This window comes from Vidua macroura, chromosome 21, assembly GCF_024509145.1.
Source record: "Vidua macroura isolate BioBank_ID:100142 chromosome 21, ASM2450914v1, whole genome shotgun sequence".
NCBI lineage: Eukaryota > Metazoa > Chordata > Aves > Passeriformes > Viduidae > Vidua > Vidua macroura.
Genome location: NC_071591.1, coordinates 8,674,266 through 9,790,057, shown reverse-complemented (window position 1 = coordinate 9,790,057; position 1,115,792 = coordinate 8,674,266). Strand labels below are relative to the sequence as shown.

Below are 1,115,792 nucleotides of genomic sequence, written 5' to 3'. Positions count from 1 at the left end.
TAACTGCTTGCATGGCCCCAGTTCTCTACAAGTGTTTTTTTTTTTTTCAGTTGCTCATCCAAAACAGATGGATTTTTTTCTCCTTTTCTGTTGAAGGAACTCTTTCATGACATGACTGTACAACAAAAAAACAGGGTCAGGGGAAGTCATGAGTAGAAATTTAAGTGGAGTTATATTCTGTGGAAAAAAATCCAATATATTGGGGTTGGGTTTTGTTTTGTACATGAAAAATGTCACTATTAGCAACTTTGGGGTGCTTCCAGGTAGATCTGGTGGGAATTGTGTCATGGATAGAGTAGACCTGCCTGTTAGTTTGGAGGGTGAGTTATATTTTTAAGGAATAGCATTTGCTTCAACTGGCAAAATATTTAAACATAGAAATAAAGAACATTTCCCCTGTCTAGTTTACATACAGGGCAAAAAGGGTTGCGAAACACAGATTGACCTTATTTGTTAAGTATTTCCATGTCTTTATTGTGCACAAATGTCACTTTTTCTGCTCACAGCTTGGGCCTCAGCAAAGATACAGCTCTAAAAATTTGTTACTCATAGTGAATTTTTCAGATTGTGATAAAATTCTGTTTGGTGAGGTATTTGTATCCTGCTCCTTGTGTCCACAGAAATTAGGGGAATTGGGTACCTTCATCTTTTTTCCTCTCTCTACAGAAATTACTTTATTTTTCAATGGGTAGATTAATAGACCAAACATTTGTTCAAATCCTATTATGTTTTCTTGCAGATTTTACTTTGGAGTCTGTGGAGAGAGAGGATTGAAGCTTTTCCCCAACTTTTGGTCTCTTCATGCAGGGTCTCTGAAGGACAGTGAAACAGCTTATGCTACAGCCCTTCCTCAGGTACAGACAAGACAAGGTGTGCCTGTCACTCCCTCCTTCAGCTGCCTCTTTTCACGAAGCCTGTAGGAATTTTAATTATCTATAAAACTTCTACCCCTCTGTCCAATATTATTGAACGAGTGGCTCTGAGTTCCTGGGGTTCCTGCACTTGCCTGCAGAGTCAGGGGGACAATCCAAGTGCTTTTTTCATACATATTGCTGCCCCACTCACTCAGGTACCTGAGTACCTCAGTACTCAGGTATCCTGAAAGTAAATTATTTATAAAATACTTTCCCAAGGAAAAACACTTTTTGAAACCCCCCTAGGGATTTAGGGATCGAAACCTACACCCATGAAATTGATCTGGAGGCTGGAACCCCTCTGCTGTGAAGAAAGGCTGGAGGAGTTCAGAGTATTCAGATGGAGAAGAGAAGGCTCTGGGGAGACCTTCTTGCAGCCTTTATCTATTTAAAGGAGGCTTATAAGGAAGATGGTGGGAGAATTTTTATCAGGGCCAGGATAAGAGGCAAAGGAATAGATTTAGACTGTGTGATAGGAAGAAATTTTTTATTATGAGGGTGGGGAGGCCCTGGCACAGAGTGCCCAGAGAAGCTGTGGCTGCCCCTGGATCCCCTGGAAGTGTCTGAGGCCAGGCTGGACAGGGCTTGGAGCAGCCTGGGACAGTGGAAGATGTCCCTGCCCATGGCATGGGATGGAGTAAGTGATCTATGAAGGCTGCTTCCAACCCAAGCAGTTCTGCAACTGTGTGAATTGAAAATCCTCTAAGACTGGGCTGACTGGTAGATCAGCTCCTTCTGTTGGGTTTGTTTTCAAGCATTCGACGATCTCAAGGCAGGTGTTTGCTCTGGCAGGTGACACTGGGCACAAAGGGGTTTCTGAATACCCACCTCTGCCTCATGGCTCCGCTGCCTCCAGTCACTCTGGCAACGGCTGAGTTGCTGCTCTGGGACAAGAGTGGGGAGCAATGACCTGCTCAGGGGACAAAGCCAGTGATGTTTGTGTCAATCCTTCGGAGCTGTCGTGTCCAAAACCCGATAGTCCGCCCTTCATGACCGTGTCCACCCCATGAGCAGAGGGACGCGGCTGCCCTGTTGTGGAAAATAAACCGTGTGTGAAACCTTTCAGCCGATCCGTCAAGGGCAGGCTGCATCTTTGTGTCAAAAATGACTGATTTTTTTGCAGGTTGCACATCTAATTCCTGACAGGAGCCTGGAGGGAGAGACCCCCGGGCCTCCCCTTGCAGCCGTGTCTGAGGGCTGCTGGCTGGATATTCTCCTCAGGTAGAATCGTGGAATCACAGAGGATCCCGAGCTGGACGGGTCCCACCAGGATCACCCAGTGCAGCCCCAGTCCCTGCCCAGACCCCCCAACAACTCCACCCTGGGCATCCCTGGCAGCGCTGGCCAAACGCTCCTGGAGCTCTGGCAGCCTCGGGGCCGTGCCCATTCCCTGGGGAGCCTGGGCAGTGCCAGCACCCTCTGGGGGAAGAACCTTTCCTGCTCTCCAGCCTGAGCTGCCCTGGGCCAGCCCCAGCCGTTCCCTGGCTCCTGTCCCTGTCCCAGAGTAGAGATGGGAGCTGTCCTTCGGGAGGAGCTGCAGCCCCCTGAGGTGTCCCCAGGCCTTTCCCTCCTCCCGCTGCAGCCCCACACTCCCCATGCGGGGGTCCCGCCGCCCCGCGCGGCCCCTGAGGCGGTGCCCGCGCCCCCTCCCCGGCCATGATGTCAGGCGGGCGGAGGAGGTGCCGCTGGCCAAATATAGCGGCGCTTCCTGGGCGGCGGGGCGGGCTCGTCCCTCCTTCTCTCCCTCCCTCCCTGCCTCCTGCCGCAGTCAATGGGGCGGCAGCGGCCGCGGCGGAGCGCAGCGCGGGCCGGGGCCGCGGGCCGGGGGCCGGCATGGCGGGGCGCTGAGGCGGCGCGGCGGCGAGGGGCGGCGGCGCGCCCCGGCATGGGCAGCCGCGGGGCCCGGCGATGAGCGCTCCCGCGGCCGCGACCCCCCGCGCGAATATGGGCACAGCCGTGTCCAAAAGGAAGACGCTCAGGAACGAGGCCATGTCGTCCGTGGCGGCCAAAGTGAGGTGGGTGCCCGGGGCGCGGCGGGCGGTGCCTCGGGGGGCCCCGCGGTGCCGGCACCCTGCTCGCCCCCGACCGCTTCGGGGGTCGTGCCGGGCTGGGGGGAGCCCAGAGACCCTCAGGACGAGCCCAGGTACCGGTGCGGGCACGACCCGGGGTTTGTGCCCCAGGGCCATCCCGGGGCTGGGGAGTGGCCCCTGCCGGCGGGTCCCTCTCGCTGGCCGCCCCGATGCCCCCAAACCAGCCGCACACTCGCTGGTGGCAGCGGCGGCCGTGCCACCCTTGCGCCCCGCGGACCCGCAGCCTCTGGAGAGGTGACTTGTCTCCAGAGGCGCCCCCGCCATCGGCCCGGCCACAGCACCCGCAGGGGTTTATTTGCTGGGATGGTAAAGAGCGTGTCAGAAGTGGATTTGTCAGGGATGGATCTTTATAGTATTGGGGAATTCGGAAGCGCGGTCAATGTGCCCGGTGGTTTCTCCTCTGCCGAAATGCCGTGCGCGTGTCCGAGGGCAAAGTCAGCAGCCTCCTTCAAGGGGGTCTCGCTCTTTGAATGGAAAAACTGCTCTGTGAAAATCTGCACTCACCACGTCTGCCCTCCCCAGCAGAGTCCCAAGCTGCTACCTGGACCAGTTAAGGGATTTGGGTTCTATACTGTGTCTGTTCTGATTTTATATTGTCCTACAGTGCAGTGTTTCACTCACTGCCTGGTCACAGTGCTTTTCAGTATCAAGCATGGGAAATCCGAGAAAATATATTTGCTACTTAATGGTACTTAGGTTTAAAAAGCTGTCAAAGATGAGCTTTGCCTTAGTGCCCTTTCCCAGATGAAAGGACCCTTCTCCCACGCTGCAGTGCAAGTGTCACAGCAGTCATCCGGTGACTATCTGGGGGCATTGGCGCAGGTTTTTAGCTGCTCCTTCAGCACAGCTGTGCCAGTCTGTCGCTGTCTCTGCTTCGGCTAGACTGGCTCTTTGCTGCTGGGGAAAAATTGGGAGAAATTAAACTTTTCAGCTGCATTATATAACGCCTCCTTTGTGTTGTTAGACAAAATTACGTTAGAATAACCTGGAGTTGTGTGTAGGACTTGGTCCGTGTTGCTGAAAGATCTCAGTCACCTCTCTCTGTAACTCAGCATTACGGCATCTCTGCTGTGCTCAGAGGAAAGAGAAGTCTTAAGGCTTGAAGTGAAGAGATCCAAATCTGTCTGTACCTTGCCATCTGTTTGAGTTGTAAAGAAATCCATCCTTCAAACTCTGGAGTATCTCGAGGGAAAGCTCTCCAGTCAGAGCCTGCAACTTTTCCCCACGTTTTGTTGCACCCTGTCCATAACCAGTAATGAAAACATGAATGCTTTCTGTGGCATTCAGAGATTTGGAAGTGGGATTCTTTGTGGTGGTGTCAGCCAGGTGCGTATACAGAAATGACACGTAAAGCACCACAAGTGCTGTGATGGGGTTCTGGGAGTGGGATTAGGCAGTCACACAAACAGCACACTCAGTAATTGGTAGGATTTCAAATGGTAGTGTGGGTGTTTGGGAGCGACTAATGTGTTTTGAATGTAATGACTTGTTAGCCTACACCAGGGTGGGCAGATGCTGCTCAGGTTCTATCAGCTGTGTGGAGTCCAGGAGGTGCCTTGGGGGTTCTGGTTTGCTCCATACCTGCTGACAAGCTGCAGGTACAGGTTTGTGGGAGCTCTGTGGTGTCTGTGAATGAAGGTGGTTTGACCAGAAAAGAGTGGGTTTGGGCTGGGGGACATAATGCCCTTAAGGAGCATCTAGTCACATAGACTATGGCACAGGACAGGTGCTTTTATGTGTCTCCCTGTTGATGCCCATGCTAGAAATTCTTGATCCAAAAATCATTTGAGGAGGTTGGCGAACTTGCCGAGGGGCTCCCTGCAGAGCCTCTTTGCATGGAGAAGGTGCTAGTGGTGACAGGTGCTGTCCATGTGCCTCCATCCTGCGCTCCAGGCATTGCTCAGTCCCTGCTCCCGTGGGCTCTGTCATGCTTAGAATTCCTACAGTGGCAATGACCCACCTGCTGAAAGGTTTCCTGGAGCACACCACACACAGCTCCTCTGCCCTGCCCTGGGTTCTCCTCCATGTATCTCCTGCATCCTTATCTACAGCAAGGACTCTGTAGGACATTGGGTAAGGCTACAGAGAGACTGTTCTGTCCACCCCACGAGGGCTGGGCACTGGGGTCACCTGTGTGGGTAGCACTGCTGCAGTGGTCATGTGCTCTGTGGGTGTAGGCAGCTGGGGGATCCTGGGATTGCTTCTCTGCATCTTCTGGGCTTTGTCCTGTTCATATTTGTCATGACTTCTCTTTAGAGAGAAAAATCATCTCCTGGAATTCTGCTGCAAGTCCAAGTGACCATGGTGTATATTTCTTATGTGTGGCTGGAGTGCACATTTGACTGTCTTACTGAGCAAGGAGCAGGGCTTGTTTGCTGGTGTGAGTAATGGGATCCAGGCAGGAGGTGCAGGCTCCCTAGATTGTTAAATTAAAATCTCTGCAGAGCGAAGCAGGGGAGTTTCATGTCCCAGGAGCATTAATTAAGCTCCATGCGGCTTGTTGTGTGCTGGGTCTTTAAGTGGCTTCTTACAAACTAAGGACACAATTGCTCGGTGCCAACACTGTGGAGAGCACCCACAATACTGCTGACTTTGGTCTCCATGGTCGTCTTCTCCTGGGGGAGTTGCAGCGCCCTGCACGCCCGGGAAGGGCTGCACTTGGTGCTGCTGCTGTGATCGCCTCTGAAGGGCTTGGATGCAAGATCTCCCTGTCAGGAGGGATTGTTCCCTCCCTGCGTGTGCTTTTATTGCCCTGCAGCTCCTGGGCCCCAGTGCTGAAGGCAGGGCTGATGCAGTTGTCCTTGAGCGGTGACCTTGGTGCTGCCCCTCCGCTGACAGCCTCTCCAGGGCCCTGGCTCTGCCTGTCTGACCTGTGCTCCTTGGCTTCCTCAGAACTTTTCCAAGGGTGCAGATGAACCAAAGCCCTTCAGAAATGGGCTTTCATTGCCCTTGCCCTCTTGACACCTACAGGAAAACACTGGCACCCCAAATGAGGCAATAAAGCAGATGTTTTCCTGCAGCTCTGCTTTGTGCTGGCCTACAGCTGTTCTTTGGGAGAGCGTGACGGTGAGAGCAAGCAGACGTGAGGCTTTTGCTGGGTGTTCCAGAACCATCTCTTCTTGCAGTTGTTAGCTCAGGAAATATTTGAGTCAAAAGTGTGGTTTGTCTTGCCCAATTCCATGACCTTGGCATCTAGTCCAGAATAGCCTACAGAGGGATAAGAATTTGGTCTCACTCCCTCTCTTCTTGCCTAGAGAGGGATGAAGAGTGGCTTTGAACACAGCATTAGTTGCTGTGAAAGGGTAGATTTTTCATTGATGAAATGTAAGTGACCATGTATCTTATCCCAGGCTTCTTACTGCGTGAGTGATTTTTGGCTTAGCTTGGGGTTCTTCATGGAGTCTAGATTCTTCTTTTCTGCTTCTGAGTCCTGAATTATCTGATGAGTGGTATGAACTGTCTCTTTGATTGCCTTTTCCCTTTAACTTCTGCCTGCTCTTTCTCTCTTCTCCTGTCCAAACTTTGTGGTCATAAATTGCTCCAATACTGTGGGGTCTCTAAGACCCATTGCTGACATCCAATCTCCCTTTACTGAGTATGAGAATTTTAAAATTAAAATTTTCCAGCTACCCTTTCTCTACATAGATATTTGAGAAAACTAATTTTTGTCAGGGTATTGTTACTATTAGGGTTAAATAAGGTAGGTGTCAACAGTCTTTAATGACTGAGCTGTTAACTGTGGCTGTGCTGGAGGTGTTCCCTTCTCTGCTTGGTGACAAGAGCAGGATTGCTGTTGTAGGAGGATGTAGGTCCCGATGATGCAGGTCTCTTCTCTCCTGTATGCCTGAGATGCAGCACTGTCAGATGCTGTCACAACAGATTCCTGCTGCAACTTCTCTGGGCATTACTTCTGAAGGTGCATGAGAAGGTGGTGGGTGTTCTTTATTTTTCCATGTAATACTCCTGAATAGTCCAGGTTTTGCTTAGCTTGCTGCTAAATGGAGTTATCTGAGGTCTTTCCTGTATCTCTGAGTGTTTCAATCTGCATTTCTTCACTCTGTAAGTGTCAGTTTGGTGGATAAATTTATGTGCATCAGTTTCTCATAGCTGCTCGTGTGCATCAAGGCCCCTTTTATCCCGTTGATGTGATTATTTCAGAGACATGAAAGCCATTCTGTGCTTATTACATTGTAATTGAGATCTTTGTTATTTGGCGGCTTTGCTCCTTCAAGCAAATCTCTGTCTAGACTGTCTGTGCCTCTTCACAGTTCTCTTCCAGACCTGAGTCCAGCTCTTACATCTGAGGCACAGCGAGTTCTGGAAAATGCCCCAGAAGGGCAGCTGCCTTTGCTGCCTCTGTTGTGCTGCCCTGTCCCTCCTTCCCTTCCTGGAGCTGTTCTGATGGAATGCTGGGGGAAATGCTGATGTTTTCTGAGGCTTGTCTATGCTGGTTAGACTTAGCAGCAGAGTGTTCTAGAGCTCTGGTCCCTGCTTGATGTCCTTTTGTTAAATCAAGCTGTGCTGACTGTGTGACATGCGGGTCTGGTCTGCCACTAGAATGAAAACTTCTCTCCAGATGAGTCAGGGCTAAACTTGTCCTGTCATCAGCTGATCACCTCTCAGTGCTACCTGCTCATTGGTATGCAGCTTTTGCAGTGTCATACACTCAGGGTTATAGCTCACTGGCCTATGGAGCTGTAAGGCACCTTGTATTCATCTCATTTATGTGAAACAAGTTTTCTTTTTCATCTCTTGGCAGTTAAATTATCCCAAGGTGTCTCTGCTCAGAGACTCTGCTCAACCCAGTTGAAGGGGTTTATGTCCAGTGCTGTCCAGTGGTGTGAGGAGGCTTGAACTCCATTGGCAGTGATAGTGGAGACAGAGCTGAACTGAGAGAAAAATCTGATTGTGTGACTTGTGGTAATAGATAAAAGAGAGAGAAAAGAATAGGATGAATAGAACAGCTACCATCTGTTTGAATTTTGCTCTGGCTTTATTTTGATCAAGCCAATGGGTAGCCAAGGAGAGCAGAGAAATGGCACAGATCCAGGTGGGTGCTGGTGAGCTGAGATGACTGTGAGGGCACAGAAGGAATACAAAAGGCTTGGCAAGGGGCAAGTAGCCACTAGGAGCAAGTGTGGCCATCAGAGTCCCCTTGGCAAAGGGGTGTGCAGACATCTGCGGGAGATCCGCTGAGGCACGGCCAAGGAGAAGCCGATGGCGCTCGGGAAGCAGCAATGTAGAAGGGAAGCACTGAGATAATAGGCAGAATAATTAGCGTGAAGTTTCGGGTGTAATTGGCTGGAAACCCCCCGTTGCACGCTGTGCTGTGTTCGCCGGGGCTGGGGAGCTGTGCCCACGTGGCCACGTTTGTTTGCTCTTGGGTTGGCCTGAAGGGTCTGAGAGCCACCGGGTGGAATGGCCAGGACAGAGCTGCAGGTTCAGCCTGGGCAGGGAGCAATGTTTTTGAGCAATGCCCAACTGTGCTTCTGACCTGCACGAGAGCTCTGGGTATGGCCTGATATCTTCTCTAGGAGCTCTGGCACCTTGGATTGTACCATCCTCCCTCCTCTGCCTAGGGAAACGAGAGTGAGGTCAGAGACACTGCAGCACCTTCCAGCTCGAGCTCTTTCTGAGTGACACTCTTTTCACCATGGAATATGGTGGGCTGGAGGGCAGCAGTGCTTCTCTGGCTCTGTCTTAGCTAGTTATCAATTTTGATCTTAGGAAATGCTTTGTACTGTTTTTTTGAGCCCGTGGTTTGCAAGCTAAAGGTGAAGCATTGGTTCAGATTTTCAGAGAGACAAAACAGCTTCGGGCATTGGCAAAGAGATGAATGGAGACAATGACAGATGAATTTGGAGCTCGTGGAGCTTTTGAACTAGTTAGAGATTTATCATCATAATTCAGCATTTTTTGTGTAAATCACCATGTTCTCTCACTGATAATTTACCTGAGAACTCGATTGCTATTATTTTTTCTACATAGAATGACTGCTGATGCAAAAGAGAAGCTTCTAAGTTTTTCCCAATGGTCTAAGTGCATGCCCTGTTTGTGAATGGTTAGTGATGACTCGCAAATACAAAACATTTCCATGGGAAGCCTTGGAGTCTCAGAAGTTTTGGTGGAAAAGATTTTGGAATCTCATGCCCAGCCATCTTACTAAGGCCGTGCTGTTGCCGGTGGTGTGCAAGATCAGCTGTAGCTTTTGCCAAGCTTTAACCACCTCTGAGATGGAGTACAGGAGTAGCTCAGGAATTTTCTTGCAGCTGAGTAGCCTAATGTTAAAATCATAGAACTGTTAAGGTTAGAAAAGACCTGCAAGGTCAATGAGTCCAACTGCAAACCAAACCCTGCCACATCCACCACTAAACCATGTCCCCAAGTGCTGCATCCCCACTTCCAGGGATTTTGACTCAACCACTTCCCTGAAGCAGCCACACTCCAGTTCCTGATTTTGCATTTGTGTGTTGCTCCAGGCTCAAGTCCTGCTTTTTGCCTGGACAGAAAGGTTGCAGGTGCCAGGAACATCCATGATGTGCTTGTCCTCCTGGATGGGTGAACCACAATGGTCACCCCTTTGGTCTTCACAGTGGGGATTGTGGGCTGGTTGTAGAGCTCCCCATGTGACAGAGCCTCCTTGTGAGATACTAAGCACTGAGGAGGACAGTTTGGGCAGCTGCCACCTCAAGCCAGTGTCTAAAGGTACAGCCTGGAACTGAACACGTAAGAATCCAAAAACAGGGAAAACCTCAGCATTGTCTGTTAGTATGAAAAGATACAGAAGCTTAAACCTTTTTTCTTGCACAGCTCCAGCTATGCTACTCCAAAGCATTTTACATTTCACTGTGCTGAAATTTAGTCCCGGGGAGATTAAATTACTCTTTCTTCATTGTTCATATTGATCCTGTGTTGCTGGCTGTGGATGACAAATGGACTTCCCACTCCTTCCAGCCCAAGTCACTCTGGGAAGTGGCATTGGAGCCTTGTTAACCTTTTCTTCTCTGGGAAGTGGTGCATAAAAGCAGCGGGGAAGATCCTGGCTACACAAGTTGGGATATGCAAAGCAGAAGGTGGCTTTGGAGGTCAAAGCCATTTTCCACTTAGATATTTAATGGTCATTATGAGCCTTTTGCAGCAGCTTGAACTGGAGAGGATGTTCTGAGGCTGAACACCTCTGAAGGAGGAGGACAGTGGGTGTGATGCCTTGACGTGGAGAGTTTTCCCTGTTGCAGCAAATCTTGTCCTTCCCCAGGAGATGCTGATGTGCTTGAGGGCTGAGCGTGCTCAGCTCTGGGTTGCTTGGCTTGGCTTGGCTTGGCTTGGCTTGGCTTGGCTTGGCTTGACTTGGCTTGGCTTGCCAAGGAAGTGGATGGCTGTTTCACCTCCCTGTTTGCCAGTTTCCACCCTGGGCTGCCCAGTGGGAGCTCAGCTGCAGACCATGGAGAAATTGTTCTACAAACCTGGGGAAATGGATGGCTGGGGAAAACCTGGCTCTAGTATTGGCTCTCTTGAGTCACAGATCTGTTAGATACAGGAGAGCAATCACAGCACCAGGACATTACAAATGCCCTGGTAGTTGGAGTCTGGAGGTTACTGTATTCCATGCCTTGACTAAGGATTCCTTTCCTGTGTGAATTGCAAGCAGAAAGCTCTTCCCTGGTTGGAATATTCATAGGTTTGCTCTCTTACGTAGGCCTGGATGTGTGATAAGGGTTGAGCTCACCCTGCTTGCTTGATTCTTAATATATTCCAGTAAAATCTCGGTCATCCACAGGACTGGAATCCATCAGAGAAGCAGGAACTGCTTTTGTGGGAGGTTGTGGGTGACTCTCAAATAAGCTTGTCCAGTAATGCAAATACTGACATATCTGGGGCTTGAGAACTTAGGGTTCAGGTAGGTAAAATAGGCATTAGCATCCACATCTGAGCTGTGATGGCTCCCAGCTGGGAGCTTTCAGGACCCGTAGGAGCCTGGAGTGGTGGTTAGCTCTGGGCTGGAGATGCCTCCTTCCTGGGCTGCCAGGAGGGGCTTAACTCAGGGGGGCTGGAGACAGTGAGCCCGTTCCTGTGTGCATCACAGATTTCATGCAGGTGCATTTCAATTCTGTTTTTTCATTTTTATTATAGAGAAGCTAATGCCTAAACTAATCCTGGACTTCTAGTCCAGCTCTGTTTCCCCCTTTGGCCAGGGAAACACTGATGTTACACCAGAACCACTGGAATCCTGGTGTGTAATGAGGAAGCCTCTTTGCTCTGGCAGTGAATTTCCACGGGTGTCACCTGAGGCTGAGGGAATGGCAGCTGCAGGAGCATAGCAGTGTGTTGGTAGTGAACTGTTCCTTCTTTCCTTGGCCTTTAAGCATCTCAAATCTCTTTCTTTCTCTCCTTGTCTGCCTCCTGATGCTGGGACACAGAGCGGCGAGGGCTTTTGGAGAATACCTTTCACAAAACCATCCTGAAGGCAGAAATGGCTCAGGTAAGAGAACTGATGTGCCTTGTTTATGCCTGTGTGTACCTGCACCTATGGTTAATAGCCTTAGAATGAAAGTACATTTATTTTTCTGTCATAAACAGAGTGAGATCTCAGCAGCAGAGATGTAGGAGGACCAGTTTGGTGACCCAAGGCTTGGGTGGGCTGTGGGCATGAGTTCAGTTAGGGGACAAGTGCCCTGTCATAAATTCACCCCTGCAGCTGATATCCTTAGGAGAAGTTGCAGCTGCACAAGGCTTCTGCACTGGTTTGTGACTCCTAGGTCTTGCTTTCACTGGGGTATAAAAAACAGGTGAGTTATATTCTGTTCACTGGTATAAATCCTTGCTGGCAGAGGTGACATCTGGATTTATTCCAGGGGTTTGCTTCAACAGGGGTTAAACTGAGATTTGCCTAGGTGAGGGCACTACATGTGCTGGCTAATTTGTCAGTATTTTCCATGTAGATATTTTCCCCATCAGCTTATCATGAGTTCTGCCTGATGGGCAGGAGAGCACAGGATAAACTCACCTGACTTCTAACATGGCTGTGTCTTCTCTGTGACAAAAGAAAATATTATGCAGGCAGTTAATTCATTGTAAAGCCTACAGAAAATCCTGTGGAATCCAGAGAAAGCCTGTGTGAAAAAGTAACAAATTGTTCTGTACTGTTGTGCAGGGGACAAAGTTATTAAATAGAATGTAATGTAGTGTGATGTTATCATTTTAGGTAAGCTCTGTGTGTTTAAGCCTGTACAGGAGATGCCTCTTGCTCTAAGAGCAGTCACACAGTACTGCTGAGTACTTTCCTTTTGCCTTGGATCTGTTTTAATGACCTTCAAGTTGTCCTTGGCTGAATTGTGGTAATGTTGTGAATGGAAAGGCTCTAAGACAATGTACTAAGGTTTTCTTGGATTCTTTTCATGAAGAACTCCAGGGACACTTTAATATTTGGTCTAAGAACAGCACATGGAGGTAGGAAGAGAAGGGAAGAGAAAGGCTGGGGTTTGGTGCAAACCTTTTTTTTTGTTCTTTCCATTGTGGCCATTTCTGCAGCTGCTTCTGTCACCTGGAGTCTCTGCCAGTCCTTTTTGCAGCCCCCCCCCGCCACTGCAGTTTTCAACAGGAAGAACTGTTGGCTCCTGCTCATTTTGTAGTGCCTTTGTAGTACCTGTGGGGTCATGTAGGGGCCAGGCAGAGAATATCTGATGGAGACAAGAGGAAATTGCTGATCTGTTCAGGTGCCTGAGGCCTGGGCAGCACTGGTCAGATCCAGGGAGTGGGAGCCTCTCTGATATGCACTTAAAAAGCTGCTGTTTAACTCATCCTTGGGGTGCTCCTGGTTTCTCTGACTGTAGGTTAGGAGAGCATGGAAATGGAGCTGATGTGACTCCTGGATCACGGGCCACAGCCAGGCTCCCCAGAGCAGCATTTCAGCCCTGTCTGTGCTTGTGACATCCATAAGCTCTCTGGGGAAGCCTTTTCACCCACTGCCCATTGGTGTAACAGCCTTGAGATTGTTTTTGAATCCAGGAGAATGTAGTTGCCACAGGCAAGAATGAAGCAGTGAGAAACACATTTGGAAATACCACAGTACTTATGGGATCCTTAAGTATTCACTTGGAAAGGAATAAAATTCCCTAGAAATTACTCTAAATTCTGAGGAAGAGGGGAGGGAAAAAAAGAATCGTCATTTTTAAGTCATCTTTTGAAATTCTGCAATGTATAACTTAACACAGTCTGTAACACTTCTTTATAAATAACCCCAGTAGGAAGGTTGCTATCCAATAAAAAACACAGCAAGTAGAAAATTTGGCTCCTTTTAGTTCATCCCAGCAGCCTGATCACAGGGAAGTCACATCTTTCCTTCCTGCAGAAATTCCATCTCAGGATCACTTGTGCAAGTTCTGGAGGCTTCACCTTTAACTGGAGCTGCAGCATGAGCTGCCACCCAGTGACTCCAGGGAAAAAAGAAGGGTTCTGCTGCAGAAGCTGAAGGCATAGCACAGATCCAGAGGGTCCGAATTGGCTCCAGCTCCTCAGGGAGCAGGCAGAGGCAATGTGAGCAGCGAGAACCACCTGCATGCTGTGGTTGAATTCCCACTTACATGTGTTGGTGCCTTAGGTCCTGAAAGCTCAGTGCTCCAAAGAATGGAGTCCTCAGTGCTTGTATGTGTCTGTCAACTCTGAGCTCTCACCTTGAGTGTTGCACCTTGTGGGACAGGCCTGTTTCTGCTGTCATAACCCCAGCTCTGCAGCCAGGTGCTCCCTGCACTGCCAGCAGACTGAGCTGGGATGAAGGCTCTGGCCTAAATATGACTGAAAGGAAGCAAGCCTTGGTTCAGCCCAGAAAAAAATGGTTTAAGAAATGTTTAAAGTCACGGATGAATGCAGTGAGAGGTGAAAAGAAAAGAGGTGTGGATTTTGAGGAGCAGGAAGGTGGTAGAGCCAGCAGTGGGACAATGAAGGCATAAATGGAGGAGGGAAGGGCAGGATCCCCCTTTTCTGGACCCAAGAGCTAGAACCCTTCTCTCTCCCTGTGCAGGGCAATCCTCATGCAGAAAATGAGGTGGGTGTGAATCTTTGGTGTTTTATCTGCTGGTTCAGCTCCTCGGCAGAGCAGTGAATCTCTGACACCCCAGGCAGCCCCAGGAGATCCATGGAGATGTGGAGGAAGATGCCAAGTGTGCAGACACTGCCCCAACTTGCTCCACTTCTGCTGCACTTTGTTCTCTGAGGATTGTCCATTTCAGTTTGCCTTTTTTTATCTTTTTAGGCCCTTGACTCTAAGGAAAGGAAAAGATATAATGGCTTTTGCATCCCTCATAACTTCACGTTGCACAGCTGATCAAAGAGCTGCTTCTTCAGTTGTAACTTTTATTTGTGGTGGTTCCTCTGGAGAGCTTGTGTGTTTGTGTGCGGCAGAATGTCTTGGAGAATTTGGGGAGTGGTAATGAAGAGCTGCAGAGGGATTGTAGATCATCAGGGCAGGCCAGCTGCCTCGTCCAGGGGCTGAGTTATGTGCAAGGCTGTGTTTACCTTCTGTTTTCAGTAAAAGTGCAGTGTGCATGCTCTCCTTGCTTTCCTGGGGCAGTGTGGAGTTGCACAGCTGCACAAAGTACAGAGGCTTGCAGGTGTTGCAGGGTGTACCTGGGGGGAAGAAAGGTGAGGGGGAGCATTTGTTGGTTACAGCTTCTGATTCTTCCTGATGTGAGGCCCAAGAACTTCATGGCTGAGAAATGTTGTGGGACTATTCCTACGCAACTCTCTTGTGTCTTATTTTGGAAGAGTTTTTTTCCAGGTGACTGGGGAGGTGCATTTACCTCTCCTCTTTCTCAGAGGTTTTGTCAGGGATGATGACCACACAGAGTTTTCTTCCCTTTGTTTCCCTTTTGGAACAGGGCAGTTGCCTGGTGGCGGGGTATGAATGCAGAGGATGGAGGGATTGTCCCTTTGGGATCACTCAGATTTTTTTCCCCTTATCTTTAAAATATTTTGAGGCATTAGAAAGAAAGGCAGGTTTGGACTTTGTTGCAGGTGACAGGGTATGGATGTGTTGAGGGAGCTGGTGCCAGGGTGGTGATGCATCTCCTGCTCTCTTCCTGCCTCTGTTAATTGCTAGCTTATTTATGCAGGCTGGAGGTCTGGGAAGGTTCCCATGAAGAGCACTCTGCCACATTCAGCATTCATTCTGCCCCCAAGGCTGTGGCCAGAGTCTTTGCTGACTATTGTAGCTTTCCGGTACCTTTTAAAGTAGAAGTGGGCATCTCTTGGGACAGACTTAGAAGAAAGATACAGAAAGGGATTAAAGTCTGAAAGGGAAGTGTAAAATGCTGCAGAGAATAAAGCATGGAATAAGTAATCACTCAGTCTCACAGAGCTCATGGAATTTTGGACATTCTCCAGCTTAGGTGTCAGAGGCCCCACACTGAGATAATGCACATTAGATTTTATCTCCATGTTCTGGAACTGTGAGAAGAAAAGGTACCAGGGCATGGGGCAGTGACATTGAAAAGGACAGCAAGCAGTGCCTTTGAGAAATTCCCTGCTGTCTGGGGAAGCAGGGATCCGTCCTGGTGAACTGGGATTCAGACACAAGGATTGGGAGGGAGCTGTGGGAGTTTCTTCCTGTTACTTTTTAAATCTGTTTTGCTCAGTGGGGTTATTGGGAGGGCAGCTGCTGCTGCTGGAGTGGGGGGCTGTAGAATGCAGCACTGGGCTGCCTGCTGTGACCAGCTGCTCTGGGCAAGCTGTGTGGGAAAGGTTCTGGAAATGAGAGAGAGATCAAATATAAGGTGTCCTTGGTGCTGCAGAGCTGATGGGCCTTGGGCAGGAGCTGTCTAGCAGGCCTTGAGCCAAATTCTTCATGGCTCCTGCTAAAGCAGCATGGCTACTGGTTTGCAGCAGGACAAACCAAAGGGGGCAGTTACCTGAAACCGGGAAAGCTTCTTTTTAAGCTCAAAAAAAGTCATCTTTGTGTCTTTCCTTTGTTTTTTGCATGATGCATGATTTTGCATGATTTTTCAGTCATCAATGTGAGTGTGTAAGGAGAAGAGGGCCCTTGTGAGCTTCCCCAAGCCAAGTGGGGAGGGGTGGCAGGAGGAAAACCATGTTTGTGCCTGTGCTGGGTGTGGAGTCACCACTGGATCAGTCACTTGTGTTTGGAGCCTGGGCTTTGGCTGTGAGTTTGTGTGGAGGGAGCAGCCAGGCACGGAGGAGCTTCCTGATGCTGCCAGAAACTGGCGTGGGGTTAGAGAAACTCCAGGTGAGGCTTCACAGCTGCTTCAGGCTGAGTAACTTGTGAGCTGAGCTTCCTATGCCACCAGCAAGTAAAGCTGCAGCTGTGCATTGGTCTGAGAGGATCTTTCCATTTCCTGGGTTCAGACTGCGGAGCTGCCAGCCCAGCCTGGTTCAGAGTAAGCACCAGGTTGGCCTTTTTCTCTAGAGGATGTTTGCCCTGTCCCCAGGACAGACCCAGCAGTGCAGCTGGCCCTGCTCTCAGTGTATCCCTGTGCTGATGAGGTGGAGGTGGCCTTTTTGGGAAAAGCTCATGCTCTGGAGGGTGCCTGAGGTGGTAGGTGGCCTGATCTCAGGACAAAGCAGGGATGTAAAATCTCATCTCTGAGGGCTTCTAGCATCAGTCAGTGCAAGCATGGTGTGGGTGTATCCTGAAACTTGCTGTGGAATATGTTGTTGGCTTATAAAGGGAACAAAGACGTAGGTCACGGTGTTACCATGGAGATGCTGAGGCCGGTGATGGAGCTGCCACTTGCTCCTTTGGGTTGTGTCTCACAGTAGCAATTTCATCTATTCACATTAATGTTACAGGCCAGACTAAAAGGTTACTCACCTATGAGATGCCAGGTCAATGCTATCTTGGGTTTGTTTGTTTTCAAAACCCATTTGAGCAGGGAAGACTAATTGGAACCATTTCGTCATAGTTAAGTGACCTTCTGGTTTCTCAGAGCAGCTCCCTTCCAGAAGCAGCCTTTGCCTGTTGCCTGTGGCTTTGCAAGAAGTGTGTGACATTCCCTCCTCAGGAACAGTGGGGTGAGTGGTGCCCAGTAAAGTCATGGTGGGGCTGGCTTGGTCAGGCCTCAGGTAACCCACAGTGAACACTGTGCAGGTCCTTGTGCACAGCTCAAGAAAGACAAGGAGCTGCTGGAGAGGCTACAAAGGTGATGAGGGGTCTGGAGTATCTCTCATTTGGTGAGAGACTGCAGGAGCTGGGTGTGGTTAGTCTGGAGCAGAGAAATCTCAGAGGGGATCTGATTAGTGCACATAAATATCTCCAAGGGGTGTCAGAGGACGGTGCCAGACTCTGTTCAGTGGTGCCAGTGACAGGACAGGGAGCAATGGCCATAAACTAAACCACAAGAAGTTCCACCTCAACATGAGGAAGGAAAAAGAGCTCTGGATCAGGTGCCCGCGGAGGGTGTGGAGTCTCCCTCTCTGGAGACATCCCAAACCCACCTGGACATGTTCCTGTGTCACCTGTTCCAGGTGACCCTGCCTTGGCAGAGGCTTGGACTGGATATCTTCAGGGATCCCTTCCAACCCCAGCTATTCTCTGATTCCATCCGCTCATTTGGTTTTGAAGCTACTGCATGGCTGAAATGCCACTGTTACTTTTTTTTATTGTTGTATCTTCCATTTTGATATCCCTGCCTCATGCTTTAATAACTTGAACAAAGTTCCCATTTTTTCCCATGACTATTTCTCGATCAGGTTTCAGCCCAGAGCCCAGCAAGGTGGGCTGCCTGTCCTGTGCCAGGGGTCACATTATTGGGAGAACAGAGCCGGCATGGGGAGAAGCTCTGCATTACATCTCTGAAAGGGACCTGTCAGCACACCTGAGGGGCAGTGACAGGCATGTGGGAGGTCTTGGAATTGAGATTGCAAGAGAAACTTCTCAGCCATTTGAATGGCTGTTATGGGTTTTGCAGCGCCCTCAGCTCCGGCCAGAGCACCTCTCTGCTCCCCTTGCTGAGGGAATCAGCTGGATTCCTCCTGGTGCAAGGTAAAAACATCATTAACTTCATTCCTACTTCTATGAGCAAAGTCATATACCTACACCCAAAAACTTTCCATTCATCTTCAGTGACTGTGGCAGTTCTTTGATTTGAAGTTGGAACTTACTTGTCATAAACAGCAGGTCCAGAGAGTTCCAGCTGAGGAGGAACAGGGAAGAAAGAACTGTCTCTCTGAATTTTTTTTTTTTTGCTGAGATGATAGATGTTGTTTTAATAGGGTTTATCTGGATTCCCCTTTGCTGCTTTGCCTCTGATGCTGGAGCGGAGGCTTTAAATCTGAGGTGCTTTAATCATCAGTTTAGCTGCTAAATACAGGAATAAATTTGGAGCTCCTGTCTGTGCTTTGTAGCTATATTCTGCCTTGATTTATAAACTTCTCATCCCAGGGGGTCACAAGGCAGTCTGCAGCAGATAGGAGTTGGCTCCACAGTTGTGGATGGGCATCAGTCAGCTGGGGCTGATCCCGGTGTGTTCCTTGCTCTGGAGAAATGTGGTGGCAGTGAAAGGAAAATGTGCAAGCCCACAGTTCCCTAAGTCAGAGTGAGTGCTCAAGCTAGAGTTACTGAATGAGAAAGGATGTATTGTAAGTATCTAGTACTAACAAATGCCTAATTATCAGGAACTACATGTACTGAGAATGTGGGTTCTTTTTTTCCCAAGACACTGCCAGTTGCCCAGCACAGATTATCACTGCTGTCAGTTTTTGGTCATGCATGTGCCCTGTGTTGGGCAGTGTTGTGTGGAGGGTGAAGAAAAAAGTGTCAGACAGGAGCAAGTGAAGAAAAGACAAAAGATTGTATGTTCAAGTACATGATGAGGGGGGTGAGAAGTGGTTTGGCCCGCAGGACTGGATGTCAAGCCCTGCTGGACTTGGTCCAGGTGGGCAGGGAAGTGATGGAAATACCACCTGGATGTTTCTGGTGCCAATGGACACACTTTCTACAGATCAAGCACACTGGTCTTCTTTCTTTTGTCTTGCTGCTCAGTTCCTCATGCATATAGAGCAAGAATCAAGGTGAAAAGAACCTGAGGAACCTGATTTATCTGGTCCGAAGTAGCTTTGCAGCTGTGTGAGACACAGGTACTGCTGTGAAGGCAGCAGGTGGGGGAGCAGAGTCGTTCCCAGGGCAGCTCGTCGGCACAGGGGAGGGAGCTGTGCCAGGCTGCCCAGTCACGCTGGCTGGGGCTGCCGTGGCAGGTGGATGGAGCAGCTGGGAGTGGGAGAGGTGGCAAGAGCCATGTGAAAATGAAAAAAGGGAGCAGCAGCTCCAGGCGAGGGTGTTAACAGCAGCCTGCTGCAGCTGACTCCAGAAGGCAGCTCCCGTTGCTGAGTTCCTGTGAGTGTCCCTTGGTTCTCCTCTCCCAACATCACTGTGGCTCAGCTCTAATCCAGCATTGATTTCTGGATCAACCTGACTTCTTTCCTAGCAGAAGCAAACTATTCGCTCCAAATGCCATTGTGGCAGCAGGTGCAGTGCTTTGGCACCTGAATCCTGTTCACTGCAAGCACAGACAAGGGTCATAGGTCACATTTCAGGGCTGCTGGTGTGTGTGACCTCGTGTATGTGAACACACAGACTCCTGAAATGGTGTGGATTCTGTTCTACAGGCCAATAATTCATTATGATGGATGTTCAAAGCTCTTTTCCTTCCACACTATTTTTTTCTGTAGATAAATTGTTTATTAATGACTACTCTTGAATAAAGCTTCGTATTCCCTTTGCATATGAAGTTGCTTCTCAGTGTGTAATTACTGAAGGTGCTAAATTGAATGAAAATGAAGAATTATCCGATTGTTTTACAAAAAGAAAGCACATTGGTGTGCTGGCAGCCCTTTGTAGTGTAGATCACGAAAACTCCTATATAAGTACAAGTGAAAACACCTTGAGGAGGGGGCAAGTAAGGTAGGAAGAAAGATTTATCCTCACATTTTGCGTGCTAGATTAGGTAGGTAGTTTATGTCATATATATCTGGTCAATCCTGCCAGGATTCCAGTAAAAAATTTACTCTTACTTGAAACCAGTCATGGCCCCCTGAAATGTCTGTAAATTTTACAGAGCTGAATAGACCTCACTGCTTATAAAACAGAGATTGGAATTGGTCTCTTTGCTCTTGTGATCATCAGCATTTTCAGGCATATTATGCTTTGGGGACTTCGTTTTTCAATTTAGCCACAGATCCCAGGGCTCAGGAATTCCTGGATCTCTGAATTCCAGAGCTCTCAGTGTGTGAGTGAAGGTGACACTCCTGTGTGTTCCCTCTGAGGAGGCTGTGCATCTCCCATACAAATATCAGTTTCAGGAGGAACGGGGCAGCTGTCAGCCACGATTTTGTGGTGTCTTAAGAAATCTGTAGCGTCACTGTGCCCACACAGATTAGTAAATTTGACAAGTTGAGATGAGTACTTAGAGCTGGCCTTTGTTTTTAATTTTAAAAATGGTTTGTTTGGCACTATTAGCGAGCACAGATCTTGGCAGATCTCAGGGAGTCGTTTGGTGGTGTTTTCCCAAGACATGCCCACTCTAGAGCACAGTTAATCCTGGAGCTGGGGAGGATCTGAGCTGCTGGAGAGCAGATGCAGGGGACCTGCTGCCTCTTGAGGGGTGACATGTGGTTTGAGAGACTCTGGGGCCTGTGACCACTCTCTGCACTGTTCTCTGACACTGTACCCTGCAGGTGGGTACAGGCTTTGGGATGACAGCCTGTGGAGCACCTTCTTCCACTGGAATGGCCCTTATTGTCCATCAGGCTCCTCCTGGAGCAGGTGCAAATGTCCACACTGACCATGGGGCAAAGTAGAGCCCTGCCAGCCTTTCACATTACCTGGGCAGTATCTGAGGGGCACTACCCCTCACTACACCTGGACGTGGATTTTTGACTTCATGTGAAGCCTGGACAGAGCATCAGCTGCAGGTTCAAAAGGCACAGCTCTTTCTTCAGGACTCCTACAGTGTCTCCTCCTGGCCAGCTCCAGTATCTAGAGACTGTGAGGAGACAAATGAAAGGAAACCTGACTTGTGTCAGCCTGAACAGCCCTGACAGTCACTTCTTGAGCAGAGACTGATTTATTTCCTAGTGGTGCTGGAGGAAGTTGTATCTCAAGCAGAAAAACGAGACAAGGGTGACACCCTGTACTGGTACTAGCTCAGTTCTGGTTGCAGACAGAGCAGAGGGAGAGGCCCTGGGCAATGCGAGCATTTTCCAGGATGGATTTCAGATTCAAAAGCTGACTGTGTATGGCCTCAGCTTGGGAGGGCTTCTCTCAGAGGGGCCCAGGAGGACTTCATGGACAGCAGAATGTGGCAGCAGTGAAAGGTCCGTGTTACACACATACACCACCACTCTTGTCCAGAGGTCGTTCTCCTCTTCCTCCTTCACTTCATGGCCAGTTGCAAGGTAGCCAGACCTTCAAATTGTGGATGAGTTCTTTCAGGTCATCACTCGGTAGCTGAAGAAGTTATATTTCATAATTATGTGCTGAAATAAATGCTTGGGTTTGCTTTCTGCCTCTGTTTTAAGTGCTTCTGCCTGTGCTGGACACTAATGATTTCATTTTTTTGGTAGCAGTCACATAAATAAAGCATTCCCTGCTGAGCCTTTTTGCCAGTCCCTGAGCTGCTTCCCATCTGAAGGGAAGTGTAAGAGGTAATTAACAGCCACTTGAAAAAGGATTAGCAGGTGGGTGGGAGCTACTGTTGGGTTCATGCATGGAATTGCCATGGAAATGCTGAGATTTCCTGGCACTTCATCCAGTGTGTGGGCTCCAAAGATAGTTGCACTCATGGGCCTCTCTCCTTTGGATCTTCCTACCCTGCAAAAGGAGCGGCTGTGTTTTCTTACAGGACAGCTCCCACGGGCCGAGCCGTGGCCATCTGTGAGACCGGGGCGTGCCGGGAGCGGGGTGCTGTGCTGCAGCTGTCAGCTGAAGTCTTGCTACATTTCTTTCATGTCAAACCACCTGGCAGAAAATCAGGAGGAATAAAAAAACCAAACAAACCTTGTTGGTTTGCCCCTTTGCCAGTGTTCTGAAAGAACTTAATGCGTCAAACACTCAGAGTTTGGCACTTGGAGAAGGTGGTGCTGGTCCTTGTCCTGCAGACTGTGACCAGCTCTGTAGCCCTCGTGTGGCTGAACAGGGCTGCAGCTGAACCAGGGCTGTCTTGCATGGCAACATTTTCAGGCTGTGCAATGAGACCTGCATTTGCTGCTAGGGTTGTTGGGTGGCCACACATGCTTAAAATATTGGGCCTCTCTGTGAGAAATCTCTCTCATTTCAATGCCTGCTCTGGAGGTTTAGAAGGTGGCGGTGGGCACACGTTCATCTGAACGGTTCCTGCGGGTATCTCCTGTATCTGTCTCCCCTACACAGCAGTAGTAAAGAGCCTCCTGAATTTGCCAGTGTCTGTGGGGCTTTGCTTTAAGGAAAATGTGCCTTTTGTTCCAGATCACCTGCTAGCAGACTCCTACATCGGGCAGGAGGACTCCCCTGAGATGCAGCAGGTGGCCCAGAACAAGCGCAGGCTCTCGGTCATCTCGGACGGCAAATTCGAGAGGAGCTTCACCGAGGAGCAGGCGGAGAAGATGCCGAGCGAGGGCCCCAAGCCACGAGTCTACACCATCTCTGGTGAGAGGCCGATGCTGTCGGAGCACGAGAATGACAGCATGGAACTGGTGGTGATGAAGGGGGCTGCCCACGAGGAGTGTCACCACGGCCACCACGCGCACGGCGCCGGCGGCTCGCACGGCGTCCGGCACTGCAAGGCCTGGCCGGGCGGCCGCCAGGGCTCCAAGGAGTGCCCCAACTGCTCCAGGCTGGCTGCCCCTTCCCAGCAGTCCATTGAGCTGGAGCAGCACCCACCTGGCGAGGCTGGGTGGCACAGGAAAAGGCTGGAGAGGATGTACAGCGTCGATCGAGTGTCTGGTAAGTGAGTGCTGGGTTGTTGTTGTTCTCTTGAGGACGGGTGAATAAAGTGATCTATAGACTCTAAGGTCTCAGAAGGTAAAATGCAAAGTTTATTAGAAACTACACATTTTTTTAATAGACAGTTACAATAAAGGTGGACCTGATTGGTTTTTAATTAATACTCTTCACACTGTTGGTTAATTAGGAACAGCACCCTTCTTGTAAACATTTCACAATTAACAACACATTCAAAATGTCAGCTGCAGGAATGTTTTAATTTTTTCTCTGAGCTTTCTCAAAACTTCACAGAGGAATGTCTATCTGAAAGTTTATCTGACTCTGTCCCTCTGACCAGACTGTCAGCCACCACACGGGGTGACACGAAAGGTGACACCCATCTCATCCCAGCACAGGGGTTTTGGTCCTGGGCCCTTCTAGTACTGTGGGGCAGCATTCCTGGAAAGGGATTGTCAAAGGAGGAGTTTGCAATAAGCTGAGCTCAGTTGGAGGCCAACTCATCCTAGCTCCTGGTCATCAGTGCCTGCTCTGGGTGGTTTTCATGACTTCATGCAATTCAGTGAGCTCCTTTTCTGTGGAGGAAGAGCAAAAGAGGAAGGACTCTGTCAAAACCCTGCATCCATGCTCATCCCAGAGGCAGTTCAGAGCAGGATACTCTCTGTGTCTCTTGCTGGGCAGGGGAAATCTTTGTGAACTGCTCTGTGGAAGCCTCAAGTTATGGTGTTCTGTACTTTGGTGTGTTCCCAAATTCTTGTTTGCAGGGCTGGAAGCCACTCATGTAGTGCCACCTCATGGGCTTCCTACAAATACTAGCACTTTCTTCCCTCCTTTTTTCCCTGCTCATTGTTCTTAGGGAATAGGGCTTGTAATTATTCCATTCCATTAAAAAAAAAAAAAGAAAAAATATTGTCTTTAAAAACTGAACCATTAATCAAATACATGTCACAGTCTGTGTGCTTTGAATTATAAATGGATGTGCAGTCCATCTTTGCCTGTATGTGTCTGGCAAAGAGTCTGGCCTAATTTGTCTGATTTTTTCTGTAAACACACATCAAAGCATTTAGAGCAGAGAGTCTGGCCAGGAAAGGTCAGGGTTTTCTCCTTGAAAAGAAACTGTGTATAAGGATTGTGGAGATCAAACTGTCCAGCTTCCCTGGGTTCACAGTTTTCTGATAAATACCTGTTTACCAGAACTGTTTACTGTTTTGGTAAAATCACCAAAGGTTTGGGTCCTGGACCATATTTTCATGCCTAGATACCTGAAGTTATGTGGCTACATGAATATATGGCTTAAACTGAAGAATAGTAATGAAAAAATAGCTGATTATGAAATGTGTGGAAAAACTGCAGCCCCCTAAAATCCTGTGCATGATTTTTAAGCATTGTTCCTCTGTTCCCTGGGACTTTATGGGCTTCACATCAGACACTGCATGTGCCCCATATGAGCTCCTTTGAAAAAAATGAGCTTTATCCCAGCCCAAACCAGCACACCTGAACAAATCAGAATTGCACTGTGGAACTGAAGGAAGTTACTTGATACAGAAGTAAGGGAAAGCTCCACAACATTAATGGAGGGGTTTAACTCCTCATAGCTGGAGCTGTGTTTGCTGGAAAACATGTGCTGGCAATTCCTGCAAGAGATGCTGTTACTGGGCCTTGGACTTCAGTATCTCTTTTCAGCCAGGCAGCCATTTTCATTGGGTCCAGTCATCAATGTGGAGTGGAGATTGTCTTTCTGAAAATGTGTCAGAGTAGTTACTTAAATGGGAAGAAAGTGGCCAGTGCAGGACCTGTGGATGCCCCCATGGGCATTCCATGTTTCAGCAGCTCCCCTGGGTGCTCATCTCAAGCCTCTGGGTCCTGACATGTGTGGCTGCACAGGAAGGGCTGTGTCCCCAGTTCTAATTTCCATACCAGCACTGGCACCATGGAAGGAGAATTCCCTCAGCTTGGTCTTCTTTGCACTCTCTATCCAAGTGCTGCCACTCAGAGATAACCCCAGAACTGAACAGCACAAGTGCCACAGGCTGCAAGAATTCCCTGGCACGTCCTTCCTGCCTGGCTAGCAGGGGAAAGGGAGCAGAGCGGGGTGGAGGCAGAAGAGGCTGATTTCCCCAGGGTTCACCTGACAGTGCTGCTTCTGTTTGCATTTATGTGACAAGTTGCTGCTGCAAGCCAGCACTTACGGCAGCCAGGCCCCATTGGCATCGCTGAATATGGGTTTTGATGCTGAGTTTCTGATGGCTGACACCATTCCAGGGGAGCACAAGCTGCCATCGCCTGGGCTGCTCCCAGCATCTGATACAGACACATCCACTCACAGACAGAGGTGCTGGGATTTGGGTGCAGTGGGAAGTGGCTGGAGATGCTGGATGTGGTGGTGGTGTTCCCCTGGCTCCACTGTTCCTTCACAGTTGATGGTGAAATGAAAGGAGAACAAGCTGCTCTGCCTGGCCAGAAAGGATGTGCTGCCTGCTCCTGGCAGCAACAGCTATATCCATAATCTGAATTTTAAATCAGTGAGTGAGCTCTGGAGCTGAGCTGTACTGCCCAGTCCCCACCTGTGAGCTCCTCTGCTGATGTTCTACCCTCTGAAGGGTCCCAAATCCTTTATTCCTCATTGAGTGCTGTGTGGAGGGCAGAGATATTTTTCCTAAGTTAACTCCAGTCTGTGAAAAAAGGAGAGAAAGCTCCCAGCAGTGGTGCAGGCAAAGTCTCCTAAGGATATTAGCTGTTGTTCATAAGCTCTGCTTTGAACCAAAGTCTGTGGCTTAAAAGCTGTAAAACACATGAAGAGATTGTCAGTCCTTTGAGATAAGTAGTCCCTGAGATGCCTATACAGAATTGTTGGCTAAAAAGGAATTTGTACAACTTCTCCTTCGCCACTTCTGTGGGTTGAAGGCTTCAAACAAGTAACTCATTTACAGTCTGAGTTGTTCTGCTTTGCTTCTGTCTCTGTGTTTCGGAGGAGAGCAGACTTTGGGACTGCATCAGAAATCTTTAGCATACTGGAATGCAGTTTCATTTAACATATATATTTCCTTGGAGTGCCTTTAAACAAGACTTGACGTAAACTGTGAGCTGAGAAGGAGTGTCTGCTACAGCTTTCTATAGATTTCTTGGAAGCTGCACTTCAAAGGAAGGCTCCCCAGCTGCAGTTAGCATTTTTTGCATCTGTAATTGCAACCACTTTCTGTACTTTCAGGGATAATCTGTAGGATATGATGATCTGTACAAAACATTTAGTAAGATAGCTGGTCTGTAGTAATTATGCCTGCAGTGGGTATGTGGAGTTTGACTGGGCTTGGGCCAGTGAAAGTGAATTAAAAAATACCTTGACAATGCCAGACTATTAAATATTATCAGATCTGAAGATTTGAATGACTGAGGCAAGGCACAATCAGCAACATGGGGCAAGGCATTAAGCAAGGGAGTCACAAATTGGGTGTGAAGCAAGATGAAAAATCAGGTAGCCTCCAGCCCCAAGAATCCAGTCCACTGAGATCTCACAAGTGTTGTGGCAGTGGATTTCAGTATCCCTCTGATTCCCTGCCTGCCTGACTCCAGCTGAGGGTTCTCAGCAGGAGCTGCTGCTTGGGCAGGTTGTTCCTCCTGGTCATCACACACATAATTGGTGACTTATTTTGCTTTTTGTCTTAGTGGTCATTCAGTGAAGGTGATGCAGTGTTCTGATGCCCTGGAAATAGGGAAAAAAATCCCACAATTGGTTTGGGTAGGGCAGTTTACGAAGAGAGGTGACTAAATCAGCTCAGTTACCTGCAGGTTGTGGAGCTGATGGGTGGTTTGACTTCTAAACCAGGGGAACTCCTGCAGGCCATGTCACCAGGAGCAGGTGTGAGAGGGGTTTATTGAAACTTCAGTGGCAGAAAAAAGAGGATATTTCAGGCTTACTGTTCTGAGTGGAAGGTAAATGCTTTTCATCTTCTGCTGGGCTGTATCAGAAAGAACTGGAGGAATGGGACAGTTTAGATCAATGATACAAAGGGAAAGACAGAGACAGGAAAATGTTTTTAATGAAAAATGTTTCTTTCCCCTGTTTTTTTTTTGTTCCCTAGTTCAAATGTCAATTCTGTAATTCCTGGATTATTCTAATCTCCAGTGCTTAAGATAGAGCTTTTATTCTTCACTTAGTAGCCTGATAGACAGGCTTAGCACAAATTTCCAGAACACTCGGAGGCAGTGTGCAATTATATGAGGAGGATGAGACTTGAACTGTTCAGTCAGGGCAGGGTGCTGAAGAAAAGTCCTGAGAGAAAGAGCTTGGGGAGGAAATGTGGCTGTCTGAAGGATGTCTGTGCCTGCTGGGTGCTCAGGCTCTCTCTCTCTTGCAGATGATGTCCCCATACGAACCTGGTTCCCAAAAGAGAACCTCTTCAGTTTTCACACTGCTACTACAACTATGCAAGCGTAAGTGAAACCACTGCTGTGGCTTTTGTTCTGCATCTCAGGGTCTGGACAAGGTCAAAGCCCAGAGTGTGGAGCAGGAGTTATGTGTTTGGCATCACTGTTCAGGGATGAGAAAGAGAGAGAGAAACTTGTCTCTTGTTAATTTTCTTTCCCACTTACCAGTTCTTCCCTACTGCTCTCATTTGTTTGGTTTTACCTTCTTTAACTCCTTGGGCTACCCTGCTCTTCTCTGCTTCCCTGATTTTGTCTGTGACACTGTGGCCTGGCTGCCTCTGCAGAGCAAGGATCCTGTGGATCACCAGCTGAGACCCTCCACCAGCTGCTTCTGCTGCACACACTTCCCAAGGGAAGGGTGGTCCAGATTTGCCCTGCATCCCTCACTCCAGAGAGGTGCCTTCCTCTGGCATAAGGAAGCCCTGCAGCTCTGCACTGGTCTGCACGTGTGAAAAAGTGTCAGTAAAATCCCTGCAAAGCAAGAAGGGGTGTGAGTTGGGAGGAGCCTTTCCCTCCACACTCCATGCTGGCTCATGGGTGCTGTGTTTGGGAGGAGACAGCACTCAGAGGGCTCAGGAGAGTGAGGGAAGCCTTTTCTCCAGGTTGTACCCAGCTTGCCAGGGTGTGCTGCCTTCCTGGTTTTGAGTATTTCCTACCTGACTGGAAAACCAAGGCAAGCAGAGAGGGAAACGAGGTGCTGTTCTGCCTCCCAAGGCCCTTCCCCAGCCTTGTCACCTTTTTCCTGTGTGTTTCTTCCAATGTCTGGGACACCCTCAGCTCTCTGGCTCTGTTTTTTTCTTGTCTAATCTGGTGTCCTTTTTGTACTCTTGTTTCTCTGACATTTCCTCTTTCCCTTCTGCTTTTCCCTCCCCAAATCCTGAAAAGAGGCTGGTTATTTCTCTTGGGATAACCCTAACTGGACCAGACCTGGAAGGATTCATGCTGGGAGGGCTGGATCTGGAGTTGAGGAGTGGAGTAGCTGCATCCCCCAAAAAAAAAAAAATTAAAAAATATTGGCTGATAACAGTTAATGATATTTCACAGTTCTGATCTGACTCACAAACCGTGAGCAAAATCAGCACATTTGGACACAGCCTTTGCTGTCTGAATTTGTATTTTCTGGGCAGATTTGTTGCAGGATGATGGCCCATGGCTGGGCTTACAAGGCTTGAAGGCCATCGTGGGGTTAGTTTGGGGAATGGTGCCCCAAGGGAATCCTTGAGTAGCACAAGTCCCTTGGTAGCTGTGGCTCCTTGGTTAACATTTCTGGAGCTTCTGTGCTGCCTCTAGAAGTGACTCAGAAACTCCTCCAGAAAATCAGGGCACCTCCCCAAAGTGGCTCTCCAGGTACCCCTGGCCTCTGCTCCAGTGTTTTCAACCCACTGTGCTCGCTCCCTTCATGGAGCAGGCAGCATGAGCCAGCTTCAGCAGCGTTTGTCATGGTGGGAGCAGCTCTTTCTGCTCCAGGAGCTTGTGGTTCTGCAGCCTGACAGGCCACACTCAGCTCTTGTACCTCTGCACATTCTCTGGGTCTGTTTGCCTCCAAGCCACATGTCAGCCCTGCCCCAGGGAGGATGAAGCTCAGTCAAGGAGGAGTCTCACCACTGGGAAATGTTTAATTTAAAAAGCAATTTCCTTCCACCTAACAAGAAATATTCCTTCTGGAGTGAGAATTCTTTCAGAACACTGGCTGGGGCTGAGCACTAATAAATTCCTCTTTTCTCTCTTTCTCCCTGCATCTCCTGGAATCTCTAGCATCTCGTAAGTATAATCTTAATTTTTTTTATTTCCTTGTCTGTTGGTGTCCTGGCTAAACTCTCTTCTCCTGTCCATCATATCCACTCGTGCTTTCCCTGTGCTAGGGACTGTCTGTCAGCTGGCAGGAGGTTAGGTGGCTACACCTGATAGGCCTACATGGATCCCACCAAACCATCCTCATCCTCCGAGTGCAGCCCTTAGTCACTGGCACACTTTGTCCCTCTCGATGCTGGTGTGCAGAGAGGGTGTGACTGCAGCTCCCAGGTCCTTTCTGCAGAGCAGGGATGGTGGTTGCTCCTTTGGGCCACGTTCTGATGTTTGAGGAGCAGCCCAGGGATGGTAGGTGCTCCTCTGGGCCACGTTCTGGTGTTTGAGGAGCAGCCCAGGGATGGTGGGTGCTCTTCTGGGCCACGTTCTGATGTTTGAGGAGCAGCCCTGGGGAGTGAGGAGCTGTGGTCTGAGTGCCCTGACCCGCACGCGGTGCTGCCCGGCCCCGCTGGGCAGCTCAGCCTCTGTTGTCTGCCCAGAGCTTCCCTCTGTGTGTCCCTTGTCCTCTCCACTTCCAAGCTGTGGACTTGGTTAATGGCTTGAAATGGTTTCCCAGGGCGTTCAGGGGCTACGCAGAGAGGAAGAGACGGAAACGAGAGAATGATTCCGCAGCTCTTATCCAGAGGTAGGGCCCCTCCCCTGCAGCTGTGACCTGGTGTTGCATGGGCCCTCGGGGGTCACTGCCGAACCCTGGTGGCGTTGACCGTGGCTGTCCCTGTCTCTGTGCTGTCCTGGGGACACTGGCAGTGGCTCTGCTGGAGCTCTGGAGGTGAATGATGCTCAGGATAGCTGATCTCACATCTTCTTAAAGAACACTGTCAAGTTGCTTTTAGCCTTCCGCATGATCTGTGCCTCAGGCAGAAAAATACATACTTAAAAAATTAAAGATGCAATTTCCCCATTCCAACTTGGAATTTCATATCATCACAGAATGGCTTGGATTGGAAGAAACCTAAATTATGATCTTGTTCCAACTCCCCTGCCACAGGCAGGAATTTGTTTGAGGTTAGATGAATACTGTATGTGCCATTGCTGCATCTGCAAATGCACCTCAAAAATCTGAGACCTAGGCAAAATTGACATCTCTAGTGACCAGAAGTCTATTTTTAAGTCTTTTTTTTTTTTGCAATAATAGAAGGGAAACAAAATGGATAGGGAGTGATTCCTTGTCCAGGTATTACAGAAGGGCCGGGTTTCCTTCTGCAAGCTTCCTATAGCATATCACTTACTCACAGTAGGAATCAGAGCTGGTTTGGTCTTTTAAATATGCCAAGAGTTGTGGCAGCCTACTAAAAAGAATAGCACAGTATCTGTGTAATTGGTTTAAAACTGCCATGATCACTTCAGCACTGTTCAAAACCAAGTGGGAGAAAAACATCAGGTTTTCTTAACTGAGAAATTGCCGGGCATATATATATTTTTTTAGCAACTTCAGAGTGGTGAGGTGTTTTTTTCATCAATAACAAAGAGAAATAAAAATCCAAAGTAAAGACACTCTAAACAAATAGACAGTGTATCTTTAAAAAGAGAGATTTCTCAGAATTTGTTAGGCAGAGGCAAGTCTTGGTTAGAGAATGGCTTGTGAGTACAGGAGCAGTTGTGAACCTTGGCGGGGCTGTGTAGTCAGGAGAGAGGATGGAGTCACCCGAGCCATGTCCCTTCTCCTGCTGTGCACACTGCAGGGCTGGCAGGGCAGGGAGCCTGGCTGTGTCTGTCGTGTCCCAGAGAGGAGGTGGGACAGCAGTGGAGGGGCTCTGGCTGCAGGGATTGCTGGCAGAGCTCAGCTCTGTCCTGCAGGGAGCGAGGAGAACCTCGCTGCGGGTTTGGGTGTTTGTTGTGCAGCCCTTGGTGGGTGTTTCAGGGTTCAGCTGTTCTCACACAGCCCCTTCAGTGCTGAGTCCTGGTGCCCAGGGAGGCTGGATTGTGTGGTGTGGCCACAGGGATGCTGCTGCCTGTGGAGTGAGGGATGCCCAGAACTTTGCCACTGCAGGAGCAGCCAGAGAAGGGAGGGTGAGAGGTGCTGGCAGGAGTTTGGATAGTGAAAAGTCTTCTGGGCAGTGTGGTGACCCACTGCAGGCAGAGCTGCAGGGTGTGGAGTGGGATTGCAGTGTCTTGGAGCCCCTCTGGCTGGGATGGATACCCTGGGGGTGCCATGGGGTCATGCAGACTGTGACACACACTGGAGGACAGCTGTTCACAGAAGGGAGTGATAAGAAGATTTCATCACTGAAACTTGAGGGATTCTGGTTGTGTGTCATGATGGGTGAAGGGATCTTGTAAGGGATCAAGTGCCACAGGGTTCCTGGGTGCAGTTGCAGGAGCCAGGCAGGAAAGGTGGGCAGGTTTGGGGAGCCCCACTGCTCACAGAGCTGGTTGCAGCCTTCCCAGGGCCAGTCCTGTCATGCTGACATGCAGGCACAGAGGAGCCTGAGGAGCCAGGCAGCTGCAAGAAGCCCTCAGAAGGATCTAGTTGTTCACAGCATGGCCACATTAGGAGGCAGTCCCAGACTTTCACTTCTTTTCCAAAGTGCAGTATTTTCTAGAAGAAAATAGATGGAGCAAAAGGCCTTTGTCCCATTTTGTGAGTATTTAGTGCAGTGGTTAACCTTGAACAGCTGGATTCTCCTTGGAGCTGCTCTCAGCAGAGTTTAGGAGATGGTATTTAGGTCTCTTATGGGAGAGCCCAAGCTGTCCAGACACCTGGGAGCAACCTTCTTCTATGGCAAAGGCTGCTTTACCCCTCTTCCCCCAGGGCCTGAAGAAACTCCTCTGTGAAGAGGACTTCTGAGCATTTAAAAGAAAAGTGGGTTTTACTCCAAAATGCCAGAAGCCCAAAGGATGTGACAGTGGCCTTGGGCAATTAGCATTGGTGGTCAGTGTGTGATATGATCTCAGGCTCACAACAGACCATAAAGATTTCCATATAACATATGTCTGAGACTTCTTTTGTGTAAAGAACAGCCCTGGTTCCCTTGAAATGTTGTATTTATTTGGATTTTAATCGAATGCACTGTAAGACAAACCCAGTTATCAGTGATGGTGCACCCAGAAGGCTTTGTACAAAGAGCCAGGCCAGGGATGTGCCTAACGGGGCACTTGTCTGATCCACAGCAGTGAATCTTCATGTACCCAAGTAGAGACAAAATAAATCTTTGGGGAACATTAACAGCCCAAGTGTAGACAGAAGTTTGGCACGGAATAATGCTGCTCCCAGCTGCTGGTTTTGCTTCTTGCTGAATTTGGAGCCTGATGACAACAAGGGCTCCCAGGCCAAAGAGGGGAAATGCAGGTGGTGATGTGGGGGCAGTGCTCTCCCATGAGGACTGTGTTTGTGTGGATCTCCTGAACAGGAGCAGATGTATCCAAATTTCTCTGAACAACTTCTTGTCAGTGCTGGAAGTGTCTTTTGGTCCAGTCAGTTTGCTAAAGCATCTGCATGGTTGTACCATGTCCTTATTCATCCCACTAACTTGTGTGTGAGCCAGACAACTTGTGACTTACCCCTTTCACCAGCTGTGGTGTCTGTTGCCTGGTGTTTGCCCTGTGTGTTGGGGGCCGTAAGGAATCCAGGAAGGCTCCCCCACTCTAGGGTGCCCAGTGCATGGGCTCTCTGTCATCCTGGGGCTGCACTGTGGGGTGAAGCCACAGTCACTAAATAGGGTTCATGGAGAGGTGACACTGCTCTTGATGCTGCTTCTCCCTGTCTCTTCTGGTGTCCTGTTTGTTCCTGTCCTGTTCCTGCCTCGTGAGTGATGAGAAACTAAGAGAAACTGGTCCCTTGCACGCAGAGGGGCTGAACAGAGTCCCTTTCCCATGGCCTCTGAGGAGTGGCCAGCACATTCTGTTTCACACAGACCTGACTCAGGGGTGTAGCTGCTCCCCAGGGCTTTCCCCTGGAGCTGTGTGCTCTGCAGCCCCTCTGGACCTGCCTGTGAGGCCAGGGCAGGGCAGCACACAGGGAGAGCAGGCCCGTGGGGACAGGCAGCATCACTGACCTGCTGGGCGAGGAGGAAGAACCTGCTTTGGTCCTCACCAGCCCTGCCTGGAGAGCAGCACTTGGGCTCTTGGGCTGCATGGTTACCAACAGCACAGGAAGGGTTTTAGGAGCTGCTGTGTTTGGGAATGAGCACAGCCACGAGTGTGCAGAGCCTGGGCACCCACATTCTGCTGAAGAGCGGGGAGCAATTACTGCTCTTTACCAGGAAAAGAGGGAACACTGCCAGCACGGGCAGCATGGGTGTCCTCAGCAAATACAGCACAGGTGAGGCTTAACCAGAGAAAAGGGAAAGCAGCCATAAGCAGGGGGCTGCCCTGTGGGACCCCACTTGCCCAATACCACCAGCCCAGAGAGCTCAGAACAGCCCCACTCAATGAACATCACCATCGCAGCACTAAATCACTGCAGGCTGGGGACCTGGTCTCCAGCTTTGGAATGCCTGGAAGGAAATATGCCATCATCCCCATTTTATTTTCTTCCTCCCTGTTTTCACAGTCCTGCTGGGCCCAGGTGTTGCTTCTTGTCACCTTTCTCAAAGGTTGTGTTTGGCCTTTCTTTTAGGAATTTTCGGAAGCACCTCCGCATGGTGGGGAGCCGAAGGGTTAAAGCACAAAGTAAGTGAGCACCTGGAAGTGTGGCTGTGAGGAGCTGGGCTTGGTGGGGTTTGTGGAAATTCTGTCACATGCAAATGTGGGTTGAAAGGATCTGGCTTTGGGCTGGAGAGAGGAATTGACCTGTTGGTGCCATTTTACCCTACAAACAAGAAGGCCAGGTGGTTGCAAGTGTCCAGGACATGTGGATGCCTGCAGCAGCCTGGAGGCTGTTCCCAAGGACCCTCTGTTGTGGGTGTGGGACATATCTGGTGCAAGGCGTGGAAGGAAAGCTGCAGCATCCTTGTCCCCTGTATGGATTTTGGTGATCACTGGGGTGGAGGCCAGTGAGGAGAACTTGAGCTGCGAGTCCAGCAGAGCTGCCTGGCCTCTCTCTGCAGCTGTGACCAGCTGTGGCTCCATGACACAGACTGCTGGCTGTCCCCTCCTGCCCCGTCCCACTGTCATCTCCACAGCTGGCCCTGGGGGAGAGTTGTCTGGTGGGAACTGAGATGATGGTGGAAAGAAGAAAGAAGAGGATCATAGAAGAGATTGGAGCAAGGGACAAATCAGGGAGTGTTATGCCTCACTGGGGAAGAAATCACCTCTTAGACCTGCAAAATTGCAGTTCCCTTTCCCTGGTGAAGGCAATAATCCTCCAAAACTTGGTTGGGTGACTCCCTTAGCGCTGTGAAAGTGGTGTAACCTGCTCCTGGGAGCTGAGGATTGCTCCAGAAGAGAAAGGATCTTGTTCTTCCCACCCTCTGGCCAAGCATCGTGCACAGAGTGCTCACAGCAAAGCATTGCTGAGTTCCGTTTGCATTCTTTCCTTTCTCATGTGCTGTGAGAAGTGATCAGCAAAGAGCTTGCCCTTTCATTGGCATCTGAGTTAGCACTGCCTGATGTGGACAGGACTTAGCTCCGTGAAACTCAGGCGTGCCTCTGCCTCAGGAACTCTTGGGTCATGTTTTCAAAGCTTTCTTTCTGTGCACAGTAGCTAATTGCCTGGGTTTATCTCAAAGCTGAGGATGGAGATCACGTGAAGAACTGAAGATGTGGTTTGTCTCCCCAGACACCCACCCTGGCCACACTTCAGCAGGGGACAGGCTGCTCTTGTGAATTCCTGTGCTGCTGTTACTCAGTTCCCTGCTGCACACTCTGTCTGCCACCAGAAATAGGTATTAGTGCCCATAGGTGGCTGTTAATCCTGGCATAATGGCTCTCACATGGGCTTGCCAAGTCAGACATGGTGGTTGCCAGTTCCCAGGAATTTGCCTGCGGTGCAGCCGTCTGAGCCAAGCTCCCTGGTTTGTGCTTGAGAAATGCCAGTGCAAACAATACAGCACTCCTTGGGAGGGAAAAAAGCCATGAGTAGTGCTCACAAGAGTGCAGGCAAGCAAAGGCTGAAGGATTTCCTCTTTTGCAACAAAATGTAGAAAGCATGAGCTTTCCAGAGACATCCTCTCCCTGCTGTTTGGTCCAACTCTGACTGGGATGCCAATATGAAGGGAGAAATGAGTGGAGAGCTACAGCTGCCTTCTGGCCATGCAGGTGTCATTTGCTGTGCAGTGCATATCTCTGTGAGGCCTTGGAATCTGAGCACTTACACTGGGACACTAGACTGGCCATGGTTAAATTGAGGTTTGAGCTGTATGGATTTAAGGAGAGATCATCAAGTGTTGTCCTTTTTTTGTGTTCCATGTCCCATCCTGTGCACAAGTGGGCACTTGTCTCTGCTGTGTGGAAAGGACTCACGTTTGCCAAGTGGAAGGACCAGCCCAGGGGAGTCTGTAATGTGTGGCTTTCGTGGCAATCTGCTGGATGATTGTTTGCTGGCAGCAGCAGAGGTGTTTTGGGATCTGATAATGTCGTGCTCTGGTTTTATCCTTTAGCATTTGCCGAACGGCGTGAGAGGAGCTTCAGCAGGTCCTGGAGTGACCCGACTCCCATCAAAGCTGATTCCTTCCATGACTCTCGAGAAAGTGAGTTCCGAGTCCTTTGAGCTTCCTCCTGTGGGCAAACCCTCCAGCAGTTGTTGACTGGGGTCCCACTGGAGTAACTCCTCTGTGCCCTCTGTCCTGTCTGTGATCCTTTTTTAGTTTCCTGAGATCGGAGCAGGTAACGCTCCAGGTGTATGTACCTGTCCATCTGTGTGTACCTGTATTTATTTGTAGAGCACCACTCATCCAACCTCAGATTATTGAGCAGTTGCTGAAGGGTACCCAGTGGTACAGCTCTCTTACAGCCCTGTGTTCCCATCATCCCTTATCCTCTTGGCACCAAAACAACCTCTCTGGAAACTCACCAGTCCAAGGCTGCCTTCACCATAGTGGGGCTAACATGGCTTCCCATGCAGGAGCCCCTTCTGAGCTCTTTCCTAGCCTGGAAATAGCTCAAGAGCACAGCTGATGAGATGGAGCTTGATTTCCTGCACAGGTGATAGCTTGGGGCAATCTGATCTTCATTTGGGCTGCCAGGAATCCCTCTGGGAATCCCCAGTAATGCTGCCATGTTCTGCTTGAGGGGACTGAGATGCTGTTGTGTTCATTTACAGGAAGGAATGCCAGCATCTGTATTCTTATAAATGGCTGTTTTACACAGATTTTATTGCAAGCCTGTAGGCAGGAGCTTGGTGGATATGAGTTTGCCCATGTTGAAGTGAATTTCACTAATGAAATGACCTGATCTACCAGGTAAGCGCGAGATCTGGCTCTGCTAGGTGCAGAAGACCCAGGTTGCAAGGGGAGGTGTATGAAAGGCCAGGTTCACAATATGACCCTGTTGTTTGGCAGTCTGACTCCTCCCTCCATCCTCAGCTGCCCGGAGGCGGATGGAAAAGCCATGGAAAAGCCATGGAAAAGCCGTGGTTCACACAGGCTCCGGGCACTGCCCAGCGACACTTGGACATCCCCAAAGGCACAAACAGTGGCACCTCGGTTCTATTTCCTCAGTCCAGCAACCATCTCTGTTTTTAACCTTTAATGGTCAATTATATTCCTTCCAGATGTTTTTTTCCCCAGGAGGCATTGAAGGCCAACAGGTAAGGTCGATTTGGAGAGCAAGTTCAAGTCTACTGTTGCAATATGACTGTGTTTGTTGCAGCTGTCCTCACGCACGCTCTAAGACTTCTCTGCCAGGATCAGTCTGACCAACAAGTCAGATTTTCTTTATAATCCCTGAAAAGATGTAGTCAGAGCAGTAATTACTACAAGGAGACCAGCTTTGAAGTCTTTGGACTTTTGCTTATCAGCCTGGCAGTGCTGAAGTGTAGAGAGTCTGTCTGTGTTCTGTCTCCTTCCCCATTTCTGGAGTGACAGAGTGACTGTTGTGACTTAGCATTTGAAAACCAAGCTTGGTGACTGCAAGAGTGATGAAGTTCTGTGACACGTGATGTGAGCTCTCTGTGCACTCTTCATTTGTTACGTGTTTGTCTGTTTGAAGACACCAGCCCCAGAGTGGTGTCTGTCACTCTGTGGGTGACAAGAGAGCACGAGTGTCATTGCACATCTTGTGAGGAAGCTGCCAAGGCAGGATGGAGTGGGGGAGGCTGATCTGCCCTTGTAATGCTCCCTCTGTTCTGGCAGGCCATGACCTTCAGGATTCCTGCGGGACTCTGGATGGTGACTTTGACTTGAACTGGGAAGCAGAAAAGGAACTTGAAGCCATGGCATGTGACGGAGAAGACTTTATTCCACCAAAAATAATGGTGAGAGTTTCCAGCTCATGCTCTGCCTGTCCTTTCAGTGCTGCTAAGTTCAGGATCTTCATGGGAAGTCTGTTGTGTAAGCACAGCCTCAGGTGTTTGTGAGACACTCAGAGATGAACCAAGACATGACATGAGTTCAGATCTGTTGTTGCTGGGGGTAGTGCATTGAAAGAAAACTAGAAGGAGGGATCTGTAGTCTAAATCAGAGCAGGACTGACACCAACACAGAACCAAGTCAGCCTGAGGCTTGTTAACCCTGAAAATAGAGAACTGAGCACCACTGCCAGCTCTGCTCCGACAGCGAGGAACTGAGGGGCCTGGAATGACAAGAGTTCAGGCTCTGGTGCTGCTGGAGCCAGCTGAGGCTTCAGCCAGAGTTGTCAGGCACTGTCTGACACCTGCAGCCCTGTGCCTGCTGTGCCTGGTGCAGGGCCAGCCCTTGGCTGGATCCTATGCAGATCCCATCAGACACTGAACACCCCCTACAGCCAAAAGGAGGTTTTGCAGGAGTCATCCATGGTGGTGCACGAGATGCTTGCTCCATCCTCTGTGCACCCCAATCTCCCCTTCCCAGCCTGTTCCAGCCTGAGGGCAGAGCTGTGTGCTCATGTGACACTCAGGGGCACTCGGCAGGCCTGGGGTTGCTCTGGGCTGGAAACCTTCCATTGGGATGTGGATAGACTGGGTTAGCTGCTACCTCGAGTCACACCTGAGACCAGCTGAACAGGGCACTATTTTATGGCCTTTGTGCTTCTGTCCAGACTCTACTGCCTTCTCCTCATGCTGTTGCACCTTTTTTCCCCTTTGCAGCTCATTTCTTCCAAGGTGCCCAAAGCAGAGTATGTCCCAACAATTATCCGCAGGGACGACCCCTCCATCATCCCCATCCTCTACGTAAGTAAATCAGTTCTGCTGTGGATGAGAACACGAGTTATACAGACACTTTTTTCTTTCCCTAGTTCCTGTTAGGATGACTCCAAAATGCTGATGTGATTCGGAGAAGCTGTCAGGAAGGGTCTGGGGGTGTGTTGAACCCAGCTTTGGGGTCTGGGGTAGCTTTGTGGGGGCTCAGGTCTAGGTGCAACAGTCAAGTGGGGTGAAAATGGCTCTGGGCTCTGCAGGCCCAGCCAAGCTGTGTGGGAGGATTATCAAGGGAAGGCAGGGCAGGCATTGCCAGGCTTAGGGCTCCTCCTTATGCTCAGCCTTGGGATAAGCAGCACTCAGAGCTCAGCAGTGAACCAGCGACCCCATCACCCCGCGTGCAGTGGGGCATCCCTGTCAGTCATTCATTTAACTCTGACTTTTCCCTGGGAGTCTGGCCTGAGCAGGTGTCTGAAACAGCAGTGAGGAGTCATGGGTTTCTTTTTCTAATCACTTAATTTGCAAGGGAAGGTGGGAATGGGAGCCCATCAAGACCACTGCCAGTGTGCAGCAGGCAGTGCTGCTGGGGTTTAGCCTTGCTACTCTTGTCTCTCTTCCTCGGAGGATTGTTCTGTGGTCTTGATAACCCTGCTGTGGCAGAGGCAGCTGTGTTGGGAGTGCAGCTGTTTGTCAGCCACCTTGGACAGGGGTAAAGCCAGAGTCTGGCTGCAAAACACAGGCAAACAGGCATTGCTGATGTTGACTGCATCTGAGGGACAGTCTGTGCTTTGGATGTGTCTGCAGGCTTCAACTTCAAGCCTTTGGGTGGATTTAATCTTCATGGACTGTTCAGTCTTCAGGTTCTGTGCCGAAATGTGATTTAGGGTGAGGGTTACTGCTGCTGTGACCAGCAGCCATCAGCTGGTGTAAACGTGCTCTTAAAGCATCCTTGGAATGGGATTGTGTGATTATTAGGGAGCTGGTGGAGTGACAGTGAATCTTTATATATCTTCTGTCTTGGTTTCCAGGACCATGAACACGCCACCTTTGATGACATCCTGGGTACGTGAGTGTTGCCTCCTTTTCTTATCTCCTGCCCATTGCAAATGTAACCATCAATATTTAAGTCACTCAGCTGCCCTGTGCTTCAGCTGCCACTCACAGAGATGTTTTTGTCACCCCAGTGACCCCTTACAGTCAGTTGGCTGTTCTTGGATGTGCTGCTGTAATAAACATTCACTTCTGTGGCCTGTTTTCTGTGCTAAACTCATGCTTTGTGGCAGGGAAACTGAGGCACGGGGCAGCAGGTGCCTGTTCATTGTACCTGTGGTGGGGAGTGGGAGCAGTGACAGAGGCCCAGGAAGGCTGGGGCTGCTCTGGAGCTGTGGTCACTACAGAGCAGTGTCTGGTGCTGTTTCATCCCTTCTCTCCCCTGTCACCTGCTGACATTTCCTGCTCCCACAGCATCCTTGGTACTGAGCACCCCTGCCAGCTTCCTGCCCTCAGGACTAAGTGTAAAGAAATAAAATTAATTTTGAGCTTTGTCCATGGTTCATATTTTCCAACACATTTTGGGTTTTTTTTTTGTTTGGTTTTTTTTTTTTTTTTTTTTTTTTTTTTTTTTTTTTTTGGTTTTGGTTTTGGTTTTGGTTTTGTTTTGGTTTTTTTGTTTTGTTTTGTTTTGTTTTGTTTTGTTTTGTTTTCAGAGGAAATAGAGAAGAAACTGAACATTTATCGGAAAGGCTGCAAAATCTGGAAGATGCTGATATTTTGCCAGGTACATGAAAGTTGTTAAACACTTGGGTGATTTGTTACAAATTTGTTGTTTTCTGTGGGAAAAGTGACATAGAGGAACCAATATTCCAAAGTCATCTTCCATTAAAGTCACTGCCAAGGCACAGCTTTCACTTCCCATTTCCCAGACATGGAGCAGTGTCAAGCTGCTGTGACAGCAGGAAATCACAACTGATTTAGTGAGGCCAAGTCAAGAGCTGGGCTGATTTTCTCAAGGAACCCCAGACAAACCAGCATCAGCACTGACCTAGAAAGGATTCCAGAGACAGGAACAAGCACTTGCAGTGTCATAGTTACAGTTTCCATCCAGCTTCAGTGTGACAGTGACAGTGGTGTGTGTTGTGGGCCAGACTAGCAGGTGGCTCAGCTAGGAGCTGGAGACCAGAGGATGCAGGAGAAGGGTCAGGCTGGAGCTGTGGCTGGGACAGTCCAGGCCCTGCTGGATTGGGGGTTGCTGGGGATTTCCTTCCCAAGTTTGCTGTTCCTCGTGGTGGTCAGCTGTGGGCTTTCCCAGCAGCTGTGCCATGAGAAGTGAGGGAGGTGACCTGACTTAACTCCCTCCACGTGCCCAGTGCTGCAGAGGAGCAGTTTTGCTGCACACTGACGTGGGGATTGTGACTTTTAATGTTCCTGGTGTTGTGTCAGTCTGTTCACGCCTCCTGCTGCCCAAGTCCAGTTCCTCTGCAGTGCCAGCCCTGGCCTGCGGTCCCTGCTGTGCTCAGCTTCTCCTCTGCCCACCCCCAGCATCCCCAAGTGACAGGGACTTTCTAGTCTTCCCTATTACTCTCCAGCCACCCACAATGGCGTTTTTAATCTATTATTGTGCCTTTCTAGAGTGATGTGGGCACGGAACAGCAAAAACCAGAGAATCCAGCCCCCAGCACGCTGCCCGTGTGTGAATTCCCTGAGCATGTCCGCAGTGCAGGGCTGTCCTGCTCCCTTGTGGCACTTCTGGGAATGGCTGGGCAGGACAGGAAACGCATCCAGGGTTTGTTTCCTCAGGGCCTGTGCAAAGGGGTTTCCATCTGTCTGTCTGTCTCTTGCAGGGAGGCCCCGGGCACTTATACTTGTTAAAGAACAAAGTCGCCACTTTCGCCAAAGTGGAGAAGGAGGAAGATCTGATCCTGTGAGTGGCTGTGTTGTGTTCTGGGCTTGCATGGTGTTTCTCTGCTGGATTTGCTCAATGTTTGTGGCACATGGTGGAGCAGGAGAAGTAAAGGGAGCTGGGGTGGCTTGGTCAGGGGATGAGGAGGCTGAGGAGGCACTGAATAGCATCTGACAGCTCACTCAGGGGTGACAGCAACGGTGGCAGAGCTGAGCTCATCCCTGGAGTGCTGCAGCCCTGTCCCCAGGAGATTTGCACTTCTGTCTGCTTAGTGTCTCTGTGGATAGAGACTGTCAAAAAAGGAGGAAAAAAAAAATTTCTTCTACTAAAAACAACTCTGCTGACCAGAAATGAGAACATGCACCTCGAGCCCCTGGTGCTGTGATACCATTGCTAAGCTGGTGACTATGGCAGAAATCCAGGGTGTTCCCCCACAGCTGACTCTGGCCAGGGGGAAATGGAATTTGTCTCTGCAAAGCCTGCTCAAAGTCCAGCCTGTTACTGAGGAGGCTTTTCACTAACATGCCAACCTTCAGCTGGGAGTGCTGAGCAATTTTGCTGCTCCTTGCAGAGAGTAAAGCTTTGCCTGTTTTGCTGCCTACTCGCTTGTGCTGGCTCAAACTTGCTTGGCTAACAGAGCCTGGCTGTGGGGGAGAGGATGTACACCAACCTGTTCCTACACAACTTTTTGTTGGCATGAGAACTGAGTATTAAAATCAACATCTGCTCAGCAATCTCATGCCTTGGCATAAACACTGGCTGTGGAATTCTCCAGCACGTGTGCATATCTACAATTCTGAGCACATCCCAGGCATAGCTGCTCCCAAGCTGATAAATCAGGGCTCTGCAGAAAGTTGTGAACACACAGCTGAAAGTTTGAGAGCTTGGAAGTGAACGTCTCCATCCAGCTTGTGTGTTCCTGGGAGGCAGTGCTGAGGAAAGCTGAGGCTGTAGTCTGGTTGGAACACCCATGGAGGAATTTCTGGGCTTTAGAGCTCCCCAGAGTTGCTCCAGCCCTCTGCCCAGGGAAGGGGGTCATTTTTCACATCCCTCAGGCACCAAGTCCCTGGTCACAGTCACTACACATCAATGGGGGGGTGGCTGGGAGCAGCACCAAGCACGGGCTGACATGGAGCTGCCTGGGCTGTATTGTCTCACTCAGAACAATCTCTCCAGCTGTTCCCTGCTGATTTCATGCCCTGGAAATGAACCAGTGCACTGATAACCCTCGTGTTCAGAAAGGGCAGTTGTTGATAGAAATGGGAGAGAGGAAGCTGGAGGGGATGCTTGGTGACACTGTCACTCCAGAAGCACTCCTGGGGGACTTTACTCCCTTCTCCTCACCTTGGAGCTCCCTTGGCTCGATGGACTGTTCCTCCTTCTCTGCCACATGACTTGGACCTGCTCCTCAGGCCCTGGCTCTGTTCTTGTTATTCCTTATCTGGGATCCAATGGCTCTTCCTGAGCAGTTTCCTGCCCAGGACACAAACCTTGGGCCCTGTGTGAGTGCCGTGTGCACACATCCTTGGCATTAATCATGCTTATGAGGAGAGATTTTTTTTCTAATGATGTGTTCCGTTTTTTTCAGCTTCTGGAAGAGGTTGAGCCGGCTGATGAGTAAAGTCAATCCTGAACCAAATATCATCCACATCATGGGCTGCTATGTTCTTGGAAACCCCAATGGGGAGAAGGTAGGAGCTTGTGGGTCACCCCTGGAATGTCTGCTGGGCCCAGGTAGGCCAGAGTCACACTGGGAGCTCTAAACCTGCTTCTTCTGCTGGCTGGGAATGTGCTGCTGTCCTGTCCTGTGGGAGCTGTGAGTGGGAGAACCCTCTGGACTGTGGGGCAGGGGAGGAAGGATTAGTGATGTGCAGGACAAATAACTGAACCTTTGAGGAGAACAGTTGTTCAAAGCACTTGGTTTATTTATTTACTGGTGAGATGGATGTTTTAAAGAACATGGGTGGAAGGTTTTCCAGAAGAAAGATGGGCAATGCTTTGCTCAGGAGTCATAACTGTTTTCTGCTGTTAACTCTGATATGTTTTCCTTTCAGCTATTTCAGAATCTGAAAAACTTAATGAATCCTTATAGGGTTGCCTTTGAGTCTCCACTTGAACTATCAGCTCAAGGTAATTTATTTCCTGTACAAAGACACACACACACACACACACACACACCTTGCTAACCAGTTTGCCTCCTTTGGGGGACATCTTCATGAAAAAACAGTTTTGACTCCCTTAAGTCCTGCCATGGTCTTTGTTTTGCTTGTAACCACCTTGTGTAGTTCAGCTGCTGCCCCTGGCTTTCCCCTTGCAGTTCCTGCATATGTTCACATTTCAAATGCCCTGTTTGTTGTGCCTGAGGCCTCTCCCAGGATCCTGGCAATGCAAAGGAGACAGCTTTCCAGGCTGAGTGTAGGAGAATGCATCATTATTAGGGCATGGGGAGTCTGTGGGGAAAATGCACATGGAGCAGAACCTTTTCTGCAGCCAGGTGTGCTGGGGTCTCTTCTCCAGAGCTGAAACCACTGGCACCAAGTGAATTGTGTCAGTAAGCAACTGGGATATGGCCCATCAGAACCATTTTACAGCTCAGTATGCTAGCCCTTTTCCCTTTTTTTTCCTGTAGGTCAAGATATTTCAAGAAGCTACAGGATTTTTCCTATTCACTGGTCAATGTCAGTAATTCACAGTGCAGTTTCACAAGTGACAGATTCTGAATTTGCCCATGTTCTTTTATCTTTGCTGTAGTTCTTGGCCAGTAAAACCATGCTGGATTCACCTGTAGGCACTCCTCTGCTGCCCACAGCTCTGGTCTCAGCACTGATGGGTTTTTCTTACCTCCCTTCACCCTCAGGAATGTGCAGGAGTTGAGCACATTGCTGCTCAAGAGTGCAGAGCTCACAGAATCACAGAGTTCATAGAATCAAAGAGTCACAGACTGGTTTGGGTTGGAAGGGACCTTAAGCATCCCCCAGTTCCAGCCTGTCCATGGGCAGGGACACCTCCCTCCAGCCCAGGCTGTTCAGGTCCCTGTGCATGCTCAGTTCAGCTGCACACAGTGCCTGCACAGGTCCCAGAGCAAACACGCTTGGATGTGTCCAGGAGCAGCTTGCAGAGAAATTCCTGGGTCTGTGGGCAGCTCAGCAGGCCAGGCAGTGGTTCTGTGTGCAGGCATTAGAGCAGCTGAGCTTTCAGGAGGCTGGGCTGAAGAATACGTCTGAATTTATCCCCTTGATCAGTCTGGGATGTACTAAGAGTGTACCCTTGTAATCCTTTGCAAAGTCATCTAAAACTAATCTTAATCAGGCCTCACAAGTGAAAATCCCCTCCTTGAGCCCTGTCTGAGTGCAGGGTTGTTTGCCCTTGTGTTTTCAAATGCACCTCCTGGCTGCCTGTGAGACCCCCTTCAGTCAGAGGGGCTGGGGGGCACAGCTGGCACTGGTGTGTGCTGTGAGCTCATTGCTGGGAGCACAGACAGGAGCAGGACAGGGTTGGCCTGGTCATTTAAAAGAATAGGTATTTTTTAAATTTGAATTTTCAGTGTTAATTATTTTTAGTGTTTCTTTACAAGGAGTTAACTCTTGGTTTACAGCCTCTGAAGTCCCTGTGCCTCATGCAGGCTGTGGCTGATCATCTCCAGCCCCCAGCTTCCCTCAGCCCTCAGAGCAGAGCGGTCAAAGTCTGGAGACAGACTTTGTGCTCAGTTCCTGTCCCCGGGGACAAGCCCTGCCAAGGGATTGCAGGGAGCTGTTCATGGTTGAGGAGATCTAAAGAGATGTTTGTTTCTCACGGCCCCTGCACGTGCGCAGTGTCAGCGTGTGCCGTGGATGGGTCCCTGTGCCCGCGGCGGGGCTGCGGGTTTGTGCTGCTGTGTTCTGTCACCTCTGCCTCGTGCTCCTTTCAGGGTGTGACCCCTCTGCCTCGTTTCACTTCTAGGTAAGCAAATGATTGAGACTTACTTTGACTTCCGCCTTTACCGCCTCTGGAAGACCCGCCAGCACTCCAAACTGTTGGATTACGATGACATTTTATGAGCTGGAGAAGACTTTGCAAGAGGAAGCTCATCACCAGTGTCCAAGAAGTCATGCTTTATTGCAGAGAGACTTTTTTATTGGCACAGGGAGCCCTTCACAGCCCTACAGGAGGCAGCAGTGCTAAAGGGAGGGAAGGAGGAGCCCTCGGAAGTGTCGGCAGGAAAAGTCTCCTGGGCCAAGAGAGACTGGAGGGAAGGGGGTGACAGTGGCACCTCGCTGGCCTCAGTCCGAGCCGTGCGGCCTCAGGAGGAGCTGTGTGAAACGAGGACAGGATGGAGTTCCTGGCAGAACTGAGCTGTTTTGGGTCAGAATGGGCCAGATTTGATTCCAGGTCCTTTTAAAGACTTTTGAAGCTCAGGTTTTCTTACAGAAAAAAACACAAACCCAATTAACCCATGCACTACAGTGAAGAAGTCACCAGAGCACAGAGGAAGCAGGGGGTTGTCGTGGTGGGACTTTCTGTGCTGGGAGTCCTGGAGAGCAAGGACTGCTACACCTACTCCTGCAAGCTTAGAGCAAGATGATCCCGTTTCCATGTGAATATATACTGGGATATAGAATTGATATCTTCTTTTTTGTTCATTTGTTTGTTTTGTTTAATAGAAAATAAGTGCAATTTTTATAGCGAGGGAGGGGGTAAAATCCCTCCTGATATTTAATTAGTTAAAAATAACACACCATAACCAATAGATGAGGTATTTTTGGTCTGCTTGAAAATATATTCAGAATGGTAATATATCTTCTGTAGACATATTTAATCACCAGCAAACATGGTTTTAACATAAGTTAGCAGACCCTGCATGTCTGCTGCATTGGTTTGGTTCCTTTCAGAGTAGCTGTGCTGCACTACCTGTACGTGCTCTCACGAATGTGTAGTTCTCCTCCAGTTAGCCACAACTTCATTACTTTATATTTTGCTGCTTGCAAAACTATGGAAGTTTAGTTTTGCTGAAATACTTTAGGTTAGAAACACGGGACCTGGCTGGGAAGCCTCCGTCAGGCTCGCTTTGGTATAAAAATGAATTAGAAATTAATAGCCATGGTAATTAATTGTTCATGCCAGTGTTTTGCTGTGTGTTGGGAGAGGAGCTCTCTTCCTGTGTGGAGACCCCTCTGAGGGGGCTGAGCACTGAGGCATTTGGGAGAAATGCTTCTGGAGGGACACAGCACAGGCTTGGAGCATGAGTTTGACTCTTCCCTGTTCACTTGATTGCCAGTTGTTTGTGCATAACCCAGCCCTTTTCCCCTGACCTGTTTCTTGGTCTGAGCTGCTCACCCCTTCCTGTGTAGGACAGAGAAAACCCCAGGCTCTGTCAGAGCAGCCTGAGAGCCCAGGTCTGTACTTGATATTTGATGGTACCTTTTGGAATATTTATTTTGTTTGGTTAGGTAAGGGGGTGCTTTTTTGGTTTTGGGAATGGGGCTTTTTTCACATTCTGCTGTCCTTTCAGGGCACAAATAGTACTTCACTGGCAATTCTGGGAGGTGACACAGGTTATTTCTTTTACAAGCAAAGGAAGTAACAGGGAAGGATTACCTTATTTTCCTGATCTCCTGGTATGTCAAATTTGTCGATTGTGAAGTGAAGGAAAATACATGTACAAATCTTCTTTTAACTACTTACAAAGAGAACTTGGTGTTCTGATCTGTAGAGTCCTCCTTCCCCTGTGCCATACCTGTGGTTGTGATTTTGGGGAGAGCTGACTAGAACTGCTGAACCCTTTACATTTAGAGCAGTTTTATAGCAAAACTTTTGAAGAAATAATGTATATACAGTAAGGAGAGGAATGGGTGGAGAGAGGTAGTTTAAAGTCACTGAAAGCCACACAGACAGGTGTGGGCTGTTGCCTCCCTCAGGCTGGGAGCTTTGGTAGCCACGTCTCATCCCTGGACTCAGTCAGGTTTGCCAGACTTACAGTGAAGGGGAGAACAGGCACCAGTCTGTAGCTTTTGGAAGAAAATGCCAGATATAAAAGAAAAAGAACCCCAAATTTATGCTAATTACTGTTTAACATTGGAGCTTCCACCAACTCTGAGGTGAGAGGTGGGAGCCAGAGGTGCACTGAAAGCACAAAGTCATGTTATCTGGAGAAGGAAATGGTTGTGGGAGGATTAAAATGCTGACACAAAACTCTCTCCCTTTCTGACCCTTTTACCTCCTAACTGGAGACAGGCAAACTGTTCTTCCTTTCTCAAATCCCAATTCAGTGAACTTGGTAGCATGAATGTAGCATTGTGCAACTATTGAAAATCATATTTAACCCCCAAAGGGCCCATTTATGTATCCACTTGAGTGATTTCTCTGTAGAATTGTTGTATATCCTCACTGACCACTTGTACTTGGGGTGCAAAGTAGAAGGTAGATTGTACAGTAATTTCTGTGTTGGAATGGACACTGTGGACCGTTCTCCTGGTGCAGTTTATGGGATATGACAACTGATGAATGCATTTCCCTCCAAAGATCTATATTCCTCATACCTTGTGATGTTTATGACATGAACATATTTTTTCCTTTGTAGCATTCATATGCCTAAAGAGATGAAATTCTCTCAGAGCTGTGACTGGAATAGAGTTGTGATGTTTGATGTCCTGTGTGCAGCAGCATCCTTGGAGTTAACCACTGGTGACAGAGGAAAACACTTTTATTCCCCTTTTTCACTGGTGGAGTTTTTCAGGTGGCTGCTGGAAAAGGAAGGGGTTAGCAGAGGCAAATAAAAATTGTAATTATTTAAACTTTAGAGGTAAAAATAGAGCCTGGAACTTCCTCAGTGAGACCAGCCTGTAAAGGATGAGCCCAGTGTGGTCCCAGCCACGACAGCTCCAAGGCCCTGTGCGTTCCTCACCCCCTGTGCTCCTGCAGCATCCCCTGGAGGTTCTGGGACTCCCTCAGTGCCCTGCCCCGGGGCAGCTGTGGCTGCTGGGCACACAGGACAATCTGCCATTCCACTCCTACCTGTTCCTTCAGCTCTCAGCACCCTGCTCTCGGGGTGTGTCTGAAACCGGTTCTCTCCTGTGCCGCCGGCAGTTCCGTGTGCCTGGGCTGGGTGAGGGGTGAGCAAAGAGCAGCTCCATCCTCAGTGCCCTGTCCCAGCAGGGAACTGCTGCTGCTCTCTGCTCTGGAACTGCCTCCAGCAGGGGCAGGAGAGTGGGCACACCTGCTTCACTTGAAGAGAAGCAGATTAAACCCAGATGGCTGAACTGGGTGCCAGCCCTGGCTGTTCACCAGCTGTGGGTGGAGTTTGTGCTGCCCTTGCTGAGGCAGAGTTGGATGTGACCGCCAGCCCGTGCCTGGCTAAATGTGTTATCACACCTGTTAAATGTGATAAATGTGTTATGGCCCAGGCTGGCAGTGTCACCTCCAGGAGAGGAAGGTGGCAGGAAGGGCCTCAGCTGTCCCAGCCCTGCTCCTCAGCCTGGCTCAGTGCTGGGAGTGCCCGAGGATGTTCTCTGGTGCCTGCAGGGAATGTTCGCTCAGCTGGAGAGGCCTGGGGGATCATAGGCTCTGTGGATGTGGCACTTCCAGAGAGGCTTTTCTCTTTTCCTCTTGTTTGGCTGGGAAGGAAAGGGAAGAAGAAAATTCAAGTTACCCATGGGATACAGAAATAGGTAGAAACAGATAAAACTTTTTGCACCTCTGCTCATGCTGCAGCCACCAGCTTTCCTTTGCAGCTGACCTCCAGGCCTGGGGTGGGAAACACGAATTCCCAGATAATCCCTTCCTGTGTTAAAAAAAAACAAAAGCAGAAAAATCCTTGTAGCTCCAGCAAAACATCTGACTGCAAAAGGTACCCAGCCAGCTCATCCTGCCTGTGTGAGGACTCTGCTGTGGGATCCCACCTGCTCCCACCTCTGGAGCCACCAGAGCCAGCGGAGGGGCTCGGCCTCTGTGCAGGAAAGTCCAGGAAGGAATTTATTCTTCATTCCTCAGCCTGGACTTGCTCCCTGGAGCTCAGCACAGGGTTCCTGCTTCCAGTGGTGTGTCCATGTGCTCCCGTGTCCTCACCCCCATGCTCTGTCCCCAGCTCTGGGGGGATGTTCCCTGTGCAGGGAAGTTGAGCTGGGATGTGGTGTCCGGCTGCGTGAGCACCGCTCGGGATCCTGGCACAGACCCACCCCACCAACAGCTCCTGCTGCTCCTGCCTTGCTGACCTGGGCCTGGCAGTTCCTGTTCCCAGGCTCTGCTGGCAGAGCTGCTCGGCACCCTCAGCAGCACAAGTGGGTTGGCTGAAGGAATGGAAAATGCTGGTTATAAACAGCCAGCCTGGTGGATCTGGGAGTGAGACTGTGTCCTTAATCCCGGCCCCATTCTTAACCCCACTGGAGGTGGAATGCCAGGCTCACTCTGCTCTCTTGGTCTACATGTAAACATTCAGCCCCTCACAAGCTGGTTTGAGCCACACTTTGATATAATTCATGTCTTAGTCCAGGATAAGATATGTTACTGTATGAGTGAGAAAATCCTTCCAGGGCCCTTCCAGTTGGCACCTGCTGGCAGAACCCTCCACCAGGGATGTGCTGGGCCGTGCCCTCCTTCCCAGGGAACCAGCCCCCACTGCCAGGTGGGCTCAGGTAAAGCTCAGCTCAAGTCAAGCTGAGTTGCTCTGTGCTCTGGGTTTTGCTGTGCCGGTCCCTGGAGCTAGGGACAGCCCTTCCTGGGGATCCCAGTGTCCTCCCAAGGGCTATTGAGTGGTGATACCATTTTCCACATCATCTGTAAAGACTTTGTGATCCTGTATTTTGTCCCACTGACTACAGCCTATCCCTGGCTTTCTGCATCTTCCATGGAAGTGTTTTTAAATTCTCATTCTGGAAACACAAGCCAAAGTCAACTGGAAACTGTTACTGGCAAGTCAGCCTGTTAATGATCTCCTCTGTGGGAGCTGAGGGAGTAAATGGGTGTTTTAACGGCCATAACCCTGATTGGGATCATTCTTATTCCCAGGTGGTCCTGCTGTGTCATGGGCACAGTTAATGGGGGCAGTGCATGATCCATCAAAGAGCACCAGGAACCAGCAGCAGCTTTGGTTCAGAAGGAACTTCAGCCCAATTTACTGCCAGTCAATGTGAGAAATGTAAAGACTGAAAGGAATAAACATTGTGGACATTAAATGTAAAGAATCCATCTGAAGAGAAACTACATTGCTTTTTTCCATAAATGTTTAGTAAATATTAAAGAACTAATGCAACCTAATAATTTTTTCACGGTATTGTATTGCTTTTAGAGTATCCATAAAAGTGACAGAGGTAAGGACAGATAAGACCCATCACAGGTTGCCGCCCTGTGTACCGAGAATTGGGATAATTACTCAGTTCTTTGGGCATTCCAAGCTTCCTTATCTCAGCATCCCAGTGGCCTGCTGATAATCACAGCAGGAGTGTCCTATAAACCTTTAGCAGGAGGAGCCTCTCCACCTGCACTGATGAGCTGAGAGAGACCCCCAAGCACCCCGTGCAGCCACGTGCTGGTCCTGTGTCCCCAGGTGCTGGTCCCATGTCCTGGGGTGGCCCCTGCTGTGCTTTTTTCCCTCTCTACCCTCGGGTACAGCCCCTGCCCTGCTCCCCACTCTCCTCCCAGGGCTGCAGGGATGTGTTGGGTTGTACCTGGGGAATGTTTCTCACCTGGGTGACTGAGCTGCTGCTGAGGCTGTGGACTGTTCACTGGACCAGGGACTGCTCAGTGCCACCATCCCCTGGTCTCTGGCTCAGGACCAGCTCAGATGCACGTTGGGTGGATTCAAAAAGCTTAAGTGAAAAGTGGGGGGGTTATGAGATAATTGGCTTCTAAATTGTATTTTTAGTGCTAATTCTCCATTGCAGCAATACAGACCCACCTACAAGGTGCTGTAAAGGTGGAGCCGGTGCAGAGCTGGGAATTCAAGGACAGGGATCTTTGCCCTTACCTTTGGAATGCCCTAAAAACCTCAGAGATAAACACAGACAAGTGAGGCCCCTGAGCAGGGATCCTGCTCCCTTACTGTGCCCCTGTGCTTAGACCTGACTTTGCTGGGGGTTCAGGGTGGCTGAAGGAGCCGAGCGGGTTTGGTGTTCCCCATCCCAGGGAACCAGGCTGGAGTCATACCCAAACGTGCTGAATGGGCTGTAGCTTTTTCTGCTGTGTATTTCCTGTTGTTCTTTAATAACACTATTCCTGGAACTGGGGTGACTTCAGTTGTGATACCAAGCAACAACACAACCTTAGCTCTCAAGGGCTGGGAGCCAGCACCCTTTTGGGATCTTTTTCCTCTTGGAGTTCAGGCACCAGTTTTCATTTCCAGCTCCCTTTGCTTCTGCAGAGTGAGGGAACATCAGCAGCTTTTTGAAAAAAAAAACCTCCGTGCCTGAGTAGCAAGGAGGAAAGGAGACAGTGACAATGGGTCTGGTAAATGTGGAGGAGGATAGGTTATGACCAGTAATGCCCCTAAACTCTGAGGTTGAGCAAGTTTCTTTCACCTTTCACAGAAAAAGAAGCAATGTTACCCAAATAATGGGGGGAGCCCCAGACCACTTCAGTGGAACTGATCAGTTGACAAACCTTGTAAAAATAAACCACTGCTGATTCTGCCTCTGCTCTCTGTGGAGTTCAGAGGGAGCTGCTCCTTTCCCAAACCCAGCTTGAGTGCAGGGCAGTGTGGCTGCAGCCATCTGTGCTGGCTCCACACAGACCTGCCCAGCACATCCTTGCTCTCCCATCCCAGCAGGAAGCTGAAGGCACAGCAGGGGCAAAAGGAGCTGCAAATGCTGGGCCCAAGAGAGCCCTGGAGCTGGAGACCCCAACCCAGGACATGCTGGTTTGGGGCCAAAATGGTCTTGAAGCTAATGGAGAGTTTTGAAAACAAAGACTGTGCTCTCCCAGGTCTAGGTGGGCCCTGGAGCAGCAGGCTGGCTCCTTGGAAAAGCGAGAAGGAGGTTACAGTGACCCCAGCACCCTCGCTGTGGTTTCTGGCTGCTGCTGCTGTCCAGGGCTGGGGCCAACCCTGCCTGACTCAGGAGCCCTGTGCCATCTCTGCTGCCTCGGCTTTCTCTGGGGCTCTGCTGCTTTGTGTGGGATAACCAGGCCTCAAGTACACAAATGTTTCTAGGGCTAAAGACATGATTTAATAAAAAGAGACATTTCTGGGAAAGCTGGTTTTTTTCTCGTTTGTTTTTGTTCTTATTGTCATTCTCTGGCTGAGTTTATAAACCCAGGAAATGGCACTTGGCAGATGCTGTGTGAGGGAAATGATGTGTGATGAGGCTGTGCTGCAGGTGAGGGACCTGCACCACAGGACAGGCAATGGGCACCTCTGCATGGCAGCAGCTGAACACACAGGAGCAGAGCTCATGAGCGACAAGAGGCCCAGGTACAGCTAAAAAGGGAGAAAAGCAAAAAAGCAAAAAGCAAAAAATCCTGATAATTTAAACAAGGGACCATCTGAGAGCCACAAATCCGGTCATGGGGATAGGACAGGGATAGCTCCGAGTGATTCAGGTTCCAGCAGCATCTTTGGCTTAGTGAGCATGGGGTGCTAAGGAATTTAGAGCGCATTAGGGATTGTGCCTCTTCCTGGGAGGAAGGCTAATCCCTGAGCACCCTCCCAGACACAGAAACAGAGCCCTGGAGAAATCCAAGGGAGGTTAAAGGCCTGGTAATCCCCCTGGGGAAAACAGAACGGCTCCAAAACAGCACGTCCCCAGGAGGGCAGAAGGCAATGAAATGAATTCTGATAAACCACTTTCTCTCCCACGGGCCTGTTTGAGTGAACTGCCAAAGGGAGCGGCCCTGGCTTGAACTTCCAGCTGCAATTTTCCCCTTATCTCCAATGCTGACAGTCACCTGCATGATCATCTTCTGATAGATGTGGTGGTAACTGCAGCCCCTCAGCACAAAGAGAAACAGGCTGGACAGCTCTGTCATTTGAGCCATTTTTCTTCAGCCCTGGGATCTCAGCCTCCTTTTCTCCATCCTCCCCATTTGGGGATATTCTCCATGTGCCAACACCACAATGAGGTGGGATGTGCCATATTTGCCTCAGCTGTGTGACAGATAACAGAAATCACCTTTAATCCCTCACCACCCATTCATAGCCTTGTGGCAGCACTGGTACCTGGAGGGCTTGGTGCCCAGAAAGATGGTCTTGATTCTTATCCTTTATCCTAGAACCATTCCATGTGTCCTGGAATCAGTTTTAAATCAGCACCATGAGGTACAAAGTCAAATTTGCTGGAGATTCCCAGTTACAAGGGATTACTTTTCCCTGTTGCTTCTTCCCTCTCCCTTGGTGCTCAGTTGCAGGCAGTCGGTGATGGACACAAACTGGAGTGGGAACTGTGTGAGGGCCTGAGCTTAAGGTGCAATCACACAGAGTCGTGCTGGGCCCTGCTCTCTCCCTGTCCCCCCGTGCCCTGGCTGTACTTGGGGCTGTTCCTCAGACCCAGCCCCTGTCGTGCCGTATCTGCTTCCTCCTCTTGCAGCTCCGCAGCCGCGTCAGCCGTGCCCCGGCTCTGTCTGTGCCCCGCGGTGGCACTTTGCCATCACAGCCTCCCGGTGCTGGCCCCTGTCATCATCACACCTGGGTTTTGTAATCGAGCATTCCCTCTTGTGCCAAAATAGGAGCGGGATTCCCGGGAGCCTCTTAGGACCAGCACCGGGCACTCCGCCGGGGTTCCCCGCGGGTGTAAACACGGCGAGCAGGGGATTAGCTGCAGGGCACTGCTTGCCGGCCAAGTCTCGCTGCCCAGCCCTTGACACTGTGTCACTGACTCAGCCGAGCCTTGGAGCAGTTGACAGAAATGATAGAAGGCTCTCAGATCCTGACTGGCAGGGGAGGGGATGAATAATGGTTGGATTTATTGTTTTGTTCTAAAGGCAGGCGGGCACGCAGTGAAACTAGCAGATGTCAGGTTCAATGTCCACAAAGGGAGGCGTTTTCTTTGCGCCAGGTGCAGCAAAACTGTGTGGGATTCATTATTTCAGGATTTACGGGCTTTACACAGGCTCAAAAGCCAACCAGACAAGACTACGAAAGAGAAATCCATTGAGATCTCCGAGCACAAAGGCACATTGTTGGCTCTGGACGTGCCTGAGCCATGAGTCACCAGAGGCGGGGAAATGCCTCTACCCGCTTGCTCCGCTCTTTATCCTCAGCCCCGGGCACCCGCTGTGGCCCGGCGAGGGCTGGAGGCAGATGGTGCGTGATGGACCTGCGCTTGAGGGAGTACGGCAGGTCATGCGTGAGCCTCACATCAGCCCGGAGTTATTTAAGGTGAAAGACACGGAGCTGCCTCCTCCCCAGAGCGCCGCTTTGCAGCAGCGCAGCTCCGCGGGGCACACAGCCCAGCTGGGCACCCGGCACCGGCAGCTTCGGCAATAAAAGCTATTTCTAGTGGTATCATTTCCAGGTCTCGTTTGAAGAGAGTGCAAGTGCTCTGTTGTGGCTCGGAAGTGCAAAGGTAGGAGCCTTATCAGCAGGATACGGAGCTGTTCCCGTAAACACACACCTGTGCTTTGGGCTCCCAGCGCGGGCGCGGCTCGGGGACCTCCCCGAGTCCTGCCCAAAGGCGATTTTTTGTCACGGCCCGCCGCGTCCCCCGAGTCTCCCAGGCGAGGATTTGGGAGGTGTGGGAAGTGCTGCGCTGCCGAGCGATCGTTTCCTGATTGCACACACTTCCCAAAGACACCTGCGGGCGGCTGATAACAGGCGCTGACTGGAAATAACGCCGCGGCGGCACTTTTGTGTCCAACAAGTGGCTGTCAATGAATCACTGAATCACAGAATCACAGAATAGCTGGGGTTGGAAGGGACCTCTGGAGATCGTCCAGTCCAGCCCGCAGCCAAGACAGGGTCACCGGGAGCAGGTGACACGGGAACGCTTCGAGGTGGATTTGGGATGCCTCCACGACCTCCCTGGGCAGCAAAGAAGAGGAAAATGGGGAAAATGTTCTCCCACTCTGCTGCCATGGGCCATGGAAAACTCCACTTGTGTCCATCAGAGCTCTCCCTAAAACACTCCTCTGACGGTCCGGGTACCACAGACACTGCTCCAGAGTCAGGGGCTGGTTCCCTGTTCCGCCTGGGACGGCGGCCGACATCCCAAGGGTGACCCTGAAAGGCGTTTATCGATCCCGTCCTCGGCTGGCACCAGACGGACCAGTCCGGGATGGGGGAATGGGCACATATGGGTGTTTTTGTGTTTTGGGATTCTGTGTCCGTCACCATGGCTCGTTTCGCGGGCCGGGGGTCTCCCCTGTGACAGGAGGGCCCGGCCGGTTCCCAGCCTGTGGATGCGGCACCACCTCAGATCCCATCACCGTGCCCGGGACCGGCCGCTGTCCGGCAGCCCCGGGGCCCTCGCCCCGGGCAGCGGGGGCGGAGCGCCAACCCCGGCCCGGAGCGGGGCGGCCCCGGCGCACCTCCGGCCCCGCCCCGGCCCCGCGGAGGCCGGCCCTGCCCGGCCCGGGGGCGGTGCCGCGGGGCCGCCCCGGTGCGGCGGGGCCCGGCCCGCAGAGCCCCAGCGCCGCCGCCATGAGCAGCGCGGAGCCGCCGCTCGGCGCCGGGCCGCGGGCAGCGCCCGCCTGGCAGCGGGAGATCCTGGAGCGCAAACGGGCCAAGCTGGCCGGGGCGGGCGGCGAGCCCGAGCCCCCGGCCGGGGAGCGGCTGGTGGTGGCGGAGAGCCTGGGCCCGCTCCGCGAGAACCCCTTCATGCGGCTGGAGAGCGAGCGGCGCCGGCTGCGGCAGGGGCGGCCCGGGCCCGGCGGCGCGGCGCGGCCGCTGCAGCAGCTGCTGGAGCTGTACAGCGCCGTGCCCGGCATCCGCACCATCCGCGCCGACAACATCCTCATCATCGAGTCCCGCGCCGACCCCGCCGCCTGCTTCGCCGCGGGGGATGCGCCGCCCGCCCGCCGCCGGGACCCGGCCGGCGCCGACCCGCTGCGGGAGCTGCTGGCCCGGCGCGGCGCCGCGCTCGCCGAGATCCGCGCCGACCAGGTCGTCATCTACGAGACGGCCGAGCCGCCGGAGCCGCCCGAGGCGGCCGAGCCGGGCACCGTCAGCCGTCTCCTGGAGAAGTTCGGGCAGCGGCCGCGGGGCCGCCGTCGCCGCGTTGGGGACGCGCTGCCCGGGACCGGCGGGGCCGCGGCTCCGCCGCAGGTGGGACCGGGCGCTGCCCGGGCCGCTCCGCCCGCGGGGCCCGGCTCTCCCCGCGACCCCGCGCCCCTCCAGAAGGGACCCGGCTTCCCCCGGGCTCCGGCGCCAAAGGCGGGACCGGCATCTCCGCCGGCGGTCCCGGCCACCCCTCCGCCGCTGCCGGCTCCCCCCCGGGCCGCCACCCCCCCAGCGGTGCCGGTGGCCCCCCAACCCACAGTCCTGCAGCCGGCTTCCCCCCGGGCTGTCACCCCTCCGCCCACGGCCCCCCCACGGGTTGTCACTCCCCCGCCCACAGTTTCCCCTCGGGCTGCCACCCCCCAACCCACGGCAGCCCCGCGGGCTGTCACCCCCCAGCCCGCACCACCTCCCCGGGTTGTCACTCCACATCCCGTGTCCCCCCAGCCCGCCCCGGCTCCCCCCCGGGCTTTCACCCCCGAGCCCGCAGCCCCCCAGCCCGCCCCGGCTCCCCCCCGGGCTGCAGCCCCCCAGGCGGTCCCTGCTGCCCCCAAGGCTGTGGCCCCTCAGGCCAACTGCTTTCTTCACAAGATCAGCTCCAACTCCTTCACGGTCACACCCCGGGGGCAGCCCCCCAGCGCCCGCATCCCCGAGCCCGGTGCTGTCCCCGCCGGCCGCCCCGCAACGCCCAAGGGGCCACCAGTGCCATCCGCCAGCCCTTCCCATGCCAGAGCCAACGCCAGGAGGCCAAAGCCGGAGGAGGCTGAAGTGGCCGTGTCGCCCCTGCCCAGTGCCAGTCCGGCCCCCAGTGCCACCGGCGCCACTCGGCCGCTCTCCGCCTCAGCCCCCCGGGCCGGGGGCTCCTTCGAAATCCACCCGGCCCCCAAACCCGACTTGGCGGCCATCCCAGCCCACGACCTGCAGGCACAGGCTCTGGCCAAGCTGCGCCTGAATTCGCGCAATTCCTTCATCTTCGTGCCCCGCCGGGAGGGCAGCCCGGCTCGGCCGCCGGCCCAGATTGCCAGGCCAGGGCCACCGCCACCGCCCTCGGAGGAGAAGGCACCCAAGGAGCCCCCGAGGGCTTCCGCCCCGGAGCAGGAAGAGCCCATCACTTCCCCACCGGCGCCTCTGGATCCGTTGGTACCTGTGACTTACATCGATGACATTGTGGAGCCGGACAGCGGGGCTGGCCCGGCTGCGAGGACGGGGAGCTTGGCGGATCAGCCCGGAGGAGCCGGCCCTGAGCTGGAGATGGAGTTTTCCTCTGTGCCCCTCTACAGACCACACTCTGCCCCCCAGCAGCGGGGAGGCAGCACCTTCACTGTCGTGCCCAAAAGGAAGCCCGCGGCCCCGGGGCTGCAGGCTCTCGCTGATGCCAGCGGAAGGCCGCAGCGGGAGGAAGAGGAGGAGGAGGAGGACAGCAAAGGAAGAGGCAAAGCTGTGGAGAATGCTGATGGGCCTCAAGTGGGGATAGCCCATAAAAAGCGCTACCCCACGGTGAACGAGATTGAAGTGATCGGGGGGTACCTGTCCCTGGAGAGGTCCTGCATGAGCAAGACGGGCTCACGCCGCAAGAAGGTAACCGGGCACCTCTGTGCCCAGCAGCCAGGCTGCAAGTGGCCCGGGGCTGCTTTGGGTTTGGCTGCTCATGAGGCACTGCTGGGAACACGGGCAGTGTGTTTGCCCCTTGTGGGAGCCAGAGGCTGCCCTCAGAGCTGGCTGAAGCAGGGGGTAAAATGGACTCAGAAGTGAAGCCTTGGGGCTGGTGGAGAACAGGAGAGGGAAGGTGGAACTCCACCACACTTAAACGAAGGACATTTCAGAATGGTGAGAAAGGAACCAGAGATTAATATTTCTCATAATATCCAATATTAGGAGAGCTTGCAACTCTGCAAACCCAGTGTCTTGTTTGCTTTTACCATCTGGAACTTTAAAGGGAGCCTGAGGACCAGAGCTGGGAGATGGGACTTGGTGTATTAAACAGAATTTGCCCTCAGGGAGGGGGCACTGGGATCTGTCCCACAAAGCAGCTGAGGGTGGGATATGCCCTGCCACAGCTGCAGGGCCTCTCCCACCCCAGCCCTTCTTGGAGATACGATAATGGAAAGTAAAATATTTCAGGAATTTAGGAAATCAGGGGGAGCTGCGTGGTTGGAGCAGCTGTGGGCTTGCCCTCCTGCTCTGCTCTGCTCGCTGTGTCTGAGGGGTTGGACATGTTGAGCTGCCCGTGGTCCCCCGGGCAGCGTGGTATTGCCATCTTCCCGCATTAGTGATCTATTGATAGAGGCTCAAGAATTAGGTCTCGATTAGGCAGAAAGAGATCAGTAAGAACTTAACTCCCATTGATAGGATTATACCACCTGCTCCTTCTGAATGTGCAGCTACAGCTCTGAAGGTCCAGGAGATGCTGATTGCTCCAAATGCCTTTGGAGTGAGCGAATGCCACATTTTCTCACGCTTGGGGAGTTACATCGATCCTTGTGAGCCCTAAATTGAGAATTAATCTTTGTAGGGCTTGGTGAAACGCATGTGGACGTGATAAGAGGAGTGGTGGCAGATCCCGACTTCTAGGGCTGTGATGTGATGGGTTTTTCCATAGTGGGAATTGTTGGACATTTCCGTTACCCAAATCCAGGTAGATAACTAAGGGACTGAATGTACATGGGTGCCTGAGGCGCTGAGCATTATAATTTGAGGCAATCCTTTGAGCAGGATGCATCTCATTTGAAGGGAGGCAGGGAGTGCTGCCGTCAAATTCCTCCCTAAGCACACGCAGCCTGTGGTAATTTGATGGTGACTAATGCAGGGAGCAGATCTGAAGCACCTTGAGATCCAGAACAAGCAAATGAGCAGAGTATTGATTTTTACTCAGTGCTCCTGAAGCTTTTCCTTGTTTTTCTACAGGGAAATGCTTGGTCAGACTGGAATTGTTCTGCTGCTTAAACACCTGCTGGCTTGCACTCATTGAAGCTGTTTTGGCTCTGTTCAGGTTCAGTTTGGGGTGTTAATTTGATTTACACCAAATCAGGTGTGTGGTATAAATGGTGAAAATATTAATACAGCATGTTACAGTTGTGAGTGCTCTTAAGATGGAGCAGAGGACACAGAGGGAATCTTGTGAGATGATCATATTTGGGTAAGCCCTACTTCTGATGGAGCTGAGGAGCTGATTTTTCTGAGCAGGGGATGCTGTTGGGGCATAAAGAGCAAAGCCTCAAGTAAAACCAGTTAAATGGTGCATAGTGGAAGGTGTCCTTAACAGTACAAAAAGGAGGGAGGGAGATGAGCACAAGTCCAATGCAGTGACTGAATTGTTTTTTGGTTGGTCAAACCCAGAGAAGTCGTGGCATGTCCAGCCTTGGAGCTGTCTGAAACTTGCCAGGGAAAAGCTTTGAGCAACTGGCAGGTCAGTCTTGCTTAGGAGTTCGGGCTAGAGACCTCCAGAGGACCTTTCCCAGCCTAAAATATTGTGTGATAATGGTTAACTACTGTTTTGTGTGTCAGTGGTGGATTTGTGTGGCATTGGGCAGGTCATGGAGCTTCTCTGCCCCTGTTCTTACCGGCTTAAAAGCATTAACTGCTCTGCTGTGCAGCTGAGGTGCCAAATACTGCAAGGTGCACGCACAGGTGTTCCCGAAGAACTGTATGTGGGGTCATCCTCCAGGAGAACTTGTGTAAACATTTGGTTTCTGAGAGGAGAGAGATTAAAAGGCAAAGGAGGAACTGCCTGTTATATTTGCAGAACTCAGGAAGCTGAAACAAATAGGGACCCTATGAAAAATAAGATGGAACTGAAGGAAGGTAGTCAAGATACAAGTTTCTGGGTGAAATGAAATGTGGTATGGGAGAAACACCCATTTTTCTTTCACTTCCTTCCTGCTCAGTCAAGCACAGAGTATGACTTTGTAGCCAGGGTCTAGAAAATGCTGATGGGGACAAATGGAAAGATTTCTGTTTACTCTTGACCTAGAGGATGTTTGTGGCTTTACTCTGGGTAATAAGGCTGAGTGTTGATGCCTGAAAAGGAAGGAGCTTGCATTAAGATGCATTCCTTGGTTTCTTCCCAAGAGATCACTCTGTGTCTCCAAGGCAACCAGCCAAAAACAAGAGTTCTGTTTTGTAGCTGCGTTGGGGTTTTCAGAAACTCGATTTTGGCCTGAATTGGGCAGAAACAGACTGTTCTTGTGAGCAGGGAGCTGCAGTTGTTTGTTAAAACCAGTCCCCTTTCTTTTTTGGGGTGTCAAAACGTGATGCTGGTTTTAGTGAGCAGCTTCTGTGTCTTTTGGGGGAACAAGCCCTGCCTGTGCCAAGCATCTTCCTTTCCAAACCTTGCTTTTAAAAGGTCTTTAATTATGCTCCATACTCAAGGAAGTTGTGCGTAGTGAAACTTCAAGAACTTGGAAAAGTTTAACTGTTTGCTGATGCCCAGCAGGAATCTGGGAGATAAACAGCAGGTCAGCACAGTCTGGAAATGCTGCGGATCAATGGCTGTCTGTGCAGTCAGGGGTAATGATTTATTAGGAAGGAGGGTGTCAACCCTGCCAGTTGGACCCCACTGTTCTCTGAGATGCAAATGGTGTTTTTCTTCAAATGTAGAAATTCAGCCTCCCTTTTCCATCCCCATGTGTGGCCACTGATTGCCTGACTGTGGTAGTGGTGCCAGCAAAGTGGAGCTGATGTGGTCCATGTCCCCTGATCCACATCCTCCGTGGCTTTTTGGGAGGGTGGCTGGGACAGGCTGGTCGTGGGTTCCAGGACTGCTCTGCACAGAGGGACCTCCAGCCCCTGCTCCTGGCTGCTGACAGTGGCTGTGGGACTTGTGACGTTGCTGTGGCCTGGGGGATGCTGCTGCTTCAAGGCCTTTCAGGATAAACAGCTTTATTGCTCCTTCCAGACCTTCAGATAGGTGAAGCAGCTGTTACTTTGGGGGTTGAAGCTGGAGCTTGGTGAGGGAGAGGAAGATGATGTATTGGAAATAAAAAAATCTGTTCCCAGCTCTGTTGTGGAGCTGCTGTGGGGGGACAGGGGCTGTGAAGGTCAGTGTGGGATGGGACACATCAGGGTCTGCAGGTGGAGGGCAGAGCCCCAGCCCTGCTCACCCTGGGGGATGGGTGAGCTGGAGCTCCTGTACTCCTGTAGGGGTTCAGGTGTCCTTCAGGGCTGTTCATCTGCTCCGGGGCTGTTTTGAGAGCTCTCCAGGCAGTACCACCAGCAGTTCAGATAAAGCAGTGTGCGTGGGACTCAGTCAGAGGTGTGTTTGCAGCTCTGAAGGGACGTGCCAGGAGCTGCTGGGCAGCTGCTGGAGGAGCTGGCTGGGCTCTCAGAGAGGACAGGATACATGTGCAAGGATGGAAGGAGACCTACTGACCTTTATTCTAAACTGGGAGTGGGGCAGAGGATGCAGCATACTGTTAGTGGCCTCTGCTCAGGGCTTCTCTTTGTACTCTGTTATTGCAGAGAAGTAAAGGCATGTCAGCAGTGCCAGGAGGAAGGGAAGGCTTTGCTGCAGGATGTGGATCTTTGGGATCTCAGAGGATAAAATCCTGCTCATCTGAGCTGACAAGAGTCAGTGGTGGTTTGGTTACCTGCCAGAATAACGTGCAATAAAGTTGTCGGTGAGATAGAAATCTGGGTTTCTGCAGAACATGTGGTTGGTGTGTGGGGTGAGAGCTAGGGAAGGACAGAGCACTGCAGAGCCAGCTGGGCTCCTCATGAGCAGTCACTGGCTTTGGACTTCAGGCTCTCCTCTGGTTGGAGGCTGGAATCTGCCCTGGCCCTGCTCCTCTGGTGTGTCACTCCTGCAGTGCGTCCCAAGTGTTTTCCTCTCCAGGATCTGGTACCTCCTGGAGATCCTGCAGGGAAGGTGAATGAATTCTGGCCAGGCCAGCCAAAGTCCTGTGAATAACAGGACCTGAGAGCCAACAGACATCAGGTTGTTGATGGATTTAATGTTTTGTGCTTGTCACAGCTGGCAGTTTGCCGTGTGCTGGCAGGCAAGTCGCAGCCCAGTGTGAGCAGGGATTACAGGAACAAGGCTGCTGGGATCCAAACAGTTGCAGTCCAAAGCTAAATTGTCTTCAAAGACGTTCAGCTGAACTTAAAAAGTTCAAGCTTACTGTAGATTCCAGCTTACACTTTAGCATGGTCCATGTCCTAATCTTTTGAGCTGCGTAATGCCTGAATGTGGCTTCCAAATTCCCACTTAAAAGTCTGTTAAAAATTATTTTAAATGCCCCTCAGTTTTGATCATGGACAGCAGCTTTCTTGATCTAACCTGCTGAACTTCTTGCTCTGTAGTTTACCATCTGTTCAGTTCTACTGGAGATGGTCTCCTGTGAGAACCAGGTGTAAGTTTGGGATGTTGGCAGGGATCAACATTTTCAGCTGCTGCCCAGACCTGTTTGGAGCAAGTTTGCACAGTGTGGAGTCTAAATACTGGTGGCTGCCTGAAGTTGTTTTGGTTTTTTTTTTGGGTTTTTTTTTTTTTTTTGCAATGTATAACACACATAAATTAACCATAACACAAGTGAACTAATCTGGTAGTAGAAGAAGAAATTGCTCTGCAAAAATTTATTTGATTATGTGTCTCTGTGTTTTGGAGGGGTCAGGGCAGAGATTTGTGTTGTTTAGCTCTTGGAGAACTGCATGTTCCTGTTCTATTTTCTGTCTCTGGCTGTGCTCTGCTGGGGCAGATTCATCTGCCACCTTTAAGGAGGGGCCATGGCAGTATCTGACATGGATGTATTGCATTTTTAGGAGATGAGGTCAGCAGTGATAAGTCATGCTCAGGAAATAAGTGTCTTGGATGATGAAGTGCGGCCCCTCCCCTGCGGAGATGATCTCCATTAGCTGTCAGATGGCAGCAGGCTCTTTCACCCAGACAGGGCCATTTTCCTGCCCTTTGCTAATTCCACTGATTTTTTTTTTTTTTTTCCTGTGATGTTGATAGCTGAAGCCTGGAAATCAGAATTTGCTGTAGTTACAGCTTTTAAACCACTTCACAAGCTGCCCCCGAGGCTGTCGGTGGGGCAGCGGGTGGATTTTTGTTTCCCCACTACATGCCAGCAACTTGAAGTGCTGAGGCTTTGTTGTATGAAACCCTGGCAGAGTCTGAGTCAGATTTATCTAATCTCTGTAGTGGGAAACTTTCTGTGACTGAGGCTCTGCATGGCCCCACCACTCCCATGCTTCTTCTCATGCTGCAGTGGCAGTCTGAGCTGGTCCCAAATTCCCCTGGTTCTCTTGCCCCTATGTCCTGCCTGCTGCTGGCAGCACTGCAGGGAATGGACAGATGGGCTAAAATAGAAACTCTTGTGCAAATAAGAGCCGAGCCTGGCTTTGAAGGTGGTTAGGACGTGCCCAGGGCTCAGCCTGCCCCAGAGCTCAAGAGGAGATTTGAAGTACTTTGTGCTCTGAACTCTAATCACGAGGATTACATTTAACGTTTTCTTAATCAGATTCCCTAATCTGTGGACCAGATTGGAGATGGTTTATAATTTCCCTCCATCTCAAGGATTCAGTTTGTTTTGGGTTTGGGTTTTCCTTTCCACTCTGGTTTTTGCAGTGGTCATGGAGAAGAGCAGAGGGAGGACACTGGGTGGCTGGGGCAGAAGTCCTGCTGGTCTGTGTTATATCTAGGGAACAGTAGGGAAAATGAAAATATTTAGTTTCTGGGTGCAGTGGCAATAAAGGAAATCTGGGTAAGAGCTGCTGCAGCAGCATCTCCTTCACCTCAGGGGTTGTACTCACCCCCCTCCCAAGTGAAACCTGGATTTAAAACCTATTTATGACCCAGACTCTTCCAGTGACTGCAGCAGTCTGTGGGGCTGGGAGGATATCCCTGTTTGCCAGTTTATGTAGGAAGAGTCACATGAAGTGTCTGTATCACACAGACCCACTTCACAAACATCCTGGGAAAATCTGGGCTGGAGGAACTCGGTGCTGATGTTTTCCGAGAAGTGCCCTTCGGATGATCTTGGGAACTTGGCAGGATGGAGCTGCTGCTTTGTGGGCATTGTAAGAATGTAGGAAATATCTCAGACAAAACACTTGTGTGTGTAGGGAAATTGTGTCACTTGCAGCTGCTGAAAATGCAGCTCTGAGGGCACATCCCTGAGGCTCCTGGTGAACCTGCTGCACTTGCTGCTCATGGAGGAAGTTCCTTTTGCATGTTAAAAGAGAGAGCAAGGGCAAGAGAGACATGAACTCTGTTGTGCAGGTGATACTCTTCCCATCATGGGAGCTTTTTGGTCCTGAATGAGCTCCTTGACAGGGTGGGAAATAATTCTGCTCCCAGCCTCTCTCTATTTCCCATGGAGTGATGCTCCATGTGTCCCATTCCAGCACCAAACCCAGGTATTTTTGTGAGCTGCTCTGGGCAGTCTGGGTTGCGCAGAAATGTTTATGGGTGGCACCTCACAGCACTGCACCTCGTTGTAGCTACAAATGGGCTGCTCAGGGCTGCCTGTACTCAGAGCTCCTGTGCTGTTGGGGAGCTCTGTGTGGCTTTCATAAGGACACCAAGTCTTGACACTAATTGTACCTTGCTTATCCTGCTCCCTTTGTGCATTCAGATGAGATTTGTTTCGTACAAGTAGGGAGATTTGTCCAGTTCTTAGGGGCCAAGTAAGTAATTTTTGAATTGCTTGTTAAGCTGTGGAAGCCTCTGACTCCTTTGCCTGCAGATGTGAGGAGCACTAAAGGGCTCCCAGGGTGAATGGCTTCTCTGTGCCCTGGCACACTGGGGCTCCAGCTGTGCTTGTGTGGGCACTGGAATCTCCCCTGTCCTGCACAGTGAAGGGAAGAGTTAACCAAGCCACCTGCCCCACATGCTCTTGGGGCTGTCCCTACCCTGTCACCTCTCATCAGGAATTTGAAACTTGCCCGTGTCTTGCACGAGGAGTTTAATATTTCGAATCTCCATGCATTGCTCCTATCTGCCATGTGCTTCAGCATATTGATTACACAGAGCTGGCTTTGTGGGCTGCCTTGTAAATGGAGACTTTCTTGTTTTGCCTTGTGGCTTGGGAGCTGGGCTGTGATCCTGAAGGAAATGTCTCCTTTGCCAGCCACACAGGGCTTCCCTGACATGCTCCCGTTGTAAATCTTTAGTGCTCTTAGCTCTACTGAGTAACTCACCGAGGTGCAGTTAATGGCTGAGCAAAAGTCAGTGTTACTCTCAGGAAATACTTCTTGGAAAAGCATGATCAAGTGATTCTGTGGTGTCATAGTTCCAGTTCCCCAAAACTCTTTGTTCAGAATGACAGAAAAGTACATTTCTAAACTGCCATCTGGGCATACTTAGAATGCTTCAGCCATAGCAGTACAGGGTTAATCTGATTTAGGAACCAAGCCTCAAGTCCCCTCTGTTCCTAGGGATACTTGTCGGGGGAAAAACCCTTTCTTTCTGTGTCAAGGAAGGGCTTTAGAGGCACAAAAGCTCCTTATCTTCTGAATGATAGCAAATGCCTTGGTGATGTGCTGGTGATTCTGCAGTCCCCAGGGCACTATTTCAGACTGCCCACATAGTCTGTGCCTGGAGTTATTCAACAATTTGGGCTGACACATGACTGTTTTCAGGACAAGCACAGAGACAAGCTCATTGCTAACTCCAAAAAAAATGGCTCATTTTCCCAAAAATCCTTTATCTAAAAGTTTCTTTTCATGGGAGCTGTCTAGATCATTGACTGCAGGCTGCTGTGAAAAAACTGAAGGTCTCTGCAGAGGTTTGGAGTTTATGAACTGCTTTTCTGTCTCCTTTTACTAAATCTGCTGCTCTGTGGGACTGGTCAGATGGAAAGAGCAGGGTAAATCCTTTGGGGATCTTTGTCCACTATAAAATCTCTGCTTCTACCCTGTTTCCAGTCTCACAAGCAGTTATTTGTCTGTGCAGAGACCTTCCCTCTCACTCTGTGGCAGCTGGGAGGTTGTTCTGTGTTAGAACCTCCTCTTTGTACAGGTCCTGAGCCTCCACCCACCAATCCCATGGGTTTGGAGCTCGAGCAGCTTCCCTGCCCTGCTCCGGGGCTCTCTGCAGCCCTCCCTGGGATGCTCTGTGTGCACAGGCTTGCTGACACTCCCAGCTGGCTGCAGCTTCAGGTATCAGGTGATGTCTTGTGCCTCCTTGACCCAATCTTTAGACAACCACTGCAGCAGCAAATGTCCCCCGATGTGAGGTGGCACAGGAGCACAAGATTCTTTGGAACACTCATTTTGTCTGTGCTTGATCTCTCAGAGATGTCGACCCCTGCTTTGTGTTCATGCTGGATTGTCCACCTTTCCTGCAGGTACCAGCCAAACCCTCCTGTGCTGCTGAGAGGAGGCAACTTCCTTGTGGGGGGGGGGAAAGGAGGGGCAGACACTGATCTCTTGTCTGTGGTGACCAGGGACAGGACCCAGGGAAGGGCTGGAGCTGGGCCAGGGCAGCTCAGGCTGGAGATCAGGAAAGGTTCTTCCCCCCAGAGGGTGCTGGCACTGCCCAGGCTCCCCAGGGAATGGGCACGGCCCCGAGGCTGCCAGAGCTCCAGGAGCGTTTGGCCAGCGCTGCCAGGGATGCCCAGGGTGGGGTTGTTGGGGGGTCTGGGCAGGGACAGGGTGGGATTTATGATCCTGGTGAGTCCCTTCCAGCTCAGGAGATTCTGTGATCCTGTAATAGAGCAGGTGTGAAAAGCTGCTTTAAATCACACCCAGCAGCACCTGGCAGCCCCTGCGTGTCCTGGAGACTCAGTGCAGTCCCTGGATTTGTCACTTGGGAATTGCTGAGGACAGAGGACGAAGAGAGGAAAATCAGTACGTGAAGAGAGTAGGTCTTGATCCCTGGTGCTGCTCAGCTGTTTGGATCTGGTGAGGCATTTGTTGGGTTGGGACGTGCTGGAGGTGTGGTGGGATGGCAGAGGGGCAGGGATGGAGCCCAGCTTGTGCTTCACCACTTGCCATCCCATCCTGCTCCTCAAGGACAGAGTAGGGATGGCAACTCCAGCAGGAACCCCGGGTTTAGGAGATGGGAACAACTCGCAGGGAGGGGAGAGGGGCTCAGTCCTTCTCAGCCCCCCTGTTCTGGGCACCTGTGATGGGGATCAAATGCTGACTCAGACTCTCGCTGCTGGAATATAATTATAGGATGATTTTATTAGTTTAATGCCTAGATCAGTTACTTTTTTCTGGCTGTTACAAGGTGAGGATTTGGATTGTCAAAGAGGTTTCAGTTTAAAAGGTGTAAACACCCTAGTTATCACTTTGGCTTTGGCTCATCAGCCAAGCAGCAAATGTAATAATGGGTGGAGAAGAGAAAAGCCGCAGTAAGGAGATTTCTTCTGGAGCTGAGGATGCAGATTAACCCCTGGAGACTTCCAGAGAGGTCCCTGGTGTGTGAGAAGCCATCAGATCTTTGCTCTGTCATTAATACTGCCTTGCAGACTTTCTTATCTCCCTTTTGGAGGTGAGGTGGCTGCTGACTGTCACTGCTTATGTTGTAGGTTGGGTTCAATAAATCAGTTATTTTTGTTTTTAATAAATCTCTGTGTATGGGGGCTCTTTGGTGGCTGGTCTGGGTACAGCCTGAGTTCTGACAGCCTGACACAAGGTTGACTTCCCTTTTCTAAGTGAGATCTGCATGACTACTCAGATTTACGCTTTGTTGGGCAATGTTTGCCCTGGCTTCTCTTTCCTGGATATTCTATTACTCATTACTGTTCAAATCCTAGCAAATAAATAAATTATTTTTGCTATGGCAACAAGAACCTATCGGTTGAACAGCACAATATTCCCTGAAAGGCCTGATTTACTCTTTCCAGTGTGTCTGATTGTTGGGCAGAGTATTTATATATACATTTTTATATATACATGTATATATGGGTTTGGGTTGGACCCTGGCTTTGTGACACAGCTGTGGGTGAAGCCTCCAGCTGAGCAAAGAGTGACAAATCCCCGCAAACATCCACAGCTGAAGGGTGCAAAATTCTTCCTTGCCACAACTGGCAGCTGCTGCTGGGGCAGAAACAGGGGAAGCAGTGCTGAGACTGGCTGGGCAGAGGCCTCTGGCTGGGCTCCAGTGAGCTTGGCTCTGCCGGGACACGCTTTTCTTCTAAAGAAACGTCCCCTGTTGCTTTTTGTGTTCCCATAAAAGTCCCTGTGGTCTGGCAAGGCGCTGCTGGCTGTGCAAACCTGTTGTCTGTGCCATGACTGGGCTCTTGGTTTTCCTTTTTGGCTGGTTCCTGGGACTGAAGCTGCCTGTGTTCTTTGCACACAGCACTCAGCTGTGCTCTGTAGCCACTCAGAGCATTTCTCTGCCCCGTGTGTCTCCTGGTTTTGCCTGAATGCTTCGCCCTCCATGTTCTGCTGGGTCAAGCAGAGCTGCTTTGTGCTTCCCTGAAAGCCTTTTGTGCTTAGAGAGGGGAGCTCAGGTGCTGCCACAGCAGGTTTTGGGGTTTGGGCTCTCCCCCCATGGGCAGGGCTGACTGAGTGCCCCAGGGTCCATCCTGTGCCAGTGCCTGGTTGTGCCTCGTGTTTGCTCTGCCTGGGTGTGCCCAGGGCTTTATTGCAGCAGCCGTGGGGCTCTGCCTGATGCAGGCTCTGGGAGCAGGGGCTGGGATCTGCCATAGGGCAGGGCAGTGTGGTTTGGGGGAACTCGTGCCACGGTGCCCCCGTGCCACACACAACTGCCTGTGTGAGCCTTGCAGGAGATCTTGGCCCCAGCTGTGCCCTGGGTGCCAGGGGCTGGCTGCTTGCTCTTGTTGTGTCAAGGGCTCAAGGATTGCCTCTTGCTTGAATTGGCTGTGGAGAGTGGGAGCTGTTGAGTTTGGGGCTGTTGGTGTTGTCTCTGGGCTCTGTGTGGGATGTGGGTGTCTCCAGGCCGTTTCTGCTCCGTTCTGCTCTTTGGTTTTGCTCCCTGCTGAGGCTCTTTTCTCCTCCAGCACTACATGCACCTTTGGTCCAAACTGGATACAAAGTCATTTTTCTTAGAGATTTCCTCCAGATAGCAGAAAACCAGGAACATTTAGTTCCATCTCCCAAGCTTAAATTCTAAACCCCAAGGCATATCTCTCCTGTCTGCTTTGTTCTCCATGTTTAGCCATTTAGAAAGATGAGATATTTACCTCATCTTTCTCTTACTTCTTGCCCTTCAGTGCCATTGGCAGAACTGGTAAGTGGCCTCTGTGCAGTTTCTGGTTCTGGGATAGCTCCTGGGCTTCCAGGAGTCCTGGCACCTCCACCCTGGTGGCCTTTGTGCCTGGCAGCGTGGCTCATCCCCACAGGACAGACACCACATTGTGAGCAGTGACAGCCCGGCCCGGATCAGGGAGCATCTAGGTCAGCAGCAGGGATGGGAAATTCAGGGAGCAGCAACTGGGATGCTCTCAGCTTCAGGACCATTTCATTCCAGTCCCTTTTCTCTGAAATAGAATCACTCTTCTCCTCTGTGTCATTTGGGGAGACTCAGAGGACTGGGGCTGGGGCAGGGAATGGGGAAAGGCAGCTGGTTCCCTCCATGCAGTTTCCATCCTGCCTTCTCCTGGGAGCAGGGGAAGGGAGCCAGCCTGTGTCCAAGGTCCATCCTGCCCTGGGGCAGAGTAGCTCCAGCTCCAGCTGTGGTTTGCAGTGTGGAGGAGCTGCAGCTGCTCCCTCTGGTGCCCAGATTCAAACTAAGCTCCCCTCGCTGCATTGCTGAAAAGCAGCAGTGAAGTGTTCCCTGTCCTGCTCTGGTCCCTCCAGAGCTCCAGGGCTCCTGTGCATGGGCAGCACTGTGACATGCTGGCAGCTCTGGCCCTTGGGGACATCCAGGTGTGACTTTGGCAACCCCTAATAATGTCACTCCAGTGCTCCGACTGCTGCTGTGACAGGGAATGAGTGCACCTGGGCACTATTGGTGCTTGAGGGCTGCTTGGGGCCAGGTCCCACGTCCCAGCCTCTGGGGATTTTCTGTATGACAGAACCCTGGGATAAATGTGCTGCACTTGCCCCTGGCCTGTCATTACACAGCATCTGGAGAGATGAGAGCCACTGGGCTCCTGCCACCTGTCACAAGTTGCCACGTCCTTTCCATTCTGTTCATAACCCTATTAGCTGAATTTTAATTGTATTTAGAAGTAAAGGGATCACAACACCCTTTCAGACAGCTGCTCCTGAACCTTGATCTGTGTTGGCTAAATACTTCCCTACTTTTGGCATGAACTTATTCCTGGCAAGCTTATCCTTCTTATTTGTCTGATGTGTGCTGGCATCAGCAATTCTCTGCTCCTTGGTGGTTATTTTCTGGAGTACTTACAAAGAGCTGTTATGCTTTTTCTCCACCCTCACTTTTGCTGGTGTGAAGTTTTTGCCAGTGACTCTCCTGTGCACCTGTTGAGGTGACCTGTAACCAGATCCCTGGAGCACAGCGGTAGGTAATGATTAGGACAGGCAGGGAACAAACCCTGCCCTCAGCTTTTCTTTTCAGCTTGGACGAGCACATCTGGAGTTTCTTCCACCGCCTGCTGGGTGTTACAGGGAGGAGAGAGCCAGGCAGTTCCTATTTCCAGCAGAAATGCCTTGCTTCATTCCTGGTTTATTTAAGAAGCATCCTAATGATGATTACAATCCTGTAGCCAATCCTACATTTTCTTCCTCAGTTATTCACAGGTGATGAACTTCTTAGTGCAAGGGCTGCTCTTAAACTCAATTCCATTTTTAGTGTTTTTGCTTTCCAATTTTCTTTATTACTATAAAATTTTGGTTAGCCCTTGATGATCTCTTGTGTTTGAGTCACTTTCATTTCTCAGTCTCCCAGTTACGGTGGAAAGGTCATTAGTGACAATACTAGATAAAACTGGTTTCAAACAAGAACCTTTAAGGCCTCCCCCTTGTCCAGTGTTTTCCCTGTCTGCTGCCAGCTGTTACCATCTCTCCTTTAGCTGCTTCCCTCTTCTCACGTCTGGTTTTAAGCCCTGTTTAATGTAGCTTAAATAGCTCTTTGCCAGAATGTCCTCCTAAGACTGGAGTCCTGATCAAGGATGTTTCTCTTTTCTGGAGCTTGGATACACAAAGGAGTTGCCAAGAATTAGCAATGTCACCTTTCCAACATGTGGGTGCTTTCCTGCTTGTCTCTCCCATGAGAGACCTGGTGGCAGCTCCTGCTGGGTGCTGGGTGTCAGTGTGAGGTGCTGGCAGAGGGCACAGAGGTGCTCCAGACCCCTGGGCCTCCTGCCTCCATCCCGTCCATTTGGCTCTGCCTTTGGGGTTTCCCTCAGCGTGGCAAGAGATCCACCAAGGCACCTGGGGAGGGACTGGGGGATCTGCAGTGGCTGCTTTAAACCAGGGGGCAGCCCTGGCATGTGCAGTGGCCCGTGCCAAGAGTCAGCGTGGGGATCAGTGGGTTCTTGTGCTTCTGCCTGATAATTCTCCTTTGCTGTTGCCCAGATGAAGATCTCTTTCAACGAGACAAGTTTGCAGACGATGTTTGAGTACCCCTCAGAGAGCTCCCTGGCAGAAGAGGATGAGGAAGAGGAAGGACACGCTTCGGAAACAGAGGAAAAATCTCGTACCTTTTATATTCCACGCCCAAACAGCACTTTGCATCCCAGTACACCTAACTCAGGTGAGTGAGGCACTGTGTTGGCACCGTGGGTTTCTAGTGGTGTCTGACACTGCCCATGTTTCCCACAGGCTCATAAGGGGCTCCACGTGGGTGGAAATGCTAGTGGAGATGAACAGGGAGCTGCAGATGGGCAGCTTCCAGGCTGTCCCTGCCGGGGGATCCTGGTCCCACTTTTTTTGGGGGTGGTGAGGAATATTTACCTCATCTTTCTCCTTCCAGCAGATTTATCCAGCTACACCCCAAAGCACTCCGTGAAGTTCAGCGAGTGGCAGGAGCAGAAGTATGAGGGTCCTGCTGCAGAGGGATCCCTCCCAAAGGAAGCTGATTCCCATGGGAACCAAGTCATGGTGAGGCTATAAATAACCAACTCTTGTGCTCCCTTGTGGGGTGGAGGTTGTTCCAGGTGGTGGATGGGACAGGATGTGCCTTCCCCTGCACACCTGTGTTTGTGTTGCTGCCCAGGGAGCTGTGTCACTGCTCCCAGAGGGACCAACACACTGTCCCACTGCCACTACCACGCCTGCCCCTCCCCGGCTGCGTGAAGGAGACTCAAGGCAGCTGGCACACTCTGTGCTCAGCACAGGAAAGGCATGCATGTTTTGGAACAAGTCCAGAGGAGGCCAGGGAGATGCTCCATGGGCTGGAGCCCCCCTGCTCTAGAGCCAGGCTGGGAGAGCTGGGGGTGCTCACCTGGAGAAGAGAAGGTTCCAGGGAGAGCTCAGAGCCCCTGCCAGTGCCTGAAGAGGGCTTATAAAAATAGGGAGATTAGAGGGTTTTTTTTCTTTTTTTTTTCACATGGGCAGGAAATAGGACAAGGGGCAATGGTTTTAAAATAAAAAAGAAGAGATTTAGATTAGATATTGGGAAGAAATAGTTCCCTTTGATGGTGGTGAAGCCTTGGCGCAGGGTGGCTGCCCCTGGATCCCTGGAAGTGTCCAAGGCCAGGTTGGATGGGGCTTGGAGTGACCTGGGATAGTGGAAGGTGTCCCTGCCCCTGGCAGGAGTTTGGAACAAGGTGGGTTTTAAGATCCATTCGAACCCAAAGCATTGCAGGACGTTCTGATACTCCAGGGCACGTTCGGAGGGGGACACTAACAAAACACACCCAGTTAGCCCGGGCAGGGTGCCAAGGCACCATCCAAGGGTGAGGGGACTCCCTTGGCCCGGCTCTGACCGCGGTGTCCCTGTGCTCTGCCCGCAGCTCACCCCGGCGGAGAAGGGCGGTCTCTCGGATTTCAGCAGCGAGCCCGCGCTCTATTTCTGAGGCTGCTCCGCGGCGCTGCAGCAGCGGCTGCTGGGCAGGATGGGGCAGTGCAGCCGCCGCGTCCGCACGGGAACCGCCACCCAAACCGCCCCCGGCCGCGGCTTTCCCGGATCCTGCTGCCAAGGGCGGACCAGATGCTCTCGGGCATCTCCGGAGAATATTTGCACTGGATTTTGGGACCGAATTACTGCTTTCAAGGCGTATGATTTATTCTGCCTGTGGCCTTGCATATTCCTTGTTCAAGATCAGCTGCCGGTTAAGCAAGTGTGGCAAGGACATCTGTAATCCCCGGATGGATGTTGATTTTTCTCAGTGCTTGTCTGAGTCCTGGCACTGTGCAGGGTGTGGACAGCTTTTGCAACCCTTCTCCCCAGTGGAGGATGTCTCTGGAGTGGAGCACTGGGCAGTTAGGTGGGTTCACAGCGTGGCTGTGATTTGACACATTTGATGTCAGTTTGGAAAACCATTGAAGGTTCATGGTTTGTCCTTGGCATGTTTCTAGCTCTGGTTTCACTGAAACATCATGGAATTCATGTGCCAGTTACATGTTTGTGGAGTTCACTGAACACCCTAGGGAGGGATGGGAAGAGCAACTAATGCCTTTAGCTTTAGATGTTATTTTTGCACCAATCAGTAGAGAAGTGTCCAGACTGTCTCAAGCCTCTTGAAGATTCCCAAACATTGGCCATAGCTTTGGTCTGTTCTTCCCAACTCTGGCATCCAGTCTCTGGGAGTTGCTGGTTGTGCTCCAGTTTGCCAGCTCCTCTTGTTGCTTTGTTCCAAATCTGATTATCTCTCTTGGTTGCTTCCTTCAAGCCACACTTGCTCTGCTCCTCTAGTCAAAGCACAGGAGGGAAGTTTTACTCCTTTCTTCTGCAGAACTTGAACAAGGAATGTCGGTTATTTTTGTTTTTTCTAGGATTTTTATAGTTCTATTGTAATTGTTTAATGCAGCCAATATGCAAAGGAATCTGCTAGAATCTTCCATTCAAGTTTTCTACTACTGTAAACTCAGGGTCAAAATTGCACTCTGGAACAGATGGAGCAGTGCTGCTAATGTGATTTGTACTTTGGGATTAAAAGAGATGTGAGAACAGATCCGGCCTCTTTGGGCTTTATGGGATGAGTGGGGCGTCATCCAAAGGAACAGGCTGGTATCTTTGATTAAATTTGATGGTTACTGGTTTGTCTATTATAGATGATAAATGTCTGCTCAAGTGAACACAATGTCTGCTCAAGACACAGCTCTGTGAACTGAAAATGCTCTGCATACCTTGCACTTGGTTTGGTGTCTGTTGTAGCAGCAGTGGAAGGTTGTTCTTCTAAAAAACACAGGATTAAATGTTAGGACATACCTACTTGTAGCTGTTCCCTTCTGCCCTGGGTGCCTAAATACTTTTGGAAAGATAATGAGAAAAAAAAGAGCTACTCAGTAGTTTTAGATGTTGGCTGGGGGGACACAAAGAAACTTTTTGCACGTCCTTGTCTATTCCAAGCTAATTTGAGATAATGCCGGGAGCAAGATGTGTCTGCAGTGCATCTGCCTGGGACATGACACAAGGACCATGGAGTTCCATGTGTTGAGGCTTCTCCTGTTAATAAAATACTTCAGGATAAGGTGCTGAGACTGGTGTAGAATGAGGGAAAATGTGAGACTGCTAGTGACAGCTAGATTTAAGGGGTGAGTTTTCAGCACAGCTTTTCTAGCAGAAAAGGTCCCAGTGAGCATCTTTCCCTGTGGAAAAGCCCAGGTCAGTTTAAGGCAGCTCTATTTCTTGCAAAACTGCAGGTGGTAAAGCAAAGCTGCTTTCACTCAAGTTAGGGACAAGGAATCTGAGCTAGCCCTGGCTTAGTTCTCCTATGGATCCTTGAGGAATGCTAAAGAATGCTAAAGCCAACACTGTCCTGCAGCTCAAACAGTGCTCTGGTTCTTGTGTGAGCTAACGCTGTGCTTGCAGCCCTGTGGGAGGACAGCTCGGCGGTGTGGGAGTGCAGAGCGTGCTGCTGACTCTCTGCTCCTTCTCCTGGTGATCCTGCTCCACTTTGGAGCTGATTCAGCACTCCTCTGCACTTCCCAGCTTCCTGCTCTAATCCCTGCCCAGGTACTGGAGCTGCCTCCAGGTGGAGCAGGGTGAGGGCAGTCCTGAGGGCAGGAGCATCAGCTGATGGCTCACCTCCTGGGATGTGCCTCAGGACCGCTGTGCTCAAAATGAAGGGTATTTTTGTGTAAACGCCTACCCTGATCTGTAGCATTGGAGGATCTGCTTTAGTGGGTCTCTGACTAATACCAAAGCACATCTGAAAGGAAAATTCACTTCTGCAAAACAGGCTTTTATTAAATGTGGCATCCTTGGACCACAAAGCAGCTCTCTCTGGCCAACGGGACATTCCAGGCTGAAGAAGAAGTTTAGGAATGCTTTTGTCGACGTATTCGTTGTCCTAATGAAGTGTTTTGTGGATCAATGGCTTTACCAAGATCCCCCATCTCCTTCTTCAGGACATCAAGCAATGTCTGAGAATTGTCCAGTATCTGGGAAAGAAATAAAAATAGCTTATTTTTACATAAACTGTTTCTCTTATGAATTCCCTTCCAATTCAGCTGATCTGCCTTACAGCAAGAGGGGCTATCCAGTCTTTCAGCCTCTAATTCCTGGTGATTTGTTATTCTGTCTAGGTGTGGGAATATCTGTGGGAGAATTTCTCTGGTTTGTGTTCATATTCTGAACATGAAAGGCCTTAAGCAATTTATCTGCCTTGGAGCACAAGGCAGAGAACTTCCTGAAGTAGACTGGGGGGTTTTTGGTTGGTTTGGTGTTTTTTGGTTGGTTGGGTGGGTTTTTTTTTAAGGGAGATTTGGTATCAGGGCTTTTTAGACCAGTATTAAATTGTGCTCAGCTGACCCAGTTTCAACTCTTCCACTATTAAAACTGCATGATTTGGGTTTCCGGCTTCAAGACTAACTCAAATCTACAGTGACCTTATGTCAGACTAGATCTGTTATTAATTTTCTCCTATTTTTTTGCTCACAGTGTACATAATGTAACATCCCTTCTTCCTATGCTCTAGGCTACAACATATTTAGGAGACCTTGCTGCCTGTCCACCTCACCAGTTAAAAATTGTAACACAGTGGACAATTGTAACCAAATGTGATGGTTATAGTCCCAAAAATAATTTATGTTCCTGTGAGTTCTTGGAAATCACCAAGTGATCAGAGAGGAGCTGAGGGAGTGCCCCACAGGACGAGGTGCTGGAAGAAGGTGAAATCCTGTGGGGGCTGGCAGAAGGCAGAGTGACAAACCAGGAAAGGAACTCTGTTACTTTCTGTCTGTAGGACACCAGCATCTCTTCCTCACCACCTCTTTCTACCTCCTGTGAGTGTCAGTTCATTTCAATAAACAGGAATTCATCTGTAGGCTGGGGGTGTGACTTGGATCTCAGGTAAGGTTTCTTTTTAAAGGGGCTGTTTGTGTACCTTACAACATAGTTTTTAAGCTTTTAAAATTTTTATGTGAGTTTCCCCTTTCTCTTCAAACCATCAGTTCTTGAAGGAGGTCGAGGAAGTATCTCCAGCCTCATCTGAAAAGTGATTGCCAGAGGAAAGCACTGACTTTGGGAGAGGAAAAGGAGCTGACACAGTAGTTGGTCACATTCAAAATGCAAATGGGAGGAGAATTTAGGCAGCAGGGAATAGGGGAAATAGTGTTTCTGACACAAACTCTGCCTGGTCACCAAGAGAAGGAAGATTGTCACTTATCTGAAAAGAGGCTGGGAGGATCCTTTTTTAAAGAAATAAAAGCTGATGGTGTATAATACAGACATGACCAGCTGTGGCCCTGTCTGTGGGGATCAAGCCCTGCCTGGCAGTGGCAGTAACACACACAGGGAAGGGGAATGAGTAGAGCTGTCTCAGGAACCAAAATGACAGTGCCAACCCTTGTTCTGTTTGCCTACTTCCCACCCTTTACTACCCCAACAATTTGACTCTTTTAATGACACTGTTCCATTAAAAATGAAAGAAACTGCACTAAATATTGGGCTGGAAGAGTGGCAGGCCAACAACTCCATCGGCACCATTGTTCTCTGCCTGAATTAGTAGGATTGTGGGTCAGTGTCATGTCTCTGGTTTCCTCCTTTCCCCCAGACCTTGGGTCTGACATGGTAATTTTTAGGGGTCTGTTCCAAAAGCCATTTTTGATGTATTTGGACAATAAACTTTGCCCAAGCCCAGGCAGCACCAAAACAATCCTCAACCCAACCCTCTCATGATGGGGTCTGTTTGCCAGAGCTGCATCCCGGGCCTGGGAAGTTGTTTTGGCTGCAGTGCTATGACCCAGGGAGGGGTGGTGGGTCATCGAGGTGCTCCCAACCTACCTTCAGGTAAATACAGACCGAGTTCACACATATGTACATACATACATATATATATATATATGCCAAACCTCCCCTGACACACCGTTAGGGAAAGGTTCTTCCCCCAGAGGGTGCTGGCACTGCCCAGGCTCCCCAGGGAATGGGCACGGCCCGGAGGCTGCCAGAGCTCCAGGAGCGTTTGGCCAGCGCTGCCAGGGATGCCCAGGGTGGGGTTGTTGGGGGGTCTGGGCAGAGACTGGGGCTGCACTGGATGATCCTTGTCCACCTCTGGTTATTCTGATTCAGTGATTCCCTCGAGTCCTGTCCCTGGTCAGAGACAGCAGAGATCGCTGCCGTCCCTCCTCCTCCTCTCAGGAGGAAGCTGCACAGGGCGATGTCCCCTCCTCTCCTCCAGCCTCAAGAACACACCGAGCGCCCTCAGCGCTGCTCGCTGTCAGTACCTGCCCGGAGGCTATGTCCATCTCGGCGATGGTGCGGTCGATGTGGGCTCGGGTGGACCGGAGCCCCGCCAGGTTCTCGCTGGTGTCAGACAAGCGCCGGGAGAGCGTCGCGATCCGCGCCTGCAGCCTGTCCCGCTCCGCCTCCTCGGCCCGGATCCGCCCGCTCAGCTCGTCCCGCCGGGCGCGCAGCTCCGACAGCCCTGCGGGGCGGCACCGTCACAGCGGGGCGGCACCGTCAGACGGGCCCGCGCACCCTGCCCGGCTCCTGCCCCGGCCCCGCTCACCCCCCGGCCCCGCTCGCCCCCCGGCCCCGCTCACCCTCCCGCAGCGCCGCGTGGTGCCCCTGCAGCGCGGCTCCGGTGCCGCTCATCTCGGCGGCCGGCGCCGCTCCGCCCCTTCCTGCGGCCCGAATGGAGCTCTCGGCCGCCTGGCACACGCTCAGCACGGCGCTGGTGCCGCCCGCCGCGCTGGGGCTGGTGAGCGGGGACCCCGCGGGGATCACTGCGCTCCGCCGGGCCCGGGGCAGGCCCGACCCGCCGCCCCCGGGATGCTCCGGCCTCGGCCTCTCCCCGGCCGGGCCTCTCCGGCTCTGGGTCCGCGGGGCGGGTGGGAGCTGCTGGGGCCGGGGAGAAACGGCCGGAGCTGAGCGAGGAACGGCCGGGGCCGGGGGAGGAACGGCCGGAGCTGAGGGAGGAACGGCCGGGGCCGGGGGAGGAACGGCCGGGGCCGGGGAGAAACGGCCGGAGCTGAGGGAGGAACGGCCGGGGCCGGGGGGAAAACGGTCGGGGCTGAGGGAGGAAAGGCCGGGGCCGGGTGAGGAACGGCCGGAGCTGCCGGGGCGGAGAGGAGGGGAAGGGGCTCGTGGGTGTGCGGGAATGCTGGGGGCTGTCAGGGAAGGGCCGCGAGCCCAGCCGCCCTCTCTCCCTGTCACCCCAACCAGGAGCGGGACCAAAAGGCCACAGCTTGCCCGGCCGTGCTGGGGCTGTGCTCCTGCTCCGTCTGAGGGAGCTGGCGGCCAAGGAAGGGTTTTGCTCCAGAGCCCGGCATTTTGGGCAGCCAAGGGTGGCTCGCAGCATTTCCACCAGCGCCTGTGTCCTGCAGCAGCCACCAGCAGGGACAGCAGTGATGTGTGCGGGTGTGAGCCCTGGGCATCCAGCGGTGTGCTGAGACCCCGGCAGATCGCCACGGAGGAGCAGCATCCCCCTAGTGCAGTTTGACAGCAGAGTCCCTATGTGCTGCACCAAATGCTTAGCTGCTGTTCCCTCCACTTTCCAGGCAGCCCCGAGGCCCAAAGCTGCAGGGCCGCTGCAGGATGCCGAGCTCCGGGCAGCCCTGGACGTGCTGCAGTGCTACAACTTGCACTCCATTGTGGAGGAGTGGTTCATCGAGGTGCTGCAGACTGACCTGCAGGTGAACATCGGCCCCGAGTTCTGGAACTGCATTGGCCAGTATGAGAACACAGCCGAGGAGCCCCAGTGCGCTGCACTGCTTCTGGACGCCTTCAGTCGGCTCAGGTGCCACCTGGAGCCCTACCTGAACAGCCTGGAGCTCCTGGAGCAGTGGACCAAGGCAGGCCTGCTCCTGGGCACAGGCGCTCAGACGCTGCAGGAGAAGGTCTACACCATGTTCAAAGCTATCCTCTTCTTCTCCACGACCAAATCCTTCCAGGAGATGATCCAGCAGTTCTACAGCCGCACGTTCAGGATATACATGCGGCAGTGGAAGAAAGGAGAAGATGGAATGAATGAGTGTGAGAGCAGCATGAGTGAGACTGAGCAGGAGAGTGACCCAGAGGAGGGTGGAGGAGAGGGCCAGCTCTGTGCAGGCTGCAGCAGCAAGAGGGAGCAGTGCTGGTGCCCTGAAGCCATGGAGCAGTTCCAGCAGCTAAATGACATTCTGTAGGTATCTCATGGGGTGGTGGCTGTCACTTGGAGCAAGGGGTGTCTGGATGGGGAGCAGTAGCAGGTTTTATTGATCCCTGAGAACAGGAGTAGCTGTGTGAGGTCAGGCTGTCTCATAGAGGTGAGTAGAGAACTCAACATGGACTTTCTGCTTTCAACTGGTGGTTGAACAAGAGCAGATCTTTAGACAGAAAGTTCCTCCCCTGGATACAAGAATATCCTCCTCTTGCTCTGAGGCCTCTGACCGCAAAGAAGCAAACCAGTGCAAGGTGTCCCTGCCCATGTCAGGGGTTTGGACTAGGTGATCTTTAAGATCTCTTCCACTCCAAACTATTCTCTGATTCTGTGAAACTCTTCTAAATGAAAAAGCTTTTGATGGCTTTATATAATGTCTGTAAGGAAGATGGGATAGCAGTAGTGCCATGTGTTGCATACATAGTGCATCTGTGTGGGCTGTCAGAGCATGTGGCCCGAGCTGGGCCTGCCTCTGTGGAATTTACAGGGAGGGTGGTGCCTTCAGGTATCAGATTTTCTTGATTTGCTGGTGCCTTTGCTCCTACATGCTCCTGACGGTGTCCCTGTGCCCGCAGCCGCCGCCTGAATTTGCTGGAGAGGGTGAGTGCTGACGCTGTCACCACCATCCTGCACAGGATGATCGAGGAGAGGATGGAGCAGCGCTGCCGTGGGGAGTATGAGCACTCCTTCCTCAACGAGTTCCAGGAGGTAAGGCAGGTGTGGGGGCAGTGAGAGTCCTCCTTGGAAGATCACAGAATTCACAGAATCACTGGTCTGGAAGAGACCTTAAAAATTATTGAGTCCAACCCATCCCCAACACCTCAGCTAAACCCTGGCACCCAGTGCCACATCCAGGCTTGTTTTAAACACACCCAGGGATGGTGACTCCACCACCTCCCTGGGCAGCCATTCCAGAACTTTATCACCCTTTCTGTGAAAAACTTTCTAATATCCAACCTAAATTTCCCTTGGCACAGCTTGAGACTGAGTCCTCTGGTTCTGCCAGTTGCTGCCTGGTGAAAGAGACCAACCCTCACCTGGCTACAACCACCTTTCAGGGAGCTGTAGAGAGTGATAAGGATGTGCAGCTGTTGTTGGTTTTTAGCAGCTCAGGCTAAAAGCACATTCCAACTTAAAACACCTGGTCCAGGGTTATGACTTCACCATGCCTGGCAGAAGAGGTGGCTAAAACTTCCTATTTCAGCTGATGCTGGAGGGGAAGGTTTGCTCTGACCTGTGCATGAAGGACTGTGACATTTCACCTCATGATGTCTGTAGTAATGAAGGAATTTTTGTGGTTCCAGTTTACAAACCACAAGATCAACAAGTGCCACCTGGCCTGCAGAGGGTCCTCCCTCTGTGTAGGTGAGCCCATAATTAGAATTTCTGTGGCTGTTTTCAGTCCTCTTTCACATTCCCTTGTAAAATTGGAAGTAAGGATAAGGGAGGATACTCTGGTATTGATCTCACCAGTGGCCACAGAGAGAATTAAAGTCTTTCTTTGCAGCTATCCAGATGCTTTGCTGCTATTTCAACTAAGTTTGTGTTGAGCTGTTTACCCACCATGACTTTAAAATAAAGTTCTTCTCCAGGTTATGGCTCCTCCAGGACACAATCCTGAGCTCAGTGCTCCTTGCCCATGACCTTGCATTTGCCTGTGCTGGAGAGCTAGGCCTGCAGCCAGGTTCCCATGCAAGCCAGACACCCTGGATCCCTCACTCTTTGCCATGCCAACTGTTTTTGTTGCCTGCAAACATCAGGAATCTTTTTGTGTTTACTTCCTTTTGGTTGTTATGCAACCCTTTCTTCACTGCACCTTTGTGTGAAATGCTTTTGGATGACCTGGAGGTTGTTTAAGGATATTTTCAGGGCACCACAGAAAACACAACTGCATTCTGCTCATCAGATGCTGCCCTTGCTTCCACCTCTTGTTTGGCCTTAGAATGTTGGAGCATGTCAGGATTAGGAAGAAGTAATTTTAAGGGAAAAAAAAAAAAGCATGGGCCTGGAAATCTAAAGGTTAAAATAGAGAAGTCTGAGAAACAGCTCACTGAAAATTACAGGTGCTGAGGACAAAGCCTCTTTGCCAGCAAAGCAGCAGCTGCCTGGAGTGTCAGGTCACAATCAGGCTGTAACAGGAGCACTCAGGGAAGATAAACTCAAGGGGAAGAATGGGTTGGTTTCATAATAATTTCTTAAAATCGTGTTGCTTTGCATCAGTTATAGTCCTGTCCTTCTGTCCTTTAGGGGAATTCTTTATCAGCTTCCCCACAGTTTTGCCCAGGTGTTTGTAGTACTCAGGTTTATCCTGGCAGAACTTGTGCATTTCTTCAGTGTTTCCTCAGTCGAGTAGATAATTAAAAATAAATATCAGCAAACCAAACCTTGACTTAGCATTTTTGTTTCAGGCTGTCAGAATCTATTAAAAAAAATACTAATATCTAGTATTAGAGAGGCAGTAGAATATCTTGTAGTATAATGGTACTCAAATACTATCCCAGGAAGTAGCATATATTTGCTAATTGATGAGGGGGAAAAAAGGCAGTTCTTTTAAACATCTGGATATTGTAATTGGGTACATTTGAAATTTTACAATTACACATTTCTCACTAAAGCTCAGATATAAAAAAATAGCCTTCTTATGCTCTCTGTTCAAGTTTTTATTTTATAATTCAGTGACAAGGCTGGTATTTGGATTTCAAATGCCTGAATTGTGTTGGGTATCTGTGACTTCTTGGGATACCTTGTTTGCTTTTCACTGATTTCAGGAACCATAGAAACTTTGGGTCAAGGATGGTGTAATGGGCAATTTGCTCATTTTCTTATGAATGGGACAGTTCTGCAGGTATAGAATGGGGTAAAACTCTGCAAGAATGAAATAGGCTGCACGTTTTGGAGTAAACCCTGTCCTTTTTGGAGCCCAGTGCCTGCACACAGTTCGTGGTCACCCCTTATCTTCTCACACCCAGCTGCACAGTCCATATCCTGTATATTTAGTTAAAGTTCCAATTCTTTCAGCTGGGCTTTCCCCAGCTATAACCCAGGCTGGGGCACATTTGAGGAGCAGCTGGGGGTGATGCTGTCCTGGTCCAGCTGCCCCTTTCTGCCGGCTGTGGTGGCTGCCTGGGGTAGGTTGGGATGTGGCTGTGCATCCAGCTCTGTGTTCACATCTGTCTCTCCCTCTTGTCGTGCAGTGGATAGAGAAGGTGATTGGGTGGCTCAGCAGGGTGTTCCTGCAGGATGGCTCCTTGGCACAGTCCTCCCCAGAAGCCAGCAGCACCCTGAAACGCTGGCGCTGCCACGTCCAGAGGTTCTTCTACCGCATCTACGCCAGCATGCGCATCGAGGAGCTCTTCAGCATCATCCGAGGTGCTTCACCCTTGAGCTGGGACTGCGTGGGTGACAGATCTCTCTGATGTGCCACACTGCCTACCCCTGCCTCCCCTCAGAGCCTGGCACTGCTCCTGATCACTGCTTGGTTTGCAGATTTCCCAGAGTCAAAGCCTGCTGTGGAAGACCTCAAGTTCTGCCTGGAAAGGACTAACCAGAGGCAGCAGCTGCTCAGCTCCCTGAAAAGTGCTCTGGAAATGAGACTTCTGCACCCTGGTGGGTTTTACATCCTTGTCTGTGTCCTGACACAGTGAGGAGCCTGGCACGAGTGGGGATCTACTTGGAGCTGGTTTGGGTTCCTTTTTGAGGAATGAGGGGCAGTCACCATGCCCATCACACATTCTTTGTGTTCAAGTGGGCATGGCAACAGCTGCTGATGGCATCCCAGCCCCCTTTGGCCTCATGTTTACTCTATGGCCAGGAGCACAAAGTTTATCTTTGGTCCAGGTGGGCAAAGGCTTCTTTGCACAGTTAGGGCTCAGCTCTGAGCCTCCGTTCATGCTCAGAACTGGTTTCTCAGGCACATGGATCTGATCTGCCCCATTGCCTTGGGCAGTAGGGCAGCAAGCCCTCCTCCTCCCACACCACAGATAGAACAGAGGGCTTGGACCATCCAAACCCCTTCTATCCAAGCCATTATTCTGTGCTGCAGGACTCTGACTCCCTCTGCTCCTCTCCTCTAGGAGTCAACACTTCTGACATCATCACTCTGTATATTTCGGCCATCAAGGCCCTGCGGGAGCTGGACCCTTCCATGGTTATCCTGGAGGTCGCCTGTGAGCCCATCAGGAAGTATCTGAGGTAGGAAGTGTGTGGGGCAGTCTGACACATCCCCTTTCCCTCCCCTTCCCTCACTCACTCTTCCCCTTCCCCCTTGCTCCGGTTCCGTTGCCGCTGGCAGGACTCGGGAGGACACGGTGCGGCAGATCGTGGCTGGTCTCACGGGGGATGCTGAGGGCTCGGGTGACCTGGCAAATGAGCTTTCCAAAGCTGACCCAGTGACCCTGGAGAACGGCCAGGAGAGTGATGATGACATCTCAGAGCCAGGGGACTGGGTTCCTGACCCAGTCGATGCAGATCCAGGTGAGATGCCAAGCCCAGCAGTCCTGGCAGCCGGCTGGTTTCCCTGGTGGGCTGTAGCCTTGAGCAGCTCATTTGCTGGTCTTCTGGAGCTGGGCTGGCTGGGGCAGGTCCCTGTTAATCTCACACTGTTGTCTGCTGGATTCCACCAGGGAAATCGAGCTCCAAGCGTCGCTCCTCAGACATCATCAGCCTCCTGGTGAGCATCTACGGCAGCAAGGACCTGTTCATCAACGAGTACCGCACGCTGCTGGCTGACCGGCTGCTGCACCAGTTCAACTACAGTGCTGAGAGGTGAGGCCCCAGTGCCCAGACCCGTGGCCAAAATCACCCAAGTTTTCTTTTACCTGCTGTCTGAAGGGTAGAGCCTTCAGACTCAGTCCTGTCAACAGCTGTTTGTGGAGCCAGGAGTGCCTTTGGCTATTTCTTTTGCAGCTTTGAGTTTGCCTCTAGAATTGCATGCTCAGTCTTGCTCTTGGCTTGTGCTGATAGAGCAGCTTGTAGGAATTTGGAGGCACTGACACGCTCTTAGCTCCATCCCACATGTTGTGATGCCCCCCCCAAATGGAAGGGATGGAAGATACGTGTTTCTGAAACAGAAAGTTCCACCTGAACATGAGGAAGAACTCTTTTGCTGTGAAGTGACTGAGTAGTGGAACAGGAGCCCAGAGAGACTGTGGGGTCCCTTCCCTGGAGGTACTCCAAACCCATCTGGACACAACCCTGAGTGACTGTCCAGGGGACCCTGCTTGAGCAAGAAGGTGGGACTGGATGAGCTCCAGTGGTCCCTTCCAGCCTGAACCATTCTGGGATTCTGTCTTCAAAAAGCTGCTGACCTAGTGGAGGTGGCTGTTCCTCACTTGGATACCAGGAGCCATCCTGGGCAGACACTGTGCCTTGCAAGGCTTCCTAGGAAGAGCACCTTGTGCCAGGGACTTCATTTCTTTCCCTCTGTGATGAAAAGTGGAGGCCAAGCCAGGTTTGTCCATGAGAGGGCCCCATCCCTGACCTGCTGTGTCTCTTTCCAGGGAAATCCGTAACGTGGAACTGCTGAAGCTGAGGTTTGGTGAAGCTCAGATGCACTACTGTGAAGTCATGTTAAAAGTAACTCCTTTTATTTTTTAATTCAAGTCCTGGGTGTTTGAGCCCATTGGGGAAGGGGAGGGACTTGAGGAGTGACCCAAAAAGGGTCTTTTAGGAAAGTGGGGGTTCCAGAATGCCAGTGAGGGGCTGATTTGTGACAGGCAGAAGTGCATTTAAATCATGTCTGTTTTTAAGCCCTGTGGGTTGGATTATCAGCTCTGGGGAGTGGTTACTCTGGTGCTGCTGTCTCTCCTGCCCTTCCTGCAGTATCCTGGCATTGAAGATGTCCAGCTCCTCTGGGGTTGGGACTCCAGAGTTTGATTCTTTTGGAGCACTCAAGGGAGAACACAGGTGTGGAGGGCCTTCAGTAAAGGCACTGTTGAGTTGTAACCCCTTCCTCTAACATCCTCACAAATTCTTCTGAGTATGTAGCAGACTTCCAAGTAGACACACATGATCATGTCCTTTCCTGCCGGAGCCTTCCCCTAGATTGGGGTGACTCCGGATGGTGGTAAAGTTTCTCCTCCAACCTGTGCCTTTAAAGAAAGACTCAGTAGTCTTCAGTCGTCTGGTCTCAAGGCAGTTTATTGCATGTTATCTCAAGGCACACAGACTCCCTGACATTGTCCCTGATTTCTTCTCCCTCTGCGTCTCTCTTCGTCTTCTTCTCTGTCTCTGTCTCTGTCTCTCTCCCCGTCTCTGTCTCTCTCCCCGTCTCTGTCTCTGCCCCTCGAGGGGCTGGTGCCATCTTTTATATCACACATTACGTATTAGGTGTTTATAGTTTTTCCCCAATGCCTATTACTTATGTTGAACAGTGACTTTCTACTCTAAACTAATCTGTGAGTGCCAACACCACCAAGAACATGGGGAATAGGAAGAAGAAAGAAGGAGGACAGGGCACGCCCAAATCCCTCCATCTTAGAACCTCTGACCCCCATGTACAAAACTCAGACCCCTCTGTACAAGGCCTAAAACCCCCCTGTACAGCACTCAAAAATCCTACCTTTCACTTTGTGACTACTTCTATTATAATATCTAAACTTTTGTGATTTCTTGTTCTTCCTGCAAGGTTGGTAAATTGTTCCATGGGTCAGACTCAAGACCACAGGGGTTCCTGGCCGCCTGCCAGGGTCTCAGAGGCTTCTGCCCTGGGCCCGGAACATCCAAGAGTGTCTGAGGGACACCTTGGGTTCCGACACTTTCCAGTGTCCCCATTGTCGTTTGGAGAGAACGCTGTTCACCTTGTTTAAGCCTCTCCTTCACTAATGGTTGGCACTAGCTCTGAAGGGAAGGAGCCACCTCAGCCTCCTGTGCCTGTTGCAGGACATGGCCGACTCACGGCGCATTAACGCCAACATTCGGGATGAGGAAGAGAAGCTCCCTGAGGAGGAGAGGCCTCCCTTCAGCCTCGTGGCCATTATCCTGTCCAGTGAGTTCTGGCCACCACTCAAAGAGGAGAAGCTGGAGCTTCCAGAGCAGGTCAAGGAAGCCATGGAAGCATATTCCAAGAAGTATGAGAAATTAAAGGTGAGGCCACCTTAACCCTCCTTATGAAAGCTTTATGCAGTCCCCTTTAGCTGCTGGTTGGCCCACACTGTTACAGTGGGGTTTGCAGTAACCCAGCACTTAGTGGTTCCTGCTGGGAGATCTGCTGTGAGCAGCTGCTTCCCCCTTTTCCCAGGCCATGAGGACCCTGAACTGGAAGTACCACCTGGGGCTGGTGAGCCTGGACGTGGAGCTGGCTGATCGTACGCTCTCCCTGTCTGTGTCTCCTGTGCACGCTGCCATCATCCTGCACTTCCAGACCAAGAGTGAGTGCTGTGGAACCCCTGTCTGTGCTTCCATGGTTGGGAAAGCCATGTTCCTTGGGTAGCTGGAGGCTCTGAGAGCTCTGGCAGGAGGACCAAGACGTGGTGCATGGGTTTGGATCTCCCCCAGGGTCTGTAGCACCCAGCAGGGCCACAGCTCTGCACCCCTCTACTTGCTCCTGGCAGTGCCTCCCTGCCTTACCCAGCTTCCCACCAAATCCTGGCAGGCTTGGGTGTGGGAAGTGCCTGTTCTCCATGTCCTCTCTGATCCCCGTGGTCTCTGCAGGCACCTGGACACTGACAGAGCTGAGTGAAGTGCTCAAGGTGCCTGTGACTTCACTGAAGAGGAAGATGACGCTGTGGCTGCAGCAGGGAGTCCTGCGGGAAGAGCCCGAGGGCACCTTCACCGTCATTGAGGAGGAGCAGAAGGACCAGGTGGAGAAGGTTGTTCTGATTGACAGTGATGAGGAGGGGGACTCTGCCATGGCCTCACAGGCTGACCAGAAGGAGGAGGAGCTGCAGGTACCTGCCCCTGTGGTGATGCAAACATCCTGTATTTTGGGTTTGGAGAATCTGATCAAGATGATGGATTCAATTTGCACTGTGGATTCACATTTTCCACTGCAAGTGGCTGAGTCCAGCACAAACATTTGGGTTTTGAAGTGGGTATCTCTTGGTTAATCTCTTGGTGCTGGATCACAGCCTTCCCTCCAGACAAGTGCCCAGCTGCTGAGTCAGGGAACTATTTGGAAATCTCAAAATCGGTTTATTTCAGTTTAAAAAAAGAAAAACGTCCGAGACATGATTTCATATTTGAAAATAGTCATAACTTGTTTGGCTACACCCGAGCAACACTTTTTGGCACTTCTGACTGGCCAAAAGACTTACCCAGCACTAACAGCTGGATCTCTGCCTTCTCTCTGTTGTGGTTCCTGGACATTTCCAGTGCCTTTCCTGCCTGTGACTCACTTTGTGCTTATGTGTTGTGCAACACAGCATTGTCATACCGGTGTTCATCCACAGAGGGTCATGCGTGTGCTGCACGTCAGATTTCACTGTCTGGCTCTGTGTCCCAGCACTTTGCTGCTATTCTTGGATATGCCCTGTTTAGAGACCCCATGCTCATGGCTGTGAGAGCAGAACTTACTGCCAGCTGCATCCCTGCCTTGTTTTTGGGGTATTTGCTTTATGCTGTAATGTCAGTCACTCACTGTGTCCCTCTGCAGCTGTTCTGGACGTACATCCAGGCCATGCTGACCAACCTGGAGAGCCTGTCCCTGGAGAGGATTCACAGCATGCTCAAGATGTTTGTGATGACCGGCCCCGTGGTTACCGAGATCGACATCCAGGAGCTGCAGGGATTCCTGCAGAAGAAGGTCCGGGACCAGCAGCTCATCTACTCAGGGGGGGTCTATCGCCTGCCCAAGAACTGCAACTGATCCTGGCAGTGTCCCTGCCCCCCTGGGCACTCCTGCCTGTGCCTGAGCTCTGCTCCAAAGTACCACCAGCTCTCAGTGTCCTGCTGGGGGGTTCTCTGCCCTGAGGCTTTGCTGTACCCAAGCGGGGGTCCCTTTCCACATGGAGGCAGCTCAGCAGCAGCCTGGACACCCCACAACGTCTGGGTCTGCTCCCCACATTCCTTCCTCCCCTACGTGAGTAGCTGGGCCCACCTCCCTGGTTAATAAATAACAGTAGGCTCCTTTTTCCAATGGTGCCAACTCTTCTTTCCTCTTGGCACCTCCCCATGCTGGAAGGGCAGGCAGGAAACTCCCCAGTCTGCTGGGCACCATCCCCCTTTCCTTAGGTCTCCATGTGCAGCCCCAGGAGGTTTTGGGAGGGGGCTCTTGGCTCCAGCTGCTGTCTGGGGCTCTGTGTGTGGCTAAGGCAGTGTCTTGCAGCTGGATGTGATGAGTGAGACCCTGCCCAAAAACAAGGCTTGGTGCTGTCTCTGACAGGGAGGGAACAACTCCAGGGTGCCCTTGTTTGGGACTCTTAAATTATGTGGAATAATTTTATTGTGGGATGAAGAATGCTTTAGATGGATGAGATGCAGCAGTTCTTCAGGGCAAGCTGGTTAGTCCTGGAGGAGATCCAGTGGATTATCCAGGCCCTGGTGGGATTGCTTTGCCCTGGCACAGGTCTGTGTGCCAGCACCATGGGGCTGCCCTTGGGGTCAGTGTCATGGGGAGCTTCAGAGTTGTTGGCACCACATGAGGAAATGGGATGGGATAATCCCAGAGCTCCTGGTTAATACTGTGCCCAGCTATGGAGCAGTTTCAGGATTGCATCACATCCCCACTCCAGGGTGTTCAGGCTCCCTCAGTCCTGCTTTCCACATGGGTTTTGCTCATCAGGAGGAATATGCTGGGAAAATCTGGCTTTTACTAAAAATATGTTTTCTGTGAAGCACCCAGTGAGTTTCCATAGCCAAAGGAGACTTTCTCCTTCTCTGCTGAATCTTCAATCCCAGCCTGTGAGTGTTGTGGCAGCTGGCATTGAGACTTAACAGAGCCACAGGTAAGAGACAGGAGCAGCTGTGAGTGTGGCCTTCCATCCAGGTGTGTGAGAGACCTGTGGAACACAGAAATCACCCCCTGTTTAACACTGAACCTTGTTTTTCAGTGCCTAAAGCCCACGAGTCCCTGTGGCATCCCTCCTGCAACTGCAGGCAGCAGGGTGCAGCAGTTCTGTCCCCCTTGGGCACGTTGGTGTTTTCCTCTGTGGATAAAGCACAATTCCTTGATCCCCTTGGGCCACTGTGCTCCAGGCTGGCAGGGATGTGGCACTGGGAACGTGATGCATCCTGTTGTGAAGGTTCCTTGTGCTGAAGAGGATCTGGTGATAACTGAATAAACCCCAGTGTGTGATTACTTCAGGATAAGCCAAAAAAACCCAAAGGGCAACAAATCCATGATGGCATCAGAAGGGAAGGGATGGACATCCGTGCCTGAGTGCCCAAGGAACTTTTCCCTTTCCTTCTCTCTCCTCTCAACTCTCTCCACTTTTTTCTTTTTTCTTTATTATATTTTATGTTTTTACGAAAGAGCACTGAGCACATGGAAGGATATGGAAGGATGTGGAAGGGCTGGCAGTGAGGGTCAGTGGGGTCAGTGCCTGTCCCATCCCACAGAGTGTCCCATGGAGTGTCTGGTTGTGCTCTGGCTGTGACGGGGCAGGGAAGAGGCTCCTTTTGATGTGGGGAGATCAAAGCAGCTGCCAGTTTGGAGCAGAGCTGGCAGCAGGGCTGTCCCCACTCACCACAGAGCCAGAGCCACTGCTGGGACATGGCCCAGGGTGACTCAAGGCCTTGGGTGCATCTGCTTTACTCATGGATGCAAAAATACTGATTTATTTTCGTGTTGTGCAGGTGGATTTATTGCTCTCTGGTGCTTCCTCACCCCCAGTGCAGGGGCTGTGGGGCACTGAGTGTGTCCTGTACCCCATCCCAGCAGCATCCCCAGACTCTGGGATGAGATGAGGGGCACTCCCAGCCCTTCCCAAAGCCATGGCTGTGCCCTGGAAGGGCAGCGAATGGGCATCATTCCCATCCTGACTTTTCCCAGCTCCCTCATGCTGCCCCAAGGGCTGTACCCATGGGGTGTGATGAGTTTGTCCATCCTGAGCCAGAGGATGAGCAATGGCACCGCTGAGGGGACCTGGAGTCACCTCTCTGCTCATGGGAGGTCCTGGCCTGGCAGAGCCAGAGCCACCAGCTGAGCTGTGGTGTGGTTATTTCAAAGTGTTACAACAGGAAAAATTCTGGTTTAATGACTGCTTCAGCCTTCATGGAATATAAAAGTCTTAAAGTTAATTGAAACAAGCTGGAAATGTGATTTTTTGAACAGAGGAAGCTAGGGGAGGGGGGAAGGGCTTTGTGCTGTTCCCTGTGCCACTTGCTGTGCAGCCCTGTTGCTTCAGACTGGAGCTGTGTCTGCTGGCCAGGGCAGTCCCTGTCCCAGGGCTGTCACCTTTGCAAATCACTCCCACTCCAGAGAAAAGAAAAAGAGAGAGAAAGGAAAGAGAGAGAAAAAGAGAGAGAGAAAGAAAGAAAGAAAGAAAGAAAGAAAGAAAGAAAGAAAGAAAGAAAGAAAGAAAGAAAGAAAGAAAGAAAGAAAGAAAGAAAGAAAGAAAGAAAGAAAGAAAGAAAGAAAGAAAGAAAGAAAGAAAGAAAGAAAGAAAGAAAGAAAGAAAGAAAGAAAGAAAGAAAGAAAGAAAGAAAGAAAGAAAGAAAGAAAGAAAGAAAGAAAGAAAGAAAAAGAAAGAAAGAAAGAAAGAAAGAAAGAAAGAAAGAAAGAAAGAAAGAGGAAGAAAAGAGAAAGAAAGAAAAGGAAAAGAAAAGAAAAGAAAAAGAAAAAAGAAAAAAGAAAAGAAAAGAAAAGAAAAGAAAAGAAAAGAAAAGAAAAGAAAAGAAAAGAAAAGAAAAGAAAAGAGCATTTATAGCTCAAAAATGCACAGGAAATCATAGAACCATAGACTCACGGAATGGCCTGGGTTGCAAAGGACCTTAAAGCTCCTCTCATTCCACCCTCTCCCATGGGCAGGGACACCTTCCACTAGCCCATGGTTGCTCCAAGCCCCGTCCACCCTGCCTTGGACACTTCTTTACTCCTTGGATCTTGGGAATGGCTCCAGTTCTTTGGGAATGTTTTACAAAGCCCTTGGTGGGTGATAGGATGATACAGACCCTGCTGTGGACCTTGGGAAGGTGTTCCAGTGATTTTCTCCAGTCACCACCTGTGACACAAGGTGGTATCAATGGCCCTGGGGGATGCTGGTGCTGGGACACTGCTGGTGACAGGAGTGCTGCAGGCACTCACTGCTCTCCGTATTTTCCATATTATTTCCCAAATTTTCCTTTTTCTTTCCAGATGCACCCCTTCTGTTTTCCAAAGCAGTGTGAGCCACAACTTCCCAGGTGTAGCAGTGCTGGTCCCTGCCCTCTTCCACTGCCTGGTGCTGGGCTTGCATGGTGCCTCATGGCAGGGCCATGACCTTCCCTTTGGTCCATGCCAAACCCATTTTTCTTACTTCTACCCCTTTTTCCTGTTTCAGCGAGGTAGGGATGGAGCTCAACTGGAGGAGAAAGAAGCAGCAGATTCAACTGGGGTTTTAGGAGTGATCATGTGACCCAGCACTCCTTGAATGGCTTGAAAACAAGAAATGAGATAAAAGTCCTCTGACACAGAGCACTCCCCTCATTTACCTTGGTCTATTTATAAACTGTTTGGAAGGGTCACGATAACCCAGGCAGGATGCGGCGTCCCTGCGGGGGACATTCCCCAGCCCAGGGATAAACTGTTTGGGTTATCCAGGACGTGTTAGAGCTGCTCACAGAGGCTGGAAATTTTTGCTAAGAATGAGATTGGGAAGAATGAGGGGTCTGGCTTGATGGCCCCAAGAATGCATCCATGGAATTCACACTGGATGTAGGATTCAGGAGGGCTGATGCTTCTGGGGGAGCCCAGGGATCAGCAGCAGCAATTCAGGGCAGATCAACACGAAGTGGGTGATGTAAAAGGGAAAAAATCCACCCACCAGCCCAATCCAGAGCTGATGTGGCCGTGGAGCTGTGGGGTCACATTGCAAAAAGACAAATCCATGCTTGGAAAAAAGGTCTTTAGGTCTGGGAATGACCCTCCAGGGCTGGATTCTGCACCCCTGCCAGGGGCTGCTGACCCCCTGTGTGGATCCTGCCCACCACGGATCAGATCATTTTATAATATTCTTTTATTCTTCCCTGTCTGGGGCTGCAGGAGGGGCTGGCTCCAAGGTCAGGGCCTGTGGGGGTCCTCGGGGGTTTCTGTGTCCCAACCCCAGCCCCATTTCCCCTTGCAGCCTCTCACTTTTAGTTTCAGGGCTCCCTGCCCACTGCAGGTTTTACATCTGTGGGCCATATTTCTGATATCTACATCCATTTTCCTGCTGGCTCCAAGCCCCTGACCGCTTCAGCTGCTTTCAATTTTTTTTTTTTTACCAGTTTTCCTCTTTTTTTGCAGAGTTTCTCTGTGCAAGGCCAGTGCTGCAAGTATGATACACTCCATCCTGGAGCTGCTGGGTCTCATCCAGGACCCATTCTGAGCTCTGAGCACCTCACAGCTTCCCCAAAGGGACCCTGGGTGCTTCATTCACCTAATTCTGGTTTCCCAGGGTGCACGGGGGGAGATTTGCCCACTTTTGGGATGCAGCTGCTGCTCCTCAGCCCTAGAAATGTTCTGGCTAAACAGGCAATGTGCAAAACCTTGAAGGAAAACCCTAAAATTGTCACATAAGGTGGTGCCACCGAAGCTCTGGCGATGCCTCCTGCTGGGTACCAAACCCAGGGGTGCCCAAAGCAGGGGGTACCAGTCAGAGGCTGGTACCAAAATCTCGGCTCAGGGCGCCGTCCCCCTCTCCCTGAGGCATTCTCTCACCTCTCTCCGTGTGGGAGAGGCTGTGTTTGTGCAGGATTTGCATCCGTGGCCGCCGGACGGGGCTGTGGCACCTCTCGTCCCCATCCTGGCCCCGCATCCGTTTCCTCCCCGCGGGGCCCAGCCGGGGGGGGCGCGGCCTCGGCACCCGCAGGGACACGGGGGACAGGGCAGGTGGCCCCAAGGCCCCGGGGGACAGGGCAGGTGGCCCCCGTTTGCTCCCACATGCCCCTCCTGTGCGCTGCCCCCCACTGCACTGCCCTGATGCCCCCATGTGCCCCCCAAGGCACAGCTCCCCCATGTACACAGCCCACACATCCCTCACCTGCAGGAGCCCCCCATGGCACTGCCCCATGCAGCCCCCACACCACGGCAGTGCCCCCCAGGAAAAACAACCCCCCCAAAAACCATGACCTCTGTGCCTGCATGTCCCCCCCCAGTGTGTCCCCTCCCCACAGGACACAGCAGCTTGTCTCCTCCAGTTTGGGGTGCTGGAGGTCCCCAGAGCCCCGTGAGGAGGGGGGACACAGTCCCCACACCAGGGGCAGGAGCAGCTCAAGGGGATATTTGGCCTGGGAACGTAAGCAGGTTTTCCATCGTCCTGTCCTCCTTGTCCTCACATGGGACAGAGACCTGGTGCCATCGATGCCCCTGCCCTCCCCAGGTGCTCCCCAGCATTTTTTGGCGGACACTCGAGAAGGAACCTGTGATTTTGGAGTTGGCTGCAACACCAGGACAGTGTCCCCAGCCCTGCATCCCCTTGTCACCTGTGTGTGGTCACTCCATGACTGGCAGTGGCCAAGCTGCCCCTCCAGATCCTCATCCCCACATGCCATCCAGCTCCACCAGCACCACGGGGGTCCCAAACAGGTCAGTCCCACATCCCCACTGCCACCAGGATCTCATCACCCTCTGTCTCCAGCTCAGGAGAGGTTTAGAACCCCCCCTTTCCAGGGCAGGCTGTCCATCTTCCACCCTCCCTGGGTTTCCTGCTGTGTTCGCAGGGTTTTCTGTCCCCTCCATTTCAGAGCTTTGGGGGCACTGTGTTTGGGGGGTTTTTAATGGTTCCCGACTACTCTGCTTGGGGGAAGCTCTTCCTTCTCAAAAAGCTGAATTAGCCAGAAGAGCATCTTTCTTCATGGCTGCTCCCTAACCACCTGCCAAGCCCCTCTTAATGGGATCTCTGCTTCGGGTCAGCCCTGCCTGGCTTCCCGACCCCGAAGGCAGTTCCCAGCAGCTGAGTGTCAGCTCCCGCTGGGGTCCTGTGCCTTTGTGACACAGAAATCCTCACATTTGCAAGGATTTGTTAGGCAAATCCCGCTGGCCACAGCAGAGGCACATGCAGCTGCCTGGGGCTGGGGAGACTTGCTCAGAAAATCCCCCCCCTGAAGTGGGGGCAATAGTGAGCATCACAGCCAGGGTGGGATTTGCACTGTGATGCACCAAATCCCCTCAGATTCGGGGGGGTTTCCCCCTTACTTTTGGTCCTGTGCAGTTGGGCTAGCCGGGTGCAGGTTCCAGCTGAGGGCTCTCAAAAGCCAGGAGCTTGAAATACCAGCAAGAGCTCACGTTGGGCTTTTCTGGCTTTACCAAATGGGCTTGTTCTGGGGGAAAAAACCCTGGCCAGGTTGTGTGAGTGCAGGTGAGAGGTGGGACGTGCCAGGGCGTTCATTCATCAGGGCTGAAGGAAAGGGAGTACAGGTGAGGATGAACTTTTGCACTGCTGGGTGAGGAAAACCCCTGCTGCTTCCTGCTCTGGAGGGATGAAGCGGTTTTCCCCGGGGAGTTTTTGTGCCCACACCAGAACCTGGTCCCACGGCCGCCGTGCAGCCTTGGCCCTGGCTGTCCCCATGTCCCCGAGCTGCTTGGACAGAGCAGCCGAGGGGCCAAGAGCTGCGGCAGGGCCGGGGCAGCAGAGCAGGAGCGGCTGCAGCCGGGACCTGCCCAGGGTCCAACCAACTACTCTGGACTTGCTGCTTTTTCCAGACTCGTTATTTTTTTATGGGCTCACTCCTTCCCCGCAGACTGACTTGATTTTCTCTCCCTGTTTCTCCTGTTGGCAAGGGGAAGCACCCGAGCACCGCGTCAGCCCCAATTAACCCTCTTGGCAGCGTCACCGCTTTGACCTTTGGGGTGCCGGGTTCCAGGCTAATGACTAACGACCGACACCGCCGAGGGTGGGGATGCTTTGCCCGGGCTCTCGGGGTGTCCGGGTGATGAGCTCACCCCGCTGCCCCGTGTTCTCTCGCACGGTGCGGCCGGGGGGGGGCTCTGGGCAGGAGGGGGACACGGAACCGGCCGGCAGCGGCCGTCCCATGGCACGGCGAGAAGGAAGTGCCGCCCAGGGCCACTCCTCCTCCCCATTTCCTCTCCGGGGCTGGTTTCTGTACGGATGAGAGCGGCGACAGAGGAGCTGCCGGCCCGTCCGAGGCCGGACGCTGCGCTCGGCGGGCGGAGGGAAGCGCCGGTGACCGGCGCCGAGGGCACACCGCGGGTAACTGCGCTGGCATCGGCTCCCCCGTCCTGTTCCCCATCCCTCAGGGGTCACCAAGGCACTCCAGGGCTACTTCCAGCTCCATCCCTGCCACCGCCTTCGCTCGTCCCCAGTCGCTGCTTTCCACCAGAAGCCGCCTCGGTTTTTCAGGGATGCTCTTGCTCCCGATGCTTTGGGATGTTTCAGGCTCTTCCCCTCCTCTTGCTGTCCTTCCCTTCGGACTTGGCTTTGGGGCCTGGCAAAGCCTGGGGCTGGGCTGGTGGGGTTTGGTGGCGAACAGGCTGTCGAGGGGGCTGCTGGCTGTCACCCCTGTCACCCTGCGCCGTGTCTCGGGGAGGGTGGGCGCCTGCACCCGCCGAGCTCCGGCCGTGGATCAGCCGCCTTGCTCGGCTTCTTCCCAACCGGGGCCCCGGGCAGCTGCAGTTCGGGATGCCGGGGCCGTGCTGGCCTCTGCCGACATTCCGGGTTTCTCCTCCCAGCCACTGACGGCTTTATCTGCAGCCCCCACAGCAAGGGGCTGCTTTGTGCCACCTTCCCCATGGAAATGCTCCCTTTTGGATGGAGGGTTTGGCTCCACCTGGGGATGGGGGATACCAATCTTTAGAATTTCCCAGCTGTTCCCTTTTCCCAGCAGCTTTGCTCATCCACAGAGGCTGAGTTTGGGTGCAGCCTCCCCTGCCGGGGGTACTTTAACCAAGACCGCGGTTCTCCGCTGGCCTCTCCTGCCGCCAGGGGCTTTTGCCGCCTGCCCGGGGCTGTCCCCATCCTGCTCCCCTGTCCCACGCTGCCTCCAGCTGCCCACACAGGCTCCTCTGTTGTGGAAACGTTGTTTTGGAGCAGCAGGGTGCACGAATGCAAACACTGCAAGAGCTACAGCAGGAACGCTGGAGGCTTCCCAGGAGTCTTTCCAAGTGCAAGTTTTCCTGAGGTGTCCAGGCTCGGCACAGAACAGAGATCAGTAGTGTTTACTGATCCTGCAGACTGAATTCCTGCCTTCTCTTTCCTGTTGTTTTCACCAAATATTAAATTAAGCTGCTGAAAGTGCACCATTGCAGGCTGGCACAGCCTCCTGCCCAGCCCTGACCCGACACCGAGTGTGCAAAGGCTGCTTTTAGAAACTTCCAGTCCTATGTAAATACCAGCAGGTATTATGGACTGAGTCATGGCATTAACAGGGTTATTATAGTCATGACTGGACAGATTCCTTGCTCAGGATGGGGTTTTGTCCTTCCACCCTGCCTTGCTCAGCTCATCTGGAGGGTTGGGCATCCCACACCAGTGGGATGGATGTGCTGGTGGGCTTTTGGGAAGAGGCTCTTGAGCACTGGTGAGCACTCGGTCCTCACCATTCCCCACGAGTCTTGTAGGGGCTTTGGGCTCTCTGCATGGATGTGGCAGTGGGAGAGCAGGCTCTGGGCTGTGAGCAGCCACATCACTTCATGTTTCAGCTGCAGCAGCACCTGGCTGTGGCCTGGCAACCTCCATGGAGAGTGCTTGGGGTGTCCTGTGCTTCCCTGCCAGGAGCAGCCTCCCAGGCCTTGAAGGGAGCCGATGAAAAAAAAGAAAATTTTAAGCAGGTCTTGTTATGACAGGACAAGAGGTTCTGGTTTTAAATAGAAGACAGTGGTTTTAGAGTAGATAAAAGGAAGCTTCTGAGAATGAGAGTGGTGAGGCCCTGGCACGGATGCCCAGAGTGGCTGCCCCGCTCCAGGCCAGATTGGATGGGGCTTGGAGCAGCCTGGGCTAGTTGGAGGTGTCCCCTGTGGCAGGGGTTTGGAATGAGGTGGTCTTTGAAGGTTCCATCCAGCCCTAACTATTTCACAATTGTGTGATCTTTCTGTTCTCTAAAACTTTTCCTGTAAATTTCCATAACCTCTTCCCTGGCATTTAACCAACCTCCTCTTCACCTGCAAGGGCTTGGGGCTGAGAAAATGTCGCCCTGTGCTTGTGGAGATGTTTGTCAGTGCCTGGAGGGTTTTCTCATCCCTGGCTGAGCTCTGTGGTGTCCCTGATCCCTTGAGTCCATGCTGGTCTGAGCTGCAGGGGCTGCTCCCCAGTGGCTTCGGGGACAGCTGTCCCTTTGGGGACCTGCAGGCACTATGTGAGCAAGGTGATGCAGGATGGAGAGGAGCAAGGATGTGACTGCAGGGAGGTGTGGGGACAGCCCAGGGCTCCCAGTGACATCCTTTGGATGATGTTCACAGAACCTGATGTTCTGTGGAAAAGGAAGGGCAAGGAAGCTGGAGCCAGTTCCCAGTAAGTGTAGGATGCTTTGTTCTTCATTCTCGTTTGAGATTCTTGTCATTAAGGAATTTTAAGGTGGCATCGCAGTGATGGTGGCATCCAGCCCTTCTTCCTGGTGCTGCCTCAGGGCTTCCTTGCCAGATCCTGTCTGGCTGGTTTTGCCTTTGCACACCAAACCCTGCACAGGGTCAGGAATTAGGTCAGCAATTAGCACTCGGGTTTAATTGCTGCCAGCAGTGGCAGCTCCTGCGATGATGGCTGGGCTCACCCGCTGCCCTCACACGGTCCCGAAATCAGCTTGTGCACGGTGTGGGAGTGAAGCTTTGCATTTCAGAGCAGCCAGGAAGGGTGTGGGGAGAAGCAAGGAGGCAGAGGGAGCAGTTCCAGTGCCTGTGGCTCCCACACAGCCCCCTCGGGCTCGGTGGGTGACGGAGCCGCTTTGCGCAGGGGAAGTAAAACCTCGTCCAGAGCGTGACTTTGTGCAGGTTGGTGGCTTCCTGCTGAGCTGCAGCCAGTTAATAACAAACTTCCAGACCTCCCTGCTCTCTCCAGAGTCGTGGCGCTTTTGGCAAGACCCGGTGTTGATTTTTTAAGGATGGCTGATGAAAGTGGCATTTCCTCACGCTGCCTGTGCTGGCTCCGTGCTCTGGGGCTGGCAGTGCCACAGCAGCAAACTGTCCCTTGTGTCAGCGCTGCTGCAGCCCAGAGGTGTCAGAAAAATGCCCTCCCACCATGACACAGCTTCTGCCACCTCCAGCCTTGTGCCAGGCAGGGCCAGGGCAGCACATGGGGCTGCATCCAACCCTGCAGAGCTGTGTTCTCCCAGGGGTTCCCTGCTGGGTCTGTGCCTCTTGTCACGTCCCTTTGGCCTCTCCTTCTTGTTTGCCAGCTGAGGTTTGTCCATTCAGATGGTTATCCCAGGATGACCATGTCCCTCAGCTCTCCTGTGCAGCTCCCTCAGCTCTCATGTGGCAGCCCCTGTGTCCCCCCCTGCATGTCCAGGGGGGTGTGTGGGCACACAGGGCATGGAAGGACTGTGGGGATGGCAGGGTTGGGGTTCTGTGGGGCTGCCCCACTCCTCTCCCCACAGCCACGTGCTGCTGGCAGGCTCAGGCACAGCCACGCTGGTTCTCTGCAGCCCCTCTGAGCCTTCCCACCTAGGGCAGCTCTCACCTCACCTCCCTGCCAGGCACATCCATCAGCACAGCCAGGAAAATCCTCCCTGGGAGATGCCACCACAGCCAGGATGGCAACCACAGCAAGTGACTCCCACACCACGAGAGGTGTCTGTGGGTGGACGAGTGACTTCCCACTGGGTGTGTACGTGCCTGTGTGCATGTGCTGGCACAGAGGTGGGGCTTTGTGTCTTCCTTGAATTTAGCAGGTGTAGGGAAAGAGGACTGGGCAGCTGTGGTTCAGAGCATGGGTCTGTCCTGCTGTCCTGCCTCCTTACAGCACAGCCTTTGGCTTTGGCCCCAGCCAGCTTTGACCTTCCCTTCTGCATCTGAAGGCAGGGCTGGTTTTGTGTTATAACATCAGTTTGCATTAATTGACACTGAGGAACCACTGAGGGAGCTGGGGGTGCTCAGCCTGGAGAAAAGGAGACTCAGAGGTGAGCTGATCACTCTGTACAGCTCCTGAAAGGTGGCTGTGCTGAGGTGGGGCTGGGCTCTTTCTCCAGGCAGCACTGACAGAACCAGAGGACACAGCCTCAAGCTGCACCAAGGGAAATTTAGGTTGGATATTAGGAAAAAGTTTTTTCATGGAAAGAGTGATAAAGTTCTGGAATGGCTGCCCGGGGAGGTGGTGGAGTCACCATCCCTGGGTGTGTTTAAAACAAGCCTGGATGTGGCACTGGGTGCCAGGGTTTAGCTGAGGAGTTGGGGCTGGGTTGGACTCAATGATTTTTAAGGTCTCTTCCAGCCCAGTGGTTCTGAGAATTCTGTGAATTTCATCTGCAGTTTTGCACATCTGTCCCATCTTCCAGAAAGTCAGCTTAGGCCTGAAAGTCTCTGCCACCTTGCCATTGCTGATTGCTGCATGTTTCTGCCCATTAGAAAGGAGAATATCTGTCTAATTCCACTGTTATTGGTCACTTCCTGATGCTAGGGAGGTTGATTTTATATCATTCCTTTTCTTTGTAGAAAGAAGATGATGTGAATGGACTGTAAGAACCAGAAGAGATGGAGGAAGAGCTGCCCTGCTCTGAGGTGGATGGAAAAAGTGTCCTCAGGGATCTGGGGGTGGAGATGCCCTGCATGGAGAGCAATCCCACAGGAGACACATCTGGAGCAGAGGAGGATGCAGGAGAAGTGCCCTGTGCTGAGAGCAGCACAAAAGAAGAGGCTCCTTGTGACCCAGGAATTGTCTTCACTGAGGGCAGCGTGGAAGGAGAGACGCAGGGCAGTGGCAGCGATGGGGAAAGGGACATTCCCAGCACTGGCAGTGACAGGGAAGGGGAGATTCCCAGCACTGGCAGTGACAGGGAAGGGGAGATTCCCAGCACTGGCAGTGACAGGGAAGGGGAGATTCCTGGTACCAACAGTGATGGGGAAGGGGAGATTCCTGTCACCGATAGCGACAGGGAAGGGGAAATGCCCTGTGATGCAAAAGAAGAGGCGTCTTGCTCTGAGAGTGACGCAGAGGAAGTACCAGATGCTGTGATCACTGCTGCTTCCAAGAAAATAACTTCAATTTCCTCTCCCCTACGGGCTGTCGTCCGCCTGCGCCGGCGCTACCAGGGGCTGAAGAAAAGCCGTCTGCATTTAGAGCTGCCTCGGGAAAAGTCTGCCGAGTTTGTCCACACCAGGCTGCTTCAAAGGCAGCTCTCCCTGAACAGAACTTCCCTGTACAGCCCTTCCATGTCCTTCTTTAATCAGTCTGGCTTTGAGAGCTCCCAGTACTTCACCTTTGACACGTCTGTGGAACATTACTCCGTGAAAAAGTGCAGGCGGAAAAAGAGCCGGAGGAAATCCAGGATGGTCCTCTACCCGGATAAAACAAAAAAATACCTCCCAGCAGAGGAGAAAAGCAAGGCAAAGCGCTGCCTCCTCTTGCTCATTGCCATTATCTTCTTCCAGATTCTCAATGCAATAGAGAACCTGGATGATAACCTCCAAAAATACGACCTCGATGGTTTGGAGAAAACCATGCACCGGGAAGTATTTGGGCAGAAGGTTGCTGTGGAAAGTATTGTGGAATTACTGAAGGACTATCTGGCTACCCACATCCACAACAAGCCTCTGGTGATCTCTCTGAACGGCCCGACGGGGGTTGGGAAGAGCCACGTTGGCTGGGTGCTGGCCAAACATTTTCGCTCTGTCATGGACAATGACTTTGTGCTCCAGTACTTTGTGATGCATCACTGCCCCAGCGGGGTGGCTCCCCTCACGTGTGAAATAGATCTGTCCAAGAAGATTTCTGACATGGTTACCAGAGCTGAAATAGAGGAAAAGACCCCACTGTTTATTCTGGATGAGGTTGAGCTCATGTCCCCCGTCCTGCTGGACACTCTCAGCCGATTCTTTGAACCCAATCAAACCAACGAGTTCCTCAATGCCATCTACATTTTAATAAGCAACCTGGGAGGTGCTGAAATCACAAAGTTCGTTATCCAGAATGCATCCACTGAGCTCCTGCATCAGCAACGGGGAGCTGAAGAGCTGCTGAGCGTCATCCAGCCAGTCCTGGTCAGTGTCCACCCTCTGTGGAAGGCTGCAGACATCATCCCCTTTGTCCTTCTGGAGAAGTCTCATGTCATAAACTGCTTCCTGGAGCAGATGAGGAGAGAGGGGCTCTATCCCGACCAGAATCACATTGAAAATTTGGCAAATCAGCTCAGTTACTACACTACAGGGGACAAGCAGTACTCCAGCATGGGCTGCAAGCAGGTTGTGGCCAAAGTCAACCTCCTGTAGGGATTTACTGCAGAGACCAAGCCCTGCTCTCGGGGTTTGCAAAGTTCTGTGCTCATGAGGAGTGTGTTCCAGCAGGCTGTGCTCAAGGTGTCCTTTCTCAGCCCTGGTCCAGGCAGACGGGTGGCAGCCTGGACAACCTGGTCCCTGCTCTCCTCCAGAGACTTCACTTTTTCCTGATGTTCTGTGGAAAAGGAAGGGCAAGGAAGCTGGAGCCACCTCCCAATAAGTGCAAGATGCTTTGTTCCTCATTCTCATTTGGGATTCTTGTCATTAAGGAGTTTTGAGGTGGCATCAAAAGCTGCAGGATATAAATAGGATGGAACAATCCCTGGGTCACTGCCCCTGCAGAATATGTCACCTCATGTGTCTCACTCTCTCCAGGCTCACAGCTCTTTGCTTTCCTTGGTCCTGGCTGGTGTGTGCACAGCAGAGGCAGGGCTGGACACCTGGCACTGGGACAGTTTGTGGCTCCTGCCCCCAGAGGTGCAGGCCTGCCTTCCCCAGCTCCTACATGACCACATCCTCAGAAGAACACTTTTTGGACCTGTTCCTGAGCTGTTCTGAGCTCATCCCTGAGCTCACCTTTGGCACCTGCAGTGAGATTTCTGCCCTGCAGGTGTGTTTGGGCTCGCCTCAAAGACTGCTCAGCTGTGCCAGATGGTGCAGAAATAACCTCTGGATTGTTTCAGGTCTGGTGGTGACACCTCATCCTCAGAGCTCTTCTGCTTTTTGCCTCTGGGGACACGTCACTGTGGGCAGGCATTGTCTAGAAAGCCCAAAGCAGCAATTGATGGATATTAAGCAACACACACTGGAAAAGACAGTTTGGACTGATGGAGTGGGAATCCTGGGCTTGTTCCCAGTCCTGAGAGACCAAGAAGAGGCTTTGCCATTGAGTCCCAGGTGAGATGTGGCCTGGGAGCAGCTTGGGAAGAGCACAAAGCCATGTTTTGAGCAGAACTGAGCGGGTATTTATGACATTGTTTTCTCAGGTTGTGGTTTTTACAAGATTTCTACAACTTGCTGTGAATTCCCAGACAAGAAACCCTGTGGATGTTTGCACTGGGGTTTTGATTCACCTCTTTCTAATTGTTGGTCTCCAAAGACTCCATCACATACTCCAGCTTCCAGAACTATCCTGAATAAAAGAATTGAAAGTACATTTCTTTCATTTGACTGAAATTTGGATTTCCTCCAAAATTTCCCTTCTGGAGCCATGTACCCCTGGTAAGCCCAATCCCAAACCCACACAGTGCAGCAGTGCCAAAAGCTGGGTCCTGCACATCTCCTCCATCCAAGCCACCTCCTAAATTCACGTGTCCTCAAAAACCAACGTGTGGGAGCTGCTTTCCACAGCTTAGAGAGCTTAACTTAAGCAGTAAGCTTAGCTTGGATGAGGAACAACTCAGGGACCAGGATTCCCCTCCTCCTCCAGCTGGGAGAGGGGCAGATGTTAGTTCTGATTGTCTCAACAATGTCTTTGTTTATAAATGCCACCCACGGGGTGTTTGGTTGTGCCAGAGGTCCCTGGGTGTCTCCACACCAACCATCACCCTGTGCAAAAGTGGGGGTGACTTTGAGGGGAGCTGAGCATCTGCAGAGTTTGTTTCCACCCCTCTAAGGCTCTCCTGCCCTAAATCAGGGCTCCTAGCCATTCCCTGAGCCTGAGGTTTCCTGAGTGCACCTTGAAGACCTGCTGAAGTTTTTGTGTCTCACAGAGCTCCTCAGTGCACAGAGGTGGGGCTCAGCTTCCTGCTGCCTGAACCACCTCATCCCTCAGCCTCTGGAGGCTCTTGTCAGACAGCACAGGAACATCCAGGCTATGGACAGGACTTTTCCTGCCAGAAGATAGGATGCAGGACTCGAATCCCAGCTCAAATGGCTCTTTAAGTTGTTCCCTAGGCTTCCTCAGTTGGCAAAAGCTCTTCCTGAGTCAGGACACATCTCTGTTGTGCTTGGAGCAGTGATTTGTGGCAGGCTGCTGCCACCCTGCTGCAGACCCTGTGTTTGATCCCGTGTTCAGCAGTTCAGCAGCACTGGGATGGATGTTCCCTGTCACTGCTGGCTGGGGACACGTGCAGGTACTCTGCACCCTGCAGCTGCATCCCAAAGCTACAGTGGGGTTTGGGCCAAATTCCCTTTTTGCATTTGCCCTGGGGAAAGCGCAGGGCGATTCCAAACAGCTCTGCAGTGAGGAGGATGCTGTTACTGCCCACGAGAGCAGGCAGTGAAGGAGAGGGGTGGGAGGGGGTAGGAAATAGGTCATGTCCTGAGGGCACACACTGTGACCCCACTGGCCAGTCTGGAGCTTTCCCTGGGCTGGGGTCCCGTGGGCAGGAGCTCCACGGGCTCTGGTGTGTGAGTTGGGAGGGTTTGTTGTGTTTTTTACAGTGCTTATGAACTGCTCTCCCCAGGCCTTGGAGCACTCTGGGCAGGAACTGGGGCTGGGGTTCCCAGGACACTCCTGCTCCAGGGATGGGATGTGCCCTGTGCTTCTCCATGGACGTGGTCCAGCTGCAGCCACAGGAAGGTGGGTGGGTGCACGTTCTGCTGGAGCTCTGGATAACTTCAGCTGCCTCAGGGAGAAGAGCTTTGGATTTAGATATTCCTAAAAAGGACCTAATCCCCAGCAGCCTCCCTTAATCAAAGCAGTCTGTCTGAAGCTGCCTCCAGAGGTGGGTGCTGGCTGGTGGGGCCAGGCTGAGTCCTCCTGGGATTTCCCTGCACCACGGGAAGGTGTGATGGCCCAGGACCAGAGCTCTCTGTTACACAGCATCACCCCAGCCTTGCTGGCCTTGCCCGGTCCCTGAGCTCCCCGAGTGCTGCTGGGGCTGCTGCCAGCTGTGTGCCCACTCAGCAGGACCTTCTCCTCTCTCCTGAGGCTTCTGGCTGTCCCTGAGGATCTGTGATGTTGGCCCAGGGCACCTGAACAGTGTTTGCAGAGAGAGGAGACGAAGGGGTGCAGAGGGATCCCATCTCCCCATGCACCAGTGACTTGTCCCTGTGCTGAGGGCAAGGAAAAGCTGCTGCCAGTCCCTAGAAGGGACTCGTTGCTTTCTTTCCAACTCCTGTGGTCATCACTAAACAGGTGAGGTGCCACCAGGAAAGCAGATTTTGATCCCAGTGATGGCAGGGAAGATCAGGGCTGCATCAGAGGAGAAAAGAGCAGGGACAGCCCAGGTAGGTCAGGGCTGCAGTTCCTGCCAGGGTGCAGAGGGAATGTCTGCAGTGGCCTCTGAGACCTTGCAGTGATGGGATGAGTCCTGGAAAGGTGGAGGGTGGACAAGCACCCCCTCTGCCTGGGAAGGAGGAGGAGGGACAGGCAAATACAGGAGTGAATGCATTACCTGTGAACATCCTGGAGAGATGGAGAAATTACATCCAACATTTTTCAAAAACAGTTGTAACCACAGAATCTAGTTTCTTCCTCTTACAGGATATTCAGAGAATAGCTGTTAATAGTTACTGGGATGAACTGGAAAGAGTTTTCCAGAGCTGGGGAAACGAAATATTCCATAAATGGTGGGAGAACAGAGTCAGACAGAGACAAACATGGTTTGTCTGCCCATGGAATTTGGAGGGGAAGGGGAGCTGAGAGGCACCCAAGCACTGCAGGAGACAGGCTTGGGATGGAAATCATAAACTGGGGGAAAGGTCTGAAAGAAGGTACTGCAGAGGAGGGTGTGAGTGAGCAAATGCACGTTCCAGGATGGGGAGGGTGAAGGGCTGAAAGGAAAACAAGCCTGGGGGCACTGCAGCACTCACAACTCCACAGGAGGGATAACACCCCGGGGCCCGAGAATGGCAAACATCCCGTTAAAATGTATAAATAGGTGTGTTGCATATGCAAGGGATGAAGTAATGCCGGGCCACGCTGGAGCAGTGTGGCACCATATTTGGGCACCTCTCGGGCAGGGAGGGAGGGAGACCTGGGTGCTGTGCCCCCCCAGCATCCTGCCGGGAACGGGGGCGCAGGACGGGGCGATGGAGCCCGGGGAGAAGTTTCCGGTGAAGCACGATCAGAGCTTTCAAATATGCAAAACACGGGCAGAAAGGAGACAGAGGCGCTTGGTTCTCCCAGCCCTCCTTGGGCAGGGTGTGGAGCTGGCTCCGGAGAGGGAGGTTTATGTAAAACTTTGGGGGAACTGCTGCAGCTGTGGAAGGGCAGCACCAAAGTGGGTTGAGGAGAGAGGCTGCAGAGCTGCTGCTGCTGACCCCCGGACTGAGGGTGGTTTGGGCTCTGCTCAGGGGTCTCGAGAGCTCCCACTTTGCCTGTTCTCTGTCACCCCTCCTGCCTGTCAAGGCTCCAGCTGGAACTCCCCCCTGCCCAGCACGGAGCTGTTCTGGCTGGCAGTGCTCAGCCGGCAGAGATTGCACCAATTTAACATCATTCCTCTCTAAGAGATGTGCTTCAGCTCCGAAAACATCTGCATTTAGGTGAAAAGTTTCGGGCAGCTGCATCTGAAAACTGCCAGGCTGGTGAGATCAGCCAGTCACTGCTCAGAGGGATTGGTTTCCAGGTGGGATGGGTTCGAGGGAAAGCAGCCAGCACTGAAACTGGAGTGTGTAGATTAATGATGTCATAAACTAATCTGGAAACTCATTTGCTTCCCCTTGACACTTTCCCCTCATCAATTCAGTTTATTGGCATATATTAGGTATTATTTTAGGGTCTGGATCTAGAGCTACCTCAGGGGACTTGGAGGTGCCTGCAGAAGGAGCAGCCCTCCCCAGCACACTTCATGTTCTCCAGTTGCAGATGTGGAGCTGGTGGTCTCCCCCTGTGGGATGTGACATCAGCTCCTGCTCCTCCTCCAGCTCTGGAGTCACAGCAGAGCCCCTCACAGCTCCTTGCAGGACACAAACACTCCAGGATCTCCTGTGGATGCTAATTTGAGTTTTGTGCTTCCTGTGATGTCTTATCAGCTGATCCCTCAGGCTGGAATTCAGCTGCCCTAATTTTGGTAACTTGAGGAAGGCTGAGTAAGTCTGCCTGGGATTTCCCCATCCCTGCCTCCTGCAAAAAGCCTGTCCAGGAAGCCAGGCCTGGGAAAAGACCACCTGGAAAACCTCCCCTGAGGGGAGTGGAGATTTTTGTGGCCAGCAAGTGATATGTGAAAGAATGTAAAGCATTAATTGCAGCCAAACCCTCTGTTTTCACCTGTACCTTTGCCCCTCTTCTGCTCCTATCAAATGTGCCTCACTGTCCAAACTCTCTCACTCAAACCAGGCCCATGTGGTACCTTTCCTGTTCTCCTGAGGGAAAAAAAAAGTTTTTTAAAAAATTCAATATCTGGCAAAAAGACATTCCCAGAATTTATGGTCTCCTTTTAAATTCTCTGAGCCACCCAACACAATTTTTGTGCAGCAGTAGCTGCAGGCTGAAATCAGAGAATCCTGTGCTGCGTTCCCACCCAGCCATCCCCAGCTGCCAGGTTCTCCAAAGCTGTGGCTGAAGGAGTTTGTGCCCTCTCAGCTGGCACCACCTGGTGTTTTTATCCTGTGCTTTTCCTGACATATCCAACAAACTGCCCAGTTCTTCCTGAGATGATTTCCTGTGGGACCAAGGTCCCTGAGTCACGGGCTTGCTCTGCCTTCACTGAGGGCCTGCATCTCCCTGGGTGCCGTGGGGGCCTTGGAAAGTCAGTTCTGAGCTTTTCCTTCCAGGATAAGCTTGTCCTTGGCTTCAAGGTTGTTGCTTCTCTCTCCAAGTGAAGAAGTGCCTTGGGTGTGCTCCAGCTGTTCTGAATGATGGAATGAGCATTTCTGCCCCTCCCTGCAGATCCTGCAGCACAGACAGCACAAACAGCTCTGCATTCCTGGGAGGCTCGAGGTCAGAACACGATGCTGAGTGCTGCAGAACTCTTTGGCCTGACGTGACCTGGTGTCCTCAGCTCCATCTGTGCGTGGCCTCTGTCACTTCCAGCTGCAAAAGCCACTCCTTGGTGCTTCCTTCTGCCAAACATCCAGCACTCCCAGCTCTGAGTGCTGCTCCTGATGCAGCCATAGCTCAGTTTTTGCCTTTGGTGGTCAGTGAAATGCTCTGAAGTCTCTGGGTGAGAAAGGGTGGATGAAATTCAATGCTTTGGATCCAGCTCAACAGGTGTTTTCATTTCTCCTTGCTCCAGGTGGGCAGATCTGCTGCTTGCAGGGCTGATTCATCTCCTCACCTGAGGAGGATGCAGTGAGCTGCTTGGACAAGCTCACCTGGGAGTTATAAATACATCCCTGTGTTACACTGGCATGACAAGAGTGGAAATAGGAACAGGATTTGTCCCTACAGGTCATTCCCCTCTTCCTGGGGCTCCCTCTGGGTCTGTACTTGCCTCCCTCCAGCTGGGAGTTGGGCAATGCTGGGAGATGGATTAGGGGGTGAGGGGTGGAACTTCACTGGAAACCTCTACGTGATGAACAGCAGGTGATGCCACTGGTGCCAGAGCTGGAGGCAGCCCCTGGGTGCTGTGCTTCAGGAGCTGCCTGTTGACTGCACCAGGGTGACACAGCTCAGGTGATGGGACAGCTGGAAAAAGCTGATTTGATCTGTCTTCCTCCTTGGATATGATCCTGATTTAGATAAAGAAGTTGAATGCAAGACCAGATCTTTGGGTTTTATCTTTAACATCCAGCCAGCACCCAGGTGTGCATTTGGGGCAGTGCCTGTGGCACTTTCTCCTGGCCTGAAACCCCACGGTCTGGGAGGAAGGTACCCATCCCCAGCCTGACTCACTCAGGTGTTGGGACGGGGTGGGTCTGAGGGCCCAGACACCACAGGCAAAGCAGCAGCAATCCACATGAGTTATTTCTTCATTGTGTGCTTCTTTTAAACCACTAATGTGCCTTGGGTGCTGCCTGACAACATTTCACCAGTCCAGACAGGGGTGGGCAGTGCCTGGGCCATGGTCACTGAGAACAGTGTTTGCCACCAGAGTTAAGGGATGAGCCATTCCACCCCACTCCAAGCAGCTTCCCTGAGAGACTGTCACCCCTCAGGCCACCTGGGCCAGTTTTTTACATCTTAGCAGCTGCCTTGCCATGAGTGGGGGATTTTGGAAGCAGCAGTTTCTTCCCCCAGCCCTCTGGACTTTGCCTTGTAAAGAAGAGGGGGAAAAAGATTACCCCAAAGCACTGGAGTGCTGTCTGTGAGCCCTCAGGTTTAAACATTCACCTGGGCAGCACAAGGGAGAGCCCTGAGGAAGGATTTTTCAACAGCAAGTGCCTTGAGGAGAGCTCCAGGCTCCAGCTCCAGGTTTGAAAGGGGATTGGGGGTGATTGCAAAAGCCACCAGCCGTGTTGCCATGTGGAATTTATGCCCCATCACCTTGGATGTGCTGGGTGGCACATTCCTACAAGAGGGACCCCATGTACTGCAGTCACGGTGTCAGTTATTTTATTTTGGCCTGAGTTTCCAGTGGAATGAGCCTGAAGGGTGAGAGTTCTGCTGCTGTGGCAGGAGGTGACACAGGGGTGATTTACGGGGCTGGGAGCACAGGGGGTTGATGCCATGTGACTCACAGCCAACATCACTTTGGTCTTCCAAGAAACAGAAAACAAGAAATGTTAGGGAGCCCAAAGGGCAAGGGGAGATGTCAAAGAACAGTTGTTAAATTGTCAAAAGGTAGTTTTGAAACTGGAATTTTTGTCCTTTGCTGCTTTGTGGTGGCTAAAGGCTGCCTAAAAAGACTCTCGAGTGATCAAGTTCTATTTATCTGATCTGGTGGAAGGTGCCTCTACCCAAAGCAGTGAGGTTGGAACCAGATGATCTTTAAGGCCCCTTCCAACCCAAATCATTATAGGATTTTATGATTCTATTGTTTGATTTTGCAGTAGCCATCCAGATATGACTGCCCAGGGTCTTTTTGCAGAAATCCATCTTTCATTCCCTGCTGCTCAAGGTGGCTCACAGTGACCAAGGCACATGAAGTTTGCAGCTGAATCTTCCAGATTCATGACAAAGACCTGAGAGAGCTGTAGTCCTTTCCAGCAGGTTTGTGGGCACTCAGCCCTTTCAGGCTCTGTTTAGTCATTATAAGCCACAAAGAATCCAAATGTGAGTGCTGTTTTTTTTTCCTTTTCTGGGCATATCTGAGCTGGAGCTTGCCAGAGCAAGTGCTGAGGTTGCTCATTTTTCTGGGGCAGAGTGCTGAGATTGCACAGGGTCAGAACAGAAACTGCAGTCTCCCATCTCCATCCCTCCAGCTCAAGGCCAGGGTTCTTGGTGGATGAGGTGGGAAGGCAGGGGACAGCACTGCCACCCTCAGATTCTGTTCTTTATAGCAAAGATGTAAATTTCAATGAAGGAAACACTCTCAAAAGCACTGAAATGTCTCGAGGCAAAGCCTTGTGGTAGACAGTGGTAATAAAGGAGAGCAGAACTGGGGAGGAGAAAACTTGGAGCGTGCCCTTACACTGCTGTTAGCAGCGAGTGCCCCTGGGCAGATACCGGGCAGATAGGGGCTGCTGGGGTACAGACATTCCAGAGTGATTTCTGAGCCGGCTCAGCTCCTCCCATCATCACTTCACTCATCAAAGTAAGTATTTATAGCACAGGTAGGAGCAGGGGGAGAATCAAAGAGGAGCTCCCTAGAAAGATGCATAAATCACTCTGAGAGTTCAGCTCTGGGGCTCTGCATTTTTTGCTTTAATGAGAGTGAATAAAAACTCTGGTGTTATTATTAATATTTCTTAATATTATTTCAGCGGTCTGCTTTTCGCACTAAAAAAATTCTTTGAGGTATTTCCATAGAATTCTCCCAGCTCTCAGAGCTACACCTGCAGACTGCTAAGGACATGCTGCCTTACACCAGAGAAAACATTTTCTCCAGCACAGATCTGCTGAAAAACAATTCAGAAAATCTGTCTGGGCCGATATTTGCTGCCCAAGCTGTCAGGAGACCTTCAGGCCTCTCAACAAAGCGCAGCAGGAGAGCCAGGAAGGTGCTGTACCCAGCTCACGTGAGAAAATACTTGCCACGTCAAGAGAAAGATCCAGTCAAGCGGTGGCTGCTCTTCTGTGCTGGCATCATCCTCATCCAGGTGTTAACTGAGGCTCCTGAGCAGGAGAGGCTGGCAGGGGGGCAGAGCCCTGCTGGGAAGCTGCCCTGTGCAGCAGCATCATCCCCAGGAGCTGCCGGGCTGGCACGGAACCGCTCCAGAGAACACTCAGCAACTGCAGCAATCATCTCCTCCGCAGCTCCGGGGCACCGGGCCCTCGGGCACGGCGCGGCTGGTGTGCCGCAGCAAGCCCGGAGCCACCCGAACGCTTTCTGCTGGGCCGGCTCCTCCTGGGCACAGCTCTGAGCTGCCCTGGCCCTGCACATCGGCTGCGGCTCCTGCACATCGGCTGTGGGCACCTGGACATCGCCTGCAGCTCCTGCACATCAGCTGCGGCTCCTGCACATCGGCTGTGGGCATCTGGACATTGCCTGCAGCTCCTGCACATCGGCTGTGGGCATCTGGACATTGCCTGCAGCTCCTGCACGTCGGCTGCAGCTCCTGCACGTCGGCTGCAGCTCCTGCACGTCACCTGCAGCTCCTGCACGTCGGCTGCAGCTCCTGCACGTCACCTGCAGCTCCTGTACGTCACCTGCAGCTCCTGTACGTCGCCTGCAGCTCCTGCACATCGCCTGCAGCTCCTGCACATCGGCTGCAGCTCCTGCAGCCCTGCCCGGGGACACAGCCACTCTGCTCGGTGACACGGGCCAGCAGTGGCCACAAGGGCTTTGATAAAAGCCCAGCAAGAGCTGGGCAGATTTTCCTGCTGATTTGGTTGTGACTGTGATTAGAGACTGTGGTTTCCACCAGCTGCAGCAAAAGGTTGCAGGAGTTAGAGTCACCCTCCCGGCCGGGTTTGTGCTGCGCTGACCTGCCTGTCACTGCTGCGTGACTTGTCTCGGTGCTGTGTTCTCGTGTTGTAATTTAGTGTCAACTCTCAGCAGTTAAAACAGAGTAGCTCAGCTCTCAAAGTAAGCAGACAAAGCTCCCGAGTGCTGCTCTCCCTCGGTAACACTAAGAATAAACTGCTGAGTTCTGATCTTCACAGTGTGGTTTACAATCTAGATTTTAAAATTAAGATTTTCAAAGCTCCCGAGCACTGCTCTCCCTCGTTAACACTGTAAGAATAAACTCCTGAGTTCTGACTTTCACAGTGTGTTTTGCAACTTAGATTTTAAAATTAAGATTTTCTGGCCATCCTAGGGAAATAAAACTGTCCAAGCAGCAAGGACAGCGGGGTGGGAGCCACGGCATGGCCTGGACATTGACTGAGGCACTGGGAGAGGTCCATCAGCCTGGGGCAGATGCTATAGCTCTAGCTGGGGAGATGGGGCAGCAGATGAACCCAACACTGGGATATCTTCTTGGGAGAACCCTGGGAGATCCCTAAAACCCTGGGGCATGCTGAGAAAAAGGGTTGATCGAGGAGTGGTTGAAATAGAAATTACCAGTGGTCCCTTCTCACCCATTTATTAGAGTTCCATAAATTATCCATTTAGTATCCATATATCAACACAGGAATAAATAGTTCCACCATTAATTTCTCTCTTGAGCAGGGGGTTGTTGGGTGGGTAGTTCTGTGCACAAAACACGGGATTGCCCCAGCTCCAGAGCAATGCAGGTGTGGGTTTTTGGGGGACAGGGATGATGTGTGGGGGCTGCACAGCAAGGGCACTCGGGCTGGGGCAGCTGCCTCAGGAGTGAAGAAATCTGGGAAGGGAAAGAAAGAAAGAAAAGGAGCCAGGAGTGAAGAAATCTGGCTCAGGAGCTGCTTCTGCTCCTTGGGGCTCATTGCAGAGAGCCACTCTAGGCTCCTTGCAGGAAATGCAGCATGCAGGATTTCCAGTGGATGCAAATTTCAGCTTCCTGAGCTTGCTGGGCTGTTTTATCAGACAGCCCCTGAGGCTGGGATTCAGCTGCCTTAATTTAGGCATCCTGAGAAAAGGCTGAGTAAGGCCTCCTGGGATTTTCCCAGCCCAGGCTCCCGGGAAGAGGCTGCCTGGGGAAAGGCTGGTAAAACCCCTTCTCCAAGCCATGCCAGACTCATGTCTCTCATGTATCAGGGCTTCCCCCCATGAAGTTCATCCCCAAAACACCGCATTATGTCTGTGCAGCCCAAGCTTTGCCCTCCACCTCTCCAGCCCAACCATCCACTCTGCAGAACAACTCCAAACTTCTGCCAGGTTGCTCAGAGCTGTGTCCAGCCCAACTTTTAAAATCTCCAAGCATGGAATCTCAGCACCTCCTTGGCCAATCTCTTATACTTGCCTGGGACTTAATTGCAATTAATTCCATGCCACATGATGACAGAGCTGGTGAGCCTCTCATAGCTGTTCACTAAGCAGTGTCCCAGAGAGAGGTGTTTTCTTGGGAATAAACAGTTATTTCCTCAGATCTGGATAAAACCGGAACTCAGAGGTTTTGTAGAGCCCCACAGCAGGCAGGCGTGGCCCAGGGATGGGAGGAAGCTGGGTGTCACATGCAGTGATTGCACAGGAGGGGTGGCAAAGCTGAGTGCAACACTGCAGACCAAGGCAGAGGAGAACAGGGAGCTGCTGCAGCCCATGGTGAACATAGAGACCTGTTTGCCTCAAAAAAAACCCCAACCTCCCCCCCCCAAAAAAAAACCCCAAAACAACAACAACAACAACAACAAATGGAGCTGAAAAAGCTGAATCACTACGAGATTTTAGCTGCTTAATTTCTACTGGGGAAAAAAAATAAAAGCCAAGGCACTGTCTGGATTAAGGAGCAGCTGGTACACAACTTCTGCAAGTGGTGATTCAGGATGAGCCCTTCAGAGGATCTCCCCTGTGTAACGAGGGGAGAAAACACACAAACACGAGCAACAACTGATTGTGAAGTTTTGTAAAATTCAGGAATTATAAATGTTGTTGGAAATAGGAAGAACTTTTAACTATGGTATTGCTGTTGACGTCTCTCAGAGTCGATAGGGGAGGCAAGGTCTTCTCCCAAGCCCAGCACATCCAGAGGCATCACGAGAGGGCAGCAGAGACAGGAGCTGAGCAGGACACACAGGCAGTGGCCTGCAGTGCTCCAGACGCCAAATGTGAAACGGCCACGGCGCAGGTACAAAGCATTGCTGAGGATGCTGCACAGGAAACCAGAATCTGTCAAAATAAACGAGTGTGCTGGGGTATAACTCAGCAGAATAGACACAGATCCCTTAAATGGAACATCCCCCATCCCTGAGTCCTGTAGGTGGGAGGTTTTATTGTTCAAACATCATGAGGTGGTGAGCTGAGGCAAAGCACAGGCTGCCTTCATCAGCTGCCTGACACTGAGAGCTGAATACAACCTCCAAAAATCCATTTCAGGCCTGGTAACTTGGATGAGCTCGATAAAAACAGCACGTTTACAGTCAGTCTATTGCATGAAGTCTGGCGGTTCCTGTCACGGCCAGCCCCTCCTCCTGGCTGTTGCATCCCTGTTTGCCACACTTGCTTTTGGCAGGGTGCAGCAGGGCCGGGACAGCTCAGGTGAGGGCAGGAGCGAAGGACAGTGCTGGGAGCTCACATCCCTGCTGCACAGCTCCGTGCTGGCAGTGAGCCCAGCCCTGCCCAGCCCTGCTGTAGCTTCTCCCAGGCCTGTGCATTGCCGAGGCCATTCAGAGATGTGTCCCAGCTCCAGCTGAGTGCACAGGGGCTGAGGCAGCCCCAGGATGGCTTTGGGAGCCATGGGATGCCCTGGAAGGATAAGGCATCTGTGCTACACCCCGGATGGCAAAGCCCTGTATCCAAACAGGGACATGCCAGGACTCAGTCCTGAGCTGGCATTCCCAGCCCTGCTCAAGGCTTGTGGCTCCTGTGCCTTCTCTGTGGGGGAAGCCCCTTGTGTCCCAGTGGCCTCCACTCCCACATTGGTTCAAAACTTTTCTCCCTCCTTCCTCTCCCAGAGCTCCCAGTTCCCTGTTCTGTGCTCCAGAGCCTTTCCAATCCGTGCCACAGCCCTTTCTTTGCTCACACAACCCCTCCCTCCAACCTCTTTCTGTACCCAAGTCTCCTCAGGCCATCTCAGACCCCCCATCCTGCTGCCTCAGAGCCCCCAGCCCTGCCCCTGGGCAGAGACCTTGGCTCCAGCACACATCCCTGCTGGTAAAACCCCCTTGGCCTTTAAGCAAACAGCATCCAGATGTGTGCTGGGAGCAGCCCCTGGGACATTCCCACCTGGAATCACCCCTGGGAAGGGTGAGGGAAGCACCACCCCAAAGCTAGGCCAGCGACAATTCTGGGAGATTGCCATTACATGTGATCACCTTTGTGACCCAGCAGTGCCCTCAGGAGTGGCTTAATTTAGTACTAAAGATGTGTCCTACACTGGAGATCCTAATATCTGCTTAGATTGACATCAGGAAAAATTTCTTCTTCTCTGAAAGGATGGTCAGGGATTCAAACTTGAACTTGTTGCCCAGAGCTGATGTCATCATCCCTGTTCAAAAAAACCATGTAGGTGTGTGTCGTGGTTTGACATGGAAGTGAATTTTTTTTCAGGACACCGTGACAGTGTGGCACTTGGGGACATAGTTTAGTGGTGAACACAGTGATGCTGGGTTAATGGTTGATCTTGGAGGGGTTTGCCACCCTTAATGACTGTATGATTCTATGCAGCACTCCAGAGATGCTTCTAAAGGGGCACCTTGCTCCATATTTCCCTAATCCTACAACATGAACCCTTGACCACCCCCATGTCCATCCAGACTGGACCTGGAGCTGCTCAGTAGTTTTTCCCAGGGAGATGTAAGAATATTTTTCACACCCTCATTGGCAGAGAAAGCTCTGAGGCAGCTTCTTGACTCTCCATCAAACATAGGAGCCGGCCTCCTTCCCCTCCTGCCACACAAGGGCACCAGAGCTGCACCCTGTGGGGGCATGCCATGGGAATTATAAACACAGCTGTTTTCTTCAGGCATGTGTTTCACCCCCTAGCTCACTCTCAGTTAGACTGGTGATGTCTCAGGACCATCATGGAGAACATATTAAAGTGGTTTTTCATTGCTTTGCCTCACTTAGGTATTGCATGCTGCTCTACTCCATTGCACAGCTGGCTGTCTGAGAAAGGGGAGGCTGAAAAAGCTCCTGTAAATAAGACTTAGAGAGGAGACAAAAGCCAGGGGAAATTATAAAAATGCAATGAATCACTGAGCAACCTAGTGAAGACATTGCAGGGTCTGTGCCTCTCTTTGCCTCGTAGCAACAAAAAGCCACTTGATGGACTTAAAAGCCATGGTATTGAAAACTGGTTTGTGTACAAAAAAGGAGTTAAAATTCTTTATAGGAGACAGAAAGTTTGGTTGTTATGACCACAAGATTACCTGAACACCCAGGATTTCTGCTTCTAGGATCAAAACAATGTTCTTCAACGTTATTTGCTCTCAAATAATATCTTCAAAAGGTCCATCTACTCTACACCCAGAGAGTGTGTAGCTCCATCCAGCTGGTTGCTGGCCTAATGTTTTGGCTCTGTTTTCACCTGGTGTACTGGAAACCTCTGAGCACACCTATTCCCTGGTAACTGGATTTTCCTTCCTTCCCTTTCTCCTGCCTGGGAGAGTTTCCCTCTGCTTCTGGTCTCTTTGGTTTGTTCTTGGCCACATGTCTGGTCAGCTCCAAGGAAAGGCCCATCTCCACTGGCAGGAGCACAGAAAGAGGATGGAACACCATAATTTGATGAGAGGCTGCTCTAGTGGAGCCCCTGTGCATCCTCAGGGGCCACCACCAGCACGTGCCAGTGGTGGCCAACAACACCAAGTGCCACCACGGCTTTGGGAGCGTGCTGGGGGTGGTGGGTGGGTGGGGAGGGTCCCTTGGTGATGGGACCCTTGTGGATGTGGTGGTCACCTGGGTTGCATGGCAGGGACTGGGCAGCAAGGGGGACTCAGGGACATGGCAGTGACCTGAGGTATAAGGGGAATAGGGAGACATGGCAGGGCTGTAAAATACAGGAGATAACCTGGGAATGTGGCAGGGCCATGGAGGGGGACAGGGGACACAGCACAGCCCTGGGGCAGGGGGGGTCACCTGGGAACATGGAGGCACACAGGGCCTACAGTTCAGCCCTGAGGCACCTGGGACATGGAGGGACCCTGACAAACATGGGGACACAGAGTGGTGGTGAGGCACACATGGACATGGCTCAGCCCCAAGGTGTATGGGGGCACAGCTCCTTAGGCAGCCCTGAGGCACACACGGACATGGAATCATCAAGGCTGGAAAAGACCCTCAAGATCATCCGGCCCAGCTGCGCACCCAGCACTACCAGCGTACCCTTGGACCACTGGACCACGTCACCCAGATCACATGGAGGCACCCTGAGGCACAGGGGCACATGGCTCAGCCCTGAGGCACAGGGGATGCAGAGCGGCTGTGGGGCACATGGAGGCACACAGGGGGACATGGAGGAGCTGTGAGGCACTTGAGGGGACAGCCATCCCACTTGAGGGGCTCAGCCATGTCCATGTGTGCCTCACCACCACTCTGTGTCCCCATGTTTCTCAGGGTCCCTCATGTGCACAAGGGCATGAGTGCACAGCCATGACGCACAGGGCACGCGGAGGGACCGCGATGCACAAGGGCCATGGATGCACAGCCCCAGTGCTCGGGGGACGTGGAAGGACTCTGATGGACAGGGGACATGGCTGCACAGCCTTGGAGCATGAGGGACCTGAAAAGACTCTGATGGGCAGGGGACATGGCTGCACAGCCTTGGAGCATGAGGGACCTGAAAAGACTCTGATGGGCAGGGGACATGGCTGCACAGCCTTGGAGCACAGGGGACCTGAAAAGACTCTGATGGGCAGGGGACATGGCTGCACAGCCTTGGAGCGCAGGGGACGTGGAAGGACTCTGATGCACAGGGCAGATGAAAGGACTCTGATGCACAAGGCATGCACGGCTGCCCAGCCCTGGAGCACAGGGGACATGAGAGGGCTCTGATGCACAAGGACACACACGGCTGCCTAGCCCCGGCGCTCAGGGCACACACGGGTGCCCGGCCGGCGCTCGGGGGACATGAAAGGACTCCGAGGCACAAGGCACCCGCGGGTGCCGGGCCCGGCCCCGCCGCGCTCCCGCCCCGCTGTCCCGTTGCCGTAGCGACGCCTCCCGGCGGCCCCGGCCCGGCGCGGCCGCTTTAAGAGCGCGGCGCCCGCGGCCGCCCCCGCCCGCCCGCCCGCCGGAAGGGGCCGCGAGCCCGCGCCGCCGCCGCCCGGCCTGCCCCAGGTAAGCGCCGGGGCCGCCCCGCCCTGCCCGGCTCCCGGCCCGGCTCCCCGCGGGACGGAGCGGGGGCGGCGCGGCCGCTGCGGTCCCGCCGCGCCCGGAGCGCGGGGCCGCCCCCGGGGCGCCTCTCGCTGAAGCCCCGCGGGGCTCCCGGTGTGCCGAGGGTACCGCGGACCCGCTCCGGGGCTCGGTGGGTGCCGGGGCGCTGTCCCCGCTGGGCCGGGGAGGGGCCGGGCCGGAGTCCCCGCCGTGCCCCGGGCTGTGGGCGGCCGCGCTGGGCTCGGTCCCCGCGGAGCCCCCGAAGCTGTGGGGGCGCTGCCCGGGACCGCGCGGGGCTCAGGGCAGGGACGTGCCCGGGAGCCCCGCGAAGAAAAGCGAGTGCCGGGGCTTTGTTCGGCCTCTCCGCCCCGCCCGGGGGTTCCCGCCGGGGTGCGGGTCCCCTCGCCCGGTTCCGGCCCTTCCCGGCTGTGCTTTTGGTTCCCGCAGCCGGACCCGCGCCCGGGCCGGTTCCGCTGCCCCGCCAGCGGCTGCTGGGGCTGTGCGAGCTGGGAGTGAAGCCCCGGCGCGGTGCGGTCGAGTTTGTTCGGCTCGGTCCTGGGATCTGGTTCTTCCTCGCAACTTTGAGAGATGGGCGCTCGTGCTGCCTCATGGCTTGTTTGCCTGAGGTTTTTCTCCCTGTGAGAAAAAGAGCTTTCCATTTTTTCTTTTCCTTAAGCAGACCTCTATATGAAAACTTTGCTTTTAAAATTTTATTGTAGCCTTTGTTGGTTTATGCCACTGCTTGTTCGTTTGTGTATTTCCCCATCCTTTTTTTTTTTTTTTTTTTTTTTTGTGTTGGATGCATGGTTCCTTTGGCTGCTCTGCCTTCTAAATACTCTTTAATGAAGAGGTAAGATGGGGAAAAGATAAAATATGAGAATCCGGGACTGTTTTATGTCAGCTTCTCTAACTGAAATGCTGTAAGCCAAAGGGGAAAGAAAAGAAAAAGTGATCAAGTAGAGCTCAGGGCATTTTGCTTTGTTGGAGGCAGAGAGGAAAAACTTATGAAGGAATGACTGAGATTTTGTTTCACTTTATTTCTCTTCTTTTAAGGCTGAAAGATAAACAAGCATTTTGAAATGCTTTGGTTCAAAATGCCGAGCTCTTCATTTTCTCTTCAGCTGACTCCATTAAAAAAAAAAATCTTTAAAAAAAAAAGTAGAAGCAGCTCTGCAGTTGCGGAGCCAGCAGCAGTGGTGTGTGTGGGCAGAGAGGCCTTGCTGCTCTTCCATCAGCCGTTCCTGCCTTGTCTCTGTGGACTATAAAATTAGAAAGGCTCCGATGTCCATTCAGTCTGATGTCTGGGTAATGTGGGCTGTGGAAATCAAGAGGGGCTCTCTGTGAATTAACTGCTGTTGCTGCTCGTGGCTTGCTCAGCCTGTGGCTTCTGGCCTCTGGTGTATAATTAGGAAAGTAATTGTATTTTAAGTAGCCTTAAATCTATTATCCAGGTGTGTGCTTGTCCCCTGGGCAGGTATCAGGTGGTGTGAGCTCTCTTTTGCTGTGAGCAAATGATCTCTACTCTTGTGGTGGTTGCAGGCTGCAGTCTGACATTTGCAGCATCTTAGAACCACTGAGTTTGAGTTGGAAAGGATCTTTGAAGCTCTTCTAGTCCAACCCTCCTGCAGTGAGTAGGAATATATTCAACTCTCCCAGGTTGCTCCAAGCCCTGTCCAACCTGGCATTGGATAATTCCAGGGGTGGGGCAGCCACAGCTTCTCTGGGCAACCTGTGCCAGAATGTCCCCACCCTCATTTCAAAAAACCTGCTTTCTCGTATCTAATGTACAGTAGAAGCTTTACCCCTTGTCCCACTTAACTTAAAAACTTTAAAACTTCCAAGAGTGAGACCTGAGGCTCCCTGTGCTTTTCCTCCCCTGGAAATGGCCCAGGTCATCTCCTCCTTCCCCAGAGCTGTCTCCTTGCCTGTCCTAGGAGTTTTTGTCTTTCCAATTCCAGTCAGTGTCCAGGAAGCTTTTTATTTGTTGCATCTTTCCTGAGTTTGCTTTATGTGCACACTGAGAAACCCGGCCATAGAGAGCACAGGTCTGTGGTGAGGGACGGAGAGCCAAGAACAACTCCAACTGGCTGTAATTGAAAACTGTCAGCTTTGCAGTGAAGGAGGATGTTCAAAGCATGTGGCTTGGGATAACACCGAGTGGAGAATTGGATGTTCAGTTCTAAAGAAAGTCAGAATGCCCAGATCTCAGGGAGTTTTGTTGGGGAGCTCAAAGGTGAGATGGCAGTAGGGCTGTGGATGGATTTCCTTCAGAGGTGCTGCTTGGTGCTGTCCTTCTGCACCATCTGCTGTTGTTGCTGTTCTGGAGATGTCCTAAAGAATGACTTAGAATATCCAAGTCATGGTGTCTTGGAGAAGTCTGCTTGTTCCGGGTTTCTTGCCTTTCCTTCCCTTCAAGGTGGCTGTTTCCCAGGGAGGTTGGGTGCAGTGGGGGTCTGTGCCCTGGAGGGACCTACAGAAGGTTTTGGGGTGGCAGAAGAGCAGTGTGCCCACCCAGGTGTCAGGTGCATTGGGAAACTCCTGGCTGGGCTGAGGCAGCACGGGGCAGGTGGGGGCATGGCAGAGGCCTGGGCATCCAGGAGGAGACTGGAGTTTGGAAGAGAGGCAGTTCTAGCAGGAAGCAAATGCTCACCATAGCAGTAAACAGCACAGAATAGCTGCTTCTGCCCGGTGTGAGTGAACTTCATGCAGTTCCTCGCTGAGCTTGTGGGTGAAATTCCCTGTTTCATTCCCCAGCATGCTGCCATCCTCCTGGGCTGTTGTATCTGCTGGTGTTTGCCAGACATTGCCTAAACTGCTCTTAAACTGCAGCTGTTTTTGCAGGTTCCCAGTTACTGCACAGTTGTTCTTACTGTGTTTATTTTAGTGGTTATAAACTGATTTTTAAAAAGGACTTGGAACTTGAGCTGGAAAGTCTCCTTTTTCTTCTTCTTTCATGATTTGGTTGAGGAGCTGTACCAGAGGAGCCAGCAGCTGAGCCCCTCAGTATTACCCCCCTCCCTTTATACTTTGAATTTTTTGAGGTGTAATTTTCTAGGAACTTGGGGGCAGTTGTCCTGTACCTTGATTCTAGTAGTGGACATCAGTTTGGGGTTGGAGTGAGAGGGGTGTCTGCTCTTAATTTGGTAAAATTAGGAATTTGGCTGGTGAGTAAAAAGTTTGAAGGAGACCTTTTTTTTTCCCCTCATAACATTTTGTTTAGCCTGAATGTTTGCAGTCAGAGCTATGTGTTTCTTAAAGACACAGAAAGCATAAAGCTTTTTCAAGGCAGTTATTTCAAATTGCTGTGAGCTTCATAGTGTCATTTGGAGCTAGAAGGTGCCACCATTGACCAAAAAAGTTGGAGCATGACTGTGATCCTGCATTGTCCACGGAAAACTCCCTCACCCTGATTTGCACAGCGGCTTCAACAACTATGGGCTGAGGTGTTCCTAATCCTTATATAAAGTAACTTTTGTAAAAAAGTTACTTTACATATATAAAGTAGCTTTTGTAAGGATGCAAAGTGAGGGAGAACCCAGTGTGATTAACTTTTCCCTCTGCTCGCAGGATAATAAATGTGTGTTGCCTGATCTTTGTTGCCTTCTGTTTGTTTCAGAGCAGTTACTTCTGCGAGTTGCACTGAAAATAGGAGCTGGAAGTGGTGAATAATTACTTCACTTGGAATAATCCACAGCTGTGAAGAGCCAAGGGCTCAGTTCTCCAGATCTTCTTTGTTAGAGACAGGCTGGCTTTCCCCCCTGCCTCCTGGGTTCGTGCTGAACATTAAACAGTGATTTCTATGCAAGAATTTTAAGGAAAGTCTTTCAAAGCACTTGAATGACCAGCGAGGGGCAGCTGGGAAAGGGTTGCCTGGGAGATGCTGCTGGGAGCAGCTGAGGCAGGGTGTGACAGCATGGAAGGAAGTGAAGAAGGCAGGATGCTGCTCTGATCTTCTCTCCCTCCCTGCTGAGTGCAAGAGTGGTGGTCCTGCTTCTGGGAGCTCAGGGGATGCAAATGTGACCGAGTGTGTGAGCACAGGACTCATTCTGCTCACCACAGTGCCCTGGAGAGCCAAACTGGGAGAGCAGTCTGGGAATCAAATGCTGTGCTTTGTCCTACACTCTGCAGTGCTGTTTCCTCAGGGTTTTCACTGGGCAGTAAAAGGTGCTTCCATCTGGGCATGTTGTAGCTCAGGGAGCATGGGGGCGCCTGGAGGCTCCTGCAGCATCTCTAGAAACTCTGGTAAAATTCTGTTACATCACTTTGAGCAATCTCAGGACAAAGCTGGCATTCCAGGGCGTTTATTGCTCGTTCCTTACTCCTCTACAGAGCTCCCACTGTACTGTTATTTCTGTCTTCTGGTGCATGTCTTGGGTCCCTGTGAGAACTGTGAGGAGATGCTGAAATACGCATGCAGAAATCCAGAGGATATTCTGGTTTACACATTGAGATGATCACTGTTGCATGTTTAATGAATTGCTTTTCTGGTTGTTGCTCAGCTTGCAGCTCTGAGTTTGTCTTTGCACTCTTTCAGCGCTTGCTTGAGATGAGTTTTGCTTGAAAATGTGAGTGTGTTGAGGCTGTTAGGATGCTGCAGTTAGGTGTTGGCAAGCTGTCCTGTCTGGAGTTGTGTGGGAGGAGAAATGGTTTCTTGGTTGTGTGACCCCAATGGGGAGAAGAGCAGCTGGGGTTTAACAAAGTGGTTAAAATCATATAGGCCCCCAAATCCTCCAGAGATTTCTCTCCTTTCCTAGAAGCTTCCTTTAACAAGCTGATTTCTCAGGCTGATTGCTTGCAGATGAGATCATGCAGTGTGTTTTGCAGGGAAAGAATCTGAATTTCGACTGGTGAGCCAGAAAGTTTTAACACGCGAGTCACATGCCCGGTGTCCTCATGGCACACACAAAACCCCAGAGGCTGTGACAGGGCGAGCTCAGGGTGGCTTTGTGCTCCAACAGGAGCTTTCTGAGCACACAGAATACCCAGGGATGCTCTCAAGTGCTGGGGCTTGCTGCTTGGACAGCAACGGGAGATGATGGCAAGGAAGTATTTCATCTTTCCTGAGCTCTGTTTCTCTCTTTAGTGTGTGTGGGGTTGGGATGAGCCCAAGTGAGGGAAGGCTCTCATCTGCCTTAATTCCACAGACGTTTTGCTGCTGGCTTCAGCAAAGGAATTTATGTAGAATTGATGGTGTTTTTTCTGTTAATGCATGTGAGAACATTCTGAACAGGGAAGACTTGATGTAGTGTTCTGCTGCAGAGGATCCCAGCAATCTCTGGTCTCACTCTCAGAAGGGGTGCTGGTTTCCATTTCTCTTGATGGCAACTGGGTTACTCTTCCAAAATAATCACAGCCATCATTTGACAGTGTTGAAAATTAAGCAAAGCTGTTCTGAAGTGATGTTGGGTGGTGTTCCCAGCACAGGGAACTTTTGTTGCCAGTAGCTTTAAAGTACAACCTGTTCTCACAGGCCAGGTAGGAAGATGCCTTTCTGATGCCAGAGCCTCTTTGTGCCTAAAATCACTTCTTGCCAATCACAAAGGCATTAATTATGCAAAAATGGATTGGGGGTGGGTGGAGTTTTTATTGGCTGCAGAAGTAGGAGCCAAAGAGCCACTTGATCCCAATCTCTAAAAAAAAAATTAACAATGGAGTCAGACTGGGAGGGGAAAGTTTCAAATCCCAAACTTTAAATCTATCGGCTTTTTATGCAACTTGAAGACAGGAATGCATAAGGCAAGATATGTTAAAACCTCTTACTACTCCATAGGCATGTTCTGCCTGTAGTCTCCTCTTGGTCACTCCTGTGAGCTCTTTTTGAAACAAATAATTGAAAGTAGAATTTACAGATTTTTTTTTCTGTCTCCTAAGCATGTTTGTTTCCATAGGAGTTTATCAGACGCTTCTTCCAACATTTAATTTCATACAGGTAGAAAGTCAAGTACATGAAAGTGGAAAACTCCTGTCTGTAGATTATCAAACTTCATTTGGCTTCCTTGAGAGTGTGTACTAATGCAAGTGCTACATACACCAAATATCTGCTTTTTATGTGGTATTATTTTATTCTTTAGGTAAAATGGTTGTGAACACAATTTGCTTTGGTTCCATGCCCTTACTGGCTAATCATCCCTTCTTTTGATGGAAAGGACTGGTAGAACATTTGTTGCTCTGATGGATGGCAGTGAGGTTGTATATTTTTTGTAGCAGCTCAACCATTTCACCCTTCACTCTGCTCCTGGATGGGATCCTGCTGGGTCTGTCCACCTGGAGCCTGGCTGATGGTCATCCCAGACCTGGCAGGGTACATGTGGGAGGTGATGATCTGTACTCTGAAAAGTGCTGCCTAAACCTTGTTTTGTCCATGAAGCTTCAAGTGTGGAGCTGTTAGAACCCCAGCCCACTCAGAGCTAATGCTTGCAGAATGCATGACCAAGGAATTAAACTGGGTGGAGTCATTCCGAAATTTGGATTTGGGGCCTGTCTTCTCCTAATGCAGCAGCTTTGGGTGTTTGCTTGGAAGTGCTCCCAGCATGGATGATGCTCTCCTGACCTGATGTGACTCTTCTTTCTTGATGTTTGGGTGCTGTGCCCAAATCTGTCTGCAGAGCTCTGCAGTGCAGAGCTGTGGCGCGCAATGAACCTGGAACAAGTCAGCTCCTGTCAGGAGATGGCTCGGAGATGATCAGCTCCTGTGTGCCCGGGGGGAGGGGGGAGGGACAGACAAACACAGTAAACAGTTGTGTTTCTTCCCCAGGACTGTCCTGTGTCCTGAGGCTGCCAGCTGCAGTTTGGAGGCCAGAGGAATAGGGCGGGGTATTTTCTTCCAGCTAGACAAATTTGTGCTTTGAAAACGAGGAGTTAGTTCGGTTTCTCTGGGAATAGCATTTAAGGTGTTAAAACGTCCCACCCATCAGTAACGAAGAGCTGCTCAAGAACAAGCAAATACAGAGATGGAGCCTGCAGAGCACACTGCCTTTGCAGCTCTTCTTTTCCCTAGAAGAATGAGAGTCTGTGCATGTTTTTGTTGCATTTATCATTTGGTCGTGGTGTCCATCATTTGTGTTACCCTCCCATGGAGGAGGCTAAATGAGCCAAGTGTCAGGTTTTGTTGTCCATCTCGATTACTGTTATGTTATTTCACTTGTGCTTGTTTGTTTCTGCCTGTCAAAAGGTTAAAAAAAAATTAAATACTGTAGCAGAAATAGCTGGAGTATCAGTATTCTCCAATAGGAAGATGTCAGCCTATGATGAGCTTTTCACTGAGCTCAGCCTGTTTCTGCTGCTCCTGAGAAGCTGTCATCTCTTCATGCTGGGTAATGTGATCTTCCAGGAATGTTTATCTTTCATTTCTGCATTTGTAGTGGAGATGAGCTGGGGGTGCCGGGAATGTGCCTCCAATGCCCTGTTGTTGTTTGGGCTGAGGTGCTGCCTCTGTGCTGCTGAAGGGAACAAATCAGACCAGGAGAGCTGCCATACAGACCTCCCTCCCTTTTCCCTGAATGAGGGTCCCAGTGCTGTGAATTCATCCTGTGGACTTTTTGTTTTTAAATGTATGTGTTTTGCATTTCTCTGGATTGTGATGGATATTATTCTAATAACTTCACAAAGTGTCCTTCCTCTTTCCATGGGTTTGATGCCTTCTGTCTGCATAGGCTAGCAGCAGTCTTATGTTTCTTTTATGTTTTGGGGCAACCTGGAGAGGGCTTTACTCTGAGAAAATGAGCTTTGCTGGCCAGTGTCATGTGGACACCATGGGTGGACATCTGGAAGGAACAGCACCAATGGCAGTTCCTCTGGTGACCAGCAATCCTCTTTCATCTCAGTGCCAGCAGCTGCTTCCCCATCACCCTCCAGACTACACTTCATGTAGACACTCTGCCTTCTTCCCAAGGACTGAACCCACCCATTAGTGTGGTTCAGTCTCTGCTACGGCATTTTTTGGCCTTCTCCCAGCACTGGAAGGACACCAAATAGCAGCAGACCTCCCTAGAGTAAAGACTTACACTGGGAAATGAATTTTCTAGTTGTTTCTAATGTCTTGAGAGCTATTGGCTGTCTGGCTTTTAATCTGTATTCTTGGATTATTGCAGGCTATTATATTTGAATGCATGAAGTTAAATTTCCAAAAAGGCCTCTCTTGTGGTGGGTGTCAATTTGTGCAAGGGCAGTGTGATGCAGTGTGCTGACCCTGTTTGAGACCCGTGCAATACATCAAGGCTCAGATCCTGGCACTCCAGTATTCCTGCCAGTACAGAATTAGCCCTCATTGTGTCAGTGCCGACATCTCTGCTAACCAAGCTTTAAATATTATCTAGAAGGATTACTCCAGAGAAACTCGATGCAAGCCTTCCTTGTTGGCAGTAATTACTCTGCCTCTTCTCATTTGCTGCCACAGAATGATGGAAGCACCAGGTGAAAGGATATCTGGAGGTCTCTGGCCTGGCCTCCTGCTTGAAGTGGGACTGTCTCCAGCATGTGAGTGATCAGGTCAGCCATGGCTTTGTCTGGCCAAGTCTCAAACATGTTGGGGATGGAGCAGGGTATCACACCAGATCAGCTTTTGTTTGCTTTTTCTTGGAAGTTATACCTAGTGAACCACCTCGGAGAGTGGGTTATGCATTTAGGTTGGAATGACCTCATCCTACAGGTTTGAAAACATTTAAGTGAGCTGTGGAAAATGTCCCAGTAGGGTTAATGTAATGTGTAATGGATCTGAATCCTTTTCCATGCTAACATGGGAAACATGAGCAGACCCTCGTGCTGTTTCTGCAGGAAAAGGCAGGGTCCTGTCAGGTGGTTTTCCTGTGTGAATTACAGGTGAAGCAGTGCCTGTAGGACATGTCCTGTTGCTGCAATGAGCTCATGGGTGTTCTCCCATTGGAATTGGGCTTGTCAGGAGGCACAAGATGAGCACCCCTGAGCATCCTTCGCCCCAAGGCCGAGTGTGGGATTGATGCTGCCCAGACTGTGGCCACACATGCACAAGGCACACAGTTGCCTTTTATCCACCCTCCTCAGCCCCTTGCCATGGGAGGGAGAGGATTTTCCCTAGAGTCTGCTGCATTTATTTCAGAAAAACCCCCATGAGATGAGTGTGTGCACATCTGAGTTACCCATCGTGGACCTGCGTGTTAAAGGGAGCAGAACAACTATCTACATCTGAGGAGTAAACTTGCCTTCCAACGTGCCACGAGCTTCTGGACACACTGGGTGTCCAGAGATGGCACGTAGTCAGGCCAGACCAGGCCTGCTGCTGTGTCTGGGCTGGGCTGGATTTCTTCAGACAGAACTGTGGATTGCAACACCCCTCGTGCTTGCTCCAGCCAGGAAGCCTTGCTTGGAAGGGAAATGGCTGGGATGGAAAGAGCTGCTGAGGAGGTGGAAGCTTCCCTAGCCAAGGCCTCTTTGCTAGACTCTGGATCCCTGGACTGTGCATCCTCTCGTGCAACAGGAATTATATGAATGCTTCATGGGCACTGAAAAGGAAAGCTCCTGTGGTCTGGTCCTTGTCTTGGCACTGCCATATGCTCTGGAGATTTGTGTTGTGCTCCTGTTAAGTGCAAACCAGTCCTTGTGTAGGATGAGTCTGGTGTTGTGAATGAGCAGCAGTGTCCTTGGGTGGGTTACAAATTCTCACTTGTGGAGGGGCCCTTTGGTATCTTGCACATCTGAACTGCTCCTGCCTTTTGTTTCTATGCCAGAAAGGGCAACCAAAAGGGCTTGGGAGCATGGGCTTCTGCGTGCTCTGGTTATTTGAAGATAAGGGTCCTTGCTGAGGAATCACAGAAATGTGAGGATCACTGTTGTCAGCTGCTCTCCATGTGCTCACTCTGGTCCAAAGTGCAGAGGTCAGGTTTGGGGTTGTGTGGCCAGAGGGTCCTGGAGCAGCAGCTGTAAAGGGCTTCAGGGGCGTCAGCGACAGGCTGATGTTGGCTGACAGCTCTGTTGTTACCACCAGTTTTTCCATGCACCACTTATTTTTGCAGAAGTCTGTCTCTGTGTGCTGCTGGGGAGGAGCTGTAGTGGCATTGCTGCCACAAGCTGAGCTCTGCCCATTCCATGGTTCAGTTGGGTTGGTGTCCCTTGCTGGGAAAATCACATGGCTGGTGCTGAATCTCTCCCTTCTCTCGTGCTGTTCCTCCTTGATGAAGCTTACAGGCAGTGCTTATGGTTTGCTTTGGTTTTTCTGCTGTTGTTTTCCATGTGTCTGCAATAAAATCTCTGGTGAAGGATGCTGATTAGCTTTTCTCTGAGCTGGATGTGGAATCACTACTCAGACATTGGTCTCCTCAGATCCCTGCAGCTTGTAGTTTTGAGATGTGATATGACAACACAGATTTATCTGGGAAACTTCTGGGAGGGAGGAAGAGATGTGGAGAAGTATCACTGTAAGAGAGACAGCAGGACTTTGTCCCCAGCAGTCCCAGGACCTGTGTAGCTCTGCTTGTCAGAACACTTTACACCATGTCCTTGCACCAAGCTCCTGACAGGGATGATGGCAAAAAGAGCTGCCAGCTGCTGTGGTGGGGAGGAACATGTGAAAGATAATGCTCAGGATGTTAGATACTACCTAGTGCTTCAAGAAGAAAGGCCAGCTTTGAAAGAGGCCATGTGCCTGCTGAATATACCAACTTCTTCCAGGGATTAGGAGTCAAAACCCCAGAGCTTTTTTCTGGTTTATGGGAGTTGAGCCCTTCTGTAATGTGGCAGTGATTCTCATCTGCAGCAGGATGCCAGAGGGTTTTTGGCTCAACAGGCAGACAAGAGGAAGGCTGGAGATGTCCTGCTTGGGCTGGTCCCGGTGTCCAGGGATAGGGAGGGATGTCTGTTTGCACATAATGGATTTCTCTGCCCCTTTCTCGTGGTTGCGTCAGCGGCGATGGCCAGGGAGAGTGTTTACAAGTGCATCCTTGCTGAGCCCTGCTCTGTGCCAGCAGCTCAGCCCTCTGGGTGACGTCTTCTCTGGGCCTTTGTCACTGCAGCAAGTGAAGCTGAGCTGAGCTCACTGCTCTGCTTCTGACCTGGGGTTAGCCCTCCTCACCCTCACCTTTGAGACAGCCTACGGTGGGGACCTGTTGTTCAAACAGAGGGCAAATGGGAGCCTGCTCCTGTTTGGAGCTTTCCTGGTAACATTAAAGCTCCGAGAGAGATTTTTGGAGCTGGGGAAGAGTCATTGTTCCTCTGTTGCCACCTCCCCAGCCATTCTGACTCCTGGGAGAGGGAGCTGTGATGGCATGAGGCCTCTGCTCCCGAGTTCCAGCAGGACAGGGCTTTGCTGAGCAGCTGCCAAGTGTGCCCAGAAAAGAGAGAGCTTGGCACAGCTGCAGAACTTCATCAGCTGGGGACATGAGGAGGTATCTGTCCCATGGCTGGGCCAGAGGTTGTCCTGGTGATTTGGGAAGTGACTGAGAGATAAAGTTCTGCTCTGCTACTTGCCCTCTTAAGGACTCAGATCATCTCCCTTCAGAGCAGGAAAACCGTCCTTGGCCACGGGGTGGGCAGAATGAGGTGGAAGGTAAGTGCTCCCCTTGCAGCCCTTGTTTTGCACCCCTTGGGAAAGGTGTGTCCCACATCAGGTGTCTGTAATGTCACCACATGCTCTGTCTTGTCAGCTCTGAGCCTTCTGGTACCCTGCAGAGCAGCTCTAGTCAGCACCTGGTATGTAGAGGTGGTTTGTCCGTATTTCTCGGAAGATGTCGTGTCTCAAACTTGCCCTCCTCCTCATGCCAAACTCTGCCCCACTTCCCTCTTTTCCCAGGTTTATGGCTGGAAGTGGATTTCTTTGCAGTGGAAGGATGATTCCAGCAGAGCTGGGCTGAGCAGATGTTTCATGGGGTAGTGGGAGTGAACACACTCACTCTGGGTAAAAACAGGACAGGGCTGCAGGGTGTAAACAGGGCACTTTCACAGCAGGCTTCTGTGTTCCATCAAAAGTTCCTGGAAAGGTGAAGGCAGGAGTTGGCTTTCACCACCTCTCACTGAAAGAATAAAAGCCTTTAACATTGTGCAGGTCTAGCCTCCTGTGCTCCTCAACTGTGTCTGTGTTTAGCCCAAGGCCACTTAACTGATGTCCTGGTCGTGTGTGACAGGAGCTGTTGGTGCTCACAGGATCACCAGATCCTGCTGGAACCTTCCTGGGCTAAGGCAGGTGGAGGTCCTGCCATAGCTGGGCTGGGTGGGAGGCAAGGAATGTAAGGCCCATGGAGCAGAGCCCCTGGGGAGGGACAGGAGGTTTTGTGGGTCTTGTGCTGCTGCTGCAGGAGAGACCTGGCAGAAGAAGCTCTTGGGTGCTGTTTGATGATGTTCCTTATTCTTGCTTGGATGCGTGTTCCCATATCACTGTTGATAACTGGGGAAGTTGTCTGGTGCAGGTCTCCTGACATCTCCACAGTGGGATTTTGTCACTTTTCATCTGCAGAAGCCTTGTGCTGGGTACAGAGGAGGGATCTCCTCAGGTGTTCAAGACCAACAGTATGGCTTTGAGCTGTGTAGTTGCCTTCACCTCAGTGCTAACATAATTACAGGTGTTCACTCATTTATTTCTTCCAGTGCCACCTGACTGGGGATGGCTTTGGGTTAACAAAAGGCAACTTCCCCATCCCAATGTGATCAGCTCACCAGTTCATCACCTACAAATTCCTACTTTGCTGCTCAGCATAGCGGGTTATTTTTAAGCACTGGAAGAAAAAAAAATTGGAAACCCTTTCCAGTCATTATTTCATGTTTTATGAGTTCACCTCTTATCTCTTGGAATGTCTTCGGAGTACTTTTGGGATTCACATTATCATATAGATGCCTTAAACCCAACGAATTTGGCCTGCATTGGGATAAACAAGCTTTTGTGTCTAAATTTGTATGTGGAATTTAGTATGTGCTAATGGGTCTTCATCTTTTAATTGGATGGATCTTTTCCAAGGCCAAACAGAATCTGTTGGAGAAACAATCATGATGCCAGCTCTGGCCTGAGCTGGGTCCTGATCCTTTCTGCTCCCTCACTGTTTAGGAACCTGCTTGTGCTGAGGAAAGCTGTCCTGTGCACGACCAAAACAGGGTCTGTTGATGTTATTCCTGGTCCTTTGAGAAGATGACTTAGTGGTCACATGTGCTGCTATGAGGTCATTAGGAAGTCTCTCAAATACCCAATTTGAGAAGCAATGATGCTATTGCAGAAGTATGCTCCCTCTGCGATGTGAGATGCAAAACTCTCCCCAGTACTTGAGTTTGCAATAGCTCTGAGTGGGATCTGTTATTGTGCATATTTGGGCTCATTCCAGTAAAAAAAAAAAAAAAAAAAGACTGTTTTCTGCTTTGCTTTATCCCTCGATTGATTAGTGGATGTGTACTGTGGGATCAAGTTACATCTCAGAGGGCATCCAGCAGAGAGCCTTTTTCTGTGCTGAACTGCTCAAGTGAGTCTGACTGCAAGGTCAGCAGTTTTCCAGCAGTGTTTTGTGCCTCCACAGCAATGTCCTTCCCCAGGGAAAGGAGCTCCTCAGATCTGTTTGTGAGTTGAGCCATTGCTCTTCCCAGCACCACAGGGAAATTGGGAGCTTTTTCTAAACCCTTGATGTTGTTTGTGTGATATGAATCTGCTTTGATGCTTTTATTGGTGCCACTCCTGGACTCCCTGTTCCTGGATGTCCAGCGTTTCCTGCTGCCACAGTCTGCCCTGTGTCTTGCAAAGGGAATTGTTTGGTCCCAATTTACCCCAGGGGCCTGTATCCAGCTTGGTTCCCATGTACCATTGTATCCTCAGGGCAGGCATCCTTGTTTTGGGAGGAGGGTGCCTTGGAAGGGCATTATCAGAATGAGTAACACCCTTTTGGAGCAGGCAAAAAGGGATCTGATGTCTTCCCACATCCACCCTACTGCTGGTCATGTCCCAACCATCTTTGAGCCTTAGGGACTGTCCCATCCCTCTGTGCTGAATAACTCACTGATGCATGGAAATATTACCATGGGGGAAAAAAAAATCGTTTTCTGTTCTCAGACCAGAGGTGGATTTTGTGGCTGGGATGGGGTAGGGAGGCAGGGAGGAAAATGTGAGCAAGGTGGCATCTGACTGCATCTTCCAGCTGGGACGTAGTTTGGGCACAGTGTGTTTCATGTCTGCTTCCTTTATTCCTTTGGGATACCCAAAATACCTGCTGCTCTGTAGAGGCTTTGCTGGGATTCCTGCTGGAAGCTGATGTAGCCTGTGCGGTTCTGCAGGATGGCTGCTGTCCCCTCTCTTCACCCTCCTGCTCTGGAGTCCCTGTGAGTCCTGTACAATGCTGGCATCACTTCCCACCTTGGCTATGCTGGCTCTGGGAGGAGTCCTACCCCTGCCAGGTGTGTGAGAGAGACATTGCAGCCCTTCCCTTGTTGAGCAGCTCCCTCGCAGGAGGCAGGCTGGCACCTGCATTTCCCAGCAGGCAGGATCAGCACATTCCTTCTGTTCTCCCTGTGCTGCCCTCGTTCCTGCTGGGGTTGTACCCCAGTGCCTTCAGAGGTTCCTCTCAAGCCCCAGCACCCTTCTCACCCACGTGAGTGTGGTCCCATCCTGCCGTGCCCTCCAGGGCTCTCCAGTGGCCAGGCAGCAGAGCCCATGTGGGCAAGGATGACTGGGGGTGGAAGGGCTCTGCAGGGCTGTGCCACCCAAGAGCAGTTTTGTAGCCCCTGTGCTGGGTTTGGGTGGTCTCACAGAGACCTGCTGGCCCTGTGCCCAGCTCAGTGTGTTCTGCTGCAGTCCTGCTTGTCCTGTCACCATGGAGCCACCTGCTCATGACATTCCCACTCTCACCCTTGGTAATTATCTCCCCTGAAATGCCACAGCCTGGTTTGAGTTCTTTATTTTCCCTCACTTGTGTATTTTTAGAGAAAAGGTACTGAATGTGATGTGCTGTTCTCAGACAGCTGCATTGGTCACCTCCACTCCTGTGGGGCCCTGACCTGAGGACAGCAATGGGGTGAGCAGTTATGAACAGAGAGCCCTGGTGCCACAGCTGGGCTCTCCCTCTTCCAGGAAAGACTTTGGAAGCAGAAGTCCAAATCTCTGAGCAGTGCTCAGGGTTATAATAATTCTGTTGTCTGGACTTGCTAATAAACGACTGGTTCTGTCTCTTTTTACCTTTCCTCGTGGATGGCACAGGCTAGGGGAGGATGAGGGTGAGCAGTGGTGATGTTCCTGCCGGGATCCTCCTGCCGAGCACGGGCAGCTGCGCTCAGCCAGAAGGTGCAGGCTGGCTCTGCAGCCTGGCCTGCCCCTGGGACTACACGGGCCCTGCTTCCTGAGCAGGAGAGCTGCTTTATGTTGTGGTTTTACTAAATGAATTCAAAGCTTGGCCTTCCTCCAGGCAAAGTCTGGGCCAGGTGCCAGCAGAGCAGCCCCCAGGGAGAGCACTGGAGCAAGGAGGGGCCAACAGCAGGGAAGAGCAGAGGAATCCAAGAAGGCAGATTTGCCTAGAAAACAGCTCTGTTTCCATCTGCTGGGTCAGGAGTTGCTATAGGAACTGGGATGATAGAGGCAGGGCCATCTCCTGGGCCTGTCTGTGTGTGCAGAGGGAGGGAGGAGGGAGGAGTTACTCAAGTTTGAACATATCATGTGTGTACTGGTGGAAAGTTGCAAGGAATGTCGAAACTACAGCCTGGCTCAACCTGTGGAGTTCCAAAGAGCCATAGCAGTTGTTCCCTGTGCTCAGCAGACCCTGGCAGAGGCAGGTAGGGTCCTTCCAGCTTAACCTGGCTCTCAGCATGGTGTCAGCTCTCTCCCTTCTCTCCCCTTCTGTTTCTGTCCTTGGATAAAGTCTTTGGAGGTTTGCTGGGAGTGGTGGAGGGGGTTTGTGGAGGTGAAGGCTCTTCTGCCTGGTAGGGAGAGGGTGGCTCTTTGCAGCCCATTTTCCCTCCCACAGCTCTGGGAGGGTTCCCAAATGGTGTGTATTCCCTCAGGGATGTGTGCCTGGGCACCTCTGGGACACGCAGGGTGTTCTGTGGGCACAAACGTGCTGCTGGCTGGGGTTCTGGGCACAAGTGGTTTCTGGGGCTCTCGGGGAGCGTGGGCAGGCTTGGAGCTCTGAGAGCTGCCAGGGCTGAGGCTGGGACAGATGTGGAAAACTGGAGCTGGCCACAAGTTTTTGTGGGCAGTAAGAAAATGAGGGAATGTGCTCCTGAGCCGCAGCAGCTCCTGCCCCACACGGGCTCTGTGGGGCAGCATTCCTGTGTTCTCACCTCTGCTCCTGAGGACAGGCAGACCCTGGCCCCTCCTGAAGCACCTACTGCAATTTTGGTCACTGTTAAACTTTCTCGGGCTCCCGTTTACCCTGAAACATGGGAATATGAAAATGCAGGAAGGTGTTCCTGAGAATCCTCATTGTTAGGGTTAACCATGGGGCTCTCTGGTAGCAGCCCCTCCAGATAAAATCTTATTTATTTCCTCAGTAAACCCATTTTTTCAGGTGCTGAGAACTTTCCAAAATTGTTGTGTTTTCCCCAAGAGTGTTCAGGGTTGCTCACTGCTCCACAGGTATTTCTTTAATAGGTTTGGCTGAAATTTCATCTGCTCTTTTTGTGTCACAGAGGATAATCTCTTAAAAAAAAAAAAAAAAGGTGGATAGTGTTGTTTCTCTTTTTGAGAAGCTGCACAATAAGCTGCTGAAAATTGAAATGTGATCTCTATCCACAGAGGCAGAGCTTGCCAAACTGGCTGGGATCACAGCCCACCTACTCAGGCACCCATCTTATCACCGGCCCAGGAAAGCCCCAGAGCTGAGCGCAGCCAGCTGTGGAATAACCTGCCCCTGCAGGAGATAACCCTCTGGTCACATTAGTTACTGGTTTGCTTGTGCCTGGCTAGAGGAAAATTTGTCTTCAATGTGCTTTCACTCTGTTAATGGAATTGCAGATGTTCTTATTATGGAGATCTACTTCCAATATTTTATTGAATTACTCCCACATTGCTCTGTGGCAATATGTCCCAGAGGCTCAATGCACATGGTATGCTGTGGAATTTCATTTCCTCTGTTTTAATTTGTTGTTTTTTAATTTCAGTTCATTTTCAATATGGAAAAGAGGTAAATGGGGTCCTTTTTTTTTTTGGTTTAGGCATCATTGTTTTACGTGTTTCTTTTTTCCCTTCTCATCTCTGCTGTTTCTCTTGCTTTTGCCTCAAACAATACCATGATTTTCATACTTGTACCTGCCTTGTGCATAATTGCTAAATCTTATTACGTCTCTGTGGGCTTCTGTTTTTTATTGTCTCGAGAAAATTTAATCAGAATTGGTCATTCTGCCTTGCCCAAGCTGTGAAATTCTGCTCGGGATTTTTTCTGTGTTCTTGGCTTTTCCTTTGTTTATAAACAGAACATTTGCTTTGATTGCTTGAAATATGTTGTGGTAAGCAAAGACCTTCTCTGAGCTGTCTCTAGTCATGGCAGATATTTTGCTGGCATGTTTAATTAATGATACCTTCATCTCCGTACATGGGCAGTTAAATTTTATCTTGCAGAGCTGTACCAGTAAATAGCAATCCCAGTGCAACATGGTTGGAGCTGCCTGGAAATCCTCCCTGGAGTCTCCAGGCTTGGTGCTGTGTTTCAGGTGATGTGTGAGTGTTGCCACTCACTGCTCCCATCTCTGCCAGGCACTTCATAAATTAAACTTTAAAACCACTTTGGGTCGTAAACAAAGTTTGCTGAAGCCAAATGCAACAGCTGTGTGTACCCAGACGGGGCTGCCTTGGCTGGAGGTTGTGCTCAACCTCTGGAGAAATGGTACCCGCTGAGGTCACAGCCAGAATTGTCCCCTCTGGCTCCTGGGGTGCTGTGGGAGGGCTGGAGCACTTCCCACTCACTGCATTTTGGTATTTGGAGTTATTGCAGTCTGTGGAATGCAGTGAAGGATGATAAGTTATGCTTCTTTCTGATATTGGAAAAGCTTCTTCAAGTCTGGTACCTTCCTGTGGCTGTAGGGCATGGCTCTTCATTTTTATTAACATATTTTTGGAGCCACTGGAGCAGAGCCCATAGCGCTCCTCAAGCAAAGGGCAGGGGCTGTTTGCCAGCTACAGGTGCTCTGAGTTTTGTTTTTACAAATATGAAGAGAAATTGCAAAACTCATAAAATGTAGCTTTTGGTAATATCAGCATTTGTGGTGGTTTGAGGGAGACTAGATGGGCAACTCAATTAGTAGATGTTCCAAAATCCTGTTTCTGGTTTGATTTTCACTGAACTGTCTCAGAATTTGGCTTCCACCCTTGCAAAAATCAGCAGTTCTCAGGTACTAAGTGCAGGTCTATGCAAGAGTTTGCTTCTCTTCTGCTTTTGCCAGGAGCTTTCCCCAGTAATCATGTTTTAGCTTTTAAATAGGCTCAACTATGAGCAATTTGCAAAACAAAGGTTGTAGATAAGGACCTGTTATTGTAAAGTCGGTATTTTTGAAGGTAGGCAGTTGATAAAGAAAGCTAAAGATGACTGAAAAAAAGTACAGCAAATATATCACGGGCCAGTGAGAAATATTTTAATATCTATAAAACAAAATAAATTTCATCAGCAGTGCTTATATTGTTAGGAAAGGTTGAACCCAACTGATTGCTGATAACAGTGCAGAGAAGTAAAACATTTCTTTTCCATTTTTGTGGAGAAGCTGGATGATATTCTCTCAGAATACCTCCCATTGCACTGGTAACCAGGGAGGGTGTTAAACCCAAGATAACATTTCAGAGTATTTTGAAACTTGAGCAACGCTGAAACCTGTTTGTTTAAAACAAATTGGCAAAGCAGCTTTCTGAATCCTGGCTGCCAATTTGTAATAAATCTGGGAAGACCAAAGGAGTTCCAGAAGTTTGGGAAAACATAAATGTTGTAGCAGTGTTTTAAGATGGAGAAGGGAGCAGGTAACCAGCGGGCAGTGGAGACCAACCTCTGTCACGTTAAAGGAGCATGCTCAGCAATCCCGGTGCTCTGATGGAAAGCAGATCATGTCCAAAAAAAAAAAAAACCCTCAAATTGTGGGTTTAATGAGATTCTTGCACTGGTTGCCAAGAGTAGCTGCATTGGCATCATATACCTGGATCCTGAGGGATGAAATCCTACTGTCAACCAAAGGCTGCTGCTCCCAGCAGGCAGAAGAGGCTTTGCTTTGAGATCCAACTGTGTTGGATCTCCTGGGCAGGGACTGATCCCTGGCATGTCCTTCATGCTTTCCTGCTTGCCTCAGCACTGCTGGTGGGCTCTGAGCTGAGAAACACCCACCTGGGCAGTTGTGGGGGGCTCTGATCCTTATCCCCAGCCCTGCCCTTGCCCTGTGCCAGGGTGGCAGATCTCAGTCTCCCTGTTGCTGGTCAGCACCGTGTTCAGCGGGCTGATTTAGAAAGTGCCACCTGATACCCCTCAAAAATAGTCACCAGTGGGAATGTGATCCCTGCACTCCGTAAGCAGAGGGCTGAGGAGCTGTGCTCTGACATCAGTGTGGAACAAACTCGGCTATTCCTTAGTTTCCCTGCGAACAAGCCAGTGGGAGTCATGGCAAAATCTGACTAGAGCTGTCTCACTGCCTGGGGGGAGCCTCTGTCTCACCGAGGAGAAGTGTGGGACAAAATATTAAGTAAATTAATACTGAATCTTGGTTCCCTGAGCAGGCTGATGGAGTCAGGGGGGTTCAGCTGGGACAAAAGGAGGCTCTGGAATACCCAAGAGCAGATTATCAAGGAGGTGCATAGCAGGAGGATTGACAGTGATTGTCAGATGAGATAACAGGAGTTTCTGCCTTGGGATAAAGAGGGATAAAGTTTTCCTTCTTCAGATAGCTGAGCAGTGGGAGAGTTTGTCCAGAGAGGTGGGGGGAGCCTCCATCCTTGGGGGCTTTTAAGACACAGCTGGACAAAGCCCCATGCAGGCTGCTCTGAAATTGGTGCTAACCCTGCCTGGAGTAGGAGCTGGGATTAGATGCTCTCCTGGGGATCTCCTCCAGCCCAAATAATTCTGCGACTCAGCAACCTGATCTCCTTCTGAGTGCAAGTTAGAGCACAGTTAAGTAAAAGGTTATGGTGGAGCCCCCTGAGAACAGGGAGGGAGGAAGGTGGTTTAGATTGAGTGCTCTTAATACCCCATCTGTCATCTCTGTGGTTAACATGTCGTGGGGATGGTTGCTATGTGAGACTTTGCAGTGGAAGATTGAAGGTCTTGAGAGAACTATTGCTGACTTTTAGTTGATGTATTTTAAGGATTGTTAAAAAAAAAAAAAAGCTGGAGAGAGATGCCAGTGTATAAGAGCAGTGAAAATATCAGTGTGCTGAGTGTTCTTTGGGCCTGTCAGAGTGGGAAGGAAGCTCTGGAAAGGGACAGTAAGGGACACTGCTGCTTGGGCAGGGACAAGGGAGGTACTTGGAGCTGCTGGTTTGTGCAGAATTTTGTTTTCCTGCCACTTCTGTCCTACAGAAACAGCAGTACTGAAGCCTGGAGCTGGGAACTGGAGCCTCTGCAGCTGAGGGGACGTGTATTTTGGAGGGTGTGCTGGAGGCTCCCCTGCCCCTGCTGCTGGGTGGGGGGCTCCTGGGGAATGGCCATGTCCTGAGCTGGGCCCTGGCAGGTCTGGCTGGATCATGGGAAGAGCTTCCAGGTTCCATGGTTGAGATGAGCACAGAATTCCTCTGCCCTGGGTTGATGGGGAAGCTTTGGTTTTGGTTTAGCTGAGCTAAAACCCACCTTATGGTGCAGTGAATTTGCATTTCCTTATCTTTGGCTTTACCTTTCTAATGGTTTCTTATTTTGGCCTTGCTACTTGGAGGGATTAAATTACATTTAATGCATGTTCATTTATCCCCAAGTCTGGTTTTGTGACAGAAGTGCTCTGGGCAGTTTCACAAACTGAGGACAGCCCACTGGCTGACAGGCAGTGGGAAAAAGCTGGAGGATTTACTGGTCTTGTGCAGAAACACCAGCATCTCTCTGGGCTGTAGGTGAGGCACTGCCTCATGCTTGAGTTCATGGGCAGAAGCTCCTCCCCGTGTTACGTGCTGTGGTGTGGGTGACTGCAATGCTGTTTTTCTCCTAAAATCTAGCAGGAGTGAGGTGTCACTTTCTTCATAACTCCATGAAGATGTTTGGCTAGAACATGGAAAACAAGGCTCAAACCCTTCTCAGCCTCAGGGCAGGCCTATCCCCATCTCTCAAGAGGGTGACCACAAAGTACACCCAGACCTTGGTGTTCCCATTCTTCTGCCACTGCCTCAGACTCAGCTCTGTGGTGTCCCCACCCCAAATGCCACTCCTGAATGTTGTCCTTTTTGTCCCACATTCCTGTCTCTTGTGAGAGGTCTCCCAATGCCATCTCTAAGATGATGCTGGAGTCTATTCCTGTCTCAATTTCCCTGTTCCTCTCACTTCTCACATGTATCTTGATTAACCCAACCCTTTCACCTAAAATCTGTTTGCTTTTATCTGTCCAGCCTTGTTGCTTCTCTGGACATCACTTAGAGGCGTCACTATTTCTGCCCAATGTCCCCCACTGTGTTCCCAACATTGCAATGGGTTTTTCCTCTTTCTGACCACCTCTGTTGGTGCCTAAATCCCAAATCTCCTGTTGCAGCCTTGCACTTCATGCCAGGATCTTGCTGACCCTGCCCAGCTCCCCTGTTACTCTGACACAATGAATTTTGGTGTCACTGTTGGTACTTGGCTTGTCCAGGTGCCATCCACGTGTCACATAGAGACCTCTCCACTGCTGCCTGGTTGATTGAATCCAGGGAGAGAGCAGCACACTGAGTTCACCTGGGGGGAAATGTGTTGCCTTCTTTTCACAGGGCTCTGGCACAAGCAGCATGCCTTGGTCCATCCTTCACCCTCCAGCAGTTCTGCTGGAGTGGGTGGCCATGTTGTCTGGCCAGCAGCCCTGCTCTGTTTTTTCAGTCTTGTGCCAGTATTTGAATTGTAAACTAAGCAGAACATTTTTAAAAGCGATCAGAATTCTTTCTGCTAAGCGTTTTCATCACCAAATTCTATTTGGTCCAAACCAGAGCTGCTGGGACTGAGGTCTCTCAGATTAACTCTGAGGCAAAAAGAAATGCTCTACCATTGTTTTGGAGCCAGAAAAATGGAAATCACACTTCCCAGCCTCTTATTTCTTCAAGCATCAGATATTGCCCTAATTATTAGCTTTGCTTCTTCCCCATTGAATTCCTTTAGGAATGCTAGGAGATGCCATCCACTCCTCCTGATTGTTCCTGGACCTCTTCTAGGATGCTTTGATTTGGGATAGCCCCTCCTGTTGTACACAGAGCTCTGTGTGTGATACACTCTGTGTCTTGTGGAGTTTCTTGGCGTGGCTCTGGGCATCTGGAATGGGATTCCTGCAGCAAACCCTCAGGTCCCACTCCGGGGTAATGATCTGCAAAGGAACCAGTTAAAACAAATGCCTGTTTCAGTTGGGATCTAGAGAGGCTTGCAAACATGCCAGACCTTTGTAATGGATCTCTGGAGGGAGAACAGGGCCTGGAGGAGCTCCAAGTCCCACCTTCCTCATGCACATCACTGAAGAACAGCTCCCTCCTGTGCTTGCTGAGCCTTTGCTGTGCCCTGGGTCACAGCCAGCTGCTCCTCTGTGGAGGCATGGACTGGCTTTTCAGGCATGGTATCTGCTGGGTTTATTGGGGAAAAGTGCCCTCTTTTGCATTTCTTGTTGAGTTTTTCAACAAGTAGATTTTTTTTCCACTCTCCCAATGATTGTAACAGGATTTTATTCTCCTGCAGCCAGCTGTTAGCAATTAGCAACTTGATCCAGTCAGGCCTGGGAACAGAGTTTAACACTTTCTTGCCTCTCAGAGGATGTTGCTAATCCTGTTTTTACTGGTTTCAGGTTTGTGCTGTAGTTTTGGCACTTGGTGTGTATGTGTGGGCAGGGTGGGAAGATAGGCATGAATACAGCAAAGGACTAATGCAGCTGAAAGAAAAGTATTGAGCCATTTACACAGAAAAAGTCCTTAGTAAGATGATTCCCAAGCAGTCTGTACAGAGGGTTGTATTTAGTAGTAATTCCAGTGTGTCCTAGCTCTGGGAAGTGTGCAGCTTGGGAATCCAATCTACTCCTGGATGAGATTGAGACTCAGTACCAATCAGTATCAGTAGTTCTTCAAACAGTGATTTCTGCAGCTTCTTTCCTCCTGAGTGGGGCTGAACCTTCTTCAAAACGTTTCACCCTCTGGAGGGTGAAAGCCACTCTTGCTGACCCTGCTTAGAACTGCAGCTGCTGTGGAGAGAGCTGAGAAATGGCATTGTTTGCTCCCTCTGTACATCACCTCTCCCAGGACTCACTGACAGGCACTTCAGTGATCCAGCACTAGGAACCAAATGTGGTGGGAAAAACAAACCCAGCAGACCCTGCACCAGCTGCCTGTGCAGGGCTGCACTGCTGGAAATAGTTCACCTCTGCCACATATGAAGGTGAGAATTCATGGTACCAAACTGGGGGAGACAGGACTAGTCCAGACCAGCCTTTTCTTCTGTCAGCAATGGAGACACATCCAGAGAGGATTCATCCTGCTTGTCTTGGATGCTCGTTAGGCAAGGGCCCAATTCAAAGCCAGCTTTTGTAGGCACAGAGCTGCTGGCAGGTGAGCTCTAGATCAGCTCTGGAGCTTTCCTTTCCTCTCCTGGAGGCCAGACTGGCCTGTATGGCCACATCTTCCAATTCTGGCTTGCGGTTCCCCCAAGCCATGCTATTTCTGTGGACTTGCAGAGGTCCATGAGCCCATCAAGTGCTGAGAAGCCCCTGGTTCTCAGGGTGGTACCTACACCTGTCTGTGCCCCCCAGTTTGTACCTTTTCTCCAGTGCTGGTTGCTGGCTCAGTGGCAGGAGCTGAAATGGTGCTTGTGCATTTCTGTGTGACTTCCCTTGTCCCCACACCTCATTCCTTCTTTCCTCCTGATATTTTACATCCTTATCACACCGTTCAGGTGGTTCAATGATGTGACTGGCTCTGTGGCAGTACAAAAGGTGTCATAAAACAAATGGACACTTACCTTATGGTGCTTGTTCAGATGAGATAGTGGTGCTGCTTGTGGTGCATTTATTCAGTTGCTGTGACATTGGTGGCTGCTGTCATTTTGAGAGGACGGGGGCACAGCACAACTAGACTTGTCAAAGGAAAGTCCTCATGTAAAGTCTCAAGGTGAGCCCCTCACAATGCCTGCAGCCATGCCAGCTGGGCTCTGAGTGCTGTGCTGATGGCAGAGGATGGATGATGCCCTGCTCTTGATCCTTCTTTGCTGGGCTTTTGGACCAGATGGGAAATGGAGGCATTGAACACTTGCTGGTGTCAGGGGCTGCTCTCATTTCTTTCTTGTTCCAGCAGTGGGGCTTGGGCCATCAATCTAACCACAGTCCCTATTTCAGTGCTTTCCAGCCATCCTTCCCCTTATTCCTGGACAAGTTAGAGAGAAATCCCTGTGTGTTTTGGTGGAGCCAGCCTGAGTCTTGAAGCTCACGCAGTTTGCCAGGCTCTGGAGGAGGATGGGGGTGTGCAGTCTGTGTGTGATGTCGTTGGCCATTTGAGGGCTCCTAGTGGGGAGCTTTTAAACTTGCAGCTCAGCAGTCACCTGGGACATGTCTCCAAGCTGCTGCTCTCCTTCCAGGGCCTCCTCAACAAGCTCTGGTCAGTGGCTGTGGGAAATGAATTTGTAGAAAATTCTTAGAACTTGATAGAAAGTTTACTTAGTATGTATTTGTATGTAGACTTTGAGATAAGAAATATTAAATTAGAAATACTAAAGAATAAAGCAGATACTGTTGAGAGAGAAATGGAGCTAGAAACAAGTTTCAAAGGGTAGTTTTGTAACTATGACTAGATACTTTAGAGAAATAGAATTATGAAAGATGTGTTGTAGTAGGACTCATGAGGGATAATTTTAGATGATTGGTTTTAAGGTATTTATAGCATAGTGTGATTAAAACTGATAGGTTAAAAATGTTTATATTATAATTATGAAGTAGTTAACTTCTGATTGTGATGGTGTGAATTATAACATCTGCATTGTCTCACCCTTCATATGAGACTAAAAATAGAATAAAAGTTTTTAAAACACCTCTCACTTGCCCCATCTCTGGGTCAAAAAAAGCTTAATCCAACAAGTGGCTGGTCCAGCTTGGGCACCCATGGGAAGGATCTATCCCAGACTTCATCCCTATGGTGCAGCTGATCTGGGTCATGGCCACAGTGCCACAGACAGGTCTCTGCTGAGTTCCCATCACCTCCTGCAGGAAGGTGGCTCAAGTTGAAGCCTTGGTGTTGGTGACAGGTCCCTTTCTCAGGTCCTGTGGCAGGACTGTCTCCCCCAGTGCTGAATTCTCTGCAGTTCCCTTTGCAGGTCCTGCTTTGGGAGCTCCCAGGACACCTTAGCAAATCACCTGCATAAATTAACACCCATCAAGGCTGTCTTCTGCCCCAAAACTTCTTTACAAAGTCTCCCTCCTGTTGAGTGCACGAAGTCTCTTCTCTGTGGGAGTTGCAGTCTGCCCTGGAATGGTGGGAATCGATGGGTTTTCAGCAGCAGCCCTTCCATTCCAGGAGGAAAGGATGGCCTGGGATGCACAAACAGCTGCAGAGTGCTTGGTCAAACCTCTTCTGTGGTCACCAGACCCTTCTGCTGAGATCTGGGCTTGTGCTTTGCTTTTACAGGCTCACCACAGGGGAGGCCAAGGGATCACAGCCCCTTCCCAGCCCTGGCCAGGGTGCTCGTGTAGGGAGCCAGGAGGTGGCTGAAGCAGGAGGGACCTGGTGATTTTAAGATATTTTTTGGTTGCCTGGCTGGGCACAGCAAGGCACATCCACCCAGCATTAGCTCCCCCTCCTGCCTGTGTGTTTGGCTCCCTTCCCAAGAAAGCCCTCAGTTGTTTTTCAGGCTCGGAGCCATCTTTTCTGATGGAATCCAGCAGGGACAATGGCCAGTAGCATATCCTTAGGAAAGAGAATAAAAACAGGGCAAGCTCCAGTGATTCTAACCCCGATTTAGCTTCTGGGTGTCCAGCAATCTGCAGCTGGGGGATTTCCCAAGCCAAAGGTTTTACCTTTGGATTTAAGGAGCTGTGTTCCTTGGGTATCCATGGCAGCTCAGGGCTGTGACTTGTACAGTTTAATTATGTTGGGTGGAAAAAGAGAGCCTTTTGTTACAGTCTCTGAGCTAATGGCATCTGATGCTTCTGCATGCATGCATGCACTGGCACAATGGTGGGTCCTTTTATAGCCTCTCCTCCTTCACTAACAAATCCCAGCATTCAGTGTTGCCATTTTACTAAAACTCCTAGGATTCTTGAGCAAACACCTTCGGGTCCAGGCAACTTTACATTTATTGATTTGTTCTGTTTTCTCCTGGCATTCCATTATGAGACAGAGCCTCTAACTTGCCTTCTGTAAGATTATCCTCCAGGATGGGAGCCTCCCAAGGCTCTTTGTAGTGAATGTGGGCACAAAGAATTCACACAACTGCTGATCTGACCTGTTCCTTTAGGTGTTATCATGGCTTTCCAACGAAACTGCCAGTGTTTAGGCTTTTGCTATTTTCCTTGTTTCCAAACAGGAAATGAAGTGTGCTCACCTGTGTGAGTGCACATGCACTTTTGGCAGCAGTGTGGACATGCAGGGAGAGATTATTTTCACCCTGTTCTGGACCATTATCTTAAAGTTGTGTGGCAAGTTCCAAGGTGCTGGCTTGGCTACTTGGTGCCAAGGTTTAGGTGGATAGAGCCTGGTTGGACTGCCCAGGTTCATTTGTAGCTGCAGTTTCACTATTTGTTAATTTAGTAAGGAAAGGGAAGTATTGATGAGGGAGAAATTACTTTGCACTGGGTGTGTTTAATTGCAGTTAAATGGGTACATCCATCCACCCAGGAGTCATGGCAGCTGAGGGCCTGGAAGATGGATTGCACTGGTAGCTTTAGGGGTGGTGTAGACAGTCAAGTGATCATTGGTTCCTCTCTAAGCCTCTGATCTGGTGATGAGCAGGGCTGAGGTCAAAGGCACTCTTGAAGGCAGGGAAGATTGCCCAGCCTGTCACGAGGCAATGACACAGAGCAGTCCTGTCTCTGGAGGACTCATCCTCTCTCTTTGCTTTGTCTTTCAGAGATGTAGATGGCAGCTGCTGCCTTTGAAGGACTCGTCTGACCCTGTGCAGCACCTCCAGTTGCTACCATGATCTTCTGCATGCTGCTGCTGGCCTCCCTGCCTGAGCCCTCTGGCACCGAAGTCAACCCTGGTAGGGAGCTGCCAGGCTGGGAGAGGACTCATCTCCCACCTTCTGTGTGCTCCTTCTCAGCCTTTCTTTGCCTCTTGTGGGGATTGAGTGTGAAGGCTGCATGTAGAGACAATCACTGATGTAGTTCCCAAATGTCTCTGGACTGAGATATTCCTGGACAGCTGTGCTGGAGTGGGACACTCTCCTGCCAGCCCCAGGAAGGCCCAGCTCATGGACATCCTCCTTTCTCTGCCCACCTGGGCCTGTCTTGGGCTCTGGATATCCCTCCATCACTTTGGCTGTGTGGTCTGCAGAGCAAACCTCGCTCCAGGCTGGCTCAGAGGTTCTGTGCTTGCTGTGGAAAACAAATTTCCAGTTAGCAAAGCATCAGCTTTAGCCACAGCTGTCCAGCCAGCCAGGGGCGTTCTGGAAATGGGCATTCCATTTACACCTGTGGAAGGACAGATGTAAACCTTACCTGGCACAAAGATAGGGTGGAGATAGGGATATGAGCCTGAGTCCCTGTAGAGGGCAGGACCTCTTATCTTACAGCATTTGCCAGGATACAGTCATGATGGAGATGAATAAGATAATGTGTTGCAAAAATTCCTGTAATGAGGTGTTTTGAGCTGGAGACAGTCTGTGAAACAAATGAGTTTAATCCTTTTCCAGCTTGGCTGAAGGGGTGGTGAGGCAGCAGTGCTACCCTGAGGGCCTGTGCTGGCTCTGCTGGGGCTGGCTCTGTTTGTTTGGAGCCCTTTGTGGCTGGCTCTGACCCTGCTCTGGCCTGTGGATGTTTGCAGAGGTTTGAGGTTGTGCTGCAAGCAGCCAGAAGTGAAGTGAGGGTTGTGGGGGAGCTCAGCAGCATTCCTGTGCTCCCTGTTGCACAGCATTCCCTGCACTGTGCACCCCACCACACACCCAGCGTGGGACTGGGGCTGCCATCTGCTTCTGGTGGTCAAACCTCCCAGAAGAGGAGGGAAGGCTGGAGGGTCAGCCCCATGCAGATTCCTTTTGAATGTGGTTGGTGCAGGAACAGCTCTTCCACACCAGCTCCAGGGAGGTGGGTGTGCTCTGAGCACAGGTCTGTGGTTCCTGCAGGAATCTCCCATCAAGAAATAACCCCTCACACCTCTCAGCTCTGCCTGCAACATCCTCAGGCAGCTTTGCTTCCTCAGCTCCCCCAGCTGCTCCCGTGCCTCTGCCCAGGGCTGGCCCTGCTCTTCCCAGACAGATTCCAGCACCACGGCTCAGCTGGTGCTCCTGGCTCTGATGCCACAGGCTCCATGGATTATCCTGACCTCCTGGTCTGCTCCAGGAGCAGCCTGAAGCATGTCCTCATTGCCTTATAACCCACAGGGGCTGCTTTGGGGGCGATTTCAGACCTGTGCAGCTGGGTCCTGGTGAGTCTCTTGTCTTGCAGCCGATGTTTGACCTCACTGACAGATGGGCTGGGCCACCTCTCTGAGCCCCAGTGTCTCCTGAGTGCCCACTAAAGGGTCAGGAGTCCTGGAGGCACCTAAACAAGAACCCAGGATGGTTTTGCTCAAAATAGGTGCATTTTGTGAAGCCCTCATGCTGCTGGTTTTGGTGAGAGCTGCGGCCACCCTCAGAGTGCATCCCTCAATGCCAAGGACACTCTGGGTTCTTCTGCCAGCCCTGGGGTTGTGAACAAATGGGTTTTGTGCAGGGTTGCAAGAAGACTCGGTCCCCCAGAGTCCTTCCCAAGTAGCTCTCCATCCGGCATTGCTGGCCAGTGTGTCTGACCTTTAAATAAGGTGTGACCACACTGGACTCCCACTGCAGGAGCACAAAAAGCACTTTCTGCTCTCAGATGGTGACCCCACCCTTTTGGAACATCTCTATGCATTTACCCATAGCTCAGCAATGGATCAGGTTGTACTGGTCTGTGGTGGGACAGGTGAGAGTGAAGACAGTCAAGGCTGGTTGGCTCCCCAGATAACCTGACTGCAGTGTGAGAGCAGTAGTGGGGACTCCTGGCTGGCTTTCAGCAGGCACCATTGTTCCTGATCCCAGGCAGACACCAGTTTCCTCCCAGGGAATTCAGGCCTCTTGACCAACCCCAGGCTGATGTGGGTGATACCAGGGGCTCACCCAGCTCAGTGGCCTGGCCCCATCCCTCTGGCTCTGGAAAGGTGTACGGATGGGCTGGCACACAGCAGAGCTTCACCCCAGGGATACCCGCAGGTCACTGCAGCTTCCAGAGCCACTGCTTGGGCATTTCTTTGCTTGTGGTGGCTCTGAGTTTCTTCAGCTGGTTGTTTGAACTCATGGGAAACTGTGACTTTGGAGTGTTTAATAGGTAAAGGATTTATATTCTGTTTTTGAACTCTCCTACCTGACCTTTTGATGCATCCTGGTTCTGGTGTTTTGAGAAACAGTGAGGATTTCTATTGTTCAATATAAATTATCTTTGTCATACTTCAGTAATCCCTTTTGTAAAAATGAGGATGCAGATCTTTCTTTCATCATCTGTGTTGCCTTCTCTGCCTTTTGATGGAAGGAAGGAGCAAGAGCTCTATTCCTTATCTGCCTGGCATCTGACCATGTACACAGGCAGTGCTGTAATGCTAATTCTAGTTTGTTTTATAGGTATTCCCATGATTTTAAAAAATATTAACATTAAAGCATTAAAATAGAACCATTTGAATATTTATTATTTATTAATATTAAAATTTAATATTTCTTAATATTAAAATATTGACATTTAAATATTAAATATTTAAAATATTAAATAACCTGGTATCATTTACAAATGTTGTCACCTCACCAGCCATCTCCTTTACCCAATGATTTAGGAATGCTTAGCACATCACACATTCACTGATACAGTGCCTAACAGCTGCAGGCAAACCCTATTGGAGCCCCACCCTCTGTTTGCAAATATTTCTACACCAGATGTGTCAGGCAGTGATTCAGCCTGAGGTGCTTTATTCTGTGTAGTGATAACAGCAAGGTGGTTTTCATCCCTCTGTCTTGTCTTGTAGCTTCTGAACCTGCTGAATGGATTTCATGGAATTCCAGAACATCCTGAGTTGGAAGGGACCCATGAGAACCCTTGCAGTGCAGCTCCTGTTGAGCTGTATCCAGGTTTGGTACGAGGATGGCGGGAGATGGGCTCCAAGGTCCCTTCCAACCCAGCCCATCCTGGGATTTTGGGAAACCAGGAGGACACCCAGGGCAGCCCTGCCTGAGGCAGAGGCAGCCAGAACTGCTCCTGTGGCTGCAGCAGTGTGGCTGGCAGTGATTACATTCAGATTTAGAGTTTTCCCAAACATCTCTCATATTCCAGGACATGTTTAAAAACTTCTGTCAGGAGAGAGACCCTTGAGGTCAGCTAGGATTTGTCAGCTGCATCTGCAGGGTACTGGTGTGGGGAGCTTTTGGAGATGCATGGCTCGAGCCAGTTGTGTCTGTGCTCCATGGGGGCACCAAGTTTGAGAGCATTCCCATGCTGGGGGGAAATGCTGGCTCCACTTGAGCCTGGAGGCAGGAGCAGGCTGGGATGAGGCAGGATGGATGGACAGGGGCTCAGGGTCAGATGGGAACTCCAGCCTGCAGTGACAGGACAGAGCAGATGTTTCCATGACTTGTCATCTGTAATAGATGTTTAACTTCTCCCCTGTATCTGAACTGGTGAAGGTAATAACTGTTCCCATTTGAGCACAAGTCAAGCATCCAGTTTGTTCCAGGGGAAGAAAAATCTTGAACAAAATCTTCCTTTTTATGTCACATCATTATTGATGAATAATTTGCCATTGTAAATTGGGCCCATGCAACCAGTAATAATAATATGGTTTGGGATTTCATGCTCTTAAAACGTTTCTTTGTAAAGTTTTTGCCTTGCCTGGGCTCTGCTGAATGTTACTGTTAGTCTAATGCATTACTTATAATTTCAGCTTATGATAATTACATCATATTTAATACTTTTTTTTGGCATTCTTTATTTTAACATTACCATGTTTATTCTCTGGGTGTGATAGCCTTTTAATTAATCTTGCCTGGTGATTTTAAAAGAAATGAGTGCTGACCTTTGTTGTTTGCTTGCCTGTGTTGCCCTTTGCAGCAATCTGTCGTTACCCCCTGGGGATGCACGAGGGGACCATCCGGGATGAGGACATCACTGCTTCCAGCCAGTGGTACGACTCCACAGGGCCCCAATATGCACGGTGGGTTCACCTCTGAAAGCAAATTTAATCCTCTTTTTCCCCTAGAAACCAAATATGTGGCTGAGGAAGAAGATCCCCCACCCTTAAAACCTTGTTTGCTGCTTTTGTATTCAGTCTGGGCAGTGCACATGAAAGGCCAGGAGGCCATGACAACGGTCACAGCTGTGATAAAGGAAATTCTGGTTAAATATTAAAGGGGGAAAAAATCCTTATCTTTGAGAATGAAGTGGTGGGAGGGGGACCCAGAGAGGTGGTGATGCCTCAGTGTTCGGGGACTTGGCTGTACCAGGCCTTGAGGAACACAGGGCAGCCTTGGAGCTGGCCCTGCTGTGAGCAGAGGATGGGACTGCAGACTCAGAGGTTGCCTCTGACCCCCATCTTTCAGTCACTCTGTGAATAAATCTCCAAAGGATTTGTGACTTACAGGTCAGCCAGGGACAGTGCCCCTGGGATTCTTGTGGAGTGCTTTAAACTAAATCATAGGAAATGCTTTACAAGGATGACCTTTTCAACAGCATCCTATTGAGGAAATGGGCTGTGCTCACTCTGCCTCAAAGACCTTGGAAATGCAGAGTTAAGGAGTTGTTAAGCAAGCAGCTAAATTATTTTCTTCACTGTCAAGGAGGCCTACAGTTTTTATCATAAGCTTTGCTTTTTTTTTTTTTTTTTGGTCATTTTATTTCTCTCAAAGCTATTAACTGATGATTCAGAAAAGAGTTGCAAATGTGAGTTTCTTTGGAATGGTTTGTAATGGTGATATCAAACATTCTTACAGCTTTGGTGCAAGTCAGACAGAAATTTCAGGTTGACTATGATACTTAGATTTTTATGATGAATTCAGGTACTCCAAAATCATAAAATTCTCCTAGTGCTCAAATAGTATTTTTTCTTAGTCTGTGGTAGAGCAGTGATGCTGTGTGCTGTGTTTTTAATAGTGTTTGAGCAGGCCTGTGGGTCTGAAAGCTGGGAGATTTTTCCTCTGAGTATGGCTTATTTCCAGTGCTGCAAACATTTTTGGGCACCACTTGCCATCTGTTACCATCCTCTTTGCTGGATGTTCACAGGGTGAAGGCATGAAGCTGACCTCATTTGGTTAGAGGTCAGAGTTGTCCCATGCAGATGTCTGTTCCTGTCACTTCAGTCACCCTTCCTGCCTTTTTGGAGCTTTTTTTACTTGCTATTCCAGTGTAAGAAAATCTTGCACAAACAGCTGACCAGCCAGAGATTAAAATCTTCTCTGGCCTGAGCCTTGACCTTCAGTGTCTCCTCCTGGGTGCCACCTTCCCTGATGCCCTCCCTGATCCCATCAGTTGGAGATGGGGTAGCTCCCTGACAGCCAAGGGCATTTCAGGGCTCGCTGTTGGCTAAGAAATCCCTGTTGCTAAAAAACCCACACGTTTTTGGTGTGCAGATAAATTTGTCACAACTACAGCTCTCACAATGTTCAGCTTAGGAGCAGAGACCTTCCCCCCACTCTCCTAGCAACATCCTACACCAGCAGCAATGATGACTGCAGGAAATGTGAACTATGCATTGAAATGACCCAGAATAATTTCAAACAGATCTTTTCTTGCTAAAATGTATTTTTAAGATAGCTCATCTTTGAGCTTTGTAATGCTGCAGGAGGTGGTCAAGCAGAAGTTCAGGCCTTACCACGTGGGGTTTAGAAGCAGTGAGGATACACTTGAGCAGCAAGGTGTTACAGAGCAGAGAGCAGTTCCCTACTGAGCACCAGGGTTGTTTCTGATCAATGTGGAAATTCATGTCTGGGGAAAAAATTACTCCAGGTAGTTAATGAAAGGTATCTGGGACTGAGGAGCTGTTCTGTATAGGGCAAACCTATAGGATTTGAGTCTCAGCTGACCTTCATCCCAAAGGGCAGAGATATTTGGTAGCCATTGCTGGTTTTGTTGCTTCCTCCCAATCCTCAAAGTTCCGCGTGTTCCCTCAATTAATCATCTGATTCTTTTTAATGCGTGCGATTTCCCCTTCAGGTTACAGAGGGAAGAGGGGGATGGAGCCTGGTGCCCAGCTGGTTTGCTGGAGCCTGAAGATGTGCAGTTCCTGCAGATTGACCTGCACAAGCTGTTCTTCATCACCCTGGTGGGCACCCAGGGCCGGCACGCCCGCGCCACGGGCAAGGAGTTTGCCCGCGCGTACCGCATCGACTACAGCCGGAACGGGGAGCGCTGGATCTCCTGGAGGAACCGCCAGGGAGGGAGGGTGAGCTGGGGCTGCAGGCACATCCTCCTCATCCTGCTTAATTGTCTTGGTTGGAAAAGACAAGTGTCTGCTAAGTGAGGCAGGAGCCTCCCTTGAAATAGAAAATGTAAATTCCCTCCCTTGGAATTATTATAATTTTGAAATTAAGGGGCTCTCAGGCAAAGATATGGGAATAGGAATAACAGTTCTTTAACAGGAAAATTAAAAATACAAATGCAATAGTACAGAAAGAAACCAAACAACTGCCAGTGTCAGAGCAGGCCCTGGCAGGCTGTGGGTCAGGGTGTGGCAGCAGTGCCATTCCATGGGGGCTCAGCCCTCCTGCAGTGCCAGCTGTGCTTCTGCTGGAGCAGGATCCTGGACAAGGCTGGAGTTTTCCTCTGGAGCTCCAGGGCTGCTGGAGATGGGCCTGGGCTCCCTCTGGGAATGCAGTGGGGCAGAAAGCTGCTCCTCTGGGAATGCAGTGGGGCAGAAAGCTGCTCCTCTGGGAATGCAGGGGGGCAGAAAGCCGCTCCTCTGGGAATGCAGTGGGCAAAGGCTGCTGTGCTGTTCCAAGGTCAGATTGGATCCAGGTAGGAATGCTTGGCTCCTGCCCTGGGCAGAGCCTCTCCCCATGGGATGCTGGAATTTTCTCAGCCATGCGGGGACACTCAGTGGCCATGAACAGCAGAGATCTCCTGGAGGGAGGATTGGCTGTGGGAGAGATAAAGAAAAGTGCCCAATGCACAGAGGAGAACTGCCCCAGCTCTGACAGATTGCAATAGAACACACACCCAGCTACACCTTACAGCTGAGACATTAATGCATCCTACTCCATCCTGGTTCTGCTGGAGCAGCGTGTTCTGCCTCAGTTCTGTGCTTGCTGTGCATCATCTGCTCTCATCCAGCAGCACTGCATCATTTCTGACGTGGGGAGCACTGGGCTCAGCAGTGGCCAGGATTGGAAACTGCTGCTGGGTTTGTCTCTCACACTGGGTTTTCTGGCCCTGAGTAAGGGCATGCTCAAGAACAGCAGCTGCAGGATGTGTGGATGCTACACAAGGTGCATCACCTCCTTTGCTCCTCTCAGAAGATGGGCAGGATTCTCCACTCTTCTACTGTGGAGCTGGTGCAAGGATGCTTTTTACTGAGGGGATGTTTGAAGTTTTCTTCCTTTGTCCATGTCCCCTGACCTGATCCCCCAAATCAGGAAAACTGTGGCTCTTCACTACCTGTCTGTGCACGTCCCAAACATCATATGGGTGTCCTTCTCTTAGACACTTGTTTCTAAATTGGAAGCTGCCAAGCAGATGCCTGCTTTGGGATTTAAAACTGGAGGGGGTGGCAGGGAATTAAGGAGTTTCTGGGTGTCTGATAGCAGTGTTTGGTGTGTGGATGTTGAGGAGGAAGGAGTTTAGAGAGTAGGAAGTGTGCTGAGCTCACACACAGAGGCTTCCCTGCTCACCACAGTTGTCTCATGCTGTCTCCAGACCTGAACATGGAGCTGGGGCTGTGTTCATAACTTTGTTAAACTTCCCCTGGGACTCTCACCTGCAGCTGTCTGACCTGGTCACCCTGCCTTCAGGCTTGTGGAGTCTGAAGACCTAAGCCAGACTAGAGAGGTACTGGGTGTGGTGATGTTTCCTTGCACTGAGGGTGCTTTGGAAGTCCCAGCAGGGTCTGCAGTGCAGTATTTGGTAGCAGCTTTTATCTTGTTAATGAATTATTTGCTCACCTAGACCTTTGATCAGCTGTTTGCCATTACCATTACATTGCCCATCCCTCACGTTTTGGTGTGTGCTATGAAAGCTGTGTTTGTGGGATGGGAGGGGAAGTCAAAATAAACAGTGGAGAAGTTCCCAGGACAATGGTGGCACTGAGGAGAAGGGTGAGGGTCCCTGCTGTCACTGCACTTTAGCAGGATGGGGTGGCTGGGGTGATGCTCAGTCCAAGATGCCTCCTGTGCAGCACCAAACACTGCAGCACCTCTGGAATTGTGTTGGCTTGTGGAGAAAGGACATCAGGACCCTCCACCAGGTAACTGGTGATGAGGGCAAGCTCTGTTACCTGTTGCTGGAACCCGTGGATCCCTTGAAGGAAGGGATTTCATCCAGTAACTGGAACTCTGCAACATCCACTCACACCTTCACCCCCACCTGCCTCTCTCTTCTCCCTCAGTGCTGCCTGGGGAGGTCTGCAGTGGGCAGGAGGTGAAATGGCAGCACCCCTCCCACCCCATCAGCCCCAGGAGGAGCAGCAGCAGCTCCCCCCTGCAGATTCCACCTGGGCAACTCTCCAGTCTCAAACAAGGGGGTACAGGAGCACCACTCTGCAGCCCAGCAGCACCACAGGGAGTGTGGGAAATGGAAAGATAGAAACTTCCACAGACACTGAAGGGCTTGATCTGCAGCCTTGGAAGAAGCTTGGATTTATGTAAAATACACAGACATTAAGTAGAAAAATCATTTTTTAATGATTTTTATGGTTTTTATAGTTATGACTACATAATTATAGTAAGTAAGTAAGTTATGACTACATAATTAAGTCATATAGTAAGTAGTTATGACTACATAATTATAGTAAGTAAGAATATGCATTAAGTAAGAAAGAAACTGTATTGATAGGATGGTGAAGGGTTTATAATGTAGGAAACTGTATTGATAAGATAGTGAAGGGTTTAAATGTAGAGGTGTAATTGTATAGAGTAAGCTAAGAGTTGAGAAGTTATAATAGAAGCATACCTGTATATGTGTGATAGTAGCACATTAGATAAAAGTATCTGCAGTGCAGTAGAAGTAAGTAAAGGTGATAGGTTAGAAAAGCAAAATAAACTTTGTGGCAACTTTCCATTGGATTGGAAAGTTACATACTGTCTTGTAACGAAGAACTTGTGACTACTTTGAGCTGTGGCCAGCTGCTTGCTCTCACAGATCTCCCAGCCTCTGAGGGTGAAGTTTATCTGAGCACTAAATCGTCCTTAGCCTGACTGTGGTGCCACCCCTTCGACGATGAGAAGGGAGAGGTTGCAGCTAAGGCTCTTTCTCCTCCAGGTGATCGATGGCAACACCGACACCTACGACGTGGTGCTGAAGGACCTGCGGCCGCCCATCATCGCGCGCTTCGTGCGCCTCATCCCCGTCACCAAGGCACCCATGACTGTGTGCATGAGGGTGGAGCTCTACGGCTGTGTCTGGCACGGTGAGCACCCCTCCCCAGCCTGGCACTGCGGAGCAGCCCTGCCTGGGGCTCCCCTGCACCCCCAAGTGTGCAGAGGGAATCCCTGGAACTGCAGCTAACTCTAAAATAAATAAAAATGTCACATGGACACAGGTGACAGGAGGCTGCTGCTGTATTTCTGAGGTGTATGGCCTTCTTTTTCAGATGGTTTGGCATCCTACAGCATCCCTGAAGGAGGGACAATAGCAGCTCCTGGCTTCCCCATCGTTTATCTGAATGACTCGACCTACGATGGTTACCAGGAACGCAGGTGGGAGAAGTTGTCCTGTTCTCTCTCTGTCACCATGCAAATTTCTTTCCTACTCACCCTGTCACTGGTATCTCATATCCCAAACACTTCTTCATGCTTGCAGGATGTTGGAAAATGCTGGGTAACAATGTCTTAATATAGTAATATCTGATGGTTTCAAGCTGGGCTGATACAGTAGAGCTTGGATATTTAAATAAAAGGTTTTTATGTACAGAGTAGGTGTTGCATGTAGCTGTCCAGCACTAGCTTAGGAACCTGGGCCTGCTGGACAGCTGGGCCTTGGGAGAGTCAGGGAGCTGCAGATGTAGGCACAAAACCCAACCTGCAAAGCCAGGACTCTTTGAAACTACTTAATCTCTATTTCATGTGCCTGACTGGTAGGGATCTGCCTCTTCCAGCTGTTAATCCTGGTTTGCAGTTCAAAGGCACGTGCACCTGTGCTCTAGTGACAGGAGGGCTCACTGGGGGTGGACTTGCAGAGCCAAGGACTTGCAGAGAGGGTCAGAATTGTGCCACACTGGCATCTTCTACTCTGGAACAGTGCTTGGGAAACTGTATGAGGGGCTCTGCACCCTCACATAGGAGTGGGGTGAGGCAGGGTCCTGGCAAAGAGTCCAATCAGCCTTGGAAAGAGCCAATAACACTCTTCTCAGGAGCAATGCCAGAAATGATCCTGGTTAGGCCTGGCTGTGGCTCATAAGCTGCCCATGGTCTCACTTCCCACTTTCCTGCCTTTCTGTGCCTGCCTGCAGGACTTTTCCCCACAGGTTCCCCCAGCAGAGGAGGGAGCAGTGTTCCTGCCATGCAGCTGCATGGTGAGATGCTGCAGTTCCAGCTCTGTTGGGAGAACACAGTGTCCTTTTCCACACTGTCTGTTTTTGTTCTCCAGAGGCTCTGCCTGTAGCTCAGCTTTGCTGTTGGTCCTTGACACCAGTGCAAAAATTTCTGCCTTTTCTCTAGCTGGGAATGATGCTAAAATCCCAGGCCAAACAACATCAAGGTGGTGCTGCATAAGAACAGTGATCGAGTTCTTGTCCAGGATGGGTCAAGAGCAGGAAAATGGAAGTTTTGCTGGTACCAGTTGAAAGATGCATGTGGTTTCCCACTGGAGACTGGAGCTCTGGCTGACTGTTGGTTTCTCCCTGGCCAGGCACCTGTATGGAGGGCTGGGCCAGCTCACAGATGGAGTGCTGGGGCTGGATGACTTCACGCAGAGCCACCAGTACCGCGTGTGGCCGGGCTACGACTACGTGGGCTGGAGGAACGAGAGCTTCAGCACGGGCGCGGTGGAAATGGAGTTCCAGTTTGACCGCCCACGGAACTTCACCTCCATGAAGGTAACTCAGCGTGGTCCCTCTCCAGGGGGACAGGCTTTGGGTCTGGGGGCTTCCAGGTTGCCCCTTTGGAGCATTGAATGGGTTGGAAGGGACCTTGAAGCTCATCTCGTTCCACGCTCTTCCACAGGCAGGGACACCTTCCACTAGACCAGGTTGCTCCAAGGCCCATCCAACCTGGCCTTGAGTACAGGAGGTGCCTGTATCCTCCTGAATCCAGAATCTAAGCAGGAGATATCCCAAGTTTTCTAGTGCAGACAGGTGAAGCAGGTGAGCACTTGCTTCTTCACAGCTCAGACTCTCCTTCCAATATTTAGCTTGAAGGAATAAAAAGCAGACACCTGAAGCAGTTTTTAGGCAGCTGAGATGGATTTAGGATGTAGGATTTACTAACCCTTAAGGTCAAGGAATGTGGCTGTGCTTCCATTTCGACCAAGCAGCCTCAGCCTGTGCTTGTGCTGTGGGAAATTATTTAAACACACAGAAAAAGCACGAGTTGAACTTTGAGTCTGTAGTAAACAGCAGGATCTTTTAAAAAGGATTGGTGGCTTTTCTTGTAGAGATTTCAAATGAAGGAGAACCCACCACATCCTTAAGTAAATTGTTTTGGTGGTTACTTACTCTGGTTTTATTTTGTCTATTTTTAACTTGCAACCGTTGGCTGTTTGCCTGCTTTTGCTGGCAAAAAAAAGAGTCCTGCCTTCTCAGAAATCTTCTGCTTCTAAACCATGATTTAACCACTCTCTTAATCTTTGCTTCAGTAAACTAAGTTGGCAGACTTCTCAATGTCTTCCTGGTGAGACCAAAGGTCATTTTTGGAGCAGTCACCCAATCCTTTCTTTCTTTGCTGATTATTCTTTTGGAGGTACAGAATCTGGATCAGGATGCAGGTTTTCCATCAAATTGCATAAAAGAATGGTACCAATTTCCTGCTTTTGGATGATTCCTCTTTTTTTGTGAATCTTGTGATGATATTAATCCTGCAAGCCAAGAGAGAGGGAGCCAGTGGTCATTAAGGCTTTGGGATCATGCTAAAAATCAGTTCCAAGTTGTTAGTGTCCAGGATAAAAGTCCAGTGTGGAAAGCATCACTTAGATTTTGTCCCCGAGTTCACTACCCTGACATGAGTCAGTCCTTGAGATTATTTTAGGAAACTCCCTCCCATTTAGTTTATTTTATTGCTAGTGATTCTGTGTCTCCCTCAGGTCATTGAAAAAAGCAGCAAATAATTTTGATTTAGGAATGCATTCCTCTTAGAAAAACAGAGAAGAATGTGTGCCTTAAAATTTGTAAGACTTACTAGTTGATAATGTTTAATCAAATTAATATAATATATGAGCACACACTATGCTAAGTGGGGACAGATGCCTTCCAAAAATCTGTCTTGTAAACACAACCATCCTGATAAACCAAACACATCAGATCATAAGAACAGCTACTTCATCTGGCATCTAATTAAAAGCTGTTCCGATTAGCATGAATTAATCTTCATTATTTACTGAATGTTGCCTCTTTCAGCTTTGCATTTCTTTTGTACAGGCCAAGTGGTCTGTGGATAATTTTTGCATCTTCTTATTTGATAGCTTTATCCCAGTCCTCTGAGCTTTCCCAGTATCCGAGAAACTATTAAAAATAAATGTTGGTAGCATTGCAACTGCATTGCATAGGCTTGCATGCTGTAAAATTGGATTTTAGTAGGAGATATTTGCAATAGAAAATGTCTCTCTATCAGTCCAGGATGGAAACACATCCAACTCCTGTCCAAATATGGCACAAATTGTATATTCCAGGCATCAGGCTTTCCTGCCTGGTTATGAATGACTGTTTCTCCTTATTGAATAATGTTGTCTAAGCTTCATCTGGTCCTAATTATTTGCAAATACTCTGCTTTTGTCTTTTTGCTGCTCATCAGGCCTCTTGTCCTCATTAGTGCTTCAGTGCTTTTCACTGCAGGACCTCTCAGAGGCCAAGCAATTAATAAGGTTCAGGGCTGTAGGTGGTTTGGAATCCGTTGCTGTCATGGTGGCAAATACTCCACAGTCAGGAAATGATTCCTGGGGTTGCTGGGAGGGGTTGGACCACTGTGGCTGTGGGAATAGAGCAGGCTGAGGGATACTGAAGACTTTGAGTCACCTTGTTTCTTCTGGTTCCTGTTCAGTGGCCACAGTGCTGAGATATCGTGGTCCTGAGCTTCAGGTCTCCATAACAGAACTCATCCTGATGCTGAGCCACCAGGAGAATGGGATGGATGCAGGCTTAGGTGATGGTTTCCCTAAAACTCAGATCCTCAGTTGTCTTCAAGGTGTGCAACCAGAGCAGGGGTATGTCAGGGGAATATCTGCTTGGGTTTGTCCTGGTTTGTGCCTTTTGGAAGGAATTAACTTAGGTTGCAGCTGCTAAGAGTTTCTAAATGCTAAGAAATTTGGGACACAATTCTCATCTAATAGGAAATCAGTTGATATGTCATAGCTCGAGCTGGTCCCTCAAAAGAGGGACCAAGGACAAAGAAATCCCTGGGACCCCTCATGCCAGGAGGGACAGAAGAAAAATCCAAGAGCAGTGTTAGGGTCTGAATTCTCTATGCTTTTCATTGTTTCAGTGTTTCATTACCACATGGCTGCTGTATCCTTGTTTCCACACTGGCCTCTGAGACTGGCTTCTGTGGGGGTTTTGGTGGGTTCAGGAGTTAAATTTTTTAACGTGGTTGTTACAGTTCACACACCAGGATCTATGGGCTGTCCACTCCAGCTATTGATCTTTGAATAATATTTAAGTTGCAGCTTTGTCTATTCTAACTATTATTAATGATCAGATTGTTACATGCAAGTTTCACTACAATCCATTTTTACTATTATTAAGGATCAGATTATTAGCTCCAGGGCTCATTCTAATCCATCTTTGACTTGCAGAACAGAGCCATGTAGTTCAGATAAAGTTCAACTTGTGGCCTAACAATTCCAGTTACTTATGTCAAGCAATTCAAATACTATAAAATTTTTAACTCTTAAGAATTTAGGTGTGGGTTTTTTTTCCCTTCTTAGGTTAAATGTTCAAAGAGAATTGGTCTGCAAGGCTTTAGATTAGTACGATTAATCAACTTTGGGTAACCCTTGATTAATCAATCAAGGGTTTGCTTGATTGATTTTTATATGGGCCTTTTGAAGAGCCTGCCAGAATCTGACCATTGATGGAGATTTTGCAGGTAAAATTCAGAGCTATTTCAGAACAAGTTTTTGCCCAGTGTTCTCATTGCACACTGGAAGAAGTCACTCATTCTGCATTCATACAGGGAGATACTGGGAATGGAAAATTTTTGTGAGTGGAACATCCTTGGGGCTTGATTTAGGTGCCAGTAAATCTCCTCTCTGATGGATCCCTTCTCCACTTCCCAGGTGCACTGCAACAACATGTTTTCCAAGGGGGTGAAGATTTTCCAGAGGGTGGAGTGTCTGTTCAAGCCTCGGCTGATCGCAGACTGGGAGCCCGAGCCTGTGGGGGTGGCCACGGTGCTGGATGACAAAAACCCCAGTGCCAGGTTTGTGACCGTGCCCCTGCAGCAGCGCGTGGGCAAGGCCATCCTGTGCCGCTTCTACTTCGCTGACACCTGGATGATGATGAGCGAGATTTCCTTCCAGTCAGGTGAGTGCTCCTGCAGCCAGGCGTGCCTGGAGAGGCACAGGGAGCAGAAGAGCTGGTGTTGGGAGTGTAGGACGTGTGGGGTTGACAGGAGAGTGGCACTGTGGGCTGCACAGGGGGAAGGAGGAGGTTGTACAGGCACTGGAAGGGCACTGAAGGGGTTGAAAGGTGCAGTGGGTGCTTTCCAGGCTGATACTGATGAACATGAACAGAAGCATGACCGGGGCAACCAAAAATTGGACTGTAGAGCAGCAATCCCAACCCATCCTGCTGGGGTTGGGATTGCAGGGACTGCTGGCAGGAGCAGGGAGGTTTTGTTGGGCTGACACACTCCCTTTCCTTCCACAGACATGGAGAGTGTGAATCCCAGTTTCGTTACGGCAGCCACAAGCACCACGGAGCTCCTGGAAACGGAGCACAACGTTACTGAGGGCACCTGGGGTAAGGACTTCTGCCCCTTGGCCATGCCAAGGGCTCAGGTGTTGGGGAATTTCACAGGAACATCCTAGTTAACGTGGTCTTTCCCTCCATTTGTGGAGATCTGGGGATGGCCTGATCAGTGCCTCATGCACAGGGCAGCATGTGACAGTCCCCTGAGCCTCAGCTGGCCAGGGCTGCCTCAAAACATGGGCTGGGGACTTGTGTGAAGCCAGTGAAACTCTGAGCACTGTCCACTCTAGGATGGATCCTCTGCAGGAATTTGTTCTGCTCACAGCAATCTTTTACTGCAGAAGTTCTCTGCACAGTTCTTAGCTCTGAGCTTCCAAAATGAGAATTTCTGATAAGAGCAAAATCTGAACACAGCTGGTGTTAATGTTCAGGGAACTGCCCAAGATCTTTTCTCTACCAGGCTGGAGGGAGTTGGCTGGCACAGAAAACCTCTGGTGCTTTAACCCCAAATTCTCCTTCTCTGTGATTGCAGGAACCACATCTTCTGTAACCAGCACCTGGATAGGGGAGAAGGCAGATGACTCCAACACCTCCATCCTCGTGGGCTGCCTTGTGGCGATTATTCTGCTGCTCCTGATGATTATAATTATCATTCTTTGGAAGCAATATGTTCAGAAAAGGTTGGAAAAGGTAATACAGTGGGGCTCTTTTGTAGACACAAGTTCAGAACTAATCATTAACCCTAATGAGCTCAGAACTGTGTGAAAAGCACAGCTCCGTGGAGTAGCTAAAGCTGCTCTCGCAGCAGGGGAGGATGCCAGCCCTGTCCAAGATATTACTGGAAGCTGCTGTGGTTGCAGCCAAGGCATTACTTAACAACTGAGCATCGCCTCAGTGTTTTGGTTTGGTTTTTCCCCCTCTCCTCTGCAGGCCCCACGTCGAATCCTGGAAGAGGATGCCACTGTTCGCCTCTCCTTCTACAGCTACACCATTGCCAACAACCAGACCCAGATCCACCAGTCAAATCCCACCTATGAGCGTGCTTTCCCACTGGATTTGGAATATCACCAGCCAGCTACACTGCTCCAAAAGCTTCCAGAGCTCTCCCAAAGTGCAGAGGATTCAGGTAACATCATCAGTCTCTGGAAGCTGCGTGTTTCCTCTTTTGTTATTTCTGGCAGATTGTAAAATGTGCCACTAAGTGTCTAAGTTGCTCCTGTGCAATGCAATAACCCAGGTTGCTCAGGCACTATTGTGCAACACTGGCACTTCTTGGCATGGAGCTGTGACAGCTGGAGCAGCAGTCCCACTAGAGGGTGGTGGCCTTTTATTGTTTTATTTGAAGACTGTTTATTACCCAGGTCAGCTTTAGCAGCTGGCTTGGGCAGTCAGAGCAATCACACATCGTTTGTGGAGATGCTGCCTGCAGCACTCTTAGGAGAAGACCTTCAACTCCTTTTTCTGCAGCCAGGGCTCTTTGAAATTCCTGTAGAAAAACCACAAGGAAATAGAGCAGGGAATTGTCCCTGGTGTCCTGGCTTCCAGCCCCCTGGGAGCTTTTGGACCCACACAGAAGGAAATGTTTCCAGTAGTGTTTAGTGCTCAGTGAAGGCAGCTCTCATCAGTGAATGGAAGGGCAGTGCTGCATTCCTCACGCTGACAAGTTGCTAAGATCCAGTATTATTCTACACAGGGAGACTGATTGCATTGAGCCAGGGTGTGAATTTGAAGCAGAACAAGTGTTCTGTGTAATAGTGACCCTGCAGGGAGTTAATTCTAAAGCATTACCCCATATTTATGTGAATAAGCTGTAAGAGGGAGAGGAGTTTGCTACCAGGGGACATGGGAAATGGGAGCCTCCATCAGCTCTTGTTGCAGGAGGGAATCCAGAGCAAGTTTGACGTTGCAAACAACATCCCTGCACCAGGTAATGGGAACTGATTGTACTTAGGATGAATCAGGAACAGAAAGTCACTTCAGACTCGCCTCCCTGTCTGGGCAAGACCTGTAGCTCTCGTAGCTGCCTAGAACAGGCTGTGTTGAGCAGGAATTTGCTGGCAGCTTGCAGGTATTGTTCTGGTTAAAACAGAGCAGTCTGTCCCTGTTGGATTAAGCCCTTTTTTGACCTAGAGATGAGGCAACTGAGAGGTGTTTTAAAAACTTTTATTTTAGTTTTAGTTTTATGTGAAGGGTGAGACAGTATAGATGTTATAATTTACACTATTATAATTAGAAAGTAACTATTTCCTAATTACAATACATTATAAGCATTTTTTGTTTATTAGCCTTTGCTACACTGTTGTACACTATGTACCAATAATTTAAAATTACTCTTCGTGGGTCTTACTACAATGTATCTTTTATAGTTTTATTTCTCTGAAGTACCTAGTTTTATTTGTAAGGTTATCTTTTGAAACTTGTTTCTAGTTTTATTTCTCTTTTAATAATGTGTGTTTTATTTTATGGTATTTTTAAGTTAGTATTTTTTTATTTCAAGGTTTGCATACAGATGCACACTATGTGAGTCTTCTGTTAGGCTTTGACAATTCTCTACACACATCTTGTGTAGGTGTCCCTCAGTACAAGGCAGCAGGTGGCCAAATTCCCAGAGCTGTGGGGTTGGGAGGAGTGGAAACTGGGACATACTGGTTCTGAGGGAGTGAGGTGTGACTAACCCATCTCTGGCTGCCCTTAGTGTGCAGTGGGGACTACGCTGAGCCCGACCTGACCAAGTCCACCCCTCACCAAGGCTTCCAGAACAACGTCCCCCACTACGCCGAGACAGACATCGTGCACCTGCAGGGGGTGACTGGCAACAACATGTACGCGGTGCCAGCCCTGACCGTGGACTCCCTCACCAAGAAGGACATCTCCGTGGGGGAGTTCCCCCGGCAGCAGCTGCGCCTCAAGGAGAAGCTGGGGGAAGGACAGTTTGGAGAGGTACGGCCCTTCTGCTGCTGCTCCTCCAGCAGAAAGGAGGTGCCTGGCAGAGAGGAATCTTCTGAGGTGCTGCTCAGTGGGACTGAGGGTTCTGCATTCCAGGGTTTTAGTTAAAATGTGTGTTTGTGCAGCTGTGAGGCTCTGCTCGGTACCACTGGGGTCTTTATCAATAGATGAACTTGCAAACTTTTTCTGCTTGCTGTCTATACCTCTGTAAATTCCCACCTAGGGTTGGGAATTCAGACTTTCACATCTTCCATGGACATCTCAAATGTGCTGGCTGTCACCCACCTTTAGGGTTTGGAAACTCTCCACAGTCCAGCTAACATTGATCCTGGCTGCTAAAACAGCTTTCCCAGTCACAGATGGAGGTTCTGGGGGTGCTCTGCACACTGACCCAAGCAAAGACAGACATTTCCCAAGCACTGTGGCACCCTCATATTTTCTGGCATCGTTGCTTGCTCAAGCCCCAGTTTGTCAGCAGCCTCAGGCAGAATGATGCACACATCTGTCATCTGCCAAACTTTCCCTTGGCTCCTTGAGCTCCTTTCAAGCTGTTAACATTTTCACCTCGCCTTTTCTTCTCTCTCTGCTTCATTTTCACACCATCTGTAGCTCCATCCTGAGCAGGTCTTTCTCTCTCCTGCTCTCAGTTTTCCACTGTCTTTTTTCTTCCCAGCTTTTGTTCACTCACAGCCCTAAATTCTGCTTCTCTATTACGTTTTGGCAAGCACAGCCCTTCACTGACTGCTTTCTGCTCTGTGGTGTGCCCATCTTTGTGGTTCTTCCATTCTGACACCCCACCTTCCCTATCCCAGCCCCTTTCCTGTCCCCTCACTTCTTCCTGGCTCCCTGTTTTCTGGGGAGGTGCTGACATCTTCTGCCTCCTCACCTGGCTGTCAGAGCAGCCTTTTCTGCTGTTGCTGCATCCTGCTCTGTGCTCCAAAAGTGGGACAGAGAGGATTTTCTCATTGATTTGCTTCTGGTTTCTCCTTTCCTCTCATGCTGTCCTTCTAATAACTGTAATAACTCTTCCTCTATATTGACTGGAAATGACTCTCCCATCTCCATTTTCCTTGAGGATGGATTCAGAGCCTTGTTCCTTTCCATGTATCACAGGCTTTTTTGCAAATATACTGCACCACATTTTCCTGTCTCCCCTTCTCCTTAGTCTTTCCCCAGCTGGCCATCACGTGCTCTGCTCCACTACTCTGGCTCTGTGTGCTCCTGGAAGCAGGGCTCATTGCTTCTTTCAGGTCTCCACTTTTCCTTCCTTCCAGTCTTTTGTCTTCTTTGCTCCCAAGGAAGCACCAGCACCCCTCCCTGGTGACACATCACCTCGGAATTGCCTGTGCTTAGTCCTGTGGCTCTTCCCTGTCCCAGGTCTCGTGACTGTGCTTTCCCCACAGCAGATTCATTCTCTGTGGGACTGCAGCAGCATCTTTGTACCTTCATTCCCGTTCTGCAGGTTTGTCCCATTTTCTCTGCTGTCTCATTTTTCCCCTCACCATGCTTGTGACATCAGTTCTTGCTGCTCTCTTCATACAAAATTCATCATGCTCCCATTACGTTCCCCTCACTGCTGCAAGTCTTTGACTGACACATCCAGTCTGCTCCTCTCTTCCAGTCCTGTTTCCTATCCACACCCTCAGGTCAGTCTGCTTTCCCCACCCAGTTCTCCATTTGTATGCACATTCTGGTAACTTCTTAAGAAAGTGTTTTGTCACCCCTTCTTGTACAACCCTGCCAGTAATTTTGTATCATTAATGTTTTGGAAGAAATTTGGAATTGTGTGTAGTCATTAGAGTATTTATCTCTGGGTATACCTACAGGTGAGGTGTTCATATCAGGGACACATATGCACACACATTTCTCCTTTTTTTTTTTTTTTTTCCTCTCTGCAATTTCAGGATTTTGGGTAACTGGCTGTAGTTCTTGGATGGTCCTCAGTGAAGTCTGAGCAATGCCTCGAGCCAGACCATGGTTTGATAGTTCTGGGGTTGCGTGAGGTACTTTAGTGCAGAGCAGACACATCCAGGCTCAGGGGCCTTCCAGAACATCCCCAGTAGGTGCTGGGTGAACTGGGCTGGCCCAGGCTGCTGCAGCAGTGCAGTAAACCCAGTGTGTTGGGGACTCACCTGGCTTTGGTCCCCATGTGGTCCTGTGTCACAGGCTATGTTATGCCAGGATCTAGGGCCAGCCCTTGGGTCATTTCTGATCACAGCTGTGTCACCTTCACTGGGTCATTCACTGGTTCATTCTGCCAGCACTGACCCACCAGTGACCTGGCTGTGATGCTGTTTTCCTCTGCTTTTCTGCCTGTGTGTGCTCTTACAGCTGCCTCTGCCTTCTGCCCTGCAGGTGCACCTCTGTGAAGCTGATGGCCTGCTGGAATTCCTGGGAGTCTCATCCTCAGAATTCACTCACCAGCCGGTTCTTGTGGCAGTGAAAATGCTGAGATCAGATGTCAACAAAACAGCCAGGTAAGTGCACCTGCAGTGCCAACCACCTGGGGAGGAAAGCAAATACCCTCCAAGCACAGGGTAGCCCTGGGGGCTGCTGTGGGAGTGTCATGTGTCTGGGGTGTATATTCCATGTGCTCCTGGAAGGAGCAGGACACAGCAGGGTGTGGGGGGCAGGGGAAACTGCAATGTCAGCCTGAAATGCTGCATTAATTCTCTTTGCTGGGAGAGCTCAGAACCAGTTTCACACTTGTGCGTGCAAAGTGTAAATTACTCTGAACTGAGAGCACACCCCTTTGTGCTGTCCTCAGACAAAGGAACTGTTCAGGATTCAGAGGTGTTTTCTGTTTTACAAGGAATGATTTCCTGAAGGAGATCAAGATCATGTCCAGGCTGAAGAACCCGAACATCATCCGGCTGCTGGGCGTGTGCGTGCGGGACGACCCCCTGTGCATGATCACAGAGTACATGGAGAACGGGGACCTCAACCAGTTCCTGTCCCACAGGGAGATCTACAGCAAATTTGCTATTTCAAACAACATCCCCTGTGTCACGTAAGAGAAGCTGCTTGACTTGTTGGGATAAATCAGCAAAACAGAGCTGCCAGTTTTATCTGCTGTGCCTTCCCAGCAGGGACCTTCCTGCAGCCTGGCCATTGCCATGGCAATGGACACCAGTTCTGCCTGGTGTGGGGTTGTTCCTGAGGCCTCTGGAGGTCTGTGTACCCCTGAAGTGCCCCTGACAGAGCTGTTCTGGTCACAGAGACCATCTTAGATGTATTTATTGAGGTGACTATCTCTTTATGTTACGGATATTTCATTGTTATGTTATGGATGTTAGTGGATATTTCATTGATATGAAAATCAGTTGCATTGCAAGAATTTTGGGACAAAAATCAAGAATCTTTCTTAGGCTTTTAAGAAGGTTCATATGTTCTCTGGTGTCCAAAAAATATTGCATGAGAGGAGTGTGGAGACTGAGTGTGGAGCTTCAGTAGGGAGAAGATTTCATCAGCCAACAGAAGGAGAATATTTGGCAAAGAAAACCAGTTTTTGTCAGCAGTGGCACTTGTCTCCCTCCTCAATGGAAGGATTAAATCTGCCATAAAAGCATCTCTGCTATTGCAGAATGCTTTCCCCAGAGGACAGTCATGTAGGACTAATATATTTTGCTTGATAAGGAGCCCTGCACTGAGCAGGAGCTGCAGCATTGCTGAGCCTTTGTGTGTTCCTCCCCAAAGGAGTACTTGGATTTGTGGTTCAGGCACAAGGCAGGCAGAGCCAGCTCTGATGTGCTGGACAGGAGGTGGCTGGGTTTTACCACGGCCAGTCAAGACCAGCCTTGCTGCCAGGACCTGTCAGTGGTCCTGTCAGGAGTGTTAACCTGGCATCCTGCAGGCAGGACATGCAGGGGCTGTAGGGGAGAGAGAATTTGTGTCTGAGAAGAAATAGATTCCAGCTCTCTCCATTCTCCTGCCCCTTCTGCACATCTGAAACCTCATTCACCTTTACACTTGTGGCTTTTTTTTTCCTGGCCAAAGCCTCAAAATGTTCTTTTTTTTAATCTCCTCTTTACTTCCCATTTGACTTCAGCACTGTCACTCACTGTCACTCTTCCTTGCTTTCCATTACTTGGCTCTCCCTCTAGTTTTCCATTGTCTCCCACTGATCCTTCAGCCTCTCCTTTTGTCCCTGCCAGGCAGTGTCACACAGAGACAGCTCTGAAGGGATTGTGTCCTGGCAGTGACAGGAATGCCCCTGCCCCAGGAGCAGCTTGGCTCTGCTGGTGCCTGAGGGCATCTGATGGATGTGACAAGGTGCAGCCACCCCACCCAGCTCCAGACCCAGGGTTTGGTGCACCAGAGGTGTGACCAGCCCTTTCATGCACAGGGATCACACATTCTGAAGTCCTTATGGCTCTCTGGTATTTGAAATGCATCTCCCTGCTGTCTCTGGCTGTCAGGTCACAGAATCATTTAGGCTGGAAAAACCCTCTAAGATCATTGATGTTCTCCCAGCACTGCCAAGGCCACCATGTCCCAAAAGTGCCACATCTACATGGCTTCTAAATGGTGAACGGTGAGTCCAGCACTGCCCTGGGCAGCCTGTGCTAAGACCTGACAACATTTTGTTGAAGAAATTTTCCCCAGTATCCAACCTATACCTCCCCTGGCCCAGCCTGAGCTGTTCCCTCTCCTCCTGTCCCTGTTCCCTGGAGCACAGCCCGAAACCCCAGGCTCCTCCCCATCTGTCAGGAGTTGTGCAGAGCCACAAGGTCCCCCCCGAGCCTCCTTTTCTCCAGGCTGAGCCCCCCCAGCTTCTTCTCCATTGGCTTTGCTGCTCTTCCAAAGGCAGCTCTGCTCCTCTGCCTTTGGGGTGCTGCCCTGAGGCACCACAGTGACTCTGCTGAGGAGTCTGTCAGTCTGTCCCATCCAGTCCCATCCCCTCCTGGCCCTCTGCTCATGGAGCTGCTTGTGTGGAGCCTTGGGAACTACCTGAGCAGGGAGGCAGGAGCCAAGAGAAAGCTGCTGATGAGACCCTGCCAGGGTTTAGGTGGGACAGGAGGGATGGGGAGAGCAGCCACAGGCAGGGAGGGAACCACAGCTGAGCAGGGGAAGAGAAAACCTGGGGTCTTGGAGGCTGTGCCCATTCCTGTGCCACAGGCAGGTTATCAGGGTACAGGTGAGTGGAAGAGTTACTGCTCTGGAACCTATAAAAAGTAGGAAGAAGGACTTTTTATACAGACAGACAGTGACAGGATAGGGAGAACGATTTTACAGTGCTGAGGACAGGGTTAGATTAGATTTTAGGAAGAAAGTCTTTACTCAGAGGATGGTGAGGCCCTGGCACAGGGTGCCCAGGGAGGCTGTGGCTGTCTCATACCTAGAAGTGTCCAAAGCTAGGTTGGAAGGGTCTTGGAATAACCTGGGATAGTGGAAGGTGTCCCTGCCCATGGCAGGGGGTGGAACAAAATGATCTTTAAACTCCCTTCCAACTCAAACCATTCCATGATTCTGTGATAGTGTCCTTTTTCTTTGTGTTCTGATGGCAAATACCTCTTTTTGTGACCTTTACTGAAAAAATACAAACTGTGAGCAGTTTATCAAATGTGTTCTGCTGAGCACTTGGTCATGTGAAGCATTTGAGCATCAGCAGTGGGGAAACAGGCAGAGCAGCACAGAGCAATAGTGTGGGAAGAATGCTGAGAGTCTGATGGTCCAAACTCTGTGTATCCTGCAGCTTTATTAATCCTATCTTCATTTAGCTAATGGAGGAATTAAAATTAAATTAGATGGAAAAATGCATCTGTTTCTATTTTCAGTAATGTTTAGCATATTTAAAACCAAGTCAACTCTCTTTAATGTGAAGTGACACACTTATGTTAATATAAGCATTCAATAGTGGTGTTTGAAATACCAGGCTAAGTGGCTTTTAAGATATGAGATTCTGAACTTAATTTTTCATGTCTCCCTGCAAAAAGGTGGTGCTTTGATGCACAAACTCTTTGAAAATCTCGAGATTAATGTTTGATATTGGGAAAAAAAAAATCTAAAGTATGTCATGTTGTGAGGCCTGAATTTCAGGGACGGCCTGTCTGTTCCTGCTCAGTCAGGTCAGGATCTTGGCTGTTCATGCCCTGGAATGAGACAGTTTAGTTCCACTGTTATAGCAGAAAATAAAACAACAGGTCACTAACACATCAAACACAATGAAGTCTTGAGTGTGGGGGAACTCCAGTGATTTTTCTTTGTTGTATTTTCCTTTGCTGCAGCCACTCCAACCTGCTGTACATGGCCACCCAGATTGCCTCGGGGATGAAGTACTTGGCATCCCTGAACTTTGTGCACAGGGACCTGGCAACTCGCAACTGCCTGGTGGGGAACAACTACACCATCAAGATTGCAGACTTTGGCATGAGCAGGAACCTTTACAGTGGGGATTACTACAGGATCCAGGGGAGAGCTGTGCTGCCCATCCGTTGGATGGCCTGGGAGAGCATCCTGCTGGTAGGCACTGCACAAAGCTTCTCTCTTCTTGCTCTGATCTTCACTGTGCCCCTGAAGCAGTGACACAGCTGTGTGCCAGGCAATCACCACCAATATCTGTGCTGCACATGGCCCCTGCTGAGAAACCCACGGGGTTGTGTTGGACATAACTCAGATCCTGGGAGAGGAGCCTGGCCTTGGAAATACAGAATGTCATGGAATGGTTTGGGCTGGAAGGACCTTAAAGCTCATCCAGTGCCACCCCTGCCATGGCAGGGACACCTCCAACTGTCCCAGGCTGCTCCCAGCCCTGTCCAGCCTGGCCTTGGGCACTGCCAGGGATCCAGGGGCAGCCACAGCTGCTCTGGGCACCCTATGCCAGGGCCTGCCCACCCTCCCAGGGAACGATTTCTTCCCAATATCCCATCCAGCCCTGCCCTCTGGCAGTGGGAAGCCATTCCCTGTGTCCTGGCACTCCAGACCTCTGTAAATTGTCTCTCCACATTTCTGGCCAGGCCCTTCAGGCCCTGCAAGGCCACTGAGGTCACCCCAAAGTTTCCCCTCTCCAGGTGAACAATGCCAGCTGTGCCAGCCTTCCCTCCCAGCAGAGCTGCTCCATCCCTCTGATCCCCTGGTGCCTCCTCTGGATCTCTGCAGCAGCTCCAGCTCCTGCCTGTGCTGGGCCAGGGCTGGGGCAGCTCTGCAGGTGGGCTCTCACCTGAGCACAGGGCACAGGGGCACAATCCCCCCTGCCCTGCTGCCCACGCTGGGCTCAGCCCAGGGCAGGGGGTTCAGGGCTGGGGCAGCTCCAGCTCTCACCCACAGCACCCCCAGCTCCCTCTCCAGGGCTGCTCCAGCTGCTCATCCCAGCCTGGATTGGTCCTGGGGCTTCTCCTGACCCAGGGGCAGCTCCAGCACTGCTGAAACCTCCCCAGGTTCCTGTGGGCCACTGCTCGAGCTTGTCCAGGTCTCTCTGGATGGCATCCCATCCCTCAGGCCTCATCCAGGCATGAGTGCCTGGCATTCCTGGTGGAATTTTAAGGAAGTTGCCTTTCTCTGCTTATTCCCCGAATTGGGAAGCTGAGAGGGGAAGGGACAAAACTCCTGAGTTTCAAGTGCCTGGTTTGAGTTGTGGGGTTTTTTACATCTAAGGGTCCTGCTGTCTCCCCTTAGGAGATTGTTCCACAGCCCACATACATCCAGTATGGAGGATATTTAACTTTTTTTTTTTCTTGTAGTAGTTGGTGAGTTACTTTCTTACAACATGCTCTCCAACTACCCAGAAAAATTGGGATTACCTCTGCTATACAGGCTGCCAGGCCCAAGCTCTCCAGAATCCACCCTCTTTTGCTGGTTATGGCTGCATCTAAGCCATAAATCACTCCCATCCTCCCCGTGTGAACATCTTCCAAACCTCGACAGACTGCAAGGGTTGCCAGATAAGCCTGGGTGAAGAGGGGCTGGGATATTTTCTGCCCAAACAGGCCCTCTAGCCCCTCAAGTGTTTTGTGTTATTTTCTGAGCAATTTTCTTTTTACTTCTCCAGAAACACATTGTTCCAAACACAGCCAGTTTGGGCACACTTTTTGAAGACAGAAAACAGGGACAGCAAGAAGATTGTCGTTGGCTTCTTACATGTGCAAAAATCAAAATTATCTTGGGCCTTTCTCTAAGAGTCTGGAGTCTGCTCTGGCTCTGCTTTCACCCTGAGGGCTTTGCTTCCCTTTCAAAGGCTTTTCTGTGAGCTCTGCTGTTTTGGGTGGAGGTAGGCAGTGACTGTTCCCCCTCCCTCAGTTTATTTCATCCTGCTGCACACAGACTTTCAGGAGGGACAGGAGTCTCTGGCCTTCTCTGGCACCTGCACCCTGTTACAAAGCTTTGTCCCTGTGAAAACTGCACCTTCTTAGGGCTTGGGGACCCCCACGTGCTACTGCAGCCCTACAAAGAGCCCTGTGATCCCTGTGGGTGTGGCTGGGGCAGCTCAGCTGCTGTGCTGGCTCTGTCTGGAGCATTTCCCCAGGTGCACCCTGGTGCTGGGCTGCAGAGGGGGCAGGCTGGAGGAAAGGGTTTTGCTGAAAGGGTTTTGCTGGGCTGAGCAGATCCTCTCTGTCCACAGGGCAAGTTCACCACAGCCAGCGACGTGTGGGCGTTCGGGGTGACCCTGTGGGAGATGTTTGTGCTGTGCAAGGAGCAGCCCTACAGCCTCCTGACGGACGAGCAGGTCATCGAGAACACGGGCGAGTTCTTCCGCAGCCAGGGCAGGCAGGTGAGGAACAAACAGCCTCTTCCCTTCCTTCTCTCAGCCACTCCCTTCCTGCTGGATGTTCCTCCCTGCTGCCCTCTCCTCATTTGCAGCACTCTCTGCTTCTACTCACCTGTGTCCTGTGTTCTACTCTGCTTCTCACCTGTGTCCTCCCTCTCCTCTCCCTTTTCTGGGCTCACTGCACCAGTTTTCCTCTCTTGGAGTCCCACTGGAAGAATCCCTTGGCCCTGTCCTGCTTATTTCCTCTTCTAAACCACTTCACTCTGCCCTGTCTTCAGCTTTTCTGGGCTCTCCCACACAGTCCTGTTGCTCCTTTCCTCTGTCAGCACTCTCCCACCAGCATTGCCTCTGGAAGATGAGGAAGCAGGAGGTATTTGTGGTGGGAAGGAGTGGTTGTTAGTTCCCAGGGATTACATTCTCCCTGTAGTATCTCCACACATGCCAAGAAGCCTTTGGCCATCTCCAGCTGCTGAAGGGCTTTTGTGTCATTTTGTCCCCACTGCTCTGCCCTCAATAGATACCAATGATGTGCAGAACACTCCATCTCCTCAGTACCCAAAGCTGTGGAGAACATTCTCCCCAAAATTCACCTTGAGCACCAGAGAATTAAGGGAAAGAAAATGATATGGGGTTTACTCACCATCTCCCAAATACTAATGATTAGCCAAGAGCCTAAAAGAAGTGAGCCTAAAAAATGAGAGGGAGAAATAAAATAATTCTGCCAAGCTGTGCTGTAGATAAGCTCTAAAAGGTGTTTTTTCTGTCTCTGCTAACAAGCTGTCACGATGCTTAGAAAGCCTCATGGGCTGTCTACGGTGAGTTGAAAGTACTTGGATTTTATTGTGGTAAATTTGGTTTTGGTTTGTGTTTTGCTGTCTCTCAGAGGACAAATCCCTCAGAAGCATTCATGTTTTCTGGGGGACAAAGGCCTGTTTTGTGACCAGCTCATCAGACAAGTTGGCAAAGTGTCCGTGGTGCTGTTTGAGAGGCTCTGTCCAGACTCCTCTGGAGCTGGAGGATTCCAAACACTGCATGGTGGCTGTGTCTTGTAAACCTGGAATGAAACTGTCTTTTGGTGTTACTTGAGTAAAGGTTCAGTTCTTCAGTGAGAACCCCACTGAAAACTGTGACTCTCTTCCTTTCAGATCTATCTGTCCCAGACTCCTCTGTGTCCTAACCCTGTGTTCGACCTGATGCTGAAATGCTGGAGCAGGGATATCAAAGATCGTCCCACGTTTGACATGATCCACCAGTTCCTGCTAGAACAAATGGAATCAAACATTTGACTCCAGGAAAGAGGCAAACTGTCGAGAACAGAGTGACTTTGGGGTCTCTTTGCCTGTCCCTCACAGTCAGGCCACCTCGCTCCCCTCCCTGACTATTTCAGCTGGGACGTCCATGGCAGCTGCTCATTCTCTTGGCCATGGTCTGACACACAGGACCAGAGGATCTCATTTGGTTGAAAAATCATCTCCTCTTCTGAATCATTTCCTGGGAATACTGTGAGAGGGGTTTTATTGGATACCCATACACCTTTGGGCAGAAGTAATGAGTGAAACTTGGGGGGACTTGGAGCTCTCTCCTGGCTGGAAGAGAAGGCGCCGGTCGGTGGGAGTGCTGCCACTCGAGAGCAGGTTTCTGGAAGGAAAGGCTGCAGCCTTCCAGAGCTCTTCCATGGAGTCTGATGGAAGTCGTGTGCACATGAGCAAGTGTTTCTGTGTGCTCTTGCTACAGACAATGGTGAGAGGCCAGAAACATCTGGAGCTGGGAAATGGTTTAATGGACTTGGGAACTGACGGAGCATTTGGGAACCCTTTGGGAGTGACACTGCCAGGGTCCACAGAAGATGCTGAAACAAGAGTCCAAGATGATGTTCTGTTTTCCTGTGGTTGTTAAGCACTGCTTTGGTTATATATGTGCGTTTTCCCCACACTGGATTTTTTTGTTTTTGTTTTCTAGAAAAAAATGATTTTAAAAATGAATGTTAAAGGTTATTGGGAGGTCACTGTGTTAGAAGGTCTTCCTCTGACCTACAAATTAAGGTTAGGGTAGGGAGTTTGTATTGAGAAGTAGCTGATACTGTACTACTGTCACTATGTAGAGTTATTAACCTAATGAACTTGTAGCCACAATGGACTGATGTGCAATTAATCCTGTATAATTACCCATCAATATGAGATCTCTAAATCAATGCTGTTACGTGTGAGAGGGAACTTAGATTTGGTGGAACTGGATGGCTGAGAGCAGAACCCTCTTTGTCACTTGTCACAGCTCCCACAAGAGGGACAGGAGGAGCACACAGGTCACACGTGTGTGTCTGGAGCCAGAGGTTCCTCTCCAGGTGTGCAGCAGGTTGGTGCCATGGCCAGGCAGGGGCAGCTCAGGCCAGGCTCTGTCACTGCCCTGTCACAGGGGCTGGGCTGGCACGTCCCCTGCTGTGGCCTGTCCTTTATCTTGGTTACTCATTGAACTTGGAGTTGCTTTTTGTGTGTCCTGTCACAAACAGCTCATTCTCTGGAGGGCTTTAGAGGGCTCTGAAATCCATTTGGAGTGAGTTAGAGAATTTAGTGTGTTTCTACAATAAATCCATTGTGGATTTACCAGGTGCCTGGGGAATACTCTGCTATTCCCTCTCTAATCATTTAGCAAGATACTTAGGACCAAACCAAATATTTCATAAGCTGGGACAAGATGAAAGCTCAGCACTTGGCTTTTTTTTTTTTTTTTAAAGTAGAATCCAGCATAAAATGTATTTCCAGTAAAGATTATAAAGATAATTTTCATCTTAGCCACAAGCATAGATGACAGGCTGGCTGTGCTGTGAGAGGGCACTGCTGAGAGGGGAATGTCTGCGTGGTTACAACACAGGCATAATTGTGCTAAAAGAAAAACCCTGCTTCTGAATGGGCAGATGCCAGGCTGGAGTGTGGCATGGCTGTGTCTGCTCCTTGGGAAGGCTCCAGCCATGCCTGGCCTGTCCTGCTGGGGATGTGTCCCCACCCCAGCTGCTCCTCTGAACCCCTTTAGGGCTGAGGAGCCAGAGGGCCCAAGTGCTCTCATCTCCCTGCAGGGATTCCTGGAATCTCACCCCCTTTTAGGTTTTCTTTTTTCCCCCTGTGACTGGAGGGGCTTGGGGTGAGCTGCCCTGCCCTGCTGGAGTCAGAGCCAGCAGGTCCCTACTGCAGCCTGCTGGGTGCTGCTGTCTGGCAAACCACTCAGACAAGGTATTTCTGGAGCATTCCTGCCCCAGGAAATGTCCCCAGTGCCACCCAGCCGTGTGTGTGGTCTCCTGTGCTCCGGAGCTGGGAGCTCCCAGGGCAGGGAGAGTCCCTGGATGGGCTCTGTGCTTCTGTGACATCTGGACATGCTGTTCCTCCATTGACATGGTGACATAAAAAGTTTGTCTCATATCAATAAATTCTAATGATAACCTTGACAAAAGTGAATTTCCACTTCTTTTTATGTAGCCAGGAGTCTGCCCTGAGAACTGACACTTTGCTGTGGTTGTTCAGTAGCTCTGGGGAGCGTGTGACCCCTGGGTTTGGAGGGAGCAGCCACACGCCATTAAATGAAGAGTTTTGAAGGGAGTTTCTGGAAATGCTGGAAAGGTGCTGGCCCAAATCCCCTGGTGCTGGTGGGACCTTGATGGGCCTGGGGTTGCTGGTTGATGCTGCATTTCAATAAGCAGCTTCTTCATCTCAGTGTTAAAATCAGCTGCTTTAGACTGGAAGGAGCCTTTATAGGTCCCTTATCAACCTGCCCACTTAAAGCTGAGCTGATTTCAAAGTTCCTTGGGGTGCTCTGGGCTTTGAAAATGTCCAGGGTTGGAAATGCCATCCCTGACCCAGTCCCAGGGCTGTTCTGTGCCCATGAAGAACTTTTTCATTGTGCCTGGTGGGCCTTTCCCTTGCATCCTGTGCCTGTTGCCTCTTGGTCTTTCACTGTGCCCCTCTGAGCTGGGCCATTGTTCCCCTGGCAGAGCCACCCACCCTGCAGCCCTGGGCTTGCTGAGCAGGACTGCCCACGATCAGAGCTCAGGTATTTGGGCAAACTCAAATACATTTTAGGCTGAAAATACCAGATCTCTCAGTTTAGGCACCAAGGGCAGGAGTCAAAGCAGCATTTTGATCTTCTCAGACATAAGTTTGAGGGAAATTAGGCACCTTAACAGGTGAGAACAACCCTCAAATATTCAACAGGTAGCCCAGAGAATCTGTGGATGCCCCATCCCTGGAAGTGTCCCCAAGGCCAGGTTGGATGGGGCTTGGAGCAGTCTGGGACAGTGGAACAAGATTATCTTCAAGGTCCCTTCCAACCCAAACCAGTCTGGGCTTCTGGGATATTTAATCAACTCCATACAGGAGTTAGATATTCATTGATTTATTACTGCCTTCAGTGACTGTAAATGTTCTTGAAAGAGGAAAGGTCTGGCCAGAAAGAGAAGCTGTTGCTGCTCCATCAGCAATCCAGTCAGTGTTGCAGGAGTTGTGAAACATCCACAAAGTCCCAGTGAGATTTATAGGTTGAAGGCCCTGGGCCAGGCTCAGCAAGTGAACTACTGCAAACTTCACACATCCCCAACTGGATTTGAATCTTTCCTTCCCTTCCCCTGTGCCAGGTGCCCTCACCTTCCTCATGATCTTCCTCCCATAGAACATCACTTTGTCCCTCTTGCGAAACCTGTACTGAGGCACGTGTGGCTGAAGTTGTTCTGAAACAGAAGCATCACATCAGAAACCACCTTCAGCAGCTGGGAGAACACCTGAGCACAGCTTGGAGGCTTTGCTGCTTCCAGAACAGCTCCTGTGGGCAGTGTTTGGAATTTAAACCACCCTGGGATCCCTCATTCCCCAGCTCTGGCCAAGCCAGACCCAGGCAGGGCTGCCTGGAGGCTCCACCTCAGCCCCAGAGCAGATAAAGGGCTCTCTAAGCAGACAGAAGGCTTGGGTAGTTTTAATCTCCTGAAGGAAACCTCTAATTCAATCATTTCTCTGTGACAGAGAAATCACAGTAGGGTTGAAATCCTCTGCCTAAATCACCACTGATCCTGAGGCTGACACTGCTCATACACCAAAGAAATAAAACCTCCAGGTCCTGCATGTGCCAGCTCTGGGCTCAGACCAGGGGAAGGGACCCAACACAAGTTCTCCATCCTTTAGAGCTGCTGTCCTGCAAGAAGCACACCTCTCCAGCAAACAACTACCCGAGAAAACTACAAACACACTCAAGATCGGCGGAAAAACTGGTTTTAAAACTTACATGGTAAGTACTTGATAATTGGATAGTCTCATCCCATACATGACAAAAAAGAACAACTACTGCATGGCTGCAGCTCCAATTGCAATTCCAGCCAGATGGGAGGGAAATTTAGGGAGAAAATTTAATAACTCTCAACTTCAGAAGTTACTACATACTTTTTGAAGGGCTGAAGAACACTCAGCTCAGTGAGATGTCTAAAAGCCAAGCATGTTCATAAATACTTGATTTATAATTCAAACATCTCATATGCAAGAAGTTTAAACTGCACCCAGTGACCAGTCCTAAGATCACGTGGAAAATATTCCATGTTTTTCTTCCCAAAGATCTGGGAGCTGATCAACTCAATTTACAGGAGGTGTATGAGGGCATGGAGGGACAGGACAAGGGGAAAGGGCCTCAAGATGGAGGGTTGATAGGATATTGGGAAATCCTTCCCTAGGAGGGTGGGCAGACCCTGGCACAGGGTGTCCAGAGCAGCTGTGGCTGCCCCTGGATCCCTGGCAGTGCCCAAGGCCAGGTTGGACAGGGCTGGGAGTGACCTGGGTCAGTGGGAGGTGTCCCTGCCATGGCAGGGGTGGAACAAGGTGATTTTCATGGTCCCTTCCAGCCCAAACCGTGCCTAGGCTGTTCAGCAAACAGGAGCCCCTGTCCTGGGCCTGCCTTCAGCTGGGCAGGGAGAAACCCAGCAAGGCACCCGTGGCCATGTGGTGTTGGGAACAGGAACAACCTTTATCCTGCAGGAATCAGCAGTGAAGGATCCGAATCCTCAAACAGCCAGGGCAGCAGGGAGCAGGCAGAGGAGGGGTGGCCGAACTCCCAGTGCAGCCCAGGGACCCCTGAGCCCGTGCCTCGATGTCCCTGATGGCCTGGGGGGCTTGGGCAGCCAGGCTTTGCAGAGCCCTGGGGTGGGATGTGAACGTGGACACGTGTTTGTGCTGGGGCCACTCACAGGGAGCACCTGGCACTGCTGTGTCCAGGGCTGGGCGCCCTCAGGAAAGCTGACAAATGCTGTAAAATTCCTGTGCTCCTCCAAAACTTCCAGCTGGGGAAGGAAAGGGCTGTGTCCAGGAGAAGCTGAGGGGGTTTGTGCTGCAGGTGGAACCTGTTGGGGGCTGACATCACAGAGGCTCCCCTGGTGATTGCACTGAGCTGTGTCTCCTTCCCCCTCCCCACCACGAGCTGTAACACCATCATGGCAGTCTGCAAGGGAAACAGCCTCTTCCCTCGAAACCCCTACTACATCCCTGGGTGAGTTCATCCAAAACATCCATTTCCAATGCACATGGCTCTGGTTGGGGTCAGGGAGTATTTATGACTCAGGATGTTTTGGGGTTTTTTTAAAGACAATATTCAACATTCCTGTAACCATGCTCTGAAGGACACAGAGCTCCAGGGAAAACAGCACCTTACAGAAGGGCAGAGCTACAGACCATGCCATGGCACGTGGAGAGCAAAGCCAAAATGGTTTTTTCCCCCCTTTTCCCCCATTTATTTTAAGCTGCCAAATCTCAGCAGAGCTACTGTGCAGGGTTTGGCTTCCAAACTCTCTTAATATTTGCAGCAAGGATTTTTGGAAGTCTCCTTTGGCTCAAGGGTTGTACAGCTGTGACACCCTCTGGTCACCAGGCTGTAGCCCTGTCCTGCTGCTGGTTCAGAGACTGGGAAGTCTTGTGATCTGCTCCATAAGTAGTTGGATTTCTTCCCAAAGTTCTTTGTGACGCTCTCCTCTAAAGGCTTGGAAGGAAAAAACCCTGGATATGAGGCAGTGAGTTACAGGGGAGAAGGTAAGATGTGAATGGGAGGAATTTGGGATTTGCTGTGAATTAAGACTTTGTGTGTGGGGTTCTGTGGTGAGACCTGGTCTGGGATGTGTAAAGGGGGTGGGAAGGGACGGGTGGCCCCCTGGGGAAAAGCAGCTGCTGCGGGTGTGAAATCCCTGGGATTAGCCCAGGCTGAGGTGAACCAGGCCGTGAGCCTGGCACAGGGAATGCCAGCCAGGTTCCTGGCACAGGGAATGCCAGCCAGGTCCCGTGGGCAGGGCAGGGCAGGGCTGGGGAGGCAGATCCCCATCGGGAAGCAGATCCCCAGGCACAGGGAGAGGGTGGAGCACCTTTCCTTGAGGCTGCTCCTGCGGTGATGACAGAATCAGCCCTTCCCCTTAGACTGACAGGCAGGATTTTCCATTACTGATCTCTCTACCTTCCCACTTACATAAACTCTGAGCCTGGGGTTTTTTTACTCATTTTTGCATTGGGGCATTCCCTGTGTGCCATCAAAGCTGTTCTGGCAGCATCTTGGGAAAGACGAGGGACAGCAAGGAGGGAGCTGTGGCTGGAATTGCAGCCCCAAAAGCCTCAACACCTTCCCTTGCTCACCCCTGCCTGCCTGCAGCTCCCTCAGGAGCAGCTCCAGGACCCAGGATGGACACAATAGCTGGGGCTGCTTCTCTCCAGAGCTGCTTTAACCTGTGGAGGAGGAGGAGGCAAACCCTGCTGCTGCTTCTGCTGGTGCTGTGCAGGCTTGGGGCACCCCTGAGCCCCCGTGGGTGCTGAGGGTGAGGAGGAGCTGCCTGAAGAGCAGCAGAGCCCTGCACTGGGGTGTCACAGGAAGAGGGTTTGTGTCCAAGATGTCCCCAGGTGTCCCATGTGCTGCACCTGCCTGTGCCTGCAAACCTACAAAGACCAATATGGCAGGCACATTCTTCTCTCTCTCGGGGTTTTTTTCATGGAAAAGCACAGAGAGCAGAAATAGAAATTGTTTTCTCTTTCTTCTCTCTGTGCTCTTCCATGAAAAAATCCCGAGAGAGAGAAGAATGTGCCTGCCACAGACCACAAGAGCACCGAAGCACGTCGTTGTCACTCAGGCCAGGCAGTGGCCACAGCAGGAGTTTGAAAAGCCACCACAGTGCTCAGGGGTACTGGGAAGCCTAATCCCAGCGAGTGGAATGGCTTAGGATAGTCTGGGCGGGCAGAGAAGGGCTCAATCCATGAGTCCTGGGCACAGCCTGGCTCTGCAGAGCTGGGAAGGGTTTGGAGACAAGTGAGGGTGGGCCCAGGGCCAAGGCCTTGCTGGCGACCAGGGAGGCAGAGCAGGTTTGGGTGGCAGCCTGGGAGTGGTGATGGAGGAGATAGGGCTGAGCAAGGGAAGGGTGAGATGGGCTCAGCCTCGGGGTTTCACTGCTCACCAGCTGAGCCCCCCCAAATAAAAAACCCAAAAGGGGGTCCTTCACCAACACCCCAGCACAGGGGCACAAACAGCCCTGCTGAGGCTGATCCCTTCCCCAGGTTTTTCCAGCAGCACTTGTGACTCCCTCTGTGGCAGATCCCTTCTTGTGCACCCAGACAGACTCTCTCAGGTGACCTCGTGTTTAATTGCAGGGGAACAGAGCCCTTTCTCAGCCCAGCCATTATTTTGTCCATGATCAAAATCCCTCCAGCCATCCTGTAATTACTGGGGCTGTGTCATTTGTGCCCTTGTTCAGTTTTATCATCCGTGTTGCAAGACTCATTGAGAATCCCTGGGGATGAGGCACTGAGCTGCTCCAGGAGGAATCCTGCATGCAGAGTGGGGAAACCTGCCAAGAGTAAATGCACAGCTCTGCTCGCTGCTGTTAAAACTATTTGGAAGGGAAAGGACTTACTCATCATCTTATGATCCTCATGCATCATCTGGCTTTATCCCCGGATCCACGCTGGGCTCATTGATGGAATATTTCTGTCTGTCCATTGCAACTGGCTGCTCTACCTTTCTTCAGTGCTGGAATAACATCACCATTAGGAAATCTGAGACTGGAACAGCTCGAGTTTCTGATGGTGACTCGGAGCAGAGCCAGAGCTCCAGCACCTGCCCTGCCCTTGGCCACCAGCAAGTCACAGTGCCCATCCCAGGCACTGGGCAGTGGAGAGATGCCAAAAAACCAGAGCTGTGTTTGTTCCTGGGACTGATCACCTTCCTTGTGCCCCCCCTGTGCCAGGCAGTGCCTGGGTGGGCTCATCAGCCTGGGCCCATTCCTCGCTGTGAGCAGACAGAGGAATTATTCTGATTTTTAAGTTTCAATACTGAACAAGAGACACTGGGATTTTCTCAGTTACAGTGTGTCAGAGCAGAGAGGCACTGCAAAGTTTAAACTGGGGCACGTTGAACTGGAAATGGTATTTTCACTGGGGGATTGTGGATGTTGGTGCTGCCAAAGCCACTGCAGCCCAGGCTGTGCTGGGAGTTTTCCCATCCACAGGTGCTGCTCCCTGACCTCATCCCATGTTTCTCCAAAGGCCTGTGCCTGTACATGCCTGTGAATTGATGAGCCAGTTGTCATGCTGCCAGAGGAGAACATGCATGTGAAACACAGACACTCCCTCCTGGCTCCTGTGTGACCACACGTGTGCTCTTGGTTCTCCCCTGGTGCTGCTGCTCCACCCGGGCTCATCCCATCCATCACCTCCCCTGGGCTCCTGGGCAGGGCCTGTCCAGGGTACAAACACTCTGCAGCAGGCCTGCACTGCCAGAGGGCAGGGCTGGATGGGATTTTGGGAAGAGATTGTTCCCTGGGAGGGTGGGCAGGCCCTGGCACAGGGTGCCCAGAGCAGCTGTGGCTGCTCCTGGATCCCTGGCAGTGCCCAAGGCCAGGCTGGAGCAGCCTGGGATGGTGGAAGGTGTCCCTGCCATGGCAGGGGTGGCACTGAATGGACTTTAAGGTCCTTTCCAGCCCAAACCAGTCAGGGATTCCATGATTACCCCACCAGTGGACATCTCCCATTGCTGATGGCTCCTGTTTGGTTTCCTCCTCAGCTATGGGGGCTACGTTCCTCAGTTCATCTTCAAGTCTGGGGACACCTATGGCAGAACCACCCACAATCTGCTGACAGATCCCAACATCAGGAAGAGCCCTCGCTCCCTGCTGGCACCGCTGGACAACAAGGAAAACCTCCTTGAGTTCCATTACCACATTGAGCACCCAGGTGAGCAAATGGACCCCGCTAACGAGCACAGTGTTAATTACCAGCAGTGGGGTCTGTGCCCACGTGTCCTTGGTAGGCTGCTGGATGAAATGGGATATTTTCCTTCATCACAGCTCTGGTGTAGGAGCTCTGACACCTGGAGAGCAGCAGAGTGAGGTGCTGCAGCTCTTGGCCTCTGCTCATGAGGATGGGGATTCTGGTGTTGTGGGGAGGAGAGTTTCCGTTCCCTGGCTATCTTCAGTTAATGGAGATAAGTGACTTTATGGCATATCAGTAACTCACTCCCCAGTTCTTCCAGAATTCCTGTTGTGGTTTAACCCTGCCTGGCAACTAAGCCCCATACAGCTGCCTGCTCACAAATCCAAACCATTCTATAAAGAGAATTACCTCTACCCCAGTCAAACCCAGCACAATTCCACAGGCTAAAAATCCATCTTTCTGGGGAAGGTCTGGTCTCCTACCTCTGATTCCTTTTTGGCTCACCTGCGTGGTGCACAGCTCCCTCTGCTCTGAGCTCTGACAGCTTGGCCTTGATTCTGCTTCTTGCTGCTCCTCCTCAGCAGAAGGGCTCCTGTGCTTTCCCTTTCCCTCTTTTCCCTCTTTTCCCTTTCCACTTTCCTAACAGGCCCCATCCCCTCCATCAGACACAGACAGGCTCATGTGGATTCCCAACACTGGGAATTTGCAGGAATCTCCTACCAAGTCCCAGCCCTTTGTGCAGGGTGCCTGGTCCCTGCTGAGCAGCCCCAAAGCAGGCACAGCAGAGCTGCCCTGATCAGCCCCTTGGGGATGTGCCATCCTCTGGGGACACATTTGCCACGTCCCATCCCGTGGCTCTTGTGGATGCCCTGGACAGTGGGAGTGAGGTTCCTCCAGGCTGAACACAGGGATAATGTGCCCATGTGAGATCTGGGTCTTTATTTCCCTGGGGATGGCCACACCAAAGTGTTGCTTTCTCATTTCTCACTGGGAATTTGTGCCATGAAGCTTCTTGCAAGCTTGTGGCCTCCCTGCTCCTCCTGGCCCTGTTTTCCATGATCCAGGCCTCCACTGCACACATGGTGTTTACAGGCTTCATTCCTGGAGATTTGAATTTGCATTTCCTTGGTCTAAAATACAGCTTGGACAGACCCAACTAACCAGTTGACCGAGTTGCTCTCTCATTATTTTGGTTCTCTCCTCGTTACCAATGCTGGTGCTCATGTTTGCTGCTCCTTAGTGAGGTCCTGAAGAACCAGCCCTGGCTGTGCTGATAAGGTCACCAATAGCTCCTGCTGTCCAGCTGGGCCTCTGCAATCCCTTAAACCTTGCCCAGGTGCTGCCTGGTGTCCTTCTGGGTGTTTCATGTGATCAAAGAGCTCATGGCAGTGTTGGGCCTGTGGCTGCCTTTAGCAAACTCAGGCTCAAGATTTTTTCTCAAGGTCTGGCTTTGACAAAGTCTCATTGATGGCCACCAAGTACTTTGATTGTTTCTATCAGTTGAATCCCATTTATTTTCTTGCTGGAAGTGCAATCAGGCTCTGCTGTTGAGCATCTCTTCCTTCTGGTGACCTGGAGCTCTGTCAGGGGAATTTAGGCTGGAGAGCAGGAAAGGTTCTTCCCCAGAGGGTGCTGGCACTGCCCAGGCTCCCCAGGGAATGGGCACGGCCCCGAGGCTGCCAGAGCTCCAGGAGCGTTTGGCCAGCGCTGCCAGGGATGCCCAGGGTGGGGTTGTTGGGGGGTCTGGGCAGGGCCGGGGGCTGGGCTGGATCATCCTGGTGAGTCCCTCCAGCTCAGGATATTCTGTGATTCCATGAGATCAGCCAGGGATGTGCTGAATTATCCATCATCCATGCTGCAACTGGTTGTGGCACAGGCAGCAGCTCCTCAGGAACCTGACCTGAAAATGTGGCTATTTCCTCAAATCAAAAGCACTGTGCTCTCCTGGCTTTTCATTTTGTGCTTCACTGTGCAGCCTTTCAGAATCAATCAGTTTGCAAACTCCAGGGTCATAAAAAGCAGCTCACATGGATTTCTCAAATACAGAATAACCCAAGTTTCCTTTTCCTTTGGTTTGTAGGAGAGAGTAGATTCAACATTCTTATTAATAATGAAGTAAAAAATAAACCTGCTTTAAAATTTGCACATTGGATTGAAAAATCATTTGAATCAAGGATTTTTTCTTTATTTTGGTGCCAGCCTGGACACTTGATAATTCAGTTGCATAGAGCATATTATATATGTTTCACAAAGTTGTATACAGAATATATACACATTATTATGTAATTATGGGCAGATTGCACACCTGAATGCCCACAAGAAATTTATACTCGTGCAGAAAAGGGCAGATTTTGCTGATTTCTACAGATTTGCAGAAATCATGGAATCATTCAGCTTGGAAAAACCTCTGAGACTGAGTCCAACACTAATCCAGCACTGCAGATGAACAGACTGTCTGCAGATGGAGCCTCTGCTGGAAGACAGTTCCTCATTCCCTGGGCTCAGCCCTGGGATGCAGATGTGCTCCCAAGGGAGCTCAGAGGAAGGCTGTAATGATCTGGAAAAAAAAAAATGACCTGTGAGCACAAAAATTGAAGGAATTTGGTTTATTTTAAAAAGACAAGGCTGACACAGTAACAGTTTTGCAAGAAGGAAAAGGTGGCTGTGGGGTGGAGGAGTGATTCTCCTCTGGAACTACAGAGGAGGGGGAAAATGAGCTTCACTGCTGGCACAGAGGAAGAGAAAGTGCCTGAGCCAGGGGGTCACACGGGGCTGGGGAGCCACATCAGGGGGGATTTTTAAGGGGAAATCAGAGAAAAGTTTCCAGGCTCAGCTGTCCCTGCAGAATCTCAAAACACACGGCTCTGTCTCTCATTCACAGTAGAGATATATAGCGTTTGCTGGATGCAAGATATTTTTTCCCAGCCAGTGAGCAGCAATGGTGCCAAAGCAAGAATTCCTTGGAGGGGGCTCTGTTTGGGGTGGGCCGACACAGCCACGTGGAGTTAAGGATTGAGGTTTTTTTCCCCCTTTATGGCTTCTTAGCTTGGCTGGTGGTATTTTCCCGTTTAGGTGACAGTTGGAATAAATGTTATTTAACTGGGATTTGTGCCTGTTTTCTGTGCAGGCTGGTTTATTGGTGGGGCTGATGACACAGCCATGGGATGTGCATGGAGTGAATCTTTGTGGTCTCTTCCAAGTCGAGCTGTTCTGATTCTACACCGCCGACCTCCAGGCTCTTTCCCATGGCATGGGGATAACGGGAATCCCTCATCCTCTTCGGGCCACGCCTATCCCCTAACTCAGTGTCTGTCCTTCAGGATATGTCACCTTCCAGCCCATCACAAGCCCTCCTGAAGTGCCCCTGGGGCCGCAGCCGGTGCCCACGCCGGTGCTGGCGGAGCCGATGGTGACGGGCACGGAGCCCGGGCACTGGCGGTGCCCCCCGGGCGCGCCCGGTGCCCGGCAGGCCTGGCTGCCCCCGGAGCCGCTGCGGGGGCTCGCCCTGCACCCCGAGGCCCAGGAGCTGGAGAGGGAGGTGGCCAAGCCACCCCTGGCCGGTGTCCTGGGAAAAGGGACTGGAACGTGCCAGTGTAACTGTGGAGGGAGCAAAACGGTGAGTGGCTCTGGGAGGTGTGAGGAGGGAATTTCACACGGGTGCCAGTGGCTGTTGGGTTAAGCCCTTTTCTGACCCAGAGATGGGGCAACTGAGAGGTGTTTTAAAAATTTCTATTCTATTTTCAGTCTCATGTAAAGGGTGAGACAATACAGATGTTATAATCCACACTATTACATTTAAAGTATTTACAGCATGGTGTGGCTAAAGCTAATAAGCTGAAAACACTTGTAGTGTATTGTAATTAAGAAATAGTTAGCTTCTAATTCTTCTTTAGCCACACCATGCTGTAAATGCTTTAAACCTTCTGATTGTAATAGCATGAATTATAACATCTGTATTGTCTCGCCCTTTAATGAGACTGAAAATAGAATAAAAGTTTTAAAACACCTTTCAGTTACCCCATCTCTGGGTCAGAAAAGGGCTTAATCCAACAAATGGCAAGGGCACAGAGTTAGGAGTTTGTGTAGAGAAAGATCAGACACACAAATGTTTCCAGCAGCAGCAAATCTACTCCATCTTCAGGAAATGGTTTTGATCGTTAATTACGCTTCCCAATCAAAAAGGCTTAATTTCTCCTTTGGGTGGGTTTGGCTTCAATCCCAGCCCCTAAAGTTGTGTCATGCTGTGCTGGGCAGCCAGGCTTGTGCTTCCTTAGGGTGTCCTGGGAGCCCTGATGCTGACTTCCTCCTCCTCCTCCTCCCAAAAAGAGAGCAGTCCCAGCACCTTTGGTTGGATTTCTGACCCTGTATCTGTCCCCACCTGAATTTCCCACCATCATTACCTCTCCCTTGAACACCAGTACTGGGATTTGCCTGTGGAGCTGGGGGCTTTTGAGCATAGCACAGCCAAACATCCCTCCAGACCAAGATGTTTCATGGTTTTTAAAAAATTATTATTATTATATTTGCTATTTTTTAATAAAACATTTATTTTCTCTGGAGCCAGCAACAACCTTTGTCACGTTCCTGCAGCCGTGGCTCTGCAAATCCTCTAAAGGCAGAGATTAGAGGTTTGACGCATGGAGTCAAAAGCTGGCTTGGATGTAAATCCCAAGAAGGGGCATTCCTGCTCCTTGCCCTCAGAAACAGATTTGCACAGGAGCTCAGTGCCCAAAGCTGCCCTTGCTCTCCACAGGGATTTTGTAAACCCTTTCTAGGTCTGCTGCTTGCTCATCTCGTAATTTGACTTTCCCAGAAATGGCTGGGGTAGCTCTGGAGTGAAGCTGGGAAGAACTGGAAGTGGCAGTTGCCATTCCCAGTCCTGGCAGTGATTTAAGCAGCGGAGCCGAGGGGAGAAGCGGGTTTTACTGGTGTTTTATTTTATTTCTCTTTTTGTTTTAAGCAGCTAGAAACCGGAGGTGTGGCACTGCCAGGAGGGGTTGCAACAGCAGATTACCCATTGCCAGTGCTGCCTGTCCCAAATGCCATCCGACAGAAAGTCATTTTAGGTAAAACACAGCGAGGGCACGTGCAGCCCAAGGCCACCTCTGAGGAAATTATGTGACCCTTCTCCCCTTGGGGAAACCTCAGTGGCATTGCCCAGTGGCTCCAGCTTGTTTGGGATGGAAAATATCCCCGCTGCTCTCTCTGCAAGGGCGTTTCTTTGGGATGCTGTCACCCTTTGGGATGCTGTCACCCTTTGGGATGCTGTCACTCTGTGCCCATGGGCAGTGGAAGGGATTCAGGAATCACCTCGGTTCCCTGCAGCTGTGGAGCCAAGCTGCAGAGGGTGAGCAGAGCTGGTCCTTGGGCTCTGCCCCACAATGCCGGGGTGGTTATTCATCTCCTAGAAATCAGATGTTTTCCTGAATCACCAAATCCACACACAGCAGGGTATGGCACCACCATAAAGGCATAAACTCTGTCCTGCAAGGGGTGTTCTGTATCTTCCCCTTGCTCGGGGAGAACATTCCTGTGCAGCAGGAGAGCTGCGATGGGTGATGGGCTGAGCTCCCCTCCCAAGGCTCCAACTGCACTGGGTGGGAACCTTCAGCCTGCACTGCACCAGGGGAATACAGGGATCACAATATTCCAGTTAAAACGAGAGAGTGTCCAGGTTTTAGGGTGCAGAAGACAAATTTCCCTCTCCAAAACATTCCTGTGGAAGGAGGGAGCTTGGGCTGCTTTTAGGTTCTACCTCGCTAGGTTTTGTGTAGTTTTAGAATTTATAAAGTTTCTGTTGTGGGAATTTGTTGGATGGGCAGAGCAGATGAGGAAAAAAGGTTGGACATCCTGTTGTTAGCCCCTGAATGTGTATTAAATTGGGAGAAAACATGAAAGAGCTGTAGATGTAAAAAAAAAAAAAAGGATTAAGAAAATGAAATGGTTCTTCCATGCCACATGCAGAACAACAAAAATCAGTTCAGGCCATTGTGTTTTCCTGGGGAATCATAAGGAAAAAAAACTCTTTCAGATAAGATACCTCACACGTAAGAGTTAATTTTACAATTTAAACAGATTGATTTTTCCTTCCTATACTTGAAGGTTTTATATTCATCCCAGACTCCTCCACTCTCAGAGTGGTTGATCTTTAAATGATCTTTGTCTGTTCTCAAGCAGAAAATGTTCTCTTTTGCCTCCACCCGAAGGGTACACTGGATATATCCCCTGCTCCATGGACAATGTTGGCATGACCTACCTCTTGTCTGTGAAGAAAGCCATGGAGGAGTTTGACCGTCGCCAGGTAGATTATAGATTATTGAAATAACGTGCATAATGCTGATGCTGAATTTTCAGTAGTAGGATTAGAACTGGGTACAAGTACAAGCAAAATCAAATGCTGTTACTTAATATTGAAAAAAACACCAGCAATTAAATTCTGTAACCTGTTTCCTTGGGACATGAAAGGATAGTAAATGAGTTCATAAAAGGATTAAGGAAATATATTGAGGGCTGGGTCAAGAGTGGCTGTTAAAAACGTTGCTCTGGGTGCAGAAATACAGGATGTAACTATCTGCACTTCCCTTATAGAATACATCTCCTCTCTCTGGTTGGCAGTGCTGGTGACTTCCTGTGATATATCATTTATTTGGTTGTAAGGCTTTTTCCTTTCCTAACACAATTTGTCTTAAAGGGATCTCGACCTTCTTTCTCCTCCTTTTGGGAAGGAGGCACAAATATCCCTCCTGAAAAACTGTGTCCCCTTGCTGTAAGAGCTCCCATACAATGACACATAATCCCCCCGGCACGGAAAAGGAGATCCCTCCCGCTGCAGTTGATAGTTTGCATTCAGAGCTACACGTCCCTCCCTGCCCCCGGGATGGCGTGAGATCCTTGGATGCAGGGAGATCCCCGGGGTGCAGTGGGATCCCCGGGGTGCAGCGGGATCCCCGGGGTGCAGCAGCCTCGCTGGTCCAGCAGATCAGCGCATCAAACACAGCTGAGACACCCCAGCCCTTGCTGCTCCCCGGGACACACTGCCGTGCCTCCATCCCCGAGGATATGGGGCTGATGTAGGAAAAACGTCCAAGGCTGAGGGTCCCCAGCTCAGAGAAATCAGCTGGGCAGAAATGAGTCAGCGGGGAGAGCAGCAGGGCAGCGTCGTGCTTTGGATGAGATGCATTTCCCGGCGCTGGCTTCCGTCTCCTTTCCTGCTGCCGTGATTAGGAATTGAAATGGAGCAAACAGAACAAAACCCGGGCATTTATCCCTGAATGTGCTGTTTGCCAAGCCCTCCTGCCCCTGGTGCCTTGGGACACGCCTGCCATGCCGTGAATCAGCCGGGGAGGTGTCCGTCCGCCGCGGGATTCAGCGCAATCCGGGCTGCCGGGGCTCGGCGGCAGCGAGGAGCAGACACGCTGAAGGGAGAATCACACCGCATTTCTAGCTAAGATGGCTTCTGACTTCAGGCCATTAATCTGCTGCCCTAAATCTTTGTTGTCCTCGGTTACAGATGTGCCATGGATCACTGCTCGCTGCCTGCAGCAGGCACAGCAAAAACCCCCTCGAGGAGCCACAGCCTGGGCTCCATCCCAGGCACAAAGGGCTCCGTGGCCCCACGGTGTGCTGGGCTCCGTGACCCACATCCCCTCTCGCATCCCAAGCAAGCTCTGGGGACACCTTTAGGGGTTCTGTGGCTGCAGAGCTATGACACCCAGCTGTGACACCCATCCTGCTGCCCAGCCCCTTGCCTGTGTCCGGCCTCAGAGGGCAGGAGATGATTTGTACTCTTCCTTCAGTTAATACTCCCTAAGCCTTCCTGCTCCGCATGGCCTGGGAATTCCAGGCTATTCCTGTTGGTGGGACTCATGGAAACACAAAGGGGGTCAAACCCAAATAGCCACAGCTCAGGAGCAGGCCTGGCTCCAAGGACAGCAGAGCAGCAGTTCTGGGACCTGGGGATGACCCCCAAGGGAATAAATCTCCACAGCCTGGTCTGCAGGGATCCCAAGGACAGCACCTGGGCCATGCTGTGGGCATGGGGGATGAGCTGGTTAGGACTGCTGCCAACACCTGCCAGGAGAAAAATTTATGGAGTGGGAAAAGGGACAGTGCAATGTAGCTCTTAATTAGAAGATAGCAGGACTGGAAGGAGAATTGCTTTATGTTGGCTTAAATATTTTATATAATGCAGAGTCAAAGCACATGACTTTGGTAAAAATAGTGTGTTTTAAAATAAACCGTTCCATGTTGTTGTAGGGTCTTTTTTGTTTTGTTTTCCAGCTTTTGGAGAGAAATCCACCTTATACGTTGGGCACGAGATTCCCCCTGACACACTGGCCGGACACCAAAATTTACAGCCGTGCTGGACTCATACCCAACTACACAGGCTTTGTACCATGTAAGTTCATCAGCTGAGCGAAAAGGAAAGTCACTAATACTAATTACTGGGTTAAGTAGTGCTGCTACTGGCTGGAGTGGCATAGCAGTGGACAATCACTGAGATGTTCCACATGAGCAGTAGGGTTTTTTGTGGTCTGTGCTGAGGTACTGGAACTCTGCCATGCCCTGGCTGCAGGAGAGCCCAGCATTCCCACTGCCAGCCTCTCCCAGGCTTCACATTTCCAGCCACCATCCCCCGCCAAGGCTCAGTGACATCCCACCTGTCACGTGTCAGGAAAGGGATTTGTTCTAAAAAGCTTGAAGTCTGATAAAAAGGAAAAGGTAGATGGTATGAAGGGGTTGAAAAAGCACAAAATGTGTAGGGAAATGGTTTTAGCCATCAGGACACGTCCTTGCCTGAGCCCTGTGACCTCTTGGGCTGCCTAAAAGGAGAGGTCTGGAGGAATTTTGTGTGTAAGGCAAAGTGTGTCCATGCACCTGAAAGCATTAAGGTATCAGGCTAAAAAAGCTCAACAAATCAGCAACTAATGCTTTGCTGTGTTTGGTCACAGCTCAGTAATGTGGGTAGGAAACCATGGAGCTCACCTGGGAAGAACTGAACTCATTGCTCGTCCTTGCTGCAGTGCAGGGGGGGGAAATGGGAGAAGATATGAACTATGGCAGGATTGAAAGCAGAAAGTGGGAGAACAACTCTCCTGGCAGGGCGGGGCTGTGGCTGATGGGGAGGTTGAGCCCAGAGAGAATGTTGAGTGCAGGTCTGACACTGGCCCCTGCTCTGCAGACATTCCCACTTCCCTGCCCCTGGAGCCACCAGTCAGCACAGTTTTAACTGCTCCAACCAGTCCAGCTCTGGGTGGAGAAAATTAATTAAGGCAGAAAACCTTTAAACAAGAGCAGTTATAATTTAGAACGCTGAACAGAACTTTTTCAGCAGGGAAGGAGCCTGCTCCATCCTGTCCAGCTCCTTGGTTGACAGTTTTGTCACTTGAAGTGACACCAAACATATGAATTGGTTCCATTGTAAAAACCTGCTGTTAATATAGGGTTTTCATGAGACAAACCAGTGTCAGATACTTGACAGGTGTTCAGCTTACCCAAAAAGCAGAGGCTGCATCAACACCTGATTATCAAAACCTCTACTATGATTTTTGAAATCACTGCAGAAGGGCTGTGCACATGGGACAGCTTTGGTGTCACTTGCGACAGTGTGCCCAGCACCCTTGGGCCAGGCCAGGGCTCCCTGCTGGGTTTGTAGTGCTGAGGAGCTGCAGTGGAGCAGCTCAGCTGCTGCAGGAACACCCAGTGCTGGGTGGCAGCTCTGTGGCACCATTTTGTGCCCAGGCAGCTCAAACCTCCTGGGGCCCCTGCTCAGCTCCTGCCAGGCCAGGCTGCACCAGGCCACAGGCAGGTACCTAAATTTAGCTACAGCTTGGAGTTAAATCCACCCTCCCTGTTAGATGTGCCCCCCTCCAGCAGTACCTGATTTAAGAGAACACCAGGCGTCACCTGGCTGAGGGCAGGACAGAAGGGCGGCTGCCGTGGACAAGGGGGCAGTGCTCGTGCCAAGCCCATTGTTTTTGTGTTGCAGACCTGCAGGACACCTGCGGGCTCACTTATGGGGACAGCACACGGGAATCGTACCGGTGTGAACAGAGGAGACGGGGACGTGCACTGTGAAAACTGCTTTAATGGTGCCTGTACAGCATCGGGAGTGACTCAGAAACAGCAATAATAACACAACACAAACAGAACTTTTGAATGAGAGAGTTCATACAACTTTAAACAAAATTTACAGGTGTTCAACTGCATAGCTTTATTCTGCTTCCTCCTCAGCCTCCTCCTCAAACTCTCCCTCCTCCTCAGCTGTAGCATCCTGGTACTGCTGGTACTCAGAGACCAGGTCGTTCATGTTGCTCTCAGCCTCTGTGAACTCCATCTCGTCCATGCCCTCGCCCGTGTACCAGTGCAGGAAGGCCTTTCTGCGGAACATCGCAGTGAACTGCTCAGAAATGCGTTTGAACAGCTCCTGGATGGCCGTGCTGTTGCCAATGAAGGTGGCAGACATTTTGAGGCCGCGAGGTGGAATGTCACAGACTGCTGTCTTAACGTTATTAGGGATCCATTCAACAAAATAGCTGCTATTTTTGTTCTGAACGTTTAGCATTTGCTCATCCACCTCTTTCATGGACATGCGGCCCCTAAAGACAGCGGCCACGGTCAGATAGCGGCCGTGACGAGGGTCACACGCCGCCATCATGTTCTTGGCATCGAACATCTGCTGGGTGAGCTCTGGCACGGTTAGAGCCCGGTACTGCTGGCTCCCACGGCTGGTGAGTGGGGCAAAACCAGGCATGAAAAAGTGCAGACGTGGGAAGGGAACCATGTTCACCGCCAGCTTCCGCAGGTCAGCGTTGAGCTGGCCCGGGAACCGCAGGCAGGTGGTGACACCGCTCATGGTGGCCGAGACGAGGTGGTTCAGATCACCGTAGGTGGGGGTCGTTAACTTCAGTGTTCTGAAGCAAATGTCATAGAGCGCCTCGTTATCGATACAGTACGTCTCGTCCGTATTCTCCACCAGCTGGTGCACTGACAGCGTGGCGTTGTAGGGCTCTACTACAGTATCTGACACTTTAGGGGAGGGCACCACACTGAAAGTATTCATAATTCGGTCTGGGTACTCCTCACGGATTTTGCTGATGAGAAGGGTACCCATGCCAGAGCCTGTGCCACCACCCAGGGAGTGAGTAAGCTGAAAGCCCTGAAGACAATCACAGCTTTCTGCCTCCTTTCTTACAACATCTAGCACAGAATCGACTAATTCAGCACCTTCCGTATAATGGCCCTTTGCCCAGTTGTTTCCTGCTCCGCTCTGACCTGGAAAAGAGCCATTTTCGTATTAGATTACGGTCACTGCTTCCTGCTTATTGCTTGCAAGCAAAGCCTAAGAGCATCAAGCTCCATGAAAGCTTTCATCTTATCGAGCGCAGGGCTGTGGTTTCACACAGGCACCTCTGCAGTGGCTCGCCAGACACAGACAAACATTAATTATCAATGATACAGCAGCCACTCCATTTCTCCCGGTGGCACGCACGGAGGTGGTAACGAAAAACCGAAAAGCAAAGACCTCTGGTGCCACCTCGGAGCTGCTCCCAGCCGCAATCCCTGGCGTGGCTATTCCACGCCAGGATTAGCCCCGTCCGGGCCGGTCCCTCGGAGCATGTGCGGCGGGGCAGCCCCGCAGTGCCCTGCCTGCCCCACCCCGCGGTTCCTCCCGCCCCCGCGCACTCACCGAACACGAAGTTGTCTGGCCTGAATATCTGCCCGAAAGGCCCGGAGCGCACCGAGTCCATGGTGCCGGGCTCCAGGTCCACCAGCACGGCGCGGGGCACGTACTTGCCGCCTGCAACACAGGGAGAGCCATGACTACCGCGCCGGGGGGGCCGTGGGGAGCACGGGGGGGCGGGTCCGGGCCCTACCTGTGGCCTCGTTGTAGTAGACATTGATGCGCTCCAACTGCAGGTCGCTGTCTCCGTGGTAGGTGCCGGTGGGGTCGATACCATGCTCGTCGCTGATCACCTCCCAGAACTGCCGAAGAGAAGCGCGTCAGCGGCGGCCGCGCCGGACCGGGCGCGCTCCCCTCCCGCCCCCGCGCCCTCTTTCCCCGCCCGGACCTTGGCTCCGATCTGGTTCCCGCACTGCCCGGCCTGCAGGTGCACAATCTCCCTCATGATGGCGGCAGCTCAGAGCGCTCTCTACAACCCCAGACTTTCCCCAACCGACTCTGGCTGCGTGAGGCAACCGCCAGCCCTTATATAGCAGCGGAATGCGCGCGCAGCCTTCTTCTCCCCGCCCAAGCGGCCACTCGCAGCAACGATTGGATGCTTATAGCGAGGCTCTACAAATAAGAGAATTTAATTGGCTACGCCGCTGTCACTCAAGCCGACAGCTCTTTTTCGCCCGCCCTCCTGTCTGTTGGCGTTAGTTAGGCAACTGGGAGCCGCGAGTGCCCGCCCCAGCTCGCTCACGGCGTTCCCCATTGGCTCAATTGAATGATTGATGTCGAAGCCGATTGGCTGCCGGCCGTGGGGGATGAGCTAACGCCGTTTGATTGGCGGAGAACGAAGTGCCCTGGTAACCGTCGCAGTGACTCCGCAGCGGGCTCTGGGCGGTGGCCGCCGCAGCCGCCCATTCGCGGACCCGATTGCGCGCTTTGCGCAGCGGAGGCGGCGGCTCCTCCTCACTGCGGGACAGGGCGGGTTCCCCGCGAGTCCCCAGCGCTTCCCCCCCGCCCCTCGCCTCCGCTCCTCCAGGCAGGTCTCCCTCCTTCCTTCCCCGCCCGTCCCCCCGTCCCGCTCCAGCCGGCGCCGCAGCGCCGCGGCGAGTGGGGGAAGGACCCCGCGTGCGCACGCGCGGGCTGCAGCGACATTCCAGCACTTTCTGGCGCGCGGCCCCGGCCCCAGGGTGGCGGGGCCGCGCGCGGGCGTTGTCATGGCGACAGCGCGCGCGGGTGGCGGGAAGGGGCCGGGGCGGGCGGTGTGAGGGGAGTGTGAGGCCTTGGGAGGCTGAGAGGGACTCTGAGGGCTCAGGGAGCCTGGCTCCTGTGAGCCTTTGGGGGACCCTAAAGGCTCAGGGGTTCTGGAAGCTGTGAGAAGACAGTGGGGGCTCGAGCATCTGTGAGGGTTTGGGGGGTGCCATAAGGGCTCGGAGGGCTGTGGAGGAAGTGTGAGGGCTTGAGGGGCTGTGAGGGCAGAGGGGGATCCTGGCAGCTGTGAGGGGCGTGTGGAGGTCTGGGGAGTCCAGCTGCTGTGAGGGCTTAGGGCTGCTCTGAGCCTTGCAGTGGCAGCTCTGTAGAGGCCCCTGTGATGTGAGGGGAAGGCCCCAGTGAGGGCCTCCTGCCTGTGAGGGGATCTGAGGTAGACATTGCTTAGTTATCAAGGCCTCCCCACATGGACACTCCATCCTGGGCTGTGTGTGGGTGCTGTAGCCCTGGTCATAAGGCAGCCAGACGCCCCATGCTGGATAAATACCACCCTCGCCTTTCCTTGTCCATTATTCTACCTCCCAGCTTTGTGAGCACATTGTTGCCCAGACAGTGCATCCATTGGTCATAGTTTTATTAAACATATATGATTATTGTTTCAGCAGAATCTTTTTATGGTTGTATGTATTCATTGTGGTGCCAGCTTGGTTTACAAGTCCCAGCATCTCTTCTTGTTTCATACTGGAGCAAAAACTTGAAAGAGGCTCCTAATGGAGCTCCCAAGGCAGGGAGTCTCATCCTGCTGCCTTGCCGTGGGGTGGGCTGAGGCAAACGCAGCCATGACCTCAATTCTGCTGACACAGACACACAAACGGCTCGTACACATCCTGGAATCTGTGCCTGGATAACAATAATCCAATCCTGTGGCTGGGTCAGGTGAGGAGGAGGTGGCAGGATATAGAAGCCCCATGAAGGCTTTGGCTGGAGGTTGAATGGCCTCTGGTAGTCGGCTTAATACAAAGATTATGAAGATCGATATTTCTGGCATGTAAACAACGTATTCCTGCAGAGGCACTGGAAGGAGTCCAGGAACACTTGGAGCAGCCCAAGGGCATCAGGAGTGACTGAGAGGGTCCTGGGAAGGGCCTGTGTCTGCCTGCTGGGTGTCTGGGGAGACACACACGGCTCATCCCTCACATGCACGGCCGGAATGCAGGAGGTTCATGCAGCTCCCTTTGAGAGAGCTGAGTAACGCTGAGGCATTAGGGTCTAGATTTATTCCTCTAATTACAGGCATTGATTGAATAGTGCTCACGCTGGAATCAGTGGAAAGGGATGGCTTGGCCCGCTCCAGCTCAGAGCAGTCCTCTGACATCACCTTTTTGTTCTCTGTGATGGTGTTTGAGGTGACCAATTCCAAAAAGTGCAGCATCATTTAGATACTAAAGGCAGCCAGGATGAATCTGGGTAAGACTTGCTCAAGGTTTCACACAAGGCTGTGCTAATCAGTAAAGACAGCTTTTCCTGCAGGATGTGATGCCATCTCTTCAGAGTAATGTACAAAAAGAATCCTGGCTTCTTTGTGATTAAAACCAGGGAATGTAGAGTGTGCTGCCTGTGTGGTGCTATCTGGAGGGGTACCTTCAGCATCAATTCTCTTCAGGTGTGCTCAGCACAGCGTTCAGAGGCACGTGTGTTTGGGAAACCCTGGAAAACCTGCTCTGAAACTGAGTGGGGGAGCCACTGCAGGACTTGGGGGAGGTTTTCTGCTACGAGTGCTGCGTAATGCAGATACAGGTTTGGGTTTTTTTCATCCAGGGCCAGAAAGCGAAGGCCTGTGCATTAGTGCCATCCATTTTCTCACTGTATGAGCAATCCTGAGCCTTTGTGCTTCCCACAGCCTCTACTCCAGCCTGCACTGCTTTTCATGTTTGGGAAGCTGCTCTGTAATGTGTGGAGTGAGCAATTGTTGCCACCCCCAGCATTCCCAGAGGGAGTGTGAGAGTGGAAATGCTCTGCTCGGTTAAGGCTCCCATACCTGTCTGCAGAACACCAGCAGGATTGTTCCCAGTGCAGCAGGGCTAGGACCCTATGGAGCAGCTAAACTTTGCTCTTTGATTGAGCTTCTACAGGTTTCCCTAGGCTATTCAGCCACCTGAATATCTAAGGAGGAGATGTTTCAAATTATATGTGCAACATTAATTTTGGCTAATTCTAGCCCAGTCAGTGAGTATTTCTGTTCTTAGCTGCCTGCACATCCACAGGAAATGACAATTCTATCTTACATATTTTTCCATTTTTAAATGGAAGTAAAATGCTAGTACTTCTAAGATGTCTCTGAGAAGGAGCACAGTCAGGATCTCCATGGAGAGCTGCTGGAGCTGCCGACCATGTCAGCCCTGGTATTTCTAATGCTGTGGCAGACCAGCATTAATTAGTGTGTGCCAGGAGGTGAGCTGGCAAGTGCCACAGCAGGCTGTGCCAGAACCCTGGCTCACATGGAGCATTCCTCCCAGGGTGAACCTCTGCATGGAATACTGAGCGTGAGGCAAATTCTGGGACAAAAGCTGCACATTCCATGGTCCTGCCTGAGCAAATGCTGAAGTGCATTTCTAGTGGCCCTTGGTTTAGTGGAGAGGCTGCAGCTTGCCAGAGTACTGAATGCTGGAAGGCATTGGGAAGGCAGAGAAAGGAACAGCACTGAGGTGGGATGCTTGTGGCTCCCACATTGTGTTTTCATTGCAGATATCTGTCTTAGCTGGTATTTAATTACTTTGAAAGCTCTCCTCAAACTCTGCTGCAAATGACAAGCAGTGAGGTTTCACCTCATTTAGGGGTAGATCCCATCTGTAAGTGCTGCATAAATTAATGTGGTAAACATCAGGGCAGTGTTACATGGCCAAAGACCCTGGGTTTAACCCAAAGATAGACACAGGGGAGTTAAAACAAGTTGGAAATTGCACTTGTGTTTTGCTGAATTAGGTATTAGAGTTTTTTAAAACTTACTGCAATTGTTTTGGTTTTTAACTACCTGTATTGCTTTTGGCTTGGAAAAAGATTTTACTGTAAAAAAAATATTTTACTGTAAACACAACTGGTTTGGACAGAGTAGGGAGGGACTTTCTTTTCACTTTTGCATATTGCCTTCCCCTTTTGCTGAACAAGTGTTCTCTGCATGTGTGTACAGAGCTGATCCCTCCCCTCAGCAGGCAGGCACACAGCGACTGTCGTTCCTCTCGGTGCTTAACCAGTGAGATTGCAGCCTGTGTCTCTGAAACAGGATCCAGTCTGAACTGAGCCTCTTCCTGGGGCTGGCAGGAGCCCAGACAGAAATCACAGAACTAATTATGTTTCTGTAGGTAAAAACATGAAGCCCTGAGCTAAGGGAGGGACACTGGAGGATGAGTGTGATGGGAGCTGCCTCCAGAACCAGAGGGTTTTTGGTGTTGGGGTTGTTCCAGGTTTATGGTAACACTGAAGTGAGATGTGGGTACGTGCAGGTGTTTCCTCATTTTTGTCTGATTGTTACTTCTAAGGATAAATGGTCTTGTTTTCCAGAAATTACTGCTGCTGTGATATTGAAGTTATGAAGGTGAGAGGCTGATTCCAGAACCAGTGAGTGAGAGGTGCAATTGTGGGATTCCTGCCTAAGGGAAGTCAGAGTAGCTGAATGGGATCAAGCCACAGACCCACCCAGGCCAGTGTCTTGTCTCTAATGCTCTGCAGCAGTTACCAAAGAGGAACAGGGCAAACAGATATGGATGTGGCAGGTGGTTTGGGCAATTCTTTAGCCACAAGCAAGTAACTTTTTGTTTAATAGCTCCAATGAGTTATTATAAATTTATCTAATCACCTTTTGCAGCTACGTAAACTTTTGGCATAAACATCCTCCTGTCCTGATGAGTCCTGCGGTTTAATTACGATTAGTGTGGAAGAAGAGCTCCTTCCACTTGATTTGATGATTTCCACTGAGTAACTCCATTCACCAGGCCATGAGTCGGTCCTTTCAGAGCTTTCACTCCAGGACTGTTTCACATTTTCTGTGATACTGTGAGACAAGATAATGCTAAACCAGATTTTACTTTGTGTAATGTTTGGCATTAATTGGTGATTTACATCTCCTTCATGTTTGAAACCTGTGAACTTTGAACATTGTTCCCATGAAGGTTCCACAGCTCTGCTGCTGATCCTTGTCCAGTGATAAGCCTGATAGCTGTTGCCTTCTTCTATTTGGAGGATCTGTTTCTCCTGAGACTTTCCACCAAGAAGTGGTGACTAATTCGGTCATGAGGTGCACATATGGTGACACCCCTGCTGTGAACAAAAATAAGTTTTCCTTCACACAGAAGTTGATTTTATCATTCCTCTGTCTCTCTCAAACCTCCTCTTCATTCCCAGGGCACTTGTCTTCCTGGTAGGGATTAGTCTTTCTCCCTCAAGTTTCCAAAAGAGCCTTCATCCATACTCCATGCTAGTGCCTGTCTCCCTGCACAGAGGACTTTTTCCAATGCCATGGCTTCTTAAATCCCTGATTAGAGTGGCTTTCACATCCCACACAGAGAGTTTCCATACTGCAGTGTCTTTGCCCTGCATCCACAGGATGTTCCCAGAGAAGCCTCCCTGCTAACTGATGTCATTTGTGGTGGGAGAAGCTGCTGGCTGTGTCAGAGATTTCCTTAGGCTTTCCAAGGGGTGCTCTGCCAGCCTCCCTCTCGTGACTGATCCCTGGCATTGCACACTACTACTGCAGCAGTTCCTGTTCTGTGTTTATGACTTGAACAGGGATCTGACAGCATCCGACTGCAGGAGGGCTGTGGCTATCTCACATGGAGGGAACCTGGTCACCTCAGTGTACAAGTACACACTGATGTCTGCACTTAGAAAACACCAAAACACTGGCACTTGCCTGGGTTTGATGGCATTGTGGAAGGATTTTTATATTAAGAAAGCTGTGGCAAAAATTGCAGGTTTTCTGATCCCAGTATTCCTTCATGCCTATTTTTCTTCAGTGTGTTCAGAATTAGCTCTTGAAGTAGGAGTGACAGTCCATGAGGTAAGATATAAACATCATATGGCTGCCTGCTTCTCTGGAGAGACACTCAGATACAGGATCAGAGGCAGGGTAGAAGAACAGCATGAAAATATACTGATACTAAATCCAGCCATCCATGAAAGGCATTCCTCTCCTGCTGGGTTTGCTCCATGAGAAGTTGTGGATTCCAAGGCCTCAACTTGGGTCTCTCCTACCACAGGGAGCCTGGATATGTCAGAATGGAAAGAAAGAAACAACTCAGGCCCTGTGGGTACTGCAGAGTGGAACTGCAGGCAACAAACTATTTCCCTCAATATTAATGGGAATTCATTGGGGCAGCTCAGATGGGATGTACTGGTCGAGAATCCATGGTGCTTTGGGATGCCTAAATGACAGTTAAGCCCTAATAGCCAGGAGCAGGTCAGTCACCCTGTTGTGTGTCTGAAGCCAAAATAGAGAAAGTGCTTTCTGGTGTTAAATTTTTTTATCTAATACTTTTTATTTCTTTCTTACTGGTATTTACTGACAGCAGCAGAACTGCAGTTGCACATAAGCAGACTTTATTATCTGCCAGAAGATCTCTTCCATGGCTCAGCCTGAGTGAGAAGCGAGGGCCCTGTATATAAACATAAAGAATTTAAAGACAGTTAGAAAATCTTCATTATTTATCATTTCCACACTTGAATTGTAACCAAAGGCCTGATAGCGTCTTTGTTTCAAAGTGAGTGAGTTCATCTAGAATCTCCTTTTAAGTAGATTTCGACTGTCCAAGCAATCTGGGGATTTATTCTGCAAACTTATTGTGGGGCTGACAGGAAGAAGCTGCTCTATAGAGAGCTGGGAGGAAGTAATATATTAACAGTATTAGTCTCCTTTCTTCTCATAGGTTCCCCATTTTGTTATTTTATACCTTTTTTTATTACCAAAACACCAGTTTTAAAATCCCAATTTATCTTATCATCTAGTAAAATCATCTATAAATGTTTTTTCTGTCAGAAAAAGAAGTCGTCGTGGGTTTCTGCATGGCAGAGCAGCGTTCATTGTCAAAGTGGCTCAAGGGGCAGGGATTTAATTCAGTGGCATGTGCGAGGCAAAAGTGAAATGTCAGGAAGCCACGCTCAGCTCATTGCCTAATTACTCACTTATTATCTGTGTAGAAGTCCCAAAGCTTCTAAACAAGAGCTTGGGGAAGTTTTGGCTGATAGCCTTTTCTCTTGGACCCTGTGATCTGTTCTAATTCAAGAAGGTGCAATGACTGACAGGCCAGAGCACCTGGAGTCCAGGAGTTCCTGGCATCTCACTGGCTTGTTTCCATTTCTGGCAGTGGTAGGATTCTTCCTCAGCAGGTTCCAAATCTGAGCCAGGAATCTCAGAGCTCACCCCTATGCTCTCAGGTCACCGGGCCAGAGCTCTGTTAAAGGATTGGATTTCCAGGTGCAGGATGAATGAAGTCTCAGGAATTTTCTGATATTGCTGACTCCATGATAACCTCTTTACTTTTTCTATGCCACCTTGCCTGGATGCCTCCTACCTTCTTCAGATGGTTTGAGCAAAGAACACATCAAAAGGTGTAGGCATGTGTCTCATCAACTAAATACCAGCAGTTGGGTTATCTGAAATCTTTTTCTTTCACTGGAAAGAAAGTGCCTTCAGGGGTTCTCACTGTGTACCCCAAAAGTACACAGCAAAACAGCTCTTGAGTAGAGGCAGCAGCAGCACCCCCATCCTGCTCACTGAAACACTCTGTGTTCACAATAACCCCCCTGCTTTGATCTCTTGCCAAGAATAACACAGACAGTCTATTAAAACATTTTTAATGACATGATATAATTAAAAATATCTAACGTGCAACTCAAAGAAATGAATATGAAACTTGTTTAAGTCTGTTTCCACAGCCCTCTAAACTTGACTGGCAGGTTCCAAACCTTCATTAATTGGCCTGAAAATGCATGAATATCCCAATATTATGGGGTGTGTGTGTCCTGTATTATCAGTTGGGAGCACAAGGGACGAATAATCAGATTTGAAAGGATTTAGGTGCCATGGTAGCTTTAAAAATCCTGCAAGGCTCACCACTGCATTTGTGAGCATTTACATTTCTGTTTAAAGTGGTCTGAAAAGCCTTGGAGACACTCCTCCCTGAGGCTCTTAACAGTCTGTGTATTTTAATTCTCTGAAGCAGTTGAGAAAGCTCTAAATGCCTTAGTCAAAGGACAGTGCTTGTGAATCGATCCCTTTTCTTCACACTAACACAGAATTTGTACAGCACCTCATCTTTCAGACATGCAGAACAAACCAGAGGAGCTGGAATGACTGCCAGGTCCCAGGGGAATCCTCATTATTAGATCATAAAGTAACTCTGGTCATGGTGAAATATCAAAGTGACAATTAGGAAAGCTTCTGTTCCTGAGTCTGCTCTGGTCTAAAGAGCAGTGTCAGCTGAGACACTTCCAGAGTCAGCAAGGGAAGCAGGTCAGTGCAAATGAACAAACAGGTGAACCTCAGCCCAGCATGAGACCAGCTTTAGCAAATGTGAAATTAAATGTGTTAGTTTGAGTCCTTGCTAAAGAGTTTAAATTGGCAATTTTAACCCTGTGTGGCCGTGACTCAGCTGAGAGACAAAAACTCAGCTGTGCATCTGTGCCCTTTGTTTCTCCTTTGAGCCTCTGCAATTTTGTAGAGGCCAAGACTAAGAAGGATTGGTTTTGAAGGATTCCTGGTCAGCAGGAGCGTTCTTTGAAGAGACACGTGGCCGTCGTCACTGAGATGGAAGCACAGACAGATCAGGCAGAAAATACTTGCATTTTCCCTAGAACATGGAAGCAGTTGGCTCTTATATTCTGTATTTTAATGCCCTTCCAGTCTTCACTAATGGCAGTACTGCAGGTATCATCTCTTGAGAGGCTACAGAAGAGGACAGAGCACATTTTTCAGACAGCACCTCTTCTGATTTGACAGGCTTATACAATATTAGCTTCACAATAGCTCAGGGCCTGGCTGCTCAGAGGCATCATTTCATGTCTGACGTGAGTAATCCCAGCTGTAGCCCAAGGAAGAGGCATGCAGGCTGTTCTTGTTTGGAGAATGAATAGCTTGCCATCCACCAGGAATCACAGACTTCCTGTGGAGCAGGATCCATTGTCTCAAAGTACAGTAGTGCAAGTACCAGCAAGTTGCTGGGAGCCCTTCAGGAAAATCACTTGCATCCTCCAGTGACTTACACTTCTGTGATTTCTGTCTGGACCCTGTTGAGTGTGCTCTGACAAGAGTCGAGTCACAGAAAACCGTCAGTCATCAAAAACACTGCTGTTCCTGTGACTGGAGCTGCTCTCCTTGGCCATCACTCGGTACGAGATGCGCATGAAGGAGCCCATGAGCAGCACGACAAAGAGGATCAGGAGCAAGGACCAAACCCCCGGCTCGATCCCCTTGAGGAAGCTTGGGCTGTCCTGGGGGATGCTGCTGGTCAGACTCAGCAGGTACCCAAGAGTCCAGCCAGATGATCTATCACCCATCTGTTGAAATAAAAAGGAGAGGTCAGAAGAGAAGGAGACAGCCTGGACCCCAGCTGTGTTTCTGTGCATTGTAGGCTTCGTATGTATTATCTGAGACTGATGCAAGGAGTTGGCTTGCACTGAGGAGCTCTCCCACTCTCAGTGCCCTGAGTACACCAACAGGCCTTAATGGCACTTCCACCCACACCTCTGCCCATGGGCATGGCCACTCCATGTAAGCTCTGGCCTGGACAGGCCCCTCTCTCCTGAGGGAGACTGTTGCAGGGAGTGTTGTTCTCTGCTTACTGATGGGTTTTTCTAGTGGATCTCAAGTCTGCATTGTGGATAGTTGTCTCTCTGGCCCTGGTTGAACCTCAGACCTATGGTTTAGGTTGCTTGTCTCTGTCTTTCCAGGCTGGGCTCCCTGGGGGTCCTGGACCTACCTCATTACCTTGCCTTTTCTGATGGTCACTACTCAGCCCTGCTTAGTGAGACCATGGCTGTGACTGTCAGTTGTGAAGAGGTCTGGGAACAGCCTTTCTTTTCTTTTGTGAAGGGAATGATCTGAGTCAAATCTCCCTGTCCTTAGGGCCTCCAGATCCTGGAGCAGTTTCATACCTTATTAGAGATTAGGTTAGATTATTAGATATTAGGAAGAAATTATTCTCTGGAAGGGGGATGAAGCCCTGGCACAGGGTGCCCAGAGAAGCTGTGATTACTGTGACTACCCCTGCATCCCTAGAAGTGTCCAAGGCCAGGCTGGATGGGGCTTGGAGCAACCGGGGATAGTGGAAGTAAGGGGGTGGAATGAGAGGAGCTTTAAGTTTCCTTCCAATCCAAAATCAGTCTAGGATTCTATGATGATAAGGTATTTATCAACCCTCATGAGTATAAAGGTGGTTGCAAAAAGGTAGGGAAGCACCTTTTGGCTCAGGAAATGTTATCAGCAGCTTGTCCTTAGTGTTACGTGGAGATCAGGCTTCCTTCCCTGTCAACACAGATCTCTAAAGATGGTGTTGATCCAGAGGAAATTTTTGACCCATGTGTTTTTCAGAGAGGACAAGTGTAATCTCTGGCTCTTCGACACTGGTTTTCTTGTTTATCACAACTGTGAATCCATTTTACAAAACTGTCCTGCTGGAGAAGCCCAGCTGTTTAGGGCTTGTCAGTGTGGGAACAGACTGGCTGTACTGGGACCAGCCCTCCTGGTAACTGGGAACTCTGTGCTGTAGGAACTGACCTTCTGGAATGCAGTCCAAGCAGGCTGGTCAAAGTCAAGTGTGTATCCTCTTGTACTGAGATGGAAGATGAAGGCAGACACAGTGCAGTAATCAACAAGTGTATCCAGGCTTGCCTGGGACTCCCTCATCAGCTGGTGCCATTTCCAGAACAAAAAAAAAAAAAAAAAAAAAAGACCATGGGGGAGGAAAAAGAAAAGAAGTACTCAATAGCCGAATTTCAGGCCTGCTACAGCCTCTCCTTTCCTGTTCTGAAACTGACTCTGGGACTGGAGGACAGGTTTGTGTCCTATGCAGACTGCAACCACATTTCCTGCATTCACTGGGCTGTGGGGTAGAAATCCATGTCATCTGTTACTGCCTTTGTTCCCATCTTACTAAGCCAGATCCACGAGCAGCAGAACTGACAGCCAGGTTGCCTTGCTGGTGAATTGCTTGGTAGGATTGATTCCCTGCTCTCTAATTAGGATGAGCTGATGCTGCAGCCTTTCTCCCAGCTGGAACATTGGGATCTTTCTCCTCCTTCCAGAGGAGAATGCTTTAGGGGACTGCTTATGGCTCATTAACAAACCCTGGAGAAATTGCCCCATTTGAATGTTACTGTGGATGCTCCATTAGTGTAAATGCAAATTAGGGTGACCTCATAACCACCAACTCATGGAAAGAGGTGACAAACTCCCTCTGGCTTGGGCTCTGTGGGCCCAGGTGAAATGGGAGCAACCCTGGAGTCTGAGTGGATGTGTCCCTTGCACTTAAGGACAGAAGGATAACAGAAAGACCAAGGTCATGTGCAGGAGTGAGTAGACAACCTGCCTGTTTACTCCTTAAAATACTGTAAAAGATATTTGTGGCTTTTAATTTAATTAGGTCCAAGTATTACCAGCAGCAGCTGGGATTTGAGAGGAAGGAAAATAAGTGGAGCCTGTTTCCTCAAAGTAAAAGTAAAAAAAAAAAAAAAAAAAACCAAAGAAAAGCCCCACAAAAAACCAAACCCCACAAAATCCAGACAAATCCAGATTTTTCCCTGAGGGAGCCGTAAGTTACAGCTCTGTCAGTCTGAACCCTGAGTGCTTTTGCAACAAAGTGTTCCTTGCTTCCCACTCTCCCTGCACACCGAGTTACTCCACAATTACCTCTTTGACAGACATCCCACACAGCCTCTTGACAGCCTGACCCAAGTCAGGAGAAGGTGCAGTTCCTCTCATGAAGTCCATGGCCTCAGAAACCACCTACAACAGCAGCAGAAATAATCATCAGGTGGGACTGTGCTCTGTGTCCTTGGACTGCACACCAGAAATTACCCCTTGGGAAGTGAGGGGCAGTGGCTGAGCATTGCCAGGGTGCCCTTGGTGTGCAGGGTTGGTTCCAGTGCCTTGGCAGGGCTCAAGGGACATGAGCAGAGCTGTTGCTGTCTGGAGATGGAAACAGGTCTGTTCTTAGCATGCATCCAGCAGCCTTCCTGACCCTGCCTGGATAAGTAGACTGGTCATAGAATCAAACAATCATATTGGTTGCAGAAGATGTCTAAAATAAAGTTCAACCATTAACCCAGCACTGCCAAGCCCACCACTAAACAATGTCCCTAGGTGCCACATCCTACACAGCTTTTAAATCCCTCCAGGGATGGTGATTCTACTACTGCCCTGGGCAGCCTGTGCCAGGGCTTGACAACCCTTTTGGTGAAGGAATTTTCCCTAATATCCAGTCTAAACCGCCTCTAGCACAGCCTGAGGCTGTTCCCTCCCGTCCTGTCCCTGTGTTCCCTGGAGCAGAGCCTGACCCCCCAGCTGTCCCCTCCTGTCAGGAGCTGTGCAGAGCCACAAGGTCCCCCCTGAGCCTCCTTTGCTCCAGGCTGAGCCCCTTTCCTGCTCCCTCAGGCTCTCCTGGTGCTCCACCACCTTCCCCAGCTCTGTTCCCTTCACTGGACGCGCTCCAGCTCCTCAGTGCCCTTCTTGCCCAAAACTGAGCACAATATTTATGGTGTAACCTCACCAGTGCTGAGGACTGGGAGAAGATTCCGATGCTCCTCAGCACCATGTCCATGGGAGCCTCAGGAGCAGGGAGCTGGGGAAATTTCCAGTTATCCTCCCTGGAAATGCCCTCTGCTCGTCCTAGGATCTTGAGCTACTCCTGGCTTAACAATCCAATGACTTTGGCCACTAAGTCCAGCTTCTCAGGTAGAAGGGTGCTTGTGGTGCAGTATGACCAGAAGTTTAAGAGAGGGGCAGAGGATCTCCAGCTGTACCACAGACCTGGTGTGGGAAGACCTGCTCAGCACACAGCTCCTGACTGTCCCGTCCCTGCTGGCTCCATGGAGCCCTAGAGTTGGTCTCAGCAGCAGACATTGAGGAGACAGAGATGAAAAAGGCTCCCTCACAGTCACTGTGGGAAGCCAGTGGTCCATGTTTGAACAGCTGTGTGGCAATGAGAGGGAGAGGGCAGGAGTGTCATGGTCTGGATGTCGCCACTATATTTATTAATGGTCAAACTGGTCCCATTTCATGGGTTCCTCATGCAAGTTGCTGACCCCAGTGTAAATGAGAACTCACCAGAAGCCTGGTCTGAAGGGGTTTGAGACCACTGCTGAGGGAATGCTTGAAGAAGCAGTAGGAAGAGGAAGAGTTGAGCAGGCTTTGCACAAGGTTCATGCAGGCTGTGGGATTGCTGGAGCCCGTGATGTTGAAGACCTCCTTGGGGCCAGGGATGTCCCGTGTGTCATCACTGGCAGCACAAGGCCCAGCATGCACCGACTGCCACTGCACTTCCTGGGAGTAGGTGAGGGGCCAGCAGGGATTGGACACGGTTTTAGCACTTCTGTGATCCTGGAGGCAGAATAAAACAAGGACAGAGGCAGCAAGAGGGGACATTGTCGTCCCAGGGCTTCACACAGGAAGAGGGAATGTAACAGGGTTAGGAACAGCTTTCCCCAAGCACCGCAGTGCTGAGATGGAGCAGGGAGGCTGTGAAAGCTTTGCTAAATCTTATGTCATGGAGTCAATGACGAGGCCCAGCCAGGTCCCAGCTCCTGCTGAGCTCAGGGCCAGTGCAGTGACTGGACCTGCTGAGGTGATGAGTCCCAGCCCTACCACCCTCCCTTAGAGCACAAATACAATTTCATGCATCCTGTGCTCTTTCTAGTTGAAAGAAGGAGGCTGTTCTGATGTGCCTTCCAGATGGCTCAACCCCACAAAAATCAGTGTTTCTTATCTCTAGCAATCTAGCACTATAACTGCGGTGAAGTTGGTGTCCAGTGTGCGACATTCAGGTGTCAAATAAGGGCAAGTGGGGTTTATAGGGAGGAAAGTGAATGGGCAGGGAGCAGTTAATTCCTGAAAAACACAGTTTTGATGAGGACTATGGTGATTCTTGAGTTTGTACCATCCTATACCACTCTTTTCTTCCCCCCCATTCCCCAAGTGAAATGAAGTTTGGAAAAACCAAAACACTGGCATGTTTTCAAAATGAAATCTTGCTCTGTTAAAGTCAGCAAAGGAAATACCCCAAATGGAAGATCCCAGTTGGTTCCTGGGTGCTCCCATTCTAGGATGGAGGAGCAGTTCCTAGGAACCAAGGCAAGCCTTGCCTCTCCTCACCCTGAAGATGATGTTGACACCTCTGAAGAGCAATTTTTTGCTTGTGTGTATTAAGTAGGAGCCAAATAGAACCTGTAAGTAGGAAACCCTTGAATTGGTGCCTTTGTGTCTGCTTGGAGGGAGGGAAAGTTTTGCAAATGCACTGGGTTTTTCTAATATATGCAAACAGCCTCTACTGAGGAGGGATTGACTTTAAAGTGATCGACACTTTGTCCATTATTACACCTTGTGCAGCTGCCATTTGGTGGTGTTGTGCCCCTGAGCAGACACTCACCTGGATGAGCACAGAGAGCAGACACTCACCTGGATGAGCACAGAGAGCAGACACTCACCTGGATGAGCACAGAGAGCAGCCTGCGGCGGAGCTGCTCCGTGCCATGGCAGGGGCACTGGCGGGTGTGCACCCTGCGTGTCTGCCCATAGAGCTGCAGCCTCACTCCCTCCTCTGGGGCCTGCTTCTCTTCTTCCAGCTCAGAAGTGAGCTGTGCTGAGGTTCCTCCCATGGACAGGACGCCTGACATCCCCTTCCTGGAGGGGACCAACTGTCCTTGCCAGTCATACTGACCCAAAAAGAACAAGAAAGGTCAATCCTTGAGACTTCTCCATCTCAGTCACAGCCAAATGCCAGCATTAGTGCACAGAGAGAGAAAGCAGCTCGATAGTGACCACAGCCCAACACTTTTCTGCCCACAGGACATAAGGATGCTGAAATAGTGGCTTTGGAGGGAACAGAGGAGCCAGTGTACAGGCACTGCCACCTGCACAGAGCCTTCCCACAGCCTGTGGGGGCAAACAGGGCTGCCCAGCCTGGATGGCTGCATTAGGCAGTGGTCTCAGCAGGCAGAAGAAGGGGAGGGTGGTGAGGAGTGGCAGGGACATTTCCAAGAGGGCAGATACAGGTTTCAAGTGCTGCCTTGATCTTAAAGTGATCCTTCTGTCAGAAGAACCCTGTGGCATCATCTCCTGCAGTCTTGCAGAACTGACTTTGGCAATGCTGAAGTTCACAGCACAGGCAGGAGAGTTTACATGGGGTAAACACTCTGAGCCTGGCTGGAGGAGGCTGTATTGCTGTCAACAGGTCTGACAATTCCCTAACCAGTGTGTGCTTGCTGCTGGTTATCAGAACCGCTTTTCACATCCCTAATGAGGAATAACTCAATCTAACCCACCTTTCTCTTGCCCTCTGAGTTCTTTTTGACACCCTTTGGCTTAAGAAGTGATGGGTGAAACAAGGAAACTGAAATTATTTTCTTTTTGTTTAGCAAGTGCCTTCTAAATACAGCCTCCCTGCTGTCTCACTGAGAGACGCTTTTGGTTTAGCAGCAACAGAATCTGCTTCTCTACCACCCACAAGACTCCCCATGGGACAGCTGGACTCCAGTGGCAATACCACAGCACTCCACAAACAGCAGCAACTCCCGTTTGATGCCCCATGGCCAGGCTATGTAAGGTCATCTACGTGAGCATCCTGGACGTGCTGGCCAGAAAGCCCCACGTCTGTTAGGGCAACTGCATGGACGTGTTCGTGGAAGGCCAGAGCAGAGATTTGGTTCTTCAGCCTAGTTATGACCATGGAATCACAAAATGGTTTGGGTTGGGAGGAATATTAAAGCTCACCTCATTCCAACCCCCTGTCATGGGTAGGGACACCTTCCACTATCCCAGGCTGCTCCAAGCCTCATCCAACCTGACCTTGGACACTTCCAGGGATGGGGGGATGGGGCAGCCACAGCTGCTCTGGGCACCCTGTGCCTCACCCCATCACCTCAAGCAGCTGGTGCTGGATCTAAGCTGCCTCCTCTGAAAGGCAGTGGAAGATGTACTGAAGCATTAAGTACAGGGGTTTACCCATCCCACCACTTGTCTCTGTGGCTGTCTCTTAACAGGAGCTGCTCAGCCCAGCTCTGTGTGCCCCAGAGCGAATCATTCTTTACCTTGAAGAAGTTCTCCAGGACGTAGTTAACAGCAACCCAATTGAATGCTTCTTCCTCTGGGCTGGACAGGATTTGTGCCCCTTGAAAGTTGAAGGGGGATGACTTCAGGGTGCCAGTCAGAGCTGCAAGGAGACTGTCAGAGAGGATGGGATGGGTGAGGCTAAACACAAAAGAAAAAGAAGGCACATTTGATGTTACAGGACCTTGCCAGGAGCTGCCTGCAGTGGGGGCACACTGCAGGGCTTCTGCTGTGCTCCCTACTTTGGGTAGTAGCCCAGAGCCACAGTGACAATCCCACTCCTGGTGCTGCTTCCCTCTCTCCTCGCATGGCACTGGAGGCAAGAACAGCAGAGGGCTGGTTTGAACAACTCTGCCACTGTTTAAGAATTTAGGACCTTAGTACCCTCTGTCACTGAGGAAATCCTCTGGCCCTATCCCACTGGTCTGGTCCTCTCCAGACCTTACTTTTCCTCAGTGTCTAAAAGGAGATAAAGGTCCCAGTAATGTGGTGACTGAGAAGAGGGTCCACAAGAGTGTGTGATAAGGGTGAACCTTCCCACCACCATTTCCAATTTGCTGACAAGAAGCACTCCTGCAAGCCCATGTGGGCTGTCACACAAACTGAAAACACTTGAGCTTCCAGGCTGATGGGTGTTTTCCCAAGCCCTAATTGTGAAAGTGTAATTGTGAAGGAGACACTACCAGCCTGGCAGCAGTTGCAGGACTGTCATCTTCATGGCTGCCTGAGGCGACACATGGAGACACAGCCATGCCATGCTCCTCTCTTCAGGGCCTGAGGAAGGTTTACCTGGCTAGCAGATTAGGGATGGCTCACACTGCAGAGCAGACAGGGTGAGATGCCTGTTACAGAATGATCCTGTGATGTGTGCTGATCTCTGGGTGTGGGTTTGAAACATTCACTCACTTCAGCTGCCTCATGCTGGTGGTGGCTCCCAAGTACAGGGGGGTTTGGCTGTGCTGCTCTGCTGGGATCTCGTCCTGAGCCCAGTTCAAACATGGCTCCAAGCTCTTCCCAGCTTTCTGAGGAGAATCTGAGTAGCTGGAGACTCCTGGACCTGAGAAGCATGGAACAGAATGGAATTTTAAGGGAAGTTATGGGAGAACTGTGAGAGCTGTTACCCCAGAGATTGCTATCCTTGGACATGGTTAAGATAGAACCTGTCACAGGTGGAATGATGGAGGTCTTCCAGGTATCCATCCTGCTAAAATATGGAACTGAGACCAGAAGGTGCATAGAAATCCCAAATTACACTAAGACTACCCTAGCTCTGCAGATGAGACATCTCTACCAGCCACATGACTGCTGCAACAGCTGAGGCTGTCTCAGCCCACAGAGGAAAAAATGTGGCTTTAGTTGCTATAGAAATAAGCAAAGGACACACAGAGGCTGATGTGTCACCTCTGTCCTCCAGCCACCGAGCCCCTGCTGACAAGCAAGACACCCCTGCCCTAGAGGAAGCCAGTGCTCTGCAGAGGGAAGCTGTGTGCCAGTCTTGACTCATTTTTTCAGCAAGTCTGTGGGGTCTTAAATGTTGGTTTTGAACTACTAGCCAGGAAGAGTCTCCCTTCCCCATTCTCCTGATTCCCTCACCATGTGCTTTGCTCTCTGTGGCTGTGCTGCCATGCAGACAGGGCCACTCACACCTGGGCTCGAGACCTGCCTGGGCCTCTTGTGCTGCTGCTGACAGCAAACTGCCTCACAGAGCTGCTGCTTAACCCAGCTGCTGAGCGAGGGACACGTACAAGGTTTCAGGGAGCCCTTCTTGCATCTTCTCTGTGTGATTTCAGTTGTTTACAGCCTGCAAGGGCACAAACCCTGTTCCCTGCTTGCTGTGCAGCTGCCCTCCCACAGCACACTGCTGCTGAGGGCTCAGTCCTTCCCAGCATCCCACTATAACCAGGCTTTAACATCAAAGCAAGATTAGGAGATAGGGAAGGAAAACCCCATGCATTAATGCATGAAAGCCTCTCAGCTGGCATTGGCAGGGCCAAACTGATTCAAATTCGTGAGGAAAACCCCCAGATTCTCTGAAATGGGACACCTAAAGGCAAGCTGAACTTGTGCTGTCAAATGTGATATAGGGGATTGGAGTCTTTGCAGCTCTTTTGTCCTGGAGCTACCCCACTTACTGCCCAGGGCACAGTCAGGAGGAGGCAGAAGATACCAGGAGTCATCCTGCAGTCAGATTTCTCTCCATTGCTGTTCACTGCCTCTCCTGGGTGAGAAGCTCCAGCAACCTTGGCTCTATCACTGATCCATGTGCACATCAAGACAAGCCACATCCTCTCTGCATGCTTCCCTGCCTGCAGCAGCCCCAAAATCCTGACACCTGCTACTGCCAAGTGCCTGATGTCCAGCTGTGTGTGGCTAAATCCGCCCAGTCGAGAAGAGCCATGCTGAAAATAAGCAACTTGTGCTTCACTACTTCTGTGCACAGCTGGGTGGTGCAGGAGCCAAGGAATTTATGGCACTTCTCCATGCACAGGTCTCTGTTTTTCCATCCATCCCATGCCAGTTGCACAGACCATTGAGCAGGAAATGGGCACCTTACCTTGCACAGGACAGGAACTGCATCCTCTGATCACCCCAGTCTTGTTTGCCTTGGTGGTTGTCCACTGGTAGATGAACAGGATGGTGCGGGATGGGCCAGCATCCAGAACAATGCCATACTGGAAAAACCCCAGAACATTCTACTGAAAAACACTATGGAATGCATGCTGACTGATATTGTAGGGTTACCCAGCGTGTATAGGTATTCTGGGTGACCCCTGGGCCTGCACTGCAGTGTTTGAGTTTGCTTGTTACATTCAAAGAGCAGGCAAAGCCAGAAGGTGATGAGGATTTGCAGGGAACCATCTGCATTTCTGAATATATATGAGGAACAGCAGGAGTGGAGAAACGCCCAGAAATACGTCAGCCCTACAGTGGCATGGACTGGAGCTGCTCCTGAAACCAGGCAGAGGGCTTCCCCTGAGAGCTGAGCCACCTGGAGCTCAGGAAAAACAGGTCCTAAAGCAGTGGGAGATGGCACTGATTCTGTTCTTCACTGATTCTGGGACTCAAACTGCTGCTGATTGGTTTGCTCAGGTTTTTGTGCAGGCATTGGAGGGCTGCAGCTCTCTTGTCCCAAGAAACCCAGGACTCCTGTGTCTCTTTGATGTCCCGCTGCAGTGATGGTGTGACACAGGCTAGGTTTGCCCTGATGTGTGCAGAGCTGTGGGAGCTGCAGCAACCAGCACAGGCACTGCACAACACAGCAGCCCCTCAGAGACAGAGATGATGTCTTGGCAGGAAGAGCAGCAGCAGTGGACGTGACCAGCTCAGCCCCTTGTCCCTGGGCAGCTCTGCTATTGCCCAAACCAAGGGCTCTCTGTCTCTTTGTCCCCAGTGTTTGTCTGTTTGCTGCTGACCATGCCTTGCTGCTCCCAGAATATGAAGGTGAGCAAGGGGAGGCCACTGGACTACCCTGCAGCACAGCTCTGGATGTCCCCACACCCAAAATAGCTCCAGAGCTAGCCTAGGGGTCCTCTGCTCCTATTACATGACCCCAGTTTGGGGTCTCTCCTACACAGGAAGGAAACTCGTGAGCTGCATGGTAGTGTGTGGTCAAAGCTGGATCTGACACACAAATAGAGCTGTGACTGAGTGGGAGGAGAAACCTCCTGAGAGGTTGATGTTAATGCCACCAGAAGGGTTTCAGCACCAGCCAGGGCTGGCTGCAGGCTCAGAGTGAGGCTGGCTGCCTGCTGCCCTCCTGGAGCTCCCAGTTGCACCAGTCCTGGCAGCCAGGCCGGGGGCTGGCGGGGCTGGGCTGGAGCAGCAATGCGGAAGGAGGCTGGAGCTCCCTGCCCCAGCCTGCTGGCACCCTCCCACACCAGTGACAGCTCGGATTTCTAGCAGGGACATGTTGGCTGCTGCAGAAGAGGAAGAAAGGAATGGCATTGGTGGAGAAACACAGAATTTTTTTCCTCCTTCAGAAAATTAGAGGCTGCTGCTGGGAGTGCAAGGGAGAAGGGGCGGGATCACCACATTTATGCCCAGCTCAACACCAGGAAAGGACAGAACAAGGAGCAATAAGGGGGGTTTTAATTGAGTTTTGTTTCTGAGAGGAACATGAAGGAGTGGTGCTATTTCTAAACATGCAGGATAGCCTCCTTCTGTTGGGTGAAACCATGGTGTGCCACTGAGCTCACCTCAGCAATGGGAGCATCAAGAGACAGAGCTGGTGGGCATTAACCCCCCAAGACCTGACCCAGCTGTGAGGAACACACTGGTTCTTTGACTGAAATCAAGATAGGACCAAAGAGAAGAAGGCATGAAAGACAATTTGTTTTTAAGACAGAAGCAGCAGTTCAGGGGCACATTCCTACTGACTTTTGAGAGGAACCTAGTTCTTTCCCTGCAGTGACACCACTGCTTCCTTGTTGCTCTGGGGCAGCTCCTTACATGGGCTGCCTCCCCTCAGCCTGCCCTGAGCATTTCCACTGATCCATGGACCATATCCAGCCTGCATTCCCTGACCAATCAAAGGAGCGGGCTTGTTTCTGGTTTGAAAACCTACAGCGTGTTGAAAGATGCCAACGTGTCCTGACAGTCTTGTTGCAGTTCCCTCCTTGGTTTGTAAGCAACTCAATAATAAAATAATGTCAAAAGCAACAAAACAGCCCAGCTTAGCTGCCTGTCTCCCCCCTGGAGAGCCCTTACCTTGGTCCTGAGTGGGGCCACGGGCACATCTTTGGTGGAGACACAGAGCAGCACGATGCCCGTCAGTCCCGCTACGATCACCAGCCAGGGGGGAAGCAGCTCCCGCCAAGACATGAAGAGCGTTCTCCTTTCACCAAGAGGAAGCAGTGGAGCAGCAAACCAGCTGCTTTAACAACCTTTAAAAAGAGCAGCAAGGCGTGGCCAGGGCCAGGCTCTGACTTCAGCCCAGCCCCAAGCCACAGGGACCACGGGGACGCGTGGGCCTGGCTGTGATGTGTCAGGCAGCTCTGCTTTCCCTTCCATCCCTGCTGCCCATAAATAACAGGAGGGCTCCGTGCCCATCCCAGAACGAGCTGTGCAACGGCACCGCTGCAACCTCGAAACTGCCCCAGGCAGCGGGGTTGAGGTAAACACAAACGTGGGGTTAACTCAGCTGGGTAATAAACAGAAGGCAGGCAAAACTCATCCCTTCGGTATTCCATGTTTGGCAGTGTGAGCTTTCAAATTAGAAGTTGGGGAAACTGCTTGTCACTGGATTTACTTTATTTGTGAGGGCATGAGACTTGACTTTATTTCTGAGGCTCCCTGACAGCCTCCCTGTGGAAAATAACCAAGGCTCAGGCTTCATGAAACACATGCCTGCTTTCTCCTGACAGTGCCACAAAGTCTCATCCCTGCAAATGGAAATTGTGAAGAAAACTCAGTGGCTGCTCGCACTGAGGCATTTGGCTGATTGCTCCTGTCCACAGACTGGTCATGGATCTGAAGGTGAAACCAGGAATAGAGAAAGGCCATTTCTCTGGTTTTGGTGATGTTTCCTCTTTTCATTGCTGTCTGCCCATGAGGAAGCCTCAGACACCCCCAGGAACCCTGAGCTTTGCTGCATAGAAACACGGAATCACAGAATCTCCTGAGCTGGAAGTGACCCACAAGGATCGAGTCCAACCCCTGGCCCTGCACAGGACACCCCCCGAGAGTCCCACCATGTGGCAGCTCCTGGAGCAGGTCCTGTAGAGAGCTGCTAAGTTGGTCAAGGCTCTGGAACATTTCTCTTGTGAGGAGAGGCTGAGGGAGCTGGGCCTGTTCAGCCTGGAGAAGAGACAGCCCAGAGGGGACCTCATCAGTGGGTATCAGTATCTAAAGGGTGGCGTCAGAGCATGGACCAGACTCTGCTGGTGCCCGGCAGTGGGCAAGAGGCAGCAACTGACACCCAGGAAGCTCCACCTGAACATGGGGAAGAATTTCTTTCCTATGTGGGTGACCAAGCACTGAACAGGCAGCCCAAGAGGGAGTGGAGTCTCCCTCACTGGAGATATTCCAGAACCGTCTGGACACAATCCTGTGCCGTGTGCTCTGGGATGACCCTGCTTGGAAAGGAAGGTGGGACCAGATGACCCTCTATGGTCCCTTCCAACCCGAACCATTCCGTCATTCTGTTATTCCATGTGCCTCAGAGCGCTGTCCAAAGGCTCCCTGAGCCCCATCCGCCCTGCCTGGCGCTCAGTCGAGCCGCACCGAGCTCCTCGGGCCGCGGTGGCCGCGGGGAGCCCGGGGACACGCAAGGCAGCCGCCGCGGAACCTTGGTGCGGCGGAACCTTGGTGCTGCGGCGCGGGGCCCGCGCGCGGCGGGGGCGGGTCGGGGCGGACCGCGCGGAGCCGGGGCGGGAGCTGAGGCGGGACCGGGACCGGGAACGGGGCTGGGATCGGGAGCGGGATCGGGATCGGGATCGGGAACGGGAACGGGAACGGGAACGGGGCTGGGATCGGGAGCGGCCCCGCGGACCCGGCCAGGCCGACATGTACGCGGGGCTGCAGGAGCTGGGAGTGGCCAACGGCGAGGATCTCAAGGAGACCCTCACGAACTGCACGGAGCCGCTGAAGGCCATCGAGCAGTTCCAGGTGCGTTGGGCGCCGCGGAGGTGCCGTGTGGGGCCGGGCTGTGCGGGACAGGGAGCACGGGACGGCCCCCAGTGCTGTCTGGGTTTTTCCTGGCTTTATTTGTTCTCCCGAGTGCCGCTGTCAGTTCCCGCCGCGGGTTGTGTTGCAGACGGAGAACGGGGTGCTGCTGCCCTCGCTGCAGTATGCCCTGCCCTTCCTGGACCTGCACGGCACCCCCCGGCTCGAGTTCCACCAGTCCGTGTTCGATGAGCTGCGGGAGAAGCTGCTGGAGAGAGTCTCTGCCATCGCTTTGGAGGGGAAGGTGGAGGAGAGGTTTGTCAGCAGTCTCCTTGGTTCCGTGGAGTGAGCTGGGAGTTCTGTGTGAAAATGCAGTGGCTGGGTGACTTCTCTGAAGGAGATTTGGGTTCCTCAGGGTCTGAGTTCCAGTGGCTTTGAGGTGGCCACTTTGTCCCTTTACTGCTGCATGGTACCTAGTCTTGTGTTTTTCCATGATTTCAGATACAAGAAACTGGAAGATCTCCTAGAGAAGAGCTTTTCCCTGGTCAAGATGCCCTCGATACAGCCCGTGGTCATGTGTGTCATGAAGCACTTGCCCAAGGTGGGACCACTGCACTGGTTGGCCTGGTGTGTCACTGGTGTACCACTGGTGTGACATCTCTGGTGTGCCTCTGGCAGGTGGGCTCTGCTCCCTCTGCACCTTCTGCAAGGGTGTTGTTCAGTGTCAGGGACTGACTGACGATTCAGTACATTCTTGTATCTGCTAATAGCTCAGTGGACTGATTCAAAAAGCATTTCACATTTTCATTATCAGACGAGACTATTTCCCTATTTTCTTCAGTCCATGCAGCTTCCTAAAAAGTCAAGTTTGCTGATAGGTGAATTTTTCCACAGCTGTTTTACAAATCTCTGACAGGTGGAAGGTAAGGCTTGAAGAGTGCAATTAAAAGTAGGCAGGAGGGAGAATCAGATCTGTGAAACAAAAATCTCTAGGAGTGTCCTTACCAAAAGCATCACATTGTACTCAAGGTAATGGACTCAAAACACTGCTGGAACCTGAATAAATTACTGAGTTTGGAAACATCACCTCAAATCTCAGCACTGGAGATTTAAAGTAGACCATTTTTCTTCTTTGAAAGAATCAAGGGTGTGTGATTTGGTTGTTGAAGAAGTCTCTTAGGGCTGGTCTACTGCTACACCAGGTGGGTGAATGCCCAGACTGTGTGAGGTGGGGATCAGGGCATGGAGGGGATTGTCCTGCTCTGCTCTGCGCTGGGGCAGCCTCACCTTGAGTCCTGGGGCTGTTTGGGCACAAGATGAAAAAACATCTAAAGCTGTTGGAAAATGTTAAAAGAATGGGGAAGGGTCTGGAGGGGCCCGTGAGGAGCAGCTGAGGGCACTGGGATTGCTCAGCTGGAGCAGGCTGAGGGCAGAGCTCCCCGGGGGCTGCAGCTCCTCCCGAGGGGCAGCTCCCATCTCTGCTCTGGGACAGGGACAGGAGCCAGGGAACGGCTGGGGCTGGGCCAGGGCAGCTCAGGCTGGAGAGCAGGAAAGGTTCTTCCCCCAGAGGGTGCTGGCACTGCCCAGGCTCCCCAGGGAATGGGCACGGCCCCGAGGCTGCCAGAGCTCCAGGAGCGTTTGGCCAGCGCTGCCAGGGATGCCCAGGGTGGGGTTGGTGGGGGGTCTGGGCAGGGACAGGGGTGGCACTGGATGATCCTGGTGGGTCCATTCCAGCTCAGGAGGTTCTGTGACTCCATGATTTAGATGGTTACATGGACAGGCAGGGAGGTGAGGTGCTGCTCACTGTGTAACTGCTCTGTGGATTGCAGGTCCCTGAGAAGAAGCTGAAGCTGGTGATGGCTGATAAGGACCTGTACAAGGCCTGTGCTGTGGAGGTGAAGAGGCAGATCTGGCAGGACAACCAGGCTCTCTTTGGGGATGAGGTGTCACCCTTGCTGAAGCAATACATCCTGGAGAAGGAGAACATTCTCTTCAGCAATGATATTTCCTTCTTGCAAAATTTCTTCAGTCCATCTCCCAAAACAAGACGTCAAGGAGAGGTAAGGACAAGGAAACCCTCACAATGTGCTGGTGAGGGGAATTTATCAGCTTTCAGTCAACCATCACATAACCTGGGCTGTTTCTTCTGCCCACCTTCACTGCTGAAGTTGTTTAGCTGAACAAAGTCTTTGCAAGAAACACCAGGCCATTTTCTCCTACACATCTTGATGAAAGCAGCAGGAATTATTTTAGTTGTTGTGTAATAAATGATGAACGTTCTAAGCTGTTTATGCACTTCAAAAAAAGAAAGGGCAGATTTTTTTCTCTGTTGGTTAGTCTGGTTTTAATACACTTCAGCTGTTCTGAAGGCTAAACATCTCTTACCACATCAGTTTGAGTATGCTGATATGTTAAATTGGCTTTCTTGGGACCTTTTTTAGTAGATGTAGCTCAACTGAAGTTGTTTTTTATAAAAAAAAGTATGTAGAAAGTTGTAGTTAATTGGCATCTGGAAAAGTTGAATTAAATTAAGGCAGTATAAAGCTTTAATTTCACAGAGGGCAGCACATCTGTTACATGAGGGTTTGTTTTAGGCCTGTTTTGCTTTCAAAATCATTTGGTGTAAGTGCCCTGGTGCAATTTACTCCAGGTTTGCACTGCAGAGTTGTGCTTTAACCCCAGCTGGACGCTCAGCACCACACCTCCACTTGGTCACTCCCCTTGAGGGGATGGGGGGAGAATCAGAAGAAAGAAACTAGTGGGTTGGGACAAAACCAGGTTAGGGCTGTCGAAGATTTAGTGAACCTCTCTTGAACAAATGCTCTTGGAAATCTTGGGGTAAACAGTTTCTTTTCAGGACTTCACGTCCCTGCAGATGCTTCAGTCTTGGTAAATCAGGTAACATAATTAATTTACATTTGTGTCTGTGTGTAGAATGAGAGCATCTCTTGGTGCTGAGCCCACATGTTCCCCTCTGAGCTCAGGTGGTGCAGAAGCTGACGCAGATGATCGGGAAGAACGTGAAGCTCTACGACATGGTGCTGCAGTTCCTCAGGACCTTGTTCCTGCGCACCAGGAACGTCCATTACTGTACGCTGAGGGCAGAGCTCCTGATGTCACTGCACGACCTGGAGATCAGTGACATCTGCACCGTTGATCCCTGTCACAAGGTACCAATCATATGGGACAGATGGGGGTACTTATGGACAATTTTCTGGAAAAAGCCCAGAGAAGATGAGTCTTTTCTGTAAAGAGAGTTCAGACCTTAAACCTAAATGTCATCTTACATTCCTTGGACCTTTGGGTGAAAACTTCATCTTGGTTAATGAGCAGTTTGCTTTCATCTCATAACCCATGAATCATTCAAGTTTAGGGTACTTTGGCAGTGTCAAAAGCAATGTCTAATCTGACATCTATTCTATGTAGATGCTGCAGAAATAATAAAAAACATCAGCTGGCCCCAGGTTCTTACTCCAGGCTTCCCTCCCAGTTTTGGATATGCTCCATCTGTCAGTAAACTGTGTGTGTAACAGTAAATACTTTGGATATTGAATTGTAAGAAAACATGAAGCTATTCAAATATTAGGAAGTGACAGATGTGGTAATGTCACAGCAGGATTTTGGTACTGGCCCCTTGTTCATGGTAGCATCACTCTGACCTGGAACAAGGCCTTTTCTCTGAAGTAGTTGTTAAGTTTTACATGTATTCTGCTTAAAAAATAGTTCAGTAATACAGGTCTAAAGCAGGAACACCTCCACTGTCAATATTCCTTTATTTAGAGTGTGGGAGTGCTATTGCATTGGCCAAAATAAACCACATTTTTATTTCTAGGCGATGCTGCTTCTTTCTCAGTCTCCTACCTGTATAAATCCACAGGTGTGCAGGACAGTGGTGGATTTAATAAATGCATGCTCCTTAATTGCCAGGGAATGCCTTCCCTGGAAGTGGAGAAAGTGACCCCAGGTTAACTTCCCTGGGCATTCCTAACCTCCTTTTGGGATGTTGGCCTTCCTGACCTCTGTGTAAGTCACCAGTGTGGTATTGTGCCTCGGTGCATTAATGAAGCACCTCAATTGCAGATATTTTGAGGTCATTCTAAGCCTGTTTTCTCTGACATCATGTGTTTTATTGCTGGTTTAATGTGTTCATAAAGCTGCCTCCATCTGCTGACAGTTCACCTGGTGCCTTGACGCCTGCATTCGGGAGAAGTTCGTGGACAACAAGAGAGCTCGGGAATTGCAAGGATTCCTGGATGGGGTAAAGAAAGGACAAGAACAAGTGTTGGGGTAAGGCACTTGGGCTGTTTATTGGGAAACTGAAAATGGCTTCCTAGCACTCACAACACCTGACAGGTGCTGTAGGTGTTAATTCTTCCCTAAAGCCAGCAAACCTCCAGCAGCCCCTCTGTGCAGTCACATCCCAAACATCCCTCAGTGTGCTGGGGCACGGCCAAGCACGTCCTCGTGGCAGAGCTTGCACTGCTTCACTTGCCACTCTTGAGTCTTCCCTGTGGCCTCATAACAAAATTCAGGAGCCTTTCTTAAGGAGTCAGAATAACTTATTATGAATGACTTGTCTGGCTTTAAACCCAGAGAAAATGGGCTGGTGATGTTTGTCAGTTAAATTGCTTCATTAGCTTCAAATGACAACCCTGCTGTGATCTGGTGCATTTATATTTCTGGAAGGTTGCCCTCACAGTATTTTATTTAGCTGGTACTTTCAGATTTTGTCCATTGGTATTTTAAACTATTTAAGAATTCACTTTTACTTGTTGTTTTTCAAGAGCCTCTGAGACCTTTCAGTCCTTAGCACTCTGGAGATGGTCAAAACCTGCCAGCTCGAAGAGCTGGGACCACCAGAGCCTCACTACCTGTGGGCTGTCTCCCAGTAGACCTTCAACTGGCTGTGGGAGATTTTGTGCTTGATCTCAGTGCAGAAAACTTTCAGCAATTGTTATTTGTGTTCTTTCACATCAAAACCACCATGAATGTTATTTCTTTACAAGGTTCATCAGGTGCACACAGCTGGGTTTGGACCTGTACAGTGGGGTTGTTGGTTATGTTTGACAAGTGTTTGGTTTTTACTTCTTCTCAGGGACTTATCAATGATCCTGTGTGATCCCTTTGCCATTAACACCTTAGCCTTGAGCACCATAAGGCACCTGCAAGACCTGGTTGGCCAGGACACCTTACCCAGGGTAAGCATTGCAGCTTGTGTAGCTAACCTGAATTGTGCTCTAGGCTGACTGGCAGCCATCAGGGAAGGACTGGCACGATCCAAGTCTCATTAAGTTCCCAAATGTGGCAGTTGGAACAAGGGAAACATGATTCCTGTCCATTTGCAGCACCTGCTGCAGAGCTCTGCAGGAGCTCTTTGGACATGGTGGGCATTTTGGAACTCTCCAAACTGACCATGAATTCTTTGCATGGCTCATTCTGCCTGGCAGCTGTGCAAATACAGAATAATATGTAGAATCTGTGCCTCCCTGCTTTGTCCCTCCATCAGTTTGTCTGACAGCAGCACCTTTCTCCTGCCACGCTGAATGCCATGGGTTTGCTTGCACAGTTCTGGTCTGGTGGCTGAGATAAAATACAGTTCCTGCTGGTAGAGTCTGCAGGAGGTGCTGAAGGGTTAAAGAAGGGCACCCTGACAGGTGTTGGAACAATGGGAGCCACTTGCTGTTTTATCCCTGAGTTGTTAAATGTTCTTGTTGCATGGAGCAACTTCCTTGTGACAGTTTAAGACTGAAAGTCGTTTGGGTTTCAGGACACAAACAATCCATTCTTACACACCCTTTCTCCTCCTTTCTTCTGCTGAGATGACTTGGTTTGTCCTCTCACACATTATATTCTAGTGCACTAATTGGGCTGGACACATTTTAAAAAGATGTGCTCAGGTCGCTGCAGACTTCCTGGTGCATTATAAATGTACAACCCGCCACAAACCCTGAGGTGTGGCAGTTACTTGATGCCCATTTGAGGATCAGTTTTCAATTAACTTGAACTGAATGCCTTTAGTAGTCTTGGACAAAGCTGCTAATCCAGAACAGCTTTGAATATAAACCACTTCTTCCAAATAAATATCTTATGTGAAGATCAAAATAGTTGTTTTTCTTCTCCCCTTAAAATTGGAGGAAAGCCCGGATCTGCTGCTGCTCCTTAGGATGCTGTCTTTGGGACAGGGGGCCTGGGACATGATTGACAGCCAAGTCTTCAAGGAACCAAAAATGGTGAGCCCTTTTGATGTTAAGAATTTAACACAATTAATCAAATTTAGACTTGTTTATTATTTTATTGCATTCCTGATTAAACGTTTGTTCTCCAAATGTCTCATCAGAACATTCTTGGGGAAAAAACAGTGGTCACAGAGCAGCTGTTCTGGACATGCTGTGAGCTTTCATTACCCAGTTTTTTATTTCCATGGGTGCCTGGTCCTTACTGTTCTAAAATCAGCCTGTACCTCTGTTAAATACTCCACTGGTTGCTCATTTCTCTCTCATTTTTCCTGGAGTCTTGCACACAACTGATGTGTTTGTAGAACTGATGTTGTTTGCATGAGGAAAGCAGGATTTCCAGGACTGGTCTCAAACTCTGGTAGCAGTTCAGAAGCTTTTCATTGACAACAAAAATGTTTTTCCCTCCCAGCTCTTTGTTACAGCAGTTTAGTGTAGTGCCACATTGAACTGTAATCTTTCCATGCTTTGGAAATCCTTTCCTGGTGTTGCAGGAATCCCTGGTGTAGTTCAGCTGAGGGCAGGAGGGCCAGCCCTGGTGTTGCACAGCAGGGCTGTTCCTCAGGAGGAATTTGCTGTTTCTGTTCTGAACTATAAAGCTGTAAATGTTTTATAAATACCTAGGGGCACATTTGAAGTCTCCAAAATGCATCCAGTCCTGGCTGCTAGGATGTTTAAATTCACCCAGGGAGGGTGTGCATAACACTGGGACTGCAGCAGTGAGAGTGACCAGTAATTCTGAAGGTAGTGCTATGATTTGTGCTCTCTCATGAACCTATAAGGGGAAAAGCTCAGTTTCTTTCCAAAGGGAGTCTCTGAATCAGTCTTTAGAATCTGATTTATTTGTGGTTGTGTTACCACAAATAAGCCTGGGCCATGCTGGGAGTCAGTGATTGTTGATATCAGCAGTTTGATGTCATCCTGAACACATGCCATGCCTGCAGCAGTGCTGGGAAGGGCCTCTCAGAAGAAATGCTACACAATTGTTCAAAGAAAGGGTTTGAGCAGCAGTGTTTCTGTAGTGAGATGAAGCAGTTTTCCTAATTACCATGGAACGCATGGAAGTGAATTATTCAGGAATTCACACTGGAACTGGGTGTCTGTAAGCTGGTTTTCCTCAGTGTAGGATGAGGCTCCTCACACTGCCTTGCTGTTGTCACAGCAAGGACGATCAGGTGGCAAGAAGTGACTGATGATGACTTTGTTCTCTTCCCTCTGTCCTTCCCTCCCTCCAAGGAAGCCGAGCTGATCACCAGGTTCCTGCCCCTGCTGATGTCCTTTGTGGTGGATGACCACACCTTCACTGTGGATCAGAAGCTGCCCTCGGAGGAGAAGGGACCAATCCCCTACCCCAGCACCATTCCTGAGGCTTTCACCAAGTAGGTGCCTGGTCCCACCCACTGCAGGGTCTGGCACCAAAGCAGCAGGGAGCCAGCCAGACCCTGCAGGGGAAAACTGCCTGTGGTAAAGGCAAGGCTTCCTGGGATAAGATTCAGTGCTAATTAATCAAGTCTGAACTTTCCCTTTAACAAAACAGGTTTCCCTTGTGCTCCCTCAAATAAAATTTATCTACATAAACTATTATTTCCTATAATGGACCATTCTGATATTGTATCTGAGAGTATTTGGTGTTTCTGTCAGCTTCCCAGGCAGTGAATGCTGAGTTTTGGGTGATATTTGGGTGCAGCTGGATGAGTGCCCATGTTGAAGAGCACTATTGTAAATCATAAAGTTGGCATTTTTGACACCCACGCTCTCTCTGTTGATAACCTGTCACTCCAGGGACATCAGAAAGATAATTAAAACCGCTGTGTGCTCTGCTGTGTTCAGATCTTCCACAGATTTCTAGCACAATTCTTGTCTGTGTGCCAGAATCTGGCATATTGAGTCCTGGTAGCTGTGCTCTCCTCTATCACAGTGTTGATCTTTGACTTTTGGGAGCCTACAACATTACTGGATTTTGTATAATTTTTGAGTATTTGGGCTTCTTCTAAAGCCCATTTTGAACAGCACTTTTATCATTTATACATTATAAATGTTGACAGTTGAATCCAGCTGTTTGCTGAATGTTCAGTTTTTCTGGAGTGTGGTAGTGAACATAGGGGTGATCCATCTGCTCACTCACTGAATAGCTGCTCTTCAGTGGGTTTGAGGTTAGCCACTGCTGTACCTGCTTGATAACTATCCCAAAAGTACTTCAAACCTCTTAATTTTTTTTTTAATAGCTTTATTGATGAATAAACTTTGCTTGTGCCATAACAGGTTCCTGCAGGAGAACAGAATAGCTTGTGAGATTGGGCTGTATTACATCCTTCACATCACCAAACAGAGGAACAAGAATGCTTTTCTGAGGCTGCTGCCAGCACTTGGTAAGTTTTTGTTTCATCTTCTGTTCTATGGCAGTTTGCCTTGTACTGAACACCCAGGAGCCCCCTAAACCTGGAGTGACAGGAATGTCAGAGCCAGGGTGGCTCTTCTGGTGACTTAGTTGTGAGTCCTTGCAGGAGTGTTTGGGTTCTGCAATTTTCTGCTGATGTGAGAGTTGAGGGACAGTGGCTGAGGGCAGTGGTTCCTTACATCAAGGCCTCCATTAACAATGAGATCAGTTGAGAACTGTTTGGAATGAATCTGAAGGGGAACAGAGCAGGTGCCCCAATTCTGCTGCTGCCCACAGTGATTGCAGGTGGCCAGAAGCTGCTGGGACTTGGCTTTGTGTGGTGGAAAAACTGGTAACAAAGTAGGACTGAACACAGCCATAATTTCTTCACCAGTATTATCTTGTTCACTGACTCCTCTGGGATGAGTTGCAGGAGAGCTCTGGAGCAATCTGCTCCTAATCTTTTGTGTCTGAAAGATCAAAGCCACCTGCCTGGGCTGCCTGTTACCAAAGGAAATGAGAAAAAAATGACTGAAAGGAAGTAGACTTAGATGAGGTACTGGGAAGAAATCGCTCCCTGTGAGGGTGGGCAGGCCCTGGCACAGGTGCCCAGAGCAGCTGTGGCTGCCCCTGGATCCCTGGCAGTGCCCAAGGCCAGGTTGGACAGAGCTGGGAGCAGCCTGGGACAGTGGGAGGTGTCCCTGCCATGGCAGGGGTGGCACTGGATGAGTTTTAAAGTCCTTTCCAACCCAAACCATTCTATGATGAAACCTCACTGCAGGGTTTTCAGCAGGAACAGGAGCTGTGTGGACAGGTTTTGGCACATCCTTGTCAGTCTCTGTCTCTTTCCTTTCCATGTTTTGCAGTTGAGACATTCAGTGACTTGGCCTTCAGTGACATTTTCCTGCACCTGCTCACTGGTAACCTCACCCTGCTCAGTGATGAGTTTGCACTCGAGGAGTTCTGTACCAGTCTCTTTGATGGCTTCTTCCTCACTGCCTGCTCCAGGTAAAGCACATTTTTCTTACTGGAAAGAGAGGGAGTTTTCAGAATGCCTGACAGAGTTTTACTGCTTTGAACAATAGTTTAGTAGTTCACCAAATTCTTCACAAGCAGTGGAAATATAAGCCTGATGCCATTTTCCTTTAAGAAAAGGTGTGTGTTTTGGGATGAAGTTTTTATCAGCAAAATGGTTATGTCTTGACTCTGAATTATTATCTAAACTGCTATTCATTGTCCCTAAGGTGGAGTTGCAAAGGAGAATATCCTTCAGGCTTTGCAGGAGCTCTGGCTATGTAGAGTTAACTTCAGCTCTTTGCAGTATCAGCAGTGTGCAGAAATCTGTTGTTACCTCTGGTCAGTCACTCTGGTTTAGCTGGTGGCCTGCAGACAAGTTCAGCCTCCAGAAAGCTTGCCTTGAAATTACTGCTGGAGCATAGCAGCATGTGCTGCTGCCTCCTCCACACACTCTATGCTTAAAATCTCCCCCTCCCTCCTCATGGTTGTGCAGGTGATCCACTCCTGTTGAACAATTCCTTGAATCCTTGAAGGTCTAAGGCAGTGTTAGTGCTTACACTAAGTTAGCCCCTTCCAGAAGCTCCAATTCTCAGGGGTTTTGGAAAATTATAACAAAGTCTGTGGTGGGGTGAATTATTCTGGTGCTGTTGCTGTGGCTTCCTTGTTCTCAAGATTGTGTTTTTTTGTCTTGGTAACTGTGCTTTCAAATGGCTCTTGCAGGAAGGAGAATGTGCACAGACATGTGCTCAGGCTGCTGCTGCATCTGCATCACAAAGTGGCCCCAGCCAAACTGGAGTCTCTCCAGAAAGCTTTGGAGCCCACCAAGCAGGTAGGAAGGGATTCAGGGGAAAGGCAATACTGATTGCAAATGAAAGCAGCTGCCTTTCCAAACGTTGTTTAATGGAACACGAACTCTGCTTTCCAAGTGTACCAAGCTGTGGCCTAATTACCTTGTGGCTTCCTCCTCCTCTGTTGGTTTGTGTTAGTCACACAGAGTGAAGGCACACTTGGTGTTCTGGCTGGAATGGAGTGTGACTGTCCTGTTTCCCTGTCCTGCAGAGTGGGGAAGCTGTCAAGGAGCTTTACAACCAGCTCAGTGAGAAACTGGAGCTCCGCAAGCCCAGCCCAGCTGAAGTGACTGAGACTCCCTCCATGGAGCTGCCCCTGCCCACCGTGCCCACTCCAGCCTCACGCTGAGCTGTGGCTGCAGGGCAGGACTGAGGGGAGAGGAGCTGAGCCTGTGCTGCCTTCTGAGTGTCTCTGCCCACGTGGTGGAAACAAAAACAAAGCCTCTGAAGCTCCTTCAGGAAACGCTGCAGTTCACCCAACTCACTGGCTCTGGCTGGTTAGAAAACTGTATGCAGTGCATTGCAAGGTTTACTTTTCTTAAAGATAGCTGGGTGTCTTCTTGTAGATCCACTTAAAATCTGATTGTACATTAAAAAAAAAAAAAAAAAAAAGAAGAAAATGCATATTTTTAAGCTTAGCATCCTGCCTTTTTAAATTCTGCTCAGTGAGTGTGGAGCCCTGGTGTGGCTGAGCAGGTGGTGTGGGCTCTTGAGGCTGATCATGGCTTCCTTTGGCCTTGGTCTGCCCCTCGGGGTCTCTGGACAAGATGCTCAAGAGGAGGAAGAGTCAGAGGAGATGAGCTCCACTGAAGCCAGTTCCTGTTTGAGGTTCCAGCTCTTGTGGCACATGGTAAGATGTGCTCCACTATCAGAGGTGTCCAGTGCTGTCACCAACCCAAGCAGCAGTCAGCAGCCTCTTCTCAGGTGGGCTTTCACAAAGAGAGCCAGAGATTGAACCAGTCTCTCCCCTTTCCTCCCAACTTTTCTCCAGAGGAGTAGCTCAAAGTGAGTCCTGGAGCCATTTACAAAGAGCAAGACTGCGATGTTCCTCAGTGACAGTAGGGGTTGAGTGTAGGTGGAGTGAGATTCAGTTGGTGAAAAAATAGAATTGTAGAAATTTCCTGGGTTGGAAGGGACCTTCAGATCATCCAGTGCCACCCTGCTATGGGCAGGGACACCTTCCACTGTCCCAGGCTCCAAGCCCTGCCCCAGGGATCCAGGGGCAGCCACAGCTGCTCTGGGCACCCTGTGCCAGGGCCTGCCCACCCTGCCAGGGAACAATTCCTGCCCAATATCCCATCCATCCCTGCCCTCTGGCAGTGGGAGCCATTCCCTGGGTCCTCTCACTCCAGGCCCTTGTGAAGAGTCTCTCCATCTTCCTTGAGGGCTCCCTTCAGGCACTGGACGGTTGCATTTGGGTCACCCAAAGCTTCTCTTCTCCAGGCTGGCAGGCCTGTTCTTCATAGCTCACTTGTGTCATTGTTTCTGTTCCACTTCTGCTTTTGCTTCTGCCTCAGCTGCAGTGTGCAGGGACCTGTTCAGTACCCAACCACCCTCTGAGGAAAGAGCCTTGTCCTGATACCCAACCTAAACCTCCTTCCTTGTTTTTCCCCCATCAGCTCTTGTTTTCCTGGGACTTGAGCACTCTGAGTGCCAAGTCATGCTCGGGAAACTCTTCTGTTTCCTGAAGCTGTGTCCAAAAAAACCAAACAAACAGGGTAGTTAACTAGAGGGGTGGAACTCCCTCCTCAGTGCTGCTCCCTCCCCTGCTGTGTGGTTTTCTTCCTCCTGAGCTCAGAAATGCTGTGTGAGGGCAGTGACCCCCCTCCCTTCACCACCTTGGTGCTTTATTTCTCCTTTGTGATACCCTGTGGGGGAACAGGAAAGGTGGGAGATGTTTGTGTTTGACACAGGTGCACTGTTCTGTATCCCACATTTCCTGTGTTCCTCTTGTCTCCACTGCAGCTCCCGGGGTCAGGGTTGCCTTAGGGAGCCTCTCAGCAGTTCTGATACTGGATTTGTTGGGAACAGGACCTGGGTGTAACCACTGGGTCTTTCCTGCAGAGTTTTGGTTTCAAACTGTTTAAACTGTCCTGGTAACTTAGACAAAGTAACATCCCATGCTGCTGCCAAACCTTGGCCATGAACCTGCTCAGGCCCATGCTCTGCTCAGACTCTGAGGTTGTTTTAGGATTGTTTTGGGGATTCTCTTGGTCACTTGAGGTTCCCCATATCCCAAGGCTAACGTGGTGCTCTCCTGCAGCAGGAATTTGTAATCCAGGATGATTATTTTTTTACTGCTTGGTACAGAGGCCTGTACCTGCAGAACTGTCACACACAAATGTGATTTTTCCCAGTTTTTTACGTCCATGAAGAAACTGAATCCCAGAATATGAACTGACCATTTCCAGTGCTGGTGGGAAGTTTGGCTGAGAAGGGGAGCGCTGGGCAGCTGGGAGGGACTGGCTGCCAGTCCACGCTCTCCTGGCCTGGTGCTGCTCAAGAGTGTGAGAAGAGAGACCATTTCCAGAAAACAATTTTAGTAGTGAACATCTCCTTCTGCATCCATGTTTTGATAGTGAAAATCTGCTTCCAGCTTCTCAGAGAACCTCAGAGAAAGGTTTCACTCCTGTGCCAGGAATTACACAGAACCCTGTTGTGCAGGTAAACCCTGCATGGCAGGAGCTGGGCTGGCAGCACTGGGGTGCAGGGTCTGGGATTCCAGGGATCCAGGAGTATGGGGTGCAGGGTCTGGGATTCCAGGGATCTAGGAGTATGGGGTGCAGGGTCTGGGATTCCAGGGATCCAGGAGTATGGGGTGCAGGGTCTGGGATTCCAGGGACCCAGGAGTATGGGGTGCAGGGTCTGGGATTCCAGGGATCTAGGAGTATGGGGTGCAGGGTCTGGGATTCCAGGGATCTAGGAGTATGGGGTGCAGGGTCTGGGATTCCAGGGATCTGGGCTGCCAGGGATGTGGGGTGCAGGGTGCTGGATGTGCAAGGTCTGGAATTCCAAGGATGCAGGGTATGGGGTGCAGGGTGTTTGATGTACAGGGCCTAGGATTCCAGGGATACAGGGGTATGGGGTGCCAGGTGCTGGATGTGCTGGGTCTGAGAGTGTGGGATCTGGGATTCCAGGGATCTGGGGTGCAGGGTGCTGCATGTGCACAGTGCTGGGGTGCAGGACAGTGGCTTTTCCCTGTGCCAAGGCCAGGATCCCCCATGGTTCTGCTCTGGGGTTCCCGCTCAGAGCAGTTCTCTCCCTTCTGCTCCCACAGCTGCTGCTGCAGGGCTGGTGCTGGCGCAGCTCCGGGGGAGGTTCAGCCGGGCTGGATTAGGGATTTTTTTCCCAGACTTTCAGCACGGCACTGCTGTGGGTGTGCACTAGAGGGTGGTGCAGCCTTGCGTGCCCTGAAATCCTCCCGGAATGGCTCACGGGGAGCTGGGATCGCTCCCTGCTCACACTTAGAGGTGACAATTTGTCTTTACAACACGGGTGTGATCCCTGTGACACGAACAAACCGTGTGTTCTCTCCAAACCCACTGAGCCTGACTGCCGAGAGAATTTTTACAAAGAATTTAGGTCTGTGGGTTTTCCTGAGGGAGCAGAGGAACTCAGTGAGGCTCTTCAGGCTCAGCTGGGCTGTGATTTACATGATGACAAGAGGTGGGCACGGGACAACTGAAGCCATTGTCAGGCACCCTCACACTCCTGAATGCTCCAGAGCACCTGCTCCTCGGCAGAACAGCCCGTTCTTGGTGCTGAGGGCTCTGCACCCACTGGAAAATGGTTGGGAACAATGAAGGGGATGTGGTGCAGGTGGCTGGAGTGTCTGATAAAGGCTGGAGCAGATGCTGGACAGCAGAAAACTAAGTTATCTCTCTCCAAGAGACTTTTCTGGCAGAGCTGCTGCAAGATTCAGACTTTGCAGTCTCCTTTAGGTTAATTCTGGTGAGTTGTGCATGGTGGGGAATTTGATTTGTGACTTCTGCAAAAGAGAAGTTCTCCTTATCCAGCTCCTTAGGATGAATGTCTGTCTTCAACTTTGGAAGAGTTGCATCTAGCCCAGAAAATGAAGTGACATGAAAAATCTTGTTAACTCCTGTCCTGGTTTCAGCTGGGAGAGAGATAATTTTTCTTAGTTATTTAATTACTTTTTCAGTATAATTCAGCCACTTGAGGGCGGAGAACATCCCTGATTTTGCCTGTAGGTGCATTAAAGGTGTTTCTATCTGCTCTAAATGCTATTTGAGCTCTCCTCAGGCTGGGGCTGTCTCGGGAGGTGTGTTTGGAGGTGCCCAGCAGCAGGGCTGTGTGGGGCAGGGCTGTGCCACAGCCTGGACCTGGGTGCTCTGAGTATCTCGAGGCAGAGAGCACATGGGGCTCTCCAGGGTCTCCAGCCTTTATTCCAGTTTTGATGGGTGGCACACAGAAGCTGCTCTATGTTCCCTTTTGTACAGCAGTCAGAAGCCTGTTCTGGCACACAAGTGCCACTGTTCCTCCAGCTGTGTCTGTGGATAGGAGTCCTGATGGAGCAGCTTTGCAGAAGGAAGTATTTCTGCACTTTCTGTCTGTGCAGCTCTGGTAGATCCTTCTGTGACCTCTCTGCTCTCTCCACTCTCCATTCTCACCTTAATTTCCCCTCCAGGCTTTGTTAACAAGGACCAAGCTCCTTCCCCATGGCTCTGAACCCCAGGCATGCTCTGGGTGTCCTTGCCAGCACTCCTCTTCCACCAGGGCCAGGCTCAGCATTAAAAGCAAGAGGCAAATCAGCATCTCAGAGCTTCAGGTGGGTGCAAAACCTGGATCGAGGGCAGCTCCACTCAGGGTCACTCAGTGCTGCCACACAGTTGCCCAATTCATGGACATCTGCATTCCCTGCTCTTCCCCAAGTCCCTTCCCTGTTCTTGCCCTCTGTGGTGCCAAAAGGACCATCAGCAAATTGAGGAGAATCCAGCAGCACGTGGAGCCCACACTAAAGATAACGAGGTCAGTCCAGCTGGAAAGAGAACTTCACCAAAGAGCTGAACCATCTGTGTGGGTGGATTTCGGCCTGCTGGACCTGCCAGGGGAGTTTGGGAAGGACAAGGCTGCACAGCTGGAGGCAGTGAAACCTGCTTCCTTTTCTAGCAAAACAATTGCACAAGGGGCAAAGGTGTCTCAGCTGGGCTGACAGAGCTACCCTGGGTGAGTCTGTGCTCTGCTTCTCCTCACCAGCAGGGTGTGTGCCCAGGGAAGGGGAAAAACATCCCTGGGAGATCACAGCCTCACATCTGCCTGTGTTGGAGAGAGCAGCCCAGGAGTGAGAACTGGGGTCTGTCCTTCTTCAACAGCTTCTGTGAATGCCATTCTATGGCAAGAAAGTGAGAAAGAATCAGCAGGGTTTGGGTTGGAAGAGACCTTAAATCCCATCCCACCCCTGCCATGGCAGGGACACCTCCCACTGTCCCAGGCTGCTCCCAGCCCTGTCCAGCCTGGCCTTGGGCACTGCCAGGGATCCAGGGGCAGCCCCAGCTGCTCTGGGCACCCTGTGCCAGGGCCTGCCCACCCTCAGATATTCCTGTGGTAGTTTCCACAGGAACCCTGTGGTAGTAACCAACCCTCCAGCTTGAGCCAGAATAAACCGTGCTGGTTCTTGTGCCATTGTCATAAAAAACCAGTCCAGGACTCAAGAGACAATTATTATTGTAGTTTTAATATTCATTTTTTCCCCTCAGGCCAGCATCAATTTGCTGTGCCAATGCTGAGTTGCCTGATGAGGGTTAACAGAACAAAGAAGTGGTGAAATGTGTACAACGTCCTGGTAATGAATCATTAGCAATCTGATACAAAGCAACCCAGTGATTAGGAATGCAGTTTCATGTTACCACTTTTTCAGGCACAGTTGTAGGTAGAAGCAAGTAAATACCCTCAGAAGAAATGTGTCTCATAGCATCTGTTATTTCTTCTGTTAATTATTGACTCATGTGAGCCTGTGGAAGGAGCTGACAGATTCTGCAAAGCCCCTTGTTCTTTTTAACTCTGAAACTCCATTTTCCTCTCTGCTCTGGAGGCTGAGAGCTGCTCTGGCAGTTTGTGTCCACTCTCCTCTCTGCTTCCAGACATGGAAGGACAGGAGCCCTGGTGTGCTGAGAGAGGAAAGAGAGGGCTGTGGCTGCAGTGCTTTATTCCCCTGAGCTCACACCTTGGTCAAGGTGTCATCAGTGACTTGTGAAACCAAGCCTGGGTGCCAGCAGCAATAAAACATCTGCTCCAGTGGGTCACAGGCAGGTTTGTTCCCAGCCCACGTTCTCCAAACCAGCACCGTGGTCTCTGCTCAGTCTCCTCTGAATAATCACAGAATTGCAGAGGGATTTTTACAGGTTCCTTGAAAAGCAGCCAAAGGGCAAGGAAGGGAATCTGTTTTCCATCTCACCTACACCCAGCAGGACAACGTTCATGGGCTTTGGCTGTGGAGATGCAGGAAACAGCCCTGCAACCAACAGGGCCCTGCTTGGGGGATCTGGGGACACCAGGACCTCCAATCCACCTTGGCCACTGCTGTGTCTGAGCAGAGGGACTTGCACTTGCAGGTGTTTGTGGCCTGACTCTGCCTGGGGGGGTCACTGGACCTTTTGTATGCCACAGGAATTTTGGGCCATGACCTCGTGGCCTCTTGCAAGAGCTCCTTGTCCTGATGTTTCAGTTTGACCTGTGTGTGGGAGGTTTGGTGTTTCCAAAACTTGTCTGCCCTGGTAGTTGGAGGGATCCTGCAGCCTTTGGGCTCCAAAAGGGAAATGCAGATCATTGTCTATGCAATGAAACTCAGGAATTCCTTCTAAAAAGCCAAAAATTGCAGCAAGGTTTAGGTCAAGGCTGATTTACTGAAAGAAAAACCAGTTGTTGCTGCCTTTTGGTGATGCACCTTGGGGGTTGTGAGAGTTCTGGGTCAATGGTGAGCCTCAGGAAGGTGGGTTTTCCCGTTTGTTACTCAGCCACACCACATTCCAAGTGGAAGAATGGGATGATGGATGCTTCCCAGGAGCCTGAAGGAATGTGATTGTTGGTGTTGCAGGGTGCCCTTGGGGCTGCAATGAATATAAATATTAACTGGCACCTACCCCCTCTGGTTCTTAAAATCTCTTTAGGAGTAAAGAGGCTTAGATTGGCACCCAAACTGAGGGGAATAGGCCCTGGGGAGCAGAGGGACACAGTCCTGTTCCTCAGGGCCTTTGCTCCAGCAATGCACAGCCCAAACAGTGGGAATGCTGCAGCAGTTGGGCTTGCAAGGGTGAAGGGCTGGTGACTACTCAATTATTCTGGCTTTTAATTCCAGCCCAACCAGCTGGACTGAGCCTTGGACAAAGAAGCTTGGCCTCACGTCCACCCTGGTTTTACAAAGGAATTTCAAACCTGCCCTGGCTGCTGCTTAGGAATGAGATGTTGTCATTGCTGAGGAGCTCAGCTGCGTCCCTTCTGTGTGTGCTTCTCCTCTGCATGGCTTTGTGCCCCACCAGAACTGGGGCAGACTGCTTTGTCTCCCAAAGTTTGCTTTTCATTCCCTGCTCTCCAAAGCCTGCCTGAGTTCCAGGCCCTCTGACACCACCCCAGGTCCTGCTTCCCTCTCACTTCAAGCTGGGGAGCTTTTCTCCTTTCCCACAGCCCCACGCAGGTTCCACCCGCTTGTCATTGCTGTGGGGCTGTGTGAAAGCAGCAGCAGGGACAGGGTGAGGGGTGCTGGCTCTTCATTCAAGCCCTTTGCAGAGCAGTGGAGAACTGGGGGAGCAGCTCAAGGCTCTGGCCTGCAGGTGAGCTCTGTTTGGTGCCTGTGTTATGTGATAACGCTGTATACACATTTTATTGGCTTATCTCTGGGTACTGATGGTTATCAAACAGGGCAAGAGCCCAGCTGTTAATTGCTCCCAACCCTTAGGAATCCACAGGGAGTTTGCAGAGTGCTGCTGGGCTCTGCTGATGGTGGTTGGACACATGAGGGATCCTCACAGGTGCTTCTGCTCCCACCAGACTTCTTCAGGGGAACACCGAGGCTGTGCCCTTGGGCTGAAGTTGTGGAATCACAGAATCCCAGACTGGTTTGGGTTAAAAGGGACCTTAAAACTCATCCCATCCCACCCCCTGCCGTGGGCAGGGACACCTCCCTCTGTCCCAGGCTGCTCCAAGCCCTGTCCAGCCTGGCCTGGGACACTTCCAGGGATCCAGGGGCAGCCCCAGCTGCTCTGGGCACCCTGTGCCAGGGCCTGCCCACCCTCCCAGGGAACAATTCCTTCCTAATATCTCATCTAAATCTACCTTCAGGCTGAGGGCAGAGAGGAAATACCAACATACCAGGGCTCCCCACTGCTGTGAGGGAGGTCCTGTACCCCCTGTACCCCATGGCCATCACAGGGGTCCCTCAGCAGCACCCTGCCCTCCCAAAATGGGCTTTAATCACTCTAAAATCTACATTTTTTTTACTCATTTGTCCAAGAACTTACTGCTTGTGGCTAGTCACAGTTTGGGAATCAGCTGCCGTGGTCTCAGCTCACGAATTGTTGGCTTTTCTGCTTTATGTAGTATTAAATGTTATTTTTGTTCAGATGTTGGAGCATCTCTTGCAGATCTGAGTGAGTTGTTAGGAGTTATTCTGCTGCTCCTGCCCTGGTAATGTCTCTCCCTGTGGGAAAAGCTTCTCTCCCCTGGAACAAAGGAGTCACGTTGGGTTTACTCATCAAAAATTGCATATGTATGAAATATCAGTGCTGTCCTTGGTCTCCAAGCCCCCACCACGTCTGACTCGTGCCATACATTAGAACCCATCACCCGCAGCCTGGCAACTCTCTCCGTTGCCATGGGAACAGCTCCACTATCCTTTCGTGGAGAACCTCAAATATTCCCATTTTCAGAGCTGCTAGAACACCTCCAGTCCTGGCTGCTTTCATTCACTTGCTCACTCCCCTCCACTCCCAATTTAGAGAGTTACTCAGCACTTCTGGGCTCCTCATGAGCTGGCTGAGGGAAAGTCCCACAGCACTTTGGAGGTGCACGTTTGTCTGGGGCAGTGATGCTGCCCTTGGGTTGATTTCATGTGCAGATCTATCATGGAATTAGCATTACCCAGTGTGTGTTAATTTGGTACTTAATAGAAAATTATCAGTGCCCTGGCTACTGCACACTTGTCTGTGCTTACACACCCAAGGGTAAAAGTTTCTGAGGAACCTCTGGCCTCGGGTGGGTGAGGTAAGCTGGGTTGGGTGGGCAGCACCTTCCCCGTGGTGAGTTTATGGTGGGAGGGTTGTGATGTGTTTGTCACACCTGAATTGCACTGCCCAGCTCTCCCTGTCTGTGTAGGAGCTGTGGGATAGAGGATCCTGGGGGTCCCTGGGTTTGCCCCTCCTCAGGGCCCCTTTTCTGCAGTTGGCACAGCTCCACTGGGCACAGGTTTGGTTCTGGATAGCCATAAATGGTTATTGAGGGCTTATGATTTCACTTATGGGAATATTGCACTGGAATAACGTGAATTTTGAGTAAGATGGTTTTAAAAACAATAATTGGGGGAGCATTTTTTTTTTTTTTTTTGTTCATACAAGTGTCATAGCAAGACACCTTTGTGCTTTTATCCTGCTAGAAATTCCAGGCACAAATATTGCATTGTGTCCATGGAGGAAAAAAGGGAGAGACTGAGGGCATCTCAGGGTGTTCAGATCCTGGCACAGGGTGCCCAGAGCAGCTGTGGCCGCCCCTGCATCCCTGGCAGTGCCCAAGGCCAGGGTGGATGGGGCTTGGAGCCACCTGGGATGGTGGAAGATTTCCCTGCCCATTGCAGGGGTGGAACAAGATGAATTTTAAGGTCTCTTCCAACCAAAACCAGTCTGGGATTCTGTGATCTGGTGACACAACCAGATGTCAGCTAGATCCTCCACTCTAAGGGAAGGAGGTCGAGGGGCTGGGAGGGGAGCTGTGGTTTGGGGAGCCTGGATGCTGTGGCCACAGCTTTCCTGCACATCAGGAGCCTGTCAGAGCCTCCCACCAGGAAAACAGCAGCTGAAGGTTCAGGTAAGGGATACCAGCGAGGAAAACAAAATAAGAGAGTGAGAAAACAGCAGGAGAAAAATTTCTCAGCAGCAAAATACTCAGTAACACTCCTAAACAAGATTGGCTCGGTGCAGCCCCAAATCCTGAGGCACTGGGAAGAGCCAGCTCGGAGGATCCCCAGCCACTGCCTGGGGCTTTGATTTATTCCTCGCAGCCAGGCAGTGTCCCTGCCTGTGCCGGTGCTCGGGCACGGCAGCCAAGTCTCCCCTCCACCCCCGAGAGGGGCGGCTGCTGCTGCCATCCAGAGCGGGCAGCTGCGGCTGCGGAGCGATGCGGACACAGCCGTGAGGCAGAGGGGCACCGGGGGCTGGATGTGACCCAGCCCGCGGGGGGAGCGGCCGGAGCCGTGCCTGTGCTGCTGCCCGCGATAGGCACCGGGCTCTGATCCCCCGGGGATTTCTCCAGCGCTCCCTCACTCCGCGCAGAGCCCAGCCCGCTCTCAGCAGCCACCTTCGCATCCCTGCGGCTTCCCGGAGCCCTGCCCGCAGCAGCGGCTCCCCCCGAGCAAATGTCACCTGTACCCAATGAAGCAGACCCCGAGGTGCCGCGAATGGATCCCAGGATTCTCATTTTCCTTCTCTATGTGATGATCCTGCACGAGCTGGTGAGTGGCTGGATGGAGTACCAGAAGCAGATGGCCAAGCCAAAGAAGCAGGCAGGTCCGGTGTGGTCCTCCAGGTGAGTTGCTGCCTGTTCTGTTCCCGAAGGGGCACATCGGGGATGTTTGGATGGGGAGGATTGTTTTTGTGTGCATCCACCGGTCCTGATAGATGTGTCTGTGTCTGTCTCCTCTGCTGGGCATTATGCACTGAGGGGGGATTAAGGTCTGTTAATCCTTTGAGCCTGCATTGTCTGAGCATCCCGTGCATTTGACACACTTGCAGATAAACACGTCTGTCATTTGCCTGGGGCTTTCTTTGGGATTTTTTTCCAGTGGGAATGTGCTGTAACTCAGCATATTTGCTGTGACTCAGGTTCCCAATCACCAGACCTGGAAGAGAAAAATGTGGGTAGCACAAGGAGCTACGCTTCATGCATGATATTCATCAATGAGGCACAAACCTCCAGAGACTGCTTGCAATCAGAGTATTTCATGTTAAATCACTACTGTGCATGTCACTATCTCCCTGTCTCCTCCCACTCCCTGGGCTGTGCCCACTACACCAATCCCTTGTTTTCTGCCCAACAACAAAAATGACCTGGAGAAATAAGGGCAATTAATGAAAAATGCTGCATATCTTTAAAATTCAGATCTGTTCCTGCAAACATTATTTACGTGCTGTTCACATGTAACAGTGTTTGGGGTCACAGTTGGCTTGGTTGGGGTCTTATCAGGAAGAATATCTGGACATCAGATATTCCTTATCTTCCACCAGCCCTGGGATTAGGGAATCACACCCCAAAATCCACCTCCTGCCAGATCTCAGGCCATGGCACAACAGCCCCTCAGAGCTTTGGACCTAAAAATGTGCCCGTGACCCAGTTTGCTCCAGGTCTGGCTGCTGCAGCTCGAGTGCACAGAGCTCTCAGCTCAGTCCTTATCCTAATCCTCTGATGTGCATCATTCCCAGCCACGATTCCAGCCCTGCTGTGCCTGGTGCTGCACAAACACCCCCCAGAGGCTCCATCGATGAAACCCCCAGAGAGAGCAGTGCTGTGAGGATGCACCCATGGCTCACTGGAAATCAGCAGCTCCCAGCCCCTTCATCCACAGCTCAGGAATACCATCCCTGGCTGGATTTCCAGACCAGCAGAGCTCAGCTGCACCTTGTGCAAGTGAAATTATCAGCACTGGGAACACTGCCATGGGTGGAGACAGCACAGAAATAGCTTGAAAGGGATGGGGCTGGCCGGGTTCTGATCGAGGTCAGAGGCAGATTTCCTTTCTGTCTCCAAGGCAGAGTGCAGGGAGGAACTGGGACACAACTTGCACTGAGCTCGGGGCACCCTGATGCCAGAGAGAAAACCTAATGGAGTTATTTGGGTTACTCGAAGCCACCAAACAACTTGCATCAAGCAGCCACAATACCGTTGCAAGACTGGCGGTTTTTAAAGAGAATTAGGTACCCCATCAAACCCCAAAAAAATCCCCAAGAGCTGCCACCACACCCAGCCTCGTTTGGGATGTGGGACCAAGCTGGATGATCTGTGCAGGGCTCCACATCCTGGAGACATCCTGGAGACATCCTGGAGACATCCCAGCCCTCTCCATTGGGGCTGGGTGTGCAGCCCACCCTGCTGTCACAGCCCTGCTCCTGCTGCTCCTCCAGCTGCCCCCAGTTTGGAAAGCAGAGCCACCAGGTCTGTGTGGATCACCTGGATAATGCACAGATTGCACCATAAGCAGGTGAAGCTCCGTGACCCAGAGAACTGCAGAATCACAGGAGGAATTGGGATCCTTTTAGTGGAATTAAGACTGTCCCGTGTGGACTCGCTGGTTCTGGTGTAGCCTGGTCTCACACACCCCTGCTGCAATAACGTGAGGTGTTCTTGACTGATGAGCCCTCGAGGTTCCAGTGCCCAGAGAGCACAGCTGGAACCAGATGTTCATCCTTCAGTTTGGTCCTGGGCTCAGAAAATGCTCAGGAACAGCTGCCACATCTCTAGCCAGACTGTCTATGGAGTTCAGGCCGAGGCTCAGCAGTGGGGAAAAGCTTCCTCGTGCCTTGCACCGGGCCAGGACCAGCTCAGCACCTGCTCCAGAGCGAGAACAGGGAGCTGGGACACCCAGCCCAGCCCTGCCCAGCCCAGCCCAGCCCAGCCCTGCCCAGCCCTGCCCAGCCCTGTGGCAGTGGCACTGCAGCCTCGGCAGGGCTGGTGCCATCTCCAGCCAGGAGGGGCTGGTGTGCTCTGGGACTCAAGGGTTATAGGATTTTAGGAAGGATTTGCAGCCACTGCCAAGGCAGCCCCGCAAAACCTTCCTGTGAGAGCTTAACCCTGAGGTAAGAGCGAGGCAGAGCTCCTTGGATGAGCTGGGTGTGAGGGCTCTGCCTCCCAGCACAGCCTGCAGCTGGGCCAGCGCTGGGGAGGTGAGGCTCCATCTCCTGCCACTGGGCCTGAGTGCCATCTCCCCAGCCTGGTAAAGGTAATTAACATCAAAACCAATGAGGAAATTCAGTTATAAACAGTGAGCTAATTAGGAATTAGGACAGGAGAGTGCTCTCTCTGACTGTAGTCTCAGCCCAGGCAGATTTCAGGGCTCTCCTTTCGTGGCTGTTGAATAGTAACAGGCTCTGTTGTGAGGCAGCTTTTTCTCACATTCACAGCTTTTCCACAGCTCGTCTTCCTCCGCTCCTGGAGTGGCTGGCGGCTCCCGCCCCTGCTCCATTCATCAGCCTCTCCCGGCGCCGTCCCTGCTCCCCTTCCTCCAGTGCTGCGGGCGGGGGGAGCCCAGCCCAGAATCCCGGACTGGGCTGGGTTGGAAGGGGCTGTAAGGATAATTTCACTGCCCCCCCCCAGTGTCACTGTCCCAGGCTGCTCCCAGCTCTGTCCAGCCTGGCCTTGGGCACTGCCAGGGATCCAGGGGCAGCCACAGCTGCTCTGGGCACCCTGTGCCAGGGCCTGCCCACCCTCACAGGGAACAATTCCTTCCCAATATCCCATCCATCCCTGCCCTCTGGCAGTGGAAGCCATTCCCTGTGTCCTGTCCCTCCATCCCTTGTCCCCAGTCCCTCTCCAGCTCTCCTGGAGCCCCTTCAGGCCCTGGAAGGGCTCTGAGCTCTCCATGGAGCTTCTCCTCTCCAGGTGAGCACCCCCAGCTCTGCCAGCCTGGCTCCAGATCAGAGGGCTCCAGCCCCTGGAGCAGCTCCGTGGCCTCCTCTGGACAATGTTTATTGATGAAGCCACTGGGGATCACAGGACAAGTGACTGAGCAGGATCTAGAAAGGAGGGAGGTCTCTGATCACCAGAGATCACCATGGACAGCCCTTTTGGCAGGAATGGGAAGTGCTTCACCCCGTGTGAATGTCACCCCAAATTCCTACAGACACTGCTGTGCCCACATCGCCCTCTGCACTGGCAGCACAAGGTGCACGTCTGCCGTGCCAGTCTTTTGCCAACTTTGCAAATCCAGATGTGAAAATGGGGCCTGAAGGTGTTAGCCAGGAGGGAGAGGAGAAAAGCCTGGACACAGTGCCCAGGAGGAGGAGAAATGCTCAGGGCAGGTGGCTCTGAGTGTTCAGCTATCCCAGAGGAGCTCCAGGTGAACATAATCCCACTGCTCCTGCAGCTGAGCCAGCTCTGTGGCACTGTCCCATCTGCATGTGGTGTGGTGAATCGTGGTGTGCTTGGTTCATGGAATGTTGATCCCAGGATCACCCCCTGAGAGAACCCAGGGTGGCAAAAATCCCAAAGAAGTGCCAGGAGTGCACATTGTTTGGTTTAGTGGTTTTAAGGAAAGCTGCTCAAAGATACTGGAGGTTCTGAAGGGGGTTGGTTTCAGTGGCCCCCGGCCAGAGGGGACAGTCCTGGGGGCTCTGGGTGTTTGTGGGGTTTATGGGGTTCTGTTTAGGGGGTTCTGAGCTGCACCTGTAGTTCAGCAGCTCTGTCCAAGACCTCCAGGAGCTGGGGCAGGGAAGGTTCCCATCACCCAGCAGGGCAGAGCCCTGGGAGAGGCTCAGCCCCAATTCTCTGCCCACCCTGAGCACCAGGGCAGGATCCAGCGCTCCATCCCTTGGCAGCAGCGGTGGTGAACCAAAATTCCCTGTCCTTTTAGGAGCCTCCACTGGGTGCAGGTGTGCCCCAGGCAGTAACCATGTCTTCTTGCTTTGTTCCTCAGCAGCAGCACCCCCAGAGCAGCCCCCTCCAGCTTCTCCAGGCCGCTGGTGCACTCGGTGCGCAGGGAGCGGTACCGGGACTGGAGGAAGCCGGGCAGGATCATCCGCAAAGCCTGAGCAGGATCTGCTGGGGGCGTGGGGAGGCTGCTGAGCCAGAGACAGCCCCGCTCAGGGCCTGCAGCACCTCCCACACGGAGAGCATCCTCCAGGGATCTGCGTCCTGCAGCTTGCCACGGCTGAGAGGGAACGAGCCCCTTCCTCCCGGGCATCCATCCCCGCCCGGGGAGGAGCCACCGCGGAGCAGCGGGATAGCCCGAGGTGGGACAAGGATTTTGCCACCCAACACCATGAAGTGACTTTTCTTTCTTCTTCCCCAAGGGCTGAGTGGATGGAGAGCAGATTTCCCAGGGGAAAATGGAATTTACTCCTGCATGAGCAGGAGTCTTCCTGGGAAGACTCCCAGTGGTTTCAGGCTCCTCTTCTCCCGCTCCAGGACTGCGTGGCCAGTCAGCAGCATTTCTCAAAGTGGCTGGAAAACCTTCAGCGTCCAGTTTGGCACCACTCCCAGGAGGAGCTGCCTCCCCTGGGACACCCAGAAGTCACAGCACTTTGGGAATGCTGGCTCCCTGTTAAGTCTGTGCACTAAGAGCCTGCCAATTATTTTCTGCTTTTCCCCACCTTTGTTAAATTAGTTGTTCCAGGGAAGAGGAGGGAAAATGTCCTGAACCAGTGACTCAGAGTTATGTCACCAATTGCAATTTACTGCAATGGCCTTGTAATTAGCATTTTTGGAGCCTTCCCAGCAGCTGAGGTAAATAAATGTAAGAGCCACTTTCTAATGAGCAGATAGGTGGAGAAGGAATACAATCGTGCTCTTTAGACTCTGTTGTTTAGGCATAAAATCAGATTTTCGAGGCAAAAGTCAGTTGTACATCCTGCAGCCCACAGAGCTGGAATCGTGGAGCATGGAAGGATTCTGACACTGGGCTCTAACAGCAGCTGCCCATGGCAAAACTGCTCCTTATTTGCTGAACATAATGTTTGGCTCAAACACAGCCTGTTTTCCTCGTTGCCAACCATTTGTGAGCCTGACTCAGGCTCAGACACATTATCCAGAAGCAGATAGGAAGGGGAGTCGGAATAGATTATGCATTCATTATCCAGAAGTAGTACATTTGCACATTTGTCTGCTGCTCAGTTGTTTGCAAATCGTTCCTGGTGGTTGATGCTGTGTTTGTTCAGTCACCCAGGGCTGGAAGTTCCCAATCCTCTCTCCCAGGCAGGCTGGATCAGTGAATTGGATGTAAATCTCTGCTTTCACCTAGAGGACACGAAGTTTCTACCTTGAAGTTCATGCCTTGTGTTGAAATGGTTTTGAAAAAGGAGGCAGAAATGTCTGTGAACAGTTTCTGCACTTTTCAAAGCATAAATTCTGTAAAATTGTGAAATTGCATTTTAAAAAATTGTGAAATTCAGCATAAAACCTGAAATTGTGTCTCAGCTCTGGGACACTGGGGCTGTTCCCTTGTCCTGATCCATGCAGGTACAAGTGGCAGCAGCAGATGGAGATGTCCGGAGGGAAAAAACTCAGGAAGTGTTCCTGTGTGCTGGGGGAGTTTGCTATCCAGGAGTTGAGAGTGTCTGGGGGATGTTCTCCCCGCTTTTCTGCCAGAGCCTGGGTGAGTTTGGGAGCTCTGGCTGTGGAAAAAGGGTTTGAATTAATTCCTGCAGTGGGGCAGGGTAGGGCTGGCCCCAGGACCACGCTGGGCTCCCAGCCTCAGAGGGACAGCCAGCCTGAGCAGGGACAGGAGATGGACCTTTAAGGGAGGGTGAAGGGCCAGGGCTGCCTTGCCCTGATGATCACATGCTGGATTTACCCTGTAAATATGATATTGTTTACTCCCAATAAACTCTTTTACATACATAGGACTCAGACTGTCTCTGATCTCATTCAGCCCTTCTGTCTCTCTGCTGCTTTTGCCTTTCCCAGCCTGAGACCCAGTGGAGGTGTTGGCTGGAATCTGGGGGTAACCCAGTATGGATAAAAGCTGAATTTACAGCACAAATGTTCATGTTCTCATCCTTTATGCAGAGGAACCCAGGACTGCCAACCAGAGCCTGGTTTCAGATGGTTGTAGGTTTGGATTGGGTTTTTTAATATTCAGGTCACTCTGCAGCTCTGTTGGAGAAAGTCCTGCCCAAGGAACCTGCCCTGGGGTGGCAGCTGGTGATGGTGGAGAGCTCAGCACCCATCAGGCTGCAGTGGTGTGGACCCCAGAGCCCTGAGGGAGTGGTGAAAGCCAAAGCTGGGTCCAGATCCTGCAAAGACTCACCTTCCCCATGGCATTTGGGCTGACCAGGGTGTGGAGGACACAGCCAAGGGTGGCCAGTGGGCACCTGTCTGTACCTTCAGCCCCCTGAGGGCTTTGGGCCTGGCTCTGCACCCCTCAGCACCCCTGGACACACAATTCCCCCGTGCAGGAGAGGGGGGGACTCCTCTGCAAGGAGAGGCTGTGCTGTGATGTCACAATGCACAAGGAATGTCTCTGGACAGGAATTCCCAAAACCCCCCTCATGTGCTGTAACCAGCAGTGCCTCTGACACAAAACCAGCACAGCCACTGCACTGAGCTGGGATATTTGGTCCAAAAGAAGGCACATGCCCCAAAACACCCAAAAACCCACCAAGAGCCAGCACTTTATGGATGTGCAGGTCACGATGTGCAGCTTCCCCTGAGGGGAACAGGGAGAAGTTGTCTCGTGTGGCTTCAGCTGGGGCACGAGGCTGTGGGGGCTGTTGGCTCTGCTCAAAATAGACTCTATGGGCTGCACCCTAAACCACATTTTTGTCAGAAACTTCCCTTTTAGCTTGAATTTCATTTTGCAGCCCTTTCACAGTGAGTCAGTGAAAGCCCCAGTCACCCTGGAGCTGCTCACAGGAGAGCTCAGGGAGGCTTTAAATCATCAAGTTTGGACCATCCATGGATTGACCTTCCTGCAGGGACTCTTTCCATCAGGTCCCAAAGAGTTCATTAGGATGGAGCATCAGGATTTCACTCTCTGGGCTTTTAACCTCAGCTGTGGATGTGTCCTGCCTTACAGAGCAGAGAGTCGGTGTCAGTGAAGGTGGAGGCAGTTTCACAGGTTGGGCTTGGATCTGCTGGAGTCCACACACAGGAGATCATCTTCTGAACATCTCAGCAAAGCCCTCCCGGGATTTCCCTTTGCCCAGGAAGACATTTTCAGATATTCCCATTTTCTGATGTACCACATGGTGCTTGTTTGGGGCATTTGGTGTGACCTGGGCACACAGCCCTGCATGCACAGCTCATGATGCCACCACTCTGCAGCTTGTCCTGGGCAAGCTGCCCCCACACCTGCTGGGTTTCAGTGCTGCAGCTGAGGTCAAGCCAGGCAAACCCCTGTTGGTGTCAAATTCTACCCTGGAAGACACAGCTGCTCACATTTATTGGTGCCTGCAGTAGCTGGCAGCCCTGACTGCCCAGCTCACCTGGCGCTGCTGCTGTGCACACTCTCCTGCTGTGCCTGGGAAGTGATGCCACCCCAGCAGCTTGGGAAGTGATGTCACCCCAGCCCTGCTGAGCTCTGCCCTCTCGATGTTTCCTCTGTGGCTGGACCCTGCTCTCAGCAGGGCAAACAACCCCTTCACCTCCATCCTCAGCTGCGCTCCACTCACGGCGTCTCCAAGCCCAGAGACTCCTGAGAGTCTCCAAGCCCAGAAGCTTCTGCTTTTTGGGGCATTTTGAGAAAACCCAGCTGCTGCCTGCAGTTCTCTGAGCTGCTGGAATCTCCCATCCACTGTACAGCCAGGGGCCCCAGAGCTCTTCCTGCCATCCCTTCTTGCCTCGGGAGTCTGAAGGAGCTGCTGCTGCTCTGCCAGTGCCTCCACTGCAGCCTGGCCCTCGTGGGAGGACAGGGTAAGTGTCCCCTGGGGCTCTGTGTGTGCTTTGTTCACATTCTGCCTTAACAGGAATTATTTCTAAATGCAAAGCTTTCCATGGCTGTCACCCCAGTGCTGCTGGGGTTTGTAAGGGCTGCATCAGGTGAAGGGTTTTTTACATAAAGGGTGAGAAAGTCTCTGTCATGCTCAGAGCTGGAGGGCTGGATGTCGGTTCTGATTCCTCCCCTTCACATCCAGATCAGCTCTGATTATAAAATCACAGAATTCCTGACTGGTTTGGGTTGGAAGGGACCTTAAAGCTCCTGTTCCACCCCCTGCCATGTGCAGGGACACCTTCCACTGTCCCAGATTGCTCCAAGCCCTGTCCAGCCTGGCCTTGGACTGCTCCAGGGATGGGGCATTTCTATTACTGCTTTCCAGGCAAGTTTGTGGCTAATGGTTTGTGTGATTCTACTCCAAGTTAAACAAAAAGTAACTTTTTTTTTTCTGCTTTGCCTTGTTAAGTTAAATCCCATTTCAAGTTCTGTAGTAATTCCTAGGTGTTTTCATTTTACCACTCAAAATTCTTCCTCTCAGAGTACAAATCCTCTGCCTTTTGCATTAAGAAATTATTGCACATATTAAAGCTTGCTTTCTACAGAGTAGGCATTGAAGCCAGGCTATGGCTACGGGGAGTGAAATAAAGCCCATGACTTTGGGGATTTTTGTCACCCTGAGCTGGTTGCTGTCACAGTTTTGGGTAGAAAAGCAAGGACCCACTTGTTGCCAGCTCTCTGCTGTGGGCTGGGATTCTGCAGCTTTGTAGATGATGGTGCCAGAAGGCAGCAACAAAACATTCTCACAAAGCCCTTGATTTAGAAATGTTCACTTTTTGGGAAGGGCAGTGAAAGACAGAGGAAAGCAAAGGGTTAAAGGCTGCCTGTGTTAGGAGCCACTGAACTTAGCAAATAATAATCAGCATTCACTGGGTCTCTGGGCCAGACTCCCAAATTTACCAAAGTGAGGGCTAAAGGCTACACTGAGGAAATGCCACCCTGTTTCAGCCAGGCTCCAGGAGGCCCTGCTGGGGACAAAGGGGCTCTCAGCACCTCCTGAGCTGTTCAGCCACGTTCTGTCACCATCACCGGGAGCACAAGAAAGGGACAGGTTCATTTCAGGTGCCTCTGGCTGCCCAAACCAGGAGAGAGCACAGGTGCCTCTGTCTGAAAACACGGCAGTGTTAAATGCCCTCAGGCTGGTCCCTCCCAGGAATGTGTCCCTCATCCCCGGGGATGTGGTGCAGGGCGGGCTGAGAGCATCATTACACAGAGCCCTGATCCCACAGCAGCCCTGAGCGTTGTGGGGAGCTGCTGGGATGTGCCACAGTGAGCAGCAATGGGCACAGGAGGCAGGCTGTCAATCCGAGTGCTTGGACACAATCACAATGTGATTTCAGCATCAGCCACAGGTGAATGTGAGGCTGCCAAGTGGCCAGGGAGGTGTTCCACAGCTGGTGAACGGAATGGGCTGAAAATCTGCTTCCCAAAAATGGGCAGCTGGGTCCCTGCCAGCAGAGCTGGTGCTGCCGTGCCAGCCTCATTCCTCACCCACTGTCCTGCTGCCAGCAGGAGCCCGGCACGGCCTGGGTCACCTCGGGGTTATGAGTGTCCTCAATGCAAAGAGCAGCTTGGAGGATGCTGTGCCCCCAGCCAGCCCCCCCAGCTGCTGGTGCAAACACTTTTGGAGCCAAGATCAGCTCTTTGATCATCCTCCCTCAGCGGTGAGTGGTGGGGAACATTTCCTGTGCAGCTCTTTCTCCTTCCTTTGTGGCACAATTGTTGTGCTCTGGGGTAGGGCGGCCTCACCTCCAGTGCTGGGGGCAGTTTGGGGCACCACAAGATAGGAAAGATACTGAAATATTGTAAGAAAGATGTTGAAGCATCAGAGAGGGTCCAAAGCAGGTGAAGAGCCTTGAGGGGAACTGTCGTAGCAAGGTAATGATTGGCATTGACTCCATGGTTCCAGCAGGCTGATCGATCACTTTATTATATCATACTAATTAATAAACCCATCACCCTTACAGCCAGCCCAGTACAGTCTGACCTAACTGGTCCTTGATTTCAAACACCATCACCAGTGGCCAATTAAGAAATCACCCTTTGGTAAACAAATCTCCATGACACATTCCACAGGCTCACAATACCAGGTGCAGCAAGTGGAGATAAGAATTGTTTCTCATTCTTTTCTCTGATCTTCTCACAGCCTTCCCCAGGACAATGCCTGGGAAAGTTGTGCCTGCTCTCTGTGCCAGAGAGCTGCTGCCACAGGGAACTCTGTGAGGAGCAGCTGAGGGCACTTGAGAGCACTGAGGGGACACTCATCACAGTTACAATTTCCTCACGAGAGGAAGATGAGGGACAGGCACCGATCTCTGCTCTGGGACAGGAGCCAGGGAACGGCTGGGGCTGGCCCAGGGCAGCTCAGGCTGGAGATCAGGAAAGGTTCTTCCCCCAGAGGGTGCTGGCACTGCCCAGGCTCCCCAGGGAATGGGCACGGCCCCGAGGCTGCCAGAGCTCCAGGAGCGTTTGGCCAGCGCTGCCAGGGATGCCCAGGGTGGGGTTGTTGGGGGGTCTGGGCAGGGCCAGGGGCTGGGCTGGGTGATCCTGGTGGGTCCCTCCCAGCTCAGGACATTCCACGGTTCTGTGATGTCAAGCTGAGCACAGCAGGTGTGACACAGACTCCCACAAGTTGTGTATTTGCACACAAAATGCAAGATTTGGCCCCTTGCAGCTGCCAGCAGTCCTGTGGAGGCAGAATGCAGAGTCACCAGCTTTTGGCCACAGATCCTCGGCATCAGGGATCTTTGGGAAGATGATGAATAACGTTCCTGGTGCTTTCTCCTGTGTGCTGTGACCTCCTGCAGGCTCTCTGCTCTCCTGTGGAGTCCTGGGCCATGTCTTGGCACCTCTGCCATCGAGCCATTGCCTTCAGCATGAGCAGGGTGCTCGCCCTGGCATCGCCCTCCCTTGATTTCTGTGTTTGCTGGTGACAGCTCTGAGCAGCTCTGCTGTCTCATTTCACACCTGCTGGGCACCAGCTGAGTGTGAAAGGCCTGGGAGCAAGCCCAGACACTCCTGGGAGATCTCGTGGGGCACCTGATGGAGATCCAGACCCCGAGCTTCCTCCTCCTGCTCTGTGCCAGAGCTCCTGGGAGCAGCACTGCAGGACTTTGGGGGTTCTCTCTGATCCTCAGTGCTACTGAGGGGTTGTTCCTCTGGGAAGGGACTCCCTGGGCTCTAAGGAAGCTCTGACCAGACTCCTGTACTGGTGGCTGGATCTCCCAAATGTGGGACTTTTCAAACTGCTGAAGACCCAGACCTCGCTGGATGCAAGGGGTGAGCAGGGGAAGAATTTGCAATTAAATTCATAAATTATGGGAAAATCCAGCAAAAATGGCCATGGATCTCCTGCCCGTGAATATTTTGTGTTGTTTCTCTTCCCTCAGGATCAGGGCCTGTGCAGGTGTGAATCCAGCACCCCAAGAGAAGGGAAAATCACCCACGTTCAGATCCCTGCTTGTCCCTTGGCCACCCAGAGCAGCTCAGGTTGCAGTGATCCAAACTGTGGGAGAGGAGGGAATGAAATGAGGACTAGAGCAGGAGATAGAGAGGAAATGCTCCCTAGGCAAGGCAGCAGCCTGGAAGTCGGGGTTGATTTTTAGGATTTGCTGTAAACTCAACCCGTGAGCATGACACAGAATGACATGACACATTTCACTTCTCCATCCCTCAGATCTGTCTGAATTATCCTTCCCCTTTCCATCTTGCCTCTTTCAATAGAAAACCTGCAGTTAACAGAGAAACTGGGATTTGCTTTTTGCATCAGCAGAGCTGGGCACAGAGACCTGGCTGTGCTCTGGGTTTCTGGAGAGTGCTGTAGTGAGTGCTGCTGTGAGAGGATGGGAGGAAGCAATTCCACATCTCCCAAGAGAAGCTGGGCAATGGTTGGGATTTTCATCAAGGTTTTTGTTCCCAGTACCACATTTTGGGTTTGGGGTCTGCTCTAATGTGACCCTACAAATGACCTGTTTATCCTAGAACCTGGTATCGAGGGCAGGGCAGAAGTGACTGATGGCAGACTTGTTTTCTAACTTGGCTTCTCTGTTCTAATTAATTCCTTGATTAATCCCCACCTGCCTGCCTCACTGGGGTTGCTGTGAAGCTTAATTGAATTTGTGTCTCATGCACCTGGCAAGCTCAGAGGAAAGGTGTTGTTCCCTGCTGTCAGAACACTCTTGTTGGATAACTCCTGTCACCAGCAAACTGCACCCTGGATCTGGGCTCTTTCTTAGGTGAGGAAATACTTTTGGATTAGTGATTTGATGAATAAATAAGAGGACATTTGCATATATCTGTGGGAAAAAATTCTGTCCCTGTGCCCACATTTGCCAAAGTGGCAGCAAAGAAATGAAGCCTCATATTTCAACATTCAGCTGAGCAAGAGATGGGGAGGAACAGAATCGGGATAATCCCTTTTTATTCCACCAGGGAGCATAACTCTAATGATTTTGGTACTAAACACTTCTGCAGGTCAGCAGTCACCTTTTGATTCTTAACTAACTGTTCATTAGGGATTCCCTCGGGACAGGCAGCTGTGAACCCCAGAATTGTTCCCAGGCATGGCAAATAACAAGGAATTAAAACCTAGTCCTGTAAGCAGTGGTAGCTCAGGCTACATTTTAACTCCAAAATCTACCCTAAGCACCCTCCAAACCCTGTTGTTTCTCCTCAGTTGGAGCAGTTACTCAGCACTTAGTAACTCCAGTAAAGTCCTTCCATTCCAGACGTGTTTGATTTAAAGGAGCTTTTGGGAATATGGTCCCTATTCCCTTCCAGGAAAATGGTTTTGAGCTTGTAGTATTTTAAGGTGATTTCCTTATGCCTTTCTGAGATGGATTTGTGTGCTTGTAAGGAGCATGACCACACCATTCCTTGGTTAATCCAGGTTATCATTGCTGGTGGGGAATTAGGAGCAGATCCCACAGCCAGAGCTCAGGGTTTCAGCAGGAAGTTACGGATGCAAAACGCATTCCCTGGCTTTCCCACAACCTTTCCTGCCCAGAAACATCAGCGATTTGCATATTAACGCTGATAATGAGCGGCTGGGAGGCTTTGCATGATGTCAGAGCTCAGTGGTCACTGGGGGAGGAGGCTCGAGGCTGCTGCCCTGGGGCTGGGGAAAGCCCTGGGCGCAGGGCACAGGCTCGGTCCAGCCTTGCTGTGGGATGCCAGCGGTGCCAGTCTGGTGTGGGTGGGCAGCCCGGGCTGCCGGAGACTCCTGCCCGGCAGGAACGGTGGCCATTTACCCTCATTTTTAGGTGGTGACTTGCAAAGGTGCTTCCTGTTGCTGAGCTGGCAGAGCCTCAGCAGAGCGGGGATGGACGTGGCCTGCCAAAACTCATCCCAGGCTGTGGGAAACGAATCTGTAGAACATTTTTAAAATTTGATAGGAGGTTTATATAGCGTGTATTTGCATGTAAACTTTGAGATAAGAAACACTGGCTTAGAAATGCCTCTCAGTTGCCCCATCTCTAGGTCAGAAAAGAGCATAATGTGTATATATATTTATATATAACACCAGGCTGGCTGCACCCACGGGATGCTGCCCTGCCTGGGGGCTCTTGGGCAAGATTTATTCCTCCTCCACAGAGCTGTGGAGATGGAAGGGACCTTGTGAGGCCACCCAGTCCAAACTCCTGCTCAAGCAGGGTCAGCCAGAGAGAATTGTCACGTCCAGGTGGCTTTTGAGCATCTCCAAGGATGGGACATTGTCGCCCTATTCTTTTTAAAGTTCTTCTAAAAGTTCCTATGCCTTCTGATATTTACATATTTCACCTGAGTTTTCTCACGCATGTTCATGTAAATAATGATTGTTTTACATTCTTCTTTGTGGGTGGAGAGAATTGATGGACTGTTGGTTTGACCAGTGTGGTTGGAGAGGTGGCAATTTCACCCTCCAATCCACTATAATTTTTGCTATTGTATATATAGTAGAGTCAAAAAATAAAGTTTACTTTTTTGAGTTCTTTTTCTTTCCTTTTACATCTAACCTACTTCTGTGAGTTATTTCGTGTCACAGTGTGACAGAACATCACCTCCCTCAGCCCTCAGGCAGCACCTGGCAGCTCAGGGTGCCATCAGCTTTCTTGGTGACTCATGTTCAGGTCAGAGTCCACCAGGACCCCCAGGTTCTTTCCTGCCTTTCCCTGGTCCCTCTCTGAAGCAGAACGTTTTATTTCCTCGCTGCTGAGCTTTGTAAGATTCCTGCCTCCCCATTCCCAGCCTGTCCAGGTCCCTCTGGCACGTTACCCATCCCTCCCAGTTTGATGCCAACAGCAAAAATTGTCAAAAGGACATTCTGCCCCATCATCCAGTTCACTGAATGTTGATCAGGACTGGAGCCAGGATTCCTAGGATTGACCCCTGGGATACAGAACCAGTCACTGGCTGCCAGCTAAATTTCGTGCCACCCATCACCAGCCAGCCCCTCCCCCAGTTTTCAATCCACTCACTCTCTGCTCCTCCAGCCCCAACAGCTCACACCCCAAGAGTGAGGGCTCCAAATCACCAAATCAGCTTTGCAGTGTTGGAGGGGATGAGCTGCCTTTTCAAGTTTATTTTGTGCCCAAAGCAGCTGGAAAATTGACATGGGAAAATCTGCCGGTCAGTCAATCATCAAGGGTGGCTTGCAGGGAGCAGAGGCTGGAAACTGAAAGGCCACATCCGCTGTGACCTGCAAACCAGGACCTTGGTGGCTTTTCCTGCTCTGAGCACAAACAAAAGTAGTTTTTAAAGCTCCTGGCCTGGCAAGAGGCCACTCGAGACTGCCAGCACCTCCAGGGCTGCTCGCTGATGGAGGCGGGAGCAGGATAAATATTTACAAGATGGATTTGTATGAAAAGGTGCCTTTGGATGTCCCAGGCACGAGTTTTGGTTAAAACCCCCCATATCCATAGAAATCTGCCCCACTGGCCTGTGTGCAGCCCCATGCTGAGCTGGCTTGTGGCCCCTGCTGGGGTCAGTCCCCCCAAAACCAGCAAAAACCATCCCAAATCCATTTCTGCTGGAAATGGAGTCTCAGTGGCTGCTTTGCACCTCAGTTTACCCCCAGAAGGTCACAATGTTCATTTGGCCCAGCACCTCCCTGCCCCAAGGGGGGTACCAGCCTTTCCAAGCCCTGCCCAGCTAAAAAATGATGAGCCAAGAAAACCAGTGCCAGCCACGGCCATGAGATTGTCACCCAGGTCCTCCTGGTTTCTCCTCCTGCTCCTCCTCCAGCCAGCTGGCAAGAGCTCATCCTTGCGCCTCAGTTTCCCTCCCTGCCCTCTGCTGAGGCTCATCACCCATCCTGAGGAGGGGGAGCTGCATCAGGGGCTTCTCCCTCTGCTCAGGGGCTGGGGGTGCTGATCCCATCCTGCTGCTGGGGCCGTGTGGGTGTGGCACAGAACTGGAAGGTGCCCGGGGGGGAGCAGCCCTGGCCAGCCCCAGGGTGCTGCTGGAGCCTTGCTGGGAGCACTGGGACCTGCCTGGTAAGGGCCATGCACGGTGTTATTTTGGCTTTCTGCAGAGGTGAGTGATGGGGACAGGGTCACAGGGTGCCCAGACTCCTCCAGCAGTGCCCCAGGGGACTGGCACTGTCCCAGCAGCAGCTCCAGGGGGTTGCTGAGCTCCCCAGGGCCCCGATACTCTCCCAGGTCCACTCCCAGATGAGGCAGTGGTGCCACCAGGGATGGGGAGTGGGTGGCACCTGGGTGAGGGACCAGGAGGAGGAGGTTCCTGTCCAGGGCTCCCCTTCTGCCCTGGCCTCACAGGACTGGGAGAGCTTGGGAATGGCTACCCCATACTGCTGTGCCCAGGCCTGGTGGCACCCCCAGATGGCCGGGGGGTGTCCCTTGTCCCTGCCCCAGCAGGATGCCATGGGCACTGTCGCTGTGGCTGATGGACAGATGCCATTCCTGGCTGGAGATGCCACGGGTGGCACACACAATTCCCTGCTTTGTGGCCCCTTTTCCTGGGCTCTCCCAGTGGGCTGCTCTGGCTCTGCTGCTTCCTTCCCACCTTCCCCCATCCCTCTCCCTCCTGCCCAAAGCTGGCTCAGGTGTGAGCAAACACATCCAGCCAGGTATGAGAGACAGGGGCACTGCCCAGAGCAGGTTCCTGCCCTGCTGGGCTGGCATGGGTGGCACAAACCCCAGAGTGGCTGTGGGGGACCCACGAACCTCCCCTGGCTCTGGGTGGTGTCCCCAGTGCTGTCCCCTCCCTCCAGGCTGGGCTTTGTTGTGTTTTGGTGTCTGGGGGTTGCGTGGCCCCAAGGAGCCCAGTGACAGCTCCCTGTGGGGTGGGGGATGTTGGCCTCCCCCGAGCTGCCCTGGCTCCTGCCTCCATCCCCCTGGGGCAGCCTCCTCTTCCTCCTGCCTGGCCCTGGGAGGCTGAGGAGGGCCTGGGGCTGCACATGGGGCTGTTCTCTATACAGGGACCCTCTGTCCCCCTGGCTGCCACCACCCAGCCTGGTCACTCCAGCCAGGAGAACCCAATCAGTATTTAGTGATCAAATGAGGAGCTGTGTCCTTCTCTTCCCCCCTGCCCCGGGCAGGACCGGGGCCAGGAGACAGCGCAGCTGGGGAAGTGTCCCTGTCCCCAGGCCGAGAGGGACACAGCTCTGCCAGCTGGGGCTGTGTCAGGGCAGGGCTGTCCCCACAGTGCCACTGGCTGGGGGCCAGCAGGGAGATCCCACGAGGTGACAGGGACATCTGTGTCCCTGGGCTGGCCACTGTGCCAGCACCATCCTGTCCCTGCTGCTGCTGCTCTCCAGGCAGCCAGAGCTGCTGACAATCTGAGCTCCTCGAGGAGGACTCAGGGTGTCCTGGTCTGGAGCAGGGGCTGCCCCAGGCTGGCTGCTGTGGGGAGGGGATGTGGCCCTTCCATGGCCACCCAATGCCCCCGTGTGCCATCAGCCAGAGCAGGGGGCAGCTGGCGAGGGCTCAGTGCAGTGGCTGTGTGCAGGAATGGGGGGGCTCCTCAGAGGGGCCGAGAAGCACCCCAGGGTTTGCCCGCAGCTGGAACAGGCTCCTGCTCCCACAGAACAGTGAATTTGACTTTCCTCTGTGACTTTTCCTGACTTGTTCTGTGGTCACTTGAGCCAAGAGGGCAGCAGAGCCTTCAGCAGCACCTTGGGTGTCGGATCATGCTCTTTTCTGACCCAGAGATGGGGCAACTGAGAGGCGTTTTAAAAGCTTTTATTCCATTTTCAGTCTCATGTGAAGGGCGAGACAATACAGATGTTATAATTCACTCCATCACGATCAGAAACCAACTATTTCTTAATTACAATATATTACAAGTGTTTCTTGGCCTATCAGTTTTAATCACACTGTGCTGTAAATGCCTTAAAGTCAATCATCGTGTCAGCCCGTTTAGTCACACTCTGTGAGCCTTCTGGCACGTTTTGAGAATTTTCTACAAATCCATTTCCCACACTGGGCACAGAGGAAATGACACCTGTAAGGGGACTGAGCCCATCAGGGACATCCCAGAGCTCTTTGTGCTAATTGCCAAGGGGTAATTAGTGACTTTGCAGCCTGGAGAGGTGGAAGAGGGGGTGACTGATTTAAGGTGTGAGAGCCATGCCCTGCTTGTGTGGGGAGCAGTGCAGGAGCTGGGAGCTGTGGAGATGCAGGTGAGAGGGGAGCAGAGACAAAGCTGCTCCTTGCAAGGGGATTTCACTGCCAGAATTTGGGCAGGGAAGAGGGAGGTGCTGGGGGGTGCTTTGCTCCATCCTAGGGGGTAAAACAGGAAAGGGAATGGAGGCATTGACTGGGCCACTGCTCCAGCTGCACACAGAGGCTCCCAGGGAGCAGCTCTGGGTATGTTGGGGTGTCTCCAGCCTTGCTGGGGTGTTGGACCCCACTGGCCAGGCTGGAGGATCTCATGTGGGGGTGCAGAGGGGGCTGCTGTGCTTGGCTGTGCCCCTCAGGGCTCATCAGCCCCACATCACCGGTTTGATGTGTTGGATTTGGCTGCTGAGCCAGGGTAAATCCACAGGATCAGTGATGTCCCTGCTCTTGCTGGGCAGCAAATGAGGGGCAGGTGAGGATGTGGGGCTGCATCAGCAGCTCAGCCCAGTCAGTGCTGGGAGAGAATCCCAAGACTGGGGCAGAAGCTGCATTTGGGGATCGTGTTGGGAGCTCGGGATGAGCGTCCAGGGGGGGTGATAATCTGGAGTGGCTGCTGCTGTGGCAGGAAAACAAACCTGTGTCAGCTTAATCTCAGCTGGGAAAGGGATGGGAACCAGCATGGATGGGGATGCCCTGCTGGAAAGCAAAAGGAATTAAACAAGGCCAAAATGAAGTGCTTAGAGAGTGTTTTCACCCAGAGCAAGGGATGTTCTAGGGCTCTGATTTGGTTTAAATTCACATTAAAGCCCCACCAAAGGGAGCTTCTGGTTCTGCCTTGGTAGGATCTGGATGGAGTTACAGCCCCTGAAGCTCAAGCCCGGTGCCTGAAGTGCTGAAGCACATCTGGCTGCTTTGCTCTGCAGGAACCTGCCAGAATTTACCTTTCCTGTGTGGAGAGGCCTGCGTTAAGCTGGCAGTAAGGTGGTTTTCCCTAGAAAACAAACCTTTTCCCCCCAAAATACCCACCCAGTTGCACCAGAGGCCTCAGACATGGCCCCCCTTCAAGGAGCCTTGTTCTTTGTAGCAAAGGCCAAACGCTGCAAGCTCTAAAGTTGCCTTAAAAGTGCTTAATTCATTTTTTTACCCTTTAAAAGTCCCAGCTCCTGAACTCATGTGATTGCAAGGAGATGACATTGCTGAGGAAAGCACAGGGTTTGGGTAAGCACTGAGAAAACAAAAACCACCAGCGAGGAGTCTCCTCCTATTTTCTTCGGAAAAATCCCCTCATGACTCGGACAAACAGAGTGCTGCTGGCTTGGAGGCCCTGCTGGCAGCAGCCAGGGCTCAGTGTGGGCAGGGAGGGAAGTGAAAAAGCTTTGCATTTGTGTAAGGCTGCAAAATGGGGTTGCCAAACAGGATACAGGCTGGGAAACCAGCTGGGCGAGGAGGCTGTGGCTGCCCGGGTGCATCAATTGCTGGTGCTGATAATTGTATTTACATTAAAAAGAGTTGATCTTTTTGGTGGTTCACTGCTTGTTTAGACTCTGCTCTGAGTGCTCTGCTGCTATGGGAGCTTCGGTGCACTGAGATTTTTGATATTTAGTTTTGCTGAAACAAATGCTGCTGGTTAAAATTTGCATCCCAGGATTCTGGCTGAAGCCTGGGGAAGGATGTCACGGGGCAGCAATCACAGAATTATAGAATCATTAAGGCTGGAAAAGACCTTTAAGATCATCAAGTCCATCTGTGAGCCCAGCACCACCACTGTTCACCACTAGGCCATGTCCTCAAGAGCCACATTCTCACATTTCTTCAAACACTTCCAGGGATGGGTGACTCCATCGGTTCCTTAGGCAGTCTGTGCCAGTGCTTTACAAGCTTTTAAATTATTTGTTTTTTCTCTTTAATATCCAACCTCAACCTCCCTTGTGCAGCTTTCCTCTCCTTCTGTCACTTGTCCTCTCCCTGAAGCCAAGAGCTGGGTGGGAGCCCGTGGGCTCCTGCTCCAGTGTGGGGAGCTCCAGCTCATGGTTTCTCTCTCTGAAGAGATGAGAAAGTAGTTCCCCCTGTGAGTCAGAGCCTGCTGGGGCCTTCTCTGCAGAGATCCCAGGGAAATGGGTCCCTTTTGTTGCCCAAGAAGCCCTGGGGTGCCCTGGCTCCCCTGTGAGCTGGGGCAGCCCTGCTTTGTGCCCCACAGGCAGCTTTTCCTCCCTGGCTGTCAGCGATCCCAGGGAAGGTTTGGGTGAAATTCAGCCCAGCTGGTCACATACCCAGTGGGTTTTGTGTTCCTGCTCCTGCCTGTGCTGCTTTTCCTGCCCTGGAATCAGCTCTTAGGCTGGAGGTTGTCCCCTGGCACTTTGGTTTCCTGAGGTCGAGCATGTCTCACATGCCCCCTCCTTTTCACCCAATTTCTTTTCCTGCAGCCTGAAGAGACTGTCACAGTAAAAGTAAATTCAAATGAAAGCCTGTCAGGGGGGAATCTGTTGGGGGTTTATTCTGTCTGTGGGCTGCAGGAGTGGGGCTGCACGAGGATGCTCAGGGCAGCTCTGTGAGCCCTTTCTGCTGCCTTGAAGCAGAAAAGCCTCACCCTTACAAATGTACACAGACCCCTGAAGCTGAAAATAACCTCCAAAATGCTGTTCAGCCTGGAGAAAAGGAGGCTCAGAGTCTTTTCCAACCTCACTGATTCTGTGATAATAATTTATGAGAGCTTTCTGCAAACAGACCCTAATGCAGCTCTGAGCTGGGAGGGAGCCTGGCCTGCACTGGCAGCTCACACAGAGCTGTGAGGCTGCAGGGGAATCCCTGAGGGGGACCCTGCCTGGGTGGAAGGATTTCAGCTTTTCAGGGTTGCTGCTGGCTGCTTTGGTGACCGCTGAGTCTGTTTGGGTTGGGACTGTGGCTTTCCCAGGTGTATTCAAATATGTCATAACATAATCATAAACAATAATGTGTATGTGCATATATATATGTATTTATAGGTCATATATATGCACATTTCTATGTAATATATATGTATTCATAGATCATATATATGTATTTATAGGTAATTTATATGTGTATTTATATACTATATATATGCATATTTCTATGTCATATATATGTATTTCTATGTCATATATATGTATTTAAATGTCATATATATGTACTTATATGCCATATATATTTATATGCCATATATATATTTGTATGCCATATATATGTATTTAAATGTCATATATATATATGTATTTATATGTGTGTGCACAGAGAAAGGTATGGCAGCACTATTTGAATGAAGGCAAAGTGGTTTGGGTGCAAATCTAAGGAGATTTGCTGTTGCCTAAATGTGTTTTAATTGTAAAGGGAAACTGTCAGTTCAGCAGTTTTGCAGCAAAGTGTAAAAGTGGGTGTGCACCGGGAACAGGGGGATGCCAGCACAGCCCCCCTGGCACTGGGTGGTCTCTGCTGGACCCCTCAGAGTGGCTCTGACCCCCCCTTGGCCACCTCCTGCCCCATCCCAGCACCCTGCACATTCCCAGCCCGTTCCTGCAGCCCTGCCGGGCCACCCACCTTCCCCCACAGCATCCCCCCGGGTTCCTCAGCTGGAAAAAGCCCTCTCTTCCAGCGCAGTGCACGCAGCAGAATTCCCACCTGCTCTGCCCCCAGCCCCTCTAATCCCTTTATGGTGTTTGTGCCGGGCTCCTCCTGCCGATCCTGCTCTTTGCCTTCCCTCTAATCTCCCCGCCGAACTGTTTGGCAGGACAAGAACCAGCCCGGGTTGGTCACACCGATCCTGGGGAGAGGGAATGCTCTCCCGGGGGGCTCCAGGGCTCTGGGAGGTGCTTTGGGGCTTTTACAACCAGGGAGGAACTCCCTCAGTTCTGAGCAGCGTCCTGAATCCTGGAGGATGATTTAGAGTAAAACCGGAACTCTTCATCCCAAAATCCCTGCTTTGTGCCCAGGGATGATCCTGCTTGGGCAACTGCGGGGAGGGATGTGGCAGCCAAGGCCCAGCCCCCTGCCCTGCTGCAGCACCAGGGGGAGGTGTAAGAAGTCACCCCATGAGGTAAATTAGTCCGTGTTTAACCCCTTTGTGGTAAAACAAGTTGTGTTACTGAAGATTTTCAATCTCACTGATTGAAGAATCAAAAAGGAAAATTTCTTAATGATTTATTACTATCCTATCAAAGCAAGAAGTATCATTGGTGTATTTTGGCAAGGCTGGAAAATGCTCAGGCTAATAAAGCCTCAAAGTCAGAGAGATAAAAACTGGAAGAAGTAATTAGGGCTTGGCCAGGTCTCCCTAGGATGGGTCTCCAGCCTGATTCAAAAAAAATACACTGGGAAGGGGAGCAGCCCTGCTGCCTCCTGCAACCCTGTGAGCATGGGGGTGACATCCCAGATGGCACCAGAGGTGATGGCTGGTCCGGGCTGGAGCAGCACAGCAGAATCTTCTTCTCTCCCTGCTGTCCTCCATTTGGGGAAACTCCTCTGCTGCAGCTCTGAACGGGCTTCACAAAGTCCTCTGGAGATTTATCTGTGACCTTTTACTTCTCCAAGGACACCCCTGTTCCCTTTCCTGCCCTCGGCTCTGCCGCCCACCTGACCTTGGGCCAGTGACTGATTCCCTGAGCCTCGTGGTGGTTAATATTTACTGTACCTGGCGTGGAGGGGAGCAGGCAGGAGCCCGCTGATTCCAGAGCCTGGGCTTGTTTGGGAGAAAATGTTACTCCAGAGCCTCGAGGACCCAGGTGTGAATTGTGCTCCCTGTTGTTGGTGTAACAGGGTTGTTGCTATGGGAATGGCTGGAATTAGGCTTGGTGAGGTGAGGCTTGATCCCAGGAAAAACTGACTAAGCAGGTGCCCAACTTTATATGGCTTTATATGGCTTTTTCCTGCTTCCTAAAATCCTTTTTGGTGTGAAATAATTGTGTCTGTTCGGCGAGCTGCCTCGGGGGCGGTGTTTGGGCAGGGATGGTGCCATGGCACTTGGGGACCTGCTGTAGTGGTGGCCTTGGCAGCACTGGGGTAGCAGCTGGGCTCAGTGACCTTTTCCACCCTTAGGAATTCTGTGATTCCGCTCCTGTGCCCCCACAGGCTGCTGTTGTCCCTGCTGTCCCCAAACACCACAAATGCACCGTGTTTGCTCTCCTGGGGCAGGTGGGCTCTGACCAGGTGAGGGATTATTGGTGTTTGTTCTGCCTTCCCCTTTGGGGTGTTTTGGTGCTCAGCTGCTCACAGAGGAGCTCTGCTTCCCGATCCAGGTTACTGGGTTAACTCAGCCTGGATTTTGGTTCATTTCTCCCTGGGTTTGAGCCCTCTCAAGCTCTGGGGTATTTCTGCACAGGTGGGCACATCCAGGAGGTTAGCCAGAGCTTTCACTGGGAATAAATTGAGCCTCTCCCCCACCCAGCTGAGTCAGGAAGGTGCAGGGTCTCGGCGGAGCCCTCCTGTCACAATGAGCACAGCGGCGCTGGCCCCGCTGTCTCTGGAGGATGCAGCTCCCCTCTCCTCGGGTGCGGTTTGCAATCCTTCCCAAGGGACGCAGATCCATCTCTGTGCTTTCTGCTCAGCATCAGCCGCTGCTTCTCCCTCCAGCCCTGAGGCCGGTCCCGCGGGCTCCAGCTCCCCAGGCGGGATGGAGATTGAGATGGAGATGGAGCAGGGAGCCGAGGATCCGGCGGAGCCGCTGACGCCTCCCCGGCACGGCGCCGGCTCGGTGCTGCAAGGCCTCCGGGAAAGGGCTGCACACCCAGGGGTGCACTTCCTCCTGCCCTGGGACAATTTCCAAACAAGAATGAGGAAATGCTGAGCTTTGCAGCCGCATTTGTGGATGTGTCCCTAAAATACCCCGCAGAGGGAGGTGGCTGCTTTTGAGCTGCACCCCAGCTTCAGTTGCAGGAGACCCTGAATGTCACCGGGGCAGCGTCAAGGACAGGGGGAAGACCTGCGTGGCTCTGCCACCGCTGCTCCAGGGACCTTGGGCACATCCTCGTGTGCCAACCTCCTTCCCAGTGCTCTGCTCGGGGCAGCACCCACGAGCTGCGGGGTGGGTGACGTCTGGCCCGCCCGCAGCCCGCTGCCACTGATGTCACCGCCCGGTCACCGAAATTGCTAATTAAGTTTTGCTTCTGTCGCTGCCAATCTCATTTCCTGGTTCTTGTGCAATCCCAAGTGCTTTCAGGTTTCTTCCTGATTCTTTATCTGCCTGCGGGACCAAAACACCTTCAGAAGAAAAACAGAGCTGATGTCTTGGGTCAGTGCCCAGGGAGGAGATGTCCTGTGGGGGGCAATCAACCGTGAAGCAGTTTTTTTAGCTGCCCTGGTGTTTTGCAGAAAAACATTCCTGGGAGTGAGTCAGGCAGCCACAAACTGTCTTAAGAACTGGGTAAATTAGCAAAAATCCAACTGCTTTAGAGCCCAGACATGCCTTAAAGTCTTTTCTCCTTTTATAACATCGGAAAACTACTTAAAAACCGAGGATGGAGAGTCGAGGCGCACTCACCCCGCCGGGTTTGCTGGGGGGGAAGTTGTTTGGAATCTTGCCCTCCTCCCAGAAGAAAATCCGGGAGTGTTCGAGATAACCCCCGGAGGCGCCGGCACGGGCTGTGCCCGTGCTGGTTGTGCCCTGGCACGTTTGGGGTCTGTCTGCTCCGACACGTGGGAGCCTCTCACGCAGGATCTATGGAAAACTGGGAAGGCAGCGAAGCGTTTAATTCACCTAATTGGATCTGCGTTCGGCTCAATAGCTGGAAATTGCTGCTACATTGAAATAATCGACTGAAATTCACACCTGTTGGCTGAGGGTTTTTAGCTGACTGTAAATCACAGCAGAGCCTGTGCTGAGCTTGGATAGTTTGGGAGTTTAAAGAGACTCTGCTACGCTACGGTGCTTAAAAATTGTGCTTTAACTCAGCGGTTTATAGACGGGAAGGGCTGAACTAGGAGATTGTGGTGTTTTCCCTGCAGCTCTCCCTGCAGCTCTCAGCCTTTCCTCCCTTCCAAGGAAAGCCCTGGGGGCAAACCCAGCCCTGCAGCCACGGGGGGGCTGAAGCCGGGTGGGAAGGGGTCGTTCCTGGGGTGCCCAGGGCAGGATGGGGGGAGAGAGGTAGTGGTAGAGCTGCCAGGCATCTGGCTGTCCCTGTCCCGGGAATGTGGCTGCCCCTGTTCCAGGGATCTCGTTGCCACTGATGTCCCCAGGAGCACCCAGGCCCCCAGATCCATTCCATCACATGGTCCCAGCCAGGTTTTGGGGTGCTGGGGGAGCACAACCCAGCAGCCTCCCCAGCTGCCCCCTCGACAGCAACTGAGCAGCGCTGGGAGTAAAACACCTGCACGCGTGTACGAGGGCAACCCTACACAAACAAGGGGCCAAAAGGGATGACACACTCAGAGAGGGAACCGAGGGTGGTAAATATGATTTTCAATGAGTAACACCTGCTTTTTTTTAAATAAACAAGAAGTTATTTAGCCAATACCTCACTACTTTTTAAATAAAGCGGTGCTTTAGCTGTGCGATAGCCGTCTTTTTTAATAAGTAATATTTTAATAAGAAAAGAAAAGAAAACAATACTAAACGTCCTCAGTGGGTGTCCCGGAGGTGGGGACCGGGGCCCGGCACTGCCGCCCCGGGGCGGAGCCGCCTCCGCACCGCCCCCCGACCGCGGGCGCCTTTAAAATGCGGGCGGAGCGGGCGCGGGCAGCGCTGGGGCCGGTGAGCGAGGGCGTGGCAGGTTCGAATCCCGCTGGGGGAAGCAGCCGGGAGGGATGGGGGGAGTTTGGGTGGCTTGTTATGGGCTGGGAGGTTGGTTTGTAAAATACCCGTGGGGAGATGGGCAGGGGTGATGTGGCACTCACCTGTGCGCCCTCGCAGGGCCGTCGCCATGTCGGTGTCGCACAGCTCCAGGCTGAACAAGCTGGTGCGGGAGCAGTACATGAGGCTGCCCCAGGATGGGAGGGTTCAGGTCACCTACGTCTGGATCGACGGCAGCGGCGAGGGCGTGCGCTGCAAGAGCAGGACCCTCGATAAGGAGCCCAAGAGCATCGAAGGTAACGCGGCTGCTTGTCCCTCGGGTGATGGGTGGTGTGGTGGAGGGCCCTGAGCATCTCTGGGAAAAGTTCTGGGATGCTTCGGGCGGTGGGAGATGGGCTCTCCCTGGTTGTGGGGCACCAGTGATACCTGTTGCAGCTGTCTGGTGGGGCTGCACCACGCAGCAGGGTGAATATCCAACCTGCGTCCCTGCGGTTTGCTTAATCCGCTAATCTCTGCTATTAGTGCTGGGTGGGAAGGGGAGGATGAGTTTCTCTCCCCTTTCCACAAGGCAAACAGGCATGGAGACGTGTCGGCATCTGGATGGGGTTTGGCAGAGGGAGGTGGAGTGGCTGGGACTGATCCTGCCCGTGCATGATGGTGCTGGGGAGGGGTGAACACACTGACGCTCAGGGAGCACCGATGGGCTCCGGGGATGTGCAAGAAAACCTTTGTGGCTGACATCCCATGATACTCGGCACCATTTGGGCGCTCCATCCTGGATCTGAGCTGCCAGCACTTGGCACAATCCGTATGTGGAACTTTTCCCAACCTCACTCCCACCTCCGTCCCCCTCCTGCCTCGCAGATGTCCCCGAGTGGAATTTCGATGGCTCCAGCACGGCACAGGCAGAGGGCTCCAACAGTGACATGTTCCTGGTGCCGGTCTGCATGTTCAGGGACCCCTTTTGCCTGGACCCCAACAAGCTGGTGCTCTGCGAAGTGCTGAAGTACAACAGGAAACCCGCAGGTGAGCACCCCCAGCTCCCCAGGGTCACCCCCTTATTATTTAGGGTGTCACCTGCCCCAGGCGCCGCCTGCTCCGGACCGCCGGCCCCGGGGCGCAGCTGAGCGCCGAGCACTTGGCCCCAGGCTCCAAAATCCAAGCTCTGGTGGCGGTGGCTGTTTGCAGGAACCTGTTTTAGCGGCACAGGGCGAGGAGAAGAGCAGCGAGACGTGGAGTTCACTCACGGCACTCGCCAAAGGCATCTCCCGGCTCGTGAGCCCGAGCTCGCCCAGCCTCGGGGGGAGCAGGAGCTGGAAGTGCGGGGTTCTGGCGTGCCGGGGTTGTGGTTGCTCTTCTCGCTGGTGGGAGGCTGCAGAAAAGGAAGGAGGAGATGCTGAGACGGCGTGTGCTCGCTCAGAGTGACCTTTTGCAAACTGCCCCAGAACGCGCGGCTCTCGGTCTTATCACCGAGTCTGCAGTCCGTCTTGTCCCTGTGATAAAGCCCCAGACACAGGAAAAGGAGCCTGTTTGCAGGGACGCGCTGAGGGGCTCCCGGAGGGGTTATTGCCGGTAAATAACCGGATATTTGCCACTCAAGCAGGGCTGTGCGCCGCTGGGTGTGAGGGGGAGGGAGAGGGCATCTGCGGGTGATGCAGCTCTGCCGGGAGAGCAGCGGGCAGGGATGGTGAAAGACGGGGCTGATTCCTCCTCCAGCAGCGTCCAGACACGGGTGGGGGACGTGTCTTGGGTTGAGATTCCTGCCCGGCAGTTCCTCCACTGCAGGAGTTTGTAAAGGGAGCTCCTGATCCTGGGGCTCCTGGGGCAGAGAGAGCTCAGCCCAGAGCCCTGATGGTGAGAGGGGTGTACCCTCCAGCCCTTCCCGTGGTGGGTTTCCATGGACCTTAAGGGCTGTGTGGGCTCAGGGGAAGAAATTCTTAGCCTTGCTCCCCATCTGCCACTGCTTCCCTCCAGCCCCACGCTCTGCTGTAGCTGCTCTGGGGTTTTACTGCAAGTTAGGGCAGAATGTGCAGCCTGGAGCCTGCCTGTCCCTGTCACAGCAGTTTTTCAGCCTTTTTCACTGATGTCTTGGTCCAAGCTCTCATTCCCCTTGCCTGGCTTGTTCATGTCTGGACAGTTCTCTGCTATCTTTCTTTTCCTGGCAAAGCCCCAGTTGCCTTGAGCACCTCAAAAGGCCAAGGCAGGGCCAGCCAGTCTGGATGCTAACCAAAACCATGGAGCTGCAGAAAGAGAACAATAATTAAGATGAGGCTGGTAGAAAGAGGATGGGGGTGAAGGAGTGATGGAAGTGCCTGTTCCCAGGTCTGCTGAATGCATGTAGGACGGGATTGGGGTAAGGCTCCTTGTCTCTCAGTGAGTAAGAGGAGGATGGACCGTCAGCAGTGGTTTGGAGAACAGGGTAATTAAACCCTCTTGGCCTGTGGCCTGATGCTCCGGTGATGGAGTAACTGTGAGGAGGAATTTGGTGAGCAGGAAGGGGGATTCACAAATTATTTCCTTAAGGCTTCTGTGGGAAGCCCTTGGCAATAGTGGAGCCTCAGCCTTGGGGCGGGATGGAGCAGAGCGTGGTGGGTGCTGGCTCACAGCACGGCTCTAACCCGGACCTTTCTGCCCCCAGAGACCAACCTGAGACACACGTGCAAGAAAGTCATGGACCTGGTGAAGGACAGCCACCCCTGGTTCGGGATGGAGCAGGAGTACACCCTGCTGGGCATCAACGGCCACCCCTACGGCTGGCCCGACAACGGCTTCCCCGGCCCGCAGGGTAAGAGCTCCCGCCCTTCCCCAGCCCAAAATCCCCCCTCAGCTCCCACCGTGCTGCTTGTGGGGTGCCGGGAGGTGGCAGTTAGCCCGTCCCAGCCTCGGTGCAGCTCTGCCGTCGGGGATGGCCCCAGGTAGGGGCTGTTTGCCGAGAGCACCTGGTGCCCCGTGGCTCACGTGAGCCGCGCCGCTCCCGCCGGACTCTGCTTGCACAAACAGCTCAGCTGCACGACTTGTTTGGCAAGGGCTGGAAAAACCTCCTCCCCTTGGCTGTTGGGGAAAGGGCTTGGCATGGCGCGCTGTGCCCTCCTGCAGCAGCGAGCCAGCTCCTCAGCTGCCTCCTGGGAGAGAGCCAGAGGTTCCCCAACCTGATTTTTGTGTGGACCGGCTGCTTGCAACATCTCCCTTCCCCGAGGCGGGGAGAAGATCTTTGCCTTACCTGCTTGAATGAGGAAGATATCAAGCCCCGGTGAATTGGATTTTCTTAGCCGTGAACAGTGCCAGCTGTTGTCAGAACAATCTCGGAGGCTTGATGCGCTCAGAGGGTGAGGGAGGTGCCCGTGGGCAGCCCAAACTTTCCTTATCTCGATGCCACCTCCCAGTTGATGTGTTACAAGTATTACTGAGCTGCTAAGATAAGGCTGAGGTTTCACAGATGAACTGCTCACACTGCTAGTCCTGGAGCTGGGGTCGGTGGCTTGATGTCCTGTGGAGAGAAACATCATTTTAATTCCCATAAATCCTCTGCCCATGGCAGCAGGTACCTGGGAGTGTGGGATTATGTTACAATGCTGTTGTTGCTCTCTGAAGCTTTCCTTGGGTGATGACTCCTTGTTCTTTCCAGGCCCCTATTACTGCGGGGTTGGAGCAGATAAGGTGTACGGGCGTGATATCGTGGAGTCCCACTACAAGGCTTGTCTTTATGCGGGGGTGAAGATCTGTGGCACCAATGCCGAGGTGATGCCCTCCCAGGTACGTGTGGATGGCCCCGGGCAGCCCATTCCCAGTGATGGATAGGAGTTATTGTGGGGCTGGAATAAGCCAGAAACTCCCAGCTCCTCTGGAACACCAAATCCAGTGACTCCTCACATCAGTTTTGCTTAGCTGGAAGCAGTTGCAGTGCTGGAATGGAAATGTGCATTTGAATTTCTCCTAACTCTCCCTGAGCTCTGGCTGCCAAAGCAGAGCTGGGAGCTCCCCTGTGGGAGCAGGGATGTGGGGGACAGCAGGAGCTGGGATAGGCTGCAGGAACACCATGTGGAGTGATGGGGTCTGAGCCCTGTTCTGGAGCTGGGAACAGGGAAGGTCGGGTGGGACATGGCCTTGGGGAGCAGTGGGGAGGATTTGGGTTTATCTAGGCGTGAGCAGCAGGGAGTCCCTGATTGCATTGGGCAGGTGGCCGGACTGACCGACTGCGGGTCGCTGACTCTCCTGCTGCTGATGTGGTGGTGATAAGCAGGGGCTTATCAGCAGTGGAGCTGAGGCAGGACTTTTACCCACCCCGTTGTTTGCCCCAGATTCTTAAGGGTCCTTCTTGGCTGCCTTCCACATCCTGGGCTCAGGCTCTTCCATGCCAGCAGCCACAAAGACGTCACCCTGTGCTTAGTAACCGTGGGTGGTGCAAGCCTGGCTCCAGCCAGGCAGGGAGCAGCCCTGGGAAGGACTAACAGGCTCCTTGTTAATCCTCTGCCCTGTTTGCAGTGTGGGCTGGGGGTCCTGCTCGCAGCAGCTCCAGCATCAGTCAGACATGGTGTTTATTTACCTCTGTTTTGATCAAAACCTCCTCTGTTTTTCCTTTACATAGCAATGACCAGTTTCTTCCCATTTTTTTGTTTGCCAAAGTTGTCCTGTTGCTTGCCTCAATGCTTCCCCATCCTTGTTGCTGATTCCCAAGGGTAACATTCAGCCACAGCCCAGGCTGGGAGCGGCAGGGATGTGGTGGCTGGGGAGGCGCCCACCTGCCCATCCTTACCTGTGCATCTGCTCGCTCCTTCCAGTGGGAATTCCAGGTGGGCCCGTGTGAAGGCATTGAGATGGGGGATCACCTCTGGATGGCTCGGTTCATCCTGCACCGTGTCTGCGAGGACTTTGGGGTTGTGGCCACTCTGGACCCCAAACCGATGACCGGCAACTGGAACGGCGCCGGCTGTCACACCAACTACAGCACCGAGGAGATGCGCAGAGAGGGGGGTCTCAAGTGAGTTCTGGGCGGTCTCAAGGGAAGTCTCAGGACTCAAGTGAGTCCTTGGGATGTACCTGGGAGGTTGGGGCCATAGGGAAGTGTCTCCTCACCTGTGTGGCTGCACCAGGCAGGGTTGGGGTTGTCCCAGCTCATTATTTTAAGAGCAGCTGGTTATATGAGGGATCCCCTGAGCTGTCCTTGTCCCTGCACAGGAAGAGGGGTGACGCCCCCCAAATGGACCTACTGAACCCCCTCTCCTCTCCCACAGGCACATCGAAGCTGCCATCGAGAAGCTGAGCAAGCGGCACGATTACCACATCTGCGTGTACGACCCGCGGGGCGGCAGGGACAACTCCCGGCGCCTCACCGGCCACCACGAGACTTCCAACATCTTCGAGTTCTCCGCCGGCGTGGCCAACCGAGGCGCCAGCATCCGCATCCCCCGCCAGGTGGGCCAGGATGGCTACGGCTACTTCGAGGACCGGCGGCCGGCGGCCAACTGCGACCCCTACGCGGTCACCGAGGCCATCATGAGGACGACGGTGCTCAACGAGACCGGGGTGGAGACCAAGGACTACGCTGACCACTGAGGCACCAGGGTGGGTGGAGGTTCTCGTGCCTACAGTAGCTTCTCACGTGGGATTTGTGCCTGTGCGGTGTCTTCAGCTGCAAGCTCAGACTCTTTAGGAACCTCGCTTCTGGTCTTGTGAAACTTCGCCTTAGAAATATGTATTTTATAGCAAGAGGGAGGGGCCCAACCTATTTTCTCAACTACTTTGTTTTTTCTGGTTCCTGGTTTTAGGTCATGAGGTTTTTTTTTTTAAAAAAAAAAAATTTGGATTGAATTTTTTTTTCCCCAATGGACTTTACACTGTGATGTACATAGATTCCAATGTGGATGCTACAGCTGCTGCTGTTTGCACCTGTGGAGGGTGGATGCTTTTTTTTTTTTTTTTTCCATATCTCTGTTGCAAGGAAATGATAATAAATAATTTTCCTGGCTGCGTGGCAGCTGGGTTATGCTGTGGCGAGTGCATTTTCCTGTAACTCCTAGAGCTCCGTGGAGTTTTTAATTTGGGTGGTGCTGGTGGGTTGCAGCTACTGAGCAGCCTGGGCAGGAGCTGGAGATGCTGGAGGATCCTTGAGGCAGGTGCCTGGAGCTGCCTTGCCTCATTTTCTGGACCAAAGGCCATCTCCTTCCATCGTGATCCCAAAGGCAAACAGAGCAGTGTGGGCTGAGCAAACAGCGGCTGGAGCAGCAGCTGGCAGGCGTTTACACAGGGTGTGTGCTGCTGAGTCAGCACAGCCAGCCTGCCCCAGGCACAGCCAGCACAGCCCTCCCCTCTGGGGACACCTTTGGGTGCAGCAGGGGACTCTGGGGACTCCCCTCTGCTGCCTGGGTGAACCACAGGGTCACGGTGCAGCTCCCTGGGCTGGAGTCTCTTCACAAGGCGGAGGTCAGAGATTTATTGATAGAATCACAGAAGGGTTTGGGTTGGAAGGGACCTAAAGGCCCATCCAGCTCCACCCCCTGCCATGGGCAGGGACATCTTCCCATGTCCCAGGTTGCTCTAAGCTCTGTCCAGCCTGGTCTTGGACACTTCCAGGGATCCAGGGGCAGCCACAGATTCTCTGGGCACTCTGTGCCAGGGCCTGCTCACCCTCATAGGGAAGGATTTCTTCCTAATATGTAATCTAAACCTACTCTCCTTCAGTTTGAAGCCATTCACCCACACCCTATCAAATTCATGTAGTCAAACCCTGAGGAAAGGCATTTCCATGTAGGTGGGATGTTAACAGCATCTCCAGTCCCAGACCCAATGCAGCTGTGGGGTGATGGATACAAGCACAGGGACCATGCCTCGGATCCCAGGGACACCTCAGACAGGTCAGGCCTCTGGGTCTGACCTGCAGGATGTGACCCAACTGCAGTCACCAGCAGGGAGTCACTGTAGGTGAGAGGAAGCAGCAGCGTGGACAGAGGACATCCAGTGCAGTCCATGTGGATTTTGAAGCTGGATTTATGTTTATTCTTCAATCTGACACAGGTGACAAGCTGGGCTGGAGAGAGGCCTCTGAATCCCTCCTGCAGGGCACAGTGCTGCCAGTGGCACAGGGAGTAAGGGCCACGGGAGATGGGAGATGGTCAAGCCCCAGACCACAAGCAGCCAGAAGCCCTCAATGCCTCTGAGCTGCTCAAGAATAAATGTAACCCAGTCCCCACCCTAAAAAGGAAGGATTTTCCTTCCAGAAGTTGCTGTTTGGGATGTTGAGTGTTTTTCATCAAAACCACAAGCCTGTCTTGTTTTCCTCTCATTTCTATGGTATCTCTAATGGGTAATTTTAGCACTGAGACAATGACTGATGGATGCAGCTGGAAAATCAATAAAGAGCTAAATCTGGAGTGGGGAGAATCCTGTTTGCTTCCCTGGCTGTACCAGTGGCTGAAATACTTCAGCTTTCATCACACTGTACTGTACAGACACTGTCAAATTTGGGAATCATGTGAGTTCACATTCCCAGCATGGGAACGTCTGTGGCTGGACACAGCACCATGGGACATCCAAACACTTGTGCCTCTGGCTCTCACCCTGTGCTTCCCCTGCAACCAAGCACCATCCTCTCCAGGGTGGGCTAGTGGGGCTCCAGGGGCTATCCAGGAGCTCTCCCAAAGCCACTTCTGGGGCTTTTCTCTGAGCTGGGATCAGTCCTGTCCCCACGTGTCCGGAGCCACTGTGTTCTTGGAGGCGTTCATGCTATCCTCTGCCAAAACACAGATCTTCTCACTGGTACTTTTTTGAGGTCAAACTGGGCCAGAAAACACATGTCAGGGTTTTGGTTTTTTCCTAAAGCAGAAGTGATTCCCACCCACAGGGCCTGTAGCACAGGGGAAACAAGGACAACAAAACATTCCCACAAGAGCTTTTTCAATAGTTTTGCTGTGTTTGCCACTGTTGGATGTGGATTTTTGGGTTCAGTGCGGTGCTGGGGATGGAGCCAGCCACGAGGCTGAGACTTGAGGCCGTGGCAGGGGTTACAGTGTCCCCATCCAGGGGCTGGACAATGCTGGGAAGAGACACAGCCAGCATCACCTGGTGCTCCGTGCTGGACTGCGATGGGTGGGAGCAGTGCTGGGATCCCAGCTGGGATCCAGCCTGGAATGGAACTGCTGAGGCTGGGCCACTGTTATCCAGGGCTCTCCCAAGGGACTGTCCTGGCTGGCTGGGTCACTGTTATCCAGGGCTCTCCTGAAGGAGCATCCTGGGCTGGTGTCACCAGAGCATTCTCCAGTAGCATCCCTGGGTGGCTGGGTCGGTGTCACCCGGATCGTTCCCCAGGAACATCCCTGGGTGGCTGGGTCGGTGTCACCCGGATCATTCCCCAGGAACATCCCTGGGTGGCTGGGTCGGTGTCACCCGGATCGTTCCCCAGGAACATCCCTGGGTGGCTGGGTCGGTGTCACCCGGATCATTCCCCAGGAACATCCCTGGGTGGCTGGGTCGGTGTCACCCGGATCGTTCCCCAGGAGCATCCCGGCAGTCCCGGCGGTGTCAGGGGCCGGGGGTGACAGGGACATTTGGGGGGCTGGTGCCCTCTGCAGACGCGGACAGGGATCGCAGGGAGCAGCGCCCGGTTTGTGCTGGGAAAATCCGCCTGGATCATCGAGTCCCTCCGTCCCCCAGCACTGCCAAGGGCACCACGAACCCCTGTCCCAGGTCCCCGTGTCCCCACATCCACCCTTTTAACACCCTCCAGGGGCAGTGACTCCACTGCTGTCCTGGGCAGGGCTGGACAATCCTTTCGGTGAGGGAATTTTCCCTAATATCCAACCTAAACCTCCCCTGTAGTGGCTTGAGGCTGTTTCCCGACATCCTCGTTATCCGGGAGAAGAGCCCGACCCCTGCGTGGCTCCACCCGCCTTTCAGGTGGCTGTAGAAGGTGCTATATAAAACATGGATCCCTGGCTCACATATTTTTACTCTAATAAAGATATTTGATAGCCAGAAATCCAGCAGCTGCCATAATGCCAAGAGAAGTGACTATGACTAAATGACAATCTGATCCCAGATTTGATTTGGCTTTCTTACACCCTTACAGAAGTACAATGAAATACGAGGAGGTGAAGGAAAATAAATCTGCTTAACGCACTCCAAATAATTTCTTGCTGCTGTAAAGCAAAATTAAGTTAGTTAGATGGGAGGAGATTGCAACAGAATCTTTGCCTGCATCAACCAGAACTGTCAGCAATACTTTTAGGGAGAAAAGCACCACAGCAAGCCAAAACATCAAGCTCCTTTGGTTTAGGTTTTGACCACCCTCACCCACAAATACAAATCTTCTATTTCCACACAGATAGTGGCAAAACAAACAAACAAACAAACAAACAAAAAAAAAACCTGTGGGGCTGTATCCATTCCCCATGCCAGCCCTGGGCTGCAGGAACCCAGCTGGGTGCTGCTGAGGGACATGTCACCCCTCAGGAAGGGCTGTCCCCAGGGCTGTGACCCTGCAGATGCATAAGAGACTCTGAGCTGTGGCTCCAGTGCATGACCAAGCTGGGACACATCCTCATATCCTCATCCAGGCATCCCCTGGGGTCCCTTCCCTCACCAAGCACCCCAGGAAGGTGCAGAGAGGCTGCCCAGGGTGGGTGAGCACCGTGGCCACAGGTGCTGACAGGGAGCAACAGTGCAGAGGTTTGCACATTTCTCCCTTTTCAAGTCTCTTTTTACCACTATAAATTCCATTATTTTGAGTTTAGTCAAAGCCTTCAGGATTTATTTTTTTCCCAAGCCAGTTATAAAAAGGACATTGGAATTACAGTTCCAGTGCTAACAATAGCATTACTCAAAGCTGCTGCCGAGAAGTAGGGAGCTCTGGATAGAATAAAGACCTCAACTACAATGTCAATATTAACTCCTTTTTTTCCTCTCCCTGTCTTCCAGCCCACACAATCTGCTTGGGTCCCTTTATCTTAATGAGCATTAAAATGGTTTCAAATTAGATCTACAGAAAATTGAATTTTTTTTCCCCCCCTCAGAAGCTTAGTCTGGCCTTTAAAGGCCACTGATGATATTTTGGTTTTATGTAAGAGCATCTTTGATCTCCAAGGCTCTCAGCTCACAGAGAGACACGGCTCATTACCAGTAATTTGTTGCTATTGAAATGTGAGTGGAGGGGGGCAAACACCATGGAGAGAGAGTCAGGGAGAGCTTTGGCTGGGGGGTCTTTGGCCCCAGGCCCCACTAGCCCCATGTGTCTCTCCTGGCCCAAGCCTGGCTCCCAGGTGGCAGGTGGCTGGTCACAAGACTGGTGCTGGGTTTGCAGCCAGCTGCTCTCAGCTTGGTTTTATCCCCAAAAATGTGGGATTAAAGAGCCCTGAGCCCAACCTGAGGGGGCTGTTTGGGGAGTCCTTGGGGACACTCCAGGTGACAGCAGCATCTTGCTGAGATGCAGCAGTGACCAGGCAATGCACACTGGCTTTTCTTGTATTGCTTGTGCTGAGTCCCTCTCCACACCCTCGGTCCCAGGGGCTCTGGGGAAGGGGTCAGGCTGCCTGAGACCTGCTGCTTCCTCACTGCTGGGAAGATGCAGCAATCAGACCTTCCAGGAAAGCCCGTTACCATGGCAGGGTCTGGCTGCTGCTGCTGCTGCAAGAAGAATAAATCTAGATGGTGCAAAGCTGAGCAATCCTGAGCACTGTGGTGCCCTGGGGCAGCACTCACTGTCTGGGGATGTTTGTCTGGCACAAATGGCCTCAGGGTGAGCAGCCTGGGTTAAGCTGGGGTTTGTACCTGGGTGTAAGAGGAGCCACCAGGCCTGCCCTCCTGCTCCTGAGAGAGAAGGCAGCAGAGGCTGTGAGAGTGCAGAGCAGACCAGACCCTGTCTCCACTTCACTCAGTCACACTGGCATGGGCAGAGTCCCTGTGAGGTCACAGCAGCACTTGGTCGTTGGCTTGAGAAAGTTCTGCAGCTGCCCCAGGTGTTCCTAGAGCAGCCTCATCAAAGGAATCCTTAATGACCTGCAGCAGCTCCCTCTGCTCACCCAGCACCCTCCTGAGCCCTCAGTCCTGCTGCTGGGGGAACAGGGCCAGGAAAGCCAGCACAAAGCACCTGAGAGCTGCATGGGGTGTCAGGCCACCAAGAGGCATTGATGACTGTGAGCAGCCTCACCTGGATCCCAGCCCATGGACCCTGAGATGTTCATTTGAGCTCTGCCAGAACCATCACTCCCTGCTCCAGTTTGACTGGGGAGTGTGGGTCTCCTGTGTTGGTCACCCAGACCTTCACCCATAGACTGCAGAGCTGCTAGGAGATCCCCAGGCTGTGTCTCACCAAGTGAGAGGTGAGGGTGGCTGCCCTCACCAAGCCTCACCCTGACCTGCAGGTTAATTCTTCTGGCTTCATTTCAGACCTGCCTTATTGTGGGGAACTTTCCTGATGATCTGGACTCCTGCATGAGTCCTTGGGTTCCTTGGGAGCAAAGGGACAGCCCTTTGCTGGTGAGACTCTGCCCTGCAGCTGAGGGGTCTCTTCTGGTTTCCTGGACCTCTGGGAGCCCCTGGCCCTTGCTGTGGGTGGGAGACGGTGTTGTACAAAAGGCCTACAGGAGAAAATCAAGTGTTGGGTGTGGGGAATTAAATTTCTTCCTCAATCCTTATTCCTGCAGCTGCTGAGGAGCAATGCCAGTGATGGGATGTGCAGAAGACGATGAGATGCAATTACCATAATGCCTTTATCTTTTCACTTTAAGTTCTTTGCATCTTCTGCAGGTCCTTGGGTTGCAGCAAGGGAGGCCAGCAGTGAAATTGTATCAGCAGAGCTGCCCAAAAGGAGGAGGGAGAGGCTGGGCTGTAGCTGCAGCCAGGCAGGTGTCTAGTGGAGAGATGATCCAAACCCAAATGAAGCTTTCTCCTGGTATTTATAGATGAAGTTATTTCTCCTGGTGCTGCTCTAGGCTGGTAACTGTAATAACACAAATTGAATGCATTTGTTGGCCTTGACTCCCATCAGGGCAGGTGCTTTCAGTGGCTGAAATGTCAATGCAAGGCAGGTTTTAGAAGGACTTTGTAAAACTAGCTGTAATAGGGCTGAGATTGTGATATTTGCCCATGGCAGGAGTGTGCAAAGGTGGTGGGTGCTGTTGGGAAACAGCTGCTAGTAAAAGACCTGGTTTAATTCTAAACCATCTTCAGCTCTCAGCATAAAGGGAGGGTGGGGAAATAGAACTGTGATATTGTAGTTCAGGGAAAGTAAAAGTTTGAGAGATTTGGCAGCAGCTGATCTATAAGGAAACTCCAGCCCTGAGGGATAAAATCAGTCTGGGGAGATGTAGCTGGGGTGACTGTCTTGTCCTGGAGTGAGCTCCGTGGAGATGGACCCACGATGTGCCTGGGATGTTTTCACCTCCCCCACGTGTTCTCAGGGAGCTGAAGCATGCTGTTAACAGTTATCCTGGCTGTATTAATTCAGGCATACCAAGTTCTTTCCCCTCCTTGTTGTCAGACCAATGTCCCAAGGCTTACTAATGAGCCTTTCAGTGCTCAGTATGTGTTTTCTCACTGCCACAAAATTTGGGGAAGGGAGAGGCTGTTTGTGTCTTGTGCATCCCTCACTGCTGCTCTGTCCTCCTTTGCTTTCTGACTCATGCTGTTGGAACAAGCTGACCTGCTCCTGGCTTTCAGTTTAATTGCTGAACCTCTTGGATGTGGTCTCCAAGGCTCTGCCCTCCTGGCTGCACCCTCTGGTATTTCTCTGCCTCCTTCTGCCAGCCTCGTACCTGCCCTGGGTGCTGGAGGCTCTCACTGTTGCCCCTGATGTGCTCCTTTTGTGTCAGGACAGGTCCCTGGGGCAGCACAGTGACTTCAGCTCCCACTTTCCAGTGGGAAAACTGGGTGGTGGTACCTTGGCAGCTTTCTCCAGAGAGGCAGAGTTGGAGGAGTGGACAGGGATGTGTAGAAGCACATCTTGCTCTGCTCCCACCAGTGTGGGAGGAGTGGAGGCTGGCAGAGTACTGAGGATGCTCTGATGGCTCTTTCCATCACTGTCCCCATGGTGACAGGTGCTGGCTGCCTCCCCAGGGCCAGCCCTGGGCCGCACAAAAATCACCTGTATTTCGATTGTCACCACCCTGCAGCCCCAATGCACCTGTGAAGGTGGGATCAGCAGTTTTCCTCCATGCAGAAAGCTGGGGCTTGCTGGCAGGAGCAGTGTCCCAGGAGCTGCTGATAGAACCTGTCACGAGTTGCTCCGTCCTGTGGGGACAGTGGGTTTGATTTTTGGCAATTGGCCCAGTACAAGTGCCACAAAGCAAGTGGCTGCAGAGGTGTCATTGCTGCATATACAATAATGCATATTTATGCATTATAAATAAATGCATATATATAATAAAATCATCATACAGTCAACCTAGGACACCTGGTCACTGGGTGAGAGCACATTGCAGACCTCCCCTCAGCTGCTTTACCTGCCACCAGCTCAGCTGGTGGTGGCACGGGCTGGGGGGTCTGGCATGGGCAGGGACTCACCTCATGTAAGCAGCACTGTGCCAGGGTGTGGATGGGGAAGGCACCGCTCCTGTCCTGGCAGTGGAGGACGTTTTAGTGCTGCCTCCTGCTCTGGCCAGGACGGGTTTGTCAGGTGTGAATCACCTGCCGCGTGACGGCTCGGGCTGGCCTGGAGCAGTGACCTTTGAGTCTGGCGTATTAGCTCATGGAAACCCAAATAATGACTTGGGAAACGGAAATATCTGGTGAGGGAAGATCCCCGGGCAGCCCCGATGAGCAGGGATAGGAGCAGCAGGGTGCAGTGGTGGGGAACACCTCTGCTCTCCCAGCTTTTTCCCCCAGCATCCCTCTGTGATGCAGCCAGCCAGCAAACTCCTTTGGAAAGCATTACTTCACAAAGAGAAATGTGCCGTGGCTGACGGTGCCCTCGGGCAGAGCCACAGTGCTGCTTCAGCAGCAGCTTGGGCTGAGGCGTTAACTCCTTCCCCTGCGTGCCTGGCTTGGAGTAGTTTTCTGGTCCTTGTGTCAGCATTGCTGGGGTGCCATCCTGTCCCCTACCCAGGCCCTGGATGACAGGGAGGGCTCTGCATGTAGCCTAACATCACAAAGGGGTGGTTTTGTTTGGAGGGGGACCCTTGGCTGTGTCACCAGGTGTTGGCTGGGCTGTTCACTCCACTGGAGTCACTCACATCAGCAGGTGGAGGGGGATCAGGGTCACCCTGAGCCTTGCTCCTCTGGGTGCATCTGCTCCTGAACCAAGCCACAGTTTGGTTCAGACATCCTGCTCCAGGATGTGCCGAGAGGGCTGCTCCCTGCATTCCTGCAGGAGCAGCTGCTGGGACATGTTTCTCCATGCTGGGGATTGCTGTATTTTGCTCTGGACACATGGAGTAACTGGTGAGGAGCAGGAAAATGAAGTGTTTTTCTCAGCAGTGGGGTGAGGAGATGTGAGCTGAGAGAGGGAGTGGGACTGTCTATGAGCTGTCACAGGCAACCAGGTGTGGCAGAGGAGGAGGGGTGTTTGTGGGGACCCTGCACCCCAGGAGTCTCCAGCTGTGTCACTGATGTGACCCTTGGTGCACCATCTCCCGTCCCTAGACACCTCCTTCTGGGTTGCATGGAGAATTGAGGGATTTCTTGATGAGTTTTGTCCCTGGCATGTAGGTCAGGGGCCATGCCACAGCTTTTTATCAGCTAGAATTGGGCTGCTCGAATGAGTTAATCCTAGCAGGGGGGTTGCTGAGCCACACAGAGATCCAATCCTCTGGCTGGCAGCAGTGGTGGTCTCATGTCACCATTGTCGTTATTCTCTCTGTCACAGGCTATCCCCCCTACAGCCAGCAATGTGGGAGTGTTCCTTGGCCATTTTTGGGAAGAATTCAGTGGATTTAGGTGAAAGTGCTGCAGGAGGTGTGATTGTGGACCTTGCCAGGGAGTGGCTATTGAGATGTCCCTTCCCTGATTATGAGTCTGTGGTGGAGAAGTGACCTCCCTGCTGGGGGGGATGGGATCAAATATCAGGAGTGTGGGAAGAGCTGTTGGCTGGGGCTGTAGTGGATCACTGTCCTGGGCAGCCACGCTGAGATATTGTTACAGGAGAAAAGGGAAGTAGAAAAACTGGGCAGTGAAGGGGAGGGAAGGCATGAGAGCCAGGTCAAATACAGGATCCAAATGATTTGTACCTCAGGTGGTGTCAGTGATCTTGTGCTGCTGGACCCTCTGCCTGCCCAGGGCATCTCTTGGGATGTCAGACAACTAGGGATGGGGCTGCCCTGTTCCCACAGCACAGAGTTTCCCTGGAAGAAACCTCATGATCCTTTGACCTCAGTCTGCTCCTACATGTGGAAAAGCAATTGCTGCTTTCCTTGGCCCTCATAAACTTGGTGTCATTCTTGGTGTGGTCCTGTGCAGGGCTGGGAGTTGAACTTTGATAGTCCTTGTGGGTCTCTTCCAATCCAGGATATTCCACGAGTCTATGAAATGTCATTTTGCAGTGAGGGAGAAATGCAAAATCCTGAGTGGTGCTGGAGAATGAGAGTTCAACCTGTGGTTTCAGTTTTTTCTCAGGCAAGGTCCCACTGGGATCACTGAGGTCAAGTGTATCCTCCTATTCCCACACCCTGTAGGTTGTACAAACAATCTGCCATCCCTGCAGATGCTAAACCCCACAGGGAAGGGAGGACAAGCATCCCATCATCCGATCCTTCTCCTCAGGCCCACACTGAGCAACAGGAACTCTTCCAGTGAAGGAGAGCAGAAATCCAGGCAGTGCAATTAGAATTATAATAATAGTAATTAATGCCTTGTCTCTCTCTAAGGATTTGCTAATGAGGCTTGCCAGGTGCTGGCTGGGCATTTAGTGATCAAAGCCACAGCACCCACGTGAAGGGGCTGGGTGCCAGCTGGGCCATGGGACCTGAGTGCCTCAGCTGGGGACTTGCTCTCCATGCCCTCATCTTTCTCCGTGGTTTGGAGGGGAAGATTAGGAGGAGCTGCTTTAAGAATCTCAGGGATGAGGGTTAATGGATGGGAGAGAAGACGAGGTCAGGAGCACCCTGTGTGTTAGCCAGGGGTGCTCATCTGGCCCCAGTGATGTGAGCTGAAGGGCCTGTGTGTGTCTCTGTGTGCGTCTCTGCGTGCAGGGGCATAAATGAGCTCTAATGCATTGACTCCTGTCTGTGCACGTGTCTGTATGTGGGAGGCTGCTCCTGCACACACGTTTCAGTCGACACACAAATGCCAGTCAGTGGGCTTGCACAGACACAAGCAGCAAATAACATGGGGGCTGGAGAAAATGCTTTACAGGGAGAGGCTTGAAGAGCTCAAATCGCTCCGTTTACCACAGACATTGAGAGGTGTCTTTATTCCGGTGTGTAACACTGTCACAAGTAGAAAGGATGTGGCACCAAAGGACTCTTTAACATCAGAGAGCAGCAGAACAAGAAGCAAGGGCTGAAGCTGCCCAAGTTGGTCTGAAGAGCAGGTGTGCATGCTGGGGGGGAGGGGGCATGGCAGGGTTTCTCTAGCCTGGTGAAGGGCAGTCCCTCTGGTGGTGTCTCAGCCAAGTTACTCCATCATCAGGCACTCAGTGTGAGGGTAAGCCAATGCTATTCGTTATGCTGTTAGAGCCACTCACGTTTCAGTCTCCTTCTTACTCTTTGGGTGAGGCCTGGGGCACAATCTCAGGGTACAGGCTGGTGAGGCATCTGTGGGACGGAGCCCAGAGCAGCTGCCTGGCCTCCCTGCGCAGTGCTGCCTCCTGGCTCTGCACTGAGGGTGGGTTCTGATTGCTTCCTGCTCTCCTCTCATCCTCCCAGGGGTTGGGCTGTGGTGGGCTGGTGGCCCTCGTGTCTGGGAGGCTCGGTGAGACCAGTAGGCTGGTGGAGCTCCAGCAGCAGTGGGGAGCTGCTGCAGAGTCCCAGGACATTGTGCCAGAGCTGCCCAGAGGAGCTGTGGCTGCCCCATCCCTGCAAGTGTCCAAGGCCAGGTTGAACGGGGCTTGGAGCAACCTGGTCTGTAGGAAGGTGTCCCTGCCCTTGGCAGGGGCAGGAATGAGATGGTCTTTAAGGTCCCTCCCAACCCAAACCAGTCGATAAGTCTATCATGTGTTGATCCCAGAGATTTGTACACCACTGGTGGGACATCCAGCTCCACCCTTGGGAAAGCTGCCTGGGAGCTGCCTTGCAGGTGAACCCACAGAAGGGGGACAGGGGACTTTGGCTGTGGCGTCCTGCGAGGAGAGAGACGGTGTGCAGGGAGGTGTGGCTGAACGGTACCACCTCTGCCTGAACTGCTGGAAGGTGCCAGCCTGAAACAAATGAGTAATTGTTGTTGCTGTTGGTATCAGATGACGTAGTTTACCCGCCAGCAAATCAGCTGAGAAGCAGTGAGGCACTGAGTGAAGCAGGGAAATTATTTAGAAAGGTAATAAACCTAAGTGTAATATAAATATATTAGGATAATGGATTTTATGTATGCAGGAATACAGAATGGCTGTCAGTGGTGCAGGTAGCACAGGGAGCCCACCACGGCAGTTCACATCTGTGTATTTTAGTTCAAGGGAAACTTCAGAAACCTAAAGGTCAACTTCCACAAAGCTCTGCTGTTTCACTTCCCCCTCCATCACAGCCGCTCCGGTGCTTGCCCTTATGGGGTGTGGTGGGCTCATGCAAGTCACGCCCTCGCCAAACCCAGTAGGAGTAGGGGGAGAGATTGCAAACGCAAAAGCAAGAGAATTTGTGGGCGGACAGATAGACTCATCTCTTAGCAAGAGAGCAGGAGAGGCTCTGGGTGTCCCCCCGGTGCCGGGTAGCCCCTGCCAGGCTCGCCCCTCTCCCCTGCAGGCACGAGGCGCGGAGCGGCGGGCAGGTGGAAATGACCTCGAGATACAAACTGCCCCAGGGGTACCGTGTGCTGCCTCACCAGCCGCGCTCCCGTCGCTAACGCGCCATCAGTCACGGCCCAGGTATGCCCAGGCATTTCCGCACTGCCTCTCCCTGAGCAGCCCCAGCGCAGGGGAAACTGAGGCACGGTCAGGTGGGGCTGTGCCTCCTCCGTGTCAGCATACACAGCTGGAAACTCCTGGAAAGACAAGAGGGCAACAAATTCAAGTGACAAGCAATGTCTGTGACTTAATGGTGGAGGCTTGTGTGTCTCGCACTTGCAGCCACAGCTGAGCCCTTTGTGGGCACATTTTTCCCATATGTGACACCACTCACGGCTGCTCTCCCGGCACCTGTGCTTCCAGCTCATCTGTGCTGCTGGCAAAGCATGGCTCAGGTGTTGCTGAGAGGGGGTTTATTGAGAATTTTTTCCTTTTAATAACTACTATGTTCTTTGTCAGAAAATTTCATGTTCCTTGAAGTTAGGGGAATGTGGTGACATCTGAAAGGAAAATTTTATTCTTGAGCTTGCTTGGCAATTGTTTTTCTTCTCTCTTTTTAAATTTCCCTTTTAATAAGGGTGAAGGGAGGCAGGGAGAGCACACAGAATGCAGAGGAAGTGAGATTTCCCACCACAACAACAAAACTCTTCAAAACATTTTTTTTAAAGCAAAACAATAGTCAAAAATATCAGAAAGCAAACTGCCAGTTTACCAAACATCCTTAGCTTACTTTTTTTTTTTTTAACTGCTCTGAGTTTTAACTCCAATGACTCCTCACACAAGTAGATAAGAGGAATGACTTCAGGGTGAGCAGGGAGGCAGGAATGTAAATACACGTTTTGATTGCAATGAGTAAAATCCTCCTGAATCCAACATCACTGGGGGAATGATGGGGCACCCTGGCACTGCGGGCATTGAATACATCGAATTACAGAGTCACAGACTGGTTTGGGAACTTAAAGATCATCTCATTGCACCCCCTGCCATGGGCAGGGACACCTTACACTATATCCTAGGATGCTTCAAGCCCTGTCCAGCCTGGCCTTGGACAATTCCAGGAATCCAGGGGCAGCCACAGCTTCTCTGGGAACCCTATGCCAGGGCCTCACCTCCCTCTAAGTAAAGATTTTTCTTCCTAAAATCCAATCTAACCCTGCTCTCTGTCAGTTTAAAACCACTGCCCCTTGTCTTGTCATTATCTACCCATATAAAAAGTCCCTCTCTTTCAATTTTTAAAGCCTCTTTAAGGTATTAGGAGGCTGTAATGGAGTCTCCCTGAAGCCTTCTCTTCTCCATGCTTCAATTATATCAATCCAGTTATGTTTTACAGACTGCTCTACCCAGTGTAGCTGTGATCCAGGGGATAGAGCAGTGCTGTGGCATCGCTGCTGGCCATGACATGACAAGGGACCCTGTGTATCTTAGCACAAATCTTTGCAGTACTGTAGCTGTGCCTGGGTGCTTTTGTTCAGCTCCTGGTGCAGGAATCCTTTTTACTCACGTCGTGACCTTGGGCGAACAACTTTACTGTGCTTAAAATTAACTTCTCTGCAAACAAGGCGCATAAATCTCCATGTCAGGAGAAGCTGCGGCATGGCACGAGGGGCTCGGGTTTGGTGAAGGGTTTTTCCACCCTGAGTTGTCACATGTGTGGTGTCCCTCTGGGGTAAGGGTGCCAGTGCTGCCCCAGAGATGGGGTGGCCCAAATTGTGCCTCAAACCATGAGCCTTTGGCCACTTTCCATGTGGGAAAGGGGTTCAGTAAAAGCTGCTGTAGCTCAGGGTGTTTACAACCCCCCTCCCTTCTCCTAATTTGTTTGGTTTTGCTGGCAGAGCTAAATAGGGGCTGCAGAGACTGATGAAAGAGGCTGCAGGCTCATCTTACAAAATAAAAAGGCTGGAGCAAATTGGCGTGCCTAGCCTGGGAAAACAGAAGCTAAGGGCAGCACAAGGAGAGTGGTGTGCGGACGGATCCCAGGGTACGCCCTGCGGGAGGAGATGAGCTGCAGAAAGCCTTGGCACAAGACTGTTGTGTGTCTGTAGCTTGTGACTACACGCAGCCTGGAAACGGGAGGTAGCTCTTAAGCACAGGAGGAGGGAGGGCCTGGAAAGGCTTCCCAGCAGGAGCCCAGTGTGCCCGGAGCACACGAACTCCTTTGGTGCCCTGTGAGGGGTTTCAGGTTGCCACAGCCACCATAAGGCAGCACGGAGAGTCCCACAGCCCCACATACCCAGGCTGGTGTCACTGCGGGGCTGTGGGAGGACGTCTGTCTGTCCAGCCAGGTCCGGGCTGGGTGTGCTCTGCAGATAAACAGCTCCTTTTACACTTATTCATTCTGCCTGTGTACACAGCCTGCTCGCCAGCGGCCGGGAGGTGCCTTTTCCCAGCGCTGCCTTTGGTGTGGGTTTTACAGATGGTTTTTATTCAATCAGGCAGAGATGAGGGGGGAACACGGCAAATGTATGAAGTGTGATGGTCATCCCCAGCTTCCTGGAACACCCTGACCTTCGCCCACTGATCCACAGAGAGCATGGGGTCATCACTGACTCCTCAGCCCCAGTCCCAGACTGCTGTCAGGTCCCTTGTATTTGCCTCTTACTGGACACTTAAAGAAACTGGAGTTATAAAAACAGGAGCAAGGAGAGGTGACAGCTGGGCCTGGAGAATTACAGGGAGGAAATGAGATTAGAGGGAGCAGGGATCACCAGGAGACAAGATGGCCCCATGCTGGGCAGTCAGCTCCTTCCCTCACAGCCCGACCCCACAACCTGCTCCTTCCCTCAGGGATCCACCAGCTTCTCTTTCCCTCACAGCTCAGCCCCACCTCTGCTCCTTTCCTCCCAGCCTGACCCCACAAGCAATGCCTTCCCTCCCAGCACAGCCCAACCCCTGAAGCTGCCCTTTCCTCCACAGCTCCTTCCCTACCAGTAGTCAGGGCTACATCAGCTACCCCTTACTTCATAGCCTGACCCTACAGCAGCGAGGGATCCATCAGCTACCCCTTCCCTCACAGCCCAGCCCCACAGCCCGCTCCTTTCCCTCAGCCTGGCCGCACAATTGCCCCCTTCCCTCGGCACTCAGGGAGCCACCAGCAGCCCCCTGCCCGCGGCGCGGCCGCCGCCGCTGCCCCGCGCCTCGGGCCCGCCCCGCTCCCTCAGCGCGGCCGGGGCGGGCCGGGGCGGGGCGGGGCGGGGCGGGCGCGGGGCGGGTCCCGCCCGCCGGGGCAGGCACAGCGCGGGCCGCAGGTACGAGCGGAGCCGGCGAGCGGAGCGGAGGAGAGCGGCCGGGCCGGCGCGGCCATGGGGAAGGTGCAGCTCTTCGAGATTCGCCTGGGCGACAGCCGCGTCGTCTACAGCCCCGGCGAGCCGCTGGCCGGCACCGTCACCGTGCGGCTCTCGGGCTCGCTGCAGTACCGAGGTGAGCCCGCGGCCTGCCGTGCCCGCCGCCCGCGGGGCCACACGGCGGGGCGGATATCCCGGGGAGGGGTTCACGGGCTGCCCTGGCCCGCGGGGCGCCCCGGGGATGGTGCCGGGGAGCGGCCGGGTTCCCTTCCCCGGCTCTGGGCACCGGCGGCTCCGGGGCTGCCCCATCGCTGCTGCCCCCTCTGCCATGCGGCGGCCGGGAGGGGCTGATGGGAACAACCTGCTGGATTATTTCCTCCTTCGCTTCCTCCTCTTACTTTTTGCTCCTATCCCATAAATAAGGAAACATACTCCCAACCCCCTTCCCAAAACGACCCAGCGCGGGGCTGTGCCACAGCAGCCTCCGGAGCTGGCGGGTGCCCAGGGTGGCAGCGGGAGGTGGTGGAGGGGCTCGCCCGTCTCGTTCTGCTTTCCCGGAGTTCTGCGGCTTCCCAGGGCTGCCGGCATCGCCCCGGCACAGCCCCCGAACCCTGAGCCTGGTGCCCATGTGTCGGACGGAGCCCGAATGTGTTAGGGCAGGGCGATGGCAGGAGGTGGGCGATGCCGTGTCCCGGTGGGCAGCAGCCCTGCCTCGGCAGGAGGGAGGAGATGGGCGATGCTGTGTCCTGGCAGGAGCGGCACCCACCCACCGGCTCGCAGGCACCGTCCGCAGCGAGCAGCCGTGTTGTAACATCTCGAACGAAATCGGGCGTTTGAGTTGTGCCTCTGCTAGTGTGGGAGATGTCCGCGGTGTGTTCGAGGTCCTGTGAGTGCCAGGGCAGAGAGTGCCCGCTGGGCAGCAGTGGTCTGGAGCAGGAGTTGTTGGGTTATGGGGCTGTTGTTGCTCCACGCGAGGCTCAGGCCATGCTCGTGGCTGGTGCAGTCCATCGGGGCAGAGGGATGGGGCTGGACTGCAGCGAAATGAGCTGCTGGGCTCGGATCATCCAAACTGGGAGCTTCCTCCCCCGCCTGAGAGAAGTCATTCGCATTTGCAAGTCAGCTTTGTGCTCAGTGCTGTGGAAATGTGAACCAATTTGCTGTTTTCCCTGAGGTCTTGCTTGCTTCTCGTGTGTGCATGCTGCTTCCTTTGTAACAAATTATTGGAGGGGGGGAAAAAAGACCAACCCCTGTACCAAGTAATGTAAAATGTGAAGTCTCTGTTCAAGAGCTGTCAGCCTGGATCATGGTGCCTCTGCCTGCCTGCGCCTTGCTTTTGAGAGCACCTCTCCCAGTTGTCTGCAATCTTTTGGAAGCTTCTTGTGGAAAAAAAGTATCTAGGACAAGTGTAAACTTGTAGCCTGTTTAACTCCTGTCAGAGCTAAACAGTTGCAGATCCAGCGTTTATCTCCTTGGAGAATACTCCTGGATGCACTTCCAGCAAAGATATTCTTAATGAAGTTTGGCTGACTTCCCTTCTCGGCCCATCCCATTGACTCCATCCATTCCTGAAGGTGCTTGGGAGGGACGAGAGTTTGGCCTTTGGTGTGCTGGCCCCTTGTGCTGCCAGCTGGCCAAAGCTACTTGCTGCTGCCTCTACAACTCCCATTTGGGGAGGACCTGCCAGGTTCTGCTCTACACCAGCTCTCCTCTGCTTCCTGCTGTTGTTGTAGGGAAGGAGAAAGGTGTCTCTTTGTTCTAGACCTTCCTTTCTGCTTCCTTATTGCTTTGATTCTGAGAAGCATCAGGGTCTGGTGTCAAGTACAGGTCCTGAACTCAGGAGAGATTTTGGTAAGAGCTGGGGCAGCTGAGCTCTAGGAAAGCTGTCAGAAGCATTGAGCCAAAATCTGAGGTGGGCTCCATGCGATTGATGCTTCTGTTGTGCTGAGATCACTGAGCAGCTCTTCTAGGCTGTTTCATGTACAGTGGCTTCATGAGCTTGGCTAGAAACTTTCCTTTACTGGCATCAGAACTCATGCAGTTAAGTCACATTTGGACGTGAAACCAACTTCTGCCAAGCACAAGGTGACTCTTTGCTGTGTGTTCTCCCTCCTGCTGTGTCTCTTACGGTCTCTGGTGCTTAAACCCTCCACACATGATCTCTCTCATCACCCTCTCCTTCCTGCATGAAGGAAATGTCTCACTCTAGAGGAAGAGATTCATGTAGCTGCTGAAACATCCTTTTGGTGTAACAGCAGGTGACTACCTGCTGAAAGAGATCTTAAAGGGACTTGTGAGCCCTGCTGAGCTCTGTGGGCTCAGCACTGGAGGGATCAGACAACATGACATGCTCTGGCTTCCTGCTGGGCTGTGGGGAGAGCTGGGTGGAATCAACTCATCTTGCATTGTATATGCCCCCCACACACCTTCTGTGGCCAACTGTGACTTTTCAGGCTAATAAACTGCTTCCAGGAGAAGACACAAAGTCCTCACCCCTGGCAGGTCTGGCCCACAGCACCACGATTTGGTGCTTTCCATTTCCTGAGCCAGGCAGGTCTGGCGCGGTGACTTCTCGGTGCTGTGGTGTGTGAGATCACAGCCGGAACCAGCCTGGAGGTGACTCCTCACACAGTAACTTCTGGCTCTTGAAAATTACACCTTCTGAAAGGTGACAGTGCAAACAAACACAGCTAGTTGTGCCTTGCTAAACACAGGAGAAATCTTGGGTCACGGGACAGCATAGCTGGGGACACACCTTTTCGGGAACATTAATGTTCCCACTTAGACCGGTGTCAGTGCCAGCCCTGCTGACTGGCAATGAGGGCTGTTCAGGAGCACGTCTTCTTCAGCTGACCTTGCAGCAGCATCACAAATACTGACTGGTCCTTGGTGACCCACGTGGACCTTCTGAGGAGCCACACTTCTTCCTGTGCCTGTGCCAGGGTGAAGGACCTGCCCAGAAAACTTCTGAGCCTCAGGGGAGAGCGCTGATGGAAATGGAGAATTCCTGATCATTGTGCCTGGTTTGCTGGGTAAATCATCAAACGTGTGTGTACAAAGAATAATTAATCTTACAGGAAGCTTGCGCAGGGACAGCTGGAGATGGCGTTAATTTGTGGGGAAGGAGGAGGGAAGCCAGTTCATTTGGAGCAGGGCAGGCAGTCCTGGTTGCTGGCAGGAGCAAGTGGGAACAAAGGCTTGTGCTGCCTGGAGATGCTGGAGCACTTTCCTCTCAACTCTGTGGCTTCCAGGGGCCATGTGGATTATTTTGGTCCTGCCTGCCATTCAGTGAGGCTTCAACAAGCGTAATGTTAAAATAACAGCCCTCTCTGCCAGGTCACCGAGAGCAAAGAAACAGCAAGTGCTTTCCGGAACAGATTTCAGCACTTTGCTATTCTCCACTCTGTTATTTGGCTGTCCAGGTTTATGCGGGGATGAGTTGACTTTAAAATCACTCCCTTGAACTACAAAGCTCCAGACACAAGTACCCGTGTTTATTTATGCTCTAGAAATACAGATACATAATTCCCATTTCCACGAAGCAGAGAGCCCATGAATCATAATTTTATTTTATGATCTTAAATGTACTAAATATTCTCACTTCTCATATGGAGAACAGAGAAAGCTGGTGGTGAAGGGGAATGAAGAGCAGGGCTCTGAAATCCTGGGTCAGGTGTCCAAACTAAAAGGTGATTTCTGTTCCCTAGAAGGCAGAAGAGAGTAATTTGGGTTTGGTGGCTCTGACATGTGTGTAATCTGTGCCCTTCCTGAGGGGAAGAGATGACACCAAAGGACTTTGCTGGCCACGGTTCTCCTACCACTTGACCTCTGGTACAGTGGAAAACATTATTCTTGCAGGAAGGTTGTGGCTTGGGAAAGTGCTGGGGAAAAGGTGGATTCAGTCCCTGCATAGTGGTCTGGCTTTCTCCCGAGTCAGAAGTTTGTCTGTAAAGGAGGATTGGAAGGCCCTGTGCTGGCAGCGTGGGTCACCTGCTCACCATTGGGGCAGCAGGGACCCCGTGGCTGGGCCCTGCTTTGGGGTGCAGTGTGGGGAGGGAGCGTGGTGCCTGCAGAGCTGAGCAAGGCCTGGGAGTTTGGAGGGCACTGTCCCTGGTGATCCTGACAATGTCCCATGGGGTCCTCGAGCTGTCTGGTATCCACCAGCAATGCTGGGGTGCCAGGATGAAGCCAGGCTCAGGAATGCTCATGGATGTCTCCGCAGCATCACTCCCTCAGGCTGGATGGCTCCTGCTGTAGGGGAGCTGGATTAACTTTCTTTTCTCATTGTGTGAAGCGAGAGAGCGGGGAGCTGTGTGGCCAAGTCTGTCTGAGGCTGGGGAACAAAAGAGGGATTTTTGCTCTCCTGGCTGGCTTGCTGCTAGAGCTCCAACTCCTCTGGAGTCAATAACTAATCACGAGATGGGTTTGTGTCTCTGTCGCTGCAGTGAGCCGCTCTGCGCTGCTCCCCCCGCCTGCGCACCGCTTGTGCTCAGCTGAAAAACTGTTTGCTGCTTTCCTTGGCGAGGAGACATGCCATGGCCTCCCATCCCTTGTTTAACAAAATGGGAGGACAAGTGGAGTGGAGTTCTGTCTGTCTGATTTGCTTCCAAGTGTGACAAACGGGGTGTGAGTGCTTATCCCTTCCCTGGAGCGGCACAGAGCTGTCAGAGATGTAGCTTGTCTTTCTGGGCTGGAGTCAGGTAGGCAGAAGGGAGGCTCCCTGGCTGGGAGGAAGAAGCCTGTGGGTTTCCATCCCTCTCATCCCGAGGCAGCTCCCTATCTGTGGCTGTGCTGGGAGAGGAGAAGCAGCCAGGGAGGTGCATGGACGGGTGTGCTCCACTGGGAGCGTGTTGCGGAATACTTTGTGCTGTAAGTCATCCCCAGGGAAGAAGTAGGTGTGTAGAAGACACAGCTGTCACTCGGCTTGGTGAAGTCTTGCTAGAGGCTCTCATAGCCAGTAAGAGGAGGATGGACATGTGGATCATCCTCTGCTATCCAGAGAGGGGATGCTCAGGCCCTTCCAAGAGATGAAGGGAGTGGGGTGGTTGGGTTGTGCTGCAGGGCTGCTGCAGACCTGACCTGTGCCAGAGCATAGAGAAAGGTGCTCTGCCAGGCATTGGGGAAGGTCTTCTCCTGCTCAGGGCAGCTACTCTTGAAATGGCCTGGCAAACATGTCAGGGCCTGGGCTGGCCTCTTTTCTTGAGGGCTGATTGCTGAGATATCCAATGTACAGCCTTTAGGCTACTGGTGTGACCTCTGGAGTCTGGCAACAGGAATTGCTGTGGAAGTTAATTGCTTCTTTGTGCTGCTCTTAAAATCTGTCACTCTTCAAATCTCTTGTGGAGAAATGAAAAGTGCTTAGGAGAGGAGAAAATGAGCAAAGGACCAGGCTGTTGCCAGTCAGCATGTTTTTTGCCTTGTGCACAGTTGTGCCTGCATGTGCTTGGAGTCCCTGGGCTGTGCTCAGGATCCAAAACAGAGGTGAAATGGATCCATACCACAAAGGTGTTCAGGCTTCTGTCTGCTTGTGATGGCTTTTAAACAGCAAATCCACATTCCCCACTCTCTCTGATTGCAAATGAAAAGTAAGTGATGGGGTGCACAAGTCAGCTGGGAGTGAGGTGTTTTGCTGTCCCTGGGTTTGTGGGTGGAGGCCTTTCACCACAACGTGGGTACCTGTGGCTGGGTATTGCTCTGTGCAGAGGGGTGGCCAGTGCCATGGGTTTGAATTGCATGGCATGAGTAAATTCTCACAGCTGTATTGGGGTCTTGAGATGCTGGACGATGGCAGTGGAGAGGATATGGGGTGTTCTAAGGTAAGTATCAAGCTGCTTTTGACCCCCTTGACAAGATGAGGGTGACAAGCTACTGCCAACCTGGAATTATTTAGAGACCTAGTTTAAAAACACCCTGATCTTTGAGCACCTTAATCTTCATTAAAAACCGGAGTTTGAGAGATATCCGTAGCAAAAGCTGTTTCCAAGAAGTATGAATCATTTCTGGAGCACTAATGCTTATGACTTCCACTCCTTTGTTCTTGCTGACGGCACTCGGCTGTCTGACAGTCATTCTGGCTCAGGCAGCTCAGACCAGAGGTAACAATGCTGCAGCAATTCACTGTTCATCCCTCCCAAAAATACCCTCCTGAATCCCAAATATTCCCTGCAATAAGAGTGGGATAAAACTGGCTTGGAAGGCAACAACTCTAGGGAGGAATGCTCAGTGTATGGCTAGAAATTGGAGCCTTCTTGATGGAGACTCTCAGCAGGAGTCTGAATGTCAGGGCCACAGGTTCAGCTCAGGTCCCAGATGTTTCTTGTGTGTCTGCTTGGATCTCTGAGGAGCCCACCCTGACCATGAGGACTGTCTTACCAACTTGTGGCACTCCCAGCACAGCAAGGATTTGTTATGTATCTGGTGCTCTGGTGATAATAAGAACATAAGTCATCTTTCCAAAGTGATGATCTTGCTATAAATAGAGAATCCAGCTGCTTGTGTTGAATGGCATCAAAGAAAATCATAGGAGCAGCTCTTATGCTTAGTGAAGTGGATTCTGGCTGTTTTCTCTGAAGATGCTGAGGTTGGGAGATTTCTTGACAACTGAGACATGCAAAAGCAGTGCACGAGAGCTCAATGTGACATGGGGAATCTTCTGCAGGGAGCAGGTGGGGCTGGGATCTCTCATCCCATGCTGGGATCTTCAGCAGGGAGCAGGTGAGGCTGGGATCTCTCATCCCATGCTGTGCCTTCCTGCCTCCCCAACAAGAACCTGCCTGTGCTGGTACCCAGCCAGGATGAGGAGGCACTAAATGCAGGCTTGTTTTACTGCTTGTAAATAATGCTCTTCAGGAAAAAGCCCTTGAAACCTCCCCTTCTAGGAGGAGGGGAGCTGGTTCCTGGCTCGTGCTTGGGAACTGCAGCAGCATTAAATCATTTGGAGGTGTCTCAGCAGTTCTGTGTGCTGAGTTGTGAGTTCAGTGCCACACTGAAGCGGTAGGAGGACGGACCCTGATGTGGTTCCACATGGCTGCCTGACTCCTTGCTCCTGCCTCCTCTCCCTGTAAGTGGGCTCCAAGCCCTCACACCAAAACTCCTGTTTCCAGGATGGCTGAGCAGTCCTGAGTGTGCTGCTTTAGTTCTTCTCCTGCCGTGGAGGCAGAGGCTCGCTCAGGATGCCGGGTTGTGACAATGTGCTCCGTGCTGAGTCCTTGCAGCCCCAGAGGTGTCCAGCCCATGACCGACCTCCTGCCCCACCAGGTGCTGGGCTGACTTTGCATGTGCTCCTCATCTGGGTAGTGGGTGATGGGGAATTTGTGCCCAGGAGCATCTCTTGAGCCCCAGGAGGGGATGGAGAAGTATCATCTCTCCTGAATTTTACATCTGCAAGGCTGTCTGTTGCTGAGGACAGAAGAGCTGTGTCTGGATGTGTTGTGGGTGGCAGTGAGGGTCTCCCAAAATGAGCACCAGCCGACAGGATTTGTAGCCTTACCTCTTAGAAAAGGGTATCTGAGAGTCTCAGAAGAAAATGAGCGTGACTCAGTCCCACAGCAGAGCCTGGCCCACAGGAGCCTTGGTGCTCTGGTATTACAGTAAGCCTGTTAAGCATGAATTTCCAGAAGTCTTTGAAGCATTTATTTAGAAAGAGTCTGAAAAGGGAGTAGGCTCTGGTGAATCAACCTCTTTGTGGTGAGTAGGGAAACCTGATCAGTCGGCTGTTTATCTTCGGCAGTGGCTTTTGCACCCAGCATGGAGGGTGATGCTCCTGCGGCGGGGGCAGAGGGGCTGTCTGGGCAAGGAGCTCGTCAAACCTGCTCCAGGGTGTGGGAAGAGTGGAGCAGGGCTGGCGGGGGTCACACACAGAGGTGTGTTCCCGGGACAGAGGTGTGTTCCCAGGACATCAGAGAGCTCAGCCTCCCTGGCCAGCGAGGTGGGAAAAGGTGCCAGGCTTTGCACTTGCTGGGAAAGAACAATTGAGTTTGTTAATGAGTTTAAGGGGCGTTTTCTTACACCAGAATCCAGCACATGCTCCTGGGACCTGTAGTGCTCTGTGGTAGGCTGTTGTGGAGTTTCTTGCTCAGTTGTTCCTTTTTTAGACAGCCAAGTCAATTGTACCAGAATATCTTAACTCCTCTGGCCTAAAGTAGTGTTAAGTGCTGGGTGGAAACCTATTTCACTTTGGGCAAGCTATAAAAAAATGACATTCCTCACTTCTGTTTTAGCACTGCTCAGTCTAAGGAAGGGTGGCTGTGGTCCCTGTCTGGCTGAAGTGCTGAGTGCTGGCAGGTCCTGGCATCCATCAGCATTCCTGTGAGCCAGAGTGAACTGCTGATTCTGCTCCACTTCTCTGGCTGCATGTTGGGCATCTGGGACTTGCATTCCCTTCCCACGGGGCTGCTCTAGGGGCCAAGTGCTGAAGAGTAAGGTGCCCTGACTGCTTATGTATGTACAGCCATATTTTGCTTTGAAAAGCCTAGCTTACTTAAATTCAGGGCTCACAAAATCCAGCTTATTACCCAGGTCCCCTGAGAAGGATGGAGTAAATTAAATCTACATTAAATTTATTAAAATAAATCTGTCTTGTGCAGGGGATTGTGAGTAAAACTTTTCTGGGCCCATATGAGATGTTCCTGTGCCAGGCTGGCAGCTGCAGGCCCTGCCTGGAGCTTGGTCCCATCCCAGTCCATCCCACCTGAGAGCAACAGAGGCTGCTTCCTCATGAACAGAAGTGATCCTCAAATGCAGTTCTAGGAGGAGGGCAGGCACTGCAGTCTCCAAGCAGGTCACAGTTTCCCACTCTGAATTTTTGTCCAGAGTAGCAGAAAGGAAAGAAATCTTTTGAGACAAAAGTTGGCTTCACAGCCTGGAGCAGTAGAAGCTCCGCATGAAATGTTGCCTCCATCTCTCCTCCAGCCTTCTGCTCCTCTGCAACCTCTCTGCTTTTCCCCTCCAATACTCAGAAGGATGGATGCTGGGAGAGGAGGAGGCTGTGAGTGCTGGCAGTGTGGCTCAGGTGGGTGGCTGGCATGGAGATATTCCTGGGGAGCTGTGAGATCTGCCTCTCTCTGCCAAGTAGCTTCTCACTGCTGTCTGATCTGGCTGTTCCCAGCATGCAGGGGTGCCTGTGTCTGCCAGCCTGGCCTGGGAGGAAGAGGATGGTCCCTCAGCATGCTGGGGTGGGGCACAGTTGCTCTCCTTGCAGGAGTACCCAAAGAATGACATTGCTGACCTCTGCCCTGTGTGTGGCAGCAGACACTGTGTGGAGCAGCTCTGCTGGACTGTGCCAGGATGGGATGGGATGAAAATCTGGGCTCCCAAAACTGGTCTGAGGCACTGCCAGGACATGTCCAGACTCTGCTCTGCCTGGCTGTTATGGTACAACCACCTCTGCCATTGTGGGCTCTTGAGCAGAGCAAACCCACTTGTCCCCACCTCTTCCCAGTCTGTGTGCCTCAGCACTGGGGCCTACATCAGTCTGAAGCTTAAAAAAATCCCAAACTTGTCCTTGTTTTGCAAGAGGCAGTTCTGGAGAAAGGATTACCCCAGCATCCCCTTCTGGAGCACGTTTGGGGAGCAGTGAGGAGGTTGTAGCAGCAGTAGCATGGTGGGGATTGCGGTTGCACCTGACTGCAGGTGCTGTGGTGTTCTGTGCCTGTTGCTAAGGAGCTGCCTCTGGCAGATCCAAGGCACAGACTTTGTGGCAATGTGTTCATCCCCCTGCCACAGCCTGTGTGGCCTTGTTCACTGGTGAGTTTTCCCCCTGCAGCCCGACATGTGCAGAGCCAGGCTTGTTAAGTGTGCTCAGCTGAGGATTTAATTCCAGATGTTTGAGATGACCCCTTCCTCTGAGGGCAGCCAGCATGCTGATAAAACACTGTGATGCTATAAATAAACCTGTCTGCTCCACAAGGGAGAAAAGCCTTTGGTTTGAGCAGGAGTTTGTTCTAAACAGGAGCCCAAGAGTTGGCTCTTTTGTCTCAGGATTTATGTTGACCCTTGGTTTTGAGGAGGAGCTGGAAAATGTAGGTTTTCCTGCTGCTCGCAACCTGATGGAAGAAAATGCTTGCAATGGGGGGAAGGATTGACCTACCTGGGAAAGGACTGAGAAGATTTGTTCTCCTGCTTTTCTGCAGGTACACACCTAGCCAGCCTCCCTTTGGAGGCTTCTGCATTGCTGGAATGAGGACATCCTTGTGTGTCCATACTACCTGCCCCTCCTCGTGCTGGGCTGGACTCTGGCTGAAATAATTCATGCATAGCCAAAATAATGATTGTGGGTCACTTTGCCCCTGTGGCAGAGCTGTCACTCCAGGTGGAGTTTTTCCAGGCTGTCTTGAGGAGCTGCTTCAGCCTTCCTACAGTGTGGGGCTGCTTTTGGAGGATCTGGGCTTCCTGCAGTTTGGGTGGGACATGCAGGTGGGTCCTCCTGCTTCAGCCTGGTAGTGGACACGTATAACCCTGTTGCCACAGCCAGGGTAACAGGCACTGCTGGCTCTTGGGATTGCATTTGCTGAGCTTGGATTTGCAGGGCTGGCTCTGCTGCCATGGAAATCAGCACACTGAAAGGTCAGAGAGGGAGGGACTGTCCCTTGCATTGCTGTAAGGGGTTTGGCTGGTCCAACCCCTTGCAAGGTGCAGAGGGCAAGTGCCAACCTGGGGAAGGAATGGCTGAACAGCAAAGGTTGCTCTTGCTCCTGGGGGCTAAATGATGCTAAAGTTTGTGCCACTGCAGAGGGGCTGCAGCTGGGCTCATGTGTGGCAGGAGCATTGCCACGGGCAGCAGCACAGGGACAGAGAGGGCTCAGGCACAGCAACCATGCAGAATTTCACTGGGAGCCTGTCTGAGCAGAGAGCTGCACTGGTTGTGAGCTTGTGATGGCTGTGGCAGGTGGGATGAACCCCTGGTCACGGGAAGAAGCAGCCAAGTCCTCCAGGAGCTGCAGGCTGCTGGTGCTGTGGGAGATGCTGCTCCCTGTGCGTCAGCTCCAGACAAGTCACCTCCCAGGGCCTGGCTACAGGCTTGGATTTGATTTGAGATGGAAAGCATAGACTATTCTTCTAGACAACTCCTCTCCTTCCCTGTTAGAGGCCAGATCCCTTTCTTGCTCCTGTGCTGGGTTCTTGTAAAGGAAGAGGATAAAAACCTCCTCAGACAATCCTTAACCTTGTTCCAAACCCACCACTGCCTCCAGCACTTGTTGTAAGCTCTGCTCTTGCCTCACTGGCTTGTGAAATGCTCAAGATTATTTGTGTCTCAAGAACTGACAGGATGGACCCAGAAGGATGGGGACAGCTGAGATTTAATTAGGAGCTGTTGGTTTAATTAGTAGTGTCTCAATATATTCATGCACGAGAGATTTTTGTGTCTCATGAGTTTCCAGCCTTCCTGCTCTGAAAGTCCTTTCTGTCTGAAGGTGTGTGGGTATGTTTCTGTGTAAAGGCCATCAGTAGAAAAACCTCATCCTGCCCCTCTTGGTGTCCACTTTTCATGGAACTTTTCTAGGAATTACCCAGTTTCTACAAACTGAGAGTAATTTGCTCTGCCTATGGGCCTTGCTCTCTCCCAGGCTTTCCATTTTCCCAGTGCTATCTGGTCCCGCTTTGCTGGCAGGGTGGGTAGCCTCAAACCCCTCATCTTCACACAGATGCAGGTTCGAGGATCTCGGGGTGTAACCAAATTTGTGATCTTTGCTGAACCCAGAGGTGTCACTCCAAGGTGGAGCTGTGGTGCTGTGTGTTGAGGTGACCTCCTGCTGCCCATCCTGTGACAGCCCATCCTGCCAAAACCAGGTCCCTGCTACCATGCTTTGGGGAGGGGTTGGGGCTTAGGGGAATCCTTCACCCCCCTCTCCACAAGGCTGCTTCTGTCCCCTCGGATGGAAAATGGCTCATTCCTAGCTCATGGATGCTCCGAGTCCCTGCAGCTCAGGAGACTCCCTGGCAGCTTGAGAGACTCAGTTAAAATGTGGTGATCACTGTCTGCCATGGCACTGATGGAGAGGGATGAGGGAAGGGTGCTCTGCCTTCCTGTGGCTGGTTTCCATGAAATGAAGACTTCTCTGATGCAGACTCACTTGACTCCCACAACTCCCACAGCACTTTCTCCTCCTCTGCTCCCTTGTTAGCTGCATCCAGGCACGCAGGAGTTTTCCAAAGGGTATCTCGGTCCCTGGGTGCCCTCTGATTCTGTCACTAAAGCATGTCCCGGTCACTTGTGCTGTGTGGGGTCACTGCAGGTGCGGCTGGAGCCTCTGGGTCCAGCAGACATGGCTGAGGCCATGAGGTGACTCGGGTAAGCTTCAGCTGGCAAAATCCCAGGCTGTTTGTAAATGCCATTTCAGAGCTTGGGTGCCAACTCTTCGTCCTTGTGGAGGAAAGGGACTGACAGGAGGGTCTGTTTGTCCTGCCTAAGCTGCTGCCAACTGCAACAGCCACCACCTCCAGCTGTGTCAGGTTGTGTCAGGGGCAGGCTCAGGCTGGAGATCAGGGAAAGGTTCTTCCCCCCGAGGGTGCTGGCACTGCCCAGGCTCCCCAGGGAATGGGCACGGCCCCGAGGCTGCCAGAGCTCCAGGAGCGTTTGGCCAGCGCTGCCAGGGATGCCCAGGGTGGGATTGGTGGGGTGTCTGTGCAGGGACAGGGGCTGCACTGGGTGATCCTTGCGGGCCTTTTCCAGCTCAGGGTATTCAATGATTCTCTGAACCGGTTTTGCTGCTTCCCCTGCCCAGCCTAGAAAATCTAAGCTGACCAAGAGGCAGCAGCCTATTCCCTCCCCCTCTGCCCATACCTGTTGTAGCAGAAGTGTGACACAGGTGGGACTTGAAAGTCAGAGGCGTTCACTTGGGACTGGGGCTGAGTGCAGGGTGACCATTGAGCCTCTGCTTGCTCAGCATGTGGCTAGATTTTGGAAGGAGGGATGTGCACACACAATCTGCCCCTGGCAGAGGAGGGGATGTGTGTGCTGTTCTTTCCTCACGCCTGAGGTGCCACACCAGCTCCGCCGAGGAGGGCAATGCACTGGGACAGGAGGAAAAGCAGTTTGAAATCTACGCCTGCTCTCCTTAAATCACCTTGGAAGAAGGCAGACATGCCCAGCTCCTGGCATCTCTATTTTTACTTTGTGCAGAGATGGATATGGCTGAGCTGTCTCCTTTTATTTCCAGCATTTGGCGCGTGCTGCGTTGCTAAAGATGTGTCTGGCTGGATGTGGAGCTGCCCGCTTCCCTGAGTCCCTGAGGGACTGTGGGGGTGAAGGGCTCTTGCCTTCTGCATGGCTTCATCATTCATTTCTTCTCTTTGCCTCCCCCTTCCACTCCCTTTACAGTTTTTGGACTTTGTTTTTTTCCTGTATTTATTCAAATCAGCCTGGGTAAACAGGGAGCAGGAGGGAGGTGACTGAGGCCACTGGTAGCACTGGATTCCAGAGGCATTTTTAATGAGTCTCTAATAACTGGAACTGGCCTATTCTGATGCAGAAACTATTCTTATTTCCTCTGTCTGCAGCTTGGCAGTTCCAAGATTTCCTTGGAAAGGCTCAGACTGTGCATTTTCCTTCCTGACAGGCAGGCTGACAAGCTTTGTGCTCAGGTGGCTCCGTTGCAGCAGCCGTGATGGTGCTGGTTTTGCCAGGTCTATCCTGGCAATGCTGTTTTTAGGTTCCAGCTGCCCCCAGAGCATGTGCATGAGCTGTGCTTGTCACACATCCCTGTCCCTCCTCCTGCTTGTGAGCAGGAGCCTGTACAAGAGAGAGCCAGGCAAGTCTCCAGTATCTCCCTCTGCCCATGGGATGCTCATGGAGAGGTTGATTTTATGGTTCACTATTCCAAAACGTGGTAAGGAGTGAGATGAATGGTTTGATCTGTTGGACCAGGCACCTCTGAAACCTCCCAAGTAACCTGGCCCTGTAGCTGCCAGTCTTTTCTGCTCTGGGCATGAAACTGGAGGGGGCTCTCTGGCTGTCCTGGACCTGCTGCCCCCAGCATCACCCACCCTGCAGGGGCCTGGGGATCTGCTGGCTCCTCGAGGAGCCTGGGGGATGAGGTGGGTTATGCAATCCCTGTGTCCAGCCACACTGTCAGCTGTGGGGCAATAACTCACAGCTATTGTCCACCCCATTTTTCCCCAATGAGGTGTGGGGTGCTCATGTGTCTGGAGCAGGTTGGAGAAGATGCTCTGTAACAAATCTCTGCCCCCTGAACTGCTCCAAGGCTTGTCCTAAGTGTGGTGACTTGGTGTACCTGGTGAGGGGACACTGGGAACTTTGGCGAGTGTAGAGGGAAGGGGAGAATGAAATTCCTTCAAACTTTTCAGCTGAAATGCTGCTTTCTGTTGCTTGGGGCTGGAATGGCAACCCCAGGGTGTGTGATGGTCAGGGAATGTGGCTGGAGTGGGCTTGGTGGGGCTGAAGGACTGGAACCCCTTGGAGCCCCAGAGCAATCCCTGCAGGGACTGTCCCTCCTCTCTAGGCACAGGCTGGCTGTGACCGTGCCACTTTGGGATGTCTGCCACACTGGTTAATTGGGAAGCCTTGGAGCTGACAGCTCCTCTGCTGGAAAACTCCTTAGCAAGCTGTAGAGGGATTTTTGGACACAGTCTGACTTTAGCCCTAGTGCTTGACCATGGCAGCAGGGCCCCAGCCACGGGCTGGCTCTGTGTGTCAGACTGCAAACCCACTGCCTCTGCTTGCTGAGCCTGTCTGCTGTGGGTAGGGAGCTGTGCCACACTGTGTCTTCCTGAGCACTCCCACCCACCTACGTCCCTGGAACAGGAGAGCCTCCTCACCACAGTGCAGCATCGGGCTGCAATCAGAGTCTGTGGGCCCCTTATCTGGGCACTGAACAGATGGTGGTGATCTATAAACTCCTGTGGTGCAGGGAGGCTGAGGGGGAGCCTGCTCAGGGGCTCTTGCTCCTGAAGGATGTGAACGTTCTCCAGTTTTTGGTTGGGCTTCTCTTTCTCACATCTCCTGTGTGAAAATCAGGGAATGGAGTGGGTGAATCTGGGCTTGATTTGACTGGATCCATCTGTGTTATGTGGGCTAATTCAGAGTGGGACAGGCTTGTTGTGAGCCCAGAGATGTGGCAGTATGTCCGAGGTGGGAGTGTGGCACTGATGTGTAGATACACAGGACACTGCCCTGCTAAAACCTTTCCTGCTCCTGATGCTGAGGCCCCTCTGTGGCTTTGGCTCTGCCATCTGGCAAAAGAGAGTATTGGATGTCACCTGGGGATATGGGGAGGGTTCATTGTGATGGTTCACCTCGGGAGGGCACCTGTATCAGCTCAGGTGTGCTCTGCGCTGAGGTGGGGGAGTTCCCATCCCAGGCCATGCTATCCTGTTCTTTCCCTGCCTTGGAAATGCTGAAGCACATTACAGACACAAGGCAGTGATGTGTCAGCCTTGCTGCTGTATTGATGTTTGGATAATGAGAGTTGGCATCTAGAGCTGCTTATCCTTTGTCCTTGAGTGTAGAACAACACTTGGACTGCAAGAGGCTCTTCATCTCATGGTCATGATCAGCTGTGAGGGTATGGCAGGAGATCTGATGGGGGAGGCTGCTCCCTTATTTACAGACTTTAAGCCCTGTGGAATTACAGACTTTAAGCCCTGAGGAGCTCCTTCCACCTGACTGCATGACCCCCTCACTGTGACTGGGGTATGAGCTATGAGTTGCCCCTGCAGAGAGGGCTGGATTTGAGGTTCTTGCTACCCGTCTCGAGTCAGTCACATTGGCCAGGCAGGTGCTCTGGAGAGCTGCTGGAGGTGGCTGCAAGCAACAATAACATGCAGCCCTCGGTGTTTGGGTAGGTGGGTGGAGGTGTTGATATCAAGAGGGCTGAGAACACTTGGGGAGGGGAGGGGAGAGCTCCTAAGCCAAGGCAAACTGGCCGCCTGCTTCCTAGGGAGATGCTTCCTGTGGATGCAACTGGAATACAGGGGAGCAGGTGGGTCAAACAGAGTGTCTGTCTGGTGGATCTTGTCACCTTTCTGAATAGCAGAACTATTCACCTGGCAAATGGGGTAAGGGAGTTCTGTGGGCTCCAGCTCTTGCAAAACCTGATGGGATTCAGGTGGGAGATATTCAGGCTGGGACAGCCCTGAAGGCTGTTTGTGCCACGATAGGTCTGCCTGTGTCCTCCTTGTGTGGGGGTAGCAGTGCAGATCATCTCTTGCTGTGCAGCAAGGCCAGTCTGTCACGTTTGTCTGTCTCTGTGGTCCAATGTTGACATCAGAATCTAATTGCAGCCTGCTGAGCACTGGCCAAGACTAACTGAAGATGTCTGTGGGGAGCTCCTCTGAGAGCCACGCTGCAGACTGAGTGACTTTCTTGGGGTGACTTTTTCCAGGCAAGGCACAAACATAGCTGAAATTACTGTCCTTGCTTTTGGGAGGGTCAGATGGCACCTCTGATGCTTTTAGACCTTGCTGTGTGTCTCTAACAGAGGAGGAAACCACTCCCTTAGAACTGGTGTCTGGCTGGGAAGTGATGTGTGGATGGACATTTTGGAGGTCCTGATGCAGGACAAGTGTTAATGGCAAAATGCTTTTGCTGCAAGCCATTGAAGCTGAGACTGAGCCCAGGAGCTGAGAGCAGGCTCTCAGGGGCTGGGAATGTCGTCTGAGGGTGACAGGGCTGTGAATGCAAGCAGCAGAGAGCTTGTCCAGGCTGCACTGGGGGTTCCAGCTCTCTGCTGCTGCTTCGCTCAGGGCTCTTTGAACCCCTTGTTCAGCTGGTTAATGGGCTTGTGCCAAATGTCTCTCCTCCCAGGCATGGTGAGACACTCGGTGGGATGCCTGGCTCCTCGTGGGGTGGGAGGCAGCAGAGTCCTTGGCTGCTCATCCCTGTCTGGACAGTGACACTCAAGGCTTCTGCTCTCAGCCAGAGTGACAAGGCATGTTTTGGGAGGGAACACTGCTTCATTTGGGAGAGAGGTTTATCTGTCAGGGAGCTGCAATCACTGCTGGTAAGGGCTTCCACAGTGCAAGGGAACCAGCTTGAGGGTTTCAAAGGTGATAATACCTTGGAAGAGCACTGGGGTAGCAGGGAGTGCTCAGTTGTGCTGGGAGTGCTGGAAAACCTACTTTTGGGATGAAAGCATGACCTGATTCCTCTGCTCCATTTTCCCACCTCATGTTTTCATGAGGCACTGCTCCTGCACAGTACAGTACCTGAGGCAGGTCTGAACCTGAGGTTTTGCCTTCTCCCAGTGCTGACGTGTCTCCTGTTTCTCCACAGCCATCAAGGTGAGCTGCATTGGATCCTGTGGGGTGTCCAACAAGATCAATGACACAGCATGGACTGTGGAGGAGCAGTACTTCAACAGCACGCTGTCCCTGGCAGACAAAGGTACTGTCCACAAAGGCCTGGTGCAGATCTGTGTTCAGAGAAGCTTTACAGAACTGTATCACCAAGACTTCAGCATCCCCTCAATGTGAAATACCCCTCACAGGCTGCCTTGGCCTGTGCACAGAGGATGGGAGCCAGGATTAGAGACTACAAGAGCTTAGCAGGAGCTGTGCAGGGAAGAATCCTGAGCAGAACTTGGCAGCCACACTGCAAACACTGCTGGCATCCTCTGGCCCTGGTCTTTCTGAAGCAGAGTTGTCACAAGGACTGCTCCCTGTCTCAAGGCTCTGTGGGTTCACCTTGCTCCACTTCCCACGTGTGTTTATGTTGCTCACAAAACACTGATCAAAGCTGGTCAGCAGAAGCCAGTGGTTTGCTGTGAAAGGGGATGTGGATGTGTCACTTGTGCTCCAGGAGAAGCTCTGGGAGCGTGGCGGGATCAGCCTAGGACAGTTACCCCTGCTCCCAGTGAGATGGACAGAGATAGCCATGGGGTTGTATTGTCCTGTGGGTAAAGTGACACCAGCAGCCTCTGGGGGATCTGGGCCTGAATGAATGCTGTCTTTCTGCTGTTAAATAGGTCAGCCTTACCACAAATAATTCATGCTGCACCCTGGCTCCTGTTGAAATCAAGCTGTGCCAGTATTCACCTGCTGAAGGCAGTGGCCGTAACAGAAACCGTGGCAAAAGCCCAGGGTAGCAGGAGCTCAGCCCTCTGATACCGTGTTGTCAAATAACAGGAAATGGGTAAAACAGAAATGGCAGTTTCTGCTACCTCAGCAATTTTCCAAGCAGAGCTTTTAGCACTGAGGGGAGACTGAGCTCATTCTTGCAGCAACTGGTGAGAGGGCTGCTTGCTCTCAGGTCCCTGCCAAGGGAGACAGTTGGCTGGCTGGCTCTTGGCTCACAGCCTGGGGGCTGCAGTCAGAGATAAACTGCATGGGAGGGCAGTGGGAAGCATTCCTGCCTGATTCTGGATGTGCTGAGTGCAGAGAGCTCAGCTCTGGATGTTGGGGTGGGGGCACAGTCACAGGGGGTCTGTAAGGTGCTGCAGACCATTGGGCTTAGATGAGTTGGGAGTTGTAGGCTGTGAGTGAGTGTGGACTTGTGGAGAGGTTTAAGCCTGCAACTGCACTGAAAAATGCTCCTTCCAACTTCTGTTTCTAATATTTAATGATTTGAGGGAGAGCTGTGATCTTGTGGTCAGATCTGTGTGCTGGGGAAGCTGAGCAGTGGCAAAAGCCAGGCAGGAAGGTGGAGTGGGAAGAGGTGGGTGTGCTGTTTGTTGGGTTTGCAGCCTCTGGGAAACTTTGATAGCTGCTTTGGCAGTCAGTTCTTGTGAGGTTGCCTTTGTCATCTCCTTGATAACTAGGACTAGAGTGAATTGAGAAGGATGGAAAGAAAAGCCATGTGCTAAAGTGTGCCCTTTGAAGGCTTGACATCCAAATATGGTCAAAATTTAGTAGTCCCAGTTCTTAAAGTGTTTGTGGAAAACCCTGGTCTTTTGGCTGTTGGTTTTCTGGGACCCAGACTCCTCTATCCCTCCCAGTGCAGTGCTGCTGTCTGTCACCCACTGGTATCATAGGCTCTGCCAGCCTTGAGCGGGTGCCTGGGGCTGGCAGCAGGGCTGGGCTGCTGGCTCTGCACTGGAGCTGGTCACAGAGCCACGAGCCTGGGCTGTGAGTGGGACTGAATGGGCCAGCTGATGTCTCCCAGAGCTGCCACAGCTGCAGAAACAGCAGTGCATGATTTACCTTAGGTGTAGGGAATTGAAGGGAAAATCTGTCCCTGTGGAGTTGTGTGATTGGAAACTGAGGTGTGTTGTGGTGTTGTTCCTGTCCTGCCTTGCAGAGCTGCAGTGAGATTATGAGGAAAGCCCAGCCCAGGTATCAGCAGTTGGTCTGGAGCAGTGTGCTGGGTACTCACAGTCACTGACCTGTGCTCTTCAGCTTTTTGTGTCCAAAAAGTTGTGTGGACCCAGCTGCTGGGATCTCAGCCTGATTCCCAGATGCAGGGAAGCAGAGGGGGAGAGGGTGGGCAGTCCCTGTGTGTGTGGGATTGCAGCCAAGGGCGATTTGCCCTTCATGCTCAGGAATTGTTGCCCTGGACTTGTAGGTTTGTCCCGTGTCTGCATCCAGACAGGACAGCTGGGCCCCTGGGAGGATGGAAGGGGAGCAGTGGGATGGAGAGGAAAGGCACAGTGTCAATGCTGCCTTTGGACCTGAGTCCACCAGCAGAGATGGCTTTGAAGCTGACCCTTGCATTTGCTGTGCTGGCTTGCAGGGATATGGAACAAAAGCCCTGGGGGCTGGCACTGCTTCAGCCTGTGGCACAGGGACACAGAGAGCTGTCTGCTGTCACAGCCCTCCCTGTGACATTGACGCGTGCCTGGGCTGGCAGAGCAGAGGGAGCTGGGCTGCTCCTCCACGTCCCTGCCTCTGTCTGCCTGTCTGTCTGCCTCCTCCGAGGGGCTGCTGGCAGCACAGCGTCCTGGCACAGCTCAGCCCTGCAGTGAGGTGGTGGCAGGGCTGTGCTGGGGGAGCCCTCGATGGCCTTGTGCAGGCAGAGCCTCGGCGCTGACTCAGCCGTGGCATTTTTAGGCTTTCCAGGAATAGCTCTCAGCTGTCCTGGCCTTTCCTGAAAAAAGCATGAAGGAGCTCCAGACAGATGGATTGTCCCATGTGGGTGTTCCCTGGGTGCCTCCCTGCAGGGCTGACCCATCTGGGAGGGGAAACTGAGGCAGACTGGACTGCTGGCTCTTGGAGCATGGGGTGGAGAGGTTGCTGATGGTGATGGCAGGAGCCCAGGGTGAGTTAGGGGAGTTGGAAGCATTTCCAAGCAAGGACTCCTAAAGTAGCATGAGACGAGCCCAGCTGCTGGCCCACACTGCCAGCACACAGCTCCTGCCCTGGCCAGCACCAGCAGCCACCTGTGACAGAGCACCACAAGCCAGGCTTACTGTGGTGGCATCTGGTATGGTCCTGCAGATGGATAAAAACCATGCAAAACCCCCCCAGGGTGAATCCATGCCTGCTGTTCCAGGTGTGGGTTGGCTGTGCCCACCTTCTCCCACTAAAAAGCAAACAGCAGAAGGGAGGGTGGGACTGTGGGAGGCCCTGGTGTCAGGTGAAGGGGCTGCCTTCCTGCCATGCCCCCGGAGGCCTTATCCACACAGGGGATGCCACTGCCTGAAAATTAGTTGAGGAAGGGAGGAATTTGCTTCTGCCTCAGGGGACTCTTCTGTTCCTGCCTTGCCCCCACTACAGGTAATGCATTTATCTCTTCTTTTTGAACAAGTGCATTAAAAAAAAAAGGTAAGGAGGAGCAGCAAGGGGGGAAACTGGCAGCAAGGCTGTGCCCTGGGGCAGAGGGTGATTCCAGGCTGTCCTCTGACGCCATCCCCAGCTCTCTTGAAAGGGGCTCATCCAGTTTGATGGCATTGGCCTGGCTTGAGGAAGGATCCCAGGTGTCCACAAGACCACGCAGCGAATGGGGCTCTGTCTTGCCCATCCCTGGTGAGTGGCTCAGCTCCAGTGGTGCCACCGCTGTGCTGGCACCTGTGGAGGTGGTGCAGGGAGGCAGGCTCAGCCTGCCTCCCTCTATCCCTTCCCACATCCTGAGCAGTAACTTTCAAAAACACCGATCTGTGCTCTTTGAGGACACGTGGGGGGAAGGGGAGAGGACATTTGCAGAACTGTCGAGGCTCAGATTGCTCTTTAAGCCTCTAAGAGTGACTCCACACTTTTCCTCCCACACACCTTTGCATTGAAATAACTGAGGGGGCAGCTCGTCCTCTGGCATCAGCTGCTGCTTGTATTACACGCTGCTCTGGGTTTTTTAAGGCTGTATATTGCATGAAAAATGAGGTAGGCCCTGAAATAACCCAGATGCCCACTTTGGCACTTATTTAAGGCACTTCGCTTTCTGTCCCCACCTTGGAACAGGGTGTGGAGGACCTGGCTGTGCCACTGGAGCAGGTTGGTGACGAGTGCTGCTGCAGAGGACCCTGCTCCCCTCAGGGCTTGTTCCCAGTCAAGCAGGGCATCCTCTGTGCTCTGGGGAAGCCTCTGGTGGGGCTGGGCAGGAGCTGGAGGCAGCAGGCAGCCGTGAGGAGCAGGGGATTGTGCTGTAGCCTTGGCAATCACACACAGACAATGGTTTAATGAACTCGGGCTCTTTACATCAAAGCTGCTGGGAAATGTGGAGTGTGCCAGCTGCTCCAGAGCTGCTCTGTTTGCTGGAGAGGCTGCTGTGCCAGAGGTCACTCAGACACCATGGGCTCCCAGGGGGGCTCCTTACTTGCCTCCTGGAGGGGAGCCTAAGAGGGTATTTACTTTTCCCACTTGGACTTTGATTACTCGCTGGTGTTGATTTTTCCTTTTGCAAAGAAAGGCAAGAGGGGCGGGGGCTGCTGGGTTTCTGTAGGTGTCAGCAGTGCAGGGGATCAAGTGGCAACGAGCACAGAATGGCACCGCTTGTACCCGCTGCTCTGGGACACAGAGATGCTTCTCTTGATCCAATATAATGGAGTGATTCAGCTCTGCAGAGCCTCCTGCTCCTCTCCCCCTCCCTGCTGTGGCTCTGCCCTTGTTCAGCCAGAGAGGAGCAGGTCCATCATGTGCCTGTACCTCCACGGGGCTGTCCCCTCCCTGCATCTCCAGCTGCACACACAGCTCTTGCCCTGTGGAAGGGTTGTGCATGCAAAGGTAGACTTTTGGTTTTTTTCATTCCCTCCTTGTACCTGAGCTGAACTCATGCAGGGAGCTGGCTGTAATTTCCAGCTGACCTTTCTTTTGGCAGCTTGTTAGTTAGCTTGAAGGCACTGCAGGGATTTCCTGGCAGCTCCACACGCTTCCTCTGCTGGCAGATTTCTTGCACAAAGAGCTAAAAAGGGGCAGCTGTGCATCACCTCTTCCCTGGGGTGGTTCTCTGCCGGCCTGGCACAACACCTTCATGGCCAGCAGTTGGCACAGGGTAACAATCCTGGCTCCCAGCGGAATTTAAAAATCTTGGTGACCTGACTAAGCAGAATTGTGAGACTTGTGCAGCTTGTTCTGTGTGAGCAGGAGATCTCAGAGCAGCAGGTGATGCTCTTGGACAGCCCAGGTGAGAGCAGCAGGGTGTCTGTGGGCAGTGGTGAGCCACTAAGGATGTTCTGGTGCCAGCTCCTGGCCACACTGTGCTGCTGGGTTCAGGAGCAGTAGCTGCAGGTTCAGCCCAGGAAATCCACACTGAGGGATCTGCAGTTGCCTTGGATCACAGCCGCTTCCTCAGCACTTCCCAATTTCTTGCCTCAGTAGACCAGTTAATCCTCTGGGTTTTTTTTGCAGCATTGCCATACTGCTAGATCCTGCTAATTCATTGAGAATGTCTCTGGAAACTGCTGACACAGAGGTTTATGAGCAGTGGAGCCCTCACCTCAGTGCTGGGCACTCTGCTGCACATCCTGTGTTACAGAAAGGTTGATCTCGGCAGCATTACCTGGGGAGGTTGTTCCTGCTGTTTGTGTGTTTGCAGAGTTGGAGCAAGTGAGTTGCTGCCTTGAAAGGGAGCGTGGAGCCTGCTGGGGCTGTGCTCCATCACTGCCATACAGAGCAGGAGAGCTCTCCTTGGAGCTGAACACTGAGGCTTTCCTGGCAGCTTTGCCTGTGCTTGCTGGCAGGTTGCTCTTCTGGCTCTTGGCTGCTCCCTCCGTGGCACCTGTGCCTGCTGGTGGCACGAGCAAATGTGTGCATTTCCCCTCCTTTGTTGTAGTTTGTAATCCCCTGTATTAACTTAGTTCACCAGAGGCTGAGTTGAGTCCTGTGCTAAAGCTGCAATGGCTCAGTGTCACCTCAAGTGCCCTGGCACAGACTTAATGCTTCCATTCTGACAGCTCTGATAGAGCCTCCTGAGAGCTAAAGAGCTCTGGCCCCTTGCTTATATCTAACATTCAGTTTTCTGGCTGCAAAAGTGGATGAGGAGAGAGGGCAGGACAAGGGTGAGCGGGGTGCTGGCTGCTGGGATTGCAGTGAGACTGACATCTCTGCCTGTAGCTGGGGACTTGGGGTCCTGTGGCACAGTGCAGAGCTAGGGCTGCTCGTTTCTCCACCCCAAAGTGGAAAACACAAGCCTTCTGCTTTCTGGCTCTCTGAGCAGGAGAGGAGTGTACTCAAGCTGTGCTTCAGCAACACTAGAATTAGTCTAACTCGGCACCTTTGGAGGAGCTTGCCTTCCCCAGGGCTGACTTTAGGCAGCAGGAAGAAAGAGACATATTGCTCCAAGTGATGGCACAGGGGCCAGCAGGCACCTTTCTGTACTCCTTGAATTGGCCAACACAGTTAATGCATCACTTGTTAAGTAGCCGGGGAGAAACTGCCATATGGTCTGGCCTGCTGTTCCTCTGCTAGAAGAACCAAAAAATCTGTGTACTCCAAAGGTGCAGCCTGTTCCTGTCCGAGCATCCAGGAGGGAGCAGAGCCTGGCAGGTACTGCTGGGCAGGGACAGGGCTTGGGGCAGGAGCCCATTGCAGCCACTCCTTGTCTCCTGTGCCTGGGGTGCGGGGACACTTTCCAGCCTCCTAGAGGTGGCTACAGAGCTGATATCATCTGCTGCCTCTTCTCTTTGGGGGCTCGAGGGAGTGACAAAGAGAACTATTAACCTCTTTTTCTGTGTGTAGCTGTGGGTGAAGGCTGGTGAGGCAGAGGTGTGTGCTGTGCCACACGCCGTGGTTCCTGGCCTGCAGCCTGCTGTGTGTCACACATCTGGGCTGGCTGTCCCAGCACACTGCAGTGTGAGCCTTCACAGGAGAGGAACGAGACTCATCTGAGTCTGCTGTGTGACCAAGGCACCTCCCTTCTGCTGCCCTGAAGGTCCTGTTTTGTCCTGGTGGCCATGACCCTTGTGCAGAATGGCTGTGACCACCTGTGACTTCCAGACAGAGACCCTGGGGCTGGAGCAGCCAGCCTGGGAGGAGGATTTGGCAAGTGGCCCTGCAGTGGCACTGGTTGGAACGTGCAGCCCAGCAGAGCTGGCCCCACCAGTGCTGTCAGACCGGGCTGTTTGCACAGAAAGCTGCCAGACAGCCCTGGGAGGGTAGGTGGGATACAGCAGGTAGGGCTGTGTCCTTGTTCCTTTGGGGTTGCTCCTCCTGAGCCCCAGCCCAGCCCTGTTCTAGTGCCAGGCAGAGGCTGCTGGAGGACATTTCCCAGCCCTTGGCCAGCTGCAGGCGGGGCAGGGTGTGGGCAGGGAGCTTCCCCTTGGTCTGGAGGGATGATGCCTTTGAAGGGCTGGGGATTTCTCTGGCTGCCAGCTCTGCCAGGGCAGGGGCCTGGCAGCACCAGCCAGGGAGGCTGCACTGCTCGGACCAGAGCCCAGACACTTTCAGCAGCTCTGGAGGAGTAAACTCGACTTGGATCATTTCTTTAACAGTGTAAATACACACGTGTGGTCATTTCAGCCCCAGTGGGCACGATGGTGGCAGCTTTCCCATGCAGTGGTGCAGCACTGTGCTGGTTTGCAGAGTGTGCAGGGAAACCTTTGGGTGGGAAGGGACCTTAAAGATCACCTTATTCCACCCCCTGCCATGGGCAGGGACCCCTCCCACTATCCCCGGTTGCTCCAAGCCCCATCCAGCCTGGCCTTGGACACTTCCAGGGATCCAGGGGCAGCCACAGCTTCTCTGGGCACCTGTGCCAGGGCCTGCCCACCCTCCCAGGGAACAATTCCTAATTCCCAATATCCCATCCAGCCCTGCCCTCTGGCAGTGGAAGCCATTCCCTGTGTCCTGTCCCTCCATCCCTTGTCCCCAGTCCCTCTCCAGTTCTCCTGGAGCCCCTTTAGGCCCTGGAAGGGGCTCTGAGCTCTCTCTGGAGCCTTCTCCTCTCCACGTGAGCACCCCCAGCTTTTCCAGCTTGGCTCTGGAACAGAGGGGCTTCAGCCCTTGGAGCATCTCCATGGCCTCCTCTGAATCTCTCCAGCAGCTCCAGCTCCTTCCTGTGCTTCCCAAGGCTGAGGCAGCTCTGCAGGTGGGGTCTCACCTGAGTGGGGCAGAGGGGCTGAATCCCCCCTTTCCTGCTGCCCACACTGGGGATCAGCCCAGGGGAGGGGGCGTTTCTGGGACCAGCACACAGGGCTGGGGCACACTGAGCTTCTCATCCACCAACATTCCCAAACCCTTCTCCTCAGGGCTTTTCTCCATCCATTCTCTGTGCAGCCTGTGTTTGTGCTAGGGATTTCTCTGACCCAGGTGCAGGACCTTGCACTTGGCCTTGTCAAACTTCCCAAGGTTCTCACAGGCCCAGCCCCTTCAGCCTGGCTGGGTCACTCTCTGGATGGCAACCCAGCATCACCAGGGGGTCCAGAAGACTTGGCATCAGCCCTCTGGATCAAGGCATTTCTTTTCTGTAAATGGAGTGTTCCAGGACTCCTCCACATCCAATGGTGCAAATGAACAACCCCAGTCCCCGTGTGGAACGGAGGGGAGCCATGAATGAGAGAGACCAGACCTGTCTCTACTGGAGCCAGGGAAATCTCCAAGGTTCTTCTGCACTATGAGTGTGTTGTTACTGCTCCTGCTATCTGGACTTGAGTTTTTCTCCAGGCTGTCTGGGGCAGCAGCTTCTTTCCCTCCAGGAATTTTTTGGGAGGAAGTTTCCCAAGGCTGTGTGGGGGTGGCCAATCTCTGCTGGCTTGACTCCTATCAGGGGGACAGGCTGCTGCAGGTTTGGCCCCACAGCAGAACCCTGCTAAGCCTGCTGCCTCTGCTGCCTAATGACTTTCTCAGGGTATTTTTAGCTGCACGTAAACTTCAGGAAAAGCTTTTTTGCATCTGAGGACACTGTGGCCTTTGTTCTGGCTTCTGGGAATGGGGAGGTGCTGGCTCGGCGTGGCTGCAGTGGCTGGCACAGCCCTGTCCCCTCACAGTGGTCTGTGAGCTGCCCAGGAGCCCCTGTTTGAGGGGTCTCAATGCCCCCCTCAAGCAGTGCTAAACCCCTGCTGACCTGCTGTGCCTGCTCAGACTGGGAGTGCTTTGGCAAAGCCTCTGGTTCTGGAGGAGCATGGAAAGGGCTGCTCTTCCCAGATGTTGGGATGGCCATGGGCCCCCACCACGGCTGGAAACCAGCTCACCTCTGCCTGCTGCCAACAACGGTCTCTGATGCAAAGTCCACTTGCAGATGGAATTAGCACATTAAATGTCTTGGATTGTTGAAGCTCTCTGGGCTGGAGGGACAGGGGTGATGAGTGCCTTCCCATGGGCTGTGCGTTCCACTCACTGCTGGGATGCTGGAATTGCACAGGGCATGCAGCTGTGGGATGGCTCTGGACACTGTGTCTGATGCTGCATCTCCCCTGCTCTGATGTGGGGATCTGTTCAAGGTGCATGAATGCCTGGTGAGACACACATTGCCTTGTGTCACCAGCACAGCCACTGCAAGCGTCCCTTGCTGAGGAGGCATTTGCTCCTGTTTTCCATGGCAGAAGTACCTGGGTGTTGGCTCAAGGTCAGTCTGTACCCTGCCCATGCTCACAGGGAAGCTGGGACCAGGGAAATTGCAGATTTTCCCTATTATAGCAAGATTAGTCAGCATTTGGAAATGAAAGCTCGGCCTTTTGGAACAAAGTTGCCAGCTGGAGAGTTTAGAAGCAGTTGCCACCTCCCTTCCCACTGTAAGGGTGCTTGGTTTGGGATTTGCCAACTTTCCACCAGGCAGCAGGCAGAAGACAGAAATGGTTTTGTAATTCCAAGTTGCAAGTGGAGCCTTTGCTGTGCCCATGCTGGAGGAGCCTCTGCCATGAGAAGCAAGAAGGAGCCCAGATTACTGCTAAATATTTGCCTTTCCTCCTGGTGCAGTGGGAGGCAGGCAGGACCTGAGCTCACCTGTGGGCTCTGCTGCCTTGTCACTCTGCCAGGCACTTGGGCTCATGCCTGTGCTTTCACAGGAGTCTCCTATCTCACCTGCAGCATCTCCCTGCTCCGTGGAGTGGAGAACAGGGCTCACCGTGCTTCCCTGGCTCCCTGCTCACCAGGACTGGAGTCAGGGCTCTGTGGTCACAAGCCAGGCACTGCTGTGATGCCCTTGGTCTGTGTGAATTGTGGCAGGACACAGCTTCAGTCTGGGGTGGCTGGTCTGGGAACTCTTCTCTGGCTGCAAAGAGCAGGAAGGGCCTTTTCCAGGCCTTGTGGGCAGCTTGTTGCAGGCAGGAGCTGCAGGAGGGATTTGCAGGCTGTTCAGTGGGTCACAGCCAACAGGTCTTTGGGCACTTGGGCTTGGTCAGGACCATCATGCTGGTCTAGGCTGAGCTGTGGGCAGTTCCCATCTGGTGACCGGCTCAGAGCTTGGACTACCTGTGCAGAAACTGCCTCAGTGCCAGCGAGTCACACGGTGGCTCTGAGAGCCAAACCACATCCTCTGCGGGTGATGCTGCCCACACGTGTTCCTGGGAGAGTTCGTGGCCTTGCTCAGTGATGCTGTGGGAGTTAGAAACTGTGAAAGTGCTCACAGGTTCACTTCCAGCCCAGCTTTCTGTTGGTACACCTGAGCGGGGCAGGACTTGGACAGAAATGGTGCTGTCTGTAATGTAGAATAGGGACTTTTACTTGGTGGAGTCTGTGGGCTCATCCTAAGGGTCCTGGAAAGGCTGTGAAGTTTCATGCTCCTAGTAGGAGACTCAGAATTACTGCCTGCACCTTCATGTGGGGCTCTGCATGTCACACAGCTGGGAATTCTCTTGGTGGAAATTCTCAGTGGAATTCTCTCAGTGACCGCTACCTTCTGGAACTCCCACCTCTCTCCCTTCTGCAGGGCAGGAACAGGACTTGCTTCCACTCCTTGTCAGGTGGAGAGAGTCCCTGTACTGCAATGCAGAAGCTGCACAGGACAGATGTATTCCAGTTACCCATTTGCTTTCTAAAAGTAGGGATAATGGGTATAAGATCAATGTTGAATGGTGCCTGTTAAAAGACAGAAACCCTCAGGGCAGCAAACAAGGGCTGGCTTCATCGAGTCATTCACATTAACCAGGCCTTATCCTGGACCAAACCAGCCGAGGCACCTGCTGCACCTCACCTGGCACCTTTACTGAGCCAGGCTGCCCAAGAAGGAAAGCAGAGGCTGTCCCACAGCTGCCTCCGGGCCTGCCCAGCTCTGAGCATCAGCGCTGGCAGCGAGGGCAGAGCCTGGCATGGTGCCTCCACCTGGTGACAGCGCCGGGCGCTGCATTTTAGCCTACATAATTCGGGTTTGTTTGGGGGACGGGAGGGGAATCTCCAGGGAGGTGACAGCAATGAGCAAATCCAGCTCCTCTCTGTGAGGCCAAAGTGTACAAATAGACATCTCTGCTGTTCTCCCTTTGCAGGGATCCATGATGAGGAGCGTGTTGGATTGTTTATCCCACTGTCCCTGCACTGCGGGCAGGACACACTCACTGTGCCTTGTCCCCATGGGGTGGCTGAGTGAGCAGAGAGGCAGAGATCTAGCTTTTCACAGCATGAGTGATGCACCAAGTCCTGCCTGGGCTGCTGTGTCAGTGGGGGGGATTTACTCTTCTCTTCCCCACCTCCCCCTTCCCCGTAATCCACTTAATCCCCTGACGACAGGACTCGATTACTGTCAGCTCTGCAGAGCCAGCGTTGCTAACAGGCAAGCTGCCTCCCCCTGTCTTGCAACAACAAAAGCATCAGCCAGAGCTGGGCTTTTTGTACCTCCAGCAATGATCCTACAAAGCAGAACAAACACGGCTCGATTTAGTGGGCATCCAAGTCTCCTCTCAGCTCTGCCACTTTAAAAACAAAACCTCTTTTGTATGCATGGATTTAACAAATATGGATAAACCTCGGTGGTTTTCTTACTGAAGGCAACTTTAGGAGCTGCTGGATCACTCTGTGGGTTCAGTTCAGCTGTCACGCTGCCCTGGAGGGAATCTGGGAGTGATGGAGGGTGGATGGAGTTAGAGAGTAGGAATCTGCTGTTTCAGCCATGCACTGGATCTTGGCTCTGCCCTGTGCCCTTGAGGCTGTTGCAGAGCAGTGGTTGAAGGAAACAAGTGCCAAGGTTAATGTTGTGGCAATATTTCTCTGAGCTCCTGCTCTCTCAGCAGCCTGGCTGAAGTATTGCAGGTCCCTTCTTGGGTCCTGGGGTGGGTGGACCTCTGGTTCCAGATCCTGAACCCTCTGCAGTCTGTGAAGGGCTTGGTATGTGGCTGGGGGTGGACTGGCTTGATGCCCACCAGAACTCCCTACCACCCTCAGACAGTGCCTGTGATTTCTCACATTCCCCCTGACTGCCTGACAGGGGGAAGACTTGAGGAAAAATAAACCCACAGCAGCCTTGCTCTGTGTCCTGTGTCAATAGCCTGGGATAACCAATTGCTGTGGCACTGGGATCCCTGAGAGCCTGCCCTAAATGGCCTAATTTACAGGATATCTTCATACAGAACCTCTCCTGTCCCAAGGAGGGGTGGGTGGCAGCAGGTGTTCCTGTTGGCTCAAGCACTGCCCATGGGTTCTGGTGCTGTCCACTGGCCATAGGCAGCAGAACAGGTGGTGTGTGATTCCCTGGGTGGAGGCCTCTCTCCCCCAGAAGATCACACATTCCAAGGTAACAGCCTCTCAGCTTGTCCCATGTACACTTCACTCTTGTTTCCACAGGGGTCCTGACAGCTGGAGAGCACAACTTTCCCTTCCAGTTCCTGCTGCCAGGTAAGATGTGGCTGAAGGCCCTTCCCTGTAAACCTTGGATTTTGCATATACTTCCAGTTCAGAAACTGGCCTGGCTCAGCCTTATGACCTCTTCTTTCTCTCTCAACTCCAGCTTCTGCTCCTACATCATTTGAAGGCCCTTTTGGCAAGGTCCTGCATCAGGTGAAAGCTGTGATAGACACACCTCGCTTCTCCAAGGACTACAAATGCAACAAGATCTTCTACGTTCTCTGCCCTCTCAACCTGAACGACATCCCTGACATCGAGGTAAGAACGAGGAGGGGCATGGCTGGGAAATGCCAACACTTCAGCACTTGTCCTTGTCCTGCTGTCTGAGGAGTCACTGAGTGGCTGGACAGCTCTGACTGCGTGCTGTGACTATGCAAGAGCAGGACAAGGACTCCTCATCTCTCCTGCCTTGCTGTCAGTACCTACTCCAGGTGATTTCTGACTCTTGTGTTTGTTGCTCTGAAAGATTTATCTGAATTTTCAGCATGCAGAGAGACATGTCAGTCAACAGCTTCAGGTGCTTGGAGACACTTGGATTTGGGGAACTTGCTTTGGAGGGGAAAGCAACTAATAGGGCAAGTAGAACTGTGGGGCTGGAGAAGTGAGACCTGTTGTCTGTGGCATTGCCATGTTCCTGGTTCTTTGCATCCTCTTAGAAGTAAATATTTCTGCTTGCTTGTTTTGAATCTCTTGAGTGTTTTTCTGGAAGTTCTCTAACTCTCTTGAGCCAACCCCTCTGTCTCTGCCATCCTGCAGCAGCCCAACACCATGTCCATCACCAAGAAGTTCAACTACAAGCTTGTGAAAAGTGGCAACATCATCCTGACAGCCACATCTGACCTGAAGGGCTACATCGTGGGCCAGGCCATCCAGCTCCGCACAGACATAGAGAACAAGTCCGGCCGGGACACCGGCGCTGTGGTGGCCAGTCTGCTCCAGGTGGGTGTCCAGTGGGGCCATTCTCTGCCTTGTGCTGCTGCTCCACCCCATGGAGGCCTCTGTGAAACTGGGGCAGCGAGGAGCCAAATCTGCACCTCTGGTCCTCTCTACCTTCCTGGGGAAAGAGGACCTAGAACTTGTCTTGGTTATCCCTGCTCAGTCTGTCACACAACAAGGGTATTCCTGTTCTGGAACATGCCTGTTTGGTTTGGGCTTGTGCCTATTTGACAAAGCAGTTGTGTCCTGGCTTACATTTGTGGGAGACAGAAGACCACCTGCAGCCTCTGAGCAAGCTGTGTTTCCTCCTGTCTGTGCAGAAGGTGGCCTATAAATCCAAGCGCTGGATTTACGACCTGAGGACCATCGCCGAGGTGGAAGGCTCAGGGGTGAAAGCCTGGAAACATGCAGAATGGAAGGAGCAGATCCTGGTTCCAGCACTGCCCCAGTCCATTCTGCAGGGCTGCAGCCTCATTCACATCGACTACTACATCCAGGTGAGTTTATCTGGAGTATCTCTGGGCTGAGCCATGGCTCTGTGCCCCCTCCCAGGCTGAGCAGTGTGGTCTGGGTGGTCCAGACATCAGGTGAACCTTCCCACTGCCATGTATAATGATGCCACTGTTTTCCCTTCTCTTCCAGGTTTCCCTCAAGTCTCCAGAGGTTTCTGTCACCCTCCCCATCTACATTGGAAACATTGCTGTGAACAGGGTCCCGCTGAGCCCCTCCCGCTCCATCCAGCACATCCCATCTGTGGTGGTCCCCAGTGCCCCCCCAGAGGAAGAGGAGGCTGCCAGTGGCTATCACCCCATGGACAATGTCTCCATCCCCACCAAAAGCCATTCCCAGCAGCAGCCCTTTAGCTACGCCCCAGGACTGAGCTTCCAGGAGATACGGGCGGACTCGGAGCAGACGGGCTCCCCAAACCACCCCACACTCTGCCTGTCCACGGGAGCCACTGTCCCCTACTACTCTGAGGGGAACGTGGTGCCTGTCCCCACAGCCAGCTCACTCATCCTGCCCCCGGAGTACAGCACGTGGGGATACCCCTACGGTGAGCAGCACTCCCAGGATCTGCAGCTGGGGGGAAACAGCTCCTACCAGCAGTCCCTGCTAGCTGTGAACTGCTGGCAATCTGGGGATTCATCAGTCTGCTGCAGGCTGCTGTCAGAGGGGATTGTGACATCTCTCTGTCTGCTTTAGCCTCTGGAGGAGTCCCCTCTTCCAGCTGTAAAAGCCAGCTGTCCTTCCCACATTCACGCCCATGCCTGCCCTGGGCTTGTTGTGAGAAGATCTCCCTGTTCTTAAAAGAGCTTTCAGCCTCCCACTGGTAGAAAAAATTCTTGGCTTGTGGTGAGGCTGGTGGGAGCATAGCCAGGAAAATGATGTCACTGAAATCTGCTGTCTGACGTGGAGTGGGCCTGCAGCTGGTCTGAACCTGTGGGGGTGGGAGCTGAGAAAGTGTCCAGGGTGGAACAGCTCGGGGAAATCCCAGCATGCTGGATTCCTGCAGCCATGCTGGAGTGGCAGGGCCAGCAGTGAGTGCTGGATTCCTGCAGCCATGCTGGAGTGGCAGGGCCAGCAGTGAGTGCTGGATTCCTGGGGCTGTGCTGGGGTGGCAGGGCCAGCAGTGAGTGCTGGATTCCTGGGGCTGTGCTGGGGTGGCAGGGCCAGCAGTGAGTGCTGGATTCCTGGGGCTGTGCTGGGGTGGCAGGGCCAGCAGTGTGTGCTGGATTCCTGGGGCTGTGCTGGGGTGGCAGGGCCAGCAGTGTGTGCTGGATTCCTGGGGCTGTGCTGGGGTGGCAGGGCCAGCAGTGTGTGCTGGATTCCTGGGGCTGTGCTGGGGTGGCAGGGCCAGCAGTGAGTGCTGGATTCCTGGGGCTGTGCTGGGGTGGCAGGGCCAGCAGTGAGTGTTAGCACAGTTGTACCCAAATCAGCCCCTCTCTTTGCACTGGGGTAACAGAACACTCCATGTATTACTTCAGCCCTGGGTTTGGGCACACAGAGCACGAGTGATCTGGAGGTGCTGGAAGAGAGGAGGATGCTTGGGAAAGAAAGGGAAGAACACAACAGGACTGTGAGGTGGTGATTTTATCCTCCATGGGCATCAGGGCAGGGATGGGACTGGCTGGCTGGAATCCTACAAACCCCCCTGTACCTCAGCTGGGCAGGCTGCGGGGCCCTGGCAGGGAGTGTGTGTTGCTTCACTCTGCACTGGGTTACACAGACTGGGGTGAAGGGAACCTCCCAAACACCCACCATAACCTCTCTCATTCTTCCTTTCCCCCACAGAGGCACCTCCATCCTACGAGCAGAGCTGCAGCAGTGCCAACTCCAGCGTCAGCAATGGCAATTAGCTGTCCCCTGCTCCGACCCCGCCGGCGCTGCCCACCCTGGCACCACGGGGCACCCGCCTGTGGCAAAGTCTGGTACAGCACAAGGCGTCTTCTTGTCTCTCTGGCTGCTTCGGGGGGGAACTGCCACATCCCGGCCTGGGCTTTTTAAGTCTCTTTCTAGGGAGGGGGTAAAAAACCAAAAAGGGCAGCCAGAGCAGCCTGCATGCATGTAGGAGAGGTCTGGGAAACTGAACAGTCTCCTGCTGCTGCACCAAGTGCTGGAGGAGCTGGATGTGCCCCTGGGATGCCCTGGGCAGCAGCCAGTTCCAGTGCTGTAGTCAACACTAACTGCTTTACTATCAAAGCACCTGCGATGCCTTATCTGAAACGCTCCTGACTTGGCACAGCTCCACTCTAAGGGGAGGCTGGGCTGTGTGGACTTGCTCTCCTCTTTTAGGGGCTGTGTGCTCTCTGCAAATGGTTTTGACAGCCCTTCCTCCTTGTCCTCAGAGGTCCTAAGGGTAGCAGGAGGTTTCTTGGAGTAAGCAGGCTGGGAAGGTCAGGGACTTTTAAAAAGCCAAAAGCACAAGCCCTTGCTGTACCTGAGCTGTGGGGGGAGTGACTGGCAGTGTGAGTGGCCATGGGCACAGGGGGGACTGGTGGGGGCACTTGCTGATGAGCCTTGGTGAGCTCTGGGGAAGATCCTGGTGTGGGATGGAGTGGCCTCTTCCAGCACGGGTGGCTTTTCCCCACAGAGCCCTGTGGGACACAGCCCAGCCTTGCTCACTGCTGGGCCCTGGCACACAGGACAACAGCACTGCTCACTCTGGAGCAGGGCGACCACACTCCATGTCCCTGCAGGGTGCCCTCTCCTCCCAGGCCGCAGTTACGTGACCATCAATCACAAAAATCTGTCTGATGCTACCTCTGAGTCTGCCCAGGGCCCTGCCCATGGGATCCCTTCCCTCTGGGCCCCTCTCCATGGGGCTGTCCCTGGCAGTGGCTGTCCCTGCCCAGGCAGCCCACCAGGGTGCTGGGCCAGGGGCCTGTAGTGGCACTGGTTTGCTGTGTGTCCCCTGGGCCTGAGCAGAATGTGACAATGAACACAACCCGAGTGGGAGCTGCTGCGCTCGTCTGCAGCCTCCGCTGCACCTGGCAGTCAGGGGAACAAGCTGGGTTTTCTTGCAGTTTTTCTTTTGCGCTTTTTCCCCCGCCCACACCTTGTTTAGCATTGACTGCCCAAGCTGAGGAAACCACAAGCCACGTCCTTCAGAGCCACAGGTGCCCAGGCAGGCTGGAGTTGTGGCCTCCAGACCTTTGGCACCTCAGAGCTGGTCCCCACACGGCCCCAGGCTGGGCAGGCAATACCTGACAGACCTTTAGGAGCATTTCCAGCTGCTGCCTCCTTGCTCAGCCACCTCTGCACACCCTTCAGGCAGCTGGGACAGGCCCTGCTTTGCACTCTTTCTTTGCAAATGCTTTTTTATTTTATTTTATTTTATTTTTTTAAGCATTGAACTGCTTTAAGGGTAGTGTAGCAAAGGTGCCGTTCTGAGCAGTGCTGGCACAACATGCACCGATGATGATAGAGTGATTGTCATTGTCCCTGAATATATATAAATATATATATATATATGAGATGAAGTTGTTTTTAATGATTGAATTCAGAAATACAAATTTTAATGCTGTATTTAATAAATTATTCTATGAGAAATGCTGTGCTTTTTCATCCATTTCTGATGCTGATCCATGTGCCTGTTCATGCCAAATCAGGAATGCACCTTGCTGATTTCTTACAAAATGAAGTGAATTTTTTTTGCTCTCACCAGGAAGGATGGTGAACTCTGCCAAGGCAGCTCGGGGAAAACAAACATGGTGTGGCCTGACCACAGTGCCAGGCTCATAATTCCACATGGCTGGAGGGAATTTGGCACATGTGGGCTTGGCTCTGGAGAGAGCAGCCACTGCACTGCTGCTTCCCAGGCCCTGTGTCCTGAAGCCAGGATTTGTCCAAGTGACCCAGGGGTCCTGGGCCATGCTCACTGCTGGCAGGGGTGGGCTGGTGGGGAGGAGGGGGAGAGCAGACTCTGCCTTTAGAAGGATGGAGATGGCATAGCCAAGGTCTGGCTGGAAGGGCTGGAGACCACCGGCCCCATCCCTCTCCTAAAGAGCCATTTGGAGTAAACTTATTAAAAGTGGAAGAAGGCTCCTCCCCACAACCCCACTTTGGTCATCCCATGTCTGAAGCATGCAAGTGTTGCCTAAATGTCACTGCAGGTAGCCTGGGGTGTGATTTGTGTCTCAGACACAAAGATCCTTCTTCATTCTCTTCTCAGCTTACGCTTCTGCCCAGCTTCCATCGTTCAGACTCTCCTTTGCCGGCTGGTCCAGCCTGCCATGAGCAGCATTCTTCATCCACAATGGGCCAAAGGCAGGTACAGCTCTTCCCCAGTGCTCCTCCTCTTCCTCCCACTTGGCTGAACCTGTCTTGCCTGGCTCAGTCTGCAGCTCCCATGGCCTTCCTTGCTGTTGGCTGTACATATCCTTGAACCCAAATCCCTTCCACACCTCTGGAAAAATTCCTACGAGCTGTCAATGCTTCTGGACCTGCTGGGTCGGGCTGCAGGCTCCTGACCCAGCCAGGCTCTGGGAGAGGCAGGCAGGGCTGGGAAATTGCAGCTCCTCCTCCATCCCTGGGGCTGAGCTGCTGCTGATGTGTCCAGCCCCTGTTCCTTGGCTGGAAAATGGGATTGCTGTTTGGCTGCTGTGGCCAGAGCCACTGGGCAGTTTTTCCAGACTCCCAGCCAGCATCTGCCCTCCTTGTTTCACCTTTGTTTTGGGAATGGCCCATCCGTGGTGGAGGCTGTGGAGGAGGGAGCCCTCACCCAGCCTGTGCTGTGCCCTGTCTCTGCAGTGCTCCTGTGCACCTCAAGTCGCTCTGCCAAATTATATTTGCTACAAACTGGTCTTGGGACCTCTTGCTGTACACTTTGCAAAGCAGGGAGCAAATGGGAACGCTCTTGTCTGGTGAGGAGTGTCCATCACCACTGGCTGCTGTGGAGGGAGCAGGAGCTACACCTCAGGGTGGTCTTCATCCTTTTGGAGGCCAGGGCTGCTCCACAGCCCAGCTGCTGTGCAGGGGCCCCTCTCCGCCCTGTGAGCTGGCTCTGGCCAGGGTGCAGCAGGTCATCACCCAGGGCTCTCTGAGCAGCCTCCTTGTGCAGGACAATTGACATGACAAGTGACAATCAGTGCTTTCCAACCCTCCTGCCCTGCCTTGCCTGTCCCAGGCTGTGCAGAGAAATGAAGCCTGACACAAAGAGCCTTGCTGATGTTTTATGGAGCCCTTTGAAATGGGCCAGGACTGCAGGATGGAGGGGTTGATCCAGCTCTGGGGAAAAAAGCCCATTTTTCTGATCACAGCTCTGGGGAAAGAACTTCAGCACGCAGGGATTCATTCTAATTCCTGGCTCAGATTTTTATAGCAATTGTTTTTGAGTTTGTTTGAAATGGGGAAGGGGAGCAGTGGGGCATGAGAGAAGTTTGTGAGTTAATTGTTTCCTAACTCAGTGTTCAATGAAAAACACCAAAAATATCATTAGTTCTTTTTTTTTTTTCCCTGTTGCTTTTATGTCCTTCATGGTTTTGTTCTTTTCCTGCTCTCCACATGTTCCACCTCTATATCTTTGTTTTTTTCAATGTTGTTTGTGTCCTAAACCAAACTCTGCTTTGGCATCTGCTGTCCCACTGCCTGCAGGAGATGGGGAAAGGAGAGTTGGGGGATGCAAAGGCTCTTCTTTCTTTTGGACAATGATTCTTTTTTAGCTTTCCACTGAACTTCCAGGAGTTTTATAAAAATAAATATTTTCTGCTAGGACATTTTCCTGTTGAGCCAGCACAAGACAGGAGACACAGGGTGTTCTAGGCTCCATTTGGGTTTTATTCTAGATTTTAAAATATTTGCAGCTGTTTCCAACAGGAATGTTCCATCCCTCTTCCCCAAGAGAGACTGGCAGGGTAAAACCCACAAAACTTGTGCCCTTTCTTGTACCACTACTCGTGGCTGTAATTCTTTAATCCTGTGGTTCTCTTTACAGATTTTGGGGTTTTATACAACAATTTGTGATGCCTCTGTACAACCTAAGACTTCTGTGCAATTTATAACTGGGTTTTGAAATGTAAACTCGCAGTTTTCCATGTTTACCACGGCTTCTGGGGAGTATTTTTGTCCTGGGTTTTAACCCCCCAAATATAAAGAACTGGAAAAATGTAAATAAAGATGATCTTTTTTAAGACCAAGGGTGTTTTGCTCTGGATATGTGATGATCATAAATGATACCTCAGCTGAGACCTGACGGTGAGCAGTGGTTTAGGGCTGTCAGTGGAGGCATCCCCACTGGAGCTGGAGCTTGGAAGTTGGTTTGGAGCTGAGGTTAAAGCACAGCCATGGCTCCTCCAGCTCGGCAGGGGAATGGCTGGGGTGGGAAGGCCCTGCTGGGCTGAAGGAGCTGTTGCTCGCTTCCATGGTGAATCACAGAATCATGGAATATCCTGAGCTGCAACGGACCCACAAAGATCATCCATCCCAACCCTGCCCAGACCCCCCAACAACCCCACCCTGGGCATCCCTGGCAGCGCTGGCCAAACGCTCCTGGAGCTCTGGCAGCCTCGGGGCCGTGCCCATTCCCTGGGGAGCCTGGGCAGTGCCAGCACCCTCTGGGGGAAGAACCTTTCCTGCTCTCCAGCCTAAAATCCTCCCTCGCCACAGCTCCGTGGGCAGGTGCCGCTGGGAGGAGGCGGCTGCGGCCGGAGGAAGCGCCGGGGCGCTGGGGTTGTGCTCTTCCTGCTGGCCGGAATCCCAGGATGTGCAGCTGCGGCTCCGCTCGCCCGGCTCGGGCGGGAGAGGGCGATGTCCGCCCGCCTGGAGCTCGGCGCGGCTGCGAGGCGGCTCCGGCTGCCCCGAGCCGAGCCCCGAGCCCTGGCCCGGGCCGAGCCCCCAGCCCCTGCCCCGGCTCCCAGCAGCTGCTCCAGGAAAACAGGGAGCGCTGGCACAGCACAGCCCGGCCTCGCCCCGCTGCCCTTCGCTCAGGGTGGGTTTGAGATGTGGACAAGAGCCATGGCCGGTGGTGATGCGATGCAAAACCTCTATGTGATCCTGGTTATTTCGGCTTCTTTTGGGCGCCTCTCCCCTCCCTGATGGCTTGGGAGGTTTGTCCCAGTGGCCGCTGCGTCCCTGTGTCCATCTGGGAAAGACAGAGCTGCAGCAAATGCTGGAGAGGAGCCACCAGAGCCCTTCCCTCAGCCCCCGCCCTCATCCCTGTCCCGGTGCCACCCCGGCGTGCCAGGTCTGGTTTGCAGGAGCAGGGGATGAAGGCAGGCAATTCCCAGTGTCCCACGTGGGGCATCCCCAGTACGAGATGGGGCGATGCTGGGCATCCCCAGTGCGGGTGGGCGATGCTGGGCATCCCCAGTGCGGGTGGGCGATGCTGGGCATCCCCAGTGCGGGTGGGGCAATGTCCAGGCTGCCCCAGGCCCTTGCTGGAGCAGAAGCTCCCAGAGGTGGATCTTTGTGCGGGGAGCAGTCGCCCCATCCCGGGGGGATCCAGGGGAAGGGCACCCACCCCGCCACCACCCTCCTCCTCCTCCTCAGCTCATCCCCCGGCAGCGATGGGACCCCCGGGGCCCCTCCGTGTCCCCACCGAGCGGGAGGCACCGGAGGGGCCACGCCGGGGGCTCCGCGGTGACGCTGCCACGGCCCTGCCGGTGCGCAGGGGGTTCTCCGGGGGGGTTGGTTAATTAATTAAATAATTATTTAATTAATGAGCTGTTGCAGCCAAACTGAAGGAGAGGCTGCTCAGAGGGGATGGAGCGGGCGGGGGGCGGGTCCCCAGGCCCGGGGACTCTTATTTTGACCGCGGCGCTGCCGGGCGGGCGCTGCCGCCGCTGTCGGGCCGCGCTCCGGGGCCGCCGCCTCCTTCCCCTCCCGGGCCGGCAGTGCCCGCAGCGGCCCCGGGGCTGCTCGCGGTGTCCTGGGGGCTCGCCCGAGGCTCCGAGCGGCTTTGGGAGCCTATCGGGTGCCCTCACACACCCCCGAGTGCCTCCGCTCCCCGGCACCCGCGGGGTCTGCAGGCTCCGGCTGTCCCGGTGGGGACCGGCCCGGGGTGACAGGGGGGACACTCGGGGTGACCGGGGGGACACACAGCCCGGGAGGGCCCCGCTGGGGATGTCCGGCGGAGCTGCGGCGCTCTGCTGTCGCAGCCTGTCCCACGCCCGGGTCACCGCGGTGCTGGGGGGCAGCGGGGGCAGCGCAAACCCCCCCCGGGTCAGTCAGTGCATCGAGACAGCGGCAGCCCCGGAGCTGGCACAGCTGTGCCAGGAGTGTCCGGGGCTGCAGGTGTGGGATGGGAGCGGGATAACCCCGGCTGTGCCCCAGCACCCGGCCAGGGCTGCCCATGGCCGCTGCCCCCGCCCGGAGCGCTGCAGGGCGAGAGATTCCCTGTAAAACACCGTAGGAACCCTCAGGGGGAAGGGACCCCAAGGATCACCCAGTGCAGCCCCTGTCCCTGCCCAGGCCCCCCAACAACCCCACCCTGGGCATCCCTGGCAGCGCTGGCCAAACGCTCCTGGAGCTCTGGCAGCCTCGGGGCCGTGCCCATTCCCTGGGGAGCCTGGGCAGTGCCAGCACCCTCTGGGGGAAGAACCTTTCCTGCTCTCCAGCCTGAGCTGCCCTGGCCCAGCCCCAGCCGTTCCCTGGCTCCTGTCCCTGTCCCAGAGCAGAGATGGGAGCTGTCCTTCGGGAGGAGCTGGAACAGAAGTGTCCATTTGTCCACTCAGAGGAGCGAGGTGTCAGCTGGGGCTGCAGGAGGGCGGCCTGAGGACCAAAGGATGGGGTCTGTCCCTCCAGAGAGCAGATAATAAATGTGTAAATTGACTTCCGAGCACTCGAAGGCTCCTGTTTCCCTCCAAGAAACATGAACTGTCCTGTCCAGGAGGCTGGTGCAGCAGTACCTGCCCATCCCCGTGTCTCCCTGGGGCAGGTGTGACTTCCTCAGGGTGTCTGAGGCACACCTGGGGCAGGTGTGACTTCTGACACAGCTGTGGGGCCAAGGAACCCTTGCAGGTGTTTATCTCCCCCCTTGTGCTATTTTTTGCTTTACTGGAGAGCTGTAAAAGGGATAATTGTTTTACAATCATGGGTTTAGGGCCTGGGCACTGGGAGGGGCCCTGTGGGGTTTGGGAGGGTTGCAGCTGTTGTGGGAGAGTGAAGAGGCTGAAGGGACCCCTCTGTGGGGCAGAACCAGGGCGAGCTGCTCCCTCTGCCCCATCCCTGTCTTTAGGTGACACAGACACCAAAAACCTTGCACAAATTGGGCTGAAATGACCCCGAAATGGGAGAAGCTAAAAAAGGAGGCGGTTTTCCATGGTTAACCTTTTGGCAGGAAAGACAGAGGGACTTTTTGACGCTTTCTGGGATTTTTGCAGGGATTTTATTTTATGTAGGTTTTTGGGCAAGCTGTGTTGCTGAAAGTTTGGGACGCTCAGGATGCGTTCAGCTGGGAACGGCGGCTGCTCTTCCCGCGCAGCCTCGGGGTGTGCGGGGGACTCGGGGCTCTTGGCAGGATCAGTGAGGAGCCGCGGTCTGTGGGGTCCGTCCCCACCCCAGCGCTGTCCCCGCGTCCCCTCAGCCCCGTCCCCGCTCCGCCTGTACGGCACCGCCCGATGGGCGCCGCCATGACGCCGTACGGACAGCGGGGCCCCTGGGGGCCGCCATGCTGCCGCGCGCATGCGCCGTGCCCGGCCGAGAGTCTCCATTGAGAAGAATGAGGGGCAAGGGGCGGAGCCAAGGCGCGAGGAGCCGCCGGGGGGGCGGGGCTGCGCTCCGGGGCTCCGGCCATGGCCACAGTGGATGCCGAGGTGAGTGAGAGCGGCGGCGTCCATCTGCCCGGGCGGGGGGAAGGAAGATGGGGGAGCGTGGAGTGGTATCGCCCAGGGCCAGGCGGGTTCTGTCGGAGGCCGGGAGGGGGGCCGTGCCCCCGCCGCCCCATGGTTCAGTCCAACTCCTCTGAGGGGAAGAATGTGGGAGCTGCTGCCATTGTGTGTAGGGGGGCCCGGGACTCTGTATAAGTTACACCCCTCCGCGGTGAGTCAGTGGTATGTGCCATACAGATTCCGGGGCTCCCCCCAGTGGGAGCGAGTGCGTGTGGCGGAGGCGGGAGGGGGGGAGCGGCGGGGCCGCCATCCACGTTCCGGGGCCGCCGCATGCGGCGGGGCGGCGCTGGCGCGGCTCCATCCAGAGTCCGGGGCCCGGCCGGGCGCGGCGGCGGCGGCGGCGGGCGGGCCGGTGCTATGAGCCATGCAGGGTCCGGGGCGGCGGCGGGCGGGAGCCATGCAGGGTCCGGGGCCGGCGGGCGGGAGGAGCCGCACGGGGGAGCCGGGGCTGCGCGTCCCGGGGGAGCCCGGCTCGGGCGGTTGCGCTCCCGGCGCTGCCGGTGCGCTCCTCCGGGGACACAGCAGCGCTGCCGTGCCTCCCCTGAGCCGCGCCGACCCGCACGGGCTCTCCCGAGCGCGGCCGGGGCTGCCCTGCCGCACCGGGCACGTACAATCAGTCACGGAACGGTTTGGGTTGGAAGGGACCGGGAGTTCCCGTCCCAGCCCTGCCGTGGGGCAGGGACACCTCCCGCTATCCCCGGCTGCTCCAAGCCCCGTCCAGCCTGAGCCGGGACACTTGCAGGGATCCAGGAGCAGCCACCGCATCCCTGCGGCAGCCGGAGCGGCCCGGGGGTGGCGGTGCCCGCAGAGCCCCTGTCACCCGCCGGGCTCGGGGGGACACCGGCCCCACATCCCCCGGGAGAACCGCGGGGTGACAGCAGCGGGGCTGTGACCGTGCCCGGGGATGCGGGGGCACGCGGGGCTGCAGCACCGCTCCGTGTGCCGGCCCAACCTCCTGCCCCGGCTGTGCAGAGAATATGAACCTGTCACCAGTCTGTGCCCGCAGGTGAACACTGGAGAGCAGCTGGGCTGCTGCTGAGCCTTCGTGCACAGAGAGAGCCGCCAGGTAATGACACAGGTGTGCATCGTACACGGGCTGTGACACAGGTGTGCAGTTGTACAGAGGCTGTCGTACAGGTGTGCGTCGTGCACAGACTAATACAGGTGTGCACTCGTGTATGGACTGTCATACAGGTGTACTGTTGTACAGACATTGTCATACAGGTGTGCGTCGTGCACAGGCTGTCATACAGGTGTGCAGCTGTACAGAGACTGTCATACAGGTGTACAGTTGTACAGACATTGTCATACAGGTGTGCAGCTGTACAGAGACTGTCAGACAGGTGTGCATTGTGCACAGGTTATAACACAGGTGAACATTTGTACAGACTGTAATAGAGATGTGCACTGTACACAGACTGTGATCCAGGTGTGCATCATTCTCAGACTGTCATACAGGTGTGCAGCTGTACAGAGGCTGTCATACAGGTGTGCATCGTGCACAGGCTGTCATACAGGTGTGCAGCTGTACAGAGACTGTCATATAGGTGTGCATTGTGCACAGGCTGTCATACAGGTGTGCATTGTGCACAGGCTATAACACAGGTGTGCAGTTGTACAGAGACTGTCATACAGGTGTGCATTGTGCACAGGCTATAACACAGCTGTACATTTGTACACAGGCTGTCATACAGGTGTGCATTGTGCACAGGCTGTCATACAGGTGTGCATTGTGCACAGGCTATAACACAGCTGTACATTTGTACACAGGCTGTCATACAGGTGTGCATTGTGCACAGGCTGTCATACAGGTGTGCATTGTGCACAGGCTATAACACAAGTGTGCAGTTGTACAGAGACTGTCATACAGGTGTGCATTGTGCACAGGCTATAACACAGCTGTACATTTGTACAGAGACTGTCAGACAGGTGTGCATTGTGCACAGGCTATAACACAGGTGTGCAGTTGTACAGAGACTGTCATACAGGTGTGCATTGTGCACAGGCTATAACACAGCTGTACATTTGTACACAGGCTGTCATACAGGTGTGCACTGTACGCAGAGTAATAGAGGTGTACAGTTGTGCATAGGCAGCAATACAGGTGTGCACATATGTGCAGGCTGTAGTACAGGTGTGCATTGTTGTCAGACTGTCATACAGGTGTGCGCTGTACGCAGACTGTGATCCAGCTGTGCATCGCAGACAGGCTGACCCAGGTGCACACTCGTGTACAGACCCACTGGAGCTTGTGCCCCCAGCCAGGTGTGGTCACTGATCTGGGCCCACCCAGGTGTGCCAGGCTGGCTGCTGCCTTTCCCAGCTCTCTCTCTCCCTTGTTGACAGGGCTGTGCTCTGGCCCGGAACGTCTGCCCCAAGTGGGGTGAGGTTTGGCACAGCCATGCAGGTGACACCGGCAGAGCTTTGGAAGTGCTGCAGACAGCTTGGATTTATTCCTCAGGCAGGATTCCCATCATTGTTGCAGGGAGATTGTCCAAGGCTTCCTTTATGTTTTCTGTTCCATCCCAATTGGCCTGATCCTGCTGCCTTTCCCTGGTGCTTTTGCAGAGGACGAGTGTTAATTTTTCCCTGTGACAGAGGAATCAGCCCTTGAGTGCCTCTGTGACTCCGTGGTCCAGTTTTGCTTCCAGGAGAATGGCATGGCTGTAACTGGGGCAGGAGTTGGCTCATATCTCATCAACTCCTAATGCACAGGTCAGTCCTAACCCTGCAGACACACAGGTTTTATTTTGGGAAGCATCTCCCAGGGGCCCTGGCTGGGTCTGCCCTGTGAGCTGAGCATTAAGAGCCACTGCTCTCCGAGTCAGGCAGAGTATCCCCAGATGTTGCTGTGGATTATGGGGAGGGAACAGTGACTCACTTGGAGTTTAATTCCTCCCCTCCCCCATGAACTCAGTTCTGTCTGAGGCCAGATCTTGCTTATACCCCTCTGAGGCCAGAGGGGAGGAAGTTGGTGTAAGTCAGGCTGGAATGTGGGGACTGGAGGAGAAGCTCTTTGCTTCCCCAGTGCTGGTGTGGGAGAGCAAGGAAAAACATCCCACATCCACCGTGTTCTGCCAAGTGCAAGATGGAATTGTTTCACTTGGTTAAGAGAGGTGCAGAGGTGTGTTTTTGGGAGGAGATCGTTGGGAGTGGGCAGGTTGGGAAGGTGATGTCTGTGTGTCTGCAGGGAGTGCCCAACCAACTCTGCTGGCAGACACTGAACTCCAGACAAAAACTCCCAGTCTAGAACAGCTTCTTGCCAGATCTTAGTGTTGATGGGGGAGGGAGGATCTCTGTAAACACCAAATTCTTGCTAAAGCCTGTGAACTTCAGTTGTTGTCTTCTGTTACCTGTCCCAGGTGATCTCTGTGTTGGTGAATGGCTGTGCTGCAGTCCTTAGGTGCAGTAACCACGAGGCTGCAGAAAAATCTGATTTTGCTGTTGGATTTCATTGGTAGATATCTTGTATCCAGTCCAGTTTGGAGTGGTTAGGTGCTTCAGACCTAGTGCACTTTAAGGAATTGAGATTTAAGGAATTGAGATTTGAGGAATTGAGCCTCACTCAGCCAGCATGTATGATGGTGCATGCTCATCAGATTTAGTGCTGCTCCTCCAGTTTGCATCAGTTTGATGGAGAGCTGCCCTTGTGTTTGTATATTTCCCAAAATACTTGTTTGATGCAAGTTGAAAGTTCAAGCCGTGGTGTTTTTCCTGGGGCTCGTGGTGACCTGGGGAGGCTGGTGCAGGAAGCGAGGTGCGTGTGTGGCTTTGAGTGAAGTGGTTCCCTTAGAAGTCACGCTGCATTTTTCATCTTTTTTTTTTTCCCCTTCTGTCTGTTCGGATCTGTAAAATCTCTCATCTGGAGGTGCAGCTTTGATCTCTAAAGCGACGAGCCGGCAGAGCAGGCAGAATTCCTGGCTGGGGCTGGAGCTGGGATGGACTCAGCACCCAGCAGCTCCCCACACTGGGGCTGAGCAGTTCTCAGCTCAGCAGTGATGCTGAGGCTTCTCCCTGGCTTTGATCCTGGCTCTCATCCCCTCCAGCCGGCGCTGGGAGCTCCCTGAGCCCCCTGCCAGCTCAGTCACCTCCCCACGGCATCAAGGGACAGCATTTCCCCGGCTCTGCCTGGAGAGAGGCTCCTGCAGCAGGTGCTGTGTGCAGGAGGGATCCCAGGAGCAGCCAGGAGCTGGGAGCAGCGAGCAGGGAGGGAAGAGCTGCAGATTCCCACTCTGTGTCTGCCAGGCGTCGCACCATCCAGCTCTGCTTTCAGGCCTGCCCTCCCTCATTCCCTCCTGCCAGCCAGGAGAGGCCTCTGTGGTTTTTAATTCACATCCCATTTCAGTCACTTATCTCAGGAAGACCTGGTGTGTTTTAAACCCCACCACTCCTCCTCGGAGCTGTGTCCTGCAGGGCAGCTGCTTCCCCGGGGATCCCGAGGGCTCTGAGGTGTGTTCACACCACACTGAACACACACAACACACCTGTGTTTCACTTGTGTTACATTTCTCCTGGGGCACCAGGTTAATGCATTTTAACTGTGTCTTTGGACAGAGAAAGAAGGGTTTCCCCCCTCTATTCTCATAAGGAGGTTTTAGAACGTTTCTGAAGTAGGGAGGTTACTTTGTTAACAAGATTATAATTACACAGAGCCCTGGCCCTGGCAAAGTCTTACCCTGTATCAAATGGGTGCTAACTTTTATGTTTTCCATGAATTCTTACATGTTGTGGGCTGGCAAAGGCCCGTGGGGAGATCATCCTTTTCTTCCGTCTAGAGAAACTTTAAATAATACCAGAATGAGCAAATATGACTTGTGAAGCTTTAAGAAAGCCTTAGAAGTGCCCTTCAGCTGTGCTAAGCTGATGTGACTGAGCCAATGTGACTGAAGAGAGCATCTGAAGAACATTTTGTCAGTCGAGGCAGAATCAAAGGCCTGGGTTATACTTTAAATAAACTCTTCCAATATAATTATGCTGGCAGGAGAGAATGATTTTTCATTCCTTCTTGCTGAAATTGTAATAAAAGTCCTTACTGTGGATGCAGCTTTATTAGTTTAGAGGTGATCCCAGACCAAGGTGGCTTATTTTTTGCTTTTCAAAGCCTTGGTCTCTGTTTGAGGAGTTTTGCCCACTTAGTTCTCTGTCCACAAATACAAAGGAATTGCTCTCCCACTACTGTGTCAGCAGAAGCCCTGGGAGAGTTGCAATTACCAGCAAAACCCCAACAGCAACGAGGAGGAGAAGCAGCTCCTCCATGGAGGGAGCCCCTTGGAGTCTCTGGGGCTGGATCCCTTCCCTGGGAGCAGCTGAGTGAGGAGGGCACGAGCATCCCTGAGCCAGTGCTGGAGCCCTGGGTATCCCATTTCCAAATGTGCACCAGGGCAGCTGGTACTGGATGATCAGAGTGCCAGTCTGAGGCCTTGCTCTTTATCAGCTTGTCTGGCCTTTTGTGCTCTGTCCCTTCCCCTCTCCACCCCAGAAGTGCTCTTCCCTGTGGGAAATGGATTTATAGCAAATTCTCAAAACCTGATATAAGGCTCACATAGTATGCATCTCTATGCAAACCTTAAGGTGAGAAATGCTGAAATTTTCTATAAATCCATTTCCCACACTTCCCCTCTTGCTTTTCCCTGGCAAAGTGCTGGTTTGGGCCGCTGCATCCCAGAGAAGGAGGAGGTGAGAGGGGATTGTATTTTTGTGCAGGACTGTGAGAGGTTCAAGGAGTCTGTTTGGGTGCTTCAAGACACATTTTGCTGGAGAGTTCTCTCTTCCTGACTGTTGTGGAAGCCAAAGGTCACCATGGAGCTCGGCCAGCTGTGTGTGGAGCAGGGAGCAGTCCTGTGAGTCTGTGCTCCCTTGATGTGGGGCTGTGTGGGCAGGGACATCCCATTGCTGATGGCTGGAGTTTGGTTGAAGTGGTAAAGTGAATCCAACAGGGAATGAAGAGCTTGGTATGGCCCTCCTAGCTCTGGGAAGTTCATAAACCCAGAATAAACCATGTTTGGAAGAATGATCAGTGTGGTATTGCTGTGTTTGAAATAGAAAAGCTCTTCAAAGCTTTCCTGCTTTTAAATAAAACTTTGCAGCATAGCAAAGTATCGAGTACATCCAGCACATCCTCTTTTCGAGTAGGAAATGTTGCTCCAGGAGGATTCCTGTTTCCTTAATGCCCAGCACAATCCCCACCATTGTTTTGCCATTTGCTTCTGTCTCAGCCTGGGTTTCCATTTGGGATGGTTCAAAGCTGCTGCCTGACTGATGGCACAGGCAAATCCTGAGCCAGGTGAGCCCACCTGAGCTGTCTGTGTGTGCCAGGGGCTGCCTTGGGGGTGGGGATGGACTATTCAATATTAAATCCATCCTTTGCAGCGTCTCCTTCTGGCAGGAGAGCTCTCTGAGGCAGTGTCAGTTCAGGACAGGGAGATGCTGAGTGGCAGAGCAGAAAATTCAGGTCCACTTCTGTTTGCATAAGGCTGATCATCCTGCAGAGCCAGCACATGGACAGGGAGGAAATTTGCAGGTGGTGCAGCTGGGGAGGAAGTAAATATGGAGCAAGATAACCAGGCTGACATGGATAAACCCAAAATAAAGCCAGGTAAGTGACTGAGCGTTCCAGGGAAATGTGAAATTTTGCGAACAGGGATAAAAATAATGACAGTGATTATATATCCTCGGGTCAGCTGGGCCAGAACTTGCTCCAGAAGGTGCTGTGAGCTCAGTACAGCATTTACAGCAGCAGCAGGACCAGGGAGCTGAGCTGAGTGGGGATCAGAGGAGCCCAAAGACAGTGCAGGTCCATTCCCTGTGGTGTGGGGAGAGCCAGTCCAGGAACCCTGGGATGCTGCAGCAGCCCTGCCTGCTCCTGCTGCCCTCGGTGATGAAAAGAAGAGCAATGAGGTGTTTATTGCTTCTGGGGGCAGCCAGGATGAACCTGATGGGCTGAGCCATCCCTAGAGAAGGGAGCAGGGCATGAGGGCACCTCCGTGGAGAGGGAATGGCAGTCCAGGTGTCCGAGCTGCTACAGGCTGGGCTGGGGCCTTCACTATGGTAAAAGTTCTTCAGAGTGCTGCTTCAGGCTTTTAATTAATTTGGAGCTCAGGTGCAGATGTGGACAGAAGGATTTGAGCATGTTGTCTTGCAAAAGGGAGCCCTGATCTCCCCAGGCTCTTGGCCATGACCTGCAGGTGCATTTGAGTACAGCTCTGACAGCAATGAAATACATATTTCCCTCCTTTTCATTTTTAAGCATCAGCTCCAGGTTTCTTGAGAATCTGAGCTACCTTCTTCCTCTCCAGTTGCACATTTCCAATCCTTGCAGTTTCAGAGGAAGTTTTAATAGGTAATTTTTCCCACAGGCTCAAAGCCAGAAGGCAAATTACCCCAGTGCTTTATCCAACTTCAGTGGGAATTGGGGATGTTTCATACTGCTGACCCAGAGCATTCAGAAGCTCTGCTTCTCTCAAAAATCATAATATTGTTTCAAGGAGTGGGAAATTAAACATGCACATGGTAGAAGACTTAGAAAGGATTAATGGGTTTCAAAATTACATGCTTCATCCAGCTGCTGATTTGGGAATTGAAAGCATGCCTGTTGCAGAATTGGGAGGGAGGTACTGAAACGTGGTGTTCCTCAGCATCCAGTGAATGCAAATATCCCAAATCTGTGATTCCAAAGCCTTGCCCAATTGCCAGACTGACTCCAGGTTTGATGCTGGATTAGCTCAGCCCAGGTGGGAGCAGCTGGGTGGAAAAGCCCTCTATATTTTATTTTGTCTTCCCTGTAGTTTAATTTGTCCTCTCTTGATTATCTCAGCTCCTGGGGTGTCACCCAAGGCACGTTTTCAGGCTGCTTTGACTGAAGTTCATTCCCTGTGTGTGAGTTTTGCTTTAGGCACATGGAAGGGACTCATGGAAGGTGCTGGAGACTCCTCTTGGCTCCTCCTGCCTTGTGAGGAGGATTTGGGATCTGATTTGGGGCAGCACCTCCACCCTGGAGGTCACTGGGACCTGCACTAAATCGGAGATGGATGTTGAAGTCACTCCTATTTTTGGGACCTGGGAAATGATCTTACTGTTTTAGTGCATTTCTTATGTCCACTGGGGTTGGCAGCAAATTTACAGCCTGTCAAGTGTGGGTTTGGAGGTGTAAAGTAGAGAATATTTGTGTTTGGGAGATGAAAGCATTAACAATGGGCTGGGAGCTGGTTTGTGTGGTTCCATGTAGGATCCTGCCAGTTTGCACATTAACCTCCAGATTATGAGAATCTAAAACATGAGTCTGAATATTTTATTAATTGAAGAGTATTATTAATATTTGATGGCTTAAATCAACACCAAAAAGCACCACTGCTGAACTGGTAACCAAGACATGCTTTTAATTGCAAACTTGTTTGTAATGGCTCTGTGTTTTAAATGTTAAGGGTCTGTGAATCCCGTAGATTAGAAATCCTTTTGTTCTTTGGATTAGGAATGGTGTTCTTTAGTTTTGCTAGGCTAGATTCAGATTGGTGCTTTAACGCCTTCTTAATATGCAAAGGTGGTTGTTTGTAAGGTGTCCTGTCGGGCCTGGAGGTGACATCTGGAATATTTAATCCTTTTTGCCACACTCTGAGGACAAACAAGGGCTGTTCCTTTAAAGATGGCCCTCGGATGAGCTGGGATATTTCCTCTTGCTGCAGTGCCAGCTCCTGTAGCTCGGGGAGCATGTGTGGAGGGGTCAGGTGAAGGTCCTGCCTGTCCTTTAATCGACCTCCCCCTGCACCAGGGCAATGCCACCAGTGAGCAGACAAACTGCAGCTCTGTCTGCTTTGAATTTGAGAATTCACAGCGCCAGGAGCTGCCGGCGTGCAGCGTTGGGAAAGGCCAGCGAGGGGGGATCATATTCTGTCTTTTATTTCCACTCTGCTTTCTAGGAGCTGCAAGTTGTATTTCTCATGGTTTATTGCAAGATTTTAAAAAGATTTCTGCCACACACAGTGAACTCCATGCCTATCTTGCACTTTTTCTGGGTTTTTACTGTGAGTTTTGTTGTTTCCTTCCCTGTAGAATGTGCCCTTTGTGCTGGTGATCTGGTTATGTTCTTGTGTTTCTAGGAGTTTGCCTTTGATAAGAGCACGTTGGTATTAATCATTTATGGCTTTTATTAAAACCTTATTGGTTTGATGTTTTCTCAGCCTTCCAGACTGCCCTCACAGAGGCTGCTTTATAGACATCATTTATCTCCTGCCCCTGGCTGACAGCAGCCCCAAATTTTCCCTCCTCCTGCAGATGCTGGTGCTTTGTGCAGGGAGGACGTGCACGTTGTGTGGCTGTTGCTGCTGGGATTGTGGCTCGTGTGTGGGCTGGAATTGGGGCTTGAGGCTGTGTCAGTGACATGGGACACACAGATTGTCCCCATCCTTATCCCCATCCCATCCCATCCCATCCCCAGCCAGCGTGTGGCTCAGGTTCAGGTTCTGACCCGGTGTGATCCCAGGGCTGTGCAAGAGGAGGAGAAGGGCAGGAGGTGATGAGGAATGAGGCTCATCTGTCAGGTCTGGGCCTTGGCCAGTGCTGGCAAGTTTCACCAGCCAACTTGCCTTTCTTCACCGGGCCTTTGTTCCCAGCCACGCTTCCCATGAAAGGCAGGAGCAGTGGCTGCTCCATTGGCTGCAGGAATCCTCCTCCCCACGCTGCACAGCCCTGCAGGGGATGAGCCCCAGGGCTGCCTTGGGGCTGGGAACCCCGGGCTGGCACCTGTGGGGTGTCCAAGCTGCCTGATGTGACAGGGAGGAGAACCAGCTGGGAGGGGGGGATTTCCATTGTCTGCCCTGGGATGAGCCTCAGCACCCTGTGCCTCTTTAGGGTGGGCAAGCCCTAAGGAAATGGCTTGGATATTCCCAGTGAGCTCCCAAGAACAGGGAGGTTTGATCTGGTTCCCCCCACTCGTGACCCAGCAGCTCGAGGCCGGCGTGGGCAGAGCTGCAGAATTTGCAGACGTGGCCAGAGAGCTGCAGGAGGAGGAGGCCCCGTGTCTGTGTGTATTTATACTCTCCATGCCCAGGGATAGCTGAAACTCTTCTTTAAATGACCAAAACTCCACGAGTGGAAGTTGGCTGGGGCTGCCAAGAGTAACTCCTGATGCAACAGTGTCTGCTCCAAAGAGAGATGTGAATGTTTGTCCCGGTGACTCAGAGCCCTCCCTGCCCCATGGTGATGCTGATGCAGTTGCTGATCCCTGCCAAAGCAAGCAGTCCGCACAAGGAGATTAGACAACAGCCCCTGCCCCCCTGCTGGGTGCTCGTTAACATTTCCTTGCCGAGGTATTATTAATTAAGCTAATTTTTATTGCCCTGTAAGTGTGGAGGGTGCTTTGCAAACTCAGAGCTTGTGTCCCAGGGTTCCTGAAGCATGGAACCATGTGTGAAATGAGGCTTGGACTGTGTGGTTGAGTGTTGAGGAAAGGTAAATCTATGGGTTTGCCTTTCTTTTTTCTCTCTTAGCAGCTGCCTGGCTTCATGTCTGGGGCTGGGGAGTGTGGTGCTGTCTGAGCAGAGGGCTGAGGAAATGCTGCCTGTGCAGAATCAGTGCAGACAGACAATAGGACTTAAGTGCTAGCAGAGTTTGCAGCATTGACCCTCCATAAGACAGAAGATTACCCAGACTGGAGTATTATATTAAAAAGAGTTTTGGGATCTGATCCAAACCTACAGAAGTTGGGGAGGGATTTGCCATCAGCTGCAGTGAGAGCAGCCTCCCTGCAGTGTACCCAGGCAATGGGGCAGGCAGCAGCTTAAACAAAAGAAGTTAAAGAAGTGTCCAGGCAAGGCTGGTTGAGGTTTTGCTGCCTGTGGTGCTTTTCCCAGCTGTAAAACAGAGGTAATTTTTTCCCAGAGTTCAAAGGCTTGACTTGACTTGGAAGCCTTTAACTGGAATTGTTGAAGAACTGCTGAATGTTAATTTTTAAATGTAGAGATTATCTTTGTTAGGTAAGAGATGACGAGTTACATAACGGTCACTATTTTATGCTTTGGTTTTTGGCTTTATTCCTTGACATCATGGCCAGGCCCGATGAAGGGAATAGAAAACTTTTAGAAGCACTTTGTAAAGTATGAACTATTTGTGATCAAAGCCAGTGGGACTCTGAAGGTCCAGCTCCTCATCTTTGGACTTGTGATAGCAGCCTTGGATTCACCTTGAAAATGGGACCTGTGATCTTTCATATGTTCTTATTTTGTTCTTAAATTAGGCTAATGCATCCTGTTCCAGCCAGTGCAATTATTAACAAACCTGGGCAATTATGACATTTATTGTACAGACATTCTGTGCTCCTTGCTAGGAAAAATACACTTTTAATAAACAAATCCACTTTGACAACCTGTCAAGGACTTTTCTAAAGCAAAATTGAAAGAGTCACCTCAGTGACCTTTCTTTTCTGTTCTGTTGTGTTTGGGTTTTTTACGTTGTCTTGCAAGAGCACAGCAGCTGCAGCTGGAGGTTCAGGCCTGGTTTCAGAGGGCAGAGGAGTGCAGGAAAGCAGGGAGGGGATCCCAAGGGCTGGATCCCTCCACCAGCATCCCCTGCCCTGCTGTGTCACAGTGCAGGATCCTCCCAGCCACAGGCTGCATCTGGCCTTGCAGAAACCCTGGGAAAAACTCTGCTCTCTTGTTCGGTTCAGTTGTTTTACTTTTTAATTTTTTTTTTTTTAAATGAGAAAAAGCCCTGAATGTTTTGGTACAAATTCTCAATGCTTTCTTTTATTCCACATGTGACAAAATTATGTGGTTGCTCAGCCTGGGTAGGATCCACTCCATCGTGGGCTGCCACCAGGAGTTCAAGGCAGATCTTAAATCCTACTTAAACCTCCCTCTCCAGCAGATCGGCTTTGTTTGGCTCTGGGCACAGGAGTGGGAAGGAGTGAGTTATATTCAGTACTAGAAGTTAAATTGCACGGAAGGCAAATCAGCCAGGATTGTTTTCTCACTGCGTTGTCAGAACTGTGTGAAGGTTTGGCCAGTGGAGGTTGTGCTAACTGGAAATATCCCTGTGTGTCACATCACCCAGGGAGGAAAGGCAGGAGGAAAGAGAGGGTTTCCTGCCTCTGCCAGACATTCCCTGCTCCTGGGTGTCCCAACAGATTGTTCTTCCCTTGCTGCCTGGGAACTGAGACACACAGGCCACCTCTGCAAGGGAATTCCCAGGAGAATGGGTAACCACAGGATCACCGGATCAATCAGGCTGGAAGGACCACAGTGGCTCATCAGGCCCATTTCTTTCTGTGGGAATACTCGAATCAAAATGATTGTTAATTTCCATGTGGGTTGAGCAGTGAGTTTTCCCAAGCTGAGAGCTGTAACCACTGCCAATATCTGGGTGCTGTGTCTCCTCCCCTGAGCTCCCTGGCTGTGCTGTGGCACTGGCACATGTTTCCCTCCCCACAGAGGCTGTATCACCTCACTGCCTGCAGGGCTGGGCAGTTTCTGGGAGGAGCAGTTAACATCTCTATCTTTTCTAGTGCATCCTCTGAGCTGCTGATGTGACAGCAGCAGCTTCTCCAGGGATATGGTGCCCAAAATCAGATTAAAACCCCTTTCCTTGCCCTGACAGCCTCTAGGGGTGTGATGAGGGATCTGCCTGTGGCATGCGTTGCTTATATGAACACAATTCCATGGGGGAATAGCCCATGGTCCAGGGCAGACCTAAAGCAGGAGGAAGAAGAGCAGGGCAGTGCTGCTGAGGGCTCTGCTCTGGAATTACCAACAAGGCCATACAGGTGGGTTTGGGACTTGCAAACATTAATGCATCAGAGCAGTAATTACTAATTATGGCAGTAATACGATTCCAGAGCATTCAGCACTGCAGGGAGAGCTGTTTGTGGTGGCACAGTGGCACAGACACTGGGAACAGGCTGCAGGCCCAGGCCCTGGCTGTGTGGGCAGTGTGAGCCATGCCTCCATCCAGGAATGCTGCCTCGGAACGCTGCCTGGGTGTCTTGCATGGCTTGAACGTGGCTGCAGTTTTTGCTGGCAAAATTAACCTTCCTGAGTGAAGTGAGCTGCTTCCATGGCATAAAGATCTTTCTGGATGGGCTCCTGGGCTCCTCCTCAGCAGAGCAGGAAGAAGCAGATGTGATGTGTTTTCCCCTCTGTTACAGGTTTTATCCATTGGATTTGTAGAAATAATTGCCAGGATGGTCATGGCAGTTCCTTTGCATGTTGAAAGCAGTGACTATTAATGAAGATTGTGTTTGTATGATGTTGATACCCAGGCTGAAGCTCCTTGTGGGAAGTTTTGGGGCACAGATGTGTTGGTATGAGGGCATTCAGGCAGGAGAGCATTTCTGTCTCAACAGAACTGTCATATATAGAGGTGCCTTTATCAGGAATGGCTAAAAAGATGCCAGAATTGTGGATGGACCAGTCTTCAGGTCCTTGGATTAATTTACTCATTTTTTTACATGATACAGTTCCAGCATTTGTCATTCTGTCTGTTTGAATTTTTGTATTTTTCTGTGGTTTTTGTTTTAATGTGTCAAATGGGGAAGAAGCTATTTTGGAATTGAGAAGCTGGACTGGAGATGCCACTTGAGGTGAGGCTGGAGCACATCCCAGTGCTCTGCTCTGCGTGCCATGGGCAAGGTGCATTGCTGAGCAGAGCTCAGAGGGGACAGAGATTCTCCCAGAGCTGTGAGCAGGCACGAGGAGACATCTGAGCGTTGATACTGGGCTGGTTTGGAAGGTCACAGTCACAGCCATGGAGAGCTGGGCCTTGGATCAAGTTGCAGCAAACCCTTCAGTTTTCCTCAGGTGTGGAGTTTCCCTGAGCAACCTTGGCCCTGTGTTCCAGGGCCAGGCAGGCTCTGCTGCTGGGATCCTACAGTTCGTGTGACTTCTGCACCTCTGAATTTTAATCCACAGGGGGGGATAAATACTGTTCATCCTCTCTGCTGCTTGGTCTGTAACCTGTGCAGGTGGTCACAAGGAGGTGAGGCCAGCTCTAAGCCAGGCTTTGAGCCTCACTTCCCTGGAGCTGGTCCTGCCTTTGCTCATTTTCATAATCCACCCTGAGGATTTTTGTGTCTTCATCAGCTTCACTGATGAAGGATTTGCTTAAGCTTTGAAAAAAAAATATTTTTTTTTCCTTTTGTACTTCAAGCCAGATACCTCCAAGACTTCTGCTTAGTTTGTCTGAGTGGTTTGTAATCCCATGTAGCAAATGTGACTCCTGCAAGGGGCTCCCTTTCCTCTCAGAGCCTTCTGGAAGCTGTTGGCAGAGCCAGGGTTAAAGCCACAGGTGCAGGTGACAGGAAGACCAGGCTCAGAGGGACAGTTTTTGTTGCATAACAAAGGTTGCCTTTAAACTGTGTTTTTTTTATCATGAGCTACAAATCAGATTTAGCCAGATCCTTATGACCAGTGTAGTGCAAAGGAACCCAAGTGTGTGTGAAGGATCTTCTGAGCTCTTGCAGAGTTCTGCAGGATTAGGATTGGGCTGCAGACAGCCTGATGCTGCAAACATAACCCTCCAAGGATGGATTTGGGCAGTGGGTTGCCATCACACAGCAGCCTGGTGTTTGCTATCTGTCCTGCCCAGCTCCAGGGGTGACAGTTCCAACTAGGACACTCTCTACACATCTTGGGTGCAGTGTCCCCGTGCTGAACATGCCAGAAGGGACAAAGGGAGTCCCTGAATCAGTCTGCTTTGAGGATTATTTCCTGAAGCATCCATGTTCCTTACAGCAAGGGCCCCTCTGCTAAGCCCTGCAAGGTGCAGTGGGATCCCGTTGTCTCTGAACTTCTGGAATGTCACCTAATTTGGATTTGTCCAGTGAGAGAAAGTCTGACCACGTCTCCTGCTGCAAGGACAACCTGCTGGACATGCAAGCAGGGATTTACTCTGCCTTTACAGAAAAACATGTCCCTAATTCCTACAAAGTCAGCTGTGAAAGGCAGCCTTGTGCTGGGCATGAAAGGATGGATCATGGAGAGGAGCAGAGCTGTGGTCAGTCATGGGGCTCCTGATAAGAAGCAGACATGGGGCTGAGCTGCTGGAATTTCTTACTGGGACGATCTACTTGCTAAATTATTCTGCCCAGCAGAGGATGGGAGATGGCAGTTCCCTGCTCTAAGGGAGGTCCCTTGGTCCCATTTTACATTGTTACTGTCCCCTTGATCACATCCTCGGTGGGGCTGTGGAGTCCTTTTGTTCTCTGCTCTACTTTCCAGCATTTTTGTTGCTCTAGCAACACTTCCAGCCCCAAAGCAGCGGGATCCTGGTGCTAACACAATGCTGCATTTGAAAGAAGGAAGCAGAGCACGACAGGTGATCTCCAGCTTTTGTATGGAATGGCTGTGCCTTGAGATGGGAGGATGAATGGCAGGTTGTGATATCTTATTGTCTTGCAACTGGCATTGCTTTTGTCATAAAAGGTGAGAAATAGTTTTGTGTTCCTGCCACAGCTGTGGTTTGTAAAGTTGCTGTATTATTTTCCTTGTGTGGGATAGGTCAGCACTGGTTTAAGTGGGGCTGTGGGAGCCAGGCCCATGGCAGGCAGCTCCTTTCTGGGCAAATAAATAATGTTTTCCATGCCCAGCAACCCCAGCAGCTTTGCAAGCACCTCCCAGAGCTGGGCTGCCACTGGACTGTCCTTACAGCGTGGATCCACTGACCTGCTGGCCATCTGCACATCTGGAGGGGGAAGGAAAAGGGTCCAGATTTTGTATCAGAAAACTGCAGGAATTGTGTGAAAATCTTTCTGGTAGGTTTCCTGCAAAACTCAGGAGCCACTGGTGCTCTGTAGTGTGGTTTGTGGGATCCTGTCAGCTGCTCTGGCATTTTGTAGCTTCTCTATATATGGTGAGAGTGATACAGGAAGATGCATTTAACACCTTTTTTTTTTCCTCCTGAGTGCTCTCCCATGCTTTGCCACCGTGCTGCAGACAAGGCTGGCAGTGTCAAAGCCACCTGTAGGTGCTCTGTGGGTAAGAAGAGAAGAAATCTTTTTTAGATTTTGGGCACAGCTTCCCACAGCTTCCTGCTGGCCCAGCCACTGCTGCAAGGACCCGAGTGCACTGTGTGTAGATGGAAGTGAAAACCTCAGTAGGCTCCTCAAGAAGTCTGTCCCCACTGCCAAGTACAGTTGAAATAACCCATTATCTGCTGCCTTTCACCCAACCTCCCCTCCCAGACCACTGAAAAGGGTTGAAGACTGAGCATATTTAGAATGTATCCTCAGATACTTGAATTTTGTGGCAAGTGGAGTGTGAAGAGTGACTACCAGCTATGGGATTGGTCTTGTTTCCAGTGGGTCACCCCTTTTTATTTAGATACTAGGCTCAAAATCTTATTTTTTCAAGCTGGTATGACTGCAGATACACAGTCTGCAAGATTTGGTCATCATTATACAAACACTTCCCTTCCTGGGACCAATGGTAGGACGTTCCCAAGTCATTCCTTTCCCTCTCTTGGGTACTTTGCACTTTTTGGGCCCCTGGCAGCCAGCCTAGATGGTGTCACTGTGGTGTGGTGGTGGAGCTGCCCCAAACATGATGAATCTGGGACATTTCTGTACCACTGAAAGCTTCACAGGCTCCAAGGGGCTTGGGCAGCTTTTGGGTGTCTTGGTTACATCCTCCTGTGCCTCTGGTGAACTCCTGATGTGGAGGACAGAGCATCCTGCAGGCACCTCCAGCAGCACGAGCAGGATTATTGAAGTGTTGCTGTTCTTTTGGTACTTTTGGGCTGTTTCCATGACTTGTGCAAGAACCCATGGACAAACAGGGAAGTTTCTAGAGTCTCCAGAACTAGATGGAAGGTTGTGTTTGCCCTTGCAGTGATAGATGGATAGATAGATGGATAGATAGATGGATAGATAGATGGATAGATAGATGGATAGATGGATGATAGATAATGCCATTGCACTGGGCTGGCATTCCAGCTGCATGCTCAGTCTTCTGCAAATTAAATAGGCAATTTTTATCTCTTTTCATATAAATGATCCTGTAAAGGGAGTCTGCACTGAGAGCATAAAATGCCTCCCTGAGTTTTCAGCTGGTTTTCTTTGTTGCACTGTTGGCACTGTGGGGTTTAAAGCATTGCCTCTGGGTCACACTGAAATGCTCAAGAGGAGCCTTTGGCTCCTGTGCTTGTATCATGTTTAGGCCATGAAAAAGCGAGGAAGTGCATTTCATGGGATGAAATGATTAATTGTACACCCAGGGTACGGAGGTCACAGCAGGGGGATAAGAGAGGTGCCATTAATTTGCTGTCTTGGAGGTGTTAAATACGTTTTTGTTGGGGTTGGAGGCTCCTGGTGAGCAGCAAGGTGTGTCCCAGGGATTGGGGAGTGTTTTGGGAAGGCTGCTTTTCACCTACAAGTCATTGTTCGAAGCAGAAGGGTTTTGCTTCCTCCTCTCTCTCTCATCATCTTCATCCAGCTGCCACTCATGTTACTCCTGAGAGATGAGGAGTGTCAGGGGTGGATTTCAGCATATCACCTTCTATCTCCCGTGCTGTAAATTAGTGATAGCCACCACACTGTTCTGCAAAAATCCCCCTGACCTGGCTGCTCTTCCAGCCAGTTTGAAGGCTGGGTGGGTTTTTAAATGATGATATTTTAAAATTTGAGAACAGCTTTGATTTATTGACCTGCTGCCTCCACAAATCGAGCTGTCTGGGCTGGCATCTGCAGATAAGAGGCTGTCGAGTAATTGCTTATTATTGACTGATTGCCAGCTTGGGCTGTTTGCTTGCAGAAGAATCAATAGTAGTCAATCTTCAAAGTCTAAACTCTCAGGGAGTATGACTGGTTTCCAAATTAGGAATGACAGGTCAGGATAACTCCATAGCTGCTATCCCACCTTCACGTGTGGGTGTAATCCTGCCGTGGAGGAGGAAGCGCGGGACATGATCTTCCTCCGTCGAGGTTTTTTCACATCTGCCTTCTCCAAAGTCTGGGGTTTTCTTTGCTGGGCTTTTCTTTGCTGGGTTTTTCAGGGTCAGATCCCACCTGGCTCCAGACCTTCCCTGGAGGAGCTGGGGCAGGCTCAGCAGCACCTGAGATCCGTGGGAGGCGAGGGGAGGATGAAGCGCAGCCATCAGTCATTAAGTCCCCGAAGGACAGAGCAGGGAGGGGTGGCTGAGCAGCCTGTGCTCTGACACATCCAAACCAACCAGTTTGGATGCTTTATAAATAAAACAAAGCCTCTATTTTAATGCATGGTAACAGAGATTCCCTTTCTGGGGGTGATTCTATTTAGGTGGCAACAGAGCAAAATATCCAGTGTCACCATAGGTTTGATCCTTTCTTGCGGGGACGGTCGCTATGGTGAGCGTGCATTGTCAAACGCAGCCATAGCCCTTCTTTAACACTCTCCTGGCATCCTGCCTTTTTGTGGATTCACTTGTAGGGCTTAAAACATTAAAGGGGCTTCATGGCACCAAAGACATTCAAGATTTTTCAAAAAATAAATACATGTTTAGGTGGTTGTAATGGCTGGGGTAAAGCCTGGCGCTGGATCTGGGAAGTGATCTCAGACCTTGGGCTGCAGCCCCCTCTGGGTTTTTTCTCCTTGGGCTCAGAGGTTGTGATTCTCCCTGGACTCAGGGGTTGCAGTCTGGTTTCTGCATGTCCTAGACTCAAGCTGGGTTTAAAACTTGAAATAAGAGCCTTTGGGGGGAGGGGGAGGCTTGGATCTCTTTCAGCTACAAAGAGCAATTAAGCAACAGGACATAAAATAGATAAATGGGAAGGGGAAGGGCAGAACCCTGGAATATGAGAAGATGAAAATGGAAGAAACTATTTCTGCAGTGTATTTGTCCTTAATGTTGGAGCTTTATTTTCACCAGGAAGGCTTTGAATTGAGGGTCATCATTTGAGATGAGGGAGAAATATCTCAAATAGAACAGTTTAATTTACAGTGGTGTAGGAGAGAATGGACAAGATTACTTGAACAACCTTGTTTAGATACTGGATTTGTAGTCTACCAGCAAATCCTCATTTGCATGGGTCCTTAATCTGTGGAGTTAAATGTGTCTCAGGATCTGTTACCAACTGTGATGCAGAGTTGAGAACTAGATTTTTAAAGCTATTCCTTTTTATTTGAATGTCTCCCCTCCCCCTCCCTGCACCCCAAATTATCTTCCTGATTTTTTCTGAAAAGCAAAGATGAGCCAACAAGTGATGCAAAAGGAAAAATGTGCCAGCGAGAAGAAGCTATTTTTGACTCCAGATTCAGTGGATGAACTGTCCACCAGGCTGTAGAGAAAAGCCAAGGTCAGACATTTCAAACGAGTGTCGCAGGGAAACCACCGCCCCCCTCCTTCCTGAAAGGGGCCATGGACGTGAAATCTTTCAACCTCCTTGGAGCTGGAGGCTTGGGCAGAGATCCTTTGTGGAGCCCCGGGAAAGGCTTTAGCCCTTGGTTTGGGGGCTGCTGGCTCTGCCTGGAGCCCTGAAATGGCATTTCCTCATGTGTGCAGCAGCCCTCACTCATGAAATGGATGCAAGTGCTGAAAAAGCTCCCGCGTGAGCATGCTCACTGGAAGATTAATCCTTTAGAGGGAGTTGGAGAGTTAAGCTACTGTAATTTCTCTGCAGTTGGCTGCAGTAAACAACTGCTCTAAAGACACGAGGAAAAAAATTGACGGAGGTATATGGCATTAATGTACATATCTTTTTGTGTTTCTCCTTTCAGGTTGAGGGTTTGAGACAGGTTTTTTCTCTATGAGCCGGGGAAGAGGGAGCTGTGTAATGATTTTATGGGTGACCTTCATGTTGTGGTTTCTTTTTTTCCTCCAGGCCAAAGTAATCCTATTTCCGTGCAAGGCCACGCTGAGGCTCGGGCTGGCTTTCTAGAGCTGGGGTAGAGCACCAGGGTGGCTTCGTGTTGAGTTAAATGATTAGAGGAGGTGAGGCCTTGCTGCTCGTTGAGCTGTGTTGGCAGAAGGGAGCTGAAAACACCTCGTCCTCTTTAGTTGTGAGCAGAACCCAGTGGGACTCGATCTATCATGCTTCTGTTGGGAAGAAAATGTGTGACAGGATTAGCTTTACCTACAGAAGACTAGTCTTTTGCTTTTGATTATTACTATTATTTTGCTCTCCCTCCTCCCCATGCCTGAGGAGCTGCAATCCCGTGTCAGATGGGGGAAGGAAAACAATCCTTGAGCTATTTTGGCTTTGCTTTGAAGGCTGATGATTCCCGGCGTGTTGAGGAAGGATGCCTTGGCCAGGTAAGTGTTGCAGGCACAGGGATTGTGTCAAGGTGAAACTGAGCCCCTTCCTCCCCAATCCCTGCTTTGTGGGGGCATCCCAGAGGAAGGGAAACCTCGGATGGTTCCTAATGAGCGAAGAGTGTTTTCTCTACTCGCCTCCAGAAGCGTGGGTGAAGGAGGATGTGATTTACCATCCCTGGAGCTTTTATCAGCTTCCTCTGAACGCAGCACAAGCCATGGAGGGCCAACCTGGGGCTCCCAGGACATCAAGCAGAAATGCCTGGGTGGCTTGATTTTTGTCAGGCTGCTGGAGCTGCTCGAGTCAGACCACAGCTCGTGTCTTCACCTCTCACAAACATCGCTGTAATCCCTGGGGATGGTGAGGAAATGGAGGTGATCTGTCAGCAAAACTTGCCTGGCGTGGGGGCGGGGGTGGGGCAGGGCATTGTTCTGTTCTGTCCCTGACTGGAATGAGTGGGAGCTGGAGGGGCTGGAGGCCACCCCTGGGCATCTCCCAGGACTGAGCAAGGGCACACCCTTCCTCCTTGAGGAAGGGATAATCACGGGTGCAACTGCAAATCCTGGGGTTGCCTGGCTCTGGGAGCACTCCTGGTGTGAAATTTATGTCCAGCGGCTTTTATTGGAAAATGGCTTCATGTTTCCTTGGAGTGGTGTGAAGAAGGGAATAATAATTCAATAATTTAGCAAATGTCAGTGGCTCCCACTAGGTTCGTCCTGAGGTTGCTGTCAGCTTCCATGTGATACCCAGGTGGATTCTAACACTGCTGGATGAGTTCAGAAGGGCAGTTCTATTACAGACTTGGCTGAGCTGGAGATGCTGCGGATTTGAAGAAAATTTTGCCACCCCAACGTTGAGGTTTTTTTGCTTAGTCCCTCCTTTTCCCCTCCTTTCCAGAAGCTCTGGCTAGCACAGACTGTCTGTTCTGTGGATGGTTTTAGGGAACATTGGTGGCTGTGTGCGTAGGGGGAATAATTAGCTACCAAATGCAAATAGATTGTTTCTTGCTGTTTCAAAATCATTGTAATTTCTATTGATGATGGGTTAATTATAACTTCATTTTGATGGGCGTGAGGGAAATGATAGAGATATAGCAATATAAATCTATATAGGGAAGGATGTTGTCAGAATATTGTTTTGGAGATGATTGTGAGAACAAAGACTCATGTCGTGGAGGACCATGGTTGTGTCAGGCTTCGGTAGTGCTGCTTCTTTCTCAGTGGTGGATGAGTGTTTTCTCTTTCACATTTTTAACTGATGCCTGTGATGTATCTGTCACCATGACAAGGGGTTTTAGTTCAGAGAAAAATGGTCAAATTCTATTTAAAAGCATGTTTGGTGGAAGAACTGGGAAATAGTTTTTTGGAGAAGCAAAGTTGAAAGCCAGAAAGTTAAGGGAAACTGTAAAAATCTGTGATCAGGGTATAACATAAATGCATTTTCAGGCTGAGGTGTGTGGGGGCTGCTTTACCAGCACAGGGCCCAAGGTCATTGATTGAATTTGCACATTCCTGTCTTCAGATTTGTGTGAAAAATTCTGCCTGTGTGGCCAGTTTTGTTCCTTTCTCCACCAGCAGAGCTTTGTTCAATGGAGGAACTGAGACCCGAATTTGGGACTTGCCCACTTTTTTGGTATCATATCAGCCCAGGACTGTATTCAAACCAGAAAGAACAAGATGGAACTGAATCCTTCAGGTGTATCTAAAAAACCCTCGTGCAACCTTGGTAATCCCAGGGAGGAGAAGGTAACTCTGCTGGACAAACACAGCATGCAGGTTCCAGTCTTTAATAATCTAATGGTGACCACTTCAAAGCCTGGTAGCTTTGCTTCTCTCTCTTCCAACTGCTTCAGCCAACCTGGACTCAACTGGCAATGCCTTTAAGAGCAGATATTATGACAGGAGCCTTGTAATTATTTGCTGTGGTGAATCCTCTCTGTGGTGACGCTGTGTGGGAGGGTTTGCTGTCACGCACAGCATTTCTCCACCTTCAGAGGAGTTTTACCTCCTGCTCTCTTGCCTTCCTGGCCATTTTGAAATCCAATTTATGGCTGAATTTTGGCTTCCTTAGCACCCTGGCTCAGTCCTTGCGGCTGCATCCTTGTTTTGTGTCCTTTGGCCGTGCTGTTCCCTGCCCAAAGGCTCCTGAGTGAAGCAGGGAAGGGTCTTGGGGCATCCTGTGCTCCTTGGAGCTGATGGAGCCCTGCATGGAGAGAAGACCTGAGGAAGCCTGAAAGCACCAGCTGGCAAAGGGGACTCCTTACCCCCCTTTTCCCTGAGGATTAGTGAGTGAAGTTACAGACACAGGGGAAGGAGCTGTGATTTTTAACCCAGATGTGGAATTATAGAGTAACTCTGTTCCCATGGTGGATGGGCTTTAATGCATTGACCAGCACAGAGGACATCCAGGGTTCTGAGGGTGAGAGAAGCAGTGCAAGGGGTACCTCATGCTGGGAAAAAATATGGTTATGGGAAGGGGAAGATGGAAGAAAAATTTTAAGGACCTGCAGGGGAGAAGTGGAGTTAAACAGCTGGGAGAGAGCAAAAAGGCAGGAAACAGGGCTGTAGGGACGGATGGATGGATGGATGGATGGATGGGGTTTGAAGGTGGTGGTGAAGTGATTTGGTGGCTCCTAAAAACCCAAGAAGGCAGAAAAAGAGAGAGAAAATGAACTGCAGGTGATTCTTCAGGCGCTGTCTAGTCCGTGACCTACTTGCTGCCACAGTGCTCTGCAGCTGGAGGAGAAACAGAGGAAATGGGAAATGGCTGTTCCCTGTGGGAAGCACAGGCTGCTGGGATGTGCAGGAGCTCTTCCTTCAGCTGCTGGGATGTGGCTGTGCCAGGGCACCCGGAGTTTGTGACTGGAGGAAGGACAGAGAGAGTTTGAGCCATTCCTGCTGGAGGAGACACTGCTGGGTCCTGGAACCAGGCTCAGATTTGTGAGCTGGGCTCACACATGGGCTCCTGGATGCAGGAGATCCTTCCCTTAGGGATTGGAGCACTGGAGAACTGTCCTGCGTGGGGACGTGGCTCACCCACACCCCCTGGACTGTGGGGATTATTCATCCCCACCTCCTCATAATCCACTGGAAACTGAAAGTCTGCCTTCTCCTGCTTCTGCTCCTTCAGGAGCCCTCACTAACCTGATCATTCTTAATCTTGTATTATTTTCCAGATCATCAATTTGATTTCTCAGTACTTCTACAGTCCTTAGTGTTCCTGGGAATCTGTGCCTCCATCTATTATCTCTGTTTTTTTTTGAGGCTGTAGCAACCTTGAACCACAGTTTCCATCCTATTTTTATAACTCATTCTGCTTATTAGAGGAGTCCTGCAAAAAGAAGTCTACAGTTCTTACCAAGATAGCCCAAATTTTTTTCAGTAAATAATTTCATCTCTTGCTAATATGAACTTGAAGGCTCTCCTCTTCCTTTTGTTCCCTTCTCCCTCTGGGGCTTGGGAGTGAAATACCTTTAACTTAATTCATGTATGTAGGTGTACATGTATGTCACCATTTAGCCATATTAACTGTGATGCTGCCAAAGGCTGGTGTCCAGTAGTGACTGCTTCAGATTTGCCTCTGGTCCAAATGAGATTGGGAAGTGGCCTCTGTATCTTCTTGGGGGGCTGTTCTGATTTGCTATATTAAATAAATATATAAAGTGGCTCTAAGAGTGAAATGCCAGCCTTCCTCCTGCAGAAGGCATAGAGGCAGTGATTTGTGAGTCAGCAGTCCAAGGTTAACTCCAAAACTTCTGCACTTCCCTTGCAACTGCCACCCCAGGAAATCATTTCTCTGGAAAGGAAAATGAAAGAAACCTGTCCTCTGTTTTTCAGAAGTTGTGAATTGTGCTCTTGTTTAAGCTGATTATTTTATTTATTCCAATAATCCTCTCTTCCAGAATAAAGGAAAATTAATTGTCTTCCTATTTCTATAATGGTTTGCCCTTCAGACAGTTGCCAGGCAAAGTGCTTAAGACTGAAATGAAAAGATGGTGAATGCTTAAAATCACTGAGCTACTGTAGGAACATGTTTGTATTTAGTAGGGTGGTATCACACAGTCCCAGAGTGTTATTTGCTCTGGGTTCTGTAGGATTAGGAGGGTGGTTTTTTTTTTTTTTTTTTTGCTTCTGCATATGAAAACGGGGTCAAGCCTGCTGTGGTAGATAGTGCAAGTCTTAGGTAGGATTTTGCTGGGGAGATGGGCTGCCTGTAGCTGAGACCTTAAAATTATCCAGCATTAATGGGGGAATTGTCACTGGGCTTGGTTGTGTTTGTCTGCAGGGACAGTGCCTGGAGATGGGCAAGGACTTCCTTCCTTACAGGTGTGGTGGGACAAGATTTTCCCTGCTGGAGCTTTTCACTGACACCTACCTGGATCTTGGTTATTTTTAATTCTGTCTGGCTAAAAAAAAAGTTACCTGATTAATGTGGGAAAATGCTGGAATGCTTCCTTAAAAGGAAAGTGATGCAATATTCAGTGATGAATCTCGGAGCTAAATGAGTGCCTTGGTGGGTGCGTTGGGTGGGGAAGGGAGTTCTGTGTTTTATCACCCAACACATTTATTTTTCATCCAGAGCTGCTCTGGGGAAGGTGGTGTGGGAGCACTGACAGAGCTCCAGCTCCAGGTCAGCATCAGGGCAGTGCTGGATGTCCCCTCTACTCTCCTTTCCTGTTTTATCCCAGCCAGCTTTGGGAAATAGGTAAAAACCTGGAGCTGGGGATGGTTGTGCTTCCAGTGGGGTTTACCCTGAGGGTGGGTGAGGAGAAACCCCCGTGTGCTAACCCCAGAGCCTTGTGCAGTGACCCGGGTTTGTTGCCCAGCCATTCATGTCCCCACAAGCACGTCCAGGTGGGGCTCCCAGCCCAGGGACAGTGGAGGTGGAGCTCATCTCTGTATCCAGGGAGAAGCTGCTGGCACCACCCACGCCTGGATGTGGCCCTGGCTCCTTGCTCGTCTGGCAGCGTGGCCACAGGCACGAGGCAGTTCCAGTGTCGTGTGTCCACACGAGAAACCACATGGGAATGAATTCCTCCTGTCTCTCCTAGGTTTCCCTCTCCCCTTATGTGAAATTGCTCTGGAGGAGCAGAGTGTAATCCATCACGGAAGAGAGAAGGGCAGGAGTTAATTCATTTTCATGATCTCTCTGTAGCACTTAGTCCAGCTAATAGTGAATTGTCGTGCTTGGCCGTGCCTAATCTCATAAGGGACCCACTGGGCAGGAAGGACCCGTGGCCCCAGGGTATTGGCATTAGCTGAGGAGCACATGAGATCATCTGCTGCATTTCCAGCCAGTTTTGAGCTGCCATCCCAAGCAGGAGAACAGCAGGGGCATCTCAACACCACCCAGCTCCGGGAGACCACTGTGGCTTATCACTTGAGTGTCCCTGAGCACAGGGCAGGGAGGGAGCCTCTCCTGCTTAGGGGGACCCTAGGGAATATAAAACCAGATGTGTGAACAACCTCCCCAGGTCTCACCTGCTCTGCCCTGCATGCAGCAATCTTTTTTTTTTTTTCCTTTAAACATCACAAACCTGGCAGGGGAATTCATTAACACGAGTCCCCACAGACTTTGATTTTGCCAAACACTGATTTCAAATCACTCTCCCTCCACTTAATAGGTGAGATCTCTCTCCTCTCCCTTTTCAGAAGTCTTGGGAAGGTGTAGGAGTGGGCTGCAGCAGAAACCTGCCCAGATTTGTTAATTCTGTAGCTGATAGGGATTGTTTTTTCTTGTTGTTGGTGCCTTTGGCTCGTGCATGGCATGGAAGACGTTATCCCAGACGGAGAACACCCGTGTGGCCAGTCCTGTCTGTCAAAAGCTGCTGTTGATTTCAGTATTTGAGGCTCAGTCTCTTCAATCCCAGATGGAGCTGTATTTCCAGCTAGTACACACCCATACAGTTCATTGAGGGAGGTGAAAATGCTCCAATTTACAGCAGTTGGGGCCCTGATCCGTGGGCAGTGGCAGCTCCCTGTGCACGACGTGGGGAGGGGAGCCTGGAGGGATCAGTCACGCTCTCCTGTAAAATAGCTCCATGCTCGCTGCTGTGGCTGCCAGAAGGACTTTTGAAATGGCAAAGGTTGTGAAATCATGGCAGGAAACACCAGAGGCCGGAGCTGAGCCAGAGGAGGAGCTGCCCCTTCCTACGGCACGGCCAGGACTGGAAAAGTGAACGTTCATGGCTTTGTTTTTGCAAGAGCCCTTCCTTGTGCTGCAGGCATGCCATGTGCCAGGCAGTGGCCTGCGGGCCTCTTTCAAATGGCAGGAGTCTCACAGATGCAGCCTTTGCTCCTGCTCTTGGATGGCTCTGAGCAGCAGGAGCTGTGTTTGGGCTGTTACTGCTCCCGGCAGACAAAGCAGCTTTTGAAAATTAATAACTTTTTTCTAGTCCCACCACGGTACTCATAATCTTGTCCTTTTGTCTCCTGCTCCTCCCTGAGTGGGTTTTTACCTTTTCTGGATCTCATCTTAATCCTTTCTTGCAAAAATAAAACCTGGACTGGTGCTGAAATGAGGTCTGATGTGCTGCACTGTCTGTGGCTGTGCAGGGAGGGGAGGAGCTGGTTAATGTTAAAACATTTTGCTTTGGCCAAGGGCACCCAGGCTGCCCTTCTGTGTGTCCTGGCTAGCTGGAGGAAGAGAAGTTGATCATATTTGGGCATTGTAAGGGGCTGCCCAGGGCAGTGGTAGAGTCACCATCCCTGTAAGTGTTCAAAAACCATGTGGATGTGGCACTTGGGGACACGGTTTAGTGGTGAACTTGGGGGTGCTTGGACTTGATGAACTTGGAGGTGTTTCCCAGACTTAATGACTGTGTGATTTTTCTCTTGGTCCTGTGGTTAGGATTGATTATTGCACAGCATTTCCATCATCCTGTCCCCTCCCAGCACATCAGGGCAGTGTCACATCTGCGCAGGAGGGGCATTGAAGGGGCTGATAGATCCCCATCGTTAACCAGGAGCCTCTAAATGAATGTTCAGCACTGGCAGGATCATCACTGTGGGTTCTGCTTTCCATCCTCTGCAGCTCACGGACAAGGAAATCACAGAATCCCTGACTGGTTTGGGTTGGAAGGGACCTTAAAGCTCATCCAGTGCCACCCCTGCCATGGCAGGGACACCTCCCACTGTCCCAGGTCACTCCCAGCCCTGTCCAGCCTGGCCTTGGGCACTGCCAGGGATCCAGGGGCAGCCACAGCTGCTCTGGGCACCCTGTGCCAGGGCCTGCCCACCCTCCCAGGGAACAATTCCTGCCCAATATCCCATCCATCCCTGCTCTTTTCGGTTTGAGGCAATTCCCTCTTGTCCTGTCACTAAATAATAAAAATGCTGAGGAACAGGTGTTGGAGGGTGCTCCCTGCTCGTGCAGCTCCCTCAGGAAACCCCCTCCTAGTCCTGCCTTTGGGTGGGAACAACTTCTTCCCACTGTCCATGCAATGGCCTGCTCTGACTGGGTTTGTTCTTTTTTTGGGGGGCACCTTTGTTGGTATCCCAGGGTGGCAGCTCCATCCTGGCCCTGTGGGGAACTTTAGGAGAAGAGGAATTCACAATATAGGCTGCGTCTGTATTAAAAAATACAGTTTTTTCTCCAAGTTTTGTAAGATCATCACTGTTGTTTGCTCTGAATGCTGTATTGTGCCTCTTCATGGTTGTGGTTTCCTTTATCTCCTTGCACCTGTAATGTCACAGCCCTGAGCATGAGCTTTAAATATAAACTTTGAGCCATCTGGGAGGTCTGGGACTGGGGGTGGGGAGGAAGGGGAGGAGTTACTTCCAAAAATCTGGTTAAAAATCAAACTGCTGGATTTTGAGTGACAGTTCAGTCATAGTTATGTCTCTCTGTTTACTTTTCCTTGGGATTTGGAAACTCACACAGGTCCTGGATGCTGCAGTAGGAGATGGACACCTAAATTTGTGGTGTTTGCTATTGAGTCTTTCTTTAGAGAGAGAGAATAGATATTTATATGTACATTTAATATACATTTATAATATACATCTATATATACATTTTATACATCAAATTGACTGAACAAACTCCTCTTACCAAGTCACTGCTGCATTTTGAAGCAGGTGGAAGAGTTGCCATGGCTGCAGTGATGGTTATTGAGCCTTTTTGAGGTTTCCAGGGCTCAAAAATAGAAAAGAAAAAAAAAAAAAAAGATGATTTAGGCTTAGGGAAACACCGTCAACAAAACCCCCCAAAACAAACAAATCTTTATCACATTTCCAATCTTCCATCTCCCCCCAGTTCCAAATGTGCTTTTTAAAGAGTTACAAATGCTTGTTGGCATAGAAACTGCAGAATGGAAGTGAAGCATGCAAATGCAAAAGGAGCCATTCTGCTGAGCAACATGGCCTGAGCCTCTGCAAAGCTGACTGAAATCTTTTACGAGGCAAAGAAAATTGTCCAGATGTTGCTTGAATTATAACGGCACAAAATATTTCAGTTTTTCAATTTACATAAATCCAAAGAGGCTTGAAATGCAGGGAATGCAGCTCCATTACCAGTGGGCTTTCTTTTCTTATGAAAGAATTTGTAGTCCAAAAATATTGCTAAAATGTGTTTGGCTCCGAGTAGTGCCAAATCCTCATTAAAACATGTGGATATTTCTGTGGTTTAATCTGTTAGAAATGCATTCAGGATCCAGTTATGTTAAATTAAGCAACAATATTGGCCTGGATGTTGTTTGAGATATTAAATGTGGCAGTCGGAACACCAAGCAAAATGTTTGCACATTTGAATAGCTCGATGAGCAATTTTTAAAAATATTTTATTCCAAGGAACAATCAGGAGTGCTTAAAAACTGTCCCTGCTCTTCTCAAGGTGCTTCCTTGCCCCTGTGAGCATCCTGGCTCTTCCATCCCACCATGGGATGGGGATGGATTTGTGTTGTGCCAGGAGGATGCTGCTCCCTTTGAGCATCCTCCTCACCCCCTTCCATGCTGTGGAGCTTATGGATACACCTCTGTAGGCCTCCAGAATTCTTTTAGGGAATGTAAAAACCCAGCCTGGCCCCAGGGATTTGTCACCCCAGACTTGCCCTAAGAGGTTTTTCCTACTGCTGCTTTGCTCTGTTGGGGTTTCCTGAAGATTTCCTGGGACAAAACACCTCTGAACGTGCCTGGCTCCTGGTTAGTTTATCCCTGTGCTGGTGGCTCTGGCAGGATGGAGCCTCTGTGTCTAAAAGTGCTGTGGCAGGAGGGAAGGCCGTGGATTGCAAGGACACTTTGACTTGCTGAGCGTTTATTTCCTATTTATTTCCCCCCAGGTTGTTAATTGCCCCATGGTAAGGCAGGTCCTGCTTTAATGCAGCCGTGCCAAGGAGGGAATTTGCAGTTGGGAATGTGGGAGTGGGTGGCACAGAGAGCCATGAAACTCTGCCTGTGCCCTGGGACACGTTCATAATACATGGGATCTAGAAAATATCCCTGTGGGAGGGTTTCTAATGGGGCAGGAGGGGCTGTTTGATTTGAAATCTGACACATTGCCAAAACAATTCTACACTGGTGCTTTGTAACCCTGATTTCAAGTTAAAAACGAGGGGAATGGGGTATATGGGCAGGTTTTCTAAAGTCTTTGGTTTTGGGGCTTTTTGAATTGCATGGCAGCTTGTGCTGCATTGAAAGGAGCCCAGAGCAGGATGGTTCTGCCTGTACCTGCGTGTGGTTTGATAGCATTCACACCTCTTTGTAGTCAGACATCAAAAGGGTAGGAGGTTGGTAGGCTCAAAATTCAACCAGGTTTGACTTTCCCTTTTTAGTATAAAGTTCATACTTTTCTATGGGATAGTTTTGCAGCTTTGTTTTTAAAAAAAAACTTCGCCAAACCCTGAAGTTCAGTGCAATTTTCTTTATTCTCTTAATTTCAAGCATATGCAAAGTTATATATATATATATAAAAGTCAAGCTATATATATATACATATATATAAAACTATCTGATGATAAATGGGGATGGTTAATGATTCATGATGGAAGAAAACAAGTGAAAGTAGGAGGCACAGTGGAATGGGGTCATTGCTGAAAATGTCTTCTGCAAAAGCAAATGGGAGCACTGGGGAGGGCAGGCAGGGCTCCAGAGTGGGGAGGGAATCAGCAGCAATCCCAGTTTGGGCTGGGTTTTGTGGCTCTGGAATGCACCTTTGGAGGGTCCCACTGTCCAGTGAAGGGAATGGAGCTGGGAAGGGGCTGGAGCCCCAGGAGAGGCTGAGGGAGCTGGGAAGGGGCTCAGCCTGGAGAAAAGGAGGCTCAGGGGGGACCTTGTGGCTCTGCACAGCTCCTGACAGGAGGGGACAGCCGGGGGGGTCGGGCTGTGCTCCAGGGAACAGGGACAGGAGGAGAGGGAACGGCCTCAGGGGGGACTCAGGGTTTGCATCAGCAGGAATTTCCTCATGGAAATGCTTCTTCAGGGTTGCCAAGCATTGGAACAGGCTGCCCTGGAAGTGTTCAAAACCATGTGTCCCCAAAAACTTGGGGATGTGGGGTAGTGGTGGCCTTGACAGGGCTGGGGGAATGTTGGGACTTGGTGGTTTTAGAGGACTTTTCTGACCTTAATGAGTCTATGAACTTTGGGAGGTTTGATGAAGCAGTAAAACCTGGGTTTTTTAAAGGGGGGCAGTTGGGGCACTGTGGAGAGCAAGGGGAGGTGTCAGTGTCACCCCGTTTTACCCACCAGCTTTATTTTTATTATTTGCTGCAAAGGGATCTTCGTCTTTAAGTTGGGTTCCTGGTTTTGCTGCAGTAATACTTGTTTAACAGTTCATTCTCCATGTGGGATAGGGGCAACTGCTTCAAAACTGCATTTCCTGACACAATGCAATATGTGCTTAATAGAGAAGCATCATTAGCTGGGCAGGACAAGTTAGGCCAAGCTTGTAGAAAAATCTTAAGTCTGAAATTAAGGCATTTAAACCTTGTTGCTGCCTGTACCTCAAGGTAAGCAGCAGCAGGGTCCTTGTTTTTAAACCTGCCCCAGCAGGAGAGTACGAAAGAATTAGAGAGAAAGAAGTGAGATGGAGAAAATAAATTAGAAACAGAAGTGCAAGAAAATGCAGGAGTTAAAAATATGGGAAAGAGTTTTGAAACACAAGAGGAAACTTTGAACTCTGAGGGACTGGGCAGCTGTGCAGGTGAACAACTGCAAACAGGAAAAACTTACCCAAAAACTGTTCAGGGGAGGCACTTGGGGATGGAGGTGGGAAGGTGGGAAACAGGTGGGGACAGCAAAGGGCTGGGAGGCAAATGCTGCTGGTTGTGTCTGCAGCGGCTGCAGGAGATTTCCTTTAATTGTCCTCCAGGCCAAGGACTATAAAGTGATCCAAGGAAGTTCCCTGAGCCCTGAATGTGGATGGGTGGGAAGGACTGACCCTTCCTTTCTCCACAGGGAGCATCTCAGAGAGGCTGGAGAGGACAGGGCTCTACCAGGCTGAGAAACCTGGGTTTGAAGGTCTCCCACAAACCCTGAGAGTGGTTGAAGGGAGAGGAAATGGAGCACAACTGCCTGGATGAAGAACCTGTGTAAGCTGGTGTCCCACACTTGTTTTATGGTTTTGTCACAGTCTTGCACTGTCCCCAGTGCCAAAAGCGTTGTGTACAGGTGGCTATTCCAGCACTGCAGCCAGTGCAGACAAAACAAAGGATATTTTGACCTTGAGAGCCAATTTAAGTTAATTTCCAATTTGATCCTTCCTAGCAAATCAAGGTAATACCATTTCAACCTTCATGTAACCCATTTTCAGGTAGCCCTTTCAGCACAGACGTGGCTTTTGCAGTGAAGACAGAGCCTCCATTTAATTGTCAATTATGTGGCAAGAAAGAAATGAATTGTGCATGGGTAGATTTTTGTGTCATGGTACTTCTGGAAGGCCCGAGCTCGGTGGAGTTTGGTTCTTCCCACAGAATTTGGGCTTTCACCTCAAGAAAAATACATGACAAAATATTTGATGGATTTTTCAATGAGATACAGGCTGAGTTGACCTTAATTGTGGAGGGATTGTTGCAATCTTGTTGCAATGCAGCTGTACAAATCAGCACAGCTGGATCCACGGGGAAGTAGCTCTTTAAAACCAAATGATGACAACAACCTTCCTTCTTCCCAAGCAGACAGACTGAAGGTGAAGTCAACTGCTGAGTGCAAGGCAGCATTGCTGGGATTGAAATGAAGTGTAAGAACCTGGGAAAAACAAATGGATAGGAATCCCTTGAATCACTGGAGTGGGTTCCTTCCCTCCCTGCAGAGTTAATACTGCTGTATAAACACCTGGCAGTTATTTCGGCTGGTGTGTACAGATGATGCTGTTGCAGGAAGATTTGTGTGTACTTGTGGGTTTTTTGCTTGTGCATTGCAGTGGATGCAGCCTCCAAACTTTGATTTATGATATCCCATTTATGATTTATCCCATCCCTTGGGAATGGGCCATGTTTAAATTCATAGAGGGATATGCAGGGCTTTACAGGACCTTCTGCAATGCTTTTTTCTGTGTGGAGAGATGCAGTTTGAAATGACAGGCACTTTGGGCTGCTTTAGAGTTGATCCTTAACTCTGTTCCTTCTAAAAAGGACTTAGGAAAAAAAAATATTGGTGCTCCAGGCAGGTCACAGAATATTGACCTGTACATATGTCAGGTTTTCCACATGTCAGGAAAGGGGAATATCAGAGACAGTGCAGTGGTGGTGGCAGTATCTGATATTCCCTTTATATCCACCTGCCTGATGATGTTATCGTGATCTGAGTGGGGCTTTTCCTCCTCCTTCCCTAAAGGAGAGAGAATTGCCACAGAGCAATTCTGCTGCTAGGATGGGAATATTGTGCTCAAGGCTTAGAAGCATTTGTGTTTATCTCAGGTGCCTGCTGACAGACCTGACCCAGGAGGGAGGGGAAGGACAGCTGTCCAAGGCTGGCTGGAAGGTCCCTCTCTGTCCCCTTGGGGCTGCCAATGCCTTGTGGGTGGGAGAGCAGAGCAGGGTGCGCATCCAGGGAAAAGATCATGAAGGATTTGCCTTCCTCAGGGGTTTTTGCTTTGACACACTATATCACTCAGCCTAAATGAGGGCACTTCTATTCCGAAGCTTTCCCATGTTCTGGAGTGTCCTGAACAAGCCCTGTCCGTGCCTGTGGCTCCCAGTCCAGAACCACAGCTCCCATGGGATCTGTGCTGAGAGCTGAACACACCAGGGAGGCACTAAAAGCTGGGGGATGTTTGCCAGGTGATGCAGCAGCTCTGGGCTCCACTCGGAGCCTGGAGAAGGCTCATCCTGCAGGCTGTGGGTGTAGGGAATGTGCTGTGCTGATCCCATGAAGATCCCCCCTCTGCTCCTGGGGCCTGCCTCTGTATCCTCAGCTGCTCATGGGCAGGGAATCCTGGAGATCTTTGTTGGAGGGCCGTGTTCTTCCCCCCAGCTGGTTTTTCTTGCCTTTTGCATGAAAACACTGCTGCAGCTCCATTGCCCAAGTGCAGCAGAGTCATTATGGAAGCTGCCTCGGTGCGCTGCTCTGGGCCTGGCTTTGAGGTCGTGATCCAGCTGCTGAAAAGTTTCTTGTGAAACTCCTGAGCTTTCAGCTACCAAGGTAATGGCTTACAAAACTGCTGGAGGAAGGGAAGCTGACTCCAGCAGTCCTTGAGTTTCTTTAACTGGAGCTCAGGAGTGATCAAGGCTGGTATTTGGCTTCCTGTTGCAGAAGAGAAATACTCAGGATTAGTTTTTTATCCTTATTGCTATTTTATTTTATTTTATTTTATTTTATTTTATTTTATTTTATTTTATTTTATTTTAATCACTGAACCAGAACCAATAACTTCTGCTTGTTTTACCTCTGGGGTGAGGCTGTATGAGAGTGGAGGAGAAACTTCCAAAGGCCCATCATACTTCTGATGCACATTTGAATTCAGCAGATCAGCACTGGGAGAGAGAGTCTGGGCCCTGTACAGCCCTTTTCTGGTTCTTGTATAACAAAAATAGTGCAAATGGTCTTTTTCTCAGTGTGCAGAACTTCTCCCTGGTAGAATCCTACCTTCCCTTGCTTTGCTTCCCAAACAGATTCTGGTTCCTGTGGCCAAGAGTGGGCAGAGGAGGAGAGGGGCTGCTGGGCAGACGTTCTGCAAAGTTCATCTTTCCCAATCTCTGGTTCACAGCTCTGAGGGCTGCTTGTTACTGCAGCATTTGTGGTTTGGTTTTTTTCTTCCTAGTGTTTCACTGTAGTCCTTCAGTTTAAAATGTTAACAGAATGAAGCTCTGTGCCTCCTTGTGAAGCCAATGAATGGGTTTTATAGAGGGGGGTGGGAAGGGGGGAGAATTGGAGAGAAGTTATTTTTGAAATAGTGGTTTAATTTTTGTTGTGAAACCACTACCTAATTTTAAAGTGTACTGACCATTTGCCTCTTGCTGTAATGTCTCTACATGGGGAGAAGATGTTCTTCTAGAAGAATGGTGTGGAGTTGTGTCAGGAGGGGTTCAGGCTGGAGATCAGGGAAAGGTTCTTCCCCAGAGGGTGCTGGCACTGCCCAGGCTCCCCAGGGAATGGGCACGGCCCCGAGGCTGCCAGAGCTCCAGGAGCGTTTGGCCAGCACTGCCAGGGATGCCCAGGGTGGGGTTGTTGGGGGGTCTGGGCAGGGACAGGGGTGGGATTGATGATCCTTGTGGGTCCCTTCAACTCAGGATATTCTGTGATTCTAAAAATAGATTTGAAAAAACTTTACCTGAACTGGCCACCCAACATCAGGGTGTGACTCTTGATTTAAAATTGATTTTTTTATTCTACAGAGCTTTCCTGTGGGGAAGCATCACAATGAGCTCGTCAGTCTTAGCCTTGAGCTAAGACTTGTCTCTGTTCTCCAGAATACAGCAAGGCTGGACTGTTGTGGCTCTGGGAGCTCAAGCAAATAGGATGGTTTAATACCTTGGATATTAAAATAAATCCCATGAATGTCGCCCCAAATTCAAACCTGAGTTCAGAGGTCTCCAGACACACCTGGGGCTCTCAGCATCCATCAGCTCATTGTCCCTCCCACACCTGCAATAGTTAAATTTGATAGGAAGTGGTGTCATCTCCCTCTATTTCCACATTTCCTTTTGTTTGATCCCATCTTTTCACCCAAGCCTTTGCCAGGTGTTTCATGCATCTGCATCAAAACCTCATAATGGAGCTCATGCCCTTGCCCCAGGGGCTTTGACTTGCAGCCCAGTTATCTGATAAAACATTTCTAAGGAACTTCTCAGAATTTATTGCTCCTGTTGGTTGATTCCAATGTGTCTGACTCCTTTTATGAGTCTGGCCTGTGTCCTGGTGTCACAGATTCACCCACATGGCATCCACCCACTTTCAAACTTGGCAATGGGCATAAAGAGCTCCTTAGTGATTCCATGGTCACTGTTCTGCATAAATATTTCCCCTCCCCTTCAAAAACATGTTGGTTAAGGGAATATCAGACAGAGGGAGAAAATACTGATGTGTTTGTTACGTACATTATGTGGTTTGGGGTTTTCTGGTTGCTTTTAAATAATGGGAGATTTTATTGAAGGGAGCTTGAGTTGCTCAGACTTCAGTGGAATTTAAATTTGACTCAGCTCCTATGGGCTGTCCAAACACATTCCTTGCTGGCCCAGCTTGTTCAGTTTAGGTGACTCAGTAAATCAGCAGCTGAGCATGACTTCATGTCGAGTTCTCCTGTACCCTGTTCCTCTGCTCCATACATTTGTGAAGGGCTGCTCCAGAAATTTTTGGCAGTTAAGTCTCCAAACCTTGATTTTCCCATCTGCAAAAGTAGATACGTTAATATTGCCTACTCTTCCCATCTTTAATTATAAAGTGCTTTATAAAGTGCTATTTATTGTTACAATGTCTCTGAGCAAATCACCATGTATCTATCAGGTTCTTTTTTTACCTGGTGATGTTTAGATGTTTTTTCAGTATTTGCTCTGGTTTTGATCAGGAAGAACTAGATGGCTTTTCTTGGTCTTTCCCCAGAGTCTCCAAAACTCCTTCAGACTATGGCATTGGTTGGAATAAAATTTAGCAATTACAGTGCTTGGGAAAGGGTGCACATTGTTGGTAGTCTGGGGGATTTGTTTCCAGGATTCCTTGACAGCAGCAAGATTGGAACCTTGAGCTGGTGGTGCTGAGTACTCTCCAAGTGAATGTACTGAAAAAAAAATTAATTTTCAAGCTCGAGGGTGAGACCCTGTGAGAGTTCTGCTGGACATAGCAGGGTTTGGGGTTTTTATGGGTGCTTTTTGTTTACAGATTGCCCTCCAGGTGGTTGGTCCTACTGTGGGCATGTTAAAGAGGAGAGCAAGGCTGCTCTGTCAGGAAAGTGGCCTTGCCAAGCTTGGAACCCCTTTGGAATACCTGGAATGTTGGAGTCCAAGGCCTGAAGTGTGAAGCATCCACAGTTATATCAGATTTAGTGCTGGCCATTGGCTCCACAACAACTCTGGGATTCTCCAGGGACAGGGAATGGTGAGGCTTTGTCCCTTGTGTGGAGGAAGGAGGGTTTTCCTGCTCCTGTCACCTCCTGTTTGTGTAGTTCCAGTGGCTTTTTCTACGCAGTGATCCTAACAGGAACAGGAGAAGTTTGGAGCTCTGTTCCCTTGGATGTGAAGATCACTTTCTCAGGTAGAAATTGTAACCCAGCCTCAGTCCAGGAGTGCTGGGAATGACCTCTGTGCTGAGCAGGCCTCGGGGAGGGCGTGTTTGAGGAGCCATAATTTTATTTGCTGTTCTCACGTGTCCGTTTTTTGCTGTATCTGAAGGATTTGTGAGAGGTGCTGAGCTCCTGACAGAGGCTCTAGAGGCTGGGGGCTCTGACTCCCTTTGTAAATGAGCCTGTGGATAACCCAGCTCTGACACTTTTACCCTCCCTCCTGTTTCATGCCCTCACAGAGAGGTTGTGTGTCATTGCTTTAGGATTTACTGCCTTCCCTGGGAGGTGGGAGTGGATCTGGGAGAAGAGTTATGGCTGCACAGAAGGTCTGGCTTCCCAAGTTCCCTATGGTGTGTCTTGGGGAAAAGTTGGGCTTAAAACAGCCAAAACATATCTACAAGATGTTATCACTTTTGTTTTTTATGAAGCTTGTGTTGCCTCTTCAGCCTGTGTTGGAGGCAGGTGTGTTTGAGCTGTGTGTCCTTTGGAGTGGTGTGGCAGGAGCAGGACAGGATTTCCCTCTTAGATTGCTCCTCCACTGGACCCACCGTCCCTAGCCCAGGGTAAGGAAATCTCCCTGTGATTTTTTTCTACCTGTCCCCAAGGAAACAGTATAAATGCTGTGCCTCGAGTGTGCATCCATTGAGGGAAAACGGGATTTTTAAATAGTGATGTACTCTGGTTTTCCCTTAGTGCAGCAAACCAATGGTTCATTAGTGAAATACATTAATAATTCTCTTATGAACCCTGTTGGTAGATGAATCTGCTTTAATTCCTTTGTATCAGCAAGAGCTGCAGGTATGGATGTCTTCGTTACATAAAATAAAAAAAGGGAAGAAAGCAATGCTTGCAAATTGGTCTTTGTTTCCAAGGAAACAAATTTGACATGCTTGAGCTGTGCGAGATGCAAACACCGCTCAATTCAGCAGACATGCCTTGGGATTTTATGGTCTGAATATTATTTTTAAACTACCTCCAATTTCCAGGCAAGGCAGAGGATGGGAATAGAATTTGTTGGCAGGGTTTATCAATCTGTGCTTAATGAAGGCACTGGGCGGTATCTGGGATTGCCCAGTGTGGCGTGGAGGGAATTGATCTTGTGCTTGGAACAGAGGGCCCAGATGGAGGTCCCTGGGAAGGCACAGCCTGGGGCCAAATGGCCTTTGGTGACATCCTTCAGCAGGAGGGGAGGTCTGAGCAGAGCTCAGCACTGAAGTAGTGTGGTTTATCCTGGGTCACTTTACCAAATGTTTTTGCTCTAAAAATACTTTAGTAAAAAGCAGTTCGCCTGCGCTTGGCGTGCCAGGCTGCCTGGCACTCCCGAGGGCCCAAAGAATTTGCTAAAAAGCTGTGGCTTGGTGTTGAGGACTGGGCTGAATTTATCAGAGAAGGGATGAGGGAACAACATCGTGAGTTGTTTGTGTAGTGCATCTGGCACTGATGTGCTGGGGTCTGATGAAAATCTTGGCTTGAACTTGGCTTGTGGCGTTGTACAGAACGGCTGTAGCGTTGTTGCGATTCCCTTGGAAGTTTTGTTGGGGAAAAAAGCTGGTTTGGTGTTCAGCTGCCACCCTGGTGTTTCCTGAAACGCTGTGTTGATAAAGTCACTTGTTTTATTTTTGAATTTTCCTCCAGCTCCAGCTCTGGAGCAGACAGTGCTCGTGTTCCACGGGAAGCGAACGTCGCTCGGCAGAGCACACACAATTCACGGATTTCAGCATCCAGAGTTGGTTTTGGCCCGGGCCCAACAAGAGGAACAGGATATATATGTTCCAACTTTGTTGGGATTGAATAACCAATTTTTGCCCTGGCAAAGCTTTACTTTTGCGCCAACTGTCTTTGCTTTCTGGGATAGTTCAGTGAGCTGGAAAGGATCTGTAGGGGACATGCAAAAGATATGTGGGGAAATAAAAATTTTTAAGGAATAGTCAAGCTCCACGTGCACATCATTCAGAGTGTGCAGGGCTTTATTCCCCAAGTGTGCTCCAACAATGTGTGTCTTTCATATTTTGTTGTTTGAAAACCTGGGAAGGATTTAAAAAAAAATCCTCTATTAATTCTTTATTGAAACATTCCTACTGCATTGAGGGGACAAGGCAATGATGGAGGAATTTCAGTGAAAAACAAACCTCTCTTAAAATTCAGGTCCTTAGGAAAGTGTAGCATGAAGTATGTTACACTGCAGTCTCTTTCCTTCTCTTTCATCCTGCTGTTTAACTTCCTTGCAAATGGAGTTAAAATAACCTTCAAGGAGTTCAGGGTAGGCTGGGGTAGGTTTAGCTTTAAGGTGGCTGGGAAGCACTATTTGCATTGCCAGCTAAAAGCCTTGCTTGAAGCCTGTTGAGGGAAAAAATAATATTAATGGTATTTCATGAAAATATTGTAATTTGTGGAAGGCCCAGAGTGACAAATTGGCTGGTTTGAATGTCACTGGGAAATGCTCCTTTTGCACAAGGCTTGCATGAGACAGGATTTTCCTTGCTTTTGTTCTAAAACGAGATGCTTGCTGCCTAAAAATGCCTGTGATCCCTGCAGTGAGAGCTTTGCCTCCTTGACAAGAGGATGGGAACAGGAAGGTTGGCCGGATCGGGATGAATCCTGCACCTTTTTTTTTTTTTTTCCCTTTTTTTTTTTTTTTTTTTTTGCTAATGACACTTCCTTATGCTTACATTTCATTAAAGCTCTGAAATGGCTGAAGATCAGCCCGCACTGAGCATGCTCCGGGGTGGAGGCTGCACCCATGGAGTGAGATGGATTTGTGGCTGGAGGAGGGATAGGCCTGGAGTCAGGACCTGGAGGGACCCGCAGCCGGGATGGAGGTAGGGCAAATCCATCGGTTCCTTGCCGTGCCCCTGGGCTGGGGCAGCCAGGAGACCGGATGGAGTGCAAACTGTTGGAATTGATTCAAAAGCAGCGTAGTTAAACCACTGACACGAGATGGCTTCAAACGCTTCCTGCGGATCCGCGGGGAGGGGTTTGGAATACTGACCTTTGCTGGCTGGCGGGCCTGCGTGGAGAAGGGACCTGTGCAATGTCAGGGTGGTGACATGAGGTGACAGCAGGCAGGGGCTGCAGCCAGGGCTGAGCCTTCATATTGGCAGGCACGTGATTGCGTCTCATCGTGGGCTCGGGCGCTAATTGTTATTAATGGGGAGCCTCGCAGGGCTCAGACCTGCTCTGGGCCGTTTAAACCCAGATCCTCTGGGGTTGTGGGAGGGTGGAAGAACGTTAAACTCAAACTCCCCTCTTTCAGACTTATTTTGCATTCCAGTGATGGCAAACAAACCTTGCCACATCAGGTCCTCCAAAGTGGCATGGAGAGGAGGGAATATGCACGTTTGTTCCTTCGGCTGAGAGATTTTTCTGTGCTTCTTGCTGGGGTTTAATGTGTTGGTGAGTGGGTTTAGGGGAAGGCAGTGCAAGTTGTGCTCGGTTGGGCTCTTGGATTTCACCTGTAGTTGCCAGCTTTTCACAAGGAATGTGTAAGCACCAGCAGGTATGTGCTGCATGAGCCGATTGACTCCAGTTGTTGTACAAGCACGCTGCGTGGTGAGGTGCCAATAAAACATTTACATTGGCTCTGGGTGTTTGTGTTAGTGAGGTGTAGGGGAGCTCTGGGTTGGTGTGGAGCAGGAGGACGTCAGCTCTCTCTGACCTGTCCCCTCACACATGGGGACACCCACCCGTGTTCTGGCCTGGCTGTAGGTACAGGTAAGGCGAGGGGTTTGCTCTGTCAGCACTGGGAATCCTTGGGTGGTACAGAGTTATTGGGTTTGACTTTCTGAGCAGAAATCTCTGTGTGCTGTAAGATCAGCTCTTCCTTCAGGGCATCTCTGGCCACTTTTCACAGCACAATTCAGGGGGTGACTGGCATGGATTTGATTTTATTGCTGTGTCCCAGGTGATGTGCATTCTGCATGATGAGTCACTTCATTACCTAAAGTAATTTGCCTGTTTATTGCCTGATTCCATCTTTCTTGTGAACCCAACTCTTCCTCAGTGCTTTCTGGGCCTGTTTTGCTACATCAGCCCAGTGCTGAGCTGGTGACCAGCTTGCTTACTGGGCTGGATTTTATGTTCCCTGCATAAAATCCTGCTGGAGCCCAGCTTGCTGGCCAGGCAGAACTTCTCCTACTCTTTAATGGTCACTGGCTTGTTTATGGCTGGATGAATGCACAAAGAGAAGCGTTTCTGTAAAACAAACAGCATTGTGATTGTACAGCGAGAGGGAAAAGGGGTTGATTTTCTTTGGCTCAGATGGGGGCTGCCTTTATGGCTTTGCAGAATTCACCCCCCTGGCTTTTCCTCCTTGTGTGACTCTGGCAGTGGAGGTGATCTCAGCCCCAAGTTTTCATGTAGGGCCTGGTTCCCTTGATGAGGAAATTTGAGTTAATCAGTTTCAGCTGCTGGAAACCCACTGGTGTGCTGGTTCCTATTGTGCTGTGGGAAGGTGTAAGGTAGCCTTAAAGACCCACTGCCACCTTATGGCAGTTGCTGAGAAGCAGCGTTTGTGGAGCCAATTCCGTACACACATCATGCTCGCTCTATTTCTCTGCTCCTCTTAACCAGGGATATTTGCATGGAGGCAGGAGCTTTGTTTTTACAGAGTTCATCTGCTCCTTCTGTTCCTTGCAGAAATTTGATAAAGTCAGCAGGATGGCTGGGAGAGCCGTCAACAGGCGCTGTTCCACAGGAGCTCATGATCTGGGGAGAGACACAAAGGCTTCGTGGAGCACTGATTCTCCTCCAGTGAAGAGCTTGCTTATTTTCATGTCAGTGCCTTAATCCTTAAAAAAAATAGGTGTGAGGTCAAAGAACAGGGCCATGCTGAACATGTGAGGCTTGTTGGCAGGATCTCCAGCGCTTGTTGCAGCAGGAGGAGGATGGAATGTGCACAGCCATTTTCCCAGCCTGCTGCTGGCAGGGCACTGCAGGATGGCTTTGCACTGACAAATGGGGCCACTGTCCCCAAATAAACCAATAAAACATTGGTCTGTGGAGCAGTGAGTGTGCTGGAAGCATGAGCCTGCTTGCTGTGCTGTGGGTAGAGAATGCTGGATTTAGGACCCTTCTCCAGCAAGGCTGTGTTTGTACTGTAGGAGCTCTTGATATGCCATAGCTGAATGAAGGGGAGAAATGGTGGATTTAGAGCTCCAAAATAGAAGGAGCTGTGGTTACTGTAAGTTAAAGCTGAAGGAATTTATAATTGGGAACGGTTAGGAATACAGTATGTTCTAAATTACAGCTGTCTGGCCAATATGCTGCTAAATAAAGTTCTAGGATTGCCCTGTAAATGAAATATTCAACGCATATTCTTATCAAAACATAGCATCATCTCCCAGAGAGCTCACATCTCAATTGCTGGCCAAGAGGATCTTTATTCTTCTCCTTTTTTTTTTTCCTTTTTAGCATGTATGATTTACTCAATGCAGCATCCCAGGGAACATTTCTGGTTTCCTATTAAGTAAAACCAGTTTTCAACTCTGCTGGGGAAAAGGGGGGAGGAAGGGAAATGGCTTGGAAGCTTTAGGGACATGAAGCCAGGTTTTGAAAGATGGGGAAAGCTATGATTCCAAAAGATGCATTAATGACTGCCTGTTCTTTCAAAGCTGTTACCTGAGCCTGGAGGTGGACATTGGAGGGTGCTGGGGATACCCAGTATGTCCTGGGACATTCTGATTAAGAAGTGTTGTATATAACAGTTGAAGAGCAGAAGGAATGTTTGAAAGCTTGTGGTGGAGCTGGAGAATGGTTTATAGCAGTGCAGAAACAATCAGGATTCCAGCAGAAATGCTCATCTCATACCCAAAGTCCCTTCAGCTTTTGGGATTGCTTCCGAGGAGGCTGAAAGGGAGCATCAGATTTGATCAGCTGGAGAGTCTGCAAGAAGAGGAGCCTGATGGAAGAAAGGAAATAAGGAAAACCCTCTGTATTTTGCAGAGCTAAATCTTGTTCTTCCTATAAAAAGAAAAACCTCTCTTTGCCTCCCACTTGGGCTTCCCCTGCAAGGGAGCTGTGAAAATGCTGGACTTAATGGTGTCATTAAGCAAGAGCCCTGAGGAACCTGGTGTCCTTTGTGAAGGGAGGTGTTTGTGCTGTTCCCTTCCTCCTGAAAATGTGGGATTTCTGAAAGGGGTGTTTGAGCCTTCAGTCAGAGAAGGGAGGCTGGAGAGCCGCAGAGTGAAAATACCCTCTAATCTGTGGGCCCTGGCAGGAATGTTTGGAAAGGGGGGTGTCAGCTGTGGTGGGAATGCTGCTGGAGGGCACTTGTGTTAAATAAAGGGCACAGCATCTCGGGGCACAGGCCTGTTCTCATCCTCCATCATCAGCAAAACCTCTTCCACAGCCAGCCTGGAAAGAGGACTGTGACTGCTGGTGTGCAGCACCTGACCCCTGCCAAGGGGGTCCTGGGCAGGAGACACCTCTCCCACTGCCAATGGCTGTGCCCTGGAAGCTTCTTGCTCCTTTTGGATGACAGAAATGTAAGGTTTCACTGAGTGACACCCAGGCATCCCCTGTGGCAGAGATGCTGCTACGGCGCGGATCGATCGCTTTACTCAAGTTGGTTGTTGAAGCATCTGCAGTGCCCTGATGAGCTCTGCTTTCTCCTTTTTGTTTCTAAACAGTGTTTAGTGCTTTCAAGGATGGCCATGAGATGTAAAAAGTGTCTCTGGTAGCATCTGCTCTCAGTGTATATTTAACCTCAGCAGTGAAAACATGTCTGGTGTGGAGATGCAGTGGGGAGGCTGCGGCTGTGCCGCCGTTCTCTGGCGTTATTTTATCTGAGAAAGGGAATGTTGACTGTGGTGGATCATTGACACCGCCTTTGTTAATATCTTCGTTTCTATTTCTGGGCTTTTAATGAAAGCGTGGTAATTTCATGCTGCAAGGAAGGGCAGCACATCAACTGTTTTAAAGCCATCTTTGGTTTGAAGTACAGTAATCTTTTGATGCGGTGGATAATGCAACTTCTGTCTGCATAGCTGGGGTTTGTTGCTTTTGTTTGAGGATTTTTGAATTTGTCTTTAAATAAGTTACCTCTACACCTCTCAGTGACTGAGAGAAAGGCCAGGAAAATCTCATTTTGAGTATATTAAAACTTAAGATTCACATCAGATGAAAACCCGGTGGGTGAAAGAGTGATCCTTTCTTTATACTGTCACCTCAAATACTCCTTGCCTGTGAATTTCAATCATCTCGATTTAGCCTTGTGTGTTTTAACTGTTTAGTAGTGAAACTTCTCCAGAGTGTGGAGAGGAAAACAACATCCTCATAGCCGAGGGAGATCTGTAGCAGCTCTTTGCTGCTTTAATTATTGCAGCTCTGCAAACGTGCCTGGCCACGGTGGTGAAAGAGCTGCTGGGACTGGAGGAAACGTGGCTTGTGGATGTTTCCAGCCTGGCAGAGCCGGCCATGGCTGTTGTGCTGTGCTGAGGCCTGGACTCGCCTGGTGCTGGGGCAGGGCAAACATCATCCCCAGGCTCCTCCAAACCTCCCTGCGGATTTGGATGGCTTGTTCCTCCCTAGAGTGGAGGCTGCTCCCTGCCCTCCCAGCTCACTGTCACACATTACACTCCACTCATCCTCACTGTAGTTTCTACTCTTAAAGAGAACTCTCTCTTAAGGAGGATGCTCTCGGGTGCTCTCCTCTTTTGGAAAGCTGTTTTTCCTTTGGCCAAGAGCACGCGGGTGGTGCCACGGGGCCATGTCGGAGTTTCCTCTTCCTTCTGGCCTCTTCCCCGAGGTTGCTGGCCGCCCTCCCCCTGCTCGGGGGGAGGTTCTCCAGCCTGACACCCGGCTCCAGCAGCCTCCTGCTCCTGCCTCCAATAAATGCCAGTCTTCCTTGAATCCCTTCCAGCCGAGCTCTGCTTACAGATGTTCCTGCGAGCTGCTCTGGCACTTTTACTGGGAGCCTGAGCAGATATGAAGGTTGCCAAGAGTTTATGCTTAATTATGAAGTGGAACAGAGACAAACTACTTTTATTTTGAAGCTAAAATTTCTTCTGTTATCTTGCTGGCTGGGGCCAGCAGTATTGTAGGGTTTGACATAGGCTGAGCTTAGAGCTCCTGTGCCTCGTAGTGAACTATCTCTTCATTAGGGTGAGGTTGAGGATGGATCCATGAGGATGTCCCTTCATTTCATTCCCCCCCTGCTTTTCCATGACTGTGTTTGTGATACCCTTTCAAAGCCAGTTGTACCAGGTCAGGTTATTAATCCCCAAAGTGAAAATGATCTCCCCTTCAGATCAGCAGTTCAGATCTCGAAGACGCTGTCTTGGACACTGCTCACTGCATCAGTTTAACCCATGTGCCTTCATCCCAGCTCTCAGAGGTCGGGGACTTCGTTAAGCACAACAAAATCAGCCCGGGGACATCCCCAAGCCACTCACATCCCTCCCTGTCCCTCCTGCCTCTCCTTTTCCCACGGGCAAGTGCTACTCTTGAAGGCCACGAGACAGCACTCTGGTTTAAAAAGCTTTCTCTTTTTTTCAGGCGAGTGATCAGTTTTGAGGCCTGGCGCCCTGTCAGAAAGTTGACAGATGATCTGCATTACCGGTGCGTCCCCGGGATGCCCGGGATAATCGCGCTCCAATGGACGCCCTGGAGCCGGCAGGTTCTCTGTGAAATGGCTGCAGTGGAGGGAGCAGTGAAATGGGCTCTTCTGGGCATGCTCACTCTGTAGAGGGAGCTTTATCACATGAGCAGAAACTGAATCACTGCTCATGAGGATCTGGAATATGCAACTCTTGGAGTCTTCACCAGAAGAAGACAACAGCTGCCCGCAGGTACCGCAGGGTCCGTCCACCTCCCGTGCCTGGCGAGGCCCTGGCAGGGCAGGCTGCGTGCTGCCGGGGAAGGAGAAGCCTTGGAGAGGAGAGGAGGAGCAGAGGCCGGGGAAGCATGGCCGGGGTTGTTTGTTCATTTGTTTGGATATTCCTGCGCGCGGCTGCCCCGTGCGGGCGGGCTGGCATGGCCCATCCTGCTGGCATGGCCCATCCTGCTGGCATGGCTGTTCCATGGGCTCCGAGGGGCCTCGGCGCCCGGCAGCGCCGCCGGCGAACCTCGGGCTTTGTTTCCTCGTGCCTTTCGTTTGTCTCCTGGGGTGGGGAAGCTCGCTTGGGGTCGGTTTGGTTTTGGGGTTATTTTTTTTCTTGGTGTTTTTAGGATTTGTTTGTGCTTTTTAAGTGTGAAGTTTCTGGAAAATTCTCCAAGGAGCCCTCCCTGCTTGTTGCTCTTAGAAGAAAAAGGCACAAAGCCTGGGGTGCCTGAGCTGCTTGAAGACTGAACTTCTGAAGGGGAGGAGAGGGCCTGTGGCCACATGGCACCTCCTCACTGGGTCTCTTTTGACAGCCTCTGCCTATGGCTCGCTGGGGTGGAGGCCAGAGCCAACAGTATTTTACCAGGAAGAAGCAATCCTTTTTATTTTGGGGTGATTTCCTCCCCTCTCTCTTCTTTTTTTTTTAATTTTTTTTTTCATAGTAGCAATCCAAGGAAACATCTGATTAAAAGGAAACATCCGTGGTTGATTTCATGGCAGGAGGTCTATGCCTGCAACATATTTTAAAACTCAGCCCCCTGGTTCTGCCCCTGGGAATTTTTTTTTTTTCTCTGTGATTTGTGTTACATGCAAGAACTCTGTTGGCTGCCACAGACTTCGGTGAGATTTGGGATGGACACAGAAGGTCCCAGGCCCCTGGAAGGCACGGACAGCCCTGCAGAACACTGGCCTGAGCTTGCTGTGCTCCAGGGAGACCCTCGAATCTGCAATGCAGACACAACATTGAATTTTCAATCAAGGAGCAAGATGTGAAGATGGCATTTAAAAGATCAGAGAGCTTACACAGGACAATCTGTGATACCTGATCTACATATCTATCGTGTCTCCACTGGACCATAAATGTGCTCGTTGTTCATCATCCAGAAGAAAAGGAAAAGGCATCAGAAGTCAAGAGGAGAGAGCTGAGATTTCTCTTTAACAGTTAAGAGCTGAGGCCTTGACTGCTGCCTGAGCAGCTCCACCCAGGGAGAAAATGGGCTCTGGGCTTGATGAAGGCTGAGGAGACAACCAAAAGCCCGCTGAGGTGTGGGAGGTGTGCTCCTGTGTGGTGGTGACACCGGTGTGGCACCGGCTGAAAGCGCCCAACGCTCTGTCCCTGCCGGCCGGGGCCCTTGGGAAGCGTCTGCAGAGACGCAGAAAAGCCTGACCTACTTTGGAGGGAAGAGAGCTGCCGAGGTCTGGGCTTGGCACTGCTTCTCAGCAAGGGTTAAGAGCCCAAAGTGGGGCCGTTGGGTCTCGGTTTTGTTCTGTTTCATGTATTTAACTGACTGTGCGGTGCCAGCACGAGCTCTTGCCCTCGTCTCAGAAGATGTTTGGGTGGAAGCTGGCTCTGTGGCACACTTGGGGCATATTCCTGCAGCTCAGCCTCTGTGAGACCAGCCCTGGGCAGGGGGCAGAGGCAGCTCCATGACCTGGCTCCTGGGAGCTCTCCCATGTGATGCCATCTCCTAAGGAAAGAGTGTTGTGTGCACCTCATGCAATGGCAGTGAGTTGTTTTATTCAGGTAAACGAGGAGTTTTAAGGAGCTTCACTCTCCTGGCCAGCTGGTTTAGCGGAGGGCTGGCTTGGTTCCTGCTGCTCCTCTTTGTTTTCCTTTTGCTGCTTTTCCCTGAAGTTTTTCCTTCTTGCCTTTGCGCTCCTGGAGCTGAGAGTGGTCGAGGAATGGCCGCAGCGGGAGAGTGACCGTGTGTTGGGGTCAGCCCAAAAGCTCGGGGCACTGATGGCGTGTGCTCCCTGCTTGCAAGTCTTGGAGGACCATATGTTCCTGCAGTGACATGGAATGTCAGTGATTTGGAAACAAATCCCTGAGTTTATAATTCTCAACTCCCATTTTCAGCCAGTTATTTTTTTCTGTCTCCTCCAAATTCAGAGTTCTGACACCAACCCCTCTTTGCAGACCCTTATGGCCTCTCATGTTGCCAGTGGGATTTGTCCCTCTTGTGCCCCTGTGAGCTCCTTGGTCTCTTGGGTGGTGGATACGTGTCTGGCATTGCTGTAGGGTGGTGTTGGTCCTGGAGGGGGGCAGAGGAGGAGGGCAGCCTGCCAGGATTTACAGTAGTCAGGAAAGCAGCAGGAGCGAAGCTCTCGAACTATACAAGCTAATTGGAAAGCATCCATTAGAAAAAAGAAAAGGAAAATACAGAAGGGGAGAAAATGTTGAGCAAGCTTTTAAAAAAATATCCTGGACTCCAACACAACAACTTGCATCCTCCAAACCAGGTGATTTATTTATGTTTTTCCTTCAGTCCCCATCAGGAGGGGGAAGGAGGTGAGAAGGGTTGAGGCAGTGGGGGTTAAGAAGGTCTGATGTGCAAGTGTCCTCCCTGCAACACTGCCATACTGTGCCTGAGCAGCACAGTGGCTCTTGCAAAGGAAGCTTTTCACAACTTGTCCTTGTTCCAAGGATGAGGAAACCTCCAGCTCTTCTGGCATTTTCTCTCTGTCATAAGTCAGAGCTGCTTTCACCTGTGAAGTATGATCAGCAGAGACAGGGAGAGGGCTGGAATGGAGCGGGGCTCTGAGCAACCTTACAAGGCTTTTCATGGAGTTCTTGGTGTTAAATGAAGAACATTTCCCCTCCTCCTCTCCTCGTTTTCCTGTGTGCCTGCAAAAATACTCTGGTTTGCATTTAAAGGAGAAAACTGTATGTGCTGGGACTAAGCCAACTTGTTTATTTAAGGGAAATACCGTATTTCCAACCCCTTCTCTCACAGAGGAAGGCTCAGCAGAGGATGGCAGACTGGGCTGGGGATTATATTTTTAGGTGTCATCGAAGCACAGTTGTGATTCGAAGAAGCTAAAAATCATGGCTGGCATTTTGCATCGAGCCCTGCGAGTTCCTCCTCCCCACAGCCCCCACAGGGGTTAACCTCTCCCTCCAAAGCAGGTGGATTTTCACCTAAATCAAGGAGCAAAAAAGGAGAAAAAAGAAACAAAAACCATCAGAAAAAAACAACAAACCCATCCCCATCACCCCCCAGGCTTCTACTTTTCCATGCTTTCGCCGTTTGCCTGCCCCCAAGGGGGTGTTTGTGGCGGGGGCCGGGGCTCTGGGCAGGGACACGGGCCCTGTGTCCCTGTCAAAAGATGGCAGGTCCGTGTGTCCGTAAACAATGCGGTTATGAAATGGCAGCGCGGCCGCGCTGAGCATGCTCGGGAGCTGCCTGTAGGGGGAGGCGAGCCAGAAAGATGATCTAATTCCGTGCAATTCTTGGGATTGAAGGAAAAGACCAGGCTCCACTCTTAATGACAGAGCAGAAAAACCAGGCCCCACGCCGGGGACGAAGCCCGTAGGCCATGGAGGAGAGGGTGTGAGGATCTCCCACCTCCAGGACTTCGGGTGCTGGGCAGCGCTGTGTCGCTTTCTGGCCCTCCAGCAGAGTAAGGCCTTGGTGAGGTTTTGCTGTAGTTATTAGAGGGACAGGCCCGAGGGTGCAAGTTTTATGATTATGATTATTTTCATTATTATTTTGTCTTTTTTTTCCCTCCTTCTCCCCATCCGCTTTCCCGGCTCACAGGCACCGCTGTCTCGCTGCTTGGCCGCTCGATGGCCGGAGGTGACCCAGGTGGAGGTGGTGTGGGCAGCTCAGCCAGGTCCTCGTGGTCCCACGGGAACCCACGAGGGGCTTTCCCTCCTCTGCTGCCCCATGTGCCCTTTGGCTGGGCACCATGGGGATGGGCAGGGGTACAGGGACTCGTTCTGCTGGCTGCGGTGCTTTGGGGTGGGAGGAAGAGGAGCACGGAGGCTGAAGAGGTACCTGAGCCCCGTTGATGGGGGTGAGCTGCCTCCCAGCTCCCCTGCCCTGGACTGCTGGAATCTACTTGCTCCAGGCTCCTCTTGGTGCTCTGGTTTTGTCCTGGCTCGGCCAGTTCTTGGGGACTGGGTGTTTCTGAAATGGCTGGTTTGCTTTTGCTAGAGATAGTGATGAATCTTGGTCTCCATTTTAGGGTTTTCTACCCCCCCTCTTCCCCTCCCGGGGGCTAGGAGAAGGCAGGCAGCAGCTGGACTCCTTGCTACCCTCAGCTTGTGGAAGGAGGGGACGCCTTTGTCTGCTCTGGATTTACATTCGCCTGCACACACAAGTTGCACTGGCTTTAACTCTACTGGGATGCAGCTAGATGGGCCTGGAAGCAGTGAGGAAGTGTAAATCGATCTCCCCTTTCCAAGAGGGCACGGGCTCTGCAGACCCCCCTTGCCTGAAGCCTGCACGCTGTCGTGGAATGCCTTGTCTTGGGAGAAGTCACTTTAAGTCCTGTTGTGTTTCATGCACGTGTCTCCGTGTTCCCAGCTGTTGCATGCAGGGACTTGCACCTCTTTCTGTGCTTCCCCCCTTCTTGGGGAGTCGATGTGTGCGGCTGGAATAGGAGAGAGGACATGGGGGTTGAGAAGGAAGTGTTTCTTTTCTATGGAGAATAGTCTGGATGAAAGGATTTCAGGAGACAAAAGAATTGCAAAGAATTTGATTTGGGAGCAAACTTCAGGCTGAGGGCAGTGCTTGTTGTGAGCTGCAGATAAAATTCCATGTTCACATGATTGCATGAGGCTTATAAGGAAGTGGCCTTAGCCTGGAAAAAAGGAGCTTTGAGACTGGTGACTGCTTTGTAGGCCAGGTATGCTGGTGGCTGTGTTTCCTTCCTTCTCCATATCAAATGCTTCTGTTTCTAATGACAGGCCCGTGGTCAGCGTCCCCACGAGCCTTGAGCCCAGGCCTTGCCCAAGCACAGTGCTGAGATCTGAAATGAGCAGCCTCCCCGTGCCTACAAAAGAACCACTCTCTTTCTACAAACATTCTCTTAATCATTACTTCCTATATAATTAACTACAAAATGTTTGTCTTCTCTTCAAGGCAAAGGTTATTATGAGCAGGCTGGTTTGGGTTGTGTTATTTCAATTTATATTTTTTTTAGGAGAAGGAGGGAAAAAATGAGTGAATAAGAATCTGCTGCTGCTGAGGTTGCATCATTTGTTGAGAGATTTGCCTCTGCCTTGCTCCGGCATTGTACAGCCCTCATTTTCCTGGCTGGTGAGAGCTTTCCCTGGGGCTGTGTCCTGATTGGGGTCTGGTGTCACCTCGGAGGGGTTGGTGACCAGCTGGAGGCTGGATCCTGGCAGGATCAGTGCTGTCCATCCCACAGAGGTGTTGGTGCATCCGCTGCCCCGGATGGGAACAGGCACTTTGAGTGGTCTCCTGCTCCCAGCCCTCTTCCCGATGGACCTGCTGTGTGTGCACGGCTCTGCTCACAGTAACGCTGCTGCGAGCCTCAGACCGTTGATTTTTAAGACATAAAAAAAAAAAAAAAAAAGACCCTGGTGAAGGTAGACATCTTGGCACCTCAGCCTGCGCTCCTTCCCGGGCTGCCGGGAGAGCAGAGAGCTCGGGCTCATGATGTAACTCTGGTCCCTTGGGCTCGGTAAGCTGCAATATGTTGGAGTTTTGCTGTGCATGTGTTGTCTTTGCCTATAAAACCTGTTTGGACCTTTGCGAAGGGCACCCGGATGGCTGATGAAAATACCAAGGAGAGGAGGCTGCGAAAGCTCTTTTTGTGTTTCCCAGCTTTGTTCTTTTTCTCCTCCTTCTTTCACCCCTTTTTTTTTTTTTTTTTTTTAATGGGCTTTTTTTTTTGCTTTTAGGTTTTTTTTGTTTGTTTGTTTGTTTGTTTTAAAGGCACCACTGTAGTTTGTAGTCATCATCTGTTTGGAAATGCTGCAGAGCCTTTCCTTGGCCGGTCTGACCTGTCTTCCATCCCCTCCAAAGACCTCATGGAGGAGAGGAAGCTTGTTTTCTTGTAAGCAGAGGCAGAGAGGAAAAAAACTAAACCAGCAGTAGCTCCTCTGCTTGGCTCCTCATGGCTCTTAAAGCCCTTTCAAAGACCCAATCAGTCTTTCTTCAGATGCACTAATTTTTTCTACCCTTTGAAACCTAAAAATTAAGGGTTGGCGTGGGGGGGCAAGAATGCTTCGTGGCTGGTTGTGTGCTCTTTATAGAGGTTCTCCAGCCACGGATGGTTAATAATCAGTCTGGGGTGGGCGAGGGAATGGAGGCAGACGGCTGCGGGAGAGGAGGAAAGGAGGAAAAAAAATGGAGCGAGTGAGACTTTTATTGTGAAGCAGCGTGTGCTTGGCAGTTGGCTTTGTTGGGACTGCTGCAAGAGCAGACATTTCTCGGCGGGGAGGGTGGGTATAGGATTTCCCTGCCAATCGGGAGCGGACGGATGGGGCATGGGGAGGGTGAGCAGAAAGGGAAGTTTGCTCTGGATTTAAGGGAGGGGAGGGCAAAAAAACCCAACACACACACGCACACACACACGCACACAAAAGCTGGAGGTATTGACACTTGCGGTGAAGTTGGTGCTAAGTTGGCTGGGTGGAGCTGGGTGGGAATGAATGGTGCTGGGTGCCCCATGGGTGCCCCTCGATGCTGGGTGCTGATGGAGCAAGGACGGGAGAGCGCTGGCCTGGGGGGATGAGGCTTCGAGAGCTTTGCAGGGATTTCCTGTAGCTTCCTTCTAATCAAAATGCTTCAAAATTCACAGTTGGCTTTTTGTTTTATTTTTATTTTTAATTATTCTTTTATTCTCTACCTTGATGCTGAGTTTTTGTTGGGAAGTTGTAACGTTGTCGCCTCTGCTAGTGAGGGGTTTGTCTCTGAGGTAGGAAGCAGGAGAGCCTGGGAGATGCCACCTCAGCCAGCCTTGCCTTGGCACCCAGCTTTCGTACTCTCAGAGGACAAAAGTGATGGTTTCTTCTCTTGGAGTTGGGAATTCTGCTTTGAGAACTGGGCAGGCAGCTCTGAGCTGCCGGTGACTGCAGCAAGCAGGGAGGGTGGTCAAGGTCTCATTGACTCCAGGGCTCCTGCAGTGGCTTTTCTTCATGGGCGAGCAGCAGCAACGCCTCTGTGGAAGGGAGAGCGTGGGCAATGTGTGGAGCGAGGGTACTGCTTAGAAAACACAGAAAAACTCACACTCAGATGGCAAAGAATGGCCCCTGGAAATCCTGGGGCTTCTTGTATGAGTCAGTGGAGTAGCAGGAATATCAAGACCTCTCCTTGTTGCAACAAAGGTTGGGAAAACAACCTGGTCCCTGTTAGACTGACTGAGGCTCTTTATTTGCTGCTGGTGCCTGTGGCCAGGACCTGGGTGCCCCGGCTGTGCTGGGAGCCAGGGGTGCCCTCGAGCACCCTGAGCTCTCTTTGCTCAAGTCTTGCAGCAGGATAATCCATGAGAAAAACTGAGGTTATTCCCAGTTTACAAGAGGTCTGACTAGAAGAGAGGTAGGGTTTACAAGCTCGTGTTTGCAGCAAGGATATGAATTACTGGCTCAGCAAATAAATAAATAAAACAGCTGCTCTATGTTCAGAGTTTGGGCTGTGTTTTATGATCATTTCTCAATGGAAGTTGTTGGCTAGTGACTCCTGAAGGTAGGTTCTGTGTCAGGCTGGGCTGAGCTGAGCTTTTGAATGCTCACAGCAGCTTTTTGGTCTGTGACTGGAGATCTGAAGGTGCTGTGCTTGGAGCACAAGTTGCTGGTGCTGAGAGCACTGTGATGTGGCTGGGTTTGTGTCTGATTGTGCTCGGGGCAGGTTGGGGACAGGCAGGGACACGCAGCCACCCACAGCCTCTGTCCTGTGCTGCAAGAGCCATCCTTGAAGTGCCATTAGCTCTGGGCCTGGCAGGTGGTGGAGGCTTTCCTAGGAATCTGTCCCCCTCCTTCCCTTGGTGTGTGTCTCTGCCATGGTGGATTTGGATGCAGGACAGGGCGATCCTGCAGGGATTTGGGGCTGGATGAGCCCTGCATGGGGCTGGGAGCTGCTCTGCAGCATCTGCCAGCACAGGGCATTGCACTGAGTTCACCAGCCTGGCAGGGTGGCTGGTGACAGCAGCAGCAGCACCAAAGCCCATCTCCCCTGCCAGCTCTGGACAATCCCACACAGGCATGGGCGAGCTGCTGGGAAGGGTTGGGAGCTGCCACACCGGGCTCTGTGCGAGTCTCATCCCCCTCACTTGCTCTAAGGGAGGTGGGCAGGTTGTTTTTCTTTCTTTATCACCCAGTGAGCTTTAAACCCTGTGATTTGCATGGCTGCAGGCACCATCTGCTCCCTGTGCTGGCCTACAACAGTTGGCTTGACCTGGGCTTATTCTTGTGCCGTGGTGCCGGCAGCGCACGCTGAACCCGGCACCGACCTCCAGCTCTGCAGGGCACTCCCCATCCCTGCCTCCACCCCACTTCTCTTCTTAAACTCAGCTGTGGCAAAGACCCCTTCTAGTTCTTTTTTTCTTTTAATACCATTTTCCTTCTGGTTTATTTTGGTAATAGGTTTTTTGGGGTTTTTTTTGGTTTTTTTTTTTCTGTTTGGTCTTGCTACTTCAAAATAGAGAATGAGAAGGTATTAAGGCTGCAAACCTGAGCTAACAACGTGGTGCCAGGCGTGTGAAAGGCACAGGAGATGAGCAGGTGTTCTCTTTTTACATTTTTTTTAAAGAGGGAGAAGAAGAAAAATTGCTTTCTATAGAATTAAAAATAGAGCTCATTAACTTTAATAAACATGGATGTTATGAATGAGGAGGTAGCTGTAGCTAGCTGATGGTTTGCATTTTTGGATGTTCATTTGAATGAGCTGCAAAAAAACCCAACCAAGCCACCAAAAGCACATGGGCTGAAAATGTTGATAAATGAGGTCGTAGTGAGAAGTCTGATAGATCTGCCTCCCCCACCCAAAGGCTAAAAAGTTTTGGGGGAGTCAGAGTCACCTCCTCGAGATGCCTTTCACGCAAGATGGACTCAGCTGGATTCCCAGGCACGTTGCACTGGGAAAATCTGTCTGGCTGCATCCAACCCCGAGCTGGGAGGTGGCAGCCCCGGGCACAGCGTGGAGCCCCTGTGCTCCTTGGGCTGTCAGCCTGGGCCAGCCTTGCCGTGTTTTATCTGTGACCTGTGCCTTGGTGGCAGCTTCCTGGCAGCCTTTATTTTGCAGAGGGAGGTTTGGCTGTGCTGTAAACAGGATGTGTCCATGATTGTCTCTTCTTTTGAATGCACCGTGTGTCTGAGCACTGAGCTCAACCCTGATATTTCTGTTTTTTCTTCTCCCCCACCACAGCGAGCAGTGCTGAGTAAGGGAGAGCCAAGGAAAGACGGCTGCATGAAGACTGAGCTGCTGAAAGATATCACCAACAACAAAGAGGAAGGTGAGCACCTGCCCTGGTTGAGGGTCAGAGCTGGCTCGTGTGGTGGGCACGTGATGGGGACAAAACTGGGGGCTTGGAGATGTGCTCAGTGTCCCCAGCAGCTCAGGTGTTCTCCCTCAAGCACAGGCTCCCTTCTCCTGTGTTTATTCTCAGCAGGGCTCTTCCACTGGAGATGCAAATCTGCTTTTCTGTCCATCCCTCACGGCTCCCCTGAAGAAGATCTAATTTTCACTTCTGCATTGGTGTGAAGTGCACAGGAGTTACTTTGCACTTCCTGTGTGTGACTGGTTTTAGCTGAACTCTGATCCCTCCCCACAATGACCTTTTCCTCCCTCCAGGAATATTGACTTTCAGTTTTGCTCTGGGTTTCTCTGTTGCTGCAGAGCAGCCCCAATGGCTGCAGAACAGCCTCAATGACAGACACCCCACACCTCGTGGCTCCTGTGTGGGTTCTGCAGCCTTTACTGTGCAGGATGCAGCACAGGTTCAATTGACAAAGTCTTTTCCTGCAGGGTTGTCTGTGAGTTACATGCACACAAATCTAAAGGCTTAATAAATGTGTCAGTGGGATTAGGGAGAAAAAGCCCACCACCCTTTATCTTTCCCCCAACTCCCTCCTTTCTTTCCATGGTTTTATTATTCCTGGACTAGTTACTTCTCATAGCTCTTCAGGGATTTGGTGTATTTTTGTTCTCCTTTCCATAATAGAGCATTATGAAAGCACTGAACTGGCCCCATCGAAATCCCTACTCTTATCTAGAAGCAAAATTTTGGACTTAATTCAGTTGTGTGTGAGTACAACATTGCTTTTTCTTTCTTTTCTGTCCAGCATAATGTTTTGTCAAGCTGCTCTAGTTAGAAAGTAAAGCTCAGAACAGGGAGAAATTCTGAATTCTGTGTCAGGTGCTTGGATATTAACTGGGAGCACAGGAATCCTGCTGCCAGCAGTGGAGGCATAGGGATCTCTGGTCTGGGCAGAGCAGAGACAAAGCCTGAGGTATCAGGAGGTGCTAATGGGAGGTTGTGTTGCTCAGAGGGAAACTCACTTTGATCCCTTGCCTTTCTTAGCTCAGGATTATAAAGCTTGTTTGTGTAGCTCTCGGTTGATGTTAAGGTGTCAAGAATCTGTGGAGGTAAAAAATCCAAAAGGAGGGTGGGAAGAGATTTCTGTGCCTCTTGACTGATTTTGACTTGGAGCAAATGCTGTGTCAGAAGGAAGCTGAGAGCCCTCCCTGTGCAGGGACAGTCTTGAGGCTTCACAAGGTGCTGAAAGTCCAACCACTAGAGTCTATTGTCCAGCTCTATTCCCAGGGAAGGGAGGCTCTTAAATGTGAGTCTCTGTTATTCTGGAATGTTCAGAACGTGTCCTTGCCTCCCCAGGCACACCACGAGTGTCCCAGTGTGTGGTGTGTGTGTGTGCTGCTGTGCTGGGACATTGTCCCTGCTGCCCCTGGCTCCCCAGCTGGGATCCTGGGAGGATCATCACCACCACAACTTTGGTTCACAGCCCAAAAGCCTGTTAATAACAGTGTTTAGTGCTGGCACAGAATTCACATTTTTGACTGTTGCATGAACATGAAATCATTCCAGCAGGCTTGCAGGATGGCATGGAATAGTTTCTTCAAGCCCAGTTTCCTGCCTCGGGGATGGAGCTGGGATGTGTGGACTGGAAAAGCACCCTGGAGTCTCAGCTTCCTCTCTTCAAGTTCTCTTGAACAGTCATTTCCCTTTGGTGAGGAGGATGGTGCTGTTGAATATCTTTGTCAGTGGCACAGACTGGGTTGGTTTGGGCTGCTGAGGATGTGTTTGGTGGGAGCCATGGCCTGCAGTGTGTGACTGAACCTGCTCTGGGTCATGTTCCCTTTGGGAAAACCCCTCTGGCAGGTAACCTGTCAATATTAAACCTGGCATCTAAACTTCCAGGGGCTTGAAGCTGCAGATCCAAAGGCTGACTAAAGGTGCTGTTTGGGCTAAAAGCTTACTGTGGATTGCTCTGTTTTCCCCTTTTTCCACTCCCCCATGACTCAGAAAGGTGCTGATGATGAGGGCAGGTCAGGTCCCCGCTGGAATTGTGCTGGCACATCCCATAGCTCCACTGCTGCCTCTGAATGGCCTTGCACCACTTCCACCTCTGTACAAACTTGAGCTTTGCCTGAGTCCAAGACAAGACAGGAAATTCAGGTAGCTTGAAGCCTTGGCTGATATTTAGAGGCGTGACCCCAAGCAAGGCCTGTCAGCTGCAGTGGTGCCTGTGAACACTGCCTGCCTCCAGCACTGATGAACATCATCCTGGTGGGGATCTCCACAAAGATCTCTTGCAGGGAAGGTTCCTGCTCTGGTGGGGCAGTAGCTGAGCTGCCCCTGTTCATAATCACAGAATCACAGACTGGGCTGGGCTGGAAGAGACCTCAAAGCTCATCTCATTCCACCCCCTGCCATGGGCAGGGACACCTTCCATAGACCAGGGTGCTCCAAGCCCCATCCGGCCTGGCCCTCACTGATGTGCTGCTTTGAGGCAGTGGACCTTTCCTGGTGGTACTCAGCCTTCATCTGGGACATCTCAGCAGCTGGAGATGGATTATTGGTGGGTGGGAAGCCCTTGGGTGGGCAGTTGTGGTGTTCTGTTCTCTGTTCCTCAACAGTGAGGTGTTGCAGAAATGCCCTGTGCTTCCCACCTGGGCTGTCCTCTTCTGCCTTCATCCTGATAAAGAGAAATAATTGAGCTCTAAATGTAATGTGTATTTGTAGGAACAAGCTCTTTGCATGTTCTAGCACTTTCATTTCCAGTTCTTGGTGTGAGTCCCAGCCTGTGGAAGTTGTTCTCTAACCTCAGTGTCCCTGTCTGTGTAAAATTGCTCAACACAGATAGAAAAAAGCTGTGGATGAGGCTGTTTTGTGGTCCATGGGAAATGCTCCAGTTCAGTTTTACATGTGGGTGTGAGCTTAGGTTCATACTTCCCTTTGACAGGGTGGGGAAGGGGGCAGGGGGATGGGAGATAAGTGGAAAAAAGCTTTTATTAGGCCATATTGTCTTTAGTCTGACTCAGAGAGAAACTATTAAAAAGTGGTTTCTTTGCAAGGATTGCAAGTGAATTCAGCTCTCCTCATGTGCTTCACTCCCAGCTCTGCGTCTCCTTTGACCTTTCAAGGCAAACCACTCCTTTTCTGATTCCCCAAGCCCAGGGGTGGAAAGTTCCGGTAAAGCAGCAGCACAAAGGAGCAGGAATGGGTGTTGGGAATTAAATTCTCCATTTGCTCCAGTGTTTCTGAGCCTTCATCCAAGGCAGCTGCTTTGCAAGAGCCACAGTGCTGGAGCCTAGTGCTGGGTGAGGCCTGCACAGTCACTGCTCTCAGATAAACTTCAGCCTGCTTTGAGAGACTGTCAGGGGTTTAAACTCCTGGAGGGGCCTTTTTTTTTCCCCTTTTTCTCCCTCTTATTGCAGGTAGGAAGCTGCTGTGAGCCCAGGAAGTGCTGCTTTCCACTGAGCAGCTGCAGCCTTTGCATTCCCAGGTGCAGGGATGGCAGCTTGAAAGGAGGGAAGGACTAATCTGCTCTCCTCAGGTACTTGGCACTGGGATCCCCTGCTGAGGCTGCCAGCAGGAGGCCAGGCAGAGCAAAGGGATGCTTCAGGATTTTACATGTTCACCCAGCCATGAGCCAAGCACTCCCTGGGCTTGGGACCCTTGCTGCAGGAAGGATGTGCCTGTGGCAGCCCTGGAGCAGGAGCATCCCTTGGACACAGCTGGGCTGTGACACCACGGCCCCATCCCATGGCAAAGGGATGAATGAGTTTCATGAGGCTGTTAACCTGCTCTGAGTTGTTAAACTATTGAGCCAGTTTAACTGTTAATGTTCAAACTGTGCACTGGGGGCCAAGGGAAAGCTGGAGGGCATTTTGGTTGTGGCCAGGGGAGATGATCCTCCCCTTCTACTCGACCACATCTGGAGTTCTGGGTTCAGTTCTGGACTTCACGGTTCAAGAAAGACAAGGAGCTGCTGGAGAGGCTACAAAGGTGATGAGGGGTCTGGAGCATCTCTCATTTGGTGAGAGACTGCAGGAGCTGGGTGTGGTTAGTCTGGAGCAGAGAAATCTCAGAGGGGATCTGATTAGTGCACATAAATATCTCCAAGGGGTGTCAGAGGACGGTGCCAGACTCTGTTCAGTGGTGCCAGTGACAGGACAGGGAGCAATGGCCATAAACTAAACCACAAGAAGTTCCACCTCAACATGAGGAAGGAAAAAGAGCTCTGGATCAGGTGCCCGTGGAGGGTGTGGAGTCTCCCTCTCTGGAGACATCCCAAACCCACCTGGACATGTTCCTGTGTCACCTGTTCCAGGTGACCCTGCCTTGGCAGGGGCTTGGACTGGGAGGTCTCCAGAGGTCCCTTCCAGTCCCTGTGATGCTGAATCCCCAGCAGCATCCCCAGCCACTGGCCAGGTGCTGAATCCCAGTAACCCTACCTGTGTAACCTCAGTGTTGAGCACTCACAGCAGAAGTTGATGCTTCCTGTTTTCTAGTTTACTTTTCCTGTTTTGCATCTTGGTGTGCAGGGTCACAGTGCTCCAGGGAGGAGTGACATCTGAGTCTGGAAGTACCTGAACACCAGTTTGTCTTCACGAGGGCTTGGAGGCAAGAAGAGACCATGAATAACTCACCCCAGAGAGGAGCTTTTGCCTGAAAACACATTTGTCTGCATTTCTTGGCTTCGAAATGCTCTGCTTTTTGGCTTCAGTCCCAGAATCCCAGACTGGTTTGGGTTGGAAGGGACCTTAAAGATGATCCAGTTCCAACCCAGTGCCATGGGCAGCAATGCCATCACTGGGTCAGGTTGCTCAGGTTGCTTCCAGCCTTCATTGATGGAGGGGGTGATTTCCTTCCCAATGGATTCAGGGTCTCCAGCTGCCACCTCTTCCCTCATCTGTGTGATTTCAGCCCCAGCACTTCATGCTTGGGCTCTTCTCTGCTTGGCAGTTTTCCTTTTTGTTGGAGTTAGAGGAGGAAGAGGGGAGGGAGCTGCTGTAACACAAAGATTAAAAGCAGGTGCTTTTCTCACTTTTATCCAGCAGGACAGTTGGGTATTGAATCAAAGACTGTGGGATCTGTGGTGTTTCAAGGATGGTTAAGGTAGAACATCTGTGAGATGTGTGTGTGTATAAATACAGCTGTGTGCACTTCTTGGTCTGTACTTCCAAATCCTGAGCTTTTCCTTTAAGCTCTGTCTTTGCTTGGTTCATTTAAGCTAAGTTCATTTAAGCCCTGTCTTTGATTAAACGTTTCTGTTGCAGCAGCTGAAGCCTCTCAGCTGTGCTTGGGCTCTGGAAATGCATGGAAAATCCCACAGGCAGAGAGTGTCTTGCCTCCACCAATCCTCAGTACCAAGATGCTCAGAAAAATGTGTAAAAGTTCCAGATAAGATAATAGTGCATTTGTTGCAGAATATATTTTTATTCCTATTTCTTTTCTTTTTCACCCTCTTTTCCTTCAGACCTGGTGGCTGCACTTTGGCCTGGAGTACAAAGGCTAATTTGCATATTTTTCTGATTTTGTTTCACTGAGCAGTGAACTCCAAGCTTTAAAAATACATTTAAGCCTTTATTTTTTTCAGAGCATTGTCCAAATAACACTGAGTTTTGAGTTGATAGCTGGCCTCCCTGAGATGAGAAGTTTCTGTGGGTCCCCACAGAGGTGATTGTGTCCCCTCTGGCTGTGCCCAGGATGGCTGGTGGGGACACTAACACATCTGTTAGACAGCCTCTGCCCACAGATAAGTTTTGGCAGGCTGGACCAGCTCTGGCAAGCTCCAGGGCAGGACTGGAGCCAGGTCTGGCTCTGCTGAAAGGGCTGGAAACCCCAGCAGGCAAAGACAGCGAAGAGGAACCAATGTGTGGGCTGGGAGAGCAGAGGTGGCTTTAATTTTGCCTAATTTAGGGGTTTTTTTAAGCTATCATTCTAATTCTGAATTAATCCAGCTCATTTCTGCTAAGACATGGTAGCAGGCAGGTTAGACATGCTCCAGGCAGGGGTGAGTTTGTCCAAAGATGTTTAAAGTCAGCCTGTGCTGCTTTTGAGCTCTGGGTTCTCTCTGTTGGTGGCAGCAGTGGCTTCGGGACCCCTGGAGTCTGAGATGCCTTTTAGACACCTAAAATTAGACGAGGTGGTTTCACCCTGTCTTAGCTTCTCCCCTACTTTCATCTGTTTTCATCTGTTTTCTTTCTTAATTGAATTTTGAATGACTGTGGTGTTCTGAGATGAAAACTTGAGCCTGCCCCTTCTGCCTGAGCCTGGGGAGGGCTGGGAGCTCTGCAGTTCTCTCAGGGAGTTGTTAAATCAGAGCAGGGGTTTACATTTATTAGTGGATATTCTTTGCCACATGGAGTCACAGGGACAGTGGAATAGCCCAACTTCCTGAGTCTTAAATTCTTTGTGTTACTAAAATGTACCCAGCCCCTAAATAATATGTATTTACTGAAGTTTGTGCAACTTGGTATCAACTTCAAATACACCAGTAAATCTCTTGGGCACGTTACCCAGGTTTTAAATTAATCCAAACTCAGAAGGGCATTCAGGCAGTGCTGGGGTCCACGGGAGAAGCTTTTCCTGCTGCATCTGGCATGGGGGATGCCTAAAGGAACTTTGAAAAGACTGGGATGCTTCTAATTAATAAGGTTACACTTCATGGATGCAGGCTAGAACCTCCTACCTTTTATTTCTTTTTAATTAAAGAAAGGATGGTTATAGATTAAAGAGCAGTGAGCGAGTTGGAGAGAAAACTGAGTGTGGAGAAAACCTCATTTTGGCCTACTTAGAAGGGATGAATGCTGTAAGGTCACAAAGTTTTAGCGAAATAAAAACTTTAGTTTTATAATTCCCTTGCACTTGCAGCACAGGAGCAGAAAAGCTGCTGAACAGCATTTTCAAGGGGACAGCTCACTGCCACGAGGTGTATTTGAAATGAGGATTTTAGCAAGTTTTCAGTGAAGCTTTTTTTTTTGGGAATGAAAGAGGGGGGATGAAAAGGTCACGTCGGGAAGAAGTGTTTCTTTAGGTGTCTGGAGCTGTTGAAGAGCTTCTGTGGGCTGTTTGATTCAGTATTGTCATTGGGAGGCTCCTGCTGGCTCTGGTTTGTGTTCCCATCCCTGTCTGTGGGCCAGAGTTCAGCGAGGGTGTGAAATATGTTGAGTTGTGCCTATTCAGCAGTGCTGTGCAGGTGCCCTTGGTGAACCTGGGATAGCAATTCCTGTTTTCCTGGTACCAGATCAGGTGTCTTGGTTGGGAAAACCCGACCAGCTCACTTGAGCTGCCATACAAATTGTGATGCAGCTCTTGGCATGAACTGATTCTCCACGGGCAGCACTTCAGTTTGTGTTTGAAGTGGGGATGATGGGCTGGTGCCTCTTGCAGGAGCCCAGAGCTGTGCAGGAGCTCCGTGTGTAGGGAACAATGCCATTCCAAACTGTTCAGGGGGTTGTTTTAGTGCTGCCAGAAGAGGGAATGGGAGAATGGAGGGGTTTTACCCCAAAGAAAGGGAGGATCCTGCTTGCAGTGTCTCAGGCTTGTTGGAGGCTGGAGGGAAACATGGTTTCTCTTCCTGCTCAGTCCTTGGCCTCTGCTGTGAAGTTCCATATCTCTGTTTCTTCAAACCTCTGCTCACACAGGTTTGGAAGGCTGGTGCCACTTCCACAGTCAGGTTGCATTTCACAAAAAGGGAAATAAGTGTGTGTGTGATTTTAATTTTAGCTCCATGGATTTTTCATAAAGCCTGTGATGCTTTCTGGGGTAATGCAGTTACTTTTTCCCTAGGGCGGTGCTCTAATTCACATTGTTTTGGTTGCTTTCGTGGCAGGTGGAGCAATTCTTGCCCTCTGCTTATTCAGTTTATCTCATAGTCAGCCACTGAAGTTATTTGACTGCTCTGGTGGGAGAACACAGTGTTTAAATCAACAAATCTTGAAGGCCAGGTGCCTAAAGCTGAGCTCTAGAAACTTCCAGCTGTGGTTAGAGAGCTTACTTTTTGTTGCTTTGCATTTTTTTTTTCCTGGCACTGACTTTGCTGCAATAATTGCTTAAATGGCCTTTTAAAGACCCTGAATGCAGAAAGAGAAACGAGAATTGAAAGAATAAAGGCATAGTTGTGGCTCCCTCTGCCCACAGCTTTTCAAATAGTTAAATAAAACAGTGAAAAAAGGAGCACTTTATCTTCTCCCAGAGTTTTTGCTATCAAAAACAAACCCTTGTGCCTCTTTCTGTACTCAGGGAGGTCTGGGTGGTGTGAGAGGGAGCAGGTGGAGGTGATAACTTTGAATCCTGCTTGGAGAGCCCTCAGTCACTGCTCCTGCTGCTGAGGTTTGTGCCTCTGTGTGCTCTGGGGAGCAATTTTTGCATTTCTGGAGCTCTCTCTGGAGGCTGTGAGCCAGCAGAGCCCACGTGAGAGGCAATCCCAGGCTGGATTGCTTGGAATTAGGAGGAATGGATCTCTTAGTGCAGTGTCTCATCAGGAAAAATGGCCAGAGCTCATCCCCAGGGCAAAGTGACCACTCAGGGTTTGGAGAGACTTTCCAGATACATCTGCAATGATGCTTTGTGTCCAACATCTGTGGCTTTCAGCTGGAAATCAGGAGCATCAGAGGGACTGTTGCTCCAGGAGGCCTTTGAGACACCCCTGGGCAGAGCCTGCTGTGAGTCCAGCACTGACCATGTGTCCAGCCAGGGGTTGGATTGGATGCTTCATGTGTACTGACCAGGCCTAAGAAGGCTTTCAGTTTGCTGGAAATATCTTTAAATCTCAGTTGGGCACCAAAACTCAAGAAGTTTAGGGAAAAATAAGATTGTTTGAGATACTGGAATGCATCACTTTTAGAATCTAGAGCTGCCAGTGCTGTTTGGGCAGGAATTGTACCTAAATCTTTCAGGTCAATGTAGTGGGAAGGAGACATTAAATATCAGGGAAAGGTTCTTCCCCCAGAGGGTGCTGGCACTGCCCAGGCTCCCCAGGGAATGGGCACGGCCCCGAGGCTGCCAGAGCTCCAGGAGTGTGGGGTTGTTGGGGTGTCTGGGCAGGGCCAGGAGTTGAACTGGATGATCCTTGTGGTCTTCTCCAGCTCAGGATATTCTGTGATTTCATTATTAAGATGGACTAAACAAATGCATTTTAAAAGGGTAGAAAAAGAGGGAGATTTTTTTTTTCCCAATGGAAATGGAAAGAGAATTTGGGTAGGTTTTGGGAAGAGCTGTTTTGGTGAGCTGGGTGGTGCTGGGTCTCCTCCCTGCTGGCCTTTGCAGGGAGCTGCCTGTGCTTGGAGCTGGTCCAGGCACACTGGACTTGTCCTCCCAGGGTCCTGGTGGTCCGTCATGAGTTAGCCTGGCACCAGGTTCCTGCCAGGTCAGAAGAGACATTTGTCTCTCAGAAGCAGCTGAGGGAGCTGGGAAGGGGCTCAGCCTGGAGAAAAGGAGGCTCAGGGGGGACCTTGTGGCTCTGCACAGCTCCTGACAGGAGGGGACAGCCGGGGGGGTCGGGCTCTGCTCCAGGGAACAGGGACAGGAGGAGAGGGAACGGCCTCAGGGGAGGCTCAGGGTGGACATCGGGAGGAATTTCTTCATTGGAAGGAGCTGCTCAGGGAAGTTTGGAGTCTCCATCCCTGAAGGTGTCCAAGGAACATCTGGAGGTGGCACTCAGTGCTCTGGGCTGGGTGACGAGGTGGGGATTGGTCACAGGTTGGACTTGATGGTCTTGGGGGTTTTTCCAGCCTTGATTCTGTGATTCAGAATGTTGTTCAGAATGTTGTTCAGATGTTGTTCAGATTGTTATTCTCCTTGCCTGTTTGTGCTCCGAGGGCAGTGTGAAATGAGGTGCTGGTACCCAGTGGTCTGGCTGTTCCTCCAGTGTGACTCCAGGCTCTTTGGATCCTGTAGGTGAAAATTGCTTTGATGGGAGCTGGTTTGAATCAATCCCCCCTGCTCTGACAGAGCTCTCCCTGTACTTCTCGTGTTGCTTTTCATAACTGTCTGCTCTCTGGAGGGAAAACAAGCCAAGGAATCCCTAACAGCAGGTTGATGTAATCATTGCACTGAGCGTGCCAGTGAATTGTTATCGCTCCTGGTTGCCTGGGGAGCTGCTGGGTTGTCATGTCAGAAACTTTTTCTGCAAGTACGTGACATTCATAGTTGGATTTTTCAGCTTGAATTTGAAATCTTTCATGGGACAAAGTCATTGATGGAGGAGCAGGGAAATGTTTGGAAGGGAAGGAAAAGGAATGTTTTATATGAGCATTGTTGTGCGTGAGCTTTGTCAGGCTGCAAAAACCTTGCTGCATTTGAATAATAGAATTATTTTGGTCTAAAAATGCATTTACCACACTTCAGTCCTGTGTTTGCTCCTGCTGTTACCTCTGAAATGACACCATGAGTCCTGGTCTTGTTGTGCTTTGCTGTGCTGAAAGAGCCAATTCCCACTGAAGAACGTTCCCAGGAGAGCTGGGATAGCCAGGGAGTTATTCCTTGTGATGTTCCCTGTAGCAGCAGAGCCCTGATGTGGACATTTGGCTGCTGGGCTGTGTGTGGGCCATAAAAGCTCACTGGGACAGCCCTACCAGCAAAGCTTTTCCATGTCAGACCTGCTTTGGGAAGGGCTTTGCCAGGGATCCGGATGCAAGATGGGGCAGAGTTTTGTTTGCCAGGTGAGGTGTTGACATATGGTGCAATAAATGCAGTTATTGGAAAAGCCAGAGATAATATTTACTTTGAAAAATCCATTGTTGGGAATAAATGGCACATCTGCAGCTGAGACTAGTGGGAGTAAGTGCACTGCTGTCACCTGGGCCACCCACCCCAAATGTGTGAGGATCCAGGAGGACCAGGCAGGTGGGTGAGGGAACAACCTGACACTCAGTGCTGTGCTTTAGTTGATGTGGTGGTGGTTGATCCATGGTTGGATGATCTTAGAGGTCTTTCCCAACCCTAAATATTCTGGGATTTATACCAGGCAGCGTGCTGGAGGAGAGGGTTGCTCTTGCACTGTGAGTAGCTGTACTTGGAGTACACCTTGGGAGTTTCAACACCACTTGTGACCCTTTTGTCCTCTCTTCCTCCGTCTCCCTCCAGGGTTTAATGCCATGGCTGCAGATGAAAGCGCTACAGAAAAGCAAGTGGGGGAACCAAAAATGGCAGTAGACGGTGAAACCAACGGTTCCTGTGAGCACAGCGAGGGTGGGGGCCACCCAAACCCAGCGAAAAACACTCAGGACAACACGAAAGTGAGCCAGCAGGACTCTACTACTAAATTAAATAGGATAGCAGAAAATGGCATTTCGGACAGCGAGCCTGGGAAGCAAAACCATCTGAAAGCAAATGACTTCACACAGACTTCTGTCACAGGGAGCAATGGATATATCCTAACCAAGCAGATGGCACAGGAGCAGCCTCTAAGGACTACCAGCTTTGCTTCTCTCACTGGCCATGCTGCAAAAACCCTGCCTGGAGGAGCGGGCAAAGGCAGGACTGTGGGGTCCTTTGCCCAGCTCCAAGCCACGATGCCAAGCAAGCTCGGGGAGGGCAGTAAGGACACGGATGCTAAAAAAGCCCCTGCTGCTAACGCTGAAGTCAAGGTCCACCGAGCACGGAAGACAATGCCTAAACCCACCCCCAGCCTGGTAATGTACCTGCCCAGCACAGAGCTGCTGCTGGGCTTGCTCTTGGCTTTCTCTGGGGGTCTGAGGGATACCTGGCTGCATGGCAACACGTGGTGTTTAGAGCTTGCCTGCTGAGTGGATTGGTGGTTTTATTATTATTTTTTTAATATATATATATATATGTATTTATTTTATTTTTTTTCTCTTCCTACAGACAGAGATGTTAAAATAGCTGGTCACATGGCCACCACCAGCTCCCCTCCCCAATGTGTTTCTAAATATATAATTGATCAATTGCCTCCTCCAACAGATCTATGTGAGACACTAAATGGCCTTTCTCTCGTGGCTCTATTGCTCATCAGCCTCTGCTGACATCCAGAGCTGCTTGTGAAACAAATTAGATTTCTCCTAAGGTCAACCCAAAGGAAATTAAGCATAGCATGTAAACTTGAGGCTCCTCCTAAGCTCAGAAGCTGTCAAGGAGCTGATCTGTGAGGCAGCTTGATTGCATTGCTGTAAGAATCATTACAGGGCTAAAACAGATAATGTTTTCTCTCCATGTCATTGGGAAATGTTGTCTCCAGAATCCTTAGGGTGGATTATACCATTACTTAATAAAGCAGAGCCCTGCTTTTTTTTTTTTTTTGGAGGCATAAGGAGATGTCATTTGGTGCATTCATGTCATAGTGGGGAGGACAGAATTGGGCCTTTCCTTGTCATGGGACAAGTTTGGTTATTATTTTGGTTATTATTTTGGTTCTTCAGCAGAGGTAGGGAATAGATTCTGCAACAGGCAGATCTCCCCTGTAAGCAGTTGGTTTTCATCCCTGTGATGCTTTATATGACTACAGTGAGCTGGGTCCTCTCATTGTGCTGTGTCTGAGGGTGGAGGGACACTGGCCTTTAGGTCAGGGGAAGGCTTAGCCATGGGAGTTATTCCCAGAAATGCATGGAAGCTGCTGCAGCCTTGTCAAGGTCGGTGCAATGCATTGGTGCTGTGATCCAGCAGATCCACAGGGACCCTCAGATGTCCCCCTCATCTCAGCACAGCAGTGGTGAGGTGTGAAGGGCTCAAAGCTGGGATTCCCTGTGGTCTGGAGCAGGGAAAGAGAGAGAAAAAAGGGAAAAGAGAGTGTGGCACCTCACCAGCCCCAGATGGGGAAAGGTCCCGTGGCTGCGGCACCACCTGTGCCTCCGGAAGCAGCTGGGAGTCCAAAGAGCACAGCAGGATCACAGACCTGTGGGCACCAGGCTGGGGAGAGGGGCAGAAGCCACACCTGCCTGCCAGGATTTCCAGGCAGCCCCCCTAACCACTCATTTCCCCTCTGCCTTGCCCTGGCTGTGTTTGAATTCTCTGCTCTCACCCCAGCTGTGTTTCCTGGCTTGCACAGGGAAGCCCAGGTGCCATCAATCTCCCATCAGGGTGTCTCTTACCCAAGGAAGGCTTTGCAGCCCAAGCTGCCTCCAGCCCCCAGTTCTGCACTGGAATTAGGCCAGGCAAACCCCCAGACCCTGATGGAATTTATCAGAGAGAGATCCTGTGGGGCTGAGCAATGGAAGGAGGCAATTCCCTCCTAAAAGGTGACTGCTAGGCTGGGAGGGAGTGCTTCCCTCATTTATATTTTATGATACATCAGAAGAATATTTATATTCAACCCCTTGGGCTTCAAGGTTTGTCTCTGGGAAGTGGCGTGTGGTGTTTGGGAGTGCTGGGACACAGCTCACTGAGATGGGGCTGCTGATCCTTCTTTGCTCACATGACAAAAGCAGCTTCAAAAAACCAAAGCCTGCACTTGTTGGGCTGCTCTAGGAAGTACATAGCCTGTCCTCAGCTCCTCTGGGCATTTGCCTTGGGCTTAAAATAGGGAGAGAAGCAACGTTCCCAGGAAGGGTGGTGAGAAGAGGCTGTTCCCATGTTCTCCGCTCAAGCCTCTGCAGCTGAATGGGAACCCAAGATTTGATCTCAGTTCTACAAGACAATAAAACATCTGTGTGTTCAGCCTTCCTGATAATTACTACCTCATTTTTCCCCATTGTCTCTGGAATTTACATGCTATTTTCTTTGGAGCAGCAGAGTCCTTGCTAGCTGTCATTTTTCTGTCCCAATTATTTCTTTGTTGAGCTGCGTAGAGGAGTCTCCTCAGCTCAGGAGCTTTTCCTCTACCAACGTTCACACCTTCTCCCCTTCAAAACCTCCATGAAGTCAGGTGCTGTATCCCAGGAAATAAATTGTGGAAATCACCCAGGAACTGATATTACAGGACACAGTAGTTTGCTTGGCTAATATTTTTTAGGGCATTGTTGTTTTCTTGGTGAAACTGTTCTTGCAGAACTGTTCTGCCCAGGAGGAGGAGGGGAGGAAGATATTTTGCTGCCTGCAAAGTGTGAACATTTGTTCCCCCTGGCTCCTGCAGAAACCCACTGGGGCCAAAAAATTGTTTTCTGTAATCCAATAGCTGTCAGGGGACCTTGGTAACCTTTTCCTGCACATGTGAATTGGTCTCTGAAAGGAAGAAGAGGCTTTTCTCACCAATTTAACCAGCTTTTTCTCTGTTTAGGAGTTGCTTCCTGAATTGGGATCGAAGCTGAATCTGAAACAGGTGACAATTTTAATTGATGTTGTCGCATGTTAAGGTGGTTTTTGAACAGAGAGCATCATTTCTGCTCCCCTTCTGAACAGAGCAGTAACACAAGCACTGCCCTTTTGGAAGAATCTTTCTTTCACTCCTAATCCATTTTACAGCCCTGTTAAGAACCCAAAAGTTTCCAGGGCCAGGCAGCAGACTGAAAGGCAAGTGTATGTCTGTATGTGTGTGCTGTGCTTGGAGAAGGCCCCTCCTGCTTGGGAAGCAGCTGCTGAGCTTAACTTCAGTAAAACATAAGGGATAAAGGATGGTAAAGGTAGTGAGAGCATCCCAGAGTTACCTTTGGAGACAGGAGGAGCAGATGGATGGAGTCCCAAGTTGTGTTTCCTTTCCTTGGTGACCACAAGGCTGAGTTTGGAGTGTGTGTCTCTGGTGGTATTTTTTTCTGCTGTGCAGAGGACTGGGTCAGGAAATAGTGCAAAAATCCCTTAAATGAGTGTTTTGGCCTGATTCACAGTGTGTACCCAAAATGCCAGGTGCCTTTTTAACTAGGGGAGACAATGTGGGCAGGGAGGAAGAACTTGGAGCAGGAGATGCTTTGCTTATGTTGGTCTTTTATCAATATTCATCAAACTATTCCCTTAAGCAGCATTGCCATTAAATACCTGATCCCAGAGCTTTTAAACTGCCTCCTTTGTGGTGCTGCTGTGCTGGCCTGGGCTGGGGCTGCTCTGCAGGAGCCTCTGGCCTAGAGAACACCCTGCGGCCATCTCTTGGGGCCATGCAGGTGGCAGCCAGGGGATTGCAGGGGTCTGGGATTGCTCAGCAAGCTCTGACCCTCCCATGTGCAGGAAACATAAAGCAAAGGGGCAGGGCCTAATGGGGGTGATTATAATGGGGATATTGTGTCCTTGGGGAGGACTTAGAAGGTCCATCCAGGACCCTCTCCAGAGGTGTGCTCCACTGGACTGAAAGAGTGAAGTCTGTGTGTGTGAACTTGGGCAGAATTAAATATGAAATCACAGAATATCCTGAGCTGGAGGGACCCACCAGGATCACCCAGCCCAGCCCCTGGCCCTGCCCAGACCCCCCAACAACCCCACCCTGGGCATCCCTGGCAGCGCTGGCCAAACGCTCCTGGAGCTCTGGCAGCCTCGGGGCCGTGCCCATTCCCTGGGGAGCCTGGGCAGTGCCAGCACCCTCTGGGGGAAGAACCTTTCCTGCTCTCCAGCCTGAGCTGCCCTGGCCCAGCCCCAGCCGTTCCCTGGCTCCTGTCCCTGTCCCAGAGCAGAGATGGGAGCTGCCCCTCGGGAGGAGCTGCAGCCCCCGGGGAGCTCTGCCCTCAGCCTGCTCCAGCTGAGCAATCCCAGTGCCCTCAGCTGCTCCTCACGGGCCCCTCCAGACCCTTCCCCGTCTTCCCTAATGGGAAATCTCCTTCAGGAGTGACCGTGCTGCCTCTGGGCTCCTTAAACAGAGGGGTTGCTGCAGAGGGAAGTGAGAGTGAAGGCTCTTGTGCAGTACATTGAACCTGATATTTAACAGCTCGTGCTGCTGCTGGAGGTGGCCGTGCTGGCTGGAGGTGCTGCCCCAGCTCTGACCACAGCCCACAGAAATAAGAACCCTGGCCCCAGCAGAGAGGTTGGTTAACGTCAGGAGCCCTGGTGGCACATCTGCCCTGGGCTCCCCTCTTTCGTTTTGACCGATGTGTGACACTGCCTTGACTTGGGGCAGTTTGGTGCGGGAGGGGACAGGGATGAGATCCACACCCCTGAGTGCTCTGCTTCAGAAACACGTTGAGTGCAGGTTTGGGGCCACATCTACACTTCAGCTCAGTCTGCCTGGCTGCCTAAATCATGTTTTTATGTAGATACGTGACTGCATTCAGATCAATGCAATTCTAATCAAGTCACCATGGAATCCCCCCTCTACTGGGCACATATTAATCAGCAGATGAAAGGTAGCTCAGCCATGCAGCTGGTCTGATCTAGACTAAGACCAGAGCCTTGCAGGTTTGTTGCTCCAAGGTGAGGCTTGACCAGGCTCCTGAAGTTCAGCAGTGAAAAACACAATCCTGCAGCAGCAGAGAAAAGGCAGAGCAGCACCACTACAGCTCCTACAGGCACTATCATCTGCTTGTGATCAATTTTTTATAGCAGACTGATATTTCTTGCTTAACCACCACTCACCAGTTGTTAGAGGCAGATCCCCCTGGGAGCTGCTGCTTTGCACTCTTCAAAGGCAGCACCTTGGTACAAATCTCCTGACCCTGTTCCTGATGGATGGAGAGGCAGAGCTGCTCCCTGGCAGCTGCCCTGTGGCAGTGCTGCTCAGCTCACTCCTCCTGCCCAGTTGGCTCTGGTTTGCAGCTCCTTGTGTGCTGGAGATGAAAGTCCTGCGCAGCAGAGAACTGAGGGAGTCTATAATCTAAGCCTGAGGTGGTTTCAGGCATCGAGAGCCCTTCTGCAGAGCTCTTAGAGCCCTGCTGATGGTCCTGCTCAGGTCCTGCTCCCAGGCAGGACCTGTGCCTGTGTCCTTCCACCAACACTCTGGTGTCTCTCCCAGCTCACTGGTTTTAGTGATGGAAAGACCCTTTAAATGCTGGGCAGTGGGAAGAATGTCATGTGGAGTTTATAGAGCCAACATGAGGGTCCATTACTGAGGTTGGTTTGTTCTGTAGTTTTGCTTTCAGGGAAAAATCCAAAACAACTGAGGATATTCTGTCTTTTGCCATTTTAATAACTTCCCCCCTGCTGTTGGGGACTTCTGTGCCAATAATAGAAATGTGGTTGATCCCATTAAAATGTAGACAGCACTTGAGTTTTAATTTTTGTGAACACATCAAATATCATGTTCTTACCCCAATCTAAGCGGCTTTCTTGGCTGTATTTCTCACAGTGGCGTTGGACATAGTGGTGGTCCCATTTTTGCTGTTTCCAGGCACAGGCATTGCTAGAAATGTTGGAATATGTGCCCACCTTCTTCACTATTCCCTACATGAAGTTGTGACTTTCCGGTCTTTTGCATAGGCTGAGCTGATACCACATGAGAAGCTGCAAGGAGGAAGATGTTGGTATTGCAGTTTCTTTTGCTCTCTCATTTGCAGTCCTTTCTTGGCCTCCAGTGGCCCACGACATGTGACCACAGGGAGCTCAAACTGCATCCTGGAGTTTCCTTTGCATGGCATTCTGCTCTCAGTACTTCTCTCAAACTGTGGACAAAACCTGTTTAATAAGAATAGCAAAGGTGTGACTGTTTTATGTAGCTGAGAACCAGGAAAGGTGGTGAGAAAACCGACTTAAAAATTTGTGCTGATCCTTTTCATTACAGTCCTTAGATGTAATATTTTTATAAACACGAGAAATCTCTTCACCCCTTTCTGGGAATTCTTGTTTTTTACCATTGCTGCATATGCCTCCAAGTAAATCTTTATTGCATGAGACTTAATTTGATTTAAAAAAAAACTTTTAGCAGAATTGCCATGAAAAAGCCACATTTAGCTGTTGTCATGCAGCCTGTTGAAGATTTTGAATTTATTTCTGTGTTGTAATTACAGAGGCAGAGAAAAACCCCAAGCTAATAACATAATACTTTTAGATTTAAAAATTGGATTGTATTCTTCCACGCAGCCTGGCATGACCCGAGTGTGAATTCCTGGTGTTTGGGAGTGACAGCACCTTTTATCAGAGACCAGTTACAAAAAACTGCACTTAAAGGACACAAAATGCAGCCTTTGTTTACACTTGTGTTAGAGCTGCATGTCCCAAGCTCATTTTTCTAACTTTGAGTTAGAATTGGAAAGCATTGGATATATCAGGGGACTTGGGAATTCTCAGAATAATTGTGTAGCCAAGAGTTACTGTTAACCTTTAGATCTATAAACTCAGGACTTTTAAGAGGTATAAATAGTATTGTTGAGACTATTCTTGGCATACTGTGCCCTGCACTCCTGACGTGCATTTTTAAGGTGTAGAACAACTGGGAGCAGACTCAGGAGTGATCCAGAATATGATCCTATGGCCACTTAATTTGCTCATTCTATTAAAATTATTGAAGAGAAAGTTTAAAAAGAAAAAAAAAAAAAAAGAAGTTGGTCATACTCCATAAGTATCTCCTGGGAGTGAGAGGTTCTGATGAGACAGGGCGTTTTAATTTAGTTGCAAAAACATAATGCATTTAATTATTTGACAGTGAGAGCAATTAAGCATTGGAACAACATATCAAAGGCTGTGGTGGATTTGTCGTCTTTGAAATCGTTAATCCAAGACTTGCTGCCCTTTTAGAAAAGCTGTGGCAATTGAGCCATAAGTTATGGGCTTGATGCAGGAATCATTGGCACTTTGATGGCCTTTTGCTGTGGGTCATTTCTGATTATCATTAGGGCTTTGCTGGGCCTGGCTCTGCCAGCACCACACACGTGGCACAGCCTAATTAGGGGAATCAGCCTCTTCCCTGTTTGTTCCCAAGGTCACATTGCTGGAGAGCAGTGGCTGGGGCTGCCTGTCTGAACCTGAGTGCTTTTATTGCTTCCTGCTTTTTATTCCAGCCTGGCTTCTGCCTGCATTCCTCTTTCTGTTTGGGTTTTTCAGCTGTTGCTTCACGAGTCCTGTAAAGAAGAGTTCTCCTGCAAGTAGAGCAGCACTTAAACCTTAGAATCATGGAATGGCTTGGGCTGGAAAGGACCTTAAAGCTCATCCAGTGCCACCCCTGCCATGGGCAGGGTCACCTCCCACTGTCCCAGGTCACTCCCAGCCCTGTCCAGCCTGGCCTTGGGCATTGCCAGGGATCCAGGGGCAGCCACAGTGCCAGCGCCTGCCCACCCTCCCAGGGAACAATTCCTAATTCCCAATATCCCATCTAACCCCACTCTTTTTCAGTGTGAAGCCATTCCCCCTTGTTCTGGCACTCTGTGCCCTTGTGAAGAGTTTCTCTCTTTCTTGTGGCTCTTTCAGGTACTGGAAGGCCACTATGGGGTCTCCCCAGAGCCTTCTCTTTTCCAGGCTGAGCAATCCAAAATCTCCCAGTCTTTCCTTGTGTTCTGCTGCTTGTTCTCATGTTTTGCTGGAGCAGCTCTGCCAGACCTGCCTGCTGTACAGCTGGATGCAGTGGGATAAATCAGAGGGCAAATCCAGTGTAAAATGGCACAGCAGAGGCAGCTTTCACCCCGGTGTCTGCTGACACTGTGGGAGAGAAGAACAAGCAGAGACTTTGTTTCATGTTCCTCCTCCATGTGTTTCCTTGTCTCACCAGGTACCTCCTTGCTGGGCTGTGACAGGAAAATGTTTCAGTGAACTGGACTAAGGGCCTTGCCCTGACCTTGGCTTCTTCCCTTTGCCACACTTGACACAAAAGGCACAGGAATAAAAGCACCATCAAACCAAGCTATGGCTGTTTAAAGAATAAACACAGATGGGAAAAGGAAACACAAACACAGTCTGGACCTCTCTGTCTGAGGCTTTTAGGATACATAAAATGGAGTTAGACACACAGGAAGGGGCTTGTTTCCTAAATTAGAGGAGGAAAACATTGAAGTAACATCAAAAGCTGAGAAATGGCACTCAGGGACATAGCTGAGTGGTGGACTTGGCACTGCTGGGTCAGTGGTTGGACTTGGTGACCTTAAAGGTCTTGTCCAACCTAAATGATTCTCTGTGGAGCTGTAGGAACCCTTCTTTCATAAGCAGAGGTGCAGGATTTGACTTTGTCTCGGGTACAGGCTCAAATCAGGGCAGCTGTGAGTGGCTGTGGTGCCTGGGAGGGGCTGCAGGAGCAACTACAAAATTCCCTTGGTTTGCAGTAGGAGCCTGGAGCCTGCCTGGGGCCTGGAATAGCAGCAGCTGGAGTGGGAATAGGGGGTTAAGGGAAGCTTGGACAGCTCTCTGTAGATGCACCTCAGTGTCAAGGAAGGAGCTGCTTTGGCTGTGGTGGCTGTGTGCTGGGCTAGAGGGGGAGCCTTTGCTGAGGCTCAGTGGTGCCAAATGCTGTCCAAAAGGAAAATCCGTTTCCTTTGCTGCCTGCTCCTCTAGAACAGCTCTGCAGGAGTGTTGCTGAGCGTGCTTGGTGTGACAGGGAATAAGTGCTGTGGTTGAGTTGGATCCTCTTCTCCAGAGGCACCCTGAGCTGTGTAAACAGGGTCTGCTCCTTGTCACTGTCTCTGCGAGGTCACTGTCACCTGCACAGCCTTCAGCCCGGGGGAGTCACTCAGCCAGGCTGGGAGTGTTTGGGCAAAGCCCCCTGACGTGCTGGAGGAGGGGCTGGGTGCTCCTGCTGGGAATGTGGTCCTGCCTTCAGATGAGAGGCATTTTGGTCGAGAGAAAAGAATTGAATTAATTTCCTAATTTTTAAAAATTACTTATTCAATGCAAAAACTCAATTTAACTGCCTTTTGTTTTCCAGCATGCAAGTAAAGACCCCAAAGATGGGAGAGACAGCAGAGATCAGAAGGAATCCAAGGAGAAGGAGTTTGAGAACATGCTGGACTTTGTGAAGCCGTTGTCGTTGCCCTCTCTCCCGGGCCTTCACCAGTCACTACCTCAGAACCAGAGCTATGTGGCCACCACCAAGTCTCAGACAGGTACAGGAAGGGCTGGAATGTTGGAGTCCTGAGCAGCTCCCACCTCCCAAACCTGTGTGGGGCTGAGAGGGAGATGAGGAGGTTAACAAGGATTAGAAGTCTGGTAGTACCTTTCTGCCACTCCTCCAGGACTCCCTTCCCTTTTTTCTACTTAAAGCTTTTCTTAGAGGAGACACATTGATCCCTTTTTCCTCTGGGATGTTCTAAGAGGTTTCTATCAGTTCTGTAGGGCTTTGAATATCTCCACAGCTGCTTACCAAGAATTGCAACCTTATAAATAAAATTAATTGGGTTCACAGAATTTTTTAGCCGTCTCTTCATAAATTCTGGTGAAATTTCATTACCATGGAAGATGAAGAAATGCTTCCAAGGAACAGGCTGTGCAAGTGCAGACAATAACAGTGGTGCTGAAGCTGGCTGTTCCTAAAAGAGCCTGCACCGAGCATCCTTCTGCTGTGCAGTCACCTGAGTCAGCAGCAGGCAGGGAGCTGCAGTGTCTGCTTTGATTAGAAGGCCAAGAGGGAGACTTAACAAATTAAGACCCAATCACAGGAGTGAAAGGCATCAAACAGATTTCCATAGTAGGTGTGAAATGAGGTTAAATGGCAAACAGCTCTTTATGTAAGGTGTCTTCTCCCTGTGTGTTCTTCAGTTATTGTCAGATTGCTTCCATTGTCAGTCAGTATTGTTGGCTTTGCAGTCTCAGTTTGAGCAACTGGATTCCATTCAGCCTCCTACAACATCAGCAGCACTGCCAAATGCAGGATAATTTAAGGATTTGATGCTGTGTGTGCTGATGGAGGGGCAGAAGGTGTGTGCAGAGGGCACTCAGAGTTTGGGCAGCTCTGCAGCCCTGGCAGGAGGCTGTCTGTGTGTCTGCACATCCGTGTGTGTCATCTTCTGCTTGACTTGTAAATAAATCTGTTGGAGTGGGAAGTTTTCCCGGGTCACGCCCTCAGATGTGATTTCATAGAATCACAGAAGGTTTGGGTTGGAAGGGACCATAAAGCCCACCCAGTGCCACCCCTGCCATGCCAGGGACACCTCCCACTGTCCCAGGTCACTCCCAGCCCTGTCCAGCCTGGCCTTGGGCACTGCCAGGGATCCAGGGACAGCCACAGCTGCTCTGGGCACCCTGTGCCAGGGCCTGCCCACCCTGCCAGGGAGCAATTCCTAATTCCCAATATCTCATCCATCACTGCCTTCTGGCAGTGGAAGCCATTCCCTGTGTCCTGTCACTCCAGGCCTTTGTCCAAAGTCTCTCTTCAGTGCAGCCCCTACTCTCTATCCCTTCTTTTCATTCCTGAGCAAACTTTGGGTTCCTTCTGCTTCTCTTTTCCAGCTGCTGCAGTATCTCGGAAGAAAAAACGGAGAATGGGAACCTATAGCCTGGTTCCCAAGAAAAAGACCAAAGTGTTAAAACAGAGAACAATGATAGAGATGTTTAAGAGCATAACTCATTCCTCTGTGGGTGCCAAGGTAAGGGCAGCACTGAGCCCACTGCACGTGTTTGTTGTCACTTACATGTCCCTTTTGTTGGACACCAAACCCATGTGGAGGTGCAGGGATGTGCTGGCTTGTTGGGATCAACATCTTCCCTTCTCAGTCTCCTCTTCCCTCTGGCAGCTGCTTCCTGCCCAGAGCAGCCTTGCTGCTTTGGGAATGACTGTTCTAGAGGGCTGTTCAGGTACCAGCTCCTAAACAAACTTTTTCCAATGAATGTTCCCCTTCTGTCCTGTGAATCCTGGGCAACTGGAGAGATTTCATGCATGCCCCTTTTTGTTTTGGTCCTCAAGGTCTCGTGTTGCTGCCTGAGGCTGTACAGAAAAACACTTGGTTACTTATAAAAGTTTAGACATGGACTCACTCCTGATGAAATTCTGCTTTTGCTGCGACCTGTGCCCTGAAATTTTGGTCTTAGAATTCAAGGAGAACAGTGCTAGGATTTCAAGGAGTGATATGAAAATCCCAATATGATGTAACTTCCCTTTCCATTCCCTAGAAACCTTCCTGCATCCCTGGTGGAGCTGCCCCTCCATGCTGAAACGGGGCTCTCCCCTAACACCCCATGCAACCGTGTGAGTCTGGAATGATTCCTTGTGGTCCCCAGGTCCAGCAGGGTGAGCTGACACATGGCAGGAGCTCTGGAGGGACACAGAACCAGCTTTAGAGCTCCAAGCAGAGAGGAGAATCTGGGATGGATCCAGCTGCTCTGTCCCAGGAATTGATGTTGTCTTTGTGTCTCGTGTGCTTGGGTGACTTCCAGAGTGACAAGGACCTGGGGGATGGCAGCCCCCACGTGAACGGGGAGAGCATAGATGTGGACTCTGAGGAGGAGGACTCGGATGAGTTGGAAGAGGAAGATGATCATGGAGCAGATCAGGCAGCCATGTTCCCTGTGGATGACAACAGGACCTCCAAGGACAGCGCGTCCGACGCAGACAACGCCAGGAAGGTGATTCCTGTGCCCTGAGCAGGGCCTGAGGAGCAGGATGGGGTATCAGGGATAGGAGGGGCATGGGTTGAAGCAATTTCTAGGGTTTTTTCACCTGCAAGATGACAGAAGGATCAGCAATGGTAGAGAGACCCTTTGAGACCATTTCCTGCTTCCCATCGCACCTGTGAGGGTCTCCCCATCTCCCCCCCAGTTCCAGCCTTACACAGTTCTGGGATCCACTCTGCAGAACCCCCACCATGTGTAGTTCTGGGATTCCCTGAACCAATAGGAGACATCTTCCCAATCTTGCTTGGGAAAGCACTAAAATAATCTAATTGCTTTTTTTTCCCCAAATTTTGATACACAGTACAGGCATGAGGCTGGTTTGGGATTGTCAAAGAAGTTGAAATTTAGTTGGAAGACTTTATTCTGGAGTCAATTTTTTTTTTTCTCCCTCTACCATCCCCTTGGGTGTTCCATGATGTGATTGGAACTCCCTGAGCTCAGTGCATGTGCAGGTTGGGGCTGGGGTTGGGGTGCTCTGCTGTTTGTGGGGCACAGCAGGATGGTGGGGGTGCTCTGCTGGGATGACCAGGGTGGAGGGGGATGCTCTCTTCTGGGAAACCCGACCTGACTGACCCATTCTGTTCTTGGGCAAATGGTGGCTGCAGATCGATGATGGCGAGTCTGAGGAAGAACAAGAGTCTGTAGAATCAGGGGAGGAGGAGGAGGATGGAGACGAGTCTGACTTGGTAAGCTGGGCTGCTAAATGTGTTTTTCAGCCCGTGGCCTGTTGATAATAATTTTTCCCCTTTGCACTGCTGCCAGAAAGAGAGAGAGGGAGCAAAGCCAAAGCGGTGCAGTTTCAAGTCTCCTTGACAAAACTCATTCTCTGAAACCACCCACACACGGAGTATTGTTTTCCACAAGGTGCTTAACCCTGATCCGTGGCACAATTAATTACTTTCTGATGCTAACTAATGGGCTTTTGTTGTTTTCAACAAGTTGTTGACTGCTTTTAATCATTTGAATGTTAGCAGAGGTGTTTAAGGGTGCCTGAGTTCCTCAGTTGGCACCTGGTAGGAGGCAGCAAAGCTTTCTCACCAACCCGAAGTTCTGCTGGGGTGGGGTTGTTCCCAGATCCACTGGCCCAGCCCACAGCCTAAATTCGCTGTTCCTGGTGAGCAGCTCTTACCAGAGAGACAAACAGCACTCAGACAGACAGACAGACAGACACTCTCCCTGGGACCTTGGTCATACAGCACCAGGTCAAGACTTTCAGCTGCTGCTGGGGATTTCTACTTTTTATTTTTAGACGGTTGGTGAAGAGAACCTGACAATTTTTTAATTTAAATTGTTTGTTGAATGTCTCTGTCTGCCTCCTTCCCCTTTCCTTAAAAACTGTCCTTCCACAGCCTCTCAAGTTGAGGAGCCAGCATTTCAGGCACCCAACTCTTCAGTCACCTTGAGAAAATTCCCGATGTTTTGAGCTGAAGGTAGAATCATGCTCACAAAACACATCAAGTGAATCCCTGAAGCTCTTTAGGGTCTTGCTCCCTGTGCTCTGACACTGCAGCAGCCCAGGAGGAGCAGGGGTGTGCAGCCTGGCTATGTTTTGAGTGGCTCAGGCCAGTCTGTTGTGTTAGCCCAGACCAAGGCTCGGGCTGGGACTCACATCCAAACTCCCAGGTGGGATCTGCACATCCTGGACAGAGGTTTGAGCTCTGCTGGGTCACTCAGCTCCCAGACAGGACTGGCTCACACACAAACCTCTCTCCCACGAGCAGAGTGATGGGTAAAGCCACGTGCTGAGCCCACACTCAGGGATTTTGGGGCAGCCCAGACACCCTGGAGAGACACCAGGACTCAGCTCCACGTGTTCCCTCACTGGGACAGCAGAGCCTGGCACAGCTGCCTGTGGAGGTGGAGCCTGATCCAGCTGCTGGTAGTGGTACCAGGAGGTTTTTCCAAGGCTTTGCTGACAGCTGGATAAGCATCAGGAGCTGAGAGTTTCAGTCTGAACATGAATTTTTCTGATTGATGCATTAAACCCTGGCAGGGTTGAGGTGCCTGATTCCTGTTCTGATGTTGACTTTGAAACCCCACCCCAGACAACTGAATTTTTTTTAAACCAAAACCCAAAGTCTGTTGAGATTCATACATGTGGCTGAGAATTTGCTGCATGATTGGTCTGTGCTGCCCTGTGCTCAGGGAGGGGGCTGCTCTGCTGCTCTAGAGTTCAGTTCCCCTGGGTCCACTCCAGCCCTGCCAGGTGGCCCTTCGAGTGCAAAGTGGTTTTTTTGTGGAGAAACATGAATATTTTAGTTTGAAAACCCAACTGCCAGAGCTCAAGAAGCGTTGGAACAACCCTCTGAGGCACAGAGTGGGGTGTTTGTGCAGGACCAGGAGCTGGACTTGGTGGTCTTTGTGGGTTCCTTACAGCTCAGGATATTCTGTGATTCTGTGATTCTACAATTATATTTTGGGAGAAGCTGGAAGTGTGCACGTGCCTGCCCACTTGCAGTGCTGCTCATGAGCGTGGTGTGAAGGCCTCCATGGAAGAGAAAGTGCAGCCTGCCCTGCTGAACTGACAGGAAATCCACCCACACGTGTGCCTGAGTTTCCTTTTCAGTGCTATAAAGGCATCTTAGCACCCCTTGGTTTCAAAGCCCTGGTCCTTCTCACACAGCTCGAGCTGGGTGAGGGCTGTTCCACAAAGGGACCCTGGTGCCACCATGCCTGACGTGCACGTGGCCTCTCTGGTTCTTCAGAGCTCCGAGTCCAGTGTCAAGAAGAAGCTGCTGAAGAGGAAAGGGAAGACGGACAGTCCATGGCTGAAACCCACCCGCAAGAGGAGGCGGAGGAATAAAAAGAAACAAGGCGGTGTGCTAGGTAATTAAAGGGGTTTTGTTCCTAAGTTCCACCCCAGTCAGCCTCCCAGGTGCAGGGGGAAGGACCTGAGGCCTGTAAGTGCAGTCTCACTCTTCCTTCCTGAGGTTGGGCTGTGATAAACCAGGCTGTGAACTTGCCCCTCACTGGCAGGAGCTGCCGGTGTCACTGTCACAGCAGCACTCGTGGCTTTGTCCTTGGAATGCTGGAGGAACTTCATTTTGTTCAGCAATCCATTTATTTTACAGTATTCAAAAAAAGGCCCATGTGGCTTACAAAAAGGAGGAAGAGGAATTTTATATGGGGAGATAGTGACAGGACAAGGGGGAATGGCTTCAGACTGGAAGACAGGAAATTGATGTTATCTATACAGGAGAAATTGTTCCCTCTGAGGGTGGGTAGGCCCTGGCACAGGGTGCCCAGAGCAGCTGTGGCTGCCCCTGGATCCCTGGCAGTGTCCAAGGCCAGGCTGGATGGGGCTTGGAGCAACCTGGGATAGTGGAAAGTGTCCCTGCCCATGGCAGGGGTTGGAATGGGATGGGCTTGAAGGTCCCATCCCACCCAAAGCAGTCTGGGATTGTGTGACGTGTCCATGTGGACTCCTGTCCCATGAGCTCAAGGAGCATGTTTAGGTGCAGGAGAAGAAAGAACCACCCTGGAATGGTGCTCCATTGCTGTTGTGTGGGTGCTTGTGCAGCTGAACGGAATGTGCAGCTTGGCTTTGCTCCTTGTGGAAGAGCCACAACGTTTGGAAGGAGCTGCCTCGGGCCCATCTCAAGTGTGGGTGTTGTCCAGGGGGTCCCTCTTGTTTGTCCTGAGTCACTGAGCACCAAAGAAGGTTTCAGTGAGCTCTGGTGAGAGGGAAGAGGTGAGGAGAGGCAGGAGTGCAGGCTGGATGTGATGCTTCTTCCTTGGGAAAGGTAACAACGTGGGAGAGGTAAAGTGGATAGTGCAGCTGTGCCTTCAGCCTCATTGTTGAGGTGTCATACATCCACTGCCACCAAAGGGTTTATTTTTATTCTTCTGGGTTGCTAATTCAGTGCAAAAAGGTCAGCTTTTTGGTACTTCTAAGTGAATTGACCATTTTTCAGCCTCTGCTCTGTGCCTGGGCTCTGTCACTCACCTGGCTCGCTCCTCTTCCTCCCAGGGTGTCATAGGGACCCTTGATCCCTGTCACAGCAAATATCTAATTCTGCATTTCACATGCAGGCTGGTTTTCTGCCCCTTCAGTAAAGGTGGGAGCTGGTCTGGAAGGGTAACCAAACTCTCTTGGCCAAGCTGGACTGGCAGAAGCAAAGCAGGAAAGAAAGTGAAGCCAAGGGAGTGCAGACACTGTCAGTTCCCTCTCCCACAACCTCTTCCCAGCAGCAGCTCTGCTCACTTCGAGGCACAACTTTACTTTTTTGTGTTTCCCCTCCCACTCGGCTGGATGTCACCTGTCTCATCTCCTCCTGAGGTGCAGTTGGCTCTGCCTGGCCAGCGTGTACCTGAGCCCTGTGCAGCAGCCTGGGGGCAGGAGGATGCTCAAGCCCTGCTTCACCCCTTCCTCCTGCCCTTGCAGAGGCTGAACTCGTCTCATTTATTCCCTTTCCTTGTTCCCTGCCTGGGTGGAGGTGGAAGCTCAGAGTGAGCAGACCAGTGCCTGGTCATGCCCAGATGAGGTGGTGGCACATTCCGTGTGCTCTGCCCTCGTGGTTCCCACAGGGAGCCTGCACAGCCCGGGCTCGAGGCCCGGCCTCACAGCTGTGGGGTGGCTTTTCCTGTGGGGTCTGTGTGAATCCCCTGTTCCCATGCAGGTGCTGAAGCCTATAAAGCCTCGCTGGGCAGCAGGGAGGGCCCCAGCCAGGAGAACAGCATGGAGTACATGGAGGTGTCCCTGGATTCCCTGGACCTCCGGGTGAAGGGGATCCTCTCCTCGCCAGCGGGAGGTGAGTGCTGAGGCTGGGCTTGGGTTTAGCTTTGGGCTTGGAGCTGGAGTTGGGAATGGGTTTGAGAGGGGATTGGGTTGTGATCGAGGTTGGGTTTGGGGTTGGGATTGGATCTGGGTTTGGGGTCAGGGCTGGTTTTGTGTCTGGGTTTGGGTTTGGGGTTAGGGCTGGTTTGAATTTGAATGTGGGGCCAGGTTTGGGGTTGGGACTATGTTTAGGGGTCAGGTTTGGGGTCGAGGTTGTGTTTGGGGTCGGGTTTGGATTTGGGGTCAGGTTTGTGGTCGGGTTTGGATTTGGGGTCAGGTTTAGGGTCGGGTTTGGGGTCGGGTTTGGGGTCCCTTTGTTCGGCGGGTGGCGCCGTGCGGGGCCCTGGCTGCCCCCTGGCGGCCACAGCGCGCGCAGAGCAACGGGAATGGGGCGGGATTGGCATGGGATGGGGGTTAGGGATGGGATGGGGGTTAGGGATGGGATGGGGGTTAGGGATGGGATGGGGTTTAGGGATCGGGATTAGGGATGGGATGGGGGTTAGGGATCGGGATGGGATGGGGGTTAGGGATCGGGATGAGGGGGAAGATAGGGCTGGAGTGGGGATGAGTGTTGGGATGGGGCTGGGATAGAAATGGAGATGGATTTGGAATGGGGGTGAGGCTGGGGATGTGGGTGAGGATAGGGAGGGTGCTGGGATGGAATGAGGCTGTAGATGGGATCCCAGTTCCAGTGAGGCAGTTAGCTCAGGAATACACTCACCAAGGGTCCAAGGTACTGCCCCAGCCCTCCTGTCCCACTCAGCAGCTCCCCTCCATTCCCTGAAATATGCTGATTCAGCATCCCCCCAGAATTGCTGCCACTGCCCCCTCAGGAATGTCTCGTTCAGCCCTGGGAAGAGGAGAGGCTGGTGCTGGGCCCTGGGTGCTGAGCCCCAGCTGCTGCTCCCAGTGCTGAACTCTCCTCAGATCCAGCATCCCCTGGCTGCATCCACCCATCTGCCCCACTGCTCCCTCAAAGCTTGTCTGGCTCCTTTGATAGAGGCACATCAAAGAGAGGGTGGGAGCCTTCCCCACCAAGGGAGGGTCAGGAGGGATGAGGGATGCTTTCACCAGAGCCTCTGGATGTCAAACAGATTAGGGAAGTGACAGCTCGGAAGGCGAGGAATGAGCTTTGTGACTTGTGCTCCCAGAGAAAACTCTTAAACCTTTAAGATCTTGACAGGATTTTACATGAAAACAGTGAGGACTTTCCCTAGCCTTGTATGTCTTGAAATATCCCTTTGCAGCTTGTTGGCTCAAGGAATTCCTGATGGGATGAAAGGGGCTTGTGCTCGGCTGGCAGGGTCAGAGCCACGGGCAGGGTGCCCTGGGGGAAGGCTGCCATTGCCAGGGCAGCTGAAGAGGAGTCTCCCCCAGGGATGAAGTTAAATCTGCAAAACCTCCCAGCAAGAGAACTCTCCATTCCCATTCAAAAGCTTGAAAAATAGCAGCAAGCTTCCTTCTCAGTGTGAGTCAATCCCAGAGCAGTGGGCAGGGAAAGCTTGGGATGAAAGCTTCAGGGTGAAGCAGCCCCAAGGCCAAAGGATTCTGTGCTGCAAACATTGCAGAGATGGTTTGGTGCAGGCCTGGAAGAGGAGGGTAGGACTGGAATCAATCCTCTTGTCACTAGCCCAGTGTTTGGCAGTCTTGGGTAACCCAGTGGTTGATATCAATCCAGAGGAACCACAGGAATATTCCCTCAGTGACCCCCCTCAAAAGCCCTCATCCACCTTTCCATAGGTTTGTAAATGTTCAACATCTGAGAGGAGATGAGGAAAAGGCAAGAACATTGGAGCATCTTGCTGCTTTCTTTTCCCTGGTTTGTTCTCTTTCCAAAATAAATAATTCGTGGTTGGCTGACACCAAACAGTCCCAGGAATTTTGTTTTCCCATCTGTGTAATAAGCCTTTGCAAATAGGAGTTTGTGCTTTCCTGATCATCTCTATTTATCACTCCACTGCCTATTCAAATTTCCAGCTCTAGGTGGTTTCCTGCAAATTTCCTGGTGCCAGAGCCCAGTGTTGTGGGGAGGGGAGAGAGGCTGATAAAAACCTGCACTTCATTGCTTTGCCTTTTTGAGGTTTTCTCAGAATAAACTGATCTTAACTTATCACTCTTGATTTCATCACAGTCAGCTGAGTGTGGCTGGACTTGGAAAAGTGCAGGAGGCTTTTGCAAACTCCAGCTGCTGTAAAAGGGTCTCTTTTACAGGGTGGTGCTAAAGCCTGGAGAGCATTTCAGGACATGAAATGGGAAGATGTCACAGGACGTGGCTGGTGTTGATGGACTGAATCCTTTCTCCTGGAAGAGAACTGGAGTTAATTCACTGTTTTTCTGTGCCCCAGGTCTCTCCAATGGCCCTGAAGCAATGGAAGTGGATGGTCTGCAGGAAGTGCCCCTGTGTAGCTGTCGAATGGAAACCCCCAAAAGCAGAGAGATCACCACGTTAGCCAACAACCAGTGCATGGCCACGGAGAGCGTGGATAACGAGGTAGGAGCCTGTCCTTTAGCTCCCCACAGCCTTTCCTGCTGAGGACAAGGCCAGAAAGAGTGAAAAGCTGTGCCAGGAGCACATGTGGGGTCACGCAGGGGCTCTGGGCCTGCTAGACTGGGACCCACTGGTGTGAGGAATGGCAGGGCCCGTGTCCCCCTCGCTCAGCTGAGGGCTGCAGCACTCTGTGCCTGTCCCAGCACTGGGGTGAGGCCCCTGGGAAGGGAGCAGGTGCTGTGTCTGCACTGGGAGAGGCTCTGGGTGGCTCTCTTGGGCTTGTCCTGGCCTCTGTGGCTGGATCTGGTTGATGTAACATTCACACTTCAGGCCCAATGGGCTCAAATACAGGAACCTGCATCAGAGAGAGAAAATCCAGTCAAGGATTGGAGCTGGTTTCCCTTGACTGCGAAGGAACTGCTGCAAACCTTTCTGTGGCCAGGTGTTGAGTTCAGGAGCTTGGCATGGCCTCTGCTGCCCCAGCCTTTCTCTCTCCTCCTCTCTTTCTGTCCCAAAGCTTCCATGTCCTGGCAGCTGTGCAGCCCCAGTCTGACTGCCTGACAGGGATTGCACTCGATGCCTTTGGGTCACAGCTAGGCTGCTTGGGCTCTGCTGCTTCCAGAAGTGTGGAAGGAAGTGGCAGAAGTGACTCCATTCCAAAATCTGGAAAGTGAGAACTGCAGGACAGGAATGCTCTTGATGGATTCTCCTTTTACTGGGAGGCACTTGGGTTTCTTTTCAGCTTCAGCCTCACTACAGCACTCTCACACTCACCAGTGGTAGAACCAGGAGTGAGAATATCCCTAGTTCTCCTCTAGGATCCCAGGAGAAGGGTGGATGGAGGGACAAAGGGATAATCAGGTTTGTAGACCAGCTCTGCTTCTCTTAGTATGTGCTGGTACCTGTAGAGAGAGGGATTTCCAAAGAATGGCAAAATTGATTCATTAAAGAGAAAATGTCCTGGGAGACTCATCATAGAGAGGGGGGGCCCCAGGGTTTCTAAACAAACACAAGGTGTGTGAAAGAATTCCTGCTCCTGGCTATGGTGAATTGGCAGTTCTGTCCCTGGATAAATCACAGGGAGGAACAGCAAAGGCCATGCTTTATGTTGGATTCTTTTTGATAATGGGATAAGTGACTCAGAGATGTTACAGGAATATTATATGTGTGAATAGTGGCTTTTCCAGACTGTCATGTCCTTGGAGAGTGTTATAAATAGCTCTGAGCACCCTGCTGCACTCTCTAATGGTTGGAAAATAGCAATTAATCATGTTGAACTTGTTTTAGAGTTTCTAACAAATAATAAAGTGTGGCATAACAGTGCAGGGTCTTCCTCACATGGGTAATGCAGCTTTCCACATGTCAGTGGAATTTCCTCACCTCAGTAAAATTCCTCCTCAGGAAAAGATCCACGGTCCCTTTGTGCCACCCCTGCAGCCCCTGGGCTCGGGGTGGTGACAGGGATCAGTCTGGCCAAGGGGTCCCAGCCACAAAAGTCTTTGCAGCTGGAATTTGGGAAAGCTGAGCTGGAGATGCTGGGGTGGATGATGGGCCTAGGTTAAAATCCATTGTCTTTTCACACAGGGGTGTTGCGTCTACAGGAGTGGAATTTAAAAAAAATCAGAGAGAAAGTTTAGTTTTGTTGAGAGAAAGCAGCAAATCCTTGGCTGGAGCAGAGGGACAGTCTATGGCACTGAGTCCCTGACTGACTGTCATGAACACAATAAATTCTCCACCTTCCCTCCAAGGGACCCTTCCTTGGAGCAGCCTTTCACCTTGATATTCCTAGTTTATAAATCTCCTTTGCCAGGTATTTGGGGAAAGCAAGACTGTTATCAAGGGGAGCTTGAAACAGACACAAAGAGTGTCATGTCATGCTGGCAGGTGACAGCTGGGCTGGGACAGTGGTGGCTGTAGGAGGTGCTGCTCCCTCTTGGTGCAGCAGAGCAAGGAACAATGGCTGGGGACAGGGAACCCCAATTCTGGAACCTGCTGCCAGTAAAAGGACAAGGTGGAGCACGAGAAAGCATGGAATGATAGGAAAAGGGGGATGGCTTCAAGCTGAAGGAGGACAGGTGAAGATTGGGAAGAAATTTTTCCCTGTGAGGGTGGGCAGGCCCTGGCACAGGGTGCCCAGAGCAGCTGTGGCTGCCCCTGGATCCCTGGCAGTGCCCAAGGCCAGGCTGGACAGGGCTTGGAGCAGCCTGGGACAGTGGGAGGTGTCCCTGCCATGGCAGGGGTGGCTTTAAGGTCCCTTCCAACCCAAACCGTTCCATGATTCTGTGATCCTCTGATTTTTAAGCCCAGAGCTGCAGATTGGTGAAATCTTTGGGAAAACCTGCTCCAAGCATGACTTTAGCTGAGCTCTAATGAAAGACTGGCTCTTCATCCCTGTGGTCTGGGCAGGGGCCAGTGCTGGAACTGGTACAGACGATAACTTTGCTGGCAATGAGGAGCAATTATTTTTCCCTTTATCTTCCTGTGACTGGGAGTTTTGAGCAGTAACAAGATTTAGTGCGTATGGTCTCCTTCTCTTGGTCACTGACACCCGCTCTTCCTGGCAAGAGGAGAGTGTGTGTTGTGTGAGTCAGGCCCCTGGGACTGCCCCTTCTGCTGCTTGGCTGTTGCCTATTTCCAGTTATGACTTTGTTGTTGTTGTTGCAAGGAACAAATGACTCGGGGTGCACATGCATGTTAGTTAGTAAATGATGCATTCCTTCCTGAGAGCAGCTTTCACAGCTTCCTGCTGCACTGCTAATGCTCTCTGGCACACAGCTGAATTCCTGTGAAAAAGCCAGGGCTCCTCGAGGCAGTGTGCAAAATCTTCCTCTGCACAAGCACAGGGAGTGTTGTGGTCTGCAGTAATTTCATTTCCTTTAATTTCTCCTGTTCCAGCTGGGCCGATGCACAAACAGTGTGGTTAAGTATGAACTGATGCGCCCGTCTAACAAAGTCCAGCTTTTGGTGCTGTGTGAGGACCATAGAGGGAGGATGGTGAAACACCAGTGTTGCCCTGGCTGTGGATACTTTTGCACTGCAGTAAGTTCGTGCTCTCAATCTAGGGAAGGGGGTACCTGTTGCAACAGCTGGAAGCTGAAGGTGGAGATGGTCCCTAAAGGGGTGTCCTGACTTCCTGGCATCAGCCCCACCTCGTTCCACAGCACATCAGGAGGTGTTTTCAATAGGAATGTGTGTGAGGGCAGCTGAAATCATCACCTTTATCTTCCTGGAGACCCTCAAGGGGTTTGTTACCAAAGGGATTTCACATGCTGGAAGTCTTGCCTTTGGAATTTCTTTGGAACAAGGGTTGTTGTTTTTCTTTGTGTACAGATCAATCACATCCAAAAAAAGTCTTAGCTTGGTTTGTAAAGGAACCTGTGCCCCCACCTCTGTGTTCCCTCAGAATGGGGAACCTGAGTGATGGCACTGGACCAAGGCAGTGTTGGAGATCTCAAATAGGTTAGATATTAGAAAGATTAAATATTAGGAAGGAAATCTCCCATCTGAGGGTGGGCAGGCCCTGGCACAGGGTGCCCAGAGCAGCTGTGGCTGCTCCTGGATCCCTGGCAGTGCCCAAGGCCAGGTTGGATGGGGCTTGGAGCAGCCTGGGGCAGTGGAAGGTGTCCCTGCTCATGGCAGGGGGGTGGAACCAGATGAGATTTAAGGTTCCTTCCAACACAAACCACTCTGTGATCTCCTGCTGCTTCTTCCACCTGTACCAGTGAGGCTTTTAAGGGACTTGGTGCAGTCCTTTAGTGGTCAGTGTCCTGCTTTCCCTGTGGATAAAGCTGAAAGGCACCAACTGAGGCCTCATGGAGTGATGATGAGGCTTAATTGTGTGATGCTGGTATTTTTCAAGATGACTCAAGGGAAGATGCTGCAGTTGTCTCAAGCATTATTGTAGTAAGTGGAGCCATCCTGGGTTTTCTTGCTGAGTCAAAGATCATTTAGAAGATAAAATCCTCAAAACCCTTCAAGGCATTTGCAAAGCTGAAATAGAGTTAATTAGATTGCTTGGGAAGACTGGATTCAGGAGAAGAGGGGGTTTGGCTGGCCTTTCCTTGCACTCTCTTCCATCTCTCAGTGCTGTGTGCTGGTGCACAGAGGTGAACCTGCAGTGTTTGTCTGTGCCACCATCACTAACCCAGGGCACAGCAGGGCTTCAGGCAGCGCTGACACCACAGGCAGGGAGTTCTGGGGTCCTGCACAGCAGTTGCAGGGACTTTGCTAGAAAGGGAAAATAATTTTAAGAGGAATTGCCCAGTTTGTCGCATGAGCAGTGAGCTTGTTTGGGTTAATTAGGCTGGTCCAGGCAGAAGAGTCACATAATTTGGGTTACAGTGGGGTCAATGACAGATTCATGCAGGTTCTTGAATGGTTTGTGTAAGCTGTTTCAGGTAGTTTTAATGCTGGCTCAGCACAGGTCTGAAGGTTTCTTTTCCAGTTTTGGGGGCGTCCTTACAGTGCACTGGCACTTCTAGAGACACAAGCGAGAACTTCAAGCGTTAGAGGGAAGAGCTGGAAATCGGGACTTCTTTGTTCTGTTTCCTAAGCACAACTCAAAATCTTGCTTTGCAGTCCTTAACCAAGTGAGTTTTTCCCCCTTTACCTTGGTTTTGTTCTCTTCTAAAGAAGTGGCAGTGCTTGCTTTACTGTACTGGACGCAGCAGGGCCGAGAGAGGTGGTGAGAGGAGTGGCATGGAGCATGTGAAGGGGCAAGGCACGGGCCGAGCAGGGGCTGAATTCCTTCTCTGTGGTTTTTTAAGGGCACTTTCATGGAGTGTCAGCCCGAGAGCAGCATCTCCCACCGCTTCCACAAGAGCTGTGCCTCGCAGGTGAACGACACCAGCTACTGCCCTCACTGCGGGGAGGAGGCCTCCAAGGCCAAGGAGGTGACAATAGCCAAGGCTGACACCACCTCCACGGTGTCCCTGAGCTACGAGCAGCAGAAACCCGCGGCTGTGGAGGGCAGGGCCGACACCACGACGGGGAGGTGAGCTCGGGAGCACGGGGGGATCTCAAGCCTCCTGCCAGAGCAGGCTTTGGTTTGAATGGTTGGGCTCCTCCTGATGAGCTGAGTGCTGCCTGGGCTGGCTCAGCTGCAGGAATCTGCAGGGGTGTCTTGGGTCACTCGCTGCCCCAGAGCTGAGGCAGAGGCTCTGGAAGTTGGGGGGTTCAGGAGTTAAACCATTCCTTCCTCTTATTAGGAATGGAGTAATAGTGGAATTAGTTGATGTTATCAGGTTTGCTAAGTGACAGCCATTCCCATCTGCAGCTCCTGACTCGCACCCATGAGAGGAGGAACACACAAATCAAACCAGCCCTGTGTTGAGCTCTGCTCTGACTTCTCATCCCACATGGCCTTGTTTAGGTGGCTTTAAGACTTGGCCCATGTGCCTGGGTCTCCTGTGGCACGGAGTACATCAAGATGTAGTCAGAGGCCAGTGCAATTCCTTTCTGGGCAAGTTCTTACTGAAAAAGCTGTAAAATGTATTGGTCTGGGTTTCGATTTCAGTTACACTTATCTGTGTTTAAAATGCATTTGCTTTTCTTTTTTGGCATAAGAGAAACATTGCTGTGTATTTTTAATGGTTGTGCTTTGGCTGTCTCTCATTTTTCCTCTTCAGTGGCACTGGGACGAGGTTGTCAGAGGAAGACAAACCAGAAAGTTCAGCTGCTGAAGGGTTTGACATCCCTGGGTCTTCAGTTTTTCCAAAGCCTACTACTAGCTTGACCCAGGGACCAGTGAAAGAAACTCTGGAAAGTGCCCTGATTGCCCTGGACTCTGAAAAGTAAGAAAAAGACCATTGGGTCACTCCAGTTCCCAGCCAAGTTGCTTAGCCTAGAGAAAAGGAGATTTAGCTTTTCTGGATTTTAGTCCGACTCAGAGCTTTTTTTCTTCACTTCACTCATTAGTCATCCCCAACAGATTTGGGAGAACTGTTACAGCTCTAAATGTCTTATTGATTTCTCTGGAGGATTTAGTTTTCCACTGGCTCTTCAGCTGCAGCTGTAACTTCTGGGAGCTCCTGTTCACAGTAGTGAGACCCAGAATCTGTTGCTGAGCAGCACTGAACAGATGCAGCCCTCACTGGAACAGGACTGCCTGGGGCTGGAGCTGGAAGTTTTAAAGCCTCCTTCTGGAGACTTGTTTTTCTGGAGCTGTACTCTGGAGGTGTATCAGAGAACCACAGAAGGTTTGGGTTGGTGGAAGGGACCTTAAAACTCATCCAGTCCCAGTCCTGCCATGGCAGGGACACCTCCCACTAATCCCAGGTTGCTCCAAGCCCTGTCCAACCGGGCCTTGGACACTTCCAGGGATCCAGGGGCAGCCACAGTTTCTCTGGGCACCCTGTGCCAGGGCCTGCCCACCCTCCCAAGGAGGGATTTCTTTCATATATTTAATCCTAAATTTCCTGTCTTTCAGTTTGAAGCCATTCCCTGTGTCCTGTCCCTCCATCCCTTGTCCCCAGTCCCTCTCCAGCTTTGTTGGAGCCTCTTTAGGCCCTGGAAGGGGCTCTGAGCTCTCCCTGGAGCCTTCCTTCCTCTGGGTGAGCACCGCCAGCTCTCCCAGCCTGGCTCCAGGCAGAGGAGCTCCAGAGCAGAGGAGCTCCAGAGCAGAGGGGCTCCAGCCCTGGGAGCAGCTCCGTGGCCTCTCTGGACTCACTCCAGAGCTCCACATCCTCCCCTGTTGGGGATCCCAGATTTGGAGGCAGCTCTGCAGGTGGGGTCTCACCTGAGCACAGGGGCAGAGGGGCAGAGCTCCCCCAGCCCTGCTGCCCACGCTGGGGAATGAGCCCAGAACTTGTCAGGCCCAGGGGTGGCAGTGAGGGGTGACATTCCCGTTCTTCCCTGGGCATTAATTCCGCTCTCTCCCCGCTCCTGCAGGCCCAAGAAGCTGCGGTTCCACCCGAAGCAGCTGTACTTCTCTGCCAGGCAAGGGGAGCTGCAGAAGGTCCTGCTGATGCTGGGTAGGTGCCTCCTGCCCAGGCCAGGGCCTGTCTGGCAGCACTCCCAGCTCCTGCCAGGCAGTGCCAGCGGCCACTTCCCAGCATGGCACCACGTCATCTTCCCAGTGCCCCTGGGGAGGCGCTCGGAGCAGAGGCTCCTGTGGGGGATGTGTCATTGGGAAGGCTTCATCTCTCTGGGAAAAGTGCACTGTTCCCCACTTGTGTCTGCATCTGAGCGTGGTTTATCCAGAGCAGCTGGTTGTGTCCTCACAATGACCTCCATGTGGTTTTCCCCATCCCCTCTCCATGCCTGGGGTACCTATTTGCATCCAGTGGAGAGGGAATAGATTTAATAGAGTTCAGTTTAAGCCAAGACCTATCAGCAAGAAAGCAAAAGGGAAGAGCCTTCAGCCATGGGGTTTGTTTTGGGCTACAGAGGTGCCTATCACTAGATACCTTTGAGCTGCTGAGCTTGTTTTTAGCATCCAATATTCCCCAGGAATTTCCCCCTCTGAAGGACACAATGTTTCCTCAGGATGCTTCCTTTTCACTCCAGTACTTTGCTGTACTTTTTTGGACGCTCTCTGTTCTTGCCCTTTATCAGTTCCTTTTTTTTTTTTTTTTTTTTTTTTTTTTTTTTGTCTAGCAAGTGTTTGCTCCATTGTTCCTGTTTTCAATAGCACAGAAATGTTATTCATTGATATTTAACTACAGCCTCATCATACACAACATGTTATCATGCCCAGACATCTTTGTCTGGCTGTCAGCATCATCTGTCAGTCTCTGCACAGCTGTGAGAATCTCTGGCCAGATCCTGAGCCTGTGTGGAGAAATTCCATCCATGTTGCAGCTCTGTATTTGCAGGGGTGCAAAAAGGATCACTAATTTTAATTTCATTTAACAGTGGTGAGACAGAGCCCAGGGGCTACAAACTCTGTGTTGTTCCCAATTTCTGGGTTGCTTTAAACCAAGCAGCAATTTTTCTCTTTTTATCCTCGTGTGGTGTTTGTTGGTTTTGAGATGAGTTATGAAGCTGAGGGATGTGGCCTTTGGAGAGATAGTAATGCCTTAAAAAGGTATTGAATTTCATGGTGTTTCTAAGCACTGGGTTTGAGGGCTGTTGCATATTGAATGTGCAGGGGACTGCCCTGAGAGCTTTCTGGTGAAATGTGCAGTGAGACGTGAGCAGGGCTGAGGATGGGCTGGGAACCCATCCTTTAAAAGCCTTTGGCTGAGACGTGATTCTCCTGTTACACTTCAGTCTCTGAACTCTGTTTGAAAGCGTCTCTGCTCTGTTTTGCAGTGGATGGAATTGACCCTAATTTTAAAATGGAGCATCAGAGTAAGAGAACCCCTCTCCATGCTGCTGCCGAGTCTGGCCACGTGGACATCTGCCACATGCTCATTCAGGTCTGTCTGCACTTCCAGCCCTCTGTACAAACCATTTTCTGTGGGCTTTGGTATGCCCCACATGGAAATCAGCAGTGGAAAATCCCTCCTGTAAAAAACCTCCTCAGTCCCAGGGTTTGCTGAGGGAGGAGTGGGGCAGAGTAACAGGAGGGCACAACTGGAATTGTCCTGCTGGCTGTTCTCCAGACAAGGAGCAGAGGAAGATTGGGTGCAGGGCACTGTGGGGGAGGTGGGGATCTGTGCCTAAGCACAGCCAGAGCTGGGCACTGCCAGATGTGCCAGCACAGCCTGATGCACTGCCAGATGTGCTACCAGGCTGCAGGAGATCTCCAAGCTCTTGGTTTTGATCTCCAAGCCAGGTTGCTCTTGGTGATGAGGGCAGTGAGGCTCTGGAGCCTGGAAGCTGCCAGGCCCTGTCTTCCTTTCTGTCAAAACCTGAGGAGCTCCTGCAGGATTTTCCTCTGCAGCACAAATGTCTCACATGTGGAAAGAAGTGAAGGGAAGATGCAATTTTGGTTTGTTGTCTGAGATTTGGATTCTAACTGAGGGAAGATGGTCAATGCTGTAGGGATGTTGTTGAGCCTGCTCCAAAACAATATGAAGAAGAAAAAGAAGTATTTAAAAAGTTCTAGTTTTTTTTGTTTGTTTGTTTTTTTTTGTTTGTTTTTTTGTTTTTTGGTTTTTGGTTTTTTTTTAGTACTGGTGTACCTGGTCTGGAAGTGTGTTTTGTTTATGCTGTGGGATTGGGAAATCTTAAAGGGCTGCTGAGAAGGCAGCAGTGACTGGCCCTTGGAAATGATCTTGCTGGGCTGGTGCATTTCAGCACCTGGAATTGGAGGCTTTCAGGTACTGTTTGAAGGCAGCAATGGACCTTCCTGGCTGCTCTCACTGAATTTACTGCCTGTGAAGACAGTGGAATGAGGAAAAGGAGCAAAACTTGTGAGATATCACAAACAATTTAATTATCAGTAGGGTTGGTTTGTTTCCAAAGTGCTTCATCTTGTCTCTCCCTGAGGTCTGGCTTCTGCAGCAGCAAAGTGTTTGGCTGGGAATGGCCCCAGCTTGTTCCACTTGAAATGCCTCCTCTGCCCTGGTTCAAATAGCTCTGGCTGGGGGGAAGAGTCAAACCAAAGGAATTCAGTGGGAGGCACCTGAAAACAGCTCCTTGTGCCAGGTGAACCTGAGTCAGCTGCTGTGAACAGGTGTGAGCCTCACACACACTCCCCTGCCAAGAGCTGCGTGTCTGAGACCTTTTGGGTTTAAGTTTTGGGTGTTTCCTGAGCTCAGCCCAAACCTGACATAGCCATGGTTTGGAAAGGAGTTGGTTGGAGACACTCTGGGTAGAACTGAACAGATGCTCAGAGACCTCTGTGGAAGTGGTGCCATTGACTTCCACAGGAATATTTAGCCAATCCCCAGGATATTTTTAACAGCTCCTGCCTCTGTTGCCATCAGCAAGTTGTTCCTACTGCTTGTGACATTGAGAAGAGCTGGTTGTTGTAGGCTAAATGATAGACCAGGGAAAACAAAGCTGCTGGAAAAAGGAGGAGGCTGACTTTTCCAAATTGTTACACAAACAATATCTAGAAAGTAGGAGTACAAAATCTGGTAATAACAGGAGTTACTTAATACCAGCTGTTGACTTCCTTACAGTTCCTTCCTGGCTGGGGAAGGCAGGAGAGGGGGCAGGCAGTGTGTGCTGTTTCCAGAGCAGGTGGACTTGCACTGCCTTCTTTCCTCATTCTCTTTCTTCTTTTTTATTCTTTTTTCCTCCTGCTTAATATGGCTGAATTTCAGGAGAAGATCTGGTTATTAAATCTCTACTCCCACATCCTTCCTCTGCTAATTGTCCTTGTCCTTGCCCTGGCCTCCCCACAGGCTGGTGCTAACATTGACACCTGCTCTGAGGACCAGAGGACCCCGCTGATGGAAGCAGCAGAAAACAACCACCTGGAAACTGTGAAATACCTGATCAAGGCTGGAGCACTAGTAGATCCCAAGGTAGCAGTTTATTCCTTCCTTTTTTCTCCTGAGGAAGCCTCTGTCCAACATTTCTTCCATGAAGTTTTGGGTGGAAGTGCCCGGGCTGAGGAGAAATGAACTGGTTTGTCTGGAATGAAGGCTGGAGTTGTCATAATCTCGTTTTTCTGCTGGCCATGAGCTGTTTGGGGCAAGTGTTGCCACTTGTCCCTCTAGTTTGTGGTACCAAATGTCATGGGGATTTGATTTCATAGATCTTAGTGTCACAAATCCACTGCAGTGGAGCTGGATTTCAGAGTTCCCTTCTCTGTAGACTCTAATAATGAGAGTTTTAGGGTGATGTTTTAAAATAGGCTGGTAATTAGGTGCTTGCCAAGCCAGGAAAAATGACAGAGGAAGCTTCCCTTTCCAAAGGACTGATGTGCGGATTCTTGCAGTCATGCTGCAGTAGCAAAATTGAACCCCATCTTTAAACTCTACCCCTTAATTTAAGCCAAAACAATGAAATGCAGCTGTCTCTTTGCCTTTAGCATGCTCTGGTTGCTTTGCAATCTTGGAAAATACACAGATCATTTATTAGTGCCATAAATCAGATGCTGTTTGGAGCACAGGAAGCCTCCCCATGATTGTCACAACGTGCTGCTCCTGGCTGGGTTTGGGAAGGAACTGGCAGCAGTGCACAAGGTATCAGGTGCTGCCCAATCCAGGCTCTAAATGGATCCTTGGGAGGCTGGTTCTGAGCTGGGAAGGGGAAAGGACAGGACAGGCACATGTGGCTTCTGCTGGCCACTGTCCCAGATACCTTGGAGCAGCCCAGACATCTTTCACCTGATTTATTCCTGTGGGAGAGAAAAGAGGGGAGTTTGTTTTTTCTGCAGGTCAAGGGAAGGAGATAAATTCTGAGCTTGGAAAAGCAAATTAGAAGCCTCAGATCACATCTGAGGTCTAGGCTAGTTTATGATGCTAATTAGTTTCTTGCAGCAGCTCAGGCCTCTGAAAGCAGCAGCTTTGGTTTGGAAGCTGCTCCAGCCCTTAGCTGGGGCAGGTGTGTGCAGAGCCCTGGGACTGCAGGGCAGGGAGCTGGGTGGAGGCTCCCCAGCCCCCAGGGTGAAGCTGTTGGTCCTGTTAGCAGCATGGAAAAGCCCCACTCAAAACCTGAAGAAACTTTTCAGTAAAATTTGCCTGCTCTCCCAGGGCTGAGGAGCTGCACTTGGTTCTTGCCCATCCAAGGGGAAAGCTGTGGAATTATTCAGCTGGAGCAGGCACATATGGGGGTGCAGAAGCTCTTTCTGTGTCCCAAGGAGCCCTCATGGTGCAATCCCTGACCTGAGATGTCCCCTCCTTGCTCAGAGAGTTGCTCTCTCACCCTGCATCTCATCAGCTCCATCCCAAAGCTCTCACCTCCAGCGTTGCTCCCCGGGATTTAGCTGGAGGGAGTAATTTCATTTTCAGTCTTTCATTTCCTCCTCCTGATTTCCTGCTCTCTGGGCCTTGCTCTGTGCTAAGCTCTTGGGATATAAATGTCTGATAAAAGTCAGGCTGCTGCCAGAGAGATCTTTGGTGTGAGGGTGGGAGCATCTCCTCTCCATCATGACTCACAGCCTGCCCATCTCCTCCAGGCCTTGCATTCCCAGCTCCCAGAGGCATTTTTCCTTTCAACCTTTGGGGTTGTTTTTTTATCTCCTGTCTGTGCAGATAGCTGTGGGCAGGTTGGGGACCTGGTTTCTCTGGAGAGAGACACCACAGCCCTGGACCTGCTGCCAGGTGCTGGGATAAGGTCTTGGGCTAACAAAACCCAGTAAAAACCCTGGAGAAATGGAGCATTTCAACTTGAGACAAAGTGATTTTCTGATGTAAAGTGCAAACTTTGCCTGTGTAAGGGATTTTTGCTTCCCTTTGGCTCTCCAGCAAATGGAGAGGAGTGGGAAAGGGGCTGTTGGAGAAGATGGGCATCACTGCCAAGGTATGGGGCTGGTACCTTCCCCAGGCTTTGCAAAGCCCTTTCCTTCTCTGCAGGGTGGCACCTCTTTGGTGTAAAGCTCCCAAACTCTGCTTAGTGCTGGCTCTGGCTCCTGCTCTCTGCCCTCCTGGCAGTGGGATGGAGACTTTTGGAGTTCTCTGCTCCATCTGGGAACTTCTCTGCTGCTCCTGAGCATCCCTGAGGGTTTGTTCTGTGGTTGTGTGCAGGATGCTGAGGGCTCCACGTGTCTGCACTTGGCAGCCAAGAAGGGGCACTACGACGTGGTGCAGTACCTGCTCTCCAACGGGAAGATGGATGTCAACTGCCAGGTGAGGCCTTCCCTGGGGCAGGAGCTGCTTGCCCAGGTCAGGGACTCGCTCAGCACTGTGCTGTCTGCCCAGTGCTCACTCAGGTACAGTCCTGCTGCTGGGGGGCACCCCCAAATCACCACAGGGTGACAATTCCGTGTCTGCCAGGGAGGGTGATCCCTCACTGACCTCAGGGAAGCTCCCCTTGATTTGCAGTGTCTCCTTGGCCTTGAATTTGCTGTGGAGCCTGTTGCTCCAGGGTATCTCTGAGCTTTTCCTGCTGGGGGGATCATGGACAATGGTGTGGGATGGGCTGAGCCTGGCACTTGTCACTGTGGGGTTTGCCCATTGCTGTGGGGTGAGACAGCACCTGGGGCAAGGGCAGGTCCCCCAGGCTTCTCAGGGGGTTTCTGTAGGATCTCTTACACTCCCTGGGTGTTCCTTGTGCCTTCTGGACAGTCAGTGCTCTTGAACAAGCTGGAGATGCAGTGCCAGCCTGCTGAGCTGGAGTAAGCTCCAGGCTCAGGTGTGCTGCTCCCGGCCACGCTGGGCTCCGCAGCACCTGAGGGACCTGCAGCAGTGCAGGCAGACAGGGGGAGGGCAGGGCTGTGTGGGGGCCAGCAGGAGGCTGTGTGTGTGCTGTGTGTCACCCTGGATGATGGATGTTTTCTGCTGTCCCTGCCCAGGATGACGGTGGCTGGACGCCGATGATCTGGGCCACGGAGTACAAGCACATCGAGCTGGTGAAGCTGCTGCTGGCCAAGGGCTCGGACATCAACATCCGTGACAACGTAAGGCTCCCCTGGATCCTCCTGCAGAAACTGCAGTCTCTGTTATACCCCAGACGTGCCAAGTGACAGGTTTTGGGCTCAGTCCCTTGCCACGGTGTGAGTGAGAAGTGTCTGGTGAGAGGGTTTTCCTGCATTCTGAGCAGAAGTTTGGCAGCTTGTGGGATGTGCAGTCCCTCCAGCTGCTCTGTCACAGCCTATAAGGAATGTGTGGAATCCTCAGGTTGGACTCAGCTGAGCCTCCCTGGTTCCCATCCCACTGTGCTGCCACTGGACACTGCACCAGGCAGATCCCCTTCAGTCCAGACTTACCAGCTCTGTGTTTGTCCCAGGCCAGTGACTCTGGGTGTGGGTTAGGGGCACCCTGTGTGCCTTCTGAGGGGAATGAGCTTGTATTTGTGTTTCTGGATGGGCTGAGCACTCTACCAGCAACTATCAGAGCCTGGCTTTTCCTGGGCATCACAGGTACAAAGCTCTGATGTGTCCAGAGCATGGCCAGGCTGGCAGCTCAGGCTGGGGCTGCCCTTCACCTCCCTAAATCCTGCTCCAGTGGGATGAACTCAGTGCTTGAGTCCCTGGGAGCTCCGTGGGACCCCCAGCGCTGCCTGTGGGGCTGTGCCAGGTGCTTTCCCAGGGATTTCAGGGAAATAGAGAAGATACAAAGAGATACTCTGCTTTTTTCCCAGCCTTCTTCAGGGGAGTCATTGTATCAGCACTGCTCCCATTTTCCTTATACTATGTTTCTCTTTTTTTTTCTTGAAGTCTTTAAGGATTTTGAAGTGAGGAGTCTCACCCCATTCCTGGAAGTGTCCAGGGCCAGGTTGGACAAGGTTTAGAGCTACCTGGGAATAGTGGAAGGTGTCCCTGTCCCTGGCAGGGGGTGGCACTGGATGAGCTTTGAGGTCTCTTCCAAACCAAACCAAACCAAATCAAACCCCTGTGTGTTTCTGTGATTGTGTGGTCTAATCCCAGCCAGGCACCAAGCCCCTCACAGCCCCTTGCTCACTCCCCCACCAGTGGGGAGAGAATCAGAAGGGTAAAAGGTAGAAAAGACTCGTGGGTTGAGATACAGTTGAATGGAAAAGCCAAAGGCACACAAGCAGAACAAAACAGGGAATTCATTCCCTGCTTCCCCTGGGTGGGCAGGTGTTCAGCACTTGCAGGAGAGCACAGCCCCACCCATGGAACAGTGACCTGGGAAGACAAAAACCATCACTCCAAACATCCCCCTTCCTCCTTCTTTCCCCACTTTATATCCTGAACTGATGTCAGGTGGTCTGGAATATCCCTTTGGTCATGGTCACCTGTCCTGCTGTGTCTTCCCAGCTTTCCATGTCCCCCAGTCTCCTCCCCAGTGAGGCAGCACGAGGAGCAGAGCAGGCTCTGTGTCAGCCCTGCTCAGCAGGTGACATCTCTGTGTCCCCACCCCTGTGTTCAGCACAGCCCCACACCAGCCACTGGGAGAAATATTAACTCTATCCCAGCCAAACACAGCACACTTAGATGGTTGCCAGTTCCCAGGCAGGTCTGGATCCAGTCCTGTTCCTAAAAACACAAGGCAAGGTGAGAGGGGGCTTTTTTGGGCTGTTACATCTGCTTGCTGACTCTGAACAAAACAGACTCTTTGATCTGTCACAGCTTCAAGATCACACATTAATGATGAACATCAAATCAACTCAGTCCACAATTTACTTGAAAGAAAACTGTGCTCTTAACAGCTGTGTGTGTGACACATCTCTCCTGGACCTGCAGCTGGGGTGTCCTGGTGGATGTGGTTAAGGACAAATGTCACTCGTGCTGGGAAACATCCTGCTTTGGGAGAAATGCTTTGATTGTGCTGATGCTGCTTTTTAGGCAGGAGCAATGCAAGGCAGAGACCAGTCCAGGTGTCTGTGACCTGTCTGAGCTGCAGCATGTGGGTGCAACCATCCATCCACAGGATGGATGTTTTCTGTAGATTGTATAGGGTTTTGCTAGATGATACTGTAAAGGGAAGCAGGAGCTGGGTAGAAAAGTGTCTCCCTCTCCCTCATGTGTGGCAACAGCTCCCTATTTAAAGCAGGACCTTAAGTTACATGGTAACAGCTCAAACACTCCAGCAGCAGCTTTGTTTTTGCTTTAAAAAGAAGAAAAAAAGGGAATAGCTGGGTGATCATTACTATCATTTCACTGTTGTCATCGACAGTCTTTAGAGCCTGTCATGGGGAAGGGATCGACGTGTGCTGCAAATTGCAGTGTAACAGAAAACGGGATCATCCCTTAAAATATCTCCATCAGAAAGATGAGTGTTCAGCTATTTCCAGTGCTGCTAGTGAGAGATGGGTACATACAGTATTTAAGAGATGCCTGGAGTCAGATTGATTGCTTACCCCATGGCTCCTGGTTCTCTTTTTGGCACTTTCACGTACCCTGTGTGCTCTTTTTCTCCTTAATTTCGTGCTGTGCTCTTTTTCTCCTTAATTTTGCAGCCCTGGGAGGCACAGTGGCTTTCCTGGCTGTTGGGGCTGGGGAAACTCAGCGTCCAGCCTTTTCCAGCATGTTTGTTCATGTCTGTCACCTCTTTCCTGGATTGATCTAGATTGGTTTGTGGCTCGGAGACTGACGAGCTGTCTGTGTGTGTGTAGGGAAGGTGATGGATTGCCTTGTGTGCAGCCTCCCCATCCTTGGTGTGCAGAGGTGGAGGGAGTGAGAGCTCCCTGTTTGGCTGCTCTGAGGTTTCCCTGTCCACCCTGGCATTCCCAGGCAGAGCAGGGTGGGGATGGCAGCCACACGCTGAACGCTGCAGGTGCAGAGCTGAGGAAGGAGCCCCCAAAGCCACAGGGTTTTAAACAATCTCCTCTCTGTTTTCTTTCCCTCCAGGAGGAAAACATTTGTTTGCACTGGGCTGCTTTTTCTGGCTGTGTTGACATAGCTGAGATCCTGCTGGCAGCAAAGTGTGACCTGCACGCCGTGAACATCCACGGGGACTCGCCCCTGCACATCGCGGCGCGAGAGAACCGCTACGAGTGTGTGGTGTAAGTGCTCTGCTCCCCCCTCCCTGTCCCTCTGGCTGCTGCCTGGCAGGCTCAGGAGAGCCTCTGAAATGCCTTTGGTCTTTACACACAGCCCAGGATTGGGATGGAGGGCTTGTTTTTCTCCCAGGGTGGGGGGTATGAAGTACCAGCTGCTGCCAGAGCTGCTCAGAAAATCTGGTGTATTTTGGAGACTGAGGGGCTGTGCTCAGCCTGGGCTTCCCAGCAGGAAGGTGTCAGGCTTCCTTGATTAAAGCTTCTTTTTCCCCACCACTAGCATGGTAAAAAGGTGCCCTGTTACCTTTGTTCCTTTGCTTCATCCCTGCTCTGAATAAAGCCATCATGTTCTCACCAAAAGCTGGTGAGTATAAACAAGGGCCAAGTCCACCACCAGTTTCCTGTGGGGCTCTTCCATTTCCAGCCTACTCTTCCCACCCCATATCTTTCCCTGCCAGAGAGAGTTTCAAGCCTGTCTGAAGTTAGGCTGGTACCAACAAGGTACCTGAAGCAAGGCAAGGTTTGCCCAGAGCTCTCATGGGTGCCCAGAGCTTCTGTCAGAAGGATTCACTGAACCATGCTTAATAAAGAAAACTCAGGTGATTATTCACTGCTACAGATTCTTCCTCGTCCCTCGAGGGCTGGCTGGAGGATGTGATTCAGCTTGTTTTCCCCTTGCCTGGTTTCTCCTGGGGAATCCTTATCCTTCCTTGCTGTTTTGCAGTCTCTTTCTTTCCCGTGGCTCGGATGTCACTTTAAAGAACAAGGAGGGTGAGACCCCGCTCCAGTGCTCCAGCCTTAACTCTCAGGTCTGGGTGGCCCTACAGATGAACAAGACTCTCAAAGAATCATCTTCTGAGAAGCCTGCCCAGATAGAGAAGGTGGTGAGCAGGTGAGAATAGGGCTGGCTTTGCTTGTGGGTCATGAAATGGAGCCCTTGCACAGGGAAGCTGGGGGCCTGGTTTAAGAAAGAATTGTATACCTTCTTAAACTGCTGTGAAGGTCAGTGTGAGCTTAGCAAGAACTAAGCCCATGCTGATTCAGTCCATGCTTTGCAAATTTATCCTCCAAATGGAAATACTCACAAGCACAAAGAGCCATCTGTAAGGCAGGGTGGGAAAACATGAGCTCTGTTCTAGTCTGAATGGCTTTGAGTGCTCAGTGCTCCAAGGCAGTGATTCTGCCCCAGGATGGCATTTGAATGGCCCCTTGTCTGGGGGGGCTTTCCTTCTGTGACAATTCTTTCTCCTGACAGAGACATTGCCCGGGGTTACGAGAGGATCCCCATTCCCTGTGTCAATTCCGTGGACAGTGAGCCCTGTCCCAGCAATTACAAATACGTGTCCCAGAACTGTGTCACCTCCCCGATGGACATCGACAGGAACATCACTCATTTACAGGTGAGGGATCGTGCTTTCTTCCTGTTCTGGGCTCTGCACTGCTCCTCAGAACAGATTTGGCATTCCAGATGGGAATGTTGAGTCCTCGTATTGCCATCAGATTCCAGCTAAGGCTGAGTGCCTCACCTCCAGCTCTTGTTGTAGGAGATGGGATTTTGATTTTCTTCAGTTTTAAGGCTTAAGCTGAGCTCTGTGTTCAGCTGTAGCATTGGCCATCTGGTGCTGGCTGATGTGGCTCCCATTTATCCTCGTCCTCCCTCCTGAGGCTGCAGAGTCAGGGATTTGTTGTGAGACCTTCCCCATGCTGCCTTCCCATGGACTGCAGCAGCCAGGCCGAGCCAGGCTGTGATCCTGCAGTCCTGGAAGGGCTGGGTGAGAAAGCAGAGATGGGGAGGTTCAGGGTGAGGGTGAGGCCACAGCTCTGAGGTGGCTGAAGTGACCTTCCCTGGGCCAGTCCCTGTTGTGCAGCAGCCTGGTGGCAGGGCTGTGCTGGCTTGGGGATGCTGGGGAAGCAGCCAGCTGGAGTGGGAAGCTGCAGGGGTGGACTGAGACAGCACAGCTGCATCATCTCCCAGCTCTGGTCCCTCCTTGGAGCTTTCCTTGTCCTCAGGTGTGGAGAACAGCTCACAGGGCGTGGGGGAGGGTTCCAACAGGGGAACACCCTCCCCTGAGCAGTGGGGCTGGCTCAAAATGAGATCCTTCCTTGCAAGGCAGAGTCCTTGGGTGCTCATTGCACACAGAAATAAACAATGGACTAGAACTGCCACTGACTGGTGAAGCTGGTGATCCCTCTGGCCGAGGAGCTGCAGCAAGAGGAGGACATGTGGTTTCCTGCCCCAGTCACCAGTTGCAGTCTCAGTTGTGTGAGTGGTGTGGAATTAACCCTTTGCTTCTCTTGCAGTATTGTGTCTGTATAGACGACTGCTCCTCCAGTAACTGCATGTGTGGCCAGCTCAGCATGCGCTGCTGGTACGACAAGGTGAGGACACACAGCCCCCTCCTGGCTCACACCAGGGCCTGGGAGCTGAATTTTACCTAATTCAGTTCCTTGCACAACTCAAAGCCAGGTTGGACAGGGCTTGGAGCAACCCTGCTCTAGTGGGAGATGTCCATGCCCATGGAATGGGTTGGGATGAGCTGAGCTTTAAGGCCCCTTCCACCCCAAACCATTCCCTGCTTCTGTAATTCCAGCTCATTTCTTCTTGACTTAAAATGCCTGAAGTTATAGTCTCAGCTCTGAGACATGTGATAATCCAAACTGCCTGCTCAGGGCAGCTCTTCTTGTGTTATTTATTTGTGTTCCTCTCGTGCCAACTGAGCCATTAATTACACCCATGTGATAGGGAGCATTTAATAATCCAAGCGTGAAATCAGCTTCCATTTCAGAGCAACGTGGAAAGTGCTGTAAGATGTAAACAAAGGGAGGGGAGTAGAAAGAGAATTTTTTTTATCTGCTTTTATTTATTGTAATTCTTCTGGATGAAGGCAGAGTAAAGATGTTTTCACTGCCACATTGGCAGAAGTCAGGTTTGTTTTGGGTAAATGCTTCAACCCTCCAGGGAGGTTTTGAGATTCATCTTTGGACAGGTGCTACAAAGATGAGAAGTTCTGTGAATCTCTGCAGGTTTCTCCCAGGGGGAGTGTTGGCATCTTTCTTGGCTTTGTAGCCATTTTATTTACACATTAATAGGTGATTACACCTCTCAAGCCTTAAAAGCCAAATTTGTTAAATATGATAAATTACATCCATCACTTCCTTAATCCTGTATGTTGGTAAATAATTGAATTGTAGGGTTTTTTTTGGGAGTGTTATTTGGGAAGGTAGTGTGATTCAGAGAATTTGGGTGTGCTGGCCTTGGACTCTGCAAGTTCAGGCTTTTTTCCAGAGGCAGACTAAGCATCCACTCTCCCCTCCAGCACAGCAAATGGCAATAATAATGATGATGCACACCAGTTTTCTGCACAGCACTGGGAGGGTTTTTTTAAATGCTGTGTAGGGTGATGGCAGGCAGCAAAAATCTAAATTCTCTGTCTGTTTGCCAGCTGTGGGTGACAGTGGTGACTGTGCTGCTGTCAGGGTAGAGCAAAACCACTGCAGAACCTGAGCTCTGGCGCTGGGTTTGGGGAGCTTGGGGCACGACTTCACCTGGGGTTCTCTGGCCTGTTTTTACCCTGGGGGGAATTTCTGCCTGTGGTTTTGGGGATCCCAGGAGCAGACAAATAACCCAGTCTGGGGTGGTTCTCTCCTTCAGGATGGCCGACTCCTGCCTGAGTTCAACATGGCTGAGCCCCCCCTGATCTTCGAGTGCAACCACGCGTGCTCGTGCTGGAGAACCTGCAGGAACCGGGTGGTGCAGAACGGCCTCAGGTGAGCAGGAGGGGCAAACACAGCTGCTCTGGGCAGGACCAACCCCAAACCCATGAGCCTTCTGGCTCTCAGCTCGCCCATAATCCCACAAAACCCAGCATGGAAGCTGGGGCTGGTGGGATGGAAGTGGGTTCCTGCCTGCTGCCAGTGGGAATGGAGCAGCAGTGGGTTGATGAGCTCAATTAACATCTCAGTTAATATCTGCAGCCTGCCCATGGCACCATCAGGTGGGAACTGCAGTGTTCTTTCATCAGCTGACCATAAAACATACAAATGGCTTGTGGGTTTGCATGCACAGCCCAAGTGTGTCTCAGGGGGAGAGCTGAGAAGGACGTGACAGCAACAGAGCTGCAGAGTCTGAATTCAGATCTTGTAAGCCAGTACTCCAGATTAGAAATACAGGCCAGCGTGCCCAGACTTGGCTGCTTCAAATTTACAAGTTCTTGGCATGATTCCCACTGAATTGAATACCTGAATGCCTGTTGGCTTTGCTGCTCCAGGTTAGACTGCTGGGATTTTGGTGCCTGGCTAAAAATGTCAATGTTTTGGTTTGGACCTCTGCTATGGAGGAGTTTGCCACTACACTAAGTTCAAAGGGATCCCACTGGAAAAAAAACCCAACTTTTTAGAATTTCTTTGTAGTGCTGACAGCACTCTTTTTGCAAGCTTTGTAGTTGCAATGACATTTTGCACTGTTAAAAATAAGCAAGGAAGGAACTTGATGTGTTTCCTCAGAACTTTACCTCTCTCTGGTTTTCCCTGCCAAGCTCCCAAGCTCCGGTGCCTCCGTGGGTGTTTCTTCAGGAGCTGTACAGCTAGAGCTGTTGCTTTTGCATTTTTTGCCTTGCTGAAGTTTTTTTTTCTGAAAGATGGGAAGGGTTGGGAACCCAACATGATCTGGGAGAGCAGCTCTGCTGGGAAGGAGGGTCAGGTGCTGGGCAGAGCTCACAGTCTCTGGGGAAACAGTGGGGAAGGCTCCTGCCTTGGGGGTGCAGCTGACACAGGGGTGCTGCTGCTCCGTTTTCAGTGCTTCCTTTATCAGATTGGCTCCAAATTAACTCTGCCTGGCAGAGCACACGTATCCAGCTGGCAGCCTGGCCCAGCTCAGCTGGCAGGCTCAGCTCTTAGCCACGACCCCACTGCCACCAGATCTGAGCTGGGCTCTGCTCTGCTCTGATGGACAAGCCAAAAGCTGGGGGAGCTTCCCCAAGCCCCAAACCCAGTGTTAGACCCTGCTTCTCTGAGAGCAATCACTCCCCTGAGGTCATGGATTGTCCTGGTGAAGCTGTGGGCAAACAGGATAACATTCACATCCCTTGGTTTGAGCTGACAGTGCAGGAGGGAGTGGGTGGGGGGAAGAGAAGTACTGGGAAAAGCAACAGGGTGAAGTTAAGGTGAGCATCAGATTTCACTTAATTCCGATAACAGCGTTGCTGAGAGTGGGTTTTGGTTCCCTCAGGGATAGAGCAAGCTTTTCCTAGCCCTGGAGACTGTTCATCCTGCACTTAACTCAGGTTCTGGCTGAGCATGAGGCAGAATGACTTACAGGATTGTTTCTCTGCCTATAAACCCCATCAGTAAAATTCCACAGAGCAGCTATTACACCAAGAAGTCTCAAGTTGCAGCTTTTCTTTCTTGTCTTTCAGGCAGCTGGATATGATGGAATTGCTGAATGGCCTGGCTTTGGCAGAGGGCAGAGGGGTCAGAGCACTTAGCTCAGGGTGTTCTTTAGTCCCTGGGAGATCCCTGCCTTCTCCCTCAGCACCACTCCACTGCTGTAAATCCCCTTCCACCTTCCCTGCTTCCCCCAGGGCTGCGTGGAGGGGAAGGAAATACTGCTGGTGGGATCCTGATATCCTCTGTAAATCATCATCACACAGAGCATCCAGCCCTGTGCCCTCTTCCCCAGCTCCTTGGTGTGCACCTGGGCAGGCAGAAGGGGCTGACTGGCACCTGTCCCTTATCCCTGGGCTGTTTCCATGCCAGCATCTGCCCACAGCTGGGAGCTGTGGGAGTGGAGCATCCCTGCAGGGTGAGAATGGGAGGGTGAATATTAAAATCCTCTGGGAGTGTGTGCTGATGGAAGGTGCTGGCTTTTTGCTCATCTCTCCATGAGAATTCATTCTTTCCATGGAGTGCTGCCATCAGTATGGCTTCATTTCCTCTTTTCCCCTTTTCCAGGACTCGGTTGCAGCTTTACCGGACACAAAAGATGGGCTGGGGAGTGCGGACGATGCAGGACATTCCTCTGGGAACCTTTGTGTGCGAGTAAGTTGTGCAGCTTTCACCAGCCCAGCACCCCAGCACTTCCCAAATCCAGCCCTGAGTGAGCTGTGCAGCTTTCACCAACCCAGCAACCCCAGCACTTCCCAAATCCGGCACTGAGTTGTGCAGCTTCCATCATCCTTTCCCAAATCCAGGACTAAGGTGTTCAGCTTTCACCATCCCAGCACCCCAGCACTTCCCAAATCCAGCCCTGAGTGAGCTGTGCAGCTTCCATCATCCCAAAAACCCCAGCACTTCCCAAATCCAGGAGTAAGTTGTGCAGTTTCCATCATCCCAGCAACCCCAGCACTTCCCCAGGGCACACGTGGTTTGCTCCCCTTCAAGGAGAGGTTTTCATGCAAATCAAGCTGGCATTGAGCTCAGCTGCCTGCCCTCAGCCAGAGGTTTCCTGACTCCAATTCCTGCTGTCTGTCCTTCTTTTCATAGTGTGGAGCTTTCTCCATTGCCCTCTGTTTTGCTGGGATCTGTGCTCAGCTCTTCCCCCTTTGAAACACAAGTGGTGGGGGAAAAACACTTTTGGGTTTTGCTGCAAAATGTGCTGAACTCCTGTGTTTGCCACAGATATGGGACACTGCAGGCCAGGGCAGTGTGGAGCAACTTTCTCTGCTTCAATCCTGACTTCTCCAGAGGTTTTCCAGTGTCACAGCTCTGGCTCTAGTCTGATTCAGCCAAACAAGGAAGCACTTGGGGTTAAGCACATGTTTTGGCCCTGACTCAATAAAATACTTAGGCACAGAAATGTTCAGATTTATGTCAAGTGAAAAACCTGTCATCAGACCCCACAGTTTGAGGCTTTCAAGTGGTATATGTACTTTATTAAATAGTTTGGAAATTGTTTCCTTCATTGCAGTACTACAGTGACTGAGGATCTTCTAAATAAGGCTGGACTCATGTCCATTGTGGAAATAGGTGCTGGTGGATTTTAGAACTAGTTATTGGTGTGTTATGGAATTGGGTGGGGGATTGAGGAAGATTATTGCAGTATTTAAAAGAAAAAGTGAAGGAAAAGATAATTCTGCAGTGAATTGGCCAAGTATTTCTTCTGTGTCAGGAGCTGCCAGCTGCTAAAATATTTTTTTAGAGATAAAGCCAAAAGCTGCTGTCTGTGGGGGTGTCTCAGGGCTGTCCCTAAGTACCAAAGGTCCCAGAATCGTGGTGCAGTGCCCAGGAACAGCAGAGCCTGGGACTAAACTGCTCCCAAGGAAAAAAGGCAGTGACTTCACCAAGTCCTGCTGGAATGCCAGCACACAGGAGGAGCAGGCAGTGAGGGGGCAGCCCAGGGAAGGTGTGATGAACACAGACATTGCAGAGCACGTGGGGCTGATGGGGTGCAGATCCCACAGCCTGACTGCCCCCAGCCTTGCCAGGAGCTGCTGGCACTGCTTCACTGCTGGGTACTATCTTCATTAGCTAAATGAGCTGCTTACTAAACAGCTGAGCTAATTAATATCATGCCCATGCACATTTCCTCCTCTGTCACACACTCATTTTCTCACTCACCAAATCCCAGCCCTTGGCTCCGTGAGTCCTTCCTGTGACTCTCTATGAGCATCCCATAGATCTGGTTCCTGCTTTTCCTCCTCTCTGGAAAGCAGCCCCAGTGCTGACAGTGCTTGGGGCTGCCAGGACACAGCAGATCCCAGGATCAGCTGCTCTGGAAGAGCATTTTGTGTTAAACACCTGAATTAGAGCCCTGGGTGGGCAGTTGCTTAGTCCAGTGGTTATTGCTCTGCTTTGGAAGGATGATTGTATTTGTGTGACCTTTATCCTGTAACTGTTCACAGGCACCAGGAGAGGCTGAGGGAGCTGGGAAGGGGCTCAGCCTGGAGAAAAGGAGGCTCAGGGGGGACCTTGTGGCTCTGCACAGCTCCTGACAGGAGGGGACAGCCGGGGGGGATCGGGCTCTGCTCCCAGGGAATCAGTGAAAGGACAAGGAAAAATGGCCTCAAGTTGCACCAGGGGAGCTTCAGATCAGAGATGTGAAAATGGCTTTTGCTGAAGGAGTGGTCAGGTGTTGGAATGAGTCACCCAGGGAGGTGTTGGAGTCACCACCTCTGGAAGTATTCAAAAGACATCTGGATGTGGCAGCTGGGACATGGTCTGGGGTGATGGTGGTGGTGCTGGGTTCATGACTGGACTCAGTGGTCCTGAAGGTCGCTCCCAGCCTTGATGATTCTGTGACTCTGTAACTGCCTCCTGTCCCTTCTGCACAGCCCTGGAAGCAGCAGCTTGGCGAGGGTGATGCCTCAGGTTTGAGCTTTTCTATTTTTCACATTCTGAGCTGCTTTAGTCTGTGGGTCTGGGCTTCACATCAGGGGATGGTGAGCTCTGTGCACAGAGCAGGGACACAAAACAATTCCTGCTCCAGCTGGGCACCAAGGACAAATGATCCAAATCTCAGGCCCAGGAGCACAAACAGCGTGGGCTGGAGAGAGAAAAACAAGCAGGATGGGAGTGCCTGGGCTAAAGCTGGAATGGGACAATGAACTGCAAGGTGCAAATGGAGCAGAGCTGATCCCAGTGAGAGCCCCCGGGAGCGCTCGTGCATTTTGGGACCATTTTGGTTCATCTTGGGTGCAGCCCTGGCTGGGCTCTGGTGCTGCCCAAGGTGGATCCATGGAGGCCTTTGAATAAATCCCTGCTTTATTCTTTAGCTCTGCCCAGTCTCTGCTCCAGGGCAGCCCTCACAAGGCATCAAGGGGAGGTGTGGCAGTGTCACCCTCCTGTCCCACAGGGCTCCCATGGAGCCTTCAGGCTCTGCAGCCCCTCAGGGCTGTGCTCATGGGCAGGTTTCTCCCTGGCCTCAGAATTTGGTGCTGTTTAGAAGCTGCTGTTGCTCACCCTGTGCTGCTGCTGCTGCTGTGGGCTGGGTTGAATCTGTTCTGTTCATGCTTGGTTGGTAGGTGGTGGAGCTGCTCCTTCTGGAAACAGCACAGCTGCTGCTGACTTTTGTTGGAGAGGCTGGGAATTAGTGGGATGCAGAAATCAGAGGATCTGGTCTGTTCCTTTTGCATCCATTTATGGTTTTTGAATATTTGCTTTCTGTTCCAGTGGTACTTTAGGAAGGTGCATCAAGCCAGGTGTTTCAGCCACACCTTCAGGCAGAGAAGCCCCAGGCCTGCTGTCTCCCACATCCTGTGGCAAACACTGGAGCCTGTGCTGGGGACTGCTCGTTGCTCTTGCTTTCTGCACAAAGTCCCCTCTGATCACAGAATCATTAAGGTTGGAAAAGATCTCCAAGATCATGTGTTCCAAGCTCACTCGAGTCCAGGCTGTTTGAGCAGTGATGAGCAGCCCTGAGAAGCTCTGGGATGGAGTTATTTGCCATCAGTGTGCTGAACATCCTGCTGGGGGGAAAGACACTGCCTCGACCACAGGAGTTCTTAAATGAAGGGGCTCCTGCTGGTTTTTGGGAGGAACATGCACCTCTTGCACACCCTTCCCTAACTTTGGGCCTGGAAAATCAGGGACCTGTTAGTATCTTTGAACAGCCTTGGAAAGGAAATGAGTTACAGGAATAAACTTTAAAGGAGCATTAAACCAACGATTTTTAATTTGATTGTGGTATTTTATTTCATGGAATTATAAACCTGCAGTGGCTGTCCCTGGGCGTGGGGCCTCTCTGAGCAGAATTATGCAGCTGTTCTCAGCTGCTGCTGCCTGCTGGGCCTTTCCACAGCAATTTTTCTCCCTCTCTGGCCACCTTTCTATGCTTTAGGCCTCCAAGGAGTGGGTGATCTCCAGTAGTGGAGCAGTGAGGGCAAACAGGAGGCTCCCAGTTGGGAAGTACAGCCAAAAATCCCTGGTCACAGAGCGCAGGGATCCTCTCCAGGTTCATGTTTCCTGGCTCTCCTCCTCCCCAGCCTGGGAGTTAAATGCTGCCTTGAGCCCTGGAGGATTGGAGGCAGTTGTTTAACACTTGGAATATGCCTGAGGGCTGCAGGAGTGCTGTGAGAGCAACTGCTGGCCATCATGGAGGTTCTGTTGATGCTGCAAAGAATATTTATCCATGTGGTGAATCCTTTGCTTGAAATAATCCCTGTTTCATTGCAGGCTGGGAACCCTTAACATACCAAAATCACAGAAACACAGACTGGGGTGGGTTGGGAGGTACCTTAAATCCCATCTTTCCACCATCCCAGATTGCTCCAAACCCTGGCCTTGGACGCTTGACAAGCTGCTGTGCTGCTGCTTCTTTCTCACACCCTCCCTCAGTCCCTCCACTCTGAGTCTCTTCCTTCGACTAAAGCAGCTCAGGGCAGGAAGTGTTGAACCTTGACAGTCCAAAACTGTTTAAAATGGAAACAGGGAGACAGAGGTGGGAACACCAGTGCTGTGGGGATTCCTGCAACCAAGGGGGTTTGCATCAAACCCAGACCTCTCTGGCTGTGTGGTCCTTCTCAGCAAGCCCAGGCCAAGCAGCACCTGCTTCATTCTCCTTGGAGGACCTGCCTGTCACCTGGTTTTACAACAGGGTGGCTGTATCTGGGACCACAGCTCACATTTATCCTGGTTCAGGAGGGATTTAGAAGGGATCCAGGGATCCTGCCAGGTTAGCTTAGACCTAAGACTTTTAAACCAAAACTTTTGAAGTTGTGTAGCCTATAATTGCTCAAAATATCCTGGGAAATACATGAGGGGCAGACCCAAATGTTTTGTTTCGAGGTGTGAACAGCATGAGCACTGCAGTGGTTGTGGGACAGCCTGAGTCTGACCAGGAACTTCAGGAGACTTGGATTCATGTGTTGATCTTGGCCAACAGAGAGATTTGCAAAAGGAAACTTAGTCCTCAGGAAAAAAATAAATCAATTTTTAATATTAAAGTAGTTTTAATATCATTACCGTAATTTTTAATATTATTTAAGTGTTGCTCTGAAGAGGTGGAGTTTGGAGCCAGATTTTCACTGCTGGAAGTTAACAGAGCTCAGTTTGGTGGCTTGGAGCTGGCACACTGTGGCTGTGCCTGCCCATTGTGGCTGGGCTGCTGTTTGGGGTGTTTCTCTCTCCCCAGAAAGAGGTGTTGGAGCCTGTGATCACATTCCTGCCTGTCCCTGTCCCACAGGTACGTTGGGGAGCTGATCTCTGACTCCGAGGCCGATGTCCGTGAGGAGGACTCCTACCTCTTCGACCTGGACAACAAGGTACTGTGTCTGCAGAGTCCACCAGACAAACCCCAGGTCCTGGCTCCCCAGAAGAGCCCAGAGAATGATTGTCTCCATCTTGATGAGCAGCAAAATCCTGCAGAGAGCACAGATGCTGTGCTTTAAGTGGAAAGGTGGTTGAGGTGAGAGTTAGGGCTGGTTAAAAGGGCAGCAGAACCAACATGTGCTGCCCACACCACTTTTGAGCAAGATGCTCTTCTGTCAAACCCCTTGGAGCATCCTGAGGTCAGTTGTCCAGGTTTTGGGACTCCCAACCTGGCACCTGTGTGATTGGCAGCTCTGTGAGTTCTTCATGAAGTGATGATGAGCTGAAAGATTTTTTAAAAAAACCCAACAAACCCTGTTCACTCAGAAAGGATCCATCAGGCACCCTGGCAGGGGCTTGTTCTGCTGTTTGTTCCCCTGCTCTGCTCTGTGAGGGCTCTCAGGGCAGAAATTTTGATTTGCAAAGTACAATCTCAAAGTTTTCAGCAAGGGCCTGACTTCAGGCTCTGCCTGGGAAAGGAGAAGTGAGAAAAGGTGAGCTGGGGACTCACAGGAATGGGGAGGCTTCCAAGGAAGGCTGTAAAACACTCTGTGCCTTGTTTCTGTCATCAGCTTGTGACAAAGAAGCTTTGCTTTATTTTTTTTCCTCTTTTTTTTTTTTAAAGCAACACACATTTCAAGAGCTGAGAAAAGATAAATAATGAGTCTGGTGTGCAAACAGGGGGTCAGACTGGAATTAGAAGTTGAAAAGGATTTTAGCCTGGTTTATCAGCAAGAGCCCACCTGGGCCCTGCCCTGCCTCTTGCTTAGCCCTGACTGGCAGCCCTGAGGGAGAGCCTCTGTGCTGGCTCAGGGAATCCCTCAGGGAAGCAGGAAGGGAGACCAAGGTGGAGCATCTGGAGAAAAGCAGGCACCAAATCACTGGGGGCTGGTTAAAGCTGCCCATCAGGCTGGGCAGAGAGGGGCAGGGCAGAGGCAGCAGGTTCTGTGTCCTCCAGAGTGATGGGGCATTGCAAGAGTGTGAATCCCAACCTGGGGAGCCTCGAGGTCCTGGTGTGTCTTGCAGGAATGGCTTGAATGGACTTGTGCTGTGGTGAGAGTGGTTGGGCTGTCATTTCTATGATCTGGGTTGTCATTTCTCTTGTCTGGGTTTTGGTTTCTGTTGTCCCTGTCTCTTAAATTGTCGCTCCCAGCCCCGTGTGAGGTGATCCTGGAGTGTCCCAGGTCCTGCTGTGGATGTGGGTGCTGTCATCCTGCCCCACCGTGGCATTTCTGTGGATGAAACTGAGGGAGTGAAATCACTGATTTATGAAATCAGAGCTGGTGACACCGTGTGTGCTCAAGGCCCATTGGGGTGATGCCTCCCCCAGTTCTAGGGATGTTTTCCTGGGCTCCTGCACACCCGAGTGTGACCTGGCACAGCACATCCATTAACGATCCGAGGTGCTTGTCCAAAAGGGACTTGGAGCACCACTAATGGATCCTTTTGCTTTTGGCCTCTTTGCAACTGAAATTAGCTTCTGTAATTAAAGCCTCTGCTTTGCACAGTCATTCTCTGCTGGAATAAAAAAGCCCTGAGGGGGGTTCTTTTATTTTCAAGGAAAACAAAGTATTACTGCTCTCTGGAAAGGGAATTTTTGTGTTCTCACTTTCACTCTTATCTGCAAAACCCTGTTTTCTCAAGGCTCTGGCTTTGTCTTTCCAAGCTGTCATGTTCAATCAGAGGACAGAACAGATGCCTGTTCCCCTATCCAGGGGCTGGTCCCTGTGAGGTGCCTGCACTGAGCATCAATCCCATTGTGCCAAACTGGTGCTTGGGCTGGGAGAACTGGTGTGCCAGAGTGTTAAAAACAGCTCTTGGGGTGTGTGGGGTCAGAGTGCTGTGCAGTAAACTCTGGTGTCAGGGTAGTGTTGAATAGAAATTGCATATAAAAGTGTGTGTGTGTGTGTTTTCAGTCCTTTCAAGCCCACAGCGAGTGCTCTGCCCTGGCTGTTCCTGGAGCTCTCTGCAGTATTGATGCAGAGACCAGCAGCCTGCTCATTTATTTAAGGCAATAACCCGCAAGCCCGGCGTGCCCTAACGAGCGCTGCCCCGTTTCTCCCCAGGATGGAGAGGTTTACTGCATCGATGCCCGTTTCTATGGCAACATCAGCCGCTTCATCAACCACCTGTGCGAGCCCAACCTCATCCCGGTGCGGGTGTTCATGTCCCACCAGGACCTGCGCTTCCCCCGCATCGCCTTCTTCAGCACCAGGCACATAGAGGCTGGAGAGGAGATCGGGTACGTGCCACCCTGCCTCTGCCAGGGACACCGAGAGCTCTGCTGCTCCCCAGCTGGGCCACTCCATCCCTTTCCTCCGGGCCTTTGTCCCCAGGGTCCCTCGGGATCCCTCTGGAGTTTGCAGAGCTCCGGGATCAACCTGGCTGTGTCCACTCATAGCCCTGAACCCCCTGCCCTGGGCTGAGCCCAGCGTGGGCAGCAGGGGAGGGGGGATCCTGCCCCTGTGCTCAGGTGAGACCCCACCTGCAGAGCTGCCCCAGCCCTGGGGACAGCATCAGGAGGACCTGGAGCTGCTGGAGAGAGTCCAGAGGAGGCCACAAAGCTGCTCCCAGGGCTGGGGCCAGGCTGGGAGTGCTGGGGGTGCTCACCTGGAGAAGAGAGGGCTCCAGGGAGAGCTCAGAGCCTAAAGGGGCTCCAGGAGAGCTGGAGAGGGACTGGGGACAAGGCATGGAGGGACAGGACACAGGGAATGGCTCCCACTGCCAGAGGGCAGGGATGGATTGTATTAGATAAAGGAAGAAGTCTTCTACAATGAGGGCAATGAGGCCCAGGCACAGGGTGCCCAGAGAAGCTGTGGCCGCCCCTGGATCCCTGGAGCTGTCCAAGGCCAGGCTGGGTGTGGCTCTAATGGAGGCGGTCCCTGCCCATGGAATAGGAAAATCTTTGAGGCTGCTCCAACCCAAACCATCCCGGGGCTCTCTTTAGCTGTGGCAGCACCCATGTCCCCGCTCACTGACCCCTCCTGTTTCTCTCTTGCAGCTTCGACTACGGGGACAGGTTCTGGGACATCAAAGGCAAGTTCTTCAGCTGTCAGTGTGGTTCACCCAAGTGCAAACACTCGAGCTCGGCGCTGGCCCAGCGGCAGGCGAGCACCTCGGCCCAGGACACGCAGGAGAACGGGCTCCCCGACACCAGCTCCGCCGCCGCCGCCGGCCCCTTCTGAGACTGACTCCTCCCATCCCCAGAGATTCACGTACTGTCGCAATTCCCATTTACAGAGCAAGAAGAGAGAGAAAAAAAAATGACACAAAACCACACGGAAAATTTAAAAAAGAAAAAAAAAAAAGAAAAAAAAAAAAAGAAAAAAAGAAAAACCCCCGCTCAAGGAAAGCCAAGGGTTTGTGACACTTAGGGCTGTGCCACCGACTGTTACTTGAGGAAGGAGTGAAAGCAAATCCCACCTCCGTGATGTTGTTCTCCCCTCCGTGCTCCTGGAAAGCTGCTGGGTTTCACAGCTGTGTGTGCAGGGGTGGCTGTTGCATTTTTTTTTTTGCCACCCGAGCTGTCCTGGCCTCCTCTCTGAATGTGCTGAGTGTTGTCAGAGGCAGGGAGAGCCGCCCGTCCTGGGAACGTCGCTGTGTGCTGGATCCCTCCTGCCCACTCACCTCCAGTTCAGCCACAATAAACTCTGGATACTTGATGGGACTTCCTTTCTGGGAGGGAGCTGGCTCTGGGTTTGCTTGGCACAGCCCCGGGGCAGGTTGTGCTGGTTGGTTTTTTGTTGGTTTGGTTGGTTTTTTGGTTGGTTGGTTGGTTTTTTGTTTGTTGTTTTTTTTTTTTTTTTTTTAATATATGAATGAATAATTCTCCCCCATCTCGCAGGACGTTGTGGTGGGGCCCTACAAATACCCTCAATTCTCTCCAAACCCCACGGCTTTTTCCTCATCTGATGAGAAGAATCCCAGAATCTTTCCAGTCCCTGTGATCCCTGGCTCTCTCCCTCCTGGATTTTCTCCATTCAGACCAGCTGTGGTCCACGCCCTGCTCCTGTCTCAGTGTTGGGTTCCTCCGTGAAGGAATTCCCCTCACCCCATCCCATGAGTGGTTTTAGAGAAAGAAGGCTGAAGAGGATTTTACAAGACACTAATTCCTAAAGAAAACCAGTTTCCCCCCCCTTTTTTTAAAGATAAAGTGAATGATATATATATTATAGAGGACCTGGACTGGCTGGGGTGGACAGACGTGTCACGGTGAGAAGATCCCAGATGCCACCAGCTCGTCTATTCCCATCCCTTTGCTCCACGCTGGGCACCTTGGATTGATTTTTAAGCCACACGCTATGAGGTTTCAATAAACTGATTTATTTTTTACCATTATTGAAACATCGGGGACAAGCATTAAAAACATGAGGAAAAAAAAAAAAAAAGCTTAAAAAAAAAAACCCACAAAAAACAACAAAACCCACAAAAAAACCAAAAAAACCAAAACGACAACAAAAAGAAACCACAAAACAAAACGGTGCTGATTCTGGTGTGATTTTTGCTCACCACGTGAATATAAACTTATCAATTGTATAAAAAGAACAAAGTGATTTTAGTATAAAAATGCAGGAAAAAAACAAAACTTTTTTTAAATTGTTAGTATTGTAGTGTGAATAAATTTGCCATCACCTTTTGTGTGGTGGCCGGGCAGGTCATTATCTTAATTTTTTTTTTTTTTTTGCATATATCTTTAAATACTGTAATTAGTGCAGTAACAAGTTTTTTTTTTTTTTTGTTCATCTCTTCTAGAACATTCATAATGCCATCATGTTTATTATTATTATTTTTTTTTCTGTTAATGTTTTTGACAGTTTTAAAGGGGCAGCCTTTTGGCTCTGATCATTTTCTTGTTCTGTTTTCAATGAAATCAATAAAAAAAAAAGAAAAAAAAAGTTCTTTAAAAAGAGTTTGGCTTTTTTTGTCTGCTTTGGGGTAGGGATAGTTCAGGGTGGGGCTGAACTGCTCCTTGGTGGGCTTGAAAATGAAGAAAGCAACAAAAAAAAAACATTTCTACAAAGAAAAGTAGCCTGAGTGAGTGACTGTTTGCCATTTATTCTGGGGCTTTGGGGTTGGTTTTTAAAAGTTTGGGAGCCTGAATTCCAGTCACTGGATGGGCAGCACTGAAGTTTGGGACTCCTGGGATGTCTCCTCACCCCTTGCCAGTGGGGAAATAAAATAAAATGAAATAAAAAATAGCAAGGAAGGAGGTGAGGGGGAGAATCTGCCTGGAGCAATCCCTGGGGATGTTCCCAGCATGGAGCTCGGGGGGGTTGGCTCTGCCAGGGGCTGGGTTTGGGGGTGCCAGGGTGCGTGGGGGCTGCTGTGGCTGAGCAGAGCCCTCCATGGCACTGGGGACAGAACAGCTCTGAGGCACTGCCAGCCAAAATCCCATAGAAATATTCCTAAAGGGTTCAAATAGTCCTAAAGGACTAAAATATTCCTAAAGGGTTCAAATAGTCCTAAAGGACTAAAATATTCCTAAAGGGTTAAATTATTCATAAAAGGTTAAAATATTCCTAAAAGGTTAAATTATTCCTAAAGGGTTAAAATATTCCTAAAGGATTAAAATATTCCTAAAGGGTTAAATTATTCCTAAAAGGTTAAAACATTCCTAAAAGGTGAAATTATTCCTAAAGGATTAAATTATTCCTAGAGGGTTAAAATATGCCTAAAGGGCTAAAATATTCCTAAAGGGTTAAATTATTCCTAAAGGGTTAAAATATGCCTAAATGATTAAAATATTCCTAAAGGGTTAAAATATGCCTAAAGGGCTAAAATATTTCTAAAGGGTTAAATTATTCCTGAAGGGTTCAATTATTCCTCAAGGCCCGGCCTGGTACCAGCCGGGATGGGGGGACACGGAGGGACCTCATCACCCTCCCAAACTGGGCAGGTGGTGAATAAATTGTGCTGGCTGTGGGCTGGGCTGGGCTGGGCTGGGCTGGTGAGAAATGATGGATTTTGGTGCTGTAATTGTGAAAAATTCCCCCCCCAGAGCTGTGGGGACATGAGGGCCCTCAAAGGCACCCGAGGGCCCTCAAAGACACCCCTGTCCCCTCACAGCTCCAGACCCTTTAACCACGGGTTAATTACAATAATACAGTTCAATACTGCATAATTAATCATTGTCATTAAAAGAATGTGCTTTAATTGAAGGGGAGAAGTGGAAAACCCCCAGAGAAATCTGATTTCTGGGCCTGACTTCCCCAAAGTCAGCGTTTCCCTGAGGTGGAGGGTGGGACGCGCACGAGGTTTTGGGGTCACACGAGGGTGGGACGTGGTAGAAGTCACACACAGCCCCAGTGACCCCCAGCACTTCTGGGGGAATTCCTTTGCTTTTCTGTGCAAATAATTGCAAAAAATTAAATAAACACAGTTTGTATCCCGGCACTTCTCCAGCATTAAGGATGAGCTGGCAAGGGGGTGTTTATTTTAACAGGCATTTCAGCAATGCCAGCAGGCCCCACAGGGACAGGGGAGGCCAAAAGGTTCCCCCTAAAAAATCTGCTGTGGATTTGAGGGGTCAGGAGCCAAGAAATGTGGGCAAAGCCACCTCAGCCACGCTGCTGACCACACTCAACTGGTGGCAGTGGCTTGGTGGGATACCTCATTTGAAGGATGCACCAATTTTAATGTGAATAATCAATTTAACATGAATACTTTGCCCTGATTGCTCTGAGCTCAGCCTGGCTGCCCAAGCTGGCTTTTTTTTTTTTTTTTTCCTTCCCTTTTATCACATTGGCAGCAGCTGCTGCAGGCTCTGGGGCAGCAGGACTCGCTTTGCTCGTGGCTCCAGACTTTGCTTTTCCTTTTGAGCTGCCTCCTCTCAGCTCTGCAGAAGATGCAAAGATCCTTCAATCACTCCTTGGCTTTTTCCTGGGGATTTTGGCATCTTTGGGATGTCCCCATGGTCCTGCAGCCGTTCCAGGGAGCTGGATCTGGGTGGGGTGTGGGGGAACATCCCACAGCATCCCCCACTCATCCCTGTGGCTGCAGGGAGGGTTCCAGGGCAAACCCCTCATTCCAGAGGGCTGGAGGAGAAGCCACTCTCCTTCCTTCCCCATGGGACATCCTTGCTCTCTTTCCTTCTCTGGGACATCCCTGCTCTTTTTCCTTCTCCCTGGGACATTCCTGCTCCCTTTCCTTCTCCCACCAAACCCCCCCAGTGAAGGTCAGGAACCCCCAGGTCAAGGTGGGGCCCCCGTGGGTCTGCACTGAGCTGCAGGATGGGGTGTGAGGGCCCTTTTTTGGGGTTCTGCCCCACCCTCACAGCTCGAGGGGCACTGAGGGATGGGGTCACTCACTGCAGGAGTGGCAGCTGATGGTTTGGGGGGCCTTGTTGGGGTCAGGCTCCTCCAGGCACGGCTCCCTGCCCCCTGCACCCCACTAGAGCTACAGGGGGGCAGCACACGGGGTCTGCCCCTGCTCCCTGAGGGTCTCCTGCTCCAGGGCTCCCCGGGATGGGACACGGAGGGGTCAGATCCAGCTCTGTGGGGTCACGGGGCACTGCAAACCCTCTGCACACCGAGCTGAGGAGTCGTCCTGGCTCATGATGGACGGGGGGTGTTAGAAAAGCACCCAAAGGCAGCATCCATCGCCCTGGGCTGACCTGGGCGAGCAAAGCCATGAAATGATCCTGGATACTGGAGCTAATCTGGCTTCTCTTTATAGACTCCCTCCCTCTCTTTGTGCTGCTGTGACCTCCTCTGACGAGGAAATATGAGCAAGGCTGATGGTTATCCTGCAGCCCAGGTAAGAGTTATAAAATCCCTATAAATGTGGAATTTCACCCCACATCTCATTTCTGAGCCTTTGCCAGAGCTGGAAGAAATATTACTTTATCTCCCTGCTAGCACAGAATATTCCCTTGTCTGCTGAAGGAGCTCCCTTATCACCCTTTTAATTTCCTTTCTGCTGCTCCAAGCAGGATGAAAAGTCTCTGCTGCTGTCACTGGAGGAAGGGCAGGGCCTCGACATCCTGGCTGTGAGAGAGAGAACCAGCCTGAGGTTCAAGTTGAAGGCTGCAGGAGGGATGGTAGTGATGAGGAGACAGGAGCTGGTGCCAGGGGAGGTCAGGCTCAGCCTCCCTGTCCTTTCCTCAGGCCCAGAAATGGCCTGAATGCCCAGAAAAAGCAAATACTGCTGGGTGCTGCCTGTGGGGAAGAGTGTGCTTCACCTGGGAAGGGGAGGCTGGACAAGCTCAGCCCCACCCCTGAGTTTTTGCTCATCTCTGCCTTTTAATCTCTGTTTAACCAATGTGAGAGCCATTAAAGAGGGCTCAGCCCCTCAGGACTGGGTTAAGGATCTGCTGGGGCTCCCTCTTTGCTGGTGGCACTGGGGACACACCCAAGGTCTTGCTGGAGGTACCTGTGTGCCCCAGAGGGGACAGCACCCAGCCAGAGAGTGGCACCTGGGGCACCTCTGCTCTCCCTGCAGCATCAGAGGGACCCAGCAGCTCCCACAGCATGAAATGCTCCCATGCCCAGGAAGTTTTTAACCCATAAGTGCTCTCCAGCACTCTGGGATGGGTGGGGGAGTGGAAGGAAGGGAGTTCAGGCATGAGGAGGGTCCCCAGCACATCACACCCAGCAAAGGTGGGGTTTGTGAAGCAGCTCCTCTCCCTCCTTGCTCCTGGAGGCCCTGGAGGGATCAAGGTCCCAGACCTGCCCTGGGGGTGCCAGCAAAGCCACCAGAGCCTGGTGCTGAGCTGGGATTCAATTCCCCATTGCACAGTGTCCCAGCTGACCTGCTGGGAGCAGGGCAAAGCCAGGCTTTGTTTAAACACTTGGAGCTCTGCTCTCTACCAAGGATGACAAGAGATTACATTAGAAAGGGCTGGTGTTTAACAGGGATGCATTTGCCAGCTTTGCTGGCTGCAGGTCTGCAACCCTGCAGGAATAGACAGTGCTGCACATGTGGATCCTCTCTGCCCCTCTGACAGGGGTTTGCAAAAGCCACAAAATTCCTCGGAGCCCAGCAGAGCCTTTGGGATGAGCTAATGTCCAGGAGATGGCAGGGAGCTGTGGGCATGGCAAATGTTGCATTCTGTGTTTGGGATGCTTTTTCCTTCCCCAAGGAAAGGGGGGACAGGGGAAGTGCCACCCCTGATCCTATTTTCAGACCAATTTACCCCATTTCCAGCCCCCCTTCCAGGCCATAACCCCCCACTGCTGGACACTGACCTGGGCTCTGCTGTGTGAACAAAGGCTTGGGGAGATGCTCTGTAACCAAGTAAGCTGGAGCAGAGGTAAAATGAGGATTTGTGGTGTTGATCAGATAGAAAACAAAACGGTTTGGGGGCTGGAATTTTTCCCTTCTGCAGGTTTGCTTTTTGCTCTGTGCTCATCCCTTGGGAGCCTGGGAATGTGGAGCCCACTGTGAGGAGGATGGAAAGCACCTGGATGTGGAGAGCTTCCCCTCTGGAGGAGCCTCCATCTGTGTGCTCAGAATGAGGCTGATTTAAATGGTGATTTATTTGTCTGCAACGTGCAATAAGCTTGGAAAAAAACCTCAGCAATCCTGGTTTGAAAAGCAAGAAATCATTGAGGTTTTTCTCCCTCCTTTCAGAAGACACAGAGGCAATGAAACAGCAGTGATGGGTGAATAATAAAACTCTTCTGTGGAGCTCACTTGTGCTAGATAAAGTATAAAGCCTCACTGATGCAGGGCTCAGGGTGAGCAGAAAATATTCTACCTGAGCAGCAGCAATTAGTGCACTTGGCTTTGCCTTTGTTGTGCTCTGTAAATACAATTCTGAGCAGCAAATAAGCAGATAAGCTTTACCCAGACATAATAAGACAAATATCCTTTTCTCCTGCCTCTGCTGGGAAGAGAATTTTTCTCTGGTTGTGCAGCTGTTGGGGGAAAATAGCTGGAATAAATTGCTTGTGAGTTTGTGAGCAGCAAACACGGCCTGCACCATTAGCAAAGTGACTTTATAAATGAATAAAAGGGGAATGGGGAGAATATTCTCATTTAGATCGTGAAAATCCCTTTGACACAAGCTTGAGCTGGAAGAAGTTGAGGAACTTCTGTGGCATTTTATTCTCCCGATGCCTGCGCTTCCCTCCTGCTGCTTTTCTGCCCCGGAGCAAATCCCTGGAGCTCCCGAGGGGAGCAGGACGGCTCAGGAGCCCGCGGGACGCTGGAGCCGCCCGGGCTGGGCAAGGAGCAGGAGCTGAGGGATTTCAAGCGTGCCCAGGGACCGGGGGAAAACGCCAAAATGATGGATTTCAGCGGGAGGCAAAACTGAATTCAGGCAGCTTTGTGCTGGTGCAGGCTGCGCCTGAGCTCTCCCCGCCTTTCACTTGGGTGAAACACAAAAATGGTGTTAAATTGTTCACTGTGAGACACGGATGTGCCCCGCCCTGCCCCGGGGCTGGCTGGGGTCGGTGGTGGATCAGCAATTCCCTCCTGGCTCCTCACTCACCCCAGGAAGGTTTGGGATGTTTTAAGTGTTCTTGGAGAGCTCTAATTAGTGCTGTGTATCCTCCTAGTCACGCTCTACACAGCAGATCTCAGTAGCTGGGAGATCTCTCTCTGCCTCAGTTTCACTAAAGAAATACAAATTACAAACATAATAATATAAATATAAACATTAATTCCAGAAATACAAACATTATAAATATAAATATAAATATAAATATAAATATAAATATAAATATAAATATAAATATAAATATAAATATAAATATAAATATAAGCTTCCCCTTGGGTTGTGTGGTGCTTTGGGCCTCTGGCTTGGAAACCCTCACCAAATCGTTAACAATTAACGAGGTGCTGGGTCCTGGATGTGCTTGGGAGAGAAGAACTTCCCCACTACACATGGAGACCGTAGAAAATCAGGGATTTGGGAGAAAAACTTGGAAAGATACGGGGGAGATAAAGAGCAAGCCTGCTTTAATATTAGTTTGTGAGAGGACCAAGCTGCTGCTGTAAAACTACCTTGGAAAACATCCTCGACTGTTTCAACAGATACTCATTTTCAGTTGATATTTTTATGGAAGTGCTGTTGTACTGAGGGAAAAGAACATCAGAGTAGCTGGGAACTTCCCATCCTTGTGTCTCTGTGCAGTGAGGGGCTGGTGAAGGGACTGTTAAACCCAGGGCTGGCTGGGCTTTAGAGCTCTGGGTGTGCCTGGATGGACCTGGATGGACCTGGGTGTACCTGGGATGGACCTGGGATGGACCTGGGTGGACCTGGATGGACCTGGGATGGACCTGGATGGACCTGGATGTACCTTGGATGGACCTGGGACGGACCTGGATGTACCTTGGATGGACCTTGGATGGACCTGGGATGGACCTGGATGGACCTGGGTGTGCCTGGGATGGGCCTGGGTGTACCTGGATGGACCTGGGATGGACCTGGGATGGACCTGGATGGACCTGGGCATACCTGAGTGTACCTGGGATGGACCTGGATGGACCTGGGCATACCTGGGTGTACCTGGGATGGACCTGGATGGACCTGGGCATACCTGGGTGTACCTGGGATGGACCTGGGATGCTCAATGCCTCCCAGCTGCTGTGCTGGACCCTCCTGCACCACAGACTCCCCGGTTCAGCTCTCCTGGAGCAGGGCCCCCAGGAGAGGGGGGTCAGAGGTGAGCCATGTTCTCAAAAGTCAGAGGTGAGCCATCTCCTCAAACAGCATCCTCTGCCTCTGCCCGATGTTTTCAGGGTTTCTCTGTGCAAAGCTTTGCCTTTAAGCATCTGGAGCCCCTCACACTGAGGGTTGTGTCCACACCCCTGGGAGGTGACAGCCCCTGTTGCTGGCAGTGCACCTCTGCTCTTTGCCAACCCTCTGCTGTTGCAGGAAGGGGCTGTTTGCTGCCTCTGTGTTTGTCCTTTGAGTGGGAACATCCCCCGAGGGAAAAATCCGCCGTGGTTTGGGTGGTGTCTGGAGCTCAAGGTCTACTGGCCTAAGCAAAATCAGCTTTCCCCGGGTATTTGCAGGGCTTGCATTATTCTTCACAAATTATGTGCACAAAAAACGCCACACAAAGGCTGTGTAGGTTGATTAAACCTCACAGGCTGGAGAGCAGGAAAGGTTCTTCCCCCAGAGGGTGCTGGCACTGCCCAGGCTCCCCAGGGAATGGGCACGGCCCCGAGGCTGCCAGAGCTCCAGGAGCGTTTGGCCAGCGCTGCCAGGGATGCCCAGGGTGGGGTTGTTGGGGGGTCTGGGCAGGGACAGGGGCTGGGCTGGGCGATCCTTGGGGTCCCTCCACCTCAGGGTATTCCATGGTTCTGCCAGCTCAGATGTTCCTGGATGTGCAGTGGGAAGGGAGGTGCAGCTGCCCAGGGAGCTGCTGGTGCTGATCCTCCCCCAGCTGTGCTCCCTGAGTGATCCCATCTCATCCCGCAGCCCTGGACTGAAGCAAACTCCCCCTGCCATTCCTGGCTCCTGCTGGTGCTGGGCAGAGGAGGGGGACACAAAAGGGGTCCCTGGGAGCCCCCCCTGCCACACCCCAAATGAAGCATTTCTCCGGACCAACAGCTTTGCTGTATATTGGATTCTGTTAAAGGAATTCAATTTAGAGAACACCACACCAGGCAGAGGAGGAGGAGAAGGGCAAAACATTATGGCTAAATAATTCCAATTAACCATTCCAGACCTTTCTGGCTAATTCAGTTGGAGTAAGTGTTGCCTGGTGTAGGGATCTGCAGGGCTGAGATCCTCCCACAGCTCCAGGGAATGTCTGGGATGCTGAGGGCTGGACTGGACCTGAGGAGAGCCTGGTTTGATGTCATTGAGCTTTACTGCTTGAAACAGAACAGAGAAGGAAGGATCTGGACTGTGAAGCAGAGCTTGGGTACCTCTCCTGCAGCCACTACCCTTGGCACATGAAATGATTTCCAGGCTAATTCCTAAATCAGTGTAAACATCAAAGCAGTGCCTGGAACGGGGCAAATGATCCAGCTCAGCTCTGCTGTGGAAAAAACAGCCCAGATCCCAATGTCAAGCTTTACCAGAAGGCTGGAGTTCAGCCCTGTGCTTTAAAGCCAGACATTTGTGGTAGAGAAACTTAATTTCACTCTTCAGGTTATTGATTATTCTTCTTTGACTTTCTAAGTAGTTGCCCCTGGTATTGAGACCAACAACTGCCAGGCTCTTCTCTTTCTCCAGCTGCATTTCAGGGCAATGCCCAGGTTTGGATGACAGGAATATTTACTCATCACTGAGTGCTAAAAATTCCTGAGATTTCAGCTCAAAATCAAAGGAAGCTCAAACACGTGGAGGTTTGGGAAGTGCTTTGCAGCTCTGACCAGCCTGTCTGGGTTTTACCCTCCCCAAATCTCTGCCAGAATCACAGAATATCCTGAGGAAGGGACCCACAAGGATCAGCAAAGTCCAACTCCTGGCCCTGCACAGAGCAGCCCCACAAATCCATGTTCCTGCAGGGAACATCTTCCCAGAGTTTCTAAACCATTCTCATTCCTTCAGTCCCCTCCTGTGACATCCCCAAAAAAGTGACAATAAAGACTCAAAAATTGTTTTTTTTTTTTTTTTTTTTTTTTTTTTTTTTTTTTTTTCTCTCCCCCAAATGTTTTAATAGCTCCCCATGCCTCTTGTTGGACAACATCTTCCCTCTTGTTGTTTTCCTTCCTGGTTGAAAAATCTTAATTTTGATTATAAATTCTTTGGGTCACAGCCCCTGTGTCTGTGTAAGTTCATGAGGTTTATGGTCACTGATTCAAAAACCTCTGAGGGTAAAATCCCAAATCTTTTGGTGTCCTTGGTTTTGAGCATCGTGGAAAACAATGGTTTTCTGTTTGATTTGTCATCTTCTCCTCTTTTCCATTCTTCTGTGTGTTCATTCTCTAATTTGATATTTCTCTCTCCCTCCTGAGGCTTCTCCCCTCTCTGGGTCTGTGGGGGAAAACTCAAAAATCTTGGATTTTCTCTGAGCAGCAAAGGCAGCTCCCACCGAGGGTGACCCAGCCCTGAGCTGCTCAGGCTCTGCTGGGGCTCAGGGCTTAAAAACAAATTATTGCTACTGTTTAGCAACAAAAAAAGATCAACAAGTGCCGTTAGCTTGGGGGTTTTGCTGTTCTGAGACCTCCAGCTCCCCACATGTGAGGGAACCCAGAACTTGGATTTCTTCAGGGGTTCTGCAGAGGCTTTTTTCCCTCCTTCTCTTTGCAAAGTAGCTGAGCTCTTGATGTTGGTTCATGAATCTTCTCTCTGCTGGAGAGATGCAGGTCTGGAAGCTGTCAAGGAGCCTCTTTTATGAGCACTTGAAAGCAAAAAAAAAAAAAAAAAAAAAGAAATGGGTGCTTCAAGCGTAGATGGGATTAATGAAGCTTTTTTTATCTTGGCAATTTGTGTCTACACAGAGTGGGGGCAAGGGGAATCCTACAGAGTGTTGCAAACCCATGTAGGGCAAGGCAGTTAATAGGATGAAAATGAAATCAATATCCAGGGCTTAATTACGAAGCTGTTTTTATTCACAGCCCAGGAGAAAGCCCCCCCACCCCACATCAGAGGTTCCAAACACTTGCTGGATTGCAGCCTCACATGGGCTGTGTCCTGCAGGTCCCTGACACCTGCAGGAGGTGTCACCTCCCAGAGAGCTTGGCAAGGGCTATTTATGGCCGTTCCTTCAGGAAATAACAAGGGGAGAAGGCAACAAGGGAAGAAATGAGGATGCAGCCCAATGGTCCTCCAGCTATGGCTTCGAACTGAAAGAGAATAAATTGAACTGGATATGAGAAAAAAATCCTTCCCTGGGAGGGTGGGCAGGCCCTGGCACAGGGTGCCCAGAGCAGCTGTGGCTGCCCCTGGATCCCTGGCAGTGCCCAAGGCCAGGCTGGACAGGGCTGGGAGTGATCTGGGACAGTGGGAGGTGTCCCTGCCATGGCAGGGGTGGATGAGATGAATTTTTAGGTCCCTTCCATCCCAAGGCACTCTGTTATTCCCATGATATTTGGGATCAGTCCCAAACCCCGATCACTTCCTGAGCAGGGAGAGGACTTGTAGAGCCAAGGAGGGATGAGAGGGAACAACACGTGGGAAGGACTGAGCTCTTTTGCTTTCATGCCACTTGCAGAGCCAGCCTGATGTGTTTATTTCTCAGTGAAGTGAGAAATGCAGCTGTTCCCAAGAACTAATCCTTTCATAAACTGTCTGAAATAGGAACAGTACAGACCCACTAAAAAGAAATATTCTAAACAGTGACTGGGCTGCTCAGATATTGGGTGTTACTGAATGTTTCAGGACTAGAGCAAGCAAGCAATTTCTGATTACAATTCTGATTTGTTGTTGTTATTGCTGTTCTGGTTACCTAAAAAATGAACAAGGGACTTGAAAATGTTCAGAACTTGAGGGATGAGGACCACTGGCAGTGTGAGCATGGGCTGGACCTGCTGTTTGTAGGGGAAGCTGCTGGAGCTGGGAGTAAATGGAAGAGCAGAACTGTTCACAATGTCCTACAGGGCTGCCCCCCATCCCAGCAGGGGGGTGACACCTCAGTGTGGGCAGAATGGTCACCTTCCTCTTCCCAGGCAGGGTAAATCAGTCTCAGGGATGTTTGCTGATTTATATGGGATTGGTTTCACTGGTGACTGCCCCAGTTTGTGCCCTTTGCTGCTGGAATTCAATTCATGCTGCTCCCAGCTCTCCCTGTTTTTGGGAACCACCTTTCTGCAAGGTGAGCTGCTCCCTGGGTGGTTTTTGGACAGCAGAATCAGCCTGTGTGGCTCTGGCTGCCTGTTCCATGCTGTGTCCCCTTTTCCTGCCCTGCTTGTGGGGCTCATCTGGGCTCTGTCCCCCCAAATCCTGCCTGAGGGGCTCTTTGGGAGCAGGGAGTGATCCTGGCAGCTTTGGGAGAACAAGGATGTTCCATTCTCCTTTGTTCCCACTCAGCTCAGCCCCCAAAACCAAGGGGGATTTGTCAGGGGTGTCTTGAGGATACTGCCAGGACCTTGCTGCCCGTGCAGGAGGTGTCACCAGCTTTGCTCAGCTCCCCAAATCCTGCTCCAACAGGAGCTCCCGTGGCTCTGAACTCTGTCCTTGTTGCTCTAAATTGTAAAGAACTCACTCTGCTCCCACCAAACCCTTCTGGTGATCAACTGACCCCTGCTCCTGGTGGTTTGGCTTTCATTCCTCACTGGACAAATGACCCATGGGGGATGGCAGTGCTGGGAGGTGAGTGGTCAGCTCAGCTCCCTGGTACGAATTCTCATTTCCACTCCACCCAAGTGATGATCCCTCTAATTCTCCCATTCCAGGGGAGGATGTCAAGTGCATTCTGAAATCCCCATTCCCTGGCAGGGAAGCTGTCCCTCCCCTGAAGAATTGGGAGCTGTAATTACTGTGTTTAACTGGCAGAGATGCCAGTGCTGCAAATCCTGGCTGTACATCTGGATTTCTCCAAGGAACAGCAAACACCATCACTCGACAGGAACATGGGGAGGGAGAGGCAAAAATCCAACCTGAGGAGAGGAGCAGCCCTGGCTGCATCCAAAGCTCACTGAAGGAATATTTGATCTGAGGATCACAGAGGTTTCTTGGATCTTCAAGAAAACATCAGACACTGGGCATGAAAGGCAGAGTGGAAGTGCCTGTGCTGGATGGGCTCCTGCCCAGCCCACCCTCCCCAGCTGGCCAAGAGCACCAGCTCTCCCTGGATTTTCCACGTTTCTTCCTCCAGGAAAAGTCCAAGTCCTGCAGCAGATTGAGTTGGGGAAACTGCCAGGGAGAGAGACAGAGGCTGTGGGGTTTGGAATTTTTTTGGTTCAGACCATAATAGAGTTTTTTGTTATTTTAAGACTGTGGAGAATTTCTGCATCGCAGAAAACCAAGCGATGGCACAGGAGAAATAATCTAATGGAAATTGCTTTGTAATAGGAATAATAATGCAAGCATGGGCTTGAATTGAACCTTTAAAAATGCATGTGACCTCCCTTTGGAATCCCACAGGTTTTCTTAATTACATTCATTTTTGTCCTGCAAAAACTGCAGCCAGATGTAAAAAGCCTTGGAGCTCCAGACCTTGGGTGCCTCTTGCTGAGGTGCTTGTGAGAATCCCACAGGGCTACAAACACCTCTTGAAGCTTTGCCTCAATTTTTAAAGATGGAAATGCTTTAGGGGCATTGACAGTGTGTGTGTGTTTCCAGAAGCTGGCAGTGGGTTTAGTGCTTGTGAAAAGCTGCCAGATCCCTTCAAGGCCCCTCTCTGACCACTGGGCTCTGCTTGCTGCCAAAGCTGAGACAAGGAAATGACCCTCCTGGTCCTAAATGTGCTTTGCTTCACTTTATTTATTGTTTTTAACCCCTGTTCTTGCCGGTTCTTGTGCTTTGAAATAGTCAGCTGTGGTTTCTTCCTCTAATTTCCCATTTTCTGGCATTGCTGGGCCTCTCCTGCAGCACTCCCTGCAAAAAGCTTGCTCAGCTCTGCTGCATTTGGGCAATATTTCCCTCCTTTTGGGGCCAGCCTGTGCAGTTGAGGCACAGGCAGCTGTACCCAGCGAGGCTGGAACACATCAACTCTTGAGCCATCTGAAGAAACGAATGTTTGGTGGTGGCGTGTGCTCTGTTTGCTGATTAAAATGATTTTCTCAGCAATAGAAGCTCTCAGTGTCTCCTCTGATGTGAGGAGGAATAATTAAGTCCTCTCAGTAATGCAGATAAATAATGCCTTTGGAGAGTCCTGAGTGCATCATAAATCAGCAGCTGTCTTCCTGAGGTGCCACCTCCTCATGTCCTGCTGCTGGGTGGTGGCAGCAGGCTCTGGTCACCTGCTGGCCCCTAATGCCACCTGTGATGGCACTGCCTGGAGGCTCTGGTGGTGCCCCGGTGTCCCCAGGGCCAGCTTGGCACCCGGCAGGGTTTTATGGAAGCTGTTCATGGGGATTTGGGGCTGTCCCTCCTCCAAACAGCCCTGTCATGGGGAGTGCTGCCAGTCCTCTGTCAGTTCTGAGGTGAAACCTGGCCTGGCCTGGCAGAATCCAGGGCTACGAACACATAAATGCGCATTTGCATTTATATACAGTTATATATATCTATACAATTTTATACACATATATAACATATATATGTTATATATGTTATATACAGCTTTATATATCTATATGTGTGTGTGAATAGCAACATTTCAGGTTTTTTCTTTAGTTTTGGTGTTGTTTGAGCTTTGGGAGCCCAGACTGAGAATGTACCGGGTGTAAGGGAAGAGATAAGTGCCTAAAAAAATGATTATCTGGGGGAAATACAAGGAAAAGTGCAACTTAACCACCAACTACCCAGCAGGACATGGCTGTGCATTCTGAACTGTTCCTATCCTGCTTATTTATTGAATCTTAATTTATTTGCTCTCTGCTCGAGGTTGTTCTCAGATTTTCTGGGTCAGAGGAGGTGATGGTGCCTCTGTTTCAGAGCATCAGGAGCTCCTAGCAGGGTGCACCGTGGTGGAAGTGCCTCATCCCTGACTGTGCCTGGCTGTGAGGGTGTGACCGATTCTCCTGGCGTGGGGAAGGCCTGGGGGGCTCCAGGCATGAACAGAGGTGGGGGTTTAGCGATGGAGGAAAAACTTCTGCTGGAAACTTGGTGTGCAGATTTGGGTGGGGATGTTCAGCTGACCCCCCTGCCCAGCTGCTCTCAGGACTTGAAGGCACGAGGTTTCCACCAGAAGTTTTCCTCCAGGAGGAGGAGCTCAGGGTGGGCAGTGCGTGCCTTGCTCCTGCCTCTCCCGGGGCCGGGGGGAACGGGCAGAAAGGGAGCAAATCCCTCTATGGACACCCGAAGGAGCCGCGTGTGGCCGTGCTGGGGGTGGCAGAGCTGGCAGCTCCTCCATCCAGCGCCAGTCCCGGGGCTGTGTCCTGCTCCCGATGGAGCCAGAGCCGTGCCAGCAGCAGAGATGCCTCCGGTGTCCCGAAGAGCCGCTGTCCCCCGGCTGGGGGGACACCTCCACTGGCGATTTCCCTTGCAGATAATTAGGCTTTCAAAGTCTAAGACAGAAAGCTGCCTCGTTGACGAGGCCGCCCTACTGAGTGCCAGGGCAGGCGAGGGGAGAGCCGCAGGTGACATTCAGGGTGGCACTGAGGGAAGCCACCCCCGGCCATGGCTGTGGGTGGGTGGCACCCCCAGCCCCTGCCCCACTGCCCCGCGTGGGGAGAGCGGAGTTTCAGTTCTGCCCGTGCCGGAGCAGAGGGCGCTGGAGCCCCAGAAAACTCCCGAGGATGCGGCGAGCGGCTCCAGAGGCAGCGGGTCCCGCCGCTGCCAGGGCTGCGGAGCGGATTCTGCGGGATGCAGGCGCTCCTCGAGCTTGGACAGGGATGGGCAGTGCTCTCCCCTCGCCAGGGCTGGCGCTCAGCCTGGTCCCTGTCCCAGGGGTGCCCGTCCCGGCATGCTGGGGCCGGGCAGGGGCGAGGCGGAGGTTGGGGTGATGATTTTCCTCCGAGGCATTTTCCCGTCCTCTCCCAGCAGCTCCGCGCAGTCCGAGGAGCCCAGAGCCTCGCTGGGTTTCTGTCCCTCGGCCACCAGCTCAGGGCAGCGTGGGCTACTGGCCCTCCACGGGACCTCTTGGGTTTCCGGAGTCTTTTCCTTGGCATTCTGAAAGGGAAAAGCACCTTAAAATGCAGGTGATCACCTGCTTATGTATTTGGGATGGACACTAATTAGCACCCTCTTAGCCCCTCCCTGCTGGCTCTCTAACTCGTATAAAATCCTCACATTGTTTGTTTACCACTTCAACGCGGTGATCTTGGTCCATTGACAGTTTTCCCCCCGTTCCGGCACCCTGGGAGCTGATTTTTGGGCTCACCCACCTTTGTGTTTGGCTGTGCTCTGCTTCCCCTCGATATCTTGGTAAGAAGGTAGGAAATGGTCTCAAGTTGCTTCAGGGGAAGTTTAGGGTGGTTATGAGGGAAAATTGCTTCTCTCGAAAGGTGCCAAGGACTGGAACAGGCTGCCCAGGGAGGTGGTGAAGGCACCATCCCTGGAGGGACTTAAAAGTCCTATGAATGTGGCACTTGGGGACATGGTGGCCTTGGCAGTGCTGGGTGAATGTTTGGACTCGGTGACTTTAGAGGCGTTTTCCAACCGAAAAATCCCGTGATTCTATTTCCTGAGGAGCTCCCGTTGGCAGCGAGTGAAAACGTGGCTCCCGCCTGAGCCTCGGGCTGCAGCTGGCGCTGGTTCCATGGCACTGCCAGGGGTGGGACTCCTCAGGTGTCCGCAGTGCCGCGGTCCCTGGGGCTGCAGCTGCCGGAGAGAGCCTGGCAGGCTGCGGGCAGGGGGAAGAGCAGCCCCCCGAGCTCAGCCAAGGTGGGGCAGTCCCTCGTTCCCCGCCGCAGGCAGCGCGGCCCCGGGGCTGTGCCCTGTCCCCGGCCGGGTGTGACACGGCTCCCGGGCAGCGAGCTCAGCGCACCCTGAGGCTTCTGCTGCCTCGTAATCCCGATCTTCTGCCATCAGCGAGAGAGAGCAGCTCCCCTTCCCCCCTTTCCTTCCTGTCTGTGCAGTGGGGATCAGCTTAAGGGATTAACTCCTCCTGCTCCTCAGCCTCTCCTCCCGGTGCCGTGTGAGCCAACAGAGAGAGTGATAGAGACTCTGTGTGACCACAAGAGATTAATTAAACAGTAAGCCCTAATTACTGAGGCTAAGGCTGACCGACTTACTGTGTCTGTAAGATAGCTGAATACTTAATTTAGACGGGAGTGTGGACATAACTTTCACCATTAGCTGAACAAACAAGGAGCACCCGAGCTAAACGGATCGGCTGCCTGATGGATGTGGGGCTTCCTCCGGAGCTGCCTCCCGGCAGCCTTGGGCTCCCTCCGCCTCCTTTTGCCTGGCCTCGGATTTTGGGTAAGGGGGAGCCGCTTTCTAAAGCACGAACCTGCCCCAAGGGATTCCTCGCCTGTCAATGTTATTCAGATTCCAGGCTGCTTCTCAAAGTCGTTGTCGTTTGCATTTCACTGCAGGTTTGGAAAAAAACAAATGGGGGAGAGACTGAAAGGCGCAAAAACAAACGCAAACCCCAACTCCCAGTGCAAGGCAGTGGAAGTAGGGCAGCCAGCTCCTATTCCTGCCTCTCAGTATCTTCCTTTATAACAAAAACAGATTCTAGGAAGTGAGGGTTAATCTGTAGCTGCAGAGCTTTTTATTGTGTTTCTCCCTTTCCGTGTGCATTAACCTTTCAGATTAAGAAGGCTGTGCAGTGGGCATTGCTTTTTTTTAAAAAAAATTCTATTATCTGAGCGTGCTGCATGGCTCCTGATGCGGTCCCAGACAGAGTGACAGCCATTCCCCCATTAACTGCGGCTCATTGAGCACTTCATCAGACCTTGAATTGGTGTCTTAGGTGGACTGGAGGTCCCGAGAGGGTTTGAAGTCTCGCTGAGCTGAGCACTCTGCAGAGGAGGAGAGAGCATCCCAGGATCATGGAACAGCTGAAACAGGGAAAACACGAGCAAAGGAATCTTGATGCCTGTTTTGAGATGAGGGAAATGGTGATTTAAAGGCTGGAGGTGTGGCTGTGTGCCCGGGGGTGTTAAAAGTGCTCGTGACAAAGCCTTGGGGACCCCGGGTGTCCTGGCTCTGGTTTCAGCACTTGGCCAGCAAACCTCAGCTCTGTAAGAGCACAAACAGCAACACATTGGCCACAACAACTCCTGCACCTGCAGAAGAGGGCAGAAGTTATCACTGCCCTGGCTTTGCTTCTGTGTATGTCACATGTGAGTGAAGGTATCTACAACCTCATCCAGGGAAAGTTAATTAAATACCCAATTTTTAAGGTGTCTTGCCCACATTTTTGCATGCATAATCCATTTTGATTGTGCCATAATGAACTGAAGACCTCATATGGGAAACTGATCCTTATTTTCTGTCATCTGACCGCGTGGCATTAAACCCTATTCCCTTTCCTGGTTAAAAAGGCCAAAACCAAATGGGAGTATTTGGGATGGCTTCAAAGCTTGTCCTGGGAATGTTTCCCTGTGGTGTTTTCCTGCAGAGGTGGCGATGTGTGAGGTGGGTGCCACCACCCTGGCTCGAGCTGCACCGGTGTTTCCAAAGGATGAAGGTGAACTCTCACTGACTGCAGCTGCAGAAATCAGTGCTGTCACTGCTCTGGGTTGTTCTCTGCTCCATGGTGATGCCTTCTGAGCTGGCCTTGCCCAGCCAGCTGCTTTCAGCTGCTCCAGGGCAAAGGCTCTTTTTTTTTTTAGTGCAAGAAAACCATAGAGCTTCTCTGTTCCCTCTCCATGCCCTCGCTCTGGTGTGTGGCGTAAGGCAGAGCCTGATCACTGATGCTGCAAACACATTTTGGCCACATTTTTGCAGCTGTTGGATGCAGAAACCTGCATGGCAGCTGCAGGGCTCTATTTTCTCCCTTAATTCCACAGCAACAGCCGTCCTCCGGCTGAGGAAGGAGAAGGCTCTGAAATGTGGTGCTCTCCTTGTGTGGTCTTCAGTCCCCAAGTTCTTCAAAACCTTGGAGACCTTTGGGAATCTGGGCTCTCCTGCACTTTGTCTTTGGGCATTTCATCCCAAAACGTGGCAGCTGTGAGCATGGAGCTGTTTCCCTGGCTGTTCATTTCTCTTGCCCATCACTGAGAAGATGAAAAGCTCTCGGTCTTTAATCAATAACAACGCTGAAAACAACCCAGGCAGGTGTGACTCCTGCTGCAGTGGGATTTACACCTGATGCACGAGGAGCTTTGAGTAATGTCCAGCAAACTCCTGTGGGGGGCAAGCACAGGAGGGCTGGGTTTTTGTCTACAGCTTGCATCAACCTTTGTGCAAGTGACTGGTGAAATTCCCAAATTTCTCTGATGTTTTTGCCCATCTGGCTCCAGATCTGGACACGATGCTCTATCAGTTCCTAGGATATTTCTGCCTCTTGGATTCCCAGAGTGAAGCTCATGCAGAGCTGAGCCTGTACACGACACGAGTTCAGATAAAGTCAGATTTGAAAAGCTGTTTTGACATCGAGGTGCTGAGAAGCATCCAGGCAAACGTTCAGAAGAGCCTAAGGAGAGGAGAGACCTGAATCTTAAGGAGGATTAGATGTCTAATCATTTACCACAGACAGATGTGTGCTGAAAGACAGGCAAAGACTCCCCAAATCTCCCTCTCCTGGTGATCAAGTCCTCAGTTAAATTGAGATCTAAATAATGGAAGAGAAGGTGTGAAGTTGTCTTTACCTGCTGGCTGGTCTTGGAGACCAATGGGGTAGAAATGATCTTAGACATGCTGTGGAAAATAAAAATATGAGGCCCGATATACTTTTAAGTCCTTTTTATCTCTCATCTTCTCACAGCTGCCTGCCACAGGCACTGTGTGCAAACATGTTGCTTCCTTATGGAGAAAACCCTGTTCTGGTGGTGCTGGAGCTCAGAAGGGAACTCTGAGCACCACTGAGATGTCTTGTGCCTCTTCAACCCTTGAGCAGCTTTGTGTCCCCGTGTCCTGTGATTTCCTGGTTATTTCCTGTGAATTTTCCTGCGTGGTGTTGTTCCGACATTGGTCCTGCTAGTTGAAGTCTTTTCTGAGCTGCAAACATCATTTTTGAGCTACCTGGGACTGAACTCAGCTGGCTCCTGCCTCAGCCAGGGTTTGGAGTCGTGATCCACCTACGGAGGAATTCAGTTCAAGAGGAACAGCACGAGCACAACAGCTCCAGGTCCCCTGGGGCTCACCAGGGTGGGGAAGGTGCTGAGCAGGCACTGCCAGCTCCTGCTTTCTCTCCCTGCCCTGCTCTGGGCTCCATTCCCCTTCCCTCAAATCCATCTCAGCTGATTCAACGCTGCCTTGGTCTGTGGTGGCCTGGGGGAGCCGTGTGGTGCTGTGGGATCGGGATGGTTCCAGCCTGGGGGGGCCTGTGCAGCCCCTCATGCCGAGGTGGAATTGCTGTGCCAGCCCGGGGGCTTTGCCAGCAGTGCCCCCACCCCAAGCAATGAGCTCGGGGTCTCTCTTGCTCCACGTTTGTGCAGCAGCTGAGGGTAATTGGCCCTGGGGGTTTAGGACACTAAACAATGCCATGATCAAGACTTGCACAGGAGGAGCTGTATCTTCAAAAGGCCTCTTTTCCCTTTGTTCACTCTCTTATTCACGAGAAAAAGTATCAGAGCATCTTCCTCATGGATTTTACATAAAGCCATTCTACATCCTCTGGCAGACCTGAGTGCCAACTTTAAGAATTTCCTCTGCCTGCATGGCAGCAGGATTTTCCTCCAGCACAGCTGGTGCAAAATGGGAATGAGGAGAGCAGGAATCCCTGGCCAGGAGCACCTTGGGAAGCTGCTTTTCTTGGCCTGAAGCTCTGAACCTTCCTGTGGGCTGGAAGGAGATGTGCAGCCTGTGTTGTTTGTTTATTTTTAAAGGAAATGTGCTCCTGGGAGCTGCTCTGCTTGGCATTACCCTGGATCCAGAGCCTCAAGATGGGATTGAAAAGGCTCCTCTGTTCCTCAGCCTTGCAAATTCTGAGTAAATAACAGCCTAGCTGCAGTTCCCCGAGCTCACCTGGACAAAAGGCATTCTGGAGAGCTTTGACCTTCCCTCCAAGCTACTCCAGGTGTAGGGCAGGGTCCAGGGAAGTCAGGGCGTGGTGGGAGTCCTTTCCTCTCTTAAAGGAAGAAATCTTCTTTCCTGCTGCTGTTTTTGCAAACGTCCCCACTCTGTCCTGCTCAGAGGGGGATGTTGGGGCTGTGTCCCTAAATTTTAGCCACTGTCCCTCATGCTGGAAGCCTGTGCTGCTGCCTCTGGAGCACAGCAAGCTGGAAATTCACTTTGATTTCCCCAGAAACCCTTCCAGAGATGGATCCAGACTGTCCCAGCAGCTCCTGGGAGCTGCCGTGCCGGGGCAAACACAGACCACGTGTGCCTGCCATGGTCCCAATGTCCCGGGAGCATCCTGCCACTCTGGGCCATTTTCTCTGCCCTGGCTGTTTTTGCCAGATGGAAGTGCTGCTCCATTAAGCCCAGTCACCTGCCTCAGGCTTGGGATGGAAGTGAAAGTCCAGGGAAACGCTTGGTTGCCTGGCAAAGCTGCTCAGGGAGGAGGAAGGCTCCTTGCTAAGCAGTGCTGGAGAGCAGAGAGATTTACTCACCTCTGTCTTCGGGGCTTGTGAGGAGGAGTCACTCATGACCGAGTCCTTTTTTAGAATTTTCCATGGAATGCTCTTTGCCCTCCCGTAATGGGAGATTATGGATGTCTGACCTGTTTCGGTGCTCCAAATTTTTTGCTTTCTCTTAACTCCCCTGCTTTTCTCCTAATCTTAAAAAGCCCAACTAAATCCTGACGCTTCCCCTCTAAAAGCCAAATAATCCTTGCAATTGCAATCTCCTTCTCTTCTTTAAGGCTTTCAATGCTTAAGGTCTGTGTGATCTTCCTTAGGGTGTGAAAAAAAACAATCCAGGAAAAAAGCCCTGAGCATGCAGATTGAGGAAAGGGCAAACTGGTTTAACAGAGCATCCTCATGACACGCTCACATCATTTTCTCACTGTCGCAAACACCCCCACTGCCCTGGCTGCTGATTTCACTGCAGTGCTGTGGTGGGGAGTTTGTTCTGGGAGAGGCAGAGTGGTTTGGTGGCTGTAGGAGGAGAGAAGAGGATGTGGAGGTCAAGATTTTCCCTGATTCTCAATAAGACCTGATGCAAAAAAACCAGCTTTTTTTTTTTCTTTTTTTTTTTTTTTTCTTTTTTTTTTTTTTTTTTTTTTTTCTTTTTAGAGCTGTTGTGTCATCCATCCCCCTGATTCTGTAAGCACAGGAGGATGAAAATTTGTGGAAAGCAATGTATTTTTTTCTCCATATACTGATTTCCATCTGGAGAGGTGAGGGGTTATTGAAAATGAAATTTCTTTTTCTAGTCACTGAGAAAAAGTCAGGTTTTTTCACTGAAAAAAGATGTACGAGATATAGTGGCCAGAAGCACAAAAGTGAAAAAATAAACCACTAAGTAAATAAGTTTAATAAAAATGAAATGAGTAAATATGTCAGCTGGAGGAAACTTGACTTTCAGGTGAAAGATAAATCCATCATAGGATACAATGCAGTGAGGATAAAAACGGTTTTTAGGGAAAAATTTTAAAAAATAAGCGCTCCCTGCACCCTCCTTCTCCATCCACAAAATAAGGGAACTTTCCCGTTTGTGTGGATCAGCTCAGCAGTGCTCAGGGGTGAAGATCCAAGGAGGAAACACTCGTTCGAATCTCTGCCCAGGGTCTGTCTGAGCGGAACAGAGATGCTGAACCACTCCAGCATCTGTCTCCGGGCAAAGTTTTTCCCAAAGACTCCAGCCCTCAGCTTGATCTGCAAATTACCCAAACCTGGGGAGGGGAAAAAGGTCTTTTATTGCATTGCCAGCAAGCGCAGGGGAAGGCAACCTCCAGCCTGGAGCTGCTCTCGCTGCCCTGGTCCGCAGGGCTCGCAGACCTCTGTCGGTGTCGGGGGCTGGCGGTTCCTGCTGCGTGCGACCCTGGAGGCAGCAGGATGTGATTCACCTCCTTCCCTCGCTGTTTTCCGTGCCTCAGAGCCGCTGCCGGCTCCCCTCGGCTGCCGGTGCCGCCTCCGGGAGCGTCTCCTGCCTGTGCTGCAGTGTGCGAGAGCCCTTCAGACACCGAGCCCCGGCGTAAGGAGCCAGTTCCTTCCGGAGAGTCACCCTTTGCGTCTTGCCAGACCTCATTTGTGTCACTTGTGGCTGCTGCCAGCCCTCTGACTGGCTCCTGAAGCCAGCAGATGTTATTGCTCCAGGCTTGCCTGCTCGGTGGGTTGGTTTTGCACTGAGCTTGGATGACTAAGGCAAAAAACACATTAGCGGCAGAGTCCAGGCTTTCCTTGCTGTGGAGCAAGTGCAAATGTCCCCCTATTGACAGCCTTGACTTCTCCGGAGGGTCCCTTCTCAAAGTTAATAGCTTCTACCCCAAATTTAGCCTAAAATGCAAAAGCATTTCCTCGCCAGCTACTGCAGTGACTGTTGCCGTGCGGCGCTCCAGGAACAAGGAGGAGTTATCTCTCTGACTTGTGCTGGAGGGAAGCAACAGAGGGTGTTGGAATAAACAGGATTAAAGGATTTCGTCCATAAATACAGGATTAAAGGTATCCAGCGCTCTGCAGGAGTCATTCAAACCAAGGAGAAACAAAGTAAGTTGTGCAGAAGGGCGCAGCTCCGCTTGCAGCCAGCCCGTGCCGCACATCCCCGCACCGCCCCAGCGCCCGGAGCGCTGCGGGGACCGCATCCCCCGCCCCGCATCCGCCCGTGCCCAGCCCCGAGCCCCCGGGGGCTGCCAGCTGAGCACCCCTCGCCCCGCACCCCATTTCACACTGTGACCCCCCCCCCCCACCCTCGGCGTCCGCGGGGTTCTGAGGGCACCGGCGGGGTGACGGGAGCTGCGCTGCCCAGCGCTGCCCGCGCCGCGGCTCGGGGCACCCGCGGGGGCAGCAGCTGGGCCGTGCACATCTGGGCAGGGCACATCTGGGCAGGGCACATCTGGGCAGCGCACATCTGGGCAGGGCACATCTGGGCAGCGGCGCGCAGGCGCGGGGGCTGCCTCGCCTGTGCCCCCCACCCATCCGAGCGGCGGCACCCCCGGCCGGGGCTCTGCGCGCCCGCGGAGCGCTGCGCAGGGGCGGGGGGGGATCGAGCCCTCCTTCCCCCGGGGAGTGGCCGCGGCTCCGCCGTATTTACCGGGGTGGGCGGCGGCCGGGCCGGGCCGGCTCCATCCTCCCTCCTCCCTCCCCGCCCGCCCCCCGGTGCCGGTGACTGGAGCGGGCGGAGCCGCGGCGGCCGATTGGCTCCGGGCATCACATGCGGCGGGGCCGGGCCGTGCCGGAGCCGTGCCGGGCTGGGTTGGGCACGGCGGAGCGCTCCCGCGGCGGGCACGGCAGCAGCGCAGCCCCTTCCCAGTCCAGCGCCCCGTCGCCAAAGGGACCGCGGCCACCGCGGCCACCCCCCGCCGCCCCGGCCATGAGGTCGGGCCGGAGAGACGCCACCTGTGCGGGGAGGTGAGCGGAGCCCCGGCGCCTTCCTCCTACCCCCGGGCAGCCACAGCGGCGGGGAAGCGCAGGGGGTGGAGGAAGGAAAAGGGATATTTTTTGTTTTATTATATATCGATCTATTTTTGCCTCGATCGATCCCGATCCCGCAACTGAAGCCCCCGGAGGGAGAAGTGCTGCGCGCTGTGATGCGTCTTCCTCTCGCCTCGGCTGCCAGTTTGGATTGTAGCGCCCGGCTCCGTGCACTGCGAGGATGGCTCGGTTTGGGGATGATCTGCCAACCCGCTATGGAGGTGGAGGGCCGGCCGGGGCTGGAAGAGGGAGCAGCCGGCAAGGTGGCCCCCAAGCCGGCCAAAGGATGTATAAACAGTCGATGGCTCAGAGAGCCAGGACTATGGCTCTCTACAACCCCATCCCTGTCAAACAGAACTGCTTCACAGTCAACAGATCCCTCTTCATCTTCAGTGAAGATAATGTTATACGGAAATACGCCAAGCGAATAACAGAGTGGCCATATCCTTTCAGGGTGGGCACGGGGGGAGGTGGGGAGGGGGAGAGGGAGGCTGAGGGGCAGAGACCCCTCCAGGCAGCGCAGGGCGAGTGTCTGCTGCTGCTGCAGACGGTGTGATCGGGCTGTGCCATGGGTGTGTGTGCCGGGGAGCCGTGTGCCCGACATGATGCATGGCTGTGGCAGTGGGAATATGGGAATATGGGAATCAGGGAATAGCTTCTGTGGGAGCACCGAGGGTCCTTTTGGAGTGCTTGATGCCAGGGGTGTGTAAGCCATGTCAGGGTGTCTTTAGGGGTGAGATGTACAGGTGCATGGATTGACATTTCCTACAATTCAAGTCAGGTTCTGTGAGATTCGTGCCCGTGAATCCTGATTTTTATTTCCATCTTGGAGCCTTTCAACTCTTCTGTCTTCCTGTGAATAGAAGATGGAATGTGGGATAAAAATGGTGACACCTTAGCACTGAAGCTGCATTGATAGTAGGGGACATTGAGAGCCCAGGTAAATCCCAGGAATGCAATCATTGCAGCTCGGTTTTAGCACATCCCCTCCGGAATCCATTCGAATCAACATGAATCATGGCACTTCGATTAGGTGCATAGCCTAAGCTTAGGCTGCCTGAAAAAAAAAATTAAAATTAGCAAAACCTTGTGGCAGAAGGAGGCAGTAAGTGGGGAGAGGGATCATCTGCTGTACTGTGAAAGGGGCAGATGCTTTCTGTCTGAGACCCAGCTCCCAGGCCAAGTGAGCTGCAGTGAGAAGGGGGCTTTGCTCGGAATGGTGGTTGTAAGCCGTGAGCAGAGGGGAGCAGGCTGAGGCTCCCAGGGAGCAGATTTTGTGTGCGTGTGTACAGGAGTGCTTTTACACTGGGGGTCTCAGGGGAGCCCGTTGTTTTCTTTTCATTTCATATCACACCCCTATTAATCCTCAGCTAACAGCAGCAGGGCCTCCTCCCAGCCTCCTAGCAACACTTTCAATTGCCACACAGGCCAGCTCCTGCTTAGACTTCCCCAGTTTTCACTTCCTGAGGGGCTAACAGGAAAAATACACCAATGGAGTCAATGCACTTCCCTTCTCCCCGAACGCACACAAACACGTATTGATCTTTCTGTCCATATTATACAATCCCAGCGATTGCTGCATTTCCTCATCCATTTCTCCTTCCCTGCGTTTAAGTCTGGATAAACAAGCCCCAAACCCCCGGTGACAGGCAGAGCAGCGCCTTGACTGCACGGGTAGACTCAGGCTTTCCCTTCCCTGCCTCTTGGGCGATTCGTCTGCATCTTTCCGGGGGATGTGGGGAGGGGACCCCCAGTGCGGCGGAGCCGGCGGGACCGGCGGAGCCACCGGCGCTTCCCCGCGCCGGAGCGGCGGGGCCGGCGGGGCCGGCGGGCGGGCGGGGCCGGGCGCTGTCCGCGGCCTTGGGTTGAGCTGACCACGGTGCTGAAACCAGGCTGACCACGGTGCTGAGCTGAGCTGACCGTGGTGCTGCGCCGAGCTGACCACGGTGCTGAGCCGAGCTGACCACGGGTCTGTATCCGGGCTGACCATAGTGCTTGAGCTGAGCTGAGCACAGTGCTGGGATGAGCTTATCACGGTGTTGAGCTGAGCTGACCACGGTTTTGAAGCCAGGCTGATCACAGTGGTGAGCTGAGCTGACCACGGCGCTGAAGCTGGGCTGACCGTGGTGCTAAGCTGAGCTGACCGTGCTGTCGAGCTACCCTGATCATGGTTCTGGAGCCAGGCTGGCCACAGGGCTGAGCTGAGCTGATCACGGTGCTGGGATGAGCCTATCACGGTGCTGAGCTGTGCTGACCACGGTTCTGAAACCAGGCTGATCACAGTGGTGATCTGAGCTGACCACGGTTCTGAAACCAGGCTGAAACCAGTGGTGAGCTGAGCTGACCACGGTGCTGAGCTGAGCTCATTGTGGTGCTAAGCCAGGCTGATGGTGGTGCTGAGCCAGGCTCACCACGATGCTGAGCGGAGCTCCCCGCGATGCTGAACCAATCTCTCCACGCTGCCAAACCGAGCTCTTCGAGTGCTGAGCTGAGCCCTCCAGCGTTGTTGTGTCTGCGGCGCGGCTCGGCGCTGTCCCTGGTGCTGAGCTGAGCTCTCCGCTGAGCTCAGAGGAGCTCCCCATGGCGTTGAGCTGAGCTCTCCGCGGTGCTGAGCCCATGTCCCCGCAGTGCTGGGTCCATCTCTCCATGGTGCTGGTTCCAGCTCTCCATGGTGCTGTTCCATGTCTCCATGGTGCTGGCCCCATCTCCCCGTGGTGCTGAGCCCATCTCTCCATGGTCTGGGTCCATCTCTCCACGGTGCTGAGCCCATCTCTCCATGGTGCTTGTTCCATTTCTCTATGGTCTGGGTCCATCTCTTCGCGGTGCTGAGTCCCTCTTTCCATGGTGCTGGCCCCATCTCTCCGTGGTCTGGCTCCATCTCTCCATGGTCTGGCTCCATCTCTCCATGGTGCTGGCCCCATCTCTCCGTGGTCTGGCTCCATCTCTCCATGGTCTGGCTCCATCTCTCCATGGTCTGGCTCCATCTCTCCATGGTCTGGCTCCATCTCTCCATGGTGCTGGCCCCATCTCTCCGTGGTCTGGCTCCATCTCTCCATGGTCTGGCTCCATCTCTCCATGGTCTGGGTCCATCTCTCCATGGTCTGGCTCCATCTCTCCGTGGTCTGGCTCCATCTCTCCGTGGTGTTGAGCGGAGCCATCGCCTGTCCTCAGCCCCTGCTGCCGCCCGTGGCTCCACCCTGGGACAGCTGGGGCTCGGCACAGCTCAGGGTGGGAGATGGTGGCAAAGAGCAAGGGGGCACCCGGTGCCAAATTTGGATTCTTTTCCCTCCCCACTTCCCTCCTGCATCCCAAAAGGGCGCTGAGGGTTTTATTCTCACTGAGAGCGGGCATTGCAATTGAGCAGTAATTCATGTTTTAGACCTGGGTCGGCACTCTAAATTGAACTTTTCGTGCCCATCACTTATTTGCACCATGTGCTGAAGTTAAATGTTTCTGAAGAAAAATTCAGCAGATGGTGTTTAGATGTATAATCTATTTGGAGGCAATTTAGCTTATCAATCTCATTGAAAATCAATACGTATTAATAGTTTTTTATTTCCTTTGGACCTTTTGCTTTCTTGCTCCCGGATTCCTTGAGCAGCTCAGATTGTGTGAGTCTCTAACTCTCTTAAAGAAGTGCCAATTTCCTACTTCTATTCCAAACACACCCCAGAAAGAACCGAGGAAGTCAAGGAGACCAAATGTCTTAAAAAATTATAAGAAATCTTAGAATGCTCAATTAATGCAACTCTGTGGGTAGAAACAGAATTTGGATGGGGTTCTTCTTGCATTGTCCAGTGTCTTCTTTAACTTCTGGTCCCCACTCCATTTGAATACATGATTTTAGCTACAATCATAGCCAATTGTATTGTGCTGGCTCTGGAACAACATTTGCCGGATGGAGACAAGACACCGATGTCAGAGAGATTGGTGAGTTGCATTCATTCATTTTCTTTTTTTTTTTTTCTCCTGGTCTAATACAAAAAGAAGTCAGCTACTGAGTGTTGGGAGTGTTTGGATCTATTTTAAAGATCCACACGTAAAAAGACAGGCATTGATCTGACAATCAGAAAAAATCTGTCACAGCAAGGATAACTGTCCCCTCCCGATCCCATCTGCACAAGAATGCTTCATCACTCCAGCCAGCCCTGCCCAGCCACGGGAGAGAGCTGGACCTTGTGTTATCATCAGAAGGGCTTCAAACTTAGGTTGTCTCTAAACCAGGACAGGAATGCTTAGAATTATCTTTGGAATCAAATGAACTTCTTTGTAATTTTAATTTTCCCAGTGAGTGGTAGAACAGAATAACCTTTTAGGATTTGTGTGTCTCTTCCTGCCACAGCACAGATCCTTCAAAGCAAACTTCGGGTTCAGATGATTACACTTCCTTTCCAAAAAAAAAAAAAAAAAAAAAAAAAAAGAAAAAAAAGAAAAAATTGCAACCAGCTTACAGAGAAAAATAATTTACCCGCAGGCTTTATGGTAATGAGTCCAATTACCTTATTTCAAAAGAAAATAGAAGAATAGCTTCAAAATAATTCTCCCATTTATCATCCCTGTAGGAAAACTGTGTAATTCTTGGTTTGATTTTTCTCCTACTTTTAATGATCTGGAACGTCTTGCATGCCCAAATGCATTAATCCTGGTGCATGTTCAAAGGATGGATAAATAGGGATCCATATGTGTTTTCCATGTAGATGCTATATTATGCAAACAAAGATAACATTAGGCTTGCTGCCAGAAACAAGAGCCTCTGAATAGTGGTTGCTGCAGTTCCCAAGGATGGCCCATAGCAGTGGGCAACTCTCAGGATCTCATTCTCCAGAAGCAGGAAAAAGTGTGTGAGTGAGCAGTCTGGGGAGTCAGGGTCAGAATTTGGTGCTGGTTTGGAAATGGACCCACTCCTGCCGGCTGTCCTCCTGCATGGGGCTTGTTTCTCTCTCTGTTGGAATTCTTTTTAATTAAGAAGACACGAGGATAAAATGAATCAATGATTGTATGTAGATCTTTCTGCCACTGAACCTGTCTTTCTGTGCTTTGGGGTTGGTTGGCAAGGCCAGCCTGGGGATGTGAGCAAAGCACAGGTTCAGAGCCAGGACTGAGCTGGGAAAGTGCCTTCCATGGTTATAAACATCAGGAAAAGCAGTTTCAGGGAGGTTCTGGCTTGGCAATCCTTTGGTTCATGTTGGTTTTATGTTTCTCTGTATCCCTTGATTTATAAGGGCATCCTAGAGGCATTTTATTGTCCTTTTCCCCAGTGTGTTAATTCCATTTTACAGCGCACACACCTTCAGATCCCGCCTGAATCGTTCCGAAGGGGGGCACTGGCATTGCCACCAAGCAGTGCGAGAGAGCTGTGTGACTTAAATGCCCTGTTGGCTCTGCCTCGGAGAAAAAGGAAGAATTAACCCCTCATTTTTGTCCCAAACACTGTTATGTTTGATCCAGATACCCTGAAGCCATTTTAACTACAGCACATTTGTAACTCTGAAGTATAAAGTGATTTTTCATAGAGTAGCACTGAGAATCTTTACAAGTCATGAAATACTTTTTATTTTCAACGTAAGCTGGAAAGAATAAGCATTGTGAGTAAGAAAAACTGTCTTCTAGTTTTCAAAGTGAAGCCTCTTTAGAATTCTCCTGCTACTTCTATAAACTGGAAGCTGTTTCATCGAAAATGTTACAAATCCGTGTTAAACCACAGTGGGGAAACGTTCCCATACATTTCCCATACATTTTCAAGTTTGTTAAGCCAAATTCTAAGTCCATGCAGAACAGCAGGTGCTTTATTGCTGTCTTTAGCAGGAATGGAATTGCTCTTTTTTTGGGCAATGGTTAATGGATATGCCTTTTTTTTTCTCCTGGATTCATTAAAATCTCCAAATTTGAGATCATCAGTGAAGATTTAATCAGATATTAAAGATATGAGGTGCACATCATAAGCCTTTTGTGACTGGGAGATGTTGGCAGAGTTGTTGAAGGAAAACTGAAGTTGCCCAGATAATTTGTTCCACAGAAACAAAGAAAAACTATTATAAGGTTGTCTGTTTGTTAAAGCTGAGGAAAAAAGGGAGGAGCCCATGAAAATATTTTAATTATTTTTGTCTTTTCATCAAAATTTTCTTCTCTTTATCTCCCCAAGACCCAGGATATGATCCTGCAGTGCAATCTCACCGGGCTGTTTTCTGTTCTCCTGTTATTGTCAGACAGGGTTAACTGAGCACATGTCTCAGCACATACAATAGTCCAAGATTTTGAGTGTCTGAGTTAGGAGTATTCTCAGAATGTATAGAAAAGCATTACTTGGCTCTGGGCTGGAAATTCTGATCAAAATCAGGGCTCTGAGGAAGCACCAGCCTGGTGATCAGAGCATTTAGTGGTGAACTGGAGGAGTGGCTCAGCTCCTCGGTCATCAAACGAGGAATAAACTCATTCTCCTACCAGCTGCAGACTGACCTACCCCGAGGCCCTTTCCTGCTCTGAGCTGGAAGTCTCACATGCTCTGGATGCTGGGAATGTTTCCCTCCCACCAGGAATTGTCCAGTGGAACAGGTTGGATCCAGGATGGAACAATGTCCATCCTGTGGGCTGTGGGGTCAGAGTCCCTCTATCCCAAAGAATATTGCATTGTTTGTGCACACGGGAGTGATGCGGCTGCAGAGATGCTGAGGGAGCTGTTCTGAGCAGCCCAGAGCCTGCTGGTGAGAGCTCCAAATGTGGGAATGGGAACTTCCCATCCCAGCCCCCAGTGGCCTTGTGGGTACCTTGCTCACCTTGCTCAGCTCTTGGCTGTCCACATTGAGACCTCCTTCTCTCCCTGTCTTCTTCCTAATTGCTCAGTTTCCCACGAGGAGCTCCAGGAGACCTCTCCCAGAAGGACAGTGATGATTTCAGAATTTGCAGGACAGGAAATCTCTTTTCTGCCCTGCCGTGCCCTGGGGCAGGCTCTGCTGGAAGGCACCAGAGTGTCATAGTTGAGATGGAGACAATCCAAAGCAACACTGCATTTTCAGAAGGCTTCAAACTGTTTTTATTCCAGCCTGCATGCTTTTCTACATTCTTACAAACTCAGAAGTTTACACCTTACTCATTGGTCACGAGAGACAAACCAAGTGCTCGTTGGAACAGGCAGTGGCAGGTTTCTCTTATTTATCCCTCTTTCTTTCTTGGTTTCTATGTCAATGACCTTGGTAGGAAATTCTTCCAGAGGTGAATGTGGATCCTCTGATCAAACTTCTCTCTGGCTCACAGAAGTCGCTGTAAAACCTCTTCCACACCAGAGGGGCTGTGGGATGTTCGGTGCAGGCTCGGGGTGTTCGGCTCCCCCGGGTGTTTTGGATGTGAGGACAGAACAGCACATTTCCCAGATTTTCAGCTCTGTGACAGCTCTGGCAATTTGCTAATGGATTTAATGCTTTCTCCCATCCACAGGCACTTAGAGCACTAATGTGTGAGCTGCTCATATTAACCTTTGCATGAACAAAGCCTTTCACACCCAAACCTCTCCAGGTTGTCACATCCGAAGGCCAAGGAAAGACACTAGGACGTGAAGTAGGAATGGTAATGACTTTCCAGACTCAGAAGCTGTTTCTGATCAGAAACATATTGATTAAATGTGTGTTTGGCCCAGTCTCAAGCTCTGCTGTGTCCACAGCAAACAACTTGCTGGCACAGCTCTGGCTGCTGCCCAGATTCTCTGCCCTCCTTCCAAGTACGCACAGGGATCCTCATCATCACCTGCTCTGCCCCTCTGGAACCTGAGCAGGGCCACAGCCTTTGGTCTGAAGGGGCTTCAGGGTGTCCTAGCAGGGACTCTGAGCTGGGGCAGGGCCATTTCAGTGCTGCACAGGGCATTCACCCACGTCCTTCCCTCCTTCCATCACACAGAGTCAGGCAAATCCTTTTTTTATTTCAGCTGCAGCACCTCTCCCCAGTGGGGCATAGATTTTATTTTTTATCTTGTTGTTACTGCCCTGATTCTTGGGCTGAATCAGTGTAAATTTAGGCAGGCTTTAGAAAAGACCCTCTTTCTTTTGCCTCTTATTTCCCCAGCTACTCCCTGCCAACCCTACAGATGAGAGTTTTTCTTTGTAATAAATACCCAAATCCATCTGCGAGCCTTCCTGCTTCCCTAGAAGCTGACAAAAACTCCTGACCCACTTCCTAAGAGCTCTGTGTAGCCCTAGCTTTGGGAAGAGCACATCCCATCAAACCCTGGAGTACCTGGAGCCTGGCTCTTTAAAGCTGGGAGCTGTAATCATCAGGCACCTGACCTAGATTGAGCAGAGACTGGAGTAGATACCAGGCTTCAGGAAGTGAGGGAGTAATGTGGAGGAGTGGATGTGGGTAAAGGTAGCTTTTTTTGGGTGTGTTAGAAGAGCTATTTTTAGAGGCACGCGAGTAGTGGTGGGATGGGGATTTGGGATGGGCTGGGAGGCCTTTGTGTGCAGACATTATCTGGAGCTGCTGAGCCAGGAGCTGTGGGGAGTGTTGAAGAACAGGTGGATGGGCTGTCAGAGGGCTCCTGTGTCCATGAGGAGTTGTAAGGAACTTCTCCTGGAATCACAGAGGATGACTTCTGACCCCTTCTCCCTTATTCTCTCTTTTCTGTACTTGGTTGGAGCCCTGGGATGCCTCCAGCTCTCGCTGTGGAGCAGCTGCTGGAAGAAGATGTGTATTGTAGGATTTCTGTTGAAGGTCATAAAAAGTCTGGTGGCCTTTGCTCCTGGTTCTCCATGGGTAAACAGCTCTGAGATGGGCAGCTGGAGGTGTGGCAGTGGTGGCTCCTGAGTTCTCTGAGCAGCATCCGTGAGGGACAGAGGGCTTGGAGGTGCTGCTGCTTGTGCAAACCCCTCCTTGGCTGGAGGGGAAGCCAGTTTGGGGGCTGGGTTTTCATTTCCTGCTCTCCATTTCAGCCAGAGGCCCAGTGTGAGCTTAACAGGCCCCTGCTCAGTTTTGCTGCCCGGGCAGCCAGCACCTGTGAGTGTCTCTGCAGGTGACTGTCACCTCACCACAGGGGCATGGCAGGTGGAGCTGCTGGGGCTGTGAGGTCAGAAAGGTGGAGAGGAGTAGAGGTAACACGGGGTGAAAGATGGAATGTGTGGAAGAGCTGTTCCCACTGAGGTGTGCAGGGATAGAGAAACACAACCCGAATTCAGCAGCTGATGGAAAAGCCTCTCCAGGGGTTGTGTTTTCCAGCAGCTTGGAGGCATTCCTCAGTGGTTGGAGCTCTCTGCTGGATTTGCTGAGCTGGGTCATGTGTTGGGGAAGATGAAACAGAAAAGCCTTATGAATATGATTGCTGGAAAGATTTTGAGAACATAGAAACTATAAGCGAGATTGAAATGAAAGCAAGCTTTGAGACACCAAGCCTTAGTTATTGAACAACTGGAAAAGAATGGTATGGCCAGCTGAAGGTAATCCCCTTCTGATGAAACAGACAGGTCCAAGGGTCAGAGCAGACCCTACTGGCTTGGCAGAAGGGGTCCAAAGAGTCGTTTTTAGGGTTTAAAATATAACACGGTATGGTAATGCCAGGATTCTTATAGGCTGTATGCAAATGCTGTAAGATTTGTATCTTGTACTAGATTGGTTAGTGAAAATTAGAATATTCAGCACAGAAGAAGATTTACTGTATTGTAATGGGAACTTCGTACTCTTACTCTTGCTCTTACGCTCTTACTTTGACTCTTACTCTCACTCTTACTCTTGCCCTCTCTTGCTCTTGCCTCTCTCTCTCTTGCTCTTTCGGGCCTGCTCCGAGCTGCAGCTGGCAGCCCTAAGCAGGGCCCTGCACCCAGGCCCTTTGTAGTGAGCCACCAGTTCCAAGACCTGGCTGCAGAGATCTCTCGTCTCCGTCCGTCCCACCGACCAACGCTCCTACATCACGTCCAGCCAAGCCTCCTTGGGAGGGCTGTGCTGTCACCTTACAGATCCCAGGGTGGGTCAGGCTGGAGGGGACCTCAGTGGGGTCACTGCTGCCACCTCCCTGCCCCAGCAGGGCCACCCCGGGGCACAGGGCACAGGCCTGATGGTTCTGGAATATTCCCAGTCAGGGAGACCCCAGAGCCTCCCTGGGCTCTGCTCAGGGCTGGCACTGCCCAGGGCAGCAGTTCTGCCTCCTGGGCAGGGAATTGCCGGGCTCAGGCCCTGCCTGGGGCTCTGGGGCCATCGCTGGGCCTGGAGCAGAGCCTGGGGCTGCTCTGCCCTCCTGCACACAGGGACAGACTGGGACAGACAGACACACACAGGGACAGACAGACTGGGACAGACAGGGACACACAGGGACAAACTGGGACACAGAGGGACAGACAGACAGGAACAGACTGAGACAGACAGGGACAGACAGACTGGGATAGACAGAGGGACACAGGGACAGACAGACAGGGACAGACAGACAGGAACAGACTCGGACAGACAGGGACACACAGGGACAGACAGACAGGGACACACAGGGACAGACAGAGACACCCAGGGACCCCCAGGTCTGAGGGCCCCTCTCAGCATCACCTCTCAAGACTGAACAGGCCCAACTTTTAGGGGTGAAAACCTCAGTTTCTGGAGCAAGTGCTGTTCTGAAGTGTGGGTCTGTGCCAGAGCTGAGCAGGAGTTGCTGTGCTTGTGTCAAACCTGCTTCTTCCCTGGTTCTGGGACCACAAGCCTCGACATTCCTGCTCTTTTTCTGTCAGAGAACAAACAATCCCCCATTGTCACTGGGAGAATTGCAAAATACAAACAACTATGCCTCAAACAGCAGCTCAGCTCTTTGGTTCTGGTGGCCAGAAATGCCAAAGCCACTGGAAAAGAGATTTCTAATCTCAGTGTGGAAGTTTGCTTCTTACTTGGCTAGGGCTGCTTTGCTTCCATTGAATTCAACTGAAAACCAGGATCTAAGGCACATTTGGAAATTGGTTACTGGTGACAAAGCTGATGAACAAGTTCTTGAAATTGATGCCCATTGCTTTTACGTCTTGCTTTGTTCTCGTTTCTTGCCCAAATCTTCCTTCCAAATGTGAATGCTTCCATTTGGCACTGAATTTGTGTTGAAACTCCAGTCAATAAAGTCTAATCCTGAGAGATCTGGTGCAGAGATGGAATAAAAGGTTTGGTAAAACTGTAGAGAACGAGCTTGATTTTCTGTGTAGTGAGCAAGGGCACGAATCTGCAGTCCCAAGGGAGGTGTTAGTCTGCACCATGGACCCCAGACACAAATCTTGCTGCTCCTGCTGTTCATGGGAGGGGTTGGGGATTTCTCCCTGAACCAGATCCCCAGTGAAAGGAAAACAAATGAGGCTGCAGCTGTGAAAATTGATAAAATGGAGGAGAAGGAGCAAAGAAAGAACTGATGGAATAAATGATAAATAAATAATTTCCTGTCAGTGCAGTCAGGCTTGCTGTGGCTGACTGTTGCTCCCAAAGACACCCTCTTGTTTCAGCTTCCTGGGTGAATTGTGGAACATCTTCCATGCCAATAACTCCAGAAACCTGTCATCTCTAATTTAAATATACCCTTAGAGCAAAATTTCCGCATCAAAATTCCCTCCAGAACATTCTGTAAAGGTGGAAATCGTGGCGTGAAACCATCAGGATGAAGGCCAATAGGATTGCCAATTTGTACAGAAAATTTATTTCAGAGAAATAACAATGAAATTCCTCTGTGAGCTTAGTTCCAACAAACTTCAATCTTTAATTTCAGCTCTGTTCAAAGAATGGAAAAGGTGTGCAGTTGCTGCCTGTAGCAGTTTAGGGGACTGGTTATCACAGCAGGAACATGGATATCTCCTTGACTCCTTTAATTTCCCTTCTTTTCCAGGACGACACTGAGCCGTACTTTATTGGAATATTTTGTTTTGAAGCTGGTATCAAAATCATCGCTCTGGGCTTTGTTTTTCACAAAGGCTCTTACCTGCGCAACGGCTGGAACGTGATGGATTTTGTCGTGGTCCTCACAGGGTAAGTGACCTCCTCTCCCCCTGAGCTTAACGGGGCTCTCACCCTGATTTGTGGTGTTTGTTTACTCTGGGTTGGGCTGGAATTGACTGGAGTGGAATAGCACTAAAATCCTGCATGTAGAAAATCCAAAGAATGGCTCTTGTGCTGAATGAGTCACTTGCCAAGCATTCGAACCAACTCAAAAGTGGTTTTGAGGATATTTCTTTGTAGATATTTGTATCAGTGTGTGTCTGATCCAGACACTTCCTGACATTTCTGTGGCTTTGTAGCTTCTAATTGCCACTGGTACTTGAACCTGATTTAAATCAATTTATTTTCGGACATTACAGGATGACTTTAGAAGTCAACATGGAGTGTGCTAACAAATTAAATGCATCCTGGTTTTAAGCTGTTACAACTCTGAAATCACCCAAGTTTCTGCAGGAATGAATTTATTCCCCTATGAAATAACTTTTCTCAAAAGAATTTGAAGGTGTTTGAAAAGAATTCAAAATGTCTTATTAAGGATGGAGGTGAAAAGGTTACGTGTGCAATTTGTACTCTGGTTTGAGATGATATCACTGATCTCTCCTTTGGAAATGCTGACAATATTTTACATTATGCATTGCAGCAGTTTCTGTCTATTTATATAAATAGAGGGTGATGCTGGTGGATAATGAAAACATAAACATGAACGCTTCTAGTCTACAAATTGGCTTTAAAGCTTCAGAGGAAACGATCCAAAGGTCTGCGTGAGGTCCTGAGCTTGCAGCCTTCATCTTGGAAGGATTTCAGTTCATTTCTCCCCAGAAACTGCAGCCTGGCTCCTGCTATTGATATGCTTCCCATATCCATCCTTTCCCACACCTTCCCTGCCTGTGTGTGTGGCGAACGTGGATATTCCCTGCTCCTGGTGTGGTGTGGAGTAGGGAAATGCTTGCATACATATACAAATGTATTCATTAGCTACATGATCACTGTAATTCCATTTGCATTCATGGCACCCTGTGATACAGCACTTGAGAGGCCAAAGGGAATTCTTGATGTATTAAGAGGAAGAGAATAAATATTCAGGGCTTGATTCTCCTGCTGCTGGGGCTGGGTATTTAATCAATAGAAACTTCAGTGGAGGCACAAGGAGAATCAGATTTCCATACTTAGAAGCAGGGGTACCAGGATGAAAAGAGAATTAGCAGAGATGCTACATTTATTTTCACTGACGCTCTGTTCTGATTCCTAGTTAGCTCCACGCCATTGTTTGTGTTAAAAAAAAAATAAAATCAAGGCCCTGATTCTGGAAAGGACTTTGGCATTGGCTGAATTTATCCTACAGCAAAGCATTCCACTATATGCTGGAATTCAGCTGACTCCAGTGCTTCTCTACTTAAAGCTCAGGCTCCACAGAAAAGCTTTTCTGAATCCCAGCCATATTGCTTAGGCATGGTTTGAATTCATTATTTTTTTTTTTCCTCCGTAAACACAAGACTCCAGAGTTTGTTGGTTTTATTTTACAACCGAGACATTCCAAGTTCTGCCGCTGAAGCGGCCGCGGGATCCCCCCGGAATGAGCGGCGTCTCCCCGGTGCTGTGGGAGCTGCTTGCAGCACTGTTTGATCCTGGAAAATAATTGTGGAATATCAGCTTGATGAGACAGCTGGAACAAGGACCCCCGGTGCCATCTGCAGCCCCGCGGGTTCCTTTGAAGTGCCATCCTGTTAACGTCACCGCTGCTGTTTCCAATGGTGACACCAACTGGGCCCTGCTGAAATTGTTTTGTACAAGGGCTTCCCACCAGGCAGCAGTGCAGGGGTGGCAAAGGCTGAACTCATCGGCTTCAAGCCCAAGAGTCATCTCCACTGAGGAAATCCAGACCTCTAATCCTTGTAATTCAAGGGCTGGATTTAACAAGGCACTTGAGCTCGTGCCCGATTTTTGGCGTTAGGGGGAAGGTACTGAAAATAACAGAGTTACTCATGCTTGGTTTGATGCTTTCCTGAATATTTCTAGCCCAGGTGGAGGGAGCACTGAAAGCTCTGCAGCTTCACACACATTAGTGTTTTCTCTGTGGCCTGGTGTGTTTTGCTCTGCTATGCCCAGATCTTGATGAAGTTCTCAGCTCACTCCTGTGTTGCCATGGGGCTGTGCTGGAAACCTGGAGTTCCTCTTCCTTGGGTTTCCTTCAGTGGCCAGAACCCTTTCATGTGCCCACTGCCTGCACGAGCTCAGGTCAGAGGGGAAACCTGTGCAGGGCTGTTTATTTGAGACAAAATCCTCCTTGTTTCTGCATCAAGACTTCAAAGTCAGCTTGATGAGTGAGAAATTTCCTGCTGACAAACCCTCCAGGGGTGGGCTGTAAGGTGGTGACACGAGTGGGACCCTCATTTTCATTTCTGTGGAAGGCAGACTCAGATCTGTGTGTTTCAAAAAATGATCAAGCTGTACTTTATTAGGGAATAATAAAAAAGGACAGTGCTAAGCCAGTACTTAATGTGTTCTTATAAATATAGATAGGTAGGACATCAGTTTTTGAAATATCGTTTTACTGCTCTATCAAAAGCTTTCCTTTGCCATATGTGCAAGATTTCCACTTGAAAATGTTGCTTCATGTTTCCCAGGCAGTGCTCAGCTCCCAAGCTCAGTTTTAGATTGATCTTCAATATTATAGAGGGATTTTGAGTCCTCTTCTTTTATTTTTTTTATTTCTGTGTAAGCATGAAAGATCATGAAAATGTTCCATGATACCCCACATAGAGCTGTGTACCTGCTAATCCTGCCGAGTGCTTGTTTTTATTAAGGTAAATGGTGAATGTCAGAAAACCTGTTCTCATTTTCAGCTTTTAGCTAAGCAGCAGAAAAGCAAAGAGCAGCTCTGCTCTCATTCTCTGTTTCCATAGGAAAAAGGCCAGCCAGAGTCTGGGTGTGCTTTGGAGGAGGCTGTGGGGGAAGGCTCTGCAGTGATTGAACTTAGCCTTGTGTAAATATTCCAGTGATCATGCAGAAGTCCTTCCCACCTGCTTTTTCCAACCCTTTTTTTTTTTTTTTTTTTTGGCTACTCAATGCCTGCACCCTAGAATTATTGATAAATACATTTTTTTATCTACTTGCAATGAGGGAGATTTTGTTTGTCAAAAGCAGACAGCAGAACTTGTTAATCAGGAAATACATCAGGGCTGTGTTCCATGCAGCCAGGATCAATATCTTATTGAGCTAAACTCGAGTCTAACAGATAGTGGCCCAAAATGGCTTTGGTTTGTTGTTCCAGAAAACACTCCCTCAGTTTCTTTTCCCAGCAATGCTGTGGTGCCTATATCTCATTTGCTTCCAAGGAAACCTGCAGATCTGCTGTTAACAAAGGCCTGGGAAAGGAGTAAGTTGCTCTCCTTGGAAGATTTTGTTACCTCTGTGATTTTTTTAGTGATATCTTGTGATCTCCACCAGTTGTAGACGAATCTCAATGAAAGCTGTCCCTGCTGGGATGGGCCTGTTGCTGCTGGGGACAAAACCACACATTTTGTAGCTCCTGCTCATTTTATTTCCACATTTCTGTGAGATTGCACTGGCTCCAGTGGTGACATCACCCATTAGCAGCTCTAAATCACACAAAAATGCAGTTTCTCAATTGGCCTGGGACTGGATGATCTTAATGCACTTTTTCCAAGGAGGAGGCAAAGGGACTTTTTAACTCTGTTGCTGCTATGTGTTTTGGGTTGAAAATTTTAGAAATCCACAGTTGTTTTGGAAACAAATTTGTCCTGTTCCCAAACTCCTCAGCTGGAGCCATGTGCTCTGATTCAGGGCCTGGAGGGTTCAGACCTTTTCCTCTTGGAGCTCATGGGAGGTTTTCTCCCAGGTTTTGGATGCAAAGCCTGAAGAACTGCTGGGTTTGCATGGAGCTGGTGTCAAGGACTGTGTGCTAAGGGGAAGAATGGGGAACAAGGCATGGACAAAACAATATTGATCTTTGATTCCCAAAATTCACATGTCTAGGGGTTTTTCAGGGGGAAAAAAAAGGCTTTTAAACTGTGATGTCCAAGGGGTCTGCCCTCAGTTGTGTTTTGGAGCTTGTTTATACTTCTGGTTTCCCATATCATGGATAATGGGCTTTAGGGTTTAATTCCATACCCCAAGAAAGGAGCTGCTTGTTCCTTTTTCATCACCAGCTACCTGAGATTCCCCTTGGTGCCTTCTAGTAAGGTTTGAAGAATTCCTTTTTCTGCATGCCTATGGTTTTATGAAATGCCAGCTTTTCCCCAGGCAGAGATTTATGCTGCCCAACCTCCCTTGACCTGAGAGCTTTTTTTGTGCACCACAGCCTTTGCTGCTGCTCCAGTCCTTTCCCAGTTCTGCCACATCCTCATGGAGTGACCACAGCCAGGTGGTGTTTGTCCAACACCAAGAGTGGCTAAAGGCCGCTATGAAATAATGGAGTGCTTGACAGGATCGTGCTCTGCCCTTTATGAGCAGAATTAATTTCTTTTGGCTTCCAATCAGCCTGGATTAAAGACTCTCGAAGAGTCCTGGTGGCTTCTTGAGCCAGTTGGATCAGCTGCCTGGATCTCTGGGTGGGACTGGCAGAGACAGCGTGTGCCAGGCCCGGAGCTGCCAAATGATGTGCACAAAGTCTCCGTGCGGGTACGGATGTCTCAGGCTGTCTGGAACAAATTACAAAAGCCAGAATTATCTTGATTGTCTGAGAAATGTGCTCCCAGCTCCTGATGCTGCTAATAATTCGGAAGGCAACTCATTTAGTAACAGCATAAAGGCCTGCTCATCCTCGATGTGAGCGTTGCTGGTTACCAGGATCATCCTGCTATGTGGGCAGTGGGAGCTGCTATTCCTGGTGCTGTGTTTGAGGAGCAGCAGCCTTGGATGCAGTGATGAGTGGCAGAGTGGGAGGCACAGGAACCACCCAGCCTGGGCTGTGCAGCAGGTTTGCACCTTGGAGCTGCCCCTTTCAGGTGGATGTACCTCCCAGACAGGGGGTGGGGGGAGATGTGACCAGGGAAGTGTTGGAGAAGGAAATGCCTTGGTGAGGGCTGGGATTTCTTAAAGCTTTCAAATACTCATAGAAGCTTTGGTTCCAGCATTTCTTTCTCTCCAAGTGTATGTTCCTGTGCTTCAGAAGCCCTTAAATGAGGGTATCTGAGCTCTGGGACTGGCTCTGGTGTCCTTTGTGACAAGGGTGACAAGACGAGGGGAAATGCCTTCAAACAGAAGGTAGGCTGAGATGACATATTAGGAAAAAAAAATCCTTCCCTGTGATGGTGAGGAGACCTTGTCAGAGGTTGCCCAGAGCAGCTGTGGCTGCCCCTGGATCCCTGGCAGTGCCCAAGGCCAGGCTGGACAGGGCTGGGAGCAGCCTGGGACAGTGGGAGGTGTCCCTGCCTATGGCAGAGGGTGACACTGGATGGGCTTTAAGGTCTCTCCCAACCCAAACCTTTCTGTGATTCCATTGATTCTATATTCCACCTGCAAATAACCACAGAACTAATTAGAGAAATGAAATTCAAATGAAATCAGCCCCCTTGGCTGCCCTGCAGCACCCCTTTAGGTAGTTGTGGAATGCTATGTTTATCAGCTCTGGGTGTGGAGATGTAGGGAATGAAGGGGTCAGAGCAGGGAAGTGCAGATTTTGCTCTGCTTTCCCAATGTGGAAATTTTGGCACTTGTGTGCTAGAAAGCAAAGCAGGGCAACAACAGGAGCTGGGAAAAGGGACACTTTGAGAAGGAACAAGCTCAGTCCTGGTTGGCTGTCACAAGGAAAAGGAGCTTTTTGCTTGGGGTGGTGATGGACTCAGGGTGAGTGCTGTCAGCACCGTGCATGAGTCATGAAAGGAACAAAGCCTTTATGGATTTTAATGCAGCTGATCCTTGTGTTCAATTTCTTTTATGCTCCAGTGATGGATAGACACTTGCTGGCTCAGAAGAGCAAAGGCCCCCTTCTGAAATTAAATCAGATAAAGGTGGACAAGACACAGGGAATTTACCTGTAAGGTATTACCTGGTGTTCTAGCTGGTGAGTGAGGGCAGAAAGGGACGAAACCAAGCAACCAAATTTTCATTTTTGAAGCAGAGAGAGTTTGTAACTGGGAGGGAGGAGAGTGTGTGAGGTCTCAGGTTGAGCAGAAATTGTTTTATCCTCTGGTCCTTGGCTGTCTGGGCTCTTGGGGAGCTGCAGAAGCCATTCCCTTCAGAGAAGACTGGGCAGGGAGGAAGGGTTTGAGGCTTCTAAATCCATCTGGCAAATGTCCCCGTTTCCTTTTTTGCCCAGTGGGCAGCAGCTTCCTTGGGACTGGAGCTTGTTTTCTCTCTGGGCTTGTTTCTCCGAGCAAAGGGGCACCCCGGCCGTGCTGAGCCTCTTGCTGTGTTAATTAGGGCTCGTGTCTTTTTTTTTGTTGCTTGTAGTGGCTTTTCTGCATCGATTTTGGTGGGGGTGGCTGGAGGCAGGTTGAGAGAAGCGGGTGGGTGAGTAATTGTGTGGCTGGCTGCTAAATCAGGAGACTTTCCTGGGCAGAGGAGGACTCCAGGCTATGCTTAGAGGAAGGCTGCAGATGGTCCCAGCCCCTCAGAGGACCTGCAGGTGGGGACAGCCCTTCCCTGGCAGAAATTATCCTGCTCTGGCTCTGCTCTGGTGGTGGCAAACCAAACGTTTCAGGTCAGAGAACCTCTCAAGGGCAAACAGATAATGAGAGTGATGTGCTGCTCTCTTACTTTAGTAAAAGGGACTGTGAGTATTGAATACCTGGGATGAGAAGTGATAATGATGGAACAGCACAGGGAGCCTGGAAGCTGAGGCACAAACAACCCCATTTCTATTAAAGAGAGAGGAAACAAAACCATCCAGGTTTCCATCTTGTACCCATTTCCACATTTTGTGCCTGTTTGTGCTTCCTGGAAGCTTTGTGCTCACAGAGAGGGGCTGCCAGACAATATTTATGGGTGTTTACCTCTCCCTGCAGCTGGGCAGCTGTCAAGTAGAAGTGACCATCCCAAGTGAAAGCAAGGGCTGTCTCTCATGGCAGCCAGAGCTTTATCAAAGGCAGGCAGGATCATTAGTCCAGAGTCCAGACAGTATTTTTAGCTTTTTATGGCTCTTGAAGGCAGGTGGGTGGCAGGGAAATATTGTCTCTTGTGAGGGAAGCAGCTGCACAGGCAATTGTGGAGCCTGCAGGTGGGAAGAGGACTCTGGAACTTGGGATCTGCTCCTAATGTGATCCTGCCCTGGCAACCGTGTCCTATGGGCACCTAGAGGTGGAAAACATTGGTAGCTGCTCTTGGAGCTGGGTGTGGATACTGGGAATTCAACCCCAAACCAGCAAATCAAACTGCAGCTCCAAAGTGCTTTATTATTTTTAATGCTTCCTAGTTTAAAAACAAACAAACAAACAAAAGTCACCAAGCCCAAAATACCCAAGTGCTGTGTGTGGTGTTGAGTGCTGTCCCATAATTAGATGAGGAGGAGGGTGCAGGTTACCTCAGACTCCTGTTTCTCAAGTAGTGCTTCTGCTGCTGCGTCCCAGTTCCAAGGGAGCAGCTTTGGATGGCAAAGTGCCTGCTCATCTGAGAGGAGAAGAACCTGCCTGTGACTGTGGAAAAGGGTGAGGATATGGAAAATCAGCCTGGTTTTAGTTGTGATCTAAGCCTGAGTGCCAACAGTGAGTCTGCAAACGTATCCTTGGATCCACATCTCACCCCAAAGGTTTTGGGTGCTCTCAGACCATTCTCTTTCTCAGGGCTCTCTGAAAACATCAAGAAAACTTGGATTTTGAAAACTTGGATTTGGAAAACTGATCTTCCATTCCGTTCTTGCTGAACCACCAAAGAGGTGTGTAGGATGTTCTGGCCAGGGCCAGGCTTCCATACTGGAAGCTGGAGCCAGAGGATATGTGAATTCCAGGTCAAGCCAAGTCCAGGATCGGCACCTGGACATGCTTTTCCATACAATTCCACAAGATTTTTTGCTTAACTTCAGTTCTCTTGCATCTTCTTGTGCTGAAGGGTCTGATGGGGTTGGGACAGAGGAAGGGATCCCACGTCCATGAGGTCAGGCTGCAGGATGACTCCTCTGGATGAACTCCTGTCTGTGGGAAGGCCACTCTTCTACCCTGGGCAAGCCCAGCAGCTCAGGGGGAGAAAGTCCTGCCTCCTGTGGCAAACATCAAACCTCTGGGGTGAGCTTAGAGGCTTTGGAAAACTCCCTGACCCTCACAAAGGAGCATGGCCACCTAAACAATACACAGGAGAAACCTTTCCCTGCTGGCATGGTCAGAAATGCATGTCTGACACAATTGTGTCTCCTCCCTCCTCCATCTCCCCATATTTTGGTGGCCAGAAAAGTCACCTGTCATGGGTTTTGGATTGAGAAATGAAACAAACTCATTTGCTCAGTGATCTCAGGGTGGAGCATTCAGGAAACAGGTCAGGCTTTTCTGGTGGATATTTTTATTCTGTCAGTGCTGGAGTTGTCTTGGTTTCCGAGCTGGCTGCAGGGCTGGGTGTGTTTGTGTAGGTGATTCTCGTGATCAGCTGCAGAATTTTAAAAGCCTCCCTCTGGAGCAAGAAGTTCAGGTCACTCCTGAGTTAAACCCAATTTTAGACAATAATGGGTTTAGCTCTTGGCTCAGTTCAAGTCAGTTCAGGCAGGCTGGGTGAGATTTGAGCAAGGAAAGGATCAGGAGTAGAGACTGGAGCAGTGCTGGGCTTCCCTGGGAATAGAAATTGTTCCTGGGGCTCTCCACAGAGGGGAGGACAGATCTCAGCCAGGAATCTGGGGGCAGAAGGTTGTTCCTTAGGGAAGTTTCTCAAGAGGGGTTGAAGCTGACTCCCCTCCTTTGCCTCGTTACACAAATTCCCTGCAGGGCTCTGCACAACTGGAAGGTCCCAGAGTCAGACTGAGGCTTTAGGAACACGTTGATGGGATGATGTAGAAGTAGAGAAGTGAAGGACAAAGATGAGCTGCTTGGAGAAGACTGAGACTTTTTCAGTTACAAAATGTTCCTGTGCTGAAGAACTCCAATAATCAGAAATGGTTGGATGTAGTTGCTTTTGGTTCAAAAAGGACTTAATAGAACTTAAACTGGGGCTCTCAGCTTATTTTCCAATTAAAAAGAACCAAAAAAGGAAGACAGTTTAATCTTTCAGCCTTTTGGTTCAATTTCCCCCCTCTCAAACACCCTGAACCAGCATCCTTAAATAAAGTTTGGGCATGGGAGCTTAGGATGAAGGCTGTGAAAATGATTAAAGCATTGAAGAAATGTCCATTTAAGGAGACGTGAAAAGGCTGAGAGAGTTAAAATGAAGAGCAAAGTCTCATAAGTGTGAGATAGATAAAGAAAAGCAGAGAGAAAATCATGTTTCCCTATCTATTTTGGTAGGACTCAAAAAACATCTGTGACAAAAATGAAGTTTTAGAACTTCTTCACTAATGGGAATGTAATTAACTCATGGAAATCATCACAAGCATTTGCTGGTTTGGGTCTTGAGACCAAAGTAGCCTTGAGATCATCTTCAGATCCACCAGAAGGAAAGTGGTTTTTTTTGAAGGGGGATGATTAGGCCTTTGCCTGGTGCTCCCTGGAATAAGTTAGGTGGAAATGTGACGAGGCTGTTTCATAATTGTCCTTTTCTTTATCTTGTAATTTCTTCTGAATCCTGTGGAGCCACGGCTCGGGAGCAGGATCCAGCCTGTTCCAGCCTGACCTGGGAATGTGACTTTGCCAGTTTAGACACGAAACAATGTAGATAGGAGTGCTGCTATTTCATCACTTCATGTCTGATTTAAAGATCAAACGTCTTCCTGCTACAGCTCAGAGAGAAACTTCAATGCTCCAGTGCTGAGTGTGCCCTCCAACCCCGCGAGCCTCAGCTGTGGGAAAAGATCTGGGGTTGAAAATTGTCACTCCTTTCAAATGAATCCCAGGTGCTTTCTGGTAATGTGGATCTCACTGTGAGAAAGGGGGGTTGGTTTTGTGGAGGAGGCAGGTCTGGCAGGCTCAGACTTGGTGCTGCAGAGAGATAACTGCTCCCTTTCCATGGTGGACATCCCCTTGACCTTGCTTTGGGAGGATCTCATCCATAGCCTCCCACCTTCGCCGGATCTGGAACACCGGAGAAGATTCTGGCAGGTGAAATTATCTAATCAGAGGGTGGCCCTGTCCTCAATGAGGCTTCAGTCAGAGCTGAGAGCTCGTCCAGCTGCCACAAGTCAGGCATGAAAGCTCTCCTGCTGGGGAGGAGCATTAACAAACCTCCCTCCCAGTGCCAAAGACAAATCTCTGCTGCTTTTCTGGCCTCCAGCACTGGGAGGAGAGTGGCAGCCAAAGGCTGTGGGAGGCTGCAGGGAGTTATTTCTACTTCCACACTGGGAAGGGATCTGCACTCTTGGCTGCTGGTAGGTGGGTAAGACCTTTCCTGAGGGTCATTAGAAACAGGCCTGGAGAAAAGATGAGGTGAAGTCTCAGCTTGATAGAGACATGGACTGCTGAATCCTGGCTGCTCTGGCTGCAGGATGAAGACTGAACTCCAGAAAACTCCTCACATTTCTTTTTAATCCCATTATTTTCAGAAGTTCATATCCATGTGCTCCAAGTAACTGATGCTGTATCTGTTCAAAACCATTTAGCTGATAACACAAATAACCTCATCACAGATCTCTGCAGCTTATCTCTGCTCTCTGAGAAATGTGCTGAAATGAAAAAATTACCTTTCTTCTCTTCTGATGCCAAATCTCAGCCTTATTTACCCACTTCCTGGGCAGAAGCATTCCAAATTCCTGAAGTTCTGTGGCCAAAATTACCTCCTGGACTGGCTGGATGAATCCTGAGCTTCTTTGAATTTCTTGTTCTGTAATAATCAATAAAGTACTAAAATTGGATAGGTACAATAAAAGAGGATTTGGAAATGCTCGGCTTGGTTACCAGTTGTACAGACAGGACCATCCCAAGCCTATTTTTAAAAAAACACTTAATTTTTTTCACTCTGGTTACAGCTTTAAAGCCAGTTATAGCAGGTACAAAATGATGGTAACCCCTGCCTTTCACAAAGGGTGAAAAGGACAAAGGAAGCTTAGCATGATCCAATTTTTCATTTTAATTTGAAGTATGAAAGAACAGGAGACTCTGGGAGCAGTTAATGCTGTGTCTGAGGCAGATCCAGGATAATGCAGTTCTGGTTCTCTTCTGGAGCAGACTGGGCAGTGGATGGGATTTTGGGTGTTCTGTTTTTCTCTTCTGCTCATGTCTTTGGCTAATAAGGGATTTTAGGCTGTTTCTTTTCCCTTTGTTTCCACATTCTCACCTCTTTAAAAATGAAGGCAGTGCTGGTACCTGACTTTGTAACGCACTCGTGAAGGAGGCTGGCTGTCAGCACTGAAAAGTAGTGAGTTTAAAACACCTCAAGAGAAGTAAAAATAAGCCTTTAGAAATGTTGAAATGAAGTGTGGGGAACTTGAATCAGAAGTAAAAGAGATGGTAACAGCATCATCTTCTAGAAATCATCAGCTAGAAATCTTCTAGCTGCTCAGTCACTGTGAGTGGGAGACTCTTGCACGGAGCTCAGCGTTCGTGTTCCACGGCGAATGTGTTAAATCCACGGCGTGGCACACACAGAGCTGCAGCTGTGGGTGTCTGCCAGAGCTCAGCCCGAGGCAGGATTGGACCTTTGGGGGAGGTGGCATGCTCCCATGCATGCCACGAAAATGTGGTATGTCCACGAGTATTGTCACTGACCTGCGGTGTGAAAACGAGGGCTCTACCTTGGATGGAGAGAGGGGAATGTCCACGGTGGCAAAGTCAGTGCTGAGGATCATGTCCTGCCTTTGAAATGCTGGAATCATGGGTTGATCTTCAAAAGTTGTGGCTCATGAACAGAAGGGAGAAGTTGGGAGTGTTTTCCTGGTGCCTCTTTCCACAGAAGGATGGGGCTGTAAAGGTTTCCTGCAGCAGAAGCCTCCCCAGGGTTCCAGCAGTGCTGAAGCCACAGCTGTGACCTCGGGCCAAGTTCAGCTCTTTGGGTTTCAAAGGCCACATCTGAGCAATCAGCTGAGGCCTACTTGGCATGAAGGTGCACAGGGGACAAAAGCAAACAAAATTTGTATTTATTTTTCCTTTTTGAAACCTGGCAGCCCTCCAGCTCATCAAACAGCACTTCTGCTTCTGATCCCTCCAGGGCTGCCCTCTGATCTGGCTTGTGTGGGAAGGATGAGAAATCCTTTCCTTGTAACTACAAACCTCTGTTGTCCCTCTGTGAGAGCTGGAAAATGCAGAATTAGTGTCCCTTTTCCTCAAATCAACCTTCTTGTCCATTAGCAGGAATGGAATAGCCCCCCTGCATCTTTGGAAACCTTTGTTCCACAGGAGGAAGGTTTGGGTGAGGCTTAATTTCCATCTAATAGCCTGTTAAAATCTTCACATGGTTTCTTGGAGAATGCCATTAAGAATCAATTACATTAATGGGGCTCAGTTGGAGCTGTGCTGAAATATGGATGGGATCAAGGAAAGTGACTTTGCAAAACAGGGTCCTTGGTGCTGCAGCCATTTATTCCTCTTGATCTCCCCAGGTTTCTGTGTGGACCAAACCTGCTCTTGGATGTTGTCAGCTCTGCAGAAGCTGAGCTTGTTCAGGGTTGAGGGATTAGTGCCATGAATGGTGGTGTAAAGCCACTGCCAGGGGGGTTAGGAGGGAGTAATTCCCTCGCCCTGGTAGAGATGGTGTTGGACTGCCCAGTTAAAACCACCTGGCAGCACCAGGAGATCCTCCAGGCCTTGCTCATCCAACTGCAGAGCCTGATCTGACACCTTAGAGGTGTCTGGGACTCTGCTGCTGACACTGCAGAGTGTCCACGAGCTTATCGTGTGACAAAGGGCCTGGAGATAAGAGAGGATGGAGAGAAAGAACTTTCTGTCCGTGGCTGCTGGTTGTTAAACTGATTATAACGTGGGTTGTGAAAGAGGATCCTTGTCCGTGGCAAGAAGATGGTGATAGAGAGAAGCTGGATGTCCCTGCAGGAGAGTGCATGGAAAGGTGAGTCCTGAGACTGCTCAGGATCTCGTATGAAGGTGGGACTGAGAGGTCACTGTCCAGTGAGAGGTCACTGTCCAGTGAGAGGTCACTGACCACTGCCCCTGAGTGCCCCACTGCCCACAGCTGGTGTTGGGCAGTGGTGGCACTGCTTTGGTCCTGCTGCTGGTGTAGGAAGCGTGACTGGAGCTGGGATTGCAGTGAATATGCTGGGAAAGCTCCACCTGAATGCTCCTGGATTGGGATGAGAGATTCAGGTGGGGTTGGGAAGGAGCCTGTAGTGGCCACAGTGACTCAGGGTGAAAGCTCAAGAGAGGGACAGAGACGAGGCCTTGGTGTGTGTCTGTTGTACTTTCCACCATACTTTGAGCCTCTTGGATTGTGTTTTTTTGCAGGAATGTTTGTAGAAAGGGATCTGTGGAATCCAGCTGCCTCATGCCAGTGTTTCCAAACGCTGTGTGGGCAGCTCAGCTGCAGGCGAGTGGCCTGAGGGACTGAGCTGTGAGGCAGAGCCCTGTAGGCAGAGCCCTGTGGTGTTTGCATCCAGGTGCCAGGCAGTGCATGGGTGTCTGTGAGGTGCAGGGAAAGCCACAAGTGTTGGCTGCTGCCTCTTGTCCATGAGAAATTTGTGATTTACAAGAGCTCATCTGTTGCAATGTATTTGTAAGAGTTAGGCCATAGTGTGCACCAGCCAGCCTGCTTCTGAGTTTGTTATCAAAGCCTCGGGAATTCGTCAAGGCTACTGGAACATAAATTGTGCTGAATTAACAAAGAAGAGGCTGAGAAACCAAATACCAAGAGACCACAAGAACTGGATAACAGAGGGCTGTGAAACACCTGGATGTAACCAATCCACACTCTGAGAAATGCAGGCAGAAAATGAGTGAACAAGACAAAGGCACCAATCAAGAACTGTGTACTTAGCACCTTGTGGAATCTATAAAGTTGTGTGTAATGTAAACAATAAATGGCTTCTGCTTGATCATATTGGTCAGTTGTCCAGGAGTCCTGGATTTCCTGCAATACTCATCATCCCCAGACTCATGAAGTCATACCTAGGTTTGTCTTCCTCTTTACAAACCAGGGGTTTGAGTAAAACCAAAGCAAACGAACTCTTTAAAAGATATAAAGTAGAAGTGGGGTGAGCACCCCCCTGGTTCCCCTGCGTGCCTTGGCTGAAGCACTCGAGGTGCAGCTGAAGAGAAGCCCCGCGGCCAGAGCCGAGGCACTGACGCAGGTGACAGGTACAAAAGTGCTGAGCTGGTACCCTCCAGCAGAGCTGCATCCCGGGCAAGGGCTCCACTCGGTGTCTGATCACCCTGAACGCCCCGGGGCTGGCATCTCAGCTGGCACCGGAGCTCCTGGGGCTGCCCGCCCTGCCTTGGCACCGCTGCCCTATGGAGCGGCCGGGGCTGCAGGCCCCACAAAGGTGACTCCATGGAAACGACTCTTGGGATGCTCAGTTTGTGTTTGGAGTTGGAGGCTGGAGAGATGTGCCTTTCCTGGAGCTCCTCCGTTAGGGAACTGGCTCCTGCGTGCAGCCTGTGCTGGATGCCGAGCCTGTCCCCACGAGCTCTCATTAAATCCCGCAGAACCAAACCCGCCTCTCGCCACTTCCCACCTCATCCAGCTCGAGCTGCGCGTGCAGGGAGGATCCGTAAATCCCCGAGCTCAGGCTCGGCTAACCTTGGAGCAGAGTGATGGGAAGGGCGTTGTGGAGACCAGCCCCAGCCAGACTTTACAGTGGCTCGTTCTTGGAAACGAGCTGTGTTTCAGGCAAATATCCGGGAGCTGGGGATTTTTTTAGCCTGTCTCTTGCTGTTCATTTTCTCCCTGGCACTGGGACTGCAATTCCAGGAACCCTGGCTATACTTGAAAGTGCCTCTCAGACAGGGATAAAAGTAATTAAACCTCTCAGCTTTCTCTTTTTTTTTTTTTTTTTTTTTTTTTTCACTTATTGTAGTTTTTCAAACGTGGATTTAAGATGGGGACAAAACGTACGGGCTGAGATCTGCCAGCCTGTTCCAGCTTGGAGCAGGTGAATGGGAGGATGAGGAGGCTCCTCCATGAAAGGCTCCAGAGCTGCTCCTGGAGCAAGCAGAGATGGTTGGCTGCTGCCAGGTGCAGCCTTTCTTACACTTCCCCTCTCCTCCTCACGTAATTAACTCGTTAAATTTAGCTGTCTGAGAGGTATGGAAATGCATGTGGTGCAAACGCTTCGGCTGTGCAAATAACTGTGATTTCAGCTTCCGTGAAAAATCAAGGGAATTGTTTCATGCCATGCAGAAGCACTGAAAGAACTGAGTTTCATACAATAAGCAGATTAAAAAGGCAAGAAAATTGAGGAAAATGAGGAGTAATGTTTTTATCTAATCTGGATTATGATGATTTCGAGCTTTTAATGTTCTCAATTTTAATTTTTTAACTTCAATTTTATTTGGGAAATTAAACTGTGACATCCTTTCAAATAGAAAAGACCAGACTCTCAAGGTTTTCATTTAACAATGCTGGCACACAAAATGTTCTCCATGCTGCCTTTCTTCAAGGAGAGGTTTTGGCAAACTTGGCTTGAGTTACTGAAGTGTTGTGGTTGACCAAAATCCAGGGGGAATGTGTGTGGGGGAATTCAATAAAAACTAACCAGCAAAAAACTATATCTCTCCTGCTGTTGTGCTACTCCATCTTTGGGCAGATGGAGCCAGCTGAGAGTCAGAGCATCCTTAAAAATGCACTTTTTGGATGAAATGCTTTCTCTGTTAATAGCTCTTCCTGATTGCTCTGTGCTTTCCCACGTGGAGGGATGGCCCAGTGTGCAGAAACTGAATTTGAACATACCTAGGTTAATTTTTGGGTTGCATCCCAAAGGTGTGGTCACTGGAGATTTTTTTGATCTATCACAGAGTTATTTAGGTTATTTATTTATTATTTATTTATTATTTAGTTATTTAGAAAACACCTGTGAGATCATTGACTCCAACCTGTGACTGACCTCCACCTGCTTGTCACCCAGTGAGTGCCACATCCAGGTGTTGCTTGGACACCTCCAGGGATGGGGACCCCACCACCTCCCTGGACAGCCCTGTCCAATGTTCAATCATCCTTTCTGTGAAGAAATTCCTCCTGATGTGCACCCTGAGCCTGCCCTGGCCCAGCCTGAGGCCGTTCCCTCTCCTCCTGTCCCTGTTCCCTGGAGCAGAGCCCGACCCCCCTGGCTGTCCCCTCCTGTCAGGAGCTGTGCAGAGCCACAAGGTCCCCCCTGAGCCTCCTTTTCTCCAGGCTGAGCCCCTTCCCAGCTCCCTCAGCCTCTCCTGGTGCTCCAGCCCCTTCCCAGCTCCGTTCCTTTCCCTGGACACGCTCCAGCCCCTCAGGGTCCTTCCTGCAGTGAGGGGCCCAAAACTGGACACAGCACCTGAGGGCTGAGTCCAGGGGGATTTTTTTGGGTTTTATCTGCTGAGGAGCTGGGCTGCTCTGAGCCAGCCTGTCCTGATGGAAAGCCCTTGGTTGTGCTCATTGTGGAGAGGGTGAGAGGCTGGCGATGGAGCACAGGGAGCAGCTGAGGTCAGCTCAGGTGGGATGAGCCAGGTTCATCCCGTGCTCCCGGGGTGCTGACGTTGTCAAACATTAACCTGCCCCTCCACACACAGCTGTCCCTGAGCCTTCACCACCTGTGCATGCAGCACACACCTGATGGATCCTGTTCCAGCTCTGTTTGCTCTCAGGGCTCAGCTCCTGTTGGGTACAGCACATGGGGACGAAGGCTCCAGGTCTGCCTCATCCTGAGCATAACTGGGAGGAGATGACCTTCCTGGGAGCACAGAAATGCTCAGTGGGGATAATCCTGGAGCAGGGAAACCCCACCAGGCACCTGCTCCATCCCCAGAGTGTTTTATCCAGGTGCAAAGCAGACTGGGTGCCCCAAACCCATTTTCTGCTCAGCAGTTTGTTGGCAGTGGGGCGATGTTGGCATTAACCTGCCTGGCTCTCTTTGGTCACCCCCACACTTCTCCACTGGGCTCCAGCTTTGTTTGAGGTGGCAGAAGGGATTGTTCTAATTTAATTTTCCATCTTTATTGTTCAGTGCACAGCCCTAAGTCTTATTTACAGGTTTATTCAAACCGTGGGAACATGGGAATCTTCATTTCCTTCCAGACCTCTTTTTTATGGACCTCATTGCCACAGCCTGAGAGCTTCACACCAACATTAACTCAATTTCACAACACCCCTGTGAGACAGACTTTGATGTTTCCTATTTTATGGTGCAAAGGGAGGTCTAGGAATATCAAAGACAAAAGTAACCATTAATTTTCACTTAATACCCTCAAAACCTGTTTTTGGGAACAGCAGTAGGCTCGTTTCTCCTGCATGGGCTCACACCCTGACAAGTTTTAGAGCACCAATCCAAATGGAAAGATTTCCAGGCCTTCTCATGAACTCACACCAGAGTTTTCTTATGGTTTTCCTTGATTTAGGGCTCAGACAGCACCTAGAAAACTCCACCTAAAGGTAGAAAGCTATAAACAATAAAAAGAGTGTGTGGCTTTAAACCTTTTGGTAACTTCATGCTTTTCTCATCTCATCATGAACACCGGAAATAAAAATTCCTGCAGGTGATGGTGGCAAAGAATGTCCTAGTGGACATTTTAGCTTAAAGCTGGCAATTTGTTTATGCAATTTTACTGAATGCTCAACTGAAACCTTCCTCCACCCATCCCATCACTGAGCCCTCTTTGCCATCTGTTAGTCCAAAGTGGTTTCTGAAGTTGCTGCTGGTGGAGCTGTGCTGTGGAGGAACAAACTTCGTGGCATTATTTCTTCCCTTGGTATATCTGTGCTTTAGGAGGAAAATGTCCAAGAATAATTGAGATGAATCAGGTTTCTATATGTGGCTTTTTTGAATATTTAACATCTTAGATCTTGTGAAGCAAAAGGGCCAAGGAACAAACACTGTCTATTTTTAGGGCTGGGAGTGGATGAAGCTGCTGGCCTAGATCCTGAACTCCTTCCATGAGGAGCAAGGCAAAAAACAACCATAAACTGAGCCAGTCTTCGTGTGATGGGCAGGATTTCTTGTGTTTATTTGAGTGACAAAAACCAGTTGGTTTTCATGTTGAGTTGTTTGAGTTGTGGAGGGAAAAAGTAAAAAAGGGATCATGAGAACTTTGAACAAAACCTCTTCCCTCTCTGGTTTTATTTCAGTTGTCCAAACTGAGAATTGTCTAAATACTTGAAAAGGATGAAAGTCAATAAAGTAAGGGAAGACTTTCTCCCTGTCTCCACCTCTTCCCCCATTCAACACTGGGGTTATTAACTTGCTCAGGAGTTATTCCAGTGTTTTGCTTTTCCCAGCTGGCACAATATGGAAATTTGGGAGTTTTGAGGGCTCTTCCTCTTTCCCTCCTCTTTCCTATGCCAGTCCTGATGCTTTGCACTGGTTCCAGTGAAAATTCACCCTGACTACTAACCTGTTCTCAGAAATTCAGCTGGGTTTAAACAGCCCCCAGATAAATCTCAAGTTACAGGCTGGGGAAAGGTCTGTGTTTGCAGTGCATTTCTTACTGGGAGATATTGCTGTTACTTTAAAATTAAAAATAAGGGCAAGATATACTGAAAAAAAAAATAGAAATAAGTGGGGTGAAAAACTGTTCTTCAGCTGAGCCTGAGAATGGAAAATTTCTACCCAAAAGAAGAATATTTCTGGAAATGACAACTCAATGGAAACATAGTTCTCTAATGCATTCACTGTTAAGTGAACATTATTTATATTGCAGGAGAGAAACGCAATGTGGCAGAAGTTATTTGGTTGAAAAAAAAAATAGAAAATCCATGAGCAGACATTCATCGTTTGCAAGTAGGGAGCCTGGGATACAGATGAGCTAGAGGATGAAGACTCCAGACTCTTGCTCTTGCAATTTGCATTTTGTTGGTATATATAAAATGAAATGAGGTTTATATTTGTTTCAAGCAGAAGTGCTTAGCAGGCATAGGAAAAGCTGTCTGCAACGTTAAGCATATATTCCAAGTTTTCTTGGAACGAGATCATTAGGAGGAAATAGCTACTCTTTTTCTATTCTTGCTGAGGTAGGATCATGTTCTCTACATTGTTTAATAGCAAGTCTAATGCTACTTTTGAGACTCTTTTTTGGAGAGGCAGCACATTCTCAGCCATGTGATCCTGCAATCTGCAGTTGTTTTGGGATAAAACTTGGATTGCTCCAAAGGGGAGATGCAAATCCCACCTGATTTGGGCTGACTTGTGGGACTGACAGGGGAATTAAATTCTGGGACAAATCTACACAGGGGGTTTATTCTTCCTTCTCTTTATTTGTCCCTTCTAGGGCTGTTGGAACGGTTTGGGCCCTGCAGTGGTGTGGTGCTGCTGCTCCCGTAGGCTCTGGGTGTGTTCCTGGCACCCACAGCTCCGAGGATTTTGGTGTGTCAAATTCTGCATGGAGGGTGCGATGGGAAGGTGAGGGGGCTCCCAGTGCTCCTCCTCTTTCCCATCTCAATGATGTCCTGGTGTGCAAGGGAAGTTTTCCAACACGTCCATCCATCCTGCAGGCTCTGGGATGATAATCTGGCCAAACTCCTGAGCAGCTGCTTTTTCAGGTTCGCCACCTTTGGAAAGAGCTTTTACTTTTGCCAGTGGGAAGGACAGAGGTTTAGGGTTTATATTTTAGCAGTTTGCTGTGGGTGGCAGATCCTTAACCCTCTTACTGCTGATTTCAGTGGGTTTCAGATCAGATCCCAAAATCCTTTGGCCATGTTGCAGGACAGATTTCCCAGCTCAGAGCTCCTGTATCCCCTGGAATTACTCCCTCAGCAATGAAGACAGCCAGATTGACAGCTAAGATACTTTTTCTCTTTGTAATGACTTTTTAACATTCAAAATTTATGGATCTCTTTATGCCCATAAAACATAGCAAGTCTATCCTCTGTCCCATTCCAGCATCACTTGCCTAAATTTGAATCCATCACTTTGAAATGATTTCATTGCAAATGGGGTGCATGATGAATAATGGAATATCTTGAACCCTACTAACTTCAAATTAATGTCCTTTACTGCCAAGTAATTACTGTCCCATGAAGGAATCCTTTGTACCACTGGATGAGGCTTTCTAGTCCCTCATGCCCCAAAATCCTTTAAACTGTCCCTTTCAAGCTGGTCTGAACCAAAAAAATACGAGGACTGTGGGTCCTGATAAGTTTTTATTTCTTTAATTGGTTTTGTGGAACTGTTGGGAGTGTGGCTGGAGCACATCTCTGGATGACTTTGTCCTGGACACCAGAGTGATTAGCAAGAGCCCTGTTGCTTTTTAAGGCTCAGCCTGGCATTTGTGAAATCAGCTCGTTCTTGACCCTCCTGCAGCAAAACACCAGATTGTTGTGGTCATCTTTTTTTGCAAATATATTCTACCTTGTCCTTATGGCTGTGAGTGGGTGCTTCAGGAACATCTCAGGACAGGAATTTTGCTGCTGAAGGGAGGGGAAGAACTCCAGCTCTGGGCTAATGTAACTCCTGTCCTCTGCCTGCCAGTTCACTTCTGTTTCTCAGTGCCCCAGGCACAAGGATGGAAAATCTGACCCCACTTATTTCATGTGAGAAACAACTGGTGGCACTGAGCATCAGGAATTTTCAATCTGCTCTCTTCCAGGAAAGCCTTTTCTTCCACTTCACCAGAGCTTTGTGCTTGAACTTGTTGAATTCTAAAATTGCCCTCCTGGCCTTAGATGAGGAACTAACTCTGGTGTCTAAAAGAAGCCGAACCAACATGAGTATCTCCCCAATTTCTAGGATGCTCACTCTGTCTTGCACTCTAACAATCAGACTTTTCCCCATTTCTCCTTTTGTGGTTCTCACCATTAGATTTTCAATTTGTTAATTTTTATAGTGCTAGTCAACCTATTCTGTACAAGTCTGAGCTCCATGAGGGGCTTTTTACACTTTCTTATCGCTTCATACAGAAAGACCATGAGCAGAAAGTTACACAGACAAGTTCCCTTTATCCCACCCAGGGCATCTAAGGATGCAGAGGGATGGACAAGGTATGTGGAGTGACCTGAACCTGTTTGTGGGCTAATGAATCTGCTCCATTATTACCTCATGTCGTAATGACTACTTGGTGCCAGAATCCTCAAGAAAAATCCACCCTAACCTGAAGGACCATCAGTCTGTGTCATTAAACATGCCCTGACCCAATCAACCAGAGCTATTTAAAATTTAAATATAATCTCTCAGGCGTCTGTCTCCTCACGAGTCTCTGGAGGCTGCAAATCTGCCTTAGTTCTTCTAACAGAAGATTTCAAAAAGGTTTCACTCCTTTCTCTCATGCTCAGGATCACAAGCAAGATGGCCGTGACAATCTAAATAAATAGATGTGCTGCTGTTGGGTTATTTCATCTTCATAAGGGCCATTTAACCCCCTTCTGCTTTTTCTGCTGGAGCAAGGGAGTTTTCAAAGGAAAGGGTCAAGGAACAGGATGCAGAAAATTGATGTCCTTGCCAGCCCCCAGCTTGAAATATCTCGGGTGACACTGAAAGACTCCCTGCAGGGCTCTGAGAACCAGGATGAATGAGGATCCTTGGATTAAATGATGATTAAGTGCCTGATGAAATGGGATGAATGAGGTGCTGCAGGCAAGAACTCCTCCATTATCAGAGCTGACCCCGGGCCAAATTTCCTCCATTTCCCCATCTGTAAAAATGGAAATTTATTGCATCATCAGGTAAGGGTGAAGTTGTGTCTTAGAAACCTTCTTGCTCTGGAGAGCAGAGAACACCTTTCTGTTCATAGCTCCTGCCCAAGTAATCATGGGATCATGGGTTGGAAGAAGCCTTAAAACCATCTGGTTCCACCCCCTGCCATGGCAGGGACACCTCCCACTGTCCCAGGCTGCTCCAAGCCCTGTCCAGCCTGGCCTTGGGCATTTCCAGGGATCCAGGGGCAGCCCCAGCTGCTCTGGGCACCCTGTGCCAGTGTTTTATCCCCCTTATAACAAAAAACTTCTCCCCAGTATCCCATTTAAACCTACTCTCTGTCAGTATAAAGCCACTCCCTCTTGTCCTGTCACTCCCTGCTTTTGGAAACAGTTGCTCTCCATCTTGTGGGCTCCCTTCAGCCACTGCAAGGCCACAACGAGGTCACTCCAAAGCTTCTCCTCTCCAGGCTGAACAATTCCAGCTCTCCCAGCCTTTTCTCCCAGCAGAGCTGCTCCCTCTGATCAATGAGGAGACCCATAACGCTGTGCTGCTGCTGGTATTTAGTAGAAACTTTCACAAAATGAGCTAAGACAGGAATCAGTTTTTTCCCTGGACTGAAATCCTCTGTGTGAGCCATGTATTGAATCCAAATACTCCACAAAGATCCCCTGAGCGAGTCTTCATGAGGCCTGGTGGGGATGGACATGCTTCCATCTTCCGTGCATCATCCATCAAGGAGCCTGAAGTAGCAGGAAAGGGATGGTTATTGAATATCTCATGAAAGATGAGAGAGAAACAGAACTATTACCCCTCTTTGAGGAGAGGAAATGAAGGAGGGAGTAGTAGAAGAGTAATAAAGCAAAGAACAAGCCCACAGTTGCCTTGGTGTTTGGTTTAGGCAGCTGCCTGCTTTTTTAGGGCCAGGAAGGGGAGTAGGTACAGAGCATGGTAAATCCTTCTCCTCCAGCACTCGCTATGACGTTCACTGCAGATCTGCCCAGTGCTTGTAGAGCTCACTTGGAACAATCTCAGGGAGATCTCTGGCTTCCTTTAAAATAAAGGATCATTCAATATTTGGTCCAAAGTAACCAAAATATGTTGGAATGCAGGAACACCAGGCTCCTGTGATTCTGCCCTCAGCCATGTGGAGGACAAGTTGCTCTTGATGCCCATGACTTACACCATGGAACAAGACCAGAGTCACAGCTGATATTTCTGCCTGACTGGGACAGCATTCAAGATCATCCAGGAAGGGACAGGAATCAACTGATTGCGCAAGAAACAATCCCTTCCAGGAAACAAACTCTCCAGAAGAGCACCACGGGTGTCTGTCATTGCCATGGGGCCATTTTCAATGTGCTTTTTATGTCCCTCCTTTGTCTTCCCTCTTTACAAAAGGGGAAGGGATCAGCAAGCTCCTTCAGGAACTATCAGAGATGTTTCCTGCAGGGTCATGGAGCCCACTTGGCATCTCCAGCCCAACTGGCTTTTTGTAGCCCTGCCATCCTGGCATGGCAGATCTTAGGATCGGCCTCCCTAAGCCTTCCTCGCACCTTTAATTGCTTGTTTTCTTCATGGCTGGATCCTCAAAGCCCCACAGGACATTGGGAAACAGCTCCCTGCCATCCCTCCTGGTGGTTGCATCCGTGTGCTACGTGAGGTGACTGTTCCAGCTGGTAAAACATGGGGTCACTTCCTACAGAGGGGCTGAACATGTCCAGGATCAGGATTGTTAAATCCAGGCTGTTTTACCTGCACAGTTTGGTTTTACATAAAATCAATTACTCTCTGAGTGAATGCTGGGGAAAATGACCCATTGCAGGCTGGATGAAGAATCCCTGGCTCTTAAAAAAGCTCAGTGCTGTCACTGGGAATTTCTTGTTAAGGAAATACAGAAATCTGAGAGGTGAAGTCAAGAAGTGCAAGTGTGATTTCTGATGGAAAACTGCTTTATTTCTTCCCTGTCTTTGTACAAGTGCTATCTGTGGGCTCCATGACCCTGCAGGAAACATCTCTGATAGTTCCTGAAGGAGCTTGCTGATCCCTTCCCCTTTTGTAAAGAGGGAAGACAAAGGAGGGACATAAAAAGCACATTGAAAATGGCCCCATGGCAATGACAGACACCCGTGGTGCTCTTCTGGAGAGTTTGCTTCCTGGAAGGGATTGTTTCTTCTGCAATCAGTTGATTCCTGTCCCTTCCTGGATGATCTTGAATGCTGTCCCAGTCAGGCAGAAATATCAGCTGTGACTCTGGTCTTGTTCCATGGTGTAAGTCATGGGCATCAAGAGCAACTTGTCCTCCACATGGCTGAGGGCAGAATCACAGGAGCCTGGTGTTCCTGCATTCCGACATATTTTGGTTACTTTGGACCAAATATTGAATGATCCTTTATTTTAAAGGAAGCCAGAGATCTCCCTGAGATTGTTCCAAGTGAGCTCTACAAGCTTCTTCATCTAAATTTTACTCTGGGAGCAGCTGAGGTGGATCTTTCTGCCCCTTTGCACAGATGGATTGTCCAGGAAACCCTCAGGAAAATCCTGGTGGGTCAAAGTGGAAAATTTTGACCTGAAACAGCAAAAGATCACAGCAAAAGGTCACAGATGGACACTTTCAGCTCTGTCCTGCCCCTCCCACCACAGCAGCATGGTGGGAGGGACAGGGAGAGATGGACAGGGCTGCTCTGAAGGACTCAAATTGGTTGGGCCCAGGTGATTTCCTCAATGCTGTGGAACCTGCTTCATCCAGAGGGGCTGGAAAGTGGATCTGGGGATTGTCTCTGATGTCAGGTTCTTCAGCTGGGCTCGGTGGCTGGAGAAGACTCAAGTGAGAAGTGACAGGAGCTCCGGTGGTGGGCAGTTGAGTTGTGTGGTGCTGGGCAAGGCAGAGATCCTCAGATCAGGGATCTTCTAAAGGCAGGGCTTACCTGGGAAAGATAATATTGTCTTTGCCAATTTAAGGAAAAGTTAACTTGAAACGAGCTGGACTTGCAGGTGATGATGTTCCACAGAAGTTTGACACAAGGTTGCTCTAAGGGTGTTGGCTCTCACCAGGGAGAGGCAGCAAAGCTGTCTCAGCTGGGCTGTGACCTTCTGCAGGGGCTGGGCCACCCCAGCTCTCCTTCATCCTCATTTTCTAAGCTCTGCTGTGTTCATTAAGAGCTGTTTGCAATTTGTTCCAGCCCTTTCTGCTGAACAAAGGGCTCTCCTGAAGGCCAAAGAGCCCATTAAGAGCATACACAGGGAAAAAAGTAACACCATGAAGAAAACATGAGATTTCTTTTTGAATCTCTTAATCCATTTGGTGAAATATGGATGTTTCAAGCCAAAAATGGAGAAGGAATAAAATTGAAAGTGTTTAATTTTGAAATATATTGCTTTTATGTACTTGAAATGCTTCTTTTGACTTTATGCTTGGAAATAGCACTGATCTAAACTGTAAATAAAAATTAATTAAGTGACTCAGACGCCATAAATCTGTTACCTTCAGGTCAAATGAAATATTTGGTTGGCCTGAGGTGGCTTTTCTCGGATGCTTTCTCCCTGGGAAAGCACAATGTCTGCAAATGGGCTTTCACTGGTGTCCCTGCCCATGGGGTTGGAATGAGATGGGCTTTAAGGTCCCTCCCAACCCAAACCATTCTGTGATTCTATAAAATTACTTTCTCCAGTCCATTTGGATCATCCAGCTGAAAAGTTTGTTTGGATCATCCATCTGAAAAGTTCCCTTGTCCAGCTCCAGGTGGCAATAATTATTTTTTCCTGTTGTTTCTGCACTCAGAGATACGGTTTCACCCTCAGGAAAGTCTCAGCAATTGGGATTTTCCTTTGCCAGTCTCCTCTGAAACACATTCCTCTTGGATTAGAAGGAATCTGCCTTGGGAAGACCTTAGACCTGACAGGGAAACACAGCAAAGTAGCTAGAGAATCAGGAAATGAAGATTATTTGTAATTTAGATGATTTGTCTCCCTTGCACAAAGCCTTGAAAGGGATTCTGGGGAATAGAAAGACATTATGTAAAAAAGAAGAAGCTTTTATTCTGCTTATCTGGGCTGTTTTGAAACCTTTTTTTTTTTTTTTTTTGGGAAGAATATTATTATATGCAAAGCTTTGTTGTGTCTGTGGCCTGTAATTCCAGCAGAAATACCTGGAATAAACCCAATTCCTCAGTGCAGCATTTGGGCATTGCTGGTGGCAGGTCCTGGCTGTCAAATTCAGCTGAGAACATCTGAAGGGGCCACTGAAAGAGTTCAGGCCTTAGAAGGAAACAAGAAAGGGATGCTGAGAGGTTATGGATGTCCTGCCAGCATTTTCCTGGAAAACACGGAGCTTTACAGGCAGGTTTTGTGCAACAAAGAAAAGCTTGAGCAGGCTTCAAACACAGGAAATCACAAAGGTCTGCGGCCAAGGAGGGAGTGAACCCAAGACAGACAAGAGGCAGGAAGATGCAACTCCAAGCAAAATTCCCAGGGGATGGAAGCACAGGTGGCTCTTGCCTCACAGAGACCTTTTATTTTCTCTTTTTCCTCAGGAAAATGTTTGAAAAAACCTGACTCTACACTGATTATCTCAAGTTTAAGATGTTTAGAAAAAAGATAGTTTCTATCCTCAGGCCTCCTTGTTCCTCCTGGGATAGATGAATTGCTGGAGAGGCACTTGAAGATTTCATTCCATTTTGGTTTTCCTTCATCTTCCTCAGCCTCTCTGCTGATGATCTGGAGGGGCATGGAAGTTTCCCCAGTTTTCTTTGGATTTCAGTGAAGTTGTAAGAAAGTTGCCTTCTCTTCATTTTATCCTTCACAAATGCTCTGAAGCTTTTATGCTCTTTCAGAAGCTGTGGCTCATAAAATCGGGCCTTGGTGAGGAAGGGGAGGAACAAAACTGGAGGCAAAAAAACCCTCTCAGTAACCACCCCCTCTGCCAAACCAAGGATTCGCAGGTCCCCTCTGCCTCTCTCTGAGAGGCAAAAGGAGCTGAGTGAAGAATGAGCAGAGTTTTCCAAACAAATTCCTGGCTGGAGTGAGTGTGGCAGCTGCCGATCACCGCCCTGAGTGCCATATTCCCCTCTCTTTCACTCTGGTGTTTTTTGGGCTCTGAGCTGTGCAGGATTCTCTTAGAGCCTCTTTGTAACTCCTCTACAGAACAATCTGCCCAAGATGGCCCTGCACCAGTTGTAGGCCCTCAGGCAGGAGAGGAGCAGCTGGGCTGTCCCTCCTTTTCCAACACATCTCTACCTGGGATTTCCTCTGCCCTCAATGTGTGCTCAGTCAGTATTTACAATTTTGTTGTTGTTTTGAGCTGGAAGGTTTGATGTGTTCATCGTCTCATTTCTCAGGGTCTCTTCTCTCTGGGTGTTTGTCCCACAAGTTTCACCCAGCATGGACCAGGACAGGTTTCATTTGACTTAGGAGGAGGAACCTAAAATACAGGTTAGGAAGGACGTTGAGATGCTTGAGCACATCCAGAGGAGGCAACGAGGCTGGAGAGGGGCTGGGAACACAAACCCTGTGAGGAACCACTGAGGGAGCTGGGGGTGCTCAGCCTGGAGAAAAGGAGACTCAGAGGTGACCTCATCACTCTGTACAGCTCCTGAAAGGTGGCTGTGCTCAGCTGGGGCTGGGCTCTTTCTCCAGGCAGCACTGACAGAACCAGAGGACACAGCCTCAAGCTGTGCCAAGGGAAATTTAGGTTGGATATTAGGAAAAAGTTTTTCACAGAAAGGGTGATAAAGTTCTGGAATGGCTGCCCGGGGAGCTGGTGGAGTCACCATCCCTGGGTGTGTTTAAAACAAGCCTGGATGTGGCACTGGGTGCCAGGGTTTAGCTGAGGGGTTGGGGCTGGGTTGGACTCGATGATCTTGAAGGTCTCTTCCAACCCAGTGATTCTGTGAATTCTGTGAATTCTGTGAATTCTGTGAATTCTGTGAACTGCATATTGTTGGAAATTTGAGGGGTTTTCATGGTGGGTTGATTTTTTCCCCTCAGGGTTTAATCAGTTGTCTTCCCCATCCAGGACCAAGAGTTTCTTCCATTTCACATTGGATATTCCAAAGAGGAGCCATTTCTAGAGCTGTTAAGGTGGCAAAGTATTTTTTTATACAGAGAATCATAGATGGTTTGTGTTTGACCTGTTCCCCCCCCTCCTGCCATGGCAGGGACACCTCCCACTGTCCCAGGCTGCTCCAAGCCCTGTCCAGCCTGGCCTTGGACACTTCCAGGGATCCAGGGACAGCCACAGCTGCTCTGGGCACACACAGTCCCCCTTCCCCTGCACACACCACTACCTTTGAGTGCTTTCTTCCAGTGTTCCTAAATTCAAAGCATCTGAAAAGGGCTTTGAATTGGAGTGAATTTCTTGTTACAGTTCTTCAGCAGAAGCAGGGCTTTGTCCTGGGTAATCTCACCTTCCATCATCACATCCACAATATTTTAATTTAAGAAATTATTACCTAACATTTCATTTTATGAACCTATTTATCCCCATTTGTAAAGAGCTCACAGATGATCCAGGCCTGTATTTTACTCAGTCCTATACAAACAGGAATTGGATCTGAAACCAATTAGAGGCTCAATTTCAACCCGTGGGACAATTATTAATCTCTGGTTTGCCAGACAATCTAACTCCTTTCTCCAGCACAATGACCTCACATCTAGATTTTGGGAGTGGGATTCAGAAGAAATGAAGCTTTCATGTAAGGCTGCAATTGTTGCATCTCCTCTGTCAGGAAACATCGATTAGCACTGATGGACAATGTGTTAATGGCCCAGAAAAGTGGCTGTGAAAGATGCAAGGGTCAAAATCTCATGGATTAGTGAGTTTAGCCAAGAATTTCAGGAGGAGGGGACCAAAAAGACAGGATGGTAACAGGAGGAACCAGTGGTGACAGCCATAGAAAGACAGCTCATGCCATGGAGGGGATAGTTTGAGTTTCTGAATGATAAATGCACCCACCCTAAGGGAACTGTGGGAAAAGGGTGAGAGAGCCAGGTGAAGCTGTGGAGAGCAAATGGGAAATCTCCTCAATTCCTGGCAATAGTGAAAATTGTAATGAAATAAGTGAAAATAGTAATAAACCTATTATCATTACATCGGGAAAAAGAAATAAAAGAATATATCAGCAAAGGACCCTTTCCTGAGCTACTGACTGATCCCTGCATCTAATGGAGTTCATGGAAGAGCAATGGAAGTTGTCAGGATGAGAACCAGTAGCACTGGAGCAAAATTAATGAAAAATCGAGGGTCAGTTAATGTAAAAGATGCCTAAAAGGAGACATGAGAGATGTAAAAGAGACAATGGGCCAGTGGATCAGCAGCTCCTTTTCTTTCTTGTGTAGCACAAGGAGAAATTGCAGATAATTCTTGAAAAAAGGAATGAGAAAGTAACCCCACATGGGAAGAAACATCATATTTGTACTCACAGAGGAGCCAAGGACCTCTCCTGAGTCCTGAGGGTGATGGGAGGGTGGAACACCTTTCCTGTGAGGAAAGGCTGGGAGAACTGGGGCTGTTCAGCCTGGAGAAAAGAAACTTTATGGAGACCTAATTGTGCCCTTCCAGTGCCTGAAGGAGCCAACAGGAAAGGTGGAGAGAGACAACTTACAAGGGATGGAGTGCCAGGACAAGGGAGAATGGCTTCCCACTGCCAGAGCGCAGGATTAGATAGGATATTAGGAAAAAATCCTTCTCTGTGAGGTGAAGAGGCCCTGGCACAGGGTGCCCAGAGCAGCTGTGGCTGCCCCTGGATCCCTGGCAGTGCCCAAGGCCAGGCTGGACAGGGCTGGGAGCAGCCTGGGACAGTGGGAGGTGTCCCTGCCATGGCAGGGGTGGGATGAGAGGAGCTTTAAGGTCCCTTCCTGCCCAGAGCATTCCATGATTCCAGGATTCCATGGCAGTGGCACAAGCCAGGATCTCTGTCTCCAGGTCCTGTCAAGGCTGAGGAGCTGTGTCTGTGACGTCTCCTCAGTCCAGCATCACGGGTGTTGTCATGGCTGTGTTTCATGGCACCTGCAGGCCTGCGAGGGGGGGAAGGAGGTAATAGTGACACTCTCTGGGATTTCCTGCCTTTGCTTCAAGGAATCTGGGCAAGACCACAGCTGAGGATGGATTTCCTCAGACATCTCTCCCTCCAGAAAATGCCCCCTCACACACAAAATTGACTCCAGAGTGGGGATGGGTTTCAACTTGTGCTGGAGGTGGAAGGTCCAGGGGCTCTGTGGTATCATCCCAGGCTGGTTATTCCCTTCCTCCTCTGAAGGAGTGGGAAGGAGAAGGTGTTTGGTGCCTGTGGGTGCCTGCTGGGGGTGTGCAGGGCCAGGCAGCACCATGGCAGCATCCTGGGGATGCCTCCAGAGGGCTGGTGGGTGGCTGGGGAGGAAACCTGCCAGAGGCTAAAAACGCAGCCCAGGGGGGATCTCCCCACCGGGACACAGCTGCTCCGGGGCTGTGCTGCTCCAGGTGTGCCCCTCGCCCACCCCAGCCCACCCCTGCCCAGAGGGGCTGGGCTCTGCTTGCTGTCACGTTGGAAGGAACTGGGGAGAGCCACTTCCCCCAGTTCCTCGCCTGGTTTCTATGGTGATGTTGCACTCAACTGTGCTCAGCAGGTCTGGGTTTATTTCCCTGCAGATAAAACAGCCTGTGCTGATACACTGCAGCCTGGGCTCTGGGGCTTGGCAACAAGTCAGCCTTGGTGCCACTGAGCTGGAATGGCTCTGGGTGGAAGGTTTTTCATGCTGGATTTGGCAATGGGTGGAATTAGCTCATAAAATAATATTTGGATTTTTTGTTGCGGCTGTTTGCTGCCCTGAGGCTGGAAGGCCGGGGTGCACATGGAAATGTGCATTCTCCTGCTCCTCCTCCAGGTTCCCTGGTGCAGAAAGCTCAGGGACAGCCAGCTCGGGCTTGGCTGGAATGCAGTGCATGGTGTGGGAGGGAAAACGTGTGAGAGAAGGGTGTTGGAAGCAGAGGGAAAGGGGCTGTGCTGGGGGTGTTCAGGCTGGAGCTGTGTGGACTCCAGGTGAGTAATTCACACCCTTTCCCTCCCCGAAGGAGCTGCTGCAGTTCCCATCCCCACTCCACCTAGGGGGTCTCTGGAAGCAGACCCACCTGTCTTCTCCTCCTTTCTCCAAGGCCTGAAGGCTTTGGGTGCTGCTGAGGGAAGGGGATGGCAGGTGATGGATGACTCCTCGTGTGCATGGGGGATGTGGGGTCACTTCTTGCTGCTCCTGGGACTGGACACCTTCCCTTATGTTGGCTCACATGGCAGCAGCTCATCCCTCCCCATGGGAACTGCCAGCCAGGGACATCCCCGAGGATCCTGTCCGTCACTCAGAGCCCAGAGAGCAAGGCTCAGTACCACTGTTGGATTGTGCAGCAGCTCAGCTTTGACTGGGGTGTTATTTGGGAACAGAGATGTTTTCTTTAGCTTTCTCCAAAGAAAACAAGGCTCCAAACCTGCCCTTTGCTGTGACAGGGGAGTCTCTTCCTTTTGCTGTGTGCAGAGCTTTGATCCTGCCACACACCAAGATGTGTTTGCTGAGGTTCTCCCACCTGAGTCGTGCTTGTGGATTTGCTGCAGAGGGAAAAGAAATAAACCTGGGGAGAAAACGGGACCCCCTCCAACTCAGCAAACCAGGCTGTGGCCTTTGAAAGGACCTGAAAAGTGAATTATTTTAATGATTTAGCATATTTTTCTGCATACCTGGGGGGAAGAGAAAGACTGGGAATATTGCAGCAGAACTCATTGCAAAGAGTGATGCTGCTCCTCTGAGCAGGAGAAAGGGGGCAGGCAGTCCCAAATGCTGGGGCTGTGCCCTGGGGACCCTGCAGTCCCAAATGCTGGGGCTGTGCCCTGGGGACCCTGCAGTCCCAAATGCTGGGGCCCTGCCATGCCTGGTGGAGCTGCCTGTGCCAACAGCTCATCAGCCACCTCACCCTGGTGATTCTCAGGCTCCCAGCTCAGTCTCTGTCACTGTCACCTCTTCCCCCCGTGCTTCTGGGCTAAGGCCCGGCTCCAGGGCTGGGTTCCCATCCCGGGAAGGCTCTGGGATCCTGGGAGTGCTGCCTGTGTGAGGAAGAGGCTCTGCTGTGGGCTCACACGGCATCTGTGCCTTCGCAGGCAGCGTGGTGGCACCAGGCAGGCTCCGCACGGTGACGCAGGTACTTGGCTGCCTCCCTGCTACACTTCACACCTCTCCCAGGCACGACTGATCTCACCAGTGGCATTTGAACGTCCCCACCACCGCCACAGCTCCGGGCTGACGCTTCCAGCACATTCCATTCCTTCGCAAAGGGCCGCGGTTTGGAGCAGACCTGTGAAAACAAGGCAAGATTTCACTTGGGAAGTTGCAAATTTAAGCTCATCTCAGAGCCCTCCTGGAGCTGCTGCCCACATCCCACACTCTGAGGGTGGAGCAAAGCAAAGCAAAGCAAGGGCTCAGGTCCAGTGATCAACCCTCAGCTCCTTGGCCAGTTTGGCACCAAGGACCTGGTGGCAAAGAGGTGACAGTGACAGGGACTGAGCTGGGAGCCTGAGAATCACCAGGGTGAGGTGGCTGATGAGCTGTTGGCACAGGCAGCTCCACCAGGCATGGCAGGGCCCCAGCATTTGGGGCTGCAGGGTCCTCAGGGCACAGCCCCAGCATTTGGGATTGCAGGGTCCCTGGTCCTCCAGGCCTCAGACTGCAGAAGGGATTGAGGGAAAACCACCCCTGTTTCTGCAGGGCTCAGAGCAAATTTGGAATGAATATTAAGGAGAAAACAGAGCACATCTTGGGGAAGCTCCTGAACCCAGGGCAGCTCCCTGAATGTCCGGGTTCCATAAGGAGTATGGGCAGGATGAGGGTGGGCAGGTCCTGGCACAGGGTGCCCAGAGCAGCTGTGGCTGCCCCTGGATCCCTGGCAGTGCCCAAGGCCAGGTTGGACAGAGCTTGGAGCAGCCTGGCACAGTGGAAAGTGTCCCTATCCATGGCAGGGGTGGCACTGGATGACCTTTCAGGTCCCTTCCACACCAAACCATTCTGTGAGTCCATTGATCTTTTTCCTCTATGTTTTCAAAACCAAAATACTGTCTTGGAGCCAAGCTGAGGATATTGATGTAGCAGGTGGTGTTGGACAGCTCAGGAAACCTCAATTTACTGCAGGTCTCCAGGACACTCCTGGATCCTGACCACTGCCCAACTCCACATTTCCAGAGGAAAGTTCAGCAAGGTTATGGTTCTAGCCAGTAAGAACTCCAGACAGGTGACCTGTGGTGCAGCTAATTGTGCAGCTCTGGTTTATTTTTGTCCACCCCAGACTAACAGCTTGTATGTCTGACAGAAGCTTGCTTTTTCCCTTCCCCTTCCAGTGAAGGATTATTAATAGATGAGGCTTCAACAAAGAAAAGACCATTTGAGAAATAAGATGGGACACTTGCTCTACAGTGGAAAGAAAAAAAAAAAAACAAAACAACAAAACAACAGCACACACCCACATGAAACATTCTTTTCTTTTTAAAGCACATTGACAATGAAGGCCTCTCTCCTTCGGGACGCATTTGTATTCCCCAGAGTTCATGATTCAGCCAGCATTCCTGCCCTCTTCAAATAGAGACAAATCTGAAGGACTTTTCCCCCTCCTGTTGTGCTTGAATGATTTTAACTCAGGTCAGATGCTGACTTGCAAAAGATTGGGCTTGAGCATCATCTCCTTTTATTGCTCCTATCTGAGACTTCGTGGTTCGAAATAAAATGGGACTAAACATAATAAAATCCCATGCTGCAGGGCAAAATATAATTACCTGAAGGGAGCAAGGAGAAATTGTTTTTCTTTTGTGAATTGCTCTGATTAATACAAAGTGGGCTGATGATGGTATTTCTGACAAGCAGTTATGGGCCATCGCTGGAAATGGACTCTGTGTGCCAAAGGTCTTTGCTGCTGATACACTGAAGGCTCATTCCAGGGGGCTTGGGAGGTGGATTGGGAGAAATAAGGGAACTTTAGGCTCTGGGAAGCTTTTGGATTCAGAGCTGAAGGAGGACTTTGCAGCAGAGTGGTACAAAGTGTCTGTGGAGAAGGACAGGAGGAGCTCAAAGGGTTTGTGGAGAAGGAAGGTGCTGCCTCCACCCAGGTACTGAGCCATTCCCAAGGTGCCACCACCCATGGGATGCTGTTTCTGGTCACACATCCTGCCTGGCCACCTGTGAGACCCAAAGGATATCTTTGTCCTCAAATCTTGGCCCCTGTGGTGCTTTAACAGCCTTTCCTTCAGCTCAACAAGCAGTCTCCAAATGCAGGAATCGTTTCAGGGCAGAATTTATTTTGTCAGTGCAGCACCTGCCCATTTCCCCAGGGATCCTGGTGAAAGATCCCATTTGTTAGGAAAATGTCTGAGAGTGTGGGGAGCACTGATGGAAAAGTGAGAGATCACTGAGTTCAGCAGGAGGGGTGTTGTTTGAAAGCCTTGAAACACCTTTGGCTCAGCTATCAGGTGAGGAATGGCCTGGAGCTGATCTTTTCCAGGTGGCTCAAACCCTCCTGGAGTCCTGGAACCAGAGGAGGGAGGGGAAGGTTGAAAAAGGCAGAGGAGGAGCAGCTTCTGCCCTGATTCCAAAGACAGAGCTGATGCTGGCTGAGCTTGGGCACAAAGGCTGAGACCTGGACTCTGGCATCACCTTTGAGGCTGAAGATGTGTTTGCTCCTGAATTCTCCTCTCTGAGAAAAGCAGGCACCAGCAGGTATCTGCTTGAAGTCCTTGACTGTTGTGTCTATTGAGAATGGAGTTTGTTGGGTTTTTTTTACATGTCCTTTGCATTTAAAAGTCTGTTTGGGTGAGGTGAGGCGGGGTGTGGGCCGTGGGGAGATTATGGGGCTGCTGTGGTGTCCCAGGATGTGCTGTGGGAAGTTGCCCAGTTTTTAACTCAAATGATGCTGTAGCACCCCTTTGAGACTGGCTCTTGTTTTCCCAGAGATGGGATTGCTGGGTTGACTGGGAAAGCTGCTGAGGCTTCTTTGGAAAGAGGAGAAAAAGGCTCTGCTGTTATCCTTAAAGGTGGGCTGTGAAATTCATGTCTTCCAGGATCCAGGAAAGCAGCCAGGTCTTTCTGCTGAGTTTGAGACTTTTAAAGACCTTTCCTCCTGAGTTAAACCCAACAAGAGCTGCATTTCCTTGGAGAACCAGAGTTCCACTTGTTATTTAGGAGTGTGTCTTGGAGAGACTCAGCCCCACGTCAAGTCCTTCTTGCTTTGCTCTGTAGCTGCATCTTTAATGATAATTTACTGAGCCAGGCTTGTCCAGCCCTAATTTTCCTGTTTGTGTACTGCAAGTGAAAATCAAATTGCCACAAGAGCAGGTTTATATAACTCCTCTGGCCTGCTGGGCTGTATACTGTTGGCTGCAGGTAATTGGTGGCTTTGTTGCCATTAAAATTTTAAAAAGCCTCAAACAAAGTGATAGGAACTGTTACAGTTTTGGAACTCAGCTCTGAAATGCACAGAAAATAAGAAATATAACCTCTCCAACAGTCCTGTTAGCTCTCCGTGTGAAATATAGAGATCTGCTGAGATTCCAACTGTTTTGCCAGAAGTATGGCACCAAAATGAAAAACCTGTGGGCTATATGAGGACATGCACAAACAAGAAGGATATGGAACAGGGACTATGTGATTCATAACTTGGCCAAGTGGGTTTTTTTCTTGGAGTTAAATCCTTAATCTTATTAAAATTTTATTTATAAAGTACCTTCTTGGAGTCACTTAAGGTGTTGCACAAGCTATAAAAATGCACTAATAAAGAAAATAGCCTCATAAAAAGTATAGAAATGAAAAGAAGTACTAAAACGGTGCTATCATACAGACAGCAGCTATTACAAGTCATATATTGATGTCAAAATTGTCCCTCCTTATGTTGTAAAGATTAATAATTTGCCACTGGGAACTCAGGTACCATGGTGACAGGGCCAGGGTTACACTGGGAGGAGAGCAGAAGAGATGGAAAAGTTGAAGGCAAAGCAGAGGATGCTTTGTTGGCCTTGGGAAGTGGGGAATGCAGCCTGGATCAAAGCAGGGTCTGGGGGACAGCAGGGGAATTGGCCTTCAGCCTGAAGTTTTAATGACCAGAGCAACCTGGGAGAGTGGAAGGTGTCCCTGCCCATGAGAGGAGTTTTAATGTCCCTTCCAACCCAAGCTAGTCTGGGATTCTGTGCACACAAAAACTTGTCCAGTGAATGCAGAGGTATCCTCTTGGTGTTTGTCTTCAACTGGGACCCCGTGGCTTTGTGCTTATTTAGAGGTACAAAATCTGTGTCACCCACTCATCTTTTGCTGTTCCTATCTGTTCCTATCCTGCAAAGTTTCTGGGCCAGGGAGTTCCCAACCTGTGGCTCCTCAGGTTGGGATAAAGCACCCCCGGGTGATGGCAGGGACGTGCTGGGTGTAGGAGGTTAAAAACTGCACGAAAAGTGACTGATCCAGCTCCCTCTGCTGAGCCTGGAGGCAGCCCCCACTATTGTTCAACACTGGTGCTCAGCAAATCGTGCCTTTTGTAAGAAAAGTGGGTTTTTTAATCAGTGGCAATTGCTATGTGAGCTCTCAGAAAGAGGAGCAAAACATACCCCCACTTCCTTCCCCACCCCCGCTTGCAGCCCCCAGTTTATTCTGCCTGGTCTATTTTTGCCTTCCCAGAGTTACTGGGAGAACAAGATTAGCAACTGATCATTTATGCTGATTTTCCAAGCGCTGAGATGTCTTTCATTAAAACTGTCATTCAAGGGAAAACGTTCAATTGCGTGTTCGCTTTCGCCACGCGCTACAACTCCGCACGCCGCTCGTATCCACGGATGGGGACATCTGGGTGCTGCTGCCTGGGAATTTGGTTTGTTTTGGAAGAAAGAGATGGGCCTGGGGGATGTTGTGTTTGATTCCATCCCTCGGTGCTCCCTGGAAAGCTGTGGTGTGGCTGCAGGAGCTGGGTTTTGTGTGATCCTTGCTTTTATCCAGCCCCAGGTGCTCCCGTGGCCTCAGGAAAGCAAGGCCTTGTTTATCAGCTGCATCTGCAAGGAAAGCCTGTGTTCACCTCCCAAGGCTGTGGAAAACACTTCCCAGCCTCTGATTTAGAGGCACTTATGGTCTGAGGCTGGGGGTGTGCCTGTCTCCAGGATGGAGGTGGGGTGGAAATGTGCCAGCTCTGTAAAAGCTTTCAGGGCTCCCCCGAGGCACTGCAGCAGCCCTCTGCAAGCTGGGGATGGGAGGCTGGGAAGGGATCTGCCTCCAGCTCCTCCAGCTGTTCCCTGCTCCGTGCCAGGCCAGGAATTCTTCTCCTGCTCCCTGGCACCTGGAGTTTGCTGAAGGTGTTTCTGTGCAAGGCTTTGATATCTCATGGCTTTGATATCTCACGGCTCTGCTGATACCCCACCAGGCTCCCAGCCAGCTCCCCCTGCCCTTCCAGGCTCCAGCACTGGGCTTGGACATGGGGATAATTGGGCCCAGCCTGTGATCACCTCCGTTATTATTCCCTTTGTCACCACAGGCAGCATCCAGCGTGCAGAGGCTGCTGCCTTCCCCCACCTCACCACCCATCGCTTCTCTCCACCAGCTCCATTTTGATCCTCGGCACTCCTGGCAACGTGTAGCGTTACCTACCCGGGCTTTGATGTGCAGAGACTGAAGTATGTTAGAGGCAGCATAAAAATTGCATGTAATTATCCTTGGTCTGGTTCTATGGGAACAGGGAAACATCAATATTGATGGGTGAGAGCATTTATGTTTTATGTGCGAGCATATATCACCTCTTCTCCATATTCAGCAGGAGTTTTTGATCCCTGCCCGTGTGCTGCACCATTAGAGCTGCTCTTGTGCTGGTTCCTCTCCCCCTGGGGCTGGGGACCGAGTGCTGAGGTACATCCAGAGCTCATTACAGTGGCTGGAGCCCGGCCCTGGGGGATCTGCAGCTGGGAACGGGGCGACAGCTTCCCAAAGTGAATCTGAGTTCCTTCTCTGACTGTACTTCTGCACCACTGCTGACACCCATGAATAATTCAGGCTGGAAGATGGAAGGGGGAGGATGAGTGCTCTCAGGGCTGGGAGAAGGGAGGTGCTGGGAGCAGGGGAGTGGTGACAACCCTGTACATGGGTGGGGCAGGGCGGGGGTCAGGCTCTGGTGTGAGTTCTGGCGTTTGTGCCCTGGTGCAGAGAGGGCAGTGCTGCCCCTGGAGGAACCTGAACTCTCTCCTCACCCCGAGGATGGAGAGCATGCAGCAGGAGGATGGGTGGTGCAGGGAGGCACTGGTGATGCTCAGCAGTGGGAGAGAATCCTCCTCTGCTCTGGTCCTCCCTGACTTGACCTAAAATCCCAGCCAGGACCAGGCATTTCCCACCTCACTTTCCCTTCTGCACCCAACCCGTGCTCCTGCTCTGGCTTTTCTTTCCCATGGGGATTGTGTTTGGACCACGTTGCTTAGTAGGCAGTTGCACTTGAGGAATTTGTGCCCTGAATGTCTTTAAAGGGCTGATCCTTAACAGGAGTGGGCTGGGAAAAGCCTGGGGGAAGCGTTTGGCCAGGAATGGGGTTATTGGATGAGATACTGCAGCACTCTGGGTCATCCCCAGTTTCTGATGTGACCCTTGGGGTGTCTGCGCAGGGCCAGGGGTTGGACACGATGACCCTGGTGGGTCCCTTCCAGCTCAGGATACTCTGTGGGGACAGGCCAGTGTGGGCTGTGCAGGGTGGGACCCTTCCATGCCCAGTGGGGTTTGCTCTGAACCAGAGCTTAGGAATGAGCCCAGACAAAGCTTTGAGGGGGTTAAATGACAAAGAGCCACACAGCAGAGGGACACTGTGGGACAGAGGCATCATCCCCTTTGGGGCAGAGCGCCAGGGACAGTGGGATCTGTCTGTCTGCTCCCAACCCTGCCCCAAAGCAGGGGCACCCTCAGGCTTCCAAAGCCCCAGACTTTTGCAGCTTTAACAAACCTGGACTTTGAATCCGTGTGCTGGAGCATCCATCCATCCATCCAGCACATGGAAAACAGGCTGGGGTTTCTGGATGGGGCAGGAGAGAGACAAACTGGTGATGTTACAGGCTCTGAGGCATGGACAGACAGAGGCTCTGAGGCTATGGGATGGTTTTTGGGGTGTCAGTCTAGGGACTGTGTTCCTGTTGGTGTTTTATGGTGCCTTGGGATAAAGAACACATTCCAGCTGTGCAGTAAAGACATCTAAGCCCTCCCAGAGGTCGTGCCTAGCCCACATTTCTGGCCCTGGAGTATCTGTGCTGATGATTCCAGATGTGGCCAAGCCTCCAGGGAGCTGTGCCCGTTCTGCTGGGATAGCTGGAGTGGGGTCTGGCTGGGAGCAGAGCCTTGCAGCTCCCTCCTCCTGCCCCTCATTGTTCCTGCTCTCAGGATGGCTGGATGGGAAATGTCACTGCTCTGGTATTTGTAACTGTGAATGGCTGCTCCCAAGGGAAGCTGCCCTTCTGCTCATCCTGCATCAAAATGGAATTCCTGCCCAGAGATGGAGGAAACCAGAGAACCAGCAAACAAGGGAAACACTCCCTCCTAGTCACTGTGAAATGTATAATCCTCCATATGTATGAGAAAAACTGGACATTTTCCTGCTATTTTGTTCCTGTGGTCACTTTAAAAACCATCCTTTGGATGAGATATAATAGGTGTAATTTTGTATAATTTTGGTCCCTGTAGTAAATCCTGTGTAGTACATAATCACAGGATACTCAGAGTGGGAAGGAAGGGATCATCCAGTCCCACTCCCAGTCCAACAATCCCACCCTGTGCATCCCTGAGAGTGCTGGCACAACATTCCTGGAGCTCTGGCAGCCTTGGAGGTGTCAATAGTAGATTCTATCATAGTATCTACTACCTAAATACTCACAATATATTATCTATTATGTAGTGGGTATGTATAGAATATTATATATAGCATCTACAGAACATGGTACTCATCAGGCTGTCGGTGTCAGCTCTTCTTTATTTTTAATTTTCTCTCAATTACAACCAAGGCACCCAGAAACCCTTTTTTTTAGCAGTTTGTTCCCCTTGGTTGAAATGAGCTGCTTTGATGAGGAGACTCCATTCTGCTTCAAAGTGAGGTTGGGTTGTTGTGAGCAGTGCTGTAAATTGAGTTTCCAGGGGCTGCTCACACCGAGTGAGAGTTGAGGATGGAACTTTTACTCTCCAGTTAAGCACTGGCTCTTCACTGGCCAGAGCTGACATCTCTCCTGGAGTGTGTTGGTTCACTGTGACATTTCCAAGAAAAATCAACTCCATCAATTTCACATCTGTTTCAAAAGTATAATTTTTTTATGTTGGACTTTGTGTGTTGAGTCCCTGTTTCATGGGAAGATGGTGGACACTTCAGTGAATGACCTCCAGAGCTTCTCTCTGCTGTCCCTGCTTTGGTGGAGTCCTGTACTCACCAGTCCAATCTGATTAAAAACAGGCTGTTCCTGAATAAATATTATTTTTGATTTTTAAAAAAAGCCTTTCTTCGTCTAAATACATTGTTTTAAAGAATATTACAGCTGATATTTGTCTGAGTTGTTTGAATCTCTAAAGAAATATTTTTTTCCTTTAAAAACAAGAGCCAGCTACCCACAGCTTTTATTTCCAGCATATTGTAGCTTCTCAGTACAATTAGAAGCAGTCTCTGTTGCAAGGCACTCATTTAGACTCTGACCTAGGGCTGAGATTAAACAACTCCTTTGCAAGTTTGTCCCTGTGTTGGCACATTTGATGCATTGCTGATCCAATTAAGTTTTCACACAATGGCTGTATTGTTACTGCAGGACTTCTTTGTTTATTAACCTTTCTTGGGGAGAAATTCCTTCCCTAACCTTCAGCAGATTGGACATATGTTAATGTCCCACACCGGGGAAGGAGCAGAGTCAGGAGGAGGGGAGGTGACACGGCTCTAACAGGGCTCAGGTGAGGGGAGTCAGCACTTTGTGGGCTGGAGCAAAATTAAAGATTCCAGCTGGTAATAGAAATATCTTTTACCCATCTGTTCTTCCATTAAAGCTTCCTGTGTTGGGTGGTTTCTGCAACCTTGAATCACCCGTGTTTTTGTGGAAATAGATTTTGCTCTCTGTGCTGTCCCTGGTGGCATTTCACCCCAGCTGTGTTTGGGCTCTGGTGCTGCAGCCTGATGGAATCCCAGAGAGGTTGGGATGGAAATAGAGCTTAAAATGTATCCAGTGCCACCCCTGCCATGGCAGGGACACCTCCCACTGTCCCAGGCTGCTCCAGCCCTGTCCAGCCTGGCCTTGGGCACTGCCAGGGATCCAGGGGCAGCCACAGCTGCTCTGGGCACCTGTGCCAGGGCCTGCCCACCCTCACAGCAATTAATGCCACTTAATCTCTTGTAATGCTGTTTCTGCTCCTTCACTGATGTGTAGTGCCAGGATTTTGGCTATGGGAGTTTGCAGGATCACTCCCTGTGAGTTCTTTTAGTATCCAGCAACACAATCACAATGATCCCTCCAAGTGTGGGCACAAAATCCTCTGATTTTTGTTTTCTGCCACTGCTTTTCCCATGCAAATTCTGGCAGAGTAAGAAATAAAAACTGTTGTAAAACATTAGTGAAGCAAAGCCTCCTCTTCAGTGCCACAGGAACAGCAGCAGGAAGGGATTTCAGGTAACTCAAGCATCTCTTTATTGTAATTCCTGTGCTCCAGGTCTCTGCTCCAAGTCCAAAGCACCAGCTTGACTCTGTCCCTACCAGTGAAACATTAATAACGCACTTAAGCCAGGCTTTATTCCTGGGGTTCAATGCATGCTTGCCTTGGGTGCTTGGATCAAGCCCTGCACAAACATGAACAGTCGACGTTTTCTTTCCATGAGTTTAAACAAGCCCCAGACTTATTTCCTCTTGGTTCTGTTCTGTAGCCAAAGTTCTCTGGCCTTTTTCCTTTGTCCTGCTGCATCAACTGGAGCAGTTCAGGACACCCCAGGCTGTGCAGCTGGTTTCCCTGCTCAGATATTTGCCACCCTGCCACAACCCCTTCAGGAATTCAGGTTTTAAGGAGCAGCCTGGCTGACAGCAAGCTGTGGTGAAGGATGTTTGACTCTCGGGGAGCTGCCCCCGACAAAGAACAAAAGCAAATGGCTGCTTTAGGCTTTACCCCAGTGTTGGCTGTGCTTTGGCTGCTCTCTTTTGGAAATGACACCTGGTGTGGCCATAGCACCCTTGGGGAGCAGGCAGAGCTCCCTAGAGACAAAAAACCTTGGAAGGTGTGCCATTCACATTCTCTGGACAGAGAGACATAATTCTGTCTCAGGATTTCTTGGAGAAGCACAGAGAGAGGAAGAGAAACCAATCTTTCTCTCTGCTCCTTTGTTTTCCCCATGTGGAATGTGGTGTGGAGATTGTTCACCTGCAGGGATTGCTGGGCTGGATTCTGGTGAAGGTTGTTTGGGGTCAGTGACCAGTGGGATCCAGCTGTGGCTCGGGCTCTCAGCAGAGTCACGAGTTTGTGAGTTAGGTAAGTAAGAAGTGAGTATGTAGAATAGGATAGTATCTCTTTAAGCAGTATATTAATGTAATATAGTGTAGTTTTAATAAAGCTCTCCTTCAGCCTTCTGATCTGGAGCCAGACATCAGCATTTCTTCCCTGCATCTGGGGTTTGCTGCATTTTAATATAGGAAGGGGCAGGAAAAGAACCAGGCTGGCTCCTAAACCAAACATACGGTTCTGTTCCATCATTTAAAGGGAACTTTTCTTTCCTCTAGTGACTGTTAAAGCACTGATTATTCATTCCAGCATCCCAGCTCCATTGGTCACCTATTGGGAAGCTGAGGAAGAGGAGAAATCTTCAAACACCTTGGGCACTCTTGGCAATCCAACAGCTCCAACCGCAGACAGGCAACAGCATCCCATTCCCTTCCTTTGGATGTTCACCAGCCACAGCTCTTCCAGACATCCCAATCCCAAGAGCACAGTGAACCCCACCTGGAGGGGTTTTGTGCCTCTTGAGGACCTCCAGTTCTCCCAGCAATGCCCTATTTTTTTTTTTAATGCCTTAGATATTTTTAGCTGTTGAGCGACAAATTTAGTTAATGCATTCAGCTCTGACGTCAAAGGCAGTGCCAGTGGGTAGCTGGAATAGCTAAGATTTTATTTAATCATCTTGCTAAGCAATTTTTTCCCTTCCTTTCCTTTTCTAGAGGATCTAGAAAGGCAGTTCAAGCTGGGCCAGACTGTGGCTACAGGGGAAGTTGGTTTGTTTTGGTCTCCATGAGAAGCCTCATTCCCCACCTTGTTGCTCTTCAGGCAATGAGTTTTGTTGGAAAAATGAGGCTGAGATGCTTTTCTGTGGGTCTGACATCATCAAAAGGTTGTTGTTGATAACTGGCCAGTTGTGTTTGTTCCTTTTGGGGCCTGGTCCTTGGGGGAGGTGAATTACAGAGCAATTACTGAGTTCTTGTTTTGCTCCTTGGTTCATTTGTCTCTTCCTGAATCAGCCAGTGCTGGGTTAAACCATCAGCTGTGCCCTGTCCCAGGATATGAGACATGTGGAGAGCTGGTGTGGGAATTAATCCAAGGAATAACTGTACAAAACCCACCCTCCACGGGCACCAAAATATCATTATCATTATTAGATCTGCACGCAGAGGTTCTGCCCGAAGTCGCATTCTTGCTAAAAGAGGTGAAGGAACAAAATAAAGATCTCCACTCATACAGCTCCAGTGAGAGTTCAGGCACAAAAACTTAATCTTGGGAAATTTTGAGTACATCTCTTTTTAAATGAGTTTTTCCTGCTCAACTCTCTCTTGGAAGGGAGAGAGTTATAGTTTAACTGCATTATAGTTTTTGGAGGAGCTGCGTATTTGATTCCACACTTCCACTGGGAAGAGAACCTGTGCTTTGGCCCTTGGCACTGCTGTTGCTGTGGCAAAATGCTGGATTTCCCTTCCCTACCACATCCCCTGAGGAAAGGGGAACACGAGGCTGCCTTTGGGGCTGGCTGGAGATGGAGCAGCTGTGCTGCTGAGGGTGGCTGTCTTGGTTTGAAAGGACAGGTGTCTGCTAAAGAAGTCATGAGCCTTCAGTGAAATGGAAAATGTAAACCCCTCCCTCAGAATTATCATAATTTTGAAATTAAGGGGCTCTCAGGTAAAGATATGGGAAGAAGAATAACAGTTTTTTATTAGGGAAGAAATAAAAAATATAAAATATAAAATAAACAATGCAGTAATACAAAACACCACTGCCAGAGTCAGAGCAGGCCCTGGCAGGCTGTGGGTCAGGGTGTGGCAGCAGTGCCATTCCATGGGGGCTCAGCCCTCCTGCAGTGCCAGCTGTGCTTCTGCTGGAGCAGGATCCTGGACAAGACTGGAGTTTTCCTCTGGAGCTCCAGGGCTGCTGGAGATGGGCCTGGGCTCCCTCTGGGAATGCAGTGGGGCAGAAAGCTGCTCCTCTGGGAATGCAGGGGGGCAGAAAGCTGCTCCTCTGGGAATGCAGTGGGCAAAGGCTGCTGTGCTGTTCCAAGGTCAGATTGGATCCAGGTAGGAATGCTTGGCTCCTGCCCTGGGCAGAGCCTCTCCCCATGGGATGCTGGAATTTTCTCAGCCATGCAGGGACACTCAGTGGCCATGAACAGCAGAGATCTCCTGGAGGGAGGATTGGCTGTGGGAGAGATAAAGAAAAGTGCCCAATGCACAGAGGAGAACTGCCCCAGCTCTGACAGATGGCAACAGAACACACACATATCTTACAACCCAGGACAGGTGTGCTGTGCTGCTCAGGTGGGTTGTGCTCACAGAGGGTTAAACCCCAGGCTGCATCCTGTTAGCTCTCAACAGCCAGCTGAAATCTGTGAGCATCTTCCCACTGAGTTAACTGCTGAGGATAATGCAGAGGAGAGGTTCTACAGGTAGCTTTAGAGCTGGGTAATTGTTCCCCTTAAAGCAGCCCCAGGACTTGCTGAAGCCTTGGCTCTGCTGAGCTTTCAGCCTCCGAGCTTGCTGGGAGTTGTGTAATGCCAAGGGACTGCCCTGTTTGCTGAGGTGACAATATCCATGGGGATCCCAGTGCCAGCTCTTCCCAGCGAGCCAGATGGGGACAAAAACTTTCTGCTGGTTCCAGGTGACACTTTGGGCTCAGTTATTCGTGGTTCTCTGTGGTCCCTGCTCAGCCTTGCCTCTGCTTGTGCCGTGGTTGGAGCTTGTTCTGCTTGGTAACAACTCAAGGTTGCTCCATCTTCTGTGCCAGAGGAGCAAAGATCTTCTTTTGGAGCACCCACAGGCTCAACGTGAGGAACACCTCAAATCCTCCTGGGAGCTGGGCCTGGTTTCCCTGTTCCCTTGACTTTGCTGCTGCAGGCAAAGCTGAGACAGTCAACAGCACAGCAGAGCCCTCCAGGTTCTCTCATTTGCAGAGGATATTGGTACAAGTGACGCCAGGGCCCCTCACAAGCAGCTTCTGCCTGTGCCTGAGCCTGCTCTGCCTTCTGTGATCCATCCAGTGTTCCCTCCCATCATTCCAGCTCTTCCTCTAGGCTCATTCTCCAGGTAACAATGTTCTTTTTCTGCAACAGTAAACCCATTTTTCTCAGCAGACAGGTCTCTGTGCTATTATGTGATTTTATATATTTTTGTCTTCGTAAATGAATGCTGCTGCAATCTGCATTACAGGAGATTTTTAGGGGGTCTAACAGGAATTAAAGGACTGGGGTGTGTTCACTGTTGTACGGGGTATGTTGGTGCAGAAATGGGGTGGTTTTGTGATTTATGCGCAGCTCAGCCTCGCTTTGGGCCCTGACCAGCACTGCTTCAGCCACAGAGCGATGACTTTCTCCCCTAAACTGATTCCTGTGAAGGGTTCTGCTGGGATTCCTCCTTTCTCTTTGCCTAGCGAGCACATCAGGCAGGTGAGCTCAGCTGGAGCTTGCCAAATATTTTAATTCTGCCCTGCTCTGGCTGTTGCAGAGCTCAGCACGTTCATACTGAAGTGAAGGTCAGCACCAACTTTTTTCAGCCCAACTTAGACCTAGAATTTTTGAGGAAGGACTTTTTGAGTGTTGTGGTTTCATCCAGGATCTTCCAAGCAGAGTTTATAGTTAAAATCTCAGGACTGGGCTGCCTGCAGGTACCACTGTGGTATAAATACAACAATTTTCCTGTTTTCCAGGGGAAGGAATTTGGCTTGATCATAGCTTTCCTGCTCTTTATGGGGCAGAAGATGCAGGCCAAGCTCAGAGCAGCTCAGCACAGCTCTGAGGTTTCAGCCAAGAGCTCTACATGGTAATGAAGCTGCATCTGTGGCTCTGAGCACGCCATGAAGTCAATGCCTCCAGTTCCTCTGCAGACACCCCCTGCCATGGTATTTATAGAGTACCTGCTGGTGGGAGGTGTGATACTTTCTTGTATTGCCTTTTTTTTTAAAATTTTTTTTTACATTTTCATTCATGAAGGATGAGGCTGCGCCGCCCACTCGGGAGCAGTGCCGTATCCTGAGCTCTGCAGGAGCAGGGCTCCCTCCCCTCCCTCAGGGAGCAGCTCTGCAGGAGCTGCTGAGGGTTTCAGCTGGGGATGGACAAATTCCCACTGCCCTGAGTTGTCTGGGTGCCTCATGGGGCTGTGGTCCTCACCCAGGCTCAGCTGCTTTGGATTTTTGGACCCCACCTCCTCTGCTCTGTGCTTGCCACTCTCTGTCTGAATCTCTCCTCTGCTGTTCTCAGATGGGCAGACCAGGATTTTTCTGTTGATTGGCCACATCTTCCTTTCTGCAAATCGAGGCTGCTTTACCAAAGTCCCACATTTTACACCCAGAATCCCTTTTTGCTTTTTTATTCCCCCCCCCCAACCCCCCCCCATCACTCCACCCCTTCAGCAGCTTCCCCAGCATCTCCAGCACCCACCCCTGCTCGCCTGCAGTCCTTCCTCGCCGGTGCTCCTCGCCCCCTTCTCCCTGACAGCTTCTCTGCTGTTCCTGATGAACCCTGATGCCTTCCTGGGAGCCTCAGGCCTACGCCACCCTCTTGGTTTCTTTTCCATGCTTTTCCAGGCCTTCCTGGGAAAAAAAGCATCTTCCCTTTGCTAAGGAAAAGGGAAATCTCACCGCTTGAGAGCCCCTCCAGCACCGCCCCGAGCCAAGCGAGGGAAGGGGACTGGGATAACTTTGGGGCTCTGTGCTGTTCCCCTTGGAGCTGGAGCATGGAAAAAGGATAAAGCTGCAGCCCCCAAAGGGCAGGAGAAGGTGCCAGACTTGGAGCACCGTGTCTGAGCACGGGGCAGGTGCCGTGAGGTGCCAGCAGACCTCAGAGGACCCCATCCCGCTCGTGCCTGGCACCCTCCCAGCCCAGTCCTGGCAGGCAGCGGCTCTGAGACACACGGATATCTGCCTGCCAGGACCTGGATCAATCCCACTGGCTTCCCACAAGGCCCCAGGCAGCCATCAGATGGTGGTTGAGCATCCCCGCTGCGCTGGGCTGGACTGGGACCAGCAGCTCGTGGGCTGGGCACGTGCTGGCCGGGCTGGGCAGCGTGTGCTGCGTGTGGGGCTGCCCAGCACGGCCGCTGCCACGTGGCATTTTTGGCCCTGCCCTTCCACAAGGATGGGGAATGTCAATCCCATCAAATTCACAGAATGTGGGATGAGATATCCTCGGAGGATGGAGTTATTTTGTTGGTTTTTAGAGAGTTGCTGAGCACACAAATGCACTTTGGAGTGAAGTTGGGATGCAAAGGAGAAAAAGGAATTGCCATTAATTGGAGAAAAACCTGGATTTATCCCAGGTAACTTTAAAACTTGAATGGTGCAGCTGATCCCAGTGGACAGAATTCTTTGAAGGAAAAAACTTCTGGTTGCTTGTACCCACAGGCCCTTTAAATCAGCAAATCCAGGAATCAGTCTCTTTACTTTTGCATGTGTAACTTCACAGGAGTTTTTTTCCTCTTCTGAAATCTAATAACAGAAAACATTTTGAAGAAATTAAGTCAGTTTAAGCAGTAAGCTGGAGAGAGAATGCTTCCTCCAGCTCCCAATCCATCTCCATCTCTGCGGAACTGATGCCTTGTGAGGGCTGCCCTAGAGCAGAGGCTAGGCAGAGCTAAAGAATAAAGCAGGGATTTATTCAAAGGCCTCCATGGATCCACCTTGGGCAGCACCAGAGCCCAGCCAGGGCTGCACCCAGGATGAACCAAAATGGTCCCAAAATGCACGAGCGCTCCCGGGGGCTCTCACTGGGATCAGCTCTGCTCCATTTGCACCTTGCAGTTCATTGTCCCATTCCAGCTTTAGCCCATGCACTCCCATCCTGCTTGTTTTTCTCTCTCCAGCCCACGCTGTTTGTGCTCCTGGGCCTGAGCTTTGGATCATTTGTCCTTGGTGCCCAGCTGGAGCAGGAATTGTTTTGTGTCCCTGCTCTGTGCACAGAGCTCACCATCCCCTCATGTGAAGCCCAGACCCACAGACTAAAGCAGCACAGAATGTGAAAAATAGAAAAGCTAAACCCTGAGGCATCAAGGGGAAAAGCTGAATAGAGCTTCCAGGGAGGCAAAGGGACAGCAAGGCTGGAGTCCTGCTCAGGGGGTCTCTGCCCCCCATGCCAGGGCACAGGTGGTAGCTGGGTTTGAGCCCTGTCATGCTCTGCAATATGGGATTGCTCACAGCTGGGGACAAGTCTGAGCTCTTCCCCTTCCAGGAACACTCTGTGGTCCTGCTCTGTTCCAGGAGGAGCCTCTGTCCTGCAGGGATGAATTTCTGTACAACCAAGCACAAGGGCTAAGGATGGGAATGGGTGCAAGGAGTGGAGGTGGGGCTGAGGTAGGAGGGCTGAAGGGAGACTGTGATTGAGCAGTTACAAACCAAGGCCTTGAAAAAGGTTTTTTGGGCAAAAGATTTGAGGAATTGAGGATAAATCCTCCCAAATTTGGGACAACTCGAGCCAAACTAGGTGGTTTTACCTGAACTCAAGGCAGTTACCAGGTCAAGGCAGCTGCTTTCAACCTGTCTGAGATCCTGGCTCCCCAGACAGGAGGTGCAGTTTGGAATTTCATTAATGAACTTGGGCTTTGCATCTCTTGTAGCCCCCCCAAGGATAAACCAGAGATCTTCCTGTGGGGTGTTTGGCAATGAGGGGACAGTGGGAAAGGTGGGACACGTGGCAGTGCTGCCCTGCGCTGGCAACACAAATGCTTCAGGGCTGTCCCCAACCCCTCTGTCTCTGGGACACCTGGAGTGACAGGTTTGTGTGTCACTAAAGAAAACTCAGCAGGATTTGGCTGATTTTCCCAGGTGCAAAGGCAGAGGGAGGAGCTGGGCAGGCTCAGGAGAGGGGCTGAGAAAGGAGAGTTGTGGGCAGGGAGTGGCTGCTGCTCTGAGCTGTTCTGGGGTCTGAGGACTCTGGATAATGACCCCAAACCTCTTGAGGGTGGGCTCTGCTTCTCTCTGCTCACTGCTGCAGCACTGCCAGCTCCTATAACTATGAGCGCTAAAACTTTCTGCTGTTTTCTGCTGTTTTTTTCTGGGCCATTCTCATAAGAGTTGGACTTGATGATCCTCCTGGGTCTCTTGAACTCAGAATATTCTTTTATTCTATGATGCCCATGAGATTTTTTGGTATTCTTTGCTTTTTAAATAAATGTCTCCTCTCTATCAGTGCTCTTGGCTGCAGAGCAGAGTTTCAAACCACAACTGTACCAGCTTCAAATGTACCAGAAGAAACCTGATGGGAGCTCCTGAAAACCCCTCTGTGCTCCCCAGGCTGGCTGCAGCCTGGTGGGGAGGCTGTGCTGGGCTGTGAGCACATGGCAATGTCACCAGGGTCACGGGGACACAGCCCAGCCACCGAATTTCACTTCAGGTTTGCTGTTGCAAACGTAAGCTGTGAATTGCTGCCTGGAAGTGTCAGGCTGTCCTCCTGTATCGATGGCATTCCGAGCTGGTGTCGCCAATCCCACACTGTAAAACATGATTAGGAGGGAGACAATAAACAGAGCAGCCATCACTGATGCCACAGAACGCGTTCTGCCCTTCCAATATCAATTTTTCCATTTCCTTTTCTAATTTCTAGTAATTGAGCTCAATGAGCCTGCTTGGAGCTGATTTCTCAATCTAGTTTTCTTTACATCTATTTCTGACTTTTGGCCTCGCTCCAGCTGCTTGCTTGATGGTGCATTTTATTTCAGCTTCTTAATTTGCTGTTAGAGTTGTCAACACCGCGGGGCCCCCTTGCTGCTCTGCTCTGCTTAAGTGGAGTGGATCTATTCCTTGGATTTGTTAACCTCTTGCTTGCTGCTGGTGACCCTGGCAGGTGTCACCAGGTGAGTTCGGACAGCCAGGGTGGGGCTGTGCTGCTGGATGAGCTGGGAGAGGGAACGAGCCACAGAGGTGGGGATGAATTTACCAGGCTTTTGGGGTTCTGGTGATGTCCTGGTACAACTCCCAGCTGCCCACCCTCAAAGGGACAAAGGGAGAGGGGCTGTTCCCTCTTTCCCCATCCCCATCCAGGTAATGGTGTTTGGGAAGATATGTTTGCCTTGCAAACGGAGCTGCTGCAGGTACAGATCACCCAGCATGGATGCAGGGAGGTGAAACCCCCTGGCTCCAGGCAGTTGGAGGAGTGCTGCAGAGCAGCTCTGCCCCGGCGCTGCTCCGAGCTGGCTCGCTGCCCGTGCAGTTCTTTCATGCTGCTTTTTGTTGATGCAACAGAAAGCATTTCCATCTTCTCTTTATCCAAGGAACAGACAGGATCCAATCAGCCTTGTGATGAGGCAAAACAAAAATATGAGGCATAAAGCAGAAGCACAAATGCTTGCCTTCATGATTTCTTTCATCCCCTCAGTGGCTCAGGGTTTTATGGCTTCACAGAACTTCCCCAGCACATTTTTCTTGCAGTACCCATTTAAATTTTCCAGGGCTTGGTTATGCAGGCAGAAAGGAGATGTTTTGCAGGTGTCCTGATACATTTTCACTTTTCCAGAAGATCTCTTTTGACACAGCATGTTCTCCTAGGCACTGCCATGCCAGTTGAAATGTCCCAGCTGGTTTGTGTTCGGTGCTGCCTGCATGGAAAGAACTGCTTCTGGAATGTGTGATCCCCTATGGGCTGGTTTTCTTTTGAATTTTTTTTTTTTTTTAAACTTTGGTGTCAGCCCTTTGGGTTGCTGGTGTGGGGAGCTCTGGACACTGGAGCTGTGCTGTTGCCTGTGGCTGTTTGAGACATCTTGTTCCATTGCTCACGGGAGAATTGTCACTGGGAGAACGAAGCCCATGCTTGGAGCCTGTTACTCAAATGCTGCTCTGCTGCTTTGGCTGAATCATCACCCCCCTGCACATAATCACTGTTTATTGTTTACCTTGCTCCCGAGTTAATCAGCCACTTTGGAGAGGAGGAAGGAAGAAGCAATTGTTTAACCTTGCTGGTGGCAAAATCTCTTTGGGCTCCTTAATCCTGCAGAGTCACTTCTGCATCTCAGGCAAAACAACTTCCCTTGCATTTCATCCGTGGGGCTCACGGTCTGGCATGCTGTTGGGATTATTCTGTGCTGGAAAATGTCTCACTGGGCTTTGTTTTGGGTAGGAATTAGTAAAAACAAGCTTGATGTCACTGTGTTGTGTGATATAGTGAGCAATGGGGAAGAGCAACAATCTCTGCCATCATTATCTGGGTTTTGGGGACAAAAGGGATAAGCAAGAGAGGTGTGGTTGTGCTTGGGGTAGGGTTCAGAGGGGGCTGTAAAACTAAAGGTACAAACCAGCCCCTCTCAGGCAATGCTATCAGTGCCACAGCTCCTCTGGCAGCAAAGAACCCAACTGCAATTCCTTTCTGTTAATGAGCCACGAGAGGATTTCAGTGCTGCTGTGTTTTCTCCTCTCCAACACAGACATCTGCAGGAGATGTACAGCAGCCCACTTGTAGCTTGAATAAAGAGTGTTTAGAGCTTGATGGTGATGGAAAAAACCCAGTGATGGTTAATACTTTCTAGCTTTAATTCTCTGCTGGATACTTGTATTGGCAAAGGCTGTCCACCCTTGGAGGCAAGTGGGTGGTGATTTGCATGGAAAGAAAGACACAAGATGATGTTGGGATGCAAAGTAGAAAAAGAAATTGCCATTAATTGGAGAAAAAGCCGGATTCATTCCAATTATCTTTAAGTTCTTGTACCTACATTAGAAGATTAGGAATCAGAGAGGTGTCTTCACACGGTGGAATTGCCTCAGGGGCCACCTCTGTGACTTGAGGAGGGAGAAATTTGGGAAATTGCACAAGGGCAGCTGCTGGGCTGCTCTGCCTGAGGTGTCCTTGTGCAAACCCTCTGTGCTTCCCTTTCCCCTAGCCCTTCAAGTGAGGAAATAAAACTGGATGTGAAAATTGGAGAGACCTGGGTGAGATGGGATCACAAACCCAGCAGAACGAATCCTTGGAAACAGCCTTGGCTCCTTCAGGTGGCTTTTGCAGTTTGCAGTGCAGCCAAGGAGCTTCCAGAGAGCTGCAGGTTTGTGGGGCTGGGGCTGATTCCCATCCCTGCACTTCTCCAGCCTGGATTCCAGGATGTGAGGACGGCAGGGTGGCACGGTGCCACGGAGCACGTGAGCCCAGGGCGGGTTTCCATTCCTTATGCAGAGCACACCAACTCCAGCTTTTACAGCCTGAGGTAAAACTTTAATAGTTGTTTGATGGTAAATTTCCATGTCAGCTGCTCTGGAATTCGGTTGCAGGGCCGAGCCAGAAGCAGCATATTGCAGCGGGGGGATCCCTGGTTATGTGAGAGCCACAAATGTGACCCGGCAAGGCAGAGATCCAAGCGAGGAATGCAAAGTTTGACTGATAACTGTTGCCTCATTCCAAGATGCAAATGAAACACCAAATGTTCAAGTTCAAGCTGGGGTGGCAGCTTTTTTTTTTCTCTCCCCTCTTGAAGGATCTGGCCACCCCCAGACTGGGTCTGATGCAGCTTCTTTCTTGAACATATTGAAGGCAGAATTCATCATCTTGGTAACTTTTTCCATATGGCTGTTATTCCTCCTGGAAATAGTTCTGTGTTTGGCTTCCTGTTCCCTGGTCCTCCCTTCTCATGTCTGATTTCTTCTTTTTCCTCTCTTTTTTAAATTTTTTTTTTTTTATTGCCTGCTCGAGTGTGGTTGTGGTTCCTTTGCAATTCATAAGGTGGAAATGAGGCAGGATTTGGGACGAGGGCTGAGCGGGAGCTGCTGGGGACGTGCTGCTGTCGTGGCGCTCACGTCTCCAGCCCACTTGCTCAGACGTACTCGCTCATCCACATGGATACAGACTCAGTCATCCCAGCCTGCGTGCACACACTCATTCCCCTCCTTTGCCAAGTCCTCAGCTCCCCCTTGGAGTCCAAAAGCAGGAGAATTAAATCCTCATAACTTTCGTGCCGCTCTCTTTCATGTCAGAGCTGCTTTGTGTGGCTTTGTGGTCACTGCTCAGCTGCTGGAAGGGAGAGAGGCCCCTGGGACTCTGCTTCTCAATAAAACCGAGCCTACAGCGTGTTTTGTGCTCCTGTATTACAGCAGAGCTTCCAACTTTGGGTGCTGGGCCTGGGCAGGGAATTGGGATTCAGGCCCTGTCCTTTGCAGTGAATCCTGACTGGTGGAATCCATCCTACAGGTGGACCCCAAGCAGGAGAGGATTGTTGACAGCAGTGCCTCCTAAGCCTCTCCTTTCCTTGCTGTCCCGTGACTCACACCTGATGCTGGAGTAGCCTTTGCTGGAGCAACCTTGAGGTGTTCTCTTGCTGCTGAAATCCCTGCACTAGTGCCAAGGCCTGCCTCTTCCAGGGAAGCGCTCAGGGCTGAGAGCTGTGGGCTCTGCTCAGCCTGGAGGATTGCAAAGTGACATTTGGCAGCATAAACTGGCTTTCCATGGAAGTGAGGAGCTGCTCCCAGCTCTGGAGAGAGAGGAGAGGAATTTCGGCCACCCTCCCACACGGATCTGCCCAACATCCGTGTGGCACAGGAGGGAATCATGTTGGAATGCTTGCTGGGCAGACTGGGGAGATCCATCTGAGAGCTCTGGGGCTCCTTTGATCTGTCTCCAGCAGTGCCAGGCAGTGGCAGCGCCCTGCTGGTGCCAAGCACTGAGCTCATGGGGACTTCTGGCACAGCACAGGTCAAGCTCTCGGTGTCCAGATGGCAGCAAATTGCCCATTAGGTGAATAATTGTGTTTTCTGGAAGGGAACAGGCCCTGGGGCTGACCTGTGTTCCCAGGAGATGCTGCTTGGTAACCTCAGATGTTGTCCTGCAGCCTTTGGGGAACACAGAGTGCTCCTGGCTCTCCTGGCTGCTGGGTGAGGGTGGTACCGTCTGTGCATGTGTAATTCATGGCAGAAAAGGCACTAAAGGATCTTTATTTCTCTAATGGGTGACATTAGCAGGGACTTGGAGACCAAGGAAAGCTTCACTGCTGGAGTTGAAGCTTTCCTGAGCTCTGGCCGGGGGAGCCCTGAGGTTCAGAGTGGTTCTTGTGTGTCATGGAGAGCTCATGAGCTCCATTAGGCAAATGATGGTGAATAAAGTCCCTGGGAGCAGGCAGGAAGGGATCAAAGCCCCTGAATGAGGAGAGAAGAATCCCAAACTGAGCTGTCTTGGCCAGGAGCTGGTTTGTGTGGCAGATCCCAGACAGGGAGGACTGTAAGAAACACCCAAATTATTGGCACAGGTTTCTTGGCAGATGTTCGCCCAGAGCCCCCAGGAATGGGCTGCCATGGACACACCAGGACTGTACAGGAACCACCAGGCTGGCCTAGTAAAGCTGGGCTTTGGGGGGGCTCTGAAGGAGCCTCTCTTTAACATCTAACAGGAATCAAAGCTTCAGAGATTGGGGGAATTGTTGTGTCCTCACCCAAAGCAGGAGATTTTTAGGAGAACAAAAGAGAAATGGTTGCTTTTGCTTTTTCTCTTGCTCCTTGGCAGTGTGCTCCCCCTGCAACCATGAAATAGTCAGAAGAGAACCACGAGTTAACCATGAGATAACCATGAGCTAACCATGAGATAACGACGAGTTAACCACGAGATAACCACATTCTCTCAGCAGAGCTTTGCCCAGGCAGTGCAGCCCCTGTGTTGAGGCCAGCTCTGCTTTCCCAGCTGGGATGTGAAACACCTGAGAAAGCCTGGGGAGAAGGGGCTAAGGGATGGGTGGGTGGGTGGATGGATGGATGGATGGATGGATGGATGGATGGATGGATGGATGGATGAATGGATGGATGGATGGAAGATGGATGGATGGATGGATGGATGATGGATGGATGGATGATGGATGGATGGATGGATGAATGGATGGATGGATGGAAGATGGATGGATGGATGGATGATGGATGGATGGATGGATGATGGATGGATGGATGGATGGATGATGGATGGATGGATGATGGATGGATGGATGGATGATGGATGGATGATGGATGATGGATGGATGATGGATGGATGGATGGATGGATGGATGATGGATGGATGGATGGATGGATGGATGATGGATGGATGAATGAATGGATGAATGATGGATGGATGGATGATGGATGGATGGATGGATGATGGATGATGGATGGATGGATGGAAGATGGATGGATGGATGGATGATGGATGGATGATGGATGATGGATGGATGGATGGATGGATGGATGGATGGATGGATGGAAGATGGATGGATGGATGGATGATGGATGGATGGATGATGGATGGATGGATGGATGATGGATGGATGGATGATGGATGGATGGATGGATGATGGATGGATGGATGATGGATGGATGATGGATGGATGATGGATAGATGGATGGATGATGGATGGATGGATGGAGGATGGATGGATGGATGATGGATGGATGAATGAATGGATGAATGATGGATGGATGGATGGATGATGGATGGATGGATGGATGATGGATGGATGATGGATGGATGGATGGTGGATGGATGATGGATGGATGGATGATGGATGGATGGATGGATGGATGGTGGATGGATGATGGATGGATGGATGGATGATGGATGGATGGATGGATGGATGGTGGATGGATGATGGATGGATGGATGGATGATGGATGGATGGATGATGGATGGATGATAGATGGATGGATGGATGGATGGATGGATGGATGGATGATGGATGGATGATGGATGGATGGATGGATGATGGATGATGGATGGATGGATGGATGATGGATGGATGATGGATGGATGATGGATGGATGGATGGATGGATGATGGATGGATGGATGGATGGATGGATGGATGGATGGATGGAATCCTTTCCTGGCTCTTCCAGCTGGCCTGTGCCCAGCCTTCCCAGATGGAAGTGGCAAAAGCTGTTTCCTTGCCTTCCATGTGTTTTTAATCCACAGCAGGATGGCTCTGGGGCTGTGACAATCTCAGTATTTCTTCTTGGAGCAACTCAAGGCATTGCTGAGGTGGCAGCTGCACTGCCAGTATCTTAGACTTGGCATTACCCTTGATATTCAGCACAGTTCTATTAATTTTCCCCATTAAAAGCTGCTGTCCTTGAATAGGAGGGAGGAGCGAGGACAGACACTGGCAGTGCCACTTTGCTGTGACCCTCCTGCCACCAGGGAGGCACAGACAGGGACAAGGACAGCTCTGTCCCCTACAAACAGTTCTTAGGACACTGCAGACACATGGTAAATTGTGCAAGGGGTAATTGAACAGTGCCAAGTGCTTTTAACTTCCCTTATGGAGCAGCTGAAGAAATTAACTCAGCCTTGCAAGAATCCCTGGAAGTTGGGAGGCTGCTGTTGCTAATCTCAGTTTGTGCCTGTGGGGAAATCAGGCAGCCACTGTGTGAAAGCCTCCAGGAGCTGAGCAAGGAGCCCCTGGGTCTAAATCGCTGAAGTGCTCTCAGATTCCTTTTCCTTTTCCTTTTCCTTTTCCTTTTCCTTTTCCTTTTCCTTTTCCTTTTCCTTTTCCTTTTCCTTTTCCTTTTCCTTTTCCTTTTCCTTTTCCTTTTCCTTTTCCTTTTCCTTTTCCCTTTCCTTTTCCTTTTCCCCTTCCCCTTCCCCTTCCCCTTCCCCTTCCCCTTCCCCTTCCCCTTCTTCTTTCCTTTCCCCTCTTCCTTTCCCCTTCCCTTTCCTCTCCTCCCCCAATAATGCCAGGTTGTCCCTTGGTGTCACCCCCATTTGAGGACTGATGCCATTTTTGTGATGGAGCCTGAGGCAATGACCTGTCAAATATTCAAATCTGACCTGGGACTCTGGGTGTGTTCACAGGATCCTCATTTTCTTTTCAGCCTCTGCCTGGTACATCAGGCCTTTCCCTGGCTCTCTCATTGCCATTAGGAGCTCTTGTCTCCAGAAATGTTTTGCTCTCACCCAGTTTTTGTTAAAAGTAATGTTTCAAGAACCCATTGAGATCCTGTGTTCCTCCCTGAAGTGTCAGTCTCAGCCATCTGTGCCCTTCCCACACCAGAGCTGGTGCTTTGCTTTTGTTTTCTTTGAATCTCCCACCCCAAAGCTGGGGCAAAACCATCCACGTTCCAGCCAGGCTCCGGCAGTGGAATCCCACTTTTGTATATGGACATTCCCAGGTTTCTCTTAGAACCCATTGCACTCCCCACCTGAGTGCAGGTTTACTCTGGGGATGTACCACTGGGGCTGGTTTACTACAGATTTACTCAGAGGATGTGCACTGGAAGTGGTTTACTACAGGTTTCCTATATGGATGTGCATTGGGGCTGGCTTACTACAGGTTTCCTAGAAGGATGTGCAGTGTGGGGCTGGTTTACTACAGGTTTACTCTGAGGATGTGAATTGGGGCTGGTTTAGTACACATTTCCTATATGGATGTGCATTGGGGCTGGTTTAGTGCAGGTTTACTCTGAGGATGTGCAGTGTGGGTCTAGTACTTATTCAGGCAGGCTAGTGGGGTGATGGAGATGCCCAGAAAATTCCTGGGTCTTGGTGAATTATCCCTAAAAACCAGCACAGCCCGTTGTGTTTCGCAAGTTCTGCTCCTTGGTTAAGTGTCCCTGACTCTGTAGGAGTCAGCTCTGGCTGGGAATTTATCTGTGGAGATTTAAATATTTTTATTTGGTAGCTTTATTTGAATCCCTCATGCTGGGCAAGGTGGCAGATGCTGTGGGAAGAAAAAAAAACATTCCCACTTTTCTGCTCACCCTCACAGCCCTGCTGTTTGATCCCATCCCTGTGGGAAGCTCCCAAGAGCTGGACTGAGGGATGTGAGGGAGGGCTCATTGTTTAGAGATGTATTAGATTTGGGGTTTGGTTATAAAACCACAGATTTTCAGTTTTGAGGGCTTCCAGGAGCATGAGATTTATAGGATTTTGCTGTTCAATGTGTCTTTCTTGCTCTGGCTTTCGGTGCATGAAGAGAACTCTGAATTCCTGAAATATCCTGTGCCCTTATCCTAAAATATGAGGATTAAATTCCCATTGATGGCTCCTTTGTTGTTATTACCAGCTGAGATAGGAGGCAGGCAAAGCATTCTTTAGGATGCTAAATTTGCTTGGGAAAGATAAGGAGAAGAAAGGGGATATTCATTAATTTGGCTGCATCATGGTCACTGCCGGACATCTGCCTCCTGTGGATATTGGAGGTGGTCAAAGAGGCTCTTTTGGTCCCAAAGTGGCTGTTTTGGTCCCAAAAGCAGGGACAGCACCTTGAGGGACACCACCTTGAGGGCCAAAGCCCTGCTTGCAGCAGCAGCCCCTGCTCTGCTCCCCCCCACCACGGATGAGGGGACACTGGAGTGTCCCCAGGCCTGGCACTGACACCAGAGAGCAGAACGTGTTGCCATTCCCATCAACACATGAGCCTCCAAACAACCTCATTTCTGCTTTTTTGCCCTTACATTCCACATCCTTCCCAGCTGAGAGCTTCAGGGAAAGCTCTGTTTTGGATGCTCTGTTTTGCTTTTCCAGGCCCACTCTGTGTCAGTGGGGCAGAGGGATGTCCTGTGCTTGAGCTCCCCCACTGCTGTCCCGATGGATCTGCCAGATGGGGACTCCTGCCCTGCATGGGACATCTCATGGCCCTTGCAGCTCCTTGTGGGGCTGGGCCAGGGGACAAACCTGGCTCTGGAGCACTTGCATAACGAGCAGAGCATCTCAGTGGGCTCTGCTGAGCTGCAGCAGGGCTCAAATGCTGCCTCTCCTCTATAAATAGAGTGAGTAGGCCAGTTTGCCTTGAGACAAGAATCTTCCCTCCCCCGAGAGCATCCTAAACTTTCATGCCTGATGGAGCCATAGCTGCTAAAGAAACAAATTCCTCCCTATTAATTGCCCCCTAGTCTTCCCTTCCTTTGTTTGGGGTTTTAAAGTCAGCAGCAGGTGGAGTGCTCCTGTCCCATCAGCTCTGTCCAGGGGAAGATGAGGATGCTGTGGGATGGATACTGGAGGTGTTTATTTGATGGTGGATATTGGAGGACCCTTCCACAGGCTGTTTCCTAGGAAAGAGGAGAATCTGGGGCTCACTTAAAGAACAATTTTGCAGAGTAGCTGTGGGAGGTTTACTTCTGATAAAGGCAGACACCGTGAAGGGCGAGTGGCTGAAGGCCTGGCTGGGCTGGAGAACTGCTGGAAGCGTTTCCAAAATGATTTTGAGCTGCCAGGTGCAAACCCCACAGGAGCAGCACTGTGGGGAGGGCTGTGCTCTGCTTGTCTGTGCTGTCCCTCACTGCCACGGTCCCTTTGGGTCTGGGGTTTGGTACTTCTGCCCCCCAAGGGCTGAGTGAGCCTGGCACAGGCTCTGCCACAGCCTTTGCTTGGCACTGCCCCTCTGTCCCATCTCCAGCCCTGCTGTGACCTCGTGGGGTGATTGTCACAGCCCCCCTGCCCTGCCCATTGCTGGGACCCAAACGGAGCTGAGCCTTAAATAAGTTCCCATAAATTATCTTGTTTGCATGTTCCAAGTTCAACCTTTTTTATTTTTTAATTTATTTCATTTTTACTGCTCTGTTAACCCAGCCCCTGAGAACTTGGCGGAAATTTAGAGCAACACCCCCCTTCCCTCTTCCCAGCTTGAAAATATTGCAGTGTTAAAGCCTCTGAGTCGCTGGTTAAATACCAATTCATTTCCAGTCATTCCTGTTGAAAGGGATAATGCTGAGGAGCTAATTATTTGGGGATGTTTTAGACCATTTCTGCAGCCAGGTGTTCTGGTTCTTATTTCTCACTTGGCCCCGGCTCTGCCTCCTGCCAGCTCTTCCCATCAGTGCTGTGTTCTCACAGACCTGGGAATGGTTTGGATTATCCAAGCCAGGCTGCCCTGCTGTCCCTGATAAACGTGAGCTGGGGCTCAGCTCCTGTCTGCACTTCCCCAGCAGAACCTCCCCTGGCCCTCCCCTGCCTTTCTGACAACCATGCTGTGACCTCAGATTTCTGTTTTCTTTACTAAATGATTCCCTTTTGGGGATTTTTAAAAAGGATTTAAGGGAGGGGGATGCCTTTGCAGACGAAGCGCTGCCTATGCACAGCTCGGTTCTTGCTGAGCTTCCTGCGTGTGCTGGGGAGAGAAATAAAAATAATAAACTGCCTGGTTTGCCCAGGAGCTGAATAAAAAATGTAAAAAATGGTGTGTCTGTGAGATATATATATATATATATATATATATATAAAAATTTTATACATATATATATGCACACACATATAAAAATCTGATGAACTGCAAATGTGCCTCTTGAACTTAAAAACAATTTTGTTCCTTCCCATCCTTGGAAGTGATTAAGGCTGGGTTGATGGGGTTCTGAGCAACCTGGGATAGTGGAAGGTGTCCCAGCCCATGGCTGGGATGAGCTTTAAGGTCACTTCCACCCCAAACCAGTCTGTGATCCCATTATTCTTCTCTTTTCTCTTTGTCATGGATCTGTGGCCCTGCCAAGGTTTGTTTTGTCCCTCAGGTGGCTGTGGAAGGACAGGGGTGAGTGTGTCCCTTATCACCACTGCAGGGGGATGCCCCTGTTGGGGACAGGTTTAGGCAGAGGTGGTGACAATCCCTGGCCTTTCCTTGACACATGCCATGAGCTGTTTCATGTGTTCATCAGTCCTGCCGTGGGGGTGGGCACAGAAAAGCACCACAAATGCTGGTGTGGGTACTTTTAGGGCAGGGAACCTCTCCAGGTGTGGGGATGTTGGACAGTGAGTGGTGGATCCAGCAATCCCCAGGCTCTGGCAGAGCAGCCTCCCTCACTTGGGCCAACTGGAAAGGAAGTCCCAGTCAAGGAAAACCATTCTTATTTTTCCCCCTTAAAAACGCCATGCCACGTGTTTGTGTTTGTTTAACTTGTCCTGCTGCTTCCTTGCTTTCCTCCTTATTCCTTATCAGTCTGGGAAGCAGGTCTGGCTGCCCTTTAGGAGTTATTGCTTTGAGTTTGCAGCACAGTTCTCCACGTCCTCCAGACAGAGTATTTAGGGATTAGAGGGTATCTGTATTTATTTCATGCTGCTTTCTCTCTGGCTTACTGACTTTAACACCTTTCAATCCCACTGAAACATGTTCCTTGTCCCCAGATTTGGAATGGATTCTGCTTCCTCCTTTTTTGGTGGCTTTCCTTGCTGGCTCATAAATTCCCCCAATAAATCTATGGGTGGCAGCTTTAACGTTGTCAGCTGAAAACAGATTTTCAAAAAAGAAAAAAACCTCTGCGTAAGGAGCCAGCTCGTCCTTAGCTGTGATTCTGATACCTCAATCCTGAAATTATGGCTTTTTCAGTGGGGGGGGAAAAAAATAGAAGCGACGAGATTGGTTTGCTGCTAGTTTTGCTCTGTCATCCCAAGGTGGATCTGTAGCAGTTACCAGAAAAATCCTCGGGAGATGGAGATGAATCATTCCCCAGTCGAGGCGGGCGCTGGTGGAGCCTGTGAAGCCGGGGGAAGCCGTGTGCTGTCTTTAGGCTCCTCAATAATAGGAACCTGTGCCTTCCTTTTGGGCCACTTCCCATGTGGGGACAGCTGCAGCCCACTCGGGACGCAGAGGCTCCAAGGAAACATCGCTTTGTCTCTGAGCCCTGCGTCCTTCCACTCCCTCCGGGAGCAGAGGGGGATTTGTGGGGCTGCTGAAGTGCGGGGTGGGTGTGAGCTGTTTGGGGTGGGGCTGTCCTTTGGGGACACCGCTCCTGCCCTGGCCGGGCTCGGCTGGAGGACCAGGGCATGCGGGGAATGTAACACGCGCAGGCAACAGCAGAGGGAGCTTGGAGATGGGTGCGGGATCCAGCGGGGGGTTCCGGGCTTTGCCTGAGCTTCACCCAGGGACAGCAGGTGTGGGATCCTCGGGATCCTTCCCCCTGAGGGAAATCCCCAGGGCCTTGCCTTGGAAGAATATATCACAGAGTTTCCCCACCTGGGCTGATAGAGAGGACTCAGCCCACGGTGCTCAGCAGCACTATGGCCAATCTACATTAGATTGCTTCCCCCATGGGCCAGCTGACACTGCCCAGCCCAATTACCCATCCCTCACCGCCCCTACAGGTTGCTGCCCTTGGCCCTGCCCTTTGCCCAGCCTGTGCCCTCACTGACCCCATACTCAAATCTGTGCACAGATCTGTCCCTGATCTCTTTGGCGTGCTTTGGAACAAACCTCTTCTGGAATACATGGTGCAAAAACCCCTCCTGTCCTTCCTCTGCTGAGCTACCTGTGGTGTGTGTGTGCATGGACTTGAAATGGCTGCTCCCATGGCCTTACCCCGAGCGCTGCTGGAGGAGACACTTGGAAGAAGGTTGCAGCATTTCTGCCACCCTGCCACGCTGCGACAGCCAGGGCTATTGGAACGAGCAGGAGCTGCAGTGTGAGAGCTCCCAGGCTCCCCAGTGCTCGCAGCCAGCACTGTCCTCCATCTCCTGGTCATTGTGGAAGCTGGATCTTGGACAAGCCCTTGAGAACCTCCCTGTTAAACCCTTGAGCCCAAGCTCAGCTCTGAGCACAGGTTTAAGTGTTTTGCAGAGCAGAAAACACTCTGCAAATCCCAAATCCCTCCTGGGGGACCCGAGTGATGTGGCACCGTGATCCAATGGGCAAACACATGGAAGGGACCAAGTGGGCTCTTTCTCCCAGGTTCCCAGTGGCTTTTTACATGACCCTGGACAAGGCAATTCATGTCTCCAGGTTCACCTGGCTGGGGGAGAGGAGCTGATCCTGATCCACTGGCAGGGATGTCGGCTGCTGGGGGAGCTGCTGGTGAAACCCCAGCCTCGTACTGGGGGCACGAGGGGCTGACCCTGAGGCCTTGGCAGCATCTGCTGCTCTCCCCCGGCCTGTTTGAGCAGCAGATGATCCTGGCTTATTGCTAATGATGAAAGTTGGTGGTTGATGGTGAAAACAAACTTTGCACCGGGGGTGTTTGGTGTGGCAGAGAGGGGAAGGATGGATCAGAGGGATGGCTCAGTGCCATGCTGAGCCTGATGAAAAGCTTTCCTTTCAAAGAGCTCCTCCAAATTGTTCCCAGCTCGTGTGTTTTGGGAGCGCCTTTGTTGTTTTTCTCTGTTAATCACTGCTGATAGTTCTCAGTCTAATGATTTTGGGGGTTGTTTTATTTTGGTCGGGTGCTTTTTCACTTTAGGATAAAGGCTAAAATAGGCCCTAAATCCCAAAGAACCTGTAAAGCTGCTGGGGTAAGCAAGGGCCAACGGGGCTGTGCAGTTTCTGTGTGTGACTGCACACACAGGGGAGACGCCAGTGCTGAGCAATCCCCACGGGAAAAGCTGCCTGGTTTGTTGTGTGGATTACACAGGAGCTGTCTGCTTCCCTGGAGCCCTGCTAAGCCGGCTCTCACTCACACCCTGCTCCCATTGCTGTGGAATTCCTGCTCAGCAATGGGGAACAAAGCCAGGAGGGCTCTGTGGGATCGGTGTGGGGCAGCTGCCACTGCCCAGAGCACGAACTGCTCGTGGTGTTTGGGACACAGAATCACAGAATCCCCTGAGCTGGAGGGACCCCAAGGATCACCCAGCTCAGCCCCTGTCCCTGCCCAGACCCCCCACCAACCCCACCCTGGGCATCCCTGGCAGCGCTGGCCAAACGCTCCTGGAGCTCTGCCAGCCTCGGGGCCGTGCCCATTCCCTGGGGAGCCTGGGCAGTGCCAGCACCCTCTGGGGGAAGAACCTTTCCTGCTCTCCAGCCTGAGCTGCTCTGGCCCAGCTGCAGGCCATGTTCAGGACGTGTTTGTTGTGCAAGATGGGTTGGGATGCTGAGGCTGCTCGGGTGCAGGGGGTTGTGCTGTGTAAAGTGCTGCAGACACGGATCCTATTCCCTCTAGGAGGTGATGTTACAGAAAATCATGGGGAAATGCTTGCCCTCTGTAAGGGGGAAACACAGGTTGGTTTGTGTTGAAAGGGACATTAAAGCTCATCCCATCCCACCCCTGCCATGGCAGGGACACCTCCCACTGTCCCAGGCTGCTCCCAGCCTGGCCTTGGGCACTGCCAGGGATCCAGGGGCAGCCACAGCTGCTCTGGGCACCCTGTGCCAGGGCCTGCCCACCCTGCCAGGGAATAGGAGAAGGTAAAATCAGGTCACCCAAGTTCAGATCTAAAGCTGGCTCCTGGCTCACTGCAGGCGAAGTGGAGCAGCTTGGCTTAGTTCTGTCTCAACGTCACTTGAGCTGAGCTGCATTAGGAACCACGTCCCTGAGGTGGGAAGATGCCTCCAACCAGGACAGGAATTTCCTTCCTTGTCCGAGAGAGATCTGCAGGAATGGGGGTCTGTTCTGAGGAGATGAGGTGGTGGCTCTGCTTCAGCTGCTGGAGGTGTGGGTGCACAGAGTCCCCTCTGCTCTGGGTGCCCCTGGCTCCACCTTTAGAAGAAAGATCTAAAGCTGATGGAGAGTTAAGAAAATGGTGAAGGGTCTGGAGGGGCCCGTGAGGAGCAGTTGAGGGCACTGGGATTGCTCAGCTGGAGCAGGCTGAGGGCAGAGCTCCCCGGGGGCTGCAGCTCCTCCCGAGGGGCAGCTCCCATCTCTGCTCTGGGACAGGGACAGGAGCCAGGGAACGGCTGGGGCTGGGCCAGGGCAGCTCAGGCTGGAGAGCAGGAAAGGTTCTTCCCCCAGAGGGTGCTGGCACTGCCCAGGCTCCCCAGGGAATGGGCACGGCCCCGAGGCTGCCAGAGCTCCAGGAGCGTTTGGCCAGCGCTGCCAGGGATGCCCAGGGTGGGGTTGGTGGGGGGTCTGGGCAGGGACAGGGGCTGGGCTGGGTCATCCTTGGGGTCCCTCCAGCTCAGGATATTCTGTGATTCCATGATGTTGTGTCAGTCACACCACACTGTTAAAAGTCCAGTGCAGGCTCCAGCACTCGTGTCCAGCTCTGAATCCCAGGAAGCAGCAGGAGCAGCAGGGTTTGCACCTGGAGCTGTGTCCTCTGCATTCAGCTTTTGAACTTGGAGCGTGCTCAATGCAGGGGGGATTTGAGAGGCAGCTGCTTCCCCCTTTCTCTTGATTCCCGCTGAAGAACAGGCGTGTAACGAGATCAGGCTGGGGTTTTTTCAGTGCAGCTGAGGCTCATTTCATGTGCTGAAGGCACCAGAATTCAAAAGAAATGCTTTTAATGTCTGAAAAAATGGAAATGAAATGAAATGTCTTTGGAGTACCAGAGGGAACAAGGCAAAGGCGCTGGTGAATGAAATCAAGTGTGTGATGACAGGGGAGAGGAGAAACAGAGTGAAAACCAGGGAAAAGAACAGAGAAACAATACCTGCATCCTGCATCCATGAAAGGTTTGGTTCCTGGATGCTTTAAAATCAGGAGAAGTTAGAACATAAACAGTGCTGTGGATCTGTGCTCAGAATTTTTGCCTAATTTTGGTTGCTATTCACACTGCAGGTTTTTGTTCTGTGTTGGCAAGATCAGGAAAAATGAACCCCCGGTGCTCCCATGGGGGCTCCAACCTGGAAAAATCAGGAATGTCACTGCCACCCATCCATGGGGACAGGTCACACGGTGCATCCCAGCTGGGTCTGCTGGAATGGAGAGATTTTTTCCAGTCTCCTGGACCAAGACCTTGATTTGTAGCCAATAACTTAAATACCCCACCCAAAAAAAGACAAAAAAAAAAAAAAAAAAAAAAAAAAAAACAAACAAACAAAACGCAAAAACTATCAAATAAAATAATATTTCCACAAAAGCACACCAAAGATTCCCTCAGACTCCCCCATTCTCATTAAGAGGCTTGATTACAATGGATCTCAGTTTAAAAATGAAAACAATTATTGCAAATATTCTATATAATTTATTCATCCTATTAACCTTCTTGGGCAAAAAGTACTCACACAGATTCAAAGTCAGGACAGAACCTGGAGATTCCACCACGCCAAAAATATTTTGCAGCGTCAAAAATCTCTCTATGGAAAGCTGAAGTCAGAATTTTCCAAGGAGAAGAGCTTGTTTAGGTGGGGATAAAAATATTTTAATTTTGTTTTTAGAGTTTATTTCTGGCATGAATCTTGATAAAATGAAAATAAACGTGTTTTCACAACAAGAACAAGTGTTTTAACCCAATCAGACAGATTGTGACTGTTTTCCTAAATGAGCTTTTGCTAAGTTTGACCCCTTCCAGCAGGAAGTTTTGATATGATCAAGTCGTCATTTTCTGACAGAAAACCATTCTTCCAGAAAATCTGCAGCCACTTCCAATCAATATTTTCCTTTCTTGTGCTCTAAGCAACCTTGGGAATGAACGTCCTGTGGTGGGTTCATGGTGATGTTTCCCCAGAGCCTGAAGGGGCTCCAGGAGAGCTGGAGAGGGACTGGGGACAAGGGATGGAGGGACAGGACACAGGGAATGGCTCCCACTGCCAGAGGGCAGGGATGGATGGGATATTGGGCAGGAATTGTTCCCTGGGAGGGTGGGCAGGCCCTGGCACAGGGTGCCCAGAGCAGCTGTGGCTGCCCCTGGATCCCTGGCAGTGCCCAAGGCCAGGCTGGACAGGGCTGGGAGCAGCCTGGGACAGTGGGAGGTGTCCCTGCCATGGCAGGGGTGGGATGGGATGAGTTCTGAGATCTCTTCCAACCCAAACCATCCCTGGATTCCCTGTGCTGCCCGTTGAGGTGATGGGAACATGAGGAAAGGGGAGCAGGAGGTTTTTGGGGAGCAGCAGAGCTCCCTCCAGCCTCTCTCTACCCAGGGATGCTCCGAGGAGCTGCAGCTGGGCTCAGGAGCAGAGGATTCAGGTGGGAGCCAGGTTTGGCTCCTCGCACGTGGCTGGCTCCGTGGGAGCTCCTGTGCTTGCTGAATTCCCCTCCTGTCCTTGATCCTGAATTGCAGGAGGGTTTTTGCTGCTGGCCTGGCTGTGTGCACACCCTGGCCCAGCTCCAGCCAGCTGGAGCCCAGCTCTGCCTCTGCCCCGCTGCGAGCCAGGCTGGGAAATCCCAGCAGGAGCTGCACAGCCCCAGGGGTGACAGCGCTGCCTCCCTGCCTCTGTCCTGCCTGGGAGGACATCCTGGATGTGCTGGGGCCCCACACGTGGCAGGGCCAGGCAGGCTGTCCCCTCTCCTTGAAGCCATCCCCATCCCAGCTCCTTCCTCAGGGAGCAAAGTCCCCTGTGCATCCAGGCAATGTTTGAATGTCTCTCCAAATCCCTGAGCCAGGTGAGGATCAGTCTCTTCTCCCAGGACATGAGTGGCAGGATGAGAGGAAATGTTCTCAGTCTGCACCAGGGGAGCTTTGGGTTGGCACCAGGGAAAGGGGAGGCTCACCCAGCCCTGGCACAGCTGCCCAGGACAGTGGCGGAGCCCCCATTCCTGGAGGGATTTAAAAAATGTGTGGATGTGGCTCTTGGGGACATGGTCAGTGGTGGCCTTGGCAGTGCTGTGGCAACAGGACTTGGTCTTAGAGGGTTTCTCCAACCTTAGGGGTTCTATGGAATAAGTCCCCAATGTTCTCTGCCTCCCTGGAGTGCTGGGGGAGCATCTCTTGAGCTGGTGATGGGATGTAAGGTGATCTGGAAAGGGGATGAGCTTTGAGGGATTCTTATTTGATCCTTAATAATCCTGTTCTGATTAAGGATAAAATACTTCTTTCGATCCTGTTTTGCCTGAAATACAAAACCCAAGCCTGGCGACCTCCTGAGCCAAAAGCAGGAATTTCCAAGGCTGGAGCAGAGCAGTGGGGGCTGTGTTTTGGAAGGGGTAGAACAAATGATATAACTGCAAGAAAACACACAGGATTTTTATTTTTTTACATTTTTTTTCTTTTACCTCCAAGCAATCACCAAATGGCACGTGAATTCCTGAAAGCTGCTCTGTTTTCCCAGAGGGTCTCACAGGAAAAATCCCCTCTCCCAGCAGCCCTGCTGCTCCCACCCATCCATCAGGAACTCAGGAATTGTTCCACAGCATGAAAACCACGGCAGTTTGATGGTTTAACCGTGGCCTTAACAGAGGCCTGAGCTCCTGTGCAGGCACTGAGGGAGAGTTAAACACTCCATGGGCAATTCTGCATGCACCAGGGGGAACTGGAGTGCCAAGGGCAGCACAGTCAGAGCTTCCAAGAGGCCTTTCCCAGGACACTGCAGTCCCAAAGCAGCACCCCCAGTGTGGAGATCCATCCCCTAGGGTGGCACATTGGCTTGGTTTGAACAGACAGGTGTCTGATAAGGAAGGCAGGAGCCTCCCCTGAAATGGAAAATGTAAACCTTCTGAATTATTATAAATTTGAAATTAAAAGCCTCTCAGGCAAAGATATGGGAATAGGAATAACAGCTCTTTAACAGGAAAATTAAAAATACAAATGCAATAGTACAGAAAAAAAAAAAAAAAAAAAAAAGAAACCAAACCACTGGCAGAGTGAGAGCAGGCCCTGGCAGGCTGTGGGTCAGAGTGTGGCAGCAGTGCCATTCCATGGGGGCTCAGCCCTCCTGCAGTGCCAGCTGTGCTTCTGCTGGAGCAGGATCCTGGACAAGGCTGGAGTTTTCCTCTGGAGCTCCAGGGCTGCTGGAGATGGGCCTGGGCTCCCTCTGGGAATGCAGTGGGGCAGAAAGCTGCTCCTCTGGGAATGCAGTGGGGCAGAAAGCTGCTCCTCTGGGAATGCAGTGGGCAAAGGCTGCTGTGCTGTTCCAAGGTCAGATGGGATCCAGGTAGGAATGCTTGGCTCCTCCCCTGGGTGGAGCCTCTCCCCATGGGATGCTGGAATTTTCTCAGCCATGCAGGGACACTCAGTGGCCATGAACAGCAGAGATCTCCTGGAGGGAGGATTGGCTGTGGGAGAGATAAAGAGAAGTGCCCAATAAACAGGAGAGAACTGCCCCAGCTCTGACAGGTGGGAATTGAACACACATATCTTACAACCCACATGATCACAGCTGTGCTAACTTCATTCCCCTGGGATTACAGGGATCCCAGTGCAGGTGTTCAGGCACCAGTCTGCAACTGGGAAGCTGTTGCAGTTTTCCACTTGTGTGCTGCAGCACCTTCTGACCATCTCCAGGGTTACCCAATTACCCCAATGGGGTCAAACCAAGAACCAGCTGGTTCCCTTCTGGTTTTCCTTCTGCTCCTGCTGGGTTTTGTGCCATCTTCTTTTATCTTCTCCTGCTTTTAGAGAAGACATTGCAATATTTTAATGTTGTGGTAAATCTCAGGGCTGGTCCCAGCTGGTGGCTGCAGCAGAGGCTGCTGCAGGATGTTAATGTGATTTTTTGGGTCACTTTTCCCATTGTCAGTGGGCACAGAGGAGGTGTTTCATTGCCCTGTCTCTGAGGACTCCTGAACTCCACAACTGAACCAGCCAGGGAATTTTGATCCTGATTTTGGCTCTGGGAGCTGCAGGGTGGGCAGAGGCTGTAGGATGTCCTTCACCCTGTCCCAAATGCCATGTGCAGGTTACACCAGGACTGACTGGGAATGCTGTTACTTACAGGGACATGGGAACCCCTAAAAATGTTTTACAGAAAGTCCAAAAATTGGTGATGGAGCAGAACAACCTTTCCCCAGACTGGGAGATTCATTCCTGGTCTGGGTGGCCAGGTTGGAGAGCTGAGGGATTTTTCTTGCAGGAACAAGATAAGAACATCTTGTCCTGTTTGAAGCCTCTTTGTGGCCTGGTTTGGTGTTTAACCAGACAGGAGTGGGGGTGTCCTGCTGCAGAGTGAGGCTGTAACTGCTTTGATAACCCCCTGATGGCTTGAGGGGATTTATGTCAGAGAGAACAGCTCCAGGGGAAGGGACACAACTTCCCCAGGAGCTTCCTGCAGCCCATGCTCAGAGCTTTTGGAGTCAGGAGAGCAAATTTCAGAGCTGAGCTCTGCTGGGTTTTAGGGCAGTGCTGCATTTTTAAAGAGGATCTGCTCATCAGCTGCTGGGAGCTTTGAATCCCTTCTGGGGGAGCAGCTCTCCTCTCCTCTCCTCTCCTCTCCTCTCCTCTCCTCTCCTCTCCTCTCCTCTCCTCTCCTCTCCTCTCCTCCTCCTCTCCTCTCCTCTCCTCTCCTCTCCTCTCCTCTCCTCTCCTCTCCTCTCCTCTCCTCTCCTCTCCTCTCCTCTCCTCTCCTCTCCTCTCCTCTCCTCTCCTCTCCTCTCCTCTCCTCTCCTCTCCTCTCCTCTCCTCTCCTCTCCTCTCCTCTCCTCTCCTCTCCTCTCCTCTCCTCTCCTCTCCTCTCCTCTCCTCTCCTCTCCTCTCCTCTCCTCTCCTCTCGTACCCCCCTTCTCTTTTTCCTTCTGTCTCTGTTTTTTTTTCTCTAACTCCAGGGATTTAGCACAGCCTTGGGTGAGCAACAGTCTATGAATCGGTGGCATTCCTCTGGAATTTCTGGTTCCTTCCATTGCTTCTTTCAGCAGACCCAGTCTGTGTGTGAAGATGTCTCCCTCTCATTGCTTTCACTCTGCCCTCCCTGAAGCCCTTTCAGGAGCAGAGCCTCTTCTCCCTGCTCCCCTGGCCCAACACAAGGAGCCCATTTTGGCAGCAGCGAGCCCAGATGTGCTCCCCAGGGTGGCAATTGTGACCTCCTGTGCCAGAGTGCCAGGCTGGAGATCCTGGGAAAACAGGGAGGGCATCAGTGCTTTGCCCTTCTCTGGATTTATCCCCTCATCCCAAGCCACAGTATCTGAGCTCAGGGTCAGCCGACACAGCTGAACCAACGGGAGGTTCTTAGGGGTGCATTCCTCTGGGGACTAAAAATCAGGATCAGAGGGATACCTGGAAGCCCCTGGAGTGCTCAGCCCAGCCCTGGAGCCTCCTTTGGATGGATTTCCTGGATTGGGAGCCTCCCCAGGGCCACAGCCCCAGGCCCAGGCTGCGATCCCTCCCTGCATCCCCGTGCCCTGTACCAGGGCTGCCAGCACTGCTCCCATCCTCCCAAAGCCCAGGGCTGCCCCATGCAGGCTGCACGTCCATCCTGCTGGCTCTGCTCTTCCCAGCCATGGGCAGAGCTGGTTCCTCTCAGCTGTTCAGTTCATCAGGAGCTTGATTTGGTGGGAAAATGTGTGTTCAGAGCAAGCCTGCAGCTGATGGGGCGATGCTGTGGAGCTCCAAGGAGAGCCAGTGAAAAGGGAGAGATGAGAGCTGCCTGGGAGCTCCCGGAGCAGCTTCTCCACTTCTCTGGCTGTTCCAGCTCTGCCCATGGCTGGGAAGAGCAGAGCCAGCAGGATGGACGTGCAGCCTGCATGGGGCTGTAGCCCTGGGCTTTGGGAGGATGGGAGCAGTGCTGGCAGCCCTGGTACAGGGCACAGGGATGCAGGGAGGGATCGCAGCCTGGGCCTGGGGCTGTGGCCCTGGGGAGGCTCCCAATCCAGGAAATCCATCCAAAGGAGGCTCCAGGGCTGGGCTGAGCACTCCAGGGGCTTCCAGGTATCCCTCTGATCCTGATTTTTAGAGCTTGGCCTGATATTTTCCACTTCTGCTGAACAACCTGAGGAAAATCAGCTCAGCATGCTCGGGGAACCTGGCTACTTCTCTCATTACTTTTTCTCACAAGGTGTGAAAATCAGCTGTTACTCCATTTTCTGGCTTTATATATAAATTTAAAAGCACATTTGTGCTGACTCATGGAGAATTAGCCAAGATAAAGCACCATTTTGAACCACCTAATTGAGCAAACACTGAAAGGAAATGTTTGATTACTCCTTCAGCTCCTCATTTTTCCTGGCTGAGGCCATTTACTGTATTCAGCTCAAATTAACCAGCACTTTTGGTTTCACTCCACATGCATTTTCCTTTGAGAAAGTATTTTCCAAAAGGAGTTTGCTCAGCTTTCTTCCATTCCCAGTGTTTAGAATGAGAATAAAAATCAGATTTCTCATCCTCCCAGGGTGTTGAATGGGAATCTTGCTTTATTTAGGCTGCACACCAGTGCTTTTGTAAGGGATATTCTGTGTGTGGAGGGAAGATGCTGTAAAATATTATAAAGAGATTTTAGTTTCTCAAGTTCACACACAAGCTGGGAATTTGCACATGTGTGTGCTGGCAGCTCATTTTTATGTGTGCCCTGAATGATTTTTTATAGAAATGAGACCTGTCTGGACATCTGGATGTTATTGGGAGCTGACTCTTAAATTTCTTTTTCTAGAAGATGGGTTTCCTGTGTTGCAAATCTTGAGGCAAAACCTACCAAGTTTGTTTTATGTGTGTTTAATTTTAATGGAGATAATTACTGGGGAATAATTGAGAGTCTTGCTCTGGTTTGACCTGTATCAATTAATTGTTTTTCCGCTCAGTGGAAGAGGATGGGGCTCTCCACCATCTGAGGTAGAGAGTTTAAAAATAATTTTCCTGCTCCTTCTGATCTGCTGCTGTGATTTCGATGGGAAGAGAGGCCCTGTCTCTTTGTGATGGCTTTAATTGAAATCCACTCAGCACAGAAACGCTGCACGTCTCCAAAGATGCTGCACTTACTGCACTGGGCAGGTTTTGTATTTATCAACTGGTTTGGGCTAGAAAGAGCTGAAAACTCACCTTGTTCCACCCCAGCCATGGCAGGGACCCCTCCCACTGTCCCAGGCTGCTCCAAGCCCCATCCAGCCTGGCCTTGGGCACTGCCAGGGATCCAGGGGCAGTCCCAGCTGCTCTGGGCACCCTGTGCCAGGGCCTGCCCACCCTCCCAGGGAGCAATTCCTGATTCCTGATTCCCAATATCCCATCCATCCCCGCCCTCTGGCAGTGGGAGCCATTCCCTGTGTCCTGTCCCTCCATCCCTTGGCCCCAGTCCCTCTCCAGCTCTCCTGGAGCCCCTTCAGGCCCTGGAAGGGCTCTGAGCTCTCCCTGGAGCTTCTCCTCTCCAGGTGAACACCTCCAGCCTGGCTCCAGCCCTTGGAGCATCTCCATGGCCTCCTCTGAATCTCTCCAGCTGCTCCAGCTCCTTCCTGTGCCAGGGATTGTCCCCATTGTGTCACCCAGCCCTGGCCAGTGCTTTCTGCCCCAGGGATGGGCGCTGGGCAGGGTGGGCATGCCCTCATCCCCCCAGCCTGTGCCACAGACCATTCCCTGGAATTCCCTGGCTCTCTCCCACAGCCTCTGGAGCTTCTTTGTGGGTCAGAGTGGATCCAGCTGCTCCCAAAACACAGGGATAACAAATGCCAGAGTGATTTCAGCAGTGCTGAGCTGGTCTCCAGCCCAGGAGCTGGATTTCTCATTAGCCCTGTGAGATCAGGGTGTGCTGCACACGGATTTCTGCCTTTTGTTCTCTTTTATGCCTTTTAAAGATGAAAAAGCTCCCTGAGATCCTGGCAGCCGTTTGCCAGCCTGATGGGAGGGGAGGTGTGTGATGTCCTGAGCTGATGTGTGCAGGGTTTGAGGCCATGTCCCAAAAGCCTTTCCCCTGCTGGCTTTGCAAGGGCTCTCCTGGTTTGGGGGGGTCGGGAGGGGCTTGGCAGTGGTGGGATGTGTGTGAAGCTGGGCTGTGTGGGGACAAAAAGGGTGTTTTTAAGGGCTTCTCTCAGATGAAGCGGAAAAATGGATTTTTTAGGGCAATATTAAAATGCCAGGGACTGACTAAAACTGGCATCACCCCTCTGCCTCTCCTCAGGTGGCTTCCTGCCTTTTCCTGACTCCCCAGCTGATTACTGAGACAGGGGGTCACTTTTCTATGCCCTCAGCCTCCTCGTGGTGGCCAGGAGAGAGGGGGGAGGCAGGGAGGGAGCCTTGGCTCCTCCTGGAGAGCAGGTCCCTGCCAAAGGCAGAGCCCTTTGGAAGTGAAATAGGAGCAGGCACCAGCAGCTCCTCAGCTCCTCGTTAAATGCCATTTATAGCCAGGGCTGGAGCAAAGGAAACTGCTGGAATGGGGCTCATAGAATTTATAAGGGAATTTGGCACTTGGAGCTTGGAGGGGGAATGCCAGCACATGGCTCCGGGTGGAAATGCTGTGGAGGTCACCTCACGCAGCCCTTTCCACAATCCTTCACACCCTCACCCTTCTTGGCTGCTCCTCTTCTCCCTGGGGGATGTCCATGGAGGGAGCCTGAAGGAGTAACATGAATTTTGTCAGCTTTAAGGGTCTTTGAGGCTGGAGTGAAGGCTGTGCTCAGGCACTGACAGCCCCTGCCCCGAGGAGCCCTGGTGCAGAGCTGAGCTCAGCTTGCTTCTGCCTGAGGCTCTTAAAATCCTTGCTGGCACAGTTATTGGTGTCTTTCTGGATCCACTGGAGGAGCCACCTCACAGTGCTGGTGGTGGGGGAGGAGAGCCTGGCCCAGCAGAGCTGCAGGAGTGGTTGCCCCTCATTTCCTCTTCCAAAATTCCTTTTGTGTGGTTGTGCTGGAGGGACTGGCCCTGGCTGTGCTGCAGGGAGGGATTGAGTTGCGGGGGGAAGGATTCTCATGGAAGTTATTTCATATGTTTGTGTTTTACCTTCATGAAGTGGTATCAGCTTTGCAGCCCTGGGCCTCCCAAGTGCCTGGCCCTGGTGTGAGTGCAGAGCTGGGGGAGCTGTCCCTCTGTCAGGGCAGTGCCACAGGGAGCTGGCAGGGCTCAGGGAGCTGTCCCTCTGTCAGGGCAGTGCACACAGGGAGCTGGCAGGGCTGGGGGAGCTGTCCCTCTGTCAGGGGCAGTGCCACAGGGAGCTGGCAGGGCTGGGGGAGCTGTCCCTCTGTCAGGGCAGTGCCACTCGGGGCTGGCACAGCTCGGGGGAGCTGTAGCTCTGTCAGGGCAGTGCCACAGGGAGCTGGCAGGGCTGGGGGAGCTGTAGCTCTGTCAGGGCAGTGCCACAGGGAGCTGGCAGGGGCCTGGGGGAGCTGTCCCCTCTGTCAGGGCAGTGCCACTCGGGCTGGCACAGCTCGGGGAGCTGTAGCTCTGTCAGGGCAGTGCCACAGGGAGCTGGCAGCTCCTGCTCGCCCCTGTGCACGGCTCTGGGGGCTCAGCATCACCCAGAGGAGCAGCAGATAAATCCTGCTCTGCCCTTGCCGGTGCCTCCCTTGGGAATGCTGTGTGGGGGCAAATCCCTGGGACAGAGGAAGGGTTAGGACAGGGGGTTGCTGTGAGCACAGGGGGCTCCCTGAACTGCTGCCTTGCAAAGCAGGAGGGATCAGTGCAGGTGGGAGGAACATCAGACTGCACAAATGATGTTTTTCTGCTTTTACTTCTCCTCTGCTTCATCCCCACACTCCAGCTGCACCCAGCAGCTCCCTGGGCAGAGCTGTTTGCAGGCTGAAAGTTTTAAACCCAACAAAGGCCTGCCCCAGCCAGATCCCCCTCTGCCTGTGCCCCCATCTCCATGGGGAGCTGGTGCCAGGCTCCTTCCCAGGCACGTTTCTGGAATGGCTTTTGGGAAGTGCATCCTGCAGAGGTGCTGCTTGCAGCCGTGCAGTGCCAGGAGGTGCTGCTGGCAGGGCAGCTGTGCATGCAGCAGGCACTCGCTTCCCGCTGTGTCCTCCTGCAATGCCACTGTCCCCTGTCCCTCTGCCCTGCTGATGCTGCTGGAAACCTGCAGCTTCCAGAGAACTGCTCATCAGTGAGCAGAAACTCCCCCAGATGTCCCCTTGTCACACCAGGTGCCTGTCAGAGTTGAGACAGTCACAATCCAAAGCAACACTGCATTTTCAGAAGGCTTCAAACTGTTTTTATTCCAGCCTGCATGCTTTTACTACATTCTTACAAACTCAGAAGTTTACACTTTACTCATTGGTCAGGAAATACAAACCAAGTGCTCATTGGAAGAGGCAGTGGCAGGTTTCTCTTATTTATCCCTCTTTCTTTCTTGGTTTCTATGTCAATGACCTTGGTAGAAAATTCTTCCAGAGGTGAATGTGGATCCTCTTATCAAACTTCTCTCTGGCTCACAGAAGTCGCTGTGAAACCTCTTGCACAGGAGGGTCCTTGCTAGGCAGGGGGGAGGTTTGAAGCTGTTTGGGGTGGGTGATGTGTCCTTGAGGGAGGTGGGAGGGTTGGGGCCAAGCACGAAGAAGCTCTGGGTTCTGTGTGTCCCTGTGAAGGTGAAGAAGTCTGAGGTGCTGAGATGTTGAAGAGCACAAGGGAAAAGGAAATCTCGTGTTTCTGTGTAAGTCATGGGTGGGAAGAGAGACTTCCCACTCAAAAAAGCTCAGCTGGGGTGGCCAGGGATGCCCTGGTGGAGCTGTGGGGCAGGGTCTGTGCTGGCTCTTCTGTGGGGCCCAGAGGTATTGGGTGCTGAGAGATTTTGGAGGGCTGGGACCAAAGTTTTGGGATAGTTCATCTCCATCTTGAAATGGAAAGCACTGGGAGTGGGGAGCAGCGACCCAAACCCACCAAACCTTCAGTCTGAGCAAAATCAGTGCAGATTTTGAGGCTGAGAGGAGTCCAGGGTGCCCAGAGCAGCTGTGGCTGCCCCTGGATCCCTGGCAGTGCCCAAGGCCAGGCTGGACAGGGCTTGGAGCAGCCTGGGACAGTGGCAGGTGTCCCTGCCATGGCAGGGGTGGCACTGGGTGGGATTTAAGTCCCTTCCATCCAAGCCATTCCAGGCTTCTCTGGTGGGCTGGGCACTCTCTTTCCTGGATTATTCAGCAGCATCAAAAGGCAAATTGACTTTTTTTATTTTAACATCCCCTCAGCCCTCCTGATGGTTTGGAAGAGCCCAAAAGACCAGAGTCCATGGGGCAGGTGCCTTGACACAAATGTGAATTTGGGTGTGTGCTGCTGTGCTTTGGCCTGAATCCTGAGGGTGCCTTGGGCCCAGCTCTGGGGGGGCACTGGCACCAGCAGCTGCCAGGAGCTCTGATTTCCTCTCCTCTTCCTTCCTCCTCCTCCCAGCCTGGCTCTGCTGGCTCTCCCCTCAGAGCAGACAATTCTCTCCCGTGTTTCTAGCAAGGCTGTGGTGCCTGCTCCTGTGGCTGCAAACACGAGCTGCAAACTTCATTATATGAAGAAAGCCCAAAGTCAGGTGGCAGAAGAGATAATTACCTTTCTAATATAATAATGCCAGGGCTGGTGAGCCTTTTATCTCACTCTGTGCTCCTCTGTACAATCACAGGCAGGGATTAAAATTTCCTGGGTTATTGCTCGCCTGTGGCAGCCAGCGCTGTTTTCTCTGTTTGCTTTGAGGGGATTTCAGGTTAAAGGGAAAGAGGAGGATTGGGCAAGAGGAAAGAGCAGGGGGAGAAGCCCTTTGTGGTTTTAAGCAGCTGGGAGGGAGATGCAGCGGCCTGTGAGCAGGATGGGTTTTGTAGTGGTCCCATCCAATGGGAATGGGGCAGCAAGGGAGGAGGAAAACAGAAGGCAGAGCTTCAGGGAACAGCCTGGATTTGGGACTGGGTCCTGGCTGGGCTTGGTGCTTCTGTGTAAGGCTCAGGACTTCGCTGCATCTCCGTTTCCCAAAGGGAAACTGTTCTCTGTGCCGTGGGAAGAGCTGACAGCTCTCTCCCTTCTAGCAGCACTGAAGTGTTTCCCCTGCTTTCATCCTCTTTGAAGCACAAAGCTCCATCCCTGGGAGCTTCCTGGGGTGCTGTGCCCTCGTTTTCCCCACCCTGGTCCCACCTGGGCAGGGGCTGGTGAGAGCCTCCTGCATCCAGCCCTTGGTTATTCCCAGTACTCCCTCTTGGCTGATCCCTAAATGCTGATGGTGTGGGAGGCATCTCCTTGTTGTTCTCCCACCAGGAAGATCCCATGGCTGATTTACTCCCAGCAACAAGGTGCTTTTCCTGGCTGTCCCCTCCCCCTGGGGAGGGAGGGGGTTCTGGACAGCTGCTGGACTTCCAGAGCACTGCAGAGGTCAGAGCAGTCCCGTTTGCTCTGAGCTTTTGCAGAACATAAAAGCCGTAAAAATTCTGCTGCCTCATTTGTGTAACAAGGGAGACAAGAGGAGAGAGAGGAAAATGAAAGGGAACAAAGTCTTCCCTCCTGCAGCTGGGACAGGGAAAAGCTGCAGGTTTAACTCTTGCACTCAGCTGTGGCTGGCAGGGGGTTGATGTAGCTGCATGTGCAGATTCAGCCTCTCCTTTCTGTGCAAAGCACTTACAAATCCTGCTCCAGGGCACTCATTACTTTGATGAGTTTGGTGCCTTCAGTCCTCTCCTCACTTTGGGTTCCTCAGCTTGGTCTTTGGCAGAGCCTGTGCTCAGAATCCAGGAGGTGCTGGGCACGGGGGGACATCCATCCTGGCGGGTCATTTGTGAGATTTTGGCTGGAACAAGGGCATGTGAGGATGAGTTGCTGGCTCAGGGGAGGTGCTGAGGGCTGCGACAGCAAAGTCCAGGATACTCCAGGATTCAGCATCCCTCATGGAAGAGGGGATAGGTGCCATGGGCAGGGTGGGACAACAGTGATGGGACACCCTGACTGGGTGTCCCACTGCCAGGGAACTGCAGCTGAGTTAAAGGAAAGGGGGGAGATGTGTCCCTCAAAACCTGCTCATTTCATCTGAGTGGGTTTGGGGAACTTCCAGACTAAAATGCTCTTTTTATTTTTTTTTTTTTCCCTGAAGAAACACTGTCTCTGAGATAAAATCCAAAGCCTGGTTCTATCCCAGCCTGTAACTTTTGTCACCTGCAAATCCCAGGTGTCAGCTTTGTCCCTCCAGCTCTTGGTAAAGCTGTGGCATCGATGGTGCTTGGCACCCTCCAGCATCCCTCTTCTCTGCTCCCTCCTCTTCTCCCCCTCCCACAGCCTGACCTTCCTCCTTTGCTGGAGCTCTGCATCCTGCACATCCCCAGCACCTGTGCTCCAGGAGAAGGATGTGTCTTGCCAAGTCTCTCTGGGGTGGATCCTGCTTGATCCCGTTGATTCATTCCCCACCTTGCTTTGATCCAATCCCCCTGGAGCCTCTTCCCTTTTTCAGTTTGCATCTGGCTGAGCCTTCCCTTCCCTTCCCTTCCCTTCCCTTCCCTTCCCTTCCCTTCCCTTCCCTTCCCTTCCCTTCCCTTCCCTTCCCTTCCCTTCCCTTCCCTTCCCTTCCCTTCCCTTCCCTTCCCTTCCCTTCCCTTCCCCTGGGGGAATGTGACAAGGGAAGGGCCACCATAAATCCGTCTCTTTTCCATGAGCTGCAAGGAACTGAAGGAGTTCCCTCTCCTGCCAGAAGTGTGCTGTGCTGGAGGCTGCTGTGACGAGCTGTAAATATCACAGTGCCATCACTCATCGGAGCTGTCACAGCTGGAGGTGAGTGGGATTCCCTGAGCCAGGAGAAAGGGAGTGGCAATGCTGGGGGGGCTCCTCAGGAGGGTCCTGCTGTCCCCACCTCTCCCTGTGGCTCTGAAGGTGAGCTGGAGGCACCAAACTGTCTCCATCCCAAATTCTCAGACCTCAAACCCCACCCCAATGGGAAGGAGTGATGAGACAACGTAGGGTGACAGTTTTTCCCTCCAGGTTTGCAGGGTGGTCACCCAGAAATCCATGTTTTTCCTTACTGAGAAATACAGGAGGAATAATCCTCATTCCAAAAATTTTTGGTTTAGAAAGTAGAGATTCCCCATGGGAGGTTTCAGCCTGATTTTAAGTGGAAATGCTGCTTTCAGCCCACTTTACAATATTGCTGCAGTTAAAAGCAACCAAATAAAAATAAAATCTGAAGTCATATTTGAACTTAAAGCGAAACCAAAATGTTTTGTTATTTCCCACTGGAAAACTGAACTTGATGTTTCCCTGAAAACAAATATTTTTGGTGGGGAAAAAAAGGCTTTCTCCAGCCTTCTTTGAGTGCTTTTTCTAAGAACAAGCAACACTTCTTGATTTGCTGGAGTTATTGCCACAGAGATGTCACTTACCTGAGTGACCTGGAAGGTGTTCCTGCCCTAGGGGAGGGGTTGGAATGAGATGAGCTCTAAGGTCTTTCCCAACCCACCGCAAGCTATGAAATTTAGAAGGGATATTGGGCAGGAGTTGTTCCCTGACAGGATGGGCAGGCCCTGGCACAGGGTGCCCAGAGCAGCTGTGGCTGCCCCTGGATCCCTGGCAGTGCCCAAGGCCAGGCTGGACAGGGCTGGGAGCAGCCTGGCACAGTGGGAGGTGTCCCTGCCCATGGAATGAGATGGACTTTAACGTTCCTTCCAACCCAAACCCTTCTGGAATTCAGTGTTTCTGCATTTGCCCGGGCAGCTCCTAATGCTAGAATGGAGGCTGCAGCGTTCTGTGCCTGTTTGGTGCTGTTCCCCTGGGCACGATGGCAGTGTCCCCGTGCTGGCCACTGCACGCTGCAGAAGTGTGGCCTGAGCTCTGAACTGCTCCAGGGAATCTGGGGAAAACAATCAGACAGGGACAAAGCAGAACGAGTTGCGAAGGCCCCCCCAACAAGGAGTTGCATTTTTGTAGGACTTGACTGTTTTCAGGTGCTGGTGTCTCCCCAGCCCTCCCTCCTCATCCCAGCCCCTGCCCTGTGGCTGGATGCAGGAATTGCCAGTTGTGCAGTCTGATGTTCCTCCCACCTGCACTGATCCCTCCTGCTTTGCAAGGCAGCAGTTCAGGGAGCCCCCTGTGCTCACAGCAACCCCTGTCCAACCCTTCCTTTGTCCCAGGGATTTGCCCCACACAGCATTCCCAAGAATTTCCCCTCAGATAAATTTGCCCCGATGGTCTGGGGGGGACAAAGTGCCCCCAGTGCCCCCTGGCAGGCGCAGCCCACGCGGGCACATCTGGAGCTGCCTCCTGCTGCTGTTTCCAGGGCTACGGGCGGAGGGAAAGCTCCGATCCCGGGCGGAGGGAAGGCGATGACTCTGCAAATGTCAGAATCGCTTACTCTGGAAACCACGCTGAGTCCTCCCGCACCTTCCCGGCTCGGAGCTCAGCGCTGTCTAGACGATGGTCTGCTCCGTGCAAAGCCCAATTATCATAATGGCAAGCGGCTGGAAAAGCGCTCCCAGCTCCTCCCCTGCCCGCCGTGCGCGGCTGCAGCCCCAGGGATGCCCCTCTGGGGCTTTTTTCTGCTGGGAGAGCAGAGGCAGCTGCGTTTGTGGAGAGGGGCTGATGGGGCACAGACTGGAGCTGGGCACTACCACCCCCCTGAGATTTAAACCCAAAGTCAAACACAAAGCATCTCCTCCCTAAAAATCCCAGTTTAAGCAAGACCAGTGTGTTTTAGAGTGGAAAACGCAGTGTATTTTAATAGTATTTTAATTTTAGAGTGGAAAATGCAGTGTATTTTGGAGAGGAAACAGCAGCACGGAGTGGAGCAGTGACTTGTCTCACAGACGATTAAACTCATCAGGTCTTACAGCCCTCCTTGCTGAACCCAGCCTGCACATTTAGGACCCCAGGGACTGCCAGTGCTGCTCTGGGTTTCTTTTTCCCTGCCCGTGCTCTCCTCTGTTGGCTGTAGAGCTAAGCCTGGGCCGATTTAGCTCCAAACACAACACTTAACTCGGCTGCCGAAGAGCTGGGGGGGTTTTCTGGACCATTTCACAGCAATGGGCTGCATCAACAGCGAGCATCTGATGCTGTTGGCCGGCATCCCAAAGCCCTCAGTGCGATGTTCTCCTCATCACAAAGCTGCTGTGGGCCACGGGCTGCTCCTCTCCTGCAGCTGCCTGAGAAATCCCCCACGGATCTCTCTCTCTCTTTCCTGCTCCATAAATTCAGGTTTGAATTTGTGCTGAGAGGAGAAGTGGCTGCAGCACATCAGCAGCAGCAGCACTTCAGCAGCAGCCCCACACCCAGGGTTATCCCTGCTGTGTTCCTGAGTTTCAGGTGGCTGCAGCACATGGAAAAATCTCCCTGCCTGGGCTTGGAAACCTTGGAAAACTGCAGCTTCCATCTCTGCCCCATGGGACGGCTCTGGAGATTTGGAAAACACAAACATTTGCTGCTGTGCTGGGAGCTGGGATGGCAGATTTCTGCCCACAGCATGGATTTTTTTAAGGGCTGGAATGTACAGCCCAGAAATGTGGAGTTTATGATGAAAATGATGAAAATGCTGCCAGACTTTTATCTGCAGCAATTCCAGGCTTGGTAACAGCCCAGTGGAGAGCGGGAGCCTCTGTTATCTGAACAGCCAATTAATTTAAGCACATTCCCCTCTCCTGCTATAAAGATGTCACTTCCCTGTGCCAGTGACATTGCTCTGGCCCCCGAGGTGCCACCTGCCCATTGCATTGTCCCTTTCATTCGCTGGAACAGGAGCTCAGGGAGGGTTGGAGCCTCTTCCCTGGAGGTATCCAAACCCCATCCGGACACAGTCCTGGGTGACAGCTCCAGGGACCCTGCTGGGCAGGGAGCTGGGACTGCATTAGGGAATGTTACAGGTTGGAAAGGACCTTAAAGCTCATCCAGTGCCACCCCTGCCATGGCAGGGACACCTCCCACTGTCCCAGGTCACTCCCAGCCCTGTCCAGCCTGGCCTGGGACACTGCCAGGGATCCAGGGGCAGCCCCAGCTGCTCTGGGCACCCTGTGCCAGGGCCTGCCCACCCTGCCAGGGAACAATTCAATCCTATCTCTCTCTAAATTTCCCCTCTTTCAGATTTTGTTTGATGACCTCCAGAGGTCCCTCTCCAGCATGAGGCCCTCTGTCATTCTGTGGTTGCTGCCCAGGGAGTGTCTGTGAGCCCGTGCTGCCTTTGGGAAGGGGATGCTGCTGCTGTGCTTGGGGAGAAGGGATGGGGAAGCTGGAGAAAAATGGGTGGAAAAGGAGGAAAGTGGGAGAGGCAAACCAATGTCCAGGGAGAGGTGTGACCATGGGCATGAGCTGTGTGGGTGCTGAGGTGCTCCTTGAGGTCATTACAGGTGGCCTTGGGGCACACAGAAGCTGTGCTGGGATCTCTGAATATCTGGGTTCTGGCCCGTGTTCACCTGGGTGCATCGAGTTCTTTAGATTTCCTTGGCACTGAGCTGTTGTTCCTCCCATTCTCTTTATCCAAAGACTTTTGTGGTTTTGGAATCCTGTGTGAAGTAGTGGAGCACTACTGCTGCCCTGCAGATGCTCTGTCCTGTCCTAAAGGTTATAAATTTACCCCAACACCCTCCTCTTGCTGCACATCTGGCAGCCTGGGCCTGTAAGCACAGCTGGATCCCTCTTTCCCCAGCTTGGCCGGTGGGGAGTGGTGTGGTGGCTCTGTTTGGCTGTGGGAGCTCCACTCCACTCCAAACGGGCGAGGACAATGGTTAAAAATAACAAAATGAAATTTGTTTGAGCTGTTGAATTGGTGCAGGCTCTGTTTGAATTGTGAGGGGGAGAGAATTCACCTCATCACCCGTCTGGACCATGGTGGGGTGGTGCAGGAGCAGGAGTTGCACAGGATGATCCTTGTGGACTCCTTGCAGCTCAGGATATTCTGGGATTTTATTTTATTTTATTATCCCATGAACTCCCCAGCCACAGAGCAGCTGGGGCTGCCCCTGGATCCCTGGCAGTGCCCAAGGCCAGGCTGGACAGGGCTGGGAGCAGCCTGGGACAGTGGGAGGTGTCCCTGCCATGGCTGGGGTGGCACTGGATGGGATTTAGGGTCCCTTCCAACCTTGCAGGCTGTGGTTTGTGCAGCTGAGTGCAGCCAGAAGAGATTTTTTTAATTAAAGAATTGAATTTTCTGGGCTGGTGATCCCCAGCAGGGCCTGTGGGGTGTGAAGGATCTCACGTGGTGGTGGCAGACCCAGCTCCTGGAGGCAGTGCCCACCTGGAACTGCCCTGCACCTCCTCAGCTGCAGAACTCGACTTTTATCTACAAAAAACAGGGAGAAAAATGGGATTTATTTGCCACATTCATGAAATACTGCTCCCCAAGCACCCAGCATGGGAGCTGTCATGGCTAAATTATCCTAAAAAAACAGAAGGGGGGGAGTTACAATTTCTGGTTTTGATGCTGAGGGAATAAATTCTGGCTTTTCCCTGTCCACAGCCCAGCTTGCAACAGGTTTAAGGCACGGTACAGATGGCTATGAAATTATTGCCAACAGCTACTCATTATATTAGATAAGGCCCTGGGTTTATTTAGGAGAAGCAGATGGAGGGAATACACAATATTTTAGATGTCTTGGCAAAGTGTGTTTTCCTTAGAACAACACTGCATGTTTGGTGTGAGAGTTCTGGCCAAAAATAAAACAACAAAACAGGGAAAGAGGAATAATTATATCCCTTGAGGGGCAATAAGATGTGTATTTAAAAAAGAAATATTACAGTGCAAGTCAGATTAGGAGATCTGAGGCCTTATTTTAATCCTTGTGGCAAGAGGAGACTTTCTGATTTTACTTGAAAATCTATATTTTTGTGGCCTGTGGATAAAGCTTGAAAACCTGACCCCAGCTGCCTCCAAATCGGAGGGATCACAAGGCAAAGAGAGAGTTTAAATGTTATTTTTTTTCAGGATCTCCTGAGTTTTAGTCCAGCCTTGTTGATTTAGGGGCTGCCTCCCTGTGTGAGCACTGGCACTGGGGTGGGGGGGCTGCACTGGGACATCCCCCAGCCCTGCAGAGTCCAGTGCTCGCCTCAGCTGTGGCTGGGCGGGCAAAACCCCGCAGTGCAGGGGCCCAGAAAAGAGTCACCGGCCCCGAGGTGTCCTTTCCCTCCTGACTGATGTGCCCAGCACTGGCAGCTGCTTTTCCTTCCCCTCTCTGGCTGCTGCTGCCATCCCTCTCCTGGCACCAGTGGGGCAGGCTGAGCTCTTCTTCCCAGCCGTTTTGTTTTGCTTTTCCAGCACTGATGGGATGTGACAGCGCTGACATTTCCTGCCCAGCTCAGAGGCAGCTCCTCCTGGGGGCTGGCCAGGTGCAGAGGGTGAGGTGGCTGCACCTCCAAATAACACAGATCTCGTCACAGCTCCCAGGGCAGCCTGGCAAGGAGCTTCTCCTCCGTGGTGCTGGAGGGAAGGAGGGTTGGGATGTGTTCTGGTGACTCAGAGCTCTCTCCTCCTGCAGTCTCTGCTGCCCTGTTAGCCCACCTGGCAGGAAAATCCATCCCCCATCCACCCACCAGCTGGCCTGTGCCCTTTGCTTTGTGCTCGCAGCTCGTGGAGAGCACAGCTCTGCTCCTCCAGCATTCCTGGCACAGCTCTGAAGGGCAGGGCTTGGTTTGGGTGACGTTTTTCACTCACACAGGGCTCGGGAGTTTGTAATTTTTGGGAAAATGGCAGCATTAAATCAAGGCAAAACTATTTGCAGGCTTGACAAGAATTGCTTCCACTAAAAAGGAAAATGTATTTAAAGCCGGGGATGCTTCATTTTAGAACTTGACAAATGAAACAATCCCCAAATGTTGTTCTGTTGCTCTCTCATTTACATCCCTAAAGTAAGAATACTTGAAACGTTTTGCTGATCCTGAAATTCCCCTCGAAGAATCTCGTCTGCTACTGAGACAAAACCCCTCATATCTTGACCGTGGGGTGGGTGGCACCAGAACTCTCCAGGAAAGGCTTTCTGCTCCCAGCTCCTGCCTCGGGAACCTCTGGAATGACATTCTGGGGTGGCCATTCCCAAGGACAGCCAGCAGCACCTCTCCTGTGTGCTGCTAGTGGGTGAGGCTCAAGGTGTGACCTACTTTCTGATCCCCAGAGAAGGGCAGGGTGGTTTGAACTCCTCTGCACTCCGTTTTCCTGCGTGAGCTGCCTGGAATGGTTTTGGCCATGTGGTTTTCCTGCCAGCTGTCAGTGCTGATTGCAAACGAGCCTCCTTTGCCCCTCTGCAGTGGTGCATGTCCCTGTCTCTCCTGCTTAGCAGCAACAAGGACTTCTTTGAGCAGCTGCCTCATCGTCAGAACATCTTCCTTCATCCTGCACAATGCAAGCCCTGCAAATCCTCCTTTGGTGGATGAGTGGCCCTCCCTGCCCGGCTGCTGTGGCGGGCTGTAGCAGAGGAGGGGCTGGCTCCAGACACTCTCCCTCCTGGCTTCTCCCTGGAGCCTGGCTCAGGAATTACACTCACAAAAGTGAGTTTCAGGTGCTCTGGGGAGGGGATTCTGCTCCTGTTTTGCTCTGCCTCCCCCCAGGACTTGGGGAGCATTTCTGCCATGTAGAAGAGGAGGAGGAGGAGGAGGAGGGAGTTTGTGTTCACATCTGGGCACTGCTGGAGGCTGGTGGTGAATGTAATGCTGGCAAGGAAAGGCTCAGAAATGCACCTGTTTGGGGGGAGACCGGGGAATCACAGAATCCCAGAACAGCTGGGGTTGGAAGGGACCTCTGGAGATCATCCAGGCCAACCCCCAGCCAAGGCAGGGTCACCTGGAACAGGTGACACAGGAATGTGTCCAGGTGGGTTTGGGATGTCTCCAGAGAGGGAGATTCCACCTCATCCCTGGGCAGCTGTTCACCCTCAGGGAAAGAATTTCTTCCTCATGTTGAGGTGGAACTTGTTGTGTTTTAGTTTATGGCCATTGCTCCTCATCCTGCCACTGAAAAGCCCCTGGCACCATCCTGTGACACCCCTTGGAGGTATTTTATGGATTGATGGGATGCCCTCTGAATCTCCTCTTCTGGGCAGGCTGTTTGTGCCTCTAAAGCCCTTTGCTGACAAATATTGTCATTTTCTGGGCGTATTTTACTTTGCCCTCTGTTCCCTTCACGTTAGAGCTAAGGAGAGGTTTATCCCTCACTGCAGGGAGGCTGTTTTGATGGATACAATCCATGTGGGAACAAACACGTTTATCTGAGCACGGGGATCAGCCTGGGGTGCTCTGCTGGAAGGAAGGGGTGGGATCTGTCCATTGTGCTGTCCAGGAGCAGGATCAGATGGAATATGCAGGCTCTGCTGGGATGCTGAGGCCTGGTGTGGTGATCCAAAGGAGAGGCAGAGAGGTGCCAAGCCGGGCCCTTTGTGTGGCAGGGACAGGACAGCTGGTGGGGAGTCACCAGCGCCGAGTGGCAGAGCCACCAGCAGAACCTGGCACTGCCATAAATTAAACACTGCAATTAGCACCTCACATGGGCTTATCAGCCCAGGCCTGGGCTCCACTCCGTGGCGTTGGTAGTCAAGATAAAGCTCACAGGCCGTGAAATCAAACTTAGTGGAAAAGGGCACCTTTCCAAGCACTCTGATCACCGCGTGTCCCCGCTCGGGGCTGTGGCACTGCCAGCGCTGCCACCGCAGCCTGGCACGAGCCAGCTGGGCAGGGTGACAGCCACATCCCAGGGCATGGCCAGGGGCACCCCTTGGCTGGGTGCCTGTGCTGCCCTCAGGTCCTGGCTGGGGCAATCTGCCAGGCCACATCCACAGTGGCACCGGGCACTGTCCCCAGGCCACGTGCGGGTGGCACAAGGGTGACAACGGCTCGTGCTGCTGTGCCCTGCAGTGATGCCTTGTGCGGGCTGCCCTGGGACAGAAACTGGGCAGAGCTAAAGAATAAAGCAGGGATTTATTCAAAGGCCTCCAAGGATCCACCTTGGGCAGCACCAGAGCCCAGCCAGGGCTGCACCCAAGAGGAACCAAAATGGTCCCAAAATGCACGAGCGCTCCCGGGGGCTCTCACTGGGATCAGCTCTGCTCCATTTGCACCTTGCAGTTCATTGTCCCATTCCAGCTTTAGCCCAGGCACTCCCATCCTGCTTGTTTTTCTCTCTCCAGCCCACGTTGTTTGTGCTCCTGGGCCTGAGCTTTGGATCATTTGTCCTTGGTGCCCAGCTGGAGCAGGAATTGTTTTGTCTCCCTGCTCTGTGCACAGAGCTCACCATCCCCTGATGTGAAGCCCAGACCCACAGACTAAAGCAGCACAGAATGTGAAAAATAGAAAAGCTCAAACCTGAGGCATCAGCAGCTGAGGGGCTCTGAGCAGCCAGAGCCCCCAGGACACTCCTGCAGCCCTCAGGGGGTGCAGCTGGGGGGTTTCTCCCTTGGCCGTGGCTTCATCCTCTCCAAACCTTCATGATCCACTCGGAGCCTTCAGAAAAACAGGGCTGGGGTGCCCTGGTGCCACAAAGGGCCAGAGGTTGTGGCACCTCCAGGTGCTGCCTGTCTGCTGGAGTTCAGGGCCAGAATGGTGCCATGTTTCTCTTCCCAGTTTCTTCTGCAGCCTGTGGGTAGCAGAGGAGACACTGGGAAGGACAGGGGTGACAGTCAGCTTGCAGGTGACCCACAGATGGGGAAACACCTGAAACTACTCAGGCAATCTTCATGAAGTTTGTTATTTTGGTTTTCCCACTGGATTCCATTCCCAGGGGTCCCTGGGGCTTGTTAAGCACTGGTCAGGTTTAGGGAATGGGGATGATTTACCACAGTTTTCTCTCTCTCAGAGGTTTTGGGGTTATTTCTAGGGCTAGAATTTATAAAAATTAGCAAGACTACATTAAAATGCCCTCAAGTTATTCCAGTGATTCCTCCTCACCAGTGGCACCAGTGATATCCAGTGGTGAGGTCCCATGGGAAGCATTAATGGCTCTCAGACAAGGTGGGGATGATCCTGAGGAGCAGGATTTGCCTTTCACCACTCCAGTCCTCGGGATTTGGAGCACTGGGGCTAAACCTGAAGGAATTCCAAGGCATTTTCTTTGCTCAGGGCTTCACTAAGGATGTTCATTCCCGTGTCTGGCAGCCAGGGTCTTGCTGAACCAGAACAAATCAATCCTGAGCTCCCAGCCCCTTACAGGAAGGGATTGCTAATTATTTATAATATCAGAACGTTCAGGGAAGGAACTTTCCCTTCGTTCTCTGCTTTCTTTTATACCCAGAGGAACAAGCTGCTTTCATAATTTATTCCAGGCGTTGCTGGAATAAAAGTTATCAAGCATTTATCCCACAGCTGGGCTGTCTCTGGGAAGAGCTGTCAGTCAGGGCTCCTTAGTGGAGGAGAGAGAAAAGCAGCATTTAACCAAGTGATGGTGAAACTGGGGAGTGAGTGCCACTGTCCTGAGCCCCCAGGGATGGTGGGGGGGTGCCCAGGTCCTCCTCAGCAGCACAAAAATAAGAAAGGTTTGGTGTTTGGCCATCACAAAAAAGACAACATCCACAGAGGAACTGATTTTGTTGCTTAAACCCTTGGAAGTGCAATCCAAGGCAACACCCCAAACATCTGTGTTCCTGTGCATCCAATCTCTGTGTTTCTGTGCAACCCACTGAGACACAGAAATGGCAGCAGATCGAGCCATTTAACACCTAAAATCTGATTTTTTCTTCTTGCTTTTGCTTTTCCCTCTTTTGCTTTTCCTCTTCTGGCACTGGGTGCCCCACCACCTCTGCTTTGTTCTCAGCTGCTGGTGGTGCAGCCAGGGATGCTCCAGGAGGATTTTGGGATGTGCCTGTCAGCTGGCTCCTTTGATCTCTCCATTTCTTTTATTTTTAAGGATGATTTCCCACTCCTCCTGACCTAACTCGCAGTGGCTTTTATGAGCTTTCAGAGGGGAAAAGTAAAACAAAGGTGGCACTTTGGCAAAAGCCCCAGATGATGTTAATTAAGGTCTCCCCCTCACTGAGATGTTTTCCCAGGCACTTTAGGGCACTGGAATCCTGTAAATGAGCTTTGGTTTTGTAGGGGGAAAGGCGCCATCCCCACCCTGGCACAGCTTCCCCTCCTGAGCTGCTTTGTTGTGCTCCAGCTGCTGCCCCCGGGGCCTTCCTGACACCCCGAGGGTTCCTGCCATGGATGCTGACACCACAACACTTTTTAAAAGCCTCAGGGCCCCTGTGCCCCAGTTCCACTGCTGGCACAGCCTGCCTGGGGCTGCAGAGCCACGGCGGTGGGCATGGAATGCCAGGGGGCTGCAGGATGCCCAGCCTGGACTTTGCCAGCCTCTGCCTCATTCACCTGCGAGGTTCCAAAGGGAATTCAGCCCCAGAGCTGCCCCTCAGCCCCCAAGGGTCTGCTGGAGAGTCCAGAGGAGCCACGGAGCTGCTCCAGGGCTGGAGCCCCTCGGGAGCCAGGCTGGGAGAGCTGGGGGTGCTCACCTGGAGAGGAGAAGCTCCAGGGAGAGCTCAGAGCCCTTCCAGGGCCTGAAGGAACTGAAAAGGAGGGAGAGGGACTTTTTATATGGGCAGAGTGACAGAACAAGGGGCAATGATTTCAGAATGAGAGAGAGCAGAGTTAGATGGGATATTGGGCAGGAATTGTTCCATGGCAGGGTGGGCAGGCCCTGGCACAGGGTGCCCAGAGCAGCTGTGGCTGCCCCTGGATCCCTGGCAGTGCCCAAGGCCAGGCTGGCAGAGCTGGGGGTGCTCACCTGGAGAGGAGAAGCTCCAGGAGAGCTCAGAGCCCTTCCAGGGCCTGAAGGGGCTCCAGGAGAGCTGGAGAGGGACTGGGGACAAGGGATGGAGGGACAGGACACAGGGAATGGCTTCCACTGCCAGAGGGCAGGGATGGATGGGATATTGGGCAGGAATTGTTCCCTGGGAGGCCCTGGCTCAGGGTGCCCAGAGAAACCCAAACCATTCCAAGCTTTTTTCCCAGCTTTGTTTAGCCTGCAGCTGTTTTTTTACCTCTCTAGACAACACCTGAGCTGTTTTGTTTTCCAAGAGTGGTGGGCTCATGGGCAGAGGGAACAGGACCAGCTCAGCCCTGCTGGGGGTCTGTGGGGTTTGGGAGGGATGGGATGGAGCCCAGGGAGCAGCTCTGCAGCCACGGGAGGTGGTGGCTCTAGGATGCCCCGTGCAGGTTAACTGGGGGGTGACAGTGAAAATGATGTCAGAATTCATGACTTAAATGGTCAAACCCAGGCGTTTTCCTGGGAAAGGGGATTTGTGTGTGTTGCCAGAGTTGGAGCAGGCTGGTTTTGCCAGTTTGGAAGAAAATTCTGGAGTGACGACTTCATCCCATTGGAGCATTTGCTGGCACCCATCCCCTCCCGTTTGCTCTCTGAATTTAAACCAGAACAAGAAGGGCATGAAGGACCCTTTCTCTCAGCCTGGTGACAACACAAATCCATCCTGGCTCAGCTCAGATTGTGCTCTTGGGAGCCTCACCCAGGGTGGCTGTTCAGGATTATCTCCTCACTGGGTTGTTCCCACACTGCACAGGTCCATAAGTGAGCAATTAAGCTGTGAGGATGGAGGGAAGGGAGCAGAGGATGAAATCACTGGCCTGGGTGCAGAAGATTAAATTAGAAGGCTCTGCATGTGCTGGTTCTTGGTTTAAATTGTCTCCTGTTGCTCGTGCTCCAACTGCATCCATGGAGCTGATGTCATGGGAATTTTAAGGTCGTGAAAATGTGGGAACAGGTGTCCTATAGAATAAATACTCAGCTCCTCGGGTCCTGGCTGCCTCCTGCCTCCTGCCATCCAAGATCCCAGCAGGTTTTTTTCCTGATCTCCAGCACCTCCTGCTGATGGAGTCTGGCCCTTTCCGCCCAGCAATGCTGAGCCTGCTCTTCCCCGGGCCAGGCTCAGTCAGTAAATTACGGACAGGGATTTATTCTGGGAGTGCTCCCTGCACTGCCACGGCCACGTCCTGCACGGCTCGGAGTGCAATTGTACAGCTGCTCTCAGAAAACTCTGCTTTTCCTTGGGTTGGTTTCACGGTGGCTGGTCACTGCTGAATGCTCTGCAGCCTGGGGTCAAGAAACTGCAGAAAAACGGGCTCCTGTTGGCAAGAAACTGAGGGAAAGGGGCTCCTGTTGGCAAGAAACTGAGGGAAAGGGGCTCCTGTTATCAGGAAACTGAGGGAAAAGGGCTCCTGTTAGCAAGAAAATGAGGGGAAAAAGGGTCCTGTTAGCAAGAAACTGAGGGAAAGGGGAAACTGTCATAAAAAAACTGAGGAAAGTGGCTCCTGTTATCAGGAAAGTGAGGAAAAAAGAGCTCCTCTTATCAGGAAACAGGAAAAAAGACTCCTGTTATCAGGAAACGGAGGGAAAAGGGCTCCTGTTATTAAAAAAAACTAAGGAAAAATGGCTCATGTTATCAGGAAAGTGAGGGAAAAGGGCTCCTGTTATAAAAAACTGAGGGAAAAGGGCTCCTGTTATCAGGAAATTGCGGGAAAAGGGCTCCTGTTATCGGGAAAATGGGGATAAAGGGCTCCTGTTATAAAAACACTGAGCAAAAAGGGCTCTTGTTAGCAAGAAACTAAGCAGAAAGCATTCCTGGTGTCAAGAAACTGAGGAAAAGGGGCTCTTGTTAGCAAGAAAATGGGGAAAAAGAGCTCCTGGTGTCAAGACAATGGGAAAAATGGGCTCCTGTCATGAGGAAGGTGAGGGAAAAGGGCCAGATTCTCATGGTCACTGGGAGCGGTGCCGAGGATGGAGGGCTGGTGGGAGGCTTTGGCCTTGGCTTGCGTTAGAATCAGACTTGTTTAGGCTGGAAAAGCCCCCGAGGATCATTAAACCCCAACTTCAGATGAGCACAGGCACAAATAAGGGATGTTTTTGCTGGAGCACCCCAGAAGTGCTGCAGGAATTGGTGAAGGTGGCTGTGCTGTGCTCTCTGTGGGGCAGTGCTGGCTTTGTGAGTTGTCACCTGTGGGCACTGGGACAATATTTCTTCCCTGGCTGTGCCCTAAAGCAGGGAATCCATTTCATTTTCTGTGCAGAGCATCACTTTTAAGACCCCTTCTGCTCTGGGGGCTGGGTTTCGTGGTGTGGCAGACCCACCCCCTGCTCTCTGCATGTTCCCCTCCAAGAGGATGCTCTGAGCAAAAATTAATTTTGCACATGGAGAAGAAACTCCGAGCAGAAACTGCTTCAGGTGTTGGGAAACACCAGACATCAAATTGAGGGATTTGTGGATTTATTATGGAAGTTCTGGCAGGTAATTTCCAGCATAACTGAGGGATTCTGCTCCCTCTCTCTGTCTCCTGTTGGCCTGTGCTTTCCTGGGGCACAGGGTGCAGCTCTTTAGTGCCTGATGATGCCCAGTGGCCTCATAAACAGGCAGAGGTTGGGGATTCTCCTACAGCAGCCCTGGAGTTCGTGGGAATTAATTCCTTGCACTGAGCACAATCCACAATGTGATCACAGAGTTTAAAGCAGCTCCAATATTTGCTGGTTTTGCACCACACTTAGCCATGCTTTGGAAAGAGGAATTTGCATTTAATCTGGATTTCTTTTTTTTTTTAAAGCAGCTCCAATATTTGCTGGTTTTACACCAGACTTAGCCATGCTTTGGAAAGAGGAATTTGCATTTAATCTGGAATTTTTTTTCAAAGCAGCTCCAATATTTGCTGGTTTTGCACCAGACTTAGCCATGCTCTGGAAAGAGGAATTTGCATTTAATCTGGATTTTATTTTCCCGTTTCCCCTCAGGATTCTGGCGACTGCTGGGACTGACTTTGACCTGCGGACCCTGCGAGCTGTGCGGGTGCTGCGGCCCCTGAAACTCGTCTCGGGAATCCCAAGTGAGTGTCGGGACCACGTCGTGTCACAGCCCCAGGGCTCTGTAGGTTTGGGGTGTTACTGCTTTTCTCAGCAATATTTTCTCCCCCTGCTCTCAGCAGGGTCTGGCTGTCTCTCGTCCCATTTTGTGCTGATTTCAGCTCCGTGCTCCCAAATCTGCAGGTGAGGGGCTGGGATCTGTCCAAGGACCCTTTTGTCTTTGGGAGTGAAGGAATTCTCTGGGGAGAGAAGCCCTGAATTTTGGGTCTGAATTTTGCAGCTTTCAGGCTTTTCAGCTTGGATCTTCTGATGGGTTTGATCAGCTGAGCATCCTGTGCTGGGATTTTACTCTAATAAAGGGAAAGAGTGGGTGGGATCTGGCCTTGCCTACTGGATTTATGCATTTTATGTGTGAAGCTGAAGGGTCTGAATGCTCCAGTGAGGAGCTGCATCATGCCCTGAAACCATCCCAGTGCCCACACCGTGGCTTTCTGCCTTTTTTTGTCACAGGCACAGCTGCTCTGCCCCCAGCAGGGATCACTTCCAGGAGCTCTTTCATTCCTGGATGTGGAACAGAGAAGTTTGTACCCTCCAGCAAGAGCTGCTGGAAGGAGCTGCAGCACAGTGGGATGGATGCTCTGGTGTTCTCTGGATTCACCTGGGGGCAATGACAGCACCAAAAATTCCTGAAATCAGGGTGCATTCATGGGCAGGGCTGAATTCCTGCTGAATTCCCAGCCAGGACACATCCTTGGAAAGGTGGCATTTGTTATCAGGGTCTCCAACAAGGAGATACTGCTGCCTGCTTTTCCCTGGACCTTTTGCCTGTGCAAGGTGTGCCAATGACAGAGGTTGTCACAGGAGGGAGGTGGCCCCTCAGAGCTGTCCCTGTCCTGCTGTGGGACACGTGTTCCCACCTGGGCACGTGCCCTGGACCAGCACAACACTTCCCCACAATAACTGCTCTCAGGTTTTTTAGTGATGTGGTGAAAGCTGAATATTTTATAGTTTTTCCCCCCTGTAATAAATGCATAACCTTGATGTACAACCACCCACAAACACGGAATATTCTTCCCTTTTATCCCCTCGGTGTTTTTCCTGTCAAAGAGACCTTGATGCTTTTTTAAATGTCTGTGCCCATCTCCATCTCACTGGTGCTGTACAAGGTGGCAAGACAAGGATGATCCTTCATCCCCCAGCCCTCAGGACAGGCCAGCAAGGCAGCTGCTGCCCGTCACTGCAGGGTTTTGCTGCGTGCATCTGCAGGACCTTATCAGCCACCTCCATCTCCAGCCTGTCTCTCCTTATCTCCCTGCCTTTAACCGAGATGGGTTTCAGGGCTGGTGACAAAGCTGTGGCTGGGCAGCCCTGGCTTTGTCTCTGCAGAGCAGGCTGTGGCAGGGACAGCAGTGTCCCTTCTGTTCCGTGGGTTGTGGGGATCCCTGGCACAGGGGATCACATCCATCCACGGGGCTCTGCTGCCCTCCTCCACTTTCAAACCCAGTGACAATATCAGGGGCTGGCATGTGCTCGCTTTGCCCTCGCTCTGAGCTCCTCAGGACAGGTTTCCACTGCAGTCCAGATCCTGCCCGATCTCTCCGAGCACCACCACAACCTTCCTTCCAGAGAAACACTTCAGCCTTGGGTCTATAGACACAAATTGGAATTTATTTTGGCAAATATCTGCAGGAGACCCTGGTGCAGCTAAATAATTATATTAGCTGAGGTTTAATCTCCTGCTATGGTCTCACTTCCATTTCAGAGCAGTCAGATAATAAGAGTAATAACAATTTAGCACCAATTTCTTAATTGCCACTGAGTTCAGCCACTGTGTGAATTTGGTGGGATAAAGCTGATGCTTCCAGCATGTCTGTGGAGAAGAGGGAATAAACTTTTCTTCCCCCTGCTCTACACCAGAGTGGCTTGCTTGGCCCTAAGGTGTCCTAGGTAGAGTTCAAAGCTGCGCCACAATTCACAATTCTGTGAATTCTGTGCCCCAAGGACCTGGCTCAGCTCCAGGCTGAGTCTCAGGACTCCAGCAGCTTCAGGAGAAATCCTCTGAGTGCCTCTGAAGCTTAACAAACAACTGGATCTGTCACCTGAAGAAAAGACACCACGAAAGGAGAACCTCCAGCTGTCTCTCCTGCTCTCATGGCAGGAAATTGTTTTATAGCACCTTGGGAAGAGCAGCATTTCTTGGTATTGCCAATCCTCAACTGTCCCTTGGCCAGCCCCTCTCTCCCACCTTCTCTCCACTCCCAAGGCCCCATTTTCCTTCCCTGCCTGAGGTGTTTTTGTGTCCCCACAGGCCTGCAGGTTGTCCTCAAGTCCATCATGAAGGCCATGGTGCCCTTGCTGCAGATTGGGCTGCTCCTCTTCTTCGCCATCGTGATGTTTGCCATCATCGGGCTGGAGTTTTACATGGGCAAGTTCCATAAAACCTGCTTTTCCAACGAGACAGGTGAGCTCTGGCCTTGGGGCCTTCCTCTCCTGCTTCTGTGCTGCTTTTCCTTTTGCCTCTTCCACATTCCCTGCATTCTCTCCCTTTTACCCACATATTCTGAGAATTACACGGAATTTTGTGCCCACCCTACACGGACTGGGACACATTCTCCGCTCTCTGATGCCACTGTGCTGCTCCCAGTCTGCCCAAGAGTGAGATGAAAGTTCTTAGGCCCTCCTGTCCCAAAAGAATTTTTTCATAGCAGAAGCACAGAACCAAATTCCTGTTGTTTCTTATTAATTAATTGTCTCTGTCTAATTTTCCTTGGGTTTTGCTTCATGCCCATTGAGTTTCCTGGGGAGGTTTCTGGGGAAAATTTGGTGTGGAATAGTAAAAGATTGAAAAGTCTGGAAGCAAGCAACCAAAAAAAAAAAAAAAGGGCAATAGATGGGAGGCAAGGAGTCCTTTGATGGAGAAAGGATAAAAATGACCTTCAGAGAAGGGAAATTGGGCACTGAAGAGTAAATGATGTGTCTGCCTGTGAGTGAGTGATAGACCCCAGAAGATGGAGGTGGACAAGGATGATCCCAGAGATTCTTGGCTGGGAACAGCTGAGTCAAATCATGGAAGCATGGAATGCTGGGAGGGGCCTTAAAGATCATCTTGTTCCACCTCGTTCCTTTATAGCAGTGTTAATATATGTTTATTATCTAATAACACACATTAAAATGTTGTTCTTGTCTCCAAACCATTGCATTTTAAGGTGCAATCGACTTTCTTTAAAACACAGCCTTGTATTTTCAGTCATTATCACTAATAGGTCTTAATATTGATTTATTTCCATGCAATCCAGTGGTAATAAAACAACAGCCCTGTCAAATCTCTGGGCATCCCTCACGGTGCTTTCCGATGGGAGCAGTTTAATACACCCAGCGTTCACAGAGATTTGCAAAGGGAGCTCTTGCTCATGTTCCTGTGGAATGCTGGAATAACATAACGCAGGTTGTGAAGGAGTTGGGACTTGTGACTTGTGAGAAAATCCTGGCAATTCCTGGAGGAAAGGCGGTTTTGGGCTGGGTTTGTAGGAGGGAAGAGTCTCTTTGTGGGTGGTGTGGCCCCTGCAGGGGCTGTGGCAGTGCTGACGGGGGACAGGGACAGCAGTGACAGGAGGGGTGCGGAGGGAGCAGCCGAGTGCGTGCTGAGCTGGTGGGGAGGATGCAATCCTGAGCAGGCTGGGGTTTGCCAGGAGCATTTTCGGGTCTGTTGGACGGCAAACAAGGCGGGGGATGTTTGTGCATCCCTTGTGAGCAGGAGCAGCTGCAGGCAGAGCCCGAGGCTCTCCCTCACGGCTGACACCTGATGAGGGAGGATCTTCTTCCCTGCCCAGAACAGTGCAGAAGGCCAACATCACCCCAGAGCCGTGTGTGCTCCCTGCACGCTCACCTCTGCCGTCAGTGGTGACCAAGAGATTCTGGGCCAGCTCTGGGGACAGAGGACAGGTTTTTGTCATGGGTAATGTCACGTGCAAGCTCCTCTTGCTGGCTGGGTGCATTCCAGCTGGGACTGGGAGCACGGCCGGAGCTCTGCTGCCCGAGCTGCATTTCAGCTCTGCTGCCTGGGCTGCATTTCAGCTCTGTTGCATGGGCTGCATTTCAGCTCTGTTGCATGGGCTGCATTTCAGCTCTTCTGCCCGGGCTGCATTTCAGCTCTGCTGCCTGGGCTGCATTTCAGCTCTTCTGCCCGAGCTGCATTTCAGCTCTGCTGCCCGAGCTGCATTTCAGCTCTTCTGCCCGAGCTGCATTTCAGCTCTGCTGCCCGAGCTGCATTTCAGCTCTTCTGCCCGAGCTGCATTTCAGCTCTTCTGCCCAGGCTGCATTTCAGCTCTTCTGCCCGAGCTGCATTTCAGCTCTTCTGCCCGAGCTGCATTTCAGCTCTTCTGCCCAGGCTGCATTTCAGCTCTGCTGCCCGAGCTGCATTTCAGCTCTGTTGCATGGGCTGCATTTCAGCTCTTCTGCCCAGGCTGCATTTCAGCTCTGCTGCCCGAGCTGCATTTCAGCTCTGCTGCCAGCTCGTTGTGAGCTGTGGCTTGTCGTAGTTGAGACAGTCACAATCCAAAGCAACACTCCATTTTCAGAAGGCTTCAAACTGTTTTTATTCCAGCCTGCATGCTTTTCTACATTCTTACAAAACTCATAAGTTTACTCATTGGTCACGAGAGACAAACCAAGTGCTCATTGGAACAGGCAGTGGCAGGTTTCTCTTATTTCTCCTTCTTTCTTTCTTAGTTTCTATGTCAACAGCCTTGGTAGAAAATTCTTCCAGGGGTGAACGTGGAGCCTCTTATCACACTTCTCTCTGGGTTGCAGAAGTCTCTGTAAAACCTCTTGCACAGTGGCTCAGCTCCCAGAGCCCCTCAGCAGGCAGGGGAAGATGCTCTGGGGCTGCTGAGCTGGCTTTGGGTGGGTTCTGAGCATCCACCCCAGCTGCCGGGCGGGAAATGGTGTTTCTGGAAAGCAGAGTGGGGTGAGGTTTCCTGGCACTGCATCCCCTGGGAGCAGAGCAGCAGAGCAACCCGCAAAGCTTTTGAAAACCTAAGTGCTCCTCATCTCCACCGAGGTGCATTAAGGAGCCCGGGCAGAGACCACGGGCTCCAAAGCGGCCTGAGGGTGGAAATGTGAGCTCATTAAAGAGATGCCTCTGCTAGGAGGTGGGAAATGGGAGGAGGGAAAGCTGCTCGTGCTCCTTTCTGTTCCAAATCCCCAAAGTGAGCAAACCCCTGGGATTTTTCCTGGAATCAGGAGCCAGAGGAAACAACTGTGCATCATGAGGGGACCAAGCAGAGGTGTCGACACCGAGTGTTGCTCTGCTGAGCCAGTAGCCTGGGTAGGTCAGGGATGAACTACCACGCACCAAAACATGGCCAAAGGGTTACTCAAGGCCTTTCCCCTTCAGCCTGACTGTTCTGAGCTGGAAACATGTCATTATTGTAATGAAAATGGGTAAAACTCAGTGGCAGTGCATTCTCCAGTCTTGTTTCCCTCTCCCTGCACGTTCCTTGCTGTCCTGTTCTGCTGACACAGGATTATTTTTAAGCACCTGACCAAGCCCAAATTCCCCAAAGCTGCTCCAGGAGAGAATGGCACCATATTTATTTCCCATTTTCTTGAGATTTCTCCTTTCTCTGTCTTCTCCAGCCATGAGGAGTAAGGGCCAGTTCTGCTCACTGCTTTAAAAAGGAAAAAATCCCACCCCCCCACCTTTGTGGTAGATGTGTGCTGCATTTTCAGAGAATTCCCTGGCAGCAAAAGGCCAAACTGAGATGAAACTGGATCCTCTTTTAATGCACACTCACAAACGGTCAGCAGGAGCCAGCTTTGGCATTTTCTTCTCTCACCAAGCCCTTGTGAGAGCCTGTGGTGACCCATCTGGGAGCTGGAGGTTTGCCCTGCACCGAGGAGTTGAGTCAACAGGAAAGTGTCACATATATATTTATATATATCTACACACACTTATATCCTGCTCCACGGGGACAATTTTGCTCTCCTCCTGCAGGCTTTGCTCCGTGGAATGATTATTCCTAATTTTTGTTAGTGCTGCTCCTGCTTTTCCCCCGGTGAAGTGGATTTTGTGCCGTTTGCTGCTCCATTACCACGTGTCCCTTTAAAAACCCTTGAATGCTTCCCCAGCCCCAGCTCTCTAAACAGGGATATTGCTTGGGATATTTGCTTACTCTGAACACCCAGCACTGGAGTTTTCCAACCTGCAACACTTCCCAGCTGAGCCTGGAAGGTGCTGGGATGGTCCTGGCCATTCCTGGTGTCCTTCCCTGTCAGAATTATCCACCTTGGCCTCCTCTGGGTCTGCAGTGAAGCTCAGCAGAGAAGCACCATCCCACATGGATCCTTTCCCTCTGTTTGGAGCAGAAATGTGGAGCTTATGGAGGAGCTGGAGTCCTTCAGTGCTGCCTTGGGGTGACACCAGGGGCTCCTCATGCAGCTGTGCTCGAACATCTGTACCAGGGCAATTTTGGGGCAGTCCACACCCCCAAATTTGCTTTAGTGTAGAAGGTGCCCTTTTGCTTCAATGTTATAAAGCAATATTTAGCACTTTGAGGGTGTTTGAAGTGTGTGCCATTCCCAAAGCCCTGCTTTTACCACACTGTTGGTTTTATTTTTTGTGGTGTTGCTTTATTTTGGGGTTTGGTTTTTTTTTTTGTGTGTGTGTGTGTGTGTGTGTGTGTGTGTGTATTTTTTTCATGCTGCTCTTACACCGTTTCCAGACCTCTCAGATGTACTGGGCTGTCATGAGCCAGAAATTATTTACAGCTTGGAAGCCTCTTCTGCCAGGTAACAAGTGGCAGGACAAGAGGAAATGGCCTCAAGTTACACCAGGAGAGGTTTAGACTGGAGATGAGGGGAAATTTCCTCACTGAAGGGGTGGTCAGACATTGGAAGGGGCTGCCCAGGGTGGAGTCCCCATCCCTGGAAGTGCTCAAAAACGTGTGGATGTGGCACTTGGGGACATGGGATAGTGGTGCTGAGTTGATGGTTGCACTTGGTGATCTTAGAGGTGTTTTCTAAACAATTCCACCATGTGAGATGGCAAACTATGAATTTTGGGCATTTCAGGGATGGCTCTGCTCCACCCACACTGACCCACCTCTCAGAGCCCAGCAGTGTGGAAATGATGACAGGGACACAATGACTGTCCCATGTCCATAGTGGCACAAAGAAACCCAAAATGAGAAATTAATCCTTGCAGTGGTGCCAGGAGGATGCAGCAGCACCAGACAGGAAATTCTCAGGATGGTTTCAGTCAAGAGCTTCTCAGCATGGCTCCAATCCAGAACTCTTCAGGATGGTTTCAGTCAGGAACTTTTCAGGACGGTTCCAAGCAGGAACTTTTCAGGATGGTTCCAACAGGCAGAAAATTCTCAGGATGGTTCCAAGCAGGAACTTTTCAGGATAGCTCCAAACAGGAATGTCTCAGGATGGTTCCAAGCAGGAACTTTTCAGGATGGTTCCAAGCAGGAACTTTTCAGGATGGTTCCAACAAGCAGGAACTCTTCAGGATAGTTCCAATCAGTAACTTCTCTTCCCTCTCTGCAGGTGAGGAGGTGGGGGATTTTCCCTGTGGAGAGGAGCCTCCTGCCAGGCAGTGTGAGAGCGGGACCACGTGCAGGGAGTACTGGCAGGGCCCCAACTATGGCATCACCAACTTTGACAACATCCTCTTCGCTGTGCTCACCGTCTTCCAGTGCATCACCATGGAGGGCTGGACTGACATCCTCTACAACGTGAGTCCTGCTGGGGCTGGGGGGGTTGGTTGGGAAGAGATGGTTCTGGAAGAAAAAAGTGATTCAATTTGTGTGGTTTTCACCTCTTGACCCCCTGCTTTTGAGGAGGATTGTTCCTGTTTTCCTGAGGGTCTGTTTCTGCTTGAGTCCGTGGTGCTCAGCTGCAGTGGGATGTGTGGGGGCAGTGGGGTGGTGGCAGTGCAGGGGTTGGGGTCACCCCAAGGTGCTCCTGTGCTCTGCTGGGTGAGTCGGAGCAGGTTCTCACAATGCCCCACAGAAAATCCAAATTGTACAAAATTGGGTGGCAAAAGCAGCAGCTCCTTCATGGTTTGTACCTGGATCACCCTCTCCTGACTGGGTGATCAAACTTGTAACACTGAGCTCCAGGACTGGTTTTGCTTAGTCCAGTCCAGTTTTACAAAGCCCTATCACTCACCTTCACCCCTGGCATGACTCTGTGGGCTGCAGAGAAGATGCCCCAGGCTGAATCCCCCTGCCTCCTGCAAGGCAGGACCTGCAAGGATGACTGGCACAACCTCTTGGTTGTTCTGTTTTGCTCTTCCCAACTTTACAAAGAGCAGGACGATTTCCCCCAGGCTCTGCTGGCTTCCAGGCAGTGCAAGGCTCTCACTTGAGGGTGTAGTTTATGTGGAAAAATCCCTAAGTCAGGCGTTACTGATGCCCTCAGCTCATTTCTCTGGCTGGAGGATTGATGCTGTGCTCAGTTTTCTTCATCACAGACTCCAGAGCCACGCTGGCCCCTTTCACTCCTTCCTGGGAGGGTTTTTGTAGCAACAGGAAAGGATTATCCTCAGCCACAGTGAATTGGCAGGTACAATTCTGCTGTGTTTGGAGCCAATAAATGTGATTTATTCCCTTCTCCCTTCCTTGCTCAGTTCCTCCATTTATTCCCAGTCTCTGACCACTTAAAGCCATGTCTAGAAGATTTCTCCCCTCACCCTAAAGCTTCACCACACCACCAGTTTCTCCCCTTCTCATTCAGCATTCCTGCTCCTTCCTCCTGGTGCCAAGTGTTGTAAGAAAAGCCCATTAGCATCCTGGCTGGAATTGATTAATCAATATGTGGTGTATGAGATCATCTTCTCCCAACCTGCCTCTCGTACCACATGCAAAACCCCGAGCTTCCTATGGGGGTATTGATTTTGGGGGTTGCTTTGATGCTGTTGTAGTTTCATTCTGGATGCCCATTAATTTACCCATTAATTGGCAACAGGTTCCCGGAGCAGCTGCGGGGTTGGATTTGTTGTGTCTGAGAGCCCAGCTTAGGGTTTGCTGCTTGGATCTGGCAGATCTGAGGGGCTCTGGATGTTCTCACTGAGGGGAGGCTGAGTGGTTTGTGCTGTGCCATGGGACACTCAGCAGGAGTGATGCCATCCCTGCCACCTGTCCCTTGTCCCCAAGAGCTGTCAGCCCCTCCCCGTGCTGCTCTGCTTGCTGAGGACCTGGCTGTGCTACTGCAGGTTGGAAACAGACAGAAGCTGTGGCTGGAGAAGATCCACTCTGTGCAGCCCGCAGCCTTTTCACAGCTTCGCTCATGTGCTGCTTTCTGGCCACTTGTTTTTTGGTTTGGTGTCTTCTGTGCCTACTCCAAGTTCATCAAATTGAAAAAAGGAGACAAAAGCCCAGATTGTGCTGCAGCAGTGACTGGAACTCCTCCATGGGGTGTTTGTGGATGCACTGTCAGGCTGTGCACAGGTAACAGCAGAGAAGTCATAGAATTACGGAATGGTCTGGGTTGGAAGGGATAATCCCACTCCAACCCCTGCCATGGCAGGGACACCTCCCACTGTCCCAGGCTGCTCCCAGCCCTGTCCAGCCTGGCCTTGGGCACTGCCAGGGATCCAGGGGCAGCCACAGCTGCTCTGGGCACCCTGTGCCAGGGCCTGCCCACCCTCCCAGTTCCTTCCCAATATCCCATCTAACTCTGCTCTCTCTCATTCTGAAATCATTGTCCCTTATTCTGTCACTCTGCCCATATAAAAAGTCCCTCTCCCTCCTTTTCAGTTCCTTCAGGCCCTGCCAGGCGCTCTGAGCTCTCCCTGGAGCTTCTCCTCTCCAGGTGAGCACCCCCAGCTCTCCCAGCCTGGCTCCAGAGGGGCTCCAGCCCTGGAGCAGCTCCGTGGCTCCTCTGGACTCTCCAGCAGCTCCAGGTCCTCCTGATGTTGAGGACCCCAGACCTGGACACAGAACCCCAAGCAGGGTCCCACAAGGGTGGACTAGAGGGGGGAATCACCTCCCTCATCCTGGCCACTCCTCTGTAGATGGAATCCATCCACCCAGCTCCAGGCAGCTCAGAAACTGCCCAGGGATGCTGCTTGGAGCAGCCTGATCCCTACCAGACCCAGACTGGGAAGAATCTGGAAGATGTTTCCCCTTGAATCCAGAACTGGTAGAGTAAGTGAACACATGTGAGACTTAGACAAAGAGGGGTGTCAGAGGTTATTCCTTGTTCAGGGAGCTCTGATTTACCAACCGAGTTCTCCACTGGGGAGGAAAATGGTTTTTTGGTAGGAAAATTTTATCAGGAGAAATTTCCCTGTCAGCCCCAGGCTCTGGTCTCCTCAAGGAGAGCAGCATTCCCCTGATGCAGGATACTCATCAGAGCTGAGCTGTGGACCTGCTTTTAATCTTTTCCTTAATTAAGATTTGCAAAAGGCTGTGGGACCATGGGAGGCAAGATGTGGTCTGTGTAAACTGTGATTAAGCATTAGTAAGAAAAACGCTGGAGCTTCTTCTCCTGCTAACCTGTGAAAGCAGGGAAAAACACACAGTTCTGGTGCTCCCAACATAATGAGCACATGGAACTGTGGGAGCAAGCCCAGAGAAAGCCACAGAGTTGGGAATAGAGCAGCTCCCCTATGGACACAGAAGAAGACACAGAAGAGCTCTTGTGTGGAGAGCTCAGAGCCCTTCCAGGACCTAAAGGGGCTCCAGGAGGGCTGGAGAGGAACTGGGGACAAGGGATGGAGGGACAGGACACAGGGAATGGCTTCAGTCTGACACAGAGTAGGGTTAGATGGGATATGGGGAAGGAATTGTTCCCTGGGAGGGTGGGCAGGCCCTGGCACAGGGTGCCCAGAGCAGCTGTGGCTGCCCCTGGATCCCTGGCAGTGCCCAAGGCCAGGCTGGACACTGGGGTTTGGAGCAGCCTGGGACAGTGGAAGGTGTCCCTGCACAGGGTAGGGGTTGGACAGGGATGGTCTCTAAGGTCCTTTCAACCCAAATCTGTGATTCTATAAAAGCTGCTAATCCTCAGACTGAGCTGAGCCCTTCCTTCACCCCTTCCCGTGAGTGCCACCAGCACAGGCTGGCCCAGGCTGGGGTAGATTTGTCCCCCTGCTTGTACAAACCCCTCCCTTGCTGCTGCTGGAGCAGCCAGCCCTGCTGGGACAGAAATCCCCGTGCTGCCAGGCAGTCTGGGACCGAGACCCATTAGGGGAAGGCTGAGGTTACAACTTCTGCCTTAATGGCCCATTCATTTCCTGCTGCAGAACGTCTGGATTGATTGTCCTGCATCAACAGGGCTCTGCTCTCCCTCCCCTCCTCCTGCTGCACTGTGCCTGGGGGTGTCAGGGCAGCCAGGCTTGTACTGGGATGTCAGGGAGCAGTCACTGGGTGGGATGGGCTTCACCAGCTCAGCATTAATTGAAATCTGGGAGGGTTTGCTCTGTCCTGAAAGCAGATGGGTGCCTGAGAAAGTTGGTCTGTGACGGCATCAGGCAAACTGAGGAGCTTGGTGTCAAGGGTGTTCAGGAGAGAGGGATTGGGGTTTGATGGCTTGGCTCAGGTCTGTCAAAGTGAGGGTTTGTTGTGAAGGATTATTCAGTCATTCCCAAAGGATTGAGGTGACTTTAGAGGTGGTCTTGATCCAGCTTTCCTACAGATTAAGAAAGTCACAGCATCAAAGGCTTCAGCACAGCCTTTGCAGCTGGAAACCTACCTTGTAAATATTCACTCCTTGTCCTGTGATAAATTGAGGAATTAGGAGAGCAAGAAGAAAGCAAGTTCACAAATCTCAGCCCATTTTTACCATGCTGATCCACTATTTATACTTGCAGAGACTTTTCCTTTTAATTTGGGCTCATGAAAGCTTTCTAGCAAGGCTTTATCTGGGAGGTGATTTATGCTTGAAGCAAAGAGGCTGAATCATCAGTAGGGTGAAATTCTTCAATAATAAGCTGGGGAAAAGAACTTCCTGCCTCGGCAGCACAAAAGCACTGGAACAATGACTCCAACCAAGCTCCTCTGAGAGCTGCAGGCTTGGAAACAGAGAGAAGCTGTGGCTGGAGAAGATCCACTCTGTGCAGCCCTCAGCCTTTTCACAGCTGTGGCTTGTTTGTGTTCAGAAGTGTCCAAGGAGCAACAGGTGATTTAGGAAAGTTGGTGCTGGGGAAGAACATTTTTTCCAGCAAATGCAGCACCTCCTGCTAATTCCAAGCTTCAGCATCATCTGGGTATTATTAAAATAGAGCAAACCCATTGTTTCCTCAAGGTGGGAGCCCAGTGCTGTGACCAGGTTTTCAGTCCAACCCAGTGCAGACAGGTCAGAGACCGCTCAAGCCTGGGCAGAGCATTTTCTGGACCAGGAAATTAGGGAAGAATCTGCTGCAGCAGCAGCTTGCTTGGGGGGCAATGCTGCTCAGGGGCCACATGCCCTAGACCTGACTTTGTGCAGCTGGGCCCAGCGCAGTGCCAGGCTGGGCTGGTGCCAGGAGCTGTGTCTCTCTGCAGTGTGGATTCAGCATTAACTGGGTAGGTGCAGATGTTCTGCATCTGGTCTGGTGGTGCCAGGGCAGTCTCTGCTCTGGGCTCTCTGGGTCAGGGTGGCTCTTTGAGCTTGTGGTGCTCACCTGGAGCATCCCACTGGCCTTGGGGTGACATGGGACACCACAGGTTGCTGCTGAGGCTGGCTGTCTTGGTTTGAAAGGACAGGTGTCTGCTAAGGAAGGCAGGAGCCGGCTTTGAAATGGAAAATGTAAACTCCCTCCCTCTGAATTATTATAATTTTGAAATTAAGGGGCTCTCAGGCAAAGCTATGGGAATAGGAATAACAGTTCTTTAACAGGAAAATTAAAAATACAAATGCAATAGTACAAAACAATCCACTGGCAGAGTGAGAGCAGGCCCTGGCAGGCTGTGGGTCAGGGTGTGGCAGCAGTGCCATTCCATGGGGGCTCAGCCCTCCTGCAGTGCCAGCTGTGCTTCTGCTGGAGCAGGATCCTGGACAAGGCTGGAGTTTTCCTCTGGAGCTCCAGGGCTGCTGGAGATGGGCCTGGGCTCCCTCTGGGAATGCAGTGGGGTAGAAAGCTGCTCCTCTGGGAATGCAGTGGGGCAGAAAGCTGCTCCTCTGGGAATGCAGTGGGGCAGAAAGCTGCTCCTCTGGGAATGCAGTGGGGCAGAAAGCTGCTCCTCTGGGAATGAAGGGGGCAAAGGCTGCTGTGCTGTTCCAAGGTCAGATTGGATCCAGGTAGGAATGCTTGGCTCCTGCCCTGGGCAGAGCCTCTCCCCATGGGATGCTGGAATTTTCTCAGCCATGCAGGGACACTCAGTGGCCATGAACAGCAGAGATCTCCTGAGGGAGGATTGGCTGTGGGAGAGATAAAGAAAAGTGCCCAATGCACAGAGGAGAACTGCCCCAGCTCTGACAGATGGGAATTGAATACCCCCTGTCACACCTTTCTACCTGAGACACTGGGCCAGCAAGGACCCACTCAGCTGGTGCCTAAGAGGTGACTGGAGCTTGGATCAGCTCTTGGGCCCCTCATGTGAATTTATTCATTATCCCCATGAAGTGTCTGGATGTGCCAGGAATTGCTGCATTTGTTGTCATGCTTTGAGCAGGGCTCTGACAGTAACCAGGGGCTGCTGGGAGCTGGGGGATGTTGGTGCTGCTGAGGGAGAATATTTCCAGTGATGGACTCCAAAGGCAGAGTCTGGGTGAAGAAATCACTGTGCTGGGGTGGGAGGAAACAATGCCACTGCTCAGCAAGAGAAGCTGTGGTGCCCTGGGATCTGAGTCCTCCTGAGCCCTGTTTTCTCTCCAGATCTAGTTTTCAAATTAAGATCTTCTGGATCATTTTAGATCCTCTTGTTTACGTGCTTGGTGTTTGTGAATGACAGTGATTCATCTATTGCTAATATGGGCTCTGTGGAGCTGGAAAACCTTTTAAAGAGGCAATAGTACAACTCTGGTTTCCTTTGCTGAGCAGTAATTCCCAGTTTTGCCCATGCAAGAACCTTATTGTCCATCATCAAACCCTCTGCTGGTTGCCATGGGAAGATGCCTTTTTTTGCAAAGTGAGAAAAGCCTGAAAACTTCTGGGCCTGCCCATGAATTCCTCAATCAAAATAATTCTTTTGCTAGGCTGAGTCTAAGCATTCCTTACAGAGAGGAGCCAGCTGGGAGCCTTCCTGAGGGAGCTGCTGTGGAGCTGGCAGTGCTGAGTTTGGAGCTCAGAGCTTTCTGTGGGATCCCCAGTGGACTGGGAAGGGCTTGGGGCTCCTTGCTGTCCTTCAGAGCCAGCACGGTTTGCTCTGCTCTGTTCCCTCTGTGAGGTGCAGTCGTGCCTTTGATGTGCACCAGGAACTTCCAAAGAATTGAGAATTGTGTTTGCTGTCCCAGAAAATCATGGCTCAAACATCTGGAGCTGTCAGCAGCCTCGGTGCTGACTTTCAGTGAGCTGGGCTTTCACCTTTCATCTTTCCTCTCCCGGAATTCAAAGCTCCATGGTGGAATTTGCTTTGCAAAGCAGGGGCTCCTTGCAGGAGAGGAGAAATGTCAAAGTGCACCCTCGCTCTCTCTTGATCTTAATGGCAAGAGATTTTCATGTTTCTTCCATTTCCTCCTGACAAATATTAGTATCCAGTGGGTCTTCCAAGACTGTGGACTGGCCCTAACCTAATATGCTTGTGAGTGGGGATGAACAGTTCAAACAAGATATAAATCTACATTAAATTGGATCCCAACTGGAACTTTACCCTCCCTGAATTAAAATAGCCTATGATTCACTTGGTATTTTTCATTCCTTTTTGTGTCTTTGAATTTCTTGATTCCTAAGAAGATACAGAAATGAAAGGCTGGGATGGAATTGTTGCTCCATTTCCAGCCCAACCCAGAGATTATTTAGTTGGTGGGGTGGTGTTGGGGCTGTAGGGGCAGAAGAGACTCTGTTGTCCCAGTTTGGAGAGCTCACATGTGTCTTTTTGGGGTGTTTCATAGAATCATGGAATGGTTGGGTTGGAAGGGACCTTAAAAGTCATCTCATTCCACCTCCACCATGGGCAGGGACACCTCCCACTGTCCCAGGCTGCTCCCAGCCCTGTCCAACCTGGCCTGGGCACTGCCAGGGATCCAGGGGCAGCCACAGCTGCTCTGGGCACCCTGTGCCAGTGAAAGGTTTATTTATGAAGATCAAGCCTGTGACTCTTGGTGTCCATCACTCCCAAGTGTGAGCTGGAGGATCCAAGGTGATGTTCCTCAGGAGGAGTTTGGATGTGACCAGCACTGGTTACCTGGCCCATGAGGTGATTTCCTGAGCAAACCCCCCAGGAGGTGGTGTGAGGGTGCACTTTGAATGTGCTACAGAAAACAGAAGGGAAATAAATAACACAGAGCAGATCCCCTCATCTCAGACTTGGATGAAGGCTCCCCTTTGCTCCCTGGCTGCTCGTGAGATTCCTCAGGGCTCAAGAACCTCCACACTTCAAGCACCTCTGACACCTGCCAGTTAAGGTGACCTAAGTGTCTTTTTGCTGACTCTTTGCTCAGATTGTGGCTTTCTGGGGGGGTTTGCACTTGGCTTTGCTCGTGGGGACTGTCACAGCTGATGTGGTGACACAGTGACTGCTCCAGCAGAGCCTGTGGGACTCTGCAGGTGGCACTGGGATTGCTCTGTGTCACTGGTGGCACTGGGATTGCTCTGTGTCACTGGTGCCACTGGGATTGCTCTGTGTCACTGGTGGCACTGGGATTGCTCTGTGTCACTGGTGCCACTGGGATTGCTCTGTGTCACTGGTGGCACTGGGATTGCTCTCCTCTCCTCGTACAACTGATGAGCAGTTGGTTTGCTCTCTGTTAGAAGTGACCTGAAGCCAATGCACTAAATCACAGACCCACAACTGCTAAATATTGAGAGGAGAGAGAAGAAATGTTGTGTTTGCAGTGGTGTCTGTGTGTCCTGGGGCTGGCAGCTGTGGTGTCTGTGTGTCCTGGGGCTGGCAGCCGTGGTGTGAGGAGGTTTAGTGTGGGTTCAGTCTCCTATAAGCACTCTCTGTGCTTGATCAACTCTCCTTGTGAATAAATATTGAGAAGCAAAGCTGTTTAGCCAGCAGAAGTGTGAGCAGGCAGCAAAAGGAAAAGCTGCTGAAGGGTTTTCCTTCATTAACAGGGAAAATAAGCACAAGGAGAGGTTTTGTTCTGCCACTCTGAATCCCACAGCACATTTCTGACATGGTTCCTTTGTTGTTGCTGTGGTGTCCAAGGACCAAGCTTTGCTCCAGGTGAATGTGGGGTGGCAGAATCCAGGGCTGGAAGTGACCAGGCCTGGGAAAACAGAGCAGGGGGCTGTGTCAGGCTTTTGGCACCGAGAGCAACCTGAGAGCAAGGGTGCTCTGCTTCCCCTGGGCCACAGCCCAGGATTCAGCTGGGTCTTTGAAGAGGCACAGATCAGGGAATCACAGCTGAAAGGATGACCATGGAGTCCAGGACTGCCCAGGACACCCCAACAATCCCACCCTGGACACCCCTGGGGGTGTTTTCCAAATGCTCTGGCAGCCTCGGGGCCGTGCCCATTCCCTGGGGAGCCTGGGCAGTGCCAGCACCCTCTGGGGGAATCCTAAAACAGAACACATGTGGGAAGGGAGGAGCCAACAGATGAAAAATGAATGCTGAAACATGCAATGGCCACAGGTGTGTGAAGAATGTCACCATGGCTTTGTCTGCAGCAGAACCTGTTCTCATCTCTCAGCTTTTCAGAGCACACAGCATCTGCCTCACAGCTGGGCCACAGATTCAGTGTCAAATCCCCTCCAGCCCTGACCCAGGGAGAGGTTACCCTTGGGACTTGATGCTCACCAGTGCTGAACTTCTCTTGTCACTGTGCATTTGCTCCTGGAGATGCCCAGGGACCTGCTGGGGACAATGCCAGCAGGGCACGTGTCACACGCTGGTGTCGTGCAGCCGTGATGGAGATGGCAGCTGAGGTCCTGAGCTGTGCCACGATGTAACTGTGCTCTCTCCTTCTCCCTGCAGCTTCATAAAGAAGAGCAAAATCTCCTAATGCTGTTAGTGCTCAATTGCACTCGCTATCGAGTTAGGGTGATTTGAATTTGCTAATAAGAACCAGCCACCTTCAGCGAGCACATAAATGATAATTCCCAGCCTGGAGCTGTGGGGTTAATGTTGATTTTGTTAATTTTGTGGCTCAGTATCACCAATCATCTGCAGGAAAGTAGGGCAGTGATGGCAGAGCTTGGAGCAGGCAGCCAAGAGCCTGGCAGCAGCTCCGAGTGCAGGGCTGGTTTGCGAGGGAAAGGCTGGTGGGGAGGGAGGGAAAAACCTCTCCTGTGCATGGGGCTTTTGTAGAAGGGGTACTGAGAGGCAGGGACACACTTAGGGGTGACCAAACCCTTGCACAAAAACCCCAAACCTGCTCAGCCCAACTACTGACTTGAGCACAAAACCACAATGGGAGTTCTGGATGTGTGGAAGCCATCCCAACAGAGAGAGCCCACACGTGGCCTGTGTGTCCCCCACAACCCCCTGACACCCCTGCTGTTGGCACACAGACGTTTTGTCAGTTGAGATGTGCATTTCATCCATGTTTCCTGCTGGATTTAAGCTTCCTCCCTTCCATTATGTTGTTACAACCTGTGGTTTTTTTGAGTATCAGACAGATTTATTACTATGTAGAAACATCAGCCTTTTAGGTCAACCTTCAATCACTTAGCTGATCACTGGTGTGTGTCAGACATCTCAGCATCTTAAATTTCAGAAATTCTTGTGTAAAAAGACTCTCCTACCACCCATGTGTGTAAAAATATCCAAATTTCTCCGTGCCTTAAACCCCTCCCTGGAGCTCTGTGTCCAAACTCCCCTGAGCAGCAGATGGAGTGGATTTCTCCACTCCCTTTTCCCCAGGGAGAAGCCTCTCTCCAGGCTTTGGAGTAACAAACTTGCTACTAATGGCACCTGGTTGGGTGTAGCAGTCCAGGAGTGTAATAAGTTGGTGTGAGCATCCACAGATTTGTAGGAAAAATCCCTCGTGGAGCTCTGAACAAGCAGCACAAGCTTCTGTGTGGGGAAAGCACGTGGTGAAAGGAGGAATCTGCACAGCTGATGGATCCTGTGTGAGCTGTCAGTACAAGAATCCTACACAACTCTGCCCTGGCTGATATCCATTATTGCTGCTTTCCTCCTGGATTCTGGAGGGCTGCAGAATTCCTGTTTGAATCCTTTTTTAAGGGATGCAGGCTTTGCCTGCCTCCTCCTCTAAAAGGTTTGCAGAAACCCAAAGATGCTGGAATAGGAAATGTGTGGAGCAAGCCTAAGGCTAAAATGGCTTTGGAATATTTAAATGCCAAGAGTGCTGCACGTTTGTGCCCACGCCTGGGTCTCCATCCATCTGGGAACACAGCCTGGCTGACCCCGTGCCCACGTGGGCATTCCCTCCAAGCCTGAGAGGATTGAGACGTTTCTGCCCTGCTCCAGCAAATTACCCTGCTCAGAACAGCCCTTGAGCAAATGTGTGAGGCTGAGCAGGAGCTGAGGCACTTCCCTAAATCTTCTGGGGTTTATGTAATGTCTCATTTCTTTCAAATGACTGTGGGGTGGCCACCTCCAGGTTTAATAGGAGACATTTCAGATATGCAGCAGGAGAGTGACATATATCAGACAAACTTCAAGGGTCTCTTCAAGGCAGCAATTGCTCTCTGAAAAGCAGTGAAACCTCTCCAAACAGCAGCGTAACCATGGGGGCTTGCCAAGGAAAAAACCTCCAGCTGAAGAAATCCACTTGCAGCTCAACAGCATGAAAGCAGCGAGGGTACAAACAGCTCTGAGCGTGCCTGACAATTGCTTTCCTGCCCAGGATGAAAAAGGCAGCTGGGTGCTTTCAGATCGTGCCAGTGCTCTGCCACCCCTGCTGCATCAGGGGCTGCAGAGACACAGAGTGACAGAATGGGTCTGAGAAAACCACAGGTGGAGGTTTCACTTGATTTTGTAGTTCTCTTGGTTTGAACAGACAGGTGTCTGATAAGGAAGGCAGGAGCCTCCCCTGAAATGGAAAATGTAAACCCCCTCCCTCTGAATTGTTATCATTTTGAAATTAAGGGGCTCTCAGGCAAAGATATGGGAATAGGAATAACAGTTCTTTAACAGGAAAATTAAAAATAAAAATGCAATAGTACAAAAAAAAGAAAACAATCCACTGCCAGAGTGAGAGCAGGCCATGGCAGGCTGTGGGTCAGGGTGTGGCAGCAGTGCCATTCCATGGGGGCTCAGCCCTCCTGCAGTGCCAGCTGTGCTTCTGCTGGGGCAGGATCCTGGACAAGGCTGGAGTTTTCCTCTGGAGCTCCAGGGCTGCTGGAGATGGGCCTGGGCTCCCTCTGGGAATGCAGTGGGGCAGAAAGCTGCTCCTCTGGGAATGCAGTGGGGCAGAAAGCTGCTCCTCTGGGAATGCAGTGGGCAAAGGCTGCTGTGCTGTTCCAAGGTCAGATTGGATCCAGGTAGGAATGCTTGGCTCCTGCCCTGGGCAGAGCCTCTCCCCATGGGATGCTGGAATTTTCTCAGCCATGCAGGGACACTCAGTGGCCATGAACAGCAGAGATCTCCTGGAGGGAGGATTGGCTGTGGGAGAGAGAAAGAAAAGTGCCCAATGCACAGAGGAGAACTGCCCAGCTCTGACAGATGGCAACAGAACACACACCCCCTCTCACACCTTTCAACCTGAGACACTCTGCCATGGCAGGGACACCTTCCACCATCCCAGGCTGCTCCAAGCCCCAGTGTCCAACCTGGCCTTGGGCACTGCCAGGGTTGGTGTGTGAAAATACAATAGTAGAAGTGTTTCTGTAATGAAATAATGGGTTAATTTTTTTCCTATTAAAGGCTCTGTTGTGCCAGGAACTTTAACTTCTGGAGGAAAAACAACAAATTGCCTGAGAGGTGGTGGCTGCCCCATCCCTGGCAGTGTCCAAGTCTGGTTTGGACAGGGCTTGGAGCAGCATGGGATGGTGGAAGGTATCCCTGCCATGGCAGGGAGAGGGATGAGATGGCCTTTATGATCCCTTCCAACCCAAAATATTCTATAATGCTAAAATCGAGCAAATCCCTTGCAGGGGAGGAAAATCACCCAGGAACTGAAGTAGCTCATCCCCCCCCCCCCCCCCCCCCAAAAAAAAAAAAAAAAAAACAACCCACAAAAACCAACCCTGGGTGCCCCTGCCCTTTCTGGGGTTGATTTGTTTAACTGGTCTGTGGCAAAACCTTTGCTGGCCATCCCTGCTCCCAGGTTGTTTCCTCCTCCTGGAATCCAGAGGGGAGCAGCTTTGAGCTGGGCTCATCATTTTTTACAGGCTTAATGAAGATACACTGTAGTAAATATTTTCACACTTCAATTTGGAATTTCACAGGCAGTTTTCATTCAAATTTGGAACAACTTGGCAAGGCTTTTGGTTAGGGAAACCTTTTTTTTTTCTTTTCTAGAGTCCTTTTTATTTAAAATATCTTCACAAAACCTTGTGAAATGTCTTTAGATGGAGCCGAGAGGATCAATCCCAACTGATTTTTTGTTCTGTTTTGTCTGAAGCAGGGAAATAGGAGGGATAAAAGACCTTTGGAATCTTGTTCTGAGTAGGGATTGAATTGACAAAGGGCTCTTGGGCCCGGGGGCTTTGCTGTGTTCTCAGTTCTGTGGGACTGAGCTCTCAGCTCCAGCTCCTGAGCTGTAGATTTACTTACAAGGATATTTTTTGCTCATAATTAAGGAAAAGCTGAACTGCTGGAGGTGTCTCATTAGAAGAGAAGGATGAGAAGGTGGCCTAACCTAAATAAATCGATACTCTGCTCATTCCCAGTCCTCTGCTGGAGAATGCAGGTGTGTAACAGCCCTTGGTTAGGATTTTATACCATGGAATCAAGGCTTTAATTCATTCAGCCAATTTTCTGCTGCTGGAAACTTCTTGGGAATCTTTGCTGGTGATGTTTAGAGGGAAAATGAAGAATCTGGATCTGCATTAGGATGATGAGGAAGCCTGAGCATTATCCTTAGGGCTGTTATTTGCAATGATTTTGGGCCTTGCCCCACAATTTCCTCTGCTCAAAGCCAGCAAATGCTGGAGTATTGGATCGCTTGGTGCTCTGGGAATTGCTCTGTGTCACTGCTGCCCAGGGACTGCTGAGTGGCAGGAAAAGTTTATTCTGCATCTACTCACTAGACCAGCAAAACCCTGCGTGGGTCTGAATGCATCCTTATCTGAAAATCTCCTGTGTCCCCGAGCAGCCAGAGTGAGCAGGGCTCTAAATCTGTGTCTGTGTTTATACATTTAGACCCGGGGATATTTCTCCCTTCTCATGACTTTCAGAGCACATCTGGGGACAGCTTTGGCTCTTCAGACACCTGAAGCCTTTGCAGAGTAAGAAAACATGTCCAGAGGGCCCTGAATTTCCTCCAAGTGCAGCTTGACTCATGCAGGAGTTCTCTCCATGAATGATTTGTGCTGGATAAGAATTCCAAGCTCAGCAGCAGAATTTGTTTTTCAAGGTGCTCCCTCCAACTGCACCACCCAAGCCCAAGTGCTCGTGTTGCCCTGATTTTTAAAAGTGTTAAGTTTTCGTTTATAGTTCTTTTGAAAGTTTTAAAGTTCTCATAAAACTTCTTTAGCTTTCTGATGATGTTTACATGTTTCAGAGTCAGAGTTCCCACACAATTTCACTTATAAATAGAATAGTTTACATATTTCTGTCTGTGTGGAGAGAAATGATTGATTGATCTTTGGGCCAGTGTGGTTGGAGAGGTGGGAATTCCATCCTCCAATCCATGGTCACCTTTGGAATTCTATAAATACCAGGTGTTTGAATAAAACTGGGTCTTTTTCTCTTTTGAACTTCCCAAGCTCCTATGTACTCATTTCGTGTCCAATAGTGACACTCCTGTGCTCTCCTTGTGTCCCTTCCCAGAAAATGCAAGTCTTGTGTGCTCAGAGAAACCTGAGGATGGGTGACTGAGGCACTGCTGGTGGGAATCAGAATATTTGGAGTTTTGCTCAAGCATCTCAGCTTGAGTCCCATTTTGTTGAACTGTTGGAATTATTTGGTCTCAGGAGCTCTGTGGCTTTTAGATTTGTGGTAAAATGTGTAAAATGCATCCTCAGAGAATCACAGAATGGTTTGGGTTGGAAGGGACCTTAAAGATCATCTGGTTCCAGCCTCCCTGCTGAGGACAGGGACAGCTTCCACCAGACCAGGCTGCTCCAAGCCTCATCTAACCTGGCCTGAAATGCTCCTTATCTTCCAGATAAGCACCCGTGGGGCTCAGAGAGGGGCTGGGCAGGTGTTTGCTGGGGCAAAATTTCCTCTGGAGAACCCCAGCCAGAGGCTGCCCTTCCTTACCCTGATCGTGCCTCACCTGTCCCCACCAGGAACAGTCTGCACCGAGTTTCCATCCATAATTCAAGCACACAGCTGTTTAAAAATAAAATAAAGGGAGGAGAGGCTATGAAATCAAAATAAAAACATTAAAAAGAGGTAGAGCCCCTTGGCCAGCCTGTTATTTTTGACAGTGGCAGAGCTTTCCCAGTGCCAGGCAGGCTCATGAATAAAGCAGCTGAGTGAGTTCATGCTAGCTGGGGAAAGAATGAATTTTTTATCGAGAAACCCTGTTAGCATATTTATGCATTGATATATTGGTGCCATCAGCCTTTGGATCAAATCATAAAACAGCAGTGGTTTTGCTTTTTCAGCCTCCCCAGCTCTGCAGAAGGGGAGAAACAAAGGGGAGGATTTGCTTCTATTTAAACTTGGCTGAATTAACATTAATATTGCTTGCAACAACTACAGTTAAAATGTGTTTCTACATCTACTGCTATTGTGCAAAATTAAAATGCTGCCAGCTTTGAGGATTTTACCCAGAGTCTTCTCGTGTTTGTGTTGATTTTATGCATTTGGATGCTTTCAGAGGAAAGCCCAGCTCTGGATTGGTGTATTTGAGGGAATTATATCTCCCTTCACTCTTCTTTGGCACTTTCTGAGTCCTGTCAGAGGAAATAAAAGGTGGAAAATGAGAATCCTAAAGGGGGAGGTGATCCAGGTGTGTGTGTGAAGGTGAAAAGGAGGAGTGGAGTAGCTCAAAGACCTCAAAGAGAGAGGATCCTCTGAGGAGCATGGATTTGAGTGTAAATGTGCAGGGCTTTGGGGTCTCTTCCCAGGAGCTCAGGCTTTGTCAGGGCTTTGGGGTGAGGGGAGGGCAGAGGCCACTGGGGACTCTCTGAGGGCTTTTCCTGCAACTGCTGACCCCATCCCAAAGGGCTCCCAGGAAACATTTCTGCCATGGGATCTTTCCTGGTGCCCAACCCCCCACAAAGGTACAATGTGCTCTCAGAGGAGATCAGATCCCAAAGAGCTCCCAGGAAACACTTCTTCTGCCATGGGTTCCTTCCTGGTGTCCAACCTCCCCACAAAGGCACAGTTATGATGTGCTCTCGGAGGAGATCAGATCACAGAATCCCAGAATTGGGCTGGAAAAGACCTTTGGACTCAATCTATGACCTAACACCACCTTGTCAACGAAACCCTGGCCCTGAGTGTCACATCCAGTGTTTTTTAAACACCTCCAGGGACAGTGACTCCATTCCAGTGCTCAATCCCACTTTCAGTGAAGAGTTTTTCCCTAATTCCCAGCCTAAACTTCCCCTAGTGCAGCTTAAGGCTGCATCTCCAGTCTCAGATTGTTGTCTGGACCTTGCATGAAGTTTAGAGGCTCCTCAAATCCTGTCCATCCCACTTCCATCCATGGAAACTTCCAGCTGAGGGGTTTTCCTCACAGAAGACATAAGCAGGTTAAAATCCTAAGCAGTGGTGTTTGAACGTGGCTCCCAGTCCCCTGCAGCTTGCTGGGGGCTCTTCCACTTCAATTCCCTCCCTCTCTGAACAGTGGCACCTGCTGTGACCCACCTGACCCCAGGTGAGGAGAAGCTCTGAACCCCAACCCAACCCCATCTTGCTGTACCCAGAGCTCCATTTGGACCAGCCACTAATTTCATTAAACCCTGTCTGGGTTTGAACAGACAGGTGTCAGCTGAGGAAGGCAGGAGGCTCCCCTGAAATGGAAAATGTAAACTCCCTCCCTCTGAATTGTTATCATTTTGAAATTAAAGGGTTCTCAGGCAAAGATATGAGAAGAAGAATAACAGTTCCTTACTAGGAAAATTAAAATTACAAATGCAATAGTACAAAACAATCCACTGCCAGAGTGAGAGCAGGCCCTGGCAGGCTGTGGGTCAGGGTGTGGCAGCAGTGCCATTCCATGGGGGCTCAGCCCTCCTGCAGTGCCAGCTGTGCTTCTGCTGGAGCAGGATCCTGGACAAGGCTGGAGTTTTCCTCTGGAGCTCCAGGGCTGCTGGAGATGGGCCTGGGCTCCCTCTGGGAATGCAGTGGGGCAGAAAGCTGCTCCTCTGGGAATGCAGTGGGGCAGAAAGCTGCTCCTCTGGGAATGCAGTGGGGCAGAAAGCTGCTCCTCTGGGAATGCAGTGGGGCAGAAAGCTGCTCCTCTGGGAATGCAGTGGGCAAAGGCTGCTGTGCTGTCCCAAGGGCAGATTGGATCCAGGTAGGAATGCTTGGCTCCTGCCCTGGGCACAGCCTCTCCCCATGGGATGCTGGAATTTTCTCAGCCATGCAGGGACACTCAGTGGCCATGAACAGCAGAGATCTCCTGGAGGGAGGATTGGCTGTGGGAGAGATGAAGAAAAGTGCCCAATGCACAGAGGAGAACTGCCCCAGCTCTGACAGATGGGGATAGAGCACACACCCAGCTACACCTGAGAGAAGCCCATTCCAGTTTTATCCTTCCCACAGAGCAGCCCCAAGCTCTGCCACGTCCCTGCCATGCGTGGCACAACCCCGGGGTGTCCATGGGGGCATTCCTGTGCCAGCTGAATTCGGCTCTGGAGGCCCTGCAGAGCCGAGCACCAGATCCTCCCAAAATTGGGCTGGAACATCTGAGAGTCAGAATCCTGAGAAACTGGGCTGGATTTGAGCCAAGATGCCATTTAAACCGGGATGGGGAAAGGCTTTCTGCAGATCCTGGTGCTCTCTGTGGAGCACCAGTGGGCTCAGTGTCGCTGTTGTATTGAGGACGGGTGAATAAAGTGACACAGAGGCTCCAAGGTCTCAGAAGGCAAAATGCAATTTTATTGAAAACCACACACTTTTTATAAACACTTATGATACAGGTGGACCTGATTGGTCCTCGATCAATATCCCTCACACCATTGGCTAATTAGGCACAACACCCTCTTGTAAACATCTTAGGAGAAAACACCAGCTGCAAAGAATAAGAATTGTTTTAATTCCTTCTCTGAACTTTCACAAAACTTCACAGAGCAATGCCTGGGAAAGTTTATCTGACTTTTATCTCTGACCAGTTCTCAGCATCCACAGATCAGCACTTGAGAATTGGGATTTCTCTCTCTGCTCTGCTGGGGAATGTGGGAGCAGTTCACCTTTCACCTGGCTGTGACTGAATTTTGCCTCCTGGGAGGCTGGGGATTGCAGCAGAGACCTCAGTGCAGGGCTCAGTGCTGTTTCTGGGTAAGAAAGGATACAGAAGGTTTAAAATATGAAAGCCTTTTTTTAAAAAAAGGCTTTTTCTCCTTCTGTTTTCATTGTAAGGCAGGTTCCAGGTGCTCTTGTAATATTTCTGATTTTATTCTTAGTAATTTCTTTAGTGTTCATTTAAATTGTAAGAATAGGAGCAGATAGAAATAAATCACGCGTAAATAGCTTTGCTAATTATCAGAAAAGGTGAGGAAGAGAGTTGGGAAAAATCAGACAGAGGGTAAAGAGAGTTCATCTCTCCAAGACAGCTGAGAGTTCTCAATGCAAAAGCACTTGACTAAGGGAATATTGCCCTTTAATTGCCCTGAATAAGTCAGGCTGTGCCATTGATTAGATTCAATGAGTAAATCTAGGTGTGCTGTGTTTTGTATTTTGATTAGAAACATGGTAAAAGCAAATGGTCTGTGGTGTTTGGCTGTATCTGTGCAATTAAATCCCGTTATTGACCCCCACTCAGGAAACATTTACATGGCAGCCCCTTAATTGTTTGTCTTTCACATTAAAAGTTATTTTGTGTGAAATACCTTCTCCTTCTGAAGCAGCTCCTGCTCCCTTTGATGGAGTCAGCAGTGGGACCTGGGATGATCTGGTGAGCCCTGAGGCTCCCTGGGGATGGGGAGCAAGGAGCCAAGAGCAGGCAGAGACCCTGGGGAGCCAGTGAGGGGATGGGGATGGGCTGGGAGAGGGATGCTGGAGCAGGCCAGGCTTTTTTGGCCATTTCCTGGTGATGCAGGGGCTGGAGCAGAGCTGCTGCTGGTCCTGCAGCAACAAGAATGAGAATCCCAGATTGGTTTGGGCTGGAAGAGACCTTAAAGATCACCTCCACTGCGGGCAGGGACATCTTCCACTGTCCCAGATTGCTCCAAGCCCCATCCAAGCTGGCCTTGGGCACTTCCAGAGATGAGGAAATGCCCCTTGGAGCAGCCCTGGGAAGGAGGGTGATGGCCAGGGCTGCAGGATAGGAGATGAGAGGTGATAAAAGGTGATAAAAGGGAATTTCTGGGCTCTGCAGCACAGTGCAAGCAGCAGTTGGCTGCTTTCAAGTCGATTGTTTCAAAAGGGATCTTGGAATGAATTAATAACCAGACACAGCTGCCACCTTGTTAACACAGGGAAGCAGGGCCTGAGCAGCTCTGTGTGCCTGAGCCACAAAGTGAGGATTAACCCTGGCCCTGCTCTGCTCCTGGACACGGCACAAAAGGCTGCTGCTGGGGGATGCCCGTTCTGCAGCTCGGGGCATTAATCCCCTGCAGGGGGATTAAAGGACAGCAGCCTCTGGCTTCTGACTCTGTTACAGCTGCCAAAATTCCCCCCCAGACCCCTGCACCTCGAGGGGTGGCCGTGCTGTCACTGCCTGGGGACACCAGCACTGTGCACAGAGGGAGGAGAGAGCCCCTGGGTGCTCAGAGCCAATATAGGGATCCCTTAGGATTTGAGCTTTTCTATTTTCCATGTATTTGTACCCCTGCAGGTCTTTAGTGTAGAACTCTAAACTCCACACACAGTGGGAGCTGCTGCTTTCCCAGTTTGGGCAGACACAACAATTCCTCTCCAGGCCTGGCAATCAAGGACACCTCACTGCCTCAGGCCCCCAGAGATGGAAACAAAAGTGACTTGGGGGGAGCAAACTTGGGGTCAATGACTTCATTAGCTGAAGCTGGAATTGGCAGATGAACCCCCAATATGCAAATGGGCCAAACTTATAAAAGTGTGAAACCCGTGACCCATTGTCCATTTTGGGTGTAGCCCCTGGGGGCTTTGTCTGCCTGAAATGTACCTGAAGGCCCTTCAGTAAATATTCCTGCTTTTTATTCCCTTTTTTTTTTTTTTTGCCTGGCCTCTGTTTTTAGATATCCAAAAAAGGGCATCAGAGAGAATAGAGAAAGGCTGTCCTGTGACTGCCAGCTGTGGGCAGGGACAGCAGTCCAGGGTGGCTGATGGAGCAGTCATCTGGAACAGGTTCCATTCCCCAGACAGGAATTTGGGGATTCCTAAATTCCCCCAAATTTTGGGGATTTAGGAATTGGGTATTTGGGTATTTTACATGCTGGGTGTGTCCTGCTACAAATGCCATGTCAGGGGTGGGAGCAGCTGGGGGCTGAGCAGAGCTCAGACTTCTAGGGAGAGCACTCCACAGGCTGGAGAGTTTGTGTGGGCTTTAGATGTTTGGGAGATCACTGTGGTCCTGAAAGTGCCCCTCAGCTGCCTCAGTTTCCCTCTGTGCAGCTGTGGGAGCCTTGTGCTGTCACATTTAGGGGACGTGGATCTTTCCATGCCTGGGGCACTCCTGGGGCCGGGTGTGGGCACTGCTCAGGGGGTGCTTGTGAGGAGCCCCATGGCTGTTTTTAACAGAAGGCTCAGGAGCAGCGTGAGAGCCCCCTGTGAGCACCTCCTGAATTTCTGGCTGGAATTCTGGCACATTGTGTTGAATATTTCTTTTCTCTTGCCCTCCTGTTACGTCTCTGTGGGCACGAGTGGCGCTGACAGACGGCCAGACGTTACAGCAGTGAAATGTTGTAGCTGGAACATAAAAATTGATTTGATCTCTTGGCTCCTCCTGCTTAATGAGTGAGGCTGGAGCTCAGTGGCTCTGTGGATGAAGGGCTCAGGGCAGACAGAGCTGCCTGTGAGACTCTGGGGGCTTTCCCTGGGGGAAGGAGTTTGGTTTTCCTGGCAGCAGAGAGGTTTTGAGCCATTAAAGCCTCTCCCTGTGGCAGAGCCGGGGCTGTGCTCTGTGCTTGGGTTCCAGCTCGCTTGTGTGAGAAATGAGACTCATTTCCAAAACATTTAAAAGGTTTATTAAAACCTTATCAAAAATACAACAGAAGACTGAATACAGAAAATATTATGGTGCAGGGAGCAGAGGTTTTTCCCCACCATGTGCTCACCCACACTGTGGAGGTTTCACCTTTTAACCCTTCAACCCCCCCAGAATTCTGTCCATCGACTCCTCCTTTGCTGTCCAGTGCTGGAGATCACTGCCTGACATCTTTTTTGGAGGTCAGCTGCTGCCATGGTAATGAGCCAACCCTCCCAAATGTCCCAAAGCCAGGGCACCCCGATAACAACACAAGGGGGTAAAACATAACTACAAATCTATAAAACCTCTCCTAACATATATCCAGGATATTTGCATTTAATTGTGATAAAATGTAACTATAAATCTATAAAACTTCTCCTAACATATCCATGATATTTGCCTTTTAATTGTGATAAAACAGAACTATAGATCTATATAACTTCTCTTAACATATATACAGGATATTTGCCTTTTAATTGTGAGAGTCAACCATGGCATTTCTCATCTATCTCACTTGGGAGCACTGGGAAAGGTGCTGCACATCCAAGAAGGCTCTGCTTTCTCAGGAGCACTTTGTCACCACCTTTGCCTGGTGTTTGTCACCATATCCAAAGTGGAGTTTGTCCTGGATCCTCGTGAGTGAGGCAGAGCAAACAGAGCCAGGCCCTGCCCTGCCCTGAGCAGGAGGTAATCCAGCAAATGCTCAGGGAAGGGTGGTTAATTGGTTGTATTTCAACACATTTCGTTTTTAAGGGCTTTGATCATGGCATGGAATTGTGGATCTGTCGCCAAGTTTGGGCTTCAAATGGAGAAATAGACGATAAACGATCATTTGGCAGCTGTGAACCCGCTGCACTCCCTTTGCATGTTTATGTGGTTTTCCCTTCTCCCATCTGTTCCTTCCTCCAGCTCCCTCCCCATGGGCTCTCCAGCCCCCTTTGGCTGGCTGACAGCATTCCCAGCCTCACAGAACCATGGAATATCCTGATGGGATAGTCCCAGCATTCCCAGCCCTCCCTGGATGGGATCTGCTTGCTGCAAACAGAGATGTTTTTTTGACAAGATGAAAACTGAAGAACAGCCCCTAAATATAAAACCCTAAATAAAAAATTGCCCCAGACACTTCCCCACTCCTCCTTTTTCTCTGTTTCCAGACAAATGATGCCACAGGCAATGCCTGGAATTGGCTTTACTTCATCCCTCTCATCATCACTGGCTCCTTTTCCCCTGATGTTGGGAAGGAAGCACTGAGGATGAGTTTCCCTGTTGCCTCTGAGCCCATCTGCAGAGAGGCAGGGCAGGAGAACAGGGCAAGGAGAGAGCTGAAAGCAAAGAGAGAGAAGAACAGAAAGCTAAACCAGGGAATGAAGAATTGGGGTGGGATGCCAGGTATTCCAAAGGCCTTCAAAGCCCTAATTGGACAGCTCAGAGCTTTCCCTGCATTTCTGCTCTGGGCTGTTTCTCCTCAGATCCTTTTGTCCCTCACGTGCTGGTTCTGCCTTGAGCAGGGGGTTTGTGCTGAGTGCCCATTCCTCTCCTCTGAGTCACTGATCAGCTGTTTGCTCATTCCTGACTGCTGTTTGCTATTTGGGGAGATGCTGCTCTCGTGTTTGATCCTGGAGGAAGGATTTGTGCAGACATGCACCCTATTAACAAACCCCAGGGCTATTTACTCGTGTCAGTGCTATAAATGTTATATAGAAGTGTTATAAATGTTATAAATGTTATCACCTGTGAGAAATACTCTGACAGTTTGGGGTTTGCTGTTCATTGGGTGACTTCTCATAGAGAGACTTTTGAGGTGGCACCAAGTACCTGCGCAGCTGAGGTAAAACACATTTAAAGAGCTTCCTTTTCTGAGTCCCGCAGGCAAAATTATTCTTGGAAATATTATTGGGAGCACTGGCCAAAAGCAGCACAGATAATAAGTTGAAGTTAGAATGAACACAGTTTTTGCCAGTTGGTGTTTGAGTGCAGCTTTCTGTGGGCTCTGCTTTTGGGCCGGGAGCTGAGCTCAGGGCTCCTGGTTTTCTTTCCCTCTGAGGAAAGCTGAGGGCAAGGAGAATGCAAGAATTGACTTGTATCAGTGCTATAAATGTTATCACCTGTCAGAAACGCTGTGATGGAGGTTTTGCCTGTTCATTGGGTGACTTCTTATACGGAGACTTTTCAGGTGGCACCAAGTACATGCATGGCTGAGGTAAAGCACATTTAAAGCATTTCCTTCTGTGAATCCTGCAAGCAAAATTGCTCTTGGGAATATGACTGGGAGCAGTGACCAAAAAGCATCACAGATAATAAGTTAAAGCACCAATATCAGAATTAATGCAGTTTTTGCCAGGCGGTGTTTGAGCTCTGCAGGCAGGGAGGTGAGCTCGGGGTTCCTGATTTTCTTTACCTTCTGCAGGAGGAAGGAGGAGGATGAGAAGGATGTGTTTAGGTCTTTACTTTCCTTTTTGCTCCCCTTCTCCCTTTCCTTCCACCCAACATCAGATCCTCAGATTGCTGCATTCTTCTCACACAAGAGAGGAATTTGCATTTTCCTCAGCACTGGGATTCTGTAAATGGCCATGTGGCATTTTCCTGTTCAGCACTTCCCCAAAGAGCTCCCTCATGGCTGATGAATGCAGAAACTTTGTCATAAACTGCACCACCCTTCCCTCCCGTTCATCTGCCACTGCTGCCTGCTCGGGGTGGGTTTGGCTGGCAGGAGCCCGAGGTGCTGAGTGAGCAGATGTGGAATTCCATCATTCCAGAGTTCCCGGCTTTCTTGCAGACTCCTTGTCCGGGTGTGAGCAGATTCTGGGCTGAACTGCAGCCTGGCCTTAGGGAAGGCTGTGGCTCCCTGCTGGAGTGGCTCCGTGTCTTGGTTTGGAAAGACAGGTGTCTGCTAAGGAAGGCAGGAGCATCCCCTGAAATGGAAAAAAAAAAAAAAAAGTAAACCCCTTCCCTCCAAATTGTTATAAATTTGAAATTAAGGGGGGCTCTCAGGCAAAAAACATGGGAGCAGGAATAACAGTTGTTTATTAGGGAAGAAAATAAAAAGATAAAATAAACAATGCAGTGAACCAAAACAACACTGACAGAGTCAGAACACAACCTGACTCCCTGTTGGACAGGCTGTTGGCTGCAGTCCAATTGGAATTGTGGCTGCAGTCCTCCTGGAGTGTCAGGTGTGGTTCTGTTGGAGCAGTGATCCTGTAGAAAGGGTGCAGTCTTCCTGCAGTGGAAGAGGCAGCTGTTCCTCTGGGAAATGCAGTGCAGGAAAAGCCGTGCTGGTGTTCCAGAAACTCAAGATTGTATCCAGGTAGAAATGCTTGGCTCCTCCCTCTGTGCAGAACATCTCCCAAAGGGATGCTCAAACTTTTCTCAGTCAGGCAGGGACATTCAATAGCCCATTAACAGCAGCTATCTCCCCAGGGGGAGGATTGGTTTGTGGAAGAGATAAAGAAAACTGCCCAATTAAGAGGATATCTGCCACACCTCTAACAAATGGCAATTGAATACATCTTGCCTTGCAATCTAGGACACTCTGTTCACATGGAAATGTGGTGCTGGGCGTTACAGCCGAGGTGGGGAGGAAGGAGGCTGCTGCAGAGAGCCTGCACAGGGTTAGGCCACCTAAAAATGTGTTTTGGTCCTGCAGCAGGGTCAGCCTGGAGCTGTGGAATTGTTTAGGTTGGAAAAGGCCTTTAAGGTCATCGTTCCCCCAGCACTGACCCATGTCCCCCACATGGCTTTTAAATCCCTTCAGGGATGGAACTCCACCACTGCCCTGGGCAGCTGCGCCAGGGCTGGGCAGCATTTCCATGAAGGAATTTTCCCTAATATCCAGTCTAAACCTCCCCTGGCCCAGCCTGAGGCCATTCCCTCTCCTCCTGTCCCTGTTCCCTGGAGCAGAGCCCGTCCCCCCCGGCTGTCCCCTCCTGTCAGGAGCTGTGCAGAGCCACAAGGTCCCCCCTGAGCCTCCTTTTCTCCAGGCTGAGCCCCTTTCCAGCTCCCTCAGCCTCTCCTGGGGCTCCAGCACCTTCCCCAGCTCCGTTCCCTTCCCTGGACACGCTCCAGCCCCTCAGGGTCCTTTTTGAGGAGCCCAGGACTGGACGCAGGATTTGAGGTGCCTCAGCACAGGGGTGGTCACTGCTCTGGACACACCATGGCTGGGACAGCTCAGGTGCCATTGGCCTCTTGCCTACCTGGGCACACCTGGGCTCATGTCCAGCCACTGTTACAGCACCCCAGGGCCTTTCCCAGCTTTCCAGCCCCAGCCTGGAGCTGTGACCCAAGGACAGGACCCTTGCTGACCCTCAGCCCATTGGTGTGACCCCATGGACCCACCTTGGGCTGACCCCTCGGCAGGGCCTGCTGCCCTGCAGCACATCCACGTCCCACCCAGCCTGGTGTCATCTGTGAACTCCATCCCTGTAGGAATGTGCCCCTGCTGATGGAGTGAACAAGTTACCCTTTGTCTCCTTAGAAAGGAAAAAAGCCCAGAAGTTTCTCTCCTCAATTTGGTTAAAAGACACCTCATAGGACCTTGGGGGCTTCACCTCAAAATTAAGGATAGCCAATTGGACAGGAGCCAAAAATTCCCACCTGAGCAATTCACTAGAAAAAGAAGAGAACAAAAGAAGCAAATTGCTTTTGTGAAGTGTTTTAGCAGGACCAAGAGCCCCTTGCCCTGACTCGGTTTTTCTCTGTAAAGAGCTTTTTTATTTTGCCTTTTATTAAAACTTTTTGTTTCCAACACTGTCACAGGAGCCATCCTGCTACTTTATGCCACCTGAGGTAGCTGAGCTATCAAGGGTATAACACTTGTCTCTGAGAGCTTGTAAGACCTGGATTGAAGAGACAAAGTGTTAATCCCCTCATCAGGTCAGTGGCAGAGATAGCAGAGGGATCTCCCCACTAGAGCTGAGGAAAAACCATGGTGTGGATGTTGGGACAAGCAGTTCTTTGGCTGGAATTTCAGCTGGTGAACACAGCAGAACTGACCAGGACATCAGTGGTGGACACTCCTGTGGAATTCCAAGGGGAATCTCCTCTGCCCTGCAGGTTCTGTGTGGTGTTTTCTTTCCGAGGTGAAATAATACTCGTGTTTGTCTCTCCCTTTTCCCTTTGTTTCCAGACAAACGACGCTGCAGGAAATACCTGGAATTGGCTTTACTTCATCCCTCTCATCATCATTGGCTCTTTCTTCATGCTCAACTTGGTGCTGGGCGTCTTATCAGGGTAAGGCACTCATGAATTTCTGTCCCCACCTGGGTATTAAAAGGGAAGATGTATTGATTGTAGCACTGGGGGGATATTGCTGAGAGAGATGGGTGACACATCACGCTGTGTCCCCTTCCCACATATCCCACCCCGTCCTCTCCTTGCAGGGGGATATTTCTGCACAGTCCTAGGATGGGGAGGGGATAGGCTGGTGAAAAACCCTGCACTGAGATGGTTCTGAATCCAGACCCAAGAGTGAAGTGAACTCTTGTGTGGAATTAGACTGATTTGGGGCAGTGCAGCCAACACTTCTGTGCTGCCTTGAAAACTTCCTGAACCCACCAGGAACCTGCTGGTGCCAATAAAATGCTGGAGTGTGACCTGGAAATGTGGATAATGCATTTGGTGCTACTGTGCAGCCTGGGGAAAGGGGAACTCAAACTCAAGGCAATGAAAAGATCTCAGGTTTGGGATTTTTTTTGGTGGTGGTTTTTTATTTTCTTGAATTTGATTTTTTTGTTGACTTGTTTTGTTTGTTTGATCTCTGCCTGCTTGAGCCAACGTCTGGATTTTGGGGACATGCAGGCCCCTTGATGTTCAAACCCAGGGGTCAGCCAGGGATTTGGTGTTTGTTGCAGCTGAGTTTTGGGTTTGGACCTTTGCAGGAATCAAGGTGCCAAGTTTGAAGCTGGAACATTCCCAGCATCTGGGGAGATGTGTTCTGGAATTAACACACTCCAGAACTAGAAAGCTCTGAGACTTTGGCACCTCGTTTTGCACTGAGTTTCTTCTTAGATCATGCAGGAAATTAAGATCATAGAAATGTATTAAAATATGGATTTTTTTCCGCCTCTTGGCAGCAGGGGATGAAAAAATAAGTTGTTTCTGCTGTGTGGTAAAAGCCCTTCAGTGCTGCACCTTTCCTCTGCCTTTTTAGAGGGACTGGAGAAAGTGTTTTCCAAAGAACATATCAATGCTGATTTGTATTATTTTGTTATTATTTTCCTCCTCAAAGCACAGTTGTGGGCAGCAGTGCAGTGGTGTTTGAGGAGGGGAGAGGGCTGTGGGTGAGGCTGTGTCACACCCTTCAGTGCAGGAATAATCATCATGATCAATAACTGATCAATCCATTTATAACTGATTGACAACTGATCAAATCCGTTTACAGGGCATCCTGGTGTATCAGAAGCTTTGTCTGATGGCTGATTTTCAGTGATTACCCTGGCAGGGCTGAGTGTGGTTCATTAGGTGCCTCATCTTCCTCATTCCACAGTGGGATTTAAACCCACCCAAAATCCTGCAGGCTCCTGTTCCTTTGTGCTGGAATCAAAGGGGTTTGGTGAGCTGGAGCTGGAGACCTCTGGCTGTCCTGAAAGCCTCTTGTTGCTTGGGGCAAAATATGAATATTATATAAATGTGTATCTCCTCTTAAAAACAGAGCTCTGTGCAGGATTCCCTTTGTTAGTGGTGAGGATGAGAAAATCATCCTCACAGAGGGGAGCCTTTAATTTCTGTTTCACAGAGTGGTTTGACGTCCTTGCCTGGAATAATTCCTGGGGAGAGGCTGAGGAAATAAACATCACAGCACAGGTGTGGAGCACAGGGCTCCTGGTGGGCTTGGAGCTGCTGAGCAGGGAAGATGAAAAAGGTATAAAATGTATAAAAATCCTTCTCAGTGAGGGTGGGGAGGCCCAGAGCAGCTGTGGCTGCCCCTGGATCCCTGGAAGTGTCCAAGGCCAGGTTGGACAGGGCTTGGAGCAGCCTGGGACAGAGGGAGGTGTCCCTGCCCATGGCAGGGGGTGGAATGGGATGAGCTTTAAAGTCCTTTTAAACCCAGACCATTCCATGATTCTATATCCAAATTGAGGAGTGATAAGAAGACACCAGAAAAAAAGGAAAGCCCCTGAGAAAGGAGATACTGTTGTCAATGTGCTCTGCAGCCAAAAACCCAGACAGCACAATGGAAAAAAAGGGGAAAAAAAGAGAAATTTCTTTTGGAGTCATTGTTTGCCTGGGTTTCTGCATGGAGAAAGGCATGGAGAAGTTGACTTCCATAGGATAGAGCTTCACTCAAGGACACGAAGCCATCACATCCCAGGGACAGGATCGGCTCCAGCTCCTGCAACGGAGACTCCTGGCAACATTCCCTCCCTGTTCAATGAAACAAAGTTGATTGAGGGTTAGGGAATCCACAAAAAGCCCCTGAACGGGGTTAGCTCAGCAATTGCTCATCTGCTGCTGTTTTTTTTTTCTTTTTTTTTTTTTTTTTTTTTTGAAATTGTATCACAGAAATACAGGAAATATAGGAAATACTGTGTTGTTTTCCAGGGGGATTGAGAGATTTCCTGGAGTGGTGCAGTGTCAGAGGTGCACAAGGGAGCTGTGATTGAAGCAGCTCCTGAAATCCTGGGAGTTTGGTTGTTTTTTTACAGAATATCTGGGGCTCTCCAGCAGGACTCAGCATCCTCTGGAGCAGTGGTTTTGTCTCCCTTGTAGGGGATTTTCCTCCCTGCTCCTCACTTTATTCTCCTCCCCTTTCCATTTTCCTTCCCTGGTGTTTGATTCTTCCGTGAACCAAGAAAACTCAGCAGCCCTGCAGAACCCAATAGAGCAGAAAAATACAGATGATTTCCTTCTGCAGAGCTTTTGCTGAGTGTCACAGCTGATTTGGGAGCTCAGGACTGCACAGGGCCAGGACAGCAGGAGAAGAAATTCCTCTCCCTTTTGATACCAATAACATCCAGGAGCTCATTTCCTTCTGCTTGTGAACTGTGGAATTCTGGAATTCAGACCATGGCTGTGTCCTGCCCATCCATGTGCTGGGAATTGTGCTGGGGTGACTCCTCAATCACAGACACACACAAAGAAAGGGGAAAATATAAATGATAAAAATAAATAATTGAAAACTAGGTGGAATTAGGAGATTTGACACTTGCTTCAGGTTTTGCTGGCCCATCCCTCCAGGCCCTTGGGTGATGCTATCCCTGTTTCAAAAGCTGGGGCACCTTACTTCCCAAAACTGAGGTGGCATTTTCTAAGAGTGGAACAACTGCAGCGGTGAAAATATTTAAGAATTTGTATCCATAATGTATTTCCCTTGGAACATCTTTCCTGACTGCAGTGGGAGGTTATTTTTATTAAATCATTTGTAAACTCTTTATTTGTGATCTGGGTAGCAATGCAGGGGAATACAACTTTTCCACAAAAAAAAAAAAAAAAAAAAAAAAAGATTGGCTGCCTCTGGTGGCATGAGGAAATTGTTCTGACTGCAAACCACGGCAGTAAGTGCTGACCCCAGCTGCCCTCCTGCATCCCTCAAACACGGGGTCATTTGCTGTTTGGGATGTCATGACTTCCCTTCTGGCCACAAAACACCCTGGGATGATCCCCATGAATTTTTTATTGAGCTCTGCCCATGGTTTGCAGCGAGCAGGGAAAAATCCCCACATGCAGTTGAGAAGTGCTGCCCCAGAGTGAATCTTTTTCTGATTTAATTCTGGTTTCTTGCCCTGTGCCCCCAAGGGCTGGGCACCCCAACCCCATCCCCATCCCCATCCCCACGCCGTGGCAGCAGCTCTCTGGCACAGAGAGCAGGCACAACTTTCCCAGGCATCGTTCTGGGGAAGGCTGTGAGAAGATCAGAGAAAAGAATGAGAAACAATTCTTATCTCCACTTGCTGCACCTGGTGAACATGTGGAATGTGTCGTGGAGATTTGTTTACCAAAGGGTGATTTCTTAATTAGCCAATGGTGATGGTGTTTTAAGTAAATGCCCAATTAGGTCCACCTGTAGAGAACTAGGGTATAAAAGTATGTGTTCCTTAAAAAATATAATAGCCTTCTGAAATACGTTAAATCGATGTCAATTATTACCTGGCCGGGGACACGTTGCCCTGACATACTCCAACTCCATCCTCATCCCCATCTCCATCCCAACCCCATCCTTATCCTCATCCCCATCTCAACCCCATTCTTATCCCCATTCCCATCTCAACCCCATCCCCATCCCAACCCCATTCTTATCCCCATTCCCATCTCAACCCCATCCCCATCCCAACCCCATTCTTATTCCCATCCCCATCTCAACCCCAACTCCATCCCCATTCCCACTTTGTCTTCCTGGTGTTCCCTCCCTCAGCAGCCCCTTCGATGCTTTCTCCTGCTGCTGTTCCCTCCCAGCTCTCAGCCTCTCCTCATCCCAGCTCCCAGCATTTCCCACAGCCTGCTGGGATTATGGGGTTTCCTCCAGCTCGGGTATTAATTTTGCCTGCTAATGAGCTGCATGGTGCCACACAATACATTGGTGAACTGTTTCGATGCTTTGGATTACACAATGCAAAGAGGATAAACATTATCCTGGGATGCTGGGAGGAAGATGATTGAACTTATTTCAAGGCTAAGTGCTTTTTGGCACGGATTCAGGCGGGGAGAGCGCTGAGGATGGTGAGACAGCCAGAATTCTGGCCAGAGAGGCCACGCTCCCAGAGTGATGCATTGGGATCCTGGGAGTCTGTGCCTCTGAAGTGTGAAAAATGCTGCTTGTCATGTCCTCAAATATTTATGGTGAAGCCTGAGGTGTTTCCAGCCCAGGCAGTGAAGAGTGATGGTTGCTGCCAGGGTTTACTCATCTGCCTGCGAGAGCCGAGTTGGAGGCGCTCCGCGAGGCCGGGGCTGTGTTTACCCCAGAACTGCTCTGTCCTGTGTGTGCCACGCCTCTGTTTTATGGGATCACATGGGGTGGGTGATGCCTTTTTCAGGCTACCTGAAAACAGAGGCCAGACAAAAAAAAGAGAATAAAAAGCAGGTACATTTCAGGCAGACAAAGCCCCCCAGGGGCTACACCTAAAATGGACAATGGGTCACGGGTTTCACACTTTTATAAGTTTGGCCCATTTGCATATTGGGGGTTCATCTGCCAGTTCCAGCTTCAGCTAATGAAGTCATTGACCCCAAGTTTGCTCCCCCCAAGTCACTTTTGTTTCCATTTCTGGGGGCCTGAGGCAGTGAGGTGTCCTTGATTGCCAGGCCTGGAGAGGAATTGTTGTGTCTGCCCAAACTGGGAAAGCAGCAGCTCCCACTGTGTGTGGAGTTTAGAGTTCTACACTAAAGAACTGCAGGGTTACAAATAGATGGAAAATAGAAAAGCTCAAACCCTAAGGGATCACAGGGACTCTGGGGAGATGTTTGGAATGGGTGCAGCAGCTTTGTGCCAGTGGGAGCCTGGCAGGGGACACAGCTCCAGCTGTGCTGGTACCTTGGGGGGACACGGGGCAGGGAAAAGGGGTTTAATTATTTTTCTCACCCTTTTCTGAGCAGTCTGGAGCCTGGATGCTTCATCCCACCAAACACCCTCCCAGTGCTGTGCTCCAGGCCCCCTGGGGGATCTCTGTCTCTGCTGTCCTGGGCTCACTGAGGTTTTTGTGGTGTTGGAGCAGCTCCTCGGGAGGCAGCACAGCCCCATCCCCACCTCCCTGAACCCGGCTGCCTCGGGGACTTGCCCTGCTGAATTTCATCACAAGTTTTCCCATCCTGAGGACTTTTGCCAGATTGAGATCATAAAGCCTCCGCCTGCAAGACGAGCAGAGGCTGGAGGGGAGCGGTGCTGATTAATTTGTCACAATGGCAAAGTGTTCTTCTGTCCTCCTTCCCCTCATTACAGAGGCAATCCTTCATTTCCCTGCACATTTGTTCCCAGTCCACTGGTGCCTGCTGAGATCTGACTTTGCCTGGTGTTAATTATTTGCAGCAGAAGAGCTGCATCATGGAAAGAGATGAGATTCTGGCTTTCTCCTTGCTTTTAGTCTGTTCCAAGGCTGTTCTTAAAAGGGAGGGGAAAGAGAAGAAAAAAAGCAGAATTCTTTTTTCCCTTTTCCTTTGCTCATCACCCTTTTTAGCAAAACCATCATTGCAAACATGAAATGAGGGAGAAATTTTTCTTTCCTGGTTTCTTGCAGGAGGGGGCAGTGACTGATCCTACTGAATGTGGGTCCTTTGCTCCTTCTGTGGTTTTGGTTAGTCCAGGAGAGCTGGACTTCCTTTATTTGCCCTTCTCTTGAGCCACAATGGAAATCAAAGTCTGGAATACAAAAATGATACAGAGGAGACCTAAATTTGAATTTCATGGGGCCTCTGCTTTGTCCTGGGAGTGGAAACACGAACAGAACCAGAGATTCATCCTGCAATTGCAGCAGGCTGAGGCGAGGAGATAAATGGGGCTTTTGAACTCCTTTTCCTCCCTTTGTCAGTGCCTCCTTCCAGCCAGATTTGCCCAGCTGTGGCACTTGCAGATTTCAAATCAGATCAGGGGGAATCAAAGTCAAACTGGCACAAGCTGAGTGTAAAGACAAAGGAAAGGAGGGAGGAAGATGCCTTAAAGGCTTCACCTCTGTGCTGTTCCTCTTCTCTCCCCAGAAATACAGGACATTTCCCATATCTGGCCTGCATTTGAAGCCTCTTGTTGCTGTGGCAGGGGTGAAAGTGACTCTGGAGCCTGACTGGGTGCTCAGAGATCATTCTCTCTGAGATACTCCTGTCCCTTATCAGCTGCTGGAGAAGAGCTGAGTGCTCCCCTCTTTAGAGCAATGAGGAGGAAGCAGGAGCAGCTCTCCCCGTGCAGGATTGATGGATCCAGTGCTAATTCCTCAGCACTGGGTATTAGGATGGGTTAAGCAGCTCTTTGGGCTCAGCCTGGACCTTTCCCAGTGGGGATCCTGGCTGGCTGCAGCTCCAGGTGAAATAGAAACAAAAATGTGTTTCTTGGGACAGCCTGGGGTGGGTGAGGAGCCACAGAGCTCTGTCAGCTCAGGCCTCTGGGCTTTTCTTCTTTAATAAACTCTGACTTCTCAGCAAACTGCAGCAAAACTTATCTTAGAGGTGCCAACTGCCACCAGCACAAAGGAATTCTAAAAAAATTCTGGCTTTTCAGGTGAATCCATTGTTTGGTTTCCTCTCGTTCCAGCAGTTTTCAGTGTGCTCTCCCTGTGCCCCACGGATGGGCTTCCTTTCACCTCCCTCAGGTTTTTCCTTGCCCAAATGAGGTGCATTTCCATGCTTTTCCTTCTTGTTCCATGTGGCCTTTCCAATCAAGATGCTTTGCCTGTGTTCAGTGGTGACCTGGTCCTGATTTTTAGAACTATTTGAAACCAGTGATTTAACAGTACACCATGTTCATCTCTGTTCAAGTTTTCAGAGAAGTAAGTCAGAGGCATCAAAATATTTTTAGTTTTGCCTGCAGATTTCTGAGGATTTTGTCTGTGGATGAGAATAATCAAAGTCAGCTCATCCTGAACTTTTCCTGATCCTTGCTGCAGTAAAGAACTGATGTTATGGGGGAGAAATTCGTGGTTTTGCTGCTCTCCTGTCATTCTGTTTGCAGCCCTTGTGGGTGCAAAGTGCCAGCTAAGATTTGTCCTCTTGGGTTTGCATCTTCCCAGCTCTGGGTCATGTCCAGGCAGCTGGAAACTGCACTGCTTTTCAATTTTCTATAAACAAGCTGTGGGTCTGCTGGTAGATAGAACTAGCACTGAGAGATAAAAGAAACAATGGGAAGCATTCCGCTGATTGATGAATGGAAAAAGATATTTGCTTTTACAAATAAACCTTAGGTTTGCTGATAAATGAAACTGGACATTGAAAGATGAAATAAACAATGGGGAAAACCCCTAAATTCCATAGGAATTAAAAATTAAAAGGGAGGGCTGTACATTAGAAGGAAATCTCTGGTATCAGGTGTATCGGGAAGTCTGAACCTCTCAAGTACCTCAGCCATGGGGAAAGAGAGGAGGGAAATTGGGATAAAAAGGAGGCTGCGTCCTCTAAAAATTTGAGAGACTACAGGGGAATGCTCCATGGCCTCTCCCTGTATTCAAATAAAGTAAAAGGACTCTCGGGAATTCGTCAAGGCTACAAAAAATGTGCTGAATTACCAAAGAAGAGGCTGAGAAACCGAATACCAAGACAGCAAGAACTGGATAACAGAGGGCTGTGAAACACCTGGATGTAACCAATCCACACTCTGAGAAATGCAGGCAGGAAATGAGGGAACGAGACAAAGGCACCAGTCAAGAACTGTGTACTTAGCACCTTGTGGAATCTATAAAGTTGTGTGTAATGTAAACAATAAATGGCTTCTGCTTGATCATATTGGTCAGTTGTCCAGGAGTCCTGGATTTCCCACATCCAGGCAGGACTGGCTGTCCCCGTGGCTCCTGAGGTGTCACCTGCCATCCAGGCCTGGCTTGATGCATTCCTTGGATGTGCTCGGGCTGGAGACCAAGCCAGTCCTAAAACTCATTGGATTTTTTTTTTTTTATTATTTTAATTTGAAGACTTGAAATTCCGAAAGTTCTTGACACCTGCTTTCCAGGAGTGGCTGGCAGAGTCTTTCCAAGATCTGCTGCTCTCTCAGCACCACTTCAGCTCCGTGGACGGCGGCTGCTTTCCAGTGTAGAGTCTGAGATTTCCTGAGATCTGAACGTGGGATCCGTCTCAATGAGGAGCTAATTACCTGTGCGGTAATTACGAGTCGCTAATCACCAGCACTATTAGCGCAGGCATGACAGCGGTGCTGTCTCATCACTGCCTCTTCCCCGCGAGTGGGAAGCGTTTCTGGCTGATTTCTGAGCAGCAAACCTGAATTGCAGAGCTTTGAGGATGTGATCAGTCTTGCACTGCCGTGTGCCATGCAAGCCAAAGCAGGAGGAGAATTTAGGATGCTCCATGCCAGCTCTCTGCTGTCACACAGGAAAGTTAATCACACGCTCAGGGGATGAAGACTGTGGTTTGTTGATTTTTTTCCCTCTTTGATGTGACAGTATTTTTAATTTAAGGCCAACGTGGATAAAGTAGTTATAAGAATTTCATTAGTTTATTATGTTTGCTGACCCTGGTGGTTATTCAGGAGCTGCCTCTGTCTCTTGTGTGGCTCGGGGGGCTCTGGAATTGCCCTGGAGTGGCTGTCTCAATGCATATTTCACAGCGAGATTGATTTCCCACCTCCACCCACCAAGGTGGAAAGCAACAACCATCCATTTCCTGGTGACATTAAGCACCGGCCACTCTCAAGGAGAAAAATGTGACACATGGAGCCTGACTGGATGTGGTTTCCATGATGGATGCACTGCCTTGGAATCCTGCTTGTTCCTGCTGTCCCTGTGCAATCAGCTACAACGGGCAGGGACACCTTTCACCATCCCAGGCTGCTCCCAGCCCATCCAGCCTGGCCTTGGGCACTGCCAGGGATCCAGGGGCAGCCACAGCTGCTCTGGGCACCCTGTGCCAGCGCCTGCCCACCCTCACAAAAAAAAAGACCATTACACATTCCAGAACTTGCCAAAGGGTGGACAACCAGCTCTGAAAAAAAATCCTGGAGTTAAAAGTGGCCAGGAAGCAGCAAATTCCTGCTCAGGTTTTTACTTTCTGGTGATTTGGGAGATTTTTGCAAGTCAATGGCATAAATGGGAATGATGCTGAATAAAAGAGGAAACCTATTTACTGCTCCCAACCCTTCCCATGGGGCTCTCTGTGTTTTCATTTGGAGCTGGCAGGGAAACTTCAGTTGAAATATTTTTAGATGAAATACAGCATTTTGATATCATTTCCCCCCTTTTCTTTGAATGTGTTCTGAAATCTGTTGAAGAGCACTCAAAGGGAAATTCTGGGAGTTTTCTAGTTGCAGCAAATGGGGAATATTTCAGTTCCTGAATGGTGATGGATATAGTGGAAAAGACACACATCATTTATTATTTCATTTCATATAGAAAACCTTCTTTTTAACAAGTCCCAGCTTCACCAAACCTCTCTGCCATCTCCCAAAATGAGAAAGAACAAGTGGAGCTCCTTTCACCAGGAAGATCCTAAATCAAGACCCTCCAGTCTTGAACCTGATTGTGCAGCAGCTCTGGAGCATTCAGAAGGAATTTCATGGGCAGAGACCCAAGGAATTGCCTTCTCCTAGAAATTACATTCCTAAATTCTACAGCAATGCCTGGACAAGGGTGGGGACAAGCTCGAGCAGTGGCCCACAGGAACCTGGGGAGGTTTCAGCAGTGCTGGAGCTGCCCCTGGGTCAGGAGAAGCCCCAGGACCAATCCAGGCTGGGATGAGCAGCTGGAGCAGCCCTGGAGAGGGAGCTGGGGGTGCTGTGGGTGAGAGCTGGAGCTGCCCCAGCCCTGAACCCCCTGCCCTGGGCTGAGCCCAGCGTGGGCAGCAGGGCAGGGGGGATTGTGCCCCTGTGCCCTGTGCTCAGGTGAGAGCCCACCTGCAGAGCTGCCCCAGCCCTGGCCCAGCACAGGGAGGAGCTGGAGCTGCTGCAGAGATCCAGAGGAGGCACCAGGGGATCAGAGGGATGGAGCAGCTCTGCTGGGAGGGAAGGCTGGCACAGCTGGCATTGTTCACCTGGAGAGGAGAAGCTTTGGGGTGACCTCAGTGTGGTCTTGCAGAGCCTGAAGAGCCTGACAGGAAAGATGAAGAGAGACTGTCCCAGGGCCTGGAGGGGCAGGACACGGGGAATGGCTTCCCAGTGCCAGAGCACAGGGTTAGATGGGATATTGGGAATTAGGAATTGTTCCCTGGGAGGGTGGGCAGGCCCTGGCACAGGGTGCCCAGAGCAGCTGTGGCTGCCCCTGGATCCCTGGCAGTGCCCAAGGCCAGGCTGGACAGGGCTGGGAGCAGCCTGGGACAGTGGGAGGTGTCCCTGCCATGGCAGGGGTGGCACTGGATGGGCTTTGAGGTCCCTTCCAACTCAAACAATTCTGGGATTCTGTGGTGGCCAAAGCTGCCAGTTCCAGGGAGCAGGAGGGCACAGGTGGCTTTAACCTCACAATGCCCCTCTCTGGTGCCTTGGCAGATCTGTGTTTGGCTGTGCAGAAACTGCTGAAGGTTTGCAACTTCCAGCAATTTCTCCCTCGTTTTCTTACACTTTTAAAATACAGACTTTCCACTTGAGATTTTGGACTCTGATCTTTGTGGGTCATTTCTGTTTTGTGATTCTGCAATATAAAGTTGTGATAAAAGGGACAAGTCCTGGGTAACTTTTACTGTCCTCAGGCCAGACGGGACCTGGCAGAGGATGAAAAGCTCTGCAAGGAGAGCTCTGCCTTTGCTGCTCCTGAGGGGTGAGGGAGCAGTGCCATGGCTCATCTGCTGTCCTTCCTGCCCACGGGGGTCCTCCAGGAAACTTCCCACTGCTGTTGTCTCCTCCTTCGGGAAGCCTGTGCTGACGCCAGCCCCCAACGCCACGCCTGGAAAATGAAGCGCATGTTTCACCTCGTGCTGCCTGAGCTCAGTCCTCCTGCTCCACACACAAATCCAGACTGAGGGAAGGTCGTGGCTCCAGGCAGCAGGGGCTGAAGCAGGAGTGAGAGCATGAAAAGGGAAGAGGGGTGACGCAGCTGACACGTGCAGGATCTGGGATCCCCCTGGGGATGTGCTGAGTGCCAGGGAGGAGCTGTCAGCTCAGAGCTGTGTTTGGACTCCCTCTGTTCCAAGGATGGAGCCAGGGGCCGTCCTGGCAGGTGGGGAGAGGAGAGGGGAGTCAGGAGCCTGGGATGTGCTTCAAAATGAAGGTTCCATCTCAGCCCTCCCATCAGTGCCAGGTTCTCCCTCAGTCCCTTCTCCGTGGGTCACATTCCTGCCAAACGAAGCACAAGGGGTGCCTTTGAAGGACCAGCTGCAGATTGTGAATGCAAAGCTGCCCCTGGCACTTGGAGCTCCTTTTCCCCCCATTCCTCCCCCCTTCTCCCAGCTCCTGGCTTTTGATGAGCACGTGTGGGTTGATTAGGTGGGATTTCAGTAAAAATCATTAGTTAGCTGATTGATTAATTAATAGTAAACTGAAGGTGTGAAGGACACAGAAGAGTTAAGATGTGCTGAGGGACTGAAGCCTCTGATCCCACATTTATCCACACAAATCTCTTGTGGGAGACACTCCAGTGAGTGCTTAAAACAGGGATTGCAGGGGCTGGTCAGAGCTCAATAAATGGCAGCTGGACACCTTCATGTGTCCAGAAAATCAGAAAATTCCAGAGGTGCCAGGAACTGCCTTGGGAAAGGCACCAGTGTGGGTTCTCAGGCTGATGGCTGCACTTTTTTCTCACCTTCATTTCAAGCTAGACCAGCAGGGTGTACTTGGATGTGATTTCTGTGATGGTTGGATGACCTTTCCTTTCTGCCTGCCCTGTTCTAGTGAGGACATCCAGACTCTTCCTTTCCGTTGGATTTTAGCAAACAGCAGGATCATTTTTACCCTCAGCCCAGGACATCTGGGCTATTTCACCTCAACCCATCCCCACTCAGTTCCCATTTGACCTGTGCTTGTCACAATCACCAAAACCCTGGGAAAATGTGAAGAAAGACTGACAGGGAAGAGCAGATCCCTTTAGAAAAGTGCTGATGTCTGTGACTTAATCTTGGCTTCCAGAGAAAATTGTGCTGTGGAGAGAGCTGAAGGATGGTTTTTAGCATTGAGGATGGTAATTTGTGTTTCATGACTGGCTGTAGTGTGTGCACATGGAATTTTTCAGGTCTTTTTCAGGAGAGGCAGCTGAGGAATAATTTGTTGGACTGATGCCTCAGGTTTAGCTTTTCTATTTTTCACATTCTGAGCTGCTTTAGTCTGTGGGTCTGGGCTTCACATGAGGGGAAGGTGAGCTCTGTGCACAGAGCAGGGAGACAAAACAATTCCTGCTCCAGCTGGGCACCAAGGACAAATGATCCAAAGCTCAGGCCCAGGAGCACAAACAGCGTGGGCTGGAGAGAGAAAAACAAGCAGGATGGGAGTGCATGGGCTGGAGCTGGAATGGGACAATGAACTGCAAGGTGCAAATGGAGCAGAGCTGATCCCAGTGAGAGCCCCCGGGAGCGCTCGTGCATTTTGGGACCATTTTGGTTCCTCTCGGGTGCAGCCCTGGCTGGGCTCTGGTGCTGCCCAAGGTGGATCCATGGAGGCCTTTGAATAAATCCCTGCTTTATTCTTTAGCTCTGCCCAGTCTCTGTTCCAGGGCAGCCCTCACAAGGCATCAGGACAACAAAAAGCCCCTTGCTGTGCTTCCCACTCCCTGCTCCCATGCTGGACTCCACAGGCTCCCTGGAAGGCTGAGGGAGGGCTGTGTGCCTGCCCTGGCTGCCTGTGATGGGTTTTCCCTCTCTTGACAGTGAATTTGCCAAGGAGCGTGAGCGGGTGGAGAACCGCCGGGCGTTCCTGAAGCTCCGCAGGCAGCAGCAAATCGAGCGGGAGCTCAACGGGTACCTGGAGTGGATCTTCAAAGCAGGTAAGGCAGCAGCTCCTGGGCTTGCCTGGATGTGTTCTGGGGAAAGGGAGGTCTGGTGATGGGCTCCAGAATTAGTCTGTGGTGTGGCCAAGCCTGGGGAGGACCCGGCCAGCACTCATTGGTTTTGTTGGAATTCTTTCCGAGTGGTTGCACCAAAGTTATTGCAAAAATATCTTGGTTTGGTTTAAGCAAAACTAAAGGAGCTGAGCCAGCTTTATTGCTGAGATCAAAGCAATTGTCCTAATACAGGATAATATAAAAAACGATTGAGTGCCCAAAGCCTGCACGAGGGGAACTGCTCCCTTCCATGAGTAATTTCTGTTTTATTTACTCCCTGTCCCAGCTGGTTGATCAGTCTTTCTTTCTGTGCTGATAAAACCCACCCGAGTGGCATTTTTTATGAGCTACAAAGATCACTTGCACGAGACTCCCCCCAGCCCATATTAACATTGATTTATAACCCCTGGAACTGAACATTGCTCTTTATTGCAAGGCGTGAGCAAGTTTAACCAGGACCCAGACACATTAATTTAACAGAAAATAGCATTTTTATCAGACTGCAACGATTACCAATAACCTTCCTGCCTTATGGAGGAGCTGATATTTATATATTGACATAACCACAGTCAATTCTTCCGTGCAGCACCAAGAAAATGGGGGGTAATTTCCTCCTTGCTTGCTTTTCAACATCTGAGCCGAGTGAAAAGGCCTTTTAGAACAATGATGGGGAGGAAAAGAAGTGCTGGTTTCTCAAATGGATTCGTGGGTGCCATTTTAGACAGATGAGCTTCATATTTGCTCTTTACAACTGAAATGTAAAATAGAAATATCAGCAGTTTATGTGGTGCTTTAAACCCATTATTTCTTGTAGCACTTGCACAGGGTGACAATTGAGAGCCACTTGTGTTGTCAGACTTTTATTCACTGTGACTGTTCAGCAGCAACTCAGGCAGCCACTCTTCATTCTGTGCTTCTGGAGGAATGAGAAAATAAAGAATTCCCTTTCCTTTCCATTTAGAATTTGTCTTCTCATTAGTTTACAGCTTTTGTTCAGCCTCAAACTCAGATTAATTCCTGGCTTGCCCAGGCTGGAGCAGGGTTCTCTGGGCTTCTCCCTTTCTCATCCTGTCCTGCTTTTAAGGCTCTTGGTGATTTTTGGTCCCTTAACCCTGATCTCCATCACTGAAACAGAGCTGAGAATCCCCCTGCAGGGCTGAGGGTGACTTTGTGTCACTTTGCTCTGCCCATCACCAGCTGAACTTGTGAGAAACTTGGGATGGAGAAATTATAAAATGTACAGTCAACCTCTGCTCCAATTCCCATCCCTGTGGGAACTCCTGGCTCTTCCATTTCTTTGTTGCCAGGGCTGAATAAATGCCACACCGATCTCGAGCGAAACTGCTGGAAAATGCACATTTTTCAGCCTAACAACATACGATCCAGAAGGTTTTGTGGAACAGGGAGGTGCATGCAAAAGAGCTGAATCAGGGAATGTTAAAAATACTCTGCAAAGGCATTGTTGAGAATACAATAGGAATATAAAAGAGCCTCCTAGTACAGCTGAATAATAGCAGTAATTAAAATCAGCTTAGCAGTGTTAATAAAATCTTTGAATAAAAATGCAGCGTGAAGGCAAAGCAGAGCAGAGAATCCAGCCTTTAGGACTGAGGCACTGAAAATTGGGACTGTGCCGTCGACGGGGATTTCCCAGGACTGGTTTGGGGATTTCAGCTCTGAAATGACCTGGAATTCCTTCTCCAGGATTTGGAGGGGGGACATACAGCCAGGGAGGACAGACAGACGTGGACAGAAATCTTGCAGCAGCCCCAGGCAGGAGCTGTTTGCACAAAGGGAAGAGCAAAAGCTCCTGGGATTCTGCTCTAATGGAACTCTGGAGGATTTGGTCATTATTCCTGGGAATAGCTAATTGTTTTTAAGTCCTTCTGCCAGCCTTGGCCTCGTTGACTCTTGGAGCAAAGAGTGCCCCGTGTTAACCCTCAGTTTGATTTCAGAAATAAACCAACCCCACGGAGCTGTGTCCTGCCCTCACTTTAAATCCGTCGCCTTTCTGCAGCAAGAGGAAGGATTCAGGAGTTCTTTTCATTACTTTTCTTTCTCTAATTTCCCTCTACCTTGTTTCACCTTATTTTTTTCCTGCTCTAGAGCACCCAGAACCAATCAGCCCAATCCCCTCTCTTCCCCTGGAAGCCTCCTCAGCTTTCCAATATTTCTAATGTCCTCCCTGAGCATTTGGTTTGTTTGGTATTTTCCCCCTCGTTTATTTTTGATGCAAGGCAGGAAGAGTGGAAAGCTGCATTCCAGTGCTTCATAAAATGATATCTTATTCCTTAGAAGGTTTTTGCTCTGTAGTTTTTTACATATTCTGTGTAGTTGCTGGAGCTGGACAGGAGGTGCCCTTGTCCTTTGTAGTGCTCGGGTTTTTACCTCAAGTGTTGTTTTAGGACTGAAGGAAGTGTGAGTGACTAAAATCACTCCTTTACCTGTGCCCCACTCTTCAGTCAACAACAACTTTAATTTTACATTGTGGTTATTGCTCACTGACCACTCTGAAGTGTTGTTAATGTTTCTCATTAATGTCAGTAATTTGAATTATCACAGAATCCCAGACAGGTTTAGGGTGGAAGCCCTGTCCAGCCTGGCCTTGGGCACTGCCAGGGATCCAGGGGCAGCCCCAGCTGCTCTGGGCACCTGTGCCAGGGCCTGCCCACCCTGCCAGGGAACAATTCCTAATTCCCAATATCCCACCTGAACCTCCCCTCCTTCCGTTTGAAGGCAGTTGAGCTTTCCAGAGGAATTAAAAAGTGGGGAAGCCAAGGGATGCAATCCATGCAGAGGATTTTGCCCCTGCTGCTTTCTCCACTGAACTCCTCAGAACTGCAGGAACTCCAAGGCTGGAACTTTTGGAGAACAGGGAACTACAAGTTCTCCACGCAGAGTAAAGAGTTGATAAGCCCACCAATATTCTTTTGAAGATGTTTCTCTTATCTTACTAGGACATGAATCATTTGGAAAACACTTTGCTCAGAGACTCAAAGTCTCGCAGTTCAGGGCTAATCAAGTTTCACATCTTTTGCATTTTAATTCTTTCCAAATCCACATTTTCCAAAGCACAAAACTGGAGTGCTTCTGTTCTCCTGGAGTGCCAGGCTTTGGGAATGGTTTCACCTCTCTCTCCCAGCCCTCTGTAACTTCAAGGCCATCCCTTGGCAGGGCAGAGCTTTCTGAACTTCAGGTTTCAGCTTTCTTTAGAAAAACAGAACCCTGAGCCCCCGAGAGAGATGGGAACAGACACCTCCAGCAAAGAACCCCGGGGGAGATGCCAAGGCAGGGGAATTGCCACAAAGACAAAGCAGAGCTCCCTGGGAGAGTGTGCCAGCCACTTCTGAGGGCTGCATTTTTAACAGCTTTTTCTATTTACCCAGCCAGAAATTAAATTCATTTAGTCTTTGTTTTTCCTCACCTCTGTTGCCTGTTGAGTGCAAGTTATTTCCAGTAATCTGCTGCTCCTTTGAGTCCCCAATATCCTCTTTTCCCACACCAAAGAGAAGAGGCACCACTTTCTTGGCTGCTTTGCCTTTATTTCCAGCCCAGTCACACCCAGCACTTAATCACCAAAAATTCCTCTTGCTGCTGAGACACCCCTGCCTCTGATACCCTGGCAAAGGCCCTGAGCCTTTGTTTGGAGGCTCAGAATTGCTGCTCTGGTCCCATCTCTCTGCTGAACATTTCTCCTCGTGCGGAGGCGCTGTTTTGGGGGGGATTTCAGGTGCCCAATTATCTCCTTCCAGGCTCTGTTAGGCATGACTAAAGGCAAAGCAGCTCCTGAGCCTCTGTTCAGGATGCTGGCTGGTGAAAAACCCCTCCTGGCAGTGCTCAGTGACCTGCTGAGCTCTTTTTTTAGCCTTAAAAACCTCCTGGGGTAGCTGTGGTCCTTTGGATTCACAGAGGACACGAGGCAGACAGGAATAATTATCAAGGGAGAGAACCTGCTGCAGGAGGAGAACGAGGCTGGAGGGAATTTCAGAGGTGAAACAGGGTTGGGTTATTTTAAAGGAACAGCAAAACTGAGCCCAGCTGTGTTTATGGATGGAGATTTGTTTGAGCACCAATTCAGGACCCTGAATTTGGGGCAAAGGTTTGCAGAATTGTCTTGTAAGAGTAATTTGTAGGTGGGAATCCAGTATAGCAACAGCCTTTGGGAAGGGTCTCCCATTCCTTCCTGGTGTTTCAGGGCAGCCAGACTGGGAATTGCCATTTCAATCCTCCCATATTTCAGCCCCCAAACATCAGTACGGCTTTCCCTGGGAGGACTTCAGAAGAACCTTTTGGTCTGAGGTGCTGGCTGGGCAGAGAAGTCTCTTGAGCTGTCTGAAAAAGCCCATTTCACTCTTCTGACCTGTCTTAAGAAGACTTGAAAACCACCAGAATTGTAGATGGGAGTTGCAGGCACAACTTGTGGGTTTTTGGAAGGACTTTACACCTTTTAAAGTGCAGCTTTGAGCTTTGACATTTTTACTTCTCTCAGCTCTCCTTTCTTCCACATCTCCGGTGCATTACTTTGCACTTTTGCATTCCCTTCCCCTCTGCTTGGTTTTCCAGACTTCTTCAGTCCTTGGTATTATTTTTCAGCCTTCTCAATTTGCTGTCTTATTAAAGTATCATTCCCTCTCTCTCCCAGATGATTAATAAAGAGATTATATAAGGGCTTGTGTGGCTTATATAGGCTTATATAAGGCTGATCCCTCTGGTATCCTTCTAGACAGCTCTCAGCTACACACTTTGATGTTTGGCCTCTGGTTTGTTTGTATTTATTTTTCTGAAGTTACTCTTCCATCTAGACTGGCTTAAACGGACTTTAAAGCAAAATTTGGTGGGAACACGGTGTCAGATGTTTTAGTAAGAGCCCAGATCACATTGATGGAATTACAGGTGTGTGAATTTGCCATTTATAAGAATAGAAGGAAGTGTGGAGTTTACCAGCTGCCAGCTCAATATTTGTTTGCTTTGGGTTGTCCTTTAGCAGATCCCCACATCAGTTTCCAGCAGCAAACCCAAAATCTGTGGTTCTGAGTGTGGTCTCAAGTATTGGCACAGCACTGCAAACTGGCCAGGGGGGGTGGCAGTGCCCTGGGAAACCTCAGGAAATTGAGTTGTCTTTCACACAGATAAAAATTATTCTGTTTTGGGAGGCTGGGTTTTAGTGTTTCCTGATTTTTTTTTTTTTTTTTTTTAATTTAGGACAGTACAAGGTTGTATTTTGGAGTTAAGTTGCAGTGGAATGGAAGGGTGGTGTTGCAGTCACTGTGCCAGGCAGAGCTCCCCCATGGAAAACTTGCTGTGGATTTTGTTTGGACAAAGGTTTGATGTGATGGCTCTGTGGTGACAGCGACTCTCCTGCCGTGTGGCCCTGCTGCTCTCACCCTGTGCCACCACTCTGCTCCCCGTGGCTGAATCTGATTTTTGGAGACAAAAGAGCAGTGATGGGTGTGGAGCATCTTCTCCAAATGGTGTCCAGTGTGGATGGGCTTGAGGGACCTTCCTGGGGCTTGTGGGATTTGTGGTGCTGCCTGGTCTGGAGGAAGGCCCTTGGTCTCCAGAGGTGCCTTGGGGATGAGAGCTGGTGAGGGACCCGGAGCAGGTTTGTGAGGAGGGATCTCACAGAGGAAGTGGTTTGTTTGGAATCCTCCCCCTGTGCGAGAGGGACACGGGCTGAGAACGGCACCCTGGCCTGGATCAGGAATGGTGTGGCCAGCAGGAGCAGGGAGGTCATTCTGCCCCTGCACTGCCACTGGTGAGGGCACACCTCGAGTGCTGTGTCCAGTCCTGGCCCCTCACTTTGGGAAGGACCTGGAGCACGTGCAGAGGAGGCAACGAGGCTGGAGAGGGGCTGGAAACACAAACCCTGTGAGGAACCACTGAGGGAGCTGGGGGTGCTCAGCCTGGAGAAAAGGAGACTCAGAGGTGACCTCATCACTCTGTACAGCTCCTGAAAGGTGGCTGTGCTCAGCTGGGGCTGGGCTCTTTCTCCAGGCAGCACTGACAGAACCAGAGGACGCAGCCTCAAGCTGTGCCAAGGGAAATTTTGGTTGGATACTGGGAAAAAGTTTTTCACAGAAAGGGTGATAAAGTTCTGGAATGGCTGCCCGGGGAGCTGGTGGAGTCACCATCCCTGGATGTGTTTAAAACAAGCCTGGATGTGGCACTGGGTGCCAGGGTTTAGCTGAGGGGTTGGGGCTGGGTTGGACTCGATGATCTTGAAGGTCTCTTCCAGCCCAGTGATTCTGTGAATTCTGTGAATTCTGTGCATCCTGTGAGAAACACAGCCCTGAGGCATGAATTGCTCTTCAGACTCTGTCAGGGGTGGCCAGGGTGGCACTGGGCTGGGCAGAGTGGCACTGGGATGGGCAGGGTGGCACTGGGACAGGCTCCTGCTGCCCCACCAGCCGGTGTCGCAGCAGGGCTGTGAGGAACCTGAGGCTGACCCTGGCCGGTTTTCCTTTTCCAGAGGAGGTCATGCTGGCCGAGGAGGACAAGAACGCGGAAGAGAAGTCCCCTCTGGACGGTAGGTGGCTTTGCTGGGCATTTTCCTCCTGTGCCACGGGAGAGGTTCCACTGCTGTCACTGCCACGCCTTCCTCCCGAGCAGGAGGATCCTCCCGCATGCACCCGGCACGAATCCGGCCACAGAGCCCCTTCTCCAGGCTGCAGGTGGCTGAGGAGCAGTTATGGGACACCCCACGCCGGCCCGGGATGGGGATGTGCCCTCGGGGTCGGTGCCCACGCCCTGCCGAGGGTGGCTGGCTGTGTGTGCAGGGGGTAGAGGCTGCCAGAAGGATGGAGAAGAGCGAATGCGCTGACCGAGAGAAGGCAGGGCTCCGAACGGATTTGACCAAGGGACTGAGCCCCCTGTTAGCTGTAAGCAGTAAGACATAACAGGGTGTGGTGATCCTTCCTTCCGACGTGCGAGCCCAGCGTGGCAGGACGGCCGGAGGAGCCGAGCAGCGAGGCCACGGGGATGCTCCCCCTGTGCCTCCAGCCCCGACAGCTCTTAGGATGCGCCAGCCACTCAAAGCTCAGTTAAAGATTCTTCCCTCTCCCTTTTCTGACCATCTTTCGTCCTCCCATGTCTCCTCCTTTCCCCTCCCCTCCCTCCCCCCCCTCTTTTTTTTTCTCCTCCCATTCACTGTCAGGGAGGGCCGCCTCGGAAGGGCCGATTCCTCAAGGCACGGCGCCGGCAGAGACTGGCAGCGGCAGCAGCTACAACAGTGAGTGGATTGCAAATCACCAGGGGCTTAGGTGGCACACAGGGGCAGCTTCCCCCCCGGCCCCGTGCCCAGGTCACCGGTGACAGTCCCCAGGTGCTTTTGCCTGGCTCCCAGCCGTGCAGCTCTGCGGAGCATCAGGTGCTGCTCCAGCCTCGGCCAGCCCGGTGACCTGCGCTGGGGAGGATTTGGGGCTGGAAGAGCTGGGGCTGCAGCAGGTCAGGGCTGAGGTGTGCGTGGCCAGTCCTCGTGTGCGTGTCGGGGGTGTGTGTGAGCTGGGGAAGCCTGTCCGGCACTGGTGCGGCCAGGGCTGCCGGGCTGCAGCTGGACTTTGTGTCTGAGGAGCTGTCTGAGAGGCTGAGTGCTGTGAGAAACACGAGGTGGGTGCAAGGCACGCAGTAAAGACCCAGAGATACTCAGGCTTCTCTTACCTAAAGCGAAAGGAGCCCGAAAATGTTTCCAGCCTTGGAGCAACTGGTGTGGAGCAGCCCACAGTCTATGGTGGTAAATTCTGAGTCCCCAAAACAGAAGGACGTGCCTGGAGAGATGGCACAACCTCACTGCCAAACACACGGAGGAGTTTTCTGGGGGAGAAGATAAAAAGCTGCTCAGTTCATGCCAGGGAGTGTTGGAAAACTTTAATCCCAGCGCTGGTTGTGCTCCAGTGCTGAGATGGCCCTGGACATGCTGGAGTGTGCTGGGACAGACACAGCCTCAGGGACCCCCGAGCTGGCGTTGCTGGGACTGAGGATTCAGCCTAGAGCTGGGTGGGGCAGCAAGGAGCACCAACAACGCAGAACAGCGAATCCAGATCACAGGTTCAGAGCATCCTCCCCTCTCCGAGCCTCTCCGAACCCGGGTGTGGCTCTGGGTGTTCCCTTGAAGTGACTCAAGCACAGCCCGTAGCAGGAGGAAGCGCATCCATGTCTCTGTCAGGGCAGGGCAATCCGTGTAGTGTGGGAAATGAATCTGTAGCCAATTAGGGTGAGGGGATGTTGTGGAGGAGCCTCCCCGGGGCAGTCTCTGCAGCGTGAGTGGCTTTGCTGTGTGTGCCCACGGACCAGTCTGTATCACCACACCGTGGGGTGTCTTACTGCTGATAGAAAGTGCTGCTTTAGTTACTGTATGTCTCGAAGCTGTCACCAAACTGTACCAACGTGATTTTTTTTTTCTGCCACTTCTCAAGGTTCTGCAGGTAGGTGGTCCTGGGAGCAGCGTCCTCAGTGCTCCTGCCTCACCCCCTGTGCTCTGGGTGGACAGTGCAGAGCTCTCATTCCCTGTTGGAGTAAATGTAGTGATGTTTGCCCTCCCCACTAAAAGCTGATTTTGGAGGAAAAAAAAAAAAAGTGTTTTCAAAGAATCCCGACATCCCCAGGGGGCAGGGATTGCACACCGGGTGCTGCTGAGAGGCTGCTCACTGATGTGTGGCCGCTTTTTCCACGCAGCATTTCTGCTCCTTGAGGCATGGCTGGGTGGTAAACGGAGCTCTGTAAACGCTGAGTCCCTCACGGTGCCCGCTGCAAACAGCACTGGTGGTTCCAGGGGTGGCAGCACTCATCTCCCAGCCCCAGTGGGGCTCAGGAAGCTCCAGAGTCCCTGCCCAGCCTTTGTGCTGTGCTGAAGTGTCCCCCCTCCCCACCCTCCTGCATCTGCTGCACGAAATGGAACCTGCAGAGCTGTGCCTGGCAAACCTTCAGGAGCTGGAAGGGCAAAGGAGTGAAGCACCCTGGCACTGAGGCGTGCAGAGGCCCTGCAAGGTTGTGGGTTGTCCGGTTTGCTCTGGGGTACCCTGGTGGGAGAGCTTTAAGCTGGCATTGGGAAGGAAATGCTGGCCCTGGAGAGTGAAGGGAGGGGGAGAGAGAATCCACTCTGCATCCTCACGGGGCATTTTCTCTTTAATTTGCACGCAGTGTTGAAAAGAGCCGCAATAAAGAAGAGCAAAAATGACCTGATTCATGCAGAAGAAGGTGAGGACCATTTCACAGACATTTGCTCCGTTGGTGAGTACTGGCTTCGCATCCCCCGAGGTCTCGATCTCCACCTGAACCTGTCCATGTCATGTTTCCTCCTCTGGAGCGGCTCCTCTGCTCCAGAAGCTGTGGTTTCCTGAAGGAGAATGAATTTCCACTTCTGCTGCAGCAGCACTTGACTTCCCAAAGCAAAAAGCTCCGTGGCTTCACCCTCTCCCTGCGCTGCCTGCCTCAGCTCTTGCATGCTGCACCCTTGGGAGAGCCCTGCAAAGCCTTGGGACAGTCCCTGCTGGGCTGGCCATCCCGGGATTCTGCTTGGAACGTGCTCATTCATGCTAGTGAACCCCAAATCTGCCCAACAACACTGCTGGAGGGAGGAGAGGAAGTGGCCACAGTCCCGTTGTCCACTAATGCCCAGCTGGGGTGTTGCAGCCTTTGTTGTGGGAGTGGTCACTGGGAGGTGCTGGGCAGCGACCTCAATTCTCTCATTCTTGTCTTCGAGGAAGATCTTAACGTGATTTTAAAGCCAGATCTGGAGCTCCAGTGCAGAGCAGGGCATCCTGCACTGAGGAGCATTGCTGGGGTGAATTTGGGATCCTCAGGCTCAGGAGGTGCTGCCCGTTCTGCAGCTCCCAGAGCTGATTCCCTGCTGAGATCTGCCCAGGGGGGGAGGCAGAGGCAGCTCTGGGCTGCCAGGGGAGGCTCTGGGCACTCAGCACCCACCTCAGGGAGCTGCTGGAACCAAAACCCTCTGAGCCGTGGGAGAGGCATCTCCTGCTGCTCTGCAGTCGGGCGCTTTGCTCGTCCCCGTGCCTGTTGCTGGAGTCTGTTTTGCTGCTGAAGCAGCAGATGTTCTCATTATCTTCCAAAGAAATGTCTTGGCAGCCCAGTCCCCACGAAGCAGCAAATCCTGGATGCACAGGAGGAGCAGCACAAACAGCACATTTGAGAATCCGTGTCGGTGGCTGCTTGCACAGCATGAGTGCCTCAGTCGCCCTTTGGAAAGTTGGCGTTGATGTTTTCAGGGATCACAGCTGCTGCTGGAATTTTTTTTTTCCCCCTTTAAAGGAAGACCTGGTTGCAGAAAATGAGCGTGGCTTGGCATGTTCCTGACACCAGCACTGAGCTGCCACAGTCCCCTGGGCTGCAGGGTTTGTGGTGAAACTGCTGCCACTTCCAGGAGAGGTTTGGTGCTGAAAAAGGGCAAAAATGCAGCAGCCTGTGTGCATTTTTGGTTTGGTTTGCTGTTGTTTTCTCTTGGATCCCTGCATGGATAAAAAGGAATGGTCATTTTTGGAATATTTGCTCACAGTTGCAATAATTATGAGATCTTTGCCTCCAAATCCAAGTCCCTCCAGGCTCTGGGCAGCCAATGCCTCGCCAACAGATCTTGGAGTTCAGCATTTCAGGTGGCAACGGATGATGGAGCATCTGGGCTCGGGAATAATCCGAGGCAGAGCTGGGAACTGTCTCGGGAGCATATGGCAGGGAAAATAACAGCAGTGCTTTCCACCTTCTATGAGTGCTTCACCCACTTGGGAAAAGTGGTTTTGATTTTGATTCATGGAACGAGGCAGAAAAGAAGGAATGGATTAAGCAGCCTCTTCTGCTGGCTTATGAAGAGGCTGAAATGCAGAGCATAAACAATCAGATCACGTGGGCAATTACGCATAAAGGATCTGTTTTGGAGAAAAGGGGTTTTTGGATGGTTTTCTGTAATGTGTTCAGATGGGAGCAGAAGGAGCGTGGAAGAACTAACAAATAATCCCTGAGTGCCACGTGAAGATGCAGCTCAGGGTGGGGGAGACTTTGCCAGGTCTCTCTCTGGCCATTGGCTGAAAGTGTTGCACTTTAATTCAAACACAAGCACCTTGATGAGCTTTATAACTGCAGTATAAAGCTCTGTAGTGGTAAACACTTCCCAGGGTGTTCTCTGCAGTTGTTCTTAGCTTTTATTCTTTTATTTCCACTCCCACTGGCTTCACACCCTCTGTGCTGTACCAGGCACAGGGCACTGCCTTGATTCCCAGACACCAAAGCCTGGAGAAGGGGGTGTTTTCCATGTTAGAGCAGTTTAAATATCACTGCTTTGCACTTCTGGAAGATCAGCAGACAGGAATGAGAGGGCAGCACTGTTCCTTTGCCAGTCTGGGAGTACAGAGGGGCTTGGATATCTGAGAGCTCTGTACCTGCTGAGGAGTGCTGTGATATGAAGCAGCCTAAATCCCAAACTGTGGCTCTTCTTGTTGTCTTAAAGCAGAGCAGAGGAGGAGCATTGTGATTTCTTCTCTTCCAAACTGCCAAAGGCAGGATTTTCAAACCTACAGAAGAACACACTGATTTTTTCAGCACGGAGTTTGTTCAAAGTCTGGCCAAGGCCAGCTCTGCTTTTGGATGGCCAGAAATGTGAAATGGAGCAGAGAGCTCACTTTCCACGGGGGAACATCACACTTGCGTGGGGCTGTGAGGCTTGGAGAACCTGCTGCTGTCACATCTGGATGCCTCATCCCTTCTCTGGCTGCTGTGGTTGATGTTGCAGGATGAGGCTGGATGACATTCCCACCCGTTCCAAGTGTTGACATGAAGGTGATCACACTCCAAGGTTTGGCTGCTGAAGCCAGAACTCTTTGTTCATGTCACTGAGCCCAGGAGAGCCACCTGCTCCAGGACAGGATGAGGACATGTCCTGCTCACCCTGCTGGGATGCTCCATCCCAGGATGGGGAAAGGCAGCAATGATATCTTGCCACAAACCACTGGCACAGGCAGTGGCCAGCCTGGCACAATCACCATTTCCCCTGCTTGCAGCAGCTTCTGTGGCTGCTGCAGAGGAGCCCCAAGGGGTTCCTGTGTTTATTCCCTTATTCCTGATTTCTCCTGCCTCAGCACCGGCTGGAGATCGCCTTTTCATCTGAGCAGTGCCTCTACCCCAGGGGGAGAGCTGACATCAGGAATCATTTCTTCCATCAGCTTCCTATTGTTGAAACCCTTGACTCTTTGCCAGGGTTTCAGCTCAGAGTGGAAATGGAGCTGATAGAGGCAGAATTGAGATAAATGAATGGCTGAGCCCAAAATCTGATGCACAGAGGCAGGTTGAGCCCTCTGCTAAAGGAATAGCTGAGGCTGGAGAGTAAATTAAGGAGAATTCACTCAATTCCCTAGTAACTGGTCCTTGGAGCAGGACAAACAGGGATGAGCTTTCCTGTGGCACCTACCCAGCTCCACGAGGACGTGCTCCACACCGTGGGCAGAAATATCCCGTGCCCGCTGCTCTTTGTCCCTGTCAACCAGGCAAAAGTGATGAGTTTAACTGGGACACCCAGGATTGCTGCAAAGGTTTGGAAGCCCAGTTTAGGTGGTGGAGTTAGGCATTGACCCATGAAGTTTTAGAAGCCCAGCCTTCATCCCTCATTACAAGCGAACGCCCTTGCTCAGCCCATTCTCAACATTCCCAGCTTCCTGCTGAGCTGTTCTGGTGCTTGGAGAGGCTCTGTGTGCCCAGGAACCCCCTCCAGCCTTTTCCCTGCTGGGATGGGCTGTGGTGACTCTTCTTTCTGTCCCAGGGTCTCCCTTTGCCCGCGCCAGTTTGAAGAGTGGGAAGAACGAGAGCTCGTCCTACTTCAGGAGGAAAGAGAAGATGTTCCGCTTCTTCATCCGGCGCATGGTGAAGGCTCAGAGCTTCTACTGGGTCGTGCTCTGCGTGGTGGCCCTCAACACCCTCTGTGTGGCCATGGTGCACTATGACCAGCCCGAGAAGCTGACCACTGCTCTCTGTGAGTACTGGCCACTCCTGTTCCCTCAGCAGCTCTGGCGCTTCTGATCCTGCAGTGCCGCGCTCCCGTCGCGGCTCTCAGTGTCCCTCAAAGCTTTGGTTCTCCTGGCTCACCACTCGTGGGATCACAGAATGGTTTGGGTGGGAAGGGAGATTAAAGCTCAGCTTATTCTACCCCCTGTGCAGGGATACCTCCCACCAGACCCTGTCCAACCTGGCCTTGGACTCTTCCAGGGATCCAGAAGCAGCCACAGCTTCTCTGGGAATTCCATTCCAATCCCTATCCTCATAGGGAAGAATTCCTTCTCAATATCCCATCTACCCCTGCCCTCTGGCAGTGGGAAACCATTCCCCGTGTCCTGGCACTCCAGGCCCTTGTAAATTGTCTCTCTTTACCTTTCCTGTCAGCCCCTTCAGGTCCTGGAAGGCCACATTTAGGTCATCTCAAAGCTTTCCTTCTCCAGACTGAACAATCTCAATTCTCTTTCAAATCATACTTCAAATTACTGAATCACACAATTCAGAAAAAATCCACCAGGATGTTAGTTTGAGAGAGGAATGTTATCCTAAAGCTTATTGCAAAGTTGAGATTCAGTCAAGTGTAAAGCCTGGAACAGGGCAGGAGGAATTGTCCTGGGACAGGGCAGGAGGAATTGTCCTGGAATGGGGCAGGAGGAGGAACTGAACTGGAATGGGGCAGGAGGAATTGTTCTGGAATGGGGCAGGAGGAGAAATTGCTCTGGAACGGGGCAGGAGGAATTGTTCTGGAATGGGGCAGGAGGAATTGTCCTTGAATGAGGCAGGAGGAATTGTCCTGGAATGGGGCAGGAGGAATTGTCCTGGAATGGGGCAGGAGGAATTGTCCTTGAATGAGGCAGGAGGAATTGCTCTGGAACAGGGCAGGAGGGTTGGTCCTGGAGCAGGATGCACGAAGGAAGGGGAAGGATGCCTGGGAAAGGCAGGACCCTCTGGCTAACCTGTGTCCAGAGAATGCAAATTTGTGTCCCTTTGCAGCAGATCTGCACCCATGGGTGATTGCTGTTGGGGACACACTCAGAGCTCTGCCAGCTCTGATATTCCCGGGGTACCAGCAGCTGGAATGGCCTGTGAGGTAAAAATCCTGCCAGTGCTTATGGAATCAGGCACTAAGCCCCCACATGTGCTGTGATTCCTGTCAGAGCCTTTAAAAGGTTGCAACTTTACAGCTCTTTTTTGGTTGCATGCCCTCCCTCCTGGGGTGTGATGACATGGGATGGGTGTCACGGTGCCCTCCTGTGACATTAAGTGACAGAAATACTCCCAGAGGGAAGATTATCCTGTATTTGTGAAAAAGATTTTATTTTACCTGGTTCCTGTGGTCACCTGGTTTAGCTCAGAGAGTCTAGAAGTGCTTTGGAAATATGAGGTTTGGGGTTTTAAATTGCCCTGATGAATGAGAAGTGGTGTCTCCCTGAGGTCACAGACTCGCTGACAAAGCTTGGTTTAAAAAAAAAAAAATGAAAGGTGAGAGATGGAGCTTTTTTTTGTTTATTTTAATGAAGTTTGGAGGCTGGGACTCCTAGAGCTGGAAAACTCCTAGAAATTCCTCATACTGATAGTGCAAATTATTCCTTCTGAAGGGATGGGATGAGGTTTGTTCCTGGAAGACAAAGCCATTCCTTTGGCCATTTCTGACCCTATAAAATGGCCAGGAACAAATCTGTTGTTCAGCACTTGACCAGATGAAAATTTAAATAAAACTTCTGAAAAAAGCAAACAGAAGACTGGGAAAAAACCTCAAATATTTCCAACAGTCTGACAATGTTGGCTTAGATCTTTAAAGATCCTTATCTACCTAATTTGCCTTGATTTCTCTATAAATTAGATACTTAAATATTTCTTGCCTCAGATCCTCCGGTCTTCCCTTATTACAAGGAAGGCAAACTTTTGAAGTTTTTTTTTACTAGACCTAAGAGGTCAGGAATACTGACTGCTCTGACATCAAAAGCTCCTTATTAATATTTGTTGAAATATTTAATGCCACCAGGTAATGGAGCTCTAATGAGAGATGTATAATAAGGACAGAAATTGCTTTCAAGTATTTTTTTTTTTTTTTGGCAAGATTTCAACTGAAAAGAGAGACAGACCATACAGAGAAGTCACTCTTGCTTATTCATTACCTCAATTTACCAGACGAAATAATAAGCTAGATTGGCAGAGTAATTACAAGTTTGAGGATTAGGATTTCCTCTGGAATTAGGACTAAATGTTTAGGAAACAAACCCCACACTTGGAGTCTTTCAACTCAAAAAAAGGTCACAGATTTACAAAACTCAGTTTCGGGAGCACCTTATGCAGTGGTTTTTCCAAGGAAACATGGAGAAATCCACGAGCCAGAAACTCCTTAATGTTCCAGTGAGGGCTGGAAGGGCTGGTTCTGTCTCTTGGAATTATTCACCTCCAGCTGGGAAACTTATCTGAGATGGAGGCCACAAATGAGGCTTCCAATTTATCCCAGATGAAGACAAAAAGTAGGGAATAGGTTGGAATTAGGGATGGATTCGTGTTTCAGGAGCTCTGCATTTGTCCAGAACACCCAGTGACGTCAATTAGTGCCAGGAGCACTTGGGCAGCAAGTTTGAATTTCTTGAGCTGGGAGTGGGGGATCCCACTGCCTTACACTTAATGGAAGAGGCAGGAAGCCACCAAAAATTGGGATTTCTTGGGGATTAAATTCTCAGCCTCCTCCCAGCCTTTGCATCATGCCACGGCCCTTTACCTTGAGCCCTGAGGGCCCTTTGTCAGTGGGGAAACACCTGGACAGGGGCTTCACAAACCATCCCTGAAAGGGATCCTGGAATGGGGCAGGGAAGGGACCAGGGAGGGTCTCCTGATGCCACCTCCCTGCTCCAGCAGGGCCATCCCAGAGCACAGGGCTCTGGGTTGTGTCCAGATGGCTCTGGAATATCCCCAGGGAGGAGGCTCCACGGCCTCCTGAGCTGCTTGTTCGCCTCACAGGGAAGAAGTTCTTCCTCACGTTCAGGTGGAGCTTTCTGGGATCAGTTCCTGCCTGTTCTGCTGTCCCATTGCTGGGCCCCTGGAGCAGAGCCTGGGCCCTGCTCTGAGCCCTCCCTGCAGATGTTTTGATGAGATTCCTTTCAATCATCTCTTCTGGAGGCTGAACAGCCCCAGCTCTCTCAGCCTTGTCCTCACAAGAGAGGTGCTCCAGTCCCCTCAGCATCTCTGTCACCCTTCATCCAGGAGCTCCGAGTATTTCTAGGATATTAAACCCTGCTGGAAACTCCCCTGGCATTGGGGAGGGGCAGCCCAGTGAGGGTAACAGAAAAAAACAGATTATCCAAAAGTAGGGAAAGGTTTTGTGGATGCTCACATTGGGTTTTGAGACAGGGTGGTACAAGATTGGTCACTGTGACAACGAGAATAAAAACCAGAGATCCCAGCCTGGTTTGGGTTGGAAGGGACCTGAAATCCCATCCCATCCCCTGCCATGGGCAGGGACACCTCCCACTGTCCCAGGCTGCTCCAGCCTGGCCTTGGGCACTGCCAGGGATCCAGGGGCAGCCCCAGATGCTCTGGGCACCCTGTGCCAGGGCCTGCCCACCCTCCCAGGGAACAATTCCTTGCCAATATCCCAACTAAATCTCTCCATGCATGGTCATCATGGAAATTCTAATGTAGGCCAGACAATTTTGGGGGTTTTTATTTGTTTGTTTTGTGGTTTGTTTTATTTTTTAAGATAGTTTTCTCCAAGAGAAGAAGCACAGGCTCTGTGGGCTCATTTTTGATGATTGTCTCTGCTCCAGGCAGAAACCTATTTTAGTGTGATTTTTGAACAAAGAACTTTGGAGCATTGTCCTGAAAAGCCCTACAAGTTCAGCCTCTTAAATTCCAAGTATCCCATGCCTCCAAACCCTCCTGAATTCCAGGATAAGGAGCTGTGGGACTGCATTCACACCTGGCTGGGCACTGGGGATGTGTGGCAGGCACATTCTTCTCTCTTAGGATTTTTTCATAGAGGAGCACAGAGGAAAGAAAGACAAAACAATTTCTATTTCTGCTCCTTGTTTTTCCCATGTGGAATGTGTTTGGAGAATTGTTTCCCTGGGGTGATTGCTTGGTTGGATTCTGGTGAGGATTGTTTGAGCCTGCTGGCCAATCCAACCCACCTGTGGCTGGGCTCTCAGAGAGGGTCACAAGCTGTTAGTTAGTTAGATAAGGTAGTTAGAAAAAGTAGGTATGTAGTTTTAGTATCTCCTTTAAATGGTATATTAATGTATTGTAGTATAGTTATAATAAAGAAATCATTCAGCCTTCTGAACTGATGTTGGACATCATAATTTCTTCCCACTGGGTTCACCTGCATTTACAACAGGGGGTGACCTAAACCTTCCTAGCCCTTTCCTGGGGGATGGCAGAGTTTTCATAGCCTCATGTTTCTACAGATCCCTCACTGAATCCTGAGTGCAGGGAATATTTGGTGCCTTAGGGACTTTGCTGCTTGTGTTGGTGTCACAGTGATGGCCAGACTGGACGTGTCCCCTCACTCCTGCCTGGATAACTCTGCAGCACAAACATCTGGGAAGGAGCCCAGCTGGGGCTGAGCTGAATTGCAGTGAAAAATCAAACCCTTACAATTCTGATAGATTTGTAAGGCCCGGTATGTATTTTTTATTACAGCGCCGGGCACACACCAGGATTTCCCTTCAATGGGCATGCGTGCCCCTGAAAGCTCCTGATCTTTTTTTATTACTCTAGCTAATTTGCATATTCATAGAATTTCACAATAGGTTCATGCATATTCATTCTTTTGATTTCACGTTACACTTACAGCCAGTTCCACTTGTACTCAGTTTTTGTCAGAAAGTACAGAGGGAACTCCTGGGTCACTCTGTGCTGTCTGTTTCAAGGTCTGAGGAGTCTTTCTTATCTCTTCAGCTTGGAAATTTGCATTCTTTCTCCTTAGCAGGGGCAGTTTTGCTAGTGCTGCAGTTACCAGACTAAACAGCGTATTTTACTTACGTTGGCAAGCTCGAAGCGGCACATTTCACCTAAATCCAAATGGTTTTCTTACCCTGTTAAATTTTCACTCTGTCTCATTGCCCTCCAGGAATGCTCCTGGAAAGCCCCGTTCTGCCCAAGATTTGTGCACAAATGCATTAGATAGAGGCAGAAGGAGATAGCACAAAAACCGGGGATTTCAAACAGCTCCTGGAAATACTTGGCAAAATCCTTTAACTGGGAGAGTGACAGAGTTTAAAAATGGCTTAAAATTTAATCCATGATGGGGGAACATCGCTGCAGAGGAGCAGGGCCTGGCTGGTGTGATGCAGAGCAAGAGAGAAATCAAAAATGCCAACGATGTTGTTTCAGGGAAGGTGCTCAGGAATGAACTGAGGAGACTTTTTGGGAACTGTAGCAGCAGGAGAGGAGCACGGAAAGGATCTGCTAAACCCTGCAACTCTACCCAGGCACCTCTAATTCAATTATACCTGTCCCTCTGGGGAGAAGTTTAATTACATTACAAATTAATTTTACTTAAAGAACAGTTGGTAAAAGCCTACGGGTCTGCATTGATTTATTTTTCCCTTGGTCTTTTCTTTTAACTTTCCTGTTTTGAATTGTTCTGATTAGCTTTCTCTGCTTGATGCTCCCAATCTGTACAAGTGCTTTGGAAAAAGGACTGCAGGAGCTTTGGAGAGAGGCTTGGGATTTCTTTAGCCTTATTGAAAGCACTGATGAGGAATTCTTTGAATTTTTGTGGTATGATTAATAACAGGCCCTACTTCATGCCCCTGTAATTATCCTCAAATTCAATCAGAGATTCTCCTTCTCTGTGTAGAAAGGACTCCAGGGCCAAACAGGATTTCTCTCATGCTGCAGATGGACACTGCTCCGTGAAGCACAGAACTTTGGTTAAATAAGCTGCAGTTGCCTATAAAAGAATATATTTCATGCATGTATTTCATGATTTTATTATCATCTCTTCACACTCCTTTCCACCATTGCCAATATTCCGGGAAAGAAGAGATTTCTGTCAGAAACCAACTCTGGAAGGGCATCACTGAGGTCTGGTAGCAGCAAAGATGAATTTCCAGCTGAGGGCCCCTCAAAATCCAAGCTGGGGACACCGTGGAGGAGCAGAGTGACTTTGGACAGGTGCAGCAGCTCCTGCTGTGGGGGCAGCTGCAGGCTTTGGGGCAGGGCAGGAGGCCCCAGGGATGGGGCTGGGGGTGGGCTCCTCTTCCTCTGGCTAAAGCTGTGGGCTGAAGTTGGGACCAGAGCTCTCTGTGTCTGTGGGATGGGTTTAGGGACCGTGGGATGGGTTTTATGGACTGTGGGATGGGTTTTAGGGACTGTGGGATGTGTTTAGAGATTGTGGGATGGGTTTTAGGGACTGTGGAATGGGTTTTAGGCACTATGGGATGGGTTTAGGCACTGTAGGATGGATTTTAAGGACTGCAGGATGGATTTTAAGGACTGTGGGATAGGTTTTGGGGACTGTGGGATGGGTTTGTGGGACTGTGGGATGGGATTTAGGGACTGTGGGATGGATTTTAGAGACTGTGGGATGTGTTTAGGGATTGTGGGATGGGTTTTAGGGACTGTGGGATGGGATTTAGGGACTGTAGGGAGGAGGTTTCAGCACTGGGTCACTCAAGTTTCACTCGGGGCTGCCCTTCCCAAAGCTCTCTTCTTTCTCCAGGAAATCCTGTGGGGATCCTTCCTGGCTCCTAAATCTGTAGGTCTGAACCCCAAACACACAATGTCTCCTTTTGATAAATCCAGTATCTGAACTCAGCATTTGAGCCATTATGGCCTGAGAGCCTGCCCAGTGCTGAACCTCATGTTTGGGGCAATTTGGCCTTTTTTTGGTGCTGTTGTTGCCTTTGAAGTCAAGACCCAGCTCTCTCTGGATACCAATATGCAGCATTTGTAAGGAAAAGGCTTTCTGGAGCATATTTATTTCTGCCTGCTGAGCATTTCACATCTGCTTGGGCAAAAAGGGGGAAGTTTGGCCCTGCTGAGGTTCTCCTGTTTCATGTGAGAGGAGAGTGAGGAGAGGGAAGTGTCAAGCTCAGCACCTGCTTCTGATGCCACTGGCCTTGGAAATGGAATTAATCCATAAATGATTGACAAAAAGGAGCTGGTAACTCTAATTAGGAACCTAATTCAAAGGTGTGGGGTGAGGAGATGCTTGCACGGCCTTTGCCAACAGCACAGCTTGGAAACGAAATAAAAGTGTTTGTATCAAACTTTTCCTCCTTAAATCACATCACAAAATGCTTTTGAGTAAGGCAAATGAAATTAGGTGAGGTTTGAATACCAGGAGGCCCAAACAACAAAATTGCATTTTCAATTATTTAGGCAGGGCCTTCTCAGAAGGAATCGCGTGTTGGATGCAGCAGCCTCTCCATGGAGCCAGCTCCTTCTGCCTGAGGAGTTCAGGGTCTGAATTCCACTTCCCCCCACCCCAGCCTCCCTGGGCTGTGATTTGTAGCATCTGGTACCTGCTGGGACACAGCTCCTGCTGCCAGTTCTGGGCTCTGCTGTGGAATTCATCAGCTGGGAAAGGCCAAGGGTGGCTCTTGCAAGAGCAGCAGAAGGAAGTTGGTTTTTAGATGCTCTGAGTTTTAAACATTTCGTGGCTTTATATATATTTTTTAAAAATATAATCAAATATTTCTTGATTCTCTTTTGCCACTTTCTAGCTTTTTTTTTTTTGGGTGATATTCTGGATTTGCAGGTGTGTTTGCAGGATGTGTCAGCCTGATGGTGACACCTTTGCACTTGTGATATGCAGGGAGTGTCCAGCCTCCTGCTGGAGTGCTGACTGAACATTAATCCTTGGTCCTTCCTCCTTTTTTGCTCCTTTGGGATGATGGTAATAGTCTTGACAAAGTGTCCAGAGGTCTGTTGGTACAAATTTGCAGTTAAAAAACACTAGTGAGGATTTTGCTGTTCTGTGGAAGATTCTGGGGTGTGACTCGGGCAGGCGAGGCTGGGGCAGAGATGAGGGGATGAGAATCTCCCTGCTAGAGATATGACACATGTGGGGGCTGGGCATTGCTTCCTGGAGGATCTACAACCTCTCCCTGTGATTTTATCAGCTGATTTAACAAAGCTTTCGCAGCATTGGCTGGATATCCACCCTTGGCATAGGGACACTGCCTCTGGAAGTCATGCCAGTCAGCACCACCTGCTGAGTGTGACACCAAAGTCCCTCCCCAGCTCTCCTGGAGCCCCTTCAGGCCCTGGAAGGCCTCTGAGCTCTCCCTGGAGCTTCTCCTCTCCAGGTGAGCACCCCCAGCTCTCCCAGCCTGGCTCCAGAGCAGAGGGCTCCAGCCCTGGAGCAGCTCCAGGTTTGCTCTGGTCTCGTTCCAGCAGCTCCAGGTCCTCCTGCTGGTCCCAGAGCTGGAGGCAGCTCTGCAGGTGGGGCCTCTCCAGAGCAGATGGAAGGTCAGATGGATTCCCAGCACAATTATGGATATCTCCTTACTCTGGGATCCTTGGTGCTGGAGACAGAGTTTCCCCACTGAGTCCTTGCACCTCCTGTGAGAAAGGAGAGAAAAGCTGCAGCTTGGTCAGGTGTGAAGAGGCTTCTCCTCAAAAGCTCCAGGCTCAAGGTGAGGGGGAGTTGTGCTGCTCCTGTGCCCATGCTCTTCCCTGAGCACTGCGATCCAGAGGGTGGATCTGCCTCTTCCTGGGAAAAAGGCTGTGGGTCTCAGATTTTGTCATCTTATTCCTCAGCTGGGAACACGTTGCCCTTGAGAGTCTCCTTTAATGATCTTGCTCCTGTTCTCAAGGAGAGCAGGTCACGTGGGATAATTAATACTCGCCTGAAATTTCCTCCCCTTTTGCAGATGTTGGCACAGGTGTCCTTGCAGGCTCCTCACCAAGGTGTTAATAAAAGCCTCTCTCATCTCATTATTGCTTCCTGGATTTCAGGGAACTTTATGCTCATGGTGTTCCATGACTGGCTTTCATTTAAAATTTAAAATTTAAACCCCCTTTTTATTTTTGGGTAATTGCAGCTGCATTTTTCAAGGCATTTCCAAAGACACCCAGAATGGCCCTGGGCCAGCTCTGCTCACTCCCTATGGATGTGCAAGGCTGGGAATGGAAATCCAGGCAGGTGGGAAGGACCCTCACTCCCTCCTGTCTCTCCCCACACTCAGCTGAAGCTGCAGATTGCAGGAGGTCAGAGAATGGTGGAATCACAGAATCTTCTGAGCTGGAGGGGATCCCCAAGGACCATCGAGTGCTGCCCCTGGCCCTGCCCAGACCCCCCAACAACCCCACCCTGGGCATCCCTGGCAGCGCTGGCCAAACGCTCCTGGAGCTCTGGCAGCCTCGGGGCCGTGCCCATTCCCTGGGGAGCCTGGGCAGTGCCAGCACCCTCTGGGGGAAGAACCTTTCCTGATCTCACAGAATTCACAGAATCACTGGGTTGGAAGAGACCTTCAAGATTGTGTCCAACCCAGCCCCAACCCCTCAGCTAAACCCTGGCACCCAGTGCCACATCCAGGCTTGTTTTAAACACACCCAGGCATGGTGACTCCACCACCTCCCCGGGCAGCCATTCCAGAACTTTATCACCCTTTCTGTGAAAAACTTTTTCCTAATACCCAACCTAAAAATTTCCCTTGGTGCAGCTTGAGACTGTCTCCTCTGGTTTTCCAGCCTGACCTGCCCTGGCCCAGCTCCAGCCATTCCCTGGCTCCTGTCCCTGTCCCAGAGCAGAGATAGTAGCTGCCCCAGAGTGCAAAGCACCTGGAATCCAGGATCATCCTGCTGAAATTTTCCTTGTATCTGTTGCCCCTCTTCTGTCTCCGTGCACCTCTGCGTAAAGTTTGGCACCATCTCCTTTTTATCATTCCTGGAATCATAAAATCAAAATTACAGGAGACTTTCTTGTAGCATCTGTTCTGCTGCAGCCTCTGAGAACCTCCTGTGCTGCGCTAAACAAGGTGAATAATCCCCACCTTTTGAGGTTTGATTCTTTTCCTCATCTTTTCTGCAGAGAGAGAGCTTTGCCTTCTGCTGTTTGGTTTTTCTTGGTAGTGTAGGTGGTTTTTGCCTTTTTTTGTTTTGTTTTTTTTTTTGTTTTGTTTTTAACATTTCACTCTTGCTGTTGCTTATTGGCCTCCAGATCCAAACTTAAAATGCCAAAGGCAGTGTTTGCTGTAGCTTCAAGTCCTCAAAACTTGATGTGGAGATTGAAGCCTCCAGCTCTGTTCCTTCTGCCCTTTGTTTCATCATAGGTGATAAATTTTCCCATCAAAAGCTTCCCAGCCTGTGATATGTGAAGGAAAAGGAAACAGAAGGGGCTCTTCCATAATTACAGGGCTATAATAAAAATAAATGTGGTAACAGGAGACACAACACCTCTGAATATGAGCCCTCAAAGTCAGCACTTCTGTTGGGTAGAAAGGTATTTTTATCATCAGAGGATGGTACAGAAACTTACACCCCACACCCAAAAGTTTCCATCTCTTGCAAGTACAGAAGTCCCAAAACATCTCTGCAATTAAATTTGACCTTTAAAAATATTAGATCCAGGGCTTTCCTTTGAAATTCCTTTCTGGAGACAATGAGGATATTATTTAATGCTCCTTCCCCAAGAGCAGAGGTGAGCATTGCCCTCACACAGCTCATGGACACGCAGAAAGAATTGTGCCAAACTCTGCCTGGGGCCTGTTTGCCATTGCACAGGGATCTCCTTCTGCCAGCAGGCCCTTGGTGCTGTGAAAAAAGGAACAAAAAGTTCCCCACATGAGGAGCTCTGCCCACCAAGGGCTCACGGATGAATTTAATCTCTTCTCTCATTTCCAGATTTCGCAGAGTTCGTTTTCCTGGGGCTGTTCCTCACTGAGATGTCTTTGAAGATGTATGGGCTGGGGCCAAGGAATTACTTCCACTCTTCATTCAACTGCTTTGACTTTGGGGTGAGTAACTTCCATCAGGGTGGATAAATCATGGAATGGTTTGGGGTGGAAGGGACCTTAAAATCATCTAATTCCAACCCCCTGCCATGGGCAGGGACACCTTCCACAGTCCCAGGTTGCCCCAACCCCGTCCAACCTGGCCTTGGACACTTCCAGGGATCCAGGGGTGGCCACAGCTCCTCTGAGAATTCCATTCCAACCCTTCCCCACCCTCGCAGGGAAGAATTCCTTCCCAATATCCCATCCAACCCTGCCCTCTGGCAGTGGGAAGCCTCCCTCCTGTCAGTCCATGTCCTTGAGAACCCTCCCTGTGCCAAGCAGGTGTCTCTCCTGCCACTCAGGTGCTGGGCGTTTAAGGATGAAGTGGTGCTGGGAGTGTCTCCTGCGGGGAGCAGTCCCTGTATAAATTAGCAGTGAAATGCATTAAGCTTCCCTCGTTATCCTGCTTTTGGAAGGGAAGTGACAGCGGGGGGATTTCATTTCCTCCAGCCCCGGGCTGTTGGCAGCATCAGCGCCCCTGAGCGCTCTGATTGCCGGCAGATTCTGTCCCTCCCATTGCAATGAGCTGATTGAAAGACAAAAAAACCCCACACATCTTCCTGCTCATGCCACCCACTGAGCACCCTTCACCTGGAGTCACACAGGCAGAGCTTTTCAGACATCACCAGGAGCAGCAAACACCTGATGAGGTGACAGCAGGGCAATAATTCAAATTCTTTCAGTGCAGAAGTCCAGGCTCAAACTGCAGCTCTGGCACGAATAGCGGGACTGGGTTTGGCTCCACCTGACAAAGAGCCTGGCGTGTGGATGTTAATTTATTCATTAAAAGCTATTAGCTGTAATCTGTGCTCGCAGAGGACAGCTCGGCCTCTCTTATCTGCAGCTGGGCTGAGCAGGACTCAGCTGTTGTAACAATCCAGATACGGAGTTTAGATCCAGCCACGGGCACAGGGAGAGTGGCTCAGGTCACTGCTCTCCTCACCCAGCCCTGCTCTGACATTCAGGCTGTTGTTTCTAGCTTTTATCTGCCGAAATGCTGGGAGTGACTCTTCCTCCACGAAGCCAAATTCCTCTGCTCCCACAAGGGAGGAGGAGGTGTTGTCACTGTCAGTGAGTGACCCTCCTAAATCCAAGGCTCTGACTTGAGCCGATTTTTTCTCTTCTTGGCCGTGACAGCAGCAAAGCTCAGAGTAAACAGAATTTGAGATTCAGTCACTCACCTGTGTCCAGCACCCTGAGGTGTTGCACGACGCTGTCCCAGATGTGGGGCTCTGGTTTTGGGGTGTCCTGGCAGCTGTGGTGGCCCAGAGGGTTGAGTTGGGTTGGGTTGTCCTGCTCAGCCCAAGGGACAGTGCCCAGACCCAGACTGTCCAAAAATTATCCTTTAGGGGTGTCACTGATGCCTTGTGAGGGCTGCCCTAGAACAGAGACTGGACAGAGCTAAAGAATAAAGCAGGGAATTATTAGGAGGCCTCAACAGATCCAGCTTGGGCAGCACAGGGGTCAGGGTCCTGCACTGGGTGGGCTCTGAGTTGCCCCCCAGGCTGGCTGCCAATTTCCTTGGATCCCTGGATCCAGGATGCTCCTTCCACAAGGAAAGCTGGTCAGGGACAGGTGATTTAGGAGCTTGCACAAAGCAAAAGCTGAACTCAGGAGGTGTCTGAGCTTTGTGGGCTGTGCAGCCCTGGCAGGGAGCTCTGCCAAGGGTTTCCCAGGAGGGAAAGCTGTTGATCTGTTGCTAATTCCTCCTCCTTCAGAGAATCCATAGGGATCCTCTTTCTGTCTGTGTTTTTCCCTCCCTCACCCACCTTCCAGCCCCCAGAACAAATTCAGCACTGGAGCATCACAGAGCTCTGTACCCAGTTTTGTCTGACAAACCATCGAGACGGAGCCGTGCGAGCGCACAGGGTGAAACAACAAACCAGAGCAACATCTGCCTGGGGAGCACCAGCCCAGTGGGAACAGGCTCCCAGGAGGGCCTGCTGGGGAAATGAATTATCAGTGCCGCGTGCAGGGGCTGAGGAAAGGTTTTTGCTGATTCATGAAGGTTGGAAAAGCCAGGTGCCTGCTAAGGAAGGCAGGAGCCTCCCCTGAAATGGAAAATGTAAACCCCCTCCCTCCAAATTGTTATAATTTTGAAATTAAAGGGCTCTCAGGCAAAGATATGGGAATAGGAATAACAGTTCTTTAACAGGAAAATTAAAAATACAAATGCAATAGTACAAAACAATCCACTGCCAGAGTGAGAGCAGGCCCTGGCAGCTGTGGGTCAGGGTGTGGCAGCAGTGCCATTCCATGGGGGCTCAGCCCTCCTGCAGTGCCAGCTGTGCTTCTGCTGGGGCAGGATCCTGGACAAGGCTGGAGTTTTCCTCTGGAGCTCCAGGGCTGCTGGAGATGGGCCTGGGCTCCCTCTGGGAATGCAGTGGGGCAGAAAGCTGCTCCTCTGGGAATGCAGTGGGGCAGAAAGCTGCTCCTCTGGGAATGCAGTGGGCAAAGGCTGCTGTGCTGTTCCAAGGGCAGATTGGATCCAGGTAGGAATGCTTGGCTCCTCCCCTGGGCGGAGCCTCTCCCCATGGGATGCTGGAATTTTCTCAGCCATGCAGGGACACTCAGTGGCCATGAACAGAAGATAATTAATAATTAATAGCCCATGAACAGCAGAGATCTCCTGGAGGGAGGATTGGCTGTGGGAGAGATAAAGAAAAGTGCCCAATGCACTGAGGAGAACTGCCCCAGCTCTGACAGATGGGGATAGAGCACACACCCAGCTACACCTGAGACAATGAGGGATTCCCAGTGATGGGAGAGAAGTTTTAGTTCTTCTTCTTCAGATGGGAGATAGTGGAATTATCAACTGTTGTGGATCTCCCTTTCCCTCTGTATTTTCTGGAAGCCCAGGGCACAGCCTGTGTTGCAGGACACTTAAGCAGTGATGGAATTCTCAGAGACATGCAAGTTTTTGTCATGAAAGGGTGGGAAAAGGAACTGTTGGCATTTGCAGTCAAGCCAGCAATAAAAGATTCTAATTAAAAATGACAGTGTCCTTCAAAAAAAAGGTATTTTGAGGTATTTTGATTGCTAGAGAAGAAAGCAACAAGCTCCTCTCAGTGTATAAATCACAGAGTGTTCTCCTCCTGGGTATGGAGAAAGCTTGGTGAGGTTTTCCAGTTCTCCTGGCTAATTTAGGATTCTCCTGAACTTTTTGTAACAAAGGGGCTCTCAGTGCTGCTGCCCCCATGAATCCTCCCTCCCACAGCTGGGCTCTGGTGATAACCAGTTCTAAACTGGTGTTTCTGGTGTGCTCTGCCCAGCTGGGGCCCACGGGCAGTGGGAGCTCAGAAATGTTCATGGGTTCATGTGAATTATGCCAGCAATTGGCAGGGAAATGCCTGTTTGATCCTATTAACTCTGCAGAAACCTGTGTGGGTTTAATTGTCCTTCCCAGCTGTGCTAAACCCATCACTGTTTGTCCTTTTCCTAATGAAGGATTTTTGAGAAGATTTTTTTCCCTTCTTGAGGTGAATTCTCTGCCATCCTTAAACCGACCAGAAAAACAAAATTTGAAAAGCCCACCTCGATTTGGGACAATTTTTTCAGTACCCCAAGGCTGAGGACCAGGCAGATGATGGGGTGTCTGTGCCAGAGGCTTTGCAGAATCTCATAATAATTATTGCTTTAATTGCTCTCCTAAAGACTCTCAGCTGCCAGAAGTTTCTGGTAGATGTTACCCAGAGCTGCTGTTCTGCTGTAGATGAGGAGTTTTAGCCCTTCTGGTGGGAAGGGGAGGATGGGGCAGTGCCCTCCTGCAGCTCTACAGGTTGTGTGGGGTGAGAAAAGGAATGACAGTGGGCTGACAGGAGAATGTCCTTTTTTGCTTTGGTTTTAAGCTTGTTTAAAACAGAAATCTCAAGTTATCACTCATATTTTGTGGTAAAAACCTCAAGTTTTGTTTTCTTTCTGAGTCCCATCAACTGCTGGCGTGCGAAATTGAGCCAGCATTTAAAAAAAATCTAATTAAAAATTACAGCATCCTTCAAAAAAAAAAGGTATTTTAAGGTATTTTGATTGCTAGAGAAGAAAGCAACAAGCTCCTCTCAGTGTATAACTCACAGAGTGTTCTCCTCCTGGGTATGGAGAAAGCTTGGTGAGGGTTTCCAGTTTGCGGGGATTGCTGGGCTCCAGGACGGTTTGGGTGGGTGCTAACGAAGGATCTCTGAAGGCCGGTCTTTAGAGCATAGGGTTTATTGTAAAGGATGAAGGGCCCTGCTTAGAGTTGCTAGCCGCAACTCGTGGCAGGCCCGGGGAGAGCGGGGGGAGAGGAGGGAGGGAGGGAGAGGGAGAGAGAGGGAGGGGGAGGGAGAGAGAGAGGGAGAGAGAGAGAGAGAGAGAGAGAGAGAGAGAGAGAGAGAGAGAGAGAGAGAGAGAGAGAGTGAGAGAGAGTGAGAGAGAGTGAGAGAGAGTGAGAGAGAGTGAGAGAGAGTGAGAGAGAGTGAGAGAGAGTGAGAGAGAGTGAGAGAGAGTGAGAGAGAGTGAGAGAGTGAGAGAGAGTGTCCGGTCCCTCGGCCACACCTTATCAGGGGGCTTCAAGGTGGGCTGGGACAGGACTTGGGCCAATGGGGTTACAGACATCGGATACTTCAGGGGAGGGTTACAGGTATGGGATGAACCATACATTGGGAGGTGAGACAGGACATTCCATTTGACCTTAGGATCTATCAGAAGGGGGGATTGCTTTCAGCTTGGCTGTATTATTGTTTTCGAGATGCTCAGTAATGAAGGTCTGGTATTTCAAACCTCGTTTTCATCTTGATATCTGTATTCTCTGATTCTTTTGCCAGGCCCTCATATTTATAGGGCCTTGCTATTTCATCTTCCCCAACACCAGTTCTCCTGGCTAATTTAGGATTCTCCTGAACAGCCTGAACCCTGATTCCTGAGCCTCCCTGGGAGCCCCCAGGGAGCTCAGCAGCAGCTGTGCCCTCTCTCAGTGGTCTCTCCCTGCAGGTGATCGTGGGCAGTATTTTTGAGGTCATCTGGGCTGCAGTGAAGCCGGGAACCTCCTTTGGCATCAGCGTCCTGCGAGCCCTGCGGCTGCTGAGGATCTTCAAAGTCACCAAGTAAGTGCAGCTGCCTTGGTGCTCACAGCAGGCCCTGAGCACCCCAGGGAATCCCTGTCCCCAGCCCCAGAGCCAGGAGGAGAGTGCTTTCCACATGGATCAACGACAAACTAATAATTAAATCGCTAAAAAGTTAAAAATAAAACAAAAAAACAATGCCCCAACCCTCTGTGGGAGCTGGCACAAAATCCCTGCCTGCCCCAAGGTCTGCAGGGGGACAGGAGCAGATTGAACCTGCAGATGCAGAATTCCCCTTTCCTCGGCTGGGCAGTTGGAAATGTTGGGAATTGAGCCTGGATTTGCACCCACAAGGGATTTTAAGAGCCCTTTCTCTCCTCAGCCTCACGTCCAGGTTTGTCTGCCCTTGGTTCCTCAGTGGGCTGACAGTAGAATATCCTTTGCTTTATCTTTCGGCTTGTTTAAAACAAAAATATTTTGTTATTGCTTGTAATTTGTGGTAAAAACCCCAAGTTTTATTTACTTTCTAAGTCCTCTTGATCTGATGACAATTCCCTGAGTGGGAATGACAGTGGGCTGACAGGAGAATGTCCTTTTTGCTTTGGTTTTAAGCTTATTTAAAACAAAAATCTCAAGTTATCACTCATATTTTGTGGTAAAAAAGTTTTTTTTTTTCCTTTCTAAGTCCCATCAACTTAGAATGTCCTTCTTTGCTTTATCTTTAGGCTTGTTTAAAACACAAATATTGTGTTATCACTCGTACTTTGTGGTAAAACACCCAAGTTTTATTTTCTTTCTGAGTCCCATCAACTTCCCACTGATCTGATGACAATTCCTTAAGTATTCAGGCTCTGGAAAAGCAGCTTCCCTGGGGATTGCTGGGTGCTAATCCCGGGACTGAGCTGCTGTGTTGACACAAATCTGAAATGTGTTCCTGCTGCCTGGGCTGGGATGTCGGAGTTTTTCAGGCTGGAGACTCTGAGGTGGAATTTTCTCTCAGGTTTCCACAGCTTTTCTGGTGTTTTTGTGCTCCTGCCTTGAGTTAATGTGTGCTGGCATTAGCAAACAGCTCCTGTGCCATTTCCAAACCCATCCAGAGCTGTTTCTGCAGGATTTCTCTGGAAATTGATGACAAATTTAGGTGCTCCTGCTGTTGTTTTCCACCTTATTTTTTACACCATTACCTCCTCAGTGCTCCCTTGTTTCCATCACTCCCTGAATTTTTCATAGCTTGGAGGAACAGCCCCTCCCTCCAAAAATACCCCAATCACCTTAAATAGATAAAGAAAATCTGAGCAAAACAGAAATTTGAAGTAACCAGGAATGAGTTTTGTAGCTCTGTAGGGCTGATTTGTACCTGCTAATTGTGTGCTGCTAATTATTGTTATTCAGATCCCAGGTTTGTGTGTGGTACTGTGTCATTTGTTGTCCTCTGGGACAAACAGGGTGGAAACTTTAGGTTCTGTAAATGTCCAGCAAAAAAAGGTGGGTACCTGCATCAAAAATGTCACTGTGCTTTACCTTTGCACTGATTTACATGTGGGAAACTCCTGGGTTTGCAGCAAATTCAGAGCAATTTTCACCAGTTCGTTTTACCCAGAGCTGCTGAGATCTGCTCTTGCTGATTGGGTGCTATGCTTGGTAAAAATTTTGAATGTTTTTGCAAGTTACAATTTTATTTTGGTGAGTTCTGACCACTGATTGCAGTCAGCATGAAAAAGGGATGAAAGATGGAATTATTTAGGTTGGAAAAGACCTTCAAGGCCACTGGGTCCAACCAGTCTTTCCAAGGCCACCACTCACCCGTGTCCCCAGGTGCCACATCAGCAGGATTTTAAATCCCTGCAGGGATGGTGACCCCACCACTCCTGGGCAGCCTGGCCAGGGCTTCACAAACCTTTTAATGAAGAATTTTTTTCCCAATACCCAACCTAAACCTGTCTGGGACAATTTGAGGCCGTTCCCTCTTGTTATTGTTCATTCCTTGGGAGGAGAGATTTAACTTCACAAACCAAGCTGAGGGCCCTGCCCCATCTCAGGACAGCAAGTGACGCTCTCAAGCTGCTGATGCTGAAGTTCCCCTGCCCTAATTAAGTGGATTTTTCACCCCACACGACAGAATTGAGTTCATTGCGTGGCCAGAGCCAGGTCCCTGCAGCTCCCAGGGGGAATCCTGCATTACCCCAGTGCCTGAGTGCACAGCTCAGTGTTTGCCTGGCTCAGGAGAGCCCCCACAGTGCTGGCAGCAGGCACAGATTGCTGCCCACCCCCTCTCAGTGCACTTTTGCTGGGAAAACATCCTGACCCTCAGCAGTTTTCTCCTTTTTCCATCTCTTTTGTAGCAATTTTTGTCTGAAACTCGCTGCCCTGGTTTGTTTTTCCTTTGTGTTTAGCAGGAGAGGCTGCAGTGCTCCTGCTCTGAATAATCAATGGGATTATTCAAATTATGATTTGAATTGATTGGGTTATGACTGGGACTTTGGTTCCCATGTCCCAAATCAGTGTGGCCATGGACAGCAGAGTTAATTGGGTACAAGGTGACAGCAGGACAAGGGGACACAGCCCAAGAGGGGCTGAAATTCAGTGAGGAGGACAAGGACCAAAGAGCTCCCCACATTTTCTTCATTGTCCTGGCAGAGCTGAGCTGGGTTTGGCTTCTGCAGGAATCAACTCCCTGTGCCTTGGGAGCATCAAATCCTTCCCCTCCTCCAAGGAGAGCAGCTCAGCCCCTTTAAACCCTGAGCAGGCTTGGTTCAACTTACTCAAAGTTGAAGTTATTCTCCCAAGAGACAAGATTTCCCCCTGAAACCTTTGTCACTGTGTTATGGATGCAATTTTTCCTTGGAATGGGTGCAATGGGATGCAAGATCCTTGGGATGGACATCAGAGAAACCCGGGGTGGGTCAGTGCTCCCAGCTCGGCCTGGGGGAAGGAAGAGGGGGAAAACAAAGGCAAAAAGACAGGATGGTGTTTCTCCTCATCTGACTCCAAGCTCTGAGCTTCTCAGACAAATCCATGGAATCCCTCCTGCTGGAAAGCCACTGTGGGAAGGAGCTCAGAGTGGGGGTCTGGAGGGCACTCAGGGGGGAAGGAATCGTGTGCTGCTGCTGGGATTTGCCTCTGGATGGCAGCTCCCAGTGTCAGGAGCTGGAAAGGAGAAAAAGAGAGGGGAAAATCCTCCCCATGGCTCTAAATCCCTCTTCTCCTTCTGCCTGCTCCAGCCCCGTTGTTCCAGGCTCCAAAGGGAGCTTGTCAAAGCTTGGTGGCTGCTCCTGCATTTCCTGATCCATTGGTTTCCCGCCTACAAACACTCCCTGCCTGTTCCCAGCAGGGCAGGAAATCCAGGGAAGAGCTGTTCCAAAGTTTTGGAACCCTCTTGGAATGTGCCAGGAGCTGTCCCAGGGCATGGGGAGATAAAACCAAACCAACTTCAGCCCCTGGCCAGGTGTGCTGGGATGGGCTGGGCTGAGCCAGTCCCTCTTGCCAGGCTGGAATTAACATTCTGGATTTCTTTCCACACCCTGAGGCCACTGCTTGGTCCTGGATGCCTGGATGTGAGATTCCCACAGGAATGTTTAAGATGTGGGGATTTAATCCACTTGAGTGGATGGGATGGGAGGACACCCTGCAAAGATGTCCAGGTGGGAATGAGGTGTTGATTCCTGATTTTATTCCTGATTTGTGCCTAATGGAGGCTGGGGCTTGCTGTTCCCATCTCCAATCTCACCTTCATTGATAAACCCTGTTCCTGACACCCCTCCTGACTGCTGTGCCAGGTGAGAAGATACCAAAAGGAGGAAAAATCCCAGGAAAAGGTTCCTAAGAACTGATGCAGACATTCCCTGACTGTTGTGTGTGGGTGCTCGCACACCAAGTGCCCATCTCTGCTCTCCGGTTCTCAAGAGATTCTGCCACTCCCTGAGCTCTATTTTCCAGCACTAGAAGGGAGTTTAAAGACTCTGATATCCCTTGTCATTCTTTTCCTTTTTAAAATAAGAAATAATTAAAGCAGTAATAATAATAATATCAGTGAGGTTGGAAAAGACTTCAGGATCTTCACATCCAACCATTCCCAGCCCAGCCAAGGCCACCACTGACCGTGTCCCCAAGTGCCACATCTTTTAAATCCCTGCAGGGATGGGGAGATGGGGACTCCCCCACTGCCCAGGCAGCTTTTTCCAATGCCTGACCATCCTTTCCATGAATAATATCCAACCCCAAGCTTCCCCCGTGCAACTTGAGGCTGTTTCCCCTTGTTCCATGGTGCCTTGGTTTGAAAGGACAGGTGTCTGCTAAGGAAGGCAGGAGCCTCCCCTGAAATGCAAAATGTAACCCCCTCCCTCTAAATTCTTATAATTTTGAAATTAAAGAGCTCTCAGGCAAAGGTATGGGAATAGGAATAACAGTTTTTTACTAGGAAAATTAAACATTAAAATGCAGTAAAACCAAACAAACACTGGCAGAGTGAGAGCAGGCCCTGGCAGGCTGTGGGTCAGGGTGTGGCAGCAGTGCCATTCCATGGGGGCTCAGCCCTCCTGCAGTGCCAGCTGTGCTTCTGCTGGAGCAGGATCCTGGACAAGGCTGGAGTTTTCCTCTGGAGCTCCAGGGCTGCTGGAGATGGGCCTGGGCTCCCTCTGGGAATGCAGTGGGGCAGAAAGCTGCTCCTCTGGGAATGCAGTGGGGCAGAAAGCTGCTCCTCTGGGAATGCAGTGGGGCAGAAAGCTGCTCCTCTGGGAATGCAGTGGGGCAGAAAGCTGCTCCTCTGGGAATGCAGTGGGCAAAGGCTGCTGTGCTGTTCCAAGGGCAGATTGGATCCAGGTAGGAATGCTTGGCTCCTGCCCTGGGCAGAGCCTCTCCCCATGGGATGCTGGAATTTTCTCAGCCATGCAGGGACACTCAGTGGCCATGGACAGCAGAGATCTCCTGGAGGGAGGATTGGCTGTGGGAGAGATAAAGAAAAGTGCCCAATGCACAGAGGAGAACTGCCCAGCTCTGACAGATGGGGATAGAACACACACCAGCTACACCTGAGACACGTGGGAAATAAATTCCTGTTAACTTCTCCCCAAAGGCTCTTCCCCACTCATGTTCTCCCCTGGCTGCTCTGATCCAACACAGGTACTGGAATTCCCTGAGGAATCTGGTGGTCTCCTTGCTGAACTCCATGAAGTCCATCATCAGTTTGCTGTTCCTGCTGTTCCTGTTCATCGTGGTCTTTGCTCTGCTGGGGATGCAGCTCTTTGGAGGGCAGTAAGTTGGTGATGTTTTTTGGTTTGTTTTTTTTTTTCCTTAAAGTCAGGATTAAATTGTGAGATGGTATTTTTTGTTTGGACTTAGATGTTTAGTAGTTTTTATTTATGTTATAGTTTTATAAGTTGTGCGTTGTATAGTACTTTTCTTTAACAAACTAAAAAATTGAGTTGTATCTCTTTTTTTACAAGATCTTTTAAGGATAAACTTTCTAATTCAGAAATGACACTTAAATTATTTTTATTTTTAACTCAATAACTAACTATTTGTGTTTTGTAATGTGGATTTTTTTTTATTTAATGACACAATACTACTTAAACTTATGAAGTAGAAGGTAAAGGAGAAGGACTCACTTCTGTCTTCAAGCTTTCATTTTGTTTTATATATATTATTATATTCTAAGACTTTAAACTCTAAGTTTTTTACATTGTGATATTACACACTTTCATTTAAACTACACACTCATAATCTTAGTTTTATTATTTAATTATGGAAGTTTTTTTTACGGCTTTAGGTCAAATGTAGTGTTCTCTTGGGGGTTACTGTCTGTTAATACAGAAAGCTGAAAATGTTTTGTAACTAGGGTTCTAACAGGAAGTGTGAGGAATCTTCGTTTTGCCTGGAAGGGTTCACATCCCTGATTTCAGGGCTGGGGATAGGGAAATAATTCCTGTTCTGGTGTTTTCCCTGGAGCTGGGTTCTTTCCTAAGGGAGAATGTCCCCAGTTCAAAGCTCCCCCATCATGCCCAGGACAGCCAGAGCTGAGGCAGGACTGGGGGGCAGCACTTTCTGGACTCTTCTTTCCCTGGAAACCAGAGTGCCGTTATATTTATCCACTATAAACCAAAATATCCATATATAAAATATAATGGCACTCTGGAATATTTTCCTGCTGGAAAACACAGTTTTGTTGGATCTGATTATTCTCATTAGAAATGCCAGCAGTGGTGAATTTTGCAGTAAGAACCATCACAGTGTTACCATTTAAACTCCAGCCTCACTTCTGAACTGAAATAATGAAATGGTTTTGTTTGGTCTTTTATTTTCCCAGTCAACACCTATTTTATCTTTAAAATAGTAAAAACAAATTATCTGCTAAGAGAGTAATTTCCATTTGGGCTTTTACACTTGAGGATGAAAACTACTTGGAATGGCTCATTCTGCAAAATCATTGGAGATTTTTGATTGTTCGTTTTAATTGGGGATGAAAATGAATTTCAAAGCATCGGAATTTTCTCTGGGAATGAAATTGAGTTTTTGCTGATAGTTCTGTTAGGCACCTTCTGAGATGTTCCCCCACCGAGCTTGCCTGGGGTGTTACAGCCAGGGGGAACAAATGTTGCTCCCTGACTTGGTTTATGGGGTGTTAAAGGGTGCTCCAGGGCTGCCTGGAGCTGCCTGACCCTCCCCACTCTGGTTTTTATTTCTCCCTTCTCTTCAGGTTCAATTTCCAAGATGAAACTCCAACCACGAATTTTGATACCTTCCCTGCTGCCATCCTCACAGTCTTCCAGGTAAAGCCATTCCTTGTCCTGGGGCAGTGTTAGAACTGGAATTCTTGGGTGTTTCTTCCTGCTTAGGGAGGGCAAACAAGTCCCCAAAAACCTGTGGAATTTAGGAAAGGGGGACTCCTTCCTTCTCATGTGTTTTACTTTGCTGACCAATACATGCGTCACTAAAAATCAACTTAAAAATCAATGCTGTGGTATTAAGGAAACCTAGAACAAAAGATTTATTGCTAGGAGGGAAAATGCTGATAAAACAGATATTTCTGTCCTAAATTAAAATCATTAAATTAATATGCCCAGGCTGTGCCACATCTGAGAATGCCCTTTGTGTTCTCCAGCCCCTGCCCATGGAGGTGCAGCTCTGGCACATGCAATGCTTGGATTTATAGCCAAATTATGCAGCTGTTGTCTACCTGTCTTTTTTAAAAACAATAATTTGAAACGGTTTAAAATCATTTAAAATAATTAGAAAATAATGTTTTCAGGTGTTTCCCAGCTCAGGAGAGTTGGGGCTGCTCCAGGTGCAGGTGACCCTCACAGATCCAGCATTTCCAGCCTTCTCCTGCACAATGTGGGCTCCCCCTGATCCAAAATTCCCCAGATCTCAGCAAGGTCTGGCTGATGTATTTCAGTGTCATGACCCCAAAAGGAGATAAAAAGGAAGGGAAGGGGGGTGATGACAATTTCTGGATTAAGACAGAAGAAGAATCTGAAGGAAAATGTGTCCTGTGAGCTCTGCAGGAGCCACTGCCCAGATGCGAGGCAGGTTCAGTGCTCACCTCACAGGATATTGCCCATCACGGGGGATTAAGATTTGCATAAGATTTTCCTGCTCATCAAAGGAAGGGCTCAGAGACAGGTATTGCCAGGGAGCAGCTCCGGATATGAGCCAGGGGAAGGTTGGTTTTGGTTTGCTTTGGGACTGGAGCTGCCTGTGGAATATTTCCTGTTAGTCCTGAGATCAATACGCTGCAATGTGGGGTGAAGGAAAGCACGTGGGTTTAAGGTATTTGTCTGGAATGTCAGAGGCTGGAGCTGAACCCAGCAAAAGCCATCAGCCCTGGATTAACTGTGGGCTCCCAGAGGCTCTTTGATACCCTCTGCTCTCCTTCCATCCCACTCCTGCCCTGAGCTGCAAACTCCAGCTCAGTGTTTCTTCACTCTGGAGCTGGGATCCCTTTCCAAGGTTTTCTTCCATAACCTCAGCCAGGCTGAGCAGAGCAGCATCAGTCAGAGACAGCATTCAGTGTGCTGAATAAATGAAGTTAAATACACCCTGCCCACCCCTGTACCTCTGGAGATCCTCTGTAAGAAGCTTCTCAAACAAACCCTTCTGCCCTCTGCTTTAGCCCATTTTTATCCCAGCAGCCCCAGCTGGGTCACGGTCCTGTCACTGGACACCCAGGATGGGTTTTGTCCACCTGGCAGCTGGCTGAGCTCAGCCTAAATTCCCTCAGAGGAGCATCAACCTCCAGCTCCAGCTCCTGGCTCCCCAGGAAGGCTGCAAGCTGAATGTCCAGCTGTGAATAATCCAAACACACACACAAACAACACCATGAGCACAGAGCCCCTGGAAAGCAGAGTTCTGTGTTATTTTCTCTGGAAATCCTCACAGGCTGCTGGGGGCAGAGCAGAGCAGTGGGGACAGCTGGAAATGAGGAGTGGCAGGATGGGAGCAGAGCTCTGTGCCCGTGTCACACAGAATCACTGGGTTGGAAGAGACCTTCAAGATCATCGAGTCCAACCCAGCCCCAACCCCTCAGCTAAACCCTGGCACCCAGTGCCACATCCAGGCTTGTTTTAAACACACCCAGGGATGGTGACTCCACCACCTCCCGGGCAGCCATTCCAGAACTTTATCACTCATTCTGTGAAAAACTACTTTCTAATATCCAACCTAAATTTCCCTTGGCACAGCTTGAGACTGAGTCCTCTGGTTCTGTCAGTGCTGCCTGGTGAAAGAGCCCAACCCCAGCTGAGCACAGCCACCTTTCAGGAGCTGTACAGAGTGCTGAGGTCACCTCTGAGTCTCCTTTTCTCCAGGCTGAGCACCCCCAGCTCCCTCAGTGGTTCCTCACAGGGTTTGTGTTCCCAGCCCCTCTCCAGCCTCGTTGCCTCCTCTGCACGTGCTCCAGGTCCTTCCCAAAGTGAGGGGCCAGGATGGACACAGCACTCGAGGAGTGCCTCACCAGTGCCAGTGTCAGGCTGTGGTGGATGTCAGAGCACACTGCCTGTGGGACAGGACATGGAGCTGCAGGAATTCAGCCTTCCCTCAGGCATCTCCCTTTCACTGCAGCCCCTGGAAGCAGCACAGTCCTGCTCCTGTTCCTGTCCCACCCTTAACCTGCTCATTATTCCATTAACATTTCACAGCAGCTCTTGACAGCTGCTTTATTCCATCCCCTGCTGGCTCCTCAGTGTTAAACAGTGAGATGCACTCCAGATGGTCATTTGGGGCAGCTGAAGGCAGTTTGGAGCCCAGGGAATAACAAAAAGAACCAAAACACGCACAGAAACGACATCCATGAGCACAGGGCCTCTGGAAAGCAGAGTTTTGTGTCGGGTACCTGTGCCCTTGCTCCCAAGTCCTCATTGCCTGTGCCTCTCCCTCTGCAGTGCTGTCCTTCCCTCTCCTCAGAAAAAATTCCTTACAGCATCCCTAAAGAGACCTAAGAGAGCAGAAGGAATTTCATTAACTGCTAGAGGACAGAGACAGCAGATCCTGGATCCTTCAGGCTGCTCCCTAATTACTGAAGTAATTCCTGCAGCTGATGGGTGACAGTGGGAAGGACACAGCTCCTCTTTCCAGGGCCTCAGGGAGCATCCTCAGCTTGTCCAGGCAGGCTGCTCAGTTTAGATTATTTATCTCTCTGCAAAAGCCCCAAAAAACACCTCTTTTTAAAATTTTTTTCCTTGAACTTTTTGTTCCACTCCTAAATAATCCAAAAGTTGGATTTTGAACCCAGACCCTGCTGAACTTTGTCATACCTGGCAAATTCTGGTCTTCTGCTTGGGAATAGAAAAGTTCCCAATGGTTGCCCTTTCCATGAATATTTGTGTGATCAGAAATCACTTTATGGCTATTCCCAGAAAGCAGGAGCAGCTGTGAATTCATGGAAATTCTGTAAATGCACATTTGTGGACAATACTTTGCATAATTGTGGCAGATTTGAAAGCCCAAAGCCCTGTTCCATATTCTGTGGTGCAAATCCAGAGTAGCTCCAGCAGTGTTGGGTCTGAATCCTGATTTTGGAATTATTTGAGGCTGAATTGTGCATTTGGGAGAGGAGTTGGTGTCTGCACTGGGTGTCCTTGTGTCTAGACTCGCTCTTGCCCAGTGCTGTCATCAGCACCATCCCTGCAGCCAGAAATTTCCTCTCTCTCAGCAGCTGACAGCCAGGCTGGAGTTTGCAGGCAGGAATTTGCAGACTGGAATTTGCAGACTGGAATTTTAAATAATTCCAAGCATCCTGTGTGCACATGGAATCCCATTACTACAGTACACATCAGGCTTGGGGTTTTTTATCTTCTTTTTTTTTGTTTGTTTTTGGTTTTTGATTTTTTTGGTTTTTTTTTTTTTTCACCTACTAAACCCAAAGACAACTTTCTGTTTAGGACTTGGATCTTCATATCCCAGTGTTTTCATGCACTAAAAGTGGTCATTGTTTGACTCTGCCAGGGCAGGCAGAGGATGTGCTGATGTGCCCAGAATTCCGGATTTTGGGAAGAAAGGAACGCCAGGCAATTCAAATGGGTGCAAAATGAGCATTTAGCATGGCAGGGCTTGTTGGGGTCTTGCACACTGATTAGTTTTCCTGTTATTCCTCTATTTGTTAATTAGCCCTGGGTCGATAATCAGAGGTGCAGCTCTGTGCTTGTCCCTGCCCAAGGACAAGGAGGGCCAGAGTCCCCTTCAAGCTGTCCCCTGCTCTCTCCTCGCTCGCACACAGAGGTTGTTGTTTCTGTTTGGGGATTTTTTGGGGGCTTTGTGGCCCCCTGGGTCAAACCTGGTGAAACTGAAGAGGAGCCCGTGGTGTGCAGCCCCTGCAGTGGTTGTGGTGCCCAGGAGTGATGCCCAGGCACATTCCAGCTGCAGGAAGGCTCTGCCAGCCCCGAGGGGCAGAGGAGGGGTGGCAGGAGGTGACAGAGCTCCTGGGGACAGGGAGTGAGGGCTGGGGGAGCTGAGCAAACCCAGCCCTGCCTGTAGGAAGGGCATGAGAGGGGCTGGCACTGGCAGAGCTCCCACTCAGGGCACTGCTCTGGGAGCTCAGGGCTTTCCTGGGGCTGTGGGAAGCGCCCTGCACGGGTCTGGTGAAACCTGGGACCTCTGCATGGCTTAGAAAGGGAGAGGGGGAGAAAGAAGGGTCAGAACGTGGATTTTTGTTTCCTCTGCTTGTGTGAGGGTCCCTGGTCGAGGTGGGCAGTGGGCAGGTGACCCAGAGGGGCAGGGCAGGGTCATCCAGTCCAACCCCAGCCCCACCAACCCCACCCTGGGCATCCCTGGCAGCGCTGGCCAAACGCTCCTGGAGCTCTGGCAGCCTCGGGGCCGTGCCCATTCCCTGGGGAGCCTGGGCAGTGCCAGCACCCTCTGGGGGAAGAACCTTTCCTGCTCTCCAGCCTGAGCTGCCCTGGCCCAGCCCCAGCCGTTCCCTGGCTCCTGTCCCTGTCCCAGAGCAGAGATGGGAGCTGCCCCTCGGGAGGAGCTGCAGCCCCCGGGGAGCTCTGCCCTCAGCCTGCTCCAGCTGAGCAATCCCAGTGCCCTCAGCTGCTCCTCACGGGCCCCTCCAGACCCTTCCCCATCCCCGTGCCCCTCCTTTGGACACTGTCTCACAGCTTTAGGTCTTTTTATGATATTGAGGCACCCAAAACTCCCCAGCACTGGGGGTGAGGCTGCCCCAGCCCAGAGCAGAGTGGGACAATCTCTCCCTCCCCCATCTGGTGATGCTGTGCCTGGTGTCCCCCATGTGCTCCTCATTTCCCAGGGACATTCCTTGGTAGCTTTGCTCTGCCTGGTTCCCCCAGAACTTCCTTTCACAGAATTCAGAGAATGACTGGGCTGGAAGAGACCTTCAAGACCATCGAGTCCAACCCAGCCCCAACCCCTCAGCTAAACCCTGGCACCCAGTGCCACATCCAGGCTTGTTTTAAACACACCCAGGGATGGTGACTCCACCACCTCCCCGGGCAGCCATTCCAGAACTTTATCACCCTTTCTGTGAAAAACATTTTCCTGATAGCCAACCTCTGTTTCTCTTGATGCAGCTGGAGGCTGAGTCCTCTGGTTCTGTCAGTTCCTGGAGAAAGAGCCCAGCCCCAGCTGAGCACAGGCACCTTTCAGGAGCTGTTGAGAGTGACAAGGTCACCCTCCCTTTCCTGTGAGTGACCCTCTCTGTCCCTCCCTGCTCTGTGCAGATCCTGACGGGGGAAGACTGGAACGCTGTGATGTACCACGGGATAGAGTCGCAGGGCGGCGTCCACTCGGGGATGTTCTCCTCCATCTACTTCATCGTCCTCACCCTGTTTGGTAACTGTATCCTTCCACGGGCATCCTAGGTGGCACAGTCCTTCCCATGCTGCTAGAAACCCCCAGTTTTCCCTAAATTCTCACAGCCTCATCCTTTAAAAGCCAAATTGTTGCCGTGGCTTTGCTCCTTACAGCACTTAAGGTGAGTTTTCCATTGTCCAATGAAAAATTCTTACGGCAACGTAAGAATTTTTCATTTAATTTAAAGAAATTTCATTTTAATTGTTGTGTTTTACCTTGAAAATGTTCTATTAAGGGTTAATTTAGATTGTGGGAGAAATAATTGAGGGCAGGTCAGAGCAGGACCTTGAATAGCTTCACAAACAGTTTGTTTTTAGTCAGGGGAGGATTGAGATGGGTTTGGTGGAGGTGAGTAGATGATGGTGGAGATGAGGCTCCATTCTCTTGGTGCCTTTGTCTAGGGCACCTCAACCTGCTGTGCTGTCCCAAATGCTCAGAATTTATCATCTCCACATAATGCTTAAAATTTAATTCTGGATCTTGGGTTTCAGGTTCTGGGAGCGTTCAGTGCTCCAAGCCTTGGCACATGAAGTGTGTTTTGTTCTTCTGAGAGATGGAAATCTCTCGAGGGTAACAAGAAACTTTCATCCCCGCTGTGTCCCAGGGGAAGGGGTGGTGTGTCCCAGAGGTCCAGGGAGGCAGGGACAGAGTGACACCGGCATGGGATTTGGGAAGGGAGGCTGGATTTTATATTTATACACAAACCAGCAAAGCAGCTCCCTGATGGAGCAGCTGGGTGTGAGGAGGAGAGCCAGGAGGGCCGAGGGACTGTGGTGGCCCTGTCCCTGTGACAGTGCCAGCACCAAGCAGCCACAGCATCACTGCTGTGAGCACACAGCCCTGAGCTGCACCGGGGGAGGTTTAGGCTGGACCTTAGGGAGAAATTGTTCCCAGAAGGAGCGGTTGGGCATTGGAAAGGGCTGCCCAGGGAGGTTTGGAGTCCCCATCCCTGGCGTGTTTAAGGAGAGATTGAGTGTGGCTCTGGGTGACAAGGCAGTGTCAGGTGGGCTTGATCTCAAAGGGCTTTGTAATTCCTAGCCTAGTTAATTCTGTGATTGTGTGATTGATTCTGTGATGGTGTGATTCTGTGATTGTGTGATTGATTCTGTAACCCTGTGATTCTTTGATTCTGTGACTGATTCTGTGATTCCATGACTGATTCTGTGATTGGTTCTGTGATTGATCCTGTCATCATGTGATTCTGTAACTGATTCTGTGATTGGTTCTGTGATTGATCCTGTCATCATGTGATTCTGTAACTGATTCTGTGATTGATTCTCTGAGTCTGTGATTGATCCTGTAATCATGTGATTCTGCGGCTGCCGCCACGAGCTGTGTGGAGCCAGAGGGAGCATCCCTAAAACAGGAAACCCAGGAATTGTGGTAGAGCCAAGGCAGCCCTGGCTGCTTTGTTTGTTCTGCAAAGTGGGATGGGAACTCCCCAAGGTGGGATGAGAACTCCCCAAAGTGGGATGGGAACGTCCCAAGGTGGGATGGGAATGTCCCAAGGTGGGATGAGAACTCCCAGGGCTGCTGTTCCACCCGGGAGCTCCCGCGAGGGTTTCTCGACCTTCTCACTGGTTACAGTCCCAGCATTCCCCTTTTCCTGGGGGTCTTGTTTGGGCTGGAGATGTAGGAGAAAGGGAGAGATTAACTGGGGGAAATACTGGGGCTAAAGACAGAGTTCCTGCAGGAATGGGCTGCTCCAGCTGCAGTGTTGCTGACAAAACGTGCCATCCATGACATTGGTGCCCATGGGTGGCACAGCAGTGCTCCAGCCCTTTGGCTGGGCTGGAATTCTGTCCTTCAGGATGAGGAGCAGGGACAGGGAAGAGCAGAGCAGGCAGTGGGAGCTGTGCCTGTCACACGAGTGTCCCCAGGGATTTATCCCGTTCCTGGAGCCGTGGCAGTGATGCTCAGACATCTCCTCACAGCCCCTTCCAGAAACACCAGGCTCTGCAAAACTGGGTCAGAGGAGAGCAGGGAGGGAGCGAGAGCTCTAAATCCTCCGGGCTTGGCGTTTGGAAATGAGATTAAGCTGTAATCAGGCTTGACAGCACAGCTGAGGGAGGGACTTTTCACCTCCGAGCTGCCAAGATCCAGCGTTTTTGAGGAACTTTCATTCCCTCCCTCACCTTTAATCCAGAGGGGACTTCCCCCTGCTCCTTTGGCTTTCATTGCCGGGGATGTTCAAGAGGAGGGGACCTGCTGCTCCTGCCGTGGATTTGGGATTTGGAGAGTGGAAACCTTACCCACCTTCTCCCTAAATCTCATCCTGGCAGGTGCAGCTGTCTTGTTTTCCCTTCTGCTGCTGAGGTGATCCAGGGGGTTTTTCCTGAGTTCCTCCAGACATCTCCAGTGCCTCTCCCTTGCCCTTTGCCCACAGCCCCGTGCTGGTGGCTCCTTGGCTCCCTGGGACATCACTGGGGCGTTTAGGAAGGATGGAGGATGTGCCGGGTGGGATTCTTTGAATCCTCCCTGAGTTCTGCAGGATGAGTTTGCTGCAGGTGAGGTTCTGTGAGCACAGAGAGAGGGGGAAGAATTTGCTTTTTCAGTGGATCATGGCAAGGAAAAGTTTGTTTTTCTAAGTGGGAAGTGTCTCATGTTACATTTCCATTTCCAGAGAGTCTGTGTGGAACCAGAAATGGTTTAATGAAAGTTTTATGATTAAAGCAACAACAGGATTTGGCCCATTTTCCAGGAAATCACACCATGCCTGCGTTCACATTTATCCACTTAATTGATAAATTGAGGCATCTGTTGAGACAATAGAAAAAAGAAAACAAAACAAAACAAAAAAAAACTCCAAGAAAAACTGCAGAGGAGCCTGAAAAAAAAAAGCAGGAACTGCCTGGAGGATGCTGAGGATGCTGCCCTTCCCTGGCCCTCAAGTGCCAGGCAGGAGATGATTCCAGGCTCCAGAGCCTGGAGTTTGGGAGAAATTTGGGGATCTCCCAGCCCTGCAGAGAGGACTGAGGGACCTTTTTTGGGGCAGAAACACCCAAGTGTGCCAGAATGTGTCTGCTTAGAAATGGATCAGGCCAGGCTGATCTGATAAAAAGAAATTAATTCCATTTCCAGGGGTTTCCTGTGTTACATGAGCCACTTCCAGTGGGCAGGGAGGCAGGTGTACTGCTGAGACATTTATTCCCTGATAGGAGGCTTGGAAGTGTTTCCAGCCTGTTGGAAGCACCCCAGAGGAAAAACCCCAAACACTCAGCACAGCCCAGGGGTGCCCTCAACCCCTCACCCTCAGAGAAAATGGGGGGATTAATGTCTGTGTAAAGGACAAATCTGGCTCTTTGTGGGAGGGGGGATGATTCCAGCACCACGTTTTCCTGTTCTGTATCCCCTGGCTTCACTGGGATCGAGGTGTTTTCACCCACTCCTCGCTGTCCTGATGGGATGGAGGAAGGAGCAGGTGATGGGCATCACATTCCAAGCCTCCCTCTGGCCTGAGGAATCATCTTTCAAGGGTAAAAACCAGGAAAAGTGCTGGTTCCTGGCTGGAGAAACCCCAGGGCTCTGTGTCCATGCCCTGCAGGGCTTGGCAGTCAGGGAGGGTGGAGAAACACCCAAAGGGAGGAATCCAACTCCTGCTGCAGCCAGATCTGACGGGCACCAGGCTCTGGGTGATGCCTTGAGAGGGCTGCCCTGGAGCAGAGACTGGGCAGAGCTAAAGAATAAAGCAGGGATTTATTCAAAGGCCTCCATGGATCCACCTTGGGCAGCACCAGAGCCCAGCCAGGGCTGCAGCCAAGAGGAACCAAAATGGTCCCAAAATGCACGAGCGCTCCCGGGGGCTCTCACTGGGATCAGCTCTGCTCCATTTGCACCTTGCAGTTCATTGTCCCATTCCAGCTTTAGCCCATGCACTCCCATCCTGCTTGTTTTTCTCTCTCCAGCCCACGCTGTTTGTGCTCCTGGGCCTGAGCTTTGGATCATTTGTCCTTGGTGCCCAGCTGGAGCAGGAATTGTTTTGTGTCCCTGCTTTGTGCACAGAGCTCACCATCCCCTCATGTGAAGCCCAGACCCACAGACTAAAGCAGCTCAGAATGTGAAAAATAGAAAAGCTCAAACCTGAGGCATCATTTCCCCCCTTTAGAGTCTTGACAAGGCCTTGTTGGGTCTCTATTCTAAAAAATTACTAATAATAGGTATTTAATAACAGATAAATATCTAACAATAACAACTATCAATATTAACATCTAATAACAGATAAATATATAATACTAAATAAACATCTAATACTGGATAAATATCTAATAACAGTAAATATCTAACAGTAAATGTCTGACTCTCCCTCAGTGGGAATTGGAGCTGGGAATGCCTGCTTCTGAAGTCTGGGCTGAATTGTTTGGTAAAACCCTGGAGAAGGGAAGCAGAGGGGCTTTGAGCTGCTGGTTTGGGCCAGCTTTGGTCCCTGCCTGCCTTGGGAAGTTTCCTGATGTGGGATGGGGCCCTGCAGCACCCGCAGCAGGCTGGAGCTGCAGGGACACTGGGTGGGACAGGGGGATCAGCCCTGCAGCCCTCCTGGCTCCTCTGCTGTCAGCAGCCCCCGGGTGCTGCTCCAGACAGCCCTCTGAGGGATGGAGAGCACAGGCAGGGCTCTGGGGCCACGGGTTCCCAAAATCCCCCTGCAGGCTGGCAGCACCCTCGGAGCTCACCCCTCGCCTGTCCTGCCCTCCCAGCAGGGGTTTCTGCCTTCCCCTCTCACCATCCTCACCCCAGTCCTGCCCTTGCCCTTCCACCCCACAGCTCAAGGCCAGAACATGGACCTGACAGAAAATCCCAGGATGGTTTGGGTTGGAGGGACCTCAGAGATCACCCCTGCCACGGCAGGGACACCTTCCCCTGTCCTGGGTCACTCCCAGCTCATCCAGCCTGGCCTTGGGCACTGCCAGGGATCCAGGGGCAGCCACAGCTGCTCTGGGCACCCTGTGCCAGGGCCTGCCCACCCTGCCAGGGAACAATTCCCAATTCCCAATCTCCCATCCATCCCTGCCCTCTGGCAGTGGGAGCCATTCCCTGTGTCCTGCCCCTCCATGCCTTGTCCCCAGTCCCTCTCCAGCTCTCCTGGAGCCTCCTGCAAATACCTGGATTTGTTTCCTAAACCTCCTGCAGTCCTTTCAGTGGGTTTCTGGAGCATTCCCGGGCACATTCCTATCTGGAGGAGCAAACAGAGCTCTGCAATGAGTGACTCCGCTGTCCCCAGGTGATGTGCAAGAGCCAAATGCATTTTCTCCTTGGGAGAGTGGTTTTGCTGTGGTTTTGCTCTGCTTGCCCTCCTTCCCTGTGCAGAGGTAGCTGATTTATGGCTGTTCTGGGGCTGTTTTGCGGCCACAAGGCTGGAATAGCAACAATAAACTCAGCAAAAGCTGAAATCATTGAGTGGAAAAATGAAAGTAAAATAGGAATAAATAATTCCAGGCCAGTGTTATGTCTCAGGGATGGGATGCAGAGCTCTGCTGAGAGGCCTGGGCTGCCAGGGGCACTGCCCTGGCTTAGCTGGGCTCTGGGCTGGGCTTAGGGGCTGTTTTATCAGCAGAGCTCATTAACGGGGCTGGCTGTGCTGCTCTGGGGGAGCTGAGCTCTGTGTAGGGCTCATGGGGTGGCCCCACTGTCACCCTGACTCCAGTGAGATAAGCCAGGATCCTTTCCTCCCAGCAGCAATGACCTGAGATTCATTTTGCCATGCTCTCCATGACTCTATACAGCTCTGTCTATATAGAAATGCAAATGTTGGCTTAAAATGACCCATTTCCTGCAGTTGTCCTTTTAAACAAGAGGGGAAAATGAGGCTGAAATCTGCATTTCTGGGCTGGAGTGTGGAAAAGCAGGGGCTGTGGTGCCTCTGGGAGCAGCAGGAGGTGCCACCCTGCCCCTCTGATGGGGTGACACCCCTGTGGTCCTGTCCCCTCTCTGGACAGGTGCTGGGGACACAAATGTGTGTCCAGCCCTGCTGGGCTGCAGGGCCAGCTCCGGGCAGGGTGGGAGAGCTGGGAATGGTGGCAGAGCTTCCAGGGACCAACCCATAAAGCACCGAGGGGGAAAGAGGGGCAGCAGGAAGGGAATGACTGCTGCCTGTGCTGTGTGAAGAGGTTTTCCTTAGCTGCTCCCACAGATACTCTCCTGAACGTCTTCTTGGCCATCGCTGTGGACAACCTGGCCAACGCCCAGGAGCTGACCAAGGTAGGTGGGACATTCCTGTGCCCTCCAAAGCATGGGGGACACCCTGGGGTGTCCCCTGGAGCCCTGGGGTGCCTTAAGCAGCTGGAACTGAGGCCAGAGGGAGTTAAGGGGAATAAAGAGGGGATTTATTGAAGGGCTTCAGAGGCCACACCCTGGCAGTAGCAGAGCCAGCGCGTGGCTCTGCCCCGATGGCTCCAAGATGGAAACAAAACAGGGCTTGGCACAAGATCTCACATTTTTATCAGCTCTGCTCCATTTGCACCTTGCAGTTCATTGTCCCATTCCAGCTTTAGCCCATGCAGTCCCATCCTGCTTGTTTTTCTCTCTCCAGCCCACGCTGTTTGTGCTCCTGGGCCTGAGCTTTGGATCATTTGTCCTTGGTGCCCAGCTGGAGCAGGAATTGTTTTGTCTCCCTGCTCTGTGCACAGAGCTCACCTTCCCCTCATGTGAATCCTAGACTTACACACTAAAGCAGCTCAGAATGTGAAAAATAGAAAAGCTCAAACCTGAGGTATCTCCTGCTGCCCCTCTGGTGACCAGCTTGCACTGCAGAGAGGTTTATTCCCCTGCAGGTTTCTTTATTTCAGGTTGCAGTGAATATTTTGTGCTTCGTTTGGTCTCACACTTTGTGTCCCTTACCTCGCCGAGGTTGGTGATGGATTAAAGAATTAAAATTTTCCAATCAGCTCCAGGCAAAACAATTTGCAGAGGCTGTTGTGAGCACTCAGGGGAGATGTTGGGATATTCCTGCCTCTCCCCAGGTGTAAGAGAAATCAGAGGCAGAAAGCCAGGTCCTGGCAGGGGATGGGAGTGACACTGATGTGACTTTTCTGGATGCAGAGAGCTGGACACAGATTTCTGTTGGAGAATGTTTACACTGGAGCATTCCCAGGGAGAACAGCTCAGGCCCAGGGCTGGGCAGGGAGGATTGTGGCTGTTGCCCTTGGCATTTGGGTTATTGCACAGTTTTCATTTCTTGGTGCACTCTGGTGGATTTATGAGGAGAATTAATGGGTTTTTTTGCATATTTTTAGCTTTTCTCACCCATTCCTGTGCTGCTGCCATCAGCCCCAGTCACAGTGACCTGCTGAGGGCAAAGGCAGCAGCGTCCCCCCTGGGGTGGTTGTGGTTTAGAACTTCAGTTTCTTTCCTCCTGCCAGCGGCAGAGCTCTCTGAGGCAGCAGCAGGCAAAGGTGGTTTTTCATTTCAGGGAAAGGTGCAGCAATTGATGCCCCCGGATCCCTGGCAGGGTGCAAGGCCGGGCTGGATGGAGCTGGAGCAGCCTGGGGTGCTGGGAGGTGTCCTGGATGGCTTTGAGGTCCTCCCACCCCAAAGCATCCCACGGAACTGTTCAAAAGCCACGGAGATGTGGTGCTCGGGGTTAGCGCTGAGGGCGGATCTGGCACTGCTGGACTCGATCTTTTCCAACATTTATGGATCCCCACTGCAGCTCCACACTTCAGGGACACGGAGATTTCCCCAGTTTCCCACCCTGGAGACCAAACCAGCCAGAGTTCCCAGTCAAAACCCACGTCCCTGCTGTAGCTGAGCTGCTCTTTGCCATCTCCCCTTTTCCTGCAGGACTGCTCCAGCTCCCAGCTTTTCTGGAGCTGTTTCCTAACAAACCCTCCGAACAGCCTGGTGGCTCCTAGGTCAAAAATGATTTTTTATTATTACAAATAATAATAATAATTATACATATTTTATTATTATAAATACATTTTATTAGCAATAATTCTATTATTATTCTAAATTAAATTTAATAATTTTTTATTATTTTAATTTTGTTCCAATTCTGTGTTCTGCATCCCTCCTCCCTTAAAATGCTGCTCATGGCTGTATTTAATGGTTCTCTGTTGTTTTGGAGCTTTTAATTTTTTAATTTTTTTTTTTTTAATGGGAATTTTTTCCCTTTCAGCAGCTCAGCTGTTTCTGTGCTCACAGAAATCTCCGGCCTGGAGGCAAAGATCCTCCCAGATTTATGGGCATCCCTTGCATGTGCTAAGAGGGGAGATGAGGCCCAGCACAATTCTTGGATAATGAAGCTCATCCTCCTTCTTTCTTAATCCTTTAAGTGCTTTCTTGTGAATATTTCAGCAGCTGACAGGGATGGTTAGAAACCTGACTTTGGGGATGTTTATAAAGTCTAATTAAATATTAATGGATTCAACAGCATTGCCAAATCATGAAGCTTCTCCAAAAACCCTCTTGGGGATTTTTTTAAATTTATTTTTTATTTTTTAACTTTTTAATTAAATTTTTTGGGGGATTTTAAAATTTTATTTATGATCCCCTCCCCCCCCCAAAATCACTGGAGTTTTCTAAAGAAGAGGAAAAAGCTAAAATTCAATTAGACACATACCTGGAGAATGAGGATTTCCTGCTGAGTAAATATGATCATGCAAGCCCCAAAAATGGCCCAGAGATACAAGGAAGTTACTCAGGAGTCAGTTGGTCCCAGGAGACTTTCCTGACATTTATTCTGTGGAATTAATTGAGATCAGTGCTGAATTTAATGTGGGAGAACCTGGAGCAATTGAAATTGCCTCTGTTTAGGGAAGACACAAAACTTTCCTGCCTCAGGACTGGAACATCTCAACTTTCCCCACTTCTGGGTGCTAATTTGGATTTCTTTATGTGGCATTTTGACCATTTTTGGCCTTTGTGACCCGTAAGAGAAGCTCTCTGATCCAGGACTATATTTAACTGCAGCTTGATCATCCCGTGCCTGTTACAGAACTCACCAGTGCTGAGGAATGACTCATTTTGGGGGGGAAAAAATAAAGAATCCCCACCTTTGCTTTCAATCTATAAAAAAATCTGCTCCCAGCTCCCTCTCCTGCTCGTCCTCTTCTGGCCTGACTCAAACTCTGCCAACCTAATTTTTAGTCATTCCTGAGAACTCTCCTGAATCCCTTTGGGTTCCCTCACCTTTAGGCTTTTTTTTTCAATATATCAACAGGTTTTTCTTCCTGTTCACTTAGAGAGGAATCTACAGTTGCCCCCAAAATTTGCTTTTCAAGTCTCTCTGCTGATCATCCAGAATGTCTCTGCTGACATCAAGCAGCTCCTGCTTCATCCTCATTAAACTGGAGAGTAAACCCACTACAGCTGAGGCTTTATTTTCCTAAATATCTTCAAGCAGGAAGTGTTTTCTCATCTCTGTCCACTGCCAGGGATCCCTGAAAAAGCAGGATAAAAACATGTACGAGGGATGTGGGAATTTGATATGAATTTGCATAAAATTCTTGAGGAATGCCCAGAAATTCTGGACTGAAGGGAGTGGCCAAACCAAGAGCTGAACATCCATAAATCCCCCTCCTTCTGCTCCCCTATGCAAAAGGCATTAACTGGCTGAATGGATTCAAGAAAATTCAGTGTTAATGATGCACATCGTGATGGGTAGCACCAAAAAAGGGTTTTACCCCATGAGAAATTGATTTAAATTAAGATTTAGAGCTCCAGAAAACAGAAAGGGACATAAACCAGGGATGTCCTTATGGGCAAGAGCTTTATCCCTGAAATGAAAGTGACACTTTGAGCTGTTCAGAGCTTCAGTGTGAGCTGGAATTTTAAATATCAGGTAAAAAATTAACGAATTTTTGGAGTCATCTGCAGTATCTGCATGGAAGGAGCTACAGAGATATTACAAAGCAAACATCTGCTGAGGGCTGGGCTCGTTGTGAGTGAGGAACAGCTGCGTTTGCTGCTCCTAAAGGATGTAAATCCAGCAGAATTACAGAGGCACCCGGGAGAATGGAGCAGAAGCCACAAATTCAAAAGAGGTTTTAATACCTGCACCTGGTGCTTTAGGGGCAGAGAAAGAAAAATCAGCAGCCTTTGGTTTTTAAGGGTGCTGGAGGTCCCTCAAAGGAAGAAATAATTTGATTTTACCTGGAGGATGAAAGGAAAACCTGAAAGATTTTTTTTATTGGGGTTTTTTTCCTTTTAAAACCCATGTCCTGAGGATAACATTTCTGCTGCATTGGGATGGGCACAATTAATTTTCTTCCCAGGAGCTGCTGTGGGATTTGTGTTGGAAGCACTCTGGGATGTTTTGTTCTTGCTGAGCAGTGACCCCACAGAGTCCAGGGGGCAGAGCTGGGGGGCACAGGGGCTTGGGGACTCACAGCTGGGACAGCTGAGCCCAGGGACATTCCAGACAGGGTGACAACATCTGTCTGTCCCAGTCCTGTTCCATGCAGGGAGCTCTGCTGGGCTGGGGATGGCAGAACCCAGGGTGGGAAATGTGGAATTCGTTCCTTTCTCTGCTTCTCTCCACGGCTTCTTCTTTCCCAAATCCACTGAATTGATCCCAGTCCATGGGTGGTGCTTTGCTGTTTTCCCACCCCAGCAGGGTGAAAGGACAGGCAACTGGGGCTGAGCTGGGGGCCAGGATTAAACCAAACACCCTTGATTTGCAACGAGTTCCCAAAGCTTTGATAAATCTGGAATCTGGCAGCTGAGAAATATTGACTTTGTATAATTGCTCAGCCAGTCTTTTATTTAGCCTTGGTTATAGACTTGCAAATATTTGCAAAGGAGAAAAAAGAAAAAAAAAACGAAGAAATTTATATGGTAACGATTTTTTTATATCAATTTTCCATCTTTTTTTTTTTTTCCTTCTGAAGGAGAAAAGGAAAACAGTTTCCAAATGAGTTCAGTTGAAGCAAATAGCACCAAAGGCAGAGCGAGGAGCTCTGTTTATGCAGATGGAATTCAGGGTGGATAAATCTCTATAATTTCCTATTCCAAAGCTGGAGATCTGTCTGTTCTCATTATTTTAATCATGACTCCTTCCAGCACCACCCTGGGAGGGCAGAGGCAGACCTGTGCCATTCCATAAAGCCTGACAGAAGAGCCTGTGGCTGCTCTCAGTGTGGTTTTCCCTGGATTTGTGAGATGCCCGTGTTGCTACAAGAGCTCTGTGCTTACCCTGCCATGATTTGACTTTATTTTGGTTAGAAAATTCCAGCAAAGTTGTCTTTGGTGACCACTGAAGGGTAACCACGGTGTTTCTTTGGGTTTTGCTCTCACCTCAATGTTTAAGATCCTTACCTTTTGAATTTTTGAAATTAATTTTTGTAATTTTTTTTTTAATTAGGATCCTTAATTTAGAGTTTTAGTGCTGCTTTTCATGTTGGGCAGGAAGAGAGAAATCCTGAGTACAATCTTCAGAGGTTAAAAATCCTCGTGACCCAGGGATATGCAGGAAGCAGGAGCAGAACCCTGCTTTGCTCCACAAACTACATTTAATATGGTTCTTTTTTGTTTTCTGAGTCCTCAGGGATCTGAGGTGGGTGTGAACAACTGATGGGAGCAGGACCAGTCCCAAATCCATGTTTTTTGTTATTGTTTCAGAAAAGTCCCCTTGGCAGGAGGTCAGGGAGGATTTAGGAGCCTGTCCAGGTGTTACAGCAGGACATTGGCTTTAGAGGGTTGTTACACACACAGCTCTGGGATAAATGGGGAATTCCACCTGGAATTGTCCCATTCCTGCTCCCCCAGAGTCTCCTTCCCCAGTGCTGTGTGCTGAGACGAGACCCAGCAGAATCAAGAAAGTTTCTGAGGGTAAAAAACCCTCTTGACCAAACCTTGCCATTCTCACCTCAACCTGCGCCAAACCTGGGGCTCCTTGCAAGAAAACCTGCCCGAAATGAAAATTCCTGTGTCCTTGCAGCCCACCAGTGGCAGCCACCACGCCCCAGGGGAGCTCTGCTTGCTGTTATCCCATGATTTATTCCCTGATTTCTCCTGCTTTTGTGCCCCAGGACGAGGAGGAGATGGAGGAAGCCACCAACCAGAAGCTGGCCCTGCAGAAGGCCAAGGAGGTGGCCGAAGTGAGCCCCATGTCGGCGGCCAACATCTCCATAGCAGCGTAAGCACCCTGGGTTCCTTGGGAGAGCGTCCCCCCTTTGCAGTGTCTGTCTGTCTGTCCAGCTGGAGCATCCCGTGGTGCCGTCTGGGAGCCCTCCTGCTCCATCTCTGGCCAAATGCTTCAGTGCTGAGCACTTAATTAGGAGTTTAATGAAGGATTTCTTTCCGTTTGGTGCTCTTTGTAAGGCCTCATCTTTGAATAATTGTGTTTTAGGAGGATTTTTTTTTTTTAAGCTGTCCGTGGATAGATTTCACCAGGTGAAGTGTTAATGTCCCACTTTGGATTTTTAATGAGGAGATGAGTTTAATGATTTTTAATGAGTTATTTCTGTGTGTGCACAGAAAGAACTGTTTTTTAATAATCTTGAGAATTCAAGTGCAAAGGCATCCTTTTAAATAGATGAAAAATGTGCTTGAATTCCCTTTCCTTGCTTTATGAAAGAGCTGGGTGGAATAAAATGATCTGGTTTGGAGGAAGGAACATCCATTTGGGATTCTGGGATGCCTGGATGAGGACAAGCACAGGCTCTGTGATACCAAAACCCTTGGAAAGCTTTGCCTTGGGCCCAACTTTTCCTGGATCCTAGAGGTGCAAAAATGAGGTGTAGATGGAAATATTTGTCCAAATTCCTGTGTTTGAGACATCCCTGGAAATATCCAAGTGTTGTATGGAGTTGGAGCAACCTGGGATGGTGGAAGGTGTCCCTGCAGAGGTTGGAATGGGATTTAAGGTCCTTCCAACCCAAACCATTCCATGATTCTGTTCTGGGATTCCTCGCAAGGATTTGCTGAAAAGGTTCCTTGAACTCTTCTGGAATTTCGGCATCAACACCAAAAAGTTTGGTTCTGCATTTTACTGGGAGCTGCTGATGTTTTCCAGACCCCTTTTACAGGGGAGACCTCCAAGGGCTGGAGAAGCTCGAGCACAACAAAAAAGAAATTTCCTGCTCAATTTATTGGAAAAAACTGAACTGCAGCCGGATTCCTTCAGTGGAAATCTCTTTTTACTGGGAGTTTAATCCACTTTAGTAAAGACAAAAGGCCAAGTGGAGCCCGTTTGTTATATGTGAAGGAAAAGAATATTATTAATTTGCCCATTTTATTCTTCTTACCATTTTATTTTGTCATTACTGCTGTAATCAGTTCCTATTTATGCTCTGGCTGTTTGATAGTTTTAAATACCATTTTTTCCTTACAATTATTTTCTGGCCAGCCTTGAAAAGAAGTCAAATGAGGATAATTGCTCCTGCTCTTTGATGAATTTCTTGGTTCTGGTATTTAAAAATGCAAGATGATGATGGTGCTTATTTGCTTCTGTTTGAATCAAAGCATTTTGCATGGGAAGATTTCTTAGAAATCAGTAGAAAAGAAACAACTCACTTCCATGGGCCTAAGGTTGAAATTGCTTAAAATCACCTTTTCCCACCATTTTTCACCAGGTTTTCAAAAGCACAAGGACACTTTTGTGACAACAATTCAAAGTGAGGACAAATTTGTGTATTTTTGCCAATTTTGCCTCAAATTGAGTCTGCCCTGCCCCAACAGCGTGAAAATTCACATGAGCAGAGTGGAAAGGGTGGTTTCACATCTCCTGACCTGTGACACCCTGTGACATGTCCTTGGCCCTGCTGCAGGGCCACGCTGAGCCTCCCACAGCCACTCACAAAGCTTTGCTTTGGGGGAAAAAAGCAGCATTTAGGTCCTGAGGTTGATGCCCAAAGGGATGAGGCCCTGGAGGAACAGACAAGGGAGGAGTCAGATTTTGGGAGATGGGAAGAGGGGCTGGATGGATTGGTGGCTCGTGACCTGTGAAGTTTAATGAAGCCATCTCAAAGCAATTTATTTTATACATAAATCCTGGAATACTCTGAGCTGGGAGAGACCCACAAGGATCAAATCCAGCTCTCAAGTGAAGAACCCATACAGGGATGGAATGTCCATCCTCAGGCAGCTCCAGAGGGGCTTGGCAGCCCCTAAATCTTGGACAGGGGGTGGTTTGCAGCCACCAACCCTTGGATACCCCTCTCCAGTACAGTAGGGCTGATCTGGGGACCTTTTGGCACCCAAATCTGTCACCAGATGACACAAGGAAAAACGACGCATCACAGCTTTGGTCACGATGAAGAGACTAATTTATTTTCTCTGACTCTAATCTCTTATAGTTGCCAAAAGGTGCCAGTGGATTGGAGGGTGAACGTGCCACCTCTCCAACGACACTGGACAAACAACCAGTACATCAAATTTCTCTGCCTCTATGAAAGAATACAAAACAATAGGTTGTTTACAGAAAGTTGTGTGGGAAAGTTCTCTACAAGAATGTAAACTCAGAAGGCTTTAGAAAACTCTTGATAATCAGGGCGACACAAATCCACTCCAACACTTCCTTTCTCCTGCTCTTACTCCCCACAGTGCTCTGAGGGTGGAGCAGATGTCATGACCATGGCAAGTCCTGGCAGATCAGATCCAGAGCTGGACATGCCGAAAGTGCTGGGTATTCTTAAAAATGGGATTTCTGGTAAATGGAAATATCACCAGAACCCAAAACTGGGGTACAAAGAACTGAGAATCCAATCCCTGTAGGATTCAGTGGGCAAGGCCTGGGAAAACTGGGATTGAGCTCCTGCAAAGGTGGCTCTACCCAATCAATTTCTATTTGTACTTTCTCCTAAGGAATATTTTTTTTTTTTTTTAGTTTTATAGTTTAATATAATTTTCCCAACATGTGAAAATGGATTTCTAGAACAGCAGGCATCGATGGCATGGATGGATGTTCTGAAAACATTGATATTTTCCCTGCCTGCATCAGTCCAAACAGGTGGTGGCAGAGAACACCGTGACTTGGATTTTCTTGATCAAGATGTTCATGTTCCCAGTGTTCCCACAGAGGTGACAAAGCTGTCCCTGGGCTGAGCCTGGTGAAAATTCACGTTGGTTGTGCTGTCCCAGGGCTGAGGTGCTGTTTTCTTCCCTGCCCTTGCCAGTCCTGCTCCAGGCACTGACTGCAGCTCCCCCTAAAGCTCCTTCCAGCCCTTCCCATGGTGTTGGATTCTCCACCTCTGGCATTTTTCCCGTGCCAATACAGGGTGGGCTGTGCCTGAAGAGGAATTTTTTGCACTCTGTGACTTACGAGGTTTGGGTTTTTTAATTCCATGAGGTAATGGATTACAGTTGCAGCCAGATCCAAGGGAATCTTTTAATCTGCCCCAACTTCCCCTCCTAACCAAGCTTCATCAAATTTGCACATCCAGGGCCTTGGAATTGTCCCCTTGTCCCCCTCTCGGGGTTTCAATGCTGGGCTGACCCTGAGAGTGTAAAAGTCCTCGTTTCCCAGCCCGTGCAGCCAAAGAAGGAGTCTGAATGTGTTGGATCAGCTTCTCAAGGTTGTTTATTTTTCCTTATCTAGAACATTCTTTCTCTGACCTGCTGAGGTCTGTCTAGCAAGTCAGCCATGGCATTCTATCTGCCCTCAGGGTGGTGTTCACCTTTTATACCAAAAACTACCTGTGCTGTGTTTACAATAACGTGCCAATATCTGTCATTGATGTTGGACAGTGTGTCTGTGCCTTAAACCAATAGAAAAGTGTCACCAGCAAGCACAGCAAGACATGGAGGGCAAGAAGAAGAAGAAGGCCAGAACACGCCCAAGTCCCTCCATTTTGTACCTCTGAACCCCATTCTAAAAACCCCAAAATTCTACTTTTCCACCCTGTGTTAATTCAACTACCACACTACTCAAACCCTTGTGGCTTGTAATTCCTCACACAAAGTTGGCAGCTTTTTCCATGGGCTAAAATTGAAGCCACAGGTGTTTTTGACTTCGTGCCAAGGTCTCCAAACCCCCTGCCAGGGTCTTGAGACAGCCAGGGCAGCCAGAGGGATGTCCTGGATTCCAACATCCCCCCTCCTCAGCTCTGAGCTCCATTTATTGTGCTGGTTACTGAACATCATTCCCTAAGCATGAGGAACTGGTTGTTATCCAGTGTTATCCAGGCTCTGAAGAGGCACCTTCACCTCCCCACCTGGAACTGGATGCTGTGGGAGCTGGGAATTGGTTTGTGATTGATGGGGATCTCCTTTAATAACAGGCTCATCATTGTAGTGCTGGGAGGGATCGTTCATCATCGGCCTCACGACATCCTGCACTGCTTTGGAGCTCCCAGAAATTTCCTCCCTCACCAAAGGCGTTCACCTGAACATATTTGTCTGACCACAGTTGGTTTTTCCACCTGCTGAGCTCTGTCCTGCAGGATTTATTTTGTGGATTTTCATTTCTCTGGATGAAAAGTGAGCCTGGTTTGCAGCTCCTGCTTCATCCAGCCCCCAGCATTTCTCTGCTCCACCAAAGGGACCTGAGCAGATTTGTCTGACCACAGTTCCTTTTTCACCTGGTGAACTCTAGCCTGAAGGATTTATTTAGGATGAAAAGCGAGGGTGGTGCATAGGTTCTGTCACTGTTTGCAATGTTTGGCTGAAAACAGGAGATGTGTTTGATTCGAGCCCATTGTTCCACTCTTATTTTTTTGTGATTTTTTTTTTGTTTTTGTTTGTTTTCCGTTTAGCATATTCCTTGCTTTGTTGTTTCTGGAGGTGAGTTCTGGGTTTGTTCAGCCCCTCTGTGTCGTTTGCCCTGCTCAGCCTCTGCACCTGAGGGACTTCACAGAGCCAGGGGTCTTTAGGGCAAACCATTGGTGCAGCTTCCTTGGCAGCCAGACCGGAGGAAGGGGGACAAGGGGACAATTCCAAGGCACTGGATGTCCAAAGCACTTTTTGGTGCCACTGTCAGTAGAAGGAAGAGCCCTCAGGCTCATCCCTGTGGGTCACACAAAGACCCCAAAGCAAACTTGGGTTTTTTTCCTGGTTTTGCCTGGCCTGATGCCAGAATTCCCCATTGCCCTCCCCATCCCAGCCAGAGCTGCACCAATGGCCCGTACAAAAGGGGCTGCCACGAGCACACCCTGCCCCAGGCAGGGCATGACCTGGGGCTCACCTGGCACCCACAGCATTCCCCAGTGCCCTCTCCTCACCTTTTCTTGGGGAAAGCCTTGAAATAGCAATTTTTTGGCACCCCTAAATTTGTAGGATCCTGCCAGGTAGTCAGTCACACTTGGAGGAACTTTTTGCACTCTGTGATTTACGAGGTTTTGGGGTTTTATTAATTCCATGAGGTAATGGATTAGAGTTGTAGCCAGATTCAAGGGAATCATTTAATCACAGGTGTGAGGTGTGAGTTTTGGGTGGGAGGAGAACTTGGGTGGTGGATGAAACATGGGGGGCAGTGGCAGAGACAGCTCCTGGACGTGGGCACCAGACCTAAGCACAGTTTGTCACATTGCCCACTGCTGTTCCAGAGTTATCTGTGCTTCCCAGGACAACTTTCCAGCCTCCAAGGACCTCCCTCTGTCTCCAGGACTGGTTTCTGGTGGTCCCACTGGGGTTGTTCACAGAATTGGTGCTGTAATTGCAGTCCCACAGGGGACAGTGCCTGTCAGTGTGAGCAAGGCAGAAAAGCCACCAGAGGTGGCACCTCAGTCACTTCACCCTGACCCCTCTGGCCCTTTTGTACAGGTCTGGGGGTGCAGGGAGGGGGGAACTGCTCTGTTTCTCCAGGTTTTCCATCTCAGAGGTTCCATGTTTTCCTTCTGTCTTGGGAGTACCGTGGCTGATTTCCACGTCTCTGTTGGGCTGTGGGGACACAACAGGACCCAGCAAGAAGCTGCCTGAACACCCAGCCCGTGCCCTGTGCTGTGCTGGGGGTGTAGATTAGAAGAGGTGTTCTTTTTCTCTTGCTGGTTGTGATTTCTTCCCTCTCCTCCTCCCCTGGAGTGTGTCAGTGTGTGAGGTTCTGATTCCTCCCGTGGGTTTTCCTCTCTGTCCTCTCCGTTGGTGTCACCCAAAGCCACTCTCTGGGCTCTGTCCCTCCTTCCTGGTAAGTAGCATCTGGTGAAAATCAACTCCTGCTGTCGTTTTGCCCTGGAAAAGGAGGCTGGGCTGGCCCTGTGGTTCCACACACGGCGGTTCCAGGCAAATTTATGATTTCAAAAAGGCAGATCCAGCCACAGGAGCAGAGCAGTGAGCCTGGAGCGCTGCAGGACTTGTGTCACATTCCCTGCACAGGTGACACGGACAGAGCATGGCTTTCACCCTGCCCAGCACCAAACGAGGCAGGGAGACACACAGAGGTTCATCCCAGCCTCCCACTGAGGGATGTTCATCTGCTTTCAACAATTTTCAACAATTAAACCCAAAATCTCCACACGTATTGTACGGTGCTGACTCCCAGGTGAATCAGAGCAGCCCCGTGCATTCTCCTCCATCCCAAGTTTTCCCAAAGGAATTTCTTGGTCATGCCCTGCAGTCAGGGGCTTGTTCTCTGCAGGATTTTGTTGCCAAAGAGTAAAAAAGTCCCCAGCTTGACCAACCTGGAAATAATCATTTCCTTGGCCAGCACGCAGGACATGCCACCCCCACTCTGCCTCTGCTCCTGTTTCATTTGGCACCAGACAAACACAGAAATCCTGGGGTTTAGCTTAAAATACTTCACCTGGCTGCTCAGCAGATTATTTGCTTCAAGCACAACTTTTATGATGCCTTCCATAATTTTTCTTATATTCACTCCAGGTTTCTGAACCTCTGGATTTTGTGTTATATGCAGTAGCTGAGCCAACATTTCTGTTTAGAACAATCCATTAATTTTAATCAATGTATATTTAAAACTCTACTTCTATGATACCCAAAGAACATTAGATTTTAACTGGGCCTTCTGGTTGGCTAGAATTGATTGTTAACAGATTTAAACACTCATGAAAGGAGGAGGAAAAATGCTGCAACTGAAAAGGCAAATCAGAGGTGAAGGGATATTATTTTCAGTCTTGGGGAGGGTTTTTGGAACACTGTAGATTAATAAAAATGATCATTTAGAGCTAGGAAAAATTTAATGCCCCAAGCCAGGATCAATCAGGATATTTAGAATGCTGGTTTTCTGTGGATTCCCTGCCTTTTCTATGTGATTCAGTGATTTCCGTATTTAGAACCCCCCACATAAATGGTGTGGAGGAGATGGAGGAGAATCTACAAAATTCCTTGAGCTGCAGGAAGCTCCTTTCAGCCCTGGGCCCTGCTCCACTGAAGCTGCAGCAGAGCTGAGGTTTTTAGGCCCAGTGACCCAGTTTTGGGCAGTCTGAGTCATTCCCATCCCAAGGAGAGAGGTAGGTGCCTCCAAAGAGCCAGTCTGAGGCAGGGGCTGAGGAGAAGTTGCCTGGCACCAGTTGCTGGAGCTCAGGTGGATTTTGGAGCCCGAGGTCCTCTCTCCAGCCCTTGCTCCGTGCTAAAGCTTCCTCCTGGTGCCAAGAGCAGGAATTAGCATCCTGCTCCACCTGGAAAGGAGGATTTGCAGCACAATCCCCCCGTGGCTGCAGCCAGACCTCCCCAGGTCGCAGAGGCGGCTCCTGCAGGACTTTGGCGGTGTGAGTACCAGGGAGCCGCGGAGCCCCGCGGTCATCGTGTGCCTCTTGGTCACCTTTTCCTTTTGGCTCCCTTTTGGTTCCGTTTTGGACTCTTTGGTTGTGTCCCTGCTCTCCAGAGGGTGGTGTGTCCGTGGCTTCTGCAATCCTGGAGCTTGCCCGGTCTCCTCCCCGTCTGCATCTGACAGGACACGGCCTGTACGAGTCTCCTCCCGATGTCTTTTATAGTTTCTGTGCTCCTTTGGTTTGGTTTGATTTTTTTTTTTTGGTTTGGTTTTGGTTTTGTTTAGTTGTTTTGGCTTTTTCTTTTCTCACTTTTTGTTTTCTTTGTTTGTTTTGTTTTTTTGCATGTGCAGTTTTGTAAAGCAAACTCGAGGTACTGTATCTCGCAGCTCGTCAGTCTCCAGCGTAAATTCACCGTGAGTTGCTCTCTGTTACGATATTCACTAAGTGGATTTCTCATTTAGAGCTCTATCAACCTTCCCCTTCTCCTGGTGCCTTCACTCACCCTGTGTTCTTTTTCCCCAAAAAACCATTCCCATCATTGTGGAAAGCCTCCAGACCAACATCCAGGGAAAGGACTGGAAGGTGTCATTGTCATTTGATGCTTGTGATTTGTGAGCAACTCTTGTGTTCCATACATTGACTGTGACTTTTCCCCCTCTTCCTTCCTCCATTTTTCTCCCGTAATTCCATTCCATCATTTCTCCTGAACTCTTCTCCTCTCTTCTCCTGTCTCCCCTCATTTGATGGTTTGTCTTGTTCTCACTTGTATTTCTTTCTGTTCTCTGTGTTTATTCTGTGCTGGGCTGTTGGCTTTGATGTTCCACCAGTGTTTGCACTCTGGGTTCCGTGGGAGAACCAGGAGAGCTCTCTTGGAGGGAAAACTGGAGGAGGACTTCAAAAGAATTCTGGAAACAGGGTCCAAGTGAGACTAAATTGGAAAACTCTTGAAAAGCTGGTTATGTCTTTGCTCTCTGACCTTCTCGAGCTGGAGCTTAAAGCAACAGATTTTGTCCTAATGAGGCTCTTGGCCACTCCTGGAGCTGGAGTTGGGCAAACACAGTGGAAAACTCACTCATGTGCTTCCTCCCAATCCAATCCTGCTGGCTGTGCTGTGGGTCAGGGTGTGCTTTGACACCAACAGGTTGGTAAAAACATCATTACTGCTGCTGACTAACCCCAAAAACTCCTCATCAGCTCCTGTCCCACCCCTACAAGTGTCCTTTGGGTTGTCCTTTAACTGTGTGACCTTGTCTTTCTTCTTTAAATGCTTTTGGAGACTCAAGTAAGTGCAATTCCAGCCTGGGGGTTTGTCCTGGCCTCACAGCAGGCACCAAGGTACTGTGAAGCCAAGCAGGTTTTCCAGCAGCTTTTCCAGCAGCTTTTCCTCCCTGATATTTCCCTGGCTGTCTGGGGGCTCCTTGTGCACTGGTGGATCTTGGACAAGTTGGATTTAAAATATGTTGATGCTTTATGTGAGTTTAACTTCTGTGATCAAGACTGAGCTGTTGTGACTGCCCAAAGTAGGTGTGACCTGTCTGTGCCCAGGTCTGATGGCTCACGGGGAAAATTAGGGGAATAAATTAGATTTAGTCATCTTTTGGATCATTTCTTCCAGTGTATTTCCTGGCTGCTGGGAGTTTTGACAGGCAGGAAGGTGCAGAGAGGGCTCAGCTGCACTTTGGGTGCCTCCCACCCTGACAGAAGGGCCAGGATGGAGAAAGGGAGGTGCTGGGAACTGCCTTCAACACAAAATTCCATTTCCCCCAGCAGAAGTTACCCCAAACTGCTCCCAATCAATGTTTTCCCAACTAGCCTTTAAAAAAAAAATACAGATTTTGTCCCCTTTTCCAAATTTCCAGAGGCAGAGTTGCCTTTTATAAAAGGATGAAATCAAAGTGCAGGTACCAAAATCCTTTTAGAAGGAGGATTTGGCCACATTTTGTGGCATTTTTCATCGGGGTTTGTTGTTAACTCCCCACCAGAATAGAGACTCTGGAATTTAACTGTTGTGACCAAGGTTGAGCTTCTGTGACTGCCCAAAGTAGGTGTGACCTGTCTGTGCCCAGGTCTGGTGGCTCACGGGGTTGGGACAGTGAAAATTAGGGGAATAAATTAGATTTAGTCTTCTTTTGGATCATTTCTTCCAATGTGTTTCCTGGCTGCTGGGAGTTTTGACGGGCAGAAAGGTGCAGAGATGGATGAGCTGAATGTGCTTTTTTTTCTCAGTGAGTGTTAAGGAGCATTTCCCCAAAAACCTCCAGAGAGATAAAACATTGGGCTTTGTGCACACCAACCCCAAAGTGAAATATCCCATCGTGTTTTCCAAGTGGAACATGGAAATGTGGAGTTTATGAACCCTGCGTTCAAGTTCATGAACAGAAAATAGGATTTGAGTAGAAAGGTTTTGTTGTATTTTAACAACAAATTCCCTTTTATCTGAAACACAGAATTTCACTGCCAGCGTGTAATGTGTGGTTATTTTTAACACTGAATTATCATCTTTCCATGGGCTGCTTTCATTCATTACTTACTGCAGCAAAATTTTAAGGATTTCCATGAAGTGCAGCAGTGATTTCAAAGGTTATGGGAACAAAATCTTGAATCATTAAGGAGCAACCTAAGATTAGAATCTGACTAAAAATACACTTCCCTTTCTTGAACAAACCACACAGTGCTTGCAGATTTTATTTATACCAATATCAGCCATCGATTCATTAATATGAATTTTATTTGATTCTCCAGGAATTGAGGGTTTTTTTCCAGCCACAGGCAGGAGTTGTTTGATGGTGTCTTAACCCAAGGAAAACCAGTGGAGCTGGTACCAGCAGTGGTATCTACAACATTTCCAGCCTGGAGGATCTGGGATGGAGCAGAGCCTTCAAAGAGTTCCAAATATTCCTGAAAATAGGGATGGGGAGTAAAGCAATGAATTACCAGCAGTGTTTGTAGGATGTTGGCAAGTCAGGAGTGATTTACAGGGCAATTTCCTTAATGGCTTCAGGATGGTTTTAAGCAGCCAGCAATGAGCAGGGTTCAGATAAGCAGTTGGCTTTATGGTTTTTTGTGGCATTTTATGTTTTTTTGTGGATTTTTTTTTTTTTGTGAAGTAAATATTTTTTCTCACAAATTCTCTTTTGATCAGTTTAGACAAGCCCTGCCCTGCTCGTGCTGTAGCTGGGCTGTGCCTGCCCCGATTTGAGCAGAATTCACTGCCCCAAACGAGAGGGGAAGCAGAGGAATTAATTTTTTCCCTGTTGATGTTTTTCCATCTCCTCTAAACCGCTCCTGTTGCTGCATCTCCTCCCGGGCAGGCAGCTGGGCTGAAGCCCTGCTTTGTTTTAAGTGATGCCATAAATCAGCTCCCAGGCTGTCCCCGTGCCCAGGGAGCACCAGGAGAGGAGGAGCTGCCACAGATCCCGAGCTCGGTGGCTGTGGGGACTCAGAGGGAGCCAGGGCTGGATAAATCCAGCTGGACAAGCAGCTGCCACTTCCTGCTGCTGCTCTGGCTCTGGAATTGCCAGAGCTGTTCCCACAGGGCCCATGTGCTCAGGTGCTTTGCCCCCAGTCCCACAGCAGCCCCTCTGCCCTGGCTCTGGCTCCTGAGTGGTGTTTTTGGGATGACAGGATTTGGGATGACAGGATTTGGGATGACAGGATTTGGGATGACAGGATTTGGGATGATGGGATTTGGGATGATGGGATTTGGGATGCTCCTCACTGCTCTGGAGATGGAATTGAGCTCACAGCCACTGTGTTTTCCTGATTGGGTTTTTACTGCACTTTGTAAATATCCCAATTTGCCATTTTAAACATTTTTTGGGAGTGTTTTCCCTGTGGAAAGGGGAATGGCTGTGCAGGCATTGCCTCTGCAGTTCCTGCTCTGGAGTTGTTGGTGCCCAGAGCCAGCGGGTGGCTTTGTGCTGGAGTTTTTGGCACTCGCCTCCGTGACTTGTGTCAGCATTAAGGATGCAGCTCATTTCCAGGTGCTGGGAAACTCCAGCTCGGAATGTCAGTGCCTGTTTTACCCAGGGATCTGAGCTGCGTTGATGTGTGCACTGCCTGGCTCCTGCAGGTTCTCAGGGGTGCAGTTCCCTGGCGGCACCTCTCACTCAGCCTGAGTGATGGGCACTGGGAACAGCTCAGAGATCATTTAAAAACTGATTTACATTCTCGGTGGAACTGAAACACAACTGCAAAACCCCCCTGCAGTGGCACAGCTCGTGTCAGAGCTGGGCTGACGATCAGCCCTGAATCCCAACCTCCCTCCTCCCCACATCCAGCCTGATGGAGGGGATTGTCTTTCCTTCTTTGCTGGTGTCCTGGTTTGAAAAGCCAGGTGTCTGCTAAGGAAGGCAGGAGCCTCTCTTGAAATGGAAAATGTAAACCCCCTCCCTCTGAATTATTATGATTTTGAAATTAAGAGGCTCTCAGGCAAAGATATGGGAGTAGGAATAACAGTTCTTTAACAGGAAAATTAAAATTAGAAATGCAATAGTACAAAAAAAAAAAAAACCAAAAAAACCCAACAAAAACAAAAACAAAAACAAACAAAAGAAAAACCCAGTGTCAGAGCAGGCCCTGGCAGGCTGTGGGTCAGGGTGTGGCAGCAGTGCCATTCCATGGGGGCTCAGCCCTCCTGCAGTGCCAGCTGTGCTTCTGCTGGAGCAGGATCCTGGACAAGGCTGGAGTTTTCCTCTGGAGCTCCAGGGCTGCTGGAGATGGGCCTGGGCTCCCTCTGGGAATGCAGTGGGGCAGAAAGCTGCTCCTCTGGGAATGCAGGGGGGCAGAAAGCTGCTCCTCTGGGAATGCAGGGGGGCAGAAAGCTGCTCCTCTGGGAATGCAGTGGGGCAGAAAGCTGCTCCTCTGGGAATGCAGTGGGGCAGAAAGCTGCTCCTCTGGGAATGCAGTGGGGCAGAAAGCTGCTCCTCTGGGAATGCAGTGGGCAAAGGCTGCTGTGCTGTTCCAAGGGCAGATTGGATCCAGGTAGGAATGCTTGGCTCCTGCCCTGGGCAGAGCCTCTCCCCATGGGATGCTGGAATTTTCTCAGCCATGCAGGGACACTCAGTGGCCATGAACAGCAGAGATCTCCTGGAGGGAGGATTGGCTGTGGGAGAGATAAAGAAAAGTGCCCAGAGAACAGAGGAGAACTGCCCCAGCTCTGACAGATGGGAAATACACACCCCAGGCACATCTTGCATTTCCAGCCTAAGGCAGCTGGGATGGGCTCAGCACAGGCTGTGTCCGTGGGAGCTGCCTGATGGTTTTCTCCGTGTTTTGCTTTGGGGAGTCACTGCAGGGACACAGAGGCTTCTTCGTGTCCCAGCCCTGCTGGTACCTGTCCCATGGCAATGGAGCACAGGATGGAGCAGGGAGTGCTGTGCTCCTCCCTCTGCTCTTGGGTTTTAGATAAACTGGAAGTTTCAGCACAAAGACACTTTTCTAATTAATCATGAAGGCTGATTGTCAGCTCAGTGCTGCCCAAAGCACAGGACAGAGGCCGGTCCCCACCCCAGCACTGTCACTATGGAGTGAGGAATATTCCCTAAGAACAGAGGTGTTTGTGGCAGCATTCAGGGAGCTCCGGCAGGCACAGAAAATCCCTGAGCTTTCCCTGAGCCTGCCTTTGAAGAGATTTGTAGCCCAGTTGGGTTTAGCAGAGCTAAAACCTGGGGCGTGGCAGAGCAAGGCACCCACCCATCCCAGAGGACGTGCAGGACACCCCGGGATGCCCATCCCAGGCAGCTCCAGCGCTGCTGCCTGTGAGAGCTGTGCAGAGCTTTCCTGTGCAGAAACCCTTGGACAGGGCAGCAGGGCTGGGCAGTCGGAGGCTCTGCACGTTCCTCATTCCTTCTCAGACCAAGGAAAGCTGCTGATGAGTGAGAATATTTAAATGATTCATCATTTTGAACTAAAGAAAGCGCAGAGTGATGGGGCTGTTCATCCTTGTGCCAGCTTGGAGGGGGCTCTGCCTCAGGAGGAGCTTGTCCTCCCTTGAATGTGGGATTTGGGGTGAGCAGGGCTCTAAGCCGTGTCTCCAGGACCTTCTGGTATTATTTACATTTAGAGCTGTGATTTTTATCTCTTGTTCTCCTGCCGTGCTGCAAATGGGGGACTCGGCTGCTGGAAAATGAGTCCAGAATTCGACAACAGGGCATAGATATTTAATTTTCGTAATCAGCACTGATTTTGGGACTAAATGAGGTTTCTTCACATCTGCCTGGGTGCTCTCATGAGGGCTTTTAGTGAATTTTTTCCTCTTCAGCAGCACCAGGCAGCAGCAACCTTGGTAAAGAAGCGATTCCCCAGCAGAGCCCAGCGACACAAAACCCTTCTGACAGCTCCCACTGTGCCACATGAGCGTGGCTAGACGTCACCTCCCCGGGGTCTGTGCACGGTGACAGAGCCAGACAGTCCCAACCAGCACCAGAACACGCAAAAGCTGCTTTTTTCCACTGCCAGGGGAGCCCAGAAAATGCGTAAGGAAGTTGTGTTTGCCTCCCATGTGGGCTCTGCTCCCTCCAGCTGCACAGCTCAGGCTGAGGTTTGGGGAATGGAGATGTCAGAGCAGGCTGGGAGGAGGAAAATGCCTTTCCTGGTTTTACTAGAAAAAGTTTCATTAAGGAAAAATGGGTGCTGAGCCTGCATGAGGTTAAATCCAGAACTTGCCCTGGCAGCCAGTGAAAAGCAGAGTTTGGCTTGAGGTTTTTAGGAGAAAAAGAAAAAGTTGTCCCTTCACAACTTTCCAACCCTGGTTGGGTTTGTGGTCACTTTGAATGTGGTGGTGAGAACCCAAATGCTGTGCTGAAAAATCAAAGCAGTCAGGCCATGCCAGAGGAGGAGTCCTGGGCACAGGAGGTGACAGAGATGAGCAGGGGTCTCCAGGTGTTCCAATCTCATCTTCATCTTGGGATACTGAGATGGTGAAGGGTCTGGAGGGCCCGTGAGGAGCAGCTGAGGGCACTGGGATTGTTCAGCTGGAGCAGGCTGAGGGCAGAGCTCCCCAGGGGCTGCAGCTCCTCCCGAGGGGCAGCTCCCATCTCTGCTCTGGGACAGGGACAGGAGCCAGGGAACGGCTGGGGCTGGGCCAGGGCAGCTCAGGCTGGAGAGCAGGAAAGGTTCTTCCCCCAGAGGGTGCTGGCACTGCCCAGGCTCCCCAGGGAATGGGCACGGCCCCGAGGCTGCCAGAGCTCCAGGAGCGTTTGGCCAGCGCTGCCAGGGATGCCCAGGGTGGGGTTGTTGGGGGGTCTGGGCAGGGACAGGGGCTGGGCTGGGCAATCCTTGGGGTCCCTCCAGCTCAGGATATTCTATGGATCTGTGTGTGACTCTCCCACTCTCTGGGCTCTTTTCCTGGTGCACAGGACAGTTTTCCTTTCCTACTTGTACTTTTCCCTTCTCCGGTGATGTGTCCATGCTCACCTGGAAGGATGTTGTGGATTTAGAGCAGTTTTAGACCTGTTCCATGAGCCAGCAGGGCAGCACAGCTGGAAAACAACCCCTGGGGCTGGCTGGAAGGGGAAGGGGCTGGTGGCAGGCTCAGATCCTCAGGGACAGATTTCATTTTCCCTGCTCCTCCTTGCTGATCTAACTTCTCTTGCTCACTGCTAATTTCCTCATCCAGATATTTCCAGGTGGGGATAAAAGTGCTGCTAATTTTGGGAAGCTTTGTGGGCTGCTCCAAAGCTCTGGCTGAGGTGTGTGATTTTTGTGTGCTGACGTTTTAAGCCTTCAAACTATTCCCGAGGCTTCCACATTTCCGAAATGCAGAATAACTCCTTTCCAGAGGGCTGATCTCATAGTGTGTGGGCAAACTAACACGGATGATCCTGCTGGCTTTCCCTGCTTACGTTATCTCTCCATCCCTGTTACTCCTTTGGTTCGACCCTCTAATTCCCCACCTCAGCTGAAAATTCCCTCTTTTTTTTTTAATTTTTTTGGTTGGCATTTAGGGAATTGGCGCGAAGTTGGGTGCTGACTTCTCACATTTCTCCCGCCCTTAGCAAGCAGCAGAATTCCTCCAAATCCAAGTCGGTTTGGGAGCAGAGGACGAGCCAGATCCGGATGCACAACTTCCGAGCCAGCTGCGAGGCGCTGTACAACGAGCTGGACCCCGAGGAGCGGGTCCGGTACGCCACCACCCTGCACATCCGGCCCGACATGAAAACCCACCTGGACCGGCCGCTGGTCGTGGAGCCCCGCGGCGAAGGCAGGAACAACATCACCAAGCTGAGCCCCGTGGATGTCCAGGAGGTGGTGGAGCACCCCAAACCCACCTCCACTGACGGGGCAGAAGCGCCACGGAAGCACCACAGGCATCGGGAGAAGGAGAAGCTGGGAGAGCAGGAGAAGGGAGACGTGACCAAGGACGAGAGCGGCGAAGCCGGGGCTGCCAACAAGGAGGAGCGGCACCGGCAGCACCGGAGCCGCAGCAAGGAGGTGGAAGGGGGCAGCAAGGAAGGGAAAAGCGACCGTAACAGGGGGCAGGAAGGGGGGAAGAGGCACCACCGGCGGGGCTCGGTGGAGGAAGGGGCCGAGAAGGAGCACCGCAGGCACCGCAGCCACCGGCACTCGTCCGACCGGCCGGGCAAGGAGGGCAACGGCACCGCCAACGGTGCCCGCGGCGAGCGGCGCTCCCGGCACCGCGGAGGGTCCCGCTCCGGGAACAGGGACGGAGAGCCCGCGGCCAAGGGGGACAACGCAGAGGAGCCCCACCGGCGGCACCGGCTCAGGAACAGGGCGCTGTCCACCTACGAGTCCGTGGAGAAGGACAGCGGGGAGAAGGAGGGGGAGGCTGGCGAGAAGGAGCACCGGAATCACCAGCCCAAGTGAGTGAGTGCTGCCACACCCTGCCCGGGTCGGTTCAGGGGTCACAGAGCCCCAGATGTGTTCCAGAAAATCCCTTGTCGCCCTCCACGTGCCATTCCTTGCTGTCCCTGTCCCCACACCAGCTCCCACCACAACCTGCACTTCTGTCTTGCCTCAATCAGCAGTGACAGAGGCTCCCAAAGACAATTTTGGTTCATAAAACAGCTCAGGTTGAAGGCAGGAAATATCCTTGCTGTAAACACTAACAGACCCTGTAGGACACCAAGTGGAGCAGAGAATTTCCCAGCTTCTGAAGGAAGCTCCTGAGGGACATCTATTTAAATTTCAGCCAGCCTTGCTTACAGCCCTTTGATTTTCATTTTTAATGGGGAGCCTTCAGCTGCACCACCAGTTGTTCCAGCACATGGCCTCTTCCATTAAGAGCAACGATGGCCCCCATTCGCTTTAATTCTTATGTAAGTCAAGTGAGAAAAGCAGCCCTGGTGAAGCATTTGGAGTAGTTAATAAAGAAGGATAGATTGCCTTTTCAGCTTTATTAGTCTGATGGAAAAGAAATTGCACTGGGATTCTTTAGAATAGAGTTCATGTCACCGTGGAGAGCCGTGAGTGGCACTGAGATAATAATTTTCCTGTCTAAATTATCTTCCTTTCAGCTGAATTTCCAAACACTCTGCCTGCTGTTCAGCGTGCTCATGTGCATGGGCTCACTTTCCTTCTCACTGGAGCAGAGCTGCTGCTGCTGCAGAGGAGAGCAGGAGCCATTTGGCTGCTGATTGCCACGGTCCAGAACGGTTCCAAAACCATTCCAAACCGTTCCAAAATCTGGAAAAGAGAATCAGCACATTTAAATAAGGCCTGGGGAGAGCGTTAGGGAGCAGTGTGTGAGGATTCATCCAGCAGCTGCTGTGAGGAGTGGCTCATGGCACTGCTACATGGTCCTGCCTTAGGAGCATCGTTAAAGTGCCCTCAGGGATGTCCACAGTCCCCTCCTAATGTTGGGATTGGGGTTTGGCTCCGGAGGTCTCAGAGAAAAATATCCCAAATTTTCCTGTCAGAAGTTGTCCTGCAAAGGATTCCATGGAGGAAACAAGCCCAGCATGAGCTGCAGCATCAGGGATGTGTTCCCTGAACCCTTCCCAGGCCATATTGAACAAATCCTGCTTTTTCCTAGGGAGAACCAGTGTGAGCTGGAGGCCAGTGGCAGTGGCAGTGGCCCTGGCGGTGTCCCTGTGCACACCCTGCCCAGCACTTACCTGCAGAAGGTGCCCGAGCAGCCCGAGGATGCCGACAACCAGAAGAACGTGACCAGGATGATTCAGCCCCCCCTGGACAAAACCACCACTGTGAACATCCCTGTCACCATCACTGCCCCTCCAGGGGAAACCACTGTCATTCCAAGTGAGTGCCTTTGTCCCCTGCTTTTCCTGCTGCGGAATTGCCAGGAAATCCAGATTCCCAAGGAGTGAGGGGGCTCTCCTGGGCGCTGCCACCCTCGAGAGAGGCAGCCAGGGAACTTGGTGATAGAGGATCTGTAATTGCCACACAGAGTGCAGGGACTCAGCAAGGGTTCCTGGCTGCCTGGTGGCTCTGCAAAACACCTGAGATTCCCTGGAGATGGCTCACCCAGGCCACACCCTTTGTGTAAGGGAGAGGTGAAGGAGCAGGGAGAGCAACATCCATGTGTGCCCCTGCTGCTTTGGGATCCTGTGACATTCCAGAGCTTTTTACAATCCTCTGCATCACACTTGGAGCAGATCCACCCTCCCTGTCCTTCTCCAGAGCTCTCTGCCTTGGGTCTGTCAGCACAGATTTACAGATGGTCCCAAGATCCTCGTGCCCAGCCACCACCAGCCTGTTCCCACCACCTGGGTGCTGATCCCTGCCAGGGTGGGAACAGCCTGGAGAAGTCTGGAGAGCTGAGGAGAATCCCACTGGGAAATCCAAGAGGTCCACATTAAGCTTCAGGCTGTCAGGACTCTGCTTTCCAAGAGGCACAGCCAAGATCTGGCAGGGTCTCTGTGCTTTTTCACCCTGTTGTCAGCCACAAGATTTATATTTTTTTTTTCCTTCTTCTTTCTCCTTTTTTTTTCTCCCTCTTCAATGGTGATTTTCCTATATTGCAATGCTGAGTTCCTGTCAATCACAATTTATCAGCATCTCCCTTTCTTGGCCATTTCCTCTGGATCTGACTGGAGATCCAATAAGGAGTTTATTGAACGTGTCACTCAAACACAAAGAAATGTCATTTTCTTGCAAATAAAATAAAAAAGTAATAACAGCCCTGCACTGAATGCATTCCAGAGGGTGGGATTGTTGGACTTTAGGTCCTGGGAATTAATGGAAGAGCCTTTATATTTGTCTAAGAAGAGAATTTGCAGCATAAAATGTTACCCAGCTCATAGATGGGAAACTATCTTCAGTAAATTATCCCATAAACCCCCTGCAAGTGAAGTCAGGATGAGAACTGGAGAATTTCCAACCTTTGGGAGGGAGGCTGAGAACAATCTCAGAGAAAGAGATCCCAAAACCTGCTGCAGGATGGGGAACTCTGACCAAACCGAGGTGCACGGTGCAGGCACAGCTCTGGGGGGTCCAAGAAGTCCTTTCCACGTCTCTTTTCCTATTCCTGGGAAGTTCAGCAGTCTCAGCCCCCAGATTATTAAACCTCATCCATGAATCTGCTCTTTTATGTGTTCCAAAGCCAGTTGTGCTCCTGCTCCATGGGAGAAAACACCGAATTACGAGGCTGCTCAGACTTCCTTTTGATTTTCTTTCAAGGATCCCGAGCTGATCCCTCTCCCTAAGAATTTGTGCTCTTTGGGATGGGTTTTCCAGCCCCAGTTTGGCAGCTCTGGGATAAATCAGCTCATGGTTTCATTTCCTGGCTGTTCCTGCTCCGTGCTGGGCAGTGGAGGGGCAGAGAGTGATAAGGACCCAGTGATTGTGCATCCCATTTCATCAGCACTTCCCAAGGCTGTTTGCTCTCCCAGCTGCACTCTTTCCATTTCCAGCTGTTCCAGGCTGAGGATCCATTTTTAACCCTCTCCTTTGTGTTCTCCCTGAATTCCCATTTCCAGTGAACAACGTGGAGTTTGAGAGCAAACCAGAGGAGAAGAAAGACGTCGATGACTTGACAAAAAATGGGCCTAAACCAATCCTGCCTTACAGTTCCATGTTCATCCTCAGCCCCACAAATCCGTAAGTTCCTATAGCACCAACTATGGGTTCTGGGTGCTTCAAAGCAGTAACATGAGTGGGATTTTCACCTCTGGAAACACACTGGGACATGAAATAAAAGCTTATTTCTGTGGGCCGGATGCTGTTGACCTGTTAGTTTTCCTGGGGTGATAAATTATCAGGACAGGGGAAAGAAAATGCTTTGGGCAGACCCTGCTGATTTAGATCCCAAAAAGTGGGAGCACAGGTACTGTTGGGAAAAGATCTTATCAGGAGTAAGAGGTTAAGGACTATTTGGATACCAGCAAATTCCTGCAGGTTCCTCAGCTGGAATTCCTGTTCTTTCCATAAAGTGGCTTTGCATCACTGCAAACTTTGAACTTCTGGGAAAACCTGGATGTTTTTTATTTGCCAAGGCTGGGAGTGAGATCTGCTGGGATTGGGGCATTTCTTCTCCTTCAGGCAGCGCTGCCTCCTGGGGAGCTTTGGACTCAAAGCCTGGGAATTCTGAATCTGTTCCTCTGCAGGGCTGCAGGACCAACAGGGAGAGGGGTTGGAATTATTGTGGCATGAAGGGCTGTGAGTCAGTTTGAGCACTTTAAGGGAGGGTGTTTGGAACTTCTGGAGATCCCCTTGGAGCAGAGGTTTCTCTCTGGCTCAGGTAAACTTGTACTTCTCAGAATTTCCCTCTGCCCAGATACCCAAGGGGAGCTCAGGCCCTTCTTTAGCAGCTGGATTTAAGAGAAGGATGAGTTCTCCTCCTGCTGCTGGGGGCTGTGACATCCTGTGCAGTCCTGGAGCAAAGCAGGCTCCGAGTTCCCAGATTTGACATCCAAAAAGCCCCTGTGGTACCCCCGGAGCCTGGGCAGGCTGAACAGCATCCCAGAATCCCAGAATCTCCTGACTGAGCTGGGAGGGACCCACCAGGATCATTGATCTGGCTCCTGGCCCTGCACAGACACCCCAACAACCCCACCCTGTGCATCCCAGATTGTCCAAAGGCTCCTGGAGCTCTGGCAGCCTTGGGACCATGACCTGGAAAGCCAAATTAGGATTAAGGAGTTTGGCCTCTGTCTGGATGGATAAGGAAATTATATTTCCCTTATATTTGGTGGTTTTGCTGTGAAGTGACCACCAAAAATGAGCTGGGAAAGATCAGGCAAGGCAGCATTGCTGGGTGGGGAGTGAGAGGTGCTGAGCCCAGGGCTCTGAGCTGAGGGCTGGGCTGGGCAGGCAGAGAAGCAGCCAAATTTCCTTGTTTCCTATGGCTCCTTCTTTTCTCTCCCCTCATCCCAGTTAGGACCTTCTGAGCCTCAGAGTCCAGGATCTGGGGGTTCTTTCAGTTGCTTTGTTGTTTCAGCTTCCTCCAGCTTTCACTTCCTCCCAGAAAAAAAAAAAAGCTGTGCTGAAGGACCATTGGAAAAACAAAGCTCACTGGCAGAAAAAAACGTGTTGCAAGCAAGCCAAGGGGGAATAACAAGACAAAGCCCAAACTGCAGGAATGTCAGCAGCTTGTTTGTCCTCCTGTGGGCAAGGTGCAGAGCCAGCTGCATCCCCCCAGGTGTTCTGGCTGCTGGGAGCAGAGCTGAGAGCCCTTTCTGGGGTCAGAAGCTTTTCCCCGCTCCGGTGCTGCCATGTCCCTTCCAAGCCCTGCTGGGGATCCATGACCAGGGTGCTGCCAGAGGGGAAAGCAGTTCAGGGAAGCAGAAATAAATTCCTTTTCTCCCCAGGTGCCACCACCCTCTTAGAGCACACAGGGCTGTGAGGTGACTTCTCAAGCCCTACTGGCGGTTCACAAATGCTCCCACATCTCACTGCTGGTTATGAATGATGGGGGGGCTAAAAATAGGGGCTTGTTATTGCTTTGATTAATTGAGTTTGATGTGGGAATTATGGCTACAAATGTTATTGGAAATGTTGCCTTTCACTTCTGTGGCTTCTCGGGGCACGGAGATGATCATCTTCTCCTGGCAGATTGAAAACCACAGTTAAGGGGTCCACAAAAGCACTTTTCTCCAGGTTATTTTCTATCACACTTGCTTCCCTGGGATTTGTAATTCTTTTCCACTCTGAATCCATTAGCAAGCCAAAGAAAAGGAGTATGTAAGTAGATGTGAAAAATAGACTTTAATTCCAACTGTTCAGATATTTGCTTAGAGAAAATGGGATAGAGGAGCTGAAATACATTCTCAGATAACAAAGTTGTTGGCAAGTTAAATCTATAATTTGATTCTCAGGCTAAGTCCTCTATTCAGCTGACAAATGTGGTGCAAATGCAGAGCTCTGTGTGCAATTAAGGATTTGGGAATTGTGGTCAGAAGGAATTATTAGCTGCAATTTGTGAAGAGTTTTGGATTGCTTAGAAATGGGAGCATTTACCATTTTCCTCGGACACAATTTGCGAATAAAAAGATTAGGTGGAAGTAATCAAATCTATTCCTGTAAAGTATTTGTGCTGTAAAGTGTGAGTTGAAGTAAAGTGGAGGCAGAGAGAGATTGGTGGGAGGAACACTCAGAGCCACAAAGGCAGATTCAGCTGAGAGTCTCAACATTTTAAAGGGATTAGTTGACACTAAAAGGATTTCAAACCTTGTTTTGAGCTCACAGGGCGTTAACCTGGCAGTTCAGAGGGAGAAGGACGGGGGAGTGCCATAAACATAATTTGTAGAATTGAGTGTGGATGCTTGAAAGCTCTCAGTGCTCTTTTTGACAGATGGGTAGAGAGATAAATAGATAGAGAAATAAGCAGATAGGGAGATAAATAGATAAAGAGATACATAGATGAATGGATGTTGTTGCTTTGCAGAGGGAGCAGAGATCAGTGCAAAGATGTTGAACTCCCTTACTTCACTGTCACCACAGATCTGCTGCAAACTGGAATTTAAAGGCTGTTTTTTAATTTCCTTCCCACGATTCCAGCAGGAATCCCAGAGGTGCTGCTCCTGCTGGGATTGTGCCAGTTGTCCCCCTCTCCCAGCCCCGTGACCCCTCCTGTGCTCCTGTCCCTGCAGGATCCGGCGCCTGTTCCACTACATCGTCAACCTGCGCTACTTCGAGATGGTGATCCTGATCGTCATCGCCCTCAGCAGCATCGCCCTGGCTGCAGAGGATCCTGTCCAAGCTGAGTCTCCCAGGAACGACGTGAGTGCCACCCAAAATTCCCAGAATTCAGGTGCTTTGCTCCTCCCAGCTCCCGGCACGGCCGTTCCCATCTCCGCAGGATAACGCACGGTGCTGGCGATGCAGAATTGGAGGTGCCTTTGAGAACACACTCCAGTTATCTTTGTTTCACTGCCAAAATGCTCAAATTCCTGTCCCTTCCTGCTGCTTCAACCGCATCTGAGCTTGAGAGCTTGGAAATCAGGGGTTGTGTGGCTGATGTGGCTTTGGTGGAGGAGCTGCAAAGCTGGCACCCCATTCCACACCAGGAGAGGCTGGATCCTAAGGATCTTGAACATCCTTAGGAAAGGATGTTCAAACATTTCATTTTGAAATATTCCTTTTTGCCTTGGTAAACCTGCCAGAAATGCAGGTGCACTGGAGCCAGCCTTGCGTGCAGTGTGGCAAAGACTGGGAAAATGCTGCTTTAAATCAGATAATTCAGGTTTGTGCCTAAATAATCTGAAACCCTCCCACCAGATGATTTTTGTCCATCCCAGCAGACAGACCATTGCTGCATGAGGTATTTTACTCCTTGCTCATGTGCAGGTTATTTCAGCGTGTGGCCTTCCCTAACACACATTTCCCCTTCCCACTTAGGCTCTGAAATACCTGGATTATATATTTACAGGAGTCTTCACCTTTGAGATGGTGATCAAGGTAAGAACTTTTCCAAGCAGAAAGATTCACCTCCTCTTTCAGATTTGTTTGTGAGAAGCTGGAGCAGGACAGAGGTGGGGAGGATGGAGAGCTTGAAGTTGGGAGCAGCTCTCACAATCAGATGCAGCAGCTCTCCTGGCTTCAATCTCATATTTTATGGAGGAAAATCAGGATATCTTTAGGAGCTGTGGCTGTGTAAGAGGATAAGAACTGGGAAGAAACAGGAGCTGACAAACCTTGCTGAAGACACTCCTGATTCTTCCCTTTTCCTTTGGCGCTGAGCAGGAATTTGAATAATCACTGATCTTGGTTTGTCATGTTTCAAAAAGCTGAGAATTTATCTTTTTACTCAATAGGGTGACAGGTTTTGCCAGGACTGTGGGGCAGTAACTTCCCAGAGAGCACAATTCCATAAAATCAGGATTCAGTGTTGGGGTAAGGCAGGAGTTGGGTTTTCCTGTCAGAGCAAGATATAAAAGAGATGCAGAATAAAACCAGGATTAATGCATGTGTGTGGAAAAAAGTCCTAGGGAGCAGTGAGAGCTCTCATTTCTACAGCTTTTGGTTGTGGTTCATTTTTGGGAGAGTTTCCCTGCCTGTTAGAGAGGAGCAGCTTGGCTGAGTATCTCAGCAATTTGTGAAGGATGCTTTGATCCAGAACCTTCTCCTGCCCCTTGGCAGGGTGCATTTGGGCCATGTTTTAATAAAACTCTTCCTTTTCTGGGTTTTCTCTGCAGATGATTGATCTGGGGCTGCTGCTCCACCCTGGCTCCTACTTCCGTGACCTGTGGAACATCCTGGACTTCATTGTGGTCAGTGGGGCCTTGGTGGCTTTTGCCTTCTCGTAAGTTCATTTTCCTCCTCCTCCCAAATCCCAGGGAATAAGTGACAGAGGGGGCAGGAGGCTGGCACAGGGACAGTGGCTGTGTGATGTTTGTGGCTCCATTTCTCAGTGAAATGTTCAGTTCCTGCCCTTTTCCCTCTCGTAGCTAGTTAAATTTGTGTCGTGGAAGCTCGTGAAAATCCTCCCAGCTTTAGGCTGAGTCCATTCACTGCTCATTCACACACGAAACCAAGATTTTTGTGACTCTTTGGCCAATTCTTTTCAGGAACTCACTGTAACTCTTAGTGGCAGTCAGTGACTGTGAGAATCGCGCTCATTTTGAGAAAACAGTTCAAGAAATCAGCTGATAACTCCGTGAACTCTTGGCAAACCTTTATTTCCAGAGTTGTGGATATTTATTCTGGTTCACAAACCTTTGCTATTTCTCTCCTTTTCTCTCCTCTCTCTGTACTTCCACTGAGTTTCACTCTTAGTGCTCCCTCCCCCAAACCCAGCTCTGTATTTATGTCTTTGAATAATACCCCACGTTCTTCTTTCATGTCATGGAGGATTTTGAGCAACAAACACGGAGAAATAACTCCTTAAAAATTAAGGTTAGCTTCTCATCCGAGCCTTTTTCCTTGGAAACAACCAGAGGAAGAGCAATGCAGGTCCTTCCAACCTTCAGGAACCGAGCTGGAGAATGGAAAGAAATTTTCCACTCGGATTGTTGTTTGCAAATCCTTTCCTGAGAAACACTGGGAGAACACCTGGAAACAGGCAGCGGGACTTGACCAGTTTAATCTTCTGCTGAATTAGCCCCGAGCAACTACAGGAATGTTCAGCAGCCCCGAACTCCCCAGTTTGTGACACGGTGATTAGAGGAGAGGAAATTGTTTCACTTGCTAAAGAGAATTAGCAGCTAATGAGAAAAGCATCCACCTTTGTCAGGGAGCCTCGGAGCGTGGCTGGGCTGCTTTAGATTGGCAGAATTTTTTTTTTAACAGAGCCAAATCCCTGCTCCTCCCTCTGCTCTGCACAAAAAATTTGCACAAAATGTTGCCTTTCTGGTAAAATATTCCTCAGCAATTTTTCGTTTTCTGAGCTGTCAAAACTCCTGTCGCATCGAGGCTGTGAGATTTGAGGTTTAGATCTGCTTTTTTTCAGTGCAAATGCAAATAAATACAAATACAAATACAAATACAAATACAAATACACCCTCCAAGTTAAATTGACCAAAAAGTGGATGGACAGGATCGATATTTTAGGTGTGATTTTTGGCGATATTGAAAGCTGGGCTGTGCCTGATCTTTCACCAAATTAGTCAGGTCTTGGAGAAAATCATATCCAACATAATGCTTTCAAAGGAATGCTGACCTCCTCTCTTTAAACATTTTGTCCCTCATGAAAAATCAGATTTTTGGAGGAGCTGACTGCTCTATCCTAAGCAAAATTGTCTGGCTGAATGTCCTGCTCACCTAAAATTTCATATCCAAAACCAAGCTGCTTTTTAAGCTTGACTAGACATGTGTGGGGTTTTATTTCCCTGCACATGAAATATATCTGTGGAACATCTTTCAGAATTCGATTGACTTAAGCCAGACTGAGTTAATAAGAAATGTAACTAAAAAAAGCCATGTAACACCATTAGAATTTAACAAAGCTCCTCTGAATTGAAGAGAGGTAGAGAAGTAAAATAATCACATAAAACAACACAACCCAAAGTCTGGGGTTCCATGAGAATTTCCCTTTTCCATCCGGAATTCAAACTTCCAAGACTGGTGGGAGAAGGGGCATTTTGGGAGCCCTTCAGAGCAGCTCCCTGTGCTGTGAGAACAAACCTCAGGCTCTGCCTTTAAAACATCTTCTCTTTGAACACCATTTTCTTTTGAGGGAGATTTTCCTTGCTTGAGTTAAGGATTAAAATGAATATTTTTTAATCTTTCTGAGGCCTTTCATGCTCAGGTTTTCTTCTATTGCTCGTGTTGGGCCATGAATATCTAACAGCACCTCATCAACCTCTAAATAAATTACTTTTACATCCCCTGCCTGTGCTTTATAATAGGTGCCCCAAGCTGCTTTTATTTTCCACCGTGAGTGAGTCTTGAGCAGGGTTTTACAGCCAGGGACTGCATAAACCCTGCCTAGTTACTGTCTCCCAGATTAAAGTCAGACAAGCTTATTTGTGTGACTCGGGGAAATTGGAATTTTTTCTGTGATTTTTCTGCTTTCTGTAAGCCCTGCTCCCCATCCCCATTCCAGTAGGCAGCATCCAATCCAGGGAATGCCTGCAGCCTCCCTGCTGGAGCCCAAAAGCAGGAAAATCAGTCATTCCTTGGAAATTACTTTTCCCAAACAGTTCTGAGTCCTGACAGGGTAGAGAGCCATGACTTAGGCCCAGCCCCTGGTTTGGTTATACCAGAGAGCCAGCTGAATGTTGATAATCCCAAAAAGGAGCTCCTGGAGTCTCTTTGTTGTTCAGTCAGTTGGATTTTTCCAGCAAATCCTACAGCCCTGTCACCCTCCTCAGTGTCACTAAAAATGGGATTTGATGTGGCTGTCACCACTTTGTTTGCAAGAACTCACAACTGCCATGTGCAAGGTGGGATTTAATTCATGGTTTTGGCCTCCTTGCTGTCCACTGAAGGTGATGTGAACCAACTTCTTGCTGAATAAACCCATTCCTAAAAACCTAGGAATAACAGAGCTCCCTGAAACGCTCCCATCTGGAATATTGCAGCAGCCTGTGTTGATTCAAGCATTTGAGATTGTATCAGTCACTGGTGCAAGATTGATAAAATCCAGCTCTCACAGCAGCTATGGGTTTTCTTTCTGCCTGCAGCTCTTTAGAAGCAGCTCTGTGGTTAGAAAAATAAAAAATAAATTTCAAACAACACCCCTGGAGTGATGCTGGGAACAATAATATGATGCTGATAATAATAAACTAATAATAGGAAAGCATTTCAAAGAGAAATCCCTTTCTTTTTCTGGAGATAAGCATGCCACAAACACCCAGACGCGTTTGAGTCCTTAGGGAAGTGGAAGCAAACAAAAAACCCATGGAAACTTGTCGCCAACATCTCTCAGCCCCAGGTGCAAAATGTACTTGGGAGGAACAGCTGAGGGAGAGCAGCAAAGATTTGGCCTGGAAAAATTTGGAACAGAGATGCCGAGAATTTCGAGATGCTCTTGGAAAAAAAACAAAATAGTCGAGGTTATCCTGTCCAAAGTGGAGAGAAGAGATGTGGAGGTGTTTTTCCCAGTGATCCAGCAGGGAATGTGGGATTTCTGTCCAGAGCCCTCCCTTCCCCGCTGGTTTATCCTGTGGGGCTGGTGGGAGTGGGCCAGGGGCTGGGGGATCTCTCTGATGTTTCTGTTTGTCATTGACTCTGCTCTTTCTTTGTCTTCTCCTCGCTGGAATCTCTCTCTAGGAGTTTCATGGGGTAATATGTTCTTCCTGTCTCTTGCTGCTCTGTTTTGCCTGTCCAACCTGTGTCCACACACTTTGCCACTGTGGAGACAACCCAGCCATGTTCCACCCATCCCATCGACCCCTCTGTCCCTTATCTGCTCATTATCCAGTGAAATGTATTATTTTTCCTCATCCATCCTGATTTTCCTTCAGCAGAGATAGGAGCAGACTAGAAATCCAAGCCAGAGAGTCAAAAAAACCACATGGAGATATATCTGTACCAAAAAGATTTGTGGGGCTGACTCAGTGGGCACTGAGGGCTGAGGTACAATTCATGGAAATCTTAATAACCAGGTTTAAAGAAGCAGTTTGAGTCTTTTTTAGAGAATTTCACCTCCAAACAGCCAAGCTGGAAGCTCCAGGACTGGTTTAGTGCAGTGTGGGCAATGTGACCCAGCTGGGATCCAGGCTCTGATACTGGGGAAAATCTCTGCCATGAAAGCAGAGCTCAGGGAGCTTTTTGCAGGAGTGATTTGTGAAGAAGGAGGTTCCAAAAATTGTATTTAACCCTGTGCAAGTGGCAGTTTTGCTGCCAGTGCAGGGGCAGGGTGGGAGGCAGAGCTGTGTCCTCTGTCCCCACATTCCAGGAGCTCCAGGGGGACCCTCCACGGAAAGAAGGATGCCAAGTAAAGCCTTTGATGGGATCCAGGAAATTTGGCACTTGGTTCTCTCTGCTCTCTAGGAAAGCAGAGGATTTAGGGCAGGAAGAGGATGGCTTTGTGCGTGGGCAGGGTGGGGTGGCCTCATTTACTCTTCCAGGGAAGAATTCACTCTGCCAGGAGGATTTCAGGCAATCACAGAAGGCAGAGGCTCCACCTCACCCTGAATTTTTGATGCCCTGACTCTGAGAGGTCCATGTCACCTGAAATCAGAGCTGCTGGCAGCAGCAACAGGAACAAGCAGCTTCCATTTGAAAGAACCACTAAATTTTTAAAGACTCCTTTATTTATTAAAGGGAGAAAAGGCTCTGTAAAGCTGTTTTAAAATATTTTTTAATGTTTTAAATAAACAGGGAGCAAACTGACACAGAAAACAACAACAAAACAGCATGGGCCTATGCACCCAAAATTGATCTAATGCAATTTTTTTTTGTGGTATTCTCTTTTTTTTTTTTTTTTTTCCCTGTCTGCCTTTATCCTCTACTTCCCTTTAGCTCTTACTCAAGATTCAGCTCTCCTGAATGCTGCAGTTGTTATTCTGCAGTCAATTAAAACCTTGTTTTTCCATGGCAATTTATTTTTGTTGTGAGGAATATTCAGGTCAGATGTGTGCTTGGATACACCTTTTGACTGAGTCCCAGCTCCATCTGGACCTTTTATTTTCTGGGACATCTGGCTTTGTATGGAAGCAGGGAAAAAACCCCAGTATTGGCAGAGAGGGTTTTTAAAAACACCCAAACCCAACCCTGAGGGTTTTATTTGACAGAAGAGTTGCAGAGGATCCTTTTAATTAAAATGCAGTTTACATCACTCTGGGTCAGAGCACCAAGAAAAGCTTTTCCTATAGCAGGGACCTTACTGTGACAAGAAATGGGATTTTTTTTTTTTTCCTCAGGATTCTCTATATGGCTCAGAGCATAAATCCCATTAAGATTTAATTGACTCACGCTCTTTATTTGCTTAAGTGCCTGAATGGAAAAAAAAATCAGTCAGCCCTTCTTAGTGTCCTCTGCTGAGGCAGAAGGAATTCCGTGTGACTGGAGCTGTCTGCCCTCCACCTCTGAGCTCACTCATCCGCGCCTCTCCCATTCCAGGGAAAAGCAGGAGCCAGGATTTGCTCTGCCCCACTTCTCTTTAACCTTCCTGGAAATATTAAATCCACAGAAATTCTTGCTTCAGGCGTGGAGCCCACCCTGGGAGAGCAGAGCAGGGAAATGTCTCTGTTCTCATGGCACGAGGCCTCGTTAGTGCAGTTGTTAATTGGCACAAGAGCAGCGTGGTACATTGGGGTCTCCTGGAGTCAGGAGAAAGCACCAGGAGGGAATATTCCGGGGTTCTGGGTGAGCCCAGGAGAGCAGAGCTGAGCTTTGCTGGGGGTGCTGATGTGCAGAAGCGTGGCTGGGATGGAGCAGAGCTCTGGGCTCGGTGTCCCCGTGTCCCACCCCTTCCCTGTCCTGCTGCCCAAGATGCCACATGGCCCTAAAGGGTGTCCCCTTGACCCCTCCCTCAGCCCTGCCCTCCCCAGCTCCCACCTTCCCTGGCTTGCCCCAGGAGCAGTGCAGGATTGGCTTGGCCTGGCAGGGGGGAGAGGAGCAGGGAGCAGAGGGGGCAGCCCAGGGGATGGGGATGGGGTGGCCCCAGCCCTGGGGACAGGTGGCATCTGCTGTGGCATCTCCTTGGCCATGACCCATTTCCCCTTTTTCTTCCCTGCTGCCATTCCCATCCTCCTGGAGAGGCTGAACAAACTGTTCTGCAGCCAGGGCACTGCTGAGAGTCACACCGGGGAGCTGCAGGTCAGCTGGTGGCCCTGGTGACACCGAGGTGACCATGGCAGGGACAGTGAGCTGAAAGCAAATCTGCAAAGCCAAGCCTAGGCCAGACCTTCAGCTCTGCTAAAACCTGACAAGAAAGGCAGAAAAAAACTCTGCTGGCAGTGCCTGTTTCATCTAGAGCAGATCAAAGATCTCTAATGAGAATCAAATATTATTTTTTTAAATATTTAATAGTTGTTTTGTGGGTTTAAATTGGTCCTGTTGCTCTGGGAATAAATCCAGAGCCATGTCAATGATCAGGGTCCAGCAGGGATGGATTAAAATGGCCCTGAAACAGCCCTGAAGGATAAGAGAGGGAGACGATAGGGACCTGTCCATCCTGTTCCCCCTCTCCTCTACTCCTACCAAATCTTGTGGAAAGGAAATTTCTCCTCAAGTTACACATCCCTGGGATACAAACCACAGTCCTCCAAAAATTCCCGTCTCCCTCTTACTGCATTTCCAGACAACTGCAATGCCTGGTAACGGGACAAAGGGACTGAGCTGAGGCAGGGGTGTGGGTTTGGGTTGGAGGTTCTGGTCCAGCGTTGCTATTGAGTAGTATGGGCTTAGGAGTGAGTTCTTTGTCCTTTGGAAGTGGATGGATTCCAAAAAGACTTTTCCAGGCTCAGCCAGCCACAAAACTGGGTGGTTTCCTCCACTCTTGGTGCTCCTCCCTCAGCACAGGGTGTAGGGCAGGGTGGGGGAAGCTTTGCAGTCCTTCCCAAACCTCTGTGGGTCTCTCAGGCCTCTCGTACTTCCATTATTTCCCTCTTGGAGAAGAGGAATGTTCAGCAGCCTGGAGAGCACAGAATAGGTGTGTCAGCATCTGTCCCACACGTTCTTCATTCCCACCTGTGTTCCCTCAGCGCAGTCCCAGACCCAAATCTCCAGCCATGAATAAAACTCTGTTCCAGATTTCCATCCCATTTTCCACTCCATATGAAACGAAGGGAATGTCGTTGTTTTGCCGTGGGGTCGGAAGAAGATGTACCTGTTGTCTTCTTGTGTTTCTTTATTTTGGAAGTGCACGAGGAAAGGAACTCTGTCCTTCCCCTAAAACCCCTCTTGATGTTAACAAGAGGAATGTTCTTGACCTTGCACTCGGTTTTAACAAAACCTAAACCCCAAATGTGACTGACAGCACCTGCATGCCTGAGTGGGGAGTTGCCCCAGCACTGTTCCAGGCATGTAATATATTGCCATATTACATGTTCCTGCATGGGATTGGTGGCATGTCCTCCATGGGAGACTCAGGGATGAGGGAACAGGCTCTGACCCCCAGGAGAGCTCTGTCCCTCACCAGGAAAGCTCCCAAACCCTCTTGGCACAATGTTCTTGCCAGAGAAGTGCACGGAGAAACACCCCCTGCCTCATCCAGAAACAGCCCCTGTCTCATGCAGCTGGGAGGGAAGAGCCTTGTGTGGCTCTGTCCCTTCTCCTGCTGGGAATGGGATGGAGGAGCTGAGCCTCCTGTCCCGGTGCTGCTGCCCCAGCTGGTAGCATTGTCCAGGTGTGGAGTCGGGGCAGGAAGGGCCCCAGGTCCTGGTAAGTGGCTGAGAGGTGACAAAGCCTGGCCAGTGTGGCTGAGCCCTGCCAGGACCCTGTCCTGCCCCAGCCTTCTCCTCTGTGCTGCTGGAGACATCCCAGGTGAGGTTGGGTCATCCTGCCTGCAGCCCTGGTGAGGATGGACACAAAACCTGTCAAAACATCCCCAAACCCAACCAGTTCCACCACCAAAGCCACCCTGGATACCCACAAATATCCCAGTGAGTGGCCTGGGGAGCAAACGTTTCCCTCTGTTGTTCTTGTGCCTTTTTCTCCCTTGCAGAGGAACCAAAGGCAAGGACATCAACACCATCAAGTCCCTGCGAGTCCTGCGTGTGCTCAGGCCTCTGAAGACCATTAAACGTCTGCCAAAACTAAAGGTTAGAAAATAACCCCAATTTTTCCTTCTCTGGAGGTTTCTGGCTGATCTGAGTGGAAGCTGGTGGACTCCACTTAATCCAAGTTGTTTCTGTTGCTTTTATTTCATTGCAATGAAACTCTTTGCCAGATGAGCACAAAAAGCTGGGCAGATATTGAGCAAATGTCAAACACCTGGCTGCTTTTGCAAACATCATGGATAATGTTGGGGATTCTTGTCCTGAAAGAAAATTTTAAAAATAAATATATTTTTTTTTATATATACCTGAAAGTAAAACCTCTATAAATAGAAAAAAACCCACAAATAAATTAAATTGCAGTTCATAAGTGGGATGGTCTTCGATGTGATAAAGGAGAAAATGGGGTTGGAAGGGTTTGGCTTTCCCTAGAGAATTTAACATGAATATTGCAAGGTTTTCCACAGGCTGTCCAAAGATATTTGGCATTGCTATGGGAGAAGCTTTAATTTATTCATCTTTCTATTAAAGAATACATAGTTCAGGGGTTTATCCCTAGAGCACGGATCTAAAAACTAAAGTAAATTTAATTGCCTGTGATTACTTATCCAGCACCAACAGTATGAGGTACAGCCAGGCCCTGCAAAGAGAGAATGGAAGGAGTTAACAAAACTCAATAATTTCTGAGGTTTAGGGACTCTTCAATGCCTTTTGTGGGCTGTTTTCTGTGAGAGCTGGGGAAAAAGCAATGAATGTTTTGGAAGGGTGAAAATGTGTTTGACAATTCCTGTTTTCACATCAAAATAAGGGTCAGCTGTTCTGTAGATTTGCTTTTGTCTGAGCCCACTATTCATGCTTAAATAATTTTAGTTTTATGCTCACTAAATTTATCAAAAAAGGAACATTAATGTTGAATCATGTAGAAATTTTATGTAGGATTTCTGGGCTCATCAGAGGGATTTCCATCAGTATTTCTGTCCTGATCAGAGATTTCCATCAGCATTTCTGGGCCGATCAGAGGGATTTCCATCAGGATTTTGGGGTTGATCAGGGGAATTTCTATCAGGATTCCTGTGTTGCTGTCTTGGTTTGAAGAAGCAGGTATCTGCTAAGGAAGGCAGGAGCCTCTCTTGAAATGGAAAATGTAAACCCCCTCCCTCTAAATTATTATAATTTTGAAAGTAAGGGGCTCTCAGGTAAAGATATAGGAATAACAGTCCTTTAACAGGAAAATTAAAATTAAAATGCAGTAATAAAAAATACCCCACTGCCAGAGTGAGAGCAGGCCCTGGCAGGCTGTGGGTCAGGGTGTGGCAGCAGTGCCATTCCATGGGGGCTCAGCCCTCCTGCAGTGCCAGCTGTGCTTCTGCTGGAGCAGGATCCTGGACAAGGCTGGAGTTTTCCTCTGGAGCTCCAGGGCTGCTGGAGATGGGCCTGGGCTCCCTCTGGGAATGCAGTGGGGCAGAAAGCTGCTCCTCTGGGAATGCAGTGGGGCAGAAAGCTGCTCCTCTGGGAATGAAGGGGGCAAAGGCTGCTGTGGTGTTCCAATCCTCAGATTTTATCCAGGTAGGAATGCTTGGCTCCTGCCCTGGGCGGAGCCTCTCCCCATGGGATGATGGAATTTTCTCAGCCATGCAGAGACACTCACTGGCCCATGAATAGAAGATTCCTCCCCTCCTCTCCTGCCTGGAGGGAGGATGAGTCCTGGAAGAGATAAAGAAAACTGCCCCACCTGGTTTTAAGGGCTGACCCATTAGCAGAAGATAACAATAGAATACACACCTCCAGCCACTCTCACATTTGCAGCCTAAGGCAGTTGCACCCGGAGTAATTCTGTGAATGATTCACTTCCATTCGGAGGAACGGGAGCAGGATTGTACAAACCCTGTGCTTGGGCAGGGACTGCTCAATTTCTGATTTTATGACAAATTTCTGACTAAAATGAAACTGCAAATTACTTGTAATGAATCAGGGTCTCATACCCACGTAGGAAATGGATTTGAGGAGTTCTTTGCAGGGAGTTTGGGAGTGCACATGCTGACTACATTAGTCACACCTCATTTTGACAGACAGTTCTTTAGAAAAATATTTATTCAAAGCATTTGGTTGTTTTGTTTCTGGTATTTTTCCTTATTATTCCAACAGTTTTTATGCAGACACTGGAATTAAAATCAAAAGAAGTGCAATTTTCATTTAATAATGAAATGTTTGCTCAGGACTAATATTGTCTTGACAAGCTGTGATTGTCTTTATAAATGTTATGAGCAGCATCAGAAAATTCAGTGGTACAGCTGAAGTTGTAGATAAAGCAGGAGATGAAGGAAGCTGGAGTTGTTTCTCACAGCTTTGGGAAGTGTTTGGGAAGCGAAAATCCATTGAAGCATCCATGAGTGGTGGGATGGGTAATGAGTCCCAAATGAGAGAGATGTAGGTGGGATATTGGGAAGGAATTGTTCCCTGTGAGGGTGGGCAGGCCCTGGCACAGGGTGCCCGGAGCAGCTGTGGCTGCCCCTGAATCCCTGGAAGTGTCCAAGGCCAGGCTGGATGGGATTTGGAGCAGCCTGGAACAGTGGAAGGTGGGAATGAGATGATCTTCAAGGTCCCTTCCAGCCCAAACGCTTCTGTAATTCCCTGAGTGTGGTTAAATGGTGGTGCCAAGATTTTGGATGGACTTTTCCTTTCTTCCCACCCCTTGACCTTGTCCCCTGCACCCCCAGGCCGTCTTTGACTGCGTGGTGAACTCCCTGAAGAACGTCCTCAACATCCTCATTGTTTACATGCTCTTCATGTTCATCTTTGCCGTCATTGCCGTGCAGCTCTTCAAGGGCCGCTTCTTCTACTGCACAGACGAGTCCAAGGAGCTGGAGAAGGACTGCAGGTACAGCTGGGAGCAGGGAATGTGGCAGGGAGCAGCTTCCTCCAGCTCCCAGGCTGGCCCAAAGGCAGGGATTTGCTGAATGGGAAGAGTCTCCTGTAAATAAGAGCAATAATTCAGCTCAGGTACCATGGAGGTGAATTTTCCCTTCTTTTTCTTTAACAGCTGTGTCATTCCTGGCTCTGATCTTCAGCACACAGGGGAGGCAGCTTCTTTCCTGGGAAAGCTGAGTGTGATGTTTGAGAAGGGATTGTGATAGTGTGACTCCTCTTTCCACCTGTTGCCTCCATTCTTAGAGCTCTTATGAATTAGAAAAACACACTGAATAAATAATTAGAAGCGTGGGATGTTAAAGAGCGACTAATTAGCGAGGAGAGGGACAGGATGTGAATATCTTAAAAGCCCTGTCATGCTTTGTTCTTCCCAGCAGGCTGGCAAGGTGTGTTGTGCATCTCATTAGCTTTTTCCTTGGCACCCAAAGCACCTCCTCAGCACTGCCCTGCTCTGCCCATCCCTCTCCTGCTGCCTGGCACCTGCAGGGCTCGTCCCTGGTGGGGTCCTAGAGACTGTCACTGCAGTTCTTCCTTGGAAAAATGCAGCTAAATTAGGAAAAGGAATGTGAAATTGCAGAGTAGGGTAGGTTGGAGAGGATTCTCCACATGACAGGCCCCTCAAAGTGGGACACATTTAGGAATTAGAGCCAACCCTGCAGTTGGAGGCAGAGATGCTTCCCCATCAAGCAGAAGTTTTCTATGGGGTCAGACAATTGTGGGGCAGGCATGGTGTTAATGGCTGGCTTTGCCTAATGAATGAATGAATCCCCTGATTAAAATCTTTCATTTTCAGACCTCAGGTCCGGTTCCCATGGCTAGAACTGGCTCAAAAATTGGCCTTTACTTCTGTCATGGACTTTGAGGGAGTCCCTTTGTCTTTAACCCACAGCACAGTTCAGACTGTGCTGCTGGGGCTTTCCGATACTCCTGAGTGCTAAGAAATGCCTGATCCACTTTAGTTCTCTCATTGGCTCCAAATCTCTTTTTCCTAGGGGTCAGTACCTCGATTATGAAAAAAATGAGGTGGAGGCACAGCCCAGGGAATGGAAAAAATACGAGTTCCACTACGACAACGTGCTCTGGGCTCTGCTCACGCTCTTCACCGTGTCCACAGGGGAAGGGTGGCCAACGTGAGTAAATGGCACTGGCAGGGGCTGATGGTGCAGGTAAAGCAGGTCCCCAAAGCTCTGAGGGACAGCAGGTGACCTGGGAAATGAAAAAAGTCTTTCATCAGCTAAGTTTTGTGTGATTATTGGGCGAATCAGCAGGCAGAGCTCTGTGTTTTCCTTGGTGTTCTCCCAAGCTTGCACAAGGATGCTCAGAAAGTTTTCAGTTCTTGCTTCAGGCTTTTGGACTCACACACCTTTCTCAGGGTTAAAACTCACAATGGAAATGGTAAAAAACACAGGGGGAAATGTGTTGTGAGCTCTGCTGAAAGTCTGCTGGGCATGACAGGCCCCAAATGACATTTCCTGTTCAGCACATGACTTTATTTTGGCACATGTGGAGTGCAGTGTGTGGCCAGGGCTTCTCCGCCTCCACGTTCAAGTCCTTCATGAAATAAAGACTAAAACAGCATCAGCCTCCCTCTTCCAGTCCCTCACTGTGTTCCCCTTCTTGGATGTCATCAACACCTCTCTTTTCCCACTCCTACTCCATCCCTGTTGACCAGAGAAGAGAAGCCAGATCCAGCTGGATCCTCTCCCCTTTGGGGGGTCAGGGTGGATCAGTGGATCTGGGCACAGCAAATCTTCACCATTCCGCAGAATGGTGACAACAAAGGGTTTCCCTAAAAATATCCTCAAGGAAAACTTCTTCCCAGCCTCATGGACGGGAGCAAGCTTTTCCTGAGCATATGTGGAAAACCCTGCACATGAGGGAGTGATTCTCAGGGGGTCCTTGGTGCTTCCAAGGGATTGTGTTGACCTTTCCTCTCTCTTTGCATTTGCTTGCAGCGTGCTGAAGCACTCGGTGGATGCCACCTACGAGGAACAGGGGCCCAGCCCTGGCTACCGGATGGAAATGTCCATCTTTTACGTGGTGTATTTTGTTGTCTTCCCTTTTTTCTTTGTCAACATCTTTGTGGCGTTAATCATCATCACCTTCCAGGAGCAAGGAGATAAAGTGATGTCAGAGTGCAGCCTCGAGAAAAACGAGGTACCCACCTCTTCTGACTCCAGAGTTGGTATTCCAGGGGCTCAGAGCTCCTGGATACTGGTGGAAGGCCACTCCCTGTTCCCCCTGTGCTGGGGGGACTGGAGAGCAGTGGTTTGGAGGGTGTGTAGTGTAGAGACCAAAGAAATGAGTGGCTGTTTAAGCTTTTGCATAAAAAAAACCCAGGGAGAGCCCCCAAGCGCTTCCTGTTGGGAACCGCTGCCACACATCCCCCTGGACCACACCAAAGTGAAGATGGTGAGGCCCTGGCACAGGCTGCCCAGAGAAGCTGCCCATCCCTGGCAGTGCCCAGGGCCAGGTTGGACACTGGGACAGTGGGAGGTGTCCCTGCCATGGCAGAGGTGGCACTGGATGGGCTTTAAGGTCCTCTCCAGCCCAAACCATTCCATGATTTTATGTTTGCTCGAGTGTGGAGGAGTAGAAGGAGGCAAACCTTGAGGCCAGACCTCAGAAACCAAACTGAGGTTCAACTGCTGTGGCTGCCCAGAGGAGAACTCCTCTCTCCAGGCTGGTTTTGTGCCTGGCTGGGAGTTTTCCTCCTGGCAGCAGCCAAAAGGAGATGCCTTGACAAGAGTGTAAGACCAGGGCAGAAGAAGCTGTGAGGCTTTTCTTTAAAGCCTCCCAAAATACCATTGTTTTCCACTCAGGGACCTCCTGAGCTGGTTTTTCTTTAGTTACTGGCATCTGTATCTTCCTGCCATGGGTGTATCAGTTTCCTTCTCAATCCATGCAGATTTTTAGCATCTGCAGCATCCTTCCTCCAGGGTCCCACAGCCTCAATGACCTCTTTTGGGAAGAACCATCTCTTTTCATATATTTTGAAACTGGAACCTGATTTTTGATGAAAAGAGATGAATTTTTAAAGTGATATTTAATTAGTTCCTTGTTTGTCTAAATGAACAAAAAGTCCAAAATAAAGCAGAATATTTAGAGAGCTTTACCCATATTATTTTCCAACTGAGCAGAAAGTGATATCAGACTTGCAATTCTTATGTCAATTCAAGATGAGAAAATGCTCCAGAATCAAAACCTTTTGTAGAAAGCATCATAGTTTATCATAGTTTTATATTCATAATAAAGTGAACAGAAATAGCCAGTGAAGGGGATCTTTGAGAGTTTCCCCATGTGCTTTTGGTGGATAATTTATTGGTAAATTCAGTTCTTATTTTATGAAACATTCTGAGCTGTTTGGGTGTTGCTGTGTGTGAGACCACACCTGAGTTCCACAATACTTTTTATAAACCACAAATAACATCTTTACCAATCCCCTGGTTCCTACAATCGCCCATCAGGAGGAATTGGAAATGTTTTTAGAAGTGGGAAGGGGTCAGGACGTAGGAGGAGCTGGGCTCTAGTGGAATGTGGTAGGACTGCAAGTGGCATAGGAATGTTATAGGGTAAATATTCCAGGAAAATGATCAGGATTTGGGGATCCTGTGCTGCATTTTACAGGAACAGCCAGTACTCACTTGGTGTAAATGCTCTGCTCACTCTCCCAACCGCATCTTGATGGATAAAGACTTCCAGCCCTTTTTGTGGCATCTTTTCATCCCCTTTTTGTTTTGTAGAGGGCCTGCATAGACTTTGCCATAAGTGCCAAGCCCCTGACCCGCTACATGCCTCAGAACAAGCAATCCTTCCAGTACAAGATGTGGAAATTCGTGGTGTCCCCTCCCTTTGAGTATTTTATCATGGTCATGATTGCTCTCAACACCATCGTCCTCATGATGAAGGTGAGTGAGATCTCCCTGGATCTTGGAATTTTGGGCTGTTGGCTGGAGAGACTCTCACCCTGAGAGCTGGGGGGGCTCAGCAGAGCAGCCACCACTCCCATGTGCCTGGTGGGATTCCTTTGGCCCCCGAGGGAGGTGGATTAGCTGGGATGAGATCCCACCAGTGGGGTTCCCTGCAGAGTGGTGGTTGGGCTCAGCCCCTTTGGTGTGTGAACATGGGATGGGAACTGGGATCTGCAGGTCCTGATCTCCAGCCCAGCCTGAGCTTTCTCCTGCAGAGCAGGGTCTTGAGGCTGCTCAAAGTCCAGTCAGGCCATGGAAATTCAAACTGAAACAGAGCAGGTCTAAATGGGATATTGGGAAGGAATTCTGCCCTGTGAGGGTGGGCAGGCCCTGGCACAGGGTGCCCAGAGCAGCAGGGGCTGCCCCTGGATCCCTGGCAGTGCCCAAGGCCAGGCTGGACAGGGCTGGGAGCAGCCTGGGACAGTGGGAGGTGTCCCTGCCTGTGACAGAGGGTGATGTTTAAGGTCCCTTCCAACCCAAACCATTCTATGATTCTGTGAAATTACTCAATTTTGGAACAGCATCGGGCTGTGATCCAGAGTGGGGGAAGAGACACAGGTGGATGATGTCCCCTCCTATCTCTTGCCTATTTTAGAGTATCTTTGCAGTCAAGGGGTCCCCATATTCTTAGTGGAAGAAACAGTTCTGCACTTGTCCTCTGGGTTTGAAAATGCCCTTCCTCCTTCCTGGTCCATGCTGTGCTTACAGGGAGGTGTCCCTCAGCAACACTCTCCACTGCTGGGGATATTCCAGCTGCCCCCTCAGTATAGGATGGAGCAAGAGAGACAGGAATAATTGTGTTGTAACCCCAAATACCACTTAAAGTGAGCACAGAATCCCGACAAAAATGAGCAGGAATCAGTGATCTTCCAATAACAGCCTTTCTTCCATCCCCCTTTAGTTCTATGATGCTCCAGAAGCATATGAAGAAATGCTGAAATGCCTGAATATTGTGTTTACATCCATGTTTTCCATGGAATGTGTGCTGAAGATCATTGCCTTTGGTGTGCTGGTAGGTGCCTTCCTCGTTCCCTTCCACCTCTTTCCTCTCTCGACGAAATGCTCGCGTTTCGTGACGTGAGTTTAAAACCAAGCAAACAAAAAACTCCCTGACCTGTGCTGGCAACAAGAAAATAACCCCTGGATCCCTCTATTCCCCTTGTGTTCTCATTTGGCAGAATTATTTCCGAGATGCCTGGAATGTCTTTGATTTTGTAACAGTGTTGGGAAGTATTACTGATATTTTAGTAACAGAGATTGCGGTAAGTACAGTTTGCTCAATTTATTTCATTTATAAACAAAGCTGTGCCCTGTCAAGACACTGAACCTTCTCCCTACCAGCCTTATTCCCTGGAGCTGCCTCTGGGAGTCATGATGGCCTTGGCTGACCCTGTTCCATGAGCTCTGCTTTTCCATGGAGCTGAGCACAGCTGTCTGCCCCAAAGAGGGAAAGCTCTGATGAGAAGCACAGTGCTCGTGACTCTGCCAGGAAGCAGCTCCCTCTCTCGTGCAACAAACAACTCTATCCCCAGGCCTTTTCTGCCTGTTCATGGAAAAATCCTGCTGAATTTAGAGAGGGAAAAGACCAAAGGGATTCTGCTGTGTTAATGTTTTAACGTAATGGGAGGTTTTTTGCAGGGCATGTGTCTGGCCCTTGGGGTTCCTGCCCAGTCTGGGTCACAGGGCAGGGTGAGGGTGAAGGGAAGTGACAGGGACACAGGGAAGGGAAGAGGTGAAGAGTCTGGACTGGGGGAATGCTCCTGTCACAAAAGCTCTGGGGGGCAATGAATAAACAAACAGCTTTCCCGTAGGATTTCTGGCCAGCCCTACAAGGGCTGCTGTCTCCCTGCTACCAAGCCTTGTATATCTCACAAAGTGGCTGGGCTCGTCATTAAATTCTGAAGGATTTTTCCATAAGGGCAGCCAGTGTCTGTCTCAATCCCTGACAGTCTGATATTACCTGATGTATAAATTGCTCCTCTCCTCTCCCAGTGCATGTTGTAGCTGATGATGTATCCGAGTGTGATGAATTTGAACTTGACCATAATTTTTTTCCTCAGTCCCAGGGGTTTGCCTGTAGATCTGTTTTGTGTGTGCTCAGAACTCCCCACGTTCCTTTACAGGTGGTGGTGAAGACCATGTGACTGTTTCTAACAAAATGCTTTTTAATTTAACCTCCTTCGTACAAAATAACGCACAACCCCCCCAGGTTTTCCTCCCCATACAAATGGTTTTCATTTATCTGCTGGTGGATCCTATGTTGTAGGGTTTGGATTTTGTTTTCAGTGCAGCCAGGCTGAAGTTACTCAGCTCACCCTCTCTGAGTGCTGTGGGAAGGCACAGGGTGCTTGTCCCCACTCCCTCTGCCATGGGATGTGTTTTCTTGCCAAGGCCACCCAAACTTTTGCCGTGGTTTGAAAATTCGTGAAAACATTTGCAAGTCAGCCATAAACAGACTGAAGCTTTTCCAGCCCCACTTTGGCCACTTTTCCTGGGAGAAAGCAGCACTAACAGCTCAAACAGGGTAAGGGAGCCTCTGGTCGCTCCCAGACTGGTGTCTTCTTCTTTAGAAAAGTTTCTACTTCTCAGCACCAAACCCACATGCTGCTAAAATCCTCAATTTTGGAACTGTTTCACAGGCAAGGAGCAGCCACAATGTTGCCCTTCCCTGCTCAGATAATGGGACGTTGCCTCTCCCTCCAGCTCCCACAGGATGGCCCAGCCTGGGCATTGGATCAGGCTGGGCTCTGAGACATTTCCAGCATCAAAACCTTTGCAGAGCTGTGGAAATTACCCCTAAAACTCCAACAGGGCTAAGCCCCCAGGGACCCATGTGCCTTTCCCTTCTCCTCCCAGGTGAAAAAGAAGAGGTTTTTTGGTTTATGAGCAACTGGATCCATTCAGACTTTAGAGAGAATTTTCTAAAGGAGGTCACCTTCCTCCATATTCCCCTGGCAGTGTCCAACATGGAGCTGATCACAAACATCTCTCATAAAATAGCCAGATATCCCCAGGACCACTCCAGCCCTGAGCTCTTGGTCCTTTGTGTCTCTGCTCTCTCTAAATTCTCTCCCTTCTGCAGCACCCTCGAGGGGTTAATCTCTTCTCCCAAGTAAGAAGCAGCAAGGCAAAGGGAAACAGCCTCAGGTAGCTCCAGAGGAAGTTTAGGGTGGATATTAGGAATAATTGCTTCATGGAAGGGATGGTCAGGCACTGGAATCCCCATCCCTGGAGGGATTTGAAAGCTGTGTGGATGTGGCACCTGGGGACGGTGTTTAATGGTGGCCTTGGCAGTGCTGGGGGAATGGTTGGACTCGATGATTTCGGAGATCTTTTCCAACTTGAACAACTCCCTGATTTCTGTGTAGCCACCAGATCTCCTTCTCTGCTTTTCCCTTCAGACAGAGATTGCCCAGGGGTTATCCCCTGCCACTTTTCTTTCTAAACTTGGTTTTCAACACTTCTTTGATGCAGCTCCTGCCTGATCTCTCCAGCAGCACTCCATCCCCACAGGACAGCCACCAGCACACGCTTCCTTAAGGCACACACATCCATGCCAGCCTCCCACAGGGACAGTGGACAGGGATCAGAGGGATCTGCACAGTGCCCTGAGCAGCTCAGTTTGCTTGCAGGGGACAGTGATGGCCAGGCCTGAACACCCCTGCTTTGTTCTGGCACCGAGTGTTGGCAGTGGTGCCCTGAAGATCACACTGATAACAGAATTGATAACAGGATTGATAATGGGATTGATAATAGGATTGATAACGGGATTGGTAACAGGATTGGTGATGGCAGCTGGCCATGAGGGATGCCCCTCATGGAATTCATTCCACTTCAGCCAGTGGGATGTGGTGGATGTGGTCTTGTACCAGGCTCTCCACTGCCACTGAAACCTCCCTGCCCTCAAAGCCAGGTTGGACAGGGCTTGGAGCAACCTGGGACTGTGGAAGGTCCCTGCCCATGGCAGGGTGGGGGAAGGAGATGGGCTTTAAGGTCCGTTCCAACCCAAGCCATTCCATGATTTTATGATTCTCCCCTTCCAGTCCTGAGGATGGAAAAGCAGCAGAAGGATGCAGCCCTCTGTTCCTGCCCCATGTGGCCAGCTTTGGGATAGTTTGTTAAACTGCAATTTCACCTGATTTAAATACTTGTGGTATTGAGAACCAACGTAGAAAAATGAACCAACAGAACCAGTTTGATCCAATTTTGAACCAATAGTTCCAAAATAGAACCAAGTTTAGAAAAATGTAGGAAAAAAGGGCTGAAAGAGCTGAAGCAGAGATGTGAACGTGCAGGGATGGAGGTGAGGAGCAGGAGGTGCCTCATTCACAAAGCACAGCCCGGGTGTGGCTTCTGCCCAGCCTCTTTCCCTTTGCAATTCCAGGTAGGGCAGAGCAGGAAATAAAGGAAATAAAACCCACTCAGCTGCTGCTGAACCAACCCCAGCTCACCTTCCTCAGGGCACTCTCCTGGAGCAGGGAATAAGCAGAGAGGAGAACAGCTCTTGGATCACCAGTCCCACAGCTGTGTCCCGCAGGGAATGGCCCTTTCTCCATGTGCCTTCCTCAGCTCCAGCCTCCCCTCCTCAGCTGGGCAGAGTTTGGGGCAGCCCCTTCAGTCCCTCCAACCCTCCTGGCAGCCATTCTCACAGAGTTTCCTCAGCTGGGAAGTCCAGGTGACAGCCACCAGGTGACCTTGACTGCCAGCCTGCAGCTGTCCCTGGCCCACCACCCTCCAGGTCCCCGTGGAGATGTTTTCTAGGTGTGACACTGAGCTCAGCTCACAAATAGTTGCCACAGCACCGTTTTCCTCCATGTTTTCCAGCTAGAGGTGTTCTCCAAAGGTAAATAATCCTGGGTGGCCTCACCTTGAGAGACTTGGCTTCCCCCAGCCTTGTTTGGTACCTTTAACCCTCTGAGAAGTAAAGACAAAAGGAAAAGAAATGTGTGGATTAATTGCTTTGTTTTAATTTTCCTGGTCATGTCACATGTAATTTACTTTGTGATTATAGTGGAATATCAATTTTTTTATTTCCTCAGGCAAAAGCATGAATGTCAGTTTTTTTACCCTCAATAACTGAGGGAAAGAGGTGGGATTAAGGAAAAGGTGTCCTTGTGGACACAGTCAGCCCTGGGAGGCTGAGTGGGTGTTTAGCAAACTGACATCTATTTCTATGCCTGGAAATATAAAAAGCCATCCTGAGAAGTGTTTGTGAATTGTCTCCAAATTTGCATTACAGACTGAAATGCAAATAACAACTGCACTGTCTGTGTTACCTCAAGGATCTCCGAATCTGTTTTAGTTTGAAGCATTTTTTATTTCTGGAGTTCCCATAAAATAACACCTCCCCTGGTAGCCCAACGGTTTTCTTCCAGTGAAATTTTTCAGAGTTTCCTTTTTGCTTGTCCTGATTACTCATTTTCTCTTTTGTTTCCTGTTTTTGTTCCTTATTTTCCTTATCTACCTGCTGAATCACGCCATCCAATCAACATACAATGCGAAAACCATGTCTCCGTCTGTATGTTGTGCACCTGCCGCTCAAAAAAAAATATAAAACTTTGTAAATAACCTTGCAAATATCCATCCATGACAACATCACATATAGGACACGGTTGGTTTCATTGAATTTAAACAATTCTTTAAATTCTCTGCTTTGATTTTCTCTCGTTTTTCTTTGATTTAATAAGTTTTTTGGTTTTTTGGTTTTTTGTTTTTTTTTTATGAGAGTTCTGATTGCACTGGTGGAAAAGCCTCACTGCAGTGTGCCCCAAAGTGGCTTCTGCCCTGCACCTCCCTCCCTGGGCTCATTGGTGACCTGAGCAGTTGCCAATAGCCCGTCCCTGCTCCCTGTGCCACCCCCTGTGCCAAAGGGGACACTGCCACTTGCTTTATTTCCGTGGGAAACGGGAGGAGAGGGCGAGGGAAGGATGTTCTGCACCTGGAAACGCTGGGGTTTGGAGGTGGTGGTACCAAATTCAGCTCTCTCTACGTGGGTTTGGCTTCTTTTCAGATGAGAGGATGGAGCTTTCTGCTGAAGGAGGCACCTGAGAGCCTTACAGGTGCTTTAACCTGTGTATTGAAAGGCAGAAATATTATTGGGGTGGTGGCAGATTTGCGTCCCTCAAATCAAAAATGATGGGAAAGAAGGATCTTAAATTTGAAAATTCTCTGTGACACCAACCCAAAGAAGAACCCATTTTGCCACCACAGTGAACACAGAGTCACTGGATGCAAACCCAAACCCCAAGTAAAATGAATAAATCATGTTATGACCAGAGCTGAAAAGTACCAGGAACCAGATCCCACTGGAAATTCAGTGCCAAAGTGCAAATTTATTCCAAAAATGCCTTCAGAAATATTTACCTTTATCTTTAAAAATCACCAATGAAACAAAAGAGAATACATAAAGGAAAATGCAATCAGAAATATATATCTATATATATTTCCATTCTTAATTATCTTGGATTTGATTGATAACACAAACAAGACCAAAAGTTTCTCAAAAATCCTTGCTCAGCCACCTGACACCAGCTCTTGGATCAGTGAACATCCACCTTACCTATTGCACAGTTGCTATTAAGAAAGAAATCAGGGTGAATTTTTATTTCCAGGCTGCACAGAAGCTCCATGGATGTTCATGAAAGGTCCTGGGGGGAATTTTCTGCTGGCATGCAGCAGAGAAAAAGACAATGTGTAAGTTCAAAGCTTGCCCAGTGCAAGCCAAGAAGGGAATCCTCCATGGTGCTGGATCCCTTCCAGATGCGTGGGAGCCGTCAGGATAAATTTGGAGACTTTGTCTGCTGCACACCTGGCCCAGGCAGCACAGAAAAGGGCTCTGGCATTAGCTGTGAACATAAAAATATATTGGGGAAAAATCAATTTGCTAAATTTTGGCTGCTGTCCCTGTTACAGGTTAAAGATTGAAAAGCTCATCGTGCACTTTGTTAGCATTGGGGTCGTTATTCCCTAGAGACAGGTCCAGGCTCCTTCAACCACTCGGAAACCAGGTGAGGTCTTTGGAGCACCACGTTGTCCTCTGGAGCTGCTGCAGTGCCACAGCAGGAGCTGCAAAGCTGAGAGGGATCCTGGAGAGGAGGAGCCGAGGGCAGAGCTCCCCGGGGGCTGCAGCTCCTCCCGAGGGGCAGCTCCCATCTCTGCTCTGGGACAGGGACAGGAGCCAGGGAACGGCTGGGGCTGGGCCAGGGCAGCTCAGGCTGGAGAGCAGGAAAGGTTCTTCCCCCAGAGGGTGCTGGCACTGCCCAGGCTCCCCAGGGAATGGGCACGGCCCCGAGGCTGCCAGAGCTCCAGGAGCGTTTGGCCAGCGCTGCCAGGGATGCCCAGGGTGGGGTTGGTGGGGGGTCTGGGCAGGGACAGGGGCTGGGCTGGGTCATCCTTGGGGTCCCTCCAGCTCAGGATATTCTGTGCTTCTGTCAAGTAGGGAATGAGGAGAGTTTTGGGCATCACACACAAAATTTTTCCACCATTCCTGACTCAGAATGGAAGGACTGATAGGAAGTCCCTCCAAAGGCAGAGCCCTCGGGACACAGACGAGGGTGGCAAAAATCTTCAGCCTCTTAAAATCAGCAGTGGACTCCCCAAAATGCAGATGAAGCCAAGACCCTGTGCAAGATTCAGGAAAACTTCAGTGCTGGCAATACCATGGACATATAAATGGGAACTCAGCCATTTTCTTATCAGTAATTCCTTAATTAATTCATTAATAAGGTGATTCTTGTTGATGCCAGTTGAAGAGAAGTCATAAAGCTGCCTGAGTGATGCCATTCTTGGCTTGGTCAGATTCCTGCAGCTCCTTCTGCATCCCTGTGGACAGAGGGAGCAGCTCCTGTGCTGGGCAGGAAATCTCTCAGCTGCTGAAGGCACTGGGGAACAGACCCAGGCAGTGCCTGTGCCCTGCTCTTCATGGCTTCCCTGCTTTTCAGTGTGGAAAACTCTGGAGCCCCCAGAAGAAGCAGGGCATGGAGATCCTGGAGTCCAGAGGAGGCCATGGAGCTGCTCCAAGGAGCCAGACTGGGAGAGCTGGGGGTGCTCACCTGGAGAGGAGAAGCTCCAGGGAGAGCTCAGAGCCTAAAGGGGCTCCAGGAGAGCTGGAGAGGGACTGGGGACAAGGCATGGAGGGACAGAGGGAATGGCTCCCACTGCCAGAGGGCAGGGATGGATGGGATATTGGGAATCAGGAATTGTTCCCTGTGAGGGTGGGCAGGCCCTGGCACAGGGTGCCCAGAGCAGCTGTGGCTGCCCCTGGATCCCTGGCAGTGCCCAAGGCCAGGCTGGACAGGGCTGGGAGCAGCCTGGGACAGTGGGAGGTGTCCCTGCCATGGCAGGGGTGGCACTGGATGGGCTTTAAGGTTTCTTCCAACTCAAAACATTCTGGGATTCTATCAAAACAACCTTAAAAATGGTATCAGAGCAGTCTCCTATGGTGGGACAGCCTCCAAGGGCAGCTCTTTATCAGTGGTGTTTATTCTCCTCTATTGTTTCCCCACTCTTCCCAGTTTTCTTCAGGGATGCATCTCCCATCTCCTGTTGTGGGAGGTGGTGGCAGTGCCTGGCCATGCCCAGACCCCCAGGCTCCCTTCGGTACCAGCCCTTCCTTTGTCAGGAAAATAGTGACAGGCCAGGGGAAAATGATTTTCCAAACATAATTTGTGATTCCTCAGATGGATGATAAATCCTAAAGCTGTGGTGCCTGTTGTGAGCACCATGAGCATCTGTGCAGCAGGAAAGCAAAAAACCAAAAAAACCTGGAAAGGATGACTTTGATAACCCAGATATCAGATCTGTGCATGGCACAGAGGTGGCTCAGTGGGAGGAGAATTGATGCCAAAAACTGTTTTACCCGAGAAACAGAGCAGTGTGGAGTTTCCCCTTTGGCTGCATGCCATCCCAATTCCTGCCTGGAGAGTTGAGGTGTGGGAGGATGGGTTTTGTCTGTGGGGTGCTGAGGGTGCCACACACGTGGAGCCCTTGCAGCCACCACCAGTGTGGGGAATTGCCTCTCTCCGGGCAGTGCTGAGAACAGTCCTTCCAACGGTGCCAGGGTGTTGCTGGTGGGGGATTTTCCTGGGTTGGGAGTGATTCCACATGGAGCCGAGGCTTTCACTGCTCTTTAGGAAGTGGCAATGCCAGAGTTAAATAGGGAATGTGGGGGAAAAAAAAAAAATCTATGGACTATTTGTTCATCTAAATCCCAGGGAATGAGGGGTCACAGACATAACTGCACAGTCTTGAACCCTTTTCCCATTTAAATCCCTTTTCCATGGGTAGTGCTGGGGTAGCTCAGCTTGCAGGGAGCCCAGCCCAAAGCAGGTGTTAAACATCAGCTGTAATGATGAGGTTTTAACAAAGCCTGAGCAGGACAAGGTTCCTGCTGCTGGGCTGCAGTTATGTGGGAAGAGGGAGATCCCACAGGATCCCACAGAGATGGATCCTGTGCCCCTGCTCCTCCTTGGAGCCTCGGGACTGTGCACAGGAAAGATCTGGCTTGAGCATTGCTCTGAAGTTCAAATCAGACTTTCAGGCCTAAGTGCTGCCAGCATTACACGTGAGGGTTGATCCAGTTCCCACTGGTGGGGAGATTTTCCTGATTAAAAGGGCTCATGGTTAAACCTCTGCCCTGCCCTGGGACTGGCTTGCAGTGGGAAGAAGAACCCCATTAGTGATGGACCCCATTAGTGACGGTCCCCATTACCCAGCTGGGTTCCAGCTCTGCCCCAGGGCCCCTTCCCCAGCCCTGCCCTGCTCAGGTGAGTGCAGCTGGACTGTTGTGAAGGGAAGGTAAGCGCTGTGCAAACAAACCTGGAGCTGATGCTGAGACAAACTGGACATTTTCAGTGCCTGTTCTACTGCCCAACCCAGGGGAATCCTCGCTCGTGCTTTGCCTGCCAGAGGTGGCTTCTGTTGCTGGCTTGAATGAGCTCAGTGTTGTCTGCTCCTTCATTGAACATTCCTGTGCTTTTCTCTTTTCTCTTTATTTGAAGATCGAGTCTGATTTTTGGTCTGTGCCTAACTCTGAGCTGCTTGTGTTTTTAACCTGAGAGAAACCGAGTGCATGCCTGAGACTGAGTTCTGGAACTCTTTGATGGGATTGGTGGAATGCAATGCTAATGGCCCCAAAACTGAGCTGGCATTGAAAGAATCCATAGATCCAACAAGCCCCCCAATTTCAGCATGAGCTCTGTAGCCAAATGAGCAAGAAATGTGGGTCAGTTCAAAGTGACTTCTGGTAAAACAATAATCCAAGGGAAATACAATTTTTGCTCATCTTTACCAAGCAGAGCTCCTTATGATTACATTTGCTGCTTCACTGCTCAATAGTTCAAAGTGGAATGTTTTCTCTCTTTAGCTCATGCAGTCAAATAAGTGGCTGTGATCAGAGATCCACAAAAAAGTGAATTATGGAAAGGGGGAATATTTTTTTCATCTCCTTAAAATAGGAGGGCAAGAGGGATCTGGCTTTTGCATGTTTTGTTTTGGAAAGAACCCTCTCTAGATTAGCTCATGGGGCAAGAATCCTCTTTTCCCCGAAGAACAAAAAAAAAAGGGGTGAGGGGTGGGGAAAATCCTAGAAAACAAACGGAAATCAGAACCTGCCTCCAGCAGTTCTTTGATCCACTTGTGCAGACACACTTAATGAGAATTTGGAAAACCAGCAGGTTCCTAAGGCATCTTCCTGCTGGTGAAAGCTCAACCTCCCCAAATGACTCGCTGCCCTTGATCCATCTTCCAAACAATCTTCTGGTGCCGTTTCTCCTTGGCAAACCTGCCCAGTTACACGCTGCACAAACGCTGAAAACCTCCAGGTTGGAAAACATCCTCATTCTTCCAAGGATGTTTGAATCTTCACTGGACAATGCCTTTCTTTGTCCCTTGCGAGTGTCTTGGCTTAAGTTCAATTCCCTGTCGAAACTGAGCTGACCAAGACTTTCAACCAACCTCATTCCTTCTTAAAATGAAAATCCGGCACCATCCCCCTCTCCCTGAGTCTTGAGGGGGAGAAAATCTGTCTTGCTCTAAGCAAATCAGCCCTCCAAGGACAGCGTGACAGGGCCTTTTCCTTTTCTCTCATTGACCCAGTAGCAGAGGGGAGGGCTCTTGTGGAGAGGGGTTTTCTCATTCTTGCTGCATGTGGAGTGATCTGCACTGACGAATGTTTCTTTTGGAAGGTTTTCTGGTGGCCGATTTGCTGCTTAGATCGTGAAGCTGGTAATTTTAATTTCTTTTTTGCGGGCTGTGGTTTCGGATCGCGGTCGTTTCTGAAGGACACAAAACCTTTACTTTCCACAGGACAACTTCATCAACCTCAGCTTCCTGCGGCTCTTCAGGGCAGCCAGGCTCATCAAGCTCCTCCGCCAGGGCTACACCATCCGCATCCTGCTCTGGACATTCGTGCAGTCCTTCAAGGTGAGCTTTGGCAACGTGGGGAGAGATTTGGGGAGAGGGTCGTGCTTGGTGCACATGGAGTATCTTCCAGTGAGGATCCAAGAGCTTCCCTTGTCTTGGAATGGCCCCTCTGCACCTCTACAGAGCGATTACAGGAATTGAGAATTCAGGAATTCTTCAGAAAAGAGGATTGGTGAGCACTGCCCAGCCACAGGAATATTAATTCTGCAGAAAATCCAACTGGTTAGCACCAAGAATATTAATTATTTATTCATCTGGTTAGCATAACAAGGGATATTAATTCTGCTGAAAGTGAACTGGTTCGCACTGACCATTCCTAGGAATATTAATTCTGCTAAAAATGAGCTGGTGAGCACTGCCCAGCCCCAGGAATATTAATTTTCTACAGAAAAGAGAACAGGTTAGCAGTGACCATCCCCTGAATGCTGCATTTTGGAGGAGGAGGCTGAAGGGCTGCTTGCTCATGCAGACTCCAGCAAGTGCTCAACACTCAGGTTGTCCTTGAAACTACCCCAAACTCCCTCTGGCAAAGTCTGGACGCTCAGGAATTTGCACAAAGAAGCAATGGCCTGACTGATGAGTGCCTTGTTCTTCACCTGCAGTGAGTGCAAGGTTAAATCCCTGCCCCTGGATTTGAGCGTGGCGGGATCTGGCAGAGGTGAAACCAGCCCCTTGAGCTTTGGTAACACAAACTGAGAAGCTGTAGAGCCACGGGCCTGGGTTTGATGATGTGGAGGACTAAAATAACAAGGTTTTGTTGGGGTTTTGTTGTGAAGTTGAGGCAGTTGCTTTGCTTGGTTTCCTTTACCTCTGCCCTTTCTCCCGCCAATCCTCAGCACATTGAATTAGGTGTTTTCTAGATCTAAACAAAAGCCCACATGCCCCAAAGCTGGTTATTTTTACAGCTCTCAGCTGGTTTGCAGCCCATTTTTCATTCTTTGATGCTTTAACTCTGGTCCTGGGGCTTGCTCAGGTTCTGCAGTGCCGGGAGGAGAACACAGAATGTGGAGCCGGGATTTGTGGCAGTGATACTGGGCTCTGACACACAGCATTCGTGGGCTGGGAGCTGTGGGAGCAGAGCCCCAGCCCCTCTGTGGGGTCTGCAGGTGTGGGGTGTTCCCAGTCAGGAGAACAATTATTTTATCTGTGGATCTCGGGAGAAGGGGCTCAGCCTTTCCCAGCACCATCCCGACCCTTCAGGGCCCAGAGTGTGGCCTGAGGCGGAGCCAGGACATCCCTGGGCTTCATGAGGAGCTGTTTGTCTGTCTGTCCCCCCAGCTCGGAGCTCTCAGGCCGTGTCCCTCGTGCAGAGGTGGCCATCAGTCCATCAGTCCCTTTTCCCCAGGTTTCCTCCAGGTTTTGTCCCAGGGGTGCCTCAGGCCCAGCGATGGCAGCCGGGCCAAGGATGGGATTGTCCCGCTCTGCTCTGGGCTGGGGCAGCCTCACCTCCAGTCCTGGGGGAGTTTTGGGCACCTCTGTAAGAAAAAGCTGTGAGAGAGTGTCCAAAGGAGGGGCACAGGGATGGGGAAGGGTCTGGAGGGGCCCGTGAGGAGCAGCTGAGGGCACTGGGATTGCTCAGCTGGAGCAGGCTGAGGGCAGAGCTCCCCGGGGGCTGCAGCTCCTCCCGAGGGGCAGCTCCCATCTCTGCTCTGGGACAGGGACAGGAGCCAGGGAACGGCTGGGGCTGGGCCAGGGCAGCTCAGGCTGGAGAGCAGGAAAGGTTCTTCCCCCAGAGGGTGCTGGCACTGCCCAGGCTCCCCAGGGAATGGGCACGGCCCCGAGGCTGCCAGAGCTCCAGGAGCGTTTGGCCAGCGCTGCCAGGGATGCCCAGGGTGGGGTTGGTGGGGGGTCTGGGCAGGGACAGGGGTGGCACTGGGTGATCCTTGGGTGTCTTTTCCAACTCAGGATATTTCATGATTCTGCAATTCCTTCTGGGCTCCCTTGGCCTGCAGAACTCCTGCCCCAGGCACCACAGGGGCTGGCCCAAGGGCAAGACTTCTCCGTTTTTGAGCTATTACTAATTAAGAGGCATTAATTACCCATTCATTTAGCCCAAGTGGAAAATAGCTGTCACTCTCAGTATGAGTGACATAATTACACTGCAGCCTTCACTGATTTCTTGCTAAAACTCAGAATCTTTTTGTCCTCCTGGGATCCCAAACTGGGCCTGTTTCAGAGCAGGAATTCATTTCTGGGATGGAGATATTTTTTTATTTATTTTTTTTTTTTTTCTTTTTTTTCTTTTTTTTCTTTTTTTTTTTTTTTTTTCTCAGACTGAATTTACAGCAAGGTCATTAACAATTAATGTTAATTATGCACACAAAGTGCCAGTGCCTGCTGGTAGCTCCAGTGTTTTGTGTGTTTTCCCTGCTTGCTGCTCCCAAGGATACAGAGAGAGCCCTTGCCTGTTGTGTGATCGATGAATACCTGCCTCCAGGGGGTTGTCTCCTGAGGACTGCCAGAATTCTTCATATCCTCTTCCCAGTTCCTACACCTGAAGGACAAATGGCACAAAACTCAGTCCAGCCAGGGAGTTCAATGTTTGCATTTGCTGTCATTAATCCCACTTTTTCCTTGCCCACAGGCCTTGCCTTATGTGTGTCTCCTCATTGCAATGCTCTTCTTCATCTATGCCATTATTGGCATGCAGGTAAAATATTTAATTCTTTCATTCTGGCCATAAGCAGCCTGGGTTTGTTCAGGGTGCAGATGGTTGTTGCATCCACAGCAGGAGCAGCACTGATTTGGGATGAGGCAAAAACTCTTCTTGTCTGATGCCAGGTAAATTAGAAATGAAAAAAAGGCCTCTTTTCCTACTTTAATTGTCAACTTTCATGTTGAAGTGTCCCCAGTGAGCTGGACAAGCCAGCTGTGGGCATGAGCCTGGATCACATTTCAGCACTGGACATCCGTGAATCCCATGGGAAAAGAGCCTTCCCCTGGCTATGGACACATCAAGAGGCTGAGAGGAGGGAGCAGCCCAGGCACTGCACCTCCCTGAGAAGAAATAAACTTTTCTTGGCCTGGGATGGAGCTGAACTGCTGGAAAGGACCTTTGTGAATGCAAAGCACATGAATCTTGTGTTTGATCTCCACAACACGTTTTTATCTCCCTTTTCAGCACAGAAATTATTCCAGCTTTTGAGAGCCTTTAAACGAGGACAAATCCTTTCCCTGCCTTATTTTCCAACTCCATTTGATGTGCCTGGCTGAATCCCTTCTGTTTTCCCTGGCAGGTATTTGGGAACATTGCCTTAGATGATGAAACCTCCATTAATCGGCACAACAACTTCCGCACCTTCCTCCAAGCCCTGATGCTCCTGTTCAGGTAAGGAGAGGATAAAACATCTTCTGCTTTGAGTGTGAACAGCAAAACCATCTTTGTGCAGGTGCCAGTTGAGCTGCTCAGACTTGGACATCCTTTTAAAATAGGTATTTGTGTAAATAATCCATTCCTGCTTCCTCCTCCTCGGCAGATCAGATTCAACCCCTCCACAAAGTGTCACCTAGAGCTGTGACCCCCCATGGCAACTCAGGCAGAAGCTGAATATAGAGCAGAACCCCACTGGTTTAACTGATTGACGGGTTTCCTGTCCTGAAACTTGGTTAATTTTTTTTTTTTTTTTAGTGAGAATTGCTTTAATTGGCAATTTTTGCATAACCAGAAGTCAACAGCTCCCACACCAACCCTACCTCTGCTTCAGAATTCAAGTTTTTCCCTCTGGGTTCATCCTGCCTGGAAATGAAGCATTGTCAAGTGAAAAACCAATCAAATAAGAGATTTTCATTTTAATACCTGACAAAACAGGCCCTGCTCCAGCTCGGGGCAGTTTGGGGGAGATGTTCCTCATCCAGCTGTGGAGACCCCCAGTGAGCACCAGTCCCTTCCAGCCCTGCCAAGGCTCAGCTCCAAGGATTCTGTGGTGCTGGGGATGCCTTGCCTGGGCGTTTCTGTGAAGCCACACAGAAATGGAATTAACCCTCTCCAGCTCAGAATAATCACTGGGCTCAGAACTCTGAATTTTAATAAAACTGGGTCATTATTCAGCCTCATGGTCCCTTACCAGCCCCACAGCAGAGGGAGTGAGGAGCAGAGGCAGCAGGACTGGGATGGGAGTTGGTTTCTGCACAATTCCCCACAAAGGGAATGGCTCTCTAGCACCCAGGCACCAGTGGGGGAATCTGCTGTCAGTCAGAATAGCCTGGAAGTTATTCCAGGTTAGATGGAGCACTGAGTTTTCCCAAAGTTTGTGTGCTGGCTGTGGGAATACAAGGCAAATGAACATTGAGGGAAGCAGGAATTCAGAGTAGGTACATGTGGAGAATCCCTGACTTCCAAACCAAGGGTGCACTTCACAGGGACTGCTTTGTTTTGAGGACAAACTCTCTTTGGACTCCAAAGTTTTTCTTTTTGGCTCTTTTCTCTCAATAGCAGAAGTTAGAGAGGGAGAAGGGAATTGGTGAAGAACTCCCAGGAGACTGTGATAAAAAAGAGACCCAAGTCCAACCAGCCCATGCTGGAATTTATCTGCCAGATAAAGGAGATAAGAGACTCCAGTGGAGAAGCCTGGTTTCATTTCCCATCCTCTGCACTGCCTTTAGAGCCAGCACTAGGTTCAAAAGGCAACAATCTAAACTGTGTTTACTCAGATTTGTACTGTTTAAATAATTCAGGTTTTATTCTCCACAGAAGCAATAAAGCTTTTAGCCTACCTGAGCCTGTCTGGTTTTTCTTACCCCCTGTAACAGAGGGAAATGTTCTTTCTCCTTTCTTTTTCAAGAGTAGTTCCAACTCCCAGTATAAATACAGTCTCTGCTCCTGGGCACAACCTTCCACCTCATTAATTTGGTTAATTGGGTGCAGTATTATTGCAGGGTGGCTGTCATGAGGAAGGGTGGATAAACTCAGCCTCTGCTCTGGTGTTGCAGGAGCGCTACAGGGGAAGCCTGGCACGAGATCATGTTGTCCTGCTTGAGCAACAGAGCCTGTGACCCCCTCTCTGGCCTCACCAAAAAGGAATGTGGCAGTGATTTTGCCTATTTCTACTTCGTGTCCTTCATTTTCCTCTGCTCCTTCCTGGTAAGTCAGTCCTGACCCTCCTAAAGGGGGGGGGTGCTGGTGTGGATCCCCCAAACCCTTCCCTCCCCACCCCTGTGCCTCCCCCTCATCCCTAATTATAATTTAGACACTGCCAAGCCAGCTTTGCTAACCCCATTTATCATCCTGCTGATAAAATCCCCACAGAGATCATTTAGTCATTAAAGGGAAAGGGTTTATCTTTCTTCTCACAGGGAGGAGGGGGTCTAACACTTGGAATTAAGCATTAATCGGGTTTGTCTTGATTTATACCATCCCTTTGAAGAAGGGCAGTGGGGAGGGCAGGGGGACAATGCCCAAGTTCAGCAGCATCACACTCATTTCACAGAACCCCAGGATCTGCTGAGATGGAAGTGACCCACAAGGATCATCATTTGTTTGCCAAACAAATGCAAAAATCACTTTTTTTTTTTCTACCAGAAAAGCTTTAGACATGAAAGCACTGAGAGCTGCTGAGCTTGGTTTGTACCTGTGGTCATTGTGGGGCTGAGCTTTATGAGGTGTCAATGCCTTTTTGGGGCTACCTAAAAACAGAGGCCAGGCAAAATTAAGGGAATAAAAAGCAGGAATATTTATTGAAGGCCCTTCAGGTACATTTTGGGCAGACAAAGCCCCCCAGGGGCTACACCCAAAATGGACAATGGGTCACGGGTTTCACACTTTTATAAGTTTGGTCCATTTGCATATTGGGGGTTCATCTGCCAATTCCAGCTTCAGCTAATGAAGTCATTTAGTCCAGGTTTGCTCCCCCCAAGTCACTTTTGTTTCCATCTCTGGGGGCCTGAGGCAGTGAGGTGTCCTTGATTGCCAGGCCTGGAGAGGAATTGTTGTGTCTGCCCAAACTGGGAAAGCAGCAGCTCCCACTGTGTGTGGAGTTCAGAGTTCTACACTAAAGAACTGCAGGGTTACAAATAGATGGAAAATAGAAAAGCTCAAATCCCAAGGGATCAGTGCCAGTGCCTTCCTGAGCATTCATAAACACCTCCCTGCTCCTTGGGTCACTTCCCAGCCCTGCTGGGACAGAGCAGTGGAAAAGCAGGGGCAGGGAGCCAGTTAAAGCTCGGGCAGGAGGAGCTGAGAGCTCTGTGACGTTCCAAAAGCAGCGCAGGAGCCTTCGCTCAGTTCCAGGGCTTTGCTGAACAATCCCACGTTTGATGCTCTGTGCAGCCAATCCCTGCTGTCCCCAGGACCCCTCCAGCAGGAAAAGGAGCTCCACGTGGCAGCTTGGAGCTGGATATGGACACACCAACTTCAGTGTCCCCCTGCTGAGACCCTTTGTGTGGCTGCTGTTGTTCCTTTGGCCACCCAGGGATTATTTCTCATGCGTGTATTAAAAAACCTGCAGCCTGAAAGCTTATCCAAAGTTAATGCTTCCTTCAGCATTCTGGGCTTTAAACCCAAATTTTTCCCTCACATAAATCTCTAACCCAACATCAGCCATTCTCATTGTTATTTTCATGTGCATTATTGTTATTGAAGCTTATTTAAAAAAAAAAAAAAAAATAAAAAAAAAAAAACACAAAAAAAAACCAAAACAACAAAACAACAGCAAAAAACCCAAACCAAACCAAATCACAAAACCAACCAAAACCCCCACAAAACCCACCAAAAACCCCCAAAAGAAATAAAACAAGTACAAGTAACAGCTCCTCCCCAGAGTCCCCTCCCTGGGTTTGTCAGTTGTCCCACTCAAGATGTGAGAGCAGAATTGGAGGCTGGAGCAGCTCTGTGCAAATCCAGCTCTGTGTGAGCTTTGTCCCTGAGTCAGCACTCCCAGAAAATCCTGGGAAATGGGACCAGGAGAGGGGAGAGCCCTTGAAGGAGCTAAAACCCAAAACCAGGCAAAGCCAAGCAGCTGAACTGCTACAGGACAGGGCTGTAACTGATATTTTAAAATATATTCAGCACTTCATTGCTTCCTCATGAGCAATTAAAGCTTTGCAGAGCCCCAGCCTTGCCAGGAGGGCACATTTTTATGGCTTGTTCAACATCACCCCATAGATTGAGGGGGTTTGGATTGTATATTTGGGTTTAAATGGTGTTTCTGGCTCTTTGTGGATGTGCAGCTTGACACAATTTTCCTCCTGTCGTTTGCTGGAGAAAAATATAAATTGAAATTTAGGTTGAGAAATATCAAATGAAAGTTAAGAATATACAGGAGGGAGAAAAATAGAAATTGAAATGTATATTAAAAAAACAGAAATTGAAAGTTTGAGATCCTGGGGCTTTATCCAGCATCCATTCCCTGCTGTCCTCCTGCTCTCCAGTCTGCACATTGATCTTTTCCCAAGGAAATCCTCGTGACTTTTCCTGTTCTTTAATAACAGGAGAATTTCATGTGCCAGAGGCGTTTCCAGGCTCTTGTTGGTGGCTGTTAGGGACAGGAGCCTTTTGTGTGTCCTGCCCCTCACCTTTCTGGGGACCTTGGGAGGCTGGAATTGTTATGACTCTAAAATAGCACCTTTAGGCTGGAGAATGGGATTTCCTCTAGCTGTTCTGGTGTTGATGTGCCTTGATCTGGACGTGCTGGATGAGTTCCCATCTCCTGGCTGGAGGAGCAGTGGCTGCAGCCCCTGTGTGGGCTGTGCTGGAGGGGAGAAGGAAGGGAAAGGGCTGATCCAGCTGGGATCCGGGCTGGACCATGCTGGAGGCAGCACCAGTGATGGGGACGTGGAAAAATGGGCAGGAGAGGAGGAAGCAGCAGTGGCATTCCCAGGGATCCAGGGCTCTGTTCCAAGAGTTTCTCCCTGGGCTGAGGCTGCTCCTTGTAGAAACATCCAGTTATGGGAATCATGCATGCTTCCCTTCCAGGTTTTAATTTTAATTCCCCTTCCTCTTTACCTTCCCTTCTTCTTCCCTTCCCATTTTCCTTTCCTTCCCCCTTTCCCTTTTTCTCCCTTCCCCCTTCTTTCCCTTCATTCTCCCTTCTCCCTTCCCTTCTCTCTTCCCCTCTCTCTTCTCCTTTCCCTTCCTTTCTCCTTTCCCTCCTTCTGCCTTCCCCTTCTGCTTTCTCCCTTCCCTTCTCTGCTTCCCTCTCCCTTCTTTCCCTTTTCCTTTCTTCCCCCTTCCTTTCTCTCTTCCCTTCTCTGTTCTCCTCTCTCTTCTCCTTTCCCTTCCTTTCTCCTTTCCCTTTTTCTCCCTTCCCTTCTCTACTCCCCTCTCCCTTTCCCTTTTCCTCTCTTCCCCATTTTGCCTTTCCCTTCTCCCTTTCTCCCTTCCCTTCTCTGTTCTCCACTCTCTTCTCCTTTCCCATTTTCTCCCTTCTCCTTTCCCTTCTCCGTTCTCCCTTCCCTTCTTTGTTCCCCTCTCCCCTTCTCCTTTCCCTTCCTTTCCCCTTTCCCCCTCTCCTTTCCCTCTGCCTGCCCTCCCGGGCCCCATCCCCGCTCCCTCCCCGCAGATGCTGAACCTGTTCGTGGCGGTGATCATGGACAATTTCGAGTACCTGACCCGGGACTCCTCCATCCTCGGGCCGCACCACCTGGACGAGTTTGTCCGGGTGTGGGCTGAGTACGACCCCGCAGCCTGGTACGTGCTGGGACCCCGGGGTGGGACAGGGGGACCCCGGGGTGGGACAGAAGGGACTATCCCTACAAATGTCAAAAACAGTCCATACAACATTAAAAAACTTTTTCATTACTAACACCCAACTTAACAATTACAAAAACCTAAAAACGTAAAGAAAAAAAAAATATTATCCAAATTATAACAATACTGTTCACACATAAAACTCAAAAAATTACAGCTACAATATTCTCACCGCAAACAACATCAAAAATAACCTTAACTCAATTAAACCAAAGTGTTAGTTAAACAAACACACTCATACCATCTCTTACACTAAGTGACATACTAACAAACGTCAACAGTATAAAACAAGTAACTCTTCAAACAAAACAACAATTAATTAATTATCACTAACACATAAACACAAAGAATTTAAAAACATGTACTACATAAACTTATCTAACAATTCAAAATCAATTCATAAAGACATAAAACAATTACAAAACAGTGTAGCCAAACTCCGAAAAGTTCCTAAATCTACTAATCTACAGAGGGGACAGTGCAGCTGTAATGCTGCACCTGAGCCTGTTTTAACGGGAACAACTCCAGGATTTGAGGGAAGGCCGCTGTTAAATGCTGCAATTCCCGGAGCGCTGGAGAGGAACAAACCTGCTGGCACTGCAAGGGCCTTTCCTTCACGCACACCCAACCCCTGAAAGCAAGGCACCAAAAATGAGCAGATTAACAGCCTCACTTCCACCGAGCCTGCCTAAATGGCCGTGGAGAAAAGCTATTTAGCACTTCCAAAAGGAGCTTTTGCTTCCTGCATCCCATCCGGAGATGCAAATCCGCAAATCTCTGGCTGTTGGCAGCACTTGAGGGTGTGGAAGAGGTTCACAGCTCATTTGTGCAGCGTTTTTTAATTGAGATCCACCTTGGTGGTTTCCCAAGTGCTGTGCAGACAGCCCGGGCTGCATCTGAGTCAGGTCCTGCAGGCTCTGCTTCCATCCTCCCACCCGCTCCCAGAGGGAATGATGTGATGTTCCTCTGCCTTAGGGTGGTTTCCTGAAAATATGGGATTTTTTCAAACAGCCTTGCCTCATTAAACACAACATTTTTCTCCTGGAAGCCTCCTTGTAATGACATCAAACTCTACGTGGGAATTTTGGCCTTTTGAGTAATATTTAGCTCTGGAGTTGCAGTTGAGGTTATAAGATGTGCAAAACGATCAGGATAAAATGAAATGGGCCAAAGTTTGGAAGTGTTTAATTCTTATATTATATTTAATTCTCTGATAAAATATTCCTGATTTATGAGGGGGTGAAAGGAGGGGATGGCTTTCACACACTGGACAATGAGATGTTTATTTTAGGGGTTTATTTTTTAAATTTTATTTCTTCTAAGACACAGGGAGACCTGCACACTGTGTTTAGGCAGTGGAGCAGCAGCACAGACCCCAAATTAAGGAATTTTTTAAAATTGAGGGAATGGCCCTGCCAAATGACCACTTCTAGTGCAGGACTGATTTAATAATTGCTTTTCTGAATTGCTCCACTACAGCCCTGGTGATGGGGTTATTCTCATTTCTGGATGCTCTGTCCCAGGTCCCAATAATTCCCTTGATATTCTATTTGGGGATTTGCCTGATAGGAGACTCTTTGTAAATTTAAATCTGCTAATTTTGGATCCCTTTTTTCCTCCCTGCTAGTTCCTGTGCCATGAATCTGCTCTGGATTTGTGATGCCTCCAGCTCTTCCAATCTTTCCTTTCTTTTTTGTTTCCCTTCAGCAGAGACAGAGGCAGGGAGTGTTTGGATAATCAACATCTCAAACTCCCTGCTAGGATGCAATTAAACTGCTTTAAAATCTCACTTCAAATGATTTAGCCTAACTTTAAATGGAAACTTGTTCCAAAACCCTGCATTTCTCTGAACTGTGGGGGATTTTAACTGCTCCAAGCCACCCCTACTACCAACCTGAATATTTACTCCACACTTACTACCAGCTTGTAATCTCCAGGCAGATTTTCATCCCCACGAGCTTTTCGACACAGCAAATGCTTTGTGGGGATCTAGCAGGCATAAATAGCTTTTCTTTTTCCCTTTTTCCAATCCAATCCTGTCTCTTCCCACTAGAAAATCTCAATGAGGCTGAAAACTCGGCAGTGCCTGGTTGCTCCTTAGAAAAACAGCCTTGGCTCTCCATCCGTGGGAGGAGGAACACACCTGCAAGGGGGAAAATGGGATCAATGTGGATTTTTAATGTTTCTATTCGGGAACTTTCCACCCAGGGGAGGCACCAGCACCGAGTTTACAGGAAGATTTCTCGCTCTATTAACTCTGAGTCACTCAGGGGCCAAACCTTTCCACTCCCAGAGCTGCTAATGCAGAAGATGTCAGATAGTAAGATGCTAATTCTAGGGTTTTTTTGGGTTTTTTTCTCTAACCCAGTTCCCTTTTCACTCTGGTGGGAAGTTATTGAGTGTGAATTAGTTCCACTGAGATCACATTTTCAGAAGTGCAACTAAAATCTCCACAAGCCTGAAATCCTTTCACACTTTAAGCCAGAACTGAGCTTTCAATAATTTTGATTTAAGACCTTTCTGGTCTTAGAGGTCCTTTTCAACCCAAGTGATTTTCTGATTTGATTATTCCATGATTTGAGCTGAATGTGGTCACTCACTGATCACTTCTCCCAAGGTCTCTTCCTTGATTATCCCAAGGAAAAGGGAATTACAGTGTTTGTCCACTTTCCTTAGCTTGAGACCTCAGTGAAAAGATGCTCCACAACTGTTATATTTTTATTATATACATAATATTTTAAACACAACTTAATGTGTATTTTACCCCTATTTCTGAAATCACCTTTGGTTTTGTTACAAAATGCATCTCCCTGGAAACTTTCCTAGGAAAAAACATTCAAATTGAAGTAAAAAAGGCAGCTGGGAGCTGTTATTCCAGCTGTGCCACCTTCCCTAGGGGTGAGTGTGGGAATGTGAGTATAAGGATGAGCTGGATTTAGGGATGGCAAAAAGCCTTGAACTCAAAAAAAAAAAAAAAAAAAAAAAAAAAAAAAGGACTGAGAGAAATGGGGAGCACAGGGTGGTTTGGTGGGACTTAATTAAGAAAGGAGGGCAAACAGGATTTAATGATGAACAGGGAAAAATAATTGGATTTCTAGGAGATTTTCTTTGTTCAACCCATAGAAAGTGAGTTGTTTATCTGTTTTATTCCTCTCCCAGTGCCCACCCCATGGAGATACTGCTGATGTTGCTGTGGCCATCCCACTGCCATCAGCTGTCCCCAGAGCACTCAGGAGGAGCTGCAGGTGCTCCCAAGGGAGCTCTGGGATAACGGGATGCTGAGGAAAATCAGATTTAAAGAAAAACTGTGGCTGCTCCATCCCTGGGAGTGTCCAAGGCCAGGCTGGAGGGGCTTGGAGCACCCTGGGATAGTGGAAGGTGTCCCTATGGAATGGGATGGACTTTAAGGTCCTTCCACCCCAAACCATTCTGGAATTCTCTGAACCTGGGAGAGGATCCCTGTTTGTCCTGATTTTGTGCCATGATCTCCCAATGCAAAGCATCTGTTGGTTTTCCAGCCTTCCACGGACTCTTGGAGAGCTCAGGGAAGTGTTCAGCCATATTTTCCACACCCTGATTTTCCAGAATCCTTCTAAATTGTAAGGAAAGTGTTAATTTGGTACCTCAGTTAAACCAAAACCTTTTTAGACCCACATTTAGGCCTGGAGCCAAGACTTGCATGGTTCCATCTGCTCTCAAATTCATGGTTTGCACTTGATTGGGAAAAGCTTTGAATAGACCTTAATTCTTCACATCCCAAAAAGCAGCAACACTGAAGTTCTCCCAAAACATTCCAGCCTTCTTTGCAGAGTGCACCAAAATAAATACAGGGAGGCCAAAGCATCCCAGCTTTTTTCAGAGGTAATTTTGAAGTTCGGCTCTTCTCACGTATGAGTTGGTTGTACAAAAAAGATTGAGAAATATAATCCTGCTGTTTAATTGGCTGAAATTATTGTGGGGAGTTAATGAGAGTGACCATAAAGCTTCCAGGAGGCGTTTGATTTCTCCCTCTACTATGGAAAGCTGGATTTTCCCAGTGCCAATGCCCAGCACGGCTCTGGAGGTGACACTTTCTGCTCTCCCAGCAAATTCCTCATTGCCCAGGAATGGCCCTGCTGGGGTTATGTAGGAGGTGACAGTGGCAGGGAGAGGTTCCCAAGGTTTTAAAGCAGCTGATTTGAATCCTGGCAATGATCCATTGAAGAGCTGTAATGAAATCCCAGGAATTATCCATTGAAGAGGCTCTTTGTGGCCTGCAGGCTCCGGGTGTTGGGCAGCAGAGTCTGGAGGCTGATGCTCAGGCACAGGGAATTAAAACATGAGTGGGAAGGGAAACCAAATGTTTGGGAAGCCTTCCACACAGAACTGAAGGTTTCCCAGAGGAAAATCCAAGGATATAAGGTTGGGTGAGCAGTTGGAAGTTCTCTGTGTGTGTTAAAGTGGCTCCTTCCTTTCCAGACTAACCTTTCTTTTCAGCGTGTTTTGCCCTTCCAACTTGTCCTGTTGGCCTATGGAAAAGCTGTTTCTTCACTGTTTCTCTGTGGAAAAGCTGATTCCTCCCTGTTAGCCTGTGGAAAAGATGATTCCTGTTGGATTTTGCTGTCATAACCTCTGGTGTTTCCTTTCCAGTTGCCGCATTCATTATAAGGATATGTACAATTTGTTACGTGTAATTGCTCCACCCCTGGGCTTAGGAAAGAAGTGCCCTCATAGGGTGGCCTACAAGGTTTGGAATTTCAGAGATCCCTCCAGCATCTCCAGTCCTGGTTCTGTTTCTTTTTATCCCCTCTTCCCTCCCCCAAGTGCAAATGCAACCAGTAGAGAAAAGAAACTGTAACGTAACCAATCCCTCGCCTGAAAAAAGGAATGATTGAGTGACTGCCTCCTTTTTCCTCCATGCATCCCTTCCCTGTCTCCTCCCACACCCCAGCTGCCTGGGGACAGGCAGTTTTATGGGACAGGGAACCCTCCGGCTTCCATCCTGCCAGCTCCAGGTGGGAAGTCCTGGGGAAAATTATCCCAGCACTTCCATATATTCCAGAGAAATGGCATCCCAAGGTTTCCAGGGAGCAGCAAGTTTGGTTTGGCTTTGCAGCATTGCTGAGTGATCAACTTGCCCTTTCCTGAGCTGGAAAACCATTGGATCTGGGCAGAGATGAGGGATGAGGGATGAGCTTTCCATGGTGCCGCAGCCAGAGATGGCCTGGCGGTTCAATGATGTCTCTAAGCTGTGGTGGACACCCAGGGAGAGCTCCTGCTCATGGCACAGGGAGAGCTCACTGTGCTTGGGAACGCAGGTGAGGGATCTGGGACAGACCTTGCTGAGAAATCAGCACGGGATGGGCATCAGTGGGGACCCAGTTCCAGGCAGGGAATTTCTTGGAAAACAGAGGATGAAACAGAAGGCTGGAAGCAGCCAGCCCAGAGCTTCCTCTTCCTCTCCACTGCAGCCCAGGTGTTTCCCACACCTGACTGAGGATTAAGAGCTCAGAAGTTCTGCAGAGGAAGAGGAGACCCCACGCCCCAGCCCAGGAGCAGGAAGGAACCAGGGGAGGGCATTGGCTCCAGTTCCCATCTGTGTCTCTCAGCAGCTGGGCTGGGAAAGCTGGGTGGGATTTTATCTCAGCAGTTACCAGGGACAGGAATAGATGGTTTGGGCTGGGTGAGTTCTCCCCTCCTCCTCCCCCTCCTCCATCAAAGCTTTACATAGGAACTGAGATCTATATCAGGGCTTTGGGCTGGTGGGAAGGTTCCTGCTCAGAAAGGGGGCTTTAAATGGGTGCTTAGGTTTTCCCTGCTGGTGTAGAGATGATGACATTATCCTGCTTTTCCAGGGATTAAACTTTAATAAATAACATCCCTGGGTCTCCTCAGATGCCAGGCAGCAGAGGTTTGCACATTGTATAAGCAGGCAGCTTGTTGGGAAAACAAAAGGAGATTGGCACAGTTCTGCTCCCAGTTCCAACAGGTATATAAAGGTGAAGCAGGAATTTTCTGCTGTTTTGCACCCCTTGTTTTTCAGGCCAGGATTCATCCACCACCACCACTGTGTGCTGAAGGGAGATGCCCTCAGCAATGGGCTGCTCTGAGGGACTTTTCCCAAACCTCTGCCAATTCCCAGTTGAGGTTGGCTTGTTGAAAAACAAGCCCCATCAAAAGTGAGGGAGGAGCAGGTTCCCTTCCCACCTCCTGCCAGGGCTGGGCTCTGCTTTTGCTGGAGCAGGAATTTGCAGAATCCCAGCCTCAGCTGGGAGTGGGAGCAGTCCCAGTGCGTCCCTCAGCAAACCCCGCACGATTGACTTCTCCCTTGTCCCGTCACCCAAACCCAAAGTGCTGCTTGCTGGAAGGAAGGCTGGGCTGTGTTCCCCCAGCTCTGTCCCATAACTCTGCCCCCCAGCTCTCCCTGGCATGGTGACCTGACTGGTTTGGGGGGTGGTGGGGAACCTTCATCCCCCACCCTGCCAACAGCCAGGCAAACCCAGCCCTGCCACCCCTTCTCCCCCGGGGGACATCAGTCATTCCCCGGGGACATCAGTCATTCCCCAGGGGCATCAAGCGTTCCCCAGGGGACATCAATCATTCCCAGGGCCACGGGCCACCCCTGCAGGAGGAGGAGACGTTGGGCGCCGAAACAGCAACGGAAGCGGAGCCTCCTTTCTCCTGCCCCACCTCTTGAGTTTGGTTTTGTTTCCCGGAGAAATCTGATTAACCAGATCTCTGTTTTCTTGTCTGCTTTCCCTTCTCTCTCTCCCCTCCTTTTCATTTGCTCCACTGTGTTGCCTTTTCCCCCACCCCTTCCCCATTTTCCCCGCCTCAATCCGATGGGATTTCTGTGTCCTGGTGCTTTTGCCTCCATCCCTGTGGTCCCAGCGGGCGCATCAGTTACACAGACATGTATGAGATGCTGAGACACATGTCCCCACCTCTAGGCCTTGGGAAGAAATGCCCAGCTCGTGTTGCCTATAAGGTAGAAAACCTCCCCAGGAACTCCTGCCCAACCACCAGCTTTCTGTGCCGTGGCTGAAGTGGGGTTTCTGTGGCATTGGTGTTGTTCTTCTGGACTTTTCTGGTGCTTTCTCTGCTTTCCAAGCAAGACTTTGGATCTTCTGATTTTTTTTTTCTTTTTAATTTTTATATATTTATATATATATATATATAATTTTTTTTGGGTAACTTTTTTTACGGTCTTTGAAACTCTGGCACATCAATTTGTCTTTCTGTCTTTGCTCTCTCCCTATCAGTGTTTCTCTCTCTTTTCTCTCATTCTGCTTCCATTTAGGTTAATTTGGGGAGGGACCATGCTAATAAGCAAATTACCCCCCACTAGATCCCCATTTTTCTTCCTGGGGCTCTTTGTCTCACTAACCCTTCAGTAGAATGTTGTTTTTCCTTCCTCTTAATTAGATTGGAGTAATTAAAGTAGGCAGTACTGTAGGAGTGAGCAAGCAATTAAACAGAGACTACACCAGAAGGGCTCCTTAAACACCCTCGTGGAAGAAATGACTTTAACAGAAAACATTTAGGACAGGGAGATGGAGAAATCACTCCAGCTTATTGCTGATTTAGCAAGACTTTTTAATTGAGCCACCAGAATGAATTCTATCCAAAGGCTGCTGCCTGGGTGGAAGTTCAGATGGAAATGGAGCAGACCCAGTAAAGGCCAGGCTCGGGATGCTTGGAAGCTTCCATCAAGGTGATTCCTTGGAAGTTTCACCACTGAACCTCACAGTTTAGAGGGAGAGTTTGCTCAGAACCATTTATCACTGGTTGAGGATCCATCAAACCCAACAGGATTTTTTGGCTGCTGGTGTCACTCCAGCCACTCCCAAACACCAAAACTCAGTCCAGTGGATCCACATCACAACAGCCCCTCCTGTACTGAGGGGCTTTTCATTGAGACTAAATAAACCCAAGATTTTTGTGAAGAGGCTCAAGCTAGACCCAAACCTGGGGCTGATTCATTCAGGCAAGAAGAAATTCAGATAAATCTTCCTACAAGATCCTTCCTCAGCGTGCCAGAATTTAAAATAAAAGGAAAACGAAACATAACCTTAAATCTCTCCACTTAGGTGGCTTTGCTGTATTTGATTTGTTTCTGGCCACCATAACTGAGCTTGAGGCACCCAACTAGATCAGAATTCCAGGTCTCAGCTATTTTAGACACCAATTATCCACAGAAATCCAAGGATTTGCCACCTGGGAGTTTCCATTGCTTTAGGAAGCTGTGTCCTGCTGAAAGGAGGTGTTTGCACGTGGGCAACCAGACCTGCTCTGGGGCTGTACCGGAAGGATAAAATTCTTTTTTTTTTTCCCCTAAATCTTGTAGAATTCAAAAAGGAAGAAAACAAAGGGGAAAAGAGATCATCTGTTAAAACAGGCATTTTAAATAAGATTTTGGGCTGGTTTTCATAGCAGACTCTGTGCCCACAGGCATTTCTTCAGCCTGAGAATTTCCTGAGATCTCCTTTAATATGTCTGTCCCTACAGAACAAACCCACAGAACCAGGGTACATACGAATGGCTTCTTTTTATAACGCAGACTCCTGATTTTTAAAGATATAATTAATTTTTCCCCATCTCAGAAGAAGCCTCTGGATTGTGTCTGTGTGTCACAAGCACAGGCAGAGATGGGTTCCAACAGCTCCAGGCTGGGTGAACATCAGATTTCCATGAGTTTGGAGATGATCACATTCATTTTCCCCCTTATCAAAGAGCCCTGGACTACAAAATATGGATTTAAGACAAGATCAGGATTTCCCCCATGGATTAAAGCTGCGCTTTGGGCTGGTCTCTCACTCAGTTATTGCTGATAAAATTAACCCCTCATGGGGTAGGACTGGTTTTTGCTCTTTCCCTCCTCCACTTCTCCGTGCAGCACATCCATGGCTGGTGCTGGGCATCTTCCCCCATGACTGTGGTGGGATGTGGCACCCCCTGCCCTGCTCCTGCCAGGTGCCCCCCTGGTGCCACTCATGTGACATCCACTCCCAGGTGGATGAGAGACTCAGGAGGACACTGAAATCCCCCTGGGCACTGATGCCTCCCCAGAGCCTGGAGAGGGACATTGACCCCCTGCTCCTGCAGGTGCAGCTCAGTCAGTGCCAACAGCAGCCAGGGCTTTGTCTCTGCCCTATTTTTGCCCTCTCCCTCTGGTTTTTAAAACCCTGACTATTCTGTCCAGCAAAAGCTCTTTTGCCCCACATATCCCCCCCTTTTTCTTTCTGTGTCTACTTTCCCCAGTCCTCGTCAGAGGTTTTGTGTGTTTTCCCCCCATCTTTGTTGCCTTCTCAGTACGTCCACGCTGGTTTTTGTTTGGATTTTCCCCTCTTTGCAGCCTACTTGGCTGCTGTCCTTCCTTTCTGCTGTTTTCTGGTTCCCCTTTCTCAACTGTTCTCCTTGGTCAGCCTGACCAGCCTCTGCAGTTCCGTGTGCGTGGCTTTGCTGCTCGCCCGAGGTGCATGGGATCCTCGGGCATCAGGGAGCTCTATCCTGCCCTGGGCTGGGGGAGGAGGCTGGAAAAACCCAAATTCCTGTGGTCAGTTCTGGGCCACCCACAGTGAGTAGGGTATTGAGGGGCTGGAGCGTGTCCAGGGAAGGGAACAGAGCTGGGAAGGGGCTGGAGCCCCAGGAGAGGCTGAGGGAGCTGGGAAGGGGCTCAGCCTGGAGAAAAGGAGGCTCAGGGGGGACCTTGTGGCTCTGCACAGCTCCTGACAGGAGGGGACAGCCGGGGGGGTCGGGCTCTGCTCCAGGGAACAGGGACAGGAGGAGAGGGAACGGCCTCAGGCTGGGCCAGGGCAGGCTCAGGATGGACAGCAGCAGGAATTTCTTCACAAAGAAAGAGTTTTCACAAAGAGTTTTCAAGCCCTGGAAGAGGCTGCCCAGGGCAGTGGTGGAATCACAACTGCTGGAGGGATTTAAAACCATACAAATGTGGATATGGCACTTGGGAACATGGGTCAGAGGTGGCCTTGCAGTGCTGGATCAGTGTTTGGACTCGATGATCTTGGAGGTCTTCTCCATCCTAAATGATTCTGTGAATCCATGAATTTTAGTCTTTTCTATCCCATAAGAAGAAAAGGGGGAAGAAAACCTCTTTGGCTTCACTCTGCTGTATTAGGATTTGCTCACTGTCCTTGCCCATGGCAGAGGGTGGAACTGGATGAGTTTTGAGGTCCCTTCCAACCCAAACCATCCCGGGATTCTGTGATTCCTGGCATGATCTCAAAGCTGGGCTGCTCCACCAGGATGCAGCGAGAGGGATGAAAGCCATGGAGAGCCAGCAGAATTAAACCAGAGTCGAATCATTCCAACTAGGTCGGGGTGAATTATTCATAGCAAATAATTTATTCACCAAACTCGACCTCATTTCCCACAGCAGCGCTCCACTGTCCCAAATTTATTCCTGTCTGGGGATCATTCCCAGAGCAGTTCCTGCCCCAGAGCCTGATGGGGTGCTCTTAATAATTCAAATCTGTCAGGGTGCCAGTAGTTTTCCAGGCACTGTGTTCTCCTCTTCCTGCTGCCTCTGGGTAAATGTGCCAGGGAAGAGGATTCAGGGTGTTGTAACTTTCTCTGGGTCAGGCTGGAATCCAGCAAGACACCTTTGATCCCGGGATGAATTTTTCCCCTATTCCTCCAACACTTTCCCTGCCTTTTGGGCCATTGTCCAAAAGCAGTTCCTGAGCAAAGCTGAAAGGGAATTTATTCCTGTCACAGAGATTTGGTTCCTCGTTAGCGCTGCCTTTGTTAATTGGCAATTAAACAGCGCCGGGGCCGCCTCCTGACCGCGCCCGGACCCCGCGCACCGAGCGCTGCCTCCCGACCCCGCCTCTAATCAGCCCCTCGTTATCAGCACAGCGTTAATTAGCAGGCTCCGGAGGAGACAAGGGCGCCGCTCCTGCCTCTGGGGCCCTCTCCTGCAGAAGCATTAACGAGCTCCAAATCCGCCTAATTAAAACGCGGGGCTGCGGGAGGGATCCCCACGCGCGGCCGGGAAACCGGAGCGGGGACTCCGCCTGCTGCTGGCTGCGCCTCCTCACCCGCCCCTGCCGGGGAGAGAGCCTGGGGATTCCTTTCCAGGCAGGTCAGGGCTCCTGGCAAGCATTTCCACCTTTTTTTCCTGCTGCCCATCGTTAATTCACCCGAGCGCCCCCGCGTTGTGGCTGGCGATTCCCAAGTGATGCAGGGAAGGAGCAGCAGGCTCCTAAAATTTCCTTTTGGGCTCCAGAAAGATGGGAAATGATCCAAATTAGAGTTGGGATTTTTTAATGTTTGTTTTGGTTCAGTTATTTTTGGTTTTGTTGGGATTTTTTTTTGGTCTTTTTTTGGTTGGTTGTTGTTTTCCCCTTTTCCTTCTTATCCCCTTTTCCTTTTTTCCCTTCCCCTCTCCCCATTCTCTCTCAAATTTTTCCATCCTGTTTCAAACCATGAGCTACAGCTCTGACACAGCCTTGAAGCAAAACTTCAGGCAGAAGAAACAGGAGCAAATGGGGGGAAAGTTAATTTTTTTAATTGAGTACACTCTAAACAACTGGTCCTTTTTTTTTTTTTTTTTTTTTTTTACCTATATTCTTATCCCTAAGTCTTTGAGAAAACTTGAGATTTTTTTTTTCTTCTAGCCTGGTTCAGGATGAAAATCAAAAGTTCTTGATTGAATTTTGGAAGGAGAAATTTTGGGTCAAGCAGAATATTTTGAGTTTGAAAAATGTTACCAATTTCAATTGGATTCCTTTTAAATGGATATTCTAGAAATGGAGAGGAATTAAATACAGATAATATTAGAAAGTAGCCTGGAAAGGCTTGAAACTTCACACTCTGCACAAGGAAATATTTTTATGTATAAGGTTATTTTGTAATATTGAAAAGAAAAAGGTTAATATAACTTCTGTTTGCAGTTTCAGCCTTTTGGCTGCATTTCTGGCACTGGGAGAAGGCACCAGACAACGCTCAAGGATCAAATCCCTCCTGGCTGTGCCAGTGTCTGGCTGAGTCCTGGCTCCTCTGGCTGCCCACGGTGATTTGGGGCATTGATTTGGGATGTGGGGTGAGCAATGTCTCACCCAACCCTCCCTCAGCACCCCAGCTGTGGTGGCAAAGCTATTTTGGATCCAAGATGAATCAATTCTTTTCTTCCAACTGCTCCTTCCTCAGCAGGAGCTCTCCAGACGTGCCAGATATTCATTTTGAAAACAGATTTTCTCAAGCCAGGGGCTTCCAAGGCAGGAATTTTCCCTGCTTTTGGGAGGATCTCGGGCAGCTTTAGTTGAGGCCTGTTGGCTTTGGCTGCTGCAGGTTCTGAGGCAGTTCTCTCTTATTTTATGGCTTTTTTTTTTGGCAAAGAAATGAGCAGCTGGAAGGTGCAACCTGCAGCTCACCTTGGCAGGGCAAGAACTCCTCAAGTGCTGTCCAAAGGGAAGTGTGAATCCCCTGAGGGGACAAAGGGACTCATCCCACCACAGCTTCCCTCTCCTGAGCTGCCCATCCCTGATGGAAGAGCAGCTCAACCCCCCATTTCTGCTCCTTGCTGGGTTCCCAAATTGGGAATTCCAATGGCCTGGAGGTGTCTGAGTTACCCGTTTGACCAGTTTGGATAGTGGGATGGAGAAAAGGGCAGTGCAGAGGGAAATGCAGGGAGGAGGGCAAGGATGTGGGGTAGGGAGAGCCTCTTCCAGGTGCCTGTTTGCAGCAAAATGTGGGGTTTGCTCAGCCAGAATTCCAAAAGTGGGAATCCCCTTGGAAAATCTTCCCCTAAATCCTCTGTTCCTGGCTGAGATTGAGGAGGAGAGCTCTGCTCTGTACAGCTGTGGGTGGCCTGTGTTCTGCATCTGTGTCCTTTGGGAATTCACCTGGGGAGACCTGAGATGTGCCAGTCACCAAGTGGTTTTTGGAGGTGGTTTTTGGGAGGATAGAGCTCTCCTGTGGGGAATTGTTCCTCATTTGCCTGTTCTTCACTTGCATGCATCTTCTTTCTCTCTGCATCCCTTACCTCTCTCCCACTCCTGTGGGATTCTAGGACTGTGATTGTTAACTGTGGGCTCTCATTGATGGTTTTTTGTAGCTTTTTGTGTGCTGAGGGCAGAATTGGAATTAAATCCCGTTTCATTTGACATGAGTGAACAGAAAAAACCCCGTGGTGTTTCCAGCACTTGACACTGTCACTGACTGAGAGGCTGGACTTCGATTTCCCTGTTTCTGGGGCTGGGCTGACACAGAATAACCTCTGGGCATGCTGTGAGGGACATCACAATGGTTTGTCCCAGACTTTAGGTGACAGGGACATTGTTACAGTGGTCTATACAGGGTGCAGTGAGAGCTGAAAATGTGTAAATAGGTAAACAAGGAGATTTCAGCTCCTCTGAGCAGATTTTACACTGGATCAGCACTTTATGCCCTTTGTCTGTTCATATCAACACCAACAAGTGTTCCCCTGGGGGGGGGGGGGGAATTGTCTCCTTGGCTGGCAGAAGGTGCCAGAGTTGGGGTCTGCCCTCCCTGAGGGCATGGAAGTGTCCAGGGCCAGGTTGGATGGAGCTTGGAGCAACCTGGGCTGGGGAAAGGTCCCTGCCCCTGGCAAGGAGTGGGATGAGATGATTTAAGGTCTTTTCCAACTCAAACCAGTCTGGGATTCTAAGGGAGCTCAGTCCATACATTTTGGAAGTGGAAGTTGGAAGTTTCTCAAAGCAGGAATGTTATCCCAGAGACGGAAAACCTGGCCACGTTTCCAGCCAGGGCTTGGTTTGGGGAAAACACAGGAGCAGCAATCAGGGTTCCCACTGAGCCTTGCCTTGCCTGAGGCTCCAGCAGGTCCCTGCTCTCACCTGCACCTCGCTGCCTTCACCAGCAGGAAAATGCCCATCGGCAGAGGAGTTTCTGTGCAGGTTTTCCCCAGCACAGCAAAGAGCAAAATCTCCATCTCTGAAAACAGTGCCAGGCTTGTGCCCACTGCTGCAGTGCCCAGAGCCCTGGGGTGGGTGCAGCTGGCATCTCTGGCAGCCTTTAGGGGCTGTTGTTAAACAAAGAGCAGGTTTCTGGGCAGACAGAGGGATGGAAATAACAGCCCAAGCAGCTTTCAGATGGGGATGAAATTCTCTCCCCAGCAAGGGGCCCAGGCCAAGCTGCCTCTGCGTTTTTGAGGCTGTGCTCAGGCAGATCAACACCCAGGGACTTCCTTGGGCTGCAAATCCCTCTGGAGAACAGAAACCCCGAGGTTTGTCTGATGTAGATCCAGACAGGGATGTTTTGAAGCAGCTGCTGAAAGCTGAGGAGCTGAGGAATCATCAGGCTGCTGAAGGAGGGGAATTCCATCCTTTAAATGTGTGCTGAGGTTATCAGCAAGGCTTGGGGCATGGAGCTGTTCTGCTGCCAGCAGGTCAGAGCTTTCCAAAGCAATTTCAGGTGCTTCCTGCTCAGGAGAATGATGGGTTTGCCCTGCCAGAGGTGGCTGGTGATGGGGAATGAGTCGCTCCCAGCTCTGAAGATCTTGGAAAATACTGATCCTGCGGGATGGTTCCATATTTGGATTGGAAGAACAGGGTGGGAATTATAATCCTGGCCATGTTACTCCAGCCTCTCCTCTCTGGGAAGGTGTGGAGGGACTGTGCAGCTCAGTGACTTGAAGGGAAGGAGACAGGAGCCAGAATGCAGGTGTCCCCAGCAGGAAGGACATTGTCACCTTTACCTGTCACCAACCATTCCACAGCTTGAGCCACATTCCAGGGCTCAGCAGGTGTTCCCAAGTGTGCTTCAGGTGGGACCAAAATACACCATCCCAGCCCTTCCAGGGACAGCACAGCTCCTGCACAAAGCCCTCACAGTGTCATTGTCCCTGGGAGTGCCTTCCTCCCATCCTGCTCCCAGCAAGGCCACCTGGATGGCTGCCAGAGCCACACTCAGGATGGAGCTGCAGCCTCGGGTGGCAGATGCAAACCTTCCATCATCGTACTTCAGTCTGTGGTGCCAGGCCCATTTTGTCCTGTTTTAGGATTTAGATGAAGGATTTGGTGAGGTCAGCTGGTGTAGGAAAGGGTGGAGGAGGTGGATTTATGATTTTTATCTCCTCAGCACGCTGCTCTGGCAGGTGGGACAGGTACAAGCCACGTGTCTGGTGCTGATTCTTTTGCTTTTTTTCTGCCAGGGTCAGGATTAAATCAGGAGATGATATTTCTTGTTGGGACTCAGATGTTTATTAGTTCTTATCCATGTTACAGTCTCACAGACCCTGAGTTCTGCAGCACTTCACTCTAACAAACTAAAAATGGAGCTGTGTCTCTCTCTCTACAAGGCCTTTTAAGGATAAACTGTCCAATTAAGCAATGACACCTAAATTATTTTTACTTTTAACGCAGTAACCAAATACCCATGGCCACAATGTGGATTTTATTACACAAAACCACCCAAACCCATGGGGAAGAAGGTGAAGAAGGACCAGCCTCTGCCCCAAAACCTCCATCTTGCTTTATATATAAATTACTCTATTCTAAACCCTTAAACTCTAAGTTTTCCACCCTGTGATATCACACACTTCTGTTCAAACTCCACCCCCACAATCCCAGTTCTGTCATTCCATTCTGGAAGCTTCCCCACGGCCTCAGGTCAGTGCAGAGTTCTCCTGGGGGTCAGTGCCTGGCAGCACAGAAAGTCTGGAATTCTCAGTGACCAGGGTTCCTACGGTCTGGATGGTGCAGACACCACTGGAGACAGTCAGGAAATGGGATGAGAGCCTCCCACCTGGCTTCTTTTGGGAGAGCTCTGTAGGATTGCAGTGCCATGCTGGCAAATTGCTCATTAAACCACTGAAGTTCCACCCCAAACCCGCTCCTGGACAGGAGCTGGCATCCATGTGCAGAAGAATTTCAGCTCAGCACACAAAAAGTTCCTTCCTGTTTGTGTTTGGGGGGTTCAGAGAGGGGCAGGAGAGGGTGGGGGGAGACTCCTGGCCCCCACTCACAGCCAGTCCTGTCTGTCCCCAGCGCCTGGTGAGGATGAACATGCCCATCTCCCCCGAGGATTTAACCGTGCACTTCACCTCCACGCTGATGGCCCTGATCCGCACGGCCCTGGAGATCAAACTGGCCTCAGGTGAGAGGGATGGGGTCCCCTGGAGATCAAACTGGCCTCAGGTGAGAGGGATGGGGTCACCTGGGGATCAAACTGGCCTCAGGTGAGAGGGATGGGGTCACCTGGGGATCAAACTGGCCTCAGGTAACAGGGATGGGGTCACCTGGAGATCAAACTGGCCTCAGGTAACAGGGATGGGGTCACCTGGAGATCAAACTGGCCTCAGGTGACAGGGATGGGGTCACCTGGAGATCAAACTGGCCTCAGGTGAGAGGGATGGGGTCACCTGGAGATCAAACTGGCCTCAGGTAACAGGGATGGGGTCACCTGGAGATCAAACTGGCCTCAGGTAACAGGGATGGGGTCACCTGGAGATCAAACTGGCCTCAGGTGAGAGGGATGCAGGACTGAGGGGTGGCTGGGTCACGTGGAGGATGCAGCAAACACACCAAGGGCAGCTCAGCTCCTTGGAATCCTCTGTGACTGTGGCACGGTCTCACAGGGATTAGGGAAGCTGAAGTCTCCTCTAGGTGTGGGTTTCATTGTGCTGCAGGTTTCCTGTATGTGGAAAAAACCCCAAAACAGCACCAATAAGAGACCAGCGCCCTGCCTGGCCTCTTCCAGAGCTTTTCCCAGCTTTGTCAGCCTCCAGCCTGTTCCTTGTAGGATGGGAGAGCATTTTCTGCCATCTGAGCTCCAGAAAACCAGGAGAATAAAATTAGAGTTTTCTGAGAGCACATCAGCTCACAGCCCAGCTCCTGACCCCGAGATGGGCTTGGCTGGTCACAGCAAGGTGCCAGGAACACCAAGGACACAGATTTATCTCTGGATGGGCCATTCACTGAAGAGTTTGACTTAATCCTTGTGGGTGCCATCCAGCTCAGAGTATTTAGTGAAATCTGTGGGTTTGGTGTCCTCCCAAAACCATGGGAATTCTGCCCCAGGTGGGAATCCTATCTTCCCATGCCAACACCTGAGGACAGGGGAGCTTGGGGAGAGGACAGAGGGGTCCTGAGCATCCCTGGCAGTGAAATGTGGGAATCTTTGCCCATCCCAGTTGAGAACCCTGCGAGGGGGAGCCCAGGATGTGTCCTCCTTGCTCTGAATCAGAAATGAGCTTCCACACCTCTGTTCTGGACTATTCCAGCCCTTCCTCCCCAGTCTCTGTGCTGGCAGCAAGGCAGGAACTCCAAGTGCCCTGCAGCACATTCCACCTTGATATAAAATGTAATTATTGAAGTGATTAATCAGGCGTTTCCTCGCCGCCCAATTAACCTTTGCAGTGTAACAAAATGCACCGGCCTTTTCTCTGGGTCGTTACCCCATCTCATCAGCCTGCCTGGGGTCACGGCGTGCCTGGCCTAAGCACTCTTACACCCAATTTCAAAGTTAACAGGAGGGAACCACGCTCCCAGGAGCAGGGGGCAAGGCAGGGTTAGGCTGCTGTGCTTTCCCGAGCGGTTTTAGGCCAAACATCTGAGTTAATCTCCTCCCTCCTGTGCCGCTTAAACTTTCCCTGTGGTGCTTTGGGGAGGCATTGCTGGAAGAAGACAAAATGTTGAGGTGCCTGGGGCTCCCCAAAGGAGTGGGATCAAGACAAGGATCAGCCACTCGTTCCTACAGATGCTTTCAGGACTTCCTGTGACTTTAAGAGCCAGCACCTTATTTGAGGAATAACTCCTAGATAAGGATGCTGAGAGTTTGTTTAGTTTTCAGTGTCTGGTTACCTGTCAGCCTTTTTCAACTGGAAAAGCTCCCCCCACCCTTTTGAAAACTGGAAGGGAGCCAAGAGGAGAACTCAGCTGATCCTCTGGATCATTTCTGTGGTTTAGTGAGGTTCTGACCTGTTTTGTTGTTATGAGCTCGCTTTGAATAGGTTCCATCTGCTACATTTAATTGAATGTTTAGTGGGTTTAACAGGCCCTTAATAAACCTCCCTAATGAGTTCCCGTGTGGGAGTTCAAACCACGGTGTAACAGAGTACCCAGAGCCTCCTCCCTTACTCTGCTCTTAGAAAAATAATCTCTGTCATTCAGATGAACTCCTTAATTGCCTGCTGTGTGGGGAATTCAGCTGGGAGCTGGCCCGGGGCTCACCCAGCCCTTAATCACTTTCCACGTGTGCATTTAGGCCCGGCTTTGGCCCTTGGAGCAGAGTCAAACCCAGCGGTTCTGCTCCACCTTAGGGTGAGGTCCCGGGGCAGAACTCTGAATTTGCATCATTGCCAGGGGGTTTGGGAGGAGCTGGTGGCAGAGGGTTTGTAATCCATCAGGACATCGGAGGGTGAACCTGACCATGGCAGAGGGTGTTGGGTTAGAGGATCTTTAAGGTCTTTTCCAACCCAAACCAATCTGTGGTTATGGGATTTTGTGATTCATGTCCAGGTCCTTTGCATCCCACCTGGGAGGTGCTGCTGCCTCCATGGGAAGGGGCAAAGGAAGAGGCACCTGCAGTTTAAGCATGGAATAAGTTTGAGCTCACATTTTAAGTCCCAGCTCAGGGTCCCCAGGGCAAGGCAAGGCTGGTCCTGCTGAGTTCATGCATTTCTGTCACAGAGAATTCACAGGTTCCCTGGGCAGGGAAGGGCTGTGCTGGCTCACCCTTCCCAAGGAATGGAAGAGGGGATGCAAACAGTGGGATGTGCTCCAGGGCAGGGGTTCACTCCTCCCCTCTCCTGTCCCTCCCTGGCTGCAGGCGGTGTGAAGCAGCACCAGTGCGATGCTGAGCTGAGGAAGGAGATCTCGCTGGTCTGGCCCAACCTGTCCCAGAAGACTCTGGATTTGCTGGTGCCTCCTCACAAACGTGAGTGCTTCAAGCACTGGGTCCATCCCAGACACCCAGGAACCCCAGATTGGGTTCTTCCCTCCTTGCCTGCTCTATCCAACCCCAGATTGGTTCTTCCCTCCTCATCTGCTCTATCCAACCCCAGATTGGGTTCTTCCCTCCTCATCTGCTCTATCCAACCCCAGATTGGGTTCTTCCCTCCTCATCTGCTCTATCCAACCCCAGATTGGTTCTTCCCTCCTCATCTGCTCTATCCAACCCCAGATTGGGTTTTTCCCTCCTTTCCTGCTCTGTCCCAAGCCCCATCTGGGTCACCTGGGGATGCAGCAAAGTCACCAAGGGCAGCTGAGCTCCTTGGCAGCCTCTGTGCTGCCCTGGCTCTGTCACACGGGGACTGGGGGAGCTGAACTCACCTCTAGGCATGGACTTCATTGTGCTGCAGGAGATTTCCTGTGCACGGAAAAGCCCAAATCCCAAACTGTGCCCAGAAGAGACCAATGCCCTGTGTGGCCTCTGCCAGAGCTTTTCCCCATTTCTGTCAGCCTCCAGCCTGTGCCTTGCAGGGTGGGAGAGCAATTTCTGCCATTTGAGCTCCAGAAAAATGGGGAGAAGAAAAGTTAAAACTTGCTGAGGACTTAGACAATCAGATGTGAGGTGTTTGGGGGTTAAAGGCATTTGTGTTATTTGGTGATGTCCTGGGCAAAAGTGTGGAGAAAATGGGGAGTTTGCTGTTCTCTTGATTAGCTCTGGACTCCTGATTAATGAGAAGCATTGGAGTAATAAAGGACTTGTTAATTAAGAAAAATGAGGGAGCTGAGGAGGTGTAAATCAGTGGGTAGTGACTGCTGAAGTCCTTCCCTCCCCTCCTCTCTTGATTCCTGTATATCTGCTGCTCAAGTTTTTTTCCATGGTGAGTGCTCCAGTGCAGGGCAGGGAGGGGCTGTCCCATGGCTTTGAGGGTGAAGAAAACATCTGGAAAAAATGAAATATTCCTTAAAAGTGTATTAGCCCATTATACCCCATTGACTGTAATTCAGAGAAGCAGGAGTAAGGCTGCTTTGTTGATAAATGCTGCCTGGGGGTCTGGGATGAATTTAGGAGTTCTCTCAGCAATGCTGACAATGCCACTGAGTTTTCCTGCCTGGCTTTTCCTACACAATCCCTGTGTTTGCCAGAGAGCTCCAAACCAAGCAAGGTAGCAACAGGCTAAGAGTTGAAGAATGTCTTGTAACCTTTTCTTTGTTTTTATTTTTCTTTCCCCTACTTTTCTGTGTCTGTTTTGCCTCATTATTCTCATACCATAAAATAAGTAATTTATTATTAATAATGATGATTTAAATTCACAAAATAAAATAATTTATTATTATTATTAATTTTATTAATAATATTTTCCCCTCAAAATTTTCATGTTGCTTCCTCCCTCTCCCCATTTTTCACCATTTGCTGTTTTTTCTTATTCCTGTCTTGTCTTCATCCTTGGAATGGCTCTGCTGTGTTTTCCCCACGCTCTGGCAGCTGATGAAATGACTGTGGGGAAGGTCTACGCAGCCCTGATGATATTTGACTTCTACAAGCAGAATAAGAACAGCAGGGAGCAAGTCCAGCCCCCCGGGGGCCTGTGCCAGGTACAAAAGGGGTCTTTGATCCTCCCTCTTGGGCAGCTTTAACAAGAACCACCAGCAGGATTCATCCAGGAGGTCTGGCTGCTCTTCCAGGCAGGGTTTCAAAATGCCGGCTCAAAAATGGAAGCCTCTCCTGAAAGTCTCTCTAAAAAAATACATTTAAAAAATTGTTGCAGTTACCTTTTTTGAAAAGAAAGATATTTTCCAAAAAAATGACAACCGATCTTTGAAAGTGTAAATGCTATGTTGAAAGGTGGCCTAGGGCACACCAAAAGATTTCCTTGGGAGACCAAAGAACTATTGAAAGCTGCTGGTAGTTTGGCTATAGAAGGCTGAAGTTATTTTTGAAAATACAAATTATTCCAGGTCGTTTTGGCTGTAATAGGTTTGCAGGTTTTTACAAATTCTAGAAAACATTTCCACACAACTGGCATTGAAAGCCCAATCACTTCCAGTAGGACAAACACCTATTGTTTTTAGGATGAGCATCCAGCTGATCTCCAGCACAGGGTGGAGATCTGTCCCACGTGTGGATGGCCCCACCAGATCCATCCAGAGCCACTGGAATTGCACTGCCCCTCTGGCCACATCCACAGGGGCATTCCCTGCTCTGCTCTGCTGACTGGGAGAGCATCCAGAGGGAAGGGGGATTGCAGCAGGATTTGGGAGAACATCCAGAGGGAAAGGGGATTGCAGCAGGGCTTGGGAGAACATCCAGAGGGAAGGGGGATTGCAGCAGGGCTTGGGAGAACATCCAGAGGGAAAGGGGATTGCAGCAGGGCTTGGGAGAACATCCAGAGGGAAAGGGGATTGCAGCAGGGCTTGGGAGAACATCCAGAGGGAAGGGGGATTGCAGCAGGGCTTGGGAGAACATCCAGAGGGAAGGGGGATTGCAGCAGGGCTTGACTTGTACCGGGGTCCCTCAGAGCCTCTCCCTGCTGTGCCCGGGCTGGCGTGGCCTTTCTGCTGTCCCAGGGTGGCAGAGTGGACTTTTCATGGAGTAGAAAAGCCCTGCAGCCCATCCCAGCTCTGACACCCCTCCCCTGTCCTTGGCAGCCCGGGCCAGTGTCCCTCTTCCACCCCTTGAAGGCCACCCTGGAGCAGACCCAGCCCGCGGCCTTCAGCAACGCCAAGGCCTTCCTGCGCCAGAAGAGCTCGGCCTCCCTCAACAACGGGGGAGCCTTGTGAGTATCCCCGAGCCCCTCCAGAGCCGCCCCACCTCGGGCTCACCCCTGCCACCACTGCTGCTCCGGTGGCTCTGGTGACACCGAAGCCAGCAGCCCCTTCTCACCCTGGCTGGGACAATTCCCGCTGGTGGCTCTGCTCCCACTGCGGTTATCCCGGTGCTGGTGGCGTTGGGATCTCCGTGTTTCCTTCATGAATCCTCACTGGAGAGCTTCCCAGGGTGAGTTTGCTCATGGGAATTTGGGACTGTTGCAAAACAACCAAACAAACCCCACAAATGAGTTTTTGGGAGGCCCTAGATCCTTGGGAATAAATTCATCCCTCGAGATTGTGGTGAGTGCTTGCCACAACATAATTTGGGAAAATTATGCCTTCATGAAGAGCTTTCCAAACACTCTTGGTGACACTGATCCCTAATCAATTCTCCATTTCCTGTTCTCCAGGTGATTTTCCTCTGGATCATGAGCACTGTGGAATTTTAGTGACAGCTGAGGTTTAAACATCCCAAATAATCCCGATGGGGAAGCCAACACTAGATTCAAGCTGAAGGGACTTCAGCATGGTTGAGGTGTTTGACCAGTGTCCAGCTGGTCCTACACACAAAATCGTTCTGAACTCCCAAATTCTTCATTGTCCATCAGGATTTTAGTGGCAGAAGTTGTTTTCCTTAATTATTAAAAAAAAAAAAAAAAAAAAAAAATCATAGTTGGTTTGATCTCCTTGTTCTCATGGGATCTTCATGTTCTACAGGGGAAAAACCCAGGGCACCTTAGAGCTTCACCAGCCCATCCTGCAACTGATTTTCACACGTGAAACCCCAGAGGGTGCTTGAGTTTGGTTTGCCAAATTTAGCAAAATCTCTTTGCAAAAGGATGAATCTTTTTCCCTCTTTTTCTTCGGACAGGCCACCCCCAGAGGGAGGGATCAAAGAGTCCAGTTCTTGGGGGACCCAGCGCACCCAGGACGTGTTTTATGAAACCAGGAGCCCGGCTTTTGAGCGAGGCCACTCTGAGGAGATCCCCATTGAGAGGGTGAGCAAATGGGGGGGGAGGTGCAGTTTTTAGAGCTGTGGGAGAACTTGAGAAATATAAGAAAATGTGTGGAAAAAGCAGGTGAAGATGGGGTGAGATGCAGGAGATTTTAGAGGTGTGGTAGAATTTAAGAAATTTAAGAAAATACTTAGAAAAAGCAGGTGAAGACGGGGTGAGGTGCAGGATATTTTAGAGCCATGGTGGATTTTCAGAAGTTTCAGAAACTGTTTAGAAAAACCAGGTGAAGACAGGGGGACCTGCATTAGCAGATCTGTTCCTTGAGGCAAGCATTGTTGTGCCTCTTGTTTGCTTGAGCGTTGTGGAGAAATCCCAAAGCTGGCAGCTCCCACAGCCTGATCTGGACGTGCTTTTCCTGGAATTCTGTCTTGCTGCCATAGGTTACCTCAGGCTGTCTCTTCTGATTTGCCAATCCCATTGTCCCAGCTCAGGTGAGGGGTTTCTGGTCAGAATGACCTGAGGGGTTTCCAAGGTCACAGCTGGGGCTCCTGGCTGGTGGAAGAGCTCATCCCACTGCTTGTGGGATGTCCTTGCTGAAGACAGAGTAACCTGGGCATTCCACTATGGGAATTAATCACACGGGACTCAGTTTTTTTCATGGTGGGAAAAAACCCTTCCTTAATCACACAACTCCTTCTTATCCAGGTTTACAGATCTCATGTGTGACTTCCATTGATCAGGAGCTTTCTTGCCAATTACTTTATTGCTCGTTAACAAGTTGTTATTCTGTATTAATTGGTCACTCAAACCCCTGGTGTGTACGTGCAGGGACAGTTGTTTCTGAGAGAGAGTTTTCATTTTTCTATCTAACAGTATAAAACCAGTTTATACAGGTATAAGTTGTTTTTTACCCAGGACTAGATTGCTATGCTAATGAACTGCTCACACCAGGATTGCTTTCACATGGGAACTTGCACAGTGCTGGCTTGACTTAGAAGAAATGACAGGCCAGCCAGAGCAGCCCTGATTTCATACGGCTTTTCTTTATAATTTTTCTACCTTACTGCAAAACTCCACAGCTCTTCAGTTGCTCTCTTTGCCACACCAGCATCTCTTCCCAGTCAAATCAAACTTCAAGAAGCTGATGGTAGTTTCAAAGCTGATGCTCCTGTTCTTGCTACTGAAACCATTCCATGTTTTGATCAGGTGGTAGAAATGAAGGAGATCAGCCCCACAGTTGCCAACGGAGAGCCCCAGCCAGGCCTGGAGAGCCAGGGCCGGGCGGCCTCCATGCCACGCCTGGCTGCTGAAACCCAGGTGAGAGGTGGGGAATTGGTGGGAGACTGAGAGCTGGCCAAGATCTCAGCTTCTTCTCTCTGCTTGTCGTGGCTTGGGAATATTGGTTTTAAAAGATCTGGAGACAGGAATCCAGGTCTTGTGCTGGGATGGCTGGGGTTCCCTGCCGGGGATAGCAGTGATTCCCTGCAGGGTGTGGCCGGGGTTCCCTGCAGGGTGTGGCCGGGGTTCCCTGCAGGGTGTGGCCGGGGTTCCCTGCAGGGTGTGGCAGTGATTCCCTGCAGGGTGTGGCAGTGATTCTCTGCAGGGTGTGGCCGGGGTTCCCTGCAGGGTGTGGCAGTGATTCCCTGCAGGGTGTGGCCGGGGATCCCTGCAGGGTGTGGCCGGGGTTCCCTGCAGGGTGTGGCAGTGATTCCCTGCAGGGTGTGGCCGGGGTTCCCTGCAGGGTGTGGCAGCTCTCCTGTCCTGTCACAGCACTGTCCCCAGTTTTTCTCCTCCCTCTTGCAGCACAAAGCAGCCCAGCTGGATCCCTCTGGCTGGGCCACCTGAGAGTGTCTGGGTCCCTGTTTGGGGACAAGGCCATTTGCAGGCTGTATTCCTGGAAGGCACTTTTCCTATTACTTGTGTGTTGTTTATCCAGCCAGCCAAGCTGTGTTCCTGTGCCCTATCCTTCCAAAAAGCTGCAGATGTGCTGTGACACACACAGGTGGATGCAGCAGGCACAGGCACTCCCTGGAAGCTGCACTGGGACACTGAGTGTGTTCCCTGTATTACTGACCTTGGCCAGTAATTTCCTGTTGAGGATTTCCCTTGTTGATTTATATAACTTATTTTCCAAAGAAATCTCCTCACTGGAGTTGACTTTCACAGCAACTTGTGGGCACTGCTGTGTGTGTAGGATGTCACAGATCATTTCTGGCCATTTCACATGTTTGTTGCTGTTTGTCCCCAGTGCTCCCAGCCACCATCCTGCCTCCTGTGTCACATCTCACCACTCGTGTCCTGCCTCATTCCCAGGGCCTGATTCACACAGCCAGGAGGGAGCAGCCTGGCCTTGGGCTGTTTCTGTGGCTCTCTGTGGGGAGCAGAATGTGAAGGATCTGCTGCACCCCAAAGTGAAACCCCGTGTTGTGCACACACAGCAATAGCTCCAACAGATGGAATTGTTGTGCCAACGTGTTGGAGGTGCCCCTTGCCAGCCAGAGGATTTCCCACCTGGCTCCAGAAACTGCAGCCTTTGTGTGAGCCCTGGGATTCTCAGAATTATCAGGAGCACTCCTCACTGTGCTTAATAAAAGCAACAGCCCACAAAGCAAAGCCCTTCCCCTTCCCAGAAATTGTCCTCTGTCCTAGACCACAGGTAACCTCTTTCCTTCCTTGGCAGTGCAGCTGGCAGAGCCTTCCCTTGGGAAGCTCCTCTCCATGGCAGTCGGACATTTATTTGCAGGAGTGTCCCTGACAGAAGCATGGCTTGTGTCCCCAGGGTGTCACTGCCCCTCGTGCCACACCTGGTTGTGAATCAGGCCCGGAATCTCAGATCTAACCTCATTTAATGGTACAATGTTCGGTGGTTGTAGCTTGGGTGAATAACTGATGTCCTTTCTGTGTGTGTCTCCCCCTCCACGCCCCCCACCCTCCCTCTCACGTGCTGCTCTGCCCCTCCCCAAACTTTGAGTTCTATCTAACTCTTATTTACAACGCTTTCTGTTCCTGGACACCTTCCTTTCTATTTGCCTCTCTCTTTTTATGTTCCACTTCTTTAAAAAACCCCCACCTCCCGTGTTTCCACCCTCCCTCTTTGCTGTCCTGCCCTCATCACCTCCCTCCCTGGTCGTCATCGTGTCTGCTGCACATCTGATGTCTGACACTGGCTGTACTGTGGGGCTGCTTCCAATAATGTCCCTCACCTTGTCCGAATTGTTTGCAGAGGAGCAAAGCACGGTCACCTGGGAGTTACCTGGCAGTATGTAGTTTGCACTAAATTGTATCCTATTAAATTCATCTTAAGAATGAATTAACCTTCCTTTAACCCTTGACTTTTCTCCCCTCTCATCTGGAGTCGCTCCGGCACAGCCGCTCTGTCTCTTCCCACTTTCCCCTCTGTCCATGGCTGCTCGCACGGGTAGCAGGGGTTGGGTGGGTGGGTTGCTTTATTTTGATTTGTTTCTTTTCATGCCTCGTTGCTCAGGAATTTACGCAGTGAAAACAGTTGCGTTGGTAATGAAGAAGCAATTAGGAGCTCTCTGCAGGGGTGCATGCAGTCTCCCGAGGCTTTTTGGGAGCCTGTGCCTCCCGTAACAAGAGCTTTGCCAGGATTTATGGAAAAGGGATTGATTGCTTTGCCAGTCATTTGTGTCAGTGGGACTTCTGTCCCTGGAATAAGCGTGGAAGCAGGACTAAAGCCCCCCACCCCCCCAAAAAAAAAAAGTTCATTTCTTGTCAATCTACATAAGGTTTTTTTTGTTGTTAGTGGTGGTTTGTGGTTTTTTTTGGGTTTTTTTTGTTTGTTTGTTTGTTTGTTTTTTCTGTTGCTTTCTTTCTGGCAGCCCCTCTACGGGTTTTGAAAATCTGTCTTTTTTTAGTGAGAAATACTTTCACTTCCCATATTTTGGCCCACCAGACTGTCCAGTTTACAGCCCCCCTGTCTTCCCCCAGCTGCAGGCTCAGCACTAAACAAGGACAGATACGAAGCTCCTGAGTATAATTTCTTGCACACACAAATGAGGGCCACAAGAGGTGACACTAACGTGGTCCTGCTGATGGAATTGGTGCTTCCAGGGCCACACCACAAGCTGTGCTGAGCTCCCTTATCCCAGGCTTGTGCCTCTGATAAACCTTCCAGCACCAGGATCCCAGCTGCCCTTCAGTGGGAAGCACCAAAATGTGGGTAACTGCCCAGATCGTGCCTTTACACCCAGGATAATCTGCTCTCAAGGGGAGGGAGAGTGGTTTTTCCACTCAAAATAATGAGCAGAGCTGTGAAACAGTTGGCTTTGCCTTGGGTAAATATCACAGGGAAGCAGAGATCTGGATTTCAGGATAAGCAAACAAAAGGGAGCAGACAGGAAAAATAATACAGAGCTCTTAGGAAAGGTTACAGTGAGCAGAGTAAATGTTCCCTGAGAGCTGGTGTTGGAGGCACTTATTGGACTGGGAATTCAAATAAGTGTAAGGCTGAGGGACTGGGGAACATCCTGAATTTCACTGTCGAGCTGGGGCGCTGTGCTCTGAGATCTCTCCTCTGGCACACGGCTCAGATGCAGTGACAGACCCAGGGAAGCAGCCACAGGATGGATGAGGTGTTGTCCCCACACAGAGCCAGCCAGAGGCTAGCAGAGAAGGAAATATGGGAACTGTCCCTGTTTTCTGAGCTTTATCCCTGGGCAGAGGGAGGGCAGAGGCTGTGAGAGGAGCTGTCCTGCAGGACACTTGTCTGGGGTTCTGCAGAACCTTTGTAAGGTTTTGTACCTAAAGGGAAGGGAGCAGGGTCTGGAGCTGCCACCAGCACAGGGAGGGGGTCCAGCAATGCTGTCACAGCTCTCAGTGCCCAGATGTTTGAACACAAATGTTTTAAAATCAGCAATAGCAAACCCAGGTGTTCCTTTCTGGAGATGTCCTGGTGGCATTGCAGGATGTACACGCTATCCCTGCCCCAGGCAAAGGGCTTCAGGGAGAGATGGTGGGACAAGAGAGGTTTAAATGTTTGATAGGAGTTTTTTTCACTGCAGAGAGATAGAAGGAATTTCCTGGTGGCTTCGCCTGTACCTCCCCTGATTCCTTATTTTTCTCCCCCTCCATGTGGTGCTCAGCAACGCTACCTGCTTTCCTCTTTGGAGCTGCTTTGGGATGCAGGCCCTGGAGCAGCTGTGGGTGCCCCTGGTGTTGGAGAATTCCCCTTGTGAGGTGCTTGGCTGCTGCTGTGCCCTGTGTCCCTGCTGAGCTCCCCGCTGGGTGTGCTGTGCAGTGCTGCCTGTGCCTCTGCTCCCGTGGTCCCCATGGATTGACACTCGGAGGTCACATTCATTCCCCAAATTTCGCACTCAATCCACATCCCACAAATCCTCCTGCCCATTCTGGTTGTCTCCAATTAACCATTTCTCTCCTTCCCCTCCTTGCCCCTTTCTCTTGCTGTTTAACCCCCTCCATGTGGGAACCAGGCAGCCGAGTGGGGTGGGGCGCCTTCCCTCACCCTGCTCCGTGTCCCTGCCTGTTCCCTGCAGCCCATCCCGGACACGAGCCCCATGAAGCGCTCGGTCTCCACGCTGACCCCGCAGCGCCCTCACGCCATGCACCTCTACGAGTATTCCTTGGAGCGGATGCCTCCGGAGCAGGGCCACCACCACCACCACCACCGCTGCCACCGGCGGAAAGAGAAGAAGCAGAAGTCCTTGGATAGGGCCGCCCATCACTTGGCTGATGGACAAGCTGGTGAGTGCTTTGCCAACGAGGATTTGTCCCTGGGAGGTCAGGGAGGAGATGTACGTCCCCTGTCCCTCTCCTTTCAGGTGGGGTTTGGGGTCCTGCTTGCGTGGAAGGACCTCCTCACCCCACACACGCTGGTGACCCCCTTTCCAACATTCTCCTTTCAGTAGCCCAGTCTGGAGAGTCTTCTTCCAAGGACAAGAAGCAGGAGCGTGGCCGCTCCCAGGAGAGGAAGCAGCACTCCTCCTCCTCCTCCGAAAAGCAGCGCTTCTACTCCTGCGACCGCTACGGCAGCCGGGACCGAGCCCACCCCAAATCTGCTGACCAGAGCAGGCCCACCTCCCCCAACGGGGGCCCAGAGCACGGCCCACACAGACAGGTGAGGAGAGGCAGGGTGGGGAAACAGCCCTGAGGTCTGCCAGGGATTTGTGCACCTTTTCTGTGTTTGGCTTAAATTAGAGGAGGTGGAAAGGCCAAGGAAGGTCAGGCAGTTGCAGATGAAGCCATTGAGGTCCTGCTTGGGGCCTCACACCAAGGCTGGAAAAATCCTCCAAGTCCAAGCTGTGCCCAATCCCACCTTGTCACCGGTCCACAGTGCCACATCCAGGCCTTCCTTGGACACCTCCAGGGATGGGGACACCAAACCTCCCTGGACAGCCCCTTCCAATGCCTGTCCACCCTTTCCAGGCAGAAATTCCTCCTGATGTCCAACCTGAACCTCCCCTGGCCCTCTTACATGGGAGCAGAGCCTGCCCCCCCCCCGGCTCCATGCTTTTGTCAGGGAGTTGTAGAAACCAAAGGGGTCCTCCCTGAGCTTCCTTTTCTCCAGGCTAAAATGTAGTTCTCCTTTCTTTGGTAATTGTGAGATGCTCAGGCCCTTGGGAGAAGCTGGGCAGCTTCCCCAGGATGCTGGAATGTTGCTGGTCACTGGGAGAGCCAGGCAGGGCAGAAGAAGCAGTGACTGACAGCCTGATGAGTTGATAGGAAGGAAAAAGTGCTCTTTAAAAATTAAAGGTCTGGTCTCAAAATGTTAGGTTGGGAAAGGCTGAGGGGATTGTTCAGTGTGCTCATGTCCTGCCTTGGGAGAATGTAAACAGAAATGGGAAGAGAGGGTACCTTTCCTTTCACTGTGGCATTTGTGTAAATTACTGCAGCTTAGTTCATTCTCACAAGGCATTATTAGTAACCCAGGAAGCTGCCAGACCCTTCTACCACTCCAAAATCAAATGTGCAATATTAAAGAGGAGAATGTGAACACATTTCTGTTAAAGGGACTTGTTAAAGCCTGTCCAAAAAGCTTTTGGTTGTTATTTTTTCAGAAGTTGGCTATTTAATCCAAAAGCACTTCATTCCCACCCTGCCAAAAGCAGTCACCCAGGTCCTCCTTCCATGCAGAATCCATAATAATAATAATAATAATAATAATAATAATAATAACCCATAATCCAGTTTTGGCAACAGAAATAGATTAATGGAATCCTAAAATGGTTTGATTTGGAGGAGACCCTAAAGCTTATCTCTTTCCAACCCCCTGCTGTGGGCAGGGTCACCTCCCACAAACCCAGCACGCACAACTGTGGGGTGAAGTTCTGCACAAACCCACCCCAAAGCAAAACTGTAAGAAAGCCAACAATAATTTGTAAAAATCCCCAATAACTCGGGTTTTTGAGCTGCTCCCAGGCCAGGTAAGGCGCATGTCGAGCCCTGTATGCTGTGGGTGCCTCCCCTGGGCAGTGTCCCCTCTGTTGGAGCCGTGTGCCAGTTTGCGTCCTACCGATGCTCTGCCCATCTCTGTTCCTACTGCTCCCAGACTTGAACTCTCCAGCTCTTCACATCTCGTGTTGAATTATCTCTCGAGAACCTCCCGCCCCGACTGTGCTTGTCTAAACTCTCTCTTTTTTTGCTTTTCTTTCCTCTTGTGATTCGTCTCCGCCTTCTGTTGCTTCTCCTTCTGTTTGATACCTGCCTGCCTTTGTGTTTGTCCGGTGTTTCCCTTTTTTTATTTTTTGATTTGCTCTGTTCCAATTTTGATGTAGGGCAGTGGTTCAGTTAATGGGAGCCCCTTGCTGTCGACATCTGGTGCTAGTACCCCCTGCCGGGGTCGGAGGCAGCTCCCACAGACTCCACTGACCCCACGCCCCAGCATCACTTACAAGACCGCTAACTCCTCGCCCGTGCACTTCACCACTTTCCAAACCCCCACGTTCTCCCCGGGCCGCCTGAGCCGCGGGCTGTCCGAGCACAACGCGCTGCTGCGGGGGGAGCAGCAGCCGCCCCCGCCCGCCGTGGCCCGCATCGGCTCCGACCCCTACCTGGGCCACCGCGACGCCGCCGCCGACAGCCCGCAGCGCGCCGCGCCCGAGGACACGCTCACCTTCGAGGAGGCCGTGGCCACCAACTCGGGCCGCTCCTCAAGGACTTCCTACGTCTCCTCCCTGACCTCGCAGTCGCACCAAATCCGCCGGGTGCCCAACGGGTACCACTACACGCTGGGGCTCAACACGGGCCCCGGCGCCAGAGGACGCAGTTACTACCACGAAGCCGATGAGGATGACTGGTGCTAGCGGCTCGGCGGAACCCTGCGAGGTGTGCGTGCTTAATAAGGATGAGTTTTATCATCTGGAGGGCTGGGAGCTCCCGTGGGGGCCCGGGGCCAGAGGCGGCCGGCGGGGCAGCCCTGAGGACTGCTCAGCGCCCGGGGCCGGAGATGCCCCTGCAGCCTCTCTCTCCTCTGTTGTTCTTTAGTTTTTTCCTTTTTGATTTGGTTTTTTTTTTTTTGCACTAGACAGATGGAGGAAGAAGGCTCCCTCCTTCTGGGGAAGGCAGCGGGAGGAGCACATCCCTCTCTGCCCCCTCCCCACTGCCTTGTCTAGTCCCGAGACACGCACCAGGCGCCAACCCGGCCACGGAGGCGAGGAGCCGGGAGAAGAGCGATCCTCACCTTCCACGGTGGAAAAGCAGAACTGTGGGTCCTTCTCACGATTGGCACAGTTTTGTTGGGCTATTTCTTAATTAATTTTCCATCATAATTCCCCCCTGCCAGGGTGGGAGCCGGGGGTCTCAAAGGGACTCGCGCAAACAACGCTCGCCCCCTGCGTTTTGTCTCGTTGAGCGCTGAGAAGGAAGAGATGCACCCAAGAAACTGGGAGAGGAGAAACACAGCCCAGAACAAAGGACAGTCCTTTGGGACTTGATGTTCAGCCACTGCAATCCTTTAGGGCAGAGCTGGTGCCACCCCCGAGCTGACCCTGCTGTGACACCACTGCCCCGGGGGTCTCTAATGTCACTCACCACCACATCGGGTCCTTCACACTGACACACGGTAAAGCCACAAGAGAGCTCCTTTGTAAGGACTGTTTCCTTGCTGCTGAGACTTTTCAATCCATCCCTCTCTCCTGTTGACTGCAACACACCCTCACTGTTTTGTCTTGTTTACAATATAAGCTTGATTTAGCAAAAAACAACTTAAAAAAAAAAAAGGTCCACAAAAAAAAAAACAACCCAAACAAAAAGAGGAAAAAAAAAAGCGTAGGGGTGAGAAGAAGAAATGTTATTGGTTTTATATCAAGCTATTAGATAGAACTTTAACTTTTCATTGTGTGCATTTTTGTAAATTGTACAGTAAAAAAAAAACCAAAAAAAAAGAAAAAAATTTCCTCTTTCTGTAGAGAATTAGTCCAATTGTCATTCCAGGTCCCACCGTTTCTACCGAATGCTCCAGTTGTTCACTACTAAGTGCCTAACCTTTGAAATCTTTCACAGTGACGATGCAACCTCTTGCTTCGAGGCATCAGAGCTTGGGCGAGCGTGGGGAGGGCCGGGGGGGCGGGGGCCGAGCGGCCGCAGCCTCGGAGGGGCCCTGGGGTCACTGTGCCCCAGGCTGGGAGCTTCCAGTGGGGAAGGCAAATGTGCTTTGGGTTTGGTTTGGGTTTTGTTGGCCTTTTATTTTATTTTTATTTTAGAATATATAAATATATATATATATAGATATAGATATAGTTTTATGGGTGAGAGGGGAGTGATTGCAGCAAACAAAGCCGGCCTTGTCTCATTGCCCAGTGGAGGAAATGTAGGTGGGAAAGGGCAGCATCTGCAGGGGTGCTCCTGCAGGAGAAGCAGCATCTCCCACAGGCCAGCTGAGAGAGCTCTGGCCGTGCATCATTGGTGTGGAGGGCAGTTGGAGTGAGTTGTTTTTATTGCCTGATAAGAGAAGGTTAAAAAATAGTGATGATAATAATAATAATAATAATCCAAACCTCTAACTCTGATTCTCAGGGATGAGATTTCTGCGTTCTTGCAACGACTCTTGTGTTGGCTGGTTTCTTTCTTTTGTGCCCGTGTGGATTCCTGCACTGTGAGCCTGGAAAAGGGCAAACGCTGTGCTGGCGGGGAGGGAGGCTGGGGGCAAAGCTCGGCCAGGACCTTGTGCCTGGGGCTCTGCTGAGCCCTTGTAGGGCTGGTTCAGGGCACAGGGCAGCCAGAGGACGTGGAGAGGCTAAAAGGTGAAAGGAGATGGGTGGGAGGTGCTGGGCACATCCCTGAAAACGCCGCTAGGAAAGAGGATAGGGTTGGAGAGTTGAATTTTTTCAGAGGATCTACCAAGCCCCAGACCTGTGGAACTTCTCCAGGCGCAGCGGTCGCGTGGGGTGGGTGGAAATCCCGCTGGCCCTGGCGATCTGTTCTGACCCTGGATTGCTTGGAGGGGATCAGATGCCACCAAAACGCTCAGGAGGTCTCTCATGCTCTCAGCAAAGTCTGTCAGCCTCAGGCAGGAGCAGTCTGCTCTAGGGTGGTTCTTCACATCTCCTGTAGCTCTTCTCTTGAGGAAACTCAACCCGGTTTTGTTCCCTCCCGTGTTTTGTTTTAATTTTGTTCTGTTCAGTAGCAATCTCTGGCCGATCTCATCCCTGGATTCTGCTAAAGGATAACTCCTGTCTGTATCTCTGTCTCTGTACTCGTGTGCGCTCGGAATAAAGGCAGTGTGGTAGCCAGAGGTCACGGCTGGCATTCCCAAACGGAGGGCTATGCAACCAGATGACACGTCCGGACACACACCCACCCCACCACCACTCTGAGACCTTCATCCATCTGTAGCTTTAGCTGCTGGATTTTCCTGTTTCAGGCTTCAGCACGATTGTGACCAAATGTTTTATACATTTTCCTGAAATGAAGGCACAAACACTTTATTTGAAATTTTCCAAGGGAACGTTCCTATTTTACTCCAGGAAGTCGAGGGGAAGGGACAACACCATCTCTCTGCCCGTGCATGCAAACACTGTACCCACACTGGAAAGCAACAGAGATGCCTTTCTATATGGAATAATTCTGTCTTTTCCCCTTTTTCCTCTCTCATTTTCCATCCCAAAACCCCCAGCCCCGCACTAACACAGCCTTGTGTCACCCCAATTCGTAGGCAGAGCACGAAGAAGAATCTCAAGTTGTCCAAATCCTCCACCCACCTCGTAGGGGTCGATGACAGTGACAGACAAGCCTGACCACAATTATCCATAACCCTTTCCCGACGTTTTTTTACAGCCTCTCTGCTGTCTCTCCATCTTTCCAAGAATCCTCATAGTGAGTTGCCAAACTTGAATTGCACCGATCAGTTTTCTGCATCCAGAACCAGTCTCGTAGTGGCTGTACTTTGAATAAGTAATGTTTGCATGTAATATATATACATATATACATATCTATAAAAAGTATGTGCATGGAAAATGTTTATCTTCGTACTTTTTTGATACAATGTATTCATCAGTTGTTAATTTTTAATTATATTTGATATAAATTTGGGGGTTTGTTGCAAAACTTTATATTTAAAAAACAGTGTGAAAAACGATCAAAGTTCCAACCATGCAACACAAGTGGAACTTTACCCAAAAAAAAAAAAAAATAAGGGAGAAAAAAATTATTGAGAAAAAAAAAGGTTCTGTGATTGCCTAGTTTGCTGCCTGAGTAATATTTATCAGCCAAACTTTGAATTCTGCAGTTGTTTCTACAATTCCATTTTGTATGAAGCAAAGTCCTTGAATTAAAATAAAAACTTAGCAAAAAAAACCAACCTGAGCAATTCCCAGACGGTGTGTGCGGTGTGCCTGCTGAGCGGGAGGCGCCGGAGGGCCGGCTCCGAGGGCCTGCCCACCTCCAGGAGTGACAGCCCGGGAGAAACTGCATCCCAGACTGGGATTTTGCAAGGAATTGGCCACGTCTGTGGGGCTTTTTTTGTCCATAGAGGCTTCACAGATGCTCGGTTTGAGTAGGGAGATGTTTGGAAATTTGTGGTGTGGATCCAGCATGGAGATGGCAGTTCCTGGAGTCCAACAGGCAGCAGAACTGTAAAGTTGAGGGTTAAAATCCCCCAGCAGCAATTGATTCCTGCCAGGTTTTTAACAGTCCTGTAAAACGCTGGCACAGGATGCCCAGGGAAGCTGTGGATGCCCCATCCCTGGAAACATTCGAGGTCAGGTTGGATGTGGCTCTGAACAAGCTGAAGGTGCCCCTGCTCATCCCAGAAGGGTTGGACTTGTGACCTTTAAAGGGTCTAACCCAAAATCTAACCCAGACTATTCGATGTGCTGGGTGTGTGGCCTCCTTTGGCTCTAACCCTGACTAAACCCCAGCCCCGCTCCCAGCTGGTGTTCCTGGGGCTCCCTCAGAAGTCAGCAGCGTGAGGGGTTGGATTGGTGTCAATCTGTGACCAGGCCCTGCTGTAGCACCTGGAAAAAAACAGAATTAATCTTAATCATACTTGTGGAATTAATCGGAAGTTGGTGCTTCCAAGGCTTGCACTGAGCAGAAAAACCCAAGGGCTGTCGGGACAGAAGGAAAGAACTTCTCATTTCTCTGCATAATTGGAGAATCCCCTTCAGTCCTTTCCAGGGACAGAAATCCACTGTGTTCCTCCTTCATCGGGGTCTTCTGGTGTCACACAACACCAAGGACTCTCCAAAAATTCTTGGATGCTGTAGAGCACTTTTTAGAGCACAAGGTCTTGACTTCTTCTCTCTTGTTGCATCTTTTCTGTGATGGGACCACCCAAGGTCCCACCTGAGATTTGGTGTGGAATGAAAGGAAAAGGTCCTCAAGCCCCTGATCTCCAGGTCAGGCTGGAGCTTGGGAAGATGTTTGGCTTGAGGTCACACAGTTCATGGTTAGCGAGGTTTGGGGCAGGAGAACTTTCCTTGGCTTGCAGCCTGGTCTGTGCAGGGTTTGGGGCTCTTGGCTGGATGACACTGAAGAGCAGGATTTTTATTAAATTTCTGAAATATCCCAAATAAACATGGAATGGAGATTTCTGAGCAGGGTACAAAGGAAGGTTTGAAGTGGAGGATTTTGGAATCAGTGTCCACCCTGACCACTGAGGGTACCCTGCAGGATTTGCTTCACCGCAACCACCTGGGGAGCTGGAATCTCCTGGGGGACAGCTGAGCAACCTCTCCCCTTCACACCTGGATCACAGAGACCTCCAAACCCACTTTACAACCCCATATGAGTTTTAAAACCCTAAAAGCCTTTTGGTGACTCTCTGCCCTTTTAAAGTATATTTTTTCCTTTCTTTCTCCTTGTTCCTCTTGTGTTCTTTGGCTCCAAGGCAGCAATGAAGCCATCAACTTCTCGAGGGCCTGCCTGAGCCCTGGGCTGGCGGAGCTGGAACAGGCAGGATCCCTGATCCCACACTCAAAGCCTCTCCCACATCCGAGATGCTGGAGCCTGAACTTCTGGGTTTGAGTTCATCTGAATCCCAAAAATGGCTTTATTTTTGTTTCTCATTCCATTCCTGGTGGAACGTTTTGCTGTCAGGGTGTTTTCCCCCCAGGGACACATCTTTCTAGCAGAGACCATGCAATTTCCATTCCCTTTATTCTCTGTGGATAAAACCTGGATCAGCTTTTCCTAGGCCAGCACCCCACACCCGGTTGTGCCATTAGGGGGTAGCATTTTCAGGCTTTTTCTACTTTCTAGGGAAAAAAAAAAAAAAAACAAAAAAACAACCAAAAAAACAAAACAAACAAAAAAAAAAAAAAACACAAAAAAACCAAAAAAACCCCACCAAAACAAAACACTGATTCAAAAGGTTTGAGAGTCATTCCCTGGAATATTTGTCTTGGGATGCAGAAGATGCAGGGTGAGATGCTGAGCACACCTGAGTTCCAGGTGCTCAAGGAATTTGGCTTTTTTAATTCTCTGGAGCATGAAAAGCTGGGATCATCCACTGATTCCTCATTCCAGCCACATTTCAGACAGCACCCACAGACTCCTACATCCCCTCCAAGGTGACGGATTACTCATCCCAGTGTATTCATCCCTCTTTATCAAGCCTGAGCAGATCTCCTGATATTTTCCAGGCTGTGAAAACACCGTTTTCAGAAAGTGCCTGATCGTGATAACAAACCTCAACTCAACACTGTCACTCAGCACTTTCCAAAATATTTTGCAGAAGAGGCGAATTTTGCATTTTTATGTAATTTAAAAAAAAAAGTCACTTGAGACCCTTGAAAGGGACTAAATTGCCCACGGTCACCCAGCAAGTGAGGACAAGGTTAAGGCTGTTCTGTGTCTTCCTTCATGCTTGAAGTCACTGGCGTGTGCGGGAATTTTTTTACATCCACAGGTTTTTAGTAGGATCCCAGTGAGGAGGGGTCACTGGGAATTTGGCATCTCCCTAGGAGGGAATTCACTCGGGGAGAATTTAAAGGCAGAGCAGTAAGAGAAATGCTGGAAGGTTGGGGACTGAGGGATGGCAGCAACTGATGCACTGGGGGCTCTTATTAGGGTGTGCAGATATTTGGGGGGCGAAGTTTGGGGTGGGTGAGTCAGCAGGAGAACGGAGATCTGAGCAAACCAACCCTGAGAGAAGGGATGGAAATCCAGAATGGAGCCCCTCCACCCAAGGAGGAAGGCAGGAACAAGCTGGTGGAGCAGAGCTGTTAATTCAAAACAAACAGGATCAATAACTGGAGTTTATTCATTTTAGCCTCACCTCCACTTTCTGTCATTGCTCTGAAACAGAACATCTCAGCCCTGGCTTTGTCTGTTTTTATTATTTCTTGGGTTCTGGCAGCCTTTTTCTCTGCCCAGCACGACACAGAGGAGGGGGAGGAGGCGTGGTCCTTGTCCAGCTACTCCTGCACAAAAGGCTGGCACACCCGCAGGGCTGGAAACCCAAATTTTCTCTTCGAGGGCTGAGGAGAGCATGGATGTGGTTGTGTCACTGGATACAGCAAATGAGGGTGATTAAAAAGAGGATGCTGAGCTGAGAGACAGGACTGTGGCACAGAATCCTGGGAATTCGACAAGGGGATTTTCCTCCTCGTGGGTTGGAGAGTGTTGGAAAGACCTGGTGCTGCAGGTGGTTCACCTAAAAAAGACCTGGTTCTGCAGGTGATCCACCTAAACCAGACCTGGTTCTGCAGGTGATCCACCTAAACCAGACCTGGTTCTGCAGGTGATCCACCTAAACCAGACCTGGTGGGATGTGCAAGGAGCAGAGGGCAGAGTCCCACGGGTGCCCCAGCAGGGGTGTGGTGCAGGACATGCCAAGAGATGGGACATGTGCTGCTGGGACAGATGGTCACATCCAAGGGAATCAATCAGTGAGGTTCTGGAAGGAAAGGCAAACCCATGTCACATGTTCTTGACAAATAAAGTCCTCTCCATGGCAAAGCAAAGGCTCCTGGGGTGTCTCTGACCTTCTTTTCCTTGGCAAGCTGAGCCAGTGTGGCAGGGGAAGCACCTGGGAAGGGGCAGAGAGAGGTGAGCACAGCACTGAGCTTGGCTCATGTCTCAAGCAGCAATCAGGATTTCAGGTGGGGAATCTTTTTTCCAATGCCATAGTGTGGCATTCACCAGCAAAATGACAGCTGGGTGTCACTCCTGAGCATCTCCTGCTCCCTGGCAGGGATGTCCAGCTGGAGTTTGGCTGCCTGTCTCTTGCTGAAGGTTCCCAAATCTTTTGTGTCTCTGCATGATTGCTGCAGGGACAATATTATCGTGGATTGGGAATAAGCCTGCCTCCCCCGTGGGCCTGAGCCAAAACCCCCCAGGGCATCTGTGAGCACCCAGGGCTTTGTCACACACGTGGGGCTCCAGCTGCAGGGTCTGTGCCACTGGGGACACTGGAGAGCTGAGAGGTGGGGTCTGCTATGGGGTCTGGAGGGGGGACTGGGGGTACCCCCTTTTGGGGTGAGCTGCAAATACCTGCCACTGGGATGGGGGCATGGCTGGGGAGGACCTGGCCTGGCTCAGATTTACCCCTGTGGTCTCAGTAAGGGGCTGGACTGGCCCAGACCCTAAGGAAAGAGGGGTTATGCCCAGTCCAGCTGTCATTGGAGAGCTGGGGTGCCTCGCTCACCCCAAAATGCCAGGGCAGGAGCTGCTCTGTCCTCCCCCCTGCAGGAGCAGGGCCGGGTACCCCCAGGGGGAGCCAGGCACGGCTGGGGGGGCAAAGCACCCCAAGAAACACCTGCAGTGGGATTTTGGGAGAGGGAGGATGTGGGATGTTGCCTTTACCTGCGGAGGGCAAACCAGCACAGGAGGGGTGTCAGCATCCCCTGCAGAACGCGCTGGAGGCACAGCCCGTGTGCGAGTCTGGGGTGTGTCTGTGCGTCCGTCTGTCACCCGCACGGGGGGGAAGGAGGACCCCCACCCCCAACTCCTCATCCCCGGGGGGCTCTGGCAGCGCGGCTGATTTTGGGGAGGGGGTGATGTGGGACATAAACCCCGGGGCTCCCCCGGGCCGCGCGGTGCGGGGCAGGGCGGGGGCCGGGGCCGGGGCCGGGGGCGGGGCGGGGGCCGGGGCCGTGCCTGTCCCGGCGGCGGGGCCGGGCCGGGATGCGGCGGGGCCGGGATGCGGCGGGGCCGGCGCCGGGCACGATGCGCGGCGGGGCGCTGGCGCTGGCGCTGCTCTGCGCCCTGTCCCTGCGCCCGGCGGCGCCGGCGGCCCCCGAGCCGGGCTCCGGGCTGGACTCAGGTAGGACCGGCGGCCGGGGGTCCCGGGGGGGTCCCTGGGGGCTCAGCGGGGCTGGCGGGCGGCCGGGACATCCCGGGCAGGGATGCGGGCGGTCCCCAAGGGGATGCGCTGGGAGCCCGGCACGGCGGAGGGGCGAGCGGGGAAAGGGGAGAGGGGCTCGGCCGGGACCGCCGGGGTTCTGCGGGGATGCGGCGGCGGCTCCTGGCGTTGGGGCCGGAGGGGACTCCCCAGGTGCCCCGGCCACGGGGCAGCCAAAAATGTTATGGGGCAAAAAGGCTCTGCCCACGTCGAGGAGCGTCCCCCGTGAGCTGCTGGGGGCGGGCAGGGACGGAGCCTTTTGCGGTGTCCCCGTGTACGGGGGTGTCTGGAGGGGTCCCTCTCCCTGCGGAACAGAGCAGCCGGGTTTGCTGGGATTCGTGTGTGGCTTCTTGGATGTCTCACGTCATAGAATCATGGAATCCTAAACTGGTTTGGGCTGGAAGGGACCTGAAGGCTCAGCTTGGTTCACCCCTGCCATGGCAGGGACACCTCCCACTGTCCCAGGTCACTCCCAGCCCTGTCCAGCCTGGCCTTGGGCACTGCCAGGGATCCAGGGGCAGCCACAGCTGCTCTGGACACCCTGTGCCAGGGCCTGCCCACCCTCTCCTTTGGCTGAGCATCACCCAGGTGTGAGGCTTTGCCCTTCGGTCACTGCTGCCCGGGCTGGGGAAGGTCCTGAGCTCAGGAAGGTTTTCAGGTTTTATTGTAGATCTGGCTGGTGCATGGTGCAATCCTCCAAACGTGAGGTTTTCCTGGGCTGTGGCCTAAACCAAAACACTTCTTTGGGGTTGAGGCTCTTGTGCCCAGCCAGTCCCTGCTGATGGAGCAGCTCTGCTCCAGGCAAGGCCTGTCTGGTGGCACAGCTCCAGGAAACTCCCTCGAGGAGCAGGGTGGGAGTGAGGGGCAGCAGGCTTGGCTGGACTTCCTGCCCTCGGAGCTGGGCTTGGCTTTGGGAGCTGGAGCAGTGACCCGTGCTGTGCCTGGCTGCGTGCCCTGGGTGCCGATCCTGAGGCAGGTGGGCAATAATTGAAGTGTGGAGAGAGTGCCAGAGGAGAGCAGCTCATGACTGGAGCTGGGACTTGGTGTTCAGGCCTGCGAGACCTTGTGAGGTTCTGTGTCCCCTTTGCTCCAGCAGTGGCAGAGAACAGGGCACAGCACGCAGCACCTGGGACACCTTAGGCTTGGAAGGCAATTGGAATAATTTCTCAGGAAGAAGGATCCCTGTGTTCTTTCCTGCCTCCAGCTCAGTCAGGACAGGGTGATTTGTTGCTCCTGTTCTCTGGGTTGGGCAGGAAGCTGTTGGTGTTCCTGCTGTCCTGTCCCCTGTGACCACAGCTCACCCATGTCCTTCAGCACTGGATCAAATCCATCCCATGAACTCTAAACTGGGTGTCAGCTGCAGCACCAGGCTGGCCTGGGAATGGTGCAGAGGATGATTTTTAAGGGAGCAGTTACTGAACTTGCATCTATTTTTTGTGGTTTCATAGAAACCTGGAAGGTTTTGGGTTAAAAGGGACCTTGAAGCCCACCCAGTGCCACCCCTGCCATGGCAGGGACACCTCCCACTGTCCCAGGCTGCTCCCAGCCCTGTCCAGCCTGGCCTTGGGCACTGCCAGGGATCCAGGGGCAGCCACAGCTGCTCTGGTCACCCTGTGCCAGCGCCTGCCCACCCTCCCAGGGAACAATTCCTTCCCAATATCCCATCCAGCCCTGCCCTCTGGCACTGGGAAGCCACTCCCTGTGTCCTGTCCCTCCATCCCTTGTCCCCAGTCCCTCTCCAGCTCTCCTGGAGCCCCTTGAGGCCCTGGAAGGGCTCTGAGCTCTCCCTGGAGCTTCTCCTCTCCAGGTGAGCACCCCCAGCTCTCCCAGCCTGGCTCCAGAGCAGAGGGACTCCAGCCCTTGGAGCAGCTCCGTGCTCCCCTCTGGTTCTTTTTATTGCAATTCCTAAGAATTCCCGTGCAGTGTTGTGGGTCTGGGATGGGGCTGGCACTGGCAGGGATTTTTGCATTTGGGATGCTGTGGGGTGGGATGAGCCCCAGCTGCCCCTTCCTGTCCTCACAGCCTGGGGGTCTCCAGGGCTTTGCTGAGCTCCTCCCACCATTCCTGGCATGCTCTGGTTGAGGAGGAGGACAAAGTGGGAAGCTCCTTGGGTCAGTGGGAGCCCAGCAGCTCCCGAGCTCCTGGGAGCCACTTTTCCCTCACAAATGCAATAAATGGTAATTGCAACCCCACTCTGCAAGACACAAAAACTCCCCCAAATCAACCCAGAAAATCCTGTCTGGGAATGAGATCCAAAACAGAAAGTGCATGAACAATTGGTCATTAATTAAAGCTGGAGTCATCCAATTAAAATCTGCTTAATGAAGGGATGCATCCGAAAATGCAGGGCTTGGCTCCTGCAGATGACATTTCTTGCTTGAGGTTTTGGGGGAAAATGGGTTTTCAGGAAATTATCCTGCTGGAGTGCTGAGACTCTGAAATGTCAGATCCACCATTGTGCAAGGTCCTCAAATCTGGGATCTTTTGGAAATGTGCACATGGATATGGTAAATGAAACATTGAACCTGATGAAAATATAGAAAATTATATATAAATTGTGTTGTATTAGTGCTGTCTATGTGCAGTTGCATGTGTTATATATATTTTTTTTATATAAAAATATATTTATTTTGATTAAATCGTGTTTATGTGTGGGCCTGATGCTGATAATCTTAACTAGTTCCAAGTCCAACTTCTTAAAAATCCAGAAATCACAGATTTGTACTCTTTGTATCATTTCCATTTGACCCTCCATTCTATGGAGTGTCATGACATCCTTAATTAGGCAATTATGTGGAATTACCAATTTTTTTCCCCTTGACAAGACCCTAAATTGTGCATTTAAAGTGGAATAAACCCAGGGGTCACTGCCTGTGCCCCCAGCACTGAGAGCAGCTGGGAGCCTTCCCCTGAGGCTCTGCCCCTGGGAGGGCAGGACATGGAAAACCAAACCCTGGGGGCTCTCAGGAGTTCTGGGAACCCCAGACAGAGCCCACCAGGAGATTTTTACAATCCAGCTTTTATCCCTGAGCTCCTTTGTGGGTTCTTCTTTGTGCTCCAGAGGGAGGAGGAAAAAACCTGCCTGGGTTTGTGCTTCAGAGCCATTTGAAGGACTCCCTTATGTGAACTCTGCGTTTGCTGAGCATCATTTTCCAGCATTTTCTGCTGGATGGAAGAGCCTTTTTCTAAAATCATTTTAACTGGGAATAGGGAGGAGGTGTACCTCAAATACCTTCTCTGGATCCCTTGGGGTTGTGTGGTTGTACCCCCCTTGCACTGCCCTTGGCACACCCAGGTGCCTCTGGCCCGGCTGCTTTGGGAATTCCAGCCTGGAAGTGGCCCCTTGGACACAGGGAGCAAGAACAGCAACTGCTCTGCCAGTTATCCTGAAGTTAAGTTCCAAATCCCTGTTGCAAAACACAAAGATCCTATATTAGAATGTATTTATCTTAATTTGAGGATAAAATCGGGATCTGATAGCGTGGGAAGAGCTTGGGAGGCGACGGTGGGTTTTTAGCAGTATTTTTGAAAGTGAGCAGTTGTTGTTGCAGGTGGCAGTGACATTGCCAGCCAGCTGTCCGACGTGCCCATGATAGTGAGCCCCCAAAGAATGATTTTCCTTCTCTGGAGGAGAAGGTGCTGACCCGGGAGCTGGCCCTGCATTCGGGCTGTGGCACATGGGGACGTTTTCCTGCTGTCCCAGCTGTCACTGCCTCCTCCCCAGGGGGACAGGAGACACAACACTTATGGCAAAGCCCTGAGGGATGGGATTTGGGGTGCAGGGACACTGAGGGCTGGGTGCACATCCATCCTGGGCTGCCAGATCCAGCTGCTGGCATGGTGCTTTTTGCTCTGTTTAACTTTGCCCAGCTGCAGCTGTTTGGATTGAAAAGTCTCTCTCTGTTTTAAGTCTGTCTCGTGTTGGATTATTTGAAAACTTCCAGCCCAAGCTTCCCAGCTGTTCCCAGGATCCCTGTCTTCAAAATGTTTTGGTGTTCCTGGAAGCAGAGCTGGGTTTGGCTGCATCCCCACGAGATCCCTCCAGATTAGACCAAATTAAAAACCTGAAACTTCTCCACAAGCCTCATTTCCTAAAGCCCCTTTCCCTCTGGATGCAGGCCTTGCTCTGAGCTGGCTCTGGCACTCAGCCCATGTCCCCTGTGCCACCACAGAACATAGAAAGATGCCAGAGCTGCTTTCACCTCTGTTTTCTGCACCTTAGTAGGTGGGAATCATTCCTTATCATTCCATTTAAACTCTGGGGTGCTGGGGTAGGGTTTCAAGTGCTGTTCCTTAGGGGAAGATTTTCCAGAGAAGTGGAATGGACCATCCTGTTGGGATCAGATCAGCTCGCCAGGAGCTGAGCTGGAGCATACAAACATCATTCCCATGGCAAAATGGACAGTCTGGGCTGAGTGTCACACCTAAACCTTGTCCAAACCCTGGCAGCTCCTGGTGTGAAGCCCAAGCTGAGCCAGGCTGGGCTTAGGTGGAAGATTCTGGGGGCAGACACAGAGTTTGGTGTGAGAAGCAGCTTGGAGTGGCTTCCCACACCTCCTTCCTCTGGGCAGGCTCCCAAAAGCTCCTCATTCCTTGCAGGAGGAGCAGCCATCTGCTCCTGGTTGAGGTCCTGGCCGTGGGGTGACGTAACGTCGGTGCCTCCCTGGCTGAGGCAGCTGGAGCTCTGTGTACGTTCAGGGTGTGCTCTAGATGTATTTCTGTGTTTATATACACGTGACATGGCTCTCACAGCCAGCCCGGGGCTGGCACTGCCTGTGTGGGCCAGGAATTCTGGCTGTGGTGCCCTGGCAGAAGCTGGGAATGGTCTTACAGCTCAGCTCCGAGGAGGGGCCACTCCCTGGACACTGCAGGTTGTGGGGTCCAGCGCTCCTCAGGGGGTTTGGGTGTCTGGGGCTTGTCTGGGAGGGAAAGCTGGGGGATATCAATGGATCTTGGGTGCTGGGATGGGTCCTCATGGTCCTGCTGGGTGCAGGGTCAGGGCTCAGCTCTGCAGGGAGTGAGGGAGGATCACAGAACCACAGAATTGATCACAGAACCACAGAACCACAGAGCCACAGAATCAATCACAAAATCTATCAGAGTCAGGGAATCAATCGCAGAATCAACGACAGAGTCACAGAATCAATCACAAAATCTATCAGAGTCAGAGAATCAATCGCAGAATCAACCACAGAGTCACAGAGTCACAGAGTCAATCACAAGATCTATCAGAGTCACAGAATCAATCACAGAACCACAGAACCACAGAGTCACAGAATCAGTCACAAAATCTATCAGAGTCAGAGAATCAATCACAGAATCAGTCACAGAATCACAGAATCAATCGTAGAATCACAGAATCAATCAGGGAATCACAGAATCAGCCACAGAATCAGCCACAGAATCACAGAATCAGTCACAGAATTAATCACAGAATCAGCCACAGAATCACAGAATCTGCCGACTTGGAAGGGACCCAGGAGGATCCCTCCTCCCTGGGAAGCTCTGGAATGAGGCAGGGGCTGTGCTGGTGCTGCAGCTGTTTCCAGGCTGGTGTTGAAAGAGGCTCTGCCTGCTCCTCTCGGCCCTGGCAGAGCGTTGGGGGCAGATTTGAGCACAGAAACCCCATTTCCTTCCCTAAGAAGAGGCTGCTCACCCAACCCACCACCCCATTACAGGGTTAGTAGGGTTTTTGGTGCTTTGCTCCCTGTTCTTAGACAAACCCGGCTGCCAAGGCTGGCTGTGTCCCCTTCCTTCCCATCCCACGGACCGTGGAGAGGCTGAGCATCCCCGGCTCCGTGGGATGCAGCAGCTCGGGGGCACTTGGGGACACTGGCAGAGGGAAACGCTTCCTGGCTGGGGCAAAGCGATTCCGTGTCCCCGCTGCTCCTGCATTGTGCACAGGCTTCATTCAGCCGCGAGCAGCGCTCGGCTGGAAAGCTTTGCTCTCCTGGGCTCATCAATTAACGGGAAAAAACCTCCCCAGGACTTCAGCAGCCTCCTCCCGCGCCTTTGCCACTCCAGGAGCTCAAGAGAGCAACAAAATGACAAAAAGCAGCTTCTGTTCAGCGCACCTCAACCCTGACCGGGCGTTCCTGCCACAATGCCGGCAATTAGTGCCGCACTAATTGCGGCGCTGCCGGCAGTGTAACTCCTGCGGGGTTAAAGGGCGCCTCAGGTGACATCGCGCTGATCCCGGGGCTGCTGGGGACACGGGGCGCCCGGCGCGTGGCTGCTGCGGCGGGGCGGGCGAGGGCAGGGGGACGGGACGGAGCGACACGGCAGGACGGACGGACACGGCAGGACGGACGGACACGGCAGGACAGAGGGACACAGCAGGACAGAGGCACATGGAGGGATGGAGGGACATGGAGAGATGGAGGGACAAAGCAGGACAGAGGGACATCAAAGGACAGAGAGACATGGAGGGACAGAGGGACATGGAGGGACAGAAGGACATGGAGGGATGGGGAGACATGGCAGGACAGAGGGACACGGAGGGACAGGAGGACATGGAGGGATGGGGAGACATCAAAGGACAGAGGGACACGGAGAGATGGAGGGACAGGGCAGGACAGAGGGACATGATAGGACAGAGGGACGTGGAGGGACAGAAGGACATGGAGGGATGGAGGGATATGGTGAGACAGAAGGATGTGTTGGGACAGAGGGACATGGGAGGACAGAGGGACACAGTGGGATGGATGCACACGGCAGGACAGAGAGACATGGCAGGATGAAGGGACATGGAGGGGTGGATGGACATGGACAGACAGAAGGACATGGCAGGACAGAAGGACATGGAGGGATGGAGGGACACAAGACAGACACAGCAGGACAGAGGGACATGGAGGGATGGAGGGACATGGTGAGACAGAAGGATGTGTTGGGACAAAGGGACACGGCAGGACAGAGGGACACAGCAGGACAGAAGGACACATCAGCCCCTCCATGCACAAATCCGTTTTCCCTCGGCTTTGCCATCCTGCCGGCCCCAGGGGAAGGATCCCCAGGATTTGCTGTGGCTCCTTTTCCAGGGGTTGGGCACAGGTCAAACAGATTTTGCCCAGGGAAAAAACCACTTGATTTTTGTTTCCTTTACCAGAATGTGAACGAAGTAATTTTTAAAGAATTATTTGTGGTCTTATAAAATCATTCAAACAGCAGTTTCTATTTTCTTAAAGAAAAAAAAAGAAAGGTGCAGGAAGGTAATTAACTTTTATTTGTTGGAATCTGATTACCCTCCTATCCCCATCCCAGATCCACCTCCTCACTCCAGAAGATGGATGTGTCCTGAAGCTGATGCATTTGGTTAAGACATAAAACATTTCCATCAGGGCTTGGAGAAGTGGGAGGAGGAGGTGGGTGATGGGTTGCAGAGACATCTGAAGGCTCTCCAGTCCCAAACTCATCCGTGAGAGCTGAAAGGCTGATCCCTCCTTGTTGGGAAACATGAAAGTTTGACAAGGAACTCTCACAGATGTGTGTGCTTGGCAGAAAGATCTCTGAATGTAGAACCTGAGAGCGGAATAGAGATGGAAGCAAGTTTTGATATAAAAGAATAAGAGATGTCTAAATTGAGAATTGCTAAGCCAGTCTTACTGGACAACTAAAAAAGCAAAGGTTAAGTCGAGCTGGAAGGAGGTTTTGTGATTAGAGCAAAGGATATGTTGGCCACAGACAAAAAAGATGTTTTTTCCAAGTAGAAAAAGGTCTTAGAAAAAGCAGAAGATACCAGAGGAAACAAACATCTCGATGCAGCAAGTAGAAAAAGGGTCTAAGAATTTCCCACTGCAAGAAAACTGAAAAACAACTTTAAGCTTAAAGTGTAACATAACTAACTCGTGTGGTTGGACAGCAATGACTGTCTAATGACTAGTAATGACCATAATATGGTCATGGTAGCACTTGTGATAGGCTGTAGGGAAGAGTGAAGGTACTGACTGCTTCTTAGGTATTAGGATGTTCAGCAAAGAAAAATATATAATGCAATGTGACCAGAACTAAAGGGGCTTCAGCTTTGCCTTGAGCTGGAGCTGGCAGCTGTAGGGGTGGCTCTGTCACCCACGGCCCATGGCTGCTGTAAAATACCATAAACAGCATTTTGTGTACAATAAACAGCATTTTCTAGACAATAAACAGCATTTTCTAGACAATAAACAACATTTTGTGTACAATAAACAGCATTTTGTGTACAATAAACAGCATTTTGAAGAGCCACTTGGAGCCCCCCATCTCTCCCAACAGGATCCTACTCCTCCTCCTGCTGGGGAGCTGGGGGGAGGATGCAGCTGATGCTCCCAGCTGGAAAACCTGGAGAGAACGGAGGGATCATGGGGCAGTGCAGGGAAAGGCTGGGATCTTCCACTCCAGCTCCTCTGGAGGGTTTTGATGGGAGGAGCTCCCCAATATCCCTGATAATTTCGTTTTTTGGGATGGGGAAGTGTCTGGTTGTGAGATGCCCAATGTCACTGCAGAGGTGACACACTTAGAACTGGGTGATCCTTAAGGCTCCTTGGATGTTGTGTGTAAGATTGAGGTAAAATTGTATTAAGATGTTGTCTTTTTGTATAAGGTGTGATTTAGAGTGGTAATTGTAATTTCATTTTTATTTAGGAAAATTAAATATTATGTAAAAATTTCTTTTTATTGAGTTAAGGATTTTTAATGTTTCTAGGGTGTTTGAGGGAGAAATTTGGTTTAGATATTTTATTTTTTGAAAATAAATTGTGAAATATTTGGAGAGATATTTTGTGGTATCAGTAAATTGGTTAAATAGGTTGAGAAGTCCAAACACAATTTGGACTTGAATAAGTCAAATAAATGGTATTTAACTAACATTTAATTAAATGTTAAACTAATATTAAATTAAAAAAGTTAAGCTTACATTAAATAAATTAACATTTAATTAAATAGTATTGGTTAAGATTATTTAGATATTGGTTTTTGGTTGATGCATGGGTAGGATTGTGTTATTTAAGAGAAATAATCCTGAAGGTTCCTTCTGAGGATTCCTCCCAGAGCTTCCTGGGACTCTGGGAATCTCTGACTGGGGCTGAGCCAAGGACCGAGTGCTCTTCCCTCTTCTCCCTGAGCGTGCAGTGACCAAGAGCAGGAGCAGAGGAGCAGCCCAGCCTGGGGAGCACAGCGGGCTGGGCTGGCTCAGGGTGGGCTGCAGCTCCCGGCTTCCTCAGCCTGGGGAGCTGTGGTGCCCTCCCGGGGTCTGGGTGTCGGGCTGACCCCAAGAGTGTAAAAGTCCTCCAGCCCGTGCGGCCAGAGGGGGAGTCTGAATGTGTGGGATCAGCTTCTCAAGGTTGTTTATTTTTCCTTATCTAGAACATTCTCTCTCTGACCTGCTGAGCTCTGTCCAGCAGCTCGGCCATGGCATTCTGTCTGCCCTCAGGGCGGTGTTCACATTTTATACCCAAAACTCCGTGTGCCGTGGTTACAACAACGTGCCAATGTCTGTCATTGATGTTGGACAGTGTGTCTGTGCCTGAAACCAACAGAAAAGTGTCACCAGCACAGCAAGACATGGAGGGCAAGGAGAAGGAGAAGAAGGTCAGGACACGCCCAAATCCCTCTGTCTTGTCCCTTTGAACTCCATTCTAAAAACCCCAAAATTCTACTTTTCCACCCTGTGTTAATTCAACTACCACACTACTCAAACCCTTGTGGCTTGTAATTCCTCACACAGAGTTGGCAGCTTTTCCCATGGGCTGAAATGGAAGCCACAGGTGTTTTTGACTTCGTGCCAAGGTCTCTGAGCCCCCTGCCAGGGTCTCAGACAGCCAGGGCAGCCAGAGGGATGTCCTGGACTCTGACAGTGCCCCTCTGCCCATCTGGCGGGGCACAGGGTGGGACAGACGCCTCCCCTCCTCCTGCAGCACCTCCCAGCTGGGATCTGAGTGGGGAAACGCAGTCAGGCAGGGATTTGCTTCCATTAGCTCCTCTCTTTTTCCTTTTTGAACCTGCCAGTGTTTGGAGCAGGGCTGGGACCCTGCCAGCGTGCTCTGTGTGACCCTGCAGCGTTCCCTCCCTGGCACCCCTGGCAGGGCCAGCTTTGTGCCCTCCTGTTCCAGCACAGACCTGCAGGAACTGGTGGATTCCCCGGGGCAGGTCCCAGCAGGGGAAGCTGCCATGGGGCAGGGACATGATCTGTCCCTGAAAGGGCCCTAAATCCAAGGGGAGAGTGGAAGAAATTCCAGGTGTGGAGACCAGAGAGTTGTGGGGTGAGGAGGATTGATTGGGATGTTGTCCATGTGCACAGCACCCCGTGGGACCCAGAGCTGAGGGGTTTGGGGTGTGAGTGAGCTGGGGGTGCTCACCTGGAGAGGAGAAGCTCCAGGCAGAGCTCAGAGCCCTTGCAGGGCCTGAAGGGGCTCCAGGAGAGCTGGAGAGGGACTGGGGACAAGGGATGGAGGGACAGGACACAGGGAATGGCTCCCACTGCCAGAGGGCAGGGATGGATGGGATATTGGGAATTAGGAATTGTTCCCTGGCAGGGCGGGCAGGCCCTGGCACAGGGTGCCCAGAGCAGCTGGGGCTGCCCCTGGATCCCTGGCAGTGCCCAGGGCCAGGCTGGACAGGGCTGGGAGTGACCTGGGACAGTGGGAGGTGTCCCTGCCATGGCAGGGTTGGGATGGGATGAGCTTTAAGTTCCCTTCCAGCCCAAACCATTCCATCATTCTCTGATTTCCTCGCTAAGCAATGAAATGTGTTTATACTGAAGATTAGGAGTACATCAGACAGGTAATTTCTGCTCACAGTGCATGAGATACATTTTATTTATGACTTTCTCTCTCCCCTGCTGCTGAACTGTCATTTGAAAGCCACATTTTGCACGGCAGCTCCCGCAGGGAGTGGGAAATGCTTGATGAAAGAGGCAGGTTAAACGAGCTGCCATCCAAGGAAGGCAGCAGCACCCAGGAGTGGAACCTCTCGTTTGGCAGAGCTGTGTTATTAATACTTGTTTGAAGTCCTGGGATGGATCAATGGAGCAGCTGGGCTTTGCCTGTGGAAATGCTGGGCTCTGTTTTGGCAGGGCTGAGGGAGATGTTCTGTAATGAGGGCTATTAAAAGGTCGTTAGAGATGTGGAGGAGTTTTGAAGTCAGATCTCAGTTTCTGGCAGCGACTTTTGTGTGAGCAGATCTTTAATCAACTCCTGCGCTTTTTCTTTTTATTTTTTTTTTTTTTTTTTTTTTTTTTTTGCATTCCTGGAGCTTTGTGGATGTTTCAGTTTTGAGGATGGAAAATGAAAGATGGGGGTGGGATTCATGTCAGGAGACAGGACGTGGTGCCAACGTGGTCCCCCTTGGCCTGGCTGGTGACATTTTGTGGAGTGTGGAGTTAAAGTGAGCTGCAAAGGAGAGGGGGAAAGAGAGAAAACCAGAGGGTTCACACTCTTCATGTGGAGTTTGGGTGAAAAAGGTTCCCCAGAGGGTGCTGGCACTGCCCAGGCTCCCCAGGGAATGGGCACGGCCCCGAGGCTGCCAGAGCTCCAGGAGCGTTTGGCCAGCGCTGCCAGGGATGCCCAGGGTGGGGTTGTTGGGGGGTCTGGGCAGGGACAGGGGCTGGGCTGGGTCATCCTTGGGGTCCCTCCAGTTGAGGATATTCTGTGATTCCACAGCTGCTCTGGCACCCTGTGCCAGGGCCTGCCCACCCTCCCAGGGAACAATTCCCAGTTCCCAGTATCCCATCCATCCCTGCCCTCTGGCAGTGGGAGCCATTCCCTGTGTCCTGTCCCTCCAGCCCTTGTCCCCTTCCACCTGTGGGGAGCAGAAGCCACCCCACTCCCACTGGGCAGGTCCTGGAAGATCACAGACCCCACAGACCCCGCAGAGGCCTGTGGTGGTTCCCTCTTTATCAGGGAAAACCTTTAAGCTGTTAAAAAGGCTCTGAGGAACACCTTCCTCAGTGGCTCTTCCTAAAGCAGAGCTCAGGCTCCTGCCCGGGGCACACAGAGCTCTGAATCCACATGAATTCATCCTGTAATGCCTCACTTGTGCCTTTCCTCTCTGTTTGAGGGGACTTTGGGGAATCCTGCAAACCCTACACCTCCTGCAGTAAAAGTGCTGTTAATTTTCTCCCCCAGCTCTGCTGGTTTTAATTGTGACTCCCACGCCAGCTCTAACAACCCACATGTTTCATGTATTTATTATTTCATTCGCTCCTGGCCTTCCCCAGGGCTGGGTTGTGGTAGCTCCAGCTGCTGGCAAGGCTTTAAATCCAGATGAGATGTTTTTCCTAAAGGGAAGGGTGTTTTTATAAATTCAGCCACAACTCTTGGTCTTACAGTAGGAATTGAGCCTGAGATCTCCTTTGGCCTATTCTCTGTGGGACAGCAGACCACAGAATCACGGAATTACAGAATGGTTTGGGCTGGAAGGGACCTTAAATCCCATCCAGTGCCACCCCTGCCATGGCAGGGACACCTCCCCCTGTCCCAGGCTGCTCCAAACCCATCCAGCCTGGCCTTGGGCACTGCCAGGGATCCAGGGGCAGCCCCAGCTGCTCTGGGCCAGATCTCAGTGGGGGCTTTTTCCTGCATGAACAGGAGCAGATCCCACACTCAGTGACCACTCCATCACCATTTTTTTGAGTGCTGATTGAGAAAAAGAGACACAAAATGAAACTAAAGCAGGAAAAATGCTTTGCCCTGCTGTTGACCCCAGGCACAGCCATAGGAGACAGTGCTTAGATGTCATATTTGGGGTTGTTGTCGTTTAGTGATTCAGATTTTATATTTTTCTGTCTTAAATGTACCAGGTGGTCGTGGCTCTTGGTGGGCAGGGCGTGATGCTGCTCCAGCAGCACTAACTGGTGTTACTGGTGTAGCTCCTGCTGGTCTCTGGAAGAGCTGGGCTGCAAAAAAAAAAAAAAACAGTTTCATGGCTGTTGGGACATTGCAGGTGTGTTTGTGCAGTGGCAGGAGGGGTAGGAGGTGTTTTAGGGACATTTTCAGCTGCTCTGGGCAGCTCCATCCTGATCCAGACACCTGGACCTGGCTCCACTGTTTGCCTGTGGGTCAGGATTAAACGTTTAAAACAGTTATTTCTTGTTTGGACTCAAATGTTTATTAGTTCTTATTTATTAAAGTCTTACAAATTGTGAGTTCTACAACACTTCACTTACAAACTAGAAAACAGAGCTGTATATCTCCCTCTACAATGTCTTTTAAGGATAAACTGTCTAATTAAGAAATGCTACTTAAATTATTTTTACTTTTAACTTAACAACCAACCACTCATACCTCACAATGTAGACTTTTTTATCTAATTACACAACACTACCTAAACCTATAAAGAAAAAAAAAAAACTCTAAAACCTCCATTTTACCTTATATATATTACTATATTCTAAAACTTTAAGTTTTCTACCATGTGATGTTACACACTTCTATTTAAACTGCACACCTATAATCTTACTTCTGTTATTCAATTTTGGAAGTTTTCTGTACAGCCTCAAGCCAAACGTAATGTTCTTTTAAGAATCAGTACCTATCAGTACAGAAAGTCTAAAATTCTCAGCAAGCAGGGCTCCAACATGTGGGGACGGGAGTGGCAGTTCCAAAGCTGTTCCTTTGTGTCTGGGCTCTTGTTCCCGAGATTTGCAGAGTCTGGTTTTGTTTAACTTGCCCTCGAGCCTTGGGGAGAAGGGTCTGGGGTTACGTCAGGGGCTGCGGCTTCCTCCTGTCGAGGGCACGGAGCCAGCTGTACCGGAATGGGCAAAGGAGACAGGGCTGACACACGCCAGCAGGTCCCGGGGCACGGAGACAGCTCCAAATGTGTCACATTTGTGGGAATTGCAGCTCCCAAGGCAGCATTTCACCCTGACAAAGAAGGGAAGGAGCAGAGGGGGAGGAGGCTGAGCCCAAAGCAGCTCCCCAAGGCATGGCAGGGATGCAGGAAGGAGCATCCCGGGCTGTCCCTCCTCCTGTCAGCCCAGGGACCCCCATCCCTTGCGGCTTCCTGCCTCTCCTGAGCCAGACACGTGCAAACGTGACCGGGAATCCACCCGGGATGCCTTTTCCTCCCCCAGGCTGGTATTTCCTCCCGGCTGCCTCTCCCCCTGCACGGCCCCTTCTCCACGAAGCCAGTGAGGCATCGCTGGTGACCCTGACCCCTGCAGCTCCCCTCCCCTCCCCTCCTGCAGAACGGGCAGCATCTGGCAGGCACGTGCTGCCCAGGCTCTGGGGTCTCTCCAGGCTCCTTTTTGGGATGTGTTCCCTCTCCAGCCCTGGTGTGCAGGTGGGGACACCTCTCAAAGGGACCCCCCCCCCCAAGGACAGGGGTGGCCCCAGCATCGCTGCTCCTTTCAGGTGGTTGGGGAAAGGTTCCTCCAGCAGAAGGGTTTGGGGGCTGTGCTGGAAGTTTGAGGGTGAGGAGTGATCCTGGATGGCTCCACCCTGATCCCCTCTTGGCTCCTGTGCTCTCCTGGCTTCCAGGAGTGCTTTTTTGGGGAATATTTTGAAGAGGAAACCTTCTGGTTCCTCTGGTTAATCCCTTCCTGGTGCCTGCAGCAGCTGGGATGTTCCATGGGCTGGGCTGCAGACCAGCAGGAGGACACCCCATGCCTCATTGCCATGGTGTTCTCCTGACCATGCAGGAAGGGAAAGCAGGTTCCTCCTTTTCCATGGGTGACCCTGGGTGTCAGGTGTTGCTGCAGGCCCCCAGCTGGGTAATAATTAGCACTGACTCCATGATTGCAGAAGGCTGATCAATTGCTTTATTATCTCATCTATACATATTATCCTATGCTCATTAAGGAACACAGTAACCCTCACAGCCAGTCCAATCCAGCTTTGGCCTAATTGGTGAATCCATCCAAACACCATCCAGTGTCCAATTAAGAAATCACAAATCTCCATGACACATTCCACACGTGCACAACAGCAGGTGCAGCGAGTGGAGATAAGAATTGTTTCTCATTCCTTCCTCTGATCTTCTCCCAGCCTTCCCCAGGACAATGCCTGGGGAAGTTGTGCCTGCTCTGTGTGCCAGAGAGCTGCTGCCACACTCAGGGAGGATTCATCCATGCAGGGAGCCAAGAGGTCCCTGAGATGTTTGGCATGGCCAGGGGTGACACAGGGGGAGGATGGATCACAACCTCAGCAACTCCTGTGAGCTGGGAAGGCTCTCCCTGGGGCTGTTCCTTGCCCAGAGCCTCTCTGGAGGTGTCTCTGTGGAGGAGGATGAGGAGTTTCTCCATAGCATGGGGCACTGCAGGTGTGAATTCCACACCTGGCATCAGTGGGGCCATCCCTGAGCGTGGTGCTGCAGCCAGGGAGGGGGTTTGGGGCTGGGCAGGGGCAGGACAGGCACAGCCTGCTCTTGGAGTTAATGAGGAGATGGAAGCTTTCGTCAGGGCTGGGGTGTGGTGGATGGACACTGGCATCCTCCCGAGCATGGAGAGGGGCTGGATGATTTTCCAGATGGGATCATAAGCTCCTGGCTTAAAGAAAAAGCCAGGAAAAAGTCCCCCAAAACCAACCAACCAACCAAACAAACAAAAACAACAAAAAACCACAAAAAAAACACCCAAAAAAACCAAACAAAAAAAACCCCACAACCCCACAAAAAACAACCAAACAAAAATAACAAAAACAAAAAACCGATGACAAAACCAAAAAAAATCCCAAAATAACTCCCCCCAAAAAAGCCCCTCAAGACCCCCTCCAACCCCTCCCCCCCAAAACAAAAAAAAAAACCCAAAAAGTTTTAAAAGAATAAATAATAAAAAATTGCCTCTGAGCTTTTTGTGTCCATTTTTTTTTTTTTTTTGAACCATGAGCAGTCAGGTTTCCCATGCTTTTCTCCATGGCTGTGAGGCTCAGGAAGTTTAATTAAAGAGAGGTTTAGGGCTGTTAATGAGTCCAGCAGCTGGAGCATTAAATCTTTGTGTGCAAGTGGGGAGTGCTCCCAAAAGCAGCTCCAAGGCCCTGCACCCACTCTGAGGTTTTTCTCCTTGGATTTTCAGTCCAGAGGATCCTGCCCATGTTGGAGAACATTAAATCTCCTCCCCAGCACTTCTGGTTTCTCCTCCCCAGCGAGGTGTGCTGTTGGAATCCTGGATGCTGAGAATTTTCAACTCTCTGTGCTGAAAGGCACAGACCCACAAGAGAGCACTGCATTTGGCCTGAGGTCGTGGAACAGGCTTTTAAAATGGATTAACAGCACTGGGATTACGGGTGTGGAGTTGGTTAGGAGTCTGTCATATCACAGGGTGGAAAACTTAGAGTTTGGGGCTTTAGAATATAGAAATAAATATGAAGCAAGATGGAGGTTTTAGGGTGGAGGCAGGATGTTCTTCTTTACATTCTTCTTCCTTCTTCTCCATGGGTTTGGGTGGTGTTTTGTGATTGGACAGACAAGTCCGCATTGCAGGCTTTGGGCGATCAGTTACTGGGTTAAAAGGGAAAATAATCCAGGTGTCCTTTCTTACTTGGATAGTTTAGCCTTAAAAAGACCTCGTAAGGAGAGTTAGTTAGCCATTTTGTGCTTTGCCAATGAAAAAGCTGCTGAACTCACGGTAGTGAGATTGTAACACACATAAGAAATAACAAACACCTGAGCCCAAACATGAAACACCATCTCTAGTGCCTTCAATCCCGACCCAGAGAAGTGGATAGGGTGTGAGCAGCAGGACAGGGAGAGGGCATGGCTGGGAATGCCCCCTGGAATGACCTCCTGATGCTAATTAAAACAATTCCTGTGCTGTTGGTTTTAATTTGCTGTGTTTATTTTCCCTCTTGCAGAACAGGTTGTGAACATGGCCTTGCTGCAGCTTGGTAGGGATTGGATCCATGTTGAGCCAAGGAAGGCTTTTTCATGCAATCCTGGAAAGATCTGAGTGGGAAGGGAACTTAAAGCTCATCCAGTGCCACCCCTGCCATGGCAGGGACACCTCCCACTGTCCCAGGCTGCTCCCAGCCCTGTCCAGCCTGGCCTTGGGCACTGCCAGGGATCCAGGGGCAGCCCCAGCTGCTCTGGGCAACCTCTGACAAGGTCTCCTCACCCTCACAGGGAACAATTCCTAATTCCCAATATCCCATCCATCCCTGCCCTCTGGCAGTGGGAGCCATTCCCTGTGTCCTGTCCCTCCATCCCTTGTCCCCAGTCCCTCTCCAGCTCTCCTGGAGCCCCTTCAGGCCCTGCAAGGGCTCTGAGCTCTGCCTGGAGCTTCTCCTCTCCAGGTGAGCACCCCCAGCTCTCCCAGCCCGGCTCCAGCCCTGGAGCAGCTCCATGGCCTCCTCTGGATCTTTCCAGCAGCTCCAGCTCCTTCCAGAGGGGACCCCTGTAATAGATGGGGTCTCATGAGAAGGGCACAATCACCTCCCTTGCTGCTCTGCCCACTCTGCTGGTGATTTTTGATTTATTTATCCTTCCACCCCTGCTCTCTGAAGGCAGTGGGACACCTGGAGCTGCTCCCCTCACTCCCGTGCCTTTCAGGAACAGCCCAGCTGATTTCCAAGGAGCTGCTGATCCCAATTAACATTTGCTCCCCACCTGGGAGCCTTTACTGGCCCTGGGCTCTGCCCGAGCTGTGGCTGTGCCCCAGGAGTGGGGACAGAGCTGCTGTGGCCTGTGGAGGAACCCTGGGCAGGGCAGCACCCGTGGGGCTCACCCAGAGCTCCCTGAGGAGAACAATTCCCAAACCTGGCTGTGAGGAACAACTCCCAAACCTGGCTGTGGGGCTCACACAGAGCTCCCTGAACAGGGAAACAATTCCCAAACCTGGCTGTGGGGCTCACACAGAACTCCCTGAGCAGGGGAACAATTCCTGCACCCAGCTCCCAAACCTGGCTGTGGGGTGCCCCTTCCCCAGGCTCAGCCCCCCCAGCTCTGCACCCGGCGTGATGTGAGAACGTGAACCCTGCTCCTTTTCACAGCACACAGTTAGTTGCCTTTTCCCATTTAATCTCCATGAATGTGTTTTTGTTTCATTTTTACACTCCTTCCAGGCTTTTACTGGAATTCCCACAGGCCGGAGTGGGTCGGGGGATGCTGATTGGAAACAGAATAGGGCTGGAAGTAGCCGAGATAAATGGGGCTGATAAGGCAGCCAGGAATGCCCCACTGCTGGGAATTGCTGCTTCTCAAGGAAGGGAACGGAGCTGGAGCCCCAGGAGAGGCTGAGGGAGCTGGGAAGGGGCTCAGCCTGGAGAAAAGGAGGCTCAGGGGGGACCTTGTGGCTCTGCACAGCTCCTGACAGGAGGGGACAGCCGGGGGGGTCGGGCTCTGCTCCAGGGAACAGCAACAGGAGGAGAGGGAACGGCCTCAGGCTGGACATCAGGAGGAATTTCCTCATGGAAAACATTGTTAAACATGGGCAGGGGCTGCCCAGGGAGGTTTGGAGTGCCCATCCCTGGATGTGGCACTTGGGGACTTGGGTCAGTGGTGGCCTTGGCAGCACCGTGGGGACAGCTGGGTTCAGTGACTTCAGAGGGCTTTTCCAGCCTGAACAATTCCATGATTCCACGTTTGCTGCTGCTTTACAGCCCTGCCCTTGCTGGAGAGCTGAGTGCCAGGAAGCAAGGGCCAGGAATCACCCCAGCTTGGAGATGGATGTTTCTCTGCTTGGATAAATGAGCGGATTTTTCTCAGCTCACACCTGGGAGTGGGTTGAGCCTGGGGGAGAGTGGGTGGATTTTTCTGAAGCCTTCACATCAACTGCTGTCATCTCCCAGACATCCCACCCTGCTGGCTCTGAGCAGGGGGCAGGAACCAGGAGATGACTGCTGGCTGATGTGTTTAAAACCATGCCCTGAATTCCTCATCTTCGGAGCTCCTTCTGCAGTGGGGCAGAGCAAAACCTCCCGTGCAGCTCCTCAGGATCCCCCACAGCCCAGCTGGGGTTTGTCCTCGTTGTGATCCACAGTTTCACAGAATCCCTGGGCTGGAAGAGACCTTCAAGATCATTGAGTCCAACCCAGCCCCAACCCCTCAGCTAAACCCTGGCACCCAGTGCCACATCCAGGCTTGTTTTAAACACATCCAGGGACGGTGACTCCACCACCTCCCCGGGCAGCCATTCCAGAACTTTTGTTGCAAACACCATCACAAGGGGCTCCCTGGTCCTTGCCCAGGACTGGAAATCCCATTTCCTTCCCTGTGTTTTTTCCTATGGGAATAAATCACCCAGACTCCATTTTCTTCATGGTGGAAAAAAACCTTCCTTAGTCACATAACTCCTTTTTATCCAGGTTTACAAACCTCATGTGTGACTCCCATTGGTCAGGAGCTTTCTTGCCCATTACTTATTGCTCATTAATGAGTTGTTATTTTTGTTGTATTAATTGGTCACTCAAACCCCTGGTGTGTACGTGCAGGGACAGTTGTTTGTGAGAGAGAGTTTTCATTTTTCTATCTAACAGTATAAAACCAGTTTATCCAGGTGTAAGATGTTTTTTACCCAGGACTAGATTGTTATGCTAATGAACTGCTCACACCAGGATTGCTTTCACATGGGAACTTGCACAGTGACAAGGCCAGCCACTGATTTTAGGAGAGCAGGCTTGATTTTATGACGCCTTTCTTTATAATTTTTCTACCTTATTACAACATTTCCGTACAAAAGAAACTGCTCCTTGCTCTTTCTAGGACAAGAGGAAACAGCCTCAGGTTGCAGCAAGGCAGGTTCAGATTGGAAATGAGGAAAAATTCCTTCTTGGGAAGGGTTTTCAAGCCCAGGCTGCCCAGGGCAGTGGTGGAGTCCCATCCCTGGAGGGATTTGGAAGCTGTGTGGATGTGGCACTTGGGGACGTGGCACTTGGTGGCCTTGGCAGAGCTGGGGGATGGTTGGACTCTGGAGGGCTGGGCAGGCTCTTGAAATGCAGGAATCAAATATTTTAGGGAGAAGAGGTGTTTGAGCCTGCCCACATCCTGCAGCAGTGTCCTGGCCTCTGGCTGTGGCAGAGAGGGAACAGCCCCAGGGCTTTGTGTGATTTAACCTTGTTCTCTCAGGTTTTACAGTGAATTAAAACAATTCAGTATTTAGGGCTGAGCTGATCCCTTGGAGTCTTTCTTTAACTGCAGGTTTGATGGGAATGGCACAGTTCAAGCAGTTCAAGCCGACTCCACTTTTTACATTACTTTTCTTCATTTGCTTCACTTCCAAACCAGGAAAAAAGCATCAGAGCCATTCCTTCACGTGGTCCTGCTGCTCCCAGAGCACTGGCGTGTGCTGGAAAGGCTGGAACACTGCTCCAGCCCAGCAGGAGAGCTGCTGCAGCAATCTCCAGGACATTTAATCTGATGACTGCAAAACCAACCCAGCCCGGTGGCTTTGGAGGAGCCCTGCTCGCTGCTGGCTGGATAAATCCTGCAGGAATTGCTGGAGTTGGACAGGAAAGTGAGGCTTTGTGCCCTCAGGAAATGCAGGTGTGGAGCAGGAGCAGCCATCCCGCGGTGTCTGCAGCACTCCAGGCTCTCGGGGAGCTTTGTAGAGTGGTTGGTTTTTAGGGATATTTTTGGGAGAGCCCCGAGGAACAGAGTTGTGCAGCAGCAGGGGCTTGTCCACATCCAAGAGCTCCCAAGTGAGATGTGCAGGGGAATTTTGGAGATTTATATCCAGTGGGATCTCAGTTCTTCCACCCTCTCCTTCCCTGGGGCCATGCTCGCTGCAAAGCCACTGTTGTCACCTGCTCTGGTGTTTGTGCCTGCACCTCACACCTGTCCTGGGGACATCTGGGCTTCCCTGGCACGTTCCTGGGGGGAAGAATGGTGGAGGCCAAGGTTAGGGAATAGGGGGTGCCTTTCCAAGCTGTGGATGCTGCACACTGACACTGGGGCAGGGGTTTGCTGGTCCCACAGGGATGCTGGGGGGCCCTGCAGGTGTCACCTCCACTGCAGCTCCTCCAGGCTGTGCCAGTGCTGATGGTCCCAGCAGATTGCCCTGCCCAGCCCTGATCCAGCACCTTCTCCCTCCTGGCCAGGGACAGGAGCCAGGGAACAGCTGGGGCAGTTTTGGGCACCACAACATAAAAACTGACATTGAGTGTTCAGAGGAGGCCACAAGGGAAGGGTCTGGAGGGGCCCGTGAGGAGCAGCTGAGGGCACTGGGATTGCTCAGCTGGAGCAGGCTGAGGGCAGAGCTCCCCGGGGGCTGCAGCTCCTCCCGAGGGGCAGCTCCCATCTCTGCTCTGGGACAGGGACAGGAGCCAGGGAACGGCTGGGGCTGGGCCAGGGCAGCTCAGGCTGGAGAGCAGGAAAGGTTCTTCCCCCAGAGGGTGCTGGCACTGCCCAGGCTCCCCAGGGAATGGGCACGGCCCCGAGGCTGCCAGAGCTCCAGGAGCGTTTGACCAGCGCTGCCAGGGATGCCCAGGGTGGCATCCAAGGCTGGGCAGGGACAAAGCCCAGGCCCTTTGGGACATCCAGGATCCATGGAAAACCCCCTGAGCTGCACATGGCATGGCTCTCTTCCTTCCTGGCACCGAGAGGCAAAGCCAGGTGCCCAGGATTGCTTTTCACCAACCGGGAATGTTTTATTGTCTTGGAAAGAGAAACCTTGAAACCTTCCACCAGGAGGAGGATTTCTCCCACCCTGACACTGGATACAGGCTTAAAAAATAATTCCTGGCACTGTGGGGAGACAATGTGAAGTATTGTTTTTGTTTAGGAAATCCTACTTTTCCAGTCAGGATGGCTAGTTCATGGGTTTAGGTTTTTTCCTTCTTTTTAAGCATTCCAGGGTGGGTTATAGGTGAAGTCCTGGTCTTTTCCAACCCATGTGTGTCCATAAAGGTGGGAATTCCAGGGGTCCTCTTCCCTGCTCTGGAGGTTTTTGTTCTGGAGGTGGCTTGAAAATGAGGTGGAATGGAGATGCAGCAAAATATTGGCTGCATTGCCAGACATGAGAGAATCCAGAGGATTCTGAGGCACTGGAACAGAAGATGTGGAATAAAAGAATATAGAGGAATTAGAGAAAATAGAAGAATATAGAGGAATTCTCTGCTTGGGGATGTTCCTCAGGCTGGCTGCTTCCAGGTAAAGGAACAGGGAATTGAGGGAGAGTGGGCTCGGGAGTCTGGAGCTCAGTGGACTTGGTAGCAGGGCTGGTGAAACTGGGTCTGATCAGGTGGAAAATTTCCAATCAGGAAGAAGGAATGAAACTCCAGCTCATTAAAACTGTTGGGTTTCCTGGGGTTTGTGAAAAGAAAAAAAAAAATTAAAAATCCAAAAAGTGGTTTACTGGGGGAGGGAGGAAATGTCCTGTCATCTCCAGGGGTTAAAAATAATACTGAATTTTCACTTTCAAAGAGTTTCAGTTAATTAAAGTGAACTTGCACTGAATAAAAGAAAACAAGAAAGAGGCAGCTCATCCACAGAGGTGAAACCTTTCATTTCTGGGCTGACTCAAACTGACTGATTTTCCTTTTTTTCTTTTTTTTTTCTACTCAAATATTGGAAGAGTTTTCTATTTGACACACCATTTCTCTCCAGCAATTCCCTTTAACCCTGAGAGCTCCCCCACATCCCAAATCCATCCTTTCCTCAGTCTGGGCTGCTCAGGGAAGTGATGAATCACTAACAAATGTTTGCCCCTGCTCAAAGGCAGGGGGAGGAATGAAGAGCAGATTTTATATATATATATATATATATATATATTTTTTTTTTTTTTTTTTTTTTTTGCAAGGCAGAGACATCTCTGCTGTTCAAACAAGACTTGTCAGCTCTGTCTGGGGCTCTCCCCAAATCCACCCAATTCCCTGCAGAGGCAGCGGGATGGGGGAGCGTGTCTGACCTGGGCCCTTCTCAGCTTCACTTCTGATAAATAATCCAGCCTCAAAAACTGCTGGTATGAGGGGGGAAAAAAAAATAGATTTTCCTCTGCATTCTACTGCATAAAAAAACCTCAGGGAAATTCTTTAGGTTAGTGAAGAAATAGAGAGAAAGGAAGATTGGTTTGAGCTGGGAAATCATTGCTGCTGGCGGGATGCTCTGAGGCAGCCTTTGAAGCAGAAAACAGGAATGGGCACGAGCCAGGACGTGGATAGGAAGTTTTTTCAGGGGGAACATGAGGATTTTGAGCCGTGGAGAGGAAAAAGGGCTGGAGGAGTCCACATCCAGCAAGGGGCTTTTGCATAAAGGTTGGCCCGTGCCCTCCTGCTGAGCGTGTCCTCTGGGGATCTCATCCACACTGGAAGTTGCTGGAAGCTTCTTCAGCCCCATCCATGCTCATCCTCACCCACATTTCCACCTGTGTGGAGCCTCCCCAGCCCAGGATCTGGCCCAGGGAGCTCCAGAGGGTTCAGCCCCTCCTGGAGCCTGGCAAACTGGAGCCTCCAGCACCGTTTTTGGGGTTTGGCAGCTTCTGTGCACATGAATAAAATCCTGGTTTGTGTTTATTTGCCCAGAGGCTCCTGAGCTGTGGTTCCAGCATTGTGGGCTCGACCTGAGCTGGTGAAAGGAGTTTACAGGAGGAAATCTTTTGGTTGGGGCTCTCAGTGACTCCCACACCCGGGGAAGCAGCAGCTCCTGCCTTGGAGCAGCTCTTCAGGGAATCTGGAGGCTCCCAGGCACCCAAAGATAATTTGGGCGTAAAAATACCAGTAGTGGGGGAGAGGTGGGAGGTGATGAGCTCTGTCAGAGGAGCTTGGAGGAGCATTTGGGAGTTGAGTCAAGGTTGAAACCGCAACAATTCAATCGTTTGTACAGAAACCTGGCAGCCGCCGGCTGGAGTGAATCACAAATGTGCACATGTTTTGCCTGGGGTGAAAATCTGAGCTCTGTTTGGCTGTGAAATGGCAGCTTGTTAGGCTGGGAAACACTCATTTTTAATTTTTTTTTTTTTTTTATTCTTGGGAGCTGTGTTGAAGGGAACAAGAGGGGAAATCCAGGGCTGGTGCTGCTGCCCTGCCCTGCCCCAGGTGTCTTGGTTTGAACAGGCAGGTGTCTGTTAGGGAAGGCAGGAGCCTCCCCTGAAATGGAAAATGTAAACCCCCTCCCTCTGAATTGTTATCATTTTGAAATAGAGAGGCTCTCAGGGAAAGATATGGGAATAGGAATAACAGTTCTTTAACAGGAAAATTAAAAAGTACAAATGCAATAGTAAAAAAAAAAAAAAAAAAGAAGAAACCAAACCACTGGCAGAGTGAGAGCAGGCCCTGGCAGGCTGTGGGTCAGGGTGTGGCAGCAGTGCCATTCCATGGGGGCTCAGCCCTCCTGCAGTGCCAGCTGTGCTTCTGCTGGAGCAGGATCCTGGACAAGGCTGGAGTTTTCCTCTGGAGCTCCAGGGCTGCTGGAGATGGGCCTGGGCTCCCTCTGGGAATGCAGTGGGGCAGAAAGCTGCTCCTCTGGGAATGCAGTGGGGCAGAAAGCTGCTCCTCTGGGAATGCAGTGGGGCAGAAAGCTGCTCCTCTGGGAATGCAGTGGGCAAAGGCTGCTGTGCTGTTCCAAGGTCAGATGGGATCCAGGTAGGAATGCTTGGCTCCTGCCCTGGGCAGAGCCTCTCCCCATGGGATGCTGGAATTTTCTCAGCCATGCAGGGACACTCAGTGGCCATGAACAGCAGAGATCTCCTGGAGGGAGGATTGGCTGTGGGAGAGATAAAGAAAAGTGCCCAATGCACAGAGGAGAACTGCCCCAGCTCTGACAGATGGCAATGGAACACACACACAACCCAGGACAGCTGGGATGAGGTTCTGGTGCCTCCTCCTCTCACTCCTGCAGGAGGTGTTCCTGCACATCCCCCAGGGAAAATGATGCCCAGGAGCCCAATGCAACCTGCAGACACTGACCCAGGTGCAGAATTTTAACAGCAGGCCCTTGGAACAGCAGCTCCTGGAGCCAAGGAAGCAGAAGTGGGTCCCTGTGAGGCTCTGGGGGCTTTGCTGTCCTGCAGTCAAAACTCTCCCTTAATGAAGTTCACTGCTGCTAATTTGGGGTGAGAATTGGTCACACCGGAGTGCCAGGAGCTGGGGAGGCGCCTGTAGGTGCAAAGCTCAGCTCAGGCAGGTCCAGCTCCCCCATGGGCTCCATGAGCAGGGTCTGTCTGTCCCCTGTCCCTCAGCAGGGCCTTGGTCCTCCTCAGGGAATGTCATTGTCCCCAGAGTGGAGATTGCAGCATGGAGTGGCTGCATTTTAGTTAAAATCAACCCTGCAGTGACCTGTGGCCGCCCTTTAAAGGGACAGTTGTCCTGGCTGAAGGAAGGGCGTCCCTGAGTTGGGATGGGCTGGGACAGAGGTGCAGTGGGGACAGTCCTGGAACAAACCCCACACTCCTGAGAGGATTGCACAGGAGCTGCCTTTCCCTGCCAGCCCTTGGGACCTGGAGTGTCCCACAAGCTCCCCTGAGCTCCCATCACTGCTGGGCAGGCAGCAGACCGTGCCCAGGAGCCCAGGCGTGGCTGGGCACTGGCTCTGTGCCTGCTGGCACAGCACAGGAGCCTGTCCTGGGCATGCCCCCTGGCTTTTGGCCTCAAGCTCTTTCCCTGTCGGGATCTGTGATATTTAAATGCTCCCGAGATTGTAAAGTCTCTGTCTTTTAGCCCCGCTGCCAAAGAAGGAGTTGTAATTCGTCTGGGCTGGTTTTCAGGGTTGTTTATTCTTTCTTATCTACAATATTTTCTCTCTGACCTGCAGCAGGTCTGTCTGGCAGGACAGCGTGCGGGGCTCTGTCCCTCAGTGGGATGTTACAAACATTATATCCTAGAAACTACGTGTGCTATATTTACAATAACGTGCCAATATCCATCACCCATGTTGAACAGTGTGTCCCCAGCCCAAACCAACAGAAAAATGCCAACAGCACAGTGAAACATGGAGGGCATGAAGAAGAAGAAAAAGGACAAGGCACGTCCAATTTTCCTCCATCTTGCCTCCTTTGAACCCCTTATCTAGAATCCTAAAATTCTACTTTTGCACCCGTGCCACACTAATTATACTGATATCAAACACTCAGAGCTTGTAATTCATCCTGTGAGACTGAGAACTCTGTTCCATGGACAGAGATCAGAGGCAGTGTCTCTCGGGGCTCTGTACAGGGGGGCTCCTGACCCCCTGCCAGGGTCCCAGAGCTTCCAGGGCAGCCACAGGGATGCCCTGGATTCCCACATTTCCCCAGTGCCAGCTCAGGGCAGGGCACTGCTGGGTGCACCCAGCTTTGTCACGTTTGCCCTCCGCTTTTGGGTCCACGGGTCACCCCACAGTGATGTTTTCCAGGTTTTCTCTGCAGGCTGGCAGGAGAGCCAAGCTTAAATGTGAAAGCCCCCAAGGGGTTTCTGGATCTCCCATCACCGACTCTGGGGTCCTGCTCACCGCAGGGTTTGTTGTTAAATCCCCTCAGTTTGCTTCTCTGACCTCTAATCTCCCCCACACCTGTGAGTTTGTCTGAGTCCCAGCCGACCTGAGTGGGAATTTGGCAGCTCTGTGCTGGGTGCAGGGTGTGTGATGGGGCTGGGGGCACGAGGCCAAGGGCACAGGAAATTCCAGGTGGGATTTCTGCCCGTCCTCTCCTGCTGGGATGTGATAATTCAGTGTTCTCTCAGCCAGAGGAGCTGAGCCAGACCTTCCCAGGGCATTCTCTGGTTTCTGCCTGGCTGAAGTCACTGGCTCTTATCAAGGCTGGAAAATGGAGCTGTCTGACTCCCTCGCCTGCCCCCGGGCAATTTGTCTCCTGGGCCACTGCAGGGAGGTTGATAAAACGTGTTTGTCATGAATCCACTGAGAGAGAGGGCTGGGATGGCCAGGCTGGATGGCAGGGATGTAATTGGGACATCTCTGGCTCATCTGGAGGCTGCTCTGAGCCTCTCTGGCTCAGCAGATCTGAGCCAGATCTGCTGGAGTAGGGAACCAGGCAGGTGAGGGAAAACACACTCTGCTTTTGTGGCTGCCATGAATAAAATAGCAGCCAGTTTAGAATCACAGAATCATTTAGGTTGGAAAAGGCTTCCACGATCACCGAGTCCAACCTGTGCCCCATCCCACCTTGTCCCCAGCCCAGAGCTCTGAGTGCCAGCTCCAGCTCTTCCTTGGACACCTCCAGGGATGGGCACTCCAAACCTCCCTGGGCAGCCCCTCCCAATCCCTGCCCACCCTTTCAGTGAAGAAATTCCTGCTGATGCCCACCCTGAGCCTCCCCTGTCCCTGTTCCCTGGAGCAGAACCCGACCCCCCCAGCTGTCCCCTCCTGTCAGGAGCTGTGCAGAGCCACAAGGTCCCCCCTGAGCCTCCTTTTCTCCAGGCTGAGCCCCTTTCCAGCTCCCTCAGCCTCTCCTGGGCTCCAGCCCCTTCCCAGCTCCATTCCCTGCCCCGGACACGCTCCAGCCCCTCGGGGTCCCCCTTGAAGTCAGGGGCACAAACAGACCCAATTTGGTCAATGCAAGGCCTGGATTTTGGGGTTGCTGGAGTTAAAAGCTGCAGCATTGATTGCTCTGCTGGGTGTGAGAAATCCCCTCTGGGCACAGCCCCTTCACCCAGGATGCTGCAGGGATGGAAACCTGGCAGAGACACTGCATCACCAGGGTGAGCCTCCCCATGGGCAGAGCTGCTGGAGCAGGGCGGGCTGGGAGGCACATCCCTTTGGATATTTCACAAATTCCATTGTGTCCACATGTCATTTCTCCCTGGGGTGTACCTGAGGCTTCTTTTACACCACATTTCCTCCAGCTGGTCCCTCCAGCTGTGACCAGCGCTGGAGTGAAGCTGCTCTTGCCAGTGTGTGTGTCCAACCCACCCCATCTCCAGTGTTTGAGCACAAAGGAACTTCCACTGCTTCCCTGCTGCTGCTTTGCCACAAGGTTGGGATCCTTTGGTTCTGTTGGTGTGCATAAACACCCCCAAAACTCCTGGGAATTGTCTGGATTTGAATGATTCAAAGTCAGCACCACCAGGAGGTGCTTCCAGCCCCCAGCCCTGGCTCCAACAGCAGGAGAGGAGAGAAGAAGAGCAGGAACAGAGTGAGTCTTTCCTGCTGGTTCCTCCCAGCTCTCTGCAGGCCGAGGATTTGCTGACCCAAAGGCAAAGTTTGCATTGTCAGGAACTGGACATCAAGTTCCTCCTGTCCTGGGGAACTCTGGAGGATATTCCTGAAAGAGATCCCTGGGCACACAGAGCTTCCATTCTCCTCCTCTTGAGCTTTCCTGATGTTTTGTGGAGCCCCAAACTCCTCCTAAGGCAGGCTGGGGTGTGTTTGTACAGCCTGAGCCCCGTGTTGAGGATCAGGACAAGGAGCTGTAGCCCCTCTGCCCATCAGCTGTGGGAAGGAAAGCAGCTGGAAGGGTTTGATTTAACTCCCAGCTCCCCTTTGTTCACCAAAAACCAGCAGGATCAGCAAAACCAACGCCAGGAATTACAAAAGGTAGAGGTGAGTGAGGCAGAAAGATTTCTTCCAGAAGGAAATGCAATGTCAGGGTTCTGGAATGAAGCTACAATTTGATGGGAAATACTGACTTTTGGGATACCCTGGTCCCCTTCTTCTCCATTCCAAGCTGATCTCCGTGAATGTTTCTCCAGCTTAACCTGCCATTGTGTCAGAGAAGTTATTTTAAAGCCTGGCAGCGGCTCAGTCTGGGCTATTATTGCAACAACATTAAAAGTGTCCTGAGTGAGCAGGGAAATGCTGGCCTTGGTGTTATCTGCTGCTGCAGACACACGTCTGGGAGAGATTACAGCCTGAGAAAATCCAAATAAATACATCCAGGGAGCCCGTCCTGGGCATTCCTCTCATGTCAGCAAATGCAGATGGGCTGCACCCCAAAACCCTCCTGCTCCTGGTGCCCAGTGGGTTCCTTTGGCAGGGCGTGTCAGGGGAGGCTGGGGAGCTGCAGGTAAGCCTGCCATCCCTGGAGATGTGCACGGCAGGCATGAATCAGTGCTGAAAGGCAGCCAGGGAGGGTGGCACCTGTGCCAGGAGCCATCTGTCACCTGAGAACAGGCACACCTTGGCTCAGCCTCGCTGCTCCTCCTCTTTGGCCTCAACACGGGGCTCAGGCTGTACAAACGCACCCCAGCCTGCCTTAGGAGGAGTTTGGGGCTCCACAAAACATCAGGAAAGCTCAAGAGGAGGAGAATGGAAGCTCTGTGTGCCCAGGGATCTCTTTCAAGAATATCCTCCAGAGTTCCCCAGGACAGGAGGAACTTGATGTCCAGTTCCTGACAATGCAAACTTTGCCTTTGGGTCAGCAAATCCTCGGCCTGCAGAGAGCTGGGAGGAACCAGCAGGAAAGATTCGCTCTGTTCCTGCTCTTCTTCTCTCCTCTCCTGCTGTTGGAGCCAGGGCTGGGGGCTGGACGCACCTCGTGGTGGTCCTGACCTTGGAATCTTTCAAATCCAGACAATTCCCAGGAGTTTTTGGGGTGTTTGCACACCAACATCCATGTTCTCTCCAGGATGAGAGCAAACAGCCTCAGGCTGGGCCAGGGGAGGCTCAGGTTGGACATCAGCAGGGATTTCTCCATGGAAAACACTGCTGAACATCAGAAGGGGCTGCCCAGGGAGGTTTGGAGTGCCCATCCCTGGAGGTGTCCCAGGAAGGGCTGGAGGTGGCACTCAGAGCTCTGGGCTGGGGACAAGGTGGGGACTGGGCACAGCTCAGACTCGATGATCCTGGAAGTCTTTTCCAACCTAATTGCTTCTGGGATTCAGTGATCAGAGTGAGAGTTTGGTGAAAATCAGGGCTGCAAACCCTGGCTGGGTGTTCTTCCCAGCCTGGGGTGTCCAACCCACCCAGAGCAGCTTTTTGGGATCATCCCTTCATGGCTTTGGTGTTTATTTCCGTTTGTCTTCCAAGCCTATAAAACATGGGGTTTGGTTTTATAAAACCACAGAGAGGGAGCTCTTGGAAAGCTGGAAACAAGTCCCTGGAGTGGGAGACACTGGAGAATTTGCTGTTAATTACTTTGACAATGGAGCAATAAAGAGAAGTTTATTTACGAGCGAGGGCCAATGTTTATAGCACTTGTCCCCACTCAGTGTCACACAAATTTTATTGGGATGTTTTTATTTTTTTTTAAAGGAATCCCACAGAATCCGCTGGATAGGCATTGTGCACCAATTCCAATGCTGACTCCCTGTGATTCAGTAATTAATTTAATTGCTGCGAGGCCAGCTTGAACAGGTTGAGGAGCAGTTGTGTGGGAATTTAAATGAAAACCATGTAAAGATGCCCCTCCAGCTACAGCTTTTAAGCCCTGAATGTGGATAAAACATCATTTCCATGGTGTTTGACTTGAGATAAGTGAGGGCTTGAGCTCAGCCCAGGAGCTGTCAGTGCTCCAGGAGGGGCAGGAGGAGAATCCACAGAGCAGGGCAAGGAGGATCTGGAGGGCAAATGAGAACAGGGGATGGAAGATGCACCAAGGTGTGAGTGTGGCCTGGGGGGTGAGGGCTGGGCAAGGCTGGGGTGACACCAGAGCATCTCCCCAGGGACCAGAGCTCTGGGCGGGGTTGTTAGGAAGGAGATGGGTGAGGAGCTCTGGGAGGTCTGGGGGGTTGGGTGGGGTGACCTTTAAAGGTCCCTTCCAACCCGAACTTTGTCATGATTCTGTGATCTCTCAGCATTTCTTGGAAAGGTTGAAAATGGCTTCTTTTTTAATTTCCTATTTAAAAAAACCCAAATCAAGCGAGGTCACCAAACCCGGCAGGTTGGTTCTTGTGGGGTTCCCTCCTTCAGAGGGGTCTCCTTGCTCAGCTTCCAGGATATCCATTTGCTCCATGTCCCAAACCCTTCCCACAGCCCCACAAGGGCAGCAAACACCTTCCAGACCTCTCCCCCTCGGTTAACGGGATGAGATTTTTATTCTGGCTCATGGCTTGGAGAGCTGGGATTTGCCCTGAGCAGGATAAAGCTGAAGGCTGAGCTGCCCCTTCCACATTCCTGTGCCCACTGTGGCTTTAGCAGCTCTGAAACTCTTCCCTGCTCCCAAAGCTCTCTTCCTTTCCTGCCACTTGCCCTACTTTTCCCAGCTTATCCTTACTCGGGGTCATCCCTCCTTCCAGCAGCCCTTCCTCCTGCCAGGCTTTGTCCCCAGGAGCCCCATGCCCGGCCCGCAGAGCCCCCCGTGCTGGGCGGGCACAAAGGAGCGGCAGCACAGCTGCAGCTCCGGGTAATGAGCTCCAGGAGAACCTGTGCTCCCGTTTTTCCTGTCCAGACAATGCGTGCAGCCGAGCTCTTTCTTCCCAGAAGGTTTCTCTCCCCTGGAATTTGCTGTCCTCTCTGTGGGTGGGTGGCTGCATTCACTCTTCCATAATGGGTCCAGCGTCCTCGGTGGGAAATGCCCTTGTTCCTTTTCTTCCTGCTTTGGCTCTGGCCCCTCTGGACTTGCAGCCACGGGGTCAAACCCAAATTATCCCTGCTCTCCGGAGCAGGGAGGAGGAGGAGGTTGAAATCCTGTTGCATAACCAGCCCTGGGAGCTGTGAGTGCTGCAGCTCAAAGCTCACCTCAGGTGCCTTCTGGAGGCATCCTCAGAAAGGGATGGTTGGATGGGGAGGGAAATGGGAACAGTAGGGAATGGATGTGGCACTGCCAGAGACTCGGGTGGCTGCCGTGGGCATTGGCACGAGAAACTCTGCGATGGATGGAGAAGCAGGAAGAGCTGCCTACGAAAAACTTCACGTCAAGGTGTCCTTGAGCTTGTCCAGCCAACATGCAGAGCCACCAGGCAATTCCAAAATTGCCATTTTTGCTGCCCTTGCTCCAGAGAAAGTCAGGCACAACCTCCAACATCTTCCCACGGCTGTGGGATGTCAGGGGGAGGTGGAGGAGCCCTGGTGTGCCGGGAGGGCTGTGCTGGTTTGGGTGCTTGGTGCTGGTGTCACTGGTGTGAGGCCCCTGCATGGAGCCCTGGTTTTCCATCACCTAATGCAGGGAACCTTCCTGATTAAATTCTGGAGCTGTGATGTCCCAGCCTCTCTGATGCAGAGTTTGGAGTGATGCTAAGCAGGGTCCTGGCAGGACATTTCCATCAGGCACTCAGGAGTTAGAGGGAGGAAAGGCCCATTAGGTCATAGGCTCCATTCCCCAGCCAGGCTGTCCCCAGGGCTTGGCCAGCCCTGTTATTTCAGGTTCCAGCCAGTGCCACATCCAGGGGAAATGACTCAGCCTGACAGACCCTGCTAGGAGCTCTCCAAGGCCCCAGTTTTTGGCTGTTTAATACAATTTTCCCTCATTTCCCTCTTTTGGGGAGAACGTAAAGCTCAGTGGAAGTTTCACACATTGGAGCAAGCCAAAGGAGAATATGGGTGGTCGTTTTGCTGTGTCTGCAGCTGGGGGTGCCCCTCAGGGAGCACCTTGGGATGGGATGGGATGGTGGAGAGTCACTATTGAAACCCATCTGATTCCTGAGAGCACTAATGGGCCTTAATGACCCCAACCAGCCTCACCTGGGACCCCCAGCTCATCCCAGCAGCCCCATTTAAGCTCAGCCCTCTGCCCTCAGCCCTATCTTGAGCCCTGGGGGGGATCTTTGCCTTCTGGATGAGCCATGGACCTTCCCTGGATGGAATCTCTCTCTCCTTGTCCTTTTGCTCTCTGTCCCATCTCTGCCCTTGGATGGGCTTCACCCCTCACTGCAGCCTGGTTTCCACACCAGCTGCTGCCTTGTGCTTCCCTTTAGCACTGACTGTGCTCCAGGAGGGATCTGCACCTGATCCCTGATTGCCTGGGGCTGCCTGTGGAGCATCTCCCCAGGGGCTGGCACTGCCTGGGCTGCTCCTCCTTGGAATCTGTGCCTGTTAACAAGGCCCTGCCTGCCCCAGCTCCCCACAGCTGCTCCCTCCCAACTTCCCTCCCTGACTGCCCCTGTGCCAGTCTCCCTGGCACTGGCATGCCTGGGAAGATTCCTGAACTGCTTTTAGGAGAAAGTTGGATTTGGCAGCTGCAGCTGCACTCCAGGAGTCTCCTTCCCAGTGCAGGAATAGCCATTCTGGAGGTGTTAGGGCCGAGGTTGAATAGCAGAGGGGTTGGGCTGGGGTGCTGGATGTGCTCTGTGGGCAGTGGGAAGGACAAGGAGAGCCCAAGGTGAGCACAGCTGGGCTGTGAGCTCTGTTTTGGGGTGCTGGGGGTGCAGGATGCTCAGCAGGGGCAGAAAGAGTGTTTGTGAGCAGAGCTGCTCCCTGATGGCCTCTGGAAGGAGAAGGGGAGCCTGGCTGTGGAGATAAAGCAACTTAGCCCTGGAAATGCTGAAAACCCCAGAGAAAGTGGGATTTTTGTAAAGGAAATGGAGAATTCCTGTAGCAGACGTACAGCCTGGGCTGTTCCTGCCTCTGGCTGCTGCAGCAATTGTACTCAGCAGCCCCTGCCTGGGATTAGTGTGCTCCCAGGAAGGTGTGACCCTGCTCTCTGGGCTGGTGACAGCCCCTGCAGCTGGGAATTGCTTCCCAGGAAATCCGTGTCCTTGGGAAGCAGCCTGTGTGCTCCCAGAGCTCAAGGCAAGGGGAGACAATCGCCCTGCTTGGAAATGTCCTGGAAATGTCAAGCAAATCCGTGACGTTCCTGTAGGAACCACAAACACAGCTGTGCCAGGAGGGAGAGGTGGCCCTTGGTTAACCCTGGGGAGAAGCAGCAAGGAGAGGCTTTGGAGTTGAGGCTGGCTGAGCCCTGAATCAGTGTCCTGAGCAACCCCACTGTGCAGCAGCTCCTGCCCCAGAACTGTGGGGCAATGAGCTGCAGAGAGTGCAGGAACCTACTCTTGGAATCCTGTTACAGTTTGGGTTTGAAGGGACCTTAAAAACCATCCCATTCTACCCCTGCCAAGGCAGGGACACCTCCCACTGTCCCAGGCTGCTCCAAGCCCCATCCAACCCGGCTTTGGGCACTGCCAGGGATCCAGGGGCAGCCACAGCTGCTCTGGACACCCTGTGCCAGTGTTTAACCAGCCTCACTGTAAAAAAAACTTCTTACCTCAAATCTAAATTGATCTTTTAGTTTAAAACCACTCCCCCTCTGTTCCCAGCCATCAGAGACTAAGCAGGGAGCTGTGCCCTGCCCAGGGAATATTCCCTGTGTGTTCATTCCAGGGCTGGCAGTGATACCTCAGGGTTTAGCTTTTCTATTTTTCACATTCTGAGCTGCTTTAGTCTGTGGGTCTGGGCTTCACATGAGGGGATGGTGAGCTCTGTGCACAGAGCAGGGACACAAAACAATTCCTGCTCCAGCTGGGCACCAAGGACAAATGATCCAAAGCTCAGGCCCAGGAGCACAAACAGCGTGGGCTGGAGAGAGAAAAACAAGCAGGATGGGGCTGCATGGGCTGGAGCTGGAATGGGACAATGAACTGCAAGGTGCAAATGGAGCAGAGCTGATCCCAGTGAGAGCCCCCGGGAGCGCTCGTGCATTTTGGGACCATTTTGGTTCCTCTTGGGTGCAGCCCTGGCTGGGCTCTGGTGCTGCCCAAGGTGGATCCATGGAGGCCTTTGAATAAATCCCTGCTTTATTCTTTAGCTCTGCCCAGTCTCTGCTCCAGGGCAGCCCTCACAAGGCATCAGTTCCAGCTGCAGCAGATGTGGGAATCACATCCCTGACAGGATCCACTGAGCTCTCAGTGCCTGTGATCTTCAGCAAAGCTCAACCCTGGTGGGGGCTGCAGCCCCTGCAGATGAAATTTTGGAGGTCCTGGCACATCCATTGATGCCAGCAGTGAGGGAATCGCTCCCAAAAATGCTTGGGACTGAGAGGGACAAACATTCCTGATAGTTTCCTCTCTGTGAGCTCTTTGGTTTTGGATTAATTCCCACGCTGTGCTGATAAACTCTGCTGGCTCTGCCTCTGGGGCTTTTTGGTTGGTCAGGGCTTCCATGGGCTCAACCCTGCACCCCCTGGCTTGGTCCCAGTTTTTTGGTGTTCCTGCTGCCAAAAGCTGCTGCACCTTCATTTTGCAGAGCTTTAGAGGTTGCCTGGAAGCCAGTGGATGCTGTGCCCATGTGGGGAGCTGGGGAAATCCCAGGTGAAGTCACAAATCCCCACAAAAAGCCTCATCTCCTCCATTCCTTCCCCTCTTTCCCATCACAGAGCTCTTTCCCATGCAAAATCTTCCAAGGAGGTGGTGTCAGGAGTGACCCACGAGCGTCTGAAGCAGATCAAAGCTGCTTTCTCCTTGATTGATTTGTTATTTTGCCTCTCTGGCGTGTGGATATCTCCTGGCAGGTCGCAGCATGCCCGGGGCTGTTTGTCTGCCCTCAAATCAATCTCACACCTCATCCACAGCGGGAATTCCAGGGAGCGAAGGGGCTGGATGCTTCCCAAGCCATGGCAGATGCTCATGCAGATGGTGCTGGCACAATTCCCACTGACAAATCATCGAGTGGGATTGTCCAGACCCTCCCAGGAAAGGGACTGTGGGGTCTGGAGTGATCCTGCAGGGCTGGACCAAGGGTGTTGACCTGTCCCTTGTCCCCACTCCTTGCTGGTGGCAGCGTTGCTGCCACACTGGAGGGATCTGGTTTTGGATGTCTGAGATCTGCAAGTCTTTGCTAATGGAGAGGAAGAAGAAACCTTGAGGTGTAAAACACATTTTTCCTCATGTATTCCTGTAGCTCAAAGATTCTTTAGTTAAAGATGAACTTGGGAAGAGAAGGTCTGTTCACCGAGGGAGTGAAAAGCTTCTCATGGTGATGCCAAACAGCCCAGGGCAGGGGCTCTCCCCTGTTCAAACCATCCCAAAAGTTCACAGCACATACTGAGAGTGGATCCTTTCCTTCCTGGGAATTCCCACAGGAATTCCTGACCCTGTGGTAGGGCTGAACCCTGCTTTGGGGGGGGGGTGTGGACATGCTGAGGGACACAGTGACTTCTTCCCACTCCTTGGTCCAACTCTTTATTTACAGCATCAACAAAGAAGTTTGGGAAAGGATGAGCGGGATTCCTGTACCCAGCTGCTCCAGGATTGTGGTTTGGGGCATTTGTGTCCCAGGCTCTGCTCTACAGCCCTGAGCATCCCAACCCTGTGGTTGTGAAGGTACAGCTGGGGAAGGAATGGCCCTTCCTACCTTTGGGACAGTGGCCTCGAAACTCATATTGTGGTTCAAAAATCTCACCTGGCTGTTTGTGAAGTTTTCTGAATGGTTTTTGTGATCTGAGTCTGCTGAATTTGTGCACTGGATTTTAATTTTCCCAAACTGACACTCTTCTTCCTGCAGGTTTTGTCTGTTGTCCAATTTATCTGTTTTTCTCTCGCTGGAGAATAAAGAGAGCAGAGCCCTGTAGTGGAGGTTTCTCAGCCTACTGAGCATCCCTCTCTTCTCCCCCAACGCAGATGAGGTGAACCTGCTGGACAAAATCACTCTCCATGCCCAGGACCTCAGCAACGTTTCCTTTGGCTACGACCACAGCAAGTGCAGGATCCTGGAGATCGGGCAGTACGCGACCCTCAACATCCCCACCAGGGAGGCCTTTGGGGACAGGTAACCTCCCTTCAGGGGGTGGGAATGGGCTGCTGGGGCTCAAAAATCATCTAAGGCCTGGCTGTTGGTTTGAGGAGGTCCTTGGAGAGTCCATTCCATGATGACAGGGAGATAACTCAGCCACTCTGTGCTCTGAGCTCAGGGCTTCCTTCATTTCTTACATTTTGGAACAGTTTGTCTGTCCCCAGAAGTGTCCAAGGCCAGGTTGGACAGGGCTTGGAGCAGCCTGGGACAGTGGAAGGTGTCCCTTCCTGTGGCAGGGGGTGGGATGAGATGAGCTTGAAGGTTTCCTCCAACCCAAATCATTCTGGGGTTCTTTGATCGTTCTTGGTTGGGTGCAGGAAGGACACCTTGGCATGGCCCCATCACCCCGTGCTGAGGTTGTGTGGGCAGTGCTAATTTAGGCCTGGCTGCTTCTCTTCAAACCTCTCAACTGGAATGATTGTTGGCTCTTTTTTCCCTTTTTTTTTTCCTTCTCACTCGGTTCATTTGTGCCGTGACTCAAATTTTTCTATCCTAAGAGCTCAGCTGATGGTGACACAGCAGCAGCTGCACAATGGCACATGTCCCCTCTTTCCACCAGGTTTGCAGATGAGCTGAGCGTGCTGCTGAAGCTCAGGTACTCCCTGAAGGAGGACACCAGCCTGGTGACCATCCTCAGCCACCGCAGCCACGTGCTCTTCCAGATCAGGATTAACCCCTACGCCCTGGTCTTTGTCACCACGAGGAGGAGACACTATGAGTGAGTCCCAGCCCAGGCGCTGTTTTCCTGCCTTTCCTTCCTTCCTTTTCTCCTCCCAAGGCCAAGGGTCGGGCTTTCCCCCTCTGGTGGGCTTTTGGAAGTGCTGAGCTCACCTCAGCTGAAGGAAGGTGATGTCCCTCAGACCTGGCGCAGGTTGTCACTGCCAAACTCCACTCTGCCAAAATGTTGCAGCTCTGGGAAACAAAGCAAGGAACAAAAAGGTTCAGATCCCTGGGGATAAATCAAGACCCAAACCCCAGTCATTTCTCAGATGCCTCAAGCGGTTGCAGACATCCCCAAATCCATGGAAAACAAGCGATGGTGTTGTAACAATTCTGGGATTGTTCCTCGTGTCTGCACCGAGGATGGACACGTGAGGGACCCTGGGAGCTGCTAAGGGGTGAAGCCTGCTCCTGGATCAGGTGTGGGATGAAGTTTCCTCTTGTGCCTCCTCCCCTTCCCTCAGGTTCCCAGTGTCCTTCCTGGGCGATGGGCACTGGCACCAAGTGGCTCTCAGCATCTCCCTGGAGAGGCTGGAGTTGCACGTGGACTGTCGGCTGGTGGACAGAGTGAGCTGGTCCAACTATTTTGGGATGGGAGTGAACACTGAGGGGCTGATCATCATCGGAGGCCTCATCGAGTCCTTCGAGATCCCCTTTAAGGTGAGAGCTGGGCAGGGTCTGCTCTACCTGCGTGAGTGAGGCTGCAAGTTCCCTCTGATGGAATCCTTTTCCATCGCCTTCTCTTCCCAAATCAGCATTTACTTTCATGCTTGGGCAGGATAAACTTAGCAAAGGCTTGGAATTGTGCAGAGGGCTTGGGTTTGGGTCAGGGCAGCACAAGGGGCAGCAGTCAGGTCACCTCTGGGCTTGGTTTCCACTCGTCCTCTGGTGTTGGCCATGACTTGGACCATGCAGAGAAGTCTCTGTGCAGTCAGCATGGAAAGATCTGGCTGGGGAAGTGCGTCCAATGGCTTCAAACTTCCAAAGGACTGGGTTACATGGGATATTGGGCAGGAATTGTTCCCTGGGAGGGTGGGCAGGCCCTGGCACAGGGTGCCCAGAGCAGCTGTGGCTGCCCCTGGATCCCTGGCAGTGCCCAAGGCCAGGCTGGAGCAGCCTGGGGCAGTGGGAGGTGTCGCTGCCTATGGCATTCTGCTTGGAACTCCTGAAGCTGGAGGGGGAACATTCACTGCCCAAACCATCCTGTAAAGAAATCCCTGGCTATGAGAAGCTGGAGATGACCTCCCCTGCAGGCCCTTCCAGACCTTTCCCTCTCCTCTGGAAGAAGCAGGAGCATAAACTCTGCTTTCTGTCTCTTCCAGGGCGCTCTCCAACAGCTGACCTTTGTGATGGGAGACCCAGCAGCTGCTGCTGAGCAGTGCCACAGCTACAACTCGACCTGCCCAGGCTCCTTCAGCCTCAACAGGGCCCCGTGGGAGCTCCCAACAGCCTGGCCACAGGTGTGGCTGGGGGCAGCTGACAAATTTAGGGACTGCTGGGCCAAGTTTTCCTCGGTGTCACACGATTCCAAGGAAAGGCCCAACCCAGGGCGTTGCCTGGAATTGCTGGGATCTCCAGTTTGGGATGGGCTCTGAGGAGGTGGGGTGGTTCTTTTCCATCCCTTCGAGTCACAGATGGGTTTGGTGCCAAGGAGAGTGAGTTAAAGGGAGAGTTTGGGATCCAGGGAAAGCCTGGGGGTGGCTATGACTGGATGTGCTCCTGTGTGTGGCACAGGAAAGCTTTGAGTAATGCTGCAGCTGGAGCTGTGCTTCTGAGAGGAGGTGAAAGCTGTCCTTGGGAATTGGACAACACTCTGGAATTCCTGCCCACTCCCAGCAGCATTGCACCCTTTGGTACTTCATCCTTCCAGAAGCTGTCCCTCAGTTCTGCCAGCATTGCTGGAAAATGGAAATTTGGGGGACTTTGATTTCGTTGCGACGTTCAACGATTTTTCAACAAGCGTATCTGTGTCCAAAAGCCCAGACCACTTCATAAATCCCCCAAAACATGAAGCACCCAGGCTTTCCTCAGGAGCTGGAGTTGGCCCAGGGAAATTCCTCACATCTTAGGCCAGGTACCTTCACAGGAAGTGCTTCAGAGGAGCCTGGAAAAAGCTGGAGAGGCAAGTGCTGGATGTCAGCGCCTGGCACGAGCCTCCCCGTGGTGTGTGAGCCGTGTCTGTGGGCTGGGGAGGAACACCTGCCCCATCTGCCCCCTGCCCAGGGATTCCTTTGGGACGCCGGAGCCAGCACGTCCAGGCAGGGGACAGGGCGTGGTGGCACCCGGGACAGCCCTGCAGTGGCTGCTGCACTCCCAGCACGGGCTGCTGTGGTTTGTGTTGGTTGTTTGAAGGGGAGGATTTGTGGGGAAGCCCTGCTGACGAGGGATTGAGGAGCTGGCTGTGCTGGAGTGTGGAGCAGGCTGAGTGTAACACCGAGCTGCTTCCCTCCTGCTCTGGGGGAGACAGGAGTGGCCAGTGTAACCCCGAGTGGCCAGGGCAGCCCCTGGTCACCCCAAAATGAAACCTCCATTGTCCCGAGCTCTGGAGGCCTGGAGCTCTTCCATAAGTGGCTCTGGGGTCTCGCCCATCAAGCAGAAAATTTCACTTTAAGCATCACTTTAAGTAAGTTGCCTGAAGGTTACCCCTGGGATCATTCTGCCCCACATCCCCCCCAGTTCCCTTCCCTTGCTGGCCCTCCTCAGGACTGAGGAGCTTCCAAATCAACAGAAACTGCAAAAAACCCACCCAAGCTCTTGAGAGGTTTGATCAGAAGCCATTCCCTGATGTTGCTGGGAAGGATTGGTTCCCACTGTGCATTCCCTGGATGTTTCCTGTGCCGGCAGAGGCAGCTCCTCAGTCCTGGGGCCAATAACAAACACATGCTGAAGTCCTGGGCAGTGATGGTTTTCCTCCTCTCTCTCTCCAACTCTCCAGGTGCCAAAGGAAACCAATGAAATCCAGGATTCATCTACCCAGGTATGACTCCTGCACTGTCCTGCCTCGTGCCGCTGTGCTGTCACCCCCAAGCTGTCTCCTGGGGACAGGAGTTGCTCTGATAAGCAATAAGGCAAAGCCAAAATACCCAGACAATGGCACTAATTATGATTTTCTTGGCTGTAATTGTTATTTTCTTTACTGCCACCTCTCTCTTTAACGGTTAGAACGTTCCTTGCCGTGTCCCAGGCCTGGTGGAGGTCATGGTGAGTGCTCAGGTGACCTTCCTGAGCGTTTGCACAGAGCCAGAGGGGTGGTGGTGGGGCAGGGAGTGAGGTGGATCAGGCCAGGGGATTTGTGGATCTGCCTGGGAGCTGAGCCAGGCTGGATTAGCCCGGAAGGAAGGAGGTGAGGTCAGCAGCGGGGCAGGATTTGGGATAAAGCAGGATGACCACTGCTCCTGCCCACAGTGGGATGTGCTGCCTGCCTGGGGAGGCGCCCCCAGGATGTCCCTGCTGTCGCTGAGGAGCTGGGAAGGGCCGGAGCTGCCTGTGGGAGGGGGTGCTTGTGGTTCTGGGGCCCTCCTTGGCGTGGCTTCCCGGGATCTGGTGCTGGGAGAGGGATGGGTGCCCCCCAGTCCCACTGGAGCCCCTGGTGCTGAGCTCCTCGGTGGAGTTCCCCAGCTGGAGCTTGGAGCGTGTCCCCAGCTCTTGTGCATGTGCTGGGGACATGAGGGAGTGCTCTGACAGAGGCTGGCTTTCTGTTCCTGCTTTATTTGGGGTTTTTAGCCAAGCTTTGTTGTTCAAGTCCACGCAAACACATCCTGAGGGGAAAACCCGACAGCAAATGCAAATTGAGGTTTGTGTGTGTGTGCCTGAGCAGTTGGAGCTCCTCATTCCCCTCACCCTCCTGGTTGCTGTTAACTCTTTGGGGACAGTCTCTCTTCTCTCAGATGGCTTTCACTGCCTGGCTGCACCTGGATAATTCCAAACTGGACCAGGCCAAGTGGCCTTTGGCAGCCAGGTCCATCCCTCTGCTCTGGGCTCAGCAGCTCAGGGGGACGTGGCTTTGTAATGAACTGAGGTGGCAGAATCACCTTTCCCGGGCACTTATGGAAGGTGGGCTCTGTCATCCTGCTGGATCCTCTCTGGGGTGTGATTCCCACCTGTGGGTTCTTCCAGACCCTGGCAAGGCGTTGCCATAGCAAGGAAAGTGGTGAAATTCATAGGCCTGCAGGGGAAAACGAACAATATTCTGGATTTGGGACAAGTTTATTTTTCAAGCACTTAATAAGGAGCAGAGACGCCTTGGAATCTTTGGCATTAAGATTTATTAGGAATAAAAAAAGGAGTTTGGGAGTGATGAGGAGCAGCCCAGCTCTGCTGCAGGCACAGGCTACAGCTCTGCTTTCTAGTTCCTTTGTTCATTTAGAAGTAAATTAGTACATTGGTGGATTCCTTAATTGTTAATTAGAGCTAAATAATTATGGAGGCTCAGGGTGATGGCAGAGGAAGATGTAATGGGGGAAGGCAGTCCAAACTAGTTGGGAAATTCCCTCTTGATTTAAAAATGCTGTGAAAGCTCTGTGGAAACACTTGGTTGGGTCGTGGCACTTCTGTTCTCTCGTGCTTAGGTTTGTCAGTGAGCACAGCTGGTATGGGAATCACTCCTTCAGGCTCACTTGAACCTAAAATTCCGTCCTTCCTGTCCAGTCAGAGCGGCCTGGAGCCTGTGGAAATCAGGAGTTGCACATAGTCCTGGTGCTGGGCTTTAAAACACCCGTCCCCAAAGGCCTGGGCTTGGCCCATCCTGACTAACAGAGACAAGCCCTCATGGGGGAACTGTCCCTCCTCCACCCCACCGATGCCCTGGAGCTCTGGGGCTGCTGGTTCCCTGGATAACGTGGGATAACACCAAACATCCCTGTGGGGAATGGGACTGGCAGCTGGAGCCCAGCTCTACCTCCCGCTCTCAGGCCTTATCTTGAGGAGTTGTTCCTGATAGCTCTGGTATCTCAGCCCCCTGAAGAGCTCAGAATCCAGTTTCTCCAGCAGGATAGGATCTGTGGATGATTTATTATCCCACAAACCCACTGTGGGATAAATGTAATGACAGGAGCCCGCTGAGCTGAACCCTAGAGGTTTTTAATCCCAAACCCAAGTGTTCTTCCACCCAACCCAAGCCCTCTGCACAATTCCAAACCTTTGCCTAATTTATCCTGCCGAAGCATGAAAATAAATGTTGTTTTGGGAAGAGAAGTGCTGTGAGGAGCCTCTGGTGGGAATTACTGCTGCTCTCCAACCTTTTATGGGCTGGCCTCCAAATTACTATAATTTTAAAATAAAAAAGCTCTTAAGCAAAGATATAGGAATGGGAATAACAGTTCTTTACTAGAAAAAAAACTAAAAAAAAGGTAATTAGTACAAACAAAACTACTGATAGAGTCAGAAACCTGACAGCCTGAGGAGTCAGGGTGTTGGTGACAGTCCAGTTAAATGGTGGCTGCTCCTCCTGCTCCTGGAGAGGCAGATGAAATGCTGCTGAAGCGATGATCCCGTAGAAGGGTGTAGTTTTCTCTGGAGGTCTGGTGATAGAGTAGGTGGGCCTGGTCTTCCTCTGGGAATCCAGTGAAGAGGCTGAGCTGCTGTCTCAAGAAATGCTGATTTTATGCAGGTAGGGATGCTTGGCTCCTCCCTCTGGGTGGAGCATCTCACAATGGGATGATGTAACTTCCTCAGTCACGCAGTGAGCCATTCAATGGCCCATTAACAGAAGATATCTCCCCGGAGGGAGACATTGATCTTGGAAGAGATAAGAAAACTGCACAACAGATGGCAAAAGGAATATATGCTTATCTTACAAGCCAGGACAGGTTGCTTCAGTTTGAGCCTGGGTAGGACATCAGGGAGCCCCAAACATCCCCCTGGGAAATGGGGCATTGCTGAGGGGTCACAGGGGTCCCCAAATAAAAACCATCCTGTTCCTGTGGGTCACCTCCCACTGCCCCAGGCTGCTCCAAGCCCCGTCCAGCCCGGCCTGGGACAATTCCAGGGATCCAGGGGCAGCCCCAGCTGCTCTGGGAATTCCATCCCAGCCCCTCCCACCCTCACAAGGAAGGATTTATTCTCAGTATCTCATCTCTTCCAGTTTAAACTGTTCTTCCTTGTCCTATCACTCCGTGCCCTTGTAAAAAGTCCCCCCCCTCCAAACTTCTTGTAGCCCCTTTAGGAGCTGGCAGTAGAAATAATTGATCTGATTTATATTATAGAAATAATTTTCAAATTTTAAAAAGTTTATTATTATTTTAGTGTGTTCCCTTCCCAAATCCAGCACCCAGGTGTGATGTGGGCTGAAGCCCTGGGGCATGGCCCCATCCTCTCCCCAGGAATGGGCAGAGCAGAGGGGCTGTGCTGAGCTCCAGGAGGGGTTTATCCCCTCCAGAGCCCTGCTGTGGGTGCTGCAGCTCCTCAGGTACAACTGGCACCTGATCTGCTGCTGCTGCCCACAGCCCATGGCATTCCTGGCAATTATTCCTTCTTTAAATCAGTCCAACCTTGATTTTTGATTGTTTTTTCTATGATGCAGCCTCTTCTATGGGCTTGATACTAGAAAATGCTGGAAAAAAATAGTTTAAAATAGTCTCTCTTATCTTGAGTGAATCACATTGTTCCTTTGGCTGTTGGATGGAAGAGGCTTCTATTAAAAAAAAAATCTGTTTCCTGGGAGAAGACCCTGAGCTTTGAACCCTGTTTTACCCAGCCTGACCCAGCTGAAAATGTTATGCTGGTTGTTTGGGCTGATGAAAACAGGGATGCTCCGAGCTGGGCTTTAACCCCTTTGCCACTGAGGAGTTTTTGGAGTGTGGCACCAGCTGAAAAGCCCTCCAGAGGTCCAGCAGCATTGTTATCTTTCTCAACAAAACACTCTTAGGCTCCTCAGGCAAGATACCACGTTAGAAACTCTTTCCAAAAGCATGGCATTAATTGCATATCTGTGGTTTCTTTATTAATGAGCCCCATATCAGTTGTTCTGTTATTTTGCTTGGGCTCAGTTTGAGGTAAGAGGTCTGTAATTACTCAAAGCTTCCCGTTTGCCTTTTTTTTGACTTTCTTTTTTTAAGTTCCATATTGGCACAACACAAAGCATTTTCCCCGTCAGTCTGCTGGAGCTTCCCCAGCTCTCTGAGCCAAACTGAGAATTCAGTGCTCATCTTGGGGAGAGCCTGAGGTTTTAATGCTTTTGAGGTGGAATTCTTGGGCTGGGATTGAGAAACCTCTGCTCCTTGTCCCCTCTGGAATGGGAAGTATTTCCTTGTCATTTGGTTATGTCATCTGGATTTTCTAAGTGTGGACAGGACTGGGCTTCTCCAGCTCTTCCCACGTGGTTGCTGTGGTTGTGTCAGTGCCACCTGGCAGGTGACAGTGGGGACCCAACATGTGGCTGGGGCAGAGACTTCTGCCTTTATTTTCCTTCTTTAAACCAATTTTCTGCAAGTCACAGACCCTGCCTTGCTTGTCACGTGCCAATTCCTTCTTTTTTCCCTTCTGTTTTGTCATCCTTAATGGCTGCTTTCAATCTGGGCTCCTTCCCCACTTCCCAGCTGGAATTTCTGGGAGTTCAAACCCACATGCCTCACTCAACTCTCACGCTTTTGGACAGCCTCAGAGCTGTTCCCAATTTGTCCCTCTCAGCTGGTTCTCCTCTAAATTTGGCCAGTTTGGAGGAGCAAGGATGGATTCTATTGATTTTGGCTTTTAGTTGTGTTTACACAAACCAATATAATTCAGCCTTGTGCCTCAGTAATTTTTCTTTAGAGCCCCTTTTCCCCTGAGCCCTGCCAGATGGGAGTTTCCAGGGTGGACCTTTCCCATGTCAAGTGTTGAAGTTGAATTAAAACCTCCTTTTCTTTACTCTGTGGGAATTCGGGGCTCCCAGCTGCCAGGCCTGGATGTGGCTTCCCACTGGGATTCCCAGGCTTGGCACATCCTGTGGGGCTGTTCTGCACCAGCATCACCTCTTGGGAACCAGAACACTTCAGCTCCTGCAGCGCCTCTCAGCTCGTGGTTCATTTGGGGATTCTCACCACACTTTTCCTCACCTGCTGGTCCAGTTGCATGGAAATCTGAGCAACCTGACCCATGGAAGGTGTCCCTGCCCTTGGCAAGGGTGGAATGAGATGGGATTTGAGGTCTTTTCCAACCCAAGCCATTCCCTGACACCATCTGCCAGCTGTTATCCACAGCATGTCCTTTGAGGAACTGGTTTTTAAATTTCTGGCTGCTGTTGCCCCTGGGGTTAATCTGCCAGTCCCATGCAGCAGAGAGGTGCTGCTGTCTTCCATTCATTTTTCACTTCAAGGTGTACAAAATGAGGCACCAAGTTGCTGTAGCTGAAACTTTCCAGTCCTGGGGATTGCAAAATGTGTTTTAAGGAAATTACCACTTTGGATCAAAACTAGAAGAACTGGTTGGAGGGAGAAATACACATCAAGTTGGGAAGCTGAAATACATTGATTTTTTTTTTTTTTTCACAATTAAAGGTGTATTTCAAGACCTGCTTTTAATCAGAAACCCCGCAAAGCACCAAAAATGTAACATCAAAACTGCGGTGCTGCAAGGTTTAATTTCTGAAAGAAAAATTCTTTGTTTCAACTCTTTTTTTTTCAGCTCCCCACTTTAGGTGTTTATGAAAGAATCTCTTCAAACCTAAAAGTTGAAAATTTAAAAGTGAAAATTTCCTTTTCTCTTACATTTGGGATGGGAAGAGCTTGGAAATCTCCAATGTGATGGCAGCAGAGTCAAAGCTTCAGCAGCTCCTGCTGCCTTTGGAGCTCCTCTGCCTCCCGTGGTCACCCCAAATGGGGCTTGGCCCGTTGGGTTCTCACCTGAAGGATCACCCCTTCTGGCAGGGAAATTGTTGTTTTTCCTGCTTGCTGCTCCTGCACATCCCCCTTGGTGCTCCCAAGCCCATGGAGCAGAGCAGAATGGTGTCGGAGTTGAGACGGTCACAATCCAAAGCAACACTGCATTTTCAGAAGGCTTCAAACTGTTTTTATTCCAGCCTGCATGCTTTTACTACATTCTTACAAACTCAGAAGTTTACACTTTACTCATTGGTCAGGAAATACAAACCAAGTGCTCGTTGGAACAGGCAGTGGCAGGTTTCTCTTATTTATCCCTCTTTCTTTCTTGGTTTCTATGTCAATGACCTTGGTAGGAAATTCTCCCAGGGGTGAACGTGGATCCTCTTATCGAACTTCTCCCTGGCTCACATAGGTCGCTGTGAAACCTCTTGCACAGAATGGGAGCCAGGTGAAGGGCTCAGCCCATGGAATGTGGGAAGAAGGAAGGGAAGGACTCTCCAGGTCTCCTCCCCGGCCCTGCAAGGCAAGCGTGGGGCTGCATCTCCCTCTAGTGACTTCTCTCAGCTGGTTCCTCAAGCAGCTCCTCCACCAGCAGCCACCAGGCAGGGCTGGTGCCACCAGCTCCAGGTGCCACACGCTGTCCCTGTCCCCATGGAGGCAAGGAGGAGCACGGAGCAGGCTCCAGGCAGGGCTGGTGGCCATGTGGGGCTGCTGGAAATGCTGCAGCTGCTCCAGGAGAGCAGCTCCAGGACCTCCACACCCACCCACACACCCACCCACCCAGCCTGAGGTGCTTTCAGTGGTGTTGGGTGGAAAAGCGGTGGGATTTTGAAATGCAGGGAACTCTGAAGTTTCATTCCTTTTCCACAGTCGGTGTTAGTGTGTTGAGTGTAAGGATTTCTCCCAGTGTTGCAGTTTTCCCCGCTCCAAGGGCAGTGCCTGGGCTCTGCTGGAGGTTGCAGGGCTGACAGAGCCCTTGAGACCTGCAGGGACCATTCAAGGTGACAGCTGAGGACAGAGAGAGCCCTGTGCAAGTCACTGCCTTAAATTAAATTGCTGGAAGCATCCAGGAGGTTCCTCCTGGCCTTGTGTCTGTCTCCCATTCCCAGCCCTCGGAGGTTTGCAGCTGCTCCAATGGGAAGTTGTGTGGTGGGGGCTCCGAGCTCCCCTCTGACCTGCTGGCACCATTCCCCCAGGAGAACTCCAGGAGCCCTGGAATGTGCCGGAGCAGCAAAACCCAGAGGCTGAAGGGACACATCGATCCCTGCTGTAACTCTTTTAGTGATTGCTCTCAAGATTGGATTTCTGTCGTTAGGCTGTGGGCTCTGGGGAGAGCTCAGAGACCCTTCCAGGGCCTGAAGGGGCTCCAGGAGAGCTGGAGAGGGACTGGGGACAGGGGATGGAGGGACAGGACACAGGGAATGGCTTCCACTGCCAGAGGATGGATGGGATACAGGGAATCAGGAATTGTTCCCTGGGAGTGTGGGCAGGCCCTGGCACAGGTGCCCAGGTGTCCCTGGTGGAAGGTGAGTTCTGGTTTGCAGCTGGGTGCAGTCTCCTGCTCGTTCTGGATGAACTGTCCCAGAATTTGAGGGCTCCTGCCTGGTGCTCACAAGCTGTGCCCCGCATGTTCCCCCAGCAGCATTCCTGCATGTGGGGAATGAGGAATTATAGAATCATTAAGGTTAGAAATGACCTCCAAGGCCATTGAGTCCAGCCTGTGACCGATCCCCACCTTGTCACCCAGAGCAGAGCACTGAGTGCCACGTCCAGTCATGCCCTGGACACTCCCAGGGCTGGTGACTCCACCACCTCCCTGGGCAGGCCATTGAGCAGGAAAGGGGGAAAAGTGAACCCTTCAAACTTCATTTTTTCCCTTCTCCCTTTTCAGAACTCCAGACTCACCAGTTCAGATTTGGCCCCAGGGCCACCTTGGCCATGGGAGGATGCCCAGGGGACTCTCAACCTCCAGCCTGATGGGAGTGCCCTGGCTTCTTTCTCTGCTCACGAGATGCCATCAGCTGAGGGGGAGGAGGAGGAAGAAGGCAGCCTTTCCATTGAGGATGAAGGCTTTGAGCTGCTGAACTCCACCTACAATAAAATCACCGGCCCTGGCAGGCCAGTGCTCAGGAGAAGCTCAGGTGAGTCCACGATTCTCCTCCTTTTCTCCAGCACAATTTCTGGGAATCTGACAGTGCTTCATCCACCCAGGAGCCTCCATCAAACCCCCCCGAGCAGCCAAGAAGGAGCGTGGCTCTGACCCCCGGGAGGAGAACGTCACCACGGAGAAGCTGTCGGGGGACGCAGGCACGCGGCGGCTCCCGCCCGGCAAACCCCGCCTGGACCCCGTCCCCAAGGTGTCCCCACCAGCTCATCGGGGGCCTGCTCCCAAAGGAAACGTCCCCAAAGGTCCCCTGAGGGCAGGGGCAGTGCTGGGTGTCCCAGAGCCTCCTCTTGGAGCGGGACACCCCGGATTGTGGGTGGCACGTGGACGCCAGGGCTGTGTGAAGCCGGGACCACCGGGGCTGCCGGGACCTCCCGGGCTGCCGGTGAGTGGAGGATGGGAGGGAGGGTGGGTGGTGGGAAAAGGCTGCTGAGGTAGGGGAAACAGCACAGGGAAGGCTTCCCCAGGGTGGGAAACCTTCCCCAGGGTGGGAAATGTTCTCCAGGGTGGGAAATGTTCCCCAGGGTGGGAAACCTTCCCCAGGGTGGGAAATGTTCTCCAGGGTGGGAAATGTTCTCCAGGGTGGGAAATGTTCCCCAGGGTGGGAAACCTTCCCCAGGGTGGGAAATGTTCTCCAGGGTGGGAAACGTTCTCCAGGGTGGGAAATCTTCTCCAGGGTGGGAAATCTTCTCCAGGGTGGGAAATGTTCAACAGGATGGGAAACCTTCTCCAGGGTGGGAAATGTTCCCCAGGATGGGAAACGTTCTCCAGGGTGGGAAATGTTCTCCAGGGTGGGAAACCTTCTCCAGGGTGGGAAATCTTCTCCAGGGTGGGAAATCTTCTCCAGGGTGGGAAATGTTCAACAGGATGGGAAACCTTCTCCAGGGTGGGAAATGTTCCCCAGGATGGGAAATGTTCCCCAGGGTGGGAAACCTTCCCCAGGGTGGGAAATGTTCTCCAGGGTGGGAAACGTTCTCCAGGGTGGGAAATCTTCTCCAGGGTGGGAAATCTTCTCCAGGGTGGGAAATGTTCAACAGGATGGGAAACCTTCTCCAGGGTGGGAAATGTTCCCCAGGATGGGAAACGTTCTCCAGGGTGGGAAATGTTCTCCAGGGTGGGAAACCTTCTCCAGGGTGGGAAATCTTCTCCAGGGTGGGAAATCTTCTCCAGGGTGGGAAATGTTCAACAGGATGGGAAACCTTCTCCAGGGTGGGAAATGTTCCCCAGGATGGGAAACCTTCCCCAGGATAGGAAACATTCTCTGGGATGGGGAACCTTCTCCAGGGTGGGGAACCCTCCCTGTGCAGGCACAGTGGGGCTGTGCATTGACCTTGTGAAAAGGTTTTTGATATTCCTGGAGAATTCTTCAGAAACTTCACTGAAACCTGGAGAGAAGATGTTTGCCTTGTCCTCCTTGCTCTAGAGATGGTCCCAAATCATTTAGCCACACTGTGGGTTTTTATTTCACACTGGTCCAGCCCAGAATTAGGCCGAGGGGATCAGAGGGGACCAAGCCATCTCCTCCAGTCCCCACACAAACCCCTGCTCCCAGCCACAGACCCAACTGGCATCGTTGGTTTTGGCTTCTTCACCCCCACATTGATGCCAGGTTCAAAGCAGAGCACTGAGTTTATCTTTTAATAAGTTCTGACTGTTTTTCAAGTCATTCAGTCATTGCAGAGGATGAAAAAAGGGAAATTTAGAAAAAAAAGGTAAACTTAGACTAGAGAAATGTTTAGAGGAGTCACATCTTCATTGAGGATGAAAAAAAAAGGAAAATTGTAAACAAAAGGCAAACTTGAAATAGAAAAAGCTTTAGAGGAGTCTTGTCTTCATTGAGGAGTAGCTGAAAAATGGTTTTAAATATTTTTCCATGTTTGTTTACTCTGCCAAAATTATTCCCCTCATTTGGTTTCATTTTCTTAACAATTTCTTTAGGAAATTTTATTTTATTTTTTTTATTTTTATTTCAAAGTGACCCTGGGCTCCTTCTCTTCCCTTTTCCTTCCATCCCTGTGGAAGTTGTGGGCTCTGCCCTGGGGCTCGGGGGGATCCTGCAGGGCCATTTCCATGGCTCTGTTTGAGGGACCTGGCACTAAATCCATCATCCCTGAGCCAGGCTTGGTTTAAATTTAGGACTGTTAACTTCCCCCTCAAGCCACCTCCTTGCTGCTGCAGCTCCTGCCTGCAAAAATAGAAGAAAATGGCAAAAGGAACAGATGCTGGAGGCTGAAAAAATCCCAGGAGCAGAGGAAACGTCACGACGTGTGACAGCCCTGCTGTCCCTCAGCAGTGGGGGGGAAACTGCTTTCCTCTGCTGGAGAAAGGCTGGAGATGGGGTTTTTGTCCTTGGTCCTGATGTCCTGGATGGAAACACCGGGACCAGAGCTCCATCCCAGCTTTAGGAGATGACAGGAAAGATGGAAAAGGGCTCTTGAGGGCATGGAGTGGCGCTTGGAAAAACAGCATGGAAAAAGAGCAGGTTTACATGGGATATTAGGAAAAAATCTTTTCTCTGAGGGTGGGCAGGCCCTGGCACAGGGTGCCCAGAGCAGCTGGGCAGTGGCTGCCCCTGGATCCCTGGCAGTGCCCAAGGCCAGGCTGGACAGGGCTGGGAGCAGCCTGGGACAGTGGGAGGTGTCCCTGCCAGGGCAGGGGTGGCACTGGATGGGCTTTAAGGTCCCTTCCAGCCCAAACCAGGCTGGGATTCTGTGTAGCACTGAAGCTCAGTGGTGGCACATGCCAGCCATGGCCAGAGCCATAAGATGTGCCCCAGCCTGGCAGCCTTCCCTAGGACTGAGGGCAGGGTCCCCATGGAGAGGGAACTGAGCTGTGGAGCTCCGTGGGCCTCAGATCTGGTGACCTTCAGGCTCAGAACAAAGCTGGTGTCTGGAAGTGAAGCTGTCAGAGCTGCAGCAGACACAGGCAGAGGCTGTCAGGTGACACCTTACAGGGAATTGCTGTCACCCCAAAAGGCCAGGATCTCCCACCTGGCTGGTTCTGCCTTGGTAGGCCCTGAAGTGGGGTCAGCCCTTGGCCAAAATGTGCATTTTTATCCAGATCACATCTCCCACCAGTTAAAAGCAGCAGATATTTTTGTCCTTGTCCAAACACCTATTGGAGTGTGGATATGATTCCATTTTAGTGGATTTTTTTTTTTCCCTAACACATTGCCTGTCCTCCCCAGGCGTCAGGAGATGTCCTCCTGCTCCCCTGCCTGCTCTGGGGTGTTGCTGTGGTTATGCAGGGTGGCACAGTTCAGCTGCTGGTGCCAGGGCAGGAGCAGCCAAACCAGGGGGCTCTTCCCTCCCCACCCTGGGTTTTGGGGTATTTCTTGGGGACTGGAAGCTGCTGGTTTGCTCTGAATGAGCCATTTCAGTCCCTGCTTCCCTGGGGCTGTGGCCCTGCTCACTCAGTCCCTGTGGGATGTCCCCTTTGGGGTCCCAGCTCTGCTCCTTTGCCTTTCAGGGCTGTCCTGGCAGACGGGGACTGGTGGGACCCAAAGGAGACAAAGTGAGTACCCACAAAAACAGGGCCGTGTCCAGTATGGGCTGTGGGGTCTGGGGCTGACACCACCATGCTTTGGGTTGGTTTGGGGATTTCTCATCCAGAGGGCAGTGGGAGCTCTGCAGCTGCAGGGCAGTGGACCTGTCTGTGGGTTTGGAAGAGGAAGGAACTGGATTTAGTTAAGCCCAGGCTCAGGATTAAGCCATGCTTGAGTTCTGAGGGAGTTTTGGGCACCACAATATGAAAAATGACATTGAGTTTTAGAGCGTGTTCAGAGGAGGCCACAAGGGAAGGGTCTGGAGGGGCCGTGAGGAGCAGCTGAGGGCACTGGGATTGTTCAGCTGGAGCAGGCTGAGGGCAGAGCTCCCCGGGGGCTGCAGCTCCTCCCGAGGGGCAGCTCCCATCTCTGCTCTGGGACAGGGAGAGGAGCCAGGGAACGGCTGGGGCTGGGCCAGGGCAGCTCAGGCTGGAGAGCAGGAAAGGTTCTTCCCCCAGAGGGTGCTGGCACTGCCCAGGCTCCCCAGGGAATGGGCACGGCCCCGAGGCTGCCAGAGCTCCAGGAGCGTTTGGCCAGCGCTGCCAGGGATGCCCAGGGTGGGGTTGTTGGGGGGTCTGGGCAGGGACAGGGGCTGGGCTGGGTCATCCTTGGGGTCCCTCCAGCTGAGGATATTTCTGATTCTGTGATTGAGCTGCTGGACAAGCTGCTCTCTTCCCTTTGGGCTCTCAATGGGAGATGGAGCAGTGTCAGCTCAGGTCACCTGGAGGAGGGACACTGCTGTGTCCCAAAGCCCAGCCCCATTGCATATCCATGCAGTCATCTTGCAGGAACTGCATTTGTCCTGCAGCCCTGCAGCCCCAGGCTGCCCCCCCTGCCCAGCCCCTGGCACTGCCCTGACTCAGAGCCTGTGTCCAGCCTGTGCTAAATCCCCGCTGGTTTTAAGGAGCTGCCCTTGTCTCTGCAGGGATACCCGGGGGCCATGGGGAGGACAGGCCCCCCAGGTGACCCTGGCCCAGCTGGCACCCCCGGTGTCCCCACCATTGTCCTCTGGAGGAACTCCAGGGAGGACTGGCAGTCGTTCATGGTGAGTTACAGCTACAGAGGACAAGTGCTGCACTCACACCTCCCCAGCAGCGCCCTGCATCCCTGGGATGGGATGGGATGGGATGGCACGGCACGGCACGGCAGGAAGGGTTTGCTGTGGCTGAGATTCCTCATTGTTGGGTGGGAGGTGGGGGCAGAGGGGACATGCCAAGGAGGGAGGTGCAGCTCACTGGGGGTGGCTCTGTGGATGGAATGGGATCAGTGTGTGCCCTGTCCCTCTGTCCCCTGTGACTGACCAGGACATCTTGGCCCCCCATGGTCCATCCATCACCTCCCTGGGATGGTTCTGCAGGACAGGGTCCAGGCAAGACCTGAGCCAGGCACGAGCAGCTCTTCTCCTGCTCTGTGCTGCTGATTACAAAGCCCCTGTCCTGTTTCCCACCCTGTCCCAGCTCCCTGCTGTGCCCCAGCCTTTGGCTCGCGGGGTTTGTGCCCACCCAGCTCTCTCTGAGATGTTTTCTCACCTGACCCACTGGAGCAGGACAGGGTCTGTGGGGAGGCAGGAGAGCCTCAGCTGGATGCAAAGCTCCATGGGATGACTCCAAAACTCACTGAACAGCCCAGCCAGCCTCATCAAGAACTCCCAACTCCTCACAGCACAGCCACTGCTGGGATTAAGCTTAATTCTAAACTCCCTGTGGAGCCTGGCCTGGGCAGGGCAGCAGCTGAAGGCATTGGGTTTCTAAGTGCCCCAGGCACTTTTCCTGGGGCTGGGAATGCTCTTTGCTTTATCCTTGCATGGCTCTGCTGTCCCTCCGGGCCCTGCAGTGTGGCACGATGCTATCAGTGGCTTCAGGGGCAGAGCAACGGGCTGGTGAGAGCTCAGGCTCTGCACTCGGGCTCTCCACAATGGCCCTGGGCAGGATATTTGAGTTCACTGGGGAAGAGCCGTCATTGCATCCTCTGCTCCGGGGCAAATGCCCGGGATTCCGGGGAGAGGATGCAGCGGGAGGATCTCTGCTCTGCCAGCACAGCACACCCGGGGTGGGGATGGTGCTGGAGGAGGAGGAGGAGGATGGTCCTCTGCTGGTCTGGATCTGAGCTTGAATTGACCTGCTGGGAATCCTTGGGGCAGACCTTTGTGGTTTTGGGTTGGACTGGATCAAAGCAGAGATCGGATTCTGCTGGGAAGCGCAGGAGAGTTGATCATCTGCTGAAGTTTTGGTTCACCTGGAGAAGCCCCTTGTTCTCCCATCCTCCTGCTGCCCAGGGCAGGAGCTGTGCAGCTCTCAGTGTGTGCAGGAACAAACAGGGATAGGACAGAGGCAGCTGGATGTCTCCATGCCAGGGATCCCCTTCCAGCAGGGCAGACCCCTCCCTGATCGATTCCTGCTCCCATCCTTTGCTCTGCAGTCAGAATTCCCTTTATTTTCCCCTTGCCTGTGTTTGCAAAGAGCCCTCAGGCCTTGCCCTCCTGCAGGCAGGAACAGCCACATCTATGGATGTTGCTGGGAGCTCCTTGGTGTCCCCAGCTGGGAGTGCTGGAGGGAACATGTCCTGTCTGTGCTCGGGAAACCAAAGCTGGAGAGATGCTAGGGCAAATCCCAGCCCTGGGCTCTGTGCTGTCCCTTGTCCCCTGTGCTGTCCCCTGGCTCTGTACTGTCCCCTGTCCCCTGGCTCTGTGCTGTCCCCTGTCCCCTGGGCTCCGAGTGCTGTCCCCTGTGCTCTGTGCTGTCCCCTGTCCCTTGTCCCCTGGCTCCGTGCTGTCCCCTGGGCTCTGTGTGCTGTCCCCTGGCCCCGTGCTGTCCCCTGTTCCTGTGCTGTCCCCTGTCCCCTGTCACTGTGCTGTCCCCCGGCTCTGTGCTGGCCCGGTCCCCGCAGGGCTGGCCCGGTGCCGATCTCAGGGGAAGGCGGTGTCTGCCGAGGGGGCCGTGGGCCACCCCGAAGCCACGCAGGGCCACTGTGTCTGTGGCCCCGTGACCGCGGCGGTGCCGCCGGCGGCAGTGGGAAAACGCAAAGCCCAGGGCTGGGATTTGCTAATCTCAGCTGCGATAAGGCCGGGGTGGAACTGGCTGCTCTGGGGATGGGGCTGGCAGCCACAGCTCCGTGCTTTGGGGCCGTGCTGGTCGCAATCCCCGTGGTGTGGGGGATTTGGGCTGTCCTGGGGTTTGTTGTTGGCCCAGCCCATGGAAATGCAGGGCAGGGAAGGTGCCACTGCAGGAGGTCGGGCTGGGAAAACGAGGGCTGTGCTGGCTGTCCCAGAGCGGCTGGCGCTGCTGTGCTGCTCTCAGCCTCTCCCGCTGCTTTCCCCTGGAAAAAAGCCTTTGTTGTTAACGGGAACGAAGGAAAAGCAGCTCAAGGCCGCTGTGATTCCAGCCCAAGCCCCTGCCCTGTGTTTGTGTTCCCCAAGTGCTGACAGATGTTGGCTTTGCCAAGAAGTTGTCTCGGTCTGGCTGGAGGGCAGGAACTGCTGCTGGCTTGTTCTGGAGCTGGCTTCAGCAGTGGGGAAGTCCCAGAGTCCTGGGAAGGAGAACTGGAGCTCCCACAGTTACTGGAGAGCTTCATCTGCAGCACCAGACTCCTTTCCTTTTATCCAGCCCCTTAAAAACAGGGGTCAGGCTGGGCAATGGGGCCTGGGAACCTCGGAGGGAAAGGAAAAATCGATCCTTGAGCAAAAAGAGGGAACTTTTAGGGATGTGCTGCTACTTCAGGGTTGGCATCTGCCATGGTGGGGGTGGCACAGCTTGGGGATGGCCATGGGGTGACTGCAGAGGGTGGCACAGGGTGGCCATGGGGTGACTGCAGAGCGTGGCACAGGGTGGGCAGCCAAAGCTGCTCTGCCAGGCCTGAGCTGCTCCCCCCAGGGCTGCTGAAGGGTTCCTCTGCCCTGAAGGTTCCTCTGCCCTGAAGGGTTCCTCTGGCCTGCTCCCGGGCTGGAGTTTTCCAGGAGCCCAGATCCCCGTGGCTGCTGCTCCCCATCCTCCCTCCCCTCCCCTTGTGCTGCTCCCCCCTCCCAGAGCTGCAGCAGCAGCAGAGCTCCGACTGTTTCCTGCTGGAATTGCAGAGCCCATTAACTGCTCTCCCCCTCCCTGGCATCTGCTGCTCTGAAATCCGAGTCCGTGTCTCACGTGGGATTTTTTTCCCCTCTTTTTAAAATGTTGGATGAAATAATATCCTGTCCTGGGCGAATCGGAGTTCACCGATTCCTGAGACAAGGCAAAAGCATTGGCTGTGCTCCAGCCTCCTCCAGCAAGGTTTTGGGAGTGGATTTTGAGGGAAATGAGAACTGGCTGGACAGGAGGAGCGTGGTCCTGCCAGGGGCTGCACCGTTCACCCACGGAAATCAATTTGGGATCAGCTGAAAGGAGCAGGGATGCCATCCATCACCTGCCCCAGAGTGCTGGTCACTGCTCAGAATATTTCCATCTCTTGAAAGCTCTGGGTTTATTTTCCTTCATGAGTTCCTTGGCTTTTCCCCTCTCTCCCCACTGGTAGTGGGGGGCAGATCCTTGGAGCAGGGGACAGGAGGGATTTCCCAGTGCCCTGGAGGTTGAAATTGGGGAGAACAGAGGAATGCTGCCCCTCCAGCTGCCTGGGATTGGGATGCTGGGTAAGGAAAGGGATTTCTGAGCCACTGATACGAGCCAGGATTTGGAGGAGCTGCCTGGACCATAGGTGTGGAGTCACTGTGGGAGGGAGGAGGAGGAGGAAAGATGAGTTTTGCCCCCCTGTGTTGCTGGTAGCTGGAGATGGACATTTTATTTCCCAAAATTTGGGAAAACCTGGATTGGAAGTGTGCAGAGAGGAGGCTGCACCAAGTGGTCTTAGGACCTTTATTTGGAAGGAAATATGATGGGATGAACTGGTTGGGATGGGATTAATCCACCCTGGGCATTTCAGGTGGGTTTCCCCCTCTCTGTGGTCATCTGGTCTTCAGAAAAATTGGAAGTGCATCCGAGATTTGGCTGCTGGGAGCAGCAAGAGGAAAACCTACTTGGGATCTGCTCCTCTGGGTTTTCCAGAGGCTGGAGGAGATTCCCCACGTGGAGTAACCTGCAGGGTCAAACCAGCTGATTTTAGTTTAAAATCTGGCAGTCCCTGTGCTCACCACCACCACGTTTCTGACCTTTCCATGTTCCAAACATTTCTGGTGTCCCAGGGCTGCAGGGCACCATGGAGGAGCTGAATTTCACCAAACCCAGGAGAAGTGGGCTCTCTGCCTAATTTTCTACTGAAGTAGCTCCTTATTTCCATCACCTTATCCTCAGATTGTCCTTCCTCCCATGCCTCACATGCACAGTCTGAAATAAATAAACAAATTAAAGGAGTGGTTCATTGCTGCATCTTCGAAGACAAGGAGATGCGAGCAAAAAGGGATTTGGGATTATTTTTTTTTTTAACATTTTGCTTTTCCCCCTTCATTTTTCTTCCAGCAATCATCATTTTACCAACTCCTGCAGGCGGGCTGGCCGGTGAGTGCTGCTTTGGTCACTTTCAGTTTGGATTTTTCCTCATTGGCAGCTGAGTTCTCCTTGCTCCAAGCACTTGATGTGTTTTACCAACGTTTGTTTTTTGTGTTTTTTTTTATTTTAATCCAGAGAAAACCTGGAGCTCCTGGGCCCCCAGGACACCCTGGGAAAACAGGAGCACCTGTAAGTACCGAAGCCCTGCTGTCCCTTTGGTGGCCTCGCTGCCACCCTGGCTGCCCTGGGGACACTTTCAGGGTGGATGTCCCCAAGCAATCAGGCTGGGGCCGCTGCTGGGCTGTAATTAGGGGCTTTGGGATTGGGTTTCAAAGCAGCCTAATGGATTTCTTGTCTGCTTCCCACTGAAACCCGGGATGTTTGATATCCAGCTCCCAGGGTTGTCCTGGCAGCTGCAGCCCCTCCGCTCTGCCAGCGTTTCCTGGGGCATCAGGTTCCAGCCCTTGGTTTTGGGGAAGGGACCATGTGGATCCCTCCCAGAGGCACAAAAACAAGGCAGGGAAGGGCTGGGGTAGGATTTGTGTGGGGCCAGCCTGTGCTGGGGGGTCTCAGCTCCATGCCCACTAGCTTGGCATTGCTGGGTGATGCTTCCCCCCCATCTGGCCATAAGGCAGAGGAAAAGAAGGCAAAATCCTCTGTCCTGTCCTGACAAAATTCTTTTGTCCTAAGGCAAAATTCTCATCCCATCAGGAACCAAAGCAGTGCAAAAAATGATCCGCTGCTGACTCCAAACCTGCCCTGGGCACGGTGGGCAGGGTGGGGGTGCCAGGGATGTGAATTCTCCCACTCTGCCCTTCCCAATGTCACCTCTGGGCATTGCTGCTTGTCCTGCCAGCCTCCACAGGGCTCGGGGCAGGATGGGGGGACACCTCGGGTGACTCAGTCCCTGTTTGTGCACAGGGAGCCTGCGGAGCACCGGGAGAGCCGGGGGAGAAAGGCCAGCGGGGGTACCCGGTGAGTCAGGGCTGGGGGGGTGTGGGGACACTTGGGACAGGTTGATTGTGCCCTCAGGGCTGCCCTGGGACCCTCAGCAACCCTGCCCCTCTTGGATCAGCCCCTGCCTGCGTGAGGGAGAGTCGTGATGGGCTTGGGAACAGCTTGGGAATGGTGTTCCCGGTTTGGAGTGATGAGATCCATGCCCTGGTCCCTCCCTGCTGTGCCAGGCAGGGGTGGCTCTGCACAAAGTCATTCTCCTGCTGCTCCTCTTGTGCTGCAGCGCCAGGGATGGCTCAGTCACAGCTCAGCACAGCCCCTTTGGGTGCTGCACACCTCTGGGTGATGCCCTCCCAAAGTCCCTTTGTCACCCCCTGGAACCGCCCCAGCTCTGCAGGGGACGGTGAGCTCTGCCTGTGCCCTCCATGGGGATCCCTCATGGGATCCCATCTCCCCTGGGGTTGCCCAGCTCAGCTCCCTGTGGGATTTAGGTGCCCTGTGGGTACCAGGAAAGGAGAGCAATGTCCCGCTCTCCCACGCCACTGCTCTGCAGCCTGCCTGAATTCAGGAGTGCACCGGGCTCAGGGGTAAAGCTGGAGCTTTAGCTGCTCATGGATCCTGGGGTGGATCTGCTCTGACTCCTGCATGTGGAAAAGGGTCAGGAATGGCTCTGAGGCAGGAGCTGAGGCAGGAGCTTTCACTCGACCTTCTCTCACTGCATTTCTTCTTCCCTGCCCTCCGTGCTGCTTCCTGCTGTGCAACCCCTGGCTCCAACTATCCCAGGGATTTGGAGGGAACCTGGAAAGATCCACCTGCCCAACACTTGCAGCCCCTGGATGCACAGAGCTTTTCCCCAGCTCCAGAGCCAGAGGCAGGCAGAGCTCAGAGTTTCTTTATTGCTTTCATAATGTGGATATTTTAATTTTCCGTGCTTGGATTTTTCTCCCCAGGGGGAACCCGGGCTCCAGGGCTTGCCAGGACGTGTGGGATACCCCGGCTCTGATGGTTTCCCTGGCTTGGATGGCAAACCTGGGCCCTGGGGGCTGCCAGGGGAGCAGGTGAGCCGTGGGCAGGCAGGGCCAGGGAAGGCTCAGGATCAGGGGGAAGCTGGAGCTCCAAACCCTGGGCTGGAGACAGGGAATTCCTGAAGCTGCCCTTCCATCTCTTGCCTCCTTTAGAATATTTCTCCTCATCCCCCAAACCAGGCAGGCCTCAGTTAGTGCCTCGAGGTTTAGATTTGCCAGGAATAAAAGGGTTGTGGGGCATCCCACATGGGCATTAGGGGGCTGGGATACCCAGAGCTGCAGCTCCTGGGTGGGGTGGGTCTGAGCAGCAGGGCTGGGCTGCTGCACCTGGACCTCCTCGTGGCAAATAACTGCAAATCCTGGAATGCCTTGGGTTGGAAGGGACCTTAAAAATCATCTCATTCCACCCTGTGCCAGGGGCAGGGACACCTTCCACTAGACCAGTGGCCTTGAGGGCTCAAAACTGGGAGGGTGAGCAGGAAATGAGAGGAATTCCAGAATGCCTGGATCGTGTCCAATCCAGGAATCTGGTTCCTTGGTGCCTGCCCTTGTCCAGACCCTGGCAGCAATCCCTGGGGAGTACAGGCAACGCCCCTGGGCTCGGGAGCTTTCTCAGGGGGGTTTAGAGGACAGGGACTGGAGGGTGCTGGAAAGTTTGGGGCTCTCAGCAGCTGCTGGGGAGCGGGGTGGACATGGGTGGCAGCCCCTCAGTGCCTGCCCTTCTCCTTCCTCCCCTTCCCAGGGCCTCCAGGGCTTCCAGGGTGACCGAGGGCTGGCTGGGGACAAGGGAGAAGAGGTGAGTTGGCTCTGCCTTGCACAGCCATGGGCACGATGAGGTGCCAGCCCCAGTCCCAGCAGTGCCAAACCCAGCACCTTTCACACTGGTCGCACTGGTACCAGCACTGCTCCTGCAGCTCCTCCCCAGGGCTTTGTCAGCCAGGATGGAAAATGTCCATAAAACAGTGAATGCTGGTGGTTTGTCACCCTTTAATTTTTTAATTTTCCATCACTTAGTCTTCTTCAGGCCAACATTTTTAGAGCTGCCCAGGAGATTTTTGGGCTCCTCCAAGGTCTGATCATCCTGGTGGGTTTGAGACCTAATTTCTTCTTTTTGCTGCAGCAGTCCCACGTGGGTTATCAGATCCCTGTTCTGGGCCTCACTTTGTGCCCTCCTGCCTGTGCAGAGCCCTGTGCCAGCCCTGTGTCACTGCTGTGGGTGACACGGTGCCCCAGGAGCTCAGGGAGGCGACACCATGCTGGGCACCAGCAGCCAGCCTTTGCCCCATGTAGCACAACCTTGAGGGTCCCCATCCTCCTGTCCCACCCTGATTGTGTCCTTTGAGGCACAGCAGCCACAGTTTAACTCCTGGTGGCCCAGCTGGGGCTCATCCTTGTTCCCATTTCATCCTTGTTCCTTTTCAGGGTTTCTTGGGAGACCCTGGACCAGCTGGGGACAAAGGAGAGAAGGGAGTGAAGGTGAGGGTGGCTGTCCCTGCCCCTCACAGCCCTGCCAGGGTGGGCAGGGGTCTCTCCTTCCCTGCCACAGCCCCCCAGCCCCAGGTCCTGCTCTCCTCCATCACTCAGGCTGCTCTTGGCTTTTCCAGGGGGTGAAGGGAGAGAATGGGCTGCCAGGTCCGGCAGGGCTCCAGGTGAGTTCCCTGGGGAGCTGGAGGTGTCCCACACCCTTCCCTCCATGCCCTTTGCCTGCCCCCTGTCCCTCTCTGCGATGTCCCCAAGCTCCAGCCCATGCTCTCCTGGCTTTGGCAAAGCCCTCGTGGGCTCTGTGTTGTCCCTGCCCCTCTTGTGAGGGAGGGGACAAAGGCAGTGTCACCTCAGGCTGCTGACACCTCATTCCTGGCTTCTCTCCCAGGGGCTGGCGGGGCTGAAGGGTGCCATGGGCTTCCAGGGCCCTGCAGGGCCAGAGGTGAGTGGATTTTCCTTCTCTGTGCCCTCCCCAAAGGGGTGCAGGAGTGGGGGATTCCCACTGGGAAGAGGGGTCTGAGCAGAGATTTGCACCCAGGCACGTTGGGGTCTTGCCTCCAGCATTTCCCATCCCTGTTCTGGCTGGGAACGAGGAGAAATGAAGAGAAAGGAGCGGTTCCAGAGCACATTGGGATTTATTTTTGGTGGCCACCTCCAGCTGAGATGAATCCCAGGCTGGCAGCACCTGGTTTTTCCAGGCTGCTCTCAGCATATGGATAGCTCAGTGCTCCCACATAACTGGGAGACATCCCGTCCAGGAGAGGGTTGGAAAAGGCTTTGAAAGGAAAACTGAAGTGGTTTGGTGGTGAATGGATGAATTCTCAAGTGTGAAAGGGAGCTGGGGTTGGTCAGCAAATGTCCGAGGGGGCATCAAGCAGCTGATGTGAAGAAATGTGAAAAATGATGTGAAGAAAAAGGGGGGTTTGGGCTGAAGGAGAGAAAGCAAAAAAAAAGGCTTTTTTTTCTCTCCTGCTGCAGGGAGAAGATGGCTCAGTGGGTCCCCCGGGCCCTGCTGGCCCCGTGGTGAGTCTCAGAGTTTGGTACAGATGGAAGTTGAGGCAGCAGAGCTGCTGCTGCCCCGAGTGCCACTTTCTTCATCCCTTGTTCTAATTTACACCTGAAACGCTGCATTTGGTTAAAACCATCCCTGGCAGCGGGGGGAGGAATGCAAAAGGACCAGTGGTGTTAAAACTCACCAGCAAAGCCCTCCAGCATCCCCAGTAGCCCCGGGATGCTCAGAAGTCCCTGTCCCACCTGCCCTGTGGGGCTCAGCAGGGTCTTGCCTTGCAGGGAGAGCCCGGCCAGCCGGGATCCGTGGGATGCCGAGGCATCAATGGCTCTCAGGTGGGTGTGCCCCGGTGCCCATCCTTTGCTGTTTGGGATTTTGCCGTCGCTGCTGCGCTCACCCCGCCCCTGCCCTGCTCTCTCCGCAGGGGGAAATGGGCCCTCCTGGGATGGCCGGACCCCGCGGCCCCAAGGTAGGTGACCCCGGGGTGGGAGGCTGTCCCAGGCTCACCCCGCCTGGAGGGGTCTCCTCCAGCTGGGAGGGGTGCGAAAAACCCACCCCAACAGCTGCAGAGGCTGGCTCAGGGCTGGGAATCCTTTCTGTGGCCCTCAGTGTGCCATAAGCTGGGAACTCTGGAGCTCCTCAGCGGCTGGGAATTGCCAGGAGAGGTTCTGATGCTAACGGCAGCTCCTGTCCCCCCTCTGCAGGGACCCCAGGGCTTGCAGGGCAGGCGTGGCCCCCCCGGCCCCAGGGGCTCTCAGGTGAGTGGTGCTGTCCTGGGCTGGGTGCATCCCCCCAGTTCTCTTCCAGGAGCTGCTGGCATCTGTCCCCCATGTATTTGGGAAGTGGATGTGAAATCCTTGACCTTGGGGGTCCTGGTGGCCCCCCAGGAGTGGGTGGGTGGTGTGGTGTTCACATTCTCTGAACAGAGACAGACATGATTCTCCCTCCCAGGATTTTTCCTGGGAAGTTGTGAAATGCAGTGAGAAAGGTCAGAGAAGGAAGAAAACAATTCTTATCTCTATTGGCTGCTCCTGTTGTTTGGCACATGTGGAATGTGTTATGGAGATTGTTTACCCAAGAGTGATTTGCTAATTGGACACAGTGATGGTTGTGTGGATTGATTGGCCAATTGGGTCTGGGTTTTTTTCTTTAGTATCTTTTTAGTATGATATATTTCTAGTATAGTATTAATTGAATATAATTTAGCCTAATAAAAGCAATTTATTCAGCCTTCTGCAACATGGAGTCAGAGCATGTTATTCCCCCTTCAAGGGTCACTGCTTCGATCGGGTGGGAAGGGCTGTGTCCCCTGGGTGGGGACACTGTCCCTGAGGTGTGAGGCAGCTCCTGGGCAGGCTCCTGTGGGCTGGGGTCTCATCCCCAGAGCAGGACAGGGAGCCACATCCCTCTTCTCCCAACATCTCCCTGCCTTTGCTTTTCCCAGGGTCCAGCAGGGCTGGAGGGATCCACAGGTCCCAAAGGAGACACAGTAAGAGCGTTTTTCTGGACCTTGGTGGGGATGAAGCCCAGCTTGGAGGGATTTCCCCTCAGGGACCTGACATATGGGGCTGAGGGGGTCCTTGTTCCTGTTTTTGGAGGGGAGAGGGGGCAGCACTTCCAGCTGATCTCCCAGTGCCACCTGGTCACCCCGGGGAGGGGACGTGGAGGGGCTGGGTGCTGGAATGAGAGCCCCCTGCACTCTGGGACAGGGACAGGAGCCAGGGAACGGCTGGGGCTGGGCCAGGGCAGGTCAGGCTGGAGAGCAGGAAAGGTTCTTCCCCCAGAGGGTGCTGGCACTGCCCAGGCTCCCCAGGGAATGGGCACGGCCCCGAGGCTGCCAGAGCTCCAGGAGCGTTTGGCCAGCGCTGCCAGGGATGCCCAGGGTGGGGTTGTTGGGGGGTCTGGGCAGGGACAGGGGCTGGGCTGGGTCATCCTTGGGGTCCCTTCCAGCCTAGGACAGTCTGTGATTCCAGGATTCCTCCTGCAGGGTGCAGACGGTGCCCCTGGGGTGAGGGGACAGCTGGGACAGGAGGGCCCTGGGGTAAGTGCATGGGAAGGGGGTGGCTGGATGTGGGGTGCTCTCATCCTCCCCCTGACAGCCCCACAAAATCCTGCAGGGAATCCCATTTCCCCAGCTTCCCACAGGGCTGGTGGAGATGCCAGCCACATCCCTGTGGCCACAGTCCCCATCCCCAAAGCTCCTCTTTTTATTCTCGATTTTTATTCTTTCCCTTTGGATTTATCAGCAGAGATGGCCCAGCCCTGCTGATTCCTTCCCTAGGACACCCTTTTCCCAAGGGATTTGGGTGCTCAGGTGCCCTTTCTAGAGGCTTGGGACAGCCTGACCTTCCTCCTGCCTGGCCCAGGTGTCCCTTTCTGTGTGCTGGGACCCCAAACCACAGAGCTGAGAACTGGGGCAGGGGTGGGATGAGGGGTGGGATGTGGGGGGTGCATTTTGGAGTCAAACAAGGTCCTCATCCTCATCTTAGGGGCAGCCTTGGGAGGGTTTGTGACTCTCCTGGTCCCTTTTTGGGGAAAAATCCCACTGGGGCATCTCAGCAGCAGCCCTTGTAGAGCCAAAGTGGTGCCCCCATTTCCAGCCCATCCCTGTGCTGTGGGTAGTTTGTCACCTCCAGGAGCACACGCAATGCTTCCCTTGGTGTTTTTCTTTTTACCTTGCATTCTCTGTCTCTCTGAAGGGTTTTCTTGGCCTGCCAGGTGCAAAAGGCACCCAAGGAGAGCAGGTGAGTGATGGCATCCATGGGATCCTGCTTTGGAAGCAGGGGAGGCGAGGCAGAGCAGCCCAAAGCTGCGGCTCCGCGTTCTTTATGTGTGCTTGGACTTGATGTTTGAGTAGGTGCCAGCTGGAGCTGTTTGGGAAGGCAGAGCTGAGCTTGGGCTCCTTTTGCTGTAATAAGAGGAGCTTTCAGACTTGGGAGTGCCTGAGGAGTCACCTGCCTTTGGGAGCTCCGGGAGGTGGGAACGCTTTGGCCTGAGCTAAAGAACACAGCAGTGAGGAGAAGACACTTGTCATTGTTTTGGTGGTGCCAGAGATGCCACCACCAGCTGGGAGCTGGCACTGGCACTGCCATGGGCTGCTGGGCTTGGTTTGGTGGGGATTGAACCCAGAAGTCCCGGAGCCAGATCCAGCAGGTCCCTGCTCCCAGCTCAGAAAGGCCCATCCAGAGAAAAGCCCTGAGTGGAACAGGGCAAAATTCTCTTTCTTTGGTGCCGGGGTCAGAGCACAGCTTGCACCAGGGGTTCCTCAGTGTAACCTCCACTGCTGCTGCTCTTGCAGGGCTGCCGAGGTCCGGGTGGAGCCAAGGGAGATTTGGGAGCCAAAGGAGGCAAGGTACCAATTCCCGAGCCTGTGGTGCTTCCAAATGCCACCTGGAGGTCCCTGGCCACCCTGGGGAGGGGACATGGAGGGGCTGGGTGCTGGAATGAGAGCCCCCTGCACTCTGGGACAGGGACAGGAGCCAGGGAACGGCTGGGGCTGGGCCAGGGCAGCTCAGGCTGGAGAGCAGGAAAGGTTCTTCCCCCAGAGGGTGCTGGCACTGCCCAGGCTCCCCAGGGAATGGGCACGGCTCATGGAGCTGCTCCTTGTGTTGCTCAGATGTGCTTTGCCCAGCTGTGGGTGGGTGTGGCTGCCCGAGGAGCCTGGGCCCTGTTGGGTTTAGGGGTCTGTGAGGGCCAGGCAGCCCTTTTTGTGCTGATCCCACCACCTGATCCATCCTCCCCTGCTCCTTCTCGCTTTGCCTGTTTAAACAATGTCTTTCCCCATTTCAGGTGCCCCAGGGATGCTGGGGGAGGAGGGTTTGGGGTGCCCACCCCTGCCAGTGATGGGTTCTCCAGGGGAATTCCTGCCCGTGGATCCGGGAATTGCTGTCCCTGCTTTGTGACACTCAGTGTTTTGTTCCTCCAAGGGCCCACGAGGAGCACAAGGAGCAAAAGGCCCTCCAGGAACCCGGGGCCAGGGGGGCTTGCAGGGCTTCCCCGGCCCCCGAGGGGCTGCAGGGCCACGGGGACCAGACGTGAGTGCCACTGCTGGGATGGAGTGTCACTGGGGAGGGGAGCACACGTGTGTCACAGCGTGGGGACAGCCCTGAGGGGGCAGGCAGTGCTGATTTATGGGATCTCTGCTAAGGGATGCCTTTAACAGCATCAGCCATGGGGAGCTTGGCCCAGAGCCCCCAGCCTTGGGGCTGCAGGTGCCCCCAGCACCCAAACTGAGCTGTGCTCTGCCTGCTCCACACCTCTGCACCCCAAAATTCGCTGCTGGGTTCACTGGGCAGAGGATTGCCAGCCCTCCCCTGCTGCCCCAGCCCGAGCAGCTCTGCAGGATCCTGCTGAGTCCCTGCTCTGGGCCAGCTCCTGTGCAGCTTTTGGGAGCAGAGGGTTTGTGGATTGCTCATTTTTGCCCCTCTCTGACTCCTGCCAGGCTCCCTGCTCCTGGAGCCTGTGCTGGCAGCCTCAAGGGCTTTGGTGTGTGCCCTGAGAGAGCTGTCTGGGAGACTGAACCCACCTCCAGATCCGTGTCTGAGGCTGGCTGCTGATCCCTAGTGATTCCCAGCTTCTCAGGAAAAGGAGGATTATTTTCCCACCCACCTTTCCAGTCTGCAGGGGACGCCCTCCCACTCCCAGGGCTTTTGGGATACCCTCCTGGATCTGCTCTTTTGCTCTCCAGGATGAGTAACAGCTCCTCCCACCTCTCCAGGAGCTGGGGATGCAGCAGGAATCCTCTCCTGCCTTGTCCACCCTCCCAGGCAGCGCTGCTGGCACAGGGGCTGGAGCAGGCAGCAGCCGTGGCACAGCAGTCCTTGGAATTGCCTTTAATTTGTCCACCAGGAAACAAAAATATCCAACCATGTCGTTTTGGGCCGCACCAAACTGCTGAGATTTTTCTTTCTGCCTGGTTTTCTAGCCCGGGGATGGGGGAAGTCCCCATTCCCACCAAAGCTCAGCTGGTGCCATTTATTAATGTCACCTGTGGTCACACTCGCAGTGCTTGTCCCTACACCAGCAGCAGGCTGGTGACTCCCCCGGGATCAGGGGCTGTGTTTTCCCTGGATCATTCCTCCCCTCTCTCCTGGCAGGGGGAAGAAGGTCAGATCGGCCCTGCAGGGCTAAACAGCAGCGAGGGACCCAAGGTCAGTGCCAGAATTTGCTGCTTTCCCATGGGCTGCCCACTTCCTTTTGTGGCAAACAGGGATGTGCCCACCCTGCCAGGGTCCCAGCACCCAGGGCCACCATCCTGGGGGGTCTCCAGCCTCTTGTGCCCCTCCCTGTGCATGGCATCCCCCTGACCTGCCCCTATAGATTTGCAATGTCTGTGTTTTCCTTTGTGTGGATTTTAGGGATGCCAAGGACCTGATGGCCCCAAGGGAAGCCCAGGACCGCGGGGAGCCCGGGTAACTAACGGGGTGCTGGAATTTGGGGCTGGATCTTGGAGCATCTTTGGCTGTGGGGGATTGAAACAACCCTGGATTGAAACATGCCTTGCTTGGCTTGGGAAGTGCTGGGCCAGAGCACATCCTTCAGGCACAAGATTTTCCTCCAGATCTGCAGCTTTGCTGCTGGCAGAGGGATGGTTTTGTGATTCCTGCGGTTTTCCAGGGCCGTGTGGGGCAGCGTGGGCTGGTTGGAGTCCCTGGATTGCCTGTAAGTAGAGGATATCCCACATCCCTGGGCTGCCATGGGGAGCTGCTGGCTCTGGGACATGGGAGCAGCATCCTGGGATGTGGCCAGACCAGAGGGTCAGGAATTTGAGCAGGAAAAGTTGGGATGAGCATCTCAGGCTGTGGCACATTGCTTTTTGACAAACCACCTGCCCAACACCACGAATGCTGAGCACAGAAAATTCCAGGAAAGAACTTTATAAGGAAGCTTTGTTATTCAGAGCTGAGGCTGGTGAAGGAGCCAGGAATAAATAGCTGGGGCAGGAGGAGGGAAAACCCAGCCGAGGTGTTCCTGGTGGGAACAGCTTCCCTCCCACGTGGATGTTATTTCCCATCCCAATGGATGGAGCAGGGAGGAGCTGCCGGAGCTGCGTGGGACGAGCTGTGCACGGAGGAATGCACAGCTCCACAGGCAGTGCCACTGCTGATGTCCCACACTGTCACCCTGCAGGGTGGCTCTGGGGCTGGGGGAGCCCTTGGTGGGGCCACCCTGAGACAAAACTCTCCTTGCAGGGCTTGCGGGGCGTGCCGGGAGCGGAGGGCGCAGAAGGAAAGCCTGGTACACAGGTTCCCATCCTGCATCTGTACTTGCCTGGGGACAGGGTGCTGGGATGTGTGGGCAGGGGCAGCTGAGCCCATGGGGACACTTCCCAACCTCCCATCCCGTGGCCATGGGGGACAAAACCTGATACCATCAGTGGGGACACTTCCCAACCTCCCATCCTTGTGGCTGTGTGGGACAAGACCTTGATACCGTGGACGTTGCCATGATGGGGACTGGGAGAGGCTGTTCTGCTTCCTCACCCTTGTCCTCACCCTGCAGGGACACCCAGGGATCGTGGGCAGCCCAGGCAGGAGGGGACCACTGGTGAGTAGAGCTGATTTCTGGCTTTATCCCTTTGGGAATGTGCCTCCAAAGCATGTCCATGGGCAGCTGGAGGGTGCTCCTCTGGGAATCCTGCTCAGGGGGGAAGCATTGGGAACAGGGCAGTGGGATTTCCCACCCCTGGCACTGCTAGCCTGAACAAATCCAGCAGCAAGACTGGGGCTGGCAGCACGTTTTCCCTTCTGCAGGATATCATATATTTATCTTTGCTCTGAAATTAAAAAAATAATTAAAAAATAAAAATCTGGTGCTCCTCTCAAAAAAGAGGATGAAAACTGGGTCAGAGACACACCTGAGTGCTGCCAGCATCACACAGAGTGTCTGGGGCACGAGTGGGCGTTGTGTCTGTCCACTCACAGCTGTAGTGATTCCATGAGGAATCCAGGAGCTGGATTTGAAGGAAAAGCCCCAGTGCTGCCTTGACCAGGCTGGGCCCTTCACCTGTGCTTTGGGTGGGGCTCAAACCTGGGGCTGAGTCTCTCCATCCTCCTCTCCTTCCCTCCCTCCATGGCTCCTCTGCTGCCCTTCCCTCTAGGGATTTGCTGGTTTGCCAGGGGCCCGTGGGCATGCTGGAACTCCTGGATCCATAGTAAGGAAAAAAAAAAATATTCCTCTGCATGAACTGTGTGTTTTTCTAGGTGGGATGTCAGTGGGGCTGGTGCTGCTGGTGGGGAATGTGGGACTTTCTTTGGGAATCAGGGCATCTGTAGGATCTGATCTTAGCTGGTTGATAAAACACATTTAAAAGCCTCAGTGGTGGAAATAACTGGGGCTAGGGAAGAGCAGAATCATTCCCCCAAGGAATCAGCCTGCTCCAGGAACTGTGCAGCCTCCCTGAGCCTGGCAGGGTGTCCATGGGGAATGGCAGCTCATGGAAACCCTCCGTGGCTGAGCAGGAGCTGCCTCTGGGTCCTGGGAGGACATCCCAGTGGCAGAGGGTGGCACAGGTTCAGGGGGAGGGTGCTGGCACTGCCCAGGCTCCCCAGGGAATGGGCACGGCCCCGAGGCTGCCAGAGCTCCAGGAGCGTTTGGCCAGCGCTGCCAGGGGTGCACAGGGTGGGGTTGGTGGGGGTCTGGGCAGGGACAGGGGGTGGCACTCGATCCTGGTGGGTCCCTCCAGCTCAGTGACCTGGGATGGAGACCTGGAACAGCTCCTGCAGCTGGAACAGCTCCTCCCTGAGAGCTTGCACCCAGCTGGGCTTGGTGGTGATGTTGGGAGCAAGGATTGTCACCTTCCCTGGTGACAGCCCTGCCAGCCATGGGGGCCGGTGTGCAGGAGCCACCAGGACCAGCCACGAAGGCCGAGTTTGCCCCCTGTGACCCTGTTGGGCCCAGGTGACCCCTGGCCATGAGCTGGGGGCAGCAGTGAGGGCTCGGGGGGCTCATCTGCTCTCAGCCTTTGACTGACACCTCCTCCCCAAATAATCCCAAAGGGCTCTCCAGGAAAGCCTGGACCTGATGGAGACCCGGGTTGCTCGGGCCCAAAGGTGAGAGCTGGGTTTGGGGGGGGCTGGCTGGGGAGTGATGGTGGAGCACAGCCCCCAGAGACTGCCCTGGGGAGAACCTGGGGGGATCCCATGGACCCAGGCCAAGGGCTCCTCACATCCCATGGGATCACTGAGAAAGGGAGGGTGCCTGACTGCATCCCCAGAGTGGGGTTTGCTAATTCTCTTGTTTTGCCTGCCAGGGGCTGGCTGGGAAGCCCGGCTTGGAGGGGCCACAAGGACCTGTGGGCACCTATGTAAGTGATGGAGCTGCCCACGGAGGGGACACGGCGGTGGCCAGACTGGGAGGAGGCTGCAGCAGCCTCCAGCTGGGCACCCACCGTCCTCCCAGAGCTCCTGCCTTTCCCTCAGCCACCTTCTCCCAAAAACACAGAGATGCCAGGCAGCCCCAGCTGCCTCCTAACCCTCAGCTCTTCCCAGGGCTATCCTGGACCTGCTGGAGACCGTGGGAGGTTGGGACGCAGGGGAGACAAGGTAGGGATGGGACACCCACTCCAGCACTGGAAGCATTTTTGGGATGCGTTTGAAGCCAGTGGATGGGTTTGGAGGTGTCCATAGCCTCCACCAGCCATGGTGGGAGGAGAACAGCTGGATCTGTCTCCCACAGCAGGTGAACCATTGGCACTCCAGCACCTCCTCTGCCCCAACACCTCCAGATTGTTCTCAGAGCTGGATTTTGTTTGTTTTGTTGTGCTTTTTAATGAGGTTTTTGCGTTAAAACATACAGAGGAAAGGAAATCTTTCTTGCCTCCTAACAGGGAGAAAGGGGAGCTCAAGGTCCACCAGGATTTCCAGGAAAAGCTGGTCCAAAGGTAAGCACTGTTTGCTGCTGTTCTGGGCAGCTCCAGCCCCTGGAAAGCGCCGGGCAAGTTCTCCCTGCTGGGCTGGGAATGGGGAAATGGGAAAGCTTTGCCATGGGGAACTTTTGCCAGTGCTGCAGTTCAATTGGCAGGGGGCTCAGCCAGGGCTCTGTCACTGCTGGTGACACTGCTCTTGTCCCCCAGGCCCTGCCAGGTCCCCCTGGTCCTCGTGGTGCTCCGGGTTCCCAGGTAGGGCTCTCCTTGCTCCCTGTATTCCTGGCTGCTCCAATCCCTCTGCATGGATGTGGGACCTGCAGTACACCCCCTGTGCTGCCTGCAGCACGGATCCATCCCAAAGCCTTTTTGGGAGCAGGCAGGACCCTGGTCCCACTCCCTGCTGGCTGGGCTCTGTCCTGATGCAGCACAGACACCGTTGAGATGGTCCCAAGACATGGGGATTGCTCTGAGCAAAGCCTCACCCTGATCCCACTTCCCTGGTGCCCCGTTCCGTGGATACACTGCTGAACATCCTTCTTTTCCCAGGGCAGAACAGGTGACCCAGGTCCTCGAGGGCTCCCAGGGCTGCCTGTAAGTGCAGAGCTGCGCCTTGCTGGGCTGGGCTCATGTCCCACAGGGTGGACATCTGTAGGAACCCTGGTCACTGGGAATTCCAGACTTTCTGTGCTGCCAGGCACTGACCCCCAAGAGAACTCTGCACTGACCTGAGGCCGTGGGGAAGCTTCCAGAATGGAATGACAGAACTGGGATTGTGGGGGTGGAGTTTGAATAGAAGTGTGTAATATCATGTAGTGGAGAACTTACTAAAGTTTTAGGATATAGTAAATTTCATATATTATATATTATATATTATATATATAGTAATATATATAAAGCAAGATGGAGGTTTTAGGGCAGAGGCTGGTCCTTCTTCTTCACAGGTTTAAGTAGTAGTCTGTAATTAGATTAAAAAGTCTACATTGCAGGCCACAGGTGGTTTGTTATTAGGTTAAAAGTAAAAATAATTTAAGTGTCATTTCTTAATTAGACAGTTTATCCTTAAAAAACCTTGTAGAAAGAGAAATGCAGTTCAATTTTTAATTTGTTAGAGTGAAGTACTATAGAACTCACAGTTTGTGAGACTATAATATAGATAAGAACTATATAAATATCTGAATCCAAACAAGAAATACTGCCTCACACATTTAATCCCAACCCTAGGGCAAAAAAAAACCCTAAAAAACTCAACAGGTGCCCACTCCAGGGCATCTTCATCCCTGGGGTGGTTGTGGGGCAGGGAACCCCAAACCCCGTGTGTGGGTGGTGGCAAGTGGGGTGTGGGGACAGCAATGTCCTACATGTGGAGCAGGTGGCACCTTTGGACCCCGAGGTGACCCAGCTGCATCAGCCACGGGGCTTTCCCCGGCTCAGCCCTCCCGGAGCTGTGTTTTGGGGGGCCTAAGGGGCTTTTCTGGCCTTGCAGGGTGTTCCTGGCACAAGAGGGCTGGATGGCATTCCTGGGAAGCCTGGCTTGGGCGGGGAAAGAGGCGCTCCTGGAGCAGCTGGTGCTGCTGGCCCGCCTGGCTACCCGGTGAGTGCTGCTGGGAGCCCTCCACTGATCCTCTCAGGAGGACAGGCATTAAGGATTTTGCTGCAGCAGCACCTTTGGGGAGCTCCCCGAAGCAGCTGCAGGAAGGGAAGGAAAAGGGAAGCTGCTGCAGGGGGCTTGAGGAGCTGGAGCAGGGATTCCCTGTGTGGTGTGTCAGGACACCCCAGACCCCGCTGGGGAACTGCAAAGGCTCCTGAGCTCGAGCCAAGCCCCTCTGCTGATGTGGGGTGTTTGTTCCCAGGGCCGGGAAGGTCCAAAGGGACGTGAAGGGCCTGCAGGGATGAGAGGAGAGAAGGTGAGGACAAAGGAGAGGATTTGGTTTCCCTGGGAGCTGCCCAGAGCCTCGGGCTCAGCCCACTGACCTCCCCAGGGCTGTGGGGGCCAGCACCGCTCCCAGTTTGGCCCATTGCTGTGGGATGGGGATTTACATCTCGGGGAGCTGCAGAGACAGAGAACCACCACGGCTGCTTGTCCTGACTTTGTGTCCTCTGCAGGGTGAGGTGGGAGATCCCGGGGGAGCCGGAGTCCACGGGCTGGATGGGGAGCAGGTACAACAGCCGGGAGCTGGGTCCCCACCCCGATGGGGCTGCTCCAGCCTCCCCCGCTCATTTCCCTGTTCCAAGGATGGGAGCAAGCTGCTGATCCTCAAAAAAGCCAGAAGGTTAAAGCTGGGCCCATGAGCTGTGCTAGGGCTGGGCTTGTCTTCCCTCCACAGGGACCACCAGGACCACCGGGAGCAGAGGGTCAGCTGGGGCCCAAGGGTGAGCAGGTGGGTGCTGGGGGTGATGCTGGGGGTGGTGCTGGGCTCACCCCATTCCTGCAGGGTCACACAGGCACCTGAATCCCCCCCCCCACCAGCATCCTCGTGCCTGGGGATTGGCGTTGCTGGCCATGGCGGGGGGGGCCATAAGAAAATGGGGTTTTCCCAGTATGGGAAAAGGCTCAGCTGGAAAAGGCAGCCCAGAATCATCCTGGTCATCTTCATCCTGTCCAGGGAGAGGCAGGAACCCGTGGAGCTCCAGGCATCAGAGGGAGCCCTGGGGAGCCAGGGGACGAGGGGACAGAGGGGCCACCAGGACGGCCTGGGAAGCAAGGCAAGGAGGTACGTGTGGGATTGTCCCCACAGGGAATGGCAATGGGAAAGGCGCTGCCCCTGGACCCTGCCCATGCCATGGCTTTGTCCCACAGAGCCTGGGATGCTCCCATGGAACCGGGGGTTGATGCTTTGGGGTCCCCGTGCTGGGCAAGGTGTGCTCAGCATTTTGTCCCCGCTCACTTTTGGGGTAGGGGGGTCACAGCTGGGGTGGTCTCCCAGCACAGGAGGTGAGGCCATGCCTTGCCCAGCATCAAAATCCCAGCCAAGGGAGGGTGGAGAAGCCCATGGAAATTAAAGCCCAGCTTTTAACCCACCCTGGGATGGGGCTGGGGAACAGCTGCTGTGTCTGATGTGGGCATTTCCCCCCGGGCAGGGTGACACTGGTGACACTGGAGACCCGGGCGAGCCAGGACTGCGGGGGCAGAAGGTGAGGGGTGTCTCTAACCCTGTCCCTCTTTCCAGCACCTCGAGAACACCCCATGCCTGCTCAACCTCTGCTGCTCCACGGTGGGGACAGAGCAGGACAGGGGTGTCCCCATGGCTGAGGAGCAGCCCAGGGTGACCTGCTCTCTGTGCCACCTGGCCAGAGGGTGACACAGCTCACCTCCATGCAGAAGCTCGTTTATTGCTGTTCTCTCTTTGTGGTGACACTTGTCTCCATCCCTGAGCAGGGCAATGCTGGCCCCAGGGGCCTTCCTGGAATTCCCGGTCCAGGAGCTGCCACAGGTGAAATTGGAGGGAAAGGCCAGAAGGGAGAGAAGGGCCGAGAAGGTTTGCTGGCAAGTACATCTGGGGCTGGGCTACCTCACCCTGCAATGTCCCCAAAGGCTGGCTGATGGGTGCCAAGGAGGCCACTCACCCCTGCTGCAAACCTTGGGCTCTGGGAGCTGCAGAAAGCCCTAGGAATTGTCAAATCTCCATAACTGGGGAGTTTCACGTCTCACAGGCACGACACCAAAACTGGGTCTTGCTGGCACAAAAGGATGGTTTGGGTTTGTGGGGCGGTTTGGGGTAATGCTGCCTCCAGCCACATTCCAGCCCCTGCCAGGCTGGGAACAGGTCCCCCTCTGTGTGCCAGGGCCAGGGCGGTGTCACCGGAGCTGCAGGACCTGCTGGAGCCAGAGGATGGTTTGTAAGTCAGATCATGTCCCCTGTCCCCTTTCCACCTGTCCCAGACCTGGTGGGGGGGATGTGTGTGTGACTGGGAGCACTGGCAGGGCCCCATTTCTGTCACTGGTCCTGTGAGGGGACATTTGTGTGACTGAGAGCACTGGCAGGGGACATTTCTGTGACTGGGAGCACTGGGCAGGGCCCCATTTCTGTCATTGGTCCTGTGTGGGGGCATTTTTGTGACTGGGAGCACTGGCAGGGGACATTTCTGTCCCAGACCTGGTGGGGGGACATTTGTGTGACTGGGAGCACTGGCAGGGCCCTATTTCTGTCATTGGTCCTGTAAGGGGACATTTGTTTGACCAGGAGCACTGGCAGGGCCCATCTCTGTCACTGACCTGGTGAGGGGACATTCGTGTGACTGGCAGGTCCCATTTCTGTCCCAGACCTGGTGTGGGGACATTTGTGTGACTGAGAGCACTGGCAGGGGACATTTCTGTCCCAGACCTGCCAGGGGACATTTGTGTGACCAGGAGCACTGGGCAGGGCCCCATTTCTGTCATTGGTCCTGTGTGGGGGCATTTGTGTGATTGGGAGCACTGGCAGGGGACATTTCTGTCACTGACCTGGTGAGGGGACATTTGTGTGACTGGCAGGGCTCATTTCTGTCCCAGACCTGCCAGGGGACATTTGTGTGACCAGGAGCACTGGGGAGGGCCCATCTCTGTCCCAGACCTGGTGGGGGACATTTGTGTGACCAGGAGCACTGGTGGGGGACATTTTTGTGACCAGGAGCACTGGCAGGGGACATTTTTGTGACCAGGAGCACTGGCAGGGCTGAGTGACCCGGGCTCCTCTGCTTGTGCCCTGAACAGGGGCCGCCAGGACTCCGAGGTCCTCCTGGGCTCGACGGTCCCGAGGGAGAGAAGGTACAGAGAGATGATGGCTCCAACCCTTCATCTCCAGGTCAAACTCCCTTTTCTGGCCTCTTCCCAAGGAATTCCCATGTGGGAAATTCCCACATTTCCCAGTGGGAATGTGCTGGGACTGGCTGCATGGATGTCCTGGGCTGGCTGGTGACAGGGGGACCTGCCATGGGACACGCCCTGCCTTGCTGCCTGAGATGCAGAGCCAGCAAGGCAGGGAAGGGTTTTCCATGGACACAGCTGTTTCCCCTCCTTTCCCAGGGAGATCCAGGGCCACGAGGCGTGGATGGACCTGCTGGGGCTGCAGGATTCCAGGTACTGATGCCTGGAATGTTGCAGAACTGGGAATTGCCAAAGGCTTCTCCAGCTCTTCCCTATTCCCAGTACAACCCAAAGGATTTATTGCCCCTCCACTGGCCAGGCTGGGGGCTCAGAATTGAGGAGGGGGTTTCACACCTCATACCTCAGCACTGACTCCCAGGACCCTAAAACCCCAAACTCCCAGTACCTAAACCCCAAAAATCAGACATTTTCCAGCACCCAGTGGTGCCTCATGGAAAACCTGTTCCTCCTACTGAATCCTGTTCACTCCCACGTGATTCCCAGTGCCGTCTTGGCCTGCGGGGCATGGGATGTGGGACAGGATGCTCGAAGTCCCCACAGAGGTGAAGGACACGGTGGTGAGGGGCTTTTCCTGAGCCCCCATGTCCCCACAGGGACAGGCCGGAGATGACGGAGCGAAGGGAGATGGTGGCAAGCCTGGCCCAGTGGTGAGTACCAGCCCTGCCCCCAAAAATTCCCTTGGGAAAGAGGTTTGGTGGCGTTTTGGGATGTATCTCACCCTAGGAGTGGCTGCAAAGTGAGCTCTGCCAGCCTGGCCATGGCTCCCGGCTCTGGGACTGAGTCACTGCTTCCTTGGGTTTCCCACAGCTAAAGCTCCCCAAAGGAATTTTAATAGAGCTGTTAAAAGCCGTGCCAAGGTGCCAGGGCTGTTGCACAGGTAACACTGCGCTGCTGCTGCTGCCTGAGGCAGCTCCAGGGCTCTGGATTTCCCCCTCCTTGGAGCAGATCCACAGGTGTCCGTGTGGATCCGGGAGCTGCCCAGTGCCTGGACCACGTGAGGTGCCCCAGGATGGGGATTATGGTCATGACAGAGAGCCCCAGATGTGTTATGGATGCCCTGAGCTCAGCTGTAGGATAAATCCCACCTGCATCCCAGTTTTCCCACTCTGCAGTGCTGCTCTGCCCGGGCAAGACATGCCCGTACAGAATCCCAGAATTAAGTTGGAAGGGACCTCAAATCTCATTAGATTCCATCCCCTGCTATGGCAGGGACACCTTCCACAGACCAGGTTGCTCCAAGCCTTTAGCTTGGGTGATTTGCTGGGAGAGGCCAGGCTCTGGAATAAACTCTGGGTAGATTTGCTGTGGAATAAACTCTGGGCGGATTTGCTGTGCAATAAACTCTGGGTGGATTTGCTGTGGAATAAACCCCAGGGGGATTTGCTGTGGAATAAACCCCAGGGGGATTTGCTGTGCAATAAACCCCAGGTCGATTTGCAAAGCTCAGTGCAGATGAAGTCCCTTGAGGGGTGGCTGCTCGGGCCCTGCTGAGGATGGGGCTGAGCAGTGTCCCCATCTCTGTGCCCCGCAGGGCTCACAGGGCGCTCGGGGACTGGCAGGTGCCCCTGGGCTCCGGGGCTACAGCGGGCACGAGGGAGCCAGAGGAGTGGTGGGCACCAAGGGCCAGCCGGGCCGGCAGGTAACGCCTGTGCTCCACGGGGACGGGCAGGGGCCATCCCTGGCACAGCTCTCCCTGGGGACAACAGCCCCAGCTGTGCCCTCCTGCCTTCCCCTGGTGCCAGCCTCATGTTTTGTCCCTGAATGAACTCAGGGGACTCTTGGGCCACCGGGCGAAGCTGGAGCCACCGGGCCGAGTGGCACTGAGGTGAGCAGGCTCCTCTCTGCCCCATTCCAGCTTTTCCAGCTTCCCAGATCTGGGTCCCTCACGGAATAACCCAAATATCTGAATAACCCAAAGTTCTGGATTTGCCTTGAATTCTGTTTTCCTTCTTAGGGCCTGGTGGGTGCAAAAGGGGAGCCAGGCGAGCCAGGAAAACCAGGACAAATGGTGAGGAGTGGGATGGAGCCCTGGTGGCTCTTCCTGAAAGAGGCTGTGGGATGCTGGCATCTCCTGGATGTGTAAAAGTCCAATGCAGGCACCATCTCCTGCTCCTGTTGAACCCTCCCACAGCCCCCTTCTGCCCAGCCTGCTCCAGAGAAAATCCCAAAGGGAAGATTCCAGCTTAGAGCATCCCCCTGTGCACACTGGGGCGAGGCAGGGAGGGAAGCCAGGAGGGGCATCCCTGGCACAGCGCCCTCACAGCGGGGTTTCCCTCTCCTTTGGGATTTTAGGGGTCTCCTGGACAAGCTGGTCCTAAAGGACGGAAAGGCCGCAAAGGAGATAAGGTACCCCCAAAGTGCTCCCCTGGGGATGGCACCTGAGGGGCACTGCCCAGTGGGCATGGGGTGGGCAAGCCTGAGCTGTTCAATCCCTTTGGGAACCATGGAGAGAAAACTGGGAATTGCCCAGGAGGACCTGCTTTTCCCCACCTGGCAAACACAGGATGCTCTTGGGCTGCCTTGGGCTGGTTTTTGGGTGAGGGGCTGGTAGATCCTGCCTCCAGCCTGGCTCAGGTGGCCCTGGGGGGCACAGGGGCCTCCCCAGCTCTTGGTGCCCATCTCCAGAATCCCTCAGTGCCTGCTGGGCTCTGTCCCCATCTCCTCCTCCCCGGTCCTGGGATGTGGCTGAGCTGTTGGAGACCCACATCCCCCCTCTCTTCTTCCCCCAGGGCGATGTGGGGCAGGAAGGGGACGAAGGGGTCCCAGGAGAAGCTGGCAGACGGGTAAATGGCACTGCTGTCCCCACGAGGGTGGCAGGGAGCTGCTCCTTGGAGCCCGTGCAGGCCCTGCAGGGTGATCCCAGATTTCTGGGGGCTCGGAATCCCTGGAGAGGGGATCCCGGAGGGATGAGGGGTGTCTGGATCAGTTTGGAGCTACCTGTGAGTCTTTCATCTGTGGTCCCCAGGGCAAGCGAGGCAAGATGGGCCAGCAGCCCCCGCGGGGTCCCTGGGGACACAAGGTAGGTGGCTTTGTCAGGCTGCCTTGCCCCCCTGGCAGTTTGGGGGGTGCTCCCACCTGCCTGAGCCCCGGGTTGGAAAAGAATAAACCATGATAACTGAGGGCTCTGTCCCCCCAGAGCCTCCCAGCCCAACAGGGGCATCTCCCACACCTGCAGCCCCCGTGAGCTGCTCTCCCTGCCCTGGAGCATCACCCTGGGCACAGCCAGGGCTTCTCCCTTTGCATTTCAGGGCCACCCAGGTGACAAAGGACTTCCAGGGCCGCAGGGACCCCAGGGACTCTATGTAAGTATCAGTGTGGGGTTTTGGGGTGCTGGCTGCTCCCCGTTTGACCCCACTGTGTGACCCGGCTCTGCAGGGCCCCGAAGCAGGGATCTGTTTAAAATGAGATGAGGGAAGTTTTTAAATGGTTCATCCATCTTCTCCTGTCTTCTCCTCCCAAATTAACATCCCAGGAGGGTGTGTGCAGTCAGACAAATCACATCATTCCCAAAATGTGGTTCGGGAAGCCAAATCCTTCTTTTAGGTATGTGTCTGATGCCAGGCAGTGCTGAGCACTGGTGGGACTGTGCCCCCTTCCCAGAGAGCTGGCATGGCTGGAGGGACAAACTGCAGCCGGCAAAAAGGATCCAAACACTCATTTTAATTACTAGAAATTGCTTTTTCTCTGCTTAAAATAAAAAAAGCCCAACTTTGGTAACTTCACAAAAAACAAGCTGGATATTCTCAGCCATCCAAGGCACCTCCAGTGCATTTTTAATGGGCTTTGCTGAGGGATCGTCCTGAAAGCAAAAATCAAAGAAACAATGAGAAAATGCCTCAAAGCTTCCAAAACTGCCTGAAATCCTCAGAATCCTCAGGTGTGAGGAGAGCCCTCCTTGCCAGGGGCTGACAGGAGCAGCTCAGCCGCAGGGTGAGGCAGTTCCACGTTCCTCTCTTAGGGCATCCCGGGGCTGAAGGGCATCAAAGGAGACCCCGGACCGAAAGGACACAAGGTAGGGGACACGTGCCAGGCACAGCAGGGACGCTGGGCATAGGGTGGCATTTAGTTTGCTGAATGCCATCCCTTATTCCCCTCTTTTTGAACCCTGATGGCTGCACCATCTTTCTCTGAGGGTTGGCCACCATGTCCCCGGGTGCTGGGAGATGGAACCTTTAGATTTTCTCCCAAATCCGGTCCTTTTGCAGTTTTTCCTTCCTCCTGGAGTTGCAAGCAGCTGTGTGGTGCCTTTTAATCCCTGCTCTCAGCATTGATGCTGATGCACCACGAGCTGACCTCCCTTGTGCCATTCCTGATGGATCCTTGGCTGGAAAAACTGAGCACATCCCATCCCATCCCAGGCAATGGGGAGCTGCTCAGAGCCTTCAGGAAAATGAAACCTTGGGAATCATTAAAACTTTAAATTTATTGTCAGCCCAGTGAGCAGCTCCTGGGAGAGCTGACAGAAAGGAGGCTGTGCTGGGATTTTTCCCCTGCTTCTGGTTTCAGAAGAATCTTCTTTATTCTCTCCAAGTGTTTCCTGGCAACTTCCAAGGTTTTCCTGAGAGATATTTTAGTCTGGGATGATCCTTTCAGTTTGGAGCTGATCATCCCTCCTGCTGCCTCTGTCCCCAGCCACGTGGGTGCAGTGAATTCTCGGGAACTAAAAGGATGGCTGTTTGGGGGGTTCTGCTCCAGAAGTTTTGCAGCCAGCCATAACTGGGAATTTCCCCACCCACACTGCTGTCCTGGGGGTTCTGTCCTTCCCTTTGCCACCAAAGCTCTCCCTGACTCTCTCCTAGGGCGAGAAGGGCAGCAAGGGTGACCTGGGCCAGCAAGGGGACGATGGCTTCAAGGTGAGTGACAGGTTTTGCTCTTTTCCTTCTCCCCTGTCCCCTTGTCACCCTGTGTGACATCCTGCCACATTTCCAGGGCAAGCCAGGACCCCACGGTGTCCCTGGGAGGCCAGGACCCAAGGGAAAGCAGGTAAGGGCAGGGTGGAGAGGGATGTCAGGGACTGAGATGAGTATTTGGGGTGAATTTCTTGTTTTTCCATATAAAATCCACCTGGGGAAGGGGCTGGGTTGTAGAAGGATTCAGGGCTGGGGGATGTCCTGTGCAGTGCCCTGAGCTCCTCTGTTGTCCTTGCAGGGTGACACTGGCCCCCCTGGCCCACAGGGACACCCTGGAATTCCCGGGACACCGGTGAGTCCTTCCCCCTCCCGCAGGTTTGGGGTTCACTCCTCACCCCACAGGGATGCAGCTTTGATCCGACCTGCCTCCCCCTTATCCTGGTCCTGTCCTTTCCTTCCAGGGCTTGTCTGGACCCAAAGTAAGTAGTGGGGAGCAGCTGGAGTGGGATCAGCCCTGCCATGGGATCCCTTCCCTCCTTCCCACTCCGGGGGTGCAGGGGGCCCGTGGGGGTGCAGCTCAGCACAGCAGCATCTCCCACCTTGCTTTCCTTCCCTTCTCCACCTCCTCCTTTGGCAGGGGCTGAGAGGCTTCCCGGGCCTGCCAGGCCCCCGGGGCACACCAGGAATGCCGGTAAGCAGAGCCACAAACGCCCCTCAGCCCAAAATTTGGGTCCCTCACTCCCCTAAACGTGGCAGTGAGGCCCTGCCATGCCATGCTGGCATTCCATGGGGATGTCCAGCTGCTGGCGCTGGTGGAGGAGCTGCTGAGGTGCTCGTGGGCAGCAGCCAGTGCCACCAGCGCTGTCATTGTCCCCCAGGGTCTGGCTGGCCCCCCTGGTCCCAGCGGGCCTGCACTGATGCTGTCCCAGGAGGAGCTGCAGGTGAGTGACCCTTGCCCAGGAGGGAGGGGCTGCCAGCGATGCTGTCCCATGTCCTGCTGCTTCCGAGGTCCCCTGTGCACCAGGACCATGAAAATCCAGCTACTCCTTCTCCGCCCACGCTTGTCCTTGTCCCCTGCACGTGCCATCCCCTTCCTCAACACCCGATGATGCTCCTGGTGGGGGGATCTATGGTCAGCTTGGTGATGTCCCCTCCTTTTTCTTTCAGCACCTCATTTATTCCTCCAACCACCTGAATTACACCGTGGTCTGGGCTCTGCTGGACACCCTGAGCCGGGAGCTCCAAGCCCTCGTGGAGCATCCCAATGGCACCAAAACCAACCCAGCCACCACCTGCAAGGAGCTGCTGCTGGCTCACCCCGGCCTGCCCGATGGTACCAGGGGCATGGGGGCTCCCCTGGACCTGGCCTGGTCTCCAGAGCCTGTGAAGGGACAGGCAGCTCTTTGAAATAAAGAGGGAATGAGGATTTTGGGGAATGAGGTCAGATGGGCTTCGTGGGCATCCCTGGAGAAACGGGCTGGCAGCCAGGCCACCAGCTGGGGTGGGATGGCACCGTGTGGCACCCTCCCTTTGCCAAACCTGGGTGCCAGGGCTCTCCTCTCCTCCCTCCAGGGCAATACTACATCGACCCCAATCAGGGCAGCCCCCAGGATGCACTGAGGGCCTTCTGCAACTTCACAGCTGGGGGGGACACCTGCATCGCCCCCGTCCACAACCAGGTACGGGGTGGCTTTCATGGGGCAGCTTCAGCCCCGAGGGACCCCTCAGGTGGGTGGGGAAAAGGGCTGGTGGGGCTGGAGGGGGACAGGGGGCCCAGTCCCTTGCTGTGGTGCCCACTGCCCCGGCAGGGAGCTGTCGGAGCACTCTGGAGGGAGGATCCTGGTCACGGTGTGTGCCAGGCTGCAGGGACACACAGGGGCTCTGTGCTGGCTCCTTGCCCTGTCAGTGCCACTATCCTCCACTAGGACAGCGTGACAACTGTCCCCGCTCCCCTCAGGTCCCCATCAAGGCTTGGCTGAGCACCTACAGCTCTGAGAACACCTTTGAGTGGTTCAGCACCCTGCCCGGGGGCTTCCTGGTGAGTGCCCGGCTGGAATAGCAAGGGGGACACAGAGCTGAGGTCGGGGGTCTCCAAGTGCCACCCTGCAGTGCTGGGACAGCACTCGGGTCCCTTGGCTGTGTGCAGAGGGATGTGACACCTCCTTCTGCGAGGAACTCCAGTGCTTAACAGCGGCTGGACCCTGCCAGGGTTTAGCCTTGAGGGGAGCACAGCCCCCGTGGAGCAGCCCCCGCATCCCGGATTTCCCTCCCGCTGTCCCTGCAGCTGGAATACGCGGGGGCCAGCCCGGTGCAGCTCCGCTTCCTGCGCCTGCACAGCCACCGCGCCACCCAGAAGGTCTCGTACTCCTGCAGACCGGCCCCGGAGCGCGGCCGGCCCCAGCCCGACAAGGAAATCCGCTTCCTGGCCGACTCCCGGGATCACAGCTATGCGGCCAGCCTGCAGGGCTGCCTGGTGAGCCTGGCCCTGCGCAGCCTTTGTGCCTGGAAAAGGCTCCCGACCTTTGGAGAGCCCTTTGGAGAGTGTCTGACCCCCCGCAGTTTGGGATGGAGCGGAGGGATGAGGCTGCACACGGTGGGGCGGGGATGGAGAACATCCACTGCCCGGGCCCAAGGAGCTTCCTGGTCTTGGGACGTGGCAAGGGATGGGGTGGGGACACGGGGGAGGTCACCACCCTGGAAAAGCCAGAAGGGCTGGGGATGGAGACTGGCTGCAACAAGGAGCAGCCAAGGGAGCTCCAGCTGAGGGGTTTGGTGCCACTCAGCTGTCCCTGGTGGTCATTTCAGCTGGACAACGAGTCTTCCATCACCGACACCATCTTCCAGTTCAGCACGGAGCAGCTGTGGCTGCTGCCCCTGCGGGACCTGGCTGTCTTCCACAACGGCGACGCCTCGCACCAGTTTGGTTTCACAGTCGGACCAGTTTGCTTCAGCTGAAAGTGGTGCCACCCAAACCGAGCCAGCTGGTTCTGTCCCCACCCAAGAGCCATCCCCACGGGGACAAGTGGATGCTGGGGGTGGCACAGGGCTCCCACCTGCTCCACAGATCTGCCGGTTCCGAGCTCTGTGTTTGGAGCTGTGTCATGCCCCGGACTCCACTTCCTTCTGGAGTAGGGGAATATTGTTTACAAAAGTCATTTCTCTATAAATTATATATATATATATTATATATGTATATATTATATATGAGAAGGTGCTGATTTAATGACTGCTTGGGGGAGGTTTGTGTAATTATAATCACTGGGAACTGTCTGTAAGGAAAAAAAAAAAACAAAAAAACAAGGAGCAAAACTAGTGCCAGCTTGGGAAAAGGGGAAGGAAAGGGGCTTTTCTTTGCCAGGGTCAAGTGCACAAATGGTTGGAGAATTGATTGCCCAGGACTGGGCTGGGAAGTGGCCCTGGTTGAGCCTGGGAGAGCCCAGTGTGGTGCTGCTCCAGCACCTCCCTCCCAGCCAGGCACCAAGTGCTGCAAAGGGGTGAAAATGTTAATCTCCCCCAAATTCTGCCTCTGTTTTGAGTTTCTACCTCACTGAAGGATTTTTGTCGTGTAGAGCCAGGCACTGTAGCACTGGGTGCCTTTGTGGCCATCTGCACCTGCTGGCACTTGGGGAAACTGAGGCAGGGCCAGCTCATCACTCCCTGTTCCCAGGTGTAATGGGGATGGTTGGAATGTCCCAGCATGGAGTGAACATCTGTGTGCTTCTAGTCACAGCTGGAAGGAAAGTTCTCCTTTGTCCTGCCTGTCGACAAAGAAAATAAAATCACAGAATCCTAAATGGTTTGGGTTGGAATAGAGCTTAAATCCCATCCAGTGCCACCCCTGCCACGGCAGGGACACCTCCCACTGTCCCAGGCTGCTCCCAGCCCTGTCCAGCCTGGCCTTGGGCACTGCCAGGGATCCAGGGGCAGCCACAGCTGCTCTGGGCACCCTGTGCCAGGGCCTGCCCACCCTGCCAGGGAACAATTCCTGATTCCCAATATCCCATCCATCCCTGCCCTCTGGCAGTGGGAGCCATTCCCTGTGTCCTGTCCCTCCATCCCTTGGCCCCAGTCCCTCTCCAGCTCTCCTGGAGTCCCTTTAGGCCCTGGAAGGGCTCTGAGCTCTCCCTGGAGCTTCTCCCCTCCAGGTGAGCACCCCCAAAAAATGTTTCAGCATTTTTAGAGTGCAAACCGCGGTGCAGCCGGGGGCGAGGGGGGGACCAGCAGAAAAACCCTCGGGCGCTTCAGATCAACCCCGGCCCCGGGACGGAGCCAGGAGCGGAGGGAAAGCGAAACCGCGGAGCGCGCAGGGGCCGGGACGCGCCCAGGGCTGCCGAGCACGAGCAGGGACGCGGGGAGGGGACAAAGCAGGGACCGCCCCGCACTACAGATCCCGGGGAGCCCCGCGCGGTCGCGACATCGCTGCGACATCGGCGTGACAGCAGCGCCGGGGGGGACGCGCCGGGCCCCGCGCCCGCTGCCACCGCCAGCATGCAGGTGAGCCCCGGGACGGGACGGGCACGGCACCGGGAGAGCTCGCTGGAAGCCCGGAAGCCCCCCCTGGAAACCCGTGATTCCACCCTGGAACCCCGGAAATCTCCCCTGGAACCCCGGGATTCCACCCTGGATCGCCTTAAATCCCCTCTGGAACCCTGTGAATCCCCCCTGGAATTCCGTGATTTCACCCTGGAACCCCGGAAATCCCCCCTGGAACCCTGTGAATTTTCCCCCCCCCCCCCCCCCCGGAACCCCTTAAATGTCCCTGGAAGCCTGTGATCATCCCCTGCCACCACATCCCCATGAATCCCCAGCTGGAACCCCATGAATTCCCCTGGATCCCCTTGAATCCTCTCTGGAGCCACGAGAATCCACTCTGGACCCCCTTAAATCTCCCTGGAACCCCATGAATCCCCCCAGAACTCCTTAAATCTCCCTGGCAGTGTCCAGGCTCAGGCTGGACAGGGCTTGGAGCAGCCTGGGATGGTGGAAGGTGTCTGTGTCCATGGCAGGAGCTGGGACAAGATGAGCTTTAGGATCCCTTCCAACCCAAACCATTCCACGGTTCTGTTTGATGTTTAGGGCTCCCAGCCCCCTTGCTTTGCTGGCAGCAGCCCCCTGAAGCAGCAAGGCCTGGAAGGTGACACCAGTCCCGAGGAGGACCTCAGTTTGGGGACACCCCCGTGGCCGGTGTGTCCCCAGTGTGGGGCTGCAGCTGGGACTGTCCAGAGCGGGGTCGGGGTGCTGCAGGAGGGCAGCTTTATCCCAAAGTGTGGGATCAGACATCCCAGTCGGACTGGAGCAGCAGGCTGGGATGCAGCCTGGCACTGCTCTGTGCAGGCACCACTGGTTTTGCTAGAACAACCCCAAAAACTGCAGCGGATCCAGCCCTAAAAGCACGTTGAGCACAGGAGATTTCCCAACAGCTTTTTTTTCCCAGTGTGAATTCCTGCGGGGGAGGAGCTGGGCGCAGCCTCACCTGGGAGCCTCAATCCCTGCTGCCTGGGCAGGTGGGGGAGGACAGGATCCCCTCCCTCTCAACAACATCCCTCAGCCTGGGACATCTCCCTGCCAGCGGTGGCTCTTCCCTATTGGGAGGAGTGCAGGGATTTTTAGGATTTTGCCCTCTTGACCTTCACCCACCAAGAAATCTCTCTGTGGCATTGCTGTTGGCCCAAGGAGCATTATTTTGGTGTCACACCCACGCTGGGCACCCAGAAACATGTGGCTCCACCCCAGGCTGGAGCAGCAAAGGGATCTTCTGGATCTCTGGAACAGGCTGCCAGGGGAGGGGTGGAATCAACATCCCTGGAATTGTTCAAAAAACACAGAGAGGTGGCACTTGAGGACAGGGTTTAGTGGAGGCCTTGGCAGTGCTGGGTTAATGTTTGGATTTCTGATTTTAGATGGCTTTTCCAAAGTTAATGACTCTGATTCTGCCCATCACTTCTGTACCCCATCCCTAAAACTGTCACCTGCTCCTTCTACCACCTGTGGGTGAAGCCTCTGAAGGAGAAATAGCTCAATTTAAAGGCTAATTATCATTAATCTGTGGCCAAAGGAGGCTTAAAAGGCTGAGCCAATTACATGTGCTAATGTGCTGTGGGTAAGGAGGGCCGAGGGCTGTAATTGGAGCCAGGCTGTGGCCTGAACACCCACGGGGTATTGGATGGTATTTCTGGCTGAGGCTGGTCCTGCTCCTGTCAGTCAGCTCTGCTGGTGTTGGAAAAGGCAGGAAAGAGCAGCCAAACACGGATCTGTGCAGGAGAGGAGCAGCTGTGACTCCACAGACACCTCCTAGGGAGATTCACCAAAGGGAGCACGAAAAACCCAGCAAAATTCCACCTTTTGAGCAAGATGTGGCAGCTGGGTATGAGCTCTGCAGCTGATGTTACACAACAGCAATTCCTGCTCCTCCTGTTTCAGCAGGGTGAAGGAGGAGGGGTGGTGCCTTTGCAGGTGCTGGCAGTGTTGGGATTGATGCTCCTCTGCCAGGGAGGCACCCCTGGACCTGGTCCCCATCATTGGGTGGTCACACCTGTGGCTCTGGCTGCCTTGGTGGTTGAGTTTTTGGGTGTCCTGGCAGTGCAGGAGGTTTCTCTGCCCTGGGAGGCAGAGGGGAGCAGAGGCTCTGCCCACCAGCTTCCCCTCAGCCTCCACCTGCCCCCAGGGACCTTCCCTCCTCAAATTCACGTGGATGAAGTCCTGGATTCATCTCTCTTTGTCACAGGGGTAAACTGGCTTTTTGTCAGAGCCCAGACACAGGAGCTGCTGCTGGGGGTGGAAATTGTCCTGCTGGAGATCACGGGGAGAGTTCAACCCAGTCAGCATGACTGTGATTGTCTGTGCAAGTTCCTCTTCCCGTTTCAGAACTTGCACCATTTGGTGAAACCCCAGATGAGCATCCCAGGGTGGGGGTGCAGGGACTTGCTGGCAGTGTGGGCACCCATCACCCCGAGGGGCTCCTGCACTGCCCCTTCCCTGGCCTCTTTTCCAGATGACCTTCTACTTCTCGGACACAGCAGTGCTGCTCTTTGACTTCTGGAATGTCCACAGCCCCACAGGTAGGCTGCCAGCGCTGAGACATCCATCCCTCCATCCCTGTCCATCCATTCCTGTCCATCCATCCCTATCCCTCCCTGTCCATCCATCCATCCATCCATCCATCCATCCCTCCCTCCCTCCCTCCCTGTCCATCCCTATCCCTCCCTGTCCATCCCTATCTCCCTATCCATCCATCCATCCATCCATCCATCCATCCATCCATCCATCCATCCATCCATCCCTCCCTCCCTCCCTCCCTGTCCATCCCTCCCTCCCTCCCTCCCCCCACTCCCTGCAGAGCTGTGTGGGCTCCTGGAGCAGTTTTTGGCAGGACCTGCTGTGCCCTGGGCATGCCCCGGGCGGGGGTTGATCCTCCCAAGCCAAAAGCAGCAGGCAGGGAGCTGTGTGAAGCCCCCTCAGCCTGCCAACCCCCAGATCACTCAGGAGTGGCTCAGCTTGCCACTTTCACACTTTTTTGTCTGTTTTTGATTATTCTCCCAACATCATATTTTTACTCCACGTTTTTTGTGGAGTGGATGCAAAGCTGTGTATTTGTTTCTCAGCAGCTCTCTAGGACAAGAGACACAGCATTAAGCTGAGCCAGGAGAAGTTTAGGCTGGACATTAGAAAAAATTTCTTCATTGGAAGGGGCTGCCCAGGGAGGTGGTGGAGTCAGTGTCCTTGGAGGTGCTTAATGAAGGACTGGATGGGGCACACAGTGCCATGGTCTGGGTGACAAAGGTGCTGTTGGGTGAGGTCACAATTTGGGCTTAATGATCTCAAACGGCATTTCCAACCTAATTCTGTGAATTAAAAAGCTAAATACACCATTTCCTGACATTTAACAGCCCTGCTGCCCACCCCCCGTGCCAGGAGCCCTCCACACCCCCCCGTGGATATTCCCAAACACCCCGTGCCAGGGTGGCCCTGTCACCCGCACAGCCCGTCCCCAGGCGTGGGCAGTGTCGGGCTGTGTCTCCTGCAGGGATGGCGCTCTCGGTGCTGGTGATCCTGCTGCTGGCCGTGCTCTACGAGGCCGTGAAGATGGGCAAGGCCGTGCTGCTGCGGCGGGCGCTGCTGGCCCTGCCCCGCAGCCTCAGCCAGGAGGCGCTGACCGAGCCGCAGGAGGGGGACAGCGACCCCGCGCAGGGCAGGTACCACGGGGACCCCCTGCACCCACCTGCCGGCTCAGGGGTGGCTCTGTGGCCCCATGGCCAGCACACAGGGGAGAAGGGCTGCCAGGGAAGGGGGGTGTGTTCAGCCTGGGGAGGTGGCTCCAGGGACAGCCCGGCCCCTGCAGATCCTCTGGGAGATGTCCAGGGTGGTGGCTCGAGGCTCGTGTTCCCCTCCAGGAGCCGCTGTGGGTGCAGGAGGGTCCTGCTGGTTTGGGGATGGGCACAAGCAGCAACTCACTCCCCACAAGCCTGGCCCTGGCAGTTCCTTCCTTTGGAGCCAAGCCCTGGATTTTTCCTCTTGTATTTAATCCTTCATTCCTGAGGCTGCTCTTACTGCCAGCCTCATCGATTTTGGAGCAGGATTTCCCCCTGAGCTGCTGTCTGTAGCCCCCACCCCCTCCCTGCTGCCCAAACTCTCCTCTGGCCCCTCCAGGCTCCGGGTGGGAGGCGATTCCAGCTGCCCCAGCCCCTCGTTGATGGCATTTCCCATCTCTTCCCCAGGTGGTTTTGGTTCCACGTGGGCCAGACGCTGTTCCACGTGGTGCAGGTGGTGCTGGGCTATATGGTCATGCTGGCTGTCATGTCCTACAACGCCTGGATCTTCCTGGGGGCCATCGCGGGCTCCACCCTGGGCTACTTCATGGTGTACCCCCTGCTGGGCCGGGGCTAGAGCCCCCCAAGGTGGTGGCACACGTGTCCCACCTCCTGCTCCTTTGTCTGGAAAAGCTGCTGTCACTTCTGCTGGGTCTGTCTCTGTCCCCGTGCTCTGTGGGATGCAGAACCCAAGGACTTGCTGGGGGCCCTCGGGGCTGGCCCCGCTCTGGGGACAGGGACCCCATGGCCAGCACTCGCCATGCTGCCACTGGCCTCGGCTGGTGGCTGTGCCCTGGCTCTCAGGGACCTTTGTCCAGGTGATGACAGCGGGGGGGTGCTGGCATTTCCTCCCCCTCCCTGCTTTTCGAGGAGGTTCATCCTGACTGGAATGGGAACGATCCGGTGACTTACTGCGGGAGGGGACAAGCTGGGGACAAGGACCCCTGCCCTCCTGCCCAGAGCTGCCCTGCACCAAGCCCCTCTTCACACAGTGCCTTTGGGGACACTGGGGGGGTCCTGCCACCCCCACCCCGCTCCTGCGCAGCGCTTCAGGGATGGGGCTGGAGCAGCCCCTGAGCCGCTGGCGTGGCTGTGCCAGGGGGGAAATGCTGCTCCAGGTGCCTCTTGCTGCTTCCTCAGGACACCCCTTTTAATAAAATCATCTCAGCTCCGCTCCCGCTTTGTGCCACTGCTGGGTGGGCTCAGGGTGTGACACCCCTGGGTCACAGTGGGACCGGGGATCCCCAGCCCTACCCAGGGAGGCGGTTCAGGAATAAGGAGAGTCTCCTCTGGCTTTAAATAAAGCTTTTCCATTTTATTAATTATTATAAGCATATCTTTAAACATTTGTATAACTTTCTTAATAAAATATCCTGGAAGAGACAGGTTTGAAGTTCACAGAGAAAGGCACTTTGAGAGGGGCCTCCCAAGGCACTTTGGGGGCCCCCTGAGTGGGTTAGGCTGGGCACCCCCCTTCTGAGGCAGGAACGGTGGCACCTAAGCACAGGTGGGTGTCGGGGTGCTGGTCCCTGCTCCAGGTGTCACACCCAGGAGTCCTGCAGACCCCCAGCACCTCCAGGGCTTCTGGCATCACTCTGTGGGGGCTGCAGCACAGCAGTCCTGTCCCCATGACACACAGGGGGGCTCAGCAAACCCCTGCTCTTTGCTCAGCCATCACAGCAGATGCCAAAATCTGCAAAGCTGGAGAAACCATCCATGGAAGGTGCTGAAGAGATCTGGAGGGCAAGGGCTGGGATCTCTCCACTGCACAGCAAGCTGAGCCTGGCATTATCCCAGTCCTGCCAGGCACAGCTGGGACATGGCATGAGTGCCACCTTCCCCCAGAGACTGAACTCTGAACTTAAAATAGCTCCTAGAATAGGAGCTCCTAGGGGTGAGGATGGCTGGGGGTGGGCTCTGGGTGCTGTGAGCCCAGCCTGGGTACCCGGAGCTCAGCCTTGATGCTGTGAGCCTGACCTGGCTGCTGTGAGTCCAGCCTAGATGCTGTGAGCCCAGTCTGGGTACCAGGTTACCAGAAGCCCAGTCTGGATGCTGTAAGCTCCACCTGGATGCTGTGAGCCCAGTCTGGGCACCAGCAGCCCACACCTGTCCCAGCACTCTCCCCCTTGGCAGTGGCTCAAGCCCCTCAGCGTTGCTGTCCCTGTTGTGTCCCTGTTTGCCATCCTGTTTGCCATCACCCCCTGCAGCCCCTGCTCCCACTGGTGCTCCTGGAGCTGGCCGGCTGGGATGGCAGTGGGCAGGCTCCCAGGAACCCCCCCGGCTGGGATGGCAGTGGGCAGGCTCCCAGGAACCCCCCCGGCTGGGATGGCAGTGGGCAGGCTCCCAGGAAACGCCCCAGACTGGGACAGGGACAACCCTGGGGACAGCCAGGAGTGTCCCGCACACCCACCCTCAGCAGGGCTAGTGCCAGCCCCCCCAGCAGCCCCAGGCACTGGTGTGGGGGGCACATAAAGCTCTTCAGTAAAGCATCTCCTCAGCAGGAAAGAAAATAAGGCAGAAGAAGGACAGAGCAGAGCGCAGGGGATGCCCCGTGCCAGACTGGGGCCACCCCAGCCCGGCCCGGCGGGGGCTGTGGCTGTGGGCAGCCCCCACGGCAGCGGGACCCCCGTTAGGCAGTAAGGTCTCGGTGTCCCCATCCCCTCCCTCTCCCGCAGTGCTGCTCTCCATCCCAGGGGTCCTATCCCCCTCCCCCAGCCCCAGCGTCACCGGGGCCAGTCCATGGCGGGGGGCTGGGGCTAGAACTCAGTCTGCACCCCCTCACCGCTCTCTGTGGTGCCCCTGGGCTGCGGGGGGCTGTGCTCCTTGTCACCTGTCTCCTTGTCACCGCGCTGGTGACACGCTGCTGGTGGGCTCTGGGCTCCAGGTGGTGCTGCTGTGACATGGGGCACGCTGGCCTCTGCTGGGACATCGGCTCGGGGGCTGGGTGGTGCTGCTGTGGCGTGTGGCACGCTGGACACTGATGGGGGGTCAGCTGGCACGGGGGACGCTGGCACGGATGATCTTGGTGTGACGTGTGGCACCTCAGCCCCTGATGGGACATCAGCTCTGGGCACAGGAGATGCTGGCACGGATGATCTCGGTGTGACCTGTGGCACCTCAGCCCCTGATGGGACATCAGCTCCAGACATGGGGGAAGCTGGCACGGATGATCTTGGTGTGGCATGTGGCACTTCGGCCTCTGATGGGACATCAGCTCTGAGCACAGGTGATGCTGGTCCAGGACGTTGTCTCCCAGTCCCTGATGGGACCTCAGCTCCAGGGACAGGTGACGATGCTGGTGTGGCACACTGCCCCCCTGATGACACCTCAGCTCCAGGCACAGGCGGTGCTGGTGCAGCCCGGCGTGTCCCAGCTCCTGATGGGACCTCGGCTCCAGGGACAGGTGACGGTGCTGGTGTGACACGTTCTCTCCCAGTCCCTGGTGGGATCTCAGCTCCAGGGACAGGTGACGGTGCTGGTGTGACACGTTCTCTCCCAATCCCTGATGGATTCTCAGCTCCAGGTGCTGGTGATGCCACCGTGGCACAGCGCACCCCGTCTCCACCACGGGCTGGACCTTGCTGTGTGACATCCCCTGGGGCAGCCCCTGCCAGCAGCACGCCCTCCTCGCTGGCACCGCTGGCGTCGGTGCCGTTCATCAGCCGCTCCTCCGCCCCGGCGCCATCCCCGAGGCTCTCCTGTGCCAGCGCCTCCCGGATCTCCTTCACCGCATCCGGGGGGCTCGGGGGCACCCCGGGATGTGCCTCCCCTGGCTCCCGTGGCTCGGGGGAGCCGGGCTGCAGCAGCGCCTCGGCCCCGTAGGGCAGGGCCCCCTCGTCGTCCTGGATGACCGACACCACCTGCTTGGCCCTGCGGCGCCGCTCGGCCGCCGGCTCGGCCTCGGGCTGCCCGCTGTACTCCTCGCTCCAGTCGATGGCCGGGCCCTCTCCCAGCAGGTGCAGGTTGGGATCGCTGTTGTGCATCACCATGCTGTCCCTGTACAGGTTGTGCTTCCGCTGCACGGCCGCCTCCTTCACAGCTGGGGACAGGGAGGGACAGGTCACGGGGCTGCGGGCACCGCCGGGCTGGGGCAGCTCGCCCAGTCCTCCCCGTGGGTGATGGGAGAGGCTGGAGCTGGGCGGGGGGGGTCAGCATCCCACCCACTGCTCAGCCCTGCCAGGGGGCAAGCCAGGTGGGAAAGCTGCTTCTGGGGCAGCCCCCAGCACCCTGCATGGGGTCACCCCTCTTTATAGAGTCTCCAACAACCTTCATGGGGTCACCCCTCTTTATAGAGTCCCCAACACCCCACATGGGGTCACTCCACCTCATACAGCCCCGAACTGATCCCCTGAATGGGACTGCCCCTCCTCAGAGACCCCCTAGCACCCTGCAGAGGGTCACCCCTCCTTGTCCAGCCCCCAGCTGGCTCTGCATGGGAACACTCCTCCTTATCCAGCCCCTGTCGTAGGGTGACCCCCTTCTTGTACAGCCCCCAAAATCCTGCAGAGGTCACCCCCTCCTCACACAGGTGCCACAGGACCCTACCTTGCATGATGTCTTTCATCACCGACTGCAGCACCACCTCCTCGTAGGTGTTCTCCACCAGGATGAAACTGGCAAAGTCCTCGAAGATCAGCTCCTGAAACTTGGCTAATTCCTGCCAGGGGAGAGGCGGCTCAGCCCAGCAGGTTGGGGGGAATGGGTGCTCTAACCCCTCCACGGGGGTGGACAGTCCTTCCCTGCACCCCAAACTTTCCTCTCTTACCCCCTTGCAGGTGGGTGCCAGCTTTTTCAGCAGGAAGGGGATGGTGATCTGCAGCAGGGCCTCCCTGAAGAACTTCTTCCTCACGGTGCTGCTGTCATAGTCGAATTTCTGCAGGGTGAGAGGGTGCCCCAGGTCACCCAGGGCTGTGGGCAGGCTGCCCCTGCCCACGGGCACAGACTCGTGAGATTTGCCCCCGAACCCATTCACACTGACCCCTCTGGCCTCACATCCCTCCCTCCAGCTGTTGCCCAGTGTTTTTGAGCCCAGGTAGGAGCCAGCTCTTCCACTCCTGGCTGCAGGAGGGTTTGGGGGCCAATCTGAACCCTGGGGGGCTTTTACAGACGTGGTCAGATGGGACCTGGCTCCTGCAGGTGATTTCCCACTTGCCTGCCCCCAGCAAAATCCATGAAACCCCCAAAAGACTTTTGTTGAAATAGATTACATCACTGCTAGCCTCTTCCCTGGCCCTGGAACAAGGCCACCAAAGGCCACCAAAGGCCAGCAAAGGCCAGCAAAGGCCTGATCCCCTGCCTCACCTTGAGCACCCTCTCGAGGATGCGCTGGATGGACTTGCAGAGGTCGTCCTTGCCCTGCAGCTTCCCCAGCTCCTGGTGCAGCAGTGTCTCGAAGGTGTACACGGCATCGTCCATTTGCTGCGACCAGAGACGCGTGGTCAGCGTGGGGGGCACCCAAAGGGTGGGTAGGGGGCTCTTGGGGAACTGCCACACCGAGATGAGCCTTAGCACAGAACCCCACACTGGTTTGGGGTGGAAGGGACCCTAAATTCATCCAGTGCCACCCCTGCCATGGGCAGGGACACCTCCCACTGTCCCAGGTTGTTCCAAGCCCCATCAAACCTGGGGCACTGCCAGCGATCCAGGGGCAGCCCCAGCTGCTCTGGGCACCCTGTGCCAGGGAAGAATTCCTCCCCAATATCCAACAGGCAAAGAGCCTTCACTGCAGAAATCCCTGATGTCCCAGCATGGCATCCACAGCCCTCACCCCGAGGATCAAGGTGTTGGGAGAGAAGGTTGCTCAGAGCTGGTGTTGCACCCCTCATCCTCCTACACCCCACGCCAGGTTAGGCTGGGGCAGACCCCAGAATTGGCTTTTACTGGCCTTGCTGGTGCCAGTGGGCTCGGTGGCAAAGGGGCAGCTGTGCCGGGATGCCCAAGCCCACCATGGGCTCCAGACCAAAGGGGCTCCATCATCCACCCTTCGAGACAGCACAGACACCCCAGCCTGGACCAGCCTGGGCTCCCAAACCTCTGTTCCCAGCCCAGGGGGACAGGGGAGGACCCTGGTCCCCATCTCACCTGTCTCATGTGGATCTGGGCCCTCTGCTTGAAGACGGACGTGCTGGAGACATCAAATCGCTGCTGAAGACCCTCCAGTTTCAGCTGGTCCATCTTCTCATAGCACGACTGCATCTTCACGGGGTGGAAGGCCAGGTGGGACAGCTTCTCCATGTACTGGGGACAAAGCCAAGCTCAGCCTCTCAGGGCAGGGACATCCCACCCCACATGGGTGGAATTTTCTCAGCCTGGGGTCTCCCAGTGCTGTCCACACTGGGGATGGAAGCAGGACTGGCCTTGTCACCCCTAAGCTGGCAAGGAGCACCACCAGGTCTCACCTCCACCAGCTTCTCCAGGCCGCCCTCGTTGACAACGTTCATGTTCATGTCGGTCACCTCCTTGAAGAACACCTCCCGCGCCTCGGCGAAGCCCTGGCTCGTGGGGGTCATCAGGGCCTCCAGGATGGAGGAGATGTAGGGCTGGACGTGGTTACGGACACAGACCTCTGCCTTGGGCAGGACGAAGGCTGGGAAGGAGCAGGGGTAAGGATGGTGAGGCTCCTCTGTCCTTCCAGCCCTCCACATCACATCCTAAACCCACCCCAGGGAGGAGGAGCTGCCCCTGCTCCCAAACCCTTCCAGGAGTCTCCCCCTTTCACGACAACACAAAGAACTCCTGCAGAGTGCCCCTGGTCTGTCCTGAATCCACTCCTGCCCCGCTGCCATGCCAGGGGGTGACTGCCCACCTTGTCCCCGACCCCCTGGGACAATGCCAGTGAGGACATGCACCCCCAAGGGTGCCAGGGGCTGTGCTGCACCCCGGGAACAGCCCCCCCAGGAGCTGTGGGCACACCCACACATCCCAGGGCATCCCTGCAGGGCTGCACCTCGGATCTTGCTGGCCAGGTGCTCCTTGGAGGTGATGATCTGGTCCATGTCCGTGCGGATGCTGCTCTCCAGCTGCGGCCGCTCCTGCTCACACCTGGCCACCGCTGCGTCGTACTGCGCCTTGGCCAGCTCATAGACCATCCTATAGACAGCATCCGACACCTGGGGGCACAGGTGGGGGGGGTCAGAGGCCCCCACGCCTCCAGCTGCACCCCCAACCGTCGTACACCTGCTGAGCCATCCCCAGAGCCCTGACAGGACCCTTCCCCACAGCCTGCCAGGGGCTTCCACACCAGAGACCCCCCAGCTGGGTGAGATGGAGCTCCTGCGGTGCAGAAACTGCTTCCGAGTGGTGCTGGAGGGGCAGAGAGGTGCCTCCATCAGGAAACCTGCCCCAGGTAGGGATGGGAATGCTGCTGGTCCAGGGATGCTGCATGTCTAGGAATGCTGCAGGTCTGGAAATGCTGCAGGTCTGGAAATGCTGCAGGTCTGGGGATGCTGCAGGTCTGGGGATGTTGCAGGTCTGGGGATACCAGTGGTCCAGGGACAGTGGTGGTCCAAGCAGGAGAGCCCCAGCCCACCCTGAAATCTGTTCCCTGCCCTGTTCCCCCTCCCTGGGGTCCCAGAGCCAACTTCCTGAGCAGGATGGAGCCGCTCGCTGAGGCTTCACGCTCACTTTGGGATTTTGGGACCGGCAGGATGCAGAGCGCTCCCCCTCCTCCCTCCCCGGGCTTCCCAGCCACCGCAGCTACCGGAAAAGCAGTTTGTGTGTTTTCAGGCCGCTCGAGTGGCCCATTACGAGCCTGGTGGTAATTATCGGGGTTTAAGGTTTTAACAGGCAGTTCTGAAGAGCCCTCAGTCTTTCGCAAGGGTTTGGGCTGGATTTAGCCCGCGCTGCTCTAAAAATGGCTCGGTAAATTTAGCCGGGACAGGCTTCGCTCCGGGGCTGGGCTTCCTCCTGTTTGCTCGCCTGGCCCCAGGCGGGGCCGGGCAGGGCTGGGCAGGGGCACAGAGGGAGCTTTAAAAATCCACTCTGGAGAAAGGACGGATTCTTCGGAAGGGGCCGGGAGAAGGGGGCAGCGAAGCCGGTGGGCACCGAGCCCAGCGGGGAAGGGAGGCTCCCCAAGCCGGGTCTGCGGGCAGGGGGAGGCCGGGCGGCGGGGACCCCCCCCCCGGCAGCCCCAGCCCCGCACCTGGATCCAGGTCCGCTGGCGCTCCGGGGCTTTGCCCTTCAGCCGGGGGCCGATGGTGCTCCTCAGCTCGGGGAGCAGCTCCTCCATCACCAGGTTGCTCAGGACCTGTGGAGGCAGGAGGTTTTTGGGGAGCCTGCTCAGCCCCACAGAGCCCTCGCCGCGCGGTTTTGGGGGTGCGGGTGCTCACCTGGGTCTCGTTCCCGCAGAGCATGTCCCAGGTGCCGTACTGCTCCTTGGACTGCCGGTACATGCGGATGGCGTCCGTGAAGGCTGGAGCCTCCACTTTGGAGTCCTCGGAGATCCCTGCGGAGGGGGTACGAGTGAGCAGCCTGGAATTGGGAATGAGGGGCAGCCCAGCACCCCCAGCCCACCTTTGTGTGCTTCCCGTGCGAGCCCCCAGGGCTGTCACCAGGACTGGGGGATCCTGTCCCCAGACACTGTCCCTGACAGGGTGGGGGGCAGCAGGGGTTGGGGGGCTCCTGATTCATCCGGAGTGATCCCCTCCAGAGCCACCCCGAGGGCAGGGAGGCTGGGCAGGATGGGGGCTCGGTGACCCCAAATGGTGCAGAGGCACCTGGGGGCTCAGTGACCCCCAAAAGGTGAATGAGGACCGGGGGGCTCAGTGACCCCAAATGGTGCATGGGGACTTGGGGGCTCAGTGACCCCAAAAGCTGCACAGGGACTTGGGGGCTCAGTGATGCCAAATGGTGCACAGGGAGCTGGGGGCTCATGATCCCCAAAAGGTGCATGGGGACCTGGGGGCTCAGTGACCCCCAAAGGCACAGCAGGAGCAGGGGCTCAGCAGGATGGGGGGGTTCCGTGACCCCCAACACCACTCAGCACCCAGTGAGCCCCCAGCAGTACGGGATGGGCCAGCTGGGGGGGCTGGAGGAAGAGGGGCCCTGTGGGGAGCAGCATGGCTTGGAAGGAAGAGGAAAGTGGCCAAGAGGCGTCAGGAGTGAGTCAGGGCCGGGCTGTCCCCGGCTGAGTCACTGCAGCACGAGGGGGCTCAGGTGTCACCCCCACCCTGCCACTGCACCCACCAGGAGGGGCAGGGCTGGAAGCGAGAAGGAGATGGGGACAGCGGGCAGGCAGGACAGCCCGGGAGCTGTCCCACATGTCCCATGCGTGTCCCTGCCTTGTCCCAGCCTGTCCCGGCTGTGCAGGTCCCTGCCAGACAGGGAAACACCCGTGGGAGAGAACCCTCCACCCCAGCTCCCCTCCCCATGGCCGGAGGAAGGATCAGGACGGGATGTGAGCAGGGTGACCCTGCTGGGAGGCTCCAGGGGATCATCCCTGCAGTGCTGACACGTCCCACAGCACCTGGCAGGGCTGGGGACACGGCCAGGTGCCCAAGAGGGACAGCCCAGGGGCACTGAGCAGATCTCTCCCAGTGCACACAGACTTTTCTAAGGTGATTACAATTAACTCCAAGCCTAAGCAGCTTTTGCTAAGGGGCAGCTTAATAATCAGGGGGGAAAACCACTGAGAAAGTAAAATCTGCTCCTTTCTCAGTCTTTGGTGGGAGCCAGAGCTGGGCTGAGCTTCCAGGGGTTGGAGCTGCTCCATCCACAGCTCCTGGGAGCTCAGATCCCCTCCCAGGTGGGACACTTGTCACCTTCTGTCCCTGCCAGGCCTGGGGCAGGATTTGCCTCCCAAGAGCCTTCCCAAGGTCACTCACTCCAGGCTGAGCCTGGGGACATCCCTGAGTCTGTCCCCAGCCCTGTGCCCTTCCAGGCTGGGCTCCCGTGCCACTTCCCAGGGCAAATTGAATGAGTTTCATCATTAACGTGTGGTTTAGGGCCTGGAGGGGCAGGACACAGGGAATGGCTCCCACTGCCAGAGGGCAGGGATGGATGGGAGATTGGGAATCAGGAATTGTTCCCGGGGAGGGTGGGCAGGCCCTGGCACAGGGTGCCCAGAGCAGCTGTGGCTGCCCCTGGATCCCTGGCAGTGCCCAAGGCCAGGCTGGACAGGGCTGGAGCAGCCTGGGACAGTGGGAGGTGTCCCTGCCATGGCAGGGGTGGCACTGGATGGGATTTAAGGTCCCTTTTAACTGAAACCATCCTGCAACAAGGGGCAGGAGCCCTCGGGGTGGGCACTGCCCAGCCTCGGGTGACACCAGACTGGACAAGGGACAGTTTTGGAGCAGCCAGGGGCTGCAGGGACACCAGGCTGACCCCGTCTGTGTGAGGAACAGAGCTGCACATCCCCAGTCCTTACAGAGGAGCTGCTGTTACACAAACACGGTCTGAGACAGGGAGCTGAAAATTCCCACACCAATCACAACCAGAGGCAGGAACAGAGCCTCTAATTTAGGGGAAAAAAAAAAAAAAAAACAACAACCTAAAGTGCTTTCCAACAACAAAAGAGCCTTCATGGAATATGAAACAGGATCCTGGAGCTCCCAGGGGCAGAGAGGGGCAGGAAGAACAATGTCACAGACAAATCCGGGCTGGAGGAATGCACCAAGCCCTCCTTGGCCACTGCCCACTTGGGAAGGCTTTTCCATCACATGCTGAGGAGAAGGAGAGGGAGGAGAGGATTTTCTGGCATTTTCAGCCATTTTCATGTCTGGCAGAGGAGCTCACACCTCCCCTGTGTCCCACAGCAGCACCCAGCAGGTGAATTAGAGATGAAAACTGGGGGTTTGTTAGCAGGACATTAATTCCTCTTTCATCCAGAGCTGGGTTTGCTCACAGCCAGCACAGGGGGTGCTGAGCTCACCCAGAAATGCTCCTCAGGGGATGAGGGGTCACAGCACCCAGCCCCACACAAAGGAGGGGGCACATTCAGCCCAACGAGCTCAGAGACCCCCAGCACAAAATAAAAATAAAAAGAGCAGTTTTTCAGGAGATTTAATTCAACGTGGGGGGATGGAAACTCTCAATGAAACCCAGGCTCCAGATCCCACCCTATTACAGCAGCTCTGGCAAAAATTGAGGCTACCCAGAGTTCCCAGGAATGAAAGAAGCATTTAGGAATTGAGCAGCATCTAAAATGCCCACTAAAACACCTGATTTTGAGCAGGTTTCAGCTCTGGCACCACCTTCCTCAGGAAATTTCTCACCATCCCAAGCATGGTCAGGACCTGGGGCTCAGCCCAGGAGTGCCCAGGCCACAGCCAAGCAGGAAAATCGTGTTTTCCTGCCAGAGTATCACTGATGTGGGAGGCAGGCCCTGCCTCCACCCAGCTGCACGGCCCTGCACCCCTGCCACAGCCCTGCACCCACAGCTCTGCACCCACAGCTCTGCACCCACAGCCCTGCACCCACAGCCCTGCACCCCTGCCACAGCCCTGCACCCACAGCCCTGCACCCACAGCCCTGCACCCACAGCCCTGCACCCCCTGCCCACAGCCCTGGCGGCTCTCAGGGGGAGGTTTGGGGTTTGGTGACTTTAATTAGCAAATATTTTCTCCCTCAGGGTGGGAAATAGGCATCAGGGCAGCTCTGGATCCAGGCTCTGTGCTGACTCCTGGAAACACTTCCTCCTGGGCAGAGGATGGAGCTGGGCACAGGGATGCTCCAGGGAGCTGGGGGTGATGCTGGCATTGATGAGATGCTCAGTCATGGAACCCCACACTGGTTTGGGTTGGTGGGGACCTTAAAATCATCCTGTTCCACCCCCTGCTGTGGGCAGGGACACCTCCCACTATCCCAGGGGTGCTCCAGCCTGGCCTTGGGCACTGCCAGGGATCCAGGGGCAGCCACAGCTGCTCTGGGCACCCTGTGCCAGGGCCTGCCCACCCTCCCAGGGAACAGTTTCTAATTCCCAGTATCCCATCCATCCCTGCCCTCTGGCAATGGGAGCCATTCCCTGTGTCCTGTCCCTCCATCCCTTGTCCCCAGTCCCTCTCCAGCTCTCCTGGAGCCCCTCTAGGCACTGGAAGGATCTCCCCAGATCCTTCCCCTCTCCGAAGTTCCTCCTCATGAGCTGCAAGCCATCCCCTCTCCCCACAAAGCCCAGCCTGGCCTGTGCAGGGTGGCTCTGTGGAGCAGGAGGTCGCCGCTGTGTCCCCCGGTGTCACTCACCGTTGTTGCAGTGCCGCACGCAGTCCTGGAACACCGCCCGCCACTTCTCCTGCTCCTTGCCCGTCATCACACAGAAATAATAGTGCCGGGCATAGGGGTGCCACAGGATCAGCGGGAAATCCGTGGGGCACTTCAGGATGGGGGAGTGCCCAGATTTCGGTGTCACACCTGCGGGAAGGCGAGGGTGGTTTGAGGGGGAGATGGGGCCGGACAGGGGTGGGGAAGCTGCAGGGTTGGGGGTGTCCAGCAGGGACACACAGAGCCTTCAGCTCCTCCCAGGGCCTTTGCTGAGAGCTGTTCCAAAAAAAAAAAAAACCCAAAAAACAAAAAGAACCTCATTTTCCCCAAAAGGAGATCAGAATGGAAATTGAGAAGTAAAATTAAAAATAATTAAAATCATGTGGTTCTCATGGAGACATGGACGTTTTCCTTCCTATTATTTTCTTTCCTAATTTCCTATTATTTACCTATTATTTTCATATGAATTATTCTCCTATTTTCCTTCCTTCCTTCCTTCCTTCCTTCCTTCCTTCCTTCCTTCCTTCCTTCCTTCCTTCCTTCCTTTCCTTTCCTTTCCTTTCCTTTCCTTTCCTTTCCTTTCCTTTCCTTTCCTTTCCTTTCCTTTCCTTTCCTTTCCTTTCCTTTCCTTTCCTTTCCTTTCCTTTCCTTTCCTTTCCTTTCCTTTCCTTTCCTTTCCTTTCCTTTCCTTTCCTTTCCTTTCCTTTCCTTTCCTTTCCTTTCCTTTCCTTTCCTTTCCTTTCCTTTCCTTTCCTTTCCTTTCCTTTCCTTTCCTTTCCTTCCTTCCCCACCACTTCCCAAAGGTGCCCAGCAATACTACATCCCAAAAAAAACCACATTCCTGAAGGTCTTCAAGGATGCTACACCCAAATCCCACTTTTTCCAGAAGGCCCTCAGGGATTCTATACCCCAAAATGATCCCTTCCAGCATCCCCAGGATGCTGAACCCTACAACAACCTCTTCCCGAAGGTCCCCAGGAATGCCACACCCAAACCTACCCCTTCCAGAAGCTCTTCAAAGATGCTACATCCCAACCCCACCCTTTCCAAAAGGTCCTCAGGGATGCTACACCCCAAAACCGTCCTCAGGGATGCTGCACCCTAAGACCACCCCTTTTTGAGGGTCTTCAAGGATACAATGCCCCAAACCCACCTTTTTTAAGAAGGTCCTTAGGAATCCTGCACTCCAAAATCGCCCTTTTCTGAAGGTTCCCAGGAATCCTACACCCTAAAATCACCCTTTTCTGAAGGTTCCCAGGAATCCTACACCCCAAAATCACCCTTTTCTGAAGGTTCCCAGGAATCCTACACCCCAAAATCACTCTTTTCTGGAGGTTGCCAGGAATCCTGCACCCCAAAATCACCCTTTTCTGAAGGTCCTTAGGGATGCTATGTCCTAAAACTATCCCTTCCAGAAGGTCTTTAAGGATGCTACACCCCAAACCCACATTTTCTAGAAGGTTCCAAGGGATATAACACCACAAAATCAGCCTTTTCTGAAGGCCCTCAGGGATGCTACACCCTGAACTCCCCCTTTCCAGAAGGTCTTTAAGGATGCTACACCCCAAACCTTCTCCACAAGGTCCTCAGGAATGCTAGACCCCAAACCCACCCTTTCCAGTAGTCTCCCAGGGATGCCACACCCCAAACCTACCCCTTCTAGAAGATCTTTAAGGATGGCACACCCCAAACCCACCTTTTCTGGAAGGTCCTCAGGGATGCTACACCCTAAACTCACCCTTTTCTGAAGGTTCCCAAGGATACGACACCCCACAATCACCCTTTTCTAGAAGGCCCTCAGGGGATCACGCCCCCCAAACCCACCCAAAGGTCCCCAAGGGCTGCCCAGCAGCACGAGGGCCCTCACCTGGCAGGCTGTTGTTGACCAGCTCCAGGTACTGCTCCACGGAGGTGAGGACCTTGTAGCCAGCACTGTTGACCAACACCCGGGGCGGCAGCTCCCGCTCGTAGGCCTGAGCAGGAGAGATGGTGGTGGGTGGGGTGTCCCCTGGGGAATGACCCCGCTGGAGATGGGTGAAAGGAGGGTTGTCCTCACCAGTTTGTTCTCGTAGAGGACCAGCCCGTAGTTGTGTGGCACCACGCAGAAGCGGTTCCTCCACTTCTTGTTCTCCTCGATGTACTGGAAGATGTTGCCTGAGTAGATGACGTGGTCCTCCAGTGGGACCTGCAGGGAAGGGACGGGCACAGAGCATCAGGGAGGGGACAGCTCTGCCCTGGGGAGCTCAGCGAGGTGCAGCCATGGTGGCCTGGGTGGGTGTTTCTTCTCTGAGGGTCTCCACTGCAGTACCTGCCACGGCGGCGCAGATTTTGGTGCCTGAATTGGTGCATTTGGGCGATGCTTTGAGGGGCACCACAGGCTCAGCCCCAGAAAAGCTCCGAGGGGTGGCTCATCCAACACGTGGTGACACCTCTGGTGACACCTCTGCCCCTGGCACCTCCTCCTGGGACACACCGAGCTCAGCTGAGCCCCTCCAGCTCCCCTGGCTGAGTGGAAGGTTGGAGCAGAGCTCTCCAGCAGCTCTTCCCAGCTACTGCAATTTGGGTGTGTGCCACTGCTGCCAGAGGGCCCTGCCAGGGGCATCTGCAGGTGGCAGGAACCAAGCCCTACCCAGCAGGGTCTCCTGGTGGGACAGGGCAGAGGAAAGCACAAAGCCACCTCACAGAGCCCAGCACCAGATGATGCTCAGGTGTTCTGGAGTTCACTGGGACCAGTGACAGCCTTTTTAAACGAGGGGAGATTTTGGGTGGATTTTGGGAAGGGATTGTTCCCTGGGAGGGTGGGCAGGCCCTGGCACAGGGTGCCCAGAGCAGCTGTGGCTGCCCCTGGATCCCTGGCAGTGCCCAAGGCCAGGCTGGACAGGGCTGGGAGCAGCCTGGGACAGTGGGAGGTGTCCCTGCCATGGCAGGGGTGGAATGGGATGAGTTTTAAGGTCCCTTCCATGATTCCATGACAGCATTCCGTGACAGGAACAGGCCAAGGACACCCTGTGCCCCCGCAGCTGTGCAGCCCCTCCCTGGCTCTGCAGCACCTTTTGGCCGGCAGCGTTTACACCATCCCAAACACGGGCTGCCTGACAGAGCCAGCAATTTGTCCCAGGAATTTTTATGATCCCAGGAACATAAACAAGAGCTGAGAGCTCTCGTGAGGGCTGGAGTGTGTGGCAGCTGCCTCTTCTGCCGTGGCCACCCACCTTCCACCATGGTGGCCAGCAGGAGGAACCAGCCAGGGCTTGGATCCCACCCTGCCCCAGCAGCAGGACCCTTCTGCAGGACCTTTTCCCACTCTTCTCCCTTCTCCTGGCTCACAGGAACCTCTCTGCCTTCCCCAAACCCTGACCACACACCCCCTGGGCTGGGGCAGGTCTGACAGCAGCTTGGCTGCTCCTCACTCTCCTCACCGCTTCCCAAAGCCTTTGGAAGAGGGAAAAGAAACCCAAAGCAAGCCCTGCAGGGCTGGGGGCTGGCAGGAGGAATGAAACCCGAACCCCACGGCCACCAGCAGGGATGGGGACAGGAAGGACGTGGCAGCTCTGGGGAGTCCCCAGCAGTGACTCATCCACGGGGAATGAGCCCCCCATAACTGGCTCCAAAACCTCTGTCCAGGACAGACAGCTGGACAGAGCAGCTGCTGATGGAATAAAACCCACACTGAGCCCTGACACGGCTCTGGGGACCCTGGAGAGCCACCAGCACCCTGGGAGCCCCAGCACAGCTGTCCCCTCCTCACACACCCTCCCCAGCCCAGGGAGGCACCCAGGGGGCTCCTCCCAGCTCCAGGAAATATTTGGGACAGGAGGTGTGTGCCAAACTGTGGGGCTGGGCAGGGAGGGGCCGGGAGCCCCTGGGCTGCCCAAATCCCTGCCACAGGGCCAGGGCTGGAGGATGGCAGGGATGATTTTTCAGGAGCTCTGGATTGTTGGAGAGACCAAAGGCTGATGTGTTTATTCCATATTCTCATTGCTGTTGTATCTTGCTGATGTTTCAGGTGCTTGAATCATCCTTCACACCCCATTCCTGCTGTCCCCCTCTGTCCAGGAGGGCCACCAGTGTCACCCCTGGTGCCACTGCTCTGAGCACCACAGAGCTCACAAAAAAAGGGGAATAAACAAAGAACATTTAAAAATCCCAAATGCCACATCCCAGCTGAGGCCGGGCAGGATGACACCCTCCATCCTTGTGCCATCTTTTTGGGGAATGTTTGGGGGGTACAAAGTGCAGCTGGAGGTGGCCATCCCTCACTGTTGTGGTATTTGGAGTATTGGGACATCCCAGTGGCACTGCCAGGACCCTGGGAGGGGCTGGGCAGCACATGGGAGATGTCCCAGTGGCACTGCCAGGACCCTGGGAGGGGCTGGGCAGCAGACAGGACACTGAGCAGGAGGAATCCCTATTTCTACCCGGGGTTTTTCCAAGCCTTGCAGTGTCCCTGACCTCCCGACCTCACTGCTGTCCCTCAGACATTCCTGGGCTGCTCGCTGGAGCTTTTGGATGAAGCAACCAACCTGGAGGCACCTCCCGGGGGGGCTGAAGGCATCCGAGGAACCCAAGGGTGCTGAGGACACCGGGCCCAGGAACCTCCACTCCTTTGTTTTTCCTGACACACCCAGTGCCCAGGCAGGTCCCCGAGGAGATGGGGCACGTCCTGGTGCCTGGGCAAGGTGTCACCTCCATGGGTGGGTCGGGGACACGGCCTCTGTGAGCGCCCAGGGCTGGGGGCTGAGCTCAGGGAGGCATTTCCCAGATTCTTGAACAGAGCCACCCCTTCGAGCCCCAGACGAAAGCAGAAGCATGTGGCCATGTGCAATCACATCTCCTCCTGCTTTCAAGGACAGCAGCTCCACCAACCTGGCCAGGCAGGACCCCAAGAAAACCATCCCAGGGAGGTCCCCAAGCAGTGTCAGCTTGTGAGCAGCCCCACCTGAGGTGCCTCTGCCTTAGGAGGAGGGAGGGAAAGAGGGGAAAGAAGGAAGGAGGAAGAAAGAAGGAAAGAGGGAGAGAGGATCCTGCGGGCCACAGCACCAATCCCATCCCTTTAGCCAGCCAGGGGACACGTGGCTGCTGCAGTGAGACTCAGAGCCACCTCTGGGCTCACCTGCCAGGGGTTTCCTATTCCTCCCAAGGGATTTGCCCAGTGGGGAGCAGCACTCACACCCAGGAGCAGGAGGACACTGCCTGGCACGTCTGCTCAGGGCTCTCTGGGCACTGAGGGCTCCCCGAGCTCCTGCCAGCCCTGGCATCGAGCACAGACACCCCCAGCCAGCCTTACCCTGCTGTGTGCTCCTTCCATAGGGTAGAAAAAAGCCATCCAGGGAGCCCCGGAGCGCACAGGGCCCCAGGGACGGGCTGGGCCAGGAGCAGGGTACACTGCAGCCAGCAGCCTGGGCCAGCAGAGCAATGGGACCCGAGCCCCACGGCCACCAGCAGGGATGGGGACAGGAGGGACATGCCAGCTCTGGGGAGTCCCAGCAGTGACTCATCCACGGGGAATGAGCCCCCATAACTGGCTCCAAAAGCAGTTGCCAGGGCTCTGGGCAGGACGGGGAGCCAGGGATGGAGCCCTTACCTTGCGGTGCAGCAGCTGGGCCTGCGGGCCCCCGGCGCCCTCGATCTCATAGCGGACGCTGTTGAAGAGAGCTACTCCAAACTGCTCCTTGTAGCACCGGCAGAACTCGCCCAGCACCTTCCCCGTCTTCTCTGCAACGGGACAGCAGAGCCACGTCAGGCACGGGCTGGGTTTGGGGTCTGAACCCCTCAGAGCCCACCCAGAGCCCTCCCCAGTCACCCTCCTGCCTGCGGGAACAGCCTCTGGTGCAGGGACCACGGCAGAACCCGCTGCCTTCTGCCCTCCCTGTCCAGCCCAGGGCCGGATTCAGGGTCAGGATGATCTCTTTTTTCGGCCTTTCACACTAATTTCATGGATTCCTCTCCCCGGCAGGAAATTCCTGACATTGAGCTGATTCCGCCAGTGCCGGGGCTTCCTGCGCCTTGTGCAGCTCCTGGCCCTGCTCTGGCCACCTCGGCTGGCTGAGACTGGGGACAGCCCCCCAATCCCCAGCCCAAACATCACTGACACCCCCTGACCCCGCTGTGCCCCCACAAGAGCCATCCCACAGAGGGGCTCCCAGCCCGTGCTGCAGCAGGGTTGGGGTTGGGGTTGGCGTGAGGGGAAAGGACAGCCTGGACCCCCCACACTCACTCGTGTGAGGCAGGGACCCCCACCAGGACCCCAAACTCCAATCTGGGATGAGTCCAAGGTGCTGGGAGAGCCTGAACTGCGAGGTATCCCCCTGCACCCCGCACTGGAGGAGATCCCCTCCATCCCACAGGCAGCCCCTTCCCCAGCAGCCCCTCGATGCAGGGGGTGGGGGCACACTGCAAACCCACTCCCAGCAGCAGGGACGGGGCTTTGCCAGCCCCAGTGTGGCCAGAGGAGCCCCTTGGGCACCCTGAGCCACCCAGCACCCTCCCCACCTTTGCCCCAGACCCCACACCAAAACCCCATCCTGAAGCATCCCAAGGCTGGAGAAACAACTCCCCCCGAGCTGCTTTTGGCACACAGAGCCTCGACTTTGAACTCCTCAGTCAACTTTGCCCCAGAGCCTGTGAAAAATGAAGAATTTGAGTCTCCTCCAACAATTCCTGACAGCTCAGGCTTCGCCAGAGCGCTGGCGATGGTGCGGGGAGGCCGGATCCTGGCTCTGCATCCCAGTGCTGGAGCCAGCACGATGCTGGGGGCACAAACCCAGACAAAACAGCCCCCACGCCGGCTTGGCACAGCCTGGCAGCAGCCAAAACCTCCAGCAGGAGCCAAAATCTCCGGCAGGAGCCAAAATCTCCAACAGCAGCCAAAATCTCCAGCAGGAGCCAGCCCGGAGCTGTGCTGGCAGCCAAGGCAGCACAAGGAGCAGCTTTGCTGCAGGGTGCTGCAAATCCCCACGGGATGAGCAGCTCCAGAGGAAAATGCTGCCAGCAAAATGAGGAGAGATAAACCCATCCCTGAGGAGATGCCAGCACTGCCAGCCACGGGAGCAAACCACAGAGCAGCAGCACGCTGTGCCAGGGCGAAACCCCCCGAAATGGAACAAATTCACAGCAAAGGATGACACGGCCCAGCTCATCCCAGCACAGAATTCCTCAGCCTGGATTTTGGCCTCTCCTCCTGGCCTCCACGCAGCACCTCTGTTGCAATTCCCGTCTCCCAAGCTGTGTGATTCTGGCCAGGGCTCTGGGCAGCCATGCAGACAGCTGAGATTTAAAAGGATGTTTTGAGGTTTCATTTCCTTTCAGTCCATGGGAAAAAAGGAGCCCCCGGTCCCCGGGCAGGCGAGACGGCTTAGTCACTCATTCTTCCCTGATTAACAGCAGGGCCAATTAGGAGGGTTTAAGTAAATGGAAAAGCAAAAGTCAATAATTTGCAGAGGTTGGAACAAGACTTGCAGTCAAACATCCGAGGTGACTAAATCCGCCCAGGCTCAGCAGGACTCTCCGGGGTGCTGGGGGGATGCTGGGGGTCACTGATGCTCCCAGCCTGGTAGCCCAGGTGGCAAGCCCAGGGGAGCAAGAGGGACAAGGACCTCTGGGCATCAGGAGTGACATAAGAGTGGAGTGGAGTGGGGGGCTGTGCCTGAGCAGAGGGTGGGTGCCCACGCTGCCCATGCCAGAGGGTGTCCTGACCCCTCACATCCGGACACCCTCGCAGGGCTGATGTGTCACCCTCAGGAACTGCCTCAGCCGCCCCCTGGCTCCTTCATCAGGAGCAAAGCCTCCCCGAAGAGCTGGGGGCTGTGCAGAGCAGTCCCTGCCAGCACAATGGAGCACTGAGGGCTACAGAGAGCATTCTGTGCTCCAGCTCCACGGCCAAAGCCACCCGTGAGTGGCTGTCCCTCCACAAGCAGCTTTGGCTGCACGTCCAGCCAAGAGCTGGAGGGGTCTGGGGACAGGGGACACAGCCCCCTAGATTGTCACCTGTCCTCAGACCCCTCTGTCATGGCAGAGGAGGGAGGGACCCCGCAGCCTACAGCACCCTGGGTGTGGGCTCAGACACCCACAAAGCACTTTGGCAAACAGGAGCACCCACAGGGACCTCCCAGCGTGTCCCCAGCCAGCCACCCCCAGCGCTTTCCCAATGCCCCTGCTTGCTCTGGGACCAGCACCCACACCCTCCCCCTGCCACCACCCCGTCCCTGGCACACCCAGAGGGGCGGCTGGGCTGGCACAGGCCCTGGCACAGGCCCTGGCACGTCCCGCTGGCTCCTGGCAGGGGGAAGCCACTGTGGGGTTCCAAGAGCAGCGGCGGCAGCAACGCCTGGCTCACAGGATCCCTGTGTCAGCACCTCTGGTCACAGAGCTGCTGTGTCCCCAGCCCCCAGCTCCCCTCCTGCCTCTCCGTGACTCAGGCACACGTGGTGGCTCCCGCAGGAGGGACTGCACAGCCCAGAGGGCACAGAGAGGGCTCTGGGCACCCAAACCCCAAACCAGGCTGGGTACAGGGTGGGATGCTGGCAGCAAGGACAGGGTTCAGCCAGGGCAGGGTTCAGCCGGGCCACAGCAGCTCCCAGCCACGCTCCAGCCCTCCCTGCCGGGTCCCCAGGGCCCCCACTCCGTGCTGGCATCACCCAGCCAGCCTGTGCTGTGGGCACAGCGGGGCACAGGGATGGGCAGGGCAGCACAGGCGTGTCCTTGTCCCGGGTGAGCCCGAGGTCCTGTGGCTGAAACCAGCCAGGAGAGGAGGCTCCTCTCCTGCCCAGCCCCCTGACCGACCGGTAGTGCCACCAGAGCTGTCACCCAGCCCAGGGTGACAGGCAGGGCACAGCCCTGGAGCAGTCGGTGCCCCAAGGGCAGGCACAGCCCTCCCGTGCTCAGAGGTCACGGCCCGGCCAGGGCAGCCCTGGCTGGCTCTTGGTCACTCTGAGCCAGGGCAGGAGGTGGATTTTGCCTTCAGGATTCCAAAGGCAAACTGTCCAAGCTGGTCCAGCAGCCTGGGCTGGCTGTGTCCTGCCCTTGGAAGCATCTCCAGCCCCGTAATCAGCCCCACACACGGAATCAGGGATTGCTCTGGGCTGGAAGGGACCTTAAATGTCATCTCCTTCCACCCCTGCCACGGCAGGGACCCCTCCCACTGTCCCAGGCTCCCAGCCCTGTCCAGCCTGGCCTTGGGCACTGCCAGGGATCCAGGGGCAGCCACAGCTGCTCTGGGCACCCTGTGCCAGGGCCTGCCCACCCTCACAGGGAAGGATTCTTCCTAATACCCCATCTAACCCCACTGTCTGTCAGACTGAAGCCATTCCCTGTGTCCTGTCCCTCCATCCCTTGTCCCCAGTCCCTCTCCAGCTCTCCTGGAGCCCCTTCAGGCCCTGGAAGGGCTCTGAGCTCTGCCTGGAGCTTCTCCTCTCCAGGTGAGCACCCCCAGCTCTCCCAGCCTGGCTCCAGCCCTGGAGCAGCTCGGTGGCCCCCTCTGCACTCTGTCCAACACAGACACAGCCCGGGGCAGCAGCCAGCTCTGATCCCAACCTCCCACCAGAGCAGAGCCAGCCCTGGCTCCGAGAGGTGGGGAAAAGGCACCCAGGAGCTGCAGCTCTGCCCCAGAGCCTGATCGCCTGCAGCCCAGCCCTGGCCTTGCTTTCCCTCCCGCTGCTGCATTTGCTGCCTGCAGGGTGTTTCAGCACGGTGGGAAGAGCAGAGCTCCAGGAATCCACCCCACGGCCCCAGGCTCACGGAGAGCCCTCCCAGCACCAGCGTGTGTCCAGAGCTTGTTTTCCTCATTGCCCTTGAGATCATGTGAAAATGGGAGTGCTGCTGGAAATAGCCCAGGCCCTGGGCAGCCCAGTCAGCAGATCCAGCCACGGGGAGGTCAGTCCTGCACAGGTTTGCTCCAAATTTTCCTTGTCCTTCGTCCCCCTCCTCATTCTTGCTCAGCTCAGCACACCCAGCACCTACAGGCATAGCTGTGTGTCCCTGGTGGGACAGAGCCTGGTGGGGACAGGGATGTGGCTCAGCCCAGGTGTGTCCCCAGGGCTGGGCAGCTGCTCCCAAAGGCAGTGGGAGCAGAGCTCTGGGGCTCAGGGGCTGCAGCAGCACAGGCACACCATCAGTGGGGAATCAAGGAATGGTTTGGGTTGGAAGGACCCTAAAGCCCATCCAGTGCCACCCCTGCCATGGCAGGGACACCTCCCACTGTCCCAGGCTGCTCCCAGCCCTGTCCAGCCTGGCCTTGGGCACTGCCAGGGATCCAGGGGCAGCCCCAGCTGCTCTGGGCACCCTGTGCCAGGGCCTGCCCACCCTCCCAGGGAAGGATTTCTTCCCTATATAACACCTAATTGCCCTTCTTTCAGTTTGAAGGCATTCCCCCTTTTCCTGTCGCTACAATTCCTGATGAAAATCCCTCTCTGGCTTCCTTGTGGCCCCTTCAGAGGCCCTGTGGAGACCTCCCAGGCCCTTCTCTTCTCCGACACGCACACCCGTGTGCTCACACACCCCTCGGAGGGGCTGCAGGCCAGCAGCTGGAAACCCCAGAGGGAACTTCTGCATCCTCCTCCAAGGCCACATCCCGTCTGGCACCCGCACTCCTCACGTGCCCACTGCCCTTACATCTGTGCAGGGGTGAGGTGCCTCTGGAAGCCCAGCCCTCCGCAGAGGGCCCCTGGGATGATGCAGAATCATGGAATAACAGATTGGTTTGGGTTGGAAGGGAGCTCAAAGCTCATCCCATCCCAACCCCTGCCACAGGCAGAGACTCCTTCCACTGTCCCAGGAGTGGAGTGACAGCAGGGGCTGGAGCAGGGTGCCCAAACCCCTGTGGATGCCACAGGGATGCCTCACCCCAGGCAGGGAATTTTCCTCTTGGTCCAGAAAAAAATTAAGAAAAACAAAAAGGCCAAACCAGCTCATTGAAGCAGAACCCTCGGGCTGCGAGGGCAGGGCCTGGCCTGGCTCCTTTCCCAGCCCTGTGGGACAGCCGGGCTCAGGCTGTGTCCCACGCAGTGTCCCCTGTCCCCCTGCCAGGGGGGTGGCAGGGATGTGCCTGCAGGGCAGTCAGGAGCAGACACAGGCTGTCCCTTTGCTGTGCTCCCTGCCCTGGGGACAGTCCCTCTGTGCCGTGGTGCTCTGGCACAGGTGGCCCGTGGGCAGTGTGTGCTGCCCTGGCCAGTTTGCCCAGGCTGCTGGGGGAGGAGTTAATTACTAATTTAGCCCGTAAATGATTAGTGAGCGGGAGTGCAGGCTCCCAGCAGCTCCAGAGCGGTGGCACTGACAGGGACAAGCACCACGGTGGCACTGCCAGGGCCAGCGACGGCCTGGGTGGCTCTTCCAGCAAGGGAAACAAAGCCACTGCAGGGAGGCTGATGCCACTGCTTGTCCCCCCTCGCAGTGGGGCTGCTCCAGCCAGCCCTCTCTGCTGCCTGCTCCAGGCACACCCAGCGGGTGTTCCCACTGTCCCTTGGCCGTCCTCCTGTCCCAAATCCTGCCATTATGCAGACAGGCTGTGTGGGCATCCCCCTGAGGGCACTGCACGGCGAGGATGGGGTGCACACGTGGATGGGGGGCACAGGGTGCCATGGATGAGGTGCCCAGGACACCCCAGACATGAGCACCCATGGCCAGGGGCTGTCCTGGCTCATCCCAGGCTCATCCCTTCAGGAATTTGGGAAAGACTGACAGCAGGAGATGGCTCCAGGCAGGCTGAGCAGCAGCAGTGCAGTGACAGCCAGCACAAGGGACAGTGCCACTGTGGATGGGGCACAGGAATCCTGCAGAGCCAACGGGGCACCCAAAGGGTTAAGCCCCAGCGGCAGTTTAGGGTTTCGGGAATTTGGATGTGAGCTCATTTCCACCCAGAAACACAAACTCCTTCACACGGGCCTGACTCAGCCCGGCTGAGCATCCAGAGGAGATGCCAGCACTGGGGGAAGTTGGGCACCAGTTCCTCACCCGGGGGCACTGGGACAGAGCAGGGGCTGGAGGAGGTTTTGTTCCTGAGCACGGCCAAACCCAGGGCTGACCCAGCAGCTCTCTGTATTCCCCCTCTCATCCAAACCAGGAGAGGCTGAACGGGGAAAGCAAATTGGAGAGAGCAAAAACTGGGAGAGTTTCCCCTCTGACCTCCTTGGACCCAACTGCACCCTTCACCCAAAGCCACACAAACCCGCCCCGGGTGTTCCTGCTCTGGGCTGCTCTCGGGATTGGGACTGAGCTCGACTGGCACAAGTGGGGAGCAGAGGCTGCTCTGATGCCAGGCACTGCTCAGCGCCAGGGATGGGGCAGGACAGGGGCACTGCCAGGCTCCAGCACCGCTCCAAAATCCATCGGGAATATTTTCAGAATGGAAAATATTGCCCGAAACCAGCTCAGAAGGGCGGCGGGGGTGGGAGGGGAGCACACGGTGCCTCCCCAGGCAGCAGCTCGGAGCAGCCGGCTGCCCTGTGACTCAGCCGCGGTGGGAAGGGTGGGCTGAGCAGCAGGAAGGCATGAGGCAGCGGAGCCTCGCCGGAGAAACCAGCCGGGGCCAGGCATGAACCGGTTGATCCTCTCTCGCCGCGCCTGAGCCGTGCGGGCTCTGCCCCCGGATGAGTCAGAAGCGCCCGTGGTGCCAGCGCAGGGCTGGGGCACCCGCCGGGGACACGGCTCTGCCAGGGGTGCCCCCATCCCCGGCACCCTGCGGTGTCCCCCCGGCCAGCTGGGACCCCGGGGGTGCCCCCAGGGCTCTGTGCCCCCCCTGCAGCACCCAGCCCATCTCCCAGCACCTCGCCCTGCCTGCACAACGCCGCTGCCCTCCCGGCCCAACCCAACCTGCCAGGACACAGCCGCGGGTGGCCCTGCGAGGCTCCGGAGCCAACCACGCGGCGGAACATGAACCAGCACACTCCGCAGCAACTCCTCAACCTCCGAACAGCTGAAAAACGCTGAAAAAAGCCACTCTCGGGCGAGCTTTGCACACCTTCTGCTGCTCCTGTGGGCACCGCTGCTCCCTCTCCCCAGTCCCAGCCGTGAGCCGGGCTCAGCCCCCCGCAGCAGCCCCTTCCCGGGGCTGGGGTCACGCCCAGCCCGGCAGGACGGGGATTAGAGGCCGCTACGTGCCGGCGGGTGTTTTCCCGTGGCGTGGATGCCGGTGTCCCGCTGCTCCTGGAACAAGGCAGCGCGGGGCTGCTGCGTGCGAGGAATGTGCCCGGGAGTAACAAAGAGCAAACGGCAGCGGCGCTCCCGGCGCCTCTCGGGGCTGGCCCGGGCTGCACGGAGATGCCTGCCCCGAGCCTCCCTGCCCGAACACATCCGAGGTATGGGGCAGGAGCAGATCCCCGCCCCCATCCACCCTGCGAGCCCCCTTTCCCCTTGGAGCAGCCTGCGGGGCAGTGCTCCAAAGCCACGGGGCACAGGTGCCCTCACGGCTGGGTTAAAGCCACCCCAGCCCCGAGTGCCACCTGGCAGCAGGCACAGCCACCAGCAGAGGTGACTGCGCTCCCGGGACTGTCAGGATATGTCCAGGATATGTCAGGATATGTCCACGGCCCAGGTGGCCGTGGGAGGATGGAGCATCCCTGGCTTGGCTCGAGCTGAACACCAACCCCAAACCCTGAGCTAGACCAGCAGCCACTGCCCTCATCCCGGCTGCAGCCACATCGTGTCCCTTGTCCCCCTGGGCGCCACCAGCACCCGGGCAGGGTGGAGAAGAGCTGCCACCCCTCTGGCTGTCCCCACAGCAGGGTGGGACCCAGCACCACCCCAGATAAGGCCCGGCTCATCCCCCAGCACCGGCCGGGCCACATTGCATCCATCCCTCAGGAATGGCGCAATCCTGCTGAGCCGAGCTGAGCCAAGCCAAGCCGAGCCGAGCCGAGCTGAGCTGAGCTGAGCCGAGCCGAGCCGAGCTGAGATGAGCCAAGCCGAGCCGAGCCGAGCTGAGCTGAGCTGAGCTGAGCCGAGCCGAGCTGAGCTGAGCTGAGCCGAGCCGAGCCGAGCCGAGCCGAGCTGAGCTGAGCCGAGCCGAGCTGAGCTGAGCCGAGCCGAGCTGAGATGAGCCGAACTGAGCCGAGCCGGGTGTGCACCGGCACCCACATCCTCCCACCCTGCCAGCTGGGGACAGGGAGCTGAGGTCCCCACGGCAAAGGGGACACAGCACATCTCCTGTGCTGGGGGCAGCTGGGGTGGGCGCTCCTTGCTCCGGGATGTCCCAGGAGCTGTGTCCCTTGTGTCCCCTCGTGCCCAGCCCCAGGGAGAGGAGCTGAACCTGGCACGCTGTCCCTGTGCCCAGCTGGACAGTGCCAGTGGGAAACCCAATCCAGCCCCAGGGGAGGAGACCAAACAAAGATTTTTCTGTGCTTCGAAAAAACAACCCAACCAAGAGGGATTTGAAGAAAACAGACCTGAACCTGTCCTGGAGCTGTCCTGGACCACCCTTCCCTGCTGCTGGCCAGGGTCCTGTGTCCAGCTCGTCTGTACCCGTCCCAAAGGATGCTGAGCCACCACAATTTTGGGGTCTGGGAGCTGGCTCACCCCAGTTTTGGGCACATCCCTTCATGCAGAAAAACCTCTCCAGGGGCTGAGCAGAGCTGGCAGAAGGAGAAAGGAAGCCAGGACAAGTGTCCTGTGCCCCAGGAGCCACCAGCACAGTGGGAGATGGCTGAGATCCTGCCCCAGGCCTCTGTCACCTCCAGGGCAGTGTCCCATCCATCCTGCTGTGTGGGAATGTCCCATCCAGGGACCCCCCTGGTGAAGGGGTCCGAGCTCCCAAGAGGAATTCCCCAGAGAGATCCCTGGCAGGGAAGGGCAGGAGGGGACAAAGAAGGGCAGGAGGGCACGGCAAAGGGCAGGAAGGCAGGGAGAAGGGCACTGTGCTCTACCAGAGCTGGGACCTGTGTCAAATGTCACTGCTCTTTCCCTTTGAAAAGGGGGAAAAGGTGGAGTTTTATTCCTTCCTCCCCTGCCGGTCCAAGAGACTGGGAGGAAGCAGCGACTGCTCTGCTCTGCCCCTTCCTCCCCTCCTGGCCCCAGCACTGGGCTCTCCACGGAGCCACTGCAGGCATGGGACAAGGCTCCAAGGCTGGGGAGGGGGCACAGCCCCTGCTTGGGGACCTCACCAGATGGGCTCTGGGGGCTGCAGCCCCAGGAGGAGCTGACATCCCCCACAGATTGGGTGGTGGGAGCAGAGCTGGGTCCTGCAGGGGCACAGCAGGTCCTGGAGAGCTGCTGCTCACCTGCCTTCACTCCTGGCCCCATGAAGTGCCCGTGGATGAACACCCCTGCATCCCTCCAGCCCTGCTTCCTGCTGGAAAGCTCGGAGGCACAGGAGCCTGGCAGTGCCAGGAGGGTGGGCTGGGGCTGACAGGGGCTGTGCCAAGGGGCACCGAGCCCCTCGGAGCTCTGAGCCAGCCTCTGCAGTGATTTGGGGACGAGGGGAGGCAAAGGCTTGGGAAATCGCAGCTCCTGGCTGTGTCACTGTGTGGGAAATGAATTTGTAGAGTATTTGTAGAGCTTTAAGGCATTTACAGCATGGTGTGGCTAAAGGTGATAGGCCAAGAAACACTTATAATATATTGTAATTAGGAAATAGTTGGCTTCTGATTGTGATGGTGTGAATTATAACATCTGTATTGTCTCACCCGTCACATGAGACTGAAAATGGAATAAAAGTTTTTAAAATGCCTCTCAGTTGCCCCATCTCTGGGTCAGAAAAGGGCCTCATCCAACATCCCTGCCATGGGTTTCGGGGTGTCTGATACTGCTGTGGAGGTGTCCTGCTCCGGGGGTGCTTTTCTCTCCCTGGGCAGGCCCAAGGACAGCTCGGAGCTGCCATCCTGGCTCTGTTCCTCCTGTCCCAGCCCTGCTGCTCCCAGGCACAGCAGGGATCCCCTCCCTGCGTGCCCCAGCTCGCTCCAGCCGAGGCCTCTGGCTAAACCCCGGCCGGGGGAGGCAGGGAAAGCCCTCCCCGAGGGCAGGCAGGCTCTGCCCCGGGGCTGAGCACTGAGCACGGCCCGGCCGGGAGGGCTCCCGTGGCCCGCCCACGCGGGAAGGCCACCAGAGCCGTGTCCCCTGCCCCGACACGCTGGCTCGGAGCGAGCCCCGTGCCCCGACACGACGGCTGCAGGTAAAGCCCCGGCTTGCCAGAACCAGCCCTCGCCGCTGGCAGGGAGCCCTGACATGCCAGGGGAGTTATTTATTTGGCGATGAAAGACACACATTTCGTTGGGAGAAACCACTCCACGGCTGGAGCGCCCTCGGAGCCTCCCTGCACGGCTCCCCCCGGGGCAGGGTGAGGGCTGCAGCCTCAAGACCAACCCCAGAGCCCGGCAGCCTCCACCTCCCACGCCGGCTGGAGCTGAGCTGCGGCAAAGGCTGGGAAATGAGTGTCACGCTTGGGGAAGCCACAGCGAACCTCCTCCTGCTGCCAGCAGCCTCCATCCCCGGGGCACGCCACAGCCTGGTGCCTTCTGGCGTTTCCAGGCACCTCTGGAGCCGGCCCTGCAGCCCATGCCATGCCATGCCATGCCATGCCATGCCATGCCATGCCATGCCATGCTATGCCATGCCATGCCATGCCATGCCATGCCATGCCATGCCATGCCATGCTATGCCATGCCATGCCATGCCATGCCATGCCATGCTATGCCATGCCATGCCATGCCATGCCATGCCATGCCATGCCATGCCATGCCGTGCCAGCCCCCTGCGTGCTGGGATCAGGGACATGCACACACCGATGCCCGACAAGGCTCCTTGGAGCAGGGAGGCTGCAGGTCCCGCCCCAGGGATGAGGCTCGGTGTCACCTCTGCCACCTCTGCGTGGGCTGCTGCCTGTGGAAGTCCTACCCCGAAATTAGCAGCTGCTTCACTCTGTAATTAACGGGCTGGCGACTCCCCGGAGATGCCAGAGCAAGGTGGGAGCTCCCAGGGACCCTCCCTGTGCTGCCACCCACCCCCACATCCCTCTGGCCGTGGAGACATCCAGCGGCTCCTGCTGCATCCCTGGGCTCTGCCACTCACCCAGGGTGGCACCCAGGAGCTCCTGCTGCATCCCTGGGTGCTGGCACCCCTGGGCTCAGGACCAGCAGCTCCACCCAGAGCTCAGCCCCCAGGAGAAGGGGTCCACGGGATGCTCCAGGGAAGCATCATGATTCCAGCATGAGGGAAGAGCTTCATCCAGTCCCATGCTGAGAGCACCCCCTGCCCTGGACACGAGAGGACACTGTGCAAAACTCCGCCCAGTGGCATCCTGGTTTCCCAGGACACCCCATCCCTGCCACCCTGGTGTGCCCAGGTGATGGTGCCCACGCTTGGCATCCTTGCACAAGGAGGATGAGCCAGTCCCTGCTCCAGCCCACAGAGCAGCTTGGAAACAACTCCCAGCCCACATCTGGGAGGAAGAGGAGGAGGAGGAGGAGGAGGAGAGCAGCCGAAGGGTGTTGACAAACAAACTGGATGACTCAGGCAGGAAGATGTCCAAAGCAGGGTGGCAGGAGGAAGCACCGGTCAGAGAGACCCTGCAGAACGGAATGCAGGATCACACCTGTGGTCACACCTGGCTGCCCTGACAGCCCCAAAGCTGGCAGGGAGCTGCCTCTGTGACTGCCTGGGGCCCTCCAGCCCCAGCTGGGAGGAAAGACCCTGCTAGTGAGCCACCCAAGTCACACATGTGTGGCCCGTGACTTCTGGGAGACATTGGCACGAGCCTCACAGAGCCACCATCAAATGGGCTGGGACAGGGCATGGCACCTGCACAGCCTGGGCACTGTGGGCATGGCAGGGCTTCTCCCACCTGCCTCCTGCCTTTAGCCCATTCCCAGGAGGGGCACAGGTCTGGGCCAGGCTCTCCCCAGCAGCTCTGCTGCTCTAAGGGGCTGCATCCTCGGGAAGCACTGCCAAGCCCAAAGAGCTCCTGTCCCTCCAGCAACCAGGGGTCATGGTGGCCTGGGCAGCAAATCCAAACCCCCCAAATTTGGGAGGACAGCTAGGAAAAGCTGCTTGGAGAAGGGCTGGACCCCTCCTGGGGCAGCAGCAGTGGAGAACAGGCCGAGCTAGGCAGGAAATCCTGGAGTTTTCCCCGCCACGTTGCTTTGCATGCCTGACAGCAAGTCGTGCCTTGCCTGTTGGGCTCCAGCCCCTCCCAGCTCCGGGGGCTCCTCAGCCAGCCAGGAGCCCTGGCAGGAGCAGAGAGGTGCTCCAGGAACGCAGTTTGCCCCAGTCTCTCCCAGGGAGGTGTCCCAGTGCAGGTGTGTGTCCCCTCTATTCACCCCAGCACGGCATGGGACATGTCCCAGCCCAGTCTCCATAATCCTATTGCACAGGAATCTTTTTTTCCCTCATTTAATATTTTTCCCACAAAAAGCCCTCTGCAGTCCCCAAGCATGGGTTAAATCCCAGCCTGGGCTAACAGCTCAGCCCCTGCCCCATCCAGCCTGGCCTTGCAAACACCCAATCCCTGACCCAGCAGAGACAGATTCCTGCACAGGAAACCCAGCCAGGCTTCTCCTTGTTATTCTTCAGGATTAGGATCACAGGGGCTTGCACGGGGAGCTATCTGTGCACAGACGATCTCAGCAAGTTATGGAGAAATTCAGGATGTGCTTTGGATCCAAACACGCCACAGGCAGCCCCGACCCGGTGCTCAGCCACGCTGAGCTTTAACTAATGCAAGATGAAAACCCCAGAGCGAGTTCCAAGCTCTCCTTCAAAGCTCAGAAACCTGCTGGCGTCCTGCTGAGCCGCATACCACGTAAGCATTCCTGCCAGGATGGGGCCTGGCAGGGCGGATGGGCTGCACGGCGAGACAGCCGTCCCTGTGCCAGCCCCACGGCAGCTCCAGCGCTGCAGCAGCTCTTCCCCCAGAGCCCTTGGGGACAAAAGGACTTCAGAGCCACTCCCGCGCCTTTATGGCCGCGACAGAGGAGTGATACGGCGGAGTCACCTCCAAAACATGGGCGCTCCCCAGCCCTTGAGCTGCCGGCGAGACGCACAAGGTCCAGCACGAAGCCACCCTCGGCTGTGACACCCGCTCAGGTGCGGCCCCGCTGCTGCGGGGGTGGCTTCACCCACTGGAGACGAGGTTTTGCCAGCCTGGGGAGCTGAAACCAGCGCTGGGGCACGAAAAGGCTCGGAGGTCACGTCCTGCCCGCTCAGAAGCCCCGGGGAGCCAAGCGCCCGCATCACGAGTGACGCAAAGTGGCTTGGGGGAGCCAAGCACCGCCACGGGGGGGGTGACCCCACTTAGAGGGGTCAGACGTGTCACCACAGACCCCAGATAGCAGCGCTGAGCCCCCAGCCACGGCTTCACACGATCCGTGCCCGAGCAGAGCCGTCAGCCCGCGTTCCGCGGGTCGCGGGCAGCTCTGGGCAGACATCCTGAGCCGGGGGCGCGGCGCTGCCGCCCCGGGACACACGGGCTCTCAATGACCACATTGTCACCCTGCCCGTCCCGCGGAGCTGGCGGGGGCACTGCTGTGTCCTGCCTGGAGCCAGCCAGGGGTGCAGGCGGCGCTTCCCTCCGCCCCAGAGCCTCTGAGGGGGGTTTCCTAAGGATCTCCCAGCGCTGTGAAGGGGGATGAGACTCATCTGCCAGCCAGCGCCAGCAGTGCCCGTGCTGACAGCGGTGTCCCTGCGCTTCCAGCATCCCCCTGGAGCCCAACTCCCCTCTCACCTCCCCGCAGCCCGAGGGGTCCCCGAGCCCCGCTGCCAACACAAACACCCCCGGCACAACGCAGCCTTTCATTCGGGAGGCACACGGGCGCCTCGGGTACCCCCCCGAGCTGTGCCGAGGCAAAACCACGGGGAAACTAAAAATTAAAAAGTTTGAAGAGCGAGAGAGAGGCGAAGAGCAGGCGTGGGGGTCCCGGGAAGACTGAGCGGGGGGGTTCCCAAAGGGATTGAAGGAGAGATGGGGAGATCCCGGGGATCTCCCCGGGATGAGCGGAGCGGGGGGCGCGCCGGGGGCTCACCCGCGATGTGCTGGCGGCGACCCTCGTCCAGGTGCGTGGAGACCACATCTCCCATGGCGAGCGGAGCCGGGCCGGGCCGGGCGGCGGGAGGAGCGGCAGGAGGAGGAGGGAAGAGGGAGGAGGAGGAGGAGGAGGAGGAGGAAGAAGGCAGAGCTCGGGGCGGCCCGGCAGCACGGCGCCCCACGGCCCCCCCCGGCCACTCCTCCCGCACCGCCCCGCGTCCCGCCCGCCGCCCCCGGCCTCGGGGAGAGGCTGCGAGTGTCCCCCCGCCGGGTAATTAGCCGCGCTAATTGCCGGGGGGGGATGGGCAGGATGGAGGAGGGGCCGTGCCCCCCGGCCGGGAGCTGGGCAGTGCCCGCCGTCTCCCCGCACTCCCAGCGGCAAAACCGGCTCCGTGCTGGCACCGCGCTGCTCCAGCCCGGCATTGCGACACCCGGGCTCCGTCCTACCTGCGCCCACGCCCCGCAGCCGCCAGCCTTGACCTTGGTGCCAAACGGGAGAGCGGGCGTGGGAGCCGGCGGGCAGCGGGCACAGCGAGGGCCCCTCGCCCTGCCCAGCCCGGGGGAGAAGGGGATGGGAATGCTTGAGGTGATTTAAAACCCGCCCCGGCCACAGGTTTCGGCTGTCCCGGGACGGGGGCTGGCATCTCCCGGGTGAGCCGGGGAGCACACTCAGAGTGGGACACTGAAACCGGGAATGTGCCAGCGATCGTGCGAAGTCTCCTCGGACACAGCCGGGGAGGAAGCAGCTGGAGCCGCGGAGCTGGAGGAAGCGCTGGAAAAGCTCCTCCTTCCTCCTGCTGCTGCTGAGGCTCCTTTCCCAAGCGCAACAGGCGGAAACAGCCCTCGCAGGATGCCGCGGCGCTGCCTGGGCACGATCCGCGGGGAGGAAAGGCCTCGCCGCCGTCATTCCCAGAGCCTGGGCACCGCCAGCAGCTCGGGGTGTGACCGAGAGAGGAAGAGGAGGAGGAGGAGGAAGGAGGACGTGGTGGCGTGACCAGAAAGTTCAAGCTGTTCCCAGCTGCAGGGCGGCTCCGGGGAGTCGCTGCCGAGGTGGATGCACGCCTTGGGATCGCTCTGGGTCCCTGGATGCTTCCAGACCTCTGGAAGCCGGGGCTGGGCCGGGCGAAGCTCGGCTCAGCTGCTTGGCTCGGTGTGCGGCAGCCAGCGTGGAAGCGGCTCCGGGAGGCTTTTCCTGGGCTGGCCTTGTTTACCCGGGAGCGGTGGGAGGGAGGGTTGGAAGTGGCCGGGCTGGGAGCGAGGCATCCTGTTTATCCTCCTGAAATAGCTGCCCGTGGCCGCCGCGGGGCTGGGCAGGGGGCGGCAGGATGCGCGCACCCCTCCCCGCCTGCTGCCACCGCCAGCCCTGCCCTGCCGCGCTGCCACCACCCCGGGGGACGCCAGCGGGTCCTGCCCCCTCGCCGTGCCAGGGGGATGCCACCCTGGAGCCAAGAATCCTCCTTTTTGGGCAGGGATGCGGGTCCGCCCGTGCCACGCTCTGCCCAAGCCGAACACTCCCCACGTGGCCAAAAAACATCAGGACGTCGAGTGGCGCCCAGATGCCAGCTGCATTTGTCCCAGCACCCTCTCCCCCCAGGAATGCCCACAGTGCCTCAACCTTTTCCATCCTGATATTCTTCTCACCCCTCCGACTCATTTCAAATGGGAAAATAATTCCAAAGCTGGAATATTTCCCTTTTTTTTTTCCCTGAGATGCCCCATAAGAAGGTTTACCCTTAGCACGGGGCTTGTTTGCAGTTTGTTTGCCTGGCCAGAATGCTGCTGGTATCAAGGGATTCTCGTGGGAAATTTATCTGCAGCAAAATCTCATTTTTAGAGGAATAGAAAAATAGAAAATCGTTCCACTGGAGGCTTTTAAACACTTTTCCCACTGTTGATCCCCAAGAAATAGAAAATCGTTCTACTGGAGGCTTTTAAACAATTTCCCCACTGCTGATCCCTGAGAAGTCTGGCTGTGAATTAATTTGAAATTCTGTCTTAGTGAGGTGATGGTATTTAAGAGGCAATGAAAATGCATCCACCCCCTTCAAACTGAAAAGAAATGGTAATATCTATCCATGTAAATAACTTCATTATTAGAAACCAAGCTTCATCCCTTCCAAAAAAGCAATGCATGGAATATGATTTAGGCAGTGCACACAGAATCCTGCTAAATAAACCAAGTAAATGGTTTTAAAGCCTTATTTTTGAAAAATTAATCCACACAAGCACCAAAGCACTGAGTCATCACCGCCTCTTTTGCCCACTGGTGTGTTTCTTAAATAAAAAAAATAAAACCTGAATGAAGAGGTAAAAAATAGACAGCATTGACATTGTTGATTTGCAAACAGGAAGGGGATGTTTGTGGCACACAGAAATAGCCTGGAGGCTGTCACACAGACACACAGGCTGCTTTTGGGGCTCCCAAAACCACCTGAGGATGGGCACGATGTCCTGGCACCGTCAGACAGCGCCACGTGGTGAGACAAAGGGAGCTTTTGGCACAGGCTGGCAGCCAGAGACAGGCTCAGCTGCTAAAGCTTGGGACAGGAAAGTAAAGAAGTTGTTTGAAGGGTTTTGTTGTGACTGGAGACATTTGGGAGCTCAAAACTCAGCAGGTTCCCACAGGGTCACGTGCAGAGGGGATTGTCCCCAACGTGCTCCTGGTCAGGGTTTCCTCCATCCCCAACAGCTGAGTGGCTGCCCCAGGATGATGAGGATGGGGATGGGGATGGGGCTGGGGATGGGAATGGTTTGTCCTTCCCCTGCAGGACATTTTGGTGCATACCCACATGGTCACGTGCAGAGGGGATTGTCTCCATGCTCCTGGTCAGGGTTTCCTCCATCCCTGCCAGCCTGATGGGTGTCTGAGGAGGATGGGCTGGGGATGGAGTTGAAATGGGGGTGGGGATGGGGTTGGGATGGGGATGGGGATAGGAATGGTTTGTCCTTCCTCTCCAGATGCAGTTTCTGGGAGCCCAGCCTGGCCCTGCTCAGGCACTAAGCCTGTTCTGCTGAGCACAAGGGGTGCAGACACAGCCCCCCACTGCCCTCCTGCCTCCCCTCCTGGCTCCATCCTTCCTGAGGATTTAAATCCATCTTTAAATCCGTCCCCTTTTGCAGGCTCAGCTCCCAACTCCCTGCTCTGCTTCCCCGTATCCCTCTGCAAAGGCTCCAGGTAAAGCCCCTGGATTCAGGAAAACAAACCACCAGTTCCAGCAGCACAAGTGATGCTCAAATGGCTTTGTCACACCCTGTCCTGGGCCTGTCCCATGTGCTGGGGCTCCGAGGGACCCAGCACAGATGTCCCTCCCATCAGAGGCTGTGCACTGTTGGAGTTGTACAGAATTGCAGCCTGATAAAGTCTAATCATGTCAGCTAATTACATCTCACTGAAGAGATGGAAATAATGCTTATCTGCCTAGAGCTGATGAATTATCTACCCCAGCTTGGAAATGAAGGATTTCCCTGTGAATACAGCCGAGGAGAATAAACACTCTCGTGATTTCAGGCAGCTCCTGTGAAGGTGGAGATGGCAGCAGCGAGGTGAAGTAGTTTCCAAATTATTAAAGCCTTCAAAGCCTTCAGTGCATTAGTCCATCATGATGAGCAAAGTGTTCCATACCTGTCCTTCACCCTCCCAGCACTTCTGGATGATTCTCATGCCACAGTCCATGGCCGTGACAAAGCATTTTTTTAAAAAGTTGGTTATGTGGGGTATTTTTTTCTGCTCACAGCAGTCAAAGCAAGCCTGACAGGGGCTGTGTGCTCAGCTCCCTGCCCTCCTGTCCCTCAGCTGATCCCTCTGGATTCGGTGCTTGTGGGGGGATCATCCCACCCTGCTCCCGTTGGATTTTCCATGAGGTCATTAGCACGGTGCAGAGCCTGACCTCTCAGCAGCAGAGGTGGTGGATGCACCTGCCGAGCGCCCAGAACAGGCTGTTCCCAGCCACTCCCCAGCTCCAGAATCCTGCAGGATTCCTGCAGCCGCTGAGCACTGCAGGATAAATCTCCAGCCCAGTAAATGTTTATTTCCCTCTCACCGACACCAGGAGCAATCAGTGGAGTTTTCCTTCCACTCTCAATGACCCTGGCACAGGGATCTATTTCCACCTCACCAGATCACCGGGAAACCCGATCGCGGTGGGGGAAGAGCCGGGGGGAGGGGGTGTGGGGGGGGGCTTGAGGGCAGGAGCTGCAGCCAAGGGGAGGTCGGGGTGTCCCTCGCAGCTGGGCTCAGGTCCCCGTCCACAGGGTAGGGGGTGGAAACCTACCTGGGGTCACCTCTGAGGTGCCTAGGGCGTGTCCTGGTTAAGGGACCCGCTGTGCCCTGGGGCCCGAGCCAGCCCAGGCCGGGCAGGAGGGAGAAGCAGCCGGCAGAGAAGGGGGTGGAGGAGCCCTCCTGCGCCGGGGGCTGCTCGCCTTCCCCAGAACTGCTCTCGGTGCAATTAACAGCAGCGTAATTGCAGCAATAAAACTTTGCAGTGCTGATTAAGGCGAGGGCAGCTCTGCCCAGCGCCGCGAGCGGTGATGCCGTGCCCGTGGGCTGCTGCACCCTCGGTCCCGCTGCTGACTCCAGCGCTGCGCTCCGATAACAGCGTCATTAAACACTGCTGAATCAGGCCCGCCTCGAGCGGCTTCTGCTGAATCAGGGTGCATCCACCAGCTCCAGCCCCAGCTCCAGCCCGGGCAGGGAGCTCTGAGCAGGATCCATCAGCTCCAGCCCCAGCTCCAGCCCGGGCAGGGAGCTCTGAGCGGGATCCATCAGCTCCAGCCCGGGCACGGGGCTCTGAGCGGGATCCATCAGCTCCAGCCCCAGCTCCAGCCCGGGCACGGGGCTCTGAGCGGGATCCATCAGCTCCAGCCCCAGCTCCAGCCCGGGCAGGGAGCTCTGAGCGGGATCCATCAGCTCCAGCCCGGGCACGGGGCTCTGAGCGGGATCCATCAGCTCCAGCCCCAGCTCCAGCCCGGGCACGGGGCTCTGAGCACAGGGGTGACACTGACTGAGGGGCACCTGGGGATCCGCAAAACCCCCAAGCCGGAGCCAGGGGGCTGTGACAGGCAGCACAGGGGCGGGGCTGTCACCTCACCCTGTCCCCCGGTGGGTGAGCACCCATCGCCCACCAGTGCCCCGGGGCAGGGAGAGGCCGGCGGGGCCGGGGGGCGCAGCCCGCGGAGCGGAGGGCACGGGGGGAGGAGGAGGAGGAGGAGGAGGAAGGAGGCTCCTGCGGACCAGCATTCCCCTCTGCTGGTCGGCACTGGGATAACTGGTGGCCGCCAGCCAGGCGTTGGCAGGGAGCCGGGATCGGCTCGGTGCAGCCTGCGGAGGGTGCGACAGACTGGCGACATTGGCACCGGCGTGGCACCGGGACAGGGGACATGGGACATACACTGGCATGGCATGGCATGGCATGGCACATGGGACAGGCACTGGCACATGGCACATGGCACATGGGACAGGCACTGGCATGGCATGGGACATGGGACACCATGGGACATGGGACATGGAACATGGGAGATGGGAGAGGCACTGGCATGGCATGGGACATGGGACACAGGACACGGGACATGGGACAGGCACAGGCAGGACAGCCTGGGCACTGGGATGAGCACAGGGAATGGGCATGGGCACTGGCATGGCATGGATGTGGCCCTGGCTCTGCTCCTAGCTGTGCTAGAGTTTTATATTGGGGTTTTTATTGGGGTTTTCTGCCCCACTGCCAAACCCTGGGCAGGTGCAGGGCTGGTGCTGGGTCACAGCTCTGGCATCTGCACCGGGGAAAGGAAAAATTCCATGTTTGAGCAATGCTGAACAGCTGGAAACGGGGAAAACCCAAAGCACCAGGCTGGCCCTGCCTGCACCAGAGCAGGGCCTGCCCAGCCCCCAGCCCGCACTGCCCCCAGCACAAACACCCAAACACCGGGCTCCTGGAGATGATTAACCCCGAGCAGCTGAGCCCCAGGCAGCTCATGGGGACAGGAACAACGGGTGACACTGTGCCCTTGCTGTCCCTACAAGCACCTTCCCCTGGGACACGTTCCCAGCCCCGGGGCCAGGCATTCAACAGCCAGCATTGCCTCTGGCCCACTCAGCGGGGGTGGAAGTGCCTCCCCATCCCACATCCCCAGACCATGGATGCATTCCCCAGCACATACTGGATACTCTCACACCCTCCCACGGTGCCCTAAAATCCCAAATATTCCGGGGGAGCCCCCAGGGAAGATGGTCAGCAGATCAGCAGGAGCTGCCAGTGTTTCCCCCTTCAGCCCCAGGGCTCAGAAGATTGTGGGGCACCCCCATTTCTGCCAGATAAACACATGTCCAGCATCTTAACACTTTTTAACTGGATTTTTGGGGGTGAAAGAGCCCAGAGCGAGGCCTCCTGGCCTAAACTCCTTAGGAGAGGACCAGGAGGGAGGGATCAGGATGTGGCCCCAAGGCTGCTGGGGGAGGCATCTCTGACATCAACTTCCCCTTGGTACCACAGACATCCTTACACTTGTCTGTCAGGAAAACCAGACGGAGCAGCTCTGACCCCAAGACCAGTCCCTCCTCTGGCCTCCCAGCTCCTTGTTACTTCCCAGAGTTCCATCCCACACCAACAGCCACTGGTGGAGGGCCCAGTTGCCTGACCTGGCCAGCCCAATTTCCATGATTCCAAAAACAGCACAGGATGGAGTGAGGGGAGCAGCCACCACCTCCCCCCAGCCACTCTGATGCTTCTTCCCAGCCCTGTGTGTGGAAAGGGGGAAAGGCTCCTTCCCTTCCCTTCCCTTCCCTTCCCTTCCCTTCCCTTCCCTTCCCTTCCCTTCCCTTCCCTTCCCTTCCCTTCCCTTCCCTTCCCTTCCCTTCCCTTCCCTTCCCTTCCCTTCCCTTCCCTTCCCTTCCCTTCCCTTCCCTTCCCTTCCCTTCCCTTCCCTTCCCGGCAGTGCTGGGGGTGTCCATCCCTGGCTCCTCACCCCCATGCCCCCGAGCAGGGAAAGGCTTCTGGGGGTCCCAAACCAGCCCCTAGTCCCTGCTCGGAGGAATTCTGATGCATTTTGCACTGCAGCAAATGCCCTGGAGTGGGATCTGGGGCCAGCAGGGTCCTGGATGTCAGCATGGGCGCTGCCCAAGTTCGAGCTGTGCTGTCAGGAAGGTTCTCCCGACTATCATTCCCACACAGCCCTCTCCACCCACCACGGGGAGGATGTTCCCATCCCTGCCCTCCCAGCTTTCCCCTCCAAAGCCTCCATCCCCAGCCTGACACCTTCCCCAGGCAGCTGTGGAGGGGGCAGCTTGGTTCCCAATTTTTCCAGTGAGACAAATGCCACTCTTGCAGCAATGTATCTGAACAACCTAAGCCTCAGTGTGCGGCAGCCATACCGTCTGTAACTGTTCTATCAGAATTTCCCCAAAATACTGTAGAATTCATCAAAGTTCCTAAAACATAAACTAAAATAAGAACGAAGAAGCCAAATGCCAAGATCACAAGAACTAAATAGCAGAAGGCTATGAAACACCTAAACTATAACCAGTCACAGATCCTAAGAAATAGAAACAGAAAACAAGAGAGCAAGACAAAAACACCAATCAAGAAGTGTATACTTAGCAGTTTGCAAGATCTATAAAAGTGTGTGTAATATAAACAAAAAACCAGTTATTCCAAAGTCCTAGATTTCCCACATACTCTTTCCTTATTTATATTTTCTACCAGGTGTGATGGATGCAGGAGAACCACTGGGCTGCCAGGGAGCCGACTGTCCCCAAGGGCAAGGGGACACACCCTGGGGACCCCTCCAGCCGGGTCCAGCTCTTCTGCAGCTCCCGACAGGTGCTGGGGCTTTTCCTGCAGACAAGTGATGCTCGGCCTCCCTGGGCAGACTGACAGGGAGATGGAGCAGCAGTATAAATACCTCACTCCTAAATAGCCTGCTGGTATTTATAGCCTGCGCTTGGCACCGAGTCCGCTGCTCTGACAAACCCAGCTCGGGATTATTTTTAAGGAAGCATCGAGGAGAGCAGGTTTTGTAGCAAAGGATTGGGACTGGCGGCTGCCTGGCCTGGGGCTGCTGGAGCTGGATGGAGCACAGGCCGTTGTCACTCTGCTGTCCCTCCGGGCGCTCCTTTGCTGTCCCGTGTCCCCAGGCACTGGGTGACAGGGTGAACCTCTCAATGGCCACGCATTCAGACATGGAAATACATCCATGTGCACACACCTGCGGGCACAGCCTGCCTCTGGATCGCTGCCATTTGCTCCGGCTCTGTGCTAGCACCGTGCCATTCCCCACCTCCTTTCCCATTTCCCCCCTTCACACGCAGCCCGGGCTCAGAAAGGGAAGCACAGAAGCACCCAAATCCCCTGGGCACAGCCCTGGGAGCCAGACACAGAGTCTGGCAGCCCTGGCAGCCAGCCCGGAGGGAAAGCTCATGGGGTGCTGTGCCGGGTGCGGGGTGAGCACACAGCCTTTGCCCGCAGATTTACAGCCCAGCGTGGAGGGGGTGACTGATCCCCCCCGTGCCGTGCCCAGCCACGGGGTGACTGATCCCCCCTGAGGTTTTACAGGGAAATAAACCCGACTGACCCCAGGGACCCCTCCCCACTGCAGCCCCAGGGCGGGAGGGGCAGGTTCCCCCCAGCCCCACCATGGGGTGGGGGGCAACGCTTGGCTTTGGCAGAGCTTTGGTGACAGAGCTGAGCCCTGGGGCACAGAAGGGGGGTGTGCGGGGCGCGGGGGGGATGCTGGCTGCGGGGGATACCGGGTGCACGTCTGTGGGTGATGCTGGGGGTGTGCGGGTGATGCTGGGCGCAGGGGCGACTTCGGATGTGGGGGGCTGCTGGGGGTGTGTCTGTGTTAATTCTGGTTGCGGGGCGTGCTGGGTGTGTGCCCGTGGGTGACTCCGGTTGTGGAGGGTCCGTTCGTGTCCCCGTGTCCGTGTGTGTCCCTGTGTGTCCCTGTGTCCGTTCGTGTCCCCCTGTCCGTTCTCATCCCCGTGTCTGTTCATGTCCCCCATCCCTGTGTGCCCCCTGTCCCTGTGTGTCCCCCCGGTCCGTTCCTGTCCCCCTCTGTCCGTTCGTGTCCCCCTGTCCCTGTGTCCCTCTATCCCTGTGTCCCCCCTGTGCCTGTGTCCCCCTGTCCCTGTGTGTCCCCCCCGTCCATTCGTGTCCCCCTGTCCCTGCGTGTCCCCCTGTCCGTTCCTATCCCCCCCTGTCCCTGTGTCCCCCTGTCCCTGTGTCCCCCTGTCCCTGTGTCCCCCTGTCCGTTCCTGTCCCCCTGTCCCTGTGTCCCCCTGTCCCTGTGTCCCCCTGTCCGTTCCTGTCCCCCTGTCCCTGTGTCCCCCTGTCCCTGTGTCCCCCTGTCCCTGTGTCCCCCTGTCCGTTCCTGTCCCCGTGTCCGCGGCGCTGCCGCGCGCGGGTGCCACCGCTGCAGTACCGGGTCCCGCCTGCCAGGGGGCGCTGCCGGCGGACGCTGCGCTGCGGCGCGGGGCGTGGCCCTGTCTGGGCGTGGCCGGGGCGTGGCCGATGACGCAGTCCCCAAGCCCCGCCCCGGTCAGCTGAGCGCGCCGCACCGCCCCCCCCGCGCCCCCCCGAGCCCCCCCGTCCTCCTCCCTCTTCCCTCCGCCCTCCGCATCCCTGCGCCGCCACCCGCAGCCTCGCCCGGCCGTGCGCGCCCCTGGGTGCCCCCCTGAACCCCCCCCAGCCGCGGCCCCCCCCGGCACGGAGCCATGGCCCCCATCGGACTCAAGGCTGTGGTGGGAGAGAGTAAGATCCGCGCCCCCCCGCGGGCTCGGGGGGCGGGGGGCAGCGCGGGGCAGCCGCGGGGGCGGGGGTCGGAGCGGCCGGGCTGCCCCGGCCGGGGCGGGGGGGATGCTGCGGATGCGCAATACGGACCCTCGGGGGGCACACGGCGACACGGGACACCCCCGTGGGGACACGCGGGCGTTGTGGGCTGGGGGGGCTCGGCGGTGCTGTCACCTTCCGGGGTATATTTGTTGAATTTTTCCGGCTGTTTGGGGTTTTTCTGCAGTGCTGGGGGCGGGGGGGTGGGGGATTGGTGACGGGGCGACGGTGGAAAAGCGGGGGGGGAGGAAAAGGAAGCCAGAGACGCTCGAGCCCCCCTCGGTTTTATCCCCCCTCGACCCCCGTGGCCCCCAATCCCCGAAAGGGCCCAGGGGCCTCCCCCCCACGGGAGGCTGAGCCCCGAGGGGGGGCACAGAGGGGTGCAGACCCCCCAAACCCTCCCCCAGCGCAGTGCCAGGCCGGGCCCTCCCGCTTTGTCTGCAGCAAATCCCGCTCAAACGCTGGGGTTTATTGCATTATTGTTGTTATTATGATTATTCCTATTATTATTATTATTTCCCGGGTGTGCCTTTGCTCCCGCAATCCGGGGCTGCCCCTGCGTGTGTCCCCCCCTCCCCGGGCATCCCTTGCCCGCGGGGGTCCCGCTCCCCCGCGCTATTCCCGGCCGGGAATATTCCCGGGAGCCGCGGGCGGGGGCACGACACGACCGTCCCCGGCTCCGCTTCCTCCTTCCCGGCTGTTGCAAGGCGATATTTTCCCGGGGGGAAACGAAGTGGGGGGGGGTTGTTCTCCAAAAACACCCGAGGCTGGACGAGGAAGGAGGGGCGCTCCTTTCCCAGGGGCGAAATTAAGGCGAAAAAAACTCCGCATTATTAAAAAAAAAAAAAAAGAAAATGAAAGGGCAGGAACCGGTGGGAACTTCCCCCCGCAGCCATGAGCCTTCCTCCTCCTCCTCCTCCTCCTCCCCGCCTCTCGCAGGGTTTATTTCCGTGGCACCGTGGCCGGCCGCGGCCGGATCTTGGTGTTTTTTTTTTGGTTTTTCGATGATTTTGGGGCTGCTTTTGGCGTGCCAGCCGTGCCCGTGGCCATCCCCCGCCCTCCCGCGCCCGCTGCAGATGGCGCGGCCGGGGCCGGTGGTGTGATCGGGTGGGTGGTGATGGCGAGGGGGGGAAACCGGGGGGATCCCCGTGGATCCGTGGCCCTGCCGCCTTCCCGCTGTCACCTCCGCGGGGATGGGGCCATCCCCCCGCCCAGCCCGGGCTGCTGCATCGGGGACAGAGCCCAAAATAGACGGAGAGAGGCAGGGAAATGTCCCGGGGTGTGCGTGTGCTGCAGGATCAGCGCTGGGGAGGGGGGATGCCCCTGGGGCTTTGCTGGGCTTTATTTGGGGGGGCAGGGGCTGCCCCCAGCGCGGTGGGATGCGGGAAGGGGGGGTCGGACCCGCCGCCCACGGAGCCCCTGGCGGGGCCACATGCGGTGCCCTCGCCGGAGAGGGGACAGAGACCAGCGCCACTGCGTGTCCCTTATTTTCATTCATTGTCTCTGCGCCGGAATGGGCTGGGAGAGAGCACAGACACACACAGAGAGAGGTTCCAGGCAGCATCAGGGAAATCTGACTTAATCCTCCCCTTCAGGGTTTAGTGACAAACCGCTCCGTTCTTTCCCTGAAAAACATCATTCCCGACTGAAAATGATAATGTGGAGCCGGGCAGCAGCGCCGGAGCCGGGCTGGCGGGGACGCGTGGGTGGCTGCGAGGGGGGAGCAGGCTTTGTGCAGGCAGAATGCTGCAGAGCAGAGAGGGGTGGCACCCGGGGGGGCACCCTGGGGTCCCCGCGGGGATCGGGGTGCTCCTCAGCACCCCACGGGGAGCTCCTGCGCTTGGTGCATCAGCCTGCCTTGGGGGGCTGTTCCAGGCGGAGCTGCTCCCCCCGAGTTGGGAGCAGCCTGCAGGGTCCCCAGACCCCTGTCCCCGGGCACTGGCACGAGATTTCCTGGGATGCGCCAGCCTGGCACTCCCCGGAGGTTTTCCTGCAGGAGATGTTTGCTCCCGAGGAGCAAGAGGGCCAAGGCTGGGGCTGACCCGAGGCAGGACATCTCCTGTGGGCTCCTTCTCCAGGAGGAAGGGAAGGAGGGATGGATGGATGGGGAGGATGCTGCCGCGTTGCCATGGCTCGCTCCGCCAGCCCCCCCCCCGAGCTGCATTCTGCCCTGGCTTCTCTCCAGACCTGGATTATTCCTCTGACCAGCTGGTGCCATAACAAGACGGGGTTTGGAGGCCTCTGAAGAGGTGGGAGGGGGTGGGCAGAGGGAGAAGTGGGCCAGGGCTGCAGGAGGAGAAGGGCAGAAGCAGATTGTCACCCCCCAGAGCTGTGGGGGTGTGCTGGGGGCTGTCCCTGTGCCTTCCCGAGGTGTCCAGCGATGGTGACTGCATCATCCTGGACTCGCTGTTGTCTGGACAGGGTTGGAGCTGAGTGTGCTTGTCCCCAGAGGTGATGCCTGAGGACCAGGTCCTCCTGCTGTGTCTCTGTCCCTTCGCAGGGAGAGCTGGCCTCTCTGCCCTGGAGCTGGTTGGGAAAATCTCACCTGAGAGTGGCAGCTCTGAGGACACCCATCCCCAAATCTTCACCTGACCCCCAACTGCTCAGACATATCCCCAAATGTTCACCTGACCCCCAGCTGCATGGACACCATCCCCAAATCTTCACCTGACCCCCAACTGCATGGACACCCATCCCCAAATCTTCACCTGCCCCCCAACTGCTCAGACATCATCCCCAAATGTTCACCTGAGCCCCAGCTGCATGGACACCATCCCCAAATGTTCACCTGACTCCTAATTGCACGGACATCCATCCTCTCATGCCCCTTGGATCTTCTCGGGGCCACCTTCCCTGAGCTTCCCCTGCCCAGCCCAGTGGTGGCTCTCCTGCAGCAGCCTGCAGTGGGGAGGAGGAGGAGGCTGGTTTTACTTCACTGAACTGTCAGCAGCCAGGAGAGACGGGCCCTGCTGCAGGGGTGACACCTGTGCAGCGCCTGCCACCATGCTGGGCTGGCACAGGACAGCAGGACATGCAGCTGGAGCATAGGGATGTGATTCCATGGTGGATCCAAAAACCCTGCAGCCCTTCAACCTCCCCAAAGGCTCCTTTTGCTCCTGGTGCTGTCACGGGCGGGTGGGAGAGGCGGAGGAGCCCTGGGATAAGGAAGCACTTTGCAGAGACAGCAAGGAAACACCTTTCCCCCCGGCCAGCAGGAGATCCTCCCACGGAGCAGCCTCACCTGCACAGCCTCCCCCAGAGCTGACCTGTGCCCGGTGCCTCCTGCCAGGGCCATGCCCAGGAGCCCCACGGCCAAATCCTGCCTGGACACGGTCTGACACTGCCCAGTGTCGCTCCATGTCCCCAGCTGGGCCTCTCCAGGGTCCACCCCTGCCTGGGGATGACTCAGGGACTCAGGCTTGGGTTGTGCTGCACCTGCAAGGGCAGGGCTGGGGCTGCTTCCAGCCCAGGGCACAGCCTGGGGACCTGCTGGTACCTGACTCAGCCCGGCTGTTTGGGGCACCTTGCAGCTGCCACCAGCCCCTGCTGGGCACAGGGAGCCTTGGAGGGTCAGATGATGCTCGTGGAGGATGTTCTGAGCCTGTCTCAGTGCCCAGGGGACATGGCTGGTGTGCTGCCCATGCTAGGCTTGCCAAGGGCTGTGCCAGGCAGAGAGGAAGAGGAGGCAGCAAAGGGCATGGGGACCATTGGAGGGCTGCCCATGGCATCCTCTTGCCTGCACAGGGCTCAGCTGCGACCTCAGCCTGCTGCAGAAGTGGGTGGGTGAGGAGCAGGAGGTGTCTGCACCCTGTCCCCACCACGGGTGGGAGCAGACCCTGAATCCAGTGGCTCCCTGAGCAGCCCATCCTCCCAATTTCCATGTTCCAGGAGCCCCCGTGGTGCCACCAGCCTGGTGTGTGGGTGCAGGATCGGGCAAAGCTGGGCTCTGGCTCTGTCACCACGCTGTGTCGCACCTCCGGTGTTGGCTTGAAGTTGGAAAAGGTTGAAAAAAATCCTTGTAAAATTCAGCTTTCACCATCTCAGGCATTGCAGAACAATTTCAATCTCCAGACCACAGTCTGCACCAGGGGCTGAGAAACTCCTGCCCATATGTGACCATGGAAGGTGACCAAGAGTGACAAACCTCAATTTGGCAGGACTGCATCCTCTCACCAGTGTCTGCATGTGCAAGAAGGTTAAAAAAGCCACCAATGGAGAGGATTTCGACTCTTTCCTTTCTGAAAAAAAAAGAAAAGTAAGGTCTGTGTCTGATTCCTCTGCACCTCTTGGAGAAAGTGTCCCAGGAGAGATTCCTTCCTTCTTCCCACAGAATCAACACTTTCCAAAGGAGGATCATCACCATCACAGGGCTTTTGGTCTCACGCTGAGGAGCAGATGCTGCTCCCTCCGACTCACAGTGCGGGGAAGGAGCTTGACTCTGGAGAGTGCAAAAATAGAGCAGGGCTGAAGGTGCTTTAATCCGTGGGCTCCCACATCCCCCAGGATGTGAGAGAACCTGGGAATGTGCACACACCTGTGGCCACCTCTGCTAGAGGGTCTTTTGTGGAGCCCATCAGACGGTTTGGCCTTGGATCAGGGAGCAGCAAGGACCACTCAGGCACGTGCCAGCTGCCCTCCAGCCTGTCCTGGTGTCCCTGAGGGACAGGAGACCAGCCCAGCCTGGATTCCCACCAAAGAAGCACAATTTGTTGGTGTTTTCCTCCGTTTTGGTTCAAGGCAGAGAAGAAGGAGCTCAGGAGGTTGTGGTCACATGTAGGAATGTGAGGGTCACCTCCCCTCAGGGACACTGTCACACCGTGTGAGTGCTGTCCTGCTGCAGGACACCTCTGGGCACTGAAGCACCACAGCCAGGGACAACATCTGCTGGGGATGGAAACATCTGGAGCAAGAGGACAAGTGTTGGTGAAGAGTGGTGCCTTCAGCAGGGACCTGAAGGGCTGTGGGTCATTGATTGTACCCAAACTGGGAAACTCTGCTCAGCTCCCAGATCCTTGTGCAGACCCAAGGAAATTGTCTGGAGTTAGCACAGAATATCCTGAGCTGGAAGGGACCCACAAGGATCACCACAGTTCAGCTCCTGTCCCTGCAGGACACCCCAGCCATCACCCTGTGCCTGATCCCGCAGTGAAAACCTCCTGAATTTCCCTCTGTTTCTCCAGGGCACTCAGAGGGCTCATGGGTGTGAGCATGCATTTCATTTCCCTTTTTCACTTCTGGTTGTGTTACTCAACTTCTGCAGAGTTCAAGAGCTCCAGGTCTCCATCCTCCTCCTCCCTAGGCTGTGCAGCTCTCCCAAGGCTTTGCCCAGCAGGGATAAATGTGGATATCCTTCATGAGAGCATTGCAAACAGGAAAAGGAGGAATTAAACACAGGTTACCCCAATGGCTGGGATTAATCCCTGGGTTCCTGGGTGAGAAATGTGTCCTCCAGGAAGGCTGAGGGCTTCCAGCTGGGCATAATCCAGTGGGAAAAACACGTGTTCAGGACTTGGGCTGCTGGAGGGGAGGTGTTTGAGACTTGTTTGGGATTTGGGCACAGCAGTGGCCAGGCTCAGGTCGTCCCTGGATGGTTCTTAGCCGTGCTGAGGAACATCAGCTGGGCTTTGTCTCCTCGCAGTGATGTCCGTGTGCTGGGTGGTGCTGGTGGCCGTGGAGGGCCATTCCTGCCACCCTCAGGTCCGTGCTGCCTGTTTGATTTGGGATGGCACCTGCAGAGCCCCACCTGGGGCTGTTTGGAGGTGGGGACGTGCTCCACGCCGTGCTTGGATCAGTGCAACATTCACACTGGCTTGAGCAATTAGTTAATGAACCAGCACAAATGCAGTTGCCAGGCCAACCCAAAGCCAAACGTGTCTGTCTGGGAGATGCAGCCTGACAGCTTTTTAGGAGAAGTGGGACTCCAGCAAACCTCGCCGTGGATTTCTGTGATCCAGCTCTCCAGAGCTGCCCGGGAATTTGGGATCCCGAGACACAGGAGAGTGAAAAGCTCAATTTGTGCCCATCCATAAAGCAGCTCCATCTCCCTGTGCCACTTCAGGCCACCGGTGAGGTCCCGGGATGTGGCGGTGAAGGAGCATTTCTGAGCAGCAGGAATTTCCAGGAGGGAAGGGCTTGGCCATGGCTGCTGGCACTGGGGTCAGCACTGCAGCTGGAGCGTCCCTGCTGCAGCATCCCCAGCCTGGTGTCCAGCGTGGCCTGGTGGCCAGGACAAGGCTTCAGCAGGCCCACCAGGGCAGGTCAGGGCTGCTCATCAGCTTCCAGGCTTGTTCTGGAGCAGGATAATGGGCTTGGGGAACCCCAAAGTGGGTCCATCTCTTGGGGAACCCCTAAATTGGTCCATCTCTTGGGGCATCCCAAAATGGTCCATCTCTTGGGGAATCCCAAAATGGGTCCATCTCTTGGAGAACTCCAAAATGGGTCCATCTCTTGGAGAACTCCAAAATGTGTTCATCTCTTGGGGCATCATAAAAAGGGTTCATCTCTTGGGGAACCCCAAAATGGGTCCATTTTTTGGGGACACAGCTCTGTTGGCGTGGCAGGGATGCTCCCTCCTTCCCCAGCTCCAGCGGGACAGTGGGGCTGGCCCTGTGTCCCTGCCCAAGGCAGGGCTGGGGGAAGGCCAGGGTGTAACAACGTGGGATAAGCCTCTTGGAGGGATGGATGGGCTCAAGTCCTACTAGGCCAGCGTGTCACCTGCTTGGAAATGATACAGGGGTCACGTCCATGCCGTGTGTCACCCTGAGAACGAGCCTGGCTGCAGGTGGTGGGCTGGCTCTCCAGCAGGACACCTGCCTGGTGGTGCTTTTAGGGCCATACTGCTCTAGGGGTTTTCCATTCACAGCAGAGATGTGCTGCCCTGTCCATGGGCTCTGATGCTGGGGGAGGATCCAGAGCTGTCTGTATTCCCATGGGAGGAATTGGCATTGAAATTCTTTCAGCCTGCAGGAAACAGATGTGACGTGGTAGGTCCAGACAAGCCAAGTGTTGGAGGCACTGGATGAAATACTCACACAGATTTCCCCCCCCGCCCCGAAACCTGGTTTTATCTCCAAGATGAAAAACTTGGCTGTGAGCATCACCAGCTGATGTTAGATCCTAAAAACTCTCTCTGGCCAGATGTTTGAGGACATGGACAGCAACATCTGGCCTGCTGATGTGGAGTGAGAGAGCACCACTTCTGGGAGGGGGCTGGGCGTGACTTGAGGACCTCGGGACCTCAGGACCTCCCATTTCCCCTGGGAGTCCAGGGCACTCTTCCCTAAGCTGGGGTTTAATGGCTGCTGCAGGGACACCCAAGAGGGAAGTTCATGGCCACATCTCCCTAAGTGTGACACCAGTCTCCAGCTTTTGCTCAAGTTTGTGCCTTTGGGAGGACCCCAGAGCTCTTTGGAGGATGCTCTGTGGATCTTTCCTGACCCTGCCTGGGCTCTGAGCTGGCTCTGGCAGCCTGTGGAAGAGCCAAAATTTGGAGTCAGATCTGACTCATGGTCAGGGCAGGAGGGGACATCAATGTAGGGAATGACAGTGCCTGGGACCAGGGATTTAGGGATTGACACCCTAAATCTACAAAGCTCAGAGAAATTACCCTTTGAAGTGCCCAGTTCCTGCTCTGAGAGGCCCATCTTGGTTCCGGGGTCGGGCTGGGGATGTGGCAGCACTTTTTACAGCCAGGCAGATGCTCCCCCCCTCAAGCACCCTCCCTCCAGCCCGAGCCATCCCTGTGCAGGAGGGACACGGCGTTCCCACAGAGCCACAACGTCCCCTGCAGCTGCTGCCGCAGCGAGGACACGCTCGGGGGGGCTGAGGCAGCAATTTGGGAGCCCTTTTTGGGATCTCGTGCCCTTGGGCCCACTTTCCGCATGGGAACACCATGCCCGGGCCACAGGATGCTCTTCCCAGCCTCCTTCTGTCCTTCTGTCCTTCCTTCCTGTCCTTCCTTCCCCAGCCAGATTTTCATTGCAGAGGCAGGAATTCTTCCTGGCTGCTGCTTTTTGCTGACCCCTTCCATGGTGCCCCACCATGGCCCCTGTGCTTTACTGGGATGGAGCCGATGGGATGGGATGGGATGGGATGGGATGGGATGGGATGGGATGGGATGGGATGGAATCCAGGGGATGGGATGGAGCCTCGGTGCTGCCCTGCAGACAGCGCTGTTGTTGCTGCATCCTCGCTCTGGGGCAGGAGCCAAGTGAGTGATGGCAGGAGGAGCAGGGCTGTACTGGCACAGCTCCTTCCCAGCTGTGCCCTGCTGCCAGGGCAGGAGCAGGGAGCAGCACTGGGATGCACGGGCAGCCCTTGCTGCCAGCTCGTGCCCACAGAGGATGATTCCTGCTGCATTTGGTGGGTGCAGGTGGGCAGCACGCATGGGCACAGCAGCTTCGCCTGCCCAGTTCAGGTACCCAGGTACCCTCCATCCCCTCTTCCCAGCCCGGAGCTGCCCTGCTCTCCCCATGGAGAGGCCAAAGGATGTGACCAAGGGAAAGCAGGACACTGAGGGCAAGGCTAGTGTCCTCCTGGGGCTCCCTGCAGGCAGATTAATTAATTAATTAAATTATTTATTCATTAAAGGCACCTTTAGGCAGGAAAGGTGATGGATGTACAGTGGTAGGAATGTTTTCTCGAGGTTTTCTCCAGGTTTTGCAGCAGGACAGACAGACAGCAACACTCAGAGGCTCCTGTTTTATCCCTGTTGGCACCAGTGCCAGCTCTGGACCCTGCTGGGCTTTACCCAGGGAACCAGCACCCTTGGGCTGACCCACAGGGAAGGCTCCCAAGGCTGAGGCTGGCAGGGTGACATCCTCCCGCCTCTGTTTTCTAATTTGGAGACATTCCTTAACTGGCTTTTTATTGGGCACTTCTATCCCTGTCCCTGGGACCAAGGGCTCAGAGCAAAACCCTGCAGGGGTGAAATCCAGGGAAAAATGCTGTGTGAGGACTTGGCACAGACTCCTTTCCTCAGGCTCAGCTCTGTGAGGGACAGTGCTTCACACACCAGGGCCAGAGGGGACTTCAGGGTTTGGGGGGCACCTCTCTTCCCCAAAGCAGATGTTTGGGCAGCACTGGCAGCAGGGCAAGGCTTGAACCCCCCCTTCCTGCAACCCAACCCCAAAGGTTGTCCCACTGCCACCTGCTCATGTCCCTGAGCTGCATCTCCCAGGGAGCTGGCCTGGGGAGGAGCAGGGGAATTTGGGGTGGGTGGTCCCAGGGTTCCAGGGGTGCTGCTGTCCTGCCTGGTTGCATAAGCCCAGCAGCCACGGGAGGTGAAATGGGATTGTGAGGGATTACAAGGAACAGGCTCAGGCCGCTTGATTCTTGTTTCTAAAAGGAGCTCTTAAGCTGCTGTTGTTTTCCCAGCACTTTGGATTAGGGCTGAACCCCGTGGGGCGGCCCCCAGGCTCCCCAGAGGGACCCCCCAACCAGCCTGGGGTCTGTCTGTGAGTGCCAAGCACGAGAGAAAAACAGGGGTGGGGGGTGGCCACCCCTCCCTGGGGACTCCAAAACCACCCCCATCCCCTCCTTCATCCCCAGTTAAGGCACAGGGTGAGCGGGGCTCAGCGTGACCCTGCACGTGGGTGGGGGTTTGGTGCCCCCAGTGCAGCCCCTGGGGTGCTGCAGGAGGTGCACTGGGCTCTCACCGTTGCCCCCATCCCCTTTCTTGCAGAGATCATGCACGATGTGATCCGGAAGGTGAAGAAGAAGGGGGAATGGAAGGTGAGCACCAAAGCCAGGGAGGGCCAGGAGGGGAGGGAGCAGGGAAGGGGGCAGGGTGGGGAAGGTCCTGCTGTGCCCCCAGCTCCTGGGGTGCTCACAGGGTGCTCACGGGGTGCTCACCTGTCCCAGGTGCTGGTGGTGGACCAGCTGAGCATGCGCATGCTCTCGTCCTGCTGCAAGATGACCGACATCATGACAGAAGGCATAACCAGTGAGTTCCCCCTCCCTGCCTCCACATTCCCTGTGGGAAGGGCCAAGTCTCCCTCTGCACCAGGACACCTGCAAAGCCATCTCCAGGCTGGCACAGAGTTGTTGGCACAGCCCCCCCCCAGCTCTATCCCCCTGGGATGGAGCCACTCCTCCTCCCACTGCCCATGGACGGCTCCTGGTGCCAGGCTGGGGTTCCACAGGCCCTCCTTGCCTGCTGGGGCTGGAGCAGCAGAACACCTTGTCTCCTGGCAGGCCTTCAGTTCGAGGAGGGGACCAGGGCTTGGTTTTTATCAGCCTAAGAATTAAATGGCTCCCTGCAACACTTGGGAAGGAGAAGGAAATCCCAGGCTGGGTCCTGAGAGGTGTTGGGATAGTGGGGTTTTGTCTGGGACAGCAGAGCTTCGTGCTCAGGTGGAGGGGGATGTGAGGATAAACCAAGGGAACAGGAGCAAAGACAGATCCATGGCTCCTGAGACCTGGCCAGGTGCCCACACCCACAGCTCCAGCAGGGACCAGGGAGCTGGGATGGGGTGGGCAGGGGTGCCCCAGCTCCTGGGTGGGCAGGGACAAGTGGCTGGGGGTGTTGTGGATATGGAGGGGCTGCCATGGGGTATCCAATGGCCGTGGGATGTCCAGCCACCACGGGGTGTCCACCAGCCCTGTGTGGCCGAGTGCCCTGCCCACAGCCCTCCCTGCCATGATCCCTGTTTTCCCCCCAAGTTGTGGAAGACATCAACAAGCGCCGGGAGCCGCTGCCCAGCCTGGAGGCCGTGTATCTCATCACCCCCTCCGAGAAGGTGAGTGCATGCAGGGCACGGGGACAGGGCTGAGGTGCTGGCATGGGCAGCTGTGCCCATGGGAAGCATCCTGGCTCCAGTGGTGCCAGCAGGGTGATGGGATGGAGGTGTGGAGCTTGCCCTGAGCTGGAGGGAGGCTCACAGTGCCATCCTGCCCAGCCCAGCTGCTCCCTCTCTCTTCCAGTCCATCCACTCCCTCATCAACGACTTCAAGGATCCCCCCACCTCCAAGTACAGAGCTGCCCACGTCTTCTTCACGGACTGTGAGTACCCAGAGGAGGGGACAGTCACTGAAACGGTGCCAGCAGGTGGGGAGGGACAAGGGATGAGGGATGGAGAGATGCTGAGCACCACCCTCCTCCTCCTCCACCCCTCGCAGCCTGTCCTGACGCCCTCTTCAACGAGCTGGTGAAATCCCGCGCCGCCAAGGTCATCAAAACCCTGACAGAGATCAACATTGCCTTCCTCCCTTCCGAGTCCCAGGTGAGCCTGGGCTGGGCTGTGGGACAGCCAGGGGGTGCTGCAGGTCCCTCTGCAGCCCACCAGGGTTTGTGTAACAGCCTTGCACCCCCAGCTGGCTCCTTGCTCTGCCTCCCTGTCTCCTTAGATGACTTCCCGGGCTGATCCCGCGGGGGATTTAGCGGGTGCTGTGCCTTGGCCCCGTGCCCACAGCTGTGCTGGCCAGCTCTGCCACCAGCCAAGGACACCAGGGAGCTGGCCCTGGGCCATCTGCCCCTGCTGGGGACAAAGGGACCAGGGGGCAGAATGTGCCAGACCTGCTTGGTGCCATTAACCCTTCAATGCTCAGCTTTCCTAGGGAGTGACCTCTTGGCATCTTCACGTGGTTTTTACTGGGGGCACAGCTGGGGAACAGTGTGTTTCTGCTTGTCCCCAGATCTCTGTTTCCCTGCCTGGGAGCAGGTGGCTGCTGAGGGCAGGGGTCTTCTGCCTCCTCTGCTCAGCTGGGAGGGACACATGGATAGGGATCCTACCATGGAGCTGGCGCTGGGGTCCTGGGAGCTGGAAATTCTCAGGGATGCCCTGAGCATTGCTGAGCTCCAGCTGCCTGGACCAGGCTCAGCTGGGTCCATCTGGGCATTAATCTGATTTCCAAACCCATCTGGGGTGGGGCAGCTCTCCTGCAGACATCTCCTCTGACCTCCCTGCCTCTGCACCCCCAGGTTTATTCTCTGGATTCGGCCGACTCCTTCCAAAGCTTTTACAGCCCGCACAAGGCCCAGATGAAGAACCCGATCCTGGAGCGCCTGGCAGAGCAGATTGCCACGCTCTGTGCCACCCTGAAGGAGTACCCAGCCGTGCGGTACCGCGGGTATGGCCAGCGTGGGATCCAGGGGCATGGGTGGGGCTGCTGTGCCAGAGCGTGGGGTGGCATGGACAGACAGCCATGCTCAGTGTAAACAGGCTCAGACTCCATCTGGGGAGCTGGGGGGGTTGGGATCCTGAAATCTAAGTGGCACCAAGGCAGAGTGGAGCTCGTTGAGGAGAGGTGGGAGTGGGCAACAAAACCTGCTCGGGTCCCTGCTCTCCCATGAGCCAAGGATGTTGCACAGGGAAACCAACATCTCCTCCTCATGCTGTGCCCTGTGGGGCTGACGTGTCCCCCTGCCTCCCCCAGGGATTACAAGGACAATGCCATGCTGGCACAGCTCATCCAGGACAAACTGGACGCCTACAAGGCTGATGACCCCACCATGGGTGAGGTGAGCGGTGCTGGCAGCAGGGTGATGCTTCACTCCTGCAGTCAAACCCTGCCCTGTGGCAGCCACAGACCCTGCTGGGGGCCCCAGAGCAGCCCCCTGAGCAGCTGTGGGGCTGAGGGAGCCCCCAGCCCAGTGCTGATGGCTCTGCTGTGTCCGCAGGGTCCAGACAAGGCTCGCTCTCAGCTGCTCATCCTGGACCGTGGCTTTGACCCCGCGTCCCCGGTGCTGCACGAGCTGACCTTCCAGGCCATGAGCTACGACCTGCTGCCCATCGAGAACGATGTCTACAAGTGAGTGCAGTGCATCCCCGTCCCCCTGTGACAGCCTGAGGCCGGTCCTAGAGCAGCAGCTGGGAGCTCAGCATCCCTCCATCCATCACAAGGCCTCCACTGGGAGACACCAGTGCTGCACTCTGGCAGCCCTGGTGGGCAGGTCTGGGACTGAAAGAGCTTTCCCAGCCGTCAGCCCTCAGCCCCTTCCCAACATTTAGGAGTTGAAGGAGTCCAAGAAGGGAAGAGGTCAATCCCAGTTGGAATCACTTCGCTACTGGCACAGCCAGGAAGAGCCCTCATGTCCTCCCAGCTCCCTAAACCCAGCAGTGAGGGGGCTGTGTGTGCCCTCAGCCCCATCCCCCCGTGACATCCCTCCCCTCTCCCCAGGTACGAGACGAGTGGCATTGGGGAGGCCCGGATCAAGGAGGTTCTCCTGGACGAGGATGACGACCTGTGGGTCACCCTGCGCCACAAACACATCGCCGAGGTGTCCCAGTGAGTGGCCCTGGGGCTGGTTTGCTGCCTGGGTGGGACACTGGCTTGGCATTGCCACCCAGCCCGCTGTGAGGGTCCCCTCCCCACTCACAGCTCTGCCCTGCTTCTCTCTCCAGGGAGGTGACCCGGTCCCTGAAGGAGTTTTCTTCCAGCAAGAGGATGAACACGGGTGACAAGGTGACCTGATGCACCCACCGAGCTGGGGACGGGCTCAGCCAGGGGCTGGCATGCGGTGGGGTCTCCTGGAGACACTTTGCCAAGGAGGAAGGGTGGTCAGGTTCCTGGCGGGGGGGAGCTGGTGTGGGGTGCCAGCCCTACACCTGGGGCTGGAAAATGGGGTGCTGTGGGAGAGCTCTGCACCCAGGATGAGTTTGCCTCCAGCACAGGGTCCGTGCACCTCCCTCAGCAGCTGCTCTGTCCCCAATCCTTGAGTTGGTGGCAGTGAGGGGACCCTGGTGGCAGTAGGCTGTAAGGGTGGCCAGGACCTGAAAGGACCATCTGAGCCCCAGCCAGGCACACGAGGCTCCCAGAAGGAGATCCTCAGGGGATTTCTCCCCACCACAGCCCAGTTTGCAGAGCTGCACACCCCTCCTGCCTCTCAGCTACAGGGGAGGAGACCTGGCTGTGACACATCAGGTGTCACCAAACCCCCATGGGGGGCTCACGTGGGGACAGAAGTTCTTGGCAGGGTCATCCCCTCTCTACTGGTGGCCCCCTGAGGGTGAGTGACCATGTCCCCTTCCCTCACAGACCACCATGAGGGACCTGTCCCAGATGCTGAAGAAGATGCCACAGTACCAGAAGGAGCTCAGCAAGGTAAGGGGAGGGGACATTGTGTGTTCGGTGACTGAGCCCACCTGGGAGCAGGAGGTGGCAGCTCTCCCCTGGCCATGGTGGTGGCACAGGGACCCTCAGCTGCTGCCAGCACTGCAGAGGTGACCACTCTTGTGTCCCCAGTACTCGACCCACCTGCACCTGGCTGAGGACTGCATGAAGCACTACCAGGGCACTGTGGACAAGCTGTGCAGAGTTGAACAGGTACCAAACAACTCCCCCCATTGCCACAGGAGCACGGGGGGCTGCAGCTCCACCCTCCCAGCATGGAGTGGTGGTGAGCACATGTTCCCTGCAGGACCTGGCCATGGGCACCGATGCTGAAGGCGAGAAGATCAAGGACCCCATGAGGGCCATTGTCCCCATCCTGCTGGATGGCAATGTCAGCACCTATGACAAGATCCGCATCATCTTGCTCTACATCTTCCTGAAGAACGGTGAGGAGCACGCCTGGGCAGGGGTGTGGGCAGGCAGATGCAGGTTTGGCCAGGACCATCCAGCTGGGAAAACCCAGCCCTGCCTCCCTGAGCAGGCTGAGTGTCCTAAGGTGGCAGCAGAGGGGCTGTGTCCCCTCGGTGAGATGTTCCTGAGGAGAACACCCCCTGTGGCATTCCCAGGAATCACCGAGGAGAACCTGAACAAGCTGATCCAGCACGCTCAGATCCCGGCAGAGGACAGCGAGATCATCACCAACATGGCCCACCTCGGGGTGCCCATCATCACAGACGTGAGTGTCCTCCTCCCTGCCCTGCCCCTGTGCTCTGGCAGCCCTGGGGTGGCCTGGGGGGTGTCCCTGGTGCTGCTGTGGCTCACGGTGTCCCTGTGCTCTGCGCCCAGTCCACGCTGCGCCGCCGGAGCAAGCCGGAGCGCAAGGAGCGCATCAGCGAGCAGACCTACCAGCTGTCCCGGTGGACCCCCGTGATCAAAGACATCATGGAGGTGAGCCAGCAACCAGGACAGGCCTGGGGAGCAGGGCAGGGAATTCCAGAGCTACCCAGGAAGGGACCTGCACAGAGCTGGGTGCTCCCAGCCCAGACCCTGACACCTCTCTGAACTGGCTGCTCACTGCCTGGGGTTGGGATATTTTGGGAGGCTTTCCTGGCCCCAGGTAGGGTGCACAGAATCACAGAATGTGATGAGCTGGAAGGGATACCAAGGATCATCAAATCCAACTCCTGGCCCTGCCCAGACCCCCCACCAACCCCACCCTGGGCATCCCTGGCAGCGCTGGCCAAACGCTCCTGGAGCTCTGGCAGCCTCGGGGCCGTGCCCATTCCCTGGGGAGCCTGGGCAGTGCCAGCACCCTCTGGGGGAAGAACCTTTCCTGCTCTCCAGCCTGAGCTGCCCTGGCCCAGCCCCAGCCCTTCCCTGGCTCCCGTCCCTGTCCCAGAGCAGAGATCAGTGCCTGCCCCTTCTCTTTCCCTCCTGAGGAAGTTTTAGGCTGCAGTGAGGTCCCCTCAGTCTGCACAGCCCAGGTTTGCCCAGCATCCCTGGATTACAAATGCACTAACAACTTGACTGGTTGTGTGTGTGCCACCATGGCCACCAAGGTTGGGTGTCCTTGTCAAAGCCTTGCCCATGTCCCAGCAGGGGCAGGGACAGGCATGGCTCTGTACAGCTGTGTCTGTGTCCTCAGGAGCTGTCCCAGGAGCTCTGCACTGGGATAGCCCTGGCTCAGACCAGCAGAGCCGCAGCTCCCTCGGGTCCCAAAAGCACAGAGCTCATGTTTTCCTCCATCACAACCCCTCCCCACAGGGTGGCTTCACCCCCAGGACACCCCTCAGCCTCACCCCCAGGACAGAGGGGCCTGCCCAGGGCAGCAGCACCTCAGCAAGGTGTCCCAGGTGGCACTGGCCCTGTGTGACACTGACACTGGCAGCGGGTGCCTCGTGCTGCAGGGGGATCCCAGGGCTGGGACCTCCAGCCCAGCACTGCTCCTGAGCCTCTCACGAGGGGAATCCTGGGCACAGCCCTGCAGAGGGGCTGTGGGGCCTGGGGCTGTGCCTGGCTGACCCCGGGCCTGTGGCTCTCTGCCCTCAGGATGCCATCGATGACAAGCTGGACACCAAGCACTACCCGTACATCTCCACCCGCTCCTCCGCCTCCTTCAGCACCACGGCCGTCAGGTGGGTGCCCCTCCTGCCCTGTCCGTGCCCACCTGGGCACTGTCAGCGTCCATCCCACACAGCCCCAGGGGCTGCAGCCAGCAGCAGGTCTGGGAGTGGCTCAGAGGGCATTCAGGCATCCCGTGCCTCAGTTTCCCCTCAGGCACTTCATGTCTCCATTCCTTTGAGGCATGCTGGGTCTCAGTTTCCCTCCAGACAGCCTGTGCCTCTGTATCCCTTTAGGAATCCCTTGTCTCAGTTTCCTTCAGGCATCCTGTACCTCAGTTTCTCTTCAGGCACCCTGTAGCTCCTTTTTTTTTTAGGCATCCTGCGCTCCAGTTTCCCTACAGATATCCTGTGTCTGTGTTTCCCTTTGGGAATCCTCTGCCCTTCAGGCATCCCATTCCTCAGTTTCCCTCCAGACATCCTGTCCCTCCGTTTTCCTTTAGGAATCCCATGCTTCAGTTTCCCTTTAGGCACCCTATGCCTCACCTTCCCTTCATGCATCCCATGCCTCCGTTTCCCCCGTGGCATCCTGTGCCTCAGTTTCCCTCCAGGCATCCCGTGCTTCTGTTCCCCTGTAGGAATCCCATGCCTCAGTTTCCCTTTAGGAATCCCATTCCTCATTTTCCCTTCGGACACAACAGTGCCTCGGTTTCCCTCCAGGCATCCCGTGCCTCAGTTTCCCTCCCTGTGACAGCGAGCAGCACTCTGTGGCTGGAACACTGGACTTGCCCTGCTGTCACAGCAATGTCTGTGTGATTTAACTGAGGTGTGGTGCCCGTCCTTCACCCTCCTCTTCCTCTCCTCAGTGCCCGCTACGGCCACTGGCACAAGAACAAGGCCCCTGGCGAGTACCGGAGCGGCCCCCGCCTCATCATCTTCATCCTGGGCGGGGTGAGCATGAACGAGATGCGCTGCGCCTACGAGGTGACACAAGCCAGCGGCAAGTGGGAGGTGCTAATAGGTGAGTGGTGGCCCCGGGGCTGGCCCCTCCCGCTGGCTGCTCATCCCACGCTCCATCCCGCAAATTCCGGGCTCCAGACGGCTGCGGGAGCTGGAACTCTGCCGAAAGGTTTTCTCCGGACATCTCTTGTCACCCCTGTGTGTCCCCCCTTCCCCAGCTGGGTTGTGTCACTCCAAACATCCTCATTTTTGCTTCCATTTTTTCATGTCTCCTGCTGGTTTTGTCCGAGCAGGGCTGGGTGAGAGGGAACGAGGTTTGGCAGCTTGGATTACTCCTCGGTTTCGGGGTCATTACAGGAAGAAAAGTGCAAAATAAGGAGGGGTGCAAACAGGAACCAGGTTTTTTAGGGTCATACAACAGGACATGGTCAGGGTCAGCTCCCATCTCTGCTCCCAGGGGAGCCGTGAGTCAGGCACAGAGGACACAGTGGATGCTCTAGCAGGTGGTAGCAAGGAGCTGTTAGGTCCCTAAAATTCCTCTGGGAAGCACAGCTGGATACACAGCTTGGATACACACCTTGTAGGGCACAGGCAGGTGTCCTTTACCATCTGATCCGATGCCTGGTGGAGCCTGTCCCCAGCATCTCTTCTGCTCCTTGGGAGCAGCATCCCAGTGTCCATCAGCTCCTGCTGCCCCAGCTGTGTCCCTGTCACCAGACACCCATCCCAGCTCCATCCTGCCTGTCACCATCCCGCCTCTCTCCAGGGTCCATCCCCTGCATGCGCCTCCGAAGCTCTGGGCTCCACCTGCCTCCTTCCTCTTCCTCCCCCAGAAGCAGCTGCTGCTGCTGCTGCTGGTGGTGGTGGGGGAGCCTCGGCGCAGCCGTCAGCCCCGCTCTGTTCTCCTGCAGGTTCTACTCACATTCTCACTCCCACCAAATTTCTCATGGACCTGAGGCACCCCGACTTCAGGGACTCCACTAGGGTATCATTTGAGGATCAGGCTCCAGCAATGGAGTGAGCCAAAGAAACCAAGTAAAGGCAGCTTACTAATGAAAAAGAAACTCTTCCTCCCCGAAGGGTTTTCTTTGATTCTTCCGTTCCTCCTTTTTTTAATTGTTGTTTTGGGGTTTGTTGGGCTCTCTGATTAGAAAATGCTTGCGGTTCCTCCAACCAGGTGGAAAAGCATCCGGCGTCGCTCCATCACCCCTCAGCCATGTCCCCTGGCCAGCTCCTTCATGCCATGAGCTCCCCCTCACCAGGGCTGGAGGGGTCAGGGTCCTGCCTGCCCCACGGAGGTGTGCCAAGGCCGGGCAGGGGGACAGAGCTCCTGGATTCTGCCCTGAGAGCGGCTGGAGCGGGGCTGGGGGAGAGGGGCAGCAGTGGAGACCCCAGCACTCATCCTGGTCCATCCCCACGGGCTGGGCACTGCTGGGAGCCCCAGCTCTGGGGTGCCCTGGGGCTGGAATCCCACTCAGCTCAGGTTTGCTCATGGATAGGCAGGAGCCCCATGACGTTGCGGACCCCCAAACCCTGCTCTGGGGTTCAGCTCCTGCTGGTTTCACCAGTGAGTGCCACCCCAGCATCCCCTGTGTGCTGGTCCCTGCAGGGCCAGGGTGGCTGTGGGGCTGAGCCAGTGTGGGCAGCATGGTGGGACCCCCATTGGCACCGTGCTGGGGGCCCCCCGAGCGAGGGGCAGTCGAAGGCGAGAGCCTTTTGTTTTCCTTGTGCTGTCCCACGCCTCCTGGCCACCATGTCCCCAGGATGCTCCGTGCAGGTTGGGGGACCTGGGGAAGGTCCCTCCACGCTGGCTGTTCCCTGCATTTCCACCCCTGCACCCGCCAGTGTCTCCTGCATCCCCCGTGGGTCCTGCAGTGACCCCAGTGCTGCAAGCCCCCTGCACCGGCACCTCCCAGCCCCTGCCTCATCCCACCAGCTCCATCCCTCGCCTCCATTCCTCCTCCTCCGTCCTTTTCCCGTTCTCCATGCCCCCACAACCCACCCCGTCCCCACAGACTGCATTTCCTCGCAAGCATTTCCAGCGGCGCGGGGCCGGCGCCGCCAGGTAAGGGGGACCCGGGACAGTGGGGACGGCGGCCGGGACACAGCGCGGGGTCCCAAAGCCATCACTGATCCCCTTGCACCCCTTCTCCTCTGCTCCCACAGGGTCCACGCACATCCTCACCCCACAGAAACTGCTGGACACGCTGAAGAAACTCAATAAAACAGAGGAAGAGAGCAGCAGTTAAAAGGAAACGCTGTCACCACTCGATGCCGACCCACGTCCCCGCCGGGCGCCCGGCCCCGGGTGCCACCCTGCACCCAGTGGGCCCAGCTTCTCTCTTGTTCTTGTGTTGACCCCCCTCTCCCCTCCCAGCGCCTCCCCCATCTCATTTTATCCACAGGGAGGGGATAACAGCCAAAAAAAAAATAATATATATATATATATTAAGAAAATGGATGCATTGTGTTTAAGAGAAAAAGGAAAAAAAATCTATATATTTGTAGCTGCAGCTGTGGGAAGCGCCCAGGAGCTCATTGCTAAGTAACCATCTGCCCATTGCTATTAAATATGGTGGGGAAAATGACAGAAAACACATTTTTTTGGGGAATGCTCCTCATTGGGGTCTTGTTTGGACGGGAGGACAGATGGACGGACACCCCACACCGCTCCAGCCGTGGCTCAGGCTGGCACCACCGTCTGTCCCATGGCTTTTGGGGCGGTGGGTGCTCCTGCCAGATGTGCACGCCAACATCTGGATGGGAATTTGGGATGGGGGTGGTGTGGGAGTGCAGCCAGGACACTTCACACCGTGGTAATTCCCATGTGAAAAGGGACCAAACCAGTCAGAACTGGGAGCTGGGGCCCGTCCGCTTGCACAGCCCTGCTGCAGCCCTGCTTCCCTCTCTGGGAATTCCTTCAAAAAATATATATATATATAAAATAAAATCCTATTTTATATATATATATATATATCTATATATCTGTGCTCTCTCTCCATGGATACCTCCATCCATCCCCATGGGAGCTCGGTGTCCGTGCCCAGCTCCGCTCGTGTCGTCCCGTGGTGAAGCATTTCTGAGCGTGCCGTCGCCCTGAAACCCCCAAAAACCCTCTGGGCCCTCCCAAAAACCCTCTGGGCCCTCCCCAAAAACTCTCTGGGGCCCCCCAAACCCCCCAGGCCCCCCCAAACCCTCTGGACTCTGTGTATATTAATGACTGTGTCTTGTGACGTTCTTACGAGCTTGGTGTATAGTGATTTCCCCAAACCTCTGATTTTAGTTGGGTTTTTATTTGATGCCCCTGGATTGCCCCCTGTCCCTTGCCTTTAGATGCACTGCAATATTTTGGGGTCTATGGTTTTGTTCTCTTCCCCCTGAAGGCTGTGACCCCCCTTTTCCTACCCTAAAATTGCTCTTTCTTGCCTCGTTGGTGGTTAGCCCCCCTCTTTCCCTTCCCTTCCCGTCTGCTCCTTGCCCATAAATTTAAATATATATTTTTAGGGCAAAGGCTGTATCATTGCACTGATATTTGTTGGTTCCCCTTTGGTCTCCCAGCCCGTTTCTGTTCCTCTTTGGTTTAGCAATGCAAATGCTTCAGGATCTTGTATGTTGGACATTATTATTATTATTATTATTTTTTCTGTTACAGTTATTTATATAAAAAATAATTTATCAAAAAGGAAAACTTTAAAAAAAAATAATCTAGTCTGTCTTGGAACTTGTTTACCTTGAAATTACTGGAATCTAAATGTTTGAAAGTGTTGAAGCACAAACATGTATCATCTCTGTATATCTGTTCTTCTGTACTAAAGCACTCGAGTGACTAAATAAAAGCGATCTCCATCCCTAGTGCAACTGGGGCTGTGCTGTGCTGCTCCCTGAGGGCCAGGAAAACAGGGAAAAGGCATGGGAAAATATTCCCTCCAACCCCAAGGGAGGGCTCCTGGTGTGGTGGTGCCAAACCTCCCCCTAGGAGCGGCTTTGGGAAGGAAAATCAGCACACGAGTCATCCAACTGCGTTTATTTCCTTCAAAAATAGGTGATTTCTTCGTACAAAATACCACCCCAGTGGCTCTGCTGGGCGTTAAAAAATAGGAGATAGGGGAAAAAACCCATCATTTGGTCCTGGCTACTGCATTTGGGATAATTACCCACGCTTTCCACACGCTCCCATCACGCCCTGCCTGGGCTGGGGGAGTCACAGCTTCCAGCTTGGGGCACGGGCATGAGCAGAGGCAACCAGAGACAATAAAACCTCTTTAAAATCCCCCAAACCTCTTTAAAATCCCCCAAACCCAGCCCTCTTACCCCAAAAAAGGAGCAGGGCACAGCTCCATTCCCAACCCCTCTGGGCTCATATCAGATCAGGCTCAGGAGGAGCTTGGAAGGCTCCAGACCTGAGTCCCTCACTGATCCCCCCTCCAAATGTGGGTATTTGTACAACAAATAAAAGATAAATAAATACATTTGACACTGGCACTTCAGGTAGGTCCTACAGGTAAACACAGGCTGAGGGGCTGGGGGGAGCAGGGGGTTTGGGTGGACCCATCCCAGGAAAAGCTGCCCCAACCACATCCTTCTCCCTAAAAAATAGGCATTAACCCCTTAGAAACCAGGGAGGAACAGGGGCTCCACAGACCCCACACCTGCTTTGGTCTCAGCAGGTGACTTTTCCTCCACCAGCCCAGCTTCCCTGAGGATCCCAGGGGGAAAACCTCAAATCCTTCATTTTATTTTCTGCCTGGATGATGCTGTGGGTGGCCACATCCAGGGATGACCAGAAAAACCCCACAAATGTCCTAAGGGTTGTGCTGGAAATGCAAACCAGAATATTTATATATATGTATCTGTAGAAAGATATATCTATAGACTCAGATACTGATCTGTACATACACAGATCTATTTATATCTGTCTCTCTAGATCTAGACATATAACTAAATACAGATATGCCTATATCTAGATATATCCATTTATAGATACACATATATCACACTCACATTACAGACCATCAATCAACACTCAAAAGAGTGATTTAGCTGCTTACTAGCTAAAAAATTCACATAAAAACCACCAAAAAATAAATTTCCCCAGGGAGGATCCTGCTGGGTTCAAGTCCAAGGGCAGAGGGCACAGGCTCCTGAGGAGGCCTGCAGGCTGGGGAAGGGGTGGAATAGGGGATCCCAGGGGATCCCAGGTATTTCTGCCCACACAGGCACAGAGGTAAACACAGCTGCCAAGGGGGCTCGACCCACGCGAGGTCAGAGCATCCCCAGAAGTGCTCAGGGTGCGGTGGCCACTGCCCTGAGGGGACACAGGGCCACCATTGGTCCCAGGGGACAGTGCTGCGGAATGCTGGAGACTCCTGCCCACGCCTCCCCCCCTCCTGCAGCCTGGGGGGGTCTTGAAGACGGACAGACAGACGGACAAGCCATGCAGGGACTGCAGGGAGAGCGGGAGCCGGCTGGGAGCCAGGGCAGGACCCGCGGGAGGCACCTCAGCCCTGCTGCCCCCAGGTTTGGCAGGGAGCAGCCGGTGCAGGGACGCTGAGGGGCCCATCCTCCGCTCCTGGTGGCACTGAGGGGCTGCAGGTGCCAGTGGGGCCCTCAGAAGAGGCAGGAGGTGGCAATGGGGCCCTCAGAAGAGGCTGCAGGTGGCAATGGGGCCCTCAGAAGAGGCTGCAGGTGGCAATGGGGCCCTCAGAAGAGGCTGGAGGTGGCAATGGGGCCCTCAGAAGAGGCAGGAGCCGCGCAGGCCCCGCGGCCGGCCCAGCTCGGCGGCCAGCGCCCGGCTCATGCGGCTCGTGGTCAGCCTGACGCTCTGGGCAGCCTCCACAGCCTGGCTGAGGGACCAGTTCAGCTCCTCCAGCTCCTCCAGGTCCAGGCTCAGGCAGCCGTGGTGGCCCTGGGGCCGGGGGGGACGCTCTGCCTGCCGGGGCCCCGCAGGGACACCGAGATGGACCCCGGCCAGGGCTGGGGCTGAGGTAGGAGCTGCTGGGGAGCAGTAGCTGGGAAGAAGAAGGGACACAGGATCAGTGATGGGTTCTGTGCCACCACTCCACCTTATTTCCATCCCTCTTCCCCATCTCCTCCATGCCCACCCCACAGCACCGCCTCCTAAACACAGCCCCCCGCCCCAGAGGAGCTGGTGGCCGTGTCACCCCACAAGGGATCCCTGGGGTGGGGACAGCCCCTCCTGGGTTCCCCCTCCACCCCTGGGGGATGCTGACCCCCCCCCCAAGCCCCCTACCCCCCAGGGTATCCTTACAGCATGGAGGGCACGTAAGGCACGAGGGGGACGGGTGCCAGGCAGACAGTGGCAGCAGGGGTGGCTGCCAAGTACCAAATTCCGGGTTGCTCCGGCTTCTCGGCTCCTGGGGGACAGGAGCCACCAGGGCCATGCTCTGCTGCGGGGAGGAAGGTGGTTAGATGTCTCCATGGGGGTTCGGTGTCCCCTGGGGTGCACATCGAGTGGCACACTGGGTGGGCACAGTCCCCAAGCACCGTCAGGGAGCTGAGGTTGTTCCTTGTCCCACCAGCCAGCCCCCACGCAGGGAGGAGCTGTGCCAGGCACCCTTGTCACCCACCGTGTGTGGCTGTGTCCCTGCTGCCCGCTGCAGAGGGTGCCCGGCAGGTGGGGCAGGATGTTCTCCTGGGGGTGCTGTGCTGGGGCTGCCGGGGGGTATCACCTCCCCCAAATGCAGCTGTGGAGAGAGGACATCAGGAATGTCCAGTGCAGAGCCAGCCAGGGATGTTTGGGAAGAGCTGAGTGGTTTGGGGGGGGGGCTGATGAGATGGGAGGGGGGGGCTTTCCCTGCAGGGAAAGGGGGTTCTGCAAAGGTGGGCTCTGCACTGGCACCTGTGACAGGGCTGGGGACAGGTGACACTGCTGCTGGTGTCCAGGAAGCCCAGGGAATCCCAGCAATCCCAGGGAATCCCAGCAATCCCAGGGAATCCCAGGGATTTCTGCCCACACAGGCACAGACACAGATGCCAAGCGGGGCTTGACCAGTGCAGGACGCCCATGAGGTCATGGCATCCCCAGAGCTGCCCAGGTTGGTGGCCCTGGGGGACAGGGGGGTCTGGCCAAGGGACAGCGAGGGGAGCCTCAGGCCATGAGCAATGGGTTTGTCTGTCCACACCCCCCCAAGCCTTTCCAGTTAATTAATTAAGGTCATTAGCAGCTGTTAGGGGTGGTAGGGAAGGCTGGAAGGGGCTGGGCACCACTCACCTGATGCCATCCTGCCCCTGTGACACTGGGGACACCCTGAGGTGCCTGGCTCTTCTCGGGGTGCCGGGGTGGCACGTGGTGTCCCCGCCTGGTACCGTGTCCCTGCCAAACCCCAGCGTGAGCATGGCCAGGGTCCCCAAGGTGAGGGCGGCTGCCTTCAGCCCCACCACCGACCGCCACCAGCACCCACCTGTGTACTGTCCCCGGAATGTCACCGCCCCCGGTGGCTTCCCAAGGGGCTTCCGCAGGGCGGGGGGTGCCCGGGGCCTGGCGGGCGAGGGCTCTGACTCGGAGGCTGCAGCAGAGGACAGGGAAGCGGGGTGGCATCCACTGGAACCCAGCTCCAGACCTGCAGGACCCGCCCTGGGCTGAGCACTGCGGGCTCCGTGGGACCACCAGGACCTGCTCCCCACGGTCCTGCAGCCCCACAACATCCTGCTACCCTGGGGAGGGCAAGAGGCGCGCAGGGAGGAGCGTGTCCCCTCTGTCCCCACCCCGGTGGGGTCCCCCTTACCGAGGTCCAGCTCTGGCCTGCACCGTGGCAGCGATGCCGACCTCTCCCTCTGTGTGGGTGTGAGCCCAGGGGCCACCCTGCCCCGCACCGGGGGGCTCGGGTCCCTGCAGAGGGGACAGAAATGCTGTCACCACCTCCACAGGCTGAGGCTGGGGGTGTCCCCACACTGCCACCCGCACCCCCCAGGTCCCCCCTGCCACCTACTCCGAAGGTGCCGTGTCCTGCGGGGTCGATGGTCCGCTGGCCACCGGCTGCCTCCTGGCCGGGGTGACGCGGGGAGTGGCTTTTCCCTCGGGATAGCTGCGGGAGCGGAGCAGGCTCTCCTCCAGCCGCAGCCGCAGCCGCCACACCTCGTCCTGCAGCGCCCGGATGGCCTGGCTGCCCCAGGACACATGTCCCAGTGAGGGGGGGCTGCAGCCAGCAGGGACCCCTGCAGTGCCGGGGGCCCTGGGGGCCATCAGCAACCCCCTCCCACATCCTCCATCCCCACCCAGCAGCTTTGACCCTCCCCAAAACCAAGCCTGGGGCTGGGCTGGCGTGGGTGCCTTTAGGGGGGTCCCGGTGCCACCCAGGTGGGTCTGGCCTGGTTTGGGACGGGGGGGACACAGCCACTCACTCGCGCTCCAGACGGGAGCCCAGCAGGTCACAGGGAGCCGGGTCGAGGGACGGCAGGTCGGGGGACAGGAGGGTGGGGGATGGCGTTTCGGGGGATGGCAGGGGGCTGGTTGGGCTCCTGGCCATGGCTGGGGGGTGGCCACCGGCGCTGGCACAGCTCCTGTCTCCCACCTCCGAGTCCGTGCGAGCTGGGGAGGAAGGGGAGCAATGAGCTGGGATCAGAGAGCAGAGATTGGGACACACCTCCCTCCAGGAAGGGTGACACCAGCACACCGGTGACACCAGCACCACGAGGAGGTCTGGGCATCCCAAAAAACAGAGCCACAAAGCCAGGGCCCCCCAGATCTCTGTCCCTCACCGAGTCCTGTGTACTCACTGCCATCACCGTCGGGGTCCGGCCCCACCTCGCTGCCCGCGCTCTCAGCCCAGCGAGGGGGGGAGCTGCTCTGAGAGGGGCTGCTGGGGGGCAGCCGGGGCCCCCCTGTGCCCCCCGGGGGGAAGATGCCCATCAGTGCTGTCTTGGAGGGAAGTGGGGTCGCCTCTCTCTTCCGTGGGGTACGGAGGCTGCTGGGGATGGGGACGGAAGGTCCCAGCGAGCCCGGAGTCCTGGGGAAGGGACGGGTCATGCGGGCAGCCCCCAGGGCTCCCCCCTGGCCACGAGCACTCTGTGCATCTCCAGCCCCACCAGAACCCTGCTCCCCACACCCTCGGTGCCTCCCCCTCCATCCTTGCTCCTCTTCAATCCCCCAGATCCCGCAGGCAGGGCCGTGGGCCGTACCCTGGGCCAGCGGGAGGGTGCTCGGGGGTGTGCACGGGGGGTGACACCCTGCTGGCCTCCGAGCCCACGAAGCCGCTGTCGGTCTCTGGGGACACGATGCGCTGCTCCTGCAGAGGCACGGGGACATCGGGGTCGGTGCCCAGCAGCCCGGGAGGCTCTGGGGTGCTCTCAGGTGGGGACCCGCCGTCCCAGGGACTCACCGTGCGGGGCCCGTGCTGGGTGGCAGTGCTGCCTGTCCCACGGAGGGACAGGGGCACCCGTGGTGGCCCAGGGACCTCCAGGGGGGGCTTGGCAGAGGCTGGCGGCTCCTCAGCAGTGGCAGGGGAGGGGTGGCCCCGCATCTCCTCCAGGTTTGGGGGTCCTCTGGGGGGAAGTGTCGCAGCTCTTCTCTGCGGGAGGTGCCTGTGGGGAGGGGATGGAGCAGGAATGATGGGGCAGAGCGACCCCAGACACGGGGAAGTGTCCGGGTCCAGCTCTGCCGTGGAGGCCGTTAACTCCGAGGTAAAACTGGAGACCTGATGTCAAAGCTGCTGCTCACCCATGCCTGGGGACCCGACCTCCCGCAGCACTTACAAGGGCAAGGGCTCGAGGTTGGGCCCCTCCTCCAGTGACCGTGTCCTGCAGGGGACCTTGCTGAGGCCACTGTCCCCTGCCGTGAGTGCATCCACCTCCTCCTGGGACCTGCTCCCCGCCAGGCTCAGCTGCTCCAGGCTCAGCGACTCCGGCAAGGACTTGAAGTGCTTGTACCTGGGGGGACCCGCGGGCAGGAGCAGGTGGCTCTGGGGACATGCTCCGTGCCCATGTCCCCCCTGCCCGCTGTGAGGGCACTCACTGCTCCAGCAGGTCCCCGAAATCCTCCTCCACTTGACACTGTTTGTGCCAGAGGGGCCAGGGCAGCCCCCCTGCCACCCCCTCGCTGTCCCCTGCTGTTCCTCGAGGACCCTCCACAAGCGCAGGGCTCTGTGGGCACAGCAAAAGGGGGTGAGAGGGGCAACCCCCCATAAATGCAGTGTGGTGGGAACCTTTGCACTCCCAGCTCACCTCAGGGTGCGGGGAGTGGGCGGCTGGTGGTGGGGACGGGGCTGGGGGGCAGCGGGGCTGCGGGGGGCGCTGCGGGAGAGGCTGAGGGAGGGGCTGCCGCCTGCCCCCCGGCTCCAGCCGCTCCTTCAGCCCCTCCAGGCGCAGCCCCAGGCGGTAAATCTCCCCTTCCACCGCCCTGCAAGACACCAGCCATCAGTACGGGAGGGACAGCGACCCCCGGCGACTCTCCGGGGGCTCTGGGGAGGGGGTGGCAGGGGGATCGAGCACTTACCGGTCAGGATCAAACCCCCCCGCAGCCGCCGGGAGCTGCTGCCGGCCCCGCAGGTATTCCCGCTCCAGCGCATCCTGCGCGTCCTTCAGCATCCTCATCCTCTGTGGCACAAGGGTGCGGGGTCCGAGCCTGTCCACTGGGCCCCGGGCACCCCCCGTGGTCCTGCCGCCCCCCCCCGGTTGGGGTCCGGGAAGGGACTGACGCACCTGGAGCTGTTCCGAGGGTGTGGGGGTCCCTGCACGCACCCAGCTTTCGAAGGATTCCACCTGGCCGGGGTTGTAAGGGCTGAGCCCGACCCTGCTGTGCCCCCCTCCGCACCCCCTAGACCCCCCATATGAAACATCCCCAGGGACTGCTCCAGCGCGATCCCCCACTGCAGCCCCCTCCCCAGCCTTCCTTCCTTCCCAGCAGCCCACAACATTCCCGCTCCCCACAGCCCCTGCAATCCAGACCCCCTCTGCAGCTGCCCCCAGCACCCTGCGCAGCGCCTCCCCAGCCTATCCCTATAGCCCCCCCAGAACTCCCCCCAAATCCCCTCCCTGCTGCCCTGCAGCCCCCATGAGCACTCTCCCCAAAAGCCCTTCTCCATTCAGCCCCCCCCGAAGCCCCCTCCTCACAGCCCCCCAGCACTCCCCTCTACAGCTCTCCGTTCCTGCCCCTCTCCACGCCCCAGCCCCCAGCAGCCCCCCGGCCCTTACCTGTGCCTGCAGCCTGCGGCTCTGCCCCGCCAAGGCCTGGGTGAGCCGGGAGCCGGGGCAGCAGCACGGCCCGGGGCAGGTGGGGCAGCCCCCCCCGGACACAGGAGGGGACCGAGGTTGGGGTGAACCCCCCCGCTCTGACGGTCCCGGGGCTGCAGCTGTGAGAAAACACGAAGACAAGTGACACCGCAGTGCTGGTGACACCAGCGTGTGGAAGGGGCTATGGGAGAGAATCCCCCCAGAACCGGAGCAGGAGCACGGTGAGCCGGGCAGGGAACACGGATCAACACAGCTGCGAGGTGTGGGGCTGTGGGATATGGATCAACACACCTGTACCTGGCGAGGCCGGGGCTGTGGCCATGCCGAGAGCCGCTGTCCGCGCCTGCGGCATGCTCAGGGTCATCACGCGGCTCCCGGTGGCCACGGTGCCCACAGCGAGGCTGCGGCTGGGCTGCGGCGGGTCGGAGAACAGGCTCACCTGGGCAGGGAAAGCGGGTTTGGGCAGCCAGCCTGCACCCCGACCCACCCACCGTGCCCCGGGGCACCCTGAAGCACCTCATGGGCACAGCAGTGGGTGTGGTGAAGGTGCGGGGGGCGGTTGGCACAGCCCTGCCTCAGTTTCCCCACCCACGCGGTGGCAGAGGTGCCACGGGGACACGCTTCCACCCGTGGCCCTGCCATCTCAGAGATGTGCTCCGCCATTCCGGGGACAATCCGGCTCAGCCACCGCCCTGGCACGGAGGGGACCCCGCCAGGCGAGCGGGGCGCGGTGCGCCCCGGGCTGCTGTGGGCTCTGCGGTGGCCTCAACCCCCCCGGGCTGGGACCGCTCAACCGCAGCTCCCCCGGAGGAGGAAGAGGAAGAAGGCACAACACATAACCTCAGGGAGGGGGAGCAGAGAGGGGAACCCCCCCAGGCATCCTGAGCCCCCACCCACCCTGGCGCCCAGGCGCAGCTGGTCGATGGTGTTCTCAGCCTCGGCGTACTTGGTCAGCAGCTTGTGGTAGTCGTCCTGCGGGGAGGGGACACCAGTGGGGGACAGCACCTGGCACGGGGGATGCCCGAGGGCTGCGTGCTAAAGGGGGGAGGCAGTTCTGTGCGGGGACAGCACGGAGGGGGAGTCCCATGGGTGGGGTGCAGAAACCCCCTCTCCAAAACCCCTCTGTGCAGATGTGACCCCCGTTTCTCTGCGTGGGGAGAGCCCCCTCTCCTCCCAGGGGAACAAACATCCTGAGGGTCACAAGCTATGTGGGGGTGATCGGCATCCCGGAGGGAACATGAGCATCCTGTCCCCAGCCTGAGCAATGCCCACATCCCTGCTCCTTCCCTCCTCGCCAGCTCCATGCAGGACGGGGAAGGCGTCACCAGCACCGAACCCCCATGGGCGTCCCAGAGACAGTGACACCCCCATTGGTGTCACTGCCCTGCTCCCCCCCACCCTGGAGACCCTCCCAGTATCGCCCTGTGGCTGAACGGGGGGAGCTGGGCGTTACCTGGAGCTGCTGCACCAGCGCCGTGGCTTGTCTGGGCGACCTGAGCTCCTGCGGCAGCCCGGCCGTGCTGGGGGGCTGCGGGGACACCCCCTCCCCGCTGCTCAGCAGCACCTCCCGGACGATTTCGGCCGGGGATTTGAAGCCGATGGGGCCGCCGGGACCGCGGGGCCGGGCGGGCAGCACCCGGCCCCGGGGCGGGCGGTAGCTCTGGTCGAACTTCACCCTCGCCTCCACCTTGGAGAGGTCGGGCAGAGGGTGGTTGAGGCGCCCTCGGCCGTACTGGGTGCCCTCGGTACCCGTTCCCGAGGGATCCCTCGTCCCCTTGGCACCCGTTCGCCTCCGTGGGCTCAGGGACCGCGACTGCCGGGCGGGCTTGGGGGGCACCACCGCGGGCGCTGCTTTCTTGGGCACTCGGGATCTGCCGTGCCCTTGGGGCGCCGGGGCATTCCCGGTGCCCTGGGGCTGCCCGGCGGGTGCCAAGCCAGCGGTGCCAGGGGCTGGCATCCCTGTGCCAGCTGCCTGGGGCTCGGGGACACGCTCGGGGCTGGGGCCATCGGTGGACAGCTGCAGGGGGAGGCTCCGTCTCGGGCTCCACTCCTGCCTGTGCCCCCCGATGGTGTCCCCGGCCGTGCCCCAGCCGCGGTGCTGGCGGGACGGGGTGCCAGGGCCAGGGCTGGTGTCCGAGAGCCCTGAGGTGTCCCCCCAGTCCGTGCTGCAGCCCCGGGGCTGGCAGAGAGCCCGGCCGTCCCTCACCGCCTCGGGGCTGCCGCTAGAGCCCGAGCCCCAGCGGCCCCCAGAGGACAGCTCAGGGTAGGGCTCCCCATCGCTCTCTGCCCCCCAGGGCCCCTCATCCCCCCCGGAGCTGCCCCGCTCCTCAGCCGGGTCCTGCCGCGGGTGCCAGCGCTCCTCCTCTGCCGGGGACCCCTCCTCCGGATCCTCACTGTCACCTGCAAAACACCGGCACCGCGGGGCTGTCGCCACCCAGACCCAGCCGGGGTCCCCGGCCCCCCTTGGCTCCAGCAGCTCCTGGGACATTTGGGACCACCTCTTTCGGACAGGAGGGAGGGCAGGACTCACCCCACGGTGGGCTCCTGGCACCCTCCCCCAGGCCGATGACCCCATCCTCGTCCATCCGCCTTTCAAAGTCGTCTTCCTCCTCCTCCTCCTCGCCCTGCCAGCGCGTCAGCTCTGTTTGTGTCCAGCGCAGCCATGGTGCCGGGCTGGCCATGGCCGCGGGCGCGCCGGCCCCGTCACTTGTGTCGCTTCATGGCCCGGCGGCGGTGGCGGCGGGCTGGGGACCTCCTTGTCGCGAATGTAGGTCACAGCATCGCCGCCGCGTCCTGGGGGGGCCGGGGGAGAGGGAGGGATGCTCAGCGGGACATGGTGGGCTCTGTTTGAGGTGTCTCCCCCACGCTGGCAGGGTATTCCCTGTCCCCCAAATCCCGGGGACAAGATCCCCGGGACAGTGGGGACACCCTCGGATCAGACTCCCCCACTCTGCATCCCACCGCGAAGCTGGAGCTGCCACATCTCTGCCAGCTTCCTTTGTGGGGAAGGAGCCCCTCAGGGCCACCCCAAAAGGTTTGTCCCCTCCCCGGGAACACCCAGCCCATGCTGGCACCCTGTGGATGTCACCCCAGCCGGGCAGCCACACCCTGGGGACACCAACAGTGCTGGGGAGACAGAGGCACCCCAAAGACCCCTCTGGATGTGGGGTCACAGCAGAGACCTGACACACAAATTCCCCTGATGATCCCAAAGCATGACCTCCTCCCTCACCCCCACCCGGGGATTCCACCAGCAGCTGGAGAAACACCGGATGCCAAAACCCCAAAAGTGTTGGGTGTGGCAAGAAAGGCCACGGGGTTTTCCGACTCATGTCCCTTCTGCTGGATCTGAGCCCCAAAAGCCCAAATTTTGGCCTGGGGGGGCCAAACCAGGCACCACCAGCCCCATGCAGGGGACACTCACCCTGTACCAGCAGCCCCAGGACATCCCCATCACTGTGACCCCATGGGGAGTCCTTCCGAGCCCCCGAAACCTTCCTGGGCCTGTGGGGCAGCCGAGCTTTTGCAGAAGGAGGAAATGATGTTTCCTGCAAGTTTGCAGGTGGCCACAAAAGTTTTAACCCCATCCGGCCCTGCGCAGTGGGGGCTGAACCCTCCTCCCGCAGCATTTTCTATCAAAACCTTTATTTTTAAATCCAGTTCAGAGCAAGATGTAGGAAGAGAGGGGAGGGAGATCCCTGGGACCACCAGCAGTTGGTCCAAAAAACATCAGCATGAGGATCTTCCAGGAGACCTAAAATTAAGCTTTAAAGCCCCAAAATTCAGCCATCCTTGGAAACGGCCCCATCCTGGGATGCTGCTCACACTCCCAGGGATGCTGTGGCTGCACCAGCCACTGTGGCCTGTCTTGGCACATTCACAGGCAGTCAATTAAGCCGGCTCGTTAATGTGTAATTAGTGGCACGCAGAGGACAGCTTGACGAGCTAATGAAACCACAGCACGATCCCTGGGGTGGCTGCTCTTAGCCAGAGGGTGCTGCGGTGATTTTGGGGTGCTGCTGACTTGGGGATGGTGGTGATGAGGAGTAAACCTATCCACAGCACCCACGTGCTCTGGGAAAAATCTTTTCATCCCCTCCCAAGCCTCAGATCTGCAAATTCCTTGGGTGTTCGTGAGGTTTGAGGTTATTTTCCAGCACCACTTGGCATCAAGGGCATCAATCTTGCATCAGCCTTGCCCCCAGCCCTGCCTGCATCCTTGGGACATTCGGAGCAGGAGCAAACCCCAAAGCATCCCTTAGGATCTTGCAAACCTCCTGGGGGGTTTGCATGAGGTTTTCTCCCCCACACCGAATGGGGGAATGGATAACTCCATTCTCCACACCTGGAGATGCTCCACAGCTTCTCCTGCCACTGGAAAGGACAGGCTGCCCATGGGATTCTTCGGACCCTGAACTACTGAAACCAAAGAGGGATTTTGGCTTTAGCTCCTCCCTGAGCTAAAGCTGGGATGTTTCCAGGCCCAAGTCCTTACACATATCCCAGAGATCCCCACCGAAGTGCCTCCCATCCCACCTGGAGCCCTGCGGGATCCCAGAGCCATGAGGAGCCCCAAACACCACGCCCAGGATTCCCAGAGGGAGAGTGCTGGGTGAAAGGAGTCTGGGAGTCCTGTTCTCATGGGATGAAGGGGGTTAAACCATTCCCAACCCATTTCTGGCGTTTCTTTTACCCCATCCCGGACAAGGGATGGGGATTTTGCACCTCCTGAAGGAGGCCATGCCTAACCCACATGCTGTCACCCCATTTCTGAGCAGTGCACAGCCCACAGCAGCTGCAGTCTGCAGGAGCCACTTCCAAACCCAGCCACAGTTACTGCTTTCCCAGAAAATCCCTCTGCTGATGGTCATGGTGGCAAGAGCAAAAAATCTCGGATTCTTTTCCTCCCCTCTAAGTGATTTTCTCACTGTTATGGGAGCACAGAAAAGCTTGAAAAATGATGTGGCTTCGTGCTCAGCAGCCACAAATCAAACAGAAACAATCCCAAATGTGTGTGCAGAAATATAGCCATATATTTTAATTTTCCTCTTTGAAAGCCAGGATTTTTGCAACATGCAACTGGAAAAAGAGCTAAAAAGAAATTTAAAAGCCTCAGCTAAAAAACCCTGAACTCTGCACTGTCCCAGCCCCCTCACCCCCTCCCCTGCCCTACAAATCCGAGCCAGGGCTGTCCCAAATTTTAGCTCAGGGCAGAGGGGCTCAGCCGAGGGAGGGATGCTGCCAGCAGTGCTGGGTGCTCTGTCTGTCCCTCCAAAGCCCGGATCCTTTCCGCAGGCAGCGATCCCATCCCTGCCCCGCGGCAAAGCCAGAGGTGAGGCTGAGCCCGCCCAGCCCAACCCACGTGTGGGCCGGGAAGCAGCAGCCATCAAGGCCAGCACGAAGCCATCGTGGCTCCTGGGTTTATCAGTGGAGACAGCAGAGCAGACAGGAGCATCCTCCGCCCCAGGGCTCGCTCGGTGACAGGGAAGGGGGGGACAGGGCTGCTGTCACTCTGCCTTCACTGCCTTGTCAACCCCGGGCAGAGCAGGGGGATGGGGGGCTCTAAACCCCACACCTCCATCCCCACATTCTCTGAGTGATGTGGAATTACCCTCCTGCCCTGTGTCCCAAAATCACTGCCAGGATGGATTAAAGCCCCTCCTGCACATCCGTGTCCGTCTGGGATTCAGGGGGGGGCTCAACCCCGTCCCAGGCAAGGGATGGATGTTTTGCATCTCTTTTAGGGAGGTTTGAAGGAGGCCAGAACGGCCTCGGGCTGAAACTTGGCAAGGGATGTCTGCGCTCCAGGAGGGAGAAATTCCTGGTGTATAAACCCTTTTTAAAGCCCACAGAGCCCCGTTTTTAAAGGCATGAAAGAGGGCAGAGGAGCGGAAACGCTGCGTTCTTAGTTTGCATTATTTCCTACTAGAACAAGGGAGGGACCATCACAGCGAGGAAGAGCCTGACAAATCTCCCTGGTCCCGTGAAAGCACACGCCTGTCACCATCACTGCAAAGCCCACGTGTCACCCCAATTCCAGCGGCTGGAGGGGCCATGTCCCGCCCCTAGCCCTGGCACACCCCCACGGAGAGGCACCAAAACCCCGTGGAAATGTCATTTTTCCCATCACTTGCACCGAAGCAAAGCCCCACGGCAGGACAGCTCCTCTTTCCTCCCCCCTCCCTGGCACACGGACCCTCTTGTCCTCGCTGGAGACACCCCGTGTGTACCCCGAGGCTGAACCCCCGCAGGGCCGGGGCCGGATGGCCGTAATGCCCTGAAGGACAGCCTTAATCCCCGTCTGGAGAGCGCTGCCGCTGTCCCCGCGCCACAGCCGGTGCCACCGAGATCCCTTCTTAGCACGGGGCAGCGAGAGGCGGCGGGGACACGGCAGGGGAGATTGTGCTGGGGTGAACCAGGCACAGCTTCTCTGTGCCACGGCCTCGACCTCCCACAGCAAAGAATTTCTCCCCAGCATCCCATCCAACCCTGCTCTTTGTCAGTTTGAAGCCATTCCCTGCGTCCTGTCCCTCCATCCCCTGTCCCCAGTCCTTCTCCAGTTCTTCTGGAGCCCTTTAGGCACTGGAAGCGGCTCTGAGCTCTCCCTGGGGCTTTTTCATCCCCATCTCTCGCAGCCCGTACGGACAGTGCCTGCCGTGCCGCGCTCCCCGGCTGCCCTTGAACTTTAAGAAGCGATTCAAGCCCTGCTCGGAAGGCACCGAAAGGCTGCGCCTGAGCACGGGACACCCGCGACGCCCGCGGGCACCACCGGCTGCCATGAACACGGCTGCCCTTTAAATAAAACACGGAACTGAAGCTGATCGCTGCCCCGGCGACTTCCTCGGAGGAGCCGCCGGCAGCTCCCGGCCCCGCAGCCTCCGCCGAGCCCCGGCCGTGCCTCCGAGCCGCCTCCGCAGCCCCTGACGAAACTCTCCCGGAATCCTCGGCCCTGGCGGGGAGGAGGCACCGCCAGAAGTAAAGTTCTGACAAGTTTCCTCGGGGCCACGAAGGCTGCGATGGCGTGGGGAGGACACGCCTCGGCCAGGAGCGGCGGGTCCCGCATCCTCCCGGCGTGTCCCGCATCCTCTCGGCGCGTCCCGTGGCCTCGGTCGCAGGGACCCGGCCGGGGCTGGGGGTGTCCCCGCTCCGCCCCGGGACCCCAAGCAGCTCCCGGCTGCGAGCCAGCCCTGCCCGAGCCGGGCTTAGCAGAGCCGGGAGCTCTGGATGCGGCCCCGGGATGGGGCCCGCGGGCTGCGCCTCCAGCTGTGCCTCCGGCGGCGCCCCGGGGGCCCTCTCCTTCCTTCCAGCTGCAGCAGGCGGCTTGCAGGGAGCAGCCGAGCCATTCCCGCCTCCCCCGGGCACAGCTGGGGCACATCTGGCCCGAGGGCACCGCTGGAGAGGCGCCCTCAGCCCCGCGAGCGCCGCGCTGCCCACCTGTAGGGAGGGCCCGGCCGGCGCCTCCTCGGCCGGCGCTGGGCAGCTCCGGTCCCGATCCCGATCCCGGTCCCGGTCCTGGCTCTGATCCCCGTCCCGGTCCCGGTTCTGACCCACCCGGCCCGGCCCCGCCGGACAAAAGCGCGGCCCGCGGCGCCAGGGGGCGTGGCCTCCCCTTATTAGCATACCGCAGCATTCCGCCAATCCGCGCGCGGAGCGGGACGTCGTCAGCATAACCCCGCCCATCTTTTATTTGCATATCCCGGGGCTGACGGCCAATCAGAGCCGCGGCTGGGGGAACCTCATTGGCATAATTTATGCAGCGCGGGCACCCCCTGGCGGGGCGCTGCCCATTCCCGGGATGCCACGGGATGGGATCCACGGGATGGGATCCATGGGATGGGATAGTATGGGATGGGATCCATGGGATGGGATCCATGGGATAGGATAGTATGGGATGGGATCCATGGGATGGGATCCATGGGATGGGATAGTATGGGATGGGATCCATGGGATGGGATAGTATGGGATCCATGGGATGGGATGGGATCCATGGGATGGGATCCATGGGATGGGATCCATGGGATGGGATGGGATCCATGGGATGGGATAGTATGGGATCCATGGGATGGGATGGGATCCATGGGATGGGATGGGATGGGATGGGATGGGATCCATGGGATGGGATCCATGGGATGGCAAATCCCAGAGATCCTTGGCAGGGACTGAGATGAGAATGGGGAAGGGATGGGGAAGGAATGAGGAGCGATTGAGACGGGAAAGAATGAGGTAGGATGGAATGAAATGGGGATAGGACTGGGCATGGGATAGGATGGGAATAAGGACTGGATGGGTCAAGGATGGGATGGGGCTGACATAGAGCATCCCCTCACCACCACCACCACTGCACTCCCACCCACCCTGCCAGCCCTGGGAAGCTCCCAGGATATTAAGAAAAATATCCTGCCCCTTCCTACCCCCTCATCCCAGCCCCGAAGCACCCCCCAAGTGCAGCCTTTTTTCTACCCTGATAGATTTATTGAAAAATTAAAAGCACAAGCTCTGTATATATAAATACGACAACATTGCCAGCAATTTACAAGGCCTCCAGTTGCTCTCTCTGCATCCCCACCCGTGGCTGGTACCACGCACCTGGGCACCCTGGGGACCACCCAAAGGAGCAGCAACCCCCTGAAACTCCCTCCAGCCTGAGCCACGGGCCCACCTTGCTCTGTGTGTGGCACTCAAATGACAGCGGGGACACCCAGGCTGTGCCGTCCTCCTGCCCCGCTCGCAGCCTGGCCGAGGGGGAGAGGAAATTCCCTACCCCAGAGAGGACAGGGATGGAAACTCGAAGGGATGTGTCCGTTCTCAGCCGCAGCGAGCCTGCAGCGGGCGCGGGGACATCTGGGGACAAGCTGGGGGTGTCTGCGCGTGCGGGGCGGCGCGGGCCGTGCGCGCTGGGACGCTGCTGTCCCACCTGGGGCCATCCTTCATCCCCATCCCAGTGCTCCCCGCCCGCCAGAGCGGCGCTGCCCACACCCCGCTCCTAAAGGGCGACGTTGAATTCTGTGACCAAGAAATCGATGTAGTCCTTTTCCTTCAGCTTGAAGGCCTCGGCGATGATGCGGGCGGCTTCCCGGTGCTCCTTTCCTCGCAGTCCCGTGCCGTTCACCTCCAGAATGACGTGTCCCACCTTCAGCTTCCCGCAGTTGTGTGCCGAGCCCCCCCGCTGCAGGAGAGAGAGGCGTCAGCTCGTGTTCCCACCACTCCCTGCATCAAGCAGGGGGGAAAACACTGGGAGATATTTCATATCCGACGTGATGGATGTGAAATAGTTCACTTTTTGGGGAGAGGATGAATTTGGCTTCTCCCCTTCTTGCTCCTGGAGCATGACGCCAGCTGGGATGGCCAAGAATAACCAAGGCAGAGTCGGCTCTGCTTTTTTTTTTTGCTGTAAATAACTTGAATTTTGCCCCAAGTAAACAGCAAACAGGGAGACAGCTCCAGAGGGCTCAGTCCCCTGGCTCCCATCCACCATTCCCCCTCCTCAATCCTCTGTCTGGCAGTTTCCAGACATCTGGAGACAGCAGCCAAGCTCTCAGGGCTGCCCTGATCCCCTCGGAGATGTCTGGAGCACACAGCTGGCTCCCAGGAGGTGTGTTCTGGGATGGGATCATCCACAGGACACAAACGCCATCCTCAGCACGGCGGAACGGTGCCTGGGGAGGTGCAGGGCTGTAGGGGGGGACAAACCCCCAAAATCCCCCTGGCCACAGCTGCAGGGCTTTCCCCAGCGTGCCCAGGGAGGAGAGGGCTGGGACGTGCCCGGAGCTGTCCCATGCCAGCCCGCCCTACCTGGATGGTGACGATGCGGGGCAGCGGCTGCCGCGTGTTCGCGCCGCCCTCGATGGCGATGCCCAAGGTGGGAGCGCTCTTGGACACCCGGATCAGACACGACGTGGGCTCCAGGAGCCCTGGCTGTGGGGACAGATGGCAGCATTGCCAAAGGGGCCTGGACACCGTGTGCCAGCCGTGCTCCCTCGGCCAGGCCCCACAGCATGCAGGGACACTCTGGCTGCCACCACAGAGGGACAGACACAGCCCTGCAGGTGCTTTCTGACTCCTGACAGATCTAAAATCCCAACTGTGGGCAGGTCTGGAAGGGTTCGGGAAGGAGCAGAGCAGCTTTCTGCCTGCCTGCTTGCGTCCCTCAGCCTCACCACCACCAGAAACCCTCGGAGTTATGTCTGACACCCTCTGCCACCTTCCCTTTGGGTGACAGGTGACTTCACTCATGCGGCTTGTGGATGTCCCTTTAGAGCCAGGAATTCTCCCATGCCCCAGCTAGCTGCTGGCTGGACCTGGGAGGGATGGATTTACCCAGGACAGAGTGGATCAGCCCTACAGTGCCCCTCTCAGCCACTCCTGACCCCTTTCCCCACAGCTCAACCCCCCAGAGAACTGACTGGCCTCAGCAGAGAGGAGAAATAGCCCAGCTAAGCACGGACAGTGGTTGCTGCCTGTGGGCAGAGGGAGGGGAACCCTGGCCAAGGCAGTGGGGCACAGCCCTGGGTGCCCCCTCCCACACAGAGCAGCACCCCAGGCCCCCCCTCACCGGCTTGGAGGCCCCTTCTGCTGCCCCCTCGCTCCTCGCGGCCTCCTTGGGGCTCCGGCTTTTCCCGGGGCCTGGCTGCCGGCTCTTGTCCTTGCCGCTCGTCTCGACCTCCCCGATGTCCACCCCGCTGTCCTCGCTGAGGGTCTGCCCGCTGTCCGACAGCTGGGAGAGCGTGGAGGCTGGGGAGAGACGCGGCGTTAGCGGGCGGGCAGCGCCAGGGCCGGGGCCACGGGGCGAGGGCAGCTCCCACTGCCAGGGCTGGGCAGCCTCCCTGGCATTCACACCGGGGCTGCAGAGCAAGGCTCCCAAGCACAGCCCTGCAGAACCATGGAACTGCTTAGGTGGGAAAAGGCCTCTCGGGTCATCGAGTCCAACCACAAGACCAGCACTGCCAAGGTCACTTCAAAGCCATGTCCCCAAGTGCCACATCTACACGGCTTTTAGATTCTTTCTGGGACAGGATCTCCACCACTGCCCTGGGCAGCCTCTCTCAATGTCTGACCACTCTTTCAGTGAAGATATTGGGAAAATATCCAATGTGAAGCTGCCTTGACACAGCTTGAGGCCATCTCCTCTTGTCCTGCTTCCTGGGAGAAGAGATTGACCCCAACCTCACCGCACCCTGCTGTCAGAAGAGCAGAGCTGTGCACAGGCAGCATCCGGAGACAAGTGACCTAAAACTCTGGTCTGGAATCCAGCCCAGATCCCAAACTGAGATGGAGGGAGAGAGTGATGAATTCAGGGACCCTGCTGGAGGCCAGGTTATGCAGCCCATGCTCCACAACAGGGGCTGGGAGGAGACAGGGACCAAGCCAAGTGAAGAGGTGCTGCCATGTAGGAGCTTTCTGCCCTTTGAGGATGAAGACCAAGCGCAGACGGACGCTGGAAATGTCAGGAGCAGCGGCGGCGCTGCATTAATGCACCCGCATCAACCTGCGGGCAACGGGCTGGCTGCAGTGACGGCGCTGCGCCACACGAGGGCGACATTGCCACTCGTGTCGCTGCCGCAGCGCGGGGGGGCGGGAGCGCTCCGGGACCCCCGGACTGCCCCGGATCCCCTTCCCTCTCCTTCTCCAGGAACCCCTGGATCCCCTTCCCTCTCCTTCTCCAGGAACCCCTGGATCCCCTTCCCTCTCCTTCTCCAGGATCCCCTGGATCCCTTCCCTCTCCTTCTCCAGGATCCCCTGGATCCCCTTCCCTCTCCTTCTCCAGGATCCCCTGGATCCCCTTCCCTCTTCTTCTCCAGGATCCCCTGGATCCCCATTCCCTCTCCTTCTCCAGGATCCCCCTGGATCCGCTTCCCTCTCCTTCTCCAGGATCCCCTGGATCCCCCTTCCCTCTCCTTCTCCAGGATCCCCCTGGATCCCCTTCCCTCTCCTTCTCCAGGATCCCCTGGATCCCCTTCCCTCTCCTTCTCCAGGATCCCCCTGGATCCGCTTCCCTCTCCTTCTCCAGGATCCCCTGGATCCCCCTTCCCTCTCCTTCTCCAGGATCCCCTGGATCCCTTCCCTCTCCTTCTCCAGAATGCCCTGGATCCCCTTCCCTCTCCTTCTCCAGGATCTCCCTGGATCGCCTTCCCTCTCCTTCTCCAGGATCCCCTGGATCCCTTCCCTCTCCTTCTCCAGGATCCCCCTGGATCCCCCTTCCCTCTCCTTCTCCAGGATCCCCCTAGATCCCCTTCCCTCTCCTTCTCCAGGATCCCCTTCCCTCTCCTTCTCCAGGATCCCCTTCCCTCTCCCTGTCCAGGATCCCCTGGATCCCCTTCCCTCTCCTTCTCCAGGAACCCCCCTGGATCCCCTTCCCTCTCCTTCTCCAGGATCCCCCTGGATCCCCCTTCCCTCTCCTTCTCCAGGAACCCCCCTGGATCCCCCTTCCCTCTCCTTCTCCAGGAACACCCCTGGATCCCCCTTACCTCTCCATGTCCCAGACACCCCCTTTTAATCCCCCTTTTCTCTCCATCTCCGAGGAATCCTTAGATTCCCCTGGGGTCCCTCTTCCCTCTCCATGTCCAAGATCCCCCTGGATCCTCCTCCCCCCTCCATCTCTGAGAGCTCCCAGGACCCCCAAGGACCTCTCCTCCCTCTCCATCTCCAAGGGACCCATGGGGCCCTGCACACTGCTCCCTCACCTCCACTTCTTTTTCCTGGGATAAACATGACTCCCGAGCTGAGTGTGGGCACAATTAGATTTTTTTTCCCTCCCAAAATGCACAGTTAATGGAAAAAGACCAGAATTCTTTCTGGTCCTTGTGCTCACAGAATGGCCTGGGTTGGAAGGGATCTCAAATCCCATCCAGTGCCACCCCCTGCCATGGGCAGGGACACCTTCCACTAGACTGAGCCCAGTCCAGCCTGGCCCTGGGCACTGCCAGGGATCCAGGGGCAGCCACAGCTGCTCTGGGCACCCTGTGCCAGGGCCTGCCCACCCTGCCAGGGAGCAATTCCTGATTCCCAATATCCCATCCATCCCTGCCCTCTGGCAGTGGGAGCCATTCCCTGTGTCCTGTCACTCCATCCCTTGTCCCCAGTCCCTCTCCAGCTCTCCTGGAGTCCCTTCAGGCCCTGGAAGGGCTCTGAGCTCTCCCTGGAGCTTCTCCCCTCCAGGTGAGCACCCCCAGCGTCCCCACTCTCCATAGGAGAGATGCTCCAACCTTTGGATCAAGAGATCCATCACGAGACCTGAAACCTTGAGATGTGTCCTGTCCCGTTTTTCTCTCTCCCAACACCCCAGGGGTGCTTTTCTCCAGCTGCTCAGGTGACACTCACCTCTGGCCTGGGGCAGGGGCCTCACTTCGTTGACGTCGGGCTCGCTGTTGGGCTGGTGCACCTCCACCATGATGAAATGCTGGTTGGCCGCGGCCTGGGGGCTGCCCTTGTCCGGGGGAGGGGGCGCGGGGTGCGCGGGCGGCGGGGGAGGGGACGGGGACGGGGGGCTCTGGGGCCCCTCCGGGGATGGGCTCTTCAGCCTGGTGGGCGACTGCACCCTGGGGAAGGGCCCGATGGGGCGCTGGCTGAGCAGGGAGAGCTGGGCGTCCGCCGGCCTGCGGGAGCCGCGCGGCGACGGGGAGATGGTGGCGTAGATGGCGCTGGGGGCCGAGTCCTCGGTGGACGTGGAGGCCGTGGAGGTCACGCTGACCGTGTCCTTCTCGGGGGGGTTGGGAGGGGGAGAGGGGTTTCGGGGGGCCACGAAGAAAAGGCCAGACTGGGAGGACTCGGAGGAGGGGCGCTTGGGCTTGTCCTTCCCCGGGAGCCGGTGCTGGGCAGAGGAGGGGTCCAGGGTCTGGGGGGCTGAGGGAGGAGGAGGAGGCTTGAAGTTGGGTGGTTCCTCTGGGAAGGAGGAGAGATCATCCTGCCAAAGCAAGCACAGTTTGTAGGAGACCATGCCCAGGTTCAGTGCATCTTCACCTCCAGCAGTGAGCATGGCTAAAGGAGCTGGTTGTTATAGAAACACCTTCCTGACCTGCCAGTGCCACACAAACACCCTCCTGACCTTCTGACAACGAGAATACGACTCACAAATGAGCACAGCTGCAGAGCAGCTGATAGGCCAAGAAACACTTATAATATATTGTAATTAAGAAATAGTTGGCTTCTGATTGTGATGGAGTGAATTATAACATCTGTATTGTCTCACCCGTCACATGAGACTGAAAATGGAATAAAAGTTTTTAAAATGCCTCTCAGTTGCCCCATCTCTGGGCCAGAAAAGGGCCTCATCCAACACAGAACAACCCACCCAAGCTTTGCTCTGGTTTGCACAAGGCTGCTCCTATCCAGCCAGCCAGAATCCTTCTCCTGAACCCACCAGAAGAGCTGTGGTCAGTGACTCCCCTGGGGGCTGATACGGCCCAGCTGCTGCAGCTGGGGCACAACCCAGTACCCCCAGTTTGCCTCCTGCTCCCACCCAGCTCGTGCAGGGCCTTACCAGGGACACATCTGGCAGGGTGTTGATGCTGCTCTGGTGGCAGTCCCCAGCTCCCTCCAGCTCTGACGTGTTCTGAGAGGGCACAGAAGGAAGAGAGAACCATGGCACAGCAGCAGGAGCACAGCACAGTGCCAGGGGATGGGCAGGGGGGTGCTCCAAACCCCTCCCCATGCAGGGCCAGCCTGACCCAGAGGTTTTTGCCTCCTTGGGGGTGCCTTTGTTGGGATACAGGCTCTCCCAAGCTAAGGAATGTGCTCAGAGCAGGCTGTGGACCTGACACACTGGGGTGAGCTCCTCCTGGCCCAAATCAGCTGCTCCTGCCGCATCTGGAAGGAGGGAAGGAACCAGCCCTGAGGGCTGCAGGTTCAATACCTGTTCTTTTTTTTTTTTTTTTTCCCAAGAGGAAGGACAATAGAAATTTAAAACTCTCCTCCCCTGCAACCCAGAGCAGTGGGTCTCAGATGCAAAGAGAAGCTGCTGCCACTGCTTTATGAGTCCAAAAACGTCACCAGGAAATGCCACACCACAGTTTTGAGGACATCACAGCTCCAGGAATCCAGAAGGGATTTCCTGTGGGAATCTGTCAGTAGGGATGGGCGCAGGGAGAGGCCATGGATGCAGCCAAGCAGAGCAAACCTGGCGAGCCAGGGGTGGGGCACTGCGGAGCTGGGGGTGCAGCTCTGCCCTGGGGGGCTGTGCCCGGCCCTGCTGAGGGAATCCTCTGCCAGGGGGGACCATCCCCAGCTTCCCTGGTGGCAAACCCAGCCTCAGCCTCCTCTCCCTCAGTGGCTGCTGCTCTGGAGGGGGCTGCTGCTGCTCAGGGAGGCTGAGCTCGGCTCCTGTCACGCTGGCAGGGCTGTTTGGATGGGGCAGGGCACAGTCTGTGTTTAAGTGCCTGCTATTTATTGCAGGGTAAACAGCTGATTAGCTGAAACGCTGGTGCATCTGCATCTCCCCCAGCTGCTGGAGGCTGCTGCTGTGCCTGGGAGATGTTCGAGTCCCAAAATAGACACGAGAGACAATTAAGACCATTAGAGGAGCAGCAAAAACATTGATGTAAAGTGCTTTTATCCCTGTGGCTTCTGAAGGAGCTCTGGAGAATGAGAACACAAAGAAACAGCTTGTTTAGGGAGTGACAGGTAAAGGCCTGGCTTGGGAAACCTTCCTGTGGCACAGGGTGGTTTCATCCTCCATTATTCCAACATAAGGGGAGGGGGCTTTTCAAAGAGGATCACAGAAGAATTTGGGTTGGAAAGGACTTTAAAACCCACCCAGTGCCACCCCCACTGACACCTCCCACTGTCCCAGGCTGTTCCAAGCCCCATTCTGCCTGCCAGGGATCCAGGGGCAGCCCCAGCTGCTCTCCTTGACTGGCAGCAGCCAAACTGTCACAGCTGTGTCACTGCTGAAATGGGAATAATCTGCCTGATGCCCCTAAAACCTGCCAGGGCCATTTCCCCCAGCCCTGTGCCCATCACAGGCCACGCCCCAGCTCTGCAAGGACCAGTCTGTCCCGAGCTGAGGCTCCTCTGCAGACGCTGGGTGGGCACAGCAGCTGTCCCTGTGCCCCCCAGTGCCACTGCCAGCTCTGTGTCCCCCAGCCAGGGACACTGATGCTGCTGTTCCTCCTCAGGGCACCCCTGGCTGCAGATTTGCTTTTCCTCAGGCTCACTTCTTCAGGGGGCAAAAGCAATTAAACAGTGATTGCTCTGGGCCATAAAACCTGATGACTTTTAAGCACATTTGCCTTCAGGAATTGGCTGTTTCGAGGCTGTGCCTTCCTGGATTTCCCTTGAAAGACTCACAGGAGGCACTGCCCTGAAAAATGAGTATTGAGAAGGCTGCTCCCTCCTGCTCCTCTACCCCTTCTATTTTGCAGTTCCTCATGGTAAGTGGGGCCAGGTGAGGCCCTTCCAGCCTCTCCTCAGAGCAGCTGGGAAATGTTCATCCTTCTTATCCTAAACAGATAAACAGTTTGTCCTTCTTATCCTAAACAGAGTCCCCAGCAGGAGTGATGGAGCTGCAGAGCATCTTTCAGACAGGAAGACAGTTTTCATTTGCAGATTAAAGGGTGGAGAAACTGCCACCTCCCTGGGGAACACAGCCCAACCTTTAATTAACCTCTCAGCTCCCAATCAGTCCCCTAATTTCCAGTCACTGCTAACGAGAGCTTCGCTGAGCTACTCAGCCTGAGTCCTGCGGGGTGTCAGTTTTGAACAACTGCCCCAGCCTGGGGATAAGCCTGGCTTCCCTCTTCCCTTCCATCTCCCACTCTGGAATGCAGCCACGGGGATGGAGGAGCCACAAGCCTCTGCTCCAGATTTTAGGGGCTCTAAGCATGCAGAATGACTTCCACACAGCGGTTTCACTCTGTCCTTACCCTCATCCTCTGAGAGGAGCATTCCCAGCATGTGGGAATGCTCCACGTGGGATATCCCAGGGAGCTGGAGCAAGGCAGCACCTCTGGAAGCAGCCCTGGGAGGAGAAGGCACCTCTGGATGGCAGCAGGTTTGCTAGGAGGTGGTGGAAAGGAAAACCAAAACCCACGGGGATATCAATTCCTTCATCCCAACACTGAGGGTTGGGCAGGAGGTAGGGACAAAGGGAAGGCCAGAACAGTCAGGAATTCCCACTGCTCTGGTCAGACAGGCTGCACCTGATCATTGCAGGCTGCAGCTGATCTCTGCCCTGCAGGACTCATCCGGAGTCCCAGGATTTCCAGGAGGTGCTGGGGACACTCAGACAGTGGCTGAGCACCATCAAACATTGGCTCATTGCCGAGCATCCTTCAAGCATTCCTTCATGGAATCACAGCCCACAGCAGGGCCTGGCCAGCCCCAGGCTGCTGGTTTGTGGTGGAAGTTCACTCACCAAGCCATGGGGCAGGTGGCCCGGTCTGGTGTCGCTGTGGTCACGAAGCCAGAAGGATCTGTGTCCCACGGTCTGGGACAAACTCCAGCTGGGAGTGCCACAGCATCCTCTGCTGGGTAAGAGCCATTCCCACAGGGATGCAGCTCTTGGGTGGGTTCACAGCTGCAGGTCCCATCCTTTGCTCTCTGGGCTCTCCTGACCCTGTGCTTTCCTCCTGGCCAGGAGCAGGGAGTGAGCTCCACACCCTGGAGCCTGCAGCTTCCCTCAGCCTGCCCCAGCCAGGGGCTCTGGGATGACACAGGGGTTCCTGGGGCTCTCCCACCCCCCTGCCCAGCCCCTCCACAGCCTGGGTGAGCATTTCTCACACACAATCCACGTGCACTGACCCCCTGAACTGCTGCACGGAGTTCTGCACACCCAAGGCCCATGAGGAAAATTCTCCCCCATCCTGAGGATGTGTGCAGGGATGTGAGCAGCCTGTGAGGGAGCTGGGGCTGCTCAGCCTGGACACGAGGAGGCTCTGCAGAGACCTTGCTGTGCCATTTCTCTGCTTGGAGAGGGCTGTACGAAAGATGGGGACAGATTTTTTAACAGGGGAATGATTTTAAACTAAGAGAGGGTCAGTTTAGATCAGATAGAAGGAAGATGTGTTTTATAACAAGGGTGGGGAGGCCCTGGCACAGGGTGTCCAGAGAAGCTGTGGCTGCCCCTGGATCCCTGGAAACATCCAAGGCCAGCTTGAACAGGGCTCTGAGCACCTTGGTCTAGCTGAAGATGTCCCTGCTCACGGCAGGGCAGTTGAATTAGATGAGCTTTAAAGGTCCCTTCAACCCAAACCATTCCATGTTTTTCTCCTGTGTTTAGCCAGGATGCCCACACAGCCACACAGCCCAGCAGCAGGCAGTGCAGGGAGGGCAGTGTGGGATCTGCCAGGCTCCAGCTCTGCTGCTCCCTCCAAAACCCCATCCCCGAGGTGTCCGTGGCACTCGGGTTCCAGCTGGGTCTGGTTCCAGCTGAGCCCTGTGTGCCCTGCAGCACCAAGGCCTGGGGGAAGGAGCTGCTCTGTGCAGAGGCACGGAGGAGCAGCAGGCACGGGTGACACGAGGTGGCCGTGCAGGAGCTGCAACAGCCCTGGGCAGCCCGTCCCTCCCCTGCCCACACCCCTGCCCCAGGCACTGCAGCCCCTACCTCCATCAGGTCTATGAGCCACAGCAGCCGCTCCTGGGGTGCGCCGGGGGGGGGGAGCAGAGGAAAACAAGCACAAAAGTGAAGATGTACCGTCAGGGAGGGTGCAGAGCAAAGCAGCGAGCTGAGCAAACCCCGTCCCCAAACCCAGCCCCAGAACCCACATCCAGCTGCAGCCAGGGCGGGGTGGGAGGGCAGGAGGGAGCCCCTCCTGCCAGGGTGCTGGGGGGGGACAGCAGCAGGGGCTGAGGGAGCAGTCTGGGAGCCCTGCCCCATCTCTGTCCTGCCAGCCAAGCACCCATCCACCATGAGCTGGTGCTCTTTGCTCGGCAGCTGTTCCGGCAAGTGGGCACAGCCACCTCCAGTGGCAGCATTCCCATCATCCTGGATGGGTTCATCTCCATTCCCCGAGCAGGGCGTGCTCTCCCAGCCCTGGGGACAGGTGCCACACGGCCAGGGAGGCCCTGCAGTGGCACAAGGGACACGTGCTCCTGAAGGAAGCTTTGAAAGCAGTGGTGCCCACTCCCTTCTCTGTGCCACAGCAGCACCCTGGTGTCCCTCTCTGAGCTCTGGGCTCATGTGCCAGGTGGGGCTGGGCCACTGCTCACAGCCTGGCCCAGGCAGCCACGTTTGGCACGTGTTGTGGAGCACCAGGCACACCTGGAGCACGTGGCACAGCCCCAGGCATGGGCACAGCATGAGAGCAGGGTGTCACACTCAGCACACAATCCTGGCAGACCTGTGCCAGCCCTCAGAAAAAATTTCCCAGCAGCTCCTCGGAGAGAAGAGCAAAACTCACTTTGTTTATGCAGATCCAGAAAGGATCTCACTGAAATCCCTCCTGACCTGGGCAGGTGTCTTTCCTGTGGGCACTTGTGGATTTAACAGGACAAAAGCACAGCTCTGATGCTCTGACACTCCCTGAGGTCTCTCACAGGCAGGCAGAGCCCCAGGAGAGCCCCCTCCCCTCTCCCCCACGGGCTGTGCTGGGTGGACCCTCCACAGCCCCATCCCACCACCGTGGGCTGCTTTCCTCGCTGAGCACAGAGCCCATTGTTCCTCCTTCTTTCCATGAAGGGTTTAATTTCCAGGGTTACTAATGCATTTATGATGAAAGGCATTTTATGGCGAGGAAATTAATTTGGGGGCTGTGTGCCTGCACAGTCTGAGGTGATTACAGTAACTTAATTAGACGGTGCGTGCGACAGAGGCCTGGCAGAGATGTGGGAGTGCTGCTGCTGCTGAGTGCTGAGAGTGGGTGGGAATGGGATGCAGCTGCCTGGCCACTGTGGCTCCCACTGGGATGGGGAGCAGGCAGCCAGCATCCTTAGGGGGTGATTTAAGAGCTGGTGAACAGCAGCAGGCATGGCACGGCAGTGGGCATTGCTGGGATCTCTGTGGGGATGCAGCTCCAGTGGAATTCTGGAAGCAAGGCAGGCTCTGTCCCTCACTGGGATGAAGGTGTTGCCTCAGGTTTTAGATTTTCTATTTTTCACATTCTGAGCTGCTTTAGTCTGTGGGTCTGGGCTTCACATCAGGGGATGGAGAGCTCTGTGCACAGAGCAGGGAGACAAAACAATTCCTGCTCCAGCTGGGCACCAAGGACAAATGATCCAAAGCTCAGGCCCAGGAGCACAAACAGCGTGGGCTGGAGAGAGAAAAACAAGCAGGATGGGAGTGCATGGGCTAAAGCTGGAATGGGACAATGAACTGCAAGGTGCAAATGGAGCAGAGCTGATCCCAGTGAGAGCCCCCGGGAGCGCTCGTGCATTTTGGGACCATTTTGGTTCATCTTGGGTGCAGCCCTGGCTGGGCTCTGGTGCTGCCCAAGGTGGATCCATGGAGGCCTTTGAATAAATCCCTGCTTTATTCTTTAGCTCTGCCCAGTCTCTGCTCTAGGGCAGATGCCTCACAAGGCATCAAAGGGACACGCAGCACCCCCGTGTCAGGGGCACAGAGACACCCAGCACCTCATGGCATCACCTACAAATCACCCAGAGCGCACAGGAAAATCACAGCTTTGGGGAACCCGTGGGGGAGGCTGGACGGGGCTCGCTGTGGGGTGAGGAGATGGCTTTACAGCACTCAGGGAAAGCAGGCTGCTGTAGGATTGCCAGGAGGAGGTGCTGGAAGGAAGGGGATCAGGCAGGAGGGACCTACCCGGGCCGAGCTGACGGTGGTGGCAGTGAAGTGGCTGCTGGAGGACGAGACGGTGTCGCTGTAGGACATCATGGAGTAGGAGTCGGTGCTGGGCCCCGCGGGCTGCCGGGCCTTCATGGACTCGATCTCCCTCTTCAGCACCAGGTTGTCGAAGCGGTCGAGGTCTTGTGGGGAGATCACCCCCCGCACCTCGGAGAGCAGCGAGAACTGGCCAGGCACACAGAGCCAGAGCCAGGTTGGAGCACAATCACATTCCAGGGAAGCTGGGGGTCTCCCTCCCACCATGGTCAGCAGTGGCAATGGGATGTACTGGCAGGGATGGAGGAGGTTTGGTCCTAAACATTACCAGAAGCTCCTCTGCCATTGAACACCAGCCTGCATCCCCCAGAATGGCCCTGGCACAGGGTGCCCAGAGCAGCTGTGGCTGCCCCTGGATCCCTGGCAGTGCCCAAGGCCAGGCTGGACAGGGCTTGGAGCATCCTCGGGTAGTGGAAGGTGTCCCTGCTCATGGCAGGACTGGAACAAGGTGATTTTTAAGGTCCCTTCCAACCCAAACCAGCGTGAAATTCCGTGCTGGTTCCATGATAATGTGGATTTGGCTCCCATGCCCTCCCCCTTTCCCTGAGCAGATCACCTTGGAGGCACCACACGGTGACAATGCCCACAGCGTGGCAGTGACTCTGCTCAGCCACCAGCCCCAAGAAGCTGTCCCTGCCCCGGTGAGGGCCTCACCTTGGCGTGTGTGTTGAGCAGCTCGAAGAGGGCCATGACCAGAGCATCCACGGAGATGTTGCCCTCCTTGTACTCGTCCAGGTAGTAGCCCATGGTGGCCCGCTCCTGTTCGTTGAGCAGGTGCCGCGCCTGCTCCTCCAGCATCACTCGGGTCTGGTTCACCATGGTGCTCAGGGTCACCTGCGAGCCGGCCAGCCCCCGGTAGAACACGGGCTGCAGGGGACAGGGGACAGGCTTGGGGCTGGGGCACCGGGGGGGTGGCAGTGGGAGGGAGGGCAGAGCTCTGCTGAGCCAGCCGGGCTGCGCAGGCTGGACCGAGGAGTGCCCCTGCCCTGGGCTCTGCCACCAGCCCTCTCTGCCTGCAGGGGAGCTGGCAGTCAGACTGGAAGGAGGATTTTGGGAATGGCAGGAGGAAGGTACCCCCAGGTACCCCCCATCAGCCTTTCAGTGTCACCACTTGTTGGGGTAACTCCAGAGCTGAGATCAGAGGAGCTGAGCTTTGCTCTCTGGGACAGGGAGCAGCGGGAGCTGAACCAGGGCAGGAGAGCAGGAAAGGTTCTTCCCCCAGAGGGTGCTGGCACTGCCCAGGCTCCCCAGGGAATGGGCACGGCCCCGAGGCTGCCAGAGCTCCAGGAGCGTTTGGCCAGCGCTGCCAGGGGTGCCCAGGGTGGGGTTGTTGGAGGTCTGTGCAGGACCAGGAGCTGCACTGGGTGATCCCTTCAGTCCTTTCCAGCTCAGGATATTCTCTGATACTCTGATTCTCTGAGTTCATGCAGCACCAGTTGAGTTTGCCATCCCTTTTCAGCAAGGGGAGATCCTGTCCCCCACCAGGCAGTGATTTAATCCCAGGCTGTGTTCCTCCCTGGCAGAACTGGGGCCACAGGAGACAGGCCAGCTCTCCATCCTGTGGAAAAGGCACATTTGCCCCCACTGCCAGCTTGAAGCAGACCCTAGTGGAGAAAGAGCCACTGGCAACCAAAGGAGCCCCAGGGAGAGACAAGCCTGGCTGCAGATGAAAGACTTTTTCCCTTTGAGAGGGATTTCGGAGGGGAGGTCCTCAGTGTTTCCTCTCAGGCAGAGTTGGCACAGGGCTATGGAACCAGACAAGACCCTGACTATCCCAGAGACAGAAAGGAGTTGAGGCTGGGGAACATGTTTTGCCAGCAAAGAGTACAAAGCTGTTATCAGTGAGAGCCACCTGTGAAACCTCCCTGCTTAATTTCCATTTAAAAGCAATGTGCTTTGCAAGGAGCTGTGGGGAGAAGATGCTGGCACAGAGCTGCAGGCACAGCACGGGGTGAGTCCCTGTGCCTGGTGAGCTGGAGAGGGCTGGCTCAGCTCTGCCTCGGGCTGGGACAGATCCCTGCAGCTCTCAGGGCCCACAGACAGCCACCATGAGGCCAGTCGTGGTCACCTCTGCAGGGTGGAGGGGTCCCCACGGTCCTTGTCCATGGGTGGTCATTGCCCCTTGCCCATGAAGGCTGGAGGGCACCAGATGTGCTTAGAAGTGGCACAGGGGAGGGGACACCGCTGTGTCACTCTGTAGAACACAGCTGCCAGCATGGGAGGAGAAAGGCCCATTAAAATCCCAAACCAGCAGTATCCAGGAGCACGGGTCCCTCCCTCCCATGGAAAATAAACCACAATAGCAGTGATAATTTCACAAGGCATCAGCAATGTCTTACCCTGGCTGCCACGTCCACAGCATGGTCACCCACTGCCCTGTGAGGAGGGAGAAGATCTGTTAGCACTGAGTGCCTGTCACTTGTCACCTGGCACAGCACCTGGCACCTTCTCTCCTCTCTGGAGAGCCAAAAGCTCCTGGCAGAAGAGAAGGGGCAGGGACTGTGGATGTGACAAGATGGTCAGAGAGTGAAACAGTTAACTTTCCCAGGCATTATTCTGGGAAAAGCTGTAAGAAGCTCAGAGTAAAGAATTAAAACAATTCTTACAGTAAGTCTCTACAGCTGGTGTTTGTGAACATGTGGAACATGTTCTACGTGATGTTTATGGAAAGATGGTGTTGTTCCTAATTAAGCAGTTGGGTGACAGGTGTTGTTAAGAACCAATCAGGTTCTGGGTGAATGATGTTGCTTATAAAAACGTGAAGTTTTGTAATAAAGGAGCTTTTATGCCTTCTGAAAATGCATGGAGTTGTGTCACCTTCATTCCTGTTCCTGACTCAATGGTGACATCAGACAGCACAACATTGTCCACAGCTGCTCCACCCTACAGGCCAGAGATGCCTCTCTGACACAGCCAGACCCCAGAACGGGGAGCTCCATGGGGATCCCCACCCTCCCAGGGGCTCTGAGCTGACAGACGCCCCCAAAAAAACCCTGTCTTAGGCTGGAAATGGGGGTGTGTGTTCCATTGCCATCTGTCAGAGCTGGGGCAGTTCTCCTCTGTGCATTGGGCACTTTTCTTTATCTCTCCCACAGCCAATCCTCCCTCCAGGAGATCTCTGCTGTTCATGGCCACTGAGTGTCCCTGCATGGCTGAGAAAATTCCAGCATCCCATGGGGAGAGGCTCTGCCCAGGGCAGGAGCCAAGCATTCCTACCTGGATCCAATCTGACCTTGGAACAGCACAGCAGCCTTTGCCCCCTGCATTCCCAGAGGAGCAGCTTTCTGCCCCACTGCATTCCCAGAGGAGCAGCTTTCTGCCCCACTGCATTCCCAGAGGAGCAGCTTTCTGCCCCACTGCATTCCCAGAGGGAGCCCAGGCCCATCTCCAGCAGCCCTGGAGCTCCAGAGGAAAACTCCAGCCTTGTCCAGGATCCTGCTCCAGCAGAAGCACAGCTGGCACTGCAGGAGGGCTGAGCCCCCATGGAATGGCACTGCTGCCACACCCTGACCCACAGCCTGCCAGGGCCTGCTCTCACTCTGCCAGTGGATTGTTTTGCATTACTGCATTTATATTTTTAATTTTCCTGTTAAAGAACTGTTATTCCTGTTCCCATACCTTTCCCTGAGAGCCCCTTAATTTCAAAATGCTAACAATTCAGAGGGAGGGGTTTACATTTTCCATTTCAGGGGAGGCTCCTGCCTTCCTCAGCTGACACCTGTCCTTTCAAACCAAGAGAGCCCCCCGGCACGTACCCCGCTGAGCTGACGAGGCTCTCCCCGAGCTGGGAGCTGGTGATCCAGCGGGTCTCGTCCACGGTGGTGCGGGCGTGGGGCAGGCGCCCGATGTCCTTCACCGTCATGATGAGGTGGCGCGAGGACTTGAGCAGCTTCACGGCCTCGTCGTGGGGGATGCTCAGGAAGCTCCGGCCGTTCACCTCCAGGATCTGGTCTCCCACCTGTGGAATCAGGGTGGACTGAGCCTGGCACGTCCATGGAGCTTCCTTCTTGGGAATAACACTTTCCTGTCCCAGCAGGGAGGTGCTGCCCACTCTAAGGGACACAGCAATTGGAGGGGACAATGCTGTTGCATGGAGATCAGCCCTCAAGCTGGCAGCCAGTGAGGACCAGTCTGTGAAGCCTGGAGGGGCCTGTTCAGGATCCCAGCTCAGACTGATCTGCCCAGTCTCCTCCATCAACCAGACCAAGCCCAAAGAACATCAAGGCCTCCAGCCCAGTCCCTGCTGCTGCTCTGGGAGGCCAGGAGCCATCTGTGGAGGCCCCAACCCTCAGAGCTCTGCATGCAGCAGGGAGGGTCTCACCACAGCCTCCAGCACCCCGTAAACTGCAGCATCTGGGACAGCCACATTCCATCTCTCCTCTCCTATTTCCTCCCCTAAGAGATTTCATTTTGTGGCCAAGGCCTTTGCTGGAACCAAGGAGCTTCCCTGACAGCCTGGCCTTGTTTGAGACACAGCACCCATCTGGTGTTTCACCCTTCATCCCAGCTCCTCTTCCTCTGTGCTCCCAGGGCATCCAGGGCTGCTCCTCCTCACTCCCATATCACAATTCACCCTGTCCCTGATAAACCACATTTTTGAAACTGCCCTTTCCTATCTTTGCTTAACCACAGGCCTCAGCTCAGCTCTACCAAAACACAGCATGGATTTTCTTCTCTGCTTGGCCAGCAAGGAGACACAGGGAGAGAAAAGTTCCAGACAAGTGAAACAAATGATCAGTGGCAGATGAAGGTGCCTGTGAAAGGACAGATGGAAGAGATTAGGCCTGTTAAATTTAGAGAGGAGATCATGTGGGGGGCTGGATGGAGCCATACAAAATAATGCTGGCAATAATGAGAAGCCAGAGAAGGGTTTGCCCTGTTTGCCCTTCCCTCTGCTCAAAGGACAGAGGAGGCTCAGGGAGGCTGGAAGGATGCTCAGAGTGGTGCTGAGGGGAAAAAGCAACAGCATCATGGAGTCATTTGGGTTGGAAAAGGCTTTTAGGATCCTTGAGTCCAGATTCAGCTCCACATTCAGCTCCATTCAGGGACCCTGAGTGGATTTGCCTCATTCTTCACCATAAAGTTCAATAGTTTGTGTTGGAAGTGACCTAAAATATCCCAGAAGTGCAAAGGGAGGGATCCCAGGGGAAGGCAAATGACACAAATTATCACATTTCCAACCATGGGGCTCCACAAATATCTCAGGTTCCCTTTGAGCTCTGTCAGTTTTAATTGCACAGTCAGAAAATTGCTGGCTACCTGTGGATTCTTTGCTTCTTTTCTGCCAGGGTCAGGATTAAATCAGGAGATGATATTTCTTGTTGGGACTCAGATGTTTATTAGTTCTTATCCATGTTACAGTCTCACAGACCCTGAGTTCTGCAGCACTTCACTCTAACAAACTAAAAATGGAGCTGTGTCTCTCTCTCTACAAGGCCTTTTAAGGTTAAAATGTCCAATTAAGCAATGACACCTAAATTATTTTTACTTTTAACCCAATAACCAACCACCCATGCCCGCAATGTGGATTTTTTCATCCAATTGCACAAAACCACCCAAACCCATGGGGAAGAATGTGAAGAAGAATGTGAAGAAGAAGGAGCAGCCTCCACCCTAAAACCTCCATCTTGCTTTATATATAAATTACTCTATTCTAAACCCTTAAACTCTAAGTTTTCCACCCTGTGCTATCACACACTTCTATTCAAACTCCACCCCCACAATCCCAGTTCTGTCATTCCATTCTGGAAGCTTCCCCACAGCCTCAGGTCAGTGCAGTGTTCTCCTGGGGGTCAGTGCCTGGCAGCACAGAAAGTCTGGAATTCTCAGTGACCAGGGTTCCTACAGCTGCCAATGTAACAGGGGAGGGGAATTATGCCAGTGCCAGGAGAAACACCCACTCAGGTGCACAAATATCATCTCCCAGGCCTTTCTGATCCATCAGGGGTGCCCTGGAGTGGATTTTGCTGCTCAAAAAAGGAGCACAGAGTTCACCGCAGCACCAAAACAATAAAAATCTAAACTTGATTAGGCAGTTTTATTGCAGTTATGAATCTTTAATGGTTTTCCATACCAGGGATTAAATTTGCATGATTTTTTTTTTGGTTCAGGACAGTTATACAGGTTTAATAATCTTTCTTTAATTTCTCCTTTTAAGAGTGAACCAAGAGGAGCCTGGCATGCTCTTGTAACATCAGGGAGACCAGAGGGGCCCTGGATTTTTTTGTTAATTAACATAGATAATAATTATATTTTCCCCCCAATGCCAAGGACAAGTGGGAAAGCAACAAAAAACCTGCAGAGATTCAAAAAAAACATCTACTAAAACAAAAGCTGACCCTGAGAAATGATTTGCTGTATTCACAACTCCAAATTGGCACAGAATAAAAGAAGTAATAATAAGACACACACACACACACAAAAAAGTTATAATAAAACACGGGAAAATTATTGCCCTGGATATTTCAGGAACTACTTTTCAGTTGTGCTCAGCTAATGGTGGGTGGATGCCCAGGATGTGCTGAATGCTTGAACACCTCTGAAAATGAGGATTACTCTCATTTCCTAGGGAAAATTGTAGCCTGAAATGCAGGGGCTGAACACGACACGCAAAAGGTGACAGACCGTGAGAAAAAAAGAGTTTGGAAATTACACCTTGATGACAGCCCTGGCTCCTTCTCCTTCTGGAGACAGTGGGGAAGGAGAGGTGCAGTCAAGAGAAACGTAATGGGCTTCAGACAAGGGTTCTGAGCAGCAGAAATAATCAGGATTTGCTCTGAGAAATTCTCTTATAAATAATCAGAATTTGCTCTGGGAGAAATTCAATCACACAGACAGAAAAAGAGGCAAGAGATTTTAAATGTTAGTTAAGGTTAAAAGACACCAAACCGAGCTGGGAATAACAGGGCCAAGGGGGTGATGCCAAATGGGTTGCACTGGCACCAGTCCTGTTTAATGCCACTGAAGTGCCAGCAGGGAGGCTAAATGACACTGGAGATCCCCTAAAGTAGAGGGAGCCTCTCTCCAGCACAAATAATTTCCAAAAGCCCTTAAGAAATTAAAAGATGCAGGCAGGAAAATGTATGGATCAATTTGGAAGTGACCAAATGAAGGCTCACAGTAAATAAGGAAGTGCTCAGTTCTCCAGGAGGGAAACGGCTCAGGGCAGATGATCCATGCGGGAAGGATCCAGGACAGAGCTGGGAGCAGGACAGGGAATGAGGGGGGCCATGGCTGTCTGAAAATGGGTCCTTTCCCCAAACACTGCAGCCCAAAGAGGGGAACAGGGCAGACACAGAGGGGAGGTGAAAGCCCAGGGAGGGAAGGGGCTCTCTGGGGGTGGCAGTGGTTGTGGCACTGATGGGGGGAGGCTTTTGGTGGCCTCCCAGGAGAGGAGATTTCTGTCCTCATCCAGGTGACACCACTGGAAGGACCAGGAGAAACGTTACATCTTGGGTACCACAACCACAACCTCCTGAGAGACTTTGTCACTTTGCATCTCATTCCCAAACTCTGGGAATTAAGCTGATTCCCAAACTCTGGGAGCCACAAGGTTTTTACTTCATCTTCTTTTTTTCCAGGATATTTGTCTGTGTCTGGACCTCAAAGCTCACTGCAGCTTTCAAGGGGTGGCTTTGGGATGAGGGGCTCAAGGGAGTTTGCAGATGGCACCAAATTGTGTCCAGGGAAGGGAACTGAGCTGGGAAGGGGCTGGAGCACCAGGAGAGGCTGAGGGAGCTGGGAAGGGGCTCAGCCTGGAGCAAAGGAGGCTCAGGGGGGACCTTGTGGCTCTGCACAGCTCCTGACAGGAGGGGACAGCCGGGGGGGTCGGGCTGTGCTCCAGGGAACAGGGACAGGAGGAGAGGGAACGGCCCCAGGCTGGGCCAGGGCAGGCTCAGGGTGGATATTTAAGAAAAATTCTTCACCAAAAGGGTTGAAGGGACTCCAAAGTCCCCATCCCTTGAAGGATTTAGAAGCCGTGTGGATGTGGCACCTGGGGACATGGGGCAGTGTTGGCCTTGCAGTGCTGGAGGAATGGTTGGACACGATGACCTTGGAGGTCTTCTTCAGCCTAAATTACTCTTTGTTCTATGACAGCCACTGCTGAGGTAAAATCATTCAGCTTTTCCTATTTACAGTCTCCCTTTCCCTCTCCTCTCATATCTGGATAAATCTGGATCGTGATTTTCACCCCAGCCCTCGTTCTGGGAACTCAATATTGAGTTGTTTGCTCAAAGCAAGCTCCCTGGAATCTGCTATTTCTGATTTAAAGGTCAAGGAGAGAAAACAAAAATGGCTTAAGGAGGAAAAAGAACCCCAATTCTGACAAAATACAGCACCAGGAAAAATGAGCAAGGAAGAAATGAGGGCCAGCAGAGGCAGGAACAGCATCAGGAGCTCAGCTCGTGCTGGGCACCGCTGGGGACAGCAGGAAGGAGGCAGGAAGGACAGAAGCTGAAAGCAAACAAGGCTGACTCACCTCCCTCCTCTGCTAACCCCCACTTTTCACTCTCAGAACTTCCTCGGAGGCAGCAGATTTTCAAACACGCCCGGAGAACACTTTGTCAGAAGTTTCATGAATGAATAAACATCAAGGAGGCCAAGGCCAAGCCTATGAATATTTAGTTATTGACTGACTGCAGAGCTCCAGCCTGGCTTCTGCTGGAATTCTGCCTGCTGAGGGAGCAGAACAGCAGCACCTGAACCAGCACCAGCAGGGCTGGAGCTCCTCTGGGATCCTCATCTCAGCATCTTGGTCTCTGTTTCTGGAGCTGGCAGAAGTTTCTGGGCCTCAGAGAAACTTCCTTGGTTTTGCCTGGCTTTCAATAGCTTTTGTTTGTCCTTCAGTCAAAGTTTAAGGGAAGTATAAAACATTAATTATTTATTTTAGTTATTATTTAAAGAGTCCGAGATTCTGATTTGGTGTCATAGATACAAGGAGGTAAAAATGAAATGTCTGACAAAATTACAGATTGATTTGGGTTAAAAGGGACCTTAAAGCCCATCCAGTGCCACCCCTGCCATGGCAGGGATACCTCCCACTGTCCCAGGCTGCTCCCAGCCCTGTCCAGCCTGGTCTTGGGCACTGCCAGGGATCCAGGGGCAGCCCCAGCTGCTCTGGGCACCCTGTGCCAGGGCCTGCCCACCCTTACAGGGAAGGACTTCTTCCTTGTCCCTTATCTAAACATCACCTCAGAATCAGCTCAGTTCTGGCAACAAACTCAGTGAAAGCAGCAAATCCCACAGAAGGATCCACTCCTGGGATCTTCCCATCAACCCAGCCAGGCTGTGTTGAGCCCACATTGAGCAATCCCACAATATTTCCATTTTGGAGAGCAACAAACTACCTGGAAACCACATTTATCAACCAGTTCTTGCTTCCTTGTGGCATCACACCCCTTCCACCAGCACCTGGAGCAGCAATCTACACCCGACCATGTCTAACAGCAGGACATAAAAGACCTTTTTTACCTGCAAACCTGCAGGCAGCACTGAATTTACCGCCTGCAGCATACACAAATCAGGGTGGGAAGTGCCTGTGAGGATCTGAAATCACACCAAGCCTGACATTCAGCACAGCACGAGCCTGCTGGACACACAAATCACTGCCTGGAGAGCAGAGCAGTGACAGGGGAGATCTCCAGAATCAACAAGCAGAGGCCCAGGTGTGCAAACAGCAGTGGCAGGACCCGGGGGGACAGGGCAGGGAGCTGGCAGTGCTCTGGGTTGTTGTGGTGGTTATTTCCTGGCATTCCCATGGAGGGATTCTGCCAGGTGTCCTGCTGCTGGGACTGTCCCTGTGACACCTCCTCTGCTGAGCTCACTGCCAGGGGGAGGCAAAACAAAGAAAAGCAGAGATTTTCCCCGTGCAGCAAAACCAGGGAACAGAAGAAACACCAAGGAAAACAATGCAGCTTCTTCTTTCTCATCCTGTATTTAAACTTTCAGGCTTCTGGGGTTTAGGGGATGATCCTGACCCTGGCACAGGGGACAATCACACTGGTGTCAGCCAGGTCACCCACGGCAGCTCCAGGCAGTCCCTCCCCTTCCAGCTCTACAAACAAATTGTCCTGGGCCTCTTCTTGTCCCTGTCTCAAAATCCTGTGTCCCAGAGCACTGCCCCTCTCGCTGACGAAGCCACCACCATCCCTGGGACACAGCTGGGGACCCAGCCCGGGGTGTGGGCAGAGGTGCCAGCCCAGAGGAGCATCCTGTGCTCTGGGGTTCTGCAGGGAGCTTGCAGCAGCATTTCTGCAGCCTGAAAAGCACTCTGCCATCTCCAGGGTGCTCCTACAGCTCCCTGGGCCATGGCCCAGTGCTGCCCTCAGGGCCCAGGGTCCATTTCCCTGCTGAGCACCTGAGAGAGATTCAAACTTGGATTGATCCAAACCTCCAAGTGCAGCATTTTTATTCTGTGACACAAAGGGGAACAGGAGCCTGCAGTGCTCAGGACAGCTCAGCAGTGGCTGCATTGCCCCTAAAAGTCTCCTTGGCTACAAAGGGAACTCTGGTGACCTCACAGCCACAACAACTTGAGAGACAGGACCGTGTCTGTCCCAGCCCTCTCCACCACACTGTCCCCAGCTCGTGCTGCCAGCCTTGACAGATTTAAGTGACTTTATGGGGCCACTGAGCAAAGCTAAGGCTTAGCCCTAAACAGCCAAGGGCTGAGCGATGGGGAAATCACAGAATCACAGAACCCTTGAGGGTGGAAAAGACCTTTAGGGTCAGTGAGTCCAGGAAATGTCTCACTGCACAAACACAGAGGGGATGAGGGCAGAGCACCCCTCATCCTCAGCAGCCCAGCACCAGTCCAGGGGACTGAGAGGACATTTCAGAGTTTCACATGCATCAGATCTCAACTGATGTAAGGAATAGCAAAGAACTGACCCTCAGAGCCCATGAGATTGCACTGGAGGAAGCAGTGATTGGAGGTCATTGCAGGGAATTGGGTCATTTAGAGGGAAAAACACACCAGGAAAGAAACTGTGACTGCAGTGAAATGATCCAGCCTGAGGAGTCTGAGTGTCAAGCGTGCCCCATTCCTGCCTGACACAGAGAAACATCCAACTGCTCCCTTCCCAGCTTGTTCCACTGGTGAACACACCCAGTGGTAACCCCAAATGTCCCTTCCAGGATCTGCTGGGTCAGAGAAGGGAACACCCTGGGATCTGCAGGGAAGGCTGGAGGAGCTCAGAGGCGATGTGTGTGCACGTGGTGGGGTGAGAGAGGAGTAGATCTCTCTTCACAAGAGCTCTGCTGCCAACTCTGCCCAACTCTGCAGCCCCAGAAGGGCCCAGCCCAACCCCAGAGCATCCCTCAGGAACCTGTTTAAGCGTGGATGCACTGAGTCACTGAGCCAGCCCGATGGACCAGCCCTGCTCTATTGCTGCCTGATGATTTTTGCCTTTTTCCTTTTCTGTATTCTCTGTATTTTTACACATGTATTTGGAGCTCTGTAGCCTATTGTTGCATTCCTACTTAGTTTTCCCAGTGCTTTTCCCTACCTTCTCCCTAGGCAGAAAGACAAAACACATTCCAAAGCCCCTATCCCATCTTGGTTCTCCCTGGGAACCAAGGCCAAAAAAAAAAATGCTCTTTGAGACCCATTTTCATCAACAAAGTTCAGTTCCATCTGAGGGGGGAGGATTTAGAGGGGGCTCAAACTGTGGGGAGATTGCATCACCACTTGTGCTCCTAATTGATGATTTTGTCAATTATGCTAATTTGCTGAACTTACAAAATTGTGTTCACCCCATGGGAGGGGGGCTTTTGTGGATATTTTCTATATTAGCCCCTGGAGGCCTCCAATAAAGACCAGCTTTTCTATCACCTCCTGTACTACCATTATCTGGAATGTGTGTTTCATTTATAGGTTCCTAAGGCATCACTACCGAGGGTGATCCTGCTGGTCAACACAGGATCCTGGGAATGCCAGGAGGAGCCAGCACACCCCAGCTGAGAGCTGGCCCCTAAAATGCTGCCCTGCAGGCAGCTGGGAGCACTTTGTGCACAGCAAACCCAGGGGCTCTGGGTGAGAGATGCAGGAAGAGGGCACAGGACCAGGATCTTCAATGGAAAACTCTTCCCTGCCAGCCCAGGGAGGTGAGATGCCTTGGAGTGCTACCTAGAACAGAGGCTAGACCAGATAAAGACGATAAAAGTATTTATTAAAGGCCTTCAATAGCTGCACCTTGGGCAGTCAAAGCCTCCCAGAGGCTGCACCCAAGCTGGACGATGGTCACGAGTTTTTCAGACAGATCTAAGTTCAGTTCATTTACATATCAGGGGTTAATTCTCCAAGCTTCAGGTAATGAAGTGATTTACCCCCAGTTTGCTCCCCCCAATTCACTTTTGTTTGTACTTTTTGGGGCCTGAGGCAGCGAGGTGTCCTTGGGTTTCAGGCCTGGAGGAACTGCTTTGTCTGACCAGAATGTGGAGACAATTCACTAGCACTTTATATGGAGTTTAGAGTTAGGCACTGATGCAGCACAGGGGTTGAAAAATATAAAGGCTGAAATCTCAAGGCATCAGGTGAGAGGGACTTTGTGATGAGGAAACTGTGGGAGCTGATTTGTCTGGAGAAGAGAGGACTGAGAGGGGATCCCATCAATCCATAAAATACCTCCAAGGGGTGTCACAGGATTGTGCCAGACTCTGTTCAGTGACAGGATGAGGAGCAATGGCCATAAACTAAAACACAACAAGTTCCACCTCAACATGAGGAAGAAATTCTTTCCCTGAGGGTGGCAGAGCTCTGGAACAGCTGTCCAGGGATGAGGTGGAGTCTCCCTCTCTGGAGACATCCCAAACCCACCTGGACACGTTCCTGGTCACCTCCCACCCTCTCTGGGATCACTCTCACCTTCAAGCCAGTGCTCTCTGCCTCGGAGCCCTTGTCCACACCCGTGATGTAGATGCCCAGGGAATATTCTGCCCCTCCTCGGATCATGAGGCCCAGGGATTTCCCTTCATTCAGGACCAGATTCACCTGCAGAGGAACAGGAAGAGACATTTATGTGGTGTCCTAGTGCTGCCCAAAACAGAGGTGGGTCACAGCCACAGAGCCATGCCCTGCCCTGGGCTGGACAGCAGCTCCTGTGGGATTGAGGAGGCAGTGGGAGCCAGGAGGAAAAGCTCTGGAGGCTGAGAGGTTCAGCCACACGAGGGGCAGCACATGTGGGTGGATTTTCAGCCACAGATCAGCTGATCCACAGCAGTTTTCCACTCTCTCCTTTTATAGGTGCATCCCTGGGGTAGAGACCTGAGAACGACCCCCAAAACCCCACGAGCAGCAGTGGGGTGGTGCCAGCCAGCACTGGCTGTGAATTCCCCCTCTGGCATTGCTGCCCTGAGCAAACAGAGCCATGATCCCCCTCCACCCAGACTGGATTGAGCCCAGCTCCAGCCCTCTGTCCTTCCCTGTGCAGGGCCACTCCAGGCACTCCCCACAGGGATAATCACGTGCCTGATTATCTCCAATTAACAGCTCCAGGACAAACTTTCCATAGTTTGCAGAAGCCATTTCCTATTTCCCACAGTCTGCCAGGCAGCACCTGGACAAATGTTCTCCCCACCAAATGCTGATTTGCAAACCCAGCTTCCACCTGCCTTCATCCACCTGCTCCTCCTCACAGGGCCTGACAACATTTGGGTGTTCAGGTGGGAATTGGGAGTGCATGAGCAATCCTGTGCTCAGCTCCCTCGAGGACTCTCCATTTAAAATGGCCTTTGTTCACTTGCTGCATGACACTTTTTAAATGAATAACTCCAGGGTTATTTTTTTGCTTTGTTCCCAAGTTTTGAGTCACTTCTGGAGAAAAGCAGACAGCAGGAATAAAAACAAATGAGAAAAGCCAAAATGTGTTTCACACTGATAGAAACAACCAGAAACAAACTGCTTGTGAAGGGCTTTTATATTTAAAGCCCTTCACTGCAGTCAAACCAAAATCTTGCACATTTACCTGGATGGAAAAATAATTCCCAGCTTCAAGTCAGTAATTAATCCATCTTTCTAGAGGACACGGCACCACAGAGGGAATTCAGGCCACCCTTAGAGGGGCTGGTATTGAAAACCCATTTTCTGTGTTGGTGATAGAAACACAGAAGTCAGCAGCAGGACACAAATCCACCTAAGGCTCCACATTTTGGATTTAGAGAAATGGATGCAAAGCTGGAATAAGAATTGTAAAACATCAGCTACCTGTACCAGCATCCTTCTCTGAAAAACCTGGTGTTCCCTGGGTTTCCTTTCCCTGCTTTAAAGGGCAGAAAGTGCTGGAAACAATTTTGGCATTGAAGGATTATAAAGGAATTATAGAGACCTTCATGCTTCAGGCTGGAGAGATGAGCTGGGCACTGAACCCCCCCAAAGGAGCAGCTGCCTGTCACATCCAAGGGCACTTTGGTTTTCTCTTCACAGGGAAGCCTTGCTCTGGACCACAGAACACTCGGCTGAGTGTTTTTGAAAACGAGGAAAATATTCAACTTTTCTGAAGTGCTGTTATCTCCCAGTCTGTCTGATGGCATTTAGGATTTCCCTGCTGTAAGTTTTTCACCCCCACCGTGGCTGTGCCTCTCAAAAAATCCCCCAGTTTGGAGAATAAACACAAGTAGGAGAAATGCAGCAAGGTGCCTGGAATCACAGATCACGTCAGAATGGAGTGGGAATGCCAAAATTCCCTCTGTAAGTCCCTGAATGACACTTATATGTGCTGGGGTTAGCTCCAGGAGGGGCAGCTCTGCACGCAGACATTTCCATTTCCCTTTAACACTATCCTGGTAAGCTGAGAAGCTGCTCCCCCCACGTGGGGAGAGCATCAGATGGAGGAAGAGATACCCCCAGAGATGTCCCTCTGCTCATGAGGTGCTGCCACGTGAGCTGCTGTGTTTTGTCTGACCAAAATGTGGAGACAATCCATTAACACTTTATATATGGAGTTTAGAGTTAGGCACTGATGCAGCACAGGGGGTGAAAAATATAAAGGCTAAAATCTCAAGGCATCAGGTGAGAGGGACTTTCTGATGAGGAAAGATTTGTCTGGAGAAGAGAGGACTGAGAGGGGATCCCACCAATCCATAAAATACCTCCAAGGGGTGTCACAGCATGTCTGCACTTCCAGAGGCAGGAGAGGCATGGATACAGAAACCCTGGAGCCACAAAAACCAGCAAACCCAAGCTGTGTGTGCAAACCTGGAAAATGCATCGCTGCTGGCAGCCCAGAAAGTTGTGCTGCTCAAGGCTTAATTGCATCTCTTAATCAGCTAATAGCTGCAGCTCCCTGAATGAACCCTGCAGCAGGAGCTGCTGGGAACAGCGTGGCAGAGAGCAGGGAGCAGCAGGGAACAGCAGGGAACAGCCAGCTCAGGGACACACTGCAGATTTCGGGAATGGCTGGGGAAGGGACAGACTGCTGGGGAGGGAAGCGAGGCCTTTTTGGGGCTACCTAAAAACGGAGGCCAGGCAAAATTAAGGGAATAAAAAGCAGGAATATTTATTGAAGGCCCTTCAGGTACATTTCAGGCAGACAAAGCCCCCCAGGGGCTACACCCAGAATGGACAATGGGTCACGGGTTTCACACTTTTATAAGTTTGGCCCATTTGCATATTGGGGGTTCATCTGCCAATTCCAGCTTCAGCTAATGAAGTCATTTACCCCAAGTTTGCTCCCCCCAAGTCACTTTTGTTTCCATCTCTGGGGGCCTGAGGCAGTGAGGTGTCCTTGATTGCCAGGCCTGGAGAGGAATTGTTGTGTCTGCCCAAACTGGGAAAGCAGCAGCTCCCACTGTGTGTGGAGTTTAGAGTTCTACACTAAAGAACTGCAGGGTTGCAAATATATGGAAAATAGAAAAGCTCAAATCCCAAGGGATCAAAGGAGCAATGGAGGGACAGGCTGATTGCCAGGATGAAGCAAAGGCTGGGCCACTCCATGCCAAGGGCTCAGGGACCACAGGACACAATTTGCACTCTCCTTCCCAAGGGTCTCTGTCTCCAGTGATGGGCACAGTCAGGGGTGGTGACAGGAGGGGTGGCCCTGCCATGCTGGCTGTCCCATTGTCACATTGTCCCATTGTCACACTCCTGCCAGCCTGGCCCCACAGCCCACACACAGCTCAGGGGTGACACTGAAGCACAAGCCCAGCTGTGTCCAAGGAGGGAGCTAAACCTGTGACCAGGCTGATGTTCCCAGTGGTTCCCAGTGGTGATCCAGGGCCCCTCTGGGAACCCACCCTCAACACAGCATTCCCTGGGCCAAGCCCTTCCACTCAGGCTGGCACATGTGTGATTAACACTCCAGTGCCATGGCTTGGACCAAAGAGGGAATTTTGGTGCCATTTCCACTTTATGCTTCTACTCTCCCCCCTGGCTGAAGCTCCCTCAGGGTGAGAAGCTGTGACACCCCTCAGGGAGAGCTGGGATCACTCTGAGCTCCTAAATCCAGTCTGTCCTGACACCATCCTAAACCAGGCAGCAAACAAGGGCAGCTGTTCTGTGGGGGAAACTGAGGACATCCCACATAATAGAATGCTTGGGGTTGGAAAGGACCCTAAAGCTCAGCCAGTGCCACCCCTGCCATGGCAGGGACCCCTCCCACTGTCCCAGGCTGCTCCCAGCCCTGTCCAGCCTGGCCTTGGGCACTGCCAGGGATCCAGGGGCAGCCCCAGCTGCTCTGGGCACCCTGTGCCAGGGCCTGCCCACCCTCCCAGGGAAGGACTTCTCCCCAGTATCCCATCTAATTCTATCATCCTTCAGCTTAAAGCTGTTCCCTGTGTCCTGTCATTCCATGTCCTTGTCCCCAGTCCCTCTCCAGCTCTCCTGGAGCCCCATCAGGTCCTGGAGGCACAGCAACACCCAGGCAAAGCCAAACCCCACACCTTGCCAGGCATTCCCACAGCACATCACTGCCCAGTGCCCACCTCCTTCCCTGTGCCATCCCCAGGCTGTGCCAGCCCCAGGCGACTCCTGCGTGCATCACACAGAACCATTTGGAAGTCCAAGGTCACAGTTTTAATTTCTGTTTCAATGCTGAAACATCTGCCATCTCCTGTAGCAGGAAATGAAGGGAAAAAAAAGATGCCATCATCAATGAGGCACTTGCTCCAAGCTGATTCCTGCACAGGATTTCTTCTGCCTGGCTTTATGGAATTACCTGTTGACAGATTCAATTTTGCCATTAGAAAAAGGCCTCTCAGACAGGAATTAGCCAGCCCCAGTATGGCTCAGCACACAGCTGTGTGGCTGAGGAGGTTCCAGCCATGCTGGCAGATATTTCCAGGCTGTTACTGCTGCCACACAACACAAGGAATGCCTCGGGAGGCTGGCAGGGCTCATCCTCCTCCTGCTTCCCAAGGAAACAACACAGTTTGTGTCTAGACATCCTGCACACAGCGAGTGTGGGGAGGCAGAGCTGCCTCACAGACTTTAGCTGAGTCCTGGGGGCAGCTGGGGGGTGCCAGGGCCACCAGAGCTGTCCCACAGAGCTGTCACCCCCTGCCCAGGGCAGCTCCCCAAGGCCACAGCAGGACTTGGGCTGCCACCCAGCACCCAGCACTGGGGACAGGGAGCGGCTCCCAGGGCTGGGAGGTGACACAGAGCACAGGGCTGCTCCCACGGGGCAGGCTTGGCTCACACACCAGCTGCCACTTTTGGTGCTGCTCCTACTTCAAGTGATGCCTCAGGTTTAGCTTTTCTATTTTTCACATTCTGTGCTGCTTTAGTCTGTGGGTCTGGGCTTCACATGAGGGGATGGTGAGCTCTGTGCACAGAGCAGGGACACAAAACAATTCCTGCTCCAGCTGGGCACCAAGGACAAATGATCCAAACCTCAGGCCCAGGAGCACAAACAGCGTGGGCTGGAGAGAGAAAAACAAGCAGGATGGGAGTGCATGGGCTAAAGCTGGAATGGGACAATGAACTGCAAGGTGCAAATGGAGCAGAGCTGATCCCAGTGAGAGCCCCCGGGAGCGCTCGTGCATTTTGGGACCATTTTGGTTCCTCTTGGCTGCAGCCCTGGCTGGGCTCTGGTGCTGCCCAAGGTGGATCCATGGAGGCCTTTGAATAAATCCCTGCTTTATTCTTTAGCTCTGCCCAGTCTCTGCTCTAGGGCAGCCCTCACAAGGCATCAAAAGTGCCTGAAATAACCAAGAGGTGGAACTGCTGCCCTGAGGGTGGGCTGGGGTGTGACACAAAGGGAATTTTTGGGTAACTCTGCTGGGACAGAGCTACAGAATGCCTGAGGCAGAAGGGTCTCCTGGAAAGATTGAAGGGCAGGCTGGATGTGGCTCTGATGTAGCTGAAGATGCCCCTACTCACTGCAGGGGGGTGGATTAGATGGGATTTAAAGGTCTTTTCCAACCCAAATCATTGCCTGCCTTTAATCCCCAGGACACTGGTGCCCCAGTGGCTCCCATCCCATATTCCAGTCCCACAGGGAACTAAACCAGCCCCCCATGAGCCTGGATACCCTTCAAGCCGCAAACAAAATCAAACCCCAGCAAGGTCAGAGCAAGCAAACAGTGAGAGACGTGGGGAGCGGGATCATTCACACTGCAAATGTCATTACAGACTAATAGAGAGAAATCCTTCCTTCCCTCTCCTGCATCTCTTATCCTTCATGCTCAAGTAGTCACCAGCAGTGTCTCAAACATTCAAGCCACGCAATATCAGCACAGATATTTTATTTTTTTTAAATAATAATTACTGCTACTTTTGGCTCCAGAACTGCCTGAAGCTGAGGAGATATTCACACTCTCTTTATTATGTTTTTTTTCCTTCTGCTGCACCAAAAGCTTGCAGGAATAAGCAGCTCCCCTGGCAATAAGCACATTAAGGCACCAATTCAGCTGATGGAATGGTGCTTCTCAGAGAGCTCACAGCCCAGCACTGCCAGAGTGCTTTGCACACTTCATCTTCCTCCCAGCTCAGCAGCACCGCTGAGTTTTCGCTGTCTGAGGGTTTCCAAAGTGCTTTTAATGAAATAAGCTGTCAATCCCAGAAGTCCATCAATGACAATTCACGGCACAAACAGCTCTTGCTGCTGCTGTGACAAGTCCAGAGGACTCTAAGCCTGGACAGGCAATAAAAATCCAAGTGTTCTGGAGCAGAAGGTGAGCACGGGAAGCAGGTCCCAGCTTTCCAGCAGGCTGTGACATCCTGGGATGGGGCTGGGGGCTGTCACCTGCTGTTCTGTCTGGCCTGGCTCCAGCAACATTTCCCAGAGCTTTGCACTATTGCAAACCTTTCCTTTCACACTTCCTGACCACTGGGGACTCCCCCTGTGGGCACAGGGCTCTGATGAGACACTGCATTCACCAATTACAGCTCCAGGAAAATGCTAAATTTGGGAGATATAGCACCTGCCCCACACAGCCCAGCCATGGAAAACAAGGATCTGCAACACCTTGCACAATCACAGGCTGAAGCTGCCAGCAGTTCCTTCAGCCCAACATTCCCTTCGTCCTCAGCTCCCTTCTCCAGTGCTAGGTCAGGTCTACACTGAAAACCTGGCCCAGATCTCAGCACACCCAGAACAGCCCCGGACCTGAGCTCGGGGCAGGCTGGATTCTGCCTGGAAGGGGATGGGGAGAGCCAAGCCAGCTGCCAAATCCCCATCCCCAAATCCCTTTGGTGAGGATTCTTCCACAGCTGGAAGTGGAGGAATCCCAGTGTCCACAGGAACACGTGGCCAAGGCCCCAGGCTGGGAGCGCTGCCTCTGGAGCTGGAGCACACTGCCCAAAGGCACCTGAGGTCAGACAGAGCCCACCCACCCTGTCCCACACCTCATCCCACCAGCATGACCCCACAGATCCCTGGATGGGTCAGTTACACCATCACACACCTCACTGCTGCTTTCCATTTCATGCCTTTGGATAAGAAATCCTTCAGCCTCGGCATAACCAACCCCTTAAACTCAGTGACAAACCCATCCTTCCAGGCATGCAGATGTGCTGGGGGAAGAGGCAGCCAGGCAGGGATATTCCAGTGCCTGAAGAATGCCAGATACCTCCAGCAGCCTTGAATTGAACCCAGCCTTGAATTGAAGGCTGGGAATGTCCCTTTGACTCCAGAGGTGTTGCAGCTGGGCTGTGGCAGTGGATTTGCTGGTTGGGTTACAACACTCCAGCCTCCTGCAGGGCTGGAGCTGCTCTGCTCTGCTTCCCTGCTGCCCTGATTTTTAAAAGTGTTAAGTTTTCTTTTATAGTTCTTTTGAAAGTTTTAAAGGTCTCATAAAACTTCTTTAGCCTTCTGATGATGTTTACATGTTTCAGAGTCAGAGTTCCCACACAATTTCACGTATAAATAGAATAGTTTACATACTTCTGTCTGTGTGGAGAGAAATGATTGATTGATCTTTGGGCCAGTGTGTTGGAGAGGTGGGAATTCCATCCTCCAATCCATGGTCACCTTTGGAATTCTATAAACACCAGGTGTTTGAATGAAACTGGGTCTTTTTCTCTTTTGAACTTTCCAAGCTTCTGTGTACTCATTTCATGTCCAAAAGCAACACTTCCCCAAAGCCTGGTTGAAAGCTTTGCCACATTCATTCCAGGACATTCAGATGGATTAGAAATAGGAGAGAGTGGGATTTAAAATAAAAAATAACCAACTAATTCTGCTCTCAGAATGTAAAACCACCCACAAATCAAACAGTGCCTGTCAGTTCTGATTGACTGGGCTGAATGAACCAGGGATGTGTTGCACTTATTTGCATTTTTTGTGAACAGAATAACCCCACTTTCAGAAGTTAATTAATTATCTGTAGCTACCTATAAATCTACACATACAAATACAAAGGGGGAAAAGTGGAGGCAGGCTGTTCCCCTGTTCTGGGACACGTTTTCACCCCTCCATGGTGCTCAGTAATTCAGGCCACAGCAGCTCAGCTCATCCATGCCCTGCAGCCTGTGTGCAGAAAATGTCCCACTGTGGTAAGCACATTTCTTTTTCTCTCAAGATTTTTTCATAGAGCAGCACAGAGGAAAGAAAGAGAAAACAATTTCTATTTCTGCTCCTTGTTTTTCCCATGTGGAATGTGTTTGGAGAATTGTTTCCCTGGGGTGATTGCTTGGTTGGATCCTGGTGAGGATTGTTTGAGCCTGCTGGCCAATCCAGCCCACCTGTGGCTGCACTCTCAGAGAGGGTCAGGAGATGTAGTCAGTCAGATATGGTAGTTAGAACAAGTAAGTTTGTAACTTTAATATCTCCTTTAAATAATATATTAATATATTATAGTACAGTTATAATAAAGAAATCATTCAGCCTCCTGAACTAAAGGCAGACATCAGCATTTCATCCCACCGGGTTCAGCTGCGTTTACAATGTCCCACCAAATAAGCCCTGCCCAACACAGCCAGGGCAGGCTCTGCTCGCTGCCAGAGCCTTGGATCAGGGGACTTGCTCCCACCACCAGCTGGCACAGCAAGGCAGCCCTGGACACAGAGGTGTCTGGGCAGCCTCGAGCATTTCAGAGTGCTAGCAGCAGTAATTTTCTTTTTTTCTGCTCTTACAGACGGGAAATCAGGAGTGGAGGCCACTGCAAAGTGCAAGCCAAGCCTTGTGCACTAAAGGCAGTGACCAATGTCCCTGCTGGCATGTCACCAGGAGGAGGTTGAACACTCCTCCATCACTGAGAGCTTCAAAGATTTCCTGCAGTTGTCATGGATTCTCCCCAGGTTAACAGAGGGGCCTCAGGCCCCTGTCCTGGGCTCAGAGTGTGAAATCTGCTGGAGAGATCCAGAGCAGGCACCAGGGGATCAGAGGGATGGAGCAGCTCTGCTGGGAGGGAAGGCTGGCACAGCTGGCATTGTTCACCTGGAGAGGAGAAGCTCTGGGGTGAGCTCAGTGTGGCCTTGCAGGGCCTGAAGGGGCCAACAGGAAAGATGGAGAGAGACAATTGACAAGGGCCTGGAGGGACAGGACCCAGGGAATGGCTCCCACTGCCTGAGGGCAGGGCTGGATGGGATATTGGGAATTAGGAATTGTTCCCTGGAAGGGTGGGCAGGCCCTGGCACAGGGTGCCCAGAGCAGCTGTGGCTGCCCCTGGATCCCTGGCAGTGCCCAAGGCCAGGCTGGAGCAGCCTGGGACAGTGGGAGGTGTCCCTGCCCATGGCAGGATGAGCTTTAAGGTCCTTTCCAGTCCCAAAGGGGTTCTCTGAAGAATCCAAAGGGCTGCCTGCCCGTGTGGAGCAGCACCAAGGAATGGAAGGACACAAGCGCAGATCTGGGAGGAGCCACTCCTCACACCTGGGCAAAGGTGCCCACAGCAGGAAGGGCAGGAGCACAGCAGGGCTGGCACATCTTCCCAGGGCTCACAAGTGGCCAGGACCACACGAGGCTGAGACAGAGGCAGGGGATGCTCAGCTCCAGCTTGCTGAGCCTTTCACGTCCACACAGAGCGAGGACTGAAGGAAGGATGTGCACAGAAACAACTCCCCACAGCTGCCCAGAGCTGCTGCTGCTCTGTCAAGGTGACACTGGGTGGCAGGGGGTGGGGACAGCAGCCAGCAGAGCCTGCTTTTCTCCTCTCCTTAAAATAAAAATAATAGGCCCTTCTCCCTTGTGGCCCACATGAATATTTCATCAGCAAACTGCCTCATGCTGTATTAGATTTTTCTCTCCCTCTGGCTGAGATGGGAAGCTCACAGACCCTTCCAGAGCATTTCCAGGAGCTGAGGACATTTTGGGCACAGACAGAGTGATATCAGGACAAAAGGATGGAAACAATCAAGGCTCCAAGCAATTCTGTGTCTTTGGGAAGGCAGTGCTGATTCCTAGGACAGTATTTTGATATTCCATTTCCAGTGTAGTGCAAACATTATTGGAAACATATTCCATGTGGTGGAAACACCCCATCCTGCTTGTATAGGATGAGGCTCCCTGTCCCTCTGTCCCTCACTCCACGGGCACCCGAGCACTGTGACTCTGCAGTGACACCTCTGCAGGCCTGGCTGGCGTGGGAAGTGTGAGGGAGAGGAGACATCAAATCCCTGAGATCAAATACTGCAGCTCGAGCAGCCTGTGCTGGCTTCCCTTACACCAAGGGCTGCTTAAAGGAGGGCAGCTCACAGCAAGGGAGCAGGGCTGGAAATCTGATGTGCTGATGGTTTCCTTCTGTGAGAGGCCCAGGACCCAGGCCCAGCACTGGCCACACTGCCCTGGTGTCACTGCAGGAGCCATTCCCTTCCCTGCTCCTTTTTCCTCACCAAGGTTTTCACTCAGGCTGCCTCTCCCCCAAAAGAAAAGGAAAATAATCTGGTTTATTTTAGAGTATTTGTAGAAGAGAAGGACTGGGGGGGAGGTTATGTTTTTTACTAAGAACTGCCAAGAGACCCAAGAAGGCCTCACAGAATATCTGAGGAAAGATCTGAACTGCAGGAGGAAGGGCAGGAATGCACTCTGACATCCAGCCCTCCACAGGTGACACAGATTAAAGCCCATCCAGTGCCACCCCAGCCATGGCAGGGACACCTCCCACTGTCCCAGGCTGCTCCCAGCCCTGTCCAGCCTGGCCTTGGGCACTGCCAGGGATCCAGGGGCAGCCACAGCTGCTCTGGGCACCCTGTGCCAGGGCCTGCCCACCCTCACAGGGAACAATTCCTAATTCCCAATATCCCATCCATCCCTGCCCTCTGGCAGTGGGAGCCATTCCCTGGGTCCTGTCCCTCCATCCCTTGTCCCCAGTCCCTCTCCAGTTCTCCTGGAGTCCCTTTAGGCCCTGGAAGGGCTCTGAGGTGTCCCACAGAGCTTTTCTCCAGGCTGGACATGTCAGTCCCTCAATGTCCAGCCAAAAAACCTCTTAGGAAAAGCCTTAAAACCCACTCCTGCTTTGGTGGCTGCTCCTGGCAGGACCTTCCCTGGACAATTCCCGCCCTCCAGCCCAGCTTCCTGTGCCAAACAGGAACAAAGCCAACCCATCCCATCCTCCAGGGCTCCTGGGGGCAAAGCTACACCCAAGGGAGAAAACCAGGCTGCTACAGGAGAGCCAGCCCAGTGCAGAATGACACAGGGGACAAGCCCAGGGGGACAAAGAGGGCTGGGACCTGCAAGGGAAAGAGGCCCCAGGGCTGTGTCTGATCCCCCTTTGCTCACCTGTGGCAGGTACATTCTTCTCTCTCTCAAGATTTTTTCATAGAGGTGCACAGAGAGAAGAAAGATAAAACAATTTCTGTTTCTGCTCCTTGTTTTTTCCCATGTGGGATGTGTTTGGAGAATTGTTTACCTGGGGTGATTGCCTGGTTGGATTCAGGTGAGGATTGTTTGAGCCTGGTGGCCAATCCAATCCACCTGTGGCTGGACTCTCAGAGAGGGTCAGGAGTTGTGAGCTAGATGCAGTAGTTACAAAAGTAGGTTTGTAGTTTTAGTATCTCCTTTAAATAGTATATAGTATTTTAAATGCATTTTAGTATATGTAAATGTATTATAGTATAGTTTTATATGTATTTAAAACTATTTAAATGTATTATAGTACAGTTCTAACAAAGAAATAATTCAACCTTCTGAACTGGAGTCAGACATCAGCATTTCTTCCCACCGGGTTCAGCTGCATTTCCAATACTCACCTTCTTCTCATCGCCCTCCTGCAGGAGCTGCAGGTGGCTCCTCTTCTCGCTGTCCCTGCGCAGGGAGCTGTTCTGGTGGTGGGGCAGCCCCGTGGGGGGGGACACGCTGCGGCCCTGGGGGTCCACCCAGGTGTAGATGTGGTTGGTGACGTAGCCCCCCGGGATGCGCCCCACCGAGTGCACCGCCAGGTTCAGCTTCTTGCAGCCCTTCAGCACCTGGAAGACAGGGCAAGGACAAGGGCTTAATGGCCACAGGGCCACCCGGGCTTCAGACAGACACAGCTTTGCACTGCTGGAGGCTTCAAGATCTCCAGCTCCTCTGCAGCCATCAGCTGAATGATGGAGCTGCATTAAAAGCTGGGATTTTTCTGTTCTCTCCTGGCTGCAACAGAGTGAAGGCAAAGAGAAAACACTCTGCTGCTGGGAAAACACAGAGAAAAGCTTTCCCATCAGCCAGGAAAGAGCAGAGTGGGGAGGTGAGGTGGGCAGAGCCATGGCCAGGATGGGCTGAACCCAGGACTGAGCAGCTCCTGCAGCTCTGGAGAGGAGTCAGAGCAGGACAGGGAGCTGTGCTGGGGGAGAGCAGCACTGACCCTTGTCCCAGGTCCTCTCCAGCTCTCTGGAGCCCCTTTAGGCACTGCAAAGTGCTCCAAGGTCTCTCTGAAGCCTTCCCCTCCAGGCTGAATGTGGATATCAGCCTCTCAATGACCGTGCTGGCAGCAGACAAAACCAGTGTGGGAAAAGCCTCAGCTCAGCCCCAGCTCTGTCCCCACAGCTCCAGTCTCTGCCATTGGAAAAGCTCCTGGTGCCTCCAGGGAACATGGACAGCACTCCCAGAAATTCAGCCACTGAGGTACCACTGCTTGCCCCAGCACAAGCAGTCAATTAATGGGAGGAATAATTACTAAATACATACTCACACTTAAACCAGCACGCACAGAGATGACCTTGGGGGCCAGAGGAGGTGATTTGCAATCACTTCTCTGCCCCTCCAGCTTCCACTGTGAGAAGCTGACACAGAAACTTCAATTAACTTGGAGGAGCTCTCCCTGGGGACAGCTGTAAGTGCTGATCCCTCCAGAGGCCTCAGGGACATCAGCACTGCAGATCTGCTCTCAGAAAGGTGTTTGGGGTTTTTTTCCCATGTATACATCATTTTGATGAGCTGCCCTGCAAGGTCTCCTGTCCCCACTGAGCAGAGAAGCTGCTGAGCAAAGCTTGTGGCTGGAAGAACTAAAACCAGCAGCTCCTCAGGAAAGGGTAAAATTGTCAGTAATAGTGGGCTGGCTGCATCCCAGCCCTGAGCTGGCAGCACTGCTGCTCCTCCCTGCCAGAGCCACAGAGAATCCAGCTCTAAGCCCAGCTCAGCATCTCCATCACACACAGCGACTTGGCTGCAAACTTGTCACATGCTCCCAAGGTCACCATGTGCCTGAGGGCTGGCACAAGGGCTGCAAAACCAGTGGGGACACCTGCACTGCATTCACCCTCCTGGGCTGCTCCCCAGCTCCAGCCCCCGTTCCTGCAGCCTCCCAGGCCCTCAAACACGTCCCTGCTGGGATCTCCTGCCTCCCTGCAGGCACTCAGCTGGGCTGTCACAGGTGCTCCCCATGCTCCATCCTGCCCAGGTCTCTCTGGGATGATGGAGCAGGTTCTGAGCCCTCTGCCCACTCCAGGGGCCCACTCTCCCATGGGCACTGTGGCTGTGCCAGGCTTCAGGGCACAGAGCAGCTTCCTGAGCCAAAGCTGCCATACAGCATGGGCTGAACTCCACGGAAATCAATCAGCTGGTGGTGGCTGGGACCCTTCTCACCTACCCCAGAGCTACCAGGGCAAGGGATCCCTGTCAGATGGGGTACAGGACCCCCTGAAGTGTTCTTTGTTCATCCAAACTGGAGCTGTCTCCATAAAACCTCTTCGGAGTCTGCAGAACATCACTGTACCCCTGTACCTGTGTCCAGCTCTGGGCCCCTCAAAGGAAGAACTGGAGCGTGTCCAGGGCAGGGAATGGAGCTGGGAAGGGGCTGGAGCTCCAGGAGAGGCTGAGGGAGCTGGAAAGGGGCTCAGCCTGGAGAAAAGGAGGCTCAGGGGGGACCTTGTGGCTCTGCACAGCTCCTGACAGGAGGGGACAGCCGGGGGGGTCGGGCTGTGCTCCAGGGAACAGGGACAGGAGGAGAGGGAACGGCCTCAGGCTGGGCCAGGGCAGGCTCAGGGTGGACATCAGCAGGAATTTCCCCATGGAAAGGTGCTCAGGGCCTGGCAGGGGCTGCCCAGGGAGGTTTGGAGTCCCCATCCCTGGAGGTGTTTAGAGAAAGACTGGACATGGCACAGGGATCCCCTTCCCTCCCTTCCCCAGAGAATCCATCCTGGCAGGGAGGAGAAGGAGCAATGGAAACCCTCGGGGTTTGTACCCCACAGGAGAAACTCGAGGCACGAGGGCAGGGAGCGGGCACAGGAGCAGGGACCGGGCAGAGGACAAGGGACCGGGCACAGGAGCACGGACTGGGCACAGGAGCAGGGAGCGGGCACAGGAGCAGGGAGTGGGCACAGGAGCAGGGACCGGGCACAGGAGCAGGGACCGGGCACAGGAGCAGGGACTGGGCACAGGAGCAGGGACCGGGCACAGGAGCAGGGACTGGGCACAGGAGCAGGGACCGGGCACAGGAGCAGGGACCGGGCACAGGCTGGTTCCACCCCGGGCACTCTGGAGTGTCACAGCTGCCTGGGAGACAGGGCAGGGGTGGCTGATGAAGCCTGGCAGAGCCATTCAGCCTCAGCCAAATGTCATCCCCTGGCAGGGCAGGCACGGCAGCAGAGCTGCTCTCTGGAGGCACAGGAAGATTAGCAGGGATGAGAGGCCAGAGATTTACACAGGGATTTTTATGTCCCCCTGCAGCTCCCTTGACAGGGCCACCAGGAGCGGGGATCTGGGCTCAGGGAGATGTTTTATGCATGAAGGTGACAGCAGAGAGCCCGAGGGGAGGGGAGCAGCTGCACAGAGCCAGGGCTCCCTGGCAGCCTCCATCCAAGAGGGGACACGGGAGGGAGCAGAAGCTGGGAGTGCCCAGCAGGACAGGGCTGGTGACAGTGTCTCCCAGAGAGGCGGCGCTGCAGCAGGCTGGTGACACTCTGCAGAGCCCTTTCTACATTTACCGAGGCCCCTCCTGGACTCAGTGAGAAGCAGTTTCCTGTCCAGCACAGTTTCCTTCCCAGAAAACCCTCCCTGCTCATGCCCAGGGCAGGCTGCAAGAGGGGCCCATCAGAGAGCCTCCCTCACTGAGAAGCCCTTCAGCACACACCTTTTGGACCAGGTCACCTCCTGGCCTGCACCTTTTGGAGACCCTTTGGGTGATCACAGGTGGGGGAGGACAGCGACACCCACAAAAGGTTTTTAAGGGACTTCTAGAGGGATTATGTAGTAATAGGACAAGGGGGAATGGCTTCACGCTGAGGGATGGTAGAATTAGGTTGGAGATTGGGAAGAAACTTCCCTGTGAGGGTGCAAACCCCTTCTGCAACCTGGTGACTGTGGCAGGCACATTCTTCTCTCTCTCAGGGTTTTTTTCATAGAGGAGCACAGAGAGAAGAAAGAGAAAACAATTTCTATTTCTGCTCCTTGTTTTTCCCAGGTAAACAATTCTCCCGATACATTCTACATGGGAAAAATAAGGAGCAGAAATAGAAATTGTTTTCTCTTTCTTTTCTCTGTGCTCCTCTATGAAAAAACCCTGAGAGAGAGAAGAATGTGCCTGCCACAGGTGACCACTAAAGTCAGTTCTGCTCAAACATCTGAGCTTCCAGGAAGCTTTGTGTCCATCAGGCAGCAGCTCTTTAAACTGCAGCTGCCACAGCTGTGAGAGGGGATGAGAGGGAAGCAGCTTTCCCTCAGTTTCCCCAGGATAACAGCACAGCAGGTGTTCCACACTGAAGGACAGCAGGCTTGGGGACAAGATCTGGCACACATCTACAAAACTTTTATGCAGCCACACTCTGAACCAGGCTTTAACAAAGCACTTGGCACCAGGAGCTGCAGAGTGATGAGGCACCAGGTGAGCCAAGTGGGAGAAGCTTCCACCTGCATCCAAACCAGGGCAGAATCCACCAGCAGCTGCTGTGCTGAGCTGCAGGAGAGCAGAGTTTCCATCCACCTCCCTGCATAGTGAGAAATGCTGCACTTCCCCTCTATTTTGGGGTTTTTTTCCCCCCAGGTTTTACCAAGGCCAGACCTCAGCCCTGTGTGCAGGGAGGGCTCAGAGCAGGGCTCAGGTTCTGCTCCAGGGGCCCAGCAGTGGGACAAGAGGAATGGGCAGGAACTGATGCCAGGAAGTTCCACCTGGACATGAGGAAGAACTTCTGAGCACTGGGACAGGAGCCCAAAGAAGGTTTCCCCACTCTGTCCTCCCCCCTTGGAAGCCTTTATCCTGCTGGTCCCTGTGCCCAGCTGCTGCTCAGGCTTTGGGCACTTCGCTGTCCCCATTCCCAGCGAGGTGCCACAGTGCCACCAGGCTGGCACCAGCCCTCCCATGTCGATTTTGCTGCCAGCCCTCTTATGAAGGCACCACAGCAGGGCCAGAACCTGCCCCCACAGACTATGCAGATCATCCCAGCTTCCTGGGACAAAAGGAGAAGCTTTTCAGCAGAGTTCTAATCACAGAATTCCAGAATCACTGAGGTTGGAAAAGACCTCCCAGACCATCACATCCAAGCTGTGACCAATCCCCACCTTGTCCCCAGCCCAGAGCTCTGAGTGCCAACTCCAGGAATTCCTGGGACTCCAAACCTTCCTGGGCAGCCCCTGCCAATCCCTGCCCACCCTTTCAGTGAAGAAATCCCTGCTGATGCCCACCCTGAGCCTGCCCTGAGGCCGTTCCCTCTCCTCCTGTCCCTGTTCCCTGGAGCAGAACCCGACCCCCCGGCTGTCCCCTCCTGTCAGGAGCTGTGCAGAGCCACAAGGTCCCCCCTGAGCCTCCTTTGCTCCAGGCTGAGCCCCTTTCCAGCTCCCTCAGCCTCTCCTGGGGCTCCAGCCCCTTCCCAGCTCCATTCCCTGCCCCGGACACGCGCCAGCCCCTCAGGGTCCTTCCCAAACTGACAGGCCCAGAACTGGACAGAGGATTTGAGGTGGCCCCAGCACAGGGGGACATCACAAGGGACAGGCTCTGGGTGGGAATTCTACAAGGGAAAACTTTTTCCTCCCAGAGACACAAAGCGTGCTGTGTGCACTGACTGCAGAGATACACCCCCCCCCCAAGCCACAGCAGAACTCATCCTGGGAGTTTTCTGGGACATGAGGGGCACACTGAACCTCACCCAGCCACCCCTAAATAACAAATTCCACCTCCTTAGTGCCCTGTGCAGAATCAGACAGTGCAGGCTGCATTTCCATCTCCTTTCTCAAGCCATTGCAGGGATTTGCAGCCTCAGATAAGATTTGGCTTTGCCCCATCTCTGATGTGTTTGAGGACCATGGGGGGGGGAGGTTTAGGGCTGGCAGCACAGTGTGCAAGCTCACCTGCCAGCAGCCCAGCTTGAAGAAATCATTGATGTGAATCTGGGAATTAGTGCCAAAACCTTTAGCAGGGACCAACTGCCCAGAAATGTCAGCAGAAGCAGCGAGTGCCAGAGAGAGGGGCAGATTGATTCCATGAGGCCACTGATCCCCTAACAACACTCTATTTAATTATCTGTCAAGCACTCTGAGAGGGAAGGAGATCGTTTAAACTGATCAAAAAAGGAAACACACATCTCATGTGCCACAGCTGCCTTCAAAAACCCCCATAAAACCCAAACAGCTCCCAGTACATCATGTTCTTTCCTAGGATCCAGAGAGACAGCTACCACCCTTCTGAAACCCTGCAGGTCTCACATCACTGAGGGCTTCCCTCTCCCATTTTCACCATTTCCTCCCTCTTATTCCCCACTTCCCAACGGCCCTGAGAGGCTGTGTAAAAACACCTCCAAAAATCCCCCCAGAAGGAGGCCAGATGCCAGAAATGAAGGCAATGAATCTCCAGGATGCTCCTGGCAGCCTGCCCAAAGCTGCCGCTGGCAGGGACAGCCCCCTCACCTCCCCTCCCCCTAATAAAGGAGCAGCCAGCTCCCGTGGAGGTTAGAGTGGGAAGGTCCCAGTTGGATACTGGGAGCATTAACCATGAGCCATCCTCCCCCTCGGCACAGCCTCCAGCTGCTTTTCCTCCCGGCAGGAGAGGAGCTGGTTTGGCTTTGGGATAATGGGCACGGGATAATGGGCACGGGATAATGGGCACGGGATAACGGGCATCGCTCTGCTGGTGAGCTCCAAAGGTCAGTGCAGAGGCTATCAACCAGCAAAGCACCAGGAATTTGGCAACATGTCTCCAAAAAGTAAGGCACAGGTTTAGAAATAAAGCTGCAAAGAGAAAGAAATACTGAGATGCTGATGCCTCAGGTTTGAACTTTTCTATTTTTCACATTCTGTGCTGCTTTAGTCTGTGGGTCTGGGCTTCACATGAGGGGATGGAGAGCTCTGTGCACAGAGCAGGGAGACAAAACAATTCCTGCTCCAGCTGGACACCAAGGACAAATGATCCAAATCTCAGGCCCAGGAGCACAAACAGCGTGGGCTGGAGAGAGAAAAACAAGCAGGATGGGAGTGCATGGGCTAAAGCTGGAATGGGACAATGAACTGCAAGGTGCAAATGGAGCAGAGCTGATCCCAGTGAGAGCCCCCGGGAGCGCTCGTGCATTTTGGGACCATTTTGGTTCCTCTTGGGTGCAGCCCTGGCTGGGCTCTGGTGCTGCCCAAGGTGGATCCATGGAGGCCTTTGAATAAATCCCTGCTTTATTCTTTAGCTCTGCCCAGCCTCTGCTCCAGGGCAGCCCGCACAAGGCATCAGTTCCGCAGGAGGGAGGCAGGGGGAGCTTTTACAGCGCGTTCCGCAGCGCGCAGGGAGCGATGGCAGAAGTTTGTCCATCCGCTATCTCCTGCTCCATGCCAGGGTGCTCCTGCTGGACTCAGGGGGGTTTAAGCTTGTGGGATCAGATGGGCTGAGCAAAACAATCCTGCTGCTAGGGGGAATGAAGCAGCTCCCTGTGGCTGCTGGGGAGGGGAGCAGGAGCTTTTACAGGAGAGGGAGTGAGCCACCTCTGCCGAGCCAGGACAGCAGGCACAGGATTTCCTGCCCCCAAAACGTTTGCTCCCTTGATCAGCTGCAGGCAGGCAGGATAAAAGACTATTGCAGCTCCCACTGCACACCTGGCTAAGGCCAAATTTGCCAGGTGAAGCAAGGAGAGACTGTCCCTGCCCCAGTCTGCAGAGAGATATTTTGGAACAAGTGTTGCCCAGAGCAGCTGTGGCTGCCCCTGGATCCCTGGCAGTGTCCAAGGCCAGGTTGGACAGGGCTTGGAGCAGCCTGGGATAGTGGAAGGTGCCCCTACCTATGGAACTGGATGAGCTTTAAGGTCCCTTCCAACCTGAACCAGTCTGGGATTCCATGATTTTAAATCTATCCCAGCCCCACGTTGCCTGACAAAACACAGGGAGCTGGATGTGAGCAGAGGAACCGGGACCTGGAGTGCTCTGACGTGGGAGGAACAGAGAGAAGTGGAACGGGAGAAGGTGACCCAGAGGCAGGAGGGGAGAGCAGGACACAGAAGGAGGCTGAGGGAAGCACAGATGGAGGGACAGCAGCGGGTACCAGGGTCCAGGGGATGCAGGAGTGACACCGGGGATGCAGGGGTGACACAGAGGTGACCCCGGGGTGACACCGGTGACGCAGGGGTGACACTCCCTGCAGGAGGACAAACGGAGTTGCAGGAGGCACAGTCCAACCTCTCCCCCCCTCCCAAGGCAAAGGACAGCAGTTGGGCTTTCAAGTAGAGGCACTTATGCAAATCAATGCAAATCGATGTATAATTATGGTGATTGCACACATTTAGCCCCAAGGCATCGGGAAGCCCATGTCCCTTTCACCGGGAAAGGTCAAGTGAAATCTTAGCTCCAGCACCTTCTCCCCAAGCCCTCCATGGGCTGACACCTCCCCATCCCCACTCTGCAACCTCCCACCCCTCCACTGGTCCCTGCCCAGTGCAGCCCTCAGGCAAGCCCGGGACAATGCTAAAACCAGCAGAAAACTCCAGATAATTGTGGAAACAAAGCAAACCCAAAGCTGTTTGGGTGCTTTCAGGGAGGCATAAGGGAAATGCTGATTAAAGCACTGCCTCCTGCTTCCTCGGGTCTTCTCGTTCTGCTCCACACCAAGCAAGGCTGAAAGGAGTGATGTGAAGCACCACATTGTCTAAATATGACAATGCCATCAGACAAGGCCATATTGTCTAAACAGGCTTAATTCCTGGCTGGAAAAATTTTGGAAGAATCATTGTGGGGAGGTGAGGAAGACGCTGGATGAAGCACCGAGGACATCTCTGCCCAGAGCAGAGCCCCCTCCAGCCTCTCCCACCCCGAGGGGCTCCGAGGCAATCCCTGAGCCCAGCAAGAGGCAGGACCAGAGCTCCCGCAGGGCTCTGCTTCACCTGCACTCACCAAGCACCTGGTGCTCCCGGCAGGGAGAACGCACAGAGCATCCAGTCAAAAGAACCCAAGGTAAATCACATCAGCAGGTGCTTTGTCACTTTAACTGAGGGCATTTGGAGCTGAATAATTCTCCGTGGCACTGGGGAAAGTGTCAAGAAAATCCATCCTCTTCCCTGAGGACAGGGGAACTGGGTAAAGGATATTTTAATTCACCAGTTCTGACGCTTTTGTTTTCTTCCAAAGGCCACTAGAAGGAAATAAGCTTTTATCCTCCAGGTTATCTTATCAATTTCTCTGCTGAGGCAAAACTGTTTATTTACAAGGAGCCCACTAAATAACACTGATGCTGCAAGAGCTCCAGGATGCCCTGACAATGCTAACCCTGATGAACAAGCCAGTCCTGGTGCCAAGTCCTATCATCCCTGCATTATGAGGAGAGGAGAGATTAAGGCCCTCATTCCAATCTTTTGCATCAGTATAAAGTCGTTTGATTTCATTAGGGCTGATTGTGATTTGCTGGTGAAATGAAGGGAAACAGATGACTAAGGAACTTGCCCACTGAGGGAAAACGGTGGCAGAGCAGCAAATTGAAGCGACTCCTAAGCCAGGTGGAGCAGCCAAGCCCACGTTCCCACAGCCCCGGGCTGGGAGTGCAGCTTCACCCCAGCCCAAGTGGCAGCAGGAATTCCTTTGGAGCTCCCAGTGACAGGGGAGCAGCACCGTGGGCAGCTCCAGGTGAGCTCCAGTGCTCAAACCTGCTCCACCACAGCTCCAGATGTGGCCCTGGAACCAGGAGCAGCCCTTCCACTGCCATCAGCCCTCCCCCTCAAGGAGCTTTAAAAGTCATTTTAAATGCAGATGCCTCCAAGCTCAAGAGTGACCATTTTCCCTCCTCCTTTTTCCCAGATGGAGATCCTGGTGCCTTTACACTTTCCACCCTCTCCCTCCGAGTCCAGCTGACTGCAGGAGCTGACATGGAAACTCTTTGCAGGACAGAAGGGCACAGCAGGAGCCCCTGGCATCACACAGCACCTGCCTTTTAAGCTGTGAGTGCTTTTTTTGGTGCAGTTTTGGGTTTTTGTTTGTGAGCAGATGCAGAGATGCAGGAAGCAATTACCACTCTAACTATTGGGGTGGATGCTAGTCACATCCTCCTTTTCCATGCTCCAGCTCCCTCAGGAAGGGGAGAAGTTTCAAGCCTCTTTCTTCAGTGCCTTCTAAAAACACAGAGTCTGCAATGAGCACGCAGCAGTTAAAGGAACAGGGCTGAAATCTTCACAGAATCAGGGATCAATGAATTGCCTTCACCCCTCAGCCATCCCAGCCTGGCTCTGGCTGATCATCACAGCTCCAAGCACTTGCAAGGGCCAAAACCCAACCAAACCGAGCTGCACTCATTGCTCTGAGCCGTGCCCCCAGCGCTGTGGTGATTGAATAAGCAGTGTCAGGTCATGGTGATCAATTAATTGGGCACCACAAGAAACAATGACCTGAAATTTGCTTTATTGGAAGCTGGCTGGAAAGAAAAATGGCTCTAAATGTGTCTGAGGCTCAGGACTGCACATCTCTGCTGTCATTTCTCAGAGGTGTTTTAGCAGTCCCACACCTGGGGCCCTTTCTTATGAAATATTACAATCTCTGAAGAGATCACCTTGTTTGCCAGCAGGAAAACCCACAGTAATGGGATGTAGAAGGAATTTTAATCTCTTTTTAATTATTTTTAGATGCCCACTTGACACTTCCATCAGAGCAGGAGATGGAAAGGCTGGAGGGAGTGAAAAGCACTGCTGGAGCAGAGAGATGGTGCTGGCTGGGGATGAGATCCTCCTCTATCCCAGGCTGGGCTGTGATGTGGTACCCCCTGATGCAATCCCCTTCCCTCACAGGCCAGAGGGAGGATGAGACCCCCCCTGGATGTGATCCCCCTCCCTCCCTTCCCAGGCAGGGCTGTCACAGGGACACAGGACAGGCTGGCAGTGCCACATCCTGGACCCCTCTGCCTCGTCAGCCTCATCCCAAGCTTTCCCCAGCCCCCTCCAGCCTCTCTCCACAGGTGAAAAACCCAAGCCAGGGCACTTGAACTACTCCAGTTCCTCCGGAATAAACTCAGTTCCAGCTCAGTGACTTTGGCAAAGCCATCACAGATTTACACCAACACCAAAGAACCAAACTCCCCAAGCCCAGCACATCCAAATTAGTGGAGTTTTGGGGATTTTGCTCAAGCTGATCCAGATCTGCCAGGAACAGCTGGGCCAGTGGTGGGACCAGTGCAGCTCTTTGGGGCTGGTGTAGCTCATTAAGCCAAATCCTAAATCAGGAATTTTTCCAGTTTTCACTTTCTGTCATCCCCTCTCTCCCTAAATGTCTTTTTATTCAAAGGACATAAAAACCTACAGCAAAGCAAGAAAGGTGAGGAGTGGGGGAGAAAGGAGTGTGAATTTAATGCCAACCCCAGAGCATTGGGGAAACACCTCCCTGGTAAAATATTGATAGTCTAAAGCCACGAGCACCTTGATTTTAAATCCTCTGGATAACACATGACAGCTCATCAATACAAACTTTCAGCACAACTGCTAAAATATAGCAATATATGCTAAAATATAGCAGCATATACACCATAAATAGTAAAATAAATATATATATATATAGTGTATAGACATAATATAATGTTCTAAATAGCAAGGCTGATAAAAGCCAAGCGAGCTCTAAAAATATGGCAGACAACACAAACTTCTCCACTTACCCCATAATTCAAATGCTGGTGATCTTTTGCTAAAGTGCACTCATGAATGCTGCAATGATGGAGCTGTAATTGTAATGGAGTCATTTAATTTGGATTTGGATGGAACAGCCGAGCTCAGAGCAGACAAGGCATAAAATTCCCGTGCTCACGTAAAGGTTAAGGAGCTGGTCATTGAGGGAATTGATTTGGAGTGCTGAGCTAATCTTGTGGTTTAAGTCAGAATGCCACTTTTTATCTAATTTGTGCTGAAAACATCTGCAAACACCAGTGCAGTGGTGACAGGCCAGCAGTGAGTTTTGAGCTGGGTCATCACACAGGTCACTTAGCCCAGTGTTGTGGCAGTTCTCATCTGCTGCCACGATTCACTCTGGGTGCATCACTGAGTGATGCCTGAAAATTCCAGGAGTGAACAGAAATTGCTGCTACCCCATTGCCATCATCCTCCAGGAAGGGAGAAAAGCAGCTGAGCTGCTCCTGCACAGCCAGACACGCACGGAAAGGCAACAGAGCCACCACGACTTGGAAAAGGAACGCAGTGGCTGCCGTGGGAACGCTCATCCCAGGCTGCACAAACAAATCCAGACATTGCATTTATTCCCCGCTCTGCCTGAGCAGCTGCCACAGCCACAGCCGGGCACCTCGAGCACCCCGGCGGGCACCGAGCGGATCCGTGGCTCGGGAAGTTTGTCACGCTCAGCCCGGGAGCTTTCCCGAGCCCTGCGCTGGCCCCAGGAACGAGCTCTGACAACTTGTGTCAGCACAGCACGCCGTGCCTGCGATGGACAGCAGGGCTCCCTGCTCACACAGCTGCTGGCTGCAGGACAGGCGGGGCAGCGCCGCAGGAGCCGGAGCATCGCTGCGCACGCAGGGACCGGGGCTCAGCTCCGATCTGACACGTTCTGGCCGGGGGGGCTCGGCACAGCCCCTCCTCTGGAGCTGAGAGTGTCTGAGAGATCAGCCACACAGCCAGGGGCTTGTGTTAGCAAAGTCTCTCTTCTCAGCTCTCTCTCTCTGTTTGACCCCAAATACAGCGTGTGCACGAATTCCAGGACAAACCCAGCTCTGGTTTATCACAGAATGTTCTGAGTTGGAAGGCATCACAAGGATCATCGAGTCCAACTCTTGAGTGAACAGCCAAGAAAGGGATCAAATCCCCAGTCCTGGCGTTGTGAGCACCAAGCTCTGACCAAGGGAGCTGATGTTTCCCTCTCCACTGCCCCACTGCAGGGCAGACCAAGAGCCAGCAGTGGGGAGGGCAGGACACAGCGAGGTTGGCTCTGCCTCAGGACACCAGACCACAGCCAGGGGCCTTTGCAGAGCTGCCAGTGGCCCAGATCCCAGGTTTCAAGGGGAAGCAGAGAGCACAAAACCAAGCCACCCATCACCACCTCTTGTCCCTGCAGCTCTGACACTCTGAATGACACCCAAAACATCGGGCTGAGGTATTTGTACCTTAAACCTTCAAATGCTGCCTTTGAGCATCGCTGAAGGCGATCTCTTAATACCCCTTTCCCAAACACAGCATCTGAGGGTAAATTAACACTTGGTTCATTTTAGAATCTCCCAAGGATTTATTAGAGCCTGTCAATCACTCTGCCGCTCTTCCCAAGCAAAATGTTTCCACCACCACGACGTGGGTCATAAAAACCCTCCCCAGATGTGAAAACAGCCCAGGAGCTCAAGAAGGTGCCAGCACAGGGCAAGTGATGAATTTGTTGCTGAAAGAAGTTCAGCTCACAAGGAGACAATTTCTAAGCTGCTTTTTCCTATCAGGAGCATATGAAGAAAATATAGCTCTTGGCAAGCCACGTCCCCCAGGAATTATTTCTGTGCAGGAAGCACTTAGTTTCACTCAAAATTAATAATGTCTAAAAGGCATCAATTACATTATATTAGAGAACAAATAGAAAGTGATGTGAATTACCCAGCAGAGTGGGATGAATTGGAGATGAAGTCATGGAGTAGAGCATTCCTGACACCTGGTTCCTCTCCATCCCAATGCCATAACAAAATATGTGGGGGTTGCAATCTCCAAGCCACAAAATTGCACACTAACAACTGAAAGCTTACCCTGCTGTTGTTCTAGCTTTAGGAACAAGAGGAAAATAATTCCTACAAACCTTTCCTCTGCTCTCAGGATTACCAGGCACTCATTTCCAGCCTGGAAGTCGTGCCCTTGCCCAGGGCACTGATTTAAAGCCGGGGCAGGGAACACACAGGTCGGCAGCGAAGAAGTGTTCAAAGCTGTGCAAGATTAATGTTCTGTCAGAGGGAGGCTCCACATGGAACAGGCTCCCAACAGAACCACTTTAGCTTATTATGGAAAAATTAAAGCACAAACAGCTGGAAAACAGCCTTGTCACGCCAGATCCCAGCTCTCCATACGCTGCCTACAAATTGCTGCTCTAAAAGTCGATTCTCCAGCTCGATAGGTTTGTGCCTCGGGAACATTCCGAGCGGAACCCACCAGCCACAGGATCAGCTCTGGGGATGGTTTGGGACACTCAGACCTGGATTTGCCTCAGAACCCCGCGTTTCAGGCAAAAACCCCACAGTTTATGGAGTTCTCCCCCCACATTAAAGCTTTTATCGATAGCCGTCGATGCTGTTATGGGCTACAACAGGTCTCCGGGGCATGTGGAGCCGTGCTGGGAGAGCGGGAGCCCTCAGTTCAGTTGTGTAACCGTTCTCCTTCTCCCCCTGGAACATTCAGAGGGGAATCGGGGATCTGCTCCTGCCTCGGGCACGATGCAGCCCTTGGGGGGGGTCTGTTCTGCTTCTCCGTGCCTCAGTTTCCCCATCTTTGCGAGGAGAAACCCACTAGAGCGTCTGGAGTACGTCCCTTAAAACCCGGCTCACGCATATTTCCGTCTTCCACGAGCTTCCCAGGCTGCAGGCGAGCCACGAGCAGGCACCGCTGCGTTTCAGAGGCGCGACAAAAGCGCAGGACGAGCCTGCCGTGCCCGGAGCCACCGCGGCAGCCCGGTCCTTGCCGTGGGTGGCACCGCTATTGCCACCGCAAACTTTCCGGCCGGGCTCCGCTCACGGCTGGTCCCGCACGATGTCGCCGGCGCGATGCAAACGCGGAGCGGCTCCGCTCCGCCGAGGGCTGCGGGCTCCCAGCGCCGCGTCCCGGAGAGCGGCACCGGGGGGCTCCGCTCCCACCGGCTGACGGGGAGGGACACGGGGAGGGACGCGGATAAGACCCAGGGAGGGAAGGGAGGAGCGGGGGGGCACCGAGAGGCAGAGCGGGACGGGAAGCGCAGCGGAGCTCGGGACAAGGCGGGATGGAGGAAACATCCACCGGAGCCCGGAGCGGAGCCGCCTTACCTTGACGGCCTCGGCGTGGGTCACCCTGTCCAGGGACTTGCCGTTGACCCCCAGGATCTGATCGCCGACGCGCAGCCCCTCCCGCTCGGCCAGAGAGCCCGGTTCCACCAGCGACACGTAGATGCCCACGCCGTGCTCGGCGCCGCCGCGGATGCTGAAGCCCAGACCCTCGTGGGCTTTGCTCCGGCGCAGCGTCACCTGCCGCAGCTCGCCCGGGACCACCGGCGGCGGGGCGGGGGGCGGCGGGGGGCGGCCGGGCGGCGGCAGGTAGGGCCCCTCGGCCGTGTACTGGTCGAAGAGGAGCTGGTCGGAGCGCGGCAGGACGAGGCGCAGCAGCGGCAGCAGCTGCCGGCGGCGGGGCCCGTCGAGGAGGGCGCGCAGGGAGCGCACCAGGTCGCAGACGTTGCGGCGGCCGTGGTAGGCGTTGAGGCAGAGGATGAAGCGCTCCCGCTCCGCCTCGCTCAGCAGCGCCGTGAGCGCCTGGTGCAGCCGCCGCACGTTCGCCGAGAGCGGCCGCGGCGCCGGCCCCGCCGCCGAGCCCAGCGAGCCCGACGAGGAGGAGGAGGAGTGCACGGACACGCCGTCCAGCTCCGCGCTCATCGCCGCGGCACCAGAACCGCACCGGGGGACGGAGCGGCCGGGCAGCGGCGCGCCGGGCAGGAGCGCACCCGAGGCGGGCAGGAGCGGACCCCGGCGGGGCAGGAGCGCAGCCCCCCGGGCAGCAGCGGTGCCGGCCGGCCCCGCCGCTCCACCTGTCCGTGCGCTCGCCCGCGGCTCCCCAGGAAGTGACGCGGCCGCCGTTGCCGGGAGACGGGTTATACAGAGCGGCCCCGGCGGCGGGACCGGACCCCCCCGCCCCGCCCCAGCGCCCGCCCCCGCGGGACCCGCAATTAGCGCTCCCGCTCATCAGCGCTCATCAGCGCGCCGAGCCCTGCCCGCGGCTCAGCGCGGCGCCGAGCCCGCGCAGGTGGGAGCTGCGCAGGATGGAAAGTCCTGGCAGCTTTCCTCAGCCCTCCCGGGATGGATCGCGTCCATCCCAGAGCTTCCGCAGCTTCCCTCCATCCCAGCACGGCGAGCGCACTCGGGGTGCGGCACACACGGCAGAGGACACTGGGCAGGGATCGGTTTACGCCTGAGAACAGCCTGCCCCGGCACACGGAGCCGTTACCTGACCCGCGGGGCTGTTTTTCCATTGCCCGGCGTGCCAGGTGTGGGATTGTTGTTACCTCACAGTGCTGGGCACGGTAACTGCTGAGTTATGGTGCTGGGGACGCGCCCGTTCAGCTCAGCACAGGCTTTGTTTTCATGACACCTAAACGAAATTCAGACACATCTGCTACTGACAGGGTGTTGAAGGAATCAATGATTGGGGGAGCGGTTTTTAAAAAGGAGAAATTTAGATTAGATCTTAGAAAGAAATTGTTCTTAAGAATTGAGTGAGGGTGGGCAGGCCCTGGCACAGGGAGCCCAGAGCAGCTGTGGCTGCCCCTGGATCCCTGGCAGTGCCCAAGACCAGTCTGGAAGCAGCCTGGCACAGTGGAAGGTGTCCCTGCCCATGGCAGGGGTGGGATGAGATGATCTGTAAGGTCCCTTCCAACCCAAACCATTCTGTGATGTCACGTTTGGAGTCCACCCCAAACTCCCAGCAATTAACTCCTCATTTAGCAAACACAACCAGGACAGAGAAGCCCTTCCCGTGAGGGATCCTGGTGGTCCAGATCCCATGATCAAGAAGCTGGCAGGGCCTCAGGCACATGGTATTGCAGACCTGGATAGGTGGGATTCAGGGAATCACATTCCCACCTGGGATGCTCCTTACACAGGTAGCCACCCTCTTCTCTGCCTCCACACCCAGAACTTGTGACCTCATACCCAAAAGAGAAGCATCAGGAATGAGTGCAGAAATCCAGGAACTGCTTTTCTGGTTGCTGGATGAATTATTTCTTACTACTTGAGGTTTGAGTTTCTTTTATATCTCTGGAACACCTGAGCAAAGACCATTTTCCATCTCAGTCATTTGAAATCTTTCTGTCTTTGTTGAAGTGCCTTCCATCTGCTACAGTAGAGGAGGATTAAACCTAATTCATCAGATGAATCTTGATAGCAGTAGGATTCATTTTGTTCATGGATATGATGGAAGAGCTTAAACAGCTGCATTACAAGTAGCTTTATGTATTAAAGCTTTGTTGGAGCTCTCAATGCCTTGTTTAAAACAAAACTAAACAAAGCAGATTGCTAATTGAAATTCGCATTCGAACTGTGGCTGATAAATAAGCAGATGGAGCAGTCAACATTACTGGAAAGAAAAGGGGACAATATAGGACAGAGAAGTGAGTAAAAACAAAAATACGCCTACATCAGCCAAACAAAGTGAGAGAAGGGCAAACAAGGTACTGCAAGCCTTTGAATTGCACCCAGACACGATGTTGGTGCTCAGTCCCGCTCAGACTCCTCTATTTAAAGCACTGCTGTTCCCACCAGCACAGTGTCTGAGCTCCTCCAGCCTTTTTTAATCCTACACGAAGACTCCCAAAGTGTGAACACGAGCAGATGCAGTGAGAGCTGCCCCTGCTCTGCTCTAGCTCCAGCCTGGAGCAGCACATCCATCCCTTCCCTCTGCAGCAGAGCGTGGCAATGCCCAGAGCACAGCCACCAGGGCTGCTCCATGGCCAGAGCTGCCCAGTGCTGGCACTTGGTCCCTGATCTTTTGATCTCTTCTCCAGAACATCACAAAGTCAGTTTCCCAGTCCCAGAACAACTCCAGTCCAGTGCTAGCCAGCAGAAACACACGGAGTAGCTGCATTTGGGAATGATTCTGTTTTCTTGCTGTCACTACAGCCCTGGCAGCGGACACTGCTCATCCTTGGGGTGCCCCATCCACTTGCTGCTGCCACAGGACAGCTCTGAGCCTTCCTTTTGGATGTGATCCCTGTTTTAGTTGCTCCTCAGAGAAGTTTTACATTTAGACTGTTCACACGTTGGCAAGTTGGATCGTTACCACACACTCCAGACAGGGGCTCCCACTGCTTTCCCTTTGGAGAAGAAAAGGATTGAGGTCTTCTCATGGAGCCTCAGCTTTGACGTGGATCTGATGGATTTCTGGGGGCTTTATCCTTTCCATTGCTGTAAACACTAAAGCCAGGCAGTTGAGAGGGAGCAGCACATGGCCTTGGGCCAGAAGGGAAAGAGCAGCTTTCCAGAACCAGAATCATTCCCAAATGCAGAACCAGAGGGTTCACGCAGCTCTTGGGCTCAGGAATGTTCCCACACCTGAGCAAAACCTCTCCAAACTTCCTCAGCCCAGGTGATGCAGCTGAATAAATGCTCCCCATCAGTGTGCAGTACCTGTGCAGGGCTGCAGGGCTCCAAGGGCCACATCAAAGTGGTCCTTCAGGATTGCTTAGGAAGAAATTTGTTCCCTTTGAAGGTGGGGAGGCCCTGGCACAGGATGTCTAGAGAAGCTGTGGCTGTCCCATCCCTGCAAGTGTTTAAGATCAGCTTGGAGCAACCTGGATGGTGGAAGGTGTCCCTGCTCGTGGCAGGGTGGTAGGACAGGGTGATCTTTATGGACCTCCTAACCCAAACCATTGGTGGTGAAGCCCCATCCCTGGAGGTGTCCAAGGAAGGCCTGGATGTGGCACTCAGTGCTCTGGGCTGGTGACAAGGTGGGGATCAGCCAGAGGCTGGACTTGATGATCATGGAGGTCTTTTCCAACCTCAGTGACTCTGTGATGATTTGGAAAGGGAGCTCTGCCAGGGGGCAGTTGGCAGCAAGTGCTCAGGGCAGAGGATCAATGCCAGGTACAGACAGCATCACCTACAAACATCCTCTGGAGGCAAGATTCATGGACACTGAGAGTCCACAACAATTCCTGGGACAGCTCCTGGCTGAACTGAACCTTTGATAACGGTGGGGACCTGACAGGCACCACCACAGGGACCTCAGCACCCACTCACAGTGGAGAGCTCCAGAGCAGTTTGGCACTGCTCATTCCCAGCTTTCAGCTCCACCACCTGCCTTGCCCAGCAGAGTCTCTCAAGGCCAGCAGGAGCCCAAAAGGTGTTATTCTTGTGAGTTTTTAAACCATCCTTGCAGCACAAAATAATCCCATGCGTTTGCTAAGTGCCACCTGAATAAATTGCCTAACCTTTCCGCTTTAATCCGCTGTAATCACTTTCCAGAGGCACTCTTTGAAAAGTGAGCTCCGTGTTTCCAGAGCAGCTGTGCTCCTAATTAAAAGGCACTGTAGCAAGAAGCCAACAAAACCTAATTCTGCTTGGAAATGCCTTGCTGCAGTTGGAGGACTGAGGTGAACTGTGAGGAGGGCCAGGGAGGAAGCAGCAGCTGCCTGTGCTGCTTAAGAGAGTATTAGGAGAGGGCTGGCACTCGGGGCTGCCTCTTGGCTAAATCCCTGTTTAGCAGATTGGCTCCCAATCCTCTGCCCTGGCCAGGCTGGTTTGCACAGCTTGGACATGTGCAGGAATCAGCTGAGTGCTCACAGAAGGAGCCAGTGCAGAGGGAAAAGCATCCAGAGGGTTTTCCAGCAGAACTTCTGGGTGCTTTGCTTCCAGCACCATTCCTCCTGCAGCAAAACTGAATCCAGCACAGTTCGGGCTCACAAGTTCCCCATGGTGCAGGGAGCAGGCTCAGGCTCCATCTCTTCAGCTCCAGCTATAACAGGCAGAAGTTGGATTTGAAGGAAAGCCGTAGGAGCAGTGAGAAATCATCTTTTCAAGGGAGATTTTTTGAGCTCTGCATTAGGAGCATAAACCACTCACAAGAGGAATATTTCCAATGAATGGAAGTTGCTGTGCTTCATCAGACCAAGTTCAGTTTGACACATCCCAGCTGGGGCAGGTCCTGAAAAGCAGGGTCCAAGCAGGCAGAGGGGGTAGGAAACTCTGAGACTCCTTAAATCCTTCTGTATCTGCATATCTACAAATCTCCTAAAGCTCAGTGCCACACTCAGACTGTACCTGAGCAAAGCCAGCCCCAAACAGCTTCATTTGAGTGGGAATTTGGTGGTTTCCATTGTGCAGGAGAACATCAAAGATGAGAATTTTAACACCAAACCTTAATGTTTCCATGGGGTGGACACCACAGGGTTAGAGTTTATCAGTCATTTAGATAGTGTGGATTAAAAACTGAATCAAATCAGACAGCAATAGTTTCACCTGTATTCCCAGCCATATTTTCATTTCAAGCCATTGGAATGCTGTGACACTTACTAAAACCTAAGTCAAAGCAACTCACATTCAAACAAACCTACATTTGCTCCATCTTCTGATGAAAAAGCCTGTTCAAGGAGCAGAAGCTCCCCCTGATTTGCCTGCAGTGATCTCTCCACAGTGCCAACACCACTGAGTGTAACCCTGCATGGCAGAGCCAGATGATTTAAGAGCTGCAATCCTCCTCCCCTCTCCAGCAATTTCTTGCACTTATGCACTCTCCAGTCCTGCTTGAAATGCCTGAAAGAAAAAGCCACTTGCGTCATCAGCTTTTTTTTTTTTTTTTTCCTTTTAATGCCCAGCACAAATCACGGCTAAGTCACGATGTGGGCCTGGGTGTCACAGACAGGCAGAGCTGCCACTGGCACAGGATCAGGTCAGTGCCACTCTCTGATTTGGGCACCTCGGCTGTTCAATTTGGTGTTTAAGGCCACAGAGCCTGTTCCTGAGGGCTGACTGTCCTTGGATGGGACAGTGAGTTTAGTGAGCCTGCTCGGTGGGAGGTGTCTCAGCCTATGGCAGGGGATTGGAGCTGGATGAGCTTTTAGGTCCCTTCCAAGCCAACCCATTCTGTGATTCCATGATTCTAAGGCCATTTTAGGACTGGGGAGCTGTGCCATAGGGAGCACCTGCAGAAGGAGGCAGCCTTGGGGCTGTGAATAATTTGCTGCACAGGACTGGGTTTAATCACTCTGTAGAAATTGTCAAACGAGTCCAATATTGCCACAGTTGAGCTGCATGGCACAGGACTGGCTGGGAAGTTGCAGCATGGAGGGGGAGCAGAGACTCTTTGTCCTCAGTGGTGCCTTCCTTCACGATTTGGGGTTGACCTTGTGCACAGGGGGTCACAAGGTGCAAATTGATGCCCCCAACCCTGAATTCTCCTCTTGCTGGGTCCATCACTGCTCCAGCCCAGTCTCCACCCTTCAGGCAGGGACTTTACCCTGCTGGAGGTCTTGGCTACTCTTGGAGTGCAGCACCTCACACACAGGCTGGGATGTTTTACTGATAGAACCATGGAATGGTTTGGGTTGACCTTAAAGATCATCATGGTTCAACCCCCTGCCACGGCAGGGACACCTCCCTCTGTCCCAGGCCACTCCCAGCCCTGTCCAGCCTGGCCTTGGGCACTGCCAGGGATCCAGGGGCAGCCACAGCTGCTCTGGGCACCCTGTGCCAGGGCCTGCCCACCCTGCCAGGGAGCAATTCCTGATTCCCAATATCCCATCCATCCCTGCCCTCTGGCAGTGAGAGCCATTCCCTATGTTCTGTCCCTCCATGCCTTGTCCCCAGTCCCTCTCCAGCTCTCCTGGAGCCCCTTCAGGTCCTGCAAGGGGCTCTGAGCTCTCCCTGCTGTGAATATCTTTGTTCTTTCTTCAACTGAACTGAGAATATCCACACCCTGGAGCCTTCTCTTGTCCAGGCTGAGCAACTCCAGCTCTCTCCATCTCCAGAGCAGAGGGGCTCAACTCTCAGAGCACCTTCACATTCCTCTCTGGACTAACTTCAGCAGCTCCACATCCTTCTTATGTCAGGGGCTGGCTGGGAAGTACCACATGAATTTGGGAGAAGTACAGTCCCTTTCTGAAGAGCGCTGTTAATATATCCACCAATTCCACATCAGACCTGAGCACTGCAGAGCTCATTTGCACAAGTTCAGCCTCCCAGCAGGTGGGAAAATCAGGGGCTTCACTCACACTGGGAATTGACAAACTCATACAGAGCTAATCTAATTGGAAGGTATTTATCTCATTTGAAAACATTTACCTAATTCAAATACATTTATCAGTCTGGTTGTGAAAGCCTGTCAGTCTGGCAGGATTTATGGGCCAGCTTCCCAAGCATTTCTGCAGTGGTGGAAGTGACTGCAGTGGTACAAACTATCCCTGCAGGTTTGCATCAGGAGTACAACTCAGCCCTGCCAGCAGGAGAACTCAGCTGCAAGGACTGATTGCACATCTGGGGGGACAAACTCCAGGGCAGAAAGGGGGGTGCTCCTTACAGCTCCTCACTGAGACTGTTCCTTTCCCTCTGCATCCATCTGTGCCCCACGGGAACTGCAACACCAAAAATTCCCATGCTGTGACAGCCCTGGAATGCTGCCAGAGCACCGGGAAATTCATCCTCAATTCCCACACCACTGCTGGGAGTTTTGCTCCCCGTTCAACCATTGCCACAGGAACACAGGATTGAGATCTTGGAGGACTGGGGCCTCCAGTGAGCATCTCTCCTGGTGGGCGTGATTTACACCGAGATTCCTCCACTCACTCAGAGGATAATGGGGCTGCAGGGTCACACTCTTCATCCAAAGCATTGCTCTCATCTCCTCCAGGCTGCAAACCCATCCCTGCCAGGCTGGAGAGGGATGCAGAGCTCTGGGCTCCCTTATTGCAGCACTGCAGGAAGACAATCAAAAGAAAAAGTTAATGAGGTACTAATCATTATAGATTTGTAGTATATGATGCCATAAATACCCGCCGTCATCGATTAAATGTAGTGGGGCAAAGACATCTAATCCATCATCTTGGCCATTTGATTTTTCAAAATTCATTTCCTACCATCAGGGAGATGCCAGAGGCCCAATCTCCTGCCCAAGAAGCTGGCACCATTCCCTCCCTGCACCCATCACACTGTGGCCTGCCCAGACCTTCTCACGGGGCTCTGTGAGGTTCCACTGAAAATCCCACCGAGAGGAATTGGGAACTTGGAGAGATAGGAAAAATAGGCAGGACAAGCTTGAATCCTGGGTCCTTTCTCTGTTTCTCTGCAGGTTTTTATTTGTTTGTCTCCAGCCCAACCCCTCTGGTTTTCTTGCAGAGATGAGGCTTTTGGGAGAACAAATATTAGTTTTAACAAACAAACAAATAAAAAGAAGGAAAATCTGTTCTTGATGTTAAAATCTGTTCTGAATGCCTTAAGTTCTCCTAAAGTGACAAATGGCCAAGGGAAAACTGATCAAAAAAACCCTCTCAGAGATGTCATCACAGTTCTGAAACTTGCCAGAAGGCAGGAAAAAACGCTCTGGCATCTCTTAGGGAGACAAAGGTGACAAAACCCAGCTACAACCAGGTGTAGGTGATGGGCAGTGCTGTGGTAAAGCCTGAGTAACTCCAGAGCGGCGGGCAGGCAAAGTGGCAGCGCTGGCAGCCGAGGATGAGACTAATTAGGGCTGCGATCCCTGCCCCACACGCGCTAATGCCCGCGGATAGATCGCTAATGCTCTCAATTCTTGCTCATTAGCACCGGCAGCAAAGACAAGACAAGCGTGTTATGTCATCGTTTAAATCCTGTCACATTTCCCCAATGACTCTGATTCCGTTTTTAAATATTCATTCTCCTCCCCCGAGGCAGGACTGCCTTGCCCTGGGAGCTCCGGATTCCGGAGATTTGCTCCAAGCAAAGCTCTCACAGCCGCACTGAGCCCCAGCCCTTCCCCGCGTCCCGCAAAGAGGAATCCCCTGGTGGGAACATTCAAGGCATCAGCTCATGCTCCCCTAATTTTCCACATGAGTTTACACCTCAGATTGGAGTTAAACTGAGTATTTTCCAGTCACCTTTGCACGGGGAGGGAGTCTGGGGCCGTGCATCTCTGCATGAGCAGGCACACTCCGGTTCAATAAGCACAAAACACATTTGCAGCATGAGGAGCCGATGGTTCTTGAGTCAACTGGCAGGAGTAAAAAGAATAAATATTTACAGACACATCCTGCTCTGATCTGTGCCAGCTAGATTTATATCAGCTCTCACTCAAAGGGGGGTTTCAGCCTTCTGCCCTCACTGCCCAGTGAGCTGCTGGTGGGGTTGGGGGTGTTGGAAGGGCTGGAACTCCTTCCAGAGGGACCCTGACCAGGGAATACCCAGGAACACTCAGCACAGAGAGCAGCAGGGGTGGGAGGGCTGTGAAATCTGCCTTGAAACCCAGGCCAGGGCACGTAGAAATGGTCACAAACACACCCTGTCCAGGGGGAGGGAATATCTCCTGAATTCAGCACAGGCTGCATCAGGCCCATTCACTCTTCCCTGCAGCAAACCATTTCCACAACCATTTTGTAGATGCCAAAGAGGGAGGAGACCTGTCCAGGGGCACGTGGGACAGCCCAGAGCAGCCGTGGCATCCCCCAGCCAGAGACTGAACCCCACATCCCATCCCATCCCATCCCATCCTATCCCATCCCATCCCATCCCATCCCATCCCATCCCATCCCATCCCATCCCATCCCATCCCATCCCATCCCATCCCTGCCTGGTTTCCCCAGCTGGGCTGGGGGATCTGTAGGGATCTGGGCTGGTGTTCCTGGAGGATCTCTCTCCTACCTTCCCTTTAGCACTGCAGACAGCACCAGGAGGGCTTGATGAGGTTTTTGCTGCAGAATCTCCTGGGAAAAGGCTGAATTGCTTTTGTTCCAGCAGCTGAGGGTTTCAGAGCTTGCTTATGAAAGCAGGGAAAAGAAGAAATAACAGAAACAAGTGGTTGGAGTCAGATGTGCATTAAGAGGAAGGGTTTACACTAGATGGCACCTGATCTCATCACTGTAGATGCAGAAGGTAAAGCCAGCTGGATTACTGTAGGGAATGATGTTATTCCTTCCCCAGGAGCTGCCTTTGTGGCCCTCCCTGGGCTCTGGGCCACGCAGGAGGAGCAGCTCACCCTGCAGCCAGCACTGCTGTGAATGTTAAACACCCTTTGCACAGCCCTGCTCGGAATCTCTCTCCAGGTGCTGGAGTTCCCTGCTTTGCTCAGCCCAAGCTGCTTCCAGAGCCACAGAGGTTAAATGTGCCCAGCCTGTTTCCTGCCAGGTTTCTCTCGGTGGAAGCACAACCTCCCTCCGTGGAGGCAAAGGCAGTAAGAAGGGCTCTGTCCCTCAGGGACTTAACTCTAAGAGGCAGCAAAGCTGCTGCAGGGCCATGACGTGGATAATCCAGCAGATCCATCCCGAGCACTGCGTGGCACAGCAGCCACCTGGGCATGTGGGGACACGCCAGCTCTGCCACAGGTGTGGCACAGAGACACCAGAGCCTGATCCCACATCAGGGGATGTGGGATTCCACCCCTGTGAGGACATGGAAGGTGCTGAAGACACAAAATAAGTGGCCAGGGTTTTGGCAGCTCGCAGAGGATGAAGGGTTTGCAGGAACCACTGCTCCACACATCCACACACACATGGAATGAGTCAGGGAATTGCTGTGGGAGAAGAGGGAAGAGCTGCCAGCTGGGAAGAGGGGCTGAGCCTCAGGCTTGCTCTGGCGCAGCACATCCTTTCTCCTGCTGCCATCAGGAGCCAGACACTGGAGGAGAAAGCTGGCCTCAGTCTGTGGCACAGTGGCCATTCCTGAATTACCAGCCTGAGCCTGGATCTAGGCTGGATGGAGGGGGCTTGGAGCAAGCTGGTCTAGGGGAAGGTGTCTCTAGGGGGTGGAATGAGATGGTTTTTAAGGTGTCTTCCAACCCAAACCAGTCTGTGATTGTATAACCTGAGCTAGAGCTGCCCACCCCATCCTCCACTTTCTGCCCCTAAGTACCATCAACAAGATTCCCATTAAAAAAAAAAAAAGCTGGTAAATAAAAATCTAAATGGTGAGTGGGGAAATTATTTCTCTACAGAAGCAGAGCCAGCAACAAGTCTCAGCCCTCTCCTGAATTATTTTGCCTCCACTTGGATCCTCCCTGGACTGGGGAAGGGATTTCTGCTCCTGGCAGCCCCACAGCACCTCTGTCACATGTCTCAGAGTGTAAGGTCACAGTCGTGCTGCTCTGAAGACATTTGCAGGCAAATTACTCTGCCTCTCCCAAGCACAGACACTCATTGCTTCAGCAGGAGGCAGCCAGCAGATTACATGAGGTAATTTAGTAGCTGACATTAAAAACACTTCATTTAGCCTGGAATAAAAATATCTTCATTCAACCTAAACTATATGAAGATAACTGAATTCATAGCAGGTTTTTTGTAGCTGCTTACCTGGGCAGCTGAATGGAGACTGCAACTCAACATCTCCCTGTCACTGTGTCCCTGCTGGAGAGCAGGAATGCCAGCAGGGCCTACGGGAGTAGAGGGATTTCTCATGGGGCCTAACCCTCCCCCCTGGTACAACAGATTGAATTTTCCAGCTTTCCTGGATGAATTACTTTTTACCTTCTTCCTGGTGTGGGCCAAGGCCTCCAGCTAAGAGAGCAGAGAGATGAATTTTGCTGCATCTCAAGCAGCTGTTGCTCTGTTTGGTTTTAATGCTGTGCTGTGAGCAGAGCCACGGCTACGGAGAGAGAGTTAATAATGTCCTGAATGAGACAAGAGCCAGGGAGAGGAGATGGAATGGGATGCAGGGAGGAGGGATACTTTAAACACTGGTTTATCTGACAAATTCTGCAGTTATACATCCTCTACTCTGCTTTCCAGCAGACAGATGGAAACAATTTTTACATGGCACAAGCAGAGGAGAAACAAATGAACTCTTGCTTCCAGTGCAAGACCCAGCTGCACAGGTGCCACCTCTGTAACCTTTGGAGACCTCCATAATTAAGGAATTACCACAAAAAAGGAAAATATAATCCTTGTCTGCCCCATTTTGGGGGCAGCAGGTGCTCTGAGGTGTTTGGGATTCACCCAGGCATCAGTTCAGGAGAATCTTCCCCAGCAGCTCCAAGATCCTGCCTTTCAGCAGCAGAACCCAGTGCTGTTACCACTCCTGCTCTCCCAGCAGCCCCCAAAAAGCACCACTGGCGATGCCCAGGGTGCTTTAATCTGGGATTCTCCATCTCAGTACTTCTTTTCCTATTATCCACAAGAGGCAGAATTTGCCATTCCCCCTGCCACGGCGGCTGCCAGCAGTTCAAGGTGCTGGTGCTCCCTGTACCTGCCCAGGCAGGGAGGACTCCCTGGAGGTACAAAGGTGCTGTCCCAGCCCTCTGCTCCCACCACACCATCAGCACAGCCCTTTTCAGAGAAAAACAATCAAATCAAAGCCCTGTGGCACCCTGGTCCCTTGGATCCCTTCCAAAGGAACCCCAATCTCCTCAGACTCTCTGGGTACCCAGCTCATGGCTGGGGCTGCTCCAGTTCCCACCCTATCTCTGAACATAACACAGAGTCAGTCTGAGCTGACACTTTTTGGGTCAGATGCTCCTGAAAGTGATGGACAGAGAGAGTTCCAGCCATGAGGAATTGCAGGACAAACTCACCCAGTATCAATTGCAGCAGCATCTTTGGCTGCAACAGAGCTGCCTGATTGAAAATCTTAGGATATCCTGAGCTGGAAGGGACCCACAAGGATCATCAAAGTCCAAATCCTGGCCCTACATAGGGGAACCCCAGCAATTCCACCATGTGCCCGAGGGCATTGTCCAAACACCTCTTGAACCCCTGAGGACCAGACGCCAAGGAATCCCTCCAAAGGCTGCATGGATGGGGCTTGGAGCATGAAACCAAGCTCTGCCTGTCCACGGACTGCAGGAAATGCTGCTAAACCAGAGAAGATGTCACTGTCCTGGATTTGCTCCCTGGAGCTCTGTCAGGGAAGTCAGAAGGCATTTGGCATGTGCAGCTGAATATCAGACTTACAATGAGGATGTCTGGGCTTGTTTCCCAACTTTGAGACTGACACACTTTGCAAGCTCAGTCAGTTCTCCTTCCTCCCCAGGCCGGATTTCATCCCACTCTGCACCTTCCCGAGTCATTTTGTACCTGCACAAAGCTTTAACCCAGCCAGAACATTTTGCTCACTTAGATGGGTGTCACATCTAACACCAGGAGGGGAGTGCTTTCAGCATCACTTAATGAGGCTTTTCTGCTTTGCATAAAAACTTGGCAATGAGCTGGGCAGGGTGATAAAGGAGGAGGAGAGCTGCCAGCTGCCAGGCAGGAGAGACAGACAGCTCCTGTCAGCCCCCTCCTCCTTGGACACAAGCAGGACGGGCTGGGAAGGCAACCAGGCTGCTGTTTTGGGGCTCCAGCAGCCCTTGGGATGTGTGTTCACATCCCAGCCCACAGGGGCTGTGTTAACCTCTCATCCGTGCTCTCCCAGCAGTGTGCCTGTCCCAGATCCCAGCATTTCCCCACTGCTTTGTGAAGTTATTATTCTCTATTATTGCTCCCTGCAAACCTCCAGCTCTTCCAATCTACACAATCCAAAGCTGGTGCAGCCAAATTCTCCTCCCTGAGCTCTGCCAAGAACATCTGGCTCCTGCCTTCCCCTCTCACAGCCTCCAGCCCCCTTTCTCCTGCCATCAATAAACACTCCCAGGGTTTCAAGTTTTCCTCATCCACGTTCCTTTTTCTATTCTCTTGCAGGATTTCTGTGGGCGAAGATGCAGCTGGGTGACCTCTGTTCTGTTGCTTGATGGAAATTATTCTTTTTCCATTTTTCCATTTTCCCCTTTTTCCCTTTTCCCCTTTTCCCCTTTTCCCCCTTTTCCCTTTTCCCCTTTTTCCCTTTGCTCCCTTAGCACAGAGAGGCTCTCAGAGCTGCAGAGGAACCTCAGGCTGGGTGGGTCCCATCTGCAGCTCCCTCTGGGATATTGGGGACACCAAAGGGTAGAGTCCCCAGTGCCACCTCAGCTTCCCACCTCTCCTCCTGTCTCCTTGCACTGCTCACAGCCTTCCTGGCTCAGGACGAGTCTTTCCTTCCCAAGAAAAGGGAGATTTTTAGTTTCAAACAAGTTTCTTGTGACAGGACATTTACTGAGTTTTGGCACAAGTAATTACTGTTGGAATTAATTTGTCTCTGTGAGTGGTGAGTGCTGGGGCTGAGGCTGCAGCTCTGTTTGCCCCACACAGGCTGTCCCTGCAGCTCCTGGAGCTGCTCTCCCTGCAGGATGAGCCCTGTTCCACAGCATTTTAGCAGAGTTTATTAGGAGACACTGCCTACTGTTTGATCTTGGAAGCTTTTCTCCCCCTGGTATAACCCAGAGCATGTAAGTGGTAAATCAGATGCATTTGGGATATGTATAAAAATGCAGACCCATAAGCCAGGAGTCTGCTAGCATTGTTAACCTTGGAAATTCTGAATTACCCTCTAGGCAGGGGATTTGGCAGGGATTTTAACAAGAAATGCTAGAAAAAGCAAGGCTTGTTCTCACATGGGTGACTATGCAGCCTGCAGCAAATTGTAAAGGACTTTTTTCTTTACAAACACCACTGATCTTCCTTTGGCTTTCTAAGAACCAAATAATTTCCCTGATTTGGGGCATAGGGACACATCCTCCAAAACCAGGACTGTCTGTAGTGCTGCACATTTAACTATCAACCTGCTGCACCAAAGATGCTCGTTCCCCAAGCATCAGACTCTGGTCGCCTCCTCCTGAAGGTACAGAAAAACCCAAATTTTAATAGGCTGAGTGCTCGTTGCTGCTATAAACAGCAACACAGGGCAGACAGGAGCTCAAGTCTAAGTGTCACATCAGGACACTGCAAAAATCCCCAGCACTGGGGGGTTGTGGCACCAGAACAGCAACTCAGACCTTTTATTTGATAAATAACAGGATTCTTTAGAACAGCTTGGAGAGAGAAAACACTTAAAGCCCAGATTTAAGTGGAAAATGGCATGAAAGCCAATGTGGCTAATGATCTGACAAGGAACATGCAAGGCTAATTTAGGACTTCTTTAAGTAGAATTCTTGATTAGGCACCAGAAAGGCATTAAATCATGTAGGTGCTCCTTGGGAAAAGCATCTGTAATGAGGCTGTGGTGGGAAAGTTTGAGTGAGGTTGGGGAAAACAGAGATGAAGAGAACAGAGATGATCTGGTGAAAGAAGAGATGGCAGCAGCCAAGGAACACAGGGAGGACAGTACCACAGCCAGGGAAGACACTTCATCTGCACATCCTACCCGTTTGTCAGGGTAATTTAGGAGTTCTTAAGCAAAATCAGTCCTTAAAGGAACTCCATCCATGTGTTCCACCTGGCTCTGGTTGCCCTGGGCAGCCCCACCGGGGTGTCACCCTGTAGCTCTCACTGGAGGGCTCAGGAGATGAATTTCAGCTCAGCCCTCAGCTCAGGTTGTGCTCTGTCATGTGTTTGGCATGGGTTTGTGCCTTGGGTTCCTGGGGACATATCTGGAAATGAGATTTCTGGATGTCTGGAAATGATTCCTGACCAACCTAGAGCTCCTCTCCTTCTCACACAGGTGCTGTACTCTCCTTGGTGAATGTCTTAGGTTGGAAATGGGGGTGTGTGTTCAATTCCCATCTGTCAGAGCTGGGGCAGTTCTCCTCTGTGCATTGGGCACTTTTCTTTATCTCTCCCACAGACAATCCTCCCTCCAGGAGATCTCTGCTGTCCATGGCCACTGAGTGTCCTTGCATGGCTGAGAAAATTCCAGCATCCCATGGGGAGAGGCTCTGCCCAGGGCAGGAGCCAAGCATTCCTACCTGGATCCAATCTGACCTTGGAACAGCACAGCAGCCTTTGCCCACTGCATTCCCAGAGGAGCAGCTTTCTGCCCCACTGCATTCCCAGAGGAGCAGCTTTCTGCCCCACTGCATTCCCAGAGGAGCAGCTTTCTGCCCCACTGCATTCCCACAGGAGCAGCTTTCTGCCCCACTGCATTCCCAGAGGGAGCCCAGGCCCATCTCCAGCAGCCCTGGAGCTCCAGAGGAAAACTCCAGCCTTGTCCAGGATCCTGCTCCAGCAGAAGCACAGCTGGCACTGCAGGAGGGCTGAGCCCCCATGGAATGGCACTGCTGCCACCAGCCTGACCCACAGCCTGCCAGGGCCTGCTCTCACTCTGCCAGTGGTTTGGTTTTTTTTTTTGGTACTATTGCATTTGTAATTTTAATTTTCCTAGTAAAGAACTGTTATTCCTATTCCCATATTTTTACCGGAGAGCCCCTTAATTTCAAAATTATAATAATTCAGGGGGAGGGGGTTTACATTTTCCATTTCAAAGCAGCTCCTGCCTTCCTTAGCTGACATCTGGCTTTTCAAACCAGGACAGTGAGGATGTTGTCCTTTGCTCTCTGTTCACCCTCCCTGGCACAACAACTCCTTTCTGCTGCTCCCAGCAGAGCTGCAGCAGGAATCTCATGCCCTGAGGAGCTGTGATGCTGTGCCCAGGTTGTGGGGTCTTGTATGTGATGTGATATGGCAAAAAGAGGGTGAGGAGTGATCATTGATGAGTTGTGTTGTCACATTCCAGTTCTGGAGCCTTGGCAGCAGCAGTCACTGGATGAGAAGAGGCAAGTTAAAATGAGGGCATGAAAATGAGGTGCTTACCAGGTTCAGTTTTGAAGAGGAAACTCCTGACCTCTGATTTAGATGAGAGGCTGCCCAATCTGTTGGCTGCTATTTTCGCTTTGCTGTGCAGGCACCTGAAGCCAGGGGCTGCCTCCCGTCTTGTTTCTGGTGGTGAGATGTTTTGTGGAAGGTGTGGGGCTTGGCTTTTCCTGCTCTGCCTTTTGCCCAGGAGAGGTCAGGAGCCAGCTCTGCCTGGAGCATCCCCACCACTGCCCTCTGCGGTCATGGGATGGTGACAAAGCCCTCCCACAGCAGCGTTTGCTTTTCTTTGATGCCATTTGGGCAGTTTTGAGTGCTCCTTTTGAATAGCCAACAGCTGATGAATAACCTGGTGTTTCACACGTGATTATGATCCTCACCGTCTCGATCAGTAAATACAATAAGCTTGAACAGCCTGGTGTTGGGAGCTCTTTAAAATCATATCCTCTATGAGAGACAGCAATCGATGGTGCTTATTCCAGTTTAGCAGTGATTATGTGCTGGTTACTGCAAAAAGCCACCTGCAACCCAAAGTGGGGACTGTAACTTCCTGCTGGTGTACAGCACACCTGTCCTGCTCTATAAATATTGAGTTTTTAATTAAAGTGGATAAACTGCTTCAGAAAATGCGATGTGCTTGTTTAAATACCAACCATTAGTCATGACAAAGGGATTTAAATAGGGAGGTTTGGGCTTTTTGCAAATAAACGTGTATGTGGTTTCTCTCTTAGCTCAGTGCAATCCATCCTGAGTGTCAGCCCCGAATTCCATGTGCTCTCTAAATGAGAGGGAGAGGAGGAAAGGCATGTTCTGTGTGTTTATACAGGCTACAGATATGAGATGTTTGGGTTTGGTGACAAACATCTTTATTGAAATGGTGTAAATCACACAGAAAACAAACAAAACTGGGGGTTAACCTCAGCACATTGACATGAGGAACACGAGGGAGCTGGAGCTGGCCACTGGGGAAGAAAATTCCAGGTGTGGATGTGGCAGATAAGTGCACACCTGCTGCTCTGTGTTATAAATTGAGGCGAAAAATTTGTTCAGCCTTTCAAGAGTCAATCAGAAATTTATTGATTACAGCAAGCGATGGCAAGCAAACAGCGCTGGGTGCAGCCGGGGAGTCCCCGCTCCGCCTACGGCTCACCCCGTTTCCCCCTTCCCGCAGTCTTTTTATACTCTTTTTCTCCGGGGCCGCGGTATCTCTGGGTGTACTCTGCGCTTGCGCCCTCTGTTGCTAGGGGGTCGTCTTCTACTCTCTGGTGGTCGTTTGACGAAGGCTCCTCTCTTCTTCCTTGGTGAAAGTCCACGGCCCTGTAATGGTATTTTCCATATAAGGTTATATGTTATATGCACCTAAGTTCTAATTACACAACTAGCTTAAGTAATCAACATACTAACTAGTTTCTGTCTGGCGGTCTTCTGTTATCTACACAAGGCTTCTCCTTTGGCTCTCTGTTATCTTACACAAGGCTTCTCCTTTGATTTTCTGTTATCTACACAAGGCTTCTCCTTTCTGTCTTGATGAACAAAGAGTCTTCTCTAACTTATCACACTCTGGATCTTATCTGCTGGAGCATTGGAGATAGACAAGTTGAATTCCTCTTGAGCAAAATCCCAGGATTTAGGCCTCCTGTACCGGTAAACCAGGATCCAAATTGGAGAGGGGATTTTACCCATCATAAATGTGTTTTTCTGTATGACAACAGTAAAAGCAGTTTTCCTAGAGTAATGGACAAAATGTCTGTGGTAGGATCAAGCAAAAGTGGTCCCATTCCCATTGCCAGGCTGGCTGGAATGGAGCTGGAGTCTGGACACTGCAGAGTCCTACCCAGGAGCAGAATGAGATGGCAAACTCCACAGGTTTTTTCCCCTTTTTATTGCAAATTCACTGTATTTTATTTTGTGGTGGGCAGAACAACCGAGGCAGCAAGGCAGGAGCTGTGCTGCTGGTGCCAGGTGGGCTTGAGAGTGCTCCAAAGGGACTGCCTTGGGCTGCTCCAGGAGGTGGGGCACGGCGTCAGAGTGAGCTGGGTATAGGGAGACAGGATGGGATTTTGATGGGCTCTTCCCATGGGAGGGAATTCAAGGCTCCTGCAGCACTCAGGGCTCACTTTGACCTTGCCTGGGGCTCTGCAGGGAAGGACTGGCAGCGTGGAGCTGGTTTACAGCCCAGGCTGAGTTACCTGGGAAAGCAGCAGCTTGTCCACTGTTCCCCAAAGCCTGCTGCTCCCCAGAGAGTGGGGACTGAGGGCTGGGGGATGTGTGGATCAGCTCTGTGCACTGCAGAAACAGGAAGGGGAGCAGTGGGGGAGTCTCGCCCCTCTGGGAATGTTGCTGGAAGAGCTGCAAGTTCTCCCACCTGCATCCCAGACTTTCCAAGGCCTGACTCCACCAGCACTGCAATGTGTGCCAGGCTTGGGGACACCCAATCTGCTGATCCCTCTCTGGATTCCTCCTGGCCCAGACGTGGCTCTAGAAAGGGCTCTTTCTGGGGGTTCAAGGGAGCCTTGCTGCAGTTCCCAATAAATCCCCAGGCCCTGTGGGTGTTTTGCCTCTGATACCAACACTAACCGAGGTCAGCAGATTCCATGGTTCCAACTGGCCAATGCCTGGGTGTCTCAATGATCTCCTTGACTTGGATCTAGTTTTTTGTCGCTGGCTGTAAATAATAATTCTCAAACTAAAGCAGTGAGCTGTGGCCCAGCAGTTTGAATTGGATGGATGGACTTGCTTTGACTTAATGGCAGCAGTTGGCACTTCTTGTCCCATCTGTCCCTGTGAAGACTCGTGCTCCACTCTCACAAGGAGCACGGAGCAGCTGTGATGTAATTCTTCATGCACTGGAGAGCCAGAGGGCTGGGAAGGGTCTGTGATCTGTGGATTCACATTGCAGATCAGAGTTGATGGAAGGGACCTTCTGAGCTGTAGAAATACCTGAGCACCTTCCTACAGCTGAACTGCACTTGAGAGTACCCAGGAGACACCTGGAAGTGAACAGAGCCCCGGCACTGGTGTGCTCCAAGTCCTGCTGGTATGGATGGGGGCTGGGTGTAGCAGAGGACTCTAATCCCAAACCAAATGTCTCTTTTTCTGCTTCTATGCCTGTGGAATATTTTAAAATTATCCCCTGAAATGTTCCTTGATGTTATAAATAACCTGCTTCAGAGGCTGAGGCCCATCCTTTTTCCCTCTCAGCCATGCTCCTCCCCAGCTCCGTGGATGTGTGTTTGCCATGGCAATGCCACAGCTGATGGTCAAGGAATCTGCCCCAATGCAAGGAAGAATTCAGCTCTCTGGGTGTGAGCAGGGCCCTTCCCAGGCTCACTCAGTGTTTCCTGTCTGGATCAGGAGTTGGGAGCAGATGACTCAGCCCACGTGCAGGAGTTATTCACTTGTGCCTCCATGGAAATGACAGTTCACATTCCAGCTGTGGATTCTGTGGGGTGGATTTGGGTATCTGGTGCTTCAGGGCCCTTCAAACACTGCAGCTCTGTTGGATCTCTGCTCCTGTCAGGGGAAGGCAGCTGGATGCACCGGGCTGGGCTTTTAGCAGTAGCTCTTCTGCATTCCAGGGGCTGTGTATGGAAAACTGCGGGAGCAAATCCAGGGAGCTCAGGGCTCTGGGATGCAGGGGGAGCAGGCCATCACTCAGCTGCTGGATGCTGAAGTAACCACACTCCTTCCCATGTCCTTCATGCCTAGAGCAGCCACATCTTGTCCTGACTTCAGGCCCTGCAAAGTCATTCCCAAAGTCTTCTGGAAATAACTGGTCAGCAGGTAGAGGTGGGGAGGGGCAGAAAAAGAAGTCACATTACTTGTGTCTGCATCTTAGAGCTGTAAAATCCAGCAGCCGTCTCCTCTTTGCCTTCTGCATTCCCGAAATAGTTAAATCATATTTTGGTTGGCTTTTTCCTAGGTATTGCTCTGTTCTGGGGGAGTTACAATCCTGTAGAGAAACTCATGGCTTTGCAATGCAAAAAAAACCCCAGGCTACCTGCATGTCACATGTGAGATGATTTATTGTTCTTGATAATCAATTTTTTACTGCAGCTGTTTCAGGTTAATCCCGCTATTAATATCCCAAAACCACTGAAGTGCAATCCCATTACACAGAGCCCAAACTCTGCTCCTGAGCCCGTGGCAGTCAGGCAGATCACTGCAGCCCCTGCTCCAGCAGCTCTGAAACTCAGTGACCAAACGGCCCTGGGCTGCTTTGGTGGTGGCCACTTGCCGGGGAACTCATCGTGCCAGCGTGAGGCTCGATGTTGGGCAGAGCATGAAGCTGCTGGATGAGGGAGTGGAAAAATAGATTGATTTTATTTTTCCCTGCAGCTGAGAGCTGTCTGGCAAATCGCAATGGAAATCAAGCAGGATGGAGCAGGGGTTTGATCTAGGGAGTGGAGAGCAGTGGGAGAACCAGGGGGTAAGTCAGGTAAACCAAGTGGACTTGATTTTGTAATGAGGTGGGTAATTAAGAGCCCAAACTGGACGGCAGCCTTTGGGTTGGTTTTGAGAAAATCAGAACCATGGGAGGGTCGTGCTGGCTGTGTGTTTATTTTTGGCTTTTTCCCATAGTCCTGCAGGAGTGGATGGGGACAGCAAGCACAGGGATGTAGAGCTTGGATTTTCAAAGGCATTAAGGCTAAATATAGAAATTGGTTGTTAAGATTTTTCCGTGAATGTTGTAAACAAATTAGTTCCACTAGGTAGCTATCTGCATGCCTAGGTGCTTATGTACCTCTGAAAAACCTTCCTGGAGGAGCTATTTGTTGTCTGGCTTCAGTCTCCAAACTTTCTGAGCTGGGAGCGAGGGAAGTTCACCTTCCTGGGGTAATTCTGACTGTTTGGTTGAACTTGTGCAGTGAAGAATCTATCGCTCCACTGCCTTTATGGAGAAAAATCTGCCTCATTTAGCAGGCAGGAGCCCTGCAGCTGAGTGATGTGAACAGTCCCACGAGGAAGCTGCACACCAGCAGCTCTTGTTCTACATCTCCTCAGGCCCCAGAGGCCGCAGGGATATTTGCTGGAGCTCCAGACATTGTCACTTCCCAGCATCACTTTTGTTTGAACAAGTGGTGGAGAAGGATCCCCAGCACCCGCAGCTCCATCCCTCGTGGCCTAGAAATTCATCAGCTGCTCGAGGCTGCTTGGCATCACTGCTGCAGTGTTTTGTTATTGTCACACATTTCCATTTCTCCTGAGCTTATGATAAGCATCCAAATTAAACTGCAGCCTCCGATGTTTTTGATATTTCCAGGCAATATTGATAATGAAGCTTGTGCTGTGCTGTGTCATTTACTCAAAGAGCTCTGAGCACCAAACAATCTCCGTACACAGGGATTGTCTCATCCATCATTGGAAGTCAGTGTGCCTGAACCACGGTGCACAATGACATTACTCAGTGATTTGGGGCAGAGAAAGCAGAACTGAGAAGCCAAAAGATCTTTTATGGTGGGGAAAAAACCCAAGATTTTCTATGTGTTTTTTCTTCCCCGTGGAGTGGGAGTAACGCTCTCGCAAAGAACTGGAATTTGCCTTCAGCAGCCAAAACTTTGGTGCTGCCCATTACAGGAGATGCTATTTATTGCTGTATTTACTCCAGGAGCTGCTTTGCTTTGCTGTCACATCCAAAAATCCTCGTCCAGACAGTCTGTGGTGAGTCCATGAGGGCCCTCCCAGGATGTTCCCTGATGGAGGAATCCCAGTGGATGGGACACACGGATGCCCCATGGGGAGCACAGTCTTGTGTCCATTTGTCTTTCCAGCCACGTCCTTTGCAGAGGACACCTGACCTCTGATTAAGGATGGAGGCCAGGAGATGTCAAGGAAACAGGAATGGAGATTTCCTTTAGTAGACAAGGAATTAATAAAGCCTGCTGACACTTTATCCCAGCAGAAGAACATATAAACAGATCTCCCACGCTGGCTCTTATGGAAGATCCTGATTTATATGAACCCGAGCCTGGTGGGTGATGTAAGGCACTGGCACAGCCAAGCATCACTCCTGTGGCAGGCACATTCTTCTCTCTCAGGATTTTTTCATAGAGGAGCACAGAGGAAAGAAAGAGAAAACAATTTCTATTTCTGCTCCTTCTTTTTCCCATGTGGAATGTGTTTGGAGACTTGTTTCCCTGGGGTGATTGCTTGGTTGGATTCTGGTGAGGATTGTTTGAGCCTGCTGGCCAATCCAGCCCACCTGTGGCTGTACTCTCAGAGAGGGTCACAAGCTGTTAGTTAGTTAGATAAGGTAGTTAGAAAAAGTAGGTATGTAGTTTTAGTATCTCCTTTAAATAGTATATTAATGTATTATAGTATAGTTATAATAAAAAAATCATTCAGCCTTCTGAACTGGAGTCAGACATCAGCATTTCTTCCCACCAGGTTCACCTGCATTTACAATATCACTCCAAAGCAGCTCTCTTATCCTGAAGGAGGATAGCTGACACAGAAATATGGCTTCTTAAACTGCTTTTAAAAAAATCAATTCTTACAATATCAATGAAAGTCCATTGTGGTGTAATTCCATCACTGCAATCGGGTTACTCCGGGCTTTAAATCGTCCTTGATCACAGAGCAACTCCAGATGATAAATGGAGCTTGCTTTCTCATTTTGGGGTATTTGGGCCAAATTCTTGGCACAGGTCAGGTACAGACAAATGGCACCAACTTGTGCATTTCGGGGTTTAATTGATTTTTCTATGTAAATTCTACTGCTATGCTGTACTTTGATTTTTAATACTCTGTTTATAAATGAAAAAATAATCCAAAATATGAATGCTAGTTAATAATCATTCACTGGCCATCTTTTAATAATCAACCAATGATGTTTTATCAACATCCAGCAGCTGCATCACCTCAGTGCATTTCTGTGAATGAATTAAACCTCAGAAGAGAGAGATCAGCTCCATTCCCAGGGGCAAACACAAAACCTCTTTGAAAGAACAGACAATTGCACAACATAACAGTTTAACTTGGGGAATGGAGAATAATAAACGGATGCAATTGAAAGTGCAAGGGAATTTAGAGAGGAAAAATGTAATTACCTGCTCTGGAAAGGGGCCAGACACTGTTTAAAATCTTGTTCTTCCCAAATATGTCTGGGAATCCTTAATGGCAGCAGGATCATGAGACATGGCATGGGTTGCCTGGGCTTGGAAACTAAAAGAAAAGCACAAACAAGCTGTATTTTTTTTTTCTAGATTCTAGAAATATCTGCTGGTATTTCAGGAACCTGAGTGACACATGCTTGGAGCTGTGACCCAGTGGAGAACAAAAGAAGAGTGATGAGAGATGCAGCTCCAAAATGAAAATAATTATTTAATGCTTGCAGGAAAATAAAAAAGCTTTTGGAAAAAGAATGAAAATTAAAATTAAAATTAAAATATGCATTTAATTTAATTATCATTATTGTGATCTGTGGAAACAGCTAAAAGAAAAAGAAAATACTTTCATTTCATTTTTTTCTTTTGATAATTTGTTTTCCCATCCTAGAGAGCAGGACCAGCCTCAGCCTCCTATAAATATCCTTCCTTCAGTCTCTGTTGAATGTGAGGTGCATGGAATTTAGGATTGCTGAAGTTTATCATCCTCAGATGTCTTTTGCCCAGTGCTGGACAAATAAAGGGATGCCAATGTCAGCGTCAGCAAGAGCTGCCTCCTCTAATAGCGAGTGACAAGCTCATGTTCCCTGAGTCTGGGGGAATAAAAGCCAAGCTCAGAAGTACTCCTGATGATAATTAATTATCAACCAATTTCTGCTAAAATTCAAGGGGTTCCAGCAGCTTTTATTTATACCTCTGCAAGTCTGAGGATTGGAAGTGATGGGTTTTGGTTTGTTTTTGTTTTTGCAACCAGCAAGAAGCGATTTTTTCAAACGTCAAGTGAATGGGGAAGTTGTTCCAACAGCTTTTGGATTCACATGTGTTTCATGTGACACACACCATGAGGTTTCAATTAGCTTTTGGACAATTGTGAACTAGAAAGCAACACATCCAAGGAAAAGTTTGTTTTAAATATGATCTGTTACTGTCTCGTTTGTTAACTGTCAAAATGAAATAGCTAAAAACTCATCATGGTTTTTTTAAAGCAACCTAGAGCTGAAATTCAGAGGGATTTTTGTCTGAAAATTTAGTGTGATCAGCACCAAAGTATTTCAGGGGGCAGAAAAGGGCAGAGTTCTCATTATCACCTTACAGAGAGAAGCTGTGAGTCTGAAAATCACCATCACCCAGGAGAAAAACAACAGCCCAGTCAGTGCTGCCTGTGACTTCAGGGCAGAGCCAGACCCCTTTGGACCCCTTTGCTCCGAACCCTGTTTGATCCCTGGTATCCCCTTCAGAGCATCCTGCTTTGGGGTCACCTCTGGGTTCAGCTCAAGTGGTTTAATTAACAGGGAACATTCCTGGAAACACGGGAACAGCTAATGAGCATGGTGGGTTTCTAGATAGGACTGGGGCTCAGGGGCATCGTCGGAGGGCCGTGGGGGCCAGAGGGAGTTTAATGACTTTGTGGCTTTGGTGTGAGGGGAGAGGAGGACAGGGACTCCTGGGGCTTGAGGTCAGATGAGAAGAACCTAATTTCTGGGTTATTGCTTCTGTAAAGGAGCCTGGATCTGCCCCAGCTGACCCCAGCAGTTTTTTTTGGCTGTGACATATTTTGGAATAGAGACAGCACGTCAGTAAATGAGGCCCCTTGCAGCCCAAACCATTCTATGATTTCCTGTGACAAGCAGCACAGCAGCTGAGCTGTCCCCTTGCTGGAGCTGCCCCATCTGTGACAGGTGATGCAGCACCACATTTCCTGGCTTTTCCTCTGCCGGCACAGCCCGGCTGTGATGCCACAGCTCATCCTTTTGCTCCCTGTGCCCCATCCCTGCACCCGAGCCTTCCTTCAAACCCCGGAATTATGGTCCAAGCTCTTCTCCTCATCTTTCCTTTTATCTTTCACTGAAGCAAATATCCCCCTGAATGGATGGGCACGCTAAGCCCATTCACTTAATCGCTGGGCCCAGCTGAAGGTCACCCTGAAAACACTCACAATTCCTATTCAGCACTATAAATATGCATTTGATTCATTGTCTCCTGTCCCTTCCATCGCCGGGGATGGAGGAGGCGGACCGGCAACCCCCCCCGCCTCTCCCGGCAGCGATGAGTCACTGTCCTGGCTCTGAGGCTTCATCAGAGCGATATTATTTGACAATAATTGTAATTTATGTTCCGAAAGTGCCGGGGGAGCTGCGTTCAGGGCTTTCAATGGCCGCTGGGATGTGATGGGCGAGGGTTGGGCGGGATGGGGGTGTTCGCGGGACACTCGGCTCTCTGGGAGCCGCTGGCAAAGGTTGTCCAGGATGATTGTAAAGCCCTCTGAGCACCAGTGGCTCTGTGCTGGGGGTGACACCAGCGGCGGGGAGGAGATGCCACAGGCCAGGAGGGACCAAAGCGTCCCGGGTGCCCTTGCTCATCCAGGGGCTGCCGCAGTTCCAGAGATTAGAAACCACGAAAGAAACAAAACCCAACCCCACCAGCGCCTTCCTGCCGGGGTTTAAGTGGGTTTTGGGCACCGAAAAGGCTCAGGAGGGGGCGTAGAGAGGCCCGAACCGGCCTCGGCCGGGGGCTCCCCTCACAAACCACGGGGCGGGGCCTGAAGCGACGGGGGCGTGGCGAAGCACCGAGGGGCGGAGCTAACATAACGGGGCGTGTCAGTGGGCGTGACCGAGTGGCGGGGGTGGGACTATGGGCGGGGCTTACACTGCGCGCCTGCTATTATCCCTATGAGGGGCGTGGCCGAGGGCGTGGCCGGCGCGGTGTGGGCGTGCCCCGCGTGACGCAGTGACGCTGCCGCGGCCCGGGCGGACGGAGCGGCCGCCATGGCGAGCCAGTCGCAGGGCATCCAGCAGCTGCTGCAGGCCGAGAAACGCGCCGCGGAGAAGGTGGCCGAGGCCCGCAAGAGTGAGTACGGCACGGCCCGGCTCCGCCAGGCCCCGCCGCGGGGGGGTGTGGTGGCGGCAGAACCTGGCTCGGCCCGGTCTGGCCCGGCCCGGCGCGGCCGCCTCGGGCCTTGCGGCCCGGCGCTGAGGGCGGTGGGGCAGCGGGGGTGCCCCAGCCCTGCCCCGGGGTGCTCGGGGCTCGGTGGGGCCCCCAGGAGAGCAGCGCTGGAGGCTCCCCACGAAGGCTCAGTGCGGTGCGAGGGGTCGGAGCCGAACCGGGATCCTCCTGGCAGAGCCCAGCTCAGGAGCCGCGGGCTCGGGGCTCTCTGTGGGACACGGTCACCACAACCTGGCCTTTTCTTGGGGCACGGCTGTGCCTCTCTCTGTCCTTCCTGCCTTCAGCTGGTGCAAACAGCGAGTTTCCATATCGGTAATTATAGAGCTATTCCTAATGGATCCAAGGTAGCTTCTCCTGTTGTGCAAGAGAAATTCTGGTTGCAAGGACCCCCTAGTTTGCAAATCTTTTCTGCTCCAAACAAATACATATGTATATCAGTATTAATATACCTGCCCTGGTTTGCAGTTCAACCCCCCGACAATGTTGCAAGAGGCAGATTTCTGTAGTTCACTCCAGCGATGATAATCTTGGAGGGGAGAATGTGGTGGGAAGTCCAGGAGGGGAAGTTGAGGCAGTGGCCAGGACTGCTCTTGGTTTCACAGCTGGTCTGGCAAAACTGAGATTTAATGCTCTTTCTCTTGGGCTTTTTTTGGGATCTCACAGAAGCTGCACACTCACGTGGGTTGGGGCAGTCCTAAACATGGGTACAGACTTGGAGAATTTATTGGGAGGAGCCCTGCAGAGAGGAACTTGGGGGTTCTGGTGGATGAGGGGCTGGACATGAGCCTGCAGTGCATTTACAGCTTTTAGGGCCAAACACATCCTGGGCTGAGCCCAGCGTGGGCAGCAGGGCAGGGGGGATTGTGCCCCTGTGCCCTGTGCTCAGGTGAGAGCCCACCTGCAGAGCTGCCCCAGCCCTGGCCCAGCACAGGCAGGAGCTGGAGCTGCTGCAGAGATCCAGAGGAGTCCATGGAGCTGCTCCCAGGGCTGGAGCCAGGCTGGAGGTGTTCACCTGGAGAGGAGAGGGCTCCAGGGAGAGCTCAGAGCCCCTTCCGGGGCTTTAAAGATGCTTTGGAAAAGGAGGGAGAGGGACTTTTTATATGGAAGGTGCCAGAGGGCAGAGCTGGATGGGATATTGGGCAGGAATTGTTCCCTGGGAGAGTGGGCAGGCCCTGGCACAGGGTGCCCAGAGCAGCTGGGGCTGCCCCTGGATCCCTGGCAGTGCCCAAGGCCAGGCTGGAGCAGCCTGGGGCAGTGGGAGGTGTCCCTGCCCACGGGATGGGATGAACTATAAGGTTCCTTCAACCCAAAGCAGTCTGGGACTATTCTGTGAACAAGCCAGGCCTGGATGTTGCCTGCTGTGTCCACGTGCTCTCCACTGCTCCGTGGTGGAAGCTCCTGGCTCAGTGACCTTGGCCAGGGTTTGCTGGGCCCTCCTGAGATCAGCACACTCGGGGAGGGGGCTTGGCTGGTGCCTCCTGCAGAGGGAGCAAACACTGTGCTGGTGGCTGTGCGTGAGGAAAACATGCTCTCAGTGCTTTCTCCTCTTTCTTTGCCTTGGTTTGCCCCGTGGGAGCAGGGAAGAACCGGAGGCTGAAGCAGGCCAAGGAGGAGGCCCAGGCAGAGATCGAGCAGTACCGCCTGCAGCGGGAGAAGGAGTTCAAGGCCAAGGAGGCAGCGGTTGGTTTTCTCCATCACTCACTTATTCCCAGCCCTTTGCCTTGCCCTGGGGCTGCCTTGCCCTGGCAGCACCCTCGGGGTGGAGTGAGTTGCAGCAGGAGCACTTCCCCAAGTGCCTTCCTGTGAGGCACAGCCACGTGTCCCACAGAAACCCGTGGAAGTGGCTCAGGACATGGTGTGTTGCATCTCAGCTGGCAGGAAAAGAGCTTAATGAGCTCCTGGGTGCCCTGAGGGGTGACAGCCTCCCAAAAGCTGCTGTGTGTAGCAGTGTCCAAAAGAGACTGAGCTCATTGCTTCTGTCACAGGCTCGTTTCCTATGGTGCTGGCATGGCAGAGACCACTTGCTGTGTCCTTGGTCACCAGGAGGGAAGGCTGAGATTTTTATAAAGATTCTCCAAGGGTAGGAGGAGTGGGATGATGGGAATTGTGCTTAAAGTGACTCCTGGGTGTTACTTTTCTTGCACTCTCTAGTGCAGTTGTGCCCAGGGGTTCCAGCTGTCTGTACAGCAGGACCTGTATTTTGGGCACTCCTTACAAACTCATGCTCTAAACTGGTGGATAATGGATAAATTGCAGGGAGTTGGAACAAGATGATCTTTAAGGTCCCTTCCAACCCAAACCATTTGATGATTCTATAAAAGAGGCTAAAAGGCAGGGGCTAAGGATGAAATATGTGGAGAAGTTTAAGGTGAAATCTGAGCAAAAAATGCAGCAGTACTTTTTTTAATATGAACGCTAACATTAATCTTCCCTCAACAAAGATTAATGTCTGAGATGATCCAGAATAACAAAATACAGAGCTTGGCATGGTGATCCCTCTTTCCTTTGCTGTTTGCAGGCCCTTGGCTCCCATGGCAGCTGCACCACTGAGGTGGAGAAGGAGACTCAGGAAAAGATGAGTGTAATCCAGCAGAACTTCCAGAAGAACCGGGAGGTGGTGATGTCCCAGCTGCTGTCCCTGGTGTGTGACATCAAACCCGAGATCCACGTGAATTATCGCATCAATGGCTAGTGCTGGGAGGAGGGAGCAGTGTCCTGGCAGTGCTGGGACTCAAGTCTGAGCTTCAGGTGGAATGTACAGCTCTTAGCCATACCTTACCTGTCCTCCTTGTACATGTGTTAAATTATTTCAGTGAGCTCTTGGAGTTCTCTTAGTTTCTCTTTTGACACGGATTCAGAGCTTATTCAAACATGAAGTGGCCATGTCTCAGATCTGTGCTAAGTTATTAAATAGATCTTGCAGCTGGCACAGGAATGCTCCCTTTCCATGGTGATAGTGTGAAATAGACAAGGGAGAGAGCTGCTGGCCTGTGTCAGTGATTGTTAAACCTGTGTACCTGTATTCTTGTTGACCAAACTGCATTCCTCAGTGTGTTGTTAAACCTCTGCACAGGGTTTAAACCCTGTAAGAAGAATTCCTCTGGCTGTGCAAGTCCTGGCTGATCATTTTCAGGTGCTTGAGTTTCTCTGTATCGAATCCTCTGTATATTCTGCTGTTAGCTTGAGGTACAAGTCTGGCACTATGACACCTGAAAGTAAAAACACTTCACTCCAAAGCCTCTGCTCAGTCTGGTTCTTCCTGCTGACTTGTTCTGGGAATGCTGGCAGGTCTCACTGGGCACCTTGGAAGTCTGGACTCTGCAGAGTGACCATCAGGTATTGATACAAGCAAGTTTAAGAGAGACAGCTGATATCTGAAGGTCACAGCAGGTAAGTTAAAACCCATTATAGAGCTCCTCCTCTTGGCTCCAGTCTGATGCTTTACCTGCCAGATCATTCTGAAAACCTTCAGGAACAAATGTTCTTGTGACCATTAGGGGAAATAAAATGGTGCCAGTTCATTGGAATAGTTTGATAGCCAGGTGCTGCACAGTAATTACCCTTCCTTGGGTCCAGTGCTGGTCACTGCGTGTTTGTACCAAGGTCATCCTGAATCCTGCAGCATCCTGTGCCTGGGAGCAGAGGGAAAGAAGAGGGAAAGTGTCTGCTTCACTTTCCAGCTCTTCAATCAAAGATACACAGAAATACATCAAGTGGTTTCATGTTTTAGTGGCTTCTTTCTCTTACCAGCAGAATATTAAATGTAGCTTTGCTTTTTTGTGGAGTTCAAATTCCAAGCTTTTTGTGGAAAAGGAACCTCAGCATATCCCTGATCTGGCCCAGGAGTTGTGCAGTTTGGGATCTTTGCAGGGAGCCTCATGGATGCTGTTCTGTTCCTCAGACAGAACATCTTGATTTCCACAGCTCCTCAGTGCGGCATTGCAAAGCCTCTTGGACCTCTGGAATTGTGATAGGGAAAAAAAGCAGGATGGATATGGATGTGAGTCCTGCAGGCAGGAGCAGACAGCTCTGGGGTCTCCTCTTGTCATATTTTATGGTAGTGCACTGTACTCCTGGAAAGATCTCTTCAGGAATTCAAGCTATTAAACGGGTTGTAAAATTGAAACAAAAGCTTCTTGCAAAGTCAAATGTGCCAGGCTGGGGGAGAAGCCAGGTGGGTACAAGCAGAACAGGATCAAAGCAGTTTTAATCCGTGTGCTGTAATGTGGAGGGGTGTTATGGCCTCATAAAAGGTTGCAGCCATGGTAATTTCACTCTGTCCTTTGGAGATGAGACATTTCTCCCTGTTGAGAGCAGGTGCTCAGGCTCCAGCAGGACGCTCCTCAAAGCCCTCCTTGCTCCAGGCTGTAATTAGCAATTTCATTCCTTCTCTTATCAGTGACAGACTGAGATTGTCCAGAAAAAATGAAATGTGTGCTCCACTTTCTCATATTGGTTCATAAGCTTCCCTTGGTTAATGAGGACTTTTATCCTTCTTTAGAATGGAAGCAGGGGAAAAAATCTTCCATGATTATTTCTCCTTGGCAAATGTGCTGTGAAGAAGCTCCCTTTAGAACATGCAGAAGTGTTAATGTCTTGCTAGAATAATAATTTTCTGTAATGCTTCCATGAAATTTAACTGTTGAGAATAACTCCAACTTTGCACTGAAGGAAGTATTTCCAATTACTGCTCTCCAGGAAGGCTGGCTTGGTTTGTGCAGTGCAGAGATTTTATTTGTGGTTGGGATTCTTTCATCTTGCCCCGTGATGCTCTGGGAAAGGGAGTGTGCCTAAGCCAGGCTGTGCCAGGGAAATGACAGTCCTGACACGGGTATGGAGTGGGGCGTGCTGCTTCTTGCCCCTGAAATCTGATTTTTGGGGCATTTTGCAGGAAGTTTGAGGAGTAGGAGTGAAGCCCACAGCAGCTGTTAGAACAAATCTGTATCTGAATTCTTCCTGCTGCTCCTCTACCCAGAGAAGCCGTGGCTGCTGCATCCCTGCAAGTGTCCAAGGCAGGGTTGGATGGGGCTTGGAGCAGCCTGGGATAGTGAGAGGTGTCCCTGCAGGCAGAGAGAAGGGAGGATGATCTCTGGAGGTTCCTTCCAACCCAAACACTTTGGGGTCTGTGACAATCCCTCAGGACCGAGCCACAGCCTGCTCATGTACCACAGAAAGAGCAGAAGCTGCTTTAGGCCCACACACCACTGTGAGATTCCCTTGATTTGGGCTTCCATCCCTGGAAATACCTCCTGGCACTGTGCTCCTGGGGGCACTTTGGGCACTACAGTGTGAGAGAGTGTCCAAAGGAGGGGCACAGGGATGGGGAAGGGTCTGGAGGGGCCCGTGAGGAGCAGCTGAGGGCACTGGGATTGTTCAGCTGGAGCAGGCTGAGGGCAGAGCTCCCCGGGGGCTGCAGCTCCTCCCGAGGGGCAGCTCCCATCTCTGCTCTGGGACAGGGACAGGAGCCAGGGAACGGCTGGGGCTGGGCCAGGGCAGCTCAGGCTGGAGAGCAGGAAAGGTTCTTCCCCCAGAGGGTGCTGGCACTGCCCAGGCTCCCCAGGGAATGGGCACGGCCCCGAGGCTGCCAGAGCTGCAGGAGCGTTTGGCCAGCGCTGCCAGGGATGCCCAGGGTGGGGTTGGTGGGGGGTCTGGGCAGGGACAGGGGCTGGGCTGGGCAATCCTTGGGGTCCCTCCAGCTCAGGATATTCTGTGATCTTGTGATCCTATGAAATAAAGAAAGGAAATCACCTCTGACCCTGGATCTGGAGTCCAGAGAGCTCTCATTAGGGGGACAGCAATTCTGGCTGGCAGTGCTTTAGCAGGAGCTCCCCTGGCAGCTGGATTTGGGCACTTTCAGAAGCAGGGAGAGGACCCTACATTCCCCTGCTGCTGGACACCCAGGAGCCCTTTCCCCTCCCTGCCTTGAGCTGCCAGGCTGGCTGTGCTGGATGGCAACATCAGGGAATTCAGGGTATTCCAGGGGGCAAGTCCACATTTGGCAACCTTAAATTCCTCATTTTTCTGCTTTTCTGAGGTCACTGCACACTTCCTGATGATCTTTATTAAATCTGGAGTTGTTTTAATGGCAGATACAGCCCAGTGAGCTGCAGCAGTCCCTCTATCCCTTTCCTGCCATCCCAGCTCTGGGATCCTGTTGTTTTCTCCCACCCTGGAGCCCAGCTGACACCAGAGAAGGCAGAATTTGGTAACCCAAAATGCAGCAGTTCCTGGCCTGTGGGACGGCTCCTGGGAGGTGTGAGCAGCAGGATGGGATATCCCCGGTGCTGTCCTGCTGTTGTGGGGTGGGACCACCCTGCAGTGTCCCCTGGAGGTGACAGATGACTGTGTAAACATAATGCAGCTCCTCTCCCTTCTCTCTGCCCGCATTAAACCTGCTCTGTTTTCCCTCTTTGCCTCTGTTTTCCTCACCTGGAATCTCTTTCCCCTTTATCTCTCTTCACTAGTTCTTGCATTAATGCATAATGGGGGAGACAAGGCAAGAACCTGCTGATCCCAGCTGAGGTCTTGGCTTTAAAGTCTTAAAGAAAATACTATTGAGAACCCTCTAGATCAATGTTCTGCTGAAAAAGTTTTCCCAAACTAATCCAAGAAAGGAGCACAGTGTAATGTTTCTTTGAGGTTGAAAGGAGAAAGTGCTAATTTCATGCAGAAAAGATTGTATCTTGGACTACCATAGGAATAGAAAATAAATTGGTATTAAATTACATTCGTCTGCCTCAAAATAATCTAATAAAGCATCTTCTGGATCAATAGCTGAATCCTTATCCCAGGCACATAGCGAGCTTTGCCTCTTTTAATTTGAGATTCAAGAAAAGAGGTTTTTGCATTACCATACTAAAAAGAATAATACTTTAAGTCTTCATAGGAAAAAGGCAGAAGTAGGACAAAAAAAGATAAGAACCACACTCAGTGCCTTAAGCAAGTGTCATTCTTCATTTGAAACTTGTAATTTATGGGTAGTGTGAAATAAATTTTTATATTTAATGACTGTCAATCTGTCAGCTTTGCTGACAAAAAAATCCAACAATGCAAAGTGAAAGGACTTTGTGTGCAGGAAGGGAGGAGAAGGGCAAGACAAGGCTTTCAACAACTTTGTTCTCCTAATTAAGGCTCACTAGGGAAAAAAAATAGGAAAGAGATGGCACAGTTCTCCCCTGAAAATGCAGTTTCATCAAAAGGAAATGAGATGTGCCAGTGCTGGCTGCAGTGTGCACAGTCCAAACAAGGCTGACGTGGGGAGAAACTGCAACCACATGCAGACTGTGGTCAAAAAAGCTGGAATAACGGGTGTGGATTCCAAATACTGCAAAGCAGCCAAATTTATCAAAGCATGGAGTAAATAGTGAGAGAACATGGTCAGAAAAGGCAAAACCAGACTAAATGTGTGTGTCTGGTTATTTAAAGCATTGAGGCTTCAAATAGGTGCTGAAGAGTGACCTCAGAAATGACATTAAAGCTGTGATGAAGGGTGAGGTTATTCCTGAGGCTGGGAGGGGTGGGTGGGCACTGTCAGCCTGGGACAGTGTTCAAATTTCTATCTTGAAAAAGCAGATTTTTTCATTCCCCTGCAATCAGTTTCCCTGTAATATATTCATTAATGCAGCAGGTGGAACAGGGAGTACAATATAAGTCCAGGGCACCAAGCTGGGAAGAGATACAAACAGTACAGAGCACTGAATCACAGTTCCAAATGATCTTGATAAGTGGGAGAAATGATCTGAAACCAATAGGCTGAGCCTCCCTGCAGGGAGGAGTAACTGAGAAAGGTGAAACCAAATGCATCAACTCTGAGCAATCCATGAGCAGCTGCACAGCACTGCAGGAATTTGGGAAAATGGGGTGGGGGGACTCCGCCAGAGGCAGCAGATGTTGTGGTACAAGGGAGGGTAAGGCCAGGCTGGATAGGCTTGGAGCAGCCTGGGCTGGTGGAATCAGATGGGATTTAAGGTCCTTCCAACCCAAACCATCCTGGCATTCCAGCCTCTGGTGAGCCCAACACTCCTGTCAAATGAGCAGGAGTTTTCTGCTGGTGGTGCTGATGCCAAGACCTTTTGTGTCTTGCCAAACACGAGGGGCACAGGGGCTGTGCTGCAGCTCATGATCCACACTGCTTTCAAGTTATTGTCCCACAGGGATTTGCCTGGAGCGTTTTGCTGTGGAGAGCTGGCAGTGCTCTTGGCTTCTCATGCTCCCTGTCAGCATCTCTGTGTGGGTGAGGAGCAAACAAAGCCAAAACTTTTGATGAGGAGCGTTTGCAAAAGAGCTCAAAGCTTCCCATGGCCCTGTCTTGGGTGGGGATTGGAGCTGGGCCTTGAGCTGGTGACAGATTTATGGGATTTTCCCCCATACCTGGATGGTGTTGCCAGTTTCCAGTGTAACAAGATCCCATGAGGGTGAGTGGCTTTGGAGTTGTTCCTGTTGCCTGTGCAGCCACGTGATGGGATGAACTCACAGCTGTGGAGCAGGCAGGGCTGCAGAACCCATCCCTCCTGGAGAGCGTCCTTTGCTCCAGGAAGTGCACACAGACACTGCAAGAGCTGATTTTTCCTTTTCTTTCAACCATCCACCCCTGGATTTGCTTTGTTCCAACCCTCCATGGATCCTGCAGCTTTTGGGCAGCTCTGATGCCATGATTCTCAGGCTAAGGAGTTTTGTTTTCATGGTGTCTCAGTATTGTCAGGCAAACACCTCCAGTATGTGCAGCGCTCTGGAGGATCCATCTGTCTGTGCCTGAGCCTCCTGCTTTTCTTCTGGAGCTGCTGGAGGAGAAACATGCTCCACATCAGCACAGCCTGGTTTGGGGAGGGCTACAACTCCTGCCCTGCCTGTCATCCCTGTTCCTGTGTGCTCTCCATGACCCTTTGATGAATAGTGACCTCTTGTCAGCCTTGAGATCTGCGTTCGCCTCTTCTGATGTCTCCAGCCCTGTCTTGGGTGTTTGGCTTTGACTGAAACACTCACAGGAACTGATGTGGTGCAACCGTGGGATTTGTAGTTCCTGAATCCTGCCTGGCTGATCCAAGAGGAGGAGGAGGAAGGGGAGAGCCTCCTGTCTGTGCCACTTTTCAGCTCTTTGCATTCCTCAGGCTCCAGCTCCAGCTCTGGACCCCCACGGTGCTGAAGGTGAGGAGGAGAATCTCCCGCTGTGGCTGTACCTTTGGCGTGGGAACACTTTTGAGGAACTACAGAGGGTTAAACCCACATTTCTGAATGCAGCCCAGGGGGGAGTCACATGCACCAGGGAGATTTTGCAAGTCGGTGCGTGCAGCTCGGGGTGAGGAGGGAGAGGCAGGGGCACAGGTCTGGGAAATCCCTGCTCCCAGGAGGCACAGGGGACAGAGGGACCTCATCCTGCACAGGCTGGCACCTTCCTGCTTGGGGTGGCACAGTGTGGCACCTGTGCAGTGCAGAGTGGGCCAGTGGCACCTAAAGGACAGGCAGCAGGAGGAGGAAGAGGAGGAGGCTGAGCTGCATTCCCAGCACCAGGAGCGAGCTGGAGCAGGTAAGGCTCTGCTGGCTGCTCTGGGAGCAAGGCAGAAGGACCTGCTGGGTGTTTCTCTGCTGTTTAGTGAGGGCTTGAAGGTGTCCAAAAAAAAGGGAAGTCAATTCACCAGAGGGATGTTGGCATTGCACAAAGAAAAAATGTAGAGAACATGGAGCCTGGGAGTGCGGGAGAGGAGAGGCTGCTCCTCAAGGTGCCTCAGGAGGGATCAGAGGGAGGTTTGGGGGGACCCAACTCCCCAGATGGGCAATTCTGCAGGGAAAGGCAGCAGAGCCAAACTGTGCTGCACTGAGAGGTAAAAGCAAAGCTGCTTTGACTGAGGAGCTGCCAGCATTTGGGGAAGGCTGTTTCCCTCCTGGGCATGGCTGAGCTGCTGCACCTTCACTGTCACCTCCTGGGGACTGTCCTCCAGAGGCCCCAAATTCTCATCCTCTGAGCCAGAGAGCCTTGATTCATCTCCAAATGGATGTGCCAGCAGCAGCAACAGGGTGGTTGGTTTTAATCAGGTTTTTTCTCAGTTTCTTTAGTTTCCTCTGTTTTTTCACTCTTTGCTTCTGTCTTCTCTGGGCTTTTCTGTCTTGATTTTACATTTCCTTCTGTTGGATGGCAAAAGAGGAAAAGGAGTGAGAAAACCCAGTCTGAATGCACCTTTTGGTGCTGGGATGTGCCTGTGACACGTGGTGCCCATGATCCTCATGGCAGAGCTGTGCCCAGGGGAGCTCCTCCTCACCTGTGCAGGTGAAGAGCGAGTGCTGTGCCCATCCTGTGTGCACACACTCACTGCTTTGATCCTTTACGTGGGAGTGTTCAGCCTTTTTGGGTTTTTTCCCTGTGGTCAGAAAAATTTTTCATGTTGTTTCTCTTGCCTCTGTTTCCTTTCTGACATTCTTCAACCAGAGACTGTCCTGGCTTTGGGCAAAGGGGTAAATACAGCCACAACCATCAGAAAAAAAAAAAAAAAAAACAGGAAAAAAATCAGATACAAAACAATCCCCTTTGGAAAGAGAGTGGGTGAAATCTGTGAGGGATTCTTCTACCAGGAGACAGCAACAGGCTCCTGGTTTGAGCAGAGGTTAAAAAATAAGTCGTGGTTTTGGAGAGCTGGAGTGGAAGGTAATTGAAAAGTAAACTCCGGAGTCTTCCAAGCATTTAACAGCCACCCACAGGTGCTGGCAGGAGGTTAGAGAGCTGTGTCAGCAGGGAAAAAATCACCTGGAAAACCTTGGGCACTGTGCCTGCTGGGAGAACTTCCCTGAGGAGAGGGGAGGGGAAAGGAAAAGAGAGGTGAAAGGAAAGTAGAGGAGAGGGAAAAGGAAAACAGAGGAAAGGAGAAAGGAAAAGAGAGGTGAAAGAAAAGTAGAGGAGAGGGAAAAGGAAAACAGAGGAAAGGAGAAAGGAAAAGAGAGGTGAAAGGAAAATAGAGGAGAGGGAAAAGGAAAACAGAGGAAAGGAGAAAGGAAAAGAGAGGGGAAAGGAAAGTAGAGGAGAGGAAGAAGGAAAACTGAGGAGAGGAGGAACGAAAAGAGAAGAGAGGGGAAGGGAAAGCAGAAGTGAGAGACAAGGAAAAGAGAGGAGAGGGAAAAGGAAAAGAAAGGAGAAGGGAGAGGAGAGCAGAGGAGAGGGGACAGGAAAGCAGAGGAGAAAGGAAGGGAAAGCAGAGACCCTCAAAGGCTTCACTGCTGCTGGGTGGGAGCTCCTGCTTGACTCTGCCTTCAGCAGATGCATTTTTCTGCCTCATCTTCACTCCCATCCTGTGGTGAGGATCTGTCCCAGTGTCAGTTCCAGGGAGGGGCATTTCCACCAGCTCCAGGTTCTTCTGAAGGTGATGGCAAAGTGGCTTGGCAAGGAGAAACCCTGGCTGTTCCTTGGTAATTGCTTACAAAATGTGAATGCTGATGGATGTCAGGATAATTTAAGGAATATTTAAAGATAACTTTTCCACCTCTCAACAAAAACCAAACACACAAAGTGAGTCTGTGTGTACTGAGCTCACACTGGCCAACACCAGGTGCTGACATCCCCAAGGAGCACAGTCACTGCTGTTATCCTTAATTTGCTGTCTCTGCGAGATTTGGGATGTTCTTTTTCTCTTTTCAGGGCTAAAAATTGCCTCGTGGCTCATGAGAAGCAGGATCCCCAGGAAGGCAGCAGTGGGAGTGAGGGTTTCACAGTCTGCTCCCCACTCAGCTGCTGTGGGGCTGGTTGGTGCTTCCCAGCAGGGAGAGAAAGAAATGCTGAATTAGAGAGAGAAATGCTGAATTTCTGACCAGAAAACAAAGAATCCTTCAAGGAGACACACCTTCAGCATGGCCCAGAAAAGCCAAACTGGTGGAACTGAGAAAAATGGGTCCTCTCTCCTGTACAGCAAGAGTGATTTAAAGGAAGGAGCCCTGCAGTGGGTGACAGGTAAGGGAGCAGCTCATTGCTAACAGGAGAGGCAAATCTGAGCTCAGTCTCCTTAAAATAACCACTGACAGATTTTACCAAAGATGCTCTTTAACAGCATCTCACTTGTGAAAGTACCAAAACCCTGTGGATGTTTCAGCAGCTTGGGAAGGGGATGGAGATGCTTTGGGGTTTTGTTTTAGGAACACCTGATATGCAGGAATGAACGAATCATACTATTGAAAAGCAGCCCCCTGCAAGGCCAATCTTTGGGAAACTTGACCTGTGCTGGGGGCAGCAGGGCAGGGGGGATTGTGCCCCTGTGCCCTGTGCTCAGGTGAGAGCCCACCTGCAGAGCTGCCCCAGCCCTGGCCCAGCACAGGGAGGAGCTGGAGCTGCTGCAGAGATCCAGAGGAGGCACCAGGGGATCAGAGGGATGGAGCAGCTCTGCTGGGAGGGAAGGCTGGCACAGCTGGCATTGTTCACCTGGAGAGGAGAAGCTTTGGGGTGAGCTCAGTGTGGCCTTGCAGAGCCTGAAGGGGCTGACAGGAAAGATGGAGGGACAGGACACAGGGAATGGCTCCCACTGCCAGAGGGCAGGGATGGATGGGATATTGGGAAGAAATTCCTCCCTGGGAGAGTGGGCAGGCCCTGGCACAGGGTGCCCAGAGCAGCTGTGGCTGCCCCTGGATCCCTGGCAGTGCCCAATGCCAGGCTGGATGGGGCTTGGAGCACTCTGGCAGAGCCATGGATGGCTGGTCACTCACACCCCCCCACACCCTCCAGCACGGCCCCCTTTTTGCTCTAAATGTCCCCAGGAACAGCCCAGGGACACCTGGCTGACCCTGGAGCTGCAAAGGGGAAGGAAATTTGGGTGGAACCTTTTCAGTGAAGCAGGATCTCAGCTGAAGCAGCCACTTCCTTAGGCCCAAACTCTTCCTCTCTCTGTAGCACAGCTTGTGTAAGCTCTAGGTGGATGCCAGATGGGCTGCCTGGAGATCACAGCTCTCCCGTGCTGCTCCTCAAATCTAGGACAGGCTGTCCTCACACGTTTTAGGCTCCTGACTTGAGTCTCTAGGATGCATCTCTGATCCTGCCCCGAGCTGACACGGGAAGAGCCTTGAGCAGAGCCACGCTGCAGCCACGCTGCTGCAGGACCTGGGGGTGCTCCAGGGCAGCCCTGCCACATTCCCAAGCAATGGGATTGCTGGAAAGCACTTGAATTCATTGCTCAAGCTGGTTTTTATGGTGGGTGCGCAACGGGAGGGTCTCCAAGAGGGAAGTGAGCCTCGGCACCACGGAGCAGCCTGAGCCCTTTGTTTGTGGTGGTGAAACAGCAGCCAGAGGCCTACAGACTCGAGCTGGCAGAAGCCATGAGAAAGCCAAAACCTGTTTTTCTACAGCTCCAGGGGCTTCCAGATTGCCATGGCCGTGGTGAGGGCACCGCGCGCTGCCCAGCCTGCGGGGTTCTTGTGCCCAGGGAGGGAGCGGGGTTGGGCTGGGCAGCACATCCTGGTTCTAACACGTTCCTGGTCGGTTCTCTTGGCAATTCCAGCTCAGAAAACGACTTGTTTTCCCTGAGAAAGAGCTCTAAGACTGTGGAAAACAAGTTGTTTGAGTTGGGATTTGGGTTGTAGGCCTTTGGCCTGCTGTTTCATCACCACACCTCCAGGCAGGGGTTGCTGAGGCAGGACATGGTTGTGCTGCAGATCAGAGCATCCTGTTATCTCCTCTTATCTCTGGCTGCTCACTCCTGGCATGTTTTGGGGGTTTCCTCCCTTTCTGCAGCCTGTTTCCTTCCAGGGGGTCTCAGGCTGCTTGCAGAGCTCCTTAGCAATGGCCGAGGAGGGGATTCTGGATCTGTTTAAATCACACCAGGGTGGTTTGTGTTCTCAGCCTCCCCTTTGCCAGGTGCTGCTGGGCTGTGGGATAAAACTGACAGAACAAGAGGACACAGTCTCAAGCTATGTCAGGGAAGGTACAGGTTGGATATTAGGAAAAAAAATTCACTGAAAGAATAATAAAGTATTGGAATTGTCTTCCCAGGGAGGTGGTGGAATCACCATCTCTGGATGTGTTTAAAAAAGACTGGACGTGGCACTTGGTGCTGTAGCCTAGCTGAGGTGTTGGGGCACAGGTTGGACTTGATGATCTTAGAGGTCTCTTCCAACCTCGTCATTCTGTGATTCTGTGAAACCCCCCCAGTGCTGTGCTCATGGCTCTTTTGGGCTCTTGCAGAACCCCCCCAAGGCCGGGTGCTGCTGGTGCTCAGCATGGACAACACGTGCCCCACCTCCTCCTTCAACATGGACCTTTGTGCTGACAAACTGCAGTCCCTCGGCGTCCAGGTGAGCTCCCCTGGGAGTTAATTCCAGCTGCATTTGCATAATTTGCATTTACACCCACGTCCCAGATGGCTTTGGGGTTTTTTTTGTTTGTTTTTTTTTTTTGTTTGAGAGTTGCTTGTTTCAGTCCCACTTCAGTCTATTCCCTGTGGGCTGGAAGTCAACTGGGATGAACTTGGCTTAAACCTCAGTGAAGAAACTCTTTGAAGAGAGTTTGGAGTGAATTTTGCTTAAAATTCACTCTGATAGGGCAGAGCATCCCTGGGACATCTGCCTTGTCTTGTCCTTCATCACAAAAAGGCGTTTTCTTCCCTTGTGATTTTCCCTGCCCTTCCCAGGCAGGTTTTACTCACTGCAGCTGAGGCAGGAACACAAGTTTTGGGTCTGTGGCAGCTCTGTGGGTGGGATTGGAGATGCTCCCTGTGGGAGGCAGCTCTGGGACACAGATTTGGGTTGCAGTACCCCACGAGGAGTGGTAGTGAAATGTGAGAAAAGAATTTGTAAAAAATTTACACATAAAATTTATACACACTATATAAACCTTAAACTTTAAAAATATTCTACAAATTCATTTCTCACAGTGAAACAGTAGGTCAAAGGCCTACAAACCAAATCCTCACTTGAGCTGACAGAAGCCATGAGAAAGCTGACAGCTCTTTGTGAGAACAGAGTCCTGCAGCAGTGAAAAACAACTTGTTTTCCCTGAGAAAGAGCTCTAGGATTGTGGAAAACAACCTGCTTTCCCTGAGAAAGAACTCTAGGGCTGTGATAAACCTTAGCCACCTGTATAAACTGTTTTTACACCGTTAGAAAAATGAAACCTATCTCTCACAACGAACTTTCCCTGCATGTACACACCGAGGGTTTGAGTGACCAATTAATACAGGGTAACAATTTGTTACTGACCAACTGGGGATAGACAGGGGATGTTCTTAAAAGGGGATGCATGAAATAAACTGGGATGGATCCTTTCTTTTTGCACCATAAAATGTGTCCTACATGGTTGGGAAAGATGAAAGTTTGACAAGGAACTCTCACAGATGTGTGTGCTTGGCAGAAAGATCTCTGAATGTAGAACCTGAGAGCGGAATAGAGAAGGAAGCAAGTTTTGATATAGAAGAATAAGAGATGTCTAAATTGAGAATTGCTGAGCCAGTCTTACTGAACAACTAAAAAAGCAAAGGTTAAGTCGAGCTGGAAGGAGGTTTTGTGATTAGAGCAAAGGATATGTTGGCCACAAAACAAAAAAGTGTTTTTTCCAAATAGAAAAAGGTCTTAGAAAAAGCAGAAGATACCAGAGGAAACAAACATCTCGATGCAGCAAGTAGAAAAAGGGTGTAAGAATTTCCCACTGCAAGAAAACTGAAAAACAACTTTAAGCTTAAAGTGTAACATAACTAACTCGTGTGGTTGGACAGCAATGACTGTCTAATGACTAGTAATGACCATAATATGGTCATGGTAGCACTTGTGATAGGCTGTAGGGAAGAGTGAAGGTACTGACTGCTTCTTAGGTATTAGGATGTTCAGCAAAGAAAAATATATAATGCAATGTGACCAGAACTAAAGGGGCTTCAGCTTTGCCTTGAGCTGGAGCTGGCAGCTGTAGGGGTGGCTCTGTCACCCACGGCCCATGGCTGCTGTAAAATACCATAAACAGCATTTTGTGTACAATAAACAGCATTTTGTGTACAATAAACAGCATTTTGTATCCTATAAACAGCATTTTGAAGAGCCACCTGGAGTCCCACATCTCCCATCTCAGGCTCTTACACTACATCCTTCCTTATCGAGCGCCACAGCGACAGTGTGGTTTGCCCAGCCTGGTTGTGCTGGGAACTGGAGCCCAAACTGGAGGGTGGCTCTGGTTTTGTGTTTGTTCCCGGGCAGGTGCCGATGGATCTGTGGAGAAGGCTGATCCAGGAGGGCGTCCTGAGGCCCGAAGTGAGGCGGTACCTGTTCTACAGCTCCAGGGGCTTCCAGATTGCCATGGCCGTGGTGAGGGCACCGCGCGCTGCCCAGCCTGGCACCCGGGTTCTTGTGCCCAGGGAGGGAGCGGGGTTGGGCTGGGCAGCACATCCTGGTTCTAACACGTTCCTGGTGGGTTCTCTTGGCAATTCCAGCTCACAGGATTCCTGCAGATGGAGGGCAGGGCCCTCTCTCCACCCTGCTGCTGACAGTCCCACCAAAGCAGGCTGTCCATGGGTTACCAGCACATGCTGAGGTGACAGCACCTACAACAGGCTTGGGTTAGAACTTGATCTTAAAGATCTGAAGGCATTCTGGTCCTAATGCTAATTTAGACCAACAAATCAGTCAACTTTTGGTCTTGTTTGTCTTCTTCTGGTGAAAGAAACTCCTCCAGAGACCCAACCATGAGCATCTGCTGTGAGACTGGTGCTTTGCAGCCTCAAAAATGCAAAGGGTGTGATCAAATCCAAATCTTTGTTTTAATTTTTTTTTTTTTTTGGGGGGGGGGGGATAGCCATTATACAAATCTTCTCCTTTCACTGATAGTGTAGGAATTGGTGCTCAGTGTTTTGAGGGGTTTGGTGCCTGTTTAGTGCACCTGAGTTTTGTCATTATGAGAAGATGCCGTGCCTTACATGTCACACCTGCTCCTAGGTAACGTCCTGCCCAAATCCGTGCTCTGTGAGGTGAAGGAATCCAGTTTTCCCTGACTTTAACACAGCCCTTTAGCCCTGTGTCAGTGCACACTGCTTGAGCATTACTGTAATGGAGTGGTCTCTGCACCACCTTGAAATAGAAACTTTCTAAATCCAGGGACTCTGAGAATTATTATCAATATGCCTCAGTGAGTGCATTCCTCATCTAAATGGAAGAACTCCATTGAAATCCTTCCTAGGGATGAATCATCATTAATAATTCACTCTTTGTCTTTGGTGAGTGGTGATTTTTTAAAATAAACTAGGGCTCAGTCCTTCCAGTCCTTTCTTTCCTCTGTTTATTATTGGAAAGGAGTTTTGTCCTTTCTCACCCTTTGAAAAATCTCGTGGAACCTAATTTATAAGGGAGAAGGAACTGTTATTTTCTTCTTCCTGTGACTTTTCTCACTTTCATGGGTTTGTGACTCTCACCAGCCTCTTATTTTTCCCCAGGTATTCTACATCTCTCTCTGGACAAACCTTTACTCCACCCTCCAGCTGTGTTCCCTGGGTCACTCCTGGGGGGCTGGCGTGCTGGTGACGCTGGTGGCCCTGGCTCTCACTGTCCTGGTGATCCTGGTCATTGATGGGCACCAGAGGAAGGTGAGAGGAGGCTCCTGGTGTGGGAATGTGGAAAGAGGGGAGCAGGATTCCTCCTGCTGGGGCAATCCCTGGCTGCAGGCAAAGAATACAATGATCCAGGGAGCAGGGAATAATTTTACAGCACTCAGGGAAGGCAAGGGATGTTCTGCAGCCAAGGGAGGGGATGGAATGCTTGGAAGGGAAGTGTTGGAGCTGCTCAGGCTGGCTCAGACCTCCTGCTGCTGGAGATCAGAGGCTCAGAGAATCCCAGGCTGGTTTGGGTTAAAAGGGACCTTGAAGCTCATCCCATCCCACCCCCTGCCATGGCAGGGACACCTCCCACTGTCCCAGGCTGCTCCAGCCCTGTCCAGCCTGGCCTTGGGCACTGCCAGGGATCCAGGGGCAGCCCCAGCTGCTCTGGGCACCCTGTGCCAGGGCCTGCCCACCCTCCCAGGGAACAATTCCTGATTCCCAATATCCCATCCATCCCTGCCCTCTGGCAGTGGGAGCCATTCCCTGTGTCCTGTCCCTCCATCCCTTGTCCCCAGTCCCTCTCCAGCTCTCCTGAAGCTTCTTTGAGCACAGAGAGGCCACAACTGGGTCACCCTGCAGACCAATCCTTGCAGAGTTTGGATTGTGCTCCCACAGCAGCTCTGCTCCTGCCTTGCTCCTGGTGATTCCTCCTTGCATTCCCTGCTGCCTCTGGCATTACTGGCACCATTTATTTGGCTGAAGAATAATATTGGAAAGTCTTGATTCAAAATCCAGAGGGGGATTCAGAGCAAATGATTCTTCCAAGAGGAAACCAGGCAAATGTAGGGGTTCACAGAGGTTCAGGAAAGGAGACTGCTGGGGGATGGAAGGGAGGACACGACACTGGAACTCAATCCCACCGTTTTCCTTTCAGAGCTGCAGTATTTGGGATTATCCAGCTACAGTTTGTAGACTTTTGCTGTGGATTGTATTATTTTTCCTTGCATTCTTTAACAGCTAAATGTGAACACAGATGTGAGGCTGGCAGCTGTCAATGAAATCTTTATCAAACACAGCATAATCCTGGGGATTACAGATGTCCTGGATGGGCCACACAACATCCTACAAGTATCCTTGGTGGGAATAGGTCAGATCCCTCTGGATAAATACCTCCTGCTGGAGGCATTTATCAATTACATCAATTGCATTTATCAATTAATCACAACATCAATTATTATTGATGCTGTGGTCCAGAGGGTGGCATTCCTAGGATCTGCTTTGTCTCCTATGGGATGGTATGAGGAAGTGGGACATTTTTATTTCTCCTGTTAGTGGGGATTGAGATATGCCCAAAGGTGATTGGAAATAATGAGTCTAAAGGATTGAAGTGAGGTTCATTAGGGCAGATAATTATTCCTAAAAATATGTTATAATTATGTGCCACTGATGATTCTGCTTATAGGCAGAGGGAAAGCAAAGTTCCCATGGCAAAAAAACCAAAAAAAACCAAAAAAAACCAAAAAAAAAAAAAAACAACAACCAAAACAACAACCCAAAACCACTAAAAATCAACAGGAAGAAAACCAAACAGTCCACCAAAAACTCTAACATGGAGAAAACCAAAATCCCCATCCTTGGGCTCATTTGCTGCTTTTCAGAGATGATTTTTCTGCACTAGACAGGGATTTAGTGGAATGGAGAGAATTTTAAGGCTCCATGAAGGTGTTAAAGGAAGGTGAGAGAGACACAGAGAGAGGCTTGAAATACAAATAGAGAGGAAGCCAGGGTGAAGCAGGGAAGGGGACAGGAACACTGCAGGAGGGCAAGGTCATTCAGGAGGAGGAGGAAACCCTGAAAAACCTGAATTCCACATTTGTAAACCTGAATTCCATGTTCGTAAATCTGAATTCCATGTTTATTCAGGCCAGCATAGTCCATTAGAGGACTAATCCAGGGAGCCTTCACCTTGACCTACCTGTCCCAAAACTGCCTGAGAGCAGCAAATAACCCAGAGATTTACAATGGCTCTGTCTGCTCCAATGTCAGATCCATTTTAACCCTCTGGATTTTACATTTTCCTGCATCCCCGTGCTGCTGGCAGGTGCAGCAGATGCACAAGGACAGAGCTCTGGCTGCCTCAGAGCTGGCAGGACTCACAACCCCAAAACCTCTTGGAAAACTCTTCTCAACAGTGTCCTCAGAGCAGCACTGAGAATGGGCAATTTGGTAAAAAATAAATGGAGTGAATCCCTAGAAACAAAGGTGAGCCAGCAGGAAGGGGTTTAGGGCAGCTGAGTCACTGTGCCCCACAGTTTATTTCGTGTGGGGTCACTGAGATGAGCGATGGGAAATGACCCTGGGTCATCCCAGGCTGCAGGGGGTGAGGGAAGACTGGCTCTGCTTCCCCATTAGCTTGGAGTTTTGTGTTAGCCCAAACCCTCCAGGCTTCAGCCCTGGGCTGTTATTTGGGTCCTGGCTGCCCTGAGCACCCTGAGGGCATCACCTGCCTCAGCTCTGCTCCCTGTGAGCCCATCCCAACATCCACATGGATGGGAGGGGAGGCATGGAGAGAATCCTTCCTTAACCTGCCCCTTGCAGCTGTGGTTTGTGCACTTCAGCCCCGAGCTCTGCCTCCAGGCCCTGGCAGCCCACATCACTCACCTGCAGGGGACACAGGTAAGGGACACTGGGGACAGCCTGGGGACAGGGGCAGGTCCTGCCCTCAGCCCTGGATTTGCTGGGATGGAGGTGGGCAAGGACAAATGAGTGTTTGAGTGCCCTGCTGGCATTCCCCTGCTGTGCACTGGGAGCTGGGCAGGCTGGGAGGTGAATAAAGTGCACCTGTCCCTGCCCAGTTCAGCAGGAATTTGTCCAGACCCCGTGGAATGTGCGTGTCTGGATAATTAACTGTGCAGCTTTAATGATGGAAAGTCATCAGGAATGAAAGGCAAATTTTGGAAGCATGTGGCACACCTTGAAACAGCTTCCACCTTGAGCTGTCCTCCTGGAATAAGTGGGATAGCCTGGAGGAGCAGGAATTGCTGGATTGAGTTAATTATATACAAATTTTGTCCTCTCGGCCTTCAGAAAGTGTTTTGCTCTGTGTGGGTGTGTAAATATCCACTGAACTGCCTTTGTGGGGTGAGAGGTGAGAGCCCTCTGAAATCTCCAGGCCGCTCATCTCCCTGAAAGCTGCAGCTCAGGGATGGACAGCGGTTCCCTGAGTCACACAGGGGCTGAGAGAACTCTGTTTTTAAAGGCAGGGCTCTCCATGCCAGGCTGTGCCCGTGGTGCTGGGGGCAGTCACTGGCAGCTGAGGGCACCCAGCTCCAAGTGCTGGGCACAGCCCTTGGCATGGGAAATCCCAGGAGTGAAAAATGTGCAAAAAGGGAGAAAACTGTTCACCTTTTAAACTCAAGACAGCACTGCTGCCTGGGGTGGGAAATCCCAGGAATAAAAACAATGAAGGTGTAAATAGTGCCCTGTAAAGGCTCTCCACAGGTCACCACTGGTGCCTGGGGTGGGAAATCCCAGGAATAAATCCACGCAGGAGGAAATGGTGCCCTGTAAATAAAGGCTGTGCTCAGGACACCACTGCTGCCTGCCTTTGGAGAGCCCCAAAATCTCCTTCTCTTCCAGGCAGGCTTGAGGCAGAGGCTGAACAAGCTCTGGGTGGTCATGGATGTGGCAGTTCAGCCTGAGCTGGGGGTGGAGGAGGAGGCTCCATGTGAAGAATCCCCTCTTTTATCCAGTGGGGTGACCCTGAATAAAGATCCTGTGACCCGCAGTGAGCTCCTGCACCTCATCCCTGAGGGCCCACCCCAGGTGAGGAGAAATATCCCCCTGACAGTGGCACCAAATCACCCCCCAAGGCATGTCAGCTCCAAGACTCATCCCAGCCATGGGGGACACCACTTTTTTATCCAGCAGCAGCACCTGAAATCCATACAGACCTTCTCCAGCCCTGGTGCTGCAAGGAACAGGAGGAGGAGGAAACCCTTAAAAACCTGAATTCCATATTTGTAAACCTGCATTCAAAGCTGTCTGGGCAGCTGGTGATAATCCTTGAGGAATTCATGGACTGGGCTTTTCCTTGCTGGTCCCAAGGGTCCTGTTTGGAAGAAAACCTCTCCCCAGGGACCTGATGCCCCTGCCCAGGCTGAGCTGAGCCATGGATGAGTCCAGCCTTTGTCTCCTCCATGGAAAGTGCCTTCAAAGACTTGTGCCACGCTGAGTAACAAATGTGCCCTGATTCCTGCTCAGCACGGAGCTACCAAAGGGATGGTTTTGATTTCTTTTGCAGTTTTCCTGTCACTGTCGCTAAGTGAATTCAGTGCAGGTGACATCCCTGCAGACTGAGGCTCTCTGGCTGTCTACAGGCCAAAACAAGCCCCAGGAGGCAGGGACAGAGCGGGCAGGTCCCCAGGGCCACCCGCAGGCCAGCGGTCACTTGGTGTCACCCCCTGTGGGGACAGCACTGCTGGCCACAAGGGCATCTGGGCCAGTTATCTGTGCCATTGGCTGCTGTCCTGCTCCTGTCAGGGTAGGACAGTCCTTGCAGCAGGGAGAAAATGGGGTTTGGTGAATGCTCTGCTCTGCCCACAGGGATGCCCTGCTCTGACACCTCTCTTGTCCCCGCAGGCCATGGCCCAGCAGCTCCTGGTGATCTTCAGTGCGTGCTACGTCCGGCTGCTGGTCACGGGCCGGCTCCCTCGGGCCAGCCCGGGGGGACACCTGGGCCACAGCAGCGTTCCCTGTCTCTGCCAGTTCATCCAGAGCACCGTGCTGCACACCCACCGCAGCTGGGGCAGGGGCAGGTGACCACAGGGAGCTGGAAAACACCAAAATAGAGCTGTCCCCACACTGCAGCGTGGAGGAGCTGTGGGGCAGAGAAGGGAGCTGTAATTCCTTGTCCTGGATGAACGAGTGGAAATAGGACTCTAATAAAACAAGCAGGAAAGGTGCTCACCTTGGAGAGCTCCTGCCCACCAGCTCGATGAGGAGGAGCTGCCCCAGGGGTCAGAAACAACCCAGGGACAGCCTGGGACTCGTTTGTGTCCAAACCCTCATGCCAGGAACCATCACCCCCTCACACAACCTCATAGCAGCAAAGGCCAGACCATCGCCAGGGTGGCAGCAGGAGGCTGAGCCCCGGAGCACCAGGATTTGGCACTTCCCATGGTGCAGGATGGCTCTGCTCCTTCTCCCGTTGTTTCTGTCTCCAGGAATGGTGACATCAATCTCCTCCTACCTGAGGCCCCTGCACCATTCCCTCAGCAGCGGGCCCCTAACACATGATCCTCTTATCAGCGATCTGCACAAAGGATCCCCTTATCAGTGATCCCCCCACAAAGGATCCCCTTATCAGTGACCCCCTAGCAAAGGATCCCCTTATCAGTGACCCCCCACAAAGGATCCCCTTATCAGTGATCGCCCCTCAATGAATGATCCCCTTATCAGTGATGTCCAACAAAGGATCCCCTTATCAGTGACCTCCAACAAAGGATCCTCTTATCAGTGACCTCCCAACAAAGAATCCCCTTATCAGTGACCCCCCAACAAAGGATCTCCTTATCAATGACCCCTCCAAAAAAGGATCCCCTTATCAGTGACATCCAACAAAGGATTCCCTTATCAGTGAGCTCCCATGATCTCCTTATCAGTGACGTCCAACAAAGGATTCCCTTATCAGTGAGCTCCCATGATCTCCTTATCAGTGACGTCCAACAAAGGATTCCCTTATCAGTGAGCTCCCCATGATCCCCTTATCAGTGAGCCCCCCAACACATGATCCCCTTATCAGTGACCCCCCATGTGATCCCCTTATCCCCCCATGCTGCCATGCAGGATCCCAGGCACGGCAGTGACACCAAAGTCATTCCGGGAGGAAAGCCACCGCACTGCCAACCAGCTGATTCTCATCCACCTTTACTTCTGGCTGAGCTGTCACAGGAGGGGTCAGGCAGAATCCCCCCCACACCGCTGGGGTTTGGGGCTCTGCTGTCATTGCTCTGTGACAGGGCAGGGTTGGGGGCACATCCTGCTGTCATCCCTGCAGCCTCTGCTCTGGGGGTGCTGCACATCACCTGGGGGCTCACTGGCCATGGGGAAAGGGATTCCCACACACCCGAGCCCCAAAACTCCTTATTCCAGCTCAGGAACCGCTTTGGAACCTTTGTGGAAATGGTCTGAATTTGTACCAATATCACCGGGAGCATAATTTGGTTTCACAGTATAAAAATCTCTTTCCCTGCTAGGATGCAATGGCTCCTGCTCTTCCCCTGGTATTCCATGGCCCACGGGTGCCAGGAGCATCTGACACACATTGGGAATCTTCTTTTTTTCCTGCCAACTAGAAATTTCTGGTCATGAGACACTGATCAGGACATTTTCTATCAATGTGCTTCTGTGCCGAGAGCAGATCCAGCAGGGATTTGCTGATATTTTCCAATCCCTGGGATACAGGATTTCCAGCAAAAACCAGTGGGAAGAAATCTCGTGGCTTTCATGGGAGGACCACGAGGGTTTTATCGTCAGGACCTGCACTGGATGGGTTTGATGTTGCTGGGGAGTGAGGCTGGTGCTTCAGGAGGTGCTGGTAGCTCTGGTTTTACATCTGCAAATGACAAGGATGGGAGAAAAGAGAGGGATTTGGGATTAACCAAGGGGAAAGGTTCTGGAAGGGACAGTAAGTTCCTCTGAAAACCTCAGCTATCCTGATTGCACTTAAGCACCCAGGAATTAACTGCAGAAAGGAGCTGAACAGCTTTGCTCAAGAGAGGAGTTTGATTCCTCTCCCTGATACATCCAAGTGCTTGCCCTGATCTTCCTGGAGCCTCTGCAAATTCCTGGCTCCCACTGCAGGATGGCAGCTGCTCCTTCCCTCTGCTTGTCCTTCACACACCCTTAATCAAGGCATCAGTGAAGGGACACGTCTCCTTTCCCCTCCCTGATCAGGATCCAGCTGTTACTTTAGGGGACAGGGGAAATTCTGGACATATTTTAGGTCCCCTGTGCACACAATTCCGCTTCCTCCCCTCCCACACAGCTCACGGGGGCAGCGGGGAGGGAATGGCTCAGCCCTGTGCCTTCCCTGGAGTCTCCAGGGACAGCTCCAAGCTCCTGGCAGAGGCAGGAGGTGACAGGCATGGCCTGACCCTGTGGCAGCTGCCCGGGAATGTGCTCCTGCTCTGGGAATGTTTGCTCAGGAGCCAGCAGGACTGACTCAGCCAAACCAGTGCAACCAGTACGGGTGGGGCAGATCCGTGCCATGCTGAGATTCCTCTGCCTGCTGCTCAAAGCTGAGTTCACTTTGACAGGGAGCTCTGACACCTGAGCAGTGCAGTCAGGTGATTCTGGAGAATTTTCCATGCCTTGGGGAAGGGAGAGGAGCCAGGATGGTCCTTGCTGTACCCACCGTGCCAAACTGGGGCTGTGCTTTATCTGCAAAGCCATTGTGGTTCAGATGTGTGCTTTAAATGGGCCAGGGAGGGAAGACTGGGAAGCAAGGACAGGAATCTCATTGCCAGCTCGGTGTGTGGTGCTGTGTTTTGGTGTTTGGCAGGGTTCTGGGTTACAGTGTCCCAGGGACACATAGCTCTGTGGGAGCAGGTGACATCCTCTTGTCCCCCAAAGCATGTTTGTCCCCTTTTCCAAAGGCTGCTATTTGCTCCTCCCCTCTGCCAGGGGCTAGAATGACATTTAACAACAAAACCCAGGAGAAATAAAGCAGGGGAGAAGAGAAACTTTTGCAGCTTGGTCCTGGGAGCACAGACAGGGAGTGTGGAGGTGCCCTTACCCCTGGCTGAGCCCAGGTGAGCCCTGCCCCTCCCCATCCCAGCAGGTTTGGGATGAGGTGTGTCCATGTCCCTGTCCCCTGTCCCCACACTTACTCTGGTGCTGGCTTTGGGCCATGTGGGTGTCCCTGTCCCCTGTCCCCACTGTTACTCTGGTGCTGGCTTTGGGCCATGTGGGTGTCCCTGTCCCCTGTCCCCACACTTACTCTGGTGCTGGCTTTGGGCCATGTGGGTGTCCCTGTCCCCTGTCCCCACACTTACTCTGGTGCTGGCTTTGGGGCGCTGCCTGCGCCGGGCAGGGCGGTGGCTCCCGGGGCTCCCGGCTGCACAGGCTCCTCATCTTCCTGGCCACATAGCGGCAGGCTGGGGGGACAGGGGACACCTTTAGGGCACTGGGAAACAGCTGCCCCCCACAACCAGCCTCCCCAGCCAGCCCAGAGCGGGGCTGGCGGGACCCCAGCACAGCGAGGGAGGGACTGGATTTACCGGGATAAACGGGACTTTCTGTGCCTGCCGTCCTGGCTCGGTTCCAAACCCCTCCAGCACCAGCCTGGCTCCCCCACACCAGCCAAGGCCGTGAAATACGCAGAGTATTTCCCCTCTAAGCGCTCTCCCCAAACCAGAGGTTTCCTTACCGTTGATTATTACTCAAACCATTTTCCCGTGGGCTCCGCAAACGCGTCCTTCGCAGCCAGCCCGGCTGTGCCTCCGGCTGCTCTCGCAGGCAGCTCTGCAGTGTTGACTCAACAGCTCGGCTCCCTCCTTCCCCCCCCCGCCGCCGCCTGGCTCCCTCCCACGGGTGCTGCTCCCGGAACGCCCGCCCGGTCACACGCGGGGACGGGCTCAGCCTGGCGCTGCCCCCGGGATCCCTGCCCGGGAATTCACAGAATTCACAGAATCCCTGGGCTGGAAGAGACCTTCAAGATCATCGAGTCCAGCCCAGCCCCAACCCCTCAGCTAAACCCTGGCACCCAGTGCCACATCCAGGCTTGTTTTAAACACACCCAGGGATGGTGACTCCACCAGCTCCCCGGGCAGCCATTCCAGAACTTTATCACCCTTTCTGTGAAAAACTTTTTCCTAATATCCAACCTAAATTTCCCTTGGCACAGCTTGAGACTGTGTCCTCTGGTTCTGTCAGTGCTGCCTGGTGAAAGAGCCCAACCCCTGCTCCTCCCGGGAAGTTTAAAGCACTCAGTGCTGGCTCAGGGCAGCTGCTCCGAGGTTTGAGGGAAGGAAAATTAAAGGTGACCCGGCCTCAGCTGGAGGGGTTGCTGCTGATGCTTTGTGGCTGTTGGAGAAGCTGGGTTTGGCATGTGGGAGGTGACCCTTGTGCTGTGATCCCAAACTGAGCTGGAGAGGGTCCCTGCAGTGAACACTGAGCTTGTCTGGGGCAGGAGTGAGGAAAGGAACCTTCCCTCTCCTTTGGTGCTGCTCTCTCAACACTGCAGGGACAGTTTTAGGATTGCAGGATGGTTTGGGTTGGAAGGGACCTTAAAGATCATCCAGTTTCAACCCCTCTGCCATGGACAGGGACACCTCCCACTGTCCTTGTGTCCCCTAGTCAGACCTTCAAGCCCTCTGATACCCATTGTATGGGGGGGGTTAGGGGTGACAGTCCCTAACAGACAAAATGTAGGCAGAGGATTGTCCTTGGTTTTTCCAGGGTGTTTACCCCATTCCACCTGCAGAGCACTGATTTAGTCCTGACTAAAGCCAGCTACTGAAGAAATGCAGCTTTTGTGCATCCTTTGCCAGACCTTGCTGCTGACTGTGCTTTTCTGTGCTCCTTAATCCCAGTCAGGTGAATTCTGAAAGCTCCTGCTTCCCTCTCTGGCCAGGGCAATGTGCTTCCCTTCCTGTCTCTGCACCAAGCACACACTGACCAGGCAGGTCAGACTTTGGTTTACATGGCCTTGCACTTTGTGGTTTGTGTCAGGCTGCTCGAGCCCATGGTTTCTGTGGAGCAGCACCCAGAGCTCCAGGATTTTGGAAAAAGCAGGGCAGTTCTCCCAGTGCTGACGTGAAACCAGAGTTTTACTGACAGACTCCCCATCCTTTTGGTTCTACTGCATATGTGCAAAAATCTCTAAAAAATTATTATCACATTAATCCATGTGCTGCAAACAACCTGTCATCCATTCCAATTCCTACTGCCCCTGCGTGAGGCTGGTTGGAGATGGGGCTGGAGTGCAGGAATTGCCTCTGACAGTGGAATATTCCCAGTCAGGGAGACCCCAGAGCCTCCCTGGGCTCTGCTCAGGGCTGGCACTGCCCAGGGCAGCAGTTCTGCCTCCTGGGCAGGGAATTGCCGGGCTCAGGCCCTGCCCGGGGCTCTGGGGCCATCGCTGGGCCTGGAGCAGAGCCTGGGGCTGCTCTGCCCTCCTGCACACAGGGACAGACTGGGACAGACAGGGACAGACAGACAGGGACAGACTGGGACAGACAGGGACAGACAGGGACAGACAGGGACAGACTGGGACAGACAGGGACAGACTGGGACAGACAGGGACAGACAGGGACAGACTGGGACAGACAGACAGGGACAGACAGGGACAGACTGGGACAGACAGGGACAGACTGGGACAGACAGGGACAGACAGGGACAAACTGGGACAGACAGGGGGACACAGGGACACACAGGGATACACAGGGACAGACAGACAGGGTCACCCAGGGACAGACAGGGACACTCAGGGACACCCAGGGACACCCAGGGACCACAGGGACACAGGGACACCTAAGGACACCCAGGGACACCCAGGGACACCCAGGGCTGAGGCCCCTCTCACTGGGGCTCCTCTCCAGGCTGAGCAGCCCCAGCTCCCTCAGCCTTTCCTGGGCGCAGAGATGCTCCAGGCCTTTGCTCAGCTCTGCAGGCTCTGCTGGTCCCATTCCAGGAGCTCCCTGTCCCTGCTGTGCTGAGGAGCCCAAGTGGACATGGCACTCCCGATGTGGCCTCTGTTGAAACCCGCAAGATCTGTAGGTGTTAAAAAATATCAAGAAAAAAAAAAAAACAAAACCCAAACCCTGAGCAAGACCCTCCAGACCTCCCCCCTGCACCTCCGCACCTCCAGTCCCTCTGGAGGGCCCATTGTTCAGTTCCCAGTTGAGCTCAGCAGGACAAGGGGGATGACTGAACCTTGTGAAGGTGCCTGGAGGAGTGCAGTGCTCCTCTGAGGTTTGGTTCCCCAGACTCCACACCCCGTGCGTGGGTGCTCTCCTCTCGGGTGTGCAGACACATCCCTCTAGATGGTGCTAAGATAAAGAGAAAATGTGGGTGGTGAGAGGCCTGGGAGGACAGGCTGCCCCCCTGGGCACTGTCCGAGGTCTCCTGGGTGAGGAGATCATCTCCCTCTCCGTTTTCCACCACTCCTGAAGGTGCTTGTTGTGTCTATTGGCAGCAAACACATCCGAGATTCTTCTTCCACTTCCAAGTTCCCTTGCTGGTATGTGAGACTCCACAAATCCATCGTGACTTTAATCAGTGCATCTGCTCCTATCCATGCACGAGACCAGACAAGTGGGTTTTTAATGGCAAAAATCCATCTTGGCTGTTTTTCCCTCTTCCACCAGTTTTTACTGAGCAGCAAAACTCATCAGCTGAGTCCTCTTCTATCTCATGCATCATTAACCAGAATCGTCACCAAATTCAAGCATAGATAATGTATGATTTATTGATGTGTGCAATCAAGAGAGAATCCAGCCTGGCTGCCAGAGAACAGCAAGGATCATGAGGATTAGTGTGAAGGGAAGTCTTTTAGATCCACGGCTGAGCAGATTTCACTTTGGAGTCCCACATGGGCAGTAAATGAGCTGTTGAAAGAGAGCTGCTGTTAGAAGAGACTTTAAAAAGGAATAGCCCTGTTCAGGTCTGGTTTTTTTTTTTTTTCCCCATTAAATATAAAATGTGGAGAATGACTCTGTGAAGCTCTGAAGCAGGAGAACAGAGCTCCTCTCCCGTGCCTCTGCAGAGAGAGATGATTTCCTGCACCCTGATGGCCCCAGGGCACAGCCTGCACTGGTGGGAATGGCTGTGGCACCATGGCAGGGATCTCCTTGGCACCAGCAGGGCTGGAATTGAGGAGCCTCCAGCTGCCCTCCAGGTGTGTGAGCACAGCCCAGCCCCCAGGTGGGTTTTGGTGCCAGTCCTGTTGCACAGCCCAGCCTCCAGGTGGGTTTTGGTGTCAGCCCAGCCTCCAGGTGGGTTTTGGTGCCAGTCCTGTTGCACAGCCCAGCCTCCAGGTGGGTTTTGGTGCCAGTCCTGTTGCTGTGCACTCAGCCCTGGCAGCTGCCCCGCTGTCCCCACTTCCCTCACCCACAGACAGAGGCTGTGACACATTTTAATTACTCCCCCATCTAGACTGGTTGGCTTGAGCTGTGTATGTGGTTTCTACTGATACACTGGAGAAAGATTCCTTTTGCCAAGTTTTCTTTCCAAGAATGGCTCAGCTCCATTTATGATGAACCCATAAACTGGATTAAGAGCTCAAGGATGGATTTTCTAGCATTTGAAACCCATAATCTGGGCTGGGTTTCCAGAACAGCTCAGACCCCTTGTAAGCAGCAAATTACAGCCAGAAGTGCTCAGCACTTTGTGGTTTGTGTCAGGCTGCTCGAGCCCATGGTTTCTGTGGAGCAGCACCCAGAGCTCCAGGATTTTGGAAAAAGCAGGGCAGTTCTCCCAGTGCTGATGTTAAAACCAGAGTTTTACTGACAAATAGACTCCCCAGTCTCTTGATTCTACTGCAGATGTGCAAAAATCTCTAAAAAATGAGTTGTCACATTAGTCCATGTGCTGCAAACAACCTGTCATCCATTCTAGTTCCTACTGCCCATGAGCACAGAATGTCACCTGAGGTTCCTGAGGGACCTCATCTCCAGCCACCAACCAGCCTGATGCCATTTCAGACCCTCTCCATGACCTGTGGGCTCTGCACAGGCCTGAATTAATCCAGAGCTGTTCCAAGGAGAGTTGTAGAGCTAAATCATAGAGTTTTGGGTTGGAAGGAACCTTAAAGCCCATCCAGTGCCACCCCTGCCATGGCAGGGACACCTTCCACTGTCCCAGGCTGCTCCCAGCCCTGTCCAGCCTGGCCTTGGACACTGCCAGGGATCCAAGGGCAGCCCCAGCCCCTCTGAATAACCTGTGCCAGGGCCTGCCCACCCTCATAGGGAAGAATTTCTTTCTAGAAACCAGCCTAGCCCTGCTCTCTGTCATTTTAAAACCATTTTCCCCTGTCCCATCACTCCAGACCCTTCCAAAGCCCCTCTCCAGCTCTCTGAGCCCTTTAAGAGAAATGCCTCAAATTTCCCCAGTTTGTTGGTGGGTTTTACCCTCAGCACTGCTACACCTGCCCTTCTCCCAGAACTCCAGCTTAGCTCCACGGTGAACCTTTCGTGAAACACCAGCTTGCTTAGGAGGGAATAAACCAGGGGAGGTGCATTAGGGATCTAAGTCCAGTGTCCCCACAGGGCATCCTGCAGAGGCCTGGCATGAGGGGCAGAGGGGTCTCAGTGCCCAGGAGCCCCTTGCAATGGCAATCCAAGACTGGGGATGACAAGACATGGAAAAGGATTGTTTTGGGAGCCAAAGCTGGCACTGTGCTCCTCTGGATGCTTTGTTCTTGGCATGGATGGTGGGGAATTTCTGTTGAATCAGACATTCCTCAGTTGGTTGTGGCTCTTGTCACCTTGGCGGCCTCTTTGTGCCACCGGCTCAGCCTGGCTCTTCCTCTCCAGTCCTTGGAAACAAGATATTTCTGAGTAATCCATCCCAACATTCACAAATCGAGGAGAGATGAAGGTGACTCCGAGCTTTTTATGGCAAAATCCCCAAAATCCTTTCCCTTCCCCAGCCCTTGGCAAGGTGACATCCTTGAGAGGGAAGAGAGACACCAACACAGCTCAGAGCAGCCAGCCTCGCCATGGAAAACGCCCAGCCAGCGAGGTTTCAGGAGGAGGGGCAGACGTGGCAGAGCCCTGGGGTGCACCAGCAGATTGGTTTGTCCCGTGTGGGGCATGGGCAGGCGTTGGCAGTGATGCCAGCCAGGTTTGGCACATGCCCAGGCACCTGGGCCAAGGCAGGAGCTCCCTCAGGGTGTATTCCATCCCTGCTGCAATCATTCCAATGCCATGTGAGCCAAACATTCCAATGCCATGTGAGCCAAACATTCCAATGCCATGTGAGCCATCTCCCTGCCCAGCCTCCCTGCCACTGCCATCCTTGGCAGGGCACCTCCAGCAATTACTGGCACCCTCGAAAGGAAGAGTATTTTGGGATGATTTGCCTGCAGAACACCGGATAAAATATTCCAGTGCCCTGCAGCTCCTCTGGAGGGACCTCCTCTCCTCCCAGAAATGAGGGAACAAACAGCTCAGAGCTTCAAGGACTTGTGTGTGTGTTCTTCAGCAGCCTGTGCCGTGTAGGGTGGCCATAAAAACCCAGGCAAACCAGGCCTTACAAGGAAAACCCAAAAACCCCAGGCCTACATGGAAAACAGTGCCCAAAACCCTAATAAATCGGGATATTTCACCTTCCTTCTTATCCCCACAGGCAGATGGGTGTCAGAAAGAATTTTATGTGGCAGAGTTCAGTCTTGAGAAAGGTCACTTGGGTGTCCCTTGCCATTGCACCATCCAGGGCTCATGCACAGAATGTTCTTTGGATGTTCCTGACCAGCCCTGCTCCGCTTCCCTCTGGGTGACCAGCTCGTCACTGCCCTTCCTCTGGCCCCTTCCACTGTCTGCAAGGAGGTTTTGGGGTGCCTGGTAGCCCTTGAAGCCTTTTACCCTTTAAATACCAGAGTATTCAATGCCAGAGTATTTGATGCTTTTTTAAATAAATAGGTAAATAAATAAATGTATTACCGACAACCTTTATTTTTAGTTTATTCCTGCCTCGTTGTTGGGCACATGGGAGAATGAAACATGGGTTTTTCTCTCAGAAAACTGAAACAAGAAGGGTGTTTAATACTGTAGCTTTCCCCATGTTTCCTTTTCTTCTCTTAGTTCAGATGAATGCAGAACCCTTTTTCTGGCACCTCTCTTAAGCCTTTATCTACATCTCACAACTTGACATTTGTCACTAAATCTTTGTGCCACTCTCGAATGGCATTTACCCTGATATCCTCATTTCTAGGTGTTGTATTCTCATTCTGATTTTCTGAAAGTCTTCTTTTGCCACTCTGCTGCTTCTCCCTAACACTTTCTATTTTTCTGAATGGGGAGGTTTTGCTGCTGAGCCTTTCTTTTCTCTTACAAGCTGCCCACTCTTCTGCTTCTCTCTGATTTCTTTCTGGTTTCAAGTTTCAGTCTGTTCATGTAATGAACAGAAACTAAAACTGACTGTTCACATGATCTGAAACAATTCAAAAGCCCAAATTTGTCTGTAAAATCTGTGGTCGTGTTTTTCACTCGGCGTGGGCACCAGTGCAATCACACCAGTACAAACCAGTGGCCAGCCTGGGTTTAGTGGGACATGGGACAGCGAGACAGTTGGCAAGAAATTCCCTCTGGCTCAGGCTGTTTGGTTTAAATATTAATTACATATTTAAATATTAATTACATGAAATTGTAATAGCTATTAAATAGTTATTAATTACATGAAATTGTGTTTAATTCCTCCTCCTCCTCACCTCAGTGAAACCATCGCTTTGGGACTGGTTTGGGACATGGTTAATCAGGGAAATGTTAAGGTTTGAGCTGTGCCTTACAGAGCCCAGCTTGTCTGGAGCCACAGGGAAATCTGTGCCAAAGGATTTATTAGGGGCAGGATGGACCAGGGCTGTGCTTGGCTGCTGCTACCTTTATTTATTATTGGCTGCTATACCTTTATTTATATGCCTTTATTTTTTATTTCAGGAAAAAAGGTCTTTCCTAACTGTTAAAAAGTGAATATTGCCTGGTGTACCTCATGCTTTGGGCACAGCTTGAGGATTGATGCATCAGCTCCAGGGTGTGTTTTACTTAAAGCTCTTCCTCATGGTGGGAGATTTCTAGAAAGCCTCAAGAATAATTTCTTGAAGGAGAAAATAACCCAGTAGTTTTCATACTGCTGGAGAATTTTTTGCTAGGTGGCATTTAGGTGAAAATTTGAAGGAGAAGTTGTAGGACTTGGTGGTTTTCATTCAGATTTTCTCCTGTGCCTTGAAAAGGGATGGAGCAAAAGGTTGTTCCTCAGCCAGGGCAGTGTTTATACCCCTGTTAGAGACAGAAATAAATGTGATTAACTCCAGGGGAGCTACATCAGCATGCAGCCACTGCTGCTGTGGTCTGGCAGCCTTGGGAGCAAATTAAATCAGAACTCTTGCTGCTAACTTAGGTGGGGCTGAGGGTTTTAAGGCAGGCCAGGGATTTAGCTGTTAATATTAATGGAACATTTATAGAGAAATTTCTCTGGGCTGCTTTGTAAAGCAGCCCAGGGTGGCCTCAGGCCAGGCTGTTGGCTGCACACACCTGAGGTGACTTTTACTCCTGGTGGTTTTAAGTCTCTGGCATCAGCTGCCCTGAGTTTAATATGGTTAGCCTGGATTTACAGCATTGTAAGTGGGCCTGAAATCAAGTTTGCTGTGCCTATTAGAGGGTGAAATTGATGTCTTTGCAAAGAGCCCAGGCAGCCAAAACTTTTGCAATGCTGAAATCTCAGCGTGGGGTTTGAGAACCACCCGGCAGATTTGCAGTAGGACTCGTGGTGTGGGTTGAGAAGCTTGGAAAACCCCAAACAAAGGCCTGAGCCACCCCTCCAAGGCAAACTGATTTCATCAGCCAGGAGAGGTCACAGAATCCAGAACAGTCTGAGGTGGAAGGGTCTCCAGAAGCAGGGAAAGTGTAAGAGCTGTGCAGGAGTCACCCCTGGAAGGGGCAGGTGATGTCTCCTCCTGTGCCCTGGGCAGCTGGTGAGGCACAGTCCCCCTGGGGCCACCCTGCCACCCCCCTGGAGCCAGGGAGCCTCCTGAGGGTCCATCCCTCGCTGTCACTGCTCACTCTCCCCTGGCAGACAGGCCAGCTGTGAAGATGTGACAATTGTCGGGGACGTTTCCAAGCAGGACCAGCTCGGGTGCCCGGCGTGGGGCGGGAGGCACCAGCTCTGCTCCAGGCTCTGCTGTGCTCCTCATTCCTCATTTTCCCACCTCCTGCTCAGCCCAGGCACTCCCCCCAGCTCAGGGACTGCCCCTTGTGCTGTTTGTTGCACATCTCCTGCAGGGACCAGAGCCACGGCCATGGCCCTGACCTCTGAAACCTGGCACAGCAAGAGGGGTGACCCAGGAGCTGCTCTTGGACACAAACCCACCCCAAAGCCCCTTGCTGGGGCAGGGGGAGCTCTGGGGAAGGGCTGGTGCTGTGCAGGGTTGGTCCAGATGTGCTGGCAGCTGGCAGGGAGGGTGTGAGGTGTGGAGGTTTCCCAGATGTGCAGCTGGTTTGGAGGATGCTGCTGGCTGGATCCCTGGGCAGATTTTTCCTCGCTTGCCATCTGGCAGCACCTTTGTTTACTCTGCTTGGGAAAGGGGAAACAAATCCTCTGAGCAGCCCCTGTTGTGGGAATACTTTTATTATTTTATTTTTGTAGTCTTTAGCTCTAGTAAGGTATTTTATGTAACACAGCAGGAATAAATTTGTTTAGACAATGATAAATACTGTGGGAATACAGGCCTTTTGGGAAAAAAACCTGGAATTTGGTGATTCTCTTGTAGCCATTGGCCTGACATTTCTATAGAAGCAGCCCTGGGAGAGAGGCTGGATGGGATGGGATGGATCCCACAGCACATCCCAGCTCTCCCAGCTCACCCCAGGGCATGTGGCACTGCCCTGGGACCCCGAGCCTGCAGTGGACCCCAAACACTGGGATTTTGGGGGTTTTGGAGTCCTGCTGCTTCTCCCTGTGCAGCCCTGCCACCCTCCCCATGCCCTGGTATTGCCAGGGATTATGATTTGGGCAGGATTTGGGTGGGTGATAGGAAGAGGACTCAGCTGGGAGTTAAATAGCTGAGGGGGTTGGGCTGTTATGATTTTTTTTCTAAAGAGAGATCTCAAAAATTGTTAATTTCAGTTTTCTAACTCAGAAACAAAGATGCATTGATTGCAGGAAAATGTTATTTCCTCCTTGGTATAAATCTAAATAAAAAATCCCCTAAAAAGACAATTAATCATCTCCTTCCTGACTCTGGATTATTGAATATTCACCTGTTAAGAATTATGGTCTCATCCGATCATGCTGGATGTTCAAACCCATTGCTATAAGTGCCTCTTAGAAACAACCTCAGCCAGCTCCTATTTCCCCTTGGCCACTGTACACTGTTGTTCTTATTCTTCTCTTGTAAGAACACTAAAAAAAAAACCCAAAAACAAACAAACAAACAAACAAAAACCTCAAAAAAAGCAAAGAAACCTCACAAAAAAACATGAGAAATAGGGTAAAAAAATGACAAAGTACCAGGGAGATTAAACGTTCTCCTGATGAATTTTGCCAGAGCTGTTATTTTCCTGGAGAATGGTTTGGAATTCATTTCCTCTGATAGGCTGTGAGATAAAGGGGGGGTTATAAATTAGAATTCATCCATATTTCTGTTGGCAAAAGCTCTGTCCCTAATCCATCCCAGCAGCTCTGTGCTGCCACATCCATTGGCACTGCAGCAGGAGCTCCTGGAGGAGATGGAAAATCCGTGTTACAAATTACTGTGGCAAAATCTGCTGCTGGGGAGCTCAGTCCTGTGGCTGCAGAGGTTGGGATGAGCTGGGCTTTATCCCAGACTTCCCCTTTATTGGGAGCCAGATCTTCTCAAAGTTCTTCCCATGTTTTAGGGCTCTGTATCCCCCCCACAAATCATTTAAGGCAATGATCCCCCTTTTAAACTATTTTAAACTATTAGCTTTATCATGATTTATTATTAACTACTACTGATTTATTGTTAACTATTTTTAACCAGAATTCTCTGTGCAGCCCCTTCCCTAAAGCTGATTGTGCTGGGCTGGGAGATGCCACTTCAAAGAAGGATCAGGGAGAAGCTGCTCCTTGGGAAGCTCAAATCATTTGTCCAGAAGGAGTAAAACCAATCCAGCTCTGGACAATCCTGCAGGGACCAGAGCCACAGCCATGGCCCTGACCTCTGAAACCTGGCACAGCAAGAGGGGTGACCCAGGAGCTGCTCTTGGACACAAACCCACCCCAAAGCCCCTTGCTGGGGCAGGGGGAGCTCTGGGGAAGGGCTGGTGCTGTGCAGGGTTGGTCCAGATGTGCTGGCAGCTGGCAGGGAGGGTGTGAGGTGTGGAGGTTTCCCAGATGTGCAGCTGGTTTGGAGGATGCTGCTGGCTGGATCCCTGTGCAGATTTTTCCTCTCTTGCCATCTGGCAGCACCTTTGTTTACTCTGCTTGGGAAAGGGGAAACAAATCCTCTGAGCAGCCCCTGTTGTGGGAATAGCCAGGCCTTTAGGAAAAAGGTGGATTTTGGTGACTCTTGTAGCTATTGGCCTGATATTTATATAGATGATATAAAATATATTGTGAGGAAAGGCTGGGAGAGCTGGGGGTGCTCACCTGGAGAGGAGAAGCTCCAGGGAGAGTTCAGAGCCCTTGCAGGGCCTGAAGGGGCTCCAGGAGAGCTGGAGAGGGACTGGGGACAAGGGATGGAGGGACAGGACACAGGGAATGGCTTCCACTGCCAGAGGGCAGGTGTAGGAATGTGCCCCTGTTGATGGAGTAAACAAATTCCCCTTTGTCTCTGGAAAAAAGCCCAGAAGTTTCTCTCCTCAGTTTGGTTAAAAGACACCTCATAGGACCTTGGGGACTTCACCTCAAAATTAAGGACACCCAATTGGACAGGAGCCAAAAATTCCCACCTGAGCAATTCACTAGAAAAAGAAGAGAACAAAAGAAGCAAATTGCTTTTGTGAAGTGTTTTAGCAGGAGCAAGAGCCCCTTGTCCTGGCTCGGTTTTTCTCTGTAAAGAGCTTTTTTATTTTGCCTTTTATTAAAACTTTTTGTTTCCAACACTGTCACAGGAGCCATCCTGCTACTTTATGCCACCTGAGGTAGCTGAGCTATCAAGGGTATAACACTTGTCTCTGAGAGCTTGTAAGACCTGGCTCGAAGAGACAAAGTATTAGGCAGGGATGGATGGATGGATACTGGGAAGGAATTGTTCCCTGGGAGGGTGGGCAGGCCCTGGCACAGGGTGCCCAGAGCAGCTGTGGCTGCCCCTGGATCCCTGGCAGTGCCCAAGGCCAGGCTGGACAGGGCTGGGAGCAGCCTGGGACAGTGGGAGGTGTCCCTGCCATGGCTGGGGTGGGATGGGATGAGATTTAAGGTCCTTAAAGTGAGTCTATGATTTTGCTCCGCAACACTCCTTGGGAACAGGATTATAGGATTATATTTGTATAGAAGCACAAATTATATTTTAGATATTATATTTTATTATATTATAGAGCACATATTATATTTTTAATGTAATATATAAAATACTATATATTTTCTTCCCCATGCTTGGCACTACCTTTTGGATTTTATTTCCTTCCACCATCCTTTTCCCTGTGTATCCCTGGCCAGGGAATTCACCCCATTTTAGCACCCAGAGGTGCCCATTCCCTCTCAGTGGGATACTGGGGACCAAAGAAGCTTGGAGCAGCCACCGAGCAGACTCTGCTGTAAACACCATCCTTCTCTTCCCACAGTGGGTGCCAGGCTGTGTGTGGGACGAGTTCCCAGGCCTCTTTTTATCCTGGGTAAGACATTTTTTCCTTATTAAGAGTGACCTCATCTCAGTTGTTCTGTGAGCAGGGTCAAGGCTGGTCACGTTCCCGGTAACGTCCGGGTCCTTCCTCCCCTGACGGGCTGCCAGGAGCAAGGGCTGCAGGCAGATAACTGTGACCAGGCCTGGATTAATTTCTATTTATATCCCACATCCAGCACTGGGCTAGCATGGAAATTCAGCTGCGTTGAATAAAACAAGAGACTTAAAAATAGCCCGGGTTACCGGATCTGAGCTCCCTGCTCTGGAACAGCTCATTCAAAAGCTTTACATTTCCAGATAAGCACCTTACTGCTCAAACAGCTGCTTCCACTTGGCAGTCTGGGAAATGAGGGTTATTTACAGGGTGGAAAAGCAAACCAGCCCGGTTTTGTGCAGCTTGTGATCTTTAGTGGGAATTCCCAATTTGACAATGGAGCCAAGGGGAAAAGGCTGAAGGAAAACATGGAGCAGCAGCTTGGAAAGGCATCTGGGGGTCCTGGTCATTGGCCAGCTGGATCTGAGTCTGCAGTGCCCTGGAGCCAGGAGGGACATCCCTGTCCTGGGGACATCGGGGACAGCATCACTGCTCAGGCCTGGGAGGGATTGTCCTGCTCTGGGCTGGGGCCTCGAGTGCTGGGGCAGATTTGGGCACCACAACATAAAAAAAGATCTAAAGCTGTGAGAGAGTGTCCAAAGGAGGGGCACGGGGATGGGGAAGGGTCTGGAGGGGCCCGTGAGGAGCAGCTGAGGGCACTGGGATTGCTCAGCTGGAGCAGGCTGAGGGCAGAGCTCCCCGGGGGCTGCAGCTCCTCCCGAGGGGCAGCTCCCATCTCTGCTCTGGGACAGGGACAGGAGCCAGGGAACGGCTGGGGCTGGGCCAGGGCAGGTCAGGCTGAAGAGCAGGAAAGGTTCTTCCCCCAGAGGGTGCTGGCACTGCCCAGGCTCCCCAGGGAATGGGCACGGCCCCGAGGCTGCCAGAGCTCCAGGAGCGTTTGGCCAGCGCTGCCAGGGATGCCCAGGGTGGGGTTGTTGGGGGTCTGGGCAGGGACAGGGGCTGGGCTGGGTCATCCTTAGGGTCCCTCCAGCTCAGGATTTCCTATGCCCAGCTCTGTACCAGCACCTGCCTGCCCTGCATCAACCACGAGGCACTTGGCACACGCCAAGGACAAAGCCATCCTTTAGAAGGTTTTTTCCCCTCAGCCTTGGCTCTGAGGGGTGGATGACTGGAACAATGTGTGTCCCCGGGGATTGGTGACACTTCCCTGGGTGCTGTCAGTGACTCATGCACGTGCTGTAAAAGAGAGAGTTATTTATGAGCTGCAGTCACTGCTCAAACAGGGCAGGACACACTCAGTGAGGGGTGAGGCACTGGGGCTTCAGTGCAGGCCGGGTTTATCTGTGTTACGGCTCCTTATCGGTAGGAAATGGGTGATAAAGGCATCCCTGCGTGTGTGCAGCTCGGGAGGGATCTGTGACAGCCTTATCGCCGTGCAGGGAGCAGCCCTGACGCTGCCCCGCCGTGTCACGATCCGTGTCACACGGATCACGATGTGCTGATAAAAGCTGCTCAAAGTCCTTCCCTGAGTGAGCTCTAGGGCTTGTCTGGAGGAGCTGGGTTTGCAGAAAACCGTGAAATCATCTTGAAATCATGGAGTGCCCCATCCCTGGGAGTGCCCGAGGCTGGGTCTGAGAAACCTGGTGTAGCGGAAGGTGTCCCTGCCCACGGCAGGGGGTGGGATGAGATGGTTTTTAAGGTCATTTGCAACCCCCCAAAAAGGTGTAACACAAAAAGAGGATGTCTTTTTTTTTAGGTACAACTGCTGGGATGGACTCCAGGCATGGAAAAGCTTTTGGCCTGAAGGGTCTGCCATGTTTCCAGGCCTTCAGGAGATAACTCTGATGGGCCCCCTTGTCCTGCTTGGGCTGATCACATTCCCATTTCCACCGCCCTGAGCCCTTGAGACTAACAGGAGACAGGACAGCAACCTTGTTCCCTCGTGCTGGTGACAAGCCCAGGGAGCTGTGGGGACCGTGGGCAGCCCTGCTCGCAGCCCAGGCAGGGCTGCACGAGCCCCCAGAGCTCCCTGCCGTGAGAGGACTCACCACGTGTGAATCACCCAAGTGACAAAACCAGTCCCCTCCTCCCAGCTGTGGGCACAGCCAGGACACAGAGTGCCAGACATGGTTTGTGCTCACAGAGGAAGTTGGTGATGAAAGCAGGAGCTCGGGCCTGGCCCACAGTGAGCTGCAGGATTTTCGAGCATCTCTGCTTTTCAACAGCAGCTTTCCAGTCATTTCTGGGTGTTTGAGTGGGTTCTGCTTGATAAAGCAGCACCTGGGGAGGGGGAAAAGCCCAAAATAGGAAGGGCAGACATGAAGGTTCTCAAAACTTGCAACGGATGCAGAACAATAAAGGTGAATGGGTGAACAAGTTTATCAGGTTAAAATCAGGGTTAAGAACTCTACTGGAGTTCATGCTGGATGAGTGATCCTGCCCCTCAGCATGTTAGACAAGACACATTCATGCCTAGAGCTAATTGTACCAACAGGAGAGTTATTTATGAACGTGATTAGCATAATTGATCTGCTGATGGATAGAGCTGCCACTGTCAGGCACCAGAGCACAGAGAATCACAGAGGTGTGATTTATATCTGAGATCACGAATTGTTGGTGTATCCACCTTCAGGTGTCTCCTGTGCAAACATCCAGACACTTCTGGCTCCTGTCAAGGTGGTGGGGGAGTAGAGAGTCTGAGCCAGCACTCACAGCCAAATAAAAAAGTCTATCAAGTCTCTTGGGGTGGTTCCAAATCTCAGCAAAATTAGGAAAATCTTGTGGGTGATGAAGCAAACTGGCAGGATCATCCTGATCATCCCTTGTGCTTGCAGAACTGCCTGGCTGTGTGGAAAAGAGGGGAGAGACACAAGGTTTCTGTGGCTCTGAGGGGTTTCAGGGGACAGATTTGGTGCAGGTCTCTCCCTGGACTATGAGAGATGCTTGGAGGAAGTCAGGATTCAAGGCAGGTTCGAGTTGTTTGGTGCAGGCTGGTGGGATGAGATGGGATATTGGTGCCAGAGGGGGAGAACAGGGACCAGGGATGGAGCTGAAATACACACAGGGAAATAGCAATTTGCCCCTGTGGGGGCATGAATTCCCCACCCTGCCCAGGGGTGGGGCAGGAGCCTCCTCCAGACATCCCTGTGCAGGCAGGGGAGGGTGGAGGGCAGGTGGGGAGGGGTCTGCAGAGCTCCTCAGGGGATGTGATCCCTCAGAGATGCCGCTTTGGGAGACAGGATGTCTTTGCTGGGCTCAGCACTGAATTCGCACAATTCCTTTAAGAGCTTAAAGGCTGAGTGAGAGGAAAATTCTGGGCTGCAGGACTGCAGAGCTGGCTCAGGGGCAGCATGAATTAATGATTAAAGATTTGTGCACAATCTTGCCAAGAGGTTGCCATGGGGCACCTGTGGGAGTGCAACCCTTTGGCTGCATCTTCAAAAACGCTTTTCAGGCTCTCTGAAACCCTTCCAACAGGAGGGTCAGTCATGGCACAGCAGTGACAGGAGGGAAAACAAGAGCCCAGAGAGGAGGTCAGCGCCTGATAGTTTGGAAGGGATAATTAATGTAATGAAGCCATCGTGGCTGGTTGATTGGAAAGCAGTTTACTGGAAAAAAGGGGCCTGCTGGAAATCAAACAGTGGGGAGGGGAAGGGAGGTGTCAGGGCCAGCAGAGCACTGAGTATCCCAGAGCAAGGACAGCTCTGGGGGCTCCCAGGGAGAGGAACCTCAGTGGCAGGAGGCTCCTTTGTCAGCAGGAGAAGCTGTGGGGCTCGTGTGGTGTGAGAGGAACATCCATCAAAACCCCAGATGTGCTCAACAGCTGGCAGCTCACTCAGACTGTGGCAGGGGAATTCCCCACGTGTCCTGGTGGGTCCCAAGCAAAGTTCATGAAGTGGTTTGGGGTCAGTGCCAAGGATGGGTTGGGATGTCTGATGAAAGGCTCATTTCTGCTCTTCCACCCCATCCCCCAAGCCCTGACCTTCCTTCTGCATGCCAGAGGGACTCACATGTCACAGAGGTGCAGAAGAGACAAATGTATTGGCAGTTATTGCAGGGCCCATGGGTACCTCTCTGACCAGGTGGATTTTTGGCAAAGGATTAATGCTCAGAGTTGTTAAAGGACAGTCAGGAAAACAAAACATCTTTACAAAAATCCCCCATATGAGCCAGCACAGACCAGTTAGATTGTCCTGCCAATGAGAGATGCTTGCAGGAAGTCAGGATTCAAGGCAGGCTCGATTTGTTTGGTGCAGGCTGGTGGGATGTGATGGGATATTGGTTTGGGAGTTTGGGCTCAATCCCGTGTCCCCTCTGCCTGCTGTCCCCTTTGGCAGGAGCAGCTGGTGATGAAGGCACAGAGCCAGAGGTGCCTCCCAGGGCCTGGCAGGGAGAAGGAGAGCAGAGAAAGCAGCAGGAGGGACAAAGTGAGTAATGGTGGCAGCGGCTGCTGCCTGAGTCAGCAGTCAGTCATTCCGGGCCGGGCTGTGGGGTGTGAAAAGCCCTTTCTCATGTGGCTGGCGTGAAGATCGCACCGGCGGCGCGGGGTGCTGGGAAGTGGTCCCGACCTCAGCACAACCATCGGGCCTCGTTTGTTGCGTTTCCCTTCCACCCAATATTTTGTTTCCTGATTGAGCTTTGTCCCCTGTACCTGTTCTCTGTGAACTTTAACCGAGAGAGGCCAGCAGGAGCCGGGGGACTTTTACAGGGACCGCAGAGCTGCAGATGACGCTTTAAGCCATCGTTGCTTGCTTTTGTTTCAGCCCAAAAGGTGTTTGTAAATGTGTATCTGACTGAACGGAAAGATGGGGTTTTTTTGTTGTTGTTGCTAAATATTTCCATGCATTTTCTGAGATGATTTAAGAGGTGGCTGCTGAAGTCATTTGTGGTAACTGAGTAAGTGGAGTCAGGGTCAGAAACTCAAGGTCCCAACTCTGTTGTTTTGTATGCATAAATGAAGTGTCCTTGAGCTCAAATTTTTTTTTCCTCCCCAGCTCAGAACTGTTTAAAAAATGAGAAAAGGTTGGAAAAAACTTCAGGATCTGCACATCAATCTAACCTTTTCCACTCTTTCCTTTCCCAGTGATCTGCACATCCTGTCCCAAGGGAATGCCCAGCTCCACGTTCTCCCTGTCACAGATACCACAAGATACTGGAGAATCTTTTTTAGTCATCTGAGGTATGAAATATAATTACTGTTGCTAGACATTGGAAGGGTTTTAAATTATCAATTCTCATGAAATCTCTGCAGTGGGAGCTGAGCCTTATCTCCTTCCAGCATGTGACAACACAGCCCACAAAGCCCTGTTCCCGTTTAGTGGAAGGAATTCACCTGTCACCTCGTTGCCTCAGTTCTCACCCTCCTGTCACACAGTGCAGAGCAATAAACTCTCACTGAAATACTCATTAGAGACTGATAATCCAGTCCTGTTCAGGCACATCCCTCCTGTTTGATCTAAACTTACAGCAGCAGGTCCACACCCAAACCAGACACTGGGGTAGGCTCAGGTTTCTGGTGCTGCTCTGCTTTCTGAGCTTGGCTGTGGCACCAGAATAACCATTACACCTCCTGGCTGAAGCTCTGAGCTCCAACGCCAGAATTTTGATGGTTTCACCTTCTTTTTATAAGCAGAAGGAAGGCAGGTGCTTGCTCCAAGCCAGGTAAGATTTAGCCTGCAGTTTTTAACAGCAACAGGTTCTGCTGTGTTAGAAATTGCCCACAGCTGATTCCTTTTGCTCATGTTAGATATTTCCATGGCCCTGGGAATGGCTCAGCAGGGAACTTCCTGGAATGCAGCCAGATCCATCACCGATTGCCTGAGCCACCCCCTCAGCTGGCCCTGGGCAGATCAAGGCTGATCTGGAGCAGGTGGAAAAAGGAGACCCAAACCTTCTCCTCTTGACTGAACCCATCCCTCACCTGGCAGGAGGTGGAGGAGTTTGTGTTCAGAGTGGGCTGGAGTGGTGCTGTGCAGGGACAGGGTTCTGTTTTGCAGTGCTCAGAGATGTTTCTGTCAGCCTGGCAGTGGCTGTGGAAGAAGCTGTGGATGTCAAACCATGCTGGAATGTGACATTTCCATGGGAGCAGCTTCTCCTGCATGTGGCAAGAGCACGAGGGTTCTGAGAGGTCTGTTTTGAAGTGACTCTGCCAGGTTTGTGTTTGAGTGTAGCCCTCTGGCATGCCTTGGATGTACAGACACATCCCTGGAGGGTGGGAGGCAGCACAGGAGAGGTGGGAAGTTCACAGGGTGCTCCAAAGGAAGCACGTCCTGGCTCAGAGCCATTCACAAACAGCTCCTCAAAGGCACTTGGGACTTGCTGGTTCCTAAACCCCCAAACTGGGCCCTGTTCCCTCCTCCCCTCGCACCAGTGACGCAGCCACCTCGCAGCACAACACAGACTCTCTCCGGAGGCACCTCAGGTCATCCCGTGGCTTCTGCAATGTCCTCAGCTGCTGTGTGGGACAGCCAGCCCTGCCCCGTGCTGCTCAGTTCCTGTTCCCAGCAGAGATCAGGACAGGCAGAGTCGATGTCACCTTCCTATCGCTGTCCGTGGATCTATGACTTCCTCATGAGGGGAGGAGGAGGGGCAGACACGGATCTGTGACACTGACAAGTGACAGGGCACTGTGAGGGAAGGGCTGGGGCTGGGCCAGGGCAGCTCAGGCTGGAGAGCAGGAAAGGTTCTTCCCCCAGAGGGTGCTGGCACTGCCCAGGCTCCCCAGGGAATGGGCACGGCCCCGAGGCTGCCAGAGCTCCAGGAGCGTTTGGCCAGCGCTGCCAGGGATGCCCAGGGTGGGGTTGGTGGGGGGTCTGGGCAGGGACAGGGCTGGGCTGGGTCATCCCTCCAGCTCAGGATATTCTGTGACCTGCTACAGCAAAATGTCTCCGTGCTGTGGGCTTTGTCCCTCCCCTGAGCCCAGCTGGGGGGTGATGCTGGGATGGGCATCCAGGTGCAAAAATACCCCTATGTGGGAGCTGGGTGTACTGGCATGGGGAAATACCTGAGAAAAAGGTGTCCAGCCAGAAGCCCGGTGTCTTGGCTGTATGCCATGTTCCTGTCTCCTAGCACCTCACTGGGATGTCAGGAATTCCATGAACAGCACTCACTCGGTCCCACCTGCAGCTGTGACCCTGCTGGGGTGGAAGCACAGGCCATTTGTCCATCAGGTTGGTCAGTGCTCCTTCTCACCCTTGGTGAAATAACAAATCGTCTTCCCCACTCTTCACGGGACTTCCAGGAGAAATGCATCATCCACAGGCAAACAAAACCAAAATTAAGATGCCAATTTTGTAAAGATGGGGAAGAGCAAGGCTGTAAGAGCTTCAAACCTCCTTAAGGTGCACCCAGCCCCTGCCTAAACACAAAGCCTGGACTTTGCAGGAGTGGGATTGAGCTGGCTCTTGCCCCAGTTCCCTCCAGCTGAAAGCTGCCTTACAGACACCTTGTTGGTGCTGAGCAGGGAAGGTGAGGTGGATTTTGGGGAGCTGCTGGTGGTGAGGAGCCCAAGGGAGCAGTGCTGGGCTGCCTCACCCACCACTGGTTTCCGTTTCCCTGCTCTGGCTGTGACTGGAAGTTGCACTGCTGAAAAACAACATGGTAAAGGCCCATCCTCACCCCCATTAACTCTGTTGAGATGAATGTGGTTGCAGCAGAAATGAGCCTGGCACAAGGGCTTTATTTTATTTTTAGCCTGACTGGAAGGAGAAAGAATAGAAATGTTGTCATTGAGCAATTTCCGCCCTGGTTTTGCAAACTCCAGAAGATTCTGGTGCTCAGGTAAACACATGAAGTGCTCAGAGCTTTGCAGCTCTTCTTCACTTCCCATCGCCTCTGCCAACCTTGAGGCACAGCAAACAGAGGTGAAAGGCTGAGGGTTTGGGATGGAGGTGGCTGCAATGAAAGGAACCAGTTTCCTGCAGTGCCTCCATCCCTTGGCTGCACCACCCCGATGGAGCTGCAGGGACAGGCTGGGATTGGCACTCAGGGAGTGGCAGGTGTGAAATGCCAGCTGTAAAACCTGGTGTGGGCACAGCAAATTGGAGCCCTCACGGTGAGCATGAGGCTGTGGCTTGACAGTAAAGCTGACACACTGAGAAATCATCTTCCCAGTTACGTCAGAGCCAGGAAACTCAGTGAGAGAAATGTCCTTTCCATTACACCGTTCACTTGACTCAGAACTCTCCCCATCCAAGAGGCAATGCAAATACCCCTGAGGGAAGGTTAAGTCTGGGAGCAGAGCTGTCCCGAGGCTGTGGGTGTGAAGGGTCACTGGGAGGTGGTTTGGAGCAGCAAGGCTGCTGTGGGGCTTTGCAGTCTGGGACTGGGTGTTTGCTGCCTCAGCATCCCCAGCAGCCACTGCTGCTTTTGCTGGCCTGCTCCAGGTGGTTCCACTGATGCCTTAGGATTTGAGCTTTTCTATTTTCCATCTATTTGTAACCCTGCAGTTCTTTAGTGTAGAACTCTAAACTCCACACACAGTGGGAGCTGCTGCTTTCCCAGTTTGGGCAGACACAACAATTCCTCTCCAGGCCTGGCAATCAAGGACACCTCACTGCCTCAGGCCCCCAGAGATGGAAACAAAAGTGACTTGGGGGGAGCAAACCTGGGGTCAATGACTTCATTAGCTGAAGCTGGAATTGGCAGATGAACCCCCAATATGCAAATGGACCAAACTTATAAAAGTGTGAAACCTGTGACCCATTGTCCATTTTGGGTGTAGCCCCTGGGGGGCTTTGTCTGCCCAAAATGTACCTGAAGGGCCTTCAATAAATATTCCTGCTTTTTATTCCCTTTTTTTGGTCTGGTCTCTGTTTTTAGGTAGTCCCAAAAGGCATCACTACGGATCAGGATGCAAGGAAAAAAACCCATCCTAATAAATCTCAAAACTTAATTAGTTCTGTCTCATTGTTTCCACTAGCTGGGTGCTCTCTCTAGGATATAAGGAAATACATCTTCCATGTTTCTTCTGAAGGAAGGAGAACCCCTTGAAAGGCACTAGATGGCTCCCACTTGGCTGTGCCCAAGCTGCAGAACAGGAGGGTGGGGGGAAATTTGTTTAAAATGCACTTTTCCACAGAGAATAACACAAAGTGATTTTTTGGGGGGGGCACACCAGCCTCCTTTTCATGCCTAGAAACAGCATGGAATAATCCTGAACTGCACAGACTCTACCTGCCCTGCCCCAGAGGGAAACATCCATTTCCTGTGCTGGGATTCTGGGAGCTCCTGTGGGCTGGAAATGCTTTACAAATATTAGCACAAGGAACTGTTGCAGAGCTTTTTTTCTTATGTGCTTCAGTCATTTCTTCAGGGAGAAAAAGCAGTTACTCACCCAGCCATCCACACTACACAAAGCACAAGCCCTAGACAGGTTTGCAGGTGAGATATGAACCCCACAAGGAAAACTAAACCTGATTTCAGCCCTTTGCCCATCTGCCCTGTGTAAGAGAGATGTGGGACATAGAGTGACTCTTCAAAATACTGTTTATTGTATACAAAATGCTGTTTATTGTATTTTACAGCAGTCTTGGGTCATGGGTAACAGAGCCATGCCTAAAGTTGCCAGCTCCAGCTTGTAGGCAAACCTGAAACCCCTTTACTTCTGGTTCATTGCATTATATATTTTTATTTGCTGAGCATTTTAACCCATAACAATCAGCATAATATACAACACCTATAGCCTAGCATAACTATCATCACCATATTATGGTCACTGCTGTCCAACCACATGTTACAGTTTAAGCTTAAAGTTGTTTTTCAGTTTTCTTGCAGTGGGAAATTCTTGAACCTTTTTTCTACTTGCCACATTGGCATGTTTGTTTGCCTGTGGTCTCTTCTGCTTTTCCTAAGACCTATTTCTGCTTGGTAAAAACTTCTTTTTGTTTGTGGCCAACATATCCTTTGCACTAAGTCATAAAACCTCCTTCCAGCTTGATTTAACCTTTGCTTTCTTAATTTTCCAGCAATTCTCAGTTTAGACATCTGTTGTTCTTCTATATCAAAACTTGCTTCCATCTCCATTCCGCTCTCAGGTTCTACATTCAGAGATCTTTCTGCCAAGCACACACATCTGTGAGAGTTCCTTGTCAAACTTTCATCTTTCCCAGCAGCCCTGGCTGGCTCTGGCAGCAGTGAGTGCAGAACTCTCCCACCAGTGGAAGTGCTCCACTGCTTGGGTCTCACACTGCTTTTGCACAGCTGCATTTCTTCCAAAGGTGTTTTCAGCCTCAGAGAGTGGCAGAAGTTTAACTTCCACAAACCCAGCAGTGAAATGGGGACAGGGATGCCACTGCAGTGTCCTCCCAGTGTCCCCTGGCGCTGTGCAGGCACAGGGAGCCCTTCAGGACTGGCTCTCTGTTTGTAATCACCCCTCTGCCGTCTCACCTCCCTTGCTGCAGCTGGTTCCCCAGAGGTTTCTCCACTTCTCCCTCCAGGCTGCTGCTCCAGCAGAGCTGTGTTCCCCCGGGCTGTCCCAGCAGCTCCTCCCTCCATCGGGATGAAGGGAGCAGGAAATCCAGCGGGGCCCAGCCGGGTCGGGAGCTCTGCACAGGGGATTTTGCTCTGTGCTGAGGAGGCAGCAGCTGCTGGGGTGTGAGCTCCTAAAGCCGCTGCACGGAACGGGCACCAGCTCTGCTTTCCCTTCTCACCCACAAAAACGGGTGTGAGAGCCGCTTCTCTCACTTTGAAGTGTCTGGCTTTGTCAGCTGGAACAAAACCCAGGTGTGAAGCAGATTTTCCCAGGGTGAGACTCACCATTTCAGGTGTTCTGTGTCCACAGGCTGGACTTTGCACCCCAAATTCTGGCTTCCTTTTACACTTTTACTGTTTAAAATGCAAACCACAATGGTTTGATTGTTTAAGCAGAAAAGGTTTTTTTCCCCACCAGGAAATGGGACAGCTGAGCTGGATTTATTCTTTTTAACAAAATAAATTTTGATGTGGGTGTGTGAGGGGTGTGTGCCCACCTCTCTGGGACGATCATGTTAGAATTGGCAAGACTAAAGAGGTTCCATTTCTAGTAAGATATGGAAGTTTTAATCATCAAGAACAAGGATTTTTTCTCCTGGCGTTACATGCCAATTAGCTGAGGTGGTTTTCCTTTATGACATTGCCTATTTAATTTCCATTATAAATAAAAGCTATATTGCCCAAAGGTCAGTCAGGGAAACACTTTGCCATGGATGGTTGGCATGGAGCGCTGGGGGTTTCCTTCCCTTGGCACATCCCTGCATGGGAACATGCCTGGCGTGTTTGTGGAGTGAAAATTCAGGAATAGTTCACCTGAACAGCTCCCTCATGTCTGCACACATGTCCTCAGTGTGGATGGGATGGGTCCATGCATTTCCTGGCATTTGAGGAATGAAAGGCAATATCTCCAGGACTGCCTGATTCATTCCCAGGCATCCCCAGCACTTTTTCCTGGAGGAAATCCAACCTGGCTCGTGTCCCATCTGTTCCCAGATGTGCTGGGATAAGGATCAGCCTTTGATCTCGCACAGGAGGCTGAGCAGACGCAGAGTCTGGAGGGCTCCTGTTGCTGCAGGAGGGGTTGGGAACAGCCTGGAAGAGCCATGGAGAGACTTTTGGGACTGGCACAGGGCTGAGCTGAATCCCTTCGTCTCCCTCAAGCCCAGAGCAAACAGCATTACAAAGCACTGTGGGGAATAAGAGCCTCATGTGTTAATTTGTGTCTAGATTAATTAGTTTAGAGAAGGATGGACCTGGAGAGCTTTGCTTTGGCAAGGAAAATCTCCTCATTGTCCCTGGGGGTGATCCCAAGGTTGTCCTGCATATCCAGGGGGGTTTCTCTTAGGATTTGGTGCTGCCTTCTCACAATGCCCCCCTTGGTACGTCCCCCCTGAACTTGAATTTGTTTTAATTAGCCATGTTCGTTAAGCAGCCCTCTCAGCCATCCTTACAGGTGTAAAAAGATGAGTCAATGAACTCTGAGTGCTTCCAGACAGCTGCAATTTTTCAGCAGAGCCAGCTACCCACCCCCTGTTTCTGTGGCTTGCTTGGGGATCACTGATTTACAGAATCCACAGAATTCACAGAATCCACAGAATCACTGGGCTGGAAGAGACCTTCAAGATCATCGAGTCCAGCCCAGCCCCAACCCCTCAGCTAAACCCTGGCACCCAGTGCCACATCCAGGCTTGTTTTAAACACACCCAGGGATGGTGACTCCACCACCTCCCCAGGCAGCCATTCCAGAACTTTATCACCCTTTCTGTGAAAAACTTTTTCCCAATATCCAATCTAAATTTCCCTTGGTGCAGCTTGAGACTGTGTCCTCTGGTTCTGTCAGTGCTGCCTGGAGAAAGAGCCCAACCCCAGCTGAGCACAGCCACCTTTCAGGAGCTGTACAGAGTGATGAGGTCACCTCTGAGTCTCCTTTTCTCCAGGCTGAGCACCCCCAGCTCCCTCAGTGGTTCCTCACAGGGTTTGTGTTCCCAGCCCCTCTCCAGCCTCGTTGCCTCCTCTGCACGTGCTCCAGGTCCTTCCCAAAGAGAGGGGCCAGGACTGGACACAGCACTCGAGGTGTGCCCTCACCAGCTGAGGTTTAACTGAATTTACCTAAATTAAGTGACACAAGACTGATTAAATTGAAACGTGAGCACACACTGGGTGTTGTGAGCACTTTGAGCTGACAACCAGTGCTCCTTGTCCAGGGGCTCTGCTCTCATCCCTCCCTCTGTGGGCAAAACAGGAAAAGCCTCAGGATGTGTGTCCTTCTTCATGTCTTCATCAAGTCTGGAGAATTGTGTTGCTCTTTGCTGCTGCAGCCTTTTCTCTTACTCTTGGAATGCAAAAAATGATGGAGAATTATGGAAACTGCAACCTGGCAAGGAGACTGGAAAGTATTTTGCATTTGGGGTTATTTCACTCTTACATTTTATTCAGAGCCCAAGACTGTAGTGATGGCCCCTGGCTGATGGTGATGGTGCTAATTAGGACTGGACAAGATATTTTTATCAACAGTTTATCCATTGAAATTTCAAATTGAGGACAACCAAGATAATCTGCCAAATTCTGCATTGATTTTCAATTTTTTGTTTTGAAGCCCAGAGTGCTGCATTTCAGCATTTTTCAGTATGGAATGTTTCAATGTTACATTTCAAAATGAGGCCCTGGTGTTAAATTTAGATACCTTTTGATTAAAAAAGGAAAAAAAAAAAATAATCTCCATGAGAAGATTTAATTTGACACCATGACCTTCCCCTGCCTATTTTTTACTCTATGTTCAGGAAGAAAAAAAAGTTTTTAATGGGTTTGACCTTAATTTTATGACGGATGGGAAATTGAAACTTATTCAGCAAGTGACAAATGCAGTTGTTTCTCAGTGCCATCTAAGGCTACAAAATAAAGGTGGAAAACCAGAGGTTTCTCGTGGATTTTTATAATTCTGGCTAAACCAGAGGGGCAGGGAAAGGAGGGCACCCTGGCTCAGTCCTGGCAGGGACAGGAGTGACCCCGTGCTCCTGCTGCCATCAGGGATGGGAGGGAAGGGGCTGATTTTGGAGCAGGGGGAGTGGATCCAGTCTGTGGTCAGAGACAGAGGGATAGATAAAGGGTCCAGGATTTATATGATCCAGTCTGGAGGAGGAGGTGAAGGTGCTGGAGCCTGGATGCAGTGCCCAACCTTGCAGAGCAGGGAGCAGAGCGATGGTCGGGTGCCCTAAGTGGCTTTGCCAGGGAGAAAAATAGGGAAGAGCAAATGGATCCTCTGTTCCTTGGTCTGAGAAACCTCAGAGCCAGCCCGAGAGAATTCATCCTGCCCACACAGCAGAACCAGCACATGCCAGGATGTTACAATGCCCAGCTCACATCTCCCTGTTGGAGTTTAACCCTGTTATCCTCTGTTGCATCCCAGGGAGAGGTGATGAACAAGGTCTGCGTGCCACAGGACAGGTTTTCACTCGGTGTTAATTGGCAAAACTCCCGGGAACAGCAGCAAAAACCATCCAGGGAGGGAGCAGAGCAGGGGAATCACAAGAGGAGTGAGAGCTGAAGTCATCTCCTGTGCTGGATGCACAGAGGTAGGGATGAGCCAGGATTGCACAGCTTGGCTGGGTTTGCTCTTTCCCAAAGGGCAGGAACATCTCTGAGCCTGGTCTCAGCACGGTCCCTCCCTGCTGCTGGGCTGGCACCTGGCCCTGTGGGGAAAGGCCCAGCCCCTACTGACCCAAAGAGGGGCTGATTTTCAAGCCTTAGCAGCTGCTTTTATTATCTCAGTCCATTTTCAGGAGCCTGAGGAAGGGCTGATCCCCAGAATCCCCCAAATTTCTTCCCTTAAACATTGTTTTCCCCTCCCTTCCTCCCCCTTCTCTTCATTTCCCCTACAGACCCATGGAGGTTCACTTCCAGCCTCTCCACCTGCCATCCTTCCCCACTCCTGACTCCACCTGCCCTTGCAGGAGTCTGCTGGCCCAATTTCTATCAATATTAATGGCTCGGTTTTCTCAGGCCTGGAACTTTGCTTTTACCAACAAAATTTATCTTCATCACAAATATTGACATCAGGAGCTTCATCCAGGCATCTCTGGCGATTGTTTTTCCCTTTTTGCTCAGTGGCAGGCTTAAGCAAAACTCCGTTCACTGCTTAGAAAAGCAGTGCTGAGATCAATGGCAAAGCTTTATTTTTGCTTCTTTTTTATAACTGAAATATTATTGCAGCCAATTTGTGAGCTGAGCTTCAAGAGCAGGAGTTGCAGGAGCCCCTGTTTTTCTCTGAGTTGTTTCAGAGGTTTGTGTTGGTGTTAAATCAGGGAAGAGATGAAATAAAGTATTGCACCAACTGTGATGGATGTGCTGTGCCCCATGGTGAGCTGGGAGCTGGCTGGAGCATCACAAATGTCTGGGAAGAGGGAGCGGGGGATAAAGGGCTCCAGGATTTATAGGATCCAGAGAGGGATAGATAAAGGATGCCAGGATTTATATGGTCTAGAGAAAAAAAGAGATATTAAAGGTTCCAGGATTTATATGATCCAGAGAGGGAGTAAATAAAGGGCTGCAGGATTTATAGGATCCAGAGAACGATAGATAAAGGGCTGCAGGATTTATAGGATCCAGAGAGGGATAGATAAAGGATGCCAGGATTTATACGGTCCAGAGAAAAAGAGATGTAAAAGGTTCCAGGATTTATAGGATCCAGAGAGGGAGGGATATAAAAGGCTCCAGGAGTTACATGATCGATCCAGGGAGGAAGTAGATAAAGGGCTCCAGGATTTATATGATCCAGAGAGGGAGTAAATAAAAGGCTCCAAGATTTATATGATCCAGAGAGGGAATAAATAAAAGGCTTCAGGATTTATAGGGCCCAGGGAGGAAGGGATATAAAAGGCTCCAGGATTTCCATAGTGCAGAGAAGGAGGGATAGATAGAGGGTTCCAGGATTTTCATGGTCCAGAGTAGTTCACTGTGGTTCTCCCTGCAGTTTTTGCCTGGAGATCCCCCCAAGAGGGTCCCTGTGCTCTGTCACCTGCCCCAGGTGTGACAGTAGAGAGAGCACTGAGCAGCAGCCCTGCCTTTAACATTCCCAGCATTCCACAACCCAGCTGGAAAGCCTCTGCCTGGAAATGCCTGACCCAGGGATGCTTTCCTCAGCCTTTTGCTGGCACATTCCTCTTCCTAGCAACTCCTCCCAGGTCAGACCAACACTGCAGGAACCACCAGCCTGTCCTACTAACTCAGGAAGTCATTTGACATGTAAGAAGATGACTTAATTTAGCTTTCCCTAGTCTGCAGAAAATCCAGCTCCATCAGCTTCCTGACCCCTCGAGCTGAAGTGGCTGATTGCATCTCCTGCTGAACCTCTCCCTCTGCAGTGACTCCTCTGCTGTGGGTGACTCTGAGGGCACCACATTTTCCACATTTGCATCACCTGTTGGACCAGTCCAGTGAAACTCAGCTCAGTCCTGGCTGGACTGACCCTCTCCTTGGCTGCAAGCTCTCCCAGCTGTGCTGTTCTTCCTCCCCAGAGCAGGACACTGACAGTAAGGGTGGCTGTGGCCCAGCCCACCTCCTCCCCCTCTCTGTGGCATTTCTGTGTTTGCCAGGTTCCTGCTCTCCCCGGGTTCCCCTTTCTGTGCCAGCTGCCTGGCGGATGCATTTGGAAAAGAGCAGTTCCCCTTCAGGGGTTTTGCAACCCTGCTGCTCACGGCCGTTCCTTCCTGCAGGCAGGGACAAGGTGCAGCTGCTGGGGCAGCGCTGGCCACCAGCGTGGCTAGCACCAGCCCTTGTCTGGGAGCCTTTATTCACACTGCAGCTCCCACCCACCAACCCTTCCTGGCCTCGGGCTGCAGGGACCTTCTGTGGCAGGGTGTACAAGTGGTGCTGCAGAGGGTTAAACGCAGTGAAACTCCCCGAGATGATGCTGACAGGTCAGGGGGAGCCACGGCTGAGCAGTGTCTGTGGGGTCCAGCCCAAAGAGAACGGACTGAGGTGGAGAACAAGGGGGACAAAGCATCCCTGCCATGTCCTGATGATGCCTGTGACAGTGCCACTGTCACCTCTCACTTGTGTGCTGCCTGAGCAGGTCTGTGAAATTCCTGCCCACAGCAATCTGTGAGCCCAGTCTGATATCAGTTATTGCACAAATCTGGTGTCTGTTAAACACACTCAAATTTACTCAGTTGGAGACGATTTCCTAGCATGGCTGTGGCTGCCTGGATCTGCCACACATCCCAGCTTCAGGATGCTTCTGAATCACTTATCTGGCGCTTCCAAGGCATGGCGATGTCCCCACTCTGGGAACTAATCACACCAAAGGCTGGGAACCTCTCCAGCCTCCTCTTTCCATCCCCATGAGGAGGAAAGTGAGAGCCACTCACCACTGGCAGCTGTGTCAGACAGGAGCAGCCCATCCCCTTGTTACTCCAGGGTGTGCTGTGAGGTGGATCCCTGGCTGGGATCCCTCATTCTGAGGCAGAACAGGTTGTGGCCAGTCCTGCATCATCCACTCCTCTTCCCAGATGTCAGGGCACAAGCCCAGAGCGTGCACAGCTCCTGCAAAGCCCACGCTCTGCCTTCCTCCTTCAGCCAGGATTAAAGGTTAAGGACCAGCTGGGTTGTTTTGTAATCTCATTACAGTAATGACCCCTTCACGAGATTTATCCCTCCTATCGTGCTGTGCTTCCTCCTTTCCTGAGGTCCTGCAGGAATAGCTCTGTTGTGTCTGGATGCTCTGTCTGGACCACACAAAATTAGCCCTTTATTACTCAGAGCCATTACAGCAGCTGGATCCCCATGAAAGCCTTCCCAGCTGAGCTCCAGAGGCAGCCCATGGCCAGCAGGATTCGTGGCCCAGCAGACAAGAACTGGCACTGGCTGCATCTGCAGCAGGGGCTCCAGCTCTCCAAATTCCCCATGCCAGAAGCACAGCTGTGTTTCCCAGGACTGCTTTCCTGGGACACCTGAGAGGTCTCTGATCAGTGTGGGAAATGGATTTGTAGAGAGTTTTCAGAGCTTGACAGTGGCACTGCCTTGTCACAGGCATCATCAGGACATGGCAGGGATGCTTTTGACAGAAAGCTCACATAGTGAGCTTTTTTCTGTATGTAAACTTTGAGATAAGAAATGCTGCCTTAGAAATGCCATGGAATAGGACAGACCTTGCTGAGAGAGAAATGGAGCTAGAAACAAGTTTCAAAGGATAGCCTTGCAAATAAGAATAGATACTTTGGAGAAATAGAACTATGAAAGGTGTATTGTAGTAGGACCCACGAGGGGTAATTTTGGATGATTGGCTTTAAGGATTTACAGCATGGTGTGGCTACAGCTGATAGGCCAGGAAACGCTTATAATATTTTGTAATTAGGAAATAGTTGGCTTCTGATTGTGATGGTGTGAATTATAACATCTGTATTGTGTCACCCTTCTCATGAGACTGAAAATGGAATGAAAGTTTTTAAAGCACCTCTCAGTTGCCCCATGTCTGGGTCAGAAATGGCTTTGTCCCACACACCCCTATGTTCTTCTGCCACCAATTGCTAACTCAGAAGGCCAGAGACCACCCAGTTATTTGGGGCAAAAGGGAAGGAAAATGTGACTTTTTTGGGGAAGTGCTGATTCCTTACATTTCCTGGAAGCTCCCTGATGGCTGTTTCCTTCATGCATGACCTGATACTTCACAGTGGGCAGCTCAGGAGTCTTTGCTGGCTGCTCAGGGCACAGCTGAGGTTTGGGATTACACCCCTGGGAAAGGAGCAGCTCCTGGGCAGTGCAGAGAGCAGCAGGGTGGTGAGCCCACTGCTGAGGGAAGCTGGTGTCACACACACGCAGAGGGAAATGGTGTGGAGGATTCAGGGATGAGGTGGGGTTGAGCAGAAAGATCTGCAGGAGTCACTGAGGGACTCACAGGCTGGGGGAGGTCCTTGATCTGTCTGTTTCCCATGGTTTATTCACCTTTTGGACCTCTGTGGTACTTTTGCAGCTGGGGCACGAGGGGCTGCCTGTGGCTGAGGGGGTCACACCCAGCCAACTCTTCCCCTCTCCACAGAAATCTGGGTGGAAAGGGTGATTTCAGAGAGAGGGGCTGTGGCTCTGGCCCAGCACCACCCTGTTGGTGATCTCTGTGCTTTGGAACACACCGATTTTGTATCCTCTCGGTGCCTTCACATCTCTGCATCACCTTCAATAACAGGCCCTGACTCCACATGGCAACAAACAGAGGGTGTCCCCCCAAAAAGCACAATTTCCTCATCACAGAAGGAACAAACCACGTCATTTCTGTATTACATCATGTGCAAGTAATTCAAATAGCACACTAGAAAGTCACCTCATTTCAAATCATTTTCCTTCCAATCTTCCCCTGCTTTTCCTGTTTGAGAAGCTCCAAATATTTGTCTCTGCATATCCTCTTTATCACTCAGTGCTTAGGGCAGGCTTATCTGCTTCCCACCCTGCTTCCCTGAACAAGTGTTTTCTTCCTTGTGGGCAAGAAACTCAGATTTTCCATGAGCTTTCTCCTGCAGACTCAGCCCTGGGGGTGTAAATCCCAGCTGGGTCTGGGAGGAACATGGAAATCACAGGGAATCCACAGGATGTGGATGTCCCTGTGGCAAGGTAAAGGGCAAGGCAGCTTTTGGATGACAATATCAGCAGCTCTGGTGCTGATGCAGCTTCTCTGGGCACCCTTTGAGTCTCTCTCTCTTCCCTGTACCAATCTCCCCTTCATTCTGTGGGTTCTGGGAAGGGGAATCTGATTCCTGTCAGCCCAAAGTCAAATATTCCTCCTCCCTTCCTCCATTTCTCTGCTGAGGAAGAGCCACTGAGCTCCCTCTGCTATGGGGATTCCCAGCAGTGCTGATCTCATGCCCAAATTCCTCCCAGAAGGAGCTGTTTACAAAAGGGACCTGCAGGAAGGATCTGGGAAGGTTTGCATTGGCATCTGTTGCCATTTGTGAGGCATTTAGAGAACAAAATCTGAGTGGAGCTTGGCTTCCTTTTCACTCCAGGACCGAAACAGGAACATCTGTCAATGCCAAAGGAACAGATACAAGACACATGTTTGGTTATTTAGTGCTGCTTTTCATTTAATTATGGAAAAGTCCCCTGAGGAGGGTGAGAAATGTGATTTTTCACTCTTGTGCTAAAGCAGAACTGAGCTCGAGCCTTTATCCAGCACAGGGGGGAACATTCCCAGGGACTGGAGTCCATGAGCCAGGGGTTCTGTGCCTGCTCCATCCTGGGCTGGCTGTGGGACCCTTCTGGAGTGAATTTCAGCCACTGCAAATGGGATTTTCCTTAAAGGAAACCCACTGGTTACCTGCAGATATGAACAGAAAAAGCAAATTTATTTGAGATTCTCCAGCAGGATGGAGTCAATAGCTGCAGGATTTATGGAATCACGGGATCATGGAATAGTTTGGGTTGGAAAGGACCTTAAAGCTCATCCCATCCCACCCCTGCCATGGCAGGGACACCTCCCACTGTCCCAGGCTGCTCCCAGCCCTGTCCAGCCTGGCCTTGGGCACTGCCAGGGATCCAGGGGCAGCCACAGCTGCTCTGGGCACCCTGTGCCAGGGTCACCCACCCTCCCAGGGAACAATTCCTGATTCCCAATATCCCACCTAAATCTCCTCTGGTACAGTTGGAACCCATTCCCCCTTGTCTTATCACTGCAGTTCCTGATGAGTTACAAACATTGAACAAAGAAAACAGCATTAAATCAGCACTTAATCCATGGGGTTTTCAAAGCTGAGTAACATTTTAGGAGAGGATAGAATGACTTCCATTCCTGCATCTGCCACTGGAAATCTTTCCCAGTTTAAAAGCCCAGGTCTTCGGTGATGTGGGAAAATTAAGGATGTGTATTTTAGTTGCTCATTTGTTGAAGTCCATCATCATTGTAGGATATTTTAAATCTGTGCAATTGAGCGGAACAGTTTTATGAAAATAAAATGTGCCGTTGGCAGTGAACTGAAAACAAAATGTGTCCCACAGAGTATCAGATGGGAGACCACAGGTGGAAATGCTCTGCTGCCGTAACTGACATAACACACACATTGCATGTGTGAAAAAAGCTTGTTTTTGGTGATGTAGTTAAAGAAACCACAAAACCTCTCAGTTTGGGGTTGGAAAGCTGCATTTAGTGATGTTCTGAGACATCCTTACCCAAAGTGGGATGCCTGGGCAGTGCTGCAGGGCTCTGCTGGAATCCCTGAGCTGAGCTCTTGGCAGGAATAGATGGAAATCCTGACGAGACCATCAGTGCTGCTGAAATTTCTTTCAGAGCCTGATACTCTTAAGGACTCTGAGAGAAGTCTTTATCACTTCCAAATGAGGTTTCTTTGGGGTGTTCTAGAGAAGGACACAAGGAATTTTCCACACTCCTTGGAAACATATTCAAGTTCATCAAGAGTTGCTTTAGCCCATCTCCAAGTTTCAGTACAGAACTTCAAGTCCCTGCAGGTGTAATAAAGACTAAATCCTTTGCTTCAGAGATTGTAGAGGTTTCATTATCCACAGCTTTATATAATTTCAGCTGGAAGGGATTCAAGCTGTTGCCTCATGAATAATTGCAGCAATGCCAAGGCAAGGGAAAATTCTCATTTCATTCAGTTAATGCTGGGGATGAGCAGACACAAACTTACTTTGAGAAATCCTTGCTTGTACAAGGCAGCTTTAAAATTTCCCACCACTCCTGGAAATTAAAAGTGCCACCAGAAAGAATTTTCATCGTGCTAGATCCTGATTTAGGTTATGGATGTGAGCAGAACTTTGGGTGCCTGAGCTGAATCCCTGTTTCTGTCTTGGTGCCTTTGATTCTCTTTCATGGGTGAATCATTGGTGGAGTTTCACTGAGAACAGCACTCAAATTTCTTTCTCACCTTTAATTTTTGTTGGCAGCTGCTCTGGATCTGATTTCAGCTGTGCAGTTGTTGTCACCTGACCCTGAAGGAAAAGCCTCATGTGTTTTCTTCCAGTGCCACCAATTTGGAGGCTTGTATGGGAATTTAACTGGCTCCAGAATGTTGGGAACATCCAGCTCGTGTAAGGCTGAGGGACAAATCAGTGAGCAATGATATGTTCATCTGCCCAAGCACCTTGATTACTTAACAGAACAACACTTGGGTCCAGACCTGGTCTAGATCTCAGTTCCTGGTTTGATTCTGCACAGAAAAGTGGATTTTTTTAATTAATATTGTGTTGAACATCAGGTGGCTCCAGGAGCTGCTGAAACACTATTTCATTAATCCTCCCTTTTGCTGGATTGTGTTTCCCTCTTTTTCTGCACCTCGCTAGGAGGCATGTAAAACCCAGTTTTGCATCAGAAGAAAAGAAAATAGGTGGTGAATTTACACCAGTTTCATTCTAAATGTGGTATTTTTGAAACAATTTTTGGCGTGACCTGCTCTGCACCTGAGAAGCTCCAAGTGCAACTCTTGGGCAAGGGCAGTGCTGCTGCTTCAGGGGTGCTTTGCCACGTCCCTCCTGGCAAGTTCATCTCCAAAATGATATGAAAGGAGGCCAGAAAAATGTTTTATTTAATAGGGAGTACTTAGAAAGGAGATTTTGTGCTAAAAAGGGAATGTGAGTTCTGCCAGTGATCTGATTTTGTTTTTTTTTTTTTTTTTTTTCTTTTTTTTTTTTTTTTTTTTTGTTTTGGTTTTTTTTTTTTTTTTTTTGTTTTGTTTTGTTTTTTTTTCTTTCTCGTTTTATTTTTGGTATTCTTACTCTTAAATGCTGAAGAATAATGCTAAACTCCAGAGAATGGGAGAAAAAAATCAAATTTGCTATCACAGCAAAAGACAGCTAATAAATTTGTTCAGCTGTGCCCTGATCAGCTCTCCTGCTCGGGGTGGGGTGAGGTTTACACTCAGCCAGTGCCATTTGTTTTCCTCCTCTTCAGGAGATTTGATTTGGCCCCAGACTGGAGAAGTGAAAGTGCTGGGAGCTGAAAATCAAGAGTCTGCTCACCTGGGAGGTGATGAGTACAGGCTTGAAGAGAGCTCCTGGGAAGATGACTCAAGCAGGGTCGAGTTCCCTGCTCTGGAGGAGGTGGGAGAGGTGCCAACCACTCTAAAATCAGTGGTGCTATTTCGGAGGGATGATTAATCCTATGTGGGATGCTGTTTGCACAGGAAGGGAGAGGCTGTGGAGCCTTTTGACTGCAGATGTTGTGCCCTTGGATTGGGAAATGTTTCATTTCAAGGTTTCTGTGTGTAATTGCCCTGGAATCATTTGTACTGTTGAGGAAACAGGAGGGCCCCTAATACTTTGTCTCTTCAATCCAGGTCTTACAAGCTCTCAGAGACAAGTGTTATACCCTTGATAGCTCAGCTACCTCAGGTGGCATAAAGTAGCAGGATGGCTCCTGTGACAGTGTTGGAAACAAAAAAGTTTTAATAAAAGGCAAAATAAAAAAGCTCTTTACAGAGAAAAACCGAGCCAGGGCAAGAGGTTCTTGCTCCTGCTAAAACACTTCACAAAAGCAATTTGCTTCTTTTGTTCTCTTCTTTTTCTAGTGAATCGCTCAGGTGGGAATTTTTGGCTCCTGTCCAATTGGCTATCCTTAATTTTGAGGTGAAGTCCCCAAGGTCCTATGAGGTGTCTTTTAACCAAATTGAGGAGAGAAACTTCTGGACTTTTTCCTTTTTAAGGAGACAAAGGGTAACTTGTTTACTCTGTCAGCAGGGGCACATTCCTACAGGCCTCCGGGGCGAGGTGTGCTTGGGGCTCCCCACACGCAGGGTTTAGAGAGGGGCCATGGAAATAATTTACAGAGGATGATGAAATCCCTGTTTGTGACATCACAGAGGTTGGTTCTCTAGAGGAATAGAGTCATGGAATCACTGAGGTTGGAAAAGACCTCCAAGATCATCGAGTCCGAGCTGTGCCCAACCCTCACCTTGTCCCCAGAGCACTGAGTGCCAGCTCCAGCCCTCCCTTGGACACCTCCAGAGATGGGCACTCCAAAGCTCCCTGGGCAGCCCCTGCCAGGCCCTGAGCACCCTTTCCATGAGGAAATCCCTGCTGGAGTCCAAGCTGAGCCTCCCCTGGCCCAGCCTGAGGCTGTTTCCTCTCCTCCTCTAAACTCAGCCCCTGGCAGTGCAAGCTGAGCATTTTGGAGTTGGATGAAACCTTTGAATCAAAAGGAAAATCCACTGATTTTCCTGGCATTTAAACTGGAAATGGAATTAGATTTCTACTTATTACAACATTGGGTCACCTGCTCCCACCCAGCTCTAACAGAAACACTTGAGAGAAACCCAGTCTGCTCCTGGAACTGGTGAAGGAGAGCTGGGCATCACCCACCCGAGATAAGAACAACCTCTGCTGATCACTTGGTAACCACTGTGAGCCATGAAAGGCCATTTTCTGTCCAGGAAGGGTTTCTTCCCCGTGCCACAGGCAATCACAGCCCTTTGGGGTTGTTTTCTCACAAACTGGACACCCCAGGCACAAAATTCAACTCAATCCTTGAGTCAGGTGGCACTGAGCAAGTATTCAGTCCTTTGCAGACCTTGTTCTGTGCTTTTTTCCCCTCAGCAGACATGGAATGACCCCAGGACAGGCTGCCCCAGCCCTGTGCACCGGGGCTCTGCCAGGGGACAGGGCAGTGGGAGGTTCTGGTGCTGCTGTCCTGCAGCAGCCCCGCTCAGGGACCTTATTTCATGACTCCGCTTCAACAAGGCACAGTGATGTTATTTCATGACTCAGCTTTGTTCTGACAAGAATTTTCACTCGAAATTCGCATCCAAAAGAGGCAGCAGGGAGGGAACCCTCTCTTTGTTCCCTTTAAAGCACAGCCAGCATCCTCCTGCTTTCCTTCTATGAACTGTCAATTCCCAGGCAGGTTTGCATCACTCATTTGCATCACAGAGTTACAATCCCTCCTGGAAGGGCTGCTGGAGAGCTGCTTTGACCTCTCCTAGCAAAGAAAACATTTGTTTGCTTCCTCCCCTCCTGAGGGAGAGCCAGTGCTTTAGTGTGTTCTCATATTTCCATGTGTGGTTTCCTTATTCCCTGGCTCCACGCTCCAGGCCAAAGTTAGTCACATTTTGCAATGTTCCTGAAGCCTCTCAAAACTTCTTATCCTCCCTTGTCTCTGTCAAGTTTCCTTGGGAGCTTTTTGCTGTTTCTTCATGGCATCAGCTTCAGGAAGTTCATCCTCACTGCTGGGAATGAAGGTTCAGGACCAGCTGCAGAAAGGCAGAAAAAGGGATCTTTTAAAAAGGGATATTTTAAAAAGGGAAATTTTAAAAAGGGATATTTTAAAAAGTGAAGAACTGGAAAGTGGCACTGGAAATTGAACCTGCAAATCATAAGCTCTCACTGCTGATGCCTTGTGAGGGCTGCCCTAGAGCAGAGACTGGGCAGAGCTAAAGAATAAAGCAGGGATTTATTCAAAGGCCTCCATGGATCCACCTTGGGCAGCACCAGAGCCCAGCCAGGGCTGCACCCAAGAGGAACCAAAATGGTCCCAAAATGCACGAGCGCTCCCGGGGGCTCTCACTGGGATCAGCTCTGCTCCATTTGCACCTTGCAGTTCATTGTCCCATTCCAGCTTTAGCCCATGCACTCCCATCCTGCTTGTTTTTCTCTCTCCAGCCCACGCTGTTTGTGCTCCTGGGCCTGAGATTTGGATCATTTGTCCTTGGTGCCCAGCTGGAGCAGGAATTGTTTTGTCTCCCTGCTCTGTGCACAGAGCTCACCATCCCCTGATGTGAAGCCCAGACCCACAGACTAAAGCAGCTCAGAATGTGAAAAATAGAAAAGCTAAACCCTGAGGCATCACTGCCAGCCCAGCTTTGGCATGGATGAGTTCCATGAATTGGTTGTTCCCCACCTCTTTGACTTCTCAGGCTGTGAACAAGTCACTGGCAATTAGGGAGGGAGCTCAGCAGGCCCTGAAAATGTGTCTGAGGGTGAGCAAGGGTTGAGTGTTTATTTTCTTAAAACCAGCTGTCTCCAGAGGTGCCACAGATCTGATGTACAGCACTGGCAGAATCTGAATTCGAGGATTTGTTTTCCAGGGTCTTAAGTGTAATCATAGAATGTGATTTTTTGAGTTCGAAGGGACCTTAAAAATCACTCAGTCCCACCCCCTGCCATGGTCAGGGACACCTCCCACTGTCCCAGGCTGCTCCAAGCCCTGTCCAGCCTGGCCTTGGGCACTGCCAGGGATCCAGGGGCAGCCACAGCTGCTCTGGGCACCCTGTGCCAGGGCCTCCTTGCTCTGCCAACCAGGCATTCCTTCCCAATATACAACTTAAATTTTCCCTCTTTCCATCTGAACCCATTCCCCTTTGTCCTGTCCCTCCAGTTCCTGATGAAGAATCCCTCTCTGGTTTCCTGGCAGCCCCTTCAGACACTGGCAGGTACTGGGAGGTCTCCACTTCTCCAGGCTGAGCAGCCCCCAGGTTATGTCTCTGCTCTGAATTCCTCTGGCTGTGCCTCCTGAGAAATGCTCTGCCTGGCAAATGTCCTGGCACCTTCCCTCGGAGTGGCCCTGGCAGCGTGCTGGTGCTGCCCATGGCTCTGCTTTCAGGGACAGAGGACAGAAAATAATAATAATAATAATAAAAAAGCTCCATGTGTTCCCTCTGCTTAACATCAAGAGCCAAATTTGTAACCTCAGGAGTTTTTGAAACTCCTCTTTTGAATCTCCAGTTGATTTATTAAAGAAATATGGATATTGATCTAGTACTGATACCCAGCTGTGATGGGCAAAAGCTCTCTAACAGTTTGAAGTTAGAAAGTGTATGTTCATTGCGGCGCCGGGCAGCGTGCGGGACAGCTCCCAAATACACACTGCAACTTTCCAATGATTGCAGAGTCCTTTTATCCACACCAGAATTGAATACCCAAAATACAAATACATGTTCATCATTTAGTACATCCCATTCCTCGCTCCGTGTGCTAATCATTCCCAAAGCTATTAAGCATGCGTAGTTTGTTCCTTGAAATGGGTCGGTGGTCTCTTTCATGGGGAGGGGTCCCAAAATGAGGAAGTGAATGAAGTCTTCCTCATTCTGACCTTTCTACCTTTTCAATGCAAATGTGACAAATGAACCTTGGCAGAACTCCCATTCCCTGTCTTCAGTTGGTTTCAGAACAGAGGAGACCCACAATTGTCTTATGTTCCTAAAAGCTGTTTGTCAGTTTCTATATTCTTCATTATAAACCCAGCTAACTGAACATTGTGTTGACAAGCAATCAATTATTGGTTAACTACTAACTCTTAACTTCATCGAGGCCTACTCATTTATTTTAGTTAACTCTAGTAAGGCAATATCTCTAACTAAATCTTAGCTCCTCTAAAGTCTCTAAATCCCTTAAAGTTTATGTTTCACAGTCTGAGGTGACTCTGTCTCCAGCAAACTCTGGGAGCTCCAGGTGGAGATTGCACAGGACTTTCGGAGGTGGGGAAGGCGTGGGATTCCTGTGATACCTTGAGGTTTAAGTTTTTCTGTTCTGTTTTGGTGTGCAGCTTTTAGCTTCATATTAAGTGTTACTGGGATCTTTTCACAGGGTGGTGAAGACAAAACAATCCTGTTCTAGCTGGAGACTCAAGGACAATCTCTCCAAACTTCAGGCCCAAAGCACGAACAATGTGAAAACTGGAGGGTGGGCAAGCAAGCAAGGAGGGTGAAACTTCATCATTTGAAGCTGTTAATTGGGCAGTTAACTCCTGTATGCAAATGGACTAAAACTTATAAAAATGTGAGATCTTGTGATCAAGCTCTTTGCTTCCATCTTGGAGCCATCTGGGCACTGCCAGGGTGTGGCCTTTGAAGGCTCTTCAATAAAAATCCACTTTATTCCTCTTAACTCCATCCAGCCTCTGTTCCAGCTCCTTAAGGCGTCACCCGAGCTCAGCACGGTGAGATTTTCACTCTCTATTCATGAACAGCTCGTTTTCCCTGCCTCTGGTGTCACTGGAGCTCCGTGTCCCTGCCTGAAGGTGCCAAAGCCAAAGCGAGGGTGTGTCCAGGGATGTTCCCAGCTCCCCGTGCCACGGCTCCATCCTGCCCCCCGAGGGGACAGCAGGGGACACTTGTCCTTGGCAGCAATCGGGTCCTGAGTGCCTCAATCTTTGCTGTCGTGGGCAGAGGAGAAAAAAAAAAAATTATATATATATAATATAATATAATATAATATAATATAATATAATATAATAATTTAAATATATAATAATGACATCCCAATAATAAAAATTAATATGAATAATAACCCAAAGTAATAATAACAACAACAACAACAATAATAATAATAGTAATAATAGTATAAAAATAAAAGGTCCATGTTTCCCCTCTGAGCCAACTTTGTAACCTCAGGAGATTTTATTCCATGAAACTCCTCTGTTGAAGCCCTGCTCTCTGGTGACTCTGTCTCCTGGCCCTGCTGGGCTGGCACACCCCACTTCTGCATTTCAGCACGCCCCAAAATTTGGCTCCTGCTGCTGCAGGACTTCCCTGGTGTGTTCTGGCAGGGTGTGACACCGAGGGCTCTGCCTGTCTCCTGTGTCCCCCTGATGGAAACCATCTGAGGGATGTCTCTTATCTCCTCTAATAAAAGCACCATAAATACACCTCGTGCTCCACCTCATCGATGAGATAAGAGGAGGAGAAGAGTAAATAGCAGAAAACCCCCGAATTTCCCAGCTTTTCCCTAAGGTCCCGTCTCCTCCAGCAATCTTTCCACAGAAATATCTCATTGAAGGAAAAAACCCTCAGCCAGGAGTGATGGAATGAGCATTGCATCCTCTGCAAGCCAAAGGCAATTAGGGATGGAAAATGCAACGTGAGACAAGGGAGTTATTTATGGTCCTGTCAAGGCTTCAATCCAGGGAGCAGCTCTGGCTTACAGGCTTCAAAGAACCCCCAAAAAAGGAAGAAAATGAATTTGCTGGTGACACTGGGTGGTCCCTGCATGTTGGGAGGCTGCTGGAGATGTTTTCTGGAAAAGGTCAAAGTAAACATTAATTTTGCTGTTCAAAAAGTGGGAGGGAAAGCTCCCGAATTTACAGGCAGTGTCAATAATTTGCTGTGCTTGGAATCAATCCAGTTGTCATTATTTGCAAGTCTTGGCTCGGTTTGCCTCATTTTTTTAACCCAAAATTTCACCCTGTGGATCGTTTACAGCTGTGACTTGTGATGTTGCTTTATGCAAATCAAGCAGAAAGACAAAACAAGGAATTTCGTGGGTGCCTTTCCCTTCTGTCCATTCACCTTTCCAAAGTTTTTTTCTCCCTTTGTTTTTGACCTTTTTGATGATCTAAAAGATATTCTGGGGGAAACCACCTTGTAAAATTTGGAGGGTTTTCTGAGTTTTTAATTTATTTCTTCACTTGCTGCTACATTTCCCAATTCTCTCTCATTCTTTCATTTCATATTTCATGTGTTCAAGGCTCTCAGCTGCGAATTTTCTCCTCTGACAAACTGTCTGAATCATTTTTTTTGGCAAAAGTATATGCAAAGCTCAGAAATATTTCCTGCACGATGCAATGCCTTTGCCTTCGAGGGTTGAAGTGCTCATTCCTTGTCCCTTCCCTGTGATTGCAAAACAAAAACACATTTTGAGGGCATCAAAATAATCATAATTCTAGATTTTCTTCCTCTGTGGCATGTTAGGTGCTTCTGTGCAGTGGTTTTAAAATGTTTATTAAAAGAAAGACATTAATTAGGGTTCGGGATCTGCTGTTGAATTGGAGATCGGATAAAACCTTTTCACATCAAACAATAATTCAATGAGTGATAGACTGAATTGGGTACTTTTAATGGGAATTGGGTATTTTTAATGGGAACTTCATGTTATAGAGGAAAACCTCATTTAAAGACAGAGAAATATTAGCAGGGGAGACACTTTGAAGCATTGGAGAGGGAATACATTTCTTTAGAAATGACAGAAGTTTTTGTTTCACCTTTCCCCCCCCCAAAAAAAAATCTTGGGTGTCTTTATGCAGCAAATTTCTGCATTTCTGGTTTTCATCTCACTTTAAAGTAAAGAAAACCCAACCCAAATGTCAGAAATTGCCCTGGGGTGCAAGTTCTGTTTTCGGCTGTGATAGACCAGGACTTTAAAGCCACAAATCTCTCCATGTTCCCATCATCAAACTTGCTCAGGGAAAATCCTTAAACTTAATGAGAAATCAACCTTAGATTCTCTCCCTGCTTAAAGAGCTTTGTGTGTTCCAAGGTTAAAGGTTCCAAAGATTTTTACCTGAGGAGTAAATACAGAAAAAACAGGTTAATTTGATTTTTTTTTTTCCTCCTGTGTTTTTCAGAGTTGGGCTTGGAAGAGGAGCAGCAAACTCTGGGAGCTCCAGGTGGAGATTGCACAGGACTTTTAGAGGTGGGGAAGGATGTGGGATTCCTGAGCTCAGCACGGTCAGACTTTCACTCTGTTCATGAAAAGCACATTTTCCCAAGCCTCAACACCTGAGATGTCAGGTTTAGACTAAAAACACCCCAGAAGCAGCTCTGAGCACAACAGGGACAGTCAGAAGTGACTTCCTGGGAGAAAAAGCTGTTCTGGAACTCTGGCTACAGAACTGACCAGGGTCCAGCTGTTTGTGCCTCCAGGGATGGAATGCAGGACCCAGCCACACCTGCCCTGCTCAGGTGGGGGTCTCAAGGTGCTCCAGCCACAAAGGGATCCCAAAATCTGCCCCCCCCTCCAGGTTTCCAGAGGCTTTAGTGGATAAGAAACCTCAGGATTTGGGCTTTTCACCAGCTCAGTGACCTGAGCAGTGTCACAGGTGGCTGCTGCCTTTGGAAAGTCTGACGGAATTGTTCACCACGTGTTTGGAGCTGGATGAAGTTGCTCATCTCGAAGAACCAAAAGAAAATCCCCAACAAACCCCAAAACAATCACAGTTTGATCAGGGACACTGGTCTGGAAGGAGAAGCCTGAACTCAGATTCAACTTTTGGTTTTGCGGAGCAGAAACAGTTTCAATCTCCAGCTCCCAGGTCCTGCCCCAGTTCTGCTTTTCCTCTTATTTCCATGTTTCTGTGCTGAGCTCAACCTGTCTCTCCTCCTCCTTTGCTTGTCTTGACCCCAAATTTCCCCAAAGACTCTTTAATTTTGCTTCAGGCAAGGGGCAGTGTTGAAAAGGACACATTGGGGTCCTGGGGGAGAGGTTCTGGTGACATCTGGAGTGTTCAATCCTTGGAATAACTGCAGGGAATCTGTCTCTCTGTCTGTCTGGACAGGCACAGCCCCAGAGTTTTCATGTCCTTGGCTTTTTGGAGTGTCCTCAACACAATTTGTTTATTTAGTGGCTGAGGTAAAACTCAGACATCCTAGGGAGGAATGCCTGGAGATGTTTTATCCCTTAAAAAAACAGATTTGAGGACAAAACTGAGAGGAAGGAGCTGCTCAAGAAGAGGTCTTATATAACAGGAGAAGGCTTCAAGGAGATATTTTTGTGGTTTTAAAGGAGACTTGTAAGAAAGAGGGGGACAGACTTCTGAGAGGACAAGGGGTGATGGGTTTTAGCTTTTAAACTAAAGTAGGAACAATTTAGATTAGATGTAAGGAGTTTTTTACAATGAGGGACATGAGGCCCTGGCACAGGGTGCCCAGAGCAGCTGTGGCTGCCCCTGCATCCCTGGCAGTGCCCAAGGCCAGGCTGGACAGGGCTGGGAGCAGCCTGGGACAGTGGGAGGTGTCCCTGCCCATGGCAGGGGGTGGGATGAGGATGACTTAAAAAATCCCTTCCAATCCAAACCATTCCATATTCTATGACCCTCTGTGAGTGAACTCTTGGGGAGCTTAGGCTAAATCCAGGAGGAAAACAGGAATTCTGCCCATGTCCTCACCTCTCTTACAGCACCAGCAGTGCCCTGCTGAGCCAGTTCATCACCTGGCAGCTTTTGCACATCAGTTTTACCCTGGAGGCTCAGCAATGCTCTCTTTAGGGCAATGTTCACTGCATGGACCTTCTCTGTTGGTCCATTTTGCATCACCCCCAGCATCAGGGCAGATGCTGCTGTGCAGGGTTTTTTTTGGATGGCCCAGGGCCACCAGCTGTGCTGTCTCACCCCCCCCCCCAGCCCTCCTGCAGCCATCCAGGCTTTACTCCCTGCACACCACAGTCTGGCCTGATGCCAATCTGTGCAAGAGGTTTTACAGCGACTTCTGTGAGCCAGGGAGAAGTTTGATAAGAGGATCCACATTCACCTCTGGAAGAATTTTCTACCAAGGTCATTGACATAGAAACCAAGAAAGAAAGAGGGATAAATAAGAGAAACCTGCCACTGCCTGTTCCAACGAGCACTTGGTTTGTATTTCCTGACTAATGAGTAAAGTGTAAACTTCTGAGTTTGTAAGAATGTAGTAAAAGCATGCAGGCTGGAATAAAAACAGTTTGAAGCCTTCTGAAAATGGAATGTTGCTTTGGATTGTGACTGTCTCAACTCTGACACAAATCTTGCCCAATATAGAGCTTCAGCCCAATATCCCAAACTCCCAAAAGCCTTAACACCATGGTGAATACCTGCAGGATTTATGGCTTTGCCAGGTAACGTTCAGTAGTTTCTGTTTTAAGGGAGATCGGGCAAATAAAAGAAGATGAACAAAAACAATTCTTCAGACACTTAATCCTGAAGCTTCCTATGAAAAAAGAAATAATTTGGAAAATTCAGAGCACAGTCTGTATAAAACTCCCAGGAGGCAGGAGATGAGTCTGACCTCCCACAAGCTCAGCCCTGAAGTCAGGCTCTCCGCAGTGATTTTCCCTCTCCTGTTCCTGGTGGTGCTTGGAGAAGGCAAATTCTCCTCCTGGCTGTGGTGAATCAGCACCAAAGTGGCTGCAGGGGCTGCTCTCCTGGGACAGTTTATTACAGAATCATGGAATGCTTTGGCTTGGAAGGGACCTTAAAATGACCTCGTTCCAAGCCCCCTCTGTGAGCAAAACCAGCCAAACATGGATTTTCCTGCTTGGTTTGGCAGGCTGCAGGATCTGGGGTGCTCAGTGAGCTCCTCTCCTTGAGTGCACACGTTGCCAAACCTTCCCTTGCCTCCAAAGCCTCACGGGAGCTGACCTTTTGCCACATGACAACATTTCCTGTCCCATCAGCTTTGTCTAATTAATGGGTCTGAGGGTGTAACCGAGTCACGCCTTGAGATTATCCCCAGCTGAGTCCAGCCAGGAATAAACACTCCTTGTGCCTGATCAAAAGCACCGTGCTTCCCTCGATGGGGCCGTGGACAAACAGCAGCAACACCTGGGGCTTGTGTCTCCCAGGTGAGGGGAAGAGTGGGATGTCATCAGGTGTCCCACTAAACCCACGGGGACACCAGTGGGTCCTGTGAGGTCTGGGAGGGGATTTGGGTTTCTCTGCACCCTGTGTGGGCTCTGGCAGCGCTCTGGGTGAGGGTGGAACTGAGAATACTCATGGGAATGACACTTAGGGGACTTCACTCAGCTTTCTTGAACAGCCCCTGGTGTTCATCCCCTGGCACCCATCTCTCCTATGTGTTACAGCAGGTTGGAGGTGGTTCCCACCAGTGACTTTCTCCTTGGAGGCCCTGCCTTGGCACAGCAACCTGGCCTGGTGTCTCTGCTGCACCAAGGGAAATTTAGGTTGGATACTGGGAAAAAGTTTTCCACAGAAAGAGTGATAAAGTTCTGGAATGGCTGCCCGGGGAGGTGGTGCAGTCACCATCCCTGGATGTGTTTAAAACAAGCCTGGATGTGACACTGGGTGCCAGGGTTTAGCTGAGGGGTTGGGGCTGGGTTGGACTCAATGATCTTGAAGGTCTCTTCCAGCCCAGGGATTCTGTGAATTCTGTGAATTCTGTGAATTCTGTGAATTCTGTGAATTCTATGAATTCCTAGCTCTGTGCTGCTGCCAGGTCACCCCTGTGGCCAGCCCTGGATAACCAGGAGAGGATGTGGATTCCCAAAAGCAAATCCAAGCCACTTTGCTAGACAATAAACGCTTCATAAAACTCCCTCCCATCACAAGCAGAGTCACCTCTGGGACAGGTATTTATTACTAAGAAACTACAAGTGGGGTTTATTGACTGAGTAACCACTAACCACCGGTTTTGCAGGAACCGCTGGGGAAATGCTGGGGAAGCCCTGACCCAGGGAAGGCTCGCCCTCCCTGCAGGCTCTGGGAGCTGCCACAGCTCCCTCCACCTGCAGGCTCCCAAGTGCTGCTGCTCCCTGGCACTGCCAGGTGGCATCTAATGGCATCTTCCTGATGGGTCTCTGGAGTAAGACCATAAATCAGAGACTTTCACCCTGCATGGATGATAACAAGTCCAAGAACAAAGACAGATAACAGTAATCAAGGGCTGGATCAATAACTTTAATCCTAGAACACAGACAGCCCCTATTAATTCAAAGTAAAACATTCCAGACTGAGAATTTAGTAGTTAGAAACAAAATGGTTTTGAAAATTCATTTGTTTTCTTTTTTCCCCATCCCTTCTCTAATTCAGGAGATGCTGCAGGGGGTGGACTTCTTCCTGCAAGTAGGAACATTGCCAACCTTGTCTCCAGTTTCCCTCTGGAGACAGCCAACAGAACAGGCAGGATTGTGGGGAGAGGCAGGACAGCTTTCCTGAGCACAGAGCGTTCTCCCAGCAGGGCCTTTTCCATGGACAACAGACAATTCCAGGATTTTTGGCCTTGGGGCTGTGCATGCTGCAGAGCCAGCTGGTCCCAGCCCCATCCTGGTGCCTGGGCGCTGGGCTGGAGATTTCCCTGTCCCAGGGAAATGTTCCATATCCTGCTGGTGGCTGGGAGGGACCCCAAGGGACAGCCCAGGCGCTGTGCTGACCCCATAAGAGACTGGGGCTGCTGCTCCTGGGCTCCTTCACCCCCTGCTCCTGGGTCCTGCTCAGGGGATGCTGTTGGTGGCCAGAGGAGGTGGATGGGCAGCCAGGGCGGGGTGACAGCAGTGACAGCAGTGACAGCAGTGATGGCAGTGTCCACCTGACCCTCTGGAGGAGGGGGACTTCCACAGAGGAATTCCACAGAGGGGGCTCTCACTGTGCCCTCACCAACAACCCATGGCAGGGGATGGGTGACGGGGGACCTTGGAAGACCTCTCAGGTTCCCTTTTCTTTCTGCACCACAAGTTTCCTGTGTGACTCCAGCGAGTCATTTAATGTCTCCGAGGTTCCCCATTTGCAGAAGCGGATTTTCCCACTCTCCCAGGAACGTTACAGGGATAAATACACCAATGAGCCTTGAACACTCTTTTGATGTAGCCTGCCTGAGGCTGGTTCAGTCAGGACCTCCCCCGAACAAACAGACAGGAAAGGTCCTGATTTTCTGGGAACACATCAGTTTTTTCTATAAAAAACAGGAGTATTTTGTGTGGCTGCATCAAAGCACACAGGGATGTTGGGAAGATGTTCTTGCTAATGAATTCCATTTATCATGGACAAGACATTGGAGTAAAGGCTGCTGCTTTAGGTCCTTGAATAGCTAAAGGGAAGGCTGGAAAGGCAGAGAAAACGAGGGGTAAAGTCCAAAATGTTCTCAGTGTAAGCAGGAAATATTCCTGGTGAGGTCACTTGAGCAGGGGGAGCCTTCTGCCATCCATGGATGGGATCAGGGAATCGCTCCCAAGGTGCAGAGGTCTCCTGGCAGTAGCAGAGGTCTCTCTCTTCTCCACCTCACCCAAAGCAGAGCCAGCATGGGGGCAGAAAAGCAATGAAGGTGATGCCTCAGGTTTAGCTTTTCTATTTTTCACATTCTGAGCTGCTTTAGTCTGTGGGTCTGGGCTTCACATGAGGGGATGGTGAGCTCTGTGCACAAAGCAGGGAGACAAAACAATTCCTGCTCCAGCTGGGCACCAAGGACAAATGATCCAAAGCTCAGGCCCAGGAGCACAAACAGCGTGGGCTGGAGAGAGAAAAACAAGCAGGATGGGAGTGCATGGGCTAAAGCTGGAATGGGACAATGAACTGCAAGGTGCAAATGGAGCAGAGCTGATCCCAGTGAGAGCCCCCGGGAGCGCTCGTGCATTTTGGGACCATTTTGGTTCCTCTTGGGTGCAGCCCTGGCTGGGCTCTGGTGCTGCCCAAGGTGGATCCATGGAGGCCTTTGAATAAATCCCTGCTTTATTCTTTAGCTCTGCCCAGTCTCTGCTCCAGGGCAGCCCTCACATGGCTTCAAAGGGAATGGGAGCTGGCTGCTCCTGGTGGGAGAGGGCGACCCTGGGTCTTCAGGAGAGCATGGGAAGGCCAAGGCTGTGTTTGAGCGTCTCACTGGGAGTTTGCCATTGGAGTATTTTCCTGCAGAGGAGGGTGCAGAGTAGAGATTTGGGGAAATCCTGCCAGGGCAGGGACACACCTCAGGGGGCTGACAGGGGGTGGCAGCTGCTGTGGTCAAGAAGGTGTTAATGAGAGCTAATTGACCCCATTAATGAGAGCTAATTGAGCCCTTTGGCCTTGCCCTGCTCCTGCAGGTGCAATGGAGAGGAATAAGAAGGGGAGAATGGGTTGGGGTGGGGTGTTGCAGCCCAGGAGGTGTTTTAGGGTGATCTGGGTGTGAAGGTACAGGGGGAAACTGAGGCAGAACATCTCTCCTCTGGAGCCAGACTGGGAGAGCTCAGAACCCCTTGCAGGGCCTAAAGGGGCTCCAGGAGAGCTGGGGAGGGACTGGGGACAAGGGATGGAGGGACAGGACACAGGGAATGGCTTCCCGCTGGGAAAGGGGAGATTTGGATGGGATATTGGGAATATCCCATAGGGCAGGGGGTGGAATGGGATGGGATTTAAGATCCCATCCAACCCAAACCAATGTGTGTTAATGTCCTATTTGGGGTGGTTGTGAGGGAAGCTGAGGCACTCTGACTCCTCATGGTCATCTATTTTTAATTTTTTTTTAACAGCTCAGTTAATTCTGGCTCCTTCAAATACCCAGATGAAACCCATTCAGGCTCATGACTGGGATATTTCCTGTCTCCTGTGCCTCTGAATGGACTGAGGGCTTTGCTGCTGCAGCCAAAGACTTTCCCTGGTCCATTTCCAGTTAAATACCACTGGGGTGAGGAGTTGTGGCTCTATTCTTTGAGCCAGCTGCTGGCACTGCTGGAGTTCCTTGTAAATCCCTGCTATGGGAAGCTGGGCTGGGAGCAGCCTCCTGCCACGCTCCTCCCTAATCCTTGGAGCTGCCTCTCCAAGAACTGGGTGGTCTCCTGGCTCTGTGAATGGGAAAAAAGGGAAAGCAAGTAAGGAATATGGATTTTTGCTGCAGAGCCAGCTGGGAAGCCACCAAAGGGGAGAAGAGCGACAGGGTAGCAATGTCCTGGTCGCTCTCTGTTTTCTCTCTGTCTCACAGAGCAGAGATTGATGATATTACAATGGGGGAATGGCAGGGTAAGAGCACATCTCTCATTCAGTGTCATTTGCCCGAGTCTGGAACTGGCTGTGCTGTCCCTTACTCATCCCAAGTCTAAGGGTGTTCCTCTGACCCAGGGCTGCTGAGGCAGTGCAGGGAGCCAGCTCTGTGGGTTATTGGCCTCCCTGCTGATTCCTGTGGCTCCAGGATGGCTCTGGTAGCCAAGAAGACAAACAGAGTGGCCCCTGTGTGTGCAGGGGAGGGAGAGAAGATTCCTTGTGGCTCTGCTGAGGTTTCTTTCACGTGGCACAGGCTGCTGAGTGATGAGCAGCAGGGAACACGGGTGCTGACACTCAGCTGCCGTGTTCCAGAGCTCCAGCCGAGAGGGAGAACCTGTCCCAGACCGATCCCAAGTGCTCCAGGGGAGGGCTGCAGCTCCAGGGCTCTTCCCATCTTCAGGCTGAAACAGGTGAGAGTGTTCTCATGCAGTGGGCAAAGAATTAAAGGAATCTGTTAGAGGAAGCTGGAGGAACAGGTAATGCCAGCTTGGTTAGAGAGTGCTGAGGCTGTTAACTGGGAGTTTAATACTGGGGGATAGGTGTGGATGCACCTCTGGAATCATGGCTGGGGCAGAGGTGTGATTTATTAAAGAAATATGGATATTGAGCTAGCACCGAAATTCCAACTGTGACGGACAAAAGCTCTCTAACAGTTTGAAGTTAGAAAGTGTATGTTCATTGCGGCGCCGGGCAGCGTGCGGGACAGCTCCCAAATACACACTGCACCTTTCCAATGATTACAGAGTCCTTTTATCCACACCAGAATTGAATACCCAAAATACAAATACATATTCATCATTTAGTACATCCCATTCCTCGCTCCATGTGCTAATCATTCCCAAAGCTGTTAAGCATGCGTAGTTTGTTCCTTGAAATGGGTCGGTGGTCCCTTTCATGGGGAGGGGTCCCAAAATGAGGAAGTAAATGAAGTCTTCCTCATTCTGACCTTTCTACCTTTTCAATGCAAATATGACAAATGAACCTTGGCAGAACTCCCATTCCCTGTCTTCAATTGGTTCAGAACAGAGGAGGCCCACAATTGTCTCATGTTCCTAAAAGCTATTTGTCAGTTTCTATATTCTTCATTATAAACCCAGCTAACTGAACATTGTGTTGACAAGCAATCAATTATTAGTTAACTACTAACTCTTAACTTCATCGAGGCCTACTTACAGAATCCCTTTATTTTAGTTAACTCTAGTAAGGGTTATCTCTAACTAAAATCTTAGCTCCTCTAAAATCTCTAAATCTCTTAAAGTTTATGTTTCAGGTGGGTGTGGCGGGAAAGGAGGCAAGCAGCCCTCAGCCCCTCCTGTGTTCCTTAAACAACATCTCCCACCGCTGCTGTTCAAGTCCTGGCCTCCACGCTCCCCTGGTCTGATCTTTTAGTATGTTCCCCATGTCTGTAAGGATCTCCAGCCCCTGATTTCCTGGGGGAATGCTCAGGCTGGCAGCCTGGCTTGTGTCAGTCCCAGCAGGCTGCCTGGGGAGCAGGGATACCAGCTCTGTGGGATCCTTCTCTCAGGGATGGTGAAAACAAACCTTGGTTTGGGGCAGAAAAACATGCCCCAGGAAATATTTTTCCATTAAACTTACTCCCTCCTCACATCAGCCTGTGATTTTGCCCAGGTGGTGTCTTTGGAGGAGAACCCTGAGCTGAGTGTGCTCCTGACTGGACTGTGCTTGAAGTAGACTAAAATATTCTTGGAGGTTTTTTGTCTCTGAGTGGCAGAAAGTTGCTTGCTCCCAAACTGGGAGAAGCCACTGGAGGTGCAATGTTCCCAGATGCTGGGTAGTGATTCCTGGGGCTGGTGAGGGCTCTTGGAGAGGACTGGGTGTGTTTAGTGAAGCTTCAGCTGAAGTAGTTAACCTTCTGCTGATTTCCAAGCTGTGTAAAAATCAACCTAAATGAATGAGCCTTGATTAGTTTCCACCACCTCTGACATCAGACAGGCCCAAATGTAAGATGAAGGCAAAATAATGTAATTTTTATCGTCTACTGCAAAGAAAGGGTGTCCTGTATGGGAGCAGAGGGACACCTGGGGATGCAGTTCCTTCTGTAGGGATAGCAGAGGGAGAACTGAGCAGAGATTATCTTGAGGAGCCACAGCTCCAACACAGAAATTATTGGTCTTATCCTACCAGAGGATGGGCATAAACCCATTAATGATGAAACCAAGAGACTGAGCTTTAGCATTTGGAGCTCTGCAGCAGGACTACCTAGAAACAGAGGCCAGAAAAAGTTAAAAATATGGAAGTGGATATATTTAATGGAGGACCTTCATGTACATTAAGGGAAGATGAGGCCTCCCAAGGGACTACACCCAGGATGGACAATGGTCAGGAGTTTTTCAGACAATTATAAGTTTGGTCCATTTACATATCAGAGGTTAATCCTCCAATTACAGCTTCAGGTAATGAAGTCATTTACCCCCAGTTTGTTCCCCCTAAATTCACTTTTGTTTGTACTTTTTGGGGTCTGAGGCAGAGGGTGTCCTTGGTTCTCAGGCTTAGAAGGATTGTTTTGTCTGACCAAAATGTGAAGGGAGCTTAGTAACACTCTGTCTGGAGTTCAGAGTTATGCACTAAATGCACTACAGGATCTGAAAAATAAAAAAGCTCAAATGTCAAGGCATCAGCTTGCACCTGCTCAAAGGGCAAGAGGAGAAGTGGCACAGCTCAGAACTGCCTGGGATGGCCCAGGAGCCTTCCTGGTGTCTCCTTCCTTTGGCTGTGGGTGAGCAGAGGTGTGCCCCGGGCTGTGGAAGTGGAGGAAAGGGGAGTGCAGCTGAGCAGGCCCTGGTGGCACTGCTGCCACGGCCGTGCCCAGCCTGGAGTCTCCCGCTGGGATTTTCCAGCAGGAGCAGGGCAGGAGCTGGTGTGGCAGGACAGTTTGCCTCATGCCCTGGGAGATCCACCCAGTGATGCTGTCAGACCTCTCTGGGAAGGAAGGATGGATGTGGAAATTCCCTGTTGCAAGTCTGAGAGCAGCTCTTCTTTACCCAACAGTTTTCCTCAAAACAGCGAGGCTTTGCTCAGCTACATCTTGGGAACGTGCCAGAGGCACAAATAAAGTCAAAGCTCTTTGAAAAACCGTGGTGTCATTGCTACAATTCCAGCCCAAAAACTTGACCCCATGGAATCCCACTGAGGCAGGAAAATCATCCCAGAGTAAGCTGTGCTTGCCAAACAAATGGTTTGTGGTCACACACGTGGCTTTGGATGGGTGTGTAAATGTCTTCTGGAAACTGGGATTGGGATTTAGAAGCTGGAGAAAGGAATAACAGATTTGCTCAACAGAACCTGTCTAATGAATGAATCTTGAACTGTGGTTTATGTCCATAGAGGGTCAGGAATCACAGAATTATTAATGTTGGAAAAGACTTCATCGAGTCCAAGCTGTGCCTGATCCCCACCTTGTCCCCAGCCCAGAGCTCTGAGTGCCAACTCCAGGAATTCCTTAAACATCTCCAGGGACTGTGATTTCATCATTGCCCTGGGCAGCCCCTTCCTATCCCTGAGCACCCTTTCCATGAGGAAATTCCTGCTGCTGCCCGCCCTGAGCCTGCCCTAGCCCAGCCTGAGGCCGTTCCCTCTCCTCCTGTCCCTGTTCCCTGGAGCAGAGCCCGACCCCCCTGGCTGTCCCCTCCTGTCAGGAGCTGTGCAGAGCCACAAGGTCCCCCTGAGCCTCCTTTTCTCCAGGCTGAGCCCCTTCCCAGCTCCCTCAGCCTCTCCTGGGGCTCCAGCCCCTTCCCAGCTCTGTTCCCTTCCCTGGACACGCTCCAGCCCCTCAGGGTCCTTCCCTTGCCAGGAGGGCTCAGAACTGGACACAGCACCTGAGGTGCCAGCAGTGCCCAGGAAGGGGGCAATGACTCTCTACTCTCCTCTTTATACAGGTCAGGATAAGATTGACCAAGTGTGCCACACTGATGGCTCCAAAGCTTTTAAATCCTGTGAGAATTGGCTGCAGCCAGTGGGTGAATCCATCCTCCTTAGCCCATCTCCTCTATTAAAGAGTTATAAAGGGAAACATTCTGAAGGGAAACCAATGAGCTGCCACCGTGTGTGAGGTAGTGAGAGCTCCAGGGACTGTGGTTCCAGATTTGCACACAGATACTGGAGTTTTGCTCATGCTGTGACACCTTTCCTACTTTCTCACCACATAATCTGGCAGCAGACAGGAACAGCCTCACTTCTAGAACAAAAAGCTGTTTCATATCTCTTTGGTTTTGCTCTAGAGATTCCCCTGATTTCCATACAGATGCCCCACTTCCTTTTCTTCACCCAGTGAAGTCATCTTGCTGAAGGGCCACGAGCAGTGCCCCTCTGGAAGGATTTCCCGGCTGGGAGAAGGGGAGAAGCTCTGGGTTGTGTGATTTCCCACCTGGCAGAGGTTTGCCTGGTGATGGATCCCTTCCCCTGCAGGCAGGAATGTGCCTCCACAGTCTGCAGGATGAACCCAGCCCTGGTGAGGTGGTGCTGTGCCTGTGGAGCCTGGGCCACCAGCACGGACTGCTGAGCCCCTTCCCCTCCTGGCAGTGCTCTAGCTCTGAATTAATGAGTTTATTCTCATCAGATGGGGAGGAGGGGAGGGAGCTTTGTGCCAGATGTTGAAAGGAGACAGCCCTGAGGGCTGGTGCAGGAGCCAACCTCAGGCTCTGCTTCTGGGAAATGCTACAAACGTCTTCCCACCACAACAGGAGTGGGAAATGAGGGCCAGGGTGTGATTCCTACTTCTGAGACCTCTGCAATCAGCTGAGGAAGGGAGAGGGTCCCTGACAGAGTCAGCCCATCACTGTCAGGCTCTGGAAGAAGCCCCAAATTCCAGTCTGCAGCTTGCAGCCACCCCTGCTCCTTTGGCTGACGTCCATCAGCCAAATCTGCTACTGCAGAAAACAGAATTAATTTGTCCCGTTGGTGGTTTTTTGTTTTTGTTTACAGAAATAGCAATTGATGGTCTCAGGCCAATGGAGCCTATTGTGAGAATTAGCAATTTGGTTAATCCCCATAAAGGCTTATTTTGTGAATCATAAAGCCTGTTCTGTTCCAGTGTTCTTAAATTCTAAAGAAATCCCAAAACACAGCAAGGTTTTACTAAATATCTCCTTATTGTTGAGTGAAAAGCATTTAAATGGGAGTTTTTCATTCAAAAGCAGGGTACTTTATTTGGGTTTTTTTTTTTTTTTTTTTTTTTTAGTGGATACCCTTAGAAATGAGACTTGGGCACCCTTAGAAATGTAGGTGAGGTTCAGTTGTGTCTAGACACTGAAAAAGGAAGCTGTGTAATTGAAAATTACTCAATCAGATGAGACTGGAACAAAATTCTCTAAAGCCCTTAAAGGCTCATGGAAATGTCTGAACCTTGTCCTTGCATGAATAGGGTTTAATTTCACTGCTCTGGAAATGCCAGGATTACTCATTTTCTGTGTGTATTCTGAATTAATAGTTTATATAAAAACCCCCAATCCTAGACATTTATAACACACGATAAACTTTGACATGGGGAAATGTCTGCCCTTCCCAGCTGTGAATAGAGCACTTGGTGGGTGCTTACTAGAATTAAAAAAACCACTCAGGAATAAATATGAATCCAATTAATTTTATTTTTTCGCTTTAAGACATAAAGAACATTTTAAAGAACCACCTATAAACTTAATTTCCCAGAGAAATAGCATCAAGTATAATAGATCTAAACTTTATACCATGAATATTACAATTTCTCTTCCATAAAATTAAGACATCTCTATGTACAGTACCAATAAATATGCAGCAAACCTTTTCAGTGCCTTCTTTTTGACGTTTTAATATAAAACTCTACAATCAATGGCAGAACATAAGGAGATTTGTGCAAGAATGAGAGCAGCTGGAAAGCTATTTTAGTTCATAATTCAGCAAAAAACCCGTACACTGCTGACTTATGTTGCTTAATAAACTGGGTTATGATCTCCCAGACAATGATTTTCATGTTGTTCCAAGGGATTTAACAATCAGGAAATGGGACTTTGGAAGTGTCACTGCAAAGTTCATGCTCTGTGAGAGAACTGAACCCAGTGCTGGCACCAGGACTCACCAAGAAATGGAAGTGGAGCTCTCGTTTCCTTTGGGACCCTGTCTGGAAGCTGAGGGGGGTGGGAAACACATCCCTGCCCATCAGCTGGGATTTTTATAGGGTTGGGCCTTCCTGGGAGGGAAAATCATTTCCAGTTCATCTCAGCTCATGCTGCATCCTCCACCAGGATAAAAGCTCAACAAAGAAAACCCCAAAGCTGGATGTGCTCCCTGGGATCTTGTCCCCAGCTGGGAAAAGGGGGACAGGGCTGAGAGGGGTCAAGCCAGCTGTGGTTGGATCACTGCCAGCAGGGAGAGCTGGGAATGTCCAGCTCCTGTGGGGAGTGTCCTGCTCTGCAGGATGGATTTCCTAGAGTGACATTCCAGGATGAGGGTGAGGCCACCCTCCCTTCAGGATTTGTGTCCACGTCTGTATTTAGCATTAAACCCTGCAGGAACCCTCCCCACAAAGATTTATCCATGCACCCCACAGTGACAGCAGTGGGGTTTTCCCTTTCACCAGCTGCTTGGGTCATCTTTACCCAGAAAAACACCACCAAAATCCCTCTCCAGCCTGGGAGAGAAGCACCTCAGTTATCCCCACCTTCCCTAGGATGTGCAGCCTTCCAGGGATGTGCCTCTCTCCCCCTCCACTCTCCAGAAGGAGCCTGGATTTACTGAGACCAGACACCTTTGATATGATTAAAGGAAGCCCAAAATGCAGCACAATGCTCACACTCTGTGTGTTTAGACCACGAAGAATCTCAAGTTATTACCCTAAATGTGCAAAGCACGGAGTAGAATGGCGGTGAAATTGAATTCTGCTCTGCTCAAGTTAAAAGAGAAAATAATAATAATAATAAAAGTCTGTTTTGCGTTTGCTAAATGTGAGGTAGTTATTGGATTAAAAAGGGAAAAAACCCAACATAACAGTAACATCTTTTTGGTGTCACAGGGGAAAGCAGCCTGATTCCCACTGTCTAATCAACTCCTGGCTGATCTACAGAGGCTGCTAACAAAACCTCTCAGGGATCTGCAAGAGCGTGGAAAGCAGGGGAAACAAATGTCCTCCATCAGAGTATTCCAGTGAAAACCTTCCTGGAGGCAGACCACAGAGCCCTTCCCCAGAAACCTCTTCTGAAGCAATTTAGATGTGATACTCCGAGTTCAAGCCAGGAAAACGAAACACATTTTGAGAATAAGAAATAATATGGCAAATGGGAGACTCTCTCAGTTCTGCTGGTGGAAAGGAATTGCATTCTTGGCAGCAGAGAAATTGAAGATAACAGCAGCCAGGATGGGGAATAAATAGCCAGGGGATGCTGCTGCTCTGCTGGGAGGGTGAGGACAGCCAAGCTGGAGCTGGAACAGGGTGAGGGGTGCCCAGGGCTCTGCTGCCTTCACTTCGACTCTCATTTGGCCAGAATTTCCTGGTGGGGTTGTACCTGCCAGCCAGGAGCTGAGCAATTGGGAACATGGAATTCCCAAGATGCTGAGGTGTTTTTGTGTATGGTTTTTGCCTTACAAAGTGCAAGCATCTCTAAATTCCCAGGGGAAAGTCTGGGCCTGACTTTGCTCTGCTGAGGGACCTCTATCTGCATAAAATAATGATTATTCACACATTTACACACAATCAAACTGGTTTCTTACACATCAGCACTGCCTGGCTGCATTAACTGGTCACTCTTAATTGTGATTAGTGTTTTGGGAAGGGACTGGGATCCAAAGTGGTCACATTCGTTCAGTTGCATTTTTATTATCATAAAACTTGGGAATATATAAAGAAGCTAAGTCAGTTCTTGTGGTAAAGATACATCTCAGTGCTGAGGCACAAGACAAAAGACAATCCCTTCTAGAGAATCCCTTACAATAGCAAAATGCTATTACTGGTGTGTAACACCCACATCGGGCAAAGATCCTTGACATTTTCTGATTCTTCTAAAGAACGAATTCTCTCCTCATTTCTCGCCTGAAATGATGGGCCACTCACAAGACAAATAAAACAAAGGACAGGGTGGTCAGTTGTGCCATAGAGGGGTGAAAAAACAAGATTCCTTCAAAATTCTGGAATATTGTGTTGAAATTTTCAAGTGAATTCCTAAATCTGTTGGGCTTGGTTGGGGACCCCCTTTGTAGAGACGTTTGATCATCACATCCCCTGCCAAAAATCATCTCAGCAGCATCTTTTTGGGTGAAATTTGACACCCTTTGGACACTGATCCTGCCAACTGTGCTGGACAGTCCCTGCAGTCACTCCTTGATTTGGAAGATTGCTCCAAACCATGATGGAGCTGAGGATAAACACAATTAAAACTTTCTATCCCCTTTTAATTTGAGGCATGCAGGTTTTACTCCTCCCATCCACCAAACAGGAGCTGGTTTTTACCATGATCCCCTTCCCCTCGGGGCTATGCTCAGCACAAATAAATGTTGGCAGGATTGGAGCTGTTTTCTTTATACCTTAATTAAAATGTCCTAAATTTACTTCTGCGTGTACATGGAGAGAAAGTTAATGCTTATTTATCAATATTCAGTTTCTAAGGGGAAAGGAAGTGGTGGGTAATGAACTCTTTGATGAATTTGGGGTGTGCTTAGTGTTAGTTTTTTTGGTGATGAAGAAGATTAGGGAAGAAGACAACTCCTAAGATCAGGAATAATTTGAGCAGTTGTTAAATAATAATAATAATAATAATTTGATACTTCTTCTTTCAGTGGTTTTGTTCTGAAAAGTGCTTTTGGGTTCTTTTTCCTAAGAAATTGAAGGGTCAAAACCTAAAATCATATGTTTAATCTCATTTTGCCCAAGTTGCCTATTTCACCCTTTTTTCTCCAGATTCCTTTTTTTTTTTCCTGATAATGGTTTTAGTTTCACAGCCCCTCCCAAAACAAAGCACATGTTCAGCTTGACCACAGACTTTAAGGTCACTGCTTCCCATGACCAGATCTCATCAGCTTCTCATTTAATTGAAAATGCTGATGCCTGGGCATTTTCACATCTCCAGAAATGATTTACATTTTCTAACTCAACAAACACAAGTTTCTGAGAACACTTGTGTCCTTATTTAACTTAAAAAAAGATTAAAAATCGGAGAATCCACAGTTTAGGTTCGGTCTGTTGGAGATATTTCCCTTTAAGCTTGACTTTGGTCTCACTAAAGTGGCTCCACCTCATGTCTTTGACTTATCTAATATAAAACAGGGCCAGAATCAGCCCCTGAACACTTACTTTATGTGCTGGTCACTGTTACAGTAACATTACTAGCACTGAAAAGGGGGAAAAAAGGGAATATAGAGAATTTCCATGAGGATACATGTGGGGATCAATATGCCTGCACCACTTTAAAACAAGTGATACCACATATATTTTTTTATGTCCTATAAAATGTGTGCTAAACGTGCTCAAAGCTCATGTGGGTAATGGGGTGCAAAAACTCTACCTGGACTAAAATAAATATTTCTATGGGTTATGGATCAGGAGAATCACACCAATGGAGCTGCAGCGGGCAAAGTTTTGCTGGTGAAATTCATCTTTAGTGTGCAGTGGACACAGATTATGTGCTAGAAAAGGCTCATTATTGCCAATGGAACTTCTGGGGACTTCTGTGGAATATCCACCAAAAAAAAAAAAAAAAAAAAAAGGTGTGTGTATATCCCACAGAAGACTCTTTGACTGCCAAATGCTGCATTCCCCACTCCTCTGCCCCAGCCCTCACAGTTCCCATCGTTCAGCACACCAGGATTGAGTGATGATGCCTTGGGATACAGTTTCCCTGGAAATCTGCTGTCCCAGCCTGTCAGGATTGCCTTGTGCCCTCAGAATGATCAGCTCATTCGTAGAAAAGAGAAGCTTTCTGAATTACTGTAATTATTTCAGAATAGAGAGAATTTCCCCTCCAATTTCCTCCAAGGGTAAGCCAAATTCACCCTATTTTGTTCTTTGCAGAAGCTCTCCTGCCTAGTTGCTGGCAATCACCTGTCTTGGAAAGATGATTTCAAATCTTCCTTTATGAGACTGACCACGTTGTTTGGTGTGCTGGTCACCTAAAGTGCTCTACGTGTTCCAAAAGCTGCAGATTTTGTGTTTTCATGAGGTCAGGTCCTGTTTTGGGCACACAACCAAATGATCAAAGACTCAGCGTGAGGTGTTGAGGGAACACTTCACAAAATTTGAGATATGGAAAGTCTCAGGGTTTCACTGGGAGTAATTTTGCCTAGAAGTGCCAAGAGTGGAGGATTTCACCAGATTTATCCTGGTGGAGGGGGTCTCTGAGCGGGAGGAAGAGCCCTGAAAAGGAGCTGGATCACCAGCACAAGACTGAGGTCGTGTGTGCAAAGCACTGAATGGATAACTGGGGAATAACTGCTCCAGACCCAGCTTAAAAAACTAGGATGAGCAGGTGGAGATAAAACAGGAATAAGGACTCAAAGATGGAAGTGATCTGGATCATTAAGGCATAGGAGGATCCCTTGACTCAGAGTGTTTCCATCTGCCTGCAGGATAATTAAATTTACTTTCTCCAATCCAAACCTATTTTGAGATGTCAGTTTTCTTTGTGGGCTGGAGAAATTGAGTGTAAAAAATGGCATTTGGACAAAGAAGTGTCCTTGCACCTAATGGACAGGGCCAGGAAGGCAGGAGGGAGCAAGGGCTCAAGAGAACAGCTGAGATGTGGATGTGGGGAAGGTGAAGGATGAGTCAAAGAAAGGATGGGAAGCCAAACTGGGATGAGGTTTTGAGGCAGGAAATTTGTCAAGGTCCCCTAATAGGCAGAGTTATGTCAGGGGCCAACACTCAGTGATGAGACTCAAGGAAAATCTGGAAGCAGGAATAGAGGGCAGGGCAGGGTGACAAAGTCCTGGCTGTTGCGATGTGCCTAAAACAGGGAAGGACTGAGACTGTGGGATCCAGGAACTGCAGGATAGGGAGTAATGGGCAAAAAGCCACCGTTTTGAGATGATTTACCACAAAAGACCTACCACGTCAGCAGGAAGGTCCTTACACCAATGAAGAGATCCTGGTGCTGCCTGGACCTTCCCTCCTCCTGCTCTGCTCCTCTCCTCCCTTCCCAATCTCCTTGGCCTCTCTCCCTGCTCCAGCTGCCCCACTGACTTCTTGTCAGCTCAAGCCGATCTTCCCAGAGCAATAAAAGGTCTCCTGGTGGGAAGGGGCTTGCCATGGACAAAGCTGCAGGACCTCAGACAGGGTTGTCCCCACTACAAAGCCTGTGCCCAGACCCAGCTCCTCACCCCCAGTGCTGCAATTCCCCACTGCTGATGGGAGGACCTGGGGCTCCACCACGGCTCTGAGTGGAAACATCAGCTCAGGCAACAAAGCCTTGCTGTCATTTCTGGGCGAGAAGTGGAGAAATGGAGGAAATCCAAGGAGGTGAAGGCAGGGAAGAGCTGCAGAGAGGGGAGCCTGGAGGTGGCTGGGGGGCGGGTGCTTGGCTGTGAGACCTCTGGGCTGCTCAGGGTGTAAAGTCCAAATCCGTGAGGGTCCTGAGCCACTGCTGGAGATGTGTTTGCTGTGGGAGGGGAGGGGGAAATGGGAATTTCCCTGAGAGGCAGAAAGATCTGTGGAAATGAGTAAGTGCAAGGTTCAACAGCCCTGAGCTCCACCAGGGTCGTGTCTTTGGATCATTGAGCCTTGTGTGGGGACAGCTGGTGGCCAACCTTCACCCAGGGCAAGGCTGGGGAGTCCCTTGGGGTCAGAGGCCACCATCAGCTGTGGCTGGAGCCCAGGCAGTGATTTCTTCAGTTGCATTTGCTTTGCATTAAATATAATGGAAAGCAAAACATTGCAGAGGTTTTCTCCCAAAATTTCGGTGGCTGATTTAAAACCGTGCAAAATTTTGCTCCGTGTCTCTCTCTCTACCCTGTTTTTTTTTTTTGTTTTGTTTTTTTTTTTTTTTTTTTTCTGTTATCCTAAAGTTAGGACCTGGAGGGGACATTCCACTTCCATGCTGAAACAGAAAGTGTTTTGTGAGTTCCCTAGATCTTTTCCAGAATATTTTGAGGCTGTATATGGACTTAGAGAACTGTAAACAATTTTTTTGGAAAAACCAAAAATCTCAAGTAGCTGCTGCAAAGCACAAGACATAATTTTAATCTACTTTACAGGGAAGTCGGAAGGGATTAATTAAGCAGTTAATTATTAACCTGAGCTTTATGTTAGTGCAAAGTACTGAGTAAATGTATTCATAAGGAAATTATGAGAAGTAAATTACCTTTTAGAAAGGAGAATCTGAAGAAGGGTCATGCAAAACTATACCAGAAGTGCTGGAGAAAGCTCAAAAACCCTTTTTTTTTTTTTTTGGAGCTGAGGAAATTGTACATTGAAGGTGGAATTAGTGACGTAGCCTAGCTCAATATTCAAGAGGAAACTTCCTACCCACAAGTATCAAACATTCCTCTTTAGCTTACAAAGTTTTGAAGAACTTTCAACTTTTGCTTTCAAAAATACATTTCCCCCCCCTCCTCCAATATGACTTTCATTTTTCTGTTTTGGCTTTTCTTTGTTTATTTGGGGATATTTTCGAGTGGTTTTTTTTTGTTGCTTTTTGTTTGTTTGTTTTGTTGTTTTGGGGTGTTGTTTTTGTTGTTGTTGTTGTTTTGGGGTGGGTTTTTTTGGTTTTTTGGGGGTTTTTTGAGTTAGTTTTTGGTTGGTTTTTGTTGGTTTTTTTGGGAGGTTATTTCACTTCAACCTGCAGCTTCACCTTTCCCTACCCATTAAATTAAGGCTCTAGCGAGCTGCAGGGGAGTGGTGGCACAGAAGAAGAAGAAGAAGAAGAAGAAGAAGAAGAAGAAGAAGAAGAAGAAGGAAAACGGCAGAGATCTCATCCCAACACGCACCCACAAAACCAAAATCCATCAAGATCCCCTCGATGACCCTGGAGGGATCTCCCACCAGCTGCTGCCAGAGCCCTACAGCAGAAAGGCCCCAAAGAAAGTTTTGTGCTCCTTGGTGTAATCCACCAGCTTGATGTCACTCACATTGACCATCAGCTTGTCTCCCACCTCCAAGGAGACAACAGCGCCCAAATAAATGGGCTGGAACCAACCATTGCCGTTCTCACTGAGGGTCTTGGTGCCCATCAGCAGCTGGGTGGGCTCGGGGTAGCTGTCAGTGACCTTGGTGATGATCTCAGTGACAGAGCTGGTCTTGTGGCTGCTCTCAACGGGCCCTCGGAACGTGACCTGAGCGTACACATAGTAGTCCCCCGACACAGGAATCACCAGGGCGTTGCTGGAATAACTCAGGTTGTTCTTGGTGAAGGCCAGGCCTCGCTTGTCTTCCCACTGCAGGATGGGCAGGTGGCTCCCCACGGCGCTGGCCAGGTCCTGCTTCTTCACTGCACCAGGGAGAGAGAGGGAGAGGAGGGTGGGTGAGGTTGCCACGGCCAGGGGTGTGGATGGAGCAGGAAATCTCTGCTCCAAAGGGGGAGGAATTTAAACAGTTTGAGCAAAACGCTGGGGCAGAAATGTTCTTATTTCACAGCTTGCTAACTGAGCTGAATGGGCGGCAGGACAACTGTCCAGTGGTATTTTCCCACTGGGTGTCCAGATCTGAGCTGCCAGGGCTGAAAGCCAAGGGTGCTCTAGGAAGATCTTGACAGTGTAAGCTGTGCCTGGGGGTGCTGGCTGTGGGTCAGACCCCAAAGGATGAGCTGTCCCTCCTCAAGGCTGAGTCTCCTGGCACTAGGAAGCAATGGAGATGGCTTCACCTTCCCATCTCGCCCATTTCCAGAGTGAAAACCTTGTCCTTAAGTGACACCAGCACTGGGACAGTTGTACCATGCTTGTACCTAAGGGCTGGGGACAGGAAGAGGACACTCTAAAACATCTTTTCCTTCAGAAGGGGGGCACTGAAATTCTGTTTCTTAGAAAGACACAGCTGAGCTTGCAAAATGCCCACACTGGTCACCAGGATGTGTCACCAAGCACTGAGACACTTGGACTTCTCTTCCTGCCAAGCTTCTTCTTCAGGGGACTGGGGCTCCCCAGCCCTTCTCCTCCTGAGTGCTCTCAAGGACAACTTTTGTAGAATTGCTTTAGCTTTACCAAGGTCATTGGATTTTAGCAAAAACCCCAAAGACCCCACTGTGCTTCAAGAGGTCTAATTCCAAAGCAACACAATATATTTTAAACCATTTTTATCCCCATCTTTCCCCCCCCCCCTTTTTTTTTTTTTTTTCCTTTAATGCTTTTCTGGAATAAAATGCTACATTTGGAGTCAGCCCCAACATTCCTCCAGGCTTTTTTTTCCCCAATATTGTGGTGAGCTGATTACAAGCAGAGCTCCAGTCCTGACCCCAGCATCAGTCTGATCCAAGCTGAGGATGCTTCCCAGCCTGCAGGGGAAAAATTAGGGAATTGCTTCCCTATTGCCTTCACCACTTTGATTTCTCACACACAACAGAGAGGACAATGAACCTCAGCCTTTGCATGCTTTTCTGCAGGGAATCAAGAGTTGTCTCTGCTCTTTACTGACTGCCACATAGAATTGTTGTGCAAAAACAGCACAAGTGAGAAGAGGATAAAAACCATCAAGATTATCTCAGGTATTAGAATGAACCTGTAAAATGAATGATGAATGCTTAGAAAAGATTGAGGGAACAGAGTTCCAGCAACTGAGACCTTTTTAATGAGCTTGTGTTCATGTTTAAAGTCGATTTTTATTCAGTATTTGGGGAAGGGGGGTGTGTGCATGGGAAGGGAGGGAAATGGGATGCAGGCGAGGGAAGGCTTTGGAATTCCCTTGGCAATAACCATTAGGTCCATCCTGGGTGAAATGAGACTCAGAAAAAGGAATGTGCTCATGTCCCAGTGGCATCTGTTTCCCTCTTTTCCAACAAGAAATAATCCATGAGGAGACAGGAAGCTATTAGGAGTGCAATTCCTTTTATATTCTCTGAGTAGCACAATGAAATAATGGCCTGTTTTTTTTTTTTTTAGTGCTGCTGAAGTATCCAAATCCTTCTGATCTTTTCCCAGGAGGCAAAGTGGATGAGGAAAGTATTTCAGGGAAGGGGAAGACAGCCAGGGATTATGACAGCAAAGAAAGCTAAATTATAGAAATATTATAAAGGTTAGAGGCAATGGAGCTTTGACACTGAGAGGGGAATAAAAGAAAGTGAAAGTGCTGCTGGTCTGCCTTCATCTGCATCCACCTCTCGGTTTAGGGACTGTCTGAACCCTGGGAAAAGCTCAGCTAGCTTTGGATCCCCCTAAGGTTTGCATCAGCTTGGAGCAATTCATCTCAGAGAGCAGAGGAAATCTTGTTTGAGGATGAGGAAAGATCAGAATACTTCCAGCAAATGTCCTGGGCTCTATTCCATCTCTGGAATTTTGGGGGAAACTTGAAGAGAAGCTGCCTGTGAAATATTCATTTCTTGTAGAATGATGCATTTAAAATGTCAATGACACTCAATTCCACAATGAATTTTTATATTAGTTATAAAATAGATTTTATTAGTTATAGACTATGATAAGATCTCAAATGAACAGCATGACTGGCTAACTTTTAGAATTAGTCAGGTTTCACAACTTCAACCTCCCTTTTAGGATGAATCTCCCTCTATTGATGCTCTCTATTTTCAAGTTAATTACTTTTTCCCATGCTTTCAGTAACAGGAGAATAAAATAAATGTTCAAGTGCTTTTTAATACAGCACAGCTCCTTTTCTAGCAGCAGCTGTACTTTGTACTTGTCACTTATTTATTTATTTCCTAATTTCTGGAGGTCTACTTCCTGCAAATATACCTATGATGCTAATTCTTAAAGGAATTAAAATCTGCTTTTAATAAGGGATTCATTGCCACAGTTCCTTCTGTTTTCACACACACTATAAATTTCTGGCATCCCTTAATTCTCCTGTCCCCAAATCCCTTTTGGTTCAGTCCCTTGCTGGAGAATCCCTGCTGCCTGTCAGATTTGGGATGTATTTTGTGCTGAATTTGTGGGGTTTCTGCAGTTCTTAGCACCAATGGCAGAGCCTAATCCTGAACTCTGAGTCTCAGCAAGAGACTGGAGCCTGTGGTGAAGCCCTTGTGGGGCAGGGTCCTGTGTCCCCTGGTGCTCCAGTTCATGCCCTGAGGATTTAAAAAAGGTAATTTGGAAGCAGAAATGAGGCTCTGCCCAGATTTAGAGGTGGGTTTGGGACCACACCAGCACGAGGAGCACGAGCCAGGTCCTGCAGCATTGATCACTGTGCCACAGGCTGGTGACAAGAAGGAACAGGCACTGCCCTGAATCCTGACCCCAAATCCAACCAAATAACTGGGGAGGGGATGATGGCAAGGCAAGGAGAAGCCCCAAATAAACATTAAATGCACAGGAGAAAATGGGCTTGGAGGGAGCTCTGAGCTGGGTATTGGCACATCTCAGTAGGTAAAGTCATCAGGGAGGGGAGATCTTGGTTCCAGTCTGGATGAATAAAAATTCTCAGTGCGAATTAAAAAGGCCAAGAGCAGCTGGAAGATTTATCATGAAGGAACAGATACCAAAACATGGAGCTATTCTGCTACTGCCAATTAATCAGTGCATTCCCAAAGAACCCCATCTAATTCTCATTCCTCTCCCTCCTCTGCTCTCACCTTCACAAGAGATGTGCCTTAAACTAGAAAAAGACAGAATAAAGGCGTGGAAGAGATTTCCTACAATTCAGGATTTGTAGTTTGCCACCTTCATGTTGAATAAGGCACCTGAGTTGGGGGAATGTAACAAGGATCAGGAGAATAATTATTCCTTTTACACTTTCTATACACAGGTCATGGTTTCTGAGAAGGGAAAACCAGGGTGGAACCCAAGATATTATTATGCACAGAGTTGAAAATAACAGGAAATATTTTCTGCCTGCAAAGTGCTGTTGAGCTGGGAAAGTCATTCCCACAGGGAGAAGCACCAGGAACATGTTCAGGCTAAGAGAGGGTCAAAGATAATCCATAGATATTGGGTTCCTTGATGACTACATAGCACAGAAAGGAGAGAGAAAATTCCCTCAAGTTTCCCCTTTTCTTACTCCTTTCTATGGCCAGCAGTGACTGCCCCTCAGTGGAATGCCAGAGAGGATGGACACAGTCCCAGGGAGGCTGCCTGGGAATGATGGCAAAGGAATTTTTGCAAATATGGGGGCTGAAGAAATTTGGAGAAAACTGCTGGGTGTTTCCCTGTGGCAGCTGGGTTTTTGTGCAACCCAGGGAAGTTCCCAGCAGCAGAGCAGAGCTTTGGCTGCTCCTCTGAGTCACTGGAGCCTCTAGGTCTCTCTGCCATGGGGGATTTAAAAAGCCAAAACCTTACAGCAGACATGGTCCTCTTGCTCCCCACAACTTGCACTTGAGCAAAGACGTGATTGTGGACAAGACCAGGTCAGGTTTGGAGCTCCAGAAACCCCTGTGCCAAAGGGAAAGGCACCAAGGATGTGCACCAGTGAGGAGCTGGTGGATCAAGGAAAGGAAATTCTGCTGGGAAATGCATCAGCCCTGAGCTGCAGATTGATCAGACCCTGGGGGTGGATTTGGATCTCTGCAGGAGGGTTTGAGAGAAACATCCCCGCACTTCCTGCAGTTTTCAAGTTACAAAATGCACCCTGGGGTGTTGGGGAGACCTGTGCAGTGAGCTGTACTTTGGAGAGGGATAAATGGCCTCAGGCCAGCTGGAAAACCCTTTGGCACTCACTCCAGCCACACTGGAACCAGACAGGAACTTTTCTCTGGGAATACCTAAATTTTCCATGTGGGTGGAGCTTCAAGGCTGAGGTGGTGATATGGGAACCTTGGAGATGCTGGCAGCCCCTTGGAAAGGCATGGAAACTCTTGGGAAAGGCATGGAAACTCTTGGGAAAGGCACGGAAACCTCTTGGAAAGGCATGATAACTCTTTGGAAAGGCCTGGGAGCTCTTTGGAAAGGTCTGGCAGCCCACCCTGATAGGATTTGTGATGGCACCTTCCTAAGACAACATAAAAGCTTGGAGGGCTCAGCTTGGAGTTACCCTTTCCCTGCTTGCTCTGAAATGTGTTAGAGATTATCTCACTGAAAACAGGAGGGAGGATTTATAGGAATATGGTGTGTGTGGTCTGAGTCAGGCCTTGCAGAAAAATAAAATAAAACCGGCCTGATTTGATCTGATTTTGCTCCAAAACTTGTAATTCTTGCCAATTCACTGCTCCACGAGGTCTCACATGAGCTCCTTCCCTGCCTTTTCTGGAGGATTCAGCAGATCACTGAGACATTAGGTACCTGGTCCAGTTCAGTTACAAAAGCTGGTCATTCAATAAAAGAAACAGCTTGGAAAAGTGACATTTCTGTCAGCTGTCCCTTCGTGGGCCCTCTCCTACAGACACACTGCACTCACTCTGGCATGCTCCACAAGGCAAAGCTGATTATTCTGCTCCCCATGTTTCCTGCAACACCTGCTCCTATCAGATCCACACAGACCAAGGTTACTGAACCACAACATTGGCTGTAAAATGGATTTAGTTGTGAACAAGAATTACCTGTCAGGTGAGCTCGTGGCTTCTCTGCGCTGGAAAGTGTGTCTGTCACTGAGGGAAAAGGGAAAAAAATGGTGTGAGGATGTTTGCTGCTGTCCAATAATAAAATCACAGAATATCCTGAGCTGGAAGGGACCCACAGGATGACCCAGCCCAGCCCCTGGCGCTGCCCAGAGCCCCCAACAACCCCACCCTGGGCACCCCTGGAGCTCTGGCAGCCTCGGGGCCATGCCCATTCCCTGGGGAGCCTGGGCAGTGCCAGCACCCTCTGGGGGTGCATTTCCAAGAGGAAATGTGCAGGCCCTCTCCCTTCTGCAGAGTGGGGAATGATTTGCTGTGATCTCTCACTGACACCCCTGAGGTGATAAAATGCAAACGAGGGAGTTTGTCAGGGCTGCTGCAGCACCAACAGGGCACATTGTGGCTGTGTCCTGAACTGCTGGAGGGTGAACAGAGGGGAAGTGTGAGCAGCACGGGCTCCCAAATCCCTGCTCGTGCTTCAGGGAGTCCCGCTGACCCTGCAAATTTGTGGGGGAAGCCTGTGCCTGCACAGCTTTGATAGCCCGGGGTTAGAAATCCTCCCATTTCGCTCTGCCCACAGTTATCTCCCTGCATCTTCTCCCCCAGTGTGCCCTGACTGGTTTGTCTGGCAGGGATTGTGGTGGTGAGGCAGAGGGCAGTGGGGAGGTGTGCTGGGATTGCAACAGTGGAGGGGAAAGGGTGGCAAACTCACCAGCAGCCACTGCTCGTTGCTTCAGAAAGTGAGAGCCCCTCTCCTCTGTGACCTGCAGGGGACAGCGACAGGAGTCAGCTCAGAGGGATTTGTGTGAATTATCATGAACATGAACAGCTTCAATAACATCAGTGAATTCAGATGGAGCATTTTGGCAAACAGGTGAGCCCTGACACATCTTTGCTTCACTGCAAAGCATTTCTGCTGTTCGTTTAGAACTGCCTTCATCTCTGACAGGGCTCCAGGACCCTGGGGGAGGTTTGTTAGATTCTGAGCTGGACAAGGCCTTGGCACAGCTGGGAGAGCAGCAGCAGAGTGGCCAGCGTGAGCCAGCCATGCGGGGATGGCGACTGTCCAGCACTGCTGCTTGGAGCCTCTCCTGCCCTCAGTCCAGGCACAGCAAGCAGAGCAGAGCGAGAGATTCTCCTCAAGGCAGGGCAGCTCTGAGCCCTTACAGGAGCAAAGGCTCTCCACAACAGCAGCAGAGAGACTGAGGTGGATCAGCTCCACCTGCCTTTTGTCCTGCACCCGGACCAAGCCTGTTCCTTGGGTCTGTGTGGAATTCTGGGGGACCTCCTGGGGAGGCAGGAGCTGAGCAGAGCCGAGGGAGCAGCTGCAGGGTGAGCTCTGCTGCTCTGGGGAAGGCTCATCCTTCCTCTCCTCTGCAATTCCCTTCTGGAGCTGGACACTCCCATTCCCCCCAGGCAGGAAATGGCCCTGGGCCCTGCCCTGCTGCCACCGAGCTCCAGCAGCTCCGGGGAAGAACTGTGCCTGTCACACCGTGCCCTGGGTCACCTGCTGCTCCTGAGTCACCTGGGCCACCTGCTGCTCCTGAGTCACCTGGGCCACCTGCTGCTCCTGAGTCACCTGCTGCACCTCCTGAGCCACCCGGGCACGGCACGGCCGGGGCTGCGTGCCCTGGCAGCTCCAGAGGGAGCGTGCCGGGGGTGCTGGGGGTGCTGGGAGATGGTGGGGGATGATTTGGGATGCTGGGGATGTTGTGGGATGTTGTGGGATGCTGGGGGATGCTTTGGGATGCGGGGGTGCTGGGGATGCTGGGGGATGGTGGGGGATGTTTTGGGATGCTTTGGGATGCTGGGGGTGCTGGGGGTGCTGGGAGATGGTGGGGGATGTTTTGGGATGCTGGGGATGCTGTGGGATGATGGGGGATGCTGTGGGATGCTTTGGGATGCTGTGGGATGCTGGGGGATGGTGGGGATGCTGGGGGATGCTGTGGGATGCTTTGGGATGCTGGAGATGCTGTGGGATGTTGTGGGATGCTGGGGGATGCTGTGGGATGCTTTGGGATGCTGTGGGATGCTGGGGGATGCTGTGGGATGCTTTGGGATGCTGGGGGATGATGGGGGATGCTGTGGGATGCTTTGGGATGCTGGGGATGCTGTGGGATGCTGGGGGATGCTGGAGATGCTGTGGGATGTTGTGGGATGCTGGGGGATGCTGTGGGATGCTTTGGGATGGTGGGGGATGCTGTGGGATGCTTTGGGATGCTGGGGGATGCTGGGGGATGGTGGGGATGCTGGGGGGTGCTGGGGGGTTCTGGGCATGGTGGGGGATGCTGCCTCTGCATCCGGCCTCGCAGGGCTGTGAGGAGCAGCCCTTGGAGAAGCCTGCATTGTGCTGACCCTCAGGGCTGACCCACAGGATTGACCCTCAGGGCTGACCTCAGAGCTGTCAGGAACCCCCATCCCAGAACATCTTTCAGGAGCACACAGGGCTGGCACGGTGTGTTTTATGGGCAGACACCAAAACCACACTGAATAAACTGAATAAGCTGAATAAACTGAATAAACCACCCCTGGTCAGCTCATAGCAAAGTATTTGAGGCACTTTGCCCAAAAATAAAGGAAACAATATCAATATCTAGATGCTGAAGCTGGCTCCTGCTGGCTGTGCCTCACACAGCTTCAAACACTGCAGGAGAAGGAGCAAATAGATAATTTATATTGGCTGGGGAAGGGGAATATTTGTGGAAGGAAAGTCAGCCTGCCTGGGGTTGGGGGCTGCTGGCTGCTCCAGGAAACCCAAAAATAGTTTAATGTTTTACTGGAAGTAAACATCCGTGTGCTCCTGCAGAAAACAGTCATTTCTAAAATAGCTGCTCTGGTGTGGTGGGAAAAAAATGGAGAAGGAAAACAGTAGGGAAAATTCTCTCTTTTTTTTTTTTTTTTTTTTTTTTTTTTTTTTTTTTTTTTTTTGTTTTGTTTTGTTTTGTTTTGTATTCCCTTGCCCACCTGTACACAGATGTGTGGCTCAGCCCCAGCAGCCTCCTGGCAGAGACTGGTGTGAACTTCCAGTGTGGGGCTGAGGGAAAATTGGTGCTGTGCTGTCCAGGAGATTTCTGAGCCTTTCACTGTGTGTGAGGAGTTTCAAAGTGCTGCTTTCTGTGGTGACTAACCATGAGTGCCCTGTTGATGTGACTCAGCCACAGCCTGGTGACTTTGTCCCTGCCCTGGTGGGAAGCACAAGGTCAGAATTAAGGATTTCCCTCAGACTCCCCTGGCTTTCAGCCAGGTGTATCCACCTAGGAGTATATTTACACATTCCTTGTGTGGCATTTCCTACCTATTTCCCAAGTGACTAATTCTCATCAGTGATTCTATTCTCTAAGGATTCTGCAGCCAGGAAAAAAAAAAAAAATCAATCCCAAACCTATATTTGAGAATGCAACTTCTGTGGAACTGTTTACACACTTGAAGCTTAACTTCTGCTGAAATTCCTTGTATAAACTTGGATGTTGCAATCCAAACAGAGGTGGCAGGAAAATGGGAAGGAGAGCAAGAAGAATTCTGCTTCTTTATAAAAGATAATGAAAAGGTTTTGTTTAAACCTAAATTTACTTGTTTCCTAAGAAATCCAGCTGGAAACTCCAGGTGCAGGAGCTGCATTCAGAGATGCTGAAGGACAGAGCAGACAGAGCAGGGGGACACAGCAAGGTGTGAAATTATTCTGTTGCTGGGCAAAGGTATGGCTGTTCTTTTTTTTTCCTAATTGTGCTCTCATAAAGGTGTAAATATAAATACAAATCTCCTACAGAAGATGTTTTAGCAGTAGCAATGCTGCATAATGACCAGGTATCACAAATACTTGTCCTGAATAGGCACAGGTGTTGTGCATTGATGGGGAGGGAGAATTGAGACAATAGAGAGAACATTCACACCATCACTGCTTTTCTCTATTTTCCCTTTCCTGCTCAGCTGTGGTTCTGAAAAGTTCACAGCTTCAATTTTCCCTTTGGTTACTGTAGAGAGCCCAACCACTGAGTGATGTTGAAAATTCCACCTTGAGCTGACTCACAGATATTTGGACAGGCAGCTCTAATGACCCCGGGGATTGCTGTGTGCTGAACACTTCTGGTACCACAAATGTGCAAAAAGCCCCGGTGCATTTACATCCAGGTATTGCTAAGCCCAAAAAGAAGGGCTGCTATCCAGTGGCATGGCAAGAGCAGCTGGCACTGCAGGCAGAGGGACTGGTAAGCAGAAAAGCCCCAGCTCCTCCAGGCACTCCATCTCCAGCACTGCCTCACAGGGAGGATCTCTGCAGCCCATCTGCACTACATAAACCCAATCTTTTCTAACTCCCGAGATGCTGCATGGCCTGGGCTGGGAATTTTTGGCAGGAACTGGTCTGTGCCAGTAAAAACTGGCTTCAATCTGAACATTTTGCTGCCTAGTGGAATGCTGTACCCAAGGCATGTGCCCACAAGGAACATCTGCATCCAGCAGCAGTGGCCAGGCAGGGATTTAACTGGTGCTCCTTTGGAAGGGGAATCCCAACACCTGGGCCCATCCAGGTGTGCTTGCTGCTCCTCCCCAGGCATTTCTCCTTCCCCAAAGATCAGGAAGCCTTTTGGGGTTCTCCTTCCTTTGTGGGATTTGTTGCCAGCTTTCCGGCAAGATCCAGGTGGAGCCTCTGGGATTTTCCAGTTCCTCAGGTCCCTTCTCCACTGCCAGCTGACATGGCACAGACCTGGCACACAGCTGCATGTCCAACCCTTGGGACAGGGTTTGGAATTCCTCTTTATGCTGCTTGTGGCCCTGACGTGCCAAGGATGCCATGAAAAATAAACCCAAATACCAACTTCTCCAGGCCACGGGACTTGCTGCTCTGCTGAGTGGGATGCTGAGGCAGCCAGAGCTGCTCTCCTGTGCCATTCCATTGATGGTTTTTGGAACTCAGCCCAAAACTTGGCTTCCCTTTGAGGAAGGATGGCCCTTCCTCCAGCAGGCCTTAATATAGATTTTCTGCTAGTAACACAGGCCACGTGTTCTGGTTTGAAAAACCCTTTTTCCTCTCCTCACTCTGGACTGAAGCACAAAAGAAAGTAATTTCTCTTTCCCAAAGGAGCAGTGGATGGAGCCTAGAAGGTGTCCAGGGAAAACCATCACCAGACTGGCATTATTCATTCAAGATGCATCGCAGCATGACACACATGGTGACCAACACATGTTGCTGTAGTGACATAACTTGCTGTCCTTTTTCCTGAAAGGGACATTTCCAGCGAAAGAGATGAGTCTGCATCCCTTCAGAGGCACCAGGTGACACCACGTGCACCCACGGCGAGGCAGGGATGACCAACGTGCCTCGCCCTGCGGGCAGCGTGCCCAGGGACACTCCCCTGTTGCACAAACCTTCCCGGGCTTCCCTTCTCCTCCTTGCTCCAGGAAGGACTCAGGAATTCACTCCATCTGCTCCTCGCCTGCTGAGTCCCTCCCTCCTCCCAGGAGTGTCCCCAGAGCACTCGAAGGTGACAATCGTGCGTGAGCAGAGCTCTGTGGGGCAACCAGAGGACTCCTCCCATGGGCTGCAAGGGTCAGGAGGCCAATACTCATCTCGGGCAAACTCAGGGCTGCCCACTCATCCCACAGTGCCCAGGGCACCCACACCCCAAAACCAGTGCCCCAGAGAGCTCTGCCACTCACGGCTGGTCCCAAAAGTCCCGATCCAATGGGGCACATGA

General features: G+C 51.9%; 23 protein-coding genes and 8 long non-coding RNA genes across 59 annotated transcripts in view; 18 read left to right on the top strand and 13 right to left on the bottom strand.

The window, feature by feature from the left end:
• The first annotated feature begins 2,788 nt into the window (after positions 1-2,788).
• On the top strand, positions 2,789-47,834 carry NSMF (NMDA receptor synaptonuclear signaling and neuronal migration factor). Of its 3 annotated transcripts, XM_053996636.1 has the most exons (14): positions 2,789-2,929; positions 11,422-11,483; positions 22,455-22,931; positions 27,284-27,359; positions 33,718-33,770; positions 35,639-35,728; positions 37,331-37,452; positions 38,263-38,346; positions 39,342-39,375; positions 40,020-40,090; positions 41,154-41,233; positions 42,801-42,903; positions 43,267-43,342; positions 45,152-47,834. In XM_053996636.1, the coding sequence occupies exons 1-14, from the start codon at positions 2,823-2,825 to the stop codon at positions 45,247-45,249; spliced, it is 1,533 nt and encodes a 510-aa protein (XP_053852611.1). In that variant the 5' UTR covers positions 2,789-2,822; the 3' UTR covers positions 45,250-47,834. The 3 variants fall into 3 exon arrangements, with proteins under 3 accessions (XP_053852611.1, XP_053852612.1, XP_053852613.1); XM_053996637.1 differs by lacking the exon at positions 35,639-35,728; XM_053996638.1 differs by lacking the exon at positions 11,422-11,483 and having other exon boundaries at positions 2,914-2,929.
• Positions 47,835-55,751: 7,917 nt separating this feature from the next.
• On the top strand, positions 55,752-74,260 carry TPRN (taperin). Of its 2 annotated transcripts, none has more exons than XM_053996242.1 (4): positions 55,752-57,905; positions 71,721-71,898; positions 72,121-72,245; positions 73,100-74,260. In XM_053996242.1, the coding sequence occupies exons 1-4, from the start codon at positions 55,752-55,754 to the stop codon at positions 73,160-73,162; spliced, it is 2,520 nt and encodes an 839-aa protein (XP_053852217.1). In that variant the 3' UTR covers positions 73,163-74,260. The 2 variants fall into 2 exon arrangements, with proteins under 2 accessions (XP_053852217.1, XP_053852215.1); XM_053996240.1 differs by having other exon boundaries at positions 72,118-72,245.
• A 1,212-nt stretch (positions 74,261-75,472) lies between these two features.
• Positions 75,473-78,376, bottom strand: SSNA1 (SS nuclear autoantigen 1). Its single transcript, XM_053996244.1, has 3 exons — positions 78,294-78,376; positions 77,976-78,175; positions 75,473-75,692 (listed from the first exon to the last, which is right to left on the bottom strand). Exons 1-3 carry the CDS (start codon positions 78,343-78,345, stop codon positions 75,570-75,572), a joined length of 375 nt encoding a protein of 124 aa, XP_053852219.1. The 5' UTR covers positions 78,346-78,376; the 3' UTR covers positions 75,473-75,569.
• On the top strand, positions 78,369-88,959 carry ANAPC2 (anaphase promoting complex subunit 2). Its single transcript, XM_053996243.1, has 13 exons — positions 78,369-78,451; positions 79,251-79,873; positions 80,467-80,599; positions 83,086-83,260; positions 83,378-83,497; positions 83,965-84,082; positions 84,183-84,364; positions 84,514-84,655; positions 85,390-85,465; positions 86,771-86,974; positions 87,129-87,258; positions 87,542-87,777; positions 88,482-88,959. The coding sequence occupies exons 1-13, from the start codon at positions 78,386-78,388 to the stop codon at positions 88,692-88,694; spliced, it is 2,418 nt and encodes an 805-aa protein (XP_053852218.1). The 5' UTR covers positions 78,369-78,385; the 3' UTR covers positions 88,695-88,959.
• Positions 88,960-96,058: 7,099 nt separating this feature from the next.
• On the top strand, positions 96,059-103,477 carry TOR4A (torsin family 4 member A). Its single transcript, XM_053996735.1, has 2 exons — positions 96,059-96,156; positions 100,545-103,477. Exon 2 carries the CDS (start codon positions 100,584-100,586, stop codon positions 102,315-102,317), a length of 1,734 nt encoding a protein of 577 aa, XP_053852710.1. The 5' UTR covers positions 96,059-96,156; positions 100,545-100,583; the 3' UTR covers positions 102,318-103,477.
• A 15,022-nt stretch (positions 103,478-118,499) lies between these two features.
• On the top strand, positions 118,500-176,109 carry LOC128817555 (discoidin domain-containing receptor 2-like). Of its 5 annotated transcripts, XM_053996149.1 has the most exons (18): positions 118,654-118,733; positions 145,669-145,800; positions 149,867-149,969; positions 151,964-152,192; positions 155,222-155,369; positions 155,553-155,658; positions 156,809-156,995; positions 160,385-160,631; positions 160,977-161,069; positions 161,551-161,708; positions 161,949-162,144; positions 163,714-163,958; positions 166,320-166,441; positions 166,777-166,974; positions 170,192-170,426; positions 172,522-172,671; positions 173,446-173,483; positions 173,814-173,946. In XM_053996149.1, the coding sequence occupies exons 2-18, from the start codon at positions 145,737-145,739 to the stop codon at positions 173,860-173,862; spliced, it is 2,568 nt and encodes an 855-aa protein (XP_053852124.1). In that variant the 5' UTR covers positions 118,654-118,733; positions 145,669-145,736; the 3' UTR covers positions 173,863-173,946. The 5 variants fall into 5 exon arrangements, with proteins under 5 accessions (XP_053852123.1, XP_053852124.1, XP_053852121.1 ...); XM_053996148.1 differs by lacking the exons at positions 118,654-118,733; positions 173,446-173,483 and adding an exon at positions 118,500-118,546 and having other exon boundaries at positions 173,814-176,109; XM_053996146.1 differs by lacking the exon at positions 173,446-173,483 and having other exon boundaries at positions 173,814-176,109.
• Positions 176,110-177,047: 938 nt separating this feature from the next.
• LOC128817558 (uncharacterized) lies at positions 177,048-178,992 on the bottom strand. 3 transcript variants are annotated; one of them, XR_008440231.1, is made up of 3 exons: positions 178,655-178,992; positions 177,297-177,379; positions 177,048-177,118 (listed from the first exon to the last, which is right to left on the bottom strand). It is a non-coding gene; the product is annotated as an uncharacterized LOC128817558 (long non-coding RNA). The 3 variants fall into 3 exon arrangements; XR_008440230.1 differs by having other exon boundaries at positions 178,877-178,992; XR_008440229.1 differs by lacking the exon at positions 178,655-178,992 and adding an exon at positions 177,928-178,020.
• Positions 178,993-179,077: 85 nt separating this feature from the next.
• On the top strand, positions 179,078-193,015 carry FAM166A (family with sequence similarity 166 member A). 2 transcript variants are annotated; one of them, XM_053996154.1, is made up of 7 exons: positions 179,078-179,175; positions 182,716-182,885; positions 186,185-186,480; positions 187,828-187,930; positions 189,071-189,165; positions 191,145-191,262; positions 192,853-193,015. In XM_053996154.1, the coding sequence occupies exons 1-7, from the start codon at positions 179,120-179,122 to the stop codon at positions 192,939-192,941; spliced, it is 927 nt and encodes a 308-aa protein (XP_053852129.1). In that variant the 5' UTR covers positions 179,078-179,119; the 3' UTR covers positions 192,942-193,015. The 2 variants fall into 2 exon arrangements, with proteins under 2 accessions (XP_053852129.1, XP_053852127.1); XM_053996152.1 differs by having other exon boundaries at positions 187,825-187,930.
• Positions 192,932-195,056, bottom strand: TUBB4B (tubulin beta 4B class IVb). Its single transcript, XM_053996151.1, has 4 exons — positions 194,936-195,056; positions 194,741-194,849; positions 194,554-194,664; positions 192,932-194,138 (listed from the first exon to the last, which is right to left on the bottom strand). The coding sequence occupies exons 1-4, from the start codon at positions 194,990-194,992 to the stop codon at positions 193,078-193,080; spliced, it is 1,338 nt and encodes a 445-aa protein (XP_053852126.1). The 5' UTR covers positions 194,993-195,056; the 3' UTR covers positions 192,932-193,077.
• Positions 195,057-201,789: 6,733 nt separating this feature from the next.
• On the bottom strand, positions 201,790-215,875 carry LOC128817861 (ectonucleoside triphosphate diphosphohydrolase 2-like). Its single transcript, XM_053996755.1, has 9 exons — positions 215,762-215,875; positions 213,609-213,726; positions 211,961-212,111; positions 211,036-211,195; positions 209,434-209,661; positions 208,058-208,330; positions 206,642-206,737; positions 205,511-205,642; positions 201,790-204,291 (listed from the first exon to the last, which is right to left on the bottom strand). Exons 1-9 carry the CDS (start codon positions 215,873-215,875, stop codon positions 204,064-204,066), a joined length of 1,500 nt encoding a protein of 499 aa, XP_053852730.1. The 3' UTR covers positions 201,790-204,063.
• Positions 215,876-217,502: 1,627 nt separating this feature from the next.
• Positions 217,503-228,749, top strand: NELFB (negative elongation factor complex member B). Its single transcript, XM_053996697.1, has 13 exons — positions 217,503-217,660; positions 217,809-217,972; positions 218,159-218,258; positions 219,487-219,717; positions 220,642-220,827; positions 221,832-221,944; positions 222,753-222,855; positions 223,792-223,887; positions 225,127-225,269; positions 226,153-226,259; positions 227,134-227,275; positions 228,005-228,113; positions 228,344-228,749. The coding sequence occupies exons 1-13, from the start codon at positions 217,559-217,561 to the stop codon at positions 228,479-228,481; spliced, it is 1,734 nt and encodes a 577-aa protein (XP_053852672.1). The 5' UTR covers positions 217,503-217,558; the 3' UTR covers positions 228,482-228,749.
• A 15,355-nt stretch (positions 228,750-244,104) lies between these two features.
• On the bottom strand, positions 244,105-245,464 carry LOC128817737 (uncharacterized). Its single transcript, XR_008440270.1, has 2 exons — positions 245,312-245,464; positions 244,105-244,299 (listed from the first exon to the last, which is right to left on the bottom strand). It is a non-coding gene; the product is annotated as an uncharacterized LOC128817737 (long non-coding RNA).
• Positions 245,465-246,782: 1,318 nt separating this feature from the next.
• LOC128817770 (glutamine synthetase) lies at positions 246,783-270,296 on the top strand. Of its 3 annotated transcripts, none has more exons than XM_053996585.1 (7): positions 246,783-246,915; positions 264,407-264,582; positions 265,151-265,312; positions 266,925-267,071; positions 267,912-268,039; positions 269,065-269,264; positions 269,518-270,296. In XM_053996585.1, the coding sequence occupies exons 2-7, from the start codon at positions 264,417-264,419 to the stop codon at positions 269,837-269,839; spliced, it is 1,125 nt and encodes a 374-aa protein (XP_053852560.1). In that variant the 5' UTR covers positions 246,783-246,915; positions 264,407-264,416; the 3' UTR covers positions 269,840-270,296. The 3 variants fall into 3 exon arrangements, with proteins under 3 accessions (XP_053852560.1, XP_053852559.1, XP_053852558.1); XM_053996584.1 differs by lacking the exon at positions 246,783-246,915 and adding an exon at positions 264,249-264,266; XM_053996583.1 differs by lacking the exon at positions 246,783-246,915 and having other exon boundaries at positions 264,378-264,582.
• Positions 270,297-275,238: 4,942 nt separating this feature from the next.
• On the top strand, positions 275,239-276,178 carry LOC128817772 (uncharacterized). Its single transcript, XR_008440282.1, has 2 exons — positions 275,239-275,637; positions 276,023-276,178. It is a non-coding gene; the product is annotated as an uncharacterized LOC128817772 (long non-coding RNA).
• LOC128817773 (uncharacterized) lies at positions 276,130-278,081 on the bottom strand. Its single transcript, XR_008440283.1, has 3 exons — positions 277,778-278,081; positions 277,359-277,504; positions 276,130-276,215 (listed from the first exon to the last, which is right to left on the bottom strand). It is a non-coding gene; the product is annotated as an uncharacterized LOC128817773 (long non-coding RNA).
• A 7,299-nt stretch (positions 278,082-285,380) lies between these two features.
• Positions 285,381-320,739, top strand: ARRDC1 (arrestin domain containing 1). Its single transcript, XM_053996707.1, has 8 exons — positions 285,381-285,557; positions 302,649-302,759; positions 315,389-315,439; positions 315,552-315,706; positions 316,205-316,387; positions 316,705-316,881; positions 317,027-317,438; positions 318,677-320,739. The coding sequence occupies exons 1-8, from the start codon at positions 285,440-285,442 to the stop codon at positions 318,739-318,741; spliced, it is 1,272 nt and encodes a 423-aa protein (XP_053852682.1). The 5' UTR covers positions 285,381-285,439; the 3' UTR covers positions 318,742-320,739.
• Positions 320,740-366,307: 45,568 nt separating this feature from the next.
• EHMT1 (euchromatic histone lysine methyltransferase 1) lies at positions 366,308-444,883 on the top strand. Of its 7 annotated transcripts, none has more exons than XM_053996641.1 (28): positions 366,308-366,381; positions 381,716-381,803; positions 392,904-393,451; positions 395,989-396,030; positions 402,409-402,586; positions 403,929-404,065; positions 404,853-405,041; positions 405,695-405,775; positions 407,795-407,915; positions 409,709-409,840; positions 412,212-412,357; positions 415,250-415,393; positions 417,121-417,347; positions 417,982-418,146; positions 419,243-419,325; positions 420,608-420,714; positions 422,593-422,715; positions 424,882-424,983; positions 425,649-425,753; positions 428,610-428,764; positions 429,483-429,650; positions 430,014-430,158; positions 431,060-431,137; positions 432,411-432,526; positions 434,708-434,794; positions 439,875-439,953; positions 442,066-442,241; positions 443,001-444,883. In XM_053996641.1, exons 1-28 carry the CDS (start codon positions 366,376-366,378, stop codon positions 443,182-443,184), a joined length of 3,912 nt encoding a protein of 1,303 aa, XP_053852616.1. In that variant the 5' UTR covers positions 366,308-366,375; the 3' UTR covers positions 443,185-444,883. The 7 variants fall into 7 exon arrangements, with proteins under 7 accessions (XP_053852616.1, XP_053852614.1, XP_053852615.1 ...); XM_053996639.1 differs by lacking the exon at positions 366,308-366,381 and adding an exon at positions 372,278-372,348; XM_053996642.1 differs by lacking the exon at positions 366,308-366,381 and adding an exon at positions 375,943-376,012.
• A 23,311-nt stretch (positions 444,884-468,194) lies between these two features.
• CACNA1B (calcium voltage-gated channel subunit alpha1 B) lies at positions 468,195-764,108 on the top strand. 2 transcript variants are annotated; one of them, XM_053996161.1, is made up of 48 exons: positions 468,195-468,454; positions 471,838-471,943; positions 479,826-479,965; positions 572,965-573,056; positions 575,342-575,494; positions 577,577-577,579; positions 580,585-580,772; positions 606,549-606,652; positions 619,787-619,902; positions 626,429-626,485; positions 629,095-629,184; positions 632,717-632,926; positions 643,759-643,871; positions 648,876-648,988; positions 654,065-654,196; positions 655,638-655,710; positions 661,117-661,234; positions 667,374-667,441; positions 673,213-673,319; positions 688,782-689,606; positions 690,779-691,005; positions 692,685-692,805; positions 695,796-695,925; positions 696,544-696,603; positions 697,341-697,447; positions 705,200-705,296; positions 707,969-708,129; positions 709,172-709,309; positions 710,135-710,336; positions 711,923-712,087; positions 713,052-713,162; positions 713,329-713,421; positions 723,455-723,571; positions 726,156-726,221; positions 726,808-726,899; positions 728,501-728,651; positions 732,067-732,194; positions 739,125-739,221; positions 748,223-748,331; positions 751,005-751,112; positions 752,610-752,719; positions 753,773-753,900; positions 754,806-754,932; positions 755,180-755,197; positions 756,097-756,207; positions 760,407-760,614; positions 760,779-760,987; positions 762,645-764,108. In XM_053996161.1, the coding sequence occupies exons 1-48, from the start codon at positions 468,195-468,197 to the stop codon at positions 763,170-763,172; spliced, it is 6,987 nt and encodes a 2,328-aa protein (XP_053852136.1). In that variant the 3' UTR covers positions 763,173-764,108. The 2 variants fall into 2 exon arrangements, with proteins under 2 accessions (XP_053852136.1, XP_053852135.1); XM_053996160.1 differs by having other exon boundaries at positions 760,722-760,987.
• On the bottom strand, positions 502,257-509,557 carry LOC128817564 (uncharacterized). Of its 2 annotated transcripts, none has more exons than XR_008440234.1 (3): positions 509,258-509,557; positions 509,076-509,170; positions 502,257-502,399 (listed from the first exon to the last, which is right to left on the bottom strand). It is a non-coding gene; the product is annotated as an uncharacterized LOC128817564 (long non-coding RNA). The 2 variants fall into 2 exon arrangements; XR_008440233.1 differs by lacking the exon at positions 502,257-502,399 and adding an exon at positions 506,717-507,075.
• A 5,428-nt stretch (positions 764,109-769,536) lies between the features above and the next one.
• LOC128817785 (uncharacterized) lies at positions 769,537-771,339 on the bottom strand. The gene is made up of 3 exons (XR_008440290.1): positions 771,115-771,339; positions 770,295-770,338; positions 769,537-770,206 (listed from the first exon to the last, which is right to left on the bottom strand). It is a non-coding gene; the product is annotated as an uncharacterized LOC128817785 (long non-coding RNA).
• Positions 771,340-771,477: 138 nt separating this feature from the next.
• On the top strand, positions 771,478-854,959 carry LOC128817884 (collagen alpha-1(I) chain-like). The gene is made up of 69 exons (XM_053996787.1): positions 771,478-771,574; positions 807,844-807,991; positions 808,575-808,733; positions 809,200-809,395; positions 810,058-810,195; positions 811,671-811,712; positions 819,425-819,674; positions 819,745-820,082; positions 823,166-823,210; positions 824,167-824,286; positions 828,680-828,718; positions 828,845-828,898; positions 829,631-829,684; positions 830,614-830,721; positions 831,431-831,484; positions 832,111-832,164; positions 832,293-832,337; positions 832,559-832,612; positions 833,149-833,193; positions 833,461-833,514; positions 833,604-833,648; positions 833,884-833,937; positions 834,624-834,668; positions 835,167-835,220; positions 835,879-835,923; positions 836,478-836,531; positions 837,106-837,213; positions 838,276-838,329; positions 838,537-838,590; positions 838,796-838,840; positions 839,371-839,424; positions 839,681-839,725; positions 840,279-840,332; positions 841,177-841,230; positions 841,431-841,484; positions 841,669-841,722; positions 842,007-842,060; positions 842,253-842,297; positions 842,592-842,636; positions 843,529-843,636; positions 843,896-843,949; positions 844,149-844,202; positions 844,370-844,423; positions 844,649-844,756; positions 845,124-845,177; positions 845,422-845,529; positions 845,829-845,882; positions 846,736-846,789; positions 847,048-847,101; positions 847,503-847,556; positions 848,441-848,548; positions 848,681-848,734; positions 848,864-848,917; positions 849,202-849,255; positions 849,639-849,692; positions 849,875-849,928; positions 850,158-850,211; positions 850,868-850,921; positions 851,709-851,762; positions 851,839-851,892; positions 852,058-852,111; positions 852,221-852,238; positions 852,397-852,450; positions 852,638-852,700; positions 852,927-853,092; positions 853,332-853,438; positions 853,717-853,797; positions 854,044-854,232; positions 854,565-854,959. Exons 1-69 carry the CDS (start codon positions 771,478-771,480, stop codon positions 854,712-854,714), a joined length of 5,343 nt encoding a protein of 1,780 aa, XP_053852762.1. The 3' UTR covers positions 854,715-854,959.
• Positions 854,960-855,811: 852 nt separating this feature from the next.
• On the top strand, positions 855,812-861,396 carry SLC31A2 (solute carrier family 31 member 2). Of its 3 annotated transcripts, none has more exons than XM_053996596.1 (4): positions 855,812-855,904; positions 858,751-858,817; positions 859,783-859,951; positions 860,474-861,396. In XM_053996596.1, exons 2-4 carry the CDS (start codon positions 858,751-858,753, stop codon positions 860,640-860,642), a joined length of 405 nt encoding a protein of 134 aa, XP_053852571.1. In that variant the 5' UTR covers positions 855,812-855,904; the 3' UTR covers positions 860,643-861,396. The 3 variants fall into 3 exon arrangements, with proteins under 3 accessions (XP_053852571.1, XP_053852572.1, XP_053852570.1); XM_053996597.1 differs by lacking the exon at positions 855,812-855,904 and adding an exon at positions 856,170-856,253 and having other exon boundaries at positions 859,740-859,951; XM_053996595.1 differs by lacking the exon at positions 855,812-855,904 and adding an exon at positions 856,176-856,253.
• On the bottom strand, positions 861,360-892,282 carry NIBAN2 (niban apoptosis regulator 2). Of its 2 annotated transcripts, none has more exons than XM_053996593.1 (15): positions 892,198-892,282; positions 877,842-877,972; positions 874,314-874,442; positions 874,125-874,230; positions 872,240-872,407; positions 868,393-868,508; positions 868,206-868,310; positions 867,012-867,174; positions 866,464-866,651; positions 866,147-866,302; positions 865,367-865,483; positions 864,831-864,938; positions 864,611-864,722; positions 862,131-864,104; positions 861,360-862,042 (listed from the first exon to the last, which is right to left on the bottom strand). In XM_053996593.1, the coding sequence occupies exons 1-14, from the start codon at positions 892,250-892,252 to the stop codon at positions 862,822-862,824; spliced, it is 2,937 nt and encodes a 978-aa protein (XP_053852568.1). In that variant the 5' UTR covers positions 892,253-892,282; the 3' UTR covers positions 861,360-862,042; positions 862,131-862,821. The 2 variants fall into 2 exon arrangements, with proteins under 2 accessions (XP_053852568.1, XP_053852569.1); XM_053996594.1 differs by lacking the exon at positions 861,360-862,042 and having other exon boundaries at positions 862,281-862,299; positions 862,339-864,104.
• A 9,497-nt stretch (positions 892,283-901,779) lies between these two features.
• Positions 901,780-922,947, top strand: STXBP1 (syntaxin binding protein 1). Of its 2 annotated transcripts, XM_053996527.1 has the most exons (20): positions 901,780-901,939; positions 911,700-911,749; positions 911,879-911,960; positions 912,680-912,756; positions 912,941-913,019; positions 913,136-913,239; positions 913,938-914,086; positions 914,393-914,477; positions 914,637-914,767; positions 915,137-915,244; positions 915,361-915,421; positions 915,995-916,060; positions 916,202-916,282; positions 916,377-916,515; positions 916,696-916,805; positions 916,916-917,017; positions 918,119-918,204; positions 918,996-919,150; positions 920,001-920,124; positions 921,256-921,345. In XM_053996527.1, exons 1-19 carry the CDS (start codon positions 901,903-901,905, stop codon positions 920,108-920,110), a joined length of 1,812 nt encoding a protein of 603 aa, XP_053852502.1. In that variant the 5' UTR covers positions 901,780-901,902; the 3' UTR covers positions 920,111-920,124; positions 921,256-921,345. The 2 variants fall into 2 exon arrangements, with proteins under 2 accessions (XP_053852502.1, XP_053852503.1); XM_053996528.1 differs by lacking the exon at positions 920,001-920,124 and having other exon boundaries at positions 921,256-922,947.
• Positions 922,948-923,098: 151 nt separating this feature from the next.
• AKNA (AT-hook transcription factor) lies at positions 923,099-932,764 on the bottom strand. Its single transcript, XM_053996786.1, has 20 exons — positions 931,730-932,764; positions 931,174-931,248; positions 930,568-930,715; positions 930,238-930,395; positions 929,746-929,805; positions 929,540-929,640; positions 929,269-929,443; positions 929,060-929,187; positions 928,801-928,974; positions 928,428-928,629; positions 928,228-928,334; positions 927,826-928,055; positions 927,451-927,637; positions 927,039-927,212; positions 926,835-926,938; positions 926,511-926,669; positions 926,321-926,422; positions 925,677-925,793; positions 925,358-925,496; positions 923,099-925,097 (listed from the first exon to the last, which is right to left on the bottom strand). Exons 1-20 carry the CDS (start codon positions 932,762-932,764, stop codon positions 924,821-924,823), a joined length of 3,852 nt encoding a protein of 1,283 aa, XP_053852761.1. The 3' UTR covers positions 923,099-924,820.
• Positions 932,765-938,732: 5,968 nt separating this feature from the next.
• On the bottom strand, positions 938,733-990,915 carry WHRN (whirlin). Its single transcript, XM_053996660.1, has 13 exons — positions 990,188-990,915; positions 975,606-975,821; positions 963,912-964,037; positions 954,802-955,004; positions 953,386-953,422; positions 951,701-951,913; positions 950,969-951,175; positions 948,812-948,844; positions 944,753-944,824; positions 943,594-944,176; positions 940,829-941,007; positions 940,069-940,191; positions 938,733-939,442 (listed from the first exon to the last, which is right to left on the bottom strand). Exons 1-13 carry the CDS (start codon positions 990,785-990,787, stop codon positions 939,260-939,262), a joined length of 2,775 nt encoding a protein of 924 aa, XP_053852635.1. The 5' UTR covers positions 990,788-990,915; the 3' UTR covers positions 938,733-939,259.
• Positions 990,916-991,089: 174 nt separating this feature from the next.
• On the top strand, positions 991,090-998,299 carry LOC128817765 (uncharacterized). Its single transcript, XR_008440281.1, has 4 exons — positions 991,090-992,010; positions 995,719-995,792; positions 997,749-997,847; positions 997,981-998,299. It is a non-coding gene; the product is annotated as an uncharacterized LOC128817765 (long non-coding RNA).
• An 18,139-nt stretch (positions 998,300-1,016,438) lies between these two features.
• Positions 1,016,439-1,019,905, top strand: ATP6V1G1 (ATPase H+ transporting V1 subunit G1). The gene is made up of 3 exons (XM_053996671.1): positions 1,016,439-1,016,573; positions 1,018,249-1,018,349; positions 1,019,188-1,019,905. The coding sequence occupies exons 1-3, from the start codon at positions 1,016,492-1,016,494 to the stop codon at positions 1,019,359-1,019,361; spliced, it is 357 nt and encodes a 118-aa protein (XP_053852646.1). The 5' UTR covers positions 1,016,439-1,016,491; the 3' UTR covers positions 1,019,362-1,019,905.
• An 8,538-nt stretch (positions 1,019,906-1,028,443) lies between these two features.
• TMEM268 (transmembrane protein 268) lies at positions 1,028,444-1,039,750 on the top strand. 5 transcript variants are annotated; one of them, XM_053996689.1, is made up of 8 exons: positions 1,028,444-1,028,598; positions 1,030,816-1,030,925; positions 1,032,813-1,032,920; positions 1,034,042-1,034,191; positions 1,035,161-1,035,271; positions 1,036,742-1,036,819; positions 1,037,783-1,037,968; positions 1,038,785-1,039,750. In XM_053996689.1, exons 1-8 carry the CDS (start codon positions 1,028,499-1,028,501, stop codon positions 1,038,962-1,038,964), a joined length of 1,023 nt encoding a protein of 340 aa, XP_053852664.1. In that variant the 5' UTR covers positions 1,028,444-1,028,498; the 3' UTR covers positions 1,038,965-1,039,750. The 5 variants fall into 5 exon arrangements, with proteins under 5 accessions (XP_053852664.1, XP_053852665.1, XP_053852667.1 ...); XM_053996691.1 differs by lacking the exon at positions 1,028,444-1,028,598 and adding an exon at positions 1,029,557-1,029,825; XM_053996690.1 differs by lacking the exon at positions 1,032,813-1,032,920.
• Positions 1,039,751-1,040,055: 305 nt separating this feature from the next.
• Positions 1,040,056-1,042,711, bottom strand: LOC128817825 (uncharacterized). The gene is made up of 3 exons (XR_008440312.1): positions 1,042,575-1,042,711; positions 1,042,201-1,042,302; positions 1,040,056-1,040,759 (listed from the first exon to the last, which is right to left on the bottom strand). It is a non-coding gene; the product is annotated as an uncharacterized LOC128817825 (long non-coding RNA).
• A 61,272-nt stretch (positions 1,042,712-1,103,983) lies between these two features.
• TNFSF15 (TNF superfamily member 15) overlaps positions 1,103,984-1,115,792 on the bottom strand; it is a 14,098-nt gene continuing 2,289 nt past the window's right edge. The window contains exons 2-4 of the mRNA XM_053996037.1: positions 1,110,812-1,110,863; positions 1,110,082-1,110,129; positions 1,103,984-1,104,939 (exon numbers count right to left, since the gene is read on the bottom strand). Coding sequence (XP_053852012.1) covers positions 1,104,512-1,104,939; positions 1,110,082-1,110,129; positions 1,110,812-1,110,863 — 528 coding nt within the window. The 3' untranslated portion in view covers positions 1,103,984-1,104,511. The remainder of the gene's footprint in view (positions 1,104,940-1,110,081; positions 1,110,130-1,110,811; positions 1,110,864-1,115,792) is intronic.

What these genes read in the sequence shown, in the direction of transcription:
- LOC128817555 (XM_053996148.1), top strand. Translation starts at nt 145,737, where the DNA reads ATGATCTTCTGCATGCTGCTGCTGGCCTCCCTGCCTGAGCCCTCTGGC. An exon ending in GGAACCGCCAGGGAGGGAGG is followed by an intron (nt 152,193 to 155,221) that starts GTGAGCTGGGGC and finishes TTTCTCCTCCAG; the next exon opens with GTGATCGATGGCAACACCGA. An exon ending in CTACGGCTGTGTCTGGCACG is followed by an intron (nt 155,370 to 155,552) that starts GTGAGCACCCCT and finishes CTTCTTTTTCAG; the next exon opens with ATGGTTTGGCATCCTACAGC.
- LOC128817861 (XM_053996755.1), bottom strand. Translation starts at nt 215,875, where the DNA reads ATGTCTTGGCGGGAGCTGCTTCCCCCCTGGCTGGTGATCGTAGCGGGA. An exon ending in TGCTCTCTGTGCTCATCCAG is followed by an intron (nt 208,331 to 209,433) that starts GTGAGTGTCTGC and finishes TTCTGCCTCCAG; the next exon opens with GATCACAGAAGTGCTAAAAC. An exon ending in CTTGGACTGCATTCCAGAAG is followed by an intron (nt 204,292 to 205,510) that starts GTCAGTTCCTAC and finishes TTATTTCAACAG; the next exon opens with ATGGGTGATAGATCATCTGG.
- ATP6V1G1 (XM_053996671.1), top strand. Translation starts at nt 1,016,492, where the DNA reads ATGGCGAGCCAGTCGCAGGGCATCCAGCAGCTGCTGCAGGCCGAGAAA. An exon ending in GGTGGCCGAGGCCCGCAAGA is followed by an intron (nt 1,016,574 to 1,018,248) that starts GTGAGTACGGCA and finishes CCGTGGGAGCAG; the next exon opens with GGAAGAACCGGAGGCTGAAG. An exon ending in TCAAGGCCAAGGAGGCAGCG is followed by an intron (nt 1,018,350 to 1,019,187) that starts GTTGGTTTTCTC and finishes TGCTGTTTGCAG; the next exon opens with GCCCTTGGCTCCCATGGCAG.
- NSMF (XM_053996636.1), top strand. Translation starts at nt 2,823, where the DNA reads ATGAGCGCTCCCGCGGCCGCGACCCCCCGCGCGAATATGGGCACAGCC. An exon ending in CCGAAGGGTTAAAGCACAAA is followed by an intron (nt 33,771 to 35,638) that starts GTAAGTGAGCAC and finishes TTTATCCTTTAG; the next exon opens with CATTTGCCGAACGGCGTGAG. An exon ending in CCATCATCCCCATCCTCTAC is followed by an intron (nt 38,347 to 39,341) that starts GTAAGTAAATCA and finishes CTTGGTTTCCAG; the next exon opens with GACCATGAACACGCCACCTT.
- SSNA1 (XM_053996244.1), bottom strand. Translation starts at nt 78,345, where the DNA reads ATGAGCGGCACCGGAGCCGCGCTGCAGGGGCACCACGCGGCGCTGCGG. An exon ending in CCACGCGGCGCTGCGGGAGG is followed by an intron (nt 78,176 to 78,293) that starts GTGAGCGGGGCC and finishes GCCGCCCCGCAG; the next exon opens with GGCTGTCGGAGCTGCGCGCC. An exon ending in TGGACATAGCCTCCGGGCAG is followed by an intron (nt 75,693 to 77,975) that starts GTACTGACAGCG and finishes TTTCTTTCCCAG; the next exon opens with ATACTGGACAATTCTCAGAC.
- NIBAN2 (XM_053996593.1), bottom strand. Translation starts at nt 892,252, where the DNA reads ATGGGAGATGTGGTCTCCACGCACCTGGACGAGGGTCGCCGCCAGCAC. An exon ending in TCGCCGCCAGCACATCGCGG is followed by an intron (nt 877,973 to 892,197) that starts GTGAGCCCCCGG and finishes GTCCCGTTGCAG; the next exon opens with AGAAGACGGGGAAGGTGCTG. An exon ending in GGTCAACAACAGCCTGCCAG is followed by an intron (nt 872,408 to 874,124) that starts GTGAGGGCCCTC and finishes GCCTTCCCGCAG; the next exon opens with GTGTGACACCGAAATCTGGG.
- STXBP1 (XM_053996527.1), top strand. Translation starts at nt 901,903, where the DNA reads ATGGCCCCCATCGGACTCAAGGCTGTGGTGGGAGAGA. An exon ending in CATGACAGAAGGCATAACCA is followed by an intron (nt 911,961 to 912,679) that starts GTGAGTTCCCCC and finishes TTTCCCCCCAAG; the next exon opens with TTGTGGAAGACATCAACAAG. An exon ending in ATGACCCCACCATGGGTGAG is followed by an intron (nt 914,478 to 914,636) that starts GTGAGCGGTGCT and finishes CTGTGTCCGCAG; the next exon opens with GGTCCAGACAAGGCTCGCTC.
- ARRDC1 (XM_053996707.1), top strand. Translation starts at nt 285,440, where the DNA reads ATGGGGAAGGTGCAGCTCTTCGAGATTCGCCTGGGCGACAGCCGCGTC. An exon ending in CTTCCAGTTCCTGCTGCCAG is followed by an intron (nt 315,440 to 315,551) that starts GTAAGATGTGGC and finishes TCTCAACTCCAG; the next exon opens with CTTCTGCTCCTACATCATTT. An exon ending in TGGTGGCCAGTCTGCTCCAG is followed by an intron (nt 316,388 to 316,704) that starts GTGGGTGTCCAG and finishes CTGTCTGTGCAG; the next exon opens with AAGGTGGCCTATAAATCCAA.
- TMEM268 (XM_053996689.1), top strand. Translation starts at nt 1,028,499, where the DNA reads ATGGCCCAGAAAAGCCAAACTGGTGGAACTGAGAAAAATGGGTCCTCT. An exon ending in AGCCCTGCAGTGGGTGACAG is followed by an intron (nt 1,028,599 to 1,030,815) that starts GTAAGGGAGCAG and finishes GGGCTCTTGCAG; the next exon opens with AACCCCCCCAAGGCCGGGTG. An exon ending in CTCACCTGCAGGGGACACAG is followed by an intron (nt 1,036,820 to 1,037,782) that starts GTAAGGGACACT and finishes CTTCTCTTCCAG; the next exon opens with GCAGGCTTGAGGCAGAGGCT.
- FAM166A (XM_053996152.1), top strand. Translation starts at nt 179,120, where the DNA reads ATGGCAGTCTGCAAGGGAAACAGCCTCTTCCCTCGAAACCCCTACTAC. An exon ending in AACCCCTACTACATCCCTGG is followed by an intron (nt 179,176 to 182,715) that starts GTGAGTTCATCC and finishes TTTCCTCCTCAG; the next exon opens with CTATGGGGGCTACGTTCCTC. An exon ending in CCGACAGAAAGTCATTTTAG is followed by an intron (nt 187,931 to 189,070) that starts GTAAAACACAGC and finishes CTCCACCCGAAG; the next exon opens with GGTACACTGGATATATCCCC.
- EHMT1 (XM_053996639.1), top strand. Translation starts at nt 372,286, where the DNA reads ATGAGGATCTGGAATATGCAACTCTTGGAGTCTTCACCAGAAGAAGAC. An exon ending in CACCACCAAGTCTCAGACAG is followed by an intron (nt 402,587 to 403,928) that starts GTACAGGAAGGG and finishes TCTCTTTTCCAG; the next exon opens with CTGCTGCAGTATCTCGGAAG. An exon ending in GCCGACACCACGACGGGGAG is followed by an intron (nt 417,348 to 417,981) that starts GTGAGCTCGGGA and finishes TTTCCTCTTCAG; the next exon opens with TGGCACTGGGACGAGGTTGT.
- ANAPC2 (XM_053996243.1), top strand. Translation starts at nt 78,386, where the DNA reads ATGGAGCTCTCGGCCGCCTGGCACACGCTCAGCACGGCGCTGGTGCCG. An exon ending in CAGCAGCTAAATGACATTCT is followed by an intron (nt 79,874 to 80,466) that starts GTAGGTATCTCA and finishes CTGTGCCCGCAG; the next exon opens with CCGCCGCCTGAATTTGCTGG. An exon ending in CCCATCAGGAAGTATCTGAG is followed by an intron (nt 84,083 to 84,182) that starts GTAGGAAGTGTG and finishes TGCCGCTGGCAG; the next exon opens with GACTCGGGAGGACACGGTGC.
- LOC128817770 (XM_053996583.1), top strand. Translation starts at nt 264,378, where the DNA reads ATGTGGCACTCACCTGTGCGCCCTCGCAGGGCCGTCGCCATGTCGGTG. An exon ending in GGAGCCCAAGAGCATCGAAG is followed by an intron (nt 264,583 to 265,150) that starts GTAACGCGGCTG and finishes CCTGCCTCGCAG; the next exon opens with ATGTCCCCGAGTGGAATTTC. An exon ending in CGGCTTCCCCGGCCCGCAGG is followed by an intron (nt 267,072 to 267,911) that starts GTAAGAGCTCCC and finishes TGTTCTTTCCAG; the next exon opens with GCCCCTATTACTGCGGGGTT.
- WHRN (XM_053996660.1), bottom strand. Translation starts at nt 990,787, where the DNA reads ATGAGCGCGGAGCTGGACGGCGTGTCCGTGCACTCCTCCTCCTCCTCG. An exon ending in CCCACGCCGAGGCCGTCAAG is followed by an intron (nt 975,822 to 990,187) that starts GTAAGGCGGCTC and finishes CCTGTCTTCCAG; the next exon opens with GTGCTGAAGGGCTGCAAGAA. An exon ending in GCCCCTGCCCCAGGCCAGAG is followed by an intron (nt 941,008 to 943,593) that starts GTGAGTGTCACC and finishes GTCTCTCCCCAG; the next exon opens with CCTCCACGCTCTCCCAGCTG.
- TUBB4B (XM_053996151.1), bottom strand. Translation starts at nt 194,992, where the DNA reads ATGAGGGAGATTGTGCACCTGCAGGCCGGGCAGTGCGGGAACCAGATC. An exon ending in GGAACCAGATCGGAGCCAAG is followed by an intron (nt 194,850 to 194,935) that starts GTCCGGGCGGGG and finishes TCTCTTCGGCAG; the next exon opens with TTCTGGGAGGTGATCAGCGA. An exon ending in GCCAGACAACTTCGTGTTCG is followed by an intron (nt 194,139 to 194,553) that starts GTGAGTGCGCGG and finishes GCTCTTTTCCAG; the next exon opens with GTCAGAGCGGAGCAGGAAAC.
- NELFB (XM_053996697.1), top strand. Translation starts at nt 217,559, where the DNA reads ATGTACGCGGGGCTGCAGGAGCTGGGAGTGGCCAACGGCGAGGATCTC. An exon ending in TCATGAAGCACTTGCCCAAG is followed by an intron (nt 218,259 to 219,486) that starts GTGGGACCACTG and finishes TGTGGATTGCAG; the next exon opens with GTCCCTGAGAAGAAGCTGAA. An exon ending in CCGTTGATCCCTGTCACAAG is followed by an intron (nt 220,828 to 221,831) that starts GTACCAATCATA and finishes ATCTGCTGACAG; the next exon opens with TTCACCTGGTGCCTTGACGC.
- LOC128817884 (XM_053996787.1), top strand. Translation starts at nt 771,478, where the DNA reads ATGCGCGGCGGGGCGCTGGCGCTGGCGCTGCTCTGCGCCCTGTCCCTG. An exon ending in ACAGCAGCGAGGGACCCAAG is followed by an intron (nt 838,330 to 838,536) that starts GTCAGTGCCAGA and finishes TGTGGATTTTAG; the next exon opens with GGATGCCAAGGACCTGATGG. An exon ending in TCGCCCCCGTCCACAACCAG is followed by an intron (nt 853,439 to 853,716) that starts GTACGGGGTGGC and finishes CGCTCCCCTCAG; the next exon opens with GTCCCCATCAAGGCTTGGCT.
- TOR4A (XM_053996735.1), top strand. Translation starts at nt 100,584, where the DNA reads ATGGAGGAAGAGCTGCCCTGCTCTGAGGTGGATGGAAAAAGTGTCCTC.
- AKNA (XM_053996786.1), bottom strand. Translation starts at nt 932,764, where the DNA reads ATGTCCCAGGAGCTGCTGGAGCCAAGGGGGGCCGGGGACCCCGGCTGG. An exon ending in CACCCTCGGAACAGCTCCAG is followed by an intron (nt 929,641 to 929,745) that starts GTGCGTCAGTCC and finishes CTTGTGCCACAG; the next exon opens with AGGATGAGGATGCTGAAGGA. An exon ending in CAGGGGCAGGATGGCATCAG is followed by an intron (nt 925,794 to 926,320) that starts GTGAGTGGTGCC and finishes CTCTCTCCACAG; the next exon opens with CTGCATTTGGGGGAGGTGAT.
- CACNA1B (XM_053996160.1), top strand. Translation starts at nt 468,195, where the DNA reads ATGGCTCGGTTTGGGGATGATCTGCCAACCCGCTATGGAGGTGGAGGG. An exon ending in CACAGACATTTGCTCCGTTG is followed by an intron (nt 629,185 to 632,716) that starts GTGAGTACTGGC and finishes TTTCTGTCCCAG; the next exon opens with GGTCTCCCTTTGCCCGCGCC. An exon ending in CCTCACCCTGTTTGGTAACT is followed by an intron (nt 661,235 to 667,373) that starts GTATCCTTCCAC and finishes CTGCTCCCACAG; the next exon opens with ATACTCTCCTGAACGTCTTC.
- SLC31A2 (XM_053996595.1), top strand. An exon ending in GAATGTCCACAGCCCCACAG is followed by an intron (nt 858,818 to 859,782) that starts GTAGGCTGCCAG and finishes TGTCTCCTGCAG; the next exon opens with GGATGGCGCTCTCGGTGCTG. An exon ending in AGCGACCCCGCGCAGGGCAG is followed by an intron (nt 859,952 to 860,473) that starts GTACCACGGGGA and finishes TCTCTTCCCCAG; the next exon opens with GTGGTTTTGGTTCCACGTGG.
- TPRN (XM_053996240.1), top strand. Translation starts at nt 55,752, where the DNA reads ATGAGCAGCGCGGAGCCGCCGCTCGGCGCCGGGCCGCGGGCAGCGCCC. An exon ending in CGGGCTCACGCCGCAAGAAG is followed by an intron (nt 57,906 to 71,720) that starts GTAACCGGGCAC and finishes GCTGTTGCCCAG; the next exon opens with ATGAAGATCTCTTTCAACGA. An exon ending in TCCCAGTACACCTAACTCAG is followed by an intron (nt 71,899 to 72,117) that starts GTGAGTGAGGCA and finishes TTCTCCTTCCAG; the next exon opens with CAGATTTATCCAGCTACACC.